The sequence below is a fragment of the Diceros bicornis genome, chromosome 39 (genome assembly GCF_020826845.1).
Source record: "Diceros bicornis minor isolate mBicDic1 chromosome 39, mDicBic1.mat.cur, whole genome shotgun sequence".
NCBI lineage: Eukaryota > Metazoa > Chordata > Mammalia > Perissodactyla > Rhinocerotidae > Diceros > Diceros bicornis.
In genome coordinates this window covers 23284370-24437802 of record NC_080778.1, presented here as the reverse complement: position 1 = coordinate 24437802, position 1153433 = coordinate 23284370, and the positions used below count along the sequence as shown (strand labels likewise).

The window sequence follows — 1153433 nt, the reverse complement described above, 5'->3', positions numbered from 1 at the left end:
AAGAACAGTCTACATAGGACTGGGAGTAAGGTTCAGGGAAATCTTATCACCGTCATTTCTGCCTCTGGCGTGAACTTTATCCTTTTTCAATTTTATGTTTAACTTGAGTCTCATTTAATACTCATAGTCACCAATACAATAGCCTCACCTTAGGATAAAAAAACTGTCTGGTAATTAATTATGCGATGTAACCAGAAGCCAAAGCAGGCAGGCAGACATGGAGTTTGGTTCAGAAAAGACTTGTCGCCAGAACATAGGACGTAGAACTGCCAAAGAGCCACTGTACGTGTGTCCAGCCACTGAATCCAATTGCACTTCTGACAGAGGGACATGATGAGTGAACTTGACTGATTATACATGCAAATTCAAATCCAGCGTCTTCGTAGGTGGTACTTCGGCGTAAGCCCATTTTTCTAACGTCGTCAGCAGCTTTTCTATTCACAGCAGCAGCAATCCAATTAAAATGGCCCTCAGAGCAGAGCTGAACCGCATTAAATTGTTCCCATTAATGTCACATTTAATTTAGGAGTACAGCGTTGAAGGTGGTCATTACTATCCTCTCCAAATCTTCATTCAGCGTGTAGACATCTAGTTTTATAAATTATATTTACATCTTTTAGCAAAGATAAAGATCAATCGGCTTGTATTCCAAAACAACTCTGCTGGGTTTCTTACGTCTCTTTAAACCTGCGATAATCAAGTCACCACGTTTACACCAGTTCTCTGTAGTAATCTTCCAAGAAGATGCTAGGAGGAGGGACATATACTTTAAAACAAAATCCCAAAGCAAATTGCAAATTACTAGGAGTCTTATTTAAACATGTCTTCCAGGAGGCAAAAGATAGAATGAGAACTGAATTATTCTACTGGATTTTCAGGACTGACAATGTTGTTGAGCCTACTTTACCACACAGAATCAGGGAATAGGAAGCTTTCATGATAATTAAAAAAAAAAAAAATCTACTGAGGAGTGCTACTATTGAAATGAACTGCAGAGCAGCCATGGCAATACTTCAGGCTTCCTCCAAGCGCATTTCAGCACATGGCTAATGAATGAAGAGATTTAATTGATATTTTCAGCCTCCACACTTTTATTCTGACTCTCAAGGTAAAAATTTTTAGACGACTATGCATACACATTTCAAAAAACATTTTACATATAAAATCAAGATTTCTATATAAAGAACTATCCATCAATAAGAAAAATACAAAAATAAAAATATTAAAAATGAGCAAAAGATATGAACATACAATCAGTGGGAAAAGAAACTCGAGTGTCTACAAACACATAAAAATGTTTTCAAACATCAGGGTAATCAGAGAAGGGCACTCAAAATAACAAAATACCATTTCATAATTATCAGAGTGGCAAACGTTTAAGTGTAATAGTACCAGGTTTGGGGAAAGTTATAGAAGTTTGTGAACTCTCTCCACTGCTGGAAATGTAAAGTGATGCAACAACTCTGGAGAGTAATTTCACATTAAAATAAAAAATCCACATATTCGTTGAATAAAAGTCTTGATGCTAGGTTTATGCAATAGAAAAAAACCCAACATGTATGTGGGTATAAAATAGATTTAACTCTCTACAATGAAATGTTATTTTCCTTTCAATTTTATATTTTGACATAAGCTCAAAATTACAGAGAAGGTTCAAGAATAATACAAAGAATTCACCCAGATATTCCAACACCCATTTGCCTGTGTTTTCACTCTCTTTATCTATACTAAATTATTTTTCTGAACCATTTGAGAAAAAGTTGCAAACAGGATGTTCCATCACCCTTTAGATATGCCAGTGTATGTTTCCTAAAAATAAAAACATTCTCTCACTTAACCAGATATTATTTTCAAAATCAGGAAGTTAATATTGATTCCATGTTATTATATCATCTAAGATCTATTCTAATTTAATCAATCGTCCCAATCATTTTTTATAGTATAAGAAAATACCAGAAGGGCCGGCCTGGTGGCGTAGTGGTTAAGTTCGCACACTCCGCTTCAGTGGCCCAGGGTTCACTGGTTCAGATTCCGGACTCAGACCTACTTACTTCTTATCAAGCCATGCTGTGGCAGATGTCGCATAAATAAAGTAGAGGAAGATGGGCATGAATGTTAGCCCAGGGCCAATCTTCCTCAGCAAAAAGAGGAGGATTGGCAGCAGATGTTAGCTCAGGGCTAACCTTCCTTACCCCCGCCCCCCCGGCCAAAAAAAAGTAAAAGAAAAAACCAGACGTGCATTGTTTTCGAATGTCGTATCTCTTTAGTTTCCTTTAATCTGGAGAATTTCCTCAGTCTTTTTCTGCCTTTCATGACATTTGACACTTTTAAAGGGAAATGGGCCAGTTATTTTGTGGAAATCTCCTCAATTTGGATTTATTCAATTTACTCATGATTAGATTCAGCTTATGGGTTGTTGGCAGAAATATCACAGATGTGATGCTCTGCATTCAGTGCATCTGTCAGGAGGCACATGATGTCAGTTCGTTCCATTATGTTGTCATTTATTTTGATCACTTGGACAAGAAGGTATTTGCCAGTTTTCTCCACTTACAGGTTCCCATCTTTCTCTTTGTAATTAAGAAGTAATTTGGAGGGAGATACATTGAGACTATGTTAATATCCTATTATTCCCTAAACTTTCTCCCACTAGTTTTAGTATCTAGTGATTCTTGCCTAAATCTATTCTTTTTCTGATGACTGTCAAATGGTGTTTTTCTAATTATGTCGTTCTTTCTACATGTATTAGTTGGCCTTCTAATCTAGGAAAAGTTCCCCCTTCTCTCTCTTTCATTTATTCATTTTATTCATTTATTTATATTAGCACTGACTCACTAATTCTTATTTTTTTCAATGGCATAACCTTTAGTATCATTATTTTATTTGATGCTCAAATTTTCTGAGATTTGACCACTGAAAGCCAGCTCCTGTGTCCTTTTGACTTGTCCCCACCATTCTTTAAGCACTGACCTACTTTCTGGCACAAAAAGATGCTAAGTGGTTTATTGACAGACTTTAGGCATTATAAAGCAATGCTGATCAGCAAAGTACTTGAGAGGCAATAAAGTTTATTAGTGGTGACTACAGCCCATGAAATAAAAAAACTTGCGTTTAAATTTACCTTAATGCTCTCTAATTGTATAATGTCAGTCCAGTTATTAAACTTCTTTAATCTTCATGTTGGCTCTCAGTTTTGGAGGTAGAATTTAATACGACCATGCATGTAAAAGCCTTAACATTGTGCCTGACACATAGTAGACCCAAAAGTCAAATACATTCTGGGAATCATAGAAAGAGCGACTGGAAATCAAATAAAAATTACTATTCCTCCTTAAAACGGTTCATTCATATACAAGGAATGCTCTTTGCCATTCTAGTCACCAGACCTTAAAAGAGACATCAAAGATCTTGATAAACTTAGGTCAAGTTCAATAGAAAAGATCAGGAAAATAAGGTACTGTTTATAAGATATATATAAAGATAGGTACAAGTATGTTCCATAAATGATAGATGTTTTCATTTTCCCATTAATTTATTACCTAAATTTTTTTTGTCATATGGAACTTAGGTGTTTTATTTTTCCCCTACCAATTCTCGTAGACTTGACTGCAAAGAAGACAAATGGAACAATGATAATAGATACATCTTTGTTCTATTAAGTTGCTGATACATTGTTACAATATTGTATTAAGTACTATATTAAGTGCTGTATTAAATTGTTAAACCCTTTAGGAAAGTAAAAAGTACTCTTTTATTAGAGACTTCTTAATTTAACAGTTTTTCTTTCTGTAGAAAGACTCTTTTGTAAAGAATCTTCCTCATTTCCATCTCAGACTACTTTCAAAGCCCCCTCAACGCAGATGGCAAGCCACAATCACTAATCCTTCTGGCCACAGGCAAATAGACAATTTGACCAAGTTGAACTCATCTGACTGCTTCCTAGGAATTGTGTATTGAGATTCAAAGAATGTAGAAAGTTAGCTACAGGTGAGAACATTTAAGGTCGACACTGGCCAGTCACAATACACCTTGTATATTAAGGGACAAGCAGAGAAATCTGGTCCCAGGGGGAAAAAAGATGATATGCAAATGCAGCAAATATGAACAAAAACAAAACAGTAATAGAGTGAAAACCAGAGGGTAAGAGAAAAAGAAGAAGAAGAAGAAGAAGAGAATAAGACCATACAAAAGAGAGAGAGAAGAAAAAAGAGTAACAGGGATAAAAAAAACATGGGAAGAGAATGAATCCTTTTATTTGAGAAAAGTAGTGGTCCTGCTGGACTCTATTGGGAGGGTTTGAAAGCAGAACCACTGCCTAAGGTTTGGAAAGTTTATGCCACAAAGGACAGTTTATATAATTTGTAACAAGGTGTGATAGTTAATTTTATTCGTCAACTTGGCTGGGCCACAGTGTCCAGATGTTTGGTCAAATATTATTCTGGATGTTTCTGTGACGATGTTTTTGGATGAGATTAACATGTAAATTGGTGGACTTTAAGTAAAGCAGATTGCCCTCCATTATGCACTAGGCCTCATCCAATCAGTTGAATGCCTTAATAGAACAAAGACTGACTTCCTCTAAGCAAGAAGGAATTCTGCCAGCAGGCTGCCTTTGGACTAAGACTGCAAGTCTTCCCTGAGTCTCCAGTCTGCTGGCCTACCCTACATATTTTGGATTTACCAAGTCTCCACATAGTATGGACCAATTCCTTAAAATAAATATCTTTCTGTTTCTCTGGAGAACTCTGACTAATATACAAGGAAAGGAAACAAAAGCATTAAACATTTTTTAATTCTTTATACTTCGTTCTGACATGAGAATATTTGCATGCTTGGTATTTTCTAATATTTTCCATAAGTTCTTCTCTTGATATCCAATTGATTAAGAAAAATTGTCAAATGGATGTCATCAATGACAGTAATGTCGGTAATAGACTCCCATGGGAGGATGGTCCTGATTGTGACCACAAATATCGAGGGTGGAGGAATCAATCTTAGCATATTCTCCAAAAATGGAGCATAGGAGACCTTAATTGCTTATCAAGGAAGAAAACTTCACAGAATAAGGTTGAGAAATTACTTATTCATTCACCAAATATTTCTGGAACACCAATTATGTGCCCAGTACTGTTGTAGGCACTTAGAATATGATAGTAAATAAAACAAACACAGATTCTCTCCACCCCCAGCTCACCCCATGGAGCCTACGTTAAAGAGGGGGCAGAGAGAGAGTGAAAATAATAAACATGTAAAGCATATGTGTGTTCAAAGGTGATAAATGCTTTGGAAAAAAATCAAAGGAAGGAGAAGGGTTGGTTTTGCATTTTGAAACATAGATATCAAGGTAGACTTAACCGAGAAAGTGGTATTTTGCAAGGAATTAAAAGAGAGAAGGGAATTCGCCAGGGTTGTATATGGGGAAAGGCAGCAACAGGCCGATGGAACAACCATTACAGAGATATAACAGTAGGCACATGCCTAGCACCTTCAAGAAACAGCCAGGCCTGCCTGTAGTGGAGTGAGGGAGGGAGAGACCAACAAGGAATGAGGTCAAGAAAGATAATGAAGGGGCCAGTTCTTATTGAGGCTTATGGAGCTTTACAGGCTATTATAAGGACGCGGCTGTTACTCTAGGTGAGATGGGAGCCTTTGGAGGGTTTGAACAGAGAAGAGACATAATCTAACAACTTTTAAAAAACTTTTTATTATGGAAAGTTTTAAACACACAAGTAAAGAGAACAGTACAAAACCCCAAACACTCACCACTAAGCTTCAATAACCACTAATGTTCGGCCATCTTTGTTTCAGGCATCTCCCTCAAATATTTTAACCTAATTGTGAAATGCACAGATCTCAAAAACACCGTTCAACGAGGTGGGAAAAACATATACACCTGTGTAGCCAACACCCAAATCAAGATATAGAGCATTTCTATTAGCCCTGAAAATTCCCTTGTGCTCCTTTCCAGGCAAATCCCATCAACCAGAAAGGAAATGACTATTTGAGTGCCTATCATCATAGATAGGTCTCTCCTGCTCCTCTGCCTGCTTTACCCAGTCTATGCATCTGTTTCCAGAAACGAAAGTTTTGTGCCTCTCAATTCACCTATGATGACTTCATGTCTCTCTGGAATTTATTTTGAATCCACATTTTCTTCAAAGCTTTATTAAAAAAATCCTGTAATTTTGTTTTATCTTTGTTTTCCCCTTGCTGGACCACAGGAGCAAAAGTCCTTCTCTTACCCTTCTACATTCCAACCAGATGTGGAACTCCTCGACTGGATGAGACCCCAGATAGCGGGAGTAGACAGAGAAGAGACGAGGACCGAGCACTAAGCCATGGGGTGCTCTCTTCTGGTGCCTGACAAAAACAGGATAAAAGAGCTTATGTGATTGTCCTGAAAGGCAGACAGATAGTGAGTGTTAGGAGATGAGGAGGGTGGTAGCTGCAGCTCCCTTTGCTCGTTGTTGATGGAGGCAAGGTAGTGGAGAGAAACGCGGCTTTAGACCCCGTGTATGGGCCACTCGCTTGACCCCTGTTGAGAAAGTCTGGGGAAGCTTGATGCTATTCCTATCCTATGAAACTCTCTTGTCCCTAATGAATGGGATGTAGAAAGTTTTGAGAGAGAGAGTCTTTGTCTAGCATGTAGGTGTTCTCTTGAGAATACTACTTGTTATGTAACATAATCCTGAGAAGATAAGAAAGTAATCCTTGTTGAAACACTTCTGGGACAACTGTCTATTTTTTACAGCTCTAAATCGCTAACTCTCCACTTCATAGAAGGAAACAGTTACTTCTTGCAGTCTAGCTCAAAAAGGGATATCTTTGCTCAGATTTGGCCGAGAATTCCCCTAAAACAAGTAGGTGTCTGAGGACCTTCTATATCTAGTCCTCCATGTGGTTCAAGGACACTGCCTCCTCGTGGAGGCATTTCAATAGTCTAAGAAAGTTTCCTTTTTTTTTTCCCAAACTTAGGTTACTTTAGTTAGGTTTCTGTTACTGGCACTCAAAGGATCCCAACTAAGAAAAGAAAAAAAGTCACTGATTATTTGCTTTAAGATTGCCTGTACGATATCTGGCTCATACTTCCAGATTCTAATTTCCATCATTCTAACTATCCCTAAACTTAACTACTTGAAGTGACACCATCCTACATGAAACAGACATTACACATCCGGATACAGCCTTTTAATTTCCTCTGCGTTCAGGACAAATATTTAGTTCAGACAAGTGGCTATATTTAAGATTTTAGTGTTCTAAACTCAGTTATTAAATGTGGAAGACTTTTTAAAAACACCAAACTTTCTGATATTTTTCTTTTTATATAAACCCAATTTCAACAGGGCCATAGTCACAGAGGAATATCTAGTAAAGTCTCTATTACATGATTGAAATTCTCAGTTTCAAAGGTTTTAGAACTATTTAAAATCATTGGTAAGTTTCCTACATATAAAAAAACTTCAATAATTCAGGTTACTTAGAACATCCTTTTGTGTTATACAAAAGACTGTTAGTTTTAAATACAGTTTTTGTTACAAAAGAGCACAGACTAAAATCAATAGTGTTCAAGAAGCATTAGTGGGAACTGTTTTAATGAATTCATTTATTTGTTTAACATAGCTTTTGGCGGCCACTATGTGCAAAACGCTGACACTGGTGTTTTGACTGTATTAAGATAATTACAATTACCTTGGAATTTACACTGTTTAGTAATTGAATATAGTTTTCTATAAATTATACCTTTGCCTTAAATCTTGTTTATGTTTTCAAGATTATGTTGTTGAATGTAGGACTAAAGTAATCTTAGGCCACTTTGTTTATTAATTTAGTAACCAATAAAATACTAGAAATTGGAAAGCATTAGAGATCTGAGTGAAGTCTCCCTGGGGTATAGTTCTGTTTACAAGAGTCTGAACTTCACTGAATTTTAAATTCTTGATCTCAAGCTAAAAGGAGACTGGGAGGAGAATATGAATAAATACTGAGTGAGAAAAATTGATAGATAAGAAATACTGTACGATATGGAACAATAGAAAGTAGAAAAAAGAAGTAAACAGATTCATATATAGCAAGCGATGCGTTATTACATAAATGACAATTTTAAAAGAGTGTAAAATGGGAACATTCAAACTATTCACTGTCCTAAATATTATGAAGATTTATAAGATTGGGGGTTTGGGTACAGAAACTACATCACTTTCGTATTTTTAATTATGCCCAATTCTTGTGTGAAAAACAGTTTTGAAATATGAAAACACTGCCTCCAATGTCTCATAAATAAAGCGCATTCCTCCGTGAGGTTGGTGGTATTTGCAATGTAACATAAAAACAAAATCAATCCCACCCAGATGTGGTAATTTTGTTTGAATGTTTGTATGAAACAAAAACTCAGTAAACAGCCTGAGTTTAATATGTAATCACCAGAATATTCTAAAGCTTTGCTCATTTACAAACGAGCTTTATTTTTAAGGCAGGTCTAATTACAAGATCCCAAACCAAATATATGGTTTGAGTTTACTCATTCAAAAAACTTGAATAGACAGGAAGCTATTCAAAGGCAAGGGTCTCTCCTATTCTTATTAACTCCCCAAAAAAAGTGATATTATTTGTTCTTGAAGTCACACACTAACTCATAGTTATCTCTATATTATTTTCTAAGTGGATACGAGTGATTTTTAATCCATTGTGAAATTCTTTAAGAATAAACTTTTGCCATTTTCTAGGATTCTAAACCCATTTTTTACTTCATTGAAAAACACTTACTCATAAGATACCATTTATATTTTCCTTTATATTTAAAAGATTATTGATAGTGGTTCAGTATTCCTGTCTGTGTATTCTTAATTCCTCCAGATATGATTTATGTTTCCATGGAGACCTATTTGTTCCCTTATCTCTTCAACTTTTTCTTTAAGAAGTATATTCTAAACTTTCTGTATGGACTGAATGTTTGTGTCCCCCCAGAATTCAGATGTTGAAATCCTAACCCCCAATGTGATGGTATTAGAAGGTCTGGCCTTTGGGAAGTGATTACATCATGAGGGTGGAGCCTCGTGAATGGGATTAGTGCCCTTATAAAAGGGAACCCAGAGAGCTCTCTCACTTTTTTGGATACGACAAGAACTGCCTGTTTGGCCTCTGTTAATTATGGTGAACGCTATGATGCACCACCAAGAGCGCCCCCTTCAGGACTGAAAGACTTGTTCTCCAGGGGCTGGGAGTGCTGTCAGCTGACAACACTCCCCAGGGATTGCTGTCTCCTGAAGAGCCACTTCCCCCAAGTCTCCAGCTCCCCTGAGGTAGCCTGCAGCCAATGCCAGGGTGTACGAGAGGGTATGAAGCCCAGCCTCCTCCTCCCAACTGACAACAACTCTGTGAAGTCAGCTTATCCCTTTCTTGACACAGAATCCTAAACCAAATTTTCCCTCTGCCCAATCCTGCTTATTTCAATTCTCCAACAGGTGTTGATGCCAAGATTACTTGCGAATACACTAACTTCCGTCTCAGACACTGCTTTTCCAGGAATCCAGCCTACAACCGCGATCTTTCGAAAGCAGAGTACATCTCTTTCTTGGAATGTCCTTAACACAGATTTCAAGTGCCCTTGGTGTTAGCATTTCCATTTTTGTAAGCCACACTTAACCAAAAGAAGAAAATTCAGGATTTGTAGCTTTCCCTCATGAACTTGATAGTTTCCCTCATGAATTATTGACTACCTAATGTCTCATGACAGATACACAGGAAAATAACCACAAAACTTTCCTTTTTCCAGACTAGATACTGAAAGGAGGAAGAGAATAGGCAAGGACAGGCGCACAGAGAGGACCAATACCACGGCTATTGTGAACACCAACCTCAGTCCCTGTCAGCACTCCAGGATCAGCACAAATACGATGCTTGACACAGGAAGTTCTTGAGACAGAAAGAACTACGTAAGCTATTCTAGAATATAGAAAAATATGGAAATATTTCTGTGCTTATAAATATACCTTATAAAAATATATTTTCAAAAAAATCTAAATAAAATATTAATAAATAAAATCTAGTACACCAAAAGAAAAATACACTATGTCCTAAGACTTCTCCCAAGAATACACAAGATGCTTCAACATTAAGAATCTATCAACATTATTTATTAGATTAATATGTTAAAGGAGAAAAAAAGATATGCAGATGATGTCAATAGCAGCTGGAAGGCATTTCCAGAAATTCATCATTCCTGGTAGAAATTTTACGGCTAGAAATATGCTACTTAAATATGATAAAGATCACCAAAAACTAATAGTGGATAACATAATAATGCCTAAAACACTGAAAGCTTTTATTTTAAAATCAGGAACAAATCAGGGATGCCTCTTATAAGCATTATTTTAACAATGATTTTCATTAACACAAGAAAAATTTTAAAATCTATATAAAAGCAGGGAAAAGGGACCAAATTATCTTCAACTGCAAATGAGAGTCTTCTATACCTAGATCATTGAGCTACTAAAATCAAGAATTTGGTCAATATTCAGTTATAAATGGAAATTGAAAAATATCACATTTACAATTGTGACAAAGACTATAAAATATTTTAAAATAAATTTAACAAGAACTGCATCAGTTCTATACAAAGAAAACTATAAAACTTTATCGAAATAAATGAATTCTGCCCCCAAAACAAAAATTATTTCCAAATAAAAATCTTAATATCTTAAAAATGCAAATTCGTCCCAAATTAATACATGTATTTACTAAAATTTCAATATTAAGTAATTTTAAAGTTCATATTAAGAAATAAATGCTTGAAAATAGTCAAGAGAATTATGCAAATTAAAAAACGTGACTGGATATTTGCATTACATGATATTAAAACCTACTAGAAATCAAATCAGTAAACATACTAATATTTATTATTATTTTTATTGAAGCAGGAATAGGCAAATCGATGTAAGACATGAGCAAGACCAGAAATCAATATGAATACTTGAGGCTAATAAATTACAAGGTTGTATTTTGTTTCAATGGAAAATGTTGAAAATATTGGTGCTAGAATAATATATCATCCTTCTGGTAGAAAATAAATTTCATAGTTTGTCCAAGAAGATACTCCTAGAGACTTTAAATGCAAAAAATTAAATAATAAATACATATATATACATATTTAATAGAATATTTTTATAACCTTCGAGTTAGGAGAAACTCCAGAAGTCATCAAGAAAAGAGATATTTTTGACTAAATGAAACTTAAAACGTTGTGTTTTATTTTATTTAATGATAGACTGGAGTAAATATTCATAAGACACATGAAAGAGAAGGGCTTTGTGAGCCTAACTTACAAAGAGCACCTACAAATTTATCAGAAAATTAATTCCAATAGGAAAATGAGTCAAGTACATGAATAGGTAATTCACCAAAGAAGTCCAAATGGCCAGTAAATATGGGGAAATATGCTCAATCACTCTAGAGGTCAGGGAAACGAAAACCAAAGCATCAACGTGCTTCCATTCCCATCTATTGTATTTGCAAAAATTTAGAAGAGTGACGCCATGCAGCTGGTGAGGATGCAGAGAAGCAGGCGTTCCCACTCACGACTGCTGGGTTCTAACCATTGGACTCCACCCATGGTGACTTGCTCTAACCACCTGGAAAAGAAACCTGGCACTATCTGTGAAAGTTATAAAGGCACGTACATACCTTTGACTTAGCAATCCCAATTTTGAAATGGCAGCCTATGGAAATAAGGGTTTTTTTAATGCCTCAATTCCCTGTGGTGGCAAGAACAACAAAATTGAATGGTCATTAGTTGGGGAATGGTTAGATTAATCATAGTGCATCCAAATTATGGAATATTATGCAGCTATTAAAACAATGAATTAGTGCTATATCTATTGAACTGGACAAACGTATCTGTTCATGACGAATTAGCAAGTAAGTAAAGCAGGTTGAGGAATAGTGAATAATATATTTCACATCTTAATAACAAAAGCACAAGTGTGTGTGTATATATATAGACTCAAATATTTTAAAAAAGTATATATATATGCACACGTATATATGGAAGTATATGCAAATATATGTGTGCATATATACACATATATATATTTACATATTTGTATGCACATGGAGAAAGGTGTGGAAGGATAGATCCCAGGTATAGCAGGCAATGTCTGTTCCCCACCTAGATGCCCTGGATCATTTTGTCCGCTCTGTGCACCCATCCCAGCATGCTTTGCTGCTAAGACTCACCTGTGACATTGAGAAGATTGCTTTGGGCACTGGAGCTAACTCATGTTTAAGAGATCTGGAAATACTTGGGAGTTATATATCCCCCCATGCGCCTTTGTACTGGGCTGAGTATAAAGCCTTTGCATCCAGGCAGACAAACTCCCAAGGCATAATTACACTCCAGCACTTTCTCAGAGAGCAGGTGGGGTCTGGAACTTCCCCTGAAATTACTCCCTTGCCGGGCTCATTCCTCATTTCTATCCTATTTGCATCTCCTTACTGGTTTCTTCTGGGAGTAAATCCTTAATAAATCACTTCCACCTGAATTGTTGTCTCAGGCTTTGTTTCTGGGAGAATTTGACCTAAGACACCAGTCTAACAACTTTGGTTACCTCAGGGGGATAAAGAACGTATCAATTACTATTTATACATTTTTGCATTGTTGCACTAATTGCAATAAATATGTTTTACTTTTTGATGTAAAAACAATAAAACATTTTAAAAGAAAAAACAAATAGCTTTCGGTATCATTCACTTTATACACTTTATTCAGGATAGCAAAGAGAGAATTTCTCAGTTGTACCTTCTTATTCATCACCTACAGAGGTAAAAATGCATCCAGCCCTATTTCTGAAGCAGCACCTGATTTTATATTGCTGTATTTTTGCTTATGGTTTTGTTCCAGAACACATCAGAGTAAAGCAAGACACTGCACCTGGCTTCATTTGTTCCTGCTTTTAACCACACAGAAGAGTCAGGATGAATTTCCAAGGTTCACTTCAACTTCCTTTATCACTTTTAAGACAGCAATTCAGAAACACTTGTATTTTATCATTCTACCCATTCTTCAACCTCCAATTCCACTTTCCCTATTATCATCAACAAATGACTTAGAGAAGTATTTTGTGAGAATGTCTAGAGACAGCTTTGTTTTTAACAAAAATGGTAAAGCTCTCATACGTGTGCATCCATTTCCCAATGGTTTTCCTCTGAAAGGAGTTCTAAGATATTCTTCCTTGCTAAAAAAAACTAGTCCTCTTGGCAGACAGTATCTAAATTCAAGCTCTAGTCAAATATTCAAGCTAAGAAAAGAAAAAAGTAGCCTTTTAGGTGAATTGATGTCTTGAAAAAGTAACCTCTTAAATTGGATCAAAGAAAATCTCATAAGAAAATTGCATTTTTTGGAGTTTCCATCCTCCCTTAGGTTCAAACATGAGCAATTCTTAATCCAAAATATATAAGCACTGGGGCAGGCACAAAGGAAGAGACATCATTGATTTATTTTGTTAACTAGCCATTGTAATGTATAACTGCTACTTAACTGTGTCCTGTATCATCACACTATATTTTATATATTCTAAAACAATTTTAAGGAAAAAAAAGTGGTGGACTATTTTGCAGGAAAAGGAGTTTCTTTTTGACCAAATATCTACTTGGTATTTTTATCCGACTTGATAAAAATGTTCTCATCCAGGAGAAAATATTTTATAAGTGAAGAAAACAAACAGATATAGATAAAATCTCTCCAGGTGGGATGAAAACTAAGTAGAGCAATTTGCTAGCACATTTATAAACTATTTTGCAAATAAAGGAAAATGTTCTTTAATATTTTTTGCATCCAAATACATGCACTCTATCATGATGTATACTTTTGAACTGATGGGTGTTATTTATTTGGGCACAATTCCAATGAATATGATTCAGTGGAACATAAAGTATTGAGGAAAGTCTAATGAATGTAGATATTTGTAGATGGATTCAGTTTTTACAAAAGAATTTCTCTTTAAATAATGGGTTTGGTATCTCTCAATTTTTTTATTGAGATGTAATTTACATACAGTAAAATGAACATGATCTTTTTTGTGTGTGTGTGTGAGGAAGATCAGCCCTGAGCTAACATCCATGCTAATCCTCCTCTTTTTGCTGAGGAAGACTGGCTCTGAGCTAACATCTATTGTGAATCCTCCTCCTTTTTTTTCCCCAAAGCCCCAGTAGATAGTTGTATGTCATAGTTGCACATCCTTCTAGTTGCTATATGTGGGACACGGCCTCAGCATGGCCAGAGAAGTGGTGGGTCGGTGCGCGCCCGAGATCCAAACCTGGGCCGCCAGTAGCGGAGTGCACGCACTTAACCGCTAAGCCACAGGGCTGGCCCTGAACATAATCTTAAGAGGTCAGTTCAATGAATTTTGGAAATTGTATGTACCTGCATAATTAGCAAAACAAAATACAGAACATTGCAATCACCCCAGGAATTTACTTCATTCCATTTTTTAGTCAATTCCACCTCAACAATTGCTCTTTCTGACTTCCATCTCCACAGATAAATTATTCTTTTTCTTAGACATTACATAAATGTGTAAGTATGTCTTCTTTTGTGTCTACGTTTTTTGTTCAAAACAGTGTTTTTGAAAATCATCCATGCTGCTATTATTAGTTCATTCTTTTTCATTGTTGAGTAGTGTTGTGTTACATAATGAAACACTTTGCTTATCTCATCTCCTTTTGATGGACATTTAGATTGTTTTGGCTATTGTCAATTAAGCTGCTATGAACATTCATGTACAAGTCTTTACGTGGACATATGTTTTGTTTTGAGTAAGCATCTGGGAATCATGGGGTAGATGTATGTGTAAATTTTTAAGAACTGTCAAACAGTTCTCCAAATAAGTTGCATTATTTTACATTGCTACCAGTAATGTGTGAGAATCTCAGTTGTTCCATATCCTTGTCAACATTTGGTGTTGTGAATCTATTTTCGTTCTTGTAGTGGATTATTTCTTGGTAGATTTCATGAGGTTTTCTAATTTATAATCATAAGACCTCTAGTTTATGTTGAGAAGAAGTGGGGACTGTAGACTTCTTTGCCTTGTTTCCAGTCTCAGGGAAAAACGTTCAATGTTTCACCAGCAAGTATGATGTTAGCTGTAGTTTTTTGATAGATGCCTTTTATCAGATTGGGGAACTCCCTTAACTTGCAAGTAATCTGAGAGTTTTTAACATGCAATGGGTACTGAAATGGATGTTGGCTTTTGTCCAAAGAATTTTTGCATCTATGATGATGTGTTTTTCTCCTTTACTCTGATAAAGATTGATTGCTTTTCAAATTTGAAACCTTGCAATCTCAGCATAAATTCCATTTAGACATAGTGTACTACTGTACGTAAATATTGTTGTATTTGATTAGCTAATATTTGTTAAGTCTATGATATGAAGGATTTTCTTATTATCTCTTAGTCAGGTTTTGGTATCACAGTCTTGGTATACTGGCCTCATAACTTAAGTTGGGAAATGTTGTCCTCTTGTCCTCCTCCTGTGAAAGAGATTGTGTAGTACTGGTGTTATTCCTTCCTTAAATGTTTGATAGAATTCAAAGTAATTTGTGCCTATTTTGATTTTCTATTTCTTACTGTATTTGTGTTGATAATTTGTTTTTCGGAGAATTTCAAGGAACTTGTCTATTTCATCTAATTTGTGGAATTTTTCTTAAAGTTTGTATACTCTTATTATCCTTTTTTTTTTTGGGGGGCGGGGGGAGGAAGATCAGCCCGGAGCTAACATCCGTGCTAATCCTCCTCTTTTTGCTGAGGAAGACCGGCTCTGAGCTAACATCTATTGCCAATCCTCCTCCTTTTTTTGCCCCAAAGCCCCAGTAGATAGTTGTATGTCATAGTTGCACATCCTTCTAGTTGCTGTATGTGGGACACAGCCTCAGCATGGCCAGAGAAGGGGTCCGTTGGTGTGCGCCCAGGATCTGAACCCGGGCCGCCAGTAGCAGAGCGCGAGCACTTAACCGCTAAGCCACAGGGCTGGCCCCTCTTGTTATCCTTTTAATACCCATCAGATATACAGTGATGTCCCTCTTATATTTTTTTTCTCTCTTTTTTAAATGGTTTTGATAGGTGTTTTCAATTTTATTGTTTCAAAGAACCAACATCTAACTTTGTTGATGTTTTGTATCTTGTCTGTTTTCTACTTCATTGATTTATGCTTTTATTTATTTCTATTTTCTTCTTCTTGATTCCTAATTCAACATTGTGGTGAGAGAACATATTCTGTATGATTTTAGTCTTTTTATATTTTTTAGAACTTTTTTTTGATGGTTCATCATATGGTCTACCTTGATGAACATTTCATGTGCCCTTGAAAAGAATATTCTGCAACTATTAGGTGTAGTAGAAATCAGGTTATGTTGGTTGATTGCATTGTTCAGATCTTCTATAACTTCCTTGACTCTTTTTATCAATTAATTACTGAGCCAAGGACTTTAATTTTAAAATAGCAAATAAGAACCTCAACATACTACAAATATGCTAAATAATGTCCAGAAAGAGATGGTCAAAATGGATGAAAATATGGAAGATGTCAACAAAGAACTGTAATCTATTAAAAAGAATCAAAGACATTCTAGAATGGAAAAAAATAGTGTCTGAAACAAGTTTATGGGATAGGTTTAAGAGCAGACTGATCACAGCAGAAGCCACTGTTAGTGAATTCAAATGCATGTTATTCAGTAATATCCAAATTGAATGCTTTTTTTTTTTTTTTTTTTTTGCCTGTTAAAGCAAATCTTTAATAAATTAGGAACCCGCTCGCAGCCAGGTTCAGATTCAGAGGGGTATGGTATATATACATATTGCTGCAGCAGAAGTGGGTGAAGGTTCTAGAAGGCACCCGCTGCAGTCCACCAGGACAGACAGCACCATGAGGCTCACAGAGGCCACTGGAGGTGGGACAGGCGGCTGCACTGGGAGAGGGGGTTGGAGGTGCCCCCGACACCAGAGGTCTTTGAAGTTCTCGAGGACTTCTTGCGTTTCCTCATCCATTTTTAGAAGAACTTCGCTTTATACTCATCCAACAACACATGGCTGTCGTCTGAAGGATCCGCGGCGCGGAAGTGCATCTCCTTCTCCACGGCCTCCCGGCAGAGCTGCGATCCCTCCCCTGCACGCAGCATCTCCTGGGCCCTGACCCTGCGGTCCGCATTCACAGCCGCCTTGAGGATGACCACCAGCTTCTCGCTGTCCTCCGTGGCCCCGAGCGCACGTCCAATCCATCCACGGCCCTCCCCGGGAAGACCTCCTCCTGCAGCCCTTGTTGAGGGGCCCGTCCACCTCCAGCTTCACCTGTGCAGGTGGCCCGGGGGGGACCCCGTTCTCCGCCCTGTTGGCCGCTGTCTCCCCGGCGGACGCCTCCACCAGAGGGCCGCCGGCGCCCACAGCCGGAGGCAGCGCGGGGCCAGGCCACAGGGGGAAGCCAGCCTGGACGCCACCGCCTCCCGGGTCCGGACAGCAGACCCGCCGGCAAGGTGGGGGCCCCTGGCAGTCCCCTCCTCTCGCCCAGGCCCCGGGAGCGGAGGAGCCGAGGGGGCCCGCAGAGCCTCCATCAGTCTGGACCCGGGCCACCGCCGCCTTTCTTCCCGGAGGAGGCCAGCCAGGGGCGAGGGGCGGGGCCCCCGGGGGCGGCCTCACTGGGGAGGAGGCACCGCAATCTACCCTCCCAGCGGACGCGATGACCCGCATGCGTTTTTCAAACAGTCAACAATCTGGAGAAATATGTTTGCCACGCTTATGACACCAGCGTTATTCGGATGTAAAGCACTCACACAAGACTAAGAAAAATACTAGGATCTCAGTGTGCCATTGCTAATGGGCAAAAGATATAAGCAATAATTCATAAAGGATGAAATACAAATTTCTTAAAAGCATATGACAATTTCATCTAACCGGTAATCAAAGAAATAGGAAATTAAAACCATTTATTTCATTATTCATTAATCTCTTTTGCATAATTTAGAAAACAATATTCAGTGTTGTCTGAGTAGAATGAAATAGGTACTCTCGTCTAGTAAAAAATTGTAAATAAGTATCAGGAACCTTAAGAATATGTATATCCTCTGTTTCACACATTTAAGACTTTTATAAGGAAATAATCAGAAAGACATCCAAAGATGTACACCTAAATGTTAATTTTAAAAAAATGCTGTATAATTTAAATCTAGAAATATCCTGAATACTCAACTTTAGGGAAACTAATTTGACATGGTCATATAATGGAATATTATGCTGCCATTAAGTTTATATTTACAAAAATGTTTATAATATGAGAAAATGCCTATAAGTAAAAAATAATGCAATATTTTAATCAATGATGTAATCTCAGCTATTTAAAAAATTTAAGTAGTGGAAAATATATGCCAAATAACTGCATTTTTTTTCTGGTTAATAGCCTCATGGATAATGTTTTTGTTCCTTTATAATATTTTTTGTGCTTTCCACATTGTCTTTTATAATCACAAAAAAGAAATTATGTATATAGTAGATATATTTAAAAATCTGAATGATGAGAAAGGCCCAAATTTGAACTTTACCCTGTTGATTTTGCTTTAGTAAAAATATTCAATACTGAGCTAGAAAGTTGATAATAAAACAAGATATAAGTAAAAAGCCTAAAATTCTACACACAAAAATTTGAAGATAAAAAAGTTAAAAAGTCAAAGTCAAAATTAAAATATCTCATAGAATAAGAGAAAAAATTTCAATAAATTTACTGAGAACAGAAGAGCACTAAGTCAATATACTCAACAAACAGAAGCCAGTCGTCTTGGAATGCTCAGAATACAGCTCAATTTGAGATTTTTGATAAACATTATGAATTTTTTATCATTATGCCTCTGAAAATAGAATTTTTCAAGAAGGAAAATATGCTAAATTTAAAACGCCAAAGGAAGAGTATTCTTATTGTTGTAATTAAATGTAATCAAAATGTTGGAAATTATGCACACAGAGGTTAAGGGCTGATTTAATACTCATGAAACAAAGCTCAGACTGTGATTTATGAATTAAATAATTTTCTCTACTGATTCTAGTTTCTAAAAAATCAGAACAATGAGAGAACTTCAGTGTATGGGAAAAAGAATTTTAAAGGGAAATATAGATAGGGCTGATCAGTTTTCTTCCCCAACCAGCGCTGTGACTGATGCCACCTGTCTCAGTCCCAGTCGCACTATGTATGAGTCTTCACTCAGCCACTCAGCAGCTGATTGCCTTGGACCAGCTTCTAAGCATTTCTGGACTTGAGTTTTCTCTTAAAATGTGTGTCATAAATGCTGCCACTCTTTTTCCAGTTCCTTATTCACTTTTAATTTACTTTTCAACAATGTACTGCAATTCAATCTTAATAGTTTTGAAAACATGGTAGGATTGTACTTCCTTGCCTCCTTGTCTCTGAGTGGGGCCATGTGACAAGTCTTGGCCAGTCACTTGTGAGGAGTAGAACATCCGTTCCCATGCAGCATCCTATAGAGCTCTCTTACTGCAGAAAACTCATGGTGGCTCTTGTATCAGCCTGGGTCCTGGAGTGCAGTCATCGTGAAGCAGAGCCCCTGGCTAACCCACAATGGGCATGTATCACCACAAGAAGTAAACTTTGCTGTTTAAAGCTACTGCAACTCAGGAGTCTTTTGTTACCACAGCATAACTCAGCCAATCTTAACTGATATCCAACCAAGATATTAAACAGTAGAGAATTGGTTACATGATTAATGATATAACATAACTTGGAACACTGTGTAGTCATTAAGAATACATTTTGATTTGAAGAAATGGTTACAATATATTTCTGAAAAAATGGTCTTATTTTGAAATATTTAATGTAAATTTACTTGCACGTATTTGCACAAAGATTAGAACGTTTTATACTAAAATAATATACAGTAAAATATTACACCTCAAAATATTAGCCAAGATAACAGGATAGTGTGTCCATAGGTGATATTTTGGTTTTGCTTATTTCTATTGTTTTCTACAATGAATGTATAAAATACTAATGAAGTAGTTTTTAATAAGAGAAAAGAAAAATATTGGGAGTGGGCTGCAGTGTGGCAAATACTTTCTATGTAAGTATACTAAAATATTAATTTCCCCAAGCCCCAGTGTCCTATCAAACTGTGTAATAAATATACTTGATATAAATTGGAAAACACTTACTCTAGGGTAAAAACTCTGTTCCATTGACTGTTATAATCATCATAGCCCAAAATATCTTGTCTTCAGTTGAAAGAAAAGAGTTTCAATCATGGAGGAAAATTCTAAAAATGTGACTTCTTCCTGTGGTGACAATAAGACTTGGCAAGTAGTGTTTGCCGTCTTTTCTGATCTTATTTTTGTCTTTAGAAATGGCTCCAAAGGGCTCTTTTGAGGAGCCCCTACAGCGGACATCTGACCTGTGTTTGCTCTGAATCTCCAACTAACAAAGCTCTGGAACTTAAAAGAAAACTGCCTCAATGTGTTCATATTGGTCACATTTTAAGGCAGCTTTCATTAAGTAATATTTGGAATCTTCTAGCAACACTGGGAGAGATTAGTCCAACTTTCTGGTTTGTTCCAATGCTGAAAATCTCTTGAGTCAGTGTTATCCTTCGGTATCCTAGGCACAAATGCCTCCATGGGAATATTGACAGGGCTGGATTTTGGGGATGTTTCCCTCAGACAGGCCTAAGGGCATGAACTTGATGAAGTTCAATATAACCATTTAATCTGTTAAGGGCATCTGTGAAGGAGAATAGCTTAAAGGCTTTCCTTTGACAGAGTTTTTTTTTAATTGATAAAATGATATAAATGCACTTTCTCCTCTTTTGCAAATGTCCAAAGCCTTTCCAACAGAGCCAAAAAAGCAATATCTGAAAACTCTATAGATGAAGCAGCTCCCAACTTTCGAAAGCTTAATGTAACACTGTTTTTTAGAATATTGGTCTATAAATGTACAAACAGAACCCCCCTTTCTCTGCCTAGGTAAATGAGAGTTATATGACTTCACATAATACTCACCAAGTTTGCTTGGGGGCAAGGTGTTCCACTCGGTTAATAGAGTTGTTCTGTTGTTTATCGAAAAATCCACACTTAGAAATGTCGAGATTGTCTTGCTGTAGCCATAGAACCAGACACTAGCGGTTCTCAAACAAGTCTGGTAGACCTGGAGACGCCTTAGGTGCTGTTCCCACAGAGTACAGTGGAGGAAAAGACCCTGCTTCCATTATTCTGATCTCTCACTGAAGCATCACTAAAAGTCACTGCCTTACCTCAGCTGTGCAGTTAGGAACCAAGAAAGGCCTGGCCCACATGTAGGGGTGAAGCAGATTGGTGGAGAGTAGTGTCTGCTGTCCTGTGGCAATCACTGTCTAAGGCCAGCTGTGTCCAGCAGAGCAGTGATCTCGCCAGGATCATCAATGGTGGTGCCAGTGAAGTGATGACAAGATTCAGGTGGGAATGGAAAAGACAGCAAAAACATGATATTTTAGATTTACACTCTACAGCAACGGCTACCTAACAGTTTAATGAAGAAGTCAAATCTGATTCCCGTTTCTTTAGTACAGATGATTAAGACAAAACTATAAACTGAGGTAATAGACTAGAAGTTTTTGTTTGAGGGGAAAATGAATTCTCTATGAGAAAGTTAAATTTCAGGTCCCTTCAAGGACTTCCAGGCTGAGAATGGAAAGAAGTAGTTTCCATCCCATAGTGTTATGGAGGCAACAATTAAATGGATGTGAGGAGCTTTTAGAAGGAGAAATTAAAGATGACATTGAGATTTGGGTCAGGCAGGTGGTACTATGGACAGCAGTAATGTAGCGATGAGAAAATAAGGAGAGAGTGAAGAAGAAAATATTGAAGACACAAAAGAGAGCAGCTACTTCAGGGAGTAAGACCCTAGAGGAGGGGAGAGGGAGAAATCAAGTGTAAGGGATGATGGTGGGGACATAAGGATTGGAAAGGAAGTTGAATTTCAAGAACTTGTTATGCCGGGATCATTTTGCTCATCCCTTTATTGTGTGCATGTGTGTAGGAATGTAAAAATGTAAGGCACCTTTGCTCACCCAGTAGGGGAGTTTGATCTATACTCAATATATATCAGACTGAGCAGGGGGTCTTACATTCTGATGCCAGGAGCTGATGGCAGGCACAGAAGCGCAATGGGTCTAGCCTTTGATCACCAAGAAAGGGCAAAGAGAAAACCAAGCGTACCATCCAGGGGCAGAGCAGGAGTAAGGAATGACAGGAGCAATCCAAAAGATTCATCCAATTCAAGGGGACAGGCAGAAGGCAAAAACTGGGTTTCAATGGTCTGTCGTAGGCTCAGAAGATAGAGTGAACACATTCTGGAATGGATATAGGGCACCAAGCCTGGAGCAAGACCCCTGAGGAGTTTATATGTCGAGTCAGGCCCCTTCTACAGGGCATGGGCAGACATGGCCATGGTCATGCCAACAACTGAGATGGAAGTACTGAGGTTGATCCTTAAGGGTTTGAGACATACAAATGCATAACAAATACGTTTGCTTTCAAGAGTGTCCAACGGACAATGTGGTTGAATTTTCAAGGCAAGGCAGTGTGTTTATCTTTAGTTAAGTGGAAAATGATAATTAGGATCCATTTATTTGCCTTTTTATTTAGTACAAGCATACATAGCAAATGCAGAGTGGTTTATAATTCCTTTAAAATTTATTTTCTAAGTCAAACGTTTAATTTCATAAGGCAGCCGACTCTGTGTTTCATTGAGATAGAGTACCTCTCTTTGAATTCCCAAATACAGATTTACTTTTGACCTGCTGAAGTTTGATTTTTATGGCTCTGATTAACAAATAGGCCACTTATTTAGAAGTGTGAAACTAATTTAAGAGATGAAACCAATGCTTATTCATTGCATATCCTAAGAAGTAATTGATCTTTTGGTGAAAGATTTGATGGACAAATTGCTTTCTTTAGAAAGACAGTCTTAGGAAGGCTGATTTAACATAAATAGTTCAAGCAGTTTCCAGCTTGATTTCTTTCCACATAAGCCATCTTTGCAGAGTAAGGAAGCCTGGATATTAGACTCTACCTTTTTATGTGTTTCTTTATTAGCTTCCTATTTTGTCAATGTATATAAACTCCATTCTACATATAATTATGTGTATAGGTTAAATTAAGCTCTTTGCCATGTAATATTGCCCCATATACAAATTTTGTAGGTATCAAAATACTCGCCATTTTAAATGTCCTTTTAGTGTGTCAAAACTAGAGTTTTTGCCTTTTGTTTTTGTTTTACTTTGGTTTTAGTGATTGCCTTAATGTTGGTCATCTGGGGTCTTGTCAATTTTGCATCCCGGGAAATGGCACTTTCTAGGCAGATATGTTGGCTTGATCACTTCTGCATTCTGGGAGTGGGGGATCTCAGCTGCCGGGACTGCTGCAGGGAGCAAAGGGCAACAGAAGCCTGTGGGCGCGCCTCGGGGGTCTTGGAAGGCAGAGGAACATGCAAACGCCCAGTGTGAGGACATAGAGAGAGGAAGAATGGAACCTACGTGAGGGATCTGCTACAGGGAAGAGGCGACACTGGAAGCAGGCTGGGTGGTCTGGATAAAGATTGAGATCAGGTGCTAATGGCTGCATTGACCTGTACTGCTTCCCAGGCTCCGTATGCTCTTCTACTGGGGGATAGGTTCTGGCTCTGAGCTCGAAGGAGAAAAAGAATTAAGGGGTCATTATACAAAGTAATAATGAGGTCCTTGATAGCAGACTTACGTAAAACGCACAGGTCTTACACATGTAAGCATTTTAAACTAATGGTTCTTTATGAAAATGGAGGGCACGGTGTTAAATATTTTCATATGTCATTTCATTTATTAGTTCTTAATAGAAATGCAGACATAATATTAAAGTTATGTGAAGGGCTTTCTACCAGACAGTAACGTTACATAGTTCAAGTGTGTAGTTTTCTGGTGATCTAAATGAATATAGAAAGAGAGCTCAGAATAAATTCTGGATTTCCTCCCTATCACTGTACCTAAACTGCTCTTGCTGAGATTACCACGACTTGCACATTGCTCATTTCTTTGGAAATCTTTATACCTAATCTGATCTCACCTTTTGGCAACACTTAATACTTCCTCCTGCTTAAAATACTTTTTTTTTTTTTTTTTTGGAGAGGAAGATCAGACCTGAGTTAACACCTGTTGCCAATCTTTCTCTTTTTGCTTGAGAAAGATTAGCCCTGAGCTAACATCTGTGCCCACATTCCTCTATTTTGTATGTGGGATGCCGCCACACCATGGCTTGATGAGTGGTGTAGGTCTGTGCCTGGGATCTGAACCTGTGAACCTGGGCCGCCAGAGTGGACCGCACCAAACTTAACCACTACACTACTTGGCTAGCCCCTTAAAATACTTTCTTAATATTAGTAGCTAACATTTAACATGCATGATGCTAAGAACTTAACCTGTATTTAACATCCCATCCATATTATCAACTTCATTTACAAATGAGAAAACTGAGGCTCAGAAAGATTAAGTAGCTGGACGAATGTATCAAAAGTGGCAGAGCTCAAACCCTGAGTGTCTGATTCCAGAGCTGGTGCTCTTAACCAGCATGCCATCCTGCCCACCACCTTCCGGTTTCTATACATCCTTCTTTCCTCCTCTCCTTTCTTCCAGTGCATCTTATTTGGTGCAACAGTAAAGGTTAGACTCAGCAGTAGTCCTTACCCCTGACTGCATACTAGTGTCACCTGGGAATTTTTTGTTAAATGCAGATGCCTGGGCCTCGCCTTGGATCAATGAACCAGAACACTATGGCGACGGACCTGGGCATCTGTAGACTTAAGAAGTTCCCCAGGTGATTCTAATGGCAGAAAGGATTGAGACAACAGAGAATCTAGAATAGTAGTTCCCAAACAGGGTTTATTATTAGAATTAACTGAAAATTTTAAAATCCTATCTGGGGTGGCCAGGGAATTCGTGGTTTTTCAAGAACTCGCAGGTGATTCTGATTATCAATTAGATTTGGAAACAACTTCAAGTTTCCCTCCCAATTATCCACTACATAAGCAAACTTTATATGAGAGCTTTCTGGAGCAAATATTCTGTGTTGTTTTAAATACCAGACCACTACAAATAGCAAAATGAAATTTTGAAACAAAAATAGAGAAAGTTGTTTTCACCCTCCTTCCTACCACTGCCAAGGGTCCTAGCGGCTGACACCCACTCGATTCTGCTTCATGGCTAACTACTCCAGCTCGGATGCTGCTTCCTGCCTTCATCCCTTATGCTCTTTCCTTCACCAGGAATTCCCATCCTTTACTTCCAGGGCTAACTCCTACTTGTCCTTGGAACCACTCAGACCGCTCCATATCCAAGAAGCCTCCACCAGTGGGGTTGGGGTTAGGCAGCATAGCCAGGTGAATCCTAGCACGCTGCACATTTCTCTGTCACTGCATTTATCACATAATAGTGAACTGCTCTGCCCGTGTGTCTGCTCTCCAACCAGCCTGTTAGTTCTGTGAGCACAGAGCCCATATGTTATCCACCTTTGTATTCTCAGGCTCTAGCAAAGTTCCTAGCAACTAATGTTGTTTTGTAAATGTTTGCTAATTGAATGTTAAAAAGAACTAATTGAGCCAGCCCTGATGGCCTAGTGGTTAAAGTTTTGTGTGCTCTGCTTCGGCGGCCAGGGTTCGGCTCCTGGGCGCGGAACCACACCGCTCGTCTGTCAGTAGCCATGCTGTGGCAGAGGCTCACATAGAAGAACTAGAAGGACTTACAACTAGAATATACAACTATGTACTGGGGCTTTGGGGAGGAAAATAAAAAGAAAGGGGAAGATTGGCAACAGATGTTAGCTCAGGGTGAATCTTTCCCAGCAAAGAAACAAACAAAAGAACTAATTTAAGCTGCATGTACTCCTTCCTCAATGAAAGGAGTAACTTTGGGACAAAATTGAAATGTATCTGATGATTAATTTTAAAAAACACTTTTTATATGATTATAAAAGTAAAATGTTTATAGAAGAAAACAGCAAAAAGATATAAAATCATAGCTAGAAAAATAAAATCCTCCATAGTCCCAGGGATAACCACTTTTTAGGGCTGGTATATTTCTTTCCTTTTATGAAGACTCAATACATAGTTGAGGTTATTATCTCTGCCATTATATATGCGTATGTTTCCTGGTTTCCTGGACTATGGGTCTGAAGTTTTGAGAGAAGTCCTAGCCCTGCCCAAGTTCCTGCCCCTGCCCATCCCTGGATGAGTACCATTTCCCTACCACCCGTTTTAGCCTTGTCACCCTCTCTACCAGGCCGAGGCCTCATCATTTTCATATTCAACTCAATTCCAAAGAAATTGGAAGCAGTCACTATATTAAGCGTATGGAGGATATAAAAATGGGAAAGACTCAGATTCTGTCTTCAAGAATCTATTAGTAGGGAGAGCACAAAAGACATTAAAGAAAAGACAAAAGATGCTAAACACAGGGGTCTTGTGTAAAGGAAGTTTACTTAGTCAGAGAGGTAGTCAAAGAGTTGATGCAAAGTCTGAGCCGAGCCTTAAGAGTCTGAAGTGGGCAGGGCACACCTGGGCTGGCAACAGCAGGACCAAAATCAGCATGAGGAGTAATAAGACCTTCTCCCGGCCCACCTCGATTGCTTAGTAAAAAGGCAGAGTCCTATACCTACCAAACTGAGGAACGGTGGCAGCAGCAGCAGGAATCTGCCATTTTAACAAGCTCTCCAGTTGTTCTCAGGCGGCTGATTTACAGACTGGCATTTGAAAAGATTAGAGTACGTTCAGTTTGTAGCGTTGGGTTTATGTCACTAGAGTATGGGATATGAGACAGGGAAATAAAGATTTTTAGAGGATATTGTGGAAGGCAAATGACAACCTAAGTAGTTAGTACCTACTTCCTGAGGCAATAGGGAGGCATTGAATGTTTTTGAGCAGGGAAATGATATCATCAGAGGTGTGATTTACAAAGAAGGAAACTTAGGGCTTCTTTCCTAATCTTTGGTACCTATCAGAATGTAAATTGAGCTTTTAAAATATAGAGACCTGGGGCTTCCCTCTGAAATATAGAATCAGTTTGTCCGGGTAGACTCAAGGCTCTGCATTTTCAAGTTCTATGAGCAGTCCGTGTGCAGACTGAAAGTCCAGAGGCACTGTGCTAATGGCAGAGATGTTTTCGCAGGGGTTGATCTAAGAATTCTGTGAGATCTTGCCCGCCAATTGTGGTTTCTATTTCTCGGAAGGAAACAGAAACTATCTTTCAGTTTCAACCCTGTGGGAGACTTACAGGGTCCTCTTGTCTCTGGAAGAGCTCCCCTAACTAAATCCCTTGGGTTTTGGAAAACAAACTGAGAAACTAGGCTGCTGGTACAGCTGAACCCTCTTAAAACCATTACCTGCCATGTGTGCTTAATGCTTACATGACCTCATACAGAAAGGTGTTGAATCAAGCAAAATAGGCATCTTAGCACAACTGAAAAATTAGAGGCCACATTAATCATAATGCTTATTTAAGAAATGGAGACAATAGAGAAAAAAGAAAGTTGCTTAATGTCAAATGGTAATCAGAGATAATCGTGAGCAAACCTTTACAAATCACTGTCCTAGAATATTGGTTCAGCCTTCCATTCACATTCACAAAAGGGTATTTCAGACTTTCTAGCATTTCTGCAAAGCAGTATTTATGTAAAAATATAACTTTACATGAATCCCTTTCAGAAATAGACGAGCATAGTATCATTTTATGTTTAAATTATGGAAGCTAATTTCTCAGACCCGGTGTTAATAGAAAGGCTATTATCTGGTAAACAATGAACATTCTTCACTCAGATGTAATACCTCCTACAATTATACAAATTCTACAAACTTGGAGGTTAGTACGATTAACCAATTAACTCTTTTTTTTTTTTTGCAGATATAAAACTGAGGCTCAGCTGGGTAAGTTGTGTAGACAACACTTAATCCCCTGTCTCTCTGAATCCATGAAGTGCTGCTGTCAGGAGACCTTGGTTAGAATCCTAGCTTTGACATCCACTGGCTGTGGAAGATTTTATAGATGCTTCTCTCAACCTTAATTTTCCTTATCTGTAAAACAGTGTTAGATTTGTTTTTTAAAATCCTCGTGCAGCGCTAAGATTCTGCAACCTTGATTTCACTATTTGTCTACTTTCCAAAATAAATTATAAATGTAACTAAATACTTTGATGCTCCAGATTTCCTAAGCTGCATGGATCACTGTTTAATCATTTGTTATAATATTTAAGATCATAATGCAACTTATATTTTTCATAGTACAAGGAAGAAATTCTGATATTCTTATTTACCTGAAGTAATTTGCCATTTCATTCAAAATTAAAAGATAAGCCCATTCAATTCTAAGTATTTCCCTTGTGGTTTTAATTTGCAGATATATGGGGATTTTATTTTGTTTCATTTTTGACTTCTAATTTAATTACATTGTAGACAGTGAATACTTTATAAGAAATTTCTTTGGTATTATTGGGATCTGTTTAGTAGAATTAGTAAAACTTTCATTTGTTCCATTTTCCCTCTGGAAGACAGTATCAATTGGATGCTGACCTATATATCTACATTACATCAGGCTTCTTAATGGTATTGTCCAAATCATTTGTATCTTTACTAACTTTACCTATTAGTAGTAGGGGATTGTGCTGAAATCTTCCACTCTGTTGGTGAATTTGTCCAAATATCTCTTTATATATCATCAGGATAATTCATTTGTGTACAAGTTTAGAACAATTATATTTTGATAAGTTGAATCTTTTATTTTTATTCAGTGATTCTTTCCATCCTTAACGGCATCCTAATGATATTTTTTGCCTTAACGTTTATTTTGTCTGCTACTCATCCCTCTTTGGTTAGTATTTGCCTATATACCAATATATATATTTCTTTGTATTCTTAGGTATGTTTCTTATAAAAGGCATGTACCACCTGGTACATTACGATTATTGTTTTTCATATATCCTACCAGAACTATTTTAGGTAAAGTTTTAGATATAGGTTGTTAGGGTTTTTTTCTATTTTTTTACACAGAAGGCTTCAAACCACACACAAAGTTCTGGTCTTGCTTTTTTCATTTAACACTTCACCTTGGAGAGCTTTCTCTAGCAGTACACAGAGCATCTCCTCATTGTTATTCACTATCTGTGTCATATCCCTATTGAACCAGTGTCCTACTGATGTGCATTTGGGTTATTACCAATATTTTTCTTACTAACCTTGGATATCATTTTGCACATGTGAAAATATATCTATAGGATAGATTTCCAGAAGTGCAATTCCTAGCTCAAAGTGTCTATGTATTTGTAATTGTGAAACATATTGCCAAATTGCCCTCTAAAATGTTGGACAAATTTAAATTCCCAAGAGCAATGTATGAGAATGTTCATAGATTCAAAGAAAGAGCATTATCACACTTTTAGATATTTATCAACCTGATTGCTGAAAATGTAGTTTTAAATCACATTTCTCTTATTATGAATAATAGTAGGAATATTTTAATGAGCTTTCGGGGCATTTGTAGTTCCTTTTCTATTAACTATCTGTTCATATCTTTTGCCTATTTTTTTTATTGTAATGTTGGTCTTTTTCTTACTCATTACAAGCACTTGATGTGTTAGGTCAACACTTGGTCTATGAATTGCAAACAGTTTTTCTCAGTTTGTCATTTATTTTCTGGTTTTTTCTTTACTATGGAGAAATTTTGATTTTATGTGATCAAGTATATCAAACTTTTCTTTTATAAATTATGGATTTTGAATCCTAACCATCCTTTATAAAGGAATTCTCTCTTCTATACTTTTATGACTTTACTTTTTTATATATAAATCTTTGATCTATTTGAATTTTTTTTCTGATGAGTAGTATGAGATGTGGGTCCAACTTCATTATATTATTTTTTAGAAGGCTATAAATTGGTTTTATTTATTCATTTATTAACTTGGTCCATAATTTCCTTACAATTTTTAAATGCCACCTTTATTTGATATTAAATTCCCATATGTATTTAGATCTATTTCTGGATTTTATGTTCTATACCATGGATCTATCTCTGTTTCATGCAGCAAGACCACACAATATAATATATATTAATATGTGGTATTTCCAGTTGTTCTCTTCAATGATTTTAGAGTTTTTCTGGCTCTGTGTGTGTGGATTTTTTTCCCCATATAATGTTAGGGTCTACTTATGTATTCCTGAAGGCCATCTCTCACCATTTATTTGTATATTGGAAGATTATATTACCTTCAAAATTTAGGGGGAATTAACATATTGATGACGCTGAATTTTGCTATCTGAGAACATGGTGTTTCCTTCTGTTCAAGATATCATTGATGCCTCTCAGAAATGTTGCTAAGTTTTACTCACATGGGAATTGCATACTTCTTGTAAAGTTTATTCCTAGGAATTTTCTGTTATTGTAAATGAGATCTTTTTCCCATTGTTTTTTCAAATTGCTTTTGTTTGGAGTATGAAAACGTTTTATTTTTACATATTATTTTGTGCCATGAGATCTCACTGAATTTTCTTATCATTTGCAAGAGTTTTCCTACTTGATTTTCTTGGGTATTTCAGTTAAGATAATGTCATCTTCATGTGATAAAATAATTTTTACCTCCTCCTTTCCAATTTTCATATATTTAATTTCTCTGTCTGATTGCATTAGTATGACCAATAGAAGGCTAAATAACAGTAATAGAAATAGGCAGGCTTATTTTGTTTCTGACTTGAGTGGGTCTTGTATTCCAAATTAAGCATTATAATGATTTGGAGGGTCAGATAGATATATTTTATTATGTGGGGAGAAATGTCCATCTATTCTTTAATTGAATATCTTTATCAAGAATTAAAGAAACTTGTCAAACAACATTTCAGTATCTATGGAAATAATCATAAAATTCTTTTAGATCCATTAATATGGTAAATTTATATAATAGATTTACTGAAATTGAACCATCCTTGCCTAAAATAAACCCAATGTGTATAGTCTCTTAATATCCTGTTAGATGTTTGCTAATATTTTATTTAGAAATTTTAGGGCTAGCCTGGTGGCATGAGCAGTTAAGTGCACGTGCTCCACTGCAGCGGCCTGGGGTTCTCCGGTTCGGATCCTGGGTGCGGACGGATGCACCGTTTGGCAAGCCATGCTGTGGTGGCGTCCCATATAAAGTGGAGGAAGATGGGCATGGATGTTAGCCCAGGGCCAGTCTTCCTCAGCAAAAAAGGAGGATTGGCATCAGATGTTAGCTCAGGGCTGGTCTTCCTCACAAAAAAAAAAAAAAGAAATTTTATATTGATGAACTTTTTAATTGAAAACTTTTTGGGTTTTGAATTCAATATTATAATCACATTATTGAAAGCAATTGAAATTTTTCTCCTCTAGTATATGTTTAGAAAGAATATAAAAGCATTGCAAATGTCATCTCTCTATATATTTGTTAGAATTCTTCTGTAAAATTATTTGGGCTAGGTTCTTTTTTTGGTAACTGTTGTTTTATCAGTTTTGCTAATTTTTATTTTTTTGAGTGTTCCATGGTCACTTAAAGAGAAAATTTATATATTCTCAATTTTCCGAGTTTAGAATTCAGCATTTATCAATCAGATATGACTTACTAAATACATTATTAACCCTTTTATGCTTATTATTTTTCAACTTGATTAATCACAGACCAAGAGAAACAAATTAAAGTTTGCTGCAATTAGTCTGTTTCTAGTAATTCTTCCTTATATTTCCTGACATTTTACTCATGAATCTTGCTCCTATGTTACTTGGTGCATAGATATTCAAAAGTATTAGGTCTTCATTTTGAAATAAAATGATAATATCATTATGTGTCCTTTTTTGTGTAATTTAATGCTTTTTGGTTTAATTCCATCTTTTATGCTATTAAGATTCTTTAACATTCTTTTATGTTTTCATTTGCTATTCTTTTGAATCTCTTTATCTTATGCATGTCTCATAAACCGCATAGAGTTGAGTTTTCTTTTTGATACAATCTTAAAATTCTCTTTTTAAAAATAGGTGATTGTTTTAATCATGGTTTGAACAGAAAATGTAAAAACAATGTTAGGCATTTCAATTAGAGAGTGAGAGTTAGAAGTTTACACAACCACTGGAAACACTGGGAAGGAAAGTCTCAGGAGGCTCCTCAGGAGGAAATCTGGAGGTACAGGTATCCCAAGGAAGCCCAATCAGTGATTCCAGCTGCCTATAGCACCAAAGTGGGTGATTCCCAGGAGATATCCCAAAAAGAAATCACCACCAATTTTCTGACATACCTACATACAGAACGTACAATCTCAGCTGACTCTCCACAGCAAATGCTTCCCAGGAAGACCCAGAAAATAGCCCTGATCTGATTTGTGTGCCCAAAGCTGCTACATACGTCTTCCTAGGACATCTAGTAAGGTTTAGTCAGCATGATGTCATCAATGAATTGAACCAGCAAACTGCTCTGTGGGACAGCAGTGATCAAAGAAAATAAAAGCGTGGTTCCATTGTCTTCCAGCTCTCTGCATTCCTGTCAAGAAGTCTGTTGTCATAGCCTTTGTGGATTATTTCAGTTTTCACTTTGACTGCCTTTTAAGTTCTTCTCTTAATCTTTAGTGTTCTACAGTTTTAGTATAATGTTTCTTGCAACAGATTTTTTTGGTTCATCCTGCTTAGTATACACTGGAGTTTCTGAACCACAGTGATGCTATGAACATTTGACTCAGAACAATTCAGTCTTTCCAACTACTTTTGTGTTAGCTCTCTCAAGCTCTAGATTCAGCTCGCTTGTTTTTTCCCTGCCAGGGAGAGAGAGGAAATCTTCAAAAATTTCTCTTTATTTCTCGAGAATCCAAAATACAATAAAAAGTTTATTATATTGACTATCTAGTTATATTTTAGTGGGAGAGGACTTCAGAGCACTTCCAATTGGGACTATTCAGCCTGGATTATCTACCATAAATTCCATGTCTGAAATAACTATACTTGTTAAAATAATGGGATGGTATAAAATGATTTTAAAAATTATCAAAACACTTGGCATTTTATTTTATTTATTTATTTATTTATTTTGTGAGGAAGATCGGCCCTGAGCTAACATCTGCCAATCCTCCTCTTTTTGCTGAGGAAGACTGGCCCTGGGCTAACATCCATGCCCATCTTCCTCCACTTTACATGGGATGCCGCCACAGCATGGCTTGACAAGTGGTGCGTAGGTGCGCACCCGGGATCCGAACCGGCGAAGCCCGGGCCACAGCAGTGGAGCGTGCCCACTTAATGCTTGTGGCACCTGGCCGGCCCCTGGTATTTTAGAAATAGAAATTCTGTAGCTACATTAAAAACAAATTTAGAGTTTATAGATATTAAAGTGTTTTCTTCCTTTAATCTCTATGCTGGAGTCTGATTCTGAGTCTTCCTGCTTTGAGCCTCAATGATGGAAACATTGTGAAGGATTTACTTTTGTTTAATATTTATATATTCGAGATTTCATGCTCTTTTCCTGAAGGCAATATATATATTCATAGTGAATTATTTAGTATCAATCATGTGTAACCTTGATGCTGCTTCTTTTAATCTTTTGGACCAAGAATTGATGTTCCCATAGGTAGGCAGTGAAATATAATTTTGAGAGCCTTAAAAAAAAGTATATTAACAGCTTGTGAAAATCTAAGTGAAATGGTTTGTTTCCCACCATTAACATTAATGTAATGAGATCTTTATTTCTGAACTGGCCAATAGTCACAGTAATAAAAATTTTAGAGAAGACTCACTCTTTAATTCTCCTTGCCAATTTTCACAAACATTATCAAAAAGATAGTGTATTATGGTTTTCTTTTTGAGATTAATAGAGACAACAATCTTTCTTGCATCCAAAAAAAAAATGGGGGAGTTCATCCTCTGTAAAATCAATCATGTATTATTAATAAATGATGAAACCTAGAAGTCCTACCACACTTTTTATTTCAAAAGATAAATGCTTAATATATCACCTCTACCTACACATCCTTCTCTTGGAGAAAGCAGATGGAGATATTATTAATTTCCATTTTCCACATGGTAAACATGAAGCACAGAATGATCAGTTGTCCTGTTCAAGGGAGTTAGTTGTGAAGCCAGAGTAAGAACCTAAGACCTTCCTTATTTTCACCCAAGAGTCTGTTTTCTAAAGCCCTTTAAAATAAAACCCAACCTGAGAAGCCAAAGTAATCTAAAGGCTATGCTATATTTCCCGCCTCCAAGAAATTAAGGGTCCACATCACAATCCACGTTTTATAAACTTATTGTGATAATTTTAGCCTGCAATTTTTTTAGATGTTTTTTGGGGATTTTTGCCAGTTTCATACCAAAGGTATGGACCAGCGAAAATAAAAATATACTCAATTTCTTCTTTACCACCAGGATCTAGGAATGACTGCAAGCTCATTGAGTGAGCCATCATTCAACAAGGTCTTTTTGTATGCTTTCATTCTTGTCTCCATTCTCCACTGAGCGAGGTCCTGCTACTACTTGGGCTTCATATCAGAGGCCACACTGGACTGCTTCCCTTCAGCTGCCCCTTGGCCCTGCCTCTGACCCACCTCTCTGGACGGCAGACTGCTGCTTCACTGCAGTCTGTGCTCTGTCCACACGTTCGCGTTCCTTCTCTGCTTCAGATTCTACTCCAGGAGTTTTAGTGGTATCTTGTATCCTAACAAAATTTCATATGGCACACATTATTATCATTATTTCCATTTTATAGTTGAGGAAACTGAAGCTTAGGGAGATGAAGTCACTTGGCCAAAGCTGCTCAACTTGTAAGGAAAAAGAGCCGGAATTCGAACCAGGTATATTTGATTTCAAAGGCTCCTTTCTTAACCAGTAGGCCACACATGTAAATGTTGAGGATCTTCACCTGACCTTGATGCATGGCTTTGGAACACTATTCTGAGAAGCATCACCAAAAGTCCCACCTGTAGTTCTTCTCTGCAAAGCTCTGCTTGTCCTGAGGCAGGGCTGCCTTTCCTCTGACTCTGTTGAGCTATTACTCCTTCTAGGGTGTCTTCCCCGAGAGTGCCAGTGTTTTCTCTTCCCAAGGATGTTTAGACCCTGGTGAACACACATGTGTGTGGGGTGCAGTTGTGTATGTATCTCCCTGACTGTTGTTTTGCTCCTTTTTTATAGGAGGAAACTAGGCCAAGTCTTTTTCACAAAACTTTCTCTGAAAGACTTAGAAAGTCTTATGCAGAAGGTGCATCCACAAAAGGCACTTAAAAGACTCTATCTAGGACTTTCAAGGACTCAGTAAATAAAACAACAAAAGTGCCCCTGGCTTTCACACGATACGTTACTCGTAGACTGGAAGCTTCTTTAGGGCAGGATGCATGTCTAAATGTTGAATATTCTTCATATATTCTATGCACCGTAAAATGCTCTTCTCTTCCATTGCATGCAATGTAGATGTGTCATCCATTTATTTACTGTTTCCAGTTTGGCCTTTAACCCCCATTATGTCCCTTCCTTTCTCCATTCCAGGAAGTTTCAGAGCACCAAATTGAGGCCCAGGGATAGAATTGGTCTGAGAAGTCTATACATCGTATTTGTTTTTTCTTTGAATAAATGGTCAACAAATAATACTAGGAGATTTCACATAAAGATTCAGATTTCAAACACTTCTTACGTGTCAGGAGACCTGCCAGCACTGGGCTGGAGTGAGAAGGAGATGTCCCTGAGGGAAGGCATGAACTTCCTCTGTCCTTGCCTCTCCCTGTGAAATTCCAGTCACTGAGGCCGAGAGGCATTGCCCACATCTGTCCCATGCTGCTATTTTTCTTATAGCAGAGCTAAAAGGCAAGTAAAACGATTTATACAGTCTTCTCTATCCAAAGTGGGAAAGAAAATAAAAGAGTGTGTGTTTCAAGAAAAATTGGTGTGAACATATTTTGTTGCTAAAGTGAAGACTAGTCCTGTGAATTTTATATAAAGAATATTTGTGATGAAAGAAAAAACCTGAGACACCATGAAAAATAATCTATGGGAAAAATTACAAAAATATATGGGAAAGATGCCTGATTAAAAAAATGGAAAAAAAAGCAATATTTAAAATATTTTGCTTTTGAAGTGATGCTACTGTGAAATGCAACTATAATTGAAGACGTCTAGTTTGTTTTCCAGTTTGAGACTCCCAGTCCAGAAGGTTGGATTTTGTTAGCCTGCTTGGGAAATTTATTGCTAATTATTTAACTTTATTACAATAATAATGTCTGTCATATGAAAGAAACTCTTTTAGGAGCTACAGTTTGTGATACAGAGATGTATGGGTTACAGCCATTGCCCTCAAGGAAGTATCTCAATGGCATCATTCATTATTTCAACAGATATTGAGTTCTCCTGAGGGTCAAGTACTGTGCTGGACGCCAAGATGAATAATATTCTCATCCCATAATAAGATTATAGTCAAATTGGAGAGGCACATAACTAAGCAAGCAGATACAGTGCAGAGTGATCAGTGGGTGAGAAGGTGGGCTTAGGGCACAGAGGGAGCGTAAGATGGCAGACCGTGAGGATGGGGCGAAGGATATGAGGAAGGTAGTGAGAAACAGAGCCAGGTGAGCTGTTGGCAGATGATTCTCCATGGAGTCTCATGTACTTCTTGCAAGTAGAGGCACTGAGTATCTTTTACTCTAGACTGTCTTTTCAAGGATGTCTATATAGCAAATAACCCTGGAAGACAGATCTCTCCTTCCAGAGTAAAGAACAGGAATGCTTCTTGTCCAGTGTAATAAAGCCAAGGTCTCCCTCTGAAGACTCCCATTATAAAAGATTTGGGTTCCTTAAGCTCAGGGTTCTTGTCCTTTAATGCAACCCACTGAGTATGCAGGTGTCATCTGGGCCCATCCACATTGCCCCCAGGGGAATTGAGGGCAAGGGGAACTGATGCAAATATGCTGATCCTCTTGCTGCTTGCTGTGCCGTGAGCAATAAAGTCCTTTGTCTCTGACCCAGGAATCTCATGCTTTTGCCAGCATCCGGGGTCTAGCATGAGTGCAAACTAACTTGTGAGTTTGTAAGTAGAATAAAATCTCAGACTCCTCACAGTTCTTGGTATAGCCTGCTGGCAGAATTTTGTTCTCTACCCTGTTCACCGAAATCTCATATTTTGGTGGCATCTAGGTTGGAAGAGGATTGTGTTTGGTAACTGGAGCTAAAAAAAAAAATGGAACGGAGAGGTGCTTTGAGAAAATAGAGTTAAAGATTCTCCTTAACACTGCTCACATTGGTGTGTAGGTGAAATGAAGGAAAAGCAGTCATCAAAAACAATCTGGAAGGCAATAGAAGCTGGGGGAGGGTGATTTCATAAAACAGCAGCATGTGGCCTAAGATAGGTGTGGAGCGTTGGAGACATGATTATTGCTTCTCACCATCTAGGGCCTGGGTCGTTAAATATGGACTTCAAATTTCTAACTGTCTATCTATCCACCCTTCTATGTATGTATGTATGTATGTACGTATGTATGTATGTATCTATCTATCTATCTATCTATCATCTATCATCTATCTGTCTATATCTATCAATCTATCATCTATATATATCTGTCTATCTATCTCTATATCTATCTATCTATCTGTCTATCTATCTATCTATCTATCTATCTAGCTAGCTATCTAACTATCCAACTATCTATCTGCCTGTCTATCTATCTATCTATCTATCTATCTATCTATCTATCTATCTATCTATCTATCTATCCATCCAGCTATCTATCTGCTTGCCTGTCTATCTATCTGTCTATCTATCTGTCTATCTATCTATCTATCTATCTATCTATCTATCTATCTATCTATCCAGCTATCTATCTGCTTGCCTGTCTATCTATCTATCTCTCTATCTATCTCTCTATCTATCTATCTATCTATCTATCTATCTACCTTCCTACCTACCTATCTACCTGTCATCTATCTATCTATTTGTACCAGTTAGTGGAGGTATATTAGCTGTCTGGTTCCCACAATCTTTTCGCACCCCCTTCACATCTACATCTGTCTTCCAACCAGACTGACCACCAGCTCCTGATCTGTCGTACCCTCTAAATGGTACTGTACAGGTCACCTATCTACCACGTGTACTCCTGGGTTTGGGTGAGCTCTTTCCCCACATTATGTGGTCATGTCCAGAGGTTTCTCAATCTGTTAGCCTCTTTATGGCAAGACATATTAACATCCTTAAAAATGTTAAAGAACCAAAAATAGCCACACCTCTTGAGAAATTACATTTTGAAGCTGCTTTAGGTTAAAACCTAAATGTAACTCTGCTCTCTCCTCTTTAAAGCCCTAAGCCCTCAAATGTGTCTATTTCTATCTCAAACTTTTCTTATTCCTAAAAATGTGGTTATTTTGATTGGATTTGCATTTGTTCTTTCTGTCCCACGGAGGCACATCAACATTTCTGAGGTGTGATGCTGGATTCACCGTCAGATGAGCACATGCTTCTCCTTCTCTCTAGCATTTCACTCTGTAAGTAAATGACCAGCCACTAGGATATGAGCGTAGTTAGGATAGCCATACACATCACAGAAATGTTTTAAAATAGGCTAATTAAAATAAGTCAGGAGAAGTTCATTGATAAAATGGTAAAGTTAATTGGGAAAATATCCCTTCCTGCAGAATAAGGCAGAATGTAAAAGTCCCATCCTGGGCTTGGCATGGATGAGAACCCTGTTTCTGCTCGGATATGCATGGCTCAGTTAACAGGTTTTGTTTTTTCCATAAAACAGGTTTCATTTTTTCTGTTTGTGCTTTTTTGAATGAGTGTGTTGGGGGAGTGGAGGTGGGGGAGTGGATTTAACAAGGAAAGGAGACCAGAGGGGTGAGAAGGTGGAATTTACTGAGAATGGTAAAAGCCAACAAAACCCACAGTGAAGAGCTTGTGTTTAACTGAAATGCACAGGAGAAGAGGGAGGGCAACAGACACCTCAGAAAGCCGAGTCTAAGCAGGGTGACAGCAGATGTCAGCCCTTCCACGAGAGCGCCTTTTAAATCTCTTTTTCTCTGTATTTCTGCAGGACCAGGTGTTGGTCTACTCTGACAAGGCTTTAAACTCCACTCCACTACAGATCCTTTTCGATTTTTTCTTCTCTCTGGTTGCTAAATTAACACCAAGCTCACAGGCTCGGATTATCTTTGCCTGAAGGAAGGTGGCACTTGTGTGCTCCACAAGATGACAGCTTATCAGCCCAGTTGAAATGCAGTCTTTGAGGATTTGTGCTGTTTCTCTCAAACTCTGTGCTAATCCTCCTGTTATCATCTCTGTCAGATTCGTTGACTACAATCAGTGTGTCGCGCAAGGTAGGCGCATCTTAAGACACGTAGCTAAGCCTCCATCTCACAATGAGTTCTTTTGTTTGCAAAGAGCTAAACCTAACAAAGTTTTAAACTGTGAGTCACCTTTTATTAAATAAAGACAAAAGCCATCTGTCACCTTCCATCTATATATTTGCCAATTCATAGGCGTGAACAATTGGTATACTCCATTATCTTCATAAAACAAGCAAATGCAAGTCAGGGAGTCCTGGTGATTCGTTTACTGGCCAGCAATGCAGGCAGGATTAGACTCAAGTACTCAGTGAAATGTCTACAGGGGAAGAGGCAAGTGGTTAGAAACATCTTTCCCTCCAAGTTCACCCACAGGCATATGTCTGCACACACTTTGACTCCACTAATCTTGAATTTGTGACAGAAGTAAACTGGATGAAGAAGACTTTAGGCAGTAATATAACAAGCTAGGGAAAGTTATATTCAATTCCTTCCAGGGAGAGCTATTTTGGAAGAAACACTTTGATAGATAAATAAAGGTAAAGAATGGGATGTTGAAGTCTGCTCAGCCTTTAGATGATGACTTCTAAGTGCTGTGCATTAGACAAAGAGAAGACTTTGTGTTGCTTGGAAAGGAGAAAGAGAGAAATTGGGGGAAAAGAGAGAAATTTTAGCCAGTGACTTGGTAGATGGTGATAAATAAATGACAAGCAACAGGATATATTGGAGTACATGAAGAAGCTGTTTGGTTTAAAATTAATTCAACCTGACCTTGTTTTTCCAAAACGGTCTGACGTGGCCTGTTGAGTAAGCATTGTACATCTGCTTTAAACATTTACAATGTCCCAAAGACAAGAATGATGCCTTTAAAGATAGGGATGTAACTTCCCCCCATATTGGCATTTTCTTTAGGATAAACATCTCTCCCTAAACTAAGGATTAATTACTGACCTGCTTGTGACCTTGTGACCACTCACCTTTGACCACCAACCTGCTGTGTTCACCGATCTGCTGTGCCAGCAAAGAAATCTTGTGACTATTGTAAAATGGACATTCCTATCACATGTGATGTATGCTCTTTGTTCCAAGACGGTGTATAACCACTCTGTACACCCTACTTCTTTGGTGCCTTTCCTTCCTTGGGGAAGAAAGGCCCTGGGCTAGTCCTCAGATCTGGCTCATAATAAACTCAGCCTCACTTTGGTTTATAGATTGATTATGGATTATTTGTGTCAACAATGGCTATGGTTTGGAGGAAGAGACTCTTCCCTGTGACTCTTAACTGTTTGGTAATTTTAGCCAAACTCGAAATACTTTGTGTGGATAGAATTTTGTTGAAACCAGTGAGATGTTTAATTTTTTTGTCCAGGCTGATCTACAGTGAAGCTTGCTGCTCTCATCAAGCTTATATTCAAGAGGGGATAAAGACAAATAAATTAACAAATATGTAAACAATATAATTTAGTAGAGTGGTAAGTGTTATAAAGAAAATGAACCAGCGTATTGAAAATTATTGACTAGGGTTGGGCTGGCTACAGACGGTAAGGAAATGGGTCATAAATGAAGTGACATTTATGCTGACAGTGCAAAGGCAAGAAGACGTCCTTCTTTCTTCTGAAATAATTCACATTCAAATGTTTTGCTAGTTGATTGTAGGGAGTACAAAGATGAAAATGACAGTTATGATCTGCAAAGAGCTTAAGATGTAAGAGGAGGAACAGGGTACAACAAAAGTGTATAAAGCATTTAGTAAAGTTCTGTACACTCATTCAGAAATATCTCTTTGACATATATCCAGCTGGAATTAATCTCTAAGAAAACCAAGAGAATGACTGGTTAGCTCCACATTAAGGAAGACTTCCTGGACAAGGGAGACTATACCAGTCAAGTCTCTTGGTCACAAACTTCAGAATCTAACTCAGGCTGCCTTAATCAAAAGGGGGAATGATTGAGTGAGAATAGCGGGGCTCTCAGAAGTGGTGGGAAAATGGAAGAAGTATCTTGGAAAACAGGCAGGAAACAAATGGTGCCTAAGATTATGCAGCAGCAAAAATCTAGCCAAAATGCCATCATATCACCATTTCTCTAATGCCACAATTGGTGCTGGGGACATTGCTTCCATGACTCAACCCAAACCTGGCAGAGCCACTCAGAGACCACACCACATCAAATAAATTCTGACTGTCCTTGCTTTTGAATCACTCCCACAAGGTTCAAAGTCCAGGGCAAATGCATTCAATCTGCTGAACCAACATACCATTCCCTTTCCAGGCTCAGGGGGCAGCAAAAGAGCAGATCTGGCTGGTTCCCTTTGATTTCCATAGTGAAGGATAAAACTCTGCATTTTACTAAGCCTCAAACAATAGGGATTTCCCTGAAATAGGAAAGAGGATTGGATTCTCAGCAGGAAAAATGACAAATATCCAATATACTTCACCATTTTTGCATGCCCAACATCCACGTACACATTTATCCTCATACTAATAGTCCAAAATAAAGAGTTGTTGCCTAATGTAACTAATATTTGTATTGTCAAAAATTGCACTCACCCTGCTCCAAGACCAGAATCCCTTCCATCTCTTCCATTTCTATCAAATTCTTCCATCTCCAGATTTGTCACAATCCTACTTCAATAGTGTCTAATGTATAGCCTATACCACTATTCTCCCTGGACCAACAGCATTACCATTACCTGGGAACTTGAGGGAAATGCAAATTCTTGGGTCACAACCCACACCTGTTGAATTAGAACCTTTGAGCACAGTGTCCAGCAATCTAAATTTTAACAAGCCCTCCAGGTGATTCTAAGAGCCATTGGCTTATAGAACCTTCTGTGATGATAGAAATATTCTATATCCGCACGATCCAATATGGTAGCCACTAGTTATATGTGGCTATTGAGCAAATGCTAGTATGGCTGAGGAACTGAATTTTTAATTTTATTTAATTTGATAAATTTTAATAACCACACATGGCTAAGGGTTATCATATTGGACAGTGCAGGGCTATAATATTAACCACTGCTGACACACAATCGTGGGAAAAAAGGAGAGAAAACATACAAGGTGTTAAAATATATAAATTATACATGACATGACAAGGAAGAAAATAGAGATAGGAGCTTTAGTCCTGTTTAAGAGGAGCTTTAACCTTGTAACTAACCTGTTTAGATTGGTCACAAGAAGGAGGATCAGTTACAAGAGTGTAGCTTGTATTGATAACTTACACATTTTATATTGCCTTTGTTTTCAGTCAGCACCGCTACTGCTCAGAGAGCTTTAAGTGGTTTGATGATCCAAAGATTTATTCTGGAGGGATCTTGATCCTTGTTGGTCCTGCTAGTTTTGTGTAACTAGCAGTCTTCCATTAGCTTTTACCATTAGACATAGTGGTATGAGAAAGTGCCTCAAGGGCTTCCTCTGTCCCATAAACCCTCCCTCCTTCCTCCTTGGTGAAATAACAATTTTTGGCCTCCTTAATAGGGTTGATTCTTATCCTGTCCAAAACTATAACTTTATCTTTCACTATTTTCCCAGTAGCCTGAGCTACTGGGAAGCAGATCGTCTGTGCTTGGCTCCTTGATGCACCTCCCTGAAGCCTCATCTCCCCTTCTGGATTGAAGGACCTAATATTCCAACTGCTAAGAGGGCTGCTAGCAGACAGCCCTCAGCAGTCATCCCTCTTTGGGGATTGCTCAGCTGAAGAGAATCATCTCACTAAAGTTCACACCCTCTTTTAGGGTGGCCCACATCCAATGACTGATTGACTCAGGGGTGTAAAGGCCTGGCCCTCTTACCCAACTTAGGACAGTTCTAAAGGGTCAAGCCATCTTAGCTACCCATAGGGTCAGCCGAAGTTTCTTGAGACCACAATGCAGCTTGACTTTGTCCTCTGCCAAGTCCTGCTTCCATCTCTTCCAGTCCACAGGTGTAGATCTCGAGAGCACTCTCTGATATATCTGCACGCTAATCTCCATCTCAGAGTCTGCTTCCTGAGGAAATCCACCTGCAAAACTGTCTCATTTCAAATCTGAGGGATAATTGTTGTATCCACTGTGAGAAGCAATCCTTCCTTGGGCATTAAAAGCCCAACAGCCCAGAAATCCAGAATTGCAGGAATAAGGAAGCAAACATTTTGTGAGTAGATCTTTTTTTCTGAATGTATGTATTCTGATATGAAAAGAACCACCCCATATATTGTTTGCTGGTTCAGAGCATCTATCACATCAACAGTCCTGCACTGCAGTCTCTCAGGGCGTTGTCTCCAAGCTGGCACCATAATTAAGTTGTCAATCATCCTTTCTCTATTTTCCTAAGGCCAGCTGCTTCTGAATACCTGATGAAACCATTGACTGTCTTTGGGATCATAATGGGGGAAGCAAGACTTTACTTCCCACCAAGATTCATATCGAAAGAGATTTCCTTCAAATAAGAAGGTGGTTTAAGTACACACAACTAAAATGTTGACATATTGCTATGGATACTTTAAGCTGGATGGCAAGGAATTGTGTATGATGGAGTAAATAAACTCTAAGTGGGAAGATCAAGAGAAACATGCATGTAGCTGGATAAGCACTAGACAGGTTCATGAAATGGAAAGCAGTCTGGTTTGTCACAAAGTTAAGGGCAAATATTTATACTTAAAAATTAAAAAAAAACTATTATAAATAATAAAGCAACAGAGTAAAGTTGCAGGGTACAAAATCAACATACAATAATCAATTGCTTTTTTTTTTTTTTTTTTGCTGAGGAAGATTAGCCCTGAGCCAACATCTGTGCCAATCTTCCTCTATTTTGCATGTGGAACACTGCCACAGCATGGCTTGACAAGTGGTGTATAGGTCCACGCCCAGGATCCGAACCCGTGAACCCTAGACTGCCGAAGCAGAGCACGCGAACTTAACCATTACATCACTGGGCTGGCCCCAAAAATCAGTTGCATTTTTATACACTAACAACAAAATAGCAGAAAGAGAATTCAAGAATACAACTCCATTTACAAGCACAATAAAAAGAATAAAATACCTAGGAATAAATTTAACCAAGGACGTGAAAGACCTATATGATGAAAACTATAAAACATTGTTGAAAGAAATTGAGGAAGACACAAAGAAATGGAAAGATATGCTGTACTCATGGACTGGACGAATTAACATAGTTAGAACGTCCATACTTCCTAAAGCAATCTACGGATTCAACACAATCTCTATCAAGGTCCCAATGACATTTTTTTCACAGAAATAGAACAAAGAATCCTAAAATTTATATGGAACAACAAAAGACCCCAAATAGCCAAAGCAATCCTGAGAGAAAAGAACAAAGCTGGAGATATGACACTCCTTGATTTCAAAATATGCTGGAAAGCTATAGTAATCAAAACAGCATGGTACCAGCACAAAAACAGACACACAGATCAATGGAACAGAATAAAGGGGCCAGAAATAAAGCCACACATCTATGGACAGCTAATCTTCAACAAAGGAACCAAAAACATACAATGGAGAAAGGAAGGTCTCTTCAATAAATGGTCTTGGGAAAACTGGACAGCCACATGCAAAAGAATGAAAGTAGACCATTATCTTATACCATACACAAAAATTAACTCAAAATGGATTAAAGACTTGAATGTAAGACCTGAAACCATAAAACTCCAAGAAGAAAACATAGGCAGTATGGTTTTTGACATCGGTCCTAGCAGTATCTTTTTGAATACCATGTCTCCTCAGTCAAAGAAAACAAAAGAAAAAAGAAACAAATGGGACTACATCAAACTAAAAAGCTTCTGCACAGCAAAGGAAACCATCAATGAAGTGAAAAGACAACCCACCAATTGGGAGAAGATATTTGCAAATCATGTATCTGATAAGTGGGTAATATCCAAAATATATAAAGAACTCATAAAACTCAACAACAAAAAAACAAACAACCCAATTAAAAAATGGGCAAAGTGTCTGAACAGACACTTCTCCAAAGAAGATATACGTATGGCCAACAGACACATGAAAAGATGTTCAACATCACTAATTATTAGGGAAATGTAAATCAAAATTACAATGAGATATCACCTCACGCCCATCAGAAGGTCTGTTATTAAAAAGGCAAGAAATAATAAATGTTGGAGAGGATATGGAGAAAAGGGAACCCTCATATCCTGCTAGTGGGAATGTGAACTATTGCAGCCACTATGGAAAACAGTATGGAGATTCCTCAAAAAATTAAAAATAGAACTACCATATGATCCAGCTATTTCATTTCAGGACATTTATCTAAAGAATATGAAAAGGCTAATTCAAAAAGATACGCTCCTATGTTCATTGCAGCATTATTCACAATAACGAAGACTTGGAAACAAACTAAGTGCCCATCAGTGGATGAATGGATAAAGAAGACGTGGTCTATATATACAATAGAATACTACTCAAGCATAAAAAAGATGAAATCTTGCCACTTTCAACAACATGAACGGACCTTGAGAGTATTATGCTAAGTGAAATAAGTCAGATGGAGAAAGCCAAATACCATGATTTCACTCATATGTGGAAGATAAAACAACAACAATAACAACAAACAAATACATAAACCCAGAGAATAGATTGGTGGTTACCAGAGGGGAAGAGGGCAAAGGGGAGGGCAAAAGCGGTAAAAGGACACGTGTACTGTGATGGATATCAATCAGACTTTGGGTGGTGAACACGATGTAGTCTATACAGAAGTTAAAATATAATTATGTACACCTGAAATTTATATAATGTTATAAACCAATGTTACTTCAATAAAAAATTGATTAAATAAATAAATGAAAAAACCTTTATAAATACAGTCAATAATTCAGACATTTCCATTAATATACAAATAGTAACATACAAATATTAATATACGAATAAAGACTTGATACCCCAGTTAATTATTCTCACATATTTTTCAATGGGTTCTTGGGCATTAAATCTCTAGTGAGCATAATTAAAATTAATTTACATGCCCTAAGGTAAAATCATTCCATTTGAAATATTAGAAAAGTCTGACTTTCATAGTTGAGATGAATCTTCTCACTGTTTAGTCTGATATGTGAATTTTCTGTACATGTTACATTCTATGGGATATGAGTGGCCATCTGGACCATGTCCAATATAGGATGATCAGGGTCATTCAAAATTACTCTATCAACTGAATTTTTAAAATGTTCATGGGAATGTAAATGTCAAATTATGTCTGGCAGCTTAATAGAATAATCTATTCTATTTGAATAGTTGTGAAAACTTCATTTTGAAAATTAGCAGCAGTTGGGTATAACAATCTTCTATATAGACAATTGAATTTGTTTTGCTTGTTGACTTGGCTTAAATATGAACTAAATATATCTTTAAAGTTTTTTTCAGATATATATGAATTTATATACTCATACATATACATACATACAATCATAAAAGTAAGATCAAGGAAGTCTTCCCAGAGTCTGTGATTGTTAAGCTTTGTTATAAAGGTAAGTTTTATCCACATGGAGAACAGCATATTAATCAGTGGAAACACTGTATTAATCACTAATGTATGGAGGTAAGAGAAAGCATAATGTATTATAAAACTATAAGAAATTTAATGTGGATGGAAAATGGTATATATATATATATGAGAATGACAAAAAATAGGGTTAGAAATGAATGAGGATCAGCTCACACAGGGCATTGTACGTCATGCTAACGAGTTTAGATTGTATTCTGCACTTCAGCACCACAACCTCACAGACATTATCTCCAAGCTGGCACCATAACTAAACCTTCAATCATCCTTCCTCTCATTCTACTAGGGCCAACTGCTTCTGGGTACAGGGTAAAAATCTTTTAATACCTAGATTTTGCTAAAATAAGTAGGCATTTCACAGAATTTAAGTAATAAGAAAGATTTAAAAATGAATTTTGTATTGAATTATAACATTCATACAAAAAGGCACACAATTCATAAATTACACATTACAGGTTGTGAAATAATAGAAAATGTATGTATTGGTCTCTGTCCCTGGTTCCTGGCACAGAGCTCCTGAAACTCATGGAATTTCCTAAGTGACAAGTGCACTAGGAGCATCTTTTGTTCTAATATTTGGTCTTTGACTCTGATTCCTGACACAAGAACTCAGAAATCCCTTGGAATTTCCTGGGTGGTAGGAGCGTCTTTTGTTCTATTGAGGCAGCTCTTGGTGGGCTCCTGGATGGGGGCTGGTCACCAGAAAAACTATGCATGATTAGGAGCTTGGAACTTTCAGCCCTACCCCCATCCTCTAGGAAGGGACGAGGGACTGGAGATTGAGTCAATCAGGCCTGTGTGATGAAGCTTCCATAAGAATCTCCAAAATATGAGGTTTGGAGAGCTTTGGGGTTGGTGAACAAGTCTTCATGTCAGGAGGGTGGTCCACTCCAATTCCACAAGGACAGAAACTTCTGCACTCAGGATCCTTCCAGACCTCACCCTATGTATCTCTTCATCTGACTCCTCATCTGTATCTTTTACCAGATCCTTTATTATATAATAAACCAGTAAATATGTTTCCTCAGTTCTGTGAACTGTTCTAACAAATGATTGAATCTAAGTAGGGAGTTATGGGAGTCTCTGATTTGTAGTCAAGTCGGACAGAAGTTGTGGGTAACTTTGGAACCCATAACTTGTGTGTGGTGTCTGAAGAGGGGGACACTCTTGTGGGACTGAGCCCCTAACCTATGAGATCCTTGCTAACTCCAGAGTTAGTGTCAGAATTGCTTGGTGTGGAAAATCCAATATCTGGTGTCAGAAGTGTTATGAGTCTGGTAGAGTGTGAGAGTAAAGGAAAACAGTGCATTTTTCCTGTTGACAGGTTGCTGAACTATCACAAGCAGAGCACACCCATGTAACCATCACCCAGATCAAGAAATAGAACAACAGAACTTTAAAGCATCTCAGAAGTCCTTCTTATGCCTCTCCAAAGGTAACCATCCACCCAACTGATTTCTCACGGCACAAGTGTAGCCTTGTTGCTCTAGTCATTATGATTTGGTCATTGCCGATGCCCGGGTTCATTTCCCAGTTAGGGAACAACGCCCCCCGGCTGTTGGTTGTCCTATTGTGGTGGCTGTGTGTTGCTGTGATGCTGAAAGCTACACCACTGGTACTTCAAATACCAGTAGGGTCACCCACGGTGGACAGGTTTCAGTAGAGCTTCCAGACTAAGATAGACTAGAAGGAAGGACCTGGCCACCCACTTCTGAAAAAACTAGACATGAAAACTCTGTGAATAGCAATGGAGCATTTTCTGATAGAGGGCCAGAAGGTGAGAAGATGGCACAGAAAGACCAGGCACGATTCTGCTCTGCTGTCCACAGGGTCTCTAGGAGTCAGAATCCACTGGACGGCACTAACAACAACAAGATCTAGTTGACCTGGCAGCTGGGTTTTCTTTTTGTCATGCAAGTGCCTGGCTTATGCTTTGATTGCGGAGGCGTCCACTTCAATGAAGGCTATCTTGAATAAATACATCGCTAGCCACACGACTAGATAAAGAGCCAGGGCATGCGCTCCCATTCTCTACCACGAGGCGCCTTTGTTTTACAAATCCTGGTTGATTTAGATAACTGGCCATTTGCGCTTCTTATTATTTTATTTTTTTCCTTTTCCCTCATCCTGTGCTTTAAAGTCCTGCTCTGTGTTTTAAATTCACCAATAAAGAGTGAGCCCATGAAACCCTAGAGCCCCACCCTCAACCCCAATGAAAGCAGAACCCCAGGCCTGTGCTCTTTCTGTTCCCCTCCCCCAACCTCTCCGTGTGGCCCCAGGGGTGCCTTGTACACTCCAGGGCCTGCATGTAATAAACTCTTTTTTTTTCAAAGTTTCCTGATGATTATTGCTGAAGGGCATCTTGCAATCATAATGAGAACCAAAAGGGCAGGTCCAGTCATAACATTGTTTGGGAAAGGGGTTATATCTCTGCTGCTTATCCAGAAGGTCTGAAATTCTACCTATATTAATGCTTTCCTTTATGGAAAACGTTTTCTGCCCACGGTTAGCAGAGGCTGCAAATATGACTGGGAGATTAACTGCCTTCTCCTATAACAAAAGGGATCGGGACAGCGTGTTTGTGCTTAAGGCAAGGAGGAATAAAGAGAGATATGTTCTTAAGGGAGGGGAAAATATCATGGAAAGGAAACATTTGGGAGATGCCTGAGAAAAGGTTAATCTCCTTCACAATGTTGCTCATGGCATCACATGATTATCCCATCAGTGTAGATCCTTTGCTGATGAAAAATGAAAAGAGAAAGAGGAGAAAAGGGCAAAGTGCATCCAATCTACCCAAGGCAGGTGGATTCTCACGGCATTAAATGTTTTTTTTAGCACTTGGGGCTCATGGGCCGGTGGTTATCTTCATGACTGCTATATTTCAACAATTATATTCTTCCTTCCTGGATTTTGCCTTGCTTTTCAAATAATCTCAGGAATCTGAAATACATACTAAAATATACTAGGGTAACATGATTATTACATCTGTTACTATAATTTGATTACTCTAATTCCTCTCACAGAGAACAGAATATTCTTAACAACAATCAAAATAATAGAAAAGGGAAATAATAAAAATCACTATTTATAGGGGCTGGCCTGGTGGTGCAGCAGTTAAGTGCACGCCCTCCAGCCGCCTGGGGTCCGCAGGTTCGGATCCCGGGCGCACATCGATGCACCCCTTGTCAAACCATGTGGAGGAGTCCCATGTAAAGTAGAGGAAGATGGGCATGGATGTTAGCCCAAGGCCAATCTTCCTCAGGAAAAAGAGGGGGATTGGCATCAGATGTTAGCTCAAGACTAGTCTTCCTCACAAAAAAAATCTCTATCTATAAATATAGGGTATTCCCAAGAATGCAACTCAAGTGGGTGTGAATATACAGCTACTCACCTTCCAAGATTGTTCCATAACATGTGTCGTGTGGTGCAAATTAAGAAAATGACATCTCTAATGAGATAAACTCTTGTGAAAATATTCCCTGACCTTAGAGTTTTCATTGGGAAGGTTTTGTTAGTAAAATTTTCATTGATGGGGCTTATATGACTTAACCAGGTCAAATTTGATGATATTCATATCCTTAAAAGTTTAGAGTGATTGCTCTGTCATTGGGCCTAGAGTTATTATTAGGCAATGATAGAAAATGTGGAGAAGACTTGATATAATCATAAATTTTCAGTATCTCTCTGCTGTCTGTTGGGGTATAGAACTGAAAACCACTTTCCTTGCATAATTTAATTAACCTGTCACTTTATTTTGGAGGCTTGCTAATTCATGATCCAAAAGGACTGATTTACGAAGCATTACGAGGACAAAAGCTAGATGCTGGGAAGAATTAAGCAACATAAGCATAATGTAAGAGTAGAATTATTTTCGAATTAACATCAATTATAAAATGAGTTCAGAAGATTATTTATGGCTTAAGCTGGAAAGTCTGTGGTTTATTGACCTGATTTTTTTTTATCTGACTCGAGTTTCCTGTTATTTCTTACTGAAGAGTTAAAACAATATTGAAGAATAGTAATAGTAATACTTTACTAGCACCAGTTATTTAACAGATACTATGCTGGTTTCTATTTACATAAAAGCTTTTCTATTCTCACAAAAAGTTGCAAAGTAAAAATTATTATTAACGATTATCAAACCATGCTCAAGGAATGCTATTATTCCAGCTTAATTTACAAAACTTATTATGGTGCCAGAAAAAAACTAATGGGTATATGAAAAATGAGAAAATGGACACATTTGAATTTGGGAGACTCAATTCTAAAAAAAAAAATTTTAAGGGTTGTAATTAGTATTTGGGTGGTGAACATGATGTAATCTATGCAGAAATAGAAGTATAATGACGTACACCTGAAATTTATACGTTATAAACCAATGTTACTGCAATAAACAAAAAATTTTAAAAAAATAAAAATAAAATAAATAAAAAATTAAAAAAAGTAAAAAAAAAAAAAAGAACCAATTGAAAAAGGTCTCCTGAACATCAGTTTCTTGAACAATATTTAAGAGATACTCTCTTTTAGAACACCAGGAAATTATCCTGGAAAATAAAGAACATACATCTTTTAGCAGCTGGGAGCATTTATAAATAAGAGGTGAAGGCTGAGTGATATAGGAGAAGAAATATTAGCTCTGAAGGAAACAAAGTTATAACTCTTGGTGTTTAAACCTTAGTCCTTTCCTTGTGGGGTATTGGGGCTGGGTTGTGTGGCACAGAAGCACAGCACTTGCACAGTAGGTAAGAGAGGGTCTTAACTGAAGGGTGTGAGCTGGGTGGGGTCCTTTGGCATACTCCAGAAAGTTCCCATTACTCTTCCATATTCTTGCAGAAAGTCTTTATGGAAGGAGCCAGGGAGTGAGCTGCAAGTAGGTGGTCCCCATAGTGTGTGAGGGGAATTATTGGATGGTTAGCCTCTATTTACATGCAACAGTCACTACCCTTAGATCTGGGTAACAGGGACCCCACCCTTGCCTCCACCCCGCCCCAACATTATAGAAGGCCCCTCTTAGCTCTCTTCTGGCTGTGCCTCACCCCACAGAGTAGAAGTTCATGGCAGCAACAGGACACGGACACCTAGACACCAAGCCCCTCTCCTTCTAGATCATGCTTGGGTACCTGGCATCTCAGAATTCCATGCCCAATGGCCCAGAGCTTACTTCCAGGGCCTTGTGAGACTCTGATTCTCCTAAGGATGGACCACACCACCATGTGATCATCTTTATGCCTAAGAGATAGTCAAAGGGAGGCTGTGTGAAAGCATGTGGACAGAGTGTGGAGATGCATGCATGTGAGGTACCTCTTAGTGTGGGATGAAGCCAAAGATGTGGGGAGAGGTAACTCAGCTGGGGGCTAGGCACTAGGACATGCTTTTTCCTCACCTCTATGTTCCAGCACAGGGTATCAAGGAGTCGGAGAATTCTAATGGAGATGCTATTCTTCCAGGGCATTAAGAAAGTATATTCTTCAAAGTAGAAGAATAGAACATATTTTATTTAACAGATTGTGAGCTTGACTTATAATATTTAAATATTCAGACAACAGCAGGTGGATTTCCATTTGTACTCCTGGCCCAGGCCCTGCTGTTGTTAGGAGTGGGCATATCAAATATTCTAGATGAAATTATTTAAGTTTATATTCCCTAAGAACATAAACTCTTTCATCCTTAGCACCTAGGACAATGCATAATGTGTAGTACTCAATAAATATTTGCAGAACAAAGGATTAAATTTGACTTGTTCTTGTAAGCTAAGTAGTGAAAAAATCACATCTCTGCAGCAGAAGCTTCTAGAGTGGGAGGCAAGAGCCAGTATTTTCTAAAACAACAGAGAGTAGACTACGTGTGTAAGTCACATAGCAATATTTCTGTCACTTAGTAAATCCATAGTAAATCTTACCTATCACTACATTATTTTAGAGTGTTCTCTTTCTACTTATAAAAAAAGTTTGTTGTAAAATAGTATACTGTGTTATGCCAGCAGCAGCCTCGTACATCTCTAGTTGACTGCATCTCTTGACTGTGTTATTTTCCCTTGTGCTTGATTTTGTCTTGTGTTGTTTTGTTCATCATGGCCCAGAAGTGCACAGAACTCACTGCTAATGTTGCCACACGTCAAGTGATTGACCTGGAAACAAAATTAAAAGTGATTGAAGACTATGAAGGTGGAAAATCAATGATGGTTACTGCTTGCCAGACAGGCATTTCCCATTCCACCAAAGCTACAATCTTGAAGAACAAGAATAAAATGACAGAAGCTGTTATAAAGGCAATGAGACTAACAAAAATTCAAGAAGAAACCTTTAATGACCTGTATTGAAGACTGTATCACTCTTCTGAGGGACAGAAGTGTATCCCTCTCAGCACCATGATGATCACGGCCAAAGCAAAAAGATTGTTTGCTATGTTGAAAGAAAAGGCCAGACCTGACTACGATGTTGAATTTACTGCTACTCTGGGTAGTTTAAATGATTCAAGAATCATTATTCATTACATAATGTGAAAGCGAGTGGTGAGTCTGTGAGTGCTGATGTGAAGGCAGCTGAAGAATTTTTGGAAACTCTAGATAAGCTGTTTGTGAAGGAAAATTACTTCCCAGAGCAAATATTCAATATGGATAAAAGCTTCCTATTCTAGAAACGAACGCCTGAAAGGACTTTCATCATAAGGAGGCCAAGTCAATGTCAGGTTTCAAGGCTTAAGGACAGGATAATAGTCTTGTTTGGGGGCAATGTTGCAGGCTACAAATTGAAACCCTTTGTGATCTGGCACAGAGAGAACCCCAGGGTCTTCAAGCATATCAATAAACATGCACTGCCAGTGTTCAGTTCTTATTGCCAGTGGAACACTAAGAAGTCATGGATGACCAAGCTTCTCTTCCAAGATGCCCTCCTAAGTTGCTATGCCAGTAAAATGGAGAAGTAGTCTTTGGGGAATAAAATACCATTCAAAATTTTGCTTATTGTTGATAATGCTCCCAGACATCCTCCTTTTATTGGTGATCTTCATTCCAATATCAAAGTGGTCTTTCTCCAAACACCACCTCTTTTATCCAACCAATAGATCAAGGAGTTATAGCAGCTTTTAAGGCCTACTACCTGAAGAGGACTTTAGCCCAGGCTATTGCTGCAACTGAGGAAGACACTGATGCAATCCTGGAAGGATTACAACATCTATGACTGCATCAAGAGCCTTGCTTGGGCTTGGGGTGATGTCACCAAGAGTGTATGAATGGCATCTGGAAGAAGACACCCAAGAGGTTCATCTACGACTGCAAAGGATTTGCCAAAGATGAGGAGGTTGCAAAAATCAGCAAGGTTGTGGTTGAGATGGCAAACAACTTTAACTTGGGTGTGGATGAGGATGATGTCGAGGAGCTCCTAGAGGTGGTTCCTGAGGAATTGACTAGTGAGGAGTTGTTGGAACTGGAACAGCAATACAAGTTGAAGAAGAGGCAAGAGAAAAGGAAACTGCAGGAGAAGAAAAAGAACTCCCAAGAAAATTCATAGTAAAAGGTTTAGCAAAAGCTTTTGCAGACCTCGACAAGCTCCTTAAAATGTTTGAAAACATGGACTCCAACAGCAAAATGTTTTTGTTAATAGAGAGGAAAGTTTATGGTGCATTATCTGCTGACAAGCAAATCTATGATAAAAAAAAGAAAAAAGAACCAAGCAAACCACCATGGACATATTTCTGAAAAGAATGACAGCTCCTTAGGAAGAGCCTCGGGCAGGTCCTTCAGGAGGTCTTCCAGAAGAAAGCACTGTTATCAGAGGAGATGACAGCTCCATGCATGTTATCGCCTCTGAAGACCTTCCGGTGGGACAAGATGTGGAGGAGGAAGGTGGTGATATTGGTGATCCTGACCCTGTGTAGGCCTAGGCTAATGTGTCTGTTTGTGTCTTAGTTTTTCACCAAAGAGTTTAAAAAGTAAAAAAAAAAAAAAAAAGTTAAATATTTTAAAAGTGGATAAAAGCTCACAGATTGGGGACAGAAAAAAAGAAAGTATTTTTATCCAGCTAAACAATATATTTGTGTTTTAAGCTAAGTGTTATCACAAAAGAGCCAAAAAGGCAAAAAAATTAAAAAGCGTACAAAGTAAAAAAGTTTCAGTAAGCTAAGGTTGATTTATTCTTGAAGAAAGAAAAATATTTTTTTATAAGTTTAGTGTAGCCTAAGTGGCCAGTGTTTATAAAGGCTGCAGTAGTGCACAGTCATGTCCTAGGCCTCCACACTCACTCACCACTCACTCCCTGACTCACACAGAGCTACTTCCATCCTGCAAGTCCGTTCATGGTAAGTGCCCTACACAGTGTACCACTTTTTATCTTTTATACTGTATTTTTACTGTACCTTTTCTATGTTTAGATATGTTTAGATACACAAATACTGTTGTGTTACAATTGCCTATAATATTCAGTACAGTGGAACAAGAGGCTATACCACATAGCCTAGGTGTGTAGTAGGCTATGCCATCTAGGTTTGTGTAAGCACACTCTACAATGTTCATACAATGACAAAATCACCTAACAACACGTTTCTCAGAATGCATCCCTGTCATTAAGTGGTGCATGACTATGTTAATTATACAGTCCATGGATTATGAATTCCAGACATTTCATCAGTTGAGACAGTAAATGTAGTTTGTGTAGAGGCTTGAAAATATGTGATCAATTTCTTAACGTCATAAATGTTCCCATGAAAACATTTCCTGCCACCTGAACAATTTCGCATGCATCCTAATTGGTGGGTTCCAAAACTTGTCAAACTATTTACTTGATTAACTCCACAGCTATGACATCCTCAGAGTGGACATAAATTTTATTTTAAACTATCTTTTAAGTGGGATAATTTTATTGCCCTCAAATTCTAATCTGCCTGTTAGACTTTTTTTTTTTCATATTTGATGTTTTTGGCAGGATTCATCGCCCATATTCAGCTTTTGATTCGAAAAACTTCCTTGTAGCGTTCTTAAACATACTGCATGCTTCAGCCAGCAAAGGGTTTGATTAAGTTACAAGAGGAAATACTATATATATTTGATAAATGAATGAGGGAATGAATCTCATTTCTTAGGAGAATCTGTCCAGAGGATGCAGCATCTATCCATCAGATTGTCCAAGTTTATCCCTGTATGTAGTTTGCCTAAGGTTATTCCTAAGAAGTAGCTGAATCATAATTATTTCAGGCCTCTGCAAAAAACAAACAAAAATACCTTGACTGGGTTAGACTCATACACACTCTTTGCCTTTTAAAAAGTTCAATACTACATTTGCCTGTTTGAACAATGTTTCTGTAATAAAACAAGGATTACAATGGCCCTCCTAAATTTAATTTTGGAGAAACCTTTGCTTTTCCAGAAAAATATTTATGGCAGTGGTGAGAAAGAGTAGTTTATTGGAGTATTTTACTATGTAACATGAAGTGAATCTCTTTCTTTAGTAGCTGACATAATTCAAGCCAATCTACGTCCAAAGAATAGCAATCAGCTCATTGAAGGGGACAGGAAAAATCTATTCACGTGTTTTTCTTATACAGGGCTGTTTTTCATTTTAAGTTTTAATTCTTTCTCTCATTTTTTAGACTTTAGCTTTAATTATATGTACTACTCAAAATCCTTTTGAGAATAGGCAGTATATAAATACTATATGCTGTAGAGTAGAAACTCAATGAGAGCAGGGCTACTGTGCATCTCCAGTACCTGCCTCAATGGCTGCATCCGGTATGCTCGTAACATATGTATAGTCAACGAATGAATGAAAAGTGGGCAGAACATTTGAATATTTCAGAGAGATCCAAAATTTCAATAACAAGTTGCAAAAATCACAGGAAGCTATAATTTTACAGAGACAAATGATATCTTGGGCAACAGAAAACAAATTTCAGTTTCCTAAGACTGCGCCATCTAATAGCATTACTGACTGAATCAATCCAATTTACTTTACTGGCAGTGCCTGTTTCCTGGGCACAGGGGATAACAATGAGGTGGACAATTTTCTGGAAAATAATTTGTTCTGTACCCTCTCTGCCACTCTCTTTCACCAAAGAGATATTTAAATATTTAAGAGAATTTAGTTTGGTTTATCACAATAAAAATTTAAGCTCAGTGGGAAAAGCACATTTGTATTCATTTTTCCAGATGTTGTTCCCTAACATTCCTAGGAAAACATCCATTTTCTCCATATGTACTTTCCCGTCATTCACACTGAGGAATTGCATTCCTGCTGCTCCGTTGAGTAGCGTTGCCTCACTGAATATCAATTTGGCATCAATAGACTGGTAGAGCTGATCACATGCAACTGTACCACAATTGACAAGGACAATAAGCCAGTCTGTTGTCTACTAGTCACTGTAGCCCCGTGGGACTATGTTGATAAACCAATGGTCCTTCTAGAATTATAAATGTTTGTGGGTAGAATAATGATGGGAATTGTAGCAGTATTGCTGTGAATATGTGTTGGTATAATACTGTATTTATAATTTTCACATTATCTCATTTGATCCTCGCAATTTCTGTGGTTAGAGAAAATAATTATTAGCACACTCATTTCAGCCTTGAGAAAATTGATGCTCAGAAAGATTGAGAAACTAGTTCAAGCTCACATTGCTTACATTGTCACTGAGACAGAAATGTGGCTCTGGGACATGCTGTCTCTCTGGCTCTGTCCTACAGGACACAATTAAAATGAAAATTAGCCATAAGGGAGGAAGGAGAGAGTGGAGTTTAGTTTGCTAAAAAGGGATGTTTTCCTGAAGATTCTGTGAGGATGAAAATGGAGAGCCAATTTAACTAAAGTCCTCAGGAAAATAGTATAAATAGCATCCAAGGCTTTCCACAATTGCAATAGTGTTGGAATTTGAAAACTTACTTCCAAATGGATTCAGTACACGTACCATATTGAGCCAGCACTGCCATAGATTAGATGAATATTTTCATCTTCAAAAGTGACTCCATTTCAACTTATGCCAGGAACAAAAGTAAAATAATTTGTTCTTTCCCTCCAAAAACGTGACATTCTCATTTCAGTAATAAATAGTGAAGCTAAGTATATTTACTACATGCCAGGTACCTCTAAGAAACTTTATATATTTTAACTCACTGAATCTTCACCGTAGTCCTAGGAATCTAGTCTAATAATTATGCCCATTTTACAGATGGAGAAGTTGAGGCACAAATTGGCTAATAAATTGCCTGCAATCACACAGCTGGTAACCAGCAGATGCAGAGTTTGAACTTGTCTCACAATCTTTACTTTAAACACTAGGTTCTAATGTCTCAAATAAACAGCAGACCTACATTTCTCTGATAGAAACATTTTAATTGACAACATTTTTTAGTGAAGAGCTTCCTCTCACAAAAATTACTGCCAAATATAATACACAACATTTTATTTTGCATGCTTCCTACTCCACAATAACAAATATGATAGTGTGTTCATTGTAATTTCAGGATCAAATGAAATAGAGCAACATCAAATGGTCTATTTTCACTTAAATTCCTGGGCACTCTGGATGCTATCGCCTATTGTTCTCTCATACTTTTTTTTTTGTGAGGAAGATCGGCCCTGAGCTAACATCTGCCAATCCTCCTCCTTTTGCTGAGGAAGACTGGCTCTGGGCTAACATCCATGCCCATCTTCCTCCACTTTATATAGGACGCCGCCACAGCATGGTCTGACAAGCGATGTGTCGGTCCATGCCCAGGATCCGAATCAGTGAACCCCGGCCGCCGCAGAGGAGCGCGCGCACTTAACCGCTTGCGCCACTGGGCCGGCCCCCTCTCTCATATATTTTTTTGATAGGACTCTCTAGGAGGAGATAAAACAATGATGAGGCCATAGTGACCACCTGTGGATCAGGTGGAGTATGCCACATGTTGCTAAGCATCTTGAAAATAGAGATTAAATTACATACATAGGAAATCATCACTTTCGTCCTGAGACTGCCCCTCAGAATTGTTCCTTGGAAACATACACACAGAAGCAGTATGATCTTAACTGTAGAAATAAAAGGCCTAAAAATAAATATACCAACATAAAGTAGTAGTTACCTTTAAATGGTAGCATAATAATGGATATTTTTATATTTATATTGTTTAAAAATTTTCTAGAGTGTGTATTGCTTTTAAAATTATTTGGAAAGTAATATGTATTGCTTTAAAAATAATAGAAAATACACAGGAAAATTAATTACTAAGAGAGTAGATCTTAAAAATTCTCACCATAGAAAGAAATGGTAATTATGTGACGTAATGCAGTGTTAGCTAAAGCTACGGCAGTAATCATTTTGCAATACAAAAATGTATCAAATCAACATGTTGTACACTTTAAACTTACACAGCATTATATGTCAATTATATCTCAATGAAGCTGGAAAAAAATAAGTAAAATTAATAAAATTTATTATTGATGAAGTAAATAATATTCTGAAACTTGCCACAAAGCAGACAGTCTTAAAACATGTTTTCCTTAAAGTACAATATTATGACTTGAGTTGATTACTAATCAAGGACTTATATGTAGAGAATTGACTATTATAAACTTCTATAACAGGGGTTGGCAAACTTTTGCCGTAAAGGGTCAGATAATAAATATTTTAAGCTTTCTAGCCCAAAAGATCTCCATCACATCTATTCAACTCAGCCATTGTAGCATGAAAGTAGCCAAAGACAATATGGAAACTAGTGAGCATAGTTGTGTTCCAATAAAACTTATTTACAAATATAGGAAGCAGGCTGGATTTGGCCTGCAGGGTATGGTTTGTTGACCCCTGTATAAAACATTATGTTCCAAGTTACAGAGTTAAAGAATATTAAAGCTAAAGAAAAGTAAAAGATTGTCTAAGCCAAACTCCCTCAATTTGTAGATGTCCCCTGAAGAGACAGAAGCAATATTACAGAGTGGTAAAAAATAAGAACTTGAGTTTCCAATATACCTTGGTTTGAGTTCCAAATTACTGAACCTCTCTAAGCTTTAATTTCCTCATCTGTAAAATGGAGATTGTAATAATACTTCATAGAGTTATTGTACACTTAGGTAACAATTTAAGTTATCAGCTTACCTCAAAATCTGGCATATAGAAGTACTCATTAAATGTTAGCTAGTATTGATACCTGTGGTCACATGTTAACTGGTAGCAATGTCAACTATCTACTTCAATGTTGCCAGAGCCTCCTCAACGGTAATTGTGACTATCAAATTCAGGACTGGGAAAACTGGTGAGAAAAACAGAAGAGATTCCCGTTCTCATGGCTCTTACCTCATAGCAAGCAGGAGGGAGACAGAAAATAAATACGTAATTAAATGAATAAATAAGATAATTTCACATAGTAAAGAGTGCTATGAATAAAATGAAATGAGGCAATGAGATATATAGTTACTGGGTGGGGTACGGATGGGAGTGAGGTTTGCTCTGGATTTGTGCTGACCAATATGGTAGCCACTTGCCATAGGTAGCTATTTGAATTTAAAGTTATTAAATTTTAAAAAGTTCAGTTCCTTGGTGTACCACATATTTCAAGTGCTGTAGCCGCATCTGGCTAGTACTATCATATTGGTTAACACAGAAGAAAATTTCCATTATTACAGGAAGTTCTATTGGATAGCATAGCTCTAGATAGAGAAATGATTAACAGATAAAAAGATTGCTAGGAAGGAAGGAAGGGAGGAAAGAAGGAAGGGAAGAAAGAAAAAAGGAAAGAAAAGAGGAAGAGAGGGAGGGAGGGAGGAAGGAAAGAGAGAGAGGAAGAAAGAAAGAAGGAAGGAAGGAAAAAAAGAAAGAAGGAAAGAAAGGAAGAGGAAGAAGGAAAGAAAGAAAATAGGGAGATGGAAATGATAGAGATAGAGAGAAAGATAGAGATAGAAACAGATATAGATAAAGATATAGACATAGATATACAGAGTGATGGCCTCTCAGAGGAGGGGATACGTATTTGATCTGAATAATGAGAAGACACTAACAGGAAAAATCTCAAGGCAGAGCGCTCCAGGGAGAGGGACAAACAGTGCTGAAGCTGAGACAGGAACAAGCTTAGTCTGCTGGAAGGACAGGCACAGTGAGGAAGAGGAGGAGTTGGGAGATAGTCAAGGAGCAGGTCATGTAAGCTCTTATAAGGAATTTGAATTTCTAGCTAATGGCGAAGGAAGTCATTGGGGACAATTTAAGTAAGGGAGATATTGATCTGATTACATTTTCTAGAGATCAGTCTGGGACCTATGTGGAGAGCAGACTGTTAGATGGCAAAATGGAAGTACGGAGATCTTGTAGGAGACTATCATAGGTGAGAGATACTGGTGGCTTGGAATGGAGGTGGACAAGACGAGAAAGATTTAGATTATATTTTGAAGGTGAAGCCGACTGGATATGCTGTTGAATTGAATGAGCTGAGGGAGAAAAAAAGAAATATTAAGAATCATTTCTAGTTTATTTTTTAAAAATGGAAATGGTAATTGTGAAGAGACGTTAGAGCAGAGCTAGGGGTGCGAATCAGGAGTTCTATTTTAGATCAATATATTAAGTCGCCTGTTAGACACATGCATTAATTTCCCACAGCTGCAGTACCAAATTACCACAAATGTGGTTCCTTAAAACAACAGAAATTTACTTTCTCATGGTTCTGGAGCCCAGAAGTCCAAAATCAGGTTCACCGGGCTGAGTTTCAGGTGACATCAGGCCCACATGCCCTTTGGAGGCTTGAAGCAGAATCCATTCCTTGCCAATTCCAACTTCTAATGGCTTCTGGCATGACTTGGCTCCATGGTCATACTGCCTTCTCCTCTTCTGTGTGTCTTCTCTTCTATGTGTAATTTTTTTCTGTCTCTCTCTTATAAGGACACTTATTATTACATTTAGGGTCCACTCAGATAATCCAGGATAATTTCCCCATCTCAAAATCCTTAACTTAGTCACATCTGCAAAGGATCTTTTTCTAAATAAGGTCTCATTCACAGGTTCCAGGGACTAGGACGTGGATATCTCTGGGGGAGGGAGGGCATTTTTTCAGCCTTCCACAACATCTGAGGGGAGATATTGAGCTGAATATGAAAAGGTATCAGGAACTAAGGATATGAATTCAGGAGTAGTCAGTGTATGATGGCATGTGAAGCCATGGGGCAGGTGCGAACCCTTAGGATGGAGAGGAGGGCTAAGGACCAGCCCCTGGGACATTTCCAATGTTGGAAGTCTGACAGAAAAGGAAGGTCCTACCAAAAACACAGAAGAGGGATATTTACTGGTATAAGGAGAAAAACAGGAAGATGTAGTGCCTCAGAATCCAAACTAGAAAAATATTTTAGGGAGTAAGATACCAAACGCATCAAACGCAGATGAGAGGTCAATTAAGATGAGATAGAGAATTAACTGTCACTTTTGGTAAAGAGGAGTTTGTGAGTGGAGGCATAAAATCCTAAGTAAAATTGGTGGAGAGAAAATGTTGAGTTCTATTTCTGGGAGTATAGCATTGTTGATAATCTGACAACCTCACAGTTTAAAAAAAGAACTTGAAATGTTTGATAAAATATAGCAAACATCCTCTCAACTATATGGCAGAACTCACAAAAAATAATAGAAATGCTCAGAGCTTCCAAAACGGAGGAAGCTGAAAACAGGGGGTAAATCTACAGAAGCTCTGCTGGTCTGGAAGCATTTGTCCACCTGACATGCAGTTTTTAACGGCATTGAGACACACGCCTAAACCTGCCTTAAAGTGTGGTTTATGAAAATATTTGCCTTCCAGAAAAAAATTTGACAATAATAGTTGTCAAATTTGACCTGGGATTTATATTTAAAAAAAAAAAAATCTCCTGGACATTTTAACCACAGTCTTGTTTACAAGAGTTGGGATTTGAATTTACGCTCTCTGCACAGGGCAGTAAATGCCAAGCAAAGAAATTAATAAAAGTGATCTTGGTTCACCAGAACCCAGAATGTTGGAAACAGGGCAAAGAAAATCTCCTCTGGACAATACTGACATGCCCTCAACCCAGGCAGCATAGAATTTCTAACCAAATAAAACCCTAAAATACAAGATTACACACTAAAGAGGAAACAAGACACCACAGCTGAGCTACAGAAGGAAAAATCAAAGAACAGAGTTGGACTCCCAGGACTTTCAGATAATGAAAGCTGACTTCATGTTTTATTTTCTTTGATGTTTTAACTTTAAAGAGATAATATTAAAAGGTTTAAAGAAGTAAAAGGCTGAATCAAATGCATGAGAAAGCCAATGCTAACCAAAAAAAAAAAAAAAAAAAACCAGACAGATTTTAACAAAGCACCAAATAGAAATTTAGAAATTAAGTATACATGAATGGAAATTAAACTCTGTGGACGAGTTAAAAAGCCTGTTAAACCCAGCAGAAGAAAAAATACAAGTGAATTAGAAAATAGAGCTAAAGAAATCACTCCTGAAGAAGCAGAGATATAATAGGATGGAAACTACGAAAGAGAGATTAGGAGACATAGAAAATTGAGTGGTGGATCAGTTATGTATTGTTTTCTGCTTCTGTTCCACCTGGACTCATGCTCACGTACCTGCATTTAACTCAAGTGTCGGTTAGCTTTACTGGGACAGCTGGGATAGCTGGACCTCTCTCCATGAGATCTTCACCGTCAAAGAGGCTAGATCAGCTTCCTCACATGGGTGATGCAGTGTTTCAAGAGAGCAAGCTCTAACGTGCAAGTGTGTTACCAAGCCTTCTTGTGCCACATTAGCTAATATCTCATTAGGCAAAGGAAGTCCAGAGCCAATGTGGGAGGGAAAAGTCCTGGGATACCAACACGTATTAGAGTAACACCTATTACAAATGGTAAAGCCTAACATATGTCTAATTGGAGCTCCCGAAAGAAAGGAAAGGATTAATAATTAAGAGAAATGGGAAAAGGCAATATTCTAAGAGTTAGTGGTTGAGACTTTTCCAGAATTGATGTATATATGTATATGTGTGTGTGTGTGTGTGTGTGTGTGTGTATCTCCAGACTTGGAATATTCAACTAATCCAAAGTAAGCTCCATCTTAACCCATAGTATAAAATATTGGAGAACCAAAATGAATATCTTAAAAGCAGCCAGAGAAAAAAGACAGATTATCCACAAAGGAATGACAATTAGATGAATAGCTAACTTCTCAAGTCTAATGATGATTTCAGCAAGTAAGAGAGTATTTTCAAAAGCTGAGCAAAAATAATTGTCAACGTAGAATTCTATATACTCAGTAAACCATCTTTCATAATAAAACTAAAATAGAGACTTTCACAAAATCGAAAACTGAAGGAGTTTGCCAATAAGTGACTATCACTAAAGGAAAATATACAGAATGTATTTCAGGAAAAAGAACTCTAGAAGGAACGCTGAGATGCAAAAATCAATGACAAGAAAAGAAACTGAGAAACACAGGTGCATCTAAACCAACATTTGATGCATGAAACAATAATAATAATGTCTAATCTGGAAGGTATAAATAGTGATTCTAAAGTACTGGGAAATATATCAATAAGTTGAGGCGTGGGATATTAAAGAATATGGATGTTCTTATACTGATCAGAAGGAAAACAAAAATGTTGATAGCTTCAAGGATTTGTTAGGTATGAGTATTAATAGTTTAGGAATAACCCTAGGAAAATAGAAATAGAATCTAAACAATTATAGATAATGTTTCAGATTAAAAAGGAAAAGATCAATTCAAAGAAAGCGGGATAGGAAAAAATCATAGAAGAGGCAAGGTAAATATAAAGCACAAAATGTGTGTATATCGGTAATTTAAAGAAATATAAATGGAGTAAACTCCCATTTAAGTGCAGAGATAAAGGTAGAAGAAGGAGGGAAGGAAGGAAGACAGGGAGGGTGAGAGGGAAGAAAGAAAGAAGGCAGACAGGCACGCTCTACTTACATGTTATTTAGCATAGGCAATTCTAAAAAATAAGGATGCATAAAGATTAAAAATAAAGGTTTAAAACTATAAGCCAGAAAAATATTAACAAAAATAAACATGATATAGCAACATTCATATCAGATTGAATAGGCTTGCTGTTAAGGGCTTTTATCCTTGGAGATAGGGTAGAAAATTTCATAATGATAAGTGACACAATTCACAAAGAAAATATCTGGGAACTTCCAGGTTGGTGGACGTGTTGAGGTACTGGGAGAGTAGTGGGCACAGAGAGGGCATAGAAGCTTCCAGGTCCTTCTCACAAACCTTGCCCTATGTATTTCTTCATCAGGCTGTTCATTCACTCCACTTTAAACCTTTGCAGCACTAATAGGAAAAAAAAATTTGAAGGTCCATAGTACCATATACAAGGAATTCTCTTCATAAACTCCCCAGCCTTTCAGATTTTATTTTGGGTGAACATTACATCCAGAAGGGGAAAAGAGTATACCACCTCACAACATGCCGCTGTGGCATATTGACTATTTTGAATTAAAGTTACCTGCGAAACAGCTGGTAAAGAAAGACACTGACCCTCCTTTGTTCCCCTGAAAGCAGAAGATAAATCTCCCGTGTGAAAGGTACCCTCCCTGTACCAGGAGGGTAGGAAAGCATCACTTTTAACCAATCTCCTGCCATCTGGAAATTCCCATTGTGATACAAATCATTGTAAAGGTTAAACGACTTCCTCATTTTCACTTTAGAAGCCGTCCTGTAACTTCATGCCTCTGAGCTTCATGCCAGTTTCAAGTATCCTTGTTTGAGAACAGTTTACAGTATTTCTTGCTCAATAAAATATTCATATCAAGTAAAGCTCTCTGAATTTTCTTTTGAAAGTAGTGTACAAAATTTTTTATAAGCGAGAAGTAAAGAACAGCAAGGAGAATAAATTTGATAGTCAACAGACTATGTTTTAAAAATTTGAAAGTTTGTAGGAGAGGAAATACTAGAAAAAAGGAGCTAGAAGAATAAGAGATGGAAGTTAGAAATCAGACGCCTAAAATCGAGTTCAGAAATGCAAGATTTAGGGCTGTCACAAAATCTGTAGTGGATCCATGGAGTGGATGGTTGTGACATGGAGAAAAAGATCGTTGCTGCTGAGGAGGTCACAGAACTACAGGGTCACCGGGTTACATACATCCTCTCCCTGGAATTTGAAATTGACCAGAATGGTAACAGAAATAGCAATGGAGAAGAAGACACTGGTTCAGTTTAACGTATTTGTGGGTGTAGTATGTAAGTCTGTGCAGACAGCAATAAGGAGGGTCAATATGGCAGAGTCCGATTTTCAAAAGACTTGTGTTTCTGGTTTAATTGTTTTTGTTTTGTTTTGTTTTAATAAACAAGGAAGAGAAAAGATTTTGAAAAATAAATGAAGAGCAAGGAGGGCGTAAACACCCACTTGTCCTGGCACATGAGGTGGGGGGGGGGGGGCATTACTGATAGTACTCCCAGGGAGGCAATGTCCTCAGGGGGCAGCTAAATTTAGTTATAACTAAATGGTGAAGACAATGTACTAAAGAGAGACTGAGGCTCGTTAGAGGCAGTTGCTGTTGATTTACTGTGTTCTACAGAACCCAAGAGAGTAGGAAGTTGAGGTGAGTGGAAATCAGGTCAAGTTAGGTAATATACTCAGCAGTATATGTACTGGGATGACGGCGAATGATCTAGAAAACTTGGGCTTTTAACAATTACCGTGAGGCGTGATGGAAATAGCCCTGGCAGTGTCTATCGAAAGGGAGACTGCCACTGTGGAAAACAGTATGGAGATTTCTCAAAAAATTAAAAATAGAGATACCATATGATCCAGCTATTCCACTTCTGGGGATTTATCCAAAGTACACGAAAACACTAATTTGAAAAGATGTATGCACCCCTATGTTCACTGCAGCAGTATTGACAATAGCCAAGACTGGGAAGCAACCTAAGTACCCATCAATGGATGAATGGATAAAGAAGATGTGGCGTATATATATATACAACGGAATACTACTCAGCCATACAAAAGACAAAATCATGCCATTTGAAACAACATGGATGGATCTTGAGGGTATTATGCTAAGTGAAATAAGTCAGATAGAGAAAGACAATTACTGTACGACTTCATTCATAGGTGGAAGATAAACAAACACATAGATATGGAGAAAAGATTGGTGGTTACCAGAGGGGCAGGAGGTGGGAGGAAGGCAAAAGGGGTAAAGGGGCACGTGTACATGGTGACAGATGGAAACTAGACTTTTAGTGGTAAACATGATGCAGTCTATACAGAAGTCAAAATACAATGATGTACACCTGAAATTTACATAATGTTATAAACTAATGTGACCACAATAAAATAAATTTAAAAAAAAGAAAGGGAGACAATTGATTTAAATTAAACACCAGGGTTTTTAGAGGCAGAAGATAAGCTTTGTCAGCTCAGGGTTCAAATTTCTCTATCTCCCCCATCATTCCTCAGCTCACACCTCCATGCACACCAATGCACTCTCCTCTTTTGTACTCTGATTCGACTATTGCGTGGCATCCCTTTAGTTTCCACACAAAATCATGATGGTCTTTCAGAGCTTGGTCTTTCTTCTGAATCTCTGACAGCACCTGGCAAACTGCTGGATGCACGGTGGATAGTCAATAAATATTTGATTGATTGATCTATAAATTTCATCTGTCTCGGTTATAACCAGCACTCAGACACTTGAGATATGGCTATAAATTGAAAGCAAAGGATCTGAGCTTTTATTAGAAACCTTTTCATGTTTAAAAGAAAATCTTGGCTTGTACAGATTTTGTCATTACTCTTGCTTTTTTCCTACCTCAACACAATCTAAGATTTATAAAAACAGAAGTTGCAATGGAGACAATTGCAGGGCACCAGAGGAGCCATTTGGAGATAAAAGAAGGAACTGCTATAATATTCAATGACAAGATTTTGCATTAATCTTTTTGCTTTCCATAATAAAACTGAAAATAAAATACCGAAAAAAAATATTGGATACTGTGAACTCACTCTTTTCGTTACAGAGCTGATAATCGTCTGGTATATACCAGGAGATGCTACACATTGCTAAGATACTGAAATAATTCCACATTGGTTGGAAAATAACCATTGTCCTTTAGAACGCCCTGGATACCACCATATGGCCCCAGCTCCCTAGTCTCTGTCTCAATATCCTTCACAACTCCTCAAAATCCGGCAACTGCAGATTGACACTGGTCAAGCAGGAGCTCAGAACGGTGGCTGTAGTTGGCATACCAGCTATTAAACATGGCGACTCTACTAGCTGTTAAATATAGTCAACATCATTTCTGACTATATGTATCAGAAGTTACAAACTAGTGTCCTATAGACCTAGGGTCCTCCTGGGGCTTTACATTCTTCCAAAATTATCAAGTAGCATTTAAAACTTCAGTGACTTCACATAATCATCTAAATTTCTAGCTCGTCTTGAAAAACTGGAGATCCAGGCAACGTTGGCCTTTCATTCCAAAAAAATGAACAGAGCAGAGCAGCAATTGCCCCTTTAAATGCTGCATAGGCTCTGTATTCACCAGGTTCCACCATTTCTCATTGTTCACTCAATAGACTGCACCATTTTATGTTACTAGTTACCCCGGTGGATGTTTACGTTTCTGTGTCCTGTTCTACAGGAACCCTGAGTCAAATTCCGGAGAGCTGGGTTCGGTTCTAGACTGAGGGGTCATTTGGTGTGACACCAGCTTAGTGTGGGTCCACGACTGCTTGGCCCCCTTCCTCTTCCAGCAACTCAGCTCCCTTCACTTCTAATTCAAGATGGCATGTCCAGACTTTGCAGATAAGAAAACCTTGTCTATGGTGCCTATATTCCCGAATTTTCACAGAAAAGGACCTAGAATTGGGGAGAATCATGCACGCTGTTTATCTTGCTATTTACCACCAATAAAAAATAGGAATGAAATTTTGTGACCTCGGCTATATATATATTTGCTCAGCAAGTGAAAAATTACATCTTCTACGGGAAAACTGCCGATGGCAATTATGCTGCTATTTCTGGGGAGGAAGTGCTCCAGCAGAGACAGGCCCGGGTTTCTACCTGCTCACCTGCTATTTCCTCCCTCAACTGTAACGGCCACCTGACAGTTTGTGAATTCACAGCTATACCTAGCGAGAAACAAGAGGGAATGTTCTAACACCACATTTAATCAGAATCCTTGTCTCAGTTTTCTATTGCTGCATTACATACCACCCAAAACTTCGTTGTTTAAAATAGGCCAATGATTTGCTCACATTTCTGTGGTTCAGCAATGTGGGCTGGTCAGACCAGGGTCATTCGTGCGATTGGAGTCACCTAGAAGTTGAACTAGGGTCTAAGACAGCCCCTTGCACATCTCTGGCAATTTGTGGGGGCAGCTGGGTTCTCTTCCACTTGGCTGGGCCAGGCTTCTTGAGCCAGCCCACATACTGAGCCAGCCCAGCATTCCAAAAGGGTAAGAACAGAAGCTTCAGAATTCTCACAGCATCATTTCTGCCACATTCCATTGGCCAAAAGCAAGTCAGAAGGCCATCCTAGACTCCAAGAGTGGGGAAATAGACTCCAACTCTTGATGGGAAGAGATGCAAGGTCACAGGGTGTGCATTCAGTGATGAGGGGAGGTTTTACCACCCTCTGTGCAAATAATCTATCACATTCCTGAAGCTAGACAGAGGGACAGGCTCCAACCATAACAGAAGAGAGGAATTACAGCAGAAAACTCTTTAAAATATATTAGAATCCAGTAACATACATTAGAAAGTCTCTAGTGAGATGGAGAATATAAAGATAAGGAAGACTGGGGAGGAGTTCTGCTTTGGAATTCATCAAGAAACCTGTGACAGTGGAAGGGAAGAAAGAAAGGAGAAAGGGGTCTGGAGGGAAGATTGGAGGAGGGATCATGGGAGCAGAAGGGTCTGGGAGGGGAAAGTCTGGTGGAGGACCTGCTTCCTGAAATAGTCATCGACCAGCTGCCACAGCATAGCCCAACCTCATTCCCCGTCATTCAGCCCTCGAGCCCGGGCTGTGTCTTCTGATCCATCCTTTCCACTCTTACTCCCAAGGGTGCGATCTCCTCATCTCAGACCTGATTACTATGTTGTCCAAACAACTCCTCCAGATTTTCCTCTTCTGGAACATCCTGCACATCACACGTACTTGATTCAATTGTTTTTAAAAAATAGTTTTATTTCTCTCTGAATAAATAAAATATGCTCATGTTACAAAATTCAAAAAGTACAAAAGTTACACAAACAGACAACAGAGACTTAGAGAGTTTCAATACTGTGCCTCCTAAGAAGTGGCTGAGCCTGGATTTGTACACAGGCTGGTTGTGGAGCCCACGCTCTGGGCCACGGCACTGTTGGCCTCTAAAATCAGGCTCCTCGTCTGCCCTGCCCACAGAAAAGTTAGAAATTACGTTTCCCCCCAACTGTCAAAACCAATAAATCGACTCCGATAGCAAGGGAGAAGTGTCAACCTGTACACTTCTTGGCTGAAAGAATAAAGAAGTAGGACAGCCTTACAAGCAGTCAGCATTGTCACTGTCACAGAAACAAGAAGTTATGGGAAACACACACCAAGCACTACTTGTTCTAAGACAGAGAGTCATGATGTATTAATTTTGGCAACGCTTGTACACCATGTCATGCCAATAAAGTCACTGAAATTGAAAGTAGAAATTGAAAACTGGATGTGACCTGCATCGATCAGCATCCCAGGAGTCAGTCTGGAAGATGGAAGAGGAGAGGGGGCCTTTGGGAGGGGGGTGATTAGCACCCGAGGAGGAAGGAAAGTCCTCCGGCTTCCCTCTGCATGCCTAGCCTCCTTACTTGAAAAGTCGCCTTGGAGGAGAGACCTCTTCCATTTGTTCTCCGTCATCTCAATTGAGAAAAGGGCCATAGGAGGAAGTGTGCTCATTTAGTTTCTAAAACTCAAACCTACAGTCTTTGGGTGATGCATCTCTATATACTTGTGCTAGATATGGTACGTGGGGTGCATACATTTGTGTACGATCAGGCAGCTTTTGTAGGAGTGTGCACACTGGCCATAAAACATTTACCAACAGCACCTTCCACGCTGTTCACCAGCAAAGGCCCATTGGGTTTTGTTATAGCAATATGAAAAGGAGGAAAGTCATCCTGCCCACGGGACTGTGCATAGGTCCATCCCATAGCCAGGAAGACTCACCTGAAGCGGACTTTCCAGTCATTCTTTACTCTGCTAAACCTCCGTTAACTCTTTTCCATTTTATCACACAACGATATCTTACCTAAAAGGCTGTTTGCATATTTCTGGCCATTCAGATCTATTCTGTAGTAAGCGATATTTGTACCCAAAAGGTTAGATTTGACCCATTCTTGGAAAAGTCATTTGGGGCAATTTCTGACCCTGGTTTTTAATCAGCCACCTAAGTCACCCAGACTAGGGAGAGGGAGATGGATCTTCCTGCTGCTTGATGAAGAGAATTTTCCTCTAGCCATTAGGCCCATGCAGGCCTGGACCTGAGCATTTTTAAACAAAAATATTTTCCCAGTATAACATTAATTCTCAAAGCTGAAGTTTGGGTCCATTGCCTCTTGTCAGAAGAAAAATTCTCTTTTATTTTCTCCCTTCCCTTGAATTTATAAATAGACTGCTCTGAAAGTAAGTCCCCCAGGGGCACTTAGAGGAGGTTAATAGGTCAGGATAAGAAAAGTGGGGATGCTTTTTCTATATGTTACACAGAATTCTTATGATCCAACCGCAAAATTACTTACCTGAACACCCTGAGTTCTTCCCCACTGAGATGGGTAAAGGAAAGAACATAAAGTTCACCGAGATAGCTTCTGACGTGTAAAACGCTGCCTGGCTTCTCAAAAATACCAGACCGTGCATCTTCATCAATCATGATTTCATTTCATATGATCTAATTTTCCAGAAAAGACGTATGCACAATATTTGTAAAATATAATTTGAATTATAGGCATAAAATGTTATACAAATTAATTATAAAGTAAAAATTATATCTGTTGTCCTATATATTATGCTTGAAAAGTAAAATTTTACACTGCCTTCCTCACTGTGCGTGTGTGTGTGAGAGAGAGAGAGAAAGAGAGAGGGAAAGTGCAAGAGAAAGAAGAATAAGGGTGAAGGGCTAAGTTTCCTGTTTGTATTCTGGAGATAGAAATACACCTTCTGTGTCTTTTGCAATTACAGTCTGACCAAGGAATGCAAGACCATGACTCCCATGACCCTCGCTTCAGTGATAGGACCACTAGGTCCTAGAGCCACATTCTTCATGATCATGGACTCAAATCAAACCCCTTATGATGGAACATAAATTACAACTGTCTTTATTCTATGCTGCAACGTGACAGTGGCCTTTGCATGATGACACACTTTTAGTTTACAGTGACTCAAGTGTAAGCAAGTTTCTCAAACAAAATATCACTTGATTGAGAGACGAGAAAGCCGCCCCATCTCTGATGCTCAGGGTCCTCATTCACAAGCCTGTATCCATCCATCGGAAGCAGGTGATGGAAATGAGTCATTCTCAGCTTGCAACAGCACAGCGAGTAGACCCATTTAGAACTAAATTACCTAAGCCACTGGGGATCAGGTGCAGCATCTTATAGACTGGAAAGACAGTGATGGTGAGACAGCAGTAATAACCCCTGCTCTGTTCATTCCTTCTCTGTGATTGCTTTAAAGAAAGTCTTGGGGTCTAACAGGGAGGAAACAGGAATACCTACAAGGGGACTGTTCTGAACAGGTCATTATTCAGTAGCAATACCTGCCACTCAAATCCACCAGATCATTCCAACCTCATTTGCCAAAATATATATATTATCTTCTCTGACATCTTCAACTTGTGTATCAGGCCTGAAAACACTGAAGTCTTCAGACAAGCAGAAAAATGCAGCACTGCTGAAACTCTGGAAGAAAAAGCATCCTTGTTTGTCCCTATTACTTCAGGGTACAAAATTGCCTCTCACCAATCACCTAGTCACCTTTCTTTTCTGGAACTGTACCCTGGAATCATTGTCAAAAGTCAATCCCCACTTGACATGAGGGATGTTGTTTAAAGATTTGTTTTGGGAATCAAAATTCCAAGTACACATTTAGAACAAGGCTTGCTGTTTACAGAGCACATACTTCTGTTTTTTTACAGAAATGCCAAACTGAATACATGCCCAGGTCACTTCTGTGACTGGTTTATTATGGGGAAAGTTGGTGACTTGATTAACCTAGTCTAGAATGCTATGATATCAGTCAAGAGACATTTACAGATTATCTACTATATGTAAGGTAATGGAAAGGCTGAATTCGTATCCAAGCTTCACTTCGACTTTGAGTAAAACAGGATTTGAAAATGGAATTGTCTTGAAAAATCTGGGTGCTGTGATCTTTGCATATCCACACTACATGCCAGAAAATGCTAATAAAACCTGTTGTCCTAAGTAAAGGAGTGAAGAAAACAAATTAGTGCAAAATGTATGCAAAATCACTGTCATTCAAATAAAGATTTGCTTTAAAAAGTAAATGATACGAAGTAAGTACTACACTTTAGTCTAGCGCTGGATACTACCCCCTAAATTGGCCATCAGGACACTGGATGACTTGGGTAAATTCCTCTACATATCTGAGTTTTAGTTCCCTCATCTGCAAAGCCAGGCAGCTGGAACAGGATGATCTATTACATGTATTCCAGTATTGAAATTCTATGATTTTGTGATTCTATCTGAGTCACTCTTCCATTAACACTGAATTTCTTTTAATAGAAAACAGATAGTAAACATCAAAATAGCAAAACACACACGTTGCCTTTCATCATTAATATACATCTCCAAACACTCAAATCTGCAGTACAGCAAATTATATTACATAATTACCATGCCACATCTACTGGTATTATCTACAAATGCTGTATTTTGTCGAGAGTCAGTATCTAAGAGTAATTAAAAATTCTGAATATTGAATTATTTACAAACCACACTCATCATTCACTAATGATTATTCATTTTTGTTTTCCTGTGATTAACTTACCTCTTATCTTATTATCATAAATAGTTCTAATTCCCTCGTTCTTCCCTAGCTGAATAATCTTCAGTGAACATTTGGGACAGCATTAAAGGAAGTGGTATTCTTATAATATAAGAAGAAACTGAGGTACAATTAATAATTGCTTTCTGGAATATGAAGCAACAGATGGTGATCAGGTATTTTTCATTTCCACAAAGGACACGGGAAGACTAACGCAGGAACAAGAAAGTTTGGGATCACCAAAAGAAGAAGCCCTGATCATTGTTACTTTCTGGAATTTCATATCAAGAAAAATGAGAAACCTGTTGTTCTGGAGATATTTGAGAATATGGCAGATATATTTGGGGTGGTTGAGCTGAAGGGCCTCTTGAAAATGAGACAGAAAATTAAGTGTCTTGCTAGTCCTATTTGAGAAATAGTAGGGAAAACACCACTACCTCACCTGTGCTGTTTTAAGTCTTCCAGTATCATTACTTCCTAATCCAAAAGACTTTGGTACATGTAACAGACAACCAAGAATGCCTTTCCATCTACCTCTACAAAGGTTGAGACTCTATTCCTGAGCTTGTGTTTTAAATGTGTGTTAGGGCTGGCCCCATGGCTTAGCGGTTAAGTGCGCGCGCTCCGCTGCTGGCGGCCCAGGTTCGGATCCCGGGCGCGCACCGACGCACCGCTTCTCCGGCCATGCTGAGGCTGCGTCCCACATACAGCAACTAGAAGGATGTTCAACTATGACATACAACTATCTACTGGGGCTTTGGGGGGAAAATAAATAACTAAAATCTTAAATGTGTGTTAACATAGTTTCTATTAAGCTATATCTAACCTCAACCATGTGAATCAGGTAAATATGCCCCAAGGAAATCTGCAACAGACCCACCTCTGCTTCAGCATTTTCATGGAAAAGGTTTCTGAAGCGTTTTGGCTGCTCCTTTGGGGTTTCATAAGCACAAGATGAATGATAGTATTATTATTCAGGATCAGAGGTCATTGCAGGGGAGAGAGTGGAAGGATGGGCTAAAACAAGACTTGACAAGAATTAAACAATAAATTAATATTAATGACTGCTATATGTTACCAAATTTTACGTATTCTCTTATATAATGCCCACAACAATCCTTATACGGTATTTTCAGAAACGCTCACTTGCCTAGGTTTGCACAACTAGTAAATGGATGAGTAAGAATTTGAACCTGGATAATTTTTTTTATTTCTAAAAGTGTTAAGAAGAGGAATAATCGTGGGCAATACTTTCAAATAGATGATTTCTGGTTTGGGAGTCTTTACCTGTATGTTTCAACCCGTTCATTTACCTGAGCTCATTAACCTGGGACCAATAATTGTTAGAATTTCAAGGTAGTGAGGAAAATATGGATTCATTAACAAATGATATTGGATAGCCATCTAGAAAAAAAGGTAAGTTGGATCCTTACCAGTTGGATTCAAATTGTTCAAAGATTTTACTATAAACCAAAAATGAAACCATAAAAGTGCTTGAAGAAACATGGGGGGAAACTTAAGAATCTCAGAATAGGGAAGGCTTTCTAAGAATATCACAAAACTCAGAAGACATAATAGAAAAGTATGATAAATTAGATTATGCTAAAATAAATTCACCATGGCAAAACCACCACGAGCAATGTCAAAAGAATGCCACCACCTGGAAAAAAGATTTGTAAGTTGTATCATAATCAAAATTTTTCTAAAATGTAAAAAATGTCTACAAATTAATGTCTACAAATTTCTAACAAATGTCTACAAATTAATATAAAAACATTCCATGATAGGATGTTGATAATGGGGGAGGCTATGTATATGTGAGAGTAGAAAGTATATGGAAATCTCTGTACCTTCTGCTCAATTTTTCTGTGAACCTAAAACTGCTCTAAAAAAATGAAGTCTATTAAAAAAAAATCCACGACCGTCCAATAGAAAAATGGACATACGCTATGAAGAGACAGTTCACGTGAAAAAAATTAAAATAGCTCTTCAATGTAAGAAAAGATATTTAATCTTATTCATAATAAGAGAGAATAAACTACAGCATTGCAAAGATACCACATTTTGTGTAATAGAATGGCAAAAATTAAACGGTCTTATTAACACATCATGTTGAAAAAGGTGTGGAGAAATAGGTCCTTTCACACATTTCTGAGGGGGTTGGTATAACCTTCGTATAGGACAATTTGACAATAGCTTACCAAATTTTAAATGCATATACTCTTTCACCCAGCAAATTTCACCTCCAGGAATTCATCATAATGATATAATCCCACATGTGTGAAATTTGATATGTACAATGTTATTCATTTTCGAATATTCATATTCATTATATTTTTTGGAATAGCAAAAGATGGAAAATTCATATTCATCATATTTTCTAATAGCAAAAGATTTGGAAACATCAATAAGAGACTAATTAACTGAATTATGGTTCAATCATAATGTTGAGGTTATGGGGAAATGTTACTGCCATACTCTTTTGGTTTCCAACAGAAAGGGTTTTTCCTACTAAACATCCTTAATTTTTTTCCCACTGTTTACTTGTGAGTTGCCCAATCAGTGAGTCTGAGTGAGATGCTGGGCCAGTGTAGCTGAGTCCCTCATCCATCTTTCCTTTTGGGATCTGCCGGCTCCGTATTCGCATCTGTTCCATCAGGTCATGAGCCTTTCAGGGAAGCCATCGGTGCAGGGAGAACCTTGGCTCTCTGAGCTGCCCGCGACTGAGTTGGTAAGTCTATCTAATTTAGGGATTCAGGATTAGGAAATTGTTGTGCATCTGAGTGCATTCTCCAGTATCAGCTTTACCAGAAATATATTTTGATCTTCATCTGCTTTGTACTTTGTGTTCTCTCTCAGTGAATTCAAACCCAAGTGGCAAAAGCACAGATGTCATTTACTGTGCCTGTCTATACAACATACACATGCGTATTTTATCCAGCCACAAAAATGAGAAATCTTTCCTGGTACAGAGAGGAGATCATCTCCAAGTTAAATCAATAGGAGAAAAGAGCAAAGTGCAGAACAGCCTGTGTAGAACGCTACCATTTGGGTAAAAAGAGGTGGAGGAGAGAACATATGTTTATCTGTATCTGCATAACGTATCTCTCAAGAGATACACTAGAAACTGATAATCCTGGTTGCCTCCACAAAGAGGAAGACGGGGGCTTCCTGTGGCTTCCTGTGTCTGGGGACAGAGATGGGAGACCTTTCAGAGTGTTCACTTCTGTACCTTTTGGATTTTGAATACGTACACGAGGATGTATGAGCACGTGAGTTCATTTCTTCTGCAGTACGTGTTTCTAAAATTATCTCTTCCTTTTCCCTTTATTTCTTGCTCCCCAACAAAATTCTATTCCATTAGTGCGGGTGTTAATAAAACAATATAATTGTGTAACATGAGACGGGGCAGGAATTCATATATGACTCTTCTTGGGCTTTCCTCTCCCCTGACGACTAAGAAGGCCCTTCTGCTCAGTCTCTCCTCGGCCCTCCTCTTCCATGCTAGTCTCTTTCCACGGGGTGATTGGGGCTTTGATGATGCAGAATCAGGAGACTGGGAGGGGGACCAGAACACGTTCAACAGAAAGAGATTGGTGCACTATTAACTGGGAGGTATGAAGAAAGCAGGTTATGTATGAGAGAAGTAAAGACTTTTAGGAAGTATTTCTGAGAACTTGTATAAATTTCATGGTTCTTGGTCTCTGAGATGGGTCACAGCTTCAATGGACTTACAAATATTATGACTTGCAGCTGAAAACAGTCATGCTTTTGCCTTGCTGCTTTGGATGGCCCCTGACATCACCATTCAACAGACACATAAAATAGCTAATGAGGATTAAAACCCTCCCGTGGATAGACATCTACCGATTCATCTGTTATAGAGAAGCATAGCCTATTATTCAAGCCACTAATGACTCATCAAACCGGATACCTGTTCTCTGTTCTTACTAAAAAATATAAAATGGATACTGATAGCCTGAGTGTCCTGGGAGCTCCCAATGGACGGTTTTGGTCACTACCAGACATCAGGTATAAGCATTGGGCAGTCACTCTGGACCCAGAGCTAGCTTAACCAGCACTACATGCCATAAGGTTCTGCTGGACGAGACTGTGGACCAACGGCAGATTTCCTGTGGCAGTGAGGAGAGCTCACCCCAGACCCTTTCCCCCAAATCTGCTGACCTTACAATCCACATCTCTCCCACCCCCGACTACTTTTCTTTGCTCCTGTTTATCTCCAAAATGCTTGGTTTAGCTATTCATATAAGACATATTTTCATTGAAAGGACTGGCTTACCATTTACATATAAAATATAATGTTACACAATTCTTATGCCAATCATTAAAGATGTATCAAATTGTCTTTGCTACAAATTTTCTTTTGTCCCAACAGGAAATCCTGTTCACATATTTTCAGTTTTCAGTTTGTGGCTTACATAGCTCATAACTTGGAAATATACACACACAGGGAAACTTGGGCTTAAGTAAGATTTAGCAACATGGCCCTTCTCCGTTGGGATCTGTTGGGGAGTTTGTTAGCCCTTGAGTTTCTGGCATTATCATTTGTTTCCATGACGATGGTAGTCATGGGAAATAATCACTAGCAAGGACTCTTATCCTCTAGTCAGGGAAGTTTTGGGTATGAGGATAGAGCTTAGAAATTTGATTTAAAACTCCAGGACAAAAATTTTTCAACAATAAAAGTTGACTGTCATTCAGATACCTAAGCAGAAGCAGAATTCCCCACAGAATAGAAACTTCTCTGAAATATATAATAATAGGAATTGCTTTCTTAGACGTTTTATTATTATCTACGAGAGCAGGATGAACAAAGACAGCTAAAAAATGATATGCTCTGGATGGCTTTCAATGCTCTGATTTTATTTTGAGCTGTATCCCCCGCTCATGGAAGTCAAATAATCCTAGCCAGATACTGTTTTTACTTGAGAATGCTACTTACAAGAGGGAGGTAACACCAAATTTATATTATATATGTATTTTCAAAACCTTAATGTAGTTTTCTTTCATTTCTAAATCCACAAATATTTCTTGCTCAGTGGAATCACTGATTTGTTGAACCACTGATGGATGAACGAATTTAAGTCTATCCATCTGCTTACGTGGAATGGTGCCCCATTTGATAAAACATCACCAGTGAACTATCTCGTTTTCCCTAAAATTGGGTGAATTAGGGCAAATGGACGCCTCTCCCTTTTTGTTCAAGGCAAGTCCCCAACACCAGGCCACATATCAGAGGATGCACATCAGTGGCACCTCCTCTGACGCAAAGGGGAATAGGGGACCCTTACCTGGAGACAGCCCTGAAACCTAGAAAAGCTCGGAGTCACTGGCAACACAGGAACTGCCAAATAACACAGAACAACAGGAAGAAAGTTCCAGACTTGTGGCCAGAAAGGTAACTCCGGGCGAGGAATTCTGCAGCTTTGAGCTATTGCCATCAAGTACTCTTTTGCCCAAATTCTGCCTAAAGCCTCTCGTGTCTCTTGGTCTTTCTCCCTTGGGACGATGGCTGCCTTTCCACTGAGCTTTTAAAGTACTTTGAGCAGTATCGTTGCAGCCATCACATTTCAGATCATGACTTCGACTTGAAACCCTGCTAAGCCCAACATGTGTAGGGCTAGGCAACATGTAGTTTGATTGCAAGAGTAACACGGAAAAGCAGAAGGAGCGTGCTAGTGGTAAATACTATAAAGAGATGACAGTCCTAATCTTGCTTTATTCTACTTTCTCTTGTAATGAGAGAGTACATCAACTAAAATCGTGACTAATCGTATCAGTTTATCCATCTGCTTACAGAATGTTCAGTGGTTCTCTCACATTCCATCATTATGGATTTTGTTTCCCTTTTTGGAATTTGAGCATCACATTGGGTGAAAAAAACAGGCCACAGGCACCTTCTCTTGCCACTCACATGGTTAAGAGTTTGATGATGCTTAAGTGCTATTTTGTTGCTATAAAATTGCATGCATGAATAATAAGGCAATAACGCCCTAAACTTAAAGGATAAACAACCTGCTACATCTTGGTTGGAAGACTGTGGCCATAATCAGTCTCTGTTTAATTTGGCTGCAAATGACAAATGATTAGAGCAAGGTTATATTACTCCTAGTGCAAGTCGCTTCTTAAAGCTGTGGCCTTGAGTAATAGAAAACCACCTCGCCACACAGTACTATAAAGAACAAGATTGCAGTCCTACTAATTAAGATGATGGTAGAAATTCTCTGTGATTTGGAAATTCAGCTCAAAAGCAAAAGGAGGAGCTGTGAGTGGATCCACAGAGCGTCTTGAGCTGGTCTGTATCTACGCCAGTCAGCACACCAGGGCAGCATTCAGGTGCCACCTGAGCATCCGGGAATAAATTTGCCTCTGATGGTTTGATGAATAAAATCCACATATGGTGTTGATTAACTGTGGGAGTAAATTCTAAGAGATTACCAATAAGTGACTGCAAAACCTCAATGCATGTGATCAGGTAGTAATTTCAGAACTATTAATCAGACTCTTTCAAGATGGCAAGAAGCAAAGACCTACTCAGGTTACCTCAAACAAAGGATGATTATTGTAAAGAATAGCAGGGAAGGAAAGGAGATAGGAAACTCTCTCAGGAGCCTCATGACCCCAGGGACTGTAGACCCTGAAAGGCTGCTCAGGAGTCAACAGGAGCCAACAGAATCCTCTCATCAGAACTGGGCATCCATTGCTCCATTTCCAAGCTTTGCCATTGCGATGAATCTACAGTTCCACGTTTCTGCTTCTTCTGCTCCTACCACTACTGACTAAGTTGATTCTCCTCTTTGCCTGGTGGCTTCTTCTTATTTAAGGCTTTGCTGCCTCATGGCTTTCTGCCTCTCACGATTCCTTCTGCTGCCTTCCTTTAAAGTATTTTCTGCTTCTACTGACCCAACTGCCAGACCCCTTCTCTGTGTGTCTCTTTTGAGAGTGCCATGGGGAGAAGATCTAAATAGGTTGGCCAAGTCGCTGGTGCATAGTATCCTCCTGGACAGGAGTGTCATATCAAGCAGCCTTGCAGGCCTCTGGCCACACAGAAATCTCTGCCTTTGGGTCACAAGTTCATTTAGCCTTGTCCTAATCAGCTGTAGCCAAGGGACCAGGAATATGTGGTACAAAAATGACCCACTACATGTAAGGAATGCCCCAGAAGAGTGTGGCAGGCACTCTGCGGATAACTAAAGGACCCCCTTCCACAGCTGACCCAGTACATCAGGAAAGCAGGGCAGGATTGTAACTTAGGAAGTGGAAGCCTAGTCCACTGTAAGGTGCTGTGTGAATAGAGGCATTCCTAGAGGATGGAAAATGGAATTCCAGATAGCAGTGGTAATTCAATCCCCACTCAGCAGAGAGCATCTGCAGACAGGCAAGCTCAGGGGTCAGGCCACCTGCAAATTGCATTTAATGTAGAGATGCACTATTTCCATCAAAGCCATTTATTAACCCTCCTTGTTCTGAGCCCATGCATGCCAAACAGCCTTTCGATAAACCCAATTTTATGTAGTCAGTCTACAGGGCAATTATATATGGCTCTATCAGCATGAGTGTGCTGGTCTAGCCCATAGTCAGTAATATTTCTCATTATAACTAAGGATTCTAGTGTGCGTGTGTATTTATCTATATCTCTCTACCTATGTGTATATGATAGAAATATATATTATATATGTTTCTAGATAATATAGATAGATTTATGTAACATATATAATAATATATAGTATCCTAGATAATACAGATAGATTTATATAATATATTTCTATAATGTATATCACATATATTCTATCATATATCATTATATATATTCTATTTATGTATATATATATTTCTATAATATTTGGTAATGTAAATCTATCCCCGAGAGATAAAAGAACTCACAAAAATTAAGATTCTGGGCCTGCACAGTTGAGGACCTGCCCCTAAAATATGCCAGATGCCTGCAAGCTAAATATCATTTTATGGGGTTCTAGATCAGGTTCAGCAAACCTTTTCCATACTCTATGCCTTTGCCCCACCAGGAACAATAAGCATTCTACTTAAAACTTCAATACAAATTATTTTCATTCTCAAGAGAATCTGTTAGTATTCACTGAATAATTAATAAGCATCATTTTAATTTAACCAGACTGTTGGCCATTACACTGTACACTGGGTTCAGAGAATAAGATTTTGCAAACTGAGTCATAGAATGTAGTTAAAATGAAGAAAAAAAGTCTCAAAGATATTCTTAAGAATAACCTAAAATTGAGAAATAGATTATTATTTGAGGATTATAGGCTCAAACTTGGCTACTCAACATCATCAGTTCTCAACCTGTATTTCTGCATCCCTCCTGTTCATGAGCACAGTACACTTCCATCACTGACAACTCTCAGGCACAGACGGAGTTTCAACAAGGTGGCACGTACATCGTTGAAGACCATTCTTCCACTATTCTATCTTACTGGGAATTTCAGCAGCACTGGTCCCATTGCAGTCTAGGTGAATTGCATCTGGAGTTGCTCTGTGTATAGCCTGCATGACTGCATGCATGGGTGCCACACTTGCATGTGGTAACATTAGCTCTTAAATATATAAACTTGTCGTAGTGGGTGGAGAGTAAAGATCAAGAGAACGATGGACGTAATTTGAGAAGCAATAGCCACCTTTGATACGTGAAAATACTTTTCTGAAATATGACCATTACAAACAGCTGTTAATTAAATTATTAAGATAATTTATACTTATTTTACATTCCTGTGTCATATGTTGTTGAGAAAAGAATCTTTAACGTTAGGGGTAACATAAGCTTTATTGAAGAGAACAAATTGAGTACTGAGTCAGATGACAGGAAATTTTATGTTTTGGGAACTCTACCATTAAGTTGTTTGGAAGTAAAAGATAAACCTAGGTGGTGGGGGATGCGATGGTATATATATATTATTACAATAATTGTGTGTATATTTTTCTTTCAAACAGGAAAGAAGGGGTGATATCCATGCATTCAGACCTAAGTGGATTGAATATTTAAGTATTTTAGCAGTTTATAAATCACTGAGCCAGCTCTTTCCTTCCTTTTTCTTCCTCCACTCACCTCTTGAAGCTGCTATAAGTAACCCAAAGCCTCCATACACCTGTTTATAAGATGCTTTGCCATTTCATTGTCTGTCCTCATATTTGATTTATATATAGTCTAGATTTAAACCACTGCTGTCTCTTCATGTTGTCTTTGGAGTTTTTAGAAAGTGTGAAAGAACTATAATCACAGACAATTAGGGAACAAAAGACTCCAATGTACACATGTTTACTAAAAGCAATCAGTGATGAAATGTTTAATGTTCAGGCTCAGTAAAAACCACAGTGCAGGGGAAGTTGTTTATACCATTCCTCAAGGTTCTAAAAGAAGTAAACTGCATAAGGAGGAAATATTGCTTTGTGTCTAGGGCCAAGGCTTGAGAGATGTACATTAAATACAAGAAATTGCTTGGGGTGGGTTTAACTGTGGGAGAGAATTCTAGAAAGCACATTATATCTTCATTCTCTGGAAATTGTCTACTGTGAGTTTCACCGTGTGTGTGTGTGCGTGTGTGTGGTGTGTGTGTGAGTGTGTGGGTGTGTGTGAGATAGAAATAGAGAGAGACAGAGAGACGGGGCTAGTTATATGCAAGAATGTCTCACTTCCTTCAATCAGAAAAAATCATTTCGAATAGATATTGTTTGATTGTGGAGGTGGTTATGCGATCCTTTCAGCTTCAAAGTAGCAATTCTCCAGCCCATTAATTCCTTATTCAAATTTCTTCCTTGTTTAAACACCGCTGTTTGTCTCCTGCTCAGAGTTGCTGATTTGTAAAGAATCCTGCCACATTCATAAACCACTGAAACGTCCTGGGCTCTGGTTGCGTTATCCTATTAAATGAGTGGTTGCTTTTATGATGCGTTCTAAAAAGGCGCAAGATCTACTTTCTGCCGTGAAATAACCACAGTGATTTAAACACCAGTCCAGCAAGATGACCTCAAAATTTGCTTTTGCCAAATTGACAATGACTGCGAAAACTTGTAAGATTTCTGCAAAATGACTTTAAGATGAAACCCTACTAATAACTATTATTGCTAGGTACGAACAGCATTAAAATAACCAGTATGACAAGAAGAATCTGGCAAGGCAGAAAGGTCTGTATCATATGCTAAAAATGCCTTGAAGCATTTAAGGTGAGTGTGAATTAGAGAACTAGGAACATAATGGGAACAAATTGAGCATGTCTCACTTGCTTGATCTGCCCCTGTTCCTCTAACGTCTCCCCTCCAGTACAGTCTCCACAGGGCCACCGAAATGTTCTTTCTTGCATTTTAGTTAATTAAAATTCCTAGGTGTTCCCCTTCTATTTACAGGTGAAGTCCAAGCTTTTTAGCAATCACATGCAGTGCCTCTGTGTTCTGATTTCTCTCTGTGTCTCCAGATGATGACCCTCTACTGCTCCACGAGTCACCCAACCCCTGCAAGTCCTCTCTTTTTCCTGTGTTTTATGCTGAAGCACAGGTGGTCTTCCTACCTGTTCTGCACTTCCTTCTTGCTCCTTCAAAATCTTGTTAAGACATAATCTCCTCTGAGATCCCTGCTCAGACTCCTTTCCCTCCTGTAAATGTGTCGTTGTCCCTATCATCCTGTGATAGGAGGGCATTTGGGAAGGTGATCTGCTGGAAGTGGGTATCTGGGACTGGGGTCATTGCCTTTAAGTTGTAGTTACTTAGCAAACTCACTGACTTACTTAGATTGGATGACTTAGGGATGCTGATGGAGATTATGTGATAGAGGGGCTGATGCCCTCTAAGGCAGTCTTGGCACACCACAATTTACTCAGCTTTTGTTTACATCTTCCATCCATGCCTGCATTTGAGCCCCTTCCGGGCAGAGGCTTTTTCATTTCTGCACCCCATTGGCTAGCAGGATCATACACTCTGAAACACTCAGGAAATTCTTGCTGAACTGAATATTTTAGTCAATCAGAATAAGCATATTCTGGATATTTAAGTCTTAATGAGCAAAGACACAACTTTCCTGATAAATAGTAATCATCACTAGTAAGTGAACCAGTCTTTAGGATTCATAAGGAACTTGACACATATTTCATTTAATCCTCACAAATAACTGTGAACGCAAACCATGGCGTAATAGAAGCCACCATCAGACCCACGTAAGAGATCATTAGCTTTTGCCTTGCCTCTTCTCCCTAAGTCTAGCTTCATCCTTTATCTCTCTCATGCTATTTTGCCACCAGGCAAATGTGTCATAACCAAGACAGGCTATATAGCTGGCAGCTGAGAAATCTCACACAGTGACTTTTACTACCATAAATTTGCCATGGTTAAAGGCTTAGCCCTTAGTCCTGAAGGTTCAGAAATTCAGTTACAAAGACTTTGTGAGGATCTTAATATCTCCTCTCAAGGAAGGTTCTCCTGAATTCACAAACATGGATTAGGTATTCTTTCTAAACGGGCCCACAGGATTCTTCATTTACCTCTGTCCAAGCTCTTAACTCTCTATATTGTTAATATCCATGTCTGTCTTCCTTATCAGATTATTGACTCCTTGAAGGCAAGTTTGGTCCTGTCTATTATCTATATCTCCCATATAAGTAGGATATCAATACATGTTTGATAAATAATGAATGAATGCATGTATTCAGTTTGGAGATGCTTAACCTTTTTAACAAACGTCACAAGATTCTGGAATCTAAAACTATATTGTCACTGTAATAGTTTTGCACTTAAAAATATAGCTGTCAAGCTATAGCACCTTTATTTCTTCGGTCACAAGGTATGCGGCATCTGATCTGCCCATCTCCAAGATAACTCTTTGTCATGGCCACATTTAGTCCTGTGAATATCTTTAGTTCTGTATTTTCATAGCAGACCAAACTTCTGTTCTCCTGAGCACATTCTTTTCTAGATACATATATACCTTCAATCATATTTCTGTTGACTCTTGACATCTCAGGAGTCATCCTAGCTCTTCAAGATGGCCTTGCATATTTCTTCCTGGTCCGTTACATGTTGATCTATAATGTAACTTGCAAGAGAGAACTCTCAAGCAGAAAACTGGCTTTAATTACTCATTGTCACCACATATAGTAAATACTATTTCTTCTATTTTACAGATAAATGAAAAAAGACCTAGACCATTTAAATTAATTGAACAAGATCATACAACTTGTAAGGGGCAACATTTGGACTAAAACTGATGACTTTTGCTTCCTAGGCTCTGCTGCTTCTCTCATTTTAAAAATACAATTTGTTGAGGTATAATGCATATAGAGAAAACTGGACATCTCAATGAATTTCTGTAAATTGAACAAAACCATGTAACAACCAACCAGACCAAGCATCATCATATTCCCAATAGCCTAGAAGCCCCACTCGTGCTTCCTTCCAGTCACTATACCACCCCACCCGAGGGGCATCCACTAACTTGAATTCTAAGAGCATAGATTGGTTTCCTCTAATTTTACACTTTACAAAAATGGGATTATGTAGCATGCATACTTTTGCATCTGTCTTCTTTTACTCAACATTGTGCTTATGACATTTATCCATATAGTGGCGTATAGTTGTAGTTGTTCATTCTCATGGCTGTATAGTATTCCATTTTATGAAAAGATTACTATTTATTTATCCACCTGCTCTTGATGAGTATTTGAATTGTTTCTAGTTTAAGACTATTATGAATAGGGCTTCTGGGTGTTCCTTTCCCTCCAAATTCTGACCATACGTATCAAATAATTTTAGAGATTAAAATACAAATTCATAGCAGAATGAATCAATTTTTTATGTTTAAAATGTTGGTTTTAATCTAAAATGTCAAGGGAGGCATAATACTAAAAATTGATTAATATAATTGATAACATTGAGAGATTAAAGGAGAAAAAAACACATGATCATCTAAAGAGATACTAAATTTTTTTTCAATAAAATTCACCACTGAGTCCCAGTAAAAACTCAGCAAACTAAGAACAAAAGAAAATTTTCTTAACATGTTAAAGGGCTAGAAAAATCTTACAGCAAACATTATACATTTTGAAATGTGGGAAAGTGTTCTCTTTAAGATCTGAAACAAGACAAGGGTATTGTCTCTCACTACTATTCATTATGTTGAAGGTACAAGTAAGCACAGTTAAGATGTGAAAAGCAAAAGTTGTATGGATAATGAAGGAAAAACAGAAGCTTCATTATTCACAGATGATGTATAAGAACATGGAAAATCAAAAACTACACACATAAAATGTTAGAAATCATAAGAATTTAGCAAGTTTCCTTGGTGTAAAATAAATTTTAAAAAGATCATTACATTTCAATATATGAGCAAAAATAAGTAAAATATATAATTTAATTAAAAATATAGAATTTAAATGAAACAAAAATTAAATTATCTAAAAATAAATTTAAGAGAAAAACTCATACAAATCAATAAGAAAGTGACATGAAAATACTGATAAAAGACTTGAAGAGACATTTCATTGAGAAAGTCTTTGTAGTATAGAAAGAAACACATCAAAAGATGCTCAATCTTATTAGTAAGCAGGGAAATGAATGGAAATTAACCCCAATCCATTTTCTTCCTACCAGATTTGCAAAAATTAAGTATTGTCAAGGATGTGGAGTAACCAGTACACTTATACACTGCTGGTAGTCTATAATCACTTCAGAAAAGAATTTAGCATTATCTGATAAAGTTGATTTTGTACAGCGAATACAACTCAACTATTCCACTCCTGGGTATATACCCTAGAGAAACATTTTGACATATACAAATATCTAACTACAGTAGAATGGGAAAAAATATGGAATAATCATATGATAGATTACTATATATCAGGGGAAATGAATGCATTTCAGCTGCATGTGAAAACTTAGATAAATATCAAGAACACAACGTTGAACAAAAAAGCAAAGTTGAAGATGAATATATACAGTATGATTCCATTTACATAAAGTCTAAAAACAGGAACAACTAAACACTACATTATTTAGATGTAGATGCATATTTGGTAAGTCTATAAAGCAAGGAATATATATATATAAAGTATATAAGTATATAAAGCAAGGAAGTGGCACACACAAAATCAAAGTATAATCATTACCAATTAGGGAGGAAAAAATAGGACATGACTTGAGAAGAGTACACAGATAACCTGAAAGGCAACAGCAGTGGTCTTTACTTCTTTCCTCTGCATGGGGTGTACCTTGGCAGGGCTGATGTTCAGCTGGTGCAGACTGGCCGAGCTGGACTAATACATCCTTACTGTCGTAAGAGCTACTTTCCAGAGACCTCTGAGTGTCCCTGCTCCAAACACTTGCATTGCCCCAAGCTTAGGGTATTAATTCCTTTACATGTAATTTAATAACTGATATTTTGGGTTTAAACCAACTATATTAATATTGGTTTTTAATTTGTCTCACCTGTTCTTATGTTTTTTTGTTCCTCTTTTCCTGCCTTCTTTGGGTATTTTTATTATTCCATTTTATATTTTCTGTTATCCTTTAGGTGTGTATTCTTGTATATTTCTTTTTTTTTTAAACATTGACTCTCAGCACTTATAATTTTATTTATTTATTTTTTTCCCCCAAAGCCCCAGTAGATAGTTGTATGTCATAGCTGCACGTCCTTCTAGTTGCTGTATGTGGGACGCGGCCTCAGCACGGCCAGAGAAGCTGTGCGTCAGTGCGCGCCCGGGGTTCCAAATCCGGGTTGCCAGCAGCGGAGCGCGCACACATAACCGCTAAGCCATGGGGCCGGCCCCTTGTATATTTCTATTAGTGGTTACCCTAGAGATCAAAACATGCATCCTTAACGCACCACAATCTTCCTTACATTACCTCACCTTCCCTGAAACAATGCTGAGAGCCTTACAACAGTTCAACTCCATTTACAAACCACTCCCATGTTTGTACTATTGCTGTTGTATGTTCTGCCTCTACATAGATTATAAACTCTACAAGACATTGTTGTCATGTTGTTTTAAAGTTAGCATTTTTTAACTACCTACATTTTTACCCATTCTGCTGCTTGTCATTCCTTCTATGGTCTTCTGTGTCCATCTAGGATCTCTTTTCCTTCAGCCTGAAAAAATTCCTTTATTATTTCTTGTACTGAAGGTCTTCTGGCAATGAGTTATCTCAGCTTTTGTCTGTTGAAAAATATTTCTTTTACCTTCATTTTTAAAGATTTTTTACTTGTTATAGAATTTTAGGTTAGAAGTATTTTCCTTCTGCATTTAAAAATATCATTCCATTTTCTACTGGTTTCCATAATATCTGCTCAAAAGTCAGTTATAAGACATGATTGGTCCTTTGAACTTAATGTGTCCTGTTTTAAGTTGCTTTTAATATTTTATCAGTTATATTTTTCAGTTATATAATTTGATTATTTTTTTGTAGACTTCAACTCTCTGGCGAAACTCTCCCAACTTCAATAATTTTTTTCTCTCAACTGCATCATTTTCTTCAACATATTTCTTGCAGCTTATGTGCTGTAATATTCTCTGTTTAACTAAAATATTTCAGTGTGTGGTTTCTGAGAAACTAGCAATTTTATAAAATATGGAGGTAAAATTTCTCATGGCTTTTTTCCCGCTTACTCTAAATCTAACTTATGCTTCTTTTTCCTTAAACATTTTTTAAGTTTTGAATTATTGTGGAGGGGGGATTCCTCAGATAAAGAGAATCAAAGCTATCCTTTAATTACTTAGACTGGTGTTATTATATCAATATCATATGTACCTGGCAGACACAAACTTCTTCACTTCCCTGTCCCTCTCCATTCCTGACTTCTTTAACTTCAAACTTATCTTCCTAGCTTGCTGCTAAGATTATAATTGGATGGCAAACTACAGTGTTAAACACATTATGATTGAATAAAAACACAGCAAAGGCAACCTGATATTTTGTAAAAGTCGTGTTCCCTAGTTAAACGTGTTTCAAATGGGCAGGTGACATTGGTCTGGCGAGCTGGATTCCTTGAGAGTAAGGACAGTGCCTTAAATTCTCTTCAACTCTCTGACTTTGCCTAATACAGTTCTTAGTATGTATGATAGGTGTTCAATTCATATCTCTTGTAAGTAACTACCCAAAATTTGATGCAATAAGAAGAAGAAATTTCTACGTCTCTTCAGAGCTTAAGATCAATAAGTAAATCTAATGATTCATGTATTAAATCAATAATAAAATCCCAGGAATGAGATGGCACCACATGTACTTTTAAGGAAGAGATATTTCCAGTGGCATCAGGTAAAGCTGTTGAAAGTGAGTAAGCAGCCCCTTACTATGTAGCACTGGTCCCAGCGCCCTTCCAAAGAAAACTCGAAGAAAATGTAGTTTAGTCAAACCACTTCCTGAACATAGTTTTAAGGTCAGTTAACACAAAAGAGTTCAGGTTTTCAAAAAACATTATATTGTGGTACTTAGTGGGGGAAGGAGCACATTTAAAGTAACTAAAACAAGCTGATGTAATAGGCAAAGTCTGAAATTGCAGAGGTTTAGTACAAGAAGAATTTTTTCTAAATCAATCAAAACTTGATGCAGGCCTGGTGGTCCACTCAGTCACGAGGCTACGCCATCCAGAACCCATGACCTCAAGGTTACCAGAGCACAGAAGACAGGGCTGGAGGAACCAAGAAATATTTTTAAGCACTGGAATCATATTATTCCTTTTCCATTGGCCGGAACCCAGTCACGAAACCCAAGCAACCATGAGGGAGGCCCAGAAATGTACAGGGGCAAATGGGTATTTGGTCACTATTCAGTCTCTGCTGCAGGGACGATAGGAGAGGATAGCAATATGACATCAAGCTGAGTATTTGGCCTGGATTTTTAAGTCTTCTGTTATTAGATGTGTATAGAAACAGAGAAATCTGACAGGGGTTGATAACAGGGGTTATTGGATTTTTATAAAGCAAATATCTTCCTTCATTCATTTAATAAGCATTTATTACTGAACATATAAGCATACAACCCTGTGTAATAAGGTTGTGACATAGAAATTAAGAAAAATCAGTCAAAACATGTTTCCAAGAAGCGTGGAGTCTAAGAGTGAAGATCAAGACATGTCATGGAATGTTTAGTCAACTGTCATTTCTTTTATCTGTCAGCAAAAAACTGGTGTTTTTTGCATTTGTTAACAAAAGTAATCAAAAATTCCACTTCTGGGTATATACTCAAAGGAAACAAAAACAAGATATCGAAGACATATCTGCAGTACCATATTTATTGCAGCATTATTCACAATAGCCAAGATATGGAAACTACCTAAGTGTCCATCAATGGCTGAATGGATAACTATACGGTGGAATATTATTCAGACATGAGAAAGAAGGACATCCTGCCATTTGCAAAAACATGAATGGATCTTGAGCACATTATGCTAAGTGATATAAATCAGACAGAGAAAGACAAATACTGTATAATCTCGCTTATATGTAAAATCTAAGAAAGCCAAACTCATAAAAACAGAGAGTAAAATGGTGCTTACCAGAAGCTGGTGTGTAGGACAGATGTTGTTTAAGGGTACAAACTTGCAACAAGCAGTAAATAAGTCCCACAGATCTAATGCACAGTATATTGAAATAGACACAATATTGCATTATAATCATCAAACTTGCTAAGAGACTAGATCTTAATTATTCCAACAACTAAAAAGAAATAATTATGTGACATGATAGAGGTGTTAATTATTGCTACAATGGCAATCATATTACAATGTGTTAATGTATCAAATCAACATGTGCACTTTAAATTTACACAATGTTATATGTCAAATATATTTCAACTAAAAAACCACTTAAACACTATTTCAAGTGCTTCATTTTCTATTTAAAGTAATAATTATATTCTTATCAGCTCCTGAAGGCTAAATGGTCAGCTGTCAAATTAGTTTAAAAAACATAAATAGAGAAAGCTGTAACGTTTTTGGTTTAATGTGGTGGGAAGAATATTCTGCCAGAAGTTGAGGAATCAGGGCCCTCATTTTCGTCCCGCCATTGACTAGCCCTGTGACCTTCAGGAAGCCAGTTCAACCCTAGGTCCCTTGGTTTCTTCCCATCCAGAGATGTTCTCCACGGTCTCTTGCCAATGTAGATTCCATGTTTTGCATTTCTTTTCCGATTTGCCTTCATTGTTTCTCCCACTCCTCTTCCCTCCATGTTAAAGTACCTTCCTCTACTTCTACCTGGGGACCCCGTCTTGGTGCCCCAGATGAGTTTGACATCTCTAAACAAAGGTCTAGCCTCTGATATTTGGACCTTCCTGAAGTTCTGGCTCTGCTTTAATGTGGTCCTGTCCTGTGGCCCACTCTCTTCAAACCCTATGTTCTACTTCTAAGGACTTAGCTACTCAGTTAGATACACTAAGATGTACCTTTGTGTTCATGAACCTGATGCTTCATTCCTAGCTCAAGTAGCACAAATGCAGGACAGGTATTGTTTCTGGAGGAAATTTCTTCCCACAAAGAGCACTATTATGAGAGCAAACATGAGGTTCCTTGGCTCGTGGGAGGACAAGAGGAGGCCTATCTCTCTTGGGCAATCAATTGTCTGTTCCCATGACAAAGAATGGATATGTCACTAAATGATTTTGCTATAGATAATTTCATCAGAGAATACTTCCTACAATATCTCCTCTCTTCAATAGCGCCTCTCTGTTTAGCCAACTTTAATATCCTCCTAACTGAGATGACATTGATTATATAACAGTGCTTAATGAAAGGGTGTTGAAATTTTATCAAATACTTTTTCACATGTAATGAGCTGATCATATGGTGCCCTCCTCTATTTCATAACTGTGGTGAATTATGTCAACGGATTTTTGCATGTTAAGCCAAACTTGCATTCTGGGAATAAACCCAACTTTTTATGATATGTTACTGTTTTTACATATTCCTAAATTTGACTTGCTAATATTTAGTTTAGGACTTTGGCATTTATAATTTTCCTTTCTTGCAATGTGTCTGTTAAGTTTTGGTATCACGATTATGCTCTACTCACAAATAGAGTTGGGAAATACGTCTTCCTTTTTTATTTTCTAGAAGAGTTCGCATATATTTAGTGTTATTCCTTACTGAAAAGTTTGTAGAGTTCATTGCTAAAGCCATCTGAGCCTGGAGTTTTAATTTATTTGGTGGTTTTTAATTACATATTTATTTTTATTATATATCTGACAATTAAAATTTTATATTTTTGTATCAGTGTTAATAAACGGTATTTTTCCAAGAAATTTTTCCATTTCATTTAAATTCAAGTTGATTAGCATAAAGTTGGTTATAATATATTTTTATTACTCTTTTAATGGATAAAATACCTATAATGTTTCCTTTATCATCCCTGGTGTTTGTAATTCACACTATCTTTCTTTTTCTCTGGATCAGTCTTCTCAGGAGTTTTTTATTTTTATTAAACTTTCCAAAGAAGTGATTTTTGGCTATGTTGATTTTCTCTATTATAGATTTTTTCAATTATTATTATCATGAGTTTAATTTGCTGTTATTTTTCTGATTTACTTATATGGATACTTAGCTTGTTGATTTTCAACCTTTCTTGTTTTCTAACATATGCATATATAGAGAGAAATTTTTCCCTAGGCATGGTTTTAGTGGCATTGCAGTTGTGGATATGTCATATTTTCATTATCATTTAGTTAAATATATGTTCTAATTCTCATTGTCAGTTCTCCCTTGATCCGTGGTGTGCAGAAAAGAGTTACCACACCAAGCCTGACTACTACCCTTGAAAGGCCTGCCTACCAGATTGGCCCTTGGCTCGCATCTGGGAAATGGGATTTGAGGAGAGTTTCCAGCATTGCCCGAATTGATAAGAGTGGCTCACTATGACTAAACTATACAAAAAACATGGTTTATGCTGAACCCCTTCTTTCCTTCTGGAGTCTGGAATTTTGGTCCATACCAGGCAGAGGCTGCCTACATGACCAGCCCCCAGGAAAAACCCTGGGCACTGAGTCTCTGTATGATTCCCTGGATGACAGCAATTAACACATGTTATCGTAACTTGTTGCCGGGGAAATTAAGTGCGTGCTGTCTGACTCCAGTGGGAGAGGATTCTGGAAGCTTGCACCTGGTTTCCCCCAGATTTTGCTCCATGTTCCTTTCCCTTTGCCGATTTTGCTCTGTATCCTTTCATTGTAATAAATCACAGCTTTGAGTATGACTACATGCTGAGTCTCATGAGTCTTCATAGCCAAGCGTTAAACCTGAAAGTGGCCCTGGGGATCTACGATATGTACGGGCTCAAGCATTTGGGGATTTCTTCCCTTTTTGTGCCCATGTTTCATTTAATTGCACTGTTGTCAGAGAACACACACTGAATGATTCCAGTGCTTTGAAGTTTGTTCAACTGGCTGTATGAAAAGTCAATTTTGGTAAATTTTCCGTATGTAGTTGTAAAGAATACGTGTCTTGAAGTTATTGTGCGCAGAGTTTATATATATCCATTAGGTCAAGCTTGTTAATTGTATTTTTCAAATATTTTAAATATTTACTGATTTTGTGTTTGTTCAATAAGTTACTGAGAAAAATGCGGTAAAATTACCTACTGCTTTTATTATCTTTTTTCACTTGGTTTTTAGTCATTTGTTATCATCTTCTAGTCTGCCTAGTAGACCAATAATTGTGTATGAAAAGTTGTAGAGATAATTTGAGGCTCTAGATACTGCTATTTTTTTCCAGATAGAATTACCTTTTCCAGATAGAATTGGCCGGATAGAATGTCCACTTTCATGCAGACATTCAGAATAGGGCAGGTTATCTTAATTCAGACTGGGATACAGCTAGTTTGAAGACAAGTTTTGATATTTTCTGTACACTGGTTGATTTTTCTTTCATTTTAATCCTAGAGGACAGAGTTTCTGGAGACCCAAATGAAGTCCAGAGGCCCCTTCCCATTACAGACTTTGATTCCGAGTTCAGTGTCCCCACCTTTGTTGGAAACTCAGCTCAGTTTCCCAACCTCTTAGTCAAACCTTTTGCTTCTGCACTATTTATGAACCAGTAAATACCTCAACGGGAAAAACAGTGCTGACTGTTGGGTTCATTCAATGTGTTTTTCCTTTTTCCATCTTCATTTCTTAAGTTTTGACTGCTGTAGTAGCCCCGCTTTAGAGTCTTATGTGGGACTGTTGAAAGCTTAGCCCAGAATTCCAGCCCTTACCTTCCACAGATGTTCAGCTTCTTAGACTTTTGCTAAAACACCTCAAGGGGAAAATTTCCACAGACCTCCAGGCCTATATCAATTCATTTCTCTTGTTTCTGGGGTCCTGGTATGCAAATCATGGCTACCTAAGGAGTCCTCCAATGCTTTCAAACAGAAGTGTGTGTATGCTGTAGTCTGTTTGTTAATTAATTGTTTTTTTTTTTTTTGAGAAGGTTAGTCTGTAACAAGCCACACCACCCCAAAGAGGCAACCCAATATATTCATTTATAAATCTGAGATTTTCGGTGTGACCACTTTAAACTACAATATGAGCTTCATTTCCAATGATTGGAATTCTATCTTTCTATTAATAAAACCTAAATTTATATTAGTTTGAAAGACTTGTCACTCCGCCTTCTTACATTGACTTTATAATCATATAAAACTCCTTGATATTTTTCATATGAGCAGATTAAGTAGCACTTTTACTAGTACAGTAGATTTATTTAAGTTAAATGCAGGATTTTACATTGAAATTTTATCTTCTTAATTTAAATCATTCTTCTTTATAGTAAAAAAGTGAACCAAAATAAGAATTGAAAAGTTACCAATTCTCACCGTTTTATATTTACATTAAATGACCTGATAAAACCATAAGCTCTTCTATCTTTGATTTTTTTTATGGCTCTTCTAAGAGGTTTAAAAGTACATTTTAATTCCTTTAGCAACTGATTGGAAATTCATTGAGGACTAAGAGAATGACTAACTCAGTCTTAAATCCCCTTGTACCTAGTCCAAGTCCTTTTATGTAATAGATCTACTGAATTTTGGGAAGGTTCTGTTGATTCTGGGTGTTTAGCTTTTACTAATACCATTTGTATAGCTCCATGACACTCTTACATAATTATTGCTGGTTACAGGACTTTTTTCCATTATTATACGTGTCCCTTAAAAGTGCAAAATTTTTTTGGAATCACTATAAACTTTTGATATCTGTTTTCTTCCTCTTTGGATCATTTGTGACTTGGTTCCAAAATTGCCTTTTTGAAAGCTTTTCAACAGTCTTGGGCTCCTTGCTTTCTCCAAATTCGTCACTACATTATTTTTTCCTGAACTTATAGAAATTTGCCTTTCCAAGCTTTAGTTTACATATCTGTCTAGGCTCAACATTCTCTCCTTAGGATATTAAAACTCTAAGATTGCAAGAGTACTTTCTTTCGAGTCTTGCCTCACCTTGAGAGCACCAAACAGACATCCTTGTTAATTAGAATTAAGTACAAAATAGTAGCTCTGGTTGCTTCCTCTTTCTTAAGAGAGAGAAAACTGTCAATAAAGTAAGTCAAGAATTTATCACACGTGCTGCTTTTAGCAGAAAGAGATTTTCAGCAGATGTACAGCTTGAATTACACACAGTCCTCACTAAATCTTGCCTCTATGATAGTTTCGTGATTTGTATTAGATCACAAAATCTCAGCCCGTGAAACAAACATAAGGAGAAAATGCCAAAAGAGGAAATCAGATCAGGAGAAAAAATGAAAAACAATTTTACATACAAATGAGTAAATGGAGGAAAAACAGAAACATATGTGAGTTCTAATGAGTTGTTGATTTCTTGCTAAATTGCAAATCTACGACCACTTATCTATGTAGAAAACTGAAAATACTTAATATAAAACATAGTGGAAGAATACAGAATGGGATTTCAAGTAGAAGTTGACTCCAAGTTCTGCACAAAGGCGGTCAAATCTGGAGGGAAAGAAGGAGGAAGGCCTGTAAACTCAGCCAGCTGATTTATCCCAAAAGGTGTACCAGATGCTCGTGCATAACTGCTCCCTCCAGACCAGTGATGGCTGTGCCTGCAGCAGCCAACTCCAAGGGACAAAGGGATCAAACTGTGGTGAAGCTCCTGCATCAGGAGTCGGCCAATGACCTTCAAGACACATTCAGATGGAGCTGGGAAGTTAATGGTGTTGGCGGTTACTGCAGAATTTTCGAATGGATATTTCCATTTTAGCTTGATCTCCAGAGGCCAGATCTCCTTTTAGAGTGGCTGCAAGCTGTGCTGCCTTCCATTTGCCTCAGGAAACAGTTGAACAAGCTACCCTGAAGTTAGCCAGATCCTCCTCTCTGACTCCCTACAGACTGACTCTCATTTTTTTTTTTTTCCAAGCAGGCCAGGAACTGGGCTGAAATTCAATAACAGGCAAGGATGGTTGAGTTCTGATTTAATCAACATTTTTTGCATAACATCCTGTGTGGCAATGATAGCCAGCTGTTCCCTCAAATATTAGTGCTCCCCTTCCACAATACAGTTGAAGCTGGGAACATGCTGCCCCAGCAGTGACTCCATTTTCCAGCACTTTCTCTTGCTTCTAAGTGGAGCTGTGGGACTAGTTCTCAGCAACAGAAGATAAGCAGAATGGTGACTGTCACTTCTAACCCGAGGTGGCTATGAAGTAGATGAGCATATTCTACCCTCTCTCTTGTCCCATCTGCTGGCTGAATTTTGCTGCCCTGGGAGATTTCAGAAGCCACTTCTTGAAAATAATAGAATCTCCTCAGGCTGGGTTTCTAAATAGGTACAAAAAAGGAATATGTTCTCTCCCTATCAAGCAGGAGTATACACACTAGATATTATAGAGCAAGAAAAAGATATCTATTATGTTAAATTGCTGAGAGTTTTGTTTTAATGATCTGTGAGTTCCAGTTGCTAGCATTATCCTAACCAATAGTGCCTTTATGTCAGTCATATCTGTGTAAACACACACACACAAACATACACAGAAAGATAAGCACTCTTCAGAAATTTACTTCCAAAGTCTCATAGACCAGCTATACCAATCAGGGCTCAATTGGAGATGCACAACCACATATACATATAGTATCTTGTGTGTGTGAGTGTGTGTGTGTGTGTGTGTAAAGTATTTGTTACAGGGATTTGACCTTACACATTAAGGCTATTGTCTTTTGCATCTGATCCTAGAGGTTGAAGTCCACAGGGCAAGCTGTCTGAAGGCAAGATGACTGGAGAGGGAGGAAAAGCAGGGACAAGCTGGAACCCACGAGGACAGACTGGAACCAGGGTCAGTTCTCAATGCTTCCAAGCTTGAAGATGAGAGTCTTCGAGAGAACACACCAGCATCCTTCATCACGGAGCTAAACAAACATGTGACATACAAGTTGGAGAAACTCAAGGAAGATGTGGGGGCAGGTGAAGCAACTTCAGGCCTGGCTGCTATCCCATGCCAAGGAGCTCAGCTGGAAGATAAGCAACAATGTTTATGAGTTACAAAAACATCTGGTGACCTTGCTTCAACCATTGAGCATTAAAAAACAAGATGGTCGCTGCTTCTCTTCTGCCCTCTCAAGCTTATGCAAAATATGTCTCATGGATCATCTTCAAAGACAAATTTCAGAAAAAGGAAAACTTGTAAACATAGTTCAGCCTAGCCAAGTTGACACATTAGAAAGCCCCCACACCGGTCCACAGATTTAGTTACTAGCCAATTGGTGTTCTTTAAAACATTATAGCTCACTTATTCAACAAATGTGCATTGAGCACCACCTATTTTCCAGTATTTTGGAACAACTACTGGCGATAAAAATTTGAGTAAGATATACTCCCAAACTTCAAGAATTCTCAGTCTAGTAGAAGTAGCAAATCTATAAACAGAATTATAATATAATGTCATTGCAATGGTATTGCTATCATAGGGTATTGTATGAACACAGAGGGGGAGCAGTGTAGGGTACTGTTGTTAATAATTACACTAGACCACCTTGCCCATAACTACACATACAAATGAGAAACATCACACTGCCCCAATACTAGCAACTTCCAATCTGCTTTTTGCAGTCAGCAACATCCCCTACTGTGGTCCAAAGGTGTTAAATTGACAGTCAAAGTGCAGAAAGAAACAGGGAACTTCATCTTAACTTCAGAAACCGGAGTTGAGGCTATGTCAACTGCCTTATTTTAAACTGAACACAGTAGATAGGAGCGGCTAACAAAGAGTGGACAAAGATTTATAGACATTGTGTAAAGTCATTTTTCGTATACTATTCACTTCACTAGTCGTATGACTTAGTAATATAACAAGCATGCAACTGACAAGAAATGGGAATTAATTTTTCCTTCCAACACTGAGCGGTAAATTCTGTATAGGTCCATCATTCAGGCATGGAACATACAAAGTATTTTTTAGATTATTTAAGGCATTTCACCAGCATTCCCTGATTAATCAACAAAATTAAAAACCAATTATTATAGCCTTCACTCCTCCAGTGGGAAAACTGAGGGCAAAAACAGGTTTAATCAAGGTCAGGAAGGATTTATGACAAAGTGAGGAACAAAGGCCCTATCTGTTACTCTTTTACTTTTATTTTCTTTTTTGTTTTTCGCTGAGGAAGATTTGCCCGGAGCTAACGTCTGTTGCCAATCTTCCTTTATTTTGAATATGAACCACCACCACAGCGTGGCCACTGAGTGGTGTGGGTCCATGCCCGAGAACCGACCCCAGGCCGCCAAAGCAGAGGGTGCTAAACTTAACCACTAGGCCACAGGGGCTGGCCATCTGACTCTTTTTCAGTGTCCACACTGCTGACTTTGACCCGCTGGCAATAACCAAAATGAACTGTAGAATTCAGAATACTCCTCCCGCTGCACTTGAATTTACTTGGTATTCTCCTCCCTCTTCCTCTCTCCTCAACCCCTGGGGGTATGACTAGCTGTATTTATTCCAACTGGTTTAAACAAGTTGAAAGATTATTTCCTAAAGAGAGTGACCCAGGTAAGAGAAATGTAAATTTGTGGGTCCTAGAGTTAATTAAGCCTAAAGTGACCCAGACTCCTGGAATCGTGAGCCTTTAATATGCTGCAATGTTGTAGGGATTTTGACTGTGACACTAGAAATCATTTTTTAAAAAAATAAAAAAATACTGATCACGAGTGGTGAAATTTTATTCTTTTGGTAAGTGCTTAATACTGTAGATATAGGCAGAGGGATCTTAATTCATCATCCAAACCAGGATATTTTGAAAGTGAAATGTATTGGTTATCATGTCCAGAAAGTCAGTGGAAACAGAGACTGCCTGGACAAACTGAGACAACCCTGATCAACCTACATTGCAACATTCCCTTTTGTTAATGGATGTGTAGAAACATTTGCTCCCTTGGTGAACATCCATATCATGCATTGTTAGTTTATCTTGGTATGCTTGCTAGCTCATTGCCCCTCACTCCAGAGATCAAAATTTAGACAGCATATTAGATTCCTAGGGCTGCTGTAACAAAATACCACCAATAGGGTGGCTGTAAACGACAGAAATTGATTCCCTCACAGTCCTGGAGGCAAGAAGTCTCAAATCAAGGCATCGGCAGGGCCCTTCTCTCTCTGAAGGTTCTATGGGAGACTGTTCCACGCTTTTCTCTTAGCTTCTGCTGTTGCTGGCAATTTTTGGCATTCCTTGGTTGTGGAGCATCATTCCAATCTCTGCCTCTATTGTCCCATCAGGTTCTCCCTGTGTGTCTGGGTCTGGGTCTCTTCTTCTCTTCTTGGAAAAACATCAGTCATATTGGATTGGGGCCCACACTAATGACCTAATCTTAATTTGACTACATCTGCAAAGGCTATCTCCAACTAAGGTCACATTAACAGACATCTAGGGTTAGGACTTCAACATATCTTTTGTGGGGACACAATTTAACCCCAAACAGATAGAAATGGTATCCAAGAGCATATATTTAGAATGAAAAAGTAGTGATGGCCAGGTTGCCTCTGAAGCATCCTTTTCAGTCCTTATTTTATTGTTGTTTCTTGAACAAATGGACCTATAGAGAGACCAGAAACAGTTACTGAAAAAGCACCCTGAAGAACCACAGAGCACCAAGAAAGATATTTCACAACAAGGTTCAAATCCATCATGGAGCAAATAGTCTTTAGGAATACAATATGCCTTCTTTATGGCATATCCTTTTATTGAAGAGTTTTTCCCCCTTAAATAAATTCTCTGTGGATTCAGGCAACACAACCTTTTAAATGTTTCTTGGTCATTGTATAAGAAAACAATTGCCACGTCTTTTTTAAAACAGCTCTTGGAAAGGCTAGTGATCCAATGATGCCAGGGGAACACTTGTCACCTTCATAGCACACAGCTAAATATATTCACGGATGTATTTGATAAATTATTCATGTTATTTCTTACTAAAGCAACACTGCCATTTAATGCTTATCAGCTCCACTTCCTCCTTACTATATTCTTATTTTTTCTTCGGACAAACACCTGGGAGAAATCATTATCATGTCTTCCTGAGAAGACATTGTTAGCAGCTCCACGATGTCATTTCACAGGTTACATTACCCAGAAACAAGTTAATTATTAGCTGGAGTGATATAAAATCAGAGATGAATTGTCATCTAGAAAAGCAAAAATAAAAGAGGGAGAAAATATTCTTGCCTTCAGGCATTGTGTCTATGTTTATAGAATATTTCACATTTTATTGCTCAACCTTATTCCACTAAAGACGCTTTGGGTTTTTGTTCCTATAATTCATGGAGTAATGCATTTTGAGACCATTTGTTTAGTCACTAACAGCAACGTAGAGACTTCTTTCTCTCGAATGCCAGAATCAAAATACTAGGGTATGAAACCATTGTAGACTCATTATACTTTATTAGGAGAAGCCAGTTATTATTATAAGCTTATAATATGGTATAGTATATCACTATTATTCCATAGTCTTTTCAAACCTCATTAAAATGGAATCCTCTTTCTCTTGACCAGAAGACTCACACTGCATTTCTCAAGGATTCATTTATTTAATGCAAATATATACTGAATACTGTACAGTAATGTTTGAATTATGCATGCCTTCAAAATTAGTGGTCATTTTGTGTTCTATGCATTGGGGAGATTATATTTTATCTTGCATTTTCATGTGTCTCTGTGCAGACACCCAAGCGATGGATTAATAATGCTTTGAATTAAGGAGTAGGGGGCAGGTTTTAATCATTTGAGGTTTGAGAAAGGGGGATTGAGGAGAATCTAATCAATAATAGACACAGTGATGTGGTTTCTCGTACTGCCATGACAGGTAAAGATGACAGCATTGACCTTATACTAGAACGGAATGCCTAAAAACTGCAACAGCATCAATCTTTAAACACCATCAAATGTCACATACTGTACCTAACTCGTATTACAACTCCTTTACTCCTAAATATCTTGGCAATTGTGGCAAAATGTATACTTTATATTGTAGCCATTTTGACTCACGTTCCTCTCACAACCTTTTTGTTTTATTATAGGCTACTGTATGAAGGACTGGTTAATTGGTCAGAATGTCTAGTTAGTATATCAGTAGTATTAGTGCTTTTCCTTTATATTGATTTATAGTCATGTGTGTATTCTCCCCAAAGCCTCTTTAACTCTTAAAAAATTTTATGCCAAATAAAATCACCTTGAGAGTATTCTTCTAGAACACCTGTGTTGTTCACTTGCTAGTGTAGCAGGTCAAAAATGACCTCAGAAATTGTTCCAAATGGAGTCACTGAAAAGCAAGTTTTTGCACATTCTGCTAATTCTCTTTAACTAATACTTTATTATGCCTTCTATTGAGGGCTCAATTCCTTGAGCTATTATTGCACTGAGATCTGCTGATAGAGAGGATGAGGGAAGGAATATGAGGTCCGTATCAGGTTACAAAGTCACGGGCTTGGTAAGGTGGTCTTATGGACTGAATGATTGTGACCCCTCAAATTCATTTGTTGAAACCCTATCCCCCAATGTGATGGTATTAGGAGGTGGGGCCTTTGGAATGTAATTAAAATTAGATGAGGTCATGAGGGTGGAGACTTCATAAACAGGATTAGTGCCCTTATAACAGTCATGAGAGCGTTTGCTTCCTCTCTCTCTGTTCTCTGGCACGTGAGGATACAATGAGAAGTCAGCCATCAGCAACCAGAAGAGGGTCCTCTCAAAACCTGACCATGCTGGTACCTTGATCTCAGACTTCAAGTCTCCAGAACTGTAAGAAATAAATTTCTGTTGTTTATAAGCCACTCAGTCTATGGTGTTTTGTTATAGCAGCCTGAGCTAAGTTAGGTGGTTCTCACCAGGCTTGTATTTATCCACCCTCTGTAACTTTATGGAAGAGAGTTCATTTGCACTTGCTTCATGATACTATGCAGATAACTTTAAGCTTTGTCATCCCTTTCTTTTGGTTAAAGCTCTCCTTGCCTGAACCAGAGGATGATTGCTCCATAAGCTAGTGACCCAAAAGAAACCAGATCTCAGTGGAACCTGACCAGGATACCTATCATGAGTTCAGGGGGTTGCATATGAGTAATAATAACAATAAAATATTAATGACCAATATATATTTTGCCAGGCCCTATCTTAAGTATATTACATATATTTTCTCACCTGATCCTTATAACTCCCTGAGATAGGTATTACAATTTCTCCTATTTTAAAGATGAGAAAAATGAGCCATAAGAGGTTAAAACCTAATAAGTAGCAAAACCATAATTCAAGCCCAGGCAATCTGATTCTAGAACATAACATCTTAAAGCTATTCTGAACTGGGATAAGATTAACAGAGAAGCAAAGAGGAGAGAGGCAGTGAATACAGAGGTACTAGTGCGTTCAGTGGTGAGGGCCTCAGAGTGTGACGGCTGAACTACTAGCACCAAGGAACAGTCCTTAAAGTTGATGTCTGTACCTGACCCATTTGTCGGACCTATTTCCAACCACCACATATGTCACAAGCCTTTATCCACAGTCATTATTATGCCTACCCTGCTTTAACCCAAAGGTACACAAAGCAAGAACAGTTGCCAAGGATAGGGAATTTGGAGAACTGTAAAACTAAAGATAAGAAACTAGGAGAGGCGATAAAAGGAATTAACGTTGGTCCCATCCCAAATTTAAGCTAGAAAATGCTTGTACAGTATAAGAAATATTTGGATTTTCTTTAGTAGAAAGCCCACAGAGCTGTGATTCCATCTGAGGTAGAGTTAACATCTCCCAAGGCAGGCAGAGTATGTTCCTTAATCTCAAAGGCTTCACATGAATGTCCTCTGGGACCTTAAAGAATACCTTGCCAATTGTGCGGAAACCCAAGCTATTCCCAAGAAATGTAATTTGGTCCAACATAGTCACTGAATTAATCCTTGGCAGTGATGTCATCATTTCAAAGTAAGTCACTGAGAATCAGCCAAGCCCAAACCCCTCGCCCTACCCCATGAGCTGCTCCCACCACACAACTCCCCATCAGTCAAAGCCAGGAGCACAAGAGACGATGTTGGGAATAACACAGATGCTACTTTTGCAAAGAAAGAAGAACCAAACCCAGTAAGGGTGAAAACATGAAATACATTTAAGAGAAAAATGATTCTTCTCTTGAACATTGCTAGGGTGAAAGAAAGGAGAGATGATGATGAGCGTGATGTTGATGCTCCTTACCATTTGTTGACTATTTAGTGTGCTAAGTACTACAATAGACAGTGAAACCACACAGTTGGGGATTATTATCCCCATTGTTTAGATAAGAAAACTGAAGCTTAGAGAAGCAGAGCAACTTCCCTAAAGTCCCACAGCCATTCTCTCAAGGGCAGGCTTCAAATCCAGTTTTCAGTTACTCCAAAATTTGTACTCTTCACTGGGAAGCTACACTACTTTGAATAGATAATGAGGATGTAATTCCATGTTTCAGATGATTGCAGGCAGCATTCCTCCACAATGCTCCATTTCCTGCTTGACTAGGATGATTTATAACACACTAAGGAGCTATCACGGAGAACCACAGGGGCAACGGTCCTGTGTAGACTGTCCCAGGTCCAGTGGTCTCCCATCCCCCACCATGAGGCTCCATAGATGTCTGGTTACGCTGTATATTTACGTCCACCCCAGCCAAATGGATTCAGAAAACATTGACCCAAACCTACTGAAACTCGTTTTTAGTTCATCTTTCTTCAGGAATTCAGCTCCTGCTCAGCTTATAGTAAAGAATAGAGACCAACACCACACATCTGAGAAATTTAAACGTTTATTAGGACTGGGACAATCATTTTAAGTAAGTTAGGTTTGAATTTTAGTTACTTTGGAAAACAAGCAGCGAATCAATGATTAGTTTCTCTTCTAAAATTTCTTGCAGGCTATTGAAACTAGTCCTTTTATAAATTATGAAGTGGTACCTTGAGTGATTTTGGAAAGTGTATTTCCAGGAGCTCTGTGCACAAATGCTGTTGTTTGCTGACAGGCTGTTAGGTATCTTTAGGTACAGCTTCCGACAGAGGCCTGAGGACTGATATACATTAAAAATTGCTCCTTTCCCACTTTATTTTTACTTCTTTTCTCTCTCCTTATTTGTGATAATAAAACCCAGACTTTAGCCCAGGAATCGAATAACCTGAAATTATGCGCATCTTCAGGCTTCCACATGCTTTGCTTGTCCACATATTTGTTTATAAGGAGTCTGAGAGCATATCATTTCTTTTTTTTCTTTATGTGGTAACATTGGTTTACAACATTGTATAAATTTCAGGTGTACATCATTATATTTCTATTTCTGCATAGATCACATCATGTTCAGCACCCAAACACTAATTATAATCCATCACCACACACATGTGTCTAATCCCTGTTGGCTTCCTCTTTCCCGCCTTCCCCTGGTAATCACCACTCCAGTCTCTTTCTCTATGCGATTGTTTGTTGTTGTTTTTATCTTCTGCTTATGAGCGAGATCATACAGTATTTGACCTTCTCTCTCTGACTTATTTTGCTTAGCATAATACCCTCAATGTCCATCCATGTTGTCGCAAATGGCTGGATTTCCCCATTTCTTATGGCTGAGTAGTATTCCATTGTGTATATATACCACATCTTCTTCATCCATTCGTCCCTTGATGGGCACTTAGGTTGCTTCCAAGCCTTGGCTATTGTGAATAACGCTGCAATGAACACAGAGGTGCATGTATTTTTACGCATTGGTGTTTTCAAGTTCTTTGGATAAATACCCAGCAGTGGAATAGCTGGATCATATGGTAGTTCTATCCTTGATTTCTTGAGGAATCTCCACACTGTTTTCCATAGTGGCTGCACCAGTTTGCACTCCCACCAACAGTGTATGAGAGTTCCCTTCTCTCCACATCCTCTCCAACACTTGTTGTTTCCTGTGAAAGCATATTATTTCTAAACATAGGCAATGGGAGGAATAACCACCTCCCTTGGCTAGGGACACATCAGATCTATGCACTTTTCTCCTGCAACCAGAGTGATTGAAAAACTGCGGTTGGCACAAGAGGCGTGAACTTGCCACAGAGCCCAGGAGTGTGGTCAGTAAACAGCCGCCAGCTGTCAGCTTCTTCACAGTCACTTCCAACTGTAGAGAGCCACCTCACCCAGGGCCACAGGCATCCCTGAGGCAGCCCGTATCTAGTGATTGACAGGCGAGGGTCACAGAAAACCAGTCTGTTAGGCCAACATTCTCTTGACAGCTCATCAAGGAGAGCATCTCAGTAGAACTTCTTCCTCTGCCAAAACCTTTCCCTGTCTCCTCTCATAGGTGTTAAACTGCAATCAATAAAGTTGAACCAAATTCCATCTTAGCATATGAGGGAAACTCTTAACATTTTTGAGCACTTATGTGCCGGGAAATCCCCTAAGATTAGATCTTATTTCCTTCTACCAACAGTCTTACAAATTTGGTGTGTTATTACCCCATTTTGCAGGTAAAGAAACAAACTTGGAAGGTGCAGATTTAGAATTTAGGCCCAGGCTGCCCAACTCCAAAGCCTGAGTATTTAGCCACTTATTTTAACACCTATATTTGAGGCATATTTGGTGTTTTCTGGTAACTTGGTATACAGGGCATAGCTAGAGGACTGAGAATATGAAAGAAATTGATGAAAAAAAGATTTGAAACTCAAGAAAAAATTAATCTAGGGGGATAAAGATTAAATTAGCAAAAGGATTAGTATGAAGAAGGTGATCTATTGGAGATTTGTAAGGAGAGGGCAGAGTTGTGGGGATTTCTGGGTGTAGAAAGTCAGAGGATAAAGCCACCAGCTCTGAGTCTCAAGAGACTGCTTGAGAAAGGAGTTTAAGTAGAAACCGTTGGGAACCAAAGGAGAATCTGGCTGACTTGGAGGTGAAATTGGATGGAACTAAGAAAAGAAAGCTTGCTGAAGATGGAACTCTGCATTTATCCTACACAGGGTCAATAATTGCCTCCCTATATTCTGTTTGTAAGTCCCAAGATATCCCTACACTTTTTGGCCATCAGCGGGCTGAGTTGGAATTCTACTGAGAATCAGAGAAAGGAACTCAGCTCTTGCCACTGAAATGCTAGAGCAGGTTAATTAAAATCCACCGTTTAGGGTCAAGGAAACCAATCCCGAACTCAGAGAGCAGTCATAAACTAAGCCATGCTACCATCTGGGAACTGAAGGACACAGATCCTTGGAGTGAAACCTGCAAACTGAAATTGAAGTCAGAAATAGAATCAGATGAACCAAGCCCAAGTCAGAGCACAGAAGATAGAGTTAGACCACAGAGTCTATCAACCAGAGCAAGTGGTTCCATAACTCTTCAAACCCAAAAGAGTTAAGTTAGAATGCACCTTAGAATCTCCTGGGGAGCTTTGAAGTAAAACCATGGATGCCTGGGTCCCACCTCCAATCAAGATGGGACAGGGCATAGGTATTTTTCAGGTGATCCTGATGCATAATGAGGGTTATGATCTAAAGAGCTGGAGTCATGACATGTCAAGAAATAACCATAATTCATATTTAGGCTAAAAGAGAATTGCCAAGAGAGGCAAATCCCAAGTTGTGCTTAATCAAGTTGGAGTCTTAGCCTAACCTTAATTCTGAAAATCAACCCGTCGGCCTGCTTCACACCACAGAGCATGAAGAAGTAGAAAATGGAGCATGCAAGCATTCTCTTCATCATGGCCCCAAGGCAGCTTAGAGAGCAGAATGTCACCACCTCTGGATTCTTTTGTTGGTAATGAGGCAAGTGGCCATCCTTGAACACAGGATACAAGAATTTTATCATAATCACCACACTCACATATTTCAAAAACGATTTATGGTAGATTATATAAGTTCATATAAGACGACTAATATTTAATAGAAAAATCAGAGAGACATAGGAAAGCAAAATTAATTCAGAATAAAGTTATCACATAAAGAAATATAAAATAAGTTCCTGTACAATAATTAGAAGCAATTTTGGCCCCAACTACTGTCCTTTGCCCATCCAATAACTTGTATCTTCCCCAACACCAAAGTTTGGGTTTGGTAGCAGACGGAGTTCTTTGATCTCTGGAAAGTTAGGTCCTCCTCCAACCTTCCTTAGAAGATGAGTAAGAGGAAGTAAGCTGAGCTGACTGAAAAATTTTTTCTTTCTAGCTTAAAAGACAGAGCCTGGTGAAGAGAGAGACTTTTCCCTTGTTTCTCGCTCTGGTCTTGAGTGGCAGGCACCAGAGCAGTGGGTCTCCAGTTTGGTCAACATTAGAATCACCTAGGGAACTTGGTGACCATATATAAGGCCTGGGCTCTATTCTTTAAGGAGCTTGGGCCTCTGTCTGCTTTATCAGCTCTCCGGGTGATTCCAATACAATCCATGCAAAGTTTGAGAACTACAGCTAGAGTTGCAGCAGCCACCCTGCGTCTGAAGGAAATTCAGAGACCCTGGTCCCCAGATGAGATGCTGATCCAATCCCAGCTTGCTTATCTTCAGGCTTCTTGCTATGTAAGAAGAAAAAGAAAAAGTTCCTTAAGATATTGTAAGTAATTGTGGCTAAAAGCATTGTCAGTTGATACGCAGCCAAAGCAAAAAAGGAATCACAACCAATTATAATATCCCCAATGCCCATAGAATCAAAATGTTCCAGTTGCTCAGAAGAAATTCAACTTCGGCCCTGAGGCCAAAGAAAAATTACTCCCCTAGGCCTGCATAAAGGAGACACTGCTTGCTGTGGTGAGTAATATCTTCAACAATGTTCCTACAAGAGATAAAAAGAGAACATTTCGTACCATCTCTCCATGGTGTCTCAATGCAAAATACCAAATCATAGCCCAGTAAAAGTGATTCTGGGGAATAAGATGTAGGTTGCAGGGGATCTGAATCAATCCAAGAATAAAATTTAAACTATCTGGATGATTAGTTGTTGCATAATGTGGAAAGGTAAAAATCAAAAAGTAAATATAAGGATTGGTTGATTTATTAGCATGGGCTTCTCATAATTTGATTTGACAATCTTTTCCGACTTCTGATCCAAACATGAACTCCTTATTTATTCATAATTAACCAGGTTTATCAAATAGTACATAAGAGCTCTGCCTTCCTCAACTTTTTCATTGAAGTATAAATTAATTTCAAACTCAGCTTGTTCCAATTCTATTTGATTTTTGCTTCGCATCTCCAGTTATATTCTCAGGATGTATCCTCACCCACTCTGACAGCCTCCAAAGTGTTCAAACATTGCTCCTTTTAAGAAGAGAAAGAGTTGCCTTGGAAGACAGTGGTCAGAACTGCTCATGGGACATCAATGGAGATCAGCCACGAATGGAGAAACGTTGGGCCCTGCTATGCAGGTGCAGGGAAGGGAAGATAGTCCTGGTGCAGGCCCAGCAATTCTTCCAAGGCTCAGATCTTGACCTGGTCATTAGGTCTCATTGAGTAGTAAAATTCTTGCCTTATGTAGTAATAGAAATTACTGTTTGATGCTGACTTGGCTTAATTATAATGCACAACAAGATCACAGTTCTATGAGCCAATATCTCCTTCTGCCTAGGCTGAAGACGACCAGACACTGTGCATTTCCATGAGATTCATGGAAACAGCCACTTTTATTATCTTCCCCTTTGCCTCGGATTTTCTCTGGGTTGGTACCCATACATTCCCCTTTTGTCCTGTCTCAGAGGAAGAATTACTTTGTCTTTTGTAAAATAATTATTCCACTTGTTTTCTTGATGCCTTTCATCCTTCTGTCCTCTGGCACATGGATCCATCAATCAGCCCTGTTCCTTCATCTTCAATCCTTCACTTTCCTCTTGTTTCTTCCCTTCTGATTACAAACATGCTTCTGTATTCTGTATCCTAAAACAAATCCCTCCCTTGATCCTGCCTCTACATTAAGCTACTGTCTAATCTCTTCCCTTTAATAGTAAATTTCTAAAAATAATAGCCTATGCTCAAAGACTTCACTTATAACACCCTCCACCCTCCACTTCGGTTTACTTTCCAGTGCTTTGAAAAGAGGATCTTTACCTAACACTCTACTATGTCTTATTTTTTCAGAATGACTTCAATAAACTAAATATCCCAATCAATTGCTTTTTTACACTCTGATCTTCCTCTCTACACAATCTGACATTGGCGATCACTCTCTGCTTTTGAAATTTTCTTCACCTCGGTGTCAATGACAACACTCTACTTTTCTGGTTCTTACTGTAATGTGTACTTTCCTGAGAAATTTTAACAGTTTTCTTCCAAGGGAAATTTATTGCTCCCCTACCTTCTCATACACACACAGAGGACACGCAAACACTCGTTCATAACACGTGCACACAAAAGCTGTCCATGGAGGAATGATGCCATACCTACTCTCTCTCTCAACTGGAAATGACCAGAGTCAGCAGTGGCAGGCTAGGTTAGGGGAGCAAGGGGCGGGAGCAAGACAGGGAAACTTAGTTCCCCTTAGAACACGGACAACCTCAATACCTCAGTTCTGTTCCTGGGCCCTTTCTCATCTCACCGTGACAATTATGTTAACCATAATTTCTACCTAAATAACATCCACATTTATTCACACTCAGCCCCAATTTTCCTATTCAGATTCAGACCAGAATATATAATTGCCTGTTTTGTATGACTGTCCTGACAACCTCCCAAATGCTTCAGTCCGAAGCTAAGCCTATCATCTTCACTCACAACACCTAGCACCTACACGATGCCTTGCCAAATAGCAAACAAACGTCTGTTTAATTTTTTATATGTGTTTTAGAAGGTTTAAACAATTATATACTATTTTAATAAAATTCATTTTCTTAAAGCATATTTGTGCATGAAAGATATGACCAGTGACCTGTGCGATTTTTAAAGCCATGTGGAGGTTTTACCACTGAGGGACAAGGGCCTAAGGCATTTCTGGTTCTTTCCATTATTTCTCAGATACAGAATTTTCAGATCCCTTGGTTGTCCTTCTCTGGTCGAAGTCTGTCTTATTAATATTTTTTTTAGAAATATGACTCCTGGAATTGTCAAAATGATTTCAGGACTATCATGTATCTATGTAAGTTTTGTAGACACGGCTAAACCTAATGAGCACTTCAACCTGATCCGGGGCTACCTGCTTCAATTTCAACTAATAACTAGAGCAACGTGGACCTTCGTGTGTGTGTGTGTGTGTGTGTGTGTGTGTGTGTGTGTATATGGATGAAAGAGAAAGTGATGGTGAACAAGGGATGGAATTTGCTTCTTGTATGTAACTTGTCCCACAGCACCCTTCCATCAGCAAACACATTTGAAAATGGAGCCACTGTCTTGTGAAAACAGATTTGGGAGTAGAAATAGTTCTTTCTTTTAGCTGCATGGATGCTCTGCTACGATCCAATGATTAGACAACAGATGGACAAACACACAAACACTAAATAAGAAATATGTGCTAAATTCATGACCCAGGATTTATTCATGAGCCTATGAAAACTTGAAGACTTATGTGCACTATGCATATTTATGAAGCTGAAAACAATTGTATATTATTATTTCCTAACCTACAGGCCTCTTGATTTTATGCATGCATAAAATGACTTTAATTTTGAGATGTAGCATTTTTCATCTGCATCTGTCTCCTTATATGATGGGTGAAAGAGAAGGGCCCCAATGTCACAGAGATTTATCTAGAGTCATAAAGTTAAAATTGAATTCAAGACTTAGTCTGACTATTGGATATTGCTTGATTCTTTGCTAATTACTTTATTAAAGAGTTTAATGACTTTGAGTGGTCTGCTAAGTTCCCACTAGAGGCAACCAAAGCCATTATTAGCCACATAAAGAACTGAGTCCAAGTTTATGTAGCAAAAATCAGGTTTTATATTACTCCACAGTTACTCAGTGGAATGAGATAAAAGTGGAACTGATTTCTTATGCTGATCATCCAAAAGAAAAAAAGCAAAAGCAATTAACATTTTTGAGGGTTCCTGTGTGCCAGGCACGTTAGAGGCAATTTGCAAGTGTACTAATCCATTTTAATCTCAAAATAACCCATCAAAATGGGGGATACTATTATTCCCCCTATACAGATAAAGAAACGTGAGCAAACAGCAATCCCATTGCTCATAAATGGTGGAGCGAGATTTCAAATTTAGGCAAGAAATTTCCAGAGTCAACATTTAACCTTTTTTTAATGTTAATTATTTCTCAAATACATCCAAGGAGCATTTAATTTAGTGGCAATGACATACATATTTAATTCTCCCATTAATTCACTCAATTATCTTCATAACTCTGTTTAAAACTTCAGCAACTTAGCATTCACTACCTGAAAAGTTGTAAGTACAAGATGCTGATATTTTGAGTTTACCCCAGGCTCCCCCACCCCACAAAACTTTTCAAGGAAAATATCTCAAAATTTTTGGGGAACCACCCCAACCACCACAATCTGTAGATCTAAAAATGGGACAGTAATCTGGTAGCATGACTCAGTTTATTCCTGGGATAGGTGCATGACTTAAATTGAGCCAAATGATCCCTACCTTGGGAATTTGGGGATTATGACTTTTCCTGGGTGCCTCAGTTATGATGTATAAAACGTGGACACTTTTTGAAAGTTGCACTGCACTATGTGGACTTGGGAGATGCACAAGGTAAGAAAAAAGTACATTCACGGGAAAAAGCCAAGACAAAAGACACAGAAGGAAGGTTTCCCAAGTTTTCACAAGAGCTCCAGTCCTGTGGTCCATTTGTGAGGCCCAGCGGACTTCATGCCTTCTGGTTTCATTACACACTTCGGTTTCCATATACACTTTGGGGTATCTTTCTGGTATCCTTTCTCTTTTTGCTTCAGCTGGTTCCACTTATGTTTTTGTTATGTGCGACCTAAAGAATTCTAACTAGTTTACAGAAAGACATCATCACGTTTAGAAAAGGTACGTATATTTTCTATCTTCATTGTGTTTAATTAAATATAATTGGGAAGCACTTTGTTTTTCGAAGTGTTTATTTTTGCTGAAACATTTGTCAAACATTTTTACCAGCTATACCAATCTCTGAAGGTTAACTCTTTGAAAGGAGAGATGAGAGAGAAGAGTTGAATTTTACTGGGTGAGACTTATCAATAAAACTGAGTCATGAACAGCTCTACTTCCCCGAGGGTATATAGTTTTTTCATGTTGATTATCTAAGGTCATGTAATAAAGCTTCCAGCGTGTCAAAAGAATGCTTAATGTACCATGGTTCTTTTGACCTCTTTATTTCCAGCTCCTGAGTCAAAATGTTACCTGACTTGGGCACTTTTGCAGCCAGGATGTGGATCTCTTCAGCCAGAGGCTCTGGGACATTGGATGTGAACCAAGTCTACCTGTGGCTTGGAACTTGCCAGAGTCATGGAACTTGAAGACAAATAAAACGCCCTGCCCTGCTCCAAATATTTCCCTCAGATGCCTTTCCTAGTGAGACTGCTTTGGTGGGGAAACGGAAAAAAAAATAAAACTGAAAAACCATCCTGCCACTGGCCAACTATTTTGGTCAAATGCCAAGTCAGGAGTAGAGACAGTCATAGATTGAAAATGCCATCACTCAAATGAGCAGTGACTAATATGGCACATCGACTGGGTAGTAAAAAATTAAATCAGAGCCAACGCTGTGATGATAGTACAGCCTGCATTTTATTTAACTGGACTATTCTCAAGTTAGGTGGTACTTTATCGTCAGGAGTCAGGCTGACTGGGATATAATACTGGTGTTTCATTTAGTGAGAGTATTTACTCTGTAACAGCTAATGAGTGCTTGGTATTTGAGAGAAAAAATAGGAAAAATTATCATGAGTAATCTAAGTTAATGTTCAAAAGAAATAGTTGCAGTATAATTTGGCGGAACACTAAATGGTTCTCTCCAACATTTGAAAAAAATCATTTGCTACTTAATGTAATAGGTCCTTCCTGTTTTGCTCAGAGTTCCTTGTAGTCACTTCCACACCTGGTTGGAGATGCAGATTCAGCATATATTTCTTGAGAACTGACTTTGCATTTACACAATAAGTACAATGGAAAGCTCTTTGGAATCAGACGAGCTTTGCTGAAAATCCCAGCCCAGCCCCTTACTTGCTTGGGCCATGAGCAGATAATTTAAGATTAATTTTCTCACTACTGTGCTAACATTGACTTCATTTCTTCATTCCTAATAGCTTTGATCGTGGAGTCAGAGAGCGCTCCTGTATTGAGAAGACCTGCAATTCCAGCATGCTGGGGCAAGGGATTCTGGAGGGTTCCCATGGACCACAGAATGAGAAAGGCTTTCTGATGTTGGAGGAGTGCCATATTGGTCCATTCAAAGTGATTGCACAAGGGGCAGAGGAATAAAAGCAGCCAGAATCCAGAAGTGAAGGCCGGATTCCTGGAGCTGAGAAGAAGTTCTAAGTGTGTGCCAGAATACAGATGCATTCACCTAGGTCAGGAGAGCTGCAGGGAAGAGGGCCCTGCAGGGAGCTCTAGGAGCCCAAGAAAGTGCCCCCAAGAGAATCAGCTGTCCACTGGCCCCAAGAGCCCCAGGCCTGTTTATAACAAGTTCAAGCAAGACCTTTCCTGCAAATTTACCATACCTCCGTCTTCAATGCCGACTCTGGAAACATCAAAACTGGGTGACAGGCCAGGAGAAGGAGGGCAAGAAAAAGTAGAAAAATAGAAAAGGTACTATTATCACAATGACATTTCCCATCGAAGGCTTCCAGTCTAAAGCAGGGGCTGGGAGAAGTTGACATTACGTCAAGTTAGGAATTGTGATGATGGTCTGGGACTAGCAACCTAATTCCTGAATGAAAATATATTTGCAACTTACAGTGACCTAGGGCTCAGGTACCTGAAAATGAACAGAGAAGCCATGGGGACTGTGAGAAGTTTCAGCTAGAGCCTTGTGATGAATACGTTTTACAAAGTGGCAATGGGAGACAAAAAAAAATAATTAATTATATCCTGAGTTTTTCTTATTCATTAAATTGGTAGAATAACTGAGCAATTACTATTTGCCAGGCTCTGTGCTAAGTGCTTTTCATGTATCATCTCATTTTATCTTAATTCTCACACTAAATATACAAATTAAATATAATTGTGTCTGGTATGAGAAAAATGAAGCTTAGAGAAGTTTCAGGATTCTGCCCAAGGTCATGTATCTAGTAAGTGGAAGAGCTGGAATAATAAATTACCAGGTCTGCCTGATTCATAGGTCCACGTTCTTAACTACTCTGCTTTTTAACCTCTACCACGCACTGTTGGCAAAAAGAAACGATTCAAAGTCCAGTAAAAAGCTTTGAGATAAAGACTTTTTATGAAATACTATGTACAACATCCCAGTTTTATAAGTTAAAAAAAATATATTTCTAAATGTATTTATATAAATGTGTGTATGACTATGTGAGAAATACTTTTAAGTCTGGATAAATATGATTTTTCTTGGTTGGGGGAGTGTTCCTTCTCTTTTCTTATCTTTGTTTCTAATTTTTCTAGTACTATTGCTTTCGTAAAAGGACAAATAATCACTTGTTTTTTATTAATTAAAAAATTATATCTCTTCTCTGTCTTGTGTTTTGTTTCCTTGGATTTAATTATGTGACTGGGGTTTTTTAAAATTGATTTCAGTGTCTCTATCACTACATTTGGTTTAAATCAGTAAATTCTGCCCTCCCGAGCAGTTTCAGCTTCTCCTGGTCCCCGTGTTGATGGACAGTGCCAGCAGCTCTCTCACCTTGAGAATAGTCCCCCACGGTGAGGGAGGACGGCTAGGTTCTTCTTTAAGACGATACTTGATCATTTCAGAGCTTATTGCACATTGACACGTTAATTATTTTCCATCAAAACATAACGATACAAAATACACTGAAATTGCTTGACTTCATTTATGTGACATTCAGAAAAGGAACAATGAGAGGAATATAAAGCAGATCAGGGCAAAAGGGATGATGAGGCACGTGTGTGTGGTGATGGGTTGTCATTAGTATTTGCGCGGTGAACATGACGTAGTCAATGCAGAGACAGAAGTACAATGACGTACACCTGACATTTATACAATGTTATAAACCAATGTTCCTGCAATAAAAAAATAAATTAATTTAAAACAAACAAACAAACAAACAACAACAACAAAAGAAGAAAGCAGATCCGTGGTCGCCAGGGTCTGTGGGTGGAGGGAGAAGTTGACTACACACAAGCAAGGGGTAATTTAGGGGGTAATGAAATTGTTCCATAAGGTGGTTACACTGCTATACATGTTTGTCAAAGCTTGCACAACTGGACACCAAAAACGGTGAATTTTACAGTATGTATATTATACTTGAATAAAAAAGTAGGAAGAAATACAATGTAAGTCTTGATGTTCCATTGTCAATTTTGAATTTTAGTCATATGAGAAAAATAATATTCAATACAAGATGTTATTGCTTGAACCCTCTTCTTATCAACACCACAACACTTAATTTTTCTTCTCCTTTGGGTCCCCTTCCTCTTCTCATGGTTAACAAGTTCACTAAAGGATACCATTATGACCACATACTAATAAAGGCATTGTCTCAATTCCTCATGTAACCTGGATCAAAGACTAATTTCATTTTAATTCTATGTCTTAAGTAATTAACTTAATCTTTAAATTCCATTATAAGGAAAAAAATCTTTTTCTTAAAAGATGTTTAATATCATTATTTTATTCATTCTGGAAAACGTCTGGAGCAGTGGTTTTCAACCATGGCTGTACAATGGAATTACCTGGGGAGTTTTATAAAAAATCACTGGATCTGGGGTTCTACCTCCAGGGATTCAAACATATTTTTGGGGTGCAGACTGGGCACAACGATTTTAAAAGTTTCCCAGATTGTTCTAGCATGCAGTCAAAGTTAAGAGTCACAATCTAATGTTTTCAGAATAGACTTTATGTTTCCAACAGAAACTTCTTCTTTCATAGCTATTCTTAATGAAGGAAATGCTTATTTTTAGTAAATAAAGTGTGTGTGTATACAGAAAGCCACCACTGTGGTTTCCTCACCCTGATGACCTGATTTGAGATTGTGTTAATGGCTAACGATGATTCATTACATTTCCTTTCCAGGTGACAGTCACCGCACAAAGGTCTCAGCAGCTCCTCACCTTGGCAGCCAAGCTGGGCAGTGGGGGCATGGGGGGGGTGGCAGAAGGAAAATAGGATCATCTAGTTTTCAGATTGTACTGGGTTGGCAGCTACCTATTTCATCTGGGTGTAAAACATAACATTATGCCACACGAAGACAATTACAAAATCTATCATAAAAGGGAAAACAGAATCAACACACAGGTGGGAATAAAAATGAAATGTGAACAGCCAGGATGGCTCAGATTCACAAGATAGGGGAAAAGATACCTGATTGAATTTTATTTAGAAAAATATATTTTATTGGTGGTGTCCAGTCCAGAATCATGGCTGGCCTTCCCTGACCAAAATCCCTGAGGGTACACTAGGCACCCAAGCAAAATAGACAAAGATCCTTCTGGAGAAGTGAAGCTGGTGGGAATGTGCTGCACACTTTCAATATTTATTGACTGTAGGTTCCTATTAGAAATGGTAAAATTCTAGGCTGGATATCAAAAGGCCCATCTAATGTTCCCACTCAAGCTTCCTGGGTGAATTCAATGATTAAACTATTCTTAACCTCAGTTTTCACATCTATTAAATGACTGTAAATAGTACAACCCACATAGTTGAAAGTCCTCTTTAGATAATAGAGTATTATATCAAGTCAAGGCATTATCACCTAAATAATAATCTCTTAATTCACAGAGTGTCTAATAAAGCCTAGGGTCTCTGACATGGCTGTATGACCTGCCTATCTTCTCATTCAGAAGCCCCCATTCCTATCACTGGGACCACTTAGCTTGGACCAGCTAATTCTTATCAGACAAGGCTTAAGGAGCCTGGACCAGTGATTCAGTATAAAATTTGACTTGGGAATTCTGCTATGTCCTTGAACTTCAGCTGTCTAACTGAACTCTGGCCTTTTCTCCTCGTTCCTTTGTCCTTGTTCTCATATTTTGAACTCTAACCCAATTCCTTTCAAATATCTGTACTACCTTGCTCTCTCCAGTTCTCCTGGGTTCTAGTCTTGGCCTTGAAAATGTGTGACCCAATTGCCTTGATTTCTATTTGTCCTATAACTGGAGCCTCCCAGGCTTTCCAGCTAAGCCTTTCTTGACTCCAGGCTGACTGACCAAGACTTCCCCTGTTCCTTCCTAGACACTAAGAACAGCTACAGCTCATTGAGATTTTCTGTGGGCCAAGACTTGTGCTAAGCACTTTGGAAGGGAGATATTGTCATCGTTATATTATACCTGAGGAAACTGAGGCTTGAAGACCAAAGTTTGCATAAGACAATGGCTTGTTGGATGAATATAACTCGGAGTCCCAGAGTTTTATGATATTTCTAACTCAATCCAGCACAATGCAAGATAAATCATTAAATATGAAATCCAGAATTTAGGTCCCTCTATCAAAGTGAAATCAATCTTTCTATTAGTCACACAAAATTATTAGTTAGAATTAAAGGAACTTTTGGGTTATCAGAGAATAGTCATCCAATCTCAATGGCGTAGAATTATTACTAAAGAAGAAATAGTCAAACAAAGTTCAAAAACTCCTAGTACTAACTCAATAATCTTAAATAAGTCTTTATGGAGACCTCTAAAGGTATTTAATTATTTTCTATTTAAAATAGTCTTTCATTTTGACTGAGTTGCAATCATATTTAAGACCAGTGAATTAGCCTTAGTCACTTCTGTGTTCTCATAGTGTATTCAATTATTCATTCATTTAGTATATATTTATGGAGTGCCTGCAACATGGCATGAAATGTTGAGGGCTATCCAGTGAGGAAAACAGACATGATTATAACCCTCTTGGCACTTGAATCTAGTAGAGGAGGGAGACAATACATAAAATAATTTTAGATAATAAAAAATGATTATTAAAAAATAAACAAGGTGTTTTATCAGAGATAATGGGCTGGAAGTATTGCTACATTAGCTATGATTATCAAGAGAGGCATCGCCAAGGATGAGGCATTTCAACTGAGACTGGAAAAATGGGAAATATCCAGTCATGCTATGAGAAATACGGGGGTGACTGGTGAAAGAATGATCTCAGTCTTGGGAAATCAGCAAGTATAAAAATAATAAAACAGCAAAGAGATTGGTGTGTCTCAGCAACTGTCAGATGTCACTGTGATTAGAATAGAACAAACAAGTGGGAATTTGGCCTGAGATGAGACGGAGAGAGTGGAAAGGGCCAAGATCTGTGGGACCTTGTAGGCCATGAAGAGGAGTTTGGATTTTATTTTAAGCATTTTGGGAATCTGAGAATGCATTTGTGATAGCTAATTTTACACGTCAACTTGACAGGTACATGGAGTGCCCAGATATTTGGTCAAACGTTATACTGAGTGTTTCTGTGAGGGTGTTTTTACATGAGATTAACATTTAAATCAGTGAACTGAGTAAGACAGATTGCTGTCCCTAATGTGAATGGGCCTCTTCCAATCAGTTGAAGGCCTGAATAGAACAAAATGGATGACCCTCCCCAAAGTAAGAGAGGATTATTCCTGTCTGACTGCCTTTAAGCTGAGACATTGGACTTTTTTCCTGCCTTCAGACTTGAGCTGAAACATCAGCTCTTCCAGAGTCTCAAGCCTGCTGTCTTTTGGATGGGAATCTCACCATAAGCTTTCCTGGGTCTCCAACATACTGACTCACCCTGAAGATCTTGGGACATGCCAGCCTTTATAATCGTGTGAGCCAATTCCTTATAATAAATCTCTTTGACACACACACACGTACACACACAGCCTATTGGTTCTGTTTCCTTGGAGAACCTTGACTAGTAGAGTACTGAAGAGTTTTTTAAGCAGAGGATTGATATAATCCAATTTTATTTTAAGAATATCTCTGATTACAGTGTGGAGAGTGGTGGATTGGAATGAAGAGAGTGGTGGTAAGTATATAATTGTTCCTAAATATTCTTTGGCCCTCCTCGTGAAAGGATACACCTTCTGTACCATTGCAATCAGGCTCAGCCCTGTTACTTGCTTTGGCTAATAAAGTATGAGCAGAGTAACTTATTCCACATCAGAGCAGAAGTTCTAAGAGTCACTGTCCAGTTTTGCCATCATTCTTTTCTCTCGGCCACAAGAGCAGCATGCCCTAGAGAGGGGCTTCTCCTTCAGCCTGGATCCTTGAGTAAAGAAGACACATAGAGCAGAGCCACAGCTGATACGTAACGTGAGCCAAAAACAAACACTTACCAATGTAAGCCACTGAGACTTGGGGATTGCTCGTTATCATAGCATAGGCTGGAGTAAGCTGACTGATACAGAGAAGTTATAAGAATGTTGCATTTGTCCATGTGATGGAAGTTGGTGCCTTTAATCAGAATAGTAGCAGTAAATATAAAGAGGAGTGGAGACACGAGATAATTAGCATAATGTGATGGTTAATTTTATGTGTCACCTTGGCTAGGCTACGATGCCTGTTGTTTGGTCCAATACTTGTCTAGATATTGTTGTGAAGGTATTTGTGGATGTGATTAATATCTCTAATCACTCGACTGTAAGTAAAGCGGATTAACCTCCAAAATGTGGGTGAGCCTCCTGCAGCTGAAGGTCTTAAGAACAAATATCTGAGATTTCCCAGAGAAGAAATTCTGCCTTGAGACTGTAACATAGAAATTCTGCTTGAGTTGGCAGCCTGCTGATCTACCCTATGGATTTCGAACTTGCCAGCCTGCAAAATCGCATGAGCCAATTCCTTAAAATAAATCTCAATCTCTCTCTGTCTCTCCATATATATATATATATGTGGAGAACCCATACCACATCTATAACTGATACAGATACAGAGCAGACAGAACTGCCTGTGGGTTGGATATGGGGAACTATGTGTCTTAGTTTCCTGCCCTGTGCACCTTGGTGGATGGGTACCTACCACACAGTGTACATCTGTGAATGGTGGTTTCATGGGTAGAAAAAATGGAATCTCTAATTCAAGAAAAATCTCAAACATTTTTGTTGCTTAAACTCTTAAACAACGGATAAGAAAAGTTCTGATGACCATGGGAATTTCATTGATAAAAATAAAAAAGGTAACAAAGTATTATTGGTTTTTCTGGGCTTCATGAAAAATAAGAAATCTGTACTGGGAAGGGTGAGCAGCCATCAAAAAAGCCCTGGGAAATAAAACACTCCCCAATACTGATTTTGCACATTATTTAGTAAAGCATATTGAGAGCATCCTAGTCACTTTAAAATGCTACTTTGAAAATGGTGTGGGTGAAAGAAAGCTCCCAAGACGTGCTGAGTTTCAGAAGTTGCATTCAAAGCACTTACCCTCTCCCTTCCTGCGCACCCTCTCCCTTCCTACCATCAGCCCAGTGGACCACAGACAAGAAAAACCAAGACCTGCAAGGATGATTTATAGTCCATGATGGCTGTGGGAATAAAACATTAATAATTCCTCCCAGCTCACCCATTGGGGTGATCCTTCATTACAGACACAAGTGGTATAAACCAGCAGCACCCGTACAACCAGGGTACAAAACACCACAGGTCTGCCCACGCCTGCAGGTCCCCAACAGCAAATCATGGGGTTCAAGAATTCTGTCCACCCACGCACTTCTAGCTGGGAATCTCAATTTCTGCTACACTGAGGACACGTCTACACACACTGTCAAGTTGAGTAGTTCATTACAGGCCAATGATCACAGACAAAGGGACCAACACAAATTTTTTCTTGAAAAGTCTACCTGTGTTTACAATTGGAAATATGTATGACAATGATAATTAGAGACACTCCAGACCTTGGAAGATCTCCGTTAATTTCTCCTTCATGTTTGTTGCCTTAAATCTTTTTTAAAAATAAGGTCCCTGTAAGCATCCACCTGAGCTTTTCTTTTTGAACTGAGCCTCAGTTACGTATTCTTGTTTTAACCATTCAGCAGCTTCCAGAAACTTTCCCAGTAGAAGAGTATTAGGATCTTTTTCTTAGAAGCGTACTGCTTTCTAATGGTGAAAAAGGTTATTTATGATTTTAATGAGCAGAGATTTTCATTCTTGACTATTTTTTTTTAACGTAATGTCCAAGGATACTACACTTATTGAAAAAAAAAAGGTAATTTTGAAAGTGGGGACTAGATGTAGGTTACCATGGTCCCTGCTTGATCCTCAACTTTCCTTTTTTTTCCCGCATTCCAATTTTGCATGCACTGTTTTTCTTCCATTTAGACCTTCACGTTTATCCCTTAGGCCTGGAGCAGCACTACCGACCGATCTCAGAATACTGAAGCATGAATAGAACAGCGATGGCAAGGACAAAACAAAACAGCATCCAATTTGTCTTTTCCTCCCCCACAGCTTCAAGATTCAGTGGAGAACACATAGGTAAACTAGCATTTAAACTCCACCCCCCCCCACCATTACAGCTGAAAACAACTCCAGAAGTTCAAAACTAGAAGCCAAGAATCATGAAGGAAGGACCCTATCTGACATTGTATGTTGTAAGGATGCCACTTCCCTCACCTCTGCTGGATCCAGATCCTTCCAGCAATGTCTCTTGATTCTTAGGAGATCTGACTCAGGCAAAACCTCCGTCAAAGGGACACATTTATGCAATACTAATGCTACTCCACAAAATCTTCCCTTATCTTCAGTAGCCTGAAAGAAGTAGAATCTTCAAAACTTCAAAACTCTCTTCTCCCCAGTGCTTCACTCCCTCCCACATTCCACACCCTCCAGATGCCCCACACTTACTGAGCTAAGGAGCCCCACTCCTTTCAGGTACAGCATCCCCACTTGCCACCATTGAGAAGCAAGAGGGTGCACATGTGGGAAGAGAACTCAACTCCTTTATTCTTCTGCTCAACTGCTGTCTTCACCTCCTCTTACCACACTGAAGAGTGGTCTTATGTTTTTCCTGATGGTTCACCCACTGAGGGGATAGCATATTGGAGGGAATTGTTTTTAAACAGTTCCTGTGCCTCACATCATAGGATCGAAACCCAGCGCAGTAGCTTGGGCTGGGCCACTTTATCTTCCCATCGTGTTCCAATCGTCCATCTATATTCTACACAGAGAAGGCGCTAGCAGGAACAGGGCCTTTCTCTGTCTTGCCTCTTTGTCTTGAGGTAGGCATGCATTTGAGAATAAATTTGAAGCTGGCAGCTCAGCCATCATGAACTTAGAGGTTTTAATCCATTTCCTCTGTTCTAGCGGAAATATTAAATTGATATGTAAAATATACCAATGTGACCAGAGCAAGCAGGAATATAAAGAGAGGATGGGAAGAGAATTATTGAGCATCGATTTCCTTTCAATTTTGCCATTAGCCTTCAAATATACTATCTCATTAATCTAAAAACCATCCTGTAAATCAGGTATTAATATTCCCATTTTCATATTTGAGTAAAATTAGGCTGAATGGCTAAGTAACTTTCCAAAATTTAACTCAAAATCATGTGAATATATTATTGGATTTACTCACAAATGTACATTATTTCTCACCAAATGCACTATCTTTCAAAAACAAGATAAAGCAAAGAAGAATGAGAAGTATATAAAAGAAGGGGAAATTAACAGAGTTATTTTATTAGTAATGTAGGCAACTCGGCAAGTGATTTCATTGGCTCCGGCAACACCCAGTGACATCCACTGACAAAATCCCTCTGTTTTGATATAATCTGCTTTAGCTTAAAAATGATTCCTGTTAAAGAAATAACACAGAAAAGAGTACATTTTACCAATTCTTTATCATTTATACTTTTAGTGAAGAAGGCTTCAATCCTTTTGGAAGGAGAACTACTTTTAATTTCCCCCAAAGCATTGAAAACCTGGAACATTTGGAACTCCTCTGCCGGAATTGTATTCAGGGCCAATTTATCAACCACATAAGGATATCTGTTTCACTGAATATTCACATATTTTTTTAACCCAGCTTGTTTATCTAGTTTTTTTATTGGGCTCTAAATAACTTTTAGTTATCTCCATAAATGAAATTCAGTATTAAAGGATAAAGATTGGCTACTGCAGAAGATAGTCCAAAAATGTATGTTAGATTCTGAAGACAATTCCAAAAACATTTTGAGCAAAGGCAGAAAAACTAGGGACAAGCCTATGACTTCCAGGGAGTTTATTTTTGAAGGGGCTCAAACTCCTCTGAATACAAAAGTTAGCGTACGTTTATTATCATTTTCATTACCTTCAGAGTAGCATTTCCTACTTATGGCATAAAAAATAAATAAATAAAATTTTAAAACTCTCTTCTTTCTTAGATTTAGGAATCCATGCAGAGCACTGGACATGAGCCTGTGTAATTCACAGAGGTACTTGGAGCATAACGTTCCTGCAGTACGATCTTTCGTCAGTGTGAAACTGATATACGATAAAGGAATATATACTCAGAGGGATCTTGAAAGAATAAGGGAGAACACTGCATATTGTGTAAAAAAATCCAAACATAAATCAATCAGATGCTGTTAGAATCCCCACCTCCTGAGATCTTCTCAAAAACCAGGCAACTTGTCTCATCAGTTGCAACAGATGTTGGCAACAAATAAAAACGGGAGCTGGAATGTTCAGCCAAGTAGCATTGGGCTAAGAAAGGAGAGATAGAAAGAAAGAAAAGATAGATTGTCCAAATGTGGGCACATGTTTGAACAACTGTTCGGGGTAGTTAAGGACAAAACACAGGAGCAAAAGATGGATGCCTCTGTACCAAGACTGATTTAAAAAAGAAGAAGAAGAAGGAATGAAAAATAGAGTTTACTGTCTGACAAGAGAACTTTGTGGAAACCGATAAGCAAACTAAGTATCCCTTGGGCTATTAATAATATGAACATTAGTAGCATCTGTGCTCAGAACTATAGAAGCAAGTCTGTATTGGGAGACAATTCTCAATAGGTCTCTTATGTTTCCGCTGAAAGGCACTGACAGCCTTTTCTTCTGGACTATTTCTTCAAGGATGTTTGTAAAGCAAACAACTTGGGAAGATAGAGTGTCCCCCTCTGGAGCAGAGGGCAGGTTTTTTTTTGCTATCCAGGATAATAAAGGTAATTTCTCTCTCTGGGGCAAAGGTTGAGCATTGTTTGCTGACAGCCCCTTTAAAAGAATGTGTTTCTTCAGCTCAGGTTCATCACCTGGGATACAGAAGCACTGTGTCTGCAGCATCCACCTGGGCTGCTCTGTATTGCCCCTCATGGGACCAGCAGGCAAGGGGAATCAATGTGAACATGAAGCCTATAAGGGCTGTTATGCCACGAGTAATCAAGTCCCCTGTCTCTGATGCAAGAATCTCGTGTCTTCTGCTAGCATCCATGGAACTGTGGCAAGCTACCTTTTCGGTTGCAGGTAAGGGTAAAATTTCAGACCTTTCACAGTTCTTGACAGTCTGCAACTTCCAAAGAGAGAATCACATTGGATCTTTTTATCATCTCTCTCAAAACAACAACATTTTATCTCCTAGGAGACAATTAAAGCAGACGCATATGTCAATGAGAAAAAGACAGGTACAAGCGGGAGAAAAAAACCTGTCGAGCACAGAACCAAACTATATTTTGAATGGCTTATAAATGAAATTGATAGATAGATAGGTAGATAGATGATAGGTAGATAGAGAGAGAGAGAGAGAGAAAGATAGATAGATAGATAGATAGATAGATAGATGATAGATAGATAGATAGATAGATAGATAGATAGATAGATAGATAGATGACAGAGAGAGACAGACAAAGACAGAGACACAGAGAAAGAATAGAGTGCATATTTGGGGGTATGCGCGTATATGTGTATGTGTGTGTTTTCAGGTGTGTGTGTGGATACTAAGCTCTGCGTTAATCAACAAGAATATATGCACACAAGAATAAAGTTTGTGTTTTAGATTTTGTAGTTCAGAATTTGTATTTTAAAAAGAGTGTTCCTCAGGCAGGATATTGAGTCTTTCCCCAAGGAGACGAGTTGAGGATGAAGTAAGCTGTTTTTCTCTTTATTTTTCTCTCCAATTTCTATCTTTGGTGAACCTTCAGGAGAAATGATGCTGTATGAAAATTAGGTCTAAAATTGGCTCATTCATTTCAATTTTATTGCTTGTTCCCTAAAAGAAAAATGGAAGAACCATAAATGATCTCTCGCCTCAGCATTATCAATTTGTATTCACCGTGCTTTATATCTCCCGTTCAGACATGGCTGTGTCCTGACCTTCCTTTTAATTCAGTTCCAATATATTTTTAGCATTTTATCTCATGGTCGGTCTCAAAAACTTCTGGAGCATTTCACAGCTTGCTGAGGTTACACTCCATGAAGATCTCGACCGCTTAGCTTATTTTTTACACACAGCACCTAAACTCAGTGAAAGCTTTTGTTTTAGAGACCTAAATATGCTTTAGCATATTTTCTTTGGACTTTGTTTTTTCAGAAAATTTGGTATATCAGCACTAATCTGGGTAAGAAAAATAAATCAAGGCAAAATGTAGGTTTTATCTAATTCCTGGAAGCCATCTTACCAGGATACACTAAGTAAGAAAATCCTTAATATCCCCTAAACCATTGACTGCATGAAAGACACTTCATTTCATTGGAGGGGTACTGCGTGAGGTCAGAGCCTCAGAGGAGAGCTTCCCAAAATATAGGCCCCCAAAACCTCCGAAATCTTATATCATGCTTGCTTGGGTTTCTGACACAACTCCGTCCACTCGCCTTTATTCATTTTTTCCTATTAACATTAAGTCTAGCAACTAGTAAGGGGTCTGGGAATCTGTTTATCCTTAAGGTAGTCAGGACTCATCAGGAGTGGAGGCCTGATGGCTCCCATCACTTTCTGTTTTACTCTTCATACTAGGAACATCCAACTATCTACATTTGTTGTTAATCCCCCCTTCCTCACTATAATACACCTGCATAGTATACCTTTAATTTCTAAATTAATATTTTTTTACCTTGCTTCCATTTCAAACAGATAATTCATTTCATTTCTAACAAGAGATCTCTTCAAAAAAGATTTCTCTCATAAGCTTTTGACCCCATTACTTTTCAATGTAACTTTGGGTCTAAGTCCATTTTCCAGAAGAATACATATTTCTATAAAAGTGACTGAAAGAACTGTTTTGCTGACTTGCTGAATAAGAAACAAAGTTAAAATAAAAATTGTGCACAACCAAGGTCCTCAGGTGGAAGGATTGCCCTGCTGGTGCTGACTCTCTCCCAAGAGTCTATTATTTCTGATCCTCATGGTTGTTGGCTTTGGAGGCAAAACAAAGCCAGAGAGTGTCTTTTCCAGACTTCATTCAGGTCTAGGCAAGTGTCACCAATATCATATCTCCACTCAGGAAGTTTCCAGTCCTTTCCACTCTTTCTTTTTTTTTTAACCTTGTCTTTTACTACTTCCAAATCTCTGCTTCTTTTCCCAAGTCCTCTGGGTTCAAATCTGTTCTCAGTCCATTTGTGAAGCAGTTACACCTAAGGGTCCTAGATTTTCCCAAATGATAAAACCTTTCCTTGATCTGGTTGCCAGCTATGTCACCTTCTTGAGCTTCTCTTTGATGACATATCCCCAAGGTATGTGAACTTCTCAGGCTCTGGCATTGCAATTTTCTGCAGCAGAACTATTTTAAACATACATGAAGGGCATGATTTGATTCCTTCCAACTCTTCACCACCAAAATGTTTTTTTTAGTCATTTCAACAAATATATCAAGTATCTACTCTGTGTTAGATAAGTTGCTAGGCACCAGGAACATGGAGCTTCATTAGACACGGTTCCTGCTTTCTTTGAGTTACAACCTCTCAGAAATATTAACAGGTGTTTTCTTTCATTGCACATAATCGATTACTAATACTCAAGCTCTGAAATGTCAAATGCATTTATCTATTTGAATCCCTTCTCAACTCTATGTTGTATCTTTCACTGGTTAATTTGCATAAATAAAATATAAAACTCTCCATGGCTAAAACATAAAAAATAAAAAGCCTAGATAGAAAGATACAGCCTTTTAACATAGATTTTTATACTATAAGCTATTTGAGGAAGAATTATCTCAAAGTGGAAATGAAAGAGCTCTGAACCAACGTTAAGAATATCTGGGATTTGCAAGAAAAAAGCTACGTGGCTTCAGAAAAGCCACTTAACCTTTTGAATTTCAGTGCCTTCATCTGTTAAATGATGGGTGGGAGTAAATGTTCTCTTCACTCTCAGATCTAAAATTCAATGATTCTAAGTGTAAAAGTATTTCAGGTATGAAATACTGTTCTGAACACACTTCTCATGGAAATTCAGTAAAATGTAAAAATTCAGCCAGCAGACACAGGAGAATTCACTGGATAGAGTGGCCAGAAGTTGTACTGAAATTCCCCTCTACCAGCAGCCTAAGAGGATGGCCAGGGCTGTCCGCAGGTATGGGAAATATTCAGCTCTCAATCTGCTCCATGTTTCAACCTCTTCTTTCGGCAAAGTCAGGCTCAGTGCCATCAAAACATAGTGGGTCTGCTATGGCTTTTCTTCTGTACCTGGTGATGATCTTTCCAAATTTATAAGCAAAGTTAGGTTGAAAAAAACTATTTGTTATTGGATATGCATGATTATCAAGTCTGGTAATCATATCAAGACAGTGAGGAATCTGTGTAATAATTACGTACATGTGATGAAAATGGACCTTGCCTGTACATTGGAAAGTACATTGTACTTGCCCGTATGTTTCCCATACATTGGGGACATTGGGAGTGGGATCTGCCATTCCCAATGCGGTGGTCTGCAGAGAACCAGAAAATTAAATGTGGATTATAAAATCATGATCCTAGTTGCAATGTTGATGACTATAGTATTGACTTTCTCAAGGACAACAAAATAAGGAAAACAGCAGACATTTTCTTCATGCAATTTTAAATATTTATGGACTTAAAGAAAAAATGGTAGTATGTCCAATTTCTTTTCATGCAAAGTAGTCCTGGAGATGAATTTCCACTACTCACTTAAAGATTAATTGAAACACATTTTATATATTGGTTCTGAGAAAAAAAATGTGATTATTTTTCCCTTTAAATAATCATTTTTATTTCTACTATGGTTTTTGTTAGACATATATTTTTAAGGCAAGCTCTTTTTAGTCTTTGGTACTGTGTTTGCATACCATGAAGCTGGTATTTGGCTTATTCCCTACTTTATAATGGTAATTTCATAACCTTCATATGAGTCCTAGTCTCTACTGACTTAAGGGACATAAAGTCAACAACAGATCTCCAGTTTTCTGTTTTCATTGACAACACGAGGCTTTCTAAATCAGTGTTTACCTTCATTAGATCTCTGGCAAATGTGAAATTACACAGAAAATTATCCACAGACATAAAAATATTATTATAAAACAATGCCACAGAGTAAGGATTACACTCATTTTCTATATTTTCCATGTTTTATTTGGAAACATACACTAGTCATCATTAGATAAACATGATTAACTCACAGTATCCCAAAACCGGTGCTACCAGAAGGAGATTTCTAATGGCTTTACTATAACCATGTATATAAGTACTACTTATATTTAATATATGTATTATCATACTTTGTTATTATTTCAGCCACTCAAGGGAAGCTCATAATACTTTAACATGACTAAAGATGGACAGACTGTATACATGTAGAACAAGAACAGTAATTTTCCTTGATGCCATGCAAACCGAGTCAAAGAGTATATTGGATAAAAACAAATCATTTTATTTTCTTTCTGGTGTTCTAATTAAAAAGGTAGTATCAGGCCATGTTATTAGGTGTCTAGAAATTTAGTGTGCCATAGCAAAGTGATCTAAAAAGGTGATAAACATTTACCAGTGTGTGGGTTAAATGGACATGTTTCCAAATTTTATGTTATGCAAAATAACTCAAATATTACTTTAGAGTCACTAAAAGTTATCTTAAAATTTGGTTATCTGTGATTTCTTTTTCTTTTTTCAAAGCTATCTTTTCCAACTCCAAATCTCACCTTCTCATAAATGTCCTACTGGAAATTGTTGTGTGCTCACATAACTCGTCTTGTGGACTGAAGCCATGAGTATTAACAAATTAGCTGCAACAGAATTTGGCATCTTGAAATTGTCTCTCTCCTCTTCAGAGCTTGCTGAGTCAGAGCCTATCAAGTGATAAAGGTGAGTTCAGGAGATATGAACTAAATTATCATTTTCAGATTAAGGGAGAAATATTTATGAATTTGAAATGTATGCTTGAAGCCAGTGGATTCTGAGACATACACTTTTTCACTCCCACCCATCTATTCCATCAAAAATGGGGGTATCATAACTGGCATGTAGCCCTCTTTTATAAGTCAACCAAACTGGGAACTCACTGGAAACTTTCTGGTTGATTTTCTGAGAGTGTTGACAGTGTATCAAAGCAGAAAGCATATCTTCTTTCTTGAATAACTTTCAGGTACGTTACTGAATTATCCTGAAGCACAGTGGTCAGCGTCTACCTGGAGGAAGAGTCCAGATTTTTCCATCAGAAAAGAAGACCACTGGAGTATCTTATGAGGGAGCGGTTTGGGCAAGAATTGACAAGAGGGTCCTGTTTGAAGACATCCTCTCACTAATCTTTATCCTCCTATGACCTCAAAAAAGCACTGTACTTTTTCCCCTCACAGCAAGTTTGATTAATTTAAGACTTTTTTTTTGGTTATATGTGCCAAGCAAAACAATCAATTCATTAGAAAACAAGCTACCAAATAAGATGTCAGTCTAAATTTACTAAATCATTTGATTGAAAAAAAACCTTTATTTAAATGAAGAATCCAGGGGCCGGCCCCGTGGCTTAGCGATTAAGTGCGCACGCTCCGCTGCTAGCGGCCCGGGTTCGGATCCCGGGCGCGCACTGACGCACCGCTTCTCCGGCCATGCTGAGGCCACGTCCCACATACAGCAACTAGAAGGATGCGCAACTATGACATACAACTATCTACTGAGGTTTTGGGGAAAAATAAATAAATAAATAAAAAATTTATAAATGAAGAATCCAGGATAGCTGTGTTGACATAAGTTATGGATGAATTGCATAAAGTCTCCAGATGGAGAAAATTAAAGAAATGACAGGAGGATTATTATTAAACTTAGAAAATGGAATTATACAGAATTAAAGCACTAGATAAAGAGAAACCACAAATGGCACTTTGCATATATAAAGCAAAAGTGGACATATAAGAATTATGATAATCCATATTCCTCAATATTTTTAACCAAAGTTTCTTTAGGGGGGATCAGGCTAAATTTTGCACTATAAAATATTTTAGTAACATTACATAAATTAATTCTTATAATTTGATGTTTTCACTATCCATAATATCTTAGTGAGTTTTTCCTGAGTATCCAACTTCAAATAATTTGATCTATGTCAGTAATGTACCTAAATTAAACTTCCCACTGAAAAGTAATCATACCCATTACAGAAGTTCTCTGGGGACTTCTATATATAGAGCATATAAAAATGTGAACAATATAAATTTAAGCATAATGCTGAAATGATATGTTTTTAAACAATTTCAATCATTTTTATCCATTCTTCTTTGTGCTTAAAACTTTGACATATCAGGCATTACATTTGTGTTCGTATTTCTCAGGAACTATGCTTGATGTGTATACTTTCCAGTAGTGATTTCTTCATAAACATAGCTGTGTTTAGGTTATTCTTCATTAAAGTAATGAACATCAAGGGAAAAAGAAAGTCAAGTGGGAATGAACTTCAGCCTCACTCTCAAAGGAGATGTCTACATATAAAGATATATAATTTTATCCTTCACTGAAGCAAAGCATGATTCAGATTTATCCTTGGAATTAACATTCGTTCTGATTATAAGGATATGAGTGGCAGCGAATTCTTAGTTCTGGAAAAATTGTGAACTTATTACACCTTTGTTTTCTTAATTAAGACTTGGATTTGTTGTTTTTGAATTTATAGAATGTCCATCCTTCCAAAGAAATAAAAGACTTCAACCACATCCAACTTGGGCAGATTAAACTAGGAATTCTGAACTTATATAATCAATAGAGCAGAATACATTTTTCAAATGAAGCCTTGTACTTAGGGCATGTTCAACCCAATTGTAGTTGGTGCCTACAGACATGTCTTTTAGGTTCTCTTTTAAATGAGAATAAGTGCAAAACTATGAAAAGCAGAAGTTTCAAGTAAGTGGGTTCCAAGGCAGGGGAGGAATTTCTCTGACTGGGAGAGATATTGAGGTGTTGAGAACCAAAGGAAAGAGTTGAAAAGCACTACAAACAAGGAACTCCTTGGGGTTTAATTCAAACATCCAACAGATCTGTTCAGTTGGGTGCACAGACAGTCCTTCTTCCCTGGGGTTGATCAGCATCTTAAGCCCTTAATGGTTGAACTTTTCATTTCACTCTAACAGAGTGGATCCCCCCATGGGCGCCTCTCCAACTGGACAATGAAAGTCAGTGGAAAATAGAATTCTCTTTTTAAAGATCACTTCTTGTGTCTTGTGTTGCAATTCAAGTGGTATGGAAATTCACGCCTGTGTCAAGGGTTTTCATCAGGCTTGGGCTGATACAGGCCAGAGTGTCTTCCCACAGCACTGCTTTCTTGGAAGCTGGAGCATTAAGATAAACATGGAATGTTGTAGTGGATTTGTTGTATTTACACGTGATCTGTAGAACCACACTTGGGCTATGGAGCTGAAAGCTGGCAGGCCTTAGACCTGTGTGATTAGAACAGAATAAAAGATATGTGGGAACTTGACTCTTGTCTGTGGCAGCTGCATATGCCCTGAGTGGGGGAGGGGCAGAGGGGCTGTGTACTTGAGTAGCTGCTGGTCCCCGTGAGATGATGCTGTCCTTGCTGAAGAACTTGCTCTGTATCCTTCTGTAAAGCTAAGGAAACACAGCCTTAAAGCTTATTTGTGCCTTGTGTGTCTAATTGCCAATTTGGACCTCTACCTGTGACTACGTTCGTCGCTTCTTCCACTCTTCTCCCCAATCCTGCAACTGCAAGAAATACAAACACATAACACAGAATGGAATGTGACTCAAGGCTTATTTATTGAATGCCTGCTATTTGGGAGGAGGAATGGAATTTTCAGCAAAATCTCTGGAGAAAGCTATTTCTCTTCATAAAAAAAGTGCTCACACAGCTGCATTCTCGCAGACATACACACAGCCTGCGTGTCATCTCTCTGCACTCAGGCATAGTAACATATGGGAGAAGAAGTCGTCTATTACTAAAGGCTGTGACAATCACTGAGAAAATTCACCACCGCAAATTAGCCAACAGTATTTCAGCAGGAGGCCCAGAAATTATCGGTCAAAGATTCAGAGACTTGAGGCAACATTTCATCTCATTTATTCAAATGCTCAGGGCGAATAAAATTATGGTAGGGAACCTAGCAACCTGTGTCCTGAGCATTTTGACAACCTTACTGCTAATTGATTGTTTGGATCCTGCTCACACTCCAAGAGAAATAGATTACTATTAATTTTAATTGACATTTCACGTAGGAACATATATTTTATCATTATGAAACTGAAATCTGATTCTGTAACTCCTCAGAAGGAAATGGAGGTGTCATGATTTGGCTCCATCCTGTGGTCTTTAAAAATAAGGGACAAAGCAGCCATCTAATTAACAACACTGAATTAACAATTGGTTAAGCATTTGTAAAACACGGATGTTAATACGACACCTCTTAACGAAGCCAATCAAACTTGGCATGAGGAGGATGTTACACAAATAAGAACACAAATAAATTCCCAAATGTGTTCTTCAAGCTTAGTCACTTTCAGTTAACACCCCCTTTCCCCTCCCCATCAGCCTCGTAACTCTTCTTGGTCCTAGTGGAACTTGAATACATTTAGGAGATGAGACAGCCACATTAGTAAAAGATTTGCAAAAGCTCCCTACTTGGGATCTGCTTTTAATGCACTGATAAAATATAATCTGGACAACAGGAGTACATCAACATAAGTGATCAACCAACTGCTGAGTTCACCAAATATTTATTGAAGGGTCGTTGTTATCCCCTTCGCTAGGCCACATGCAACCAACTCTAAGAAACAGACTCATCCTCAAGGAGTTCAAGCCTACTGAAGGAAAACAGATGGCTTAAGAGCTAACATCAATGAAATGTGGTGAGGCCAACAATAAAAATGTGCTTAGGCTCTTTGGGTGTTCCTAAAAGATATGCTAAGCCAGCCTGGTCAGACCAGGCTTCCTAAATGAGGCGACTGAACAATAGTATCACTGAACAGCAGAGAATCAGAGCAGAAAGTGAATTGGGAGGACTTCTAGTTCTAGTCCCATGAACCTCAATGGCACACTAGGAGGGAGTAAGAACGCTGTGAGGAGGCATGTGTTCTTTAGAAAGTGTATAATGGGCTTTCTTGAGCTCGAGATCAGGGGTGGAGTTGCACTAGAACTAGGAAAGCAAAAGCATTTAACCAGAAGGCACGCTGTCCGTGAAGCCAAGGACAAGCAGCTGAGAAACGCTGATCTAATCGGTTGGTTCTATGGATAACGTTGGAGCCAAAGGAGAATGAATGTCTTGTCAGAGGGCATTTTCAGTGAAAACGTATTGGGATCCTCCTACATACAATGTGGTGTTTTAAGACTGGAATTAAAATATGTGGTAAAATCTATTCTGTCCAAGGACACGGAGAGGAAAACATTGCCTTCCTTTTCCAAGGAAGTTAGTGTGGATGAGAATATGGGAAAATAAACAAAGGAAAAGGAAATTAGGGCACAAAGCATTGATCAGGTCAATATGTGCAAAAGAAGAAGTCAAAGAGGAGGGAATATGAAATGGTGTCCAAACTGCGCCATAGGGAATTTGCACTCCAGCCATGTACGGTTGTGCAAGGCGGGCCTGGTGACAGTCACTGCAAAACTCGACACACGTAAACACATGAGACCCACGGGAGAGAGGAGTCCACATTCTCTACCCAGTCAAGGCCTATGGCCCACCAATTGATTTTTTGAGTCATCACCATTACCTCTGCATATTTAAGCTCACTCTTTCATTGAAGAGTTTCCATCCCATTTAGCATTTATTCGAATATGAAATTTTTACTTAGCTTCTCGAAAAAAGGCAAACACTGTAACATCATGAAACACATCATATTTTCCTTGTAAATGTTTTGTAATAAATGAGAAACTGTACAGCAGTTAGTTCAATATTACCCATGCAGGATGAATCCTCTGAGCAATTACCTTGTTTCCACGGCAACGGCATATCTGCCCATCCTTCAGTGTGATCCTGGGAAGCCACCAAATCGGGTCTGCTCAGTAAAGCTGAGGAAAACTTAGTAAATGAGGGGAGTGGGGGAGGGGAGATGTAAATTTCATACTAACTGGGTTAACCAGAAAACAAACTATTTACATTATTTATTAGGTGGTTCATTTAAGCAGCTCAAAACAACTCGCAAGGGAAAAATTGCAATGTTGGAAAACAGAAACAAAAAAGCAAAATTCGTAAGAAAAAAAAAGGAGGAGGAAAATGACAATTGGATTTTCCAGCATCCTTGCCTGCACTTAATCCCTTAGGAGGAGGCCTCTGAAGAATTCCAGGATCTTGAGTGCAGAAGGAAAGCAAATTTCCAGTAGATGTCCGCCTGGACCTCACCCTCCACCCAGAGTCTGCCTGGGCAGGAGCCTAACCTTTTGTTTTTTAAGCAAATTCTGGAAAAAGCGGCAGCAAGTGTGCCTTTGACATCCATGAAAAACCATACTGTTATATCGGCTATTACACTCTAAGGAATTGCAAGAAAAAATAAATCAGAAACATTAACTAGTGGACCCTGAGCTATAATGCAAATACAAAAGCACAGGAAGCTCCTTCAGAGCAAGACAGTCAGGTTAACGGCAGCTACCTTTTTTGAGGGAATTTTAAACAGCGATTTAAAGTCAGAAATTAAAAATATGTTCCACAGGGGGAAACGGACATTGTAGCAATGTTGTGCCCCTGTTATCACACTTGATTACAGGTTGTCACAGGAGCTGGTTCCCAGACAGTTTTAGACGCAGGATGTAATTTAGAGACATTTTCTTGGTGGGGATCATAAGGGAGGCTCTAAAATCGGAGGTAGGGGGAGAACCTTTTGGTACAGGGAAGACAGTTGCAGAATTGTGACCTGATATGCCACCGTTTGATTAATATGACATGTAATTACATCTAATTATAGGCATCTCTTGGAACCTGGACCATGGGATTGAAGCTAAATTTAAATACCTTGGAGAAATACCCTGGCTAATATAATAAAGGACCTTCTTCTATTTAGACAGGTAAATCTATTAACGCAGAATCTCTAAATCAAATGATTATACATCTGAGAAATTTGCTTATTGAAAGGAAAAAAGAAACATTAATCTGAGAGACTAAGGAAATATAGAAACCCAAAAGTGGAATATAAAAGTATTCAAGGGATTATTCCATATCATAAATTACTCTGCTTTTAAAGTGCTTACTTTTAAAAAAGGTTGACAGAAAAATTAAACATGAAGATAGAAAAAATCTATTTGGAAAGTGAAAAGATAGGCATGCTTTAAAAATTATCTTAAAAATAGGATTTTGAAATCACAATATAATATGATCCATATTGTAAAACTGTTGATCTCTTTTCTACATAGGGACTTGGGAACCCATTATTTGTCTTTCATAGATTATATATTTGCATTGCCCTAGCAAAATTCCTCAGGACTCTCAGAAGAAGTATCTATGAATGTAATGTTCAAAGAAAATGTTTTGAAAATACCACTTTTCTTCTATTTATAAAAACACATATACTGTCATATTTTGAAATCAAAAATCTTATTGCTTAATTTAATGTATAGTCCAAGAAACAAATATATTAGACAACCTGTGCTAATTAAATATTTAACATGTTAATAGTTAGTATAGAAAAATACAATGTAAGAGACCTATGCCTCAGCTCACTATGTTAACATCACCCACAGATATAGCTGCACCAAACAACATAACCATATTCAGTCTGTCCAAAATTCATGTACTCATTCCAGATATTTTAACATCTAGCCTAAGATACAACATCATCAATAATAAACGTTAAATAAATGTTTGTTGAATTAATTAGTTAATGGGGAGTCCAAATAATCAGTTTGATTTAGTTCACCACAGAGTTCACCACATAGCTTGGAAGTATAGGCATAACCATATAGGTATCTCTCAATTATCCGTCATTACATAAAGGATCCTTTCTGCCTGCTATAACGGCATTTTCTCCTCTTCATCCCAAGTTCTCTCTGGGGTCTGCTTAACTTCCCTGCAGTCATGGAATCCATTTTCATTTTCATTTTTGTTACCTGTAACCTCCTTGGCTTTGCCAGTCAAGACTTCCTTTGCATCACTAGTATGCACTTACTTATCACTAAGTATGCAAACACAACAGACTTCCTGCACATCACCTCTGTGCCCAAGGCTACTCATCGCTATGAGGTTTGAGTATGGTCTCTACCCTAAACTATAGAGAGAAGTAAGACATATACACGTAAAGAATGAACCTACGGTGAATTATTAGATTAGGATATATAGGAGATACAGAACCAAAATCTTTTGGTGGCTTAAAAAGGGCAATGGAAGGAATGGATAGAAACTCTATGGGTGAAGAGATACAGGGAAACTAACTTTTCTTGAGCAGCTGTTTTCTATCAGGCCCCATGTGAGGGTATTTCACATATATTTCTCTCTCGCATCGAAATGTTGAGATATGCCTTTTCATAACTTTACAAGATATAAGGCCCAGCAGGGTTTCAAAACTTGCCCAGGATTATATTTCTTGTAGGTCTCTGAGAAGAAATTCTAATTCAAGTTGATATTTTTTCCATTCTAGGCAGAAGGAACACGAGTGTGCACTCAGGCACCAAAGTAACATTATGCACAGGTGTGTTGGACAGATAATGATGGCGGCAATCTTCTACAGCACAGCATGTAGAGGGGAAGGCGCAAGCTTGGAAATAGCAGGCCTGGAGACACTCAAACTCTTATCTCTAGCATTTCTTTTTGGTTCTTTCTTAGGATTTCTATCTCTCTGCTTTCATTGCCTATCTGTTCTTGCATGCTGTCTACTTTCTCCATTAGAACCCTTAGCATATTAATCATAGTCATTTTAAATTCCTAGTCTGATAATTCCAACATCCCTGCTGTATCTGGTTCTATGCTTGCTCTGTATGTTTAAATTGTGTTTGTTGCCTTTTGGTACATCTTGCAATTTTTTCTTGATAGCTGGACATGATGTATTGGGTTAAATGAACCGCTATAAACAGGCCTTTTGTAATGTGGTGGGCTGTGGAGGGTAAGGAAACATTCTATAGTCCTATGATTAGGTCTCAGTCTTTCAGTGAGCCTGTGCTTCTGGACCATGACCTTCACAAGTATTTCTCAGCATTTTTCTCTCTCCATAGAAGAGACAAGATGGCTAGAGCTGGCTGGAGTTGGGTATTTCCCTTCTCCAGGTCAGTCAGGCTCTGATAATACACCAGTAGGTTAGGCTCTGGCTACACTCAGACTCTTTCACATAGCCTCCAATGTCCTGTGTGATCAGGCCTGGCCTGTCTAGCCTCATCTGGCCCTCTGACTCCTTTCTTCACCTCCACACTCCAGCCACACTGGTCTTCTTCCAATCCGCCCAGGAAGCTAGCTCTTTCTAGCCACCAGGCCAGAGGCTCTTCTCCCAACTTGCTGCCTGACTGGCCCTTATATTCCATTAGATCTCAACGGAAATATTGCCTCCTCAGAGAGGTCTTCTCTAACTATTGGAACGTGGTGCCCTCACCCTATTCTTTCCAACTCTATTATTCTGTTTGAGCAATGTATGTTCTTTCTTTCAATGCACTTATCATAATCCTAAGTTTTATATTTATTTGATTGTCTCCTCATTTACTATCAGTTTCCTGGCTATGTTGGAGCACCTTGAAGGCAGTAACAATGTCAGCTTTGTTCATCACAGTGTAACCACAATCCCAGGACTATGCCTGGCACATACAAGTCAGGCAATAGATAACTATTGAATTCATTGAAGAATTAGTGAATGAATAACTCCTTTTTTTTTTTCAGTTTTAGTCTTAGCACGACTCAATAAACTGAAATAATGTCCACTGCTATTGCTTAATATCTGTTGCTAAATAAATGGTGAATTTGTGACAAGTCTGTTTAAGAATAACAGGTCTTCACTCCCAGAGGGCAAACAACATATGGCTGTTGATAAAACAGTAACTGTGACACACTGAGAAATTATAATATAAGGAAACAAAGTATTTTGAAATTTAGATGTCGCTGAAATCCTTGTTAGCTGAGCCAGTAGTTAAGTTACCATTGTTATTTATAGACATTACCAACTGTAAGTCTTAGAGTTTTGAAAGAAAGAATCAAAATGCTTGCTTCTGCATCCCTTGCAGGATCTGACACTCATAGAGGGTCTCACTTTTGTCTTCATTTCAGGCTCTTGTTCAGCTCCAGACTCAAGTTAAACCTGTGTCCTTTCCTCACAGATCTTTTCAATCTGCACTCTCTCACTGCCTTTGATCCTTGTATTAGGTAGCAGATTTAACATCAGGGGCACCGCCATCAGTAACAACAACCCCCAACAATGTGTGCATGAAAAAGGGGCTCTCAGGAGAATAATACCTACATCAACAGTGGTTGGAATTGGATGGGGGGAGCTACAAGCAATTCTTAGATGTTTCTTCCATGTCATTTTCCAATTGGGATAATAAAATAAAATAGCTCTGTAATTAAAAAAGAGTAATAAAGCCAGCATGATCCTTGAACTCACTTATAGAGAAAATGAGCTACCTTAAGGCCAATTTCCTCACTGTTAAAGCTAATAATAGCAGTGAGTGAAAAGAACAGACTTCACATATTGCTCTCCTGGTGATGCTAACCAACAGTACAGTATTACTAGAAGTAATAGAGCTGATTGTCACTATTATATTGTAATAGTCAGTAAGCAATGACTAGGTCAGGCACTAGGCCAAGTGCTTTATACAACATTATCTCATTTAATCCTCCCCAAAATCACGTTAGGAGATTACTATCATTATTCTCATTTTATAATAAGGAGATTAACTAAGAGAAGGGAAAAGATTACACTGGCGCAGTGTTCAGTTCAACTTTGAGATATTCATTCCATGATTTTAATCTAAACCCTTCCCTCATACATTTATTCAGCAACGTTATTACTCATATACTATGCGCCAAGCCCTGTCCTAGTCAGTAGATATACATTGGTGTGTAAAGAAGTTTCTGTCCTCAAGTACTCAAATCTAGTGGGAGAGACAGTTGTGTAAATAGACAAGCTTAATAAAGGTGCTAAGATAATAAGAGGCAAGTCCAGGATTCTAGAGGAACACAAGAGTGGAGCCCCTAAGTTAGACGTGGGTTGAGAGGATATATCAGAGAAAGTGGCTTGGAGATGGTGACATCTGATCTAAATCTTAAAAAATAAAGCACTTGACTTTTACTGGGTGGGTCACTAATCGGGAAATGATGAATGAGAAAGCATTTAATCCAGGAGAGTCTGAACAACGGCCCGGGACAAGAAACATCATGACATATAAGAAGAACGGTGTTGTGAGGAAAGGAGTAATAAGACAAGAGATGGAGAGATGGTGCAGACTAAAAGTGAATGAAGTGCCCTGTTTACATTATAGAAATATGACTTTAGCATATACTAAATAATTTGAGAAAGACAAGACTGGAGAGGCTAGAAGGCTTGTTGGAAGGCTGCTGAAACTTGACAGGCAAGAGAGAAAAAGGGCCTTTCCTGGGGTGGTGGTGGCAGAGATGCAGTGAAAGGAGAAGATGTGTGAAATACTGAGGAAATAAAACACACAAGATTGCCTTGCAATGAAGATGAGGTACAGAAAGAAGTTAAAAATAATTTTCAGAATGTTAACTTAAAATATTGGGGAATGAATCTTAGTGTCCCCTGTCCCCTGTGGAGATAGAAAAAGCAAGAAGAGAAGGAGACCTGGGAAGAGATGGACTCAGACCAAATGAGAGTGATTATGGGACACTGGGGTGTGACACTCGATGTATTTATATCCTTCAAATTCTGGAGTTTGTACAGAGATTGGAGCTGGACAAAGCTTTGAGGGTCTTTAGCATATTAGGAGTAGATGAAACCTCGAAGTTTGGTGAGATATCTCAAGGCGAGTGAGAAAGAGAAAACCTTGCACGTAAAATACAGGATTGGAATTTTGAAGGGGAGAAGGAGGAGAAGGATTACGTGGGCAGTGGGCAATGACAGAGCCTGGGGGATGGGACACCTTGGGGTTGGGCCAAGGAAGAGAAACACACAAAACCCATACAGGTAAAGATCAACATTGGAAGTGCACTGAGAACCAAAAGAGGTAGTCCTATGGAAGGTCAGAAGAAAGAGATATTTTAAGAATTAGGGAGGGATTGACAGCAACAGAGGCAGATGAGTGGCCTAATTAAATAAAATTGGAATAATACTCCATTTCATTTGGAAGTTGCATCATCATTGGTACTTGGTGAAATCAGTAGATTGGTGGGGACAGAAGTCAGGTTGTAACTGTTGGCTGAGTGAATGGAAGGGAAAGAGGAGAAAATGTCAGACGGAGGAATTTTCTAAAATTTTGATAAGTGGTAGAGTAGCAAGACTGGCGAATTGCCAGATGGGATTCAACATCGAGAGTTTTGGCAAGAGACTTGTGTTTTTTTGGTAGGGGAGATAGGAGATTACCTAGATCTGAGCAGGTTTACATTTTAAAGTATAGAAACCAGTAGAAAGGAAATGAGGAGGAATAACTGAAGGAGGAAGTGTCAGGAGTTTGATGTGGTTGGAGCTAAAGGCACAGAGTAATGGATGGACCTTGAGTGCCTCATCCACTAAGACTGTTGGAAATAAGAGAAGAATGAAAGGGTGTAGATAAATTTGTTAATAGACACTAAGTTGAATAATAAACATTATGCCCAATGACTTCCATTTTCTCAGGAAGGTAGAAAGAAATCACCAGAATTCCTCTTAGTGGAAGCACTACATTGTTTGAAAGAAATACTTGGATGTGCCATTTTGTGTGGAGGGTGTGATCAGAGAATTCACAAAATATGTTCACCAAAAGGAGATATATATATATAAGAGAGGAATTTATTTTATTCTTGAGAAGTAAGCAGGGAAAAGAGTTTAGTGAAGAGAGAGTGATAGAACAGGAGGGGGAGTTATAAAGAGGAAGGAAGAGTGACTTTTCTCATGACCATCGCATCTTTGATGAGTTCAGCCAAATTCAAGAAACATTGTTGTGGAATTGCTTGAGAGAGGAAGTGAAGGGTGCTATTGCCTGTACTGAGGGGATGGGGATAAAAGTAAAGAGTGGAAACAAAACATCACACCAAGGTACAGGAGGCAGAGAGTGAGACCAAGGAGAGTGTAGGATTCCCCCAACTTCCTGATATCATGAGAATTTAGGGAGAGGGATAGGCTGTGGGCTTTTGTAGACCACAGAACTGAGGACTCAAGCTAAGTCTGACCAGCTGACCTGTGGCAACCCTACCACTCCACCCCAGGTCCCACAGCTCACATTTGTGATGCACAAATATTAACCAAGGACAGTATAGGCAAAATATTTAAGTGGAGCTGTTTGACAGATAAGCCTCAAGACGATAGCGGTTGTAACATTGTTGAATCTGGGAACATAATGGGAAGAAATATTAACTAGAACAGTTTTGACTCCAAACATCTGACGATTAAGCAGAGTCCAAAGTAGATTCCAATGTGAACAGATTGCTGCTAGAAAAAGAAACATGAATGGCTCATAAACATATGAAAAGGTGGTCAACCTGACTCACAATCAGAGAAATGCAAATTAAAACTCCAGTGAGATGCCATTTTCACTTAGTGGAGAAACAGTTACCCTTGTACGTAATTGCTGGCAGAAGTGTAAATTGGTACAAACTTTGTGGAGGGTAATTTGGTAATATTTATCTAAACTTAAGATGTTTTTCAAAATTTAAATTGTTTGTGCACTTTAAATCAGCCATTCCACTTCTAGGAATATCCTATGGCTATTACAACTAGTACTTATGAGAAATGACACATACAGAAAGGTTCTACGGAAGAATTATATGTGATAGCAAGTGGTTAAAAACAACTTAAATGTCCATCAGCTTGAAAGTAATCAAATAAAAGATGATGCAGGCATATGAAGGAATATTATGCAGCCAATGAAAATAGTGAGACAGATCCATAGGCACTGATGTGGAAGACTCTCCAAATTATAGTATGAAGAGAAAAGTAAGATGCAAAGCAGTGTCTATAATGTTCTAGCAAATGTGTGTATACACAAACGCACACACTCACATGTTTATAAGTTGTGTTTATAGGCCCACACACAAATTTTTTACTTGTGTTTTATAGCATTTCTCTAGACAGATATAGAAGAAATTGAAAACAATGATTGTCTTCTGAAAGGAGAACTGGGTATTGAAGGGGCAGGTCCATAGAAGACTTATTTTTTTACTATATACCCTTTCCTACCATTTGCATTTTGATGTTTTACATGTATTGACTACTTGAAAATAATTAACTTTTTTTAGAAATAACTGTGTAAAGCAGAATAGTCTTCCTGTTTTAATTGAAGACCATCGTTGGCAGTTTGAAATGGCAGTTGAGGAGAAGAAAACAAAAGAAAGCAGAAATAAAATAGGAAAAATAAAAAATCAATGGGGAGGTTTAATGATCCACTCAAGTTGGGGGCTCACAAATTTGAAGAGGTATCACTTGGCATGGTTAGATGTGCTTTTATGTTTTCCAGCATCACTGAGGAATGCTACCATTAAGAATGAAGAGGGTGGATTTTTAGCATTTAACATAGGATTGGAATTTTGAAGGATACAAGCAGCAAAAGGATTAAGTGGCAACAAATTGGGAATGGAAGTATGAGAAGAACTTAGATGATCAAGTTTGGGTCTGGCCTGAACAAATCAGAAATACATTCCAGAGGAAGAGATGGAATGAGAGAAAATGGTGGCATCAATGGCCTGGAAGTCGGTAAGATACTAAAGACAGCTCCAGTGTAGATGAGGCTGGAAAGATGGTATATTGGATAGTAAAAACATCTAATGGGGCAGTTTCCTAGTGATGATATGGTCCAGGTTGAGAGTGGCTGATTGGAGAAGAGGTAAAGGTCACCTAAGGCAAAGGAACCAGTTGTGTTGCTTCATCATTGGATGCTTTGTCTACATGGGTGTTGAAAACATCTAGAACTAATGTTCAAATGGTAGGAAAGAGAGGCATTCTAGGAACTGAGACCCAAAGTTTTCTTTGATGGAGAGGAAGAGACCGATGCTGAGGGTAGCCAGTGATAGGGTGAGGAGGGGGAGAGAGTCATATGGTCAAACAGCATGAACCCCACATCTTCTAGGAGCTCCAGCTCCAGTCACCTCTGACCTCACTCCTACCACTCCCTCCTGGGGTCACACTGTTCCAGCCCCACAGGTCTTTGCTGGTCCTTACACTCTCCAGGCAAGCTTTACCTCATAGTCTTGGCACTGCCTAGAAAGCTCTTCCCCAGGGTTCTACAAGTTTCCCTCAGGTCTGTGCTCAAATGTCACCCTCTCAATGATGTCTACCTGGACCAGTCATATATGAAATAGCAACCTTTCATCTTTCTTTCCTGCTTTCTTTATACCCAGAACACTTAGCACCTTCTTAATCTTGGTTATTAATTGCTTCCATCCACTAAAACAGAAGCTCCTTGAGGGCAGGAAATTCACCTGTTTTTAATCCCCAGTGTCCAGAACAGTGACTGGCAATAGTAGATACTCAATACATATTTGAGTTTTTACATAGGATAAATGAGAAGTAGTTTCAAATCAGATTATTTTCCTGGATGTGTGCGTTTAAACATAAAGTTCTTTGAATGCCTCTCGGATAAGTTTCTTCTGTTTCACCAAATGTTTGATGAGCACTTTCCAGATGCTAATTGCTGAGCTGGCACAGCAGATTTCAGAAAGATGATTACACAAGGTTCCTGCTCTCAAGGATTTCATCCTCTGGAGGGGGATAGGAAGACAGCAAAACCCCTCATTACAACTCAAGGCACGACAAAGTAAGGACAACCAAAGGGTTGCAGGGATCCAGAAAAATGATAGGTTCACCTTGTTGGTTTCCAAAGTGGTAGGTGAAGAGTTTCATCCTGGATGAGTGTGATCCTGATAGGCTCTGAGCAAGGATCATGAGCAACGCTGTGAAAGATGACAATGGGGACAAACATGCTCTGTTCTGAGCACATTACTCAGAGACGTGATGCAGCTTACTCAGGGTCACCAAGTTCACAGCAGAGCTGGTCTTGGAACCCAAGCAGTGAGCCTCCAAAGCTCCTGCTCTTCACATCTGCCCTTGCCTGTCGTCTTGTCTTTAATCTGAAGAGGGACCGCAAGTAGCTGGGGAGAGAAAAGGTGAAGGATGAGTCTGGAAAGAGATGTTGGAGCACAGCTGTAGGGGGCCCTGAACTCTTTGCTATGGGGTTAGGACTTCACTCTGTGTGGTGGGGAGCTATTGTAGGGTTTCAGGAAATTACATAATCTGTTTTGTGTTTCAAAATGATAGCTAACAGCAGTGTGAAGGACAAGAAGGAGGGGGATGATGAGCATATAAATTTGGCCAAAGGAAATGGAAAAGAGGAGCAGCGTTGGGAGATATTTCAAAGGCATAACTGTCTAGATGATGCGCTGGGAGCTTGAGACCTGAGGGGTCTATTAACTGAGTTATAGCATGCAGGAGATAAACACAGAGGATTATTAGAACTACTTAAGCTTTTATATTCACTAGTGTCAAATAATCCATATTATTCAGCCGTAAGTTTAAATAGTTTCCTGAGCTGATATGGAAATTAAATATTCCTTCTTCCAACCTCATTTTACCACCTACTGGTGAACTCAATTTATCAAGTCAATTAAAATATCTGTAGTAAAAGCTGTAGAGACATTTCCCTGAAGCTGCTTTAATGGGGTTTGGAGTTTTTATGGGACCCTTTACCTGAGTCTAGGATTATAATTAAATTTTCTATCAAATTTTCCTCCTACACTTGTCCCCTAGAAAGAAAAAACTACCTTCCAAATTATTTTTAATTTTGATTTATATTAAAATATTAAGTATTCTGGATATGCCTCACTTTTCCTTGGGCTCTTCAATTCTCAACTTTAGTAACTGAGAACAAGCCTCTATACTTATTAGTAAACGTCAGCGGAGTTCTGACAGAGGTAGTGGGGTGAACACCACACTGGAAGGCAAGAGACAGGTTCTCATCTTCTTTTGTAGCAAGAAGATCTTGAAGACATCACCACACTGCCCAGAGCCTGCTTCCTCTATACCCTCTAACATTCCTTCACTTTCTCACTCTATCATGCATATATTCAACAAAAATACATTGAGTGTCCGCCATATGCAATTCTTGGAGGGATATAGAACTGAATTGGCCAATTCCAGTTCTCAAGGAGATTTCAGTTTAAGTATTGCAAGCTAAACAATTGTGATTGTAAAAATTAATATAATATTAAAAAAACACAATGATATCTCAAGGAAATGATCTGTATTTTGAAGCCAAAGGAACCAATCCACTTAAACATACTCGGAACTTTTTATATTTGTTCCTTGGATAATTTTACTTTTTAGGCTTTGTAGAAATGGATAGACTCAGGAAACTAAGAAAGAAAAAAAGCAGATTGGATCAAGAGCCCCTTTTTGTCTTCAGGATCATGGTACCATATTTGTATAAAGAGGTCTGACTCCAGGAAAGCAATGGAGAGCTACCAGGAGACCCCTAGTTCTCCTTCAGCCCTGGCTTTTACATTTAAAAAATGGATTATTTGTCATCGAGTATAGTATGGGGCAGCCTCTATAACTTGAGAAATATTTGTGCTTCTAACCCCGCTGCCCTGTGTTACCCATTGCCTGTAGACACAAGAGGAAGGGCAGGCCTCCTGCGGGGCATACAGAATGTTTTCTATGAAGCAATGCAGAAGGGCTGCAGTGGGGCACGTGTTGACAGCCTACTTCACATGCATTTATCTTCACTGGCAAGGCACCAATTCCAGAAGTGGTGTCTGGGGTCTTGCTGCCAATCACAGGGGCGACCCTGGGAGGCCTGGTTGCTTGTAACGGGAAAGTGCTCACTGTCCCTGCTGGGCCCGCAGGACCACAGCTGTCAGCATAGTTCAGACAGCAGTGCCTCCCACTCTGAGCACCAGGGATCTGTGCAGAGCATCATTCCCACAGATAACACAACACATCGGCTCTGTTTTGCTTACCCAGAAAGAACCAATATTTTCTCCAAGCCGTCTTCTGAATGTAAATGACAGCAGAGACACCAAGAGTTCTGGGCTCCTGATTCATCGGAAGCTGAGACCTATCTCTTACCAGCAACTAGCCCATGGCCTGGATAATGACAGATGCTCAGTAGATATTTGTTGAATTAATTAAGCAGTGATTTAATCGGCTAATTGATTTATGGACCTATGCCTAGCATGATGTCTGGCACATGTCAAGTGTCAATAAATATTCGATGAGTGAATGAACCAGTGGCAAAGTCTGCAATGCAGTTAAATTCAGGCTCCACAACCAGATCTGAGGCAACACCGTGAAGCAGATGAAGTTATTCCAGCCTCTCCCGTCCTTACCTTCACCTCCTGTGTATTCTTACCAGGGCCTCCGTGGCTCACTGCCTGGATGCTTTTTCCTTAGAGCAGTGATTCTCAAAGTGTGGTCCCCAGACCAGAAGCGTCAGCATCACTTGAGAACATGCTAGAATTGCAAATTCCCATACCCCACCCCAGATCTACTGAATCAGAAACTCTAAGGGTGGAGACTAGAAATCTGTGTCATAGCAAGCCTTTCGGGTAATTCTGACATACAGTCAAGTTTGAGAACCAATGCTTAAGTTTTGGTTGTTTGTTTATTTCTAAAAAACTACCTACGGAGAATCATCCAGGAATGCTCGCTGAACAGGCAGTTTGGCTTCTTCCCTAGATCCTAAGAATTCAGATCTCTAGAGCTGCAGCCAGGGGATCTGCATCTTGAACAAGCGATGTTTTATGCAGTAAAACCACTTCCCCGAAGCTTTGCTTTCTTTCTGTCCTCTATTAGTTTTTAGTTAATCAGTTTCAGCAGAAGTTTCTAGTGTATTAGATTTATTTTATTACTCAATAAGGTGATAACCAGAGATATTTTAATGTTCAACAGGGATCTAAAGGTCCCTCTGTCCTAAAAGAACATGTGCCACTAATAATGGAAATTCACATCCTGCTATCCGGTAACGAATGCTCTAGGCTGGGGTGGGGGGTTCCCCCTCAAATTAAAAGGCATCAGAGGGAGGCATTTGGGGAAGGAGGGAGGATCCTCTAAGGACCAGGAGAAGGGAACTACAGCACCAGCATCTCGGTCTGTCCAGTTGTCTCTAAATCACTTACATCAACAATGATGCCGTCACTGTTATCTGACCCTTGTTGTGTTTGTTCATGTAGAGTTTTGTAACCATTAGAGTTTTTTTTTTTTAAAGATTTTATTTATTTATTTTTCCCCCAAAGCCCCAGTAGATAGTTGTATGTCGTAGTTGCACATCCTTCTAGTTGCTGTATGTGGGACGCGGCCCCAGCATGGCCGGAGAAGCGGCGCGTCAGTGCCCGCCCGGGATCCGAACCTGGGCCGCCAACAGCGGAGCGCGCGCACCCAACCGCTAAGCCACGGGGCCGGCCCCAACCATTAGAGTTTTAACGTGTTCTTGTCTCCTCAGCCAGGTCTGGAGGATTTACTAGCTTTCTATTCCATGGAGGGTCCTTGACACTGACTTTCTTTCTAGAATTCTGTTTAGCATTTTAATGCATTTCATCAAGTTGCAATATTTTTTTCCAAAAATTAAATAAGTATCCTATTAGAAATATTTTTCATGTTTTAAGATTGAATCACAATGTTCACTTCATCTGGTATTCATTTGATTATGAGAGTGGCCATTTTTAACCAAGCATATAACCAGACGAAACAAATTATAGCTGGTCCACTTAATAGCATTTCCCCACATACCTATCAAAAATATTATACTGCTTACACTATTATTGTACTATGCATAATGCATTAATAACTAACCTCATAAATTTATGTTATCTGTTCTCACTACAAATAATTTCCCCCACCAAATATTTCTGGAAGTCCCTAAGCACATGAATTAAACACGTAAATGTGCATCTGTCATTTTCCCCTCTTTTCTTGCTCTAGTACCTATTTATCGCTTTATGTTTATTTCATTAGAAACCTGGGAGTGAGGGGATTTGAATTTATGAGCTCTAATAGCCAAGCTGAAGTAGAGGTTAAGGAATAAGTCTTGCTCATGATGGAGTAGGTAGGTTGAAAGATATCATATTCCTTTGCTGTTGCTTTTATTTCTGTGCTAAGGTGGCCGTTGTTTCCCCAATGTTCCTCCAAGGGGTCTCCTTTTGCTAAAACAGAAGTATGTTGTAGGGGGCCGGCCCCGTGGCTTGGCAGTTAAGTGCGTGCGCTCTGCTACTGGCGGCCCAGGTTCGGATCCCGGGCGCACCCGGATGCACCGTTGTCCAGCCATGCTGAGGTGGCGTCCCATATACAGCAACTAGAGTGCAACTACGACATACAACTATCCACTGGGGCTTTGGGGAGAAAAGCGGGAAAAAAAAAATGGAGGAGGATTGGCAATAGATGTTAGCTCAGGGCTGGTCTTCCTCAGCAAAAAGAGGAGGATTGGCATGGATGTTAGCTCAGGGCTGATCTTCCTCACAAAAAAAATAAATAAATAAATAAAATAGAAATATGTTGTAGAGCGATGTGGATGAAACCGTCTACACCCGTGCAGCTCACTGTCCACTTTTCACACGACCTAACTATTCCACTGTCTTCATCAATCGGACTTTACTATTCCAGGAAACTCTTGCCCGTAAAGATAAAAGTTGCAGATAACTTCATTGTCCATTGTCATCTGTTTTTTAGTGGTATTTTAAGATGGCCAGCATTCAACACTCTAAAAGACCAGACTCATCAGCCACTTAGTTGGTATTTTTACCAACAAGCTATTTTCCAAGCTCACCCTTCACAAAAATCTCTTACTCTGTTTCCATTTATTTGGTTCTGCCCTGCTGATTCAGGAAATTGTTTAGTGTTGGATTACAACTCTGAACTTCCTGTGCCTGGTCAGCTCCTGGTCGATGATTACTCTCATTTCCATGTTAGACAGCATTTTTATGTTCCTCAGCTTTTAACCTCTGCTAGAGGAAGAATTAGCTTAGTCACAGAGTCAACCTGATTGTGGCCTCATCACACAAATACTTTAGCCATACATTGCTCACTGTTTTTATTTCCAAGATATAATTGCAGCTACAAAGGAACACTCATCCGCGGGCCCTTGACAGAATCCAACATTGTGGTGCACTGGGCCAGCTTCGTAGGTACACCCCCAAAGCCATTTATCTTCAAAGGGAGAAATCCTTCTATTTTTATGCAAACTTTAAATGCTTTAAATATATTTAAAATCATAACTCGTTAATTCAACATATTTTTTGAGCAAGTACAGTATATACATATGAGGGAGGTCTTGTGTTCAGCCCTGGGTGTGCAGTGGGGAACAGGACCAATGGAGCATCTCCATCCCGGAACTTAGTCTAATGATGAGCAGCCTTGAAACAAATATTTGCAAAATAATTGCCTACATTGCAATTGTACAAAGTTCTATGAAGGGAAAATCAAGTGCTACAAAAGTACATCAACAGGGGAAGCTAGCTAAACCTAGGAACTTGTGGAAGCTTGTTCTAAGAAAATGATTTTTAAACTGAGACTTTAAACTATTTAGTTCTATCTGGTGTCACTAGGAGATCTTTAATATTCTGGCATTAACTGAAAGAATGAGAGCCAGCCCTAATGGCCTAGTGGTTAAAGTTCTGCACCCTCCACTTCAGCAGCCTGGGGTCAGTTTCCGCTTGTGGAACCACACCACTCATCTGTCAGTAGCCATGCTGTGGTGGCGGCTCACATAGAAGAACTGGAAGGAGTTACAACTATTCACAACTATGCACTGGGGCTTTGAGGGGGGGAAAGAAGGAAAAAAAAGGAGGAAGATTGGCAACAGATGTTAGCTTAGGGCAAATCTTCCCCTGCCAGAAAAAAAAAAAAAATGAAACCTTAAAAATATAAATGTTATCTCTTTTTCTTTTTTGCTGAGATATGTGATATGGTAAAAAAAAATTTATAGGATATCTAAGAAAAAAGAGACAGATCTGGCATCTTGCATATTCACAGGTGAGGGTCTTCTACAGGTTTCTCTAGTTGAATGTGCCCAGTTATTCCAGATGAGTGTCTTTTGGTTTTCGTTTGCTTGCTTGTCAATATAGATTTTCATTTGCATATAAGAGACATTGTGATAATCCTCAAATTTCAGGCCAAAGTTTTCTGTTCCATCTGCTGACATATTATTAAATTAAATTTAGAAACTAGAGCATCACCTAGTCATTCCTTCTAATTTTCATTTATCTGAAAAATATTCAATTCAATTTTATTTGTAATATTTTTACCTTTCATATACTATTTTTCTCCTACTTCCATTAAGCAGAAAGTGTCACAAAATGACAGGACTCTGGCATGTCCTGGAGAGGCTAGACAGACTGTATTCTATCTGTTTGGAAAGCACAAATGAGAACTTCATGAATATAAATTAGTGTCTTATTTTTCCTAGTGTCACATATGATAAATCAGTTCCCTGGCAAGTGACAGTGATATGAACAGTAAAGCATCTCCTCATCTCTATGCAAAATAAAGGACGTAATAAGATAAATAAAAGGAGAAGTTAAGAATGAAAAGAAAAGCAGTCTTGTCTTGGAGAGAGGAAATGGAAGAATGGATAATAGAGGGGGAGGAAGGTTTCATCACCAGGTGACTCCCACCTCACCGTGGAAATCAGGCAACACTCTATGGTCTGGTTTGGAAAATGAAGATTCCACAAATATTTTGAAGCCAAAGTATTAAAATATTATATTTTCTCAGTCAATCCTCTTATAATTTCCACCCACATCCAGAAACCAATATGACAAGAAGGCAGGAGGAAAGGAGGAAAGGAAGGAAGGAAGAAAGGAAGGAAGGAAGGAAGGAAGGAAGGAAGGAAGGAAGGAAGGAAGGAAGGAAGGAAGGAAGGAAGGAGGGAGGGAAGGAAGGAAGGAGGGAAGGAGGGAGGGAGGAGTTGGGGGAAGAGGGAAGGGGAGGAGAGAAAGGAAGAGAGAGGCCTTGTGTCCTTTGCTACGTAGACACACAGACTCAGTATTTTGTTTTAATAAAGCAAATTGCCTAAAATATACATTTCAGAGAAGCTGATTCCAATCTAATGAAAGTGAGGATTTTATCTACAAGCACATCTAAAGAAATTGTTTGGGGGAATAACTGGAAAGCCACGATGCAAACATATGGACATTCAAAATCATTCAAGCTAGAGATTACTAGATCCTTGAGGGAGAATTCAGAAAGCAAGAACACTGAAGGTTTTGTGCCTGTATAAGTTTATTTTCAATTGCATTTAGGTATTAGAATTCTTTATGTTATTAAATTTTTTTCCACTCATTTATTTCCTTTTTCCTGTCTACTGTGTACATGTACATCTTCTCTAGAGTCATCTCATGAGATAGGAAGGGAAGTTATACTAATTCTAGTTTCAGCTACATTTAATTAAACTTCTCTGTGCAAGGATTTCTTGATGACCACAAAAACATATGGAACTCAGAAGCCCTAACGTCTCAAAGCTGAATCAAACTGATTAAAGTTCTCCATAAAGTTGCTCATCTTTGTGTGACATAAGAAAATATTTTCCCCCAGGCCTTATGATGGAAGCACTCTCAGGAGTCAATAATACGTCTTTCTGCTTAACTGCTCTCTTTCTTTGCTCATCCAGTTCAGAAGCAAGATAATCTCCCAATCAGATACATTACCTCAACTTCGATGTCTTCTGTTTTTAAAGTCTGAATACCGTTTTGCTCGTGAATGCCAATGAAGCCATTTATCGGAAGAAAACTCTGAATTGGACTCAGAGAAATTAAAAGAGACAATTTCAAAATGCCATGATAATTCCCTAATCTATTCCTACTGCTGTAATAGCTTAAAATGGAAGCCAAGCAATTTTATCAAGTGGCTGAGGTACTCATCAGGAAAGGCTGGGTCCTCAGCTTCTCCAGGATCTCACCTGGCTTCTGGAAAACTTGGCTGAATATGCTTCAAACATTTTCACCTTTGTCATATTTTCCATAGCTCTTGAAGTATGTTTGGAGCTAGAAAGATGGCGATGTCAGTCTCCAACAGAACATAAATGATGATGGACCTCGTTCATATAGCTGTGGAGCTATTTGGTTAGACTCTCATGTGCAAGTTGGTCACCTTTATTTTTCTTTTCCCCTTAAGATCCTAGAAAGTTCTTATCATACAAATTAATTAAATTCTATCATTTGTTCCTGAAGGTTTAACTGTCATTATGCCCCATACTTCTTTATATTAAAGGAATAGAGTAAATCTGTGCTGTCCAATAGAGTAGCCACTAGCCACATGCTGCTGTTTAAATTTAAATACAATTTAATTAAAATTAAATTGAATTAGAATTTCAGTTTTTCAGCCACACTAGCTACATTTCAAGTACTCAATAGTCATATGTGGCTAGAGGATGTTGAATCGGCCAGTACAGAATGAAACATTTCCATCTTCACAGAAAGTTATATTGGACATGCTGGACTAAATGATTAAGGAAATTAATTAGTTCCTTAATTCAATTGGGCTAAAAATTTTTTCAGTATGTTTTTTAACTGCTCAACTCCTTTAGAATATAGGCATGCCTCTCACAAGCATAGAGCTAGGCTAGTGTCCAACTTGAGAGGTTAATTCATTAGCCATAGAAGAATTTATGAGGCTGCACGAGCAGACGTAGAAAGAGGTTGCCATGCCAAAAAGCACCATTTGAATTGCCTGTCTGGAAGATGCAGGACATCAGGCGGTCAATGAAGTTCTCTTTCATGAAGCTGAAATCATGGAACAGGTCAGAGGACCGAACATTAGAGCCCCACGCAGATCAGGAGGAAAGTTAGAGTCAAAAGGCACCTGCTGGCAAAGGAGCACAGAAGGGCAAGGGATTCACAAGTGGGAGCCAGAGCTCAATGGCAGAGGGAGGTGGGTACTGTATAAACAGAGAGGCAGGCTGTGTTATCCAGACTGTAACAGAGTACTCATCTCCCTTTGAAATAGCCACTAGGATTTCCAGGTGTGCCATGTCTTGGTTCAAAGGTCACGCTCGCGGAATCCTGAGAATAGCCTGGACTAAGTACATTAAAAAAAATAAAATAAAAAAAAAATTAAAAAACCACGATCCATGAAGAGAAGGCTCTCTCATTTTCTCTCTCCTCTAGTTTGGTCCCACTTTCTCCTCACAGACTCTGCTTCTAATCACTAGTTGAGATGCTCAATATTCCAATTTGTACCTGGGGGGAGAAAAGGCTGTGTGTGTGTGTGTGTGTGTGTGTGTGTGTGTGTAGACTGAAAGACCCAAGTAACCAAGAGTGAGCCTGAACCCAGGCCACTGACGAGTGAAGTACTCCACATAGAGGGAAAAGAAACCAAATTACCCAGTGCTGGAAGAGTTAAGACTTTTGAAGATGTTGGGATGGGATGAATGTATTTTGCTTGCAGGAAGGACATGAATTTTGAGGGGCCAGAGGTTGGAATGTTATGAGTTGAATTGTGTCTCCCAAAAAGATATGTTGAGGTCCTAATCCCTGATGCCTATAAATGTGATCTTATTTGGAAATAGGGACTTTGCAGATGTAGTCAAGCTAAGGTGAATTCATACTGGATTAGTTTGGGCCCTAATCCAAAGACCAACGTTCCTATGAGATAAGGGAAATTTGAACACAGACACACACACAAAGGGGAAGACTATGTGATGACGGAGGCAGAGATTGAGTGATGCATCTACAAGCCTAGTAGTGCCAAGTATTGTCAGCAATACCAGAAGCTAGGAAGAGGCAAAGATGATCCTCCCCCAGAGGCTTCAGAGAGCACAGCCCTGCTGATACCTTGACTTCAGATTTCTGGTCTCCAGAACTGTGAGACAGCAAATTTCTGTTATTCTAAGATACCTGGTTTGTGGTTATTTGTTACAGCAGCCCTAGGAAACTAATACACCCAAGTATATGTTATACCTCATTCCTACTGTTGAAAGTACCTCAGCAGAGAATACACCTCAAAAGAGACCAGGGATTGCACTATTTTACTGGGTTACCAGGTCATTGTTGAGGCACCTGCTCTGTTCGAGGCAGATTACCCTTCAGCAGACAAGGTAGATGTTAGGATGGCAGGACAAGTTGAGTTTTAGTGATCCTGTATAGCAGAAATATAGTAAAAAACAGTACAGTAACCAGGCCTGACTCCTGGACTAACTTGGACTAAAAAAGCATCTGTGAGGTTGTTGCAGTTACCATCAGAGAGAGATCCCAGACAGAGAAGAAAGGTAGAATAGGGGCTCTGCATCATCTAGATTGAATAAGAAAAAAAATATGATCTTAATTGGTACCCCAGTCTGATAAAACAGGATGTAGTGGTTGCAATAATGAATTCTTTCCTACCTGACGTGCTGCACACCTGGGTCTAAAGTAATCAACCCAAGGATGGCGGGGAGAGAATGTATTCTTTACTTTTCTTTAGGATCAAAAAGAGTAAGGATAAAAAAGCCCATATAAAGATGACATTATAACCTAAGCTAACTCTCCTATTTTACTTTTTTCAACATTTAATTTTTGTGGAGCTGTATATAATTTAATTTGCAATGTAGTCAAATCCTTCCATAAGCTGTATCAAAACTGTAGTTCTCTTGTAGCTACAACCTGGACCTAGATGCTTGTACTAATATCTGCCAGTGCAGGCCCTGGGTATATTAGGAAGCCCTCTAAATGAGCAACATGGGTCTGGAAATACTCCTGGGGATTCATAAAGGAATTTTACCCAATGGGCATCAGGTTAGACCTCCCCATCTACCCAACTTCCTGTACAGAACCAGTCTCAGTGGTCCTTCTACTAAGACCCTTGGTTTTCTGTGACTATCTAATTCTCTGCAGGATTAGAGACCAGCCCTGAGGGTTCAGCTAGCTGGCTTGGCGAGCTGAGGCCTTTAGGTCTGTCTTCTTCTTGCCTATCTCTACCAGAACTCTCATCACAGTTCTCGGTATCAGCTTGCACCATCCTTTCCTATTAAGAATTAGGCAAGCTCCATCTGACCCTGAGAAGAACTCTTCCCAAAAAGATTGGGGGCTGTGCAAGACCTGTCTCCTAGGGTTGTGACTCTTGGGCAGAGATTCCAGGTTGCCACGCTCTCATTGACCTGGGATCCTGGTCCCTTCCCAAGAGGGATAAAGGAAGCAAGCAGCCTTGCTGTCTTAGTCAGGTTTCCCCCATCCTGCCCCAACCCACAATCTGGTCCCATCTTGCGCATTTCTCCCCTAGAGACTAGCCCATAATGCAGCACAGCCAGGGCCCACCATTAGTATAAATAGCAGGGATCTATTTTATATATGGCAATTACTGTTTAAATTAAGCTCTGTATTTTAAAGCTATTTTATTATGCTGATATTTGTTTATTGTTTTAGGAATTGAAGTGGGAAAAGTACGCGTGATTAAGCATGTTAATCCACCAATGGAATAATGTACCACTAAATAATTAATAGTTTCTTCTATTTAATGTGCTGGAATCTTAAAAAATAATAGACCCGCAAAATTTTTGGCCAGTGAATGGGTCATTCAAACTACAAGGATGACAAGAAAGGATGTTTTGCCCTGTCTCACTGGCAGCAGCAAATTATTGGGACATGCTTGAGTAGTTGTTGGTTTTATATGCATCTTTCCTTTTGTGATGTTACATCAACTTTCTCCACACAAGTCTCCCAATTCCAGGGAGTACTAATGTAAAACTATATGCAAATTATTTGAGATATTTAAAATCACCGAAAAAGATCTCTAGGTATGTACCAGAAGAAAATTTCTACAAAAATTTAGTTTTATGCTTAAATTTTGATGGACAATATATTATGCTTTACTGTTGTTCTAACCTACTGGCTATTTTACTTATTTCTTACCTTCTTTTTCCTAGCTTTCAATACCTCAGTACTAATTTAGTTATAAAATATTTTTGTTGTTAATGTACTTAAACAAGCTAAATTTTACTCTAAAAAATATGCCTGGCCACCATCATGTTGGAGCATATCAAAAGTGAACTTTCTTATTGTACAGAGATAGAACATTTTTGACAAAGTCATACCAGAAATTTTGGTTAAACAAATCCCTGTTTTCTGCACAACAGAATCAGAAGTGACATTTCTGAATCCCTGTCAATGGTTCTTCCATTTAGACTGACAGCAACAATTAACTTGACCAAAAGCTTTTGTCAAAATATTTCTTGGAAGCAATGGCCAGAGCGCAGGGAACCACCAATTTTATGTAAGGGCCACCCTCGGAATCAAGGAAGAGAGTTAAAAAGTTATGCTGAAACCGAACCCAATAAAAAACAAGATAAAAGAGATGCTGGTCTCCCGTGGAATTCTTTCTAGAAAGGATCTTATTCTAATAGATATTTTATTAAAAGTATTACTGAGGAGAACAGAGTATCCTCTAAAATCTATATGTGAAGACTTCCACCTAGAACGCAGTGAATACAAAGAAAGCTAAACTCGACTATTTGAAACTTGACTGTCATTAGGTAACATTAGATTAGTAAAGCCTTTTGCTAGAATGATGAAAAAAGGGGATTGGCTTTAAAAAATACCTAGTAAGTATTTACTTAGCATCACTCAAGAAAAATTCTGAATCATTCAAGTACGAGCATCCCGGTCACCAGTACATAAGGCCAAATATGTTTTGCTTTCTTTACTGGTCACATAAGAATTTCTCTTAGGGAGGAAATGATCCGCAAAAAACTACCTTATGTTCCCTTAAGATGAGAACTTAGCAGAGGGCATGAACATCAGCAAAGGACATTATAATTGATGTGGAGAGAGTGTGAGAAAAGAGTAATTTGTGGGGTTTGTACCCAAAACGAAATGAGAAAGACAAATAAAGAGGAATGAGAAAGGAGGAGAAAGAGAGGAGTAAGAAAATCTCCAGGATGGGATAAGCATCCATTTCACTTATTCTCCCCAATGCTGTTATGTGAACCTCTCCTCTCACTCATTTACAAAATCACTAGTAAAATCTACCAGAGTCACGATCACTTTGTTTGACAGCATGTGTTTGTGTGGGTAGGTGTGTGTTAAATTCGAAGAAGAAACTGAATTTCATGTCTCAGCCATCGTGTTACCTAACAGATGTTGCCAATGCAAAAGAAAAAATAAAATAGAAGGAAAAGAAGGAAGGAAGGGAGGAAGAAAGGAAGGGAAAAAGTATCCCCTTTAGAGTAGAGAAAGGAATTCAGGGAAATCTTGGCACGTGACTTCCATAAGCTGAGAAATTGGGGGTGGGGGGGTGGCCAATGCTATTTAGATCTCAACACACAGGTGGCCCCAGCTGATACCTTACTGGCACTAGGAAGAGATGCTCTTTGTGAGGTCAGGCTACTTTTCAAAAGTCCCCTAGAGCCTCATTACTATCCAATGTCCTTTGCTCTGACACTCATAGAACCTGCCTTGCCTCCCTGACTTGATCATTCACAGTTGCCCAAAGTTAGTCATACCCATATCAGGAAGGATAACAACCTTGTTTCCATCACATCGCAGGGATTGGAATCGAATGTTAGAGCTTGGATCAGATGCACCAGGGATATGATTCCCTAATAAGGGATGGCTCAGGGCACAGAATTCTGTCTGAAATTGCCCTGGCTACCCTGCTCCATGTTGCCACTCTTCTTCCATCACTGGGGCCAGACCGTGAAACCAATGCTATTTGATCAGAGACCTGATTTAATGTCTTGACAATTCTGTACCTCGGGGTGAAGGATACTGCATTCTAGGGTTTTCTACAATGGAGAATCCTTCTGATACTGCTAGGGTCCGACCACCAGATTGAGACTCCTGGTGATGCCCCTAACCTAACCCACACCTGGAGAGCTACTTCTCTCGGGACACTGTGTATTGGATCACACAGTTGTGATTGCTGGGACCAGTCTTAGCAGCCTGTGATGTTTCTCCCAACCAGTGCCCCTTGCCCTTGGGCTGAGTATTCCAGAGTCAAATTAACCTTCTGACATAGAATCATCTCCATTTCTCAGAGGAAGCTGCAACTCTGCTGTTAGGAAGTTGCTCAAGGTCATCTAGCTAAACTAGATTCTCAGAAACCATTTTGTCTAAGTCTAGACCATATGTTCTCTCCACGTTGCCACCCAGCCTCCCATTATTTATATTCTGAATCATTCCAAAAAGGATTTGAGGCTTTAAAATTAATAACCGAATTCTGGTTTATCAATCAGCCTCCTGTACATTTGGGTAGCAGGAATAAATTCCACTGAAATTTATCCTAATGATAAACTGGTCCTCAGTGTTATAGATCCAGAAACTGAACCAATGGCGAATTCACCAAAATGTTAACACCCCATAAGACCACCTGAAACAATCCTCTGATCTTTCACAAGTATGGGGACTACAAAGGGGATAGTTTGACCTCCACGAGTATCCGTGTAACCACAGACACTGTGGATAACACCACTTACAAGACTATTTAACATTGAGACTTGAGATGCAGTTGCAATTATCCTCAGCTCTCAACAAGTTGCCTTAACAGCAAATTGAGTTCAACGATTAAACCTTATCTCTAAGCTCAGAATAGCTGCACCGGGGAGGGTATGAGTCAGTCCTTCCAGAATATTCTCACCTTATCTTGCCACATTGCAGTACCACCCAGCTGCTGGCAAAAATCTCTCCATAATTCTCTTCAGCTCTTTCAGCTGGATCTTGATTTTGGGAGCTCAATGGGTATTTGATGTGCTTCCCCGATACATTTGGCCCCACTTCCTATTTTCAAAGTGATTCTCTCTGGATCCCCTTTAAATAGAACTTTGAAGTTTTCTTCCTTCCTTAGTGGGCCCGGTTTATTGGCTCTCCACCTAAAGAGTTCTCTCTAGCAGTCTGACTTATATCAAGAATTCTCTAAGCATTATGTTAGTGCATTTACTATCCAGGTCTCAAAAGCCAATATTGCAGCTTCACTAAAAAGGAATAAAGTTTCTCTCAAAATGGCAGAACATTTCTTTACTTGGCCTGTTATTGGCACCACAGTGGTTAGGCACAAAATCTCTGGATTTACAGCTGAGTACAAACACCAGCACTTACCAGCTGTGCAGTCTTGGGCACCTGCCCTGATCTGTCTGAACCCCAGTTTCCATTTCTATCAAATAAGACCAACTATCTACCTTTATATACATTGAGAAAGTGTATATGAAGCGCGTAGAGTAGGCTCTAGTACATAAGTAAGTGCTCAGAAAATATTAGCTATTATTATTCCTTCAAATTATTGTCATAAATTAAAAATAAATGAATAGCCCTAAAAAATGAAAAAATGTATATTATTGCTTGGGAGGTGGGATAGGGGAAAGCATTTGTATATCCAAAGTATTCATATGTGTCCATAGATTAGGGTTCCGTTTAGTTTTAACAGGTCTCCTTTCAACTGTTCCTCTATAGGATTAATATATTTTGCAGAAGACTGACAGAGTAATCTCGCTAAAACCTGGCACTAATCTGGTTACATTCTGTTCAAAAGATTTCAATAGTCCTCATGCCAAGTAATTCAAACACACACCCTTTGTCTGAAATGAAACGTTAAGAGGAAAGAATCTAGCAGAGGGCTTGGGACATAATGGACACACGTTAAGTCTGGCTTTGCTTTCCTTTCCTTGAATATTATTGCCCCACTCAGCTACAACTCCCTCTACGCTTCTATGGGTAGGGACATCTCAGTGTCTCCTGATTGTATCCAATATTCCCATCTGCCTCTACTCATTCTGTCAACTCCACTTTTCCTTCAACCCCAGCTCAAATGTTAGCTCATCCATAACTCTTTGCCTAGTATTCCACTTGAGCGAGCATTGTGGTTTTTCTAAACAACTTTATCCTCTTGTGTATTTTATTACACTCTCCTGGAACACTCCGAAAGCTTCATACCACTTTGGAAATGCTAGGAAATTCCAATTCTGCCAGAGGCAGTGGTGCCTGGGAAATGACATGTTAGGAACCCAACACCCCTCCAAGCTTAGGAGCTGACTGAGGCTTAAACATGGGAGAGAAAGAGTTTGAGCTTTGAAGTTCAGCAGACCCGGGTTTGAATCTCATCTCTGGCATTTAATGATTATTTGGCCACGGACAATTACTTAACCTCTAAGAGAATTAGTTTCCTCTAATAAAACAATTAATGCCCACTTTTGAGGTTTTGTTCTCCAGATTTGAGATAATATTTGAAAATTCCATTGCCTAGCAAAAAAGTATATGCTAAGTAAATGGCAAATATAATTATTATTTAGTCAACTGACAAAACTATTGTCTCTAGTGGGTCAGTTATTCAAGCCTGGTCTATACTTAAGCCTCATAAGAGCTCGCGGAGCTCTTCTAGGAGTGAGGTGTGATGTGTCAGTCAAGCAGCTCGGTTCAGTCATGGCTGAGTGCAAACCCACGTGATACTTTGCTTTCAGAGGCTCAGTCAGATTCTTCCTGAAGAATATGGATCATTTTCATAAATATAGTAAACCACAATGGATGTTATTTTGAGTCAGTGTCATATCCATATTTCCCTTTGAAAAAACAGACTCACTGGAAAATGAACTAATCCTACATCTTTTAATTTAGGAATAAGATGTATTATAGCCTCATGTGTAACTAAGAAATGTGAGGCCCAGGCATGCATGCATGTCTTTCCAACATCTCAAACCTGTTAATGACAGAACTAGGTCTTGAAATCAGGGTTTCTGACTCCTAAATTAGCATTTACTCTATGAGATATATGGAAGGACCTAGCATATCACTAGGATACTCAATAAGTATTAATTTTATTTCCCTTTGTTTTCTTTTCATCTATGCCAAGTTAAATATCTATTATTTATAACTGCTCCAAACTTGCTTCAGTTAAGAAGTGGTTTTTGAACAGGAGGAGAAGGGTCTAAGATGATGACAGTAAAATCCTTTCCCCCGTGGTGAAGTTGTGTTGTTCATGCAATAGAATCAATTTGGCTAAAGAATTCAAACTTTAAAGGAAAATCTCTTCACAGTGCGTAAGAAACAGGCATTCCCTCTCCTAGTGTAGAGAAAATTGAAGTGCAGATAGATGAAAGCTATGTCTAAAACATATCAAAACCTTTTTCATTTTGCATCTGGATGTTTTCGACATTATGTAGAGTCAAAGGAAATTTCTGCAAGTCTTAGAAAATCAGAGTAGAGGAATAAAGAACAAAATTCAGATTTTCTAGCCCTCTCTTTTATCTTCATTTTATTCACTTGGCAGCAATTCTTCTGTAATTCCTCTTTGTTTCTAAATGTATCTATATTTCTTCTCAAAAATCACAGTTGCTTTTGAAAATGATTATCATCCTTAAAGTAAATGAATTACTTTACAATCCATTGACTGACAATTTAATTCTCTTTTGAGACAAAGGAAGCAATCACGTTAGATTAAAATTCCTCATTGATGAACATTCTAGGATGCCATTTACCAAGTACCCATACGCTTGTTAAAAAAAAGTGATGTTAGATAATTGGTGTTTGTGCAGTTTTTTGATGAATTAGCATTTTGAGTAGGCACGATTCAGACATATATTTAAAAGCCTTAGGTAGGGGTAAGCTAATCCACGTGTGTCTTGGCAAAAAGAAAACCCTTTTCTTTAATGTTTTATAGGTCAAGATTAGAAGAATCTGAAGGAATACAATCTTTGCACTAGATGCAGAGAGACCTCAGCCATTCCCTACCTCAGGAAACCATTCTTTCACTTTTTCTTCAAAATTTACACCAAAGAAAAGCAGAGGTTACTATACAAATGGTTGAATTATTCTCTAGGTCTATAAATATCCAAAACCTAATTAGGTTAAAATTTTGTATAGAGATATAATGTCTTCAGTATGAGACAGGCAATCAACAAAGGCCCTCCATAGACCGCAGAGAAGAGAGGCTCTAGCAGACACTTTGCCGCCTATTAAAATACCCATTTCCCTTTATTCCTCACCATCAGAATCCCAATTGTTGCTGTGATATCAGTGTTTCCTGATTTAAAAAAAAAAGGAGGGGGCTGCGCCTGTGGCATAGTGGTTAAGCTTGTGTGCTCTGCTTTGGCAGCCCGGGGTTTGCAGGTTCAGATCCCGGGCGCAGATCTACATGCTGCTCATCAAGCCATGCTGTGGTGGCGTCCCACATACAAAATAGAGGAAGGTTGGCACAGGTGTTAGCTCAAGGCTAATCTTTCTCACCAGAAAAAAAAAGGAATTCCTTGCATCCCTTGCAGGCAGGCGTGGTCAGTGACATTCTTCTGGCTAATGAAATGTAAGCAGAAGTGATTAGTGTGACTTCTCAGAAAGCTATTTAAAAGCAGGTTGACAAACACCTTGGGCTCTTTGCACTTTCCATTTTTCCTGCATGGAACACTGCTGTGATGCTGGAGGTGGAGCAGCCATTTTTCAACCCCGAGGAGACATGCATGAGGAATCTGACATAGGCTGAGTGGAAAGATAGAAAAAGCCAGGGTCGCTAGTGGCATCAGGGATCCACTTTGCCAGTCTCAGGCTTCCCACTTTATGCACTCCTTATTCTACAAGACAAACAAAAACAAAAACAACTTAAAGAGTTCTAATTGAATAATTCACAATAAATTTAGTTTTTTGTTATGTGCATCCAACTTATTTCTTTGTTTCCTGAATGGCAGGCTTATTTATCCTTTGAAGAGGACAACTGAAAATTAAGTTTGCTTCTTCCTTGTGGAGTCATTCTGCAGTAGGATAGACATTTTAATTTATCAGCAACATAAAGATTCCTGTATTGATCATGCTCACCCTGGAAATGTCCACAACCCAAATTATAACAATATTTCACTGATGTCAGATCCTGTGATAGAACTGATTAAATCATCAATGCAGACAGAAGGACATACTTTTCTTTCTTTCTTTCTTTTTTTTTTTTTGAGGAAGATATGAATGACTAAAGCAGTTGTTTTCCAACTTAACATCTTTATTTATTTATTTATTTGTTTGTTTATTTATTTATTTATTTATTTTTTGTGAGGAAGATCAGCCCTGAGCTAACATCTGTTGCCAATCCTCCTCTTTTTGCTGGAGGAAGATTGGCCCCGGGCTAACACCTGTGCCCATCTTCCTCCACTTTATATGGGATGCCTCCACAGCATAGCTTGACAAGCGGTACATCGGTCTGTGCCCGGGATCCAAACCTGTGAACCCTGGGCCGCTACAGTGGAGCACGTGCACTTAACCACTACGCCACCAGGCTGGCCCCCCAACTTAATATCTTAGTAATTATAAAACTTTTTTAAGAAGCCACTTTTAAAATAAGTTGTAAATTATATGTAATAAAATGCACAAGTCTCAGATTTTCATTTCGATGACTTTTGTCAATTTCATTCGCCCATTTATTGTTCTTTTCAATCTTAGCAATCTTAATCTAAAGTTAAAAAGGACAATCGTTTTAATTTTAGCAATACTAGTGCTATCTCATTATGATTTGAAATTGCCTAATAACTAAGGATGTTGAAAATCTTTTCATTTGTATATCTTTGGTGAAGCACTAGTTCAAATCTTTCAAGCCTTATGTTTTACTGGATTATTTTTCTTCTTACTGAGTAGTAAGAATTCTTTATATATTATAAATATAAGGCTTTTATGGGATGTATGTTTTACAGATACTTTCTCCTAGTTTCCGGTTTGTCTTTTCATTGTAACATTGTCTTTTGAAGAGTCATTAATTTTGATGAAGTCTAGTTTATTAAATTTTTCTTTATGCTTTTTTTTGGTTCTATTAAAAAATAATCTTTGCCCTACCCAAGGTCACAGAGATTTTTTTCCTATGTTTTCTTCCAGATGTTTTATAGGTTTAGCTCCTGTTTAAGTCAATGATCAATTTTGTATTAATTTTTGTAGATGGTATGAAGTAAGAGCCAAGGGCAAGGTTCAATTTATTTCTCTCAGTTTTATTTTTTATATATAGCTGTCTGATTGTTTCCACATCATTTGTTGAAAAGATCTTTTTCCTCTTTGAATGACCTTGGCACCTTTGTCGAAAATCAGTTGACACTTTTGTGGGAAATCAGTCAGATCTATACAGACACCCCATCCCGTTCCACTGATGTATCTGTCTGTTTTTATCCAAATACCATACTGTATTGATTATTATAGCTTTAGGGTGAAGTGTTGAAACCAGGTGGTGTAAGTCCTCCGATTTTGTGGTTTTAAAAATTGTTTGGACTATTTGCAGTTGCTTGCATTTCCATGTAAAGTTTCCAAGGAAGTATGATGTTAGCTTTATGTTTTATGTAGGTGCCATTTGTCAGGTTGAAGAATCTTCATTCTTTTGCTAGATTTGCTGAAAGTCTTTTCTCTAAATGGGTGTTGAATTTTGTCAGATTATTTTTCTGCATCGATCCAGATGCTCATATGGTTTCTATTTTTTGGTCTGTTAACATGGTGATTTACAATGATTTCTTTTCTTTTCTTTTTTTCTTCTGGTTAGAGCATATATCAGATATTAACCTGATAAGAACGGATACTACACTTGGTCTTAAGCAAAAGGCTGAGAAGCAATATACAATGATTGATTTTCGAATATTAAACCAATTTTGTGTTATTGAACTAAATCGCCTTGGTTTATGATTTATCCTCCTTTTTATAAATTGCTGAATTCAATTTGCTAAACTTTTGTAAAGAATTTTTTTTGCATCTACATTTATGAGAAATATTGATAAGTAGTTTCCTTTTAATTGTATCATTTTTGTCTTTGGTATCAGGGTAATGCTGGCCCCCTAGAGTGATTCAGGATGTATCTTCTGTTTTCAGGAATCAGATTTTAAATTTTACGTGGGAGTACAAACAACTGTGAATAGACACAAACATAATTTTTAAAAAGAAACACAAAGTTGGAGGGCATACGCTACCTGATTTCAAGACCTAATCCTAAAAATCATGTGGAATTGTTATTATTTTTCCTTTCAATGTTTGTTAGAACCACAAGTAACTTTTGTAATTTGTACCTTACAAGAAACTTGTCTATTTTATATAAATTAGAAATTTATGGCCATCAGTTTGTTCATTTATTCCCTTATTAATTTTGTAATGTTTGCATGATTTGTAGTGATGTCTTTTCCCTCAGTCCTCTTATTGGTAACTTATGTCTTCTCTTTCGTCCTTATCAGTCTGACTACAGCTTTTTCAATTTTTTTGATCTTTCAAATAACCAGTTTTTTGCTTTATTGATATTCTATATTGTTTTTATATTTTCTATTTCATTGAATACTCTTCACATTTATTATTTCCTTCTTTTCGCTTACTTTAGGATTAATATTCTCTTCTTTTTATAGTTTCTTAAGGTAGAAATTTATATCACTGAATGAGGTCTTACAAATATAAGCATTTATTGCTATGAACTTTCCTCTAAACATTGCTTTGGCTGCATCTCACAAATTTCATTGTGTGGTGGTTTCATTTTTATTTAGTTCAAAATATTTTCTGTTTCCCCGTGTTAACCTTTTTTTGAATTATGCTTTATTTAGAAATGTGTTATTTAATTCACAAATGTTTGGGGATTTTCCAGATATGTTTCTGATGTTGATTTTTTTTCATTTAATTCTATTACGGTCAGAGAACATACTTTTTAAAATTTCAATTTTTTAAAATTTCTTGAGACTGGTTTTATGTCCCAGAATGTGGTCTATCTTTGTAAATGTTCCATGTGCACTTGAAAAGAAGGTGCATTCTGCTGTTTCGGGTAAAATGTTCTTTAAATATCAATTAGATTAAATAGGTTGACAGTGTTGTTCAAGACTAGTGTGTTCTTTATTGATTTTTTGTCTTCCTTTCTATCAACTATTGAGAAAAGCATGTTAATGTATCCAAATATTATTGTGGATTTCTCTTTCTTTTTTGTTCTATCGGTTTTTGCTTTATGTACTTTGAAGCTCATTATTAAGTGTATATGCAATTAAGGTTATCATAACCCAGTAATTTGACATGTTTATCAGTATGAAAGGCCTTCTTCATCCTTGGAAATATTCCTTGTTTCAAAATCTACTTTGTTTGAGATTAGTATAACCTAGCTTTCTTTTGATTGGTATTTTATGATATCTAATTTTCCATCCTTTTACATTAAACTATCTGTGCCATTATTTTTTTAACAGTTTTATTTATTTATTTATTTATTTATTTATTTATTTGTGAGGAAGATCAGCTCTGAGCTAACATTCATGCTAATCCTCCTCTTTTTGCTGAGGAAGACCGGCTCTGAGCTAACATCTATTGCCAATCCTCCTCCTTTTTTTTGTTTCCCCAAATCCCCAGTAGATCGTTGTATGCCATAGTTTCACATCCTTCTAGTTGCTGCATGTGGGACGCAGCCTCAGCATGGCCGGAGAAGCGGTGCGTTGGTGCGTGCCTGGGATCTGAACCTGGGCCGCCAGTAGCGGAGCACATGCACTTAACCGCTAAGCCACGGGGCCGGCCCTGTGCCGTTATTTTTAAACTGGATTTTTCTTGATAGCATCTAATTGGATCTTGCTATTCTTGCTTTTCTATCAATCTGACAGCCTCTGCCTTTTAATTATACTGTTAACTTTTAATGCAATTATTGCTAGAGTAGGGCTTCACTTTACCCTCTGGCTGTTTGTTTTCTATTTATCTTTCCTAATTTTTGTTTCTTTTTTCCTCTTGTGCCATTTTGGTATTAATTGAGTATTTTTGATTATTTCACTTTGTCTCCATTGTTGCTTATTAGCTAAACATCTTTTTGGGTTTTTTAATGGTAGCTTTAAAGTTTGCAATACACATCTTTAACTTCTACATTCAAGTACTATTATATAAGTTCATGTACAGTATAAGAACTTATAACAGTGTATTTCCATCTCCCTGTTTCGAGCCTTTGTGTTATTGTGCCATGATTTTACTTTTGCATATGTTATAGATCCCAAAATACACTGTTCTTTTTGCTTTTATAAATCTATTCTCTTTTAAATTTCTTTAAAATATTTTTAAATTTTTCCACATATTTTCAATTTTCAATGCTCTTCATTCCTTTGTGTCAATCCAAACTTCTGGTCATATTTTTCTTCTGAAAGATTTACTTTAACATTTTTTATAGTGAAAGTCTGATGGTAACAAATTTTTTTAGCCTTTTTAGATTTGAAAAAGTCTTTATATCTTTTTTATCTTTAAAATATATGTTGGCTGGACATAGAATCCTAGGTTGACTTTTCTCTTTTCTTTCAGTTCTTTAAAGATGTTCCACCATTTTCTTCTGGCTTGAGTGATTTCTGATGACAAGTTGACTGTCACTCTTCTATACTTAACATGTCTTTGTTTTCCCTAGCTGATTTTAACATTTTCTCTTTATCACTGATTTCAGCAATGTTATGATGATGTGCCTAGTGGTGGTTTGTTCATGTTTCTTCTGCTTGGGGTAATTTGGGGCTAATTTGTCCCACTACTGAGACAGCTACTTCCTAACAACTCTACCCAATGCCCTGTGTATGAAGATAGGTTTCCACTCTGGCTGTTGGAAACGGCAACTGTGCCTCACCCTATGTGAGCTCTGGGCATTGCTCTGCCTGCTCCTTTCTGTGATTCTTTCCCCTGATTCAGGTAGTTTCCTTACATGCAAACCTAGGTCATTATTCCAATAAAGATTTGAGAAGAAGATCCTTTTGCAGACCTCTAGAGAGATATACAGTCATGTACCACATAATGATGTTTTGGTCAACGATGGAGCACATATACAACGGTGGTCCTGTACGAGTAGTACCTTATATAGCCTAGGTGTGTAGTAGGCTATACCATCTAGGTTTGTGTAAGTATGCTCTAAGTTGTTCGCACAATGATGAAATCACCCAACAATGCATTTCTTAGAATGTGTCCCCATTGTTAAGCGATGCATGATTGTATATTTTATGTATATAAAATGAACAAATATCTAGATAGATATTCTTTCTCTCTGGGCCCCTGCCGCACAAGTCTAGCTTCCCTGGATTTCCAAACTCTAGGCTATTTCCTCTTCTTTTAGGAAGACCAGTGGGCTCTTGGTACCTTTTTAAAAATAGGTTAAGTTTACCTTTGCCACTTTCCTAATTCATTTTCTCATCTCTCTTACATTTCTAGTCCCTTCTTTCAGGCCTCTGGGCCAGCAAAGCTCCAGTACCCTTTTCTTATGTCTTCAGTGCAGTGTATGAATTTTTTTTCAATGCAGCTAGAATCACAGTATGATGGAATCTAGTGGAGTCCCAACCTAAACCTGCCAGGAATCGAGGGTTCTACATTCCAAAATTACCTATCCCTCCTTCCTCCAATCAAAATTCCCCTTCCTTCTGAGGGGGATTGGAAAAAACTAATCTGGAGCAAGTCTTGGATGGCAATGAAGAGTGAGGGTTAAAAGGGTAGGCTCTGGAGTCAGACTCCCTGTATCCATATCCTGACTCTGCTACTCACTAGATGCGTGACCAGGGTAAGTCACTTAATCTCTCTGAGCTTCAGTCTCTATTTATAAAGTGGGAATAATTACAGGTGCTGTTATAAGGCAACGTAAAGATTGAGTAACATAATCCATGTAAAGAACTTAGGACCGTGCCTAGGATAACTGTTACAAGGGTATTGGGTGTTACTGTTATTGCTCATGTAGTATGTAACTGATGAACCACTTGGTACTTTTAGAAGACACCTTTACAGTTTTAAAGGATGTTTATTAATCCAGATAAACCTCAATTTGGTCAAATGTATGCCTCTATTTCCTTTGTATTATTCCACTTTTAAGCAGCATAAATAGAGAACATTACATGGCAGGTCAATCTTTCCTGGACATCTATTCCTGAGTGTCACTGTGTTGAGGGTGTTCAAGATGAACCTCAGATTTGATGATTGTTTGGAGGACTAGCAGGACTCAGCATATAGTCCTGTGATTTATTGTAGTGAAAGGATACAAAGAAAAATCAACAAAGGGAAGAGGGGGATGGGCAGAGTCCAGATGAAATCAGGCTCAAGCTTCCATGACTGGAGTCACACAGGACACAGTTCCCCCTGCTTTGAATTGTGACACCATGTTGTCAACCAGGGAAGCTCATTAAAGACTCAGTGCCCAAGGTTTTTATTGGAATCTGGTAACATAGATACCTTCTGCCTACCATGGACCAAAATTCCAAATTCCCATAAGGAAAGCAAGAGTTCAGCATAAATTATATTGTGTGTACAAATAGTTTAAGCAGAGTCAGCTACTCTTTCCATTTAGTGAAAGTTTTATAACAGTATTGAGAACTATTTACCTGCCAAGTTGCCAAACACCAGTCAAGGCTCAACTTTGCAAGCAGGCCTTTCTAAGAATAGCAATAGCAGACCTACTATGTTAATTCTTTTCTGCATAGTCACCTTCTCCAAGCCCTTAAGTCAGCTTTTCAAGGCTCCCTGCCTTGCTCAAAAAATTCTCCAAAACAGATTTCTCAAAAAGTTGAAAATAGAAATACCATATGATCCAGCTATCCCACAACCGGGTATTTATCTAAAGAACGTGAAATCAACAATTCAAAGAGATTTATGCAGCCCCATGCTCATCGCAGCGTTATTCACAATAGCCATGACATGGAAGCAACCCAAGTGCCCATCAATGGATGAATGGATAAAGAAGATGTGGTGTATACACAATGGAATACTACTCAGCCATAAAAAAGACAAAATCGTGCCATTTGTGACAGCATGGATGGACCGTGAGGATACTGTATTAAGCAAAATAAGCCAGACAGGGAAAGACAAACACCATATTATCTCACTCATATGTGGAAGATAAACAAGCACATGGATAAGGAGAACAGATTGGTGGTTACCAGAGGAGAAGGGGTCAGGGGAAGGGCAAAAGGGGTAAAGGGGCATATATGTATGACAATGGATAAAAACTAGACAATTGGTGGTGAACACGATGTGGTCTATAATGAAACTGAAATATAATAATGTACACCTGAAATTTATACAGTGTTATAAGCCAACGTGAACTCAAAAAAAAAAAAAAAATCCTCCAAAACTCTCAACACCTGCAGTGCCAGCAAGATTCCTAACAGCAGAGAGTGAAAAGGGAGGGGGAGGTGTGAAGTGTCCAGGATTATTTGTTTTTCTTTATAATTCCAGCCTCACACAACACGTTCATGAACCATAAACTGCTGCAGATATTTTTTGTCATGTGTCACTGTGTTAGGGGCAAGATTTTAAGAAAGATAAGACCTACTGCAATGGCATGACACTGGGTATTCAAGAATACTTTGGGTTGGGCAGTGTCTTTCTATCTCAATTGTATTCATTATCAGAACTTGTTTGTTTTTATAATTGCTGTTAGAAATAAAAATGGTATTGTGCTGATCACCTCAGGTTGAAGATTTATGCAAAAATAACACTTACATTTATTGATTTGTGAATATCGGCTACCTTGGAAATAAGTTTTTCCCTTCTATACTGAAGAAGGATACTTACGTGATATGTACATATAGGATTGGATCTTGGTGCATCACCCGGAGAGTGATACATTCTCTCTCTGATCACGAGGTGGGAAAACTATGAGGCGTCATCGCGAATATCACGGCGAGATCTATGGCCTCACAATGTGCTCATTTGTCTGGTAACTGATCTTGTGAAAATGCATCTCAAAAAAGATATATATGTTCTTAGATGGAGCTGGAATCCCGTCAGGGTGGATTACAGTGGTGTACCAATCTTGATCTGGGTTTAGAAATCAACAGCAACAACCACAAACCTTATTTTTTAAACTTCGTATGCCTGGAAATTTAAAACCTCCTTCTTTGAACAATTCATAGGATCAACTCAAAGATCAAATAATTAAAAACTCACATGTTTAAATAACTCATAAGTCAAAAATATGTGCACACATGTGGATGTGTGTCTTTTTTAATTACTGAAAACATTGTAAATTGATACAATAATCTTATTCTTGTTCTGCTGTGTTTGGATTCGACTTTCAGTAGCTTATATTTTAATTATTTCTTTCCTTCCACTTTAATTTTCAACCTTTCTGATTTTTAATGCATATTTTAAGCCTCTAATTTTTTCTCTCAATGCCATTCTAGCTATTCCCCATTAGTTCCAATGTGTAGCATTTTCATTAGAGTTCAGTTTTGTTATTCTTTATTTTTCTTATGATTTCTTCCTTAACTTATGAATTATTTAAAGAACTAGATTTTACATTTCCAGACATATGCATTTGTAACATAAGTTACTGATTTCTAATTGAATTCATTGTGATCAAAGTGCTTTGGACAAATTAGACTAATTCTTTGAAATGTACTGACACTTCCTTTGCTTCAAAATATGTGGTCAAGGCTGGCACAGGGGCACAGTGGTTAACTCCATGGGCTCTGCTTCAGGGGCCCAGGGTTCACAGGTTTGGATCCCAGGCGCAGACCTGGGATGCTTATCAAGCACTGCTTATCAAGCCACGTTGTGGGGGCGTCCCATATAAAGTAGAGGAAGACGGTCACAGATGTTAGCCCAGGGCCAATCTTTCTCAGCAAAAAGAGGAGGATTGACAATGGATGCTAGCTCAAAGCTAATCTTCCTCACACACACACACACAAAAAAACGTGGTCAATTTTATCCCCAAATTTTACCTTTCAAAAATACTGAACTGTTTGTTATCCTCTCAAAGTGCCAAATTCTCCCACCTAGAATTCTTGTTCCTTTGATTGGAATTTTAAATCTCTTCCTGGATTCATTCTTCTCTTGCTTCACTCTTAATTAGCCTCCCTGAATCCTTCTAATTGAGTTAAACACTGCTTGTATGTGTTCCTCTATTTTTTGTACTTACTTTTTTTTATCATATCCATCCCCATATCAAGTTTTCTTCTAATGTACCTACCCTTGTATCAGAACCACCTGAAGTGCTTTTGAGACATACAGGTTTATGATTTTACCACAGATCTATTGAATTAGAACCTCTGGGAGTGGGGCCCAGGGCTCTTCAATGTTATCAAGAATCCAGGTGATTTTTTATGGACATTAAAGTTGACGAATCACTGAGGTATATTGTAATCGTTTGTTTATTTGTCTATCTTCCCTAATGTTGTTTGCTTATCTGTTTATGACAGCGTCCCCCACACCTGACACAAACTCATTATGTTGATAAATAAAAGAAACAGTAAATGTGGCATAAATTTTAAATAATAAACCAGGCAATTGTCCACGTGGTATGTATGACTTAAGAAAAGGCTTGAATACTTGCTCAGTCTAATGCTGACATCTGGGCCATTCTACCAGCTTTGAGGGCCCCAAATAAAATACTTACACTTCTATTGGATGTAACTGGTCACATGGATTTAAATTAATCTGTGCATGACTTCATCGAGTCTTAGAACTGTAAGAGACCATTTAATATAAATAAGTCAATCCATCTGAGAATGTTGCTTGTCTGAGAAGTTTAGCAGGAAAATGACAAAATTAGGACCAGCTTTTTCACTATTTATTCATGAACAAAGGAGAGGAATGATGAAAAATGCTTAGTAAGAAAGGGAATCTAGTGTAAGAAAACACCAAGATAAAATTTACCTGATTTTGATTTGTTGGGATGTTAAATAGACCAACCTGCAAAACTCAGATGAGAGTTAATTAAAAAAAAAAAGCCAAAATGAAGCTAATCCACTAAGGAATACAAACATACAAACATTAATACATAGAATCAAAAATTAAGAAAATCTAAGCTAGAAACTTCTTGGTTTAGGTTATCCTGACTTTTCTACCTCCATATCTAAGCAACCAAATTTGAATTATAATCATAAGTATTGCCCCATATGTTGGGACAATAAAATAATAACTAGGAGAAGAGAATATGGTTGAATGCCACTTTTTTCTTTGGTTCAGATTAATTTAAGTTTCATGTGGGCCTGGAATAATTGTATACGGCTCCAGTTAAATGAGTGTACAGATTCAGTGAGGAGATTTTACCTCGTTAACTAATCTAGTTGCTATTTTCTCTTTCCCCTAAAGTGCTCCACCAGATGGCAGTAAATGCACCACCTATTCTTCTAAAAACGGAAACAACCTGCTGAATTAAACCAAATTTATCTCTAATTATTTTGCAGAGTTTTCTCTGCAAATTTTCACTGACAGGAGGAAAAATCTGCAGAAAAGAAGTAGGCTGATTTTTGTATGCTAAATTAAAGATATAGGCACAAGGCCAATGACAGAGAGAAAATTAAAAAGAAGAACCAAAATAGAAAATACAAAACACTGACCTTTGTGAAAAATCTATAAATTGAGCCAATAAAAGTGAAAAGGACAAATCAGCCACATGTTGAATACAATTCAGTCAAGTTTTCCCTTTTTGTACTTGGTATATTATGGCGTCTTTAAATTAATTTCACAGATTTCACTTGTGAATATTTTTGTTTCTCCATAGTCCAACCACAATACTTCAAATAGATAACAGAAATCACTGAGTCCTTCAAAAATCACTGTAATTAACATATATCTTCATTCTCTCTAAATTGACTGAAACCAGTCAACAGAATTAAACTTCATTTCTATCTAGTATTATAAGCAGCACATAGAAGAGCTTTCTTTGACAAAGCTTAATCTGGGTCAACAGATTCCAAGACTGTCAAAATGGACCAGTACAATCACAGATTGCGTTAACAGGAGAATATCATTCAGTACAAAGGAGGGGATAGGCTCTGAGGCTTTAGGATTTGGGCCTGTGATTTTAAGGCAAATTGAAAAATTAAGGAACATGTACCACAATCTGTGTACACTGAGTAATTGTGAATGTTAAATCTAAGGCAAGAAAATAAAATACCATAACTATCTGCGAATATATAAAGGACCGTCACATGGAAAAGGAATAAGACCTTCTGGGTGACATCGGAAGACAGCAGAAAGACCAACATGTGGAAATTGTAGCGAGAAATCTTACAAGAGAGGAAAGTCTCTGTGGGCCAGCAATGAAGAAGAGAACGCAAGCTCAGATGGGATTAGGATGGGATGAGGAAGAGGACCATTAGACCCAGAAATTGGTCCTAACGGCCAATGGCTCTCACGCTGAGACAGTGATGGAATTTAAGATCTTGGGTTCCAGGGAGACAGGGAGTTGGAACAGCCACATAAAGCAAAAACCTGAAAGTGTGTACCTTAAATGAAAAGGTGGCTACAGAAAACTGCCCAACAATTCAGAGAGAAGTTTATCTCTGCTCTGGCAGAAGAAAACTCCTCCAGTCCCCAGGCTGCACAGGCTTCCTGCTGTAGGAGAGACTTTTCTCCCAGCTGATGTTTCCCAGAAATGGGATTTACTGCCTCCGGAGCTGGTGAGCTCCTAGTCATTTGTACCGTGGAAATAATCAAGCGAACACTGACTTGGGCCGAGTCCTAGAACTCGAGTCAGCATCTGGCAAAGGGGATCTTTAGGTGGGATCCTCGAAACACTTTATAAATACAATTTTTAGCTTTTGTTAAATGACACATCACATAACATATAGAAGTTTTTCAAATTGTATTGAACCTCTGCCATTGTCAGAGTCAAAGCCTGACTTCTTAAGGAAAGGTACCAAAGCCTTTAGCCAACTGTCTGGAACATCAGACTGTTTCCTATTTGTCGCCCTTTGTAAAAGGAGGGAGGCGATACCTGACTTAAAGGAGACCCACCTGCTTTTAACTAAAAATACTTTGAAGTTATGTTAAACAATTTATCCTCTCCATCTCTATTTAATTCATTTTAACATACTCATGAAAATAATAATAACAATAGCATCCAGGTATTGTGTCAGAGATTAGTATGTGCCATGAAACAAGCTAGATAATTTACATATTTTTTTTCATGTTATCCTTAGAAAAACACCATGAGGAAGGTTTTATGAGGTAGATGTCATAAGGAGTCAAGGTTTAGGAAGGTTAGAAAGTTTATCTAAGGGGATGGCCCCGTGGCATAGCAGTTAAGTGCACACGCTCCACTGCTGGCAGTCTGGGTTCAGATCCCGGGCGTGCACAGACCCACCGCTTGTCAGGCCATGCTGTGGCGGTGTCCCACACAAAGTGGAGGAAGATAGGCATGGATGTTAGCCCAGGGCCAGTCTTCCTCAGCAAAAAGAGGAGGATTGGCACGGATGTTAGCTCAGCACTGATCTTCCTCACCAAAAAAAAAAAAAAAGAAAGAAAGTTTATCCAAGGCCACCGAGCAGGTAACTGGCAACGTGGGACTTAGGTATGCTGTGAAGTCCCAGCTCCTCACCCTGTCCATTGCTCACTGTGTACTTAGAGATAGATCAGCAACCTATTAGGGGTCTTGCAGACTCGATGTCAGTAAGAGAATGGCTGAACGGAAGATATCTGGAAACTTGTTAAATATGTAGACTCCATGTCTCCATACTGGAGATTCTGATTCTGAGACAGAGCCCAGACTCCTTATTTTATTGACTTTCTCCCTTGGTGATTCTGATGTGCAGCTAGTTTTGGTAACGGCTTTTGTAGGCACTACGAATTCATATTTCCCCTAACGAGTTAGTAAAGAATAAGTCTGTCTCCTTTCAACCCGAGATTATTTTTTAATTATTTGAGAAGTTATTTAAGAACTCTTAAGCCCAGAGAAGCTGGCCATCCTAAATGAGGATGAGCCAATAGACCCAAGCTGCTTGCAAAAAAAAAGGATTTCAGGTTTAATGATATTTTGAAACACTGCATTTTGTACCCCCCATTGGAGAGTGACAATCTACTGCAGTGTATTAAAGACTGGCAAGTCCTGCAATAAAGAAACCTGCTTAATTTTATTTAATCAAGGATTTCCCCAACATAGTTTACCACTGACTTCTTTTCTCTTGCAGCACCTATCAATTCCACAGCAGTCTTTATTCCAGGTTCAAGCACGAACGTCCAGGGAGTTGTATGTAGGAGCAGCTATCTTCATGATGTTCTGGCTCTCTGCTGTGCAAATCCTCTGCCTCCCAGACCCTCTCTTCTACTAGGCTTGTACCTTTCTGCCCTTGCTCAGCCACCTGATTTCACAACGACCAACCAGTTGTGCCACACACGCCACACTCTTGCCTTCCGCTTTGCCCTTAACTCGTTGTAAACTGCATGGGAAACCTCTAAGATGTTTAGACTTTCTCAGCCAGCTCTTCTGAATAGCTGGTCCAAATATTGGAAAAGTCTAAATGGGGACAATAAGAGGCCAGAAGCTTGATTGTATTGTCTTCAAATATTTAAGAAGCAGTCCTGAGAAAAAGGAAGATGTGTCCTCTGTTTTCGCAGAGGCCATAACTAACACTTTTGTGAACATTGGAATTCCAACAGTGGAATGGAATACCCCATAAACTAGTAGTGAGTCACCCACTCCTTGACATACTTAAGTGGTACCTGGGTGAGGAGCTGTTCAAGTTATCCTAAAAAGGATTCTTGTAGAAGGTAGGCCTAGAAAATCTAATTCTAGAAATTTAGTCTTTTTAAAGAGATCGAACATTCTTTATAGAACATTTGCTAAGGGTGAACTGATTAAACTATGTCTCCAGTGGCTTTAATGTAATTAGTGTGGCCTAGCAAATAATTGAAGCAGTGGCATAACCAATATGGCTATTTCAAAATTCAAAGCCAGAGTCAGTGAAGACCCCCAAGGATGGAGGGAATTATGCGCTCCACTTAAACATATGCCCCATACTCAAATAAGTTTGCAAATCTCAATAGTTTAGCCATTTGAAAACTTATTGAAAAAGCATTACAGGAGAATTACATGCACGAGCTTGTACATGGAAAAATGTAAAATATTTAAATTGTCTATGTTACAAACAAGTAAAGTAACATGCTTGTTAATAGATTATAGATAGTGTGGTAGGCGGTGACATTGTTATATTTTCTTTCCTTCTGGGAGCCTATTACTGTGTATGACAATGGGAATATGTGATTTGCTACAGGAAATATATTCCATTACATAAAAATCAGAGGTATCCCCTGATGTAAAAATGAGAATATCAGATGCGGAGATTTTTCTGCACATGATTTGCTAATGTATTACTGATTGATTAGATTTTTGCAAAGTGGAGTTTTTGTAGCAGGCAGTTTGAAGGAAGATAAAAGTCATCCTCCTATAATAAACCTAGTTGTGCTACTTTGTTCAAAAGCTGAACATTTTACGCCTAAGCTTAGTTTTGGCAAATCATCAAACAGCTCTCAGCAGACTTATTAATAGAATTTTGCAGTGGAAGAAATTGATGAGGTTATACAAAGAATTAATAGCAGAATGAGGAAAAAAATTGAGGACTCCAGAGCCTTATTTCTGGAGAAAAACTGCTTATCATATCCTTGGAAAGTGGTGTCTCATCTTTGTTAAAAAAAAAAAAAAAAAAATCTGGTTAATTCAGTAGTTAATTTTCAGTCCAGTAAAAAGAAAGAAGGCACCAAAATGTCACAGTGAGAGTCAAGGGTCATAGTGATGAAGACAAAAGAAAATCAAGGGTTATAGCTTGAATCTGTGATCATCTGGGACCCTCTGACTGTGCTAAGTGTCCCCGGTATTACCTGGACAAAGACAGATGATAAACATAAATGAGCTCCTTGAGGACAGAGGTAGGTCCCACAAGTTTATATCTTCATGACCTGGGAAATGGCAAGCACTAGATAATGCTTGTTGAATAAATAGACGGATGATTCATCATGCTTTAAAAATTAAAGTTTAAATATCAAAATAAAATTTTGGACAAGATGATTAGCCAACAGAATAATTCAAGGGTTTATTAATAGAGCAGAAACTGAAGGGAAATAGTTTAAAACCTGAATGGGCTTTTTCAGCATCATGCGCTCCTGGAAGAACGAAGGAGGATCCGTGGTACGGGAGGAGAGAGAAGACAGACATCAATTTCCTTATTTTTTCACACTATTTAAAAAACTAGTTCAAAGTTATCACTCCCTTCTCTCTCCTCTCAAATTAGGATAATCCTAAAAGAGCTCAGTCATCTTTCCAGTGCTACTCGTCTATAACTCTTATTGCATAAAAATTTGCTTAATTAAAATACGTTTCCATTTCCAAATTATTTTCAGAAAACTGTGAATTCAGATTATTTAATAAAGAACTCTGATTCTTTTGTTTTATTTTAAAATAATGATGGCTACCAATTTAAAATGAGTCAGATAAAACAGATGTGAATAAAACAATAAAATTAGAAAAGGCAGTTTATTAAAATTTGACAGATAATGAAAATTGGTATCATCTCTAGCTTGTTTTTTCCTAAATGTCTATTTGTATGATCAGTTATGTTTATATTTAGCACTATAACTTATCTATAGGCCATACAGCTAAACTAATAAGGGAAACTGAGTCTTTTTATAGACTTTATATGCTTTTTCTTTTTGCCGTTGTCTAATGCCAATGCCATACAGAGCCAGACCATTCCAGAAATCAGTTAGAGATCATTCAGAAATGAGGACCTTAGCTACTGCAGGGACCGGGGTTAGACGTATTTGGAATCAGGCAGTGTTACCTGAATTTAAATATCAGTTCAAGAAGTACTCAAACTAATCTAATTGAAAATTTAATGAATCAAAAACATTTTTAATAGTCACCCATAAAGCATGATCTAAACAGGTAGCTTCCTTCCTATTTGAATAGCTCAGATGTCTCAAGCTAACACCCTGTAGAGTCAGAGACAGACCAGTGAGTTGACCTGGAGCCTGGCTCACTCTCTGTTGCCTGTGATCACAGTACTACTTAACATAGCACAAACTCACGCCTGCCCCCACTCAATATAATCTGCAAATATCACCCCTCTATTTTTATTACAAAATAATATTTTTTCTTTCTTCAAATTCTGTTTGTTTTGAAAACAAAAATTATTAGTTTTTCTTTTGCAGAACTTGCTATATGCCAGGTACTGGGCTAAGTACATTAAATTCATTACTTCATTGAATCTTTCCTTCAGCACTGTTAATAGGTTATTATCCCTGTTTTACAGAGGAAATTGAGGCCTGGTAAGATTGTTATTTGGTCAAGTTATTTGCTAACAGCTGTTTTCCCCCTAAAATAAGTTTTTGGGATTGGTTTGGGTCTTGGGAAAGGTTCTGCAACTTTAAAAGAGAATTGATTTGGTTACAACAGGACGGACTCCATTCTTACTACTCAATATGTCAACTGTTTGACTTCAGTCTGGAAGTTTATCCGGCCCTCACTATACTGACTGTCCACCCTAGCTTATCAAATCCAGTGGGGGTCTATTATAAGAACCAGGGTTCAAGATCTTTAGAATCAATATCAGAAATCTGCTTCTGGATGTCACAGGATATTTCCAACTGGATGGAAAAAAAGAGATTTCACTCTTCCCTGCCATCTCACAGAATCATGAACGTATCCAAGACGACCCCAGGAAGACAGAGGCAGAGGTTGGAGTTTGGAGAAACAATTTGAGCTAAACCAGCCCCCCTTGTTGAGGGGGAGGTAGGAGTAGAAGGAAATGATGGACACCTTACAGTTCTATTGTATTATCTTGTTCATGTGGCAAATATACCTTGAGCTCTAGGTTTTCTCTCTCTCCTAATCGGTAACATTTCATATTTGCCCAACGTGCTTGCATGAAGAGTTTAAGAAGACGATGTTACAATGGCAGTGTGCAGGACAGGGGGGTGACTGAGGGGTCAGGCCAGGAGACTTGGAGCTAGGCCCAGGTCGGTGACTAATTATCTGGCAGGACCTTGAGGAGGTCCCATAATATCTATGGACTTTACTTTCCCGTAAATCAATACACGGCATCATTTTTAGGCTCCTTTACAGCTTTAGGATTCTAGAACGCTATAGGCGTTTTTTAATTTAGGTTTGTTTTTCTTGGTCATTAGTTCATCCACTCCATGCTCCCATGGTAGATATTAAGTTTCTATCTGTACCTGTCACACTGCTAGTATTAGAAAGGGTCACATATACAGCATTTACAGACCCTAGTCACATACCAATATAAAATACCAAATTCTGCCACCTACATCTGTGACAAAATTTGACCACATGGATGGAAAAATTGGTAGTAGGCTAACGATCATTAACTTTGGAATATTTGTTGGTTTATAAACCACATCTGATCACTTCCATAATCCTGTGGAGTACATATCATCCCATTACCCAAACGAAGAAACTGAGGCTTGGAGAGACTAAATAAACATGCCAAGATTACTCAATCAATGAATGACTGTTCCATTAGTTGACCCATACTCTTCTAACTTAACAAATTAATTTCCTTTCACCATATCATGTTTTCGTGGCACAAACATAATTGCATTTGTGCAGTTTGGATTTAAGATTGCAAGATAGAAGAGTTATGGAGGTTGTACTAACAGGTTATAAGAAGGCAAAAATTTTGTCTGCAGTCAGTAGTCAGTGAACGAAGCCATGGTTCATCAATCATCAAAGGGGTTTCCAAAAACTGTGTTTGAAATAACATACAACACTACTGGGGACACTGGGCTTATTTCCAGCAGAGGAGAAATGATAGACATTTCTGCTTTTTCCTGCTAAGATCCCTAAGCAGTTAGTGAAAACTAGAAGACCTAAAGCATATGATGTTGACGACACATTTATTATGACCTCTTGGACTTCGTCACTGCAAAATGAGGAGGAAATGAGGCAAGATGTGGAGGAAACAGACGCTCAATGAAGAGTCAACCAGATGAGGGAGATGCTGACTGCTCAACAATAGAAAAACAACGGGGGCGCAGGGAACAGCGCATGCTGGGAGGTAAGAAATTCTAATTGCTGCACCAACCATCCTCCCTCCCATTAGAGACACAAACCAGCTCAGCAGACTTAACCCATTTAATAGGTTGCATTTTCTTTCTTCTAACGGCTATAAAGAAAAGTGCATTGCCAATCTTTCTTTAGAACGTTCTTTAAGAGCTGCAAAACCTGTGAAACCTCTTCTTGATTGTGGAGGGTGGTTTGAGGTTGTCCTGGAAAGCCTTGTAAAATAATCCCCAAAAAGGGACGTCACAGTGAAGGTACCCTGGCTGTAGCCGACTTATCTGTTGGCGTCAGCTCAGCACGGCCACACTCTTCTTTCTCACTGTTTCAGATAGAATTTTGGCCAGAATTTATTTTCCCCAAGAAGAGGCAGAAAGACAAGAAACCAAGTTAAGATAATGCAAGAAAAGCCCATAAAGAGCTTCTTTTATACTAAAATGGTAATGAGGAAGAAAATGTTGCTTTAAAAGCCTTGCATAGAGCTTCTTACCCCCTGGCAATCTCACGGATAAAGATAATCACCTCCAGCTGACCCATAATTACCTAGTTTGGACGGAATCCACTCCGATTATGTTCCAGCAAATGGATTTAACTGAAATTCAGATTTTCTAAAAATAAAACAAGCTAACGACCAAGAGCAAGTAACAGTCTCTAGATGATTCATCATAAAGACTAAACTTAGCTGGATTACCATGTCTGCTTGCCAGAGCAGTTGCTGTCTTGTTTTTGTGGATATGAAATTTCATCTTCCTCTAAAATGCTTGAAAATCAGCAATTCTGTTGAAAGCTACACGTATCCAGGAGACTGAAAGATGGTTTTCTGAACAAAAATTGGTCCTCTAGCCAGAGGCTAATGCCATGCTTACAGCAAGCAGTTCAGATAGCAGATGCGATGGTTCAGCCACACTACACTGAGCAGGAAAAGCACCATTGCACTAATGCACAACATTCTATTACCCATAAGACATATGACAGCATCTACTGACTTACCACTGTGTGCAAAGACTCAAATACGCCGGGAGGGGAGGTCACACTATTGAAGACACAGCCCTTGCCCTGAAGGACCTCCTTTGGTACTTAAAGACACACAAGAGAGTGGGGGAAAGTGTGGCTATGAAAAAGAGAACTACATGGAAACTCTACTCTACTAGTTACCTGCCGGTGAATTAGGACAATCAGAAAAAAGGGAATAATATTAGAATAATAATATTATTCTTAAAGGAGACACTCTTTTGTAAGCAGAAAAGTGCTATACAAATGTTAGTTAACACCTATCGGAAAAGATGACAGAAATGTTTACTGAGGGCTTGAAGTCTCATGTGTTTGAATTCCTCTCTATCTCCTTCTTCCTGCTCAGTTCCCTTTGCTGGCTCTTCCTCAGCCCACACAGGGTAGAAGCATCTATCCAGGGTGCTTGGCAGAGCGTAGTGACTAAAATAATGTTCAGTCTAGAGCGAGGTGATAGAAACCTTAAGACAAGCAACATTTTAAAAGCACTGTCACTAACAGGAGTGTTCTTCAAAAACATATACTGTCATTCTTTCATTACTGGTCCCTGGTATTAACTTCCAAAAGGAAGGGGAAATGAACAGATTTGATGAACAGGTGCTTGCATTGGAAAGGAGAGGAGAAAGATCTCAGTTTGGTCCGCTGCCATTCCATTAATTGAACACAGCACACCCTACTTGCACTCATTGACCCAGATCCCTCTTTCCAAGGATAGCCATCCTCCATGAAAAAATTCTGCTTTGCTGTTGAACCAAGTTTGTGATTAGCCAGCCACTTGTCTAACTGTCGCAACTAATGAGCTGATATCTACAAAGCTGGGAGAGTGGGGGCAAATCTCTCTAAGATTTATGAGATAAAGCCCTAGCATAACGGAAAGAACAAAGAAAATGTTTTCTGAATTTGTTTGTAAATAAACCAGGAATATTTGTGTATTATCATTTCATTGTGAACTTTCATATATGAAAAGTGATAGACATCATTTCAAAAATTTATTGGCATGGGTTTCCAAAGGAAGGGGCCACCTCCTACTTGGCTTAGGTTATCAATCTCTAAGAAGATAAATTCTGAAGCAAGCACCGTTCTCTTCCATTTTAGACGTTTTTGCGTTTGAGATCCTATACAATCAGGTCTTTACAAATTAACATTTTGAATCTGGTTATTTAAAAGGCAGTGGAAGCCTAACTTAGTGGGAAAACATAGAGCCAGAAAATCAAATTGCATTTCAGCTCACTAATTACTCTCAGACTTACAAATATTTATTGAGCCATTCAGTAAATCCTGAATGACCTTGGGCAAGACACCTAATCTTTCTGAGCCTCAGTTGCCATGTCTGTATGAAGGGGACAGTAATATTTGCTCCATTATTTTACCTCTCAGGGCTATTGTGACAAATAGGAGGATATTTGAGAACACAGTGCCCTTCAGAGTAAATGTTTTAACTAAGTTTTTCAATATTTTTAGTATTGAAAAATTTGCTGCCTGTCACAGGTAAAGGAGGCACTGTAGTCCATCCTAGCCTGAATTATCCAATCTGACATCCTTCTAATGCAGTGGGGGGAAATGCTGTTAAAAAATACTAAACCCTTCTTGGAGAGCTCTAAATAATAAACCAGAGGCTATATGACCTTTCAGCCCTTATAACAGCATGAGGAAAGCCCATTTTATAAGGCAGAGGAAACACGGTGTCATGAGTATATGAGTAATGACAGAATCCAAGGACATTTTATTTTCAATGGCACTGTGTGCTCTCTCTGCTTTAGCAAAGGCCTACCACTTATCACTCTAATAGAGTAAGTGAATTATTCCCCAAAATGGAACTTCCCAGTGACACTTCCAGGAGGCAACAAAATACACAAGACAGAAACAAGTAAGAAAGGTCCTACTGTCTGAGATGCAATGTCAACATAATTTACTGTAGGACTTACTCTCTCCCCATCACCTTGACAGTAACCAGGATACAGAGCTATGTGTCAACGCTCAGCAGCTAACATGTTCCCTGTTCCATTTGAAAACACCCAGCCCAGTGCTGGGACACAGAAGGTGTTCATTTAAAATTCATTGATATTGAATCTAATGTCTTACATCTTCCTCATTAGCACTGCTCTTGTGTTGAATGTCCATTCTGAACAATCAAATTTCATTGCTCATTCAAAGGACTTTTCACACACTGGAAATCTGAGAATTTAACATGCACAAAGGGCATGAAATTGATAGACATGAACATAGACATTATCTGTGTTATAGAAAGGAGAGCAGCAAACTGGATCACTTAATCACACCTGTGCTTCAACCTCACATGGAAGAACTCCTCCCACGGATCTGAAAGAAGGAGCAGGAAACAGTGCAGCTGCCGTCTCTTCTCAGAGCCCAGGGGTCAAGTCCCTGACATCCAGTGCTCAGTGATAACTGAGGACCTGGTGTGACGGCAGCCCCAAAATAGAGGAGCAAGTGCCTCTGGGCTGGATGTAAAGATTCTATTTCTCACTTAACTGTCCTCTTCCCAACAGATGCCCAGGCCTTTCATTTAGTTTAAAACACTGAGTTTTTTATAATATATACCTTGATTTTATTTTGAGTTTTTGTTGTTTTGTTTAGTCGTATTTTAATTGGGTGTCTTCTCTTATATTGATGATTTATGAAATGTCCATCCCTGTTTATACTATTGACTTTTTTATTAGCATATACAGATTTTATCATTTCAAGTTTTGAGACACTAATAAACATCAAAAGTAAACGTTCATAAAAAAATTTCGTGATAACGTCAAGTTCTTGATCTTGATGTAAACAGAGGAGAGTGACTCCCCCAAATCCATCAAGACACGATGGATTTTGTAGAGTGAAGTACGTGAGAACTACTCAAAACTTATGATAAATAAAGCACCAAAATGCCACTGCACTGCGATCAGGACTCATTTGCAATGCACCGTGGGCTGAGCTGACATTAGATGACCTTTCTGAACCGGCCCTCTACAACCCACGAGCATTTCCCAAGATGTCAAATGCAGATTAAGAAAAATCCCGGAGAAAACAAGAAACAAAACTCACTACCACTTCTCAGTGCTTGCTAACCTAAATAAGATGACACAGTGGACAATTTTGGTGGTTGCTTCATGCAGATCAGCGTGAGCAGAGGCACTGAACTTGTTGTCACGAATCCAGAGGTTGAGACCAGAATATTCGAACAAACCACCATCAGTTGTTGACAGGGTGGGGAAGTGAGGTTTGGCTTACAAACTCATTTAAAAAGAAGCCTTACCCCCAGTGTACTAACACTAGGTACTTTTCTCCTGTGTTTGCTATTTAGACTTTGACGGACTTTAGAAAAAGACAGCAGAAGAGCATTTCCCCAAGAGACATGAGAAGGGGAGCAGTGGCTCCAGGATACTTCACAGTTTTAACCTGGAGGTCCTGATCAGTTTCTGCGCTTCACCTATCCTTTTTCATTCTTTCCAATTTTCCTCCTTTCTTTTTCCTGCTTATCTTCCCCACCCACTTCTTTAATATCCAGGACTCAGTCCCCTGGATTCTGCTCCTCGCTCTGCCCTCATTCTGCACATAGTATTTCCTCAGTCCTTCTAGTCTAACTCCTAACCACTGCCCTTCACTTTTCTCTTCGGAGAAGGCAGACAATTATTTTTAATCTGATGAGTCCTCGAGTTTTCAAACCAGTTGTCGAAAGCCCTGTGAAAAGAACAAGACTTGGTGTTGGTCCAGCCTTCCACAGATGATCATGAAACCAGACCTCAAAAGGACTCAAAGAAAATCACACCATTCCTTAAAGGACGGCTGCCTAATTTTCCTCTGGCCTGTCTGATCTTTTTCAGGTTTATGGGTGTGGGGATTGGACCCTGATTCCTAACTCACTGCATTCTGCTACCTTCCCTGGCCCCATTATTAAGAACTAAAATATGCTTTACTAAAGCAGAGCTGGCATATAACAGGCCGGGAAAAGAGAGGGTGAGAGAGAGAAAAAGAGAGAGAGAAGGAAGGAAGGAAGGAAGGAAGGAAGGAAGGAAGGAAGGAAGGAAGGACGGACGGCAGGCTACCTTCCCTATAGAAAGAATAGAATGTCTTCATTCATATATCATGCAAGTTTGTTATTAACCAACCAGTGTACCATCATTAAAAGAACTTTCTAGAAGAAAGCAAGGGGGAATAAAAGAAAGACTATGAATTCTTTGCCTCCAAATTAATGAAACAAATAAACAAATATAAATAATAAAGTAGAATAAGATCAAGGTACCATTCCAGAGGAAAGAGAGGGGAAATAAATCCATCTCTTTGAATCAAACCGTGTAGGAAAACAATCCCGTTGGAAACAAACAAGCTTAGAACAGAAAGTGATCACTTGGGAAACAGGACCAGAGAAAAGAGCAGAAACCAGCGAAGCTTACAGAGTAATGAAACTGAGGTGTAGGGTTCACATTCCCCTAATCAATACTTAACACCTCAGATTAATGAGGCCCTGGCAAAGGAGTCCGACTTTTCCATATCACCAACCCCCAATTAGGAAGGATGTGAATATCAATCAAAACAAGATAACAATGTAAAGGAATCAAGTTTCACCTGCTTCTCTGGATCAAATGAAGGTAGTTTGTGGCAGGAGCTGAGGCCTGCACACCCTTTTCCTCAGTAAGAAAACAAAAAAGGCACGAATAAGAGTTCATGTGTGAAAAGTTCCTGTCCACAATCACAAACCACTAGAAATAAGACTTTCTACCAGAACAGGCATCTAGAGGTAGCATAAAAACAAACAAGTATGAGAAAACCTTATCTCCAATTCAATCTGCAACTAAATAAACGATATAAATAGAGTGCTTTTAACAGCAGATTGCAAACTTTCCCCCCTAATGCATAGCGTTTAAGGAATCATTGCTTTTCTGGCAACCATTCTAATCTGATTAGATATCTTTTACCTTACTTGTATCTGGACTTATCCTAATTACAGGTATAAACAAATACAAATCAATCCACTTTACAGCCATAAATAAACCATGTAAGACTTATTCTGAATTTTTAATAATTTTGGTTCTGGAATATACATCTGGTTGATAGAATTTGCAGCAAATTATATGTAGAGAGGAGGAAAGTACTTTATCTCCATCAAATAATAGAAGCACATCCATTTGTTATTTTTTAAATGGTGACAGCAAAATCAATTCTAAGGGGCAAAGGAAAATGAGATTCTGAATTTCTCACCATAGCTTCTAGTTCCCCTTGACACACTAATTAGTCTCCCACCCTCTTTTCTTATGCCTTACAGGATGTTTGTCTGGGGGAAAAATGAAACTGGCAAAACACAAGAGTAGCAGTGACTAATGAAAAAGACAAGAGAGAAGTGACAATTCTTTTGAATGGAGCCATTAGCTACATGCTGTTTTCAGGGCCCCAGGTCTCAATATTCTAGCATTTTCAATTGTTTACAGAAATTTCTATTTCTACAGGAACTATAGACTCTACATACCTCCATCCTTGATGGTTTGGTATTTGTACAATTAAGGATGTATTGCCTCTCAAGACTATTATTGCTCTTCTCTGCCACTCAAGAGAAGAGACATAAGGGATACTGCCTTCTTACCACCATCGTCTTGTGGCGTTTGGAAGAAAATCTTTTAAAAATTTGAATATCAATATAAATGACTGCAAAATTCCCTGATAGCTTTAAAAAACAGTTGTCTGCACAGTTTGTGGTCAAAATTTGATACTTTAAAAATAACATAAGGTATGATTTTAAAATAAGGGAGACTATTGGAACACTTATCTGTTTAGTGAATCCTTGACACGGCACAGAATTATAATGGGATTTTGCTAGAAATTATCCAACCCAGGAAAGCATGTAACTGAATCCAATGTCGTCGAGAACTGGTAAAGAACTAAACGTAAGAAATGTCTCCATTATCATACTGTTTCAGGCACATTTCTACCCGACCGTAATTCTTTATTCAAATGCTCTGTTATATTCCTGAGGAAAAATAAAGCAGACTTGAAAGGAAAACAAAGAAACAAACAAGGAAATGTCTTTCAGCAATTTATGTTTATCTTTAGCTACATCTTCCAAAATTGACTAAAGAATTAATCTTTTTATTTTTCACTACCATGAGGTCTGGAGTTATTTATGCCTGTTAGAATTCTGAAAAGTTATAAGTGGAATCAGCATTAGCTAAGATATGATTTCAAAATTTAGGGGGAAAGCATCAAATTGACATTTAGGGCCTAAGGTCAAGGGGAAAAAATCCTGTTTCCTGTGGAAACAAGTGTGGATGTGGCCTCCATACACTTTAAACTTCTTTGTATCCAAGGGTTAATTCTGACTTGAGGTTAATTTTCTACACACAGACACACACACACACACTCACACACAACCATTGAACTTCAAACATAAAGCACCAAACTTTACTAAGTGAAAGTAACTTCCTGGCAGCAGTCCCTTACTCATTGTTAAATTCAAGGATGGTTCCTACTCATGGACAAGGTGAGATGAACTTTAGAATCCAATTCATTTCCTCAGGGGACACCTGCCTAGGGATAGTTCTGTCCACTTCATGGGCTTCTCCTGGGCCCTCCCCTCCATGGCTTGTCCCCTTCTAACATCTGGGTAATTCAGTGATTCTAGGGCAGGCAGAGGAAACACCATGCATAGACCTGAATTTCTACAAAAACCTCAAGAGCTGAGTAGCTCATTATGCAGCTCGCCTTGGCAGCTTCTGATATTAACAGCCACTTCATCTCTCTCTTCACCTCTGTTTTCTGTCTATAATTTGAGAAGCATTCTTTCCCTACTAGGTTTACTATGAGAAACGATAAATACTTATAAAATAAAATTCTGTCATATCTTAAAAATTGGTAATTAAAATTAACACCAGTAATAGATATCCTTTCAGCAGTGTAGCAAAGGCAGCTAAGCATCAGAGCCCTTCATTGTCCAGAGAAAAGGCCTGTAAAAATGTCCTTCCAGTGCCCACATGGACTAATTACTACGAATGCATGGATTTTATCCTGATAAGCAGAGTAGAACAGCTATTTGTAGTAATCAGGGGCTTTGGTGCTTAGTTTACATTGCTTCCCAAGAACAAAGAAATTTGGGATTCTTCTCACCAACAAAATCAATCCACAAGTGCTACCTTTTTGGTTTCTGTAACACCCAGGTTTTTAAAAATGGCAGCAGTAGAAAATCCAGTACCAAAATATTTTGATCTAGTTTTATTCTCTTTTATGCAGTCCTTTCCTCTTTTGAGCCTTGATTAGCTTTTAACTCCTGGTTTGTCTTTCTTTATCAGGAAAAGAGATGAACAAACTAGAACAAAAATTGCTACTAAACAATATATTGAATTGAACAACTAGGACAGGTTTCAAAGGCAACTGTATTTTAAATATCCAATTTGCACTTATTAATATTAGTTCAGAATATTTCAGGTCAAAGCCACAGAATTCATCCAAAGTGCTTCAAGAAAGAGAAAAAAGGAAGATTGTTCCCAAGCCAGGTTGTCCAGAAGTTCATCATGTTATCACGCACTTCTGCATTATTTTTCTCCAATTTTCTCTTTGGTTCCCTGCAGATGGCACCTCTGGCTATAGCAGTTGTTGAAGAAAAAATTATTCTGACACTTGTCAAAAGAGTAAGGCAGACTCTATTTAGGGCTATTGTGATAGGCGTAGGGACTACTCCAATGGGGTTTTGCAGTAGGGGAGACAGATTGGGCTCAATTCTGAATACAACAAGGAAAAGTGGAGATTTATAGCCAAGGAACGGGAGAGGGAGGGTCAGTGGATGAAAAATTTTTTATATGGTGAAACATATGGTGTGAATAAGAGTACAAAAACTTAAATGCATAGTTTAAAGAATAGTAATAAAATGAAGGCACGTGAACTCAGCACTAAGATTAATAGAATATGATCAATAACTTTGAAGCTTCTGTATGGTGATCCTCACCTTAACCCTCCCCCTTAGGTGATCACTCTTAAATATTATTTATCAGTCATTATTTTTCTTCATGATTCTACCATCCCAAACAATGTATTGCTTAATTTATTTCTATATTTGAACTCTATATAAATGAAATTACATTGTATGTGGTCCTTTCTGACCAGTCTCATTTGCTCCAACTATGTTTTTGAGATTCATCCACATTGATATGCATAGTTTTAATTAATTTATTTTTACTGCTATACAACATTGTACTGTATGGAGGGAAAAACCAACACTATTTAACCATTATCCAGTGAATATAGGTTTGAATTGTTTCCAGGTTTTTGCTATTACACACAATGCTGCTGTAAAGATTTCATACATAGCTCCATATGCTCAAGAATTTCTCTAAGGTATGTATCTAGGAGTAGAGTGATTAGATCCTGGGATTTGTACATATTCACATTTATTAGGTAATGCCTCACTGGTTTCCTAAATTTATACCACCTGCAGTGGGTGAGAATTCTAACTGCTCTGTGCCCTCTCCATAAATGTGGAATTATCTAATTTTTATTTTTGCCTAGTCTGACGGTAGTGAAATTTTGTCCCATTATGGTTTTATTTCAATTTCTCCTATTAATGAGGTTGAATATCATTTTGTATGTTTATGGGCTGTTGGTGTTTCCTCTTAAGTGAAATACTTGTTTGTTTTAGTTTCTTACTGTTGCTGTAAAAAATTACCACAAATGTAACACCTTAAAACAACACAAATTTATCTTAGAATTTTTCGAGGTCAGAAGTTTGAATGAGACTTATGGGACTGAAATCAAGGTGTCAGTAGGGTCTGTGTTCCTTTTGAAGGCTCCAGGGAAGTATCTATTTCTTTGCATTTTTCAGCTTCTGGATTAGACATATAAAATATGGAATTCTTACATCTTATCATAAAAATTTTATTTTTATGTACTGTACTGAACTTTTCATTTTTTGTATTACTATCTCTAATAATATGTTTGCTTTGAAGATTAATATAGTTCTACCACATTACTATGGTTAGTATTTGCTTACTACCTCTTTTTTAAACTTATACTGTCAAACTTTCTGGGTTCTAATGTTTTAGATAAATATATTTTAAATACATGCTGTTGGGTATTTTTTATAGCCACTTGACATTCTTTGTCATTTTAACCGAGAATTTAGGCCATTTATATTTATTGTAATTACTATAGGTTTGTTTGGATGTGCTGTGCTGTGTGTTATTATTTTAGTAGTTATCCTAGCTATTTTTTAAAATAAAGTTTCTATTTTGGAATAATTTTAGATTTACAAAGAAATTGCAGAAATAATAAAGTTCCCATATGGCCCTCACTCAATTTCTCCTATTGCTAGCATTTTACATTAACCACAGTATTTTTATCAAAACTAAGAAACCAACTTTGGTGCGTTACTATTACATAAACTCCAGATTTTATTTAGATTTTACTAATACCATTTTTTGTTATTGTTCCAATATCCGATTCAGGTTACCACACTGCATTTAGACTCCAGCTCTTTTATCAAGCATGCTTAACAAAGTTTAAATTTATCAATATGCGTATCCACCTCTCAAATTATCCAAACAAATTTGAATATTTTAACTGTCATCACCCTTATTTCAACTTATATGTTATCACAGTCCGGTATTTTAGTTCTGGCCTTCATTATGCCCCAAAATTAAACATTATTATTATCATTACTATTATATACATTTTATGTTGGTTTAGACTGACTTACATATTTGCCAATATATTTATTTACCTTTCATACATTCATGCTAAACACTCTACCTAGAAAATTTTCCTTCTTCCTGAAGGCATCCTTTAGAATTTCCTCCAGTGGGGGTCTTTTGGTGATAAATTCGTCAGTCTTTGTTTGGCTCTAAAATGTCTTTACTTCATCCTCATTAATAAAAGATAGCTTTCCTGGGAATAAACAACAAAATGGCAGTGATTTTTTTCTTAGCATGTTGAAGATATCATTCTGCTGTCTTCTGGCTTTCATTGCTGATTCTGGGAAGTTAGAAATAGAGAAATTTCTGTTCCTCTGTAGGAAGTCTCTTGTTTTCTCTGTCTTCCTTAAAAATATCTTTTTCTTTCATATTCAGCTATTTCATGATGATGTGTCTATGTGTAGATTTTTTTACCTATTTGTAATTCATTTTGTTCCCTACATCTGTGGATTGGTTCCTTTCAACAATGCAACAATTCTGATACATTCTCATTCACTATCTCTTAGATGTCGCCTGTTCCATTTCATTTCTATTACTTACCTCTAGAATTATATATAAGATATATAAGATACATATGTCTTATCACTCTTATCTTCCACAAGCATAGGAGTTAATCTGCCTTTCGTGATTTTCTTCACCTTGTCTTTTTGGACCTGTATCCTAGATTTCTTCGAGTCTATCTTTCAGTACACTAAGTTTCTCTTCAGCTATGTCTAATCTGCTTAATCCATCCATAGGATTTTAAGTTTATTTTGCACATTTTTAATTTCTAGAAGTTTTATTTTATTTTTTCTCCAATTTGTTGTTATTTTTTAAATCTTGTCTGCTCCAATTTTCAAGCTTATTTTGAATTTATTTAGACATAGTAGTCCACAGTTATTTTACCTTCAATTTATGATAATACCAGAAGTCCTTGTAGGTCTGTTCTAGTGTCTCTTATCTCATCTATTCTCATGGGATCTTGTGTGCTTTGTGACTTTTGACTGTAGACTGCTAACTTTCCTTAGAATTGTTTCTGTGAGACTACTTTGAGGCCTGGGTTAAAGTTTTCCAGAGGTATATTTATATTTGCATTTGTCACTAGCTTGGGGTCACTTCCAAACATAGACCACTTTAGATCTGCTGCTTGTGGTTTTTCAGACCACACAGATAGAATAAATCAAGACCACACATCTTCATGGGGCTGAATTGAGTTACACATTCTCAGATGAGATTATTTTTCCTCCACCACATGTCAAAGTAAAGATAGTTAAATTTCTTTATTTTCCCCTTCTTCCCAATGATGTTTCTTTCTTACTCATCCTTATACTAACCATGTAAAGAATGTAATTCTCTGGAGTTTCAGCTTTACTTGTAAGTCTCCTGTTAGGTTCTCCACTTTGTGTGGTTTTGAAGCCTTATATCCATCCCCTTTGCTTATTCAACCTTCAGAAGGAAAGCTCAAGGCCTGAGTGCAGATAATTCCAGAGTGAAAGCCAGTATCTACACTGCTTGCCTTCCAGCATTCCAGTTTAACTTTTGTTTTGCTTCTGCATATTCCTTCCTTTTTATCAGTGTGTTTAAAAAGATTTTCAAAATGTGCTCACTTCAGCAGCAACATATACTTAAAAATTGGAATGACACAGAGAAGATTAGCATGGCCCCTATACAAGAATGACATGCAAATTCGTGAAGCATTCAATATTTTTTTTAAAAAGATTTTCAAAATATATTTTATCCAGAATTTTACTTGTTTCAATCAGAAGAGTCATTCAAGTTATCTTATTTACCATATTGACGGAAACAAAAATCCCTGGGAATAAAAAGGCTTTAGATTTATTTTTAGATTCTGTTTTTGCTTCATAGGAAAGTTCCACAAGCTGTGTTATGCAATTTGGAATAATATAATTCATGAATACCCTACTCTGTTCTTTGTGTGTATTGGATAATGTGTATAAACTGATGCTTGATAAACAATAGCACACAAACAAAGCAAAATACAGTCAACTTATCTATAACTTATCTAGAAGTCCACTGTCTGGCTTAGACAATTGGGGGAAACTGTGTCTCTGTTTCTTCATCAATCATAGTGTAAGACCAGGACTAAAATTGACTCTACACGTATCTTTGGTTTATCAACCACAAATCATGTACAAATTGCTACAGCACTGACTGGCACAGAATGATCTGGAATGGAACAATGGACAGAAATAGAAAGTCAGGTAATGTTGAGTGGAAAGCTACCTATCAATAGTGTGCCTATTTACTTTGGTTTGCATTATGTCCTTATACCTTTGGGCATTTATTTTTGATCATTTTTTGTGAAATCATACAAATAAGCAATCTTTTAAGTTTTACACGTTTTCTGAATCAATGGTCAGTTTGAACCACAAACTTTTTACTCTAAAATTTTCTAACTCTATTTCTAAATGTCACTGGTTAAGAAGTTTGCTGTTTCCTGTCAGAACTATACTTTTTTTTTTTTCATTCTTTAAAGCTAACCTCACTTTGCTCAATTGCTAACAATTGTTAAAAGCTTTCTTTCAAATGAAAGATGATAAACTAAAACCAAGAAAGCTGCTGCTCTTTTAACATGACACAAAATTAACACTCTCTTGATAGCCTACTTGTAAATAAATCCACTCATAATATTTGGATGCACCAATAACTCTAGAACCATGTGAACTATCTAGAATAGTCATGAAAGTAAAACTCTGATCTTATGGACCACAGATTTTATCATCTACACAAACCACTAACAGCATTCCAATATCTGCTCTCAACAAGCTTTATTTTGCCTTAAAAATCAGTTACCAAACGACATTGGACATCTGGATTTCTTTTAGAAATTAAGCAATAGCTTATGTGAATTAACCACAGGCTTCCCACACTGAACTTCCAAACATGAAACAGTTTGAAAAACAAAATAAGTCTATTTATTGGGTGTTACAGGCAAAAAAGAAAAACATGGACACGACATCAATTACCAAATCTCTATTCACGTACTCTTAGTGCAAGACATTTCGCTCTTGTGGTGTTCTTCTACAAACTGGATGTAACTGTTAACAGATGTGATGCGGGTGACTCCTGCTGAACCATGATTTAGTAACTGCTGGACCCTTTTTATCATGGATGTTTGGTCTTAAAGCAAACAAGATATGGCACACAGTTGTCCCATCCCTGAAGTAATGTTCATCAGAAGCAGACATGGTCATGAATTGTCCATCTTACCCAGGCTGTCACAAAAAGAGTTACTTCTCACTGATTTATTTTTTTCTAAGACCTGTTCAGAGAATTTGGGGTCTATTAATTATTGGTTCAATTGATTCATCATATTTAAGAAAAATCAAAATATTCCCCCAGTTGGAAATTACTGACCAGTAAATACTCTAGTTGATGTATTGTAGTTTTAAACCAATATAGACTAAATATCTAATCCTAAACCAGTCTGAATTTTATGACATTTTTTCTGTACTCTTAACAATATTCTGTGGAATTCTCCCCTACTGGGTGAGAAAATCACATTCAGAATTTTAAGAAATCTATTCAGAGGTTAGAGAGGCAAGCAAAAAATCAAGAATGACTTGGAGATTTGGGGCTCAAACGACAAGATCGTGGGGACCTACTGAGAGAAACAAAGAAGTCAAGAGAGGAAAGTGTGCCTAGAGAGAAGGGAAAGAGGAGAAATTAATTTTTTGATATATTAATTTTGAATTAAAAATGCAGAAATGAAATGAATCAGGGATTTAAATGTAAAAACGAAATGAGTACTGGTAAATAACACAGATAATTCAAAACCCAGGAGCAACTTAGAATATTAATAAATCTGATAATATAAACCATGAAAACTTTGAATGACAAGAAACGCCATAAGCAAAGTCTAAAGACAAATGGCAAATTTGATATAACATTTTGGCAACTTATAATTACAAAGGTCAACATCCTTAATACTTGAAGGCCTTCTAAAAATTGAGAATTAAAAAAAAATAACAGTGGGCCCGGCCTGGTGGCATAGCCGGTAAGTTTGCACGCTCCGCTTTGGCGGCCCAGGGTTCGCAGGTTCGGATCCCGGGTGTGGACCGACATACCACTTGTCAAGCCATGCTGTGGCGGCATCCTATATAAAGCAGAGGAAGATGGGCATTGACGTTAGGCCAGAGCCAATCTTCATCAGCAAAAGAGGAGGATTGGCAACAGATGTTAGCTCAGGGCTAATCTTACTCACAAAAAAAAAAAAAAAAAAGCAACACAAGAAAAATAAGCAAAAAATATGAATGAGCAGTTCATAAAAAATTAATTCAACTTTAAACACAAGAAACAATGATTAGCTTCACTCAGAATAAGAGAGATACAAATTGTAACTCACTAAGAAACCACTTCCCACCTATCAGATTGGCAAAATCCATAGTCTCTTTTGGTAAGACTGTGGGAAAACAAGTACTGTAATGCATTGTTGATGGGCATGCAAAGTTATATAACCCACATGGAGGAAAATTTGACAAAATGTAATCAAATGACATGCATATCCATTTTTTACTGACCTAGCAATCCCACTTTTAGGAATTTATCTCAAACATATAGTGGGAAAAAATGGTATGATATAGATATATCATATATGGCAATATTGTGTACAAATATTTCTACATTAATATATAAAATATTAATTAATATAAAATATTAATTACAAACAATGCTGCTAAAGAATTGCTTTAGCTTTTTATAGCTTTGCTTACAAAGAGACTCGAATGTCCAGCAATAGATGTCTAGTTGAATAAGCTATATTTATTCATATCCACTTGAGAGAATCTTATGCAACTATAAAAAGGGATGAGGAAGAGTTCTACATACTGGTAATCTCCAAGATATATTGTTAAATGAAAAATGCAAGTGCAGAACAATATTAATAGTTTGCTAACTTTTGTATAAGAAAAGGGAGAATACAAATTTATATGCATAGCTGCTTCATATTTTCACAATAAGTCAACGGAAGAATAAACCAAAAACTAATAGAAAGGCTAACCAATGAAGGGTGGATAAGAAAGGAATGAAAGCAAATTTTTCTGAATTTATATTGTTATAAAATTTTGGCTTTGGAACCATATAAAAATTTTAACATAATTAAAAGTTAATTAAAATTAATTACATTAATTAATGAGAAAACATTCTCTAAAACACAAAACCAGAACAAAGCAAATGAACTTACTGTATATCAGTTTAGCAACATAATCAAAAACAGGGAAATACGTTACTTTATGAGCATTTAAAACATATGCTTTAACTGCAAATCCCTAGTGGGATGTATTCCAAGAACCAAAATAAGTGCAACAAAATTTGAAACAATTTTGTAGACTTGTTAAAAAAAATTGGAATTGTTGTTTTCAAAACATTATAGGTGTTTATATGATGAAACAAATAAGTCATCAAGTTAATGTCATTAGGAATCAAGATTTTTTAACATAAGAGAAATGAGATATTAGTATAAAATCAAAGAATTTGGCTAAAAATCATGTAATCTTATATTTAAATTGGAAATATTAATATGACTCATTATTATCTTGTCTTGAAAAGAAAAGGGTGGAAAGTATTTCCTAGCTCTTTGCATTGAAAAGGCCTAGCAGAGATGACCCAGTGGGAAGGGATACTCCTAGAGCCCATGTTACGGTCTCTAATTATGGTCTCTAAATACCACCTCTCTCTAAAGAAACCAGAGCTCCTTGGTAAAGTACTGCTTCTGGGCCTGGAGCAGGAATGTGCAGGATACACTTGGGATTTCCTATCATATGAGAGAGCAAGGAAGTTAGTGAAAACAAATGGGCAATGGGACACAGAAGCCCATTTCAGGGGGGCTCCCACAGCCTAATCTGCAACAGATTAGGATCTGTTGCAAAAAAGATCATAATATGAGCAGCAAAAAAGATAATGACTGCAACAAGATGAAACCCATCAGATATTAAAAAAACAAAACTCCATGAGGTCATACTGAAATGGACTCCTTCAGAAAACACAATAAAAAAACTCACTCATCACCATTGAAGGGTACTAAGGTATCAACTAATTACTCTGAAAGTCATAAATATATAAAAATATGAAAAAATACAGATGGCCAACAGGCACATGAAAAGATATTCAACATCATTAACTACCAGGGAAATGCAAATCAAAACCACAATGAAATATCACCTCACTCCCATCAGAATGGCTATAATTAACAAAACAGAAAACAACAAGTGTTGGAGAGGATGTGGAGAGAAGGGAACTCTCATACACTGCTGGTGGGAGTGCAAACTGGTGCAGCCACTATGGAAAACAGTATGGAGATTCCTCAAAAAATTAAGAATATAACTACCATATGATCCAGGTATTCCACTGCTGGATAGTTATCCAAAGAACATGAAAACACAAATGTGTAAAGATATATGCACCCCTGTGTTCATTGCAGCGTTATTCACAGTAGCCAAGACTTGGAAGCAACCTAGGTGCCCATCAAGGGATGAATGGATGAAGAAGCTGTGGTATATATACACAATGGAATACTACTCAGCCATAAGAAATGATGAAATCCAGCCATTTGTGACAACACGGATGGACCTTGAGGGTATTATGCTAAGTGAAACAAGTCAGCGGGAGAAAGTCAAATATCATATGATCTCACTTATAAGTAGAAGATAAAAACAAGAAACAATCACATAGAGACAGAGGTTGGATTGGTGGTTACCAGAGGAGAAGGGGGGAGGGAGGAGGGTGAAAGGGGTGATTAGGCACATGTGTGTGTGATGGATTGTAATTAGTCTTTGGGTGGTGAACATGATGTAACCTATGCAGAAGTCGAAATATAATGATGTACACCTGAAATTTGTATAATGTTATAAACCAATGTTACTGCAATTAAAAATAATAATAATAATGGGAACAAATAAAATGTGCATACTGTCTTTCTTGTATGAATTATATTTCAGGGTAACTAAATCATTGGTGAAGGAAAATTCTTTTTTTTTTTTTGTGAGGGAGATCAACCCTGAGCTAACATCCATGCTAATCCTCCTCTTTTTGCTGAGGAAGACTGGCTCTGAGCTAACATGTATTGCCAATCCTCTTCCATTTTTTTTTCCCCCAAAGCCCCAGTAGATAGTTGTATGTCATAGTTGCACATCCTTCTAGTTGCTGTATGTGGGACGCGGCCTCAGCATGACCAGAGAAGCGGTGCATCAGTGCGCGCCTGGGATCCGAACCCGGGCCGCCAGCAGCGGAGCACGCACACTTAACCGCTAAGCCACCGGGCCGGCCCGGAAAATTCTTACAAAGAATTCCAAGTAACTGAAGAGAAAATGATGTAATTAGAAAAATCATCATTTTTTAACCCCTCATGAAATAGTGGATCTAGACAATGATTACCAAACAGTGCTAAAATCATTAGGTTGATGGGGAACTTTATAATGAACAGACCAGACTGACATACACAAAACCCAACAAACACTATTAGCATTAATAACATAAGACAAGGTCTTATGTGCCTAATTAAATGATCACTAGAAAATACACAGCACTACCTGTGTATGACATATTCTTTCCTAAACAATTGAACTGAATCTAATCAAGCCTCTAGATCTATTAATTTACAGGACTTATTGGGTGTATATGAAACAAGATTGGCAAAATATTGATCTCTTTTAAGCTAGGTGATGGCAACATGGGAATTCACTGCATTGTTCTCTCTACTTTGTGTATATGTGAAATTTTCCATCAAAACAGTTTTTTTTTAAAAAAAAAAGAGACATAGAGGAATATATTGAACGAAAACTTAAGGCTGGAAATTAATATGGAAGCCAATTATACAGAAGTGAGGTAGAGAGATAAAGTAAACAAGTTTAGAGGGCAAGAAAAAAAAAGAGAAGAGAGTCAAGGAAAAAACGACAAGAAATATGATATTAATAAATTTGAGGGAAAAAAGGGCCAAGGAAGGGAGCAGAGAGATATTGGCAAGAGAGAGAGACCCAGCCAGGAGGAAGCTACGGCATGGACTCCTGTGTCAGCTCACAGGGCCGGTAGTGAGCCCGTGAAAGGCAAGACTTGAGAGGGGAGAAAAGAAAGAACGATTGTGGATATAAAAACTGGGTATTTAACGTGGATATCAAGGGAAATGAAGGAACTGAAGTTAGAGCGACTCAGACTTCCCGTCAGTAGGAATCTGCAGCATCTCCTGAGATGGGCGGTCCCTAGAAAGAATTTTTCTAGTTCATCAAAAAAAATTTCATCTTTCCTCTATCTGGAACCAAGAAACAGGCAGCTTCACACACTCTGGTGCCTGGGTTTAAATACTGAGAAGATGTAACTAGTTGCCATAAAACCGTTACAGAAATCCCCTTAATGGAGTTTTTATCTCTGACAAGCAGATCCAGAAACGACAAAATCTGCCAGAAGAGGAAAAATTGATGGTTTAAAAATATCTTGATGAGATTATAATATCCTGCACTGAGAAAATACCATTTCACATTATTCTCTACTATGAGGTCTACAATTAATACCCACTATGCTCCCTCATTCTGAGTGTTATCACATATTGAATTTAGGGTTTTTCTTCCAATTCTTGGAGGATTTGGCTTTGGGTAACCCCTGGGTCTGGGTGCTAGAGATATGGGATTGTGGTAGGAATTTAAAAAATATTTTCCCCTCCTCGCCTTGTCTAGTTTGTTTCAGAGGCAGGCATCATTTTCTCCAACACATTACAGGTATGCAACGTCCTTCCCTCAACCTCCCAGGAATAAAATCCAGTCTTCTTATTGCTAAAACCTACAAGAAAAATTAATTCCCAACATATTGTCATGTACAGCACATCTGGGAAAGCAAGTTACTCATGGTCTCAATGAAACTTGGCAGGAGTTTTATTACTACATCATTAGTGCCTGCAAATGGGGAAAGCATATGTATTAATAATTAGAGAAATCTCATATGAGATGACATCATCTACATATGAGCTGAAGTGTATACCCCTGTAAAATAAAACCAAATTTTTTTCTGGCAGCAATCGAACTCACTAGAATCCTAAGTCATGTTGCCTGAAAATATGAAAAAAAAAATTCCTAAAAGTTGGCATACAGGTCAGCTTCGTTAGTTCCCAGCTTTGCTCACATCTCTGTGACACTGTACAGCATGGTGATGTTTTCACATCTATGAGGGAGCCTGAGTGTCCCAAGGATGTGATTTTTCTATATTTTGGGGTATGTTTGGTAGACTAAGTTTGAGGAGTTCTGTCAAACAATAAAGGTGGAGAAAAATCCTATCATTCATTTATTTAAAAAAATAATTTTTAAAAGCACCTTTGTGATGGTTTCCTCGACTCTATTTGGGACTTAATTAGATCTGTACAGGGGTTAAGCCCAAGCAATGGAAACTAATGGCAGGAATTTAATAGGCTAACGAGTGTATGATTTGAGAACGTATGGGCTTTTCTGGTGACTATAATATAATTTTACCCAAAAGTTATAGCTGAAAATGCCTCTGAGTATGAAAGGCATGGATGCCCAGCTAGCATCTCAAAAGAAAATTCTCCACAAGGAAGCACTCTTTAGCACTGTCCAATAGAACATTCTGTGATGCTGGAAGTTCCATAACTGTGCTATCCAATGCTATAGCCACTGGCCACATCATGACTATCGAGCATGAATATGTGGCTAGTGTAACTGAGGAGCTGACTTTTTTATTGAATTTTAATTAATTTTAATTTAAATATCCACATGTGGCTAGTGGCTACCATATTGGACAACATGGTTCCATATACTTTCTTAAAACCAGAACACACTCCACCTTCATTAGTCATCGTCTTCTGTCCCCTGTATTTATTCAGTCAACAAGTCCTACTGATTTTTTTTCTGACCTATATCTGGTAGTCATTTTTTTTTTTTTTTTTTTGGTGACGAAGATTTGCTCTGAGCTGACATCTGCTGCCAATCTTCCTCTATTTTGTATGTGGGATGCCGCCACAACGTGACTCCACAGATGGTGTAGGTCCACGCCTGCGATCTGAACCCACGAACCCAGGAAGTGGAGCGTGCTGGACTCAACCACTATGCCACGGTGCCAGCCCCCATTTTTTTTTTTTTAATGGCAGAAAAAGTTTCAGTTTCTGCTCATGAAATCGCTTTAAGTTCTGATTTACATGAATTTAAATCTCTCTCTCTCTCTCTCTCTCTCTCTCGCTCGCTCACCTTCTCTCTCTCTCTCCCTCCCTCGCCCCCTTTTAACTACTAGCTTTGTTTATTTGAACCACACAGCTCTGGTGTATGTGGCAGTTTCCAGCTTGCCTTCCATTTTCAAAATGCTCCCCATCAGGCAGAGTTATGAAGGTATGAAGGTATGCCGTGATACCTTCTCTGACAGACTCTTAGACCAGCCCCTCTAACTGCTGCTAGTGGAGATTTGACTCGTAACCATTTTATTCTTACTTCTGTGTAGGCTACATGCACTGTTGAATTGGTTTTAAATTTTAAAATTGTAAGTTTAATTTTTTTTCAGAGCTAGGAAGAGTTAATTCACTTCCACGCCATTAGTTATACACCATGTATCTTAATTCAGTGCAGGAAATGTTACACCGACGAGTGTTAGCCAATTTCTTCCACAGAGATCCTCAATGTTATTTTCATATGATCCTGCAATCCTTTATCTTTTGCATGGATTATTTGAAAATAGTATTGCACTATTCATTCTTGATAGCAATCTCTACATCTTTCTTCTTTCATTTATAAAGTCTTTTAGTACTAGCCAAAGAAAATGAAGGAGGTAGGGGTTCATGACAATATTGAAACATCTATTATTCTAATTTCACTCTGAGAGAGATCTCCAGAGATCAAGCTGTTATCTTCTACTAGACGAGATTGCATATAAATCATCCTGGAGAGATGAGTGTGCAATTGATTAATGGAGAAATTTCCACAAACTCCGTCAGTCATTTGGTTCATCTCCAACTTTCAGAAAGTCATTATTTGGGTCTAACCTATAATTTCTGTTTTCATATGCCATGGAAGGATGAATGTTGCCTGAACTATTTTTTGGATTTGAACATCCATTAAAAACAGATCATTAACAACAATCCATATTTCCTGTCTGTGTGCATCCTCTAATGTATTTGAAATAAGTTTTGAAACTGTTATTTTTTTTAATGAAATGTCTACATTTTTTTGAGTTAAAAAAGAATCTGGAAAAAGCTGGGGCCGACCCCATGTGGTTAAGTTCAGCATGCTCCGCTTCGGTGGCCCAAGGTTTGGTACCCCGGCATGGACCTACACCATTTGTTGGCAGCCGTGTTGTGGTGGTGACCCACATACAAAATAGAGGAAGATTGGCAACAGATGTTAGCTCAGAGTGAATTTTCCTCACCAAAAAAAAAAAAAAAGAATCTGGCAAAAACAATAACAACAACAACAGTACTAGATGAATTGAAAAGGAAGGAAGCATAGCTAGCTTTATTTTTCTATTTCCACTTACCAGCTTGTCTTAGGTTCTCCTCAATCTATGCCACAGAAACCCAACAGCCTCCAAAGAAGCTCCTTGCTTATAGACTCCCCCTCTCCAATTTAACTACCAGAGCATCTTTATAAATAACCAAATTCATTACTGCTTAAAATCCTCCTTTGCCAATAGGATGAAAATCCATGTGCTTAGCTTGGCCTTCAAGACTGCAATATGATCCAACCTTAAGGTCTCACTACATCTTGGCTTAAGACTTCACTTCCAGGTAGGTGAATCTTATTAATCTCCTAGGAAGACGCCGTGTTTAGTATCCTCTTATTGCCTGTTCATTCTGTTCCTGTACAATCCTCCATCTGTCCTTCCACCTATTCACCTATTATTGTATTCCACAGTCCTCTATGATAGTGGCTTTTAAACTCTTGTTTTTACTATAACCTACCAAAAGAAATTATTTAACTTGATTCTATAGGATACACACTGATAGTGTCTTTTTGATTATACTTTATTCTATTCTATTCCTTTTTTAATGCTGATCTTAGATCACTAAATTGATTTTATGATGATGTCTGTTATGGGCTGAATTGTGTCCCCCTAAAATTTATATGTTGAAGTCTTAACCCCTAGTACCTCAGAATGTGAATGTATTTGTGAAAACCCACATTAGAGTTTTTAGTAAGGTAATTAAGGTATAATGAGGTCCTATGGGTGGGCTCTAAGCCAATATGATGGGTGTCCTTATAAAAAGAGGAGATTAGCACACAGACACACATAAAGGGAAGATTACGTCAAGACATCCAAGGGAGACGGCCACCTGTAAGCTAAGGAGAGAGGCCTCAGAAGAACCCAACCCTGCCGACACCTTGATCTTAGACTTCTAGCCTCCAGAACTATGAGAAAAGAAATGTTTGTTGTTTAAGCCACTCACTCTGTAGTACTTTGTTATGGCAGCCCTAGCAAACTAACACAATGCCTTAATGGCTTGAGGTTCACAGTTCAAAAAATACTGCTCCATAAGCCTTTCCTCAACTCCTGCAGCACATTTTAATAAGCCTATTTTATAGCATTTACACTCTCTACCAGTCATTTAGGCATGAAATTGCATACTACTATCTGATTTTGTATATATGCCTTGCCTCCATATCTTTATTATAAGTTTCTTGTTAGTACAATATCATCTACCTTTTAGTTTCCTACAGTACCTGGGACATTCCTGAACACAGTTATTCAATATATTTTTGTTCAATGCATGAGAGTCTCTGTTTTTTTTCAGGCAACTGAGCAAAATCTAACCCCAAAATATTGTCGTCATTCTTTAGAATCATTTTTTATTTACTCATTTTCCAACATCTCACTCTAAGTCAAGGATAGGGATGTGCTGCCAAACACAGACTCATAGTCCTTCTTGACACTGCTCCAAGCAGCCACCGCCAGTCTATCTATGCTGCCATCTTTTATCCAAGCCAAGGCACCAATATCATAGCCAGAATTAATGGAGTAGAGATGCAAGTACACTATACATTCTTTCTTCTCTAAAACTAATTTTATTTAAATTATTATTTTATTTAAAACAAAACCACCTTGCACCATCACCATCCTGCCCCCTTCAGTTTCAGCCCCTCCACAGCCAAACCTCCTGAAGAATTCTATGTACACCCTGTCTCCACTTTCTCATTTCCCATTCTCTCATCAACCCACACCAATAGGGCTTCGTTCCCACTATCCACTCAAAGGACTCTTGCCAAGATCACCAGTAATCTCCAAATCACCAAACCAAATCCAATAGATGGAGTTCTGCCTTCATTTCTCTTACCCACCAGTGTTACTCGACACAGTTGCCCATTCCCTAAAACTTGAAACATTCTCTCTTGAATTCTGGGACCACTCTATTTCCAGTTTTCCTTATACCAACACCAGCTACTCCATCTCAGTATTATTTCCCAAGACCTCTAAGTGTTGTTTCACTCAGGCCTTAGTTCTGGGCCCTCTTCTCTCTTCTTCTTCATTCTCTCCTTAATGACGTGCTGTACATCATGTTGTACATTACATCCCTAGTACTTATTTACCTTATAACTGAAAGTTTGTGCCTTTTACCGCCTTCCTCCAATTCCCCCTTCCCCAATCTTCCACCTCTGGTAAACACACAATGATCTCTTTTTCTATGAGTTTGGTGTTTTGTTTTTTTTTACATTTCACATATAAATGAAATCATACGGTATTTGTCTTAATCCTTAACTTTTAACAAATAAAACATTCCTTAAAATTTGGCTAAATAGAATGTATTTGTTTAATATTTTAATTGAATATAATCAAGAAGAATATACTTATTAACATATTCATAAGAAGAATATATTTCCTCCCATTATATACACTTAAGACAAATTTTTTGTTTTAAAAGAGTTTATATAAACCTTTTACTTTGTATATTTGTGTATTCAAAGAATTGTCATTCTACAAACTGATCCTTCAGCAAATTGGTTTTCAGAGAATTCTGTTAAAGAATTGATTGGCTTTTGGTTGAAATTTGACTGATTTTTTTTTTTTAAGATTTTATTTATTTATTTTTCCCCCAAAGTCCCAGTAGATAGTTGTCTGTCATAGCTGCACATCCTTCTAGTTGCCGTATGTGGGACACGGCCTCAGCATGGCCGGAGGAGCGGTGTGTCGGTGCGCACCCAGGATCCGAACCCGGGCCGCTGACAGCGGAACGCGTGCACTTAACCGCTAAGCCACGGGGCCGGCCCAAGACTGATTTTTAAAGCTGTTGAAATAACTTTCCAGGCAAAGGTGAAGCCATTCCTTCCCAGGGTGCCACATCAGCAAACGGAAACTCAGATAACGTTTGTGTCCCTGCAGATGCTGTCCTTGACTAGAGACACAGTATATGCATTCAGCCAGTCCCCATATGTCAAGCCAACTCTGGCTCTATACTTATTTCCTGGTCCTTATGCATTTTCTATTTTTCTCTTCCTCATTTCTTATTCATTTTCTGTTTTTCTCTGTCTTGTTCCTTATTAATTTTCTAATTTCTTTTTCTTGTTCCTTATCAATGTTCTATGTTCTCTCCCTGTTCCTTATCCTTTATCCTATAAGCATTTTCTGCCTTCCACCCCGTTTTGCAGTTCTCTGGACCCTTGGGCATGGAGACTGCCCACTTCATATGGCATTAAAGAAAGTTTGTCTGTATCACCTAAATTGTCTTCTTTAATCATTTTTAACAAATCCAGAAACTGCTGGAATTGAGCAAAAATTAAAAGTCAAATTAGATTAAGTTAAGCAGCAACAGGTAACAGCAAAACTAGTGGGCAGCCTCGAAGGAACTGAACAGTTTTGGAGGAAGAGAGGCTGCAGAGAAAGACAAAAGTAAGAAATAAAAATGAACTACGGTGAATTTTTTTCTTTTCTTTTGGAGGCAGGGGTGGAGGGGACCAGCAGGAGATTCACACAGAAGAGGGACCTGGACCTAGTAGCAGCCTTGCAGAACTAAGACCAAGCTCTGAGACTGTTAATGTAAGTCTCTCCCCTCCTCCAGTGTGATAGGGCTTCAGCTTCTAGCAAATACCTTTGTCAGCAGGGAACTCCCACTGCAGCCTGGCACCTACCTGCTCCTACTGTTGCAGGCCTGGGATTGGGTCTGTGCTCTTCCCCTCAGAGAGGTGTAAAGAGCCAACACTTTCTGAGACTGGAGTCCTCTCTCTGTTTCCCTCCCAGCATGTCCCCTGCTCAACGTCCACTTGTTTGGGCAGTCCCTTGACATATATTGTAGTTCCAGGTTTCGTCCGGAATTTGCGTTGCTGCTTGATGTTTTCCGCATGATTTCCAAGAAAGAAGGGGGAAAGGACACCTTTCACAATCATTTTTGTGTGTGTGTGAGGAAGATTGGCCCTGAGCTAACACCTGTTGCCAATCTTCCTCTTTTTGCTTCAGGAAGATTCGCTCTGAGCTAACATCTGTGCCCATCTTCCTCTAGTTTGTATGTGGGATGCCACCACAGCATGGCTTGATGAGTGGTGTAGGTCCGCACCCAGGATCCAAACCCATGAACCACGGGCTGGCAAAATGGAGCACACAAACTTAACCACTATGCCATGGGGACAGCCCCTCACAATCATTTTTAAACCAGACATAGCCAACTATCAGGTGAATTGTAATGACAGCGTAAAGATCCAGGGAATTGTTTTTATCTAAAATACTTCTTCATTACAATATAATGGACTTCTTGAAGCAAAAGCATCTCATTTTAAAGTAGTCAAAGAAACAAACAAAAAACCTTTTAAATAGTGGAGAAGAGCTACAGAAGATGAATCTCTGAATGGGAGGCAAGGTCCCTACCAAACTCCTTAGGAGTCTGTCACTGATATTTCCCCTTCCACCCTAAATCAGGGCCCAGGAGAGCATACTACCCCCCTTAAAATTCTGCTTCTTACTCTCCTTCCCCCTTTTCAAATTGGAAGATTGAAAAGGTATAAAAGAGGCCCAGGGGAAGAAAGGGTGTCTCATCAGCTGAGCCTGATGATTCCTGAAGGATAAAACCCTGAGTGTTATCCTAAGAAAGGGCCCTGGAAGTGAGAATGGGAGGAAAGAGGAGGCCTCAGAACATGGACTTTCTGTGCTGCACCAATGATTCAATGCAACGTAACTAGACTCATTCAGCCAGTTGTCAGGACAAATAGACTAGAGGAGAGTTGGTTGATGGGTTCAAGCATTCTGGAGATGTGCAGTGATCCATGACCCTTGAAGTTTTTCAAAGACCTTCTATGGATTCAGACCAGGAGTAGATGGATGAAATAGACATATCATCCCTATAAGGGGACTGGCCTGTGTTTTCAGGCAAGATGGGGGATCAGAGGCTGGCCAAGCTGGCATGAAATCTCCCTCTAGGAGGATATATGGTCCTCTGCAACCTCATGCTCCAGTAGCTCAACAGTGATTTATTTTTTATCTTTAACCAGACTTTGCTGTGTTGTTTTTTAAAGTCGTCGGGCCCAGCAACTTATCAAATGGTCAATCAATGAATAACACTGGTGTGAAAATTAACAAATCAAAATTCTTGTTGTTCCCCTTAGCATAATTGAGACAAGAATTTTTCCCATAGGAATTTTATTTTAAAAATTAAAGGACCCCTAAATAAATTAAATGGACACAGAAGGACAAAAAACATAAAACATCATGCTTTTCAGAGTGTAAATTTATAGTCCTGCAGTAGTCAATGTCTGTTAAAAATGATTAAAGAAGGCGGTTTAGGTGAGACAAACAAATTTGATTTAACAATTCACGAAGCGGGCAGTGTCCATTCCCAAGAGTCTAGAAAACTGCAAAATAAGGTGGAAAGCAGGAAGCTTTCATAGGATAGAGAATGAGAAACAAGGAAGAGAAAAATAGACAATGAATAAACAAGGAAGTAAGTATAGAGCCAGAGTTGGCTTGGCCTTTGGGGATTGACCGACTAGATGCACCGCGTTTCTAGTTAAGTGGAGCACTTACAGGGACACAAAAGTTATCTAAGTTTCAGTTTGCTGACATAGCACCACGGGCAGGAGTGGCTCCATCTTGGGCCTCGCCATTTCTTTCAACAGGAGGCAAGGCTGAAATGAGGTTCCAAGGCAGACAAACAGGAGAAGGGATTTCCAGAAAGAGGAAACAGCATGTGCAAAGGACAAAAGTGCGAAAGAGTGTGACATGGCTTGGGAAATTTATAAGATTTTTTTTTTCTTCCCCCTTTGCTGAGCTTAAAGTCCAAGATTGGGAAAAGAGGTAGCAGGTAGGTAAAGGCAAAGGCATGAGAAGATGGGTCAGACATTAAGAGGTGAGTTAGAAAACGGATCTAACAGAAGCTGCAGGGGGAGAGTTGGATTGACTGTGTCAAATTCTCCTTGGGGGTCAAATGAGATGATGACGAAAGTAAGTCCAGTGGATTTAGCAGTTTGGAAGTTGTTGACATCCTTAGCAAGGGAAATGAGGATGGGTTAGTGGAGTGTAGGTGCCTGACATTAAGCTTTTGATTGGCAAGCCTTCCATCTCAAAGACCTCCATCTTGAATAAACACATTGCCAGCTACACAGCTAGATAGAGCCAGGCTGCCCCACCCATGAAGTTCTCCCTTTAGAAAGCCCTGGGTGACCTAGATAACTGACCATTTTCCCTGTCCATGCTTTAATTCCTGCTCTGGTGTTTTAAATTCACCAATAAAGAATGAACCCATGAAGCCCTAGGTATCACACCCCGGACCCCAATAAAGGCAGAACCCCAAGCCTGCATGCATGCACGCTCTCTCTGTCTCCCTTTCTCTACCTGCGACCTCACTGTGTGGTCCTGGGTGTGCCATGTACCCTCCAGGACCTGTAAGTAATAAACCTCGTTTTTTTAAAAGTTCCCTGATGGTCGTTGCTGAGGTGCATCTTGCAATCATAATAAGAACCATAAGGGCCATTCCAGCTACAACACTGTCTCCAAAAGGGAAAATGTCTGTGGGGGTCCCTACAAGTAGTACGGGCCCAGATGAGTGCCGCTAGGCATTCCTAGCTGATAGCATCACTATTGTTAGGCTGAGACTGACACACACAAAACAGTTAACTTCATTGCAGAAGTAGTCTAAAACCAGACTGCAATGGGTTGAAGCATGGGTGGGAGGAGAGGATATAGCGATATACAATATAGTTCCTTTTACTTGGCTATAAAGGAAGGGGAGTAGCTCTTAAAGACATTGCTAAGAATACAAATGCAAGAATAATTTAAATATCGTAAATTACATAAATTCACATTCTACCCTGGAATCTCAAGACTTAGTATTGAGTGGAAATTGAAGTAGGCCTGTTTTGCACCCCTGACATATCAAAAGTAGCTTGCTCGAGATGTCTTGTGTATAAGGCAGGCTCCCTGAACAAGCCCAGATCACTCACTCTCTTATGCATCCCACACACACTGGTGAACAAGGAGTCACTCTTCATTCACTGAACATTATGCAAGTATATATTGAAGATCCACTACGGGCCAGACCCATGGCTAGTGCTGAGAATACAATGGTGAGCAAAACAGAACCAATCCACACCCTCCTATTACTCACATAGAGTCACAAAAATAGAATTCCAAGGGCTGTGAGGAAAAGGTGCAAGGTGCTACGAGGATCATTTAACAGAGGGATGTGAATTAGTCTGAGGGATGGGGGTGGGGTAGGAAAGACATTCCCGAGGAAGTAGAGTTTGAGGTGAAATCAGAAGGATGAATAGGAGTTAGTTAGACTAAAGGGGATGTGAATGTGTTGGGGGAGGGGAAGCTTTTTAGGCCCAGGTCAGAGAAGGAGGTGAATGAAAGATGAACCGTGGTGGGATCCCCAAGGGGGAGGAGGTGAGCAGTGAAATAGGAGCCTCAAGTGTCAGGCAGGAGCGAGAATATAAATGGTCTCGGTCTCGTGGCACATGTCCATGGCTTTGGAAATCCATGGGGGCTTGCCCAGTGGCATAGTGGATAAGTTCGTGGGCTCCACTTCGGTGGCCCGGGGTTCGCAGGTTCGGATCCTGAGCACGGACATACGCACTGCTCGTCAAGCCATGCTGTGACGACGTCCCATATACAAAATAGAGGAAGATGTGCACAGATGTTAGCTCAGGGCCAATCTTCCTCACAAAAAAAAAAGAAAGAAAGAAAGAAAGAAAACCCTGGAAAAGTCTTAAGCAAAAGAATAACATAAACAGATTTTAATTTTAAAGCATTCTAGCTCAAAGAAGAAGAAGGAATTGAAGGGATGTGGTGGCAATGGTGGAGGTAGAAAAAAGTAGACAAATTAAAATAAATTTTTAGTGAAATCAACAGGGCTTGTTAGATTAGTGGAAAAGAAAGTGTTCAAGCTTGTGGTCTATAGTGAGCACAGAAGTCAAAAGTATTAGGAATGCTGATTCTATTGGTCCCTTGAAATTCTGAAGAATAAGAAACAGCAAAATGAGTCACCAAAGACGTATTTACTACATTTGCAGAATTCTATTTCTATCCATTCATCTGTCATAAGATGATGACATCAACCCTAGTGCAGTGGCTTGATTGAGTATCAGGCTGGAAGGCAATCCCACAAAGATTCATCTGCAGGATCTTGGCTGGGCTTGATTAGAAATCCTGAAGAAAATCAGGTCATCCTTTGAAAACCATGCTCTAGGTGGTTCGTCCTCAGTAGAACTGCCAGCTGGAATCAGCAGGGAACCGTCTCGTGCTATTTGTAAAACTGAGCTGGGTATTGCTTGCAGCTGGATTAGAGTAATATATCTATTTTGTCCAAGAATATCAGAGCAGACTGTTTTTCTCCCCCTCCCTGACTGTGCCTACTTATTCTTTAAGACAGTGTGTGTGGGTCGAGTTGTGAGCTTGTCTCCTTTACTGTTTAGGTACATATTCCAAACAAAAGGTCTGCTTTCACTTGGCTTAATTAGAGACTGTAGAGAAATCCATTCATGTGTTGGCAAGATGTGTTAATTCTTTCAGGCTGGTGTAGCACTAATTACCACTTGGGAGTGGTTATTTGGTCAATTCAGTTCCATTCAATCAACATTTATGGAACAGCAGGCACTAATGTACCAGGCTCTGAGCTGTGCACTAGGGACATAAGGATCCATAAGAAATAGGTATGGTCTTTGAGGAATTTACAGTGTAGTGAGGAAAGAAACATAGATAATTAATTTAGTTCAAGTCACCTCTACAGAGGACCTACTATGAGCCTACTGCTCCCATTACCCTATTGGTACCCATAAACAACTGACTTATGAGCTTAAGCACATGAGGATGTACATCTTCCTGTAGGGTGCTTGGAAAAGGTACAAATTAGAGAATTGAGTTGATGTCATGTCATTTTCTAATCAGCCCTATGATGACAAAAGTTCCAAATAGTGTTATTTTGGCTCACACCTAAAACTTAGCCTTTGATTTCTTGCCTGCCCTCCATCTTTGCTACCCATCTTTTATGTGAAAAGTTTTCTCTACCCTATTTAAGACTGACAACAGCAAAAATACCTACCACCTCATTCTTTGACTCACAAGATGGAAAAGAAATGACTGGACTTACAGGGTAAAGTCATAAACAAGGGCACATGGTAGAGAAACCACTCCATTTCCACCTTCCCAGATACACATGAAGGATGGGTCTTGCTTATGTACATTGGTATTTATATGTGTTGGTGCCCATGAACCCAATACATCATTGGGGATTGAGGCCAGGCCAGGGTGGATATGACACAGCCTAACTCTCTGAATCTGTCTGATACTTGCTGCTGCTTCCATGCTCAAACACTCACTCTGCTAGATTATTCAGTCACTTTCAGATAGACTCACAAATTTGTGTGAGCTGAGAGGTATCACAACGTAGCGACTCTCCATTAACGTGGGATGTCTTTCTAAAAAGCCACAGCTGATCGTGTATCTTTCGTGCTTATAAACTTCTGCTGGTTCTATGATGATACATTCCAAAATCATTTAGCCTCTGATTATCTGGCTCTTGTTAACCTCACTGACATAATTTCCTACCATTTCCCCACAGACACTCCGGGGTCCTCAAAGTTTCTGAACTTTGAATCTCTGAATATGTCGGGCCAGGTCACAGCTCATGCCCTTACACAGATCTCTTTTGTCTGCCAACAATGCCTTTCTCCCAGTCATTAATCTAGGCTCACTTCAAATATCCCTTCCTTTGGAAGCCTATTATCCTGTTCACCAATATTTCTGATTCTTTTCCTTTTCCAGACACATACAAGACTGCACTTCTGTACCCCCTTAAACTTGAGTGGCCAAGTGACTTGCTTTGGCCATGCAGTGGGAGAAGTTCATTCGTCACTTCGTGGAAACATTTGAGAGCCTATGCACAACCCTATATTCTCTCTTCCCCTGATGTACTAACTGAGGAAGCCAAGTGTTCAAGATTATGGAGCTACAGGATGGCAAATCTTCCTTGCAGCTCTGGGCCACTGTGTCACCACATGGAGAGCAGCTGCCCAGGGGAGTGACTGGACCACAGCAGAATCTTTATATGTGAGAAATAAATCCCTGTTGGGTTAAGGCCTTAAGAGGTTGGAGTTGTTTGTTCCCATACTACAGGCTACCCGTCTTCACCAATGACACCCAGCCAGCTCTTTCAGGAAGATTTACCTGCTAACTCTTCTGTATTCCCACAGTATTTTGTTAACATCTGTTTTAGTGAATACTACATTGTATTATAACTAATTTTTTATACATCCATTTCTCTCAGTAGCCTGAGACTTTCTTAAGGATGAGGGCCATGTCTTATTAATCTCTATATCCCCCAAACTGAGCACAGTTTCTGGAATATAGAAGTTCAATAAATATTTATTGAGACCTAGGTTCTATCCCTGGCTCTATTGAGCAATTCATTTAATAACTATGCGCTTTTAGCTACTTCTTGTGAAAATATAGATGAGAATGGCCTGTCTGCCCCCTTAAGGTCAAATGAGTTAATAAGAGTGAGAACACTGAAAACTAAAAGGATAGAAAACAATAAATTATAATTGTTATGAAGTAGGGCCAGCACTACTTGGGAAAACAGCAGAACTGGAAGTTGTCTGCAGAAAATATGGGGAGAATGTTTTTACATTCCTCTTATTTACATGCAATTCTCAAAGATTTTTCTTTCTTTTTGGAAAAAAAAACTTTTAAAAATCACTACGGAAGACAGAGGATCAGAGGAGGAGCAATTTCTCAGCCCCTAGAATCCTTGGACCAAATTCTCATCCTTCATTTCCTGTACCGTTCAGTTGGTGCCCTTCTGAAAATGATTCTCCTTACACAGAAGTTGGATCTAGTGCATTGTAGCAGATGCTACTGATGCCTTGTTCATCTCCCCCAGTGCTCACCACCCCTGAGCGCATGCAAAGCTTCTTACTGCCAACTTCTAACTATCTGCTCAAGGGCTTTCTCTGGCTATGGAAGTGCATTCAGTCTGCACAAAACTCAGGCCCAAAGTTGCTTGGTGACAATGCCCCTGGCAGCAGCCCTCAACCAGTGATGGAATAGATGTTGGCAGATAAATACCCCAGCTCCCTCACCTTTCTGGTGGGAGAGCTCTGAGCCATGTTTTACAAGGTGACTTAGAGGCCTCCTGAAGGACTGAGCCCTAGATGCCAATAGCAGCCCCTGCTCATTACACACCTCTACGGCTTCCTTCCCTCCCAGTTTTCTTTCCCACTCCTTTGTCAGTGCTTCCCAGGATTCCCCTGCAAATAAACAATTTGCACCAAACCCTTGTCTCTGGCTCAGCCTCTGGAGAACCCAGTGAAAAATATCTCACCCTCTCCAAAATATTTTTAATATAAAATATATTAATAAATATATAATTATTAAATAATAACGAGGAATAAAATAAATAAATAAACATATAAATAAAAACATATAAAACAAAATAATATGAAATTAAAAGTTACTACTGACTCCTGCACAAATAGACATTCTTCGGATTCATGGAGATTCTTTAGTGCAATGTCGTGTTATCAAAGAACCAATGTGCAAAACATTCTACTCCAGGTACTGTCCATCATAGGAAATTATTTCAAGAGCATCCTTCTTCTGACTCTAGGGGGGCGGATGGGCATTTAGGCAATCTACTGCTCCTTGGGAGGGTGTGGGATAATGGGAACCCAGGCTCAGATCTTCAAGAGGATTCCAGTCCTTCAGACTTAAGCATGAGATTTATCGCAAATGACACAAGTACCATCCCCCACAGCGTTGGAGCCTCGGTCTGTCTCGTTCTTGAAGTCTCTTTCCAGTCACTGGGGAAGCAAAGTACAGGACTGCTCTCCTGTCTTTTTCCTTCTCCCAACTTTGAAATGGCTGATTAAAATGAAGAGAGACTGTCTTTTATCAACATTCTGACAGCCATGGCAGAATTGTTCCTCAAACCTTATTACCTTTTGATTTCTAGCTTCTTCCCCAATATTGTTTTCTACATCTCAGAGAATAAATTAGATACCATTTTCACTGTGGCTTGAATACACACTGTGGATGTGAGAGCTGAAGCTTGCCTCCTGACCAGTAAAGCAGGTCCCGGAGAAAGAAAAGATAACCACAGAAACCATTTAGCCCCGGATCCGTGGCAAGGAGAGAAAAAATGCCACTGAGAGTATATTAGAAATTCAAAAATTCATGTTCATTTTAGCAAATGGAATTAATTCTTTTATTCACATGAAATCTCTCAGGTTATAATGAAGGCTAATTATTAACAACAAAGAAGATTTGAGAGGCAGGTTGAGAGAGAAAATATATACCAACTCGGGCTGGACATATATGTGTGTCCTGGTCATTTCAGCCACTTTCCCAATCAGCACTGATGGCAGAGAGTCATCCACATTGATTGCTAAAGAGTTGAAGTGATTGTGTCACCTGCTGTGTCACAGTTCAGGCATTTGGGGTGAGAGTGCTTTGCTCTGTAAAATGACCATTGGAAGCCTTTCAGAATTCCTAGCTAAATTTGAAAAGGGGGTTTGGGAACAATATAAATTTTTGCCAAACCAATTCAATAATTGACCCTAGGTGAAGAAACTAGAAGGGAGCCTGTTTTGGAAATAGAACATTTTCAAGCCAGAAGGTTGACATTCTCATATCATCCTCATTCTGGTATTCTTTTCTGTTTATGAATTGCTTTTTTACTGTATGTTTATGCACAATTAGTATAGTCCTAATAAATTGTTCACCAGGCATTTCACATTTCATGTATTCATTCATTCTATAAATATTTATTGAGAACTTACTATGCTTAAGACACTATCCAAAACTTACCTAAATAGAGAATAAAATTACTGATAAGCAGTGGGCTAAGTGAAGTGAAGATACTGACAGGATCTGGGGAACTGGGCATATACCACAAATGTTTGTGTGTGTATTTCTCTCTCTCTCACACAGACACACTTTCAGAATCCTGAGCATTCAAGCTCAACATGTAAGCAGGAAAATACCTCCATGATTTCTGGGGGTTAGGAGACCTGGAGAACTAAGCCTGATTCTGCCAGTGACTTTCAATTTGACCTTCAGCAAATGAATTCACCTCTCTCCACCTCAATTTCCTACGAAGGTGGAAGCTTTCTCTGTTAGTTTTACTGGTCTATCCTCAGCTCCCAGAATAGTTCCTAGCACTGGTAGAGCTCAATAAACATCTCTCGAATGGATGAATAAAATGGTCTGGTTTCAAATGGCTTGGGTCTAGTCTAGACACAGACAAATTGGAAAGGCTTAGCAACTGTTTCTGGCCTACGGCTTCACTAAAAACAAGCTTAGTGACCTCCTTGGCTCTTCACTTTAGGCCCAAAAGCTAATCAGAGGATTAGATATCCAATCACCCTGATGGTGAGGACTGGTGAGCACAAGGAAAAGAAAGGGCAGGGGGAGAAATTTACCCCAACGCCTGGCACAGAACTGGTACAGGTGTTGAGTGTAGGGAGGGTGGAGTGGGATGGGTGTGGGGAGATGGTTTTGGTGGTGGTAGAACAAAAATCAGTTCAGATCAGTCTAAGCTATTTATTAGGACGTCATAGAAAAAAAGGACTGAGTCAAAAAATCCAGTGACATCTTTGCTTATTACTTTGGGCAAATTTGCATGAATTTCTCTGTGATTCCGTTGCTTTTTGTATGTACATCTTTTATTGCCAACGTTGTAGTTCATTGTCAATATTTGTTTGCATATTTCTCACAAGGTTATGTGTTCACAGGGACTAAAACGCTTAGCACACAGCAAATGCTTAATAAATGTTTGTCGGAAGAATACACTATCTTTCCCGACATGAACATTCACAGATGTCATGTTACTGCCTTCCTGTGTGAACATTCAAAAAATTTAGTTTTATATTTGATATAACATTTCTTGCTTGTCAGGAAACAAAGATTTTAGTGCAATGTACTTTACCAAGTGAGAGAGGGAAGATACTTCCTCACGGCCCTCATCTGAGACATTTCTGAATTTCACTCCTTCTTCCGCTGAAATGATGAATCACTTCTCTACTTTCCAACAATTGGTACTTTAGGTCACCTACAAAACACACATCACGACCTTTAGAAAACCTATATAGACTTACCACAAAGGTAAATTGGGTAGTATTCTTTTTCTGTTGTGACAATATTGCATTTGCAATAAATAAAATCAGGAGAAGGACAGAAAACATTGTCTTCATTACAAAGAATGATTCCCACATAGGAAGTGGTTATTAAATTGGTTCATCAGGAATTGTCATTGAGCAAAATTTATTTTAGGCAAGGAAACAGATCTGTAAAGTATTGTTACAACTGGCCCTCTGCCAGTTAGCACAGAAATAGCCTCTTTGTATAGTACTTAAATTCATTCTAAAACAAATTTGACTTAAATATATTTTAATATGTTACAGGATGTTATAAGTCCGGGAGCCACCCCCCAAGAACAACCTGTTTGATAATTTATCTCACATTACACACTGTTGTCACTTAATAATTGGCTCCAATCTTATAAAACTTGAAGCATTAGGTCAAAATTTGATTTCCTAGACAGGGATTCTACTTGTTGAGAAACATGGACCTGGGTAAGAGGGCAGAAGCTCTCTTTCCTTGTGAAGGGTATAGGTCTCTGCCTGGTTTACTTCAGGCCACTAGTTGACTTTATAACTAAGTTCTCTTGACTAGTTCAGTTGGAAACTGCTGATTTGCCCATCTTCCCTCCGTGGCATCAGGGAGAGTAGCTCAACGGAAATGTTCTCTCCACCGGCAGTGACCTCTGTAGAAGGAGTACAGGCACTCTTTGGCCCTAGGGCTTTGAATTTGACTTAAACAACAATATATGAGTTTTCTTTCAGGCTGACCATTGTCAAATGACCAATCCTTTACTTCGTTGAGCAGAGCATTTTATGCCTAGAATGAATGCCTTGTTTCACCTTTTTATACGAGTGGGATTCATCAGTTTAATTTAAACAGCTAAGCATTCCAACTCTTAGATTTTCAAAAATCTGATAAGAAGCAGAAATGATTTTATTTATTGTAAAATTAAACCCTATTTATTGTAAAACTTTTCCTAGTAAAATTGGTAAAGAACTACTATTTGAAACATTGGCAAACCATTCTATTCATTCAACAAATTTGTATTGAAAGCCAGTTATGAAGTAGACTGTGCGCTGAGTTCTTTGAATGCAAAGACTCTGCCCTAGAAGAAGTCACAATCTATTGGAGGATGTACAAGCCAAAAATATATATTACAGAGTAATAACGACTATAGTAGAGTAAGGTTGTAGTATTGAGAAGCAATTTTAATTCAATTTCACTTGAGTTTCTATCTTGTATTATGCTTTCCTGGGTATTTTACATACATTTTCTCAATGCTGAAAGACCCTAATATAATCAAGGAATCATTGAGGATAATAATAGCTATTTTCAAAGCAGTTAAGGCCTTAAGAAAGACATTTTTGTGCACTTATATGGAATCTGTATAAGTAATTTAGTAAGGGTTGACCCATGTAAGAATATACACTTGTTTTTTGTCCAAATGGAGAAGGTGGGTAGAGGGATACAGAGAGCTGGAGACAAAGAATTTGGGAAAGGGTTTGCTGAGAACTCTGGGTAATGCAATAGCCAGAGGATTTTCATTTATTCCTTTGTTTACTGACCAAGGCTGTGTGCTTCCTTATACAACAGCATTCATTTAAAAAGAGAGACCAGGCCAGGAAGAGACTGGTTAGAAAGAATAAACTAGCTGAATTTGTCTGGGAAACAATCTGTTTCCACTTGCACTCCTACAATCTACCATTTATTGGGTGCCAACTCTGTGGGAGGCACTAAAGCTAGATGCTTTGAGAACATCAACTCAATTCCACCACTGTCATGCCAACCAGGCACTGTTAACCGCTCTTACAGATGAGGATGCTGGGCCTCTGGGCATTAAACAACTCATCTAGACTGACTCTTCATGGCAGAGCTGGACTAGGAACCCAGCTCTGTCTCATTCCACTACCTATATTGTCTCCCCTAATTTAGCAGTAGTAGTGGGTGCAAAAGAATTTTCTAAAGCCAGGATTATATAGGGGAAATGCTTAGAGATGCCCTGAGAAAAAAATCAGAACAGAAACATATTCACCTGCATCAGAAAGGAGATAGACAACAAATCAGAAATTGCTCATCTCTGCTGGCTTGCTTTTGCCTGCTCATTTCTGGGTATGTATTGGGTATTACAAAAATTGTTGATGCTATAACATAAAATTAATGAGATTGAAATGACAAAGGCCATAAACAATTAAAGAGACCAATTTCATTTAACACCAGCACGAGAAAATGTACAAAAAAGAAAATAAAGTGGCAGGTTTTTTCAAAACTGAGCTTCTGCAATACGTAAAAGAAAAAAATAGATTTCGTGTTCTACTGATAGTAGAAAATATATGCTTTATAAGTAATCATGGAAATTTACAAAGTCATCTCATTTTTCCCTTCCTTTCCCTATCTTATAGTCTCTTACATTGACTTTATAATATCTTTCTAATTGCTAATTTTTTTAAATTGGCTAGTGAAATAATTAGTAAACTCAGGCATACAGTAAAATTCTTTAAAAGGAAGAATACTTTTCCTTTGGCAAAGATACTACGTCAATTCAGACTTCTGAACTCTTCAGAATTGTTGGCACAGTAATAACGTTTGCTTTGTAATCTCTGTCAATAGAGAGTTCTTAACTTTTAATTTTAAAAAAACCTTTAACGTCTTTCAAAGCATCTCTATAGACCATTATTCACTCTGTGGGTTAGTTCTAAGATCCTTGTGTGGTATACAATTTTTGCTTCCTCTTTCATATTTTCTCATTTTTCCATTTGAAATGTAATCTCCTTCCAGACAACCAAAAGTCTTGATCTTCAATATTTTCATAACTTGAAAATATAGTTTCACTAACTGTGATGATGCAGTATCTAAAGAGAGAAAAAAAAAAAAACAGGAATAGAAACCTGGCTTTCTATTTCCCAGACCAAGAATTTCCATACCTCAAGGAAACTTTTTACTTGTTTGCTGGAATGGATGACCATACCTATTTTTTCAAATATCCGTGCCTTCAGATAGTATGGATTACCAGAAATACTTCTGGAACAGGGCCTTGCAGCCTAAATCAATTCTTTCTATCCTCTGTTGGCTGGATTAATTTCAAGAAGTCTCCCCTCCCCAGTGTTCACTCTTCAGAATACTGAGTCCCGGGTTTGCTAGGTGTGTATCCTTAAGAGATTGTTTAGCGTTTGGCTTCAACTGGGATGGTCTTTACACTATTACTGCTCTCTAAAAGTCTTAGGTTATAATATCAATGGCCTTTTAGTGCCTGATATTGGGAGGCTGGGGGACAGGCAAGACCTCACATCAATTTCCGAACAATGAGGGTGGAGCTCTATAGGAATGGAACATCCAACTTCACTCCTCTTGGGAGGAAAAGACACTAGCTCTGAGGCTGCAGTTAGATACAGTGAATGGTTGAACTCACCCATACCCTGGAAGAGTATCACAGCTCCAAAGGTGGTGTGATGTGATGTGGGCGAAGAATTGGCACTGGTAAACTTCAGGGTGCACAGAAGTCATTGGATAGTGACTATTTGGGCTGTCTTTCTGATGTGAGCCTTTCTTGAGTCAGCATCTTATTGCAAGGGCATCAGATGCCACTTTTGTGTTCAGGAGCCACTCTTTTGTCTTTGTCTCCAAGAAGAGCTCAGTGAGGATGGCTGCAGAGGACTGAACAGAGTGATCAACTCCCAGTGACTCTAGTGGAGGCCATCGTGGTGGCCAGCTCCACACCCGTGAGGGCGACACCTGGGATGAATAGATTTTTCATTCAGAAATGGAAAGAGGATTCACCAAGGACTTTGCAATTGCTGTGGAAATTCAGGGCCTTTATACGTATCAGGAATTAACAGGGACAGAGATTCATTCTTGAGATACTGGGATCTTTTGAAAAATTTTTCACCACATGCTTTTATAATATAACGAACACACAATATTACAAAGAAGGGTGAAAGATACTTAATCAAAGAACCTAGTCCAAGGTCAGGATCAAGGAAAGTGGTTGTTGAAAATAGAGGCAACACTTAGCTCCAATTCTCCTGGGAATTAGGAGAAAAAAGATAGGTAGCGGATGTCATGATCTTTATGTTAGCCACAAAGTCAGGACAATAACAAAAGAAGCATAACTTTATTCTACTTGCATGTTTTTCTAACACTTAATTTCAAGTGTACTTTAATGCATGACAACTTACATAAAGAGCTTTGGTTTTCATGAAGAGTCTTCTAAGATATGACAGAAACAAGTAATTTTAGAGAAACTCCAGTTGGTGGGAACAGAAGGATTAAGAGTCATCTTGTTGAGAATTGGGGGACGGACTATATGTCCATTGTCTAATTTCAGCCCCTTAACGTTGAGATTCTGACAACCAAACACAATCAATATATGCTTAATGGCAGAACAATAAAATGAAGTTTTTCTGATTAATCAACTAGTATGTCATTTAGAGACCTTAGTTTTAACAATTCAGAGCTCGTGATTTCTCTATGAGTATTTGTCAATCAATCATAGAGAATGTCACTAACCCAAACTTTATTTTACATATTTTGATGCTGGGTGTGTGTGTGTATGTTTATTTATATTGGTATGAATCTGGAAAGATGGATAAATGAATTTTTCAAAAGGCATGTAGGAATAGATGGAAAAAAAAGAAGCGATTGAAGGAAATAACACTGCACGACAGCCTACTTTAACTTTTGATGCTGGTAAATAAAATATATTTGAAATATCTAGGAAACCTGCCAGATGAAAAATATTGAATCTATTTTCAACTTTTTTTTTTCTTTTTTCAAAGGTTAGGTTGAGGCTTATAACAAAACATCCTGATAGAATGGGAGAAATCAATCAGTCATATGGATGTTGTGTCTCCGGGATGCAAAGCATCCAGCCATGACTGAAGAACCAATTTTCCCATCTCCTCCCTCCCCCCAACATTTTACTCAGTATTTGGAATCACGCAAATAGAGCTGAAATGATAAATTCCATAGGAGTGAAACATAATCAAGTGAAAGAAGAGATAATGTCTGTGAAAACATTTTGTAAATTGCAAACAACTGCATAGATATAAGGTATTGTTTTTAATTAATGATCTCCTTAACAGCATTAACTATAAGCAGTAATAGAAGATAGATGGCAGTTGTATTGGGGGCTATCTAATAGACGCTATTCCTTGGTTCTGTCTTGATCTGCTTGCCCCGTGAAAATAGAGAGGAGGAAGGATCTTGAAGACAAGATTGTGAGGCTATTCCTGCATTAGAGGACCCCCAAATTTCTTTACCAGCAACTTTGAGAACATGTTTTCTTCATGCAACATTTATTGAACAATTTTTGAGCATAGTGGTTCAAAGCCTGAGATTCGGAATCAAGCAGAACAGAATTTGTCTCTTAATCAGACGTGAGACCCGGGACAAGCTCTTTAAGCTCTACAAGCTTTATCTCCTCACCTGTAAAATGTGGGAGTTCAGTCATTATTTATTCTCTGCAGGATGCTGTATTAGAGCTTTCTTCCACTCATGCTTACTCTTCAGTATTTAAGTGGCTTTTCTACAAAGGCCTTAGCACCTGGGCAACACACAGAGTCCCTTTATCCACACCATAATGATTGTATTGTTTTTAAAAATAGAAGCAATAACTCTATTCAATACATTGGCCGTTCCTTAAAATATAGTAAATCAAGCAATATATAACCAATTTTATATTCAAGGAAGGAAAATACTGTTGTTCTGCTTTTAGGTGCATCTCTCCAACCTGTTAGAGCAAATCCCAGCAGAGAAAACGGGTATGAAATAAAGTGAGCAAATTCTCAAGTCTGCTCCTTGAAATCTCCCCCTACAAGACTGCAAGACCTCAGTGTTCTGAAATTCCCTCAGTCTGCCGTTGTGGCCATGCATCCCCTCTGCCGGCCGTCTTTCCCATTCCCCAGTGCTCAGGCTCTTGACCTCTCATATTGTCATCATTCAGCCTGTGTTCTCACCTCACACAGGTTAACGACAGCTTAAAAACCACACCCCCCACAACTACTTACGCTCAGGGTACCCTTGATGCACGCTCTTGGTCCCTGCCTCACTCCTGAAGGCTCCTAGTACAAGGGAAGGGCCACCTCTTTCTCCACTCTGTCCTCCATGGTCCCCCTCCTCTCTCTGGAGGACTTTATGTGACATAAGAAATCCTTAATGATAGAGTCTGAGGCATTTGCATTTGAATTACTTCACCCATATCCCAGCTTCCCCAACACTATTAAGTGACCATTTCTTCCAGAGTTATATGACTACAGATGATTCTGGGCACCTTCTAAAGAAAGAAGGCATGCTCCCAGATAACCCGCAGTCTTGAAGGTGCAGCTAAGCTTTGCCATCAATTTTAATGCAAATATTTCAGGAAAAATGATAGGTAGATAGCTAGGCAGACAGAGAGAATAGCTACAGACCTAGATCTAGAGCAGTACAGATGTGGAAATATGGCTATAGATCCTAAATATACTTATGGCTAAAGAAAGATCATATGAAGGTACACGGTGAGGAAGCCAACAAAAGAATACTCACCAGGAAAATATTTGCACCAAGCCAACACAGCCCGTTGTAATTTACCTTTGTACTCTAAGGATATTTAGATCTCAAGGACATCTTGGCTCAGCATGGAATAACTCTGATGGGTCATTTGAGCTCCAGGATATCCAGTGTGGTCAGCATTGCAGCCCGACATTTTCCTCTACTCCATCTGGCTCTTATGTAAACTAGAGCTAGCCCCTATATATTCCATTTGATTTTCATATACACCCATCTTTGTTGCTCTATTCAACACTTATCCATTCTTTTTCCCTTTTCTCTAACGTTTTGTTCACTTTGAAGACTGTCTCTATTAAAACAAGAAACATCCAAATTCATCACTTAAAAATGTGGATCTTTCCACAAGTTTCATCATGGAGTTTTGGAATCAAATCTCATTGCACTATTTGTCCAGATTAGTGGAACTATTTTCATTTTATAGTCTTGGACATAGAGTCTATTGAACTTGTATGCAATCTGACCAAAAACATCGTGTATTTTTCATTTTCATTAGGAAACGAGAGCACGTTGAAGATTGGCCCACAGCGATTGCTGTACGTAAAGAAGAAAATAACCCAAACGTCCATGGAACAGAGAGATTCTGAAAACAAAAGGAAGTTAAGATATTTAGCCAAAGTCAGGAAGCACATTTGCTGTAGAGCTGAGACTAGAATGCCACCTAACTCCTTGCCAGAGTCTTATACAATAGATCCCTCTGCTCAATACTTCTTATCTTGCCATGAAGGGCAGTAGACAAACCTCTTTAATATAACAAATGCAAGTCCTGGTGCCTTGGCTTAAATCTCTCTTTCGATCGGTCCTTGGGACCACTTCTGTCTTAAGGTTTTTGCTACTTTAAAAAAAATTGTATAAATTTGTGGAGTTTAAGGAAACGACAGATAGACCTCATCTCACAAATTACATGTATGAAATTCCATGCAATTTCTGTTATACCTCCCAGACAGTTCAAATACTGAAAAATTCTTGTTATTCTTTCTCCAAAATACCCAAATTAATTATTGTGTCTTCCATAATCCCATAATTACTACCATATTTATTTTAATTATCTGTGTATTTATCTGGTTTCTTTGAATGCAGGTGATTTTCTTATTCATACTTAAATCCCTAGTCCTGAGTAGTTTCCTGGCATAAGTATGCATTTAATAAATGCCAAGCAAAAAAATGTTTATATATACTTTTCATGATATTTTTGTTCTAGTTTCCATTATGTTTCCAAGAAGTATCATAGCAGAAAGAAATGGAAACCCAATGATGCAACCCACAATAAATATCGCACTTAGGGTTTTTCCAGTGTTCACTTTGCATGGCATTTGCTCTTGTAACTGTGCAGCAGGGAAGGAAAAATCCCTTGACTTTGCCAGTGGTATGGTGGGAGGAGGTGGGGAGGGGCACAGTAGAGGAAAGGAGAAACCTTTATGCCTTCATTATTTCTTTATAAGAGCAGGGGTAGAATCATTTATTCGTTTGCTACTCATTGTTTTTCCTGGGAATGCAAAAAAATATTGTAGGGTTCAGAGGAAAAGGTGAAAATGGAGGGAGTGGGAAGGTCTTCGGCTGGTTACTAAAATTTCAGGATTGAGACGCACCAGTAGAGGCAGAACGTGTTTAATTTATTTCCAAGATTTGCAGGGCAAGTCCAGAGTCTTATGGACCCCGCTGGCTGACTCCTGGTGCTTCTGCAGACTAAGAGGGCCGTTGCGCAGAGATAGAGTGTGACACATGTCTGATGAGGGAGCTGGCATAGGTAGTCAATGTCTAGCAGCAGATCTGAGAGGTGAATGCAGAGCTGAAGCAGGAGACAAATCACGAGGTCAAAAGCAGACTGCCAGCCTGGGTTACGTAGAAGAGTATAATTTGGAACAAAGGAACATGAAAGTGTACAAAGTTGGATGCATAGTTTATCGAAAATGTATGTTGGTCTGTGTATCTGTGTGTGGGGGGTGCAGTTCAGCAGGCTTAACATATATATGAGTATATATGTATGTGTGAGTGTGTATGTACATTGTGTATAATGTATAAAGTTCTAATATGTTAGAGCTTCTAAAAATTATTAAAGAGAAAATTTAGGTGATACAAATGAATTTTATTTAACACTTCATGAAGCAGGCAGTCTTTATTCCCAGGAGTCCAGAGAACTGCAAAATGAGGCAGGAGGCAGAAGGCAGAAAACGTTTATAGAATAAAGAATAAGGAACAAGGAAGTAAGTATAGAGCCAGAGTTGGCTTGACGTTTGGGGATTGGCTGACAGGATATAGTGCATTTCTGGTCAAGCAGAGCATCTACAGGGACATGAAAGTTACCTAAGTTTCGGTTTGGCTGTTGTGTCACTGTGGGCAGGAATGGCTCCATCTTGGACCTAGAACGTTTCTTTAGCACTCGTTAATGAAGCCTTTCCTGACTCCGCAGGCATTTCTTTTCTCCTTCAGCGGGGCTCCACTGTACTTTGTCTATACCCCATAATATTGTTTGTTTGTCTCTCTCTTCCTCTGTGAGCTGCTTGAGGAAAAACCTGTGCTTTCCATCTTTGTATCCACGGTCCTAGCATAATTCCTAGTATGTGGTAAAAGCAGGAACAATGCTTCATAAATATCAACTGTCAACAGAGATTAACAGTTTGGGGTTACAGCTGGAAGGTCTATTTTTTCCTGTATTCAAAATTGTGATTCCCATAGTTGGGGCTTTTGGAAGATCGTAGCAGATTAGAAAATGGTTGCCCCTAAAACTGAGGCTGCGGAGAGGAACGAGTCGTCCCAGCTGCCATGAGTGCATATCTGTGACCCCAGAGCCACGTCCCCATGTTCTTTGTACTTTATAAGGAATTGAGAATTATAGATTCTAATGCCGGCTCTGCCCCTAGCTGATTTGTAGCATTTGACCCGTCATGAAACCTTAATGTCTAAGATTTTCCTCTTCTTCTAAGTTATTTGCTGAGGCAACTTGTGCTTCTGCTGTGAAAGAATATCTAATTCAGACCAGCTTTCACACTGAGAAGAGCTATAAAAACTGAGTAAAACATTTAAGAAATAGTTGTTTGAAAAAAATGGGGAGGGCAACAAAGGCAGCCAGGACATGAGGGTTAAAGATCCCGGAAAGAAGGAAAGCAATTGAGTTGCCTGCTATTCTCCATTTTCCCTTCCAGGTGTTTGCTGCTCCGGAAGGAATGCAACACTCAGGCTGCGCAGAAACTGGTGGTTTAAGCTTTCGGCAGCCAGAGGTTCAGAGGTAAAAAAGCATTCAGGACGTGAGAGGTCAAGATCCTCAAGAAAAGATAACCTCACGGAAGTCAGCTCGACATGTGGCACCACATTTTTCCTTATTTGCTTATTTTTGAGCTGCAGGGGGCAAGAGTGACTATTAGACAATGTTTTAACTGAATAATAATGAAAAATATGACACAACAAAGTTCATACAATGCAGCTAAAGATGTACTTAGAGGAAAATTTGTATCCTTGAATGCATATATTAGAAAAGAAGAAAATCTGAAAATTACATACATATCCGTCTCAAGCAGTTAGGAAGAGAATGGCAAATTAAGTCTGAAGAAAGTAGAAGAAAATAATAAAGATAAGAATACAATTAACTGAAATAGAAACAACTGTATAATAGAAAAAAATTGACCAATCTAGAATTGGTCCTTGAAAAGAATAATAAAATGAGTAGACGCTAGTAAGACAGGTTAAGGAAAAAATAAGAGAGTAGAAACAAATCATAAAAAATAGTAATAAAAGTAGTAGATAATTGCAAATCTCATGTACATTAAAAATATGAGATTGTCCTATTAGTATTATGGCAATGCATTTGGAAATTTAGATAAAATTTCTTGAAAAACATAAAAATCAAAACTGAGACAAGAAATATATATATATATAATATATATATCACATACACATAAAGTCCTTAATTTAAAACCTTCCAGCAAAAAAAATTCCAGGCTCAGATGGCATCAGTAATAAATAATTTATTACAAAGACAAATTAACCAACTTAGAACACAGAGCCATATGTAGTTATTTATTTATGACAAAGTTGACAGTGCAGTGCAGTGGGGACAGAATGGTCTTTTTGATAAAGAGTACAGGGTCGATTGCGTATTCATATTGTAAAATTGGAATCTTGACCTCTATCTCATATTATACAAAAATATCATTTCCAGGTGGCTTGAAGAATGCAATGTGAAAGGTAAAGCAATAAAATTTCTAGAAAATAGATCTAGAAGAATATCTTACTTATTTTTAGGTTAAGCAAAGTTTTCTTAGAGCACATACAGCGCTAACTATAAAGAAAAAGATTGATAAACTGAATATTAATGAAATCAAGGTCTTCTATTCACCAAAAGATACGATTGAGAGGGTGAAATTGCAAGTCATAGAATGAGAGAAGGTATTTGTAAAACGTACGCTCTAAGAAGGCTTTGTGCCTAAAATACGTAAGAACTCCTACAGGCCAACGAGAAGAAATAGACAACCCAATTACAAAAGGGCTAGAACTAGGACTCTCATACAGCTGACGGGGATGTAAACTGGTGTAATTACTTTGGAAAACTGGCAGTGTCTATTAAAGCTGAATTTATATATATAAAACCTATAACTCAGCAATTCCACTTTGTACTATATGCTCCAAAATACCAAAGACACATGAATGAGCAGGTTCATAGCAGAATTAGTTAGTTGAATCAGCCATCATCTAGAAACAACTTCATTTCCATCAACAGCAGAGTAGATAAATAAAATGTAGGAAATGTTCATATAATGGAATATTCTATGGCAATGATAATTAATAACTTACTGCCATACTAACAATATCTGAATCTCACCAACATAACATCAAGCAAAAGAAGTCAGACACTAAAAAATACACGCTGTACAATTCTAGTTATATAACATCAAAAACAGACAAAACTAACCTATGAAATAAAAAGCAGAAGAGTGGTTTTCTTTGGTGGGGAGGAGAGTGGGAGGGATGATGAGGGAGGTTGCTGGGTGTCTGTGATGCTTTATGTATTGATCTGAGTAGTGCTTATGTGGGTGTATGTACTTACTAGAAATTCACTGAGGTAGTACAACTTATGGTTTGTGCATTTTTTTCTAAGCAAATGTTAAATTTAAATTTTAAAAAGTATATTTAAAATGATCTGGTACTGTTTTACCATACTGTAGTACACACAACTAAACGCAGAAGTTCGAGACAGAAGGACGAGGGGAGCAGACTGGCATTCAGCTTCTGAAAGCACCAGAAGTCTCTGGGCCTGATTACCCGGCAGTCCAGTCTTTGCACAGTTTATGTCAATGTGTATTTGAGCAAGTAGAGAAAGAGCAGGCCAGCAGGCCAGCCAGAGCAGTCTCCAGTGTAGACAGAGTATGAGGCGATATTTTGAGGTCATTAAGATGTCACTAAAATCCCCCACCCACTCCAGTAAAGCATATTTCCCAATAACCAATAACTTTAGGACACAGTCCCTAAAGTTCATATGAGCAGGTCAAGACAGCAGTTATCAAGTGTGGGTTTGAGGGAGAATTTTCTAATTTTATTTGTTCTTTTATTTGCACTGAAAATCTTTGAACACTTTGTCATTATAAAGACTAAGTTTCTCTTTTACAGCAATAATCCACTGTTGAAAAATACTTCTAGAGACTTAATAATTTCTTCAGCTGGTGTTTGTCATCTCTTAAGGTTAGGCTACATATTCTCCAACGTCCAGAAATTTTTTTTACCTATAAAAGGACTGTCTCCAGAATACTGCAGCTAACATAAAATTAAGCTACCCATGAAGGCTAATTCCTTAACGACTACTACTACCACTATTGTCAAGTTAGCCTAGATGACAGGTCAGCAAACTATTGTCCAGGGACCAAATCCTGGCCAATGTCTGTTTTTGTAAATAAAGTTTTATTGAAAAACAACCATGCCCATTCGTTTACATATCATGTGTGGTACTTTCAAGCTACAGTGGCAGAGTTGAGTAGTTGAACAGAGACCACTTTAAGCCCACAAAGCCTAAAATATTTACTATCTGGTCCTACACAAAACAGATTTGCCAACCACTAGCCTAAATTTATGTGTTCTCCTCCTTACCTCAGGAGAAAGAATGATCCTATGAAAATAAAACTCAAAATACGTACTTTTCAAAAAATGCCACAATCAATTAAGTTGAGACAGAGAGCTATCAGAAAGGTCTAGAACAAGCAAAGAGCACAGCCCGGAGCACTGCTCATGTGGAGAGCAAGCAAACCCAGCAATCTTCTTGATTTGGAAGGATGGTGGTTCCTTTGTAGACATAGAAGTTCTATTAGATAGAAGCGTTTCCAAAGGGTATGGGTTTTTCCTAATGCCTTAAATGGTATATTGAACATAATAACTAAGTGCAATGCATGATTATCAATTGGATCTTGGATTTAAAAAAAAAAAAGGTCAAGGATGTTATTGAAATTAACATGGAAATTGTTAATGTGGTCTATAAATTACATAATGTAAAATCAATGTTAAATTTACCAAGTTGATAATTGTAGTATAGTTTTGTAGGAGCAAGTCCTTTTTCTTAGAGGATACTTGTTGAAATATAGTGTACTGAAAGTTCATGATTATCTGCAACTGACATTAAAATGGATCATCAAATAACCAAAGAGAGAGAGAGAAAGCAAATGTGACAAAATGTTAACAATTGGTGAATCTAAGTAAATGACATATGGGTGTTGATTGTACTATTCTTGTAAATTTTCAGTAGGTTTGACATTTTTCAAAGTAGATTGTCAGAGGAAAATCTTTTAAAAATAGATATTGAAAGATTTTTTTTCTCTAATACTTGGGGAAAGGATGGAAGAGAGAAGACAAAGAAAATCCGTTTTTTGTTTTTTTTTTACTGAAAAGCTGAGTTTTTCATTAGCAAATTTATTTAGATGTTCACACACAATTATATTTCCCTCTCTTTTTATCAAGTTTTATCTCAAGCCTCACTGCATCCCCAAACTCTTCATTTGATTTACCGCACACAAGAAAAAATCTTGTTAAACATTTTCTCCAGGAAAACATGCATATTACACATGAGTATACCTAAAACACACATTATAACCATAGTCCTCAAATAAATATTTCCTCTAGTTAAACAAACCTCTGTTCTAAAATCTTTTGAGGAACGTGTCACATTATATGACACAAAATAGTAGATAAACAAACCAGATCCAAAGGGATCTCCAACACATGTCCCTCCTTGCTTCTCAGAAATATAGCGCCATGTAACCTTGCAAGGCTGAGACATTCACAGATGACAGTGAACTACAGCTACAGCTGGCATCATAATATATGTTGTTGCCAACTGCTGACAGATATTCCACATGGGGTTTAGATTGTGGCTTTGTATGAATTTTGAAGTGTATTTGAGAGCCAATAGCTCTGAGGAAAAGAAGAGTAGTTTTCCCAATGTCCTTCAAAGCCATCCCAAAATGTTAGTGCGTCCGCCTGCAAAAGAGAAATATATTCAGCAGACTCTTGGATGCCAATCATCCTGTTAGAGGAGGGCGCCACTGCCCAGGTGGCTCAGACCTCACCCACTGTTAAAGGTGAAACAGTACGTGTTTGTGGTTCCCAAACCTGCATTTGATGTAAAAAAGCAAGACACCTCTGTCTAGGTTCTTAATTTGAATTCAGTTCTCCTGTGCGGAAGACATTTTACTTGACTGACTTGGAGAACAGATCTTTTCATACTCTAGTTCTTACTTTCACTTTTTGTTTAAATTCCAGGGCTTTTCAGTGGACACCACTTTTCCTTACAGTTAACAGCTGGAGCAGGGCTACACAACAGCATTAATGTAGGAGGTCAAGACAAATTGTTATTGGGAGAAGGAAAAGAACAATGGCAGAAGGAGTTCTAAGAGGAACTGAGTGTGTAATAAAAGCTCCCTGCGTCTCTAACAAGGCGAAAATCGATAGGTCGCTTAAACATGTCAAGTGAGCCAATACATCAGAAAGACAAATTCTGCCCCATTGTGTGGCGTGACTGCAACATGGGCAAATGGGGCCACAGAGTCATAACATTGGACTATCACAACGGTAAATAATGTCAAGGATGTTGTGTTACTTCACAGTTCCTGTTCATGTTCCAAATGTGAAATGAGCAATAATCCTAATGATAAACACCGTTTTCATGAAGCGGTCAGCAACGTGTATCCTTTCTGGGTTACACTAATGAGAAAATTTCAAGGCAATTTACTTCTTTTTTAAGGTAAAAGAAATAATCCTTTATCTTAAGTAGGAAGTTTGTGGATTTTTTTATTTTTTACCTCCTGAAATTATCTAGGTAAGACCTAAGTGCTTCTTGTACGGATCTAGGTAGATGGTCAGATAATGGCAAAAGATGCCATCTCAACTCCTACTCATTTGCCAGTTACTCTGTGGGAAGAATAAAACACAATGCTGTTTTAGGGGCTCAGAGCTAATTCAAATAAGTCAAAAAAATTATATGGCTTCTTCCAAATCAACAAAGAGATCAAGTAGTAGAATACTTCTCTTTTAAAGTAAAAGAGAAGATGACTCAATAAGTCAGGTCGTGGACACTAATTAGGAGAGAACCATAAAATGTCATCATTTCCCTACTTCATCAGCCATAATATCTAAGATCAAAACAATCCCTATCTTCCCCACTCCCTTTCTTTTTTTAAAGAACTTCCAAGTAATAGATACTGTTTTTGACTTATAAAGACAAGCGATGAGATTAGGAAATTAGTCTGAGAGCCTTGGGAAAGCAAAGGAGGCAAGATGTAAGCTAAGTCATTATTTGTTCTTCTAAAATGAATCCTCGGGAACAATTATCACCTCGTTCAAAGAAATAAATATGAAATTGTAAAACCTGCATCAGAAGCTGTCTACACCTGAATGCCAGGCTTTGTCAGCAGCCAATGAAAAAATACACAGACCAAAGTCTATTTAGAATTGCTTCCAGTGGATAAATCTCTCCCCCAAGCTAATCGTTCTCATAATTGGAGAGAACATGAGAACTACTACAAAAAGGAGACTGCAAAAAAGAGAAGGCAAGACTCCAGGGGTCATCTCACTGGCTGGCTGACTTAACAAAATAGTCTGTATTTGAAGCTCATTGCAAAGGTTCGATTTTGATGATTTACCATATCAATAGCATTGACCACAGAATTTACCCCACCCACAATATTCACACCCCATTCCCAAGACCTTGTTCTATCTAGCCTGGAGCCTTGTACAGAGTAAACACTCCTGAAATGTTTAGTGAATTAAGGAAGGTGAGAGGAAGGAAGTGAATGTATGAGTGTATAAAGAAATACATGGGGAACTGATATGAAATTGATGGCTCTAGAAAAATTGTTCACATTAACAAATACCAGAGCTTCAATTATGGGAATCTGTGGAGTCTTCAGCCATTTGTAACAGGGAGAGTAATTGCGTGTGGTATATAAAAAATACATATATTCTGTCTAGAATTTAGAAAAACAAGGCTTAGAAAGCTGTGTCTATCATTGCTGTCAGTTCAGAAAGTGCCTCAAGCAAAATTGGATGAGAATTTTCACAAACTCTCATTATGAAAAATTTGGTTTGCATGACTAACTTGTCTCACCAGGTCACATCATCGCCCTTGACTTCTGAAGGAGTTGCCATGGGCACTAAGCTCTGTATGGGGGGGCGGGGGGCGGAGGCAGTACCCAGATCAGAGGATGACCAGCCACTCTTCCCATATATTCCCATTTTTTGTTTTTGTTTTGTTTTGGGGTGGTGTTTGTTTGTTTGTCTGTTTGTGTTATAGAGTCGTTTGCTCTTTGGGTAGCTTGCCTTCTCATCAGATATGGTGCTGATGTTTTTGTCCAAAATATTGTATAATAGTTTCCCATGATAATTCTGGGCAGCAATTTGCATTTTTTAGCCTGAAAATTGCCTGATTTATTTTTCTGTGCTTGGTGTTTTGGGTTTCTTTTGTTTTATTTGTTAAAGAAAGTGTCTGCAGGTCCAGCCCAGTGGCATAGCAGTTAAGTGCACACTCTGCTTCAGCGGCCCGGGGTTCGCAGGTTTGGATCCTGGGCACATACTGACACACTGCTCATCAAGCCATGTTGTGGCGGCATCGCACATAAAGTAGAGGAAGACGGGCATGGATGTTAGCCCAGGGCCAATCTTCCTCAGCAAAAAGAGGGGGACTGGCAAGAGATGTTAGCTCATGGCCAATCTTCCTCACAAAAAAAAAAAAAAAGAAAGAAATTGTCTGCAAAATCTGGTAAGCCTCTTACGAAAAGCCACGGAAGCATCAGCATTCTACTTTAGAGAACATATAGGTGATCCAATATGGTTTTCTGTATAACAAGGAGCAACACTGAGAAGATTGAGGAATCCACACCTGAAGCTGCCACCTAATAGCTTTTTGGCCTTGATTGATGATTTAAGCTCTCTGAATCTCCTTTTCCTTCACTCTAAATGGTTGGGAAAGGAGAGGGCAAGGAGGAAGGTGAAGAATGGGTGGCAGCTAGTTTCCTACCTTACTCAATTTCAGGGACTACTGTGGGGATCAAATTAACTGTGAATGGACCTTGAAAGCAAAAAGGGCCTTACTAATCTCAGTGGGGTTGCTTTACATTTTCAGACCTTACTCTTTTCCTGCCGTGTTGTCATCAATGCTGGTGCCTAGGGCTGCCCACCCTTTTGATTCTTGGCCTATACGAGCAGCTGAAATTCCTCCCAATTTCACAGAGTGCCAGGCAGAAGGTCTATAGCTTCTGAACTGGTCTATATCCTTATTTGGGGGGATGGATGGGGCTGGGGAGAGTGGTGTCCTGTCTTGGGGCACAGCAGGTAGCCCTTGACTGAGGTTGGCGAGCAGAAACTGGCCTAGATGTTTATGCCCTGCCCTTGTGGGCACAGAAGTACTCTCCTTCAAGGATTCTCTTGACCCAGGCAGGACCAAGAAACTTCTCTCCTCTCCAGGTCCAAGTGGTTAAGAATCTTAGCTCATAAATGCCCACAGCCTTGTCCTCATTGCATGGAGAAATCATTCTGAGAGAAAGAAGCTGACCACAAAGAGAAAGAGATGAGAGAAACTGGGAAAAACAGTGTCTGGAGACCAGCGTCACTCCTGCTCTTTTCTGTGCAGTTTCATGATTTTTTTTTTTTTAACTTAAGCTAGTTTGAATTGGGTTTCCGTCACTTGCAACCAAGAAGCCTGGCTAGTGGGACAAGCTTCAAGTTTGCCACACTTCAGAAAGGGAGAGAATGACCCCTTTCTTTCTCTCACAGATCCAGATGCAATCCATCAGTGACTTCCGGTGGCTCTTTCTTGAGTGTATATACAGGATCCCACCATTTCTCCCTACTTCAAGAACTACCACCTTATTTCAATCCCTATCATCTTTCCCCTGGACTTTTGCCTCTTACCAAGTCTCCCTGTTTCCACTCCTGCCCTGCTATATTCTTCTCACAACAGCCAGTTCAATCCTTTTCAAATAGTCACTTCTCCAATCAAAATACCCCAATGACTTTTCATCTCACTCAGAATAAAATCCAAAATCTCTATCTAAGGCCCTCCTTGATTTAGCCTCTTCTGATCCCTCTGATCTCGTCTCCATTACTCTGTTCCATGCCCACTGCACTTTATCCATACTGGCCTTTTTGATATTTCTGGAACGCATCAAACACCCTCCCACCTTAGGGCCTGAGCCACCCCTGCCAGGAAGGCTCTTCTCCCAGGTATGTGCACGCCTCTCCTTTACTTCTTCACTCAGATCTCTGCTCAAACATCACCTTATCAGACAGGACTTCACTGCTCCCTCCACTAAAATAGCATCTCCAACAGCCCCCACCCCCACTGCAATCTCTATCCTCCTTGTCCTGCCTCATTTTTATAACACTCACCACTTTCTATCATATTAAACATGTACTTGTTGGTTTGTCTTTCTCCCACTGAAAGACTCCTGAGGGCAGGAACCTCAGCCATCTTGCTCACTGCCTTATCATCAGCACCTAGAACAGCTCCTGGCATCTGGGAGGACTCTACGAGTCTGAGTTGCATAATGCACGTGTGCGTGGGTGAGCAAATCCACATCCTCACTCAGAGAGAAATCAAACTAAAGATAACTGGCCAATGAAGGCAAGCAGGTTCAATCAGACATTCATCAGTGACTGCACATCAGTCCCCAGGAGGCACCCTGGGCAGCCCAGCCACTTTGGACAGCATGAGTGACACTGATCTCAGGACACATGCTTTCTCAGTCTCTCCCATGAGGACAGTGGGCAGTAGTCAGTCAGTCTACCCGAGTGACAGTAATACGGTCATAACAACAATCCTAATAGTCAATATCACTGATGGAGCACTTACTTTATGCCAGACACTGTTTTAAGTTCTTTGCTCTTGTTAACTTATTTTAATGACCACAACAATCCTGTGCAAACGGCCTTATTACACCTATTTAAGATTAGGACATTAAGTCACAAGTGGGGGCTAAATAACTTGCCTGAATTCATGAAACTACTTAGTTGCGTAGCTCGGGTTTGAACCATTACATGCTGACTCACAAATCCAGATTACTAACCACTCTACCATAGGACCACAAATGTTTTTTACCACAACCTCCAGTTTGAAATATAGTTTTCATTGCCACTTAGTACACACACAGACACACCACGTATAACTGAAGTAAAAGCTTCACTAAACAATATTTGCCTGCTAATGGACTATGACCAGCAATACAGAAAATACTGCAACCAGCCCTGTTTGAGGTTCATTCCCCTTCTCACCCACCTCCACCCCCAATCCTGCTTTTAAACAGGTGCCAGGGGTAAATTACACTTAAATCCCATTGACTCAGCGTGAAGGACCTTATTAGACAGCCCACTCTATAAAAGAAAAGGACGTCTGGGAGGATCCACCTAGACAGAGGAGAGGGAAATATGAAAAGATGGAGATATTAACGTCACCTGCTACATAGTTTTGCCTGAGGCTAGCCCCACCCTGCCAGTTGGAGAATTTCTGCCACTCTGCGGAACCAGAGGTGCGTCACTGTTGGAAATAGAAAAGTTGCTTCTATTGTGGCTTATTAACATTCTGCCAGGTCTAATTCCGCCCAGCTCCCTTTCTGCCATTTACAGGCCAATGTCATTATAAACTGAGGTATCCTGCTGGGAGAGAAAGTTCCAGTTATTTTTATAACTTCACTTATCTAATTGTGGTTTTATCCTGCTGTTCTTAGCATGACTACTAGATCTTTTAAATATCCTAACTAATTTTTTTATCTCTCATAGTTGTGCCTTAAAACAATTTATAGATGAACACTTTTAAAATTGCTAAATAAATGATGAACTGCTGAATAGAATAACTGTCTATTTTTATTAAATGACCTCTGATTTTCACCTATATGGTCACAGTGTTCTCCAAGGTAGTTTAAAAGTTCTTTTCTAGCTGTTCTAGAAAAACAGGGATTATTCTAGGATGTTTCAAGAATAACACACCACACTTTATTTGAATGGTGGCTGTAAATGAAAATATTGGAATACACTAGTAAGCTTTTTAACTTACCATCCTAAAGCCTAACCCCAAAAATCAAATATGGTTGAATCTACTTGGAAAGGTTTTATCTAGTTGTATTTATGGCTTCTGATCCATTTTCAGCTGATTTCCTAAAAGTGGCTCAGGGCTTCCAGAGCCCCCAAATCCTGATTCTAGGTACTCTACAGAAGTGTCTTTTGTGTTGTCTATGCTCTTTTTTTTTTTCCTTAACACCTCACCACTCACTTTTAAATTACTAGGAGACCTTCTTAGAAAACCAGTCCAGGCTGACCCCCAACTCAGGGCTTGTCTCTGAGTCACAACCCCCAGTGACAAGCACCCTGGGGACCCAGCCTAAATTGAATTTGTAATTTCCTCTGTGAATATGCAAAGTCCCTTGGCAAGTTTCTTTGGAAGCTCTAGAATTAGCTCTTAAATTGCTCCTCCTTCCAAAATAGATCTTAGAGTGCACAGTGAGAACTTGAAACATCTTAGTAGCACTGAACTGAGTCAAAGTGTGCGGTCTTGGAAGGAACAAAGCAGCAACATCAGAAGACCAGATTTCACACCCCAGATCTACTATTTAGGAGCCACGTGAGCTCTGGCGAGTTCACTGGTCATGGTCAGCCTCTCATTTCTCATCTAGAAAATGGAAGGTTATCATACCTACTTCACCGCTGTGGCAGGTAGTAGCAATATTGCATGGAAGGCACCTGGGACGTGGTACTCAATTAGATGATAGGGTGCAATGTAGACTGGTGGCTAAGAGGACGGTTCTGGAGCAAGTCCAAGTTTGAACGCTCCCTCTACGCTTAACGGTGGTGGAGACTTGAGTAAGTTATTTAACTTCTTTGTGTCTCCATTTCTTCATCTGTAAAATGGGGATAGTAACAACAAAGACATCTAGATCACACGAGGATTCAAAACAGTTTTAAACATTTAAAACAAATCTGGTCTCGTAGGAAACATTAAATGAATGTAAGCTATTAGATCCTAATAATTAATAATACGCATCCCTTGAGGTGCTCCAGGGAGAACTTGGGGAATTTGAATATTTTCTTAAAAATATAGAAATTGTCTTTCTTTTTCTCCCCAAATAGGCATTAAAAAGAAAAACACTGAAGGAAAATTTCCTCTGCATCTTGTTTATGTGTTTATTTCCTGAACATAAGGCCATTAAAATCATTTAAGTTTTTAGAACGTTAAAACATATATGAGGCCAAGGGAAATGCTGATGCTGAAAACATTTGCTTCCATTATGTTGCTAGTTAAATAAAAGGAGCGTTTCTCTTGGCCAGTGAAATACTGCCTCCTCGGAGAGCTTGGGGAAGATTTATTACCCAGATACCCACAAATGTTGCCTCTGCATAAATCCAATCTATCCAAGAGGCATAACTGACAGCAGGAAAAAAAAAACATCTTAGCAAAAGCTGAGCTTAATGTGTACTCTACCTGATGATGAATAATTTAACTAGTTTCCCAGTTTTTGACAAACATGAGAGGAAAAGTTTTATTGTGGGTGTGACAAGGTGTCGTTAAGCATGAGGGAAAGCCAAAAATATTTTCCCCTTTTGGCAACGATGGAAATGCCCTAAGTTAGCTCATTTCAAACAACTAGGGGAAAGTTTTTGTTTTTGCGTACTAGTTCAGCTTCACTTCCATCGTTACAGTATACATTCGGGACTTTAAAAAAATGTTGTCCACTTGTAGGTTTTTGAGTAGCAATAAACATTAGAGGGCTCACATCAAGCTGAGAAGAAAAACTAATCTCACTAAAAGTGTAATTTAAACTGTTATCTTATGTGTTTTCAAATTACATGCTTAATGCTATCAAAGCATTATTACCATCAGTTGAAAATACTAGAAACAATGTCATTGGCCAATAGGTTGCTTCAACCCCTGTGTGTGTTTGGTATTGCATTTGCTCCCATCCTATCTGGAGCCTGTGGAATGGACTACATGATTTTAGAAGGTCTTCACCTGCCCTAATCAACCATTGCTCTTTTTATAAAGAACCAAGGTTAGAATGTGAAGAAGAATCTCTACATAGATGGCAGTCACCAGATGATGGAGTCTCAACTGTATGGTCAGCCCTTCCCTACCATTAAAGAGCTCTCATTAATTCCCACTGCTGCCTCTACACTGGTCTCAGAGAACACTGCCACTCCTTCAAATACCTGGCAGAAGCATAGTTTCAGACCTGACCTATGCACCTAATGGTGTAGCTGATGCAAGGCTGAAACCTATGGATAAGACTTTCTCAAAGTCTCAGCCACAACAAAAAGAAAAATATAAATTCCTTGAGTAACATGACTATAGATTCTTCCACTTAACAGATATCACTTGCTTTCTGGGCTCACAGCAGCTAACTTATTCTCTTTCTTGGTCCATCTTGACACAGTGGATACTATCGTATCCTCCAAGTCTCCCAGGAACATAAAGCTAGACACTTATACTCTTCTGTTTAGAAGAAAGAGAACAAGACTCAGAGACAAAGATAGTGTTCTCTCTCCTCTATCTAAGACCTACCTTCATGGTCTTCGTTTCTTATCTGAGAATCTCCTTTTGCCCTTGTCACTGACATCAGGAACAACCACTCCCTTAAGAGAGGCCATAAATGCTCTACAAAGGGAATAGCCTTACCCCTATGGACCTCAACTGAACAACCATTATCTCAATACACTCTAACTCCCACATAAGAGCAAGTATACATATTTTATTTCATCCTTAAGCCACCTCTTTTATTTCAATAATTGGCCTCTTATAATAGCAGATTTTACCTTCTAGATGTTGAAGGCTTGATCACTTTGGAAGAACTGAAAAAGTTCCATGATATCAGCCTGGGAAATGAATTTCAAAAGCAACTTGCTATCAAGTAAAACTTTGCACATGATTACATCTTGTTTGGTGTGAAGTCATAGCACTATGCATAGAACATTTAGTGTAAACTAAAAAAATCAATAGAAAAAGTAAACTTATTTTTCCCAGGTACACGATACTGCTGTATGCTGTTAGGAACTTGGTGTTTGGGTGGGAGATATCAAAATTCTGTTTTGCCTGGCTCTTCAATGACTCTAAGTAAGCCATATAAGGCAATATTGAAATATTGAAAGATTGAAAGCCTCACTATCTACAGTCTGGTTCCTATAATATTCAGATCTTAAGGACAAATTGAAATGATGTATATGGAAATAAGGTATTTATAACTTACAAATTATGACATGAATATAGGAATATTATTCTAATTTTTGGCATTTTCTGAATTCTCCCTCCTAGATTTCACTGTATGTTACACATCACTAAAATATTTGGGGGTTAAGCCCTCGTAGTTAAAGAAACATGACCCAGAGAGATACAGTTAAGATTAGCTTATGAAACTTTGCACTTTTTTTTTTAGATAGGGAAGTTTTCACTCCAGGTCTTGGCTGTGATAAAATGAAATTACACTGAAAATACCATTATATGATTATTTACACCACAGGAGAAACCTGGAAAAAATTCATAAAAAAGAAAGAGAGAGAGAGGGAAAAAAAAGAAATGAATTTATAAACTTTCAAGATGTACTTCATAATTGAGGCATATTATTAACTAAATTATAGTTTGCCATTGTTCCTTGTTAACGGTTTCTGATTCATTTACCTCTGGTTCATTTGCTTGTCATAAACTCAAGAGCCCCAGTGGTACTGCAAATGCACTGCTGAATTGCTTTTTTGCCACAGTAACCTTTTATCTCACTGCTTAAAGCATATATTTTCATGACGCTGGTTTATTTAGGATGACACCAACTAATTCAGACATAATGCAGGCTCAATGGCAGCCAACGAACTTGGTAGAATTCAGACAACTTCCTACTGCTATTAGCCCCACTGTCTCCCTAAATCTACCATGTGCTCATTTTCTTTCCTGTCCTCACTCACCTTCCTTTATCACAACACTTACTCCCTGATGCCCAAACTCTTTGGAGACATTGAAACTTGACTTAAAATGTTCAACCAGAGAAAGAGTCCTCCCTTCTCTCCTTTTTCTCTTCCTTCCTTCTTTCCATCTATCCTTCCTTCTTCTTCACGCAATAAACATGGAGAATCAACCATGTGACTGTGCTGTGTCTAATGGATACAGATATAACTGTGACAGTCTCCACCATAAAATATTTTACCGTCTGGTGGAGAAGACTGACCTTGCGACGTATTATTACGTAGAAGTGGGAAGATATGTGAACCTATTGCTGTGGGAGCACAGACACAGGCCACATAACTCTGCTTGGAGACGGGGGGACTGCTCCCTAGAGTGTGAGACATTCGAACCAGTAGAAGAGATGGAACGGAAAAGGTAGACAGGCGCAGGACCATGGGAGGTAAACAGTAGGAAGGAAAGTAAACTTTATCCTGTGGACTAGAGGCGGGAAAACATGGCCCCTGGGCCAAATCTCCATCCTGCCACCTGTTTTTTACACAGTTTTGTTGGCTCGCAGCCATATCCACTTGTTCAGTGTTGTCTATGGCTGCTTTCACTCTACACTGGCAAACTTTAGTTGAGACAGAAACCATATGGCCCCCAAAGCCTAATTATTTGCTACCTGGCCTTTTATAGAAAAAGTTTGCTGACCCTGCAATAGAGCAATGCTTTCCAACCTTTATCCCCTCATCTCATGGTGTACAAGGAAAATGATAACATTTGAACAGCAAGTTGGATTAAAAAGAGATACTGCTCCTTGCCCAAGGCAACCAGGCTGGGGCCTTGAGCTACTCAAAGCCCTACATGAATGGTCTTGGGCCAGAATGAGGGTCAGTATTTCAGCATGCCAGGCCATATTCTTAACACACGAGTTGGGAAAAACTACCCTTTGGAATGAGAAGTCACTAGAGAATATTTTAAGCAAGAATTTACATATGTAATGTTTAACCAGAAAAAAAAAAAAAGACATTGGAAAATTCAAAAGCAACTTCCTAAGGGAAACTCAAGGTTCAAGGATTTATAGTTCTTACCGGCAAGTTGAAATCAATCAAGCAAAAAAAAAAAAAGTGTTGATGTAACAACTTTTATCTGCCAAATATTCTGCTAGGCTCTGATGAGAAGCAAAGACAGAGACCTAACATCACAGAGCTTGAGTTAACTTGGTAGGAGAGATCACTCTGGAGAAGAAAGGAGACACAGGGTGATATTTGCAAAGGGCCGAAAGACTGCTGGACCATCGCAGCCCCTGCTTCCCCTCTGAGGAATGGAAAGAGGGGCACCCCCGTCTGCAGGTGTATTCAGGAGCAGAGGAAAGATGGGCGCCAACTCAAACCACCTTCTGTCACTTGATGCTCCTGATTGAGACAGAACCCAGAACTCTGAGAAATGGCGGGAGTTGCCTTCTGCTTACAAACAATCAGATTAAGGCACGACTTCATCACTGCTAGGCAAGGCTAGCCACTCACATCTGTGGCCCCTGCCTACCTCATGGCCAGAAATTCTGTCATTAGAGATGCACACTTTAAGAATGTCTTATTAAATTGTAAGCACTCCCAACCCTAGAAATGGCGGAGCCACTGTCATCTAGCATCTTACTGAAGCATCATTCACTCATGAAAGGTTTATTGAGCACTTTCTCTGTTCCAGGTGCTATGCTTAGTCCAGGACACAGAGTGAAATCCAAGCTTAGTTGAGAAATAGCTAAATTGGGCTCTGTAGAGATAAGATGCAGGATAGCTGCAGGTGTGTGTGTGTTGGGGGAAGTTTGGAGGAAACGCAAGGACTTCAGACGAGGGAGGGGCAGAAGCAGGTGCACAAAGCAAGCGTTCTGGTGACAACGTTCAGGCACATCACACTTTCTCCTCAGGCTGTCCCTGTAAGATGATTTCTTTTTATAACATGTCACAAGAAGCAGCACCACCCATGCCTCTCACACCTTGCATATTTCCTTTAATTGTGTCCTCCAATGCTCAATTACTAAATTTCCATTTAAAAGACCTGCCCGTTCTGACAGCAAACTAGGAAAGCAACAGAAACAAGAGAAACGTTCTTATCAGAACCAACCAACACACGAAGCCAAACTGGCATTTTGATGGATAGCTACTGAGCTCCTTGGTGATACAAGGGCCTTGGAGGTGAATGCCCATGACCTTCATCTTTCCTTACTGCCTTGATAGCTGCCCTGCTCCTGGTTTTAGGCTGATGAAAATGAACTGGACCAAAACTGGTTTCTCAAAGGGTGACATTTCAGTAGCTTTTCAATGACCATTTCAGTGACTTCAAAAATAACGTGTTATATGAGCCGAGGTGCACTTTACTTACAGGTCTTTGCAACTTTATCTATTTGTGTTCTGTCTTCACTGTCCTGAGACACGTAAGATGCATTCTGAGTCCCAGTCCCTTTCTTTGTTGGGAGTAAATCCGGTGTCACATTTTTTGCAGGTGCAAACCGTTAAAACTAGATTGTTCTCAAGATTATTTACCTGATAAATGACTTCCATCATAGCCCAGCAATATAACCAATCCTTTATATAATTGCGTGGTTACAAAGGGAGCAATTTACAATCTTTGCCAGCATAGGCGATCATTCAGTTCAACAACTAAATTTGTTCTATTAATAAGGCAGAAAGTGAAGTTTGGAAATATCATCTGGTCTTAAACCTTAGGAGATATGATCATGTTTGATTAATCTGATGTGGTGCTTTGTCCTGTACTCAAAAGATGATAGAAAATTGTGGTAGTTTTTACCTTTTTTTTGAAAATTGTTCCTGAGCTATTACTGCTCCCCAGGGCCACCTCACTAAATGCATGTTTCTCAGAACTTGCTTTTATAATATTCAAGTCAATTCCAGCCAATATTCTTGGGGAATCTACTTCAGCATGTGCCAGGGATTGGGCTGGGCATTAGGAACCCAGCAATGTACAAAACACTCCTATTTCCTACCCTCAGGAAGCCTGGCAGGAAAGAACGGGAAGTCTGATGGAATTTTTATGTACCTGGGATGCCAAAGATTCTGTTTGTGTCCCCCACTCAGATCTTCTCTCCACCTTTCTCAACCCTCTGTATCCCAAAGGCTGACATTTGTGGATACTGTGATGGTGAATTTTACGTATCAACTTGACTTGTCCCGTTGTTTGTTCAAATGCTGTTTGATGTTGCTGTGAAGGTTTTCTTAGATGTGATTAACATTTAAACTAGTAGACTTTGAGTAAAGCAGATTACCCTCCATGGTGAGCCTCGTGCAATCAGTTGAAGGCCTAAGAGCAAAGACTTGGGTCCCCTGAGAAGGAAGGAACTCTATCTTCAGACTGCCCTCAGACTCGAGATGGCAATGTCAGCTCTTCCCTGGTCTCCAGCCTGCTGGGCTGCTACGTAGATTTCAGCCTTGCCAGCCTCTACAATTATGTGAACCAGTTCCTTAAAGTCAATCTCTCTCCCTCTCTCAGTTCTGATTCTCTGGAGAACCCTGACGAGTACATCCATAGGCTCCCTATTCTCTGGCTTTGGATTTGATTTGGTCAATAGGAGGCATAGACAGGAGATCAGAGGGAAGAAGAAGAGTAGGGTTTTCCCTGGCTCCCTTCCTGTAGGGCCGTGGGTTACCGAGGACTGTCTCTCTCCTACTTAAGGATGCGGCACCTGACCAATGGCCCTTCCCTATCCTAGTGTTCTAGGTCTCTCTCTCTGGGTTCAGACAACCACTCTGTCCTCTTACCCCTTCAGGCCCAGGGGAAGTGATAGTTCCTGCTGTTGTTTATTTGGGGTATTCATCATACCTTGTTATTTCACCTAAATTCTCTTAAATGTGCCCATTTGAGTGTGCCAGCTATTTTCCATTGAGACTGTGACTGATTCATAAACATTCAATAAAACATCCTCTCTTCTCCTACTTAAAAAAAAATAGTTTTGGAATACATCATATAGTGGGATTCAATGAGCAGATCATTATTTGCTGTCATCTATGAATTGTTTAGGGGTAAATTCTCTTCTGTGTGAATCTGCTACCAACAAAGAATTTTTTTCAAAAAGTTTGAGAATTGGAAGGAAATTGATTAATCATCCAGTCCAACCCTGATCCAACCCAATTTTCACATCAGGGAAATTAAATGTAGAGAGGTGAAAAATACTGCACAAAATTCCAGTTAGTGTTAGAACTGATTCTGAAACGCAGATTAAACTTAAAATTGTCAAGGTAGGTTTTATGTCTTAAAATCCATGATTTCAAAAATATCTTAGATGAGGAGACTTGTTCTGAAGTCTTATTTAAAGGCATTCTGCAGATAAAAGGAGATCTTAATGAAGAGCTCTTGCTCATTGGATGAGCCAATACTGTATTTTATTCTATTATCTGTAGTTACAAGTATGTAATCCCCAAAGTATTAGCAGCATACCCCCTTAGCAGAAGAGTATATTTATCTGCACAAAGAACTGTGATTCTGCCCGAACGCAGAGGTCTCCACCTACTGTGAACAGTACAAGCAACAGATAATGACACCCAGGACTTGGGTGGCAGTCAAGTCTTGATGAATTAGTAAGACTGCACAACCGTTTCCATCTGAGCAAAGGTCTGTGCCTTTGCTTGTTTTTAATGCTATTTATCAGTATCAGAGGCCATCCTAATGTTTATAATGGCCCTGCTTCTGACAAATTGAATTAACCTATCTGTTATGGACTGAATGTTTGTGCCCCTCCAAAATTCACGTGTTGAAATCCTAACCCCTCATGAGATGGTCTAAGAAGTGGTGCCTTTGGAACGTACTTAGGTCATGAGAGTAGAGGCCTCAGGAATGGCATTAGTGGCCTTATAAGAGACCACAGTTCTTCTCTCCACCATGTGAGGATACAGCAGCCAACCAGGAAGAGAGCTCTCACCAGACACCAAATCTGCCAGCGCCTTGATCTTGGACTTCCCCGCCTCCCAAACTGTGAAAAATAAACGTTTGTTATTTAAGCCACCAAGTCTCTGGTATTTTCCTCACAGCAGCTTGAGCAGACTAAGTTCCTATCTAACCTACAAATTGTTTCTGAATGTGGATCTTCCTAGAGCTGTAATAGTTTACATTTGGGCAATTCTCCCTTGTCAATATTTTCAGGAATTTGGAGTAAAAACACGTGAATGTATAGCATAGTCAAGAACCAAAGGGAGGCTTTTTTGGAAGCCTATAAAAAATTGGTCCGAAAGAACATGGCAGCTACCTACACTCGATTCTCGTACGACACCGAACTGGACACTGACAGTCCCTAAACTATGGCTAATGTCTTGCCCAGATCCAAACCACTGAAGCTGAACCTGCTCTACTATACTTGCTAATCCCCTGATCCACGCTGCCCTCCTGTCCTGTAGAAGAGAGGTCTTTTTCTGGCTTTCCGCAGGCTCCAGGGGAAAGAGTTCATTTAGAGTTAGATGAGGCTGAGAACCCACATGAGCACCAACGCCACAGGAGGCTCTGCCAGGCGAGGGCTCAGGAGCCTGCATTTCAGCGCCCCTCAGAAAAGTGGCCTTCCCTCCCTCTTCCAGGGCCCCACCATTCCTGCCGCACACTTGTTCAATCGAGATTAAAAACTTGTAATTCTATTTTTAGTTAAACCACATTGTGTCAGCTCCAATGTGTTTCCTCCCAGACACCAGTGTTGAGGTGAGCTAGTGATTTATCATCAGAGTCACAGGACAGCAGGAAAAAGAGTTTCTGAAGCAGACCCTCTTCAGCACGGGGCTTTACTGTGTTTTCTGGCAGGAAATGCATGATCATTCAACACAGAGGAAATGGCCATTAGCCTTTGCTTCTTTCTCCCCAGGCTGCACTGGAAATTTATCACTACAGGAACTTGATGCCCACATTGTGTGAAGCCCAGCACATGTTCCAAGAGGGCAAGAACCACACCTGTGTAGTTTCAAATGCTCTGATCAGCTAGGAAGAGAGGAAGGAAGGAAGGGAGAGAGGGAGGAAGGAAGGAAGAAAAGAAAGAAGGGAGGAAGAAAGGAGGGAAGGATGGACAGAGGAAGGGAGGAAGGAAGAAAAGAGGGAAAGAAGGAGTTCACATTTCCAAACAATTCATATATCTGACCTTTATAAAAATAACTGACCACTGTGATAGGACCAGCCAATGTGATGGTACCACTCCATCCTATTGAGGGGGAAGGGAGCTAAGATGCTCTGAGTGCTTGCTCTGTGCAGGCTGCCTCACTTATTCTCTAATAAAAATCTTAGCTTACATTCATTAAGCTCTTACATCAGGCATTATGGGAAGCATTTTACGTGTAGTCTCTCATTTAAATGCTGACAACCATCCAGGTACTATTTTTATCCCCATTTTTTTTTTGTTTTGTTTTGGTTTTTTTTGTGAGGAAGATCGGCCCTGAGCTAACATCTGCCAATCCTCCTCTTTTTGCTGAGGAAGACTGGCCCTGGGCTAACATCCGTGCCCATCTTCCTCCACTTTATATGGGACGCCACCACAGCATGGCTTGACAAGCGGTGCATCGGTGCGCGCCCGGGGTTCCAAGAACCGGCGAATCCCTGGCCGCAGCAGAGCGCGCGGACTTAACCGCTTGCATCACCGGGCCGGCCCCTTTAGCCCCATTTAAAGAGAGGAAAACTAAGGCTGTCCTAGGACTTCATTAAGTGCCTGAACTGAAATTTGAATGTGGAGCACTGCAAAATCAATCACCTTTAATTTTTAAATCTCCTTCTTGCCTTAAGAATATTTGGTCCTGTTTTAAAACAGAACTAAACAAGATAACTGAGATTGGTTGTAATAATACAATTCGTCCAAAATCAGGCTTCCATTGAGCGGTGGGAAGAGGATGTGAACCCAGTTCTCTATGACGCTCAAAGTCCCAGCTCCATCTGCTACACCATCTTACCTCTTGAATTTGGACTGAAATCTACATGTTTATAGTCATCCAAACAGTGCTGGGTGGATGGATCCTTGGCATCGCAGTCTCCTCTGGCTACCCCTGCTCCCGCCCCACCAACTCCTGTCCTTATCCATACACAACAGTCTTGCAAGGAGTTGAACTGTACCCTCACCTACACAGCCCCCTACCCTCACCTACACAGCCCCCTTGTTGCCACCGCTCACCCTGCCCGTGTTCTGGCTATCAGCCTCAAGAGCATGGTGTCCAGGATCCAAGGAAGGAAGGTTCCCGCAGTTGGGCGACATTTTCTCCCTACGATAGAAATCCAGACATGTAGCTATCCTGGCATTTCTCATGCATTCATTCCACAAACATTTATTGATATCCCAACATGAACTGTATGAGGTTTTAAGGCTACAGAAATATGTGTAGTGTAGTGAGAGTTCTTGCCCACAAAAAACTGAATGTCCAGTGTGGAAATACATAAGTCAACCAAACATTTATGAAGAAATGCCTTAGGGACTTTAAGGGAAGCCTAGACGTAACAAGGTAGACCTAGACGGAAGTAGCAGAAAACGAAGCATCTGAGTTTTCTTAGGGGAGTCCCAGAGGAGTTAGCAACTGACCTGAGTCTTGAAGGAAAAACAAGAGTTCGCCAGGCCTAAATGCAGATGTATCAGGCAGAGGCCCAACATGTGCACAGGCAAAGAGCACAGCAGATTCCAGAAACTACCATAGTTCCTTGATGGGGGTGGGGTGCAGGGAAACTGGAAGGACCTTGTTCTATAAAAACTTTTTGAATGTATTTAATAGGCCACAGAGCCTTCACATAATCTAAACTCCTGGTTGTACTTCCAGTGGACTGAGTCCTTTGCTAACCCTGCTTGAGCGTGTGGGGGATCAGAATTTGCCACCTCAAAGTGTGTCCCTTTGGCTTGATTATTAAGAACAAAAGACTCAGACAGAAACTTTGATATTCCCCACTAACTGCCTAAAAGACTTTAAGATAGAAGGCCTGTCCCAAGAAGGAGCTATCACCATAGATAACTCTAGGCGTAGTAGACAGTAAGGCACCTAGCAAGGCCCATTTTTTTAATCAAAGTTCTCTCCTGGATCACATTGTCTATAGAGGGCCCAGCAAACATTTTTTTGCCAAAAATTTGCTTTTCCATCTCCATGTAAATTGCTTTCCTCCCCTTTGAAGTCCCAAACCACTATCCCGAACATCCTCCTTTGTCTTTAGCTGAAGATGGTATTGAAGGTGGTGGCTTCAGCCATTTTGGCGAGTTACTCAGTTTTCCCGGGGTTTATTCCATGTATACATGTTATTAAATTTGTTTGATCTTCTCCTGTTATTCTGTCTCATGTTAAGTTAATTCTTGGACCAGATAGAAGGACTTAGAGGGTAGAGGAATGGTTCTTCCTCCTCTACAGAGCCTGATGTGGGCTTTAGGAGACTCAGTGCTCTGCTGCCACATCTGCTTCATCTCCTTCAGCTCTAAGCTGGATGGAAAGGGATCAGATTTTCCATGGCCTCTCATCCTTCCAGTATGCCAGATGTCTCCAGCCAAAGTGCTTGCTGGCCAACACAGCTTCCCTACTTGGCTCTCCTTTTTCTCTCTTCCTGCCAGAAGTGCTGTGAATCTAAAACAAAACCACCTCTGCCCATAGTGAATAATTATGATAAGAATGGTATTTCTAAGAGCTTTTTGTCTCTCTCGCCCCTTCTGTTCTGTAGAGGCCCTAGGGGGTTGATAAACTCAGCAAATTTTATATGATGTGAAAACCAAATTGTAGAACCCAAAACCTCCTAATGAGCTTCCTTTGGAAAGGAACACCACCAAAAACAGAAGTCAAAATGCCAAAAGAGGCAGACAAAAGGAAGTTTCAATGGTTGCATTCCTGACACCCAAAGGCAAAGGAAATCCGGAAGGATGCGGGATACTTCATGTTATCAAAAATCATAACAGTTATTTAAGGCAGATCATCCCACAGGTAAGAATATGAATAAGAATAACCCCTTACATTTGCAGAGCTGCACAGCGCAGAACTTTTTCCAAAATGTTTTCACAGATATCATCTCAGTTGAGACTCACAAGTATCTTGAAGGGGATGTATGCCCAGAGAAACTAGGGGTCAGATGATTGAATAATTGCCCAAGGTCGTGTGACCCATAAGTGGTAAAGCCTGGATTGACACAGCCCCTCTGCGTCATGGTCAGCATTAAATGATGAGCTTAATTTTACTTTTTTCCCCTGGAAGACGCTTATATGATTTCATGAACACATGTTAGTGCTGATTATGTGCCAGTCAATATTCTAAGTGTTTAGAGATGCTGACTCCTTCCACCCTGATAATAGCCCTGGAGGCACAGAAAAACCCAGTAACTTACACAAGCTGCCATAGCCAATATAACAAAGCCACAATTTGAACTCCTGCAGCCTGATTCCAGAGGCAGAGCTCTTAGCCACTACATTATGCTGCTTCTCTGAGTGCCTTGATACACCCTGTTCTTATCCGTAATTCTTAAACAAAGAAAAATGGTTCATCTCAAATCTATTATCTACTAACTTTCTAAAGGCAAATCGACTTTTTAGAGATTCAGTCTTTAAAGTTCTTCAAAGTCAGTACATTTTAATGTCTTAGATCAGAGGTCCTCAAAGCCTTTTCTGGGAAAGGGATCTATGAGGTTGAAACTATTTTTATAATAATACCAAAACTTTATTTGCCTTTTTCACTCTCACTCTGTAGAGAAGTGTACGGTGGAATTTTCCAGAGACTATCTAATGTGTGACATTGCAATAACTGGATGAAGAGGCAGATGTGATAACATACCTCTCATCCATTAAGCCAGACATGAAAGTAATTTGCAAAAATGTGAAACAATGCCACTCTTCTCATTAAATTGTTTTATTTAGGAAAACAATGATTTTTCATAAGAAATATAACAGGTAATGACTTTATTGTTATTTTCAAATAAGTTCATTTTAAATTTTTTTACTTTAATTTCTAATAAGGTAAATATCAAAAGATATGACTCACATGAAAAAAAAGCTAGATGGGGTCCTCAATGATTTAAAAAAATATAAAGGGCTCCTGAGAACTCCTGTCCTAGGCCCTTTTAAATCTATCATCATAGAACCTAGTAATGATGAGCGTTAGGGTAGAGTTCAATAAATGCTAAATATTGTAACATTTTGGAAGTGACATCTTCAATGTCACATCCACCCCTACTCACTTCTTTATTAAGTAAGGAAACTGAGGCGCGAATTGGTTAAAAGCTTGTACGTTTAGTACAAAACTGGTACTAGAACACGTGTTTTCATCATGAAATAAACTGAATTCTTTTTAAACTCTTTTGAATAATAAGCTTGAAGGCAGAATGGGAAATTAGAAAACAATAATAGGTAAAACAAAGCATATGGAGAGTACTTTAGAGTTTTCAAATTGCTTTCATGCTCATACACTTGGATTCACAACGTGATTCCTATGCAGGGTGGATACCTCCATTTTTTGGTTGATTTTTAATTTAATTTTTCTTTTTTTATCAAACAAGTATGTGTATTCAGCTTTAAAACTGAAATAGCGCTATAAGACTTAACAACTAAGGACAGTGGTCTTACCTGGCCCTGCCCTGCACATCTTACTTTCTGGAAGCAACTACTTTTGTCTCTTTGGGTTGTTTCTTCTTAAGTTTACAATCACATTTCTAAACTAGATGCTTATACCTCTATTTCTTGGCTTAGTTTACTTTATACTCTGTTCTTTGACTTCCAACTATGAAAAACAAGGATTTAGCACTTATTTGGCTCAACTATTTCTTTATGAAAATCTAGCCCAAGACATAAAATCTTAAAACAACCATCAGTTATAATCACCTCTCACAGTTCTGTGGTTCCACTAGGCTCAGGCATGCTCATTCAACTGTCTCGGGGTCCTTTATGCGGCTGTGGTCAGATGGCAGCTGAGGCTGGAATCATCTTGAAGGAGTCGTCTGCTGCACTCACTTATCTAGTTTTTGCTGCAATGGCTCACATGGCTAAAGGCTGCACCAGCTGAGGCTGAGGCCTCTACATAGTTTCTGTCTTTCTACGTGGTCTGTCCAGCAGTGCAGTCTCAGGGTGAGCAGAATTCTTACTCAGCAGATGAAGGCTCTGAGAGCAGGAGCTGCAAGGGAACCAGATATAAGTTGCGTGGCCTTTTCTGACCTAGTTCCAGAAGTCACTCAGCATCACTTCCACTACATTCTATTGGTAACACCTGGGTCATAAGGCCAGAGGGGAATTAGACTCCATCGCTGGATGGGAGATTGGAAAGATCACACAGCAGCAGAGCATACAGACGGGAAGCATTGATAGGGCTATCTTTGGAAAACACAATCTACACATCCATACTTCCCTCCTCTATCTTCTCACTATTCACTGTTTACATTGTCACATGTTGTTACCATGTAAGTATTTTCCACGGCTGAGCCATGTAGTATGCAATGATTATGTCACTTTTCTCTTACATAATTTTATTTTTCTGGAAGTTAATGATTGTACTTCAATCTCTTTTTTTTTTTTTTTGCATAATTTCTGTGTTGCCATCACTAATTCTTTCCCAAATCTTTAACAGAACTGTGAAAATCACCAGTCAGTGCAGTCATTCACGTCAGGGAATCTAACATACCCAATTTTCCTTCTAGAGAGTCTTCCTAGAGCTTTGGTCTTTGTGATACATGTGCCATCAGAGCCACTAGGTTTCTCTCTCCACAACAATCAGTTGTCTACAGAGGGACTTCCTTTAATCATTAGCCCTTTCCTTTCTCCTGTGTTGAACACTCTGATTTATGGATAATGTCTCCCTCTTTGTTGATCTACTGAGTAATTATTCCATTAACTCGACAAGAAAGGCTGTGTGAGAGGTAAAATTTTTTGAGATATTGCCTATATGAAAATGAGATTATTCTACACTTGTGCTCATTCATCTGGATATAAATTCTAGGTTGGAAAGAATTTTCCCTTTGTGTTTTTAGTGTCATTGTTCCATTATCTTCTAGCTTCCAATATATTGTTGAAAAGTCCAGTGTCAATCAGAGACACAATCCTTTGTGGAAAAAGATTTAAGTTATGCCAGTTTTAAGTTATGCCAGTTCAATGCACAGCAGTCCTGTCTGTAGAGACAAGAATATGATTGAATGGACAAAGCCACTGATCTCCCACCTGAGTGATGCTCTCATTGAGCCTTGATGATAGCTAGTCGAACTAATGAGAAACTCTTCTCTTTTGGAAAATGGTACCTGTTGTTTTTGATTATGATAAATGCCACTCAAGAGGAGGTGAATGATATAATATGAAAGGCTTTTGATGACACTAGTTTTAAGGGCTGGGGAATATAATGGTTACAAGAGATTTTCCCAACAAAGACCAGCAAAATTCCAGCAGCTGAGCTGTGGTGAGAGAGCCAATTGGCCTTTGGCTGTATTGAATAATGTCTGATAATATAGTTTTTCCTTCACTAAACTGAAGTTGATGATCTGGTTGAGAAGAAGGGGGGAAAAAGGAAGATGCAAGTAAGTATTATTTTCTCCTCTGAATATTGACTTTATTATGTTTTGAAAAATTGTCTTATTGAAGTATAACATACAACAAAGCACACTGATCGTAAATATACAGCTCAATGAACTTTTCATGTGTGAATACCTCTGCAACCACCATCTTGTCAAGATAGTGAACGTTCCCACAACCCCAGAAATTTGCCATGTGCCCCTTCCCAGTCAGTATTTCACTCAGAGCTAGTCACTATTCTGACTTCTAAATCTATGGCTTAGCTTTGCCTGTTCTTGAACTTCATAAAAATATAATCATGCAGTCTGTACTCTCTCTTGCTTCTGGCTTCTTTCACTCTTACATTATATCTGTGAAATTTATCTATGTTATTATGTGTATCTGGGGTTTCTTCATCTTGCTTTTTTCCTCCCTATTTAGCGTTCTATTATATGAATACTCCAAAATTCATTTATCCATTCCTATTGATGGAGATTTTGGTTGTTGTTCCCATTTGGGCAATTATGAATAAAGATGCTATGAACATTGTTGCACACGTATTTTTGTGGGTGCATGCATTCGTTCTCTTGGGCATTTATCTAGGAATAGAATTAATGGGTCGTAGGTTAGGCATCTATTTAATTTTAGCAGATAGGGCATCTATTTAATTTTAGTAGCTATTACCAAATCATTTTCCAAATGTGATCGCTGTGTTCTCCACTCTCACCAGCAATGTAAGAGTTTCATTTATTCCACTTCTTCTCCAATATCTTTTAAAAATAACTATTCACATGTTCCAAAATTGTTCCATCAATTGATTTTCTCCATCAAATTTAAATTAAGACCAATCGACTAAAATGTCCTTATTTTAATGATTATTATAGGACAACTTTGCCATAAAGGTACCCTCAGCTCTCTGATAGCTAAATTTACCTTTAACGCTTCTTACATGACTTTTTGTGCTTTATTGAGGTCTGGCACTTTCTACTCCCCCTAAATGCGTTTTTAATTTTACTGTTAATTCCTTGAAGTATTCTGGAACACTTACACTTTACACTTTTCATAAAAGAAACCTTGGAACTGAATCACAATCATGAAATCTAAGTCACTATTTTTCTTTTTTTTTTTTTGTGAGGAAGACCGGCCCTGAGCTAACGTCTGTTGCCAATCCTCCTCCTTTTTTCCCCCCAAAGCCCCAGTAGGTAGTTGTATGTCATAGTTGCACATCCCTCTAGTTGCTGTATGTGGGACGCGGCCTCAGCATGGCCGGAGAAGCGGTGCGTCAGTGCGTGCCCAGGATCCGAATGCGGGCCGCCAGTAGCGGAGCGTGCGCTCTTAACCGCTAAGCCACAGGGCCAGCCTTAAGTCACTATTTTTCAATCAGCAGCTTCTTATTTACTTGGTCACCAAGTCAATTTTTTATGTTGGTTCAATTACTTGAAAGAATATGGAATGAATTGTGATATGCTGACCAAATGAGAGACTGTAGCTCAGGTACAAAGGGGCCTATAACACTCACCAAGATTTTTTAAACGTTAAAGGGGAATCATTCCTATAAAAAGAATTCTGCAGAATGAAGAGTTGTCCTATTATCTGAGAGAAATTATCTATTCCATGTCCAAATAGACTTCTTATTTCCATTGTTCCTCTTCCCCACTTTACATGTAAAGCTGTAAACTTGAATTGAACTCCAGTAAGAGTCTGATTCTTTCACTTTTCGTTTAGGTTGGATGGGCTCATGGGGCAGCTACTTGGATCAAATTGAAACCTCACAGCATTATGTAGATAAATTTCTGTTAAAGGCGAACTGCTCTATCTTTGTAAAAAGTATATCTTATTGAGCCAGGCTTGATGGCATACTGGTTAAAGTTTGGTGTTTTCACTGCTTTGGCAGGCTGGGTTCACTTCCCCGGTCACGGAACCACACCACCTATCTGTCAGTTGCCATGCTGTGGCTGAGGCTCACATAGAAGAACTAGAAGGACTTACAACTAGAATATACAACCATGCACTGGGGCTTTGGGGAGGGAAAAAAAGAGGGAGATTAGCAATTGATGTTAGCTCAGGGTGAATCTTTCCCTGCAAAAAACAAGTATATCTTATTAATATATGCAACATGTCCATAAAGGGTCACACAAGTAATTCTTCTTGAACCTGTATAAATAACTGTAAATATTGAAAGGAAAATCTCATGGCAACATCAAAGTGTCATCAACGAATGGCCTTGGTTGTGTCTTTACAAGAGGTCGACTAACTCCAAATATATATAACAAGACTCAGTTTGTGATCCTAGTTTTTAACATCAGCAACTTGATTTTGTCAGCACACAGAAAGTAAATCCATCTCTTAAGAATAATTCCTAATAAAGCAAGTCCAGAATTATAATTTATGAATTAAAAATGAGAAGCAAAACTGTTTCAACACCTAGCACACATCAGCATTTCCAGTGCATTTTCTCCCGGTAGACGCAAATGATAATCATGAACCTGTCTCATGAGCAAGGGAGTTAGTTAAATGTTTCAATGACTCAGGTTCTGGTAATTCAATGCATACATTTCCACAGGGAGAAGAGTGAAGGATACTTTGTGCAGGGCATCCCTTCCTGTGGTTGCAAATAAAAGAATCTATTCTAGTTAGCTTAGGCAGAAAGAGTATTTATTAAAGGGCGTTAGTTAGTTTATGGAAACTTCAAAGGCCCAGAGCTTAAAGGCTACGCGCCAGGGGCAACACCAATCACACCACAGGGGAGCTCTGATGATGTCCTTGCTCCTGTCCCCGCTGGGGACCGATACTGCTGGTCACACTATTGATGCTGGGCACGAGAACCTCACCTGCTGATTCCTGAGAAAACAAGACAAATCCACGGCCTCCTGCATCAGAAAAGGTGGGATCTGCTCGGCACCTGCTTCCTCCTATTACATTCTTCTGATGTAAGATTTCACACGGATGCATTTGATTGGTGAAGCTGAGGTCACATGACTGCACTCTAGCTGCAAGGAAGGCTGGGAAAGTGAATTCTTGGCTTTTACCTGGAAGATGGGAGACATACTATGAGAAGTTTCCCAAACATTTGAAGGACATTCAATAGAAGTTGAGTAGCCATAAAACATGACAAGGACCCCATAGAGGGCATTGCCAATGTTCGGTTAATTCTCCAACTCTTTGTTTCCGTAATGTATATTTTCATTTCCTTTTGCTAAGAATTATTTTTAACTCATAATTTTTATTTAAAAATTAACTAATGCTTATTGCATAAAATTTGAAAAACATACATATTTGGCACATTGAGCAACAGGAATCCAAAAAGTGTGGTGTGAAGATAACAGTATTCTTCCCCCTACTGCCTTTTAAAGTTAATCTCTGTGGCTGCCTTCTCCTCACACATCTGGTGAAATCTAAGACAGGTTCTGTGAAATTTACTATAATTCTTAAATAATAAAAAAGGTCCCCAGTCACTTTTAGTCACAATAATCCCCTCATTGGAGCAATGTAAATGCATAGGTCTGTGTAATAATCAAAATCCTAAGCTTTTTTAATATCCAAATCTCCCGCCCCCGGCCTGCAGTTGGAAACCTATAGTGGGTGATGGGAGGGGGTGGTTGACTTCTCTCTTTTGCTTGCAGCCCCTCACATCCCCTCCCTTCACTCTCTGGTGCCTCTAAGATCTGAGAGGTAAAAGTAGAAGGAACAGTCAGCAAAGACCTGACCAGAGTGATCCCAATACAATTGGTGATGGTTTCCTCCAGGCCTGGTGGGTGATGAAAGCTAACCCTTTTTCTCAGGGGCACTCTTTACAGGTTCTTTGGAGGCCCCACTAGAATCATTAGACTGTGCTTTTTATAATACAGGCAGTCATGTTTTCCTTGAACTGGCCACTAACTCTTCCTCCCCTAGCCCTGAGAATCCAGCAGTCTCCTCCTCCAGCCAGGTCCTCCAGACAGTCTTCTAGGGGAGGATGTAAATGGCCTCAGGCCACCACCAATCTCCCCAGGGTAACTCCCTAAGCAAAACGCATAAGCATCCTTGCCTCACCATTGGTAGACATGAACCCCAACTCTCAGTGCAACTTTGTCCCCATCCCACTCTTACTCTGCCATCTTGGGCCACAGCTTCTCACCTTTAGATTCCTGCAGCTTGTGTCAGACGTTGGATGGCTTTGACACATATGAAGCTTTTCAAATGTTCTTTATAAATCCTCTCTCATGAAGCTTGAGGTTTGGAGAAAATCACTCTTCAACCTGCTGTAGGAGAAGATACCTCTCCCCCTATACATTCTCTTGCTTATTCCAACCTTCCAAGGCACTTCACCTTCAATCCCTTTATAGCCAAAATTTGAAGAGGGTATCTACAGCCTGAATCCACCTGTAATCAGACCTGGGTCCCTTTACCAAAACTGAAATAGAAAGTCCCATTTTAATATCCTTCCTTGCACAATCCTGTCTCTAGTCCTACCATCTGAATAAACCACAGCCAATTCTTTCTTGCATTTCTTTTTTCTGTACAGGTGAATCTTTTTTTTTTTTAGGAAGATCAGCCCTGAGCTAACATCTGATTCCAATCCTCCTCTTTTTTCTGAGGAAGCTTGGCCCTGAGCTAACATCGTGCCCATCCTCCTCCACTTTATATGGGATGCCGCCACAGCATGGCTCGACAAGCGGTGTGTCAGTTGCGCGCCCAGGATCCGAACCGGCAAACCCCGGGCCACAGCAGCGGAGTGCGCGCACTTAACTGCTTGAGCCACCGGGCCAGCCGCCCCAGGTGATCTTTTTTTAATTGATAACAAACTTCATCAGACTTGTTTCCAGGTTTTTAAAATTAGTACTTTATGTTTAACATTCTTTATGTCATTACTATTCAAAAATGTGATTTTTAAAAAAAGATGAAACATCAGTCACAATAACTCCAAACTGGAAACGACTCAAAAATCCATCAACAGGATTAATAAATTTTTATATATTCATGAAATGAAACACTATGCATCAGTGAAAATGAATGAACTGTAATAACACTCAGCATCCTAGAGGGCAGACACAAACGCGTGTGTACTTTGCAATTCCATTTACATAAGTTAAAGAACAGGCAAATTCTAATCAATGGTGATAAAAATCAAAATAGCAGCTACCTTTGGGGAGTGATATTGAGTAGGAGGACACATGAGGAGTCCTCTGATGTACCAGAAATGTTCTCTCTCACTCAGGGTGGTGGTTATGGATGTGGCTGTATAAATATATAAAATTTATAGAATTTTGGATTTAAGATTGGTGCACTTTATATATGTATGTTATAGCTCAATTAAAAATTATAAATGATGAGCAGGAAAAAATATGCTTTCATTTTTAAGGGCTGGATGTTATTTCATCATGACCCTTTATTCATTTATTCCTTGTTAAGTGTCTAATGTTTTCCCATATTTTTTAAACTTTCCCATATTTTTCTAGTTTACTATGAGGAAAATAAGCCTTTGTACATCTTTGGGTACATATCTTATTCCATAAGAGACATTATTAGAAGTTAAATTACTGGGTGAGACATGACGAATATTTTTAAAGATCTTAACACATCTTGCTGAATTTCTCACCTAAAAAGTTGCACCATTATGCCCGCCGCCCACCAGTACACAGCTGTGCTTTTTTCACTGCCCCGCCACCAGCTTTACAAGTTTCCATCTATCATATCTTTATAAAATTGATTGACTGAGAAAAGTTCTCTCTTTGTTTTAATCTGCACTTGTTTGATAAGCAGTGCTATAAACACCTTTGAATGAATATGAAATGTGATTATGTATGTGAAAGTTCTTTCTTCACTGTGACCATATGTCACTCCGAGAGCAGAGTGCAGCCAGGCTTAGGCCGTGCATTCTATTCTCATGAGATGGCTTATATCCATCTTAATAAGAGAAAGAGAAGGATAGTGTAGTCTGCTCTTCAGGCTTAATCTTGTCATAAAAAATTTTTGAGTCTGTGCAGCTTCATACATCTGTTGGAGGACTAAGGAAACCTACCACCAGTGCCTCAAAAGAGAAAGGAAAGTTGTACTTGATGACACCACTAAATGTTTTTTTGGCCCTTAAAGAGGGAGGCAGGTCCCTCTGGAGGGGAGGCTGTGACCCCATTCCCACATGAGATCGAGGAATAAACCCCCAGTTTCTCCAGGACCTTATGAGTTCCTGAAAAAAGTTACCATCAACAGAGGGCTGAGAAATCAATTCAGGTGGTGTTTTATTTTACCTTAATACTATATTAGGGAGAAAATCAAATAACTTTGTTGAAAAACCCTTCAAACTGATGTCTATCTCATAGTTCTGAGACTTTTACTTACTGTACTATAAAAAGACTTTATTAATTAATTTGGGGCCTGGCAAGGAGAAGAGACACTCTTTGATATTTAGACAAAAATAACAAATCCTAAAACAGCTATTCTCACCTATAAATTTTTCCTAAAAACTTTAGCATCATTTGCCAAGTCCCAAAAAAAACCATTTGAATTTAAATTGTTAGTAGTGTTATAACATTAATTCAAGAAGACTTTGTACCTTTAAAATAGTGAGTCCTTCCCTCTAGCTAAAAGGTACTCCAATGTTCTTTTATAACTTTCTTAAGCTTTTGTAATTTTCTTCATGTAGGTCCTACACATTTCTTTTTATATTGGTTCATAATTAGTTATGGTTTGGGGTACTATTGGAAATGGAAGTTTTTCCATTATGCTTGCTTACCAGTTGTTGCTGATATAGAGAAGTATGGATTTTTGTGCATTTCTCTTGATTCAGGTGCTTTTTTTTTGAACTCTCGTTAATTTAAAATCCTTCAGTTCATTCACTTGGATTTTCCAAGACAATTTTAGATGTATCGACACTGAAGGCAGGTCGTTCTACTGTTACAAGATGGCTTTGCCTCCATCTGTATTGAGCTACTTCATGCTCATTTTCACAACAGTCTTATTTCAAAGTTGGTTGTCTCCCCATGCCCACCCCCATATTGAATATGCAAGTGCATGTACCCACACACAATGGTGTGGAAACAATACCTAAGAGATTTATGATATGACAGCATCAGGAATATTCTTCATCCCCATAGGGGCCAGCTTTAGGTAAAGCTTGATCCAGTAGCCCTGACACTGTCACCAAGGGCCTGGTTTCTCCATGTCTCTACTCTACCATAGTGTCCATTTTACCCCAGCCCACCCCTGACCCACCCTGTGACACCCACTCCATCCTCCAAGAGCTCCAAGTTTTCCTCCTGTGGAAGCCAAAGCCAAAAGCATATCAAAACAAAATAAAAACTGAAAACAAACAAATCACAACAATAAAAGACACAATATCAGTTCTGGACCTTACTTCCTTACAGCGTCCAAAGAAGAGGGAAAGAGAAGTTTCTTTCTTGTAGAAACTTCTGCTTAGTGGCCCCAGCAAACATCTTCTTATATTGAATTCTGTCCACTGATGTGATGTGAAAGTCGCAGATCTAGTCACTCAAATGAGGGAAAGACACACACTGATAGATTCAAGATAGTCAAGCCCCATCCCTGGAGACAGCAGTGGGGTCAACACCACACCCCCAGTGAGTGAGATTGGGGGGTGGTGGCCAAAGGAAATTTGGGAGGGGGGATGGATGCTAGGCAACCAACAACAGATATTCACCGTAGAGGGTAGGTACTAGCTACAGTTTTGTTGAGTTCCTGTGCCCTACAAATCTATACTTACCCAGCCCACGCTGTCTTAAGGCAGAGACCCTTGAGAGGATTAAAGATCCAAATTAGCGCTCAACCAGCATTAATCATAGTTACCGTGAGTTCTCACCGAAGATAACCACAGTATTATGATGTGTTTATGACTTTCCAATGCCTGTCTCCTCTCTTCCGAGGAACTGAATAACCACAGGGCCCTTGAACTTGCTCTACACTAAAGCCCCAAATTGAAGCACTCTCCCTAGGATGCTACAGTTCTCAAAGAGCCATCTCAACGCAAAGTCATCACCTACTACTGAAAACCCAACTTGCAAACATAAATAACCACCCTCTCCCCTGCTCCTCGTGGGAACATCTTTCGTTGTCAAGAATGAATTTGCTTTTAAATAAGAGTGCTGGCTTGCTCACACTTACACTCAATATCTACCTCTACCCCGGAAGACGCCCCCAATTCCTTCCAGAGGCAGCTACAACACAGGACCCCACTTCTCTGGACTCCTGCACCTCGCTTTTAGATCTGATCATTCCCCACCAGGTCCCGTAGCTGATTCTGGACGGGCCTTATCTCAGGATCCTGGCCTGATCTGTTTACGTCTTCCCCACAATACTTTTGACAATGCTATAAACATTCTATGCGCTCAATAAATATTTTTAAGGACTTGAGAATTTTATTCCCTTGGCAGAATTATATACCCCTTGAAGTGGAACAAAGCAAGCTGAGACTACATACATTTCCACAGACTGTATCCCATATTATTTGTTTCTCAGTAAACTTCCTCTTAGATTTTAATGTGCAAACTTTATAAAACACGTGTATCTTTAAACACGATATTTTCTTGTCAATAACGGTAAAGGAAAAAAATTTATATTTATGTCACCAGAACTCAGTGCAACATTATTAACAACATGACGTGCAGATAAAAGTCTTAAGTTACATTCAAAACACGGCATCACAGTGTAGGGGCTGGCCCCATGGCGTAGCAGTTAAGTTTGCGCACTCTGCTTTGGTGGCCCGGGGATCGCGAGTTCAGATCCCAGGCACGGACCTACACACTGCTCATCAAGCTGTGCTGTGGCAGCGTCTATATACAAAATAGAGGAAGATGGGCACAGGTGTTAGCCTAGGGCCAATCTTCCTCAGCAAAAAAAAAAAAAAAAAACCACAGCATCACAGCATAAAAGGCGTGGGAGTGTCCCTGCACCGCTAAGAGAGGAGATCCTAAGAGAGGGTCACAGCACAAGGGGTCATGCAGATGCAATGACAAACAATATGCTGGAACCTATCGGGGAGATGACAAGAATCCTGCTTAAAAACTTTTTTCTTTTCAATAAGCAAAGTTGGCTGCTTTTAGTGTTTTTGCATCCTAAAGCCTCAACCAGCTCCTGGAAGATGGATCACAGTCTCCTGTTCAGGAGCCTTTAGAGCAGCCTCAGAAATGTGGCACCTCCACCAGTTCCTCTGAGTCAGACAGTTCCCCTGAAATTGTCCTTTTGTGACCCAGTCACGCCAACTCCTCACACCACCTCCTTTTATAACCCTTGACAAGCGATGGTTCAAGCCTTCTCCCCTAATCCACTCTTTTTTTTTTGGTGGGGAAAGTTAGCCCTGAGCTAACATCTGTTGCCAATCCTCCTCTTTTTTTGTTGTTGTCGAGGAAGATTGGCCCAGGGTTAACATTCTTGCCCATCTTCCTCCACTTTATACGTGGGATGCCCGCAGCAGCATGGCTTGATAAGCGGTGGGTGGGTCCAAACCTGGGATCCGAGCCTGAGAACCCAGGGCCGCTGAAGTGGAGTACGTGAACTTAACCGCTACGCCACCCGACTCGCCCCCATTCTCAACTTTTTTCAAGCTACAAATGACAGAAAATTCATTACAAAAAAATGAACTTTTAAAAACATTTTTTCAAAATTTTTTACCTTATTTTTTTAATTGAGGTCACATTGGTTTATAAAGTTATGTAAATTTAAGGTGTACATCATTATATTTCAACATCTGTATAGACTGCATCATATCCACCACCAAAAGTCTAGTTTCCATTCATCATCGTACATATGTGCCCCTTTAACCCTTTTGCCCTCCCCCCACTTCGCTACCCCTCTGGTAACCACTAACCTGTTCTCTGTATCCATCGGTGTGTTTGTTTATCTTCCACCTATGAGTGAAATTTTACAGTAATTGTCTTTCCCTGTCTGACTCATTTTGCTTAGCATAATACTCTCAAGGTCCATTCATGAAATCAAAAAAAATCAAAAAAAAGATTTCATCTTTTTTATGGCTAACTAGTATTCCATTGTATATATATACCACATCTTCTTTATCCATTCATCTGTTGATGGGCAGTTAAGTTGCTTCCAAGTCTTGGCTGTTGTGAATAATGCTGCAATGAACATAAGGGTGCCTATATCTTTCCAAATTAGTGTTTTTGTGTTCTTTGAATAAATATTCAGAAGTGGAATAACTGGATCATATGATATTTCTCTTTTTAATTTTTTGAGGAATCTCCACACTGTTTTCCATAGTGGCTGCACCAATTTACATTCCCACCAGCAGTGTACAAGTGTTTCCTTTTCTCCACATCCTCTCTAACACTTGTTATTTCTTGCCTTTATAATTACAGCCATTCTGTTGGGGTGTGAGGTGATATCTCATTGTGGTTTTGATTTGCCTTTCCCTAATAATTAGTGATGTTGAACATCTTTTCATGTGCCTGTTGGCCATCTATATAATGTCTTTGGAAAAATGTCTGTTCAGATCCTTTGCCCATTTTTTAATCAAGTTGTTTGTTTCTGTGTTGTTGACTTGTATGAGAGTGTTGGGAAAACTGGACAGCCACATGCAAAAGAATGAAAGTGGGAGGCCGGCCCGGTTGCATAGCAGTTAAGTGCGCGCGCTCTGCTTTGGCAGCCCAAGGTTCTCAGGTTCGCATCCTGGGCACGGACCAACGCACTGCTTGTCAAGCCATGCTGTGGCGGCATCCCATATAAAGTAGAGGAAGATGGGCATGGATGTTAGCCCACGGCCAATCTTCCTCAGCAAAAAGAGGAGGATTGGCACTGGATGTTAGCTCAAGGCTGATCTTCCTCACAAAAAAACAAAACAAAAAAAAAAAAGAATGAAAGTAGACCACTATCTTACACCATACAGAAAAACTAACTCAAAATGGATTAAAGATTTGAATGTAAGACTCGAAACCATAAAACTCTGAGAAGTAAACATAGGCAGCATGCTCTTTGACATGGGTCTTAGCAGTATCTTTTTGAATATCATGTCTCCTCAGGCAAGGGAAACAAAAGAAAAACTAAACAAATGAGTCTACATTAAACTAAAAATCTTCTGCATGGCAAAGGAAACCATCAACAAAATGAAAAGGCAACCTACTAATGGGAAGAAGATATTTGCAAATCATATATCTGACAAATGGGTTAATATCCAAAACATATAAAGAAATGAACTTTTTATTATAAATTTTTATTTCTTTTTTTCCCTAACAACTATATTTATTGCTGTGTGTCCTTCTCTATGCCCTACCATAAACATAATATTTATGACATGGAGTAAAAACTGTACATGTTACTGCATACAAAGTATTATTATTAGCCTTACTGTTTGGTGATCAGGAAGAAATGGTTAAGTTTTTTACTTCCTAACACGGTAGTTACTTCTATCTAGACATTTTACTGGGTTTTAGTTACATTTTAGGAAGTTGGTTGGTTGTTTTGTGTTGACATGTAATGGATTGTAATTTTTCTTCTTTTAAAATAATGGGCACCACCAAAATACTAATTACAACCCATTACCACACACATGTACCGAATTATCCCTTTAACCCTCTTGCCTCCCCCCTTTCCCTCTGGTAACCACCAATCCAATCTCTGTCTCTATGAGTTTGTTTATTGTTGTTATTATCTACTACTTAATGAAGGAAATCATACGGTATTTGACCTTCTCCTTCTGACTTATTTCATTCATGATGTAATCTATGCAGAAATAGAAGTATAATGATGTACACCTGAAATTTATACAATGTTATAAACCAATGTTACTGCAATAAACAAAAAATTAAAAAAAAATAAAATAAAATAATGGGCAGTAGGATTTGGTTAGCCCTTTCAGGCGAAATGCCTGATTGTCAAGAACAGATTCTTGTAACTATCATTTCACGATATTAGACTGGGCAAAATAATTTTTCAGCATCTTTGAAGTTCCTACTGTATTCAATGCACTGGGCTTGGTGAGGTAGAGAAGTCAGGATAATCGTGATGTGATTCCCCCACCTTCAAACAGCCTTAGAATAGGAGGGGAATAAACATCTATTCATCAAACCACCATGCAGGTCTAATTGTGGCCAGCAATAAAACCGAGGCAGAAGCAAAGCTCTGTGTGAGCAGATAGATGCAATAATTCCGATTAGAACAAAGGATAGGGATTTGACAAGGAAGCCTAAAACTACCAAATTAGAAAAGAAAGTTTACAAGCATTAACAAATGTGTCTATGTATATTAATCACAGCATTAGAGCTCTAAAGAGAACAGCAAATATGTCAAATTCTCACTTATCCCAGTTGTAGTAGGGAAGATGTGCAATTTTGCACTGTTGGTGAAAAAGGAAGTCTATTAAGAAAACAAACAGGATAAGCATCTACTTCCCAAGCAAATAAAGTGCTTGGATTATTTTAAAATTTTACATTAACCATATGACCTTGAGCAAGAACTTAACTTCTGTTGGCTTCATTTTCCTCATCTGTAAAACTAAGACTTGAATTAAATGATTTCTCAATGTCTCATAAGGTCGAAAATGCCATAATTACATCATTTGCATATAATTCAGCAGATTTTTATTGAGTGCCTGCCATGTATACAATGCCATGTGCACTGGAAAATAAAAAATAAGCATAATGCACAGCCTCTGACCTCAAGAAACTTATAATCTTTTTGGAGCGGTCCATCAGTATCAGGCTGTATGTGCCCAAGTGCCAAAAGGCAGGGTCTGAATAATAAGCAGGTTGGGAATTGAGAGAACAGAGGGTCTAGAGCCAAAGAAAGTGTCCTGGAAATGGAAGGTCTTAAAATATGCCTCAAAGGAAGTTCGGATTTGAGTAAGAAATACGAGGGAGAAGGCACCCAACCCCCCTCCCCACCTCCCACCCCAGAACAAAGGCAGCCCCAAAGGGAGTGTACAGGAATCATGAGTGCCCCAGACCACTGTTTGGAAAATACTACCTTATCGTTTCTCCAGTTACCCACTAAATGTAAACATCTAGGCTGTGCATTAGAGCAGTTAGTAAGGGCTGGTTTTCAACGCTTCTGGAATACATTAACTTACACTTTGTTATTTCTGTGGGTGCTGTTCTTAGCTTTATGTGGTCGTCAGTTCAAACTTTGAAAATAAATCTGCAGTCTGAGCAACAGCAGTAATGACAAAAACCTTATTATCTTATTCCCAGTGTTTATTATTAATGATGATAGTGTCTATTCGATGATTCACATACCTCCCTCCCTGAGTGCTCATGACTGCTATTAGCTCATTGTCACGGGTATTGTCACTGGGCATAGTATTCCATGAAATGTAATGGTTTTCTGATTATCGTATTGTGGCATATGAATAATATCCTCCATCATTTCAACGACTATCCTTTGTGAGAATATGTTACTATTACTTTAAGATTTCTTAGGAAACAAGAATGAAATTTTAATATCCGAAACACTTTCAGTTAAACCCAGTGACATTTACAACACAGTAACCATACATAGTCATCGTACATAGCAAGTTGGGAAAATTAGAAAAGAAAAGTAAAATTACTTGAGTTATTTTTTGTTTAATAGTGCATTTTAAAATATTGTCTCCAAAAGGAAACCAAATTATGCAAAGGTTCTGTAGGCTTTATACATATTTACAAAAATAGTTTATTTTATAACATACACACTCAAAGCTGTATTTTTTTTACTCACTACCTGCACGGCTAGACCCTTTATCAATCTTCATCATGTACTCTGGACTTCTGATTAAGTACTTTCTGTTAGTCTGTTTTTTCTCCTAACACCAATTCCAAATACTCTCACTCTGGGCCGGCCCCGTGGCTTAGCGGTTAAATGTGTGCGCTCCACTACTGGTGGCCCGCGTTTGGATCCCGGGCGCGCACTGATGCACCGCTTCTCTGGCCATGCTGAGGCCGCGTCCCACAGACAGCAACTAGAAGGACGTGTAACTATGACATACAACTACCTACTGGGGCTTTGGGGGAAAGAAAAAAAGGAGGAGGATTGGCAATGGATGTTAGCTCAGATCTGGTCTTCCTCAGCAAAAAGAGGAGGATTGGCATGGATGTTAGCTCAGGGCTGATCTTCCTCACAAAAAAAAAAAATAAAACAAAGACAAATACTCTCACTCTGCTCTGGTTGAGGACGCTTATGAAGGAATCAGCGGAAGGGCAACTCAAACCTCCTTTGGAGACTAGTGTGTATTCATCCAAAGAAGATGGGCAAGGAGGTAGCTCTTTGTTCCATGGGCATCTGGAGGGCACTGGCCAACTCCAAGAAGTGTGCCAACCTGTTTTCATGTACTCAGCCCAGGGGTTTACATAGATGCCCCAGACTCTTCACCATCCCCTGCACAGAGGATCCCTAGGAACCATCCTCCAAATCTCAAAAGCCCTCAAGCACGTGCATACATTTCAGTCTATTTGGTGGTGTTTAAGCAGATCTTAAAACAATCACGTCCTAAGATGTTTTAGAATAAATTCACACATGGTAGGAGTTTGAACCAGATAACTTCTTTTTTTGAATAACTATCCTATAACTGTTTTGGGTAAATTCAGGGACCTCTTCAGGAGCTCTCTCCATTTCATGTAGGCACAAAGAAGGAGCAGTGGGAGGAGGAAGAAAACACAGCACATACCACGTCCAAGTACTTTATTTAGCCTTAAAAATCCCAGAGTTCCAAAGCCTATAAAAATTAGGTTGCTTCCCTTCTCCAGGCAAGATGGTACTTTGACTCTCACTTATTGCATTGAGCTGGGAAACCCAGAGCACCGAGAGACAGCCAGAGGGTTTCACTATCAAATGTAGAACCAATTAATATCCAGAAATAACTTTCACTGCTTTCCTCTGCCTGAAGAATGGATTCTCTAATTGTCCAAACCATCTTGAACCTACATAGGAGATTTTCCATGAACTTCTTGATACCAGCAGCCTCTTTCCAGAAATCTTTCCTAAATCCGGCACATCCTCTCTGAACTGCCTTTGGTGGCTTGGAGGGGACAGTAGTGGTTCTTTTTGTGAGGAAGATTAGCCCTGAGCTAACATCTGTTGCTAATCCTCCTCTTTTTGCTGAGGAAGATTGGCCCTGGGCTAATATCCGTGCTCATCTTCCTCTACTTTATACGGGATGCCGCCACAGCTTGGCTTGATAAGCGATGGGTAGGTCCATGCCCAGGATCCGAACCTGCAAACCCCAAGCCTCTGAAGCAGACCACGTGAACTTAACAACTATGCCACTGGGCCAGCCCCCATGATTCACTTTTTTTTTTTTAAATGCCTCATCTGCGTTCTGATAGGCTTCCCCAAAATAGGAAATGATAAGGCCTGGAATTTTCTTCACCATTGAACCCCCACCCCATACATTTGAAAACTAGTGCTTCCTACGGTAAAGGGCATTGGTACCCAGCTTCTTGTGTGTCACTATTGTCTAACGTTCACTCTTACATCAATGAATTAAACACAGGTTTTCACACTAACGTCTCCATGCAGTTTTCCCATACTGCTTCCCTTTAGGGTCATGATTCTTAACCTTGTTTTGAATTTGATAAAATGATCGATCTCTATCTAGAAAACAACTGAACAGATGCACAAATACCCAATATTTCAGAGGGTTTCTGGGCCCCCTGAAGCCCAGGCACTGATTCCCGAGGGGCCCGTGGACATTCAGTTACTAATTCCTATGCAACCGCATTGCTTCTGGAAATACTTATACCATTAAGTATTCTGCAGTCGAGTCCTGAAAAATTTGCAGCTCTGACTTATTTAAAAAGCCTCAGGCATTTATGTTGGTACGAATATGTCTTTGAGATGAGGAGATGACATTCTTCTAGAGAATAGAAGGAAATTGCCCTAAATGCCAGTAACCAGACTTTAAGCATTACATCAAGTATCACAAGAAATTGAGTGATAGGACGGCCAAAGGATGCACGTCACAGATACTTGAGAATACATTTAGATAAAGTCGATTGCCAAGTTATGGGCAGAGAGTTTCCATATACTTGACATCACGGGAAATCTCAAGAACTACAAATATTTGTCATATCTTATACACTGAAAATCTGCATTACTGTACAGCCAATGTGGATAAAGTCTTAATAGAATTTTTTTACTTCAGCACTAACTCTCACTTTGTGATAAAAACAGCCTGCTCAACCCCACTGTCAGGGTTTTAACTATAATTTTATATTATATTGACGCTAAGCAATGAAGTCAACAGCATACTATCTTAAGACACTGAAGAGCTAGAGCGCACAGAATCAATAGGAAAGAAAAGAACAGACAGTGAGCCCAGAAAGAGAAAAATATCAGAGACAGAGAATATGGAACTCTGACCCTTTGGATCCTAGAAAAGTACAAAGAGTAAGACATGAAGGAGGATTTAATATATAGATTTACACAAATTAAAAGATGGAAACATTTTAAAAAGAGAGAGCATGGAGTTATTACAAAGTTAGGAAGGTATGATATATACATATATTAGGACGGCATCAGTTTAATCCTGCAAAACAAACTCAAGATCATCCTAAAGCACTTAGAAGAATTTTCTAGGAGACTTGATTTAACTTGTAATTTAAGGTGTTTAGAATTGAAGAAAAGCTGACAACCAAAATTCTCTCTGCCTGTTGGTATCAGATTTCATATCTTTCTAATGAGGAAGACCATCTGGCCTTCTTTACTTATGTATGCAATCTTTTCAGATGTAGCAACATTTACTTCTGCTGAATTTTGTAATATTCTCTTTCCTCGCTTTACAGCTTTCTTTTTAAGTATGCCTTAGAGAACAATATTCTCTAGAATATTGCTGAACTGCATGACTTCTGAGATTCTTGGGGAGACATTTTATTGTTCTTGCATGAGGAAATCTTTGAGGACAGTTATTAGTATAGTGTATTAAAAACAATAAATATTTATTGACCCAAGTGAGTAGGACGCTGGACTAGATTTTTCCTAATGTTTTATACAAGAATCTATGGCTCTAATATGTGTAAGTTAGAGGAGAGTGTTCCTGTCCTCAGGGGGGTTGCAATCCAGCTGTCAGACAGAACAAAATAGGAAATTTTGTGCAGTAGATGATCAGTGTCAAGTAAATGGTACATACAAGCGTGCAGAGGAAGCAGAGAATTATGAGGGATTGGGGTGATCATGAAAAGTTTCAAGGACCGTGTAGGAATTGGCTGCTCCATTGATATGGGTACCTGAACAAGAGCGAGCTGGATGAAATATACCGACTACGATGACAGAGATCTTGACTTCATTTCTTGGTTATTTCCCTATGCAAACCAGCTTGTTCTCTTGGTGGCAAGTTCTAGGTATCCACCTAGAGAAAAACTTTTAATCAAATTTTAGGAATTGAGAAATCAAATTTAGATTGAAATCAACCTTACACTTGCTCACACGCTCGGTATAATGAATACGAAATGAAAGGGGAAAAAAAGACAGTAGGATAAATGTAAGGTCCTTAATGGTGTATATTTAATTGTATTCCATCAGCCATTTTTCTCTTCTCAGGTGACACTAAGTGGCTCTGGGAATAAAAGATTATAGTGACTTAGGTTTTTTAAAAAAATTTAATAAATTCGGTGATTCATTAACGTGTTATCTTACTATTAGAGAACGAGTACTTTGGGACTCGATGAAAATATAATGATTTCACCACTTATTTTATAATAATAGATGCCAGCATTTTAATGCCAACCTTTCTTACATAATGGTAGATCATCTAATAAATGAGTAATAACTAGAAATGGCTCTGCATAAAGGAATTTAAGAAAACCTCAAAACAGTCATGAAGACTTAAAGAAGATAGGAGAAGAAACAGATGCATCTTCTGCGCCCTGCTACTCCCTTTTGGAATTTAAGTTCGGTTTGGTGATTTTTGTTTTTGACTCAGATTGAATGTAGCTAGTCTAATGAGTAGAAGAAAATGGATTCAGACAACTCAGTAAGTCAGGAAGATATTTGTGGACTCCTTGTGCTAGGTGTATATTCTAGTAATTTCTAATAGGAAAGTATTTAGAAAAAACAAATTTGGTTAAAAGACTATGTAATTAAAATATTTGTTCCAGAAAGTTCTTTTACCATCAGCATCAAGTAAAAATTACTGTGTTTCAAGGGGATGCATGGATAAACTAGGAGCAAGAGTGTAAGTTTCTTATTCACATCTCTTACCCCACATCTCTCCTCCTTTCTCATCTTCTACCTCCTGGCCCTCAGGGACTAAGCAGCAATGTGTGAACCTCAGCTGACACCATAAACTACAAACTACCTGCCACTGAAGCAATGAGGCTCCAATTTCCTGGAATCCACAGACACTGACCTCATAATCTCTATTTCTAAGATCTGAGGCAAATAGTACTTCTTCTCAGAAAGATACATCAGTCTGGGAAAAGAAAACCAAACCACCTTAGCGGCTCACATTCAAAGTCAATGGGGTTCATAGGATCCTCTTTTCAGTAGGTTAGGGTTTAGGGCATCCCTCGGAGTGGGGATGGGGTGGTGTGCATTTCTAACAAGTTCCCAGGTAATGCTGCTGCTGCTGCCCTGGCGACTTCACTTGGAAAACCACTGGTCTCTCAATCAACTACGGTCTTATCATCACTACCCACATGGCCGTTTCCAAGCATGCTGAAATCAGACAGAATGCCATTGCTCCCTCTCTGCAGGAATAGACTCTTGCATGGTGGCACAACATCTAAAATAACTTCCCATATTAATTTTGATATGGTACAATCTCATTCCTCAAATCTCACCAATATTTTTTTCTATGAAGAATAATTTTTGAAATTAGAAGTGACCAACTCATCAGAATTCTAATCATAAATTTACTCTTATTAAATGACGTTAGTATAATTTCGCTCTTGCTTGCTCTCTGCCTCTCACTCCCAATCCCGCCTCTTGTGTCTCAGTAGGAAGAACAAAGGAGCTTTTCCATTCTCATGGACTTCTCCTTGCTCCAAAGACATTTGAATGAAAGAAAAACAATGTGAATGATAATTCTGTCCTAGTTCTATTTCACTTGTGAGGCCAAGCATTCATACACCACAGTATTGGAGTATTCTCTGTGGGGCGTTGTTTGACTAATACAGATTTCCATTCTGTGCATTTAAAACATTAGCTCAGCTTCCTAATTTTCATATTAATTCAAAAACATATGTAAAAACAGTTTTGAAAGCTAACGATACTATATAGCTGTTCTAGTCAAGACTCTCAGTTGCCAAGAGAGTAACCACTCAAGCTAACTCAGAGCAGTTGGTATACATCTGGAGTTCCAGGAGAAGTAGGTCTCCAATTCAGGGAACGTCAAGGAAGTGGAATTGGGCCTTAATTAACTACAGCTGAGAAATGCAAAGTAGGCAAGCCAGGGACTCTCTCCAACTCTCTTCCTCACTTTCTCTCTCATGACTTCTTCTCATAAATTATGCATTTTTTCCTCTATGTCTCTGTCTCTATCTCCGTTAACTTTACCCCCCACTCCAACCAAACACACGGTCTACACAACCTTTCTTCTTGGTTCCCTACAGCTTAACTGTCCCAGTTTCTCACGGTCCAAACTTGAACTTTACAGGGGGAAAAAATGGCCTCAGTAGTTTCAGCTTTCTCCCCTAGTCTGCATTTTCTCTCCTCGGCAGTAGGGGCTGGTCACCCACAGCAAACGTTAACCTAGGTCCAGTCTTCACGGGAAGAGTGGGAGCAACACCAATGGAGGAGGAGAAAGGAAGCAGGATTGTGCAGAAAGAGAAGTGGAACCCAATGCAAGGCTACCAACAGCCTCAGATCACTCATGGCAACCGTCCAGAGTTGACCCAAGTCGTGGCAAGGTCCAGGGCCATGATGTTCCCTCATTGGCAGTCATTGGATACGGGCTGCCCCTGGAAAGAGGCATGCCCTTGGATGAGTCCAGTTTTCTTCAGCAGAAGGAACTCTCAAAGAGGGCTGACAGCTGAGGACCATCTTCTGGCCGCTCCCCCTGCAGCTGGAGACTATGTCTTTCATTCCTGAAAGGCATCTGGGCAGCACATCACGCCACCCACCACAGCCTACCCTTGTACCACATGAATCCACTCCTTCCTATAGGTTCTAGGGGCAGCTCCTCCAAGATTCCAGTGGGCCTCTTTTCCTGGGGGAAGCTTGGAAGCGGAAGGCTAGTGAGAAGAACCAGAGCCTCTTCTGCTGGAGTTGGTCTCAGTGCCACAACAGACACTCATTGTCTTCCTCCTCTACTTCCCAGTCTAGATTCCTCTCACCCTCAGCTAGCACTTCCACTGGTCTCCGTAATTTACCCAATGGTGTGACTGAGACCCCAATCTCTGGAATCTGATCACCACGCCCCTCTCTGACTGGGGTTGCTGTACTTGTCTATTTACAGTCAATGTAGGGCAAAGGAGAACCAAGAAATACCCAAGTGACTCACTCAGGTGCAAGATGTATTCCTCCACGTTCCCACATGTAATAGCAGCCCTACCTCCTCCTCCTCATCAGGATCAATTATCTCTGCCAAAATGGAAATTCATCTTCTTGCCTGCTGTTCTTTGGCCTGAGGAGCCCAATGTGCCAAGGAGCTATAAACCATAAACTAAAGGAGCAGCTTTAGTTTATGATTCAGTGGCAGTTTTGCTGTGTCCCCTGATGGAAATGCTTTCCCCTTGAGAACAAGGACCTCTAAACTCACAGAGATGGGAAGCACAAATTTCCCAAGTGGGCAAATGGGAGTGGTGGATAGTGGGGTACCTCCTGCCTCCTCCACAGTTGGTTCCTGAACTATGTATTCCACCTATTGAACATAGCACCATTCAAAGGTCTCTGATTTAAAGTATTTTGCATCCTAGGGGATGAAGCCCTATCCTGGTTAAGTATTGCTTTTGAATGCTGGGCCTTCAACAGGCTGCTCCTCTATTCTATCAGGCTGGCAACAGCTGGGTGATGCAGTAAGCATTATGAACAGTGAATTCAATGGTCACAGGCCCCGACCTGTACCTCCTTTGCTGTAAAGTGTATCTGTTGGTCTGATGCAGAGGGATCCTTGCTTGGGGATCAGACATTCTGCAAGACCCCTGAGACCGGTGCTGGCCGAAGCCCTCCAGGCAGGAAAGGCAAACCACCCATACCAGGAATATGTGTCCATTCCTGTAAAAGTGAATCACTGTTCCTTCCAGAACAGAAAGGTTCAAATGTAGTCAACGTGCCATGGGAGTAGATATCGGTCTTCCCCAGGGATAGTGCTGTACTGGTGGCTCAGTTTTGGTCTCTGCTACTAGCAGTTGTCAGCTCACTCAGCCTTCTTAAGTTATGTTGGGCCCATGCAGAACTTCCATCCCTGCAATCATGGCTACTTATTACATTCATCTATGTGATAACATTGGACTAAATAACATTTATCCAGTAACATGGGATAAAAGAGGATAGAAGCTGGCTGGTTTCAACAATCTGTTTTGTTGTTCAGTGCCTCTTCCATGGTGGATACTCTCTGGTGGGAATTGATATGCAATACAAAGATCTTCACACTTTGTGTTCATACCATATGTCCATCTACATGTCTTCACCCCCAATCTCCTTGTCCCTAGTGGTCTAATCTTTCTCCTTCCAGGGCCCAGACAAGCCAACCAAGCCATTCACCACTGCTTATGTGTATGTGTATGTGTATGTTTCACCCCTGAGCCACAAAACAGAAGACCAGATGCACTGCATGAAGCTCTACCCATTGGCAGGATTTTATCACCACTCTCATTCAAGAACATGTCTGAATGGTACTGTAGTGGAACCACTACCCATTTTCAGCTGATCCTCCTATGAACTGTGCTTGGGATTTTTCCTCCTCTGTTAGCTGGTATAAAGGATAACACATGGTACCGTAGATGCAGGCTGAAAGAGAGCCGCTGGGACAATAGTGGTAGAGAAAGTGGGTGTTTGGCCTAAATGCTCATTCAGATTGCTTGAGTCCCCGGTGCTACTTATGACTGATCACAGATGAACATCTTCCATTATATGAGCAGTTAGTTGCTGGATGTGCTCTACCTTATAGCACAGTGGGTCTGACGAAATCCAACTCACAATGGACAGTTCTGTCCAAATGAGCACTGAGTGCCCCAAGATCAGGTGTTCTGTTTCTACTAGGGCCTAGTAATATGCCAAGAGCTGTTTTTCAAAAGATGTGTAATTTTCTCCTTCAAGTGGCATATCCTTGCTCTAAAGTCCTGCAGACCTGTGTGGTGGGTTCGCCCGGTAGGGAATGGCCACAAACTCCACGTGGTATGGTTTCCCACCACTGATATCTCTGATACCATGGCACCTGCCAGGTCATATAGCTCAAGTGGCAGGGCACTCGCACTGCAGCCTGGACTTCCTGCAGGACTCTTTCTGGCCCTGGGCCTAACTCAAAGCTGGTAGCCTTTTGTGTCACCCAATATATGAGTCAAAGCAGTATTCCCAGGTGTGACTGCATCTAGATGCTGCATCTAGAACTCAAAAAGGCCTGCCAAGCGTTGGATTTTCTTCTTTATGGCAGAAGTTGCAAAATGAATAATTTGTCCTTTACCTTGGAGGAGATGTACTGATATGGAGGATGCGAAGAGGCCCTGAATGTTTGTTGCTTTTATTATTTCAGAGTACACAAGTCCTTACCAAGTTCTCCAACATGCTAGCCATTTCTTGCTTATTCATCCTGTTTAGCATGATATTATCAACATAGTGGACCAGTGTAGTGTTCTATAGGATGTTCATGTCATCTATATTATGACAGCTGAAGGGAGAGTTGACATAACACTGGAACAAAATGGTAAATACTACTCTAGTGTCCAGTCAAAGGTGGACATAAACTCTTTCTGTTCCTCTTTTTGGATAGAGATGGAAAATGATGCATATGCCTGATCAACGGTCAGATACTATGTACTTAAAGCTAGATTAATCTGTTCTGGCAAAGATGCCACTTTAAGCACAGTGGCTGCAACTGATGTATTACTTGGTTGAGTTTGCAATAATCCATTGTCATCCTTTAGGACTCATTTGGTATTTGCAAGGTCCAGAATGGTAAATGAAGTGGAGACACAGTGGGATCAACACCACTTAATTCTTTAAGCCTTTAAGAATGGCACAATTTCTGCCATCTACCCCAAGATATGATTTTTTTGTCATATTTATTATTGTAAAGGAAGATAGGAGGGAGTTGTAGGGGCTTTCACCCGGTTGTGCTTACTACAATAATTTTTACCTCATAGGCTAATAACCCAATGTGGTCCTTGGGTTGGGTAGAGGGCTGTGCCAATTACCAATGCGTCTATTCCAATAGTATATTTGGGCACCAGGAAAATGAACAACAGGTTGTTCCAAGGACCCACGGGATCCAGTATAAGCTGGACCAAATCTCCATAATGCTCCCACTCTAACAAGAAAGGAGGTATGTTTATGTGTCGGGTGTCTGGGAATTAAGTCAGATCTTTGTCCAACAGGCCTCAAAATGTTTATGCATTCCCCTTTCCTCAGTACACAGTTACTCTCACAGATGGCATTAAATACCTTTGGGGAAGTACTGGGGAAATTATTACTAGGTATATTTGGCCATTGTGGTGTGGTCTGTCCTCCTGGGGACCCAGCCTTTCTTTCAGTCAGTGAGTTCTGGATCTGAAAACTGTCTCAGGTCCAGAAACCAGGTAAGAGGTTGTGACATTTTATTAAATCAGCTGCTCACAGTCACTTGATCATCCAAATTGATTTCCATTGACTGTACAAATTCAAGTACACTCTGGCTGCCCATCTATTTTGCCTCTAGGTGTGCTACGTTCTCTTAACCATCTTGATAACTCTCTGCGAGCCAGGCTCCATTGATGGTCACTCCAATCTTGCCACTAATTCTGACGATTAGGTCCAACTGGCTTGTGATGGTTACGTGCTGCTGTCTGGTTTCAATGCTTTTTCAGGATCCTATGATTCCCATCGACATTATAGAGCCCAGATCTACCCACTGTCAGCCTTGGCCTTCTCAGTGATGCTGCCTCCATTCTCACTGGTGCATTCTTTATTGCTATGGCAAATGGAATGTCCTTCAGGCCCTCCCAAAGAATATAGTCATCTAGCAGAGTTTCCAGAATTACATATTATAGCATCTCCAACAAGCCCACTTTTCTGAACTTTAAATTCCTCCCTTGGCTGTCTGCTTTAGCAATTCTGGCATTTCTACCTCACTTGGTGTGAGCCGTTGCTTTTTCCATGCTTCTAGGAGCCAACTTAGCAGAACATTCATAGCATGTCCCAGGTCCTTGCAGGGTGATAAACTATATATCCTGAGAGAGTGCTCTCATTAATGATAAGTTCTCTTTTATCCAAATTTCTATTCTGCCACCTGTTGGTCTATCACCCTTAGAATGCAGTCCCACATGGAATCTTCCAGCTTTTGCCAGTCCATATTGTCTAGGTCCTTTAGCTCCTTCAGGCCATATAGTCCCTTTCCACCCCTAGAAGGTCTTGTACATCCCAGCCTTCTCTCGTTATTGGCTTAGTGGCTGGGAGGTGCAGATCCTAAGCGGGCACACATGGTCTCACAAGAGTGAAGGCTCTGGATGCTCTTCAAACAAGGGAGGAATGCTAGCTTTTCACTTCTGTAGGCTCAGAGTAACCTGGAGATGCAAGGTTTACAGGCGCACTCAGATGTTTCCATTCCATATTCAACGTCTCATTTTTTTCCAACCAGGGCTCTTACCTTGGCATGGCAGATCAGCCTTCATTTGGAGTTAAACCTTCTCTGAAACTCAATCCCTTTATGATTAAATCCTGAATCCAGCCTTCTGCCTTCTCTGCCCTTCCACTGAATGAAAGGAGAGCCTCTTTATATGTTACTAAGGAAGTCCTCTGACTTTCACTCTTGGCTTTTATTGCCAATTAATCACTCTCAGCTTTCCATTATCTTTTTTCAGAGTGCAATCTTATTAATGGCTGCCCTTACCGTATCCATACTGTCCTTACCGTTACTATTTCCCAAAAGCCTGATACATGGTTCCAACTCATGGTGCAATTCCCTTTCGTAGGTACACCATCCTAGTTCACCACTAGTGGACATTTAAATAGTTGTACTGTTAGTGCCAAGGTCTATATATATTCCACGTAGCAACAGTAACACATTCGAACTGGGTGGTAGGTGATCCAGCTCCAAAATCCCATCTCAGCATCTGCTTTCTTAGACCTGGCATCCAATTTTGCACTTTCAGTCCTCTGGAAAGTAGATTTTTGATATGAAGATTTGTGTTCAGGCTGCTTATTAAGGAAGGGTCTTGGGACCAACACCTATGCAAAGAAACAGAAGGAAACAGAATTGGCCCAAGGAGAGGTTGAGCCATGATGCAATCCCAATGGAGGTCCATTATCCGACCTCCACAGGAGCTCTACAGTTTGGATGGCCCTTTAGAGTTGTCCCAAGTTGAGGCAAGGGGGTCAATCATTTATACCACTGTGTTAATTAGTCATTGGATGTGGGCTGTCCCTGAAAAGAGATATGACCTTGAGTGAGGTATGATCTCAACTGAGACAATTCCCAAGGAAATCTGACCACTGAAGGTCATCTTCTGTCAGCCCTTCTAGCAGCTGGGAATAAGTGCCCTAGTCCTGCAGAAGGATTCTGGGCAGGACCACGAAACACAGGCACTACACAAAAATTAAGTATTCTAATTATTATTATTAAAACTATTTAAAATATATTTTTAATACTTAATATGTTATAGTTAAGTATCATTATTGTAATTACCTATTCTGTTTATTATTATTAAAACTATTTTTAATAAAATAACATGACTAGGGGACACTTTATTATTCATGAATCATTTTTGAAAAGCTCCATTTTCCTCACAACTGCTCTGTGAGGTTGTCAAGTTGGGTATTATTATCTTTAATTTACAGATTTAAAAAACCCTGAGGGGATTTAAACTAATTCCTTATATTAGCAAAACTATCACTCACTTGATGTTCGATGTTTTCACAAATATCGAACATGTGATATTAGTATAATTATCAAATGATGAAAAACCCACACAATCTGACTTCAAGTCAAGAATGCTTTACACTCTCTCACCGAGAATTTTTTTGCGATAAATAACATGAGAAGTTCAATAATAAGAGTGTCACATCAAGCTTCTCCTCTAGAGTATGTGAGTGAATTTTATTAAAATTTCCCTTTCGGCTCTGATCTTTTACACCAAGGAGTAATTATAAGAATTGACACTCAAGAAACAGGTCAATCAGTGAATAAGAAAAGGGATTATTTTTAAAGTAAGAGTTCTTGACAGTTCTTGTGGGCTGGAGGGAGGCATCTCTTTAAAGTCTGAAATAAAATAATATCTTCTCTGAAAGTTAAAAAATCAATGCTTAAAGGATTAGAAAAGAATTAAGCAAATTCATCTCAGAAAGAAAGACTTGTACCTAGGCCCACAAATTTTAACGGTAATCAGAGTGAGAATACAGTTATATCTAAAGAAAAATAGTGTGCCATATCAAAAGGGCTTAGTTAACTATGGGAGGAGAGAACATGTAGCTTCAGTAGCAGTAATGGTATTATGAAGCCAACCTTGTCCCTACTAGGGTGTGTCCAGCTCATGAACTAACTGCCCAGGTGTAGCGTGAGGCATATTCAAAAGATGAAGATGGGTGCATTAGGACATCATCACCTGAAATCATCAAACATCTTTACAAAAATAAACCCTATGCTGATGATGGTGTTAAAACTCTACCACTAGTAAAATTCTACTACTAAAATTATACTGCCAGAGGTCCTTGTGCCCCTCCCCCCAAAATAAAAAAAATAGATGATCAGGCCATCGTGCCTTTTTCGCATGGCAGCCAAAGCATTTGGTGGATAACTCCCCAGCCATTGAAATTTTCAGACTCCCAATTTTTACACTCAGTTTATTCTTGGCACCTAGAGAGGAAGAGCAATAACTATCATGAGGCCCATATGGCAGGAGAAGGCCGTTGGCTTTGCACGGACTGATGGATGGGCTTATTCCAGAAAGCTTCAATTTCCAGGAGGAATGACAAGCCAAAATCTGTATCGTTCTCTTCTGAGGCAGCCAGGATTTCTTCAGCAATACCCAACCATCACAAAAACCCTATTGTAGGAAGACCACGTGCTCACCACTGGACTGGACCAAAGAAGAGCAAGACTACAGAACAGTCTCTCCCTCAGAAGATTCTCATTTCATGGCAGCCCTGTCAATGATTCTCCTAAGTGGAATCATCACTGTACAATATCCTAACTGTACAATTTCCTAAGCTCCTCATCTAGCTCAGCCTCCAGTCACAGATCACGCTCTATTACCAGCCAGGTCCCGGCAAACAGCACACTCTACAAGCTATTTTAGCATCATGTGGCCATAGACATCTTGGCGGCTGGAGTGTCCTTTATGCTTTGCAGATGTAGGCTAAGCGGTATCGGGGTCTGTAGTCTGGAGGTAGCAGCTCTGTCTAATGATGATCGGATGCCATCCACAGTCCTTGGCTTCCTCAGCTACAACTTAACATAAGTCTCCTGAGGAATTCAGCAGAATCCTCAGGCTACTCCAACATTCTTCACCAAAAGTGAAGAAAAGTGATACAATAAAATAAGCCAATCAAAAGAAACAAAAGGAAATATTTGTTACTCCCTTTTCTTCCTTTTCACTGCCTCCTCTGTGCCTTTCAGTATAAAATTCTATTGCTTTGCTTATATTAGTGTAGGATAATTATATGTTTAATGCTGTCTCTCCCCACTAGCCTGTGAGATCCTTGAGGAGCTATGGAAATAAGCAAAGACCACCCAAATGAGAACAAGCAAAGGTCATTTATTTCAAGCTTGCTATAGCAAAGGAGTCATCCACCATCGCTTGTATTTGGTAGAAACTCAGATGCAAGCAAGGGAAGAGGGAAAGCTTTATAATGCCGAAAGTGGAAAGCTTCAGGTGTGCTGTGATTGGAGGTTGTTAGCATGAGGAAGCACGAGGAGGGCTAAATAGAAGCGGTGCATCTTATGTGATTGGTTTGGGGAGAATATTTGGCTTTCTGGTTGGTCTTGAGTTGGAAGCAGAGGCAATAAACTAGGGAAGCTGGTAGTCATTTACCATGTTCTAGCCATTCTGGGCCAATTGCTGCAGAAATCGTGGGTCAGAATTCTATTGTCATATGTAGTCTGATCATTGTCCGTTTGTATATCAGTCTCTCAGTCTCCCCATTTTATCATTATCTCTCTTGCACAGAGTAAACCAATTCAGGAAAGGGTAGATATCAAGATCTTCACTGCCTAGGGATTGTTCAACTGTCTCCATAGTCAACAAAATCACAAAATCTTCTTGACCTTTTTGTTGTTATATCATCATGACAATCATCTGAGTAGGCTGCGAAGAAGCATTTAAGGCTTTGGATAAAATACAACAAACTAGCATCATGACACTACGACAAAAACAAGAATAAGGAATAGTCTCTGAAAGATGGTTCAGAACCAGGAACTCCAGTTGTCTCATCCAGGTCAAGAATACAAATCCTATATGCCATGAAGATCAGCCTTAAAGGGCCAAGTAGATTTTTCCTTAAGCTTTTCCCTTAAGTCTGTTCTACCTTCCCCATACCCATTTCATTGATCCAAGTACAGCAAGAAGGATTAGTAGTGTCACAGATGCCACCAGCACTAGCCAGCAAGAAACAGCAATACAAATATGCATCACTACTCATGCCAACAAGTTGAAATTGATCTGTTTTCCATCTAAGGCAGAGATGATATTGTTAATAACTTCTGACAAAATGAGTTTCTTAACAGTCTTTTCTGTTTGTCTGGTTCCCACCGTGGCGAATACTGCTCTGTTTGCATAAACAGTGAGCCAGCAATCCTCCCGGGCAGAGCGTTTGAATAATTATGGGTGCCCTCATTTAGCAACTCACATCTGATTTATGGAATTAGAAATAATATAGAATTTCATTGTTTATAGAATTGTAATGATAAAATATCTTCTCTCCAGCCTTGGTGATTTATGGAATTCAGTTCTCTGTATACAGAGAGTTCTCAGAATACTATTCCTAAGGTATATGAGATGTTAGTGTGATGCAAACAGGACCGGTGTCCTGGCCACAAGGAAGCAGTATCTTCCTTGTGGAGGAATACATGGAGGTCCAGGGAAAAAGGAGTCATTTATGACACAAAGTTGAAACCAAGGCATTACAATAGCTGGGTTACATATTTGGATCTCTATTAATCTTTTCCAGATGACAAGTATTTGGCCCTTTGCCCTTCAAGGGTTGTTGAATTAAAATTTAGAATTACCTAGAATCTGATCAAGAGATTATAATAATTGGTTTTATTTCTGAAAGAGGACACTAGCAAAGTAGCAGGTTGATTTTTTTTAAGGTCATCTGTTCATGTAGGTGCAAGTAAAAATATCACCAGCTGTAATTCCCTACGGTCTCATTTGATGAGACCGGAATTGCCCAGAGGTTTTGATCACAGGGGTCTGGTGATAGATGATATATCTAGTAGTCAGTAAGATTGAAGGGAGCGGATAGCATTTGGGATAATCTAAGAATAGCAATAGAGTATGCTCTAACAACTATTATTAGGAAGGAAGAAAAAGAAAAAGGGCTGCAGGTAGTCAAAAAGCAGTAATCTTTAGAAAATGAGAAAAAGAATGAATAAACACAAGCACGTCAAAAACAAAGCAAGAATATGTGTATAAATATGGAATCATTATGATGTACACCTGAAACTAATAGGATATTGTATGTCAATTATACTTGAATTTAAAAAAAAGGGAAGAATTACATAGGCTTTTTGGTCCAATGCCCTGGGCAGAATCTGTCCACTATCGGAGGTTATCTGCCTGTTCCAAAGTACTTGGGACAAGAACTAGACACTACTAAGTGTCTATTTCTGCAGAGAAGTTGTTCCAGAAGATTTCTAAGAATCCTAACTTTGAGGTCCTTTATTTGAGTAGCCTTCCAATTGTGTGGAATTCTAAATTGCCTCTTCAGTTGTGAAATGTGAACGCAAAGATTAGCTCCCTGGAGTTTCACTGCTGTATTTGTTCTTAACATCATCTGATAAGATCACTTCCAGGGAAGATCAAGAACAGTTTTTCTTTGATGTCTCTTCCCATAGATGAAGCCTCCTGGTTGAGTATCATGAAGAGGCTGCTTGGGAAGATGTTGTAGGAAGATGGCTTTAACCTGTTGGTCATTGGAATGGGTACAGTACATGAGTCCCTTGTAACATTTTGTCACGTCTGCATGTAGCAGGGAAGAGGTTAATATCTAAAATAAAATCACTAAATACATGAGCCTTCCAGTTACCAATGTGTACCTGAGGGAATGGACCAAATAACCATAAGAACCAGAGAGAGTACCTTGGCCAGGGGAACTCAAGGGTTTCTGAAGGTTCTTCTGATTTTAATGTAAGGAAGCCTTTGGATCTTTCAAGCTTTCCAAAATATTGTAGGTGGTAAGGACAGTATAGCTTTTAAGTAAGGGGTAACAGTTTACAGAGTTCTTTAGTATTGTTTCCCATAGAGTGTGTGCCTTCGTCACGACATGAAAGTTGATATGCCACAGGTTGGAAACACAAAATCAAGCAACATTTTAGCAACTGCAGGACTGTCATTTTTCAGCAAAGAAATGCCTCAACCCATCCTGAAAATAGACATGCAATAATTAAAACATATTCAAAACCCACAAAGGTGGAAGCTGGATTAAATGCATTTGAGGGCGTTCAAAAGATCCTTGAGGCTTTGGTCCCTGGCCATGTCCTACCTTCATGACTTTTCCAGGATTATGTTATTGACAGGTGACACACGACCCCAAAAGTAACCTCAGCTGTCTTTTTAAAATTTCCCCACCAACATGATTTAAGATAGTAACCAATTTGTTGGTACCATGTTTCAGGTCATCTTTGGGAGCACCACAGATTATCTGAGTGAAGAATGCAACCATATTTTTCCCATTCTCTCCTTACAAATCAGGGGCTAAATGTTGGTATTTTATAGTGGCCTTTGTGAATCTCTCCAGAGATTTATCTATTCAGAGATTAGATAGGATCATAACCTTGGTTAAGGCTGCTTGTTTGGCATAATGATCTGCTAGAGCATTTCATTTAGCTTCCTTATTATGTCTTTTTGCATAAGCCTTAACCTTTGTAAAAGCCAGCTCTCCAAGAAGTAGGGGTGCATCTAAAAGTTCCTTAACTTTTGTTCCAAAGCATCCCAAAGCCATGAACTCCTCCCAGAGCATATCTGCTGTCTGTACATGTGTTTACTCTCTTGTCCTTGGTTAGTTGACAAGGTCTAATAAGTGCAGTAAATTCTGCCATGTAGGCTGATTGTGTTTGTGGTAGAGGACTATATCTACCTATAGTAAAGGACTATATTGTAAATGAGAGCTTACATTAGTGATAGCATACTTTGTTTGACAATCTTCAGTTTTAGTTTTGGGGTATGATCCATCAATAAATAAATAGGTCAGAGTTCTCAATGGAAGTTTCTGATAAATCTGAGCAGGGTACAGAGAGTTCTTTAACTGAGGTAAGATAACCATGACACTCTCCTTCTTCTGTAGGAATAGGAAAGAGCTGGGATTCAGGATGTTGCAATGAAGTATAGTAAGGTGAGAGGGAGAGAGTAAAAGAATTTCCTAAAAGGTTGATTGGCTGGCTGAAAAGGGTTGTGTGTTCTCAGCCAACAGTAAGTCTGTACTGCGTGAGGGACCATGAGGTCAAGCAGGGAGCCCAGATCTAGTTCAGCAGAAGCACTGACAAGTTTTGCAGCAGCAGCTACCATGTCAAGAGTGAGGTTATAGTAAGCAATGGGTTTTCAGTGGTTCCCATGATGTTGAGTTACAACTCAAAAACTTGTCGAGATTGCTCAGGCATAGACAAAAGAGCTTTTTGTAGTTAGTGACAGCTACGGGAGGCTGTTGAAGAGCCCTCTTCAGGTGACAGAAGACCTGATAATGTTTGGGTTCCCTGAAGAGAGGGTCTCTTACGGGGAACCAAGTCATTTCCTAAAGAGGTGTTGCGATTTCAGCAAAATTTGGCACCCATTGTCTACAATATCCAGATAAACCTTGAAATTCTCTTAATGGTTATTTTTGGAGGATTAGGATGAGTTTAGATGTCTTTAGTCTCTCAGAAGAGAGTGTTTTTTCCTCCTGATATAGATCATATCCTAAATAATGAACTGTATTTTACCAAAATTGTAACGTATTTTGAAACTTTATGTCCTTTTTCTGCTGAGACTGAGAGAAAGTAAATTGAATACTTTGTGTGGGCTTCCTTGTTCTCTGAACTAAGTAGGAGATCATCCACATATTTTATCAGAACTGAATCACAAGGGAAATTTGGTCTTTAAGTATTGATTTGGGGGAAACTCTGGGGTATAACTCTCCAGGTGTATTGTTGCTTTCCTCGGGTAAAGGTGAAAAGGTATTGACTATTTTGGTCTAAAGGCACACTGAAAGAGGTGAAGCAAAGATCCACTACAGTAAAGCAAGTGGCTCCAGGTAGAATTGATGATCAGATGGAATTTGTATTAGGTACTACAGGAATAAAGGATAACAATTTTGTTGGTGGCCCTGAGGTCTGAACAAACTGATATCCTTGAAGGGGAGGAAGACTATCCTCTACCCACTCTGGGTCTTTTCTGGCTGGGCAACAAATTATATTGACATGAGACCGAATAGCAGGAGAAAATCAAACAAAGCTTTATATCATGTATACATGGGAGAGACCCAGGGAAACTGAGTATCTCCACAAAATGGCGGAGGTTCTCCTCTTAAATAGAAAGACAAAGGATGTTGTTGGGGGTGGGGGGTGTCAGCTATGGAAGATTACCAGAAAAGCATAGTAAACAAGAGTAAGGCTATTATGCAGATTTAAGTCCGGGCCTTCCACACTGATGAGAGTTTCTAGAGATGAGGTCATCATCCCTCCTCCTTCCTGGTACAGAGAGCGAGATATCTTTACAAATGGAGATTTCCCTTACAAATGTAAATGTCTCTTACAAAGGATAATTTCTACTTTTACTTGGAATGAGCTTAGCAAGAACCATCCCAGTCTATCCATACCCAGAATTAAATTCTTTTAGGCAGCTAGTTGCGGGGGGCGGGGGGGGGGGGGCAGGTCGCAGTTTTTTTCAGAGAAAATAATCAAGGTGAAGAAATATATTTTGAGGGGGCCAATTCTGATCCCCCACATCCTCATCTGTTTGGTTTCTTTACGGGCAGGACAGGAGTGGGACAAAGGCTAGTGCAAGTATGAGAAGACCTTTGGATATAAGGCTTTCAGCTGTAGGTCCCTTCCTTTGCTTCTGGCTACAAGGGATGTTGGGGGAAGTTTGGATAATATTTTGGTTGAATGTACATGAAGTTTAATAGGTTCCACTCCAATTATTTTTCCTATGTCAGTTGAAATTTTAGCTCATAGTGTCAGGTCTGATGTAAAGGTCTTTATCTGGACTACATATCAAATATAATGGAGAAGACAAAGGAATATCCAGAGAAGACACAACTTGATTATGAACAGAGGCATCCTCTGAAACCTCAAGGAACAGTCCCTCTGATATGCATTTAATATTACAATCTTATTTGCAAAGTAAATCTCTTCCTATTAAGTTTGCAGAGGTGGTATCACAGAACAGGAAGGTATATTTTCAGTTAAGGGCCCAAGGGTTACAGTTAAGGGCTGGAAGATAGGGAACATCTGTGGTTATTTGAAATACCTACCATCTGAGTGGTATGTTTACTTTCAGGAAGAGGTTGAACAAACACGACAGAGTTTAATGTACAAAGAGGAGTGTCTATATCTACCAGTAATTGATGAGATTGACCATCTATATTTATATTTAATTCACCTTGAGTGTTTAAGGATAAGGCAGAATATTGGATTCTTTTTCCTTCCTTGAAGCATCCCTCATTCATCTGAGTTAAAGGATGTTTCTTTGCTTTGGTTTTCTTTGTAGGATGGGACTGTCTTTTTTCCCGTGTCATTTCTGTTTGCAACCATCTACAAGCTTCCTTGTTGATAGGTGGTTAGTTGGGAAGTGGGTCACATAACTATTCGATCTGTAGGGCCTTAAGGTTATTTTGTTCCATCTCGTTTTCGTTCTAAAGCCGTTTCAAACTGTTCTGTCAGGTGTAATTCAGATAAAGGGACAATTTACCATGCCAATCTCTGTTTTTGAATTAGATCTCCAATTTCATGTTTAACTCCATTGTCAAAATGAGATGAAAAGACTGCCCCTTCTTGAACTCCCAAATATTTTTGGAAAGTATTTTCTAATCTTTCCAAAAATCTTCTCTCTCTTTTCTGTTTACATCATTAAACTATGGTTTGATCAAATTTTTAAATTAAAAAAAATTTTTTTTTGTCTGAGGAAGATTCGCCCTGAGCTAACATCTGTTGCCAATCTTCCTCTATTTTGCACATGAGCCGCAGTCACAGCATGGCCACTGATAGACAAGTGGTGTAGGTCCGCGCCTGGGAACCAAACCTGGGCCACCAAAATGGAATGTGCCGAGCTAAACCACTAGGCCACCAGGGCTGGCCCTAAGAAACGTTTTTAATTTTAAATTGTGGTAAAAAACACATAACAAAACTTAACCATCTTAGCCATTTTTAAATATATAGCTCAGTAGTGTTAACTACATTCACATTGTTGTGCAACAGATCTTCAATCAATTTTTATTGGAAATATTTCTGGTATGGCTTTTAGGAGACTTTGCCCTATGGGGAGGGGGGCGTTTTTTTGCCTCTCAAGTCTATTGTGGAAAGAAGGATCCCGTAGTTCCCTTTCTAAGTCAATCCAATCACCGTTTGCCATCCAGACTTTAGATCTGAGGTTACAACCAACATGCATACAACTTAATACAGATAGGTAACCCTGTGTCTTAGGCACCCAAAAGAATTTTAAATTCTTCTGTGAATATTAGCTGGTCTTGTCTGGGTTTAGGGAAATCCTCAGTTATAGTTCTTAATCTAGTGTGGGAGATCAAAATTTGGCCACTTCGAAGTACATCTTTTTACCTTGGTTATTTTATCGATAGACTGGGAGGGTCCTTGCTAAGACCAAACATTTACATTTATAAGGGAAATCTCCATTTGTAGAGGTATTTCCTTCTCTGTACCAGGAAGAAGGGGGGATGACTTTGTCTCTAGAAACTCTTGTCAGTGCAGAAGGCAAGGACTTAAATCTGCATACTCTTGTTTCTGATAATCTCCCGTAGCTTGTTTTGGTAATCTCCCCCTCCACCACCAACATCCTCCTTTGTCTACCTGAATATGCTATTTAAGGTGAAAGCCTCTGCCATTAGTTGAGAAACTCGGTTTCCCTGGTTTCTCCCATGTATACATGTTATAAAGCTTTGTTTGATTTTCTCCTGCTACTCGGTCTCATGTCAATTTAATTTAGCCCAGCCAGAAAGGACCCAGAGTGGGTAGAGGATAGTCTTCCTCCCCTTCACTAGTTTGGTTCCAAGGTTTAAATTCTACAGTTACTTACATACTTGACTCATGGGAGGGATGGCTCTTCAGAGGAAACTGGCATTTGGATTCTTAAAAGAATCGTTGAGATGGGGTAGGTGATCTGGACAAGAGGTAGAGAAGGAAAGAGTCAACAGAGGTGCAGAAGGAGAGACCAGAAAGGTAAAGGAGAGGAGGAAGAGGTGGATATAGGGAGGCAACTGGAGGACAAGGATGGGGAGGATTTACCTGGGAAATGAGTCTAATCTTTTGTTGCATGAGTTTGTCAAATTGTTCATTAGCTTTGGCCAAAGACTCTTTTAGTGAAGTAATTTTGCTGAGAATTTTGTTTGGAGGCCTCTGCTTCCAATCAAAAATGCTGCCCGTTGGGCCTGAGCAATGTTATCCCGTCTCTTTCCAAGGCATCTCTCAAATGAACAATCGTGTTCAAGTCAATTCTTCCCAGAGCAGACATTGAAGGCCAAATGACCCTCAGTGACATTACATCATTAAAGAGATAGGTGCAAGAATTAAGAGAATGCATGTAAGAAGCAGAAATTTTTCCAAGAAAAAGAGAGGATTTAGGCTCAGACAACCCCATGAGAGCTGCAATGGTCACTCAAAAGTGATAACTGTATGTTTCATGCCTCGGGGCCCCAACTCATGTTTGGCTGTCTCCAAACAGAGACCTGATAGTCTGCAACCCCCAGCAGGTAGAAAACTTCCAAAACTCCCAAAGCCAAGCCCTCAGATCAAAAGTTAAAGATGGAAGGAGAACCTTATCTGACTTTATTGTTAACACACAACAACATTTTTCCAAATAGATGCAGGCATGGTGAGAAACCATAAACTCACCGGTCAGTGAAGCTGGCTTTTGAACAACAGGCTTATAAGGTCTATACCTACGTTCTACTCAATGATTCTCTTGATCACAAACAATACTTTTAGACACATAACACAAAATGAAAGCATAAAAAAGAGAAAAAGAGGATGAAAAGGAATGGCCTGATTCCACCAAGGATGCCAAGCAAATGGGAACCAATAACAAAACCCAAGAGAGAATAAATATGAGAATAAATAGCCACAGAACCCAATGTAAGAAGAGCAAAGTTCAGACCCGGTGCTAATTTACCACGGCGTCATGGATTCAACAAGCCTCAAACAGCAACGCATGGACCTCTGTGAGTATCACACCTGGTCCACACGGGGGTCCACAATGATGGGCAGTGCAGAGTGGATCTCAGGGGATCCTCCAGGAAAACCGTGGAAATAGATAAAGACCATCCAAATGTAAACAAACGGGCTACTTATTCCGAGCTCAGGATGGCAAAATTCAGTCACCATCACTTGCACTTGGCAGAGACTCAAAGGCAGGCAAGAGAGTGCAAACCTTGATAGTGCAAAAAGGGAAGGCTCCAAGTATGCTCTGATTGGAGGTTTATTGACAGGGGGAAGCAGGATGTGGGCTCACTAGAAGCGAGGCGTCTTATGTGATTGGTTTGGGGAACGTATTTGGCTTTCTTTTGTTGACCATGAGTTGGAGGCAGAAACAAAAAATAAGGATGCAAGTCCTGACCATTCTTGGCTGATTGCTGCAGAGGCGGTGGTTTGACTTTCCAGGGTGGTTGCTGCAGAGGTTGTGGGTCAGGGTGCTATTGTCCTGTACGGTCTATCTAATGCCTGTTTGTATATTTAGTCTCTCAGGGAAAATCCTAGGTTTTGCTTTAATTTTTCTCACCGGGCTCTAGCCCCAGTCCTGGTAAAGAATGGAAGCTCAATAAATATTTCAGAAGAAGACAGGGAGGGAAATAAAAGACCCAAACAGCAGTGAACCCTGATTGGGTGTGGTAAGCTAAGGGAAGTGTCCGTGTAACAAGAAATGTGAAGAAGCCCTTCCATAAGGCCATCGGAAGCATGCCTTCAGGTGGCGTTGCTTAGCTGTGGCTCACACGGAAGCAACAGCGAGAACTTACCGACATGGCGTGCAGCTGTCCAAAAAGATGCTGCTTAATCAGAGCAAGGCCACCGGGCTCCCCATGAAAATGAAAAGAGTCACAATGACTGGCAAAAAATATTATCCTTCCAGGCAAAAGTGATGGTCTTTGAGGTAGTGTCCCGAGGGACCACCTGCTCGAGTGTCTTTTCAACCACTTACCCATGGAGTGTGAGCACTGTCAGAAACTTCTGAAATTCAGTGACAAATAGAGAGAAGTGACTGTTTATTTTTGATGAAACTTTATATTGCTCTCATAGGTTCCTAAGGTAGACAGGATGCTACAGGACATCAATTCAATTCTTTTGCTTTGCACATACACCTGCACACATGTATACCACACACACACACACACACACATATGAACACACAAGAGATAGAAAGCATTTAATTAGGTTTCAACATTACCTGAAGAAAAATAGTTATGGGCTCTTTAAAAAGGAAGTAACTCAGGGCCGGCCCGTGGCTTAGCGGTTAAGTGAGCGGCTCAGCTACTGGCGGCCCAGGTTCCGATCCGGGCGCGCATCGACGCGACGCACACCACTTCTCTGGCCATGCTGAGGCCACGTCCCACATACAGCAACTAGAAGGATGTACAACTATGACATACAACTGTCTACTGGGGCTTTGGGGAGAAAAAGGAGGAGGATTGGAAAGAGATGTTAGCTCAGAGCCAGTCTTCCTCAGCAAAAAGAGAAGGATTAGCATGGATGTTAGCTCAGGGCTGATCTTCCTCACAAAAAAAATAAAAATAAAAAGGAAGTAACTCAGATGGGGCCAGCCCAGTGGAGTAGTGGTTAAGTTCACGCACTCCGCTTCAGCGGCCCGGGGTTTGCAGGTTCGGATCCTGGGCGTGGACCTACACACCACTCGTCAAGCCATGCTGTTGTAGTGTCCCATATAAAATAGAGGAAGATTGGCACAGATGTTACCTCAGGGCTCATCTTCCTCAGCAAAAAGAGGAAGATTGGCAATGGATGTGAGTTCAGGGCCGATCTTCCTCACAAATAAAAAAGGAAGTCGTTGCCTAAGGTATTTGTGAGAGGCCAAGTGAAGAAGTTGGAAGTAAGCCCAGGGAGGTTAGCAAAGAAATAAATTGTATGTTAATTTCAAATTAGCATTTACACCAGTTCCAGGCTTCAAAGGGCAAGGATCTGAGGAAGGGGAAGTAGTCAGAGGAGGAAAATTTTTCATCCTAATTGAAGAAGAACAGTCTTGAGGGCTTCACACTAGGGAGGCAGGCTCTTGGGATTGTTGTAATCTGTCCCCTGGTTTTAGCCAAGCTGTGTGGAGCAAAAAGGCATTTCCGCTAGGCAAAAAACTGAGAAGCTGGGCAGCACTTCAAAACAAGCGATGGTCAAGGGCATCAAGAGATTTTAGGTTTTAACTCAGAGGCAAAAGAAAACCTAGGAAGTTTTAATACCTGGCACAGCCAAGAGCTATCTCAAGATGTTAGAGCTATAAAGAGCACTACAAAAGTCTAAAAACATATTGGAAGTAAGAGAGAAAAAATAATTTTCCCGCTACTCTTCTGAGTTCGTGGCTGGCACTCCTGTAATAAAAGATATTAACAAGATAAAAACAAACAGAAATTTTTTAACATGTATACTTCACGTATACACGGGAGATACGTGGGGAAAACTGAATAACTCAAAGTGATGGCTTAAAACTCTGGCTTACATAGTATCTTCAACAAAGAACAATAAATTTGTGGAGAAATGACAGAACCAAGGAAAGTAGTTTTCGGCTTCCAAGGGCAGCAAACTGTGGGAAGGTAACTCCGTGGGAGATGAAGGCTGGTTAGTGCAGTTAAAGTTAGTAAAGGCTAGTTATGTAGATTACTCTGGTGCTGTCTCCAAGCTGATAGGATCTCAAGCTGTTTCTGGTGATTAACTTGTGTCTTTCCTGGTAGAGAGGAGAAGAAGAACACATTTATGTCCTGCAAAATTTATTTAGGCAAATAAGGGGAGGGCAGGGAGCTTTCCTTGTGTCTGCTTCTTCTCAGTTGCCTTCAGCTCAAAACAATTCTTATGTCAAAATGGCAATTTTGGGGTGGGGTATTCTGCTACTCTTCAGGAGCAAAGGATTCTTTATGCCTTATACTGGGTTAAATAGTGACCTCCAAAATTCATGTCTACCCAGAAGCTTGGAACGTGACCTTATTTGGAAATAGGTTCTTTGTAAATATAATCAAGTTAAGATGAGGTCATACTGGGTAAGGATGGGCCCTAATCCAGTGACTGGTAGCCTATTAAGAAGAGGGAATTTGACACAGACATAGGGGAGAAGGCCATGTGAAGACAGAGGCAGAGGTTGTAGTGATGCAAGCCAAGGAAAAACAAGGATTGACAGCAAGGCACAGAAGCTAAGAAGATAAAAGGAAGGATTCTCCTCTGGTGACCTCTGAGAGAGTATGACCATGCCAACACCTTGACTTCTGACTTTGAGCCTCCAGAGCTAAGAGAAAATAAATTTCTGTTGTTTTAAGCCACCCAGTTTCTGGTAATATGTTACAGCAGCCCTAGGAAACTAATACAGGCCTGAGGAGAAAATCAGATGAAAATTTCAAAAACAGATGCCAAGTAAACTTAATAGTTATTTATTTTGCACTTACTATGCCCCAAATTGGGCTGCAGAGAATAGAAAGATGCTTATGACCAGATCCTGCCTTTGAGGAGCTGAAGTAGTGAGTAAGTTTGTAAAACAGGTTAAAAATAAAATCATTCTATGATAATGAAATAGCCATTTATTCACCATCAGATTGGTGAAAATTGTCAATATTGATAATATACAGTGTGGATGAGTTTATGTGGGAATGGGCATGATTGGTGGGAACGTAAATTGGTACAGCTGATTTTGAGAACTTAGCAATAGCTTGTAGAATTCTTAATCTACCTCTAGAAATTTATACTACTAAAAATACTCATATGAGTGGACAAGGATATTTTCCTTCACCGGCCATGTGCCTCTCATGTGCTAGCAGCTGGGATGACTATATTAAAAAAGATAAATACATGGGCCGGCCCTGTATCATAGTGGTTAAGTTCACGTGCACCGCTTCGGCTGCCCGAGCTTCATGGGTTTGGATCCCGGGTGCGGACCTACACACTGCTCATCAAGCCATGCTGGGATGGCATCCCACATACAAAATAGAGGAAGATGGGCGTGGATATTAGCTCAGGGCCCATCTTCCTCACAAAAATAAATAAATAAATACAGTAACATCTGGGGCACTTATATTCTAATAGGGGAGATGAGCAAACAACAAATGAACAGATAAATATTTAAATAAACGAAGGGCTGAAAGATAAAATTAAAGCATTATTTGTACTATTGAAGAACTAGAGACAACCTGAATAGTACTAGAAGAATAATTGTACAAATCATGTAGATCCATATATAAAACATTATGCAAGTCTTGAAAAAGAACAAAGTACACTTCCTGTTGTGGGTTGAATTGCATCCCCTCAAAAGATTTGTTGAAGTCCTAACCTCTAGCATTTGTGAACATGCCCTTATTTGGAAATAGAGCCTTTGCAGATGTAATTAAGATATAAGTTAAGACAAGGTGACATTGGAGTAGGGTAGGCTCTTAATCCAGTATGACTAATGTCTTTATAAGAATGGGAGAAGAGATTCAGAGACAGACACATACAGAGAGGAGAACACTGTGTGAAGATGCGGACACACAGCGGGCACACTGCCAGGTGACCAAGTGATGATGGAAGCTGACCTTGGAGCCATGCAGCTGTAAGCCAAGGAAGGTCAAAGATGCTGGCCACCTCCAGAAGCTGGGAGAGAGAGCATGGTCCTACCAACACCTTGATTTTGGACTTGTAGTCTCCAGAACTGTGAGAGAACAAGAATACAATAGGAAAACAATTGTGGGGCCGGCCCGTGGCTTAGCGGTTAAGTACACGAGCTCCGCTACTGGCGGCCTGGGTTCAGGTCCCGGACGCACACCCACGCATCGCTTCTCCGGTCATGCTGGGACCGCGTCCCACACACAGCAACTAGAAGGATGTGCAGCTATGACATACAACTATCTACTGGGGCTTTGGGGAAGAAAAAGGAGGAGGATTGGCAATAGATGTTAGCTCAGAGCCGGTCTTCCTCAGCAAAAAGAAGAGGATTAGCACGGATATTATCTCAGGGCTGATCTTCCTCACAAAAAAAAAAGAAAACGACTGCCTTGTTTTAAGCCATCCAGTTTGTGGTACTTTGTTATGGCAGCCCTAGCAAACTAATACATGATGTAACTGCTGCAGGATCTGGCCATCCTCATGCATAGATAGGCACAGAACCAACACCAGAATTCCACTCAAACTACATTTTTAAGACATTTTTTTCCACACTGGCATTAATAATTAGCATTTCCATTAATAATGTGTTTTAGTAAGTATCAAGGCTTTCATATAGAAAACAAGTGACTGGATTTTGTTCTATAATAAAAAACTCAGATTCAGCCCCCAACGTGAAGGGGAGATGGGGGCCAAGAAAGGAGTGTATTGTTCAGACCTCAGAACTGGAGCCCAGGCTCTCCTGTTCATCTGAGGTCAGTTTCGTCAAATGCAGGCACAGTGCTGCCCACTGCAAAAACCAGCCCCACCAAGAGTCTGGCTAATGCCATCTAAACATTTCAGTTTTTCATGCATCTAGCTGATTCACCTCCACTTGCCAGTTTCCAGACTTTGGCCTGACTTACAAGTTGGGAGCTTTTTTTCATTTGTTTATTGAGGTCGCATTGACTTATAATATTGTGTAAATTTCAAGTGTACGTCATTATATTTCCATTTCTGTATAGACTGCATCGTGTTCACCAATAGTCCAGTTTTAATCCGTCACCATACATATGTGCCACTTTACCCCTTACTCCCTCCTCCCACCCCCTTCCCCTCTGGTAACCACTAATCTGTTCTCCTTATCCATGTGTTCGTTTATCTTCCACATGAGTGAAATCATACACTATTTGTCTTTCTCTGTCTGACTTATTTCACTTAGCATAATACCCTCGAGGTCTCCGCATCCTCTCCAACACTTGTTATTTCTTGTCTTATTAATTACAGCCATTCTAATTGGTGTAAGGTGTCTCCTTGTAGTCTTGATTTGCATTTCCCTAATAATTAGTGACGTTGAACATCTTTTCATGTGCCTGTTGGCCATCTGTATATCTTCTTTGGCAAAATGTCTGTTCATATTCTCTGCCCATTTTTTGATTGGGATGTTTGTTTTTTTGTTGTTGAGTTGTATGAGTTCTTTATATATTTTGGAAATTAACCCCTTGTCAGATATACGATTTGCAAATATTTTCTCTCAGTTCTTAGGTTGTCTTTTCATTCTGTTAATGGTTTCCTTTCCCTTGCAGAATGTTTTTAGTCTGATATAGTCCCATTTGTTTGTTTTTTCGTTGTTTCCCTTGCCAGAGTAGACATGATATTCAAAGCGTTTTTGAAGGAGTCTTCTTCCAGATCTTTCTTATCCAGTATCACTAGAAAAATGGCCCTGTAAGCGTTGCAGAGAGACCCAAGTCAGAGGCAGTGACTGCACAATGAGCACCACGAAGCCCCTGCATTCGTGAGCATGCTCAACCGAGCTGACCACCACGTGCTCAAAATGTCCTCATGTCTGCACATCTCGCACTGACTTTGACCAAAAAAAGATTTTCTATTCCTCTCAATGACCCTGTCTGGTTAGCAGCATAGATCACAGAATAATACAAGAGGATCCAAGTTGTGAATACTCAGCAGGTGACCCATATTGTGAAATGACTTGTAAACTTTGCAGAAAAAAATAACTCAGGACAAAAAGGCACAATGCAAATCAATGGGTTTCCTGAGCAGCTCTGTAGAGAAAAGTAAACTTCTGAACTACTTTTTCTCCCTTTCCCTCAGGATTCCTTTCTCCTCCGTAATTAAGAAGCCCATGTGAAGCAGCAAGAAGGAAAGGGTTGGTGAGGAAGTCATTACTAATGGCATCATCAGTGCTGATACTTGCTGGAATAAAACCTCCCGCATTTTCACCTATAACAAACCTGTCATCAGTGAAGGCACTTAAGGAAGCTTCCTTGCTAGTCTTCTGAACACTAGAAAAATAATTATGGTAATGTAAAGCCTTTAACAAACACTTTGTGCAAGAAACAGGAATGACTCTTCTGTCACCCAATACTTTCCCAAATTAGTGGTTTATCCCCTGGGGATGGAAATTGACTTCTCTTCTCTCCAAAATAATCAAATTAGAACAATTCCATCTGGTTTTCATTCCTGAAATAAAAATAAATAATTTATAAAGTCTGGAGCTAACTGTTCCTGCGGTTAATTCCTCGTGTGGCCTTCCACATCCTCCTGTGTGGGCCTCTTTCCAACATGATGTGGGTTTGGGATATGCCAAAGAAAAATTGCACTGGACGGAGTTACATAGGCAAGGGAGACTTTACTCAAGACTACCGCAATAGGGGTCAAGACTATTGCAATGAGGGCGAGAGATGGACCACAACTCCGAATACAACCAGGGTAGCTGGGGATTTATAGCCAGTGGGCAGGATGAGGGAGTGGATGCAAAGTTATTAAGAGGAACTTGGTTTAGTATCAAGGGGGGAAGGAATCTTGCTCAACTGGCTGGGCAGGATTCTTGCTGAACTAGGCTGGCAGGCCAGGATGAAGCCTAGTCGAGAAGAAGGCTCAGAGGAGCCTGACTAAAGTTTGGTCAAGGAGCGAGAGCCCTCGTCAGATGACACACCCACGTAGACTTCACCTTAACAGAGGTGTGTCAGCCTGAGATCTGAGAAATGAACTAAATCTACTAACATGTTTTCTTGTGTTTGTTTTATTTTCTTTTGGTTTATTTGCCAACTGTTCAAAAGGTCATAATTCAGAAATCACCCAAGTAATTTATACTAATTGTTATTTGTGAATGTATAGAGAGGGCTACACTTCAAATATCTGATATGTTTCTATCAATAAAAACAAAACCATCAAAAATAGTTTCGTGGTGAGGTTGCTTTGTTTCTTGTTGTTCGATGGTGGTGACACATAAAGGAGAAAAGGAAGGCAAAGAGCAGAGATGAATCAGAAACAGGCTCTCACCAGGTGCATACACAGCGCCTGGTAAGCACCACCTCCTGGAGGCCTGCCAACTCCCTTCATTAGGAGAGCCTCAGACCCAACGTCTAATTTGCTCAAGGTCAAGTGTGGAAGCCAGGCTTTGAAGCCAGCTCCGTCTGACTCTCAAGATAAGATTCTTTCCATTGCACCAGCTCTTCCCAAACACCAGACCTTGGACGTAGGCCAGCTCAAAATTAAGTTATGAGCTGTCAGAGGCAAAATGAAAAATATAAGGACAATGTTGCGCATTTTTTATCAAGTAAAATGAATTCAATTTAAGGCACCGTTCTTTTTTCTGAGATTATGGCCCACCTCTGGTGTTAAAAAGGTTCTTTCTATTATGAAGTGATAGTGGTGATGGTGGTAATTGTTTGTTTTTGTGTTTTTAGTGTCCTTGGTGGACAAAATTTAACACTCAGCCAAGTTTTGGTCGCTCATGAAAATCCAGAGTCTGAGAACCAGGACTACAGAAATGTAAGTTCCCAAGAAACATAGAGGAAAAAGGCAGCTTTGTGTGCTCATTCAGCTGTTCCCCCACCTCCATCTTCACTTCAGCCTCTGAAATGTAGAGAGAAGTCACTCCCATTTAAAGAAAAGTTAACATCTCTAGTTGTGATCAAGCCACAAGGGAAGCAAAGACAGACACAAGGCACAGCTGGAGGGAGTGAGAATCAAGATGATTCTAAAGGGCATAAGAGAGTCTAATGACAGGACGAGAAGCCAAAGGACATTGCTCAGATTGAGAAGAAATATGTGCACTATCGCTCCTGCAGAAAGGTCGAGCAGAGTCCTTGTCCTCTGTGGGGTCCATCTTGGTTTTGACCTGTCCAGGGTTTTACCTGCTGGAGGAATGCTTCACCAATGAGGGTTCACCTTCCTCAGCAAACAGGCATCGGCAGAATTGCAGCCAGCCTAGCATTCCTTTGTGTGCAGAAAGGCCTTACTTCTCAGGTTTCCCATGGGCCATTTTTAAAGGTGACCAGACTTCTCTGTCATAACAGGAAGTGTTCTATTTTTCACTTTTGCTCACTTGCTTACTTAAAGTAATGGGAAAAAAAAAAAGAGGAAAAAGATCTTGTTTCCTACCTAACCAAAAGGAGGCAGTATAATGTCATGTTTAAGAATCAAGAAAATTGGGCGTGGGATGGCCCACACCCAGGTGTGTAACCCAGGGCAGCTCTCTAAACCCTTGATGCCTCTGTTTCCTTACCTGTAAAATGTGAATAATAACATTTCTGACTTAATCGTGTTGCTGTGAGAATTGAGAAATGGATGTGCGTGGACCTCTAAGTATCCTAGACAAATGTTAGCTATTATTATGTGGATTATATTTATTACAAGTAGGATAGTTGCACATGTCCCAATTCAGGATAATAAGCATATACTTCCAAAGAGAGCCTGTTGACTAAACTTGAAGTAAAAAATAAAAATGTTGGTCTTCACTTGTATCAGCAACATACTGAGGGCAGAACCAGCACATCTAGCTGTAGCTCTCCCTGATTGGCAGCTGCAGAGGACTAGGAATGACACCCCGCTCCACCCCCATTCCTCCTCACTAAAGAGACTCAACCTCTAACTGTCCCCCGGGGTCTCCACATTGGAGTTGGGGGGTAGTATGCAGTGTTGGCTGTCTGCCACATAAACTCTAAGATTGTTGATCCGCTTAGGGGGTGAAACACATTGTCCAAAGTCAATAACACTGTCGTTAGATTGGCTCAGACTCTGAGCGAGGAAATACTAGGAGAAGATGAGGACTAGGGCATAGGTATTGTTCCTGAGCCTGGTCAGCAACTTCAGACCCTGTCCCAGGTTTAGGTTGGACCTATTTGAGGGAATCCATTTTCCAAAGCCCTTTCAATTTCTGGATAGCTCTTCCAAGTCTATTTCCAAGCATCAATGTCCTTTCTTGTTGCTTCTAGATTATCTTACACACAACATTTATTTCTTTTTAAGACATCATTAGAGTCCCTTGTAAGCCGAGTTTCATTTCTCTTGTTAGATTTTTTCTTTCATTGTAAAGTTGATAATCCTATTAGTTCTAACAGATTTCTGAAACAAAGTTGGATTACTACTGGAGGTCATGTGAAGCCAGATTCCCAAAGTCAGGGGTCAGCAAACTCTGGCCGGCTGGGCAAATGGGCCTATGGCCTGTTTTTGTAAATATACTTCTATCAAAACACAGTATTCATCCATTTACATATTCTCCATAGCCTACCTCTCCACCACAGCACTTAACTCCTTGTGACAGAGATTGTACGGCCTACAAAGCTGAAAATATTTACTCTCTGGCTCTTTACAGAAAATTTTGCTATTTCTCTGCTTCGTGGAGTCAGACCACTATGAGAAAAGATGGTCTTCTCTGAGAAAAGTTAGTTGGCTACCACCATGACTATTAAGTAACCAGTTTTGTCCAAAATTTTCCACCAGCATAGCAACATGTCATAATGAAATCTGATACTTAAAAACATTTTCTATTTTGATGGTTCAAAATGGGACCAAAATTACTATCTTCCAAAGGAAGTCATCCAAGTTCTTCTATTTTAACATCCTCTCCCAGAAACTACCTCCAGTGAATTAGAGTTGAACAGCTAAAGAGCCACGTTGGGGGTAATTTCGGTGGGAAAATTAAAAGGATGTGACACTCATAAGTCTAGATTAAGTTTAATAACTAGGACAAGATTCCAACTTCTAAAGTCTTTGGAAGTAAATGTAAAGAACAGCCTGATTAAAAATAAGGTAATAAAGTTCCCGTTCCTTTTCTCCTCACCAGAAACCAACTGTTCATCGCAGTGGAGTCAACAGCAATATTTCTGAGCCAAATCTGAAACCAAGCACTTGGTATTAATTTGCATTCATAAAAGAAACATATTTTTAATGGTTTGTTCCATTGGGCGAATGAGAGGCAAAGTTTGGGAAAATGAGAACAAGAGAGAAGGCCAGAGAAGCTGCTTCTGGCTCTTCATGCAAAGATAGTTTTTAAAACTTCAAAATAAGTAAGATTTACTTCATTTAAACAATCAGAGAGAATCATGTTCTGTTAAAAACAAAACTTTCTAATACTGTTTTTTATTTGTTCCACACTCTCTGGCCACTTGTTTCACACATTTTCCCTTCTGTCTGTGGGTTGTGTACAGCTGGGTCACATACATTCTGAATGTCGTGTAGGTTTCACCGACTTTCCTTAATTCAGTCACTGATAAAATTTGCCACCCAGTTAAAATTGCCACGTCCCTTGTGGAAAGCAATTTGGAAAAACATTTTAAGAGACACAGACTGTTCACGGCTTCTGATCTAGTTATCCCACTGCTGGGAATTTACCTTAAGGAAATAATTCAGAAGAAGGAAAAAAACTCTTATTAACTAAAGAATTATTTATAATAGCAAAAAAAACTTTTACATCCAAAAATAAAAGAATTAAATGAATTATGATATATTGACTAGAAGAACACTCATACAGCTATTAAAATAATTACGGAAACTATGTGACAACACAGAAAGTATTTATGGTATAATGAATGTTAAAGGAGAAAAGTAGAATGTAACATTATATCTACATTATGATTACACTATGAAAAATGATGCCTGCATATGAACTAAGACTGGAAGAAACACAAAAATGATTTGTTTGATGAGTTGAAATATAGGATTACTTGGGGTGGTGAGCTGGAGGCTGTATTTCTTTCTTTAATAAATGTTTATTTTATGGTGTTGTTTATAAGCTTAAAAATGGAGGAGAACATCTCTTTTTTTCCCCCTTCTCTTTGCTATTTAAAATAATTTAGGAACTGTATGAGTCATGGTCCAGTTACAAAGAAGAGAAACCATTCCAACTAGAATAAGCAGAATGGTGTTTATTATAGGATCAAGGCGATGGTTGAAGAAACAGACTCCAGGCTGAGTTTCCAGGGATAATTCTCAAGGCTACGCCATAGAACTGGGCCCCCAAAACAGCCATTTCTCCTGCCATGACCTAGAAGCAGCTTGCAAAGCTGGAAAGCTCTGCTTACATCTGTTTGCTTCAGAAGAACCCTGCCTCTGTATGATCCCTACCAGGGAGGAGGAGCTTCATGCCTTCTCTCTCTTACTGTGTAAACCAGTTCTGAATTTAAGTCCTGGACAAGTGCGTTAGATCCACAGTGCCTAAATCCCATGCAAAATGCTTAACAGTTTCCCTGCCATAGTGAGGCAGTAAAAGGAGATGGAACTAGATAGTGAACAAGCCAGTCTCTCGTACCTGCCACATGTGATTGCCAGATAAGATACAAGACACCCGTTTAAATTAGAATTTCAGATAAACGACGGACAATTCTTAGTAAAAGTATTTCCCAAATATTGCAAGGGACATACCAATACTAAAAAATTATTCATTGCTTACCTGAATTTCAGATTTCACTGGGCATCCTGTATTTTTATTTGCTAAATGCGGCAACCCTACTGCCATGGAAACCAGTAGAAATTGAAGTTATTCCCGATTCATACAAAGCTGTAGTGATATTTATTCCCAGAGAGGGATTTCTGCAATAGAGTGGCACCATATTGGAAGCATTTTCTTTTTTGAAGCCAATAAATATTCTTTAGGTTCTTTACAATTTTTCCAAAAAAGGGAAGCAAACAGGTGTACGTTGGTTAGACTCTTGTAACCAATCAGGAGGTATCGGTGCCAGGTGGGACCCTAGAGAAAATGTATTCTTTAGAGACAACTTTTTTCTACCCCTTTCATTTAACAGATAAGAAGTCGGGTTAGAATAGAGCCAGAGTTAGAACCTAGGGCTCTCAGACTTAACTCTTTCTGGTTAGGTATCTCCAAAAGATTAAACTTCCTTTTCCAACTGTGATTTAAAGTCAAACTTAAGCTACTATCACAAAAATGTGGAGTCCCTAGCCTCTGGCGAGTTCTGAGTGCCAGAGACAGGGAAGGTGGCCACGCAAGAACTGCGGTAGAGAAATCTCTCACCAGGAATGGCCTGGATTTGAACCCAAGCTGTGTCATTACTCCACTCAGTAAGCTTGGGCATATGATAATTCTTCTGAGTCACGGTTCGCCTCATCCCTAAAATGAGGTCATTAATACTTTTCCTCTTTCTTTTCCAACTTTGCCATAAGGATCAAATAAGTTCACATCCGAAAATTTTTCTGAAATGTAAAATGTGCCATAAAGGCATTTTGCACAATCTCATAATTGAAAATATCTAAAGTTTAAAATATTCAATATTCCAACCATTGTCCATCTCTGTGGGGTTGTTATATGCAATAATTTCAATTCTTGCTCAATTTATTCTTGAGCAGAGTAGGTTTAAGTAATGCCAGAAACCCCAAAGTAGAAGTAGTTTAAAGAAGATAAACGTTTATTTCTTGCTCAAGTAAATAAACTCTGGAGGTAAGTGGTCCATGGGTCTCAATGATCCTTAGGAACTCTAGCTTCTTCTATTTTGTGCCTCTGTCATTCTCATCTCATAGATTCCACCTCATTGCCCAAGATGGCTGGTCAACCTCCAGCCATCACATCTGCATTCCAGCCATCAGAAGGGGAAAAGTTTTGAAGAGGGCATACACCTTCTTTTTGAGTTGAACGTGCTTCCTGGAATGTAAACACCATTTTCACTTACACCCTGTTGCCAAAACCTGATCAAGTGGCCACATCTAATTATAGAAAGTAGAGAAACAAAGTTGTAATTTCAGACAGCCATGTGCTCATCTATTGTTAAGTCAGTCAACAGTGTCTGCCATAGTAGGTAAAAAAAACAAATATCTTCCCACAGGAATTAGAGGGAGTCTTACTTCGGGTTGCTATAACAAGGTACCATAGACTGGGTGGCTTATAAACAATAGAAATTTATTGCTCACAGTTCTGGAGGCCAGAAGTCCAAGATCAGGGTACCAACATGGTTGGGTTCTGATAAGAATCCCCTTCCCGGTTGCAGATTGCCTTCTTCTTGCCGTATTCTCCCATGGTGGCAAGAGATGGAGAGAGCACTGTGGGATCCCTTTTATTAAGAACACTAATCCCATCCATGAGGGCTCCCTCACGACCTAGTTACTGCCCAAAGGTCCCACCTCCAAATAGCATTGCATTGGGGGTTAGGATTTGAATATATGAATTTAGGGGGGACACAGACATTTAGTCCATTGCAGAAGGTAGTTCAATTAAAAAGAATCTTTTGAAAAATGCAGACACAAACCGGAAAAGCCAAATTACAGTCACTTTAATCACATAATTCATCATTGTCTAGCTGGATTATAAACTCCATGTAACAATAGCATAGTGTCTGCTACATAGCTGATCATTTATAAATATTTGAAGAATGAATGGAATAAACAGCTGTTAGAGGGTAGGAGGGAGGAATCACAAATTTTGTCTCTGCAGAATTGAAGCTGCCAACAATGAAATTATTTCGGTATTAAGACCTGAAACAGAAAAAATAGCTTGTAAAAGTGCCCTCTGGCACAAAACAGGTGAACTATACCAAACCACAGCATGCAAGCAAATTACCTAATCTCCAATTTCCCACCTCATTCAGACCCGTATCTTCCAAGATAAAACCACAGATGAAGTGATCTAACTTTGCCTGGATTCATTAAGACCTCTGACTGTTTGAAAAACTCCCTAAGTTTACAAATTCCAACCAGTTCCTGAGAAGCCCAGTTGGTGATCAACTGCAAGTATCTTTGCCTAACTCCCTTTTTTTTTTTTGAAGCATCCTACGGTTACCTTGCTTTGTGTTAATAACAACACTAATGATTTTAACGTTCTTTGATAACAGGTATATGTCTAGTGTTCACTAGTCAGTAGCAATAGACCGTGTTTTATTAAATGTCATGCTTATTGTTAATGTCTGTTTTCACCGATTTTTTTTGGGTGGTAGACATGTCTTCATGTTACATGCTGGACAACTCAAATCCTTTCTGGAACAACATAGTGTGTAAATATGGATAGACAACCGGTATGAGAACTAGAGAAGGTTTTTTCCAACACAAATTATGTTATGTGTTATCTAAATTCTCTCTGGCAAAGTAGAGAAGAAATGAGCTGGGCACAGTATCAGTTCAAATAGACAAGGTCGTGAGAGAGAGCAGGGACAAGGAAGAAATATTTCAGAATCACCAAACCAGTCAACAAATATCAGTACTGAAAAACACAAGTCAGATCAATTTTATCTTATTGACAAGTATTGCATGCCAATGTATTTGGTCTTTTCTACAAGCCTTAAAGTCTTATAAGTGGGCAGCAATTGATACCAGGTTTGGATTCAGAATATATTAGTATACAATTTAAATTTGTTTCTTCTAATATATGACTTGGGGCATATATTATCTGAGTTTTAATTATCTCATTTGTAAAGTGGAGATATTATATTACATTTAACTTTGGATATTCCACCATATGGCTCTCTTTTACATAATTAAAAACACTGTAAAATTATATTTTATGTCTGTGCACTGTATTATATATAATCATACTGCATAGATTGTCTACTGGTGATATTCTTATTACTATGTATGATTGTGTACACAAAATCATGTTTATTATACTTTATGGGCAACACAAACAATTTTTCTCGTATAGTTTTGACAACATACAGTGGTTGCCTGATGTGCTGATTCTAGAAATGAATCATCAAGTAATTTTTTATTCCACTGCAATACCTACAACACAGATGGGTGGTTATGAGCATTAAAAGAAAAAAATGGTAAAACTCTCGGCACACAGTCAGTTCTCCATTGTGTTGACCAAACCTGAATTTTTATTCCTTAAAACTAAGACAATCATATTTTAATGATATAAACAGTAATAGAGTAATCTGTATAGCAAAGAAAATGACTGTACTAATGATAGTCACCTAACTACACTGAAGGCCGCCAGAAGATGGCAGTCTCATTTCTTTAAGGAATAGGATGACGCTGAGACAAATGTTGGGGATAGAAGTTGACAGATAGCGTGGAAGATGAAATTGTTCAGGTCACTGCCGGCCACTGCCTGTCGGCGTAATTCTTTCCCAGGTAAAGCCAATGAACTCTCTTTGCAGAAAGCGCCAGAAACTAAAGAGCCTGACTTTCAATGCTATGGATTTCGCCATGAAAGATTATATAAGAGTAAGAAATAGTTCACAATTCATCTGAAACTTTTTCACCACTGGCTTTTTCTCACCTTTCCTGGCATGTTTCTCTTTCATGCTGCGGCAGCATACATGAAGGCTAAGGTAAATCCTAGGGCTGGTTTTTTCTAGACTCATTGATTTAAAGAGAAAACAGATTCGCTATGGTCAAGAGGTAACACTGAGGCCAATTATCTGGTCATATCTGTGTCCTTTAAAGAAGGTATCCCAACCTGAAATGTATCTCAATCCAAGAAATATATATTGATTAACCTTCCCAGCCCCGAGGAGTCAGGCATTAAGGCAGCAGATTGGACCTTCATGCTGTGTGTCTACTAAAACCCTCTCCTATTGATTATTGTAACTTTCAGATGCACCACCATGAGCAAAAGGCTCAGCACAAAGAATTCAAAAATTCTAAATTGAAGTTCTGTAATAGTGACCCTGCTCTTTTATTTCTTGTCTTTTTGATAAGCTGCTTCTCTCCAACCTCTGCATACAGAACAGAAACAATTTGGTTTGCCCTTGAAGAATCTCTCCCCCACCAAAAAAGAACACTGGCATTATTCACATTTTCCTAATGCGGATTCATATAATACCATTTTTTCAGTTCCGTTTTGAAAGCTTGGTGAGTGGCGAAAGCTCACATTCATAAGCATAACCATTTAATTTCCAGAATTAGTGAGTGGAGCTCAACATATTGCATGCATTGTATCAGAATATCTGATTCCTTCGGAATGGCTCTGAAAGTCAGAGAGGGTGTGATGACCAAATGGTGCTAAACTAATGATATTTTCATATTAGGATATGGAAAGAGAGAAACAAATATTCTAGCATGCGTAGACAATATTGTTTCAATTTGTTGATGACAAAACACATTTCATCTCAATTAGCAAGTAGACTGTTAGGAAGTTCTAGCCAGATTGCTAATAATTAAAAACTTAATGTGTCTTCAGTCATTACAAGAGGACAGTGATGAGAGGTTGTGAAAAGCATTTGAATTCTGTTTGCTATATTTATTTAGGGAAAGGGAAAAATCCCTATCTTCATAACAATGAATTAAAAAATAGTGCATGTGATTATTCTGGGTCTTCTGGAAAAGTTAAGATATCATTTCTCAGCATTTGCCAATGAGGAAACCCCAATTCAGAAATGGTCCCCAGGGGAGTCTCAGGCTAGTTCAGATACCCTGCCCCAATCAAGTAACTCCCTAGCATTAGTTCTAAGTTCCTATCTCCCTAATGTCTTTATAATAGACTCATTTTTTTAAATTAGTAATTAAGAGTTCCTAATATACATAATGCTCTCCCCTACCTGTTATAATCCAGGGTGCCTGGCCTAAATATTCATTCTTAGTATTTGTTTGTTTGTTTGTTTTGATGTGGGCAATCTAATTGCTTTGTCATCTTGTGTTGAGGCTACTTCAGTCACCCATTTCCTCCTTCTTTTCCACGTGGGCATGATTTCACACACCCAAATTATCACCGGCATCAATTTTTTAAACCCAAATCAGTTTGAGTCTAAAGATGTCCGTTTCCAATATATTTTATGCTAAAGCCAATTGCTAATGGTCCTTGATATTTATTGAGGAGCTTCTCTACCCTAAGATTTTTCAGTGATGAGCCTCTGCCCTGCAGCAATATTCGCCATTTCGAAGTCCAGGTTGTGGTGTGGCTGCTTTGTATCTTTCGAATGGGCTTTTACGCATCACCATCACGGCAACAGAGAAAACAGATCCCACCCACACATGTTGCCCACCACCTCAGATGCAGTGCACAATAAGTTCAAAGATGGGCTCTTTGGCCCCCCAGGACTTTTCTTTTGAGATTAATTAAATCTCAAGTAGGATTACAATATGATCATTCCTGGCTGAAAAATGCAGACTGAATTTTCTGGCACAGATATGCTTTAAATTTACTTTGTTTTGTGTTGATCCAGAGCTCATCCTCTTACCAAAAAAATGAAGAGATTAGCAAACGTGAAAGATATTTTTTATCAGTGTTAGACAGACATTGTATTTAATTTTCTTTTACATTCTACGCTCTGCGTTATCCATTTAATCCCAAACATGCAGAAGATTTGCCGATGAGTGATTCTAGTTGACAAGTATGGCAAGACTGGGATTACTCTTCTTATCCTGGTATTTAATACAACTGGGTAAAGAACTAATTCAGATCATAAAATTTAAAACCATAGTAATCATCACAGTTTAGTTCATATAGAGTTTCCTTTAAAGGGTCAGAATTATTTTCCTAGGTTCTAGTTTACTTATTTTCTCCAATCTCAAAGGATGTAGAAAGGAAAATGTAATTGATTTTGATTGCATTTTTCTGACTGGCTTTGCCTGATGCAACTAGTTGAGTTGACTTGCAATGGTCATTCATTCACAACATGTTACTCAATCATTATTTGTGGAGCATTTACTTCATGTCAGGGACTGTGCTACATGCTGGACACAGAACCCCAAACAAAACAGACACAGTCCCTACTCATGAGGAGCTTCCAGATACTTTCATAGCCAACTGGAAATAAACTCTAGAGATTCAATTCCTTAATTTCCTGATCATTTCTTTATCCAGTAAGATGTGATTACCTAATGGATTTAATTATTGAATTAAATTTAACTATCATATATTTCCTCAACTCTCAGTAGGGTGTTGTAGCAGAAATTTTTCAGATATCGTTAATTCAGTGGCAAAAATGCTATGAACTGTGATCACGTTGTGAAAGTACAGTTCTTAATCTTAGTTTCAGTGTTTTGTTATTTTTTTACGGGATCTTAACTGAATAAATAAAAATGAGAAATTTTTCATTTTAATTTTCTTATGGGAAAATTAGGAAAATATCCGTGGCTCAAAACTTTTGCTCTATTTTTTTTTTGAACGTGCATGTGTCCTTTAAGAAATATCTTGTGAGCCAGCCCTGATGGCCTAGTGGTTAAAGTTGGGAGCTCTTACCACTTTGGCAGCCCGGGTTCAGTTCCCGGTCACAGAACCGTACCACTCACCTGTTGGTAGCCATGCTGTGGCAATGGCTCACATAGAAGAACTAGAAGGACCTACAACTAGAATATACAGCTATGTACTGGGGCTTTGGGGAGGGAAAAAAAAAAAAGAGCGAGATTGGCAACAATTGTTAGCTCAGGTTGATTCTTCCCCAGCCAAAAAAAAAAACAGAAAGAAATATCTTGCGCATGGTAGCCATTTAGTGAATGACTTTTTGAATGAATGGAAGATCCTTGACAACAGAGACTTCACCACCTTCGTTCACTTCTTTATTTCTGACACATAGAACAGTGCCTGCAACATAATAGGCACTCAATAAATATTTGTTTAATGAATGAATATGGTCTCATTGATAGCAAAGGACCAGCTCTTACTATTTAACTGGAAAAGAAAAAAATCACATGAAATTCCTCAGTGAAGAAAATTTTTGTGATCATCTTAGCCTACTAATTGTAAATATTGACTTATTTGGATTTATTTCTACCAATTTATTTGAGCTCTCTATTCTGTTTTTATGTTCCAAGCATTTTTCCCTACTTTCTCTTATTGTTATTTAGAAATCTGTTGTCAACCTAAAAGTGGCTTCATTGTAGATAATCTGTCCTTTCTTTCTGGCTGCTTTTAAGGTCTTTGACATTCTGCAGTTTCATTACAATGCATTTATGTGCGGATTTCTTAAAAAGAAACATGTCCTGCTTAGGACTACATTTGTTCTGCAGATTTATGTCTTTCTTCAATTCTGGAAAATTCTCACTCATTATCTCTTTAAATATTGCCTCTCATTTTCTCTATTTTCCCTTTCTGGATGTGAGTTAAATGTATGTGAGAGCTTCTCATTCTGTTCTCCATCTTCTAATTTCCCTATCATGTTTTATCTCTTTTTTTGCTGTATGGTGATGAATTTCATTACATCTAGCTTTTAGTTCATGAATTCTTTCTTTACTGTGTCTAATCTGCTCTTTAACCTACCTATTAAGTGTTTCATTACAACAATTATTTTCATTTTCAGAAGTTGTATTCTAATTCTTTTCCAAATCTGCCTTCTTTGCTCTACTTTATTAATTTATCATATTTTTATTTCATCTTTTCTTTTTGTAACTATTTGTATTACATCTTTAAAGAAAATAATATGAATCTCAATTTTCTATTATTTGAAGTTCTTAGGGGACCTAAATTTGCTTTTTGTTACTTCCAATGACACTTGCTCATGGCCTGGGTAGAGAATATGGCCCTACCAAAAGGATTTACGTTTGCTTCTACTTAGCGCCCCTGAGGGCTATGCTAACATGCATTATTATCTCAAGTGTTCTCAACAGGTAAACATCACCTTTTCAAAACATTGAACAAAATGAGGCCAGGCCTAGGGTTACAAATTCTCAAGGGTGACTTTTTTTCCTTCCATCTACCAGACTTTTCTCATAGTCTACCTTTGCTAGTAAGTATATATTTTTTTAGCCCATCCTTTCATTATGTGTTAGGATCTTGGTTTTAATTGATTTCCCAACTTATGGAGCCCCAGTGTTTGTCTCCCACCCCAAGGGCCAATTGAAACCTGGTCACTAAATCCAACAAATGCTCCTAAGACAGTTTGGCTCTCTGATATTCAGCTTCCTCCTACGGGGATTTTCCCTTTCTATCTTTCAAATTCGGCCATGCAATCAAAGTGTCTTTTTAAATTTTGCCTAGCAACATTTTTGCAGGGAGGTAGTGGGATACCTAGTAGATAATATTGCTAAAAATAAAAGTCTTACAAGCTATTTTTAACTCCTCCCTTGTTACTGCCCAAAGTGGAAGGGGGGGTCATCTGCCCACCACAAGACACGCCAATAGTCAAGAAGCAAGGTGGTAAGAGAGAAAAGACTATTAGAGCTTGCTAGCAAGAGGGAAGATGGCTGACTAATGTCTGAAAGAACCATCTTACAGAAAAGAGACTATAGGCCAGTTATATAGGGAGCTGGTCTCTGGGTCAAGGAGGCATCTGATCTCAGGGTGGAGGCATCCATCTGATCTCTGGGTGGAGGCAGACATCTAGTCTCAGGGCTCAGGGCGGAAGCATCCATCTGATCTCCAGGTGGAGGCAGATGTCTAGTCTCAGGGTGGGGGCATCCATCCGATCTCCATGTGGAGACAGATATCTAGGCTCAGGGCGGAGGCAGACATCTAGTCTTAGGGTGGAGGCATCCATCTGATCTCCAGGTGGAGGCAGACATCTAGGCTCAGAGTGGGAGCATCCATCTGTTCTTAGTTCCTGATAGTCTTTGGTTTTATTGGATATGCCCCAGAGACCAGAGCAATGCCCTATACCCTGGTCTTTTAGTTGTCACTGATGATGGCTATCAGCATAGACTTTCTGCCCAGGGGGTCATCACATTCCTAAAGAACTCAAAAAAACAAACTTATCGACTTATTGCAACTGGGAGGAGCCATAAAATCCACAGGGCATGTCTAGGCTAGTTAATCAGAGGTCATTCAAAGTTACAGTAAGGTTTCTTTTCTACAATATGGCTTCCCTCATGTCAACCTTGTGTTGAGCTGGTATCACTTTGTTGTTTTGCTTTTAGTCCTGGCACACATTAAGTGAAATTTGCCATTTTCATCTGAGTTGAAGATCCATAAATGATGATAGGTACACTTTTCTCTTCCTCAGTGTCAGGACATCTGTACTCCTGCCAGGAAAGACTTCAACCTCCAGAGACTCTCCTCCTGATGGTACTGCTGCCTGTGTTGCAGGGTATGACCTAAAGGAAGTCTCTGCCCAACTGTAGATTGACACTGCTGATCAGTCTATGCGAATGTTACTGAATCTTTATTTCTTCTCTTTTTACATTTCTGTCTGTGTTTCTGGTGTCCCCTTGACTGGCTTTCCTCTTTGAGTCAAGGCTTTTTCCTTGACAAAAAAGATCATATCTCATTCAATGTGAGTAGCATAGAAACACTCGTTACAGGACCAAACCCACAGATGAGGAGGACAGACTCCCAAGTCTTTCAAAGAGAGACAATACATTTCTATTTTCAAGTACCTATTTTCTCCCAACCAATTTCTAGTTAAAGAGCATGTTTGTGTTGTTATAATGGAAGCTATGTGCTTTAAAGATAGGAATAGAAGTGAAAATCAGAAAAAAACAGTCCTTAGAAACATCTTCCTGAATGGAAGTGTCCCCTGGCATCCGGAAGTCTTCCAGTGATCCTGACAAGTTAAATCAGTGACCTAATTATTTTTGCAGAGGAAAGAGAAAAGGTGACTTAGAAACAACTATGAAGGATGGTTAGAGAACTCTGCGTATTTATCTTATTCTTAAGCTTATTCTTTTCAACTCCTACTCTCATCAAATTTATGGACAAAGGAAAGGGTGGAAAGAGAATTTAAAAACCCACATGATGTGTGCAAGCTGATTAAAAGTGAAAGCCAGATCTGCTGACAATTGACTCAAGATCAGGTAGTCATTTGTTTAATTGGACTCTGAGTGACAGGAAGGCGAGATGATTATCAGAGAGATGAGCCCTTTGTTCCAAACTCTCTGTTTAAGTCATTTCAAATAGAAAGGGAACTTTTTCAATTTCTCTAAGACACCAGCCTGAAGAGGTTCTTCAATATTAATCCGGGTAATCACGATCAAGAATGCTATTTGCCTCCTTCACAGAAAGAAAAGATTCTGGGCCCCAGAATTGGAAGGACTGGGAATGCTGAGGGTATGAACTCAGCTGCTTGTCAATGAGATACAAAAAGTGAATAATCTGTCTATGCATCTTGGCTCCTCCAGTTCTTTTCAGTGGCATAAAAATATGATTCAAAGAGAAACCCCCAACTTTCTCCCTATTGTCAGTGTAGCCTACAGAAGGATTTAATTTATACTTTACAACTGCTAGAATTTCGACCCAGGAGCATTCGGATTCCAGTACAAAAAAACTTGATACTGGAAGCAAGGATATATTTTTATTTTCTTTGCATTAAATTTATGAAAGAGAAAAGAAATAAAATGTTCTGAGAATCTAATATGTGCCAAGCAATGTGCAAAGCACATCACATATTGTATTATGTTCTCACAATAACCCTATTGTAAGAAGAAAATATCCCAACTCTCCATAGGGCTAAAACACTTTGAAGACACTAGTATTCATGTCTCCAATACTTTTGTGTTCTATTTAAAGATAAAGAAATAAAACATCAACTCGAAGTCAGAATGTGCAATCGTCTCTGTTTAAAACTCAAGTATTGGCTACTCTGAGCAAAAATGGCTGCCCTCAAGAGGAGGTTAAATGTCTCCAAGGCAGACTGCATCACTAGCAATTCATTGCAGCTAAGGACACCTTCAGGAAAGGAGGAAGCAGCAATCCATACTGTAACCCTCTGGTGACAGGTGGTACTTCTCACCATGCTAGATAAATTTATTTCCACAGCATAGGGTTGGAATACATCTGGATAGGCTAGAATCAGAATGAAAGCAAATAAAGGTTTGGAAGATGGTTGCTCTTGTCAAATTAAATTTTAGTTAGAAATAATACATGAATATGGGTCACTCTGGAAATGTGGGTGAGGATACCATTATCAGGCCTTGAGAGATGAAAGTGGCATTGCACAGGCTGAATGGAAGTGGCTGGTGCCTGGAAGGCTCCCTTCCATTCATCATCTCCCCTGTTCTGGATAAGCATAGCTCTGGGACGATGTGGGCCCCACAGGTTACCCCAGGAGACCTATGTCACCAGGAGAGGGGGGAATTACCAGATGGTGGCCACATTGAGGCAAAGGCATGGAGAAGCCTCCTTCCTTCTTCTTTACAAGTCCACGTATTGATCCATATACAGAAGGGGAGGGCCCGATGGACCCTCATCAGAGGTCTGTATCTCTGTCACTGCAGAGTGTCTTATGTTTAGACTTGGAAAGTGAGAACACCCACTGGTCAAGGACATGGACTCTGAGCATGAATTATCCAGATGATGAGAGAACGTCATCGCTTGATCTTAAAAATATTTCTTGCTACGCAACATTTTGATGCAGGGGTAAGACCAGCAAGCTACTTTTAAGAAAAAAATAGCAAGTGTGGTGTAAAGGTTGTCCAGGAGATGAACGTCTCAACAGGATGAACCTTGAAGAACCCAGGCAACAGCCTTAGGGGCATGGTGCAGGCAACAGCTCAAGAAAGAGCAGGGCGGGAAGTTGATTGATCATTTCCCTATTCTTTCCCAGGGTGCAGGCATTTTTTCTGTGACTAGGAAGTAGCTTTACATAAAAGTCTACTGGTCCCAAAAGGCTGGAGGCACAATACATCAGTTCATGTCCCACTGCTTTCCTAAACCCATCTTTGAATGAGACCCAGCCATGCTAATACTTGCTAACTGCCAAACTAGATTGCAAAGTTCTGTGACCTGTCACTTAATAGGTCTTACCTGCTAACAGAGTAAGCAAGCATTTCCCAAACTATACCCCATGGACATAGATAGATAGATAGATAGATAGATAGATAGATAGATAGATAGATAGATAGATAAGACAGACAGATAGATAGGTAGATAGATACATAGATACATAGATACATAGATAAGACAGACAGATAGATAGGTAGATAGATACATAGATATATAGATACATAGACACATAGATAGATGTATATATATGCATATGTATGTATATGTATATATATTTATCAAGAAATCTAGTAATAAGGGAGTCAGATTAAGTTTATTTAAGTCATTGCCAAATTTATCCAACTGGATCCTTTAAAAAACAACTAATAAAATCTCTTGGAACTTCACTGATCATAATTTAATGAACAATGGTCAAGTGAGTATGAATATCGTTTATATTCTCTAGGACAACCAGAAATTTAACCTTGTCTCACTGTCTTATGAGTTTTGCTCATCCATTCATTCATCAAATATTTATTCAGAGCAAACTATATGTCCACATAATAATAGTTGCTGAATAAGACATAGGTAAATAAAATAGGTATGGGTCCTGTCATTTGGGAATAAAAGACAGGCAATAAAAATATCAAGTGATTACTAATAGTATCAAGTGCTATGATGAAAATATGCAAGATACAGTAAAGAAATATGGTCAGAGAAGGGCTTGAATGGGGTCTATCCTTGAATAATGATATGAAGCCACCATGAGAAAGCTAAGAGCAAAGGCTTATAGCAAAACAACTAAAGTCAGATGGCTTGAGTGGAATACTATTTTTATTTTCCATATTGAAATAATAAAATGATATTTCTGTTATGAAGGACTTCCATCAATGAAAGAAAACTCTTCCAAATGGAAGAAATTGTCTTCTTGTTACTCCACAATTCTAAAAGTAAAATTGGGATATTACCTTTAATATAAGTTCCTTATATTATCCGGTGTTTCTTTTCATACTAGTCATCAAATGTATTTCTTGTTCCATATCCAGCTACCTTGATAGATTCTATGTTAAAAGAGGGTAAAGATTATGTGTGTCTTATTCACTGTCCTGCTATATAATAGATGCTCAAAATTATCCGTTAGATAATTTATTTTTATAAATAACTGTCTTGGTCCTCAAGAGGGAACCTGGGCAATACACTACAGCATTTACTACAAGTATCTTCCTATTGGTTGATTTAATTTTTATATCCAGAGTATTTGTTTTACTTTGTTTATAACTTTGAAACTTTTATGTGTCATTGATTTGTTTAAACAAATACAATTTTTAAATTATTCAATATCTAACAACATTCTGAAAATTGTGGTGATAAATTCCTTTCTTTAATTAGAAAAATAGTTAAGATGATTAGTGTACCTCGACACTCTTTAGCATACGATTATAGCTGCATTTATGTTATGAGCTGGGTTCTCGTACATAAGACAATAGAATTTTTCAAAGGACCAATGTTTGTATAAAAGTCACTTACATTATGGAGTGAAAGAATAGATGAGTATAAAAATAATATAACTCTGGCTAGTTTAAAAATTACTATTTCAAGGGGAACTAAGACAAAGACAAAGAAGAACAATAGAGGAGGAAGTTTAATAATGATACCAGATAACTTTAAGCTAAGGAAACTCCAAATGCACCACTGGGCTCTTTTGTTCCATGATTCCCTGATAGAATAAGTGCTTCTGAGCCATGGTCAGACTTTGCCGCACCACTGTAGACAAGACATTTTTTAGACTCATTTGCTTGACCCGCACTTCATAGAGAGCAGCCCTCTCAGATCCTCTGCATTAAAGAAACCTGAGAAAGTCTTTCTGACTCCTTTGAACAGATTGCCATCTCCCTAGAATGTTGTAACACAACTGTCGCCTCCAAGTCTTCAACAACCTCCTGGATGAGAAGGCTATGGGAAAATGAGACAGAGAAGCAATGCATTTAAAGATGGCGCCAGCTGGGCTCTGAACCGGAGGGGTTGGAGAGGTTTGGTGTGTTTGGTGCTTTGTCATTGTTGCTTTCTTTTCGAGGTTTCCACAAAATTCATTGTAACTCACAGGGTAGGAAAGCACATAGGGAGTTGGGGCCATGAGTAAAGTATATGCACACTGCTACACCTAAGCATGAGCAGATGGCAGATGAGGCACAGACCCGGACAAGGCGAGGGAAACATTGACAGTATTCATGTTGCCTTAAAAACCAAGCTGAGAAATCCACAGCCAATTGTTGTGATATTTCTCCTCAGCCAAGAAAAGAGAACGTAAAAACGCTTAAAGGAAAAGATGTCTAATAATTAACAAGCCACTCTGCATATTAGAATTAAACTATGCCAATTGCTTTAAAATGCTGCCATTTTGTAAAATCAAACAAAAGTAAAGCAAACATATTGGGGATTTCAAAATTGCCATAAGATAAACAGAAATAATTCTGACAAACATCCTAGGTATGGAGCTTATATTTTTTTATTTTTTTTAAGGCAACTTTATATTAAGCGGTATTTTGAGTTCCTCAAAATTTTTTTGATGAATACTGTATTTTGTTTTTTTGAGGATGACTGGCCCTGAGCTAACATCTGTTGCCAATCTTCTGCCTTTTTTCCTCCCCAAAGCCCCAGTAGATAGTTGTATGTCATAGTTGTACATCCCTCCAGTTGCTCTATGTGGGACCCCACCTCAGCATGGCTTAATGAGCAGTGCATAGGTCTGCACCCGGGATTCGCACCTGGGAACCCCGGGGCGCTGAAGCAGAGCACGTGAACCTAACCACTATGCCACCAGGCCAGCTCCTGGAGCTTACTTTTTTTAACGATGTGTGTGTGTCCCTGCATATGAATCTATGATTGCATTTATGCATAAATTATCTGTGTGTGTGTGCACATGGATTTTTTTTTTTTTAATGATCCCTCAGGCTATTCCTTGTGGCTGGACAAACATGTGGTCTGTATACACTTTTTTCACTACTTGATCTCTTAATCTCATGAGATGAATGGTGTTAGTTAGAACTCAGATGTGGAATTTCAAATGTGTTCCTGTCCTGAGAACCTAGAAATGCCTGTTTGCTTAACAATCCTCTGTCCTCCCCACACACCTCTTTAGCGGGGTACATGCAGGAAAGTGAATCTGACTCAGAGTATGACTCATCCCTTCCAGCAACTGAGTGAATAACTCCCAGTGGTTGAATAACACCCACCGCAGCCACGCTGCCTGTTTAAAACCTGTGTTGAGCACAAAGCTCGGACCGTGGGGACCACTTGTGGTCTTCTATTACCTGCCTCCAAATCTGACTCAGAGCTACCACGTTTATTCATTTCTGCAAAGAAAGAGAGAATAGCTGGCCTGCCCAACCCTGAGCCATCCCTGACTAGTCCTCCGACCTCTTAAAGAGAGGAGGCAGGAGGTGCAGGCCCTGGAGAGAACTAGAAAACTTGCGTGTATTTTGTAATACGTAACAACTCTGATCGTCAGATAAAAGGTGGCTTGGAATGCTCGCTTTTGGCATAGCTAACACTTCTCTCTGCTAGGAAAGCTGTTAAATATACTTGCTTACACAGAAAAAGGGCAGGAAAGATTTACAAATAAAATATTAAAGTGGCTCTCTTTTGGTGGTGAGATTATATTTACATTTTATATTTTTTGTGTTCTTTTCCATTTTTCCCAGTGGACCTATGTCATTTCTATAATCAGGAAAAAAACACCTAAAAAAATTGTGCTTTTTCATATTGGCTTTGACTTTTAATTTATGGTCATGTTAAAATGATAGTCTATGAACCTCAAGAAAGACATTATAGCTTTTTAGTTGGAGTTTTTACTTTTAATTAGGCAGGGAAACAAAGATTGATGAACCCTTTAGTTCAATATTGTTAAGATAAATCTTGCATAGGTACCGGAGTTCTGATTTTTCAGGCTTATCAGAAGTCTCTGGTTATGTTAATCAAAAATGTCTATTTTTAAAAACTATTTTCCTGGAAAGAAGGGAAAGAATTCAAAATTCATTCTCTCATTTATTCCATCATTGAATTCACTTATTGACTGCTACACACTAGGTTTACAGAAATGAGCAAAATATTGGTTGACAAGTCCCCCACCTCAAAGAATTTACAACCTAGCGGGATAGACTAAGTTGACAATCACAAACAATTATATACATATATATAATACACCTATATACGTATATATGTATATGTGCATGTGAGTCTGTATCTGTGTGTACATGCACACACACCATATGTAATGTTAAGAATCAACTCAAAAGAATTCTATCCAGAGCACATGGTGTTTAAGCTGAATCTTGAAGAATGAGAAAGAGTTAACTCAGCATTCTAGAAGAGAGTAGAGGGAAAGATCTGTCCAGCAGAAATGACAGTATTTGCAAAGTGATCAAGCTGTGAGACACTTTGGGGCATTCAAGAAATTTCTGCTAATTCTGAATGGTTGGAATATGGAGTCTATGTGAGTATGACAGAAGATAAGATTGTGAGTAGGTTCCAAAGGTTTTATAAGTTCATTTTGAAGAGATTTGATTTAACTCTTTGAGCAATGGGAAGCCACTGAACACTTTTAAAGTTAGAAATCTCAGTCACCTTAAACTCAATACATCCAAACTCAACACATCTAGTTTCCCTCCAAAACCAGCTCTCATTTGATGTTTGATATTCATCATCTGTGCTGTTCCATAAGCCAGAAATAAATGCAGCATTCTTGATATTAAATCTTCATCCCCATTTTCATCCTGTCACCAACGCACTACTAAAATGTCTCTCCAATCCATCAATTTATCTCCTCTTCCACTGTCACCACCCTAATCCAAGTTGCCGTTATTTCTCATCTGGACTATGGTGGTAAGGAACAATCCCATCCCCCCAAATGCACTGATTTTCCTCCACTCTAATATTCACATCAAAACCAGATCTGTTCGAAATGCAAATCTAATCTCGTCTTTACCATGTTTAAAACCTATTACTTTGCTATGTTCTTAAGATGAAAACCGGATACCTTAAAAAGGACCCATAAGTCTGTTTAAATTCACCTGCCTTTCCTCCCCCTACCTCTTACCCGTCTCCTCCTTTGCCACACTAACCTTTCCTGACTTCCCTATGTAGGTCAGGTTCTTTTCTATACATTCATATGTTCTTGAGTGTTGTTACTTGATTGTATGACTCTTTTTAGTCGCTATTATATTTCTGGTATCTAATAAAGTGTCTGAGAAATAGTTGGTGCTCAACCAACCTTTTTGAATAAATAAATAGTAACGTTGTGTTTTGAAAGTTTATTCTGATAGTGATATGAAAAAACAAATTTGCATGAACCAGATTAAAGGTAAGAAGAGGGTTAAGAGACTAAGTCTCTTAATCAGGCTAGAGATGATGGTTGTTTGAGCCACACATGGCAGTGAGAATGGAGAGAAGAGGGCAGATCTGAGCCTGATCAAGAAGTTAGAATCATCTTATGTGGCTAAGATTGTATTTTGAAAACAGAAATAACCTATAGGCTTATAGGAATGCTAGATGACTGGCACAGAAATATTTAGATGCTTCTAGGTCTTTGGATCAGGAACTTTTCCTCCAAGTAGAAAGTTTGATTCATTATTAATGTATAAGCTCTTTTTAACAATTACAAGGAAGTATCCTAAAGTAAATTTAAGTTGGTTCTGTTTTGAGAAGGGTGAAGTGGGGAACAGAGGGAAATCCCAGAGCATGTGTATTTCAAACGGTTTCTTATGTGATATTGGTATAACCCCTATTCCTACCTCCACCCTCCTTACTGGCCCCTGATCAAGATGCAATTTGGCTTGACTCCACTGGGGATGAGAGATGACTATATCTAGGATGCTACCTACAGCTTCAAGAGTGTGTCAACTCTGAGGGATTAAAGTTTCTTGTGTTGTGAATATCTTATCCTAGATGAATCGAATAATATCATGTCTCATTAACGTGCCAGATGCCTTAGAAAAGACTTAGCCACCATAGTGTAATCTTAAGCCACAATGAATTCCTGAGAGAACATGGCAGTGTAGTAGTTTGTTTCGAAGGACTTGGAACATAAAAGTCATCTTGGTAATTTTCAAGAGAGAATTTGAAGGCTTAATTATGACAACTCCATGTTCTCACCCTCAACCATCCATGTGCATTGATTCTGCTCTTACATATACATCTCTAGGAATTTTCAGTGCTCTTTGTAAGCCATGAATATGCCTATTATGAACCATTTGCAGAAATTTCTCTTTCAGCTACTGTGCTTTTCTGTGAATAGGCTCATCTTCTTAAATGTAGAAAAACATTAGGGACATTCTAAGCGCTCTGCAAGATGTCTATTAGGGATGCAAATGTGGGGGATATGGACAAAACCAGCAGGTCCTCTTATGAAATATTTGAGTTAAGGGAATTAACTTAGAGAAAAAACGCCGTGACTTTCCACTTGAGAAGAGGTTTTTAATTTTTCATGTCTGCATATTCTCTGACTCCACTTCCTCTCTTATCCCCAGATGTGGTTATACATGTGGTCCTTGGCATTCTAACCTTCTCGTTCTACACTGTGGACCTCAGAGCTCTCATTCACTTTCTTAGCTTCACTACCAACTCTTTCCTAGCCACTTCCAATTTACATCTGCTTCTCTGAGATTCAGTCCAACATCTCCAACTGCATGCTGGATATTTTCAACTCAAACTTAAGATGTCACATATCAAGATCATCATCTCCCCACCCCTTCCCCGCCAAGCCACAGAAACATTTTCTATCAGTGGCAATCAACATGGCGTCAGCCTTCACTTAACACTTTCTAGGTCACCTCATTCAGACTGTGATCAATTGCTATTGACTCTCCCCCTCACACCCTATGACTTCTCAAACCTTCTCTTACCCACCAGCATCCCCTTAGTCTTGCCCTCCGATCACTTTCTCTGAGGACACCCTGGTTCATGGATTTCTTGTTTTCTAACTTCAATCAGTATCTCACAACTGCTCATCAATACCCCGACTCCCTCCCTTTTAGCAGATGAGACCCAGGCTAGCATAAGCTCCTTAAGCTTCCCTACTCTCCGTGTCCAACTCCATCTGTTACTCTGTATCTGTTACTGTCTATTTCAAAATATGTATTTTACATTTTCCCCAGTATGTCTATTCCCCTGTGTCCTGAACCCTGTTTTTGCTCACTTTTCCCAGCATTTCATTCCATCATTTATCCTCTGTGGTTCATTCATGCAATATCCATTGGCATTTTTTCCTCCATCTACACATATGCTTAGATTTTACATGTCCTAGAAAACAAACAAACAAACAAACAACACCTTCCTTACCCCTTCTAGCTACTGTACTAACTCTGTCTTTCATTTCTGAGGAAATTTCTATAATCAAATCTCTGTATACTTTTAACTTTTATTTTTTCTTCATCTACTTAACCATCTGGCAGTGGGTGATCAGCCATCGCACTACTAATGAACCACACTTTCGAGATCATCAATAACCCCCTAATCACCAAACTCAATAACGTTTCTTAGACTACCTTTTCCCTGACTACATTGTACTACTTAACATTTAACTATTTTTTTCCTTCATCTCTTTTACCTGGTTTCTATGACATTGCCCTCAATACTAAGCAGATCCTTTCCCCAACTTTACGACTAATCTTTCTAATCTTTTATTGGTTGCCTAAAAGTCTGTCTCTATAGCTCCTCAAGTTTTTCTCCATGACCTTTCATTGTCCTTCATCTTCTACACATTCTCCCTTGTCAATTTTTTCTATTCCTACTGCTTCCACTTCAGGTCTCATTTCTATGGTAACAGATCTCAAGTTTTGTGTTCCCAGTCCCAACCCTCTGTCCACACTTCAGCCAATGACTCATTACCACCATATTTTGCGAAATTCTACATGTCTAAAATCAAACTTATTATCTTCACCCAAATGCGTCCACCTCCTGCCTTCCTTTGTTTGTAGTGGCCTCAGAATTTTTCCAGTTCCTCATTTCCTAGTGTATTCATTCAACAACCATTTATTAAGCTCAAACTGTGTCAGTTTAAGGATCCAAGCAGAAAACCAGAAACCACTCAAAATGCTTTAAACAGAGGGAACTATTACAGGAAAATTGTTACATAGGTAATGGAAGAGCTGAGAAGCTGAACAGGGTTGATGAGGCAACACATAGATTAGCAATAGCTAATCTTGGCTAGAAGAATGGGGAGAGGAGATTTTGACATAAGCTCAAGATTTAAGGTCACCAGAAGAAGCTGTAACCATGGAAGAAGACACAGCAACAGAGAAAGAGCAGCTGCTGCCAGAGATGCTGCTCAAGGCAGGAAGAGGGAATGAGAAACGCCCTAGATTCTCACTTCTTCTTGTCTTCCAGTCTCCTCTAGTGCCTCCTACTGGTCAAACCAATCCAGAGGCCAGTAGTCATTACCACCTGGAAAATGCAATCCAGAGAAATCACCTCTCCCCCACAACCCCAAGGGAGAGTGCACAGAGCAGAGCCAGAGAAGAGTGAAGAACGGATCTGAGAGCAAAATAGGCCAAGACAGATCACTCTGCGACCATTCTTACCCTTCTACCGTATTTTACTCTCATGCAATACCATCAAGCTTCCACCCAATATGGTGCAACCACTCTTTGTAGAAAGTTCTCATATTCTCAAAAAAAGGAGACGCAAAGTCTCGTCAGTCATTATTTTTGTCTCAGGAACTCAGGAACTCCAGATGACGTGCAGTCATCCACATCTATTTCACACTCAGCTTTTCATTGGTCTAGTGACTTGTGAACTAAACTGTGAAGTTAAGCACCGCCGACTTCCCTTTACAAAAAAGCAGAGAAAGAAAAAGGGAAGGGGAGATAATGTCCATAGCTCCTGCAGTCCCCGTTTCTGTAACTGGTCCCAAGACCATAGCTGATTTTTTTTTTTAAATAGCAGCTTTATTGAGATATACTTCACATGTTATGCAACTTGCCCATTGGAATTGTATAATTCAATGGTTTTTAGTATATTCACAGAGATGTGCGACTGTCAGCACAATCAAATTTAGAACATTTTCATCACCCTAAAAGAAACTCTGTATTCATTAACAGTCACTCCCCATTTCCTCCCACACCTTCTTGAAGATCCCCCATTTCTTTGAAGATCAATTCAAGACCCAGTCATCCCAGCTTTCAGGCACTCCCAATTCTGAAATTGGAAACATTTACTGTCTGACTACTTCATTGGATTCCTCTCAGTGGTATTCATCCTTTTATGTAAAAGCTCTGTCTCTCCAATTAGATTATAAGTCTCTTAAGAATAAGACCCTCGTCTTGATTGAAGAGATGGAAAACATATTTAGAAATGTAGCTGCCTCATTGAATCTAATCCTCTTTTATTTGTATTTTCATTAACTCATATTACTGAGAACTTTTCCCCTAACAGAGATTTTTTTCCTTAATCATTTCCCCCAAGAAAATAATTCAAAACTGATGGAATAGATTTAACCAGCAAATTTAAGGAGTTCGTTAAAATATGAAAATGGAAGAGAGAAGAAAAAACACATCAGAAATGATTTGTTACTCTCATTTATTGCCAATATGCATTTAAGATGTGCTGGAAATGCTAGTGTTTCTTTTATTGCAGCATTACAACAGTGTCCCTTCGCTGTGGTATATAACAAAGGGTGACACTAAACAATAGAGAGAATAAAACATATTCATTTCCTCTAATACATTTAAATTTACAAGTCAAACATGGTGTGAGATCTAGTGCACTTGTTAACCAATTCTTTCAAATGTATGAATATTTATATGTGGTTTCAAATAGACGTAAAGATACCTTAAGTCTGTTTCAAGGAATGGAACACTGGAGTAATTAACACTTTCTAATAATTTCCTTATTTTTTTATAAATATCAGAACTTTTGGTAAGAAAAGTTTCCTGCCTTACCTGTCTACCCTTTTCTAACCTTCCCCTTCCTTCATTTTTCCTCATTCTTTCCTCTTCCTTCTTCTGTTCTTCTTCCTTCTTACTTCTCTTTCCCTTAAGAAGACATTGGTAAAACTTCTTATATTCATTAGGAACAATCTTGAAAACCAAGAAAATTAAATGTGGAAGAGGAAGTAAGTCCATATAAAATTAATACCATGTTCTCCTTATTTGTGCATCTTATTGTCACCACTAAAATAGTAACAGGTCATATATCCTGTTTTATATTACTCTCTGAGATTCTTAGATTGACTAGTACTTTGAAATACGAAAACTTTCAAATTAGACCTCAGGTAACATTTCCACATTACTTAGTTTGTGTCTAGAATTGTGTAATTGTTGGGGATGTTTCATAATCTAGCAGAGAGAGATACATAAATGAAATAATTACAAAGCAGTGAGAAAAAGTATAAAGTCGCATGGGAGCATGGAACATGGTCATCCATTTCACATATATTTCTGAACGCCATGTTTGTGCAAGGCACTATTCCAGGCGCTGGGGATACAAAGTATTTTCCCTCAAGCATTTCATGGTTAACACAACTCTACACTATGATAATGTAAAATTAAAGGTTGACACTGAGTGTTATTGAAACCAGAGGATGGAACTAGGACAGAGAGGGAGATTTCGGGAGGGTCAGGAAAACTATTGAAGAGGTTTACTCCAGAGTTGAATCTTAAATGGTGAGTAGGAGCAGAATATGCTCTACCTTACAAGACAAAAGTTGTGCGGAGACGGGAAAGATAAGAGAGCGTGCCGTGTAGAAGAGATGGCACATGATGGTTATGACGAAGTAAACAGCGTGGTGCCTTAAAGGACCAAAAATTGGCATCTCTGAATTTCAAGGTGCTCTTGAGAAATTTGCAGGAGATAAGACTCTAAGCAAGACTGAGACGCAAGCAAGAAGCAGGTCGTGGAAACCTCTTGTGCCATGCTAAGGACCTCAGATTTTATCCTGAAGTCAATAGTGAGCCATTGAAGAATTAAAAGAGGAGTAACATGATCAGCTTTGTGTTTTTGAAGAATCAGTCTACCACGGCAGTGACAGGATATATTAGTGGGTTGCGGGTTGGGGAAAAGGTAAGGGGATAGAGGGAAACCCATGAAGAGTCTTTCTTGCAGCTCTCCAGCGAGAAATGATGAGTGCCTGGATTAAAGCAGTGGCGTTAGGGATGGAGAAAAGAGTAAGAAGCCAAGAGAGAGTTTATAAACAATAGTGCTTGGTTCTAATTATGTAAAGAGTGTATAGAAAAGGGGAGACATAAGGATAATTCTCACATATCTGACTTTTGCAAATTACAAGGAACTGGGCAGAGGAATATTTGCAGGGGGGAGAAATGAGTTAAATTTTGAACATACTATGCTTAATATACTAAAAGAACATTCAGAAAGAGGTCAGTGCTGGATGTGTGTGTCTGTGTGTGACAGACAGACAGAAAGAGAGTTGATGATGAGATATGGATGAGACCACCAGAGAGAATATACAGAGTAAGAGAAGAGACTTGGACCAAAACAAGACACCAAGGAATACCAATATTTCAACATCCTGCAGAGGAAGAGAGAACTGATAAAGGACAGATGAGCAGTTAGAAGGAAAACTAAAGAGAGTGCTGGAACCACAGGAGTGGTTTTGAGAAGGAACAGGTGATCATGGCAAATGCCATAAGGAGACATGTAAATTTGTTCCTTTATACTTTTCTGTTTTCTACAATTTTTCTACTCCTAGACTTTATTTTAATAAATAAAAACTTTTGTACATAACCATCATCACTCCATCTTTATTGTATCTTGAAAATTATTTTATTAGAAGAAAATTCTTTTTTTTTGTTTTTTTGTGAGGAAGATTAGCCCTCAGCTAACATCTGTTGCCAATCCTCCTCTTTTTGCTGAGGAAGATTGGCCTTGGGCTAACTTCCATGCCCATCTTCCTCTCCTTTATATGTGGGACACCTGCCACAGCATGGCTTGATAAGCGGTGCGTAGGTCTGCGCGCAGGATCCAAACCCACGAACCCCGGGCTGCTGAAGCGGAGCATGCGAACTTAACCACTACTCCACCAGGCCAGCCCCCCCCCAAAAATTCTATTTTTAAAGCCATATGGGATGACAAAATTTGTGCTTTAGAAGATCATTCTAACTGAGAGCAGTTTGGAGGCTCTAATAATAGTCCCAGAGATGATAGAGAGAAGGGAATGGAGTTAGTAAACATGTTGCTTATTGAACTGATAGAATTTTATATTCACATTAGAGGCAAAGAGTGAAGGAGATGAAAGAGTCACAGATATTTAGAGATACCAGGCTTGAATATCTGGAAAAGTGAGATTTGGAGAACAATGTAGGCCTTGGGTGGGAGGATGGAAATGTAGAAGTCAAAGGAAGGCAATACAGTGCATTCTCCTAGGGTATTCTCTTTGCTTTCCATTCTAGACATCTCTGGTAGTGATTAGTGCTACTCATCAAATATTTCTGGCTCTCTACTTCCCCGGTCTATGGTGAAATTGCACTTCTTGCCTACACTTGTGGATGAGTGCACCTTGTGGTAAGTTTTACTCCATAAATTGTGAACAAAAGGAACTTGGATCACTTACAAACCAGAGCACTTTCTTGCTCATGTGAGACCCTACAGGGGCCTTTTCCCTCTGACACCGTAACTGTCTGCGTTTGAGTTGGCAGTTTTTCAGGCAGCCCGAGTTCTTGACTGATAACAATGAGCAGAATTCCTCTGCAGACCCGCAATAGACACACATCATGAAAGAGCTAAACTTTTGTTGCTTAAATCCATTAAGTCTTGGGGATGTTACCTCCGCATAACCTAGTCTATCCAGATGGATATATACTCCACGGGTGGTTTCATAAACTCCCATATATTCAGCTGTCACGTGGGTGCTGGTGGAGCCAGGTCCACAACTCCAGCTCTCACCCCTGAAATCCAGATCCTTATTTCTAGCTGCCTTTGGAATGTCACAAGCATTTCAAATTGATCAGTCTGAACTCATTAGTGGTGACTACATTTTTTTTCAAGCACTTACTCTGTCTCAAGTGCTTGTCATACATTTTACATAAATTTTGTCATTTCATTCACACAATAATCCCAAGGGCAATATACTATTTGCATCCCTATTTTAGACTGTAAATGCCAAGGGGAACAGGAGGTGGTAAGGGCAATGGAGAAGGTGCAGTTGGAGAGGTTGAAGGAGAACCAAGAGAGTCAAGGAAAAAAGAGTGATAACTGATATTGAACACTACAGAGAAGGCAAAAGAAGAGGAATAAAATGATCCCGATGTTTCACAACTAGGAAGTTACTGGTGACTTTTGGAGGAACATTCATACCACAATGAGGCAAGAAGTAAAGGAAATATGAGGAGGTGGAGAGAGTCAATATGGAAAACTCAAGAACTTTGATGATAATCAATGGAAGGAAAGATATAAATTATTAGCTGGAAGAGGGCTCAAGTCTGAAAGTTTGAACTTGGGGATTGTTTTTAAAAAGACATGAGCATGTTTATAGACTAAGATGAGAATTTAAACATTCAAGAGAGAATGAGAGAATAGTTGATGGTGCAAACTCTGGGAAGAATTAGATAGAAATGGCACCATGAGCACAGATAAAGGATTTACAGTTAGGCAGGAAGAGAAATTTCTATTCTTCTGAAGTTAGATAAGAAAGGGTAGTGGTACAGACAGGTTTGGAAGGGGAGTTGGGATTTAAAACAATTTGTGTTGACGGTCTCCAGAAACCTTGTTAATACGGCAAGGCCATCTGCTCAGAGTTCAAGGAGGAAGGAGCAGAGGGTACAGTTAAAATATTTATTTGAACTTAGAAAAATAAAGAGGTTAAAAATAAAATAGAGATGCAAATTGGAAAACATGTTTTCAGAAAATAGTAAATCCTATAATGAGTAAAGAGTGAGTACTGATTCTGCCATAACCACCTTCTATTTAATCATCCATGAAGCTATGTATAATGAGATGATTGGAGCTTACAAGTTATCTTGAACTTCATTGTTGTCAATAGTTTTAATTTCCTATAGAAATAAGCCTTTTATTAAAGCTACTGATTTATCCCTGATGTCTGATTTAAGTGGTTTCTCAAAACTGGGAGAAGGTCAGTCAGGTAGAAGGATCACTGAACAGGGAATTAGCAGATCTCACCCTAAACCTAGTTCTGCCACCAGCTAGGCATCATCACCCAAAAACTACCTCAATTCTCCATCTACGTAATTATTCGTAAGTCCATCCCAGTTCTAACTACTTCTCTATTCTACCACTCACCTACCCATCCCCACATATAGCAAAAGAGATCCTGACCTTTTAAAAGAGATAAGACTCAAGAGATCAAAGCATTTTGGGTAAATGCCAAACTGCAACATCAGTCTTTGCTAATCAAGAACTTGTTGTCCTAATATGAGGGTAAATATGCCCTCAAAGGTCCAAAGAGGTCATGGATCCAAGGACCTACTTGCGCATGTGCCGGCACAGCGTAGAAGTCATAGAGGCTCCACTGGAGTGTAAGAAAGTGTGTGTGATTTGTGTGTGTGTGTGTGGCTGTGAGTAGAATGTGGTGTGTATGTGTGGTATACATCAGTCTAATACAAAATGCTATAATAAATAAATCCTCTAACGTAGTGGGTTAACATAAAAGTCGTTTTTCTCTCATATAACAACTCAATGCAGGTGTTCCTGTTTGGTGAACATTTTTCCCTAAGGCAGTAGTTCAGGGACCCTCACTCCTTCCATCTTGTGGCTCAGCCATTCTCTAAGATCTCAGAGTTCACTGCATCCAGGCAGAAGGAGAAACAGAGGGTAGAGAAGGCATGCCCACTTCTTAAACCAGAAATAATACACATCACTTCCTTCTACATTTTCTTGGTGGGTACTGATCATATAACCTCACCTTGAAGCAAGTGAGGCTGATAATGGTGGCCCTTGGGAAGGTGCCATTTCCCAGCAACAATATGGAAGATGAAGCATAAATATGTGTGGACAGTAGGCCATCTCTGCACAGCCTGCCCCTCTGGTACACCCTTTTCCTACACATGAAACACTCACTGCCTCCCCAAGGAAGTCATCCCAAAGTTTCATCCTCACTGTGTCTGGGACCAAGTCCAGGATCCCTTGGTGGTGTATGGTGTTCCTCATCAGAGCCAGTGACTCGTAGTATAATTAAAATTTCCTGTGTATAAAAGGAAGAATGGAAGATACTTAGCAGCCATGGTCCACAGCAGTAAGGACTCCTTCCAAGTAGAAATAATAAAGACCCTCTGTCTTAGCAATGGAAGAAGTTCTGTGCTTTGACCCTTGCTTTTGCTTTTTCTGAGGAACTCCCTTGTTCGTAGCTCTCCGTAGCCTCTAGTTCTGTTTCCTGGGAGTTTCTTTTTGTCTGTTATCCTCCATGCTCACCTTTGAACTGGGCACTGGGAAGTGTCCCCTCCTTGGGGACTACACAGCTTCTTCAGCCCGTGTCCTGCTGGTGCAATTTTGAAGACTTCAGGATGATTTATAATCACAGGCTTTTTCAGTCCTGGCTTGTGACAACTTTCACAATACAATTCCCTCAAACAGGCTTCCAATCCAACTGTTTCTATTTCACTCCACGTCCCAGGAGCCTGTTACATATTATTCAACGCTCCTTAATTCCATGGCTTTCTTACCCCTGGGTCTCTCTTTCATCTTAGGGGTGGTTTCTTTGAGGCATCTAAAAAATAGATTTGGATGAGAAGGAGACGTCCTTAATAAGTTCTTTGTTGCAAGAGGAAGGTTTCTGTTTTACCTGAAAAATGAGTCTCGGTTCAAATTTCTTTTCATTCTCATTATTTAGTGTTTCGAGTTCAAATGCATTAGATTTTTCAATTCTGCAATTCCCCAGATTTCAAGAATCTTCTCTATTATTTCTGCATGAAGACTTTTACCTACACTCATCTTCCAGCTTCTGGTGGCTGTGGCATTCCTTGGCTTGTGTTGACATCACTCCAGTCTCTGTCTCTGCAGTTACATCACCTTCTCCTCTTTGTGTGTGTGTGTGTGCGTGTGTGTGTGTGTTTCTAAGATTCCTTGGAGCCTCCTCTCAGCATTTCTTTCACTTCCATCCTAACTAATATTTGACCACAAAACCCTCCCCAGTTCAGACTTGGTCACAAGCAAAACTCACAACTTAATAAAAGGAGGTGCATCCTCAGAGCTTTGAGGTAAGAGTCCCAGTCCCTTCATCCTTCTTAGCTAAACACAGTTTCCTATTTTCTTCTGCTGCAGAAGGGGTCTTTCTGCCCCTCCATGCCTCAACGCCTCCTTGAGGGCTTTGGGGAATTTATCAGATAAAACTGCTCACTCTGGCCTCCCACTAAGAACTCAGAGTAAGAAGAGTTTTAGGGGCAGAACTCTGAGCTGTGTCCTTGAGTGAAACAGAGAACATCATCCCAACCCCGTGGTTGCCTTATTCAGCAGGGAAACAAAGTGAAGGAGTGGGTTGGGGCTCTGAGAGGAGAGGGAAGGCGGAGAACACCTGCTTCTTACTCTGATGTCTCTACTTTGCTAAAGCAAACAAAAGCCCAAGCTTTTCATATACATGAGGTTGTCTTTGTTGTAATATCTTAAATAAATTGAGTCTTTAATGTGCAGTATGTTTCTTGCCCCCTCCCATACTTTCTCGATCAAGAAGACGCGGTGTCAAAGGGCTGCACACACTCAATTTCACGAACCAATAAACACAGCCTTTGCATTAATTACCATTTTCAGCTGCTGGGAAAAGAGCGATAAGAGTTATCAGAAAGATGTTCATTATTGCCAGGCTTTATCTGATGGAAAGGGAAGTCTTGCCAGTCACGAACTGAAGATTCCCGAATGAGAACCAGTTATCAATTGAGGGAACAGGGCTGGCTGCTCCCAGATAGTTCCTCACACATTTTATTAGTGAGAATAGGCTACAGGTAAAATTTCTCCTTTAGGCAGCTTTCTCTCCATTGGCCGCCTGGCTCAACAGGAGGCCAGCGTTTCTGGTTCTGACCCTGACACACAGTCCAGGTATCTTAGGTCATGACCATACTATGTCACACTGTGCCCTGGGCCATCACTGGAGGATCCAGGCAAGGGATCAATCTTGCCCAAGCTGGATTCGTCAGAGGTTGTCTCCTACCCCTAATGGTGAGGCCGGAGGACTGACAGTCATTGGAGCTGAGTTGAAGATAGAAATGACATTAGTTTCTGCTTCTGAGACTCTAGAGTTGCACGAGGACCTTCCCTTCCAAACTCTAAGCTGTTCAACTCTTCCTCTAATTTCATGAGTTTCCCTAAAATCTTCCAATGAATTCCTTTTTTTTTTTTTTTTTAAGCTGGAAAGGCTTTGTTTCTGTTTCTTGCAACCTAAAGAAATCAAATTAATATTTCCTTTGGGAGGTAGTTTAGAAACCACCAAGCTAATTATGTTTTCAGCATATTGCTGAAAATGAGCGCTATATCCTCCTGCAGAAGGGCCTCAACATTTTCAGTATATATATTACCTTCCTCACTCTCTCCTCACTTCCCCCAGATTCTAAAAAAAAAATTTCAAGAGATTGAGAATTTATCACACTCTACGCAGAGACTTGACCCGCTTCATCCCAGAGCGCAGCTGGAGTCGGGGATAATGGCAGAAGATAGGATGTTAACTAGAGAACAGGATTAGAGAGAATCCTGTGTTTAAGCATCCAGAAACCTCCCCTGACTGCTCCCCCATCGACCCACCCAAGGCAGCTTCACAGAAAGTTTCCATGGCACCTCAGACAGTGGATTTCCAGCAAGGTCTACAAGCATGACACCACCATGACTTCTATACCTTCCAGTGAGCCATACTGTGCCCTCTCTAAGGAGGTCTGGATCTCAGTCCTGGAGAAGTGTTTTCCCTGGGAACCCTGTCTCAGCCCAAGGGGTATTGATTGCTCCTTACCTCTACTATCTCTGTACTCTGGAACTTTCTTCTTTTCTATTAGCCAATTCCTCATTATATCAATCCTCTCTTATAGTTTGCAATTTTTTATACTAAACTTCGCTTTTAATAATTCCTGGGTAGTTTCTGTCTCCTTCATGGATCCTGACTTGCTGATAGAGTTAATATCATATGTTAACATGATGGTTAATAATATGTGTCAACTTGAAGGAGCCATGGGATGCCGAGATACCTGGTTAAACAGTATTTCTGGATGTGTCTGTGAGGGTGTTTCCAGAAGAGATTAGCATTTAAATTGGTGAACTGAGTAAAGCAGATTGCCCTCCCCAATGTGGGTGCACATCATTCAATCTGTTAAGGGCCTGAATAGAACAAAAAGGCACAGGAAGGTTGAATTCGCTCTCTACCTATTTAAGCTGGGACATCAATCTTCTGCTCTTGGAGCTCCTGGTTCTCAGACCTTCAGGCTGAGACTGGAATCTATACCGTCAGCTCTCTGGATCTCAGCCCTTTGAACTACACCACGGGCTTTCCTGGGACTCCAGCTTGCAGATGGCAGATTGTGGGACTTCTCAGCCTCCATAGTCGTGTGAGCCAATTCCTTAAAATAAATCTGGTGCTCTCTCTCTATATATATAAATAAATATCCTATTGCTTCTGTTTTTCTGGAGAAAACTGTGACTAATTCACCCCATTTTAGTGGTAAGGAAACTGAGGTTCAAATAAGGTAAATAAGACACTTATGTTCACACAGCTACCAAGTGGATGAGACAGAATTAGATAACAATTCTCTCTGACTACAAGGCTGTTCTCCATGACCTGGAGACTCCCGCAGCCCACATAATTCCTGGAGACATTCAGCAATTTAATAGGGCAATTGCAGATTTAGGCTTTAGGCTTAATGTCTGCTAAACTAGCTCCTCAGTGGTCTGTGGACCTATGTCAGTTTGCAAACTGTTTGTTACTGGTGTGCAATGAGATAAGGACAAAAACTGGGACTAAGCACGTAGAAAATTTCACAGTTACAACATCCAAGTCCATTTTAATTGTATTTTACAACTGACAATTTAAAAAATAATTCCTTTCCCATAGATAGTTTTCTAAACCTTAGGCTCAAGATCAAGAATAAATGTACCTATGCAGTTGTTGCTACCTATGCAATATGTTGAAAACCTATTATCAGGATGGGGATAAAAAGAGATTATAGTTGGTGTAATTGTTACAGATATAGACGTGCAATATATGAGATTAATCGTTTGCATAGTGTTTACAAGTATACAGTTCTATAGAAAACTTACAGAACCTGTTTTGGACCTCACAATGTTTACCCACATTAGTATAAGCACCAACGTATTCCCTGCTATCTGTACCATTAATCATTGAGGGAAATTTTAAGTAAGTAGTCTAGATAAAAAAGTAAATAGATACTTCTAGCCATATTAAATTATTTTTAATTCAAGGTATGGTATAAATATATTCAAAACATAATAATGTGAATATTATATATGTCCTTAGCTCTCAATATGTTTCTTCTTAAACTTAGATTTTAACACATTAACTGGTCATCATACATTGACTGAGTGACAGCTATGTGCACAGACTGAGTTGGTCTTTGTGGGTGACACAGAAGTGACATGAGATGGCCTTGTATGGTTTCTAATCTGACCCAGTCTCAGTGCTATGGAGAGCAGAATGGAAAAGCAGCAATGGAAGGCAATGGTTAACAGAAGATTAAAATCTATAGCATAAACGACAAATATTCCAAGTCAGAAAACACAGAGATCAGTAAGTGCTGGAATGATCAGGCCGTGGAGAGTGAAGCTTTGAGTTGGCCCCTGACTGCATGGCTAGGACAACCTGATTTGAGAAATACCAAAAGTAGCACAAAGCTACCCAGATGCAGAAATACTGTAAACCAGGAGAACGTCTCAGAAAATACCTTGAAGCAGCTCATGCATAGTGCCGCTTAGAAAATGAATACTAGAATCCACTTCACCACCACTCACAGCACATAAATCCCACCTGTCCTGTAGATTCTGAAGGATGTCACCATGGAAAGGAAAAGGAGTGTTCTAGATTATTCTTCTTCAGAAAATGTAAAATATGCCTACAGCTTCAGTCAGGAGATTCTTCTTGAGTACTAAGGAGAGGCATGATTATAGAGGGGGCAGGAGAAGATTTTTTTGGAGAGGGCTGGGATAAACTCATTTATAATCCTGCCTCTCTTATGAACATGTTGCATTTAAAAGAATTCCCTGGCATAAGAAATGAACTACCCATATAATGACAGTTTCCCTTTAAATTTCTTTTTAAAAATATTTAAAAGAGAAAAAAACATTTAAACATATGATATATATATCCCTGTCTTCTTTATTAAAATGTACTAAATGTAATGTTTCTTTCGTGGGAGGAGAGAATCAAGGAACGTAATTTGTGCACTTATACTCAGTGGAACGGAATAGACTTTTTTTTATTTAAAAAAATGTTTTTAATGTTTGTAGACTGTTTTACCACTTTTCTTGCTGTCAGGCTTTATGTTTTCCTGAAACAATAATTGATGCCTCTGCTTTTCCACCTGTAAATTCTTTACCCTCTGTTATCTACTCCTTTTCCACAAATAAAAGCTAATAAAACTAATAACCAGATGCATTAGAGTTGTGTCTAGAACAAGGGCAAATAGGTTATGAGTGAAAATGTGAATTACTCTTCATGAACTTCAAGTCTTTGACATATATTACTTAACGTGACTATGATTTGAAAAAGTATACTAAAACTCCTTTTCAGAGATTATAAAAATAATTCATTTTCACCATAGGAAAATGAAAAAAATTAAATAATCATAACGCCATTTCCTAGAGATCATTTGATTTCTACATCCCAAAGAAGCTGAGGTCATCAGATTGGTGACTTCAGTAGTGTCATCATCCCGAGTCTGTCTGTTACTGTCTGTTACTCTCACTTGAGACGGGCCTGAAGGAGAAGACTCTCTGTTCCTCAGGAAATGTGACTTTTCATTCCTGCAGTCTGCAATTTGATGTCTTAAAAAAATTCTACCCCCTCATCAGTCAGCCTCTCCCAGCCCCAGAGAATCCAAGTTTATAAGGATAATCATAAGGGAGAGAGGTACACCCTTTTGATTTGCTGCTTCCACTCTAATTTGCTGCCCTTCAAATTCTGGCCCTTTCCGAAAGCACAAAGTCACCTTCATTTTAGAGAAATGTATTATACTGTATGTAAAGAAATGTTGTTACTATCAGTCTTAAGACATCAATTACGTTACAGCTACTTCTTGATCAGTGGTTCCTGTGGAAATAAAACTATGAAGAAAAAAAATTGTTCATCCTTGGTTAAAATTAAGAGAAAATATAGCACCCAATGGTATCTAATAAGCCTTGAGAGGAAGCATCCTGCTGACAAAAGTCTATTACAGCTGTGTGCTGGAAAGATAAAGGATAAAAGGTGAGAAAATAGTAGCGTTCCTTGAAAACAGGATTACAGGGAACAAAGGACACTGATAAAAGATGATCCTGGAGAATAAAAGTTCTCTCAATTTATACGTCTACAGGTCCTGTCTGGTTGTCTCTACTGAGAGTGAGCAGTGTGCTTCCCGAGATGTTTAACTGAGAACTATGAAGTTTCTGTTTAAACTCTCAGGAATATAGCCTTCAATCACAAAGCATATAAAGATCACAAAGTCATAAAAATTTTGACTCATGAAATAAAATTGATTCCCATAATTTATAAAAGAGCACTCCAAGCCTTATCCTCGATGACACTTTTTATCTGGACATCATTCACCGCCTTCTGTTAATCAGATAACTTTATACCTTTGCGTCTACTTTTCTCCTTGAGGATGCGTGAAGTAAGTAAAAGGTGATTGCAGATTTTAATCTGAAGGCACAACCAGAAGCCCGTATTCTTTCACATTCCTGAATACTGGTCTGCAAACAAAGTTTCATTGGTCTGCAGAAGCCTGAGGAAAACAAGAAACTGTTACATTCATTCAACACATAATTAATGAGCACCTATTATGGGCCATGTAAACATAGCTCTTTCTTCAACATTAAATTTATTTTATAGACTCATTTATTCTGATATTATGTTCTTCCTACTGTTTGGGGGTTAAAATATGGTGATACAGAATGAAATGGCTCTTTTTAACTTCCTTACTTGGCAAAATAAAATGTTGGCAACCCAGTGGCAGTCTTCAAATTTATCTTTGCAATTTTATTACTCCATGAAATCCCAAATGGCTACAACCACTCACCTTGCTGCTTCCCCCATGCTCCCAGACTATTTCTACTCGTCACTCTATCTCTAGCGTCTAAACCTGTGACTCACAATTTATGTTTACTGAATAACTGATTACTGGATGGATGGATGGATGGATGGACGGATGGATGGACGGATGGACAGATAGATGAATGAATGTGTCCATCTCTCTCAGCCAGATAATATACTGATTAGAAAGACCCCAAGTTGGACTAAACCAGGGAACCAAGATGTGCCTAAATGGACAACCATCCTTTAACAATATTATTATTATTACTAATTGCCTAGCATATACTATCATTGTTCTAAATACTTTGTGTATGTTAACTCATTGAGACCTCAAAACGAATCTCCAAAGAAAATAGTTTTATAACCCTATTTTACAGAGAGGAAACTGAGTCACGAAGAAGATAAGAAACATGCTTAAATGGAGAAGTCCCAGATTCTTCTCTTATTGACTGCATTATGCTGCCCCCTTCTACAAGGGGAACAATGAGAAAATAAAGCAGACAGGAGTATAGAAAATTCACCAGTGACTTCCAATCCTCACACACCAACCCCACTCTCATGCAGCATGTGCTGCAAATCCTAACTCATAGCAATGCTACTCCATATTAATCATAACATCAAGAAAAGTCTAAATTTATTTCCAAAGTTATGATGTTAATCATAACATCAAGCAATGTTTATTTTATTTCCAATTTTTCTGCTGCATTTTTTTTTTTTGAGGAAGACTGGCCCTGTGCTAACATCTGTTACCAATCGTCCTCTTTTTTTTTTCTTTTTTCTCCCCAAAGCCCCAGTACATAGTTGTGTATCATAGTTGTAGCTCTTCTATGTGGGACGCCGCCTCAGCATGGCTTGATGAGCGGTGAGTGGGTCCACGCCCGGGAGCCAAACTGGCAAACCGTCGGGCCACTGAGGCAGAACGTGAGAACTGAACTGCTACGTCACTGGGCTGGCCCCTCTGCTGCATGTTTTTTAGACATATGCCTCAGAATCCATTCTGGCCTCTGCAGGGCCTAGCATTGTCATGCTCATGGTAGGCACTCAAAAATCTTTTTTTGGATTCAATTAAATTATTTTGGAGTTGCTAAGATTTAAATCTCACAGGTACATTCTGCAAACCCACACAACTGAAAGAATTGAGCATAAGGTTAAAGTACAAAAAAGTAGAGGGACAATTCCTGACGTAATGAAACATCTTAAGGGATTAAAATAAACATGTGTAGACATCACTTGAGGCTCTGAAAACTCAATCAATTATGTCAGGAAAACCAGGGAAATACACCAACTCTGACAAAGCACTGAGCAAAATCCTCATTATGCAGTACTTTCTTGGTGCATTGAAAGCACACCATTAAAAGTACTTAACAATTGGCTGTTCAAAGTTATATAAATTATTGCCATGACAACTATTTCTTCAGCAATAAAATTACAAAAACCACAATTTCCCTGACAGATAGAAGAGCCTTATTATTTGCTATTCAGAATGAGTTTAATGTTTACCTTTCTGCAGTCATCACAGACAAGCATCTGTGTAGCGATGCAGGCACACCCCAACTTAGAAATGGGGTGCTCCAGAAGAACACAGGAAACGGGCTGTTTGAATTTCAGGAGATTTTGTCCCCTGGAGACAGACAAATAAATTATGATTGGAGTTCCACACATGTCCATAGATGCCTAAAGTACCCATAATTTGGCTAAAATGCACAACATTTAGGGGAAAGAAGGAAGAAAGTTTTGTGTCTATGTCAATAATTAAACAGCAGAAAAAGCAATAAAACTGAGGAAAGAAACTCAATCTGAAAAAGAACCTCTGGACGGTGTCATGGGCTTCAAGGCTGACCACACTGCTTTGCTACTTTATTCTGTTAACAAACTTCATCTCCACCCACTCTCTCTCCAGCCCTCTCTGCCCCTGTCTCACAGAATTTTTCTCTCGTCCTCAATCTTTGCAGGCTCCTCTGAGTTCAGGATCTGTGAACACGCTGCTGCTTCTGTCTTTACAGCTCCTTTCCTCTAGCCAGCTTCCCCACACCACTAGGCGACTCCTTACTCATCTTCAAATGTCAGACTAGAGGGCCAGCCAGGTGAGATGGGGCCCTCCTTAGAAAGACGCAGAGCATCCTGGGCTGGGCATTCACGCGTTTATCTCAATCATAATTATTAGGAATTAATATAGCTACTTGTTCGGAGTTTTTCTTTAATCCTATCTCCCCAATTAGACGACAAGCTTCATGATGTCGGGGACACTGTGCGTCCTGGTCACCTCTCTGTCCACATTACGTAGCACAGCCTATGCTCCATCTATTCCTTGTATTCATGTATTTTTTTTTTAATTTTTTGTTTATTGCAGTAACATTGGTTTATGACATTGTAAAAATTTCAGGTGTACATCATTGTACTTCTATTTCTGCATAGATTACATCATGTTCACCACCAAAATACTAATTACAATCCATCCCCACACACATGTGCTGAATTATCCCTTTCACCCTCCTCCCTCCCCCCTTCCCCTCTGGTAACCACCAATCCAATCTCTGTCCCTATGTGTTTGTTTATTGTTGTTATTATCTACTACTTATTTTTAAAGCAACCTTCCCTTTTCTTGATAAAAATGTAATATCCACCTGATTCTTACACCATGTAGTGGTTTAAGGAGATTGTCTCAGAAATGCAACAAAGGAAGAGAAGAAGGATCTTCCTTAGATGCCTGCAAAGAAGGGAGGTTAGATTTTCCACAGTGGCACAAGCACTGGAAAAAATAGTCAAAAGGAATGGGCAAATACACCCTCTGCACTCCCTCATTTCAAAGGGGAGAAGCAATCGGTAGAGAAGAAACCATATCATCATAGAATTTCTAGAACTTTCCAGAAGGAAGTGTCATGTGGATAGCCTAGGCTATCCCAGTCAGAGATAGGGATCTCAGGGTAGAATGAAGGTGGCGAGACTATCTGGCCATTCATTTGTTTAGTACAAACACAAACTAGGGCTTTGTAGCTCAGGGACATATTCTTTTGACTTGATAAACATAGTTCAGTTTAGTTTAGCTTACTTTTTTCTTTTCTTCATTGATTTAATCTTCTTTTTTGAGCACCTGCTATGTTACCAAGTCCTGAGCCAGGTTTCAAAGACACAAGATTAACAAGATAAATGCTGTGGGGAAACTCATAATGAGCCAATGGACAAACAATTATGCTACGATGTCAAAGTCCTGTCCTAAAATGGATCCAAATAAATAAATCATTGCATGGGCTTGTCAGAGGGAAAGAGAAAATGCGAATGGGGTCAATAGAGCTGCCACTGAGCAGACCTGGCTTTTAAGCTGACACATAGTGGAAGAAATTCATCTCTCCAACAAGGAAGGAAGGGGGCCCCTGGATGAGGGAGGGAAGAGCGTGTAGGAGGCATGGAGGTCGCGAGCACTGGGCACATTTGAGAAAAGAGGAGCAGTTCTCTGTGGCTGGAACAGAGAATGTGTACTGTGGACTCGCAGGCAATGTGCTTGGAAAAGACGATGGGCTAGATCTTGAGGAGCCTTGCAAGCCATGAGTTTAACATTCCCTCAAGACTAATGACATTCAAAATCCTTCTAAACACATTCTTTCAGAAAATCTTATACCAACATCCGGCATATAAAGTAGACAATGACATAGCTGTTCTGGGCTGCTGAGAGCCCACCTGACCCCTCATCTCCAACCTCGACACATAGCCTAAGGTCCATCTTTAAAGCCCCAAGACCTTTGAAAACCCCACCTGTGGACAGTGCAGAATTATTCAGGCACTGCAGGTGCCCAATAAATAAATCAATGAAAGTCACGTGATCAAGTGAGGCGTTCATTTGTTGTTTTCATTTTTGCTTTTGAGATTACTCTGACTGCAGTGGGGAATGAACAGGAGATGGGGAGCTGGCACAGCAAGGGGCAGCCACGCTGATTAGCAATCCAAATTTGACAGGATGATAGATAGAGGTATAATTTTGTTTTGGTCTCACAATATTTTCCCTCTCTCCCTGACATCCCCCAACTCTGTTGGGCTGCAAGGCTGCCTGGGGAGATATATGTGATTGTTCCTAAGACAGAAATCGCCTTCTGACCTTGTAAACCACGACTGGTTTCAGGCAAGAAGAGAGAAGTCCAAAGAGGGAGAAAGATGAGACTTTCCCAAACTGGAATGAAGCCTAAGATGAAGGAAACCAACCAAGAGAGTCATGGGTCTGAAGCTTAGGCAATTTGAGAGGTCTTCTTTAAAAAAATGAAAAATTATGAACATGAAATTAGGTAAGAAAATAAGTTTAGAAGGAGAAAAGAAATCACAACAAATTACAAATTTTACAGGCATTTTAAAAGAGAAAACATCACAATTCCATAAATATAATATGTTTAGTTGTAAACTGCTCTACACACCTACATAATATTGCTTTTGCTTACATTTTCAGCTGTATGCTCTTCACTGATTTCTTCATATGACAATAGAAAAGGTAGATAATTCAGTATTTCTTCTAGCGTGGTTGATTGAATTTTGGTATATTATTATCTTTGTTATTTATTTAAAGTTTAGAAAAGTTTCTTTCAGCTTTACAACTCCTTTTGGTAATATCATGTAAATTTTTAGAATTGTTGGTAAATTCAGGAAACCTCTATCAAGCCTCTTTTATATATGAGCTGGAAGATTACAGGTCATTTCAAGTTTTCTTTACTGTAATCAATCTTAAATACTCTTTCAATTGATGACACTCATTGACTAATTTGTCATATCTATGTCTTCATTGAAGTGTTGCATTATGCATTTATAATATGATCATTGAAGTCACTATTTTATGTCAATAAGGCAAGAAATTTAAATTGTTTTCCAATGAGTTCGTATGAGTCACTCCTCTTCATTAACTGGATTATTAAGCAATCCAAGGGCATATTCACTATCTCTGTTTATCACATCTTTTCACACAGAGAGAATTTTTGGCTGACAAAAGAATTAAAATTCATTCGTGGAGTTTCAGTGAGAACAACAACATACAATAATGGCCAACTAATTGCATTTGGTGTAGACTTAATGATAAAGTGGCAATATTTGGTATCTGGTTTACTTATTTAACACTTCATTTTTACAATTTTTCCATTATTTAGTTCTGATAAATGATTTGGGATAATTAAGTCACTGTCACTTTTTCATTTTGACATTTTTCAATGTGCTCATTCAAAAGTGAATCAAATATAGTGATTTGTTCAATCATTCCCAAGATTTCAGTAATTATCATTATTTAAAGAACACCACTTTTCACCTCTGAAAGGCAAATTTTGTTCCCTTAAAAATTTAATAGGCATAACTACTCTTTCAAGTGCGTAAAAATAGTACTACTCATTAACAATAAAACTGACTGTTCTCTGAACTCTAGTTTTCAAGGTATTTATACAGTGCATTTGTATTTGATTGATGTGTAATGCAAGTTCCTGCTTGTCTGTGGAGTCCCCCTGACCTTCGGGAGGCTGTCTGCCTTATTAAAACACTTTATAGATTATATAATATATACAACGTCTTATCTTAGACTCACTAGCTGGCTGGGATGTCATAACAGTTTGAACACCGTTCTTTTTGTTGTTGTTTCTAATAGCTACTAGAAAAATATTTCTACTGTCTGTTGTATGTTCTGTTTAATTCTCTGTAAATATTACTGGCATCACGATTTTGGGAAAGAACCAACTTTCTTTTATTAAGTAGCGCTAACGTAAATCTATCAGGACAAGCATGACAACTTATCAAAGTCAATGAATTTTCCCAATAAAGCTGTTGTGGAAATCCTTGGGTGCTCTAGCGACCATACAAATTTTTAGTTTGGGTTGCAATAAGAGAGTTTTTGATGTGCCAGATTTTGTTTCTTGTGCCAAACTGTCTTTTGCCAATATTGTCTCTTGTCTCTGTTACATTTTTGGCTTCCACTAGAATACTCTCTTCTCATAGTATCTGAATTTGTATATAATTAATAATTCTGGATAAGAATGTACAGAATTAATCTGAAATTAAGGCATATAAAAAAACAACTCAAATTTATTTTTAGTCTGTTGCCACGTTGTGGCTAGCTACATAACTGTGTAATAATATTCTCAAATATTAAAACATTAACGTATCAATGAATATGTGTAGGACTTCTATCAGAGGGGCACTTGTTTCTTCAGGATGTTTTGCTGTATTGGTGGCAATTTTGCATGCCATTTCATCTGGAACCCCCAGACACTTCAGAACAATATGCCTCAGATACACTAAGATGTGACCTAATAAGTTGGGGTGCATAAAATATGATTTCATCTGCAGAAGTATTTAATATTGAAAGTACTGCTATAGATTTATGCTCTACAAACACAGACATTCTCATAATATTTTTTCATGATTTTCATATAAAAAAGAAAAATGTATGTTACATTTATAATTGTATATAACGCATCAACAACCATATTCTGTGTAGAGAATGTCTTGACTAGGCATCAGTAAAAATTGCTTCCACACTAAACAACTGGTGACTGAAAGAATTTCTCACAGACTAGCTTCTGGTTCCAAACTTTGCAAACCTTCTTTCTCCTCCACTACCCACATGTTTCCGGTGCCTTAGGTTGTGTTTGTATCACAACCAACCTCTGGTCCTGCAGAGTCGTTTTACAATGCTGAGTGAGTCGTGGGAGGATTCCTGGAACCCATTCCTACACTACACTCATATGTAGTGATAACATAATTGTACACAGAAGGCACTGAACATGATGTAAGCAAACATTCCCTCAACTCAACTTCCATTGAGTGACTTCCAAAATACCAGCAAACACCAAATCCCCCTAACACAGGAAGAAATCAGAGTGGAGATAGTGGTCTTCACTGATCATGGTTAAAATATTTTACCTTTGAAAATTTTACAAAATATATGACTGTGTGAACACATTGCCATGATGTGTTCCTTGGCAAAGATCCATGATGACCTCGGAAGGGTCCCTTGAAAGTGAGGGGTCTTGAAGCTGGTTTTAATTAGCTTCATAGTTAACCCACCTCCTGTCAGAGGAATGCAAAATCAGCAAGGTCAGAAAGCAGACGGGGCGTGTCCTGCCCAGTGGGCACCTCAGAGGAGAAGGACTAATAGGTGAGCCTGACGAGGCTGAATTCTTGGCATCACAACATTCCCTTGCCCAGTATTATGCTAAGCAAAATAAGCCAGACGGAGAAAGACGAACACGGTATGATTGTACTCATATGTGGAAGATAAACAAACACGTGGACAAAGAGAACAGATTAGTGGTTACCAGAGGGGAAGGGGGCAAGAGGAGGGTGAAAGGGGTAAAGGGGCACCTATATATGGTGATGGATAAAAACTAGACTATTGGTGGTGAGCACGATGCAGTCTATACGGAAACTGATATATAATAATGTACACTTGAAATTACACAATGTTATAAGCCAATATGACCTCAATAAAATAATTTAAAAAAAAAAAAAGAATTCCCTTGCCAAAATGAGGCATGGAAGCCACATAAACACTGCTTTTTAAGGGCCTCAAAGCTTGGACAGTTGCATTCTTACAGAAAACTAAGGGGCTACCTTGAAGGTAGTTTTTTGTTGTTGTTGTTATTCTCGTTTCTGTTACCATTGTTGTTTTCTAATAAACTGGAAACTTCCTAGTCCCTACTAACGACCAACTTCGCACCAGCCTGACAAGATAGGGACTCAGCATAGACTTTATTTGACTATAAAGAAATGTGGCACATCTTGTATGCCCAGGCTGAGACTGTGGTTGCAAATCGATTTTCTTAATGTTAATTATCTTAACGTTCCATGTATGATACTTGTTACTTCTATACACCAGCACAGTACAGTCGTGTGTCACATAACAACGTTTCGGCGGTCAACGGTGGACAGAATATACCATGGTGGTCCCATAAGATTAGTACCATACAGCCTAGTTGTGTAGTAGGCTATACCATCTAGGTTTGTGTAAGTACACTCCATGATGTTCACACATTGCCTAATGACACATTTCTTATAACACATCCCCGTCATTGAACGACACATGGCTGTAATCAGAGAGGTTAATAACAAGCATATATCTTTACAGCAAAGGTATGACACTAATTAAGGAAAGTGTTAAGGGCATTGTTTTCATTGACAATAATTTCAAAGTACTGTCCATAACATCCCTAAAGATTTTTATTCATATTCTCTTCTTAAAAAACACTGTAAGAAACAACTGACTTTGGGCCAGCCCAGTGGTGCAGTGGTTAAATTCACACGCTCCACTTCGGCAGCTCGGGGTTCGCAGGTTCAGCTCCCAGGCATGGACCTATACCACTCATCAAGCCATGCTGTGGTGGTGTCCCACATACAAAATGGAGGAAGATTGGCATGGATGTTAGCCCAGGGTCACTCTTCCTCAAGCAAAAAGAGGAAAATTGGCAACAAGTATTAGCTCAGGACCAATCTTCCTCGCCAAAAAAAAAAGCAACTGGCTTTCAATTCAGTAACTATTTTTTATTTTCTTCATTGTTTAGCCAAAAATAAGAGTGGAAGCATTTCATTGAAAAAGAACAGTATTCTGTCCTGGACTTGAGTTTTTCCAAGGTCCCCTGCTGCACAGTAATCAGATACCCTAGCTGGTCTTGTACCTCCACGAAAATTTCTGGATAGCATCACCATGTTTATAAAACTCCCCTGGTTTTTGACCAGCACTCAGAGACCAGTGAGCACTGCATTCAGGGCTTCTGAGACGAAGACTGTGAACTACTGTTACAGAGTCTGATGGCTGACAAATCATCAGTTCCCTGGAAATGATCTCACTGAATTGAGTTCCTAGCACTGAATAAAACAGAGATTACATGTTTGCGGGCCAATCTGAAACATGAAATATGTTGAGTTATTCCAGCACATGTAAAATCATTTCCATCTGTGAGTAGGATGATGCTGTGAATAAGTGTAACATTGGGTGAGAACTCAGGGAAGGGAAAAAGGGGATAATATGTACACTGCCCGCCAATGTCCTGGAGGAAAAACAAATTGTAAGTGTCCAAATCGAAATAAACTGTGCAGAGAACAGGATGTCAGAGATGTTTATCTTGAAATATTAGTCCCAGTTCTATTCTGCCACAGGGTAAAATTGTGTTGATTTGTCATTCAGATTAAAAGGAAAACTGAGCGCTTCGTTATAACTTAAAGGGTGATGACGTTGCAAGCTTTTCGTTTCCCAGGGAGCTGAACTGCTAACACCTCTAAGAAGTCTGTGTCCTTGCAAATGTTTTGGTCACTATGAGCCTATAATATTGTGCAGCATAAACTGGCGTCTGGTATTAACTGCAGATCTTCAACAACTGTGGTAATAAATGGTTGATCACTCCATTCTCACTCTCACCTGGTATCCCAGATGCCTCAGGCTGGTTCCTGAAAGGCTACAGCTCAGCTAGAACTATTTTTCTCAAAAAATAGCATCACTCACTTCTGTTTTGGGCTCACTGATTTGAGGTCAAGCCCCTCCACCAAGAAAGTGGGAGTGTCCACAGTTGGACCTGTTTCATATGGGAGCTATGATGCTTTTCCACTGCTCCAAGCATAGTATTTCTCAACAACGAGGCGTAATGGTTAAGAATGGCTTAATCTGAGATCCAACCTGATCTCTGTCACTTTAGTGACTTTGTGCAAACGACTTGTCCTTCTGAGTCTCAACATCTTCCTTGTGTTATAGAGAGAACGCTAGTGCTTTTCTCTTATATCAGACAAGATAATATATGTAAAGTGCCTGGCTCATAAACTCTCAAAAAATGGAGCTAATATTATATTCCAACTTCAGATAGAAGTTGAGATGGTTTTCAGCTTTGAGTCATCCATGCAGCCATTCTAAATAATTGGTACAGCTTGGTCATCAAATATGCATTGAGCACCGACTCTGTGCCGTGTGCTATACTGGCTCAGGGAACACAGCAATGGGCCAAACACAGTCCCCGCTCACTGTCCTGCCACAAAAGGCCAGCTCAAGACACATCTGAGCAGGACAAGCTCCTGACATGGTGTGTGGTCCTCTGCTAGTCAGAGACGTCCCCACGGAGACCTAAAAGCCCATCACCAGGAACAAAGCGTCCACTTGAAATTATTTAGAACCAAATAGTGCAAACAGCTTTATAGATTTTTTTAACACTAAAGACTGTAATTCAAATAACTATATAAACTCACCTTCTGAAGCCTGGCATTTCTCGGGGAGTTGGCATTATAGGTAAGGACCCTGCCTGCATGCGCTGTCCTCACTCAGGATTCCGAAGCCCTGCTAACACGCGCCACACTACCAAGCCATTGAACGCCCAATTCATCAAAATCACTCTGGATCCTGAGTCCAGGCTCCTCAACTGTCATTCACTTTCCCATGACACTTTTAATCACAGGTGAAGAATTCACTCCTTATGCAGACCTGAAGGCTGCAGAGTGATCAAATTAGATTTCTCATCACAAATTAATGTTACCATTTTGTTTCTTAAATGTGGACATCAGTCCCTCATTCAACAAATTTTATTGAGTTCCTACAACGTCTCAGGTGATATTCTAGATGTTGGAGATCTATGTATGAATAAAACAGATAAATTTTAAGTCTTCTAGGAACTTACATTCTGATCATCAGAAATAGTAGCTTTTCCATTCTTCAAGGCCCCTTGATTATTTTGCTAAGATCAAGAAAGCCCTAGTACACTAACAATGACAATAAGCAATAATAAAAATGGGTAAACTTTAAATTTCAGTGACTCAAGATAATAAAAGCTTATTTTTCTCTCAGTCCAAAACTGGGGTTCCATTTTGGATAGCTCTCCTCCAAGCACTAATTGAGGGACAATGAAAGTCCTCCAGTCCAGGACTCTCTGTGCTTCCCTGTGGGTCTTTTCCATTCTGGCCAGGCAGCAGGGAAAGAGTATGGAAGATCACGTGTGTGAGATTTCTAGGGGCCAGCCCAGGAAGTGGCCCACATCACATCTGTCAGCATTCCATTGGCTAGAACCCAGTCACAGGGAATTGCCTACCAGCAAAGGAGCTGGGAAATAAGGCTTAGCTACAGGTATAGGAGGAAGAGGATATGAGTTTGTGGACCAGCAGCTGGTCTCCTCCTCATGCAGTTAGGATGATTCTCCGTGCTTCCTCTGTCTGACATTTTCAAGAGCGTGAAGGGGTTGGTGACGTGTTTGCTGGCATCACCTCAGCACTCTCTCCCTCTTTGTGAGGAGTGAGGACCTTTACAGCAATATAGTGACAGGGCTATTTTCAGCATTAGGGATCACCCTCGCCAGGTTAGCTTATCAACTCAGAAAAGGTCATGTTTGTTTCCCCCCAAACTTCACCTATTTAAACCTTCAAGTCAATCATTCAACCAATGACTAGTAATTGATTATCTAGTAAGAGCCCAGTTTATCCTAGATTCTTTCAAAGATACTGAAGAGGTGAAGAACCAATCATCTATGTCCAGGAGCTGAGAATTTAGCCACAGTTTAAAAACGGACCCACGTGAGACAACCAGAGAATAATTCATTAAACTGTGCAGTGTTGCCTTTAAGTAAAAATGGTGTTTAAAGAAGGGCATAATTAGTGTAAGATGAAAGAATTTGTTGTCCTTCCTTAATTTCAAGCATGAGAAGGCTTGAGGTCGTCTTCTAAGCAGTTGGCTGGAAATCAACTTTCTCTCTCTTCTTTGCTCTCTCCCTTTTCCTCTTTCTCTTCCTTCCTTAGCACATCTAAGCATGTGAGTTTCAAGATCTAGATCCAGAGTAGGAAACAGAATTCCCCACTCCGGCCTAGTGCTAATCCATTATTATCAGAGCTCTGCATTGTAACATCGTGTGCTTTCCCAAATTGATAAGGCTGTACTTTATTTTTTACTTACTGTGTTTTGAACCTAAACTTAATAGACCAGAATCTTACATAGAATCTTAGATAGCACCCCCAAACCCCTCAATATACTGACAGAAATCTTCTTTCAAAAGATCTGATTTGAGATTGGACTTTAAGAATGTGAACAGTGAGAATGGCACAGAGAAGATATTCCAGAAGGTGGGTAGAACATGCAGAAAAGTTAGGAAGCAGGTGTAAGTGTGGTGAACATGGGATGTAGTGGAGAGGCCCACCAGAGAGAAACAAAGGTGCTCTGCCCCTCACTGGACTGGCTGGGCCCTCGATAGAAAGTGCAGCAACAGCACTCTAGAGCAAGAGTCAGGCTCAGCCCAGGGAAGTCTACAAATCTTGATCTTGCTAACCCCAGAGCAGAAGTATGAAAAAATAGAAAACTCATCTAATACGTTACACTTGCTTAGTATATTGAGTTTTTCAGAGCCCTTTCATATTTGCACTCTCGTTTAGTCCTCAAAATAACTTTCTGGGGTGGGTATTTTTAGGCAAATGAGGGATGGAGACACAAAAGGATTAGTTATTTGTCTGATTCTACGTGGCTTATAAGTAGGGTGACCATATCATTTATCTTCTAAACCAGGACACTTCTGAGAATGAAAAGGGATCCTCTTAACAACTACACTGGAGAGCAGGTGTAAATTAGGACAATCCTGGGCAAACTGTATTTTCCCTGTACGTACGGCGGGAGAGTATGGAGCCCAGTCTGACGTTCTTTCCTCTACACTGTATCTGGCTTTTCAGTCTAGCTGAAACTAAGAAATTCTTGTGGAAAGCAGTATTTAGTCCATCCTTGAGTACTATGCTTAAATTAAGCCTTTAATGACTGCAAATAATATGTTTTCAAAATTTAAACCAATCCCAAAAGATGTTCAGTAAAAATCACAGGTGTTTAATCCAAACAAATGAAACAAACTGGGCTTTAATTGCAGGTAATTTGGTTTTATAGTGAAAACCAAAGGGAATATAGATTTAATGGATTCTGTTTTACACATGATGGAAGAAATTCGACACAGGATTCCATGCTGTGGCCAGTGATTCGTGTGAACAGAGAGGATATGCCCCCAAGTGTATGTGTGTGGTAGAGTGCTTTCCCCTGGAACCTGTATAATTTATCATCCAAATCATCAGGGAGGGTGAAAGGTGTAAAGGGGTACTTATGTATGGTGATAGATGGAAACTAGACTTTCGGTGGTGAACGCAATGCAGTCTCTACAGAAGCTGAAATATAATACGTACACCTGAAATTTATGTAATGTTATAAACCAATGTGATCTCAATAAAAGAATCAGAATACTTTTGAGTGAAAAGGGATTTCTAATAATAATTATGTCAGGGGAGCAGACTGACTAGGGCAAACAGGGATTTAGGGTCATCCCTTATAAGGGGAGGAGGTTTTCTCCTGTCAGAGATTTTTTCCCTCACCCAGTCTGGATGGGATCTAAACAGAGGGAAAACCAAGATTCATGCCTACGTCGTGGTCCACCTTTCTTTGTAGAATTGCAGTTAATGAGGATTTTCTCCAAAAAATGCAATATTTCCTGTTCCTTAGTTAACAGACTGCCCAGAAACCTCTCAGATTTCTGTAATTGTAGGAAGAACTCTAGGTGGTAAAGCCATCATAATTCCCAGAAATATTTTTGATTTGCAGATGAGCAAATGTTTAATTAATATATTGTTTTATGTTAGTTTACTTGTATTATTAATAATATGTCTGCACTAGACTGTAATAATGTTACATGAAAACAACTATTTCATCCAATAATACTGCTGAGTGATTCTTAGGAAATAAACTACCAAACATTGAGGGAAACGACCCATTGTTGGATTGAACAGGTAGGCCTATTTAACCCAAAGATTAATCCGATGTGCACAATGTGCATATAACAATGCCCAAATCAGTATCTACTTTCTTTGTCTTTCGGGTCTGGAAAAGTGAAATTTCACCCAGAAGCCACTCAGTAAAATATCAACAGGAAACTGTACGTAAAAAAGACAATTTTAGCATTGATACAATTGCAGGAACTGGGCATCCTTTGGACGTTTTTTTCAATATGTGGCTCACTTTGGTTAAATCATCTTGGAAGTCTAGAAATAGAAGCCCTCTACGCCAAGAACAATTTTCAATCACAGCTCACCTGGGTCTGATGATCCCAGGAACCAGAGCAAGGGTCTGTTGGGTCTTACCAATCACATTCCTAGTGGCCTCTGGGGAGAAACCAGAGACATGAGCCATCTGACTCCATATTGGATTCAGGCCAGAGTACCATCATCATCTCTGTGTTCTGTTTTTTTGTGTTTTTTTTTATTTTTTGTTTATTGCAGTAACATTGGTTTATAACATTGTATAAATTTCAGGTGTACATCATTATACTTCTATTTCTGCATAGATTACATCATGTTCACCACCCAAATACTAATTACAACCCTCACCACACACATGTGCCGAATTATCTCTTTCACCCTCCTCCCTCCCCCCTTCCCCTCTGGTAACCACCAATCCAATCTCTGTCTCTATGTGGTTGTTTATTGTTGTTATTATCTACTACATAATGAAGGAAATCATACAGTATTTGACCTTCTCCCTCTGACTTATTTCACTTAGCATAATACCCTCAATGTCCATCCATGTTGTCACAAATGGCTGGATTTCATCGTTTCTTATGGCTGAGTAGTATTCCATTGTGTATATATACCACAGCTTCTTTATCCATTCATCCCTTGATGGGCACTTAGGTTGCTTCCAAGTCTTGGCTATTGTGAATAACGCTGCAATGAACACAGTGGTGCATGTATCTGTACGCATTGGTGTTTTCAAGTTCTTTGGATAAATACCCAGCAGTGGAATAGCTGGATTATATGGTAGTTCTATCCTTGATTTTTTGAGGAATCTCCATACTGTTTTCCATAGTGGCTGCAGTTTGCACTCCCACCAGCAGTGTAGGAGAGTTCCCTTCTCCCCACATCCTCTCCACCACATGTTGTTTCCTGTCTTGTTAATTATAGCCGTTCTGATGGGCATGAGGTGATATCTCATTGTAGTTTTAATTTGCATTTCCCCGATAGTTAATGATTTTGAACATCTTTTCATGTGTCTGTTGGCCATCTGTATATCTTCTTTGGAGAAATGTCTGTTCAGGTCTTTTGCCCATTTTTTAATTGTGTTGTTAGTTTTTTTGTTGTTGAGATGCATGAGTTCTTTATATATTTTGGAGATTAACCCCTTATCAGATGTATGGTTTGCAAATATCTTCTCCCAATTGTTAGGTTGTCTTTTCATTTTGTTGATGGTTTCCTTTGCTGTGCAGGAGCTTTTTAGTTTGATGTAGTCCCATTTGTTTATTTTTTCTATTGTTTCTCTTTCCGAGTCAGACTTGGTGCTTGAAAATATGTTGCTAAGACCGATGTCGAAGAGCGTACTTCTTATGTTTTCTTCTAGAAGTTTCATAGTTTCAGGTCTTACATTCAAGTCTTTAATCCATTGGGAGTTAATTTTTGTGTATGGTGTAAGGTAAGGGTCTACTTTCATTATTTGCATGTGGCTATCCAGTTTTCCCAACACCATTTGTTGAAGAGACTTTCTCTTCTCCATTGTATGTTCTTGGCTCCTTTGTCAAAGATTAGCTGTCCATAGATGTGTGGGTTTATTTCTGGGCTTTCAATTCTATTCCATTGATCAGTGTGTCTGTTTTTGTGCCAGTACCATGCTGTTTTGGTTACTATAGCTTTGTAGTATATTTTGAAATCAGGGAGTGTGATACCTCCAGCTTTGTTCTTTTTTCTCAGGATTCCTTTAGCTATTCGGGGTCTTTTGTTGTTCCATATAAATTTTAGGATTCTTTGTTCTAATTCTGTGAAAAATGTGGTTGGAACTTTGATAGGGATTGCATTGAATCTATAGATTGCTTTAGGAAGTATGGACATCTTAACTATATTAATTCTTCCAATCCAAGAGCACGGAATATCTTTCCATTTCTTTGTGTCTTCTTCAATTTCTTTTAGCAATGTTTTATAGTTTTCAGTATACAGATCTTTCACCTCTTTGGTTAAGTTTATTCCTAGGTATTTTATTCTTTTTGTTGCAATTGTAAATGGGATGGTATTCTTAATTTCTCTTTCTGCTACTTCATTGTTAGTGTATAGAAATGCAACTGATTTTTGTACGTTGATTTTGTATCCTGCAACTTTACCGTATTCATTTATTACTGCTAAAAGCTCTCTGGTGGATTCTTTAGGGTTTTCTATATATAAAATCATGTCATCTGCAAATAGTGACAGTTACACTTCTTCCTTTCCAATTTGGATCCCTTTTATTTCTTTCTCTTGCCTGATTGCTCTGGCTAGGACTTCCAGTACTATATTAAATAGGAGTGGTGACAGTGGGCATCCTTTTCTGGTTCCTGTTCTTAGAGGGATAGCTTTCAGTTTTTCACCATTGAGGATGATATTAGCTGTGGGTTTCTCATATATGGTCTTTATTATGTTGAGGTACTTTCCTTCTATCCCCATTTTATTCAGAGTTTTTATCATAAGTGGATGCTGTATCTTGTCAAATGCTTTCTCTCCATCTATTGAGATGATCATGTGATTTTTATTCTTCATTTTATTGACGTGGTGTATTACGTTGATTGATTTGCAAATGTTAAACCATCCCTGCATCCCTGGAATAAATCCCACTTGATCATGGTGTATAATCTTTTTAACGTATTGTTGTATGCGATTTGCTAGTATTTTGTTGAGGATTTTTGCATCGATGTTCATCTGTGATATTGGCCTGTAATTTTCCTTTTTTGTGTTGTCCTTGTCTGGTTTTGGTATCAGGGTAATGTCAGCTTCGTAGAATGAGTTAGGGAGCTTCCCCCCCTCCTCAATTTTTTGGAAGAGTTTGAGAAGGATAGGTATTAAGTCTTCTTTGAATGTTTGGTAGAATTCACCAGGGAAGCCGTCTGGTCCTGGACTTTTGTTTGGGGTGAGGTTTTTGATTACTGTTTCGATCTCCTTACTGGTGATTGGTCTATTCAAATTCTCTACTTCTTCTTGATCCAGTTTTGGAAGGTTGTATGATTCTAAGAATTTATCCATTTCTTCCAGATTTTTGAATTTGTTGGTATATAGCTTTTCATAGTATTCTCTTATAATCTTTTGTATTTCTGGTGTCTGTTGTAATTTCTCCTCTTTCATTTCTGATTTTACTTATTTGTGCCTTCCCTCTTTTTTCTTGGTGAGTGTAGCTAAAGGTTTGTCAATTTTGTTTATCTTTTCAAAGAACCAGCTCTTGGGTTTATTAATTTTTTCTATTTTTTTTTTTTTTAGTCTCTATTTCATTTATTTCTGCTCTGATTTTTATTATTTCCTTTCTTCTACTGATTTTGGGCTTTGTTTGTTCTTCTTTTTCCAGTTCCTTCAGGTGCATTGTTAGATTGTTTATTTGAGATTTTTCTTGTTTGTTGAGATAGGCCTGTATTGCTATAAACTTCCCTCTTAGAACCGCTTTTGCTGTATCCCATAAATTCTGGCATGTCGTATTTTCATTTTCATTTGTCTCCAGGTATTTTTTGATTTCTTCTTTTATTTCTTCATTGACTCAGTCATTGTTCAATAGCATTTTGTTTAATCTCCATGTATTTGTGGCTTTTCTGATTTTCTTCCTATAGTTGATTTCCAGTTTCATACCGTTGTGGTCAGAAAAGATTGGTATTATTTCAATCTTCTTAAATTTATGGAGACTTGTTTTGTGGCCTAATATGTGATCAATCCTGGAGAATGTTCCATGTGAATTTGGAAAGAATGTGTATTCTTCAGTTTTTGGATGGAATGCTCTGTATATATCTACTAGGTCCACCTGTTCTAGTGTGTCATTTAAGGCCAATGTTTCCTTATTGATCTTCTGTTTGGATGATCTATCCGTTGGTGTAAGTGGAATGTTAAAGTCCCCTACTATTATTGTGTTACTGTTTATTTCTCTTTTTATGTCTGTTAATAATTGCTTTATATATTTAGGTACACCTACATTGGGTGTGTAGATTTTTACAAGTGTTATATCCTTTTGTTGGATTGTTCCCTTGATCATTATGTAATGCCCTTCTTTGTCTCTTTTTACAGTTTTTGTTTTAAAGTCCATTTTGTCTGATATAAGTATTGCTACCCCAGCTTTCTTTTCATTGCCATTTGCGTGAAGTATCTTTTTCCATCCCTTCACTTTCAGTTTGTGAGTGTCTTTAGGTCTGAAGTGTGTCTCTTGTATGCAGCGTATATATGGGTCTTGTTTTTTTATCCAATCAGCCACCCTATGCCTTTTAATTGGAGCATTTAGTCCATTGACGTTTAAAGTAGATATTGATAAGTACGTACTTACTGTCATTTTTTAACTTTTTATTTTCTCAGTGTTTTAGTAGTCCTTCTCTGTTCCTTTCTCCTTCTATACAGAATTGATGGTCTCTTTCGTTTGACCTCTGTCTGAAAGGTCTACTCTTTAACTCCCCTCCTCCCTCCTTTTATGTTTTTGATATCATATCTAACCTCTTTTTTGTGCATTTGTATCCATTACCCTCTTATCACGGAAATAGATAATTTTTCTTATTTGTGGTCTACTCTTTTCCCCTTAAATCAGCCACTTTAACGTTTCTTGTAGCACTGGTTTCTTGGTGACAAACTCCTTTCATTTTTGCTTGTCTGGGAAATTTTTGATCTCTCCTTCCATTTTGAATGATAACCTTTCTGGGTAGAGTATTCTTGGCTGTAAGTTTTTTCCTTTTAGCACTTTAAATATATTGTGCCACTCTCTTCTAGCCTGTAAGGTTTCTGCTAAGAAGTCAGCTGATAGCCTTATGGGGTTTCCTTTGTATGTAACTTGTCTTTCTCTTGCGGCTTTTAGGATTCTCTCTTTATCTTTAATTCTGGACATTTTAATTATGATGTGTCTTGGTGTGGGCCTCTTTGGGTTTATCTTGTTTGGGGCTCTCTGTGCTTCCTGTACCTGGATGTCTGTTTCCTTCTTTAGATTAGGGAAGTTTTCATCTATGATTTCTTGAAATAGATTCTCTGCCCCTTTGTCTCGCTCTTCTCCTTCTGAGACACCTATAACATGGATGTTAGTGCGCTTGATGTTGTCCCAGAGGTCCCTTAAACTGTCCTCACTCTTTTTAATTCTTTTCTCTTTTACCTGTTCACCTTGGGTAACTTCTTCTAGTCTTTCGTCCAGCTGACAGATCCATTCTTCTGTATCCTCTACTCTGCTTTTGAGTCCCTCTAGTGAATTTTTCATTTCCAGTATTGTATTCTTCATTTCTGATTGGTTCTTTTTTATATCTTCCATTTCTTTGTTGACATTCTCACTGAGTTCATCTATTCTTCTCCCCAGATCAGTGAGCATCCTTAACACTCTTAGTTTGAACTCGCTGTCGGGTAGGTTGCTCATTTCTGTTTCACTTAGTTCCTTTCCTGGGGTTTTGTCCTGTTCCCTTACTTGGAATGTATTCCTTTGCCTCCTCATTTTGCCTCTTTCCCTGTGCTTGTGTCTACGTATTAGGTAGGTCAGCTACGTCTCCTGCTCTTGGATAGGTGACCATATGTAAGTGATGCCTTAGGAGGCTTCCAGTGTGCTTCCCTCAGTTCTCAATGTTCCAGGGGTGACCCCTATGTGGGCTACGTGTGTCCTTCTCTTGTGGCCTGTTTGCTCTCCCTGTATGCGCCAGGGAGGCCGAGTTATGTTCCTGGCCAGCTGTTGTAATGCTCAGCTGTTTGCAGTTGTTGTGGGCCCTTCAGTCTCTTTATCAGGTGTGGGGAGCCCCAGCACAGTTGGCTGCAAGTTCTAATACCACATTTGTGTTGCAGTATTTCTTTTAAGTGAGTAGGCCCCCAGCGTGGCAGGTTGTTAGGCTCAGGGGCTTACAATTGCTATAAGCCTCCAGCCTTTAGGTCTCTTGTCAGCTCTCTGAGGATTGCAGCTGGGTGGGGCTGGTCTCAGGCAGGGGAGCACTCAATTGTTTCAGGCTTTGGAAGGTGGGGCAAATCCCCATGTGGGTCTTTGAGAAGCACAAGTCTTCTGCAGCTGACAAGCCCTGCTGCCCACAGGTCCACACACACAGTCAACACAATCCTGCCTCGTGTGTGTGCCCTGACCTCCTGAAGTGGACCCAGTCTCTCCACAGCGGGAGCCCCACACTCTCCACCACTGCCTCACACTCTCCACCCACTCCTTGTGCACGCCCTACCCCACTGAATTCGGCTCAGTTGCCAAGCTGCAGAGAATCCAGTCACCAATCTATGCAGGCCCACAAGTTGCCTGAGGGCTTGTTGTTGGGTGGGGCCAGTCTCTAGGGTGGGCTGCCTGCCCTGGCTGAGCTGGATTAAATCGGTGCTTTAGTGGGTGGGGCAGACCTGGGCTAGCAGGCCCCAGGGAGAACTCCAATGGCATCTGTGTCAGCACACCCACAGCAGGCCACCACAATGGCCACCGCCAATGTCCCAGTCCCTGGAGAGGTCTCACCTCTCACCAAGATGCACTCAGCGCCTATCAGGTGAGTCTCTTTTCACCAAAGCACTGTACACCTTTCTTTCTGGTGATTTTAGGTTGCCTTCTCAAACGGGTGAGTTTGCACATGGGCCCTTTAAGAGCCGGTTTTAATTTCTTTGTGAACCGGATTTTCTGGGGGTACTCCCCAATGTTTTAGTAGCAGGCAAAGTCAGATATTATGCCACTCGTCTCGATTGTACTGGGTCCACAAAAATGCCCACAGCGGGGGCGCTCCTGGCTCAGGGCCCCCCCGCCTCCAGGGAGGCTGCGTACCTGTGGGCTGCTCCCCGGCGGCCTGAAGCTGAAGGCTTGTGAAGGCGGCGTTTTTCCTCTCCAGAAGGGAGTTTCTGCCTCTTCCACCTCAATTAGGATTGTCCGTTGTTGCAGGAGTTCCTCTTATCCAGTTTTCAGTTCTGTCTCAGGGGTAATTTTTCCCCCAGTAGTTGTAAATTGGCTGTGTCCGCTGGAGGAGGTGAGTTCAGAGTCTGCTTACACTGCCATCTTGACTTCTCTCTCTCTGTTCTGTTGCCACTGAGCACACACAGATGCTGCTCTGAACTGTTGCTACCAGGATGCACCCAAAACACTCAAAGACTCAAGTGCAAGTAGAATAAGATATAGAAATAGCTTCAAATCAGCACTGCAGTGAAAATAGATGTCTAATATCATTGTTATAGTGATTAAAATAATAATAGGGACTGCCCCTATTCCATTTGTTCTGATGTTTCTTCCATCAATTTTAACTTGAAATGTTGGCCACTGACAGTTTCTTAGAAGGTGATGATGATGGGGACTCTCACTCATAAAGCCTCCACTTCTCCAGGAGCCCAGAACCCAGGCAGCTCTTCCCTCTGAATGTGCACAGCAATGATGTGATAGTGATTTTTGCACATGCCAGAGGCACTCTAATGTTTATGTTTGTGGAGATGCTTCTTTGGTATGTGTTCCAGTTATCTTTGCAGGGAAACAAACCATCGTTAATTTAGTGATATAAACAATGACAATTCTATTATGCTCACAGATTCTGTAGGTCAAGAATTAGGGTAGGGCACAGTTGGGACACTTTTTCTTTGCCCAACAACATCCTGGACTCAGTCCAAAAGACTTGCATGGCTGAAACGAGGCATTCCTGGGGCGAGCAGAGCCACTTCAAAGATGGATTCTTCACTCATGTGTCTGGTGCCTGGGCTGAGATGATTTAAAGACTGGCTCAACTAGGACCATAGGACAGAGCACCTACAAGTCCTTCTCCATATGGCTTGAGCTTCTCATAGTGGGGAGACTAGGTTCTGAGTGGGATTTCCTAGAGACAGAGTGTTCCAAGAAGACCATCTGGAAGCTGTGCCGTCTTTTCTGCCCTGGCCTCAGAGATCACCACCTGGCCTATAACTGTAGTTACAAATCCAACCAAACTCACGTGGAAAGGACATAGATCCCACCTTGGAATTTTGAGGCCATGTTTTAAATCTGCCATATATGGCATTAGCAAGCGCATCCCTTTTTCCTTCATCCTCATCATCCAACTTGCATTTGGGGCTAGGAATTAAAGCCATCACAGTAACAACTAGAATAAGCTTTATTTTTAAATATCAAATAAGCTAAGAAGATGACATGTAATAGAAAGAATATTGTTGCTGGTAGTTGTTCCACCTTGAAGGGGGTAAGTGCGGCTGAGAGTACAAGGAGTTGAGAAAATACTGAATCCATATCACCAGCTCAGGACAACAGTGGGGCTGACCCATGCAGGACCCGCCATGGGCCATTGTTCAACAGATGGTTTCCCATTTTCTCCTTTCTACTCCCACTAATAGTGGAGCTTCGGACAGTTGCAGCCTGGCCAGCTGAGACATTACTCTGTGTTTGGGGATGGAGACCACCACCACTTCTCAATTAACTCCTATCCTCAGTCTGACAGCCAGTGTCATTTGCCTCTGTTCCTCTCAGGCTCGTTTTTGGGTAAAAATAATGTCCTATGAAGACAAACAGTTAAGTGGTAACAGGAGCTTAAATTGAGGGAACTGTTATTACAGTCGTCATTCTTGGTGTCTGGGACCCTAGAATTTTATAATCCTTCAACTATTCATAGTACTTTGTTATTATGGTGGTGGTGGTGGTGGTGATGGTGGTATTTGACCCAGGGTTATAACGGTGGTAGAAATCGTTGGGTTGGTCCTCTCTTTCCTTCTGGTCATGCATAAGTATTCCACAGGTCTGAGAACAACTCTCTTTCCTTCCCATCCCTTGTTTTTCTATCCCATCTAACCAGTAAAACCCAACCCTGTTCTTCTTGGTCCCAGTATATGGGCAGCTGATGGAGAAAATCATACAACTCTGTACGTTCATGATTCAGAGGTTTGTGGCCTCTATGAATTTCAGCTCTGCCCTTTTCTATCTGTCTTACTTTGTGCAACTATCTCAACCAGTTTCCATATCTGAAAAGTGGTGAGAAAAATAATGTCCATTTTATATGGTCATGGTGAAGTTAAGTGAAATTATGCATGTAAAATGCTTAGCATATTATAAATATGCAGTAAATCAGTAAATGTTAACTGTTGCTAGCTGTTATGAGTCTAGTCCCAGTTGGAGTTGATGATTTTAAACTTTTCCCTCTCCCGTTCTGCATAATCACGATTCTGAAACCTCATTTCTCTCCTAAAGCTGTACCATTTCCATTGTTACTCTCGGCTGATTGCTTCCGAATTTACAGAGAAAAATCTTCCTCTTAGGAGCACCCAGACATTCCGAAAACTCCAGAATTGCCTTAGGGTTTAAGAGCCCAGGGTGGCAGGATGCAACTTCCCAACATCTTGCTTTTTCTCTGCCCCACATTCCCCCTCACACATGTACACTACATGGAGTGTGGCAAACAGACACAGAAGACGGCCTGGCCCTCATCAAGAGCTGCCACTCCGCTGCCAAGATTCCCCTTGAAAAGCGCCAACCTATGCTAAAGATGCTTTCTCCGTGATTCATATAGCCAGGAATCGGGGAACCAGACCAGAACTTACTCTGCTGATAGAGTCTCCTATGCAAACCATGACACATGAGTCCACACTTGCGGGGGACAGTAGAGAAGATCCATTCTAGCTCTAATTTCCCATCATTATTTTTAATACTTCTGAGCTTTGACCAGTGGTGTTCTTGAGCCCACTTGTGCTGGCTTACCAGAGCCGATTAATAACTTTTCAGGAATTTTGTGAGCCGGTTTTTAAACAAAGCCATTATTAAAAATTACATTATGCAAACATATATTAAAAATGAAGATAACAAATACCCAAAACTCATCACATCCTAATTATTGTACTACATTTTTCTATTATCTATGTCTTTGAGGTCATTTATGCCTATTCTATCTGTATGGTTGAAAGAATGTATGATGATATGCTCCTGTGCATCTCTTCCCAACTCTGCAATCAGTCATGTTATGCTGGTAGCTTTAAATTGATCATGGTGGCTACCAATCAGAGCTTGATTTATTCCTTTGTTGATTGTCTAGACATGGAAAGTAATGAAGAACATGTTAACAATGCAGATTAAACTTGTAAGTGTCTGTAGCCATTACAGTGTGAGTAGCACAGAAAATTGAGGACTATTCTCCCAGTATTTGAAGCAAAGAACTTGCTCACATCATTGACACACTAATGAAGTTCTAACATACATCTTCATCGTTTCACTTTCATTTTCATCTTACTTATTAATGTAAATAAAAATATCAACCAACATTCATATCAGAACGACACTCATTCATCAGTTGCAACCATGGGTTGGCTACGTACAAATGAAAGAATTCAGCAAAAATCAACTACGGTATTCTGTGAGAATCAATTGGCTACATAGAATTTACAATAAAGAGTACTGTATTTTATTATTATTTGTCAATTATGTGCTACATATCTTTTACATCAGTAAAATTTATAATACATTTATGTACGTATATACGTGCATGCATTTTTTTCAGAGATCCTGTTGTTAAACATTTACTAGCACACCACTGGTGCTGTGACTTTCTATTAGTTCCTTATAGAGGAGTCAGACAGAGCTCAGAAAATGCAGATCTACTTTCAAATGCCACATGTAAGAGGTTCCAGAATTCTCAAGGTATTGATCTTTACTTCCTCAAACACTTGTGATGGCATCTGTACCTTATTCACAGAATGACTATGGTATATTGAAGCTGATCTGATAACAAACAGGCTAGAGCCCTTGATTAACCTAAGGAAGAAGCCCTGGATTTAGGATACAACTAAAGCTTCAGGAAGCACCAGCTCCTCAGCGTCTACTTTTCTGCTTGGTTGTTGGTAAAGCATTGAGACAAGGCAAGAGAGGTTCCCTGCAGGATGCCAGGGGGACAGAGGCTTTGGATTTGCTCCTTCTCTGGCCTGTTCTCCCACTGCCTTCATTAGGCCAGACCCAGTGAAACAAGTGGCTCTTCCTGCCCCTGCCCCACTATGAGGAGGCATAGAGCCTAGTGGACTCCATCTAATCCGAGATGGTGTCTGATTTAAGCCCTAGGTATAAAAGGAGACATGCGCTGGGACTGATGGCACAAAGGACCTCACGTGCACCTCAGCTCCCCAACAACTTGGTCAACATGTATAATAACCACCCGCTGGAGATGCAAAGGAGGACAACCCAGAATGATTCAGCAGTTAGATGGGAGACATATGACGAGCCAAGGAAAGGTAAATTTATATAGGAGATAAGAAGAGACTCAGAGGGACGTTGTTATAGCCTACAAATTTTTTCAAGGTAACGATAAAAATACAAGAATAAAATTGTCAGTAGCATGAGTTAATGTGAGGAAATGGAGATAGTATGATGCAAAGGAAGAAAAGCTTTGCCTTGGTTACAGAAAATATTTGGAAGAAAAGCAATTCTATAATTTGTACTCTAAGGTGAATAATTTAAGATTCTCTTTTTAATAGGTATAAATAATGGATTAAATGGTTACATAAACTAGGAAAATTATAATGAGGAACTTTCAAAAGGAATGATTTTTTTTACATGAGTATGGTTATTATGATTTTATGCCAGTAGATTATATAAATATGTAGGCTAATATTGAAACTATAACTTTATTTCACAGATTCATTGAATCCGTGGTTATATTTTTCCTAAGGACATTGCTTGCACAACAATAACAAAAACTTGCATTTTTCTGCCTTGTATTTCTCATGATAACAAGCTCATCATGTATGATTTCATGGAGTCATTTAACTGGGAGTACAGATTAGATTTCATTACGATTGTTTGAGTTACCGGGTGTTAGATTTTTACCCACTAACCACACAATTTAATAGGAATACGTTATTTAATGACATGTGCATTTACAATTCCTAAAAGGCTAGACTCCAGGAGAGTTTCTGACAGGGTATGCCTATTTCTAAGACTTTTGCAAATAGGCCCCCTGTTCCCAAATGGAAATGAGTAAAATATTGTATGATTTTTAAATAGTTGGTTATAAATAAGCCTCTTGATTTTAATTTTGAATGTCAAAGTTATCATGAAATTCTTTAGGGAAAGCAGTTCAGTTTGAAAACATGGAAACCCAGGTTCTAGTTTAAATTAAAGTGAAAAATTTGTTTGATGCTCCCGAAACCCATAAGTGGAAGACAATGATACAGGAGGCCAGCCCTTTGCAGACCTTGCCACACCCCAAACTGAAATGTTTGGTGAAATATGGGGATACGGGGAGTGTAGTTAAGGGTGTTGGATGGACTTCCAGAGCCCAGTTATTTGCCTTCAGTGGTGTATATCCCAACATCAGGATCAGGGTGCTGCCTTTGCTATATTACTGGTCCAGGACACTCCACACTCTTTCTTAGCAATCCTCATGTAAATTTTTTCTTATTTTCTCTAATCTGAATCTTGCATGCTGTGTTTTATACTTAATTCTCTGGTTTTACTCATATGGGATATAAAAAGAAAGAAGACACTAATCACCCTTCACTTACACATTTCTTCCTGTATTGGAGATCACCAACCTCTTTTGGAGAGGAAGATCCTCTAATTCTTGGCAATACAACATTCTCAGTAAGTGCACTTGGCAACATTTCCATTGGTTTCACAGAAGCCCTAAGGTTTCATTGCTTGGGGCTTAATGTATTGCATGCAAGTCTAGTATACATGATGTCACTATAATTGAGGGCTTTAGACCAACTCAGAACCAGTCACCAAACAGTGAATACCAAAACCATTTTATAATTGTAACAAATAGAATATCCATCTTCAAGAAATTAGTCAACTCACCACAGTAAAATTTTCTCTAAGCCCATGTATTATCTACAATTGGGCACGTGGGCAGGCCAAAGTTAAGCTAGATTAAGAGATCACTACACAGGAGCTAAAGCAACACTTGCAATAAATAGTTCTCCTGCATTTCTATTCAAAGGAAAGTAATGAACTTCTTCATAATTCCCAACAATGGGAAGTGTTATTACGTGAAGTAAGATTCTAGCAAGGACCAAGGCTGTGAGCCATTATCTGAATTACTCCAAGCTACGTCTCCAGTCTCAGAGAGCATTTTTATTTGAAGCATTGCCTAACCAAAAGGAGCTCATGGGCATCTTCAGCAAATGCTAGAAAAGCTTGTAGTGGGTATTCAAATCTTCGTTATTTAAATCAGCAACAATCCCTTCTCACCCAAGTCATTCAGAATCCCTTTATTTATTTAAGGTTAATATGCTGAAGGAGTCTGGCCAAGTGGGCTTCTCAACAGAAGTGAAATAAATTGATGCAAAGTTTTTGCCAAAAATTTATTGATGTAACGTATAACTGATTCATTGAATAAGTTGGGCACAGTTGAGTATGAAGAGAACAAAAAAGAAATCTTTATTCTTTTTCATGTACGTCTTTTCTTCTTTCTCTCTGGGCAATTTCTTAGATCTTATAGCCTCTCTGGTGCCTTTCAGGTAGTAATAAACAATATCATCTTTAGGTGTAAAAGAGCCTTGTCCTATCTAATACCAAGTTCCAATCTCTCAACTGATTGAATGTTTTTCTGGCCCCTCTGTACTGAATCTAACTCAGGCTCAAAAACCCACAAGAAGGCAGGGGAGGCTCTGCCTGGTCGCTGTTTCTTCACCTCCTTCATTCACTCCTCCTGCCTCTCACTGTGCTGCCCTTGGTGTCAGGGGAGGACTGGTGGCAGAAGGACAGAGAGTAAGGTGTAAAAAGGCTCCTTTGACTGTTAAGTGGTCATCTGCCACCAGATTAAGTCAAATGTTGGTTCCTTCTTTCATGGGGCACTTCTGAAGACCCTTGGTCCCTACCCCACAGAAACCACTCCCATAATTAGTCCCTTGTCTGGCCTATGTAATCTCTGGCTGGACACTTAAGAGAACCCCTCAGTCCTGCTCCCGGTGTTGCTCTCTCTGCTGGGTCCTTCTTCGTAGCAGGCAGCCCTTTGGAGTTGGGTCCTTTTCAAGATGATTGTTCCGGCTGTCAGCAAAATACTCAGCACTTTTTCCCTGCTAAATCTGGAAGTGTAGGTGGTCCTCTCTCTCTCCGTGTTGCCGTCAGAGGCAATGTCAGCCAGCTTCTCATCTTCAGGCTTCAGTCTCTGAAGACACAACCTCTGAAACTCCAAAGTCGGGGAGGCACAGGTCAAGTTCTCCAAGAATGTTCTCTCCATGCTTTGCTCCATCCTGGGATCGTCCCTCACTGACACAGGACTGCAAGTTTCTGCATTATAATGTACATGGCACGAAATGACAATTGAAATGGCAGTCTCCCTCCCGGCAGATGTCCCTACCAGCTCCAAGAGGGTCTCCTGAGGTCCTCAGCCTCCCTCTTGTGTCCTGGGAAGCAATCCTATCCTCTCCCCAGGGGGAAGAGAAGGGAATTGCACAGCTGTCCATTCACTCACATCTTCTGGGTGTGATCGAGCACCCTTTTCAGAATTTGGGGTACTTGCCACCTATTGTTCTTAGCTCTGAGGCCTCAGCTATAAGTAAAACAGCAAGAAGAATCTCACTTAACATCCTGTTACAAATGTGTGCTTTGTTCAGGCCCCATTCTATGGGGGGCCCTCCAGGCCCCAGGTGTTAGTGGGCTCGTTGCCTTCCCTTGTCCATCCCATCCAGGTATCTACTCAGAGTCTGCATTTCTGCCGTGTGGCACACCTTCATCTACAACCACCTGGGCTTGAAAATAATGCCTTTGAATGCCAGTCATATTCTTTCATGGCTACTGGAAAGACCACAGGTCACACCCAGCCTGTGGGTCATCCACAAGCCGGAAAAAAGGAGACCATTACTCTTAGCTTGAAAATCCAACTTCTTAGCTAGAAAATCTGGAAGTATGCCCCAGGGATGCTTAGGCCATTGCCAGAAGTGAGAAGACCAATTCCTAACACATAAAATGATTGTTAAAACAAATGTAGTAAGCATTAACCAAGGGAAATTCCACTTTCTGCAGGTGTGTATTAAATATAGGAGAGAGACAGAGAGAGAGCGAGGGTGCAAAATATGATGGGGAGGGGGAGATTGTACTAAGGTGAGATGAGATTTTTGGAGTGAGACAAAGTGAGGCAGAGGTTTTTTGGAACCTGTCAGTCTTTAGCGTGGCCGGAAAAGCTGAGCCAGGAAGAAGAGGGCGTGCGCGCCTCCTTAGGCAAGGCAATGCTTAGAAAATGATGAGCCGGAATTTTTTTTCTGCCGGAATTGGAATTCCTCAAAAATAAAAGGAAAAAATATTTTTTTCAGCTCCTTCCATTTTGGTAACCACATTAACTTGCACATAATTTGACTTTTAAAAAAATTATCTCAATGGCAGAGCAGAATTGGTTGGTGAGGAATTGACCTGGCATGAATATTATTGGCAAGGGTCCAACTTCTAGATGATTTTACTCAAATATTTTCAATAAAATCTTACATAGAATTCTAGCAGAGACTGTCTTGAGTTCCTACTACGTGCAAGACACAGTATTGGCAGAGGAGATAATTAAGTAGAATATGAATGCTATGAACGTTAATTCTGGGAAATCTGCAAAGTTATTATGTAAAGAATATTTAACCTTTGCCTTATTGTCTTCAGAAATTTCCACTTTGCCATTTTAAGAAACAAAACTTTACCTCTTGATCACTCTAAATCAAGAGATTTTGAACATATTTAACGCTGTTTTTAAAAAAGAAAGATAGCTGGAAAGGAAATGAAGAAAAAGTAGAAAATGAGATCAACAAATAGATTCAATAATTTACCATTAGAAGTTTCCTCAGAGTTGCCAGTAAATCTCTTGCAAAGCACACAATTAATATTTATGAGTGAGACACTGTAGGGCCTCCATCTGCCTCTGCTTGGTAATTCAGTTAATTCTCTAAGGTTCCATTTTCTTAGCACTGTGGTAGAATCAATTGACCCCACTCCCTTGGGCAAGGGAACTGGGTTTAGTGTGGAAGAAGAAAGGAATTGAAATTAAAAACATTTATCAGAGGTGGGTCATCCTTCTTGGATGGCACAAAGAAACAGGTTTGCACATCGCAGAGGTTTTGGTAACCTGATCCAAGCCCAGGAAAAAGTCAAAGACCCTCACAGTAATGCCAGAGTTTATTGTTCTCAAGGTCGGGTGACTATTCTTTCTGCATACGAGATTTGGCTGTATTATCACAGAGAAAGTAATTGTGGCTATGACAATGTGCGCTAGCATCCCAGGTAAACTTGTGAGGAAATTTACGTGGCCTCTCTCTGGCGGGGAGACTAAACTGGATTTCAAGTTCCTACGTCCATCATTACTTGCAAGATTATGGCCTGTATTCTCCCCTCTGAATAATTAATGAATGAGCAGATAAGAACCTCTTGAATTAACAATTGGGGTAAAGTTTAGGACGGTAGAAAAGGTAGTAGAAGCATCTCCACATGGAGAGTAACGGAGACTCTCAAGGAAAGGTGTGGGGGACTGGAGGAAAGGTATTGAAGGAAGAGGCAACATAGAAAGGAGGGGGACAAATATGAAAGAGATCAGGACAGAGAGAGCTTTTCATGGTTCACCCTCCTTTTGAAGCCAGATCCTTAGATAGAGATACAATCTCCTCTGAAGTCTGACCCCTGGGAAAAATTCTTCTTCAACCTCCATCATAGTTGGGCGTTTGGCAGGTTTGAGAAGACTGGCTGGATGATGACAAGAAAGAGAGTGACCCCAGGGGAAAAATGACCACCTGCCCCCATCATTTGCAGAGGCTTGATCACAGATGGAACTGAAGGGGAACTCCTGCATCTCGGCCTCTACTCTACCCCAATCCTGCGGTTTCTAGGCAGGGCCACCAGTGACCCACAGAGTGCAGAGTCCCACGGAAATGCAACAGCAGAGAAGACCCCACTGGCCCACATGGCTGTCTGCCATAGTTTAATAAGGAGCAGCCTTCAAGAACAGAATATAAATCTTCAAGGGTACACTGTGAGTATCAAATGAGAACATTTAAATGAAAATACTTTTCACTCTACAAAGTGCTACCCAAAGATATTTTTTTAAGTATGTACTATTAACTCAATTATATACATCTTGATACAAAGTTTTTTGTCTGGCCTTCTGTCTCTAATATCAAAGTAATTTTTTTAAATGTCTACCTATTACCATTCTTAGTTGAAAGTCACCTTGGATTGCGTATGTATTCTTTATCAACCAATTGGCTTGTTCCCAAAGTAGGCCAGAACAGAGTGTGAATAGACATCTGAAGCCCAAAGTATAAATAAGAAGGCATTATGTTCATTTACTGAACTGTTTTGGAGCATCTACTTTGTCCGAGACAGTATGGAAAGTACCAGAGACAAAAAAATAAAAGAACAATTTGTGCTTTGGGGAGATATCAGTCTAGAGGAGGAGACAGACGAGGAGACAGAGGACAATTCAGTTGAGTTTGGAACAGGATGTGCTATGGGAAAGGACCACTCTTCTTAAGAATAGGTCAAAGGAAACATTGTATTCCAAGGAGTTGGCCTGCTTATGTGGACAGCAGGGCCAAGATTACACCTCTGACTAGATGCCTGTGAAAGGGAGTTAAAATGGATTGCCTACTGATCGAGACTGGCAGGTCTGTTGTGCCAATAATTAGATCAGCCAGGAATTCTGGGTTGCAAAGAACACAAACTCATTCTAGAATATGGTGCTTGGGGGTGAGCTGTAAAATAATAATAAACATGGGGATACAGAAAACAAACCTCAACCACGCAGAGGTGGTCTTGGGTGGTCGATTAGAGTTTGGCTCTACATCACACAACCGACATTGGGATTCCCGGTTCTATTCCCTATTCACTGTGACCATGGGCAGGTTATTTAACCTTTCTTGCCTCCGTTTTCTTATTTTTAAAATAGGGTTAGTGAAAGTACCTACTTCAAAGAATTGTTTTGAGGGTTAAAGAGAAAATCCTTGAAAAACTCTTAAAACAGTTCTGGCCAAAAGTGAAGGCTCAATAAATGTTATCGATGATCGCTGCTGTGTTTCTCTGCTCCAGCAAAAGATAAATGGTAAGAATTCTTGGGAAAAATAATCAATTTCAGTTGGGCAGGCCTCATGAAGAATAGAGTATCATGAACTAGTAAGTCATTGAGAATCTGAGTAGTGCTAATGACCAGGTTATTTTGTTTCCACCCTTCACTCCCCACCCAACCCGCCTCACCTACAGATCTGTTTGTTTTTGCCCAATCTTCACCATTAAAATGTCTCAGATTTTCTCCCTGATTCTGTGTTTATGGCTATTGCCTTGACTTCGTTGCTTCTGCCTTTCCAGCTTCTGCTTACTCGTGATGTCCTCATGCTTTCTCCCTGTGTGGCACTTAGCTTCTGCCCCCAATACCTATCCCAAGTTCCTTCTCTATTTTGCATTCATATTTCCTAAGAGAGAATATAATTAGTCACTAATATCCCTATCAGACAAAACAATCCAATCAGCCATTTAATAGGTGTTTGACAAGCCAAACGGGCTCCCCTGAGTTGGGAGCATCTGCTCCTGGTGCATTCAGTAGTGGTCAGGATGATGGCATCTGGTGGAACAGAGTATGGTCACCTAGGTAAGAATAAGGACCAACTTAGGTCTACTTCCCATTGAAAGGCTTAGGCCAGAAACTTCTAGAAAGCGGCAGTGGCTACCTGAAGGAGTCTGTCTTGAACTCTAGTTCACCGTTACACTTCCAACCACCACCTGTCAGGAAAAGTTAACCAAATACTTTTTTAAGTGTACAAACATAAAATAGAATACCAGTATCTTCTGAGAAATTTCAAACACAATAATTAACATAGTTGAGGCCATTCTTAAACATCGTATCTCCTGAATTACAGTACCTGTGTCCTCTTTCATCAAAGAATCTATAAAGTTGTAAATTCTTGTCAACCCCTAAAGGATCTAATTTTCTTTCTCTGTAAAATGAGATGACTGCCCTATATTGATCTTGACAACCACGAGCTCTGACGTTCTGTAATCTGTGACTCTCTGTAACGTGTCCTGTGCTGCAGCCTGCATCTAACATTTGTGAGGTTCAGAGCAAGAGTACAAATGGAATTCCATGTCATGTAACACAGCCTAATATAGCAGAAAAGTTATACAAACACCCAAGGAAACAAGAAGCTAAATGAAATAGATTTGGTAACAGACTTTTAAAAGACCTGGGAGGCTAGATTTGAACTTAGAATTCTTGGACTCTTTGGAGTTCCAGAATACGGCAGCACTGGAAGATCCAGCCTGTCCCTGCCCAAGCCCGCTAGCTTAAGCCTATTTCCTCCCTACTTCTCATCCCAGGCTCTATCTTGCATGATGAGGGGCCTGGTGCACACACGTGGAGACACCCCAAACCACGCATGCAGCTCTATTCACATCCCCAATCCTATCCCTCCACTCCCAAAACCATTGCTCCTTGGCCATGCCTGGGGCCTAGGGCTATGCACACTGTCGGTGGTCTGCTTAGGCAGGACAGACTTGGGCACTTGGCTCAAGGTCATTTGAGCAGGGAATTTGGGGGTCCCAGGTACTTCATGTGTAGTCTAGAAAGGGGGGTAGGGGCTCTCAGCAGACACGTTCTCTTGGCCTTCTAAACTCCTCATTTGATGGGGAAGGGCTTGGTCAGAGGACGGCTAGAGCAGGACTCTCTACAGCACAGCTCTCTAAGCAAGGGCCCCTCTTACCCACATCTAAGGGAGGGACTGCGCTGCCCATGACCCCCTACTCTACAACTATCAAATTAAGGCAAATAATTTACAAATAACTGTTCTGTCCCTAATTCATTTTTCTGGCTTTGAAATTCTGCACATCTAACCTAATAGAAGAATAAATATAAACATTTTAGGGAACAATATGTTTATTCGGTAAACTTTTGTTGGCATTCCACTGTATTGAAATCTGCCAGAAAGAAACTTCTTTTGTCTCTACAGTGACAAGGATTCTTTGGGTTCCTAGTTCAATTCCTCTAAAGTCTGACTTTCTGGATCTCATGAGGAAGGGGAAAAGGGAGGCTGAAACTCATGAGATTTGACTTTTACTTACATAGGCCCTTCTCTAGGTGAGTGTACTTTTAAGGTCATGGATTGTTTGTGTGTTATTGTATTTTTTTTTTTTTTTTTTTTTTTTGTGAGGAGATCAGCCCTGAGCTAACATCCGCCAATCCTCCTCTTTTTTTGCTGAGGAAGACGGCCCTGGGCTAACATCTGTGCCTATCTTCCTCCACTTTATATGGGACGCCGCCACAGCATGGCTTACCAAGCAGTGTGTCGGTGGGCGCCCGGGATCCGAACCAGCGAACCCCGGGCCACCGCAGCGGAGTGCGCGCACTTAACCGCTTGCGCCACTGGGCTGGCCCCGTGTGTTATTGTATTTTTAAAGAAATCTTCCTACCAGTGTGAAAACTTAGGGAAACATGGAGGAAACAAACACAAAAGTCAACCCCTGAGTTAACGACATTAACGATAGTCAACATTTATCACACATTTACTGTGTGTCAAGCATTGGTCAAAATATTTTAATTGCGTTATTTCATCCAACCTTACAAGAATTAGATGAAGTAAATGTTATTATCCTCATTTTATAGATTTCTGAACTATAGATTTCTGAATTACATAAAGAAGCTATATGGTTTGACCACAGTAGTTTAGACGTGGTCTCATGAGATTCAAACCAACTCTGACCAACTCCAAAGTTAAGATCCGTAACTATTCTCAATTCTCATGAGATGAAATATGTTCCAACCATTCTTGGTCACATTTCAGCTTATTGGCAAAAGTCAAGTCTTCTGAAAATAGTTCAATTTTGCTTATTTGTTTAAAGTGATATAGTTTATACGTGGAAGATAGACAAACACGTGGATAAAGAGAATAGATTAGTGGTTACCAGAGGGGAAGGGGATAGGGAGGAGGATGAAAGGGGTAAAGGGGCACATATGTATGGTGACAGATAAAAACTAGACTATTGGTGGTGAGCACCATGCAGTCTATGCAGAAACTGATATATAATAATGTACACCTGAAATTACACAATGTTGTAAACCAATATGACATCAATAAAATAATTTAAAAAAATAAAAGTAATATATTTCATGCACAATTGAATTCCTGTGTTATGCATAAATGCAGAATGAAAGTGAGTACGTCTTTAAATTCAAATCAATGGAGATTGCCCCAGGACAGCAAATCCATTTATTATGGAGTGAAATGTAAATTAGGAGAGCCAAGAGGGCAAATAAAGCCTGTTCTTTTCCTGTTAATGTATTTCAGTACAACCTTAAAATTCAACTCAGTCCAGCTATAAATACACACTCATAAACAGACAGATTACTCATCTCCCTCACTGTGTAGGCTATTACTGAATTTCTATTCTCTGAATGAAATAATGGAAGTTCTACTTCCTAAAAAAAAATACAGAAAAAGAAGGAACTGTCCATTAAAAGAGAAAATTTTAGGAAGTAACGTCAGCATTATGATGGAATGAGTTGTTCCTTTTGTCTCTCCCCTTTAAGTTACAACTAAACAGGACAACCATTGACCAACAGAAGATTCTCTACACAACACAACATGACACCTAAGAGATCCAGGCATCTATACATCTGAAGGTGGGGGGACTGGACCCCTGGGAGGCAGTGGAACTAGGGAAGCAGCCTCCTTTCCCTTCCTGGTGGCAGCAATCCAGCACAAAAATCCTCACACAGCGGCTCATGCAACTAAGAGTGGAGGTGGTGGGCACCCTAGCCCACATGACTGCTGGCAGAGTGGAGACAGTCATGGGCACCCTGGCCCACACGACTGCAAGCAGATGTACCGGGAGCAGAAAAAACAACCCCTGCCTTCCCCCAATGGTGGCAGGTGGAACCTGCAACCAGAGGCATCAGGAACCACAGCAGAACCAGGGACCCAGCCCTCAGTGACAGCACCCCCAATACCAGCTCCAGCAGCATACAAGACCCCAGGTCCCTGAGCCCCAGCAGCAACAGTGACACCCATGAACCCAGAACCCCTAGCAGCAATGAAATCAGCACCCCTAGACAACCCAGGAGCAGCAGTGCATGTGCTGGGAGAACCTGCCAAGAGCTGATGGAGAAACGTGAGACCCAGGAGGCCTCTGAAGCAGCAGAAGTGATCGAAGCCTGGTAACCCCGGTGGCAACACCTGAGACTGCAGTGGCATCATAAGAAGCAAGGCATCAGCAAACTCAGAGACACAAGCAGCACAAGGAGGTTGCTGATGATGCCTCTGGCAGAGGCAGTGGAGTGTGGAAAGTGCCAGCTCTCAAATACAACCAGAAGCATCTCAGAACCAAAGTAACCAAAGCCCTACTCAAACAAGAAAGGTGGTTACTACCACAAATGAGCTGGTAGAGGATCAGTTCATCAAACACCATGAAGAACTACAGTTACACAGCAGAACAGACGGAGAATGACAACTCTCTAGAAACCAAACTTAAAGTCACAGAAGATTACAATCTGACAGAGAATTAAAAAATAGATGTCATAAAGAAACTCAACAAATTACAAGAAAACTCAGAAACAGTTCAATGAGCTCAGGAATAAAATTAATAAAAAGAAGGAGTACTTCACCGAAGAAATTGAAACTATAAAAAAAAATACCAAACAGGAATTCTGCAGATGATGAACACAATGAGATGAAAAATAATATAGAAAGCATTAAAAATAGAGCAGACTATATAGAGGAGAGAATTAGTGAACTTGAAGATAGAAATCTAGAAATGAGTCAGGTGGAGAAGAGAGAAGTAAGATTTTTTAAAAAATGAAGAAATTCTTTGAGAAATCTCTAACTCAATTAGGAAAAGTAACATAAGGATTATAGGTACCCAGATGGAGAAGAGAGAGAGAAAGGAGCAGAGAGCTTATTCAAAGAAATAATAGCTGATAATTTCCCAAATCTGGGGAAGAAACTAGACATGCAAGAACATGAAGCTGATAGAACTCCTAATTACATCGATGCAAAAAGACCTTCTCTAAAGGCATATAATAGTAAAACCGTCAAAAGTCAATGAGAAAGAAAAAATATTATGGGCAGCAAGAGAAAAGAAAATAACCTACAAAGGAACCTCATCAGGCTTTCAGTGGATTTCTCAGCAGAAACCCTACAGGCCAGGAGAGAGTGAAAAGACATATTTAAAATACTGAAACATAAAATCTTTCAGCCAAGAATGCTCCATCCAGTGAAATTATCCTTCAGATGAGGTAGAGAAATAAAAGCTTTCCCAGACAAACAAAAGCTGAGGGAGTTCATCACCACTAGACCTGCCTTACAATAAATGTTGAAAGGAGCCCTCCTACCTGAACAAAAAAGAAAATTTTACATCCACTAATGTCACCCTGGATAAGGGAAAACAAACTTTTTTTCTAACTGCCAGAATTGACTGTAATTTTGAAATCCCAGAGACATTCTGCAAATGGCAAGTTCGCTTTGCTTCCTGGATGTGGTTACAGGTGAGCCTTGTACTCACCTGGCCCTGAGCCCACTCACCACAGCAAGCCTGCAGTTCCCCTTGCTCACTGGCCTGCGCTCTCCTTTAACAGTCAGTAATTTAAACCCTTAGTATTTGGATTATTGAGAGAAATTTGTTAAAATGTATTTGATAAATATTTATTGCATGCCTACCTTGCAGTAAGTACTATTCCGGCTCTGAGCATAAAGCAGTGAACAAGACAGACAAAAATCTTACCCTCACGGAGCTTACATTCCAGTGATGGGACACAGAGAATAATAAACTAAATAATATATATGTGTGGTAGGTGGTGAGAAGTGTTATGAAGAGAATAAAGCAAGGAAGAGAATAAAGCAAGAAAGTGTTGCAAGGGGGAGGTTTCACTTCTACATAAGGTGCCAGGGAAGACCTCACTGAGAAGATAACATTTGTGATAAAGAACTACCTGAAGTTAGTAAGAAAATGAGACCTGTGTGTATTTGCTGAAAGAGTATTCTGGGCAGAGAGAAGAAGTGCAAATGACCTGGGGTGACTGTGTATATTAGTTTGCCAGGGGTACATATCAAAATACCACAGACTGGGTGGCTTAAACAACAGAAACTTATTTTCTCACAGTTCTGGAAGCTAAAAGTCCAAGAACAAGGTGTCTGCAGGGTTGGTTTCTTCTGAGGCCTCTCTCCTTGGCTTGCACATGGCCACCTCATTGCTGCTTCCTCCCCTGGTCGTCCCTCTGTGCACACATTCCACACGCCCCTGGTGTCTCTCTGTGTCTTAATTTCCTCTTATGAAGATACCAGTCAGATTGAATTGGGCCCAACCTAATGGCCTCATTTTAACTTAATCAACTCTTTAATGACTAGCTCCTAACACGGTTACATTCTGAGGTACTGGGGGTAGAACTTCAACATATGAATTTGGGGTGGGCGGCGGGTAGGACACAATTCAGTCCATAACACTGTGTTAATTGGTGTTCTCAAAGAACAGGAGAGGCCAGTATGACTGGAATGAAGTCAGCTAGGGGCCAAGTAACAGATCAGATCAGAAAGCTAGATGGGAGGGAAGCCAGACTGTGTAGGGCCCTGAAGGTCATTGTAAAGGAATTTCCTTTTACTCTGAAAGATATAGGAAGTCATTGAAGTATTTTGAGCAGAGGAGGAAAATGATCTTACATTTGAATGTTCTGTTATAAGAGATGGGCAGGTCTCTTGAGAGAAGTAGAAAGCTCATACAAATGAGGATGCCCAGCGGTCCCAAAGAAAATCTGAGGCAAAATCTGTCTAGTTTTGTACCTGATCTACTTTTGCTGAAAAACCCGAAAATTTTGTCTTCACTAGGTAAACTCCTTCTCAGAGCCCCACTGGTGGATTCCTCTCTTTCTTGTTGCCACTTTGTGAAGTTTTGCTCTATTTATCTTGAGGCTGTGTTATTGGGTGAATACAAGTTTAGAATTGTTATGACCTGGAGTGAATTGAATTATTTTATCATTGTGAAGAGACTGTCTTTAGCTCTAGTAATGCTTTTGTCTCAAAGTCTATTTTATTTGACGCTAATATGGCTACAGCAGCCTTCTTTGGATATTATTTGGCTAAGGTGGTAGTCATTTCTCCTGTTTGCCAAATGCTTCTGTTCTCCTCCCTCCTGGGCACAGATTAGGATTGCACCCTTTCGACCCCTTGTGGTTTGACAGGGTTAAGGGACAAGTCCCAACAAATGATCTGTAGGTGGAAATGAAGTGCTTCACTCTCAAGAAGGAGCATGTGGTTACCGGCTTGATACCCTTCTGCTACCACAACGACTGGCCGTGTTCAAGGGGATGGCTGCTCTGTCATCCGGGCTTTGAAGGAAGGAGACATGAAGCAGAGCCCTACGTGACCCGTGATGGCCGTGGGTGAGAGAGACGTGCTTTTGTTTTAAGCCACTGGGATTCTGGGGTTGTTTGATAGCACAACAAACCAATCATGACTGATATATATCTGGGACATCTCTTTTAATTCTTCTAGTTTTCATCTTTCTCTATCCCAGAGTTTCTCAACCTCCACACTCTTGACATTTTGGGCTTTGTTGTGGGGACTTGTCCTATAGTATCACAGTCTCTTCCCATCTTCTACCCACTAGATACCAACAGCAATCCCCATTCCCCAGGCATGACAATCAAAAATGTCTCCAAACATTGTGAAAATCACCTCTGCTTAAAAACCATTGCTCTATCCCTATGATTTAGTGATTTCTCTTATAAATGGTCTATAGCTACTTTTGCCTTTTCATCCAGTACAATAATTTTTGTTTTTTAACTGGAGAGTCTGGTCCATTTAAGTTTTGCATGATCAATGATATATTTAGATGTATTTATCTTGGCTTATTTTGTACTTTCTACTTGTCTCTTTCTGTTTCTCTTTCTCTTTTTTCTTCTTCTCTTCTTTCAAATCAATTATTGTTTTCATTTTTCTCACACCTTTTTGTCATCCCTACTAGTTTGCAAATTATACACTCTATACCCTAGGTATTTTAATATGCATTCTCATTAAACTTAAGGTCAAGCTTTTCCCATTCCCTGAAGAATACAAAGTTCTTTGAACACTTTAACCATCACCTCCCAATTTACATTTTGGTTTTGTCCAATATTTTAGTTTCATCTTGTTTTATAAACCCACAAATTAGAGGTTATTATTATTGCTTTATGAAGTTAGAGTTTGTTAGATTCACCCCATATTTACCACTGTTTTTCCTTGCCATTCATGTATAGATCTCAGACCTTCCATCTGGGATTACTTTCTTTCTACCTAAAGTACATCCTTTAGAATTTCCTTTAGTAAGCATCTCGTGTGGTAAACTCTTTTGATGTTTAACTTGACTTAAAATATATTGCTCCCTTATTATTTAAAGGCAGTTTCCTTGAGTGTAGAATTCTAATTTTAAATTCAGGAGGGTTTTTTTTTCAGCATATAGAAGATAATATTCTACTTGTTTTTCACTTTTTTGTTGCTGTTGAGACATTAACCCTCTGTCTAATTGCTTTTCCTTTGAGGTGATCAATCTTTTCTCTCCACTTCTATATAAGATCTGCAGTTCATCACTGATGTTCTCCACTATGATGTGTCTTTTTATCTGCCGTGATGGTAATTATGGATTTGAGGTTTGATGTCTTTTAACAATTCTTAAAATTCTCAGCTATCATCTCTTCAAATATTTCCTTTTTCCCATTTCTCTATACTGTCTCCTTCCGGGATTAGATATATATTAGAAGTTGTCACTCTACGCTCCAAATTTATTAACTGCTTTCTTTTTCTCTCTGGGTTGAATTATAGAAAATTTCTTCAAAATCACATTTTATTTTCTTGATTTTTTTCTTTAGCTACTTCTAAACTTCTGTTTCACCCATCAACTCTTTAATTTTAATTGTAGTGTTTTTCATTTCTAGAAATTCCCAGTTGTTTCTTTGACAAATCTTCTTAGTCATTTTTATACTCTCTTGATCTTTGCTCCTATTTTGAAGAGCATCTTTTAAATCTTAAATCATACTAAATATACTTATTTTATATTTACAGTCTAATGATTCCAATACCTGAAGTTTGGCAGGTCTGATTCTACCGACTGTTGGTGGTCCTTGTGGTCACTTCACGCCTTACTTCCTTTGTATGTTTTGTAATTTTTGCGGGGTGTGGGGTTGGGGGTCAAATCTGAGACTACTTCAAATAAAATTTTTAATTGGAGTTTTTCAAACTCACCTGTGGGCCAGATTGTGATTATGAATTCTCAGGAGAGGATTATATTTTTCTTCACTCCAAATCAACATCTAGACAGGCATTTTCCCTTGTTGTTCTACTCCCAAATATGCTCCAAATATAATTATTTTTATGTGATATGTGATGAGTATAATAGGAAGATCATAAAATTTGGAGAAAGAGAGACCTGGTCTGAATTCCCTACTATTACTTGTGGTGTGGTAAGCAACCTACCATCTGTGAAATGTAGGTAATAACATTTACCTCACAAGTCTACTGCAAAGATTGAATGAAGCATGTGTGTGTCATATCAGGCATTTAGTAGGCCCACAAAGTTAGCTTCCTGACTTACAGAATGTTCATGTTTTGCATATGTTATCATTTTTGCATATGTCACCTGCAAACAAATCTTCCTTTGCCAGTTAGGAAATAAGGAAAACTATTTCAGTCTCCTTTCTCTTTTTCCATTTTTATGCATCCAACTTGCCTTCTGCTTGCAATGCCCTAGTTCCTGGCTACAAGAGAACGGTTTTATCTTTCTACAATTCCTACATCAGAGAGGCAGTCAATAAAAGTAAAGTATTAATAAAATAAAAGTGATTCCTCTATAGGGAGTTGTTTGAGATGAGAGAATTACACACACACACACACACACACAAATCTATTTACAACTTACCTCTCAAACTCTGTAAAAATTCTTGATTCCTAAACATCAAAAAATCAGGTGAATTTGGTTTAGGTATTTTCTCCTAAGCATAAACCAAATAAATCTCGTCTCTGTGGAATGCCGTAAGAGACATAGTTAAAGACGTAGTAATTATTACAACTCTTAAATTTATAACAAATATTCCAAAAAATGGAACTCCTCAAATTTGATGACTTAGTTGGAATTTTCGTGACATTTAATTTTAGAGGGAAGAAATGAGCTAAGAGAAAATAAACTTATATTAGTAATTAAAGAGCCAAGAAGTGAAATTTTCAGATTATGTCCGTGGGTCTGTAAACATTTGTTCCAATCTTTCACAGTTTCTGTATTTGCAATTATGATTCTAGAAAATAAAAACTAATATTCATAGAACAGAGGCATGGGAAAATCCCTAATGTTGAAGGAAAAATGAACTATCTTTATAGTATTGAAATTACAGAATAAGGAGAATGTACTTGTTCGTATTAGAAAGACCTCTACCTAATGTTTATACATTAATAAACACTTTATAATATTTTATATATTTATAAGCATATAAAAATATCATAATCTGTATCATGTCTCTTCATTTAAATTCAAGTCAAAAGAGCTTATCAGAAATATTGTCGCGATCCTGGATTCTAAGATGGTAAGAGGGTTCTCTCCTTTTTCACAAACAGGAGCCTTGAATCTCTGAGCAGTGGAATGATGGAACATCTCTGAGCCTTTCTCCTTGAGGAGTTGGAGCAGTTCTGTCTTTATTTAATTTAGGAACAGACGCCCTTCTATTGAGAACACTAAAGGGCTTAGCAACCATAGCACTAGGTGTGAACCTAAATGAATTAGCCTTTCCACAAGCATCCTTCAGCTATCAGGAGTCGTAGGCCCGAACCTACTTTGATAAAATGGTATCTTTTGGACATCTGCCTTTCACGCTAAGTTGTGGATATAGAACAGCCCTGCTTTGGGAATATTCTGATGTTCTGTCCTTTGTAGTGTAGCTGAGAAATGTACCAGGCCACATCCAAGATCATTCAGAGGAAGAAAAGTGAATTCATAAAGAAGTCTGCCAACTGTAAGGCTCTGATGGATGAGGCAAGAGGGAAACATCTTTCAATTTGCTCTGAAATGGCGACTGGTTTACTCTCTGAAGCATGAGGACTGAATTCTCCTTGCAATTTCATTTCTGCTAGAGTTCTGCTGTTGCCTTTTTACATTAGAAAAGTAAGTTTCCTTTGTTAAGCTTAAAATATTTGCCTTAAAAGAATCTTCCAGCAATGCACTTTCTTTATACAACAATCCCAGCATGAGATAAAATGAACTAGGGTCATGGTTACAAATCATTCAATCTTCAGAAAGTGTTTCTTGCCCACCTACTTTGAGCCAGATCCTGTGTAAGGAACTGAAGCTAGAGCAGTGTTTGAGGCAGAAACAGCCCCTAAGCTCGTGGGGTCTGAAGTCTAACAAAGAAGGAGATAACTGAATAATTACAACTATGCTAGTGGTTATGAACATGCACAAGGTACAATGATAACAAAATCTCAGACACTCTACCTTTGGAGACGTCAGGCAAGAACTTTCCTTTCAAAGAGACTTTTAACCTGAGACCTGAAGAAGGAGTGAAAATTGGTTGTATGAGTATGGAGGAGGAGTCTGCCAGGGAAAATCCTCCAGAAAGAGAGATGTGCAGCTTGTACAATTCAAGGACCATTGAGAAGGTCATTGTGCTTGGAGCACTGTGAGCAACATGTGGTGGCAGAAAACACCTGGTGGGCATGAGTCAGACTCTTTATGACTTTGGAGGCTCTTTAAACATGTTGAACAGCACTTTAAGAGCATTGGGAAACTTTGAAGTTTCTAAGTAGGAGAGTTAAATGACCAGATTTTAATATGTTAAACGATTGCTCTGTGCTCAGTCTGAACTTTGTCCTCAATGCTTAGAGAGAACAAACAATTCTTCTATCTGGGAATCAAATGCAGGCTAAATGCCAACCTACAAGGATTGATTGGGCAAATTTGGGTGCTTATCACAGGGCATTCCCTCCTCACTGTAAAAAATAAAAACCAACTTCTAAACATATGCTCCTCTGACCACACACGGAGTCACAGCCTGGCACAGCTCAGCTTATCACAAGAACAGAAATCTTACTTGCCCTTCATTGACATTGACCAGCACCGTGGATGTAATAAAGTCCTCCCTGGAGGTTTTAATGGTCTGTTCTGTAACGCAGGTCATAACCCATCTTTCAAATAACTTTCTGTCAAAAATCAGGCACCAATAAATCATCAAAGAGACTATATTCCTCTGCTTTAATATGTGTGCCAAGAAAGGCAACTTATCTTTGGTTTATATCCCAGTCTGGGAGCGCTAATTTCTTCCAACCTCAGATGCTGGTGTTTGGTTCTAGCATTAATTAGGAAGTGTGTTTGGGAAGATCATGTTGAGCCCTTTAAAATACTGTCTGAGGAAAGAAGTGATATTCTTTTCCTTTCATTGGCCCTCAGCATCCTCTCTCATCTGTACTTCTGGATTCAGTAGGATACCAAAAGGTCTCGGGCCATTCTAGGTTTCATAACTCTCCCCAGGCTCAGTCAACAGTCTCAAATGTGTGGTTTTGCATCTACATTGCCCAGATTTGAGTCTACTGGATTCCATCTAGAACTAACCAGCACACCTTTCAGAACACCTGAGAACAAAGGCCTGCCCCATGTCTTCAGAAGCATAAATGTCCTAAGAGAGTGGTTCACCAAGCATGAGTTCCACATGTTCTCTTGGATCCCAAGATCAGGAAGATGAGGCAGAGGGTGGCTGAGCCTTGAGTTCAAGGAGCTTGCCTCTGAATTATCAAGGCCTGTAGCCCAGAGGTAGACCAAGTCTAAAGTCTTTTCTGCCTCCAGGATTCAGCCAGCCTCCCACCTTAGACATTTTTATGTTATCAGATAAAAGAGAAGAACTTTGCAGGGATACTTTTTAAGACATCAGAGTTTCCAAACCGATCTTCTTCGGGGTCCACTATTCCAGATAAATGAGAAATCAGCTCTGGAACAGCTTTCTCCCCAGCAGGTCAAGAGCCAGGGCCATTTAATGAAAGAAGACTGGAAATGACACACTGCAGTCATTCCATCCCACTCTTTCCCCCACCTTCTCTACCAATGACCTTACCTTAGAAGAACACACCTTTATGGAAGACGTGTATCTAGGTTTTTTTTTTAAAAAATAGATTTTATTTTTACATCAATTTTAGGCTTACAGAAAAATTGAGCAAAATGTACAGAGAGTTCCCGTAGATCCCCTGTTCCCCCACCCACGTTTCCCCTATTATTAACATCTTGCATTAGTGTGGTATATTTATAACTATTGAGGAACCGATATTGATACACTACTTTTAAGTAGCGTCCACAAATCACATTAAGGTCCACTCCTTGTTTTGTAAAGTTCTACAAGTTTTGGCAAATGCATAATGTCATGTATCCACCAGTGCAGTAAGATATGGAATAGTTTTAGTGCTGTGAAAATCCCCCATGCTTCACCTATTCATCTCTCTCTCTCTCTCCCCCTGAACTCTGGCACCTACTGATCTTTTTACCGTCCATAGTTTTGTCTTTTCCGGAATGTCATATAGATGGAATCATACAGTATGTAGCCTTTTCAGGCTGGCTTCTTTCACTTAACAATATGCATCTACATTTCCTCCACGTCTTTTCATGGCTTGATGGCTCATTTCTTTTTATTGCTGAATCATATTCCATTGTATGAATGTAGCAAAATTTGTTTTTCCATTCACCTATTGAAGAACATCTTGGTTGCTCCAAGTTTGGCAATTATGAATAAAGCTGCTATAAATATTCATGTGCAGATTTGTGTGGATGTAAGTGTTCAACTCATTTGGGTAAACATTTAGGAACACAAATGCAGGATCATATGGTAACACTATGTTTAGGTTCATAAGAAACTCCCAAACTGTCTCCCAAAGTGGCTGTACCATTTTGCATTCCCATCAGCAGTGAATGAGAGTTCCCGTTGCTCCACATTCTTGTCAGAAGTTGATGTTGTCAGTGTTTTGGATTTTAGCCACTGTAGTAGGTGTGTGGTAGATCTTATTTTTATTTTAATTTGCAATTTTCTAATGACATATAATGTTGAGCATCTTTTCATATGCTAACTTTCTATCTGCATCTCTTCTTTGGTGAGGTGTCTGTTCATATCTTTTGCCTATTTTTTAGTGGGGGTGTTTGTTTTCTTATTGTTGAGTTTTAAGTGTTATGTGTATATTTTGAGTAACATTCCTTTATCAGATTTGTGTTTTGCAAATATTTTCTCTTAGTTTGTCACTTGTTTTTTCAATCTCTTAACAGTGTCTTTCAAAGAGCAATCATAGAAGAATACACAACCTTCATGAAAGACCTTTATCTAATTTAATCCACTTCACTAGCAGTTCAAGGTAAGTCCAGTCAAGATGCTCAAGACACTTGACATCCAAAGTTGCCTTTTATTTTTTTTAACTGAATAAGTGTATATGAGCACTTTTGGTATGCCAATCCTTGGTCCCCTATCAACAAGTAGGATTACAGTACAATAATTTTTCCAGGGCTCTGTAGCTTCAAGGATTTCATTCTTGTACAAGCATTGGAAAGGAGAACACCAGTGGGTACATACAAACAATGATAAATTTTTCCTAAGGCCATATAGATAAGGAAGATAATTGTATCTTAAGAATAAGAACAGTATGAACAAAGCATTCATTAATCCAACAAGCACTTACTAGGCACCAAATAATATTATAAGCTTTGGTGATATTGTAAAAAATCCTTGCCTTCATGGAACTTAGATTCTAGTAGGCAAGACAGATCTGAAGGAAATGAGTGAGCTAGCCATGAGGCTCCCAAGGAGAGAGCACTGCAGACAGGGGTAGCAGCTAGTGCAAAGACCTGACGTGCTTGAACAACAGTGAGAGGAGGCTCACTGTGGCTGAGGAGGAGCAACATGGAAGAGAGTAGTAGGATTTGAAGAGAAATCTAGTGAGAAGCTAGATGATCCAGACCCTTGAAGGCCATTGTAAAGACTATGGTTCTTACTGGGAATGCAAAAAGGTGTCATTGCAGGCTCTTGAGCAAAGGAGTGATGTGTCAAGATTATGTTAAAATATACCACTTATGGAGAATAGACTGAGAGGGGGCAAAGGGAAGACATAAGAACCAATTAGAGACAACTGAAATAATCCTGGTGAGAGTGGATGGCGACTTGGACCAGAGTGATGGTTATGAAGGTAATGAGAAATGGCTAAATATTTTTTAGTCATTTCATGTTTGTGAATCCAGTATAGATATTACTTCATGTTAGTAAATAATAAAATAAAATTAAAAAATAAAATAAAACAAAAAAGTTTGCTGATGATGTACAAATTCTAGATAACATAGTCACAGGCCCACTCAGGGGATGACTAAGGATTCCATACTCAATAGCATGATCACCTGACACGTCCTTTGACTCCCTCAATTGGGGAGGTAAGAGTTTTGGGAGTTTGAGTTGGCCACAAAGGGCAACAGAGAAAGAGAGAGACAGACGGACAGGCAGGCAGACAGAGACATGCAAAGACTATGGAAGTTGTGAGACTTCAGTGCAAGTGTCTATATGGCCATTTGCTTCCCACAATTTGATTGTCCTTTTGGGTCACCAGGCATTCTCTTGGTCCATGGTAATGTTATTGCTCTACGTGTAAGTAAGAGACAGGGCAAAAGATAGAGGCACAATGCAGTTTCTGTTAATTTGTGCCTAGAGATCCTCTACATGGGGCCTGGAAATGTGGAAGAAAATACAGGATTTGGAAAACATAGCATCTTATTGCATTCCCTAGAAAAGTGTATTCTCTGGCTCTCTGGGCGAGTCAGGCATATTGTTTTTGATTTCTTTCTCTTTAATATGACAAAGGCCTTTGCTCTCTGTGGAGTCAATTTCCTTTATGTCTCGTTCTCCTAGAAAACACACTGCTTCAGTCATTCCCACTTTTAAAAATCTCTTCTAAAAGTCAAAAGGGTGTTTTTTCAGCTAGCTCAGACATAGAGTTTATGCTCACTGCAGCTCTGACGAGATGGGAGGACTTTCTTTCATGTGCTGGGTCACCGAACACTCTCCCTGATGGACTTAATCTAATCCAGTCCACCGAGGCCCCTAAACTAACCAGTCGGTTGTCATCACTAATTAAAGAGAACATTTTAAAGTCATTTCATGAATGATTCACAGACATATCTCAGTGTCCTTTGTATTTGCAATGGCATTGGACCACAGAAGTGAATGTACTTGAAATATGTCCCACGGCTCACCAGTAACTACTTCAATCAATATTTCCTTTTTTTGCTTGTCCTTGGCCCTATCAGGTCACCCTATCCTCGAATTCTGGAAGATTTTTTTTCCCATTTCACACAACTTACTGCTAAGTAAATCATCCCTTCACCATTTTTTTTCCTAAATCCCCTGATTTCTGCTTTATATTTCTGTGTTCCTGAATGCTATGGCGCATCATTCCAAATCATTTACCTAAGATTATCACGTCATAATTGGCCATCATTAAAGCCTTTTACAAAACAATCTCCAGAAATATTTCATCACCCCCATCACCAACTCTAAGGTCAATGAACTAAGCCCAGGAGGAGTTATTAGGCAGCTGAAGAGACACTCCTGAAAATCATCACCAACTGAGGTCCCACAAATTCTTCATAGCCATAATCCAGAAGGCAAAAGAACCATTTGGTATCCATGTTGACAGTTTTATTACTGCACTTTCTCCCAGGGATTATCTCAAGATTCCAGCTTGCTTATTTTGAATGCTGGAAGATAGTAGCAGTTAGACAGAATCTTCCTTTGGTTGCTTACGATTCCATGCCTCCCAACAGGTGACTCTACAATGTAAGGAAGAGTGCCATCAGCTCTCGTGCTTCCTCTTGAGTCACCCCTGCCTGGGCTGACAGAGGGACCAGTGTCCTGGTTTCCCACTTAACCTGGTTTCCCTGCTGCTAAGAAGAAATAGCACAAGGCTTTGGTATAACCCAACTGTACCTCAAATAAAGGGAAAGATTTGCTCCAAGAGTTGAGTCTTTCTGGTTTGCCCCTAGATGTTTGGGTAGATGCCAGGGCAAGGTGCAGAACAGACCATGCAAGGGAAGTTCAGAAGCTTTACTAAGCAGCCCTCCCTCAGCAGCATTATTTGTGCTGCAGTTATAGAAGGTGTGTTTCGACAGTTTTCAATGGCATGGTGAGTCAAGCCAGAAAGGAATGAGCAAACAGAAGAAACTCTACCTTCAGAAGGGTATTTTATTAATATGTGTTGAAGACATAAACTATCCTGAATTGTCAATACTTAAACAGAGGGTCTGACATCCCCTCTTCAGGTTATACTCATGTCAGATCTGCAAAGTCAGTAAGATAGAACAAAATAATAACAAATGGCTTTTCCCTGCATCAGCCATGGATTTTCTGTCCTAGAATCAGATCTCTAGAATTCTGGAGCTTTGGGCTGTGGCTTTATCAACCAGACCAAAGAGCTTCCCAGGTTCTAAAGAAGGAGCAGGTAGAAAATAAGCCTGCATGACAGGCTAATAATTTGTGAAAAATAAGCACTGTATAAAAGGCCTGGTTACAGGAGGACAGCCACCAGAGAGAGAGGCAACAGAGGCAAACAGGTGGAGATGTGAAGAATTTACTCAAAGAGGGCAATTTCTTCTACCATCACTGAGCCAAGAAGACACTTCAAGCTTATAACAACAAATCGATGGCCCCTTATCCACAAGTTACACATCTTTTGGGTTTCAGCTGACCTTTCATTAAGGCCTTGCTTGCCATTCTGCCCAATCCCCCTCTCCTGCACTCGAACCACTTCATGCAGAACTGCAGTCTGGAAACTATTGCTTTATGCTGTGGCACTGTTGGTCTATGGATTACTGTGCACATGTGTCCAGTTAAAGAACAAATCTTTAGGGTCAGAGTCAATCATGTCTTTTTCCACTCCCTCCTACTGCTGAGAAACCAGGACTTAAGGGGGTTTAGTAATTGGTTCAAGATCACACAGCTGCTAGGCAGCAGGGTGAGATTTAAGACCAGCTCTAGGTGATTGCAAGTCTCAAATGTAGCGCCATGTCCTATGTAAAGGGTAGTCAGCCAATATCTTTTGATGGATTGGGTGATAAGAGTGTAAATAAAGTAAAAAAAAAAAAATCTAAAACACTAGCAATTTGAGAAGAATATTTCCATAACACCCAATTTCATTTTCTAGTTTCCTTGGAAAGGACGTGGGGAGGGGTCCAGGACTGGCTATAAGAGGAGCAAGCATTACTTTCTAATTCACCAAAAACTTCAAAATCTCCTTTGGCAAGTCACTGAACCTCACATGCTTTTGTTTCTCTGAAAAATATGAAAATGCAACACTGAACATTAGGTTATGTTTCCCAACTAGTTTAAAACCTTAGATGACCTGGACTGTGCCAAGCATTAGAATGTTGACTGGAATTGTAGAGCATGTATTACAAAATTCTTGAATATTAATTTAAAAAATAGATAAATAGGAAAAACAATAATGCGGTATGACCTCTCCCACTTGGACTGACTGCCTCAGTGCTCACTGAAGGGCCTCAGCATGGAGATCCAGAGAAAGGTCTAGAGCCCACCTGCAGCCCGCCTGCAAGAGATGAAGTTAGGGCTTGAGTGTGGGCTGTCAGTCCTGACCCCCCACAGAACCTGAAAGAGTAAGCTGCTGTGAAGAAGAAGAAGCGTGCTCTCTAGGCACAGAGCAACTTATTATTATTAATTCCATTATACTGAAGAACCGTTGATTGAGCGCTTACTACGCACCAGGCACTGTGCTCCATGTTGTGTATACAATAAGGCATAAGACGAAGTTCTGCTCTCAAGAACCTTCCAGAAAACCCAACTGAATCCCCAGTTGGCACAATGGTGTCTTTACAGAACAGAGTGAGGGCAGAAATAAGGGAGGAAACAGTTCTCCTAGAGAAGAAAAAGTGCTGAGATTTGAAAGGTGAGTAGTGAGTAGGGAAAAGGTCTAGAAGCGGTGGGGCTAGCATTCAGAAAGGGACAGAAGCATGAAACACGTAGTAGAATTGAATAAGAACAAATAGTTCGGTGAAGATAAAATAAGCTGAGTAGCACTGGGAAGCTAAGGAGCAAGGATTGTGTTCAGGGAAGTAGAGAACAGAGAAGTGTCTGGGAGGGAGGCAGAGACTACGTTCAGTCTGGCAGAGTCATAGAAACAAAGAGAGTGTAGCAACAGTCCATGAGACTTTTGGGGGCCTGGACTGAGACTTTAATAGAAGAGGTTCAAGAGTATAGGCTAGCTATCAAGGTGGCAAAATCTACATGATCTGAAAATCAATTTAATATGTGCAGATAGAAGAGAAGTAAATTAAATAGGTAAGAATTCAACTCAGGTGTCTGGTTTGGATAGCAAAATGATAGGTGATGCTATTCACCAAGATAGGCAAGACGTGTGCTGGAATGAGGTCATAGATGAGTGTTAGACACACTGAGTTTGTGGTGCTTGGGGAATGGAAATCCAAGCAAAGAAGTCCAAGGTCTTGAATACACAGACAGGGATCTGGCCCAAGAACCCAAGTCACCATGGGTCCACCATTAAAACTTTGAGATCAGATGTCATCATTTAGGGAGAAAATATAGAGTAAAAGAACCAAAATATCAGGACAGAATTTCTCTTAGAAATAGAGAAGGGACGGACAGAGGGAATGAAGCCTCAAGGAGGAAGGAAGATAAACAGGGGAGACTGGTGTCCTAGGAGTCGACAGAGCAGAAGGTCTGTAGGAGGAAGGGGTCATCAACAGTATCAAATCTCACAGGGCTGATGAGAAAATAGCATTTTATTTGTCAAATGTAAGGTGTAAACATCTATTTCTAGGAGCAGAGTGAATGGGCTCTGAAAAAGGAGGATAGAAAATAGAGACTACTTTTTCAATATGCTTGGTTGTAAAGGGGTGCCCTGATGTAGGGCTTTAAGCTAAGGAATACAGGGGCTGACAGAAGAGTTAATTTTAAAGTGAGAACAGCTTTAGCATGTTCACAGGGTGTTAGGAAGCCAGTGAAGTGGATAAGTTTAAAAATACAGAAGAGGGGTAAATATAGAAGAAATGGGAGAAGATGAATGAGCTCAAGATCAGCTCTAAATAGAAGCTTCTTTCCCTGAGGCTACAAGGGAAGAGTGAAGACGTGAGTGAGCATGAAGTTTATCTCACTTCAACTTCAATTATCTTTGTGATGCGAACAGCAGCTTCACCAGCTCAAAGAGGAAACGGCAGGTGTGGAATAAGGAGCTTGAACAGAGTAGTTAAAATCTGTGAGAACCATGGAGCGAATGGGAAAGGAAACTGACCAGAGGCAGACAAAAGTCTTGATGAGTAGTGTAAATGGTCCATCTGAGGCTGGAGACCATCAAGCAATTCTGGTACCAAGAACTCTAGTGTATGATTTTCTCTAAAGGCTAGACTAATTGCAAAATTTGTGTGATATAAAAACAGAGGCAATCGTTAAACACAAAGGGAAGAATTTGATTGAAGGAACAAATTGCGAGGTCTGCTCTGAACAGATTAGAATATCACAAGAAGAATGAAAAGGGATAAAAAAATGAAAGTGTTGAGAGACTAGAAATCTCAACGATGGTGAAAAACAAGCAAGTGTTCATGTAGGAAGGATGTAATACACAAGAAGGATGGAATGTATTCATAGGAACGTTACCTTTGGCTCCTGCTCACCCTTTGAACCTGTTGGGTAGGGGCAGGGGTAGAAAACCTTTGCTCCTGGATGAGCAGGCTGTCACCTCTTCCAGCCTCTGTCAGGTAGTGAAAAGTTCTACAGATCTTTAATTCACAAATAATCCAGTGATCAAAAATGTCCAGTTCAATATAAAGCCACAATTCAATCCTCATTGAAAGATGGGGTTTATCCCCCTCCTCACCTTGACTTAGGGCTAGTTATAGGGGGGCTGCCCACCACTTTGGAAGGGATGTGATTGGCTTCTTCTCTCTCCCCACTAACTCACTGCTACTTCAACCCTTGCCAGAATGGAGGCAGAGCCAGGTGGAAGGAGAGGTAAGGGAGATTGGAAAGTTCTTATCTGGCCATTCCTGTTTAGACTTGTCTTCATGTTCTCCGAATCTGGCAAGTATTTAAAGCTTATTCTCTTCCAAAAAGCACTTTGATGCCTTCTTCACAGATTTCCCTTTTGGGACCCTCCGACTGCAATTATCATCATGCACAGAGTCCTCTCCTCCATCTAATTACTCCTGATTCCTGCTGAGTTTCTGTCTTGGCTTTTCACTGCTTGGCCCCTCACTGGCAGGCCAGCATCTTCATAGAAGAGGGGGAGAAAAAATGATGGATGAATGGATGGATAGATAGATAGATAGATAGATAGATAGATAGATAGATAGACAGATAGACAGATGATAGATAGATAGACAGATAATAGATAGATGATAGACGGATAGATGATAGATAGATAGGTAGATAGATAGATAGATAGATAGATAGATAGATAGATAGATAGATAGACAGATAAGCAGATATAAATACACACACACACACAGTCTTACATATACTCACATAATTATTTCATTTCTTTCTCTAAATTCAAGTCACTATCTGATGACATTCCTTTCAGCCTGAAGGAGTTCCTTTAGTATTTCTAGTAGGACAGGTCTGCCAGCAAAATATTCCCTCAGTTTTTGTTTATCTGGGCATATCTTTATTTCATCTTCACTTTTGAAAGAGCTTCACTAGATATAAGATTCTTGGTGGACAGTTATTGTTTTCTTTCACCATTTTGAGAATATCATCCCACCACCTCCTGGACGCCATTGTTTTGGATGAGAAGTCCACCATTCCTTGTAACGACATTCCCCTATATGTAACGAGTCACTTTTTTCTTGCTGCTTTTGGTATTTTCTCCCTGGTTTTGGCTTTCATCAGTTTTACTATGACAGTCTAGAAGTGGGTCTTTTGTGTTTATCTTGCTTGGTGTCTATTGAGCTTCTTGGATTAGCAAACTAATATTTTCATCAAATTTGGGAAGTTTTCATCCATTATTTCTTCAAACATTTTTTCTGCTCTTTTTCCTCTTTCCTCTTTTTCTGGGAGGCCCATTACGCGTATATTGATGCACTGACTTTATCCTACAGGACACTGAGGCTTTGTTCATTTTTCTTTCGTCTTTCTTTTCTCTGTTCTTAAGATTTCTCCAACTTCAAGTTCACCAATTATTTGTTTTGGCAATTCAAATCTGCTCTTGAGCCTATCTGGTGCATTTCTCACTTCAGTTTTTGCAATTTTCAATTCTTAAGTTTTATTTGATTCTTTTTTGGTGTCTCTATTCTCTCTTAAGTTTCCCTGTTTGTTGAATCATTGTCATAATATTTTCTTTAATTCCTTGAGCATATTTATAATAGCTGCTTTGAAGTCTTTGTCTACTAAAGCCTACGCTTGGGCCTACTCAGGGCCAATTTACATTAATTGTTTTTTTCCTTGAGTATAGGTCATACTTTCCTATTTTTTGCATATGTCATAATTTTTTGGTAGAAAATCGGACATTTTAGATAACCTATTATAGCAACTATGATTTCTGTTTTATTTTTCTGAGAGTTGCTTTCATTTGCCTGGACATAAACTACAACACTTGTCTCCCCACAATGTGCACCTACTGATGCTCTGTTCAGTTTTCTTATTGTTTTGTTTTTTTTTTTGAGGAAGATTGACCCTGAGCTAACATCTGTTGCCAATCTTCCTCCTTTTTCCCTTTTTTCTCCCCAAAGCCCCAGTAGGTAGTTGTATGTCATAGTTGTACATCCTTCTAGTTGTTCTATGTGGGACACTACCTCAGCATGGCTTGGTGAGCTGTAAGTAGGTCTGCACCCAGGATCTGAACCTGCGAACCCTGGGCTGCTGAAGCAGAGCGTGCAAACTTAACCGCTACACCACCAGGCCAGCCCCAGTTTTCTTATTCTTATTATTATGTCTTAGCTTGGCTTCTTGGGGGTCAGCCTTATAGCTGCATAGCTGGTGATCAGCCAATAACTTGGGTTGAGGCCTTCTGCCTATTTATCTGTATGTGAACTGGGAGGTGCATTGCAAGTTGCAGCAAGTTCTCAAGTCTCCCTTGCCTTATACTTTATGTTGTAATAAAGCTGGGATAAATGTAGTTTTCCGGTAGCCAAGGATGTATGGAGAGCTTATCTCAGCCCTTCTGTAGCTCTCTCTTTTCCAGGATCTCCTCATTAATTTCTCGCTAGCCCACTGCTCACCCTAACCAGGACCACAAACTTGGGCAAGCAAAGCTACAAGTTTTTCCTATTTATTTCCTACCAAATTCTTCACTTTTAGCTGACACACCTATAGATTTTTGCCTCTCTCTCCAAATTGATTTTGCCCCCTCTGGCAATAAAGCTGCCAGGGTTTGTGGCCAGCTCCAAGCTGGTAACACTGCACATCTTGCACAACTCACTTGAGAAGGAGGCATCTGTTGTCTTTGTCTTCAATTGAAATTGAGATAGGAAGAGTCCCATTTTAACTTCCTGTTACAAGAGTAATCTGATGAAAGACTTGCAAATTCACATGTGAGGTTAGATGGCAACAAAAACACTGTAACGTGGGGGCTTGTATATTGAGGGCTTACTTAACCCAAAAAGAAAGTGATTCTTCTTCTAAAAATTTAGGCACCTTCAATTTAGTCCATTCTTAGAAATGAACCGACATTCGTCCTTCCTTGTGGAAGGAGGCAACTATCTTCACATGCTGCTCACGCAGATAGCTAATTAAATGAAACAAAAGTGACCACAAACACGGAAAGCTTCATTAAGAGGCCCCTGTGGATGCTTCAAGTAATTATGCCTGTCAAAGGAAGATATTATAGGAAGAACGTTATGTTCAGAGCGCGCACAGCGTTGTTAGTGTTATATTTGGCTGCCTCAGATGTAATAGCATCCCTTAACGTATCACTGCCTTTAAGAAGATCAAAAGAGAAGAAACGTCTGTGCCTGCCTTTTTCAGAAGTTAAAAGAGATTTAAGAATGGAAGAGCTTGGCTGTAATGCAGTAAGTAAACAATGGATTGCAAGAATCTAATAATTCCTGTCTTTACTTTTATTTTATTTGTTTAGTAATTAATTAATTAGGCAAAGACAGGAGTCATATCTCTCAGAAGGCAGTCCTTCAATACTGCCAATGTTGGTCAAGAGAGATTTGTCGAAGGAATGGCATCTCCAGCTTCCGGAGGGACATTTTCTATCAGAAAAGACTTCAAATGAACAATCATCTATGTGTGTTTGGGGGTGGTGAGGATGCTGGGGAGATGACACACACATTCATAACAAGCACATTTATTTTACACGTATAGGAATGCAGCTGTCTGCTTGGGTAGTTTTGGCACCCACTGAAAACATTAAACACAGTGTTAGATAAATTAATTTTCAGGGGCTCAGTTTCTCCACCTGTGTAATGAGAGGATTTAACTAAATTGCAGATGAAAAATGAAATTTTCCCACCAAAACTGAATGGTAGTGGCTACATGAATACCATAAAGAAAAGGCTATCAAGGGCTTAGTGGAAAAGTGTACTCTGATGGATAAGAAATGTTTTCCACGCTCAAAGGGGAGGATAGTGGTGATTTAGGTTGCAATTTTGCCATCCTTGGAAGTATATCTAAGGATTCTTTTACTTTAACATCCTATGATCCTATAACTCTATGTTATAGGCTGTATTATATCTTCTAGAACAAAGCAGTCTAGTTTGTAAACAGAGACAGATTCACTCTGTAGAAAACTGAGTATGAAACTGGCTTCATTTGTAGGTAGCTCAGTCAGTCATTTATATGAAGAGATTTGGGGATGGAGAGTGGACAGAAGTTTTCTTGCATCATTAATTCTAGACATGTTTTTCATGGATCAAGTATTTTTTTCTATAGTTTATATGCAATCACCCCTAGGAAATTAACTCACCACACAAAATGTAATTGAATAATACTAGTGAACCCATACATTTTTATGAAATTTTCACTTTATAAAATGCTTTCACATTCATTATTCTCTGCATTGTTATTATTTCACAGTAACTCTGTCAGGCAAATATCCTTATTCTTATTTCAAGGGAGGAGCTTGATGCTTAGTGAGGTTGAGTGAATTGGTTGCCCAAGACTCACTAGCTAGAGATGGTAGGTGGTAGAGATGGCACCTGAATGCAGCATACTTAACACCAAGTCCAGAGATTTTTATACCACACCACAGCTAATCCTTTTCAGAAAATAGTTTTCAGTAGGAAGACAAGATATGGCATAAGAGCAGTAGGTATTGGAGAAGGCAGGAAAGGAGGCTAGTGGTGATGGTAGAGTCAGATATTTAGGGAAGAAAAGGGAAATTAAAGTTTCTGAGCCACATATTACTGACTCACACATTTGCATCTCAACATCCTTTACCTCAGTTCTAAGACATATAACCAACCGTGACCTCCACATCTCCATAGGAGAACCCTTGATTGTCAGCCCACCCTTCCCAACATTCAAAATCATTTGCATCCCAGGGTCTTGGTGTTCTCTCTTCTTCCTGCCTGGAATGCTCTTTTCCAGAACTGCCTGTGGCTCACCCTTCAAGTCAGTCAGGACTCTACCCAGGTGCCATCAACTAGGGAGGCCTTCTCCCACAACACTAACTGAAATAGCCCCAGCCCTCAAATGATCTCAACCACACAGCTCACTGTCTGCAGCAATAGGACTGCACTGTCCTAGGAAACTCTTGCCCGGGAAAATTAATTTGCAGATAATACTATTGCGTATTTCAGGAACTTCTTAATATCTATTTATCCAAACAACACTAGACTTCGTTCAAGTAAATTCTTTCTTTTCAGAACAATAAATTGTTCAGCTGGGCTCATCAAACAATTTCCTCTTCAAAATTCTTCTCCAGGGGCCAGCCCGCCGGTGTGGTGGTTAAGTTTGGCATTCTCAGCTTCAGCAGCACGAGGTTCACGGGTTTGTATCCTGGGTGTGGACCTACACCGCTCATCAAGCCATGCTGTGGCGGCAACCCACGTACAAACTGGAGGAAGATGGGCACAGATGTTAGCTCAGGGCCACTCTTCCTCACCAAAAAATAAAAAATAAAACTCAAGCCTCTCTGTGTCCAACAATCCCATTCAGGCCTGACAATGAAAATTTGCCTTCAACTAGGCCCCCCAAAACTCATCAGTAGCCCACCTTTTCCCTCGCCATTCAATGCACTTCTGAGACTGTCAAGGTAGTGCTCTCTGTTTCAGCACTGAAATCAGAGTAGTAACGAACCCAGCTTTGTTTTATCAGCAGGTTATTTTGATGATTTGGGAAGGAGTTGGCACTTGACTCTGCCCGCTTTCTTTCTTCTTACCCTGCTTAATTTTTATTTGTGTCATGTATTACTAACAGGTACATATATAATCATTTATTTGTTGCTCGTTTATTATCTTCCTCCTTGAGTAGAATATAAGATTCATAACGGCAGGGATCTTTTCTTATTCTCAGCAAAATTCCTAGCAACTAGAACAACGCGCATAGTAGGTTCTCATTAAAATTGTTAATAAATGAGTGAGCTCTGTAGATTTGCTGAGCCAGGATCAAGGAGACAAGGCACATACAGAAGCCAATCCAAATTCAATGAGATGAACTGCATTTCTGGGTCCCTGGAAGGATCACAGAGGCTACAGAATCTCCCTTTGAATCCTACACAGCCCTGAACCAGCAGGGACAGATGCCATGGGTGCCACAAGGCTGGTATCCTGGGGATTCTGTCCCTTCTGATACCCCTCCCCCACCTGAGCAAACGTAACCCTCACCAGGGTGTGCTCTGCTCTCCTCTCTTTTATTTCTAATTCTTTCCTTCCACCCAAAGAAAGAGGGACAGAGTAGACAAAGTAGGATATCTAGAAACATTTCTGGTTCTGTCTGCCCTTCCTCCTGAAGTTTGTGCCCTATATAAAACCTGGCCAGAGTGGGGCTGTGTAAGAGAAATATTCACATATTAGGAGGAGCATGTATACTAGGACTGCCAGAGAAACACAGGGTGCCAACTTGATTTTGAATTCAAGGTAAACAATGAATCATTTTTAGCATAATAGGACAAATATTGCATGGGATACATTTAGGTGAAAAATTAATTTGTTGTTTATCTGAAATTCAAATTTAACTGAGTGTCTTATACTTTTGTTTGCTAACTCTGGCAACCCTATGCTATACACTTATAAACAGGCATATGTGATAAGTATAAGCAGACAGTTGAATGCATGTCCCCACATATTAAGGGGCTTTTGTCAATTTTTTAAAAAACATAGATCTCTATGAAACAGTAGTTTCCCATTGAGATACCATGAAAGTACAGTGCTGGGAATATCGTGCCAAACCAAATAAGGGCATGGTCATCGCTAACCCCCTGGCCTTTCCTGTGACTCATACAGGCATAAATAAAGACACACTAAATCAATGCCATGTAGAAATAAAGAAACACCCCCAAATGATAACAAGCAAAGGCTCTTTATTCAGAGTTCTTATCGCACAGGAATCAGCCACCAGCACTTGCATTTTGGCAGAGACTCAAAGTCAGGGAGACTAGTGGGGAAGCTTCATGAAAGAAAAAGGGAAGACTTCAGGTGTGCCTTGATGGAGGCTTTAGCGTGGGGAGGCTATAGGCAGGCTAACTAGAAGTGGGGAATTCTATGTGATTGGCTAGGAGTGTGTGTTTGGCTTTCTCTGGTTAGCTCTAAGTTTTACAGATACAAAAATTAATGAAGCTGACAGTTATTAATCGGGTCCTGGCCATTTGAGGCCAAATGTTACAGGGTTGATTGTTTGGTTTCCTGGTTCTTGCTAGACATAGTGGTTTGGCTTCCTACAAGTCTGACATGTAGTGGGCGGGCCTCCTGGGCTGGTTATTGCAGATAAGCGCGTTGGTTTCCCGGGAAGCTTGCTGCAGGTTGTGAGTAAGAGCTCTGTTTTTATTTGTGGTTTGGCCATTGTCTCTTTGTATATTCAGTCCCTCAGTATGAGGCTGCACTATCCAATATGGTGGCCACTAGCCACCCGTGGCTATTTAAAACTCAACAAAATTTAAAATTCAGATGCTTAGGCACGTTAGCTACATTCTAAGCATCCAACAGCCGCATGTGGCTAATGGACTACGGATTGGATAGTGCAGATGTTACCAAGCAAAGGCTTGCCACCCCATGTGCACAAAAGCCAACACCATGGCACACCAGCTTTTGAGAAAAGAAAGGTTTTATTGCGAGGTAGACCACCTAAGACACAGGAGGCCAGGCTCTCGGATCTGTCTTGCCCATCCAAGGTTTGGGGTAAAGTTTAAGGGATTAGGGAGGGTCAGCTGGTATTCAGAAGCACTGGCAGGATGAGTTTTGACTGACAGGTCAAAATTTTCTCTTCTGCGCATGCTCCTGGCTGGCTCACTGCCCCTGAAAAACAGCTTTAATGTTCTGTCGTCAAGATGGGGTCAGTTATGGGAGGTTACTGGGAAAGGCACAGTAAACAAGGGTAAAATTGTTATGCAGATTTAAGTCATTGCCTTCTCCATTGATAAGAGTTTCTAAAGATTTAGAGTCATCCTCCTCTTCCTGGCAGAGAGGGAGGCACCCTTACAAATGGAGATTTCTCTTATAAATATAAATTTCTCTTACAAAAGGGTAACTTCTACTAGGTTTTCAGAGCTTTCCCTTTGTCTGCTGTTTCTTAATAATCATCAGCTCAAAAGAATCCTTATGCCAAAGAGGCATATTTTGGGGGGATAAATTCTGTCCCTGGTGCTGTGGTTACACAGACATAGAACAACCTTCCATCACTGCAGAAAGTTCTATTGAACAGTATGTGAGAGATGACAAAACACTTTCAAAACTTCCTTCATTAGACTTCCAAACACCTCGAGGAAAATGCAAGCACCATTATCACCCTACTGGAGAATTTCCACCTTCTCCATTCTTCCTCTGAGTCTCATTTAGTCTGTTCTGCCACAACTTTACATTCTCCATTCTCTTCCTTAATTACCGGACTGTGCCTTTGTCCTCTTTTATGCTCTCCCAGTTTACTGGGTTGATGCTCTCCTTTTTTCACAAATTGTTTTGCAAAGTTACTCTAGTGGGCACTTATTGAATTATCTTACTAGCTCTACTTTTCTAGAAATTACCTCCTTCCCTGCCATCCACAAGGTTATCTCAGAGGCAGACACATTCCTACGGTGTGTCGCCTCCCCCACCACTTCCTCTGGTCTCATTGATTGGGTACCTGACACCACTGAGCAATCAGTTTCTTCCCTGGGAATTGGGAAAGCAGTTCCTCAGCCTGAGCAAGCAAGAGATCTGTTTTCTATTGGGTCATTACAATAAGCAACTGTTACTTGGGAGCAGGAGGTTCCAGCCATTTTCTACCAGGCCATGCAGCTAATAAGAAAGGAGCGAGAGAGAGTAACGAAACAGATGTACAGAGAGAGAGAGGCAGAAACGTGAGGTGGAGAGATTGCAGTCCTGCAGCATTGCAATCTTTAGTTTTGTTCCCAAGGTTCAGCTGCTTCGTTGCCCTCCAATTCAATGACATCGTCCATTATCCTTCCAATAAATTTTCTTTTTTGCTTTGAGTAGTTTAAATTGATTTTCTGTTATTTGCAAGCAAAAGAATCTTAATCAATACAAACTATAATCAAAGCAATTTAGAACTTTCGTATTTAGACCCTTTCTCTTTTTCAAAGCATCACATATGATCACCATCCCTACTTTACTGCTAGCTGGTACAAGATGTGTGATGGCTAAGGGCTAATCTCTTGAAAAGAAATGAAGGAACACAGGGCATAATGTGCAAAGTGAGATAGACTTATTTTTAGCATAAAGGAGCTCAATTAACAATGCTTATTGAAAAAAATGGGAAAAGGAAGGGAGGTGGGCATTTTCTGTAATATTATTTAAATCATTAGAGTTCCGTAGTTGTTTTTCGAAAATAGAAAAAATATTAAATTCTTACCTTTTTATTCACTTATTACTTATTTATTCCATAGATATTTATTGAACGTCTTTTATGTGCTGGGTACTATAAAAGACACTGGAATTTCTAAAGTATAATTTTCAAAAAGCTAAAATTCTGACTTTTCTATAATTACAAAACGAATACATGTCGAAGATTTGATTCAACTCATTCATGAGGGAACTGTTGGAAGGCAGTCCTTCCTATATTACTTCCATATTCCTACACAGTGTGTGCCTCCTGAGCATTGTAACTGACAGGCTAGAATGATAGGGAATGCCTCCTTTTTTCCCCAGAAGCATTTGCTCTTCACATTTTATGGGTACGCCTCATGGAATTGCCTGGCTCCTTTATGGTAGAGCATCTGCTCCCATCCAAAGATTAATAATGTCATTCTTATCTCTTCCAGAGCCAAATGTGTGCTTTCCAGGGTAGAGAACTTCCCTCCTTCAAGAGTGGATTTGTTTACACTCTGAATAAAAAATAATCTCTCTCTGTTTGTCTAGAGGGGAGGATGGGTGGATGTTCTAGCTCCTATATAAGCTCCAAGATTCATAATTTTCAAGTTTCTCTCCTCTGGTACAACCTTCTGCATGCACAGGTGTAACCATCTGGCTCTCATGTCTCCCAGTAAGGTGTTGGGCATGAGTAACCAGTGCTACACTGTTATTGCTGTGAATAACAAAGGTGTGACATCCTACTCAAAGACTAGTGTTTCTGCAAGTAAGGGAACATCTCAGATCCTTCACAGTTCCTGACTTAATAGAAACTAGTAAAATGTTAAAAAATGGTTCAAAGAAGAATTTGAAAAATGAACATATGTGTATAATCAAGAGTGATGAAATCCATTGAGGAATAGATGCAAAACTGGTTAATATCCTACTTGGCAATAAAATGTAATGTTTGGGATGTTATCTTTTCAACAGGCATAAACTACCAGACAAATTATTTGCATTCCTATAGATAAGATTCACTTGCATAGCTATCAGATTTCTGTAACTTAACTTCTATGTATGCAGAGATCTAAAACAACTTAGTCGATAGAAAGATAATCAAAGACGCAGACCCTTAGAAAGTCAGATAATCTTTGAAGGGTCTACCAGACAATGAAGGAACATCCAGGAACCTCTTCGCCCATGTTCAAGTCTTAGACAATTTTTCCTGAAAGGATAAAAAGAGCAAAAATAGACATGGTTTGACTTTCTAAAGCTTATAGTTTTGTGAAAGAGACTGATATTAATCAACTAATCACAAAACAGTTGAATAATTGAAAATTGATGAATAAATTAAAGATATGCTATACAATAAGACGAGAACATATCCTGGGGAACCTGATAACGGTTGAGGGTCAGAAAGCAGCCCTTAGTAAAAAGTATTTTCATAGACCAAGTTTTTATATGAAATAACTACTTTGTGTGTGTGTGTGTGTGTGTGTGTGTGTGTGTGTGTGTGTGTGTGGAAGATTAGCCCTGAGCTAACATCCATTGCCAATCCTCCTCTTTTTGCTGAGGAAGATTGGCTCTGAGCTAACATCTGTGCCCATCTTCCTCTATTTTGTATATGGGATGCTGGCACACCATGGCTTGATGAGCGGTGTGTAGGTCTGCGCCCGGAATCCAAACCTGCGAACCCCAGGCTGCTGCAGTGGAGCCTGTGAACTTAACTACTACACCACCAGGCCGGCCCCCAAAATAATTACTTTTTAATTGTGATTAAATGCAGGTGGTACAAAATTCCAAATGTACCAAGTGATATAAATTGAAAATTAATTCTCCCTCCCATTCCTAATGCCCAGTCACCCTGGATTTCACTCCTGGAAGGAACTAGTGTCAAACGTTTCTGATGCATTCTTCATTATACTCTAGGCATATGCATACACATAAATGTGCTCAAGTATACATACATACATTTTAGACAAATAAGAGCACACTAAAAACTATATGCAAGACACTGTTCTGTCTTGCTTTTTTTTTCATTTAACAATGAATTATTTTATATTAGTACATAAAAAGTGCCTTACTCTTTTTAACACTGCAAAACTGTCCATTGAAAGGGTGTACCATAATTTATTTAACCAACAGGACAAATTTTTAGTTGAAGAAAAATATTTAGAGTATGATAACAATTAGGATGCATGCAGTGTTACTCATTTCATATAGTAAGATTCATTTTTGCTCAGGTGATAATTACCTATCATGTTTGTGAAAAGATCACCGGGCTCCTTTGAAAAGGTATCAGCCCGGTCTTGGCTCTGTTACTTGCTAGGTGCAAGATCTTGGGCGAACTGCTTAAATTCAGTTACCCAAAATATTTGAATTAAAATGCCTGCCCGACCTGGTTTGAAGGGTTGAGGAATAACACATCAGCGGTTCTGAAGTTTGATCCACGCAGCCCTAAAAGGCAGAAACCTTAAGACTCTGCGTCACACCTTCCCCCTGCACCCTCTACCACACACACGTATTAACTAGAGCATCTCAGCCCTTTAATCTGATTAAATTTCTTAATTTGACAACTGTGGGAGATCAAAATTGGCCACCCTGAAATATATCTCTTTACCTTGATTGTTTTCTCCCACGGACATTTGACCTCCCCCACTAACTGCCTAAAGAATTTAACATAGAAGACCTGTTCCAGGCAGGAGTTACTATCTGATGGCTGTAATACAATGTAAAATAGGTGTTACAATAGGAAAGGCACCAACGAGCTCCTCTTATCAAAAATTCTCTCTCTTCCTGGCCACATTCTCTAGGTGGCCCTGCAAGCTGTTGCCAGACAAACATTTACATTTATAAGGGAAATCTCCATTTGTAGAGGTATCTCCCTCTCTGGGGGGAAGGGAGGATGGCCTCTCTAGAAACTTATCAGTGTGGAGGATAAGGCCTTAAATCTACATACCCTTGATTACCGTGATTTCTGTCTCCCTCCGCACCCCCAACATCCTCCTTTGTCTTTAGCTGAAGATAGTATTTAAGACGAGAATCTCTTCTATTGTGTTGAGAAACCTCAGTTTCCCTGCTTTCTCCCATCTATACATGTTATTAAACTTGGTATTATTTTATCCTGCTAACCTGTCTTTTAGTTATTTGGCCAGCCATAAGAACCTTAAGGGAAAGGGCAAAGGGGGATTCTCCCTCTTCCCCAACATGACAAAAGGGAAAAGATTTTTTTTTATTAAAAAAAAACCTGGAAAATTACAGACTGTAAAAAATGCGTAAATAAAAGGTATTATTATTTTTATCAGGACAGAAAAGGAATCATAAAGAAAAAAGGCAATGCAATTTGGATACCAGCAAAGCCACAAGCGCTGCAGGAACAGGGCAAGTAATGCAGCGAAACCAGCTCCCTGGGGGTGTCCCTAGCTGACGTGGAGTCAGCTTGTAAGAGGCAATCTTCTATAGAAGCAACTGCAAGAGATCACTTAAGGAAGAAAGAGGAGTAGGAAATGCAATTTTCTCTGATTACTTCAGAGAAAAGCCTGAGAGGAGAAGGCTCCAAATGAATGAATAAGTATGCAATTCACAAAGTGTGAAGGGCCTACACAGAATCCTTGAATAAGTGTATTTTCAGTAGCCTGTGGGCCTGATGTTATTTTGAAGTACCACCCTATTCCACCTTTTCCTGGGAAAAGTGCATTTCATCAGAAACACAAACGCAGTGTCCTTGGCTTAAAGCTACTGCAGAGTAGTCTCTTTTGAGGGATATAAATTATTTTTAAGACACAACATCGTTATGTGATATAATATCAACCCTCCACATGTGTACAGAATCACACAAAACACTTTCAATCTATTAGGTAACCGAGTACATAAAAAAACAAGTAAAAATACGTACACAAAAAACTTTTCTTCCAAATACCAGCCTTTCAACAAAGAAAGATGTCCTGTGCCCTCTCCTACATGCCAAATAGTGTGTTAGGCACTAAAGATCTGGAGGTGGATGAGACACAGGGAGACCTTCAAGGAGCTCAGTGTTTGGGGGAATAACCAAGAAGATGACTAGGAAGGGCCTTCCAATCTGAAGGATCTGGTGGTGAGAATTATTAGAATTAACACATCTACACTGCTTCAAAAGCAGGCTCTAGAACACAGACCAGTGGTAGAATGAGTCATTGAAGACATTACAGTTTGACTCAGCTCTCTTATGGATCCACTTTTCCCCTACGGTGAAGTTCATCTCGTTGAACCCTCAGCCTAGCCATACTTTTGACCAGCTCTTGAAAAGGACTTACATAGTTTTTATAGTTTTAAAACTGGTGCTACTTTTTCTACTATATTTTTTCATTTGTTGTTGATGGTATAATAAAACATTATTGAATTTCGTATATTGTTGAGCTCTCTTTGAGAGAGTTTGCCCACTTATTCTCTTAATTTGTTTCTTAAGAGATGCTAATATTTTCAAGCAATGATAGTTTCAGTGTACCTTGTGCTTTCTGAGCTTCACAACATTCATTTCTTTTCTTTTTCTTATTAGAAGGAACGGGACCTACACTTTGATGGTAAACAATAGTAGGAATGTCGGGTGTCATGTCTTATTCCTAATTTAATGGGAATACATTCTAATAGTTGACCATTAAACATCATGTTTACTTTTGGTATTTTATATCTTTTACTGAGTTAAGGAAATTGCATTCTACTCTTGGTTTGCTAAATGTTTTTATTGCTATCAGATTTACCATTAGTTGATGTTGAATTTTATCAAATACCTTTGCTCTGCATGTGATTCTTCCTTATTAATCTCCAGGAATGTGGAGCATTATATTGACAGATATTCTAATGTTGAACTATTATTTCATTCTGCAATAGGCCAACTTGGTTATGATGATTATTTGTATTACACTGTTAGAGTCAATTTCCTTGCCTACAATTTTATGTTCTTTTTAGTGTGTGTGAGGAAGATTAACCCTGAGCTAACATCCGTTGCTAATCCTCCTCTCTTTTTGCTGAGGAAGATTGGCCCTGGGCTAACATCTGTGCCCATCTTCCTCTACTTTGTGGGACGCCACCACAGCATCGTTTGACAAGCAACGCATCAGTCCGCACCCAGGATCCGAACCTGCAAACGCCAGGCCACCGAAGTGAAGCACATGAAATTAACCACTATGCCACTGGGCCAGCCCCTACAATTTTATGTTCTTATACTATCTTTTCCCAGTTTTTATATCAAGGTAATAAAAACGAGTCAGATAACTTTAGCTCTTTTTATATTTTTGGGTACATTTTTGATAAAATATGGTTTAACTACTTCGAAAATTTGCAAAAATTTGCCTATAAATTTGGCCTGGTGTATTTTTTGGGTTGGTGAATAGGGGAAGAATCTTGATTAGAATTTGATTTCTCTAATGGTTATTAGTCTACGCAGGTTTTCTGTTTGTTTCTTCCAAGTCAATTATGCTGATTTATCATTTTCTTTTGAAAATGTTCTTTTTGTCTAAGTTTTCTACTTTTTTCATAAACATTCTTTCTCCTGATTTTAATAAATCTGATCCTTGTCTTAATGTTTTGCTCTCAAGCTCTTAGCAGATATTAAATTCTGACAATTAACCTGTTCACTTCTGTCCTATCTAGGCCCAATACTAACCAGCTTGTGTTTTCTGCCCCCCAACAGGTGGTATGACACACTGGCTCCTTCCAAGTCTATGAGGGAATGTTGTAGAACATTGTTCTACAACACAACTGTTGTCCTGTGATTTGTAACTAACACAGGCAGCCTCTTTAAGGAGATTTTTAGTGTCCAACTACTAAAAGAAGCAATGTGGCTTCAGCCCAGAGAGAAAATTATTTCTCCCCACTTCTACGTTTTGCATTTGCAGTGGCCTATTGATTCTTCTGAGGCAGATCAAAGGCAAAATCACACATTTTACCAATAATATGCAGATGTGCAGCTAAACTATGCTTTGCATGCTCTATTTTGAATTTTTTTTTTCATTATTTTACTGAGGTCACATCTGTTTATAACAATGTGTAAATTTCAGGTCTACATTACTGTATTTCAACTTCTGTACAGACTGCATCGTGTTTACCACCAAAAGTCTAGGCTTTTTGTTTGAATTTTTTGAAGAACAAGAAGCTCTTAGCTACTTTTCAGGAGCTCTTTGGGAGCTCAGGAAGAGCACTTCTTTGTACAACACAGTTAAAAAGAATTATGACCCTAATGGAAATGTAATCAATGAGAAGACAGTGTCAAAGTTCTAAACTGGACCTAGAGAGATGCATTTCATTTAGAATATTTAGTGCATGGAAGCATTCAACCAAGAACAAACAATAAATATGTGCCTAGATGTTGTCAGGTGAGAGTTTCTTTTCTCTTCTTGGAAACAAAGAAAGCAAAAAAATTCCCCTGCTCCTTTGCACTGCATGTTAGCCTACTTCAAAACCCCTGATCACTCCTGTTGGCTTCAAATATGGTCCTTCATCAGAACCCCTTGCTCACTGATGACTTTGGCGACTGTGTGGCTGCTTAACTCTCCACCACCCGCCTGGCATAATGTATTGTGATTTCAACATCCACTTTTGACACCTCTCAGGTTCTTGATGTTTTTAGCTCCAATTATTATTCTCTCAACCCCATCTCAGCCATGCAACTCATGGCGATATCATGTCAACATGCAAGACTGCACTGTTTCTAAACTATCACGTTTTAATTTCCCTCTTTCTGACTCTCAACTTCCGTATTCCAGCATACTGGAGTAATTCCACTCCAAAAATGTTCTGACCTCACTGAGACCCTGATAATGCTATGGTCTCCCTAAATAATATGACGTCAATGGCCTCACTTCTCCCTGTGGCTATTTGGGATTCAACGTAGAGCAAACACCGTCGAAGATTCTCTCCCAACCAAACTTCAGGCTCCTCTAACCCCTTTTTCAACAGGGACTCATCCTTGGGCCTTGTCCTTAGGCCTGCATAGCCCAGTTTTAGCAAGAATCAGTCTGTTTAGTGAGAATCTCTCATCCTTGATATCTGATCTCTCTCAATATCTGACCAAATTCCTCATTTTCCGTCATCCTCCGGCGACAGATGATCACACTAGTGTGCCTCCAGCAAGAATCCTGCTAGGCCAACTTAGCAAGAACTCTCTCTACCCTTGATGTCTTCTCTTAGTAATTTTCAATCCACTGACTCCCATTCCCACCCTAAACCCACTCCTTGGCTGTAAACCCCACTTACTCTTGTTTTTGGAATTGAGCCCAGTTCTATACAGAGGTCTCTTTTCTCCTATTGTAATAGGTCCTGCTTAAAATCTGTTTTTACCAGTGGGTAGCTCTGGTTTTCTTTAACACCTCTCAAAATTTAACATCTCATCCTCATGTTCTCCATGCTTTCAGCTGATGACAGCCCTGGTTCATATTTAGCAGAAAAATACTTACATTCAGTGTAAAACAGAGGTCTGCAAATTGTAGCCTGCAGGTGAAATCTGGTCCCTAGCTTCCTTTCTGTACAGCCTATGAACTGAAAGGGGGTTTGACATTTTGTAATGATTGGGAAAAAAGCAAAGGAAAAATTATCTCATGACACGTGAAAATTCAAATTTCAACTTCCATAAAGTAGTTTTATGGGAACACAGCCACACTCATTTGTTTATGTATCGTCTATGATTGCTTTCATGATGCAAGTTGAGTAGTTGCAAGAGGCGGCATGGCCATTTACTATCTAGCCCTTTGCAAAAAAGTCCTGGCCTAGAGCAGTTCCATTCTCCCATAAACTTCCCTGTGCTTGATTCGTTCTCTGATCACTTTATTCTTACAATTATTACCCATCCTTCTAGCTAATGCTATCCTCCGATTATTGCGCCCAGTCTCCTCTCTCAAGGATGTTGCTTGTATGTTTTTCCTTTATTATTAATACATTCTTTATTATTATTATTATTTATATCCTTTATTATTAATACATTCTACTGGGTTATTCCAATTGACAAATAAACACACTTTAATATTACCCAATTAAAAAACTGAAAACCTCCATGACCTCACGTCTCCCTCCAGCCACTGCTTAACTCTCTGCTTCTCTTCACGGCAAAATTTCGTAGAATGGTTTCTGACGTCACTGTTTCCCACTCCTCCCATCCTTCTCTCTCTTCCATCCACTCCAGTAAAGACTTATCTTTGGGGCCCGCCCCGTGGCCTAGCGGTTAAATGCGCACCCTTCGCTACTGGCGGCCCGGTTCGGATCCCAGGCGCACAGCGACGCACTGCTTCTCCGGCCATGCTGAGGCCACATCCCACATACAGCAACTAGAAGGATGTGCAACTATGACATACAACTATCTACTGGGGCTTTGGGGAGAAAAAGGAGGAAGATTAGCAATAGATGTTAGCTCAGAGCTGGTCTTCCTCAGCAAAAAGAGGAGGATTAGCATGGATGTTAGCTCAGGGCTGATCTTCCTCACAAAAAAAAAAAAAAAAAGACTTATCTTTGCCACTTTGCTAGAGAAGCCCTTCTTAGAGTCAGCAGTGACCTACAGCTTGCCAAAGCTAAGGCAATGTCTGCACTTTGTTCCCACTGAAGTGTCATGTCAATCCATCGAAGCACAAGTTTTTTTTTTTGCATTTTATTCTGTTCTGTGGCCAGTTGTGGGCTTGCCATAGCAACAATGCTTCATCCATATTTATATTTGAATCTTGAAATATAAATTAGGGAATGTATTTAATGTCCTTTATTAATGATTGCATATGGATTATTATAAAATTTCTTGAGTGTGATAATAGTTTTGTAGTTATGTCAGGGAATGTTCTTTTTCTAAGGAGATAAACGTTAAAGTACTTAGAAATTACTTGGAAATAGTTCACTAAAGTATACTGTGTGTTTTCAGGGAAAGAAAGAAATCTTTTTCCTCTACACATCTTGGGTTCTCTGGTTAGGGCCCTGTAAATTAGACCAACAAAAGACAAATTAACAAAAGAAAACAAAATAGAAGTTTATCAACACATGCATTGTATATACGCAGGGGAGCACTCAGTAATGGGTAACTCAAAGAGGTGGTTAGGACTTGGGCTTATATAGCATCTTAACAAAAGAACAACAAATTTTTAAAGGAGTGGTAAGACAGAGAAAAAGGACTTTGAGCTTTTGCAGGGAAAATAGTGGGAAGGCAAATCTACAGGGAAACTAATAGATAAGGGCTAGTTTTAGCAAGGACTATGTAGATTCCTCTGGTGTCTGGGCCGATAAGAATCTAGAGTTGTATCCAGTGATTAATTTCTGTCCTTCCTGATAGAGAGGGGAGAGGAGACACCTTTACAAATTTATGTCTTGCTTTTAGGCAAATTCAAGGGAGGAACAGAGAGCTTTTCTTGTATCTGCTTATTCTCAATCACCTTTAGCTCAAAATAATCCTTATGCCAAAGTAGCATATTTTGAGATGACATATTCTGCTATCTGTCATTGCTATGTGTGTAGGTGTGCAAAGAGAAATAGACAGACAGACATATCAATTATGGCAAAAAATTAACAAATATGGGTAAAAGATACATGATTGCTCACTGACGTATTCCTTTTTACTTTTTTATAGGTTTAAATTTTTTCAAAATAAAACGTTGGAGGGAAAACTATATCACAATCGCTTGGATTCATCCCAGAAATAAAAATGTACTTCAATGTTACAAAAACTATCAATGTGATTCTTAAAATCCAGAGATTAATGGAGAAAAAATGATTTTAACACATGCAGCAAAAGCAAGTAATAAATTCAAACCCATTTATGATTTAAAAAACAAACTCAAGAAGTTGGGATTAGAAGAGAACTCTCTTCACTTGATTAAATAAATCTGCCAAAAATCTATAGCCATAATCATTCTGAATGGTGAAATTACTGTTAAGTTTAAGACTGAAAGTCCTGGAAAATTAAACCAAGAGAAGAAAAACACATATTTTTGAAAGGAAGAAATAAAATTGTCATCTGACACAGAAAATATGATTACTTACATAGAAAACCCAATGGACACATCAGTTTCTGGCAACGCAGTGTGCTACCACTAACTGGAAATACTCTCTTCTTTAAAATACACTAGAAATTCTGGAAAATGTAATAACTATCTCTCAAGAACTATAAATTTCCAAGGGCCAAAAAAAGAGGAGACTTACAAAGAAGTAGAAAGCAGAAGTTGATGCTGTGGCTGGATGGAGTGGAGGTACATTTCCCAGTTATCAAGAAGTTTGGGTTCTAACAGTCACACGGTGAAAGGACTTGAGGTCATGAGCTCAAGTAAAGCAAGGGGCTAGAACTAAGGACCTTCTCATGAAGTCAGGACTCTTGATGGGCTACACCTTCTGTAAAAGGGTAGATTAGAAAGACATCATCCATCAACCCAGGGAGATGACAAGGTCTTTGTCCGCCTAGGGCTAGCCTCTAGGTAAAAAAAATAATTCTTCCCAGAGAGCTCAGGCCTGTGTTCACACAAATTTCAAATTTAAATTTACAATATCTGTGTCGTCTGAGAACACCTAGAATGAGAAATCAACATGAAGATTGTCCCAAGATGGTGATAGTTCCTACATAGGGAAATGTACATGTTCTCTGGAAGAAACTACCTTCTTCAAAATACACAGAGTCCCACAAATCATGCCCCACCAAACATGAGGTCACACACAAGGAAGGAATTCTTTACAAGCGGAAGCCAGCAGGCACAATCAAAAACTTAATGCCCTAAGAACTCAAGATAATAGAATTTTCAAATATAGTTTCAGAAATTAAAATTTATTAAGTTTTAATTTTTAAATTAAATTTTAAATACTTATAGGAGGAATTTAAATTAACTCATAAAACTAAAATCAAAGTTGACTAGCTAAACAGTAATTAGGCACCACTAAAGAGATCATGAATAAAATGGGAGCTCAAGCTCAAGAAATTAACCCAAATTCATCAAAGAAATTGATTAGTTAGAAAATATGAAAGAGAAATATTGAGAGAGAAAAGATAGAATGAGAAGATGCAACATACATCTCTTTCATTTAAACATTGTTTCAGAAGGGGAGATTAGAGAGACTGGGAAGAGCTGAGAATTTTCCAGAATTGATAAAAGATATGAATCACCAGAATAAGGAAGCTTTGGATTTGTTAATCCAAGGCAAGATAAATAAAAAGAAATCCTCGACTAGCAAAATGAATATGTGGAATACCAAAAACCTTAAAAAGAAAAGACTGTTTGGGGGCTGGCCCCATGGCGTAGCAGTTAAGTGCACATGCTCCACTGCTGGCGGCCTGGGTTCAGATTCCTGGTGCGCACTGATGCACCACTTGTCAGGCCATGCTGAGGCAGCATCCCACATAAAGTGGAGGAAGATCAGCTCAAGATGTTAGCTCAGGGCCAATCTTCCTCAGCAAAAAACATAAATAAATAAAAGAGGAGGATTGGCATGGATGTTAGCTCAGGGCTGATCTTCCTCACAAAAATAAAAAAAGGCTGTTTGTTAATGTAGAATGAATTAGACTAACTATAAACATATCAATGTCAACAATTGAAAGCAGAAAAGGATTGAATAATATCTTCAGATCAAAGAGAAAAAATAACTTTGTATTTAAGATCGTATACAGACCAGCAAAGAATGAAGGTGAACAAACAAGCATTCAGATAGACATAATCTAAGTGAATTTACTTTAACAGTCCAGGAAAAATAAAGAAAGCAAACCTAGGAGCAAGTCTTGAGATACATAAAGGAATTATGAGCAAAATTTCAGGCAAATGTGTATAAATCTACATAAGGATTAACTGCATAAACTAATATTAATAATATTGATAATAATTGATAAATAAACAAGCAATAGGATATTGGAGTATATGAGGAAGCCATTTTGTGTAAAACAAACGTGGCCTAAACTTTTTTCCAAGAGGGTCTGATGTGGCCATTGAGCATGCATTGTATATCTGCTTTAAGTATTTACTATGTCCAAAAGAAAAAAACAATGCCCCTAAGTATGTAACTTCCTCCACATCGCCACTTCCTTAAGGATAAGCATCTCTCCCCAGGCTAGGAATTGATTGCTGGCCTGCTGCACTCACCTTGTGACTGCCCAGCTCAAGACCACAGACCAGCTACCTGCTGTGTTCATCAATTGCTGTGTGAAATGGTGGGCTGGCAAAGCAATCTCATGACTATTGTAAAAGAGACATTCCAATCACACGGGATTCATGTTCTTTGATGGTATATAACCACTCTGTACATCCTCACTTCTTTGGAGTGCTCCCTTCCTTTGTGAAAGGACTCTCCCGGGCTATATGGTCCTTATATCTGGCTCATAATAAACTCACCCCAAAGTTGATTAATAATTATTATAATAATTATATATCTATATAATAATCTATATCTATATAATAATATAGAATATAAAATATAGAATAATATAGAATATAGAATATAGATATAAAAATATCTATATAATAATAATTATATAGATATATAATATATAATTAATTATAGAATAACCCCTCTTTAAGGGTGATGGGATATAAGATCAAATACAAAAATCAACTTTCTTCCAATATAACTACAAAAATGTTAGAAAATATAATTTTTAAAAGAAGAAATCATTTATATGCAACAAAGTATTAAGTACCCAGAAACAAATTTAATAAACTACAACTACAAATTAAACAAGTTTAATAAAACTTCATGGGTGGACAGTCTCAATCATAAAGATATCAAGTATCCCCAAATTAATCTATAAATTCAATGGAATTCAAATCAAAATTTTTACCTTTTTTCCACAGAAATTGGCACACTGATTCTAAAATTTATATAGAAAAGGAAAGTTTCAAAAATAGCTGAGTTAATTTGCACGTAAACAATGATGGAGGACTCTTCCTACCAGATACCAAACTTATAACGCTATAGCAATTAAGACAGTGGTATTGACACGAGGATAAGCAAAAGGAACAGAAGAGCAAGCCCCTCCCAAAATCCATGTACATATGGAAACAATATATGATAGTTATTGCATTACATATTTTTGAAGAAAGATAAACTATTGGTAATCCATATAGAAGAAATAAAATAAAATGGGCCAGCCCCGTGGCTTAGCGGTTGAGTGCGCGTGCTCCGCTGCTGGCAGCCCAGGTTCGGATCCCGGGTGCGCACCAACGCACCACATGTCCGGCCATCCTGAGGCCGTGTCCCACATACAGCAACTAGAAGGCTGTGCAGCTGTGACATACAACTATCTACTGGGGGTCTTTGGGGAAAAAATAAATAAAAAAAAAAGAAAAAGAAATGAAATAAAATTGTATCTCTCCTCACACCAGTTACAGAATAAATCTCAAGTTTCTCAAAATCCTAAATTGGAAACGTATTTTTAAAACTGTTACAGGTAAAATATAGAAGAATCTTTGCCCTATCAGAGTGAGTGTCTTCGTTAATTGGGGCAGCTATAACAGAATATTATAGACTGTGTGGTTTAAACAACAAACTTTTACTTCTCACCTTTCTGGAGGCTGAAAGTCCTAGATCAGGGTGCCAGTGTGGTCTTGTTCTTGGTGAGAGCCTCTTCCTTGTTTATAGATGTCATCTTCTCATTTTATCCTCACATGGGGAGAGAGAGAAGGCTAGCTCTCTTCTTCATAAGGACACGAGGGGGCTCCATCCTCTAGACTAATTATCTCCCCAAAGCTCCTCCTCCACATACCATCACATCAGGGCTTCAACAAGTGAATTTGAGGGGGGGGGGCACAAACATTCAGTCCATAACAGTGGAGCATAATTTTTTTAACAATACATACACAGACATCTACATAGGCACACACACACACAAAGCACTTCAGAAAAGATAAATTAAACCACATAAATATTTTTAAATTTTGAACATAAAAATAAACCATAAAACTTTGACATACAGGTGATAAAATATTATAAATATTGCACATACCAAAAAGGATTAGCATTTAGAATATATGGGGCCGGCCCCATGGCTTAGCGGTTAAGTGCGCGCGCTCCACTACTGGCGACCCAGGGTTCGGATCCCAGGCGCGCACCAACACACTGCTTGTCCAGCCATGCTAAGGTGGCGTCCCACATACAGCAACTAGAAGGATGTGCAACTATGACTTACATCTACTGGGGCTTTGGGGAAAAAAAGGAGGAGGATTGGCAATAGATGTTAGCTCAGAGTTGGTCTTCCCCAGCAAAAAGAGGAGGATTGGCATGGATGTTAGCTCAGGGCTGATCTTCCTCACAAAAAAGAAAAAAGAATATATGATACCATAGACAAACACAATAAAGTGCAAAGGAGTAAAACGACTCAAAACTGTGCAAATCTTTCAGGGAGAAAGCATAACACAATATTAAAGGCACAAAAGAAAAAGATCAAATTACAGCTAGGATGGGGCATGCTCACCAAGGTAGTATACAAATTTGATGCAACTCCAATGACAATTTCAACAGGATATTTTGAGAATTTGAAAAACTAATTTATCATGCATTTGGAAGAGGAAAAGAACTCAAATAACAGTGACAGTTTTGTAAATGAATGAGAGAGATAAGAAGATATCTTATAAAGCTACAGAAATCAAAACATTTTGATGAAACTTAATAGCGTTTCACTAAATAAACATCAGAGGTGGCATCACAAATCAATGGGTAAAGAATGAACTCTTAAAAAGTGGTTTTGGAACTACTGGCCCTTATACAGAAAAAAGTAGATCTCTACCTCACATCTTATTAAAAAATACCACATGTAATCTATTTTTAAGACATACATTTTCCCTCACAATTTTAATTAATTAATTAATTTATTTATTTATTTATTTAGTGTGTGTGTGTGTGTGTGTGTGTGTGTGTGTGTGTGTGTGAGGAAGATTAGCCCTGAGCTAACAGCCATGCCAATCCTCCTCTTTTTGCTGAGGAAGACTGGCCCTGAGCTAACATCCGTGCCCATCTTCCTCCACTTTATATGGGACGCTGCCACAGCACGGCCTGACAATCGGTGCATCAGTGCCCCCCGGGGTCTGAACCCAGGCCACCAGCAGCAGAGCATGCTCACCTAACCGCTACGCCATGGGTCCAGCCCCTCCCTCACAATTTAACACTCTGAAATCATGATATCTCTTATAATAGATAGACTATCTTAGTTTTATCAGCAACATATTTTCTTTCTTAGTGAAACATAAGTAATGATGTATCTTAAATCAATGTCATATTAGATCTGGTGAAATACAGTATATTAAAAATAGGCTGAAGATTAAAAACTAAAAACAAAATCTAGAACTATTAGAAGAAAATGTAGGTTATCTTCATGAACTCAAGGTAAAGATAATTTTCTTAAAATACAGAAAATACAATGGAAGAAAACGTTAATAAAGTAAACATATCAAAATTATAAACTTTTATACAGCAAAAATGTAGAAAGAGGGAAAGAAAGAGAGAGAGGGGAAGGAAGGGAGGGAGAGAGGGAGGATGGGAGGGAGGGAGGGAGAGAGGGAGGATAGGAGGGAGGGAGGGAGAGAGGAAAGAAAGAAAGAAAGAGAGAGAGAGGGAGGGAGGGAGGGAGGAAGGATGGAAGGAAGGAAGGAAGGAAGGAAATGATAAATGGGTGAAACTTCTTCAAACATATATGTCAATTAATATTCAAACTATATAAAGAAATTCTGCACATTGTTAAAATAAGGCTAACAAGCTAATGGAAAAATGGGCAATAATTGTGATCAAGAAAATCACAATAGAGGGAATCCAAATAGACCGTAAACAAGAGAAACGATGCTGAATTGCATTAGCAATTAAAGGAATATAGATAAAAACGACATGATTGTATTTCAAAGTCACCAGAGTGCAAAATTTCAGTAGTCTGGCATTTTCAAAGGTGGGTAAAGATGTGGAGATGTGGGAAATATTTGGAAAGCAATTTACTAGTATTTAATAAAATAGAAAATGAACACAGCCTGTGACCAGCAATCCTACTTGTGATATATAATCTGGAGGAACTCTTACAAATGTGCACAGGGCAGGCTCTAAGGGGTATAGTGTAGAATGGCTTGTCCTAGCCAAAATTTGAAAATAACCTAAATGAACACCAATATGAGAATGGGTAAATAAATGGCATTGGAACTCCATACAATGGAATACTATAGAGTTGTTCAATAGAATGAAATGGATTTATAACATATCTACATGAACAAATCTCAGAAACACCTTGTTGAGTAAAAAAATCAGAATATGAGTCAATACATACCATATGACGTCATTTATCCAAATTAAAACAAATCTGCACAAATATATATTGTATTGGGACATATATAATAGCAGCTGTTGGTTCTGTGGGACGTGAGGGAAGGGGGGACAAGGGAGCAGAGACCATTGAGAAAGACCTTAACTATATCTGCAATGCTCTTTTGCATTTTTTAGAGGAAACAAATATAATCAAATGCCAACCATTGTTAATCCAGCACAGCAACAGATATGGGTATTTGTTGTATTCTTTTGTTTTTTTTAATTTCTCAAGAAAAAAAAATATATATATATATAAAAACAACAATGGAGAATCCTCAATAAACTCTCTTGAGAATCTCCCCCAGTGAAGCTGATAATATATCTTTGTGAAAATTTTAGGAAATGAAATATTTTGTACTTTCATTTACTTAAATATACATTACAAATGTCTGCTCTTTGTCACTCATGCTGCCAGGGCCTACATGAGAGGCAAGGTAACCAATGTCACAGCCTTGCCTCAAGGAGCTTTAAGATGGTGGGGAGAAGAAAGGAACATAGAGATAACCCTCATTTTATATTGTATTTTTAAATGCCAGATGATGGCAAAATTAGATAAACAAAAGAAATGGCAAGGAACCATTATTACTTGTGTTTTCCTCGTCCATCTTTATATTATTGTTAGAAGTATTAATGTCTATAATTTTAAAATTTGGTTCTTTGCTTCAGGCCAAAATACAACTTGCTAGTCCCAGAGAATCACTGATAAGTTATGAAAATGAAGCAATCTTGCCGTTCAGATACTGCTAGAAATAATTCAGTGTGCCTCTTTCACAGGAAGGAAAATAGTATCTCTTGGCTTTCAGGCATATTTGTCAGATAACTAGAGATGAACCATTGACAAAAGCCAGGAGCAAATATTACTGTCAGTTGGCAAAATAGGAAGAAAAATGCATCTTTTGAATAGGGGCTCCAAATCTCACACCGAAAGTGATTTGCAGACAGATCCAATTTTTTTGTGTACCTGGAAAGCTTTCTTTCAATCCCAGACTATTGAAAATGTTTTCAAACTATACCTCACTATTCTCACATCATATTTCAAGTTAGAGGCAAAGAGAAATAACAGGGTTCTATTAGCCCTTAGAACAGCTACACAGAGGTAGGTTTATAGAGCGGTTTATTTAATTTTTATATCAACAAAAGACACTTGTTTTGAATGTTAAATATAATTTTAGTGAGTGTGATTGTCGACTCACTTTAAAATTTGAATGCAGCCATGTGAGTAATATATACACTATCCATGCTGAAGCTGGAACCTCTAGTGTTTTACTAGGATGAACCTCTGTGTTGTTCCTGTAAGACATATCGTCATTGCTGGAGAGAGAGAACACGAGAATGGAGGCCTTAGAGGAGTATTTGGGATCTGAACAGGATGAAGCCTCAGAAGGCATAGAGGAAACTGTGCTAAGACTTGGTGTGAGAATCTCTGCGTGTGAGAATCCTATCATAGCCTTTAGCAATAGAATCAAGTAGTACTATCTGTCCAGTGGGGATCTGTTGCTGAGAGAGGAGTGATAGTCACTCCTCCACGGAGTGCAAAATAGGAGATAAACAAGAGCCCACGGTTTTGCTGTTTTTTTGTAGAAGTTGATAATTGTATTCTAAAATTTTTATAGAAATGCAAAAGGATTAGAATAAACAAAATGATACTAAAAGAGAACAAAGTTGTAGGATTTACCCTACTTGGTTTTTAAGATATTACAATATGGAAGTCAGAAATACATATTGATGTAAGGATAGAAATATAAACCAAATAACAGAATAGAGTCCAGAAATAGGTACACACATGTATGGTCAATTGATTTCTGAAAAAATGCCAATTGGGAAAGGAAAGCCTTTTTCACAAATGGTGCTTGCTCTAGTGGATACCCTTTTTAAAAAAAAAAGAACTTCACCCCTTTCCTCATATGACATGCAAAATTGACTTGAAGTGTTAACCTAAGCATAAAAGCTAAATTACAATACTGCTAAAAGAAAGACTAAAACTTTTAGGAAAAAATGCAGGAAACTTGGGTTCTCAAACTTGAATTAGGCAAAAAAATTTCTTAGAACATAAAAAGCACAAAGCATAAAAGAAAAATAGATAAATTGGACTTCATCAAAATTGAAAACTCCTGCTGTCTGAAAGGTAACATTAAGAAAAAGAAAAGACAAGCTACATTCTGGTAGAAAAGATTTACAATATATATATCTGACAAAAGACCTATACCCAGAATTTATAAAGAAGTTTCACAGTGCAATTAGAAGACAACCTAATAAACATGGGCAAAATATTTTAACAAGCTAATTATAGTAATAAGCACATGACTAATAAGCACATAAATGACTAATAACATGAAAATGTGCTCAAATTACTTAAAATAACTAATAAGCATGTGAAAAGATGCTCAACATCATCAGTCATCAAAAAAATCAAAACTAAGACTAAAGATACCACTACAAATCCACAAAGGTTGAAATTAAAAACACTGACAATACCAAGTGTTGGTGAGGTTGTGGAACATCTGGCATTCTCATAGGTTGCTGATGGGAATGTAACATCACTCCACCACTTTGGAAAACAGTTTGCAGTTTCTTATAAAGTTAACTTACTCTTATCACATAACCCAGGAATCCCACTCCTAAGTATTAACCCAAGAAAAAAGAAAACAAAGATTTGTATGTAGCATCTTTATTTAAAATTGCTCCAAATTGGAAACAATTCAAATGTTTATCAGCATGTGAATGGGTAAAAAAAAAAGTGGTGGTAATATACATCCATACAGTGCAATATTGCTCCATAATGAAAAGAAATAAACTTTTGTCACACATAACATGGATGAATCACAAAAAAGTTATGCTGAATAGAAGATCTCAGACACAAGAGTGCACACTGTTTGATTCCATTTATGTGAAGTTCTAAAACAGGCAAAACTATAATTTACAGGAAGCAGATTAGTTCTTGCGTGAGACAGGTGGTGTGTGTGGGGATTAATTGCAAAGGACAAGAAGAAATTTGGGGGATGATGGAAAGACTCTCTAACTGGATTTTGGTGAAGGTTACACAGGTCTACACATTTGTTGAAACTTAGTAAACTTTTCCTTTAAAATTGTGTACTTTATCTTATGTAAATTATGCCTCCTAAAATTGTTTTTAAAAATGAGAAAAGCAGTAGGGCATACATATTTAATGCCATTTATGTAGTTAGGGCTCCCAAGAATGAGTGAGTCCCTAACAAAACCGTACGGGGAGAATTTTTTTTTTCCATGCTGTCTTTGCCATTTCAGGGAACCCAGTGCACATTTCTTCCTGGCAGACAAACAGGAGCAAGAAAGAGGGAGGCTTTCCTTGTCATAAAGCCTTACATCACCTGATTCCCAACTATCTCATCCACTAGGAGGAACTTTCCAGAAATCCCCAAGAGCAGAGATCAAAGTCAGACCCAAGAAAAAGTTCTAATTCATCACGAAAGAAAACCTCAGAAAATCTATTTTGGCTGTGAACAAGAAAGAGTGCACAGGGCCCTAAATCACTCTTTTCCTAATCAGACATGCTCAGAGTATATTTTTTGAACATTAAAAATACAGTCGTCCCTCGGTACCCGCGGGAGACCAGTTCCAGAACGCCCGCGGATACCAAAATCCGAGGATGCTCAAGTCCCTCATTCGGCCCTCCATATCCGCGGGTCCCACATCCGCGGTTGGTTGAATCCTTGGATGTGGAATCCGCGGATATGGAGGGCCGACGGTAAAAGATGATGGTTGTCGCACTTCAGGAAGAAAATCTCGGAGTCACCTGTGGAAATAAGAGACGCTGACCACAACAGACCTTCACCTTCACCTAGCCTCGGAAACCTCAATGGCTGAGCCCCAAGGAGCTTAGAGCCCCACTGGGAAAATAGAATCACAACTATATGAGGATGAAAATAGAATTCCTCCCCTACGCTGCTTCTTAAAGGAGGCGAGGAATTTTTGTCACCGGAAAACGAAGAAATTATTCTATCTCCAGTTGACAAATTGGTTTATTTGATAGACATAGGGCTGCTGAAGCTACTTATTTAGAATATATGGAGTTTTATTTTGTTTTATGTTTTTATTGAGGTGACATTGGCTCATAACATTACATAAATTTCAGGTGTACATCATTATATTTCAATTTCCATGTAGACTACATCATGTTCACCACCCAAAGACTAATTACCATCCATCACCACACACATGTGCCCAGTCATCCCTTTGACCCTCCTCCTCCCCTCGTCCCCTCTGGTAACCACCAATCTAATCCCTGTATCTATGTGTTTTTTTGTTGTTGTTATCTTCTATTCGTAAGTGAGATCATACTGTATTTGAATTTCTCTGTCTGACTTATTTCACTTAGCGTAATACCCTCAATGTCCATCCATGTTGTCGCAAATGGCAAGATTTCATCTTTTTTTTTTTATAGCTGAGTAGTATTCCATTATGTATATATACCACATCTTCTTTATCTGTTCATCCCTTAATGGGCACTTAGGCTGCTTCCTAGAATGTATGTTTTAAAGATCTGTTGAAAGCCTTGAGGATTCTAAGCAGAGGTATTATTTGTTCTAATTGATTCCAGTCCTTGACTGGGGCCTCCTTGGGGGAAAGAAAGTAGGACTGGGCTTGAGTCCGAGGTCAGAATCATGGCTCTGTCATGTGCTGGACCTTGGGGAAGTCACTTGATCTCTTTTGTTTCATTTTTCTCATCTACAAAGCAACTTTTTCTGGACCGGGCTCAGTAGAGAAGGAACCGGAAGCTGCAGGCCCCAGGAGGCAGAAGATATAGGAGAGCTAGGTGTGTGGAACCTGAGGTCGTGGGTGAAGGAGGCTGCAGAATGAGAGATATAGCTCGGAAACGAGATCAGTTGCCAGGAAATTTCCATACAGAACCCTGTGGGTGATCTGCAGATGGGTTGGACTGGCTTAAAGGATCTGACCAGGTAGTCAACCAATACTACCTTTCCAGATCATGACGGGAATTTAACAAGAGCATAGGGCGCAGGGCACAGTTGTGGTGGCTGGCACAAAGGAATATTCAAGAAAAAACCTCAGGTGTTTGTTATGGGCTGAATTGTGTCCCCCTGCCCCCCCCATTCATATGTTGAAGCCCTAACTCCTAGTACCTCAGAATATGACTGTTTTTGGATATTGGGCCTTTAAAGAGGTAATTAAGTTAAAATGAGGCCACTAGGGTGGGCCCTCATCCAATCTGACTGATGTCCTTGTAAGAAGAGGAAACTTGGACACAGAAAGACACCAAGGATTTGCATGCACAAAGGAAAGTCCACGTGGGGACACAAGGAGAAGGCCACCCAAGGAGACAGGCCTCAGAAGAACCAAACCTGCCAGCATCTTTATCTTGGACTTCCAGCCTCCAGACAATGAGAAATAAATTTCTGTTGTTTAAGCCACCCAGTCTGTGGTATCTTGTTACAACAGCCGTAGCAAACGAATGCAGTATTCGATCTGAGTTGATGAAAAAAGATGAGCGACGTGTTCAAGCAATGGGGAGTATGCATTTGTAAGACATGTGATGCACCAGAAGACCCAACACAACAAATGCCTTGTTTTTATTTAGCCAAAGAAATAAAGGGGATTTGGGAATTCAAAAGCGGGTAAATTTCACGTTGATCCCTTGCCACATCCTAGAACAGAATTATTTCTGCTTTGAGTGCCAGGCTTTTAAAAGAGAACGGGAAGAGTAAATGAGACAATTAGGCAGAGAAAGATCCCGCTGAGAAAAATGAAGATAACAGGCTGGCAGCCTTCTTGCTCCAAGGTTGCAGCTCTGTCAGGTTCTCTCGTGGGCGGTTGGGGAGTGGAAAGGACGTCACAGATTGTCCCAGGGAGATGGCAGTCCTGGGCGGCTTGAGACAGCCCCCTCGGGGGAGAAACGTCTGCTTCCTGTGCTCCTGCTCTGAGTGAGCCTCTAGTTCTCTAATCATGCGCATGAAGGCAGGGCGGAACAGTGAAGGCATCTGGCATTTTCCAAACCGAGCAGGGCCAGTGAAAAAGCCACCTATCCATCATCTGTCCAGCCTGCGGGATAACTAATTTCTGTGAACCTGAGGGATGTTCCTTCGGAGTAATGCAGGTGACAGGAGAATACAAATGACCTGTTTACAGATGTCAGTGCCGAGCAGAGCAGCCAGCTAGGTGGACAGCATGAACACGTTGACGGATTTTAATATCTTGCTATCTAGCCATGGGAATGTGTAGGTACACAGACTCACAGACTCGCCCACGACCTTGGAGGGGCGTCTGGTTTCTTCGTCAGGCTTCAAACAAAATAAACTTGAGTCTAGCTATGTAGCGCAGCATTTATCTATTGTTTATTTTTTTCATTCTTCCTTCAACAAATGTTTGTGGGGAGGCAACTGTGTGCCAAGCACTAGGCTAGCTGCAAAAGATTCAAGCATGGATCATTCCAGCTACTCTGCCTGAAATGCCTAAGAAACAGCCAGTGTACCTGATGACCAGAGTGTCTTAGGGACAAAGTAGGGGCATCTTCCCTTGTCCAGGAGGAGAGCGGAGCAGGTTTAATGGATCTGAGACATCCAATTTTAAAACTTCCAGAAAGGGAGAAATCTTATCTTCAAGAATACTGCAAGAGCCAGGTCATCTGGGAGGAATAACCCATTACCTGTTATTCTCTCTGCAGCAGGGCAATCCTCAGATGAAAAAATATCCAGTCACTTGTTGTACCTTGTACCAGGCTTTCTATTTCCCTTACTGGTGAGCCAGTTCATTTCTCTTCTCCCCCTCATCCACCAGAACCGCCGGGGTCAGGGGTGGGGGCTGCTATGGGAGAGGCTCATCACTTCCAGCCCTGCAGGACAGCACAGAGACAGTGGCGGAACAGACCCAATGTCCCTGCTCCAGGTTGCGGCCAAGAGAGCAGAAGGTGGTATGGATGAGCTGAGGAGGATGATGAGAGTGGCGGCTTTTGCAGTGGTTCACATTTGGATTCTGGAACAGATCATCTTGAGTCTGCCCTCTCTTCATGCACAGGCAGTAGAAATTCTTTTTTTTTCCCCCAGCTTTATTGAGGTATAACCGACAAATAAAATTGTATATACTTATAGTGTACAGTGTGCTGATTTGATGTATGTATACTTTGTGAAATGATTACCACAATCAGATTAATTAACACATCCATCACACCACATAGTTACCTTTGGGGGAGAGGGGGCGAGAACATTTAAGATCTACTTTCATAGATATTTGGAGTACATAATGCTGTATTATTAACTCTACCATTCTGTAATCAGATGCCCAGAACTTATTCGTCTTGCTGCCTTCAAGGGGCCTGGGAAAGCAGCTCAATTGGGCATCAATGGGCCTGGCGTAAACCTGTCTCAGTAGGAGCTGAGGAGCCAACAGAGACTACGACAGGAACTCAGAGAAGCCTATCACCCCAGCAGGAGCTGAGGGAGACCAATTAAATTAAGGGTCCTAAACAAGCCAAGGAAGCCCTAGGCAAGCCAAGGAAGATGTAACCATGAATTATATAAGCCTCCGACTTCAACTACCAATGGTAGCAGAGACTGGGGGCAAAAACAGTGCCGTGGAGACCACGGGAGCCAGATCTGAAGACCCTCTCGCTCTGCTGGCAGGAAGTCACGGGAAGCCTCTGTACACACCCAGAGGCCAAGAGAAGGGAGGGGAGGAGTCTGAAAGACCAAGCACGCAGCACAGAGGGGCTGCTGAAAGTATTGAACCAACAAAAGGATGGTTGCCAACATGTGCAGGGTTGGCAGAATCTCAAGTGATTTTTAGTCTTCTTTGCTTTCATGTATTGTTTGGGTTTTCTACAAGGAGAAATCAGAAATCTAGCTAATCAGAAAAATATGCTATGTTTATCATACTGAGATGACTGGATCGGACTAACCAATTCTTCCCCCTCACACATACTTACATCCTATCTCTTCTGCTATCTAGTGGGTGGGGGCTTGAGAAATGATAAGTAATACAAAGAGAATAAAAGTTACATTTTCCCTGAAGTCTCAACGTAGGGTGAATAAATTTGCAGCTGCCTTCTGCCTCCCAAGGCCTGGAACTCCAGATCCTGTGCTGTTTCTTTGTTGACTCGCCATACCATTTGTCCCTCAGAGACAACTATCCTGTGATTCTTAATGTCCCCTACGCCTGACATGCTCTTATATCTGGTCCTCATTTATCTTTCCCACACTTTAAAGCTTCTCCTTCTTGAGAGAAAGATCCACAGTGTTTTTTTTTTTTTGTAATCCGTTCGTGAATTCAGTCAAAGACACAGTTCCTACTCGACATGCCTAGTAACCTTTAACTAAATTGCCCGAGACGTTCAACAAGCAAAAGGCAGGACTCCAAAGAAAGAGGTGAGGCAGATTAAACAAAGAGGGTCCAGTTGAAGTCTCTGCATAGACTCAGTAAGTCAGCCCCTTAAGGTGAGCAAAACGATCTGGGGAAAGGAAGAAAGTTTAAGTAGATCAAAGTGAGTGCTCAAAGTACAAATTATAAGCAGAAGAGTTGGGAGAAAAAGAAGGACTGTCCCTCTGGGGCGGTGGGGTGGGATGGAAGATTCCAGAAAGTCACAGCAGGAGGGCCTTGAGTTCCCTGGGCTGAACTTCACAATCCATCCATCCGTATCAGACGATCGCAGCCACCTCCTCTCCAGGCACCCTTCCTCACAGCTCCTCGGTGATCCCTTAACCACATCCCTTGGTTTTCTAGGGCTGGGGTGGCAGGGGCCTGCGCAGCCCCAGCTCATGACCGTGTGCAGCCAGTTTGGACCCAAGGAGAACGCTGTTCTTCCAGAGTTTCATTCGAAATTACTTCTTCCACACCCCAAGTCACAACTTACCTCTTTGCCATGTTATGCTGTGAAGTCTTTTCTCCCCTGATGTTCAAATGCACTTAGCTGCGCTCTCTGCCCAGCCTGTTTTTCTCATTCTGTGGGAGTGCACTTGGGTTTTCCTAGATGCCCTATCTTCTACTGGACCTGACTGAGCTCTGTGCTTCTGGTCATTCCCTCTAAGTCCTCAAGATCCATTCTGGTCCTGTTTTCCACAGTGCTGGCACCACCAGCCCCATTGCCTTCCTGAAAGTCTCCCCAAGCTGAGCACTCGACTCCATCACACAGCCTTGAAAGATTCTCAATTGGGGATGGTTTTACCACCCAGGAGACATTCGGCTATGTCTAGAGACATTTTTGGTTGTCACAATTCAGGGAAGGGGGTTGCTTTTAGCATCCACTGGGTAGAGACCAAAGGTGCAACTAAACAGTCTACAACACTCAAGACAGCCCCACAACAAAGAATTATCCAGCCCAAAATGTCAAGAGTGCCAAGGTTGAGGGAGATTTTGAACCTGGGTACCTGAGGGTTATCGTAAATATTTAATAAGATTACCTTTCAACCTTGTCACAAAAAGAAGTTAATCTTGTCAATTTGCTGTTTTCCTCTTTAACCTGAAGGGTAACTCAAGGGTCGCAAGAACATGTGAGCTTGTTTTACAGAAGAAAAAGAATTCCTTCAAGGAAGTTATGATCACCAGATAACCAGCCCCCAGCTGCCGTTGACACCCAGGAGTCAGATTGCCCAGGGGCTTATCAGGAGTGAAAGAAGCACAGATCACCCTTTTGTTTCTCAGAAACTCCTCCTGCCACCCCCCTCAGCTCTATAAAATCCCCTCCTTTCTTCTCTTCTTAAGGCACATTTGAGAGAACCCACGCTCCTGCCTTCTTGTCTTGGCCAATTCGAGTATAACTTTCTCCTTCTCCAAGCACCGGTGTCTCGGTGTTTGGCTCACTGCACATTGGACACACGAAGTCGAGAGTAAGAGGTTCAGTATCACTTGCTCCAGAGGAAGATTCAGGCTTCAGAGGCCTTCTAGAGGGCAAGGTCTTTCCAGAGGAGGCATTCTAGAACCCATCTCTCCAGCCCATCAGCCAGACATCTTCCTCCATTTTAAAAAATAAAATTATCGAATTGAAGAATGCAATTGTTGAAATGGCTTCATTTTACAGATGAGGAAGTCGAGGGCTCAAGGGAAAATGCAGCTCTCCAAGGTCAGACAGTGAGGCTGGGCTGGCGGGAATCTAATGTTCTGTTACAGCAGAACTTGCCATTAATCTATCTGGCAGGCATTTTACTCTGAAAAGGAAACTGGGTTAACCAGCACCCACTCTGGACGTTTCTGCCCTGTGTTCTTCTATTGTCTTCAAAAGACAATACAGCTTCATTCTTCAGGCAGATTTCTGAATTATTTTTAAATTGTTGGATGTCTCTGTCTTCCTACATTGTCATTCCCTGTATATCCAGATTGTACTTCATTTAATTGCTTATTACCTTCCAAGGCAACGTTTCCACTGGACTGGTTCTTGCACACTAAGACATTAGTGAGTGTCAGTGACTAAGTGACATTCGTGAGTCACTAGAGACATTAGTGACCAAGTGAGGTGGTGGAGCACCACGGCTTAAAGCTTCAGCTCTGGAGTGACACAAATGTGGATCCAGCATTTTGCGAGTCAATCTTCTTTTCCATTGTGGTGACAGAAACTCACACTATCTTAAGCCTAAAAAAGGAACTGTGTGGCTCATTTTTGGGGGAAGTCCAAGATTACTGCTGACTTCAGGAATGGCTGGACCTGGGGATTTAAACGATGTCATCAGAGTTTATTTTTCCTTTCCCTGTGGACTTTATTTAAACCAGGGCTCTCTCCACAGGTAGCAAAGCTGACCCTCCAGACCACAGCAGCTCCAGGCACTTATGGTCTCTATCTGGGGCCTCTTTGCTCCAGCATCTGAATCACTCTCTAGGAAGGTCTCTATTTAGGAAGGTCTATTCAGGAAGGTCTCCTCCTGGCAGAGGAGTTGGGCACTTCCTTGATCATCAGGATTATTGGAATCACATGGAGTGGGGAAAGGGGCACTTAACCGAAGGAAGCATTCAGAGGCAAAGCAAATATTAACAACAATCCACACAATTTGATAAGTTTGACACATATATATGCTGTGAAACCATCACTACAATCAAGATAATGAACATATTCTTTGGCTTCAGAAAAATTTCCTTGTGTCTCTTTGTAACCCACTGTCCCACCCCCTTCCCACTCCACCCCATCCCTCTCCCCAGACAATAAATAATCAGCTTTCTCTCACTATCGATTAGTTTCCAATTTCTAAGTTTTAAATTTATTGAGTCATACATTATGTCTTCTCTTCTGTCTGGCTTCTTTCACTCAGCATAATAATTTTGAAATTCGGATCTCGAGTCAAGATGGCGGCGTAAGCAGACTCGGAACTCACCTCCTCCCGTGGACACAGCCAATTTACAACTACTCGTGGAAAAATTACCCCTGAGACAGAACTGAAAACTGGATAAGAGGAACTCCTGCAACAACGGACAACCCTAACTGAGGTGGAAGAGGCAGAGACCCCCTTCCGGAGAGGAAAAACGCCGCCTTCACAAGCCGCCAGCTTCACGGCCTCCGGGAGCAGCTCACAGGTACGCAGCCTCCCTGGAGGCGCGGGGTCCTGAGCCGGGGGGCGCCCCCGCTGTGGGCATTTTGTGGACCCAGCACAGTCGAGACCAGCGGCATAATATCTGGCTTTGCCTGCTACTAAAACACTGGGGAGCACCCCAGAAAACCCGGTTCACAAAGAAACTAAAACCGGCTCTTAAAGGGCCCACGCACAAACTCACCGGTTTCAGAAAGCATCCTAAAATCACCAGAAAGAAAGGTGCACAGTGCTGGAGTGAAAAGAGACTCACCTAATAGGCCTTGAGTGCATCTTGAGACCTCTGCAGGGACTGGGACATTGGCGGCAGCCATTGTTGTGGCCTGGTGTGGGCGTGCTGACACAGACGCCATTGGAGTTCTCCCTGGGACATGCTATCCCAGGGTCTGCCCCACCGGCTAGAGCACCGATTTAATCCAGCTCAGCCAGGGCAGGCAGCCCACCCTAGAGACTGGCCCCACCCAACAACAAGCCCTCAGGCAACTTGTGGGCCTGCATAGGTTGGTGACTGGATTCTCTGCAGCCTGGCAACTGAGCCGACTTGGGCGGGGCAGGGTGTGCACGGAGGGTGGGTGGAGAGTGAGGGGCAGTGGCAGAGTGTGTGGGGCTCCCACTGTGGAGAAACTGGGTCCCCTTGGGGAGGTCGGGGCGCTCACCACGGGGCAGGACTGTGTTGACTGTGTGTGTGGACCTGTGGGCAGCAGGGCTTGTCAGCTGCAGAAGACTTGTGCTTCTCAAAGACCCACATGGGGATTTGCCCCACCTTCCAAAGCCTGAAACAACTGGGTGCTCCTGTGCCTGAGGCCAGCCCCACACAGCTGCAATCCTCAGAGAGCTGACAAGGGACCTAATAGGCTAGAGGCTTACAGCAATGGTAAGGCCCTGAGCCTAACAACCTGCCATGCTGGGGGTCTACTCACTTAAAAGAAATACTGCAACACAAATGTGGTATTAGAACTTGCAACCAACTGTGCTGGGGCTCCCCACACCTGATAAAGAGACTGAAGGGCCCACAACAACTACAAGCAGCTGAGCATTACAACAGCAGGCCAGCCAGGAGCATAACTCAGCCTCCCTGGGTGCCTACAGGGAGAGCAAACAGGCCACAACAGAAGGACACACATAGACCACATAGGGGTCACCCCTGGAACATTGAGAACTGAGGGAAGCACACTGGAAGCCTCCTAAGGCATCACTTACATAAGGTCACCTATCCAAGAGCAGGAGACGTAGCTGACCTACCTAATATGTAGACACAAGCACAGGGAAAGAGGCAAAATGAGGAGGCAAAAGAATACATTCCAAGTAAGGCAACAGGACAAAACCCCAGGAAAGGAACTAAGTGAAACAGAAATGAGCAACCTACCTGACAGAGAGTTCAAACTAAGAGTGTTAAGGATGCTCACTGATCTGGGGAGAAGAATAGATGAACTCAGTGAGAATGTCAACAAAGAAATGGAAGATATAAAAAAGAACCAATCAGAAATGAAGAATACAATACTGGAAATGAAAAATTCATTAGAGGGACTCAAAAGCAGAGTAGAGGATACAGAAGAACGGATCTGTGAGCTGGACGAAAGACTAGAAGAAATTACCCAAGCTGAACAAGTAAAAGAGAAAAGAATTAAAAAGAGTGAGGACAGTCTAAGGGACCTCTGGGACAACATCAAGTGCACTAACATCCATGTTATAGGTGTCCGGGAAGGAGAAGAGCGAGACAAGGGGGCAGAGAATCTTTTTCAAGAAATAATAGATGAAAACTTCCCTAACCTAAGGAAGGAAACAGACATGCAGGTACAGGAAGCACAGAGAGCCCCAAACAAGATAAACCCAAAGAGGCCCACACCAAGACACATCATAATCAAAATGTCCAGAATTAAAGATAAAGAGAGAATCCTAAAAGCCGCAAGAGAATGTCAAGTTACATACAAAGGAAACCCCATAAGGCTATCAGCTGACTTCTCAGCAGAAACCTTACAGGCTAGAAGAGAATGGCACAATATATTTAAAGTGCTAAAAGGAAAAAACTTACAGCCAAGAATACTCTACCCAGCAAGGTTATCATTCAAAATGGAAGGAGAGATCAAAATTTTCCCAGCAAAATTAAAGCACAAGCAAAAATTAAAGGAGTTTGTCACCAAGAAACCAGTGCTACAAGAAATGTTAAAGGGACTGATTTAAGGGGAAAAGAGAAGACCACAAATAGGAAAAATTATCTATTTCCATGATAAGATGGTAATGGATACAAATGCACAAAAAAGAGGTTAAATATGATATCAAAAACATAAAAGGAGGGAGGAGGGGAGGTAAAGAGTACAGCTTTCAGACAGAGGTCAAACTAAAGTGACCATCAATTCTGTATAGAAGAAGAAAGGAACAGAAAAGGACTACTAAAACACTGAGAAAAAAAAAAAAGTTAAAAAATGGCAGTAAGTACCTACTTATCAATAGCTACTTTAAACGTCAATGGACTAAATGCTCAAATTAAAAGGCATAGGGTGGCTGACTGGATAAAAAAACAAGACCCATATATATGCTGCATACAAGAGACACACTTCAGACCTAAAGACACTCACAAACTGAAAGTGAAGGGATGGAAAAAGATACTCCATGCAAATGGCAATGAAAAGAAAGCTGAGGTAGCAGTACTCATATCAGAATAAATAGACTTTAAAACAAAAACCGTAAAAAGAGACAAAGAAGGGCATTACATAATGATCAAGGGAACAATCCAACAAGAGGATATAACACTTGTAAATATCTACGCACCCAATGTAGTTGCACCTAAATATATAAAGCAATTATTAACAGACACAAAAACAGAAATAAACAGTAACACAATAATAGTAGGGGACTTTAACACTTCACTTACACCAACGGATAGATCATCTAAACAGAAGATCAATAAGGAAACATTGGCCTTAAATGACACACTAGAACAGATGGACCTAGTAGATATATACAGAGCATTCCATCCAAAAACCGAAGAATACACGTTCTTTTCAAATGCACATGGAACATTCTCCAGGATTGATCACATATTAGGCCACAAAACAAGTCTCCATAAATTTAAGAAGATTGAAATAATACCAAGCATCTTTTCTGACCACAACATTATGAAACTAGAAATCACCTATAGGAGAAAATCAGAAAAGCCACAAACACGTGGAGATTAAACAAAATGCTACTGAACAACGACTGGGTTAATGAAGAAATCAAAGAAGAATTCAAAAAATACCTGGAGACAAATGAAAATGAAAATACGACATGCCAGAATTTATGGGATACAGCAAAAGCGGTTCTGAGAGGGAAGTTTATAGCGATACAGGCCTATCTCAACAAACAAGAAAAATCTCAAATAAACAATCTAACAATGCACCTAAAGGAACTGGAAAAAGAAGAACAAACAAAGCCCAAAATCAGTAGAAGAAGGGAAATATTAAAAATCGGAGCAGAAATAAATGAAATAGAGACCAAAAAAACAATAGAAAAAATTAATAAAACCAAGAGCTGGTTCTTTGAAAAGATCAACAAAATTGACAAACCTTTAGCTTGACTCACCAAGAATAAAAGAGAGAAGGTACAAATAAGTAAAATCAGAAATGAAAGAGGAGAAATTACAACAGACACCTCAGAAATACAAAAGATTATAAGAGAATACTATGAAAAGCTATATGCCAACCAATTCGACAATCTGGAAGAGATGGATAAATTCTTAGAATCATACAACCTTCCAAAAGTGGATCAAGAAGAAGTAGAGAATTTGAATAGACCAATCACCAGTAAGGAGATCGAAACAGTAATCAAAAACCTCCCCAAAAATAAAAGTCCAGGACCAGACGGCTTCCCTGGTGAATTCTACCAAACATCAAAGAAGACTTAATACCTATCCTTCTCAAACTCTTCCAAAAAAATGAGGAGGGGGGAAAGCTCCCTAACTCATTCTACAAAGCTGACATTACCCTGATACCAAAACCAGACAAGGACAACACAAAAATCAAAAATTACAGGCCAATATCACTGATGAACATCGATGCAAAAATCCTCAACAAAATACTAGCAAATCGCATACAACAATACGTTAAAAAGATTATACACCATGATCAAGTGGGATTTATTCCAGGGATGCAGGGATGTTTTAACATTCGCAAATCAATCAACGTAATACACCACATTAATAAAATGAAGAATAAAAATCACATGATCATCTCAATAGATGGAGAGAAAGCATTTGACAAGATACAGCATCCATTTATGATAAAAACTCTGAATAAAATGGGGATAGAAGGAAAGTACTTCAACATAATAAAGACCATATATGGGAAACCCACAGCTAATATCATCCTCAATGGTGAAAAACTGAAAGCTATCCCTCTAAGAGCAGGAACCAGACAAGGATGCCCACTGTCACCACTCCTATTTAACATAGTACTGGAAGTCCTAGCCAGAGCAATCAGGCAAGAGAAAGAAATAAAAGGGATCTAAATTGGAAAGGAAGAAGTGTAACTGTCACTATTTGCAGATGACATGATTTTATATATAGAAAACCTTAAAGAATCCACCAGAAAACTTTTAGAAGTAATAAATGAATATGGCAAAGTTGCAGGATACAAAATCAACATACAAAAATCAGTTGCATTTCTATACACTAACAACGAAGTAGGAGAAAGAGAAATTAAGAATATCATCCCATTTACAATTGCAACAAAAAGAATAAAATACCTAGGAATAAACTTAACCAAAGAGGTGAAAGATCTGTACACCGAAAACTATAAAACATTGCCGAAAGAAATTGAAGAAGACACAAAGAAATGGAAAGATATTCCGTGCTCTTGGATTGGAAGAATTAACATAGTTAAGATGTCCATACTTCCTAAAGCAATCTATAGATTCAATGCAATCTCTATCAAAGTTCCAACAACAATTTTCACAGAAATGGAACAAAGAATCCTAAAATGTATATGGAACAACAAAAGACCCCAAATAGCTAAAGGAATCCTGAGAAAAAAGAACAAAGCTGGAGGTATCACACTCCCTGATTTCAAAATATACTACAAAGCTATAGTAACCAAAACAGCATGGTACTGGCACAGAAACAGACACACAGATCAATGGAATAGAATCGAAAGCCCAGAAATAAACCCACACATCTATGGACAGCTAATCTTAACAAAGGAGCCAAGAACATACAATGGGGAAAAGAAAGTCTCTTCAACAAATGGTGTTGGGAAAACTGGATAGCCACATGCAAAAAAATGAAAGTAGACCCTTACCTTACACCCTACACAAAAATTAACTCACAATGGATTAAAGACTTGAATGTAAGACCTGAAACTATGAAACTTCTAGAAGAAAACATAGGCAGTATGCTCTTCGACATTGGTCTTAGCAACATCTTTTCAAACACCACGTCTGACCGGGCAAGAGAAACAATAGAAACAATACACAAATGGGACTACATCAAACTAAAAAGCTTCTGCACAGCAAAGGAAACCATCAACAAAACGAAAAGACAACCTAACAATTGGGAGAAGATATTTGCAAACCATACTTCTGATGAGGGCTTAATCTCCAAAATATATAAAGAATTCATGCATCTCAACAACAAAAAAACTACCAACCCAATTAAAAAACGGGCAAAAGACCTGAACAGACATTTCTCCAAAGAAGATATACAGATGGGCAACAGACACATGAAGAGATGTTCAAAATCACTAACTATCAGGGAAATGCAAATCAAAACTACAATGAGATATCACCTCATGCCCGTGAGAATGGCTATAATTAATAAGACAGGAAACAACATGTGTTGGAGAGGATGTGGAGAGAAGGGAACTCTCATACACTGCTGGTGGGAGTGCAAACTGGTGCAGCCACTATGGAAAACAGTATGGAGATTCCTCAAAAAATCAAGGATAGAACTACCATATGATCCAGCTATTCCACTGCTGGGTATTTATCCAAAGAACTTGAAAACACCAATGCATAAAGATACATGCACCCCTGTGTTCATTGCAGCGTTATTCACAATAGCCGAGACTTGGAAGCAACCTAAGTGCCCATCAAGGGACGAATGGATAAAGAAAATGTGGTATATATACACAATGGAATACTACTCAGCCACAAGAAACGATGAAATCCAGCCATTTGTGACAACATGGATGGACATTGAGGGTATAATGCAAAGTGAAATAAGTCAGAGGGAGAAGGTCAAATACCGTATGATTTCCTTCACTAAGTAGTAGATAGTAACAACAATAAACAAACACATAGGGACAGAGATTGGATTGGTGGTTACCAGAGGGGAGGGGGGGAGGGAGGAGGGTGAAAGGGATAATTCGGTACATGTGTGTGGTGATGGGTTGTTTGGTGGTGAACATGTTGTAATCTATGCAGAAGTGGAAGTATGATGATGTACACCTGAAATTTTTACAATGTTATAAACCAACCTTACTGCAATAAAAATTTAAAAAAATAATAATAATAATAATTTTGAAATTCATCCAGATTATGGTGTGTATCAATAGTTCATTCCTTTTCATTGTTAAGTGGTGTTCCATTGTAAGGATGTCCTATACTTTCCATCATTCCCTATGGATGGAAATTTGGGTTGTTCCTAGTTTAGGGCTGCAATGTATTAAATTGTGTCCCCCAAAAAATATGCCCAGGTCCTAACCCCCAGTACATGTGAATGTGACCTTATTTGGAAATAGAGTCTTTGCAGATGTAATTAAGCTAAGGATTCCAGGATGAAATCATCCTGGATTTAGAGTGGATCCTAAATCCATGATTGGTGTCTTTATAAAAGAAAAGAGGTTTGAGACATGCAAAATACAAGTAAGAAGGTCATATGAAGATAAAAAGAAAGAATGGAGTGATGCAGCCACATGCCAAGGAATGCCAGGAGCCACCAGAAGCTGGAATAGACAAGAAGCAATTCTCCCCTAAGGCCCTTAGAAGGAGTGTGGTCCTGCTGATACCTTGATTTCAGACTTCTGGCCTTCAGAACAGGGAGAGAATATATTTCTATTGTTTTAAGCCACCAAGTTTGTCATCATTTGTTGTAGCTGTCCTAGGAAACCAATATGGGGGCTATTACAACAAAGTGGCTAAAATTCTTGTACAGTTTTTTGTGTGGTTATGTATGCTTTCATTTCTCTTGTATAAATACTAGAAGTAGAATGGCTGGGTGATATCGAAATTATATGTTTAAAATTCTAAGAAACTGCCAAACTGTTTTCCAAACTGGTTATATCATTTTACACTCCCCTCCAACAGTGTATAAGAGTTTCGGTTCCTCCATATCCCTAGGAACACTTGGCATGGTCAGTCTTTTTAATTTTAGTCATTTGAATAGGTTTGTAATGGCATCTCATTGTGGTTTCAGTTTTCATTACCCTCATGATTAATGATGTTGAGCATCTTCTCATGGACTTGCTTTCTATCCATATACCTTTTTTTGGTGAAATGTTGTGCAAATCATTTGCCCATTTTCATTAAATTTTGTTTTTTTTGTTTTTTTCTTATTACTGTCTTCTCAGGGTTCTTTATATATTCCAGATACAAGTCCTTTATCAAATATGTGATTTGCAAATATTTTGTTCCATTCTGTAGCTAGTCTTTTTATCCTCTTAACAGTGTGTTTATAAGAACAGAAGGTTCTAATTTTGATAAAGTTTAAATTATCAATACTTTCTTTTATGGATTCTGTTAGTAGTATTATGTCTAAAAAATCATTGTCTAACTCCATGTTACAAATATTTCTTGCATGCTTTCTTCTACAAGTTTTCTAGTTTACATTTTACATTCAGAACTATAATTTATTATGTGCTAATTTTCGGTATAGTTCAAGGTTCACTTTTTTCATATGTATATCCAGTTGTTCCAGGACCACTTGTTGAAAGGCCTATCCTTTCTCCACTGAATTCTCAATTGAGCACATTCGTATGACTCTATTTCTGGATTCTATCCAGTTCCATCAATCTGTTGGTCTATCACTATCCAATACCACACTGTCTGGTTTATTATACATTTGTAACAAGATTTGGAGTCAGGAAGAAATCCTCTAACTTTGTTTTGCTTTTCAAAGTTATTTTAATTGTTCTAGATACCTCAAATTACATTTCCACATTAATTTTAGAATCAGCTTATCAATTTCTATGGAAAAACCGTGCTGATATTTTGGTTGAGATTGCATTAAATCTGCAGATTAATTTAGGGAGAAGGGACATCTGAAAAGAACCCTACATCTTCTGATTCATGAACATGGTATATCTCTCATTCTGTTTAGATCTTCTTTAATTTCTCTCAGTGATGTCTTCTAGTTTTTCTTGGACAGATCTTGTACAACCTTTGTCAAGTTGACCCCTAAGCATTTTACATTTGTTATGCAATGTTGAATGGTACTGTTTTTAAAGTTCAATTTGCAATTATTTGCTATTTGTTTATAGAAATATAGTTGATATTTGTAAATTGATCTTATATCCTACAACCTTGCTAAACTCACTTTTTATTTCTAATAGCTTTTTTGTAGCTTTCATATTTTCCTTATAGAGGATCAGGCCATCTGTGAATAAAGACAGTTCTCATCTGGTGGTTCAACCGTGGAAGAATTCTCTCCCAAGCACACTCAGGTTGTTGGAAGAATTCATTTAGAGGTCATCTTCAGCTGCAAGAGGTCCTCTCTAATTCCTTGCTAATGGACTTCCTCAACATGGTTGCTTACATCATCAAGACCATAAGGAGGATCTCTAGAGAGGGTCTTCTTGCAAAACAGAGGCTTATGTAATGTAACATAACCATGAGAGTGATGTCCTGCAACCTGTGTCATAGTCAAGTCGTTAGAAACAAGTCACAGTTCCTGCCACCCTCAACAGGAGGGGATTACACAAAGATGTGAATACTAGAAGGTAGGGATCGTTGGGGATCAATTAAGGTTTGTCTACCAGAGATGGTGACATGGGGTAGTAAGTATCCTGGCTTCCAAGTGTTTTGTGTTTAGGTGTAGGAGTAAAGGTGTGAGAGGCGGGGTTTTTTGTTTGTTTCTTAAGTAGAGGGAGAATGGTCAGCCCCTTCTGGGTTGTAGCCATTTCTGTTTACAATTTTCATCTGCCTGCTTCGTCAGTAATCATATGGGATGGTTAGTTTTATGGGTCAACTTGGCTAGGCTATATCATCTAGTTATTTATTGAAACACTAATCTCAGTGATGCTGAGAAGACGTTAACCACATCTACAATCAGTTGACTTTATTTATTCTTTATTTTTACTATTATTTATTTATTTTTTTTGTGAGGAAGATCAGCCCTGAGCTAACATCAGATGCCGATCTTCCTCTTTTTGCTGAGGAAGACTGGCCCTGAGCTAACATCTGTGCCCATCTTCCTCTACTTTATATGGGACACCGCCACAGCATGGCATGACAAGTGGTGTGCAGTGGTGTGTGCCCAGGATCCAAACCCGCGAACCTTGGGCCACCAAAGTGGAGTACGCACTTAACCGCTTGCGCCACCGTGCTGGCCCCAGTTGACTTTAAATAAATGAGCTTACCATTCATAATGTGAGTGGACTTCATCTAACCAGTTGAAGGCCTCAAGAGCAAAAACTTTCCAAATCTGTAGGGTCTTCCCTACAGATTTCAACCTCGCCAGACCCCACAATAACATGAGCCAATTCCTTAACATAAATCTCTTAATATGTATATATATATTGGTTTGGTTTCTCTAGAGAACCCTGACTAATATATCATACATTTGCCGAAATTTTTCATCTACTGTTAGCTTCCTTTCCATTCTTTTCTCTTTTGTGGGTTTATAACTCTTTAATATCTCCTTACTATTATTTTAATGGAGTCTTTCAAGGGAAACAGTGTACGACTCTGTTTTCAATTTTAAAGTGTATGTCAAGATAATGATTATTTGGTTAGGTAAGATTGAACCCCTAATTGCAAATGTCTTACTCTCATGTTTCTTAAATATTTCATAAGTCTCTTTAGAATTTTCTTAAAATAGTACTATATGGGAAATGTGAAAGAAAAAGACAAAGAAAAAAATTCATGAACAGAAACAGCATTCCAATTTCCAGATAAATTTCTTTAGTATTTATATAGGAAAAGCAAGATAGAGAGGAACACGGGTAGTTCATAGGTACCATAATTTATTTAGAGTGGCCAGCTATAAGCCGGGAGAAGCAGATGGTAGCTTTGGTCTGTTTGGATATGATGCCCTGAGGCAATCTCATTTTCTTTTTTTTTTTAATACAAAAATCCAAGAATTCTGTACCAGTTTTTCTACAGATATAATGCATTCCTAAATGAGCATGAAAGTGTTAAAAAGTAAAGCATTAACTAGACTAGTTAACCCAGCCACTGGAGCTAGGGAGCAAGCAGGGACAGGAAAACATTTGATGGTCAGCATAGAAAAGTGAACATTACTGAGTAATGGCAAGATGACTTTAATATTTCAATCAGGAGTGGTTTTTATCTACCTGCTGCAAAATTGAAATTAATCTATATAAGCTCTTTCACTGCATTAACACAGAAAAAAAGAAAGCTTTTTATTAATCAAGACTTCCCTGGGCATCCACAAGAGCTGTAACAGGCGTGTTTGCTGGCATAGAAGAAAGTCACACATCTGCCTGTTCCAGTATTACATGGATGGTTGCAGTAGCCAATAGGAAAAGCAATAGCTACCTAAGCATATGGGTATATATTCGTAAAAATATAAAGTCTGAAAATCTAGCAATTTCTGAGATACTAACAATTTTGTGCAGTATTGATAATACCAACATTTATTAAGTTCTTCGTATATAGAAGGCACAGTTCTAAGTGATTTTCATGTATTATCATGGTGTCTTTTTATCTCTAATCTCTTTTGCTTCAGACTTTCCCTAGCAAACAAGGTCTCAATAGAGTATGCATATCAGACCCTACCGGGCCCCACTTTATTGATCCTGGTTCATTTCTGCTTCAGTTCCAGAGACATCGTGATGTGACTGCCATCGTCCCATTGTGCTTTCCTTTCTCTTGAACTCCCATTAACAATATCTACTTGAGTTCACACACGTAGACACACACCTTTAACTCTCTTTTGCCCACTCAGCATCAGTCTTTTCCAGTCTTCATTGCAATCCTTTGCACACTGATCTCTTAACATCAACTTAAGCCTTAGCTTTTTGCTACAACAATCACTCTTAATAATTACGATTGAACTGATTATTGCAGCAGTCGTCCTTATAATTTGAATTATAGTGGTTCACGCCTATTCTTTTGTTGGTGAATTGCACAAAGATGCCTTGATTGCCTGTTACCTGCCCAGAATCTTGCTCTTATACTGTATCCGTGCATAAGGCCTGTCTCTGTTGATAAGCCAGCCAGGAGAGAAGAGACATCAAACAATCAGAGACAGTCATAAAACAATAAAATGTGTGGAGTTTAATATAATTTTCCCCTTTGAAAAATTCCCACTGCCACCTCCACTCACACCTGCTCCTGAATTCCCACAGACTATTTTTCTCCCTTTGTTCCGTTCTCATATGTGCAGATTTCTCTGCTGGCACTTCCTTCATCTTGTATTTATTCTGTCCAGTTCGGCAAGATATGAGACCTTGTCAAAGCGGATACTGCGGTAGCTCAGCACAGTAACAAACCCTCGGTAAATATCTTGGGAATGACCAGGTGTATAAATAATGATGGAGTTATGTCCTTAGTTCCTGTTTGTTCTTTGGATGTTTCTAGAAGGCAGAGAGAGAGAAGCTGCCACTCTAGACAGAGTATAAGCCCACCTGGGTGGTGGCCAAGTATTTTAGAGAAACAATATGTAGATTAGGATTTTAAAAATTTTTGCATCATTATTCCCTTCTTCTGTACTCTGTGATGGCATTTGAAAGAACAGCACTTGGATAACAGTAAAAATAAGTGGCTTGAGGGCTCAGTTAATATCCTTAAGTACCCCCATATAGTTTAGTGTTGCAGAACCTGAAACTCTAATTAAAGTCTAACAAGTAAAATATAGACATAAATAATTATAGTCCCTGCCCTTTCCTGTCTCTACCTTCTTACACGCTGAAGGGAATATGCCATGTTACTTAAAAAGGTAATGACGTTAGCCTTTTATTTAGTTTTCATTTGAAGCACAACATCCTTTTCTTTTTTGGTGTTACCACATTTAAGAAAATTTAAATACAGACTTGCTCTTGGACTAGATAAGAGGGAGATATGATGATTACACTGAATATGCCAATATTTCTGCTCTGCCCCCAGATTCCTGCTCATGGGACCAGAGATAGACCCCTGGGGTAAAGGCAACCTAGTCGTGGGCTAGGCACGCCCAGGACAACGGTCCAGAGCAAAAGGTGCTGTCAGGCAGACCACGCAGACTGTCTCTGTATGGAATTTACGTAGGGAAATAAGATAGACTAGCCAGTGTGTGGTAGGGAAAAGAATAAAAATGAAATATACAAAGACAAGCAGAGACCACAAAAGCAGCATGGTCACAGGGGTGAAATAAGCTAGGTTAGCTGGATCATGGAGCAGCCGTGAATCTTCAAGCACAGCTGTTCAGTGTTCCTCGGATAGTCCAATCTTCATGCCATGGATCTCATGTAACCACATTATTGGAGGTGGCTGTAAGCTCTTGACCACCAAAGGGACTAAACCAATGCACCCTTTCCTGTTATCATTCATTCTTGTGCTTGGCTCTCAGATCTGATACTAGCTTAGGAGTAGAGGGCATTGCAGTGATACTGTTAGTCACTGCTTGACACCTATTCCCCCCTGCCGCCTTCTCTATTTACAGAAAGCTGAGGGATGGAGAGGAATCCTCCGGGAGGCTCCTGAGAAGTGTTCTTGTTCCTAAGAAAAAGCTACAGACAGGCACACTCTCCTTTTCTTCTGGTTGCTGGCATGTCTGAGAATGGAGTTGACACTGAGGAAAGCAAAGAGAAAGGGAGGATGGAGCAGGTCCTTGGAGACACACCTGAGCCATTAAATCAACCTGCAACCAATGGTGTTCCTGGACCTGCCGTTATTCAAGATAAAAAAGTCTTTTATGTTTAAACCCATTTGAGTTCCTGTTCCTATTACCATGTAGAACTTGTAGTTGAGTTTGGCATTTCCCTTTCTTCTCAGTTAAAGATTTCTTATAATGAAGATGATGGGGGATTTGAGGGACCACTAGAGTTTTTCTACGATAGAGGAAGATTTCCAACAGGGACCCTGGCATCCTACATCCAGAACTGATACTTTATCCCCAAGGCGCCAGAAAACAAAAGTCAGTTTCCTGATCCGTATCTGGACCTTTGACCTGAGGCTCCAGGGCCAGCACCAGATGTGCAGGGACCACTGGGATGTCCACCCGCAACCCTCCTGGTGCCTGGCCATCCACTTAGATCTTCCATCCTAGAACTCACGGTAGGATCGTGTTAAATTCAAGTGACACAGCCCAGAGAAAGGGGACATTTCAAGGTCTCTTTGTCCTTTACATTTCAGTGTAAGTGAATTTGAGATGTTTTCTTTAAATTGAGTTTTCACATGGGAAAGAGAAAACCAGAAGGGAGAGGGGAAGGAAACAAAGGTCCTGATAAAGGGAATGTTGGCTGGGGCTGCTGTACAAAGTACTACAGCCTGGGTGGCTTAAACATCAGAAATGTGTTTTCTCACAGTTCTGGAGGCTAGACACCTGAGATCAAGGCGTCAACAGTCTTGGCTCCGTCTGAGGCCTCTCTCCTTGGCTTGCAGACAGCCGCATTCTCCCTCTGTTCTCACATGGTCTTTCCGCTGTGCGCATAGCCCTGGTGTCTCTTTCTATGTCCCAATTACCTGTTCCTACAACGACACCAATCAGATTGGACTAGGGCCCACCCTAACAGCCTCATTTTAATTTACTCCTTTTTCTTTAAAGGCCCAGTCTCCAAATACAGTTACATTCTGAGGTCCTGGGGGTTACAGCTTCAACGTATGAATTTTGGGGGGAACACAATTCAGCCCAAAACAGGGAAGGGAGGGATTTGTGGCACCAGTGAAAAATATCCTTCCTGGGCACAGGCAGACAACGGGGGCCCTGCAACATTTAGGAAAACCGTGCGCATTTGGTGGGTGAGAGCCTGGGAGAGCCAGCCTGAGGCCCCCCTGCGGTGGCCCTGCTCAGGCAGAGCTCAAAGGACTCTGCTTTTCCCATGATCTGCTCTGTTCCCTACCTGCTTGGCCTCCCTGATCCTTCTGAAGTGGAGTCAGCCCCTGGGCTCAGAATCACAGGGGTTATTTTAAACCCATGATTTTTAACAATAGCCACCGACAGGCCCGCTGGATTTCCACGCATGTTTAAAAGCTGTGAGTTTATTCTCTGACTGGCCAGGATGCCGAAAATGTCAGACACTGAGGACTCCCAGGGTCAGAGTCAAGCAGGTGTCATCTCCACAGGCTGGGCGATGCTGTTTCCCTGAGTATTTACCAAAGCAGAAAAGAAGCCATGTGTCTCCTCGTCTGAAAATCTCTGTCTTTCCTGTCAGCTAGCAAGCAGGGATTTCTAGTAAGATTTCCTCTGAGCACACGACAGGCTGACCTTGAACTCCACGCGTCTTGGAAAGCAGTGGGGTGTTTCTTTCTGGCCAACCAGAGTCCACATTTCCAAAAACTGTCACCGTCTACCCTGGCACTGTCTCATGTCATCTGTAGCTGGGGAGACTGGTGATCAGTCACGCATGAAAACAGTGAAGGAGGCGAGCTGTGTTTCTCTCGATTATTTACCAGTTTCTGAACACGTAATGTTGTTTCAACCACATTATATTTGCTATGCTGTATTTTTCCTCTTGTGTTTCCAATCAAGCGTCCACTTCCCCGCGTGGCTGGGCTTTGACACATCCAGGAAATCTCTGTTGCTACCAGCCTCAGGAGGCAGAGAGTGGAGCCACGTTCAACAGCAGCAGCGAGCAGGGCCGGGGACAGGTAGGCCGTTCATGGGCTGCCGCCCACCTGTCTTCCTCTCCTCTGGATTCTGCCTCACCAGATCCTTTCGTGGGTCCCTCTGACGTTGCCCCTGTGAGCCACACACAGCCCCCAGTCACACCCCTCTCTCTCTTTTTTACCATCATGAGATATTTGAGAGCCTAGTGATAAATTACCATGCAACTGGGCTTCAAAATAACTCACAACTTCATTAGAAAGGAACCAGTTTTCAGAATGTTTCTTTCTGGCTAGCTGCACGTTAAAGCCTCTAGAGGTTTCTACATATATTCCCAGTGCACGTGCCGTCAGGAAAGATAAAGACTGAATGAATCGATTCGCCTCCCGGGAAGCATTCTGTCTCCCCCAGCCCCTCCATCTTTCCCTGAGTGGACACTGGGATAAGGATGTTCCCTGCGATGCCCCTAGAGGGGGAGAAAGAACACTCTTCTCTCCATAATGTAAATTCTAATTTCCGATTAAGAAAATTTAGTAAAGAGTGGAGATGAGAATGTAGCAAAACGGAAAGACTCCCTAGGTACCTCTTGTCTGCTGAAACTGAATCATAACACTTCTATGGCCATGAACCTGAATTGCTTGGTATCCATTTCTGTCACAAGGAGCCTTGGGTTTCTGCCTCCAAGGGAATGTGTTCATTACAGTTAAGAGAAACGTGAAACAGGGGAGGGGAAGTGACATTCTTATTCAACACCGAGTCTTGCTCCATCAATTTTCACTCTTTTTTTCACATCTATCTTTTTTTGGAAAATTCATAGGGGCTGTAATTACTGTTAGAAAGAAATAGGTCAGAACCACACTTGTGCTTGCAGAGAGGGACTTAGAAGCGAAAAAGAAGCACCTAAACAGAGACACTGCATGCCACTCTGCCCTCCTGTTGTGGATTGAGAGCCAGTCAGCACCATCCACCAAGAGAAGGCACAGAAAATGAAATCTGTCCCTTACCTGTCAAGAATCAGACAGATGGATTCTACCCTTGGTAGCTCCCAGCAGAACTGCCAGTTTTCCACCCTCTCTCTCCTTTCTAATTCTATTTTTCCAAAGTTTAAAATGATGCAACCATTTAAAATGTATGCCATGTTACACAGAAGAAGCTGAGCTCAAGCCTCAGAAAATTGCTACTAGCAAAGAAATGAAAGGAGGCTAGAAACATCGGGAAAGCGATGCACCGTCTCAGACCTGTGGCCAGTTGGCTCCCCATGTGTCTGAAAATGTTGCATGATTCTGCGCTCACCATAGCCATGGGGCAGATTGAAGGATTCATTCACTCGGCACCTGGGAGCCAGTTGGAGCCTCAAGAGTGTATTTGACCTGCCAACTGATGGTGACTCCCGCCAGCTTTATAGCCTCTTTCTGCCTCTCAGGCTTCCTGCACAACCACTCTCCATAACTCTGTGACTCTCTTACTTTCTCTTTCTGCAGCCTTATATGGTTCTTGTTCCTCATTTTGCCTCTTCCTGGGAAAGCCAGCCTACTGGAAGCATGAAGTCGAGGATGAGGAAAGGGTTAGGTCGCAGTGGAGATATTTTGGTAGATACACTCCTCCAAACTTCATTCAGATGTTTAAAAAATTGGGGGCAACTTGGCTTTCTCCTTCTATTCATGTGTTTGGAACATCTGCCAGGGTCTTTGTAGATCAATTTGACTCAAATATTCAATTTTAAGGCCCGTAAGAACCCAGAGCCCTCACATTCTTTCTCCTGATTCTTAATGGTTAGCTTGCTCAGGGTTCCTTCCGTCTCCACCTGGTGTCCAAATGAGTGCCTCAGCCACTGCCAAGGCACAAGACTTACCTGTCACCTAAGTCTATAGTAGAAGCAGTCACACCATGCACAGCTATATTAACTTTACTAGAGATAGGAGGAACCTTAGGGAAAGTTTCTATCACACAACACACAGCCTGCAGCGAGTCCTCTCCCGCATTGACCCCAGTGGCATTCTTCTTCTCCTGTCTCCTCCGTCCCCACCTCTTTTCCCAGCGGCATTCTTCTTCTCTTGTCTCCTCCGTCCCCACCTCTTTTCTGGAATAATAGACACATTTCTCCCTCTATCTTCTGTAGAACAGCTGTATTCCTTCCAGGAGACCATGAGATGTTGCTGGCTATCCCCAGGCTCTGGCAGGTTATTTTCCAAACACGAATATAGTTCTTCTTAAAGGGAATTCTAGTGACAGACGTTTATCTAATAACAAGACTACTTTTTATCAATTATCTTGGCCATGCCAGAAGTGACATTTCTGTCCATGAATGCTAAAGGGGGGATTGAACAATGGAGCATTAAAAGAGGAAAAAAGAAGTTAGTTAACTTACTACCTGCTGCAGAGCCAGACTTTTCTCAGTTCTTATGTTTTGCTCTTGTAGGTGTTAGAAAGCAGCAAATGGATTGTCCAGAACTTGGGGTTATTCTGTTGGGACACATCCTAGGAGGAACAACTGTGGAGTCACCAGGTCTTATGAGTGATCCTCCCTAATGGATGCTTTACCAGCCCGCTGTCACCTGGAGCAGTCTGGCAGCCCTGATTTTGTGACTCCCTTCCAAAAGTGCTATCTAGCACATATTAAGTTAAATAAAATGCAAATTAACTTCATATTGAGACAATGTTATCATTCCAGGGTTTCAGAAACCTTCCAGGGTTAGGAATCATAACTTGAAATTTGCTTGCTTTGCATTCAAATCATACACGGCCGAGGATTACCTGTGTATTGTAGTCTTCTTGGGCTACCATAACAGACTGGGTGGCTTAAACAACAGAAATTTATTTTGTCACAGTTCTGGAGGCCAGAAGTCCAAGATCAAGGTGCTGTCAGAGTTGGTTTCAGATGAGAGCTCTTTTCCTGGCTTGTAGACAGCCGCCCTCTCACTCTGTCCTCACATGGCCTCTTCTCTGTGCATGTAAGGGGAGAGAGAGAGAGATCTCTGGTGTCTCTTCCTCTTCTTATAAGGAGACCAGTCCTATTGGATTAAGGCCCCACCCTTATGACCTCATTTAACCTTAATTATCTCCCTAACGGCCCTATCTCCAACCACAGTCACATTGGGAGCTAGGGCTCAATGTATGAATTTGGGGAGAACACAATTCAGCCTATAACAACTGGAAATCAGATTTCTCCTACATGGGGCAACTTCAAAAAGTCGCCTTATCAAAACAGCAGCCACTTTTCGTAGCACAGATGATTTCTGAGATAAAACCATATACGTGTGTTTTATGGCTTTAAATGCTTTATAGCTTCAAATGTTTTACAGCTTAAAAATGTCTTTAGAATCCTTACCGTATTTGGTTCTCACAACCCTGAGAAAGAGGAAAGGCAGGCAGCCTGTTCCTCACTTCGAGATGAAGGAACAGGCTCGCAGAGGATACTTTGGAAATGCCTTTGGCTGGAGAGGGGCAGAGCTGGGACTGGAGTCTGCATTCTTGGCCCCTAGGATGTTTCAAATGCAGGGTTAACATCTCATGGTGAGGCCTCCAGATCCACTCATGTGCACAGAAACCACAGTAAGGGTTTTCAAGAACATAAAAATCAGTTACCATCAGAGACATTAAAATGTTTGCCTCGTGGGAGGGGGAATTGAAAGGAGAGTGAGTAATGGTGATAAAAGGAAATAATCAGATAGATAGAAGCAGGAGAGGGATCTGGCACCAAGTGGGGCAACAGTGTGACATGAACCAGAGGCTATGATTAGCTCAGCCCTCTGCACCTGTCGAACAAAGGAAAGAAGTGGCTCAATGCCCAGAATGTATCTGAAGTGAGGGAGCTGGGGACAGCACTACAAACACCCAACCTGCCTTCTCTAAGCCACCATCTTGTAATAAATATGAAGGAAAACTTGGAGCTCTACTAAAAACGGTTGTCATTCCCAAACCTTTCTTCATCATGTCCTTGCCTCACTGGAGTTTTAACATAATTGATGTTGGATTATCTTGCTCTTTGGGGAGGCTGTGTTTTGAGGTAAGAACACAACTTTGGAGTGAGGCATATCTGGGGTCAAAGCCAAGGCCTCCCTGTTCTCTGCTGAGCAATGCATGTGACGAGTCCAGCTCAAGTGTCTAACAACAGAGAAAGTGTTCAATAAAGGCAGGATTTATATTTTCATTTCCAGTGAGGTGCCAGGGAAGAATGGATTGAGGAGCTTGGAGGTGATTGAATGCACCTGCCTAATGCTAAGAGCAGTTAACATGTGAGCAGATTTAGGGACAGGTTTTCCATTGGGGAAGTCATATATGAAAGCAAGAAGGTGTGCAGTTTTGTGGTTATTAAATATCAGCCATAATTAAACATAGTTGCAAGAGTTCAATAGTAACAGTACATGTTCTTTCTTAACTTTTTCAGAAATCATGTTGTCAAAGGAATTATCCCATAATTTCCTGAAGAAAACACATAATTCTTGGAATCACAGAGAAAATGGTGACCTCAGACCAAGAAATGGTCAACAGCGGAAGTCCTTACTACTCAATGGTGACTTACTAACTTTTAAAAATTGGCTAAATATGAAAGTTTCGTGTGCAAAGGATCACAGAGTGTTCCTTGTTGGAAATAGAAAAATTCCTTCCTATTTTTAAAACATGATTACTTTTTCAGCGTTGAAAACCATCATCTTTTTCTCCTATTTTCCATGAGGCTTAATAGTAAATGGGGGCCAATTTGGGACAATTGCCGACAAATGAGCATTGCAACTTCTATGTGGAGGCTCTTTGTCAATTAGAGAACTAGATCCAACTCCCCTTTGCCATTGAGTTTTGAGTGTGTTTGTGTGTTTGTGTGTGTGTGTGTATGTATGTGAGAGAGAGAAAGAAAGAGAGACAGAGACAGATGGATAGTACCAGTATCTATTACTGGTAGAGTGGATATAGGTCAACACTCTATTAGAGAGAAGATCTGGGTCCCCCAAGTGAAGTTTCAGCAATGCTTCTCACTTTGTTAACTGCAAAGTAAGCAGATACAGAACTTTCTCAAATTCCGTGCTCTTCATGGGTATCATGCAGATTGATTGAAAGAGAATACTAAGATTCCAGATGCTGTCTCTCTCTGAGTTTAGCTTTTTCTCCCTTGTCTTGGTACTTTGCGTTTGCAGACCAGAACGCTCTGAAACGGACACTCCATCTTAAACGGAAGTTATGCATCTCCACTGCTATTCTACGGTTCATGTTACATTTCTCTTTCCCTTTTACAGCTGTATTTCTTAAACGAGTTAATACAGATCATGTCTCACGACTCCCGTATTCAGTTAGTCCCCTGTGATCTGCATATACTCTCTACTAAAAATGTACTGGGAGTTTCCAATGATCTCCTAATCAATTTTCATGTCTTTTCTTGATCTATAAGTTCCTTGAATGCATTGGATATCTACTCTTTCCTGTCTATACTTTCTCCTTCAAAAAAGTTCATGTACCAACATATTTCTCAATTGCAAATCCCTAGTCTTAACATTGTTGCTTTTGCTTCAGTCTGAAATATTCAACTGCGTGGTTTTAACATCTTCGGTTCTCTCTTTGATTTAATGAGTTATATAACAGTTTTGAAATGTGTTCATTTTATATTTGTCGAGTTATGAGTCACAATTTTAGCTTTTTAAAAAAATTATAACAATTGTTATATATATATATATATATAACAATTGTTTTTTAACTCTATGGACCCTCAGAGATCTCTAAAAATATTTGTAAACTATAATTTGTTAATATAATAGAAAATCTCCCATCCTTAGTTGACTTTCTGATTGGTTTCTTCAGTTCCTGTCTTCTTTGGAGCCCAAAACATTCAGAAGAAATGTGGTGACCTGAGTTTCAGTGCGACTTGATTCTGCCCTACAGTAGGGGCTCCTAAACTTGAGCCTGTATCAGAATCATCTCTAGGGCTTGTTAAAGCAAGATTGCTGAACCCAACCCAGAGTTTTGAGTTCAGAGTAGGTCTGAAATGGGACACAAGAACTTATAGTTCTAATAAGTTCCCTGGTGATGCTGATGCTGATGGTCCAGGGACAAGACTTTGAGAACCACTATCTGAAAGTAAGCCTAAATTTATTGACTGTTTTGCTTAGAAGGATCATCTGACGACACCACTTTATCAATAATAGCTCTTTTCTCCCCATAAATTTGACAACCATTTTCTCATTTGATTAAAGTTTACTGGGATTTCTCCTAAATATATTAGACCATTGCTCCCACCTCCTTCACCAAAATTCTTTATATCCAAAAGTAAGTCAAACAATTTTATGCATTATGTTTTTAGTTTGAGTTGGTAAAATGACAACCCTCCTCACCCCCAGCCCCACCCCTCACCCATCAAAATAAATTATCTATTCTGTTTGTTAACCCTTGACGTGAGGCTTTCTTGGACTCAAAATATAAAAATCTCGGTGTAGTTTTCAATAAACATTTTTATGATGTGGAAGATAAAGGTAGATTGAAGATGTGTTATTTAAACCCTATTAATTACTTGCTCACTGGTTGATTTTAATATTGATATTGCTAAGTTTGCAGTCCACTTTTGTCAATAATAAGACAATTGCATAGGCAGTCAACTTAGGGTATTCACATTTTGCTTTAACTGAGAAGAAATATAAAAATATACATCCAAAATCTATGCATGCACAGCTGTTTATGTTAATGTGATTTTAATATTAGGCTGTCTTTGCTAACATAACTTGAGCATTCTACTGTCTTCGTCAATGCAATTTTACTGTCCCAAGAATCTCTTGCCCAGGAAGATAAAAGTTGCAATAACTCCATTGCTTATTCCAGGAACTTCCAAAAACGCCATTTAAATGACATCAAACTGTTCAACTCTTCAATAGATAGCATCAAACATCTGTTTACTCCTTACATCTCTTTAAAACCCTTGCCTCAAAATCTTTGTCTTGCTGTGTCCACAAATCCTAAGCTATTATATCATGATACTTATCCAGTCATAATCAAACACATGCATTGAAATATCTACCTTAAACCAGACTCCAAAAGCTCATACATATCATCTAAGACTCCGTCAAGCAGTGGTGTCTCTGACTATGGTAAGAATAAATTCAGCTTTGTCTTATCAATAGGTTATTTTACTGGTTTTTTTCAGGGATCCAGCATTTGATAATCTGGGTGTTCCCACCAAGATCCAATCTAGACCTCCTCACTGTAGCAACTCAAGACCCTTGACTAGGACATAGGTCCCCTTGACCTGCAGCTAGGGGAACTTGCTAGAAATGCAAATTCTTAACCCTGCCCCACCTCCAAACATGCTCATCAAAAACTCATGGTGAGCTCCCAAACTGATGATCTTAACTTCTAGGAAGAAGGAACCCATTTCAGGAATCCTTTATTATCTGCTCATATTTGGAAAAAACAAATTATTCTTGGTGCAAACCACCTTAGTATCACTACTTGTTTTTCTCTGTCCTTGTCATTTGGTTGTACAGTTATAAGAGGAAAGTTCATAGAAAAGAGGACAAGCAGAGGTCCCAATAACTCCCTTCATCAAATTGGTCCTGGGAACTGAGAAGTTCAGAAGGTTTCTTATCAGACCCTGTCCTTTGAAAAAACTATCCTGGTCACATCCCAAGCTTAGAACTTTCCTCAGTCTTGGTTTGTTTTGTCCATGGGATTTCAGTTCCAGAAAGATCTCTACAAGCTTTTCCATTTCCTGTGATTAATCAGAGATGGCCTGGCCAGTAGGCTGGGGGCTTGAGCCATGAGGCGCACAAACCACCCCTCTGACTGTTTCCAAACTCCTCTGGTTTTGTCTCCATCCACATATATGTCTGCATCACCTCTGGGCTGGATGTCTGGTTCTGACATTTTTTATACTACAACTCCAAATTTTGAGCTTAGCTTTCTAAATGACATAAGTCACCAGGGATCATGTGGAATTACAGTAGTCACTTTGGGGGAACTTTTGATGTGATCAAAATTGTTCATCTGAGAGGTACCTTAGAACCAAAAAGGGAACAAAATTTCAAACATCCAATTGTCTGCAAATTTTGGTTGGTGTAAGAAAGCATCTAAAAGAAATTTAGATCCAAAATTGTTTCCTTAAGAAAATTCTCGGCAAAGGCAAAAGAAAATGTGAAAAATGTAAAACTATCTTTCTTTTTGATTCCCTCAAGTCACAAGATGAACCTAATAGCCTTTATCCTATTATTCCTTTTCCATCCTACCATACACATTCATTTCCCTCTACTCTCTCTCTCTCTGTCTCTGGCACTCTCCCTTTCCCGCCTGGCTGGCCAGAAACTCCCAAAGCTCAATTAACTCCTAAAATTAAACTGCCTTCAGAACAGGGAAAACTTCTTATGGTTGGTTTTAAGCCCAGGTCTCACTCTGAATTGAGAGCCATTGTCAAATAGTTTCCAAACCCTATATAAGACAGACAGAAATTTGCAGAGGAGTGTAGCATAGTTTTAGAAACCAATAATCCGGGGCTTCCAGATTTATACCAATTAATACATTAGTGAAAAATTAGATGCAGAAAATCAGGAGAATAAGGCAGAATGGGGAGATCTCAAGGGTAACTGAAAAGAGCCCTAATTACACAGCTCTAGAGAGGTTTAGAAAAGCTGGGAATGTTGAGCATGGTCTTTTGATGGCTACGCCCAAAGACTAGTTTCCTATGAAAACAGATTGGGCCATGACAAGGTCTTGTAGGCAAAGCAAGGATGAGTTTGATTGATACTTCAAGGGCAGGCTCTTTTACTACCTTTAGGCAGAATTTAGGATTAGATCCTGAGACAAAGGGGACCCCAGTTTTCTTCTCACTTATTGCCAATAGTCTTAAGCTAGAAAGAGGGGGTATAATATGAAATTGAAAACTAGAATGGGAAATAGCCCCATTACCAGGCCTCCAATACCTTGGTGAACATTTTGAAAAAGGCTTAGAACAAAACCAGAATAAGACTCAGGATAAGTTTATGGCTTTCCAGAAAACAAAAACAACAACAAAAAAAACCAAAAAACTGCTAGATGTTTCCACCCCAGTCATTCCATATGGAAAAAGGCAGTCTTTTGATGAAGACATGAGTAGTTACTGTAAACAAAAGTGCATTGGAAAAAGAATTGTCTTGTGTTAGCCAAGAAACTATAGGAACAAAATGAAGTGAATAATCAGTAAAGCTTATTCGAGGGGGAACAGAGCACCCAATTTCCTGTTTTAGCCTTAAATTCACAAGGAGAAATTTCTCTAAATATTAAAGAGAAAACTTGCAAACTTTTTATTGATACAGGTGCTGCAGTATTCACCTGAAATTCTGCCACTGTTATACAGCCTTGCGTTTAGAGTGAACTATTAGAATATATTAAAGCAGAACACAGAACCATTAGACTACTCAGGTGGTGGGCGTCTGTAATAATCCTCAGACACTCCCTGTGTCCCAGTTCTTAACTGTCACCCTGGGATCTTTAACCAAGGAACATGTTTTCCTCCTTAATGAACACACACACCTGCTAACTTCATGGGGAGTGGTTTATTGTGCAAATTGAATTGCCAGACTAAATATGCTAATAGGTCCTTTCTGGAAATCCCCGAGGGCCCCCTATTCATCATAATGGCATAGCTAATTTGGACGTTGATTTACCAATGTCTGTATATCTAAATAAAGCCCACATTGCAGATTTCAAGGAGGCACCAGACTTCTTGTGGGCAAAATATTCTGCTGATATAGGAAGAATTGCTGGGGCTGCACCCATCAAGGTTAAGATCGCCGCATCTAATATCAACTCAAACTTGCACAAAACCCTCTTAACTAGAGTTAAAGATGAACTACAACCAATAGCCAAAAGTCTGATACAGAAAGGCCTCACCATACCTTGCAGCCTTCCTTATAACATGCTTATCATCCCTGTTAAAAACCCAGGGGATGGGGTATAGATTTGTCTAGGACATGAGGATAGTTATTCCCTGCTTCCTTGTACTACCAAACCCAAATACTATTTCCTTTTTGGTGACTCCTGCGTCTACAATTTTACAGTAGTAAATCTATGTTCTACTTGTTTTAGTGTTCCCTTAGGTCAAAATAATCCATATTTGTTTGCCTTTTCCTGGAAAAAACCAGCAATACCTGGACTGTTATGGCCAAAAGTATTATTGAAGCACCTCCTACTTCTCACAAGTCTTCAACTACAACCTCAAGGACCTAAATTTCCTTGTGATTCTATTTTTATCCAATATGTAGATGACCTTTTGCTGTGTTCTTAAGACGGGGCGAGCTCTAAGATTGATTCCATCTGTCTGCTTACCGTTTTAACTCAGAAAGGGCGTAAGGTTTCCAAAGAAAAGTTACAGTATTGTCAAAGTAGAGTTCATACCTAGAACATGACCTATCCCAGGGAGGGACATCCCTCCATTTCTTTTAACGGATTGGCCTTTCAAAACTTTCCCAGCCCGGTAACTGAGAGACAATTAAGAAGATTCCTGGATCTCACTGGCTACTGCAGTTCCTAGCTTTTCTGAATTTCCACATCACTGTATGACTCAACCAAATCCTTGGTGACCAAACTCTTCTCCAAGAATCTAAGCACAGACAATTTTCGTGAGTTAAAATCAACTCTTCAAAAACCTTCCACTCTGGGCTTATCTAGTCTTCATAAGCTTGTCTAATTATATACAATGTGAGAGATTCGAACAAGCCCTGGGGGTTCTGACTCAACTTCTTGTGACTCCTCAGACACCAATAACTTACTACAGTTTTTCTCTTGACCCATCGGCAAAAGTCTACTCACCTCGTTAAGGGCACTAACCATTGCAGCTAAACTAGTGGAGGCTCTCTTGACTTGGTTTTTAGGGTCTTCTTTAAACTTGATGATTCCTCCTGTTGCATATTCTTGGTTGCTTTCTGCAAGTAGGCTTACCTCCTAGGAAATCCTATTCTTTTACTGTCGCATGTTTCTATGCATTGAATCCTGCTGCTCTTCTTCCAGTATCTTCAAGAAGGGGGCACTTATGACTGTTTAACCTCTGTTTGCAAACCCTCTAGGCCCTTGAATAGATGTGCTAGCGACTACTTTAGAAAATCAAGACAATTTTGTTTGTTAATGGGACATATTTTAAGACTTACAGGAAAATACCAGGTGGTTCAGAATAGAGCTGTTTTAAAATATGGACCTCTCACACAGAAGAGATACTATTTTAGGGGAAGAATGTTGTGATTTCATCCCTCCAGACCTCTCTGGTAGCCAAAATATTGCTAATAGATCCAGGATGCAAATAAAGAAATGGTGAATTTAAATTGTCCTCCCTTACCTCTTTTACAAATATACTCATCTTTCTTATCAACACGTGATTTTGGTGTTTCTGGAACCAGTAAGCATATTTAACAGAGATTCTGGAACATGACCTGTAGAGTTTCATATTCAGTAGGTCTATGAATAGCCTAATCAGACTCCAGATGCTTCTGAAAAATGTGACAAAAGGACCACAATTTACTTCTATAACATCTAGCTGTGTTTAACCTTACAAAAACCAGTTACAATTAAATTAATTAACTAACGAATTAGTCTTTGAGGCTAGGCCAATTGCAATGGCATATACTCTGGTCCCCATTGTTCATGGGTTTTGTCCTAATTCTGATTCGGGCAGTCCACTTAAACAATTTATCTGTGGGAGTCGAAAACCAAGAGCATTGATACTTGATAACTAATCTCAAGAGGATCCATTCACATTCACAGTGCACATTTCCAATAATTGCTATCTAGGACTCTGCTTTTTGTTATCAATAAAATATGAGAAATAAATTTAATAATCAGTACACGTTTGCTCAATACACTAAAGGAATAGATTTATAAAATAATTCAAACAGGTTGCGACAATCTTGAGCATTGTTTTGCTGTATAAAAAATATCTTAAGAATAGATCTGAGGGGAAATATGACAGAGTTTTTAACTTGCACGCAAAAAAGCCAGACCTGGGGCCGGCCCAGTGGCATAGCGGTTAAGTTCCTGCACTCCGCTTTGGTGGTCCTGGGTTGGCAGGTTTGGATTCTGGGCGCAGACCGACGCACTGCTTATCAAGCCATGCTGTGGCAGGCATCCCACATATAAAGTAGAGGAAGGTGGGCACGGATGGTAGCCCAGGGCCAATCTTCCTCAGCAAAAAGAGGAGGATTGGCAACAGATGTTAGCTCAGGGCTAATCTTCCTCACCAAAAAAATAATAATAATAATAATAGTAATAATAAAAAAGAGCCAGACCTCAAAAGAAAGGGCCTTCTGGAGGAGAGAAAATAGATGGTATTTATAGCTCCATTTATTACACAGCAACCATATTGTGATTGGATAATATTTTGGTTGGTTTTAGCAGAAACCAGGTATTCCCGTTATTAGCTAAGTAAAGAAATAAACAAAAAATGGGATCCCAGGAAACAACTTTTGGATACCCCAGCCACTCATAGATCCTGCTGTTTTTGTCATTCATGTCTGGTTTAGCAGTACCTGCCACGCATGGCTCATCTAGAAAGACATGGATTTTAGAAATAGAAATTATTTTCTTCTAGAAATATAAGTGTTTTCTGAACCGAGGAGAGAGTTAAGCTGAGGGCAAACTGTCTTGAACCTGACCCATGTTTTTAACATATCTCTTTAATAATAGGAATATATTGGTTGTCACACAAGGTTGCTTTCCATGTTAAAATCCTGAATTAATACTGATAATTGTTTGCCTATTCACGTGTCATTTTTCTAGCCTCCATGGGATCACCGCCTGTATATATTTACAAGATTAAAACCTATGACATTAATTCAGCAACCAAAGTGAACACTGCAGGATGTTAATAGGTAAGAGGCAAAGCGTTGTCTGATTAAATGCTTTAGAAATGCAGAGTGAGACACAGTTATGCAGGTTTCCTTACTTCAGGATTTCTCAAAGCTTTTAATATATTCATGTGCATTGGGAATCTCCAAGGGCATAGAGGATGCAGTGTGCCTCAAAATTATTTAACCAGGGAATCCTTTTATGGGGAACTACTGCTCCGTTCACTGCATTTTTAATGATCACTGTGATGTCTTCTTAGGACCCTAACATGTAACTATGTCTAACATCTAATATCACCAATAAGCATATTGAAATTTAACCATTACGGTATTGGGATATGGTCCTGTAAGTAACGGTTAATTCCTTACATTTTTTCCTTGAGCTGTATTCCTATATTTGGATACACATCCTGTGGGGATCTAGAGTGTGCTATGTGTTCTTATAGGGACCTATTGATCCTCCTTCCAGCTCCCATTAAGATTATTGTAACCACTTGTTTATCATTGGGCTTATCCGTTAGATTAGGAACTCCCCAAGGCAAGGATTTGTTCCCTTACTGTTTTTGGCAACCTGAACGGTGCCTCGCACATCCCAGGCACTTAAATACTTTGTTCTCAATGAATAGCCACTAGATTTCAAGTCAAGGTAGAATTTTGATCCATGGTTAACATCCTCCAATTAATTGTATGCTCCCTCTTCACCTTTGCACTTGTTCATCATTGACATTTTGGGGATATGGTGCCCAGCATGCATTGTGTATTGCGCTAAAGAGCACCTTATATTAGACATCATTGACGATATGAACCCACCTGGTGGGGCTGGAAGTGGGGAGAGAAGAACAGGATACAGGAGGATCGTGTCGGTCAGGGATGAGCTTTTGAAACTATACTCGGAAGACTTCCTGAGCAGCGTGTGTATTGCCCTCAGTTTCCCACAGACTAAACACTGCTCATGAGATTCACAGAGCACTCTAAAGAAGGAGACTGTTCTAGATATTGATAGGCTTGCTCGGGTCAGATTTACCCTAGAATGACTCAATTCTTTCCCACAGTTGTATCATGTCATTTTATTTTATTTTGTCTGAATAAAAAGAAAAAATAATTGATTCCAAGCAAAAATTTAAAAATCAATGTTTTAATACTTCTGAAAACTGGTCTAAAAAAAGTACACTCAGGAACTAATTGTAATTACATCCCATAGCAGCCTGGGCGTTCTTCTCATTTAATTACAAATTCAACATTTGCGCTTTCTGGACTGAGGACAGGGCTAGGCTGAGGGTAAATTGTCAATTAATTTTTCCTAATTACTAGATACAAAATTGAAAACAGTACCCCCAAATAAGCTATCTATAAAAGAATAGCTGAACCCAAGCATACACTGCAAATATTCTAAAATACGAAAACTATGTCACCAATTGGAATGCCTTCAAAATGAGAGATTAGTGCCAAGTTAAGTTTATACAAAGTGCAAATAAATTGCATGTTTCTAAACAAATGCTTGGCAGGGGCACAGTATCACATATGTCTACTCAATTTGGTCAAAGTGAAGAACCTCCTATGCATTGTGTGTCCTTCCAGCTAAAAATTAACAATACATTTTGAACGAAACTTCTTCTGAGCAGTTTATAATAATATCCCCTTGATTCCATTTATCGTCTGGGTTTTTCCTTTCTTTCTTCTTTGTTTAAATTTTTTTTTTCCTAATTTTACTATCATTCCTGAAGTCTTCTCCTTCTCATAGGATTTTGGGCAGAGATATGCTAAGTTTTCCTACTTGTGTTTCTTTCTGAAATCGGATTGTTAGCCTGGGCTGGAGGGGCTGATCTTCTCGACCTTGGGTGTCAAAGAAGGCATTGTAAAAGGGCTACTTCCTTCCCATTCCATTGAGGCAGTGGACATGATGCCCAGGCAATGGAACGTTAGTATTCTAGCCTAAAAGTCCTCTGCTTTGCCCACCTCAAAGTTTATACGGTGAAACCTCATGGCCCCAGCTCATCACCCTCTCTGAGCTATCCCTTTGGTCTCATGACTCTCCCAGTTTCTCTCACTAAAGAGGTGGAGTCTGTTCCCCGTACCTAGCCTTGTAATTCGCTTTGACCAACAGAATTCAGCAGAAGTTGCAGTGTGCCAGTTCTCAGCAAAGCCCTCCATTTGCACGCCCACACTTCTGCCACTGCACGAGAACATACCCAGTTAGCTTGCGGTGGATGAAAGAACCCAGCTGAGTTGCCACAGGCATCCCAATCTAGCCATCCCACATCCCTCAGCAGCCAGACAACCCCAGACATGTGAACCAATTCAGCTGAGATCAGGAGTCCTGTCCGGATCAGCTGACCCTCACACCCCGTGAGCTAAATAAACGCTTATTATTGAGGTTTTATGGCTGCCATGCTGCGTCATTGTGGCAACAGATAACAAATATCACAGGCAGTGGCTATAACATGATTGTGATCGGCTCCTAGTCTCCAGAGTAGGCTCACTCTGGTCACTTAACTAACCTCACAAAAACACAAGCCGATATTGCACATCAACGAAGGTTTTGGATCCCACTTATGGTGTCAGGTGGTGTGGTGTTACTGGTGTTTTACTGTATTTTCATTAAATTCTTAACTCATGAATTAAAAATGGGTCTCTGAAAAAGCTGATCTGCTGAACAGTGGGTGTGTGTGAGAGAGGGAAATAGCCAAGAGCAAACTACATTCTTTAAAATTCATATACATATATGTAATCTCTACAATAGAGGGAAGTAACAAGCTGAAGGCTTAGTGCAAAAACAAAACATTTTTTCCATGCATGAAAATGTTTATTAACAATAGCTTACTGTATGTCTATATCAACATTAAAAAGTAGAATTAGTAGAAAATAATTTAATAACCATTAAAGGTTCTTCATATGTATTGCCAAATTGTTCTTTTAAAATTTTGTATTATATTTTATGTCCACCTACAGTATGATGTTAAATTTACCAAAACTTTGCTAACATTTATGCTTATATTAAGTATATATGCTTAATTAATATAAGAATATATGCTTATATTTATGGTTATATTAATTAAGTTTATAACTTTCAATTGTGAAAGGCAAGGTAGTGGTCCTTTACTCATTAAAGTTTTGTCTAATACCTTTATATTTTCTGTTAGGTTTTTTTATGATATTTAATACAAAATATTTAGTTAACTTGATATAAATAATGAACTTGAACATTTATGTCATTAAATGTGGTTTTCTAGTTTTTGCAACTGATAAAATCATGTAAATTAATTTTTTTATTGCAGTAACATTGGTTTACAACATTGCGTAAATTTCAGGTGTAAATGATTATACTTCTATTTCTGCATACATTACCTCATGTTCACCACCCAAAGACTAATTATAATCCATCACCACACACATGTGCCTAATCACCCCTTTTGCCCTCCTCCCTCCCAAAACAAAATTTTTTCATTTCAACTATCTACTCCACAGGTTGCTGGAAACCAACAACTGTTTCCTTAGAAGTGCTTAATGTGAATGTTACTTTGGAGTGGGACAGGGTGTTTAAAATGTATGTTTGTTAGAATGTATCAGCTTTATTTATTTTACCAAATTACATGTATTGGCATTTTCTATTTCACAGATAGCTTTTAATCTTAGAGTCAAGTAACATGATTCTCAACACTGTTTCCCACCTTCTGGGACGGCTTCAGAAATGGATTAAACCTACTACTGGAGCAGTTAAAATCCAGGGTGCAAATAAAAAGCACATTATTTAAGAGCATGAGGCTACAAGTGGATTTGAAAGGGTAATCAACTCAATACTAATAGCACCTAAGTTATTAAAACAAAAGCTCAATGGACCCCATGTACGTGTTTTCAACATCCAACATTATTTTTTCCTATCAATAAGCCTTCTATCTGTAAGGGAAATTGAGAAATATATATATAAGAGAGAAGAGAGGATCAGAGAGAGAGAGAGAGAGAGAGAGATAATGACAGCAAGAGAGAGAATGTCTTAGTATATATGAGAGAAATTGCAGGAAAATATGTGGACTTATCAGAATACAAACTCTCTTTACATTTTATTTTCATAAATGTACATTCAAAGCTCAGATTCCATCCGTGAACACAGGAAGAATATCCAAGACATCTTGTGTTAAAATTACTTTTATTCAGGATGAAAAATACAACATGTAACCAGATTAGATGATAGTTTATGATTAATTCTTTACCACATATTTCAAAAGAACTACATACTTATTTCCCCTTGTTGTTACTGCAATATATTTCTTTTTATTTATTATTACTTAGAAGGTTACAATGTAGTGTTTCACATAGCTTTTCCTTAGTAGCAGATAGAGGACATGTTGTACACAATTACAGGCAGAAAAAAGTTAACACAACTTTTCAAAGGAAGACACCAAATCTACAACTTGTAGTTCAGAGTTCAGGGAATTTTTTTTTCTTTAAATAGATGCTTTTCTGGGGTATGATGTGGCCTGATAAAAGCTCTCAATTTTGCAGACTGCAGCAGCATAAAGCTATTTCCAAAACAATGGATGAAGATGGATCTGAGGTAGAAAGGTGGTCATGGCTTTCCTCTTATATAAAACAATTTTCTTCTCAAAATATCTATGCTGCAAATAAACACCCCTGTCCCCCAACCCACCCAACCTATTCGAAAGGAATAGCAATTTCTAACTTTAAGCCTCCTTCTGGCCAAATCCCAGTTCAAGGGAACCCAAAGTTAAAATATCCTGATGTTTTAAATGCACGTATGCTTGAATCAAAACACATTATTTTCCTTTTTTTCTTTTTTTTTTGGTTTCTCTACATTTGGTAATTACATAACATGTTTAAACTGAATCAATTAAATGTTAAATCAGAAGCTGAACCAAACACCTAATTGAATGCACTCAAAGATACAGGCAGGGGCACCACCATGTAAGCATCAATTTCATTCTTCTATAGAAGCAGTGATGTAACCTTTTGATAAATATTCTTCCCAAAGGTACTGATCCAATGCAGGGTAATAAAACATGTATTCATTCACTCAAAAGATAAAATGAGACATGCATTCAATTTGTGCCTGCTGTCAGAAAGAAAATAACCTGGAATTTCAAGAATTATAAATGGCTTGAATATACAACAACAACAATAAAATTCTCTGCGAAGAAAATTAAAGACAAAGATGTGTACTGGCAGCACAATTAGGGAAAGGCCTGTTGTGTATTTAATGATGAAAATCAAGACCTGGGAACTAGGAAAAGTTATACCAAGTTCTGTTTCTGCGTCAAAATGAAAATATGCTTAAATGGGCAACCTTTGGTAAAATGATCTTTGAGATTCTCATAATCCTGCTCCTTAAGTCCCTCTATCATACACACTGGGACATGAAATAAATAAAGAAATCAAGACCTACTTATGAAGAGCAGGGAAATAAAAGGCAGGACAAAAAATCCCAATAGGAACGCCAGCTGGGCCCACAGGACTTTTATTGTGGTTATCCAAGTGGTTGCTAAAGAAACAAATGTATGGTGTCAAATAAAGTTACACAGTATACACAGAGCTGTAGCCTAATCCATATACATACAGTGTTTGATTGAAATATATGAACTTATTAATTTGGCCAAATCGTGGGAACAGATACAGGAAATCTATTTGGTCATGTGGCTGGTGAATTATAAACAACCAAAACATAATGGCATGAGTGTCGAAGAAATAAATGAAGTTATTGTACAAGGTTAAGATGAAAGAAGGTAAAATTGTCTTCTAATTCTTATGCAATTTTTGTCACGGTTATTAAAAAGAAGGTATCGTATTAGAAAGCCCCCACCCACTTTCCCAATACTGTATACAGTATACAAATCAGAGACAAATGTATTTCCGTTTCCAAATACCACTCTGTTCATTAATTTACAGTTGCATAGAAAGGGAAGAAGAAAACAATAATATATGATTATTATAAAAACAAAATATCCTTTTCTCTTTGGATAGTCAGTGTTTTACTCCTTCAGTAGAACACACAGTCCGCATTCAACAGCATGTTTCCAGGAGCCACGGAGCTTCTGATTAAACGGAGTTTGGAATTGGCATTTGCTGAAAAGGGCAATACTGTACGTCAGGAAATGCTGGTTGGTTAGATGAATACTTCACATTGCCTGTGGGAAGGGAAAACAGTACTGTCAGAACAACATTTACAGAAAACATTACAGGTAGTAGAGACCTGTCAACTCTTCCAGGAAATACAAGGGCTTCTTTCAGAACTAGTCAAACCCTATTTGCTATGCTCCTTTACTCCCATGCGACTTTCGCTCCCTGGGATGAGAGCCTTGTCTCTCACTCTGAAGTCACCTAGTCTGTTTTTTATCACTGCAGCCAATATAGAGGAAGTCTGGAAGACTTTTCTCTTGCCTAGGCTGGAAACCAAGCTAAAATTCAGAGGACTTGGCTTTTTCTTGTTGGAGGTACTAATGGTGAGTGAATTAGGCTAGTGCAAGCAACTCATCTCTCCTTGGGGGACTGTGGGAGGTCTCCTGCAGAGAGGGTACCCTTGACAATTTCAACTGGTTTCAGTCACAAGCTGGGGTCCAGACAAGAGGAACACAAGACAGGACTCACAATCCAAAGGTGGGCAGTGGTGCTAGTTAAAGGCTCAGAGCCAGTGGACATAGGCAAGAGAGGATATAAATCAGGCCACACTCAGGGGAGTGGCATCAACTTTCAAACGGATGGTCAAACAGTTGGGTCCACCGTCATTAAAACCCAAGTCCTCAAACTCTTCTCTGAATGCATCCTTCGCTTGCTTGCTCTAACCAGTATCTAGATCATCCCTGAAGACACAGCTTCCTCTATAACCCTCTCACATATGACTCTTTTTTTTTCTTCCACACTCCTCACATCTTGGAGAAGTCCTTCCTAGCTCCTCACTGTTTTTCAGGGTCTTTTCTCTCTCTTCTCCCTAAAAACACCCAGCTTTGACTCTCACGCCATCAGCCTGTACCATCCATTATGCAGTCATCTTCTGACCCCTTGGGTCACGTTCCCTTACTTCTTGATAAAGAAACGGCTCACTGTCACCCACTTTAAAGCGATTTTTAATTCTTAGTGATTTCAATACCCACATAGATGATTCTTCCAAAACTCTGCCCTCTCAGTTCCTTGAGCTCCTCTCCTCCAATGAACCTGTCCTCCACCCTTTTAGCCACTCACTCAAAGTTCCAAACATGGACCATTACCAATACCTGCAACTCCTCCAACATTTCAATTTCAATCATCCACCTTCCGACAACCATCTCTACCTCTCCGGCTTACTTCCACTAGAACCCCGACTTCATCCATCGTTGGTAAAATAATCCATTGATCTTCCCATTTATTTTTTGTCTCCTATACCTAAGGCATCCTCACTTCTTTCTCTACCAAGCATAGGTGCTTTGTTCAATCATTATCCTCACTCCTTTGCCTCCTCCCTCGAATCGCTGTACTCTCTTAGCCAAACCACAACTTCAACTCTGGCTAAATGCAATACTCAGCCTACTCTGGTACCTGTGCTCATGAACTTGAATGTGGCCAGAGGGTAACAGAGAGGCCTGCAGACTGGCCTCACGTTAAATTCATGAGCGGGAACTGTAAGTGGTGCCCTTTAATGCTGCCTGGTAGCTACGCTCTATTGCCCTGTCCATTTGCTCTCCTGATCTCCAAGCAGTTATGGCACATCCCTCAGTCTCTCCTCATACTTCTGACACCTCCTCCCATCCTCACTCTCTGCTGAAGCCCTGGCTTCTGATTTGCTGAGACAACAGATGCAATCAGAAGGCTTCTGGTCCCTGGGATGAGGTCCTTCTGCCTCATGAGCTCTCACATCATGTCCACTAACCTACTTCATATTCCCTTGTCTTCCCTCTGGTTACTAAAGACAAACTATCTATGCTTCTTGTTAAGATCCTAGCCTTTCTTGCCATTAAGACAATAACACAATCAGAAGGTTCACTGTTCAAAAAGATTAACAAGCAAGTTCATGAAAGAAAAGATTACTGTGAATCCAAAGATTTACTGTTGTCTTGTGGTACATTATTACTAAGAGTACCTGATAAGGAAAATACTGAAAGGCATAAGGCCAGAGCTACCAACAGTTCTCAGCAAATTTTTAAATGAAAAATCAAAACATTTTCTCCTTCAGAGTAACAAAACCACTTTGTGAGACATCTGGGAGAATGCTGGTTAGCCATTTGGCTACCTAGGGTAACTTTACATAGTACATATGAGACATTAAAAAACTATCTGAGGGGGTTGGCCCATTGGCACAGTGGTTAAGCTCAGTGCACTCTGCTTTGGCAGCCCAGGGTTCACAGATTCGGATCCCGGGCGTGGACCTACACCACTCATCAAGCCATGCGACCCATATACAAAATAGAGGAAGATGGGCACAGATGTTAGGTCAGGGCCACTCTTCCTCAAACAGGAAGATTGGCAGCAGGTGGTAGCTCAGGGTCAATCTTCCTTACAGAAAAAAAAAAAAAAAAGCTATTTGAGGGGCCTGCCCTGTGGCCGAGCGGTTCAAGTTCTGCTTTGGCGGCCCAGGTTCTTGGGTTTGGATCCCAGGCACAGACCTACACCACTTGTCGGCCATGCTGTGGCAGTGACCCACATACAAAGTGGAGGAAGACTGGCACAGAAGTTAGCTCAGGGCTAATCTTCCTCAAGCAAAAAGAAAAAAAAAAAAAAGAGCTATTTGAACACAAAAGATGGAACACTTGGTATTTTGGGCATCTGGAAGAACTGGCTTGGGAGAGGTTCCCCCTCCCTAAACTGACAAACTATTAGTATTGAATCAACTAACATTTAAATGTCAAGCAAGTTTACTTTACTTATTTACTTGGAGAATAAAGTAGCACGAAAATCAACGTAGCTAATCTGCTTTACTCCAGGTTGTAATCACCACACCCGAGCCAACCAAACCATTAACTCTTACCTGGGGCCTGCTGGGGAGATTAGCTGAAAGAGAAAACAAAAGAAATCAACTGAAGGCAGTACAATTGCTTTGCTGTCCCCATGCCCAGGCACGAAAAAGTGTGGAATGTACCACTCCCAGCTGTTAAATGGGTGCTAATAAGAAAATAAGAAATAGGTGTTTGATTGTTTTTTTTTTTTTTTTGCTTGATGCTTTAACAAAGGTTAGTTTCCCTAGTTTGTTTCTCATATTCTGTGTGCTTTAAGATACAAAAATTCCACCAAAATATGCAAAACATAGGCTGGCTCTCTCAAATAAGTATACACTAAAGCATTCAGTGAATACTTAGTTTTGCAAAACATCTCAAAAGTTCCTATTGAAATCATGCCATGTATTTGGTTTATGTATATGAACAGAGCAAATTCTGTATATTTTGCTGAATAGAATAAATTCTGACCAAGAGGTCATTAGGGAAATGAAGGGGCGTGAGTCTTCAGTTTCTGCCACCCTTGGCTCATCCTCGCTCCAGAGGCTAGGAAGATGGTGGTGAGGTGCTTGCATCAAAGAAAGGGTTGGCCTAATCCTTGGCAGTCTTCTAGGCACTTGGGCTAATAATTGTGCCTTCGAGAGGCCCAGTTAAGAGCACTGGAGAAGTTAGAATATGGTGTCTAATTCGCCTTTGCATCTGAGCAGCTCCATTCCTTCCTGGTTCAGAGGGCACAGACAGTGTAGCTGATCTAAGGGGCGCTGGGAGGGCAGCCACTAGCAAATCTCTTCTCTGAGGCCTCTGCTTTTTCATCTCTGCCTTTTGCTGCAAAATCTCACAATTACCATCTCGTACTCAAGCCGGGGGGGAGGGAGATAGCTCTGCCCTCCAATGATGGTAACATCTGTTCCGAGTCAAATACGAATTGTCCCTAATCATCTAGCATGCTGTACTCCTTCCAGCTCTCATTTTTCTGTGCTGAGGGAAAAAAGAAGACATTGGTGATGACACAGTGGGTGCCAATAACTGTGTGAGAAAAAAGGGCAAACGAGAAAGATGACTTTCTTATGATGCCTGAAGGGAAAGTAGAGCCCCAGTAGTATGGGGGGGAAGAATCAGGTGAAAACCAGTCTAGTCCCACCAGATATGTCAGTTACATCAGGAAAAAAAAGGAGTGGACCTCCTCACATATGTGAGCTATGCCCAAGGGAGAGGAGCTTGGTTGCCAAAAGTATTAAGCATACCATGGGCAGAATTATGCTTCTCTTCTAAGTAACAAACAGCCAAACTCAAACAAAAATCGAATGCATTTTGCTTCAAATCAACATTTTTTTGTGTGTGCGTGTGAGGAAGACTAGCCCTGAGCTAGCTTCGGTTGCCAATCCTCCTCTTGTGCTGAGGAAGAGTGGCCCTGGGCTAACATCTGTGCCCATCTTCCTCTACTTTATATGGGACACTGCCACAGCATGGCTTGACAAGCGGTGCGCCGGTCTGCACCTGGGATCCAAACTTGTGAACCCCAGGCTGCCAAAGTGGACCATGCGAACTTAACCGCTATGCCACTGGGCCAGCCCCCAAATTTACATTTTTAACCCTATAGTTTTTTATCAAATAAAATGCTATAGGTACTCCTCTGAACAAATGACACAAAGATATTTTAAAAAGAAATCAGGGTTTTGAGTTTTTGATGAAGGTCACTCATGCTTAATAAACACAGGAAATTCACAGTGAAAATACACTTGTAGGTAAAAAATAATTTTAAAAGCATTTATTAGTCTATCAGCAAAAAAGACTCCACTTATTACTAGTATCCTGTATATTTGGATGACAAATGAAAAAAACTGACAAAAGATTTTACACTAAAAAAAATAGTTATAGCAGTCAGTGGAAATTTTAGTGAGTACGTTGGTTAATAGGCAACACAATTAAATTCCCTTCATTAATGCCTTGCCAGGAAGGGATGGAAATGCCTGTCTCTCTGCTCTGAAACTCGATGTAAATAATTAAAAGAAGACTTTAAAAGGCCATAATTCAAGGATGCTATCAGGACCAATTGGGATATTAATTCAAGGCAGAGGAATTCTAAAGTGTTATGCACAACAATATATAGACACAGTAAAAAAAAAAAAAGCATGTTTAAGTAGGCAATTCATGCAATTAGGATTTATGAATACAGTTTCATTTTAATTCTAAGATTGCCAGAAGTGGAAATTCACTTGTGACCACGCTAATTTTTAATCCACAAAAGATCAAAAGTCAAGATTAACATGCAGATCAATTCATTGTATGCTGGTGACAAGCAATTTTAACGTTCTCATTAGTTACAGGGGCTCAAGGGATTGGTGTGGCGTTGGGAGGGTGCCAATCCAGTTTGCTTAGAAAAATTCTCCAAAAGCAGTCGGTAAGCTTTGGGAAAGTAAAGGCTTATTAAAATTTTTGCTAGCTGAGCAACTTAAAAGGGGCAACAAAGCAACTGAAGTCTAGAGAACTTTCTGAGTACTATTTGGGGAAATTTCACCAACTAAACCTTCCCAGTAAGAAAAGGTAATCATTCATTCATTCACTCAATTCAGAAGCATGTCTTGGGCACCAAGTACACGTCAGGTGCTCATTTCTATCCTGTATTAACTTTTAAAAGGTTTAATAACTTTAGGCAGAATTAAAATAAATACGTAGGGGCCAGCCCCATTAAAAAAAATACGTAGGGGCCGGCCCCATGGCATAGTGGTTGAGTTCGGCATGCTCTGCTTCGGCAGCCTGAGTTCGTGGGTTCGGATCCCAGGCACCAACCTACACCGCTCGTCAGCCATGCTGTGGTGGCGACCCGCATACAAAATAGAGGAAGACTGGCACAAATGTTAGCTCAGGGTGAATCTTCCTCAAGCAAAAAGAGGAAGATCGGCAACAGATGTTAGCTCAGGGTGAATCTTCCTCAACAACAACAAAATGTATCAATTTTACAAATAAGTCAATTAAGCCTTTATTTTTACGGAAAGCTGTCCCTATCTTGGAGATTTTTATATTTTCAAAGCAAAATATAGAATATAAATACCAAGAAGAGCAAACTAAACCCAAACTAATAGCAGAACTTCAGAAACCAAAAATAATAAGACCTAAATTTCAAAGGATTCTAAAACACATTATGCATCATTTCTTATAAGGGATGTACTTGAGCTCTTCAAAATAACACATGACTGGTAATGCTCATCCACAGAAAACTATAAAGATGATAAATATCTGTGAATGTACAGACTTAAGGCTATGACAACATGGGGCCAGTGTCCCATCAAGGAATCTTGGGGCTCTGTAAGTCACCTCACAACACAGAATGACACAGGTGGAGAGGGCACCAATGCAAAGCAGGAGTTTAACCTGTCATGTAGGTCTCCTTGAAGATATATACTCTTCTCAGGAATCAATAATACCTATTAATAGCTAATAAGATTCCAACCAATGGGAATTTTATACTTGCCTTTAAGGGGGACCATAAAATGAGATGAATATATTCACTTCTTAAGATGCATTTTTGCCCTATAATTATGATTATAAATTATTTTTATTTATATTCTCTTCTAAAATATGATATAGATCAATGTTCTACAATATCTAGATACAAGAATATACTGTGAAAAAGATTTAAGAATAATTGCTTTAGAAAATTAAACTTTTAAAAAGACACATCATGAATTTTTAGTATAAAAATTTTAATATGGAAATTATACATTTTATAGTCATGATAAAGCATATATTTAAACGTATCTCCCATGCGAGCTCTCACTGCCAGCTGACTTTTCAAATGAACATGTATATCAAGAAATTTAAATAAAAACTTCTAAACAGGCTTTGATTTACAGAATTTGTTCTTAACTAATTATGAATGTATTTGGATTTAAGCTAAACTAAAAAATAATTTCACTTAGAAATTTGATTATGAAATTCTGGCTTGCAAAGACTATGATGAGGTTTTATCTAGCTGTTAAAGAACATACAACTCAGAACTAAAATCTCTGAAAAAATTCAACCTTGAATTATAACTAATATAAAAGATTGAATCTGCTCATCTCTTATGGGCTGTTATAGAGCCTAGAAAATAAGAAACAATATGATAGCGTATGGGCTTCAACTGACCGTCCTAAGCTTTCCCAAGACTCTAGAGGGCCAAAAAGTGTGTGTGTGCGCCGAGCGTGTCTGCATGCATGCATGTGCATACATATATGTGTGCACATGCTTTTCTCGGGGTGAGTGTGGGGACTGACATACAGTAAATATGATTCAGCAAACTTTGAGAAGTAGAATTATAAACAATAACCCGGAAAATGCCACATTCCCAAATACAATGTGCTTGTGGAAACTGTAATATGTCCTTTAGGCAAATGCTTCTGAAAAATCAGAGAAAACTATATTTCAAATAGCTGTTTCCACTTCCTGCTAATGATGGCATTTTGTAAACTGTAGACGAGTACACTTTGAATATTTTTTTAATGAAGTCAATGTATCTTATTTATCTACACTCCTGATAATGTCTTCTTCCTTATTTGGGATGGTATTTTCTGAGAAGAGGATAGAAAAGCTTGAGACGAGAGGATGTTTTATATATACACTACATATATCTGATATATGACAGTATATACACATACTAAAATCTTAATTTAGTGGCTGCCTAGATGTAAAAATAAATTTGAGAGGAAATCACTCTAAAAATGATCATATATATTGGGGCCGGCCCGGTGGCGCAAGCGGTTAAGTGCGCGCGCTCCGCTGCGGCGGCCCGGGGTTCGCTGGTTCGGATCCCGGGCGCGCACCGACGCACTGCTTGGTAAGCCATGCTGTGGCGGCGTCCCATATAAAGTGGAGGAAGATAGGCACAGATGTTAGCCCAGGGCCGTCTTCCTCAGCAAAAAAAGAGGAGGATTGGCGGATGTTAGCTCAGGGCTGATCTCCTCACAAAAAAAAAAAAAAAAAAAAAAAAAAAAAATTAAAAAAAAAAAAAAAAAAAAAAATGATCATATATTCATATTTCTTTAGAAGATTATTTAAAATATAATTGTGGCATTAAGTAGTAGGTCTGTGTATACAAGTAAACAGTTTCTGTTTAACAGCAGAATTGCTTTTGTTGAGAGCTCACAGAACCGCAAGGTGGCAAGATACTGAAGACAAGACATTTGGAAAAAAATCAATAAATAAGAATCATTATATAATTTCCTTTGGGATTTGGGCTGTTTTTATTTGGTTATTTTCTGGCTCTTGGTTATTCATATGGAAAATTCACAGGGTCATAATCTGTGATGCCTTAAATTGTTTTGCCTTTATACAGCGACTATTATATTCTGTGAGAAAAGAAAGCAGAAGAAAAAAGAAGAAAATCTGAAAATAATCCCTTTCTGTCCCTGAATCTGATGACATCAGAGAACAATGTCTGAAGAAAAGGGAGGGAATTACATTAGAAAAGGCTATTTTCGTGCCTTGTCTGGCATGCCGCTAAAAGCTCTTTTTTGAAGTAACGCACCTTTCTTACTACAGCTTGGATTAAAGAGGATAATTTCTGCCTAAAAACAGACTGTTCCATTTGCCTTCATGTTATCACTCACAAGGCATAGCGAAAAATCTCCAACAGCAGAATTTTACTGTCAGGTACCCCAGTGATGTGAGAATGTTGAGAATCAAACAGAATGTTTGATTTATTTTCAAATAATATTCAATCTTGTTTCTCATATCAGTTTTTGTCATCTTACCAAAGAAAACAAAGAGCCCCACGCAGGAAAAAAGAAACGGGAGGAAAAAGCGTAGTGATGGGGTTATGATCGTCCATACTCACGGCAGCAAGATGGAAATGTACTGTTGATCTGCTCCATAACCTCTGTGAGGTCCGTGTTGGTGTCATGAGGTGGAGCCAGCAGGTCCTCTGCCACTGTGACAGCAGATAAAAAGAACAGATGTCCTGAAATTAATGTCCAGCCTTCCACCAAAACCCAGCTTCGGGAGAAAACACTAGTCCTGGTCTCTCAATATCAGTGTGAAAATAGATCTCCTTGAAAAGAACAATTTTAGGGGAAAATACCAAAACTATTTTTGTATTAATTTATTGGTAATATAATTTTACATAAATAAAATGTACTAGATGTTTCTGTAGACAGAATCCCGGCGCCAAGGGAAAATTCATGATTAAAAATAAAGAATGCAGTCATATCATTTCAATTTATTAGTTGGAATTACATTTTTTGCATTTTAAGTATTTCTTCATACGAGAAAAACATTCTGCCAATTTCTTTTTCTCTCCTTCTTTCTTTTTGGAGACATCAGCATAGGCTAGCTTACGAAAACTAGAGGTTTTCACTGCTACAAAACTAGAGGTATTTTATAAGATACTTTTTACTTCGATGTTTTTTATTTTATAATCAATAGCAAAATAATTCTCTTACTAAAAAAATAAAATAATATTAATAGTTTAGGTTTTCTTCTGATTAAAGTAGCAAAAGACAGCCCATAAACAAATTAATGTGGTTAAAATATGTGGTCCTCAGTAGAATTTTAGAACTTAAATTTCACCAATAACAAAATGTCATTCCTGAGTGCCCAGTGGACAGAGTCTTTTCTAGTAGCAGTGACAGGTACCCTTGGTGACCAATCACAGGCTGGGTGGCACCTCGGCCTCAGATAAGGGCGGGAGGGGTGGCAATGTCTGCAGGGTCTGGGATGGAGACAGCTAATACTATTAATACTAATACTATTCTTCAGTATTATATTCTGAATATGCACAAATATGATATTTTAGAGATATAAAATTTACTAAAATGAATAAAAACATCATCCCGAAAAGGAAAGAAAAAATTAAATTGTTGCTCATCCCAAAAGGAAAGAGCACTTACTTTTTTTCATCCTTCACCAAAATTCAATCCACTACTACACATGATAAAAGCAAGTGTATGATAGCTTATTATCCTAAAATGTTGGCTTTCTTGGTGCTGTTAAAATGGCTTTGTACTCAGCTGAGCCCAAAGAGACGACAAAATTCCTTTATGCCCTAAGGCACTCGTGTGTAAGAACGCTATTTAAAATGAAAAACAAATGGCTAAGTCCAGAGCAGAGCAGGGGAGCAGGTGACTTGGTGACACCAACCTGCTTGGTGGAACTGTGGGCCGGGGTCCGGATCCAGCGAGTAGCTCAGCGCAGACTGCTGAGGGGAAGCCCAGGGGGAAACGCCATTGATTCGGGCATCAGATTCAGGCTGGAATCACATCCAAAGGTTAGAGCAGAGGAAGGATGCAAGTAACTATTGGGGAAAACGTTTCTGTTTCTAACTTCCCCTCCCCGCCATGGATAATTAAATCACGTGGAATTCTTTGGCCTCAGACACTTTCAAATTCATGTCACCATCAGATGGGTGGGTTCACTGGTACTTCACCCGAGTACCAAGTGGTCCTTCCCTTTCAATCTGGGATCCTTGAAGAACTCAGTAGTTATATGCAAGATTCCCCTATCCATATCCGTCTCATCCCTCGATTTTTCTCTCTCTTATTTTTATGTTGACCAAGTGAATTTAGAAACATGTTTCATTCATCTTTAAAAAATTAGCACTGCTTCTCATTCAGTAAGTTTATCCAGTTTCAAACTCAGCTCATTTTTAAATTTAAATTTACATTTAAAGACAATACTGGAGAGTGGTTAAGAACACGATTTTGTATTCAGATGCTTGGATTCAAATACTGCCACTCAGCAGCTGTGTAAATAAATCTGGGCAAATTTTGTAACCTTCTGTGCCTCGGATTCTTCATTTATAAACTGGGGGTGGTAACCAGAGTGCCCGTGTCAGAAGGTTTTGTGAGGGGGTGATCAATTAGTACTTCTAAAGCGATTAGAACAGAATCCGACACCTAGTAAACACTTGGTAAATGCACTCATGCACAAAGCTTTGAAACGGTGATGGATCCACCGACAAGTATATGGGCAAATTAGAAAGCGTGATCCATTGTAGACAGACTGCGGAAGTCACAGTGTTTTTCCATTAAATCTATAGTAGTTGAAGTCTGGTAGTTCTGCCAGTTTTTACTATCAGAGTTGAATTTTCCATCTACTTCTGGCATGCATGCTAAATCATTAAGAAGAGATAAGACCTCTGCAGTCTGGGATATACAGAGCCATTTAGATATCAGCTCTGCCTAACAGCATTACTGTGCAATTCAGAAGGCACATGAGCCATTAGGCAGCTCTGTCTAATGGGATGGAGGGGGGTGGGTAACGGTGAGCAGGAGAGCCTTTAGCTCGAAGAGCATCCACAGGTTGTGGCAAATAAAGCTTTCCATCCCAGCTTCCTTCTGCAATGATTCTATCCACGCGCTAGGTTGTTAACACAAATGCTTTATATTTGAAATAAGAGATTTCAAGAGAAAATTTACCCCTTACACACGCACCATTCGGAAACCTCAAGTTCACAATACTAACAACGTAGCTTTTCCAATGCATGTGACTGGCACGGAGATAAGAATCAAACATTCCGGAGGACTTAGAGAAAGCCAAGCCTCCGGTCACTCTTGGGGAACTACTATTTTCTAATGATGCACAATTGATGAGGCTCCGAAGTAAGCCTTCCCCAAAACTCTCACACAAATTCTGAACCAGTGACAGACATACAGAAAAGTATATGGTCAAAATATAACAGGTATTTGGGGCCCGCTGTGTAGCTAATGCAGAAATTACTTCGTTCTGAATGATTCTGAGAAGTTAAAAGATACTGAGAGCAAGGGTGAAAAGATGGTTTTCTAAAATTTGAGACAATAACCAGAAAGTTGTTTCTGCCTTTGATCCCATAAATCATTTCTGGGGAAAGGCATTCCTCTTCACTGCCTAGGGGTCCCACACTGCACAGGCCAGAGAAAAAGGCAAAGATGACATGAATGTTGATGCCAGGGATTCTTCAAGACAGAGAGATTCCAGGCCCATTTTCTGGGACTCTGCACCTGCTGCAATGGCGTCTTCATTACTAGTTCTGTGACATGACTCTTCCTCTTTATCTGCTAGATGTAATCAAGTGCTTAATTCTCTACAGTGTATTATGTCTTTCTACATGATGCTGTCTTGTTATACATCACACCATCTTGCTATGGTGCCTAACAAGCCTGCAGGCACCAAAAAGGCAGAAACTGTGTCTGATGCTTTTTTTTATATCCCAAAGAATAGTGTTTTTCAAAATTGCAGGCTATTACCTGTTGATGAGTTATAAAATTGATTTGGTAGGTCCTGACCAGCACTAAGAAAGAGAGAGAGAAGGAAAATGGAAGGGAAGGAAGGAGGAAGAGAGAAACAGAGGAAGGGAGAAAAGAAGGAAGGAAGGAAGGAAGGAAGGAAGGAAGGAGGAAGAAAGGAAGAGAGGAAGGAAGGGAAGAAGGCAGGGAGGGAGAGAAGGAGGAAAGAAAAAGTAGAAGACAAGAGAGCATTTCTCTATAACGGCAATTATTATTTTGTATCCATCATACACGTATGCATCATCATAATGTAAATTGTATTTCTCACTGTCAAGAAAGTCTGCAAATAACTACCATGAAACACGGCCTGGTGTTAGGAAATAATAGTAGCAAATTAATAAACACCTGTTACTTAATTCTTTGAAAAGAGCTCATTGGAAGAAAGGCTTTAGCATGAAGAGCCCAGGTCCCTTGCTGTCCCTTACTCTCCACAGATGTTTCCCACATGTAATTTACGCTGACGCATGTTATAGCATCTTTTCCCTTCAACTATGCAGAGCCGAGCTAGATTTCAGTGCTAAAGAAGAATGGGAAACGCCATCGTACGCTGGGCAATCACTTCTGTGCCAGTGAGGATTGATGCCTACATTTGAAGAGGGATTTCTAAGCCAGTCTGAATTAACCATGGAGGTGAGAAATTGCAAGTGAACCTCTTTATGGGACCCAGCACCCGGGAGATGGGACCGGGATGGGAGGCACGGGGAGGGGTGACACTGAGTCCTTCACGCTCTACCTGCTCCAACAGCTGTCGGAGGCGGTGGAGTTGAGATTCTAGCTGCTTGTTGTGCTCTTCTAAGATCTGCATCCTGGCCTCCAGCCGACCTTTGTGCTGCCTGAGGAGTTTCGCTTCCGCTATCAGTTCTGAATCCTCAGCTGTGTGATGAGGAGACACAATCGCGTCCGGAGGTGAGCCGACAGGGAGCCCCCGTCTCAGGTGCTGCTGCTTCAGCTGCTCGTATTCCACCTGCAGATTTCTAATGCAGAACAGGAAAAACTGGAGTTACTAGTGTGTCCATCGTCTGCTCTCCAAAATTGTCTGTGAGCTCCAAATGTAGCTCATGCTACTTATCTCCTCTTCGGTGAAAACATTTATTAACAATGAGATGAGCAAGCATGAATAAACCGTAGCTTTAAGCAAAGGTTCTCATAGACAGTATCTCTGAAGCCCCACATGCAGCTCTAATCTACAGCCAGGAGCCCAGCTGGTTAATGTCCCCCTGAAACTTTGACTCCACAGTATTCTTAGACAACGGTTCTTAAAAGAGAATGAGTAGAGGCCATACTGAAGTTATTATGAAAGAATTTCCATTAGAAGTTTTCCCAGGGTGACATATCTTCTCCTCCCAGCTCGAGCACACCTTTGCTCTTCTTCCAAGTCGGCAATGATCCGCTCCAGTTCCCCACGTTCTTCCCTTTCGACGGACTTCAAGATCTGAGCTGGACTCTGGGGCTGGCTCACCGGGGACTCTCCTCCGAGCGTCTGGCAGTACTGCTGGATGAGGGCGTGCTCGTCCTCCCTAGGGAGATAAAGGAAACACACACAGAAGCTCACATCTGGATGTCAATGTCTCTGCACATAAAGGAAGTAGAAACAATGATCTGGATGGCTGCAGGGCCAAGACTGCCTTAAAGCTCAATGTCCCTATGACCTCCCTTTAAAACTCCAGGGAGCTATTTATCTAATAGTGTATGTATACTACACATACCAACATTCCACGCTCTGCCTTAGTCTGATGTGTATCCCACAAACCTCAGAAGAGAGATTTTACTCAGCAGAGGATATAAAATCAAGTACAACACTTACACAGTTAACATAAAAGATACTATAGGCAAAATCAATAATTGACTGTCAAAAGACTAGATTGAAAGACTGTTAATTAAAAATAAACAGCTGTAGACTGAACGTTTGTACTCCCCCAAATTCATATGTTGAAACTTAATCCCCAATGTGATGGTATTAGGAGGTGGGGCCTTTGGGAGGAGGAGCCCTCGGGAGTGGGATTAGTGCCCTTATAAAAGAGACCCCAGAGAGCTCCCTTCCCTTGTCTACCATGTGAGGACACAGCCAGAAGACAGCTGTCTATGACCACCAGAAAGGGGATCCTCCTCAGACCCCAAATCTGCCGGCTCCTTGATCTTGGACTTCGCAGCATCTGGGACTATGAAAAATAAACGTTTGTTGTTTATAAGCTACCTAGTTTATGGCATTTTGTTAGAGCAGCCCCAAGGGACTAAGACATAGTGGATTTCACTGTCTTCAGCACGTGGTTGAAAGAAATTTTGTAATGCTTTGTAACCCACAGGATGGGAAAATATGATCCTTGGGGAAAGAAATATATTCTTTCACGTAAATAATTTAACACAAATTATAATTGCAGATATTTATCAAATATCTACAGATATTTTACTTGATGTTATTGGTATGTCATTTCTAGGATCAATCATTCTGCATTAAAACAAGAAATTACATTAATTCACTTGGGAGCTCCCACACTTCTAACTACTAGTCTAATGAACTAGACATATCAATAACGTGGTCGAATCTATTGACTGACAGAAGCCGAAGAGTAGCAAAGTAGACAAGGTTGATACACTTATGGGAAGGAAATGCTTACCAGCAGGCCTGGGATCCCTTCCCTTCCTTTACAGGGAGATTCAGTCAGATCTCCCTGTAAACGTGCAAATGACAGACCTCCTGGCTAAGGCTAGCAGGAGAGTCTTGCTCTAGAATACCTTTAGCAGATTGTATCTGGTCTGTTTTCATGGCTTTGGGTGAACAAATCTTGGAATCTATGGCTTTATAGAATAGGGCTTCAGAAAAACATCATGTAAGTCGTGTAGCTACCAGAGTATAAAATGGAGCTATCCCTTGACTGAACCAGCTCCCTTCTGTGTAAGTGATGTGACTGCAAATATCCCTTAGAGACCTCTTCTGTTACACGGGGGTCGGAGCACATCCCAGTGCAGCCAGAAAGAACCTGGGGAGCTGAGCTGGCAGTGCCCTGGAGCTGATGAATAATGCTTGATTCTGGGTGACATCTCTGATCCTTGAGAGCCTGACTTGAAAATCCAACCCTGTGTTGTTGTAGTTTACTCTGATAAAGAGAGGAGTTGATATTTTATCTGAGAGTTATTGAATTCTTAGAAAAGGTGTGTCCTGAGTGTTGAGATCAGAGTAATATGATGAAGCAAATGAGAAAAATGAGCGTTACGCCTGCAAAACAGCCAAAGCAAATATTCAAATGAGCCACTTACTAATTTCTTTGGCTTCCTTTATCAGTAAACCCTCTCTTCCTCTTTCTTTCTCTCTCTCTAGATATGTATAGATAAAGATACGTACATGTATATATGTGTGTATGTGTGCATACGTATATATACATACATTTTTAAAAAACAAAGGTCATATACTTCCGTTATGTTCACAACATAAACATCGATACCTAACCTCAGCTTCCTCCTACCATCAAATGAACAAAAACGGGGAGAAGTGGGACCCTCACAAAACAGCTAGAAACTGGAAATAAGGCACACAGATGGGATAAAGATTGAAATCAGCTACGGCACCATCGTTCCATTACCTTCCCTGAGAAAACGCAGTATCACTGGGAAATAAATGAAGGAGTCTCTAGAAGAATCTCATCCTTGTTCCTAAATTTAGAAGGATGTGGATAAGAGCAGAGAATAGAAACTGCACTACTGCAGAGCAGCAGCGTTTGAAGGCAGAACCAAAAGCTTACAGGTTGCCCATGTAGCTAATTCAAACAGAAATCTGGCAAGGGTGTGCAGGGGGCGGGGAGGTATTTTCCTGGGAGGAGGTAAAGGGCCAATACCCTGAACCTAACTGTATTATGAAGAAGAAGCAGGCTCGGAGGCTAAGGCATCAGTACCGCTGGAACATCAATTAGCTGCTAAGGATGACAAGACTGCAAGTCAGCGTCCTCACCACTGTCAGTGTTAGGAGGCACCTTATTCAGTTCATGTGGAGAGAGGCCATAATAAGAGACAATAAAAAGTACAAATCTCATATATGGACAGGTCAAATGGACAAAGCATAAAGATATACTGGGTATAAAATAAAGTCATAGCAAAGCAAGAGTGCAGCAGAACATTTTGTAACTATTTCACAGGCTGGAAAACGATGAGTATAGAAACTAAAGAGACTGAGTATCCAAAAAGAATAATAATAAAAGAGAAACATTCACACGATCCCAGTGAAATTTCTATATTTTAAGAGTAAAGCATCACAAATAACCAGCTAGAAATCAAAACAAAACAACAAATCATTTGCAGAGGAAGAGAAAGGTCTAGCTTTCTACTCTCCATAATATTTGGTGTCCAAAGGCAAAGGAGTAATGTTAAGAGGCCTAACCCAGTCATTCAGATGACCAGCCAGGTCACCCAAATGTCCAGCAAAGCAGTCTGTCCACAGAGCAGAAGAAAGAAAGAACGAGCAAGGATAATGCAAAACAGAGAGAACAAAAATAGACGGCAATATCAGGTATTTCAATACATAAGAAGTAAACTGATTCTCACATTGGTGAAAAAACCAATTAATTATAGGATTTCCTATGAATAATTCACCTAAAAAGAAATTAAAGACCAAACGTAAAAGTTAAAAAAAAAAAAAAGAAATATTATAAGGACAAGAAGAGTTAAAAGAAAATTTGAGTCCTATAAGCTACCTGCTGGATCTATGACATGATGGAGCCTAGCATGGAGCTCCTCTCACATCACAGGGCACCATTAGACCGTTTATGCCCTTAGAACATTCATGCAGCAAGCATCTGACCTCAGGGATTATACTTACAGCTCATTCTTAACAAACACCAACTAAATTTTTGTTTTAAAGATTTAGGGACCATCCACAGTGAAACAAATATACACACAAACTAGTTAAAATTAGACTTGAGATGTATTTTGTTGTTAACATTTACATAGATTCATTTCTTCTGGGAAGCTGATGGGGTTTAACATCTTATTATAATCATATATTATAATCATCACCACCATCATTATATTCTTTCATTAAGGTATCTGAAAGAGAATTAAGGCAATTTCTACAAAACAAATCATTTATATATAACATATAATTTTAGTCTTAACTGTTTTTCACAGATTATTAGGCCTAAAAGTAAAATATAAAAATAGATACATTCAAGTTCTTAATTACATACCGTGAAAACCAAGAGCACACTCTTTAAATGCAGATAGTACATGAGGTACCAGATTAGGGTCATTAAACATCAATAGAGTGCCTGGTGCTAAAGTAGAAAATGTCGCAAAAACATAGGTCTGCACCAATGAAATACTATCAGATGGAATATAATTATACTATATTTAAGTCACACATAGTAAATACGATCTAGATTACAAAATTAGTACATATCAGATGACAAAAGAACTGTGATTCATCCAATGACCTTTTGAAAGTAGGCAAGACAGAAATAAAAATAACCATAATTTCCTTTCTTTAAAGGATTAGTCTGTTCCAGGCTTCAGAGTTGCAAACAGCAATGCCAATGCAAACCACGCCAGCCTCCCAATTTGATCCTTCCACATAGAGCAAGGTCACTCAAGGGCAGAGGGCAGATGGGGTGAGACATTCCGATGGCAATGACCCAAGGAACTGTTCCTAAGTTCCTGCTACTGAGATTCCCTAGGACTATCTTGGGTCCTGTCTCTTTCTGAGACATAGTTGCTTAACTCCTCCTTCAAAGAAAATTAGTATCCTTAAAATCAATGCCCTTTTCAATTGTCCAGAGTCAGACTTCCAGGGGAAATGGAAGTATTGGGAATTGGGTCTGTATGGGGAAAGAGCTGTGAGATTGAGTCATGTCTAGGCTGGGGAGGGAGCAGCCCATGATGCACGGAGGCGCACCAACTGACAACCAGCTTCACAGAAGATGAACGCTGTGGGAAGCCAAGGAATTGGCTCCACAGACCAATTTGAGGGACAGAGAGGCTCAAACTACAGGGTAGGATGGCTGCTTCTGAAGACACAAATGACTAAAAGGGCCTTGGATGACGTAGAGAGAATGACAAGTTCAATTCTCAAAGTTCATACCTTAAAGCATAGGGCTCTCTTTCACTGCTTATGGCTGAGATCAACCAAAACCAAATTTAGGAGATTAGTCTGGCAGATGTTGAATTACAAACTCTTGGTTCAGTCTGGATGGTGAAGCTAGGGCGTGGATGGACAACAGGGAGGTTTGAGACAAGGACAGTGATGACCTCCAGGAGGACTGGATGGATCTGCAGATGCTCTGACCCTCCACCCCAACCCCACACCCCAGTGCAGTGTTCCCATCTGGGAATCCCTCCCTTCCCGCAGCAGCTGAGACAGTGGGGTGGTCAGGGGTGGTCGTGCCTGGAGCCAGGCTGCCTGGGTCTGAATACCAGCTCTACCATTTACTGACCGTGAGACCCTGGACAAACTCCTTAACCTCCCTCAATTTACTTACCTTTAAAAAGAACAAGATGTGGTAACAACCACTGGGGTATCATCTCAAAGGGTTCTGTGAGGATTAAATAAGTGAGGATGGGCAAAGTGCTCAGAACAGAGCCTGGCTCTTAGTACACTCTCTATCAAGGAGGAGATGGTGGTTGTTTCTGCCTCATCACCATTATTATTCAAGAGAAACCCAATGATATTTTTATGACCCAGCTCAGAATAACAAAAACCTCAACTCAAGAGAGGAAAGATGGAGAATTCAAGGAAGAGAAAAATTCCAAAAAGTATTGTAGAAATTTGCTAACTTATACTACTTTTTGTTTAAGGCATTTTGAGTTAGTTTTTCATCTTTCCCAATAACAACAACAAAGTTGCTAACACTTTGGATGTTGGTTGCCTCCAGACAGACCTGAGAGTGAAGAAGAAGAGCCAAGATTGCCTTCAGATGCCACCCACCCCTCGTTCGGAAGCTGGCGATAGATACCGTAGGTGGTACTGAAAACTGTCATCCATTGTCCCTTGGGATTGTATCATGACCCTACCAATGCTGGAGCTTTAGGACATTTCCAGGGGAAGGCCAGGATGATAGAGTATGTTGCACACTTTCTGCTATTACAATAGGTCCTGTAAGACACAGACAAGCTTTGATCCAAGCTGAAAGCAAAGAACAAACAGCATAGCATCTTGTTAAGAGCAGCAAACATTTCTTCCTATATATCACGATCCAAGATGCTAAATTATTAGACAGGAAAACAACAGAAGAGCCAGAGAAATAGTGGGGTTTAGTTTCTAACTCTTCCCTCACACAACCTGAGGAGGACCATCAGCCAAAAAGAGGTAATAATCATCCCCCTTGTAAGGCTCTTATCCATTAGGAGAAAAGGTACTTATGTAGTAATATTTATTCATCTTATCAATTCAGTAGTACTGATTAAAATAGAAATATTTAATTAATTAAACATTATGCATTTAAGGGAGAAAAGGTGACCATTCCACGTCAAACCACTGGAGTTTAGGTCCAGAGCAGGGCTTCACGGACTCAGATCCTCGTTAGCATTCTCACCTGAATAGCGGAATCCCTGCGTGTTCCCAGAAAAAGAACCCCAGTGTACTCAGTAATGCAAACTGTGAAAGAGCGAAGAACTTCCAGAATTGGCTTTGTCAAAATAGGATTTATTAACATACTCATTAAGAAAATGTTAATGCACCAGTAACTGGAAAACAATTTCTCTTTAGTGGTTTATACCTTCTTACACTATTCATTTTACTTAATCTTACAAATCAGGGAGAATTTGCTTCCTTGCCCATTACAGCGCCTAGAGGCCACCTGCATTCCTCCATTTGCAAAGCCAGCAGTGTGACATCTGCAGAGCTCTCTGTATCTGACCTCTGTTTCCACGGTTACATCTCCTTCTCTAACTTGGACTCTCCCTCCTATAAGGACCCTTCTGATTACATTGGGTCCACCTAGATAATACAGGATAATCTCCCTGTGGCAAGATCCTTAACTTAATCACACATGCCAAGTCCCTTTTGCTATACAAATGACATATTCATAGATTTCAGGGATTAGGATGCGGACTTCTTTTGGTGGTCATTATTCTGTCTACCGCAAATGCCCTCACCGTGTTCTTTCTCTGTAGGAACACTTATCTATCTCCTCTCTAGCTGGGAAGATTCCTGAAGACACCACCTATATCTGTAGACTTTACAGTATTGGATACGTGGCAGTGCTGTGCTGGTAAATGTTTAACAGCAGGTTCTCTAAAAGACAAATAAATAAAAAGGCCCTGATTCGTAGCATTTTCAATTTTTATGGTTTAAATACTTTCACCATGGCCAATTTAAGCTAATGGTTTCACTGAATGTGAAGTTGGGAAAAGATGCACAGTTACACACCATCTGAAAAATACAATAAATTACCCCAAGAACATAGATAACAGTAAAATGAAGTAAAATAATTAGGGCGTGATGAGTTTTGAAAATTACTTCTGTTTTTATTTTAATCTAACCTATTTAACTGTAAGTGTATACAAACTAATTTTTAATAATGACTCTGCTTAACAAACAAGCTTACAAACTTCTTGAAAATTTAACAGCTGGCTCTCACACCACTGCATGGTGGGTAGATAATAAATATTTGTTGGATGGATGAATGAGTTAATATATCTATTGATAGTCTATTAAAATGTATTCAACTGTTGGTCATCTGATTATTTTTTCTTTTCTCAGACGTTAGCGCTAAATTTAAAAATAAATAGTGTTTATTCTAATTTGAAGATAGGATATACCAAATTTGAGCATTACCGTTACTGTGCTCACAAGGTGTGACAAACACATTTTAAAGAATTTAAATTTGGTTTTAATTATTATTTTTTTTATTTCATGTAGTTCTTTAGCTATTGTCAACCTCGGTGGAAATTATCTTGATTTAGGAGATATTCAACATATTTAACCACTTTATATGAAACACACACTAGTAGGTCAAATACGGAACAAGCATTATGACTACGTTATTATCTTGGTTTGGGAATTGTTCCATGCTTACAGTACATGAAAGATAATATACAAATCACTACTGTATTATTGTAAAGTATTAACATGCTAGTCTTTGAAATTTAAAATTGAAAAATCTCCTGAGAACTTTTACGTATAATCTTAACGATAGTTAAACAAATTTAAAAACTATTGACAGGGAGACATTCTACATTAGAGTCTTAACAGAGTTCAACTGGGCTCTGTCCATGGTCCTTTTCAGTTTAAAACCCCTAAACACTATGTTCTACAACTTTTTTGGCTTCCTGACAGCTTCCCACCAGATCCAAACCACAACGAACCTGCGTAAGTCAAGGAACCTTGACACTATCTTTTAGACATCATTCACAATTAAAAAGGTTAATTCCAAAGTAGAGGAGAGAAAAAGTTCCAAAAGCAAGATGAGACACAACAGTGAGATAATCAGAGACAAAATACCTGCCTAGAAGGGATGGTTCAACATTCACAAATCAATCAACGTGATGCACCGCATTAATAAAATGAAGAATAAAAATCACATGATCATCTCAATAGATGTGAGAAAGCATTTGACAAGATACAGCATCCATTTATGATAAAAACTCTGAATAAAATGGGGATAGAAGGAAAGTACCTCAACATAATAAAGACCATATATGAGAAACTCACAGCTAATATCACCCTCAATGGTGAAAAACCGAAAGCTATCCCTCTAAGAACAGGAACCAGACAAGGATGCCCACTGTCACCACTCCTATTTAACATAGTACTGGAACTCCTAGCCAGAGCAATCAGGCAAGAGAAAGAAATAAAAGGGATCCAAATTGGAAAGGAAGAAGTGAAACTGTCACTATTTGCAGATGACATGATTTTATATATAGAAAACCTTAAAGAATCCACCAGAAAACTTTTAGAAGTAATAAACGAATATGGTAAAGTTGCAGGATACAAAATCAACATACAAAAATCAGTTGCATTTCTGTACACTAACAACGAAGTAGCAGAAAGAGAAATTAAGAATACAATCCCATTTACAATTGCAACAAAAAGAATAAAATGTCTAGGAATAAACTTAACCAAAGAAGTGAAAGATCTGTACACCGAAAACTATAAAACATTGCTGAAAGAAATTGAAGAAGATACAAAGAAATGGAAAAATATTCCGGGCTCTTGGATTGAAAGAATTAACATAGTTAAGATGTCCATACTTCCTAAAGCAATCTATAGATTCAATGCAATCCCTATCAAAGTTCCAACAACGCTTTTCACAGAAATAGAACAAAGAATCCTAAAATTTATATGGAACAACAAAAGACCCCGAATAGCTAAAGGAATCCTGAGAAAAAAGAACAAAGCTGGAGGTATCACACTCCCTGATTTCAAAATATACTTCAAAGCTATAGTAATCAAAACACCATGGTACTGGCACAAAAACAGACAGACAGATCAATGGAATAGAATCAAAAGCCCAATAATAAACCCACACATCTATGGACAGCTAATCTTTGACAAAGGAGCCAAGAACATACAATGGGGAAAAGAAAGTCTCTTCAACAAATGGTGTTGGGAAAACTGGATAGCCACATGCAAAAAAATGAAAGTAGACCCTTACCTTACACCATACACAAAAATGAACTCCAAATGGATTAAAGACTTGAATGTAAGACCTGAAACTATGAAACTTCTAGAAGAAAACATAGGCAGTACGCTCTTTGACATCGGTCTTAGCAACATATTTTCAAGCACCATGTCTGACCGGGATAGAGAAACAATAGAAAAAATACACAAATGGGACTACATCAAACTAAAAAGCTTCTGCACAGCAAAGGAAACCATCAACAAAACGAAAAGACAACCTAACAATTGGGAGAAGATATTTGCAAACCATACATCTGATACGGGGTTAATCTCCAAAATATATAAAGAACACATGCATCTCAACAACAAAAAAACTAACAACCCAATTAAAAAATGGGCAAAAGACCTGAACAGATCTTTCTCCAAAGAAGATATACAGATGGGCAACAGACACATGAAAAGATGTTCAAAATCATTAACTATCAGGGAAATGCAAATCAAAACTACAATGAGATATCACCTCACGCCCGTCAGAATGGCTATAATTAACAAGACAGGAAACAACATGTGTTGGAGAGGATGTGGAGAGAAGGGAACGCTCATACACTGCTGGTGGGAGTGCAAACTGGTACAGCCACTATGGAAAACAGTATGGAGATTCCTCAAAAAATCAAGGATAGAACTACCATATGATCCAGCTATTCCACTGCTGGGTATTTATCCAAAGAACTTGAAAACACCAATGCGTAAAGATACATGCACCCCTGTGTTCATTGCAGTGTTATTCACAATAGCCAAGACTTGGAAGCAACCTAAGTGCCCATCAAGGGATGAATGGATAAAGAAAATGTGGTATATATACACAATGGAATACTACTCAGCCCTAAGAAACGATGAAATCCAGCCATTTGTGACAACATGGAAGGACATTGTGGGTATTATGCCACGTGAAATAAGTCAGAGGGAAAAGGTCAAATACCGTATGACTTCCTTCATTAAGTAGTAGATAACAACAACAATAAACAAACACATAGAGACAGAGATTGGATTGGTGGTTACCAGAGGGGAAGGGGGGGAAGGGCGAAAGGTATAATTCGGCACATATGTGTGGTGATGGGTTGTAATTAGTATTTGGGTAGTGAACATGATGTAATCTATGCAGAAATAGAAGTATAATGATGTACACCTGAAATTTATACAATGTTATAAACCAATGTTACTTCAATAAACAAAAAAACAAACAAACAAAAAAAGAAGCAAGAGGTTTACACTTGAAGAAAAAAAAAAGAGAGATAAAATACCTGCCTAGAAAGGTTCTTAAAAAGTATCCTAAAATCAACAAGGCTTTTCCTAGTTGCTAAGAAAATAAAATATTGGCAGAGAAGTTAACACTTTTCAATGGCGGGGGGGTGGGGGGTTAACATGTCCCAGATTGTATGGATCATAGTTGTCAAATGGCAGAGATTATGGAGAAAAAGGGGGCACATAGAAAGCAGAGGATTTTACAGAAAGGCATGTGTTCTGTGGAATTACATTTGTGAAATTAACAAGAAATATCAGACAAATGGAATGAATATCTATACTTGTATTTATAAATACAACAATCTGATTTTCCTGAGGCAGATTAGTTGCCAAACGCAGAATTTTTTCATTAACTTATATGAAACTAAATAAATAAACATGTCCAATTTATACTATCATAGCTTGAAAGCATAACCTCTAGGTAGACATTTTTGTAACCACACATCAATTTTGATTGGGATCAAAATTCAGAGCCACAATCAATGAAGATTATTTCCGACAGCCATAACATGAGATCAAGCCTTCCCAGGCAGCACTAATTTCATGATTTACTTACACACTTCCAGTGGTAGAGCTGCTGTCAGTGAGGAAAGATCCATTAGTCCTTTCCATCTGGGCCAGTCTGAAAAATGGAAATAGGGAGGTTAGATAATGTGGCCACAGAGGGCACAGTAAACTGGAGGTATATCCTCAGTCATTCTTACACTGACATAATTCTGACAAAATACAGAAAGGTCCAAATCCCCTAACAAGACTGAGAAGTTAAAGCAACACATAATGTTGCGTTACATTTCTGTCATCACTGCCTTAAGGCCTGTAGGCCTTTGTCTTATACCATGTGTAGTCTTCTAGTTGACCTAGTCTCCTAATCGACCTTTCAGATCCTCAAGTTGGTCTTCATTCTCACACAAATCTGATTATGCTCCTCTCACATTTAAAGACTCTCCATGACTCCGCTTTACCTAAGAACAAAATCCAACATTAGCAAGCGGGCCCTTCATTACTGAACTTCAGTTTCTGTCTTCACTCCTCATCCTTTACCCCTTCCCTCCCTGCAATCCTTTCAACAAGCCATATTCTTTCCCCACTCAATGCTTTTGAGTATGTTTTTCCATTACTCTAAGAAATGGAAATTCTTTTTGGCTAAGTCCCAGTTGAAATGTTACTATTTTTATGATGCTTGAACTCACCTTTTTAGGCACAGCTTCTTACTAGCACCGCAGACACCTAGTATATACTCCTTTTCTGAAAGTTTGTGCACACCATCAAGGCTAGCCTATATTTTCTTTTATAATGTTTGGGGTCTCTAAAATAACCCCCTATAACAAAGTATTAGCATACATTTAATTATATGTTGGAATTCATGTGGGCACCATCTCCTGAGAACACTTCCCATCCCTACTTTCATTCACTGAAACTGGGTTACATTATCTAAATCCTGCTTGTACAAGGACTCTTACGAGCTCAATAATCACATCCTATGGAGATTGACTCTTCATAGAATGTACAGTGGGTGTTTGGTAAAGTACAAATTACAGCCTGGAAAGATGAGAGCCCAGGTTGCAAATATAATGGAATCATGACTCCTGCAAGACTACCTCCTTAAACTAAGGCATGTTAATGGTACAGGATTAACACCGAAATAGATGCATTCTGGATAGCAGTGCAGCGGAGGGTCCTATCGTAGTTTCTTACCGTGTGGCATACTGTTCTATTCTCGAATGGGTATCATCATGAAACAGCTGAGGAGACTGTGAGGGGCTATAAAGGAAAGAGCAAAGAAAGAGTTTTATGCCCAAATATTGATAGATGTTCCTATGAGGAATGTTAGCTTAGTTAAATAATGAATTTGCCATGCAAACAAACCACTAGGATTGTTACCCAGGAGGCAGAACTATTATTTGAGAACAAGAGTTTAGTAATCACCCCATGCGAATAAAACCCATCAGAACATCCGTCTCCTGCATATGGAGCTGTGAATACTCACTCGTAGTGCTCTGGCCACATACTGATGAGTGTGATAGGACTGCAAAGAGGGGAGAGGGAAATAAAAATCACAGAACAACAAACACTTTAGAGCAATTTAACACAAAAGCGATGGGGGGCTGGGGGCGAGGCGACATTCTCAATTGTCTTCCACTCACACGTCTTGTTACCCTGAGGTCCATCATGGGAAAATCAAAAAGTAACAGAAGTCACTGTTTATTCTAGAGAAGATGCTGTGTATTCAAGCGCCTGCAGGGGCCTTTTCACAGATATGACAGGAGATTTGTGACAACATAGCAAACATATCTTTAAATAGTCTTATTGAAAAAAGAAACAGAATGCTCTCAAATAGCTCAAAATTATGGAAGAACTTTAAAGATAATGTTCCATAATACACTGAGAAGAGATGCAATCACATTTTTGCTCTTCCTGGAGAAGAAACTTGGTCAGGAAGGTAAAATTAAATACCAAAGACTGCATTATATATGGACGGCAGAGTTGAAATAAAACGAGATTCTTCTGATTCTTTGTCCAACGTTAAACGTAAAAATTCAAATCCAGGTGCATACAAAGCACGTCAAACTCACAGATACGTTGAAAAAAGATACAAAGCAGATATCCACCCCGAAACCTGGCCAAAAATTTCACGTTACCAATACAACTGAAAGCAACTTTTCTAGATCATGATACACTTGCTTCAAAATTTTATCCATAAGTTCAGTCTATGAAACTGATAAAGGACACTTGTTCTGCTTGAGTCAGGGCTTGAGTCTGGAGCTTGATCATTCAGTATCACTCCTAACCCTGGGGGAACCCTCCAACCTCACAGCACCGCCTAGAAATCCCCAAGTCTCCACGAAATACCATTCAAAAACATTGATCTTAATTAAAAGCTAGTTCTAACCCTAACCTTTTATTTTTTGGAGGTGGGGAGAAGGTACTGATGAATGTGGAAATTTAAAAGTCTAAAGAAAATTAGTTCTCTAAATAAATAAAATCTCCTGCAAAAGCTATTCCTGATTGAAACAAAGAAGAAGGAAAGTGTGAAGTATTCTAGAGCTACTGGATTCTTCTATTTCTCTTATACATACATACTTAAGAAAAAGTTAATGATCTCATTATCTCCTACTGGGAAGCACAAGTTGATGTCTGAAGAGCAAAGACTAAGAAAAGGTGGAAGGTCATTTGAGTGGAATAAAAAACGAAGACGCTTTGGATCTACTTTCAAAAACAGGCATTTATCTAGTCTGTGTTTGTCAGAATATCTATACTGTAAATAGACTTAATTATCCACGTATAAAATAGATACAACCATGAAATGACACAGTATTATCTAATAGTCTTTTTACAACACTACTTTCATTAACTCTGACATATGGATGTTAAGTGTCAGGGGAATGATTTGCTATACACTTTCCAAAGAATAGTAACTGCTCCAGAGATCACTTCTAAAATTCAAGTGTACCATACCATTTGCTGTGAGCTTTTTTTTTTTTTTTGTAAACGACGAGAGAGTCCTTTATTTTTTTTGTGAGGAACATCAGCCCTGAGCTAACAGCCATGCTAATCCTCCTCTTTTTGCTGAGGAAAACTGGCTCTGAGCTAACATCTATTGCCAATCCTCCTCCTTTTTTTTTTCCCCTAAAGCCCCAGTAGATAGTTGTGTGTCATAGTTGCACATCCTTCTAGTTGCTGTATGTGGACGTGGCCTCAGCATGGCCGGAGAAGCGGTGCGTCGGTGAGCGCCCGGGATCTGAACCCGGGCCACCAGTAGAGGAGCGCGCGCACTTAACCGCTAAGCCTCGGAGCCGGCCCATGCCGTGAGCTTAAACACAAGAAACATATGTGTTTTTGATCTTAATTGAACTTGGAAAAGCTGTGCAAAACTGCTTGACTGGTTCTTGTGAAGTTAATTCAGTTAGCACAAAAGTGATTCGTTGAACTAAGATAAGAGTGGCCGAGGCAGAAAGCTGAAATACAGTTTCTGAAAAGAATGTCTTTTATTTATTGAGAAATTTTCTATGAAAGAAATAAAGATAAAAAAATTCAAACTTCAGGCTTCATTGACTTCAAAGTATTCTGACTTGTAGGGAAAAAAAAGTTAAGTGATAAGCTTTCTCATTTAATTCTTTTTTTTTTTTAATATTTTATTTATTTGTTTTTTCCCCCCAAAGCCCCAGTAGATAGTTGTATGTCATAGTTGCACATCCTTCCAGCTGCTGTACGTGGGACGCGGCCCCAGCATGGCCGGAGAAGCGGCGCGTCGGTGCGCGCCCGGGATCCGAACCCGGGCCGCCAGCAGAAGAGCACGCGCACTTAACCGCTAAGCCACGGGGCCGGCCCCTCATTTAATTCTGATAGGAAAAAACCAGGCAGTGTCCCCACTACAGTTAGAACCTGTGATTAAAGGGAGTTAAAAGTAAGACCAATCTGTGTGTTAGCCCAGACTTGAAAATGCAGCCTACCCCTGCTTTCCAGAGTGGTAGTCGAACAGGGTGTTTTGGTTAATCGCACACTAATATGTAATGAATCAGACTCTACCAAATAGAATTACTATTATCTGAAATGTAACCAAAGCAGAATAAGTGGGGTCCCAGCACACTCTAACATTAACCTCCAATGGCTTCCCACTGCTCTCAGGATAAACTCCAAACACCACTGGCATGGCTTCAAAGGCCCTTCATCCTCTGGCTCCGGATTCTCTCTCCACTCTCATTTCTTGCCACTATTCCTAGCTTCCCATCCTGGTTTCCAGAAAGATATTGTCTCCAAGCTTTTGAAAATGCTTCCCTTGCCCAGAAACTCTCCCTCTCCTCCTCCCACACCAAACACTGAACATTGGCCCTACAATCTTTCAGGTTTCAGCTTAGCTGTCACTTCCTCCCAGTCCAGAGCTCCCACAACCATAATTACACTTACTTTGAGCTGGTTCTTGTTACAGCAAGAACTTAAAAAACCATGAAACTCATCTATTCCACCTTAACCAATACCAGGGAGATGTGTCTATTTCACCTCTTTAAACTTAGGGACCCACCTACCTTTCCAGCCAATAATAATCTCTCACAATCCTCAATTTACTTTCGCCACTATTTTAGCTTGTTTCTCAGGTTAATTTCCAATGGTGACTGATTAATCAAGCTCTGCTCATTTATTTTGATTTATTTTTTGAAAAATCTTGCATAAATAGTTATAAAATTAATTGAAGAAACCTAAGCATGGGTTTGCTTACCTCCTTTTAGTAATAACTCATTTTCCCCATATATCTCCCCCACGCATGCATGTATAATTACTGGACAGGGGAGAAGATATTACATTTTGCAGGGATGAAAGAGAAAGAAGCGAAAGAAAATTCTAATCAGCTTCGTAAATAACTTCAACACATTTACCACTTGACTGGTTTTTCCCCCATGTTCTCCTCCCACAAACAGGAGAATAAACGAAATCAAACTTTTTTACCACCCACTCACATAAATTGTTACGCCAGAAGATTAAGTGGCACTGTACTAGAAAGGACTCAGCAGAAAAATGAACTCGACCAAGTCCAAGAACACGTTTTAGGATCAAAAAAAGGAGAAAACCTGCTCGCTGTATCCAGTAGCTCATAAATCTTTTTCAAAAAGGATCTTGTGACATCTGATTTAATCTTATACTCCTTCCTGTCTTTCTCTGTTTTTCCTCTCACTGAAAAAGCTGGTAAATTCGTGTTAGATGGAATGAAGCATTTTCTGAGTTACAGCCAAAAATCACAGCACAAAATTATTTGGCATCCTTTTCTGTTCTTTTTTACTTTAACTGAGTGACTCAGAATAGAACGATTGATGTCAATGGTTATTTTGACATTGAAAGGCAAATTATCAGAAATGCTTAAAAGGAATATAAAAGATCTATCTATCAGCATGATTCATGCCAAGGATGTAGATATTTGGAACACAAAATGCCAATGGTTTATCAAAAGAATTAAAGGCACGTCACTAATTCAAACCTATCAAATTATCCCCTAAATAAAAGCACCGTGTGATAATTCTATGCTTCAGGTAGCTACTCCAAAGGTTAATTAGATCTGATCCCAAGAGAAATAAAATTTTGTCTTTATCAAGAAGTGTTCAGCACAGTTAAACAATATATGACATACTAAAACAAATAAGAATGTATTATCATACAACCTTTTGAAGAGAAGGACAAAAACATACCCGCAGAACAAAGACAGAACCAAAAATCTACCTTTTCTTATAGATTTTAAGTATTTAAATAGCTCTCTTTAAACTGAAATTGCTTCAATAAAATTTTTTCTAAAGTATACTGTGGAAAAAATGACTGAGAGGCACACATTTTAATTGTACACAGTTTGATAACAAGTGAAGTTATCAAAAAATTTTTTGTATGCTTTAAATGTACATGTGGTATGTTGGACTTATTTATATAAATAGCTGCATTATATTTCTTTCTGCATGCATACCCATGACATTACCTATAGAGGGATAAAGATATCCACTATGTTTCAGTTGTGGTCTTTCTTCTACTTAGCAGTTTCACAAATAAAAAAAAAAATACATTTGTACATAAATGTAGCAAAGCCTCTAGTCTGTACTGCTTTATATGGAAAGAAATTCAGACCAAATAGTCTAGCCCTCTACTTTGACATATTTGAGACATGGACTGTCAGAATACACTGACCTATTACTGTTCTCTGATTATCTCTCATATACACAATAAAATGAACTATGAGTTTTGAAGGTTAAAGAAAGTTTGACTTCACAAAAATTGTACTCAACACATTTTTTATACTTCTTACTACAATTTTCTTTATTGTATAACGTAGACAACTCCACACTTCACACTTCTGAGCTTCTCTTCTATAGTCATTTGAGAGGGCATCTGTCTGAAACTAGAACTTCACCATTTTTTATGACGAGGCACTCTGGTGATGATTAGCAATAAAAGTTAATTTTCCCCAAGATTCAAGCTCAAGAAAATTACTTTGGTAGGCATATTTATGCTGATATTTAAAAAAGTGATTCAAAGATTTAAAATCATATCTATTTTGATTTTGATATATAACTGTTTAGTAATTTAACATTACCTCTTGCATTTCTTCTGGCTCATTTTAAAAATTTTTTTTCTTTTCATTTCAGGCTATAAATTGTTATTTTTCTTTGCTTTATAAAGTATTTTTGCTATCTTGAAACTTTGTTTCATTTATGCTTGTCAACACAAATTATATATCTTTAAAAATTTTGTCTGTTTCACATACTATGTAAAGCTATTTCATTTGGCTGTCTTCACGTTCAAGAAAAAAGTCATTAGAAATGTAATGAGATTTTAGCATAGACATATATCTGAAGCAAGAGATTAAGTATTATTAATAAATTTATATTTAAAATACGTAAAATAAGTGTGAAACATACTATAAGAAATAGTAAAACATCCCCCAAAGGAGGAAAAATGGAAAATAAATAAAGTAATGAAAGAGCATATAATATTGCAATTTGCTTTAAGTATTTTTAAGAGGAAAAGGGAAGACCAATGCAAAGGTTGACATATTAATACATATACTTAAAGTTTAGGAACACGTGCAAAATTAAACCTGGAATTTTAGCTGTGACATTGTCAAAAGCAAATACCTATAGTAAAATTTCATGTTGTAAAGATTGATTCCAAGTTTAATTTACCTCTTTCAAAATGAAACATTTTACCAAAACACGAATTCTTTTTGGTATCAGACAATTTCTCTTGTGTTACTGATATAATAAAAGACAAAGCAGCTATATGAGTACATAGAAGTTTTAATACTAAAATTAAACTTACGCCTCTAAGTTGTCACCTTCAAGAACCGTCTGGACGGGCAGGTAACCAAGCCGAGGATGTTTGGCGAAGTATTTCTTTGATCTGAACTTATTCTTCAGTACCTTTGTGAAGTCTCGCACATCTTCTCCAGACGTTGTCTAGGAGGTTGAAAAAATTACACTTCGCTCATTAAAATGAAAGGAGATACCTATCTACAACAAAATTAGAGCCAATGTAGACTGATGCAATGAAATGACAACAGTTGTAGCAGCTTTACGTATTTTTGGAATAACACACAATGTCCTAAAAATACACAGCAATCAGGACTCATCATTAAATATGTCCAGTAATTAGCTTATAATTTTTCATTTTCTGTTGAAAATAACCCATAACTAGCTCATTTCTCTATATTTTAAACATTGGGCCACAAAGTAAAATTAGTTTTGGCAATGTTATTGGTTGATTCCTAGCACTAAAAAAGTTGCAATTTGCTATTAAACATTTAGTGATGACGAAGTATTCTGGATGGTTTTAACTAAGGTGCATAAATGAGAGTGAGCTATATAGCCTATATTGACTTCACACAAGCCAGCTTATACTGCAGTCTGGAAAAAGACAAAGCCATAAATAAGAGAAAAAGAGCAGAGCCACACTGTACTCTATATTGTAAGGAATACTGCCAGTTTCTTTGTCCCCTACCAACCACAAAAACATATAATTATGCAGCATGTGCTAAATTTTTAACGGCGATATACAATGTTACTGTTTCCTTAAGCATTTCAAGATGATTAGTTAATAATCATTCCCAGTGAGGTGGGCTGAAATCTACCCCAACCCCCAACTCCCAATCCCATCCCATGAATTGCTCTCTAAGCCCCAGTTTTCTATTTTCTATCACCAATTCTAGTTTTTATTTGTAACATGTTATATGGACATCAACTTTAGTCTGTCCAAAGATGCCTTTAAAATATTTACATTATGGGCACAGAACTGAATTAAAACCTTGGTCATCTGACTCCTAGCTGGTTGTCCAATCTACAACTAGATAGACCTCATTCCAATCTCCTTACAGAACAAAACCCGACAACTTTTCTATAAGCACAAACTGAGTGCCGAATACCTTGGTTTACCTGCTTGCCCCTCCCTCCTTGCACCCTCCCCCCTGCATCTTTTCTTTCATACAAACTTGTTTTGCCAACAGAAGCTTAAAAAAAGTTATTTTTTAAAACAACTAAATTCTGAGTCAAACCTTATGCAGTTTTGTTACTTTCTATAGGCTCCCATTCCACCTAAATATAAACAATTAAGGAAACTTAATTCTCTAGGCTTGCAGAGCAGAGAGAAAACATGAACAAGCCCAAGCTATTTATAAACTAAAGTTCATCAATTTTCACTTTATTAAAAAAAATATATATATATAGCTAGGACAGCCCATGTTATCACTAAGCCTTGCCCTCAGACTCACAATGTCAAATCCTTTCCTGAATAACACAGAATAAACTATATAATGCCTGCATTTACATAGACACAGACCTCCCAAATGTAGAGAAGAAGTCTAGAAAAGAAGCTATTAATGAAAAGAAAAAGAATCCAAGGCACTCCATGAGGGAAAAAGGGTTGCTCCGAGCGATGATGGTTTGGGGTACTAAGATCTAACCAGGCAGAACAGGAGAAATGCACAGAACATAGTTGGGAGTGAAGATGGGAATTTTCAGAGAAGGAATGCCTGGGACTGAGAATAAACCCCAACAGATATATCACCTACTGTAAAGGACATCTGAACCTTTAGCGATGGGTGTCACAACTGCAGATCATTAAGTTTATAGATATGTTTACCCTGAATGTTTTGGTCAAGAGAAAAAAGGGAAGAAACTTTCCATGATAGGATAAGCATTTATGACCCAGTTTTCTACGTTTGCTCTTAACACATTGTTAACATACAGGGAGATAAGGAAGTAATGGCCTCCAGCTTTTACTTGATCTATCCCCATCTGGTAATGAAAAGATTTTCATCTCTTAGGCCAGTGGTTTCCAAGCCATAGCCAGGTCTTCAACTCAGGCAGCCCCCGGTGCGGTGGGCGGGAGAAAAGGCCGGGTGGGCAACGCATCAGGCCACTTACCCAGTCTGCCTCAGCCAGGGCGTGTACAATAAAGTGCTTTCTAGTATATTCACAGAGTTGTGCAACCATCACCTCAAAAGAAACCCTGTACCCATCAGCAATCATTCCCACCCCCACGCCCACCCCCCCTCCCGCCTCCTCCCCTCAGCCCCTGGCAACCACTAATCTACTGACTGTTTCTATGGATTTGCCTATTCTGGACATTTCTTATAAATGGAATCGCACAGCATGTGGTCTTTTGTGACTGTCTTCTTTCACTTAGCATAATGTTCTTCTAGCTTACCTGTATTTGGGTTTCAACATGAATGCTCGTTTGGGAAAAAAACGACACACTGTTCAAAAGCAGAAGTCCAGTTTCACATCATACATTCTTTAGGTAAATACATTCGAGACACGGAAGAACAAAGCAAAACCAACCAACCAACAAAAACCCCCTCTTTCTCCCAAAAACCAATCTCCAAACACCTACCTGCCTCCCAAAAAGTTATAGCAGGGGTTGAAATTAGATTTGAGTTTCTGATAATGCCCAAATTTAATATTTGAAAAAAAAATGAGTGCACTCTCATACAGAAATAACACATTTTTATTTCCTCATCAACTTTCATATTGAGAAAAAAAACTGATACCAACAGTTGTAATCTAAAGGCAGTAAATTCACTAATGCCATAAACTTTATGCAATATTAAAAGAAAACGTGAAAAGGAATTCATCCCACAGGAACTAGGTATTATACTCAAGTTAGCAGGATATAATTCTTTTTTTTGTGTGTGTGTGTGGAAGATCAGCCCTGAGCTAACATCCATTGCCAATCCTCCTCTTTTTTCCTGAGGAAGACTGGCCCTGGGCTCACATCCGTGCCCATCTTCCTCCACTATATATGGGGTGTCGCCACAGCATGGCTTGACAAGCGGTGTATCGGTGCACGCCCGGGATCCGAACCTGTGAACCCCGGGCCGCCAAAGCAGAGCGCGTGCACCTAACCACTGTGCCACTGGGCCAGCCTCCAGGATGTAATTCTTTAGTTGGGATAGAGCCAAGAAAATGAATTATGCCCATTTTCTCACCAAAAAAAAAGTTAAAAGATATTTATCCATATTTGTCTAATTTGCTGTCCAATGATACTACCTCATATTTCTCTATTTTAAAGTGCTAGAACAATAGTTTGATAAAAAGTGAAACAGAGGACCACCACCTAGCATAACGAATATAATCAAACCCAATCTATCATCACACGAAGTATAATACTTTGTTCTTTTCTTTTTCAAGCAAATAACTATTGATATTATGATATAAAGATGAAAGGGAAAGGATCCCTCATTACTACACAAATTATACGATATTTCAAGTCATCCACGCATTTCTTGAAAGACTAGATTTTCATTTATTGCTGTAAGAAAAGAAAGTACAGTAGGATTTTGTAGATCTCATTAGCTGAAATGAGAGTAACATATGGGCATAGAACCTGCACCTTATAAATAGCTTTCCTTCAGTCTCTTTTTACCATCAAGGGCTGTGAGATTAATATCACTTTTTTGACCCGTAAGGAAACTGACATTAAGCCTTCCAGGGACTCAGACCTACAAGGTCAGTGAGGAGAAAGCTGTTCTTACAAACCCGGGTCTGTTCACCATATCAGCACTGCATCACTTCTCCTAGAAAAAGGGAGCAGTTCTAAGCTTTGTGAGAGAAAGAACCCCCAACCAGTGACTAAAATACCTATTATTACATTCTGAATTTTCCCTTCATTTTAAATAAAGTACTGCTAAAACACCTGTGGCTGATTTTTACAAAATTTATATTGAATGTCATTTTATAACTTTTAGATTGCATCTATAAGACATGTTTAGTGTAAGTACACTTAGAAAAACGACACATGAAAGAGAAAAATTAAAATTGCGTGCTCTTCAACCACCCAGATAACCACACTTAGAATGTCTGTGACTTGACTGATTTATTTTTTAATCCATTTTATTGTAAAATAAAACATAGATACATAAAACTATATATACAACAAACGCATGGATTAATGAATTATTATAAGGCAAAAACCATTCAGTCAGGAAATTGAACTTCGCCAGACATTCCAGAAGCCCCTTCCACATGCTTTGTTCCAGTCATAACCCCTCCCCGCTCCGTAGTAACCATTATTCTCAGTTTATAAGTACAGTAGCGCCCCCTTAACCACGGGATATATTCCAAGACTCCCAATAGATGTCTGAAATCGTGAATAGTACCAAATCCTATATATATACTGTTTTTTCCTATACATACATAACTATAATAAAGTTTAATTTATAAATCAGTCACAGTAAGAGATTAATTGTGCTTTGAGGCCATTACTAAGTAAAATAAGGGTTCCTTGAACACAAGTACTGCCATACCACAACAGTTGATCTGGTAACAGAGACGGCTACTAAGTGACTAACAGGCAGGTAGTGGATATGCTGGACGAAGAGATGAGTCACATCCCAGGCAGGACAAAATGGGATGGCATGAGATTTCCTGACGCTACTCAGAATGGTGTGCAATTTAAAACTTATGAGTTGTTTATTTCTGGAATTTTCCATTTAATATTTTCAGACCACGGGTAACTGAAACCGTGGAAAGGGAAACTGAGGATAAAGTGGGACTACTGTAGTAATAACTTTCTTGTGTTTTATTTATTTATTTATTTTTTGTGAGGAGATCAGCCCTGTGCTAACATTTGCCAATCCTCCTCTTTTTTTTGCTGAGGAAGACTGGCCCTGGGCTAACATCCATGCCCATCTTTCTCTATTTTATATGGGACGCCACCACAGCATGGCTTGCCAAGCAGTGAGTCGGTGCGCGCCCAGGATCCGAACAGATGAACCCCGGGCCACCGCAGTGGAGTGCACACACTTAACCACTTGCGCCACTGGGCCGGCCTCTTTCTTGTGTTTTAGAAATAGTTTTATCACACCAATGTCTATCCCTAGGTACTATAGTCTTGCTCATTTTAGAAAACCTAATATATTTGAAGTCACTTCTTTTTCTCCTCCATACTTGCCATTTCCTTACAATTCGTCTGTTGGAAAACGCAAGCAATTTGACCTGTAGAGTTTTCTAGAGTCTGGATTTTGCTGATTGCATATTGTTGGTGCAGTTCAGCATGTTCCTCAATCCGTTGGATATCCTGCAAATTGGCAGCTGGATCCAGAGACTGCATCCGACTCAGGTTTGATGTCTTGGCAAGACTATCAGTGGTGTCTGGTGGATTATTGGAGGTACGTCATGTCTGGTCATCTCTCTTACGTGATCCTGGCAGCTTGCAGGCTAAATGCCTGTATCCATCCAATGAGGGCTTCACAATGGTGATATTCTAATCCTATCATTCATTTTCATATATTAGTTGAAATAATTTTATAAAGACATGTTCTCTCATCTACTAATTAGTCACTCAGTAGTACAGTTCATTCAGGACAGGGAGGATCACATGTTTGATTTTTCCGTTATCAATCAATTTTCCCAGTAATGAATTGGTTTCCTATCATGTTCCAAAGATGGCCACTTTTTTATTTTAAAATAATTATGAATTCATAGATGTTTAACATATTTGATGGGTTTTGATCCATTGCAATTATTATCATCATTGAAGCTAAATTGTCCCATCTTTGGCCAGTAGGAGCCTCTCCCAGTTAGCCCCATTTAGTTTAAGGTCTACAGGGAACAATACATTTAATGCTCTCCACCAGTCCTTAGGATGCTGTTTCTCTAGTTATTTTGGTTGCCTGAAGGCTGGTCTCTAATAAATTCCTCAAGAAGTGCTCATTGGACCAATATCTCCTGAGTTCTTGCCTGTTGATAACAGTTTTCCTGTGTTCTTCACTAGACACTAGAAGGTTGGTTTTTCTGGATATAAAATCCTGACTCATACATTTTTTTTTCCTTAAGTTTCTTAAATATCTTTCTTCATTTTATTTTGGTATACAGCATTGCTGTTGAAAAGTCTGATGATTATTTAATTTTCTTTTCAAGTTATTTTTTCCTTTTGTTTAAATGACCAAAGGACTTTTTTTTTTTAAGTCCAATAATTTTACCAGAATATGTCATAATGTTGGTCATTCTGAGTCAATGTTCTCAGGCTTGTGATATACTCTTTCAGCATAAAGTTTCACTTTTTCTTTTCTTTTTTGGAGGGAGAATTTTGAATTTTCATTTTTAGTGTTAGTTCCATCTTACTTTGGGTTTCTTCTTCAGTCCCTAAAGAAGATTATGCATACTTTCAATCTTTTTTTTTTTGGCCTATCTTCAACATTTGTCATTTTCTCTTGAATCCTTTATATTGCTTTCTTCATTTCTTTTTGAGTTTTCAAGTTTGTCTCTTATTCACCTTCTATTTCTTTTAAGGTATTTATCTGTTCTGTTCATTAAGACTAAAATTAATTAGTCTTAATATCTGAAATGATTTTTTTCTTTTATTTCTAACTCTTTCCTGAGCTCTGTCACCTCGTTTCTGAGCTTTGCCAATTCTGATTTATGTTTTTCTTTCAAGTCTTGTATCATTTTCTTAAGAGTTTATAGCTTATTTTGAAACAGTAGGCTACAGTGTTGACATTCAATGGCACATTATTTCTGGTCTGCTGTATTTGTAGTGATATTATTTTGTTCTTATATCTTTTTCTTATAATTGCTTTGTAAGATTTGATCTTGATACTTTTTGTTGCTCAATTTAGTGTTGTTGCTGTGAAATTAATTTTCCTAAACTTTTATAAAGAAGTGGGGTTCAGGAAAGCTTTTCTAACTTCAGAGCTTCCCCTTCTTTTGGTTTTGTGGGGTATTCAAAAATAGGGCGCTTTGAGTTTTGGGATCTCCTGGCCCTGTTCCCCTCTCCTTACCTTAGACTAGACCATTTCTTTCTTTCATCTCCATAGCTCTGACCTGCTCAGAGTTGGTTCCATTCCTAGCAGTTTACCCAGCGTGAGGCTGTCTCCCAGAGGAAGCCCTGGTGGGCAGGTCTGAGAGTTCCAGAGGCCAGAACACTCAAACACCTTCAGACCTTCTCAACCTGGCTCCTCCCAGGCTCACAGCTCTGCTCCACAACCAGCCCTTTGAGCTTTTCATTGAATACCTATTGCCTATTCCGGGTTTTCCAGTTCTTAGGTACCTTTCCTTCCTTTTCTTTCCTCTTACAGATAATGATATGTTTTTTTTTGTTTTTTTTGGTTTTTTTTGTGAGGAAGATCAGCCCCAAGCTAACATCCTCGCTAATCCTCCTCATTTTTCTGAGGAAGACCAGCTCTGAGCTGAGCTAACATCTATTGCCAATCCTCCTCCTATTTTTTTTCCCCAAAGCCCCAGTAGATAGTTGTATGTCATACTTGCACATCCTTCTAGTTGCTGTATGTGGGACGCGGCCTCAGTGTGGCCGGAGAAGCAGTGCATTGGTGCGCGCCCGGGATCCGAACCCGGGTCGCCAGTAGCAGAGCGTGCGCACTTAACCGCTAAGCCACGGGGCGGGCCCAAATAATGATATCTTGCAGGTTTTGTAGTTGGTGGTGGGTCGTCCCCATACAGCTTTATTTCAGGGATCTCTCATTACCTAGTTTTGTTGCAAACATTGTCCAGGGGATGGGTCCTACTGTCTAGTTGCTCTGTCTCTTTTTATGTAATGACTTTACAAATGGGAAGAAAATGGCAAAGGCAAAAGAGATTGAAAAACCTTGAAGCCACTGCTACCGCCATCTTCCCCAAATCCTTCTGGACTGATTTTCAACAAGCACGTAAGAACTCACATATCCAAACAAGGACTGTCCTTCAAGTTGTCATTTTTAGAAAGTTAATGAAGGTGAGGCACTGTGAAAAATGTTTTAGAACTAAATCTGCACAGACAAGTGGGCATGTGAATACTCAAAATTGTACTTCCCTCTGCTATGCTACTACTAAGCATCAGCGAGATAATAATGAAAACTTATTTGCATAATAAGAAGTAATTAGTTCTCGACTTGCTCCCCATCAACTAATACAAATGAGTGAATAAAATATTAAAAAGTATCGCTGAACTATAAAATCTACCCTGGGGTAAGTCTATCCACGTAACTATCAAAACCCTAAGAATTCTTGGCAAGCTGGCATCAGATGATTTTTCACTCTTGAGTTCTATCTGCCAACCAAAGTTGGAGTATTTAAATTTGCCTCTATTTTACTCCTTGATTGAGAACAAATATAGACACCACATAGAGCAAAATTTAGAGTTAATCTACCTTTTACTTGTGCTTGTATACATACATACAAATGCATGTGTATTATTCTACATATCCGTGTTCATGTTTCAAACTGAATATTCTTTTTTTTTTTTTAAAGATTTATCTATTTATTTTTCCCCCAAAGCCCCAGTAGACAGTTGTATGTCATAGCTGCACATCCTTCTAGTTACTGTATGTGGGACGCGGCCTCAGCATGGCCGGAGAAGTGGTGCGGCGGTGCGCGCCCGGGATCCGAACCCGGGCCGCCAGCATCAGAGTGCGCGCACTTAACCGCTAAGCCACGGGGCCGGCCCTCAAACTGAATATTCTTATTGTAGATGCTGACACATATGCACTATGGAACTTCAAAAACATCGCTATATGACAGAAAGTCTTTTCCTTCTCATTAATGTGAATCACAAGCAGCAATAAGTCTAAGGTGCAAAAGAACCTATGATTCAGAAATGCGAACCCTCACAGTATTACACTAAGGTAGGTCCTTGATTACTTCTTCAGCTCAAAAAACTCCTACTAGTAACAGCAAAGATCCACAAAGCAAAACATAATAAGGGGCTATTAACAATGAAGTCAAATAACCTAAAGGCCAAAACACCCAACTTCTAACTACTTAGCAATTTTAGCAAAACACCAAAAAGAACAGCAAATAAAGAAACAAAATGATATTCATTTAAAATCTCACTCAATTTCTGGTAATTCATAACTTGGGATGGCAGTATCCTCTAATTCCTTAACAAATACTCCTAACATTAGATTTTTAACTGTTAACCTAGAAATGTGAATAAGTTATAGACAGAGGAAAACAAGGAAGTATAAAGAGGAAAATCAAGGTTATACAAGAAACAACCCAGTCCTTTGGCACATGAGCAGGATAATTAAACATTATCATTCAAATCATGCATAAGTGCTAAAATCATTGTTGAACAGCACCCTCATTGGCAAGATTTACTTCCTAAATACAGAAGTTAATAGTCCCAAATGGTATATGCATACTTCTAAGGAATACATTTCGTTATCATAGGACGTATCTTAAAGATATTCCAATAGTTTTTTAAAAATTGTAAAACAATATCTCAGTTTTGATTTAAGTTTCATTGATTTCAAAAAGTTGAAATTCAGACACATTGAATTCCATGGATAGGGTGAAATCAGTAAGACAAGCTTGGAGCCTTTCAAGTTCTAATGGAAAAATATGAAACCAAAAAAATTAGCATTAACAGAATCACCAAAGGTTCAAGAATAAGCAGGGTAATAAGTCACTCAAAGTAAAATGGATTTTGTCCAAGCCTCACTTGAAAAGCTAATGACACACTCTAAATGCACTCAACTTACTGGGAAAACAATGTAAGGTAGGCGAGAACCTCAGGATGCCGAGGTCAGAGAAACAGTAATGATGCTGCGTTTTTAGCATATTGGCAAACATCCCAAGTCTCATCCGAAGAAGCAAGACTGCGAAAATAAAACTACAATAACTCAACGTAGAGCTTTCCAAAGAATGAATCAGCATTTTCTTATATTTGATTTTTATAGTCTTAGGAGTACATTGATGTGGGCAGGGGTGGAGCGGAGCAGACAACAACTGTTTCTAGTTTTTTTCTTTGTTCTTTTTGTTTTGCTTTGTTTCTTGCCAATAACACACAGTTTGTAAAGAAAAGATGTGCTTTCACTTTTAACTTTAAAAAGAAAACCTTTTCTATTTTTTCAGTAGAAAACTGATTTTTCTAAATCAGTTTTATAAAATGTATAAATCACAGTTTTATAATGTTTTATAAAAAACACTGAAAATAGGAAATTTTTGTTTATTTCCCTATAAATTAATCAATATTGACAAGAATATGCTTGAACCTGCTGCTTTAAAAGCAACATGCACTTGTTTAAAAACTGCAATACAAATCTGTTTTAAGTGTTATTAACTTAACAAGCTGTTTCCCATTAAGGTATTTTTTTCCTGTCCTCCCTTCTTCTCACGAAAATCTCAACAAAACAAGCAGTACAAAACTATCAGTACAAACTGTCCCAACCCAGGACATAAGCAGAGAATTTTGCAACGATTCCACCCCAACAACTTGAATGCTGGGAGTAGCTGATGTTGCTGATCTTTCTAGCAATAAAATTGTGCAAATATCCCATCGTTTCTCCCTGAGCTAACACCTCTCTATCCCGGCTAACACTTCAGTTTCTGAGATCTACACCCTCCAACGGCTAGGTGCTTTCTCTATGGCCTTTCCCCATTTCTCCTTTGCCCTGGGGACTGGGCCACTGTCCCTCACCAGAGGCACAAGGTCTGTCTGTTTACCTTTCTTTCCCATTTATCGTGGACTCTGCTGTTTTACTCATGAACATATTCCATACATCTGTTCATAAGTGTGATTTCAACCTTCCTCCTTCAATGAATCCTGATGGTCCTGTGATGACACCATCTCCCCTACAATCCTCTCCATTATGGGTGGTATAATCTCTCCCTCCCAAAGGGCAAGAACGAATGAGGTGTACACCATTTCCCCTTAGCCTGATACCTACTAAAACCCACGTGCCCATCCACTCCCCTTTGACAGTGCTTCGCCAGACACAGCTATCATCTGTCACTTCTAGAGACATACTGATGACCTTGTAAAAGCCATCTCATCTCTACAACCTTTCATGTCCCACTTCAGTCACACACTGGGCTATAGCCACCCGCCAGGCCTCATCGTAACTCAACACATCTTTCAGTCCCAAATCTCCAACTTGGAAAAATTCTTTTGCCGACTTTTGAACCTTCTGACCTTTGCTTCTACTTCTTAATAAGAATAACCCATTCTTTCCCCATCGTCTTGATCGCTAGCCCCTCAACCCCCTTTGGGATTTTTTTCAGCATAGGGTAGCCCAAATCCATCCCAGTATTAACACCTCTGAGTCATTCATTCCCTTGGCCTTCAACTATACCTACCATCTTTTAATTCTAAAGCAGCTGAGCAGTGACAGAGTCGGACAGCAAATTCTTGCCAATTAACCTCAGCTGCACTCTTGTGGCAACGTAGCAATCAATTTATTCATCTCTTGGTGACTCATGCTTGCACCCAGTAGCAATTCCAAACATTTTCCATTTTCCTTCGTATTTAACCGTATCCAGCTCTCTCTCACCATCAGCAACTGCACAAACTCTTATAAATCATATCTGAAATTCATCATCCTCTCTCTCTAATTTAAAGGACTATCTATCATAGGTCCTAACATACAAAAATATTTCTAATTTGAATTAAATTTTGGTGATTTGCAACAGAGAATAAAGACGATTTTGTGTATGTGTGTGAGGAAGATTAGCCCTGAGCTAACATCCGTGCCAATCCTCCTTTTGTTGAGAAAGATTGGACCTGGGCTAACATCCATGTCCATCTTCCTTTACTTTATATGTGGGAGGCCCACCACAGCATGGCTTGATAAACGGTGCGTAGCTCCATGCCTGGGATCTGAACCCACAAACCCTGGGCCGCTGAGGTAGAGCACACAAGCTTAACCACTGCACCACTGAGCTGGCCCCTAAAGATGATTTTTTTAAAAGATTCATTTAGGGTAATTTTCACTTTGAAATTAAATGATCATATACTCTTATTTCAATAAAAAAGAAATTTAAAATTGTAACATTTTTAATATAAAATATAACTATTTTAAAAATAAATTATAATCCTCAAATTCAAATATGTAGTGCACAGGTAACAAGAAAAAACGTTGACTATTATCTTGATCCATAATCTTAGTCATTCTAAAACAACATACAGTCTTGAATTTCTCCATAGAGATCTTTTCTCTCCTTCATTATATTTTCACTATATTGTCAGCAAAATGCCTGGTATGTAACAGGGTACCCAACAAATATAATATTCCAGCAAGCATACAGAAAACACTGTTTACTAATGTTCCAAATGTGAATATATTTCCCCAATGAAGTTAAATCACTAAATCCATGCCACTAACTTTGAACAAATCACTTATCTTCTCTAAGACTTAGTTTTTCTTTAAAACAAGGATGAGTTACATGATCTCTTACATCCTTTCCACCTTTAAATTCTATAATTAGTATTTATAATGTCTAACATATAATTTAGCTTTTATGAGCCAGATTTAACTCAGCATAGTAAGAAAAGTATCAGCTTCATCCCTATCCTCAAGGACTTAAAAAGATAGTTGAGGAGGTGAAAACAATACAAAAGAACATAGAATCAAATACTAAGTGGCGAAGTAGAGACTACTGGTAGACCACAGAGTGACGTGTTTTGGTGAAGGGAAGCCAGAGGAGTTTGGGAAGATTTCATACACAAAGTAAGAGTTAAGTTGTTTTTGCGAAAAGGTAGAATTTGGGTGAATGGAGAGAGAATGGTGACAGGCATTAAATGTAATCTATACCATGTTGTCTGTTTTACATGGACTCTTACTGAGCCTAATGAAAGAATTCTTAAATGTACAAATTTGGATTATAGAATGGTGGGGGAAAATAAGAGTAAAAAAAATCATTTTCTAGAGAAAGAAAAATTCCACTTCATTTCTGTAGATAAATGTTTTATTGTCAATTTCATAAACTACCTTCATAAATTATGATAGCTACTGCATACACCATTAGCCTTCCTACATCTAAAGACAAACTGTCATAGATAGTACGCTGATATGTTTGAAGAAATATTTCTGGAGCTTTGAGGGTTTAACACAAGGCTTCAGAAAACTTTTAACAATAGAAACATTCAGATTCAGCTGAAAAAGGAAGTTGAAGGGGAAAGAAATCAAGTCAGTAATGTAACTAGAACATTTTTCTAACCATGAATAGAGATGTGCTATGAGAAACGCAAACATCTGTATGTAAAGGTTTCATCCATTTACACTCAAGCAGTGCTTATTACTATTGTATTGAAAAATTCACGTTTGAGTTCATTTTCTAAGGCAGACATTGAATGGGTTTAGGAAGCACTGGGTAAAAGACAGATGAACCATAGTAAAGCCTACTTAAAAGAGGAGAGCAAAAATTCAAAGAATGTGGATGGAAAGAAAGAAAATTTGGAAAGCAGTTAAATTAAGTAATTCATTACTATTAAATTCAAGAGTATGCCTTTCAAAGACTCAACTTACATATATTTCTAGTCATTTTATCAAAAGTTGTGGGGTTGAATGCAGAAAGTAACCTGTCACAAGAGATGATTTATGGGTAGGTTGCTGATTAAGATCACTAAGCAAACTTCAGAAAGGGGCAAAGGGATTCCAAAAGCATGCCTGCAAAAAGGAAGCCCTCCCCTACAACGCAGGGTAAGCTGTCATATTAGACATGATAACAGTGACTTTCCAAAGACCATGTCACAAGAACAGTTTTAGGTAATTTACAGATTTTATTTAAAAATGGTACTTGGAGAGTGAAATTCATCATCGATTCTCAAGCATGCTTCTACTGGCCAATGATTGACATTGAAGACACGTAGATTTCAAACTGTGTGGGTATTTTGCAAAATCATTAGGAATTATTCCACTTAAGACCAAGAAAAATAGTAATTTTATACATCTTTACTTATTTTATACATCTTTAAATATGTAGTAATTTTTATACATCTTTACTGTACATGTACTCTATGATTTTTTCCATTTTGACTTTAGCTCTTTATAATCAGTTTCCTAAATTTCTAGCGCTAATCATGCAAATATTAATACTATATTTCTCCCCAATTCAAATTCCTTTCAATGACCAGCAGGGTTCTGCACAATCCGATACCTGCCTTTCTCTTTAATCCCGTCTCCCACCATTCTCCCATTCGTGAACGTTAGAAATTCACTCTTTGTGAAAATCACTCCAGTTTCTTTCCATTTTCTGGTCATTTCCATCTCTTTCCCACTCCCAGGTTTGGCTTCATGGATGTGTGACCTGTACAGCTGCAGAGCATCCTAGGTTCAGAGGTGCTCTGAACTTGGCTTAATGCTCCTCTGCTGTTGCCATCTTGAAAGTTGTAATAATTTGTAAACAAGGAGCCCCACATTTTCATTTTGCTCTGGGCACTTCAAATTATATAGCCAGTGCCACCTACCACACTCCCAGTGTGGAATATGCTCCACTTTCTTCTGTGCCCCAATCATGCCAACCTCTTTCCCACCTCTACGCCACTGTGTGTGCTGTTTCTTTTTCTGAAATACACTTTCCACTAGTTCTTGAAACAGCTGATTCTTTCTTATCCTTCAATCTCAACTCAAATGTTAACTTCTCAGAAAGACCTTCCCTCATTTCTTTATCTAAAGTGCTTCCTCTAATCTTCTATCTCATTACCCATTTATTTCTTTAAAGACGCTTACTACAATCTGTAATGATCTCATTTATTTGTTTCCTCCTTCATTGTCACACATCCCTTCCATCTAGATGGAAAGTAGCAGAGGAGTCAGTAATCTTGTCTATTTTGCTAGTATGCTGATTAATCATCACAGCTGAGGATAGTGTCTGACACATGGTACATCCTCAACATTTATTTGTGGAGTGAATGAATATGTTAATTATAGTAATAAATGGTGCTTCACAAATTTTCTTAGGGAAATCTTTTTTTCCTAGTTGAAGTTACTATTCACTATGGGTATTTCATCTATTATAATTCAACAACACGTTCTAGAGATTTCCTCTCCGCATATGGGGTACCTATTTATTTGAGATAAGATATCTAAGGATGTGAGTGAGATTTATATGTGTATATTTTATAAGTATTGCTGCCTTTCTGTCAATTTATGATCCAAAAAGTAACTCGATTCTCTAAACCAAAGAAAATGTACAGCTCTATGAATAAATTTTAGTTCACTATTTGGAATGAAGCTAAAAAATAGCTGTTGACAAAAAATGAAGATAAACTTTAGAAAAAAACAGCTTTAGATCAGAGGAGCAACAAGAATCAGTATCCAACGCTAGTGAGATTGCAGTAAAATCAGGACATTAAGAAATTGTGATAATAATGTAAAGTGGTTTCAATCTCTTTTGGACAATAAGTTGCCGTAAAGTATGTTGGCCATAAAAATACTCATATTCATTGACCAACATCATCTACTTCTAGCACTTTAGTCTATGAAAATGTAATTTATGTAACATATGGAAACAGCTGTCTTCACAAAGATAATTTTAAAAGTGTTGTTTATAATATCAGAAAATTGAAAATAAGCTAAATGTCCAAATTTAAGGGTATGGTTAGATAAATTATAGTAATTCACTCAATTAAATATTCTGGGACTAGAAAAAATTATACTGTGTGACACCATGGGGGAACACTTAGTATACAATGTTCAGTGAAAAAAGCAGGATCAAAATTACATAAATATATTGGGCCAGCCCGGTGGCGCAAGCGGTTAAGTGCACACACTCCACTTCGGCAGCCCAGGGTTCACAGGTTTGGATCGCAGGCGCGGACCTAGGCACCGCTCATCCAGCCATGCTGTGGCGGGTCCCACATAAAGTAGAGGAAGATGGACACGGCTGTTGGCCCAGGGCCAATCTTCCTCAGCAAAAAGAGGAGGATTGGCAACAGATGTTAGCTCAGGGCTGATCTTCCTCACAAAATAAAAAAAAAAATACATTAAATATAAAAATAAATAAAATCGGGCCAGCCCTGTGGCTTAGCGGTTAAGTGCGCACGCTCCACTACTGGTGGCCCAGGTTTGGATCCTGGGCACGCACCAATGCACCGCTTCTCTGGTGCTGAGGCCACGTCCCACATACAGCAACTAGAAGGATGTGCAACTATGACATACAGCTATCTACTGGGGCTTTGGGGAAATAAAAAAAGGAGGTGGATTGGCAATAGATGTTAGCTCAGAGCCGGTCTTCCTCAGCAAAAAGAGGAGGATTAGCATGGATGTTAGCTCAGGGCTGATCTTCCTCACAAAAAATAAATAAATAAAATTGTTTTTTCAAAAATAAATAAATAAATCTTAAAATCAGAGACAGGGAAAAATATTGGAAGGTTGTTTATTCAGGAGCTAGATTTCTGAATTTTTTTTACTTTCCCCATTTTCTACATTTTTGCTAATGTAAATATAATATTTAACTATGAAAACATATCCTAAATATGTCTAAAGGAAACATGATATCTCATTACATAGTATCCTTTTCAATGTAGGTCAGTGTGAGCCCTTAAAAGAGTTTGCTACCAAGAAAGCTAGGTTTAAAATCAAAACACAGATGTAAATAAAATTTAATAAACCAATTTTTCTGAAAAATGTATAATTATTCTATGTTAATAAATTCAACATAGATATATTTAATTAAAAGAAAATAAAAAATATACGGTTACACAACCTTGCAAGTGACTTTTTTCCAGAAAAAGTTGTCTAAATAAACTGAATAATTTGAAACACTAGTTAATTCAAAAGCAATATGTTAAAACCAAAACAAACAAACAAACAAAAAATCAGTGGCTCAGTACTTACAGGTATACAATATTCCACCATGGGATAATGCAATTTGTGACCTTTTGCTGTTCGACCCGAAAAAAAGCAACTCTGGCAGACATCATAGTTAAAATGCTTTAAGCTTCTATACCTAGAAAGAAGAAAAGAAAATTCATTGGCTTGTAAGCTTATTGTTTAGTCCAAATCAATCTTTTGTGGTAAGGAATTTCATTCATCCAAATCACCACGGAAATAAAAGGTATATTGGCCATAAATGTGGAATTTGCTTAGTATCCTAGCTCCCAATTAGGACAAAGAGAATCTTGAATTTCACAAGGGAATTAATGAAAACAACTCCCAAGTTAAAAAAAAAAAGCAAATTTTTGGAGTTCAGGTCTCTAAAACAGGTTTCCATCTGTTCACAACATGATGATAAGACAAATATCCATGTCAGAAAATTTTCTGTAATGTTTGAATGTGAATGCAAAATGGCAGAGAAGAAAAGAGAAGTCTTTTATTAGCTTGACACACCAATTTTTGAAATATCAATCATACCATCAATAAGAAATGAATCTCAAAATTCCCTCACAAAGGCATTATTTTTTACAAGGACATTTTTCATATTGGTTTAAACTAGTCATTAGGAAAAAAAATTAAAGAGCAAACTAAATAAAACCTTAATCACAATGCATTCTTGAATGGAAACAGTGTTTTTAAATCTTTCATTTAAGAATGACACTGTAGGGGCCGGCCCCGTGGCTTAGCGGTTAAGTGCGCGCGCTCCGCTGCTGGCGGCCGGGGTTCGGATCCCATGCGCGCACCGACGCACCGCTTCTCCGGCCATGCTGAGGCCGCGTCCCACATACAGCAACTAGAAGGACGTGCAGCTATGACATACAACTATCTACTGGGGCTTTCGGAGAAAAATAAACAAACAAACAAAAAAAAGAATGACACTGTACATTGACTTTCATTTGCGGAATCTTATTTCAAAGAGCGAAACTCTAGATTTTAAGTTTTTTTTGGGTCGGAGTGGAAAACATCTCCCAGATCCTCCATCTGCCAGATTGAAGGGTAATAATAAGAACGTAAATATATCCATATCTACAGAAAAAAAAAAATTAAGTAACAGGACTAAGAGAATGAAAATGGAAACAAAATATAAAGGTTATGTGAGGTTAATAATGTGCTATTAAGTGCTGAGCAGCTTCTAAAATGACCTACAAAATCACTTGCAAATTGATTTCAAGAAAATCAATGCACGTATACTACATATCCAGCTTATTTTGGCAGAGAAGCTACCTGTTTGAAACAATCACCTTCACTAACAATCTTTCTTGACCTATCCGCATGGCTTGACAAATATGACTGACATCTTCTCTTGTTTTGTGTATTGCTGAACACTCCCACGGCAGATAGCCATTCTCTCTTTCTTCGTTGGTACCAGACCCTTGTACTGTTAGTGGGCAGTGTGCCCTGGCAAAAATACTGCTTCTCAGTCTCTCTTGTTGACGGTGGTGACCAGTGCAATGCAAGTCGAAGTCACGGGGTAGAGTTTCTAGTTGGGATTTCAAGGGACTGACTCAGTTGGGAAGAAGCATGCTCCCTCTTCTTCCTTCTGGAAAATAGACCTGATATCTAGAAGAGCCACTCTGTTAGCACAAGGTGACCTTGAAGATGGAAGCCACATGTTAGGGATGATAGAGCATAAAGACAGAACTACGAAAGAGGAGGTGTTCGTTGAAGAGTACAAACTTCCAGTTATGAGATGAATAAGTTTCAGGGATCTACACTACGGCGTAGTTTTTATAGTTAATAATACTGCACTGTATACCCGAAAGTTGCTAAGGGAGTAGATTTTAAATGTTCTCATCACAAAAAGGAAATGCTAATTATATGACATGATGCAGCTATTAGCTAACACCATGGAGGTTATCATTTTGCACTATAAGTATACCGAATCAACATGTTGTACATCTTAAATTTACACAATGTTATATGTCAATTATACCTCAATAAAGCTGGGGAAAAAAGACAGAACTGTGGACCCAGATGACTGTGGTGCCACCCTTCAGTCTTGGATTGCCTACTTCAGGACATTTTTTATATGAAAGGAGAGTAAACCACTAATTTATTTATGCTACTATTAAGCAGCTGTATGTGATCTGAACTGAAATAATTCCCAGCTTGCAAAACATTCTGCAAATCTAAGATTTCATTAAAATTTAATTTGGAAGTAATTAGAGAAAAACTCTAGCAGTGTTTATAAAAATTCAGAGAAAAAAATATATATCTAAAATGGCAGCTTGATACAGAGTCAGCCTGGATGAAGTTAAGGTTATTCTATAACGCACATACTCCTCCAGCTTTATTTCTGGAGTTGGGTTTTCATTCTTCCTTATAGCTCAGAGACAGATATCCCTTTACCTAAAAGCTAACCAGAGCAATTCCATCGTGGCCCTGTTTTACTACGGGAATTGTTCTTACATTCACTCCCTCCATGCATAATCTTTGTGTAATCATTAAGTCACCATTACTTTGAAGAAATCTTTGTTTGGTCTTGTCCCTAAACCAGGCATCAACTCCTGACATATTTCTCTTCCATTCAGAAATTAAAATTTTAAAATTTACTATATTCTCAACATAGAAAACTAGGAAAACTACATATGCAAGTAAAAGCAAGATAACATATCACCGACCATCTTACCATTTTCAATATACTGACATACTCTCTTCACGTGATAGCTAGATCCCTTGAATGAGTTGTTGGCACATATTAACCTACTTATTTTCCTGAGCCTGAGATCTGCCTTCCATCCTTATCATGACATGGAAGTTCTCTCTCTTTTTTTGAGAGAGAACTCAAAAAAATGAGTTCTCTCTACGATCACCAATGCCTCCTCCTGATTCAAATGTTCTCAGATATGAACTTCAGAATCTCTCTGCTGCACTACCACCTCTGCCATCTTCCTCAAGTCCTCTCTTGGATTTCCACGACACTATGCTTCTTTACTTCTCTCAAGAACCCTGATCATCTTTCTCTCTCTTTTATACCTGTTTTCAATCCTGCGTGCCACTGAGCTACATCATTGTTCAGCCTTTTCTGGTATTTCCATTTAATGGAACAGTTCAATGACAATTCAATAAACAGTTCAATAACGCTCATGGACTTAGCTACTATCCCACCAATGACTGTTATTTATTGGTAATAATAAAAACAGCTAACATTTATTGAAGGCCCGCTCTTTGTGTGATAGGTAGTGTCCTAGTCACTTTTTATGTATTAACTATTCCTATGAGAAAACACTCATAGGATTTGAGGTTGAAAAAACTCAGATTCAGGAAGGCCAAGTAACTTATCCAAAGTCACACAATCAAACAGTATATCCAGGATTTATATCTAAGAAGCCTGACTCCAGATTTAGCTCTTAATACACTGCCTCCTGCATATCCTGCTGTAACCTTGATCTCTGACATCCTGGTCCACTTCACATCTGTATATTGGAGACACTTAACTATGAATTTTACATTTATACTAGAAGCTTAAACACCTGAAATTCAACACTTAACAGTGTTCACCCTTTATAACTGCTCTTCAAACGTAGTTCTCTTATGAAATATCTCAAGTTTATTCAAAAGCAGAGAGAAAAATAAACAAACATCAATGTACCTACATCTCAGCTTTGTGAAATCTTAATATTATGATACTGTTGCTTCAGGTCATTTTCTGATTAAGAAATAAAGCTTTTAAAGGTGCAATCAAATGCTAATGTTTTTTAGAGTCTTTTGTCCTTCCTTCACTCTCCAAGTCCACATGTCTGAGAAATCTGGTCCCTCATCACATCTCTGGGCTATACCAATGGCACATACGGCAGGTTTTATATAAGCCAGTCTCTTCCCAAGTCAGTGAATCTGGATGTTTCTTAAGTTTCACATTACTTTTTATATCCAGTATATTATTTTTTGTCTAACAATCAATGTCCTAAATCAATTGTTCTGTTCAGCATCATCTAATTGCTTCTCCACGTCAAATCCTCCTAAAAATCTAATCTGCTTTTTTTTTTATACCATATTGACTAAGAGCATGAAGCCTGGAGTCAAAAGGATCTCGATTTGAATTCCAACTTTGTCTCTACTCTTCGGATGGCTGGCCTTGGCTGGCCTCATGTCTGAGTCTTAGTTCTTTCATGTATAAAGTAGAGATATTACTGCCAATCTTACAGGGTTTTTATGACGAGTAAATGAAATAACAAATAAAACACACTTTAGCACAATGCCTGGTCTACAACAGGCACTGGATAAAGAGCAGCAATTATTAGCTTAATGGTTATATCTCTCACTTGGATTATCTTCCCACTGATATCCTGAGCTCGCCACATTCCAGCTATTTCCTCTCCTCTCCGTCCATCTATGTCCACCGGGAACTTCAAACTTAGCCATTCCAAGACACCTGGCGCCTTTAAACTGTACCTTCTCCATCTTCCTCTTCCCAACGTGTGCCCTTGACTTCCACTGGGGCATCCATTATCTCAGCTGTCAGGCCTCTGCTGATCCTGCTTCACACTGACTACCCGCCTTTACAGCTTCTTAGAACACACAGCCCCACTGGCACCCAGGCCTTCTGAACTTACAACACGTTAGATTGCCTCCCTAACTACACCACAATTTATGAAGAACAGGAAATTTGAGCTCTATATCTTATGTTAGCCATCCACAGAGAACGCAATGATACTCTTCATGCAAACTATGCTGATAAAGTCAGTCAAACACAAGCAATTTTGTTTAATTCAAGACACTGATGCTATATACAACAAAACCAGTCCCAGCCATGCTGACTGACTCTCCATCAGCAAATCACCGTCTTGGCTAATTCCTCTTCAGGTATGAATGAAAGGTACATAGGAAACCTTGAGTTCCACTGCTGAGTAGGCTTTGTTGATTCATAATAGATTTCCAAATTAAACTGGCGCTACTTTCCAGATTCCCCCCAGAAGAGAAATATAGTATATTCTAAGAGGTCTAATGCACACCTACATTAAGAGAAAAAGATGAGAGGGCCATGACAGCCACAGTGCTTCATCTGGAGACAAACCATAGATCCTGCACAGTCCGCTTTGGGGCCACAAACTGATGACTTTAAAGTGTGGCATTTATCAGCACTCCTCATGTGAATGTGAACAGTAGGGTTAATCTATTTCATGCCAAACTCGGCAGAAGTAACAAAGTAATTTGATTACCTCTCAGTCAGTATTTAAATGTTGCTTCCCGCTTACTAAGTTTGACCCCCAAGGCCTCAGAACATCACCAAATTCCATCAGATCCAAATATGTATAATCAGTCAAGTAATTATCATGCAAGAACATTTGTGTGACCTGTGTAAGTAGAAACCCAGAAAAATCTCTGGTTATGGAGCAAAAGAGTATAAATAACAATGATAATAATAAAATAAGCTTCATGTAGTGGCTATAATAAGGAATGCCATTTTCAGATAGATGGAATATGCTGGTATCTCATTTATTTAGGAGGCAATCCCCCAAATGGGAATAAAAGGCATGATGGACATACACTGAGTTGCGCAAACAGGACAGAAAGCAGTCTACTGCCACCGCTGGTCATAGGCGATCTTACCTGAATCCAACAATTGGACATTCTTTACAGATGTTGCATTTGGCCTGATGTTTTGCAGTCTCAGCCGCTGCCACTCGATGTAAAACCGGCAGCCACACCATGGACTGTGGTTCCAGACGCATCCAATCTATAAACTCTTTCACACTGATCTCTGGCTTGTTGTTATTCTGGTGAAGAAACATATATTAAAAGTAAAGAAAATGTCTTCATTTGAATTGCAGCAAGTGTTGTGGCTTCATAATCTTCAGAAAATCTGTGCAGAAGTAAAAGGAAAGTTACATAGCTCTTTCCAGGTCAGTTAAGTCACAAAATATTTAAGGTTCTTCAAGGAAAGAAAACTCTAAAATTTAAAAGTAGAAAGAGCAGAAATTGTCATATAGGAAGCAGAAAAAAATCCCAATACCTTAATCTACTCAGATTAAATAAAACAAAAACAAAACCCACACAATTCTAGGCACTCTTTTCACATAAATACTTTAATCCTATAGAACTCATTCAACTAACATAATAAAAATGTGTGAAACTCACTGATAACTTCCCAAACTTGAAGGCCATTCTGAATGCTAAATAAAAACTGTTATTTCTGTGGCCTGCTTTAGTCCTGTTACAACATCACACTGGGAGCGGAGCCTGTTACAACAAATGTACTTTGCAGGATTTCCAAATTTCTCATGATAAATTGTAGGAATGTCTTGGTCTCTCTTTAAATCCTAATACTAAGTAATTTTCATATGTGCAAAGTTAAATTTGTACCAATATCCTTCTCCTGCTGTTGTCAAGAAACTAGCACATGTGAGAATCATATATAGAATTTTCATTTGGTTTTTTTATATCTCTAAAACGAGAAAAAGGGCCACTATAAAATGTAATAACCAAAGCCAGCCCTGACAGCCTAGCAGTTAAAGGTCTGCGTGCTCCGCTTCAGCAGCCCGGGGTTCGGTTCCTGGGCACGGAACCACACCACTCGCCTGTCAGTAGCCATGCTGTGGCAGCTCACACAGAAGAATCAGAAAAAGTCACAACTATATAAAATTATGTGCTGGGGCTTTGGGGGGATAAAAGGAAGACAAAAGGAGGAAGATTGGCAACAGATGTTAGCTCAGGGCAAATCTTGCCCTTCCAAAATAAAAATAATAAAATGTAATAACCCATAACATCAATTCTCTTTAAAGAGATCGTGCTTGCATTTTTTTTCTCAGCAATAAATCACTGGCTATGCTTCGGCAAAATATGTGCAGCTTTGTACACTATGCATATGTGTACCATCAGTAGTAACGTTTTAAAAATGGTTTTATGTACGGTAAGTATTAAAAAGAAACTAAAGTGCTTTTCCAGTTTAACATTGGTGACTTAGTATAAAAATTTATACTCCTTTTGTATGTATGTTCTCAAAGACTGTTATTTTAACAACATCTTTAATTTATATTTTTAACAAGTCTTGCCTACAAGGATCTCAGGGCATTTTTATTCATTATTTAGCAAATGTTTATTAAGTAGCTATGATGTTCAAGGCACTCTACACAGAATATAACAGTAAAAAGATAGAAATTGTCCTCGTTCATGGAGCTTAGGTTTATATAGAAGAAAAAAACACTACACAGCTGATTATACAGCTCAGTATGTAATTATAATTGTAATGAGCATCATAAGAAGGAAGGAGATTCAGGTGAATATAGCAGGGACATGTACCCTCATCTGGAGGGGGCAGAGAAGGATTTTCAGAGGATGTGATATTTAAGCGAAGATCTGAAGAATGAATATGGATTAGCGATGAGAAGCGAGTTCACAGGTAGAGGGTGAGGAAAATCATTCTAAACAGAGGGAGCATGTCCAAAGGCACTAAGGCAGAAATGAAGGAACTAAAACAGTATGGCTGGGAAGCAGAGAGCAAGGGGACCAGTGGCAAAGGATGAGACTGGGGCAAGGCAAGGCCAAATCTTAGCAATCTAATGGCACATGTTAAAGATTTGGGGTTTTGAGGCTGGTCCAGTGGCATAGTGGTTAAGTTCGCACGCTCTGCTTTGGCAGCGTAGGGTTCACGGGTTCAGATTCCGGGCACAGACCTACACACTGCCCATCAAGCCATGCCATGGCTGTGTCCCACATACAAACCAAGGAAGATTGGCACAGATGTTAGCTCAGGGCCAATATTCCTCAACAAAACAAAACAAAAAAAGATTTGGGGTTTTATCCATTGAGAAACAATAAGCCTCCTTGAGGCAGTTGCCGTTCTTTGCATCAAATGTGCCTTAAGAAATAAAATACAGGGGCGGGCCCAGTGGCGCAAGCGGTTAAGTGTGCGCGCTCCACTGCGGCAGCCCGGGTTTCGCCGGTTCAGATCCCAGGTGCGCACTGACGCACTGCTTGGCAAGCCATGCTGTGGCGGTGTCCCATATAAAGCGGAGGAAGGTGGGCACGGATGTTAGCCCAGGGCCAGTCTTCCTCAGCAAAAAAAAGAGGAGGATTGGCATGATGTTAGCACAGGGCTGATCTCCTCAAAAAAAAAAAAAAAAAAGAAATAAAATACAAAATTCCTGGGATGGTACCCAACGTCCTCCAACATTTGGCTCTAGCCCAAGTCCATGTTCCATTTCTCCAAACATTCCCAAGTCATTCCCGACACAGCCTATAAGACCAGTGATCCTTTGTGTTTACCTGTTGGAAGCAGCTGCGAACACTGGGTTCAATATTACTGCCTCCAAACGCTGCCACTTCCCCCAGCTGCCGAGGAATCTGGATGGCATCATGAAGTAACAAGCCGAGCTGCCTCTGGTCACACATTTCTGTCGGCCCTGCCACTTCCTTAAAGAGATCTACAAGGAGGAGAGGCAAGAGGTTAACTTCCATCTGCCTTTACTGGTCTTTGATGTAAAATAATCCTTGGTTTTAGGGACTGAACAATGTAAACTAAAAAGAATTCACGGAGACATGAATCAGATTAGTTGTCTCCTGAATTCCAACAACCTTGATATTCTGCATATCTGTAATCAGGGACTGGTGAACCACATGCTTCTTAAAACAACCTACTGCTGTATGTCAATACATGTAAATAGACCGATAAATACAAGTTTCCTTTTTAAATGGTACAACAAATGCATGTGGGTTCGTTTAATGGTCTCAGTAAGGGTTTTCCTTCTTATGGAAAAAGACACTGAGCAAAAACAAAGCTTCCTTCGTGATTTGTCAAAGGAATAAATGTACTTTAAGTAGCAAATCTTCAAATTTTAACAGATTTGTTTACCAACTTTTTGTGTTCACTCCTAAATTCAATATTCTATTATACATATATGTGTGTGTGTGTGTATATATATATATATTTACTTCTTTTAAAGACTTCTATACTCAAATCTATTTTATATAAGAAACATTAAAAAGTACAAGGAGGTATCTTTTATTTTTAGGGTTTTTGGTTTTTTTTTTTGGTGAGGAAGACTGGCCCTGAGCTAACATCTGTTGCCAATCTTCCTCTTTTTGCTTGAGGAAGATTGTCCCTGAGCTAACATCTGTGCCCATCTTCCTCTATTTTTTGTATATGGGGCGCCACCACAGCATGCCTTGATGAGCAGTGTGTAGGTCCGTGCCCGGGATCCGAACCTGTGAACCCCGAGCCACCGAAGTGGCATGCACGAACTTAACCACTTTGCCACTGGGCCGGCCCCTTTATTTTTTAGTGCCCAATCAGTCTCTCAGTCCTTATTAGCTATACAAATTATCTTTGTTTTACTTCATTTCATATAACAACATACATTATTCGGATTTTAAGGATTTATTAACAAAAACTCACACACTTTCACATAGTTCTTAGGCTTTCCTATTCATTAAAAAAACAAATCTGTTTTATAATTTTCTTGATTCAAGAAAATTAAAACTCTTTTCTTCTTTCTAGTATTGGTTTATCTTTTATACATGACTTGTGATATTTTGAAGATTAAAATTATTACCATATTTCCAGCAACAAAGTTAACATACTTAAATACGTTACTTTTGGAATGGGGAGAAATTTTACGTAAAAACAACCCACGTCATTATAGAAACTAATACTTTTTGGAAAGAAATTTCCAACTTCTGAAAATTCAAAATCACACAAATTCTAAATGCTTTTCATGTGAAGTTTTCCAAAAACAGAAGAAAGAGGAGTAAATATTTATTGGGGCCTAAAAATCATTTTCAAACATACCTTATAAATGAATATCAGATCAAGATATATCATTCTCCTTTGTTTTAAAGAGGAATAATGTTAGATCTAACACTGTCAACAGCGAATTTTCAAACAACTGAACCAAATTCAGTGATATTGACACAGTAATTATAATGAAATATGATTTGAATTATAAGCATACATAGGGAAAGCAAATTCAGTTACAATAAATTTAATTTTTATTATCATTTTTTTCGCTTAGATTTGGTTAGAGTTCTACGTGTTTCTTTTCATTTGTTAAAACTAAGACTATCGTAGCCAGAAAATATTTATCCAGGATTCTTATTATGGTGCTCATTTTAACCCTGTTCCTGCGAAGAGGCCTCTTAGGTAAAGTTGATGCATCTATACAACAACCTGCACAGAGAAATGCCCAATTCCAGCGAGATCAACCATGCCCAACTTTCCTCTTTTGAGGCAAATAGCTATACTACTATGCCACTATTAAGGTAAAACTACACACAAAACCTAAGAGAAAAGACTAGCATTAACACTCAAAATTTTGACATATTTCTAAATTTTTATAGAAGCCCCCAGTTTGGTGTGATACTTAAGTATAAAAAGCAGTGTCAGAATGTGGGGATGGGTCAGAGGAAAGTCAGAATCTAAAACCCAAGTTTCAACAAATCCGTACAGAAGAGATGCCAAAGGCCATTCAAGAGGACCTTTGTGAATATGTTCTTGATGAGGCAAAGAAGCCACCCAGCTATAAGCAGGAAGGCCAGAGTGTTCACTTGTTAGAACCTAATCAAGGGTTATTCTCAGGAAGGCGTGAAGAGAAAGGGAGGTGTCACCAGGGTGAAGACACTGACTTTAGCCATTGCAAAATCAACGTTCAGACGGCTACCAATTGACCCAGAACGGCACCCTTGCCATTGAGTCGGGAGAGCAAACTGTCTTGAATATTAATTCTAACAAAGGAAATAATAACGAGGAAGCATTCTGATGTCACTGGGGACATCAAGCCTGGAATCAGACTTGCTAAGGACCTCGAAGTGAAAAACAAAACAAAACACCACAGCATTTCCAGAGTCTCAATGCTCACAAGAAAGATTTAAAGAGTTCAACCCAAGAGATTTCTTATATAATTAAGCCCTAAAACTGCATACTTCATGGATTAAATTAAATATCAGAAATGGTCATTGCACGGCTTCTGCTTCCTCTGCCATAATCTGAAAGTTTAATGCTGAATTATACAGAGTATTAAGTTTCCCAGCATTTGTAGAAAGCATGTCCACTGCAGTAGGAGTCTATGAGTCCATGTATGCTGAAATACCCTCCTCACTGGAAAGATCATACATTTCAGAAACACGTTTGAAGGACGCGTAAAGATAAAAGACATCTTTTATATATTATATTGTGTAGAGTTTGGCTTTTGCTCTATAACTACAGCCACCGTGTTATAACTCTTTCTAGTGGTCTCAAGTTTCGACCTGATGATCAGCTTGAAACAGAAAGAGAGAGGGAATCACTGATGTAGGACAAGAGATCACGCTTACATTTTAAGATTCACGATAAACTTGAAAGTTGAATTTGCATTTGTTTCCCAGTAAGTTGGGCACTACGACGTAACTGGTACTTTCAGAAAACTCTACATTCTTTCGGGGGCACATGAAAACCCCAAATCACAGATGATAAAAAAAATCCTTTTCTAAATTTGGTACACTGATGCTTTCATAAACATTCTTCTCCCCCACTTATTATAGAAATAAATTTTTAGCTTTGAAAATGATATCTTTTGACCATTGTGATGCCGAAGACAGTTTAAATTCGGGATACATCAAGTGCCGCCACACAAAAGGCTTATGTAAAGCTTTTTCTGCAGTGTTTGCTGCATGGCCTTGACTCCATCAAGGCTCCTCATCTCCTGATCCTACAATCAGCTTTTCGTTTCATACAAATCCATATCTCTTTTCACTGACATTCTTGTCAAACTGTCTAAGAAAAAGAAGCCATCACATTCTAGACCTGAGATTCAAAATCAAATCACCTCACAGTCATCCCAGAAAATAAAAGGTTTTTTTAAACGTATGTATGTTCACATAAGATGCAAAACTCAATGAAGTTTATAGGACCTGTGATCAAATACCCTCTTGTTTTGGTATCTCTCCATCGTGAAATACTCTTATCCCTCTTCCCCAAATGTAGGGATATATCTGTAAAGAATCATCTGGGAATATGTATGTCAGGATCAAGTAACTCACATTTTACGGACAAAATTCAATCAAAAGATATTTTACAGTAGTTAAGAGTTTGGAGACATAGCAGCAACGGCTGCCATTTATTCAACAGCAGCCATTTGTAGGGACTTTTCACATATTATCTCTAATTGCTTTCAAAGCAAGAATTATTTGCTTACTCTTCAGTTGAAGAAAATTCACAAAATTTCAGCTTCCTGAAACGTGAAATGGAAGTAATAGTACCTCTTAGCTGGCAGTATTCAACAGGCTCGTGTAACCTGCCGAAGGACACTCAGCCACTAAGTGGCAGAGCTGGGATTTGAATGGAGGTCTCCCTAGCTTCCAAGCTTGTCCCTGTCTAAATGTCAAGATGTCCTTCATTAACTGACAGCTAAAGGGTCACCATTGATTTATTTGGTGAATAAAAACAAACAAAAAATATTTTATCACTTTTTATTTTCTCACACTATAAAATATGATTATTTGTCTGTGTCTATAACAGTTGTAGTCTATCAACTATTTTTAGCATTGGAAGGATACAAGGTTCTGGAATAAAATACAGTATAAAGGTTCTGGTCCATTTAAATTTTTTTTTAGCATGGGAGTTACACAGAAATAGACAAAGCTTAGGCTTTAGAGTCAGAAAAATCTATGATCTAATTCTAGCCCCATGATTTATTGTGTCTGCCGCCTTGGACTAGATTTTTAACCTATCTCAGCATTAATTTTTCCAGCTGGAAAATGGAAATCACAATGCCTATATTATGGGGTGATTATTCTAAGAATTAAATGAGATATAATTTGTAGTTGGTTCCCACTCCATCAAGGCACCTCACTTCTTGATCCTAGAATCAGCTTTCCTCTTCACACAAATCACAACTCTTTGCACTCTGCCACCCTTTGTCTAACCTAGTACGTGTATAGTAAGGGTTAGAAAATATAGGAACTATTATTACTAGCATATCATATAAAGTAAGTCTCCAACGAATTGTTATCATTATTATTACTAAGAACACTATTGGTATAGGAAAGGTCTTACATACATCGGTATTTTTCCTCTAAGAGACCTTTGGACAGAGACATCAACGCAATCTTCAGACTCTGCACTCTTATCTTTCCAGTTCGACCTCTGAAATTATAAGAATCTCAATGTTAGATGCCTTTAAAACTGTATACAGTATGCTAATTATTTCTGAATATTTTTTGAGGGTAAACCATTAAAAAGTAATTGCATCTTAAAGAAACAACTTTTCTATTTACTTTTAACAACTAATGTTAAACCCGTACCATAATTTCATGACGTGTTTTAATAATACATTTGACCTAGTTGGAAGAATACACAGCCTGAAGTCACTTTACACATAACATATAAGTTAGGAAGAACAAACGAAGGTAAAATGAAAATGATAATTATAAACCTGAAAAGATTCCGTTTTTATAAATACTTTGAGTTAAAATCTGTCAATAATTATAAATGCAAGATTCAAAATAAATAGCTCAAGCTATACATAATAGACATGTGACAATACAGCAAGAAAGGTAAAATGATATATCTGAAAACAAATGTGAGAAAATTGACTGGAAAATTAACTATAAACTGAGGGCTTATAAATTTTTAAATACTTAAAAATTTATTGTCTTCATTGATTTTGGTCTTTGTCAATGCAGTTTTTATAAATTACCATTGCAATTATAATGGTCAATGATCTTAAACAGAGAGGTGTGCAATCTCTATTTGGGGAAGTATCACATTATAGTTAAATATAAATGTATTAATTAACTAACACTAGGAAATAGCTTCATCTATGCCAATGAGAAACCATTTCAATTTCGCTTATAAGTTGATTAGAAGAAAAATTTTATTTCATCTTTAAAAGCATAGAGTTGTCTCTACACTGTTATTTATCAAAGAATTACTGCATTGTCTACCAAATGTGACACTGTACTAGATCCCGGCGATGGGGAAAGGAAAAATGCAAAAACTACAAAAATTAGTAACATATGATCCTTGCTATGCAGTAACACACAGCTCAGAAAAAAGTCTTTATTGCTATCTTTATTATTTCATATAAACAGGATCCATTTTCAGTTTAGGTTTTTCTTGTGAATTTTCTTATGATCTGTTTTCAATACACAAGTACAGTGCACTCAAAACCTATAACTAAATGTTTACATAATTATATGAATACATAAAATTTAGTACTTCATGCTATTTAAAAAATGGATAAGTATCTGTATCACTTCACTTTAATTTTAGGTAGTCTGTCAACCTATATTTAAATCTCGATGATATTGATATTTTTACTATTAATACTAGTTGATATCTTCCATTCTCAAATTATAAATACTTAAGTAAGTTTCTGTATACACACCATGACATATAAAGTAAAAAATAAACAAAGAAGGAAAACACGCTTAGGGATTGGTAAACTGTATTTTCAAAATCGTCCCTCAATAGCCTAGAGTTTATAATCTATATTAAATCATATCCAACAAACTTATTGAACCCTTACTGTTATGTGTACAATATTCAGAATTGGCCTATGAAATAGCTGATGGTTAAATTTTAAAATGAATATAGCCATTGTAAGCAGATCCAAGTTAATGTACTCATCTCAGTTTCTCACAATTATAGAAATACTAGTTTCAAATTAACCTTACACTGAGCCAAGCTACGAATTGTAGCTACTTCATGTTTTTTAGGCGTTTCCTAATTATCACAGGAAAATAAATTATATCTGTTTTCTTCCCTCAAAAATGAGGAAATTCTATTCTCTGGACACAATCAGACAACAGACCTGCAGAAGATAACAAAAGGCTGTGTGAATGGACTAGTACATGAATGTGGCTAAGGACAAAGCAATCCCTGAAGGGAAAAAAGAGAAAACTGCTATGTATTGGAGGATGACCTCCAGTCTATAGTGACAACACAAGAAAGAAACATCATCCAGAAGACTACTGAAAATGTCAATCATCCATTCATAGCACCACCAACAGTTATGAAGGCTTACTGTGATCCCAGCATCGTTCTATGTACTATAGGGATCAACAGAAAAGTACAAGACATGATTATCACCCATGATAAGCTCACACACTAGCTGGAGAGATGAGACAAGAAAACAACTAGAGAATCAGAAGAAACTAGGAGACCAACTTTTATGCACGGAAATAATCTAGTAAAAGATGATTGTGGCTGACTAGTCATTGACTAATGATTAGTCTGAGTAGTCATTGGTCTCACAACACTTGATAGAGAAGATAAGTCTAAAATCAGGCATGACACGGCTGGACTGTCCCAACTAGGAGAAAGTAGACAGGGCCAGACAATACAGGGATTTGATGTTAAATAAGATATCTAGATTTGAGAGAGAGTAGGGAGGCAATGAAATTTATTAATGAATGACATAACCCAAGATTTAAGTATGTGGTTCCTTGGTAGTTTTCATAAGTAACTCCTGAAATTACTTTAACTGGAAAGACATGTACCTCATAAACTTATATCCATCTCGGAATAGCGGAAAAAATGACTTAAGACTGCAGCAAATGAGGTTAATATTTTCTGTAGGGACAAAAATATTTAAACCAAGTGTTTTAGACTACTACTTTAAATCACTACTTTTGATTTCCATTAAATTTAGAGGGAAGATTGCGAAATTAAGACTTTTTAACCTGGGAAGATGAAGACTGAGCGAGGCTGTGAACTCACAAATGAAATCAATTTTATCCTTATAGTTTATAAAGTCTTTTCTACATATATTAGCTCATTTGCCCTTTTATAATCACCTTATATATGGTAAGGAGAGCAGATATTTTTATCTCAATTTTTCAGATGAGAAATTGAGATGCCAAAAGTTAAGTGCCAAGTTACAAAGCAATCAGAACCAAAAATCGGGATTCTTGTCATCCACAACAGAAGAAAATAGATTTTTTTCACAAAATTCAGAATATTAGGAGTTGAGTATATTTTAAAACTTGAAAGAAACAGTAAACTTAATATAATTTATAAAGCACTATTTTTCTTAGATATGGCAATATGATAGGAATAATCAAGTGATTATCAAAAAATCTGAAAATTAGTTCCAGATCTACCACTAATATGTAATAGGTGGTTATGGATAAATCATCAGTGGGTCAGTTTCTCAACCAGTAAAATGAAGAAGGCAGAAAGGAAGATCCTCCAAGTTCTTCTACTTTCAGAATTCTACGATCTCCTGTGTGTGCATCACTCATTATTTCAAGAGCTGGTTGAACATACTTCAAAAGCTGAAAATACCAGTTCTGGCTGCATAATACTATACAAAGTTAGGCAGTAAAAAATATATGGTGAATGAATGAATGTCAGAATAGCTGAATGCATGGAAGTGTTAGATCGTGGTACCATTTCCAAGGTTCAGAGACTTCTTAGGGGTCCATAATGTCCTGGTGCATTGGATGGAGTAGATCATAGTTCCATCAGATTCTCAAAGGGAACTAGTGACTTGAAAAGAATAAATAACTCTTGTATATATAAACATATATATATATATATGTTTATATAAACATATATATATATATATGTTTATATAAACATATATATATATATATATATAAATATATATATAAATAAGTCATAGTTGTTAGAGAAATTTGGGCAATCAACTCCAGCCATCTGAGATGACAATCATAAGAGTTACTGCGTTTGTTCCTTAGGTTAATTCATGATATTCCCCTCCAAGATAGAAAATTAGACTGAATGGACACCGTTCTGACCCAGCATGGTCTTTGCTATATTTCTTTGACATGGAAGGGCGATAAATCCTAAAAGCTTTTTTTCCTTTAAAATGGAAAATTTCAAGATACTGTCTTTCTAAATAAGAAAACAATACCTTAGCGTAGCATTTCCCATGTGTTCACATTTGATGGTGGAAAGTGGAAATATGTCAACATTTAACTCCCTAGAATATGAATCACAACATTTCACACATTGCTTCCTTCCCAACTAAGTGGCATTATTCCCTTTGGGCTGTCCAGTGAAAACAGCATATGTACGTGTTATGGGCTGAGTAAAATCCTCCTAAAATTCATATGTTTAAGTCCTAACTCTCAGAACCTCAGAATGTGACTATATATGGAGAAAGTGTCTTTAAAAAGGTAATCAAGTTAAAATGAGGTCATTAGGGTGGGCCCTAATCCAATATCACTGGTGTTCTTATAAGAACAGGAGATTAGGATACAGACACACACGGAAGAAAGACCATGTGAAGACAGGCATCTAGAAGGCAAGGAGAGAAGCCTCCACAGAAAACCACCCTGCTGACATCTTGATCTTGGACTCCTAGTCTCCAGAACTGTGAGAAAATTAATTCCTGTTGTCTAAGCCACCTAGTCTGTGGTACTTTGTTATGGCGGCCCTAGCAAACTAATGTAGTGTGTTAGAGCCACACATAATGCCAAAGAAGAGTGATTTAACATCTCCTCCATTCTTCTTTAAAATATGGCTCAAAATGTGCACCTCTACATACTCCACAGGCCTTAATAAAGTCTTTAACTAAGGATCTTATGAATTGCATTTTATTATTTTAGCATTTTAGCATCTTTCCTGGAATGTAAAATTAAGTTATAGGCTTTGTAGTTAAAACACCTAACTGGCCAGCTATTTTGGTGAATTTACTACAGAAAATGTCTTTTTGGAGATTTTAAAAATCGAAGATTAACTTAATAAAAATTAATGCTAACAGTCATATTTTACCCCAGGAGGATAAAAATTTGCATTAAAATGAAATGTATTAAAAGATATCAGACAGGGGTATAGCGAATCCCACATTCATTACGGTAACTGAGATTCATGCTATCTGTTCTTCAGTGAGTTTCTTAAGATCCCTCAAGCACACAATGGCTATTTGATTATTAAAAAAAGGACCTTGTTATGATATTTGTGACTATTGAAGATAGAAGGCTTTTTCTAATCAAAAGAATAAACAAAATTTTAATTAAATCATCTCTAAAGCTATTGTCATCATTTACTTCTTATACAGAATCATTCAGAAGCTAAATGTGCCATTTATGAACTGTCATCTATCTTCTTTCTCTCTAAATCAAATAAAAGGCAGATAAACACAAATTTTCACACAGCTAATTAATGGAAAATAACTTTTAGGGTCTGAGAGAAAAACAACAGTTCTAATTTTCTTATTTCATCTTTGCATACTTTAACCCCCTGCCAGAAGGATGAATAATTCCTAAGATTTCAGAAATGTCAGCCCACAGCAGGTCTTTCTAGAACTGATTATTTCTCAAATGCATTGTCACATTCAAAAAAGCCAAATTAATGGCAAATGAGTTATGCTGGAAGTTGAGAGTGTTCTTTATGTAACAGTAAGCATCTAATTAAATTACAGATATTAGAGTATCCTATAGGATAAATTATTTAAAATACCATATATACACAGACCACCATTGCAATAAATAAAGCTGATACCAAAAGACAAATTAAATCTCTTTAATTACCATTCAAATTGCTCTTAAGTTGTCATACAAAAATTGCAGAGTGGATTATTATGAGCCAGTAAATTATTTTAATGCCTAACAATAAATACAAAATTTTGTCTTTCGAAAAAAGAAATACTATAAGCCATTCCAGAAGGCGAAGGAAATTGGACTCACTTATACTAGTTTTCCCCTGATGTGGTGACAAAAAAAACACTACAAATTTGACAGCCTTTATAAATTGAAGCAAAATCTTAAAATAATGGATGGACATTCTTTTTTGGTCTATTGTTGGTTAAGAGCTCAATTTTTGGAAAATCATTCCCTTTTAATGATTAACATAAATATTTCCACTTGAAAAAGTACTTTGAAAGTACTTTTTAAATATTCACTTAAAAAATCTAGACATTTTGGGGCCAGCCCAGTGGCATAGCAGTTGAGTTCGGCGCACTCAACTTCGGTGGCCCAGTTTTGCAGGTTCGGATCCCGGGTGTTGACCTACACCACTCAACAAGCCATGCTGTGGTGCTGACCCACATAAAAAATAGAGGAAAGATTGGCACATATGTTAGCTCAGGGCCAATCTTCATCACCAAAAAAAAAAAAATAGACATTTTGCATTATCAACATATTTCCTTCAATGATTGTACTTTAATGGGAAAAAAATGCAAACTTACGTGTCATACACATTGAGCAACCAGTTGAGACACATATCCACACAGAGCGGAACGTTGACCAGATCCTTATGCATCTGTTCAAGGCCATCATAGGTTGTTGTCAGACAGTTGATGACATCTGGGACACTAAGGAGCTGATCATTTTGGTTCAGCTTGTGCTGTTTGAAAACTTCATTTGTTGTATTCAACTCTAAGAGATCCACTAATCAGGTGAGAAAAAGGAATATGTACAGTTATTGCATTGCATAACAAAATTGGAACAAAAATACTTCTAGTCTAAGTATTTAGCTTGATTCTTCAATTGAAGAATCTATCCTTTTTAGCTAATTTCAATTTTTAAAGAAACAAATAGCATTTCTATTCTTACTTTTCTTTTTCTTTTTTTTTTGGCAGATCAGAGGAAGACTCACCATGAGCTAACATCTGTTGCCAAACCTCCTCTTTTTGCTTGAGAAAGATTTGCCCTGAGCTAACATCTGTGCCAATCTTCCTCTATTTTGTATGTGGGTCACTGCCACAGCAGGGCTGCCGAGGAGTGGTGTAGGTCCGCACCCAGGATCCGAACCTGGGCCGCTGCAGAGGAGTGTGCCAAACTTAACTACTAGGCCACTGGGCTGGCCCTTCCATTCTTACATTTTTAAACTCTTTTTTTTACCCACATCTTTTATTTTCACGCTTTTGAACTGAAATTCTGTCACTTTTCAATCTGATGCCATTTTTCACTCTTTGGAATATTGATTTTTCCTACTTTCCTTTTCTGGCTTTCCTCTCTTCGGGCTCTTTCTACTTTTAAATATAGGAAGGCACGCATTTCTAAATCTATTCCAAATGGTAGAACATCTAAAATATTACAGTGCTTTTCTCCTAACTCCTTAGAACAGCCTGCTCACCATCCTCCCGTTCATCCTTTATATCACTGCCAAACTAATCATTCTTAAACAGTTTCTCAGCATGCACATCGTGAGATACAAAGTTCACTGAAGATGTTTGTTGAAAACACGGGTTCTGTAGAAAAATAATTGTTCTCCACTGCCGACTGAATTAAGCCTGATCTATAAGGTCCTCACAATCTGACCTAACCTGGTTTGCTTCCCGTGATGCTTCGGCATATAGACAACTTGTACCTCAGTAGTTCTATAGAGGTTCACAGTACAGGCCCCACATCTGTGGGTCTTCATATATTTGCTCCCATGTGTAGAACATCAACAGTGGGCATGGCCAGTGCTAAAGAGCATGCAGGATGGGCACAGAAGGGTAAGGCAGAGCCCTGCCTTCAAAGCAGGAAGGAGGATAAGCACACTGATAACTTACCACAAGAGAAGAATACACGAATTTCTATGTGAGCTCTTACTGCTAGAGGAGTGGAAGGACAAGGGAAAAGCCTCCCTGGGAAGGTGGGATGTGAAATGGGCCTTAAAGAATAGATAAGAGACAAGAGATCCATGTAAAACAAGGAAAGAATTCCAGGGGGATAGAACTGCTTGAGAAAAGACAAGAATTCAAAGTCCAGGGACTCTAAGGAATGACAGACAGTGGTGTGGACGATGTGTGGCTTATACATGGGTGCTGTGTGGGCATGGTCAGGGAGACGTGCGGCGTTGAAGGGAGAGGAACACGTTGTCCCAGAGGAGGCACTCAAAGGCCGGGAGGAAGAGTTTAGACGCAAAAGAAGAAATTCTACGTAATCTTTCTTTTTAATCAACTTTGAGGCATTCAGTAGCTAACTGAAGACAGGGAAACATAGATTATCAAGCTACCATGTATCTATATATTTACTGAGGGTGGAGATGACTCTTCTAAATCTAAACATATGGGTTTGGAAAATTACAGACCCCACATGAATTTAAGGTCTGCTTATGGAAATCACTACTTTTTAAAATTCTCTCCCTATCTCTGTATTTAATTTTTTAACGTTAAAAACAATAAGTTCAGGGGAACTTTTAAAAAAATATATAACCAACTACTTCTTCTTTGCCTGATACAAAATGTTCCCTCAAAAAATATAATGACATATTTTGACAGTTAAATAAAATGAACAAATAGTTTCCCTTGTATTTATCTATTTTTAACCACTGAATAACCACTAATTTTGAATTTTTAAAGACATTTATGAAATGTGTACACTCTAGCTTCTTAAACATCATACAATGATTTATTTTTTTCAAGTTATCTACAGTGGAAAAGAACGGCTTTAAAATTATACAGATTAAAATTATTTCTAAAACAACTCAACAGGGAAGACATTTTTTTAAAAAGAGAGAAAGAGACAAATATAAAACATACAAGTCTGGCTAACAGGTCAATCTATTTCCTTCAGATGTCAAATATATCATTGGTAACGTTTCAGTTAATTATAAAAATAACATGTGTAAGCCTCACATGAGTTATAGATAGTGTCAGAAAAAAATTAAGAACCATCTGAAATTTTCATTGCCATTTTTACCCCACTTCTTGGCACTGTACACTCTTTTCAATTATAAACTTCCAGAGGGCAGGAGTAAAATTCAAATTCATTCTTCACAGTGGCTGATGAAGAGAAGTGCTTAATAAACGACAGTAGCTCAAGAACTATAATTCCACACAGATATAAAGAAACAGATTCAAATACTGCCAAAATGTTCTAAGTTTTCTGAATTCCAACATTAATTATGCCAGAAACACAGCACTGCTATTGTATCCCCACCTGGCATAAAGTGACAATAGACCAAGTTCCAAAAGACCATTTCCTGGATCAGACTGTCCTTGCATTTCTGCTAGAAAAGCCTCTTTTGTGATACACTTTTGTAGCTGTGACAGTAATTTGCCACCTCCCACAGACTACCCTGTCTTCAATTTTCAGTGATTTACTCTGACACTTTGCCTTAGCGCCTAAGCCAGGCATACATCTTCCTGAAGTGTGTCACATTTAGGTACCTTTAAAGAACTGACTGCATTTAAATCACAGAAAATGACGATTTTCTCTTTTCGAAGGGAGACAAATAGTTCAGTCATGTGGCAAATGAAACAAACAGCAGAATCATTGTCTAACCAACTCTCAGACTTTTTCTTTAACCCCACATAGGAGGCACAGTAGATCGAATGGAAATGGATCATGCTTCTCCTGTTCTGCAAAACACACACTGTTTAGGACCAGACCTTGGGCGTCTCTGATTCTTCTGTTCTCCGACTGTTTGACCTTTCTTTCTTAGCCCCAGAGATCTCAGAAATTCAGGTGGCACTCGAGGTCTCATATCTGCCCTCTTACTCTATAAGCCTGATGCCCTCACTCACTTGCATTACTTTGATTATTACTTCTCTCTGGATGACTACAGATTCTGTTTTCTCATCCTGATCTCCTGTCTGGATACCTGATCCACATTCTTGCTGCTCTGTTCCCAACTAGAGCTCTCTTTCAGAAGCCTCCACCCTAATATGTTCCAAATAAAGGCCCTGCCTTCTTATTACGTTGAAGTCCAGGAATAACGTTACTACCTTCTATAGACCATCAGTCTGCAAATCCTGAGATACTCTGACACCCTTCTTCTCTCATTCTCTGCACTTTATCAACTACCAAATCGTCCCAGTCTTCAGTTATCCCCACTCCTTACAAATCCATCCCCTCATCTCCCTTCTATGACCATCAGCCAGCTCAGCCTCCATCATCTTTCATCTGAACTATTTACTTGTCTTCTGTTCCCTTGGTCCTTCGATCTGTCGTGACTATTGTCTAAATCATACATCCACCATTGGCCCTATCTCCTAACTTCCACAAGACAGAAAATGGTTCTATAGCACCCATTCTGTAAAGAAGATATCCAAACATGAAATACAACATTATGAGAACTTGAGGAACGAAAAACTAAAGGAATCAGAAAAGGTTCCATGAAAAAAATAATCTTCTCACTGGACCTAAATTGATTTTAAGGACATTTCTAAATACTGACAAATAGCTCATAAGCTACTCCATTTAGTCTCCATTATTAGCTGATGGTCCTTGAACTCCACCCAGGGCTTTGATTCTCATGCAGGTAACTCCCTTCCTTCTTACCTCTAGTTAGGAGCTGCATGCCTAAATTCTGTGTGGCTTTAAGGTCTGGCTAATACGCATTCTACTCGAAGAAGCTTGCTTTGTTCTTCACAACGAGGGTCTCTCTCCCTCCGCTGACATCACTTCCCCCTGGCTTCTCTGTTACTGCCTATCACATAAAGTTTTTAAATCAAAATACAAAAGAATACGTATAATACACATGTGTGGTCTAGAGAAAAATAAAGAACAAGTACCTATTAATCCGTCACACAGCTAAAGAAATAGACTGTTACTGATATCCTGGAAGCTCCTTGGAAAAACTCCGTAATTACATCCCCTCACAATCACAGGGAGAACCACTAACCTATCTTTCACTTTCAGTTTTTAAAAGTACAGTCATGCACTGCATAGCGACATTTTAGTCAACAATGGACCACATATACGATGATGATCCCATAGATTAGTACCATACAGCCTAGGAGTGTAGTAAACTATACCATCTAGGTTTGCGTAAGCACTGTAGGGGAAGAAGAAATTCTACTCTACCCTCCCAGGTTCTTTTGGCTGGTCTAAGAATTAAATTGACATGAGACAGATTAACAGGAGAATATCAAACAAAAGTTTAACAACATCTATACATGGGAGAAACCCAGGAAAACTGAGTAACTCACCAAAATGGCTGAAGCCCTCACTTTAAATATCATCCTCAGCTCAAGACAAAAAAAAAGATGTTGGGGATGAGGAAAGTCAGGGAATTCAAAGGGAAGGAAGGGAAGGAAGGCAATTCACAGGTAGGTGAAAAGAAGCAAACATTTGGAAAACAAGTGTTTGGCCACACAGAAACAGAAGAACACAGAGGGGAGCCCAACCAACAGGCTTTTCTCGGTCCCTCCCTGTCAACCACCTAGTTCATGTTCTGCTAAGGTGATAGCTCGCTTCCCAAGATAGGTTTTTTTATCTGAATTCTTCTAGACAGTTAAAGGAGAGGTAACAAGAAAAACTTTCTGAGTTTTTTGTTTCTTAAAAATAATCAGCCTAAAATAATCTTCATGTTAAAGAGACACATTTTGAGATGGTAAATTCTGTTGTCCTTCAGTACTCTCTATGATGTTTGTGCAAGACGAAATTGCCTAACGACGCATTTCTCAGAACATATCCCTGTCAATGAGCAACACATGACTGCATATATGTGTCCCTAAATAATGTAGCATTTAGTTCTGCATGGTTTTGAACCATATCTAAATAAATGGAATCAAACTGTGCGAATTTCTTCTGCCCCTTGATTTTTTTCATTCAACCTTATAGTTCTAAGATTCAACCACGTTGATGCTGATTACTAGTTCATTTATTGTTGCTGCAGTATCATACCACACTTAGGAATAAGTCAAAATTAAATACATTTTACTATTAAAAAATGCTGCTATAAATCTTCTCATACCTACTTTCTGGTGTACTCCTATACCTTTCAAACTCGAATCATTCACTCAATACGTCCTAGGAGACTGCTCTGCGCCAGAAGTTGTATGAGATCCGAAGAGGAGGAGAAAACAGACTCGTCCCTCACACGAAAGCCTGGCTCATTTGGGGAGACAGACAGTAAGTAAGTAAATAAACAGAACATCAAACATTACGACAAGTGCCACACAAGGAAAGAATTAAATCTATGAGAGAGAATTATCAGGAGTGACCTACTTTAGAAGAGAGTAGCCAAGAAAGCATCATTAAAGACAGGTGACAGTTAAACTAGGACCCAGAGGAAGAGAAGGGACCAGCCTTGGGGAGAGGACAAGCACAAGGAGCTGAGACAAGAGCTCTTCAGGCAGGAGGAACAGAATACAAAGCTTGTCATTTCTATTGTCCACCAGAACCGACGCGAACCCACTGGGGAGCACAGTGAACGACGGAGATGGAGAGATGGGCCAAGGCGGAGGCCATTCCATTCTGAGGGCAACAGGAATCTGTTGTAAGCAGAGGAGTTGTGTCTGCATGTCATGCGCTCTCTCGGAACTCAAATTCCTTGAGTGTGGGAACCAAGTCTCCATATCGTTTTATCTCCTGTGCAATCTTGGAGCCCAATAAATGAATGAGCAATGACAGAGCAATGACAGTGGGCCCTCTCCATTAGGACATTACGCTGGGTGGAAATTTACACAAAATGAGAGCCAGCCCTTGACCTGAAGCAGTTCTCAACACAGACTGGGGCAACCCTCCTAACATGATCTATCACACAAAGGCACGCATATGGTGCTTATGTGAGAAACTGTCGTTACGGGCAATCATAAAGTTTGGGAAAAATTGGAGGCAGGTGGGATTAGCTTGTAAACGTTTCCAAAAGAAGTAAATTTTTAACAGTATTTGGGAGGAATAAAGGGTTGCAGACCATTGCAGACGAAGGGTCAGGGCATTTCAAGTAAACAGAAAGGATGGGAGAGGAAGGAGCAGATTAATCATAAACAGATGAGCTCGAGAAGTGGTGCAAAGGGCCCAGGCTGGAGAGCAGTGGGGACAGAGGTGGTGGGAAAAGGAGAGGCCAGGTGGCTTAAGGACATCACCTTGGATATTTACAATCCAACACACCCAGCACTCTTCTAAGTGTGCGTTACTAAATGCCATTTGGTTTAGAAGTGGGAGTATCTCTCTTCAGCTCCTTAGGTTTGAAGGAAGCGGCTGAAGGAGGGTGCTTTTTTCTTTAGGACTCAGAAGATCCAACAGAAGAAAACACCAAATGTGTTAATATGCTGATCCACCCAGAAGTATTACTGAAAACTGGGACCATGCTCATGATGAGACAGAGGAGTCTTCCGTCAACGAGATTTTGTGGCTGAGTCGTTTGTCCTCATTTTGTAGCTCATCAGGCCTGAAAAGACCTTCTAGATCTGTCAGCTGGACACTGGACATGCAGCTGAGCCTCTTTCAAAACTGCTGTCCCCATGGATGCACTGGGCTCGCGAAACCTCTCTTTTGTGTGTTCCTAATTCACTTTCTGCTCCCTTCCGGCTCAACATGCAGAGCACTAGCCAGAGCGTGCTGGCTGCATGTTTTTGTCCTGGTGGTTCTGCAACACTTTCTGTAACAACTGCAACCTGCCAGTTACCTCTGGGGCTCTACTATGCACCAAGGTCATCTCATTCTTTCTTCCATCGTCTAACTTAGAGGCACTTTTCAGCCCTGCAGACTTCTGTTCCACACATAGGTTAAGTTTTTCTTATTTTAGACATTTGCATTGCTGTATTTCCTCTGAATGATTCTACATTTCTCTGTCCTCAACTCTCCTCATGTAACCAGCTTAAAACCTATTGCTGGGGCCAGCCTGGTGGCGTAGTGGTTAAGTTTGTGCTCTCCACTTTGGCGGCCTGGGGTTTGCAGGTTCGGATCCCGGGCGCAGAGCTATGCACTGCTTGTCAAGCCATGCTGTGGCAGGCACCCTACATATAAAGTTGAGGAAGATGGGCATGGATGTTAGCCCAGGGCCGGTCTTTCTCAGCAAAAGGAGGAGGATTGGCAGTGGATGATGGCTCAGGGCTAATCTTGCTCACACACACACACACACACACACACAAACCTATTGCTAATTTTGACTCACTTCTCAAGAGCAGATTTTTAACCTTAATGTATCATTTTCCTAAGGGTAATTTTCAAAGCTTCACTGAACTGCCTAGACACATAACAACTGTTAACAAAAGGTTACAAACAAGAATACCCAGAATTATTCAAATTACCTAGTCTTAAAAGTATAGGCAAATGTCACTTTCCATATTAACTATCTGACGAGGCCTAAAGAGTAGACTCGGGCATTAAAACTACAACCACAAATAAAATCCAGACAGCTTAAATCTATACTTTATTACGAGCATTCAAATTTCACTTAAATTTAGGTTATTTGGGGGGGCAGGATAACCCCTTAGTAAAATGACTATCACAGAATATCGCTCTGAACACACTCTCTATGGGAAAATTTCATATTGATAGTATTATATGTCTTAAGACATGCTGAAATGAACACAGAGCCTTTTATCTAATTTTCTAAGGGGGCAGTTCAAATTTGGATTAGGAATGTGATTTCTTTAGTGTTTCTTTATTATATGAGTGAATTGAATCAAACTGTTTGAAACTTGACACTTCCAAATGGATACAAAGTACTAAAAAGGCAATAATCTACTACTTTGATTCCCTGATTTAATCCTTTTAAATTGGGTAGCAGCATACTTTTTGAAAAAGCTTTTTATATTACTCCTGTATTTTGGTTAATTTTGTTCTCCAACTGAGAATGGCATATGTTCATTTGTTTTATGACTGTGAATGCTGATGGGGCCAACGACAGAGCATTTAGAGAAACGCAGCCAACTCCTGAGTGAGGTACACGGAAAATCAGATTAACTCTGCCACACATCACCCTCTTCATTTATCTTTGTCTCAAGAAAACAAAAAAGGCAATCCAGAGAACAGAGTGACTAACTGGTAGAATAACTCACAACATAGTGCTTTTTGTAGTCTTCGGATTTTGATGGCTGTACGGTAGGCAGAGAAACGTACGTTATTCAGGTCAGCTGAAATGGAAAAGAGAAGACATTCAAAAGCATGCTTATTATTTAACTTATATTGAAGGGCAAGAATGCATTTGTTTACTTCAGATGATGGAAGAGTACGATGTCTGTTTGCATTAAAAAGTCTCCTAACATCCAGATCATTTATTTAAGAAAATAATTAAATGTTCATTAGCACCATGGGGAGATACATTCCAATGCAGCGCCACACGGAAGATTTTAAGAAAGCATTTTCAAAGAGAAAAAGGAGGGAAATGAGGGAAAGGAAACACAGCCTTTTAATTCTCGATGGCTTAATAAAAATACAGCACACAGTAGGCTGAGGGTCCTTCCTTCTCCATTGCTAAGAGGAATTCTCCTCTAGGGGCATTTTTTCCCCAAGGACAATCAGTTTTCTGTCAACTAGGCTGTCTATCTCCCTACTCATATAGTAGTCTTACTTCTATGTTCCTTCTGTCCTGATCTATTTGCTTCTTTCACTCTTTTATAGATCTCTTTAAAATTATCCTCTAATCAATATTCGAATCTTCAGAAATAATAGATTAACTATAGTTAATAATATAACTATGTTTGAAAGTTTCTAAAAGAATAGATCTTAATAGTTCTCATCACAAGAAAAAAATTTTGTGACTATGTGTAATGATGGATGTTAGACTTATAACGGTGAACACTTCACAATACATACAAATATTGAATCATTATGTTGTACACCTGAAACTAATATAAGGCTATATGTCAATTACATCTCAATTTAAAGAAATCCCAAAGATTTGGCATTAACTAAAAAAAAAGAGACATTGCAATTCTTTCTCTGTCTTCTAAAGACAGAGAATCAATATTAGAGACTAGTAGAGTTAGAAGAAAACTCAGAAATCATCAAAGTTTGTTCTCTCATTTTACAAACTAAATAAACCAATGGCTTTTCTCTTGCTGATTCAACCTCTGAAGCCGCCCTCACCCTCCCGAATGAAAGCTCACACAGATGCCTGTTATTTAAAGAGATAAAAAGGGTTGCCCACCAAGGACCAGCCCCATGGCGTAGTGGTTAAGTTTGGAGCGCTCCACTTCGGTGGCCCAGGTTCGCAGGTTCGGATCCTGGGTGTGGACCAAACCACTCATCAACCATACTGTGGTGGTGTCCCACATACAAAATAGAGGAAGATTGGCACAGATGTTAGCTCAGGGCAAATCACTCTCACCAAAAAAAAAAGGGGGGGTGCCCCTCACTTGCTGAAATGGGAGTGGGTGCCGGAGCCTTAGGGGGCTGCTCTCCCTCCCCAGCAGCACAGTAGCCCCCCAAAGAGAAAACCCTTTCAAAACCACTGGACTAATCTAAAGGAAGCAGCTAACTAATCAGTTCAAAGTCATATTCTATTAGAAATCTACAAGATCACAATTCTCATCTCATGTGTTTTCTTGCATTTTTATGTTGAAATAATTTTAGCGTTTAATGACTACTCAGGCAAAATGAAATTAGGCAGCTAATTTAGTAAGATTTACTAAATAAAAAATGAGCTAAAAGCAAATTTAAGCAGTGGATTATAGGTTGCAGTACTCTAATTGTTTTTGTTTTGTTTTCACACAAAGGTGACGCTTAATACGATTCAATACGAGAGAGGTCAAACCTCTAACTACATTCCTCCTTTTAAAATCAAACTTCTGTGGCCCATGCTATTTCAAACCTTGCATTCTTTTAAGAAGAAAGGTAAAAAACCTGTTTACTGCATTGCCCTTAGAAATCCAACTGCTTTTATACGTCAATAACATGATCCTTTAAACATAACATGCTGTGCAAGAAAAGCTGGTGATTAGTTTCCATTTAAGACTATACATATCTTCGTTGGTTAGGTTAATTCATTACTATTAAATAAAACAACGCTCACCAAGGGATTGAAAAAGTTCGGTCATTTTAGGATGATCCCAACAGGTTGTCTGTGTTTGATGGCTGGGAAAAAAAAAAAAAGGTAATATATTTAAATAAAAGAACATAGGTCACACAGAAAATATGCAAATAGAATATTTATTCAAATTTTTAAAAATACATGCAAAATTACCCCCACGATGGCTCACTCAGAAACCTGATGTCCAATTATTACTTAATATTTGAAACAACAATAATATATTTTTATTTGGGCAATTACATTGCGAAAATACAAATGAAAATTTTTGCTTTATCTTTTTCAAAGAGAATTACAAGTAAAAATGAAAACCTAGATGTAAAGTGTGACCGCCGTGGATCCCGGGGCCTCAGGCTGGATGTAGCCAGATCAGTGTAGGCCCCATAATAGTTCTACTTGTGTTAGACAGATGGAGATGCTCATTCAGAATAAATCCTCTGAGAGCAGAACTTCTGGGAAGAGTCGCTAACCATTAGAAGTCCTAATCACATTTCCAATGAACAGAGAAATGCAGAGTTTAACTCTGAATAACATCTCCACCTCACGTCTCCTGAGCCTCCCTCTTCTTCAGTCCTGAGTCTCTCCCTCCTCGGTGTAAATTTGTCCTTTTCCCCTGTGGGGACCCACTGAGAATCCAGAATTGGGATAGAGATTATTTTAAGCTGAAGACATCTAGATTCAAAAGATGCAGAAAGAAACCTTCTCAGAGCTTCCTTTATCTGACTAAAAGCAGCAACTTCTGGGAAATGAGACTACCATAAGTGCCCTCTCCAAGGGAGTTTCATGGCCACGAAGAAGAGAGAAAAACCACTGGCACCTGCATAAACAAACATTTATCTCAAACTTTCTTATCTCATGTTTGTTCTCCTAAAAAAATCATTTATCTTTCCCAAAGAAACCTATCAGTTCTTCCCATAGGAGCCCTGTCTCCCTGATTCCTTTCCTCTACTAAGTTAAGCCCCAAATTTTAACCACCCCTTTGAGTGACTCATCACTGTGTGCTCATTGCACGCATATATAAAGTCTTTTTCTCTTGCTAATCTGACTTATTAGTTTAATTCACGGAAAAAGAACCTAAGGGGTTAGAGGAAAAGTTGTTTTTCCTCCCTAACACCCCCTTCATGTATATCTGGATTCCCCACTCCCTTTAGGTATGTGTTTCTCTCTTGCCATTCTGACTCCATGTACCTCTCTCAGCTTCCTTCAGTTAACTGGTAGCTTTTTTAATAGGTATTGAACAGTTTTTCTCATCCTTATCCTTCACTTTAAAAGCAAAGTTTATATTTTCTCTTTTTCTGTAAATTCCAAAACTAATTCACAGAATTAGAAGTATTTTGAGAATAAGATGAGGGTAAAACAGATCAATGTAGTGGTTAAATTAGGTTCCTTCTTTTTGGATGTGTGTGAGGTGAACAGCTCTTCACTTCAATGGGTCAGTGGCTTTATATTTAAAAATAGTTTACTGTCCCTTATCTAGGACAGAATAGAGTAATAACATTCAATAGTACTCAAAAGACTACTTGGATTACAGTTCTTATAAAACTGTTTAATAAGCTAAGTGAAATGGCACAGTACACAAGAGAATGATATTAAAATATTCATATAATCAAATTTAAGAGAAATTATTTTTTTAAACTTATATAATATATCAAGAAGTGGGGCACTGGGAAAATGACATAAACACTGTTATATATACACAGGTAACAGAACCCCCAAATAACTCATAATTTGCTTTGAAAAATATTTCAAGTTTATATTTGAAATTGGGTATGTAAAATGTCCTGGAAATTCCAAAATCTCAAACAAAATAACATACGTATGATGTGAAGGTCTGTCTCAGGAAGAGTTGGAAAGTTGTCGGGCTTCCCTAACTGGTTCTTGACACCAATGCAGAGGTAAATATTTCTACTTTGTATTCTGCTACTGAACATCAACCAAACTATTCTACCCTTCTACTACCTCAATTGCTCCCAAGACCATGGAGAAAAGTTCTGACGTTGACTGCCCTGAAATTCTTACTATTCATAGTGTGTCCAACAGCCTCAGAGAAACGCAGAGCCTCAGACCCCTACTCCTTCTACGGAATCAGAATCTTCATCTTAACAAAATCCCAGGTGATTCATATACACATTCAAGCTTGAAAAGTACTGACCTAAAAGGCTCCTAATAAACGCAGGAAAGTAAAAAAGAAAAAGAAAAAAGACACCTCCAAATTTTGCTAATAAAACAACTTCGTCCCTACTATCAATAAGAATTCAAGAAGGATTTGCTGGAAATATAGTGTAATTCAAATAAATTCATCATGGGTTCCCAGTCTCAGACGGCTTACCAATATTCACTTGATCTCTTGTCTCCTCTTTTGCGTAATTTCAATCCCCATGGCAACAGTACCGTCCAGAGACAGACATCGCATCGTGAAGGACCAAACCAGGGCTCAAGAACCAAATGAAAGCTCTGAGCGATGCAGAGCCAAACTTTATACTTAAACAACAGATATAAGTACACTTTCTCTAGAATCACAAGTGTGGTGCTTTGGCAAACAACCCCTCTGGAACCAGGAGGAGAAAACACCCCTATGCAGTCAGGCAGAGGACTGAGATTTCAATGAGAACACTCTGCTTGCTAATGGCTCTTTTCAATGAAACCACTACTAGGAGCTGAGGGAACAACACATTTGGCAAACAGATGGAGGGAGGGAAACAGCATCTCCCTCTGTGAATTCAATACCAGTTGACTCATTAGGCAGAACCGCCAATGCTGAAAATAAACACAGCCTCTGGATACAAAAGTATAACTGCAGCTTACCAAACAACAGTAAAAAAAACACAAAGTAGTAGATGCAGTTGGCTGTTGGATTTTCTTTCATTTTTTTTTTTAAGTGGGGGGAGGGTTTTAAAGCAAAATCCACAATCAACCCAAAGGCTCAAAGTATTTGGACAGCTGCGGATTGCTCAGCTCACCCAGCCAAAATGCTTCCAGTCCTCCCGGAGTCGGCAAACAAAACAGAATAAAAGTAGCATTTTTCCACCCCAAATGACAACAGTTTAGGTCCTGGCCAATCTCAAACATGAAAGAGGAGTGGGACTTAACATTGTACAGCTTGCTACACTATAAAATAAAATTGTAATTTTCTTACTAAAAATCCTTTTTTAAGAGGAAACAGCATGGGAATCTGCCCCAGAATAGAACGAAACATTAAAAATCTAACAAAGCAGCAATTAACAGCTAAGTCCGAAATCATACAAAGCAAACAATAGTGAGAATATGTGACATGGGTGCCCAGCCACGCCAGGCTTGCTTGTGTAGGCAAAAACTGTGAAGGCTTTTGACGTGGCAAAAAATTAGTGGATGTCTTTTGAAGCTTAAATTGTCTTTGAGCTATTTTAAAGTCTGCAAACTGGAGAAAAATGATAGTAATGCCAATGACTTTTAGTCCACAGAAATGCAAATTGTGCCCACTGGAATGCAATTGATTATCGTCCTGTGGATATTAACCAGTTTGTCAGCTTTGCATCTATCGTAAACTCGTTTTAGCATCCTTTATTTGACTATAAAGACGCAATACTTAGTACCCTCCTTGCAACTTGTTATAACTTCTTACCTGTTCCCTTATTAAACAGTGAGTTAAATGAAAATCTTTGACACATTCCCTTTCGCTATTTGTATGAAGGTCAAGATTTTACCTATTTAATTTAATTTATTAAAAAAAATTTTAATTTTAATTTTCTAATTGAGATATAGTTGACATATAACATCACGTAAGTTTAAGGTGTACAACATGCTGGTTTGGTACATTCATATATTGTAATATGATTACCACCATAGCGCTAGCTAACATATCTATCACATCATGTAATTATCATTTCTTTTTTGTGGTGAGAACATTTAAGATCTAGTCTCTTAGCAACTTTGAAGTTTATAATACAGTATTGTTGTCTATAATCACTATGCTGTGCGTTAGCTCTTCTTTACCTATTTTTTTAAATTAGTCTTCAGTACCCGGGGCATCTGTCCCATATAATTATCAAAAGTGCCCCTTTATTCAAGTGTCCCAGTTGGGATAACAATTGGTCCTTATATTTTATATATTTTCAAGTCACAAAAAGTAAAACACAAATAAGATTGTACACCAATGAATAGAACACAAAAACAATGTGTTACAAAACTACCCAATATATGAGACGATGAACCAACAGCAAAGTACACGTAATGTTGATAGATTGATAAGATACTGATTTCTAGGCAGACTGTTCTGGGAAAGACACTTTTTAAACCCATTTGTCTTCATTAGATCGGTCTTGTTTTTTCCATGAAACCTTAAAAGATGATGAAAAGGCATCCTGCTTGCCCAAAAATCAACACTTAGCCAAAAACACTTTCTTGTTACTTATCTATCCAATTTTATGCTTGAAACTGGATTTTGTGAGTTTTCCCACGTAGCCTACCATTCCAATTGCAATTATAAAGGCATATAAGAGAAAAAAATTAAAGGTGAATGAGTTAATGAAAAATACAAACGTGGGAAAAAGAACTATGTATGTTGCTCTGAGATAAGACAATCGCGGAAGGAGAAATATTTCTTCTTTGCTGTGCATAGTGAGAGATGACACATTTAACACACTAGGTCAAGACGTATAATATTAATTATAGTAATAGCCTGTTATTCGAGTGCTCAATCTGTACCAGATACTCTTCTAAACTCCTTCAATGTGTAAACTTAATCCACACAACAATTCTATGAGTAGTGCCAATATTATCCCCATTTTACAGATGAAGTTAACTAGGGCAGAGGGCGCTTAGATAATCTTATCAAGGTCACACAGTAAGTAGTAGAAATGGGACTTGAACCCAGATGGTCTGATTGTAAGCCTGAGTTCCTAATATGGAAGGATACTTGCATGATTGAGGTTTTAAAATATTTTTGATGAATCTGTCTAAATCCAAGTCCACGGTCCATCATTATAATCATTACAAACAACCTCATCTCCCTTGCTTCTCTCTCACTCCTGGCAAAACCCAAGCACGGATCAGCTCAATTACTTGCCTTCTCTGGACCTGAGCAGCTGTGTATGAATACAGCTGGAGAAAATCACTCAACAGACAGACTGATTTTACTTTAAACACTTGACTGCAAACCTCATATGTCCAACTGCTGGCAACTGCACTACATTCCCTAATAAACTTGCTCCTCAGACCCCAAGACAACAATTTACTACCACTTTCTCTTTCCCCAAACCTAAGCAAGTTTCCCTCCCTGCCTTACTATCATTTAACTTGATCTCATACTTCATTGAGAAACTAAAAACCACCAGATTATAATTCCTTCATCTTCCCACCACCAAACCAATAAACCTCTCTCCATCTGCCAGACTGTCTTCTCTCCTCCTTTCACTGAGGAATTGCTCCCCCTTCCTCTCAAAGGCCAGTTCTTCCCAAACATTTCTAAAAAACTCTTGTGCTGCATTATCATCCCCTCTCTCAATTAAGACTGATCTCAGAATATAAAGGTTAAAGGATCTGCCATCTTTAAATACACAACACACACTCACTACTCAAACCTACTTCTATTTGATTTCCAACTTCACTTCCCCACCCAAACGTGCCCTATGATAATATCAATGAATTCCCTGCTGCCAAATGGAATGGCTGCTTTGCCGTCTTCGTCTCACTCGCCCTCTCCTCAGGGAGGGCAGAAATAGAGAAGAGATGATAAACTTCATAAGTAAGTGATATAGTGTAATAGAGGCTGAGAGGTGCTATGTAAAAATAGAAGTCTTCAGAAAATGAAGTTGACACAGGCAAACGGTAGGCCCTGCTAACACCTTCTTTACGTATGCTTATAAAAGTTATATATCGGAGTCAAGCTGGGGCTCCCAAGTAGTCAAATTTGCATTCAGGTGACTTAAGCATAAAGAGTGAAAACACATTTTGGCAATCTGAGTTGATGTCCTTTATCTGAGCAACATCGTCTTAAAGATCTAAGAGGTGACATTTTGGAATTTATAATCTCCTCAATCTTTGTTTCACCATGCACAAATATATGAAGAATATGGAGGACTGCCATCAGTAATGTTGATTCTTACTCTATGCATGTGTGTGTGTGTGTGTGTGTGTGTGTGTGTGTGTGTGTGTGTGTGTGTTTAGGGGCCCTGTGGAGGGGACAGGGGCAGTAGTGAGGAAGCTGTGTGAGGATTAAACTTATATGTTCCTCAGGTTACATGTAACTTCTTGACCCCTCATAAACACTTTCTACCATCTTTAGACTTTAAAAGGCAGGAAATCCAAGTTTATACTTTTGGAAACATACGGATAAATCTAAAGAAAAACTTAAAGATTGAATGTCAACGCTTCAAGAAAAAAAACCTTTTTGTTCAAAATCCAAATAAGATATATGATCCTACTTGTTAACAGACATTGTAAAAGCATAGAGTCTTCCTTAAAAAAAATGCCATTAGCTTGTCATGAAAATGAAGACACAAGGCAGGAAGGCTAAATTGTAAACAACGGATAACTCCAAATCTGTTGGATTCGACTATAAATGCACCTAAAATAATTCCACACTCAGGAGTAGGTTCAGACACAGCATGGAAAGGGCTATACAGAAACAGGGGCTACGGCACACCCCCAAATACAAATGTCAATATTCCAGGCATGGTTGATAGAACCTTTGTTATACAACAATAAGACAAGGTTTGTTCGTGTTTGTTTTTAAGTAAAGTGGTAGAATTCATGACCAAATGGACGTGGCTGGGTGTGAGGGCAGGTTCAGGGGATACTTGCTTTGAGGGCTCTGGAAAATTGTCCGGAAGAATAAACATATACACATTCAATAAACCCAGGGGAGCCTCTACTCTGGTAATATCTCTACTTGAGACCAGAACTCAGAGAAAGCCCCATCCCCACCCAACTCTACCCGTGTCTCTCTAGGCCTTCAATCTAGAGAGAATCAGACCATCAATCAATATTCCTGCAGGTCATCTGCTGATGCCTTGGCCTGGGGAGCCCTGTATGCCCCGCCTGGGGTGTGTTAACCCCAGGATTATGTTCCCACCAGACTTCAATTTATCATTGTATCCTTTTAGTTTATTTTTTTAAAGCTGAATTTATATCATTTAGTTTCTTAAAAAAATTTACTACTTTATCTCCTTCATATATATTTTTTCAAGGAGAAATGAATTCTAATTTTTTCTCTATGGTTGTATTGAATCTTTTACTGTATCATTTCACTTTATAATCAGTAAAGAAAAACAAATTCTATTTATTTCACAATATATTTGATCATTATTACTTCTGTACTTTTGCTAATTTTAATGACTATTTTAAAAATTTAATCTTTACCAATTAAAGTACAGATATCTTTTTTCCTCCCTTAATGGCCCCACAGTGATCTGGCCTGTACCGTCTGCAGATCTTTATTAATTGCATCCCTGACCCTAAAAACCACACTGTACAGAAAGGCTGATGGTACTATTATAATGCAAGGGAGCTGAGTAATCTAGAAAATTCCAAGCCAAAATTCCACTTCATGGTAATCATAACTCTGGCCCCAGGAACGTATAGGTGAATGGCAGGAAAGGTGATACCTTCTTAAGGCCTGAACTAGTAAATGTCTTTCTAAGACAATGTCGACTCCACCTAAATTATCTCAATAAACCAGGACACTGGTCGATACACCAGAAGTTGCCCAGTTATGGTTTGCAGATTTGGGGCCATGGCAGGGCAGGCTGTCTGTTTGCTGCTCAGTTTTCTAGTTAGCCAAGGTTTGCTCATTTGTCTGAAGCTGCCTCCAAACCCGGGAGTTTTAATGATCCCAAGGTGCCTAACACCCTTTCATAAAGCAATTTCACTCTTACCCCCTCATCAGTAGAGTTGGCCCAGTGAGTTTTAAATATTTATTTTCAATAAACATAAAGTCACAGACATTTCTTGGGGGAAAAAAACTCTCCAGTACATTCTCTTATGCTTCTATTTCATTTACGTCTCTATCATTAAAACCAAACACACAAGCTCCACTTCTGGAAAGGGACTCAAAGTGTGTCCCAAGACTTCTCCACTTAAAAATCTGGAACCAAAGGATGCCATCTCTCATCTTGATAAAGGAGGAAGGGAGACACAAAGACTGCTGTAGGAAGACTTTCCGAGAGAACCATATTTATCTTTCACTGTTATATCTTTGCTACAGATTCATTTGGTTTTGGGATGAGTTTCCTGTAACCTTTAAAGATAAAATGCTTTACGTTAATTTTCGTTGCCGTTGTTACGCATACACCTTTGTCAGCTTTGAGTTTCCTATCAGCCTGGATATTTGGCTAGCCCATTGCTGCCATTTAGGAAAGAAATATTTCACTAACACCATTTAAGTGGGTGATCATCGTCCACAATCCCTCTCAAGAAATAAGAATTCATTCTCCCCTTCAGACTGTACATATATACTAACAAGACAAGTATATACAGGTTATGCAAATAAATTGCATGACTGCTATAAAGAACTACTTGCTCTCCAAGATTTCATCTACAACTATAAACTTCATTTTTTTTCCCCAGCAATTGATGGATTAGAGCAGGAGAGGGTGCCTGTGGGAGGGGAGAAAGGGGTCTAAAAGAGTACTGTAGGATTATCCATGACATAAGAATAAAAAAGGAAAATATAAAGGAGATGTAAGAAATTGAGGAAAATCTCAATTTAGCCCTATTCATAACAGGAAGTTCGAATGAGGGAGAGAATGCATGGTAGTGGTATTTGTAGAAACAGACTAGCTCGTTCTGGTTAATATATTGCAATCTTGAGGAAGGCCAGTTTTAGAGAATGTGATATGTATTATCCATTTAATCAGAGATGACTAAAACGTTCATGTTGAAGCCCTGTGTGTGTGGTTGCACTTAGGATTCTGTAAAGAATTAAAGTTTTCACTACAGATTCCAGTGGGAAAAACAGAGCGATGGACCCGCTAAGATGTGAGCACGCAGCACAGTCACAAGAGCGGACTAACCATTTGTACCAAGACTAAAGCTTACTGAAAAGTCACACACTCTGGATTTAGAGAAGACATTGCAGAGGGAGAAAGGAAAACCATATCTCCCAACTATACCTTACTAAATTCTATGAAACAGTATGGCTTACTAACAGGGTAGACATGTAGAGAAATAGCTAGGCTAAAAGCCCCATGGGACCTACGAGCCAGCTTTGTTGGGCGTCCTACTCACAGATGGAAATCACCCAATGACAGAAATCTCCTGACCATGTGAATGAGGAAAGGTGGTGGAGGACCATACAGTTTGTCCCCAACCTCAGGACCCCTGAGAAGATCTGACTGGCAGGACTGTGGAGAATGACATTTTCCTATTTACAGAAAATCACCTATGTCTATTACCAGACCATAGTGTGCAATTTCCTTAAACATATAAAACATATATTAACCTACAGAAATTAGTCTATAGGAAAACCTACAGGAAAGGCAGCCTGAGTACTGGAGAAAGGGTGGAACCGGTCCTTGGAAAGCTCTGTGCTCAATTGCTGGTACATAGTAGGTGCATAATGAATGGTAACCAGTCTATAGTATGAAAGAAAGGATGTTTGCTCATATTTTCTCTACCTGACTGCTCCTTCCTAAATATAATCCTTCATCCTACCCAAATTTTCCATGTGATTAAAAATTGCTGTTCTCTACCTCAACTAATACAGAGAACAGGAGGCAACTGTGCATAGTGGTCATGAGTTTAGGAGCTGGAGTCAGTCCCTGGGTTTGAACGCTAGCTTGTCCATTTACCGCTGTGTGATCTAAAGGAAGCTATGTGTGTACTTATTATCTAAGCCTTGCCTGGAAATTGAGGGTAATGATAGTACCTACATTTCACCTGGCTACCGTGAGAATTAAAACACATAACCCATGCAAAGGATTAACGCAGTGGCTGGCAAATGAATATTCAAAAAATATAATTTATTACAATGATCAGTATAATCACCCACTATGACTATTTACTACTATTATTATTTCTGGATCAAAAGGAATTGCTTCTTGGCCTCTTGGCTAAGATCAAGGTGGACCAAAAGGAGAAGCAACGAGTTTTACATGATTAATGGGACGTATTAGGAAAGTTCAAGCCAAAGATTTTGTTCATTGTTCCCATTATACCTCAAACTCCCTGGATAGTAACTTTCAGCTGAGGAAATGAACAGCTTGTGCAAAACACAAACACATGACTGAAAATTCACAGAGAAAGGGATCTGGCTTTTCTGGTAGATTGTTCTATATTGTGATGGTGGCAAGAGCCATTTCAAATTTTTTTAAACTGACAGAACAAGGAGCTGTCATTGGACTAGACTAGAAAAGAAAAATAACTAGATCAATTTTGGAAAGTCTACCTCGGAAGCTAATACAATTTAAAGATATGAGTTTGAACTTAAGCTATTGACATAGACTCAACATAGACAGTACATAGACTCTTACAGTTCAGATCTATATTCTATCATTTTCTAAAAACAAATGAGTCATAGAACCACTGCAGTACTCTTAAAATATCAATAAAGAATTATCTAGAAAGAAATGCATTGGGAGCCATCAAAGTATGTTTTACCAATCTATAATATTAAAATATGAAATAAAAATAATTTGTCCTGCCCATTCTCCTTCCAACTTTCTTGCTATATTCTGGCATTAGAGTATACTTAAATATTAAAAACATATAACATTCCTACCTGAATATTATTTTCTTGTTGACCAAACTAATATATTCAAAGAAGATTTAATACCCATCCTTCTCAAACTATTCCAAAAAATAGAGGAAGATGGAACACTTCCTAAATCATTCTATGAGGCCGACATCACCCTGATACCAAAGCCAGACAGAGACAATACAAAGAAAGAAAATTATAGGCCAATATCGCTGATGAACATAGATGCAAAAATCCTCAACAAAATATTGGCAAACCGAATACAGCAATACATTAAAAAGATCATACACCATGATCAAGTGGGATTTATACCAGGGACGCAGGGATGGTTCAACATCCACAAATCAATCAATGTGATACATCACAACAACAAAACAAAGAATAAAAACCACATGGTCATCTCAATAGATGCAGAGAAGGCATTTGACAAGATACAACATCCATTTATGATAAAAACTCTCAACAAAATGGGAATAGAAGGAAAGTACCTCAACATAATAAAGGCCATATATGACAAACCCACAGCCAACATCATACTCAACGGGGAAAGACTGAAAGCCATTCCTCTGAGAACAGGAACGAGGCAGGCTGCCCACTCTCACCACTCTTGTTCAACATAGTACTGGAGGTTTTGGCCAGAGCAATTAGGCAAGAAAAAGGAATAAAAGGAATCCAAATAGGTAACGAAGAAGTGAAACTCTCACTATTTGCAGATGACATGATTTTATATATAGAAAAACCTAAAGAATCCGTTGGAAAACTATTAGAAATAATCAACAACTACAGCAAAGTTGCAGGGTACAAAATCAATCTACAAAAATCAGTTGCATTTCTGTATGCTAATAATGAATTAACAGAAAGAGCTCAAAAAGATAATACCATTTACAATTGCATCAAAAAGAATAAAATACCTAGGAATAAATCTTACCAAGGAGGTGAATGATCTACACAATGAGAACTACAAGACATTATTGAAAGAAATCGATGATGACATAAAGAAATGGAAAGATATCCCATACACGTGGATTGGAAGAATAAACATAGTTAAAATGTCTATATTACCTAAAACAATCTACAGATTCAATGCAATCCCAATCAGAATCCCAATGACATTCTTCACGGAAATAGAAAAAAGAATACTAAAATTCATATGGGGCAACAAAAGACTCCGAATAGCTAAAGCAATCCTAAGAAAAAAGAACAAAGCAGGAGGCATCACAATCCCTGACTTCAAAATATACTACAAAGCAACAGTAATCAAAACAGCATGGTACTGGTACAAAAACAGACACACAGATCAACGGAACAGAAGTGAAAGCCCAGAAATAAAACCACACATATACGGACAGCTAATTTTCAACAAAGGAGCTAAGAACATACAATGGAGAAAGGAAAGTCTCTGCAATAAATGGTATTGGGAGAACTGGACAGCCACATGCAAAAGAATGAAAGTGGACCATGTGCTATCACCATTCACAAAAATTAACTCAAAATGGATCAAAGACCTGAAGGTGAGACCTGAAACTATAAAACTCATAGAAGGAAATATAGGCAACACAGTATTTGACATTGGTCATAAAGGAATCTTTTTGGATGACATGCCTACCCAGACTAGGGAAACTAAAGAAAAAATAAACAACTGGGACTTTATCAGATTAAAGAGCTTCTACAAGACAAACGAAATCAGAATCAAGATGAACAGACAATCCACCAGCTGGGAGAGAATATTTGCAAAACATACATCTGACAAGGGGTTGATCTCCATAATATATAAAGAACTCACACAACCGAACAACAAAAAAACAAACAACCCGATCAAAAAATGGGCAGAGGAAATGAACAGACACTTCTCCAAAGAAGATATACAGATGGCCAATAGGCACATGAAAAGATGTTCAACATCATTAATCATCAGGGAAATGCAAATCAAAACAACACTAAGATATCAGCTCATGCCCGTTAGAATGGCTATAATCACCAAGACAAAAAACAGCAAATGTTGGAGAGGATGTGGAGAAACAGGAACCCTCATACACAGCTGGTGGGAATGCAAACTGGTGCAGCCTCTATGGAAAACAGTATGAAGAGTCCTCAAAAGATTAAAAATAGAAATACCCTATGATCCAGCTACCCCACTACTGGGAATCTATACAACGAACCTGAAATCAACAATCCAAAGAGGCTTATGCACCCCTATGTTCACTGCAGCATTATTCACCATAGCCAAGAAGTGGAAGCAACCTAAGTGTCCCTGGACTGACGATTGGATCAAGAAAATGTGGTATATATATACAATGGAATACTATTCAACCATAAAAAAAGACAAAATCGTCCCATTTGCAACAACATGGATGGACCTGGAGGGTATTATGTTAAGTGAAGTAAGCCAGAATGAGAAAGACCAACACTGTATGATCTCACTCATATGTGGAATATAAACCAACATATGGACAGAGAAAAGTGTAATGTGGTTACCAGGGGCAATGGAGGTGGGGGATGGGCACAAGGGGTGAAGGGAGACATATATATGGTGATGGACAAACAAAAATGTACAACCCAAAATTTCACAATGTTAAAAACTATTAAAACATCAATAAAAAAAATAAAAAATAAAAATATCTAACATTCCTACTTGAATATTATTTTCTTGTTGACCAAACTAATACATTCTAACATGCATATGCTCCAGGAAACTCTAGTTGCACGACAATCATGCTAAATTTGTTTTTAACATTTTTCTCCTGCTCGTGCAGCCATGCAAAGGGAAGTGTATATTACAGGCTTTTCATTCATCATTTACTTGCTTACTAATTTTATTTGGGAATTAAAGTTTGTTTTCATAATAAGTCTTCATCTGGAAATACTGGCTCATATAGCCCTACTTCTAGAGAATGATGTTCTTTCTTTTATAAGGAAATAAACTGTTAAGTTACAAAACAGAGCAAGTAATGAAAGAATCTGGTTAAACGAGTTTTCTAAAAATAAGAGAATTTTCTAAAAATGAGAGAATTCATTCTATACACATGGGCCAACTGCTAATTATTTGACAGTCCTAAAAGACATTTAACACTAATACTATATATATTTAAGAAAATCCAAACTTTCACCAATGACATTAAAGATATTTTAGGATGCTACAGTCCTACAGGTCACATTAAAAATATTGGCCATCAATGTATTAAATATATTTTGAAGTGCTGCTTATAGTGTTCTAGCCAATGAGATGCCAGATAAACTAGTTTTTCCTCAACCAGTCTGCCCTGTAAGAACTTGTAGACTGAGCAAGGATATAATCCTGCCGAATCCTACCAAAATTATAAAAATTTTGAATTAGTGAAATTCTGACACACAATATAATTCTCAGTCATATGTAACTGACCTAGACCTACAGAAATTCCTCTTAATAGTAGTGCTAAAATTAATAAGGGATTTTTAAAGTGTCAGATCAAATAGATAATCATTGTATAAACATAATCAAGCAAGAGATTTAATATTTTCTTTCTCTAGTAAAAACAAAAATCTGTCATACTGGATCCAATTTACATTTTCAGAAAATCAGGTGATATAGGATTCTAGGTCAATTCAGTAAATTAATTTCAATTAATTTGCACGGACTTCTAGATTTTATATAGTACATGTATTAGTTTCCTATCATTGCTGTAACAAATTACCCCAAAATAAATGTCTCCCTGGGCTAAACCAGAGGTTGGCAGGGCTGCGTTCCTTTCTGGAGGTTCTAAGAGAGAATCCCATTTCCTTGTCTTTCCCAGCTTCTAGAGGCTGCCTGCATTTCTTGGGTCCTGCCTCCTCCTCCATCTTCATGTGACCTAACATATTCACATCCGAGGGTCAGGATGTGAGCATCTTTGCGTGGTCATTATTCTGCCTACTGCAGTACATCAGATTTATTACTAAACCTGTAATATTCTATTCAATATTCACCCAGCAAATGAAAATTCTCTAATACTATAACCATTGTTATTATTATTATTGTGTGGAATAAAAATACAAAGTGTTTTAGGTGCTGGCCCAGTGGTGTAGTGGTTAAGTTCGCACGCTCCACTTCGGCGGCCCCAGGGTTCACAGGTTTGAATCCTGGGTGCGGAACTACACACCACTTGCAGAGCCATGCTGTGGCAGCGTCCCACACACAAAATAGAGGAAGACTGGCACAGATGTTAGCTCAGGGCCCATCTTCCTCATCAAAAAAAAAAAAAAGTTTTAAACTTGGATCAGATGATCACATCTTTTCTCAATAAAGACATATCAATTTGCCAGCCTCTGACTTTTTTACATTCATGCATGCACCAATTTGACACCAATCAGCTGCTTTGCTACTTATTTTTAAGTTTATCACAACTCAGTACATGGTAGATTACACACTGATAAAAGTATTAAGTTCCCTGAGGACAACGTAACGTATATTGCTTATTATCTTTGTTATGTATTCTGGCAAAATTATTTATTTCTTTTACCCTGAGGATACATCTCAGACCACAAGAAAACCTTCATAAGGAAATCCTATTTCACAAATTGACTTTGCACACAAAGTTTTCAGGAAGAGGGACACTGGAAGAGTAGATTGTTAGTGTTGGCATGGATTTTGGAGATACCACATGCTGTTTTAAGAAGGATATAAAGAAAATCTGGCCCAGAGATCTTCACCCGCCCTGCCTGAGGTCACATGGCTAATCTGAGACAGAGCTGAATTCTGATAATCGTGGGCATTTTTCTCACAATTATGACACTGTTCACCTCATACATAAAAGAGTCAACTACGACTCTCATCACTTTGTCACGTTGTAAATCAACAGTTTTGCTCACTTACACCTCAAGGGATTGTAAAAGTTGAATTTCATCATTCTGTCCTATGACAATGCGTAGACTAAGCCGAGGATCAAATCCTACGCAGACCTTGCGTAAATTATACAAAATTTATAAAATGTTAACATAGTAAGGAGAAACCTAGTATGTAAAAAAGGAGAAACTGCCAAGTTGACAGCAAAAACAAAAGATGGTAAGCCTAAACTAATATTGCAGATAATTTCTATAAGTCAAAGAAAAACTTGAAAATACTGAACTTTTTCATGACAGAACCATTTCTTTTTGGTGGATTAAAATGAAAAGAACTTTTTAAATGGATTTCCTGGGAGAAATAAAAATGGCTTAGAATCGGTACAGCTCTAGAAACATCATTATGCCAAGAGTACTTAGAAATTTTGCCATTTTCCCCAAATATTTTAAAACCTGCTTTAAAAAAAATCTGCTAAACACACCTGTAGCCCTAACCCAATAAACTACAAATATCACTCTGATTTTTAAACTAATTTCTTTCAAATATTAAATATATATATTCTTATATATATAAATATATAGATATATAATTTCCTATTATCTAATAGGACTGAATTCCATTTTTAAAAGTTACAGGGGAAAAAGCCTCTGAAATTATCAACCTAACTTTTTTTTCTCGGTATCATAAAGGAAAATTAAAATCAACTTACTTGATGTAATAGGGCACTTTATTATGTGAAATGGATCTTTGCCACGGCAGCTGGACTGAAGCTGAGTAAACAAAGAGGAGTTATTGGAAACACCGCTAACCCAAAAGCCGTATGCCTTAATGCAAAACAACTGACACATTTTACAGCAAATTCAATGAGAACCACTCTGGTTTTCGAGCTGAATTCCTATAATTATGAAATCTGCCAGGACAAACAAAGAGTGGCTTTAAAGATTCATCTGAAGCCAGGAAAGAAACAACATAGGTTAAATTGCCAATGCCAACTTTAACTAATTGAACCTGTTGATAACAATATTTTTAAAAAATCAAGTTGTATTGTTTATAACCACCACAATTTAAGACTTGGTGCTATCTGGAAACTGGACTCTGTATATATTCTTTGATTTAGCTAAAACCAAAATTAATTTTGCCTGGTATATCCAGATTATAAACTAGATTTCTCAAGACTGAATTTTGCATATCACTAATAATATTCTTTATTTTGCTTCATATGCACAGGAATAACTATTTAGAGCAGATGGCATTTAAACAAACTCAATTACCTGTGTTTAAAAAAGGGAAAATTAAAATAAACATAAGCAAAGGGTGGTAAGGAACCAAGGCAATTATCTGGATAGAAGACTCCCAAATACTTATTTTCATCTGAAATGAACAGAAAATAGTTTCCTACTTTTACACTAGATATCACTATGATTGAGATTTTATGTTTTGTTTTATTGAGGTACTTATTTTTTACAATTCCAGTTACTCCATATTTATAAAGAATATATTACTCCTACATTAAACCAATTATTTTAGGACTTATTTAAGAAGAATTACACATGTGAATCTAGAGCTATTCAAGAATTTTACTAAAGGAACTAATAAACAAGCAAATTCAAATGAAACTTGGCAACTATCAGTAGACTCCCATGTAACCAGTTGCCACCAATGATTTTTTTCTGATTTTCACATCATAATCATATCTTACAAACATACAGCATTCTAAACTCTGCAAAGCATTTTTGAATATATCTATTGATAAGGAAGCCAACAAGATACACATTAAAACTCCATTTGATAAATGAGGAATCAAACACTCAGACGTGAAACGACTTGCCCAATAAAAAAATGGCTGTGCTCAGACGTGATCTCAGGATTTCTGACCACTAATTCAGCACTTTTCCCATTCTCATTTCTTCCTCTCTTTATAAAATGTGAGCATTCCCTCCTCCAACTATGTCCATGAAAGTGTAAAAAGGGGATGAAAATGTGGAACTAGGTATATTAAATTTCTCATTAGAGCCAACCTCATTTCAATGTTGGCACCAGGCTAATAGGTCAGTTTTTATTTTGTGCCTAACTAAACAGGCTCCTTTTATAACCATGGCTAAAGTCCAAGAAATATAATAAAGCCAAAGATTCCAAGCAGCAAGGGATAACAATTATTAAATTTATTAATTGGGATGTTGTTTACACTTCTCCATTCATTTTAATAATTGTTTTGATTTGAATAACTTCGACCTCCTTGGACTGTTCACGCCAGACAATGAAAGGCAATGTGCTTGAGTTTCACAAAGTGTATGTGAATTTTACAGTGTTTCATTTCCTAAAGAACATGAGTTTGATTTTTATTATGAAAGAATGGTTGCTAAGTGAAAGTGTAGGGTTTCATCAATACTAATAGAGAACTAATCCTTACAACAGAACTGTGGCTAAATTATTGGTTGAATGCCTCTTTAATTTGGTCTTAGCACACAGCTTTACATTCTATAAATTCATACCTAATGAGTATACTGCAAACCTATTTACTTCATCAACATTGATAGTATCCAAAATTTAGAAGTGCATCCTGGCACCCAGGTAGACAGTATATTCCAGAAAGGACTATACATTACTCAAAGACAGGCTATCTAAGGGCTCAGGTTTGTGAACCAGAAAACATGGGAATCAGGGGAGAGAGGGAGAGAGAGAGAGAGAGAATGAATAATAGAGAGGTGCAGAGCAGAAAGGGCAGAAAATGACCGATTAGGATTCTTGAAACTGTGCAAGAAAAGTCAGGCCTTAAATTGAGATAAAGCAGATTATCAACCATGACAAAAGATTAAGAGAAAAATCTAAATATAATCAATTTAGTTGGAAGACACAGTAATACTTCAGTTTTCTGTATCTATGGCGATAGATACAAAGAAGTTATCATATTTGGGAAACAGCCTTTGCCTTAAGTTTTAAACTTGATTTAAATTGAATTAAATAAACAAACTGCTTTCTTACATATGTTTGCTGGTGAAAATAAAAGGATAGGAATTAATGTTTAGTGAAAGCATGTGTGGCAAGAACTGTGTTAGGTGCTTTGTGTAACTCGATATATTTCCTCATTTAATTTTCAAGGCAATCATAGGAAATGAGTATTATTATAGTAATTTTAAAATAAAGAAATTAACTTTCAGGAATTGAGGTCTGGTAAAAGGCAGAATTAATATTTTAATCTCAACCTGGGTGACTCTGAATCCTACATTTTGAGTTTCCTCAGCAGGCAATGACAAAGTAGGAGCTCGAATTACTATTCAAGATCTCGTGAACAGTCCATAAAATTAAAAAATTCAGTTAGAGAATATTACATAAAAATCTACATATGTGGTTTGGCGAAATCTACAATACTTGGCCAGGAGAAAAAGTAAATATGAGTGTAGTGAGCTTACCAAAATCTTCTCATTTAAAGATTTGTGGGCAGTGATGTTTTACTTTTAAAGCTGCAGGTGCGTTTTAAACTAATAAGCACTTTTTAAGGAGAAAAATTAATTTAAAAATCTTAAAATATAAAAATGATTTCTTTATTGTGAAAAAGTTCATAACATTTGGATACGACATAGCAATGACGGTATATCTTAGCTATATTATAGTTATATATTAGATATAATCATAAAAGACAGTTCAATAAAAAAAACCATAGCTAAAGGCAAATTATTTTTGCTGTGCTTCAAAGACTTATCAGTTGTGACTAGATCATTACAAATAATAACCAATAAATAATAATGTCATCAATTTTAGTACCTCCTTTTATACATTTACTAATATAAGTAAATATATTTATAGAAAAGAATATGGTTTCTTGAGTGAAAGAATATGCTGATTCATTCAGTTAATGAGATCAGTCAGGTTTATTAGTACTTACTAGAGAGAAAATGCTGAGAGGATGGTCCAAAATCTCTATGGGCTTCCTGAAGCTGTTTAAGGCGATCGTCCACAGAAACCTGCACATACACAGGCAAGAAATAATTCGATTTCAAAACGACTTTAATGATATCCTTGATTTAAGTATTATAATAAATGATGCTACTGCCCAAGATATGATTGCTTGTACAGACTCCTTCTCTATCTCTGGAATCAAAATACTGGTATGAAAATAGATTCCTTCTGGCAGCAAATAACAGCAAATAGTGCCAGGTACTCTTCTATGCAATTTACACGAATTAATCCTTTAATCCTCACAATAACCATATTGGGTTATTATCACCATTTTACAGATGAAGACATTGACACACAAAGAGGTGTCCAAGGATATAAAGTTAGGATGTGGCAGTGCTAATAATCATGCTCATCCGGTACCAGAATCTATACCTTTACTGTTACTCTACATTACCTCAAAAGTAGTAAACCTCTGAAGCTTCTAAAGTCAAGATGTGGCCATGGGGTCAGTGGCTACTCATCTCTCTTTCGTAAGGAAGGTGGCAAAAAGTGCTACAGGGAGCAAAGGAGAAAGAAGTCTAAAATATTCCAAGGGAAAAAATAGACAGATGAATAGATAGATGATGATAGGGAGACAGAGAGATAGAATTAGATTATAGATGATCAATCAATAGATAGATAGACAGGTAGATAGATGGAGAATGAAAAGACATATGAGTATGGAATGTCTTCTTATTTTCCTCCAAGTTTGTGTCTGATCATCTCAACTTGGGGATATTCAAGTGTGTACCAGCAGATTAGTACACTCTGTATATTGGTTTAGACACATTGTGTAGTTAGCTCTCTACATTATGAAAATGCAAAGAGTTGGTGCACTGAGAAACGAATTGCAAATCAATAACCATCACACACAGCCTACTGATATTTCCATTCCCTTTTTCCTGGTCTTTGTGCAGTGCTAGTTAGCTGTTCTGATTAGATTCCTGATCTTACGTTCAGCTGCCTTTAAATGAAATGTGTCTATCTCTGGCTCACTGGGCAGCACTCGTGTCTCTTGGTTAGCTATTTAAGTTGCATTAGCAAGTACTTTGTTCAGGCCAAAAAACATTCAAATGCCACACTTCACATTCAGGAGGAGAAAAGAAGATGCTACTCCTGAAATTTCACAATGCTGTCTGCCAGCATAGATTTTTCCCCTGTTAATCAACCAGCAACTAATGTCTGAGCTCTAGGGGTTACCAGGCTCCGAGATAAGGGTGACAGAATACATATCCTCTTTCGAGTATAATGTATTCCCTGACTTCTAATCTTTGGAGGCGGCGATAACAGAAGCAGAATGGGAAGGAAATCAAGATGGATCATAGGAATACCCTCATGAACATAATGAATTAGAGAAATGGAGCAGAAGGAAAAAAGAGTAAAGGCCAAAACGTCTGTGTTCCACTCACTAGAAAAGCACATATAAGTTCAACAGATCCTGCCTTCCTGATCTCAGATTATTAACACTCTTTTCAAAGACAGAAAAGACCGTCTAATACTATACACTCATATCTTACCTCTTCAATTTCCTGAAGAACATATGAACCAATGAGTGTTTCAATGGTTGAATTAATTCAGGAAACCTACATACTATAAAATATTATACCCTTAAAATAAAACGCTTTTGTGTGCCCCCTTGAAATCGCATATTTATCTCATTAAATATCACCTTTTAGGCCCGAAATATAGAGAGAAATTAGTAAGAATTATGTTTTTAATCTCCACTTAAGTTATTCTGACAGTTTTCAGGGGAAAAAATGATGATGACTCCTAGGAACTGCCCACTAAATGTAACAAAGCTCCACAAAGATTGAGCCAAAAACTACTGATTGGCGTGTGTAGTGACTTGCAAATACTGACACCTAGTAATACTCGAGGGGGTTCTTCTGGGTTTGGCTCTATTAAATCTGGGATGAGCAAGTAATATCTAGAGTCATTAAAACAACTGTATTAGATCAACTAAGATCTCAGAGCCAAAGGTAAACACCACAAGAGTATAAATGCGCCAGCTGGAAAAAATGAGCAAGATACCAAAACAGCAAGCAATGGAAGAAGAACGATGGAGACTTTCTTAACTTTTCAAAAGGGGAAAAAAAAAAAATACATGATTAAAGTAAGAAAAATGATTGCTTTATGAGCCATTATGGTAAAAAATGTTTCTGTGACCTACTATAGGTTTCAATTACTGTGATTTATTTGACCTTTTGCAATTTTCTACAAATATCATATGGACAGTACATCATAAAATTGCATTAAAATCTATATTCATAAATAAATGAGGCCTCTGGGTTCAAGATACTAAAAGACTAATACTTGACGACATCATATGCTATAAATCCATGATCAAATACAGCCAATAAAGAGAGAGAAAGTGATGGTGGGTGGCAGAATAGTGAGGTAGGGTTTAAAGACCAACCAGGTGTAAACCTGGATTATGAAGAGGGATAAGCTGATACCTGCAAAAGTTTCCACCGCATATTAAGGTCATCTAGCTGGCGAGACATCTTTAAAGACGGATGCAGGTCAAGTGGAGACAGCTGACTGGATAAATCATTCACTGTTTTAACTTTTAAGTTGATTGGTGCAATTTCTTCTCTAAATGCCTGGAAGAAAAGGGCAAAAATGATGTCACTGGTAAAGAATCTAATAAAAGGTGATATTTTGAACTTTCAGAGAAAACGGCAAGACCAGCTGAGAGGCCAACTACAGCTGCTCACGCTACAAGAGCCGACTCAATTCAGGCCACGCGCAGCAAACCACCAGCCAGTCATCCTCTGCAACGCAGAGAATCTAAATCAGCACGTGAAGAGAAAAATTACAATGCAAACTCATTCAAACGAGTATGTACTTCCTCCAGATTTTTGATTATATGCAATTTAGTAAGGAAAATATTTGCCATTATTAAACTGATAAGAACAGATACTACACTTGATCTTAGGCATAAGGATGAGAAGCGATTTGCCATTACTATCCACCTTGCTAATCTCTACTCTTGATTCTGTCTTTAATTTTCGTTCATATCTTCCTTCTTTTTTCTTTCTTAATATGGCAACCTTAATATTTTTTTCACCTGATGCAACAACTTGATTTGAACGTGTTTCCATTTAAAATTAAGTTAGAAAGTGGCCAGAAAAAACAACTTCCCTAACCATCAGACCTATGCCTATTACATACTTGAGAGGTAAGGTTTGTCCCTTTCAGAATCATTTATGATCACAGTTTGTGGTTAGAGGTGAGGTAGGGAGAACAGGGTCTATAAGGAAAGAGCTTAGAACTGACAAATGCCAACTGTGGGCACGGTACAGAGAGCTGTGTATGTAAAGAGGGGAAGAAAAAAACAAACAAAAAATATTTGTGGCAATGATAGTAATATGTCTTGTGAGAGCAAACAGAATAATGAAAACACTAAGTTTTCTCCATTCTCCACATAGTTCCACCTGCCTCTATGTTCATGTTCCCTTTTTCCAACAGTCTTTGCCTAGATCCCACTGATCCTTTAAAAGATGACGCAGGCACCCCAACCATCCATCCCATTTCAGAGAAGACTTCTCTGAGGACCCTCCCTCACCAGACTAGGCTGGAGGCCTCTCCCCTGTGCTTCTTAGCATTCCCTCTGCCTTCTCGACCCCAGTCAGGACCTTCAGCCAGCACACATCTGGACACACAAATCAGGTTTTATAGTGGGGCCATTCTGATTGTCTGGTGCCATACAAACCAGTTGCCATATATTTTAAACATCATTCCTCATTAGTGTGCTTAGTACTTGGCATTATAAGCATCCATATTCTTGATGTCCCTCAAGTAGAATGGAAGCTTCTTGAGAACAGACACTCTGCAGTATTCAGCACAAAGTTTGCAATACAAGAGGGGCAGAATTCATTTCTACCGACAAAAAGGATATTGGAGGCAAGCTTAAGCCAATATACAATTGGGAGCAGAATTGAGATGCTAAAAGAGAACAGTATATTCTTAATTCTTTGGTATGGCACAAAATTAGAGTGAATCATGTACCAATCTGAATTTATAGGTATTAGGTGAGCATACAGATAGCATCAGCCCTCAGGTTTTGTCATTTCTACAATCCCTACTCCTTAAGAGACTAGGCACACGTCTATGAGTCCCCTTTCGTCTCCTCTTTCCCCACACCAAACTCAGTTAACGTAATGATATATATCAAAGTGCTTTGAAGTCCATGAAGTTTTATTAGAACACTGCAGTAATAATTTGGCTTCCTCCTTATGCTTATAAGAAGAAAGTCTCCTTAACAACTTCCCTCCTTCCTTCTCAGTTCCAAATCTAGTTACCCTATATAACTCCCCCTTATATAACATGTATAGGCTAAAAATAATCATTACGGTTGATAAAAATCAAAACAATATGAAAAACATAACTTTATTTTTATAAAGGAAATTCATTTTAGGTAAATTAGAGAATATACTTTAGTGTTTCAAAATTCTTGAACAGGCTCAAAAGCCACAGAAGGAAGCTGGAGCTGGAGAGTCAGAAGAACAGATCTGGAGCCCAGAGTCGGAAAGAAAGATACGGACATTGGAGGCAGCAGCGTATAAAGAAATGACATCTGCAACAGTGAACATGGAAGTCAATGTGCGTAAAGTAAGAAACATCGCCAGAATCCTGGAGATATCAACATGTCAAAATCAAGTAGAAGAAGAGAAGCTCACAAAGACACATGAACTGCTACAAATTGGAAAGAAGAGGAATTGAGAGTTGTGATTGTTTTTCTCCACAGCTACAGATGTTGGTCTTTCAAGGATGACAGAACATGTGTGCACAGAGAGACACACAAGTACAGTTCAATAGAAAAGCAGTTATATGATAACAGAGGTATTATAGGTCTAAAGTGTTAATAATTAACAAAGAAGCTTGGGGCTGAGAGGAGTGGGAGTTAGGGTGGGGAAAGAGAATTTTTCGGTGTGGACTTTGAAGAGGCCTGGGTTCCTTCAGATTCAGTTTAAGAATAATTACACAACTCAAATCCTTCAAGGCTTCTTCAGCTGTGATTTTAACACTATATATTAACATTCTCTCTCTGAGTACTTTGGAGGACTTGAGAATTTTAATCAGCTTTTTAATCAACGTCTTTGTATTTTGTAGGTACTAAAGATTAAAAATGAAATGCTGGAAAATGTTCTCAGATTTATATAATCTTAAATACTAACCAGTTTTATTTCAAAACATGGGAAAAGTTTTAAAAATTAGATTATAATGCAAGGCAGACTTTTAAAAATCTTATAGAACATAAAGGAGCTTTCATTTTTTTCTCTATAAAAATAATGTTTTTCTCTTACAAGCTGCAGGTGAAAACATTAAAAGACGTTTGACAAACAAGGTCTTTGGATTTTGTTTTTGTTTGTGTGGTCAAGTGTTTTATGGCAGCAAGGAATCATTCTATTAAGAAAGTTTATCTTTTGTTTTTTAAGAGCTTCTGAACGAAGAGGCTGGCTATAAAGCAAGTTTTAAAATGGTTTCAGATCTGCTGTGCGTTCTAGTATAAAGAACCAATTTATCATGTCTTGGCTGCACTTTCCTATAGGAGAATAAAAGTCTATGCCGTCTTTCTGGCTATAAAAGCAGACACATCTGCTAGTATGAAGGGTGCTGACTGGCAGCCTATTGGGAGATGTGAATCTCAAACTCTTCTTCTGTCAGAAGACGCATATTCTGCAAATAAGAATGATGAACGATAATTTTAGGAAGTTAAAATTATTTGGTTACCCTCAAAGATTTTGTTTTCCAGTTACTTTGGCATATTTAATAATATTTAGCAATAATCGGTACTTATTTTCATCTGCCTATTGCTTCAATCGGATTTAGGGTACACTTCAGAGCTCATGTAAAACATCCCAGACTTTGAATTCATTTTATTTGGTTTAGTGAGACTTGAGTTTTCATTTTTTTCCCTAATAAGATGTGAAAATATTTTAATCTACAGTTTATTTCTTTCTCTTAAATATTAATGGTATTTTTCCTAGCTTTCTACTTAAGCAGAGATTTCAAGAAAAGGGCTTGGATGCAGAGGTGGGTAATTTCTTTAATCAAATGAGATTAATAACTCCCAAACTTTTAGGGCTCTAAAAACCCCGATACAACATTTCATTTTTCCCCCAACACTAATCATCCTGTATTAACAATAATACTTTCAAATTCAGATGGGTAAATTCTTGCTCCAACCAAGCGGCATCTTTGCACTACAATAGAACATACTTTTTGTAACCCTTTGACTTAAAGATTTTCAGTGTTTAAAAATCATCTTTTAAATACAAGAAGTGTGCAACTTCCAATAAAGTTGTACTAAAACACTTTATTTTCAGTTGGTTATTTTAAACTCAGATCCACTCATGGAAATGGGTTTTAGCATACTAGAGTTGTAGGAAGTAGCCTATTTAATTCAGTGGGTTGCTGGAAACTTAAAAAAATATTTACAATGAAATTTATTGCTCTTTTAGTAATAAAACTTTTTTGTTTAAAACTTAATGTTTAACTTTTAAAGCTTTGAATTCAAATAGTTAATCAAAGCTGTGTTTAATTACATTAGTATGAATGAGGTCTCTGCAGTGAAAGAGAAGAGCAAGAAAGAAATCAAGGAAACTAACACTTACTAGCTGTGTGGGCTTGAGAAATATCTTCATTTTCATCATTTGTAAAACAGGCATAATAATAATACCTATCTTGTTGGGTTGGTGTGAGGGTTAAAAGAGATATCCATCCAGATGTCCATGTAAACTGGTTAAGAACAGTTCTTGGCACATAGTAAGCCTCAATAAATGCTAGTTATTATTATGATTCATGTGTCTACACAAACATGTAATTACTCATGTAATTTGCCTAAGTATTCAGTTAATTTCCTAAACCTTTCTTCTCTTCCTATTCAGCCATATGCATACAAAAGGAGAGTGTTATCCAATGTCTGTGCACAAAAGATGCGTGTCTTTTCAATAAAATTCTATTCATGTACACCTGAGACTAATATAATGTTGTATGTCAGTTATATCTTAATAAAAAAAATTCCACTCATTCATGATAGGCATTGTCAGTCTAACACCTTCTGATTTTTCATTGGTTTATTCTTTGATTTGATTCATGACTACTTACTATTTGGTTTAATATGCTACTACAACCCCTACTACACTCTAAATCTATTATTTGTGTCTCTTATTGCCTAAATTTCATTAACTTTTTTCTGGATATGTTCTAGAATATGGGAGCCACATGGTGTCTAGACCATAGGTCTAACATCCTTAACTTTGGGCAATCCTTGACTACAAACAGAATTTATAGCTAAACTAATCCTTCATTAATATACTCAGACAATAAGATAAAATGTGTAGATAAGAATTCCCAATAAACAGTACACTTTGATTAAACCCCTAAATCCAACTACCAATTTACAGGAAATACAGGATAGAGAAGAACCTGTCAGACTACACCAAGTGGATGCCATTCTGCAAAATCCAGGCTGTGAGAAACACTATAAAACAAACAGTTCAGTTTCTTCAACCAATACATCGCAAAGAAAACAAAAAAAAGGATAGAGGGGAAATCTGGAGATTAAAAGGGACTTTAAAATATTTTTTAAAAAACAGGTAAAACTAATCTATATTGTTTAGGGATGCACGGTTGGGCAAAAAAAAGTATAAAGAAAAATAAAAGTAAATTTTTGTAAAAGTCACATTAGTTGTTATTTGGGGGGAGGGGGTTTGGATGGCAAGGGGCATACGGGAAACATTTGCTGTGACTGGAAAAGTTCTATGTCCTGGTTTTGGTAGGAGTTGTAATGGTGCTGGCTTTATAACAATTTATATCTGTGGCTTTCTGTATTTAACAATAAAACACTTTTTAAAATCCTTTATCTGAGGCAGTGATGCTGACCATGGTTTTTTCAATGTGATCCTGCAGCGAGTCGATGAGCAAGTCTCCCACGGGCTTCCAGCCATTCCGCACGGCCTCCGCCTCCTTCATGTCAGCATCCAGGTCATCCATAGCTCCCTGCAGGTCTCTGAGTTTCTCCAACGCCCTGTCCACTTGTTTTTGCCAATTGTTAGTAACAGCATTTAGACTTTCCCACTTCTCTTTGACTTCAGAAGACTGTTTGCGCATGGCTTTGGCAATCTTTTGGGCTCTCTCCTCAGGAGTCAATTCTGTGATTTAAAAAAAAAAAGAACATTTGGAATCCTGATCAACTCTACATTCTTTATAGTCAAGCAGGAATACCACCTTTCAAAGGGTTGCCACCAGGGTACACGGAGACAGAGTTTTACACCAGCCAGAAGAAGAAAAACTTTCTCCATACTTCCTCAATTTCCTGCTACTTCTTGAAAGAAGAAAACAGTTACTCAGAGTAATAAACAGCCTAGTGGTTTCAGTGACTTTGAATTTTAATATATTTGCAAACCTTGAAATGTAACAAGATAACTCAAGAAATAAAACAATTTTTCTTTAACATAAACTTAGTCATGTAAAATCCAAAGACAGTTTTTCATTTCATTCTCCTCAAGAGAAATGGGAAGTATAATTACGAGAGAAATAGCTTTAACTTAGGAGGAAAAACTCTGAGAAAATAAGATTAATGTATCGTGTTCCTAAAAAATAACTTCATCATCGTTGAATCTGTTTGGCAGTTCATCCTTAATACAGGGCATTTTCTGTAGCCAAGACATGTAGCATGGCACAAACATTTCAACAGGAAGATGGCAAGGTTTCAAGGACCATCCTAAATATTTAATAGAGCAAGAGGGCTTCTAGAATGTCTGAAATAAAGTTAGACTTTCAGACAGGCAAGGGCAGGCATAAAGCACGGCCCTGCCGCAGGACAGGGGCAGGAAGAGAGAGTAAGAGTCTCAAAGACAAGCAAAGGATACAGACAGATATGAAAGTCAAGTTCAAGACCAAGGGTCATAAACATAGAGATGGGAAGCTGACAAGACAAGGGCAGAGGACTTTGACGGACAGAGAGCAGACACTCTCAAAGCAAGTTAGATAGATCTCCAGCTAAACACTCCTGGGCCTCAGCACTCTCACACTTGAGAATGCCTCCTTTCCTATCTAGCTGGTTTGACGGCTGTCCTGCTCATCCTCTGGAAACAGAGAGGCAGGTCAGAAACATACAATCAAGGAAAATTGGAGATAAATTTAAGATAGAAATACAAATTCTTCTCTGTGATAACAGCTCATCTTTTAGAATCAATCACATTAGCAATATCCACGTCACCTCAAAATATTCCAAATCATTCTTACAGTGAACCGAAGTTCATTGAACTTCCTGGTAAGATGAACTTCACAGTAAGCTGAACTAAAGTGAGCTCTCCTTAAACTATAACTTTCACACTCAGCATAAATCCGTCTGTCTATCTGTCTTTATTTAAATATTATTTAAAAGTCAAGTCAAGGGGGACAGAACACATATTTTTATCTATCTAGATTTCCAGAGAGTTCTAGACATCCATGTTTAGACTTAAAAGCAGTTGTGATAAATCTCTGGGAACCAAACGGACTATGCAGAGTTTAGCAACCACAGAACTCCGAGATGCACTGCTGAAGCGCTATGAAGCTATAGATTCTTGAATAATCCCTTGGCAACTGAATTGATTCCAAGAAGAGAAAGTGTTCTGGTAGGTAGATAGACTGAATACATCAGTAAAAGATAATTAAGGAAAACAGGGAATTAGAGACCCAGCTTCAAGGAAGACTTAAGCTGCTATATTGCAGCTGTGTGTATAAAATGCTGTGTGAAGAACAAAATTCATTCTTAACAGCCTGATAAGAAAGATAGCTGACAATTTTTTTTGTTTTGTTTTTTGTGAGGAAGATGGGCACTGAGCTAATATCTGTTCCCAATCCTCCTCTTTTTGCTGAGGAAGATTGGCCCTGGGCTAACATCTGTGCCCATCTTCCTCTACTTCATATGTGGGACGCTGGCACAGCATGGCTTGGTAAGCGGTGCATATGTCCACACTGGGATCTGAACCCATGAACCCTGGGCCACCGAAGCAAAGCGCTCGAACTCAACCACTATGCCACGGGGCCAGTCCCGAGAGTTGATAATTTTTATGATGGCAATATCTGTGTCTGTTAATAAGTCACTTGAGGTTTTTCAAAGATATATTTTAAGCACTCATGTTTTACCGACTTTTGTAAAAAAAAAAAATACAGTACCAATTTCAAAACAGACAACTTAATTATGATGATTTTTCCCTCAGATAAAGTAAAACTGTTTCTGAGTTAATCATTGAATAACCTGGCAGGGAGACACATGGCTTCTTTGTCCTGTGACAAAACACACAACACTGGCTGTGATTTTTTTGTCTTCAGTTAACGTAAAATCTTTTGATTGAGCAGTCTTTTTGTAGTATTTATTATACAATCCCCACTCAAGTAGCTACTCAGGAGAAAAGTTCTATGTTCAATTCACCATCTGTTAGCCAGAAAGGAAACATATTAACTAATCACAGAGTCAGAATAAAAGTGCCTCCTACAGCAGCAACGTCTCAGTTTAATACATACTTTAAACCAAGAACAGAGGGAAGCACAAAATCAAACAAAAACTTTGCAGAACGTTTGTGAAACAGGTAATAGGGAGCAACACGTGAAATATCAAGTTATGACAATTTGGGGTAAGAAAATAGAAAAATTAAAACAGCAGAAAAGATGAAAATCATAAAGGGAAATAATTACATTTAAGAAAATCTTCTCATTATTTGAAACTCAGAGGACAAAGTTCACTTAAAATTTTCTGAATTGATATTTTGCAGTAAATTTTAAGACCCTCATGCAGGAGTAGAGAATCTTCTGGACCAGTGGTTCTGAATTCTGGTGACATATTCGAAACCACTCTGAGAGTTTGTCTGCTTGTTCGTTTGTTTTTCAATGCTGATCCCCAGGGGCCCTACCCCCAAATAGGAAAAGATTCTCATTTAGTTGGTGAAGGGTGAAGGGCAGCACGGATATGTTTTAACAGCTCCCCAGGTGACTGGCATGCTCTGCCAGGACAGGACACCGCCAGCCTATCGGCTTAAAAATGGATCTCTCTGCTCCCTGCTGCTGATGCTCCAGAGTATTTCCACTCCAGTGAGCTGCTGCGTCCTTCCCACACAGAGCAGGGCCACTAAATACCCAAGGCCAGGGAGCAAACGAAGCTCCGTGATAAGAGGGTAATCCAATTTGCATTTGAAAAGGCAGTAATAGAGGCCAATCTTCGAGACAGAGGAAAGAGCAGGATAAAAGCAAATAAATTTACTGACAATTCTCAGACCAGCCAGAAGCACTTTTCCTGTTACCTTCCCACTCCTTATAGTGCGTGTGTGTGTGTGTGTGTGTGTGTGTGTGTGTGCGTGTGTGTCTGTGTGTGGATTTTTTTGGAGGGAGTATCTTCATCTTCCATTCTCCCATTCCCCCCCCTTCAGGCCTTCCCCATTTAACTGGCCAGACTTTGAGGGTGGAATTACATTTAATTTCTCTATTTGTATATTTATATTCTATATTTATATATTTCTATTATATATAATCTATTTTATGGCAAATATTATTATATTTATTTTATATTTATATAATTTTAAATAGCAATTTCTTTATTGTGTTACAAAGATATTGAAGGAAGAACAGACAACTCTCTCTTAGAAAGAAGAAAAAAGAGAGGAGAAAGGAATGACCAATCTTGAAATGTTCTCTCTTGTCCAATTATGTTTATTCTTCAAATATGCAAATTAATTGGACAGCATTTATACCACACTCTCCTTTATCCATGGGGAGAAAGACCATAACGTGGTTCACTGGAACACAGGTGGAAAACAAATGTGGACCAGGAGCAGACGCTAGGATTTGTAATCAGCCCTGCTCCCATCCTGCTCTTTGCTCCCAGGAGAGCTACATGGCCTGCTCTTCCCAGGTTTATCAAACAGGAACCCTATTTTCTTATGCTGGGAAAACATTTTACACCAAGGCCCTCTGTTACCTCTAAAATTCAATTATATAAGAAAGGCAAAGCCACCATACATCTCAAAGAATCTTAACAGTAGAGGAAAAAGAAATCTCAATTTGTGTGCTTATGCAAAAAAATTCTTAAATTTTAACAAATGAAAGTATATGTTTCTCCCCATCATTCTCCTATCATGAAATGATAGAAATCTATTAGAATCAGCCCAGTGTTGTTTTTAAGAAAAATTTCCCATATTTATTATATTTTCTTTCTCAGTTATGGTACTGACATTTATAATCTCCATTGAAACTTTTCATTCTTAGATTCTAAAGCCTTCTGTCAGGCATGTTCTATTTCTTTCCATCTTGGTTTTGCAGTACCCAGTCTACAGATTGGTATGTCCTCAATAGACAATTACTCAATTGCGTTGCACTGAATGGAATTTTTAGTTTTACTCTTTACTGAAAATATTTAACTTCATAATTTTAAGTGGAAATCTTTCTACTTCTTTTTTTCTTTTCTTTTTTTTTTTTGGTGAGGAAGATTAGCCCTGAGCTAACGTCTGTTGCCAATCCTCCTCATTTTGCTGAGGAAGATTGGCCCTGGGCTAACATCCATGCCCATCTTCCTCTACTTTATATGTGGGACACCTGCCACAGCATGGCTTGATAAGCGGTGCATAGGTCCGCGCCCAGGATCCGAACCAGCGAATCCCAGGCCACCGAAGTGGAGCGCATGAACTCAGCCACTATGCCACCAGGCCAGCCCACTCTACTTATTTTTTCTTACTCCTCCCCAAACCCACGTAAAGCATTTATAAAAGTGGCTTTACTGTGAAAGAGAAGGATAAACCTTACAAAGTCATTTCACGTATGGTTATTCCAAATATCTTATTTGTACTTTTACTTTTTTGCATGTATCTATAATCTTATTGCTGTATTTCACCAAGAGATGCAAAGGAAATATTAAGACAAACAAATACAGGAAAAAAATTCTCCAGAGTAGCATTTTCATTCTTGGACAATTTGGAACAAGCAAAGAGTAGATCGTCTGCCAGTTCCAATACTAATGAGTTATGTAATCATGGATGTATTGCTTATCTCTTTGAACCTCAGTTAGCATCTACAAAGCACTGGTACACAGAAGGGCCTCAACAAAGGCTAATTTTTATCATTTTATTACTAAGTCTGGGAGGTTCAGACATGTCTAGATGTTTCGCAAAAGCAAACCAAGTTGATTAGCCAACAAGAATTCAAGGGAAAAAAACAATGCATTCCCGTATCTCTAGAAATGTCTTAACTTGCTCTCTCGTAATGTCTCTCTTCATCCCCCCCTCCATTTCTCTCTCTCTCTTTCTCTCTTTCTTTATCCTTCACGACCAAAAGATGCTTCTGATTAAAATAATGGAAAATAAATTCTTCCCCAATTTTCTGATTACATGATTAAGATCACCTTAATCTCTCCGAAATGATCAGTGTTTAAGAGGACCCTGCCTATTGCCTATTCTGCATGATCACTGATGACAACAATTCATTGTGAACCAGATTACAAGGACATCATCCAGTGCCACTGGCTGATTACTGTAATGTTTCTAATTATGTTCACCTAATATATTATAAGGATGACAACAGTAAGAGGCTGCCCAGAGGAGATTAACCTGCTCATGTGTAGCCTAAATCTTTCAGTAGGAATATGATAAAGATGATATGGATCCATCCATGCCGCCAAGGGACTTCTCAAATCCTTAACAACAACAAAAAAGACACTGAACAGATACATTTAAGGGAAAGTAAGAACTCCAAAGTAAAGAGATTTAGAGAATATCTTCCACAAATACCAAAATGCAAAGAATTAAGAGAGGGGGGAAAATGGAAAGGAAATAGGCATACAGACCACACTGTGGAGAGAGATAAATGGCACTTCTGCCTAGAAGTTAATGGAGGTAGAACTAGAATCTGAATACTTTTAGATTTTATTCTTCCCGTAAAGTGGGCCAAAGTAAATAAATCCAGCATTGAGCTGAGGAAGAAGCAGGATCAGACCATTAAGAAGACTGACCTCCAAGGACAAAAGCAGGAACAGCAGAGAGACCCTGGAACAGACCTAGCTAAGCAATCTGAGATCTAGCTTCCAGTTTTCTGTAACTGACTATAACCTGAATTTCCTCACACTAATGGCATTTTTGCAATTTTTTTAAGTCAGTTCTTTGTGCTGGACAGTAGCAGACAGGTCACTGGGGGCAGGAGGGTGGTACTGAGATGGGAGAAGAGAGGCTTGGGATGTAAGATCCAAGAGGGCAAGGATATATTTTGTTCACTGCTGGATCTTCAGTATCTAGAGGCACCTGTAGTATGTCTCTACTACCTGACACATGGTAGGCATTCAATAAGTATTTGTTAAATGAATAATAGATCTTCATACAGTATCTTTGACTTGAAAAAAATTCTCCCCTTTGTCCTTCAAGAATCAAAGGACAGGAATCTTAGATTAAAAGTTTCCCATTTCTGGGGCCGGCCCAGTGGCATAGCGGTTAAGTTCGCGCACTCTCCTTCCATGGCCCAGGGTTCTTGGGTTCGGATCCCGGGCGTGGACCTACACACCTCTTATCAAGCCATGCTGTGGTGGCATCCCATATAAAGTAGAGGAAGATGGGCACAGATGTTAGCCCAGGGCCAGTCTTCCTCAGCAAAAAAAAGAGGACGATTGGCAACAGATGTTAGCTCAGGGCTCATCTTCCTCAAAAAAAAAAAAAAAATTTCCACTTCTTCCCACACTACTGCCCATCTCTTCCCAGGCTGCTTCCCTGCAGACACAGCAGCTAATGCTTGATCGAGCTACAAAGAAGTCGTGAGCTTTCTACCCTAGCTGGGCCATTCTTCTAGAGGTTAGGTATGTGTTTGTCTTATGTTTATATATTGCCAACATAAGTGAGGAGTTTAATTGAAGACGGGAATTTATGCCTTTGCTAGGATTATACTTTTTAAAAAATGGCAAACCCTCTAAGTCACTTTTGAAGATTCCAGCTTTCAAGAGGAACAACAAAAACGACAACAAAATAAGTACACCACCACATTAAAAGAGTTCAGTATCCTCCTATTCTTTATGTTTAAATCAGAAAGGAACATCCCAGATGTTGATTACAATGAAATACATACATGTAAATTACTGCCATCTTTTTTATGAGGCAAATGTGATTTATGGATGGTTGTAACAGTGATTAGAGAACATAACAGATGGTGAACAATTAATTCAAAATGTTGTGTCCATCAAACTAACCTTTGTTATCATATAATTCTTCACCAAGACTATTGATTTGTTTATTTAAATTGGATTTCATTACTATGATATTCATTAGCCTGCAAAAATGTTTTTGAAAGTTTTACCCAATCAATGGGCTTACTCAGCCAGCTCATTATATTTTAGGAAAGTTGAAGACTAGACTCATTACATCTATACATACATTATAGGGCTTTAAATTGCGAAGGATCACATTGCTGCTCTGTGGTTAAGAACACTGGAAAAGAAAGTAACATGATATTTTTCTGTGCTTTTTCAGGCATTACAACGTCACTAATCTAATTTGGACTTGAGAAGCTAATTAAATTATTGTTTTAGTCTAAAGGCCTGAAAGCAATTATTTATCCTTCAAGTTTTTGTATGAAAATTAAAAAGACAAAGTCTAATATGGCCTAAACTCCTCCTCCCTCAGTGTTAGGAAATTCGTGGACTGGTACGTCATTCTGTCAAGCGACCCGATATTTCAGTAAAGAAAGCAACAGTAAAAGGAAAAGCAAAGAGTTATAAACATATTTAATTACTGTATGAAATTCTTGTAAGTAGAAGAATATAGGAAATTATTTCTACTGAATATCTAGAAGTACTTATGATTATGGGAGTACTTACGATATTATACTATGGTGATTGAGAGCATCAAGTTTAGTGACAAGCCTGGATTGGTGTTCCGGCTATGTCACATGGGTGACAGCATGCTTCTAAATCTCTCAAAGTCTCAGTTTTCTCATCTGTCAAATGGGTGGTGACAGGACTCACACTTCAAAGAGCTGTTATGAGAATTTAAGGAAACAAGGCATGTGAGGTGCTTGGGACAGTACCTGTGACACGGTGAGCATCTGACGAATGCTGGCTTACGAAATCTATGTTTGCTACCATTTCTCTCTCCTCCCTTCCTTTCTGGGAGTTGATTCTTCATACATCCAGCACTATGTTTACAAAGGGGGTCTGCCAATCTCAGCAGACTCTGAGCTTCACGCTACTCAAGCTGAGTCAATGAGAGCCCTCTCCTGGAAGGTGCTGGATCTAACCCTTAAAGAAGGGTTATCCCTCCCTGGTATGAGGTTGTGAGGTATAAAGTGACAGGAAAGCTAAGAAAATGAAAACTTATGGAGAGAGGCAGAAAGGAAGACATGGAGAAAAGACTTCTGGGTGGCATGCCCATCCCTGTGGCCAGCTACGATCTTGCCCTCACTATAATGTGGTTGTGGGGCTAATACATTCCCCCTTGTACCCAGGCTTATGGAAGTTGGGTGTCTGTCATTTACAACAAATGGGGTTCTAATGAATGAAGCTATTATTAGGAAAACAAGCCTTAGGAAAAAACACCTGCTAATTTTACTAGCCTAATTAGTTATGTCAAGTTGTGGGCAATTTGGTCTCATTTTATGAGATGCAAGGAAATAATTATTGCCATCTTTTTTATGTAACCTGAAGTTATACTGAGAATCAGTACAAAAGTAACTTCTACTGAACTATGTGATAATTTCACGTTTTCACTCATTTAATGATCATGAAATTTTATTTGCACAAGTTTGCAAATACTGATATAAAACGGACTGACATAGTGGACTGAAAAATGTCATGTATTAATTCCTTGTTATATCATAAAATATATGAGATTTTATATAGGAGAAAAATACTCTTAATAATTGGCTTCCTAAAATATTATGAAACATTTAGTAATTAAAATAAAACAGTATACCTGAGTCAAAATATTAACTACTACTAAATATACACAGCCAGCTGTCAAAGACTGAAGAGGGAAAACAGTTATCCATCCATACATACATTTTTATCTGAAAAGATGATTATTATTAACCATTAACTGCAGGTATAATCATATACAACTATACAAAGTTGTGTGTGAACAAACACATATACACAACTATATGCACTACTTACAGCTATAAACGCATGACCAGACTAAAATAATAGCTTGGGTTTTTTTTGCTATGACTATCATTTAAATGAAACAGAACCAAATAATCAACTATACCAGGCTGAAAAAGAAATAATGTTCAGAGAGCCTAGAATAAAATAATAGTTATAGTAATAGTAATGCCTTGACTGGAATACTTTTTTTTTTTTGATGAGGAAGATTGTTGCTGAGCTAACATCTGTGCCCATCTTCCTCTATTTTGTATGTGGGATGCTGCCACAGCATGGCTTGATGAGTGGTGTATAGGTGCACGCCCAGGATCTAAAACAGTGAACCCCGGGCTGCCAAAGTGGAACATGCGAACTTAACCTTTATGCCACTGGGCCGGCCCCTGAAATAATTTTTAAAGAAGATTCATAGGGAAATTTATGAGCAAAATAATGCAATCTTTTTTAGTGTAGAAGTCAAAAGCTGAGCAGAGGAAAAGAGCTTTTCTATACCCACATACACAATGAATTGCACAACTTTCTAAACACTTTCAGAGGTAAAATATCCTACAAAAATGTTAGCAGTTTTACTTAGTAATTGATACCATAACTTCAAATCATAAAATACGAGTGTGTGTGCGCACACAGGCACTCTCCTGCATTTGTATGTGCACCTGCCTGCATCTGTATGTGGTATGAAAACAGGGATGCAGACAGATGTAAGGCTCAACTCTCCGGTGCAAACTTGACTTTTAACCTGAACCGTAGGTGACAAACAGGCGAGAAGGCACGTGTATCCCCTGATTATCTCCAGAGATTTAGGGGCCAGGAGTGGGCTTGGGCCGACTGCAGCTGAGTCCCACCGCCGTCCTGCACAACCACCTTCACTATGCAGCTGTGTAGTTTTCAAAGGAACTCAAATCTGGGACTCAGACAGCAAGGGGAGGTTGGGAGAAGAAGGAAGAAGCCAGGAAACGTCTGTGTAGGGTGAGGAGGCTCTAGACACTGCAAGTCAAGAAGGAGCTAGGAGGTCAGTGGCCAGTGAGCAGAGAGAGAGGAGATACAAATGAAGGAGTTAAAAGCCAGCCAAACAACCGGGGGTTAAGGAAGGTCACCCACATAGAAGCCTAGTGCTCTGTTCCTGGATGGACCCTCCATTAGCTGATGCTCTTAGTCAGCATCACAATACTGTCTCAGCCTTTGTGTTTTGTTTTTTTTTTTAAGTCATACTGTATGATCTGCCCAACTCGCTGGGATAGTTAGGAGCATAAGAAAGTGGTTTGAGAAGTACAAATAACAATACGAATGATGATGAAAGATTTATTGTTCTATTATTTTACTTTTTTTTTTTTTCTTTTGAGGAATATTAGCCCTGAGCTAACATCTGTTGCCAATCCTCCTCTTTTCTGCTGAGGAAGATTGGCGCTGGGCTAACATCCGTGCCCATCCTCCTCCACTTTATATGGGACACTGCCACAGCATGGCCTGACAAGCGGTGCGTAGGTCTGCGCCCGGAACCCAAACCTGTGAAACTGGGGCCACTGAAGCAGAGTGCGCGCACTTAATCGCTACCTCACCGGGCCGGCCTCTATTATTTTACTTTTTAACAGATATACTCCAGGTGACTAAAATCAAATGAAAAACAATTTAACTGTATTAAAAGGAAAAATTATATATTCACATGATATAGAGTAAATCAAATTAAATAGTTCCATATTGCTCAAACAAGATAAGGGGACTACTGACAAAGTTGTGAGCTTTGTAAAATTTCTACAATTATTCAGCTAATTTGAGTTCAATTAAAAATTATATTTACTTAATAACCTTTTACAAGCAGAATGTGTTATTCTGGGCAGCCGAGGGTGCTAGACAGCTAGATTTCACCCATTTAGACTTAATTTTTTAGGACTGCCATTTTGGAAAGAAATTTATTAAAATATAGTATAAATTCCTACGCCTCTCTTAACTGATTTATATTCTGTCTTCAAAAATAAACAAACCATAATTCATAGCTTAAGCTTCTTTTTATTGTAAAAAGCCCCCAAAACTACTCTCTTTTGTTTTATTTTAGAATTCTCATATATCCTTTTTATAATTTTCTTTCTCCTCCTTACTGTCAGAATGCCAGAAGTCATTTCTCATCGTCACCCTTTTTCTCCGTTCTGTCACTTTCATTTTGCTACAGACCCATAACTCACTGGCAAACAATTTAAACTATTTACAACAGTGTCTCAAGTAACAGTTAATACCTCTGAGAAAGTAGCTTTTCCACGAGCTAATAGAATCTTCACTGTGTTTTGTATATAATATCTGTCCTAGCTGCTCAGATAATTTTTCACACGATTCTCAATAAACGAGAAAGGTCCCTAGGAAGGGCTGAGCTTCGGACACAGATATCGGCAACACAGTCAGAGAGATGACAGGGTACCAGGGAAGCACGGAGGAGAGGTGGGAGTGGAAAGGGTCCTGGAAGATGCAACACCTGTGCTGAGTAGGACAGGATGAGTAGGGGCTGGGCAGGCAAAAGAGGAAGGAGTTAGAAATCAGGTAAGAGAAAAAACCCAGATGGGCAACAGGATAAAGACAAGAAAGACCACTACCTGCAGAACATCTGAGAAGTTTGGTGTCACACGGACATTAGTTTGGAGCAGAGAGAGGCGTGAGATGCTGCCACACAGGAAACTGAGGTCAAATCCCCACGTAGCCTTGTACTCCAGGTGAAGGAGCTCAGATTCCATTCCAGGGGCTACTGATGGTTTTTAAACCAGGGGAGCAAATGCCAGTTCTGAGTTTTAGATATATCATTGTAGTGTCTATGTTGATACAGAGATACCGATTAAGAAAGTACTGCAATAGTCCTAGCAAAAGATGGTAAGGGGCCTAAAGTAGGGCAGTAATATTAGCAGTGACTTTTAAATATTTAAAATACACATACTTGAAAGTTGCTAAGAGAGTTGATCTTAAAAGTCCTCACCACAAGAAAAAATATTTGTAACTATGTGAGGTGACGGATGTTAATTAAACCTATTGTAATCATTTCACAATAAATACATATATCAAATCATGATGTTGTCCACTTTAAACTTAGACAATGTTATATGTCAATTATATCTCAATAAAACTAGAAAAAAAAAAGAAAATATCTAGCAGAGCATACCTGATGAGATTCTTTGTCAGCAACTGATCATTGGTTAAAACAATTAGTTTGCTTGTTTTTAATAGCATCTATCAATTAAAAGATGCCTAAGAGCGACTCATATCTATGGTACTCACTCAGTAATAAAATAAAACTCCATAGGCTACCATAATACATATACATATATATGACATTATAAGATAATTGATAATAGAAAAAACTTAAAGAGGAGCTGGGAGAAAAAACGTCATTGGGAGGGAAAAATCATAGAGATAAGAATTTTCTGAAACAGCTAATTAACAGTCAAGAGATGAGATGGATTCCTCTCGGTGTGTCCTATGGCAAGGTACACATAGCGTACTCAATAAATGCTTACTAAATAGAACCAGAGGGGCCGGCCCCGTGGCTTAGTGGTTGGGTGCCTGCACTCCGCTGCCGGCGGCCCGGGTTCGGATCCTGGGCGCGCACCGACGCACCGCTTGTCTGGCCATGCTGAGGGTCCGTCCCACATACAGCAACTAGCAGGATGTGCAACTATGACATACAACTATCTACTGGGGCTTTGGGGAGAAAAAGGGGGGAAAAAAAAGGAGGAGGATTGGCATGGATGTTAGCTCAGGGCTAATCTTTCTCACACAAAAAAAAAATAGAACCAGAAAAATCATTATATGATTTCTCTTGCTCTATCCGCTCCAACATTGACTACTTTAAGTATGTCACACAAGATAACTGATGTTCAGTGCTCTCTCTTTCTGATAACAGCTGTACGTAAGTCATCGTTAACAACAAAGGTATAAAAGCTATTATGGATAATTTTCTTTCATTTACTTTTAACAGCAGGTAAAATCAGCCAGCATTACAGAAAATAGTATCAGGAAAGAAGAAAGTATGAAAATTGGCTAATCGCAAAAAAAAAAAAAAAAAAAAACACATAAAGTTAAACATGACTTTTTTTTCTTGCCCCTCGAATAGAGTATTTGAAAATAGGGCTTAGAAATGTCCTGAATGTAACAGCAAAATAGGAACTCGAAAGCAATATTATTTTTCAGGGGCTGGCCTGGTGGCGTAGTGGTTAAGTTCACGTGCTCCGCTTCGGCGGCCTGGGGTTTGCAGGTTCAGATCCTGGTCGCGGACCTACGCACCGCTCATCAAGCCATCCTGTGGTGGCGTCCCACATATAAAGCGGAGGAAGATGGGCACAGATGTTAGCCCAGGGCCAATCTTCCTCAGCAAAAAGAGAAAGATTGGCAACAGATGTTAGCTCAGGGCTACTCTTCCTCACCAAAAAAAGGAAAAAAAAAGAACAATAATTTTTTACCCCTTCAAATGACTGACCACTGAGTAGGAGAATTTACAGCAAAGTGAAGCTTTAGTGATATAATAACACTTTTTTTTTTCCACTAGGAAGTAGCTTATTCTAAAAATGTTTCCTCTGTTCTCTGGAAAGCACTGGAGAAGCAAGGAGGTGAGACAAGCAGATTTAAGGTAGATTTTAAATTGGATAAGGTGAGACAAGTGAACTTATTTGTCTTTCAAGCTTAGAAAAAGCAACTATAGGGGGCTGGTCCAGTTGCGTAATGGTTAAGTTTGCACACTCTACTTCAGGGACCTGGGGTTTGCGGGTTCGAATCCCAGGTGTGGACACACATACCGCTCATCAAGCCACACTGTGGTGGGGCCCACGTATAAAATAGAGGAAGATGGGCACAGATGTTAGCTCAGAGCTAATCTTCCTCAGCAAAAAGAGGATTGGCAACAGATGTTAGCTCAGAGCTAATCTTCCTCAGCAAAAAGAGGATTGGCAACAGATGTTAGCTCAGAACTAATCTTCCTCAAAAAAAAAACAAAAAGAGGCAACTATAATGGTGCCTTCTTTTCTTGCTGTATTAACTCAGAATGATTCGGTCCTCTGCAATCTGAACCAGACGGCACATACAAGCTCCTCACTCCCACCTCCTGTCCAGGCACAAGCCCTTGACCCTCAAGGCAGGCTACTCTGCCAACTTCCCCGACACACAGCCACTCTGCCCCTCACTGCTGTGCCGCTGCTGCTGCTGGTCCTGCCCCAGCTCGGTCACCCCTCTTCCCTGAATCTAATCACTTCCCACCCAAACACAGCACTGCTCAGCTCGTGATTCATCCATTCAAGAACGATGTGTGTATGTTGTGTGCATGTGTGTGTTTATATTATATATATAACAGAGTACTCAGAAGGAATAATTCTTCAAAGATAGAAATAACAATTGTGAGTGACTTGCAGACTGCGCGGTTTGCTGAAAGGTGGAGACTCAACAGTGACTTAGGTCCCCAGTAGGCTGACTGGAAAGACAGTGATACCACCAGCAGAAAATAAAAACTAACACGAGAAAAGATGAAACTAGTTTAAAGGTTCAAGAAAATCATGACCTTGAAGGGAAACGTCTTCAGATTGCAGTAGAGCTTCCCTGAGAAAGGCTGAGGAGGAAAATGGGTACCTGTCCAAATGTTGGATCCAGTTCCGGCTACAGTCAAAGCATTTTCCAACCCTACTTCCCTTACAAGTGATAAACGCTCGTGGATTACCCTGCTGGATACAGCACGAGGCAGTCTTACAGGTCTGCTTTTACTATGCGAAGTGAATGATGGACAAATATTTTGAATGCCATGTTTACTTTTAAAAATGCATCAGAATTCTTTTATTGCCAACAATGAACAATCATAATAAAGATGTATGTTGGTCCCAAAATTCATCTCTTAAATTTACTACGTGGTATATTGCTATTTGCTAGTAAGGTAGTTACCATTTCGATTTTAAGCCAAAGTACACAAATAGTTCAGGTTGTTATTTTTAAATTAAATAAATTCCATTGTCTGCTTGTAAAAGAAAGGCACTTTAGTGCCTTACCTGAAAAACTAACCTTGAAAAACAGAAGTTTAAAACAATCTTACTTTACAGATATTTAAATGTTTCATATATGTACTATTGTATTTTAAATACCATTCTTCTACTCGCAACTATTTACTACATAATTTAAATATAAGAAACGTCCATTTTTATTTCTTAAAGAAATTACTTTTAGTTTCAGTGTGTTTTTTAACAAATCAATTTTTCTGCAGTTAATGTCCTATTGAAATAATGACATTGAAGTATACAGCCATTTCATTTTCAAATTTAAGAATCTAGATATTTGTTAAATAATGACATATTTGATTCAAGTAATACTTAGAAGAAAAATTTTTAATATCAGATCCTGAAATGCTCCAAGGAAATTTCCTGCTTGATTTCAGGTTTTTGTTCTCCTCACATGTGTTCTTATGATATACTAAAGAAACCAATCTCACCTGTTTTTGATTGTAGGTTTCTTCTTGGTTCTTCAGGGGCCTCAATTGGCTGATCAGCCAGGAAAAGTCGAGCTTGGTCTATAGCATTCAGGACAGAATACTCTTTCTCCTTTAATTCACGTCTCAGGGCCTTTGCAAAGAGAAGCAAAAGTTGAATTTGTAACCTAGTGTGTTCACCAAGTCACAAAACATCTTCAGTTAGACCCCTTCTGACCACACTTGTCAAGGGAATGACTAATAACCAGTATTTAATCGAGATTGGAAGTAAAAATATAAATTTTACACATATGAATGATGAAACACATGTATAAAAGCAAGGAGATGATTCCTGTAGAACTTAAACATGCAAAAAAAAAATCTTTACAATATTCACCTAAGGGAAATTGTTACAGTGTATTTGAACTTCCACAGAATGTACAGTTATCACTGCCGTCAGATTGCTAAAATAGAACAGCCTGTTCAAAGATACTTTTTTCATATAAGACTGACTGCCAAAAAAAATTGCATCCAATGGTCCAGAAGAAGGCAATTTCACAAGTGGTAATGAGATCCTCAGAAGTGTTTTACATTCTTTAGAAATATTACAAAAAAAAATTAAGAGATAGAAACAAATTGAAGGACATGAAATCAAAACTAAATCAAAGAAAACACATAAAAGACAGGCTCCAATTATCTTAAAATATGTTCCATCTCTCATGCTGAGGCAATTACAATTCTTCCCTTGTGAGGTTTTTCATGCAAATCTATGATTCTCAGAACAGTTTGTCTTTAGCACTTTTCTTCTTTCAAGTAGGGTTAAACTTTCACCCCTGCTCCTATAAAATGCTTTGTGAGTAAGACTCTAATTGACTGGGGTTTAAAAACAACAAAACTCATTCAGTGACTAGTGCAGACAAGAATACACGAAGATTTTCTTAGGTGCTATTTTAATGCTATCGCTAAATCAAAATTGTTGTTAATATTGTTATCCTCTTAAAATTATACACACAAACACCTCCTGGCTCTAATATTCTGCTTTTAATGCAGTTCCCTGGCAATGCATTATGAAAACTCAGTTTTTTATTTTCTAAAATATTGCATCCATAGTATTTTTGAATCAAGAAAGTCTTTCCTTCAGAACATAACTATTCTTGTTAATAGCATTTGATATAACCATGTTGGAGTCACAGGATATGTGTGGGCTAAATCCTCAATTTCCACAGTAAATATAAAGTAAAAATTTAAAAAATCTAGAAATACCAGAATAATCATCTGATGTGAAAAACCAGAGTGAAACACCAGAAGAACACTGGTAATAAATTTGAAAGAGACCATCAGAGGTGGGGAGGGATGGGGAGGGAGAGATGGAGTGACAGAACGCTGTTTTTTGCAATAAGCATTGTAAATATTTGACTTTTAAACTATGTAAAATGATTACTTTGATTAAAAATTTAAATGAAAAGAATAAAAGTGAACAGCAACAACAAAAAACCACCAAGCCACAATTTAGCCCCAGTAATAAAGTACAGAATAGGGAGTAAAATACAACTTTCTCTAAAATCGACAGCTCCATTTATGTGTTCTTCTTAGCATCTATATAACCAAAGACAGACTGTGAAGCAAGCACAAGTCAGTAAACTCCCAGATGAATTATCGCCTACAAACATGAAATGATTATGTCAGGGGTAAATGTGACAAACCCTCTACCATCTCTATCTAAGAAACACAGCTTGTGAAGAAGTCCCAAGATGCAACATTGCAGGAAAACAAGATGACCTTCTGACATTTTAAGTTTCTGATATGTGGAAATAAAGTTTCTGATGACAGATCTTGAACCAATTCTTTTTTTTTTTGGTAAGCAAGAGTCACCCAGAGCTAATATCTGTTGCCAATCTTCCTCTATTTTGTATGTGGGTCAATGCCTCAGCATGGCTGATGAGTGGTGTGTAGGTCCATGCCCAGGATCTAGAACCCGTGAACCCGGACCACCAAAGCGGAGCTCGCCGAACCAAACCACTATGCCGTGGGGCTGGCCCCCAATTCTCTTAATTTAGATTATTGTGTTGTTAGAGCAAGAAGCTCCAGATGAATAAAAATACTCCTAGGATTTACTTCCAAAGCCACATGGAAATATAAAATAATGATATGAAAAAACACATTGCTTAAAAGACAGCAGTGAAAAACAAAGGGTAACATAGCAGAATTATTTCTAAAAAATTTAGTGGTCCAGAGGATTTATCCCCAAAGCCCAAATCTCACCAGTGAATGTGGGAATGATAAAGGTTCTTAAAATGATGTGCAAGGGCTGTGCTAGGTTTCTTTTTTTTGAAAGGGAAGTACCAGGAATGTGCCTATTTAATGCAGGCTGCCAAAAAGAAGATGAAGGAGCTAGAAGGATGTCTCCTCGCTCTGGGTTATCACATAGGATGAAGAATTCATAGACAGTAGTTAGAGACTTAGCACCAAAGACGAAGTAGGACACACCAACAGGCAATGATGTGGGAAGAAATTAAAACCTGAGAAAACACAGAACACAAGGGAATGTGACTCAGAGAAGGAAGAAAAGAAATAGTACTGGACCTCTGGAGACACAAAATGATTACGGGGCATATATTTCATAGAAGGTGAATCCACATCTTACGGTGGAGAAAGAAGGTAACATGAGCCTTATGATTTAGGTGTCCGGTCATTCCTGATTGGGAGTTCTGGATTATTATTAGTCCACAAAACATGAGTTGAGTAGGGGTGTGGGGAAGGGAGATGGCAAAGGAGAGATTTGTCTTGAAACTATTTCTAGAATTTCAAAAATCCAAATGTTTCTTTCTCTCCTATTTCCATTTCCATCAAAACAATTTATAAGAAAAAAAAAGAAAGAAAGAAAGAAAAGGAAAGTTTAACTTATGTAGGGAGAATTCGTATAGGACATATGGGTATCAATAGCTAGACAGATTCTAAAATAATCTGTAAACCAGATAGCGTGTGGTTCATGTTGAAAAACAAAACAAAACAAAACAAAAATCCAAATGGAAATATACATTTGTCTACAGAAAGGATACTTGGGAAAACTAACCTGTCAACTTCCTCGATGGGTGGAATTTTATCAACTGAACACAGATGCTCTCACAAGGGGTAACTTCACTGGCTGGCAGTTGGCTCTGCCTGGAAAGCTCCTTCCTCAGGTACCCACATGGCAGACTCCCTCATCCCATGAAGTCTTCTCAGTGGGGCCCACCAACTCACCTTTCCCATCCTTCACAATTACTCTGCCAGCCCTGGTGGTCTAGTGGTTAAGATTCAGTGCTCTCACCACAGTGGCCCGGGTTCGTGTCCCAGTCAAGGAACCATACCACCCATCTGTCGGTTGTCATACTGTGGTGGCTGCATGTTACTGTGATGCTGAAAGCTGTGTCACTGGTATTTCAAATACCAGCAAGGTCACCCATGGTGCACAGGTTTTAGCAAAGCTTCCAGATGAGACAGACTAGAAAGAAGGAACTAGCCACCCACTTCTGAAAAAACTGGCCATGAAAATCCTATGAATAGCAGCAGAGCATTGTCTGTTAGAGCACCGGAAGGTGAGAGGACGGCGCAGAAAGACCAGGCAGGGTTCCTTTCTGCTGTCCACAGGGTCGCTAGGAGTCAGAATCAAGTCAGAATCGACTCAACAGCACTAACAACAAACAATTACTCTGTTTAACTATTTGTGTATTTCCCATGCCTATCATCTTCTACTAGGCAAGGCAGGTATTTAGTTATGTTTATTGTTTACTGTCGGTCTCTCTCAGATAAAATGTAAGCTCCACAAAGACAAGGACCGTTTCCGGTTTTTTCACAGTAGTAAACAAGGCACCCACATCAGTGCTGTGCCCGGGACCTAGTAGAGCTGAGGGGGCCCTGAAATGCTTCCTGGCGGAGCAGGTGTCTAAATTGAGTCTTGCAGAGAGAGAAGGGTACTCCCAGCAGAGGAAACAACACTGGCAGGAGAATAAGAGCGTGTGAGAGTGTGTGCGCTCAGGGGATTACAAACATTTAGTGTAGATCACGTGGCAGCAGCCGAAGCTGAAGAGACAGGCAGACATCTCACAGTCACAAAGACCACTGTGTGGTGTTCTAAGCATCTGAGACTTAAGCAATAATGGGCACTGGGAAGCCACTGGTGAGCTGGACGAGGTTAGTGGAAGTGACTGTCAGACTTATATTTTTGTTTCTTACAATCAAGTCTCCTACTCCTAGATTTATAAAAAACAAGTCTGAGTCTGAGAAAGGCCCACAGGACTGGAGAATCTATTTTCCCTCCTGACCACATTAAACTCCAGAGCATCATAAAACAATCCTCTTTGCACAGGCTGTTGGCGAGGAATGTCTCAAGAACGCCTTTGATATGCTAAGGTAGGGAAGTAGAGAAGGCAAGCGTGGGCAGGGGGGAACCACGCCAAGTAAGTAAAAATATGGGCTCGAGCCCTAATGCCAGCTCACCACTCAAATATCCTAGAGAACAGCGTGCATTTAATAGTATCTGTTCATATTCTATTTTGCAAATTTAATTTTGTTATTCAATTTGTCCGATTTCAATTATACTTAATTTCATGTCAGAAATGGGTTTAACTTTCAACAGCATTACACATATAATCATCTCACCACCCTTTACCTCTCAATTAGACACAAAAGAAAACCAGCATTTCCTAACCACCTGGTGAACATTAATGATAAGATAATTAGCCTCCAACAGAGTTGTTTTGTATACAGAGCTACAAAGTGGCAGTCAACTTTAGGTTCTAACATCACATGACTTATATATGGGCCGCCTTAAATAAGCATAACATAATCTAATTGGAATTTTTTCTATTTTAATGACTTTATATTTTCACTCAAAACAATTCTCTTCTTAGGCAGTAACAAATATTGCCAAGGATGTGAAGAAGTTGGAACCCTCATTCACTGCTGGTGAAATAATAAAACGGTGCAGCCACTTTGAAAAACAATTTGGCAGTTCCTTAAAATGTGAAAAATAAAGTTAAAATATGACCCAGCAATTCTACTCCTAGGTATATACCCAAGAGATCTGAAAGTGTATGTCTACATAAAAACTTGTACATGAATGTTTATAGCAGCATTATTCATAACAGCCAAAATGTGGATACCACCCAAATGTCCATTAACTGGTGAAGGGATAAAAAAAGTGTTGTCTATCCATGCAGTGGAATCTTATTCAGCAATAAAATGAATGAAATACTGATACATGCTACAATATGGATGAATCTTGAAAACATTATGCTAAGTGAAAGAAGCTAGACAAAAAAGCCCACATATTGCATGACTCTATTACTATGAAATATGTAAGTCTCTAGACAGAAAGTTTAGAGGTTGCTTAGGTCTGGGGAGACTGGGGGAAGAATAGGGCAGTGACTTCTCATGGGTATGGGGTTTCTTGTTGGGGTAATGAAGATATTCTAAAACTAGATAGTGCCAATGGTTGTACAACTCTGTGCATATACTAAAAGCCACTGGACTGTACACGTTAACGGAGTACATTTTATGTTATGGGAATAATATCTCAATAAAGTTGTTATTAAAATAAAACAGTAATTCTGTTCTTTATCCCAAAAAAATCCTTTAGGTAATGTTTATTTTCTAACCTTTACCCCCACAAAGCTGGGGGGGGGGCGCAAAATAACAGCTCATCCTGCAATATTGTGACCACGCATCTGTCTCCTCCATTAAATTGTCAGTTCTTCCAGAGGAAGGCTCATATCTTAATCATTTACAATTCTCCTCCATATCTGCCTAGATGTATACAGAAAGCACTAAATAAATGCTTGGGGAATAATGAACAAAGAAAGGAATGCTTTCAGAATTAAATACTATATAAGGTTCCAAAATATGGCAGAGCAAAATATATAACAAAGTCCCCCAAATCTGATTATTCTAAATTAGAATAATAGATTCCAGTTAGTTCTCGATTATTTGAACTATCTACTTTGTAAATTATTGGTAAATAATTCTTTGACGCAAAGTTAGTTTTCTCCTATCATCTATCGGCTAGTAAATACTAAGTATTATACTTTGCTGTTGATCATTATTTAATTAATAGCAAATGACTTTTCCTCTCTCTAGATAAACAAGGAACGGAACTCAATGAAAGGGGTGGTATGGGCTCACCCCATCTTCCCCTTTTTTTCCACATCCTAATTCATGAGGCAACTGTATAGGGCATAGTTCCAAAACTACTGCAGCCATCAGTTTGAAGGTTATATCTGTTATTACTCTTGTATATCAAATCCATCTAAGACATACTGGCTTAAAACAACAATTTATTTTTCATGATTCTGTGGATTGGCAATTTGACCAACTTTTCTGCTGGTGCCACCAGGGATTCCTCCTGAGGCTGTAGTCATCTGTGGCTTGAATGTGGATGGAAGTCCAAGATGGGTTCACTCAGGTGTCTGGAAATTATTGCTGGTTACTGGCTGGAGCATCTCAGTTTCCCTCTATGTGGTCTCTAATTGCCCCATAGGCTGGACCGTGCTTCTTCAAAGTATGGCAATTAGTGTTCCCAAAGGGCAGAGTGGAAGTTACAAAATCTCTTAAGGTATAGGCTCAAGAACAGCCCTGTCCAACAGAACTTTCTGCAATGACAGAAATGTTCTAAAACTATGCTGTCTGATATGGTAACCACTAGTTGCTTATGGCTACTTGGTACTTGAAATATGGCAAATGCAGTTGAATTTTAAATTTTATCTAACTGTAATTGATTTAATTTAAATATAAATGGTCACCTATAGCTAAGGGTTACCATAGTAGACAGTGCAGCTCTAGAATTTGCACATCACTTCTGCCACATTCTATTGTCTGAAGTAAGTCATAAGGCCAGCACAGATTTAAGAGAATGGAGAAACAGAATGCATCTCTTGATAAGAGGGAATAGCAATGATCCTCTGCAGAGGGGGCTGGATACAGAGACGCATGATACATTATTATAACAATTGACCATACAGAATAAAGGGGAAAGGGAGAGTTGGGGTGGGCGTGGGGGGTGGTAATATTTGACGTAATTGGTCATGGAAGGCATCTCAAAGACAATGATATTTGATAAAAGAGCTGAAGGAAGTGAGGGAGCCAGCCATAAGAATATTTGGCCTAACAGCAATCCAGGGAGAATGCAGGTGCAAAGGCCCTGAGGGCAGTGCTTGCCCGGCACAGCAGGTGGCACTGTCAGAGCTGAGTGAACAAAGGATGAGGGTAACCACTTCTGTAAATATATTTTATATTATAAAAATTAGAGGGCAATAAGTCTTTGTGGTTGATAGGAGAGGCACCTAGTAACCACATGTTCATACAGTAGACATCTGGCTTGCTGACTCAATGGCCATTGACCTAAAAGTGCTCTGAGTAGCAACCTATCACAAAGCTGACGCATCTTCCATTCCAGTAGACAGCTGGAAAGACTTCAATCCCCAGACAAGTGCATATCAAATGAAGCCTTAGCCTACAAGCAGCCGACCACGGTCAGCTGTAACGAGGAGGAAGAGACAAAATAACTTCAAATACTAAATTTGAAATTGCATCTTAAAAGTGCCTGCTCTGAAGTGTTTAATATAAGAGAATATAGTCCCAGATGCCTCAAGAGTCAAGAAAAACAAACGGGGAGCACAATGATTGTCCTGTGGCCATCGGAAAACGTCCAACTTCTCTCCCATCCTCAGGTGGCATGACAGTGTACAATGGAATTTTCCAACAAAGATTTCCACCAAAATAAAAATTTTAAAATGCATATTAAATTTATACAATCTATAAGGAAATATGTCAGGCACAAGAGGAGACAGCAATTAATAAGCCATGGTCCCAATCCTTAAGGAACTTATAGTCTAAGGAGGAGGACAGAAGAATGTTAGAATGGGGTACATCCCACAAATCTTTGAGAGAGGTACAAACAGGACACTGAGGAAATATACAGAGGAGGGAGAGATGGAGGGGGTCACAAACAACCTTCTAAAAAACATGTGAACTATATGTTGAAAAAGAACTTGGAATTATGTTAAAGATGATTAAGGGAAAAGCCATTCAAGAAAACAGAATAAACAGGTAAGGTAACCTAGGCTCTCACTGTTTTCCCTGTGAAGTACCCTCTGCATGCTCATTTAAACCAAATGAAACCCCGGGATGTCAGATTCATGAAGACCTGATTTGAATATCAGAATTTAACTACTAAAATCACGGTATCTTCATTCTTAACAGAATTTCTATGAGTCCAACACCCCCCTTAGCAGAGCCCTCCTTTCCTCTCACTTTTCTGCCCCTTTCAAACTCAGGGTGCTCTTCGGTGGCTATGGGTGTTCCTACGAGTGCCAGGTAGCAGAGTAAACCACTCCTTGTTCAACTTTAAACGCCTAGAGAGATTCTCAATGATCCTCTTGTAATGGTCTGGGAACATTTCTCCCCACCTGCTATAATTTAGTGGGAAGGGCAGGGGATTAAGGGATAAGCGGGTATAAAGAACTGATTGGCATTGCTTAAGTCAGAAAGTCTCACAAGTCGATCAGCTGGTCTTCATTTTCATCATGAACATGGCATCGGCTCACTGTCACGGCTGAGTTTCTGCCAGGCCGACAGCAGTAATATGAGATGTTCCTGGCAGCACTAATGCAGACAGGATCCTGCAAGTCTCCTGACATGAAAACAGGGTCTGAGAGAACCTGGAGGCACGAGGGGAACCCCTGCCATCCCCTTCTGCCCTAAACTGGCAAGTGTCATACTGGACCAAGAAAAGGGGAGAAGAAATGCAAACAAGGGGGTGTGTACCAAATCCTGGTGTCACCCCGTCTTCTTCAGTAACAACTGTCTCCTCTCTTGTCTTTAATCTAATGCCATCATCCAAACTGTCTATCAAGTCCCAAAGTTCACTGGGATGCACTTTTCTCAAAATTTTCTAGATCATAATACTAAAATTATAAATAAAGCAGAGCCTGTTGCTCTCCTGTTTAAAACCTTCCAATGGCTTCCTGGCGCACTTAGAACAAATTCTAAACTTCCTATCAAGATCTGGACCTTCCCTGCTTTCCAACCTCCACTATGAACACACCCTAATTTCTAGCTTCAAGATCTTTACTTCTGTTCTTGGAATATGCCGAGCTTTTCCCTCCTCATGGCCTTTTTAATCCAGAAAACTTTTGATTCAAATCTTCAATGACTGGCTCCTTCTCATTCTTTAGATTTGAGCAATCAGTATATCTCTTGGGTGAATGAATGAAGAAATGAGTAAACTGACTTGAAAGAAAACGTGAGAATCAAGGAAGGAAAACTGGGAAATGGGAGAAGCTCGTATGAAGCTGGTGTGTAGAAGAAAGTAGCATGGAATAACTGAGCAGCAGAGGAGGAAGGAGCCTCTCCTTATAGCCGTTCATAGAAAAAGTTATTCCTCAGGACACAACATCTGTGCGCACTCTTAGCAATCTCAATGACACTCACTGGCCAAAGTCAGAGATTCACGAGGGTCATCCTTCCTGACTCTTTAGGGACCCAGCTCCAATACACCCCCACCATCAGTGAAAATATCACCTGGCTCCCCGGCAAAGCCAACCCTCCCTCCTCCGTGCCTCTCGGCTCTTGGCATATGCTTTGCTGGAGCACTAAATACATGTGTCTGTCCTGGCCACTTTGCAAACCTGACTCCTACACCAGACTGAGCCTTCTCTGAAAGCTCACATCTATGCCCCAGAGGGTAGAGCGGAAACTCAATGAATCTGTATATGAAAGAATAAGGAGACGTTTAAAAAACTGTTTTGTGGTGTAGTAAAACCAGATAGAGATTTGCAGCCAAAAGTCTTGTGTTTCAATCCACTACACACCATGTAGGCACACCCTCACCCACCACGAACCCTTGGGTTAGTCTCGTAACTTCTCTGCACGTTAACAACAAAATCTCTCCTTCTACTAACTTCACAGGGGAGACTGAATGTGAACATATTTTGAAACTATTTAGTGCTATAGAATAACTAGTTACTACTAAAATGACGCTAATTTAAATTCTTACCACCATTCTCAGCTCTTCTCCAAGACCAAATTTCTTTCCTCAGCCTCTATTCACTGTTACTCGTGGAGGAAAGTTCTAGCTGTTTCATCTACAGCTTTGGATGACCAATACCAGTATCCAACCCTCTGTTAGTAGGGACAACTGAATTTAACTCTTTAGGGATAAATCTTTAATTATGAAAAAAATGGAATTATGTGATCCTACAAGATTAAGCCAAAAGTTTGGTAAGCATAAAATTATGTTGCAAGCCTCTTAACGTCACTTTAGAGTTTTAGAAAGCAAACAAATAAAAGTAGTGTCTTTTTGTGAGTCAATTTGTTCCAGAATACAACAGCAAAGAAAGCTCTGCGGTGGTAAAAATGGTTAGCCAGTCTATATCACATATGCTAATTTGAGATAAACACCAAATTTCTTCAAATGACCAGTCCAACAAACAATGAACATCTTTTCCCCTATCCTTCTAGGCAAAACTAAATCAAACACATCCAACCAGCTCTCTTCCTTCTCTGGGAGACAAACTTGAGTCAGACATCTGACATCCTAAAACTGCCTTCCAAACTCCCATACTGCCATGGAAAACCAGCAATTTTAATGCCAACAATACAAGGTTCACAGGAAAGAGGGACAAGGATGAGAAATCACAGGCAAGGGTGCAGGGAAACTTCGCTTTCATATGTTGCTGGAGGAGGAAAATTGGTTCAATCATTTGGGAAAGTGGGTTGGCAATTGATCAAGAGTCATTACTACGTTCATATTGTGTGAAATGAGAATCTCGTCTTTGGAATATATCCTAAAAAAAATGATCCAGAAAAAGCTACAAACAAAAGTTTTCATTATAACATTATTTATGATTTAAAAAAATGAAAGCAACTTAAATATTTAACACCTGGAAAATATTTAGGTTCCTTACAGTATGGCCACACTAGGGACCATTATGTAAGCTTGAAAAATTATTGTGATAATGACTACATGCAACATGAAGAAATAGGCATGACATAGATCTAAGTGAAAAAGACAGGAAAAAAACCATGTGCCCTATTAAACCTGAATAAAAGGTGAATATGCAAAAGGAAATAATGCAAAATGAAATGGTTGTGTTACAGTGATAAAAGGATGGCTGTTTTTTTGCTCTTTATTTTAAAAAATCTATAATATGATTTTTTTTCATAATTAAAAATTATACTTTTAAGAAAGGAATGCTGAATGGAATCCAGTTCATTTATCATTGAACAAATTACTACTTTTAAAGAACAGCGTTATTAAGAATTGCAAATGTGTTTTAGAAGCAGAATTTTTATATTTCTAGCAGTTATTAAGCATTCCCATTATATTTTACTTCAATGACCTCTCTAAAGCTAGATTTATTTATGAAATGTAAAACATAACAATCTTACTGAATGACAGACTCCATATGGTTAAGTTACTCCCTCTCTTTGTTAGGAATCTTAACTCATTTAGCTTTCAAGGTGTCAAATTTCTACACAAGAGAGAAGCATAAACACTGGGAGAATCTGGCAGTATTCAGCACACAAGGGTAAAACAATAAGTTATATTTTAAAAGCTATCTCAACAATCAAAGATATGCCAATTCTCCTCCCCCCCCCCTACAGAATCTTTCCAACTCTCTACTTGAATAATTTCAGGCAGTATTAAGACGGGAAAAGGATAACTTCTTAACTGACTACAATATTAAGGCATAATACATATTAGCATTGATTAATTTTCTTACAATTTTAAGTATGTCATGTAATGGAAATTATTCTAGCTCTTGAGAAAAGATTGTTGCTTACATTTCTAAGTCAGCCATTATCTTTATTAAAGATTCAGCAATTTAAAGTAGAAATATTTTTTAAATGTAATATCCTTTCGAACATGAACAAGTAAAAAAAGGATTATAGAGAGATAAAGAGAAAAAAAGAACATTCATATCAAAGGATTGTTCCCTTTGGGTGTATTCCATTCATTCAACATTCAACAAACATTTATTGAGCATCTAGAGTGCCATGCGTAGCCAAAGAGATAATAGAAAATAAATAAGTAATTATGTTAGAAGATGATAAATGCTATGGACAAAGAAAAAAGTAGTACAGGTAAGAGAGATTAGGAATGCTGGGAAGGGGGTTGCAATTCAAGTAAACAAATCTGAGTAGGCTTCATTGGGAAGACGCCATAGAGCAAACATTTGAAATCAGTGGAGTTGAGAAAAGATTGTGCTTACATTTTTAAGCCAGCTACTATCTTTCTTAAAGATGTAAAAATTCAACTCAACGGAGATGACCACGTGGATACCAGGGAAAGAGCATACTAGGCATAGAAGACAGCACGGTGCTGTGATTGAAGGCACAGCCAGGAACCAGCGTGGCTGAAACCAGTATGTAAGAGAGAAAATAGTAAAAATAAGGTGAGCAAGGTCTGAGTGAGAGGTAGGTCAGATCATGTAGGGTCTTACAGACCATTCTGAGGACTGTGGCTTTTATTCTGAATTAGATAGAAAGTCACTAGAGAGTTCTGATTTACTGGAATAGGAAAACTCTGGCTGCTGTGCTGAGAATAACAGAGACTGATAATTGTGGCTCCCAACAGCTGGTGAGAGGTAATCAGATCCAGATTCTATACTCTGAACATAGAACCAACAAGATTTCCTAACAGACTGAATATGAGAGGAAGACAAGATTGAAGGTGATTATTATTTTTTACCTAAACAATCAGAATAAGGTTCTATCAACTGAAATGGGGAAGATTGAGCAGAACAAGTTTGAGGGGCAAGTTCAGGAATTCAGTTTGGACATATTAAGCTTGAGATGTCTACTAGATTCTCAAGTAGAGATGACAAGTAAACAGACAGAAATTGGGGAGTGGTTGGCATATAAATGGCATGTAAAACCAAGAGACCAGATCAGTCCAGGAGGGAATGGGTATAAAGATGTTGGCACAGCCCGACCCCTGGTACATCCTAATTTTAGGAGGCTGAGGAAAGATGGAGGAACCAGCAAAGAAGTCTGAGAAGGAGCTCCTAGTGAGGTGGGAAGAAAATCAGGACAGAGTGGTATTCTAGAAGTTAAGTAAAGAGACAGAGCAGAGGAAGTTGGTGAGTTGACAGGAAAGGGAGAACCAAAAATGGACTACTGGTCACAACCCAGCCAACACTAACTAACAGAGATATGACAAGTTACAACGAGGGGCATGTAGCGAGAGCGGGGGCTCAGGATGGCTTACTCACTTCAAGAGAAAGAGGATGCTTGAAGGAAGTTTTAAGAAGCTTTCATTATTGTAAAAGTGTTGTTTTATGTATGTCAAAACCTATAGGGCCGGCCCAGTGGCGTAGCGGTTAAGTGCGCGCGCTCTGCTGCTGGCCGCACGGGTTCGGATCCCGGGCGCGCACCGACGCACCACTTGTCAAGCCATGCTGTGGGGGCGTCCCATATAAGGTGGAGGAAGATGGGCATGGACGTTAGCTCAGGGCCAGTCCTCCTCAACAAAAAGAGGAGGATTAGCACGGATGTTAGCTCAGGGCTGATCTTCCTCACACACACACACAAAAAACCTATATATTAATGGTTTTCTTCTTGATGCAAGCAGATCTGGCTACATAATTTGCAGAACCCTGTGAAAAGTGAAATTGCAGGGTCCTTCGTCCAAACTGTACTAAGAACTTCAAGATGGCGGCAGCAGAGCATTAAACCAAGGGCAGGGCCCTTCTAAGAGCGGACCCCGTGTGACGCTGATCGCATGAGAGCACACCCATGAAACTGGCCCTAGATGCAAGGCATCTGACCTATAACAAATAGAAGTACTGCTGGTACAGCAGGCTTCCTTAGCTTTTGGTTTCAAAATAGCACTTAACTGTTTATTGGAGAATACAAGCAGCAAAAATAAATGATACAAACATAAGGAGAATCTGTTAGAATGTAATTTACTTTTTTTCCCAACTTCCTTTCAAAGCTAAATCAGCATATATGGATCTGAAGTCATTATAGTATGACAGCAAAAAAGGGCAGAAGAGTCATTAAATTTGATAACACTAATAAAACTACATGAAAAAAAGGGAAAGAAAACAGGCTTACTTTTCATTGGTATGGAGATGAAATAAAAAGAAAAAAATCTCCTTCTTAGTGCTTTAAAAGTTTTGGTTAATGTCCCTAAATGAACATTTAATATATAAATTCATTTTGGTTCCACCCCATTGACAAAAAAAATGATGCCGGAATCAGAATACTAAGTACGAATGCTAAAACTACGATAGGAATCCTCCAGCTTCTCACAGTAACAAAACGGTCTTCTTCCCTACACTTTAAAATACATGCACACAGAAACGTATCCCTTCATTCAGCAAATATAGCCAGTATCTACTATTGTCAGGTACTGTGCTAGGTGCTGATCTTGTCTTTCCTCTCTCTTTCAGCCTTATTCTAAGTATAATCAGAAAAGGAAGTAAGCAACACCTATTGTTCTATTGCATACTCCAAGTCATGCCATGGCTAATTCGGAAGATTTTCCTTCCAGGAGTTTTGATAACATTCTTTAGTGAATTCTTATTCCAAGGTCTCTTTCTAGCTCAAAGGCTACTTGCTCTGCGGAGCCTGACCCAGTCTTCCCAAGGACAGATAATCAGGATTCATCGGTGCCTCCCTGGCTGTGTGTTCATGCTCACATTACAGTGCTTTGATATCTACTGTAATTACTTGTTTTGCAGCCTGTGTCTGCTGCTAGATGGTGAAAGCTGGGAGAGCAAAAACATCTTATGAACTGATACACGCCCAGGACCTAGCAAAGGATGTGGCAAACATCAGGTGCAACGTAGAAGTTTCCTGATTAATAAATGAACTGTTACATAAATGAAATTGTCTCTGGGCTAAATACGTCCAGAGGCAGCTCATTAGGAATGGGCTGAAGAAAGGGCTGGACTGTAATCGCTTAGTTTTACAGACCTCTATTTCTTGCCTACATCTGTTGTCCACTCTTTTTTTTTTTAATAACTTTTATTCATTTATTTATTTATTTTTGTGAGGAAGATTAGCCCCAAGCTAACATCTGTTGCCAATCCTCCTCTTTTTGCTGAGGAAGATTGGCCCTGGGCTAACATCCGTGCCCATCTTTCTCTACTTTGTATGTGAGACGCCTGCCACAGCACAGCTTGATAAGGAGTGTGTAGGTCCATGCCCGGGATCCGAACCTGCAAACCCCAGGCCGCCAAAGTGGAGCACACGAACTTAACCACTATGCCACTGGCCAGCCCCTGTTGTCCACCCTTAATTTCACCACCAGAGAGTGACAGCTATTAGGCTGCCTTGCCTCTCCCTCTAAACTTGGATATCCTATGGTCTTTTGGGATGAGCTTCTAGTTAGACCTATCAGGTGTAGGAGACAAGTTCAACTGCAGACTACTAAATGGAGTGTGGCAGGTAGGCGTGGGCTCATGTAGAGAACTGCTCCTTCACGTCTGCACAGGTTAACAGCTTTACTAACAGACCTTAGAGGGCTATGCATTTGATAAGAAGGAAGTCAACACAGGTGGCCAACACTGGAGGGGAATTTGGAAATTAATTTAATCAATTTTTAGAAAAAGGCCAATTTCCCACATTAGGTAACTTCATAACACAGCAAGACCTTGAAATTACAGGTTTGCAAGCAGAGTCTCAGATTACTTGAGTAGGGAGAATATCACACACACACACAGCCTAAATTTAATGGTAGGGTGTTGCTGTTTTAAAGAAAATGTTCAAATTTGTTATTTTAATGGTAAGTTTGCAGGCTTATCTTGGCAATTCAGTTTGAGTCAAACGTCCCAAATCTTATACAATGAGATTTGAATATAGGAATTAAACTGAGTTAAGCAAAGGGCCGAGTAACCCTGAGGGAATGGACAAACCTACAAGGAATCATAACGAAATCAGACACTTTCTTTTTTTCTTTTTGTGAGGAAGATCGGCCCTGAGCTAACATCTGCCAATCCTCCTCTTTTTGCTAAGGAAGACTGGCCCTGGGCTAACATCCATGCCCATCTTCCTCCACTTAATATGGGACGCTACCACAGCACGGCTGGCCAAGCGGCGCGTCAGTGCGCACCTGGGATCCGAACCGGCGAACCCCAGGCCGCTGCAGCAGAGCATGCGCACTTAACCGCTTGCGCCATCAGGCTGGCCCCCAAACACTTTCAATTATTCTTGGTGATTTCCTTTTCTAAAATCAAACATGCATTTTACTGGAGAAAGTGTGTTACAGCTCTGATAACTGCCCGACAGAGACATAACTTAATATTTACACTGTTATGAAAATGAAGTGCAAATTGAACAGCAAAAACTGCATCTGCAGTTTTATCCAATCTTCAAGTGTTTGAAGTAAATTCAGAACCTTACAAACACTACATACATTGTAAGTGCTTTCTAAGTAATTGTTGATTGAATGATAATCTCACACTTGAAAATGAAGCTGCATATAAGTGACCTCATTTTCTATAAAACTTTAAAAATGATACCAAAATTTTAAGTCATTAGATGGGAAAACTTAACTTTATCCATTTATTCTAAAACACTCATTAGAAACACTATATATTTTAAAGCAGTAATTTATTTTGACATTTGAAGGAATTAAATGTACCTAGAGGAGAAAAAAAATAATATGACTGTGTTGTTTACAAACTGATACCTGTAAGTGACCTCTGTCTAATTTAACAGGTTAACCCTAGATAGCAAGGGGAGCTAGTTCTGCTGGGCTGTATTAGATGGTAAATAACGAGTATTAATATGCTTTTATTTCATTAAAGCAACTCATAGAGCCTAGACAGTTTTAAACGAAATGAAAATGATCAAAACTATCAAGACAGATTCTCAGTAATTACAGGAGGAGATATCAGCCACGGTTTACAGAGTCTTTACTATATTCCAGGCTCCACGCCAAATACTTTACCATCAAGGCCCTTTAACTTATTATTATTATTATTTAATGAGTCTGCCTATGTGTATGCGTTGTTAAAGCACTGAGCAAAGTATTTATTACTGTTGTTGCTGAAAACCTATAAAGTTCTGAGTCACTTGTTAAAACATCTAAGAAAGTTAAGGCATTTAAGGCATTTAACTAAGGGTCTAAAATACATTGACGTTTTTTCATGTCAGTTCCTGAGACACTTACATTACAGAAGGAAATGATGCCAATCCGTGAGTCACTCATTTCCATCTGTAAGATTTTGAGCAGAGACTTTGCTGTGGGGCTTTCTTCTTCCTCATCACCCAGGACTGTGACATTTTTTCAGCAGCATCAACCATACTAACTAGTTTGCTTTTCTGCTTTGTTTCTGGTCTGTAGAATGTTTGTTGTATTTTGGAGCCCAACTTTGCCATATTTGGTTTTCTGTTTTTTTTACGTTTTATCAATAATTGCTAGATGTGTGAGCAGACGAAACTCTTTGAGGCATGACCTGCAGTATCATTCTAACTGGAAGTCTCAGAGCCTAAACGTTGAAATGTATAATATTCCTTCTGGATACAGCCACAAACACAGAGCATTTAGGTATAGGAATTATTAAAATATGTAATTAAAGAGCAGAGGCTGTGCTTTATTGCCCTTTGTATATTCTGCATCAATTTCAACACATAAGGCATTCAGTGAACAGTGTCAGTGGGTGGGTGGATGGATGGATGGGTGGATGATGAAGTGACTGGCACTCCCATTATCAAAGAATGGTTATAAAAAAGTGTCATCAAATCACTGATGCACATATAAAAGACCAGACTATGGAAATATACATGGGGATGAGAAGACTGAGAATAAACCAACCCCTATGTATCTGAGGTGACGGCACACATTACTCTGAGACACCAGAGTCTCTTACCATAGTTATCTGTGACAGTGAAAGCGGACCGAACTCGGGATAAAGTCACACAAATACAAACGTAAGATAATGTATATTAATTGTGTTCTTTTACTCATAAATTATGGTAACCTTCAAATATTGCTTTTAAAGGTAATTAGATTCATCGTTAAATGTTTATAATTTGCCTATTAACCTTTGATAAGTTAACTAAAGGTAGTGAACGCAGAAAGCCTTGGCCTTTCCATGATAAGCTGTTTTTCTTCTGTTCAGAACAAGAAATAAATCATCTTCCAGTTTCTAGACTCATATCTTATCCTACATAAATTCCCAAAAATATTGTTTCAATTACTTCAGCCCATTTCCTGAGCAGTCTAAGTAATCTTTTAAGCCACCAATAGGCTAAAACAATAAATGTAAGTTATGATATCAAAACTTAGAGTGCCCAAACATAATGAATCTAAGGAAAAAGACAAATACGGACATGGAGCAACTAAAATTAAAAATATACTGGAAAATATAAGTCCTGGTTTAAAGAATAACTCCAGGGGCTGGCCCAGCGGTGTTAGTAGTTAGGTTCGCACACTCCACTTCGGCAGCTCGGGGTTCACAGGTTTGGATCCCGGGTGTGGATTTACTCACTGCTCATCAAGCCATGCTGTGGCAGATGTCCCACATAAAGTAGAGGAAGATGGCCAAAGATGTTAGCCCAGGGCCAATCTTCCTCAGCAAAAAGAGGAGGATTGGCAGCAGATGTTAGCTCAGGGCTAATCTTCCTCACCAAAAAGAAAAAACAATAACTCCAACGGCTATTGCCTGTTGAGCACTTACTATATGTGCTATGCTAAGTGGTTTATACACACTGATGGTCAGAAACAGAACTGAAGAGATTGGAAGATACATCCCAGAGCCTAGATCATAGAACCAGTGAGCGGAGGAGGTGGGAATTGAAACTGGGTCATTGTGAGCCCATGTGCTAGGTTCAATGACTCTGTATAGACAGGCTGAACATAAGGGGCGTCAGAGAGAGGATAAGACACCACTATCTAAATGAGAAGAGCCAAAAAAAAAGTTTTCAGTCAACTTGAATATATAAACTGCCGAGGATATAGTTAGTCAGAGGTCTACTTATAATTATTTCATTCAAATTCTTCACATAACTCTTTGACATCAGAGTTTACAGCCCTGGAAGCAACTTTTCAGTCACTTAATGGTTTTCTAGCATGCAGTAAATAACCCACATCCACCGAAGGTATTGAGACATAACTTTGCTTTGTACTTCGCATATAACGATGTCACTGGAAATTTGAATGTAAAACTTAAGTGCTTCTTCGTATAACATCAGCACAGGTGGTTTTTAGATGCATCTTGTGGATGTGTATCTGTCTTGTCCACAACAGAAGGGCATATGGTATCGTTTTTTAAACTGATCTTTAAAAGACTTGTGTACAATGACATTCAAAGGCTTGCGCTTATGAGATCATATCTCCTGGAATAATTAACAAATCGGTGTTAACTGTCTTTGTCTCCTTAAAAAAAAAAAACCAGAACAGTTCCATCTGGTAATCTCTGGATGTTCTAATTTAGCATTGAGAGATTATGTCAAATTAATTAGACTTCTCGAAATAGTACTGTTGCTCAAGATAAAGTAATTCAGACAGCTACCTATAAGGTAAGAGAATGAGTTAGAAATCAAATACAAGGTCCCCCTCTTTCTACGGGGAAATTTTAGAAAATAAAATATCTTGCCTAATATTAGTATCAAGCCATTTAAGGGTTGATTTTGATTGATCCTGTGTGCTTTTAAGCTGTAAGGCAATTTGAAGCTGGAAAGATTTTTTTAAACTTTATTATGACAATTAACGGCCTAAAATAGCAAGAAGTCAGAAAAAAAATTACAGAGTTTATAATAATAGATAAAACTAAAAGAAAAGGCATCTAAATTTAATGCTGAACTTACCTGTGAAAAATTAGTTTAAAAATTATTTTATGTTCTGTTTAAAGCTACATCAAGTTACAATGGAAAAGAGTTCTATAATCGGTTAAAGAAAAAAGATGGGAAATAAACGTGCACCTACACTCTGCTCATCAAGCCATGCTGAGGTGGCATCCCACATAGAGCAACTAGACGGATGTACAACTATGACATGCAACTATCCACTGGGACTTTGGGGAGAAAAAAAGGAATAAAGGAGGAAGATTGGCAACAGATGTTAGCTCAGGGCCAATCTTCCTAAAAAAAAAAAAGTCTGTAGTTTTGGGTCATTGATAAAATTGGAAGGTAGACTATGACAGACCACAATAAAGTAGGATATTCTAGAATCTAGAATCAACATGAACCTCTACAAAGGATTATTTCCAGTAAGGATATAACAACGAGATGAGAAACAACCCAGCCTCATACTAAGAAACTCAATCAGTGCTATTCATATAAACCATCTAGTATATAACTCACAAAGTTAAGGAGTACAGACTGTTAAATGGAAACTCCTGACTTACTGATAAGGAACATCTCTCCACAGTACATGCACAACATGCTAAGTGGTGGCAATTGTGATAAAGAAGTGACAGTAACCTGAGAAAAGTCTAGAACCAGGCACAAGAAATTTAGAAAGCAGGGCTAAACTACAACCAACCTTCACTATTCCACTCCCCCATTCCCAACCAAGGGTATTTTGAGCAGTTTTAAGACTCAAAGAATAAAAGGAACGTGAAAACATCATTTTTATGTTAGAATCCCAACCTACACCACCATGACCCTTCCTTTTTATAATCGTCATTTTGACATCAGGCTCTGTCTCCTGGTCATGGGGATTTTATTATCCACGTAGATGATTATTCCACTACCTCAGCCTCTCAGCTCCTTGACCTGCTCTCTTCTAAGGACCTTGTTCTCCACCCTATCTGTGCAGCTCACTTTCACAAAAAGACACCAGATATTGTTATTAACAATGAATGCACCCCTCCATAAACTTGATTTCTAGCATCCCTTCTCTGACCACAACCTGCTTTCTTTACAGAACGTGCCCCCCACATTCCTCAATTCGAACAATTCCTCAGCCCAATGAAGTGTCCAATTCATTGATTTCAAACACCCTTCTACTGTCCCTCATCTCTCTCTTATCCTCACGCCTCCCCTTACGCAGCTGTAATTCCATGTGCAATCATTACTTTAACTCCCTTGTATTTCTATAATTCCCTTGCGCCCCTCTTCCTTCACCACGTTCAACTCTACAATTAATCCTCACCTTCACTAAAGCAACTAAACATGGAGGAAGAAAAGCATTCACATTGGTTGTTCTCACTTTAAATTCATGAGTGCTGACCTCAAACAGGCCCTATACACTGCCCTGTGATCTTGTCAGACATTCCTAGTTTATCAACTCACCCACTTCTAGACTATATTTTCTATTTTCTCTCTCCTCAAACTTCCACCTCTTCTCCCCTTTTCTCATATTCAGTGATAACCTTGCTTCTTATTCATTCAGAAAATAGAGGCAACCAAAAGAGAACATCTATATGTTCCCACACCCAAATCTACCAACCTTCCTTCATCGACACCCATACATTCCACTTCCTTTCTGTTAAAACAGATGAACTCTCTGCCCTCCTACCTAAGACCAACTGCTCCACTCCACCATACACTGGATCCCACCCTGTCACTGTTCCTACATGGTACCCTCTCTCCTGGATCATTGACTTTGCCCACTTTGGTCATTCCCATCAGCATAGAAACACGTTGAATTAGTCTCCATCTTTACAAAACCATTACACGACTCCACAATCTCCCTCCAGCTACTGTCTCACTTCTGTTTCCTTTGTTGTAAAAAATCCTTGAAAGAGTTCTCTATACTTCTTCTGCTCATATTCTTTCTTGAGTCTACTCCAATTAGGTTTCCAACTTTACCACGCCACTGAAATGACTCTTGTCAAGGTCAACGAGACTGTCTTAGATGGTCAATTTTCTGACCTCACCTTCTTCAACCTCTCAGCAGTATTTGATCTGTGATTACACCCTCCTTCCAGAAACACTTTCTTCCTTTGGTATCCTAGACTGTTCTCTCTTAGCTATTCTACCATTTTGGCTCTCCCTTCTCCGTCTTATCTTCCCAACCTCTAAAACTAGGGAACCTCATGGCTCATGTCTTGGAATTCTTGACTCCCTAAGCGATCTCATCCAATTCCACAGCTAATATATATGCTGATAACGTTGATCTAGTCCTGACCTTTCCCCCAATTTCAGACTTGTATATTCAACTGCCTATTAAACATCTTAAGCTTTAAATGTCAAAAAACAAAATTTCCTCTGCAGACTGCTCATCCAGCACTTTTCCCCATCTCTCTGAATGGTACTTCCATTCTTCCATTTGCTTTGTCCAAAAACCTTTGACTCTTGACATCACGACTCTCCTCTTTCTCTCATAACCCACATATCCAATCCTCCAGCAAATCCTGTTGGTTCTTTCCAAATATATTGAGAAACCAACCACTTCTCACTCTCTCCATTCTTATGCCCTTATCCAAGTCACCACCATCCCCCACTTGGATTACTAAAATACATTTCTGAACTCCTCTATAGTCTATCTATTCTTCATAATTTAACAAGTAATTATTATATACTGTAAGTAGATCACAGCACTATAATTATTAAAAGTTTCCATGGCTTCCCACCTCACTCAGAGTAAAAGCCAAAGCCCTTAGAAAGGACTTCCAAGGATCTGTGTGATCTGAACACGCTTCCCCTCCCCACCGCCCCCACCCCGGCCTCATCTCCTACCTCTCTCTCTATTTGGCTAAACTGCTTCACCCACACTGGTTTCCACGGTATTCCTCAAATATGCCCAGAACATTGCAGCCTCTGTGGCCTGTGTCTTTCTGTCCTCTTTTCTCTAAGATTCCTTCCCCCAGAGCGCAGTATTACTTACCGCGTCATTTACTTCAGGTCTCTATTCAAAAATCACCCCATTTACGGCACTTTCCTGACCTTCTCCACTTAAAATGGCACCTCTGCTTCCTCTGCTCTCCCATCCTTCTCTTCTCATTGACCTTGTTTTGTTTTTTTAATGGCACTTATTACCATGGGACATATTTTCTATTTATTGCTTGTCTAGTGCTGTCTCTTACGACTCAGAATCAGGCAAGACCTTTGTTTCATTCATTGTTGATTCACGTGCCTAGAATAGTGCCTGGAGCATATTAGGCACTCAATACATACTTGTTGAATGAATGAACCAATATCATCACCAGCATCATTATCAGTATTAGCTTTATTATCTAAATGACTGGGTCTAAAGGGTTGAAGCAAAGCAACCCCATACCCTGCTCTAAGATACAGTGACGCACAACCTCAAACAGAGTGACCTCGCTGCGGGGAGCGTAGAAAATAGCCAGGAGTTACTGGAAATGCTGATATGCGCTTTACTTGCTAAGGCCAGAATAGGACAATCATCTCATACCTCAAGGTTTCAGTTTTAACCAAAACTAGTAGCACCTGGTCACAAGCAGATTTTATTCCTTCCAGAGCACTTCTATTAGAAAGCTTTGTATTATTCTATTTCATCACTAATATCTAAATGCACAAAATGAGTAGATGAAAAATTTTTTAATAAGAGAAAGTTGAAAAAAGCAAGAAGAAATGTGATTTTCTTAAATCAGTCATTTTAAATCTTGTATTATTGTTATTAATTAGTTTGTATAGCATATACCCATAGTGTCTTCCTTTTCCTTATCTTAGAGCTATTTCTCTATGATATTCTCTTTTCAAGTAGAAAGAGAAAATTTACTCAAATGGTAATTTGAACAACCTAATCACAAGGGTTCAAAATAAAATAAATTTCAAGGTCTTGTCATTTTGCACTGAAGCAACTTATTATATAGATGATATTTTCCTTTAGAAGACACATGTGTTAGTGTTTGTCATTTTTTAAATGGAAACAGACTTCTAACGTCACATTAAAATGTACAGATTCAGAATGAGAATCTGCATTGTATGTGAAGAGTAAAAGAAATATAATAAAACAGGCTGATATGTAATATATGAAAAAATGGGTATGAAGGAATAGTAAATAAACAAATGGAAAGTTAACAAGGCAAAGAATTTAAATAACACAGGGATCTCAGAATTAACGTGTCAGTTGATAACATTTCAGCATATCCGATTATTAAAGCACAAATTTGCATAGAGACAGAAATTTGAGCAGAGTAAAAATATACCTCAAAAAAAGGTCTAAGTCCAGAAAAAGAAAACATATAAAATGATCTTAAACACTATGGTCTTCATGTGCTTTAAGACTGTTCTATTTTCTTACTACAAGTCCCTACTTTTTTCACTTTCATGTATTATAAACAAGATAGTTTTGATCCTTTATGACTCTATGACTTCTGAATGTAAGATTAACTTGTAGTAAAAAAATCTCCCCAATATAATATATTAATATTTTAAAACCTATTGGAAAGTTAGATAAATTTCATGACAAGCTAAAAGCAATATTATGCTTTAGATACCTGTAATGTTTGAAAAAACCTTAGTTAAATGTGTAAAGACAAATTAATTTGAAACAAATGGAAGCAATGCATGGAATTTAAATTAAGTGCCTAAATATTGACAATTAGAAGGGGAGGGGAAAAAACCTGTGATAATTGGTTCAACTCACGTATTTATCTAGAATTTTATTTCAAGCACTTACTGCACCAAAATCAAAATGAACAAAAAAAGGTACCCACCATATGTGGTCAACTTACTTTACAATGATCATATTGGAGCTGCAAGGCTGGAACATCCCCTCCAATCGGCATTTGTTTTTTAAGCTCTTCATCCTTCATATTCAGCCATTTGATCAGTTCTTCTAAGGACGTTAGCAACCTGTTCCACTTCTCAGCACTGGCCTCCAAATTGGCCCTGTTGAGAGATAATGCTGACCACATTCAGAAGTTTGAATTGCATCCAAAAAATTATACACCTTCCTTTAGCCTAAAAATCCTGTATGACCAACTAATGCTCACATCCAAGAAAGAGGCTGACTCTTTGTCAAAAAAAAAAAAAAAAAAAAAAATATATATATATATATATATATATATTCTGTAAGAAACATTTATTTTGAATAAGCTAGAATGTTCAGAGGATATGTTGGTAACATCCAGGAAAATTTAAAACATACACCTCCACACCACAAAGGCATAAATATGAGGCTTTTAAGAAGCATGTCCACGATATAAGGTAAAATTATAAAAACAAGTTTCAGTAGTTTACATATAGTATACACGTACATCCAAATAAAATTTTTTTCTCATTTCATCTATATACATGAAGAGAGGTCTAGAGAGAAGAAAGAAATTATATGCATATAAATTGTTTAGAAAGATATATACCAGATGTGGTTACTACTGAGAACACAGTCATTTTTATATAGTTTTATACTAATTGAGTATTTACAACAGGCCCATATTATTTTTCTTTCCAAAAAAAGCTAATTGATTTTTTAGGAAAGGAAATTACTAATCTTGATTTCTCTTGTAGCCAAAGAAATTACTGAAAGCAGAACATCACCAACATTTACCTTAAAAAGTTTGAAAACAATAAGGCATCTCTCGGACAGAACACTATGGGCTTAAGGCTGAGGTCCAGTGACAAATGCCCACTGTGGATAGGAAACAACTGAGTAGAAATCATGGATTTTGGTACTTAATACTCTGATTTACAGGTGAGGTCTTTGTTTCAATAATAATTTCTGTTTTTAGCACAGAAAGTACCTTCAGCTTCTTAAATGATGAACATCATCAGGGAGCCATGTTTAGGAAATATATTTTTATGTGATGAAGACGCCAATAAGAGCAACAGCTTTTGAGAATAGAAATGCAAATAAAAGCACAAATTTACTAGTTGCTCTTGTTAGGGCCTTGGGGAAAGCCCACTTATCCAGTCTCAAGCCCACACCACGTGGGCTAGATTTGAAAAGCTAGCTCAATCAGAAACAACTCCAGAGACCCAAGGAATTAGCATTCACTCAATCTCGCATCACCCCAGTGGACAGACTGAATGTGGATTTAAGCGCTTAACTGTGTGAAATGGAATTACCTTGACCTTTCAGATTGAGAGGAGTAAAGCTGATAGCGACAGACACAAGCCTTGTTACACACAGTTTCCAAAGAGTAAAGACTTACGATGGCAAAAGATGACTCATTTGGGGCAATCCCAGATACAAGAAATCTCTGTCCACCACGTTTCACATCCTCTCATACAACGACCCTCACCTTGACATCGGCATTACCATCTCCACTTGCACAAATCTGCTCTTTTCCTCAGTGATACCAGACTCAGCTCACTACTGTCCCTCAGACCCATTGGTAATTTCCTTTTCGGACATCTAACCTACTTAACCCTCTGTCTCAAAGCCGATAGTTAATTCAAACAAATATTTCCCCACTGATCACGTTAGGTGGTTCTCTCAACAATATCATGAAGTCTTTGTTTAAAAGTTCATGTTTTCAGAAGAACAACTATAAATCATTGATCTCTAGTTCATCTAGCTCACCTCTAATTCATAAAATAATGACCACCGTCTATCAGCCAATATTCTTGGCTAAAAGAAAAAAAAATTAGAGTTCTGCTTATCTCTAAAACACCACGAACCAGCATTCAGTCACATATTACAATTGTCTTGTAATCTGTTTATAGTTCTATTTTCAGCCAGCTAATATAAAACAAACTACTCAAACTCTAAAATTCTATGTCTTATTCAAAAAATCTAGGTATAAAGTAATAATAATTTGTAAATACAGAAAGAAGTTCGAGGTATTTTATAATTCTTTGAGAATTGTATGATTAAAAAAATTTATTTTATTCCCTTTATTTCCAATCTATTTATTTCCAATCTTTTCTATTCATTCTACAGGTGCTATGATTGACCTCACTTTACAAAATTATGCTTTAATGAGATCCTGATTCTGCATGAGCACCAGCCTTTCTGTGTTCATATTGATTAATTTTAGGCCAAATATGTAATTACCTATCCCTGATAAACAATAATTTTACTTGTCACAGAGCAGAACTAAATAATTTCATTTATATTAACTGGAAACTCCCTGCCAGTGACAAACCATTTTGCCACAAGTATATTTGAGCTGTTGCAATTTCTTTCCAGTATATTAAAACGCAAAAAAAAAAAGGCAGCTAGAAATCAGAGGTTCTTAGTCAATCAAGTAGTGCTTGAGTGTCTCCGTGTGCCAAACACTTAACGCACATACCCTGACCTCTTATTTTAAGTTATCTGATACTGCATCTTCACTGTCTATAGTTTAACCCTTTAATCAATAACTAAACCAGACATTACATTCCTTTGAAATCCAGTAACACACACTCATTGTATTGAAGAGCATGCAAATGTCTTTTCCAATGCAATTAACTCTTTGCGCAGAAGTAATGAAATCGATCATTGAAATTTATAGCATTCAGCACCTGAAGGACTATTCGTGAAGATGAAGGCAATACTTGTTTAAGAGAGACACTAAAGTGACTTTGAAATAAAAAAGATAATGTTGGTATATATGCTTCTCTGCATCTTTCTTTTTCCATAGTAAAAGGCAAGTCAATCTGGCAGAATCTTTGTCTGGAAAATCTGCTCTGGTTATTCTCCAACAGATTATAGTTATGTGTTTAGTGGATTACTACCATATGCCCAAGTAAATGCATGCTTCCGTAGTAGGCTTCAGTGTTCTAGTTTCAATTCAATTCTTTCATCTTTCAAGATGAAAGCCTTTTCTTGGGCAATGGGTTGAATGCTTTGCAAGAAGAAATCTTAAAATTGGTGTTTGGTGTAGTTGTACTTTCTCAATTTTACTCTAAACATATTAAAGCTTACATTTCCCCATGACTATACCTAACCAGTCATCAATCATGTTTTCAGAATCTTCACTTAAAATGTTTCTTCATCTGACATATATCCACAAGCACTCACATTTTGGATAATTGATTTATTATCCTAACTCTCACCTACTTGAGTTCATTCTTTGGGTATTTGACATGTGCAAAGCAATAGACACTTTAATTAAATGTATTATCAACTCAGGATAATGTCTACTACAGAATATGCTTCACACAAGTTACCTCTTTCTAGATTGAATCATTTATTTTACAACCCTTTAAACATTTTTAAGGGCCCAGTTATTTTTAAAAATATAATACAAAAACTTGTTGGAAGGTAAAGACCCATAAAAATGGTACTTCATCATTTACATATACAGTCATGTGTTGCTTAACAATGGGGATACATTCTGAGAAATACGTCATTGGGCAACTTCGTCATTGTGCGAACATCACAGAGTATACCTACACAAACCTACGTGGTATAGCCTACTACACACCTAGGCCATATGGTACTAATCTATGGGACCACCATTGTATATGGGATCCATCGTTGGCTGAAACATTGTTATGTGGTGCATGGCTGTAGTTGAAAAGGAACTACGGAGGAAAGTAGGTATTAATATCTATTTTAAATCACCTAAAGCCTCTACCTTTCAAGGTTTCTTCAAATAAGTTTGTACTCCTTCTCCCAATATATAGATAGGAGAAAGCGAGGAAACTGTGTGAGTAAAGAGGGGCATATGTTAAAGTAAAATACTATAGTTTTTCATTTATTCAATAAAAACAAACATTTATGGAGCATCTGCTCTGACGTCAGGCACTACACTTTTCAGAAACGGAAAGTTCTAGGGACAAGTTAGGAGAAAGACAAGTAAACATGAGACAGAACACTAACCTGAGTTCGCATACTCTTGAGACAGGAAACCTAACAACTCTAGGAGGGAACTACGGCTAACAGAAGGAAGCCATGGCAAGAATTTGGAACCCAAACTAAAGTCCATGCTCTTTCCACTCCCTTGCTTTCATCACAGGCAGCATTAAGGGGGCAGATAGGAACTGCCCAGATATATTTGCAGACAGGTAAAGACACATTTGTAGACAGGCAAAGAAAGAATATAACGACTCAAATTAAGAGAAGCAAAGACATACTATCCCCTATTGTGTAAAGACTGCACAGAATTCAATTCCAATTTGGCATTCTTACTACACACAAAATTTCTTTTCACTTTATGGTAAAACCTATAGGTTATAAATTGAGTTATGATGAAGAAAATATCTTTATTACTGCAAGAATAACCAGTAAGGTTAAAGGGGATTAGCCCTGCTCCCAGAAAGGGAATTGAGACCCACTAGGAGAAAGAAGTCAAGTCCTCTGAATTCAGTCTGCGCTTCCAATATGGTAGCCACCAGCGACATGTGGCTATTTCAATTTCAATTTAAGTTAATCAAAACAAATAAAACTTGAAATTCAATTCAGCAGTTGCACTGGCCAAATTTCGAGTGCTCAACAGGCCACATACGGTGAGTGACTACTGTACTGAACAGTACAGATACAGAACATTTCCATCATTGCAGAAAGTTCTATCGGAAAGTGCTGAACCACAGGAAAAAAAGAAAGAAGACAGCAGCGGAATCTTCCTCTATTAGATTCGGGAAAAGGAAATTTTAGTAGTTTTACAATACAGTTAGCAAAATCAACAACCTAAGGTTAAAAGTGGTGTCAATGACATTGTAAAATGTGATAACATTAGATGTAATGATGATGTGAAAGGTTAATCTTCTCTAAGGGCTTTTTAAAAGGTGCTCTGAATTTTTAAGAGCCTCATAAAAAAAGGGAAGATAGAATTTTATCTTTGAACTCTCTTTTCATTAGGTTTAACAATTTCACCGGCCTTTGAAATCATAAGTTAATAAGGATCTAGATTAAACATCGTTAAGCTGATAAGTGGATCTTTAATTAACATAATCCTAAATTGAATGAATTTAACATAAAAATTTAGGCCATGTCATTCACATTACTGAATTTATCAGTATATTTCCAATTCGTATTTTTCCAGGGACTAAAAAATACTGTCAAAGTTCCTAAGAGTCTATCTTTTAGCTGAATTTTCAACTCATTAGCTATCTTCTCTTATACTGTTCTAAGTAAAACACAGAATTGTATGTACTGCTTTTTGATCACAAAAGAATATCTGGCACCTTGGATTTCAGTATTTAAAAAGTTTAATCAGGGGCCGGCCCCGTGGCTCAGTGGTTAAGTGCGAGCGCTCCGCTGCGGTGGCCCGGGGTTCCCCGGTTCGGATCCCCGGAGCGCACCAACACACCACTTGTCAGGCCATGCTGTGGCGGCGCCCCATATAAAGTGGAGGAAGATGGGCACGGATGTTAGCTCAGGGCCAGTCTTCTTCAGCAAAAAAAAGAGGAGGATTGGCAGATGTTAGCACAGGGCTGATCTTCCTCACACAAAAAAAATTTAATCAGGAGGCGGGCCTAGTGGCATAGCGGTTTAAGTTCGAAAGCTCCATTTTGGCTGCCCGGGGTTCGCAGGTTCGGATCCTGAGCGCACAACGATGCACCATTTGTCAAGCCATGCTGTGGCGGCGTCCCATATAGAAAGTAGAGGAAGATGGGCACGGATGTTAGCCCAGGGCCAATCTTCCTCAGCGAAAAAAGGAGGATTGGGATCGGATGTTAGCTCAGGGCTAATCTTCCTCAAAAAAAAACAGTTTAATGGTAGTCATCCAAAAGACTACAAAATAATATTTAAGATATTAACCCAAAGTATTGAGCCACATATTATTACATAGTTCCAGTGACCACACCATGGTCAAAGGAGATAATGCCTGTAAAGTACTTAGTGTAGGTCTGGCACATGAATGTTCAATATCTTTAGCAGTATTCTCTCTTCTAAAAATGATGATAAATTAGAGCCGATGCTCCCCACCATGACAACACTGACTTCATTAAAGCACAATTTGAAATACAGAACTCACAGAAAGGGCATTTACCAGATGGCCTCCTTCTCAGAAAGGTGAAGCAAGGCCACTCGCAGAGAGGGAGTTTTGGGAGACGTTTGGGAGCTGAAGAGGCATCAAAATCCTCGAAAAAAAAATAGGCATGGTGGTGAATACGACAGAAAATCGTTCAGAATCGCAATACCAATTCTAAGTACAAAGCATCAAATTATAGTAGAAGAAATGTTAGAATTTTTCACTTTCCCGTGCAAAATTAGGAAGCCCAGAATTAAGAGCAGGGGATAGAGAAGATGCGGTCCTCAGAGTGTCAGAGATTGGAAAAGTAGACAGGAAATTCAAGGGGGAAAGGAAATTCAAGGTCCTGCCATCACTGAAATGGCTTACGATGGAATCCAAGCTGGGTAGAAGGGGTTGATGGAGTCTGAAAAGAGGAAGCGTTTAAGCAACTAAAGATTAGGAGAAAGACAGGCGGGTTCAGGAAGAAGGAGGAAAAATAAAAAGAAGGCTAAGAACGCCACAGTTGGACATATTAGAGGACGTGCATTTTTTAACAATCTAGTAGGAATAGTATAGATGAATTACATATAAGGATAAAAGTACAAGGTTAAATAACAGTATACAGATGGTCTTGGTATATAATAAGCTAACGAAGGAAGGTGCCCCCTTCATAAGGTCCATAACTTTCAAGTGAAGGAAAGTCGATTTATTGATGATGTTTTAAACAATTCTAATTCAATACAACAGAGGGCTCTTCTCTAACTAACATGGCAACACCAATGGCATTCAGATGCACACAGCCAGGTGGAATGTAGCAAAATAAAATGTGTTCTGGACAATCATCTGCCCTGGGTCTCCCGGAGACTGATCATCTCAGGGATGCCAAGATGACAGAGGACTTTAACTCAGTCCCAGGTATGGCCAAGTCTATTTGACTTAGAAACAGAATAGGGATAAAGGCTTTTACAGATAAAAACAAATTTGTAAGTCAAAATATAAAATGTTATCACTACAGATATCGTTACCAAGGATGACAGCTGAGGAAGAGATGGAGAATAAAAAGAAAGTCAGATGCTCAAATCAATGAGTAAAGTAGAAGAGTGTCTTACAGATCAGGAGGAAGCAGGAATAAGAAGGTGAGAGGTAGAATAATGGACGTATTCACTCCTAAAGAGAAGTTGTTGAGAGAGGGAGAAGCAGTGCTTAAGAAATAGCCTCATATCCCTCATATCCCCGCGTGGCAGGGCTCCTGTTCAGCCAGGGCGTCCTCGGGTGCCATCCTGGAAGTTTATGGCTGGCATTCTGATTGTCTGGTGTCCACAGCAGTTGTTAAATACTCAGAATATTCCCATTGGCTGCCAGGTGAGGAAAATGTGGAAATTAAACTCTCTTAATGAGTGTTTTAAGTAAAGCAGGCAATTAAGGGAAAAGCCAACTATCAATTATAAATAAATGTCGTGGAAGAGTGTAGAGAAATATTAAAGACACAGGAGAATTTGTTCACAATAGAAGCCAGTGTAAGAGAAGACTGTGCCTTAACAGCATGAGAGGAAAGAGGAGAGGAGCAGAAACTCACGGTGTGCTTCACAGGCGTCATTTTCGGTTAGGACTGAAGGAAGGAGGCGGGTGACCAGGAGGTAATCTGCCTCTATATACTTGTTAATGAGAATGCTTCCCCACCCTGACCCCTTGGGGAGGGCTGTTCTCACTAAGCACACTCCTGGTCTCTTCTCCATCCCTTCACTCACTCAGCCCCTGTAGAGAGAGACTGATGAATCTGATTTGGAGATCTGGGGAATAACTAGATGTGCGCAGCTCAGCTCACCCCTGCCTCTTGAGAACGGGCCTGTAGAGACGGGGTTCTTTCTGTTCTTCATGCAGGGTTTCCCACTCGGAGGCCACCCTGACCAGGGACCGCTGGTAATTCTGCCTCACTCTGGGGTTCCGTTAACAGTCCCATTAAGCTCTCACTCTAAGCTACCTCCTCCATCCCGGCCCCTGTCAGTAATTGATGCGGCACTGTTGTTTTCTCTCGACCATACTTTCGTTTCATATGTGTTCAGAATCTAGCCAGGAAAGGGAGGACCTTCTCAGAAATTCCCAATATTAGTGACTAAGATAGAAAAAGATGGAGTAGGGAGGGGCCAGCCTGGTGGCGTAGTGGTCAGTTTGTGCACTCTGCTTTCATGGCCCGGGGTTTGCGGGTTCAGGTCCCAGGGCACGGACCTATGCACTGCTCATCAAGCCATGCTGTGGTGGCATTCCATATATTAAAAAAATAGACGAAGATGGGCACAGATGTTAGCTCAGGTCCAATCTTCCTCAGCAAAAAGAGGAAGATTGGCAACAGATGTTAGCTCATGGCCAATCTCCTTCACCAAAAGAAAAAAAAAAAAAGATGGCGTAGGGAGAATTTCTATGTCTTTTGAACTAACTAGTAGCGAACAGAATGGTAATCAATGAGAATGATAATAATAGTTAATAATTATTGAGTGCTTACTCAATAATAAAGTACCACTCTTTTAGGCACTTTATATAGGCTAATTAAATGAAATACTCATGACAACTCTAGAAGGAAGTTACTCTTATCATCTCCATATACATATGAGGAGACACATATCGGCTAAGTAACCTGCCCATGGTGGCACAGCAGCTAAGTGACAAAGCCAGAGTTTGAACCTCAGCAGTCTAACTCCAGAGCATAACTCCATTACGTGCTATCTGTACTGCTTCTCTCTGAGGCACGCTTCCTAGATGAGGGCCCATTATTGAAAATAATAAACCATTTTACCTTTTTTTAATTGAGATATAATGACATCACATTATATTAGTTTCAAGTGTACAACATAATGATTCAATATATGCATATATTGTGAAATGATCACCACAATAAGTCTAGTTAACATCCATCACCACAAAATTTATATATATAATATATATATTTAGGTACAAAATTTATATATATATATCTTTTGTAAACATCCAAGTAATAATGAATATCTTAATATAACTTACTTTGTCCATTTTTGAAGTTAAAAATGAAGACTGTATCATTCACTCCTTTAGTTAGACATATGCAATCTATATGAAAGCCTAGACAAGTCAGTATAGATACAGACAGAGCCCTCCAGCTGTTATAAACTTACAGTACTGGCCTGTGTAATAATATAGTTATAGCAGTGTGTTCTCTCTCTCCACGGCCCTTCACAGCAGACTCACTTGAGAAAACAAGACTGTGGAGACTCATTTCTATTTCTGCTGCCTCACTTCCCAATTGGACTCTTGAGTCCTCTGCAATCAGACTTGTGCCTCAACCAAAAAGTGACCCTGGCAAAAAGTTACCAAACCCCTTCTTCTTTTTTATTTTTTGTGAGGAAGATCAGCCCTGAGCCAACATCTATTGCCAATCTTCCTCCTTTTTTTCTTCCCCAAAGCCCCAGTAGATAGTTGTATGTCATAGTTGCACGTCCTTCTAGTTGCTGTATGTGGGATGCGGCCTCAGCGTGGCCGGAGAAGCGGTGCATTGGTGCACGCCCAGGATCCGAACCCAGGCCGCCAGTAGCGGAGTGCGTGCACTTAACCACTAAGCCACGGGGCCGGCCCAAGCACCAAACCCCTTCTAACTGTTCCTGGACTCTGCAGCCCTGTCTGACTCCACATCTTCAAGCAGCCAACACTGTTGACTACGTCCTTTCTGAACCTCCCTGCTCCCTTGGCTTTTGACAACACTCTCTCCCGGTTGTCCTCCCTCCTCAGGGACAGTCACTTCTCAGGTTTCTTTGCTGCCTGCCCTTTCCTTCACCTACTCCTTACGCATCAGGGTTTCCTGGGATTCTTTGCTGTGCCCTCTTCTAATTTTTCACCCTCCTGCCTACTCTCCATGCTTACCCGCCACTTCTATCTGGACACTTCCCATTCCACCATCTGTCTATTTGGTCTACAGCTCTTTTGAAGAGTAGATATCCATCCAATGGCTACTGGTTATTTGTTTCTGGATGTCTCCCCAGTGCCTCAACAACATGAACTAAGTATCTATTCAGTCTCTCTTCCCTTTCCTAGATACTGAAAAGGCCTTAACAGGTCTCCATGTCTTCAGAATTGCGCTCATCTAATGCATCCTCTGCAGCTGGGTGGGAGGGGGTCTTTCCAAAGCTCAAATCTAATCACGCTGCCTGAAAGTTTTCAAATTTCATTACCAGGAGAATGGAGCATGGTGCACACAGGTGCTCCATGATTTGTGTCTTACCTCTCTCTCCACATTTTTTCTAGCCATTATCATTCCCCTTTACACCAACAGCAAATTCTCTTCTCAGCCAGACTGAACTTCTCAACTATTCTGTGAAAACACAGTGTTATTTCAAGCCTCCTGCTTAGGTGCCCTTCTCCAGTCCTCACCCAGCCCATCTGGGGAAGAACTACGTCTTACAAGCCTCAGCTTAGGAAATGCCTCTTTTATGAAGCCTTTGATGACCATCTGAAGTGAAAGTGACCACTCTCTCCTCTGGGCCCACCTTAACCTGGACAGAACTGGGAACCCCCTAGGGGCAGGGGCCATATCTTATTTATGATTCGCAATGCCTTACACATAGAAGTAAGTTCTTATTAAATGCTTGAATAAATGTCTGAATCTCCAGAAGTGGGTAATGAGGCTAAAAATTATTTTAATTCATTATCACATTAATAACACATTTTACTGGAACGTATGATCTATCTTCATGCAGAAGTCCACTGGCAAAAGCTTATTCACCCAGTTTCTAAAAATAACATTAATTTATTTATTAGATAATATTCCAACTGTAGTTTATAAGTTCTCTCTTTCCAGGTTAGGAAAAAAATAACTTGACAGGCTAGGCTATAACATCCATGAAAGGCAGAAGATATTTTTGTCTGTAGCTTTCCATTTGAAATGATCTGTTTGTGATGTAGGCCTTCATTAAGTCTCCTACCTGAGGAACTCATCCTCTAAACTCTCAAAATTCCAGCACCACATGCACAATCTTCACCAGGGCCAGCCCTGTGGCTGTTAGCTTATTAGCCTAGATGCTGGTTTTGCTAGAACCTCAGTGAATGTTTTTCACTGTGTTAACATTTTAAATCTTTTTATTTATTTATGTTTACAGGGCACAGAAAGCTGCAACCCAATGAGGTCTGGCCAATTGAAAATTCAATCGTAAACAAGTATAAGTATATTCTCTCACTGTACAATATTTGTTAATTTTCCTCTATTATTAAAAAAGGAAGAGTTGGCTAATGTTGACATAATTTACAACAGTATCTTTACATGCTGTATCACCCCCTTCTTCAAGTGTAAAAAGAAGTACAAATCTCCCTCTATGCGCCTCAGAAGAATAAAAACTTTCAGGACTTCTCTTCCAAAAGAAACATTTAAAAAAATTCATTCATAATAAATAATCATTGAAGATTTCCACTCTCTACGAAGTAGTTCTATAAAATCCAGAGACCAGCTGAAGCAGATCCACTGAGCCCCTTTATGTATGAAAAAATAAACTAGATGCTACATTGGACAGGCGTAGATTAAGGAGCTATTAGATTATCCCATTCAATCTTCACAACAATCATGTGCGCTAAATATTTATACTTTGATTTTGTAAATGAAAAAACTAAGGCTCAGAGACACTAACTTGCCCAAGATCAGAAAGTAAATAGTAAAGGCAAAGAGTCAAATTCAAGACTATATGGTTTAAGATTGTACATTTTTCAATACATCATACAGTTTCTGAGCTTTAAAAGAAACTGACCCAGGTACAAGTTCTAGGTCTCTTTCTACCAACATTCCTCTTTTGGATCTTTGCTCAATAACACGTTTTCAGTGGGTTCCCTCTAAAATCATATCCAATTAGGTGCTGTCCACCAGCTCTTAAAGATAATTCTAAAATATTCTTGACTCCCAATAACACTAATAATTGTCACAATAAGTATTTTTTCAAGGTCCTTCCTAGTCAGCATCGTGGTCCTCATATTCATCCTTATTTAATGTTACTCTCTCCAAATGCAGTCACGAATCATCAGTTTTCCATTTTCCATTCCAGTGTCCATAAGAGATATTTAATTTCTATAAACACATCATCAAATTGGACAAACAAACAGCATGATGAAGCAAAACATGTTCACTGTGGATCAAAAAAATCCAGATTCAAATCCTGTTCAGCACTTGTTAGCTCAGAAACTTGGCAAGTTCCTTATATTTATTAAGCCTCTGTTTCCTCATGTAAGAAAGGGTTTTACCATTCACCTTACTAAGATTTTTGAGTACTAAATAAAGAAACATTTGTAAGGATCCTAAAGCAGTATCTGGTCAAGGTAAATACTCAGTAATTAGCAGGTGTTGGTAAGCTTCTTCTTAATAGTATTATCAGGTTTAAAATAGGATATGCAAATTTGTGAACAGTCAGGAACAGTTGGCAGAGGGCACTGGACATAAATGGAGCTAAAACTATAACTTTAAAAAGAATAGTCTTTGCATTTAAATCTTAAACTATTTCTGAGAAAGTAGCATAGTGGTAAGGCTTCCTGTTCTTTTTCTGATATACAAAAAGCACAAAAGTCCCCCTCTCCCATTATTTTTATTTTGACATTGACTATTCTGACCTGATGCTAGCAGACTTTGCTTTTAAGTCATTCCATCTTTGGTTCATATCATCCAGTCGATGCTGAAGCATAGTAGCCTCTTCAGAATTTCCCAAAGCTTTTACCATTTTCTGCCGGTTTCCATCAATGCTTTTAAATATGTCATTGTGGGCATCAATTTCTGCCTGGATGTCCTAAAGAGAAAAAAGCAAAGAGATAATGCAAATGTTAGGTATTAGTGTCAACATTACTTGGGATTTCTATAAGAGCTTTATTTTTTTATATTCCACAGAAAGAGTTTCTATTTTTTTTGTGCCCTGAGGAAGATTCGCCCTGAGCTAACATCCATTGCTAATCTTCCACTTTTTTTGCGTGAAGATTAGCCCTGAGCTAATATCTGTGCCAATCTTCCTCTACTTTATATGTAGGTCGTCGCTGCCACAGCGTGGCTGATGAGTGGTGTAGGTCCATGCCCAGGATCCGAACCTGCAAACCCAGGCTGCCGAGGCAGAGCATGCCGAACTTAACCACTAGGCCATGGGGCCAGCCCCCCGATGAGTTTCTTTTAAACAAATAGTTAATTTCACTTTAAATGATAACAAGTTCAAGTATTTCCAGTTCAAGTATTTCCACAATTCTTACATTGAAAATAACAGTCTTTAGGGGCCGGCCCCGTGGCAAAGCGGTTAAGTGCATGTGCTCCACTGCTGGCGGCCCAGGTTCGGATCCCGGGCGCGCACCAACACACCGCTTGTCAGGCCATGCTGTGGTGGTGTCTCATATAAAGTGGATGAAGATGGGCACAGATGTTAGCCCAGGGCCAGTCTTCCTCAGCAAAAAGAGGAGGATTGGCATGGATGTTAGCTCAGGGCTGATCTTCCTCACCAAAAAAAAAAAAAAAAAGAAAGAAAGAAATGATAGTCTTTAAATCTTCTATACATTGGTTCCCTAGTTCTTAAACATAGAATATTATAATCTAAATTTCATGTATCAGCTAGATATTAGTATTTCAGCCTCAATGAGCAATTTTTGAAATATTATACAACTGTTTCCAAATCATTGAACTTTTGCTTAATACTCAGATTCCTTCTCCCCTTTACACGTGGGCAAAACTTTCCTCAAAAGATGAAGTTTTACAGAGGTCACTAAGATAGTACATAATTTTAATTATCTTTTTACATTTAGACAAAAGTACTAATAGTTCATCCTTTCAATCTAATAAAATTTATTTCTAAAATTTTAAAACAACATTTTCATAAAAATTTTTCTCCTCATTAAGAAATAAAAACTAATGACAAAATATTTTCTCCTGTTAAACAGGAAAATATTTTATTTTTATAAAGTAAATTCGAGTGTAGTTTAAGTAAAATAAGAATTATTATAAATTAATAATAAAAATTGGTTCAGACTTTAAGGAAGCATTTTAGTAATCTGTATCAAAAGCCTTAAAGCTGTTTAAATTTTCTATCCTAGAAGACTGATGTATAAACACATTCATCATACTGGTTTTAAAGTAAAAAAGTGGAAGCTATCATAATATATTAATGGTTATATAATATAAAGTTTAAAAATGGAGAATATAAAACTATATATTATGATGATAATTTTAAAGTAGGTATTTAAATTAGCATACGTATTGGCATATCATTGCACACACATACACATTAAAAACCGGAAGGAATAAATCAAAATAGTGACAAGTCTTATATAAGAGGATTAAAGGTGATTTCTTCTTTATACTTCTCTGAGTTTCCAAGTTTCTACAAAAAACAGGGTTTAGATACATATAGCATATTTTAAATACAGAGTCTTATCAATTTTTTTAAAACTCTCCTATTATAAGATTGTCAACCCAATTATCTATATTAATTTAGCAATCATCTTTTCCTCCTGAATAAAACAGAAGCAATCTAGTTGTAGCTAACTCTAGTGTGACAGCCACTGCCATCCAACAATGGGTGAATTGACAAACAGGATAACAGACACCAGAGGGGGCCATGAAGGCGTGGAGTGAGTCTCCACGGCATTAATTGGTAATGAATATTAAGACAACTTATCACTGAAATTAAACATTTATACTTCAGGTAATGAATCTGAATTAGTAAAAGGAGAGTAAACTCTTCAACACCATAATTTTATTACCCTTCTCATCTTAAGTTTTCCTTTAGAAGGCTTCCTTAAGAAGCCTCACTCTTCTTAAGTTTATCCAATTCTAAATGAGCAAGATAAAAATTTAAATAGAAAGTCTTTAAATATGCAGAATGCTTTCATTCATTTAGAACTCACTCCAGGTAAGCAATGCATGAATTCCATCAAGACCAAGGCTTAGGGGCCAGCATCTAAGGGACTGTTCTTCAAGCATCACAGACCTACACTAACCAGAAGGATCCATGGAAGTGCCTTTTGCACCTCACTACTCCAATCAGCAGGGTAGGAAAGTTAAGGGGCAGAAGTGCTGTATTATAATTTCTGGGATTTGTCATGTCTAACGTGACACTAACAGAGTCAGATTTGAGAAGTGGGAGAGATGGACACAAAGTCTGACGGAGAGCTTCTGCAAGATTCATGCTTCAAATTTGCAAACCCATGGTCTCTGAGGTTATCTGACCCTAATGACAGAGCCAAATCAGGTCCACCTGCAAAGTGCGACCTGGGTACACACAGAATTAGCGTTAAACACTGAACAAAAACTCCAAGATTGTTGACTCTTCTGTATTTCACTAGCATCCCCATCCCAGAGCAGCGCAGAGGGGACACTGCCAGGGGAGCAGGGAACAGAGCCAGATACTGACTCGAGGTTCTCAGATTGGGCAACACTACGCATGGAAGATGGCAATCTCATTATAATCGTGGTTCGGGATACTTCAAGCAGAAATTCTCATTGAAAAAGAAAGAGGAAAGAAAAGTTCTGCTGAAACGTTCTTTGGTGTTATCCCTTGAACTTTATAGTCCTATACTTAAGGATGGAATTGTTCTATTGTTGTGTTCCGAAATGCATTTTAAGACATCTAAAGAGATATATTAAAAGGTCAATGGTTTTTAGCTTATGCTGCATATATGTATGAGAGTTGTCTTTGTCCAGAAGCTCAACAACACGGTGAGCAAGGCATCTCTTCGCTCTCTATTGCCAAGGAGAATCTCGCCACAAATTTCCTGTATAGGTCCCTAAACGTTATTATCAGTGGACCACACCTAAAATCACAAGGCGACTTCAAACCACAACTTCCTGAAGTAGCCCAATCTGTTTGCTTCCTTTCATACTCAAGAAAAGTAGAAAAGTAGAAAGACAAAAGTGCATTAAGATGCATAAATAGTTTTCTAAGTTTCACAAGATCATTCTAGAACATCAGGAAATTTGGATACCAAGAGCATGAAGCAAATTTGGCTCCTCACATCAGATCAGGTGGTACCTTTTCCAACCCAGCCACGATAACGAATGGAATAAAACAGAACTGCATCACTGGCCCCATCAATGATTACAAGTATTTCTCTAAAGTTTTGGTTACGAGTGCTACCAGTGATCATAAATTCATGTTGAAATGTAACTTTCAATATGTGGAAAACCCTCCCGCACATGAGCCTCATCAAAAATGAGAAAGAAATCATCCAGGAAATGATCAAAGAAAAGGAAATCAGCATACATTATCTTGTTTTATTTCGCATTTGGTGGCATATTTATTTGGGCAAATATATCAAGAGCTCCTAACGACAGAAAATCATCTTAATATTTCTTCTGTCTCCTTCACAGTCTCTATTAGACAGAATGAGCTTAAAGTAAAATAGATCCAAACAGACAATAGACAGATAGATAGATAGACAGACAGATAGATGATAGATAGAGAGACAGATGGATAAATTCATGAATAAAAGTATAAATAAGTTTATCTTGATTGACTGGCATATTAGCCACTATAGTGTCAGGGAAAATCAGACAATTAAATAATTGGAAGGGAGTGTAGTAATCATTTTGTTTAATCTGTTCATTTAAAAAATTTAACATCGGGGGGCCGGCCTCGTGGCATAGCAGCTAAGTGTGCGTGCTCCTCGGCTGGCGGCACAGGTTTGGATCCCAGGCGACCACCAACACACCACCTGTCAGGCCATTCTGTGGCGGCATCCCATATAAAGTGGAGGAAGATCGGCACAGATGTTAGCTCAGGGTCAGTCTTCCTCAGCAAAAAGAAGAGGATTAGCATGGATGTTAGCTCAGGGCTGATCTTCCTCAGGAAAAAAAAAAAAATTTAACCTGAAATTTTTAGAAGCTTGCACTGCAAAGCCCTGCCTAACCCTGCATTGGAAATTTAGAATTTCGCGCAGTTAATGAATCGTGCTCCTTTGTAGATCACTGTGCAATGATGCACTAATTTTAAAATCAAGATGCCAGCATGGGAGGCTGTCACACCATGACCTTGATGTAGCATCAAATGCTAAGATAAATTAAAGTTCCATGAAAGAGGGTTTACCCTGACTGCACAGCTGGAAGACTTGCCCCACTAATGCTTACCTCTGTCACCTGAAAGCCTTTCTGAACATTAAACAGCACAAAATAGTTATTGATAATTAGTTATGGGAATGTAATCCATCTAGAAGCACAAAGCAATGCTGTTCCAAGCATTTAACATAAGCCGGTCATGTGCACAGGGGGCCACAGCAAGATATTCAAGCAGCTGAACTAACATTTAAAAACAGAACAGAAGACTGGGGCTGGTCCGGTGGCATAGCGGTTAAGAGCACGCGCTCCACTTTCCCGGGCACAGACCCACGCACCGCTTGTCAAGTCATGCTGCGGCGGCGGCCCGCATAAAGTAGGGGAACGTGGGCATGGATGCTAGCCCAGGGCCAATCTTCCTCAGCAAAAAAGAGGAGGATTGGCAACAGATGTTAGCTCAGGGGTAATCTTCCTCAAAAACAAAAACAAAAACAAAAAAAAACAGAAGAAATATTTTAAGGATTCACTTGAAATGCTTGAAATGTACCTGAAAACAATGGAAGCATAATGTAGAAGGTTAAAAAAAAGCCAAGGGTTAGAATAAAAGGACTACATGGTTTTCTCTAAGGAAAACACCATCCAAAGTGTAAGACGCACTCTTTCATAAGAGCCTTCCAGAAGATTGCTACAAAAGCTCACAGAGGTTCCCTGACCAAGAGTTGGTCTCTTTGCACATAACACCCACTACCCAGGGCAAAATTAACTTCACAAATAAAGGAAAACACTTATTATTTACTAAGATTTAATAATTGATATTTTCATGTTAATTTTGCCCTTAACTGGACATTTATTTAATGATATAACCCAGAGAAATACTACATGCAAATACTTTATAATGTATATCACATACATTTATTTCTTTATCATGCTCTATAATCAAGTAGTGACTATAACTACATAAGCAAAAATGTTTCTTTAGATTATATTGACCAGAACTGTTTGAATCCTCTGATAGGACACAGAGATTTATTTTATTTTTTATTTTTTTTATTATTATTATTATTTGTGTGTGTGTGTGTGTGTGTGAGAGAGAGGAAGATCAGCCCTGAGCTAACATCCATGCTAATCCTCCTCTTTTTGCTAAGGAAGACTGGCTTGGGCTAACATCTATTGCCAATCCTCCTCCTATTTTTCCCCAAAGCCCCAGTAGATAGTTGTATGTCATAGTTGCACATCCTTCTAGTTGCTGTATGTGGGACGTGGCCTCAGCATGGCCGGACAAGTGGTGCGTCAGTGCGCGCCCGGGATCCGAACCCGGGGCCCCCAGTAGCGGAGCACGCGCATTTAACCGCTAAGCCACGGGGCCGGCCCAGGACACAGAGATTTAGACTAGGACCCCGAAGAAGTCTCCAGCAACTGAATTGGTGCTGGAATAGACTCATCCTCTGGGGGCCTTGTTGAGAGAATTTTTGTTTAGTTTTGCCTGGCATATTTACCTAACCCCACATGGCCACAGCAGTGTTTTCACTGAAGGAGGCCTGACCCCTTTCCTGAAGGCGAAGGAATGAGGTTAGCGACAGCTTCCCAACCATGTCCCAGGGCTCAGGCTAAGTCAATAAAGTTAACCATCAGGGGAAAAGAAACCCACCGTTCCTTTCAAAAGTCAAACTGAATTCTGAGACAATTCAGGAGTGATTATCAGGAGCTCAGTAGGATCACTACCAGAGCTTTAGGTTTTGAAAATGAGGAATCATAACTTAAAAAAAAAATAGATGTCACCTAAAAAATAATACAACCACTAAGTAACATCATCAAAGGTCGTTATGTGATATGTAAATATGCTTTGAGACAGTTTGTGAGCTTCTGGGATAGTAATTGCAATTAATTATTCAATTAATTATTCTACTTAACTCTTTGATTTAGTAAGTTATTCAATTAATTATATATAAACTACATCTTCTGTCAACAACTAATTTCACAGATTTTAATCACTGTTTTAATAATTATGGAATCACATTTTGACAGACAATAGAAAGTGGTATTGCCTGGTCTACAGCAGCATTTATAAAGAAAGAAATCAATGCCAATAATGTTCTTTTCCCATTATCTGTGATTGTAAACATGTGTTAGACAAAGTGTAGAAGAAAAGTTAAATTACTAAGTGGAACAAGTTCACAATTACCTGCATTTGCAAGATAATTTGAACAAGCCAACTTGCAATGATAAAGAATCAATAAACAAACTACATTTTATTTTATTTATTTATTTATTTTTATTTATTTTTTCCCTCCAAAGCCCCAGTAGATAAATGTATGTCATAGCTGCACATCCTTCTAGTTGCCGTACGTGGGACGCGGCCTCAGCATGGCCGGAGAAGCAGTGCGTCGGTGCGTGCCCGGGATCCGAACCCGGGCCGCCAGCAGCGGAGCGCGCGCACTTAACCGCTAAGCCACTGGGCTGGCCCCACAAACTACATTTTAAATTCCAACATAGCAAACACTGCTATTAATAAAAATTCCTTTCACAACAAAATAAGTTCCAAATCCTTGACTCTATACCAATTGTTACTAAAACAACAAAATCCTGGTGAATTAAAATATGATGGCTTGCCTTCTGAGGAGCACTTTATAGAAGGAGGTTTGATCTGCATATGAACAAAAGTTTCTTCAGAGCAGTTATTAAATGTTTCATGTTGCCAAACTATTGCCCCACCTTAATTTCCCAAATCAGATGGTACAATTGAAATTGAACAGGTTTGAAAACCCAGTCAAGGATTATTGTATTTTAAATGTTTAAAACTAGAATCCTGGGGCACCCAATTCCTGAACTCCTGACCTGTGTAAAAGCTGTTTCTATTGCCCAGAAAAACTCTCAATTTCTTCCCCCAACATACACCCACCTACACACCTACACACATGCACACACACAAGTACACAATCTCAGGTCTTTCCTTCATCTGAAACTCATCTTCTAAGTCCCAGCTTAAATGTAATTTCTCCAGGAAAGACTTCCCTGCACCCAGACTGGGTTAGGGCTGCCTGTTACCTTACAGCTCCCTCTACTTTTACTAAATCACAAACTTGTAATGAAAAATTTCCTTGTGTAAGGTCTGGATCCTCCCGCTGGGCTATAAATTCAAAGATGAGAGGTCTACGCTGTTCTCCACTCCATCCCTGAACTCAGCCCAATGCCTGGTACATACTATGCACTTCATAAATATTTATCAAATATTGAATAAATGAGTAGACCTTGAAATTGGAAGTTTACTGTGTCTTCCAGGACACATGTGTTTTAAAATTAGGTACTGCAAATTGAGCAGTAAAATATAGCTTCAAATTATAATTTTAAAAATTAGTCATCCTAAAAGAGGTAAACACCACAAAGAAAATCGAGCATTGAGCGGTTTCTCTCTGTATTGTCAACTATGGGAAGCATCTTTCCCAAAGGATTCACCAAGAGAATGGTACTCCTCAGACACACATACACATAATATCCACACACACACCCTTAGAGAACTACCATTATCATGAATCATCTAGAAACAGAACTACATAAATTAATAAAAGGCAACCGTCACTCAAAATGTCACTGAGCTATAACTGTCCATTACTCTATCCTCTGTGACTACTAAATAAATGAAACAGTACACAATGCAAATGGCTCAAGTATGACAGTATCTTAACAGCCACTCTGAAGCCATCAGATAATTCCTTTACGAAGTACTTTCAAGGAGAAAATTAATTCATTACAGTCAGGGTGGCAATAAAACCAACTCATAGGCTGGATTTCAGAGAGGTGTCTCGGTGGACCAGCTTTCTGTGTCAGGTCAACTGGGAGTTTGAACTCTCGGGATAGTCACCCTGGGCACACCGTCACAAGCTCACCCCTCATCACCCTGGTTAGATGATTAGGACCTGCTTACTGGCAGGCACATCTTGCCACGAGGTCATCCTCCCCCGACGAGAAGTCCCAGTCTCAACTTCCTCTTTGGGACCACTCTGGGGGACACATGGTTCCCGCCAATTGGGGTTTCCTGATCCTTGGTGAGCTGTCACCTTGAGGGAACAGTAGACAGTGCTTCCTGCCTCCTGGATCCCCAGGGACTCCCAACATTGCCTTTTCTGGCTCGAGGAGATTAGGAATGAGTACCAAGAGCAACTGCCATCCTGCCTATGCTGGAAAAGCCCAATCCTGGCATCACACATTTTGGGACTAGACAACCAAATTACAGATCTCAATCATGGCCATTCATATACAAACAGATACCCAATATAAATCACAAAAGCACTGGATTTCTCTAACATTCAAAAATATCAACCAGAGGGGCCAGCCCGGTGGCGCAAGCGGTTAGGTGCGCACGTTCCGCTGCGGCGGCCCGGGGTTCGCCGGTTCGGATCCCGGGTGCGCATCGACGCACTGCTTCTTAAGCCATGCTGTGGCGGCGTCCCATATAAAGTAGAGGAAGATGGGCATGGATGTTAGCCCAGGGCCAGTCTTCCTCAGCAAAAAGAGGAGGATTGGCATTGGATGTTAGCTCAGGGCTGGTCCTCCTCACAAAAAAAAAAAAATCAACCAGAAGACCCCGTTCCAATTGACCTCAGGAACAAACTGCTGTCTTGAAGTTGGCTGAAGGTCTGCAGCCATCTGGGCATTTCAGTTACCTGACCAGTCTACAGTTTTCCAGATTAACCATCAGTGGAAGACCCACCACTCTCCCAACTTTAGACCTTAGTTTTCTTAAAGCCTGAAATGGCTTCAGGAACACAGCAAAATTGCCTTTTGGCTGTGATAACCTAAACATCAGACTGAACAATTACAACTACTGATGTGAAGAGAAAAGCGTCACATCACTAGGGTTAGTATTCTCTCTAGAAGCAGCTCACTGATACTGAGGAAGAGACAGGACGAAGGGAACTGAGAGTAAAGGGACTATGGAAAGACTGTGAGGTAGCTTCTGAAGGCATCACGTGGCTTCTGCATCACAGGAGCAGGCCTGGGTCTAAAAGTGGTATTATCACTTTCAGAGTGGGGGAAGGTAGGGAGTTGTATTCAAGAGGTGTGAGGTGGTGGTCTCTTTCCATAATACCAGTTTTCCTGGCAATGAGTCAACGGCTAAATATATGAGACAGCTTGTGTGAACATACACAAAGGATTTTTTTTAATACTTGAGTTGGAGAAAAATACATTTGTGTATGACAACTTCCTATGAATGAAATATGGCAAAGAGTAACTTTCATGTAGATTTTTATAAAGGCGTCTAACACAAAAATAAATATATATGGAGAACTTCAGGCTATGAACTGCTGCAGGATAGTTTCTTTGAATTTGCCCTCCGTCTCAAAAAATAAAAAAAAAATTCCAAATCAAGCCTTTGACAGGAATAAGCCAGTAGACTTTTTTGACTGTCAATTCAACTACTAAAATAAGAAATATGCAGATACTAAGGTTTGGGAGTTTACAGAGGAAACGTACGAATATGATCAGAACTTGTAACTTGGTCAATAAAACGGCCAGAAAGCTGAGGCAGGTTACTAACCTCTGGGATCTGACTAGGCTTTTAAGATTAATAGCAGCAATTACAATACAAAAGTCCAGCTATTGCCCACAATTACCGCCCCTCAGAGGATCTAAGGAATGAATTATTCATGTAACATATGCCCTATACCTTTTGAGGAAGAAACAGACAAATCTATACAAACCAAGCTAACAGACCTCTTTATGGTTCTAAAGTTTGTCACCTGCTGTTACCAGCTGCCATAAAGAAGATATGCTCTCCCTCCTCCGCCCCTTTTAAATGGTGAGCAAGTTGATTGAGAAGCATCCGTTACTCTCAGGAATTTAGATGCTTAACAACATATTAAAGCGAGAGGTCAAAGTGCGCCCTGAGTTACAATCCTTACTACTGCACGTGGGGTGCGGGAGAGATGAAGGAGGGGGGCGCATACAACAAGAAGCTAAGTTCTTTCTCCAGACTCTTCTCACTACACTGTTTCTATCATTAGGAGGCAAGCAATGCCTGCGATTGTTTTGGAAAAGCTTTTAAACTTGCAATGACATGGTTTTACGCCTTTTTCCTCTGGCAATAGTAGTTTTGTAAGAAACAGTCCATTATTCCTTTAATGACTCAATACAGTCTTGGCTTATATCCGTACTTGTAATGAATCATAGGGTGTTCATGGTGAAAGCCATCGGGCACATCTTTAATAACTGATAAGTAACTGATTTATGCACATAGTGAGAGTCCTTCACCTCTTTCTTTTTCTCTAAAGAGTGGAAGTTGAAAGAAGATAGATGTTTGGCACCCAAAGGCTAAGGAAGGCAGGAGCCCGTGAGCGGCACATCGAGGTTTTCTGTTTTGTTTAACTATAAATGTAAGGTAGCATTTGGCAGGCTAGAGACTCAGTTCTACAGTGTGCCAAGAACTTTCCTATGGAAAAAAGAACTAAATGCAAAATTAACGATCCCAGCATTAAAGCTCTACAGACCATGCAAGCACTCCACATTTAAATCAGACACACTCAGAAATAAAAAGGAAAGGTTTAAGATCAGAGGTGCTATCGCCACTGTGAGGCATCTTCTGCCGCCTCTCAGAACTGAGTCTTCAGAAAGGAGGGTGGAAAAGGCAGCACTTGGCCACTGCAGGGAGATAAACCTGAGGGGTATGGAAAACAGAACTCGTGCCTGATGAAGTCAGACTTTGGCAGGAAAACCCGGTCTTGTTGGTGTTTTGTTTTGTTTTGTTTTTTTCCAAAATAACTCTCAGTTAAATTACCAGCCAACTTGAGTACAAAGGAGCTCTTCTGATGTGGAATTCTAAAACTGACAGGCATCATGAGAAGCCCTCCTGGCCAAAGGAAAGAATTGCCAATTTGCTCTTTAGTTGAAAAAAAAAAAAATTTTTTTTTAAAGGATATCAAATCAAATACGCCTTAGAAATTATACTAAATAGTCAAAGAGTCAATAGAATATCTGTCATCTAAATGCATAGTTGAAAAACAGACAAGAAAAGGAAGAAGGCAAAAAAGAACATTCGTGAAGTCCACTTTCTGCATACCTTTTCAAATTTTGTCAGCAATTCCCGTAAGCTGAAGTTCAGACCAATCATCGTCCAGTAGCCCTTGAAGCCTACATCTTTCCGGCAAACTTCCTTCAGACAGCAGCGTTTAACTTCTAGAAACCGTGTCTTTTCTGGCTATACTTTAAAATCCTTTGTAAAATCCTTTACAAGCCTTGCCCTTGAGCTATGGTCCATGATCAACAGCAGCAGCTTGCGCTGGGACATTTTAGCCACCCCACCGTGGGTCCGGTTTTTCACGGACTTCGGAGTTCGCGCGGAAAAGACCTGCTTCTATAATTTCTGGAAGCTGCGATCCACGAGGCTGGCATGGTCTCCTTTTTCGCTGGGAAGCACGGGATCCCCTTCTGCTCACCTCACTAATGACCTGCAGCCCACAACTGTTCTCTCCTGGGCCCCAAACTTAGAGTTTGGTCTCAATTACACACAGCCAAAAGAAGCTATATCCTGGAAACTTGCGTGAGAGAAGGCAAAAAAAAAAAAGAAAGAAAGAAAGAAAGAGCCAAGTATTACCAACTTCCTCCATTCAGGGTGGTTTCAGAAAGAAAAAGGAAAAAAATCCTGAGTAAAGAGCCAGTATTCAAAGAGCATGACTTATGCAGAGTGGGAACAGCAAGGAGTGCACTCTTCTCTGAAGAAACACCCAAATGGGGCATGAGGCCACCAGTTTGCACTCTCCCAGACACCGGCAGCCTGCATTGCTATGGTAACCACCAAACTAGTTTCAGTCCATTTCCCTGGGTCAGGCTACGCCTTAGGGATGCTGTCAGTGCCACAGAACTAAGTTATTTAAAAAGTTGTTCTATCTGTCCAGAGAAAAGTGAGAGCAGCAGATCTCACGCCCCCCCCGACCATTTGCAGAGTCAGCTTCGGCAGCTCCTCTCGCTGATCTGACAGTTGTGTGGTAATCCACTTTTCTTTCCAGCCGTTGTCTATTATTTTAATCAGCATCCTCCCTTCCACCACGCCTCACACAGTTTGAAGTGCAGTTCTCTCCCACTTCCTGGAGGCCTCCCCGCCCCACACGGCAGCACAGAATCTCTCCAATTGTCTGGATCCTCAAGGGATCACAGAATCCATACTCCAATTCGGAGCTCCCCCATGAGAATAAAAAGGGCAAGTGTACAAGACAATACAAATCCCCAAACAAAATATGTGTGATCAATTGCATTATTTCTAAAAAGGGTTCGACAGTAAAATGATGGGAAAATACTTTTAAAGGAAAGTTCTTTGATCTCACCGATGCCTCTAAAAGTCACTCAGTAAATTTGGGGGAATTTAATTGTTTCTGAAATAAAACTTAATAAGTGAAACTACTCAAAATGTGAGTAAAGACCAGTCACTTTTAAATGCGTCTTCAGTTTTGATGTTAAATTATTACTGGCACTCAGAGAAACATTATCTTCTACAAAGTTTTAGGTGTAATTGCTTTAAAAGAAAAAGTTCAATCTAAATGATATATTCTCTGCACTGCTGTTATGGACATCGTTCCAAGGCTAAAATGTGATTTTGCTTTTGCATTACATAGCTATTTAGTAAACCAACGAAAGTATTACAGATATGTCCATGTGAAACATATTTCTCTAGTTGTGTGCAGAATTTCATCTTAAATATATAATGTTCTTAAAGGTGACACTATCTCACATGGGATGACGTTAATCCTAATATAACTAAGTTTGCTTTTTGCATCAGGGCATAGAGCAAAGGGGGAAAAACCCTGAAATTAGAATATGTACCTCCCAAAAGGCTATTTGAATTACTTAAATATCAAAATTGCTAGCACTCATTTAATCATATGGAGAAAGAGATTCCATTAACAACAGAAAAAACCAAAATCCTATCAGGAAAGAGTATACAATGTGGTTATTTTTTTGGCATGGGGAAGGGATTTGCAAACCATTTTTTTCCCATTCCATTCCCAACTTATTTTCATATCAGTATTTAAATAGCATGTGTTTTACATATGTGGGTCTATACAAAATTTAACAAGCTTTTAAAATATTTTCATCGTTTATTCATAAAAAACCAACATGTCCCCGGGGGCAAAGTGGCTTTATGAGATTTCTAGCAGAATGGGTTTCACCTCAAAGTGCCCAATTCAGATTTATACAGACACTATTAATTTCAAAAACTAATGATTATCCAGAAATTTGTAAGTAAAAGTAATCAGTGCAGTTTGGATCAAAAAAAAAGCATTGGCATCAGCATGAAGACCAAACATCAGAAATGGAGCAAAGAAACATACAGAAACTGACCATGCTGATCCTGTTCTGTAAGGGCTCTGGGGCCACATGCTGAGATCTTTCAGCAGCAACAAATAAACTTTTAACATAAATACAAGACAAAAGGAACCACCAGCACCACCACCACCACCAGCACCACCACCACCAAAAATAAATAAATAAATAAAGGAGAGAGAGAAAAAGAACACTCTTTTCTCAGCTGGGCAAACTTCCAAGTACCACCCAGGGCGCTGGATGACTGTGATCAGAGACATGTGCAGACACGCAAATCCCCCATGCACATATCAGAAGAACGAATTAAATAAAAACTCTGTGGAACAACAGAGAATACCGTGGTCTTTTTCTAAAGTAGAGTCTTATGTTTAAACGGTTCTTATATCAAGACAAGAACAGTATGTTACTATTAGAGCTCCAAATATCTTGTATCCTTAGACAAGGCTAATCGTTATGAGGGAAAAGCAGCAGCATCCTCATATTCGTGAAGCTTTCCCAAAGCAAGGGAAGCTTGATCAGCACGTTAGGTCCCTGTGCCCTAGAAGTGACAAAGACTGGATAAGGAAAGAGAGGAAGAGTATGTTCCTACACGGAATTCTAGAATGGAGTGACCAGAAGTCAGAGCCTCTGTACCCTGCCATTCCTGAAAATTCCTGATACCCATTCTCAGAAGTGACATCCTCGGCTTGGGCAGAAAAAAGAATGCTTAAATAAAGCTCCCTTACTTACAGTTATACAATATTAAAAACTAAGATATTGATGAATCTAGCTATGATGACACTCTCATTAGGAGAAAAAGGGAAATAATGGATCCATATGGACTCACTCACAAAATTTTTTTATCTATCACCTAATTTTAATAACAGGGTAACTGTACTCTCACTAAAATACTGGAAAGCAACCAAAAATATCATTTTTAAAGGATCAAAGACAAATAAATTATTTATACAAAATTCCAAAGATATCCTATAAAATTCAAATAGCTAAATATTTAATATACTATTCAAAAGTGCTGTGCTCCTTGATGACTAAGCGACACATGAGAAGTGAGACTTGTGAGATGTAAATGTGAATTTCTTTTGTAACAGTGAGCACATTTACTTTGCATTTGTTTGATAGCTATAAATAAGAATACTTTCTCAGTTTAAACTCTGTATACAAAATACCATCTTGGTAATATACATTACATCTCCATAGCCATTTCTTTTTTTACCAAGCACATCTTTGATACATTATCTCCTCTAATCCTGTAATCATTAAAACAAAAAATAGAGGCCTCCAGTGAAAGCAATACACCGCCAGAGAGACTTAATAAATTGGATGATGAAATCTGAAGTAGTTGACATTTGCCAGTCTAAACTAGCATGCAAATAAACTGTGCACTAATCCTCAAGAGGTGGAATAAACATAATACCACCAATCCCTGCAACAGATCAACACTGAATATCCTACAATTCTCTAGCGAAATGATCCATGTCTCACACATACACACACAGTTCCACGAGAAAGTGAAGGTGAACAGAACCACAGAGCAGCACAAGAAAACTCAACAACGGAATCAATAAAATCTAAATCTAAATCTTCATAAAAAACACATTCCATTGCCAAAATGAAGGGAGCTAAATGTATATATGGTTTTGGCAAAAAACTTTCAGAGGTTAGGCTAATTAAAAAATTTTCTATGCTTAAAAACTATATTTCATTTAATTTGTTAAAAGATGACTTATTTAGCAATTTCATCAAGGCCATAAGACATTCCTTAGGGTTCAGTCAAATATAAAATGAAAGGAGCAGTCTAAATGCTTTCCTTGAAAACAATTTATATCTTACCCATAGAGTGGGTCTTAAAGTACCCCTACCTTCCCACTAAACACAAAGTTAAAATTTTTAAAAACTATAAAGATAAAGGATGTTTCCTATGCAAAACCTAACAGGTTTCTCTTTATGTTGGTCAATATAAAGAACAAAAAGAAAAGGAAAAAAAGAGTTTCTTGGGAGGCTCTAAAGTGAAGCATATGGAGGTCAATAGGTGATCACAAATCGGTACATCATGCCTTTATTCAAAACGAAGAGCTTCAGGCATGGGTAGAAAAAAATGTACTTGTGAGAAACTCATTCGGACTTAAGGAAAGATCTAGATTATAATGCCCTTGAAAGGTATATATACAATTCTCCTTTTCATAACCCTTCTAACTCAGGGTTTACAATTCGAAAATAAAATAGCTTCAAGACCCTAAATCATGATCTGAGATTTCAATTCATTGTCTACTGCCTCTGTAGTTCTACTGGGGGAGACTACTCAGTACGTTACAGCCTTCTAGTTAACATCAGCCAGCAACCAAGTCTGTCAGCTGGTAGCTATTTAAAGTAATATACAGCCCTAAAGGGCAGAGGTTCAATCTAAAATGGAAGCCTGAGCCCCCTGATGAAAGCAAGGCGGAACTCTCCTTTTATCCCAGGAAGTTCAGGCAATATGCCTTATACACCAAAAAATTATTTTTAATGTTCATCTCTTCAATAATGTCATCTATTTTGATCATTACACAGGTGGCAGTTGGGAAATAAAAATTATAATTCATAAGAAAAAGATTCAATACTTTATATACTTCCAAAACCTACAGTCAGAAGATTCTACTAGACATTTTAAAAGGCACAAAGAGGTTTTTCTTCTTAAGGGGAGTGGGTGGATGGGGTAGGGGTTGAGGAAGAGAAATGCCAGCTGATCTGCCTCTGAATTAGCCATCCAGGTGCAGAGGTCAGCCTTCAGCAACCTTCTAAATATTTAATGATTCAGAAAGCACTTTATTAGGTGACTAGAAATAATGCCAAGACAAGTTAATGTTTCAAAACCATATCCTTCCTAAAAAATATGCAGCATCAGTCAAGAGAGAAACCATCTCGGGCGGCCAAGCCTCACAATTCCAGATGTCTACTGACAGCCACAAGCCTGTGGGGTATGCAACCAAACTACACAGGCATTCGAGAAGTTTCTTAAAGATTGCTAAAAGTTTTGTAAAGGCTTTTCCAACTTTCCTCAGCTATCCAGATACAGAAAATTAAAGCCAAAATTAAAATACAAATCTTAATAATAATAACGAACATGTCAAAATAAATCAAAATTGAAGTTTCTGTTTTCACTCACAAGTAAAAAATTGGTACTCTTCCCAGGAGGGCATTGTTCCTATAATCTGGATACGTATTTAAGGAACTGGGTATTGGGGGGAACCCAGAGAAAGTTCAGACTAACCCAGTGAGATCAGCTATGCTTCTGTGTTTAGTACTAAAGACGACGGGCATTTCTGATGATTGCAGGCCAATTCACTCAGAGCTGAGTTATTGCTTCATCTCTGATCCACACTCCTGCCATCTGTCTGCTTAGCATCCCAGTTGAAATTCTCTGCAAAATCACACTCCAAACCTTCTTTAACACCTTAATCATGATTCGCCTCCTCTAATCTCACCAAGGACCAGTTAATACATTTGTCACATGAACCACTTATACTTGCAAATATGGATCCCCCCAAAGTCATAGACCATTATCACCCTTTTTTTCCCTGAGTATCTTTAGTTATATTCACTTTCTGTACCTTTCTCTCACTTCCCTCATATGTTGGTTCTGGGCAATGAGTTCTGTGTTATGACTTTGTTTCTTCCCCAAAAGTTTCCAATAAAGTACTCTACAGACAGTGAACCCAGACAATGTATTATGCAGCTCATAATAAAATCAGTAGGCTGATTACAGGATGAAGAACTCCTATGTTTGGAAGAATTAAGAATTCTAAGAATTAAGAATAAGAATTACGTAATTATAAACCATTACATTTCCTGGAGATTATTAGAAGCAGCAGAGTTGACTTTTAAAAATCTTCCAAATTGGGGGGTGGGGGATAATTTAGCAATATGCATCAAACATTAAAGTGCATATAACCTTTGAATAAGAAATTCTATTTCTAGGAATTTAATTTGCAAATATATCTATAGACATATGTACAAGGATGCTCAGTAAGTCCTGTTTGACATAGCAAAAACAATCTAACTGTCCATCAATAGCTAACTGTGTAAATAAATTGTGGCAGATTCCCACAATGGAATGTTGTGCAGCTAAGAAAAACAGATGGTTTCTATGTGCTAATAAGAAATAATCTATAATATATGTGCATGTATATAGAAAATGTATGTACATGCAAAAAAAGGGGAGATTGAAATAGTTACATATAGATACAATATATGGACTACAGATAATATTTCTGGAAAGATATATAAGAAGATAGCAATGATGGTTACCTCCGAGGGAGACTGGAGATCTGAGTGTTTAGGATGGGACACTTTAAGTATTTTATACTGTGTGAAAATTTTACCACAAGCACATGGTACTTTATCCACATTAAATTAAATGAATAAAAGATGGAAAATTCCCAAGTAAAATACATTTATCTTTCTAGGTAGATATCTATTCAAAAAAATAGTGGCATCATTAGATTTGAAGGTAAATTCCACCAGAGACAATCATTTTTGTCTCTGAAAGTTTCAGAAGTTTTGAGGTGCCAGATGGTCTGACATTCTAGCAAATCAGCCCTCAATAGAAACAAGGCTTCAGCAGCAGTGGGCCGGTCAATGGTAAACTTTTCTAAAAGAAAGGGAGACAAAGCCTTTTTGTTCTCATAAGTTACTGTATAACTAGTAACACCAGCTTTCTTAAATAATAACATTGTGTCTAAATAGGCGTTATATAATCTAAGCTATTCTCTTTCCAAGGAAACCAGTACTCCTATTGTCATCTCATAGCGTGATATTCTGTGGTATAACATTTTTTGGAATGTTTATAAAATCAGTTGATATATACTCAAAAAAGAATATGTATCCTGATTTGTTTAAGGCAATTGAAGCATTGCTTCATCTTTCAAGTTGGGCTAAGTGATCCAACCTAGGATGCTGGCAGAGTGAGAGTGCCAGGGTTTACCAATGGCTAAAGAGATGCTATAAGACAAATGGCAATTCTGTTCATGGATCTAAACCATAGTAGTGAGAAAGAAAATACCATGGATACTGCCCTGCTTGTCATGCCTGCAGAAGGGATGCTCTTTGTGCTACGAAGGTTACTCTAACAAAATACTGAAGGACGTGTACCACACTATAGATTCAACCATCGGCCACGAAGATCAGACACGTTCTTCTTGAGGGCTATCTCAAATGGGAGCAGGAGGTTTAGAATCTCTAGCTCCACATTAAATATTGTCAAACCAAGGAATTTAAAGCACAATTTAAATCTAGAATTTCATCTGGCACGTGTTCTAACTTTAAAATAAAAATATGGGATGATTGTAGTGATAGAGCCTTTAAAAGCACAACACTGAATCTAGTATTTGCATATAAATCTATATATGCAGTGAATCTATATATGCATATGAAATGAGTACTGGCATCAAAACCATAACCTTGGGAGGCTAAATAAATACCCAAGTGATGCAGAAAACCTTTTTGGAACATCACTTCAGAGATGCGTTTATAATTAATGAGAGATCCATAAAATAAAATTGATCTCATTTTTTCAATTATACTGCCACCTTTACCAAAGTTATAACTGCGATCTTGATCACAAAACTTAACTGAATGACTGTGGGTAATGTGCACACTCATATACTCATAAGTCTAAGATCTATCATTAATTAGTAGATTCAAAGCACAATGCACATTATTAAGGATGTTACAAAGACTACATAATATTGAAAAATATGCAACTAATTTAGAAAACTTAAATGCAATCTAAACGTTCCTACAAAATACTTTCAGAAATAATGATATTCTTTGACCCATCCCACCCCATCTTTAGTCCCACTCTCAGAGCCACTGGCTGTTCCTTTTTAGCTGTGGCATATTTTTTCTTAATGCCTCAATTATCTTACAGCCAACACTACACACTCTTACAGAAAAGATTATAGCTCAGAATGACAAGAACTTAAATCATTAGACTATAACTTTCTCATTACAAATTATAAATCAGACCATACTACTACTATGACAATCTGAAAAACAATAGAGAACCTTTTCAATAATATGATAAAGTAATAATTGGTGTTATATATGAATGGGATTACTTATTTGTATTATAACATCCCAGCGCTATTAATCTCTATCTTTCATGGGATAAACAAGAAAGAACAATGTTCTTAGAGTCAACAGACCTAGGTTGTGATTGCATCTGTAACACTTATCTAGCCGCTTGACCCAGAAAAAGATACTTGAACCCTTGTCTGGACTTTGATTTTTCTTTGTAAAATGATCCTCTGACAATTCAGCAAACACTCAAGCACTCATTAAAGGAGACATTCACTAGTACTGTATTATTGATCAGTCATTAGCTTCAACAAAAATCCCCTGATAGGTGGATAATTTTAGTCGTAGCACAATTAAGACTTTCATACAACTCTATGCAATACCAGGAGTGCCTGCATTGGGTTTTCTAGGAGTGACAGTGAGGGTTCCACTAAGTTTTCATACATTTTCAAAAAATTAATAAAGACTCTGAAAAGTATATTATTACAATAGATTATTTCGAGAAGGCTGTGTATGTTTTTTCTTAATATTTCTGTATATTTTCATTCAAAATGTTCATTTAAGTGTTAACATTGACTAGTATTAGCAACAAAGTTTTAAAAACAAATATAAATAAAAGTTCATCACTGATCACTAATTATTAAAAAGCAATATTAGGGGCCGGCACAGTGGCATAGTCGTTAAGTTTGCACACTCTGCTTCGGCGGCCTGGGGTTTGTGGGTTCGGATCCCGGGCGCAGACCTATGCATTGCTTATCAAGCCATGCTGTGGCAGGAGTCCCATGTATAAAATAGAGGAAGATGGGCACAGATGCTAGCTCAGGGCCAGTCTTCCTCAGCAAACAGAGGAGGATTGGCAACAGATGTTAGTTCAGGGCTAATCTTCCTCACCAAAAAAAAAAAAAAAGCAATATTAAATAATAAAATATTCATCATATTAGTGAAGCAGTTCCTGAAATACCCAAACTCTTTCTATTGTTCACTGATGTATCCTCAGAGAGTACAACAGTCCCTGACACATAGTAGACAACTAAAAGATAGTTACCGAATTCCTGAATCAACGTTGTACACACTATCTCTACGTATACGAGCTCATAAAACGTTGAAACTTCACACAACTTGGAATCACCAATGAATACATCTAAATTACCAACTCTTTAAATATCAAAATCTCCTAATATTTGTTGATACTCTCTAGTTTCAATTCTCTTACTCACATCCTAGCAGGATTATTTCAAGCCATCTTCTTGATTTCTACCTCTCTCTACCCTCAAATTGTCTCCTAAATCCTATTAACATGACACACCAAACTGAATTCTCTTTTATAACTACTTTATTCATAAAGTTCCTTATTTTATCTCATTCTCTATTTCCTCATCTTTAAAACTAGTATAATAATAGAAAATTTCAAATGTAAATGAACCATGACTTTTTTAGAACACTTATACAATAACATATCTGGCCAGCTGGTTTGGTCCATACAAAGCACTTAATAATAATAAACAAGTTCATTCCCTGCTTACAGCTTTAAAATTCAAAAGTTCTCAATACTATCATATCAGCTCCTCTATTTTTCTTTAATCATTCTCCACATCCACTCCAAAGATATCTAAACTATAATGTAGCCCTGTCCAATAGACTTTTTGTGATGATGGAGATGTTCTCTATCTTTGATGTCCAAAAAGTAGCAGGGCTATTGAATACTTGAAATGTGGCTATTGTGACTAAGGAACTCAATTTTGACCTTGTTTAATTTTAATTAATTTAAATTTAAATCTAGATAGTCACATGAGGCTAGTGGCCTTGCTATACATTCCAGGCATGATTTCCTCAATATTCTGAAGGATATGATTTTCTAACTTTCTCCAATACACACTCTACTTTTTCTCCATTGATAGGATTCTTTTAATAATAGCCTCCCTTTTTTCTATCCATTCAAATTTTATCCAGCGATCAACGTGCAATTCAATTTCTAGCCTCTACTCAAAGTCCTGTACCACAGCCTTAATTCAACAATTTCCTATCCACATCCATTATCTCCATTTTGCTGCACTATTATCCTGTATTTTACTTACATATTACCTTGTTTTGTTTACAGGTTGTTTTGTCAATTTGTTTTGCCTTCCCTCTAACCCCAATAGGAAGTAAACTCTTCGAGAGAAGGAGAAAAATGTTAAATTGATTTGTCCCTTAAATTACCTGTAGAATGCTAAACATATAGCCATACATACATATGCACAGGCATATACTGTACAATAAATAGTTTTTAATTGACAAGAGCAAAACAATTAAAATTTATTAAAATGATACACCCTTACTGTGATTTTATAATTGAAGAGAAAGCCACGATCTTGGCAGACACTTATACATTTACAAAGTTACCAAGATAGTTCAACTAATTCAACCTTCAAGTTAAAACTTCTAGGGGTTGTTTTAATCTATCCTAAAAAATTCTAAGGGTTGTTGTAATCCATCTTTCCATTTTTTGAAAGGATCCCAAGTGACTCTAGAGATCTGCACTTATCTTACTCAATTTCTCCAAAGAAAGAGGTTCCAGTTCTTCTGCTGTAAACCACTCAAGTTTAACTTCAAGACAGAAAAAGTTAATTTGACTGTATTTTTTGAGTCATACTTTAAATTTTAAAAGAAAGTGCTGCCCTCTTGTGAAATGAGGTAGAAGATTTATCATTTCACTGACATTTGAGTAAATATTGCGAAGGGATTAAAAGTTAAATTTTAACATGAAAACAAAACAGAGTTTATCTCAGAGTTGTATGTGCTTCCCCTGAGGTCTCTGCCTCCTGTTCTTGGTTAATTTTCCAACCAAATAAGGAATGGATTATCATGGCAAACTGCATACACTTGTACTATAACTGAAAAATAATGGATGACTGGTATATTTTCACAATAACAGATACAAAATATAGTTGTTGTTTAATGTTGTATTACTGAGGGGAGAACGGGAGTAAGAGCCAGCCAAGAAACAGACGAGTCAATGACAACATGGCAAATCTGAAGTCAACTCACTGTATGACACTGGGCAAGAGCTGAACCCATCTTCAGCCCAGTTTTTACATATCAAGTGAGTATTTTAATAATGCCCCAAACTGCATAGATTTGTGTTGAGATTAAGGGAAATAGCAGAGGTAAAATAATTAGCATAGTCCTTTTCACATAGTAAGTGCTTATTAAACATTGCTGAACCAATAGTAATAATATTACCATACATAAGATTACATTCATAACAAGCATTTAAACCATACAGTCCCTCTGAAAGTCTAACAACTGCAATATATGTCATCTTTTATTCAGGCACCTATAATGTGGCACAGGTGCTAGGTACCATGAAAAAATGATATAAAAGCATTACTTTGAAGGAGCTTACATTCTGAGCTATCCATGAAAATACATGGAAAACCATTTCATGATTTCATGAAGAACAAATGTGAGCAGATTTACAATTCACAGAAAAGATTGCTATAAATCCTATGGGCTTTAAGGATCCAATTAAACTTATCAGCTTACTAATACCTTACTTGAGTGACATGTAATAGATTATATCAAGTCTAAGGGTACTAAGAACTAGAGTAGGAGAGAAAAAACCCAAACTTAATGTTATTCAATAGCATTTCCCATTTCTTCTTTCCACAGAGTGTGCTTCTTAGTATGAGATTTTGCTTTCCCTCCCATCCTCTCCTCTGGGACTAGGATGGAAGGAGGATGAGAAGTTGGCTGGATGTAATAGTATAGTAAGAGTAAACTAAACCATCTTGACTATTTCTCCAACGTTAGCAAACATGAGTAATTCACAAGCCAGTTTTCATTTACCCACCATATTGGGACACACATGTAAATAGCTACCATTTACATATGAATAGTAGGAACAGGTGTGCCCACAAAAGAAAATGTTTAAAATTTGGAACATTCTTTGATTTGATTCCCAGCACACTAAGGGAGTTGTCTGTTTAAAGCAATATTCAGGAAATTCTTTTGTAATGTACAAGATCTTTTGTCAAATTAAAAGCCACCCCCTGACGTATTTGTTTTAGCAGTTTGAATCTTTATGCATGAGAAGCTTTCTTAACTTGGGAAAACATCCCATTTCTTGATTGGTATTATGATAGAGAATAAAGAAGTGTCTGAATAGCAAGGTAAAAAAGTGCCTTGAGGAAGAGTACGGATCTTATATTTAGTAATATGATACATTTTGGTACAGCTTCCTTAAAAAATTCCTTTTTAAAAAAAACCTATAAAAATGCAGGAATGACTAATCATACTGTTCTATTATTCTAATTAGTTGCCTCTCTGTTCAAATAGCAAACAGCCACAGAGGAACCTAGTAACATTTTGGTGAGCTAATTGAGAAAAAAATCTCCAATTAAATGTTAAGGAAAGAAAATTAACACGCACATGATTTATAACATTTTAAATTAAATAATGCTTTGATTTTACTGAACTTCGGCAAAAGAAATGTTGACTCATCACACACATAAGGGAATGCTTCTAACAAATAAATGAAGGATAAAAGGTGGGAAAATAGATGCTTCAATAATTTTCCAAGCTGAATAGAATTACATTACATTGTAACCACTAATTTTCTTAATCTTGTAGAGGCGGTGGAAATTTGACAAAGTAGACTGTTAAGCAAGTACAGTAAAATAGAAGAAGTCGACCTAAGTCTTGCTACCATTTATTTAATCAGGTAAAACAGATCTGTTCAGTGACCTGTATTAAAGATCAACAAGAAAGGGTTTTCAAGTTCAGAGGATAAGAGAAATGCACCCCCAGAGCGCGTGCTAAATAATCAGTGTTCAATAAAGGTGTGCTGATTCAATGTGATAGACCACTGAACACCACCTTGACATAAATTTTTTTAAAGAGGAGCTTTCTCCCTCCTCCCCTCACTCGCAGTCAAAGCCACTCTGGCATCTCCCATCTTCTGGCTCATTTTATTTTACTTTTTTCAGACTCATGTATTTCCTCTAACCCTTAAGATTCTGTCTTCTGTTATTAATCAAAGAGCTAAGGTCAAACTACCTTGTAGACTTGTATCAACTACCTTGTTAATATCGCAAAGCTCCATTTGACCACCTGGATCAGGTTTCCATCATTTACCTAAATTCTTATCTTTTCTCCACTCTTTTCAAATTGAACCAGAAGCAAGGCCCAAGGAGGAACACAAAAACTGTCTCTGGAGCCATTAAATTTAAACATATCTTCAAAACAAAATACTTTATAACTAAACAGTATATAAGTCCTACGACTACTTTTTATAATTTTTTTTTTATTTATTTTTTTCCCCCAAAGCCCCAGTAGATAGTTGTATGTCATAGTTGCACATTCTTCTAGTTGCTGTATGTGGGACGCGGCCTCAGCATGGCCAGAGAAGCGGTGCGTCGGTGCGCGCCCGGGATCCGAACCCGGGCTGCCAGCATCGGAGCACACACACTTAACCGCTAAGCCATGGGGCCGGCCCTACGACTACTTTTTTAAAAAGGTAAACTACAATTCTATTGCACTAAATAAACAAAATTATGCATAGTAATAAGGACAGACAAAAATAATTCTTTAAGCTATAGTATCTTCAAGAAAAAAAATACATGAGAATAAGAATTCGATTTAATCATTGGTATGGATATATTTCTAGGACTTTAGAGGAATTTATGCCAATTGGATTTGAATTCATTATCACTATTTATTGAAAATGAGATAAAATTGGTTTCTCCGATAAACTAAGAATTATGAAATGATAGTTATTTTTTAAAAACAAAACACTATGGAAAAATATAAAAACTGTTAGGGAAAAATACAAATTAGGCCTTTAAAAATAAATGACTAACATATAACCAATACATAATTAAACATATGACTAGCTATAATTTTTCTACTCATTTTTAAAGCTTTTTAGATTATTATTAGGATATTAACAGTTTGTAAAACTAAATAATACCACGTGTTATAAAATAGTTTTTTTTAATTTTTAATCACTCAGAGGAGAGATAATTAATTTTGAATACGCTAGTATTTTATACCAAAAGCCTAATTCAGTTTAGAAAATTATTGTACCTATGTACGAAACTCTGTATTTTGGATCTCTGGATCTAAAATGACATATAAACATCAGTCATTTGAACTAGTCAGATAGACTTTTTCAATACTAATTTTGGAGTTCATTTAAAATAGTATAAGAGGACGAAGATGAGGAATTTTTACTACACTCATGTGCCACATAATAACATTTCAGTCAATGACAGACCACACATATGACCATAAGATTGGTACCATAGAGCCTAGGCATGTAGTAGGCTGTACCACCTAGGTTTAAGTACACTCTATGATGTTCACACGACAAAACTGCCTAACGACGCTTTTCTCAGAACGTAAGCCTGTCGTTAAGCGATGCATGACTGTAAATAAGTACTGAGTTTTGTATATGGTCCCATAGGGTTTTGCTTTTCCTAGACATGTACTGATTTGCTTTAGCAATTGTGGAGACATGCTTTACTTCACATATATCCCTCCTTTGCAAATATAAATTAGAGTCATATGTGACACAATATTAAGGAGAAAAATTCCCCACTGATTTTGCGCTTTTCAGGAAGATGATGAAAGTAATTAACTAAACCACAAATATGGCAAGACATAGATACCACAGACTCAACTGTACATGTAAAACATAATTTTAAACAGTTTGCGTGCAGGTGTGTAGAAGCATACAGTAGTATAATTTTTGATCCAGCCTCAGGACCACTTCAGCAAAATTAACACAAATTTTTAACAAAACCAAACTACTTACAAAAATAAACAGAAACTTGCATATTTCCATCAGTACTATCCAATCCAACCTACTCTCTCATGAGACAAAGTTAAACGCTAAACTCGTTTCCTTCCTGTTTTTCCCACACGCAACAATTTGGACCTTAACCTAGACCTGGGGTACTTGTAGATCCCTTAAAATACATTATTTTCCAGTCCTTTTTGATAAATCAAAATTTAAACTTCCACCTTTAAAGCCCCTTCTCCACTTCCTCTATGAAATTTGCTCTAGATCTAAAATGGCAATTTTCATAGATTTCACTTTCCAGACCCCATCATTCCCTGAGAGACCAGAGCCCCCTTGATGACACACAGTCCCTCTAACTTCTGCCTTGTACCTATGATGTAACCTATGATATCATGAGGAGGTGAACTCCATGAAGCAACAAATTTTCCAGAACAACCAACCATTATTTTCCCTAAAGCTATATGATTTATGTTGGATGGAATGGGATTGAAACAGAGTGCTCTGAGTTCTGATAGACTCCATGGGAAAATTAACAGTTTGTCTGTGTCAACCCAGAAGGAGCAAAAAAGTATTAAATTAGGCTCAGGGTTAAAATTTTCCTGATTATATAACTTCTATTTAAGAAGCACATACCATAATACATTATTGCACAGTCCTAAATATAATCTATGCAGGGAAATCAATATAATAAAATCATACCAATATTTATTCCCCTAATTCTAGGTGTGACTACACTTTATATTCAGAATAAAACAATTGCCCTATTTGAAAAAATTCTCCTTCTTCATGGGCTGGGGATATTGTATCAGTGTTTTTTTTAATTTTCCCAAAACAAAGAAAGCATTTCCAGTTAAAAAGATAAAAAAATGGGAAGTTATAGGGTTCCGTGAGAGGGTGGTGGAGGTGGGTAGATTTGTGACATTTTTTTCTCTAAAATGACCTTCTGCAACAGTGCATAAAACAGTTGGAATTGGGCCGTCAGCCCTGCAACTTGTCTGAGAGGGAGGGAAGCAAACACATAACTCAGAAATTCAGAAACATCCTCCCAAATCCCTCAAAATATATCAATTTTGCCTCTTGGGATTCAAGTTAGAACAACGAAAGGTCACGTAAAAAAAAGAAATTGATTATGGTGCAAATGATGTCAGATTGGCAGGAAGTTAAAGGGAAATGACTGGAAAGAAGACCTAAAGATGACTAGGACAACTACAAAACAAAAAAAACAAGCTTTAGACCATATCTACAACCTCTATGGACTCACGCTACAAATTAAATCCACACCTGTAAAATTTCCTGGCTCCTAATACAGGGTATTTGTGTAAGTAGTATACATTCAAAGGAAAATTAGCCAGAATAAAAAAAAAAAAGTTCAGACCATGCTTTTTCAGCTTTAACTGAGTCAAAATCGGCTAACCCACACACAGACGGTAATTAAGAAAATATCATCATCTTTTCAAAAAGGGACATACACTCTCTGCCTTGTTTGAGATCTCATTAACTTGGAATAAGTTCTAGTCAAACACAAACAGGCTTTACATACCGTACTAGATGTTAATTAAGCTAAATATAGTTGCTAATTTTATATTCATGTAAACACCTGCATTGCCTGTGTCACGACTCCTGAGCAATAGGATTTCTGTGAACCTAAAAGCACAAAATCAACCACTCACATATTAATTACCTTATTCACGGAAACATTATTCAGGTCTTGAGTATTTTTTCCTAAAGAACTGAGTTCTGCTCAATTGAATTTACTGAAAGCATAGGACAAACTCAAACTCTAAAATTTGCATTTTGTTGTATCGCTTAATATAAGTATGGTATCCAGAATCTATCATTATCTTAGGGCCAACGAATAATTTCAATTATTAGCCTTGGTGAGAATGTGTTAGGATCACCAGGATGCTAACATTTAAGGGCATAATCTTTATTCACGCACCTTCCTCAGTTCCAGAAAAAAAAAATTCTCTTATTTCATTTTATTTACTTATTAGTCTGAAATAGATATTCTTTGTCCAAGAACTTCTGTTCTTTAAATAAAAGAGGAAAAAAAGACTGGCAAAAGAAACTATTTCAACTACATTAAATGAAAATAACTCTAGTACATTTTGGGTTTCAAAAACAACAAAGATCACAGCTGAGAAGCAGCTCTTTTCAAAACATTGTGATCTATAATATAAATATTGGGACCATGTTGGCAGACTTTCATACAAACCCCTAATAACAACAGTTGTTAAAACAAGTATTTATATGGCAATTTTCATGAGACCAGAGCTTTGAGCAAATAAATATAAACTGTACTCATGATTATATACCTCCCTGCCTCAAATCTGTATGTTGCAAGATCCTCTTTAAGGGACGTACAAGCTAAATAAGACATTTTTTCCGGCAATTTCTCAAGAAATTGTAAGCTAATAATCTTAGTAAAGAATAAATACATAAATTTTATTTATACCTGTTGAGAAAATAGATGTAAAAGAGAGTTTAGACTTTGTCTATCAAGCAGTATATTCTTGCAAATATTTTCAAGCTCAACAGTAAACTATAAATTTTCTGAGGTTCTTTAGTATTATACTAAAGGGTTCTCTCAATGTATTGTGTTTGGGGTGGACTTTAGAGGTCTTCTAGTGTACTTTTTTTGTTGTTTTTTTTTGGTGAGAGAGATTGGCCATGAGCTAACATCCGTTGCCAATCTTCCTCTTTTTGCTGAGGAAGATTGGCCTTGAGCTAACATCTGGGCCCATCTTCCTCTATTTTAAATATGGGACACTGCCACAGCATGGCTTGATGAGTGGTGGTGCGTAGGTCTGCACCCAGGATCTGAACCCGTGAACCCCGGGCTGCTGAAGCGGAGCGTGCAAACTCAACCACTACGCCACTGGGCCAGCCCCCTAGTATACTTTTATGTAATGATTGAATTAATATAATGATTTCATATCCTTATAATATTAGTAGTATGATCATTATAATAATCAATATAATGATTCCATCTATAATATACTTGATAAGCATTTTCCAATTTCTATATGAAAATTTGACACAATGGAGAACCACCTCTCAATGCATTAGATTCCAAAATTTCTTCTTTATATTAAAGCAGAAAAGAGGTGCCTCCGTGGTACGTCTTACCTTCCCCTTCTGCTGATACCACAGAACAAACTCACATTTTCAAAAGATGATCCTTCCTCTGTTTGAACATAGTTATCACAACTCCCTTAGTTTTCACTTCTTTTTTTTAGACTAGAATACTTTCCTTTGCTAAGCAATTTTTCCCATGCTCCTTCTTAGCCCTAGATTTTAGGGCTCTATCTTAATGTTGCTTGCATAGTCTCTGGCGCATGCTGGAGCCTTTCCTGGGAACAGCCCCTCTCTCTCCTTCTGCTGATAACACCTCATGTCCCTTTGGCCGGGATAATGCCAACACATTCTTCAGAACTGTCTGCAGGAGATCACTTCTGGAAAGTCTGCTTTGATATCTTAAAGCTTAGTTAGGTGTCCCTCCCCCCATTTCACACAGAAACTCTCACAGCAGCATTCTGCAGACAGCCCTAATACAACATCTGCCACCTTGTCTGTTTACAGGGCTTCATGATTCAAGAAATATTGATCATAAAAGCAATGAGACAAGAACATAAAAGTAAGAAGCAACAGGAGTTCATTCGATGTGGGGAGTGATGGAAAGAAAGTATTCAGGAATGATACCTAAATTTCTGGCTTGGGTAACTGGGCAAGATTAACCAAATAAGGGAATACAGTAAGAGAAACGGATTCGAGTTTTAAATGGTCTGTGAAATCACCAATTCAAACATCCAGTAAGCAGTCAGACATAAGAATTTAGAGCTCAAGAAAGATAAGGGCTGGAGATAAAGATTTGGGAGTCTTCAGCAAATACACAGTTACAGAGGCTAGGGCAGAGTGTACCAAGAGAAAACAAAAGAAGTTTGAAGACTGGAATCTGGAAAATTGGTTAAATACTGAACGAAGGAAAGAAAGCCAAAGAAGAATAAAGGAAGAAATAGCCAATTGCAGCAATAAAATTAGAAATATGTGACATGCCAAGAGATGAGAACACTTGTAGGAAAGTACTGTCAGTGTAAAATGGTACAGAAAGATAAAATGAGGTAAGATCTGGGAAGAGGTAAGCAGTAAAGTCATGGATGATCCTGGCAATGGCAAAGTTGTTGTGGTTGAAGCAAAAGCTAGATCACGTTATATTGAGGGCAAATGGGAAGTGGCTCATGTTAAGACAATGTGAGCAGAAACTGTTTCAAGAAGTTTGACTGTGAAAGAAATGGGAAGTGAATGAGTGTTACAGAACAGCTCATCCTGACTGATCAATAAAATTCCAAAAAATAAAGTTGGCTGAGTTACCCACTAATAAATGCAAGAATGCAAGACAGTAATTCTAGTTCTAGCTCTTTTAGTTAAATAACTGGAACCCTAGCACTAAAGTTCCTTGTTAATGATAGATGGGCCAGTTCACCTCATTGTTCTAAAAGGATCACAATCAAGAGCCACAATTTAATACACGAGTATTCCATATTACAAGAAAAAGAAGACAAACAAAACATACATAACTTCCAAAAATAATTTTTAAGTACCACTGGTAATCCAGAGCACTATTAACTCTGCTTAATTGAAAATAAATTCTAACCTAATTTTCCAAACAGATATATCCTAGACCCAATCTCCTTGCGAAGAAAATGGATTCTGTGCTACTAAGAAATTCTACCTACAATGGCAAACTAGCAAAGACCTTTGTTAAGTGACTGCTTTCATTGTTGAACAAAAATTCTAGTGATTTACCATCTGTGAATCCATGTTTAAGAGAAGCACTGAGGTTCTAGAGATAAGCAGTCCCAAGGGTAATAAAACCAATATTTACACATTCAAAATAAAACACTGCAGACTGAGAGAACAACAGAAAACCATGAAATATATTTTCTATTTAAATACAGTGACAAAGAATAAAAACAGTGTAATTACATCAATAAGGATGATGACAGACGCACAAGAGCTTATCTTAAGGATGAAATGGTCACTGCCTTTAAAAAAAATTACCCGGGTCTTCCAAATTGTTTCAACTAGAAAATTCTTAGTGTTTTTTTTTTCAATAGTGCTTTCATTAGATAAAAAGCTTTCCTGAGTTTTTGTGAACTACAATAACCCTTTGGAATACTTCAGTACCAACCACTGTGTTGAAAAAGCAATTTCCTAAATACTATCTTGATATGTAGAGCTTCCAAAGTACCAAAATTATACAAACACAGAGCACCATCTGACAATATCTGGTGCATAAGGTCAAATATCTCTCTCTTATTAATCATAATCATTAAATTCTCCTATTCACCAAAATTGTTTAAATGACTCACGTAAAGAAGGCATAATAAAACCAAAAAAAGAAAATTTTTAAAAGAGAGAAGACAAATTAAACCAGAAAACTGGGGTTATAGTAGGCAACCATAATTGAGCACAGGGCTCCTGGCAATTGTAAATGAATGCAGAGCTTCCTGGCTGCCAAAGCAAACAGAAAAGCAGAAATTACTTACATCACTGTCCAATGGCAATTATAGCTGGGGAAAAAAGGCAAGATGTTGAAGCACATGTAATGTATAGAATAACACCATCTGTTTTTTTTAAAAAAGCATGTATGTGAATATAAGTGCTCGTATATATATTAAAATTTTCCCCAAGGCCGTATAGGAAATTGGTTGTTCTGGGTTGTGGTACTCGGGAGGTAGAGAAGCACAATGCGGGAGATATCTCACTTTATAGTATTTATATACTACTATATTAATGTTTTTCTTACAAGGAATATGCATCATTTTATCATTTAAAAATTTAATATAAATAAATGCAAAACAATAAAGAAGATAGTGGATGGCACTATAACCTAAGGGCCAAATTACTGCTTTAGATTCTGAACTTGATAATATGATACAAATAGACAAGCATGATTTCAACCACACCATTACAAAACAGTGACCATCAAAAAACTCAGCGTTCCTCTGTTACAGTTTGGAATCAAATATAAAGATAACTCAAAGCAGAAATCCAATCACGTTCTTCTACAAGACCTGTGAGAGAGAGAATGAAAGGCAGTTTGAGAGAGAAAGTCAGAGAGAGAATGAATAAGGAGAAAGGAACAAGGCAGAGTTATTTTCAGAATGACTCACAAGAAGCAAATAAAAATCCAAATATATAAAATTCTATACTGCAAACGACTATAATCCCAAGTTATGGCACTGGAGTAAACTATAAAGATGACTACGAAAATGTCTGGAAATATGGCGAAAAGAATACTGCTGCTGAAGTCTATCTTCTTTGTTATCTTCATCATTAAAGGAAAACTTTCTTGGAGAATCCAGTTAAAAATGATTAATCTCGGAGAGTGACGTCAGCATCATGGCGGAGTGAGCTTTCCCGTGAATTCTTCCCCCACAAAATACAACAAAAGTAACAGCCACAGACCAACAACGGAATCCCAGACAGTGAAAAGCTGGAGCGGAGGGATCCACACTGCCGCACGTCTGAGAGCGGAACGTGCTGGGCCCCCGGAGGAAGTGGGGAGAGGTAAGCAGAACTCCGCTCCCTCCCCATCAGATCAGCGATCCGGTCCGCGCGGCTCCCAGAGAGGGGGGAGGGGCGGCCCTCGGCGGGAAACTGTAGCTCTTCGGGCTCTCTCAGCCAGTGGGAAACTCCCGCACAGAGGGCTCAGAGGAGCCACAGGGCTACCATCAACATCTGAGCAACCCAGAGAGCGGATAAAGAGGGGCAAACGAGAAGCCTCCCACGTCAGGGACCCAGAGGGCAAAAGAGAGAGCTCCCCCTCCCCGCAACCCGGAGTCTGCAGCTCGACCAGATCTAGCGGTCCGAGGCAGACCTGAATAAACTGGACTGGACCCCTGGATCGCAGTGGGGAAAAGAAACAAAACAAAACAAAACAAAACTGCGGATCGCAGCAGAAAAACTGGGGCAGAGCGCAGGGGGCTTAGACTACACAGCCCTTTACCACCAGACAGTGGCGGCAGGTGGAAATTGCAACCAGAGACTTCCAGGATGAGGAAAATCAAAACCAACACAGGAACCACAATGCAAAAATATATGAAATCACCAGACCAGAAACAAAATGACAAGCACCCAGAAATCAACCCCGAAGACACAGAAATCCATAAACTAAATGACAGAGATTTCAAAATAGCTATCATAAAAACACTCAACGAAATACGAGACAACACAGACAAACAATTAAATGAGATTAGGAGTTTCTTCACAAAAGAGATTGAAATCATAAAGAAAAACCTATCAGGGCTGATGGAGATGAAGAACACAATGGAGGAGATAAAGGAGAATCTGGAATCTTTAAAGAACAGAGCTGACAATATGGAGGAAAGAATTAGTACTTTAGAGGATAGGAATACAGATATACTCCAGATGGAAGAAGAGAGAGAACTAAGACTAAAAAGAAATGAAGAAAGACTCCGAGAAATATCGGACTCTATCAGAAAATGTAACATAAGAATTATAGGTATTCCTGAGGGAGAGGAGAGGGAAAGAGGAACAGAGAGCCTATTCAAGGAAATAATAGCTGAAAATTTCCCAAATCTGGGGAAGGAGCAGGAAATACCAGTAAGCGAAGCCAACAGGACTCCTATATATATTAACAGACAAAGGCCTTCACCAAGACACCTAGTGGTAAGACTAGCCAGGGTCAACGACAAAGAAACAATATTAAGGGCAGCTAGACAAAAACAAAAAATAACGTACAAAGGAACTCCCATCAGGCTCTCAGCGGATTTCTCAACAGAAACTTTTCAGGCTAGAAGAGACTGGAATGATATATTCAAAATACTAAAAGACAAAAACTTTCAGCCAAGAATACTCTATCCAGCAAAAATATCCTTCAAATATGATGGAGAAATAGTAACTCTCCCAGATAAACAAAAGCTAAGGGAGTTCATGGCCACGAGACCCCCACTACAAGAAATACTCAAGAAGGCCCTCAGGCCTGAAAACAAGAAGAGAAAGGGAACACAAAGCTTGGAGTAAGGAGAAAAGTAGGTAGACAAAATCAGAGAAATAGTAGATCTTTACCGGAATAGGTTAGCAACCACTTAAATACTAAACTCAAAGATCAAAGGAAGAAATTCACCAAAAATAAATTTAACCTCATCACTGTAAACACACAGCCACAACACAAGATAGAATAAGGTATAACAAGAGCAACTTAGAAGGGGAAGAGGAAAGTGACTGAATTGACTTAGTATAAGGAAATAGGAGGCTATCAGATAATGGACTATCTCATACAGAAGATTTTTCGCCCAAACCTCAAGGTAACCACTAAACAAATAATCAAATTAAAACCACATATGATAAACAAAGAGAAAACTAGGAGAATCATAAGACAGAACAACCAAACTGAATTGGCAGTCCAAAACAAATGGGACAAGAAACAAAGGAAATGCAAAAGAACCAGAAAATAAGTGACAAAACAGCAACATTCAACCCTCATATTTCAATAATTACCCTAAATGTAAATGGATTGAACTCTCCAATCAAAAGATACAGAGTGGCAGGATGGATTAAAAAGCAAGACCCAACAATATGCTGCCTTCAGGAAACACATCTTAGCACTAAAGACAAGCACAGGCTCAGAGTGAAAGGATGGAAGACAATACTCCAAGCTAATGGCAAACAAAAGAAAGCAGGTGTTGCCATACTCATATCAGACAAAGTAGACTTCAAGATAAAACAGGTTAAGAAAGACAAAGAAGGGAAATATATAATGATAAAAGGGACACTCCATCAGGAAGACATATCACTTATAAATATATATGCACCCAACATAGGAGCACCAATGTACATAAAACAACTATTAACAAACCTAAAAGGAGAAATCAACAACAACACAATAATAGTAGGGGATCTTAACACCCCACTTACAGCAATGGATAGATCATCCAGACAAAAAGTTAATAAAGAAATATTAGACTTAAATGAAAAACTGGGTGAGATGGACCTAGTAGACATATACAGAGCACTCCACCCAAAAACAGCTGACTACACATTCTTCTCAAGCGCGCATGGAACATTCTCTAGGATAGACCATATGTTGGGAAACAAAGCAAGCCTCAATAAATTTAAGAAGATTGAAATCATAACAAGCATCTTTTCAGACCATAAGGCTATGAAACTGGAAATGAACCAGGAAAAAAAAACTGGGAAAATGACAAAAATGTGGAGATTAAACAACATGCTACTGAACAACCAATGGATCATTGATGAAATTAAAGGAGAAATCAAAAACTATCTGGAAACAAACGAAAATGATAACATGCCATATCAAACCATATGGAACGCAGCAAAAGCGGTCCTGAGAGGGAAACTCATAGCGATACAAGCCCACCTTAACAAACAAGAAAAAGCCCTAATAGGCAACCTTAAATTACACCTAACAGAACTAGAAAAAGAAGAACAAACAAAGCCCAAAGCCAGCAGAAGGAGAGAAATAATAAAAATCAGAGCAGAAATAAATGATATTGAGACCAAAAAAACAGTAGAAAGGATTAATGAAACAAAGAGTTGGTTCTTCGAGAAGATAAACAAAATAGACAAACCCTTAGCCAGGCTAACTAAGAAAAAAAGAGAAAAGGTTCAAGTAAATAAAATTAGAAATGAAAGAGGAGAAATTACAACAGATACCATGGAAATACAGAGGATTATAAGAGAATACTATGAGAAATTATATGCCAACAAATTGGACAATCTAGAAGAAATGGATAAATTCTTAGACTTATACAACCTCCCAAAATTGAACCAAGAAGAAATGGAGAATCTGAATAGACAAATCACAAGTAAAGAGATTGAAATAGTAATCAAAAACCTCCCAAAAAATAAAAGTCCAGGACCAGATGGCTTCTCCAGTGAATTTTACCAAACATTCAAAGAAGATTTAATACCCATCCTCCTCAAACTATTCCAAAAAATAGAGGAAGATGGAACACTTCCTGAATCATTCTATGAGGCCAACATCACCCTGATACCGAAACCAGACAAAGACAATACAAAGAAAGAAAATTACAGGCCAATATCGCTGATGAACATTGATGCAAAAATCCTCAACAAAATATTGGCAAACCGAATACAACAATATATTAAAAAGATCATACACCATGATCAAGTGGGATTTATACCAGAGACGCAGGGATGGTTCAACATCCACAAATCAATCAACGTGATACATCACATCAACAAAACAAAGAATAAAAACCACATGATCATCTCAATAGACACAGAGAAGGCATTTGACAAGATACAACATCCATTTATGATAAAAACTCTCAATAAAATGGGAATAGAAGGAAAGTACCTCAACATAATAAAGGCCATATATGACAAACCCACAGCTAACATCATACTCAACGGGGAAAGACTGAAAGCCATTCCTCTGAGAACAGGAACGAGGCAGGGCTGCCCACTCTCACCACTCCTGTTCAACATACTACTGGAGGTTTTGGCCAGAGCAATTAGGCAAGAAAAAGGAATAAAAGGAATCCAAATAGGTAACGAAGAAGTGAAACTCTCACTATTTGCAGATGACATGATTGTATATATAGAAAACCCTAAAGAATCTGTTGGAAAACTGTTAGAAACAATCAACAACTACAGCAAAGTTGCAGGGTACAAAATCAATCTACAAAAATCAGTTGCATTTCTATATGCTAATAATGAACTAACAGAAAGAGAGCTCAAAAAGATAATACCATTTACAATTGCATCAAAAAGAATAAAATACCTAGGAATAAATCTTACCAAGGAGGTGAAGGACCTATACAATGAGAACTACAAGACATTATTGAGGGAAATCTACGATGACATAAAGAAATGGAAAGATATCCCATGCACGTGGATTGGAAGAATAAACATAGTTAAAATGTCTATATTACCTAAAGCAATCTACAGATTCAATGCAATCCCAATCAGAATCCCAATGACATTCTTCACAGAAATAGAAAAAAGAATACTAAAATTTATATGGGGCAACAAAAGACCCTGAATAGCTAAAGAAATCCTAAAGAAAAAGAACAAAGCAGGAGGCATCACAATTCCTGACTTCAAAACATACTACAAAGCAATAGTAATCAAAACAGCATGGTACTGGTACAAAAACAGACACACAGATCAATGGAACAGAATTGAAAGCCCAGAAATAAAACCACACATATATGGACAGCTAATTTTTGACAAAGGTGCTAAGGACATGCAATGGAGAAAGGAAAGTCTCTTCAATAAATGGTGTTGGGAAAACTGGACATCCACATGCAAAAGAATGAAAGTGGACCATGTGCTATCGCCATTCACAAAAATTAACTCAAAATGGATCAAAGACCTGAAGGTGAGACCTGAAACTATAAAACTCATAGAAGAAAATATAGGCAACACACTATTTGACATTGGGTTTAAAGGAATCTTTTCGGATGACATGCCTACCCAGACTAGGGAAACTAAAGAAAAAATAAACAAGTGGGACTTTATCAGACTAAAGAGCTTTTATAAGACAAATGAAATCAGAATCAAGATGAACAAACAACCAACCAGCTGGGAGAGAATATTTGCAAAACATACATCTGACAAGGGGTTGATCTCCATAATATATAAAGAACTCACACAATTGAACAACAAAAAAACAAACAACCCGATCAAAAAATGGGCAGAGGAAATGAACAGACACTTCTCCAAGGAAGATATACAGATGGCCAATAGGCACATGAAAAGATGCTCAACATCACTAATCATCAGGGAAATGCAAATCAAAACAACACTAAGATACCACCTCACGCCCGTTAGAATGGCTATAATCACCAAGACAAAAAACAACAAATGTTGGAGAGGATGTGGAGAAACAGGAACCCTCATACACAGCTGGTGGGAATGCAAATTGGTGCAGCCTCTATGGAAAACGGTATGGAGATTCCTCAAGGAATTAAAAATAGAGATGCCCTATGATCCAGCCATCCCACTACTGGGAATCTATCCAACGCACCTGAAATCAACAATCCAAAGAGGCTTATGCACCCCTATGTTCATTGCAGCATTATTCACCATAGCCAAGAAGTGGAAGCAACCTAAGTGTCCCTCGACTGACGATTGGATTAAGAAAATGTGGTATATATATACAATGGAATACTACTCAGCCATAAAAAAAGACAAAATCGTCCCATTTGCAACAACATGGATGGGCCTGGAGCGCATTATGTTAAGTGAAATAAGCCAGAAAGAGAAAGACAAACACTGTATGATCTCACTCATATGTGGAATATAAACCAACACATGGACAGAGAAAACTGGACTGTGGTTACCCGGGAAGTGGGGGTGGGGGGTGGGCACAAGGGGTGAAGGGAGTCATATATGGGGTGATGGACAAACAAAAATGTACAACCCAAAATTTCACAATGTTAGAAACCATTAAAATATCAATAAAAATCAAAAAAAAGAAAAAAATGATTAATCTCATCACAAGCATAATAAAGTCGAAAATCAAATCATCAGAGTTTGCATTTCAATGGAAGAGAAATATTTATTAACAACTTGCAACATATATGTTAGAACTTTCTGTTAAAAGTACTATCATAGGGCCGGTCCCGTGGCTTAGCGGTTAAGTGCGCGCACTCCGCTACTGGCGGCCCGGGTTCGGATCCCGGGCATGCACCGACACACCGCTTCTCCGGCCATGCTGAGGCCAGGTCCCACGTACACCAGCTGGAAGGATGTGCAGCTATAACATACAACTATCTACTGGGGCTTTGGGGGGAAAAAAAAATAAATAAAATTATTAAAAAAAAAAAAGTACTATCATATATATCCTACAATTTTTAAAATACTTAAAACTAATACATATAAATTATAAGCAAGCATGCACATATAGTGCCAAAAGTCATCACATTCTTATAAAAATGTAACAAAATAATTGTTTAAGAGGTCACAAGCCAAAGAAATTGAGAACTTGGCTTAAATATTTTAATAATTTGGATGGAAAAGAAAGACTGGCTAATAATCATAGAGAGAGGTCTGTCAATTCAGAAAATGTTATTGTATCAGAAGGAAAATGTAAAAAGCTTTTTAATGGCAACCACAAATAACTACAGGTTTTATGTTGTTGATTGTATTTAAAAACTGTTTCACATTAACTGACAATGTTCCCAAATATATACAAAAAATTAAAAATATATTAACCAGTCTAGCAATTCTACTCCTAAGTGGAATACCCAAGAGAAATGAAAACATATGTCCACACAAAATCTTCTGTGCGAATGTTCATAGCAGCATTGTTCACAATAGCCAAAAAGAGGAAACAATGCAAATATCCATCAACTGATGAATGGATAAACAAAATGTGGTATATCCATACAATGGAATATTATTCTGCAATAAAAAGAAAAGAAATACTGATACAAGCTACAACATGGACAAATCTTGAAAACATGATGCTAAGTGAAAAAAGCCAGTCAGCAAGGACTGCAAATTATATGATTCCATTTATATGAAATATGCAGAATGGCAAATCTATAGAAACAGAAATTAAGGGGGCCCAGCCCGGTGGCATAGTGGTTAACTTCACACACTCCACTTCGGTGGCCCGGGGTTCACAGGTTCAAATCCCAAGCGCAGACCGATGCACCACTCATCAAGCTATGCTGTTGTGGCGTCCCACACACAAAATAGAAGAAGATGGGCACAGATGTTAGCTCAGGGCCAATCTTCCTCAACACAAAGAGGAAGATCGGCGACAGGTGTTAGCTCAGGGCCCATCTTCCTCACCATAAATAAATAAATACATACATACATAAATAAATAAGAAAGAAAGAAAGTAGACTTGAGGTTGCCAGGGCTGGTGGAATGTGGGGATTAGGAAATGGTGGCAAGCGGGTATGGGATTTCTTTTGGGGTGGTAAAAATTTCTAAAATAGACTGTAGTGATGGTTGTGCAACTAAACACCACTGAACTGCACAATTCAAAGGGATAGGTTACACGCTACATGAATTATATCTTAACAAACCTGCTAAAAAACAAAAACCATATTACCGAGTCAAGACCCTTCTCCATTGTCTTCGCTGACCTCAACCTCATCATCCCCACTCCGGAGCCAACACTGTCGGAAGCAGAAAGAATCTAAACCATCCCAGCCATGAATCTGTGGGGAATCAGTGTAAAGTCTTCTAGTTGTCACCCCATGGCAACTCTAACCAGGGATGACCAACAGACTCCCCCAGTGGACAGTCTCAGAGTGACAGGCACCAGACGTGGTCCCAACTCATCAGGGCTTCTACACCACAATTCCTCAATCTAAAATACTTCTTGGTGCCCCAGCTGTCAGGATTCCTCTAAACTCCAGTCCTCAGGACTATTTACCGTATTAATGGGCTCTAAATTCCTGAGTTCCTGACCACCGGGAAGACTGCAGATCCACAAACCCCATGGCTGGATTTGTCTTCCTTGTGCTCTACCCACTGGCTTGGACCCTGTGCTACATGTCCCATAGGACATGATCCTATAGTTTGCCTGAAAGTGGATGGACAGTGGGAATCCCCCTGGACCACCTGATCTGACTGCCAGGTTGAGCCTCTATGCTCAGCTGTGCGGCTAGATATCTATGGGCAGACAGAATGCCTATCACTGCCCATCTAACCCCAGAACCTTCCACCGTGTAAGTAGACACTATCCTGACAACGCTTGAGATTACAAGACAGTCAAGTGTTGATGAAATATTTTCTGACAAACTGCAAAATCAGATATTTCCATTCATTTTCAGTTTCCTGAGGTTGAATACAATCATTTTGAAAGAATTTATCACACTGAAGGGAAGAAAATGAATGAAAATTATCCTAACAGATCACTGAAAATATCCAGTCAATTCCTCAAATGGAACTCATAAGAATATTCGTGTGGTATAGCACATTCAATGGTGCTGCTCTTCCTTTTGATGATGACTCTGGTTACTATCTAAAAGAAACTATGTGTTCACTGAGATAATGTCCTCACTACAAAACAATGGATAATTCAACATCACACTTCTGAGGAAAAAAATACTTTTGTGACCAACACGGAGAAGCAACAGGTTATATTTCAAGTTTCTTTGCTCCTTAAGAAATACATTATCTGACTGAATAGGTAAAAGAATCATAAATATACACTTACAATTTATTTTGTTAAATGCGTCATTGTAAATATGCAATGAAGTATTGGCAAAGTACTAAATTACGCCATCTATTAATGGCTTAAAAACATATTTTTTAACAACGTAAAAATTTACTATATAAAATGATGTATATTCTTACACAGCATCTCAAACATTTGTGAAAACTAATCATTGACATGTTCTCATTATTATCATAGGGTGAAAATAAATATATAAGACTACATAGCAGCAGCCATCAGAGAAGTGAGTTTCCATGGTTCAATACTGAAAACAATATTTTAGAAAATTTCATGTCTCTGCTGTGAAGAAAGCCCATTTAAAGGTCTGAGGACACGGAAGCCACGTTTGCTGTGACTTTCCTCTTCCTATTTCTGGAATTTGCCAGGGAAAAAGTAATTAAGGTAAAAATCAGGGCCGGCCCCGTGGCTTAGCGGTTAAGTGTGCGCGCTCCGCTGCTGGAGGCCCGGGTTTGGATCCCGGGCGCGCACCAACGCACCGCTTCTCCGGCCATGCTGAGGCCGCGTCCCACATACAGCAACTAGAAGGCTGTGCAACTATGACATACAACTATCTACTGGGGCTTTGGGGGAATAAAAAAAGATGCATTAAAAAAAAGATAAAAATCATACCTCAACTGCAAGTTTCTGTTACTTCCTAGAGCTCATATTTGGGGAGATGTCTGTCTCTTATTGAGACTCTATAACTAACTATATCTACAAATATTTCTTAACTCTCGATTCCCTTTTCAGTTTCAGTGTATTTAGAAAAGATTTGTTTCACTCTTGGACACAGCTGTCATACAGAACACAAACAATATGAATAACCAAAAAGCCAAATGGAAAAAAAAAATGTTGATTCATTTTCATACCCTTTAGAGCAGCTGAGAGTACTAAGTTTTTTCAAATAGCACTGAGTTAAGAGGAAACTGAGTTTCATCACTTCAACTTTGTCTCTCAAGCCACACTCAAGGCTGGATGATCCCCAGGGAACTCAGAAAGCTTATGGAGATGCGGGTTCCAATAAATTTCTTTACATTTTGATGTACCCTGGGGCCTCCTCAGCTCCCTCAGAAGCCAAGGAGTCTGAAAGACTTTTTCCTTCACATCTGACTGTCAGTCCTCTGAGATTATTCAGGAAAGTTCAGGATTACTTCACCATGGAAAATTTAGCTTCTATTCCTTCTAAATTCTTTTTCTTCCCTTTTCTTTCTTTTCAGAGCTTTAGTATGCTACAGGGAAATACATGACATTATTGTCTTTCCAATACCACCTGGAATATCATTTAAAACAAAACAAAAAGACTTTCTTTTTTTAGAAAAGGAAAAAGATTAAGAGCCCAAAGCCCTCACAAACAAGAAATGAAAGAAAAGGCAAACTAGAGGAGAACTGATCCACAGCAGACAAAACAAAAGAAAATATTCCACACTCCCTTGAAACCATGACAAGCACCACATTCACATCTTTGATTATCTGCTAAATTACTATGATTTTCCAATACATATGCCAAGGTTTCTGTTCTGCCTGCTTCTACTTTCCATCACAAAACCTTTTCTTCCTTAATTATTTGTTCCCACGTTTTACTCAGTCATTTTTGCAATTTAAGGGGGACGAACCATGAATATTTTACAAGTTCTGTAAAATGAAATTTCTTTACAAGCTTCCTCCTCCCTGTGTTCCAACATTTGGAATACAAGCCCGTGGTAAGAGATCTAAGCTGGGGTTTGCCAGGTGAAATGAGTGAATTCCAGACAGGATGTTACTCGGGGATGGTCCCAAGACATCTTAAAGAGAATAGTCATAAACTCACACACAGTTTCGTCTTTGCCTCTACTGTAGCAGTCTCATCCTCATCCTAGGAGGAAGCGTTAGTTATCAGGTTCAGAACAGACAAGGACTACGAAGGGTCTTTCCACTGCAGCTGACCTGCCAGCCGCTGCTTCGTCTCAACCAGCGTCGGGGGACATACCTCTAGTGAAACGACACACGTGAAGGGAAGAGAGGAGAAGCAAAATTGAAACACAGTATCTTCCTTTTTTTTTTCTTTTCTCACACAGATCAGAAGAAACCTGTCAAGGGGCCAGCCCGGTGGCGCAAGCAGTTAAGTGTGCGCTCTCCGCTGCGGCAGGCTGGGGTTCACCGGTTCGGATCCCGGGCGCACACAGACACACTGCTTGGCAAGCCATGCTGTGGCAGCGTCCCATATAAAGTGGAGGAAGATGGGCATGGATGTTAGCCCACAGCCAGTCTTCCTCAGCAAAAAGAGGAGGATTGGCAGATGTTAGCTCAGGGCTGATCTTCCTCACAAAAAAAGAAAAGAAACCCGTCAAGTCTTCTTAGGATGTTCATTGTGAAAGATAAGGAGCTGAGTGAGGGACCCAGAAGGGGACATTTGGAGCACAGGACACAGTCAGGTAGACAAATTCTGAACTCAAGCCATATCTTCAAGCCACCGAACAGAGGAAAAAGTATTAGTGGTGTGCAGAAAAGCTTAAGTCTGTATATGACAAATAGACAGTTCAGTTCAGTACCATTCAATTAACATTTATTAATAACCTGTTATATATCAAGCATCCTGAAAATCATGAAAATTAACAAGACTAAGCTTGGCTTTTTAATGTTAATCTTTCCCATAATACACAAATTCAGCAATTCCCAATCAGAATGCCATCTCTGAATGCTCTAAAATTTTAAAAATTGTCTTCCATTTTCCAAATCTCCATTCTACATTAGTGGGGGAGCAATAAGCCTAAGATAACATGAATGTGTTAAAAGTGTTCTGATAGGCAGAATGACTTTTCAAACATCTAAATCATGCCAAGGCCAAAGAAGCAGGAAAGTCTTAGTTCAGATAAGAAGCACTGTGATGACCTGGAAGCATCTGCAACGTAGTTAAAAAATATGATGGACAGGGGCCAGCCTGGCGGCGTAGTGGTTAAGTTCACATGCTCAGCTTCAGCAGCCCGGGCTTTGCAGGTTCGGATCCTGGGCATGGACCTATGCACCGCTTATCAAGCCATGCTGTGGCAGGCGTCCCATATACAAAATAGAGGAAGATGGGCACGGAGGTTAGCCCAGGGCCAATGTTCCTCAGCAAAAAGAGGAGGATTGGCAACAGATGTTAGCTCAGGGCTGATCTTCCTCACACACACAAAAAATATGATGGACAATTCATCAGCACTTCAAAGATGAACTACTTAAATAATGTATGTAGCCAAGGAAGTTATGATTCAGTGTCCCTGTTTCCTTGCTGGACACAGAGAATGCTACAACATGGATGAAACTTGAAAGCTTTATGCTATAAGTGAAATAAGCCAGACAAGAAAGGACAGACATTGTATAATTCCACTTATATGAGGTGCCCAGAGTAGTCAAATTCACAGAGACAAAAGCAGAATGGTGATTGCCAGGGGCTGGGGGAAGGCGGAATGGGACGTTATTGATTAATAGGGACAGAGTTTCAGTTTGAGATGATGCAAATTTCTGGAGATGGATAGTGGTGATGGTTGCACAACGTTGCAAGTGTACTTAATGCCACTGAACTGTATACTCAAAAATGGACAAAATGGTATATTTTATATTATGTGTATTTTACCACAATTTAAAAAAAGGTCATGTTTATAGTCAGAGTAGCCAAATAGAACTGTGAATTCAAAAACGAAAAGATAAAGATTACCAATAGTGTTCAAAATATGGATTTTATGTGAAACCATGTGAAGAAAAAGAGGGGAAACTGATAAATGACTGTACCAGCTATTAGTCTTGGATAAATCTTTGGTGTCTACAATGGGAGTGACACCACTTAGACGCGATGCCCTTGTGCAAAACACAACTGTACCCAGAGCCTTTCACCTGGAGACAACCCCAGCACCAACCCCAGCTCTATTCACCCTCCCACTGTGCCTGCACGCGCACACAGGTCGGGCAAAAGATCGCCATCTAAAAGGAGCCTGGAACTGGCTCAGGGTTTCATTGTGTAGATCAAATCTCATTCCTCAACAACGTATTCAGACATAAACTATACACCAGAGGCTGCAAATCGAAATGCAGGTGCCATAAATGCCCAAAGTGATCTGTGTGTAAGAAAAACAACCACACAAACTGATGTTACACAGGCGACAGCCTCCATGTTGGGGAAAACACAGCGGCTGGTAGGGATCTTGGGGAGCGGCAGAGCACGGGAACAATCTGCTCACTTCCAGGCAGGGGCTGCCACGTACAAGTCCACTGTTACCAAAACTACCAATTTTCCAAGAGAAATTATTTTGAACCAATGGAAACGAAGCCTCTCATACAATACAACCCTTGGGTTGTGTCTTGAGGTAGAGTCGAATTGCAGAAAGTGAGGAAAGAGGACATGTTTGAGGTGGGACACCATTTGGGGTACTCAGACAAAACCTGGTCCTTAATCTAGCAGGAGATCTAGAGTTAGACGAGGTTGGAGAGGAACCTTGTGGTTGATTCAGAGAAAGGAAAAAGGATCATAGTTGAGTTGTGCATTTAGATGTTGCACCACGCTACAGAAGGCTGATTCTAATAAGTGATAGAACTAAAGGATACTAGGGAAAATATTTAGACCAAATCAACTCATAAACATCTTTATTACTACATTTCCTTATAAATTTTGCAGCTTTTCACTGAACGAAAGCATACCAGTTTCTTTACCTGAATCCTCAAGTTTTTCAACCACTTTCTGTGAAAAATCTAAGTGAATTCTAATAGTAGTGATTTTACATCAGGTATTACTTACAAACCAAAAATAAATAAAATGCTCTCTTAGCAAGTTCAAATTTCTAATTCTGCAAACTAACAAAGTCGATAGGTCAACAGGTAAACTGAGGACTCAAATATACAAAGAAACACCTCACCAACAAATTACCCTATCAAATTTCTCCATGGAAAGTATAAACCATAAAAATACAACTCAGAATTGTATAATTGGGTAAGTTTTCATAGGCCAGGTAGCCTGTATGGGTATCTGAAATATTCGATGAACAAGGAAGAGAAATTTTTATAAGAAATCTACCCAGTTGTTCACTGTTGACCTAGCATTATGGAAGTTCGCTGTGCCTGCTCTGTATTTGAAACTCAGTTTGCTTACGTGCTCAAGTTCAATTATATCCATTGCTTTCTTCTGGTAGTATCTCACCAGTTCTTTCCTGTAGATAGTCTAATTGGGTACAAACCCTAATACTTTCACTAGGCTTTTATTACCAATCCAGTAATTCAGTCTTGGTAGCCATTTGAGTACCTTAATTTCAATTTTAACCAATGCTATGGTAACTGAAATGGAATTTCAGTATTATTTTCCTTTCTTTTATCTTTCATCATGTCCTCTCTACTGGCTCTATTCCCTCAGAGTGGAAATACATCCAGCTATCTTACTTTCCTAAAAAGAAATCTCTCAGCCCCATTACTCCCCCTCCCTATTCACGGCACTTGGTTTAGTTTCACTGCCAAAAAATATCTGCCTCATCAAACTCTGACTTTTAATCTAAGTTCCTAGGGCTATTTACTCAAACGCTCTCCTAAAGGTCTGACTTTCTATCCTAGCTTAGTAGTGCCTGCTGGACAGCCCTAGCTGGACAGCTGACGTCTATGTCTCTACGTCAAAATCTCAGAAGGGAACTCCTCATCTCTGCCCATTGCTCCCTCTATCCAGCCCAAATCCACCCTAGCCTCACTTCAGTCTTTATGGCAGTGGTCTTCCCAACCACCCCTTCTGGTCCTCTAAGGTGAAATCTTAGAAGCATCTCCAACTCTTCCCTCTCCCTCTCTCATATACCCCTGATAACCAGATATCAGTGACTATTTTCTACTAATTCTAACCTCCCAAATCGACTCTGGTTTGTTGATTTTCATCAGCATTTCCATTCTTCAGCCTAAACTACCAATAATGTCATCATATCTGGTTCTCCTCTTTCTTCAACCTATGCCCTCTGGCTATGTTACACACTGTGGCCAGATTTCTCTTTCTAAACACAGTGATGCACTCTCTTGCTCAAAACTCTTTAATAAGGTCCTCAAATTTAGGAAACATCAAGTTCAAAGTCTTTGACAAGAGATCCAAATTCTCCACAGTCTGACCTAATTCTATCTCTCTATTCTTATTTTCCCACTACGCTCCTTTCAATAGGTGCTACTTGACAACATTAGCTTCATCCCATTTCTAAGCCACTACTCAAACTGTCCCCTCTGCCCCCAATGCCCTTTCCCCTTTCCCACCATTCTCATCCTGAGAAACATTCACTAGTTTGCCAATTTTCCAAACTAGAAGTAATGTCTCCCAGATCTGAATTACTGTAAGACTTTGTGCCTCTCTTTCAACAATAACTGCATTCTACTTGTTTTTTTATTGCTGCAGCGATATAGTTTTATCTGCCCTCCAAAATTCCGAAGTTTTTTTAAAGGCATCATATACCTTTCATCTTTGTATCTTTCTTTCTCCTACCAGTGCAGGATAATTTCCCCAAGATCCGTGCTATAACCTGCTGTTGAATGAAGAGCGCAAACTCAATGTATTCATTAACATCAACAAAAAAAGACTCGAAATCTGTAAAACACTGACAAAGCAAAGAATGAAGTGGGAATACCGAAAGCAAATATATTTCCTATTTCTATAGCTTGCAGTGCCCTAACACCTTTTACACCAAGAATTTCAAATATCTGACTGAGTCATCTACCTCAAAGGGGGCTATTCTTTTTTCCACTAAATTCTGTGTGCCATAATGAAATTAAAAGAAACCTTCCCCAAGGTTCTAAAGGAGATCCATCTCCTTCTATGAATGAAATAGAATAAGAGGTAATTAGAAACATTTAATGTCATTTGCGAAATAGGCTTAAACACTAAATCTTGCTATTACTGTCATTTACAAATAAAACACTTTGTAAAGAATTTCAGCGGTGCATTTTATATCTAAGTTCCTTAAATTACTGAAATATTGAATTTATAAGCTCAAACTTTACTTATGTCACTAACGTTTCTATTAAGATTAATAAAAAGTAGTGCCAAATCCATTACTTTGACCTTTCTCGTCTTATACAAGAAGAAACTGAGGCTCAAACAACTTAAATGACTTGACCTAATTCATGCAGCCAGTAAGGCTGCAAAATCAGGACCCACACCAGGTGTTCAGTTCTCTGTTCAACAGAACCACTGCTTTGTGTGATAAAATACAAGTGGCAAGAAAATAAATTTATATGGGAGATTCCTTTATAATTTTCTGGAAGTAATCTGGTTGACTGGGAGCATTGCCACGGTATTTCTTTATAATGCCCCTCATACTTGGTGCTCCCAACATACATTACCAGAACTGTCTTTATAGTACTTACGGAGTTGCTAATAAGGTCATTCTTAATTAGTTTTCTTTCATTTTTAAATAGATTTGATTCAGAATGAAACACATATTATCTGCCACAATCATTGCCCCAATATGAGTGCAAAAGTCACTTTCCAAAGCACATGGGAGTTCCTACAGTCCTTTCCTGTTTTCTAGAGCTAAATTTCCTCTTTGCGAGGGAAACATATCTAAAAGATCTATTTATAAATAAAAGCCTATAAATGTTCACACTGTATTTCCCATTGGATTAGATGATTACAATTCAGATGATTTCTAATATACCTGTAAAAATATCAGAACAAAAAAAATATTACTAATCCATTTAAGAATAATAAACCAGTGTATATTTCTTATCAGCTAATCCCACAAATTTGTATATGGCTATTCTTAAATTTGATGTCATAATAAATTTGATGTACTATTTTTTTCTTAATTATAGGACACCATCTGTTGTAAGATAAAACACTGATTCAATAATAGATTTGGAGGCGTAATATTACAAGTATGTGCAAGTAGCTTATAAACAGAAAACATTCAAGTGGTTAATAATTAAAATTTTGTGAAAATGTGATAAAATACTTCATGAATACAATAAAAATCTATTTACGCTAAGATTAAGTACATCTCTAAACGGATGAGCAAAAATAAACAGGAGCTTTAAATAAACTAACTATACCCCAAAAAAAGAAGAGGGGGAGAGAAGGAAGAGATGGAAAAGGAGAAACAGAGAAAGGAGAGAAAGAGGAGAAGGAGGAGGAAAAAAAATAAACATTTCTCTTCCATAACCATCCAGAGAAGCTTACCAGTTCCCCGGAGCATTTTCTAGGAGATGAAGCATATATTTCATCACATTTTCTAAATGTGCTCTCATACGCAAGGTAAAAAGCATGGCGGTGACTCAGGTATGACGAGAACATTACCTGTGAACACCAGGAGAATCCTGTACCTTTCCTAATCAAGTATCAGTGACACCCACCTGTGACACATACACAGATTACACAAGTTGATTATTAAAACTGTCAGACTCTGCGTTGTCAGCAAGGAGGGAATACACAGATGTGAGAAGATAACCTCATTATAATGAGATAAGTCCATATTAGAGACACTAACTTTATACAGGTGTAGGGAGTAAATGAATTCTGCCTGGAGGGATTCAGAAAGAATTCACTGAGAAGACGGCATTTGAGATGACCCCTGAAGGATCAGTAAAAGTTTCTAGGGAAGACATTCTGGGCAAAAGAAGAGGCACAAAGTCAAAAAGTGCACGGTTTCTTTGGAAACCCCTGAAAAGTTTGATGTACAGTAGGGTCTGCTCAGATTAGCGAAAAAATAACTACCTCTCTCTACAATGGTTCCTAATTCATGTTTGTAACTCACCCAAATTGTTATTCCCACTCCTAATAATAATTATCAATAAATATGAATATTCCAATTAAATAAGCATTTTCTAAGCACTTTTAATCCTCACAACAACCCTGAGAGGTAAGCACTACTATCACTATCCTCATTTTACAGATGAAGACACTGAGGCCCAGAGAGGTTAACTAATGTGCCCAAGGTCACACAGTATGACTTCAAGATGCCCTTAGAGCCAGGCACTAACCCAGGTACTGAAACACCAACCCTAATTATACTCCATCAGGCTGTGTCTCCTCACATCTGCCCAACCTAAGGATACTCTGGACAAAGAGAAGGGGGAAGCCCACACAGAAAATACCTCCTGCCTCCAGTTAGCACCCTTTTCCACTCCTCTCCTCTTCTGCCTTTCCTCTCATTGTTTCAGCCCTCAAAGCTGCCATTTCACTCTCTGCTAATCCCTTATTCCCTCCTCATTCCCATGGTGATGTCGCCAACAGGGCAGCAGGATGAAAAGAAAAGAGTCTCCCTGAGACAGACAGGTAAATCTCCAGAGCTGTCTGGTCCCCAGCTCACCAGGCCTCTATCAGAAAAGGCAGATCTTCATGAAATACAGAAACGGAGATGCACAAGAGACGGGAAAAAGTAGTCAACAACAACAACAACAAAAAGCATTGTTTTGGATGGTCTTTCTCTTTCACTACCATTCAGCACATTGATAGGAGAAACTGAACATCTCCCAAATAATACGTTTTAAAGTGTCATGGCTCTTGCCCTTTAGAAACCACGCTTTTTTAAATTTATTTTTAAAATAAGAAAGGCCTATATGTCTACCAATTAAGCAGATGGTGCCCTTATTAGAACAGGAACAGAAGCTAAAAGGGCAACAGCACACACACCCAGATTAATTTTCCTACGGATAAGAGTTAAAGGAATCAAAATTGGAGCAAAAACATATTAGCCAATAAAATTCACATGGAGAGTTTAGCAGCACAGGTGGGTACTTAGAAATGATTTAAATGAACTGGCACATAGTAGTGACATTTTCCATTCTGCAATCACAGCCACCACAATGTGTTATGATCTCATTAAATTCACAAGCTAACCCAAAATAAGCCAGGCTCCATAAAAGCAGAAGGTGACTAAAGTAAACCACTGATACAGAGGAATCCAATATACTACACTCCTTAGCAAAAAAGAGAAAGAGAGACAGACAGACAGACAGATGTATTCATATAGGCAAGCAGGACATCTGGCATAGAGCTCTCGCTCGAGGGAAGTCCACACTTAATACACATGATAAGCTACTACACATGGTAAGCTACTCCAAGGTTTAAAGACCTTTTTTTTAGACACCAAAAGCCCTTGCTGGGTGGTCTCGGGTTTAATCACCCATATGGTTTTAAAATGCTTCCTTATTTCTAACTCAATTGTAAGATAAATATTAATTCACAGAATCATACTCTCAGAATTGGGAGAGATCTTAAGAGGTCATTTAAATTCTCTTATTTCCTGTGGAGTGTGTCTAACTTTGTCTTCTCCAGATTACGTGCTATAAATTGTAGAGGTGGGATACCTTACATTTTTGGTACATTTTGGCAAACTCAACCAAATTCCAGGGCATCTTCATATGTCATAGATTAAAGGAACTCTCCAGAAATGAATCATGTAGAGTGAGAAATGTGTTCAGCATTGTGTACTTCTTGAGAAATTTCACAAGGCACATGAACACTTTTTTCCACTTAGACACCCAACAGTTTTAAGGGTAAACTGGAATTTTCCCATATTCTGGTTTAAGAGGTTTTAAAGTTGTATTCTGCCTCATTAAATTGCTATTCTACTTCATCCTATAATGGGTGGCATTTCTAGACTGACCAAACTGATAGGTAGAGTTCTCAAATGATAATGGCATCATTTAAACTAGAAAGCACTGCTTAAATGCCAAATAATCCTAATGGTTTCAAAAGTAGTTGTACCTTACAAATGAATATGAAATGGTGGCCATACCTCTATTTATTGATTTAAAAATTAATAACAATAACCTAAAAGCTGACCAGTCTATTGGCACAATAATAAAACATGTATATTGACCAATTTGATATGAATTTGCTGTGCTCATTTAATCACATAGATAGCAAATTTGTAATGTGCTACTAAGACCTTGAGACCTTGAGGGAGTCATTTATGATTTTAACCTTACTATGATCACAAAGCAATTATATCTAATATAATGGGCTATTCACTAAGTGTCAAAATCAAATGGTTCAATTTTAAAAGACTAAAGAGTTTAATTTCATCAAGAACTGTGCATGGTCAATTTAATTCTCATCTCAAAAACGGTTCTTCTTGAAAAAATGGAACGTGAAACACTAAATTTTATATCTAAATATATCACATCAAATCTTTCAGTATAAATAAAACGTATTTGGTGCATCCTGACTTTTTTTGGTTGTTATTACTGTTGTATTTGGTGACATAGCGTCATGGATAGCTCTAATAAATCATGTAAGCATAAAGTATTTTAATCTCCAAACATGAAATAATTATGACAGAGAGAAAGAACTGAGCAAAAGTTTTCATGGTGCCAGGTACATAGGAGGCACAAAAATAAATATTTGTCAACAAATGAATAGCTGGACAGATAAATAAAATTCAAATGGGGTTCCTTTTTTAAGATTTCATGATTAACTATTGAGCACTAAAATTATTTGAAGCCAATGGATTTTGAAAATCAACTCTAAAGTTTTTTAGTCAGTAACTAAAATGCCATTATTAATTTCCTGTGTTTTGTATTTACCTAATTAATACACAGAAGTATAAATTTAAATTTCAAATTGAAGACTGGCTGTGGCAGAGTATTCATATAAATTGAAGAAATATTTATTTAAGAATATCACATGTAAGAAGACACTGTGTTCAGCACTACCAACAATTAAAAAATGAATATAATTTAAAAATTGAAAGAAAAATATGCAGTCAAATAGATATCCAAATTTTGAAGTCATGTGGCATTACAGAGAAGGGGGAGAATTGATGTCTCAAAGCTTTTCTTTTCCAACGTATGACAATGATATTAAAAATTATGATCCTAATTATAACCTTCAAATAGTGACAGATGGCTTCTCTGAGTGGTCGCTATACTTTTCCAATTAGTTTGCAAAAAAGATCCATCTTCTGAATTACAGTGTAAGTACATCAACACTCAGATGTATTCTCTTTTTAAGACACCAAGGCGGAATTTAATCAGAGCAAGCTTTTAGAGAACCAACACGATACAGTCAAAGTAAGGGACTTCCCAATGGTCTTCGAAATCGGGGGAAGACTTTGATTATCTGGAGGAATGGCTGGACTCCATATTTCAGACAATCCTCCCTAAATTCTAGGCAAGCTCTGAATGGTACTGAGTGGGTGGCAGTAAATTTGAGGATATGTTCCCCTGCAAGGATACTCCCTAGTAGAATAGTAACTCTAGGCAGCTTATTAAAAGCAAAGTGACCACGCTTCAACAACTTGGCCATGTAGTGCAGGGCTGATGGACATTTATAAGGAGCTGAATCAAAAGGACACATTCCTAAAGAGAAGGGCAACTCAACTCTCCTGAGATGACCTGAAGAAGTAGAGGGGCTAAGGTCCCTCCAATGCAAACCCAAGGGCGAGCAAATTCCTACAGTTCATCCACACATCATGGCCACAATGATTATAGACTGGAAGACATTCAAAGCACATATAACCCAACACACAGGCCTTGGACTTCATAAACATAACCTCAGCAGATCAGCTTTAAGAAACGTATCTTCCTAATGCTAAGAGCAATTAGCTGCCAAATGCAAACCTGGGTACCAAATTGAGGCATCGATCTGCTTTTTCTGACTTTCAATTATACTAGTTTAAATACAGGGGATACCGAGCAAAATCACAATGATGGTTGTAGAATAATTAACTGATCGCAGGGATTAGATAGCTGGGTCAGTGGGTGATAAAAAATACTCCTGGTTTCTGTTACTAAATGTGTCATCTGCATACTGGAGAACACTCCTCTTTCTATTCACTAGAGTAGAAACGTAGTGGATCAACGCATCCAAAAGTGGTATTAAATCGTTAAGAACTTACAGCATGTGGAAAGATGGAAGACAGAACACATTCCCGTCTAAGCCCATTGAAAATTGCCCTCTGATTTCTCAAGTGATCATTCATTCCTACTGACCCCGAATGTAACCAATAGTACAACAGTATCACAGCACTAGTTCTGCTTGAAAATCAATAATGCAGGGTCTGAACTGAATTCATGATGCTTTATTCAATAGCGGATTTCTGTTCACAGGTTCAAAGGCAAAGGAATAGTTGGTAAAAGCCACAAACAGTCTTCCATTCCTGACAGATTTCGTCACCGGGTGGTGGAGCGCCATGGCGGGGTGGCTGTGCCGAAACACACCTGCGCCTGGGGTAGAACCTGGCACAAGAAATGCTCACAGTTTACAAGAGCAGAACTGGCGTAGATTTGAGAGAGACTGGCCAATGAGCCAGTGGGCATAGGATCTGGAGAGACGAAAGAATTCTCTTCAAACACTGGAAAGACATTCTGGGTCTTTTTAGCGGATATTAAATAACTGTAGTAATAGAGATGAAGATCAAAGTTTGAAGTCTACCAAAGATGTTCACTTTGGTTAATTTTATGTTAAGTGAATTTCACCTCAATTTTTAAAATCTAAAATAACAAAAAGGCTATCAAAGGAAAATCTATCAGAGAAAATGCAAATATCCAAAGCAACCACTGATCCATGACTAAATAAGAAACAAATATAACAGATTCACAATTGTGATCCACATTACAATGCTTGCTGCTGCAAATTATTGCGGCTTTGTGGCTTTTTATCCAAAAAGACTTGCTAACAGTTATTTCTCTCATCTGTGTGACTCATTTTTATAATCTGAAGATATCCAATAAATTGTCTTCAAATTATAGCCCCAAATCCCACTTTATTAAGTAGTTCTTAAGTAACAACGCTAATTATAGTTAACTGTGATAATTAAGTGATAGTTCAGAGGCGATAATTTCTTAAATGGTTCAAGATTGTGCTGTATGGGCCACTGCTTATCTAGTTCAGAGTAACTGAATTAAACACAGGATAAAATGGTATGCATCTTTAGGAGCCCATGCTGCTGCTACTAATGAGGAATTACCACATGAAGATGGGTGAAAACTATTTCAGCGTAAGGGGACGGTGGTGCCAAGGTCTGGAGGTGGGAATGAGTTTGGTGTGTGCAAGAAAGAGCAAAGGGGTCGATGTGGCTCCAACGTAGTGGGCCAGGGAGACAGGAGTGATTTTTAAAAAATAATACAGTTGGTATTATGCTAAGTGAAGTAAGTCAGATGGAGAAAGACAAATACCATATTATTTCACTCCTATGTGGAAGATCAACAAACACATAGACAAAGAGAATAGATTGGTGGGGAAAGGGGGGAGTGAGGGTGAAATGGGTAAAAGGGCACATATGTACGGCGATGGATAAAAATTAGACTACTGGTGGTGAACATGATGCAGTCTATAAAGAAAGTGAAATATAATAATGTACATCTGAAATTTACACAATGTGATAAGCCAATATGACCTCAATAAAACAATTTTTTTTAAAAAAGTAATGGCTTAAACCGAAATGTATAATTTAAAAATAAAACAAATTCTCAGATGTTTGGTTTTACTCCAAAATAATAACAACAACAATAATAATCATAAGGTTGGAAAGACAAATGGAAGCCTGATCACGTAGGACCTAGCAGGGCAGGTTAAGGGGGTTGGATTTTATTCTAAGCGCAATGGGTAGCCTTTGTAGTGTTTTAAGCAGAGAGCTGACATGACTCGATTTGTTTCTAAAAGATCGTTGGGGCTGCTGATGAGACAGAAGGAAAAAGAACACTGAGATGGCTACTACATTTGTCCAGTTAAAATGGCGTGGCTTTGATTGATTGACAACAAAGATGGAGAGAAACGGTCTGAATAGAACATACTCGGGAAGTAGACCAATGTGTTTGCTGATGGTGAGGGAGCGAACGGGGATGGGGCATAATAAGACAGGTGAAAAAATGAGCAATCAAGCATTACTCATAGGGTTTTGTTTTGAGCTAAAAAAGTCAAAAACCAACCAGGATGAAGAAGACAGGGTAGGAAAGGGTACCACATGAGCACCAAGACACTCCTAGGTCTAAAGGGGGAAGCAATCGAGGAGGGCTTCCCAGAACTAATATCTGAGTTGGCACCTGAAGGAATTAGACAAGCGACTCCTAAGAACATTCTACATAGTCAGAGGCAATAATACTTACTACGGCTCAGAATTAAAAGATCAGATCCATATATCTGAGAAACCAAATTAATACATCATCATGGCTGAATAGTAAAAGAAATGACTTCTTGAAGTGCCCCATGAGAAATGTGCCATTTTATATAATATCGAGACTGACTCCTCACTGAACTACACACCTACTAGTTTGGGACATTCCTTCAATAGAAGTATTTCTGAACAGTTATAAGTTTTTCATAAACTAAAACATTTATGAATGATTTATAACAATATTTTATAACAATTTAGTATTATTCTTTCTGTATCTTCTCTATCAGATATTTTACACCCTATAAACAAACACCAGGAAAGAGGGGCCTCTTATTTATACTAACCAAGATGACACCTTCGATAAAAGAGAACAAAGTGCTCTAATTTAGAATGTCTTTGAGGGCCGGCCCCGTGGCTTAGCGGTTAAGCACGCGCGCTCCGCTACTGGCGGCCCGGGTTCGGATCCCGGGCGCGCACCGAGGCACCACTTCTCCAGCCACGCTGAGGCCGCGTCCCACATACAGCAACTAGAAGGACGTGCAACTATGACATACAACTATCCACTGGGGCTTTGGGGGGCGGGGGCTTTGGGGGGCGGGGGGGAAGGAGGAGGATTGGCAATAGATGTTAGCTCAGAGCCGGTCTTCCTCAGCAAAAAAAGAGGAGGATTAGCATGGATGTTAGCTCAGGGCTGATCTTCCTCACAAGAAAAAAAAAAAACAAAAAAACACTAGAATGTCTTTGAAATGTTCGGGGTTTCTTAAGATTCATATATTGAAAGATAGACGTGGTTTTTGTTTAATATCAGAATTGTTTCTAAACTCTTGTTAAGTATCATGTAACTAACGTCCCCAGGAGGGGAATAACTTAGGAAAACGTTGTATTTCTAACCTTATACAGACTCCACAGCTGGAAGCGCTGAAAGGAATTGACCCTTCCTCACTTTTCACACGGCTGCACAGAGGCACACTCAGCTACTTCATTTACGAGTTAATTGATGGATTCACCCTGACCAACCTGCTCTGGTAACGGAAGCACCATAGGCCGAAGGAAGCTGACAACCAGGCTCCTTTTATTCACTCATTCCTTTGTTCCTTCATTCATTTATTTTGCTGGAGGAATATGCAACTGACACTTAATCCATATTATATAGCTGAGAAAATAATATAATTATTTTAGAACCTCTACTTAGACAGACAAGGTGACATAAAATGACATAGTTAACTTAACAGTTAGGTTCAAAACTCATTGGAAACCCTCCCAGGAATCTGTCCTTGGGGGCGGGTCCTGAGGACTTTTTCTATCTTTTCATTCTCCTCCTTCATTTAATCTTTCCAGAATCTGCTGGATCTTGTCTCCATGCTTTACTGTTTCTGTTTCAAGATAACATTCCAATTTATGTTCTTGTTTACCACCAAGAATCTCATTCAACACGTTGGAAAACAACACATGATGGAAGCAGACAGAAAGCACTAAATATCAGCATTATACTACATAATATATTATATATAATATATTCCACTAAAAAATTAATGATGGGCAAGCCAGGCTGCTGAGAGCACTTCTAGTGCTAAGACATTATTGAAAATTCAGAAAAAAAGAAAAAGGCTCTGGTCCCTAACAAGAGAAGCCAAGCCTTCCTACAGTAACCATGTCGGGGGGAGGGAAGGAGAAATTAGTGACAATCTGACAGCCACTTTTAGCAGCAATGGTCAGAATAAGGAAAACAGTGTTTTTCAAATATGCATGTATGCATACATGTACAGTCGTCTCTCCATATCCGCGGGTCTCACATTGGTGGGTTGAATCTGCAGACGACAAACTCACGGATATGGAGGGACGCCTGTGTTCATCGCACTACACCATTTTATATAAGGGACTTGAGCATTCGGGGATTTCGGTATTCGCAGGGTTTCCTGGAAGCAATCTCCTGCAGATACCAAGCGACGACTGTATATGTAAGTATGTTAATGTATATGTGCGTATATATATATTTTTTATTTTACAAAATATGATTGCCTTACCACAATGTTTTTAAGTTCCTCTCTCAGTTTTCTGCCTCTTCCATTATATCTAGAACCCCGAAGCTTGTAAGTAATCCACAGGCTCAAATTCACCATTACATCACGAGTATGTGTCATTTTATGACATTTAGGTGAAAACACAAAGATTGTGGACTTAACTGTGGAAAATATATGTTATCCTCATTTGTTCATTAAATCTCTTAAAAATGTCATTAACAGTGGTGTTACTCTGTTATTATTTTAACCTAAATTTAGTGCTTTCCAGAGAACTTTCAATCCTTTTACTGGCCACCAGGGAAAAGGATAGTATATAAAGCAGAGGGAATCCTGTTGGTACTATTTTGTCTATTAAAATTCCATTTTTGGACAATTATTTTAAGCCTGCGCTTACGGCTTTTAAGGAGCTCTCATTTTATGAATTTTGTGTAAAGTTCCAATGATACTTTGGTGAAAATTCTCTGCGAACCTACATCCTTTATTAAAAAGTTGGCCAATATCAATACTCTAAGTAAAGGGGAACCTGATGTGGCGCTAGCTCATATGCAGGGCAAAGAGATTCCCAGAGCAGCTTTGTTTATTTTTCCAAACACAGGCGAGGGTAACCAGAACTGACTGACGGTGCACTAGCAAAGTGTGAATGATGCGTCCTCCCAGGACACACAAAACGGAGCTCTCTCCCCATCCCAGCCCTGCCCCAACCCCCCCACTAGAACGTGAGCACCAGGAGGACAGGGCCTCTTCAGTGAATTTGTCCACTGCTGTGTCCACAGTCCAAGAGAAGTGCCTGCCCCACCGCAGGTCCTCTGAGGATGCTCCGCGAATAGATCTGTGAATGAATGAATGAAGAAATGTATCTGCCACCCTGGGGAAGATCAGAGCAGAGACACCTTAACAGATCAGGGCTGTTTACTAATATTAACTTTTCAAAACCATTTTCATCTCATTTCCCTGCAAATAATCCAGCCTAATTGCCCTGCTGTGTTGTTATGAAACACAAAGTCCTCCCGAGAGTCATCTCGAGGGCCACTCTGGTGACAAAATCATTCTCAAATTCTTCTGTCTCCCTCAAAAATATTTGTGTCTGTGTGTGTGTCTGTCTATCTCCTTCTCTCTCTCTCTTTCTCTCTCTCTCTCTCTCTCTCTCTCTCTCTCTCTCTCGCTCTCTCAGTATTCCCTGGGGAAGGAGGAAATCCGAAATTGGACCTTTAGAAACACAACAATGTTCCCTTCCTTGGATGGGGCGAGGGAAGAGATAAGGATGAGGTTCTACTTCAAAAGCAGTATTAGCTTCATTTTCCCTCAATAGGGCCAAAACAGAGAAAGTTAAATATCTTCTCAGAACTTCTCTATTACATTATGTTCTATGGACTCTCTTCAATTGAAATGAGCAAAAATTCATGAGTTTCCTCTATCCTAAAATTCTGCACTTTGTTTTCTTAAAAGAGTGCAGAAATTTACTTAAATCTTTGCTCAATTCAATCTCATTGGGATTGAAGAAGGTTTAGAATTCTCCAGACCATAGCTATCTGTCTGAGCGCTGGTTTTGGCATGCAATGCAATCGCCCTTTTCAGCTTCACGTCCTTCAGAACTGTACTATCTTGGATATTTGGGCTTCTTACTTACAAAAGAAAAAGGGACCTTTAAATATAAAATAAAAATGAGTTTAATAACAAGATTACTTGGATTCTGACAAAGAAAAAATATTTGAGAATAAAAATGATTAAACACCAGAAGAGGCTACCAAACAGGGTGGCAGAATCATTCTCCCTGAACACTGTTTAAGAAAACAGAACAGGCTGGCCCGGTGGCACAAGCGGTTAAGTGTGCGTGCTCCGCTGCGGCGGCCTGGGGTTTGCCGGTTCGGATCCCGGGTGTACACCGATGAACCGCTGGTCGACCCATACTGTGGCGGCGTCCCATATAAAGTGGAGGAAGATGGGCACAGATCTTAGCCTAGGGCCAACCTTCCTCAGCAAAAAGAGGGGGATTGGCAGATGTTAGCTCAGGGCTGGTCTTCCCCACAAAAAAAAAAAAAAAAGAAAACAGAACAAAATTTAAAAACTTACTGTCTTCTTTCTCTGTAAGATTATGACCCTGTGAGGCATCTCCTAGAGCTGGAGTCTATAACAACGTTATTGAGTAGCATGGCTGATAACAATTAAACATCACAAATCCTTCTCCGTAGGCAAAATTTGCTTACTTCCACTGTTGTGGACTTTCAGTATTACAAAACTGGTACAGTGGTAGTGACGAAAGAGACACCTCCTGGGAAAATTGCCCTCAAAAGTAAAATTAATTAAATTTGTCCCATGAGAAGAAGAAAGTGAATTTCTGTCCTTTGGGTCTGGTGAAAGTGAGAGTAGTTTAATCAAGGTTACCAATGTGTCTAAGAAAGCAAATGTCTCAGAAAAAAATGGTAGCCAACATAGAAAAACACAGAGCAGAAGAACAAAATCTGGTAACAAGCCCTTGACATTTGCATTAGTCAGAATTCTCCAAGAAAACAGAACCAACAAGATATATATACATATATATACAGAGAGAGAGAGAGATTTAAGTAACTAGCTCACATGATTACAGAGGTTTGGCAAGTCCAAAATCTGCAGGATAGGCTGTCAAGCTAGAGACCCAGGGAAGAGTTGCAGTTCAAGCCTGAAAATCATTTGCTGGCAAAATTCCCTCTACTTCTCGGAAGGAAGGTCAGTCTTTTTCTATTAAGACCTTCAACTGATTGGATGAGGCCCACCCACATTATGGAGGATAATCTGCTTCCTTAAAAGTCTACTGATTTAAATGTTAATCTCACCTAAAAAAATGCCTTCACAGAAACATCTAGAATAATTTTTGACCAAATCTCTGGGTACTATGGCCTAGCCAAGTTGACATCTAAAATTAACCATCACAACTTGCGAGGGGAGAGAAAAACGAAATGTAGGGAAGACAGGAAGCCACGGCAGATGTGTTTTGTGCTACATGACAGTGGAGTGACCAACAATCCTGGTTTGTCTGGGACTGAGGGGGTATCTCGGGAGGAGGGGATGTCAATGCTAAAACTGGGAAAGTCTCAAGCAAAACCAGACAAGTTCACCCTAAAGGGAAGGATATTTTATTAGTCCTTATTCTCATCTAAATCTCACCAATAACTCTTTCAGTTTATCTCCAACCTTCTAAATTACATTTATATAGGTTTATGGGCACACCAGTCTTTGGAAAAGACATCCTCCAATATAAGTGAATAAATTCATAGTGGTTTATACAACAGTGTCTTGTGAATTTTGATATCATGAGTGTCCATCTTTTAGTCTAGGAGACAATCCTGCCATGAAAATGCCCTCAGAATCACAAAGAGCCAAAACACTTGTTACAAGTCAGACAACTAGCCTTCACCTAGAGGTCCTTTCTGCAACCTTCAACAAACATGAATGGCAGGTAAACTTTGGGATGAATGGGACAGCATTTCTTAAACTGGTCTCCATAACAAAAACTGGCTCTGGAAAAAGAAAACATTTAGGGGCCAGCCTGAGGCATAGTGGTTAAAAGCAGCACGCTCTGCTTCGGTGGCCTGGGTTCATGGGTTCAGATCCCATGCATGGACCTATACCACTCATCAGCAATGCTGTGGCAGCAACCCACATATAAAATAGAGGAAGACTGGCACAGAGGTTAGCTCAGGGCTAATCTTCCTCAACCAAAAAAAAAAGAGGAAGATTGGCAACAGATGTTAGCTCAGGATGAATCTTCCTCAGCAAAAAAAAAAAAAAAAATGTTTAGAAAGCACTGAGTTAAACAAAGTTAAATGTTTCTTTACTGCAGGACTTCTCAGAGCCTTGAATATATATTGTACATCATGTGGCACCAAAGAAAGACATAATTTGCAGAATTTTCCAAATGAATTGGACCCCAGAAATCACCTTCATTGTACCCATTTTTATATATCCCAGAACAGGGTTCAACAGATGGCCAGTTTGTTAAATAAAGGACTAATAAGATATAAGTGGGAAACATTTCAGCTCATCAAAAAATTTCCAGAAACACAATTTCTGGCTCTGCATTTATTCTCATAAGCAATTACGCAGACTCCAAATTTGTTTTCTATCTAAGAGGATGATTCAAATGTTGATTCACTGATGAGGTTCGCCTTTAAAGAGAATATAGATTACTCATCTTTTTTCACTTTGACATACTCCCCAACAGCAAACAAGTGTACATCAAAGGCTCTACGAGAAGATCAAGCACACCACGTGGTGGAGCAGAAGCCGCTCCTTTCCTCCTCCTTCGTGGGGCTCACCTGAGGCTTGGTGGGCAGCACACTCCTCCACAAGTGAGGAAGCACAGGTCAGGAGTCAATGGATTACCACCAAATTAATCTAACCGACTTATGCCCCACTAAATTTATTTATTTATTTATTTATTTTTTGGTGAGGAAAATTAGCCCTGAGCTAACATCTGTTGCTAATCCTCCTCTTTTTGCTGAGGAAGATTGGCCCTGGGCTAACATCCATGCCCATCTCCTCTACTTTATATGGGATGCCGCCACAGCATGGCTTGATAAGCAGTGCATAGGTCCGCACCTGGGATCCAAACCCAAGAACCCTGGGCCGCCAGAGCAGAGCACACCAACTTTACCACTACGCCACCAGGCTGGCCTCTCCACTAAATTTTTTAAGTTGATACTGACACTTAAACTTCACATAGGAATTCCAAGATGAAAAATCAAGAATGGTAAGAGAGTACGTTTTAAGGAAAATGTGTGTTGCAGGTTGGGGGGAATTTCTAACTCAGAGGGAATCTAAATCAAGTAGGATCAAATAGGATCCAACTCAGAGAGATCCATTCAAGGGTGTTGGATAGTACATGTCTATGACAACTTGGATCAATGCCACTTGGACCTACGGATATATAAGCTGTAGCACCAGTTCAATGTGGAGAGAAGGTCTGGAGAAGATTTCTAATATAATACAAGGGGTTCACACAAACTCAAGAACATATATTTATTGAAATGAGAAAATACAAAACTAGTAAAAATATTGAAAATGTCAGTATATTGCATGGCACTCAAACTGAGCATTAGCTAATTTTAATAATTGCTTTTCCCTACAATACTGCCAATATTGCCAGCAACAGATGTTGTTACTGAAAATGCTAATTATTATATGCCCTTGACACCATGCAGCTCTCTCTCCCTGTCTCGCTCTCGTGTTTGGTTTGTATTAGCAATTACATCTGTGCATGTATAAACTGCATATGATTTGAAGTGGTATTTTGTGTAGGATGATGTCACCACACCAAAATAACAAGGAGATCAGTTATTTTATTTCCCAATGTTAAACACTGATTTATAAATAGTACTGAATAAAACTAAGATCACCTATGATCTCTGATCATTGTCGCATTTCAGGTTGATGGGGTACAATCAGAATTTATTTCCGTTAGGTTCTAAAAAGCAAACACTCTCAAATTAAAATGTTAAGACATGAAAAAAAAAAATCACAAAATATATTCCATGTTAACTTTCCAAGAAAGAGTCATTGCAGTGTGAACTTAAATACCACTAAAACAGGTATCTGACTTGAAAATTACTCTTTTTAGCAACTCACTAAGGCAAACATTTACAAAGAAAGAATAGGGAGATCCAAAATGAGAACAACATGTCTGAATTCCTCAAAATAATTTCTTCTACTTAATTTCTAAATATCCTAAATATCAGGAAACTTAACTTTCATTTATACTAATGAAATCTGAAAATGAAGATTTCTTACTTTACACTTAGTATTCAGTTTAGTTGTTAGATGTAAAAGATGGAAGGCAAAAAATGCTGCACACACTAAAGTTAAAGAATTCTGAGATTAGTTGCAAGAAACATAGGACTGTAGTCTTTTAAAGTAGAGGTGACACAATAAATAGAATATTGATTCATTTCTAAGTAATTTTCTACAGGTAATTGACAGGTAATCTCTTGCCAAACTGATGATAAGGGAAAAGTTATTCAATCATAATGAAAGAAGTGTGGGAACAGGTCTGGAATTGGAGTCTAATAATAAAACTGCCAGGGAAATTCTATTATCAATGCCCTGCCTAGCAAACTGATAGTCTATCCTAATTCATTTCAGCAAATATTTTTGAATATCTATTACGTGCCAATGGTGGATATCAAGGCTGTGATTTTCAGTGTACAGCAAACTTTTGACAGATGTTCTATAGAATTCTGATGCATGGAAAATCTACTTTTGTTACAAATTTTGTACCTTGCTGTTATGAATATAGCTGTCAGAAATAAACAATGAATTGAGTAGGTCCTATGAGTTGGTACAAAGGCAATACAAGCAGGGCTAAGAACCAAGAGGCGATATCATACCAGGTTCAAAGAGAGATCTTGTGTTCACTGGGAACTAGGAAGAACTTTTTCAGGGCTGTGGAATTTACTCAATAGCAACAGAGCCGTAGGGGAGCCAAGAATAGACTGCGACAAGTGGATCCTTCCATAAATACTACAAGAGACTAGGCTCAGATAAAATATTTGCAGACTTTAGTGATTTTATTTTTTGTCTTCTAAAACCTTCAAACATGCTACCAAATTGTAATATTTAAAATTGAGCAACAATTACAAAACGTCCCACCCATTATACTAGGGAGACACATGATGGAAAAAGACAAGTTCTCACAACATAAAGAACTCATCTTGAGTGGAATAATAATAAGTCACTTGTAATACTGTATGACCTCATTTATATGTGGAATGTAAAAACACTGAACTCATAGAAACAGAGAGTAGAATGGTGGCTGCCAGCTGAGGAGTGGGGGAAATGGGGAAATAGCCAAAGAGTACAAGCTTTCAGTTATAAGATGAGTAAGTTCCAGAGATTTAAGGTACAGCCTGGTGACTATCGTTAACAATACTGTGTTGTACACTTGCAAGTTGATAAACTTACACAGTTGTATGTCAATTATATCTGAAGACCAGCCTATATTTTATGAAGTGTTAAAATAATATCCAATTTTTAATTATTTAAACTCTTAAAGCAAGTCATTGAGTTCTTAAGACAAGATCATTCATAATTGAGTAGAAGTTACTCCCACATCCCACTCTTCTTTTTCTCTCATAATCCTGTTTGGTCTTTCTGAAGACCATTAGGGGAGGTATAACCACAACATTTGTGGAATACCTCCTGCATTTGTGGGCAGTGTGGGACGTAGGTCCTTGCCATGCACAGTCTTATGGACAACCCTCAGAGACATAGTTACTCTTTCTGCCACATAGACATGGAAAATAGGGTTCCTACAGCTTGAAAGTGGCAAAATAGAGTATGAAACAGTGTCCAACTTCAAAGATCAAAGGCTCTGGAATTATATGGAAACAGAGAAGTAGAAATAAAGATGCAGAGGCAGACAAAAGTCATGTTCTGGAAAGTCGTGTATCTCAACTACACCCCTACTCATTTAATTTAAACATATTTTATTTATTTAAATCTTATGAGCATATGAATATTGATATACTACTGCTGTGTCAAGAGTGGATTAGACCCTTTCAGAATTAATTACAAACACAAAAGTGAATTCCCTAGAAAATATCAATTATTTAAGTAACGCTGGGACTATCCTTGTAACTTTTGCTTTCATTTTGAGAACTAATAAGTATATGGCGACTTGACTTTTTTTCATAAATCAGTGGAATGTCTGATTTTTTTCAGAAGATGTCAAAATTTTTTACTGTGAGGACTGAGACTTTCTAATTTGCTCTCAAATACTTAGGAAACGATTTACTTCATAATTTCAATGATAGAACCACTTCCTAAGTAACTTGAATTCCTAACATCAAAGAGATGTTGACCAGGTGTTGAAACATCAAAGAGATCTAGACCAGCTCAAAGGAAATTAAAATTTTGTCGTAGACAAAGGGCCAATAAAAAGTTTTTAAATTTTTACCAGTAATCGGTGATTGCAATGTAAAACTATCGAATTAGCCAAGATTTTAAAACTATAAAATTTAAGGCTAACAAGAGTATGGTGAGACCAATATTCTCATACACTACAAGAGTATACTTGGGACAGCCTTTCTGGAAAGACACCTGGCAGTGTATAACCTTTGATGCAGCAGAGCCACTTATAAGAAGTCATCCTAACCAAAAATAACAATCAGTTACAGTCAAAGATTTATCACAAAGAATCCATTGCTGTCTTATAAGGTCAAAATTGGAAAACAGTTATTTGTCCAGTTTACAAAATACAATGGAATACCTAACACTGCCATAAAAAACCCTGATTTTTAAAATAAACATAAAAATACTCATGAAAGACTGTTATGAGGAGAAAAACATCAATATTCAAAAGGGCAAAAAGCATTATATAAAATATGACTCCAATTTATATAAATGCTTTATACAAATACATATACACAAAGAAAAGGAGAGAAATGAAACAGAGAAAGACATTAATAACATTCCCTTCTGAGTAGCAGAATTAACTGGTGAGTTTTAGTTTCTCCTTCAGTTCTTTCTGCATTTCACAAAAGGAGCATTTTCTTTTTAATATATCTAGAAATAAAAACATAAATGCTATTTTTAAAACTAATGAAATCTGTTTTAACTCGCCCAACAAAATCACAGGTGATTTTGAATATATGCATGTGAAAAAACTGTCATTACACTTCTTTCACAGTACAATTCACAGATTTTTCTAAAAAACAATTTTCTATACCAACTTTGTGATGAAAAACCAAGTCTCAGCAAAGGTAAGTGACATACCTATTTCACCTTAAAGGTATATCCAGAAAGATAATCTCCTCAGTCCCACTACCTGGCTGCTTCACAAATATCTGACTCCTATATTTAACCTCCTGAAAGACTTTTTTCAATGTAAAATGATATCACAGAGAACTATTTAAGTGAGTACCTGTCTTCCCTTTCTTCCAGCCTAATCAACCACCCCATTTCTGATACACACCTGTCCTGAACACGGATACATCAGGAAACGGGGTGGTGGACTCCTAGTCTTCAATTTCTGGCTTTTATTAAAGAAACCATTCTACTGCTCTACACAGTGCTTTGAGCCTTAAAGGAGGTTTCTCCCAGACTGCAATAAATATTTGTTAATTTTGATTTAATTTAAAGAGCAGGGACGTTAGTCAAGAGGAATTAATCAAGAGCACACACTACATATTATAAATAAATAAATACGTTTTGAAATCCCCCAACAATTTTTTCAGTTATTTACAGTCTCAGTAAGATGACATTCCAATTCACTCTGGAAAACAGGACAAAATGTGTTCCACAGAATTTTCAGTCAATAAGAAACAACTCTATGTTTCAAATATTACAATTCCTATCATCCCTTCACTAGATGAGAAATTTCAGTTTATCTGGTAACGTGAAAAGGGTTATATACATTGCGGTATAAAAGACAGAAAAGCTTAAAGATAATGTGTTCTGAAAGAACCACACCATATGTGATTAAGTCAAATTATAAACCAGCAGCTTTAAGTAGCAACTCAGAAGAAATGGGAAAAGTAAAACAAAAAGATACGAATACAAATGGCTTTCGTAGTGACCTACTAGGAGTAAACCGTTCCTTTGACAAAACTTATGTGTCTGTCCTAAATAAAGTGAAGGATAGTCCCCGACTCTAAGAATTGCATCTTGATCAATTGCCTCTAATCTCAACAAATGTGAAAGACAAAGCCATTATGTCAACACCTAAAATGGAAGGGCCTCTCAGCCTGCCTCTACAAAAGTTATCAGTTCCAAACAAGATTTGGAAAATCTTGTTAAATAGAGGTGTGAACCAAACTTTCCTATTAGATTGAATTCTAAAGAATGATGCTTTCCTAACAAACAATTCTCTTTCTAATCTCTACAAGAATTATAATAAATGAGGATATCAACATGACACACGTCATGCTTTGGGGAAGTCACAAACTTTTGTAGCAGGCACGTGTTGCTTTTGTAAGAGGAAAAATGAGAGTTTTAAAATGCCTTTCGTTCAAATTTAAATGAGCTTAAAGAATGAAAAGCTACAGACAGTAAATATTTATCATCAGGTAAGTCAAGACATTTTTAAACTATTTTGCATTTGTCACACTCAAGTTAATAAAATGTGAAGAATATACAAAGAGGGCAATTGAAATTTTTTTAAGATTTTCAACAGTTAAGTTTGTAGAGCTTTAAGTAATCTCTCCAACCTTTATCACAGTAGAGTTGCTGCTACTTTTGAAACATTTTATCATGAAAATATTCAAGCATACCTAATCGTTGAAAGAACTGTAAAATAAACATCAATAAACTGATAATCAGATTTAACAACTGTTAAGATGTTACCATATGTGTTTTATCCAAACAGATGTATTTTATTTATTTATTTTGGGGAACTATCTCCAAGTAAATCATTCACACTGACTACTTGATTCAGTTGGCGTCAACAGTCCATCTCAGAAACCCATAAAATACACTTCTATAATATAGTCCTATAAATCCAAAAATAGAATATATCCTTATCAAAGCAGTTCAGCCATTACCACTATTAATAGGTCCTGGGACAAATCACTTAACCCCTTTAAGCCTCTATCGTCTCATCTTTAAAAAATGAGGGAAGATTTCATCATTTTTATGGCTGAGTAGTATTCCATCGTGTATATATACCTCATCTTCTTTATCCATTCACCCCTTATGGGCACTTAGGTTGTTTCCAAGTTTTGGCTACTGTGAATAACGCTGCAATGAACACAACATGGATGGACCTTGAGGGCATTATGCTAAGTGAAATAAGTCAGACAGAGAAAGACAAATACCATATGATTTCAATAATATGTGGAAAGTAAACAAACAAACAAACATAGATACAGAGAACAGACTGATGGTTACCAGGGGGCAGGTGGGGAGGGGGAAAGGGGTAAAGGGGCACAGATGTATGGTGATGGATGGCAACTAGACTTTTGGTGGTGAACACAATGTAGTCTACACAGAAGGTGGAATATAATGATGTACACCTGCAATATACACAATGTTATAAGTCAGTGTTACCTCAATTTAAAAAAAATGAGGGAGCGAAACTTGAAAATATCCCAAGTCACCACTGTTTATAAGGTTTTATCATTTCAGCACCCACAAGAAAACTCTGCTCCCACTGCCGTGTTCAATCTGCATATGAAATTCAGAGAAACCCTAAAACACCTGACAGGCACAAGACGCCTGGTCAGAAGCAGCTCCCCCAACCCTCAGTGCTGTGGATGCATTTCTAGAAATCGCTCCAGCTTTTAAAGTCAGGATGACATTTGGCACAAGTAATTTATTGAATTACTTAATTGTCATCAAGTATTGATTCTCAACCACATGGGATGTCCTGACATTTTGGTTTACATTATAATTTCTCAATCTTTCACTAGCAAGATGCGCTGCTCAGCTTTTAGAAATAAACATAATAGGTCATTAGGCTTCCATTAGAAGCAACTACTTCTAAAAGAGCAAATGTTTCCTTTTCTTTACCACCGAACCACATAAGGATCTTTCAAAGCAACAGGCTACATAATGAAGCGATCTAGGATTTGCTTCAAGAATTAATGCAAAACAGCACGCAGTCATTATGGTCATTAATTCAGGTTATTCAGTACCTACCAAAACCTCACTCTCAAAATAGAGATCATGCAAAAATCATCTGAGAATTATGAGAATGCTTAATTATTGAAACTTAAGAAAGATCTTCCTCAAGCCTTTCCAAATCTTACATGTGCCCACCAGCATCTGAGATAAATAATGTATAGATTATAAAAATTACAGCTGCCCTAATTTTGGATTGAATAAAAATTTCAGAATATTTCTTTTGACTAGATACTGCTGCCTCGGGGGCCATTAGTCCTGCTCTGAAGACACGGTCCCTTTCATGTAGCCCCGACGTGAATCTAAGTTGTTTGGAAATAATATGATTTTACTAGCCGAGAATGTACTTTAATATGGCAGCTGGCTTTGTGCCCTAGGAAAGAAGAAAAATGCAATGACCCTGCATTGCAGAGAGATATGAGGTGATTGGTGTTCAACATTCTGCCGCCTGAGTTGAGACAAACAGAAGCTTTTATAGTTAGAATGTTTATTTCACTATTTCAAAAATTATTCCAGCAGTGAACCATGCATGGTAAAGCATATGTGGATAAATATTGTCATTGTTTCTGTGTGTTTGTTTACAGAACAAGAAATTACAGAAAATTTAATATTTCAATTTTAGTAATATTCTAGCCCTGTAGAGAAAATTCATAAACATTAACTTATGGGTCATATATTATCTTTTTAAAATAAACGGAATGCATATTATTCCCACTCTCTAGATGAAGAAACAGGATTGATACATCACTTGAGCATTACAAAAGATCAAATAGCAAGTAAGGTAATCAAATCTAGTTCTTCTGATTCCAAATTCAGCATGTTTCCCACTATACTTTTACGGTACTCTAAATAATTAATATGAAAAATAAATGACATATTTTATAGTGCTATAAGGTTTACAAATTATTTAACAAAAGCTTTCTTAATTGCTATTAACAAAACTCAAAAAATGATCAAATTCTATAAAGTAGTAAATTTATCACAGAATTATTTTTCCGTCCCTTTATCTAACACTTTTGGTTTCAAGTTCTTACTCCCAATCTCCTGTTAAAAAAAAGAAAAGACAGAAAACAGATCAGTGGTTGCCTAGGGCTGGGAGAGTGGAGGGGGAGGAAACAAGGAGTGACTGCTCATGGGTAAGGAGTTTCTTTTGGGGGGAAGAGGGGACAAAATGTTCTAAATTTAATTATGGTAATGGTTGCACAACCATGTGAATATGCTAAAAAACACTGAATGGCACACCTCAAAAGAGTGAATTGTATTGTATGTGAATTATATCTCAATAAGGCTATTAGAAAAAGAAAAACATCAAATTGAAGTATAGCATTTCTACCATATTATAACAATGTGGTAAATCTAAGGAAAAATTGAAATTTGCATTATTTCTTCAACATTTACAAATACTTGCTCTGTTCAAAAGACTCTTCTAAAATAAGATATGGTCCCAAATTCAAGAAACTGACAATTCAGAAAGTGAAACAGAGTTACAGCGAATTATAATACTAGGCAAAGTTAAATATAAATTCTATAAAAATAAGCACATATAAAATATAATGGAACATGCTAGAGTAATCTGGAAACTTAAATATGTAGCCAAATATCACTTGGCTGTGTGACCTTGGGCAGCATAAAATAATCTATTAAAGTATATTAAGAGCAAAGCTCCACATAAATGTTAAGGCATAAAATGAGGAAATTGGTCAAATACTGTCGACAATTTCTATAAACTCTAAAGTTCTACAAATCTATAATTTAATTTAATACTAGATAGACTGAATTCTGTGAATTACTTTCCTTTTTGCTTGAAATATTGTGTCATTCCCTCATCAATTGTCACAACATAAAATTACAACATTTTTTGTCACCCTCATACCAAAAGGACTTACATCCAAAGGAAAGTTGTTCTGTTTAAAGGGGACATTCAAAAGAACTATGTTCTTCTTTCAAAGCTCTGAATATTATGCAATTTTTCATTCTAGAATTCCATTTTGGAAATGCTCTCCATATTTGAATATCTCCAATTTTTCCCAAAGATTTTTCCTTTAAAAATGGACTAAATCTTGGCAACAGTCAAAAGTCAATGATCTGGCATACACAGCTGGCAATCAAAAGAGTAATTTTTTCATTAAGATGAAAATGTTAATGAGTGAATTTCATAGCCACGTCTGATGAACAAGTACCCAATGTTCTCTGAACACAATGAGCACACTTCTGTGTTCTATGTCTTTGCTCATTCAGTTGTTTATTCCCAGAGCACTCTACCTCCACTAAACTCTACCCACTCCTCAAGATCCATAATTGGTAAAACCTTTTCTCTAAACACTTCCCTGACATTCTGAGAGTCAGAATTAATTCTCCTTTCTTCTGTGTTCAAACAACTTCTGGTTTTATTACATGGCATTTGTCACATCCCATTTTAGACATTACAGTGTTTGGGTTCCCAGCTCAGCATCTGAAATTTAGACAGTTCTGGAACAGACTACTTGGTCCCACCCTTAGGCAAACCATTTAATATTAATAGGTTTCAGTTTACATTCTACAACGTGGTTGTATTTTTCATATACAATTTCATAAAATATTTTTTAATTGATACCTATTTTCTGGGAGGGTACAGAAAATTAGGCAATCAAGCTGCTGGTGGGCATGTAAACAAGTACTACCTCGCAAGAGGAAAATTTGTAATATATATCAAATGCCTTTAAATGTTCATGTGGTCCAGTTATTCTATTCTAAAAACATATCCTGGAAATAATCAGGATGCACTCAATGATTATGATGATTTTCATCACAGAATTATTTATCATGGGAACATTGGTAACAACCTAGTTATCTAACCATAGTGAATCATGTAAATAAATTATCTCACAGCCATTCAAGAGAATTTTATTTACACTCTTAAAAAATCACAATATAAGAAATGTTTAATGACATAGAAAAACTTTCATGATGTGTTAAGTTTAAAAGGAAGGATATAAAACCCCAGAAGAAAAGTAAATTGCAAACAACACAACCCTTGCTTCCATATATATTACAACCACCCTGGCCTGAGGGATGCCAGTCCCGAGAGCTCACACTGGGTAGATATACACACACATATGCGTCTTTTAAAATTCTGAGCCCAGAGTAAATATGGTCTCAAATAATGTTTTCAAGCAAAATAAAGTTCCCTTTTCCTCTATATCTTTAAACACTTCCAAAATGTACCCTGAAAAAAGTAAAACAACTCATTCTATATCATTTTGAGCCAAATTTTAAAAGCTTTCCAAAAAAGGCTGTAATTAATAGTATGCCTATACCAAGAACAGTCAATTCAGATGTTTTGGGGGTAAACTTGGACTCAAAACTGATGGCATCAAAAAACATAATTCTTAAAAGTGTTGAGAAATATATTTAAGAGTCTGTATTTCATTCTGTTCTCTTTTAAGCAAACATGTTTGGTTTTCCTCCCGTGGCGGCCACGAGAACGATAACTTCTATCCTTTGCTTTGTTCAGTTTCTGGTAATGGAACAGGACTTCTTCTTAATAGGATGTTTTATGTAAATCATGATTATATCTGTTTCACTGTGGGTAAACTAGATTTTTAGATGCTATCTAGAAGCCTAATCAATGGAAGAGCCCTCAGAAACTGGGGAATACTCATCCTACAAGGGTTTCTGTCACAAGCTCAATGGTCAAGGGAAGTATTTTCTTGCACTTCTTCAAGCTGAGTCTCCAACAGAGAAATGACAACATGGGAAAAAGCTGCAAAGATTTTTTTTTTCACTTCATTGTTAAAAGCAGAGATGGCCCAAGTTGCCTCTCAGACCCAGAGAGTCAATTTCTGGGGTCATGAATCTTTCAGAAAAGTCCCCTGGCGACTGCGATATGAAGCCTTAAGATCTAAGAGTTACTTCAGGGATAAAGGTAATGAGGATGATGATGACACCCCAACACCCAAGAGACATTAGGGAGTCTCAATGTTCACGGCACTGTGCTGGGCACATCAACAGGGATCATCCTGTTTGATCCACACACACCCATGTGTGAGAATAATCATGATAATTGTGATAATAACCAACTCTGAACAAGAGTAACCAATACACACGGCATTTCCTATGTGTTGGGCTCTGTTTTATCATTTTATAAATATTCACTTTTTAAATTCTCACAGCAACCCTTCGAGAGAGAGAGAGAGAGAGAGAGAGAGACTAATTCCAACTCCATATTCTGGAAAGGAAACTGAGACAAGAGACGTTAAATGACTTGCCAATGTCACGTCCCTGATCAGTGGCAAAGCTAGGATTATTGGAATTCACACAGTCTAACTCTAGACTAGTGTGAACTCTCTTAACCATTAAAATTCTTCAGCACAGGGGCCGGCCCAGTGGCGCAAGCGGTTGGGGGCGCGTGCTCCACTGCGCCGGCCCAGGGTTCGCCGGTTGGGATCCCAGGTGCGCGCGCACCAACACACTGCCTTTTAAGCTATGCTGTGGCGGCATCCCATATAAAGTAGAGGAAGATGGGCACGGATGTTAGCCCAGGGCCAGTCTTCCTCAGCAAAAAAGAGGAGGATTGGCATTGGATGTTAGCTCAGGGCTGGTCCTCCTCACCAAAAAAAAAAAAATTCTTCAGCACAAGTTATTTGAACTTCCTTGTTTTACATGGAAAATGCAACATTGCATTTTACGTTTACGCTGCTTAACACATATCTCTGGCACATGACAGCCATTCAATACGTGTTCTTTGAGTTGAATGGTTAAAAGAAAGAAAAGACAAATCTCTTATTAGAAAAGACTCAGTCTAGAAAATCAGTTGACTCTTTTCCATTTATGTTTTTAAGGAGCTATTATGGCTTTTAATGATAAAAAACTACATTTGAGTATAGAGAATTAGGTTCAGTGAATACATAACTCAATACTTGTGGTATTGAGACTCAAACCAAACTAAATTATGAATCAAAAATCAGAACCAACTATATTAATTTGCATTAAAATGAACCAATCCATCTTTTTTATAAAACTGCAAAATGAGCCCATTAAAAAAGCATCCAATATACCAGTTTAAACTAGAACAAAATCTTTGTTCTCTTAAAATTATATAGCCCGAACTCAAATATCAAAGTAGTTTTGAAAAGAACATATTTCATTATGTGTAAACTTCTTGGAGAAAACAAGTAGATCCCAAGCCCACAGAACTAGCAGCAATAAAATATCCATCATAGATGATCTGTTTCCTCATCTGTAAAATGAAATGTTTGAATCAGATGATTTCCAACATCTCCTCATGTGCCAGGATTCTAAAGCTCAGGTCTTAATGGAGAGAATAGGGTAAATTTCTTTAGAAAATGAAAGGCACATGGAGATAATTTAGAATGAAATAGTATCTACTACTTAGTTAATGTGATGTCTCTTTCTATACTTTCTACACGCATGGCTCATTTTAGCCCAGTATAATTCTTAAAACATCTGAAATTAAGTGTTGAGAGACACTGGATCCAGAATCAGAAAATCTATGTTTAGTTCAAGCTGTGCCACATCCTAGCTGAGCAATTATTGAGCACTACTATGAGCAAATATTATGTTCCTTAACCTGCAAATTTACAAAACCTGTTTATCCATTTGTTAAACAGGAAGAATGACTTTCTCTCCTACCCATCTCTTAAGGATCAATAACAATATAATTATATTAGTTAACAGTATATGTCTTAATCATGAAATATATGAGAAAACACACTGCAAACTCTAAAACACTCTAAAAATGAAGGGAAATTGTATCAGCGGCAACGAGATTTTTTTCAGTCATGAAAGCTTCCTGTTATTTTATTTCTGTATTTGACAATTTTTCTTTCAATTTTCTTAGAGCAAAACAGTCTATTGTGAAAACAGGGCAACTCCTTCTTCCATTTGATGTTTTTCCAAAATTCTTCTTAAGCTTTATCAAGCTACACTTTCATATCAGCCTATTATTTATTAAGCATTAAAAGGCTCTGTCTGCTTTTATAAGTGAGCTTTGTTATAAATTAATCTTCCAGAATTCCACAGAACTGAATAAACTAGAAGAAGAAAAATGAAAAGAAACCCTCTGATGCACTTCATATCCTTTCCAATTTCAAATATTTGGACTTGTTTACCTTGCCCAGAAATGAGTAAACTTTGTAAACTAAGAAAGCTACCACAGCATGAAATTTTCTATATTCTTCTATCTCTATGGTAGGAGATCTACTAATTGCTTATTTTAGAGAGCTAAAAATAAAGTACCAAGTCTACGAAGAGAAGCTGGCAGTGCTCACAGTCACTAGCAAGAGGGAATGCGTAACGTCTGTACATTTAAAATCCAGCGCCACATTCAGCTTAGAAATTTCCCTTTGAAATTTAATAAACTTTACCTCTAGGTAAACCAAATCATCAACATTTTAGTCACAATTATCAAATGATACTCTAAAAATAAAGGAAACCTTTTATCCGTCTCCATAATGCTATTCCAACTCTCCGTTTGTCTCTGATTCGTAGATCACTGATCTAGACTTAACGCAAATGATGGTATCGTGGCTGTTAAAGAATTATTTAAAATGCAATCGAATAGAATGGTTTTAATTATTTTTTGATTCATTGACAAAGGATTACATCATATCTCATTATACTGCTTTTAGCTAAAAGTTATTGATAGCACAAGTTTTCTGATTAACAAAGTGTTAATTAGATAACTGTTTTTAAAAATAATTTTGATATACACATCGACTTGGAGAGGTGTGGCAAGACAGAGACCAGGGAGTCATCTAAAATGGTGCTCCTGCTTTTGGAAGCCACAAGAAAGTATCTGATGACAAGTAGGGATGCAGGTTTTGTCTCTAATGACCCATCTCACTTTTATCTGTAACCTCAACCCGCTGAGGGCGTGAGGCAATAGAGGGAGAGTAAGGGAAATAGTCTTCCCAGGTGTCACACAGCTCAGACACAACATGTCTAAGGCATCAATGGAGATGGGTTAGGTGTAGGCAAATTTGGCACGTTTGGCATTTTTCTCCATTAAATACCTCAGCCTTCAGAAATTTTCTGAAGTAACCAAACCAAGAGTTTCTCATAAATCCAAGAAGAGGCAATCCTCACTCATATGATCAACTGGAGTTCTACCTCCAGCCTAGAGACCGTGATTCTGACCTTTCCTGTGGTTCAAACAATATGTGTGTGATTTGATTGTGGAGAGAAACCGAGGGAATCTGACGGTTGGCCTTAAAATATATACACCTCAACACTCAGATCATGACAAAGTAAAGCCCCATTGCCTTAGAACACTTGAGGATTTAATTATTCAAGGATAGCAGAGTTTTCCATCTGAGAAAAAGGTGGAGGAATTTTGGAGAATAAAAAATATAAAATTTATATGGGGTGTAAATCATTTGAAAATACACCATTCCATTACGTGTCTTCTTGAAAAACACACACTGAACCTAAACTACCTCTAAATAGAGGGTGAAAAATGGTGTGTGAACTTACTTCATCAGCGAATCTGTTCAGAGACTATGTGCCTTGTGGTCATACACCCTTACCCCTTGGCACTATTAAGCCTCCACATAGCTCTCTATTGTTTACATGGGAACACACACACACACACACACACACACACACACACACACACAGAGCAAGCCTTTTGTAGACATCACTGGTCAATCCAGACTTGCTGGCTGGAGTATTCTGGTCTCTTTCCATTTTTCACAGAGTACTCAGAGGCAGCTGCTCCGATACCACAGAAGACATGGTTTTTCAGGGATGACTTTAAGATCAGTACCATTCTAAAAGCCCGAGTGCTCCAGGAGGCTAGGCTAGGAATAGCCAGTTTCACTGTATATGTGCCTCAGTGGTCACCAAAACAGTGTGTGTATACCAGACAGAGAGAAAAAGACAAGCAATTGGGGTGCAAGAAGAAAACAGTAGAAAGTAAGAACAAAATTATGCTCTATAAATATTTAATAAGTGATTTCACCATAGTATATGTGTATAATTTTTAAGTAAATATGTGTGTGCACATGTGTGTACACACACACACACACACACACATATATATACGTTTAAAATATTTTTACTGATAGAACTACATGATCAAAAAAGTTTGGAAATGATTAAAACCATGTAAGCTAAAGTGATTTACATATATATATATGCAGGCAAATAGAAGTTATATTACTTAAATTAAAATTTTTTTAATGCTTAAATCATGAGGAATTCAATTTATAACACTAATTTTATATTTTTATCATTTTTCTATAATGCTTCGTATCTCCATCTACTTTACAAAAAGCTGCTTTGACCATGTCCTCAATTAATAAATATTTTATTAAGAAAGAAAATAGGACTCATTAAATTCCTTTCTGACTCAACATAAACTCGATCGGCTTTTAATGCAAAGATGTAATGATAAAATATCCCCAAATAATCAGATAACAGTGAAGACAAATGAAAGTCAATTTTATTTTTTTAATCATTTACATTCAGCTTTGCTTTTACCATGCTCTATTAGAAGAAAAATTATTTTTTATAGTCATTAATAGTTTAAAGGAACTAAGCAATCAAAACCAGATCTGGAAAAATTAGCATCCAGCATGAGGTGATTTTAGGTCATCAGGGCCATTTCAACGCTGATAATTATACCTCTAAGTAAGCAGCACCTCTGTTTCAGTTTCCTGCCCAAATTTTACGGAATGTATAACCAGCAAGAAATATTTTTAAAGACAAAAATATATGAGTGAATGTGTAAATAGGTTGAGGGGGGGAGCATATTTTAACTCTGGGAACTATGAATTCCAAGTGCTTCTTTTCATTCCTCCCCCTTCTTCAAACACACAGGAAAAATCACAAAATGAGAATATTCAGCACAAATTTCCAATTGTGTGACACATAAGCTATTTTCTGACAGACAAGAAAAGTATGAACAGAAGCAAAGAAAGACGAGGGACCACAGAGAAAAAAGTCTGATGAAAGACTGAATTTCCATATAATATGTAAAAATAGACATCCTAAAGAGGAATGAAAAAGGGAGATAAAATATTAACAGACAATGGATTTCAAAATGCCAATAAGAATTTAAAATAGTCACATCTTCCTTAGTTGATGCAACATTTTTTCTCACTCATTACAGTCTGTAAATGTATTTACAATAGACTGCCTCTATATTTTTATGAAGAGACGCTGAAACTTACAGCGTTTCCTTTCTAAGAAACTAAATTTAGAGAAGGTAGGAGGTAAAGGGAGAGAGAAAGTCGTGCTAGCGTTTAAAATTTAAGGGGAACAGAATTCATAGCGTCTCAAAGCAAATAAACACCAAACATATTTAAACTTTTAAGTACTAGACACAGACTATTGACAATTAAATACAATTAACTATTTTCAGTTGGTGTAGGTACCTATGTCAGTATTTGAGATGGCACCTGTTAATTAATATTTAATTCTGCAACTAAAACTTTTATTTATATCATATGAAGTAATCTAGTTCAATAATTAGGATCAGTTTTCAAACTATAACCAAGCAAATAAAATATATCTGTTACTAGGTGATTTATTTCATAGTAATTTTGCCAATCCCTATTCTGGATTTCCAGTTCTTTTGCCAAAATCTCATATATCACTGCCTTACATTGACACCTGCTGGAAAGTACCGGAATTGTACTTTTCTCATTTCATTATCTGGGCAGTCAATTTTGCATCTGAGAAAAGAAATGTGGAAGATAACATTTGAACTGCAAATGATACAAATTTTAATTTCCTAAAAGAAAAAAGTAACATGTATTCTAAACATTTAAATTTATTGGTTTCTTTAGGAAATTATAAATCTCAAGAAGTTTGCCCAAAGAATACTTCTGATGGGAATTAACTTACCCAAAGACTTCAGTAACTTAATCTGTGCTTATTTGGGGTATAATTATGAAACTAATTAAGCAACTTTTTCCAGAATTTGAACTTCTACTGCTTCATAACTCAGACTAACTTAATACCTTGGTCACATGACTTGAGAAAAATACCTGATTTTGTGAAAGTCTGCATACCAATGGATCAGAAAAAGGACGCAGCTAATAAAAAAAGGATGCTTTATATATTCATACTCGTAGTTAAAAATATAAAATAATCTGCATTAGTGAATGAGCTTTTCTTCTCTATTATCAAAATTGTTCATTCATGAAGTACATAAATATTTTACCAGAATAAATTTATTGTTTGAGTGGACCAAAACACAACACATTGAAATAATTAATTTACAAATTTTTATGAATGAATTAACTATTAAGTTGCATTAAGTTTTAATTAACTTCTTACGCAAATGAAACACCTCTAAGTATTTCTGCAAAGAACGCCCACTACCATAACCTGTCTCCTAGAACTTTCCAAGACAAGAAAGTTTCCAAACAGAAATACATTTAATTGACCAAACTGTAATAAATAAAAAGATGATAAAGTTAACAGAATACTGCTTTTTCACCCTAATCCACTGCCATATAATATGCACAGTTTACACGCTTGGCCATGTCATATTATATGTCATCAGAAAAATAATACTGTTCTAGAGACAGTTGTTTTGGTTACAAATGAGTTTGGGCAGCTAACAGTACAACAAGATACAGTCTTGGGAATGGTACTAAGAATATGATATAAAGTAAGAATGTGGTACTGCAGAGCTGTATAAATTGCTTTAACATTCCTGATACAATTCCTTCCTTCCTTTTTCATTAAATCGCTCCAATTTTTCACAAAAGTAATGAGATAGCATGAAGATAGTATAAATAAAACAAAACTATGATCAAAAATATAATAGCTAACTTTAAAAAAAAATACAGGAGCTCATTCAATGGTTTATGTGTAGGATGACGTAGTATTTGAAATTTGCAACTGTCAAACAAGTTGCCTCCTGAAAGTGTACTTAATCCACCTGTCCAAATAAAATTAAGCTCTTCGAGTTTAACCATAAAATATGAAGATTCAAGAATATAAGGGATATTTTATGATGAGGTTAAGTCTAGTAGTTTCCAAAATATGCTTTATTCTTTTAATTGAAAATAAATTAGCTAGAAAGAGATGGACTATTTTTGAGCAATCTACTGAAAGATTATTTTAACTCTTTTCAATTTACTGAAATTTACATAAGATTAATGTGCCATTCAATATTAAGACACCACTAAGTATCACAGAGTTAACAGGTCTTAATGAAGGTAGTTTTGCCATATTTTCTCCAAACAGTTCCCCAGCCCTTCTCAGAAGGCAAGATTTTGTCAACTGCAAAATGAAATATGCAAAATTTAAACAAAAATTTAATTAAGCAAAACACTTGAGCAGTTTTTACAGTCAGTCACTAAGGAAAGGAATCTTTCCTCGATAAGAACCCTGGCATGGATTAGTTTTTAAAACCTGAGAAACAGCATTGTCAGACACCCAAGATCCTCATTTTCAATCACTCAGTTACCTTACAGAGCTTCTGATACCGAGGAGAAGAAACAGCCATCCTTTGCAAACGATGCAACAAAACCACAACTTTCTGCAGAGATGTTCTCACCACAGCCATCATTTTAAGTTTACCACACTTCTGGAGACACCTCAGAATTTGCATTATAAATTAAGAGCAATGATCATTTCCTCCCGGTCACTGGACAATGATTTGCCAGTTCTCTGAGCATGCTCGTTTCCAGGAATGCATTTGAAAGAGACGGGGGCTGACGTTCTAGGCAAAAAGAGGCTGAGATTCTTTCAACTTCTTCTCAATTTAAAAAACATACAGATGCCACACAGAAAGCCCCCAGCAGATGCTCACAGACAGTACTTGCTCAGCCCGGCATGGACAGAAAATAAAGCAACTTGAGCAGCCGAACGCTGCCTGCTGCCGGAGAGGAGCGCGCTCAGTAGCCAAAAAGGATATTAAGTGAAACATTAAAGCTGCAGATACAAAGCAGGCATCCCCTGGGATCAGAGATTCTACACAGCACCACGGTGCATGCCTTGTAGCCAGTTTATATGAAGAGATCGAGAGGCATTCACTGCCTCACTCTAAAGAAGGATGCTTTCACTACCCGGCTAAATGCAGCTCTGACTGGGCTCTGTGGGATGAGTGAATAGACCCTGTTATAAATCTTGAGAAGAGCAGAAGGGTACTTGCCTCTACTGATATCAGCCCATACATTAAGTATTAATAAATCACCTCCAGACAGGACTCAGAACAAGATCATCTAAAACAAAACAAAACAAAAAATATCTGCAGGGGATATTTGTTACCTAAGATACCCTAAAAGCAGAGCCGTCCGTGGGCTCACAGATGCCTGCCTAGGATGAAAGCCATTAGAAATCGAATTTCTAATGTTAGGTTAGGACTCCTCTAATTAAACAGCAAAGTGAATAAAAAACAAACCAAAAAAAAGTCTGCAATTGACTACCAACATTCCAAATGACCACATTTTCCCTTAGACAGTATCTTCGTGGTCTCATTTTATTTGCCGTAAAGCTGTTTTAATCTTATGAGTCAGAAATAAATGACATGACTATATGAAATAAAAACTCAGTACAGAATTTTTGGCTTTTAGATGTACGTGTACATGTTTGAGATGCATTGTCTAGTGCAGCCTGAATACCATGATAAAGATCAATGTGGGTAAAGAATTACTAGGAAATAAACAGAACAACCCAGAATGATTAAATGACAGGGTCAAAGAGCACAGCCAGAAATAGAAACCAGACATTTCTCATTATCAGTGTCCTGCTCAAACTAATAATCTGGATAATGCTGCACTTTCACCTTTCTCTCCTATTGTCATGATTCTTTAAAAGAAAGGCAGTCTTTTAAAGTATCTGTTTCTCTTTTTTTACTTCCTCTGCCTTCTCAGTCCTTCAGTTTAGCAGGATTTAAAGTCCTACATTGGGTCTTAGAGGGTTATGTTTATCAAGCAGTGTTTTTGTGGGCTTCTGCTTGTCTATTTTTTCCCTTTGGGTCTGTTCTGAGAACCTATACTGCCTCCTTCTGGACAGGCTAACAATGTCAAAATATCTATATAAAGCCAAAATCAGAAGAGGTAGTTAATTAGTGATGTAATTTAAAAATATTAAGTTATTAGGCAAATATATAGAAACAGAAAATAAATTAGTGATAGTTTAGGGGTGGCAGGCTGAGGAGTCAGCAATGGGGGATTGACAGCTAAGGGGTACAGGTTTCTTTCTGAGGTGATGAAAATGTCCTAATTGGAGTATGGTAATGGACGCACAACTCTGTGAATATACTACAAACAATGGAATTGTACACTTTAAATGGATGAATTGTATGGTATGTGAATTATATATCAATAAACCTGTCGCCAAAAAAAAAAAAAAAATGAAGTTTTAATTCCTGTCCCTGAACCAGTAGGTGAAGTTTCCACAATGTAGGTATTTACCCCCAAACAACCTTGCTGGGCATGGAGCTGGGTACCGGGGATGATCTGAAAGAATCTAAACTATCAAAGTCTGCACCTGAGGGACAAGAGGATGAAAATTAGGCTGAAAGAAATCACAGGAGATGAAAACATAATAATCCCCAAACACATACTGTTAGCAAAAACAGCCACCTATCATAATACCACCTCAGAAAGGCAGCAGGATTTTATGCAAGAAAGAATCAGAGCATCTCAATTAACTGATACTGCTAAAATGTAAAGCTTATATCTTAAAATATAATTAAAATGATAGTAATATCCCAGAATGTGGGCATGAAAATTCAGAATAAATGCATTTGAATTAAGAGAGAAACTGATTGGAAAGTCAATAATAGATTTTCATTCAAAATAAAAAAAAACAAAGTTCCTGCATCTTTGGCTAAATTTTCTCAACTGAATACAAATTCATAGTGACCAACTGCATACCAGGCAACTTCTTCTGGATGTTACTCAAATGCCTCTTTCCAACAGTCAAATGGATTTACCATCTCATCACACTCCCCACTCACTTGCACTGCTGCCCTGACATCTTCTTTTCCTATATTCCCAATCTCAGGCTCTAATACCACCTTGCAAGCTTCTTTGTCTCTACTCCTTCCCCCTTCCTTAGTCCACCCATACTATCAAGTCTACTCCCCCTGCCGTGGCCTCATTTCTGGTCGTTATCACCTCCAACCAGATGGCTACAAGAGTTACCTAACAGACTGCTCTGCTGTCAGTCTTGTCCAGTTCAAATCCATTCTTCATAATTCCAACAGCTAGATTCTTAAAAAATACAAATCCCACTGCATCACTCTCTTGCTTAATATCCTTTACTGACTTCCCATTGCCACCAGGTTAAAACATAAAATACTTAGCGAGTCATACAAGACCCTCCACGATCTGGAGCACTCAGCAATCCAGAAGCTTCTCCCTCCTGTAAGTCTTCTAAGGATTGGGTTTTCTCTTGCTAATAGTCCTCTGCTGAGGAGTAAAACTTCACTACCTTGCAGCAGGGCAATGCAACATAAATACATATATCCAAGTGATCATCCATCCTTAACAGAAATGGCATATATCATAGCAGACTCTCAGAAATTAATCTTCATCTTCCATTGTGCTTCCAAACTACCCTTTATCAAAATTTACCCAAAATTCACCTTAAACTGAATATGAAATAAAATTCTTCTTCTTCATAAACCATAACTCTGCATCCAATTGTCATAACACATAAAGTACAACCAGTGAGTATGTTGTGCAAGCAATTCTACATACACCCCATGTGCACAGAGCACACATATGCCAAGGTCTTTATTCCATCTTTCATGGTGCACTCATAAACTGCCCACCACCGTCTCCAAACAGGCCCCCAGAAAATCTATTTTATGATTTCAGTTGCTTTTGTATATTCATTTTCCTCAACATCTTTCCATTTCCAAACAAGTTTTCATTTTAACTATCTGTTCACTCACACAAAAGGAGAGTCATTAATACAAAAGCCCATAGGAAAATTAAAATTCTCTTGCCTCAGAAATAACTCAGCAAAACGCACTAGGTCTCTTACAATCATCAATCTATAAGGTACCAAAAATAAAGCCATGGAATTGTTTTTTAATAAAATGGAGAGAATGTTTTAAAATTAACAACATTTAATAAAGGAGAAAAGGAATGAAAAATGATGCAAATTACCACAATGTGAAACATCCTAAACATAAGCAAATAAACACAGAGATTTTAATAAGTTCTTAATAAATGCCCTCTTTAATACTTTCTATAAGCCAAAACAGACTATTTTAGTATTACTAAATTATTTTTGAGAAGCATTTGCTATACATGTTATAATGCATTTTAGTATTTTTAGTCAGCCACCTTTCTTTCTTAATGCTGGTTGCCATAAGACAAGTAATCTTGTGCTCAGCTATTTTTATTTAGAAAGATTTTAAACATCTCTATTTACATTTATTTCCACAGTCTGAATATTCATTAAATATTGAGATGAGTTTGGCTATGGTAAGAATACATCCCGAGATGAAATGCATCAGAAGACATTACTAAACTCTAAAAAAGGTCTGTGTTTTCCTGGCGCTCATCATCAAGGTTCATTTCAAGCCTCCTCTGCTCATTGTCTATAAGCCGTTACCTACTCAACAGCATAGCCTATGTATCTTTTGAGTTTAACAACATCATATAAATTAAGTATCTGTGAGCATTTATAGGTCAGGCTTATAGTTGTTTAGGTCACAAAAAATAATATATTCTAGCATCCATCCACATTTAGAGCCCTCTATAACTCCCTAAAAATGAGATGATAGATAAATATTTTATCAGTTAGCATTTATGATGACCTGATGGGATTCTAGAGGGTGAGATCAAAAAACATATTTAACTTCAATACTTGCCTGGTCACTCTCATTACCAAATCACAAGTGTATTATGCAATGAATAAGAAATAAGAGGTAATATAAGTAAACACAGATTTTTGTTAAATTAATCTTGAGAATTCAACCGTAACACATCCTACTAGTTTTTATGCAAGGGAACAAGTTATAAATACATCTTTTCCAAAAAGGTCCTTTTAAAAAAAAATTTATAACTTTTTAACGAAAACCATTTCAAACAAAGAAAATTTGTAGGAATAAGAATAGTTCCAAAAAAGCTTCTGTACCCTTTATCCAGATCCAGATATTTGCGTAAATATTTGCGTAAATATCGGATATTTGTTAACATTTTGAAGTTTCAAGGGAAAAAGCATTCCTAAGAAAGGATTCAAAAAAGGTCATCATACTGAATTTCACAATGGCGAAGTTAGACTCCAAGGGTCCCGAGGTTGGTATTTACTTAGAATCAGCACACAGAGCATTGCGTAGACAACAATACGGAAGAATGTAATCTCTGCCTTTGAAGGACCATGTGATTAACTGGGAGAGGAGGAGACACCCATCAGGTGTCACTGGATCATGAGTTCACAAGCACATCAGAAATAAGAACTGTCAAATCATGCGAGAGTGACATGGTATAAAGAAGTGAGCAGATGTAAAACCGTAGTAGACTAGGAGACTTCTCCACTGAAATAAGTTTTAGACCAAGATCTAAGTGAGGAGGCCTGTGATTGGCCAGAGAAGGCCATTCTACACAAAGAAGATGGGAAATCCAAAGACATTGAGGCAGAAACTTAGGGGCAGAAAAAGGACTCAGACATGCTTCATAAGATCCTTCACTAACTTTTTTAAAGGAAAGATGCTGTATTCTCGCATTTTGTGTAGAAGAAAAACTTGAGTCTCAGACTTTATGAGCAATCATAGCTATCAAGATAAAGACATAAAAGTATACCTTCAAGCCTAATGTTCCTAGTTGTAAACTAAGCCACAGAGCTTTGCAGCTTTTATATTAAATATTTATAATAAATAGAGGAAGAAATAACTTCATATTAAGAGGAAATGTTCTTATAATTTAGGATTCAATAAGGCTAACTGTAATAGGGCTTAAAATGACAGAAAACAGAAGAGCTATGAGCCTATAAGTCTAAGTAAACAATTATTACTTCCATAAAACAAGGTGTGTTTCCTCTATTAAGTAAAAGTATTTTACAGATCTTATTTGCAGAAACCACTTATTCACAGGGGTGCAAGGACTTCATAACACAATAAGGTGACAATCTCCCTGTGTAACGGTAATAAATTTACATGCAGATGGATCTAAAGCCAAAATAAAACACTGGTTGCAGTTTCCCGTGCACTTGCCTGCATCTGCTGTGTGAGTTCCCTGGCCAAGACGGTGTCCTGAAGAGCATCCTCCCGCTGCGAGGCGTCCGCCAGCACGTTGACTGTGGTTTCTGCTTCTTGTATCCACTTGAGGAAGTTCTCCAGATCCCGGCGAGAGGCCTGCACTGTCCTCAGCTCAGCCTCCAAGGCACTCTGTCTGTCAGTAATGCTGCGAGTGACAATAGGACAGGGATATCCCCATTACTTAGATTGTGACAGTGCACGTCATGCCCACCCTACAGAAGAAACGAACACACAGCCTCAAAGGAACCGTTATTTATTTAAGTACCTAACTTAACTGGGAGATTTATCTGTATGTGTGTCTTGAATAATCCTCCATGGGAGGACGAATGTGAATTGTGAGAAGACAGGGAGAGAGACATAAATATTAACAAAATGCCATCCATATCATAAAATAATTATGACTACATTTTACAACTCATAATTATATATTGTTATTCCCCATACGTTTGTGTGTGTGTGTGTGTGAGGAAGACTAGCCTTGAGCTAACATCTGTTGTCAATCCTCCTCTTTTTGCTAAGGAAGATTAGCCCTGGGCTAACATCTGTGCCCATCTGCCTCCACTTTATATGGGAGGCTGCCACAGCATGGCTTGATAAGCGGTGCATAGGTCCGCGCCCAGGATCCAAACCTGTGAACCCACCAAAGCAAAGCGCGTGAACTTACCCAGTACACTACCAGATCGGCCCCTCCCCACACATTTTATTTCAATACTTTAGTCTAATGCCTGACACTCAAACAGCAATATCAATAAATATTCATACGAGTGACTAAATGAATTCTAGGAAGAAGTCAAATATAAAGAAATATTTAAGATAAAATAAAAATAATTTAAATGGCTTACTTTATATAGTTTTAAACAATTCAGATCAATACAAGTTCGTTCTTTAAGCTGATTTAATATTTTATTTGGAAGACATTGGAAAATCAAGCTTTTATAAACTCTCCATTAATCTACATCAAAATTAAATCGCAGAACTATCCTGGAGTTGCATGATTTAAGAGATATACACTTGTAAATTCAACCTTTAAAACTTTAAAACTATAAAACCTCAACATCCATAATAAGAAAACAATTTAATTTTAAAAATGGGTACTAAAATTTTCATTTCTAAGTATTTAAACCCAAAAGAACTGAAAATATATGTCCACACAAAACCTTGTACACAGATGTTTATAGCATCATTATTTATAATAATCAAATAGTAGAATCAACCCAAATGTCCATCAGTTGAGAGAAGAATTGATAAACAAAATGTAGTATACCCATACATGAAATATTATTCGACCCTAAAAAGGAATGAAGTACTGATACATGCTACAACATGGAGGAACCTTGAAAATATTACGCCAAGTGAAAGAAGCCAGACACAAAAGGCCACATGTTGATTCCATTTATATAAAATATTCAAAAGAGGTAAATCCATAGAAAGAAAGTAGATTAGTTGTTGCCTAGGATTGGAGTAGAAGGCAATGTGAACTGACTGCTAATGGGTATTGGGCTTCTTTTGGGGTGATAACATGTTCTAAAATTAAGAGTATGGCTGGTTGCACAACATGGTGAATATATTAAAAACCACTGAGTTGTACACTTTAAAAGGGTGAATTTCATGATATATGGACTATATCACAATTAAAAAAATTAGCCCATGTAATACAATCTCATATATATATTTTCTATCTGTCCATCCACTCATCCATCCATTCATCATCCATCCATCCATCTGACCTTCTATCTGTATATACAGAAAAAGGTAGAAATTTCTGGAATGTTAATTTAATATTAAAAGTTATTTCTGGGTGCTGGGTAAGGTAATTTATTTTTCTATTTGTACTTTTCTGCATTCTTGGAATTTATAATGAACAAGTATCTTTTTTACACATCAATAAACGGATTCTTTAAACAAATGGCCAGAAGATTTAAACAGATACATCATCATAGAAGATATATGGATGGCAAATAGGCACATGAAAAGATGCTCAGCATCATTAATCACCAGAGAAACATAATTCAAATCACAAGGAGATATCACTACATAATAGAATGGCTGTAAGAAAATGACTATGCCAAGTGCAGTGATAATGTAGGGTAACCTCATTCACACATTCCAAGTAGGAGTGTAAAATGGCACAGCCATTTGAAAAACCGTTTGGCAGTTTTTTATAAAGTTAACCATGCACTTAAGATATAATCCAGCAATCCTACTCCTAAGTATTTACCCAAGAGAAATGAAAACCCATGCCCACACAAAACCCATATGCAAATGTTAACAGCAGCTTTATTCATAATAGAAAAAAACTGTTAATAACCCAAATGTCATCATTTGGTAAACAGATAAACTGTGGTACAGGCATACAATGGAATACTACTCGGCAATAAAAATAAACAAACTGATAGATGCAACAACATGGATGGAATCTCAAACACATTCTGCTAAGTGAAAGAAGCCAGACACAATAGCTATGTGCTATGATTCCATTTACATGACCCTCTGAAATGTCATTAACCTCCTCTTACTAAAAAACCTCTAATAGCGTTGCGCTGCCTACAGAACAAATCCAAATTGCTTCACCTGGAACTCAACGTCCTCCATAACCTATCACTAATCTATTTTTCCAGCCTGACCCCCTAGTTCTCTCCAATACTCTGTTCAGGTGAAAGCGGTATGCACCTTTTTCTCTAGAATATTCTTAATACTGCGTCCACACAAAAAGTTTATATCCACATATAAATGACCGTCGGACCATCTCCACTTATCAAAATCCTACCAATCCTTTGAGGGTTAGGGACTATATCCTTCAGAACATCCCAACCCAGTTAGGTTTCTTTGCTCTGAGTTCATAAAAGGTCAGAGCTCCTCGTTATACAGAAATTAATCACACGTATCCTGGAAAAGCCCTTCGATTATGATCTTATTGCACTCTTAAATTTTACTTTAACTGTATCACAGAGATTTCTTGTCTGTCCATCTATTCTGTGAATTCGCTGCGGCCAGAAGCAGTCTTTTATAGCTCCCTATTTCTCAGAGTCCTTATGACAGTATTATAATAAGTATTTATAGAATAATGACAACCTATTTATAATATGCTTTTTTTTTCTTTTTTTTTGTTTGGTGAGGAAGATCAGCCCTGAGCTAACATCCATGCCAATCCTCCTCTTTTTGCTGAGGAAGACCGGCCCTGTGCTAACATCTATTGCCAATCCTCCTCCTTTACTTCCCCTTTTCCCCCCAAAGCCCCAGTAGATAGTTGTATGTCATAGCTGCACATCCCTCTAGTTGCTGTATGTGGGACGTGGCCTCAGCATGGCCAGAGAAGCGGTGCGTCAGTAGGTGCACGCCCGGGATCCGAACCTGGGCCGCCAGCATCGGAGCGCGTGCACTTAACCGCTAAGCCACAGGGCCGGCCTCTACAATATGCCTTTAAAAGTACCTCCCAAACACCATTTTTCAAGGATATACAGAGAGATGTCCTTCACAAAAGTCAGTTTGTAAATCAAGAAAGAAGATATGAGAGGCATAAAAACAAGAGATCCAACACAGGGGGAAGCAAGCAGGCTCTCATGCTAATGGTGAAAGGAGATCTCAGAAAAGAGGGGGATGAATCCAAACTGCATCAGATGAGGGCTGTCATCACCATTTCAATTGCTGTGTTTCTTGTTTTAACTTGACAAAAGTAACCAAAGATACGCTGTGACAAAACAAGGAAATAACCCAAAAGAAGACACAAAAAAACCTGTGAGATCTAGGAAATAGGGATGCTAAACTAGGAGGAAAGCACAGAAAATCCCCATGATTATTGCTGTGCAGTAGGCCTAGAAAGCATGTCTCCAGAAGAGATGTCTCCAAGAAAAAATATGAGAAGTGACAGACTGCTTAATGTGATTGATTTTGTGGGAAATTATACTGTCAGGCCATTGGAAAATGTGGGAAGAATTAGTAATAGGTGCAAAGAAACCCAAGCAAATAAAAGCAAGGCAATTATTAATTTCAGGTAAAACAAACAGAGAGGAAGCAAAATTGTAGTAAACTTCAGTGCTTGGCTGTTAATGATGTTTAGACAGGCATAATAATGTCAACACTGAATGTCTGCTTATCTAAAAATCCATTGATGCGATGGTACAGCCACTGTGGAAAACAGTACGGCAATTTCAAAAATTACAAATAGAATTAACATACCGTGCAGCAATTCCACTTCTGGGTATATAACCAAAAGAATTGAAAGCAAGGTCTTGAAGAGATATTTGTGCACCCATATTCATAGCAGCATCATTCACAACAGCTAAAACGTGGAAGCAACCCAAATGCCCATCAACGGATGAATGGATGAACACAATGTCTATGTATATACATACAATAGAATATTATTCAGCCTTAAAAAGGAAGGAAATTCTGCACTATGCTACAACATGGATGAACCTTGAGCACATTATGCGAAGTGAAATAAGCCAGTCATAAAAACACAAATACTGTATGATTTCACTTATGTGAAGTACTTAGAGTAGTGAAATTCATAAACACAGAAAGGAGAATGGTCGTTTCCAGGGGCTGGGGTGAGGGGAGAGTGGGGAGTTAGTGCTAATGGGTATAGAGTTTTCGTTCTACAAGACGAAAAGACTTATGGGGATGGATGGTGGTGATGGTTGCACAATATGAATATATTTAATATCACCGAACTGTATACTTAAAAATGGTTCAGATGGTAGATTTTATGTTATGTGTATTTTACCACGATTAAAAAAAGTGGAAAAAAAATTCAGTGATGAAGAAGGGAAGAGAATGGTGGCATAAGAAAGCCATATCCTATATATTTACCAGAAGAGGATGTCAATAGACAATGTCTAATATTGATAAATTGGAAGATAATGATATACTCATTCTATTTAGAATATGGAAATGTATAAACGACATAGGAGAAGCTAAAAAAAGAGAAAGGAGTTGCCCTTAGACAGAGAGATTGTGATGAACAGTAAGAGAACCACTATATTTTGTTATAAATCTTTTAGCACATTTAAATTTTTTTGTAATCATTTGCATATATTTCTTTAATTTTTAAAATTTAGAAGTTACTCATCAGAATTTGGGTGGTTGTTGGCAGTGGTGTTTAATCGTCCACCTAACCTTGCCCATATTTTCAATTTTTAAAACATCAACAGAAAAAGTATTAAGAATAACCAAATAAAGACTGTGCCCAAAGGATACTAAAAAGCAGAAACTTAGAATACACACATGCAATTAATCGACCATGAATAGGCAATTCCTATTTTAAGAACACAGACAAAATTAGTAACTATAGAATTTGGTAAAGTCAAATACTTTCATTTTACATGACTAGTATCCTTTATTTTTAAGAATATTCATATGTATATAATAAGTTATGCGGCAAACAGCTAATGTCAAAACAGGTTATTATGGATTAGCTGTATTGAAGCCAAAAAATGCCCAGACTAGGGAAAAGGATGCAAATATCTGAGAAGCCTACGAGTGAACTCAGGGAATTCTCTATACACGAGAGACATTTACATACCCAACAAGCATAAAGGACCAGGCGAGCAGGGGAGGTGGAAACCCTAAAGTGATGCTTCAAAGCAAAAATGAGCTAAGAGGATCATGAGAACTTGGCCTTAGACAGTATTGGGTCCACCGAGCTGGGTAATTACCAGCAGCACACTTTGGTGACCAGTGGAACATTCTGAATCCAGAAACTAGGGCATTTACTGTAAAACTGTCAAATTATCTAGTGGTCATCAGTGGGAAAAGAGATTCTGCTTAAAAATATTCCCTTTGTAGGAAACTGCTGAAAAACAACTTTCGGATGATGTAAGAGATGGTTACTTTGTTGGTTATGAAAGCCAAAGAATACAGGTTTTGGATCAAGGCAGACGAGGTTCTACCACTACTAGCTGTGAAAGCTCGGGCAGCTGCCTATCTCCTCAAGCATCATTTTCATCATCCCTAAACTCCGATTGGCACACAAGGTTCTCCATGGTCTGAGTCTTGCTTACCTTCCAAGAATCAACTCATCACTCCAAGCCTTATGATTTACCTACAAAAATGAACCAATTACTAATCCTCAAAGTGGTCACTGTTTCTGTCACATCCAGAGCTTTACTTAAATATCCTTTCTCTCTCCCTACCCTCACTAATCTTCCCCTTCCCACCTAGTTTATTTCTACTTACCCTCTAGAACTTGGTGCAGACACCTTCCAAACCTATGGTACCTCATCCCAGAGCATCCCATGATTTCCCTTACTGTGGCTATTCCCGTGCCATCACTGCTGAAACAAATCATCACAAACTTAGTGGCTTAAAGCAACATAAGTTTGTTATCTCACAGTTTTGTAGGTTAGTTTCTGACACAGGGCTTACTGGACTAAAATCAAGTTGTCAGCAGGGGTGCATTCCTTTGTGGAAGCTCTAGGGGCGAATCATATCCTTGCCTTTTCCAGCTTCTAGAGGCCGCCCACATTCCTTGGCTTGTGGTCCCTTCATCCATCTTCAAAGCCAGAAGTAGTGGGTTGAATCCCCACATCACATTTCTCTGACCCACTCTTCTGCCTCCCCCCTCCATTTTTAAGGTCACCTATGATAGAATCAGGCCCACTCAGATGATTCAAGACTGTCTCCCCATCTTTGGGGACCATTACTCTGCCCACCTCATTGTATTTCCAATCATGACCAAAAGTGACTGTTTTCTTGTCTGTTTAAAGCTTCTGAATCATCAGTGAGCCTGGCAGCCCCAGGGCCTACACAAAGCAGCAACTCAACAAGTATCTATTAAATAAACTAATACAAAAATAGGAATAACATCTCCCTTCCTGCAATATTTTAAGGAGAAAATGAGATATACACACATAATTGTATCAAGACATAGTAAATACTCAATAAATAATATTTTCCCTAACCTTGTCTGTGAATTCAGTAAAATACTAGGAAATTAATGTTGCTTATAGCATGCCAATGTGCAATTTACTAATAAATGTCCTGGGGAATTTTTTAAATTCACATATATCTGGTGTCAGATTTTTTACCATAAATATAATCAACTACTAAAAATAATGAACACACTGAAAACTAAACTCTATTTATAGCAGTCCAAATTGTCTTCATATTATAACAAATACACATTTTAAAATTTTATAATCATAGTGTATATATATTAATGTGTAGTCTGATTTTCGAAATTAATATAATTTCGCATGAAATTTTGAATAGAATATAGCTCAAAGGTATCAGTTCTCCACACCACCCATTTTAGTCTTTTTTAAGTTAGATTCAGTGCTAGAGTATGGTATAGTGGATACTACAAGAATCTTCCATCCATTTTCAAAGAATTTCACATGATTTATCACACTACTATAAGGCGACAAATAATTGCTAAAATGAAAAGGCTCAGGAATGTGTATTCACACTTATTACACAGGCTAATAAATTACCTTTAATGCCATGCGTGCACTGCTCTCAGAAGAAAACAACCTAATTCTACCACCTCTGCCATTGACTAGTTATATGGCTTGATGTAAATCATTTAGAATCTCCAATTTTTTTTCCATCCTTAAAAGGAGTTGCTTGGACTAGGTCAGTAGAGAACCCATTTCAGAATCTCCAGAGGTCCTTTTAAAACTTCGTAATTCATCAACAGAGATGATAAAACCTGCTAGAAGAGTTCCTCCATTCTCGCCCCCATCCCTAGCTTCAGATTTGGCTTCATTAAGAACCACTGCATGTAAATGAAATGTTACTGATGGGAATAGATGAGCGGTGGGCAGATCGCACAAGAGTTGGGAAGCATTAATGTGGAAGACTCCTTAGATCACATGTAGTACTGAACTTACATTAGTCACGATTCTCAATGCAGAGTTTATATCGGGTAGTCCTGATTGCTCATTTCAAGAAAGATCAGAACAGAGCTAGAGGAAGTTCTGAGAAATGTAACAAGAGAATATAGACGAAAAAATTATAGAAAAAAATGATTTCAGTTTTAGGAAATTGTGGCTACTAGACAAAGGCAGAGAAGATTTTTTAAAAATCGTTTTAAACCCATAAATCATAAAGAATAAGGATAGGCTTAAAATCTAAAAGGTACATCTGAAGTTTAGAAGGGTAACTGCAGCAGAAATAGACATAAAAATTCTTACTTAAAACAGAAGTAGCAGACTACAGAATTCTTTAGTGCAAGAAACGGTGCAGACTGAAAATATAAATAGCTTCTCATAAAAGATTTAAGGAACATGGGTGACAGATTTATAATAGTTTATATTAAAGGGAACTGGGATTTTTAAAATGTAAACTCAGCTTTTAAAGAGATTTCTGGTATAAAAGCAACTGTGACATGCTACAAATAGCTTATAGTTATTTTACAGCATAACAAAACATGGCCACCCACATAACTGATTTTTTAAAATGTTATTTTAAAGATGTTAAATAATACTTGCTTTTTAAGCTATAAGATATATTGTTCAATAAAATGCACATGTGCTTATAATTGGTCAAAAGAGTGTTTGAACACAAATAGATATACATGTCTTTTTTTTTTTAATTCACCGGAAAAGAGCATCTTAAGAAACTCACAGAAACATGTTGCTAAATTTCAGTAGACTTAAAAGGTGACCTTTACAGTTACATGAAATTTAAATATATTTATCTCTTCTACAGTGGAAAATAGTAGCATTAGTAGTTTGAGGGGCATGTAGAAAATTTAAAATGAAACAATTCTTCAAGCTTTTTTAATGGGTATCTTCACAAGGTAATTGTGTTCTTTGGTAAATAAATAACATTTAGCTGGAAAATATATTAAAGCACGCTTTGAAGAAATGTAGTCGATCTAATAAAGAATTGGTCACTGCAGATATCCCTAATGATCTACGGTCTTTCACTCCATGGGACTTCAGGAGACTGTTCTGAGCTGCTAATGCCATGCCACTTGGGAAGCTCAAGAGAGGAACCCCCACCCCCACGTCCACCCCATTATTATTCAAGACCACAGAGCTATTTCCGTTAGAGGATTTATCTCACCACATCCTATTTCCCTTTTAGCTAAGTCACTACCTGACATTCAGTCTTCATTGGCCAACCAATATTGGACCAGAACTCTAATACTACTCTGCACCTTCCCCAATCTGCCCCAGTCCACCTTCAAAATTCTTCTTCCATTAAGCCCAGAAACCTATTCTATAGTTGGCAGACTCCTCAGATCAATCCCTTCACCTTGTCTTAAGTGAAACTGGTTTCCCTGGGGCCATCAATTCATCTGCGAACTTTTAATGAAGTTTTTCTCTTTTTTCTCTCAGACCCTATATGCCTCAGGATGAGGAGTTGGGGTAAGGGTCTTCCTCCTTGCTTCCCATGACTACTTCCAGGCCACTGTTCCATCTTCCAGGCAAAAGCCTACTCCTTGAAAGCACAAGACATGTATCCATTCTGTTCATATACTGACCTCCAGGTCCACGGTCTCTGCCTATAGTTATAAAGGTTTCTCACTCCCTCGACAAGTAAGTGGAGTCTGAAATCCAATTCAAGATCTGCTCGCCAAGCCATAGACTCCAGTGAGGGACTGCACCACCCAGGGAGAGGGTCACGTTAGACACCATTATGAACGAGAGACAATCCTGCTCTCCACTACCTTACGAATTCTTTCCTGTGCCCTGCTCCCTCTCTCTTTCCTCTGCACTCTTTCTGCTTGCTTCTGGGTGGAGCCACGTTGCTAAAGAACACTACCACAGGGCTATCTTCCCTTTCCATTTCCTATTATAAACCACAAACAGGCTCCCATCACCGCCCAGCAATACTATCAACATCTCCTAGGAAGCTCTCTGTCCCACCCACCAAGACTCAGATTTTACATCTGATCCTCTTCCTTCAAATCTCTCTCAGTCCCACCTCCAACCTCACTGACAGCATGCCCCATGGATCATAGAGAAAGCAGAAGTCACCGCACAGAGAATTGTTCATCTTCCCACCACTAAGGCACCAATCCATGTGCATCTGTACTCATCTTCTCATTTTCCTTCCTGCCATAGTGGAAAATGCATTCCAGCTCTTACCAACCTCAATTCTCCAGATCTCACCTTCTTGTCTACTCAAGGACTTCCTTTCCTCTTTCCTCTTTCTTTTTGTCCTCTATCTTGAATCAGTCTCTCCTCTATTGGGTCATCCCATGAGCATACACACATGCTTTCCCATGTCCTATTTTAAAGACAATCATTCACCTCTCTTTACTCTCCAACCCCTCCAGGTACTACCCAATCTCTCTGTCCCTCTTCACGACAAACTTCTCTAATGTTCTTTCCACAAATTGTTTCTACTTCTTCACCTTCATCTCCTTTTCTAGCTTCTAGCCCTATCACTCCCTTGAAACTGCTCTTTTCAAAATCACCAGAAATCTTCAAGCTGTGGAATCCCATGAATGGTGTTCCACGTCACCTCTTCTGATTTCTCAGCCTAATTCAACAGAGTGGATCATTCCCTCTTAGAAATATTCTCCTCTCTCCATTCTCTCTTAGAAATACTCTCTTCCCTCCACTTCTGAAGACCACAAATCCTAGATTGCCTTTCTACTTCACAGGAAGTTTTCTCTCATTCCCTTTTGTTGTCTTCTCTTTTTCCTCCATCAGCAAACTCTAGGCTCCATGGATTCAGTCAAGCACTCTCTTCTTTTCTCCATCTTTACTCTTTTCCAATCCCACAGATTTAACCCCCAATGTGAATACTGAGAAATCCTGAATTCATATCTGAGGCCCAGAATATTTGAGTTCCAGGTTCATACATCCTATTGCCTATGTGACCTATACACTTAGATAGCTAATAAGCATCTCAAACGAGCATCTCAAAATCCAATTCTTAGTTTTTCTCTCCCAAAATCCCCATAGCCTTTCCCAGTGAATGGTACAACCACCCATCCTTTTACAACATGCCATCTTTGATTGTTTTGGCTCCCTCAAACCACAGATCTAATCCATCAAAACATCTTTTCTACTTCCAAAGTACATCTCAAAGCCATCATCTTCTTTCTGCCATTGGTGGCACATAGTAGCCCAGGTACCACATTTCTAACCTGGACCACAACAATCACTTCCTTACTGGTCTTCCCAATTCTTCTCTTACACCCCTACAATTGATTCTCCACATAAGATCCAGACAGATTAAATTTAATATGTATAAATTAGACAGTGTCATTCTCTTGCTTAATAATTCCAATAGCTTTCCACTGTACTTATAATATCCAAACTCCTTCCCAGGTCTTACAAAGTTCAGCATGATCTGGCCTCTGCCTCTCTCTTCCCCCACATCTCTAGCCCATGCCCCTTATACTTCAACCTCTTTCCTGCCTCATGACTTTTACATTTGCTGTTCACTCTGGCATTTTTTTCAGATGGTTCCTTTTAACCTGTATCAGCACAGATACCACCTTCTAAGTTATGTTTTCCAAATTTACCCAAGCTAACTAAGTCCCTCTCTCATAGGACACCTCCTTAATTTCCTTTTCCACCAAAATAATCACCTATATGTGTTACTTTCTTATTTTACTACCTGGCTCTCTCTATGAAAGATAAGCACGCTGGGGGTAGGCACAGGGCATTGTTTATGGTTGAATCTTCAAGGCTGATCACAGAGCTTCACAAATAGGAGGCTAAATAAATGCACATTTAATTCATTAATTAGGAAAAAGGAACAAATGGAAGCAAAAACAAAGACTACGGGCACTGGTCCTTTCATTTGTTCGATATGGAGTTAAATGTACTGAGAAATACCTGCATACTTGAGCTGATACTTACAAAACGAAAATACTAACATTCTTACGCATGTTCCATGAAGACATTGTTGGTAAAAATTTTTTCAACAAGGCAATAAAGTAGTACCAGAAATATTAAAATAACATAGCAGAAGAGAAAAATACAGAAGAGTATACTTTTTACACTTTTCTTCTTGGCCAGTTTCCTTCCCAGCTCAGAAGGGAAAACTAAAAATGAAATGCTAGCAACGAAAATGAACGAAACAGGTTGAAAAAATCAAGGTGACTTTCAGGGAAAGAAATAGGCTTCTAAGAGGATAAATTGAAGTTGACTGACCCAAATCTCTGAAACTCATACTGGTGTCCAGGCTAGAAGAATAGGCTACCTATATTTTTCACCTAAGCCCATTGATTTGGAAGTGACAGCTGCTACAGCATTCATTCTAAGGGCACAAAAGTTGAGCTTGGTTGATTTCAGGCCATATGACACAATCCCAATACAAGTATCTCCTATCGATCACTGTTAAAAGGAATTGACCAAATCGAACAAGGGATAAATGCTAAAGAAGAATGCTTCATTTTTATTCATCTGTAGGGACCATAAACAATCACTAGTGAAAAAGTCATAACAGAATGAATGGAAGTTTCAAAGTATACAAAAAAAATTAGTGGGAAAGCAATCAAAGGTGAATTCAAATTTCTGGAACTTAATCTGTTTTCAAAATAGTAAAGGGCTCCACAAACTCAATCTTTAGTATACACAATATTTACATAACCCCTTGTACACAGTGTATATTCCACACGTCCAGCTGGCCATTACTAATAAGTTAATGAACATTAATTAGAAAGACAGTGTCATTTCAAAAGAAGAAAGTAGAGTTCCCCTTCACCAGATAAATCTGTATTCGTGGCTCTGATGTGAAATAATTATGTCTTTTTAAATACCACATCCTTTCTTTCCAGGATGGTTAGACGTCTGCTTAGGCAGAAAATGCTTAAAAGCAATGTAAATTCAGCAACTGTGGTATTTTACTAACTGCTGTGATCTGAACGTGTCTGTCCCCCCCAACGTCATGTTTAAGTCTTAATGCCCAATGTAATGCTATCAGGTGGTGGCTTTTAAATGATTAGGTCAAGAGGGCAGAGCCCTCATGAGTGAGATTAATGCCCTTATAAAAGAGGCCCCAGAGCACTCCCTCACCCCTTCCACCGTGTGAGGATACAATGACAGGCCAGAGACTTGGAAAAGGGTCCTCACCCAACCCTGCAGGCACCCTGATCTCAGACTTCCAGCCTCCAGAAGTGTAAGAAGTCAATTTCTATTGTTTATGAGCCACCCAGTCTGTGGTATTTTATTATAGCAGCCTGAAAGGATTAAGACACAAACCAAGAAAACTGCATCTCCTGAGAAGTTTCATCTAGTACTAAACATTTAGAATATCTATACTGTATTCAGTAAAACAGATAATCAACTATTTTATCATTTATATAAGTAGAGACTGTTCAGAATGACTATAAACAACAATTGAAAATGACTCAACTTTCTGCTAATTTAACCATAGACAATACTGTAAAACAGACTGAAGGGCAGTGGATTTACAAAAAAGACATAATATGCCAGAGCAGATGATGATAATTTGGGTAACCTTTTGTTGAGCACATACCATGTACGAAGAACTTTGAGACAGAATTTTTGATCCTCACAATAATCCTGCACGTTAGATACGTTCTCCACTTTAAAACCAAGGAAATGGAGACTCAGTGAGTTGAAATGACTTGCTCAAGGTTCACACAGATGGTAAGTGCATAAGTTTGTAATTTAATCAAGGATTAAAGATAACACAGCCAGCGTGCTTTCTGTTCTGCCTGTACAAACCAAGAAACGCCTTAAAATAGACAAGGCAAAATATGACTTCTGGGGGATAAGGGCAAAGAGATGACTGTATAGTAATTAATCATCTATAAGATATTCTTTATAGCATAAAGTTATATCGTCTCATTTCCTTTACAACATTTCAGCATAGATAACTGTATGTGTGTGCATATGTATGTATGCAAGTATGTGTGTGTTTATATACATATACACATCAGCACTCCAGGACTAAAACGTCATTTCAGGCATCCACGCTAAAAGTTACTATAAGCACATTTCAACTATCCCTATCTCAATTTGCACTAAAAAATTTGTGAAATGGCATTAAGAGACATAGGGAGGGGCCGGCCCCGTGGCTTAGCAGTTAAGTGTGCACGCTGCACTACTGGCGGCCCGGGTTCGGATCCCGGGCGCGCACTGACGCACCGCTTCTCTGGCCATGCTGGGGCCACGTCCCACATACAGCAACTAGAAGGATGTGCAGCTATGACATACAACTATCTACCGGGGCTTTGGGGAGAAACAGGAGGAGGATTGGCAATAGATGTGAGCTCAGGGCCGGTCTTCCTCAGCAAAAAAAAAAAAACAGAGAGACATAGGCAAAAAATTTTCACAGGTGAAAAGAGTAGTGGTCAAGATACATCAATGAGTTAAAAACGCTAGCGACAGTTCTGTTTACAGAATCCAAATTATCATGAGCCAGCGTGTTTCAGAGTTAAGAGTTTATTTATTTATTTTTGGTGAGGAAGATTGGACCTGAGCTGACATCCATGCCACTCCTCCTCTATGTTTTGTATGTGAGACGCTGCCACAGCATGGCTCGATGAGTAGTGGGTAGGTCCACGCCCGGGATCCGAACCCGTGAACCCCAGGCCGCCAAAGCGGAGCACGTGAACTTAACCACTGTGCCACAGGGCCAGCCCCCAGAATTAAGAATTTTTTGTATGTTAGAAAGCTATTATTATGAATGTATCTCTATAACATATTACCCCCAAGTAGGGTCTGAGGCAGCAAACACATTAATATTTCTGCAGCTAGGAACGAGGCTATGCACACTAAGCATGAGAAATAAGGGCCATAATAAATAGCCTCGTGTGAATTCAAAGCTTTCTGATATCAGAGCATATTGGATTTGGGCATTATAGATAAGGAATGGTGGACCTATAACTGTGAATGGCCAAATTACTTAGGCCAATTGCAATTCATACAAAACAGTTCCTTTGAAAGCCGACATGAAACTTCACACATTATGCCACAATAACAGTGTTCCCCGTGCAAGGATAATAACCCTTCACCCCTCCAGAATCTGGCTGACAATGATGTATATCAGAATACGGCTGGGAGATAAGAGAATAGCCCTGGGGTAAGGTCTCTCGGTGGCATTACAGCAGACAGAATGGCCACATCCCAAAGAGTGTTACATTTTTCATAGCAGAGGCCCCCATATCTTTAATCAGATCTGGTTTCTAAACTCAACACAGATAAGAAATCACAGATGAAATCACAGACAGATCCAAGAGGCAGGTACACAGAGTAGTCACCAGCAACAGCCGATGTTCTGATAGCAAAGGAGAAAAACAAAACCACTGTTAAGGAAGGTAAGAGCCGGAATGCACAGTTAAAAAGGCTTGGATTCCAATCCCAGCTCTGCCAGTATGAGCTGTGTGATCCTGGGCATCCCTTCACGTCTCTGCACTTCAGTTTATTCATCGACACAGCATGGATGAAGACACTGCCCGGTCTCCTCTGGTTGTTGTGCAGATTAAAGGAAATAATGCATGTGAAGAGCTTAGCACAGCGCCTGACAATGAGATGACACTCAATAAAATTTATACACTAAAAATAAAGCGCAAAATTCCACGGAGCATAACAGCCTGAATAAATTTACTACCAATTCTTCAGAACTCAGAGCATGGAGAGCATTATCATAGTTTAGCATAGGAAAATATCATCTTGAATATGGTATGTGACTTTGAACCTGTCACTGAACTTCTCTGAGCCTGAGAGCATTCAATTCGACTCTGCACTCCCCACAGAGAATTTGGTGCTTTGGAGGTGGGAGAGTTTGGGGAAAAAATTTACTCTTTTTATGTATAAAGTACAGAAAGAAATACACAGTATACCCATGATGTTAAAATGTCATGGGGGCAAGATCTAAACAAGCTCTTAAGAGGACTGATAATGAAAAAAACGTTGAGAAGCCCTGTTTTAGATGAACTATAAGGTCATGTCCAGCTCTTAAAGTTCCTTAATTCTATCTTCACAATGATAATGCCAAGAATTCAAAAAACATTTAATATAGGCTCATATACTTTGTTTAAGAAGGTAAGGAAAGATTTGTATGTTCTAGAAAGATCTCCAATTAGAATAATTAAAAATTTTAAATATCATTGTGTTTAAAAAAGATAATCTTCGCAGTATGTAGAAATCCTAGCTGTCACTCATGAAGGGATCTTGTGAGCCAGTTTTGTCGTATTTTTCCCTGCTTTACAGATAATAATATGCCTAAATCATGTCTAAATATTAATATGTTTATTTCCCCAAAAATGTAGAAAGAAAATAAAATAAGAACAACAACTTGTACCTATCATAAAATTGGGACACTGTGGTTGTCTTAGCTATGATAAATGACAGATCATCTTAGAATATAATTCATTTTTAATTGCCTCTTCCATCTAACCAAACTACTTCTGTAGGCTGTCTTAAAATATTTACAAAGTAAAAGCAAAAAAAAAAGAATTAGAGGTGCTAAATAAAGCAGGCCACACATTCCTAAGTGATCAATTTTTCTGGTATTGTTTACAACAAAAACAAAGACATAATTCTTATATATGGAATTTTTGGAAACACACCGATAAAGCATGTTTAGGGACTATCTCTCTTAGTATTAAAGCTAGGTTTTTTAACTGAGATATAACTGACATATAACATTGTATTAGTTTTAGGTGTACAACACAACGATTTCTCATTTGCATATATTGCGAAATGAATAGCACAATAAGTTTAGTTAACATCCATCACCACACATGGTTACAAATTTTTTTCTTGTGATGAGAAATTTTAGCAACTTTCAAATACACAATACAGTATTGTTAACTATAGTCACCATGCTGTACATTACATCCCCAGAATTTATTTATCTTCTAATTGGAAGTCGTACTTTAAAGTTGTCTTAAATTCACCCATCTTTCCTGCCTTAGTTTTGGGATCTTTACTATATCCAAATAACCTGTTATAAAAAAAAATGCTCGAAGGATCAGTATTATAGCTATATTCTGCTTTAACCACTTTGAAGTTTTGTATTTGCTACCCCAGTCTTATTTCCTCCAGAATCCTAAGTATATACAACAATACATTCATGGTCATAAACTGCCTCATAAATTTTTCCTTTGAGTTTTCTAAAAATCAACTTTACAGAGTCTAACTAAAAATGACATTCTAAAAACGTATAAAACACCTCCATGTCAAACTGTTATAAATGGTTGGCCATACTTTATTACCAGTAATATATATCATAAAGTGTTCTAATATTACTCATTTTATTCACTGCAAAATAAATGTGTTTTCATATCAAATTAGCTTTCAGGCAGTTGCATTTGAATATATAAAGATGTGTGTGAAACCATAATTTCATTTAGACACAGGCATTCCTAGTACTATGCAGAAGTAAACACTTTCTTACTGATGATGAATATAAATATGCAATCTTAAAGAGATGCTAACCACTGTTTATAGTTCCTCAAATCCTAGGTGTTCAAGTGACAGAAAAATCTCTCTTATAAACACATGTGCTATTTTAGACTGCTCTGAAGGTACTGATTAGACAGAGTAATGGAAAGAAAAGATAATAAATTAGTTGAAGCCCTAAATACACATGGTACATTTCAGAAGTCTAGAGTTGTACCATGTGTTCTCAGCCTCAATTGAGGACGACCTGGCCCAACGGCACACTATTTTAATTACCATTAGGGATCATATTACCCCAATGTATCTGTAAATACCTTAAGGGTTCCTTTCCATCAGAGCACCACAAGCCGTCCTCTGGGAAATGTCAAAAAGCATAAGAAAATCAGAACACAGAAAATAATCACTGGCATGGTTTAGACTTACTCAAGGAAAAACTCCATTGTAGAAATTCAAGTGGATAATGTATAAGTATACATTCTGTGTGATAATACTAACTCAGCCCAGTAAAAAAATAGAAAAAAAGAATAATACAATGTACTTCTAGTAGTCACAAGTTTGGTATGTTTCCATGACAAAGCCAAAGCAATCAAATTCTCAACTTGACAACATGCATTTACCAGCCAGGACTTAGCATTACCTCTGTTTTAGATTGATCCACGATGTTTTTAAGTACTCAGTGGTTTCTTTTACATTCCTCGTGTCATCACTACCATATTCCCCCAGCAGTTTCTGCAGGACATTATCGAATGCCATTACGACACCATCACCAGGACCCAGTTCTTGAAGCAATACCTAAGGTATAATTTCAAGTGTAATCGTTAGACTTCATCACTCAGTAACTAGTATTACCAAAACACTGGTCCTCCCAGCAGGTTTTAACATGTTTTAGATATAGATATCAAAAGAAGAAAACAAATTATGGGACAAACTCTTGTATGTAAGCTTAAACAAAAACAATTCTGGAAGTGAAAAGAATGTCTAAGAAAGTGATCAGGTACATGGCAGATGATATTAAAAGATTACTATCTGTTCCTCTTGGAGATATTTTACTTCCTCAAGCCATTTGTCTTTTTCATACTTTCTGCTATATGTCTGGTCCTTACAGGAACATGTATCGTATAGAGATGAACTTAAGAGTTCCTCTCTACATGCCTGGAGAAAGGGAGAGGGCTAACAATATGGAAGTCTTCTGTCCGCTGCCCCTGCATTAATTACCATATACGTTTACAAAGTCAGCTGTGTGGGTGCACAAACCAAGCAAGGTTTACTGAGAGTTGCTTGAACAGCTAAGCTGATGCTGAGTGTGTCCATAAGCATTGGTTCCTTGATACACTTCTCCCATCTCTGAGAGCCCCTGGATCAAGATACTCCCCATGAAATCTAAATGACAAACGAACGTTCCTACTCTTTTTGTAGCAACTGGCAGAAAAATCCACCCTAAAAGTTCAGAAGATAAGAACTATACTGTTGCAGAATTTTACTTTATTTATTTATTTTTTTAATACATATGTATGTTTATTTATTTATTTTTGTGAAGAAGATCAGCCCTGAGCTAACATCCAATGCCAATCTTCCTCTTTGTTTTTTTTTTGTTTTTTGTTTTTTTTTTTGCTGAGGAAGGTTGGCCCTGAGCTAACATCCATGCCCATCTTCCTCCACTTTATATGGGACGCTGCCACAGTATGGCTTTGACGAGCGATGCGTCAGTGCGCACCTGGGGTCCAAACCTGCGACCCTTGGGCCACTGAAGTGGAGCGCTCACACTTAACCGCTTGCACCACCGGGCCAGCGCCCATACTGTTGTTTAGAAAAGAATATTCTGAATATGATAATTGAAGCATGGATATCACTTTTTTTTTTCGAGGAAGATTGGCCCTGAGCTAACATCTGTTGCCAATCTTCCCCTTTTTTCCCTTTTTTCTCCCCAAAGCCCCAGTAGATAGTTGTATGTCATAGTTGTACATCCTTCTAGTTGTTCTATGTGGGATGCCGCCACAGCATGGCTTGATAAGCAGTGCGTGTCTGTGCCCAGGATCTGAATTGGCAAACCCCAGGCCGCTGAAGCAGAGCCCGTGAATTTATCCACTACGCCACCGGGCCGGCCCCTGGATATCACTTTTAATTGTATTCCTTTAGTTAAGTGTCCAGGGGCTTTGCTGATTATTACGTTTGGGTCATTTAGTAAAAACAATCAGCAGATATCATAAACAGAGAGCATGATTCAGGAAATCAGGACAGCTGGCCACTCGCTTTTTACATTGTAACCATGGAAAGTCCACATGTGTGAAGAATAAAAACATGCTCCCATGTTTTAGATTTTGTTTCCCATATATTCTTTACTATATTCTCCACAAATGTACACTTTCATCTTAAGCTATCTGAAGGGCAAGTAAATTTATGCCAAAATATAATAAGCATAACCCCCGATTCACGAATATTTTCTGATTGTAGAGAGAATTTAAAATAGCACTTTAAAAATACCATCAATGTTCAATATTATCAACTCTATAATCAAACTGATCATTAAAAAGGTACCTGCTCTGATGACACTGATACAACAGTTTGGCTATAAAGGTATTAAAAGAAACTAAACTTACTATTACCTGATTTGTTCACTATGGTAGCCCTCAAATGAAAGTCTCAGGAAATTTCATAAATAAAAATAACCTTCAGGGTAGACATGGAAGGGAACAAGAGGAGGGTTCCTGGGATCCTGAAAATGTTCTCTTTCTAGATGCTGGTTCACAGGTGTTCCATTTGCAAAGAGTCAGTGAGCTGTAACTCTAGGATACACGTACATTTCTATTTGTCATGCCTCCAGAAAGTTTTCAAAACCCTTCCTGGTCAAATTCCTTACATAAATTTCAACGTGTATCCATAGAACTTGGGAAAATATCATGACAAGGGTCCTAAAAATTACAGTTAACAATAGAACAAAAAGCACATCCAACAAATTGATAACACCAAAAAAAATCTAACGACTCTTACTTGATTATCAGAAATTTGTTTGATAAGTGGATCCCTTCGGGCTTGCTGAAGAATATAGAGTCGAGCCTCGTATTTCCTCATAAGTTCTTCGGTCTCCTCCCTGTGGTCATCCCACTGAAGACTGTCGATAATCATGTCCTCCAGCTGCTGCTGTCTCAACTCAACACCATGCTGAGTGCCGTCCCACTGGTTCTTGACCTTTTCCACTGGAGGAGGCATCATAAAAAAACAACCCCAGAAAGTAACTATCAGGAAAGGGAAAAAATGCCTGATACACAATTTTTCATAAATAACGTTATAAACAGAAAAGAGAAAGGAGGTAAGTTGGTACATTCATTCTAAAGAAATTTTAATACGTCTGCCTCATTGTACAGCTGATATATTTCTGAAACCATTCTTGAAGAAGGAATCTTGGATTAAACTCTATTTTAAATGCTCCTCCTCTCATTTTTAACATGGAGTTAAGAAAAGAGAGATGTAAGGACACAAACTTTTTTTTTTTTGATGAGTAAGATTAGCCCTGAGCTAACATCTATTGCCAATCCTCCTCTTTTTGCTGAGGAAGACTGGCCCTGGGCTAACAGCTAACATCCGTGCCCATCCTCCTCTACTTTATATGGGACACCGCCACAGCATGGCTTGACAAGCGGTGCGTCGGTCCGCGCCCAGGATCCCAACCTGCGAACCCCGGGCCGCCGCAGCAGAGTGCAGGAACTTAACCGCTACGCCACCGGGCCGGCCCAGAAACTTAAACTTTTGATTAATGACTTCAGAGGCCATTCACGATCTTGAACTGAAACACCACTAAGCAAGAGCTTTGAATATCCTCAATGACCCACTGATAATAAGTAGGCTGAAAGTTAAAAACAAACTTCTAGAAGATGCTTTGGAGGCCAGACAGATTGAAGGGCTGTAGTTGAGTACCAGGCCAAGAACTGAACTACAAGATAGCATTGCAGCTAAGTCATAATGGGACCTTTTGGTAAAATTCTTGGGATAATACAGGGTTACAGAAAACCATAAGAGCTATCAATTTAAGATTGTTCATAAAACTTTAAATTACACTTACATATAATAATTCAAAAAAATTGAAAAATGAGATTATCAGTTTTATGCTATCTTATTGAATATTTTCAATAAATTGCATAAGTTTTTAACTTAAGGAGAGGACAAATTTTTCATAATGTTCTACTTGTCAGTTAAAAAGTGACATAAAGTAGGGGCCAGCCCATTGTGTAGTGGTTAAGTTTGGTGCGTTCTGCTGTGGCAGCCCAGGTTCAGGGGTTCAGATCCTGGGCACAGACCTACATCATTCGTCACCTGACCCATATATAAAGTAGAGGAAGGTTGGCACAGATGTTAGCTCAGGGCTAATCTTCCTCAAGAAAAAAAATTAAAAAATGAGGAAGACTGGCAACAGATGTTAGCTCAGGGCTAATCTTCCTCAAGAAAAAAATTAAAAAGTTACATAAAGTACTTATGACCAATTCTGTTACTAACAGAATCCTTAATATTGAATGAATAAAACCAAAGACATCAAGTGACAGCAAATATCATAGGTTTATCACAAAAATAAGCAAATTATCCTATTCATTGTGAATAAGTGCTAAAAGCACGTTACTATTGGTAGCACATGCCAGCCGAGAATAGTTTTTCATATAATGAATAGTGACGAAGACCACGCAGCCTCTACACACACACACACACACACACAAAATGGAAAGAAAACAAAGAGAGGGAGTTGAATTGGAAAGGGAAGATATTCAGGAGAAGGAAAGTCATGTAAAAACCTTACAAAAAACTTTGGACACACAGAGAAGTGGCAGAAAAATACATAAGACAGTAGAAAAAGGAAAATGGAGACAGCTTTGTAAATAGTTTGGTGTCGTGAAAGCAGGCAGCTCCCCGGCCACGTGGTGGGAAGCAGAACCAATGCTGAGTCCCATAATGGGCACAAGCAATCCATCAATTAACAAAAAGAGAGAGAAAGAAGGAAAATGGCTAATTTAGTAAAAATAAATGGATATCATGAGACACTAAAAGTTCTCTGCTAACTCATCTCTTATAATAACCTTGCTGCTGCCAAATTTATTTTGAAATCGAAACACACTTTTTATAGGAGGAATAGTTGACTTTCTTCCCTTTGGAAATATTAGGCAAGGTAATAAAATACCCTCCAGTTTACATTCCGCCACAAATATTTATTAAGCACGTAATTTGTATTGGGCACTGTGGGAGCCCCAGGGCCAGAAAGGCGAATAGTCACAATCTACGGAGGGGAGAGAGAATTACAGGAACTGTGAGCTCTACAGTGAAATTATGGGGGAAAAGGCCACAGCAGGAACTAAACATGGAAAATACAGTTCACCAGGGACTAGAAGAGGGTGAGAAAGATTTCACAAAGGGGTGACATTTTAGCTGCTGAGTCGAATTTCACCTGGGGAGAAAAGGTTGAGAGGAAAAAGATAATGTGAATAAAGGTAGGGAGACTAAGAAATGTCAGGCTGTTTGAAAGAATATCTATAGTCCAGAATAGCTACAGACAGGGCTGCAGGGGTGATGAAAGCAGACTACTGAGACTGGTCCTCGATGACATTCTAGAGAACTGAGACTTGGTTTTGTATGTCGTACAGATTTAACAGATGCTTTTAAGCCAGAAAGCAAACCCGAAACAGGGATCTTGACAGTGGTTGTTTTATATGCTTATTTTTTGTTTCATTTTGTTTTTAACTAAAGTATTCCCAATTGGTGCCAGGCACATAGGTACATAGTAGTTGCTCAATAAATATATTTGGAATGCCTTTTAGGAAGACGAGTTAGGGCCAGCCCCAATGGCCTAGTGGCATGCTCCACTTCAGCGGCCCAGGTTCGGTTCCCCGGCGTGGAACCACTGTCGTCTGTCATTGGCCATGCTGTGGTGGCAGCTCACATAAAAAAACAGGAAGATTGGCAATGGATGTTAGCTCAGGGCGAATCTTCCTCAACAACAACAACAAATAAAAAGACGAGTTAAGAGACATAGTAAGATCTGGTTTTAGCGAATAAATTATAATGGAAGGATGCATTTGCATTCCTATAGGTATCTGTAACTCTTGTTTTTTTCGTTCCTTTAAAAGAAAAAGTCCAATGTATCAGTAATTACTTAAAAGTAATGATGTTAATACTTTAAGGAATTCATAAGAGCATTGTAACAATGTTCACAAAAAATAAAAAACAAGGGAAAGCTATACTTATTAACAGATAAAGAGTATCCAATATCTAATGATATTAATTTCTGGTTGAATCTTTGAAAACATGTGCATGTGTGTGTTACCATTTTCAGGGAAAGTGGATCATGACATATTTTTCAAAAAAACTTACGTTTTTCTGTGATCGCTGTTCTCACATCTGAACTGGAAGCTTTATTTTTCAAATTTTGCGCCAACGTAAAAACATAATCCAGCTGAGGGTGGCGCTGGTCTAGGTCAGCCTTTGTGATCTGTCCAGAAGAAAGGATGATGAAGATAAGTTGATAAGCCACACGATAAGAATACTAATGAGGCCAAACTGACGTGCTGACATTGAAGTGGTGGTTGTTTTCCTCCCATAAGGAACCGTGAGGCATCACGATGCAGCAGAGAAAGTGCAGGATTTGGAGTCAGAGGTGCTGGGTTCAAATCTCAGCTCTCCCACTTTACTGCCTGGGTCACTAAGCAAGGCCCTTTACCTCTCTGTGTTTCTGTGTTCACAAAAAGAAATCATAAAATACAGCTCAGCTGTATCAAGTCTGAGGCCATTAAATGAAGCAAATCCATCCGAAAACTAAAAAATGATCCAAAAACATTAGCAGTGATTCCTGCTGCTGATGCCTGGCATATCTATCCTACATCAGATATGAACACAAATTAACACCACCTCCAGGGATGGGGTGAGGTATTAGAAAAAACGCTAATGGGAGTACAGTGGGCCCTCCGTATCCCCAGGTTCCACAGCCTCAGATTCAACCAATGACAGATGGAAAGACCTACAATGGTTGTCTCTGTACTGAACATGAACAGACTTTTTTTTCTTGTCATTCCCTAAACAATACAGTACAGCAACTACTTACACAGCATCTACACTGTGTTAGGTATTATAAGTAATCGAGAGGTGATTTAAAGTATACGGGAAGATATGCATAGGTTATATGCAAATACTATGTCATTTTATATAAGGGACTTGAGCATCCGTGAATTTTGGCATCCGCAGAGGGTCCTGGAACCAATTCCCCCTGCAGATACTGAAGGGCGACTGTAATTGCAAATTAAATCATCTTGGACATGAAAAGCGGCTGCTCTAGAAACGTTGTCTCTTAGCACTGATATATATGGGAGAAAAGTTAACAATATCAGGCAAATGGTGTGTTTTAAGTACAGAACTAATCAATAGCCATAAAGATTAGAAAACACAATTTCCAACAAGTACAAATGGCGTGGCAAAGATTCCCAGCTCTTCTCCCTTATGAATTCACTAATTTTGCAGACTTCAATTCCTCCTACAGTGTCAAATATTATTTCTAAATGGATTATTTACAACTTCTGAATCCCAGAGACATTTCAATGAATGCTGATCGTTTCCTTCTACATGGCGTAAGAACCTCGCAACACAACGCATCTGAAATGAAATCAACCAAACCCTCATCCTCATTCCATTTCTTCTGCCCTTCATTTCCACTGATTGCAACAGAATCACCTTAGCCGCTCAGAAAGGGCTCTTTTCCTTGTTTTAAGCATCTCCTGTGTGACCCCCAGTCTTCTTACAAAAGCAGAGCGTTGTTATCATCAGCCTCCAGCCACAATTTAAAAAAGAAAAAGAAAAGGGGAAAAAAGATGCTTGCCAAGTGCGTACAGACTAAAAGTCCAACAGGTCTCGCGTGGCCCACGTGCTCCTTCACAAGGTGACGTGGAGCTGCCTTTGCTATCTTCCTTCCACTACACTTCTTTACTGCCCAAATGTTGACCCAACACCACTCACGCTCCCCACCTCCTGTCTGCATTCACTCTCTTCCCTATACCAAGAATGTCATTTACTTTGTGTCCAGATGACAAAAGCCTACACAGTCTGCCTTCCATCATTGCAGAAGTAATCCCTCCCTCATCCCGGCTCCCCAAACGGTCCACCTGTATTGCCCTGTGGCTTTTATTAGATTCTGCCTTGTCGCCACGACTCGTCTGCTTACGTGCATTCAGTGGCTCTGCTCAGTTTGAGTATATGTGTAATCTGGGGATAAAATTGCTACCTACCTCACAAGATCGTTAAAGAAGTGAATGAGATAGTACACAAAAAATACTTAGAAAAATATCCAGCACATGTTAAGCACTTAATAAATGTTAGCAATAGCTGCTATTATTATTTTATGGTACACTCCCAATTTCTATCTGGTATATTCTTTTCAGTATCCCTATACCACACACAGCCCAGAACCTAGCACACACTGAATATGGAAAAAGAACTTTACAAATTGATATTAGACAGTATATGTATAGTATTAAAATTATAGTCAGGAGATTCTCACTTCTAAAGCAGCAATTAAACAAATAAGCTCATTATGAAATATAAGTGGAAAACGCGCTTCAGGAAATTATCCCATGTGATATGAGGCATTAAATGTAACACTAGTTTACATTAATACTGATGTGGCTGGATTTATGATATCTGTTTTAGGTCTTAAAACTACACTGAGAATACAGCTCAAGTTGGTAAACCTGATCTTACCACAACAGTACAAATGCAAGAAAGCTTTACTTTTTAGAGCTAGCCCAGGATGGCTGTTTGACACATCAAGAATTTTTTAAGGCTCATTCTCCCAGAGTTTGGGATCAACAAAGGGGATCCAAACAGATCTTGTCTACCTCTGTGTTGGGGTATATCTCCATAACGAGCCTTTACACCATGCACGTACTTTCATTCGAGAAACTGTCTTATTGATCTCCTCTACATCCCCGACAGTGACAATGTTGGACTTCAGCATCTGGTCGATCAATACCAGCCAGTCGGCTAGTTCTGTTATCGTTTTATCCAGATCAGCAGGAATTGAAATTTCTGAAGTACGAGGAGACTGAGCAGGAATATCAGATGCAGATGACGCTAGCACCACCTTTTGGACAGTAGGATGAGCTGAAATAAAAAACGTAGCAAAGTATTAGTAAATCAACAGGGTATTCTGACTGTGGTGGTTAATGGTGACGTGTGTATGTGTATTTACGTAAACTTTAAGTAAAAATATTGTAAGAGGTGTTTATTTTTTCATACTGAAATGGCAGTGGTATTTCCTGTAGTATCTATATGTCTTTGAGAGCCATAAAGCTGATTAAACACACAGTCTCACAATATTCTAGGGCAGCAATAACTCAGAAGTAACTAACACTGATACCAAAGAAAATAAAATAAAAAATAAACCAACTGTGGGAAAATAAGGAGTGTTATTTTATTTTGTCAAGATGTTTGCCTTAATTATAAAGTCAATTTATTCCTAATTTTCTTTTCTTTTTTACTTAACTTTATAACATGAGTATTAGTCATTCTTAATAAGATCATTGTGAATACCTATGCAATAATCTACGTATATATTCACTAACTTCCGGTTAACCCTTTTCCTACAGCTGGATACTTAGATTGCTCCTAAAATTTTACTTTAAAAAGAACTTGCAAGGGGCTGACCCCGTGGCGTAGCAGTTAAGTTCGGCACGCTCCGCCTTGGCAGCCTGGGTGCGCGGGTTCAGATCCCTGGCGTGGACCTATATCACTCATCAAGCCATGCTGTGGCAGCAACCCACATACAAAATAGAGGAAGATGGGCACAGATGTTAGCTCAGGAACAATCTTTCTCAAGCAAAAAAAGAGGAAAAAGAACTTGCAAGGAATATCTTTTTCTGATGAGTATTTTGCACATTTCTGATTACCACCTTAATATAAATTTCCCAAAGTAGAATTACTGGGTCATGAAATATGAAAAAATATGAAAAACTTATTGCCAAACTGTTTTCCTTAAAAGTTGGAAACTTAGACTTCCAGCAGCAGCGTGTAGAGCTAATGAACATCTTGCATCCACACCAACAATATTCTCTCCCAATGGATAAACACGTACCTTTCACCATTGTCTTCATTTAATGTTTTTCTGGTTGCCAATGAAAGTAGTATTTTTCACGTTTGTTAACCAAATATGGTATAATTTATAACTGTGTCCTTTATCTGCTTCCTTATCAACTTGGATTAATTCTTTATAGAGGAAAGATGAACCCTTGTCATATTGCTGAAAACAATGTTTCTATTTTAAGATTTTTTAATGTGCTTTTTTTTTTCTTTTTAACATATAAATGTTAACAAATTTGGGTTGATCAATCCATAAATCCATCTTGGGGGATTGTTTTCCCCAAACTTTTAAAGTTAGAAACTCTTGTCTTATCCAAAGAGTTGATAAATATTTTCTCTGCTTTTTGTTTTTGTATGCTTTTGTCTTGTTTTGTTTTTAATGATGGGAGGTTGGTTACTGTTTTTCTTTAGTTTTGATACAAGAGGTAGGTGAATTAATTATTAGATCCATCTAGAACCCATATTAACATACAGTATATTAGCTGAGGCTTAAATAATTTTCTAAAAAATAAGAGTCCATCTGTAAATTCAGCACCAACAACTCTAATACAAATCCCAATAGGTTTGCATGTAACTTGACGAAATCATATACCCAAACTTCTGATTTCAAAATTAATATAGAAAAGAAAAGGGCCGGCCCCGTGGCTTAGCGGTTAAAATGCACACACTCCACTACTGGCGGCCCGGATTCGGATCCCAGGAGCGCACCGACTCACCGCTTCTCCAGCCATGCTGAGGCCGCGTCCCACATACAGCAACTAGAAGGATGTGCAACTGTGACATACAACTATCTACTGGGGCTTTGGGGAAAAAAAAAGGAGGAGGATTGGCAATAGATGTTAGCTCAGAGCCGGTCTTCCTCAGCAAAAAGAGGAGGATTAGCATGGATGTTAGCTCAGGGCTGATCTTCCTCACAAAAAAACAAAAAAAAAAAAATGAAAAGAAAAGAAAAGAGCCAAGAACAGACAAAAATTTTTATTTTTGATAGAGGGTTATGCCCTACCAGATATTTAGCTGTATTACTTAGCTAATAATGAATGATTAACTCAATGTATTATGGATCCAGACACTCAAACAGATCACTGGAAGGGGAGAGCCACACGGCAGAGGTGGCAGAGAAACCTGACCTTGGCAGAGCCTGCATTAATCAATAAGGACGAATTTACTGGACAATGAATGATGCTGAGGGAAGTGGTGACCCATGGCTGGAGCAGGAAGATGACAGAACAGATTTTGACCTCCTATGCAGTTTAGGAAAATTAATTCTTAGTGAGTTAAGGACTTGAATATGAAAACCAAAATTGTGAAACTGTTAGTTGAAAACACAGAAGAATATGTTTATGACTTCTGAGTACTAAAGAAGCTCCAAAACAAATCACAAAAAAGGGAAGCTGTTAACAGATTATTAATGTTTAAGGATTCTGAAAACAGCACCATAAAGAAAGATTTAAGGCTACAGATTAAGGGAGAAAGTATTTGCAACACACATTCCAGACAAGGAATTAGTAACCAAAATAATTTTTTTTAACTCCAAAAACATCAACAGACAATTCACAGAAGAGGAAACAAGAAAGACAATAAACACATGAAAGAAAGGCTCAACCACACAGGTAATCGAGGAAATGCAAATTAAAATGAAACACCCTATCTCCACAGGTCACAGGTTTGTAAAGTGATGTCTGGGGAGCTCTGGGTCCCGATGGACCCTTCCAAGGGGTGTGGATGCCTGAACTATGATCATCATCATCATAAGTTATTTGCCTTTTCATGCTCATCCAATATAGAGTGGTGTTTCACCTAAGGCTACATGACATGTGACATGACAAGGGAACAAATGCAGAAGCAGATATGAGAATCCAGGTGTCTTCTAATAAGCCATAAATTAAAATATTTTCAAAAATGTAAAGCAGTGCCACCTTTCTAAATTTTTTTTTGTTTTGGAAAATCTAGTTTCTTACAATAATATCTTATAAAAATATATTATTTTTATTAATATATAATGAATGGATTTATTGCTGTTATTTTAAACAAATAATTTTCAAAATTTCTCAGTATTACTTTCTAATTAGGTAAATATTAATAAACATCACTCACATAATGAAAGCTCTTTGGGGGTCCTCAGTAATTATTAAAAGTGTAAAGGGGTCCTGAGACTAGACTGCCATAGCGCTGGTAACACTGCAGAACCATGAGAACCTCACGCACAGCTGGTGGAGGTGTGGACGAGAACAAGTAGTCTAGACAGGAGCTAGAGAAATAGAAGCTACCCACATTCTACGATCTGGCATTTCCACCACTATATACCCTAGAGAATACCTCCTACATCATTCTGCCTAATCCTCACTATTGCTTTCTTTGTGGTTTTAAAAAACTGAAAACAATCTAAATATTCATTCATTATTTCAATTCATCAAATACCTATGAAGAATCTACTATGTGCAAGGCACTGTTCTAGATGCTCTAGACAGGAGTGTGCAAGACCAAGGCCCTGCCCTCATGAAGCTTGCACCCTGGTGGAGTAGATGGGTACATATCACAAAGCAAAACCAAAGCAAGAACCCAGAGAGACACAGGATGCATTTGGGATATGGTGGTTGGGTCAAGGAAGGCCTATCCAAGAAGGGGACACTTGAGGAGGAAGTGAGTGTGTGAAACATGCAAATAACTGAGGGAAGGACATTTGGGGAAGAATAGAAAAAGAAATAGCAAGCACAAAGGCCATAAATGGAAGTGTTCTTGGCATGTTAGAAACAGCAAGAAGATGAGTGTGCTTGACGTGCATGAACAAAGCAAAAGTAATAGGAAATGAGATGAGAGAGACAGGCAGCATCAGATCATGCACGGGCTGCTGGACCATGGTAAGACTTTGGAACTCACTTATATATGATAGAAGTGATTAAAAGATTGTGAACAAAGGAGTGAGACAATCAAACTTATGTTTCTAAAGCATGACTTAGCTGCTACCAGAAGAACAGACTATGGAGGAGTGGAAAGGCAAAAATAAAATCAGGATGATGAGTTAGGAGAAGATTCCAACAATCTAGATAAAAGATGAGGGTGTTCAAGACCAGGGACATGGTTGAGACAGGCATGGAACTGACACAACTTGCTGATGGATTGGATCTGAAATCCAGAGAAGAGTCAAGGATGACTCCAAGTATATCTGACTAAGAACTGACTGAATCATCTAAAGTTAAAAAGTGTCTATAATTATGGGACTGGTAAGCATAGGTAGAGAAGACAGTTCTGAGGATTGAAAAATAGTTATGCAATGGAATACTATACCTTACTTTAGATGAATATACTAGAGCTACATGCATCAAAATGTATGCCAACGAGAATGGTCCAGTAGAGAGGAGAGAAAGAGGATAAGCAAAATGCTAAGAGAAGATGTGACCCAAAGCACAAGGGGAGGAGATGGTCTCAGGAAGGAAGAGAGATAACTCTTCCACTGAATAGGAAGGATGCCTGTAGAGTTTGTGGGTACAGATGTAAGTAGTTTGATGGACTCTGTGATGGGAAAAAGAAGACGATCTTGTCAGACAAAAAGTATTTTATCTTTTAAAAATGAGATGAGGTCATTAGGCGAGAGATAGGTAGCAAGCAGTACTCAAGAGCGAAGTGCAGTAGGACTGTCTGTCAGTGCTGAGAGCCCTTTTGAGTTTAGCCAGCAGGAAGTTGCCATGGATAAACCCCGAAAACAATATGCTAAGTGAAAGGAGCATCACATGATTCCATTTATAGGAAGAATCCAGAGTAGATAAATCTATAGAGACAGAACGTAGATTGGTGGTTGCCAGGGGCTGGGGGTAGAAGGGAATGGGGGGAAACTGCTGAACGAGCACGAGGTTTTACTCTGGAGTGATGGAAACATTCTGGAAGTAGACAGAGGTGGTGGTTGCACAATATGGCAAATGTCCTAAATGCCAGTGAATTGTTCACTTTAAAATGGTTAATTTTATTTTATTTTATTATTTTTTTTTTTTGCAGGGAAGGATTTGCCCTGAGCTGAAATCTGTTGCCAATCTTTCCTTTTTTTTTTTCTTCTCCCCAAAGCCCCAAGCATGGTTGTATATCCTAGTTGTAAGTCCTTCTAATTCTTCTATGTGAGCCACCATCACAGCATGGCAACTGACAGACGGGTGGTATGATTCCACAACCGGGAAGCAAACCTGGGCCACCGAAGCAGTGAGAGCGCAGAACTTTAACCACTAGGCCACCAAGGTTGGCTCAATTTTATTTATTTATTTATTTATGCTGGGAAAGATTTGCCCTGAGCTAACATCCGTTGCCAATCTTCCTCTCTTTTTTTTCCCCTCCCGTCCTTCTAGTTCTTCTACATGAACCACCACCACAGCATGGCTAACAGACGAGTGGTGTGGTTCTACACCCAGGAACCAAACCCAGGCCACTGAAGTAGAGCACGCCAAACTTTAACCACGGGGCCATCAGGGCTGGCTCAATTTTATTTTTTAATATAGTAAAAAAAGAAGAAACTGAATTAAAACATTGTGCAGGAGGAGAAGGACACATTGAAATGAGCTTCAGTCTCATACCTGTCCCAGGAATGAACATCTTGTTAAGAATGAACCGCCCGCCTACTGGAAGGTGTAGTTTTGCTGTCAGCTTTTTATACTCTACATGTGTATTCAAAATTTCCCTGCTCCTCCGCCATCACGATGTTGAAAAAAGGCAAGATAACCTATTGCTCTTTTGTAAAATGCGTCAAGTCTTTTCCCTACGGTTACAGAGTTGAGCTTGGAGTTGCAAAGTATCAGTACCCAAATGTTAATGCAAGTGTCTTGGATATTAATCAACAAAACCAATCAGGCCCCAGGCACTGCTTGTGCAAGGAACTCGGAAATACAAGTAAAACAGGACATGGCCCTCAACAAGCTTGCAATCTCAAAAAAAGAAATAAATGTCTAGTCACTCATCACTTTTTCTGACTCCTGAAGATGAACAGGAGGATGCAGAGGAGGGGGAGGTGGGGGGGGGTGGCAAGGGAGGGGGAGTGGGGAGAATCAGCAGCAGCAGCAGCAGCTGGCAGAGAGGAAGTGGATAGCTGGTTAATCAGATTTGGGGTTTCGCCAGGTGACTCAAAGGGAGAGCAAGGCCAGGTGGCTCAGAGAGCTTGCAGGACAGTGGCTACACGGCTATGGGGCGGTAGCCTGAGCTCTAATCTCAGCAAGGAGAGAAGGAAATAAACAGTGAGAAAACACCCTTCTTTCTCCACCTCTAAGGGATCAGCATCTGTCGATAAATAGCTACCCAGGGATGCTTCTAAATCCCCGTCTCCCACCTGGTTCCAAGGATAACTAAACCTTTTGTTTTCAGTCATGACCAGCATCCAATTAGGCATCCCCAGAACATGTTAACATAGTGGGTTATAGCAGATTTTCTGAAAAGCTTCATGTCCCCAGAAAACTACCCCGCAATGTCCCCCCCAGCCTCTCCCCCTCCCTTCAGCAGGATCTGTTGAGGCCTAGGTCCCACCCTAACCCTAGGAAAGACAAAAAGTCTTTTCTACCATGAGATGCAATGCCATGCACACACAGGGCAGTCAAATGTCTTGGGTTCAAAGAAGACATTCTTTTCAAATAATTCGAAGCAGAGCAATAAATCACAATTGTACCGTGTTTTTAAATAAGTTCTTCTAATTCATACATGATGCTCATAACCATAAAATGTTGCTATGTTTATAAAAAAAAAATGTTTGTTGAGGAATGTACTGTATCTTACCAGCAATTCTTGTCTGAGAAACAGAACAGGGTTCCTGGATGCGTTCCTTCAGTGTGCTAGGCACTTCTCTGCATAGCTACAGCATCAGGCCAAACAGAAAGAGAAGAACAGAATATAAATACAGATGATTCTATTTTCGAAAGAGGAAATGTTATTCTAAACGATAGCTCTGTTGCTTCTCCTCCCCCTCAATGCCTAAGCTTCTGTCTCCACCTTTACTGTCCAGTGCAGTCTTGCTCAAGCCCCCACTCCCTGACATTACTATCAAGAATGCTGTCCAGCCCTCAGCTGCCCTGGCTCTTTGCAACAATTATCACTGTCACTCCCCGCCCTTGAATTCTGTTAATATTCTGCCATCCTGACTTTACTCCTGCCTCTCTGACTGAGGTTCTAAGTGTCCTTCACCAGCTCATGTTCCTCAGCCCATCCATCAAATACCAACACTCTACGTGGTGAGTTTTTTGATCTTCTTACCCTTGACCCTCATCTCTCTCTGTGGGTCCTGGTTTCTAATGGTTTCATTTATCACATGCAGTTTTAAGAGGTAGAAGACTCCCAAAAACACATTTTTAGTTCAGCTCTGTCTGTCAACTGGGTATTCAGAAATGTCCAAATCTAAATTCATCATCTGTCTCCCCTTCACAAAGCAGTCTACAATTTTCACGGATCTTTCCAGATCAGTTATCCTTATCTGGAGAGTGAGCTTTGCTCAGAAGAGTGACTGGATATCCTGATATTCTAAGGATATCCATCCTTAGGATCACTCCATCCATCTCCATGGTACAGCTATAGTGATCTTTCAAAAGGTAACTTTCTCCTGCTTACAATCCATCAATAGCTTCCCACTGTCCTCAAGCTGGTGAGTTGTTCTCAAGATGGAGCTCAAATTCCTAGTGATGCATGGTGAGGCCTCTAGGATCTGGTCTCTGCAAGCATCTCTCATCCTTCCACTTCATATTGAGCTCCTTCCAGGACCCAAAGTCACTGTGCTCATTCTCTTCTCCTCCAGACCCTTTCACTTGCTGCTGCTTCTCCATGCAATGCCCCATCCCCCATTCTTCATCTGACCAATATTTATCCATCCTTTATAAATTAACTTGGATATGATCTCCTCCACAAAATCTTCCATGGTTAGCCCCCAAAGCCAGGTAGTTGCCCTACCTTTATGTCCCCACAGATACCCCTATGTTATAATTGCCTGTGTACTTGTCTCACCCACAATCAGCTCTTTGAGTTAGAGGTAGTGTCATAATCTTGGCTGTATGCCTAGTTTTTAAAATGGTGCCTGGCATAAAGCGAGGGTTCAGTAAAAACCGATTGTGTGAACGAATGCATGAGTGAATGAAATATCCCAGATTAGTATTTCCCAAAGTATGTCAGTTGAAATTCTCTGCACAATAAGCATTGCTTGGTCCTAGACATTCATAATTCACCTAAGTAGAGTAGAATCCCTGTGAAGTCCTGTGATAAAAAGAAGCATTGGCTTTGTCTAACAGAGTGCTCTCAATGTGACCAGGATGACCTGTTTGACACAATACCCCCTGACATCCTTTGTGTTAATATGTGTGCTCTGATTGAATATGCACAAGCTGAGTCTGGCATGTTTGACATGCGGCCAACATGTCTGGAAAGCAGTGTAAGGGAGAGAGAAGGGCAGATAAGTCAGAGAGAAAACATGAAGCCAGAAAACGAGGAGCCCAATAAGTCTCAGATAGGACATGAGCCTTTCCTCTGAGTGAGATGGAAAGCCATGAGTGGACTTTGCTCAGAGTTACTTGATCTGAATTATGCCTTAACAAATACTTTGGCTGCTTTGTTGAGAAGAGATTGATACAGGGCAAAGGAGGAAGCAGGGAGATCAGCAAGGGGGCCTTTGCAGTGATCAAGGCAAGAGATGATGGTGGCTTGACACAAGTTAGTGGCAATGGGGGTAGTGAGAAGCAGACAAATTTATGAAATTTCAAACCTAAGAAAAGCTGAAAGAATTGTACAGGGAACACCCATGTGCCATCCAACATCTACAATTCTTAAAATTTTGCTATATTTGCTTTATCACGTATCTAGCCATCTAGCCATCCATCAAACCATCCATCAGATAGATACATATGTTGACGGAGAAGCTGACGATGGTGACTCCAAGGTCTGTTGTTGTTGTTTTTTTAACTGAGATATAATTCACATACCATAAGACTGGCTCCAAGGTTTTCGGTCTAAACAATAATAAGAATGTAATGATCAGTAACTGAGGTGGGAGAAGTACAGTAAGGCCCAAGGGGGAGGTGGATACTAGGAGCTTGATTTTGTCTGTTAGTTTGAGATGCCTATTAGACATCCAAGGAGAGATGCTGAGCACACAGCTGTATATGCAAGTCTAGAGTACGGAGAGAGGTCCAGGCCACAGATAGAGATGTGTGAGTCATCAGCAACAGTGACTCATCAAGGCAGTGATTCTCAATCATAGAGTAGAAAATGACTGCTATAGGTTCCATCCAAATCAGGGACAGAGACATATCCATTCAATGTCCCAGACAGAGCTCACACTCTGCTATGGTATGTACCAGGCCAAAATACATAGAAATCTATGACTTTATTTGCCTTTAACTCTTTCAACTGCAAAAAAAGTAATGGCATGAGGCAAAGGACCTTATCTTAGTCATATTTGTAGCCACACGCCATGACACCCCACCTGGAACCTAGTAAATACATGCTTAATGAATAAAATCACTAAAAATAAATCTACGTATATGAAAAGTCATGTGCCACATCAGAAGTTATTTTAATGTCTTCATTTTCAGAGTATAATTATTGGCATTTTATTGCCTAAGTCTAATATATACTCATTCTTTAATGTAGTATATAATGTATAACTCCCCTAGGCCAAAACACTCCGTGTAAAATAAAAAGCATTCTTTGAAAACATATGCTTCTCTCTATGACAGGGGAAAAAAATAATAATTATAAACATTAGTAAGCATTAATAAAATGTGCCCATATTGGGTATACTTAAAAGACAAACAGTTACATGATCCTACTTCTTGGACAACAAAATCAATGAACATGAGAAAGGTGCCCCATAATTCTTAATGCACACCTTATTCCATGTTGAATTTACAGTTCTTAAGCTTTCTGAAATTTTTTCTCTTTCGTGTAAACTCAGACTTTTATCTGAAAGCATTTCCAATTCAGTTCTATTCAGCCATTTGAGTTTTTCAGCTTGTAAGTCCATCTCCCGGGTTAAGTCCTAAAGGAGTTAGAAGAGAGGCGTGGTTAGAAGATTGTCATACTGGGGAAAGTTGGAGAACTCTATCAGAAATCTCTTTGAAATATTCTTACAAACGTGAACTTTTAATTTCTTAAATGGAAAATAAACTTATAAGAAGCCTAAATTTATGTCAACAAACTGTAACTGATATGGGAATGGATACCGACCTTCAGTGTGCATTTATGCACACGTGTGTAAATGCTCCCACATGCTTCTCCTTCCCCCCAATCTCTTAACATGATCATATTGTATCATATCTCTATTGATAACTTAACATTCTGTTCTTAGATAATGAAAAGGATATCTGTTCTAAGGAAAGGCAGAAAAAGAAACAACACGAGCATTTTATGCATCTCTCTCTCCCTTATCTCTATCTACCCTAAAATACTGTCCCACCCTTTGTGACTGCCACCAAGTTGTTTACAAAAGGGATGTTCCAAGGAAATTACTGAAATTTTTAGATAAAACAAGAACAAGTTTGTTAGATATTTGTCACATTTTGGAAAGAAAACTTAATAATTGTTTGCCACATATTTTTCATCATTAAAGAAGTTTCTTTCCCAAAAGGCCTCAATCTTACTCCTTTAGACAAAATCTCTGATCAAATTAGTAGGTATCCTTTTAGGCATACTTTGATGCAGACATGTATGTGTATCCACACTCACATACAGGTTCTCTTTTTTTAATAAAAATGTGAGAACAGGCCGGCCCCGTGGCTTGGTGGTTAAGTGCGCGCGCTCCGATGCTGGTGGCCCGGGTTCGGATCCCGGGCACGCACCCAGGCACCACTTCTCCGTCCATCCTGGGGCCGAGTCCCGCATACAGCAACTAGAGGGATGTGCAGCTATGACATACAACTATCTACTGGGGCTTTGGGGGGGAAAAATAAATAAATAAAATCTTTAAAAAAAAAAAAATGTGAGAACATTATTGTTCTGCAGGAAGTATTTTAATTCTCAACACAAAAAAATATAAAATTTATGGATATAAAAATGCACGGATATTTGGGTATATTTACATGTCTATATATCACTATGTATTTTTATATATGTAAACATATGCAACTATAAATAATTCTTGTTGGTTGCACATCAACAAAGAAAATTCGATTGATACAATCATGTTGCTAAGCCTAGAGTAAGTTGCAGTGAGTTACTCTCAAGTCATTTAGGGTTTTCTTGTAAAACTCAATTTTATATAGTAATCAGTGATTATCTTCTAAATCTAAAGGCAAAAAACTATACTTCACAGCAGTATTATATTCTAAAATGATGAAGTCTGTTTAAAATATCCTAAAAACCTTCAGTCTAATATTGAGACTACATGATTTATCACTTTTGTGTGAGTGAAGCTTTACCTCTGCAAGAACAAAATTATAGCTATTCTTTAAAAAAAAAAAAAAAAAGATATTCCTCTTTAAAGTTTACCACATTTACCACAAAGTACAAAGTTTCTTCCCTTTTCTTCTTCAGTCATGCAATATCTTATTTTTCACGTAAATGTTCATGCACCAAAAAGCACTGGCAAATATAGAGACAAATAAGCCACTTACTGTTAATTCTTGCAGATTTTCTTCCAGCTCAGTGGTTGATCTCTTTTGCACAGCATCCTCGGCCTTTGTTAACCAACAGATAATCTCATCCAGTCTTTTTCTATACTCCATCATCTGCCTACTTTCTCCTTTTAGTCTAAAAGAGTAGATTATTGAAAAATATTGAAAAAAATTATCCAATTAAGCAGAACATTATATATTTGCTTTGAATATCCTGACTAAATACTCTACACAAAAAAAATCCTAATAATTATTTTAATATGTATTTTCAAATGAATGTTAATAGTAATGTATATATTCTGCCATACCAGAGATTATCTGATAAAATAAGAATAAGAATTCTTCCTTCTTTTAAATTCAGATTAAATTCAAAAGCATTGAAACTAAAGAATGTTATCTTCCCTCATCATAAAAAATTACATAGAAATCTAATACAAAGGACTTTTTTTTAAAGCTAGATACCACTGTACAACATAATGGAAGTTAAAAAAAAACATGAAAAATGTCTTTATCTAAAATAATAAGGAAAAACACATAATTCTCTTTGAGTACTCCATGGAAATAGAAAGGCATCATTATGTGACATTCACATTAGGTGGCAACTATTACTCTACTTTATTCATAGGAAAGAAAAAATAAGAACAAGGCAAGAGACAGACAATGGGAAATTTTTACAAGTATTAGGAAAGTCAAGAAAAAATGAAAATTTGGTGAGTTCATTAAAATAAGTATTATGTTTGAATAGAGCACCAAGTTATAAAAAGAGATCTAGAAAAATCAAAGCAAAAATTTTCAAGGATATCAGGAAACAAAGAGTCATATGAATATAAAAAAGGAACTGCCTTAATTAGATCTTTTAAATGTTATAAGAATAACATTTATAAATATATAAACCATCTGTCAGAAGATGAGAATATGATTAGAACTCATATGACAAACAAGATTATGTATTTTTAAGAAAGGGTTTGAAAGCTATTTACAGCTTGGTGGTGGTATCATTATTTTTATAGCTGCTGCTATTAGCTGCTGGTTTTAAAATAGAATGCAATTTTTTAATGAATTATATTGTGTCATCCTTACTAAGAATTTACATTTTTTATGGCTGTGACTTTTTCTTTTTAATCACAAAAAGACCTAACATAATGATTCAATATATATATACACATAAATGCTCAATAAATACTTATATATTTAATAGTCAAAAATATTTGAGGGAGAGTATTTAATGTTTAAGAAACTAATGAAAATCACTCCAAAATCACAAGTTTTTATTTTTATGTATCCATCAGGATAGAACTCTGCTTCAAGATTAAAAAAAATAAATCAAGCAACAGTACTACTTGTTAAGATGACCAACACCAAAACAGGTAATTTACCCTTTGTATCAAAGAGAATTTAACTTAAATAACAATTCTGGAAACACCTAAAATACTATTATAGACCTTGTGTTTCAAAAAAAAAAACAATTGGAATGTAAATTACCAGTGTTTCATAATCATGACTAATTTAGTATTTAGAAAATAGATCTATGAGGGAAACTAACATTATCAAGTAATTTCAATAAGACATGTGAGTGACACAAAATTTTCATCTGCAAACTAAATATAATCTACATTTTAAATGTTATCCCTAGGCGTAAAAACAAGTTATAAATTCATGTTCAAACAGTTGATAACAACTGCTCATTAAGGAATAACACCATAAGTTACTGAATTGTGCAAATATTTAACTACAGGTGCTCAATCCAGAAACAAATTGAACTGTGGGCTATTTCTCAATGACTCTAATAACAGTACACACATAAGGTCTTAAGGTTGCAAGGTGGCCCCAATTTAAGATAAGTTACAACCTGAAGTGAAGTTAAAAAAAAACAGGAATTTATGAAAATAAGTATTGCTTTAGTTAAAATACAAGATGTTGGAGAAGAAATTCATATTCTTTTCTCTTCCGAAAAATGAGTACAGTATGTATTGGCTTCACCTTGTTAGGTCTTGGAGCAATAATTACCATACTCCACAGAGATCCATCTGACAATCTTTAGGGGACTCCCTGCATTTATTGCTAACACCATGCCAGCAGGTACATCTTTTTCCTTAAGAAGACCTGGGAGATAGATCATTTTCAAGCTAGAAGGACTCTCCTTGCAAACTCATTAGCATGCATGTAAGATCCTATGGGACACAGCTTCCAGCCCTGCCCTGGACCCTTGAACCTTCATCTCCATCTAACCTTTGTAGATCTCTCGCCTCCCACACTATTTCATGCCTCCCACCTTTGTCTGTTCTACTTCTTTTCCCCAGAAGACCCTCCCTAGAAAGAATTTATGGGAAATTGCTATAAATGCTTCAAAACTCAGCTTCAGGATCCCCCCCACTGGTATGCCTAAATACCATGACCCATCACCCCACCTCGGTGTCTTCTTAACAATGTGTTCTTTAATCATGCCATATCATTTTTTCCTTTAAATATTTTCTTCTTAGTCTCTGAGTTCCTTAGTCATATTTGTATCCCCAGGGATAAACACAAGCCTCAATAAATAGTGGTCAAATCAATCAACCAATCATTGGAAAAATTCAACAATAACATGCTTGGAGAATAAGTTCCAGGTCAACCTACTATTATGAAGAAATAGATATTTTGAGTGTTTACTACAAATAGGGCATATGCTTTTACAAACGTTGTCTCATTTAATCCTCATCACAACTCCTCTGAAAAGATGTCACAGTTCTTATTTGCAGAGAAGAAAACTTGGCCAGAGCAAGTTTGACACCACAGGATTGGAGGGCATAAGATAGACCATCGCTAAGTTTCTATGAGACCCTGGACAAGTTACTGAACCCCTTCTCTCTGAGCCTCAGTTTCCAAAGATGTACAATGGGCCCCTCAGAGGGTATGGCTGTGAGGATTAAATGAGCCAAAGTGTGCCAGGTGCCAAACCCTGTCTCTGCCATTTGGCAATCTCTCAACCAAAACACACAAACGATTACTTGCCTCTTACCAAAACACACGAAATAAGAGATGATGTTATTTTACAAAAAGCAGCCATAGGCCAATTATTCACACTTCAATATTTTATGTTATACTATAATATGAGACTTGAAAAAGTATTAGATTGGCCTTTAACAAAACAACAGCTTATCTCTAAAGCAATACATCAACTACGGAGTTAAAATTAGCAGAAAAAAAAATATCTAGGACTTTTTAATCCCAAACTATCATTATGCAAAAAAAAGGTTATTAACGAGATGGAATGTATTAAGCAAAGCAGAAATCATCCATTAAGTATTGATCATCTCAAAAAAATAACTTCAAATAGTTTTAAAGTGATATGTAAAATAATATGTATAATGTTGAGTATTATGTTTGCAACCAGAAGACACCCTAATAAAATCTGGGGCACTGTACCATAATTTGACACAAAAACCAACCATAATACATTATATTTACTGTATTACATAGAAGAAGAAAGTACTGACATATATGGGTATAGCACACCCTTTGACACTAAAAACCACCAAGTGAGAGGGATTACCAATGAAGACCCCCGAGGCCCAGTCAGGAAATGAGCCAGAGGCCTGACCCTGAACCAGATCTTCACATCGGAAGTCCAGAGTGTTCTTTCAACTACCTCAAGTTCAGGCCACAGTCACCACATCATAATAAACAGTCAGAAATAAGAGAAATAAAGGCATTTTTTCACATATATGATATCTGAGTAGAAAAGTGAGACTTTATGGACAGCCTAAAAATATAGTAAGAGACAGTGTTCTAAAAATACAGGACATGGACGGTGGAGGTCTTAAATGTCAGTAAAACTCCTATTGTGACAGCAGACAATAAAAGAACTTGGAACTCATCTGATCATATCTTAAAAGGCTCTGCCCCAACTATCTTCAGGCCTGTGCACTCAAGTTGTCGTGGCTAGATCACCTTGGCCGCCGATCCTTCACTTCTGCAATGATCTCACTCCAGCGCTGGTTTAAATCCGCCAGCCTGTCTTTCAAGAAGCTTCCATCCGTGGGGGAGAGTTTCTGTACAAACCCATCCCCAGTTCTGTTTAGTGCTACAAATCTGGGCTGGTGGCTACTGATCCCCTCTTCTAGTTCCTGTCACAGAGAAGAACCCAAGATTAATTCTACCACCAAGTGAAACTGTTCTGATGCAACGAACCCACCCGGGCTCTGCGGAGTCAATTTAAGTGTCAGAGAAACCAAGTCCTGGAAGAATATTTTATACTCATGAAAAAGGCATTTTTAAACACTTTCATTACATTTCACTGAATACACTAAACGAAAACTCTTTTGAAATCTAACCCACTCTCATGAATGTCATCAAGCAAAATACAGTGAAACAGGACAGCCGAGTAACAAAATAAATAACAGTTGTTTATATTGAAGCATAAGTATCAATCATGTTTGATTAAAGAGGATTGCTTATCTTCCAAACACGTGCCTGAAAGAATCTCTTAAAAAAAAAAACCCATATACCCCCATATACCCTTACATCCTACCATATATAAGTAAACCTCAACGTGCATTTTATTGAGACATTGCTTCACTGGTCTGCAAGTTTTTAAGCAATGGGTTAAAAGGATATTTTAAAGTCAAACTTAAGCACTTATCTATAACTCCAAAAATAAGAAAAATGCATTAACACGTTTATGAGAAAAATAAAAGCATTCTCTAACTCCTCATGAACCCTCTCTATAAAACATATTTTAAAAACTTAATGGAAGAGGAAATATATTTGACAATGGTAAGTTGAAATTTTGTTTGCTTTCAACCATTAATTTTAAAGACCTACTGTTATCAACAGAACTGATTTAGCTATTGTGTTATATTTTCCCAAGACTGAGTTAGACTTACACAAGCAGCTGCCCTGATATAGCTCAAGAATAATTTACTTTTACGATAATTATCAATGATACAAAAAGAAATAAGACCCCTAAGTGTGTAAGTACAGAAAACAGAGGAAAGGTACACATATACCTTTCTGTCCTTGATATAGTCTTGGGTACAAAACTTTACAAATGTTATTCTGAATATAAAATTTTAGAAAATAAAATTGATTTTCACATTAACCATTAAAGAGTATTTTTTATTTAAATTTCTTTAAAATCCTGATTAAAAATTGTAAATAACCAGTTTTTCTCAAATCTTTGAAACTGGAAACTAGAACAGAAACAAAAATTACAAATTGTCTATTATATGCCTGAAAAATTAATATAGTTAGCCCTTACTTCCAAAATCTGTCTTAAATGCCACAAACTAAATAAATATGCCACCTTTTTAGCAGATTCCCCATCCTCTGACAGAAGGCACTCACCTGCTGATGGATCCTGGCTTTCTCTAAGTCCAGGCCACCATCTGGAGCAAAGGTATCAGCCAGTAATTCCTTAGCTTCCCTTATCCACTGTGTGAAGTCATTAAGGTCACAATGGAACTGTCTCCATTCTTCCACAGATCTATCAAAATAACTAGAGGACAACAAACAAAATAAAACAGGTTTTCCAAACTTTCTAGGACTATCTAGAAACAATTTCTCTAAAAAAAAAAATCCAAATCTCATTTAAACTGCAAGTCCCAAAAAAGAGTGAATTTATAGATCACTGCTCTACAAGACCAGCTTTTGTAGTGGATTACAGTTAATAATTCCTCTTAGAGAAACATGCATCATTCCAAGAGCAAAGCAATCTGCACACAGCACCATCCCTGCCCCCTCTCACTCATACACACGTGCACACACACACACACACACACGCACGCACACTAGGCAGCTTTTTAACTGAAAAGGCAGTCTTCTCTGGCTTGGAAAATCAAGATGGATTAGCTGCAGGCATGTTCGCCCACCCAAATTGAAACACTTGACATTTCAAATACCATGAAATGTAAAATATGATTAATTACTCTATTCTCTTAGGGAAAAAATATGGTGTTTTACTTCTAGGGAACTTAGTTCTCAGCTAGAACAAAACCCAAAGCGTCAAGACACTTCGAAATTTCCTTGCACTCTATTATCTCTGTGTTATGGACTGAACTCTGTCTCCCCAAAATTCATAGGTTGAAGCTCTAACCCCCAATGTGATGGTATTTGGAGACAGGCCCTTTAGGGAGAGAATTAAGGTTAAATGAGGCCATATGGGTGGGGGCCTGACAGGACTGGTGACCTAATAAGAAAAGGAAGAGACACCAGAGATCTCGCTCGCTCTCAGCCTGAGTGAGCACAGAGGAAAGGCCATGTAAGGACACAGTGAGAAGGTGGCTGTCTGCAAGCTAGTAAGAGAGGCCTCACCAGACACTAATCCTGCTGGCACCTTGATCTTGGACTGCCAGCCTCCAGGACAGAGAGAAAATAAATACGTTGTTTACGCTACTCTGTCTGCAGTCTTCTGTCACGGCAGCCCTAGCAGTCTAACACACTCTGTATGATGACTGATCCTAAGTGTCCCTTTGACCTGAACACGGCACAGCATGGAAGTACCTGCAAACCCAGGTTAGGTGAAGAGACAGAGGACTATGGAGATTTCTCTTTAAACCTAACTCCTTTAGAAATGAGATGAAGTAAAACTCCAGTGCTTGTCACATTCAAAACACATAAAATAAGTATAAAAAGGAAAAGCTTTGTTGGATTAGGATCCTAAAGAATTTTCTTCTGCCTTTTTGCTTAGAATGGTGGCACTAGGAGATATTTAGAAGAGATCTCTGAGATTTTAATAATATTAATAAAACTTTATACCATAAATATAAACATTCTTTTGTGTGTGTGTGAGGAAGATCAGCTCTGTGCTAACATCTGCCAATCTTCCTCTTTCTTTGCTGAGAAAGACTGGCCCTGGGCTAACATCCGTGCCCATGTTCCTCTACTTTATATGGGACACCACCACAGCATGGCTTGACAAGCGTGCATCAGTGCATGCCCGGGATCCGAACCGATGAACCCCGGGCCACCGCAGCGGAGCGCGTGCATGTAACCGCTTGTGCCACCGGGCTGGCCCCAATGTTATTTATTTTAAAATAATAAAATGGTCCCTGACATCATTAACCCCTAAATATGTTTATATTTGTTTCTTCCATGAAAATTATTTTGCAAATTCAGTTAATACTGCTGACTGCCCACAGGAAAGCAACATTCTATTGAGAGCGACAAAAATAAGAGCAATTCAAACAAAACACCATGAGAAGATACTAAGACAATCTTCACTATCGTTTGTAAAAATGTGCAATAACTAAATAACAAACACAAATTCCACCTTCTGGACGCTGCAATAATGGATGGAAAAGCTGCTCCAAAAATCTTAAGACTTTGAGAATATAAATATAAAATTTAGTAAAGATCATTATCATAACAGAACATAAATTTCAAATTAATCTAAGCAGCATAGCTATGGATTAAATAGGAAAGATCTGTGAAAAAAAAGGAGATCACACTCAGGTAGGATTCGCGAAGCCACCACCTGCTCTCTGACGCAGCCAGCTCATGGCGGGCAGCGTGGAATCGTGAAGGGCTATGGACTTCAGAGAGAAAGAGACTCAAAGTCCAAGGCTCACCTCATCCTTGGTTTGGATTTGAACTAGAAACATATCAGTTTGCTATCTCTAATATTCCACCTGGCCTTGCTATCTTCCCCCACAAACTCATCTCACCACCTACGTTCTCTGTCCCTGGCAATGGTACCATCGCCTACCTACGTCCCCAAGCCAAAGACTTGGGGGTTGGTTTTTTCTCCTCCTTCTTCCTTACTCCAATATCTCATCAATCACCACATTTTACTGATTCAGCCACTTAATTCTCAAATTTTCCCCTTAGTCTCCACTTCCCTACACAAGTTATCATCATGTGACAGGCACAGACTGGTCTCCTCGCTCTCAGTCCTGTCCTCTACAATTCATTCTACAATCAGCAAACTGTCTTTCCTTGTCAAAATACTGCAATGGCTCCTTATTGCTCTCAGAGTAAAATACAAACTGCTTAACATCATACACAAGGTCTTTCTGACATGGTACTTTTAGACCTTTCTAGTTTCATCTCTCTGCTATGAGTTCAAGTTCTACTGGGATATTTTCATTTCTTCAGAAGCATTGCACTCTCTCTTATCTATGACCTTATGCTATGTTGTGTTCTCTCTATTTCTTCACCTGGCTAATTTCACAATCTCCAAGAAGCCTTCCCAGATCCTTCAGGGTCCCTAACATAGCCTCCTGCACTGTCCCCATCACAGCACTGTTTAATAATTGCCTGTCTACTTTTTTCTACTATATACGTTTGGACCCTGAGACAGAAACTGTATCTATTGAGTGTATCTGTCTTATAATCCTTCACAACTACTCACATGTGGCTGCATGTGCTTTGCATTAGTGGGCACTCAGTAGACAGTCATCAAACGGGTGGTGCATGCATAGAGGGATAGATAGGTGGGTGGATGGGTGAAGTCTTTCTACGATGAAATGGAATTTTTTAAACTTTTAAATGATGGAAAAAGAATGCCTCGATGATGGGAAAAAAAGATGGAAAAAGAAAGCAAAACTACTTCCAGTAGAAGATAGAATTCTGAGTAAGAATCAGAAACTGGGACGGTAAAGAAAGCAAAGAAAATTGTAATCAACTTTGTATGAAATGAGTGAAGAAAACTTTTTTTGAGCAATATGTACGAGGGATGAGAAAGGCAGCCATCTGGAGAACACTGTCAAAAAGCTTCTAAGTTCAAGATGAGAAGTCTGCACTTTCTCCACACAGCAGCGAGAGCCACTAAAGCACATACAGAGGATAAATATCCGAGAAGACAGTCTTAAGAGAAAAGATACACAAGGATCCAAGGATCCAAGATAAGAAGGATGAAATACCTGGCCTAAAGAATGGAATGACGGTGCTGGCCCGGTTGTGCAGCAGTTAAGTGGGTGCACTCCGCTGAGGCCGCCTGAGGTTCACAGGTTCGGATCCCAGGCGTGCACAGATGCACTGCTCGTCAAGCCATGCTGCGGCAGTGTCCCATATAAAGTAGAGAAAGATGGGCATGGATGTTAGCCCAGGGTCAATCTTCCTCAGCGAAAAAGAGGAGGATTGGCATCGGATGTTAGTTCAGGGCTGATCTTCCTCACCAAAAAAAAAAAGGAATGAAATCTATCAGGTAAAAGGGAGCTCCATTATTTCTCTAAGATGATTCTAAAATTACTTTTTTGGGAAAATATGAAAGCTAATGCCAGGAACCACTGTAAAGTAGGCACAAGGGAGTTCTCAAAGAAAGATGATCTGTTTTATTTTCACAGTATTTATCTTACTTTTACTATCTTGAAAAGTTTTATAGGCAAAACAGCACAGAGAACAGGTGTAGACAAGTGAACTGGGCGATCCCCCTGGTGGGATTCTGACTGATAACCAAAGCCATGAAAGCATAAGACATTGGCCATTGCCTTGGTGTTTTGTGAAAAGAACAGAATAGAAAGGAGTTCTCACTTATTGCTTGTGAGAGGTGGATAAATAGGGAGGGGGAAAATCAACATGGATGGACCTTGAGGGTATAGTGCTAAGTGAAATAAGCCAGACAGAGAAAGACAAGCACCACATGATTCCACTCATACGTGGAAGATAAACAAACACATAGATAAGGAGAACAGAGTGGTTACCGGAGGGGAAGGAGGTGGGAAGGATGTATGGTGATGGATAAAAAGTAGATTATTGGTGGTGAGCCTGACACCGTCTATACAGAAACTGAAATATAATAATGTACATCTGAAATTTATGCAATGTTAGAAACCAATATGATCTCAATAAAATAATTTTTTTCAAAATAATAAAAAAATAAACATTTTAGGATAGGTTACCAAAGTTGGGAGAGAAAAAGAAGCAAAAATTAGGAATAAGGGTAAGAACATAATTAATGCATCCAAGCGCTGAGACACATAAAATAAGAGCGATAACACTTTAGAAAATGTAATCAAGTAAACAAAGTATACAGAATAATATAATAAGAGATATGATAGAGGAGAATTTCTAATACAAGAGAATACAGTGCTGTGCTTAAAATTTTGAAAACTCCCATGGAAAAACTATTTTCAAAAGGTAACATTTTTATGATCAAGAAAAAGGCACGAATGTCTGTAATCAACATTACTAATCAACAAGGCTCTTGAAGTTCTACCACATGAGCCAGATGTTTATATGCAAATAGGATACTTGAAAAAGTTATCATTATATACAAATGATGAGTCAGTATACAGAAAAAGGCCAAGAAAATCAATTTTATACACACACACACAGGGTGCAGAAAGCTACCATACACCAATTCTACAATAACAAACATCAAGAAAAGCACAAAACTACCGAATAATAGTCCTGGGGACAAAGTTGTAGACAAACCTTCAAAACTTTACGGAGGACACAGAAAGAACCCAAATAACGAGTGGAAGGCCAGATTTCAAATAGATTATGTTTTCACAAATTGATTCAAATGACTGTAAAGGTTTACTGGGATAAAAAATAACAAAGAAGAATATGAATTTTCAATAAGAATAATTAGGGAAAATTTACTGTTAATTAGGGAAAATTTACTGTACTGGATGAAAAAAATGTGAAATGCTTTAAAATGAAAATGTTATGGTATTAGACTATAACTGATGGCACAATGAGGCAGAATTTGCAAAATTAAATAAATATGAGCTAGGAATGCATTTAAAATTATGATAAAGTAAATATCACCAACATTAGAGAAGAGCCGAATTATTCAACAAAAATTATTGAGAAAATTGGTTGTTCATTTAAGAAAAATAAAGCAAAATAGAATAGATTAGTGTTTCTTAACTCATGCTGCACAAAAAAATGAGCTGAAGAGCGTTTAAAAGAGTAGAGATCTATGGACCGTACTCTTGTTACTGAAGAGTCAGCGTATAGAACCACGGACCTGGACCCTTAACACAAAATACATATCAAAATAAAATTCAGATGGTTTAGTTATTGAATGCAAATTTTAAATCAAGTAAAATTGTTTTTAAAAATACATAAATATTTAACTAATCTCAGAATGAAAAGGTAATTTATATAAACAAAACGAATCACAAAGGAAAAGACTATAATTATATAAAATTAAAACTTGTATATGTCAAAAAAATTAACAAAATTAAAGGGTACATGAAAAGCTGTGAATAATTAAGCAATAAACAGAAAATATGAATGGTTAAAATCCTTAATATAGAAAAAAGCTTTCGCAAATTAATAAGTAAATAGTAATACCGAGATAGAAAATGAGCAAAGAACACGGTGTATCAATTGACAGAAGAAATATACCAAGGTGAAAAAACATATGTAAACTTATTCAGATCTCCCTGATAATCAAAGAAATGAAAATAAAATTAAGATGCAACCCATCACTATAAAATTAGCAAAGATCTAAAAAAAAAAATGTTAACAAGGGTTTAGTAAGGACACTTGAACATCTACTGTTGGCAGGGGTATAATAACCAATTTCATGATGTAACCCAGAGTCTTAAGATGTTATTATTTTTTAACAAATTAGTCTTCATCTAATAATCAAGTTTGATTAAAGACTCAGAAATATGCATAAAGACGTATGTAAAAGGATATTCTCTAAATGTACAGAGAGATGATCTTAAAAATCTATGCAAAGGAATATATGAAAAGGCCATTAAAAGACACCTTTTCAAGGATTGTTGATCACATGAAATAGGTAGGCTAAAAAAAAAACAAAAAAAGGATGAAGAACTTGATGTCTACTTTTTGTGTGTATGCCCCTAAAGTTTTCCAATGTGTTTTGCTGAGTTAACTCTTCTCTTATATGGTAATTGATATTGGGCTATTTCACATCCTATTTGTCTTTACACTACATACACAGCTATTGGAAAAATCTTATCAGTTTTTATTTCTATCCATAAATAGGCCTGGTCAAAATCTAGATAGAAGAAGGCTCAAAATCTTTCTATTAAACAGAAGTTTATTAAAAAAAAAAAAAAGAGTTTGTGGTTATATATGGATTCCAACTATCTGTAGCTGTCTCTGATCTTCACTCACATTAATCATCAAGTGTGTAGAGAAAGGGAGCATTAATGAAAATCCTTTTTAAGTTTTTTAAAGAAAATGGACACTATTTAGATATTAAAAATTAAAGATGCTTCCTTTAATTATTAAGAATTATGTCGCAAATGGTCATCTATACGAGATCTGATTCCTCTTTCTTTAAGGAACTACACTCATCACAATTTATTAAACCGAGCCTATTACAAAGACAAGAAACATATTCTCATTAATCCTAATGTACATATGACCTTCCTCATGGCCCATGAACTTACAGGCCTTTTTATAAAAAAAATTAAATATTAATTTAATTTATACATACCCTTTACGATCATTGTACATTCTATTAATTCTGTCCCATTTTGCATTCAATTGAGTAAGTGTATCCCGGATCTGAATGGCTTCAGGTCCAGAAGCTTCAAGAATAACATCTGGCTGTTTTTCATGAATGATTGCAATCTGCTCTCCAAGCTTGTCCAGTTGATCTTTGATATTCTACAAATATATTGTCATACATAAACAAAATTCAGCAAGGAGATAAAAAGAATGGAATCACAGAAGACCAAAAATTTATATTGTACAACACATTTAAAATATAATGAGACATAACAACCGTTGCTCAACAACACTGGAAACTTTTTAGAAAAATAATACCCTGTATCGGCCAAGGCGTGAGAAACACTATATAATATCCTAACGGCAGAAAAGTAAATCCTCACAGATGTTCAAAGTGGCATTTGTACAGGACATATAAAAAGTTTCAATAACATTCTGGAAAGGCAATGAAGTGTCTGATGCTGGAATTATTTATATTTTCAAATATCTAATAATGCTAATTTAAATGACAGAAATGAACTATTAAACCTATCAAATCTATCAGCAATTTCATTGTGACTTTATACATAAGTGCAATCAAATTACGTGAAAAAGCTTTCATGGTATTTAATAGTTTTGGGAATTAACTAAAAACTTCCAGATCCCTAATTAACGTACAATCAACATGCTATTATTCCATATCCCAACAACTGGCCAATCTTAAATCTTTATAGATGACAAGATAAATGCCGACATTTGTTTATAAGACATTTGACAATCAAGTTTATAAGAAAAGAACATGGTTCATGCATGTGTTTGATTTTAAGAAGTCTATGATGTTGCAAAGAATTAATAACTGTGCAAACTTAAAAGTCCATACCTACTTTTAAAAAATTAAAGTTTTTGATAATATTTCATTGGTGAATATAGGAAAGGTTTATTATGCATGCACATTATTAATTCCCTGGAACAAATTTAAAAAGTTATAGACCATCTAAGGAGGCACAATGACAAATTCCTTGCTTTATTTCTACATTAACTGCAGCTGTTCAAACGTGTGCCTGGAGACTTACCTTCAGAGAATCTTCCTGAAAAGAGAAGTCTTCATAGACAACAGTGCTCAGCTCTGGAGTATTAAGTGATAACTCAGCATCATCCATGGAAAGCACAACTTTGTTAATTTCAACCAGATAATCTGTGGGGAGAGGTGATGACCAAATTCCAGAAGCAAGTTGACTTGTTTTCCTCTGTTGAACAGGGACTGCCTGTAAAAACATTAATAATAATAACGCACATCTCTTAAAATATCCCCACAACGAATATTAGCAAGTTGAAAAAAAACACAAGATTATTTTGTGAAAGAATTCAATACGATGAGTCAAAATCAAAAAATTAAGCTTTAATTTTTTAAATTTTTGCCCTGCATTGCTATAGAGACGCTTCACAATCTCTATTCTTTCACCTGTAGCCTGTTGTTAAACAGCATAAAGAAGTTAATGCTTACAAGGTTTTTCTTGAAGACCTATGCCACCTAAACTCATTTTGCAAACAAGAAAACATAACAACTCCTGTCCCGAGTTGTTGAGGAAATAAGAATATGCTGTAAATCATAAAGTTCTGTATGAAGTAAAACATTTTAATACCATTATTATTTCACCCATTTTTTAAGTCTCACAATTAGATTAAATACTTCTGGGCCTCACCACTGAAAATATAAATAAGTGAAACAAGTATTTGCAATATAACATAAGAAATTCGCGGGAGATCAGAATTGGCCACCTCAAAATATGTCTCTTTATCTTGATCATTTCCTCTGAAAGAAACTTTGACCCCCCCCCCAACTGCTTAAAAGAATTTAACTGTAGACATGGATAAACTGGGAGGGTCCTTGCTAAGCCCATTCCAAGTACTCTTTTTTGTGCGTGTGTGTGAGGAAGATCAGCCCTGAGCTAACATCCAGGCCAATCCTCCTCTTTTTGCTGACCCTGGACTGGCCCTGGGCTAACATCTTTGCCCATCTTCCTCCACTTTATATGGGAGGTCACCACAGCATGGCCTGACAAGCGGTGCATCGGTGCGCACCCGGGATCCAAACCCAGGCCGCCAGCACCCAGGATCCAAACCCAGGCCGCCAGCAGCAGAGCACGGGCACTTAACTGCTACGCCACAGGGCCGGTCCAGCCCACTCCAAGTAAAAGTAGAAGTTATCCTTTGTAAGAGACATTTACATTTGTAATGGAAATCTCCATTTGTAAAGGTATCTCCCGCCCTGTACTGGGAAGAGGGGGGGATGACCTCATCCCTAGCAAATGATCAATGTGGAAGGCGAGGCTGCATAATAACATTACTGTGCTTTTCTGGTAATCTCCCATAACTGACTCCCCCCACCCCCAACATCCTTCTTTGTCTTTACCTAAATCTATTTAAGAGAAGAATCTCTGCCACTTTGTTGAGAAACTCAGTTTCCCTGCTCTCTCCCATGCATACATGTTATAAAGCTTTGTTTGATTTTCTCCTGCTAGTCGGTCTCATGTCAATTTAATTCGTAGCGCAGCCGGAAAGGACCCAGAGTGGGTAGAGGATAGTGCTCTAGATAAATGCAATAGAGGTTTTGATTAAAATAATATCCAGCTAATTCAGTATATAATCGTCACCTCTGAGAACAATATTATAGAACATGAATATCCTACATAAGACAATAGGTCCTAACATGCTAAATTCAGACAGATTCTAGGCTGAGTGGAAGACTTATTTGCCCTAGCATAGTATTTCCTATACCCTCTAATCAGAGCTTTCTAAACAATAAAGTGCTCTCTGGATGGGCCACTAGTCCTTCAGGAGTTCAAGTCCTTTACTCCTGGCTGGCTACAATTTAACAAATGCTATCCACTACTGACAAATAGCCAAAGAGCACCAATTCATGAATCGAGGTAGTTTCCTTGACGTTTTCACTATACTTCTATATTGAACTTCTGAAAAATAATATTCCTCTCTAAATTCAAAGATGATAGTGAAAATGACCATAAATACATGTTCATTGAGTTAGTGATCCTGAAAATGGTTACAATTCCTAAATGAAACCAAGGCTCAAGACTAAAATCATTGAGTCAATAATATGGTGTCTAATCTGGAGGTCTGCATTTATTTGTCTCCTAGAAGTCGATAAACTACTACTTTCACCAATTGATGGGCAGTCCTGGATAGCCAGGGGAGAAGCAAGCCTAAGGATTTCCTGACTTAATCCACAGGATTATTTATACTTGACACTAATATTATTATTATTTTTTTGTGTGAGGAAGATCAACCCTGAGCTAACATCCATGCTAACCCTCCTCTTTTTGCTGAGAAAGACCGGCTCTGAGCTAACGTCTATTGCCAATCCTCCTCCTTTTTTTTCCCCCCCAAAGCCCCAGTAGATAGTTGTACATCATAGTTGCACATCCTTCTAGTTGCTGTATGTGGGACGTGGCCTCAGCATGGCCAGAGAAGTGGTGTGTCGGTGCGCGCCCGGGGTTCCGAACCCGGGCCGCCAGTAGCAGAGCGTGTGCACTTAACCGCTAAGCCATGGGGCCGGCCCCTAATATTAATTTTATTTTCCTAATGCTACACGTTCAAATTTTAGTCAGAAAGCAGTTCTAGATATTTACCCATATGTCTAAGAAGGAAAATTATATTTTTCAAGCAAATATAAAAGGATGCTGAACTAAATAATGTGTCCACCCAGGAACCAGTTTTGAATAAAAAGATGCTAAAATTTTCTTTTTTGTAAGGAAGATTGGCCCTGAGCTAACATCTGTTGCCAAACTTCCTCTTTTTCTTTTTTCTCCCCAAAGCCCTAGTACATAGTTGTATATCCTAGTTGTAGGTCCTTCTAGTTCTTCTATGTGGGATGCCGCCTCAGCATGGCTTGATGAGCAGTGAGTAGGTCTGCACCTGGGATCCAAACCGGCAAACCCCAGGCAGCCAAAGCGGAACGCGAAAGTTCAACCGCTACGCCACCGGGCTGGCCCTAAATATATTTTTAAATCAAAAAAAAATTCAAAATAATTCTTTTCAGACTTTAATTTTAAATAGGCCAATTTTTTGGAAGATCACAAAAGTAGGCTCAATTGTTCCTCTTCTCAACTTTGAAGAAAAAGACCCAAGGAAAGTATTTACAGGTTGAGTAATGACGTCACAGGAGTAAAACAAGAAGCTAGGACCTGTTCTCCTGCTTGGCTTTCTCATCTATTAATCAAGGTGGTGCCGAAAGAGCCTCCATTTTTCCAAGACCAGAAAGGACTCCAGGTCTCCAGCCATTTGATATGTGGGTGTAGGACATTCAACTTTGTAGTACTTTCCTCATTAGCATCACTAAACATCACATGCCAGATTTTTTTTTTTTAATCTGCTCTGTTAGGAAATCGGTGAGAGCCCCGTTTACACCTTAGCACGTACAGGGCAGGAATCCCGCGCTGCCTCTCCAGTTACACAACAGACTCTCATGCTGTAAGGCCACATGTACTGAGGCTTAGGGTGACCTGGGAAGGTCAGTAAGTATTGTAAATGGAAAGTTCCAAATTAAAAAAAAAAAAAAATCACGTTCATTAAAACTGCCTTTTTCTGTTCAGACTATAAAGATAATCTAGGATTTTCTATGCCTCCATACTCCTGCAGAAGCAGCAAGGCAGTTCAAAATTTAAACATGTGCTCTCTATATTCTCAAAATAGATTTTATCCCAAGAGAGTAATCAATCAAAATGCCCTAGGAGAAAAAAAAATGTCCTCATGATCTGACCCAGACTTTGTTTCTGGATAGTTGTATTTTTAAAGGCCTCTGCTAGGACACAGAAATACAAATATACTACAAGGTGGTACTAAAATCAGACAAGTGTTACACAACGTAGCTCAGGTCATACAAGCTAAATGCCAGACAGATTAAAAGTTTATCTTAAATGAACACCTTATAAAAATTTTCTAACTTTTGTTTTTATCAAACCATAGGAAAAAACTGGAACTAAACAGAATTGCATATTTATCAACTCTCTGAACGATAAGGACTTTTTGGTCCCAATATAGACTGAAAAAAAAAAAACCACAAAGGCAAAACATAGCCATGTGTGGCTTAATAAAAATTTTAATTGGTTGCATGGTAAAGGTAAAATAATTAGAAGATAAAAATCAATAAGATAATATTTTTATAGCAAATGACAAGAAGCTAATAACTGTTATTTTATAAAGAGCTTGCACATATTTAAAAAATAGTAATACCCTAGTAAACAAATGAGAAAAAGTAACTCAACACATATTGCAAATAAGAAAATGAGTCCTGTAAACCAGTAGTTCTCAATCCTGACTGCACTTAGAATCTTCTGGGAAGTTTTTTTTTAAATGCTGCACACCTAGGCCCAACCTGAGAGATTCTGATTTAACTGGTTTGGGGTTAGATTTGGGCACTGATATTTTTTTAAAGCTCCCTAAGTGATTTTAATGTTCACAGTTAAGAAACAGTTTTAAAAACCACAGATTTGGGGCTGGCCTGGGAGCATAGGGGTTAAGTTCGCGAGCTCCGCTTTGGTGGCCCGGAGTTTGCGGGTTCAGATCCTGGGCACGGACTACACACCACTAATCAAGCCACACGATGGCGGTGTCCCACATGCAAAGTGGAGGAAGACTGGCACAGATATTAGCTCAGGGAGAATCTTCCTCAAGCAAAAAGAGGAAGATTGGCAATAGATGTTAGCCCAGGGCCAATCTTCCTCATTGAAGAAAAGAAAAAAAAAAAACCCACAGATTTGAAGTATATAAGTTAATGAAATAAAGACAAACATCTTTTAATTACAATAACTAATGCTAGTGAAATAAAATGAAATGAGCCTATAATAGTATATGTTAGCACTTTTGAAAAAAAAATTTACTTATGTATTAAAAGCCTAAACATTATTTCTATTTTGGACCAGTAATGATTTCTGATTTGGAACCCAAGGATGAATGAGATATGGCCTGAACCCTTGAAAAAGTGCTAAAGGAGAAAGATACTTTTAAAAGTAACAATAATGCAAAGAACTATAACATAATCTGAAAGATGTCAGAGATAAAAATGGAGCCAAATCTTAAAAGATACATTTTTCAAGTAAAAAAGAAGGAAAAACCCACTCCAATGAGTGGGAATAAAATTAGCAAGATCCCAAAAGCGCTAAGGCACCAATAAGTTTGAGAAAATGTAAAGAAAACAAGCACAGTTATACTACATAGTGAGTGACAGTGAATCAAAGAGGGAAATGGAGGTCAGATGGAAGCCTCAGTATAGTATTACAGCGATGAACCTTGCACTTAAAGCTTTTTCTGTATCTTGCAATATTTTCCTGAACAGTTCTTAGATAAAAGAATGACATGATCAGCCATGACTTTGCGGGAAGGGAGGGGTAATAATTCTGAGAAAAATATGGAAAACGGGCTAGAGTTAGAAAAACCAGACATAAGAAAACCAGCTTGGGACATACTGCAGTAACTAATGGGAGAAAATCGTAAGAGCCTGAATTATGGACAGGACAGTGGACTAAGACAACTAAAGTCACTTTCCCAGGGTCATAAAACAAGTCACTGGCAGAACTATATCTAACTTCAGGTTCAGAGCCAATGTTTGTATCTTACTTCATTCAGCTCCAACGGTTTTTGGTTTTTTTTGTTTTTTTGAGGAAGATTGGCCCTGAGTTAACAACTGTTGCCAATCTTCCTCTTTTTTCTTTTTTCCTTTTTTCTCCCCAAAGCCCTGGTAGATAGTTGTATGTCATAGTTGTACATCCTTCTAGTTGCTCTATGTGGGACGCCGCCGCAGCATGACTTGATGAGTGGTACGTAGGTCCACACTCAGGATCTGAACCTGCGAACTCTGGGCCGCCAAAGCGGAGGACGCAAATTTAACTGCTACGCCACCGGGCCAGCCCCCAGACCCAATGGTTTTAATCCCTACTCAATGTGGTGCGAGGAACAAGAAATAGTTGAGAATGATCGTGAGGTTTCCACCTTGAGAATGGGTAGCTTTTAAAGTAATTAACTTAGGGAATAAACTTTGTTTGGAGGGGACAGAGGAGGGAAAGTTCAGCTTGGGACATGTTATAAAGCTGTGGTACATACAGAGAGAGACATCCAATAGGCAGCAAGTTGAGAGGCCGGAATCTTCTACCAGATTCCAACATCATCAACTAAAACCGGTTCTAGAAGGGTTACCTAAGATCAGACCTCTGGGGAACACCAGCACACTTACAATGCAGCGGGGAAGATGGCCACGAAAAGGGAGCTGGTAGTGAATCCTTTTCTAGAATATAAATCATAGTTTATCAATTTCACAAATTTAGTTATTTGTAAACTAGAATTTTTTTTATGTGGCCAAGACCTCCATATACAAAATATAGAACCAAGGGAGGAAGTCACTCCCAAAAAAGATAGATCTCTTTTAGGTTTAATACATTATCAGAAATCCAAAAGAGATGCTCAATAATGAGGTTTCAGGTTTCTATTCTCTTTGAGTTTTGCTCCATCCATGAATATAGACATATCTAATAATACACACTAGAAAGGAGAAAAAGATACTACTCCAACCGGTTGTTTTGAAGTATCCGTGAATGCAACATCAAACTTCTAAACAGCAAGAGCTGAGTAAGTTAGTTATTTAAGTGGAACAAAGACTCTCCCACGACAATACCTTAGTTTTGTTGTATTTTGTGCGCAAAAGCAGTAACTGCAAACGGATCTTTTCTTTTTTATTATCCTCCATGGGTTGATGTAACATTTGTTCTCCTCTTTGTAGAACTTCCTCAATCTGGGCTCTCTCCCCATCCATCTGAATGTTTAAAAGGAAAAAATTTACTCAAAAAAAAACACATGAAGTCAGTTACTATCAGCTCCCTAGTAGGAGAACTAACCAGCAAAGTATAGTATGTCAAGATATGTTCTTTTGAATGATATAGAACAAAAATTCATGTTTTTCTTAAAATATTTCATTTTTGAATTTAAAATATCACATAAAGAACGCTAACTTAGGGGCCAGCCCGTGGCTTAGCGGTTAAATGCGCGCGCTCTGCTACTGGTGGCCCGGGTTCAGATCCCGGGTGCGCACCGATGCACCGCTTGTCCAGCCATGCTGAGGCCGTGTCCCACATACAGCAACTAGAAGGATGTGCAACTATGACATACAACTATCTACTGGGGCTTTGGGGAAAAAAAGGAGAGGATTGGCAATAGATGTTAGTTCAGAGCCGGTCTTCCTCAGCAAAAAGAGGAGGATTGGCATGGATGTTAGCTCAGGGCTGATCTTCCTCACAAAAAGAAACAACACTAACTTAGCAGAAGTTAGATAACACTGAGATAAGTACCTTTAGTAAGAAAAATGTTTTTTTTTTAAGCATTATGTAAATCACTTGGCAAATCTTAGATTGACACTCATCAGAAAAGCACATTTAGATCTGTTCTGTCATGTTTGGCAGATATTTGGGTAAACATCATTAATGTAAAAATATAATTAACAGAGAAGAAAAATGAGAACACCATGACTTTGAAAATCTTCTTGAACCAACCTTTTTATCTTCATCACTGGATTCCAAGTGTTTTTCCACAACTTGTAACATACTTTCTATGTCATTTTCTAATTTTTCCACGTCAGAGAAAGGTTCATCAGCTTCAAACACCTCAGTGGTGACCAGACGTTGGAATGATAATGGTTCCTGGCCAATCAGCAACTGTAGAAGGAAAAGTGTTCTTTGAAACGATATTCTTAACTAGACCTTCCACCATTAATCAGAGGAGTGGAGGTGTCAAGAAAGGAACTAGCATTTATTTGAATTGACTTTAATTTCATTCATTCCTACAGCAATGGTTTTACCAATGTGGGCTTTTCTGAATTACCCCTTTTCTCCAGGCACCAGCCAGACATGTGAAGTAGTGTGCAAATACCTGTGGCTGCCTGGAGTGCTGTGCGGAAGATTCTGAGACCACGTGTGAGCACAGTAGGAAACAGCGCCATGATCCAAAAGCCATCCCTGCCATGGCCACAGAAAGGAAGAAAGGCCACCACCCGGTTCAGGTACATCCCAAAGAATGTCTCCTAGTTAACTTTCCCCAGTAGAATCTCCCTTGGATTTTGATACCCAACCTTGAAAAAAGTACATATTTCTCAATGCAGTATTTTAAGACAATATCTATTAGAAAGACTATATTTATGTGACTAAACTCAGTGTAACAACTTTAATAAAACTAGATGCAGAAAATAACACGCAGTGTTGGCTGAGCATGGGGAAACTAGCAATCCCACACTCTGGTTATGGAAGTATAAATTGGCACGAACTTTCTGTAGGACTCTTTGGAAAATCTATTTAATAGCATTTCCAAGAACTGATCCTAGGGACATATTAAAAGATGAGTAAAAAGGATTTTAACAATACAGTATTTATAAAAACACAATAAAAACGGAAAATTGATTTAGAAAATTATAACAGATCAAATGATAGAATACTCTATAGCTGTTAAAAAACCATGTCAAAGGAGAATATACAAAACAATATAAAAATTTTGATATTTTAATATCATATACATGTGATTAAAAATAGACACGTATGCGAAAATGTTAACACAAGTTATTTTGGGGGACAATGATAATTTTGTTTCTTTGTACATCTCTCACTCCATCCCTATGTCTTGTGCATTACTCTTTCATACCAGGAAAAATCTCCCATAGATCTATCGAAGAGAATAAATGAGCTCAGTTCAGAAGGTGAGGAAGTAAGGTTAAGGAAGACAGACATTAAAGCAAGATTTTGGTTTGTTTTCTTTAAGCTGTGAATAATCTAAGTATATTCATAGGCTATGAAAGATCCTTTGGCCCATTATATCAGATATTTCAAATGAAAGCAGAGTTAAAAAAACATTTACTTCCTGCAAAACAAAGAGGACCCTTCCTCTTAGATAATTTCAATACACTCTCACGAGGTGGAATTAACTGGATACTGAAAAAAATACCGTCCTATGGGCACAGCTGGGATCCTGAAAAATTCAGAATCCTCTGTCAGAATGAACACCCGGTTTGAATGACCCCCAAAGTCAGCTACGCTGTTTTGTTTGTTTTCCCCAGCAAGCCATCAAAATGTTTTCATCTTTTCAATTTAACATTTACTGAGCGCTCACTATGTGACGGGTCTGGAGAACACTACAATAAAACGTTTCATTTCCTCCTCTCAGGAAACAAGAGTAAAAAGAGAAAGATATACACACAGAGAGAAAAATTATAATACGGCACCAGAAATAAACACTTTTTTTTAGGAAAGCTCTTCTTTATTATCCTTTTATTTAAATTTATAAGGCTCTTTTTAAAATTTATAAAATTAGGTCGTGGCTTTCCACGTTAGGTTTATTGCTTGTAACTTTTAGATGTGTCAACACGTAAAACACAAAACACAAGTCCACAAGTGTGTAGTGTGCACAAATTTATAAAGTATGACCATAAAATAATGGGTTTACTATTCATGTCTAGCTTGGAAATTGGTCTTGTTATTTTATAGCGAGTTTTAACTTTTGATTGAGACTGAATCCTTTTCTCGAATGGGTTATTTTCTCTAATACTAGTTTCATTTTTCTCTCCTTCATATGCACAATCACAAATAAATAAAGATAAATGCTCCATTCCGAGAAAAGTGATAAAATCATTTTAATTTAAAATTTTTTGATATATATACCATATTAATCATCTATCACAGATACATTTCTATGAGAAAAACAGTTTTCTATAAAAATATAATTACTCACTATGGCACTTTTGATGTGTTGAGACACCTTTTCAAAGTTTCTGTTCAGTTCAGCTAATTTTGGTTCTACGAGCTCCCTGCTCGAGCCTCCACGTGCATTCATCAAAACAACGGCTTGATCACGGACATTTTCAACTTGGAGGTTGGCATCGTCCAGCTCAGAGAGTAAACGCTAATTATAAGAAAACACAAAATTATCACATGGGAAGAATCAAAACCGAACATGGGTATGATGCTTACTCAGAATTAAAAGGAGTTTAAATAAATGTCTGAGATTCCTAGTAAGAGATTTCAGCACAATTTGGGTGAGAGCTGTTCACATACTGACTCATTCAAGACTTCAGTTTCTCCCACCAAAATAAAACTTAAGGATCTACTGCATGGGAAGAATGTGTGTACAAGTAACTCAGAGCATTCCACAAAAGAAAAGACCACAGCAAAACCGTCTACTCCCAGAAGTGTTAACTGATCCTCTGCATTTGCTACCTTCACAATTTCTTCTCGTTTACTGGCTGGTTTTTTCTCAATCTCATCCAACAGAGCTTCAGCTTGATAAAGCCAGGTACTTATGTGAGCAACATTTCCATCAAATATTTCCAACTGGTTCTGATGGTTCTAGAAAGGAATTAATAAAACATGGATGCAATTGTATGAAATATTTAAGACCACAATCTTAGAAGAGATTTAAAAGACCTTCAAAGAGCTAATTGTATGCTGAATTTCAAGAAGGGTTTCCACCTTCCTGAAAAACTCTTCCCCAGTGAACAAATCTCATTCCTAAAAATGCAAAGCTGTGGTTAAGCACTTTTTAAATTTATTTGATTTAGACCTCAATACAATAAAGTTGAAGAAGAATAAAAGGTGAAAGTTTCTTTTTCAATTTCATTGTGTTTGTCTACTTTATTCCTAATTCTTATATTACCAATAATCTCATTTGTCCCCTTGATCATAATTGTTAACAACTCACTTAAGATAGTAATATATAAAAGAATTATTAAAATATGGATGGGGGGGGCCGGCCCGGTGGCGCAAGCGGTTAAGTGCGCGCGCTCCGCTGCGGCGGCCCGGGGTTCGCTGGTTCGGATCCCGGGCGCGCACCGACGCACTGCTTGTCAAGCCATGCTGTGGCAGCGTCCCATATAAAGTGGAGGAAGATGGGCACAGATGTCAGCCCAGGGCCGTCTTCCTCAGCAAAAAAAGAGGAGGATTGGCAGATATTAGCTCAGGGCTGATCTCCTCACAAAAAAAAAAATATATATATATATATGGATGGAATAAGATTCTGCCTGTTCAATAGGCTATAACTACTTAGAGGGCAGGGCCTGTGCCTTTCTACCTCAGTATCATCAGTATTTAATATTATTACACCTGGCACGGACCTCAGTAACACATCCTGAAACAGGACATAAAATATGATTGAGATAATAAATGTGAAAACAGAAGCAAACAGTTAAGTCGATTAAAACTCGGCAAAACTGCTGAGGCTAAGGCAAGAATTTAGACCGTGATCAAATAGAGTGGGGGGCCTTATGATGACATAAATAACTTTTAGGAACTATATTTTATAGGATAAAGGAAACTAGAAAAAACTTAGAAGAAAAGTGTTTAGAAAACAAGGAAACATTATTAATCCACAATATGGAAAGATAGTTGAAAAAAGAAAATGAAAACTAATAAATGACATGAGAAAAGTTTTCATTTTGTTTTGTTTTTTGGTGAGGAAGACCGGCGCTGAGCTAACACCTGTTGTCAATCTTCCTCTTTTGGCTTGAGGAGGATTGGTCCTGAGCTAATATCTGTGCCAATCCTTCTCTATTTTTGTATGTGGGTGCCACCACAGCATGGCTTGATGAGTGGTGTAGGTCCACACCTGGGATCCAAACCCATGAACCTGCGCCGTCGAAGCAGAGTCCATGAACCCGCGCCGTCGAAGCAGAGTCCATGAACCCAACCACCACGCCAGCAGGCTGGCCCCGTGAGAAAAGTTTTGATGGTGATATGGATTCTAAGTAAGAAGAATTGATGAGCACCAGACTTCTTTACCCCAATAAAGCAGGTAAATCAAATATTCTAATATGGCTAAAAAGATATTATCTGAAAAGAGAATTTGGAAGGTACAGACTGAAGAATACAGAAGTAAGTGCCCTGAGAATGTGGAATAAAGCTAGTAATAACAAAAATGAATATATAAAATATTTAATGAACGTATTCTCTGAGCCAAGAATTTAACACTTATTATTGAACATTTAACAACTCTGTTAGATATGTACTTTTATTCCCATTTTATATATAGGGAAATTGAAGCTTAGTGACATTAAGTAATTTACTCACAGTTATGCAAATAATAAATTGTGGATGGACTCTGGATATGAATCTGACAGATCAAAACGTAAACCCATGAACTTCAATGCCCTGCATATTCTGACTGATATCAGTAAATGCTCAAACACGTCTCTATTCATTACCCAGTAATTCTATGAATTTGATAAAAGTTCTATCTCAGATATGTCCAAACAAACTAGTAATTTACAAAGGACAACTCCCTCTAAGGCAGGGGAAAATGAGGTTGCCATATATTCATTGGTAGTATAAGAAAGACAGAAAACCACTTTGAAAATTAAATTGTCACTATTTCCATGGAATAATTAACAGTGTAGTGATATAATCAAAAAGTAACAACATGTAACATTTAACAATTATCATAATCATTATATAATATCTAAAATTGGTTGTTTTAAGTATAGTTATATAAAAGCACTACATGTTTTATGTCACATAATCATCACAAAATTGCATGAGGTAGAAATTATAATAATGCCCACCTTACATATGAGAAAACTGAGGCTTAGAGAGCATTTAAGTAACTGACCATGTCACCCAGCTAGTAGTCAAAATTTTTACTTAAGCCATCAGCTCTTAGAACTTAGGTGCTCTTAACTAGTACACCATTATTAGAACACTATAAATATTATATATATAAATAGTTTATGATAGTATGATAATTAAGTACAATATTAAATGATTAAAATGAAACAAATAAGGTACATTTACTAAGATATTAAAATACATATATCTATGTATATCACAAATGGTGTTTTACTTATTAGAGACATTTTGAACTCTTTCTAGTTATTATCTTTTCAAGGGAAAAAACAAAATGTAGTCCAAATAAATTAATTGACAAGCAAAATGTTATTGTGACACATAAAAAATAGGATTTGGAATTCTAATCAAAGCTGTATTCGTTTTATTTTTTTTTTTTAAATCAATGATATATTTTATTTAACCCAACGTATCCAAAATGTGATCCTTTCGGCATGTAATCAATACAAAAATTGCTGAGACATTTTACATTCCTTTTTTTGTGCACACTTTTCTTCAAAATATGGTGTAGCTTTTTGTTTTTAATTTTTTGTTTATTGCAGTAACGTTGGTTTATAACATTGTATAAATTTCAGGTGTACATCATTATATCTCTATTTCTGCATAGATTACATCATGTTCACCATGTATTCATTTTAAAATAAAGAAAGGAGAGAAGAAAATTTCATCATTAGATTTTTCCAAAACATACCATTAAGGTATTACACCAATCCTCCGTCCAGGTGCGAACTCGGCTCCACCCAGCATTAAGGACACAGAGCTTCTCTTCTAAAACAGGCTGACTGCCCTCGATCAAGTTCTGGAGGGCAGCACTACTCTCTGTGATGGCATTTAAATCAGCTTTTCTCTTTTCCAGATCCTTCAGAATGTTCTAGAAAATAAAAATACCGAGCCCCACTTCATCTTTCAGAACATTTTAAAAGTTTATATAACCTTAATTTTTAAAAAACTTTCCTTCCACATTTACATAGCAGTCCATGACTCCCTAGATAACTTAAAATGTGCAATTAATTATGCAAATAATTAAATGTAACAAATTCTGATGTAGAAAAGGTAATTTTCATTTATTCTAAGTACAAATTTCACTTATTACACACAAACACCAATTATCTTCATCATAACTCTAGATGTAAAGAATCAATTTCATTTTCAGTAACTACAAACTGGCAAAGCAAAACTACCCCAGAAATCACAATTCTAAACAAATCATAATGATTTATCTCCTTGACTACTACAGGAAACTATTGATGTGTACTATATTTACTTGCAAGGCTTACATCCTGTAACTAGGTGATTTAACACACAATCTGTTATAGAAGCATTACAAAAAATGTCATCTTAAGTAAATCATAGGAGAACTAGCACGTCTAAGCTTTGGTATTACAAATGTCATAACACATAAAGATAAAACTCTGGATGGTATGATGTGACTTGATTCACACATTTCATAAGTCTGACCAGGCAACATGTGTGGTCAGAGAATTATAGAGAGAAGGTTGGGTCCCAAAATTAAAACTACAAAGTTCTTTCCATCAAAAAGTAACAACATGCACATGTCCACCTACCGGTCTTGCACCTGTTAAACCAACATTTGAACAAATCATTTCAAAGAGCTCAAGTTTATATTTAAGCTCAAATCATTACATCACATTTTGGAAGACATGAAAATTGCAAATTCACAAGTGAGTCCAGGTTTAAACACTCACTTGGCCATGTCAATTTCTGGTATATTTATAAAGTCACTAAAATACTTCTCTCAAGCATTCTCCTCCAGCGGGGAGAAAAAAAATAGAATACCCACAGCCAAGCTCTCTGCAGTTAAGATGCTCTGCATTCCTTCAGTGGTTATGTACTGATTGACTAGAATGGTCTTTAAGAACTATAAGAAATAATGAACTACAAGTAATTACATTTAACAGTACACAGAATCTATGCTAACGGATTTTACTGTAAAGAAAATTACTACATGGAAAATAATGCTATTTAAGCTATGGAATAAAAATACTATTTAAGTTCAGAATGAAAATGGTATTTAAATTTTGCATTGAAAAAATTTTACATAATTTTTAAGTGCAAATACATTAAAATGCTGTGAAAGATGCATGTTTCTTAAATCTAAAAACACAACATTGAAAAATGGGTGATTATGTTACATTCATTTCATTTAATCTGGTGAAGAGAACGTGCTGTGAATTCGTGATTTGTATATACCATCTTCAATATTTCAAAGCTGAAATAAAATTAAATGGGAATCTAAGAGTGAATAGTCTAAAAGAGACAGGCTTATCATTATTTACAATCTTCACCTTAAAAAATAATGAGAATCAACTAAAAAACTAACTAAATTTATGCGACTACACAAAGATGGATGATTAAAAATTAAATATAGAGAAATCAGTATCACCTATGTACTGGCTATAAGCAATTAGTAAAAAAAAGAAGCATACTTTTTATATACCAATAAAAATAAAATAAACATGTAGGAATAAACTTCTTTGCACATACACATATAGTTTATGAAGAAAAACACCAAAGCAGGATGTAGGGATGTAAACAAATTAGGGAGAAAAATGAGCCATATCATGTTACAAAAAAGATTTAATATAACAAAAATGTCAGTTCCCCCCAAAACAAATCTATAAATTTAAGGCAATTCAAATAAAAATTTCTAACAGAATTTTTTGAGAATTTGAGAATAATAATTCTAAAGTTCATATGTGTTTATACAAAAATAGAAGCATAAACACAGGGAATCCATTAGCTACATGTTAAAATATATTATAAAGCCACATAGTTAAACTGAAGAACATTTCAGACCATTAAATCAGTGAAGCAGAAAACGAAAAATAAGAAACAGGCAAAAAGAATACAGTCATGGGCCACAGAACAATGTTTTGGTCAACAACAGACCACATATACAATGGTGGTCCCATAAGATTAGTACTATACAGTCTAGGTGTGTAGTAGGCTATACTATGTATGTTTGTGTAACTACACTCTACGATGTTCGCACAACGACATAATCACTAACCACGCATTTCTCAGAATGCATCCCTGTTGTTAAGCGACACATGACTGTACACGAATTTAGCATGCCAAATCAGTGCGGAAAAGATAATTACTCAACAAATGGTGCTGAGATAACTGGTTAACTCTTTGGAAAAAAGGTTAGAGCCTTACCTCGTGATATACACCAAAATAAATTCCAGAAGGATTAAAGTATTAAAATTAAAAAGATAAAACTATAAAAGAGCTAGAAGAAAATATAAGTAAATAACTACATAACCTTAGAGTAGAGTTGGCCTTTCTAAGCACTAAAGGCAGAAATAATGAAGAAAAAGATGGGTTTTATTCTTTAAAAATATATAATAATAGTGTCTTAAAAAAAAAACTATACAGAACAGAAAGGAAACCACAGTGGAAAAAGAAAATTTGCAACGATACACAACACACTAAGCATTAATAATTCTAACAGGTAAAGAGCTCTAATTTAAAAGACCTAACTGATGATAGAAAAATGGTCAGAATTACAAGAAAAGGCAATTTTTTAAAAAGAGCTATAAAAGGCCTATAAACTTATGGAAAATGTCCTAATTAAATAACCAAAATATGGTATTTGCTTACCGTTGTCAAGGATGTGCTTAAAACAAGCAAGTAGGAATACTCACTTGCAGCTGGTGGGTATAAGATTTCTGAAGTACAATTTCATAATATGTGTAAGACTTTAAAATGGATATATCCCTTGATCCAATATTTTTAGGGCTAAGAATTTATCCTCAGGAAATAATTACGAATGTATACTATGATTTAGCTACAAGTATATTCATCATAGCATTTTTTATAATAGTGAAAATTGGTAATAATTTAAATGGACGTGAATGGAGGAATGGGACAATAAAAAATAAAATATGTAATGAAATACTAAGCTTATCTCCAATATGTGATACAAAAACGCTTAAAAGTAAAGGAAGATGTTAAAGATATAAGTTTTTTAAAGAAAGTCCTGAAACACTAGACACAATATAATTCTTTTTAAATATATGCTTGTGCCTGTGTATGTCTGTATGTGCCTATCAAAAACTGAAGTAATAACAGGATATTCTCTGATGACAGATGATTTTTCCCGTCTTTTTTTATTATGTTATGCAAATGTCATTCAATTAGCTTATACAACTTATGTTTGTAATAACAAAATAATGGCTTTCAAAGTGTATTGTAGAGAGAAGATAATATTCTCCTGAAAAACTTCAATCTAACAAAAACAAAGTTCGGTGCCTTTGCTTGGAATTCATCCACAACACACCCATGAATTCCAACATTCTTCATTTTCTTCCTAGATCCCTTTTCACCTCACACAGCCTGTGGTATAATTACACTTTTCATGAGCTGTTTCCTAAACCGAGAATATTCTTTTTAGTCCCTAACATCTTGACTTCCTTTCAACTGTTATCTCCACAGAGCATTCAATTAAGAAGGAGTTGTATCACCCCACGACCTCATAGCACCTCCTCTTCACTTCCCACAAGCGAACACCTATAGGGGACGTCAAAACGGATCCTCGGGGCTTTATATAAATCTCCGTCACGGTCTTGATCACTTATTTTCAGCACTTATCTCTAGTATACATGCTTCTTTCCTCCGAAATAAATTTAGGAGAAGAGAATGCCTTGGTGAAAAAAACTACTTGTGTTCCATTCATTCAATTGTTTGTCCACCTCAAAAGAGAGAACTGGCAAACCAATTCTCTAATCTCTGTGATCTCAGAGTAACTATAGGGCTAAAGAAAACTCTTGGATCTTTTATTGATTTTTCTGAAAATTCTGTTCCTAGGCCGTTTACACCACTTAGTTCGCAATAGAAACATTAGCTACTGGTACAAAAGTTATTACAGAAGAATTACTAAATAAATTCAGCAGAATACTTTGTGAAGAATGAATACTCAAAAAATGATTTTGAAGGTGATAATTATGTTTTCAAGTACCACATAAGCATAATGCCTATAAACACCTTGTTGATGATCCATGAGTTTAATGCTTTTGGAATTGAGATAAAAATATCTTCTTAAAATAGTTGTTTTTAAAATATTCTTATTCTTCTTTCTTAGGACAGAGAAGTGGTAAAAAATAATGAAAAAAAGAAAAGGCTATATTTAATATGAAATGGAGAGAAATGGCATCCACCCAGATTGCCCTGAACAAAATGTCACAAGTTACACTGGCGTAATATTGGTGGTTCACCTGAACTGAAACTTACTTTAGCCCAGGAAATTTCCGTATCCAAGTCACCAAGCAAACTTTCTGAAGTGGATTTCTGCACTAATTCAGTTTCAGTAACAGAAAGCCATTCAGAGAGAGAAGCAGCCTCTTTCTTCACTTTCCGGGCCAAGTGTGATGCTCTTTCCAGATCCTGTTTTCCCTCTGTCACCTAAAAAGGAGAGAGAGACACAGAGGAATGAACATGAATGGGAATAAATCAAAATATTAATAAAGATCCAAACTGATTCTTAGTTAACCCCCAACACATGCGTAACCTTTATCTCTAGCGCCTAGAATCACTCCATCCTTGCATTCCCGCAAGGGGACAATACACTGCAGTGGTTAGATGGCAGGCAACCATGGGTTTTCATCTTAGCTCTGCCACTTACGTCCTAACTGACCTTGGTAGAGGTAGAGCCCTTAAAAGGCTGTTAGGAGTATTAAATGAGAAAAATACATACACAAAGGGCTTGACTCAGTCCTTGCAACAAAGTTAAGGGATCAATAAATAGTGTCTTTTATCATTTTCAACAGACGATGCCCTAGAATCATCTCAATGAAGGACTCTGTTTAAAAAACACACACATATACACTATGTTCTAGCAATTTGAGAGAGAAATAGCATAATGTATACTTTTTATTTTACATATATTTTACAACTAACCACTTAAAGTACAGTAAATGAAAAGGCACATAATTCTTTATTATTATTTAATTCTTATTGTTGTTGACAGAAAGCAAAATGAACTGAACTAACATTTACTAGGCTCTTAATACAGCTCCTGTACTATGTTAAGGAATCTGAGATACCTTATGCAATAAAATCCACACCAGTCTCTATGATAGGCACCATCCTTTCTACTTTATGGATTAGGGCAGAGAAGCTTAAAGAGGTTAAGGCCATGACCAGGGTGGCACACCCATTGGATAGAGCCTGGGCTGACTCTTTATACTCCACGGTGGTACTGCCAAACTAAACAACCATTCACAATCTAAAACTGAGATAACACTTCAAAGGCCATGACAACACAATACAATACATGAATAAAAACATGTTCTTCCTTTTATGTGCACATATGTATAGACAATAACATTACCTAAGTACACAGTGATACGTCATGTATGGGATGAAATTTTCTTAGATGATATAAAATGACATATAGACTAAATTTTCCTAATAAATAATGTAGGATTACATTTCTTTTTTCTGGTCCCCTAGGTTCAATTTTACCGTTTCATACCTCAAGGATTGATGATAATTAAATTCCTTCTTAAAAGTGAAATATGTTTTTATACAGAGTTTAATTAAAATTCATGACTCTAAACTAATAGCACCTCAATACAGACTTTAGGAGACAAATACATGAATTATGTTAAAAAATACTATGAATTCAAATGATACTTATCTGACTTTGACATGCCCGGGCAGCAACACAATCATCATAAAACTTAACGCTACTAAAGATTTGCATATACCAGGAAGAAAATAATTTATAGTTCAACTTATAACAATTTACACTCTTCTCAGTCTAATCAATGCATTTTAAGATGTAGTGCATATTGAATTAGGCAGTATCAAGTTGTAAATCGTTTACCTAACCATTTATCTCTCCTCTCTCCTGGATAGTCTACCATTCCTTCTCAATAGGATCATTCTCAACAGGTATGAAATATACTCAAGTCTCTCTTAAACACACACACAAATCCCTTCTTTGGTCCCACATCCCCTAAAAACCTTCCTCTCTCCTACCTTTCCAATAGAAATCCTCAAAACACACAAAATTTTCTTACCTCTCACATGTACTTCCAGCCATGCCATTCTGGCTTCTATGCCCATCACTCCACAGAAATTATCTTTGCTAAGTTCAATAATGACTCCAATGGCAACAGATCTAACAGACATGTTTAAGTGGACATTATATTTAACTTTCAATAATATTCAAACAGTTGCCTACACTCATTCTCAAAATACCCTCTTCCCCTGGCTTCCTAGACCTAGCACTCTCCTGGTGGACTACCACTTCTTGCTACTTACTGTAGTTTCATTTACATATATTTAGATTGTATGATGTGATTTCTTAATGTGGACAATGTGATAAGTTTATATGCATAAACATTGTGAAATGATTACCACAATCAAGTTAATTAACACATCCATCATCTCACGAAGTTATCTTTTTTGTATATGTGGTGAGAACACTTAAGGTCTACTCAAGTAGCAGATTTCAAGTCTATAGTTACGGAAAACAGTATGGAGGTTCCTTAAAAAATTAAAAACAAACTACCATATGATCCAGCAATCCCACTTCTGAGAATATATTCAAAGCAAATGAAAACAGTGTCTCGAAGAGGTATCTGCACTCCCGTGTTCATTGCAGCATTGTTCACAATAGCCAAGATATGGAAACAACCTAAGTGTCTACTGATGGATGAATGGACAAAGAAAATGTGCGGGGTATGTGTGTATATATACACACACACACACACACACACACACACACAAATATACACTTCAGTTTCTTTTGCAAGCTCATCCTCCTCAAATTTCTTACTGAACGATGTAATTCCTCAAGACTTGGTCCAGGTCCTTTTCTTTTTTCACTACATCCCCTCCCTAGGCAATCTCATCATCACTGAAAACTTTAATCACCACCTCTATGCAGATGACTCATAAAATTCATATCTTCAGCCCAGATAATCTCCAGACTTGAATAACTTTGTGAGTACCTGACATATCCAATTAACTCTTTCAACTTAACTTGAAATGTCAACATGTCCAATACATGCTTATGATTTCTCCATGTTTCTGCCTTTCCTTCCAGTGCTCCATCCCATTGATGGCGCCAGGAGCTTCCACGTAATCAAGCCAGAAACCCAGGAGTCATCCTTCATCCCTCTCTCTCCTGCACCCCCACATCCAATCCATCACCAAATCCTACTCATTTCACTTCCTAAATATGTCTAAATCAACCTGCTCACACCATCTCCATTGCTCCACCCTAGTTCAAGCCACTATCATCTCTCACTAAGAGCATGACAGTGACTTCCTAACTGGTCTCCCCACATCCATTCCTGCCTCTCTCCAATGCATCCTCCAAACTGCAGTGAGTGATCTTTTAAAAAGATCTTAAGACACATTAAAATCTTTACCACAAATTCTAAGACACTGGTAGGGTCTGCTCTCATTCATCTCTCCAACACCATGTTCCCCACACTTGTTATCCCTACTTTAGCCACACAAATGTGCGTGCCTCTGGGCTTTCACACGTGCTCTGCCACCGGCCTCAAAACCTCCTCTACTGGTTTCACCCAGGCTATTCCTACTCATCTTTCAGATCTCAGCTTATGCACCACTTCCCCGAGCAAGCTTTCCTAACCCCAGACTGGGCCAAATCCGCCAATTACATATCCTCTTAAAGCACCACATACATTCCTTCCTAACACTTTATACCGATAATCTGACATTACGCTGTGTGACTACTTGATTAATGTTTTCTTGCTTTCACTACCCTAAGTTGCATTAGGCAAAGAGATAATTTATGTTTTCACTCACCACTGTATCTCTATTGCCTGTATAACTGCTGACACACAGTCAAGTCTCCATCGTGTTCAGTGAGAAATGACTTAACTCTCAAACCACAGGCACAATTAGAGAATTGGTGTAAAAACCAGCAACACCATTCCCATCCATAAAATGCCCAGTCCGTGAATAAATATGATAATATTTCACAAATAACATCAGCTGTATAATACCAAAAAGCTCTAAGATATGTGTTCCAGATGTGAATGTATCAAAATGATACAAAATTCAACAACATAATCTTGCAGAAGTGAGGTCGAAATTGCCCAGGAAATGTATGGACAGTTCATTCTTATTTATTTGAAAGTGAGAACAAAACTTTAGCTGGTCTTCTCTGGGCTTGTGGAGAAACTTAGTTAATATTTAATAACCCAGGAAGGATCTAAAATATTATTGAATGCAGCTTTTCAATATTGACAAGAAGGTTTCACTTCCCCATGTTTTGTTTTGTTTTGTTTTGTTTTTGCTTTCCTGGTTTTAGGGCAGAGATTCTCAATGAGGGAAGACATTAAGCCTATCGGATCCAGTCAGTTACTCACAGTAAATGGCCCAACGACTGCTCTATAGATTCACTAAAATGTCCAAATTATAGATGCTTCTGGAAAGAACTTTAAATCCCACTAGATTAATGTGAACTTCCTGTCACTTATTATTTATTAGAGTCCTGATGTTTTAACATTTCTCAGTAGACTATTCAATTTAGAACTCCAAGGGCCAATAACTTGAGTTTACACAACGACTATTATTTGCAGAGTTTCCTTAGAATAACTTATGAAAGGTCAGTTGTTGTTGTTAGTGCTATGGAATGGATTCCAATTCCTAGCCACCCGGTGTACAGCAGAGCGGAACCCTGCCCAGTCTTTCTGTGCCATCCTCTCATTTTCTGGCACTCTATCAAACAATGCTCTGCTGCTATTCAAACGGTTTTCATGGCCAGTTTTTTCAGAAATGGGTGGCCAGGTCCTTCTTCCTAGTCTGTCTTAGTCTGGAAGCTCCACTGAAACCTGTCCCCCATGGGTAACCCCACTGGTACTCGACATACCAGTGGCACAGCTTTCAGCATCTCAGCCACACGCAGCTGCCATAGTATGACAACTGACAGATGGGTGGTATGGCTCCCTGACTGGGAAACGAACCCAGGCAGTAGCAGTGAGAACGCCAAATCTTAACCACTAGACCACCAAGGCTGGCTTGAAATGTCAGTAGCCATCGAAAATATTAAAATGAATCTGGATTAAATAGTTAATATAAATTTCTATACAAGTAGTAATCTTTGTGATATTAACACATACATTTAAAGAACTATAATGAAAATTCTTGGAATAACTGAAAACATATTAATGCCATAAAATTCAAACATGCATTCTCCCAACAGTGAAATTTTAAAATACACACATAAGAGGGAGAGAGGTGGGCCTGTGGTTGTGCTCCTCACCTGGGCACCCAGGTCATTGTAGAGAATCTTCAGAGAAGTCAGTTGCTCGTCCATCCCCTTGGGGTTGTCCGTTTGCTGCTTCTGGACAATGTGCCTTCCTGTTTTGATTACAGTCTCCACTTCAAGCTTGACCTCACTCAAAGTTTTGTAGAGTTTCTTAAAAATAAAGCAAGACAAATTTTACGCATTGTATTGAAAACTTGCTAACTGGAATCATTTCAGGACACAGCTTACAGAGACTGACACCTAAGAACCATCTATGGAAATCAAAGGGCTTTATCTTTCTCAGACTTGGTTCAAAGGATGAGTAAAATGAAATCAAGGGGGGCCGGCCCAGTGGCGCAGGCGGTTAAGTGCGCGCGCTCCGCTGCGGCGGCCCGGGGTTCGCTGGTTCGGATCCCGGGCGCGCACCGACGCACTGCTTGGCGAGCCATGCTGTGGCGGCGTCCCATATAAAGTGGAGGAAGATGGGCACAGATGTTAGCCCAGGGCCGTCTTCCTCAGCAAAAAAAGAGGAGGATTGGCGGATGTTAGCACAGGGCTGATCTCCTCACAAAAAAAAAAAAAAAAAAAAAATGAAATCAAGGTTGTAGTAATTTTTTACATTAGATAACAAAATACACTTAAAGAGATATGTGTTTAAAAAAAAACTCAGACGTATTTTAAAGGTTCATGAAAGTATCTGATAACATGAACATTTTTCCTACTGGGAAAATATTAGGACTAAACATTGAATGTATATTATCTTTTAAATTACATTTTAAAAAATCCTAAATGCTACAGAAAAAAGCCAACATTGGCTAGTTCCGGCTGTTGGAATTTGGAACTGTCAACATTCATTTTTTCATACAATTCTCTGAAGTACCAAGCCTACCACAATGAGCACATGTACTTATATAATGAAAAGATATATAAAAACTCAATATATCAAGATGTACATGACTATAGGAAGTTGGAGTTATGTAGGTGAAATTCAGAGCTGTCGTCATCCTAGTTACCTTGAAACTATAAAGCTTTATTCTGGGCAGGTTCTTGTTTTCATTCATCATGGTCTTGACCTGAAACATCTCACATGGCACTGTCACATAACAACAGACCACTGGACTAAGTTAGACAAGGTCAAAGACAGTGCTTGCTTTGTTGATCTCTATATCTCACTAAATAAACAAATACACATATACACGCATGCATACACACACACATATAGAAATTTATCCTACACGTGCTGCATAATGACATTTCAGTCAACGACAGACTGCATATAGGATGGTGGTCCCATAAGATTAGTACCATATAGCCTAGGTGTGTAGTAGGCTACATTATCTAGATTTGTATAAGCACACTCTACGATGTTCGCACAAAGATGAAATCGCCTAGCGACGCATTCCTCAGAACATGTCCCCATCGTTAAGCAACGCATGACTGTATTTGTTCGGCCTTCCGCTCATTCCAGCTTTCAAGTGATCAAACATCAGTCAGCATGTAACAGACATGTGCAGATTGCAGTTTTGAAAAGCACAAAGAACTCTCCCAAGCTTTTCTTGCCTTAAGTGTCATCTTCAGTGTCTTCATGATTCTCCTCAAGCAGAACACTAATTCTAAGACTGTGTATGCTTAGCCATATAATTTTTAAATTTCTATGCAATTTAATTTACAGTTCAAGACTAAAATAGTAATAAGGCCTTATAAATAATTTCTTCTTTCACATCTTAAGTTTAAACTTTGATTTAAAATTTTATTTTCCTAGAGAATAATTTTCTTTTACACTACAGTATTTCTGACACCCATTCTAAGTATAATTTCTTCTTTCACATTTTAGGCTTAAACTTTATAAATTAAGATTTAAAATTTTACTTTCCTTGAGAATGACTTTTTTTACACTATAATATTCCTGACATCCATTCTAAGTATGGTTCTTCTAGCTAACTCAAATTTATCCTTTGAAACTTAGCTTATTAGTCACATTCTCCCAAAGCCTTCCCTAACTTCATAGCGTGATTAAGATGTGTTTCCTTTGTTTTTTTAATCATGTTATAAACATGTCTATTCTAGTTTCCTTATCTCATTACACTGTAATTGATTTTACTCTCCTAACTCTCTCTCCTATGTCTTCTAATTTCCTTGAAAGGAAGGACGTCAATTCTCATTTTTAACCTATTTTTCATCATCAATCCCTATTCTTAGCACAGTGCAGACTAATAATCATTGAACAACCCATGTACGTAAACGCTAGATGAAGCCATATTAGCTATCAGAAAACCCACTGGACACAGTAACGACCCAATGGCCTCACCATACACTTGTCCAGGTGGGTCTGTATCACATCAGGATCCACATCCTTCACGTCCAGCACATGAAGTTCTGCTTTCACACCATCCAGCACACGCTTGCAGTCAAGCATGCGCTGCTCAAAGTTAGCAGGCTTTTGGAAAAGCTGGAACTTTGTGGATACCTCTCGAAGTTTCCTCTGTTTGCAGAAATGAAAATAATAAGCAATTCACAGCAGAATGATAATCTCCCTTGCAGATGATATTAAGATAACACATACTGCTAAAAAGCTGTAAAATAAAGCACCAATGAAAACACTCCTTAAAGGAATTCAGTGAGGTTGCCCAATCACCTTCATAAATTACACAACCCAGTATCATGAATTACTTGACACTCAGAGTCTCAGTCTTAGACATAATAAAAGGCTAAGCTGGCCTCCCTGGAATTAAAACTGCATTAATTTTATCATCTGTTTGAAAAAAATAGTCAAGAACATATAGAACTCAAAATGTCCTTCGTCACAAGCTCAGGGTGAAAATCAATCTTGAGTCCACCATTAAGGGACTAAGTAGTGCGGCATCTCGTGCCCTCAGCCTGCCCAGTGTATCAGCCACATCAGTACTGACAGAGGCTCTGCATGAATGGAAAAATCCATAGAAAGCTAACTTCTCGGCGTCTCATGCCCTCAGCCTGCCCAGTGTATCAGCCACATCAGTACTGACAGAGGCTCTGCATGAATGGAAAAATCCATAGAAAGCTAACTTCTAAATCTAGCTCGCTCTCTCTTCTCAACTCAGCTATAAAAATCAGATTCAATATTTTCCATCCATGCAACAATTTGTTTCTGCTCCCGTAGGATGCAATGCGCCTTCAATGCATCACTCCCGAGAAGGCACCCAAGTATTCAGCTCTTTCTCATTTTCTTTTTATGCCCCACACACTGAAAAGCAAAAGGAAGCTGCTCTCCCTCTTCACCTGGAGCACATCCATCTGACTTCCTCCTCTAGGAGTCCTGCCGTCTGGCGAGGTCGGAGGCTGAGAACGGGTATTTCTTCTCAGCTCCTCTAGAGTTAGTTCGTGGGCTGAGATCTCTGCTTGGATTTTCTACAAGGAGATTAGAAAGGGGAGAGAGTATCTTTTTTAAAAGTTCCAAATAGTCATACAATACATAAGAATATGTAGACCCCTATACAATAAGCGGCCAACAAACTTGACCCTTATACAAACTTTAATAAGTTTGCAGTATAATAACAAGATGGTCCATCCATATTTTGGGACTACTGTGTGCTGTGCACAAACTAAGGTCTTTGCATTTGTCATTTCTAATGTTCACCACTTATTTATAAAGAAGGAATTTTCCTAATTTCATAGCTAAGAAAACTGTAATTTAAAAACGGTGGCCATATACCAAGGTCTCAATAGAGACCACGAGAACTACAAAACCCACATGCTGTCCCATAAGTAAGGCCAACCTTTCTCACTGACTCTTGGTTTGGGACGGCAGGAGAGGCTGGTTCTCTTGCAGGCAAGGAGGCAATTACATCCTCATACCCACGGCAGTACCTGAGCTTCCTGCGGAACCTGGAAGGCGTCTATCCTGTCGGTCAAGTACGTTGTCAGCTGCTTGTCCAGCTCCCCGAGGCTCTCCTGCAAGACTTGAAGCATGTGGTCGGTTTCCTGCAGGACCTGGAGTTGCTTTTCCAAAGCAATCTGCTTGCTCTCTGCCTACACAGGGGAAAAACTGAATCATTAGTCACTCGGCACAAACGTAAATAGCTGAATATAGGAAAACCCTTACGTTCTGGCCATCAAGAAGAGAAATAGACTCTAAAGGCACTTAGTTCAAGACGTCGGCCTGCATTATGAATAAATAATAACTATCAATGGTAACAGTGAAAAGACCCTTCTAGTATCTTATGTATCTTGCAGTGAACTACTAATTTTTACTTGGCAATGCAAAAATACAAGGGCAAAACATAAAAATGCCCTTGAGGGCATTAAGCGAAATGCAATAAGTCAGACAGAGAAAGATAAACACCATATGATCTCAGGTATATGTAGAATTAAAAAAAAAAAAAAAACAATAACCGCATAGATACAGAGAACAGACTGGTGGTTGCCAGAGGCAGTGGGTGGAGGTGGACAAAATGAATTAAGGGGGTCAAACGGTATACATGTGTAGCTATAAAATAAATAAGTCCCAGGGATGTAACGTACAGCATGATGGCTATAGTCAACAATACTCATTGCATATTTGAAAGTTGCTAAGAGAGTAGATCTTAAGAGTCCTCATCACAAGAAAAAAAATTTTTGGTAACTATGTGTGGTGACAGATGTTAACAATACATTTGTGGTGATCGTTTTGCAATGTATACAAATATCGAATCATTATCTTGTAACCTGGAACTAATATAATGTTACATGTCAATTATACCTCAATAAAAAAAAGGAAAGATTTCCTACATATTATTGAACAAAAAATAAAAATATATCATTTATTATAAATGTAGGCATTTTGAGGAATCAGCAATAAGCCTATCACTAAGAATATAAAATATAACAAGAATGTCTACCAGTAGAGTGAACGTATCAATCTCTTTTTTCCAAAGTCTAAAACAAGTTCTACACAGGCACGTGTTGAACCACTACTTGTTGCACTTTTGGATAAGCTTGATGCTACTCGTGATCTAAACATCAATAGTTATTACTTAATAGGTGTTTGAAAGCATCTAATATCCACCCAATCCTCCTATAAAAGAACAGTCTCCTTTCTCTACTTACTGATATGAACACGCATATTGTCCTACATTCTGGATAGGTATCTAAGCGACTATGACATTTTATAACAGCAGCTTGTGTCAAATGCTGAAGGCCCTAACATTTACTTGGATAATATGAGTTAGTAGTTGCGGAAATTAACAAAAAAAAAAACTTAACTAAATTGGAGCCAGGAAGGCCTGTAGGGGGAGCTCTCACACCCTATCATACATCGTCAATTACATCAACCAGGAAGAGAGGAAGGCTTGCCTCTCCTACAGAAGTACAACTACTTTATGCTGAAGGATTTCTCTACCTAACTGGCAACAGCCCAGCCAATGAGAAGCCCGTTGCCGCCCTGAACTGTTCCTTTCCCCAAAGGACTTTCTCTTAGAGCAGCCCCTCCCCACTGTCTCTTTTTCTCTATAAAAGCAGTTCCCTTCTTTTGTTTTCTGGATTTGCCTATGGTTCGCCATAGCATGCACATCCCGAATTGCAATTCTTTTGGCTATTCCCCAATAAACTCGTTTTGAGAATAAAATAACAGGCAAATTTACTTTTAAGTTAACATATTCTTATATACAGCTATAATACGATCCTTAAAGGAAATTAAATAGTTTGCAAGTAAAACAATCTCAAAGATAGACTTTCAATCATCAACTTCTTCCCACCTTTTAATTGTTAGGTCTACTCCTCCCCACCTAGAACTTCAAAGCCCTCAACACCCCGATAATGTTGGTTACCAACTTTTCCCCTTGGTACAAGTTCTTGAGGTCAGCTCCATGTCAAAAATCCTCCTCAACACTCGTGCATGTCCAAGTTCTTACCAGGTGACTCAGTTCTACGTATCGACTGTTGAAAGCCTCCAGTTTCTCACTGATTATGTCATCAAGGATGCCTCCATCAATCAGAGTCTGGCCGAGTTCCCGAATCTGGGTGCGATTATCTGCTGGATGCCGCAAAACAGATTCTAGAGACTGGATGGGGACAGGGGGAAAAAATAATGCGTTTACTGAGGCAAAATGTATCAAGGATCCTAAAAATGTCCATTTTTTTTAATAAGCAATTCCATTTTCTAGAAATCTACCTAAAGAACAAGTCCAGAAATTAAGTAAATGACTAAGTCACAAAAATATCTATCATGCTGTTAACAAATACATAAAATTGAGAACTCAGCATGAATGATGATATACGATAATATAATTCCAAAAAAAAATTTCAAAAATTATTAATTACATGGAGAAATGCTCATGACATGATACAAAGTTTAAAAGCAGAAAACAATACTATACAAGAAAAGTTATCTCAAAGTGTTATTGATAATATTACTAAAAAGAGGTACTCATATTTCTACAACATATACGGAATGCTAGGCACAGTTTTATATACACAGTTTATATATACATAAATCTAATTAACCATACAGGCTAAATATTACTCCCATATTACAGACGGGAACATTGAAGCTCAGAGAGGTTAAGTAATTTGCCTGCATACACACAGTCAGTAAGAAAAAGAGCTCAGCTTCCATCTTGGCTCCAAAGTCTTTATGACTCCCAAAACCTTTGATCCAGTTACTATAACGTAACACCTTTCAGTGTGCATATGTAAAAAAAAATAATAAACAGGAATAAAAACACCAAAGTGTTTAAAAGTGTTTATCGTAGAGTTTGCTTTATACTTTGCTCCATTTTTCATAATTCTAGAATGCACGTTTTAGCTCTCATACAAGAAAAATATGTGCTTTTAGAGTAAGTTTTTCATATTTTTTTTTATTCTCTCAATCTCTCACTCTGCTATTTTGTCTGAGAAGTGACATCTTTTCTTCAGCAGAGTATCCAGCTCCTGGAATGTAGGTACCACATTTGACTTATTTCTAACCTTCGATTCAATCATCCACTCGGTCACCACATCGTATCCCTATAGTTTTAAGACTATCTCCTCTTCCTCCTCTCTTTTTTTAAGCAAATCTACTCTCTTCACATTTTAATCCATTTAAAAAACAGCTATTATCATGTGCCTCATGCTGTGCTGGTAACTGGGGAAAAACCAAAAATCAGGAACATTTCTTGGCCTCAAAGAACTCCAGTCCAGGCTTGGAGATAAGCCCCTAGGACAGGACTCCATGCCTCTACTCCTGCCCACTCCATCCTGTCCTCCAACTCTTCACTTCTGAAGACAACACAGTAGGAGCCATCGTAAACACGGTCGTTGCCGTGTCTAATGAGCAAAAATAACTTTATGAAGAAACAAGAGAGCAATTGTCCTTATAACATAAGGCAGAGTTTTATCCAGGGACTGGTAAAAACAAGCTGGAAAACCGTCAGGTCTAAAATGCACTAATTACCGAACAGCTAACCACCTCGTGAGCTGAATTAGTGGGTCCCCAATAACCTAAATATACACGATTGTATAAATACCTCAGGCAATGGAAGAAAACACAAGTTAGGCTGAAAACTACTGAGGAAGCAAATGTGTCTGTGGGCACGAGGCCTTACGTTCCTCATCTTAATACTCATTTGGCCTCACTGCAACCAAAAGCAATACCACTGATAAGGCAGGCCCCCACCTCCAGGGCTTCACTGACAGCATCTGTCCTCTCAGGCAGGGCCTCGGTGCTCTTCATTCGCTCTTCCAGAGTGTTCAGCCAGGTGGTCTCAAGATCCAAAAAGTGAAGCAGCTCAATCCAACAAGACCATACCTCCTACAGGAGGCCAAGAGAGAAGTCAAAGTCAATAAGAAGACATTTAGAGATGCAATGTATTTCTAGTGCTACAGAGCCTCTTAAATGAATAATAATTCATTTAGATATGAGTATCATAGGAATTTAGAAACTGATGAAGTTGGAATTCAAATAAGTGAAATGAAACAAAACTCTTCAATAAATTATATTAGACCAATTGTTGGGGGGGGGCGGCAAAGAGGAATGAGCTGCCCCACTCTTTACACTAAAATCCCAAGAATCTGTTTAAATGTCAAAAATAAAACCATCTAATTAGTAGAAGACACCAGGAGGGAAACATGATTAGTTTGTTTTTTAAATAGAAAGGTAAAAAGTATTCATCATTGCAACACTTTTTCATAAGTATATAGGAAATTGGAATTCCCTGGGGTCTACCCTATTCCACCTCAGAAGTAACTGATGTAACAATTTGCTGCATATTCTCTTTACAACTTTTTTCTAAATTCATACGAATGTGTCTATATATGAAGAGAGCCACATTTCACCCAAAATGAAGTTATGTTATACTTACTGTATTAGTTGCTATCACTTATTTGTCATTCCTATGGGGAGTTTTGCTGGGGGGACATAAATTTATACTCTCCTTCCTTTGAGCAAAATTATGGGAGGAACAGCCCCTTCCCCATCTAGAAGGAGGCTATTTGATTTGATAAATTTAGGAGAAAGAGCTCAGCTTGGAGCCTCCCGGGTTGGTTCTCTTTCAGGTCCGCTGACTGAGAGAAGGCACATTCTAGCCTGCACTCCGTCTAAGGTGTGCTTACCAGATCCGAGGTCAGCAAATTTTTCTATAAAAGGCCAGATAGTAAATATTTTAGGTTTTACAGGCCACATCTGGTCTCTATCACAGATTCTTCTTTATTTTGTGTGTGTGTGCTTTGTTTTGTTTTTTTAACAACGCTTTAAAAATATACAAACCATTTTTAGTTCACAAGACATAGAGAAACAGGCCACAAACCAGATTTGACACTCGGGCTGTAATTTGCCATCCCCTGGCTAAGACTAAGAGGGAAAAGAGGTGTCTGGCCTCCCAAATTTCTGCAGAAAGCAAACTGAGGAATCAACTCAGCTGCATGCAGAGCCCTATTTCTTAGGGGAAAGAAAGGAGGGTCACAGAGAAGCGCTCCAAAGAAGCAGAACTGGTCCCCCCTAATCCAGCTGTCCCTGCCCCTGGAGTAGGGGGCCCTGACTGCATGTGCCTGGCTGGATTTCAGAATTACTGTTATTACATTTCAGAGGCACTCCTACCAGTGACTGCTATTGCCCTCCCACTGCCCCAGCTTTTTTGAATGGGAGCATCCACTTAGGTTTTCCTCTGTGTGTCTCACACTGTACCTTGGATATATGGGTATATCCAAGGAGCACCTGGAGAACTTGCTCCAAGGAGCCACACTTGCATTTGGACCCGATGCAGATCACAAGATGCTGGATTTCAAGCTCGATGCTGTCCTAGTAAGACTCGAGGAGTCTCTGGGAGAGCGTAAGTGCATTTTGCATGTGAGAGGAACGCAACTAATTTAGGACCAGAGAGTGAACTACGGTGGATTAGCGAAGGCCACAAATTTTTTGCTGCTACTCCGATTAAGTGGTGGAATTGTTTTCTCCTCCCTAGAACGTGGGCTGGCCTTGTGACTTGCTTAGACCAAAAAAATGTTACAGAGGTGACGCTGTGCCAAATTGCAGACCTAGCCTGTCAGAGGACTGGCGGCTTCTGCTTTCTCCCTCTTCAAAGCCAGCTGCCGTGCTGTAGAAAAGCTGTAAAACCGAGAGGCCATGTGGAGAGAGACCTGCAGGATGACAGGCCATCGTGAATGTTCCAGCTGAGCTCCTAGTTGAAGGCAGCCACCTGAGTGAGCTCTCCACATACCACATGGAGCAGAGGAGCAACCCAGCTGAGCTAAATCAACCCAAAGAACCATGAGAAATAATAAACGGATGTTTTTGTAAGCCGCTACGTTTTGGCAAGGTTTGTTACATAGCAGTTGATAACTGAAAAATAAGTTTTTATATTAAAAACATAGTTGGGAAGAATATACATCAACTTCTGGATAATAATTACTTCAAGAGAGGGACGGAGGGATGGGATGAGGTGGGGAAGAAGGAAACAGGTTCTGTAATGCTAACTTATTTTATTTTAAAAACAGGATCTGGAAAAATATGGCAAAATGTTAATATCAGTTATATCTGAGGGATGTGTACATAGGTGTTAGTAGTATTATCCGTACTCTGCTATCAGTTTGAAATAGTGCATGATTTAGAACACTTTAAAGGAATCTAGCAATAATCTAAGTAGTAAAATTTGACTTTCTGAAGAAAGGCATTCTTACTCCAATTTAGAAATTTGGGCTATTTCTACCCAAGATCCCTTGGTACTTCCTGACATAATTTTAAGAGTGCTTTCATTTGGAAGCCTCTTTTTTCTTCTTTTCATTTCCTGTTTCAAAGATATCATCTTTGGCTTCATCTTTTCTGTTTTTTTTTTTTTTGGTGAGGAACATCGGCCATGAGATAACATCTGTTGGCAATCTTCCTCTTTTTGCTTGAGGAAGATGGTCCCTGAGCTAACAACCATGCCAATCTTCTTCTACTTTGTATATGGGATGCCGCCACAGCATGGCTTGATGAGTGCTGCATCAGTCCATGCCCGAGATCCAAACCCACCAACCCCAGGCCGCCAAAGCGGAGCACTCGAACTTAACCACTACGCCACCAGGCCAGCCCCTTTTCTCTTTTATCTATATATTTTTTTCTTACATTTTTCCTTTTCTTCTCTCAAACTAAGTCCAAAGTAATTTTCAAAGCAATTCTAAACACTCAAAATATTTATTTCATTCCTCATTCTCAAATTTCCACCTCTGGGTCATAAAGACAGCTTGAAGAAATGACAGAGTACATGGTAGTCTTTTGTTAGCTTGAGACAACTTGGGGACCCCATTCATTATTTTAACATATTATAAGTTGTTATTTTGCCTATAAATAAATAGGAAAATAACAAAGAGCCAAATCTAGGGTGGTTATGACAGAAAAGAAAACATGGAGAAGACTGTGGTAAAATTCAATTCCAAGATCATTCACTAGACTTAAGATTAAGCATCCATAATGTTACATATTAATGTTTACAGAATTTTAAATTCTAAAATGAGCAACCTCAGATGTTTTATGTTAGACAACATGTTAATATTAAAGAATAAGGTTTTGTTTGACTTGTAGCTTTCTCATTAACCAGTCTCAATTATACATATTTATCTTAGCACAAAATAGATTCACAACAAGCAAGTAATGAGTGAATTTAGTTTAAATATTGCAGCCATGATTATCATTTTAGAATTTACAACAACACAATCATTTGTTTCAGGTTGAACTCAATTTAAATTACATTGTTAAAAATGAAAATGCTTCTTAAATCTTTTCAATAAGATCTAACAAAAGTCACACTAATATAAAAACAAACAAGCAAAAACTTAATATTATTTTTAAAAAAACTCATAGAATCATCTACATCTTAAACCAAATGGCCAGGATAGTGGAAATGGTCCAGCAAACTTCCAGCACATTCAAGGTCTTCTCTCCTTCAGGTCACTCTCTAACTTTAGACACCATTCTAAATAAAAAACTTCAGTTCATCTCTGTGTACTAACCAGGCAAAATAAAACAAAAGAGGTGCTCACAGTATATTGTTTTAGAATTTTAGGACTGGATCAGACCCTACAGATCATCTGTAATGTAAGAATCTTGATTCCACATATAAAAAAAGTCGAGTCCGAAGACATGAAATGACTTTTCCAAGAACTTTCCAGTAATTGAAGGCAGATTCTTGGTCTCCTATTTTTTTTTTATCTCTGTTTCATTGTTATCAACCTATTATCCAAGAACTACTTTTCCGTGATGATTCAGTATTTGAAAAGAAAAATGGAGTTTTTTCCAAGATACGGAGATGGTCAGTACATTATGGAGCTTGAGTCTCAGAAATGCATCACTAAAAAAAGAACATACCTCTAGCGTGTGGTACTTTCCTCGAATTCTGTTACAAAGAAGTTGATAATTCTCCAGCACCACATTCAGCTCAGACGTCAACTCTTGGCCACCAGAGGGCACTTTTGCAGCTAATAACTTGATGTTGTCCTTAAGAATCTTCACTCTGACCTCCTTCTGCAACACATCCTCTTTCGCCCTCTGTTCCAAGAGAGAATGAACTTGAAAATCATCTCCCTTTCTCAGGAACCCATCTCCTTCTTTTTGTTTTTTTAAATAACTAAAGCAAAATTAACACATCTAGATGATTCTAACGACCTAATTGGACCGTTATTTAGGTAAATCACTACGGAGAATGAAATTCTTTTGAAATAAGAATACTAACTACAAAATTCCACTCATTATATGTTCCAGTATACACAGTCCCACGCATATATTTTCATTTAATAACAGCAGCGTTAACACCTAAGTTATCCTAAATTATGTTTACTGACAGGAAGTAGTTTCAAATTCTGGTTCCATAATAAGAATCTAAGCAAATTAATTTTAATTGACCACTGGAGATCCGAGCATATTAGACTGAAATAAATTTTCACACAAAAAAAATGGGGCATACCATGGTAAAGGTATCCTTTAAAAATAATATAAACATATTTTTTCTCCTGGAACATAAGTATATCTACCCTTCTAATAATTAACAGTATTTCAAAGATGATGAAGTCATACTGGGAAGATCTGATCTAGAAATAGCTTCTTTCCTGACTCTTCCTCTGGGCTTAAGATGAAGTCCCACATTCAGGAAAATTAACCTAAAATAGCCTTTCACTTTCCCTTTTAGCTTTCTTTACCGCTTAATGGTTTTAAATTTCCCTAGGTTGCGGTAAAATAATTAAGTGTAGTGGTTTTTAAAATCCTAATGGTTGTTTGGCAGAATAAAAATAGAATGTTGCCCAATCAAGGGTTTTAATCTCATTTTTCTAAACTCTCATCTCTAGTGACTTTAAGAAACCACAGAATTACACTGCCAACAGTGAAAAGGAGGAAAATAAATGAAATAAGATGGTTCCTAACATGGTAGGCTACCCTTAAAATGCCTTATATAGAGCATATTATTTAAAGTTTCAAAAAAAACACACTAAAAAAGATGTTTCCGTGAAAATACTACAGATACAATAAAAGTCCCTTGTATTTACTTTGACTCACACAATAATGCATTGATGAAATTAGTTGTTTTTAAAATATCCGCACAGAGATTTTTGCTTTCATTATACTTTTGGGCAAGTTAACTTTGGGATAAAACATTCAATGTGTTGCTAAATCTTATTTTAAAAAGAGCCTTTAAGACACTATCTCCTTTGGCTTGAACACTGAGGGATACTTGAAGCAGTGGTAGAAATTTGGGGATAATACCCAGTTCTTTTATTATATAAAAAAGGAGAGAGTTCAAGACCATTGAGACAGGTATATAAGTTTACAGGAAATATATCCTGTGGCTCCAACTGATATTAAATCCCTTGACGACATTCCCACTGCTATTCTTACCTGCTCTAACAAAATTTTGGTATTTATTTCGTGTTCATGTATTCACTAGAAGAATATACCTGATGAAATAAGGATATACCCCAACTGAATTGGCAAGTCTCTTGTTTCTTACAAAAAATAATTCTTCCTGAAAAATTTTGAAAATAGACAGTGGTGATGGTTGCACAACATTGTAAAATGTAATCAATGCCACTGAATTTTTGAGTCATTCTCAGTGGCTCCCCCAGGCTCTAACCTAAGAGACTGTCTCAGGGGCCCTCATGGACTCTACTCATGGGCCACGCTGAACAAGCAGAGTCTCGGCTTCCTTCCTCTACTAAAATCATAGCAGCTACCCTTCTTTTTGCTTTTTAAATTCGAAATCCTACTACGAAAGATTATATGGTCATATCACGCTTTACAGCTAGACAGATGATTGATTGAGTGATTCATTTTAGAGGGAGGAGGGGAGCTATACGCCTGCTGACACTGACTCTCCCAGCCTCACCTTCATTTCTTCCACAGCGCTCTCAAGTTCTTCCGGTGACTTGTATTCGAAATCCTTCTCCAGGTAGTCTTCTTCGGCTTGGGTCATCCACTCCTGCATCTCTGCCAAGTCTTTCTTCAGATTCACTGCTTTTTCCTGACTTTCAGACAACCTATTTTTTTGAATAGCAATCTAGAAAGGAAAAGCCATTCGCCAAATAAACAAATCTTAACTCATTAAATGTCAAGTCCTAGTTTCTAATGTCTAAAGACACCGTGATAACTTTCCACAAAGAGTCTTAAGTTTTAAAATTAAGTTTTAAAAATCCTTTATACATTTTGTGTTGATGCAGTGGAACATAAGCAATAATAACCACAATAATTATAACTTGGATTTGATATCACATTTTGGATATTAATCTAATCTGGAAATATCTATTAATAATTTGACAACATAACTTTTAGAGTAATACTCTAACTGAAGGATTGTAACATCAACAAAAGCAAAAATTTCAAGGAAATCTACTGTAGCATTGTTTATTATGAAAAAAAAATCTGAAGCAAACAAGATATCCATTTTCTCCTTTTTAACAGGATTCCCCAACAAGATTTCACTTTTAAAAAGCAGATAAAAGGAGGTTGCTATTAAAGATGTTCATAAAACACTGCTCTACAAAATTTTGGGTTTGCTAATGTACAATACTTGTATATTCCACACAGATACAAAAAAATGACATCAGAAAATAGGAATTTGTCTGAATCTGGTTCAATCACTCAGTTAAATATTTCAGAGAAGGCTAAAAAATATTTTCAGAAAGATCCTCCCTCTAACCACAGACTGACTTCCACTGTGGGAGAAGACACCGTCCCACGGAGGCCACCCTGCGCTCTCTTCACCATTCAACCTCCCGCTCAAATTAAACCCCACAGTGTGGTCACCTTGCCAGGGCTTGCCTGGCTGCGAAGCTGATAGTGACAGAAGGCCAGCACAGGGATAGCATGGCACTCACGAGAGTAAGGGGGAATACTCAGTGGCCTTCCTTTTCTGCTCTCCAAACAGAGTCACAGTCATAAAAATAGGCAGGGACGAAATAGAAGCATTGCTTTCACTGCCCCCATGGTAATCCGGGAGCCTGTTGCCACCAGGACACGCAGCCCTGGGCCCCAAGCCTGGAAGATCAGCAGCTTAACCCGGTAAGAAGTTTTTATAAATATATAGATACAGATTCCTCAAGTCCCAATTCCAGAAAATTCTCTTTACTAGTAGTTTCTGGACACTCAACAGTTAGATAATTTTCATGGATCCATAGAGAGATGAGAAAAATAAAGACACTGTAGTGAATTTAAAAAAAAAAGCTCAAAATTATAATTAATTATCCTGAGATTATATACTTTCTATTTTTTGGCATTAAAATGTTCTTCTTGGGGCCGGCCCCGTGGCATAGCGGTTAAGTGTGTGCACTCCGCTGCTGGTGGCCTGGGTTCGGATCCCAGGCGCGCACCGACGCACCGCTTGTCAGGCCATGCTGTGGCGGCATCCCATATAAAGTGGAGGAAGATGGGCACAGATGTTAGCCCAGGGCCAGTCTTCCTCGGCAAAAAGAGGAGGATTGGCAGATGTTAGCTCATGGCTGATAAATAAATAAATAAAATGTAACAAAAAAAAAATGTTCTTTTCATATCATGGATATAATAGACGGGATAGACTGTTTTTGTTTGTTGATTGGTTGTCCAATATTGGTACGTCCAATATTTCTTAGCAAAATAAAAATTTGGCAACATTATGTTTCTCCAAAACTTTAACATTTTTACTATTCAATGAAATACAATAGTCTGGAACTGCTCTAGATAATTTCTCACACAACATATGGTTGCCTCCTTGCCGAAGACACGTAAAAACTTCCCATACATTTATTCCCATACTTTGAATCAATAATAATTCACAATTAATTCTATGATGTCATATGTATATGTATGCATATATGCAGATAGATAGATACATAGGTCTAAATAGCTATGTCTCTGTGAGTATCTATCTGCTGCTTTCTTGCTCCTCATTGCCATTTCCAAACCGTTTTCCCTATTTACTTCCTAAAGAAATCTAGCCCCTTCAAGCACATGCCATCAGATTATAGCACATTTAGAGAAATTTGAATTTGGCTAGAATACTAATGATATTATCAAACTATTCTCTTAAATGTGCTAACGGTATTGTGGTTTTGTAGAAGATTGTCCCTATTCATGGGAGAAGCATGCTGAAGTACTTAGGGCTGAAGTGTCATGATATATTCAACTTCCTGTTGAAAGTACATTTTTAGCAAAAGGGAAAAAAAGTATATGCGTGTGTGTATGTAAAGAGAGTGGGGGAGAGAAAGAGAAAGCAAATGTAGTAAAACAAACAATTGGCTGATTTAGGAATGGATATATGGCTGTTCCCCGTACCATTATTTCAACTTTTCTTTAGGTTTGAACGTGTTCAAAATAAGGAATTCATAGCCAAGACTTGGAAGCAACCTAAGTGCCCATCAAGGGACAAATGGATAAAGAAGCTGTGGTATATATACACAATGGAATACTACTCAGCCATAAGAAACAATGAAATCCAGCCATTTGTGACAACATGGATGGACATTGAGGGTATCATGCAAAGTGAAATAAGTCAGAGGGAGAAGGTCAAATACCGTATGATTTCCTTCATTAAGTAGTAGATAATAACAACAATAAACAAACACATAGAGACAGAGATTGGATTGGTGGTTACCGGAGGGGAAGGGGGGAGGGAGGAGGGCGAAAGGGATAATTCGGCACATGTGTGTGGTGATGGCTTGTAATTAGTATTTGGGTGGTGAACATGATGTAATCTATGCAGAAATAGAAGTATAATGATGTACACCTGAAATTTATACAATGTTATAAACCAATGTTACTGCAATAAACAAAAAATTTAAAAAAAAAATAAGGAATTCAGAGGAAAACAACGAAAACAAAACAAAATACTCGGAGATGCAAATATGAAATTTTTCCTATATAAACATTAAAAAAAATTGTATTAAGAGATATGTATTATCTATGGGACTGTCCAGAGTATTCTTGTATTGTACATTTTCTCCTCTCATTTTTTCCCTCTTTCTCACTCACTTCAGCTGTATACAACCTCACGAGTATTTCACTAACAAAATAGAAGCAATCAGAAGAGAACTACACCCTACCCCGACTGGACCCATTGTTGCCTTCCCTTCTGTTACCATAAGGAACCATCAAACAGCAATTGTTTCACCTAGAGAATGGATCTCATCCCCTGTCACATAATCACAGACTTAGCTTCAGAAATTATCTTCTCTCAATCTCTTCTACATCATTATTTTCTCCTTGTAAGTTAGGGTCTTCTTTTCAGCATGGAAACATCCTGCAATACCTTTATTGTATTTTATTTTTTTTGCTTGAGGAAGATTAGCCCTGAACTAACATCTGTGCCAGTCTTTCTCTATTTTGTATGTGGGTCACTGCCACAGCATGGCTGATGAATGGTGTAGGTCTGCACCCGGGATTTGAACCCACAAACCCAGGGCACCACCGAAATGGTGCGCGTGAACTTACCCACTATGCCACGGGGCCAACCCATCCCTTATTTTTAAATATTACAAAAACACCTCTTTGGATTCCCATGTCCCTTCCAGCACCGACCCCATTTTTCTGCTCCCTTGAATAGAGACACTTCTCAAAGTTGGTTATACTTATGGTCCCAATATCTCACTTCCTATTCTCTCCTTAACATTCTCCAATGAGACCTTCTTCCCTACCACTCTATTGGAACCACTTTCTCGGGGTCATTGAAAGCTTCTATCTTGTCAATCTCAAGCTTGCTTTTCAGTTCTGATTGGCTGCAGCAATCCTCAGCATTGGGCATTGTGAAAGCTTTCTCCACCTTGCCTCTGAGACCTCCCACTCTCCTGGCATTTCTCCTGTGGCTGACCTTTCCTTTTTAGCATCCTTGTCCATCGATACGTGCTAAAGAGTCCTATTTACATATCTAATAATCTCAAACTTAACCCTTGCAGAATGGAAATTATCATCTCACCCGCTCCCACCAAAGTTTCTGCTCCTTGAGTCTTCGCCATTTCAGTAAATAGCACCAAAATTCACACAAAGTGGAAGCTTTGCAACAATCCTGAGCTGTCCTTGACTCCACTTATTCCCATATCACACAACAAATCTATTACTAGACTCCCATCTCTGCTTTCAAAATATAGTCCAAACCTAACATTTCTGGTGACCACCACCACCATCTCCCTAGTCCAAGGGACCATCCTCTCTCTCCAAGAGTGCAATACTTCTTAAGTATTCTCCCTGTTTTCATTCTTGCCTTCCCAGAGCAAATTACAGTCATGCACCACATAACAACGTTTTACTCAACGATGGACCACATACAACGGTGATCCCATAAGATTTTAATGGAGCTTAAAAATTCCTATCACCTAGTGCGTCTGGAAGAAGACACTTAAGAGGTTTGTCCATGACTTCAAAGTATTTGCCAAGGATGAGGAGGTGGCAAAAATCAACAAGGCTGTGGCTGAGACGGCAAACAACTTTAACCTGGGTGTGGATGAGGATGACATTGAGGAGTTCCTAGAGGTGGTTCCTAAGGAATTGACTAATGAGGAGTTGTTGGAGCTAGAACAAGAACATATAGCTGAAGAAGAGGCAAGAGAAAAGGAAACTGCAGGAGAAGAAAAAGAAGAACCCCAAGAAAATTTACAGTGAAGCGTTTAGCAAAAGCTTTTGTAGACCTCAACAAGCTCCTTAAAAACTTTGAAAACATGGACTCCAACAACAAAAGGTTTTCATTAATAGAGACGAATGTTCATGGTACATTATCTGCTTACAAGCAAATCTATGACGGAATATAAAAACCAAGCCAACCACCATGGACATATTTCTGAAAAGAGTGATGCCTCCTCCAGGAGAGCCTCAGGCAGGTCCTTCAGGAGGTCTTCCAGAAGAAGACATTGTTATCACAGGAGATGACAAGTTCATGGGTGTTATTGTCCCTGAAGACCTTCCAGTGGGACAAAGATGTGGAGGAGGAAGACAGTGATACTGATGATCCTGACCCTGTATAGGCCTAGGCTAATGTGTGTGTTTATGTCTGAGTTTTTAACAAAAAAGTTTAAAAAGTAAAAAGATAAAATAAAAATTTTAAAAATTGAAAAACGCTTATAGAGTAAGGATATAAAGAAAGAAACTATTTTTGTACAGCTGTACAATGTTTTCATGTGTTAAGCTAAGTGTTATTACAAGAGTCAAAGAGTCAAAAAAAATTAAAAAGTTTATAAAGTAAAAAAGTTACAATGAGCTACGCTTAATTTATTATTGAAGAAAGAAAGATTTTTTTTATAAATTTCGTAAAGCCTAAGTGTACAATGTTTACAGTCTACAGTAGTGTACAGTCATGTCCTAGGCCTTCACATTCACTCACCACTCACTCACTGACTCACCCAAAGCAACTTCCATCCTGCAAGCTTCATTCATGGTAAGTGCCCTCTACAGTGTACCATTTTTTATCTTTTATACCTTATTTTTACTGTACCTTTTCTATGTTTAGATACACAAATACCATTGTGTTACAACTGCCTACAGTATGCAGCAGAGTAACATGCTGTACAGGTCTGTAGCCTAGGACCAATAGGCTACACCAGGCCTATAGCCTAGGTGTGTAATAGGCTATTCCATCTAGGTTTGTGCAAGTACACTCTATGATGTTCACACAACGACAAAATCGCCTAATGATGCATTTCTCAGAATGCATCCCCGTCATTAAGCAACACGTGACTGTGTCCACATGGAAGCCAGAGTGATCTTAAAAGAGCTATCACATGTCACTCCCCTGCTCAAAGCCCTCTGCTCTCTGTGTGAAATCATACTTGAAATAAAATTCAAAATCTTTGCTTCAAAGCCACATACAACCCCTCCCCACCTACCTTCTAACCTCAAATCTTACCAACTCCTCTCTTCATCCTATTCCACCTACAATGCCTTTCTCGTTCTTTATTGAACATGTCAAGCTCATCCCCACTGAAGAGTCAAACAAATTGGCCATTTGGTTCCCTCCCTTAATGAAAAATGACACATGTCTTGCCCCAACCTGCCACCCATGTTGGTCTAGTGATTCTAGACCACTGTTTTTCAAACAGGATGGGCCATACAACCAACTTAGGCGGTCAAGAGGAGCCACTAGCTACCCCTTGAAAACCACAGACAGTCAAGTGGAAAAACTCACCTCCTTGCTCAATTTCTCCAGCTGTGTTTGGCAGTCAACTAGCTTGGTCTGCACCCAGGTTTTGATTCCGGCAACTGGACAGCTCCGAAGGTTAGCCTCTATTTCTTTCATGTCTTTCAGAGATGATTCAATGGTTTCCATTTCATTAACAAATGCCTGAACACAGAAAATAAGCACTTGTTGAGTTCACTCCTATATAAGTGGATGCCATAATTATAGTTTGTCTGCCTGAATCTCAGCAAATGTTATAATAACAGATTGCTTGGGAGTCAAGAATTTTAACTACTTAAGAAATGTTGTGTGTTAAGAAATTCATTTCACCTGGGTGCTTCATAGAGCCGCCTGCCAAATTAGATTGGAAATACCTGACTCTCCTCAGGGAACAGTACTTTTAATTAATTTAGAGAAGCCTAATGATTTCACCAAATATAAAATGCATGAAGCATTACTGGCAAATTTCATTTGTTAAATGTTTTTCTTAAAGCTTCACCACAGGGCACAGTAAGAACAATATACAATGGGTAATTATGACACTGAGATTGACATTGTAACATAAAATAGCAGCTCCTCATGAACTAAAATTGTTCTTCTATCCAAAATTCTATAACCATGGCCAAAAATAAAAATATGAATAATCAGTCATTCTTTTATTAACTATAAAATCGAAAAAGGTTTATGATGAAAGATATTTTATCTAGGTTTATTGTCACATCATATTCTTACAATTTTAATAATAGCAGCAAATAATAAAGAAGAAGAAAATGTAATTTTTTACAAGAGGTTCCCTAACTCAGCAGAACTCACAGAGCATTGGTCAAGCTGTCTTTGCAGCCCTTCTGTGTCTCCTTGGACAGCCTGCTCTTTCATTAAGAAGTCTTTCACACCATCCATCCACTTCTCAATGACTTTCAAATCAGCCTAAATCGAACACAATAACAAAGAGGGATATTACTCAGTGACATTCAGCCTCCCATATCACAAGATCTATTGCTACTGGAAAAAAGGCAACTTTTCAAAACTCTGATAGCATCGTTTTCATTTATTTTATTTCTTTTTTTAAATCTTCCAACTTTGAAAATGATCATTTTCTTCATTCGTGACTGAAATTCTCATAAGATGACAACTTGATAATCATTCTGAAAACTTCAAAACACTCTCCGGGGAACTAAGCTATTTTGCAATATGTGAGCAATATCTATGATTAAAAATTCAACTTACAGGAAGAAATGCTTTTCTAGGTAGAATCAGCTAAAATATCCTTCGTTCTCAGATAATTTTCAACAAATTTTCCCCTAAAGTTAGCTACTCAAAGCAGGAATAAATAAATAGCTAGTAGAGGGAATATAAGAGATTGTTCTTAGTTCTGCTGTTGACTGCCTTGTTATCTGAGAACCCAGGCCAGTCCACTGCCCCGCTCCATTTTTTCATCCAACATTTACTAAGTACCCACTGTAATCCATTTACTGTGTATGGTACTGGAAGTTCAAACACAAATAAGAAAGAAAATATTTTGCAGAAAGAAAGAGACTGCAGAGAGGCAGTAACATTGGAACTGGGCCTTAAAGAATACAAATAATTAGGTCCAACTTGAGCTCCAATACTAGAGTGAAGTGATGGTCACTTCTTTCCAAGGCCTTTCATTCATCATTGGTCAGTCTGATTTGTTAATTTCCCTTATATTGAGCTGAACTTGTTTCCTTGTACCTCCTGCAATTCTTTGCTTCTTGTTCGCCCCTAGGAATGGAGATAAATTTACTATCCTGTTCAAAAAACAAAGCCCTTCAGATTTGAAGGCAGCCACCATATCTTCCTTTAGTCTTCTACTGGTTAAGCATTCCCAATACCTTCCATAACGTCTCTAGGACATGATATCCCGACATTGCATTCATCACTCTGATCAATATGCTCTGGAAACTGTATCAGTTTTTAATGTCCTTAAAATATGCCCCACAGAACCAATTATTCTCATCCTTATAATGTTGGAATGAATGATAAAGATGAAACCTAACCGGTATTTCACATGTGGATATTACACTCATAAAATGCCATCTAAAATAGCTTACATTTTGTTTTTCTCATTGGAGAATTGTTTTTCGTTTCTTTGTTCTTTGTTTATAGATATATTATTCACAATATTATAGTTAGCCAAAACTCCAATATTCCCATAACTACCTCAAAATTACATTTCCTTTACTCCATATTGCTTAATTGACTTCTGTAATAAATTTAGAACTTGATATTTATAAGTATTAAATTTTGCCTTGTCATGTTCACAATAATAGTTAACAATACAGCAGCAACAAGCCAACAAAATGATTTGAATTTTTAGTCTCTCTACTTTCAGAACAGCTCTTCCTCCCAGCTTTCTCTCATCTGCAAATCTGACAGTGAGGTATCTTTTTTTTATTGGGGTTTTTTTTTGCTGAGTTTTGGGTCTTTTCCAGGTGAAAAATAATGCCAATGACAGTGCCCACCTGAGTATTCCCCCACGAGGACACCATGTCATTCATTAATCAACAAACTTACGGCTTAGTTTTCAAAATATGGGAATCTACAGGATACGAGCCACTTCCTGCTTATAAGGTTATGAGAGAGTTTTTTGAATACTTTACTGAAATCAAGACTTGCCAAAATTGATAGTCTGTGAGGATTATTTGAACCAAATGAGCGTACGTGAAATGTGAGACTATGAATCTGTAAATCTAATAATCTAGTACCTCTCCTCCAAAAAATAAATAAAAGAAAGCAGTATTTAAAGGAAATGAGTGTGGGCAAGGCTTATTAGTGGTATCCATGTTGATTCCCAGTGACCACCACATTCCTTCCTGAGCACATTTAGGATCTCCAGTTGGTCATTTTTCTACAGCCCTGCCAGGAACTGACATCAAGCTTATTCCAGGTCCTGAGCTTCTGAAAAATAACGTTCCCCCTTAATTAGGACATTCATCCATCTCCATTTGTCTGGTAATTTCTCACAGGATGCATCATGTGACCTTGAAATCACGGGTAAAAACCCCACGTTACTTGGGACGTAGGTTTAGACATCTGGCGGATCTGTGTCGTTTTTCCATCTAACTCGTAATCCAGGCTCTAACACAGTCTCAGTAATGATCGTGCTACACTTTCTAATTCGCAGGGCCGTTCTCTGATGAAGATGGGAAATAAAAAGTGCTTATATGGTTAAGGGCTTCCTGTCTCCTCTCTTAATATTATACTGCCCTGTGCAAGCACTTCCTCATCCCCTTTATTCCAAACACAGCTTTGAGAGTCCTTTCAGTCACACTCTGCACTCTCCTCAAGCTTCCTTTCCCTCTGTCCTTTAGCCTGTCTGTCACTATTCTCATAGGCCCGTGCTACTCTCAGGTATTGTCAATGGTGATACGTCTCTTCTGTGTTTGCTCCAACATTCTAAGATCTTACCATAGAAGACTGCTTAGGAAGACATGCTCAGGTGGGGTGCAGAAAGAGAGAAAGTATGAATTCATCCACGGAGTTCATGAAGCACTTTTGTTATCCATCCATTTAACTTGTGGCCACCTCTTGCACTGTTATTCTCCATTCTGACCTTTTTAAGAATTCAAGGCAGCATTACTGCTGTATAACTGGGCAATTCTTGCATCAAGTTTTGGGCAAGAAAACTGATAGTCTCCTGGGCTAAGGATTTTTGAAATTTGTATGGCAGTATTACATTCCAAGGAGGTTTTAATCACAATCAACCTTGACTAAAGCAAGGGGCCTCAATGATCCCAGTCATTGGCATAGGAGAAGAAGGTTTATCATCAACCCCCTTCCTTCCTCCCTCTCTCAGACTCACACAGACCCATGTGAGCACACACAATTCACATGCACCTGTTCTTTCTCTCTCACACACTTTAACATGAGAAAAAAGAAAAAGGAAAGCAACAGACACAGACAAGCTGAGTAGACCAATTGATCATCCCAACAGGAACAAAAGGAACAGATTGGAATCTGAAAAGCTGTTTTCACTACTAAAAATTTTGCACATAATCCTGACCACACTGAGTTCCAAGAGAGGCAGTGTGCCCATGAAAAGAAAGACTAAGGTCAGAACACCAACCTCAGTACCTTATCAGCTATGAGGCCTTGAGAAATGAATTCCTCTTCTTTGAGCCTCAGTACCTCATCTATAAAAATAGGAATAACAACTACTTTGCCTGGTTGTTCTAAAAACAAAGATAATGTGTGGAGAGGGCCTGGTACAGAGCAGGCATGCAATAAATGGTAGCTATTATTACTAAGATCTACAAAATCAAGTGCTTTACTACCAAGATCAACCCCATAAAGAGTTACCACTTCCGAGTTCTGGTGTTTATTCCCATCAGAGACTTCAGAGGAATGAGCAGTCAGGGTGAGTACATGTTTGCATAAGAGTAACTTCAATGTTTTTAACTGCTGCCAACATTAATGCTTGTTCCATCCCACAACTGTTTAAAAGTAACTGTTTGAAAGAGCTACTGCTTGTGATATTTCTGACTAGACTTGGCTGAATCCAGCTCAGCAGAAGGAAGCCAAGTAAATGAGGGAGGGCCCAAACTTTAGAAATGCCTGGGAGCAGCTGATTCACACAGCATCCTCCCTCTGTGGGAAGGGCTATAGGTCACCAAGATCAACACTAGCTACCACTTGTGTGCAGGTAAGTGAGGGAGATGGGGAGCTCTGCTCTGCCGCCCAATATCTCCTCTTTCCTGGAAGGAAAATATTGTCTCAATCCACTTGTAGCAGATGTTTCCTGTGCTTTTTAAAAATATCAAAAGTCTGCTCATAGTTAATCATACAGCAAAGAGATTACAAAGAAAGTGAAAGTGTTTCTCTGTCCATTTAAAAATCATTCTGATAATGCATTTGAGTTTCTAATGTACAGTAATGAGTATTTAATTTTTCTCTACCTCCCTCCATTTGCAGAATGACTATATAAATTCAGACTGGGTAATTTCGAATGTTCTACCTTCTTTGAGGGGACCTCAGTTCTTTTAAAGCAATATAAAAAAATTTAAAAACACCAGTAAATTTCTAAAATAAATGTCTGTCATTATTTCACAGGCAAAAATAAAAAAAATAAACTGAAAGTACTAACCTAGGGCAGCCATTTCCCATTCTTATTTATACTGACAAATTCTCTAACACATATAAAATGACTAATATGGTAGTTTTGAAACCAAAGTATCAAATATTCTAGTTTGGAAGTGCCAAAACTCTGCATTGACCATCACTGCTCAAAAGCACTGATTTGCAAGCATTTTGGATGGGCAACACCTGCTGTTGGGTCAGGAAAAGGAATGCAGTGTCATTAAAACAATTCCTTTAACTCTGTCACACCCCATGTCCCAGCCCAGCGCTTTAGTGAGGGATGCAGGAAATCTGAAGCTTGGTAATGCTTTATTTAAGGCAATAAGATTCCAAGGTACACAACTATCTCCTAAGAGTTTGTTTACAGCTAAATTCTTGACATTTCATTTTGTTCCTCCCTCATCTGTTGGAATATTCACAGCTTTGTAAGGAGCCAATTTCCAACTCAAGACCAGGCAAAAAGAATTGTGAAACCTGAATTAAAACAGTAATTTAAGGTAACAGTGTTTCTATTTTGTTTGGTTTTATACTATTCGTTAACCTCAAAAACATTCTTTAAAAAGTGTTCCCTTAGGGGCCGGCCCGGTGGCGCGAGCGGTTAAGTGCGCGCACTCCGCTGCGGCGGCCCGGGGTTCGCTGGTTCGGATCCCGGGCGCGCACCGACGCACTGCTTGGTAAGCCATGCTGTGGCGGCGTCCCATGTAAAGTGGAGGAAGATAGGCACCGATGTTAGCCCAGGGCCGTCTTCCTCAGCAAAAAAGGAGGAGGATTGGCGGGTGTTAGGTCAGGGCTGATCTCCTCACAAAAAAAAAAAAAAAAAAAAAAAAAAGTGTTCCCTCATTCAGTAGGGACAATCAGCAATGATATATTTATTTATCTGAAACTAATAGAGTTCTTAAATCTTAAGGATTCGAATGCACCAATATTCCCTTTAGCAAAGTAAAATGCATTCAAAATAAGAAAAAAAAGCACTTATGAGATATTTATGTCAATTACACGTTACCTAGAAAGAGTTACATCGGCCATACTGCATATTACTCTTAGAAAGTATTCACCGTTGCGTTTTTACCCTAAAATGCTTTACAAAGTAATTTCAAAACCTGGTACTGCATGTCTCAGTTCTGGGTCAGAGCACATGGATTTAGTGTGTGTCTTTGGCTGTTCAGCAACTGAAAGAAGTGGTGTGACTACACGGGTGTCCTGCCATTTAGGACAACCACGCATTTAGATCTTAGAGATCCAACCTCGCTGGAGAGGTACATGTGGGTAAGAAGTCTGAAGGCATCTACAAAGCCATTACACTCACATCCACTTACCCACTGTCTGCCAGACAAGGTTCCTGTCCTCAAAGAGCTCACACCTAGGAGAGGACAGACAGGCAGTTCGAGCCATAATAAAAACTGGGCTGAGATGGGGTTATCGTGAAGGTGTCAACAATGTGCAGTAGATTTACAGAGGAGGGAATAATGATTTGTGGGTGTGGTGGTGAGCAAGGCTGAAGACTGCATGCAGACGCTTACTGTTTAAGGATGAGCAGAGAAGGGGAGGCTGTGAATTCCCAGCAAGTAAGCGACATTTCCAAAGAAAGGCAATCGTCCAATGTGGTCTTCATGACCTAACATCCCATCTCCTCATCCAACGCAGCTCACAGGGCAGGATATAGGCAGGGCTTTAGGGAAACGAAGGGCAGGAGCTAGGAGATGTTTGTGAAAGCACTTTGTAGGACCATGGCAAAGACAAATAAATCCTTTCCAGAAGTATAACACTGTCATCAGTGTGGAAGATGAATTCAGAGGGAAAGAGATTGGAGGCGGGAGTCAGATTTAACGGGGTAATGGGACTGTCAGGGCAAAAGATGACGTAAGAGTCTGAACACAGCAGGAAGGGGCTGGAAGATGGATCCAAAGAGGCAGCAGCAGTGGTGAACATAAGACAGGGTTTTGTGTAGGCCTTGGGGATGGTTTCATGATTTTGCAGTAATATCACACTGCAGGAGGAGATCCTGAATAGCATAAATGAAACAATACGAAATACCTTGCAGCCCCAGGAATCCAAAGATACTAATGCTGGGGACAAGCAGCCTCTTAGGATTTTGTGATATTCAATCCCCATAAATCATAAGAAAATCATGTCAGTAAAATCAATAATGAAAAAATTACATTTGGTGAGGAAGATTAACCCTGAGCTAACATCTGTCACCACTCCTCCTCTTTTTGCTGAGGAAGATTGGCCCTGGGCTAACATCCGTGCCCATCTTCCTCTACTTTATATGTGGGACGCCTGCCACAGCATGGCTTGATAAGTGGTGCATAGGTCCACGCCCAGGATCTGAACCTGTGAATCCTGGGCCGCCAAAGCGGAGTGCGTGAACTTAACCACTATGCCACTGGGCCGGCCCGTTTTTCATGTAATTTTAAATGTTTTGCTGCCTGGAAGGAGTGGGAAGACTTTCCATGAGGTAGTTTTTAAAAGCACCAATTAACGTTTTAATTCTTAAGTACAGGAATTGAGGTCATTACTTTAGCATAGAATAGATAAAAAAGAAAAAATTAAGAAGGTATTTGAGCACGACACTGCAACTAAGAGTTTGCAGGCCCAACCTCTACCTGTACAAAAGGAACCAGTGTGTAGACAAAGAAAATGTAAGCACACGAGGAAAATACTATTTGCCAGAAAATCAAAATGGATACAGCAACAAATAACTAAATCACCATACAAGAATTGTAGGAAGGCAGGAAAAAAGTAAGCACAAAGCTATGAAAATACTTTAAAAGTTTAAATGTGCTGTGTCGATGAAGGGCATTATTATGATTTTGAGTAATGGGATTCATACTCCAGGCTCATGCATTTACGCACTATCTATTTAAATGTCCCCCATGGAGTTTCAATATCATTTGTTTCTATTAATTGGGAAAAAATGATTAGAATTAGTAATCGTCATGAACTTTTTTTTTTTTTTTGGCTCAGGAAGATTTGCCCTGAGCTAACGTCTGTGCCAATCTTCCTCTATTTTGTATGTGGTCACTGCCACAGCATGGACGACAAGTGGTGTAGGTCCGCGCCTGGGATAGAAACCTGTGAACCCAGGCCACCAAAGTGGAGCGCACCAAACTTAACCACTACGCCATGAGGCTGGCCCCTGACCTTTTCATTTTTACTTTGAATATGTTGATTTCCAGCAAGGCTCATTGTTAATGTCAGCTGCCTCCAGGAAAGGAAATAGTACTGAGGCAGAAAGGGAACTCTAAAAACATTCACTGTAAATAATTCTCTATTACTCAATTTCTTCACAAGGAGCAGTCTTTATGTATTACTTAGATAATTAAAAATGCATTTTTAAAATACCCAAGTCAAGCCAGCCCTGATGGCCTAGTGGTTAAAGTCCCACACACTCCGCTTTGGTTGCCCAGGTTTAGTTCCCGGGCACAGAACCACACCACTCGTCTGTCAGTAGCCATGCTGTGGCGGCGGCTCACATAGAAGAACTTACAACTATACACAACTAGATACTGAGGCTTTGGGGGGGTGGGGGGTGTAGGGGGAAAAAAAAAGGAGGAAGATTGGCGATAGATGTTAGCGTAGGGTGAATCTTCCCCTGAAAAAATAAAAAAGAAAGAACAAAATAGATCTCCAACCTTAAAAAGAATAATAAAAAAAAAACAAAAATAAAAAAATACCCAAGTCAACCACTCTGTTCCTAAGAAACAGCATCATAAATTGGCATTGAATTGAAAATCTACTGTGCCTCATGCCTTAAAGATAAATAGAACTTAAATGCCTAAAAATTATACATCAGGGGCCGGCCCGGTGGCGCAAGCGGTTAAGTGCACGTGCTCTGCTGCGGCGGCCCAGGGTTCGCCGGTTCGGATCCCGAGCATGCACTGACGCACTGCTTGGCAAGCCATGCTGTGGCAGCATCCCATATAAAGTGGAGGAAGATGGGCACGGATGTTAGCCCAGGGCGTCTTCCTCAGCAAAAAAGAGGAGGATTGGCAGATGTTAGCACAGGGCTGGTCTCCTCACAAAAAAATTATACAACAGGTCAGTGAGAAAGGAAAAACAATGCTAACCTGAAAATGAATATTCATTGTAATCTTTTTTGAGGGAAAAATTAAAAGTTTTCCTAAGTGAATTGTAATTAAATAACAATCAGTTCCTTCAAAACAAATAAAAGAGTTAAAGTGTTCTTTAGAATTAAAAAATATATATTTCAATAAAGAAGTTGCACAATTAGGGAACACAGATATTGCCAACAATCTTATAATTAGGATACAAAAAGTAAATAAATAATCATTGGACATTACAAATCTGCCACTGTAATAAAAAAAAATCTAAATATCCAGACGCACATGACTGATGTGGGATATTTGTGTGTGTGTGTGAGGAAGATTAGCCCTGAACTAACACATCGGTTGTCAATCCTCCTCTTTTTGCTGAGAAAGATTGGTCCTGGGCTAACACTGTGCCCATCTTCCTCCATTTGTATGTGGAATGCTGCCACAGCATGGCTTGACAAGTGGTGTGTTGGTCCACATGTGGGATCTGAACCTGTGAACCCCAGGCCACCAACGCGGAGCATGTGAACTTAACCACTATGCCACCGGGCCAGCCCCTGATGTGGGATTTTTTTTTTTTTTCTGGGGGGAGGAAGATCAGCCCTGAGCTAACATCCATGCAATCCTCCTCCTTTTGCTGAGGAAGACTGGTCCTGGGCTAACATCTGTGCTGATCTTCCTCCACTTCATATGTGGGACGTCGCCACAGCATGGCCTGACAAGCGGTGCGTCGGTGTGCGCCCAGACCCAAACCCGGGCCCACAGCAGCGGAGTGCGTGCACTTAACTGCTACACCACAGGGCCTGACCCTGACTTGGGATATTTTTAATGGAAATAAATTTGGCCTGCATTCCAACTGGCCACTTTAGGTGCCTGAATTTGCGACATTAGTAATAACAACCCAAGACAGCCTAAGGCTGGATTACTATAACCACAGGACTCACTTTTGTGTTTTGGAGGAGTATTTATTCTCTTTAAATTCCATACTAAAATACTGGCACATATTTAGCTAACCCTAAAATACACTTTAATGAGTTGAAAGATTAACCTTTGGGTTCATCTTCACCGGTAAATTTTTCCCTAACTATATCTCAGATTTAAATTTGAAAACAAAGCAATGATCTTTTCAAAAGATGGGAAATATTTAATCCAGCACTGCTCATCCTTGACACTATTGACTTCTGGGGCCAGATAAATCTTTTGTGTGGGGGCTGTTCTGCACATTAGCTGTAACTTTGGCCTCCACCCACTAGATACCAATAGCACCGTCCCTTCCCCCATAGTTGTGACAACCAAAAATGTCTCCAAACATTAAGAAGTGTCCTCTGGGGGACAAAATTGCCTGTAGTTGAAAACCAGTGATAATCCAATGCTTGGACCATAACCAAAAATTTTAGAATCATGGATAAGGGTAATTCTGGTTTTTAAAGTTAGAAAGAATTACAAGTGATGACAGACAAAGGGAAGTGGATCCACTCACAAAGTTAAACGAGTCAAAAATACTAAGTTACACATAACACACTCCTCTTCAAAATTAATGGTTTATTCTAATGAGATCTCAGTGTAGAACTGCAGCTTACACTTAAAGAAAACTTCCTCCTTCCACTACAACCCCCCCCCCCACACACACACACAGAACCCCCTCCATCTTAATTCTCCTGCTGGTCATTCATTGGAACTGTCCATTGGTTCCTGGGTCAAGAGCTTCCCTCCACATTCAGGGGTCACCGCTCTTGTCTCATGTTGCTGGAACCCCTCACACTGATCTGTACAGTCTACTACCTTTCTCCTACCACACGTTCTCTGGTTTTGATTTTTTAAACATCATTTTCAAAATTTTGTCTTCATTTTCAATCTTTTCACTTTTTTAGCAACATCCTCTACACAATATTAAGTGCCGGGCACTGTTCTACAAGTACATCTTGGGATACACCAGTGGTGGAAAAAACAAAACAAAACACGGTAGATCATGGTAAGGAGGCCCTGGGAGGATAGGGCAGAGAGTATGATTGGCTCATTCTTCACCCAGACCTTTCCTGTTAGGAAACCAGGTGATCTGGAAACTCTACTTCTCCACCTTCCTCACCAGGAAAACGTTAAAATCCAACTGTCTTACCTTACACTGACTTTTACTGCTTTCTCCTTATATTCTCACACCTATCCTTTCCTCTGGAACTTGATCACTGCTTCCTCTGTCAACATTTTCAGATGTAGCAAAGGATGCTGCTTCTGGATTTTCACCTCCCTCGAATTACCTGCTTTCCCAGTCCAACGCTGTTTGTCCATGGCCTAGTTCAGATTTTCAACTCCAAATATCTAAAATCTGAACATGCCAGCTTAGAGGACTCGGCTCTCTGCTACCACCTGGGCAACGTCTACCACTCCAACCAAGTTAGCACTATAATCTAATCACCAGTCTGTATTTCATGCAGGCTCTTGATCTCTGAAATAGTATTTTGACCATTTTTAAGTAATTTTCCCTTATCTTCAAGGTCCAATTATCTCTGCCAAGAAGGTTTTTGCAAGACAAAAGGAAATCAATGTGTTCTCTAGCACACTGAAAGTAGGTCTTTGGTAAGCAAGTTATGAATCCCAACTTAAGTACATAATAACTGTGGGACTAAAAAGAATGCAAAATGCCCAAATAATAGATATTTGAGTCCTACATGATAATTACTATTTTACCCTACAATAAACTTAAACTCCTGATGGCCTCTAGATTTACCTCAAAAGTTCTGAGTTTGGGGGTAATTTCTTCAAGCAAATGCAGATCTTTGGAAACCTTGACTTTTAGTTTGTTCCATTTTCCTTGAACATCATCAAATTCTTGCTTATACATTTTTTCGACATCTGGAGAAACATTTTTCTCCAAAGCCTTTGTTTCTTCTGCAAGTTTATATAATGTAGGTTTTTGATTCTCCAGGATATCTTCAAGAGCCTGGAAAAAATTTTAAAAGATTAAAAATGTGCACAATAATTTGTCCATATAGATGGAATAATATGGGCTATAAACAGTCCAAGTCACTTTTTAAAAAGCATTTGATAAAAAAAGAATTGTGGGGGCTGGTCCAGTGGCATAGTGGTTAAGTTCACGCTCTCTGCTTCAGCAGCCCGGGGTTCACGGGTTCAGATCCTGGGTGCAGACCTATGCACCACTTAGCCATGCTGTGGCGGCATCCCACACACAAAGCAGAGGAAGATGGGCACAGACATTAGCTCAGGGCCAATCTTCCTCAGCAAAAAGAGGAGGATTGGCAATGGATGTTAGCTCAGAGCCAATCTTCCTCACCATTAACAAAAAAAAGAATTGTGAAAAAAAGCATAAAAAAATAAGCAGAATCAAAAAAGTTAAAGCTTTCCCTTCATAAGTTGTATGTGGGCCAGACACAATATATTCTCTACGCTAAAAACCACTGGAACAACACACCCAATGAGGGCCAAGCATGGAGTGCTCAAGGGATGATCTGTTTTATCCAATGAACTAGTGTGGAGCCATGTATCCTAAATGACCAAGGAAGCATTTTTATTCAACATAGAAAAAGAACAACACATCAATTCAATCCATATTCTTCATTTTAATAAAGGTATTTTAGCAGACTACAAACAGGTTGAGAATTGTAAGCTAATCACAAGAGAAGGGAAAATATGCTTTTAGTCTATTAAAAATATTTAATAACTATTTTTTCTTTTAGCTGAGGTGCTACATTATAGTAACTAACCTTCAAATTATAAAAAATTTTGAGCAAAAATGGCTTTTTTTTAAATAGCTGAAAAAATATTTCAAAATATGTGATATGAGATATTATAAACGACCTTAGAGACTTCTAAGTCCTAAAATATATATTACCTTTTTCTCTTCCAGGGCCTTCTCCACCTTGGCAAGATCATTCAAAGCATTCAAAGACATCTGGGCCTTATTCTCTGAATCATGTAGCGTATCTTTCAGTGTTTTCAATGTTTCCAAATATTCATGTCCAGGTTGGCTCTTTAGTTCTGTTTATTTAAAAACACTTACTTTGAGAAAATAATGTTAGGAACCTAATATTATTATATATACCATTAATCTTCTGCATAAGTGACTTCTAATACATGAGATGTTAAACTCCATAATTAAAACTAAAAGGGGTCTCTGTTAGTTACTAAAATAAATCATTCCATCAGCATTTTTGAGAGTCAGACAGTGACTTCATCCCAGCGGATGTTGGTGTTTGAAATATTAACTAACTCACTGTCATTTTTCTTCGTTTCATCATGATGAAATGTCCCTCTGAAGATCGTACTACAATGTGTCTTTTGTCTGATACAATCTCCTCTTCTGCACTAGCTACACAAAGAATAAAAGAAAACCAAGATCCCCCAACCAGTCTTCCTCTAAGCCGAAGCTTGTAGAACTGCCATCTACAGGGTGGTGGACGTTATACAGAACACTGCAACCAGGCTGCCACAGGTACTCTGAGAAATAAGGAAGGCAAAAGCCAACTGGAAAGATGTCTGCTTCAGCCACTAATGTAGAAACCACAGGCAAGCAACAGTGTGTGGAAAGGAAGCAAGCTCGTTTGAAGCACAAAGAGGTGAAACCAACTAGCAGAAAAGATAAGAAACTAGCAGCATTAGTCACAACAGCCAAAGTGTGGAAACAACCCAAATGCCCATCGACAAATGAATGGATAAACAAAATGTTGTATATACATAGAATGGAATATTATTCAGCCTTGAAAGGAAGGAAATTCTGACACATGCTACAACATGGATGAACTTTGAGGATGTTTTACTAAGTGAAATAAGCCAGACACAAAAAACCAAATACGGTATCAGTCTACTTATATGAGGTATTTAGAATAATCAAACTCATAGAAACAGAAAGTAGAATGGTGGTTGCCAGGGGCTGGAGGGAGGAGGAAATGGAGAGCTGTTTACTGGGTACAGAGTTTCAGTTTTACAAGATGAAAAAGTTCTAGAGATTGGTTGCACAACAATGTGAATATATTGAACACCACTGAACTCTACACTTAAAATGGTTAAAATGGTAAAATTTCATATTATGTGTATTTTACCACAATTAGAAACAAAAAAATACATTTAAAAAATGTTTTAACGTTAGGAAACTAAACATATAATTGCCTACTGATCTTTGTCAAAAATAAAAGCATATTCCGTAACAGTAAATTGAAAAAGAGGAACTCTCAAATATGTCACATTCTAGGTTAACTGAATTCAGGGGACAAAGAGTATGGGGTCCAAATGCCTTTCTAGAAGAAAGAAACATGACCCATTTGCTTACCACGCACACAGACAGATTCTTACAAGTCATTACACCATCTACAACTGCTGCAAGTAAGGGTGTGGTTAAACATACAGCTTTTTATCATGCACTACCCATAACATTACCCAATACAACACAATTCCTGACTTAAACAGCAGGGAGAAAAAATATAACATATGAGGGGGGAGGTCTCAAAGCTTTAACAGATAACTTTCCAAAACCAGGTTGATGCCAAAAGTAAAAAGTCTTTAAAATTTTTCAGACTTTGAAAGAGGAACACGATTTCTTTTAAAAGAGGAGATGATATTTATTGCTAAAACTTGAACCATTATGAACAAACAGAAGTAAGCGATCATTCTTTCTAGCTCTACTGGTAATGATACTAGCTGGCTTCCTTCAATGAAAAGGAGAAACAGTGCCCTAAAAAAACTCTTTAAAAATAATCATGTCCTATTAACATGGTTTTAGAGTGTGCAAAAGCTGTTTGCATTTTTATAAACAAGTGTGAATCCAGGAAACAGTCCGAATACACTTTAAGACCTGGAGGAGTAGCTGGTACAGAGGAAAACAGAGTGAGGCTGGTACAAAACAAGTGAGTGTGCGAAAGGTCTAAATATTGGGAGTAACTTTTAAATTAAGGCAAGCTGAGAGAGGAGACTGTAAAATCATCTAGTAAGGAAACCAAGAGAATGGGTTTACCGTCCTCTAGCTGTTGCCGACGATCCTCTAAATCCTGTTGCACAGCCTGGTAGCGGTCCAGAAAGCTATCGAAGCCCTGCTGGACAAAATCCGGGGCAGAAGGCCGAGACTTCAGGGCCGAGCACCTTGCATGCACCATCTCAATTTTGGGGTGGAGGCTCAGGAGATTTGTTAATTCCCGCTGCGGAAGAGAAAATAGGATCACATAACTCACCGAAGATGAACATCCTCACAGAGAGTTACTCAGAGCAGAATTAACCTAAAGATCATGACACAAGTAGCATCTTTTTCACTACAGAACTGGGCACAGCATTCTTTCAAGTCCTAGATGGTTGTCTCTTTACCTGACAGGAGTCCTTCAGACTGGGCAGGGACTGCTGGTGACACTCTGAAAAGGAACTGCGTTTCACCCACTCCTCTTTTGTCTTTACGTTCTTTTCCAGCTCATCAAGCTGCTTAAAGTAAGCGTTTATATCTTCCTGGAGCTGAATCTTTCTTGCCAGATCTTCCAAATGCTGCAATACATTCTTCCATTCTGATAATATCTTCTCCAAAACATTTTTTATTTCTTCAGTAGGAAGACCTTCTATGCAGGCATGAAAAATAAGCAGACATTTCATATATTCTTACAACATCTGTTTTGGGTTTGTAATAAACATTCTAACCTATTCAAAATAATGAGGCAATGTCATATATAATGATCACTCCCTCAAGTCTCTTTGTGTGTGTGTGTGTGTGTGTGTGTGTGTGTGTGTGTGTGTGTGTGTGAGGAAGATCAGCCCTGAGCTAACATCCGTTGCCAATCCTCCTCTTTTTGCTGAGGAAGATTGGCCCTGGGCTAACATCCATACCCATCTTCCTCTACTTTGTATGGGACGCCACCACAGCATGGCTTGACAAGAGGTGCGTCAGTCCGCGCCCGGAATCCGAACCTGCGAACCCCGGGCCGCCAAAGCGGAGCACATGCACTTTAACTGCTGCGCCACCAGGCTGGCCCCTTAAGTCTCTTTTAACACCACAACAAAAATTAGAATGATGGACTTAAAAATAACTATGTTTAATTCCTTGACCAAGGTGGGAGAGAGGGAGCTTGAAATAGTGCTCCAGGGGTAGTGTAGCTATCACAAAATGCATATCAGTGGAGCGGCAGCCACTGCCTTTTCTATAGAACGCGTGATTCCCATCTGTGGCATCCTACCACTCTGCTAGCTTCTAGTCTGAACCAGGGAAATAAAATTAACTGTCTGGACTTATTTGGGGCTCTGACATGAGAAGGCAGACCCTCTGTCATCAGAACAAGACAGTTGGCTAGAAAAACTGGGAGGCAGCTCGAGTTTTTGGTGACCAAACCACAGCATCATAGGAATTGGGAAATGAATGACAAGAATTCCTAGGGCTGGGAGAAACCTGGCGAGCGCAGGAAGACTAAGCCAGCAGCCAGACCCAAGAAGAGTCAGCTAGCCTACTGGGCATGCTGCACACAGACCAGCAAATACCCAAATATCAATGCAGTGGTAAGATTACCCACTTTAGAAACACATCAGAAAAAAAAATGCCATTCTGTTTATTATTGAAATCTTATAATTTTGTTTGTCTCGTATTTTTGAGAGGTAGAGAATGTTCATGGAAATAAAATAATAGATTGTACGCTAGTCCTTCCCTTAATATAAAATACCCTCAAATCATTGAAAACTATAAGAAAAAGTACGGGAAAGCTGCAAAGGAATCTTTATCTCCCAAGGAGAGCATGATGTTGAAAAGATGGGCTTAATATTTTTATTATTTGAGCACGAGGGCAGTAAAACTATTGTGCTTTTGTAAACATATGCAATCAAAATCCAGAGTAATGAGAGCTGTGAGAAAAAAATGGCATGTAAAACAAAGGTCACTTCTGATCCACATACAATTTTTAAAATTTCTATAACACACTGCATCCACTAAAAATTAGAAACGCAAATGTGACATGACATAATTTGAATATATCCCCAATGTCAGCTGCTGAAGTTCGCTGTCCACCATCAGGCAGGCAAAAGAATATGAGACCTAGGCAAACTATTCTCACCACAGTCCAATGATCCCTGTTAATGGGAGTCATAAACAACACACAACACCATTTTCCTGACAAACTATCTGAGCCATGGAGAAACTAGGCTGTGTTTCTGCAGGGCCATTTCTATTCTAAGCAGCCAAAGGAATAACCTCAGCCCCTTCATGTTCATCTCAGGGCAATTTATGCTAAACAAGAAAGAAAATTAAGCTGATAAAATTTTTGAGATGGAAAATGACCACCACTCATCTAGAAAACAGATGAGACTTACACACTTTAGGTACTAGAGACGCCAAAGAAACTTCTTCAATTATTTTTTTATTCACTGACAATGTATCACGAGACATTCATTTGACCCCTTCAAAACAACTCTCAAAATTTACATCTCCCCTCCTCTAAGCTTGAGATACTCTAGGTTGAGCCCATGTCAAGTAACAATTAAAGCACAGTTTGCATCTTAAAAAACAAAAACTATATATTGTCTTTTAAAATAATTGTTTTGCTCCCAGAGATCCAGAGTTACAAATTTTCGATCTCTATGGAACACTCAACTCTTAGATGACTAAGCAAAAGGCAAAATCAATTGCCTGTCATTTTATTAATTATCCAAAAGAGATAAAATAGTTATAACATATTCCTGCCACTTTCGCTCACTCGACTTTACATTTTTCAATCTATCACCATTGGAATCAAGGGAAATGTTTATAAAACATAGGACTGTCATCAAATTCCATAGGCTTATACACATTGCCAGTCATGGCGGGCATCAATTGGTAAAACTACATCATTGTAAAACCACATCATTAAAGCGCCCAACTACTCCATTAGTTGATATCTAGGAGCAATATAAGATTAACCAAGAAAACTAGGTGTGGTATAACCACGATGAAAGTCAAGTGGAATCAATTATTTCATTTTTTAAAACATTTTTGTGCTATAGGAGATATCACAAAACGTAATTCAAATACATGCGGCAGAAAAGTCATCAGCCTTCACCTTCACTGGTGGGATTTTGATGGAACTAGTTTGAGGAAACCAGCAACATGATTGTTTGAACATTTGTTTTACTGAAGAATTTGATGTGCTTTTCTAACTGAAAATCTTTTGCCATCCTTCTCCAAAAAAATTCCCAAAATATAACCCCAAAGGATGAGATTTTTAAATCTTTTACAGCAAGGGGTTTTTACTGTTCTGCTAAAGTATCAGAGTTTTAGGTTCCCTGACCCTATATAAAGGCAGGACAACTTGGCCATTACCTGTTTTATATAATCAGCTTCAGCATAAGATTTCATTTAAAAAAAGATTCTACTTCCCCCACAAAAAAATTTGAAAACCACTTTTCTAGCAAAAAGTTTAGAGTATTAAAATAAATATTTGATTTGTCAAACTGTAAATATTATTCAATGTCAACATCTACAAAAACATTTAAAAAAATCAAAGGTCTCACCTTTTCCCATTTGCTGCAAAAGGATTTGTCCGATTTGGTTTAACTCATCCATTCTAGGGCTTCTTTCTGCCCGTTCTTTTTCTAATCCCTGGAAATAAAGTCCCAACATAAGAATACTGCAAACTTTCTTCTCAATATAACGTTGATGCTATTTTAAGTTTTCATGTTTAATGTCTTTAGAAGTTAAAGTCAAAGTTTACCTAAGAGAAAACTACAAGACAAAACTATGCAATTCCAGGCTACCCTCCAGAGATGCTTAAATTGTAAAAGGTAAATTCAAACAAACAATATAAAATTTTGGTTTTATAAGAAAAAAAATTGCACCTTATAATTATGAGTTCCTATAAGAGGAAATAGTTGAAAATTATCACCTCAGTATAAGCTACACCATTAAAATAATGGTTTGAGTCAAATGAACCTAATGTGCTACAACAGAGATCACTGAACAAAAATTAATTAACAAGAAAAAGAGATGGAAATATTTCAAGCCTCAGCATTATTGGTTGGTGTTACATTAGGTTTCGGGTCATGCAAACTTCAACCGCAGCATAATTCATGCATAATTTTAAAATAATGACAATATGCTTTAGTTCCCAAACTAAAGCATTTTGTTCCTTATGTTTAAGGAGTGGCTCTTAATTCAATATTTATGTCTCTATGGTTTGATATTCTCAATGTCCCTATATCTCAGGGACAGGGGAAGACAAGTATTTGCAGAACTAGCAAGAAAGGGTCAGCATAATCCTGGACACACACACACACTCACACACACATGTACACAAATTTCAGTATTTGAAATTTCTCCTACTCCTCAATCCCCAATTGATAATTATCTATTAATTAACTACTCAAATAGTGTCCATAATAGCATAACCAAAACTTCTAGGCAACCCATATTATTTCAACCAGACAATCCCGAGAAGACTCCCACTCTAACTTCTATACACGTAAGCATTAACAAATAAATTTAGGTATCCTATTTTGATCCACACAAACTTTTCTGTGGCTAGGTAAAACAACTATTTTTATAGTCCAAGGTCAAGGAATAAGAAGAGATTCTAAGAAACACCATTTATTTTTGTTAAACTAAGTACCACTGCAAAAAGTCACCATCAAACTGGAGAAAAATTACCTGCTTTATACAAACTGATTTTTGCTGCTTTTTATGGTGGTAGACTGGACTAGGGATTCTCCACTTGAGTATTGTGTCAGCTGGAACAAGGTTTTCCTTCACTAAAACAAAATTAAGCTGATCTTTCCCCAATTTGCAAGAAAATTTAGAGATGAAAGCAGTGGTTAAATTTTCTTTATTTTACATTTTTTCCAACCTTTTAGCATCTATTACTACTTGTTTAAAACAACAAAATAAATGAACTTACAAATATTAAAGAAAAACATAGGAACTGCCAATCATGCCTTACGTAAACATACACAATTGTTGTTTTTATCCCCTCAAATATTATAGTAACAATTTCTGGACGTAAAACTGTTCCTAGATCATAGGATGGAATTTAACTTATCAACATTTTGTGGGACTTGTTCCATAAAGATCACTGTACCTGCCAAATTCTCTGCCACTTTAATGCATTTGGGAATCAAGTTGTTCAATGATCATTAATACCATCTACGGTCTTTCAGAACTATAAGAAGTATATGAAATGATGGAACACAGCCCTCATTTCTGGCTCTCCCAACTTCCTGTGCAGAGGGCTCTGATAATGGTGCTTCTAGGTCAAAACCTTCCGCATTCCCTTGACCCACAGTCATCATTCCTTCCTTCCATAAGCAAAGAACTTTACTGAGTGCTGAAAATATGGGGTTCAATGGAAAATCATCCTCACTTTCTAAGCACTCACAGGCAGGAATATAAACAAATAATGACATAAATGCAATAAGGGCTTTCACAGAGGTATGGTCAGAGCAATATGGAAGTCAAAGAGGAACCACCTAACTCTTCCTACTGAGGCTAAAGGACACATACTGGAGTAGAGGGCATTTCAGCCCATGGCACAAGGCTTAGTAAAGGGTCGTCCTGAGCACGGAAAACAGCACGTGGTAGAGAGAGGGCGGGTAGTGAGAAAAGAGCAGGACTCAGAAGGGCTGGAGCTTACGGCACATGTCGGGGAAGGAGAGGCAATGAGGCTGTGCTCTAAGGTGGGGAAGAGTGGTGTCTGGCAGGCCCTTGTATGCCGGGGGACTACGGCTTTTACATTTTATCCCCATAGCAATGGGAAGCCATTAGTTCATTGCAGCCATAGGAGCTGCTTGATCAGATTTATATTTTAGAATGATCACTGGTCACAGAAGCCAAGGGCTGTGCGAATTTAGGAAGAAGGGAAGGCTAAACAGTGGCAACTGCTACAGAGAAAGCAGATCTGATGAGAACGGACAGGCATCCTTTGGATTTGGAAGCCAACAATCAATGGTGACCCCTAACTAAGAGCAGTTACAATGGAATGATAAGGCAGAGACCAGTCTGAACTCTTCATTCGAACATTCAGAGTCAGCCAGGGTCTGACTCCAACCACCTCTCCAACCTTAATTCTCTACTACTTTTACACCCACACCTAGCACTAAACAAAACAAAACACTTGCTCCAACCTTCACAACACACTTGCCTACCTCCGTGGGCACCCTCTGCTCAGGGGCACCCCCTTCCTGGTGTCCCCTTTCCACCCAGCTCCAAGCACCCTCCTTCAAGTTCCAGCTCAGTGCCACTTCTTCCTCTGGACCTCATCAATGTATACAGACAACAGCAGTCCTGGCCTCCTCTCCATTCCCATGGTACCCACCACTTCCTAACTTACATCATCAATATTTACACACATCTTGTCTCTTAAATGTTCTCCAAAGGCTTTACAGACAAACTCCATTGCTGATGTAGATGCAATACAGACTCACTCTAGGTACCCAAACAGTTCACGAAAGGATGTACAGAGACTTAACAAACACCAACAACATAAATCACACAATCTCCTGTCACAATTTTCAGTAACACACACACGGGTACAAAGCAGCAGAGCTAATAAGCTCCCATACATTTTAATAGTATTTATTTTTAAAAACTGTGTCTCTTCTTTAAAGAGAATATATTGAAGAAATTTTGAGATTTGCAATAGTCTGTTGTATTTGGAAAGCAAAATATCCGTGCCATAAACAAATTCATAAATTTTTAGGTACCAGATTAATATCTAATAAAACTAAAAAACAGTAATAATAACTGGATCACCTTAGCAAGTGTCCCTTCCTGCACATCTCAACGGTTAAGGAAGGAGGGGAAAAAAACCCTCCTCCACACAGGGATCTGATGCCAGCGAGCTTGAATCAATTCAAAATTTACTACAATGTTCTAAAAGCAACCTTATGGCTACATTTATTTTACAGGAAGCTGTTGGATCCCATCACATCTTTATGCCAACAGCAAATCTATCCTGGTGAAATATTTTATTCACTAGGGTATTTTTGTTTTATGTTTTACCTTAAACTTCTTTTTCATTTCTGAAGTCTCTTGCATCTTCTTATACTCCTTTATCTCTGTGGCCTGAATCGCAGTTTTTGATTTCAAAATCCAGTTCAACAGCTCTGCACTCACAGCGTCAAACCTGATTTAAGAATCAGATGTTACCATTTGTCATTCGTTTTCTTCTATTGTGTCACTTGGCTCAAGAAAGAGAGAAGCCAAAACACCCACCAGGCACGTGTTTTTAAACACGCCTCAAAAAAAAGGCAACCCGGAAATACAGTAACCACACAAAATAAGATTACACATTTACAATTAAAAGTATGAAAAGAGGAATAATATTATAAAGTTATTAAATAATTTTTTAATAATTTAAGAAATTTTTAAACTTTATAAGAAATCACTTGTATTTTTATAAACTCTTGTAGACAAAGAAAAATAGATTTGGTTAGATAATAACAGAAAGATCAAGCACAGACGTTCCTAATTTTAATGCATTCTTTAATTCAATATTTAATTATTGAGCCTACTATATGCCAGGCACTGGTCTGGGCTCTTGATATGAAGGTAACCAGACATAACCCCAGCCCTCATGGAGCTTTCAGTCTAGTAAGGGCAATGGAAAGTAACAGGCAATCACCAAAGAATGTGCTAGGTGCTGATTCCAGGAATTCATGGGAATGGTTCCTAATCCAATCAGATGGGGATGGCTTCCTGGAGTGGAACAACAGCATTATGCCCAGGAGTTTTCTTTGCAAAGAGAGAACCAAGGGTGGACCACATTTTGCACACTACAAGTGTTAGGTGTGGCTGGAAGAGTGAGTACCAGGCTGGGAGGGACAACTAACAACACGGCAGGGAGCCACATAGAGCAGTTCCAGGAAGGAGTCTGAGTTTAGCCAAAGGGCGACTGAGAGCCAACGACATGATTGTACTTATTCTTCTGTGTTCACTTCGGAAAAAGAATAAAGAGAGGAAAGACCAGAGAACAGGCGGTGGGAGTAAAGGGAGCCAGAACTAAGACAGTGAGAGTGGGCAGGACAAAAAGTGGACAGACTCGAGAGATGTAGAGAAGGTCAGTCAAAACCACAGTGAGGAGGAAAAGAGGAGAAACATTCATTGATGACTGGCCATACACCAGCTCTTTTCTTAGTGTTCTGTGTGTCTTCTTCACTCCAGGAGCCCTCACAACAACCCTGTGAAGCATATCCTATTATTACCCCTTCCAATGATGACAGAATTAAGCTCCTGGAGGTTTTAAATAACCGCCCCGGGCCGCAAAGCTACTAAATGGTAGAGCTGGGATTCAACGAGCCTGGCTGTCCCCTCAACCAGCTCTCTACCCACAGGGCTTCTCAAAACAACTTCTGGGTATTTTTAGGTACTTTAAGGTAAGCACAGGTTGTCTTTGCTGATTCTTTGGGGGCAACTTTGCTTAAGGTGTCTGCAGTGAATTATGAATATTTGTTTTTTCATCAAGGTAAAGTGTCCTTGAAACTTGGAAGGGATTTTGAGACACATGAGGTAAATAACCAAGGGTCCAGGTGCTGCTCCAACAGTGGTATACCCTTCTGCTGACATCTTAACAGCAGATTTCTATGTAATCTTTCAGAGCAGAGGAGTACCATGCAAAGTTCACGCACGGAAAATGACCTTGGAGACTTAGTCCATTTCTGCCCTCAATGTGAGCAAGAGTGATGTGAACGGTACAGAGCAGCCCTGATCTCATTTCATGTTAACAGATATCTTGATTGCAGGAAATGGCTGTCCCTCTAGACCTTGAGCTGGTAAAAACAGCCACCAGCAGCAGCAAGAGAAGAGAAGGAGAAATGAGCCGCCATTTCTGAATCATATGTTATAAACCGTGCTCAGCAGTTATTCAAGGTTCCCATCTGCCAGAACAGCCCATTTTCAGACAAGCTCATAGTGGTTTCTACAGCAGCCTGAAGATATTAAAGAGTCTGGAAACCACGTCCCAGTAGGAATGGTTAAGGATGCTCTGGACTTTCGGACAGTGGAAATGGGAATATAAAACCTATCCTCAAATACAGAAGATGTTCCATATTGAAGAGGGGTGATGTAACTCTACATCACCCCAGAAAGCAGAACCAGCACACCAGGGTAGACTTACAGGGGGCAGATTTTGGCTGGGCATAAAACTAACTTTTCTAATGATGAGATTTCACTGCCTTCTATTATAATGAATTGGATGCACTCATGCCTCTATATGTCCAGGAATTAACTGAAGGAATTTCTGCCTCAATCAAACCATGGACTAGAAGATTATGGTACTCACAGCTGCTTGCCCACCCAACAGACACCCTCCACCCCACACTTCTTTCTCCCTGTCCGACTCCCCCAGAGACCAACAAGGCCGGACAGTTTCAACCTCCCACGCACTCAGGGCATGGACAAGTGACTGAACCTTGGCCCGTGAGACCACCTCAGTTAGCTGACATCTTCCAGGAAAGATTTTTCTCCCAGTTAAAAAAAAAAAAAGACAAATAAGGAAAAACTGCCCTTCCTGCCTCTAAAGCAGGTTATACAAGGATGCTACACCCAGTGCTACAGTGGCATCTTGGGACCAGGAGAAGACAAGCCTGAGAGTAAAAGCCAACATGCTAAGGAAGGCCGAGATGAGGTGGCAGAATGCTGAACCTCTCCATCCCATCAAAACCGCCCTACCTCCGGACTTCTTGTAATGTGAGATAACTGATGACCTCATTATTTAAGTCACTTGGGGTACGGTATCCTGTTTCTTGTAGCAGAATGCACTCTATACAACAGGATCATGTTTAAGATTTTATGGTTATACACCCTAGTCTTTTACAACCTTCCCTGCTTCCAAATGCACAAAGTCAGCACTGGAGAGACACGTGCCAGAACATCTGGCAGAAAATGAACACTCGGGAAATGAACAATCTTTGGCAATATTAACATCAGAAGCATCTTCCTCCTGTGCTGCCTTGGCTCCAAAGCAAGTGTTCCACAGCTACTGCTCGCACCTTGGAGGTACAGTGGTCCTGCAAGGAGATACTCTTAGGAGGTAGAAACACAGCCTTATTATCAAAATGAAAATCATCTGGTAAAATCGGAATCTGGGGGCCAGCCCGGTGGCATGGTGGTTGAGTTCGCAGGCTCCGCTTCGGCCGCCCGGGGTTCGCAGGTTTGGATCCCAGGCGCAGACCTATGCACTGCTTATCAAGCCATGCTGTGGCAGGCGTCCCACGTATAAAGTAGAGGAAGACGGACACAGATGTCAGCTCAGGGCCAATCTTGCTCAGTAAAAAAGAGGACTGGCAACAGATGTTAGCTCAGGGCTAGTCTTCCTCAAAAAAAAAAAAAATTGGAATCTGGCTTTGTCTAATGAAAGCTCAATTGGGGAAATCATTTCATTTTTATTCAGGCAAAAATAATTGCCCATCTATCCGAGCACTGGGATTCTACTGTAAAAGAGAGAGAATACTAGACTATTCAAAGTCTATTTTGAGGATTAACTGCTGTAGTGACTGTGAGGCACAGTACCTGGGACACAGCATAGCTTAACAGAGCATCCGACATTAGTAAAAGCTCAATATATATCAGCTGTGATTATTTCTCCTCTAAAGATCCCAAGTTTCTTATGAATCAATAAGATGAAAAGACATTTTATGCCAAAGATGGATCTTTAAGCCAAACACAAAGACTCTGTTAATGAATCTGACAAAGGAACTAACAACGGAAGAAAGAAAACATGAAAAAAGAATGCAGAGAAAAAGGAAGAGAAAAGGAGAGGAAAAAGGAATTACTTCCCTGAATTAAGTATTTTGGAATGGCGAGAAGGGGAAGGAGAGTCACAAAGAATAAGGAGATCTATTCACAGCAAAATGGTCTGAGTTGTGACTGTAAAGGAAAGAATAAATGAGGGATCATAGACAATCACATCCTCCAGAAGTAAATTATGGCAATGAAGAAAGAAGGATTCCGTCACAAGGTTCTCCAAATTGAACACAGGATAAATAAAATCATCCAAGACAATTTAGATGCTTAGCCAAGGTGAAGTAAAATATTCAGAAGACTCAGGGGCAGCGAGTGGTTCAGGAATTGAATTTCCATAACAATCATTATGTCCACATTTGCATATGATTAGTGATTAGCGCAAAATAAGTTATCGAGTACAAAATACATTCTGTGCGATCTGTTCTCACTTTTTCTTCACTTCAACATCCACAGGGATCTGTCTTTTCTTCGGGGGGGGAGGAGGAGGCAGTTCTTGCTTAGATCTTTTTGTAGTTACTTGTTCTTTTACTCGAACAGTCTCCAAAAGATCCTTCTGAGGAATCTGGGACATCCCCAACTTTGCTACAGCCTGAGTCACCTGAAATAAAAATCAACCACAGTTTTAATGTTTTATAACAGGTTTATTAAGATATAATTCACATGCCATGAAATTCTCCCTTTGAAAATGTACAGTTCGATGGTTATCAGTATTTTCAGAGTTGTGCAACCATCCCCACTTTCTAATTCCAGAATAGTTTCATCATCCCAAAAAGAAACCCTGTATCCATTAACAGTCACTCCTCATCCTCCCCGCCGCAGCCCCTGGCGAACACTAATCTACTTACTGTCTCTATAGATTTGCCTATTTTGGATATTTCATATGGCCAGAATCATAATGCATATAATCTTGTGACTAGCTTCCTTTACTTTGCATAATGTTTTCAAGGCTCATCCATGTTGTAGCATGTAGTGCTGTGTGTTTTTAATTGCCAAATAATATTCCATTCTATGGATATACCACATTTTGTTTCTCCATCTATCTATTGATGGGAAATTTGGGTTGTTTCACTTTGGGGCTATTATGAATAATACTGCTACAAACATTCATGTACAAACCAAAGTTCTATTTTTTATCAATTCACTAAATTTTTTTTCTTTTGGTGAGGAAGATTAGCTCTGAGCTAATATCTGTTGCCAATCCTGCTCTTTTTGCTGAGGAAGATTGGCCCTGGGCTAACATCTGTGCCCATCTTCCTCTACTTTATAGGTAGGACACCCACCACAGCACGGCTTGATAGGCAGTGCATAGGTCTGCGCCCAGGATGCAAACCTGCGTGCAAACCCCGGGCCACCAAAGCAGAGCATGCAAACTTAACCCCTCTGCCACCGGGCTGGCCCCTAAAATACTTTTTAAATTAATAAGATTATTTAAGATTTAAAGATCATTCAATGGATTCATGCCTTAAGTGTTATCAGTTAGTAAGGGTTAAATTACTGGATACTAATAAGTTTTTTGAAGATGTATTAAAATTTACTTTAGAAAGCTAAAGATTTTCACATGTGAATTTTTCAGTTTTATAGTAAACCAGGTTTAAGGAACCAATATTTTAGTTTAAACCTACCTAAAACTAACCTGAACACTTAACTTCTACTTAATGGCGCCACATATTACCCAGAGCAAAAGGTACCTGGTTGGAGGAATCTTCTAGTCTCTGAACCAAAGAATCCCATCTCTGAGTCAGCTCCTCTGAGTCACTGTTGATTTTCTTAGATGCCTTGGGATTATCAAGTAATTGACTCACATCTTGGCCAATCTCACTCAGCTGATCCAATGCTTGACGCTTCATTTCCATGTCTTCCTTCAAAATCTAGAATTTCAGATATTTATTAGATGACTCCCTCCTAACAGGACTTTATATTCCTGTTCCCAGTCATGAAATGTGAATACGTATATTTTATAGTAAAATTTACCTGCCATGCAGTTCACTAATGCTAAAACACAACACGCCTGATTCTAGATCATTACAGGGCAGCATTCTAGCGTTGGGTAGTGAGTCACAATCTGTATTCATTAAATCACATTAACCATTGATACAAAACACTAAAATATCATAGGCTATAGATAGATGCTGAGAATGACATCACTTACAGCCAGTCGTCGAATACTGACACTTAGTTCCTTTTGGTCTTTGAAGTTGCTCGTCTGGACTTGATTTAAAGCCTCTTCTTTCTCGGTTAGCCAAGCTTTCAACAAGCACTACAAAGAGTAACGAAAAGTTAGAAATATATTTAGGGAATCATTTGGTAATTCAGTTCAATCAAGTTCCCAAATCACTAACTACTATACTATTAGAGGATTCACTCTTCCTTAGGGCAAGAAGGACTTCAAACATGAGGCATGAATGATCCAGAAAGACATCTTTCTTTAAGATATCATCCTTCTCAGATTTGCAACAGATCAACCTGACATTAGCCCCACATCTGGGTAACCAAACCTAATCCTCAGGGAGGTGGATGGATCTAAAAGGCTAAACCCAACTATCCAAGTCTCTAAAAGAACCACATTATAACTCTCTAGAGGCAGAAGGAAGCTCAGAAACTGTCTTGTCCCAGCCCATCATTTTAGGGAGGAAGGAGCGAGAAGCCAAGTGATAGGTCCAAGATCACTGGGCTAGTTAACAGCAGAGCCAGATCAAAGACCTACACCCTAAAGCCAATGGTTTTTCCAAGGCATCATGCAGGAAAACCACACTAATGCTCCAGGTTCAACAGCAGTTGTGATTAGAGGAGGAAGTTTGAGGATACTCATTAAAGAATACTACTTTTTAAGCAGAAGATATTTAGTAATGTAGAGAGAGAAACTTGAAGGAGGGATGGAAAACAGTATGGCTGCATTGGGATAATTCTTCCCAAAATGTAGTATCTACTCTAGAAACCCTTTTCTATAGAGTTGGGAGTTGGGGGAGTCTTGTTTCTGTGTTTGCAATGGAATCAATTCTTTCTCTAATTGTTTTATTTCTCAGTTTATTTGACAACTATTCTTTGCCTCTATATTCCACCAAAAAAAAAATGATGATTGGGGCCGGCCCGGTGGCGCAAGCAGTTAAGTGCGCGCGCTCCGCTGCGGCGGCCCGGGGTTCGCTGGTTCGGATCCCGGGCGCGCACCGAAGTACTGCTTGGTAAGCCATGCTGTGGCGGCGTCCCATATAAAGTGGAGGAAGATGGGCACCGATGTTAGCCCAGGGCCGTCTTCCTCAGCAAAAAAAGAGGAGGATTGGCGGATGTTAGCTCAGGGCTGACCTCCTCACAAAAAAAAAAAAAAAAAAAAAAAAAAAAAAAAATGATGATTAAGAAAGTAAAAGACAAATATAGATCTCTCCCCAGTGAAGTAAAAGTGATAAGATATGCACATAAATAACTATGACACAAGAAAGAAAGTGCAGACACCACAAAAAAATTATGTAATAGCTATTTCATATTTATAATATATATAAATATATATTTATTTAATATAAAATATTATATATATATATTTATGTAATATAAAATATTATATATATATATAATGGTGTCTGCACTTTCTTTCTTGCACCATAGTTATTGTGTATGTACGTATTTTAAATGTCAGGGCAGTTCTAAAGAAGAAGAGATTACTTCCAGTTTCAAGATAGTGGGGGAGAGGGAGGGAGTTTATAAACGACTTTGTGGTTCCTGATGGATGCGAAGAACCTAAAAATGAAGAGATGGGGCCAGCCTGGTGGTGTAGTGGTTAAGTTCACGCACTCAGCTTCAGCAGCCCAGGGCTCGCAGGTTCAGATCTTGGTCATGGACCTACACAGTTCATCAAGCCAAGCTGTGGCAGGCATCTCACATACAAAATAGAGGAAGATGGGCACAGATGTTAGCTCAGGGCCAATCTTTCTCAGCAAAAAAAAAAAAAAAGGAAGAGATGGGTGAAAAGACATTCCACAGCAGGTGCCACACCTTAAGCAAAACACAGAGGCTAGAAAACACATGAAATACATTCACTCTTTCAAAAACATCATGAAAACAAAACAAAACAACAACAAAAAATATGAAGAATCTACAACACGCCATGCACTAGGAACAGAGCAGAGGGAAAAAAACCAGCACTCTTCTCATGGCATTGACAGTCTAGGAATGCACTACAAACTGGGATTTCAGGTTTGAGCACTGCGCACGTGGAAGGACAGAGGGAAAATTACGGTCGGAAAGGTAGGTTGGAATCCTTTATGGAATACCCTTCATGTCACACCTAAAACTGACATGTGCTGCAGAAGTTTGGAACTAACTCTCAAAGCCCATTTCTAACGATCTTAAAACCTGTGCAACTGAGTGAACAATAGTCCCTTCAAAGATTTTTTAATTCAGATCCAGTTTATTTGGTCTCATTCCACACAAAGCAAATTATCTATATACTAAGTACCAATGGGGGTTCCAATTCTCCATTTCAACAAGAGTCCCCCTTCCTTGCATATCGGTAGCAGAAAGCCATTGAAAGGTCAGTTTTAAACCTAAAGTAATACAGATGGCCAAAATACTAGTCACTCCCTATTTTTAAAATATTTTTTAATTGTCAAATTAAAATTATTTCCGAATTTTATATTATTTTACTTAGTAAAAGAGTAACTCAATGGTTTTCTTTATCAATGTCTTCTACTGTCATTATTGAAGCAAAATCTTAACTATTCTATGTGACCCTTGGGCCTGGATACAAGGGTCCAAGTAAACGCAAATATTTGTAAAGTGAAATGTAAATATTTCAGAAATCAGAACCCAGTCTATTATGTGATTCTTTACAAGGGAATTCTGACCAAAGATGGGAGGCGGGAGGGAGTGGTTAACAATTAATATGGGACAAATTTTGCAACCTACTTTTTAAGATGTTCTCTCTGCCACCATATTTAGTAAACCACACAATATCATATACTTGGTTTTTATGCCCTGAAAAGAATACAGTTGCTTTTTGTGGATAGAAATGAAACGCATTTAAAAGAATCAAAATGGACACTGAGATGTGGGAACAGAGTATCTGCTTATTTTCTAAACCACAAGCGTTTGGCATTTGGGGAGAAAAGTTTTGCTTATTTGTATTCTCTTTTGATGGTTACTTTTCTGGAAGGATGGAAGGTGGGCAAAGGGCCACCACTCTGACTGAAAACCTAAGGTGACAGCTTTGCGCCAAAGGTTCATTTGCTGTGGTAATCTTTAGTGGAAAAATTACAGCATTAACCAAGTATTAAGTCAGTGGTGTTGCTAAATAATATTTTATCATTAATTTCAGTAGTTATTCTGGTTAAAAATCAAGAATAATTCTTCTGATTTAAAGTTCACAAAGTATTGAGTGGATTTATTCATTATTTACTGAGCACAAACCATATGCTAGGCACTGTGTTGATATAAGTGTAAACACATTACCCAACACAAATGCAATAAAAATTATAATGTCAAAGAAATCGTGAAAGTAGCATTATCTAAATACTAACATTCTAAATAATGAACACAGATCAAATTGTTTTTACAATAAAGTCGTATAATATGATCTCTATGAATAAACTGCATGATCAGTTATAAATGGATAGCAATCTGATTTTAAAAATAATAAAAATTATTTGTATATTTTCCTTTCAAAGAAAAGTGAACAAGACAACTCTATTGCTACGGCATAACTAAAGATGGGTTACTTCGCACCACCTATTTTACTCATTATGGATAACGGTTTCTTACCTGTTCTTCCAATAATTCCTGCCACAATATATTGATTTCTTGTAACCTACTCCAGCGTTCTTCAGTCCACCGGCACACTGCTGTCCACCGTTCACCGAGTTTCTAGTAAAGGAAGAAACCAGCCTTTGTCAACAAAGCCTTATGAGAGTGTTATCACGATCCTTAAAGAAATCCAGGACATCCATTGTTCTTTATTACAGCGTAGCAATTTATGAAAAATATTCTTATAAAAGTTGCTTGAAAATAATACAGATGAATCCTATAAATTTATAGATGAGAAAAATTAATTTCCATAGAATATAACTATTAATTATTTCACATTACATAGTTAGAAAATAGCACAAGTAGAACTCTATCCTGAAACTTTTGACTCCAAATTCCTGCTCTTTCCATTTCACTGTGGTTTTTATACAAGAATTTGACATTTTAACATATATCTTCAAAACAGAGCAAACATATCTAATTTTTGTGCTTCAAATTTTTCAGACTATAATTATCTAAAAAATTCAGTGCATCAATTATTTCTTAACCATCCTTTATATGCCAAGAAAATTTCCATCTGTAGTACCCAACTTATGAAAAAACTTCAACTTTACAAAAACTATGCTTTGAACGAGAGAATTTCTATAAAATAAAAAAAGTGCTTCATTGATTTGTTCTGTTTACACTGCATGATCTAGGGACAAGTCCACAAAAATTAGCAATAGAATCTTACAAATATTAGCAACACTAAAAAAATAAATTTCATTAATTTTTTAAAAGTCATTCTTGATGCTAACTTTCCCAACAAATTATTTTATTACCATTTTATAAATAATGATTAACAAATGTTCAATTGTATTTCTACATTACTTACATGTGAACAACAATTATTTAATTCATATTATCCTATTTTGACATGGAACACCAGAGGAAGCTTTGTATAGTGCAAAGCATACAGAACTCAGAGCCAGAAGACAGGTCTCCAGTCTCAGCCTGAAATCTCACCATCTATTTAAATCTCAAGGGCATCTCTTAAGTTTTCTGAATTTCAGTTTCCTTGCTGTGAAATAGGCAAGACATGAACACCTACCTCTCAGCTTACTGTAATAATTTAAGTACTATAGCACCAAAGTCTCAGGACCACGAGACGACTTTAAATGTGACAAAATAAAAAGGATTTCACATGATGAAATTATGGTCTGAAAGTTACTGGCAATCATAAACTGGCAACATCATGTCAGGTAATGCAAATACTGGTCAAATAAAATACCAATAAATTTCTTTATAAAGACCTGTAAAGATACACTATAGCCTTTGTGCAGAAAGAAGCAATTTGCTGGGGTTCCCAAAACCGTTATCGATATTCACACATTGATCTGCCAAAGAAACAGGGATATTAAACCCTATACAGCTGAAATTCTCAAACTTGAATATGCACATACTTTTTTTTTTTTAATGCAGATCCACTGGGCCTCAGGGTTTCAGGTCTGCATGGAGCCCAGGAAATTAAAAACAAATTCCTCAAGTGATTCTGAGCAAGAAGTCTGCAGACCACCATAGCACACTTCCTTGCTTCCCAATCTTGTTAATATTATGCCTGAGGGAGCTGGGGCCTGCAAGCAGCCCCTCCTATTCACCCCAAGGGCTGAAGTCAAGGAATGACAGACACCTAGGTACTCCTGTAAACCCATATGCTGTGGAACCCCAACTGGAAAGTCCAACCTAAAGTAGGTTATTCTACTCTCCTGAGTAAACAGTGAGACCAGACACGAAGAATAGGATCAACCCATAATTGGGTCTCAGACCACAGGTCCCTTGGGATTATCCCCCTTTTCAGGGTCCTTACCTGTAACTGATCTTCTAGAAGAGCAGTAGCACTCTCCCCACTGTTTTCATCAACAATGACCACCATGTGAGTGAGTGAATTTACCTTCACCTGTTCAGCCTCAAGATCATTTTGCAAACTCTAGAGAAAAAATTAAGATAAACCATTATTCCTACTCTTTCACATCTATCTATTTAAAGTCCACTCAGTTGTCAATGGTAATTAAGGACACTTAATGAGGCATCATGTTTAAATTTCCAATCATTACTGTAAGTGTTTTACTAATGAAACAAGCCCGTTATAGATCTTTACACTTCCTCATGAACCAAAGCAGTTTGAAAACGCAATGTCACAACAGACTGCAAATGGGATGTCATCGCTTTGATTCAAAGTTCTGGCAAAAAAAAAATGTAGCATCAACGAGTTGAGTGTCTACACTAGGAGTTAAGATAAGAACGCAGAACTAACCGGTAAGTCAAAAAAAGTCCCGAAATTAAATATACAGAGTCAGAGATCATTTTGTCTAGTGCAGCATGTTATAAAGTAAGAAGTAAGTAGAATGCTGTTTGATAGTCTGAAGCTATTCTGATTAACTACTCAGGAAAGTAATTAAAGCTACACGGACGGGGCCATCCCGGTGGTGTAGTGGTTAAGTTCTCGAGCTCCGCTTCGGCAGCCCGGGGTTCACGGTTCAGATCCTGGGCTCGGACCTACATACCACTTATCAAGCCATGCTGTGGCAGTGTCCCATATAAAGTAGAGGAAGATGGGCATGGATGTTAGCTCAGGGCCAATCTTCCTCAGCAAAAAGAGAAGGATTGGCAACAGATGTTAGCTCAGGGCTAATCTTCCTCACAAAAAGATAAATAAATAAAATTAAAATAAAAAATAAAAAGATATACAGACGCCTTCCATGGGAAGAGCATGGCAGGTCATAAGACATATATATACAGGTAATTTATTTAAATGGTACAAACAGCATTGTCAAGTGCCTCTTGAGTTCTGTTTAATGTATCCTAAAGCTTTATTTATCAGTTATCTGGATATTTCACTGAAAAGTAAAATTCATCAAACGATTTACAGAGAGGTTATTTTACTCTACCTTTCCTTAACTATGAAAAGTTAGCTCCTAAATTTGTGACCAAATTAAATTGTCCACCAAATTTTGATCCCTCACCTAGTGCCTGATGCTTTCCTAGATCACAGAAGAAGCAACAGCTTCCTTAAAAGATTAGGCACAGATCAATCTGAGGATTTGCTTCTTTACCCACACACTACATTAATGCCAACACACAAGGGTTCTTAACCTTTTATGGGTCCAAAAAAAAACCCTTGAGAATCTCATGAATGCTACGTACTTTCATAAGAAAACTATACTTGCCCACAGAAAATTTTACCTGCACTTTCATCCCTGGCTCAGAAAAGTCACATCCCCATGAACTCTACCCCACAAGCCGCTGAATAAAAGAGAGCATCGAGGAGGGGTCCCACCTCTGCGCTAATGACAGAAGCCATTAGCCCCTGAGAATGCTAAGTGCTGCTCTTTCATACTTGATAAGGTATAAAAGAAATGTGAGTCAGATTTACTTTATGATCTTCCAGCAGCTTTTGCAGGGATTGTAAATCATCATCCAGGGGACAGGCTTCCATCTTGCGAATACGTTCTTCCGTGAGTGTTAGCCAGGTGGAGAGCTGCTGCAACTGCTGCTTCTGTAGCTCCGTCAGCACATCGTGCAGCCTGGTCGTGGAGAATACAGCATTACTCCCACTCCTTCACCCCTTGGCAAAGGCACACACACGCTCCAGGCACCAAAGAAATGGGGCAAGGGAACACATCCTTGTCTAACCATTTAAAGTGGCGTTTAGTCTTTAATTATAGAAACCAACAAAAAAATTTTTATTTTCTTCCTAAACGGAGTCCATGACATGCACTCAAAGAATGCAAATAACAGCACCCTCTGTTCGTATCAGAATCATTGTTTCTTCAATCAGGAATTCCTGCTTATTAAATAGGTGGAAATTGCAATGGAATGCAGTTCGCTCTTTCATACACAATACATGAAATAAAATGAGCCGTGGGAAAAAAACTGCTTTAAAAAATGTTACAGAATAGAATTGAAGATAAATGCTACGTAGTCCTGTCTTCATATCGAGTTAATGGTTAGCCGATTTTAATAACGAAAATAGATAACTGTCCATACGAAGTGTTTTTTCCCTTTTTGCTAATTTCTCTATTCCAACGTTCACCTTTTCATTTGGTTAACATATCAGAGGGGAAACGAAGGTCATACAAAATTCCAGCAACGTTACAAAAAGAAAAGAGTCAAAATTTTACAAGCCAAGTTCTGTAATTATCTTGTTTTCACAGACATGCAGACTTTTACTGGAGCTAAACAGGGCAATGCAGTCTACGCAATAAAGTGTCAATTTCTTTGCTTCCACTCACCGAGACTGTCTGTCCATACTCTCCACTCTAAGGGCCTCCCATCGGGCATTCAGCAGGGTCATTTGCTCCTGAATCTCAAACTCCTCTTCGTCGGACAGAGTTCCTTGTGTTATCAGCTGATTCCCTGCCTGCAAGACACTCCCCACACTGCTCTGGTGGGCTGTCAGCTCCATCATAAAAGCCTAGAAAGGGACATCATTATGATTTGTGATCTGCTCATTGAAAAAAAAAAACTTAATAAATTGTTAATGCCTAAATATCAATGCTGCAGAAAAAGGTAGCCAGGTAGAGTGCAAATAGAGTCGATTTCCATCCAATTTTTGAAGCTTCAAATATAGGAAATAAGCAGCTAGCTTCAGTAAAAAAGGGAATCGATCAAAGAGGATAATGTTACCTCTGATAATACCAGCTATTTTTAAGTAAATGCTGATTATGATACTGATAGATCATGAACATGGAATTATGAAAAAATATAATAAATAAAACACCATGCTCATCCAAGCAGAATTGCTTAAGGAATGGGACCAGTTCTATTATTTTCAAGCCAAAAGAGCAAATAAGTATGTCAGTTAACATACCAACATAAAAAACCTACTTAATCAAAAAGAAATCTCCATATAATCAAATTACTATGCTGCAATATAATATATCCTCTAAACAGTTGGAAATTTTCACTATATAAAATTATACAGGAACACTGGATATGACATTTGCTTAATCATACAATAAATAAAAATGTTCACTTCCTGGGGAACACTCAAAACCTAAAGATTTGGTGTATCCATTAGCCATCTTGTGTTTTAACTATAACAATACACGAAACGAGCAGTCCCGTGCATTGATTTTTGTCAGTGGCTCCACAGAATATATAATCTGAAATCTAATTCCAATGTACAGCTCATCACCCACACCAATTTTATAACAAAGCCCCATTTAAATATCCCAAGTCCTAAAATATGCCATGACCTTTCTGTGGAGCAGAATTCAGTTAACAACAGCCATCAGGGCAGAACCCCTGATAAAGGCACAGGCACCATGGCGAATATATTCTGCTCATCAGCTACAGATTATTTACTTCGTGGGTGGCAAACTGGTCTTTGACTTCTTCAACGTCATCAGAAATGTCATCCTGCTCCTGGAAAGTGTCCTCAGCTGAAAGCAACCAGGTGAGCACTTCCTCCAGGGCTATCTGGTAGCTGTCCAGATCCATGTCGACCTCGGTGACAGTGCTGGGGGTGTCGGCACGGGGACCCTCCTGCTCCTCCTCTGGCGCTGACCTCTATGAAAACAAAGCCGAGAGAAACCCACAAGCGTCGTGAAGACGAGAAGGTGTTCAACAAAGACATACTGTATAGAGAACTCTAAAGTAGGCACCGCCGTGTCTCAGGCATTCAGCCAATTCTCGGGAGCTGGGTGAGCAATGCCGCAAACTAGTCAGAAAGCATTTATTAAGTGTGCGAGGATGGCAAAGAGTACAAAAGTGGTATGCACTCATGGAGATTCCAATAGAGCTGGAGAGAGAGAAATAACCCACATGAATCAGCTCTGAACGAAAATAAAATGGCTATTAGCAAAGTTATAAATTCCATGTTTCCAACAAGAGATGCTATTTGAGTTCACCAAGGGCTAAAATAGGAAAGTTTCACAGAAGATCTGGAACATGTTGGGCCTTGAAGGATGGATATAATTAAAAGAAAAAGAGATAGAGATTAGAACTCTGCTTTGATCCCTAGTCAAACTGCTTTTACCGAGTTGCATTTAGCAATGGATTTTAGACACTGAAAGACAGCCACACATACAGGCTGTTGTACTGATGGTATTTTTTTGAGGCAGTTTCCCTCTAGTTTACTTGCTGGTGTTTTTTTAGAAGAGTCCGTGGAGTAAATTTATCTCAAGCTCCTTCTAAGCAATGGAGTATTTTTTTAATATACTTGATAATCTTATAACCAAATGAACCATCTCTCTCATTCATTTGTTCCCTTTCAGAGGAAAACTTCCTTAAAATTTGCCTGCAGCCTGTCTCCACTTTATCACCTCTCATCCACAATTTTTATGTATTTCAAACATGCAAAAGCGCATAAAGAACAAAATAAGAAATGCTCATGTATTTAACAGCTACAGTTCCTTAACATTCCCTTTCACTCTGATTGGTATTGGTCCAGACTACTCAACTGAAAAGGCTTTTGCAAATGTCACCAATAACCTTCGCTCTCCTATCCCCGCCTCAGTTACACCACGTTGGTTTTCCTCCTGGTTCAACACCATTTGCCAACCTGTAAAGTAATGAATCTCATCAAAATTAAGTCCTGGGCCCTTTCTTCTTCTCTTGTATACTTTGCCTGAGTGGTCTCGTCCATTCCCATTGGATTTAAAGAACCGTCTATATCCCGCAGGCATTTACTTTGATATTTCTGTCCCAAACTCCAAACTTCTATGTCCATCTACCTTCCCATCTCCACTTCAACATCTCTCAGGCATATCAAACCACGTTGATATTTAAACTCTTCATTGTTTCCCCAAACCTGTTCTTCCTCAGGCTTCCCTTCCCATCTCAGCAAACGGCTCCTCCGTGCACTTAGTTCCACCAGCGGAAAACCAGGGAGCCAGCTGTGGTTTCTTTTTTTCATCTCTCACATTTAATATCTAAGCAATTCCTACCTTCAAAATTTATCTCAAATCCATCCAGAACTTTCCATCCCCACAACCACCAACATCCGTCCTCAGGACAATAGCCTGCTAATGGGTGTCTTTACTTCCCTGTTACCACTCACTCCCACCTCCACAATCCACTTCTCCCACAGCAGCGATCTTTGGAAAATGTAATCACATCATAAGACTTGCCCGCTTAAAATCTTTCACTGCTCTCTCAATGCTCTTATGATACAATTTAAAATTCTTAACATAGTTGACAAAAATACTGTGACAGAAAGAAACAGAGTGTGTGTGTGCGTGTGTGTGTCTGTAGGGTTGGATTTCGATAGGTTTATCAGGAAAGACCTCTCTGAAAAAGTTCCATTGAAACTGAGGAAAGATGGGAAACTTGCCATGCAAAGAGTGGGCGAAGGAGCATTTCATAGGGAGGAACCCACATGTACAAGAATCTTGGGGAAGGAGAAGAAAAAGCCTACCACGACTGCAGTGCAGTGGCCTGGGATGAATTGTGGAGGTAGGATGGGTCTTGTAAACTACAAGAGAAGATGATTAATGTTAATTAGCACGAAGGCTAGAACAGAAAGAAAACACACACCGAAAACATTTTGGGGAAGAATCAGACCCTGTAGACTGTATGCAGGAGTTTAAAAAATGAATCAGTAAGCACACAGATGAAACACTGGCTAATTAAGAGACGGGTGGTGCCAAAGACAAGAGAAGAGAAAATGAGTTGAGTTCTGAACCTAAAATCCTGAAACCGTAGAGCCGAAATAACCCTGGAGATCACTTAATACCAACCTCTATACTCTAATGAGGATCTCTAACTAGGAAAGTTAGTGACCAGCCAGGGATCACTTAGGCACTAGAATCTATAAAGCGGGAAATGGAAGGCATTATCTAAATGCAAATGTTCAGAAGGTATTATTTAAAACACAAGAGGAGACTTGCAACTGAGAGCTTAATCTAAAGAGAAACGCAGGAATTGTCTGCTGACCACCTAATGTTCTATAGGACATGTTTGTAAAGAGACCGAGCAAGAGAGGAATGCTGGTCGTTAGGGTTCATTGGGAAGCAGTGGTTGGCAAGCTCTGTCAAAGAGTAGATGATTAAAACTTACTACATTGTATGTCTTCAATTAACTTAATTCAACCTCTAAGGCAATAATGAAAGTATGCAAATGAAGAGGTTCATGTTAATACACTTGCTTGTAATCAAACAGCAAAGGGGCTCTGCAATTCTTATCATGCCATCCTGAGCCCTAAACAGAAGTGATTTTATTTTATCTACATTTAATCATGAAAGGCAAATGAAATCTCCTCTTTCTTAAGAGAGAATGGCCTTAACTATAGAAAGTAAAATATCTCATCTTTCTAACAAAAGGAATGCAATGCAATAAAGAAATGATTATAAAAGCAAAAGGCAAACTCAGTAAATTATCTGAGCCACTTAAAAGGGTGCATCATTAATGCAGGATAATAACTATATTACTGGAGACAAATGCTTCTCAGCATTTTTTCAGTCAATTATAACAAAATTCTTCCTCAGTATCGCTAGATATTCAAAACTACTAAAAAGAGCCCGAGGTTCACAATCTGGCCCCATCCCTCGCCCTCTTTTCCTCAGTAAGTTAGCTTTTTTCTTTTTCTGTAAATCATGCTATTTTTTTGAAATGAAGAAAATAAAAGGATTAGTACCTACTACTCAAAGAAAATCTGAAATAATAAAGTTCTCTGAAAGAAAAGAAGTTGCTATGCCAATTAAAGACCATTATCATTATACGAGAACGAATTCACTTTTTTTTTTTTCCTGAGGAAGATTAGCCCTGAGCTAACATCTGTGCCCATCTTCCTCTATTTCGTATGTGGGACGCCACCACAGCATGGCTTGATAAGCAGTGAGTAGGTCCATGCCTGGGATCCAAACCTGCGAACCGTGGGCTGCCAAAGCGGAGCACACAAACTTAACTACTACACCACCGGGCCGGCCCTGAACTCACAGTTTTAAAAAGGAACTTGTTGAATGATAATGCAAAAACAAACTGAGAAGAAAAAATTATAATGATAGACTGTGCTCATTGAATGATTATTAATGTCATTTTAGGCACTTTGGATTCCTTATCTTTATGACATGGGTGGTTTTATCCAGATTTTGCAGATAAAACTGTCGTTGCAAGAATAAGTAAGCAACCAAAAACAAGTTGTAACAAGCATGAAATTTAAACTTCAAAGCCAAAGTTTTCTGCCTCTCTAAAACGTATTTCTTATCATTTTGAATTCCATCTGTATCTCTTGGTTACTCAGCTGCTAAAATGTTGGACCAAATGACTTGTTAAGGTCTCATCCAACTGTTAAGATTCTCTCATTTTATGAATAAGAGAACTGGTTAGACTAAAACAGAATAAGATAAACTATGATTGATTCAAGGCAGGATAATTCAGGAAGAAAAATTCATGACTTTATATCTCCTGGAAAAACTCATTTATATCCTGATGAATAAAACCATTGTAAGCCCTTAAATGAAAAACTCACGAAGTAGCATATGTCAATTACTCCTCCTAAATGAAAGGGAAAATAAAGCTTATATTTTGATAGCCCTTGTTAGAATATAATGGTAGGGCCGGCGACATGGCTTAGCGGTTAAGTGCCTGTGCTCCACTGCTGGCGGCCCGGGTTCGGATCCCGGCGCGCACCGACGCACCGCTTCTCCGGCCATGCTGAGGCCGCGTCCCACGTACAGCAACTAGAAGGATGTGCATCTATGACATACAACTCTCTACTGGGGCTTTGGGGAAAATAAATAAATAAATAAATAAAATTATAGAATACCATGGTAAAAATCCTTTTTTTAGTGGCAAAAAGAAAAAGAAAGAGGGCCGGCCCCGTGGCTTAGTGGTTAAGCGCGCGCGCTCTGCTGCTAGCGGCCCGGGTTCGGATCCCGACCGTGCACCAATACACCGTGTCTCCGGCCATGCTGAGGCCGCGTCCCCTGTACAGCAACTAGAAGGATGTGCATCTATGACATACAACTATCTACTGGGGCTTTTGGGGAAAAAATAAATAGATAAAATTAAAAAAAAAAGAAAAAGAAAGAAAATTCGTACTTAGAAGAAAACTTGGCTGACATGAAAAAACCATCTTCAGCACATGACAACAGTAAAAAAAGATGGTGACCAGATGAAGGAAAAATGTAAGTTCTTAAGCATGTCATGCAGCAGGATGATCACAGCCCTAGACCCTAACTCCTGTCTTATTGTGTGAAAAAGTATATTTTCTTTCCCAATAAAATCAGTTGTGTTATGGTTTCCACTACACGCACTTCATGTGTGACAGCATGCTAACTGATAAACTGAACTTCTTATGCCCATACAAGCTGAGAAACCAAGATGTTCTCAGTCAAGAAAAAAAAATCCTCTACCTGTGTTTTTATCTAATACCTAAGAGAAAACAAATATGGCAAGTCAAACATTTTAATAAAAATTTACCTGTACCTGTATACTAATTTCTCCTTCTTCACATTCTTTCTTATATTTCCTTGGGAGTGTCTCCACCTCACGGATGGCATCTATAGTGACTTGCTGGGGTAGCACTTCAAACAAAGATGTTAAATACATAATTATGGATTTCTTGTCAGGGAGCTGAACAGCAACATCTAAAAGTGGAAGAAAATAAGAATGAGTTTAGATTAGATGTGCAAAATACATGAATTGCTCAATATTAGATATAAAATAACTACCTTAGTACCCATAAACAATACTAGCATATAATCTTTGCAACACCATAGCTCAGTCAATTTCTGTTTCATAAAATAATGTATGAGACAAAGGCAAAGACAATTACTTATTTTTGTTCAGTATCCCACTTCTTAAAAATCTTCCCTAAAACCTTCCCCAAAATGCTCAAAGACAAGCTACCATTTAAAATAATGATACAGGCCGGCCCCGTGGCTTAGCGGTTAAGTGCGCACACTCCGCTACTGGCGGCCCGGGTTCGGATCCCAGGCGCACACCGACGCACCACTTCTCCAGCCATGCTGAGGCCGCGTCCCACATACAGCAACTAGAAAGATGTGCAACTATGACATACAACTATCTACTGGGTCTTTGGGGGGTAAAAAAAAAAAAAAAAAGGAGGAGGATTGGCAATAGATGTTAGCTCAGAGCCGGTCTTCCTCAGCAAAAAGAGGAGGATTAGCATGGATGTCAGCTCAGGGCTGATCTTCCTCACAAAAAAAGTAATAAATAAATAAAATAAAATAATGATACAGACTTTATTCATATTATGAAAATAAGTCTAGAATTCAACCTTGCAATATTTGTAACTAAAGTTTTTACATCATATGCTAGAAGCTCGAATAAAAATACATTTTAATGAACTACACCAAATACTAAATTGTTTAATAATTATATTTTCCTAAAACTTTAAATCTTACTCTGGTATTGATTAACTAGTCTCCAATGGTGTAATTAAATGTCTATCAAAAAAATCACACAAATTGTTAAGTACAAAAGTATTAATAACTTGTCTGAAATAAAATGGCTTGCATCTATACCTCAAAAGGAAAAACGTTCCTCAATTCTCATGACTTTCTATAAAGAAAGAAAAAACACTGCTTTTCAAGTGTTCAAAATTGTGAAGCAAAATCAAGGTTGAAATCAAATACTGAACAATACCTTCAGGATCTAACAGCTTTTCAATTCCCAAATAAGTTTGAGCCTTGATGAAGGCATGTTCAAGTCTCTCAATTGGGGACATTTTGACAACTCTATCCCAGCTGAAGAGATCAGGTCTGAAATCATCATGCAAATAAAATGCAAAGAAGATGAAATACACAGAAACAAAGCAGTCATTGTTATAATCTAATACATTTGAGTTTTATATTTTTTTATTTGTGAGTTTAAATTAAAAAGTTCATCTTTTATATCCCCAAGTCTTGTCAAATATATAATATTTTAAAGTAATTTTCAAACATGAAAACAACAGGTAAAACATTCTAAGGTTCTTGTATTGGTTGAATATGTCTGTTAAAATTTCTGGAGTAACCACTAAAAGACTAGAAACGGTATATAATATTTCCCAAATAGTAAAAGAAAAAAAAAGGGAAGGAGAAACTTATTAACACAAGACAAGAAAGAAAAAGACATAGAAAAGGTAAAAGAAATGAAAAGCTCAAAATAAGTGGCAAAAATGAAAAATGAACCTAAATATATCAAACATTACAACAAATGTTAATGGACTAAATTCTACAATTAAAACACCAGGATTGGCAGAACAGAAAATCCAGCTCTAATGTGTTCACAGGATGCTCCTAAAACAAAGAGAGAACTTAAGAGAATTTCCCACCCATCACCCCCCTCCACACGACTCGCCTAGTATTTCATTTCTGTCTTGACTTTCTTTTAATCTCACAAATTGGACAATAAGTTGCTTTGATTTACCCAAAAGTTATCATTTTCTTTGGCTCTATCTGTTCTTGCATCTTAGACCCACCTACCTACTGGGATTTTGCTTCCCCACCTCTCTCCCCCTCAGTTTCCTCTCTGACTTCATCTCCTATTACTCCCCATTCTCACACCACTGCAGGCACTGGCTTGCCACATGCCAGACACCTCCTACCCTCTTGCCTGATGTATTTTTCTTCAGCATATTTACCATTTCCATAAGCTATACAAGTCACATTTTAATTTTTTTTTATTGTCTGCCTCCCTCTATTTGAACTTAAACTCCAAGAGGACTGGGATTTTGCCTGTTTTGTTCTTGGCTGTATACCCTGTGCCTAGCACACAGAAGGTGCTCCACATATACTTGTTGAATCACTTTCAACAAGTGATTGTTGAAAGTTTCACTCAACAAGTGAAAAGTATTGGCTAAAATCAAGTTTTCTGATAAAATCTCTTAACCAACTAGGAACAGAGGGCAACTTCCTTAAACTGATAAAGGAGAAGTGGAAGAAGGTTGGATGTGCAGGTTCTTTAACCAGATAAAAATTGTATCAAAAAAGTTCCAGTGGGGCCAGCCCGGTGGCATAGTGGTTAAGTTAGCACAGCCTGCTTCAGCAGCCTAGGGTTCGCAGATTTGGATCCCAGGCGTGGACCTACGCACTACTTATCAAGCTATGCTGTGGCAGGCGTCCCACATATAAAGTAGAGGAAGATAGGCATGGATGTTAGTCCAGAGCCAATCTTCCTCAGCAAAAAAAGAGGAGGACAGGCAACAGATGTTAGCTCAGGGCTAATCTTCCTCACCAAAAAAAAAAGAAAAATAACAAAAGCTCCAGCAAACATCACTCTTATGAAAAAACATTAAAACCACTCCCTACATTATCAAGAGAAAACATTCTGCTCATTATCACCAATTCCAATCAATACTTGAATCAATCATTGAAGGACAATGCACAAATGAAAGCAAAAGAGAAGAGAAGATTATAACTTATGGACATCCTACCAAAACAAATCTAAAGAAACAATTTAAAATTTGTAAAAATTTAACAAGTTTCCAGATATAAGATGTAGAAAAGTCAACTGCATTTTTATATACAGCACACCCTCCCCATCCCCAGGTTGTACATACCCAGATTCAACCAATCATGGGTCGAAAAACCTACAATGGTTGCGTCTGTACTGAACATGCACAGACTTTTTTTCTCGTCATTATTCCCTAAACAACACAGTACAACAACTATTTACATAGCATTTACGTTGTATTAGGTATTATAAGTAATCTAGAGATGATTTCAAGTCTACAGGAGGATGTGCGTAGGTTATACGCAAATACTACACCAGTTTACACAGTATAAGGGATTTGAGCATCCACGGATTTTGGTATCCACAGAGGTTCCTGAAACCAATCCCCTGTGGATACCAAGGGATGACTGTATCAGCAAAGCACACAGAGGAAACAAAACTTGAGACAAGAAATAATTTACAACAGCAATAAAACATATAACAAATTTTGCCTTTCACATTTAAATCCTTGATGCATCTGAAATTTATTTTTGGGTATGGTGAAGAAAGGATCCAATTCGCTTATTTACATATGGGTAATCAGTTGTCCCATACTGTCTATTAATCTTGGCTCAGTTGTAGATCAGGTTTTCCTGTACCATAGAGCTTTTTCTGAGCTCTTTATTCTGTTAGATTGAAGTATATGAAATTGTCATTCTTATATGCCAAAAACACTCCAATATTGTTGATGTTGTACGGTTCAGTCTATTGCTACCATATTAGTGTATTTACTTATACTACTACATACTCTTAATTATTACAGCTTCATAATTAGTCTTGGTTTCTGTTTGGGAAGTATTTCAGCTGAGTCCTTTTCCTTCAGGACTGTACTGGCTCTTTTTAGGCCGTCGTTGTTTTATATAATTAGAATCTGTTTACAAGTTTCATGGAAAAAAATGATTTCTGTATTTCTAATTGGGATTGCATTGAATTTACCAAGTTTTCCTTTTGGTATGAGAATGAAAACTAACACAATTCTTTGTATATATTATTGGTTAGTGCCGAATGAGTGGGATTGAACTATGTGAATTATTTCACATTTTTTAACTTACATATATGTAGAAGAAACCCTGGACACTGCACTGTGACATTTAAGTCCTATGGAAAAGAAGACTTGATGGGCAGTTTTCTTCCATGATATTTCTTTTCTTAATGCTTTGGTAGAGCATGTGCATAGAGGAGAGTGGTGGTATTGGGGAAGGGACTTATGGGAGGAGTAGCAAGAAAAAGACAGAGAGGAGATACAAATTTGGAAAGCCCACAGCTTAGAGTCACGTCTCACTTATGTCGGTGGAGCACGGCATTAAAGGCGAGCCCATCTGTCCAGCTGGTGGTGAAGTTGAGGACATTGACCTGGCTGTAGGGCCTGGTGGACTGGCGTACCCAGCTCAGGAGGATCTTCTCGCTGTTTGTCTGCTGCAGGTCTGACATAATATCCTTCATCACATCTTTCACCTGTTTAAGAGAAACCACGCCTGTCTATAACTTAAAACAGTTCCTAGAATCAAGTCCTTGAACTAGAAATATATATTAATTAACCATTATGGATCAGGGAATTGGTATTCATTTTATTTCAAAATTTTCCTTTAAACACTGGAAAGAAATGCATTTTTAACAGTGATTATTTTGGGGTACTAGGATTTAGAGGTGATTTTTTTTACCTCACCCTTATACTTTACGGTATTTTCTATATCTTAAGCAATACTTACATTAGGTTTGGTTATAACGAACATTACTTTCATAGTCACAAAAAATTAATACTTTAATACATTTACAGAGATCTTTTAATAGGAAGAAAAGTCAATTTTTATTTTCTACAAAAATAAGAAAGAAAGGAAGAACTTTTGACTGATGATAAAAATCAAAGAATGGATAATAACAACAATAAACAAACACATAGAGACAGAGATTGGATTGGTGGTTACCAGAGGGGAAGGGGGGAGGGAGAAGGGCAAAAGGGATAATTCGGCACATGTGTGTGGTGATGGGTTGTAATTAGTATTTGGGTGGTGAACATGATGTAATCTATGCAGAAATAGAAGTATAATGATGTACACCTGAAATTTATACAATGTTATAAACCAATGTTACTGCAATAAACAAAAAAAAAAAAATCAAAGAATGAAGTACCTTTCCTGATGGCAATAACAATTATAATCTAGAACTAACATCTTACATTATTATTCTAAAGTAGTACACACGTTTTAAGGAAGTGCTCAAAGAATGATGCCGATATATCTAAATGACACAAGAGCCAACTTAAGGGGGATCGCATGGGCCACATCTAGGACACTGCGAGCAACAAAATAAATAATGATAGTAAAAGATTATAACCTATTAAATAAGTAAAAATCCATGAGTGTACACCGATATATAAATGAATGAACAAATAGATAAAGATAGATAAACAAGAGACCAGGGAAAGCTCTTCCTTACAAGTAGAAAGCCAATTAATAAAATGTAGAAGAAACAATGAAATTAGAAAATCACTATTTTCTAAGAATCATAATAATAATTGATCAGGTAAGAATTATAAATGGATCTTAAAACTAACGGACAAAGATTTGATAAGTAGCTGAATATTTACACAGTCTCAAAGTATATCCTACAAGGTACCTTTTAATAACAAAGGGCAGTCACATTACCCTGGAGACACCTGCAGATACCGCATTACCCAAACGATGACAGCGAGCACTGGCAGAAGCAACCTAATGGATGGCACATGCTTCTTGATGGTGTGCACTAAAAGGAACTCAACATTGCTTTTGTGGCATTCCTGCCAAAAATGAACAACCTGAATCTAATCATGAGGAAATATCAGCCAAACCCACATGGAAGGAAATGTTACAAAATAATTGTCCAGTACTCTTCAAAAATGTCAATATCTTAACAGGTAAAGAAAGACTCAAACTACTCCAAATTAAAGACTGAAGATACATGATAAATTAATTATAAATATTACTATTACATTATACATTTTATATAATGATATCAATATTATATTGTAGTTATGTAAGAGAATTCCTTGGTTTTAGGAGAACGATTTAGTTTTTAGAAAATACACACTGAAGTATTTAGGCAAAGACAAATAGAGAGAACACAGAGATATAGACAACTGTTAACATTTGGGGAATCTGAGTCAAAGGTATCTGGGAATTCTTTGAGCTATTTCTGTAACGTTTTTATAAGTCTGAAATTATGTCAATTTTTAAAATTTAACATTAAAAAAAGATACGTTTTTTTCCTATGCCAGGAAAATATAGCAGTTTGTCAGTCTATTCCATTCCAAACTGTTATGAGTTGTATTGTGTCTTCCTCAAAATTCAAATGTTGAAGTCCTAACCCCCAACCTCGTAATGTGAATGCATTTGGAGATAGGGTCTTTAAAGAGGTAATTAAGGTAAAACGAGATCTTATGGGTGGACTCTAATCCAATATGACTGGTATCTTGGTATAAGAAGAGGAGAGGGGGCCAGCCAGTGATGTAGCGGTTAAGTTCACACACACTGCTTCGGCAGCCCGAGGTTCGCAGGTTCAGATCCCCGGCGCGGACCGACACACCGCTTGTCAAGCCATGCTGTGGCGGCGTCCCATATAAAGCAGAGGAAGATGGGCACAGATGTTAGCCCAGGGCCAGTCTTCCTGAGCAAAAAGAGGAGGATTGGCATCGGATGTTAGCTCAGGGCTAATCTTCCTCACCAAAAAAAAAAAAAGAAGAAGAAGAAGAAGAGGAGAGTAGGACATGGACACACACAGAGGGAAGACCACGTGAGGACACAGGGAGAAGACAGCCTTCTGCAAGCCAACGAGAGAGGCCTCAGAAGAAACCAACCTTGCTGACACCTTGATCTCAGATTTCTAGCATCCAGAATTGTCAGAAAATAGATTTTTGTTGTTGAAGCCACCCAGTTTGCGGTACTTGGTGACGGCAACTCTAAGAAACTAATACACAAATGATACATTTGCCATTTCTATTAAGAAGTGATTGGAAATGTCCCACCTGCCAATGCAAAATGATGCTCCAAAGCAATCCCAGAGTCAGTTTGTGATTTCCATCTACAATGTCAGTTCCTCCTATATTCACCAATTCTACCTATTAAAATGAAAAAATAACTTTTAAGACAACTTCTTCACAGAAGCCCAGGCTTTCATTTTAGCCCATTTGGACAGCAAAATAAGTGAATGATAAGAAAAGTTTCATCTTAGAGAATCGGGTAAACCTAAATCTCAAAAATGTGTTATTTATACGCTAGATTAATAAAGGAATCAGAAAAAGTACAACCATTCCTTCGCTCATAGAAAAGGTTCAATACGTCTCATAAGAGAAATGTTTCCAAAAATCAGTTGATGCCAACGCACAGAGCAGGCAGCTGGTTTCACAGTATAAATAATCCTGATGGCACCAAAGAACCCCAAAAGTCACGGTACAAACTTACACTGTTCTGATGTAAAACCTGCAGCACTCTGTTGACATTATTTAAAGCATGTACCCTTGTGGAACCACGTTCCTTTGGCTGGAAAACAAAACACAAAAAAAATGAGACAGACAGTCGCTCCACGTTCCTGACAAACACTGTCATTGAGATGTGCATAGAACAGCAGCTCAGCACGCACAGGCCCCCGGCCAGGAGCTCTGGCTGGCTTCTCAGGCCACCATGGAGGCTAGTGTTGATAGACTCCAAATCCCCCCACGAACAGCATCTTAAGATGTTCCCTAGCTTGTCTGCACATTGGAATCCCCTAGGGAGCTTCAAAAAAATACCAATGCCTCTGTCTGACCCCACCCCCAAAGATGGTGACTTAGTGAGACTGGAGTGTCGTCCAGGTTTGGAGTTTTTAAAAGATTTCCCTCGTGATTTTACCGTGCAAACAAGTTTGGGGGACAAAGTTTCTTTCATCTAAATTGGTCTGCACGCAGAAAGATTTGGAAGTCATGTCACCTCCATACTGCAGGAGTGTGGACACGACAGGGAGGACTCAGAGGCACCATCCCAGGTTCTAGTTAGCATTACAAGGGCCCACTGGGAAGGCAGGAATTGCCACCTGGGGAAAGGTGATCTGGGGGCTTCTTTCTGCCTCACTGGCTAGGGAATCTTATCTGAGAGAGGGATCAGCCTCTCCAACAGGGCCTACCCACCACCTGGAAGGCAACAGAGTATATAACACACGACACTTTGGCAAGAAAGGAATTCATCTCCAGGAGTGCATCTCTCTATACCTTTTAGAGTAATTCTACCTCTAGTGTAAAAGTTTGTACCCATAAAATGCATCCTCTTCATTAGCAGAGTTATTTCTGTGCGAGCATAGGGTGCCTTACATGTAAAGTAATCAAGTGGGATTTGATGAAGAAACAAACACAAATATGACACTAAAAATCTGAATAAAAATAAATGCCACAGTTTTTAACAACTTTCTTAAAATATTTGTTAAATAACATTTAAATGTGTTTGTTTCTATAGTCTCTACTATTCAAAACATTATGCCTTCTTTACATATCCATTCTTCTTTGTAATTCTTGACTGGGCTGTCTGAGAGCAATAAACATTTAAGGTAATTTTATCTTTGATAAAAACAAAGCCCTCATTTTTAGCCTAAATATTGCTCTATCAAAGAATTCATTAAAACACTTTTTTTTTTTTTAAAGTCCCTATTTCAGCCTTTATAGTGTAAGTACCCCCAGCAGGTCTTCAAGTATCAGTAATGACCAGAGACAATCCATTAGCCTGGTTCTCAAAGATGACTCCTCTCACCAGTGATGTTCCTGTGAGGCCTTCTAGAAGATCCAATAGCTTCCTTCCATCTTTGAGGTCTGTGAACATATCACTGATGGGGGGTTTCCCACTCTATAAAACAGAAACAGTAAAATACCAGTTAATTCAGTAGCAGAAATTCCATACATGCCTGGCAAATAAATAAATGGTTTCATTTTTTCCAATTAAAAGTTCTAGAGGATCAGCAGACTCTTCAAGTTTGCCTTGCATGAAAAGAACAAGTACAAATACAGAGAACTTTGAAATCGCATAACAATTGTTTTAAGTTCCAAGATTTAAATTGCATCATTTCTTAGAAAAGGAGCGAATAAAGGGGTGGCTAATGTCAATACGCTTTTAGTATGGTATATATATTTCTGAAAATGAATGATAAAGAGATGCATTAAAAATATAAATGAGTATACAACACCTGGAGGCAGAGGTCAACGAAAAGTGTGCAGATTCTCATTCCATCTCTGCATTTCACATTCATGGTACGATCATGTTTTTCTGCATTTCCATTATGGGAGCAGGTCATTTCGTCACCAACTTCAGCTCTCGGGTGCTAGGTCTCTATTTCTAGCTATTAGTTTCTGAATGATTAAGACCCTTTTGGCTCTGTATCTAAGTCCAGTACGAGCCTAGTGTTTTGAATGACAAAGCATATAGAATTCCTAAACCCTCATCCCTGACTGATAAATAGCAACAGCTTCCACTGATAAACATCCTCTAGTGTCTGATGCTAGAAAACCCCACCCCACTCACAGGCAGATCCTTTCCTGTCTGTGTGTGATATGACAGGTTCTGTGCAACAAGACAATTACCAGAAAGAAAATCAGGAAGCCTCAGTGTGAATCTCATTTTGACTGCTGACGAACTGGTGAACCTAAATCAGCTACTTAACCTCTTTCTATATCACAAGTTACAGTAAAGATCATATAATTAACACTACGTGCAAATGTCCAGAAAATTCTAAAGCACAATGTAATAAATGTTGTTGTATAATTACGTTGTATCAAATTATTCCTTGCCAATAGGAAATTTCCACAGAGATTCCACAGAGGTAGTTCTAGTTTCTATCAGATATTTTATAACCAATGATTATTTTATCTTCATTTTTCACTTTAAAAAAACATACATAAAGTCATATGAAGCAAAATTTTACTCTGAGCTCGAAATGGAAGAGGAGGAAGGGAGCCATTCTGAAGTTTCCTAAAACACTGCATTATCCCTTTCTTCCTCTTGTCCTGATTTCTTACATTTTTAATTAAATATAAGGTAAAGTCAACTAAAGACTTCTACCATGTGGCTTTTCCATAGTCCATATACTCGAAATGCGGGCAATATGAAAGTCTTCACCATAGAATCAGTAAAGAATAAACCAGGACTTATTTGTATCTGAAACAAAGCTGCTTTTCTCTTCTTAGCTGTAATTTTCAGGAGCAGCAGTGGTGTCAGGGACACATAGATTAATTCCATCAATCACAGTAACAAACATAGTTGCATAACATAGGAGACACGTTCCAGAGGCAGTACCTCAGGAGGCAGAGCGAGGGCAAGTTTCTTGCACATTGCAGACCTCCGACCTGCTCTCACTAAAAGCAAAGAGCAGAAGAGATCCTTGTCATTTGCTACCTCTTACCTTCCTCGTCTCTAAACCAACCAAAGTACACTTCAGCAAAATAACCATCAAATAACCAGATTCCCTTTCAGGGAGAGTTGAACAACCCTGGTCTTACAGTGAAGGGACAAGGATATGGGCGAAGTTCATGGAGAAACAAAGAGGGGTATCTAGGCACAGAAAGGATCTTAAGATTTACTGCTGACAAGGCAGCTAAATAACGTCTGGAGAGCATTTAACTCTTCTCAAATCCACTATCCATTCTCCAAAAATAAATAAAATAACAAAAAACAGTAGAATATAAAATAAAGTAAACGTAAATATTAGTCCATATTACAAATATTTATGAATGTCCATCGATGACCTCACTGTAGACAAGAAGCCTCTAACCAGTCATTTAACTTCAGGCGAGTTAGTTGGCCTTTCTGCATCTACCTGCTCATCTAAGTAAGTAGATGACAGATGTGACTGTCATAAATAACTAAGATGACAGATGTTCAATAAAGAGTTGATACTATCATTCATATCACAAGCATAACTTTAGCGATTTCTACTGTCATAAAAGTGCCATAAAATTTCAACAGTATCTGAAAGGAGGGATAAAACAAACAAGCACTTCTTCATCCCAGGCAGGAATGTGAAAGCAGGCTCTGAAACTGAGTACATGTTACTGTCAATGCACAGAGAAAGATCTTCCAAGTCTCAGATTCACTAATATGATGACCTATAGCGGTACATCCCATTCAAAAACAATGAACATGATAATACAAGAGCACGCCAGTGCACCAGGAGACAAGGCATAATTCAGCAGCAAACTCACTGGATTCTTCCCTAAGCTCACTGGTGCTCAATGGCAAAGTACGAGGCATTGAGAGTTAGCATGAATTTTTCTAGATGAGACACTCTTCCTTTCATTCTTATCCAGTTCATTCATTTCTTTACTGAGCACCAAATTTTGAGAAAGCCTCCTCAAGGAGCATTCTGCTGAAACAAAGATGACTGAGACACAGTCCTGTCTTTCTAGAAGTCAGTCACTTATATAAAGATAACCAATGCCCTTATTTTCTTTAAAACCAAAAACAAAACCAAAAAAACCCTACAGTAACAACATTAACAGCTCAATTTCTTTATTGTTTCCAAATTTCAGATAAATATTGATGGCAATCAGTAGGAAATACGTTTGTGCTGTGTCCCCTTCTCCCAACACTCTCCCACCCACCCCTAGTGACGGCATCATCGGTTTATACTCCCATCTGGTACCTTCAGAAGGACTATGTACACCTGCAGGATGGCAGAAGAGGGGAAAATACAGCCTGGGAATCTCCTCACTGACAGAGCAAAGGAAGGTACCTGGGGTCATTCACATCCAAAACTGTGGTTCAAAACTTACACATAAAACACACCCACACTCACCACATACCTGGCCAATCACTACAAAATACTACAGATTCCTGACAAATACAACTTGGGAATGTTCTAGATATGGATGGAAAGAACCAGCCTATACCAAAGAGCAAGTTCTACCTATAACCCGAGAAAGTAACACCTATAGGTATGGTGTTTCAATGCTTTGTGTTCCACAACAGAGGTCAGAAAATGTCTTTTGTAAAGGTCCAGAGAGTACCTAATTTAGGTGTTGCTGGCCAGATGGTCTCCATCAAAACTACTCCACCCTGTTGTAATGTGAAAGCAGCCACAGGAAATACATAAACAAATGAGCCAACTGGAACGATGACTGTGTTCCAATAAAACTTTATTTGTGGACTCTGAAATTTGAATTTCATATAATGTCCACATGTCACGAAATATTCTTCTTCTTTTGACTCTTTGCAACCACCTAAAAATGTAAAAACCATTCTTAGCTTGTGGGCCATACAAAAGCAGACAGCGGAAGCATGACATGTTCTTAGATCTAATAATCGCAATCAGTTAGATATGGTCCAAGAGATGTATAGAGATTTAGATGTATTATTTACATGTATTATTTGTTTCTTTATAATAGTATTTTAAGGTAAGGAAGCTGAGACACAGAAGTGACATGACAAGTGAGAGGCAGAACCAGGATGTGATACCACAAAACCTGGCTCAAATCTATGTCCTCAAAGTTTGTGCTTAACTGCTACTAAAATTATGAGGGCACAGGATTGCCATATAGGGAAGAAAATATTTAATCAGTGTGTGTTGGTGGGGGGGAGAAAAGGGGGAGTTGTATTTAATGACTTCCCAAAGACAGCACCAAAATATATATGACATTTAAAATAATGAACTCAAATGAAGACTATTTTTTCCAAGCCCACGGCTTTAAGGCGTATCTGGTACTTTTGTACCACAGGATCTAAACATGGGATCCACCCTGGGAAACAGTTTGGAAATGTCAGAAGTCATCGTTTAATAAAAATAAAAACTGATTCATCCTGACAGTTAACCTCTTATTTATATTTTTAATTCTTTGCAAAGACTTATTTGCAGAGATTTCTCGGACAGAGAGAATACAGTTTAATAATTCAATTGGGCAAATATTTGGTGAATACCTCCTTTGTGCTTGGCCTTGAAGAAATGCCAAGTTCAGGCCACCCTCCCCATTCACAAAGAGAGGGTTTCCATAGTTTTCCAATAAACACTAAAGAGGGTAAATGAACAATCTTGAATTTGGAGGGCTGATAAGCTGTGGGTCACATTTAACCTTAAAAAAACTGAAAAGACAACATGATATGAATCCAGATGACAGATGCTACAGCTAACCAGCTTCGGATGCCCCCTCCTCTCATCCCTTTGCCCCTGTACTTCTTTGCACTCTCTTAACACCAGTTCTAACACCACCATTTTGACGAGAGGGACCAGCATGAGTACCTGCAGCTGGGACACTGAAGCTCCCGGATTTAAAAGTGTCAGAGGACAGAAGCAAATCGTCACCACAATGCATGAGGAAAAGCCGGGGTTTGTGGGAGGGCAGGGGCTGCACATACCGACACGTACATGTGATGGTGCAACTGAGTAAGTAAATCTGATGGACCCCATCTCACCTGGAGAAATCAGCCAGCTCTAAAGGCTAAAAGGAAAGGATAGTGCTCAGTTCCAGCCAAGAGTGGCTATGTGGGAATTCCTACCCATTGTTGGTAGGACTTCGGTTTTGCAAAAGAAGCTGGAAATCTGAATTTATATGTGTAATCTCCTGATATTTGCAATTTCCTAAAACATTGGGCCAGATAAGGAAATCTGGTCTACAGGCATACCAGATGCTAGGGTGACTGATTAGCACTCTTTGCCTAGGGCATAACCACACACAGGTAAAATATAAGATTAGTCAACAGTGAGTCCTCCAAGGAATTGATAAACTCTGTGGAAAGGACACACACACACACGTAGACACACACACACACACACAAAACACCATCCATAGACCAGGGAAATGATTGAATGCAAAATACCAGCAGAATCATTATACTCCCTCGGACCAAAAAACAAAGCAGTCATACCAAATTCTTTCCCTTTCACTCACACCCCACCTCTCATTTCGACCTCCAAAAACACACTCCCAAGGTCACCACCTCTCCCCATCAACACTCCTGCTCTAGTCCACGCCTCCAGTACTAGGCTAACTGATCCCTGAGCTTCTGCATAGGAGCCAGAATGACCCAAATTTTAAGGTGCAGATCACACCACGTCATGTCCCTGCTTTCACCTAATGGACTCCCACTACAGCAAAGACAGTCCAAACTCCAAATAAAAGATGGACGTGATCTCGTCCCCACTCTCTCTCTAATCTAATACTATATTATTCTCCCCCATGTTCAATACTCCCCAATCACAATGATTTCCATCACAGGGCAAGTTTTTCAGCAGCAGTAGTAGTAAAAATAGAAGAAAAAAAATCTGTAAAAGATTGAATAAGAAAGTAAAATTTAGGAAGTGCAGTTTGGAGTTCTTACAAGGACGAAGCGCTAATTCTTTGTACCAACAACAAAGAGACCAGAGGTAGAAGTGGGACCTCAGTTTTCCACTTGGAAGATTGATCAGAGCCCCTCTCCATGGTGGGCTACGCTGACACTGGCCAGTCCAGGCTGACAAATGCCATCCTTGCCTTCAAGGCATTCAGAGTCTAAACAGATGTCAACAAAACCAGCAGCCACACAGCACAGTGAGCACAGTAGAGGGACTTAGCAACTAGCTTGGTTCTGCCAAGTTTGTACCAAGTCACAGAGGTAGTACAGAGACAGAATCTGCCCTATGATTTACCTAATCCCGTTATAAATATCCAAGTTATAACTGTATATAACAAGGAGAAGAGTTGATAAGTTTTTAAATGCTTTCACAACTAACATGTTTACAGTGTGCGTGTGTGTATCATATATATGGAGATATATGGCATATATGTATAAACATATGTACACACATAGACGGTATATATATCATAATGTACTTGCATTCTTCTCAAATTAATCTGAGATGAATCTGACACCCCTGACCTGTTAAAAAATGATGCCCCAGCATCTGATAATATGTTGTAAGTTTTACAGTCTCTCTTTTTTTTGAATGATTGTCTTTTTCAAGCAGTTGGTTATTTTAAAAATGCAAAAAGAAATAAGTAATTTAATTTAATATTTCTTTCAATATTTTTATTTATTTAGTTATTTATTTTATTTATTTTTGTGTGTGTGTGAGAAAGATCAGCCCTGAGCTAACATCCATGCTAATCCTCCTCTTTTTGCTGAGGAAGACTGGCTCTGAGCTAACATCTATTGCTAATCCTCCTCCTTTTTTTTTTCCCCAAAGCCCCAGTAGACAGTTGTATGTCATAGCTGCACATCCTTCTAGTTGCTGTATGTGGGACGCGGCCTCAGCATGGCCGGAGAAGCTGTGCGACGGTGCGCGCCAGGATCCGAACCCGGGCCGCCAGTAGCGGAGCTCATGCACTTAACCACTAAGCCACGGGGCCGGCCCTCTTTCAATATTTTTAAAGCCAGAATTTTTAATTTATGAATCCCAAATCTCAGCACTGCTACAAATGTAGCACTCTTTTTGGCTCTTGTAAGTCTTCATTTTCTTAAAAATCAATAATGCATCAGTGAGCACTATGTACAAGGTCCTTTTGGTTAATTATAATACGTTTATGTGTACATATATTTTTTTAAGTATTTTACAACAAAAATGTTATATTTTTTCTCTTGGTGGTGGAATTAAAAGTGGTTGAAAACATTATCTTTGGATTTCTTCTATTACCTAATGTTTTGTAATGTGTATTATTATTAAAATAAACAATAGATTTTTTTTTAAAGAAGAGTCTCTCTAGTCAAGATTAAGCAGACTGATAAAATTAGAGTCATCACAATTATAAAGTATGTAGCTTAACCAATGAAATAAAGACTGTATGAGCTTTAATATTGACTTTTATGATTCAACCCCATGGGAAAGAATGAAAGTAGCATTGCAAAAGGCTGAGAAGACAGAAAGCAAAATGAGTGTAATGAAGTGAATGAAGAGGTCTATAAACTCCTTGACAAAGGACGACCAGCAAGATGTGCTACAGTCACTTAAAGAATTAGTGAGTGCATGGCACTCAGTCATCCTCTTCAAAGAATTCATGCGGTCAGCACAGGTTCTTAAGAACTGAAAAAGAGTCCATTGAGAAGCTTGCTTGGAAAGAAGGAAGGAGAGACACAAGAGAAACAGATCGTTCAGGTCACCATACCAGTGCCACATGAACCACAGCGCGATGATTTACGGAGTGTTCACATTGGAATCGAATCAATAAACGTGCATTGACCTTAAAGTTTACAAAATAATATAAAACACCAGCTAAATCAAATAATATCTTTCAGAGAATCAAAAGTCACACATCATGTAACAGAATGTTTACCTTGATTTTGGTATGCAAAGTAACTGAGATAAAACTGTGCTGATTAAACTGGGATGGCAAGGAACAACATATGGAGCTCACACACCCGGCAGCCAGAGGCAGGGCCACCTGTACACTCCAGGGACAGATAAGCAGGCGAGGTCTGCAGGCTGAATAAACCGCGACTCCACACGCACACCAGGCAAGGTCTATAGGCTGACTCGATACACAACACAGCTCACACAACACAGCTCATTCCATGTATACACGATGGGGAAAACAGTAGAAATGTTCGAAAAATGCATTTCCTCAAAAGATAGGCTTCCATGGGACCAGGGCGAGGCATTACTTATGGCATTGATAATGATAATGTAAAGGTAAATAACATGACATTTTCTTTGTTTAGTAAAGGAGAGGCAGCTGCCCTGCCCCTTCCTTCCCCTTAGGGTGTCTCCTTAAAAACATAATAGGCCCAACTTTTTGGTCAGGAATTAGATAAGCCGGTCTCCAATATTCCAATGCAAGATAACAAAGACCAAAAAATTAACTCAGGGGGACCTCAGGAGGTTGACAGGAGACAGCACAAGGAGCATGCATTTGTCTCTCCAGGAGATAAGTGCTCATTGTTCTTTCCTTCCCTTTACTGCGTATTTGTGTGAAATTCTGTCCAGGCTAGTCCTTTAGCAACTGCCTGCATGCACCTAATCTGATCTGCACACTCAGTAATCAATTGTGTTTTCTCTGTATTCTATATTGAATAGAGGTCTTTTTGTTGGCAGAATTTTTTATTTCCCCAACAGGGAATACAAGGAAAACAACAATGTCAATCCTCACGCCCCAGTCTGGCTCCCTTCATGGCTGGTGGATGGTTACCTGTGGCAACGGAAGCTAAAGGCTTCATAGGTGCAGCTGAAAATGGGTCCAGTGTCTCCCAGCTCTGTTTAGCAGAAAGAGCTTCTTTCTCCCAAAACCACCACCTCTTCAACAATCCTCTCTTTATAGCTCACTGGCCCCTACTGGCTTAGGCCCACCCATCCCTGCACCAAGCAGAGCCCACCTCTGAAGGTGGAGATCATAGGGTACAGGAGCTGAATGGAAAAGCACAAGGTAGGTGGCTCTGCTCACCCCCTTCTAGGTAAAGGGTGAAAAGTCATTTCCTTTCAGCAGATCAATCTCGAAATTGATCACCAATTACAAGGACTTAGCATATACTACCAAATTTGTTTAACAATTACAAATATTAATAGACTCAATTGATATGTACAAAACACAGCATGTTAAATAATATTTAATTTTTTTAAGTAAAAAAGTACTCAATAGGTACGAAACAAAGCATTTAAGTACTCAATATGTATGAACCATAGCATGTTAAATAATATTTAAATTTTTTTTTCACTTTTAACCACAGTAACCAGGTGAAAGTCATTTTGCAATTCTAATGTTTGGAACCAAAACAAACAAACAAAATCAAATTGAATGAAAACAAACAAACAACAACAAAAAACAAAAAAAAACTTACATAATATAGCTAAAACATATCTGAGCTGTTTAGGGAATATGGAATGCATTTTATTGTCTGCTTTTTAGAAGTATTGGTGAATAGACATTAATTGAAACTTCTTAAGGAACCACTTGAATGGTTATGGCCCCTAAAACAATTGGTTGAGTTGCCATACTCATATTCATGAACATAAACCAATGGTATACCCAAGGCGTAACTAGCAAGCTCAAATCTCTACTATAGATGCTAATTATGGTCACACAAGGAAGCCTGAATAGTCTCCTTCACAATACTAAAAAGACGACTGAACATCTACAGGCTGCTTTTGTTGCACACTCCTCTGCAAATCTCCCTACACTGTTTTCCCACTTCTATTTTTGGGACCATCAGTTTCCAACAAGAAAAAAGGAGAAAACCATAGGGCACTAAAAGCAATGTCCCACTGTCTCCAAAAGGAATACATCTGAATAGCTCTTCACATGAAATCTATAAAAAATACTTCACAGATTCTCTCTTTTATGTTCTATCAATTTAAATTTCAAGTTTGGAAGAGTAACTACATGAGCACTTGGCTCATCTTTGTCTTCAAAATGGGAAAAGCAGAAATCTGCCCAAACTAAGGTTCAGCATTCTTAAGTTTGCATATTGTCTACCTAACCTTTATTTGTTAAACCTCTTTTGAGAATCGCCTCACCAAACTGATATAAGAGCTTCTGCAATTTGTACATCTCAGCTCCGCCAGATGAGCAGCTCTGAAAGTCAGCCAAAGAAAATGCAGGCTCAAAGTCAGAACAGATTTCCCAACAGCGAAGCAATGAGGCCTTCGCTGCCTCCCTCAGGAGACCAGCCCACTAACAAACCGGAGACTCTTAAAATTAGAGGAAACAAAACACTCAGGCTTTACGCACCAGACAAGGGAATCAAGTGGGCTTACTGAGCCAACGCTTTTTTCCATTTCTGTTTTAAAATATTTCCATATCTGTTTTAAAATACATAAAATACATAGACATATGTATTTTAGTCTAGATAGACAGTAATTAGTTTAGATAGTTTAGTTTAGATAGACAGTAATTAGTCTTTGGGTGGTGAACATGATGTAATCTACACAGAAATTGAAATATAATGATGTACACATGAAAACCTAAAATTCATATAATGTTATAAATCAATGTTACCTCAAAGTAAAAAAAAAAAAAGGTGGGGCTGGCCCGGTGGTGTACCGGTTAAGTTCACGTGCTCCGCTTCAGTGGCCCGGGGTTCGCAGGTTCGGATCCTGGGTGCAGACCTACGCACCACTTATCAAGCCATGCTGTGGCAGGTGTCCCATATATAAAGTAGAGGAAGACGGGCATGGATGTTAGCCCAGGGCCAGTCTTCCTCAGCAAAAAGAGGAGGATTGGCATCGGATGTTAGCTCAGGGCTCATCTTCCTCACAAAAAAAAGAAAAAAAAGAAAGGAGTTGAGTGAGAGAGAGGAAACCTACAGACTAAAAAGAGACTTAGAAACCAATCACGATGTGTAGACTATTTAGATTTCTGGTCCAGATTTTTAAAAAATCATGACATTTGTGACGTTATTGGTAATTTGAATACCGACTGGATGTTTGATTATATAAAGGAACGAATAATTTTAGCTATCTAGTGGTATTATGGGGTTTTGTTAAGAAGTCCTTATCGCTTATAGCTACACATTGAAATGTTTATGGATGAAATTATACGATGTCCCAGAGGTGCTTCACGATAATCTGAAAGGGAGGAAAGTGGAAGGAGTATAGAGGTGACAAGACTGGCTTTGGATTGATGCGCTGCTGAAGCTTCCTAAAAAGTACATGTGATTTCATTATACTTTCTATTTCCGTAGATGTTTGAAATTCCCCATAACAAAAAAAAACTTTTTAAAGAAAAAAACAAAAATAAAAAATAGAATAAAATATATGGATAGCACAGAATATGGATACCACAAGTTGGGGGTACCTGATAGGGTTTTAATTGAGCATTCCTAAGTAATTATAATCTCCTATAACGTTTCACAATAATGCCTCAATATTTCTTAGCCATATGAGGCAAGTAATTATGATCAAGTATGTTTTATAGCTAAAGGAATAAAAACCAAGTGACCTGAAAAACTTGGCTAATAATTTGCCCGAGGTTATAAATAAATGAGCAGCATATTCACGAATAAGTGTTTAATTTCCTAACTCTTAGCTCCTTTAGATAATCATTTTCTTCGGGGCTCTTCACAACTTCTCAAAATCCAACAATCACAAGTTTTTCTACATTGTGTTGACTTCCCAGGACACCCAAACTCCAAAGAGTGTGTGCTCTGTAACATATTAACAGGGACCTGCAGCAAAAAGAATATATATTCATAGTGAATGCTGTCTTAGCTATCGTATTTCCATATATAGCTAAAAATCAAAAGATGGTTTTAGATCCATATTGTTCAATATTCTCAAGCTCTTTACCAAATCCCTTATCAAGGAATGAATTGAGCTAATTTTAAGTTTCAAATCTCATTTTTCTTCACTGTGAATTTAGTAGGTGGGTCCTATTTCAGGAATCCTATCCAGTAAACAAAAGAGAATCATATGCATTAAATCCAAATGGTGATTTAACCATCTTTCCAGCACAACTTCAAGAAACTAGGTAAATATGGTAACTTTGCATAACTGGATTGGTTTGTTTATTTACGTGAACAAAAGCAGCAAAAGCCCTGATGTAGTTATATCCATGAAATAACACAATTTATGCCATTTTGCACTCAATTCCACACTCCTATCTCTTTCCAATACAACCACCTCTAAGTGGTTTATGGATAGATTCTTAGGCATTGAAACGTATGTTTCTGTCTTTGTCATTTATTTATTTATTAAGCTATAAATACTCGCTGGGTGCTTACTAAATGCCAGAAGTTGTGCCAGTGAACAAAATGGACAATCCCTGCACCCACGGAACATACCACTGTCTGGGAGAGAAGAGATAAATATTTCTAGATGCAATTATTTAAATCACAATTATAAGTGGTGCAAAGAATAACACTTTCAGAGTACAGAGCATATCTACCCTAGTCTGGGAGCTCAGAAAAGGTATCCTTGGGGAAGTGATGTTTAAGCTCAGGCAAGAAAGAGGAGAAGGAGTTGGCCAGAAAAATATGGAGGAAGGAACATGTGTAAAAGCCATGGGAAGACCCATCAGGGTAGGAGGCACAGACAATGTGGCTAGAGCATAAAGAGGGGGTGAGAGCAAAGTAAAGTAAATTAGGAGTAGATTGAGGGGCAACTACTTAGGGCCTTAAAAGCCAAGTAAGAACCATGGGCAGCCATTGAAAGATTTTAGTGAAGATAAAGAGGTATTGAGGCTTACACTTGAAGATTACTCCAGCTACTTTGTAGAAAGTAGAAGAAAGGGGGTGGATAAGGTGAAGCATAGAAAGGAAGAACCAGTTGGCAGATTATTACAGTGGTCCATGTGTTCAGGGATAATTTTCAAAAGAAGGCAAAGTCATGAATCTTATACGAATGTAATGTTAACGTGTGTCAAAGACTTTAACTCATTAATTAAGGAAGGAACCAGTAAAGTGTTACAACTAGTTCAAAGGAGAATTCAAAAACCACCCGTATATGCAATAAAAGAAAGCTGAAATAAATTTAGAATAGATGCAAAACAAGTCCATCCAAGGGGTGATAATCAATTGCATTCCAACTATTTTGCATTTTTATGGATAAGAATCACTTGCATTATCATCTGTTTTCTACAACTCACCAGTTGTACAGTAGCTCGAAGATAATGGAAAGCAGATAACCCAGGTGGCTGAGCTGAAGGGACTCCCACTAATCTTTTTGCCCACCTTAAAGTCTTTTACAATTTTTCCTAACTCAGACAATAATAACCTGGGAAAAAGAGGTGTCAGTCAAGATGGAGAGAAATGGACAAGGTTGAATATGTGTGGCACTGGAATCAACAAGACTTGGTGTTTGAGACTTTGGCTGGGGAGTGGGCCACGAAGGAAATGTCCAGGGAGAGAATAGAAAACAAATTCCTAAATGGCAGAAGATGCCATCAGGGTCTGTTTGAATTTTTCAGCACAGAGGCCCTACTGCTCTGTAGAGGGACCCACACTACAGGGAAGAAGCAGACTCAATCAATAATTATATTTTAACGTCCATCATAATATACCATAGGACACAGATAAAAAAAGAAATGAAATAAAATTCATTCCCTGCAAAAAGGGAACGTGCTACCCTCTGGATCACCTAGTGACACCACACTCAAATACAACCTCACCCCTGCTCAGCGAGAGTGAAGTTGTGTGGGGAATTTATGGAGATCTCCCAGTCTAGAACTGTTATTCTCTTTCCCGATCACCAGTGTGGAAGCAGTCTGACTTAAGACAGAGAAAAGAAAAAAATTGTGGATGAAGTTTAGTGTCACTGCCCTGAGCCCTCCATCTCTTTATATCCAAATAGTCATCGTTTCTTTGATAAATTTGTTCTAGACCCATCCAAATTTCCTTCTAGACTTTGAATTCTTACTAGAACTAATCTGAAAGGAAATGTTTCCAGGGTCGGCTCTACTTTTGATATTTTACTCCAAACAAAACAAGCTTTTAGCTTCTGTGTCAGTTTACATAACCGGAACTGTTACTAAAAATGATAACATTATCTGGTCTTTTCACTGGTTGGCAATAATTACAAGCTTCCTGGCGCAAATAATTTGGGACTTAAAGCTCTCATTTAGTATTACAAAATAATATACACATTATAAGTGTACAAATTTAAATATCAAGTTCATTGTTATTTGAGGTCTTTTTAAAGACATTGATGACCCATGATAAATACTGAGATATTTCTTGAGAGAATTCAGGGGCCAGCCTGGTGGCACAGTGGTTAGGTCTGCGTGTTCTGCTTCAGCAGCCCCGGGTTTGCCGGTCCGGATCCTGGGCTCGAACCTACTCACCACTCATCAAGCCATGCTGAGACGGCGTCCCACATAGAAGAACTACACGGACCTACAACTAGGATATACAACTATGTACTGGGACTTTGGGGGAGAAAGAGAGGAAGATTGGCAACAGGTGTTAGCTCAGGGCCAGTCTTCCACCCCCACACACACACACAAAAAAAAAGAATTCAGATATATGACCCAAATGATCAACAGACACTGAGAACTGTCCAAAGCAAAGAAAGTCAAGGGACTGCAATTATAATGAGGATATTTTTAAAGCTTAAAGTGAAGAGGGCTTTAGCAGCACTGAGTTCAAGGTTCAGCTTTGCTACTAACCTTGCACGCATCACTAACGGCTCTAGACCTGGAAATGAGGCAGATCCACTGGGTGATGCTCCATTTCCACAGTCTATCGTGCACTGTCAAGGGAATGTGTTGCCTGAGCCAAATTCGTGGCAATACTGATTAAGTGAAATATTTTCGATTATTATTTCTCAATTGTCTCTATTCTACTCTCCCTCCTTCCCTGTACTATCGTGCTGTCTACTTCTCTCTATTCTCCTCAACAGGGACAAAAGTAGTTCACTCCATTTCAAATTTTCCCTAAACCTATGTCTACCAAGACTACGAAGCTTTCATATCGATCTTCAAAATCAGTTCTAAGGTAATTCTTCCCCTATGACTAAATTAAGCTGCTAAAAACTAGGTCTGTTTAACTTGCTCTAGAAAATGATCATATTATTTATCCTCAGTAATAATCAGGATGGATAATCTTACACATCTGAGCATTCACGAGACCACCGGGACAAAACATCTCATATTCGGACTCTCTCAGTGGCTAAAACTATAGTGCCCAGAATATGGTCACACTCAGACGGATACCTCACAAGTTTTTTTTTTTTTTTTTTTTAAAGATTTTTTTTTTTTTTTTTTTTTATTTATTTTCCCCCCCAAAGCCCCAGTAGATAGTTGTGTGTCATAGCTGCACATCCTTCTAGTTGCTGTATGTGGGACGTGGCCTCAGCATGGCCGGAGAAGCAGCGCGTAGGCGCGAGCCCGGGATCCGAACCCGGGTCGCCAGCAGCGGAGCGCGCTCACTTAACCACTAAGCCATGGGGCCGGCCCCTCACAAGTTTTGAATAATGTCAAATCCAAAGCACCCAGATGTTACCTGTCCTAGAACAAAAAAAAAAAAAAATTAAAATTTACCAAAAAACACTCACGTTTGCTTTGGAATAATCTTACAAATAAAACCACCAATTAGGCAAGCACTTCTATATCGCTGACCCTTCTGTCACAGTCAGATAGTTTTCACATTCCTTACATTCTCTGAGGCAAGACAAAATATCCCTCAACACAAAGCTTGCAAAACCTAAAAATACACTGCAATCAAATAATCAACTGTAAATATTGGGATGTAGAACAATCTTTAAACTGCATGGCTACTCAAAGTAATCCTAAAACATTCTCATTTTGCCTCAAAGAAATACCAACGTTATTTTCCTGACCTTTGCAACCTTCTCAAACAGAAAATTTTGAAAAATAACAATCAAAATAGCTTTTCTATTATTTAAAATACCATAATGGTGTTTCTCTGAGAAACTTTTATTTTTCATCTGGCTATAGTGATGTTCTGTAATCCATTACCCTGAAAATTCGCCTCCCATCTCAGACTTAGAGGACAAAATTCCAACTTCAATAACCAATGGATAATTATATTAGAACACTGCCAATTCTCTTCAGGCATGCTCTGCCCCTTAAAAACATACCGATCACAACATTGATTAGGTTCCAAGTGGTTAGAAATGCTGAGAAAGAACAGATCTTCGAGAAAAGAAGTGAGGAAGTTCACAAGAAAAGAACCACAGGGCAGACAAATATTATTAGCCATATCACAAGCATGAAAATCCCAAAACAGTTCTGCACGGGGGAGAAAGGCTGCCTGAATGATAACAATTTGATTTTAACCAGACAAAATGAAATCATCATCTTTTTAGCTAAATGAGCACAAACTTTTCCCAATGATAGAATTCATTTCCTAAATGTACCCAGCAGTCAACAGCAGCAAACTGTCGGCTTGATATTCAGAGAGCGCCAGGTAAGAATAAAGAGCTGTTTACACCATGAATGTGTTCACACCATGAACGGCTGACACCAGAATTTCCACTTAAACAAATTAAGGGAGAGAATAAAGGAAAAATAAATGTATCTGCACACTCAGAAGATTTCTGTTAGGTCACATTTCATGAGAAAAATTCAGTGCATCTCCAACCAAACTCCACCAATCGGAACAAGGCATTTGAATCATCATGAAGTTTTCAGAAGTTTCCATTACCTTTGAAAAGCGAGCATTTATCCATTTGGTAAAAGTCTTCTTCTGCACGTCATTGTGTTCATCTGTGGGAGGGAAAAGGAGAGAGAAAGGAAAACGATGAGAGTTTGTACCGTTAGTAAGGGTGCTAGATAAGACCATCTCCATCCTGGAGAGTTTAAAATAGTCCTATTAGTAGAGTTCGTGAGGCACAACGATCCACAGCTAATGAAGGATGTGATGTCTGACAAGGTAAGCATTTAAGCAGCCTGCTAAGGCCTGCAGCAGAAGGAAGCTCACGCACCTTTCTCAAGGGAGCTGGCTCCCTCCGCTCGGCATATTGCCACCAGCCGCTGAATCCCTGTTTGCGGGAAGGAATCAGGATCTTACTTTCAGAGCATTATATGCAATACTTTCTCTTGCATTTTGTTTAAGTAAAATTTCAGCATGAAAGAAATGTTAGCATGTTCAAAACAAAAATCAAAGTTATCCAGTCAAAACTGAGAAACTCATGATTTCCCTCCTTGTCATACAAAAGTCCTCCACCCTCCAGAACAAAAACTGGTATAAGGTTTATAGTCAATTCCATAACCCATTTTCCTGTAGTAGGACTGACAGAACAACGTTTTAATGATCTATAAAAACAATCTATGTATTTTACAAGCAGAGAAATCAGAGTGGGTTTTTGAAAAAATGACCAACTTTGGTTTGGATTACAAATTCATTTTCCAAGCCACAAGAAATGAAAATTGACCTTAAAAAACTTTTAAAGCATCCTGAACTTCTTGAAGATGGGCAGAGTGACTTAGTCAGATATAAGGAAGCCATGTGATATAACAAAAAGATCAAAAGGCTTTAGAACCAAATAGGCCACATTCCAACCCACTTATTGTGTGACCTTATTATAGTGCCTCCCCACCTCAGAGTCCTCATCTGTAAAATGGGGATAACACCCAGCTTGCAAGGGCACTGTGAAGATAGTGAATATAAGAGGAAAACACTTGGCAAAGAGCTGGCATTGAGCTCTTTGTTGTGGTTTTTGTTATCATTATTATTATAGTATACGTGTGAACAAGGCAGATAAAGATCCATTTTACCCTGTCTGTTACTTCCAATCATATCCTCTTCAACTGCTCCCCGATTCTCTATTACCATCAGCCTAGATGTAGGCTCTCTATTACCAAAAGCCTAGAAAACAGCATGGTAACAATCTCTAAGCAGTTCTGACAGCTGCCTAAGGAATATTTGGAACAGGACAGAAAGCTGTGGTTCTATCTGTAAATAAATATACACTGGCTGTCCCACTACCGTCCATACTGCCCGGCTACTCCTCACGTCATAACAGCAACATAATAACAGAGGAGGTGCAAGTGTGCTCTGCCCTGCCCGCACTAATTTCAAACGGCTGCCTTCAAGACTGCCTCACTCAGCTCTAATAGCATAATTAGAAGCTCATCCACTACTTTACCAAGTTTGTGGTATCTTTGGCCCTTATTGCCTTCTGGAATGAGAGTTTGTAATTAAAAGGTCATTTCTGGAATAAATATAGCAGCTTCAAAAAACATTGCACTTTTACAGATCCATTTAGGTAGTTGGAAACTGACTCCGAGACACCAAGGGGAAAACTGGATGAAAAACAAAACAGCTCTCGAAGAAACTTCGTGATGTGAATTGTGCTGAGAGGTGGCCTTCCTTCCAGAAAGGACGATGCAGTCAGCATCAGCCTCGATTTCAGGCTTTCTACGACCTGATCAATGCCACATATAGGTCATTTATTAACCAAGAAGACTTGCTTACACACTCTGAATGTCCCTGCCTTGATTATCACACACAAGGGGGACAGAGATGAGATTAAGCAGAATATAAGGCAGCCACACATGTCAACTTGCAGAGAGCACTATACCAGCCCCCACCAGTATGAATTTAATTTTAAATATCAGTGTTCAGAGCACTTGGAAAATCCAATTATTTGTCCCACTACCTTAAAAAGGATTTGTTTTTGTAAATTTTGCCATATCTATTATTATTTACTGCTATGAAGAAAAATATAGATAAAGATCATAAATATTAAATTCTCTTAATTTCATAACATACAACTTAAGAATTTTTTACCATAAAAATGGGGAAAATTCTCAGGGATAAATGTTAATACATTTTATTTTTTCTTAACCTCTTTTCTGAGCATTTAACCTCCTTATTCTCAAAAACATATTAAAATTCTAATCTATATAAGTTTTTCAGACACTGAGTGGACAAAGAAATGAGTGCCTGTCACCTTATCAAATGATAAATAAGCTCTTTCAATTTTATCACACATTGAATGAAATTAAATTTTAAAAATAGATTCCCACCACACAGAAATGTTTATAAAAATCAGTAAGGTAATGTTTCTATACTAGTCTTTGATCTTTGGGTCAAATCAAAGCCTGAATATGAGTCTAAGTAACCGATGTGAAATAAAGTCTGGGCTTGTAAAAGATAAAATTGTCTAACACTCTTCTGTACTCGTTTTCCTGATATGGTTAAAGAGGGAAAAAAAGAGTTCATATTTCAAAAAGCCTTTAGGTTACATTTCCCGTTTTTCAGACACACACCCCCCCCTTATTTTCTACCAGACAGGAATTCAGTAAAAGAACAGGAATTAGCCTGTGGCTTTTCAATTATGGGATTAAAAATGTAACAAATTTGCAACACTAACTAATACAGAACTGCCCTCCATATCACAACAATAAGGCAACAGCCTTGGCCCAGGTCTCTGTTTCAGGAGGTGAAAATACGCTCACAGGACAACTAAAAGTCTAAGTCATGCTATTCTGATCAATCGTTGTGCCTTCCTAGAAATTAATACAGAATTTCAAACATCTCAAATCCATTCAACTCTCCATTATCAAGCCAATTAGTTATTTTCATTTCTCCAAAATAAAAATGTATAAGCAGACAACACAAACTTACATATAACTAGATTATTTAAATATGTATTTATATATGTGAGTATAATTTACACTCTAAATATATTCTTTCAGGTTTCCAAACAAGTGTTTTCTTTAGATTTGGATTTTAGAAAAAATATTTAGTTTCTGAAAGCCTTTCCTGGCTTAGTAAATCTTAACCATTAATGACCTTTCTCCATTAGGGTACAAACACGAGACTGAATTAGGAGAAGAAAAATGTGTTAAACCCCTTAAGGCTGATTTTCCAAATTCTTCCTCTAAATATTTTGCTCTTCTTAAAATGCTTTTGACATGCTCACACAGATCCAAGGGCCTTCACTTGCTGCCTAGCCTGGAATTTCATTTCTGTGACGGGTAAGAGAAATGAAGCAAGACATCCACAAAACCGTCTGATAAATCTTCAAGGAAACTAGTTTGAAATTTTTTTCCCTTCACCAGCTCAAATGCATAACAAAAATTCTTTTAGCAGAATTTAGCAACAAATCTCAATTTAAATCCTAAACCAGAAATGTGGTGGAGACATTAGGAGTTGTTTCCCCTATGGAAACACACAAGTCTTAGGAACATGTATACCACCATTAAAACTCTACTACTATTAGAGAGAGAGCATTATCCTCTAGCACATCTTTCGAAGCTACTGAAGCGTGTCCAATTGGCTAGCAATAACCTGAGTTCCGTAAGATGCAGCTATTCAGAAAAGACGTCGCTAGACTTTAAGCCAAAACAGAAACGTCTTGTTGGATGATTTAAAACTTGGATTGACTTTATTAAAGCCTCTCTTTCACGAAATTTAACACACCCTAGAAAGCCAGTTTCTCACCAGCAAAAGAGAGTATTTCAGAACATACTCTCACTTTTTTTCTGGGTACTGGATGTGACTCAAGCTCAAAATATGTCTACAACTAAGGCTCAGTCATCTCCTTCTCCTGTTGTTTTCTCATACCTAACTTGTTGGTCTCTGAACAACACCAATTCATTTGTTCAAACAATATATATTAAAATGTCATATGGAAATATAGAAATATTATGTAATCTGTAAAACACTATAAATATGTAGACAAAGAAACACAGACAAGAGGAAACAGACAGCTCTCAAGCAGTAGTTCAACTCCCTGAGTTTGTTTCAAATCTGACATCCTCAGAGGACCTGAAAAACCTTAAAATTAAGAAAGTGCTTTTCAAATTGTCAAAACTATCTAAGCATACAAGAATTTTAGATAATTAACATTCCAAATGATATTTGTAAGTTTACTGCATTTATACTTTGAAGTTATTAAAGGTAAAAACCGTATTGAAAACAGACTTTTGCTTCCCTCTGTACAAAGCGAAAAACAAGGTGATGGTCTCTTTGGGAGACGTGGAGATGGATGAAGTGAGAAGGAAGAGGAAAACAACTCCATTTTTCAAATAAGAAGGCTGAGATCCAGGGACAAAAGTTAAATGAATTGCCCAGTGTCACCCACCACACAAGTGGCAGAGTCACAAACAGAACCAGGTCTACCGACTCCGGAGCCTGCGTTCAATGCACGTCCAAGCAGGACGTCAGAGAGAGATTCATGGGGAAGAGGGGGCATTTAAAATATATCTTGAAGGATAGATGAAGTCTGGTTCACGCAAAAATGAGAAGAAGGGCATTCTAGACAGAATAGGCAGAATAACACCCTCTTCATTTCAAGCTCAGACTCAATATCTGACAAAAAAAAAAAGAGCATACTTAATAAAAACATAATTGTGTATCTCTGAGAAAACACAGAGGACTGTAACACAGAATGAGAGCAAAACAAGAAATCTAAAATAATCCAAACTTTGGAAAGTTTTCAATCTTGAAAACTGTTTACACCCATAAAAAGGATGAAGAGTACAGAGTTAGCAATGCATGCTCAAAAAATGTTCTTGTGAGAAAATATAGATTCTTTGAAAATTAACCTCTTTAAGCAAACACGTGCTCTGGCAAATTGACCCATCCACTGTTACCAAACTCATCACAATTCTGGAGCCCTTGGGCTCCAGAAAGTCCATAGACCCACTTGGAAACATACAGAATTTCCATCATTTTCAGCATTGGGGGAAAATGTTTGTTCCCACTGAGAACCAACCTAACTCACCAAAACTAGCCACCTTACTATCACAGAATCACAGCGTATAAGACCAGGAAGTAGAGAAAAGGGCATCTGATAGAACCCCGCCCTGAGACCAGAAATGTCAAAAGCTTATCCCACGTCATGCAGTTAGTTGGTACTATAAATCAAGTCAGGATCCGTGTCCCCTTATCTAATACTCCTCCTGCTCTCAAAAGTGCCTTTTTTGACATCTTTATTCAGATATAATTCAAATACAATTTACCCATTTAAAGTTTGCAATTCAATGGTTTTTGGTATATTACATTATTAATTCTTTAAAATGGTGGTAAAATATGTAAAACATAAAATATATTTTGACCATATTCAAGTGTGCAAGCCAGAGGCATCACTTACATTTACAATGCTGCGCAACAATCACCACTATCTATTTCCAACGCTTTTCATCCCCCAAAGAGAAACTCTGACCGTTAAGCAGTAACTCTCTCATTCCCCCTCCACTATGCCTTGGTAACTTCTAATCTACTTTCTATTTCTGTATCTATTTACCTCTTCTAGATATTTCATATAAGTGGAGTCATACAATATCTGTTTTTTTGTGTCTGGCTTATTTCACTTAGCATAATGTTTTCAAGGTTCATCATGTGGCAGCATGTGTCAGAATTTCATTCCTTATTATGACTAAATAATAGTCCATCATATGTATATGCCACACTTTATTTATCCATTCATCTGTTGATGGACACTTGGGTTGTTTCTACCTTTTGGCTATTGTGAGTAATGCTACAATGAAAACTGGTGTACTAGTTCTGTTTGAGTCCCTGCTTTGAATTCCTTTGGGTATATACCTAGATGTGGAAGGTCTACAGTAATTGCTAGATCTACAGTAATTCTATGTTTAGATTTTTGAGGAACTGACAAACTGTTTTCCACAGCGGCTGCACCATTTTACATTCCCACCAGCAAGGTACAAAGGTTTCAATTTCTCCACATCCTCATTAACACTTATTTTTCTTCTTTTATTATTATTATAGCCATCCTAGTAGATGTGAAGCGGTTTGGATTTGCATTTCTCTGATGACTAACGATGCTGACCATAAACTGGAATATGAAAATGCAAAAACCACCAAGCAAAAATCCCCAAATTGGGGATATCCTGAAGACTTTCTGAAGTAGCCCAAGTTCAAAAGCATGTTACCCGAAGTCGCTGGGCTTCAGAGAGAGCGCTTTCGCATTGAATCCACGAAATATTGCAAAATGATTAATTTATTCCCCAAAGAGTTATTTTCGGAATCAGATATAACCATTAATTCCCGACCATCTTCGAATTTTAGAGTTTATTTCCCTCTTACCTATTTTCTCCTTGATGAGCTCCTCAAGTTTTTTAAACTAATGTGTTGAAATACAGGAATGCAGGTAATGTCTTTCTACTTCCACTTTCCAGAGCTGCTAAACTTGAGCTGAAGAACGCCTGTAAGATTTATAGGCATCCAGCATTGCTTGAAACCTTCTCTCTGAAACTATCTTTCAGAAAACCTCTTACTATCCTAGATATCAACATATTATACGTGTTGCAAAACCAAAAGAACACGGACTCAATTTATGGGGGTAGAAATTGTAAACTTTACATACAAACACTTCACTTCGCACATTTGTCCTGGGAGCGAAAAAGTTTTATTAAAATCACTTGAAATGTCATAGAACAAGGAGAGATTATCTGAGAAGAGCCAAATGAGTCATAAAGAAGATGAGTCACTGTCATGAAACACCAATAGAAAACTACTTTTTTTAGAGACTGACAAAAGTTAGACTTATAAAAGAAAATTTCTGTGAAATTTGATTTCTCACTTTATTCCTGTTAAATAAAGATCTATTATATTCTACAAACTGTCTACAGAAATCTCAAGAAAGAGTGACTGTTTCATAAACATATATCTCTAGATATATGAAAATTCATGCAAATGAGTTTTTATGAGAATGGGGAAAAAATTTTCTTGAATGTAAAAAACATTCCAGGGATCTGACTTCAGACTTTGTCATGACAAGCTCTACTTTCCAAAATAGGAGCAAAAACATGTCCTTTCAAGACTGCTAAATATTCAGACAGTATTTTTCTGATTTTAATTATTTTATTATTTTCCCCATATTATGAGGAATCTATGAGATTCTTTTAGATTCCTCATAAATCTATATGATAAAACAATAAAAATATCTAAAAAGTAGTAATTCTCAAACAAAAAATCTTGGAGAGAAATATCCACAGAAAAAGAAAACAATACTTTCAGAACCCAAATACCTCCCTGCAACCCTGTGTAGGAATGCTATTATTTTCTATAGGGTTGACCAAGAAGACCTTTAACTGTATATACCATGTGTCTTCTATAATCACAACTCTGGGTCATTGCACTCGGATAAAAATATATATATATACTGAAAAGTAGAGAGCAATGAATAATCAGTAAATGAGCATTATAGACACCAATGATAACATCTCAAAGCCACCAACTCCAATGAATTAAAGGTGGGACAACACATTTTGGCTTCCCTCCTTGGAACTACTTTTGTTTAGTTCTCTGTGTGTCAGGACCCATAGAAACACCTTGAGACAGACGAAGACCCAGACAACAACAATCCATGCAAGCTTGGGTGCGGCCTTTCAACTCAGCCAAGCAGGAGAGTCCCAGGTAGCCCCAGAGAGCAATGAGACTTCAAGGAACTCAAGGATCAAAGAAAAAGTATCTCCTGCTCATCAAGGTTAGACACTTGCTGTTCAACATCACTAATCATCAGGGAAATGCAACTCAAAACTCTAATGAGATATCACCTTACACCTGTCAGAATGGCTACAATCGCCAAGACAAAAAATAACAAATGTTGGAGAGGATGTGGAGAAAAGGGAACCCTCATACACAGCTGGTGGGAATGCAAATTGGTGCAGCCACTATGGAAAACAGTAGGGAGATTTCTCAAAAAATTAAAAATAGAAATAGCATACGACCCAGCTATCCCACTACTGGGTATTTAGCCAAAGAACATGAAATCAACAATTCAAAGAGATTTACGCACCCCTATGTTTTCATTGCAGCATTATTCACAATAGCCAAGAAATGGAAGCAACTCAAGTGTCCATCAACCGATGAATGGATCAAGAAGACGCGGTACATATACAGTGGAATACTACTCAGCCATAAAAAAGACAAAATCATCCCATTTGCAACAACGTGGATGGACCTTGATGGTATTATGTTAAGCAAAATAAGCCAGACAGAGAAGGACAAACACTGTATGATTTCCCTCATATGTGGAAGATAAACAAACTCACGGATAAAGAGAACAGATTAGTGGTTACCAGAGGGGAAGGGGGTGTGGGAGTGGGCAAAAGGGGTAAAGGGGCACATATGTATGGTGACAGATAAAAATTAGACTACTGGTGGTGAGCACAATGCAGTCTATATAGAAATTGATATATAATAATGTACACCTGAAATTACACAATGTTATAAGCCAATATGACCTCAGTAAAATGATTGGAAAAAAAAAAATACTAGACACTTGCAAAAGGCCAGACAACCTTAGAGGCCAGAATGAACATTCCCGCAAACAGAGCCACCAGCAGTCTTGACTACACCCCATCATTTGGAGAATCACTGGAGCTGGGACTCTTCCTCTCCTCTCTCCTCTTCATGTTCGATACCCACCTCCTTCTTCGGCCTGTCTCACTTTTTTGAACATCCAAACATCCCTCCATCCTGCCTCCCTGAATATTATTTTTCAACACCCCTCCCTGGACCTGTCTTGACATCAGTCACCATTTTGGAATTCTCAGCCATAAAGCTTGCCTGGCTGCACCAGTCCTGGCCACCACACAACAATCCAAACACCATTTGATTCTGTCTCTTTCTACCATTTCTCTTCTGGAGTATCTTTTTTGCATCTTTTCTTTCCCTTCTTAAAACCTCCTATATGGTGTCTATAACATACTTTAAGAGATGTCAACACAGAATGGGTGATGTTATGTTTGCACTAGTTTAAGTCAGAGGCTTCAAACATTTTGTGTTTTTGAACCTCTAAAACAATTCCCATGTGCATTTTGAAGCTGACAAATAATATGTATGACAAATTTCAATTGCTAAAAAAAAATGTAATTTCCAGTATAATGTTAAGGAGCTGCAAATTTAGCTCATTCAATTAATAGAAAATGTCTCCTCTATTACCTAATTGGCAAAACTAGTCCTCACTGTCAAACTAATGAGCCAAATCAGACTTGCTTTCTGACAAGGGAAGTCCGACTTTAGTTTTCTATTTAAAAACCATGTTCATATGTCTCTCCAGGGCAACAGCTCACTTACGAACTCTCATTCTAAGATGGATGGATGGATGGATGGATGGATGGCACAAAGCTTGCCCCTGGATGCAATAAGGCACTGACCATTTTAATAATTCTTAAGGGAATGTTCTTTGCTTTGTAGCCTTAAATTGCCCTGTTGTTTGGTGCCTCACAGTAATGCAGCAGAGGAGGGTATGCGGAGGGTGAGATGCGAGTCTTCATTTTGTAAAGTGGAGGAGAGGAATCCTGAAAGGAAAGACGGAAAAGAAGGCAGGTCTAAGACGCCTCTCGGGTTCCTTAACCACTGAAAAAGCTGGCCACAGGGGGACACACATGTTTCAGCATAGAAACCACCATAGGGGCTCTCGTGGTCCCAACCCAGGGTAACACTCCAGAGGAGGTCAGCTGTAATTTAATTAGAAAGGCTAAACCCCAGAGGTGGCCACTACAAAGGTATCCGTTATCTTTGTCACTATTAATACCAGAGACTTTGCTGATTAAGTTAACGAACGTGAGAAATATGCTTTTACTGTAGCTTGATAATTGGCATAATGAGAAGGTTAGAAATATTCTCCCATTGGTGAATTTAGTGCTATTCAATGAACGTGGATTGGCCAAAATATTGTATAGACACGTCTCACAATTGATTAAATTGTGAATAAAAATCTAGCGAGGCTAGGAGACTGACCCCCTATGGCCCTGTGTTCAGCCATTGGCCGGGGGAGATTCTAGGTACCTGATGTTGACTATAAAACTAACTAAATCCTCTCTATAAAACAGCATTGTCCAATAGAAATATAATGTGGGCCACATACATAATTTTTAAATTTCTAGTAGCCCCATTAAAAAAAGAAATAATATTAATTTTACTAATATGTTATTCAAGCAATATATCCAAAATATTATCATTTCAACATATATGCAATATTTTTAAAACTATTGATATTTTACATCCTCTTTTTCTTACTAAGTCTTTGAAATCTGTTGTACGTTTCACATTTACAGCACATCTCAACTCGGACTAGTCACAATTCAGGTCCTCAGCAGCCACTGCGATGGTTCCAGAATATCATTGCATTTACTTCAACTAAAACCTTCATGTCCTTCAAAAGGACAGAGAGCTGTAGCTTACCAACTTATGAAACAGGCTGTATGAACTGTTTTTGAGCCTGCTTGCTAATAATGATTGTTCAGTGAACGCCAACGTGCATGGCAGTTTGGCCTGAAGCTTGCCTCCATTATAACCCTCATTGTAGGACAACAGATGGCCCTTACATCCTACTTTTAAGCATCAGGAACTAACATCTCTGAGCAAAAATTAACAGTCGTGCATGACCAAATTGGCTTGATGCATTTTGTAAGATTTTTGGTCTGATAAATAGACATAATAATAAGAATTGGAAATATTTCTAACTGTTTGTTATAGTCATCAAAGTTTTATATTTCTTATTCTTTTAATGAAAATTAGTTGTTCACCTATTTTGTGGAAAACTGTACAAAGAAACAGATAGTAACATTACTGAGCACCAGACAGTATTTTACTGAGGACCTACTATGTCGGTTACAAAAGAGACCCAGGGGCTGGTTTCAAGAAGCTATCATGCGGTGGGGGGTGGAAGGGAATAAGACAAGTACATCAATAACAAATGGACAATTATAACCAATATATTAGATACAGACACATTCACAAATTCAGAGGAAAAGTATTTCTTGATGGGGGTGAGGAGGGAATCAGAGAAGGATTCTAGGAAAATGTTACATTTGAATTAGGCCTTGAATTGATATGCTTGAGGCAGGTAAAAATGCTCAGAAAGGGCATTTGTGAAAGAGACAATGGCTGAAGCAAAGTCCTAAAGGCATGAAAGAACAAGACGTACAGACAAACCTGTCAGCATTCCTCTGGCTGGACAATTTCTGATCAGAGCTGCAAAGACCCAATTTTGGAAATAGGCTACAGCTAGATGACAGAGGAATTTGATCATCAGGCTTTAAGGGTTTAAATGAGCAAGCAGTGTGGGACATTGGCTTTTTCTGAGCAAAGAAGTGACATGATCAGAAGTGTGTTGTAGCAAGTTTAATATGAAAAATGAATTAGTAGGGAGGAAGGCTGGAGAGAAGAAAGTCGGTTTCGAGCCAATGCTGGATATCTGAAAGCCAGAAGCAGTGGAGTAGCAATGAGATTAGAAAGGAAGAGATGGATGCAAAAGGTATTGAATTGTGGAGGTAAGCTTGCCAGACTTGCCTACTAAATTACTTTAAGCGTAACGAAGGAGAAAAGAAGTCAAAAATATCCCCAGGCTTCAGGCTTTGGGGCAACCTGAAGGATGGTAGTGTCTCTTCATTAAAAAAAAATTTTAAGATGCACAGAAAGAGAAATCGATTAGGAAAGGAAGGAAGATCTTTGTACCTAATGAGACAGAGGTCAGCAACTTATCAGGTGAAGATATCACAAGCCCACGAAATTGCAAGGCTAGAGCAGACAGGAGAATCTATCAGACAGAGCAGACAGAGAGGTGACTATCTCGGAAGCTCAAGTTTTCAGAAGAAAGACGTATCCCACAGTATTAAAGCAAGCTACCAAAGGAGCAGGGGAAAAGGAGGCCTGAAAAAACACAAGGGAATTTGACCACCAAGACTCAGCTGGCATACAATACTGTGAGGGAACAGGGAAGCCGGCTTTGGGCTGGCAGATGTGCAAATCATTACAAGTTTCTTGGAGCAACACGACAATACCCGTACTGGAATATTTAAAATTATATAACCACTGACCCCGAAATTCTGGAAATTTATCTTAAGGAAATAATTAAACACACAAATATTTAGATATGTTTAAAAGGATGTTCTTCAAAGCACTCTTCATGATTGCAAAAAACTGTAAACAATCTAAAAGTCCATCCACGGGGATGGTTTAAAAGTATATTTTCATGCAGAAATGCAACCATTAAAATGATATTAAGGAAGAACATGTAAAGACATGGAAGGATGTTCGCAATACATTAAGGAATAAAAAAGAACATCATTAAAGAGTATACACAGTGTTTCATTTAGACATTGTGTGCATATATGACCAGAAAGACAAGAGCCAAAATATTAGCACTATTTATTTCTAAGAAGATCCCGAGAGAATCTTATATTCTATTTTTATGCGCTATATTTTCTAACTTTTATAATAAATATATAATACTCCTGTACCATTTTTTTCTTTAAATCAGCCATTCTGCAAAAGATGTGTTTTTCTCCACTTTAATGTGGGCAAGTAAGAAAAGAAGAAAACTGTGCTGAGAGAAAGTCTATCTGTCTGTCTGTCCGCTTTGGAGCGGGATGGTGAGAACAAGGGAGACTTCTGAGTATCTGCAATTATACGTTCACGGGAAGGACCTAGGAGGCAGGGAGAGACTTCAGATGCCAACACGCAACATGCAAGAGCTCCCTTATGGAGCCAAACCCCAGAGGGTGGATGAGAGAAATGTACCAGGAGCCAAGCTCCTACACTAGATGAAGTTAAGGTCACACATTTCTAAAAATGAAACTCTCAGGGTTAAATTGCTTTTACTTCTGTCTTTCCACGGAGTTTTCCACTTCAGTCTGAAGAGATAATTTTGTTGTCAGTGTCATCGAATTGATTCTAACTCCTAGCGCCCTGTGGACAGCAGAGTGGAACCCTGCCCAGTCTTTTTGCGCCACTCTCTCACCTTCCTGTGCGGTATCAGACAATGCTCCGCTGCTGCTCATAGGGTTTTCGAGGGAAGAGATCATTAGCCAGATGTAAAGTAACTGTGCCTATGGAGGTCCACCTCCTCCCATCTTCTAGTCTATTCAGAATACTATGAAAATATTGTTGAAGGGAGAGTTGCATCATTTACAATATGCTTTTTGCAATAAATTCAAGTCTTTCAAGGTAAAATGATCAGATAGTGATCAGTTATTAAGAAGGGAAGACAAAAAGAGAAGATTAATGCAAACCCAAATGTTATTGGCAGATCACACCAAGCTACCTAAACTTTCTCAAGGACCTAATATTCTACTCACTTCCAGAAAAAGAACATAAACCTGGGGGGAAAATGAGGAGTATCTGTCCTTTGTTCAAATACTTTAATGAAATACCACCCACTATAAATACAATTTTTCAAATAAGAAAAATAGAGTACTTCAGAAGTAGTTTTTTTTTTTATTTTTTCCCTCTATTTTAGAGTATTTTAAGGTTGAGCCATGACAAGTTAAAACCAAGATGTAAGATTTTAAAAACAAGGAAGAGTCATTTTAATAAATAAATTTTCAAAATTGCAAGTCCATTAAAGTACAATCCTTTGTCCAAGATAAATATTTATAATAAGCAGGAAGAACATGCCAGAAAGGAACACTGTGTTTCTCCTTAAAAACTCAGGGGTAAAGATTTCTTCCCATGGACCTTGCAGTTAAGAAATCAGCCCATGAAGCACAGCACTCTTTGCTTAAAAGGGTATAAATTTAAAGTTAATGAGTAAAATCATTGAAATACTTAGTCATATTGAAAAATGCATACTCCCTCATTTTCAATTTACATAACTATGTAAAAAGTTTACCTGAGCTATTAACACTTTTTTATTGAAAAGCTTATTTGGGTAGGGTTGGATAAGGGAGATAAAAGATAAAATTCATAGTATGAACAAAAATGCAAGAAATTCATATTCAAGGCACCTCTCCAACATACTGATATTATCAGCCTCTATGATCATTTACCCCCTAAGTTGCTGTTGAAAATTAGACTCCTGCCTCAAATCAGCACCTTCTTTATTTAATCGTCTACTGTGAGTCTGTCCTTTACTTGCCTTTTTTTGAAAAATGTGTCATTTCAGTCTGTACCGTCTCTGGATATAGCAAACTTGGTAATTATCTTCTGTGCAAAACAGCTCTTTTTCTTTGTCTAAAATATACCTCTTTTAAGCATCAAAAAGTCTAGATTTATTTGACTTAGTTGAAGATTAATTAAATTAATTTAGTTGAAGATTAGAAGAACAAGGTCATGTTTGCTCTTTTGAAATAAATGATTTTATAGCCAGTAATTATATCTTTTCTCCACTTTCATTATTTTTGCCTGAAGAGTCCTAATCATTTGAGTCAGTTTTATTAAAACACCAAATGCATACGCTCTAGAATTTGGGTCTCCTCCAACAGACTACTGTCACTGTTAAATTATTTCTTAAGTAGGAGACCAGAATCTCAAAGAGTAATCCGCATGCACAGTCAACATCACTTTGCAAAGGAAGGATAATGTTCTCTGTTTTCTTCCCTGTTTCCTTCCTAATAACACCCTAAAAACTAGGTTCCTTTTACATTGCAGCAACCCAATCACCAGTGTCTTCTGAGAACACTGCAATTACTCTCTCCCTCCCATGATCCTAAACTATATAAAATGTAATTCATGGTGACAAATTTTTCTGGAAGTTAGCAAGAGAGAGAAATAAACAAAAAGATTTGGACAGATAACCTTTCTTCAAAGCTTATACAGCACTTCCCTAAGGACAAGGTAAGCTAGCAAACCTGATTGAGTCTGAGTTCAAAGCACATGTAATAATATACCCAAAACAGTTAAAAGCAGGATCTCCAAGAAACATCTGCACACCCACAATCATAGCAGCATTATTCACAATAGCTAAAAGGTGGAAACAACCCAAGTGTCCATCAACAGACGAATGGATAAACAAAAGGTGGTATGTTCATGCAATGGAGTATTATTCAACCTTTAAAAAGGAAGAAAATTCTGACACATGCTACAACATGAACAAACTGTAGCGTAATGTAAAATGTATCTCTCTGGTAACATTGTCTATAGAGGGCCCAATAAACACTTGTTTAACAAACATAAACATTTCCATCTCCATGTAAATTGCCTTCTTCCCCTTTGAAGCCCCAAACCACTACCCCCAATATCTCCCTTCGTCTTTAGCTGAAAATGGTATTAAAGGTGGCAGCTTTGGTCATTCTAGTGAGTTACTCCGTTTTCCTGGGCTTCTCCCACGTATACATGTTGTTAAACTTTGTTTGATTTTCACCTGTTATTCTGTCTCACGTCAATTTAATTCTTAGACCAGCCAGAAGGACATAGAGGGTACAAGAATTGTCTTCCTCCCCGACAATCCTAAGCAGGTTATTGAGTCGGGGGGGTGCCCAGTCATGTAGGGATGTGGGGGAAACTCTGGTCTAAGGGAATGTTATACCAGATACTACAATCTTCACCACTTTGTTATATAGAGCATCAGAAAGCTTATATTACCTAAGCCACATATAGGAATCTGACCTCTGCTTGCACAACTGCTCTCACAGAACCTACATTTAAAAGTATGCTCTCTGCTTTCACTAAGATTTAAGAACATCTCTGTAGTTTATGTGAAATTGCCTTAGAAGGCAATGTGCATCACATCCTGTCACTCTGGGGACCAGGAATAAGGAAGGCTGTCCTAATAAATCAGAGTTCTTCTTTGTCCCAGACAGTGGTGCTATTTCATCCACTCATTGTACCCCTTTGTCTTGGTGGCCAGGAAGTTCAGAGCAAAGTTTAGTACTACAATTTTCCTCAATCAAGTTTCAAGTATCATTATAAGTATGATCTGAATTATTTTGCTTGCTTTGGGAGGATTTTTGAAAACATTTTATTACAAAATCAATCCACATTTATTACGGAAGATTTAGACAAGCAAAAGAAAAAAATTTAAATCATCCATTTTCCCTCTACCCAGAAATAACCACTATTCACATGTTTGTGCCCATCCTCCTAGACATTTTTGTCCATTTCTCTTTTACAAAAATGGAATGAAAAGAAAATACACAGTATTTTATAGCCTATACTTAAAATATGTCATGAGCATCTTTCCATTGAAGTACATACTCTAATGTCATTTTAAAGCTCACATAGGTATTTTTTTCACCAGACGTTCCATAATTTATCACTACCACCCCATTATTATACATTCTAAATGCTATTCTTGCTTTTAATTTTATAAGCATTTCTGTAATAAACGTATGTAGAGTTAAAATTTTGTAAACATACATGACTCATTTATTTACGCATTTATTCATTCATTTAAAGAATAAATTCTTAAAAGGGAAAGTCAAATAGACATCTCAGTAGCTTTCCCCACAGTAGACCACTCCGTGCCCCTCAAAACACTCTTTCTTCCTCTTCCCAGATTCAATTTCCTCCTTCTCCTCTACTCCTCCACAGCTGGTCCTTTAAATGTCAGATTTCCTAAGAGATCAGCCTTAAGCCTCGTCTCAATTTATTCACTCTTACCGAGTAGCCTCTAATCCACTCTCAGAGTTTCAAATACCATCTATGTGCAAAAGTCCCAATGTTGTTATTTCCAACCCAAACCTCTCTACTAAATTACAAAATTATGTGTAATGGTTTTAAAATACATTCACAAATTACTTGGTAGTCCTCCATTCAAGAGGTAAAGCTTAATTCTCCTCCTCTTTAATGTGGGCTGGATTTGGTGACTCACTTCTAACAAACAGACTATGGCAGAAGTGATGATGGGGGACTCTGTGATTATGTTAAAGGCATTACGGCTTCCTCCTTGCACTCTCTCCCATCACTCATTCTAGGAGAAGCCAGCTGCCATGTCAAGAAGAAACTCAAGCAGCCCTATGGAGAGGTCCATGCAGTGAGGAACTATAGCCTCCCACCAACAGCCAGCAAGGAACTGAGGCCTTCTGCCAAAAGCGATGTGCATACGCCATCTTGGAATCAGATCCTCCAGCCTCACTCAAGCCTTCAGATGACTGCAGCCCTGGCCAGACCTTGACGGCAACCTCATGAGAGACCCTGGGCCAGAATCACATAGGAAAGCCACTCTCAAATTCCTGACCCAGGAAACTGCATGAGATAATAAATATTTGTGATTTAAGCTTTTAAATGTGGGGGTCCTTTGTTATACACCAATAGATTACTAACATATATTCGCTGCTAAGTTGCACAGTACTTTGTTACACAGCAAGAGAGAAATAACAGATCATGTATCCAACCACCAACCCGACATCTCCACTGAGATCTCTCACAGACTCATTTTAAGCTTAACACATCTAACATTGAACTGTTGGTCTTCTCTCAAATCAATTCTGTCTCCAGTCTTTCATAACTCAGTACACAGTACCTTTATCCACTCACTTGTTCAGGCCAGGACCCTGAAACCAAACCTTGGCATTTCACAATCTATCTAATAACACAATCTATCACCAACTTTTGTTGGTTCCAATTCCTAAATATACCTTGAATCAGTTCACAGCTCTTCATCTCCCAGCCATCCCCCGGTCTGAGCTACTGTCATCTCTTGCTTGGAATCCGTTAAGCTAATGCCAATAACCTGACATTGTCTCCTAAATTCTGCTCTTGTTCCTTTCTAATCCATTTCTTAAATGGGAGACAGCTGGACAATGAACTTTGGAACAATTAATTTAACATGGTTTACAAAGCTCTGAATCATCTGACTCCTACATATGCCAGGTCTTATCTTGCAATCCTCTCCCCTCCTCTCAATAGCTCCAGCCACACTGGCCTTTGTGTTAGTCAGATGCACCCAGCCCTTTCCTGCCCCAGGATATTTGCTCATGTTGCTATGTCTGCCTATAGAACTCTTCACCCCATTCTCAACCTGCTTAATTCCTATGGCTATTTCAAATCTAATTTTAAACATCATTTCTTCAGAGCAGACTTCTAGACTTCCCCAATCTCTCAAAGCATCCTATTTTCTTTTCTCTTGCCCCCTAGTACTTACCTCAATTTGATTACATAATGATTTGTATAAGTCCAGGAGGGCAATAAATGTCTACTTTACTCACCATAGTATATGCAACTCCCAACACAGGTTGTTAATAAAGAAATTTATTGAATGAGTGTATTTAATGTGTTCGTTAAGTCTAAACTATGTATTGACCTTAATTCAATCTAGCCTTCTAACTAGTCCACTTCTATTAAAAAAAAATGATTCTGTTAAATCTATGGCCCTTTCACCTTTCTGCAAAATTTTAAAACCATGATCATCAAGATGACCCACTGATTTTCTTTCTCATTTCTTCTTTTTCACATGTTTAAAGATCCTTTTATTATTGACAAAGAATGAAAATTTGACTTCTAGAAACATTAAAAAGAAGAAAAGCTGGAAAAAAATAGTCCCTAAAGGCAGAAAAGAAAAGCAGTTCTACAGCTCATTAGAAGACTAAATTGACCCCTGATTCATCTAAACAGGAACATTTTCTCCTGGTATGTAGAGTTTTGGTGAATAATCATTTCCCTTTCCAAAGCTCAGTTGATTTGTAAAGGCAGGAGGATCATGACTCTGTACAAGATTATTTTTTGACGAAGAAATCAGAGACCCACCGATGGGGGAACCAAGAAATACTAGTCAAGTCAGGCTGAAGCAAAGTGAAGCACAATTCCCAGTTACTCACTTCCAGGGAACACTACGCTGACTTGCAACCAGAGACAGAGTGGGTCTGGGAGCAGACAGTGTGGGTTATAAGGCAAAGCCACACACAGGGAGCAGCCCTGCAGTAGTATCAGCAGCAACTAACCAGAAAAGAAACTCTGCATGGCACTCACAGTGGAAAGAAATATAAACCATGCATCAGTCTTTCCACCCACATTCATATACTCGGACCATCAGCCCAGCACCAAGACTAAATTCCAAGATCATATGATCATAATTGTGCCAAACTTTGATAAGGGGCACACATTTTTAACAATAGATTTATGTGAACATACAGTGATCGAACATGAGTAACTGAATTATACATATAAACACACGTATAATATAGTATATGCTTGCACACAGAGAAATAAATGTTACCTGGTAGAGAAAAAGATACGACAGTCATTGAATTTGAAAAACTATAACCTTGGTCATTCCACTCACTGTGACAAATTAGGTACACATATTTTTCTTATCTGTAGCTCAGAGTACAATATCATTAATATTAACTATGACAAACTCATTTTCTAAATCAAATAATAAAACTAAGGCCATTTTTACTGTGGTAATTTTTTCACTTCACTAAAAGTGAAATTTTAATAAAAATTGAATTCAATCACAGACACCTATAACAGTTGTATACATAATTATTTAATGTATAAATTACCAGAACTCTGATTCAACTATTTTTTCTGAACAATAAGAAGTAAAGAAAATAAATAATATAAATGTTTAGGATATACAATCATTCTAGAAAAATTCATATCAGAATGACAGTGGGTATCAAAACAATAACCCTATAAAATTTATTTATATGTAAATAGGTAAGATTTTAGTATTACTACTCATGCTAAACATACAATTTATAAAAAGGTTGCTACCCTTTGTGGAAAACAAAAAAACCCATGCCATAAAACTGCCACGCAGAAGGTGGCAAATGTCCAAGACCAGCCTATGCACTAGGACAGAAGAGAGGTGTCCCCAGGCAGTCCCCAGACGAGAACTAGGAAACAAGAATACCAATATTTAGGGCCATCAAGGGACACACTCCTAACAGCAAACAAGATCATAGCATCCAACTGGCAAGGTAACCAGGTGGGTCCCCCACCAGAAAAAAGTCAGTGTAACAGCTGAATCAAAGGTCAAAGTTCAGTAGCAAACCAGTAGCCAGGCAAAGGGGGGCGGGGGGTGAGATACATAATAATCAAAGACAAGTGGAACAAGGTCACATATCCAAACAATAGCCTGAAAAAAAGTCACCATGACACCCAGCTACAAGGAAACAAATGATCTTGTCTTGATATAGATAATACTGAAATTAGAACACCCTTTAAGCTTGAGGAAGTAAATCCAGAAATGAAAGTTACAGCTCAGGTCAATTTCAGATCCTACGATAGGCAGAAAATGTACATTTCCCTAACCACAAGCAACTATTCTAACATGTTGTAAACTATAATTTATTAAAGTTTATACACTCGCATAAATACCATTTAACCCTTAAAACCATGAAATGCCCCCAAGTCTCATCTATTAACAGTTCTAAAAGGATCACAGTGTTTAGGACATGGTGCACATATGTAGCAAACACAGTCCAAATATTTTTCCAGATAATTGACTAAAGAATCGATTTTTATATGTATTTTACATAAATGTTTCCAAAAAACATCCAAGTGTGGTTATGTTACCATATTGTACTATTTGAAGTCTCATACTATGTAACTACTGCCCAGAAGAAGAAAAAACTCCTTGTTTAACTGTGGGGGAAAACACTGAAAGGAAATGTCATCAAGATTGGGGAATGCCTCTAGATCATCCTGTTCTTGGTTTCTTTGCTTTCTCTCCATCACAGGAGTTGAGTGTGTTCAATCAGATAAATCAAATGAAAGATAGTAAAAAGAAAAAAATCTATAAATGCCATATAACCTGCCAAGAAGTACTTAATTTTATACTAAGAAGATGCAGTGCAAGCAAATGGGAAAAATACGTACACTCACACGAATTCAAAGGCTTTCCATCACAGAACCTGTCCACAAATGTAAATATTTAATTGCATTAACATTTTGCAAGAACTAAATTGATAGTATTTGTGTAATCTGAAGAAAGGAACTAGAAATAATATAACCACATTACAAGCAATTATCTTTTTATAATATTAATGATGATGATAGCAGCAGCAGAAGTAGCTCACTGTGCACAATTCTTATCATGTGAAGGCATGGTACCACTTTCTATGCATTATCTTATTTTTTGTCAATTGAGATATAATTCACATGCCTTTATAAAATCCAAAATGTGTACAATTCAGTGGTTTTTAGTATACTCTCAAAGCTGTGCAACGATCATCACTGTCTCATTGCAGAACATTTTCATTACCCCCAAAACCCTGTACCATTAGCAGTCATTCCCCATTCCCTCCCCTCCCCTCAGCCCTAGGCAATTACTAACCTATTTTCTATGGATTTTCCCATTCTAGACATTCCACATAAACAGAATCATACGATATATGACCTTTTGTGCCAGGCTTCTTTCACTTAGCATTATGTTTCCAAGGTTCGTGTATGTTGTAACTTCTATCAATACTGCATTACTTTTTCTGGCTGAATAACGTTCCACTGTATGAAGAAATCACATTTTGTTGATCCATTCATCAGTTGATGGGCATTTGGGTTGCTTCCACTTTTTGCCTATTATGAATAATGCTTCTATGAACATCCATGTACAAGTTTTTGCGTGGAAATATGTGTTCAGTTCTCTCGATGATATAACTTAAAAGGGAATTGCTGGGTTAGATGATAACTCAACACTTAAAATTTTTTGAGCAACTGCCAAGCTTTCAAAACCACTATAGCCATTTTACATTTACACCAGCAATGTTTGAGGGTTCTAATCTCTCCACATCCTCGTCAACACTTGTTCTTTTCCATATTTTTATTACACCCATCCTAGTGGGTGTGAAGTGGAATCTCACTGTGGTTTTGACTTGCATTTCCCTAAAGACTAATGAGGTTGAACATCTTTCCAAGGGCTTACTGGCCATTTGCATATCTTAGAGAAATGCCTCTTCAAATCTTTGCCCATTTTTCAATTGGGCTACTTGTCTTTGTATTGCTGAGTTGTAAGAATTCTTTATGTATTCTGGATACTAGATCCTTACCAGATACATGATTTGCAAATATTTTCTCCTACTCTCTGGGTAGTCTTTTCACTTGCATTGTCTTATTTTAATCGTCACAACAACCATGAAATAGTACTATGAGTATCCCACATTTTATAGATGAGGAAACAGAGTTCATCAACTTGTCTGAGGTTTCACAGTAATAAGAGTTGAAGGAGAGATTCCAACCCAGGCAAGCTGCCTCCGCTCATCAGTCGGATGTGCTGTCAGAAACGCTGAGCTCATTAGGTGCTATAGCAATAGACAGTAAATAAATAAGCAGGATTAAAAATAATTAACTTAAAAAGAAACAGTATTACTGATGCTTTGCACAGAAATACCAGAGGGCCCTCCTCTTGTTTATACCAGTCTTCTTGAGAAGAAAGAGGAGGTTAAAATAAAGCACATTCAGCCTTAAAAGGCAAAACTTGGCCTCTAAACAGTGTCTATTTTCAATGGTAGGAAACTTTCTTTCTTATTGAGTTATGTAGTTGAAACAAAGGAATTCAGAATACAAGTGGTATTTTTGCTGAGGCTCAAACATTGTAACTCCTCACAGTGGGTGTTCTGTTAGGTGGAAGCCTATTTCTTGGCCAACAGCCCCCTCTGTTCAAAACGTCTGCCTCCCCCAGCCCCATACAACCACTCTCTGAGAACACGAACAAAGCAGAGTTTTAGCAACTAAGATGTCGTTCCGACTAGTCGTTCCTTATTCTCCTCTTATTTCTGCCACCAACCATGTTAAATATAAAAGTCAATCTACAAATAATTTTAGTATGTCTGTAGAATTATGTTCATGCTAAATAAAGGGTGAAATAGTGGTTTAAAAGAATATACCGGATCTACCAATACTGGCATGAAAAGGGATTCAACAGATATAGCTAGGCCAAAAAAAACTGCAAAACAGTATAAATAATATGATCTTGTATTTATTAAAAATAGGTAGTATGAATACATATTATAATACATATGCTAGCATATGCACATAAACCAAAATAAAATCATCTAATGATAGTGATTTATCTCCCCTTGGAGTAGCGCGCAATTTTTATGTGATGAAATGTTTGACTTTTTAAACATACATACACAATATTTTGTTTTAAAAAAAAAACCAAGGGTAGCATTCTCTCAGATAATCCTACAAACCTTAAAAGCCACGGAAATGAAGGAACAAATAAGAATAAAATGAACACATGAACAAAAGTTCATATTTTGCTCCATATTTGGATAACTTTCAGAGACTTTACAAACTTCAAGTTGTGAGAAAAATTATGTACTTACACACGTGATTTTGAGTGGGGACAGAAATTCCATAGTTTCTATCAATTTTTTAAATGGCTCTCTGACCTCAAAAAAGTTTAAGAACATTATCTTAAAAGAATATTATAAGGTCTCATCTTATAAAAGGTCAAGACAGAAATTAAAGGATCAAATAGCAAAGCAAAATCCCTTAAGCCAAACACAGTAAAGAGACACCTTCTAAACACGAAAGAATAGTCATTAGATCTCTCTTAGGTCCTCCGCTGTAATTCTTAGGATGACACTAAACTAATCTTATTTTTAAGCTTATGATTTGTAGCTGTAAATGTTAAAGATATGTTTCTCTTTCCTGCAGATACAACACAAACATCTTTCCTAAAACAAAAAGAGAGAGGAGAGTCTATCCAATAAAAACTAACTTTAACCACATATACGCACAAGTTATTTGGTTCATTCCATTAAAAATTTGTTATATCCCAGGGTTTTCCTTCTTTCTTCTACATGCTGCAGAATAAAGAAACTGAAGGAATGAACGTCCAGCATCAGGCCATCTTAAATGTCCATGTGACAATTCCCAACTGCCTGTACGATGGCTCTTTATGGGAAATGAAGAGGAAAAGATGCACCAAACTTATAGGATCAATCCTTGGATCACTAAGGATTATGAGCAATAAAAGAAATACAAACTTCCCCTTAGATAGGGGCTTAACATGTCTAGACTTTTTTTGTTGGCCCTCATCCAACAAATAACTGTCTTCTTGAAGATAAGTTTCTCCTTGAAAATAAAAGCTAATTAAATATATCATAGGACAACACAAGATTTAGGCAGTGTCTAAGCCAAGAGGTTATAAGCTGACATCTATGTGTCTGTGACAAAGCCCTTCTTTAAGTCTAACAGTAACCTGAGTATTTCAGAAACGTACATTTTCTAAAAATTATTCTAAATACTATTATTCTAAAAATTCTAAACATCATGCAATAACAATTGCATTGTCCATATAAGGATGACTGGGGAGGAGGTCAGAAAAATAATGTCTATAAAATTAAAATTATACCTATAAAATTAACAAGGAAGAAGTGGTAGGTCTAAGCGATTTAGCTATTATTGTCTTGGAAGTATTTTCTTAATAAATCCCTGACTCATATACCACCCCTTCTTAAAAATGTAGGTAGAGATTTCTGGGCAGTGACAACTCCCACAGGTACACTCCCTAGTTCCAAGTACATAAACATGAATTGTGCTATTATAACACATCAACTTTACATTCGTGTGATAATTATGCTATCCAGATTCTCATGTCAGCAGTAGAACGCAGTGAACATAAAATCTCTAGCATCTGCCCTACTAATAAATATTTGGTTTACCTAAAATAAATTCCTTCCAAAGGCCAAACCATCACTGAATCCACAGATGAACACAGAAACACCTTGTTAACTAACCTCTGACCACCTTCTCTTTTCACAAAATGAGTCATTTAAATTCCATTTTTAGTTCGGCTACTCACTTATTTCATTCCCAAATACACTTCAACCTCGTGTTGGATGTTTCTCCTTAATAACATCCTGCCAAATGACACTGAGAAAAAACCATTAAATCACGTTAGCTCAAGTATATGGCTTCAGAATAAAGGATGGAGAACCATGAGGGGTTTATATGTGTTTGTCACAGCAAAGTTAAGTCTATTCTTCATGATCCATTCCAGAATTTCAATCCTCTGCTGTCCCTGCAGTTGAAAGTACCTGGGTCATTCCTTCCCTCTCCCCATCATCAGACAAACATACACATCACAATACACATACACATATGAAGAAGAAAAGCTTCTTCCAACATTATTTTTAAAAACTAGGGGATGGCCCCATGGCACAATGGTTAAGTTCAGTGCTCTCTGCTTCAGCAGCCCAGGTTCATCAGTTCAGATCCCGGGTGCGGACCTACACCACTCATCAGCCATGCTGAGGCGGCGTCCCACACATAAAGTGGAGGAAGATTGGCACTGATGTTAGCTCAGGGCTAATCTTCCTCAAGGAAAAAAAAAGAGGAAGATTGGCAGTGGATGTTCGGTCAGGGCTAATCTTCCTCAGCAAAAAAAAAAAAAAAAATTATTAATTATGTCAGCTGCCAAAAGAAAGTGATGAAATTTATTTCAGACAAGCAAGAATGATTGGGAGGCTGGCCCAGTGGCGTAGCAGTTGGGTTCGTACTCAGAAGTAGAAACACTTTCCTCCAAAGCAGGAGAGCACAGCTGTCTGTAGCTATCCAAGCCTCAAACCCTAATTGGGCAAAATACGCACATCAGCAGCTGAAAAGAAAACCTACACAAGGGGCAATCCCACACTGACCCAAAGGCATGAAATGTGGCCTCAGCACCTCCTTTTAACCTTTGAAGGGAAATAACTAGGAAAAGCACGAAAGAGACAGCGGAGAGAGAGAAGCAGGTCCCCCCCAGAAGCCATTTCTGCAGGCACCAGCTGAGATCCTAAATCAGAATCTGGTGTTGTAAACGCAACAAGGGGGAAGAATCGTTCACACGCACGTTCTCACAGTCCCAGTTACAGCCAAGAGAAGAATGAGCTCAGCTTTTGGCAGCAGAATCTTAAATATTAAAAACCATGAAGTGAACTTTGCCATAACTCAACTTAATTCTTCAACAGAGCCGCGATATCCCCAAGCTACCAACCTCAGTGTCCGGGTCCCCAACATCCTCCCCTTAATGTACTACAGTAACCTCCTATAATACCCACCCTCCTCTTTGCATGCTAACTGAAAGATTAACTTTTTATGATCATGAAATTATGCACACACAAAACCTCCCAAACATCACCTACTGTCTTCAAAATCAGATACATCTATGTGTTACAGGGTTAAGAAATCTACTTAGCAGGGGTCAGCCCAGTGGCATAGTGATTAAGTTTGTGCAACCCACTTTGGTGGTCCAGGGTTTGTGGGTTCAGATCCCAGGCGCAGACCACGCTGCTCATTAAGCCATGCTGTGGCAGTGTCCCAAGTATAAAATAGAGGAAGATTGGCACAAATGTTAGTTCAGGGCCAATCTTCCTCACCAAAAGAAAAAAAAAAAAGGAAACCTACTTAGCATGGCATTCAGCATGCTTTCCTATAACCATCCCCTACAGTCCATGCCCTCTACCTGGAACATTTTTCTCCAGCCTCAGCCTCCCATCAGTTTCCATACCAAATGGTACCCTCTTTCATGAAGCCTTGAGAAAGAGCTTCCTCCCTCAGCCTTATACCCACCTCACCCCCACCTTCTGAATTCACATATTTTGTTTCTTACTTATAACAAAATATTTGGGGAATTAATAATATTATATATAAATATTATATATATATATGCATGCCCAAGTTGATCTCCCTTCCTAATAAGATTCTTAATTCTCTGAAGAAAGAAATTGTCTTATTCTGGCCTCTCTCATGTAGTTCCTTATACACCATAAATAGTCTTATTCTGGCCTCTCTCATGTAGTTCCTTATACACCATAAATATACAATAAATATTTACTGAATTACCAAAGAAATAACCTGATGTATCCTTGGAAAAAAGAGAAAAATCCTGATCATTCAGAAAAAATTAAGAGTTCGCCATGTAAGAAAATTTCTTCTTTAACAGGGATAATTCAACTCCAATAAAATTATAATGTTTTAAGGGTTTTTTTAATTTTGTTTTGTTTGCTTTAAGCAGGGAAAAATCCTAATGGAACTGTTAAGTGAGTACCTTGTATCTCTGCCCATCTGTAGTTACTCCTACCACATAATCAAATTCCTACCAGCTGACTTAGGGCCTAACAGCTGTCCTGGGAGAGGAGATTTAAGACCTGGCTGGAATGTAAGCAGGTACAGTAATAACATGGGAACGAACAAGACCCAACCAGGCAGGCCAGTCATCTCTCAACCATTTTAGATTTCACCAGTCCTGGGAAAACCAGGCTCTCAGTGTGTCGCTTTCAAAATGAATCTATCCTTATGATTTCAAAGTTATAGCTGCTAGACTTGGTGGCAATTCATCATACAAATGGACATGTGTATGTAAATATATAATCAAGAGCTGGGGCAGTTCCTTCTCCAAGTGGGAAAAGTAAAGACGGACAGACGAGAAGACAAGCTTCTCCTAACTTCTAACTCTAAAGCCTAGAAAATACATAGAAAAGAAGATAAGTACAAAATACAGTCTGTAAGATATTGTGTTTCATGTGCCTTGGTCTCAGCATTGTTAATTTAAGTACTACTGTATTTTCATCAATGATTATATGTGACTATTAAATTCTTTTGAAAACAATAAAAGTCAAAGTGCTAAGTACCAAGAAACTTGACTCAAAATCATATTTCAAATAGCAAACCAATATGAGACAAAATTTAAAAATCAAGCTATTAACACAGTAGGCAAACCTAGAACTAATTTACCACATTTCTTGGCACAACAAACTCATTCTAAACAACCTGGCACACAGTAGGTCCTCAATAGACACCTAATGTTACTCATAGTACAAACTCAGCCTCATAGGTCATCTATCATGAGGATCCAATATATCATTTGATCTAGTTGAAATCAATTTTCACATCATATAAAGAACGATATTTTTCTGTTTTTTCTCTGCCTTGTTTCAAAAACTATCCAGGTGTTAATGCAGACCTTTTAACCACATCTTGGCAAAGTTTAATGTGAATAGGCAGTTTCTCATGACCTTCAAGTCTGTGTTCAACAATGAAATCATCTGGCTTTGCATCCTATTCAGTTATTAATGACAAACAACAAAGGAAGAACTTTCACATGGAAACTGTGAAACCTATGCTGGCCAACATTCACTCTGGGTCATGCTGGGTCGCATTCGCTCACAGCTAAGGTCACTGAAGACCGTGTAATGACCTCAGCTTTTTAGAAACGACATTCAACATTTTGCTGGCAGGGAAACCAAACAGCTATGTGACTTTAAGACAGAGGCTCCTGGAGGTTTGCAGTCTGGAGAGGGGCACCGACAGAAAACAGCTGGGTGATGGGCAGATGGGAGGGTGCAAGTCGGGTCAGGGAGACAGGTGCCCATGTGTATGCTGATCACCTACCCTCCCTGGGAGGGTTCTTTTAGTAAGAGCCTTTAGCAGAAATTTTTACCCTGGGACATCTACATCAGGACTTCAGCATTTCAACCCCACCCATATAAAGAAATTTAGCTATTATACACCAGCCAAATTTGACTTTTTAGAAATCATCTCCAATGAGTTGATTATTTTATTTTATTTTTTTATTTATTTTTATTTTTTTTTTATTTTTTTTATTTTTTTCCCCCAAAGCCCCAGTAGATAGTTGTATGTCATAGCTGCACATCCTTCTAGTTGCTGTATGTGGGATCCGGCCTCAGCATGGCCGGAGAAGCGGTGCGTCGGTGCGCACCCGGGATCCGAACCCGGGCCGCCAGCAGCAGAGCGCACACACTTAACCGCTAAGCCATGGGGCCAGCCCTGATTTTTTTTTAATTAACAAATATTTACAACTCTGTTTATTTTACTCATTGTCTTTTCTTTTTTTCCATTTCTGTTATTATTACTATTGTTAATTTGGCCTTTGTTTTTATTCTTTAAATTTGAGTAAGGAAATGGCAGCATAATGAAAAACATCCCTGGAATCAACCCGTGCCTCTAATTTAAAAGGCATTTCTTTTCTTATCAGCCATGCAAAGCCCCATTTAATATCTAGAAGAAGACAAATGTGGTCTTCCCTCTACTCCTGGATGGTTTTAATCCAAATACAGCCCTCCAGACTAAGCCTGAAACTGAAACTAATATTGCCCTGTCTGCCAAGCTAGCAGAACTTCAAGCTAAAACTTTTTCCCCAGGCATTAATAATTAGCTCAGGGGCTGGCCATGTGGCATAGTGGTTAAGTTTGGCGTACTCCACTTCAGCGGCCTGGGTTCACAGGTTCAGATCCCGGGTGTGGACCTACACCACTCACCAAGCCATGCTGTGGGGGTGTCCCACACACAAAATAGAGGCAGACTGGCATAGTTGTTAGCTCAGGGTGAATCTTCCTCAAGCAAAAAGAGGAGAATTGGCAACAGATGTTAGCTCAGGGCCAATCTTCCTCACCAAAACAATTAAAAAATAAAAAAATAATCAGCTCAAACACAAGGACAAAATTAGCAGAGCTATAGATGAGGATTTTTCTTTTTCTTCCTAACATTAGCCAGTCTCTATGTGGAAAAAGCCAGAAACTAAAAGCCAGTCTTTCTGAAATCCAGCAAGCCCCTGAGTCACTCTATGGTGTGAGGCAAGTGGGTGGAAAGTCACATTAGGTGAGGACACTAAAGCCATCCTGTGTGGCTTTAATCCCATCATACAGTCCAGAGACTCTTCCTTGGGACACCCTGGGCTGCAGCAACTAGAATATGCATTTGTCCAAGTTGTCTCTTGAATCAATGAAACTAAACTCATCTCCTTCCTATACACACAGCTCTTCAAAAGATTTCTATACCCCTGGCCTGATTTCTCCTCTTCTTTCATCAAAGTCAAATGAAAAGGTCACAGTCAAAGGAAAAGTTGGCTAACATCTTAGTTTAGTTCCCCCCAGAAGCAAATACTGAGACAAGGATTCAAGTATAAGTAGTTTATTTTGGAGGCGACCCCACGAAACATTGCTGGGGAATGAAGAAGTGAGACAGGACAGGAAAGGTAGCCAATAAAAGGGTCATTCTCAAGGAAGTTACCACTGAATCGTAATTCAACTGGGAGGACCAGCGTAAAATGCTCATCTCCAAGGTAGCTCATCTGAGATGCAAGAGAGCTGGTATAGACTTATACTATGTATATAGTATAGATTTAGAAATCTATACAGCTGTCCCTGGCTGTAGGCTGCTGGGGGCTGGCACTTCCTGCCAACCCTGGGGGTGAGCTTTTCCACCCAGAGAACACCCTCAGGCTGAGGAATACAGGTGCCTGGAGTTGGAAGCCCCCCGTGCACTTAAGTGCTGAAAGCAGAGGATACGAGTGGGGCACCATCAGCCTCTGCTACAGCTGGGACTGGGATTACTTCCAAAAGGCAAACCAGAGGCAAGTACGTTTGTTAGATGACACATCTCACTGAATACAAAGTTGGGTGCTTTTCCACAAAAGTATCCTTCCAAAAAAGAGGATGTCCCCTTATATTTAAATCCTGAAAGGTCTCCTATTATGGGACACTGTCAATTACTGTGTCTTAATCTGAAACAGCCAAGGACTGTTTGGGAAAAACTCAATAATCTGAAAGGGCCTCAACAATGCTCAACTTTTATGCTATTAAATGTCAAGCAAAGAAATTTAACACAGACTTGGTTATGGAGGGTATGACTTTTCAACTTCGAGTGGTGATGGCAAAGCAGCTCAAAATAAAAAAAAAAAAAAAAATGGGGGAGGCCAACGAAGGCCATTGCCAGAATCTTCAGATGTGGCAATACAAATAAAGAAACATGGAACATGCCTGTCAGGAGTTGTAATTACAGAAATTGAAAATAAAACAATTTGTGGTACTCACAACTGGATACTGGCTGGATCTCAGAGATAGTGACATATTTATATACAACTGACAGCATTAAATTTAACCCAGTCCTTCTAGAAAGCATTTAGTAATACATGTCAGAAACCCTAAAATTAAACCTCTCGTCCCAGAAATTCTATTTCTAGGAACTTATCAGAAATAAATAATTGAAGTGAAGAATGACCCCAACAACAGTAATAGTAACAGCAAATATTTATATGGCACTGACCAGAGCAGTGCCAGGAGGTTCTAAATGTTTTATATCAGGGTTCTCAACTGGGAGCGATTCTGCCCTCTAGGACACACCTGGCAATGTCTGGGGATATTTTGGTTTGTCAAAACACGTGGGTAGAGGCCAGGATGCTGTTAAACATCTACAATGCACATGATGGCTCCCACAGCAAGGATTTATCTGGCCCAACGTGGCAATAGTGCCATGGTTGAAAAACCCTGCTTTATATCTATTCACTTAAATAATCCTCACAACAACCCTATAGCAATTATTTTTATTATCTCCATTTTACAGATCAATGAAGATAATTTTTCACTGCACTATTATCCATAATGGTGAACGACCTGGAATAAACTAAATATCAAAAAAAACAGGGAAAGAGTTAAATAAATTATAACTACCTAAGAGAAACATGAAAAATACTTATGAAACAATATAAAACTAAAATACCAGAACAAAAAAATTAGGAGTATTATAGAATTACAATTATTTTAAAATATGAACATAGGGACTAACTGGAAAATAAGACATGAAAGTTACTACTGTATTAAGATGGCAGAAATAGGAATGGATTTTCCTCTTTTCTAGCATTATTTGATATTACTGTGATTTTTAAAAGAAAAAAACACTCAAGAATGGAGTAAGAAATTTGGAATTTTCTTTAAAGAATGAAATATTTTATGAAATAAGGAATATCTTATTCTAACAACACAAAAGTTAACAGACTAAGAAGATAGTTAATATCAAGAAATTAGGAATAAGGATTTCCATGAGACAGCAACAAATGTTATGCTTTAAGTTCTGAAGTCATAATACTTCTGTTCAGTCTAAGAATGAATCACCTAGATTTTATATCTACTCTCTATGTTTTATTTATTTCATAGCTCCCTAACACCTAAAGAGAATGGGCAAAAAGAACCAAATTTCAATTCAGTTAAGTCTAATTCATTTTAGCAGCTCTATTATATAAAGTAGTTTAAACTATTATTTTAAATGTATTAATAATGGTAGTCATCATAATATTATTATTGTTGCTATTATGAGCAACATGTATTGAATGCTTCCTATGGGGATTACTATGTAATCTAATCCCCACAACAGCCATAAGAGGTAAATGCTTTTATGGTCCCCTTTCAGAAGAGGTCATAAGTCACTTAAAATTAAGCAACTTGCCTAGGTTGCACACAGCTAGTACACAGAAGTACCTGAAGTGAAATTCAGACAGTCCGACTCCAAAGCCCAAGTACTCAAGTCAAAACATAAATGTGCTTAGGAACAAGAGGAGGGAAGGGAAAGACAGGCCCTACCCTTCCTCCTCTCCCTACAGCAATGGACTGATCATATCTGCTGCATGGGATAGAAAACCTGCCTTCTGAAGTACGTTTTCTAATTTGTCTGAGTAGACATAACAATGAATTAACTAACAAGGATCTCATATTTTAAATAAACTAGTAAATTTAATTTTTATCATCTCATAAAATGTTTTAAATAATTATTTTTATCATCAATCAACATTGACAAATAAATGTTTGCCAAAAACAGCTGAGTGGATTCAAAGGAGAAAAAAATAAGGCTGTCAGAATTTCTGCAGGAAGTCCTGTGATCAATGATTCTAACATGGGGGGATTTCATCTGATCCTCATATCCCTTTGGCTCTTCTGTTCTCTTGGATTTGGGGATTAAAAAAATAAGTCTAGGGGTTCGCTCAGTGGCATAGTGGTTAAGTTGCACAGTCCACTTAGGAGGCCCAGGGTTCAAGGGCCCAGATCCCAGGCGCAGACCTACACACCACTCATCAAGCCATGCTGTGGCAGCGTCCCATATACAAAATAGAGGAAATTTGGCACAGATGTTAGCTCAGGGCCAAGCTTCCTCACCAAAAAATAATAATAATAATAATAATAATGAGTCCATATCCTGTTCATAGGAAAATAGATACCTTAGAATAAAAAACAGGGGACTATCGGGGCAGACCCGTGGCATAGTGGTTAAGTTCATGCTCTCTGCTTTAGTGGCCGGGGATATGCAGGTTTGGATCCCAGGCGTGGACCTACACACCGCTCATCAAGCCATGCTGTGGCCGAGTCCCATATACAAAGTGGAGGACGACTGGCACAGATATTAGCTCAGGGTCAATCTTCCTCACCAAAAAAAAAAAAAAACCAGGAGACTGTCTGTTTAAACAATTTAAGCATCCGTTTTTAGGATGCTGAAGAGGAATGGATAGGAAGGTTAAAGATAAAACACTATTTGTAGACATTAAATGGTTGGGCTTAACTGTCTCTAGTCTCATCTCATCTATCCAGAGCATATATTAGGAAATGAGGTCCCTGAAAACAAAATGCTGTGATCTTCGGAGATCCCCGAGGCTCAGATTAACTTAACAAATAACAGGGATCAGGCTACTAATAACATATCATCATGGGAAAATGAGGGGAATTTGGCATGAGGGCAGGCTCCTACGCTGGCTGAGCCGTTATCAACTCAGAGCAGCTACAGGTTGGCATGGAGAAGCCTGGAGGAACAACTGGTCTCCGCCTTCCACACCCACGGGCTGTCTCGACATCTCCCGTTCCACAGGGCTGCAAGGTCAGACAGGAAGAAGGCAGGCAAGGGAAAGTGAGAAAGAGGATGAGCCTCCTTCGTGGACAGAGCTTACATTTCTTCCTCCCGTATGCACGTGTGCACGTGTCTCTGACAAATTGTAGGTAATGTAAATATCACCTTATTTTTAATATATGTGGTGATTTCACTTTATAAAGACATCCTGATATGTCTTTCTCAGCTGTTTTTTAACTTAGCAGTAACTGAAATGAGGATACCAACAAGAATAATAATGGCAAATATTTATATAGCACTTGGGAGAGCAGTAACAGGCTGTTCTAAGTGCTTTCTATCAGGGGAGGTCGGAAAAGAATTCCTGGAAAAGGTGTACTCGGCCCAGCGTTGGAGTGAATTGTTGATGATCTAATAGCAGAATAAACTAAAAGGATACACCCTGCTCACAGTGGGGCAGGCTCAGGACCAAGAACATTCGCAGTGCTTCTAGAAGCCACTGCATGCATACACAGGACCTACCCCAGCAGCTGGAAGCCAGCCGTGCACATGAGCCTAACTCAGGCCACTCTAGGGCCGGAGAAAGGGACTTTGTTTTAATTCAGTTGGGTCCAACAAAATATGCAAACAGGATTCCAGAATCTGATTGGGTGCTGCAGCCCAGAAAACCACACTGCCTTCCCTCACTGGCGGAGTCATTTCACTGGAAGAGCTTCTTCACCTGCTAATGGTTTTTTCCATTTTTGCCTACTTGAGTTGTAAAATATAATCCCGTATGGACCCAGGTTTTTGGCTTTGAGCCTTTTTTGCAATGCTCGTTATTTTTTCATCTCCTCTACAATCAGCATATCTCACTATTGTTAGCATGTCAACTTTTAGCAGCACTCAAGCCCTCTACTCTTCTAATTTACTGTCCTAGATCTAGAAACTGAATACCTAAGTGTGAATTAAGAAAACTGTCCCTAAATGAGGATCTGAGGTAGCTTCACTGATGTCCCTGCGCTGCACACTCCAAGGGACAGATGTCCATCGTAATGTCTGTGAGTCTGCAGGGCATATGAAGCCATCCTGGGCTGCTGGTGAGTGGAATCATTAAGTTTAAGACCGGATTTAAAACACCCCAGCAGCTATAACAGGACCCAGAAAAACAGCAGGTCTCAATAAATCTTGTCTAAATCATTTACTTTGGGTTACTTTTTTATTTCTTACATCTAATTCTTAGCCATGTGTGGCACAGTTGAAATTGACAGAACCGAGCACTACTCTACTTAAGAAACATAAATAGAGGAGAAATTTTAAAAAGTACAGGGAAATCAATGCTTACTTTCCTCCTGATGCAAACCCAATATGATAAGAATTGCTCATCATAAAACACCAGGCAGATATTACCCAATGAATGACTTCCAAATTATGGGAAATAAATGTTAACTCTTTATTAGAGTAATCAAGAGGTAACACCAGTCATTTTTATTTATATTTTATTACTCAGAGAAATTTGCAGCCTAAGGCCTAGCAACAAATTCAGCAAATACACAGAATGCAATCTCAAGGACTTTTTAAAAATAGTGCACAGTTCATTTAGCCACAAAATAAATTCTCATCATAAAACATAAGATTCTCCTTGTAAAAGCAGAAGAAATGGGTAGGAAGGAGGTGGACACATAAGAAGGGTCCGGTGGGACATGGAAGGGGGGACGAGAACCGATTCCTCAGCCACTTGCAAAATCTCCATAACCTCCCAGCTTAAAATCCATCACTACGAAATGCCCCACGATTTTTAAACAAATATGAGTAAAGATAGAACGTGATAATTATTTTAAAGAATTTGCACGGGCAGAGATAGAATATAAGTATTTTCATTTTATGATGTTTTTTCTCCTCTATTCCCAAATGCCCCAAAAATCACTGCCATACACACACACACACACACACACAAACTCTAATTTTCCTTTTCCTTTTTAGTTATACAGAGTTAGACAATAAATATTTATTAACAATTAACTAAACAGTTCTCAGAGTACAGTCTGCGTGGGTGGGTTGGGGTTATCTAGACAGAAGGTGAATCTGCTGGGGAAATAAATTTATTCTGTCAAACACAATCCAGGAACTACTAACACCAGAAAGGGAGTTACTTACTGGCTGGGAATGGACACAGAAGCAAAGTCATAGAATCCAGAAGTTGAACAAGAAAACAGGCCAGGTCAGAGACTCACTCTGCAGCAGGTTCCTAGCTGAGGGCCGGCTGGGCCAGGAAAAGGGGTCAGCGTCTGTGTGAGCTGTTTCTCAGAGGGCCAAGAGGATGGCTATCTGATGAGGCATTTCCACTGACGCTACACAAGTGACCGGGAAGAATGTGTGCGAGATGCCTGTCCTACAACCACTGTGTAGCCCAGCCTCTCACGGTATCTGCATCAGTGGCATTAAACTGAAATCTGTCATGTTTCCATTATGACAGTTCTCCTCTATTTGGAGAAACAGTCCTCTCTGCAGACTAAATAAAGCTTTTTACATAAGGCACCAAAAGGCAAACAGGTCAAACAGCACAGAATCATATGGGAGGCTGCGTGCCCTTTCTCTCTGCTTGTCTTGCTTGCTTGCAAACAATAAGAACCTTTCTGAACAAATGAAAGTGAACTTTGAAACCAGCAAAACATTTCGGGCACCCTGCCACACAGATATCCTCCAAGCAACTGCAGGCCATTTGCCATCCCATATAGCTCGATGTTGCCTGCCATGTACTGGATCTGTGGTTAAATGAGCCCAGCATAGAATTACAGCCTCGATGCTTTGACGTGAAAAATCACTGACGGATCTAGATGGAAAGATGAGGACAAACTGGTAAATCTTCAGTGTGATGGTGCATATGGGGCCTCCTTCAAACTAATGTCTGATCTTCACTAAACATCTAAGCTGTATTCTTTTTCCTATATTAACTTGAAAGGTTCTATGAACAAAAACAGTCACCATTTATTATAATCCTTCCTGCAATTTTCCAAGTAACGTGCAAGGGATTTTACGTGCATACACATTTAAAGACATATCAGCCCCATTATCTCCATTTTGCAAGGGAGGAAACTGAGGCCCAGGATGCAGCGTAGCTGGAATTCAGCTGTCAGTCTAACACGGAGCATCTTCCTGTTCACTCTAGCATGTTCCATAAGTTACATGCAAAATGGGTTGTTCCAGAAATAGCTCTAGGATTTACCATCCCTATGAAAATAATTCACCAGTACATGAAAATTTAATAAATAGTGAGGGTCCCTAAATAATTAGCAGTCTCAGCCCAGTTTGGAAGGGTGACAGCTGCTACACTCACCAAGAGAGTAAGAGAAAATATAGAACCTAAACCCAAAGACTCAAACCTCTGTCCCAGAGATCCAGAAATCATGTCTGTCTTTTCGGTTGGAAATTAACCATCTTAAAAGAAATTAAAATAAGTCATTCCAAATCTGCCATGTGGTAGGAATTTCCTTCAGAATCAGTGAGAGTTTAAAAGTCTGAGATCCAAACAACGGAAGAATATGGGCAATGCAGAAAAAGGCAATTCGTTAAAGAATTTGTCCTGAGAGCCAATAAACATATGCAGGGAAGTTCAACTTCACAAAAAAAGAAATACAAGTTCAGACAATTCTATACTACTTTTCATCTCTCTACTCTTTGTGGATAGCAATTTAACAGTAAAAGTATGTTTGCTCCAGCAACTACCCAAATGAACTAAGATATGTGTACACAGGTCATTATTTTTAATAATTTTTTAAAATGAGATGCCACTCCCACAGCATGGTTTCAACTGTGGTTTGAAAAGAAAAACTGTGCTTATGGAAACTTGGATATAAAGCTGTATGTCTGTATAACTCATACAAAAAAGGGTGGCAGGATAAACAAAACTATTAACAGTTATGGAGGAGAAGGAATGACAATTTCCACTTTGTGTAATTTTTATTCTGCATTGAATTTTTTTAAAAAGGAGCCTGATTATGCAACGTACTCTTTTAAAGACATTTTAAATGTATTATTAAAAATTAGATTTGGGGGCTCAGCCTGGTGGCATAGTGGTTAAGTTCACACCCTCTGCTTTGGCAGCCCAGGGTTCGCAGGTTCGGATCCGGGGCACAGACCTACACACCGCTCATCAAGCCATGCTGTGGCGGCATCCCATATACAAAGTAGAGGAAGAATGGCACAGATGTTAGCTCAGGGTCAATCTTCCTCGCCAAAAAGAAAAAAAAAATTAGATTTGAGATCAAAAATTTATCGCAACGAAATACTTAAGAGCAACCCCAGAGAGGGGGCCACACTAATTCCTACGCAGCTCACAATCCAAATTTCAGTACTCTGTGGGTTAGACAGAAAGTCTGACCTGTGTTCCTTTAGTCCTGGACTAAAATTTCACTTCAGCACAATGGTAATACTGGGCTATGACTCATCTTCCTCTGCAAAACAATGAAAATTCTAGTTCAATGGGAAAAAACCACTTGAGTTGCCAGTTCATTGAACTATTCAAACCAAGGTCAAAATATTGGGGCAGGGGAAAGGGAGTCGCTGCACCCAGATCCTATCTAATTTTCACACCAGTCCTTTCAATGGCCCTCCAACCAAATCCTGAATTTGCAAATGGTTAGAATAGGAAGTACCTGGTGACCTCTACGTAGGGGTCAAAGAACCCAAGTGAAACACGAAACAGATCCAGGATCCATGTCACGGGCATACCTTTCAAGCCATGCCAAGGAAAAATGAAGCTTCAGCTTAAACATTTTAAGTATCATGATAAACACAATATTTGATTTCCTATTCCTAGACTCTAGGTAGCAGGTAGAGCTCATTATCAACTGAGTATATTTTTATAATTTTTACAGAACTTATTATTCCTTTTATTTACCTGGAACTGTTATTACCGCTTGCAAGGTGCTTTAAAATGTGTGACATCATTAACACAACCCCGAGGGGGATACTCCTGGTTGGGAGACCAGTCTCAGAGGTTCTGTGCCTTTCACAGTTGATGGCAGGGGCACTGAGACCCAGGTCCCATCCCTTGAACAACTGGTCTGTACCTTGTTAATCAGACTTCTCCTTTTCCCCCAAATTCTTCTGTTTCAACCAAGTCACTGTGTCCATCCATCTCCCAACTTACCAATTTTCTCTCTCAAGCCCCTGCAAATTATATTCCACCTGGTCTTCCTAACACCAACCCATTTTCTTTAAAAACACTAAGATCAGCTAAAAACTCACAAGCCCTGAGAAATTTTCCCAGATAAACCTCACTGCAGTGTGATCACTCTATGCTGTGTTCCTCAAGTCTGATGCAGTCAACTGGCAAGTCAGGCAGATCCTAATATCTGGCAAAGATAATCACACTCCTTCCTTTCAAACTAACCCTTGCCCAGAGAACCTTCGGGAGAATCTCCTGTAGTGTCCCCACCCGGCCCCGCCTCCACATTCACACACACAGACACCTCAGCCTCTGAGGAAATTCTTATTTGAAAGTTCTCAACCTGACTTGCTTCATGAAGATACCAACAACCTGGAGCCTTGTCTCTTCTGAAAGGTCTGCTCAGTGTGCCCCGAGATAAGCCTGTTCCCCTGTGATCTCTTCCAGAAGCTTCTTCCCAGATGACAGGTGATCTGTAGATGGGCCACAGTCTAATATAACATACTCTCCTCCTACCTCAGCCCAAACCAGAAACTAGGAGATCCAACCCTCTTCCAGCGCTCCTGTTGCCCAGAGGAATTTACTCATCCATTCCACAAGCAGACGCTGCGTTTCCAAGATGGCAGGCAGTTGGGTGCTGGGGTCCAGCGGTGACTAAGCTTCCTTTCTGCTCCTCCCTTCATGGAGCTTTCAGTCTAGTAGAGAATGAATAACATTGCCCCCCTGTGCTCCCTTCACCTTGAATCCACACTGGAATCACTTGGAGAGTTTGTTTTTTGTTTTTTTTTTCCCAGGGAAAGATTCGCCCTGAGCTAACATCTGTTGCCAGTCTTCCTCTTTTTTTCCCCCCTCCCCAAAGACGCAGTGCATGGTTGTATATTCTAGTTGTAAGTCCTTCTAGTTCTTCTATGTGAGCCTCAGCCACAGCATGGCAACTGACAGACAGGTGGTATGGTTCTGCGACTGGGAAATGAACCTGGGCCACCAAAGCGGTGAGAGCACCGAACTTCAACCACTACGCCATCAGGGCTGGCTCAGAGACTTTCTGAAAAGCTACAAAGTCAAGGCTTCAGTCTAACTAAATCATGATTTCTGGGTGTGGGGCTCCAGCACTGCGGTGATTCTAACGAGGAGCCAAGGTTGGGAATATTTTAACCAGTCCATCTAAAAAAGAAACAGCTGACACAAAGTCCTGTCTGCTGACAAGAAAGTAGAAAGGATAGCAGGAAAGCAAGCTCCCAGAAGTGGTTTCCTGAGGAAGACCATTTAAAGACATAAGTCATCTGTACATCAGTGCATGCCTACAAGTCGTATAAGGCCTCCGAATAATTTTTTATTTCACATTCTTAAGGTTTTTTTTTTTAATTTTGGTCTCCTTCAATTAGATTATTTTTAATATTTGGTCATTTGGACCCAGTCATCAAGATTAAGAAAAAGAAAGGAAATATTTAACATAAGTTTCAGGGAAATATTTTGAATTAAAAAGTTTCTATATCAAAGATAGATAGATAGACAGACAGACAGACAGACATAGAGACTCAGATTTCAACTTACTCAGTTTTTCCCTGTTCTATCTCAGTGGGTAGTTGAGAGGCAAATACAATAAATTATAGTTCCACATTCTAGATGACAACAGAAAGCAAAGAATTGGCAATGTCAAAAATAACACTGAAAGGCTAATTTTGAGCAAATATGTTGATTAAACCTATTCCATTTTATTATTTGTTTCGTTATTCCATTTATGTTCTGCAATAGTCACTTGAAATATCAACCACTGCACTGCTGGAAGTTTAATGCAAAATACTTACGGTTTCATTCTCATACTTACAGTTTCAGTCTCAATATAGACTTAGAGTCTGTAAGTAAAGGATTCATCCCAAGGTTTAATCTATTATGGAGACTGCTTTGAAGACCCAAAAGGCCAGGTGTTGCAATGGAATATGCCATCCATAAAAATGTATTTTTTTATATCATTATTTCTAACAAGATCACTAAAGAGATCTATCCTGCAGGTATAAGAAAAAACTCAGTTCAATAACAACTGATGAGAAGAATGCCTAGGCTCTTATGGAATCTGAAATTATGTATACACTGGTTTTCTATTTTTATTAAAATAACATGCCCTGAAGTATTTCTTTTTTAAAAATGCATTCTATTTTACTAAAGCCTTTGGGCTGGTCAGAGGGCAGGAAAGAATGCTATCTAAACAGACCAGAACGCATGTCTAAAGCTGCATCTACTCATTTAAAAGTTTGCTTACTATTTAAAGATGTGTTTGTATTTTCCTTCTAATTGTCTTCAGATTTCAACCACCATAGATACCTGAGACCCAAGCAAGACAGTGAGACGTAGGCTAGCAGGCTATGGAGACTACTAACGTCAGGGAAAGAAAGAGGATGCAGGGAGAGTCTTTGAAAGGCCACAGCGCTGTAATTGCTGCTCCTATGCATGGGGTTTTAATTCAGGTCCCTAAAAGGTATTTTAGTTTTCTGTTGAGACCACATGGTTCTTTAAATATGAGAGAAAAGTAGTAAGAGCCCAAGAAGAGAATTATCCCACACAGATCTCCTATTGCACTTGGCCAAGAAACCAAATTTACGAAGAAAATATGGGCTGCTCCAATCATTTTAGTTTAAATTTGCTCCCTAGAGACGATGCCTAAAAGCACTTACCACCTCATTCATATAGAGTTAGGAAGGAAAACAGTAATTCCAAAGGAAAGAAATACATCTTTAAAAAATTTAACCAGCCTAAAAGTTTTCCTGTAGTGACAACATTCATGCATGATATGTAAGATCAAACAGAACACATCACTTAGGGTTTTTTTCTCAGAAAGCCTATAGAACCAGTACACGAATATATATATTAAACAAGACTTGGATGTCTGAACTGATCAGAAAAACTAGGTCACCGTGGAAGTAAATTCCAGTGGGAAAAAATGCATGCCCACATCCTAGATGAAGTTCTGCATCAACATTTCTCCTGGACAAGGCTGCATTCAAACAGAAACCTCTTCATTTACAGTCCCCCCAAAAGTACAACTGTCTGTTTCTCCCTTTTATCAGCTCTGAACTCTATATTTTAAAAAGTAAGATATCCTTTTAGCCAACCCAGTACATTGAATACAATAGGGGATGACATTCGACATCACAGAGGAAACTTTCTCTTTACGACAGTCAACAGTCGGCACATAAGCTACTTTGAAAACACAGGGAGGTAAAGTGGAGCACATTTGTTACAACGAATTTACAATTCCTTGAGTGCTTTTTCCCAAGAAGCCAATAACCGGCAGATGATCGCATTCTGAAGAGAAGGATAAGCCAGACAGCGTTGGCCTCCACTACTCAGAGTCTACAAGAGATGTGGCATCAGGAGGAAGACCCGGGCTGTTCCTGTCACCAGCAGGGCCCTGCCTTCAGAGCTCTGCTAACAAATCAGGCTCTGTAAGTGACTTGAAAGAGATCTGACATTCTCTTTTCAAAACCTCACCGGCTGGGAGTCATGCAAATTCACAAACTTACCTGGCGAGTGCTTGCAAGCCTGGCCGGCTACTTGCCCTAGCAAATCCACTGTGCACTTTTTCCAACGAAACGTGGTGGCTGGCCGGCCGCTCATCACCTACATCTGCTTCGGGATGAGGAAAAAGATGCAGAGGAAACGGACAACAAAAGCAGCCTGCGAACTGCACACTGGGATGTCCTGTTATGGGGCGGCTTTTATTTTTCCCATGAGAGGATCTGACTAAACCTAACCCAGTCTCCTCTGCATACCAGACAGGAAGTGACACTTAGCAGTTCGAGAAAACTCCTTAGGTCGTTTTTTTGTTGTTGTTGTGTTTTTTTTTTAATTGTCACAACTAAGGGCCTTTGAATATTTCTGATCCTCTACAAAGAGATGATAACTTTGCTTCCTGTTTTGACAGCGTGAGCTAGTAAGAGACACCTCCACCCACCTCCCTACCCACTACGTATATAAATAGAGGCGTTTGCCCTGGGTATACGACTGGGCTGCAGAGTTCAGTTACATATTAACTATACTTCAAAGAATAAACTGGACTTGTTACTTCACTTTAATATGCATAGATACCTTAGGGAAATGAAACTCAAAGGATTTCTTCTTAATTCCTTAGAAATTGGTATTATGGAGAAAATAAACTTAACCACACAGAATTATAAAATAAGAGGTAACAATCTGGACTCTTTTCCAGCCTATTCCATTTTGTGGAGTATTTGCTCTCTCCCTGTCACTTATACACGTTATCCACACACATACGACAAGCAAGGAAAATCATTACCCACTTTACGTCACCTGCCTTCTTATTCCTACTGTAACTCTGTTTCTCTCCTGCTTTGAAATAGAAACCACTCACAAGCAAAGATTTTCACAGAATATTGTACCCTTGTCAGGATACACATGGATTTAAATTAAAAGCCATCTCTCTCCCTGCTACTGGCTGAGGTACAGAAGAGAAAATCAGTCAGTACACGCCCCACCCTCCTCCTCATCTCTGTATTTATCCTAGACTAGAAGCCGTATGACTCTCGCAAAACACTCTCTTGAAGCCTCAATCTCCAAATCTGGGAAACGGGAGCAGTGACCTCACCTGTCTTCAGTATTGTTGTGAGGAAAGGGACCATGAAAACCGCAGTGATACAGATTATGTCACATGGTCAAAGCCCAATTCTTTTTTTTTGTAACAGCTCTATTGAGATATAATTCACAGAATATGCAATTAATCCATTTAAAGTGTATAATTCAATGATTATTAGTATATTCACAGAGTTGCACATCCATCACCACAATCAACTTTAGAACATTTTCATCACCCCAAAAAGCAGTCACTCTCCGTTCTGTTCCCCCACCCTCCAGCCCCAGGCAACCACAAAAATCTACTTTCAGTCTCCATAGATTTGCCTCTTCTGGGCATTTCATATAAATGAAATCACACAGTATCTGTTCTTTTGTGACTGGCTTCTTTCACTTAGCATAATGTTCTCAAAGTTCATCCACATTGTAGCATGCATCAGTACTTCCTTTCTTTTTATGGCTGAATAATATTCCAATGCATGCATACCCCATATTTTATTTATTCATTCATCAGTTGATGGACATTTGGGTTGTTTCTACCTTTCCGCTAATATGAATAATGCTATTATGAGCATTCGTGTACAAGATTTGTGTGTGTGTGTGTGTGTGTGTGTGTGAGGAAGATTGGCCCTGAGCTAAAATCTGCTGCCAATCTTCTTTTTGCTTGAAGAAGACTGTCCCTGAGCTAACATCTCCGCCAGTCTTCCTCTATTTTATACTTGGGATGCTGCCACAGCATGGCTTGATGAGTGGTGTATAGGTCTGCACCCGCGATCCAAACCTGCAAACCCCGAGCCACGGAAGCAGAGCACGAGAACTTAACCACTACACCATAGGGCTGGCCGCTGTGTACCAGTTTTTATGTTGACATATGTTTTCATTTCTCTTGAGTATATATACCCAGGAATAGAATGGCTAGGTCATATAGCAACTCTACGACTAACCTTTGGAAGAACTGCCAGTTTTCCAAAGTGGCTGCACCATCTTACCCTCCCACTAGCAGTGTATGAGGGTTCCAATTTCTCCGCATCCTCACCAACACTTACTATTAGCTGTCTTTTGGATTATAGCCATTCTAGGGAAGATGAAGTGACATCTCATTGTGGTTTGATTTGCATTTCCCTGATGGGTACCAAAACCCAACTTTTATCAATAGCCCGAAAATGTCTCCATTTTTATAGGCGGGCTAAATATCCAAAATACACAGCAACCAGTGAGGTATGGGAACCACTCCACCAGAATGAATACTGGCTACAGTGCTGAGGCAAGATCTTGAAGGTGTCTGGCTATTTTCCAACAAGTGTGAAAGAATTTCAACATTATTAACTGGTATAGCAATACGAGTTCATACCAGCTAAATATTGTTGGCCTGCAGATTTAAATCCTTCAGATTCATATCTCTCCAGAGGCTACTGCAGCAGCTGGTCTTTCTTGCTCTACCAAAAGGCTGCTTAAGGAAACTTATAAGATGAAATTTTCAATGTAAATATGACATTTCAATCATTTACAAATCCATTCTTTCCACCTGTCCTCCTACTAAATAGAAACAGACTCAATGAAAGCAGCCTTTTGTAAGTGAATAGCCATAATCATTTATAGGAAGAAATTTTAGACCAGATGTGATTTACAGTTGAGAATCCCACAAATGTGGAAGGTAGCCAAGGGGTACAACAAGTCAGGATCTAGACACTAGCAATAACTTCCCCTCCTCTCTTAAAATGTGATATTGGCAGAAGAATAGAAATTATTCTAATTCAAAGGGATTATCTAATCTAATTCAAAGAGATTATCCAATCTAAAGGGATTATCTACTTCAAAATTCAAAAAATCTAACCTAATCTAATTCAAAAGGATTATCATTTTTTCTAATCAAAGGGATTATCTAATCTAATTTAATTTAATTCAGGGGGATTATCATTTTTTTCCAACCTTACACTGTTTGAACATAATTCATGCACAATGATATTAATTATCTCTTTCCTAAAACATCCTATTTTAGGATTTTACTTTTTTAATCCCTAAAGAAAAACTAAACAGAATAAAATGAACATAAAGCATAACAAAGAAAATACAAAAAGGCTATAAACTTTAAAAAATAACAACTTTTTTCTCTATTTTCCAATATAAGGCCTCAGGCCTTGCAACATGTATTAATAATATGATTCATCCATCTTCTAAGAAATTTTCCACGTCCCAAGGCTGCGCTATGTAATCCATTGTTTTCGTTACTTCTTGGCATACAGCTCAGTAGGAAACTGACCGCTGAACTTTCCTATGTCAAATAGAACTTTCCATTGTGGGAAATTTCTAAAACATTCATATTGAGCTAACTGGAAATGTCATCATAGCTCAGGAGCAAATACGGTCTGTATCAACCAGCACAACTTCTAAACCATGCAGGAAAAGCAAAGCATTGAGCAAAGCCTTCCTCGGAGTTTCTGTAAATACTTGACAGTGAAGAAAATCAGAAGCAACAATCCGTTTAGCAAAAGTTACCTGAAGGTTCTTCTGAAAACATCTAAAAGGGGGGTACTTGCTACAACTGTTCTGTAGTGTCAGACTCTACTCTCTATCCACAGACCCTTCTGCTAGATTACCCCTCATTTCTAGCTCTTGTGAAATCAACAGACCATTTCTGTTGCAAGGATCTGTCTAGAGTACGGGTTTTCTTATTCAATCTGGTGTTGACGGCAGTAATCAAATTTTGTACATACCACCAGCTCCATTATTGCTCAACAGCCTCTGGCTGCCAGCCTGGGTCTACTCACATCAAAATGGAAAGACAGGATTGAACTGGAGAGGGAACTACAGAAGAAAACAGCTGGAACTGCAGGAGGTGGTGTAGAAGCGACAGAGTGCAGCAAAGGCACTCGAGAACAATCTCCCCACCGGGGAGACACACGCCCAGCAGCATGCGCACAGCCAAGCCCAGGTGAGCCGATCTTGGCGACTAAAGGCACACATTTTCTTCATTCTTTCTGGCACCTGCAAACCCTCTTGGCTCTGAACATCTTATTATAACCATCAGTCCTAATTAATGAACCTACACCTAACCCTGCAGAACAGCAGACCAAAGCTAGAGACAATCCACACCGTCTAACACCAGGGATACCAAGGGGGAGGGGAGCCTGGACTTACAGCACTTTCTGAGAACTCTCTAGACACTCTGGGCTACCTTTTCTAACTCTTCTGTATGCACTTAAGCTAGAATCAAACATTTTTCTCAGATTGAAAAATGTTAAATTAGTCTTATTATAATAAAAACAAAGTCAGCTTTAAAAAATTGGGGAAGAACAAGGGCCAGCCCAGTGGCATAGTGGTTAACTTCCTGCGCTCTGCTTCGGCGGCCCAGGGTTCACAGGTTCGGATCCTGGACACGGACATACACACCACTTATTAAGCCATGCTGTGGCGGCGTCCCACATATAAAGTAGAGGAAGATGGGCATGGAGGTTAGCTCAGGGCCAATCTTCCTCACCAAAAAAAAATTGGGGAGGGGATGGAGACCTGACTCTGAAATTTTACTTGACTTGCACTTTTAGACTTCAAATTCTCCAAGAAAACCATATTTGTGCTAACAGAGATTCTCTACTTAAAAACAGCATGGATGATGCCATTTCCTGGTATAACAAGCAACTTTTTTCTCATTTTTTAAAACTTGAAATAATTTTAGATTTACCAAAAAAACTAGTAAAAATAATACACAGAGTTCTCATATTTCCTTTACCCAGCTTCTCCAAATATTACCATCTTACATAACCAGAGTACAATTATCGAAAGCAGAGAATTAACACTGATGCAACAGTATGAACTACTCTATAGATCTTATTCAAATTTCCCCAGTTGGCTCATTTTTCTGGTTCATGATTCAATACAAGATCCTGCATACAAGCAACACTTCCAAAATCCAAGATGCATCCTTCCCAATAAATCATGCACTATCTACTGAAAGTTTCTGATCCCCCCTAAAAGTTCTGTTTCCTTTCATGCTAATGAGGTAGTGTCATCATTAACCACTGAGTCTTCCAGGCTAGACATGTTCTTTTCCTCTACAATTCTCTCCATATCTACTCTTGTCAGTATTATCAACCTTATCTTGCAAACACAGGTCAAATAGTTTCACAATCCCTTGTCCAAAACGCTTGGTCCAGATGTTCTGCCAAATCAGAATTTTTCCCATTTGAGAAAAGTTACACAGCACACAGGCCATATATTACATGAAAACAAAAAACAGTGAGATCCAGGGCAATTTTGCTAATCAAACATATTTAATCCTTCTGCAGCAAATATGTGTATTTTACGAACAGCAAGTGGGGTAAGTAAAGATTTTAAAAGCATCCCAGCAGTTGAAGTCAGATGTTGTCACCAAATGAGTTCAGGTCAAGTTCAGGTTTTACAGTCAAATGAATTACAAAGAAAATATCTCTTGGTTTGCAGAACTCTCTTTTGCTACTGTAACTGCAGATGAGGGACCTACGAAATTCACGGCCTCATCCATCTCCCGCCCACCTTCACCACATCCTCTTTCCCTCCATCTCCTGGAAAAGTCACCTGCAATGTTCCCTCAGCCTCCAGGCTTTCTTCACTCCGATTCACTCTCCCCCAGAGCGCTAGGAGCGATCTTTCTAAAACACTTGCAACTCTCTAGCTTCAAAATCCTTAAAGATTTCCCATGCAAAGAAGGAGGTTGGAGCCCAAGCTTCATGAGGTTTCCACGACTCTCCACCATTGGAGCCAACTCTCCTGACTGTAGAGACCATCTACACAGCATTACACCCAAGAAGAATACAAAAATGAAACAGGCATAGTCTCTATTATCAAGATTCTCGCAATCTAAATCAATCCCTTTAATATTTTCATCAAAGTAATCACTGTTTAGAATACAACTTCTCCAATAATCAAAGAATGTGCTGGGATCTTTTTAACTCATTTCTTTCTAGCTAGGAAATTCAACCTCAGCTCTTGATCACATTAAAGATTACTAACAAAATCCCACATGTTGACATGAAAGGGATTTTTCATGTGATTTTAACAACACATGTCTGAAAATACTCACTGTGCTACTGTTGATACAATTTTAAAAATTACAAAAAGCCGGGAAAAGTTTTCTAAAAACAAGCAAACCCAAAAAAGTAACGTCCAGGATGGCATTTAATGGGCTGAGTGATTTCTCATGAGACTATTTTTCCAAAGAAAAAAGATATAAATAAAATCTGAAATCATGCCTTTGTTTCCATATTAGTACCTTAATGGAACCGAATGACATTATAATCAACAAAACCATGTTAGAGAGAGTTAAGCCAAAATCCCCACCATCAAATTGCTTAGAATTTACCCCTCGCCACACAGAGGCTGACCTCAGATGCAGGCTTTAAGGGACACACCAACGAAAGAGGAAAGAAATCATATTTTAAGTATTATTAGTTTTATGTTCTAACGTGCAAACAGTCAAAGGTACCTACTTGGAATGATGAATTAAAAGAAAAATTCCTAAAAATTGTATTTCAGGATTAAATTATAACCTTTCTTATTGAAGGAAAAACACACAAAAGTAGTGAGACGGAGAGGTAAGGAAAAATACCGCTAAATCTCTTAATGGGGTGGGGGGAGAGGTTGGAGGCACACATCCCCTCCCTACACCAAGAGACATGAGGAGGGCTCTGAGCAGGAAACCTGAGGTTCCCTCCCAGGGTGGCCCTCCTCTCACAACAGAGTATGTATCTGTGTGTGTGTCTGTGTATGTCTACATGCCTGTGTGTGTGTGTGTCTGTGTGTATGTGGCATGGTTTCCCACAGGCAGTGTTGCTTCTAAACAGAAGTGGCAACAAGGCCGGCCCCGTGGCTTAGCAGTTAGGTGCGCGCGCTCCGCTGCTGGCGGCCCGGGGTTCGGATCCCGGGCGCGCACCGACGCACCGCTTCTCCGGCCATGCTGAGGCCATGTCCCACATACAGCAACTAGAAGGATGTGCAACTATGACATACAACTATCTACTGGGGCTTTGGAGGGAATAAATAAATAAATAAAATCTTTAAAAAAAAAAAAAGAAGCGGCAACAGCCTGGAACGGACTGAGGTGAGGCATCTGGTGGCTGCCAGCAGTCTGTGTTAGAACAGGCCAACACTACACGGCTGCAGAGTGCCGCCACCACTCTGGAGATGCCAGGATGTAATCTGCCAGGGCCGTGGAGGAAGCTGCGGTGCCGGCTGCTTGAGGCAGAGAGCCCTGGGATGGCCACTCCAGCTCAGACAGAAGGAAGAAGGTCATTGCCAGGGGTCTTCAGGGAGCAGGAAAAGCTATTTAATGAGACATTGAAAGAGATGAATAAAACAACACAAATGCTTAAAAACGCAAGAGGAATCTGAAAACGTTATTTAAAAAGCAAGAAAAAGGGGGTGCCTTTTCTGAATTTTCTACATGTTGTTTTGATAAATCAGGTGAAAAATAAACATTGTCTTTTTTCATGTACCTTTGTATTGCTATCCCTTAGCACAGCGCCTGGGACGTTGTAAGGACTTAATAAATGGCCATTTACTGAAAGAAGAGAGAGGAGATGATGTGGAAGACATCAGAGCAGAAGTAACCAGGCCAGGACAGCGAGAGGAACCCCAGCAGGCTCTCACCCCCAAAGAGCACAGCGCACAGGGCAGACTCAGCAGCCCGGTGCTGCAGAAAGGGACTCCGAGGCTGACTAGAGAGCCGTGGCCAGGGAGAAGGGCATTTTCAGGAATAGAAAAGATGGACTACTTTTAAAAAGTCGAGGCAATAGCATTGTCCACCTGCTGAGCCATAAGCAGAGGTCAGCAAGTGAGTTTTCTTGAAGTGCATCTGCTGGTATTATGAGGAAAACTTCTCTAGTTTCTAAAGGATTCTAGAACCCTCAAGCTTCATGGGAAGGTGTGAAGAAGAGAAGCCTGGAGACTATTCTTTGCTGTTGGCAGTAAAAACATGTAGTGGGAGAAGTGACCTAAGTGTCCCCTAGGGCACACCAGCCTACGGATCCAGACGTGTCACTCACAACACTTGGTCCCTTGGTCCCCTGCAGTGACACTCTCACTTCAGTGTCTTTCCTATAGAGCTCTCATGCCCTTATGAAATCTGAGGATGTGGGCCGCTCAGGAGATATGGGTATTAACACGTGTGAGTCATCCGTATATTCAGCCTGCAGCTGAGAGCACACACAGATAGTCCTGTCTAATCCCGGGCACGCCCACCAGACTCCCAGGTGTCATTTCTCTTAACTCAGGAATGAGGCATAATCATCCACTTGTGACAACTGAGGGCTGAGAGTTGGCAGACAACAAAGGAATCCAGTTAATAACCGGGGAGAACCGATGCCGGGGAACTGACCGGAAGTATTTGAAATTATTTCCCGGATTTCTAAGATGATAAAGTTTCCAAGAGGTAAGTGAGGAATGGAGAATGCAAGTAATGGTTATCACTAAGAATTTATGCACCATGGGGCTAGCACGGAGGCCCCAGTGCCCCAGGCCCAGGGAGGAGCGCTTGTGCGAGCCAGTCAGCCAGCTGATTTGTTTACTGAGCACCTACTCTGCTCCATGCAGAGCAGTGAGGGAACCAGTTCCCAGCAACAGTGATGTAACACCAAGGGCTACAGAAGGGAGTGTTGTGGCCTTGCTGTCACTGCCGCAGGGGTCAGGCTGAAGCACTGAGACAGGCCGGAGCCTGGGAACAGGGGAGAGGAGAGGGCAGAGGCTGAATAAACAAGATGACCACGACACACGGAGAGAAACACACCAACAGCCTATTATTAAAGTATTCTTAGGAAGTCACAAAGAACAGGGAGGAAGGTGCGGGGGTGGAACTAGGAAACAACACCAGAAGGCACAAAAGAGTAAACGGTGATCTAGAAATCAGGAGAAAACAAAGCAGGCTCTCTTATTCCCTGATGGTGAACAAGCCATCTCAGAGTTTGCGGCTTGGGACCATTTATGTGCTGTTTCACGCAAAGCTCCACTTTCTATAAGATTTTTCTCCTCCGGAGAATGTCCAGGAGTAAACCTATATATAAAAGTAAAAATAAAGCAATGTTTTACATTGGGAATGTTGGACTGAAATAACTTTCCGGAGGCTGCCAATTCAGTAGAGCGCTGGAACTACCAATGTTCTATCGGAATATCAGTGTGTAATTTGGTAAGTAAAAACTGGTCAACTCTAGAAACCTCTGAACTTCAAAGGGCTTTCACAGTTATTTTCATTGACGCCTGGAAAATTCTTACAAGTCAAGCTGTGTCAATATCTCAACTCTCGTTGGAAAAATGAGGTAGCTAAGGTTTCATGCCACCAAGTGAAACACCAAATTCATGCCATGGGTGTTCTTAACCTCAGTACAGGTCCCAGCCCCAGAGCCTCTCCTTCCACCCTGTCGAGGGCCTCGCTGGTTTTCAACAGCATTGCCTGAACACGTGAAGCCCAGGGATTTCAAAGTTATTTTTCAGAAAGTAAATGATACTACACACTACTTCCTCTCTTCCCCAAAGTCATAACCAAAACTCATATGAAACCAAGAGGAAATGCACGTTCCTCAATCGCAACACGGTTCCCGGTATCCGGTAGCAGCAGCAGCTGCTGAACGCCGGTGCCAGCCCCACCGCTCTCCCCAACTCTGGCACAAACACAAGGCTCAGAATCTTGAGGTCCCTCCGATGCGAGTCTTTCAGCAACAAGACGACAAAAGGATGCAACGCTTCCGCTCCCCAGGGCGTTAAAATCATAGCCCTAAAGAAACAAGGTGGTTTCTCTTCACATGAGTTACTACCCTGACCCCCTCACTCCGGAAAGAAGGGGCAGGAAAAGGAAACGAAAGCAAGTGACTCGAGGTTCTGGATCTCATGTGCAAGAAGAGCCAGCAACAGGTGCAGCGTTCCGGCGAAATTAAGACTCTCAAGAGGCCTCTCGCCTACGCACACACAGAGTCCCAGCCCAGAAGCCCAACATTAGCAATGATGTCAGAAGCGCAAATCATCACCACTTTCTAGCCAGTAGCAATTCTGTAAGAAAAAAAAAAAAAAACCAAAGACCACAAACTATTTCTCTGCCAACACATGACCTCTTTCACATAGTCCTCTCCTAAAACAGTTTAAAATAATTTCAATGTTGGTCATAATAAAACTTTTGTGTGTGTGTGAGGAAGATTAGCCCTGAGCTAACATCCAATGCCAATCCTCCTCTTTTCGCGGCCGAAGATTGGCCCTGGGATAATATCCATGCCCATCTTCCTCTACTTTATATATGGGACACTGCCAAAGCATGGCTTGACAAGCAACACGTCGGTCCATGCCTGGGATCCAAACCTGTGAACCCCAGGCCGCCAAAGCGGAGCGCACGAACTTAACCGCTATGCCACCAGACTGGCCCCTAAAATATTTTCTAATGCCTAGTGACTAGCATCGTGCCTGGTATATAGTGTATGGGCAATAAATAGTTACCGAATGAATGAATGAAACAAGCAGGTAAACAAAAAGTTGTCATCCCAAATAAAGATAACCAAAATCTTACCTTCAGAGTAGTACATAGTGTATTTTTTCCCATTTCTCCAGGTAGAGAACAAAAGGTTGGAATCAGAAGCCAGGAGCGAGAGATATCGTGAATGAACGTACCAGGAGATGCAAGCCATCCACCCCCTGGCTGACGCCGAGAAGCCCTGTCTGCCACCCCTGGTGATTAACAGATCTATGCAGGGAATTCTCATTTGGAGAAGACCAAATGGGAAAGACAATCATAATCATTTGAGCAACCCACCTTTGGATTTTCCTATCTTTCAATACTCCATTTCACATAACATTTTTCACCTGCCATTACTATAGAATTTACAAAATAAATTTGGCTGTGTAATCTTTTCAACAGGATAAAAATAATCCACTGACAGGCTGGCCCCGTGGCTTAGCGGTTAAGTGCGTGCGCTCCGATGCTGGCAGCCCGGGTTCGGATCCTGGGCGTGCACCGACACACCACTTCTCCAGCCATGCTGAGGCCACGTCCCACGTACAGCAACTAGAACGATGTGCAACTATGACATGCAACTATCTACTGGGGCTTTGGGGGAAAAATAAATAAATAAAAATTAAAAAAAAAAATAATAATCCACTGACAATATGTTATGGAAGATATCTTATGCTACCTGTGACGTGTATAAGAAACATATGATTGTGGATAAGATGGAGTAGAAATGAAGCTGTTTTATGATCTGTAAAAACTGACAGAAGCAGTGGAGGAAAATGGCAACGAACTTGAGCCCATAGATGGAACATGTCTGCTATACGAATATTGTATTAAATAAAGAGAACAATATCGTGTGAGAACATCACTGATTGATATAAGATAAAGGGCTCAAATAATGATACTAATTATAAAAATAAGGTTTCAGAGCACAGATAAGAATGAATCATCAAAATTATCAGGAGGTGTCAGAGAACGAAGCAGTGCAAATAAAATTTTAGTGTGATAAATAATTTTATAAAGCTACTATAAAAATGACCCAATTTAATGACATTCTTCTTCTTCAATTTTTCTTTAAATTCATGAATTTCTCTTTTATTTATAACTTAAGTATTCTGAGTAGAATTTCTCTCATCACTATATACTCAATTTAAAAAATCCTTAGGAGGCCGGCCCAGTGGCTGTTAAGTGTGCGCACTCTGCTACGGCGGCCCAGGGTTCGCAGGTTTGGATCCCGGGCGCAGACCGACACACCGCTTGTCAGGCCATGCTGTGGCAGCGTCCCATATAAAGTAGAGGAAGATGGGCATGGATGTTAGCCCAGGGCCAGTCTTCCTCAGCAAAAAAAAAAGAATCCTTAGATTTTTCAAGTCATTCCTTCCAAGATCCAAAATAACTCCCACTTTCTTTTACTTCAAGGTAACACCCAAAGGTCTTGAATAAAATTTCTAACTTTTATCCTAACTGCCTAGTTAAGAATTACCTCAAACTTTAAGGAATAAACTGAATAGCAAGTCCATTAAGAACGTTTTTGGGGCCGGCCCCATGGCCTAGTGGTTAAGTTTGGCATGCTTTGCTTCGGTGGCCTGGGTTTGGTTCCCGGGTGTGGACCCACACCACTTGTTGTCGGTCATGCTGTGCCGGCGACCCACATACAAAATAGAGGAAGTTGACACAGCTGTTAGCTCAGGGTGAATCTTCCTCAGCAAAAAAAAAAAAAAAAAAAGAATGTTTTTGTTTTTTAACTGACATCTTTTCATTCATTCATTCATTGGCAAGGATCTACCACCCCCACAGGCCAGGCATGGTGCCAGGCACTACAGACACAGTGGTGAGCGAGAAAATCTTGGTCGTTACCCTCACAGAGATCACAGTCTGGGGACCTACCAACAACACTGTGATTGTGACAGTGTGCTGAAGCAACAGCCTGAGTGGCGGGAGACAAGAGGACCACATCTACTTCCTTGGGTAGTCAAGCAGGCCTCTCAGAAGAGGTCCAATTTAATCCCATGACTGACCTCAGAAAGAGTAGAGCGGCTAGCCAAGAGCTTGGGGCAGACATTCCAGGCAGAAGAAAGAGCCTGTGAAGAAGCTGTTCCCTGAGCCAGAAGCCAGCCACAGGTGGGTGGATGGGCAATGACAGAAGAGGCGCGTTCTAAATATGGAAACAGCATCTCCCCTGTGATTTGCCCAACAGGCCTTTGCCTTTCCACACACTTTCCCCTGGGCCTGGAATCCCTCCCTTCCATGCTCTCCTCTGCCACCTCGAAAGGCCCTCCTCTCGATCCTCCAAGGAAGAGCAAAACTCCAGGAGTGAATCCCGCCTAACCTGTGGTCCCACAGCACCCGCTATGTGCCGCTATAAATTACCTCTCCCACCACACAACACTGAATCGCTGTGTTCACATCCTGTAAGCAGACATCTCCCCTTATTTGTCTGTTTCCCAACAGTCTATCGTGGAACTTGACACCAGCAGACACGAAAATGACAAGTGAGGGAGTAAACAAACCAAGAGAGGAATGGACAAATTAAACGAACACAGGAGTGCCACCAACGCTAAATCATTACTCAGTATTGGTTATAGCTCATTAACCCATTCATAGTTGTAGCAGCAGGATGATTTCTATCCCCATATGATTTTCATACAACCAACACTTTTGGGCAAATTTTGCATCACAGAGAAGTGACAGAATAACTTTCCCAGAGTACCACTAGACGTCGGCTCTGATCCATCCCCATTGGACAAGCATGCCTTAAGTGCCAGCCCTGTGCTAGGCTCTAAGGCTGACAGTGGCCCTGTCCCAGAAGATTGACAACGCTAGGAGGCCAAGCAAATCATATTCCCAAAATGTTGTTAATGACTGACATTGTAAGATTCTTTACATGTAATTAACTTCTGTCATAATATTTTTAAGAGAAAATATTTTTTTTAAGATTCCAAGGTCACCCAGAGGACAAAATAACTTAGAATCTGTTGCTCGGTAATTTTCACACTAATTCTTGGCTCACTGAGCCATGCTTGGGTTTCCTTTCTACAACCGACAGACAAAGGTTTAAGTAACCACAACCTTCTACGCGAGTCTTCTTTACCTGCCTGGGCGTCTTTGTCGTCTCCAGGTGTGGAATGGGATGTCACTTCCATTTCTCCTTGGCTCAGCATGTCCTCCAAAGGGAGCTAAGATTCACAAACCAGCCGTGCATGTTTTCTGAAGTCACAAAGATATGTGTGTACCCCTCAGCTGGAGAGTGTGCTTTGATGAAGGCAAGGTGAAAAACAGGGCCCAACAGTATGGGAACCGTGGAGAGAGAGTTGCTCCCCAACTGGCCGGACCAGAATGGCTACATTCCTGCCTCTGTGCACAGCCTAATCCTGGTCTACCCCCTCTGAGCCTCCGCCAGGCCACTGAGCCTGTCGCCTTCAAAGCCAGACGTGTGACAGCACTTATCTGCCTAGGAACAGCAAGGTGAGGTATGCATTTCTACAAACACCCCGGTTCAAATTGCTTAGAATACAAGGGAACCAAATAAATGGAACTGAATTCCTCAATTCTCCTTAGGTTTTTCTTTAAATTTGTGCCAAATGAAAATGTGAGTGAGGACAAATGTTTAGGAATTAACAGAAAAATGTTCTCGCAAGAGAGCTTGTTCTCATAAATTTTACAATCAATTTTTCAACCTATATACTCCAAACTAATCTCTAAAGCTTTGAGGGGTATATCCATTAATATGCTAAATAACGCATGCCATCAAGCTGAAAGGTTAACTATACCTCTTTGACCAAGATTAAAAATTCTACTGAGTGAAATGCAAATTGCATCTTTCTGCCAATCTCAACGCCCAGCCCTCTGCTCACTTCCCTCCCAATCACTGTCCTCATTCTGTCGGCCAAGCTTTGCCTTACTTAAGGCCTGCACACAGGTTCTGCCCTCAGTGAACATCAGAGGGTTGCAAATAATGGCTTCCTTGAGGAGGCCTTCCCTCACCATCAGGACCCATCCCAGATCACGTAAAGCATCCCCTTGATACACTATCACAGCACTGCAGGACATTTATCTCCTAGGTAATTAAACAGCTATCAGTATATTCTGCAGTTGGCTATTTCTTTTACTAGTTTACACATTCCAAAGACCAGACATCATAACTGTTGTGTTCATCAATTTTGTTGCCCATGCCCAGTACAGTGCCTGGCATATGGAACGCTCAACAAAGAGTTAATTCCATTTCAAATCGTTATCTCTGTAAAAATAATTCTTCGTGGCACACTGCTGTCACTGCCAAAGCTCAGAGGAAATAAATTTTCATCTTAAACCATTATCTTCATCAGGGGTTATCAGAATGCAAGGGGTCCATGAACTTGGACAGGAAAAAAATTAGATATTTTCACTAACCTCCAACAGAAATTTGCATCTCCTTCTATTACGAAGGGAGATCACAAAACACACTATTATTGGTAGTACCTTTGGTTGTATCACCAACAAAGACCACAGCCATTTTCATGTCATATTGCAGCTGAGAAATCATCTGGCTCATCATCGCCTCAGAACAGTAGAGCAGTTGCTGGACCCATTGTTGGAGCTTGTCATTGAATGCATTAATAAAAAATAAATATTACTCTATCACAGGCTTTTTAAGTACTTGGTAACTGAATTTCAAGGTAATTCGTTTTCCTTTGTAATGCCATGTATTTTATTTTATGCATTTAAAAACCTTTGTCTGAATTCACCAAACTGCCAAAGGGGTTCATGGGCTTAAAAAAAGGAGAGAGTGATGACGATAAAGAATAAAAACCCTAATCCACCCCATTATCATGAGATATAAACATCTGATGCGCCAAGAAACACTTACATTCTGTTTTCAATGGACTGAACATATTCATACTCACTGGGAAAAGGAATAAAACATTTCTAAAAGGAAGACAACTCAAAATAGACAGAATTATTAAATTAAGAAGTTACTTTTTATAATAAAACCATTTCATTAGTTTTAGTACAAAACAACTATAAGAGAAAAAATTCTCAAGGGACATTTACAAGATTAATAGTTACTATACAGTTCGCCTATTAGATAGCCTTGACATATTCTTTTTTTTTGAGATATAATTGACATATAACATTGCATTAGTTTTAGATGTACAACATAATGATTGTGAAATGACTACCACAATAAGTAGTTTAGTTAACATCCATTAGTACACATAGTTACAATTTTGTTTTCTTATGATGAGAACTTTTAAGATCTATTCTCTTAGCAACTTTAAAATATACAATACAGTATTATCAACTATAGTCACCATGCTGTACATGACATCCCCAGGACTGACTTACCTTATAATTGGAAATTTGTGCCCTTTTTTTTTTTTTTTGAGCAAGATTAGCCCTGAGCTAACATCTGATGCCAATCCTCCTCTTTTTGCTGAGGAAGATTGGCCCTGGGCTAACATCTGTGCCCATCTTCCTCTACTTTATATGGGACGTCATCACAGCATGGCTTGATAAGCAGTGTGTAGGGCCACGCCCGGGATCCAAACCTGCGAACCTCGGGCCACTGAAGTGGAGCGTGCACACTTAACCTGATGTGCACACCACCAGGCTGGTCTCATGGAATTTTGTACCTTCTGACCACCTTTACCCATTTCGCCCACCCCCCACCCCCGGCCCCTGGCAATCACCAATCTATTATTTGTATCTATGAGTTCGAGGGGTTTGTTTTTTTTTAGATTCCACATCTAAGTGAGGTCATACAGTATTTATATTTCTCTATCTGACTTATTTCACTTAGCATAATACCCTCAAGATTCATCCACATTGTCGCAAGTGGCAGGATTTCCTTCTTTTTTATGGTTGAATAATATTCCATTCTGTGTGTGTGTGTGTGTGTGTATACACATATACACACATATATGTATATATATACACACTATATATTCTTTATTTATTCATCTGTTGATGGACACTTAGGTTGTTTCCATGTATTGGTCCGCCTGTTCTAATCCACAGGTACATGTCACGTCACTTAAACCCCCTAAACTTCACACAGTAAATATAAAACTGGAATCCTTCAGGAAGTTCACACACCCCACCACTCTCACCAGAATATTTCCTGGAACTCCTTGAAAACATCTCTTTTCAGGCACAAATCCACCAGACTATCATCAGCAACCAAACAGATTTGAAGGAAACTGAGCAAGAAGTCCCCTTGAGGTCCAGGTAGCCCAGGGCAGCAGAAAGAATACTGAGTGTGGGGCCACTGTTTAATCTTGGGCAAGTCATTTCCTCCCTCCCGAACTGAGTTTCCTCCATTGTCAGACAAAGGAAGTAGACTAGCTGGTCCCTCAAAGCATCTTCCAGCTCTAAGATTCTGTGAAGGTCCACGTCACCACCACAGCCATTCGAGGTTATAACAGACAGGAAAGAGCAGACGGAGGCCCCTTACCTCTAAAAATGGTTCCTAAGTCAGGAAATGCTGGAAAGAGACCATTTCGACATGAAAATCTGCTTTTAGTGTTCACTCAGAATTCTCAGTTCCTTAACTTGTATTTCATTACCAGTGAACTCAACACACCACGACGTGTGAAATAGCCAAGAGAAAATATTCCTATAATTACCAGCAATATGGAAAGTATGTGGCTGTAATGTGAGGAGAAACATCTCAAAATAATTCAGATATTTACAATTCACGTGCACGATAAATGATTTCTAAAGCCGTGAAGCTTGCCAGGCCTGGCAGAAGGTAGAGAAAATGTTGGGATAACCGAGCCTAACTGCATCAAGAAATCCGCGCTGAGAAAAGACAGCCGCTAGAAAGTTTAGGGGACCATATTATTCACAGAGGTTTATATGACTGCCAAAAAAATAATATTGTGCAGCATTTTCTATACTATCAATAAAATTTTTCAACGAAATGATTTCCAACGTAAATCTCCCATTACCTATTTCTCAATTTTTATCAAAGTAACAAATGCACACAGTTTTGTTTTGTTTTTTGTTTTTCCTTTTTTTTTGGTGAGGAAGATTCGCCCTGAGCTAACATCTGTTGCCAATTTTCCTCTTTTTTTGCTTGAGGAAGATTAGCCCTGAGCTAACATCTGTGCCAATCTGCCTCTATTTTGTATGTGGGATGCCTCCACAGCATGGCTGATGAGTGGAGTAGGTCCGCGCCCGGGATCTGAACCCACGAACCTGGGCAGCCGAAGCGAAGCACGTGGAACTTTTAACCACTTGGCCATGGGGCCGGCCCCGGCACACAGTTTTTTTAATCAAATAGGAATACAACAAAAGGCGGCAGTCCTGCCTCAGTCCTGCTTACAAGGGGCTACCCGCTAGCATCTGTTATCTCTTTGTTCTCACATTCATTTATGCATTTCTAAATACTACACTTATACTGCTATCTCCTGATTGTAAGTCAAACAATATTTACAGAATTTTGTTACAGTAATTAAGGATTTGCCTCTCTTACATCCACTCTTCCAGTGTCTATCCCATTTTTTGTTTCAGATATCGTACTTTTAATTTCCAAGATCTCTTTCTTATTCTCTGAATCTGATTTTTTTATGGTATTATGTCCTCATTTCAAAGCTGCAATTATTTTCCCACTTCTCTGAGGATAGTTATTATGTTAGATACCATTTTTCTCTGTTTCCCCGAAGTCCATTTTTTCCTGCTGTTTGTTTGGGTACAGCATCAATGACGGAGGCTTTCCTCAAAACATCTACTCCTGGCAGCCCTTCCGTTTCAAAATGAGGCAAACAGTCAAGTTTTATGAGCTTGGGTGTCAACAGCCAACTGGTGGGCCCAAAGTAGGTTATTTAAATTCCATGCTGGAACTATACTCTACTCCCAATAAAAGCATCCTCTGTTTTGGGGCTGGTACAGCTTCAGGAATTCTGAGGTTTCACCATCCTGGTGTCCCTTAATCTTCCTGACGTCAAACCAGAGCCCCACTACCCTCACCAGGCCAGGGATCCCAAGGCAAAGTTCAGTTTCTCCAGAGAATGTATAAATCTCCATTCTCCTGTGCAGATGGGGAAGAAAGCAGAAGAGCTGGGAGTCGAAGTATGCTGTTTACAGATCTCAACCAAACTCCTAGCTTTTAGCCCAAGACTTTTCCCACCTTCCCCTGACCCAACCTCAGACAGTACTGAGGACTCTAAGGCAGGGGGCTTGCAAAATCTGGGAGATGCATCAGGCAGCCTCTGGCTACCAGCCTCACCCGGTCCCCTCAGTAGTTACCACTCCGCCATCATCTTCCAACACGCGACGCCTTACCCATCCACAGCTACCTTGTCTCCACTTCCCTTTGGCCCTGTAAGTTGATTCCATTTTTGTTCTTTTGCTGTAATTACAGTGTCATTATGGCAGCAAGCAGTGATAAACACATATCCGGTCTTCTGTTTTTAACTACAAGTTCTGCTCTCTTAAATTTACCCTTAGGAAGACTCCTAAAATGGTCTCATTACCATGAGTCAGGCACTGGTTTGCATGGTGGCAGTGTGCAGACAAGACTTGCTTCTCATAGTCTCAAATTCCAAAAGACAACCTTGCTGAATATTTTATGGTCAAAACCAGACTTTGCACAGTAACATTTATAACATCAGATGAAACTATCAATTAATTGTTCTCTTCATAATTAGGTCCAATTTGGAATTTAAATTTAATATTTACAATACGATACACAGTGATTCCATATGTAGCGAAATTTTATAGTTATAGCATAAAATTACATTTCTTTCCTTTATCTTCAACTGTGAAATTTTACTTTACATTCAGTAATTCAGTCCAGTCAAATTACGGCTGCTATTTGGGGATCTCAATACAGATTAACTTTATGTACTTTAAATTGCATTAAAACTTTATTAAAAATTAAAATAAATTTTACCTCTGAAAATGTATGCTCAAATAAACACAGAAACCCAAAGTTCATCTATATTTACTAAAGAAAAAATCTATAACTGTATCAAGTATAAACTAATAATGAAAGAAAAAACATCCAACACTGACGTTACTAAAACCCAAATGTTCAGTGCCTCATGACCAATGGAGAGGACTCAATGCCTAAAGTTTTTTTTGTTTGTTTGTTTTGTTTTTTTTGTGAGGAAGATCAGCCATGAGCTAACATCCATGCTAATCCTTCCCTTTTTGCTGAGGAAGACCGGCTCTGAGCTAACATCTATTGCCAATCCTCCTCCTTTTTCTCCCCAAAGCCCCAGTAGATAGTTGTATGTCATAGCTGCACATCCTTCTAGTTGCTGTATGTGGGACGCGGCCTCAGCATGGCTGGAGAAGCGGTGCGTCGGTGCGCGCCCGGGATCCAAACCCAGGCCGCCAGCAGCGGAGCACACGCACCTAACCGCTAAGCCACGGGGCCGGCCCTGAGTGCCTAAAGTTTTAAAAACTCAGAAAGCAATTCCCATCTTGGCTGAAAGGGAACATGTATGTTTTTAACAGTAACATGCCAAAATACAGAACAATTTCTCAAGACCTTCTCTTGGACCAGAAAGAACTTCACAGCTAAATGCCAATATTCCCCCACAAAACCCAGTGAAATTGACCGTGGCTACCTTAGGAGCGTGGAAACTTCTCAAGCTAAGAGAAGTAAGGTTCTCCATCATATTCATAAAATTGCAAACTTTTGCCCAAATTACTTCGTTTAGAAGCTTACATACAGCCAGTGTGATTAAGCCACTGGAAGTCACCGACGCTCATAAAGAATATTTTGCCCACGTTGGGATGTATCTTGAATGTATCACAAAAAGATACTAAGTGATGGAGAGAAAGAAAGCAAGAAACGTAACAACATGTTCTTCCCTTTATTTTCTTTACACCTTTTATGTTTCTGAGATAGCTGAAGTAAAAAATAAAGGTAATTACTATTAAATGACTTCAAACTTTAAAGCAAAATAGATATTAATGTTGTAGATTAATGGATTCTGATCCAGGAATATTTAATACCACTTATGATTCAAAACAGAGTATCTCAAAAATTTATTTCTTAGCTCTTTTCTGTCACATCCTTAATTTGAGTGGGAGGATTGTTCTGATCTCATTCAAATGATAGTAATTCTGTCAATTATAATAATCAATTAGTCTTCATAAGAGGAATGGAGATGAATGATGTTAAAATACTTACAAATAATATTTATAGTATTCATGACCAAGTGGTCATGACAATTTAATAGCCTACTGAAGGAAGTATTATGGATCCAACCACCCAATTTAAGAATTACCAGGGTTCCTTCATAATTACAAATGTCTTTGTTACCTAAATATGAATTAGACTTTGAATTCCTAAGCAAGCCAAAATAGTGCCACTCTCTACATTTAAACAGAATTTACCTTCTAAAAAGATCAAAATCGAATAGTCAGGGCTGGCCTGGTGGCGTAACGGTTAAGTTTGCATGCTCAGCTTTGGCGGCCCAGGGTTCGCAGGTTCAGATCCTGGGCGTGGACGTACACACCGCTAATCAAGCCATGCTGTGGCAGCGTCCCACATAAAGTAGAGGAAGATGGGCATGGATGTTCGACCAAGGCCAATCTTCCTCAGCAAAAAGAGGAGGATCAGCATCGGATGTTAGCTCAGGGCTGATCTTCTCCCCGCTCCCCCCAAAAAATCGAATACTCTCTACACATTTTCCTATGCCCTAAGCCTAAGGTATTCTATTCGCTAATCCTTTATACCCATATCCAGTCCGTACGGGTCAAGCATTGTTCAAGGCAGTGACGTAAAATGGTCCATGAGATCCTTTCACTTTTTCTCCAACACTCTGCCCACCAAGACTATCAGTCTCATTTAATGGCCTCTGCACGGAAAACATTTCTGAGTCAGTTTCTTTAATGTCCAATTCCTACCAAGGAAAGACAGAAGTCCCAGGTGACAAATCACAACAGTGAGTTTAGCGGTTGACATAAATTCTTGGCCCACAAAGTCACCCGCAGGGCCGCCATGGAAGGCCACTCGCAGGCATGTTGGGATTAGCTGATACAGGCTCCCAAATGAGAGATGGGAAGTCCATGAGACACACTCAATGTGAGCTCACTACCGCAGGACACACCGCAGGTAGTCACAAGATCGTGTGTCACCAAGCATTCAGACACCTCAAGTTTTAACAAACAGAAACAGCCAAATCCCAAACAAAGCCTCATTCACGTTAAGTAACAGAAAACACGTTCCATTTCTAAAACTATATAGTTTCTCAAATTTTCTTGTAATAAGATAACTCTGGACTTATTTACTATAATTATTACTTGCTTGGAGTTAAAGAGTAAGTACTGAGAGGTGTACAGGGTAGCGATTAAGAGTGCGGCACAGCTACTGTGCTATGTTGAGTAAGTTACTCACCCACTCTGCGTCTTGGTTTCCTGACTAAAACAGGGATGATAACAGAGTGCCACTTTCCTAGGGTTGTTGTGAGAATTAAATTAATTTGTGTGTGTGTATGCATGTACGCATATGTGTGTGTGTGTAAATAAATCATATCGAAACAGTTACATAGTAGCTGGCATAGGAAGAAGGCACAAACCATTAAGCTGCTCTCCTTGTTACTGCACTGCTTCTTCTACACCAGATCATTTCACGTGGTGTTTCAAGTTCAAGTTAAGCACACACTCAACCTGTGCAAATGCACTTAATATAATGAGACAGAGATGATTTAAAACTATCAGCTGATTCCAAACATCTGTGCCTGTGCGGCTGTTGGTGCAGAGTAAGCTTCTAGTGCTTTCAGCCAGCACCCTCCCCCACCCCGTCCCCATCAGCAGGAAAAGGCAGTCAGAGAATCTGGTGCATAAAGCATAAGTAGACTCTCAGGCGATGGCAAGGTACTTAACAGATTTTAAAAACTCACCCAGGGAATGTTCCCAATATGAAAAGAGGCTGATGCGAGTCCATCATCGACCTGGATTCTAATGTTTCACACCATGAGGGAGAGGAAGGGGTGGAAAATAAAGTGGCACTAATTTGCATTGATTAATGTTTTCACCTCTGTAATCTTACCCATGAGAAACTATGGTTTGCTCTAGAACGCCCCTCTCGCCTTAGTCTAGACACTTCCTCACTCTCCTGCTGCTTCCTTACTCCCTGTGCTGTGAAATCCAGCCAGAATGTCGAACTGTGCACATCTCAGCAGATGCCAACCAATTTAGCGGGAACACAAGTCCGAGTCCACTCAGCTGGACCTCGTAACCCGGGCCCAGAGATGCACCTGCCGTCTCCCTCAAGAGCCTGCAGGAAGTGAAGAGCGAATGATGCCAACAGAGGAAGGGAGAGCAGAAATGATGGCAGGAAGTGACAATAATAATAGTGACACCAATAGAAGCAAGAGCCTCTGACAATATTAGCCACTCAACTCATTTAATCTTCACAGCAACTCTACAGATCCAGTCAAGCGTCGTAGAATCATTATTTTTCTTCTACTTAGTCCCCAGAATTTACATTTTTTAAAATTTATCTTGAGTAACCTAGGACCAAAAATTGAAGATAGATACACACAATGTCTCAAATAACTTTTATGGTATATAAAATTCTACAGGAAAAACTATTAGGCTCCTTTAGTTATAGAAATGATGAGATGACAGGAAGGATGTTAGTGAACCAAGTTACTCTCGAGAAACAATAAGCTAAATCCCCAGTACCAAGTAAATGTCTCGTAAAACAAATAATTCAAATCACTGTATCAGCAAATCCTGCACCAAGGTCTCTGGCCAAAGGTAACATGCAAGTACAGACACTCTGGCATACCCAAAACCAGCACTCCCAAGGAAAGTGCCAGACTCACAACTTAATAGCCTGATTGACAGACACATTACCCTGGGCCATGACATGAAAAAGGTAAAATGCATGTGGCTTAATTCAGAAAAACACAAAAGAGTAATGAGAAAAAAGCCTAATTAAATATTTTGATTACTTTAAGTCAAAAATTTTTAAACACGTTTGTCTTTCTTGTATTTTTTCAATAGACAAAGGAACTAAACTAAGCAATACCTTATTTCTTGCTATCTTCCAAATAAACCTAAAGGAGGAAGAAAGAAGGAATATACTGAAGGAAGATTTTCTTCTTAAAAGACTGGGAGTGATGGAGAAGTTCAGAGTACCGCATCATTTCCAGAATTATTGTGCAGCCTCGTAACAGCTGCCAAGGGTTTTCGGTATCTATTACACAGTATTAAAAAATCCTAAAAGCAGAGGACCTAAGCCAAAAATGAAACTCAGAAAAGAGATAATAGGTCAAAAAATAGTAAAATATAAGCACTTGAAGTTTGTCAAAAAAAGTAACCCCATCTGGAAGCTATTTCCAGGAAGAAAAGGAGGAAAGAATGGAACCCAGAAAGAAAGCTTGTGTTAAGAATTACTGACTATGAGAGTGGACATATATACACAACTAGGGGCACAGTACCATGACATACGATCAAATATCAAAGGGTTTCTTGCAGGAAAGTCTGAGGACCACTTTTTTAAAAATTAATTAATGAAAAGAAAGGTAAGAGTAGGTCTTCTCCTCATATTATAACAATTGGATAACTTATCGAGATATCAGGATCACTTAAATTTGTTGCTGATTTAAAGCAAATCACTAGAGAATTTCTTTCCATCTCTCTCTCTCCTTTTTTTTTTTTTTTTTTTGGTGAGGAAGATGGGCCCTTAGCTAATATCTGTTGCCAATCTTCCTCTTTTTGTTGAGGAAGATTGGCTCTGAGCTAACATCTGTGCCCATCTTCCTCTACTTTGTATGTGGGACGCTGCCACAGAATGGCTTGATGAGCGGTGTGTAGGTCCAAGACCGGGATTCAAACCTGCAAACCCCAGGCCACCAAAGTGGGGCTCACAAACTTAACCACTACACCACTGGGCCAGCCCCCACCTCTGCATTTTTGTTGATTTTTTTCAAATTCTACTTCTTATGTGACTTTCTGTAAGAATCTGGAACAAGATGGGATGTAAGTCTTTTAAATATTACAAAAAACTCACTGTAAGATCTGACTAATAACTCAGATGTATCCTCCTCTACAAAACAGAAACAACTATATCTTCCCCATAGAATTATTGTAGAGAATAAATGAAATAATGTATTTGAAAAGTCCCAGCACATAAACTTAGCTCTCTGCCTCCTTCTACTCTTTCCGGAAATACTTTCTCAATCTAAAATTAATTTTCCTCATGTGCTCTGGATTTAGCAAGCAATCAATTAGTTCACACATTGCTAACTTTTATGGCATAACTAACTGGTTACAATTTTATAAGGTTAATGTATATCCAGACACTTCCCATAAAAATCACTGACTTTACTGACTTTACCTAAGACTCCTGGACCCATATATCACATGAAGTAAAAGTTTAACAAATTATGTTGAATTTTAAATAAGGGTCATGTAAATGAAGACACTGGTAACAAAGGGATTGCTATACTAATATATTTACCCAGACTTTCTAATTTCCGACGTTTTAACAGAACTGCACTTCCCAACTCTAATGGCACCCCAATGAGCCCACTGTGACCCAAACTAGATGAAGCAGAGCTAGGAGCTCTGGAGCCAACAATCGCCACTCGTGTCCAAATGAGAATCAATATCAGTCTACCCGGTTTTTAATACAGTAATGAAAGAAGAGGAGCAGTGACATAGATCCTGAAATCCTTCAGCTGTCCCTTCCATTTCGGAGGAGGGCATCTGCCAGGAACAATTCAGACCAGGAGAGGAAGGGAGTCACGAGTCACTAACTCTTGAGATGAGCTTCAGCAGCCACAGCACTCTCGTCCGTCAAACGGTAGTCACAACTGTTCCACCAGATCATCATGAAAAGATTCCAGGGACTCTAACATGGCTAAAGCGCTTTTCAGGCAAATCCCTACTCATGTCAAGCTGCCACACTTGGGTATGGAGTCTGTATGCGTGGCACGGACATGGGTGGCCAGGGAGGCTGAAATCCAGCCAGCACAGTGACTCCAAGGAAAAAGAACACCTTTTTCTTTGCACAAAGGTACAGCCCACTAAGTAAGTGTGCCCATCAGATTGTGTCTCTCCAGAGGGGATGCCTTTGTCTGACTGTCCACCTGGAGGGGGCTGCTTTGGCCTAATATTCATAAAGACAAAGTTTCTCCAAGCAGCAGCCCTAATTAGGAGATGCACTAAACTCACCACCTCTCCAAGAGCTCCTTCTTCTGGAGCCCCCATGATGACTGTTACGAGAAGAGGAACAAGAGTCTGGAGTCGGGCCCTGACCGAGTAGGGTCGGAACCTCAGCCAACTTCCCCATCCACGACCTCTTCCATCACACCAAACAGCCAAACCTTCCCCTCTCTGCCCTACAATCCACCCACACCCTGCCCGCACTCCCACAGGTCCTGGAACAGCGCCCTGACCCCGCGCCCCTGCCAGGCCTGGAGGAAAAGCCATCAAGCTGCAGGAAGGAGGATAATCCACAGACAAAGCCAAGACCCCGACCCCGCCTCCTGACCCTCCTGGGTGAAGGGAAGAGGCATTTTCTCAAGAAACAAGAAACAATGTTACAAGCGGTGGTTATCTCCAGCGGCACTTTTAGCGCTGTATTGTCTTTCAGCTACTATTAAATGTGAAACAGGATTCTGTAAGCCAATTTATATTCCAAAGTTTCAAACCAGCAATTTAGAAACTTTCCATAGCACAGTAAGTGCCCGGGCCTGGGGTCCTGGACTCCTCTTCTTGATCTCAAGCAAGTCACTCGACCTCACTAAACATCTGTTTCCTTATCTGTGAAAAAGGAAGGAAGGGAGGAAGGAAAGAAAGAAGGAAGGAAGGAAGTGGGGAAGGAAGAGAGGAAGGAAAGAAGGAGGAAGGAAGGAGAGATGGAAGGAAGGAAGGAGGGAAGGAAGGAAGAAAGGAAGGAAGAAAGGAAGGAAGGAAAATAAAATATCTTCCTCCTAGGTCTGTTGTGAGCACCACAAAATGCGCTACATGACAGAGTCCAGCACAGAGTAAACACGGAGAAAAGCATCACCATTACTGGTGCACAATCCCTTATCCCCGATGCCAGCATCTGCAAAGCTCTAAAACCAGAGGTTTTTTCATAACTGCTTTGGCAGCAAAACATGACCTGAACAGACCTGAGGCTATTTATAACCTTGTTTGTGTCCCATTTAGTGTGAAAAGTCACACATTTGGGCTGCAGAAATGTTAATATATTTAGTTACAGGGTGCCATCCCAAATATATGGTATATGTACCATAAGCTCTCTGAAACCAAAAAAAATCATTAATTCTGAGACACATCTGGTTCCAGGGGTTTTGGATAAGGGATGGGGAGTGTATCCTAACTCATCCCTAAATTGAAGGAGGTGGAGGTTTGAGTCAACCCAAGAGCAGTCTTATATGCCGGATTTCAACTACATTTCCCACGGGCAAGCTGTCAGGATGAGTGCAGCAGTGGCCCAGCCTTGGGACAGTTAGAATCAGTGTCCTGGGTCTAACCTGGCCAGGCACAGGAGTTGGGATGGAAAGAGCTGGAAGGCTGAGCAGAGAGGGAATGTGGAACCAAGCCGGCCACAGGACTTCACTTGCTCTCAGAGGACCCACGCCATCAAGCACATACTTATAACTTGTTTAGTCACTTTTTTCCTAGATTTTCAAAGTGAATCTAGTTTGCATTCCCATCACCGGCTCCCTTGAGTCTGGGCACACGGCCATGGAATCACAAGGGCCACTCAAAGGTTTTTTTAAGCTGTTGAAAACATGAAGCTAAGGAAGCGAATCTCCTCCAGCCTCCCTCACTGCACCTTTCCCCACCTGACTAGCCATTACGACGACACTCCATTTCATTCCAAAGATATTCCACGCTTGGTGGATTAAATATATAATATGTATGCTATAAATGATAAATATGAGTATTAATGAAGCAGCAGCATGGGGAAAGTGGAAAATTTTAAGAATGGAACCAATTTAATGTTTCTCTTTATAGAACCACCCTTAGACCTAGACAAGAGAGGACCCCGCCTTTTCAAGGGCCCTACCCTGGCCCTCTTCCAGCCCCACCCCTCCCTTGGGATAGAGAGCTCACGGGGCCAAGGGGACATGTGCAACCAGAGCCCATGCAACTTCTTCTAAAGCATACTCTAGGGACCCAGGATCCCAGGAATCTGGCCCAAATGTGCCCTGAACTCACTTCCCAAGGGTGGACCACAGCACTGTTTGCAAGTGGGACAGAGACCACGGATATTTGGCCAAGGCGTGGCCCCAAACTTGTTTTGCAAAGCCCTTCTCAGTGCAGAACGGAGCCAATACGGGACAAAAAGGTCCATGCCAGCTCTCCCCTGCCACCACGTTCTGGCACAGAACTCTGAGGAGCTGGAGCATTCTAAATTCAAACCTGGCCCACCAAGGTGTTATAAAAGTATATTTGTCATGAGCCATTCTCTCCTTGTTCTCTTTGGTATCAGAAATCCCAACCTCCCCACATCCCTCAGTTTTAGCTCAGCACAGGGCCGCCTCCCCACAAACCACATTTCCCAACCTCCCTTGCAGCTCAATGAGGCACGTGGCTAAGCTACAGCCAATGAGATGGAAAAACGAATCACGAATGCAATCTCTGGGTCACATCCTTTAAAAACGAAATTGCTTATTTTTTACTTCCTTTCTTTCCCCTTTCCTTGGACTGGAACTTGGACATAGTGTTGAGGGGCCAGTTTCAACCAAAAAGATGAGACAATAGTGCAGAATGGCAGAACAAGAAAGAAGGAACCAGGATCCCTGAGAGACCACAGGGAGCAAAGCCAACTGTCCACTGATGCCACCCACAAACTCTGAGCTGGAAAGTGAGAGAAAAATAAACTTTCATCTTATTTGAGCCACTGAATTTTGAAGTTCCTTTGGCACACCAGTTTAGCCTGTCTCTAATACATTTGCAAACAATCTAAGTAAACCAGTGGTAAATTAGATTGTTGGAGGGTATGCCTAAGGCTTATGCTATGAGTCAACAATGGGGATCCCAGAAAAAGAACCATTGTACCAAGCCTTAGCAAGGAAAAAATAATGAGGAAAAGGAGGAGGGATTCTGTACGGATGCAGAGTTATTATTTCAAAAATCCTACCAGAAAAATGTTTCAAATCTATAGTTAAACACACGAGAAAAAATAAATAAAAGAGTTCCATATGAGAATTAATCACAGCATCTAGAGGTCTATAAAATGACTCTAAAATGCTCAGTCTCCTAGATTGTCTTCTTATTAAATATAAAAAAGCAAACAATCAAAAGTCTGGATATACTTAAGAAATAAAAACCCAAATTCTGCTTGTATAATACGATTAAAACTATTTTTTACATGCTGATTTTATAAGACTGGAAAGAATACACCCACATTTAGTAAGTATTTGCATGGCAGTAATAGCTAACAGCTATTGAGTGCTTCTATGTACCAAAGTGCTTTGCATATATTAATTCATTTAATTTTCACAATACAAGGAAATAGGTGATATTACTATCCCCACTTTATTGATAAGGAAACCACAGCACAGAGCAGCTCAGCAATTTGCCTAAGTTTACACAGCCAAGAGGCAGCCACGCTTACACTCAAAGCCACATCATCCGATACGGCTCTGAACCACTCCCCACAGTATGGCTACAAGAGAGTTTTAATAAAATTTTTAAATCCTGTAGGATTTTCTTATTCTGCTTTTCAAATATTGAGTAAAATAACATCATGCTATACTTTATACCTAACTCAATCCAGAGATAAAATGCTTATCCCAAATGCCATCATATAATCCTTTCTATAATCCCAACAACAGTATTGCTTGTAAGAATCCAAGTGTAAAGAATATTTGGGGGGCCGGCCCGGTGGCATAGTGGTTAAGTTCGCGTGCTCCAATTCGGCGGCCCAGGGTTCGCAGGTTTGGATCCCAGGCACGGACCTACACACCACTCATCAAGCAGTGCTGTGGAGCCATCCCATATAGAAAGTAGAGGAAGATGGGCACAGATGTTAGCTCAGGGCCAGTCTTCCTCAGCAAAAAAAAAAAAAAAAAAAAAAGAATATTTGGGAAGGTCACAAGGTCAGTGCAGGCAAAACTGAAATGAGAGCAAGGAGGAAGAAGGTACTAGAACACAACCCTTCACTAGCACAGTTCTGACAACTAAGCATAAACAGTTTGATTCTCTGGAGCTTACAGAGCCATCAGTGTGAGGTTGGCTAGTCCACACTCCTTACCTTACAAACAAATCAATTAATTGTGCACAGAGACTGAGTGATGTATTCAAGGTCACAAAGCTGGTTATTTGCAGACCCAAAACTAGACCCTAACTGCTCTTGAGAATAAGGTAAGTTCTTTCTTTGTAATAGGGCACTCAAGTGTTCTAGAATTTATCAACTATAGCAATAATTTTAAATTATGTTCTAAATACCATGAAGGTATTTCTATAAAACCCTGTTTTATAGAAATCTGTGCTCTGTAAGCCTTGTGCTAAAGAGAACGGCAATGCATAGTCACTTTCCTAAAATGGGCCTCCATCTAAGACTTGTTTTCAGAAAGACTTTGATGGCAAAAGGAAGGAAGAGAGGGAGGGAGAAAGGGAGGGGGGAAGGAGGAAGGGATCCAAATCACATAACAAAGCAAAGTATTAGCATCCTCACTTTCCAGAACCCTATACCTGGACCTTTTTGGAGTGCTTAATCTGAAGAAAGCTTCCTACTGCCGGAATTCATCTCATAGAAAAACCATCATCATCATTTCATTAAATGAGCATTTCATGCCAAATAAAGAATTAACATATTCTCCAAATAAAGGACAATCTCGGAAAAGAAAAGGCAGTTGACAATCTTACACTGATATATATCCACATTACATTGGCCTTAGTCTTCTCATTTCACATCTGACTGTTGAAAGCATCATCAAGTGGTCTGCCAACCAGCATTCGGGAAACACAGTCAAAGGCTAACATGGAGCTAATCCATCATTACAATAAAGATACAATAAAGATCCAACGGATATTTGTCTCAGGGTTTACACACTGGTTGAAAACCACAAAAAACAGAATTTCTTTATTCACTCAGTATATACTTAATTGAACACATACTATGTGTCGGGTATGTATTGTTCTAGATACTAGCAATTCAACTTGGGTATGTATTGTTCTAGATACTAGCAATTCAACTTAGACAAAAGACCTGCCCTCATGGAGTTTACTTTCTAGCAGGAAGACACAGACCTCAGCATACTCAAAAAGTAAATTGTAGAGTTTGCTAGCACGTGGTAAAGTGCTATATAAAAAACAAAGCCGGGGGCGCCAGCCCCGTAGCCTAGTGGTTAAGTTCGGTGTGCTCCGCTTTGGCGGCCTGGGTTCAGTTCCCGGGTGTGGACATACACCACTCATCAGCAGCCATGCTGTGGTGGCAACCCACATATAAAATAGAGGAATATTGGCAAGATGTTAGCTCAGGGCGAATCCTCCTCAAGCGAAAAATAATAATAATAAATAAATAAAAAATAAAGCCAGGTAAAGTGAGTGGAGAGTGCTGAGGAAGGGAGGGTTTGCAGTGAACCAAGTGGTCAAGTAAGTCACCCATACGGTTACCTGAGGGAAGAGGACTCCAGGCGGGGGCTGCCAGGGCAAAGGTTCTGAACTGGGAGGGCACCTGTATACAGTGAGCCAAGGGTAAGGGGAGATGAGGCCAGGCAGCGTCACTCGGGGGCCCTGTATGTCAATGTAAGGTCTTGAGCTAATAAAAGCTTTTACACGTAATACAACAAGTAAAATGGGAAGTCACTGCAGAATTGTGAACTTAAGAGTGACACGATCTACTTCTGTTTTAAAAAGGCTCGCTCTGCTGCTGGTTGAGACCAGCCTCAGTGGGAAAAGAGGGGCAGCAGGGAGACCAGTAGGGGGCGATGCAGAAATTCAGGCAAGAGTGATGGTGGCCTAGACCAGGGCAGTGGCAGTGGAGATGGTAAAATATGACCGGATTCTGTATAAACGATATTTGGAAAATAGAGCCAACAGGATTTTCTGATGGATTGGATGTGGTTATAAGAGAAGGAAAGGACGACAAGACTAACGCCAAAATTTTCAGCCTGAGCAACTGGAAGAATCCAATTGCCTTTAAGAAAGATGGGCAAGACCACGGAGCCAACTCTGACTTGGGGGGTGATCAGGAGTTCCAATTTGAACACGCAAGTGGAGATGTCAAGTGCGCAGTTGGAAACACAAGTATGCAGGTCAAGGGGAGAGGTCAGTGCCAGACACAGAAATTTGAGTCCAGTGTTCAGACGGTATTTAAACCAGGAGACTGGGAGGATGACAAAGGGAGTGAGTGGTGATGAAGAGAAGGTCCCAAGACCGTGGCCTGGGCCCTCCAACATGAGGAAGAAGAATCCGCAAAGGAGAGTGAGAGGGAAACCAGGAGAGTGTGGTGTCTCCTAGAAGCCAGGTGAAGAAAGTGTTCCATGGAGGAGGGAAGGATCGACTGTGTTGACGCTCCTGAGAGATCAAGTAAAATGAGGACTGAGAACTGACCACTGGGCTTAGCAACAGAGAAGTCTCTAGTAACTTTGCCAAGAGCAGTTTTAGTTGAATGGTAGGGGCTATGCCTGTTTAAAGTGGTTTTAAGAGAGAATGAAAGGAGAATTGCAACCATGGGTGTATAAAACTCTTTTGAGGAACTCTTTCATAAAGGGGAACAGAGAAATGGGGTGATAGCTGGAGAGAGAGGTGGGATCAAGAGTGAAATTTTTTTAGAAGAAAAATAGTAAAAGAGGGAAAATAGTAATAGTAAAAGAGGGAAATAGTAGGGATGGGGAAGAGAGAGGGGAGATGTCCTTGAGTAAGCGAGAGATGGGAGGAAGACCATTACACGGTTGGGGTGGCCTTGGGCAGGGGCTGGTTGGAGGTAGATGTGATGCTGGACCTTGTGGATTCCTCTTCAGTTTACTTCAATTGTCTCAGGACAAGAGTAGGCCAAGTCATCAGCTAACAGTCAGGATGAGGAGGAAGGGGTGAATGTTTCAGGAGAGAGGAGCTGGCATGAAATAATCATGTAGAACAGTGGGAGAGTGATGGCTAAGCAGCACGAAGGTCTCCCGTGTGATCATGAATTACACTGAGGCAAGGAATTAGGGCTGGCTTTTTCTCCAGCCATGTTCCTTTGCACAGGGGCTGGCACAGAGCAGGTGGAGAGTTCGATTTAACCAAGGGTGGAGTTTGACACAGCTGTGATAAAGCAAGAAAGGCAAGGGAACTGAAGCCACGAGCAAAAGAGTGATTGTGATTGACCACGGAATCTCAGCAAAAAGCAAAGAGATGGGCGAGAGCATCATGGTGGTAGGATCGATGGATTATAGACCCTGCGAGAGTCAGAGATTGCTGGAGTTACGAGATAAGAGGGAGTGAGCTGGAAGTGTAAGACAGGGTGGGTAGAAAGTGTGACACTTAAAATTCAGATTATGGAGGGGCTATGGTCATAAACGAAGATATCGTTTGGCCAGGATATAACCACTGGAGCAGAAGATGAGATAGCTAGAAAGAGAAGTTCAAGAAACCGCAAAGGTAGAGTATTGGAAGGATCATATATGCTTACACCAAAATCACTAAAACAAGAGTAACTTTTAGAGAGAGTGACAGGGAACCAGGAGCTAACATCACTGAGGAAGGAGAGGGAGTGATGGGGCAACAGAGCGGCATCTCAACAACGTGGTGACATTGGTGATGCAATTCGATGACATGAGATTTAAGCTGGGGGGTCCAGTCAGGATGTGAAATGAGGAGCTAGGGGAACACTACTTGCCCTCTCCTGGAGCAAGAGATGATGGGAGAAGAGAGGTACACGAAAGGCCATCAGGGAGCAGGGGCCTCCGGTGAGAACCACTACTCCTCCTCCATGAGTGTGGGAGAGACTGGCTGGCCTGTTTTCAAGTGAAAAATATATCGTCATTTTGAAAAAGAAATGACCTTTGATGTTAGAAAAAATAAAGCGTTGTGATACCCACTCCACCTGAGCTTGATGAAGCACAAGTTCCATTAATTAAAAAAAAAAAAAATCTGAACCAGACTGTTAATTAGTAATTTATGTCTGATTATTTGCCACTTTTAGCAACAAAAGGGAAAGATTCATCAACAAATAAAAATTCATTATATGCAAGACTGGCTCAAACATTATCAGAAATTTTGCCCTTCAAACTTGGTGTCTACTCACCCTAATTCTAGCAATCAGGTCTTTTGTCTGAACGGCTCTGAGACAAAAGAGGCAACATAAGGCTCAGAATTTGAGCTGCGACAAGAGTGTGGGACCCTAAACTCTTGCCAGAGATTCCGACTGCCAATTTGATTTCCATCAGAAAAGACAGAAACACCACAAGAGACACAACCCTAATAAGACTCAACTTTACGGTGGATCAGAGGCCTCCTTTGAGAATATAATGTAAACTGTGGACACTTTTTCCCAGAAAATATGCAGCGGCAAATGTGTAAAAAAATTTGTACATACTGCAAGTGTTTCCTGACAACTCCATCCCCTCCCTCACCAAGCCAACCAGGTTAGCTAAAATAATGTCTGCAAGTTGGCTTCCGATGACCCTGGGAGAGAAATATAGTCAGCTCCCAAGGCGTCAAGTACCAATATCTGCTAAAAATATTAAAAATGAAATACCACTGCTTACTTCCTCATCTTCCACCGCTATAATCTAACATCTCTTAAATTCCCCTTTCTCCAGATGTTCATTCTAGGGTCAGTAAAAAATCTCAGAAAATATAAAGAGAAATAAAACCATTCTGATGAAATTTTGAAAACTTTTAAGAATATTTTTCAAAGAGCTCCATGAATTACTGAGGAAAACAGTCAGCTGCCAATTTTCAAGGACATGATCCCAGCTCAGGCCACTCTCTGGGACATATATATATAATATATACCCACTTATCCGCCTCACTCCCCCCGAAACTTTAACAGAAAGGCTTCACCTGCCGGGTGTCAAAGCCAGAAAGCAGACCTCTCTTCTACCACTGTGTCCCATTGAGTCTATGTCCTACCTAAAGCTTTCCAACTCTCCCCTCTCCTCCACCCAAAACGCCCCTTCTTAGTTCAGGCCGACAATATCGCTTACCCTTGGCCTGTGACAGTCACACAGTGGTCCTCCAGGCCCCATCCACTGCCCAACCCACCCCATCCATTCTCCGGAAGAGCAAATCCGATCAGATCAGCCCTCCGCTTAAAACCTCTCTAGGCAGTGGGGCCTTCCAAAACCAGGAGTGGGAGAGAGGAGGGCATCTCCAGTTGCCAGAGAAAAACAAACAGTAAGTATGTGACCTGATATTAGAATTGAGGTTTACATTGTGGAGGAGGGGGGAGGTTGTGTGTGTTGGAGGAGTAGTTTGGGAAGTACCCAGATATTGGAAGGTTTTTTCTGTTTTAATGCTGCGACTTGAAAAAATATGAAATATTTCAAGCAAGCAAAGAGACAACAGTAAAACGATGCAGTGTACATCACTGGAGGGGATGCTGTGGCCCTCTACACGGATTGGCAACGCACATGTTCATTCCCCCAGCAGATGAAGTGTTGGCAGCTGAGGCTCGTGGCTGCACATCACTCCAGGAATGGCCGTTGGCTGAAGGTAGTTGGCTTGCCTAAACTTGCACCTCACTTCCTTCCCAGGGTCAGCCTAAGGCCAGGATACGGGTCAAGACATGGGTCCCAAGACTCACCACCACTGTCTCACTTTGGGAAATCTCTGAAGGGCCATCCCAGCTCCAGCCCTCTCTATGGGATCAGATGGTGCCCCTCTTATAGCTGAATTACAGCCCAGCTTTGCCTCTGCCCAGTCCTTCTTCCCTCATGTCTTTTAGGAATTGTTCTGAAGTGCACACAAATCTCTGTCTCAAATTCTGTCTCCAGGGAACTGGAACTAAGGTAATCATCACCCAGCTTTACAAATTAGCATTACTGCATATTTTTTTCAGATATCATTTTTATTTTCATTGAGGAATTATAGAAACAATTGAAGACCCCCCTCTCCCATTATCTCCAGAGAAATCCACAATCTTTAGTGTTTATAATTTCCATGAACATTTCCATATTTTAGTACGTATTCACGAATACATAAACAATACATAGTAATTTTTGCAAGTATGTGGACTTTATACATGGTACCATTCAATACATTTTGCAGCTGGATTTTTGTTTATACTCAAAATTAAGATTTATCTATGCTGATATAATTAGCTCTTTAAAATATGATGTAAAGCAACTATGCCAAAATATTAATAGCTGATACTTTCAAATGAGGGCACACCCCTCTGGTTATCATTTCCTGTATATTTATTTATAGTGACTACTTCATTATTTTTAAAATAACATTAAATTTAGGGGCCATCCCGGTGGCAGAGCGGTTAAGTGCGCGTGCTCTGCTGTGGCGGTCCAGGGTTCAGATCCCAGGCGCGCACCAACACACCACTTATCAAGCCATGCTGCGGCAGCATCCCAGGTAAAGTAGAGGAAGATGGGCACAGATGTTAGCCCAGGGCCAATCTTCCTCAGCAAAAAGAGGAGGATTGGTGACAGATGTTAGCTCAGGGCTGAACTTCCTCATAAAAAAATAAAATAAAAATAAATAAATAAATAATATTAAATTTAAATTTTTAAATTTAAAAGAAAAAACAAAATACCCTTTCAGAGTTACCCTTAGGATACGATCCAAACTCCTCACTGTGGCTTAGAAAACTCTTAATGAACTGGTCTCAGTTGAACTTTCTTTCCATCCAGTCATTGTTTTTACTTGTCACATCTCACTGAATGATTCGCAGTTCTCACGTCCAAACCTCTGATATGCCATTGATTCCCTCAATCTTAACAGCCCTTCCCACCTCCCATCCTTTCTCTAACTTGTATTCATTCTTCAGATCTCAGCTTAGAGAGCCATTCCTCCAAGACGCCTTTCCTGAGGCCTCTAGACATCAGCTACCCTTCCCATGAGCTCACACAGTATCCTGTGCTGTTTTACTTTCAAAGCTGTGTAACTGCCTGTTTAATCTGTTTACTTAAAAACCTGTACAACTGCCCTCTCTAGGTGAAAGCCAATCGACAATCGGAACCCTGTCTTACTCACCCATGCCCATCCCGGTGCCTCACACATAGCAGGAGCAAGGTAACAAAATGCTATTCAAAGTGCCTGTTACAGATAGATAGATACATGGAGGGATGGATAGATAGATACGTGGATGGATAGATAGATAGATACATGGAGGGATGGATAGATAGATACGTGGATGGATGGATAGATAGATACGTGGATGGATGGATAGATAGATACGTGGATGGATGGATAGATAGATACGTGGATGGATGGATAGATAGATACGTGGATGGATAGATAGATAGATACGTGGAGGGATGGATAGATAGATACGTGGATGGATGGATAGATAGATACGTGGATGGATGGATAGATAGATACATGGATGGATGGATAGATAGATACATGGATGGATAGATAGATAGATACGTGGATGGATAGATAGATAGATACGTGGATGGATAGATAGATAGATACATGGATGGATAGATAGATAGATACGTGGATGGATAGATAGATAGATACGTGGATGGATAGATAGATAGATACATGGAGGAATGGATAGATAGATACGTGGATGGATAGATAGATAGATACATGGAGGGATGGATAGATAGATACGTGGATGGATGGATAGATAGATACATGGAGGGATGGATGGATAGATACATGGAGGGATGGATAGATAGATACATGGAGGGATGGATAGATGGATAGATAGATAGATACGTGGAAGGATGGATAGCTGGATGGATGAATGGGTAGGTGGGTGGGTAAGCAGGTAGATAGATGGATGGATAGATAGATAGATAGATAGATAGATAGATAGATAGATAGATAGATAGATAGATAGACAGACAGACAGACAGACAGGCAGATAGATATAGACAGAGACAGACAAATAAGTCCTTCCCTAATGATCTCCACAACATAAAATAGAGCTGAATCTTACAGAAAGCTAGATTCACGGCCAAGAGAGCCAATTAAAATGGCCAGATCAAAAACTTAGGGACCACCAATGCACAACCCAACAACACAGTTTTCAAATAAGACCTTTTGTTTTTTCCTAAAGGTCAAGGGAAACACCATTCTGAAATACCAGCTTACATTCTAGAATTTAAAGTTAGCCTACTGAATATAAGGATTTAAAGGATGGAACTTAAAAGAAAAACAATATGACAATAACAGCCTCTTCTTTCTCCTACTCCCCAAACCTCCACAGCAGAGCATCGCATTAAGAAAAGCATCTGTTACCTGAATAATTGTGACTTCTGAGCATCCCAGCTTTATTGAGTGAACTCCAAGACCTATCCACCACTTAATGATGCCCTAAATGAAAGGTATTTCTCAACATCTGCTCTTAATTTATTTTTAATTTGCATTTTCTCCATCCTACCTGTGGAAGCTGAAATTAGTAATATAAGATGACATTATCTTCACAGTGTCACATGAAACATCTATTCTTCAAGTTCCCCTGAAATCGTTTCCCAGGCTCTTTTCACATACGGATTTTCTTTTAGCTGTCCAAGACTATTATCTTCACTTTAGGATGAGATTAATGTTACCTTTCTTTGCTAGCTTTCCAAAGAACTTTTATATTGTACTGAATAAACATGAATAAACTTCTCCTTTTTTCTCATTTTAATTAATCTACTTTTTGCTGAAGTATGACCTTTCCTTCAGAATATATGTATAGAAAAAAATACAAATGCTATTGAAACTTAATTCAATTAAAAGTCACCTAAAGAAACTGACCAAAAGGCAATGTGAGAAAACAGCAGGAGCCAACTTAACTAAGGAGTAAAACTATCTTTAAAATGTTAAGAAATTAATCAAGTTAAGAAAATTAATTCTGGAGGAAGAGCTAATAACTGAAAGTACTGAGAACTTGAGTTACAACGTGATTTGAAAAAATACACATCTGATTGAAAAATATAAAACAAACCCCATAGGGATGAAGTTTACATTATGGCTTTGTATATATTGTGACTAACTGCTAACCAGCTCTCAAATCCCTTCCTCTGTTCCATCTCCCCCTACACCACTCTGGCCCAAAACCCCAGGATCTCTAACTTCAATTATTTTCACAACTCTTACCTGCTCCTGCCTCCCTCCAGCTCTGCTGCCTTCTAAATTTATCTTTCATACCGCCAACCAAGCTATCTTTCTGAAAAACAGTGCTGAGCCAGTCATTAACCCACTTAATATCCTGTAGTGGCTCCCTACAGGGGAAAGATCAAACCCCTTAACCTGGTTCAAAAGAGCTTTCAAAATCTGGCCTCCACCTTTCCCATCATCAGCAACATGCCAGCCACACTCAACTGCCACTACAGTCTCACAATGCACTATTCTTTTCCATCAACCTGGAACACCCTTCCCTCATTGTCCACGTGGCTACCTCCTCTGCATCCTTCAAGGCACCTCAAATTTCCTCCTCTTAGGGCCCTCTCTCACCAGCCCTACCCTCATTCCCACCAAAGCAAGAGCTTGGCCCTCCTCCTTCCATGTTCCCATGGCCTTGTGTACACTGCACCGGTTTTGCAGAGACGTCTATATATACCTCTCTTCCCAACCAGCCTGAGAGCACCTTAAGAACAGACGTATGTCTTGCTCATCTCTGAGCCAATTATCTAGCAACAATGACTGAACGACAACCATTTGCAGAGTGAATAAGGTATGTACCTAAGCAAGTTTGAATTTTTAAACCATGAAAGTGCATTACTTTATTGAGCGCTTACTGTGTGACTAAGCTACAGGCTGGCATCAGAAAGTCAAATTAGGAAAGCATGTGCCCATAAGCAAGCAAGAAGAGCCAAAAACAGAAATAAAGAGTGAACAAGAGGGAGAGATGGATTCTGGTCAGTGATGGGAGAATTGAATGCTTTGTGGCATTTTTGCTCATCTTTGAAGGATGGAGGTGTCAAAACTGGAACGTCGGAAGGGGAGAACAACCCAGCACAGAAAACAAAGCAAGCCACGTCACAAAGGCAAGAAAAGGACCATGGGCAGTCCTCACCTGGCACCATTTGCCTCCTTCACAGGGTATTAGGGGAAGGGGGGAGGGGCAGTGCTGCTAGAAAGATAAGATGGCCTCAGACTTCCCTAAATGTTTCATTTAAACATACATGCAGGGCCGGCCCCGGGGCTTAGCGGTTGAGTGCGTGCTCCACTACTGGCGGCCCGGGTTCGGATCCGGGCCCGCACCGACGCACCGCTTCTCCGGCCATGCTGAGGCCGCGTCCCACATACAGCAACTAGAAGGATGTGCAACTATGACATACAACTATCTACTGGGACTTTGGGGGGAAAAAAAAAGGAGGAGGATTGGCAATAGATGTTAGCGCAGAGCCGGTCTTCCTCAGCAAAAAGAGGAGGATTAGCACAGATGTTAGCTCAGGGCTGATCTTCCTCACAAAAAAAATAAATAAACAAACATACATGCAAATGGGCTCCCCTCCCTGAGCAATCTGCCTGGATGCCAGGTCCCCAGAATCAGATCTGTCCAACACCAAACGCTCCACAAGACCAGCCTGAGAGAGAGAGCAAGCAGACGTGTGCATTCCCCAAATACCGACACTCTTCCAGCTCACCACAGGTTACATCTCCTGAAAAAGCACGTCGGTTAAAATCATTCAAGTTTCTCTGATTTTTTTCTATACGCACAGTATTAAAATGGAATTTAATATATGATTAAGGGTCTGATCCACGTTATAGAAGTGGCCACTGATACCACACATAAAAGCACAAAAATAAATATTTTTGCACTCTGCAGTATGACATTTTCTAAACACCTATGAAGGAACCACAGAGGGTAACAGTAAACTAGAGCACACACGGAGTTTTATTTAAGAGCCCCCCAGATGGTGGTTTTTGGATAAGGCTAGGAACCTTCAACACCAAAAAGACTCAGATTCGTTCTCCCAGCTCCGAGGCATACTTGCATTTTAAATTCTAAAAGACAATATATTACAAATCATATACCTGATGAGGTAGACATCTGATAAGGTTCTCAACCTCGGGAGTTCCCCGGGTGAAATTCTAAACTGCCTCTCATACACGGAGGGCAAGGTGAGACCGAAGAAACAGGCAGACACTCTAGATTGGTAGGAGGCAGGTTTAATAAGCAAGGGAACTTACATAATGAGGCTTGTCTTGGGTGCCCGAAAGACGAGTAGATCTCTGCCTGACAGCATCTTAAGATTCTATATAGACACCTTAATGGGGTTGAGTCACATATACAGTCCAGATGGTCTCAACAACACATTACTCTCTCAAGGTTGCATCCTTGAGGTGGCTTCTAGTTTGGGAACAGTAGGTGGAATGTACATTCCAAGGACAGGGGAGGGGTGAGGAGCCTCTGACTCCCATGACCAGTTTTCAGGTGAACCTGCGGTCATGTCCTCTCAGTGACCTCCTCCAATAGGGTCTGACCCTATATATATATATATTGGATATATATATATATATATCCAAAATATAAAAAGGACTAATACAACTCAATAGCAAAATAAAAACAAATCTGATTAAAAAATGGGCATAGGATCCGAAGACACGTTTTTCCAAAGACGATGAAACAGGTGGCCAGATAGCCATTAATGATTATTCTTAAAAGTCATGTAGATAAGCAATATATTATCAGACTCCCACTAGGTTCCTTATAGATAACATCTCTGATGCTTGGGTCACCATGGTAACGGGGCTTAAATTGTTTTTCAGGAACTGAGAGTTGACTCCTTGTCCAGTTCAGGCCAGTTGAGACCACTGACCCATCAACCGGGCCTGCATGAATGTCCAATAGGTGACCCTTTGACGAGAGGGGGGCTGAAAACTCCACCCTCAGATCATACTAACACATGTGAACGTGTGTCATATGAAGATCCGTGAAGCTTGACTACTGTTGCACAGATCCTCAATTACCTCACTTTTCCTCACCTCCAATTATCAATTCCCACACTTCAGACCACCCTGTGCCCCTTTATCCCATAAATATCCCTAATCCCCATTTTCGGGAAGGCAGATTTGACACTTGTTCTCCCATCTCCTCACTTGGCTGACTTGTGAATAAACCCTTTCTCTGCTGCAAGACTCATCATCTCGGTGACTGGCATACGTGCAGCAGGGAACACAAGCCTAGTTCAGTAACAAAGACGTACAGGTGGCCAACACGTACATGAAAAGCTGCACAACATCACTAATCATCAAAGAAATGCAAATCAAAACCACGGTGAGATATCACCTCACACCTGTTAGAATGGCTATCATTAAAAAGACAAGAGATAGCAAGTATTGATGAGGATATGGAGAAAAGGGAACCCTTGCGCACTGTTAGTGAGAATGTAAATTGCTGCAGCCACTATGGAAAACAGCACGGAGGTTCTTCGACAAGTCAAAAATAGAACTGCCATATGATCCAGCAATTCCACTTCTGGATATTTATCTGAAGAAAATGAAAACAGTAACTCAAAAGATACATGCACCTCAATGTTCACTGCAGCATTATTTACAATAGCCAAAATTTGGAAGCAACCTAAGTATCCATCGATGGATGAATGGATAAAGAAAATGTGGTATATATATACAATGGAACATTATTCAGCCACAAGAAAAGAAGGAAGTCTTGCCATTTGCGACAACATGGATGGACCTTGAGGGCATTATGCTAAATAAAATAAGTCAGACAGAGAAAGACAAAGACCGTTTGATCTCACTTATATGTGGAATCTAAAAAAACTGAACTCAACAGATACAGAGAATAGATTGATGGTTACCAGAGGCCGGCTGCTGGTGGAGGGGGTGCGGGGGGGGGGGGGGGTGCGAAATGGGTACAGGTGGTCAAAAGGTACAAACTTCCAGTTATAAAACAAACAAGTCATGGGAATGTAATGCACAGCATGATGACTGTAGTTAATAATATTTGAAAGTTGCTAAGAGAGTAGTAGATCTTAAAAGTTCTCATCACAAGAAAAAAACCTTTGTAACTATGATGACAGATGGTAGCTAGATTTATTGTGGTGATTATTTTGCAATATACACAAATATAGGATCATTACATTGTACACCTGAAACTAATAAAATGTTATATGTCGATTATATCTCAACTTTAAAAAGACAATATGATTTTAAAACTGGCAATATAACAATTAACTTTGAAGAACAGATCGTTTACAACTTAGAACCAAATTTTGTTTTTAAGTCTATTTCTTTGGGGGTAAATTTTACTGGTCTTATTTTGTGGTCTGTTTCAATTAAAGCTGAAAAGGCTCCCTTCTAAGTAGTTCAGTGAAACTTACCCACACTTCCACATGGCCAACCTCCACACAAAAGCCTCTGTTCAAATAGAAATTAACCCACTCAGGCCTTACCAGATGCTCCTTTTTAAGGCTCCATCTTAAAACTGTAGCAGGAACAGGTCCCATTAAGTTCTGAGATGTGATCTCAAATTCCATACAATAACATACAAAGAAGTGATTCCACATCTCAACCCACACTGAAGGTTATTTAATCAATGAATAAATGAAGATCCCTTCCTGTATCTTCAAAGAGGTAAAAACATTGGAGCTCAAAGACATTACTGAAAATAAGTGAAGGACTATGAGACTGGGAGTTTAGTGTTTGGTTTGATTTGGTTAAATGAATATATGGACATCCCAAGACCTCTGGGGTGTATTTATAGATCCTTCCGGAACTTGCTATGGTGGTCCATAAGTCACTTAAATCCTAATTCATCTGTGACATAAAAATCACTATTCATCTTTTAAAATTCACCCATTTTCAAAGAATGCTAGGCAAATATTTTATATCAAGAGGAAATGTAGTTACATTAAATATAAGTACTAGATATCACCTATTTAAAATTACAAAAACAGGGAGGCAAATATATATGTAATAATTTTCTCTATCCTTAAAGAAGATAAGAAAACTAACATAATGCTATGTTAATGATGTTATGTTTATGTTTTACACTATATCATATCTTAGAAATCATCCCATAAAAATACAGAAAGAACTAGTGGTTTTTAATTACAAATTATTCCACTGTATGAATACATTATAACAACTAAAAAGAAAAACAAATGAAAACTAGCATAGAGGATGAATGTAAGGGTTTCTCCACCATGAGTCAAAAACAAATCTGTCTTGGAAATAATTTCTTAGAAAATATACACAATAATTTTTTATGATGAATTAATCAGAGTGCTCCATGAAAGAACTCAAGATCTGACTTTAGGCTCACAGCAGGAAAATGTGAAATACACTGAGGAGAAGACCAAGGCGCTCCAGGAAGAAATATTTCAGTGCTGAATATTCTGGTATGATCTTCTGGTTTAATGGGTCACAACAAGAAATACACCTACAAGTTTCATCCCTCTTGTCACCCACTTTCCATGGTTTTACCTTCAACAACCCAAACTCTCTTCAAAGAACAAAGCAAAAGAAAAAACGTCCAACACTAAGAAATCCGTTACCTTTTAAAATTGTTTAAAGGAAAGTGTTTGTAAGTGGAAACAACCTTCCACATTTGATTACAGCCCTCCTTGCTCCTTTGAAAGGCACAGACTACTTTCACTTTAGTTCCCAATGTCTTAAACCCGCCTCTTTTGTCCATAAATCAATGGCACTCAACAGAATAACCCGAGGAGCTTCTTGAAACTCCAGACACAGGGGCTGCCCCCACGTGACTCAATGGGAATCCCAAAGGGTGGTTCTGAGAGGCAGCCTGAGTTAGGAACTTCATACCAGATGAGCCCAAAATCCGACTTGCAAAATAAAAGTATATGTATACATCCATGTGATTACTGAATTAACGTCAAGTGACGTGATATATACATAGCCTATGAGGAGCAAGAGACATAATCAATTTGTATCAGCCTCAAAATGCTATCCCCACCTCCCCCAGTCTTCTTCACATAAATACCATCTACCAACATCTTAACTAGAAAATGGAATGGAAGAAATTTGCAAATATTAAAACTATGGAATTAGAAAAGACAGTATAAATAGATACTTTTTCAAGTACAGTAGATATATTGATTTCAAAACTGTACCGCTTTAGAGACACAAAGTCACACTTTTTATTGAGTTTCTCTGCTCCACGTCATGTGCTTTTTTCCACTCCTTGAAAACAAGTTTGGTACATAATCAAGCAGTAAAATTATTGAACTGGACAGACAGCATAATAACTAGCCGGCCACCTACTCACCAAAAAAAGTTCATTTGAAAATGTTCACCTATGAAATGTTATTCTCGTGCTTTATATTTTGAGCTCAACGGCCATGATAGACGGAACTGTGTTGTTTTTTTTTTTAAGAAATTGAGTTCTCGAAACCAATGTGAGGTTGTACCACCTCAAACCTTAATCTTAGCTGCCAAATGAGCACATACAAACAATTCCCCTTATTAACCAGGCCAGGAGGACAAGCTTCTGATGGAGAAGACCCACAGGATATAAATGAGCCTCAGGTATTTGGTTGTTCAAAGGCACCAGTGCAAAGGCTACAAGGAAGGTGGAAACTACATGCCTCCTGCAATTGACATGCGTAAATCCAGGGGGAGAAGAAGCCAAAGAGAAAGAGCTGGATAACCTTCGACTTGTCAGTCCACAGCCATCCTTCTGAGAGTCAATATATATTAAAAACTCACACTGACTCACATTTCAAATAGTGAAGTGAGTGTATTTATTATTGAACAGTTAAAGCATACAAAAAAATAAAAATAATGATAAGGTAATTACCTCTGCCTCCACACACAGCTTAAGGAGAAAAGAAAATCTAGCCAATATATATGAAACCACCTGAGTATCCTTTCACAATTAAATTTTAACTAATATTCACAACTGTTTCAATGATCTTGCACGTTCCCTGATCCCCAGAAAATCCTCATATTTGCGTCTAGTTCAAATAACGTTCAGTGAAATTGAGTTTTCCATTCTGTCTATATTATTAATAGACATTATTAATAGACATATATTATTAATGTACGCCCATTGCTTAGAACATTCTTGGCAATTCACGTTTTCTGATGGTGAATGGACCACATACAAAGCTTTCACAAGCATGGGTACGGGTCATGAGAATCACGTTACTACAGAAAACTTTCCTGTGATTGCATTACTTCAGCATAATGAGGTAAGAACAAGGAGAATATTTTTATACGAATTACAAGAATAGCTGCTCTCCTCGGTCAGAATTGAATTTCCATCAGGGTTACTGTCCCTCACAACGAATCCCCGGGGCTCATGGGAAAAACCAAACCTGCTCAAAGACCTCCCTTCAAAACACAGGTATTCCAGCCAAGTCAAGTTTCAGGGGAAGAAAAAAAGAAAGAGGAACTATTTTTTACAGCCCCTTAAGCGCTTCAGAAAAATCCCCTCACAGTTATTTCTTTAACTGAAAGAGAACGAAGTCCACAACTTAACTACTGTCCTTCCTAAAGAAAGGCCTCTGACAGATAAACAAATAAGGCAACTTTCCTCATCATTTTCATAAACTGAATCTTGTTAAGCAAGTGTACTTGACTGCAAACATAGCATCTTTTCAGGCTTGCTATAAATGTAACCAGGTAGGGCCGGCTCCGTGGCTTAGCGGTTAAGTGCGTGCGCTCTGATGCTGGCGGCCCGGGTTCGGATCCCGGGCGCGCCCCAAGGCACCACTTCTCCGACCGACCCGAGGCCAAGTCCCATGGGGTACAGCAACTAGAAGGATGTGAACCTATGACATACAACTATCTACTGGGGCTTTGGGAGGAAAAAGATGAATAAATAACATCTAAAAAATAAATAAATAAATGTAACCAGGTATAATATTCCATATTAAATCATTCATTTTACTTTTATTTCAATGGCCTCTCTTTTGTTCCCTCCCCCTCCCCCAACCTCTACCAAACCTTTCAATCCCACAGATACCCATCTGGGCATCAGACCAGGCCTTCAACCGCTCCGAATCGCAGTGCATCTGAAACCCACTACCTTTTGTCACCAGCCAGTGAAAAGCCTTGAGCAGCAGTCCGAGGAAAAGAGAAAAGGGAATTCACGTCAGAAGCAGATTATCAATTTCACTACCTTCCACCTGGAGGACTGCCCGTCCTCTGGTATTTTCTTTCCTCTTTGCTAACTCTTAAGAGAGAATGACAGAGACCAGAGCCAGGGAGGCCAGGACAGGCCTGGGAGCAGCAGGCTGTGTCTCCTACAATTGACCCTCCCTGGGTAGGACTATGATGCCAACGAGGGGCCTAGAGAGGCTCTACCTCACAGCCCAGGGTCCCAGCTCTGGTAACTATGAAGGAAGAGGCAGAGGGATGTATAAATCCTATTAATACTGCACAAAACTTATCAGCAATAGATTTAGGTGCAAAATGAAGAAAACTCATCCAGCAGCCGTGGAACAAACTACCATAAAAATTAAAGGCTCCGCACTACGTAGAGGTCAAATGTAGGGTTTCTGGAGTCAGATCACCTGAGTTCTAATCCCAGCTCTGGCATTTTCTAGCTCTGGAGCCCTTTTCATTGAATAAACATCCAATGCTCACCTACTATGAGCTAGGCACTGGGCTTGGTACTGGGGATGTACTGGTCCCTGCTCTTGTGGAATTAAATTCTAGTGATAAGGACATTAACAAACACAAGAAAAGTGCCAGATCACAATAAGAACATATGGGGAACTTTTAAGTACCATGATGTGCCACATAACGGTGATTCGGTCAACGCCAGACCACATATAGGACAGTGGTCCCATAAGATTAGTACCACATAGCCTAAGTGTGTAGTGGGCTATACCATCTAGATTTGTGTAAGTACACTCTATGATGTTCGAACAATGACAAAATCGCCTAACACGCATTGTATCCCCACTGTTAAGCGACACATGACTGTACAGTGATACAGTTGAGTGACGACTGGGAGAGCTACTTCCTAAAGTCAGCAGGGAAGACCTCTCAGAGATGACATTTAAGCCTAGATCTAAATGACAAGAAGGAGCCTGTCAAGCAAAGGCAGAGGGAAGAGGGACGTGCAAAGGCCCTGAGGTAGGCACAACTGGGCCTTTAGAGAAATAGAAAGCAGGCCAATGTGGCAAATTACCGCTGTGTGGCTCACGTTTGTCATTTGTAAACTAGTGGTGAGGATTAAATGCTTGCACCCTATCTGCACACCGTCTGCATTCAATAAATGTAAATTGCTAGAATTCTCATCATTGTCATCACCAGTGAGATCCCATCATTGGAGGTGTGCAAGCAGAGGCTGGGTAACCACCTCATAGGCACGGCCAGGTTATACGGCCTCTAAGTTTCCTTCAAAACAATTAGATCCTAAGATTAGACAAGAAGAGAAAAAGTGAAGGAAGAAATGATAAAATTGTACTCTCAGGCTTCCTGCCCAAGGTCGTCTAAAGAATGTACTGAATCGTACAACAATGTGGAGCCTACCTAATTCATTCAACAAATGGCCCTTTCCCGCCTAAGAGTCTATGAGTCGAATCTCCCGACCGTCCCCACCACACCTTCTTCAGCCCCAAGATCTGCCCTCTGTAGGGGGCTCTGGGCTAACACTTACCACAACAGGGCTGAGAAGTACAGAAAAGGATGACTTACTCTACGTTACTAGTTTTAAAGGGTGTTAGCTATCGACAGAATGCAATAGCAGAGACGATATTCTTTGATTTTATATGCATCTCCAACCATTTTATGACATCATGTTTAAAATGTTCCAAGTAGAAGTTTTCACATCACAGACTCCATGGGCAATACATTCACATTTTTAAAAAACTCTTATTCTTGGCCTACTCTCTCAAAATATTTACTCACTTGTTCAGCTTTCTGAAGCCCACTAATTGATGCTGTCAAAGATGCAGTCACTGATGAAGAACTTATGCATCTTTAAGTTAGGGAAAGAAAGGTCTACTTCTACCCAACCCCAAGCCCTTAATCATTAAAGGTCATATTCTTTCAAGTTCTTTTCTAAAATTCATTCAAATCCAAGGCAAATGTACTACCACTGTAAAGAAATGTTTGGCTTTTATATTTATGAAACTATTATTTCATCGCCTACCCTGATAATGTCATATATCTGCGTAGATGGTGGAAATGATTTAAAAAATTTTTTTAAACCTCACACACAGCATAAAGCAAATTAATATTGAACGAGGGCAATATAAGCAATCCCAATAACCTAACATAAAATGCACAAATATTTTTATTATGCTAGACTTTTAGACTATCCAAACTCAAGGATTTGGGGAAGACGAAGAAGAGAAGAATCTTCATAAACCAAGAGATTAAATTTATCAATATACTCTCAACATTAGTTTTTTCCCACCTCCATCTCTGCCCCCTTCCCTATACCCAATCCCCAAAAGGAAGAAACCTAGAGGAGCAGATTAGCATGAAAATTCTCCTATAGGAAAACATTCCTTTAAAATAACGAAAAAGTAACAACTTCAGCATAGAACATGTCCAAGGAGGATCTTTAAAAATATGCATCATATGTAGGTGAGTCCTTTGACTTAAGCTGAACTAAAAATCCTACTTCAATACATAAATTTTGGCACATCATGAGACATTACCACTGTATACTAATATTTCCCTTAAAAGAATCAGAAATGTACCTTCCAGAAAGCAAGACTGGGACTAACAGGCCCATTCAAATCCAAATTTATCTACTGGCTTTTGCAACATAATCCAGCGAAAAGAATGTGATTCCTTTCTCAGCTATGCAAGAGCTAACTTTTCAATGTGTTTTAAAGGAGGTGCCACCAAAAAAAAAAAAGAAAAATGTAATCATCACAGCCTCGGCATTAAAATACTCTAAGTAACTGAAGAGTCTTTAAAAATATAAGAACTAAGCAACACAGGCTCATCGAAGAACTTTAGAAAATACATACGAGCAAAAGAGTGCCACCCTGTGAAATGGTTTTGAAAAAATACTTTTCACGTAAATGGCTTCATCTTGCACATATTTTTTTACCTAACAATATATCCAGAACATATTTCTATGCTCAAATATACATCCATAACATTTTTATGAATGCATAATCTACTTTACAGATATACTCTAATTTAATTAACCCCACCGAGATTCCATATGATCTGTTCAGATGCCCTACAGTAAAGGAACAGAGGAGGTTTAAACCACTATTTCCGAAAGTTATTTGCTCATGACATCCGTTTTCGAATTACACATTAGAACTTGCGCTCCTTTCAAAATACTTTGGGGAAAATGATGACTTAACCAATCCTCCATATCGGATTTTTATGGTGTTTCCAATTTCCTTCTATTAGAAAAATGCTATGATCAACTTCTTGCTTGTACATTTCTGTGTGTTCCCTAGGAAAAAAACTCTAAAAATAGAGTTATGGGGCCAATTGGCATGCATGTTAAAAACATGATATAAAAACATATAAATAAATAAATACGTGCTAATTTCTGCCCAGCTGTCCCCCAATAGTGTATGAGAACTGTCAGTCTTTTTAAATGATCATTTTTAATTTAAAAAACAGTTTGGAAGATGTGTGCACTCATCATATATACCCAGTATTTTTAAACATACAATTACTTCTTTATGGACATGGCTAAAGTACATAGTTATAAATATCAAAGGTCTTACTGTAATGGAGGTTGACTCAGAAGACTATTTAAGAATACACCTCCTCACAATTTATAGCATATGACAAGCATGGATATGTTAAATTCTCTCACTTTCATTTTCCTCTTTGTTACATTTACATATTTCTGGATATACATTTTGTACTCTTAAGAAGATATTAATAATCCTTTATATCTACATAGCACTTTATACTACTAAAACATTTAAAGCAGAAAGAATTTTAGAAGAATAAAATATCCTCAGAGCACACTTTAAAACAGGATATTAAGCTGTACTTCTAAAAGATCCTTCGAGCTACACAATACAGTTGGTCCACCATATCCACAAGTTCTGCATTCGCGGATTCAACCAACCACGGATGGAAAGGTCTACCACAGCTGTCTGTACTGAATACGTACAGATTTTTTGTTTCTTATCATTATTCCCTAAACAGTACATTATAACAACTATTTGCACAGCTTTCACATTGTATTAGGTATTATAAGTAATCGAGAGATGATTTAAAGTATGTGGGAGGGTGTGCATAGGTTATATGCAAATACTATGTCATTTTATATAAGGGACTTGAGCATCTGCAGACTTTGGTATCAGAGGGCGTCCAGAACCAATCCCCGGGGATACCGAGGGATGATTGTAGTAGCTACATATTTACAGCCAAGACTATATTAATCAAAATCTTTACCAATCAACCAACATCTGTATCACAGAGGGAAGCGTGTATCTTAAATGTATATCTCTATTAATTTAGAGCTTATTTGCAGTGCATATTTTTGCAATTTCAAATTTCAAATAATAAGAAATAGGCTCCTAACATAATATAAAGATGGTTCACTCAGCAAACACAGCTTTTAGGTTCCTTTTTTGTTTTTAAAGTGACACTGGATGTAATTTTATACCTCAAAGTAACTCTCCAAGTTACTTAAGTATAGTGCTCACACTCAGGGTGGAGTTCCGTGTAATTTTCAAAGCTCAGAAAGGCCCTGTCTGCTCAAAAATATCTCCCCTTAGCGCCTGTCTCAGAACCATATTTAAAGCTTTTTAAAAATACAGACATTTTTATTCAATAGGTCTGGAGAAGAGCCAGTGCATCTGCATTTTTTAAAAACTCCCCAGTTGATTCATTTCTACAGCCAGAGTCAAAAGCACTTAGTTATATAAAAAGATTAGGGGAGGGAATGGTGTCCTTAGGTCCCCAATTTAAATGTTCACATGAAAACCATGAATCTGTCTTAGTCTAGTTTATTAGATTACCCAGGTGCAAACTGTACCCTGAGATGGTTCATAAGAAGTTTCAAGAAGGTAAGCAAAGACAGGACACATGTTGGCCTAGCACTGGCCACCAAAAGGGATGGGGTGAAGATATATGGTGATGGAAGCAAAACTGGAGAAGACCCATCCTTCCAGAAACCATGGTACTTCCTATTTTATGCATATAATCCCTTCAACTTCATGAAATAGGCCAAAAAGAAGACAATGCTAGGCTGTGATTTTGTGTATACAGGTGTAGTCTTATAAATGCACAGCATTCAACTACAGGTAGCAATTTCACAATTGCCAGTCAACAAACGATGAGACCAAATCAGGTTGAGAAATTAAGACAGGACACTCAGAGGCATTACATTACCTTTTACAATATAACAGTCATTTATAGAAGTATGTTTCTCAAAAGAAAGTTGTCTCACAAGAACAGTGCAAAACGAGCCAAAAAACCTATGTCTTCCAAGTAGTTTATGCATAAAAATCTGTCATTTTCTTAAGCTTCCATTACCTACCAGATCGGGACTTAATGATATCACTGAACTCGTTCTGCCCGTCGTCAGGCCTGGCCTCCTGCTCTCCATACTTGGCCATCTTTGCTGAGTTTCAATATAATCCAAAGACTTTACTGAATCCTCTTTTTTGAGACTTTCAGTTTTCTATAATGGTCCAGCTTGACATCAATACCTAAAAAGAAAAGGGAAAGCATTAACTTGAAAATATATATGTATTATTTAATATATATAGTCATATGCAGTTATATATAGTAACCACTCAGCAAATATTTATTCAGTGCCTACTGCATGTAAGGCACTGCTCTGGACAATGGGGTTATGACTATCAAAAAGAGACACAGCCTCTGCCCTTATAAAGTTTATAGACACTAAGCAGTTAATTATATCATGAATTATTTCATTATAATACTGATAAGTGACAAACATACAAAGAGGAAGCATAGAGTAATGCTGTCATACAGCAGAGGAATCTGACCTACCCCGGGCAGTTAGAGAAGGCTTTCTTGAAGAAGTGACAGTTGAGCCAAGCCTTCAAGGATGAAAAGGATTTCATTACCCAAAAAGAAAGGTAGGAAGAGAAAAAGGTAAGAGCCTCCCATGTGAAGCGGCAGGCAGAGTCATGGAGCGTTCAAGAAGCTGAGGCAAGGCCAGTGTTTTTGGAGAGAAGACAGCCAAGAGAAGAGAGATGTTGAACTAGGTAAGGTAGGTAGACAGGACCAGGGACAGGGCCTTGGAGACCACGTCAAGGCTTTTGATCTTTCTATGAAGAACAGTGCGGAACCAGGAGATGGTTTTAAACCAGGAAGTAACATGATCCGATTTGCCTTCTTAAAAGATCATTCCTGCTTGTAGGTGGACCAGAGTGATGTGTGGGGAGCCATGAAGAATATGGCAGACCAGAACAAATGTTCATTGAAGAACCTAGGCCATGGGTACATGGGTGTTGAATGAAAATTTCTTTCAACTCCTCCATATGTTTGAAAACTTTTCATAATAAAATGTTGGGGAAAAAATTCCTAACCTTAACCAAGTGATCAAACTTCACATGACCAAGAATGGGGCATCGTGTGACGCAATGGAAAATACACTACATCATCCATATAGTGTCCTTGCTTAAACGTTTAACGTGAAGCTTATCAGGAGCAGACAAATCTAGACTGTGGATAGTCTTCAAAACAAATTGCCTACTCTTCAAAATTGTCAGTGTCATGAATAACACCACCACCTGAGAGAGGGGCGAGCTTTGTGGATTAAAGGAAACTAGACGTGACAACCAAGTGTAACCCTTGATTGAATTCAGAATTTTTAAAAATAAACATTTTGGAGATAATTTGAAAAATCTGAATTTAGGCTGTATATTATACAATATTATTGTATTGATATTAAAGTTCTCTAATATTGGTTAATGGTTTTGTCATTATGCATGGGAATGTCTTTGATTGTAAGACACATGATGAAATATTTAGCAATGAAGTGTGATATCTCCAACTTAAGTTCAAACAGGGCAGCATATATCTATCTGTATACACATACATACACCCACACACAGAGAGAGAGAGAGATAAAGCAAACATCGGAAAATGATAACTGGAGAATCTAGTTAAAGAGCATATGTAATAAGTGTAATATTACAAGAAGGAAATGATTGTGGCCTAAACAAGCGTAGACGGAAAAAAGTGGGTGGATATGGGGGGTATCTAGATATTAAATACAGAAAGTCAATGGGACTTGGGAACTGATTGGCTATGAGAGGTTCAGGATACTAAGGTGTAAAATGACTGCCCAGTTTGGCTCGGGCAGTCAAGTAGGGCGAGTCTTCACAGAGCTGGGGAACACTGCAGGGTAAGTCAGTGGCGGAAGGAATAATGAATGTCATTTGGACTTGCTGAGTTTGAGGTGCCTCTGAGATACATAACCAGAGATAACCAAAAGGTCTGATCTCAGGAATGGTCTGGATTAGATATAATATATAATAATATATATAATATATAGTGGTTCTATCCACTGACACAGATTTCATTCTGGAAGGTACATCATACAAATCCTGCTGAGTATAGATATCACTCAAATAAAATATAAATTTTTTTTTGTGAGGAAGATTAGCCCTGAACTAACATCTACTGCCAATCCTCCTCTTTTTGCTGAGGAAGACTGGCCCTGGGCTAACATCTGTGCCCATCTTCCTCTACTTTATATGAGACGCTACCACAGCATGGCTTGACAAGAGGTGCACAGGTCCACGCCAGGGATCCGAACCCACGAACCCGGGCTGCCGAAGTGGAGCGCACGCACTTCACCGCTGAGCCACCAGGCCGGCCCCTCAAATAAAGTAATTTTAATCTTTAGTAATTAATTACTCAGAAGCATCTACAAGATTTAAAGAATTGAGGATTCTATCCTGCAGTACCACTTTTTTTAAGAATGTCAATAGAGTACTGCATTGCTTCCCAGTAATTCCTGAAACATGCTGTCCCCCCAACCCAGACAGAATCAGAATTCAAGTTTAAGTTTGGCAACTTGACTCTAACCCAGCAGCCCCTTAAGAGCACCCCAAATGCCAATTAAATAAATTTATCATTTAATTGGGAGTATAACAGCCAATACATCCAAATATTAATCTGCAAATAATGGACATTAATTCACATATAACAAAAGATGTCAGAACCAGAGTTTACTGCCAGCTAGGATTGAACAACTCAATTCTTTGATTCAAGGACAACCCATACAGTATTATTATTTTATATTTCATTTTACATATTTGTGTAATATTTAGTATTTTATATATTATAATGTTTTATGATATATAACATCAAGGAAATACCATATAATATTAATTTATTATAATATAAATATAGGCTATACATAATAATTTTTTTTTCCTTGGAAAAACTTACCTTGGAAAAAAGTTTGAAGTGTTAAAGAGTTTGAGGCAGATGAAAACTATGATAGATTGCTAAAGCTTTATAACAATTTCCTCTCCAGTAGGAAGGAATATGTGGATTGGATCATGAGTCTGGTGGATTTTATGAGCATGTAAAAAACTTTTTTCATTTTTTACATTGGTCTACTACTGTTAATACTTTATGGATTAATACTCTATGGATTATTATGTGATTAAGTTCCTTTTTAGGGGTACGTGACTGTAAAGGATTTGCTGAATTCTTAAATTATTTTATTATATTCAAGAACCAAAAACTTTGTTCAGAAGAATGCATATAAAATTTTATTATGGAAAATCAGGTTTGCTCAACAAAAATTCTCTTTCCTGGAAAGCAACTAACTATTCCCTTTGAGAGAGATTTCTAATGCTCTCCTTCAGAATTGGTTTTAGCCAAGGGTCTTCATCTCAATACTTCCCATAGACCTTTCCCACTGCATAAAAGAGAAAAGCAAACCATTTACACAGGATCTTATTCCATTTGTGCATTAATATTTCTTCATTATGTTATTTTGCCACTCTCTTTAACATAATTTCTCAAATTTTCTCATCTTTTTTTTTTCTTTTGGTGAGGAAAATCAGCCCTCAGCTAACATCCATTGCCAATCTTCCTCTTTTTGCTGAGGAAGATTAGCCCTGAGCTAACATCCATGCCCATCTTCCTCTACTTTATATGTGGGACACCTGCCACAGCATGGCTTGATGAGCAGCACATAGGTCTGCACCCGGGATACGAACCTGCGACCCCGGGGGCACCAAAGCGGAGTGGGCAAACTTAACCACTACGCCACTGGGCCAGCCCCTACAAATCTTCTCTTCTTGATAATCAAAATCCCTTATATGCTACAAAGCTACAGCATAAAGGAGGATCAGAGGACAAGGAAAGAATAGGAAGGAGGGAGAATCACAGAAGATCCCTTAAACAGTGAGGGCCACTATGTTGCCGCAAATGGCCAGGGGGTTCCAGGCTGAGTAACCTATGGCAAAAGATGCCTTCTTCTAAATCGCTAAATGCTGTAGAGATCTATAATTGGTCCTCAGAAAACAGAATCAAAGTTTGATCACCAACACTGTGTGACCCTCCACTTCCACATCTATGAGATGGAGGGAAGGTCATCTTCCACACAAAGCCAGGGGAGAAACTGAGAACAAATCACAGGGATATTGCTTCACGAGCTTTAAGCCCTATGCAACTGTAATTTATTGTTCCCACTGCTCTAGCTTTCTGTTTCACCATAATGATGTTCTGCAAAGTTTAGCCAGCTCTTTCTCACCAAAACCAATACACTCAACTTTCTATTCACTAACTCCTTCTTTAGAACATTTCTGGCTGTCACACGGACCAGAAACCATGCGTGTGCAGCAATAAACCTGGCGTGAAAGGATGGGAGAAGGCCTTAAAGGCAAAACTGTTTTAATTTTAAAACCATTTGGAATTACACAACGCAAGAATACAAGTCTGCTCAATAATGTGCAGTTATGATGGAAATGCGGTGTCGGTCCTCGGGCAAAAACTATTCATTCATTTACACTTGGAAGCAAAACCTCGGAATGCTAGACATAGTGGAAAAGAAGTCCAAGCGGGCGACTTGGCCGCTCTGCTTGAGACATAGTAAAAGAAACCGCCCCTTGCCAAGAACTGCCATTCACTCGAGGAAGCGCTCCAAGGGAAGGTTAATAGTACAGTGATTAATACTGTTTACAGGGGCAATAAATTGTCAGTAAACACCCAAAGGAGAGTTAAAGAGCTGTCTCATCGGTCCCATAAACGCGGGTAAAGGGGGCGGGGACTGACTCCGCGTAAACCTTGGCCCTCGCCGCCTGGTACTCTGGAAGCTGAGACAGCCGCGAGCTTCGCATTCCTCCAGCTCTCGCCAGCCCCGCAGCGCTATCGGCAGGCTGCGTCCCCCGCGCCCACCGGCCCCCAGCCGGGAGGGGCCCACCCGACTCCCCGAGGCCCGTGCGAGTGACAAAGGGATGGATGCGGCCGCGAGCTCCGGCCCCGACCCGGGGAATCGGGGCTCCCCCGAACTCGGTGCGCTCCGGCCACGGCCACTGGTGCACTGACCCTCTCATACGCCGTATGGGGAACTGACCCGGGAGACCTTGGTGACCCAGGTGACCTGGAGGCTGGGAAAGAGGAGGCTCTCCCGGGACATCACAGAGATCAGGGCCGTTAGACCCAGGGTAGACCTGGGGCTCTCCAGTGCAGTGTAAAACAAAGTGCGGCACCCCCCCCCCCCTTAGCTCTTGGAGGTCGGGTACGTTTTCTCCTCTTGGAACAAGCCTGGAACGAGTCCCTTTCGTAATCTGGGGCTTGGGAAAAAAATTCTCTTTGAACAGCGTGCCTTCGAAAAGTTGCACAGCCTAAAATGAGTGCTGTGTTGGTTTTTTAAGTGGCCTTGGGCAACCAGAGCTTCCGACCCGGGGCCAAACTGGGGCATAAATTACCTTATCAGTTGCAGCAAGAGATGCCAAGAGTTCGGAAAACCAGAAGAGGCGACTGCGCGAAAGAACGCACGGATTGGGCAGCCCTCGTCCCCTCTCCGGAGCCCCACCTTCGGGAGCAGCAACGGCCTGAAGGTCAGGCACATTTCCTGCCAGGCGGACGGCTGGGAATCGCTCCCTGCCCGCCGCCCACACTGCCAGCCTCTCCCCACCCTCTCCGCGCGGACACCTCCGGGCCCCGCCTTCCCCGGGCTGGGGTGTGTGTGACAGGCACTGCTAGGAGGCCACGTCCCCTCTCGAGATCACTGGCCCAGCGCTTCTCACCGCGCGAGGCACGGAAGCGCGACCCCCTCACCCGGGAGGGGAAGAGGATTGGGGGAGCCAGGCAGCAGCACAGAAGCAGCTGGACGAGTTTGAGTCGTTTGCTACTATATGGATTCCGAGGATCTCCACGCGCGAGCTTTCTCCACGTTTCTAGCATTCTCTCTCCCGCCGAGGGGAGCTGAACTGAGGTTCCGAGGAAAGTGCACGCAAAAGTTGGTTACATCTTAGCCTCAGCCCTGAGAAGGAGCTCGGCATGCGGATCCTGGGCGCAGAAGCCGCAGAAAAGTCCATTCTCCCCGCAGCCCACACCCCGTTTCCTCGGGGCCGCGGTCACAGTCCCCAGCCCGAGGCTTCAATAATGCACGGGCTTACCTGCTCGCCTGACCAGCGGCCGCCCCCGCGTCCCGAGCGGGCCGGGGGCTCCTCTGCTGAGTTGGGTCGTAGTAATCGCGGAGAGTGTGCGCGCGTGGGTGATACGATGCACCGTTTTTCAAAAATGATATGTGGAGAACCAGACGAGGTCCGAAAGAAAAAAAAAAATTTGACACCCGATCGAAAACGCCCCTGACTTGTGCAATCTTCCTGCCTGGTAGTTCCGCCAAAAACAAAACAGTCCAAGTGCAAACCTGGAACCGGCGCGTAGGCACCAAGTTTGCCAAACACGAGAGTTTTCCGTCCGCAGAAATGACCCAAAAGAAGGGGGGCGCCGCTCCCCGTGATTCCCCAATCGGCTTCGGGAGCCGGAGGCTCCTCCTCGCCCCTCGGCGGGAGAAAGCCCGCGGCAGGCGGCGGCTGCCCGCTCCCCTCCTCCGAGGAAAGGCGACTCCACAACTTTGTGCGCGAGCGGCTCGCGCCTCCGGCTCCTCCTCCTCCTCCTCCCTCTCCTCCTCCTCCTCCTTCTCCCCGCCGCCGGCCTGCCCCTTTGTTGGAGCGCAGCGCAGGAGGCCGAGCAGGGAGGGTGGGGCGCAGGACCGATCGGTCGCGCGCTGCCGCCCCCTTGGCACCGGGCGCGCGTCCCCGCACCCCGGGGTCCCCTCCCCGAGGAGGAGGAGGCCGAGCCGGGCCGGGCTCCAGCGCTCCCGCTCCCTCGCGGCTCTCCCGCCCCGCCGCCGCCGGCCCAGCAACTTTGTCCTGCACGATCAGCCTCTCCCGGCTCCCGGTTCGGCCCCGGCCCGGCCCAGGCGGCCACCGCCGGCTGGGCTCCGAGAACGTGGCGCCCCGGGTCACCTGACCGCGCGCCCCGTCAATCAGCGCCCGCCCTGCGCGCCCTCCCCGCCCGCAGCAGCGGGCCTGGCGCTCGGTGGCCTGGGGCTGCGCGCCCGCCGGCTGCCGGAGCGAACTGTGCGTGCCGGGAGCCGGGAGCGAGAATGGATGCCGGCGCAGACACAGTCCCCTTTATTCAGATTATCCCAAAATGTGAGTCACGCCCCCACTCCAGGCAAACCGGGTAGTTCGAGGGATTGTTTTGTCCTTTAGATGTAAATCTCCATTAGCCCCTCCACTCACTCCATCTCAGTTTACTGACTTTTTGGTCCTAGTTCCAGGGGTGTATTTATTTTATATAGTTTTCTTAGTGTCGTTTTTTTTTTTTTTTTTTTTTTTTTTTTTTTTTTTTTTTGTGAGGAGATCAGCCCTGAGCTAACATCCGCCAATCCTCCTCCTTTTTTGCTGAGGAAGACGGCCCTGGGCTAACATCTGTGCCCATCCTCCTCCACTTTATATGGGACGCCGCCACAGCATGGCTTACCAAGCAGTGCGTCGGTGCGCGCCCGGGATCCGAACCAGCGAACCCCGGGCCGCCGCAGCGGAGCGCGCGCACTTAACCGCTTGCGCCACCGGGCCGGCCCCTTAGTGTCGTTTTTAATATTCAAAAAATCTTGAAATTTCGTTTCATATTCGTTCATACCTACAAATAGTGTTTACACAGACCTTTTTTTTTCTGTTTTTCCAATACACACACACACACGCACATACATCTATTCTAGAGCCTGTCTCAAGGCTGAGGCGGTGATCAAAAATATTTGGGAAGAGAAGAGTTTGTGCTGTGTATTTTTCTTATGTACATATTTCACTCCCCATGTGTTCCTGTGATTCTTTTCTATGATCATCACGCTTGGGAGGAGGAAGAAAAAACAGCAACCTAAGTTCCTAGTTCACATAAACAAAGAGGAAAGGGTGATTGATAAGCTAGCTTTGGCATGTTGCTGGTTTAATATTTGAAAGTTAACAGTTTACGAGTTAGTAAAGATAAGCCGCTAGGGGACTTAAACGAATTTTTCAGAAAGAATTTACTAGCCTTTTATGAGTTATAAAGTGGAAGGTTCCCCAGTCCCTAAATGCTGTGAGGGGTAGGAGGTCCTGAAAGATAGTGTTCCTTATAAAGTCGCTAGCTTAGCTTCCTTCCTTGGGGGGATTTTCTTCATAAAACCCAAATAAAATCCAGAGGATTAACTTGAAATGGATATAATTCATTCATTCACTTTTATTCGTTCATTCATCTAACAAATGCCAGTTTGGGGCCTTGAGGCCCCCTGAATACTGTGAATAATGCAAAGATAAATTCGATAGAGATCTTGCCTTGAACTTCAAATCTGGTAAGTGAGATATAGCACGTAAACAAGTAGGGATATATGCAAGATAAGTGCCCAAGAAAAAGACAGATCAAGTGCTACCTGAGTCTGGCTGTATCCAGGGAGACTGAGGTTTCTTTTAACTGATAATCCTACAGACCCTTAAACCTGCCCATCATGCACTGTCTCCCGGTTGAGTTGCTGGAAACTCAGATTTCCTCCTTTAAAATAAAACCATATTGGAGTGTTTGAGGATTTCCTTACTTAAAATTATGTAAATGAAAAAGCACTTTGTAAATTGCAAGGTACTATACAAATATTAATTTATTTAATTCAAATTTTTTGAAAAACACAGATATTTGGGGACCTGAGATTGCTGCATTTTTAAGCTCTGAGGGGAAGTTTAGTTAAGCTTCCCCGAAGGCCATAAGGAAAGGGGCATAAGTGATGACAGCCACCATCTGTGCGGGAGTGACTCCACCCACATCCCAGCTCAAGTGGCTTATGGTGCGTTCCCTGTGACCTGTGAAAGAGGCCAGAGAACTTCGTGTTGGTGGGATGACCAAGACATCCCAAGCTGGTCCTTTGTAAGTGGGGGAACCGCTTCAAGTGGGAAATTTTGACCACAGAGAGCTACGTTTCCATAGAACAGATAGTGGGGTCTTCCTTGACAGCCTGAGGACTGAGTTGGGGGGAAAGTGAACAGGTCACTAGGAGGTGGTAGCTGTTAGTACACCTGCCACCAACATGCCACCTGCAGCCCACATAGCAGGGACATGGGCCTATAACAACAGTGCTCCGTGGGGTTTTGTCTGCCCACGCCAAAGATGGATGTAGAACATTTGGAGAAAATGATAAGAATGTGGCCCTGGGTCTACCATCAACCCAAAGTTTGAATTGCCCAACAGTCACCACAGAACAGTGAAAATTTAAGAAAACTGAACTGCTCTCATGGGGATAAAGCACTTGACATTGGAGAAAATATTATGATCTGAGTAGTGTATGTAAAAAGTTAAAGACATGTGTGTATATATAATATAGACAGACATGATTCTACGTAGATATTGTTCATATACAGGGAACTGCGTCCTAATAAAAAAGCAAACTTTCTCTACTAAACTTTGTGTAAGAGTATATAAATGCATTTTCTCTTTGAACAATAGAAACGTGAGGAAATAATGTAACAAAAGCAAGACACTCCTTCCATTTTACCCTTGGTGTTGACGGTGAATGAAGCCCCACATGGAAGCATTTAGGAGAGGGACAAAGGTGAGAGGAACAAAGCATTAGGACAAATATTCACCTTTCCTTAACTTTTTCAAGCCAAGAAAGTAAAGATCTGTGCCTTCTATATACTAGAATATTTGCTGAATATTGTTGCTGAATTCTTCAGTCAAACATCTAATAGTTACTGTGCAAGTTGAAGATAGATATAAATAAAACTCTTTGTGATACAATTAAGGAAACAATAATAATAATAATACATGAAACTTTTAGAGAATACTTAGCACAAAGGCAGAGTTTCTCACAATTTAGGGAGCTCCAGAATCACCAGGGAGCATATTTTAAATTCAGATCGCCTGCCAGCTCCCAGAAATTCTGATTTACTAGGACCAGGGGGGCCCAGGAAGCTGCAGTTTTAACAAGCAGTCGGTGTTGTTAAATCAGGATGGTTGGGGAATTGCACTTTGAGCCAGTTCCCTGGGGGCTGACCTCAAATAGGCCACCTGGGATGACTGGAGAGGGGTCTGGAAATTGCCCTTTGTATGGAAAAAGAAATCCATACTGGATCGATCATAATTTCGGGAAATACCCATGATTAGCCTTATCTCTTTGAATTCAAGTGTTTCATTCAGTTTCAGATCACCATTAAGGTTACCAAGGGTCATTAACCCCTCAGGAGCATTCCCCCACAATTCAGCCTGCACTGGGGACACACAGCCTGGCCCGGTCCTGACCAGATGCTCTGAAGGGAAAGTCTGATGGCAGGAGGGCAGGGAGGAGAGGACCATTGAGGGTACAGGGCTGAAATGCAGGGTCCAGAGAAACTAAATAAAGGGACTAAGCTCTTGGGGAGAAAAGAGGAACTGAGGGAACAAATGGAGAAAATAAAGGAGGCTTCGAAAGAGAAGGAAGAGAGGAGGAGAGACGGGAGGTGCCTGCCCACCGAGAACTAGAAAAGCATCTTGATAACACACATGCCCTGTGTTGGGGTTATCATACTTGCTACTTTTACTTGGTTTCATTTACTTTGTATACTTTTATAATGTTGGTACTGGAAGGGATTTTACAGAGTCTCAATCAACCCTCCAGTTTTGTGGATAAAGAAACAAATGTAAGATGCAACACAGGCTAGGGAGTGCATTTAGGTAAAATAAAACAATCTACTGGGGGAAGATGTCCAAATTACTAAGAAGTGAAAAGAGAGCATCTCTATGTTATAGAAGTTCATTGTTAACCTGGAGGAGGAGGAGGACAGAAGATGCTGTAGCTGAGAGAGAACAAGGCTGGATTTAAGTTGCCTGACTGCTAGTGATTACATTGACAGTTGTTAGCTGTATGAGCTTGTGGAACTTAACCTTTAGCCTCCTGTCTGTAAAATAGAAAGAATACCTCCTTCAAGTCTTGTTGTGAGAATCAAATGAGTTACTTAATAGAAAGCATTTCTCACAGTGTCTGGTACATTTTTACTTTTGTTATGTTACTTTTCCTTTCTCTTAACTCGAGGATTTGCTGCCATTTTGTGATCATCTTCATTTATTATTTGATTGAAAATATTCCTGGAACTCCCATTATCTGCTGAGGGGCTGGGTGTGCAAATGGGAATAAGCCACAGTGGCTGTCTTCAAAAGCTCACTGTCAATGGAGAGAGACCAACACAGAAACAGACAATCGTACATGAATATGGGTACACCAGTACACCAAGATGTAACATGAGCCAGGAGAGGGACACATATCCCAGTAAGAGGAGGACAGGGATGGGGGGTATCGAGAAGTGACACCTGAGTTGAGCCTTAACAGATGAATGGGAATCATACAGGACATCTGTTGTCTTGCTCTGCCCAGCATCTTTTCCCTTCCTTTGGAAGGAACGTTAGCCCTTCCTCTGAGTAATTGCTCCTCTCTTGCTGCAATCACGTTTTGTGAGGCTGTCAATCACTTCCACCCCTAGCCTAGGGGTGGGCTCATGACTCGGGAACAGCCAATCATAGAGCCTCAGCCCCGCTCCTAGTAATTAATCCAAGAGGCACCATGGGAGGCCCGTCCTAGTCCTTCCCATGGAGTTTTCATGGTAACCCTGGAAGGGAAAATTCTTTTTTTTCCCTGCGGAATTAGTAAACTAGAGTAACATAAAATCAAGACTTTTCCACAATGCCTCCATGCACAGAAGGAGAAAATGAAACCATCAAGCAAGGAGCTGAAAAAATATGGAGACAGAGACTTGAGGATGCGAGAGTCCCTGGTTTCCATGCTGCCCTTTTTATAACTGCCTTTCTTCTGAATGTTAACTTGTGTTGAATCTATCGCTTGCAACTGAACAAGCCAGTCTAATATAAAAATTAACGAATAGGGGCCAGCCTGGTGGCATAGTGCTTCAGTGCCCAGGCTCTGTGTCAGCGGCCGGGTCTTCACAGGTTCGGATCCCATGCACGGACCTATGCACCACTTATCAAGCCATGCTGTGGCAGGCGTCCCACATATAAAGTTGAGGAAAATGAGCACGGATGTTAGCCCAGGGCCAATATTCTTCAGCAGAAAGAGGATTGGCAACAGATGTTAGCTCAGGGCCAATCTTCCTCACGAAAAAAAAAAAATTAACCAGGTAAAGAGGAGGTCTAAGTGAAGTCTTGAGGGTGAGAAAGCACATAGGCTGTGTACACATGGTACTGCATGGCAGGAGGAACATTTTCTTTTGTTGAAGTCCTGCTCCATGCCTCCAATTCCCTATGGACAATACTAGGCATGCTAACCCAAATACGCCCGCAGCCTTAGCCTGGTAAGGGTGGGGACCACCATCTAGACTTCCAGGCTGTGGTCATACATTTTCATATGCCTGCATTGTGCATTAGTTCCACTGCCCCAAACTCCAGTTGGATACTGGAACTGGAACGTGACCTAAATCACAGCTTGTTTGGCAAGAGCCCTAACCCCCAGCCTCGCTCTGCCTGCTTCCTTGCCCAGGGCCAGGGTCCAGGTTCCTGGAGGCACCCTTGGGTCCATGTACAAGGAGATACACCCCTCTAGCATTGAGAATCCGGCCTGGACTAGGCTCCTTCTGCTCCAGTACAACTCCTTCGACGAGAAGGCCAGAGTAGGTCAGGTCAACGTTCCTGACTCCTCTCTGGAGGGCAAACACTAAACAGTCTGGCTGACTGATTCAAAAGGGACCTGCTTTTGATAGTCCAGACTGTCTCCATGGCCCCCTTTCCAAGACTACCCCTCTGGGCCCTGGCCTCTCTGTATGGCGGAGAGACGGCCAGTGTAACTTCAACCTGAGTCTGACCCAGTTATGTTATTAACCAACTGGCCCTCCTTTATCAACCATTTTTTGCATCTAGAAAATTCCCTTAGAGTCTTCCACTGGATGCCAGATTCTTCTGTGTTGTTACCCTGCTTTTAAAAGACGCGTGGTCGCATCAGTTTCCCCATCCTGTGTTATGTGTGCCTGGAAGGCAGAGGACTTCTTCCCCTGGAGAACTAGCAGGGGCTGAAGATGCACTGGCTGGTGCCTCCTTGGTGGTTATCGGGCATTTCCCACCACAGGGACCTGAGAAAGAGCCCAAGGGTTCAATCACAGTAAAAGGGTAAAATATTTGGGCAGTTCATTCATATTAAGCAGACAATGTTAAGTACTGATTATTTAAATAAATTCAACTGTTTTGTTTTACAAAATTAGGACAAACTGCTCTTTGGTGTAGTGACAATCACCGTAGATCTCAAACTAGGTGCTGTCTGCAGTAGAATGAAATCGTGTCACCACGTCAAATGTAACCCCTTCCTCCAATAAGCATCTTTATTCAGGTATCTGCTCTTTGCAAAGAAAAGCGAGGCAGAGGTGTTTTTCATTTCTGTAATTCTACACAGGTGCACACGGAGGTGTCCCTGCTTTGACTCAGCAGTCACCTCCACCAAGGAGGCGTCCCAGAGATCTAAGGACCTAAGAGAGTCAGCGGTCAACTCACGTGTGGCACCAAAGCTTTCCTCAGAAAATCCATCTAAATTAAAAGGGCCAAACTCTTGTTTGCCTTTATGACCCCCTTGGATCATGAAGTGCTATTTTATTTCTTAGAGACTGATACAAAAAGAACAGATGTGGGGCCAGCCCGTTGGCATAGCGGTTGAATTTACACGCTCTGCTTCGTGGCCCAGGGTTTACAGTTTCGCATCCTGGGCGCGGACCTATGCACCACTCATCAAGCCGTGCTGTGGTGGCATCCCACATATAAAGTAGATGAAGATGGTCACAGATGTTAGCCCAGTGACAATCTTCCTCAGCAAAATGAGGAGGATTGGCAACAGATGTTAGCTCAGGGCTAATTTTCCTCACCAAAAAAAAAAAAGAACAGATGCGGGCTCTGTAGGTTAAGGATGCATTCTTGCTAAATGATGCCCATATGATAATAAATTTTGCTATCTGAAAAAAGGTTTCCCTGTATTTCAAATTCAGAGAGATGGGTAAATTTGTTCCTCATACAACACAGAGTACCATATAGTTGGTGAACTTAAAAGAACCCATGACACAGCAATAAGCACCATACTTATATTTAGAGTAGCAATGTAGTTCCATTAAAATAACATCTGTCACATTAAATTTATGTTGTTAATTTGAATTAAATATGTGATTTTGGTGTATTGTTAGGGTTTTTTATTTTGCTTTGCTTATAAAAATGCCCAAGAGCTCTAGGCATAAATAGTCTATACTTATGTTTGTACATATTTAAGTAATATTATAATTAAAATAATGTAACTCAGTGCCAGAAGTCTATAGATTTTGTTTTTCCTCAAACAGGGTTAGAACATTACTCAACTTTACAAAATATTGGGTTAACACAATTGCCATGTTAAGACTGGTCAGTATGATCTTAGATTTTTGTAAAATATTATCAGAAATGTCAAAAGCCCCATGAGTCACCGTATTTGTATAAAAAACTATATACTTCAAACTGTATATAGTCAAAAACTCAATTGCAGTGACTTCCAGGTAAAGATGGAGATTGAAAACACCCCTTGCCTCTCCCCAAACCCCACTGAAACTACACTAAAGAAATGTATTTTAAGGCTTAAGATCCCAAGGAGAGGATGATGACAATACTTGTGGTCCAGTGGAAATTGACTTTGCAGGCCTGAAAAAGCCTAACTCTGTGGGGGCAGCTGAGAATAAATCTAATTTCCACTGAAGTGTCAGCCCAAAGCCCAGGAATTGAAGGCACCAGATACCCTGGAAGAGGAGGGAGATAGGTGATAAAACGGGTTGGTTGGAAGAAGCAGTTAGATCCCTCAATGCCTTGTCCCTCCCTAGGCAGCTGGGCAACTGTTTCTCCCTCACCCCAGCAGAAGATCAGACATGTATTCTCTGGATCAGGGAAACCAGAGGATCTCTGGACCAAGGAATCAAGTCAAAGGTAGGGGAAATATACCCCAAACAAGAGGATTGAGTATGCGACCTCAAAGCTGACATTCCCAGCCTCCTCTCCAGTATGACTCCCAGAATGCAAGCAGCCACGTCTTTATCCTCCACACAGGAGACTGGAAGTGCATTCTAGGGGGGATCTGAACAGCCCAAGAAGAAATAATTAAACATGGATAATAGAGGCTCCAAGACAAACAGCTGACCTGCATCACAGAACAAATGAAAGTCACCCATGCACCAAGAGCTTCCATTCAGCTTTCTAACGCCCTTGATCATAAACAGATAATGAAGAATTATCAGACACCTGAGGATAACCCCTCACATAAAGGTTGGAATAAAATATATGAACAGAAAATCGCAACTCGAAGGAAACAATGACTAGACTGGCAGCGAGAAATAAACTTGTTTAACTAGTATTAATATCTATGGAAGATAATAGAAGGTTTTGAATTAATGAAACGAGAACAGGAAACTCCAAAAAATAAAGTTGCAGAGAAGAAAATGCAAACATGGTTGTAGAAATGAAAATTAAATAGATGAATTGGAAGATAAAGTGGAAGAAATCTCACAGAAAGAAAACAAAAAGAAAAACACATGAAAAATAATAGGGAAAGCAGAAGCAAATTAAAACACCAGTCCAAGATAAATTCCTCAAAGACAGACTAGAGAAAACAGTTATTTCATCAGTGAAATAATTTAAGATTTCTGAAAATTGCAAGATATATGTTTCCAGTGTGAAAGGGCTCACTGAGCATCCAGCAATGAAAATAGTCCCACACCGAGACACATCATAGAGGTATTTCAGAACATAGGGGGCAGCAAAAAGATTTTATAAGTTTCCAGAGAGGTGGGGGGAAAAAAAGGTCACATATAAAGTATCAGAAATCAAAATGGCACTGAATTTCTCAACAGCAACACAGGATGTTAGAAGAAAATGGAGCAATGCCTTCAAAATTCTGAAGGGAAATGATTTCTAACTCGTATTAAATATCTAGCCAACTTTTCAACTAAGTGTGAGGGTAAAGATCTTTCAGTGAAAAACTTTACCCCGCCTCAACACACACACATGCACATGTTTTCTCAGAGAGTTACTGAAGGATATGTACAACCAAAACAATGAAGTAAGTCAAGAAAAAGGAAGACATGATTTACAGGATAAAAAAGGTCCAACACAGGGGAAATGCAAAAAGAATTCTCACACCAGGACGATGTAGCCAACATGGCAGCAACACATCTGGACTCATGCAGGCCCGAATGCTCCAGAAAAGACTTGGGAAGATAAAATTAATATGATACCCAACACAAATGTATGGAGAAGATATTTATATATCTGATGGACATGTGTACATAGAAATGATAAGTGTATACACAGAATACTAGGCAAATGAGAAAACAAGATAATTCTTAATTGAGGGAAAACTACACATCATGCAGTAAAGGAAACACAATGGTAGTTTACTTCATGACTCAACGCTGAATAGCCTGCAGTCATAATCATGTCAATTCTGAACATTGAGTCCATCAGAATTATAATAAATCTTGGTTAGGAAGATGATCAGCTGAGAATTGTTTGTTACTGGGTTTGATAAGAGTGGAGGAGATGAGATACCTAAATCCTCATCTCCGTGAGAGGAAGTCAACAGATAATAATATCTAAACCTAAAAAAAACAAGATGGAACATTACAAGCTTGTTACTTGGAGATATGGAAGTCATCACAGAAGCAGCAGTTTTAACAGTTCAGAGTAGATGCCCCTGGGGAAGGGGATATGGAGAAAGGGGGTTGGAGGCTGATATTTATCTTTGCAAACTTTGCAGAATTAGCTGGTTCTTAAAATTATGTGCACATTTAAATTTAATAAAAATAACAAAATTCATAAGTTCGTGCAGAATAGTGCAAAAAGGCTCACAGAATTCATAAGTTCATGCAGAATACTGCGAAATCAATGGCTTATGGTTAGACCCAGAGCCCCATTTCTAAGTACAGGATGCAGACCACATTATGACTTTTGGGAACCCTAGGCACTTTTGACTTTGTGGGTCCCTCTCACCATAATATCAATATTTACAATTATTTTTGTTATGATTTTAAATACTTCAACTTGTTTTTCTTCTTAGGAAAAATTTAACAGAATTTCACGAGCTCTTTAAAAATATCATGGGCCCTAAGCACTGTGGGTCCTGGATAAATTCGCCCCACAGGAGAAAGAAAGGAGGAAAATACAGATTCCTGTTTACTCCATAGTAAACAAAGTGCTCTTTGCTGGGGATCAAAATTTCTAGGTCAGAATGATGGCAAATTAAATGACTTTATAAACAATAATGCTTTATGTGCTCTGATCCCAACACTGTTATTATAAAACCGTTTTACACAATATTTTCTCTTGATTTTTCTGAATATTTTTCATAGCAACAACATCTTGTTGAAATGCTTGAACCCAGGAGCTTAACATAAACCAATATTAAAGTTTTGGGATGTATTTTCAATTTTCCATAGAATTATTCTCAACTGAATACATATTAAAGGCTTTTATGTCTCCAATTCTTTCTCCACTATTATAAAGTGAATCTGACATTTGCCTTGAGTTACAATCTTCATACTTCTGTATGAAGAGTATGTCCTACATTATGATCACCTTAATCATTCCCATTTCAGATGGTTAAATTGAGGAGATCAATACTTTTTTCCCAAAGATGCAAGTGAAAACTAAAAAAATTCTTAAAAATTTTTTTGAATAATAATTCCTTGCAGTTGTGCAGCTCTATACATTTCTCTAAGTACTTTCTCTTTTCTACTTAGATGTCTTTCCCTCATTTCCATTTCAGCATATCTAAAACTGAACTTCCCTTTAACATTATCTCCCTCTCTTGAGCTACCCAATCCATTGAATTGGTACCACAATTCTGATCAATCCAGCTTGAACCTAGGATTCTTGCCTCTCTTTCTCTCCACTCTCAATATCTAATTGGTTAATGAGCTCTATCGATTCTTCCTTTGCAATATTTCCCATACCTGTGTACCCATTCCCAACCCTACTACCCCTTCTCTTCTCTGTACTTGAACTTTTAAAATGGCCTCCTAATCGGCCTCACTCATCCAACTCTTCTTCCTTCAATCCATCCTACACTTTGCCATCTCATTAACTTGTTAACATGGTAATCATCTTCAAGAGTTTTCAATGGCTCCCAATTGCCTACAAGATAAAATCGGCCATTTGAGTCTAGTGGCAAACTATACTTTTTCAACTCTCAGACTTTTCTACCCACTTTTTGTTAAAAAGTCTTTTACAACCCACTGCCATGCCTTTGGTCAGTCTGTTCTTTCTTCCTGATGTCCTCTCATGACTTCTCTTCTTCTTCTATTAATGTGGCTCAAGTCCACCTTCTCTTTGAAGCTTTTCCCAAGTATCCATCCCTTAATGATTGTGTCCCTTGGATCCTTAGCATTTGTTGTCAATATTGTTCACTTAAAGTGTATTATATGCTGCCGTTTATAGTTGGTTATAGCCTCCTATTTATGTATCTTGTCACCTGAATGAATTATAAGCTCCTTGGGACCCATAGGCTGTCTGATCCTAACATGATGTTGGTCTCATAGTGTGTGTCCATTCAATAATTGGCAAAGGGAAAATATTTGTGGCTGATCTTTTCCATGTCTATGTAGATACAGAGCATTATTTAAAAAATATAATACTGTGAGTATACTTAATACTATTGAACAGTACACTTAAAATGGTTAAGATGTAAATTTTGTTATATATATTTTAATACAATTAAAATTATATATATCTCAAAGTCCATATTTTATATATCTTCAAATTATATCTGAAGATTTCAATGTACTCTCTACTTGGTTTATTAAATATGAATGAGTTGTAAGAAAACACTGGATTTGAGACCTGCTATGTGATGACCTTGGGCAAGTTGCTTAACTTTTTGAGCCTCCATTGCCTGGTCTGTAAAATGAGTGGTTGGATTCACTAGATAATCTCCAAAGGCCCAGTTCTGTGAGTCTGTAACTTGACGCCTCTCTGGAGAGCACACAGCACCTCCAGAATTATGGGAGAAAACTCTCTATCTGGCTCCCTTCCCAGATTCACAAACCAAACCATACTAAAGTGAGCGTAACCTGTTCCACTCCTAGCCCTGCAAATTCTAAAAACAGTTTGGGAAGCTGTAGCAGCTGTGAATTTGGAGCACTGTGCTTCTGCCCCATCCTGGCTGTGCCTCGTTTTTGGGAATTCCAGCCAGACTTGTACTCAACCAGCACCCTGTCCTAGTGGGACTCGCTGTCCCCAGGCGCACTGGGAAGGGATAAGCTCCTCCTTTTGGTGGCTGCTCACCAGGCCTCCAGCTCTAGCTCTTCATGCAGGGAGGGGGAGGGGCGGGAAAAGGAGCCTTTTCTTCCCTCAATCAGGACACATCAGGCAGAGCTGGGGGAAACAGGTGTCATTCATTAGCTTAGCAAGATTTTTGAGCAGATTACTAACTTCACATTTTAAGTGGTGGGACTTTTGTTTGTTTTGCAGTTGCAAAATTCTTTAAAAATATGTATGTTTTTAATTTTCCCACTTTGGGGGAAAGAATACTGTTCTGATGAATGTCCTTTGATAATAATTATGGAAGCTGAATCATTTGGTTTGTTTTTCCTTGGTTTTTTTTCAGAGTAATAGTGGGGTTTGTTTGAATTTGCAAAAATCTCTAGTTCATCTTTTGGCTCAAGTTGGTTACAACAACTACAAATCTAGTGAACCAAAAAGGCAATAATATTAATAGTATTAGCAATAATATTAATAGAGTGTTAGTGTGTTGTAAAACCCCAAAGGCTCAATTTACACATGCAAAGCTTGGGGCAGAAGAGGAGGAGGGGTAATGTCATCTAAATCGTAGATCTCTCTCCCACCCGCTTTACCAGGAGCTCTAAACAAAGGATAAAGCCAAATACTTTAGGCCTAAGATCACCGGGCTGTCAACTGATCTTTGTTTAAGAGAGAGAGAGAGAATTTCTTGCTGTCATCGTCTTAATAAGTATTTAATTATTTAGTGACCTGCCCATTTCTCTATGGGATTTAAGGTTATTTATATAACGATTAAATAAAATTGAAACTAAGTGGATGAGGAACCCTGGACCAAATTAAAATTATAGGTTAGGAAGATAAGATGAGGTCAGGAACAAGGTTAAGGCCAAAACTATGTGAGTACATTTTTGCGTGTTTCTTGGTGTTGTGCTGCAATTATTGTGACTAACAATGCTTATTAAATTATCACAAAATGTTATTCGTTATTAGGTCATTTCTAGTAGTAAAACCTTCTCCAAGAGCTATTCCATTAAGTGGCTCCATCTAGCTGCACCAAAGCCCTCCATATTTGGCTTATCTTCCTTGGGCTAATGGCATGGTTTGTCCAATATTAACTTGAGGGGGTTGCTGCATCAACAGAGCCAACATTCCCGGAGTTGACTTCTTTAAGATCTAGAAGTCTCATTGTTCATTTTTCTGTCTTTGTGATTGATTAACTGTTTCGAGCGGTCTGGATGAATAGTGTGGTTTCTCTGTGGCACCTCCCTGGACCTGACCTCTAGCCTCTCCAGCGGTTATCTTGAGTAGCCAAGTGTTCGGATCCTGCCCAAGAGATTCAGTGGTTATATTCATTTTTCCAGTTATGTTGTAAAAGAGGCTTTTCTGTTAGTGCTTTTGTTTCTAACACCCATTATGTGGTTTTGTGATTACACTGCAGTTTCTTCAGAAAATTTCAATACTACTTTATATTTTCTCCAAGAATTTCATAACTAACACTTTTTTTTTTTTTTTTTTTGGTGAGGACGATTGTCTCTGAGCTAACATCCGTTGCCAATCTTCCTCTTTTTGCTTGGGGAAGATTGTCCCTGAGATAACATCTGTGCCATTCTTCCTCCTTTTTATAAGTAGGATGCCGCCACAGCATGGCTTGATGAGTGGTGTGTAGGTCTGTGCCCTGGATCTGAACCCAAAAACCCTGGACTGGTGAAGCAGAGTGCGCGAACCCAACCACTATGCCACGGATCCAGCCCCATGACACATTTTTTAAATATTAAAAGTAATACTGATTTTTTTTAATTTAGAAATTTTTCCTGAAAATGAAACTCAATCCCAGTTTGTTTATCAGTTTCCCTAAAAACTAAGCTTTTCTCTCTTTAACAGAGATACCCAGCCTAGGCTGGGCTGGAGGTGGAAAAAGGTCACAGAAGAATTCTTCCAGAGGAGAAAGTAGAAATGTTTCCACACCCCTTTGATGAATCACAGACAGAAAACTAGAGGCTGGGTGACAGCTCATACATTAAAGAATTCTAGAGCCTGAAAAGAATATTCCCCTCAGGCTGATGATTTCAGAGCTGTATTTCTCCCCTCCCAGTTGGCCGTGGGTAACAGATATCATAAGTGGAGGGTAGGAGGAGGAGAGGGGTGAAAAAGAGACTATGGCTCCCAGATTCCTTTTTGGCCATTTCGTCCCACTGTAAGATCATGTATCGTAAGGTTTTTTTTGAAGTATGATTGACATACAAAAAAGCTGTACAAATTTGATGTATGTATCTTGGTGAGTTTGAACATAATTATACACCCATGAGACCATCACCATAAACAATGCCATAACCGTAACCATCACCTCTGAAATTGCCTCTCCCTATTTTTTTTATAACAACATTTAACATAACATCTACCCTCTTAACAAATTTTTAAGTATACAATACGGTGTTGTTAACTATATGCATTGTGCTGTGCGGTAAATCTTGAGAACTTATTCATTTTGAGTAACTGAAATTATGCACCCTTTGACCTATAGTTCCCTGATTCCCCCTCCCCATGTATCCTGATTTTTAGTCAGCAAGTAAGGTCATCATAAAGATGAAAGAATTGAATTCTCTCCTTCTGAGGCTCCTAGTAAACATTTCTTGTAACCTCAGAACTCTTACGCAAAAATATTCACTCAGATTTATTTTGTGAAAATTTTAAACAATGAATATCACGTATTCCTGTCTAAATGGAAGAGGCATCATATCCTGGCACTCGGGGCATGTGCTGGGCTTCCATCCTCAGCTCTGCCTCTCACCAGTTGTGACTTTAGGCCAAGATTTAGCCTCTCAGTTTCCTCTTCTATCAAATAGTGATAATAGTACCAATTCCATAAGAGTGTTATGAAGGAGTCCATGCATACAACGCATAAACGCATTTAGCATAGTTCTGAAACCATGGTATTCAATAAATGGCAATTATTCTTTCAATTTTATGCAACTGTGCCTGACACATAGTCAATAAATTTTTTGAATGCTTTACGTTGGTTTTATTATAAGACAGAGCTAAAGCCTTATAAAAATCTTATTTCATTACCAAATCTTACAAATAGATGTAATCTATATTTTGCAGATAAAGAAATTGAAGCTTAGTGCTATGGATTAAGTGTTTGTGTCCCCCCTCCTCCCCCCAATTCATATGTTGAAGCCCTAACCCCTAACTTGATGGTATTTGAAGGTGGGACTTTGGGGAGGTAATTAGGTTTGGAAGAATTCAGAAGGGTGGAGCCACCATGATGAGATTAGTGCCCTCATAAGATGATGGAGAGACCAGAGCAGTGAGTGTGTGTGTGTGTTTGTGTGTGTGTGTGTGTGTGCAGGCGCACAAACCAGGAAGAAGCCTCTCACCAGGAACCAAATTGGTAAGCACCATGATCTTGGATTTCCTAGTTTCCAGATCTGTGAGAAATAACTGTCTGTTGTTTAAGCCCCCCAGTCTCTGGCATTTTGTTATAGCAGCCCGAGCTGACTAAGACCTTTAGCAAGGCTAAGGTCACCCAAGATCACACAGCTAGTGTGTAGTTGTGCCAGCACTTGAATAAGTGTTTGACACCAAAGCCTGGGCTTTTTCAGTAAAACCCTGCTGCCTCCCAATGTAAGAGAGGAGCTACTGGAGTTTCTCCAGACAGAAAGTTCCCCTGAGCCAGCCTGAATCCAGCTGGTACACTTTGCTATCTGTGTTACCATATGTAAGTTACTTGACTTCTCTGTGCTTTGGCTTCTTCATCTGTAAAATGGGGGAAAATTGTAATACTCTATCTCACGGGGTTGTTGAGAGAATTATATGAAGACATATGAAGTGTTTAGGACAGTGCCTGGCACACAGTAAATTTTAGTATTGTTATTATTATTGTTATTATTATTATTATTACTATTTATAACCCTAGGGTCAACCCAGATTAGTCTTTGTGAGATGGGAGGAAAGAGACACAAATATTGTCTTTTCAGCTCAGACTGTGAGACTTTATATAGTAGTACAATACTAGTGTATTACTTGTGGAATATTAACTTTGTGGTTTCTTGAAATCATCCCTGAGAATTTTAGTGCAGAACTTGAGGTCACCCAGCAGAATCACCAGCAGAGCTTTGAGAAAACAGATCTCAACCCACACTCCCATCCCTAGCCCAACTCCCACCTCCCTACATCCCAGCCTCACGCCAGACCACTAATCAGAAGCTGCAGGGGTGGGCCAGAAATATCTACTTTTAACAAATATTCCAGTGATTCAGATGTGCAGCCTTCTATGTAACCCGTTTTAAAAGAAGAAAAAATGAGACTCAAGAGGTTACGTGATTTTCCCAAGGTTTAGGGCTTTTTCTACCATTAAGTGCTAACATTCATGCAGAGGCACTGCCTGATTATTCCAGGTCTACTGCCAGGACGATTTTTTTGTCCCTATCGACCAAAAGAATTATCGACTCAATAGAAATACTAAATTAGTCTCACAGATCCACCCCTGCACACCAGGAATATTAGGAAGCTGAGGGTTGAGGGAAGAGTTGAGCGGCAGGTAGGAAAGTTCCTGTCCTGTCTTCTGTGAGCCAGGAAGAAATATGGAGAGAAAGCAACTCACTTAATCAGGGTTGGATTCTGAGCCTTGCAGAGATGCTACAGGGTTCTGCAGGTAAACATGTAACTTATCTTCTATTTGGCTTAGCCCTGGTTGAAAGATAATCCTAGGTTAGCCTTTTGAAAAGCATCTTATCTCTCTTTTGTGTTCTTAACCAGATGTGACCCTCTTTTTCTGTTGTTTCAGCTGCTGTGGACACTGGGGTTGAGGGTCCTTCAGAGACGCCTCGGTTGTTCATTGACTTTCTCAACGACGAGCTTAACTGCACTTGTAGATCCACCACATGGTTTTCATAGCAAAAATGTTTCTGTCCTGTTGACTTGTACACATAGCCCTAAAGTCAACAGTCTTTTCTCTGAGAGCTCCCAGGTATTTCGAGAAATCTAAGACCAAAAAAAAGAAAAAAGAAAAATATCTTCAAGGCTCTCATGAAACCAATTGGTAACATGGTCTAACAACTGGCTTAACTATTGTTTAAAAGCGTAGGAATGCAATCTCTTTTTGGGGGTAGTTTCTAAGTATCTCCCAGGCAGGGATACTTATAAAATGTGGTGAAGAGCTGTAGTCACCAAAAGAAAACTAAGAGAATTGTTATAAATACCTAGCCTTCCCAGTCAGCAGCTAAGCTGGCAGTATGCCCAGTGCCAAGAAGGATGCTTCTACTTTCCTAAAAAGGAAGAAAAAAATTGGTCATACAGACTTGTTTCTACTTCTTGATACAGATATTCCGTATGTGGAATCTTTCCTTTGGGTTGCCAGGAGCAGAGTTGGAGGGAAAACACAGTTTTTTTTTTTTTTTTTTTTTTTGGTGAGGGAGATTGGCCAGGAGCTAACATCCGTTGCCAATCTTCCTCTTTTTGCTGAGGAAAATTGGCCCTGAGCTAACATCTGTGCCCATCTTGCTCTATTTTGTATATGGGATGTTACCATAGCATGGCTTGATGAGTGGTGTGTAAGTCCACGCCCAGGATGCAAACCTGTGCACCCTGGGCTGCTGAAGAGGAGCTCGTGAACTGAACCACCACGCCACCAGACCAGCCCCCACAGTCATTTTTTAACCTGGTGGTTTTTCCTCCCGGAAAAAGAAATGTTCCCATAGCAAACATCCTGTACTTTCTTTGTTGTAACGCTCATCAATCTTATAATTGCTTGTTCAATATCTGTCTTCCAATTAGACTATAAATTCCACGAGAGTGACTATGTTTTTCTTATTCGCTACTGCATCTCTGGTACAGAGCCCTGGCACATAGTTTGACATTCAATAAATATCTTTTGAATAAAATGCTGAATAAATTATGTTGAAGCCATAGCCTTCAACAGGGATAATTGGAGCCAGTAAGATTTAAATGCAGATGCAGCCAATACGTAGAGATGGAGTTGCCATATGTGGACAAGGTGGTGGATTATCTCACGGAATTAACTAGATGAAAATGGGAGAATTTCTAGTTTTGAGTGCAAAAAACAGGGAAGAATCTTGTGATTACATTGAACCTGGTGTGATGACATTGGTAATCATTAAGGATCAAAAAGAAAAATGCCAAATTGCACCTAGGTCTGGCTATCTCAAAACATCTTTCATCTATTATACAGCACTTAGGAGTGTTTTAGGTTCAGTTTGCTTTAACAAAGAGGGGTTTTAGATTTTTTAAAAGTACTAACGTAAAAGTAGTCACATCTGTGGTTTAAACTGTATAATTTCAACAATACAATTAGCATCTCAAAGCCATCTGGGGTAGTGTAACATCGTTGCTGGTTTTATTGTTGATAAATAAAGCTGTTGAAAAATCAACCTCCAAAGTTAAACGTATGAGGTGTCTGCAATAATGTCATAAATGCTATCAACTTTAAAAAGTGAGAGACAGTATCATTTCATAGAGACAACCTGTTTTGATGTGATGAATATCAATATGAAAACACGAGGATGAGAGAGTCTAATTGAAAATGGTTGAGGGCCGGCCCCGTGGCTTAGTGGTTAAGTGCGCGCTCCACTGCTGGCGGCCCAGGTTCGGATCCCGGGCGCGCACAAATGCACCGCTTCTCCAGCCTCAGCGAGGCCGCATCCCACACACAGCAACTAGAAGGATGTGCAGCTATGACATACAACTATCTACTGGGGCTTTGGGGGGAAAATAAATACATAAATAAAATTATGAAAATGGTTGAGAGCATCTCTGTTGAACTTCAGTCTCTTGATAGTCCTGCCTCTTCTGAAGAAAACTGAGATTAATGGACTCAGAGTTGTAACAGCAAGTCGGGATCAAATTAGAGAGCTATGGGGGCTGGCCCAGTGGCGTAGCAGTTAAGTTCACGTGCTCCGCTTTGACGGCTTGGGGTTCGCAGGTTCTGATCCTGGGCGCGGACCTACTCACCGCTCATCAAGCCACGCTGAGGCAGCGTCCCACATAGAAGAACTAGAAGGACCTACGACTAGAATATACAACTATGCACTGGGGCTTTGGGGAGAAAGAAAGAAAAAGAAGAAGATGGGCAACAGATGTTAGCTCAGGGCCAATCTTCCTCAGAAAAAAAAATTGGACAGCTATGAACATGAAAAGTAAAGGAGACAAATATACTCATTTTGACTTTTTAGTTCAGGAATTTTGAATAGACCAGGCTTAGAAAAAGATCCCTTGGCTTAATGTATGTCTACAAATTTAAATATTCGCCTTGTTTTCAGAAAATCTGCAATTTGGCATCTTTATTGAGCTATAATGACATGCAATAAACTGCACATATGTAAAGTGTACCATTTGATCAGTGTTGACACATGTTTATATCTGTGAAACCGTCACCACAATCAAGAAAATCCATCAGCCTCAAAAGTTTTCTCATGACCCTTTGCAATCCCTCACTCCTGTTCTTTCCCCCTGCAAATCGATGTGCTTTCTTTTCTTTTTCAATTTTTAAAAATTGTGGTAAAATATACATGACATAAAATATACTATCTTAAGGCTAGGACAATGATTGGAGCAGAGATTCATGAAATTTAGAATAGAAAAACAATAGAAAAAATAAACAAAGCTGAGTTGGTTTTTTGAAAAGATCAACAAAATTGGAAAACCCTTAGTAAGATTAACTAAGGAAAAAAAGAGAGAAAACTCAAATAACTAAAATCAGAAATGAAAGAGGAGGCATTTCAACCAATGCCACAGAAATAAAAAGGATTATAACAGAATACTATGAACAATTGTATGCCAACAAATCGGATAACATAGAAGAAATGGGAAAATTCCCAGAAACATACAACCTTCAAAGACTGAATCATGAAGAAAAAGAAAATCTGAAGAGACCACTAACTTTACTAACTAGTAAGGAGATCGAATCAGTAAACAAAACCTCCCAACAGATCCCCTGGCTCACAGATGTCTGGGCTAGAGCCGCAGGAATAGACTAAAGGTCAGATTGTAAGACAAAATAGAAGTCAGGGATGACAGGTATTTCACGAGTTTGTGAGACATGTGTCTCAAATAGCTAGCAATTCGGTTCTCAAAAGGTCTCTGAATTGTGTATAGTTACTTAGGCAAGTGGGTTAGTACTCTGTCATGAGACAGGTGGAAAAAAAAATCCAGCAACAATGTTTTCTCTCACAACAGATGAGATGTGGTGATCAGGGGAAAGTGAGGTATACCAAAGGGGCAGTGTCAGTCAAAAGACAATATAGCACAGAATATCAGTATTCTGGCCAGGACTCAGAGATTTGGTATATCAGTATGTGAAAAAGTGGTCTTGAATTTACGTGGAAGGAAAAATAGGCTCGGGTGAATGCCCAGATAAAAATAATTTGAAGTGACAAGCAACAACCACCATAGTTGACAACATTATATTTCTGAGTGACCAGACAAAAGAGATGGCATAGAATGGATAATTCTTTGGCCATAGTTTGGTATAGTCTTATTTTCAAATCACGTATAGTCCTTATAGTTTCTAAGGGCAAGGATTAAAATATTAAAGAACAAGGAATAGAAGATATAGAATATAGTTTCTAAGGACAAGGATTAAAATATAAAAGGAGCATCACAAGCCTCAAGTGATGCTCTTGAGTGACGCCCAAGACTAGATGGCATTACTCAAGAATGCTACCCAACGTTTAAGAAGAATTAATTTCGATCCTCCTCAAACTCTTCCAAAAAATTGAAGAGGAGGGAACACATTCATATTCATTCTATTGAGACAGTGTATTACCATGATACCAACGCCAGATAAAGACACTATAAGAAAACTACAAACCAATATCCTTGATGAGTACTGATGCAGAAATCCTCAATAAAATACTAGCAAACTGAATTCAACAGCACATTAAAAGGATTATACACCATGACCAAGTAGGATTTATTCCTGGTATGCAAGGATGTTTCAACATATGAAAAATCAAGCAAAATAATATACCACGTTAACAGAATGAAGGACTAAAAATACATGATCATTTCAATTGATACAGAAAAAGCATTTGACAAGATCCAACACCCTTCCGTGATAAAAACACTCAATGAAGTAGGAATAGAAGGAACCTACCTTCATAATAAACTACCACCATAATAAAGGCCATAAAGCTCACAGCTAATATCATACTCAGTGATGAAAGACTGAAAACTTTTTCTCTAAGATCAGAAACAAGACAAGGATGCCCACTTTCAACTCTTCAACATATTATTGGAAGTCCTAGCCAGTGAAATTAGGCACAAAAAAGAAGAAATAAATGGTATCCAAATTGGAAAGAAAGAAATAAAATTATCTCTGTTTGTAGATGACATGATCTTATACATAGAAAACTCTAAAGATTTCACAAAAAAACTTAGAAGTAATAAACAAATTCTGCAAAGTTGCAGGATACAAAGTGAATTGACCAAAATCAGTTGCATTTTTATACACCAACAATTATCAACTGGAAAAGGAAATTAAGAAAACAATCCCATTTACAATAGCATCAAAAGGAATGAAATACTTAGGAGTAAACTTAATTAAGGAGGTGAAAGACAAGTACACTGAAAACTAAAAACATTGCTGAAAGAAATTAAAGAAGACAAAAATAAATGGAAAGACATTCCATGTTCATGGATTGGAGACTTAATATTGTTAAAATGTCCGTACTACCCAAAGTGATCTACAGATTCAACACAATCCCTATCAAATTCTCAATGGAAGTTTTTGCAGACATAGAAAAAAATCATCCTGAAATTCATAAGGAATTTAAAGGACCCTGATAGTCAAAACAATTTTGAAAAAAAAGAACAAATTTGGAGGACTCACACTTACTGACTCAAAAACATATCACAAAACTGTAGTAATCAAAACAGTGTATATAAACCAATGAGATAGACTAGACAGTCCAGAAATAAACCCTTGAATATTTGCTCAAATGAACTTTGGCAAGTGTGGCAAGACCCCTCAGTGGGGAAAGGACTATTTCTTCAATAAATGGTATTGGGAAAACTGGATATTCACATGCAAAAGATGAAGTTGGACCATTCACATGCAAAAGATGAAGTTGGACCCTTATTTTACACCATATACAAAAATTGACTCAAAATGAATTAAAGACCCAAACATAAGACCTAAATCTATAAAACTCCTAGGAGAAGACTAAGAAGAAAAGCTTCACGAATTGAATTTAACAATGATTTCTTGTATATGACACCAAAAGCAGAGGCAACAAAAGCAAAAATAGGCAAGTGGAACTACATTGAACTTAAAGACTTTTGTTCATCAAAAGACGTAATCAACAGAGTGAAAAGGCAACCTATCTAATGCAAGAAGATATTTGCAAATCTTTTATCTGATAAAGGATTAATATCCAGAATATATAAAGAACTCCTACAATTCAACAACAAAAAAATCAATTAACCCAATTAAAAAATGGACAAAGGACTTGAATAGATATTTCTCCAAAGATGATACGCAAATGACCAACAAGCATATAAAAAAATGCACAACATCACTAATCATCAGAGAAATACAAATCAAAACCACAATGAGATATCATGTCATACTCATTAGGATGGCTACTATCAAAAAAAAAAAAGAAAGAAAGAAAAGAACAGATATTGACAGGGATGTGGGGAAGTTGGAACTCTTATGCCCTGTCGGTGGGATTTTTAAATGTGCAACCATCTTGGAAAATAGTATGGCAATTCCTCAGACTATTTTTAATTAATATTTTAATTACTCATTTAATGAATTCCTTTAAATTAATTACTAATTTAATTACTCATACTATTTCAATTTAAATAGAACACCATATGATCTAGCAATCCTACTTCTGGATATATATCCGAAAGAATTGAAAGCATGGTCTAGAAGAGATGTTTACACATCCATGTTCATAGCAGCGCTATTCACAATAGCCAAAAGGTGGAAACAACACAAATGTCCATTGACGGATGAATGGATAAATAAAATGTAGTATATACATACAGTGGAACACTATGCCACCTTGAAAAGGAAGGAAATCTTGTCACATGCTACAACATGGATGAATCTTGAGGATATTATGCTAAGTGAAATTATCCAGTCCTAAAAGGACAAATATTGTATGTTTCCACTTATATGAGGTATCTAAAGTAGTCAATTTCATAGAGACAGAAAGTAGAGTGGTGGTTGCTAGGGGCTGGGGGGAGGGGGAAAAGGGGAGTTGTTTAGTGGGTATAGAGTTTCAGTTCTGGAAGATGAAAAGTTTCTGAAGGTTCTGAAGATTCTCAACAATGTAAATATACTTAAAACTACTTAACCGTACACTTAAAAATAGTTAAGACGGGGACCCGCCCCATGGTGTAGTGATTAAGTTCCTGCACTCTGTTTCAGTGGCCCAGGGTTCACGGGTGCAGATCCCAGGCTGGGACCTACACACTGCTTATCAAGCTATGCTGTGGCGGTGTCCCATATAAACTAGAGGAAGATGGGCACAGACGTTAGATGTTAGCCCAGGGCCAATCTTCCTCAGCAAAAAGAGGAGGATTGGCAACAGATGTTAGCACGGGGCTAATCTTCCTCACACACACAGAAAAATAGTTAAGGTGGTAAATTTTATGATTTTTTTTTTACCACGATAAAAAAAAGTCTGTAAATAAAACTGACTATACCAAGTGTTAACAAGCACGTGGAGGAACTAGAACTCTCATACTGCTCGTGGGAATATCAAATGGTGCAACCACTTCGAAAACACTTTGGCAGTGTCTTAAAAACTAAACATGTCTCCTATTCCACCTAGGAATTTACCCAAGAGAAAGTAAAGCATAGGTCTATACAAAGACTTGTATAAGAAGGTTCACAGTTGCTTTAACTAGTCAAAAGCTAGTAACAACCCGAGTGTATATCAACAGTGAATAAACAAATTGTGTATATACATACAATGAAATATGACTTACCAAATAAGTATACTATTTAGATATCATTTATTGAATTTTTGTTATGTAGCAAGCACTGTGCCTAATGCTTTAAACATGTTATCACAACTCTATGAGGTAGGGATAATTAGACTTATTTTACAGATGATGAAATGGTGTCGTGGAAAAGTTGAGTAACACCACTTTACACAGCCAAGCTATGCCAAAGCCAAGGTTTGAACTTAGGTCTAGAGTAATGCCAAAGATAGGACGCTTAATCACGACACTGTATTTCTGGAATTCAAAGGGAGCAATACACTGATGAGCTGATAGTAAACATCTCAGTTGAAGAATTCCTTAGAAAAGGGGAGCTCTGGTTGTTCACCGGTGGTGTTAACTGACATATAGCACAGTGGTTGAGAATGTGGACTGTAAAAATAAACAGCCTAGGTGTGAATTGCCACGGCTACCATTTCCTAGTTGTGTGAGCTATTTAATCTGTGTTTTTTTATCTTTAAGATAGAAATAGTAGAATCTACCTCATGCCCCGATTGTACTTAGAGCAGTTCCTAGCATATAGTAAAACACTACCCATCTTTATTTAACTTCTTAAATTGAACTTTGAATGCTTCCTGTCTCTGTTAAGAGAGAGAAGCCACTTAAAAAAAAAACTTCATTCAATTTGATGTGTTAAAACCTGTTCTGTTCATTGCCACAGGCTAGGCATTGTCATGGATCAAAGCTGAGTCAGATGAAAGAATCTTTCTCCTCAGGAATTCTGCAATCCATTGAGCAAAAGCCATTCTTGGCCTATTCAATATTCTTAATATTTACATGCCCTGTGCTTTGGGGTTAGTTGGACTCTACATTTAAAAATTGGACTTCACAACACTCTAACCTATTTTGCAATATGACATACTGTGTACAGGCCATTTCTCATTTAGGGCTTCCTATATTACCAGGCCAACTTCTTTCTTGAAAGCAATATTTCTTGATATTAATATTTCATGTCCTTTCACTGCTGAAACAGTGAAATTTACTAAGCTAAACCCATTTTAAAATAAAGTTTAAGCATTTTAAGCATCATCAAACATAACTTCTAGGCATTGTAATGTTATACACAGTAATTAACAGGTTATGGCGGCTTAAAACAGACTAAGTTTTTGATGATTGTAGGTGACCTCTTTTGCTTACAAGAAAAGCTGATGTTAATCGTGTTGACCAATGTTAATTGGTGCCAATTGACTGAATCTATTGAAGATGGAAGCTAAAACCAGGTTCAAGTTTGGCACAATAAAAGTTGTGTAAATTGATCAGTTGACTCCTCTGCAGTGTTGGTTTTAGGAAAGTGAATAGGAAAAACACATCAGGTCCCTGGTTTAGGGATCAGCATCGTGATAGAAGCTGTGTAGTAGAAATGTGTTATGAGTTGAATTGTGTCCCCTACAAGTTCCTATGCTGAAATCTTAACCCCCAGGTCCTCAGAATGTGACCTCATTTGGAAATGGAATTGTTGTGCATGTAATTAGTTAAGGTGAGTCAGCAGGATCTGCCCCCTGCCTGGGGACAACGCCATGTGGAGACTGGAGTTATGCAGCCATAAGCCAACAGAAGCTAGGAGAGAGACCCAGAACAAATACTTGCCTGGTCCCTTCAGGGGGAGTATGGTCCTGCTGACACCTCGATCTCAGACTTCCAGCCTCCAGAACTGTGAGACAACAAATTTCTGTTCAAGCCACTCAGTTTGCGGTGTTACAGCACCTCAGCAACTAAAATAGGATGGGAGGGGATTCTCTTTTCTTCCTTTTTTTTTTTTTCCTCCTTAGTGTTACACAAATGCTAGGGATCTTCTGCAACTTGATATACATATATTTTTTAAGGATACAAAAATAGTCACTTCCCTCATGTTGCTTAAGATGTGCTGTGGGAGATAAAACAGGTCAACTGGGAGGGCGTAGTTTGAATCTCAGCTCTGTCGCTTGTTTGTTGTGTGACTTTGGGCAAGTTACTTAGCTTCCCCAAGCTTCATTTCTTTATCTATGATCTGCAGATAATAAGATCACCTGCCAGTGTTGTTGAATAATTTGAGATAATGTATATAAACCAGTAGTGTGCCCTCACGAAATGCAGCCATTACTATAGCAAAACAGCTACAATTTAAGGCAGAATGATGAAGACAAGATCAGAGGTATAGCAAGGGCTTCGGGGGCTGGAAACTCCAAGATCAGGGTGCCAGCAGATTCAATGTCTGTTGAGAGCAAGCTTCCTGCTTCATAGACAGCTGTCTATGAGGAAGTGAAGAAGGAGCTCTGTGGGGTCTCTTTTATGAGGGCACTAATCCCACTTATGAAGGCTCTACCCTCATGACCTAATCACCTCCCAAAGCCCCACTTCCAAATATCATCACATTGGGGATTAGCGGTTCCACATATGAATTTTGGAGGACACAAACGTTCAGTCCATAGTACATGCTTAGATGTCAACCCACTGCTCTCCTTCTTCCAGGCTTAAGTGTTGGGAGAATTTAAGTTTGGGAGAATTGGGCTAAATGTACTTTGAAGTAATGGGAGTCCTTGATCAGAAATCAGAGATATAAATATTCCCACTCTATTTGGTGCCTATAGATAGACCTCAGCCTCAACCATGAGAGTTCTCTAAAATTGCAACACACAAGTAGCCTTTTAAACAACAGTTATTCTGGGACATTCCAGTCTGATGCCAAAAATGATCTCCCACTCAAGAAAGGAACTCAAAAGACCAACATCAGTGACAGTAAATCACCATAATTAGAAAAAAAAGACCATGCAGAAAAAACACACACAAATAAACTCAGAGAAATAATCTGCCTGTTTAGGAAAATACTGAAGTCTGTTTGTGGGTAAATCTTTAGGATAAAGGCAGGGGACTAAATGAGTAGAAACAGACCAAAATCCTTTAATGAATCATGGAATCTGTAAACTGGCATCAGATTTTCCCCAGGAATAGAGCCATGGAGAGCCCTGGCAACTTTCAAATTCTTCCAGATAAGGTAGCCCCAGCCAAAAGTGACTGCTCTTAAAGACAATTTCTTCTTGCCTGGTTGTCTGTTTGGTTTAGAATGAAACGATGTTTTCAGAACTAAAGTGCATCTACGCATGGAAGATTAGAAGGATTATGCAGGTTTCTTTAAACACACACACACACACACACACACACACACACAACACATTTTTACCCAGTCAGACTTTCCAATGTATCCGTTGGAGAACAGGGTAGCGTAAATCCAAGAAGAGAAGCCGTCTGTGGTTTCATCTGGCGGTCAGGGAGTAAGGGGGATTTGTTTTCCTCCTGTAACATAGCAACTTGATTTCAGGGCTGCTCTTCTGTCATATGCATGAAGGGAGATGCCAAATATCCCCCAAGAGAATTCTCTAGAAGGTGCAGAGATGGTCCTTAGCCAGGCTATGAGTTCTCAGACATACATACAAAAAGTAACTACTTCAAGCCGAGTGTTTGGATTTCAGAAACTTAGAGAGTAAATAGTATCAAATTATAGACTTCTAGAAAGAACTCAACAGAATGCTAACTGGAAGGGTTACCTGTGTGTCGATATATCCACCTCTTCTACTGCAGGTGCGGGTGGGAGTGGGGTACTGCCTGGGCTGGAGACTGCCCCCCCGGGCCAGTGGCCTGAGGTGGTGAGCAGCTGCCTTAGTTTACCCCAGTGTGCCACACAATATTGTTGTCCGTGTGTGACCAGTTGTGGAAAGATTGGGAAGCACTGGTGTGAATTACATCCGTACTGTAGGCTTTCCAAATGTGTGAATAGATTGATGACTTTAGGTGGCACATAGGCGTGACATTAAAAACATTGAATTGTTTAGTGAAAAAATAATTTCCCTTTCAATTCTCTTTCAATCCTTCTGACTGGAGAAAGAGAAGTGATCAGTTTGGTGCTACTATATCTTCAGCTATTAATCTTCCTTTTAACAAAATGAAACCAGATCCAGGCAGAGAGCGTTTGTCATGCAACGTCTAGCTAGAATCTGATAATGTTGTTTTGTTTTACTATATTTATTTTTGGCCACTGGTTCTTATTTTCCATTTATAGTAGTGATTTTATTTTTTTATTAATTTTTTTTTTTTTTGTGAGGAAGACTGGCCCTGAGCTAACACCTGTGCCCATCTTCCTCTACTTTATATGGGACGCCACCTCAGCATGGCTTGACAAGTGGTGTGTCGGTCCGCGCCCGGGATCCGAACCGGAGAACTCTGGGCCACCACAGCCAAGCAGGTGAACTTAACCACTATGCCACTGGGCCGCCCTCCTATAGTAGTGATTTAAAGTTTCATTTTAAAATAGACTTATTTGGACACAAAAAGGAAATTGCTGCAGAGAAAATATTGAGCAAAAAATGGTACGAATTGCCCCTTTCCCATATGGCAAAAATTGTGACGGTGATATTGAATGACTGAAGTCCAGAAGACACCACCCACTGGGTTGCTTCAATTCACTCTATGACAGCTCCTGTAAGTCATTTAAAACCCTTCTAGACATAGCAAACATATTATCTGTGCAATTCATCCCATTTTCAGACACGTTAAATTGTTACAATTTTAACACTTCGAGTTGAAATTTGTTTCCCAGGATCTTTCTATCATGAATTTTAATGAAATATTTGAAGGTATTTCTCTTTCTTTAGTATCCTCCTCCATAATTTTAACATCCTTCTTCTCCTGGGACACATACACACCAGACCTTTCTTCAAGACAAACTTTCTCCAATTTCTTCTCCTTTGACACAGTTCTGGTCACACTCACCTCCATGGCAATTCTTCTCTGGGCTTATTCTAATTTATCAGTGTCTCTCTTCAACTGAATCAGTAAGAACTATTTTGGTTGCATGTGGCAGAAAACCTACTTTAAGCTAGCTTGGACAAAAAGGAGACTTTATTGGCTCATATAGTTAAAAACTCCAGAATAAGTTTCATTAAAGGCATGATTTGAAATAGGGGCTCATAGAACATCCCCAGAATCAGAATTCACTCTCTCGCATCTCCCAGCTCCATTTCTTTAAGAAAGAAATTCAGGCAGGCTTTTTCCTCAGGATAGCAAGATGGTTAAAGAATCCAGCCTTATCTTCTTACAATCTCAAGTCTAGTAGAGAAGAGTGGGAATCTTTCAGAAATCTCAGAAAAGTCTCATTGCTTATTAGCAGCTCTGAATGTGTCACATGCTATCCCACGAGTCAACCACTGTCACCAAAAAAGTACAACGTGCTGATTCGTCAGGAATAAAGACAACTTTACTGGAAGAGCAAGGCCGTAGGTGGGGAAAGAGTTGGCGTCCCAGAGGGAAAGCAAGTTGTGTTTGTTAGAAAGACTCATATTGTCCAGATGAACTCAGTACCCTGGGTGAGGTAGGACCAGGGAGTACAGCAGGCCAATCACCTCCATTATTATGAACTTTATGTCAACATAGGAGTGAGGGAGAGAGTGTTTGCCATTGTGAAACTATACCAGGGGCTGTTACTTCCCAGTCCTCTCTCTGTGTTGGTAACCCAGGCGTGATGGGAGAAATAGAAAGCATTACATCCACATAAGGCATGATGGGAGAAATAGAAAGCATTACATCCATATAAGGCATGATGGGAGAAATAGAAAGCATTACATCAACATAAGGCAGTATTCTTTGGTTTTCAGACCAAAGGATGTGATTAAGATGAGCTGGTGAAAAGAAGAAGAAGAAGAATGAGGGGGAAGAGGAGGAGGAGGAGAAGAAGAGGGTGGCAGTATTGGATACCCTGATAGCAACGAGATCTGGGAACTGACAGCAAGAGAGGAGATAGAAAAACCATACCAAGTGGTGACTATAACTCAAAAAGCAGAGTAGAATTGCCGAAAAGAAGAACAAAGTTCCCAATTTCAAAACTCAGTGTAGAACTACAGTAATCAAGACAGTGTAATATTGATATAAAAAAAGACATATATCAATGGAACAGAATTTAGAGCCCAGAAACATTTACGGTCAATTGATTTTTGAAAAAGGGACCAAGGCAATTCAATGGGAGTTGTTTTTTCAACAAATGGTGCTGGAATAATTGGATATCCACAGGCAAAAAGATGAATTTAGATCCTTACCTCACCACGTACACAAAAAAACCTCAAAATAGATCGTAAAGCAAGATGTAAAAGCATACCAAATTAGACTTCATCAAAATTAAAACCTTTTGTGCTGCAAAAGACACCATTTAGAAAAGGAAAAGATAAGTTGCAGAAAGGGAAAATAGATTTGCAAATCTTATATATGATAAAGGACTGGTATCTAGAATATATAAAGAACTCTTTCAAATCAATAATAGGAAGACAAACAACTGGATTTAAAAAATGGACAAAAGACTTGATGAACATTTCACCAAAGAAAATACACAAGTGGCTAATAAGCACATTAAAAGATAGCCCACGTCATGGGTTATTAGGAAAATGCAAATTAGAACCACACTGCTTCACATACACTAGAATGGCTATAATCAAACAGTTAAATAATACTAAGTGTTGGCAATGATGTGACTAAACTGGAAATCTCATACATTGCTGGTAGGAATTTACAATGGTTGCAGCCACTTTGGAAAAAAGTTTGACAGTTTCTTAAAATGTTAAACACAAATTTACCATATAGTGCAGTAATTTCACTTCTAGGTATCTACCTAAGGGAAATGAAAACATATGTCCACGCAAATACTTACACATAAATGTGCACAGCATCATTATTCATAATAGCCAAAAAGTGGAAACCATTCAAACTTCCATCAGTCAGTGAATGGATAAACAAAATGTGGTATATCCATTTAATGGAAGACTATTCTGCAATAAAAAAGAACAAATTACTAATACCTGCTCCAACATGGATGAGCTTCAAAAACATTATGCTAAGTGAAAGAAGCCAGTAACGAAAGATCAAGTATTTTGTGATTCCATTTCTATGAAATGTCTAGATAGGCAAATCTACGGAGACAGAAAGTAGGTTAGTGGTTGCTGGAGGTGGAGGTAAGAATAGGGATCGACTACAAATGGCCATGAGGGATCGATTTGAACTGATGGAAATGTTCTAAAATTGGATTGTGATGATGGTTGCACAACTCCATACATTTACTAACAATCATTGAATTGTATACTTAAAATGGGTGAATTTTATATTTAAATTTTATCTCACTAGAGCTGTTTTTTAAAAAAAAACAGAATGCTCACCAGCAACCTAGAAACAAACTTTGTAAAGAAGATATAATTATGTTCCAATGAGGTGGTGAAATTATAAATGATTTTTTATATTTTTCTGTATTTTCCAATTAAAAATGTACTTTTAAATCAGAAGAAAAGAATAACTTTTAAAATTATCCTCTGAGAGTCAAATAGAAAATTACTACATGACAGATCAGAGGAGAGCTGTGTAAAGTCACCTTGATAAAGAGAAAGAATAGCTCTCAGGCCCACAAGACTTGGCAGGAACCTGATTAAAGTTAATACATCCAAGGAAAGCAGAATCAATCAGCAGAGAACATTGATCAATAAAGAAAGCAAAGAAAAGGGATAATTGGAGAGGCAAGCATTGTAGGGCGTAACCAATGCCATGCAGTGAGGCTGAAGGCTGGTCACAGAGGGGATACGCACAGCCTGATGGTGGAGATGGACACCGTATGTCTCAGAGAGCTTCAGGCCACTGGGCATCCTAAGTGTGGTGTAACAGATTTGACTTGCTTTCACTGCATGCTCACCAAATAATATTTGTATAAAATTTTTTCCCAAGTAGTTTTGTGTATAAAGTCCAGTCATATCAATACATTATGAATTAACACAAACCCTGGTTTTTATATTTCAGACTCCTGACGTTTACTCCGTGTGAGTCAGCTTGTCCAAGTCGAATCAACTCTAGAGTGGTGGCAAGAGGGAGGCTTACACCTAGAAAGCTGAGAGAGACTGTGGACTGTGGCGCGTTCACTAGGATAAACACCACCTTGTGAGACCTCTTGGAAGCCAGCTATTCAGCTCACTTTTCTCAGTGACGACCCAACCTAGACAAGAACTTCTCATTCAGACTTCAATATCAAGAAATCCAAGATGCCAAGACATATTGAAATTATTGTATATTCAGCACATTTTTTTAAAGAAGCCACTTATGTGAAGAATTTAAATTATTTAAATCTTGTGCTTACTGACTCCAGATCCATCCAGCCATAGCAATAATAATTCTGGTACCAGCTGGTTCAATTCCACCCTAGTCGTAAAACCAGTCCTGGTTAAATAGGAAGCTTCTCTCCGATGACTTTTCATGGTGGTGATGCTGGAAAGAGTCGGTGGCTCTGTCAGAGTCCTCTGCTTCTGGGGACAGTGGACCCTATTTGTTAGAGCACTAAGATATAGTGATCCACAATATATAGACACTTTGCTGGCTGACCTTCTGTCTTGGTTCATGATTTCTACTCTCCTTCCCATATGGGACTTTGAGGCCAAGCCCCATGCCTCATTCCTGTCTGCCCTCTACTTCCTTCCATAACCCCCCCATCATAGTTGGACCCTGATAGTACTCCTGCCCTGACCTAGATGGGTGATTTGATTCTGGCACTCATTTACTGCTTTGAACCACCTTTTCCTAGAATAGTGGTTCTCAACTTGGTTGCTGCAATGCTACAATTCAATTCTGATGCTAACCACTCACAGTTGGCTTCAGACTCCAGAGTTTAAGGGAAATCCCCAACAAGACTGCCTCATTTCAGGCACCAGCTGCAAGTTCGGGGATCCCTAGGCCACCTGCACTTCTGATCAACTGGCTACAAATTCAGGAGTTCCTACTACCCCTTCAGGTTTGGTAATTTGCTAGAATGACTTACAGAACTCAGGAAAGCACATACTTGTGATTATAATTTTGTTGTAAAAGATACAAATCAGGACCAGCCAAATGAAGAGACACATAGGGTGAGGTCTGGGAGGGTCCCAAATGCAGATCTTCCATGCTATCTTCTCATGGAATCAGGATATGTCACCCTCCCAACACATCCACGTGTCCACCAACTAGGAAGCTCCCCCAAGCCTCGGTGTCCAGAGTCTTTATTGGGGTTTCGTTAGGTAGGCATGATTCCCTGAATCGTTGGCCATGGGATTGGACTCAATCTCCAGCCCTCCTCCTCCCCCTGGAGGTTGAGATGTTGGCTAACATCACTGTGGTTCCCAGACTCAACTCTGATCACATGGTCAGTGTTGTGGTCATGACCAGCCCCCATTTTGAGTCATCTCCTTAGCATAAACTCAGGTGTGGCCCAAGGGCCCACTACGAATAACAAAGACACTCCTATCACTGGGAGAATTCTAGGAATTTAGAGTCTCCCTTGAGGAACCAGGGACAAATGCCAAATTCTTTATTATACAACAGTTGCATATTGCAATCACCTAGGAAGCTTAAAAAAAATGTCCACACCTGGATCCCACCAAGAAACTCTCATTTAATTGGTCTGGGGTGCAACCTGGATATAAGGTTGTTTAAATTTTCCTCTAGGTGGTTCTTTTTTTTTCTAAATATTGGAAAATGATTTTTTTAACTACATAATTTTATTTTTTTATTTATTTTTTATTATATAAATTTTGGGCATACATCATTATATTTCTATTTCTGTGTAGATTACATCATGTTCACCACTCAAAGACTAATTACAATCCACCATCACACACATATGTCTAATCACCCCTTTCACCATCCTCCCCCACTTCCTTTCTGGTAACCACCAGTCCAATCTCTGTCTCTATGTGTTTGTTTGGTGTTGTTTTTATCTTCTATTTATGAGTGAGATCATAGGGCATTTGACTTTCTCCCTCTTACTTATTTCGCTTAGCGTGATACCCTCAAGGTCCATCCATGTTGTCACAAATGGCCAGATTTCATACTTTTTTATGGCTGAGTAGTATTTCATAGTGTATATGTACCACATCTTCTTTATCCATTCGTCCATTGATGGGCACCTAGGTTGCTTCCAAGGCTTAGCTATTGTGAATAATGCTGCAATGAACACAAGGGTGTGTGTATCTTTATGCATTCATGTTTTCATGTTCTTTAACATAATCTACAAGCTGTGCTGCTGGTCCACCTTTATTCCCTTAGTCTGAACTTCTAGGATATGTGTGTTCCTCCAAATTAGAATGAAATTAGTGGTCTGGTTAATGGAGTTCCCAACATGCTACTTGGCTGGAGCCAGGGGTCTTAACAATCTAGGTCAAGTCTAGGGTCTCTATGTTGCGCAACTCCAAGTGGCCCCATTCATGTCATAGTCTATGTGAATGACGCCCTGGCTTTATGCAGGGTACACACTACACTACTGGGTGGCCAGGTCTTAATCTAGTAACTATGTGTCAAGTTTGCCAAATGACCAACTGAGCAGATTTATCCTTTTTACTAACATATTTATTAGCTTTAATAAGAATATTTTCACATCTCTATCAGCTTTAATTTTCATTTTCAAATTTAAAACCATCTAAAATAAATCAGAATTTAGCTAAAATAATCCTGTATATTAAGAAAAAATAAGACCTGAAAGATTCCCATATGAAATACTGAAATTTTGAGAAATTGGACATTTTGTGAAAGCAAATAGTGAATTTTATAAATTCATATAAATTTGATATATCAGATCTGCTATAAATTAGCTTTTGGAAAACTGGCCTTCAATGAAGTGGAATTCTACAAATTATTTTCTTGGCTTCTGCTTGTGATTAGCTTCCATCGTCTAAAAAATTTGCTTATGTGAGAAATTTTAAACCCTAGTATTTTCCACCAGATTTCCATGTGTAGCATGCAATTAGGAGATTGCATTTTGAAAATGTTTAAAATAAAAAAAGGCAGAAGTAGGGAGGAAGAAAATATGTACTACTTCTGACCAGCCAAGCTTTCTCCCAAGGGCCTGGGTGGTGCTCTCCAACAATGAACTAAAATATTTTCGCAGCAGAAAAATAACTTTTTGTAGCAGAACTTGACAAAATATGTTGAAGTAAGAGGTTGTGTTTGACATTAAGTCTCTGATGCTGATATTTCTCCTCAATGAAAACAGGGATTGCCTTTATGCATATTATCCTTCCAAAATCAGTTCAAGGTACTTATGTGGGCCATTTTTTTGTCCAACCACTGGAGGAAAAAAATTTTTCAGGAAATTTCTCTTTCTACCTCAGACTGAAATAGGAAATAATTTTTAGGAAACTTCTTTTGCTGCCAGCGTGAAGGGATGGGGATTGTGGGGGATCAGATTTGGCCACCTCAAAATATGTCTCTTTGCCTTGATTATTTTCAAGAACAAAAGATTCTGCAAGAAACTTTGAGCTCCCCCTCACTAACTACCTAAAAGAAATTTTTGATAGAAGGCCTGTTTCCAGGACAGGCCACCACCATAGATAACTCTGAGTATCGATAGACTGGGAGGGTCCTTGCTAAGCCTATTTTTATTGAAGCCCTGAAAACCAAGTAAAAGTAGAAGTTATCCTTTGTAAGAGACATTTACATTTATAAGGGAAATCTCCATTTGTAAAGGTGTCTCCCTCTCTGCACCAGGAAGAAGAGGGGATGACCTTATCTCTAGAAATTCTTATCAATGTGGAAGGTGAGGACTTAAATCTGCATAATAACCTTACTCTTGCTCACTGTGCTTTTCTGGTAATCTTCCATAACTGACTCCCCCCACCCCCAACATCCATCCTCATTTGTCTTTAGCTGGAGATGGTATTTAAGATGAGAGCCTCCGCCATTTTGGCAAGTTACCCAGTTTTTCCTGGGTCTCTCCCATGTACACATGTTATAAAGCTTTGTTTGATTTTCTTCCATTATTCTGTCTCATGTCATTTTAATTCATAACCCAGCCAGAAGGACCCAGAGAGGATAGAGGATATGTCTTCCTCCCCTACACGGTTCAAATTTGTGATTATGATAGCATTTTAAGTCACCTAAGAATATTGCTAGTGAGAAAAAATGGCCTTCTAAAAATAAACAAAATCAACCTAAAAAAAATTCTCTAGCCTTAGCTTTGAAAGTTCACTCTGAATTCCAAACCTCTAGTTTTCAGTTTACTTCTGAGTTTGTTGATGAACTAACCAACTCTAAGGGCTGAGACTGTAGGACTTGATAAAAATTCTTATAAATATGTATTTATGGTTGGTAGTCTTTGAAAAATAAGTAAAATTTCCCAACTTGTTACTAAGCAAGGGCTTGCCACCTGATATGCACAGAAGCTGATACCGTGGCACACTGGTCTTTGAGAGATGAAGCAGTTTATTACACAATCAATTGGTAAGGAGACAGAAGGACAGGCTCTCAACTCTGTCTCCCCCATCCAAGGTATGGGGTAAGGTTTAAGGGATCAGGGAGGGCAGCCTGGTATGTGGAAGCGCTGACAAGATGAGTTTTGATTGGCAAATCAAAATTTTCTCTTCTGTGCATGCTCTTTGCTGGCTCACAGCCCCTGAAAAATAGCTTTAACATTCTGTTGTTAAGAGGAGGTCGGCACAGTAAACAAGGCTAAAGTTGTGATGTAGATTGAAGTCATTGCCTTCTCTATTGATGAGACTTTCTAGAGATTTAGAGTCATCCTCCCCTTCCTGGCACAGAGAGGGAGGCACCCTTACTAATGGAGATTTCTCTTACAAACGTAAATTTCCATTACAAATGGGTAACTTCTGGGTTTTCAGAGCTTTTCCTATGTCTGCTGGGGTTTCTTTTTTTGTTGTTTTTAATCATCATCAGCTCAAAATAGCCCTTACACCAAAGAGGCATATTTTGGGGTGGCAAATTCTGCTTCTGTGGTTACAAACTTGTTCCACGATCCTCAATTATCTCGCACTATTAGAGAATCTGGAAATACGCAGCCAAAGTTAAGGGTTCTGAGGAATCAGTTTCCAAAGTGTCATCCGGGTGGGCTAAATGTGCAATTAGTCTGGCTTTTACACCTCCCGCTCCTTTTCAAGAGAATAAATAATTACAGTGATTTATCTTTGAAATGTGCAACTTGGCGTTGGATGTGAAGAAGTCACACAATGGTGTCAGCGCTTCAGACCAAAGTAAATAAAATGGTGAAATATATTTAGCAAGTGATAACGCAAGGCACTGAGAAAAAGAGATAGAAAGAAGAGATCATCTTTACATGATTGGAGAACTAATACCAGGAACTAATACAAAATACCAAGCTTTTGCAAAAAGGAAATAATTATAGAACATGCAAATTGTGGGAAAAAACAAAAAGTCTTCCAAGTTCCAAATTTCCATCCTAATTCTAGCCCCCAAAAGGCAGGTCAATTTCTCAGGCACTTTGCCTGGGTTTCTTCCCTCCCAGCTTTCGGCCTTCCTCCACGTGGTAAGTGCTCAATTTTGGATGCAGTAGAACAGTTACTTAGATCTCTAATGCCTTTCAAGGCTAATGTGAATATCTAAGCTAGTGGTGGCCATTAGTGCTTCCCTGTCACTTCCAGATACCCTAAAAGGGACTTTGGCAGAACTGTGTTGTCTGCCGTAAAGGAGACTTTACCCTCCAAGAAAGGCTGCTTTCCAGTTTTCTCTTTCCTCTAACATAGATTGGGTTTGGACATAAATATTAATTTGCTTCAAAGGACTTGAAAAGTTCAATCAATCAAACAATTGACTTTTTAACTGGCTTTTCCATTGAACGCAAGCAAAAAGCAGTCCCACAGTGTGTGTGCTGGATATAGCCCGGGATAACTCTATGCAGAGAATCTCAGCCCTTCCTCTTGCCTGAATCTCTCCCTGAAACCAGGGGCCAACTGGCTTTAACTACCCTCAGTTAGTTGTCTGTTTGTAGTTTAACTTTAGAATTTGCAAGACTAGTTGGATAACGCATTAATAATGCCCACTCTATAGATAACATCTCTGACATCTGGGTCACCAAGGTAACAGGTGCTTAAGCTGTTTTTCAGGAACTGAGAGTTGACCCCTTGTCCAGTTCAGGCCAGTTGAATCCACCGACTCATCAACTGGGCTTGTGTGAATGTCCAATAGGTGACTCTTTGACATCAGGGCGGCCAAAAACTCCACCCTCAGATCATGATAATGCCACCATTTTGTGAACATGCATCCTATGAAGAGCCATGAAGCTTGACTACGCTTGCGCAGATCATTGATCACCTCACTCTTTCTATCTCCAACCATCTACTCCCACACTTCAGACCACCCTACCTGCTTTATCCCATAAATATCCCTAATCCGCATTTTCAGAGAGGTGGATTTGAGACTTGTTCTCCCATGTCCTATCTTGGCTGCCTTGTGAATAAACCCTTTCTCTGCTGCAAAACTCATCATCTTGGTGATTGGCATACTGTGCAACAGGCAAAATGAACCTGGTTTGGTAACATCCCCACTCCCCATTCCTGCCACCTGAAACTGCTCTTGCGTTGGCCATCAGTTGCTAGATCCAATTAACCATCCATCAATTCATCTCCTATTTCCCAGATCACAAGAAGTTGATACTGTTTACCAGTTGATCAACAAAAGACATTGATAATGTTTTTTTTTCTTCAGCACCTCTGACCTCCCCTTCACAGCCTTCATTTTGGGGTTCCCTGTCTTTACTTGTTACTTAAATGTTAACTTTCTACAGTATTCCATCAGAGACCCTTTTCTCACTCATCTCCTTCCTCTTTCATGATTGTATTCAATCCTTTACTTTCATTGTCGCCTATAGGTTGACGACTACCATCTTATATCTCTAGTCTGACTCTCTTCTGAGTTTTAGTCTCATACATCTGAGGGTCCTTGGGGAAGCAGAGAATGGGGGATCCAAAGAGGAGAGACACGTTAATGGCACCAGAGCCTTCAGTTTCAGAAACTCTTTTGCTCCCTTAGTGTTCTAAAGAAACTTTAAAAAATATGTAGATGCTGCTGTCTGCTTTGCCTGGCACCTTAATGTTACTATTATCAGCTGTAATTTCACTTAGAAGCAAAAAAAATTAAGCATGTGAGCATTTTTTTCTAGGTTGATATTCAGGCAGACATGTCAAAAATTTGACAATCCCCTTAAACTGTATGTCAGTATTTCAGAGCAGGATTGAGGGGACATGTGATAAAAAGAAAAAGCTAAAGTCAATATGAGGCACTGGTAAGTGACTTCTTTCTTGTATTTCTTATACCAACATTAATATTTGTACCAATTTGTACTACTATCAAGTACACTAGCATTGTCTGCAGATGAAAGAAACATTCCCCAAATAACAGTTTATTTCAGTCTTCATGGAAGTCTGAGGTTGGTAGTATAGAGTTGGGATGGTGGCTTTGCTTTACTAAGGCTTCAGGAAGAGGCTCTTTCTACCTCACGTCTCTTCCAATCCTAGGCTATGACCTCCATCCTTGTGGTCCAATATGATCGTTGAAGTTCCAGCCGTCATATCCATGTTTCCAGGAGCAGGCAAAAGGGCACACTCACACAGTCTTTTAAGGATGTTTTCCTGGAAGTTTTCCAGTAACACTTCTACTTATAAGCTACTGGCCTGATCCTATTCACATTGCTGCTTGTAGCTAAGAGAAAAGCTGGAGGATGTGGTCTTTACTCCACGCAGCTCTGTGTCCTATGAAACACTGTGCTTCAATTACCATGGATGAGGTGGAGAATAGACAGGGGAGGGGGCAACCAGAAGTCAGCAATATTGTTTTCTGAACAATGACTAAAACCAGGAGAAAATATCTAGATTAATTTCATGATGACGGGAGATGGAAATGCTACTTTTGCATGAAGATTCTGTGGAGAAAAAAGATAATTGTATGGATTCAATCAATGAACTTGAAGAGTTCTTTTCAAGGGCCCTTGTGTTTGCTCAGCTTCAGGAGCAACACACCATGGGTGGCGTAGGGGATCAGAATTGGCCACCCCAAAATGTATCTCTTTGGCTTGATTATTATTAAGAACAAAAGACTCTGAAAGAAACTGACCTTCCCCTTAACTGCATAAAAGAATTTAAGATAGACGGCCTGTTCCAGGAAGGGGCTATCACCATAGATAACTATAGTATAATATGAACTAGGTATGATAAACAGGGAGGAACCTAACAAGGGCTTTTTACTCAAAGTCCTCTCCATCTCTCACTGTCTTTGCAAGACATGGTCAACACTTGTTTATCAAACATTTGCTTTTCCATCTCCGTGTAAATTGCCTTCCTCCTCTTTGAAATCCAAAACCACTACCCCCAACAGCCTCCTTTGTCTTTAGCTGATGATGGTACTTTTTTTTTTTTTTTGAGGAAGATTGGCCCCACGTTAACATCTGTTGCCAATCTTCCTCTATTTTTTTCTCCCTGAAGCCCCAGTACATAGTTGTGTATCATAGTTATAGAGTTGTAGCTCTTCTATATGGGACGCCACCTCAGCATGGCTTGATGAGTGGAGAGTAGGTCTGTGCCCAGGATCCGAACTGGTGAACCCTGGGCCGCTGAAGCAGAAAGCGTGAGCTTAACTGCTGCACTACTGGGCCGGCCCATGAAGATGGTATTTAAGATGGTGACTTCAGCCATTTTGGTGAGTTCCTCAGTTTTCCTGGCTTTCTCCCATATATACATGTTATTAAACTTGTTTGATTTTCTCCTGTTACTCTGTCTCATGTCAATTTAATTCTTAGACCAGCCAGAAGGACCTAAGGGGTAGAGGAATCATTCTTCTTCCCCTACAGTGGGCGTCCCATGACCACGAGGACTTAGGGGCCCATGGGCCATTTTCCTGAGAGGCAGTAGGCAAGAAGCCCTTACCCAGAAGCTCAGAGAGCCACAGAGCCATAAGTGGCTGCCTCCTGGTGGGCGGATGTGTCTGAGTGACTGCCAGCTTGGGATTGTTCCCCACAGAAGTGCCTCTGTTATTTTGTGCAGTTCATCTCTAAGTATTCCAGTGAGGACTCCCACCACTTCTCTTGAATTTACAGACTCCTCTGCAGGGACTTTTCTCACTGCTAGTCAACTTAAATCTTCCTTTGTTCAGAATCTTTCCTCTTCCTCTGTTTTTACCCCTTCAACACAACCACAACCTCAAGAATGCAATCTTTGCACATAACATTATACCAAATCCAGCAAAACAGCCTCAGTAGACCACTCTTAGTACTTACGGAGATTTCTGTTTGTTTCTTCTTCTCTTTTTTTGTCTAGTAGAGCTGCCTTCATCAAATACAAGGGTATACCTTTCGTGGCTTTTGTGACATTTCTCAGCTGTAGTGAGTCTTAGATTAAAGGTATTAAGAAAGAAGAAAACAACAACAAAAACATTCTTAGCTTTGCTTGAACTAAAAACCTGCATGGAAATCCATAATATTTGAAATATTTATATTTTGAGAGATAAAACAATGTTGGGTAAATATCTCACATGTACAAATAATTTAATTTCATAATTGTATTTTAGAAATGCTTTGCTCTTAATCAAAGAGACTTGCACCTTCTTTTCTAAGTCAGGTTTCAATCTCTACAACATCTAATGGGCAATTCAGTAGGACATCGTGGGAAGGGGTTCAAGAAACTGTGAAGAATGGCTGCCTGTATACTCCCAGGGACCCGAGGCAGTGGTAACTCCTGGACCCTACTAGGTTATCCCTTCTTTTGCCCCGGAGCATGTCCATGGGCCAAGACATGCACTCCGACAATATCTCATTAAAGTAACATCATGTTACTTATGTTAGCAGAAAGAGGAAGTCCTTTCCCCATCTCTTTGTAAACTGATGGAGGTATAGTGAAAAGAACAAGGCTTTAGAGATAAAATTGTCTGGGTTCCAATTCCATGTCTTCACCTAGTAGCTATACTTTGAACAAGTTACTTAACCCCTCTGATAAGAAAGCAATGAGCAGTAGAAGCCAGCATGGGTTCATTAATAACATCTTAGGTCAAACTAACGTAATTTTATTTTTTATAAATTCACTACACTATGCATAGACAGAATGCATTTTAATTTTGACACACTATTAGAAAACAAGATATCTGTGGACACCCTAAACAAACTCTTTTAGACATGAGTGGTTATTTAGTAGAAGTAGTAATAATACTATTTGTTTCTGGTTATAAGTTTTCATTTTCTTAAATTTTTTTTTACTTAGATTCTAAAATTTCTTTAATGAGCACATTAATTTTTTTATACTCAGAAAAAAATGAACATAAAAACAAAGACTAAGGAAACATGTTCTAATGGTAATGGTGGTTGGAGTTCTGAGTATACACAGGTGATTTCCTTCCTTTTGACATATCGTGATATTTGACCATATTGCTTTTATAATGGAAAACAAAACTTAAAAACTCAAAATGTTGAATAAACATCATTGAAGAGTAGCTTTTGTTTTCAAGATTTAGCAGTTAATGCTTTTAAGAACACAAAATAATAATAGAGATTATGAATTACATATATTTTCCTTTGAAGAGTTTGCAAACCCAAGAGACTTTATAATTTTACTAATTTTTATTTGTGAGGTTAAAATATGTTCTCAAGCTTTTCGACCAGATAGTCTCATGGGTAAGCCCCATAATAAATTGACTTTTCAGCACATATCAGAATTAAAGAAGCTCTGGGTACTCCAGTTCTTCTATTATTATTCCCTTCTGTACTATGAGAATGTGTTATTTTCAGAATAAATAAAAAATAAGTCTATAATATATCAAATTAAAAAAAAGATATCTGTGGTCACAACGAATAAATGCAAACTAGATAGTTATTAAAAGCAAGTGTGGAGCTGGTTGAACAAGGACATACAAAGAGTGTGTGTGTTAACGTATCAATTCCACCTTGAAAGAATATCTTTAATAGCAGGAAAGTCTTGCTCCTGTTGGGTTCAAGATTTTATCAACAGCTTAAATAAAAATGTATTAAATGTGTGAGTGGCTCAAAGTAGGAAGAAGAGTGAGGGCACTGAGTGACAGAATCAAAATTCAAAATGATCTCAATAACCTAAAAGACTAGCTGAAATAAAGGCTATTAAAAGAGCTGTGTCAAGTTCAGCATTTATATTCATAGGTACTTGGGATATTGGTATAGCCCAAGGTTGGGGATGGTGTCAGATCAGCATGACCACAGCAAGTAGACTGGACTCACTTGGCTGGCATGAATGGAGAGAGTCAGGGAAAAGAGACGACCAGCTTGAAGGGAGGGTCCCATTGGCCAAATCTGGGAAAATTTGAACAGCCAAACTTTACTTAGTGATTGTATGGCTAATAACCAATTGAATAAAATAGGAATCCATGAGCCTATATTGATATAAATAAGTAAATAAATTAATGTGTGAAGGTGAAGAGAAAAGCCTATCTTATAGTAGAACACCAACTAAGAAATGTAGAAGGAATGATGGACACAGGAAAAAATCACCATTTGGCAAAAGTCAAAGTAATAATTGTTTCTGAGAAAAACACCAATAGAGGCTAATACTAGTGAGTGGAAGTGCAAAATACTTAATAATTAACTTTACAGTGGAGAAACCTGTCCAATATCATCTTATCTAAGTTGTAAAAGTCAATAGCACCAGATATGGGACAAATTGACATCATGTGCCTCCTGATATGATGTACTAAGAAGAACATGGCATCATATTTGTGGTATTGCTGTAAAAAATTAATAGCTTGGATCTACTCATGAGGAAATATAAGACAAAAGTGAATTGAGGAACATTCTATCAAAATAACTGATCTGTAACCTTCAAAAGGGTCAAAGTCACAAAGGTGAAGACAAGACTGAGGAACTATTCCAGATTGAAGAGCCTAGAATAGAGACGTGGACTGAAAAGGAAAGGGTGTTTACAAGGACGTTATTGAGAAAATCAACAAAATTTGAATGGGATTTGTGGATTGGATGGTAATATTATGTTAATATCAATGTCCTAATTTTGATGATTATACCGTAGTAATGGAGGAGAGTATCCTTGTGTTTTGGGAAACATGTAGGAGTAATGGGGCATCATATCTATAACTTGTTCTTAAACGATTTAGAAAATTAGGCAAAGTGAGAATGCAAAACAAGAGAAATGAAACAAATGTGGTAAAATGTTAACAATTGGGAAATCTGAGTAAAGGATGTACTATTTCTGCAGCTTTTCAGAAAGTTGTAACTTATCTCAAATAAAAGTTAAAAAAAATCCATTACATAAGTTCAGATGAGACACATGAATTAGTAAAGTGTTAGAGGAGAAATTTAAACCTTAGGGTAGCTCAAGACTTCCTCTACTTGGCTCTCAGTTCTTGAGGAGTTGGTGTACTGATGTGGCCAGGTCAAAGGCAACATTCTGTGTCAGGGATCATTCGAGTACACGGACAAGCAGCAGAGTCCTCAGCCAGGCTTCCTGACGTCTGGAACCTGGATTAGGAAATCCACTGGGGACCAAAGCAGCTGTTCATTTGTGTTTTGTTCTCTCTTTGGCCACGTGGTCACATTCATCTCTGCTTTTCTCCGTGTATTCATTCTTTTTTCTCTCTGCACATCAGATTGTCTTTCTTCTCTGTGCACATAGCAGAAAATGACCTTGGGTATCCTTGCAGTAGATTTAGAATCCAAATTGTTGAGAGAGAATGTAATTGGCCCTGTTGATTCAGGTGCCCATCCCTGGCTTGGTCAACTGTGGCAAGGTGGCTGGGGTGATGTGGTCCCCGCCCACTTGGCCTCAGAAGGGTTTGAGAAGCAGATGTTCCAAGAAGGGGCCTGAGCAGGTAAGCTGTGCCTGTCTTAGCAAAGGAACAAATGAGCCAGTGTAGGGATGAAAGGCCCAGCTTAACGAGGGAGGAGGTCGGAGACATCTTATTCTACACGATATCTCAATATGTGCGTGCTGGAGCACGGTTACAGAAGACAGAGCCCATTGAATCATCAAGAATGCAACAGCTGCAAGTGCATGCTGAGGCAGGGGTGTTGAACCAGTGACCCAAATACCACTAGTGCTGTTTCTGTGAGCCATGTGAGTTTTCCAACACGGAAACTAACTCAACGAAATTCTGAATAAAACAAAGTACTACTTTCCCTTGATTTATATGATAGCTGTATACTTGTAAATTCACTGTGTATTGAAAGCTTGCAAAAATATTTTATGTTTAATATGAAAAATGGAGTTAGGTTGTGGGTTCAGATAAACAGGCTTTTAACCTACAGGAAGATCCTGCTGGACGTTCCAAAATCTTGCAGGATGAAGGATAATTCTCTATTGCACGGGACTCCCATACATTGCAGCATGTCCAGCATCCCCGGGCCCTCCCTAAAGGCAGTGGCTCCCCTACCAATTATTAAGACAAGCCAAAATACCCAAGATTCTTCCAGAATGTCTCCCAGGGCTGGTGCCATCCCTATTAAAAACCACTGATTGAGAGACTAGTTTATCTCTGCCAGGAGTGGTAAGTGTGTTGTTTCTGTCTTATTGGAAGCTTTGTCTAAGTAAATCCTTTCCAACACTAACATTCAACAAACCCATGACTAAATCTCACGAGGCCTGTACTTGTTTCCCTTCTGAAATATTGCAATTTTTTTAATCCTTTGATATTCAAGAAGATACTCAAGTTTATACCAATACTTAAAAGCTATGTTAGCCAGGATTCTGTTAGCTTCAAACAACAAGAAGCCAACACAACTAGAGTCCTTTCACATACAAAAGAATTTATTATCTTAACTTATTCTCTTAACAAGGGTGGAGCTGAGTGCAAAACAACATGATCCAGGAATTCAAGTGAATTCCTTCCCTCCTTCCCTCCCTCCTTCCCTCCCTCCCTCCCTTCTTCCCTCCCTCCTTCCCTGCCTCCTTCCTCCCTCCTTCTCTCCCTCCCTCCCTCCTTCCCTCCTTCCTTCCTCCCTTCCTTCCTCCCTTCTTTCCTTCCATCCTTCCTTCCTTCCTTCCTTCCTTCCTCCCTCCTTCCCTCCTTCCTTCCTCCCTTCCTTCCTCCCTCCTTCCCTCCTTCCTTCCTTCCCTTCTTCCTCCCCCCTCCTTCCTTCTCTCTCTCTCTTTTCCTCTTTCTCTCTCTCACCTCTCTTCTTTTCCTTCCCTTTCTCCTTTCCTCCCTTTCTCTCCCTCTCTCTTTCTCTGTGAGCTGGATTCAGGCTCTCTCCTGGTGATGGGCAGATGGTGACTAGCCGTCCCCCATTCACATTCTACCCACTCTGTGAAAGGCCTCTGCTTTTCCTCTCCTGCTCTGAACTGTGCCTCGAAGTTCCAGGAGAAAACCACGACTATGAGAGAATTAATGGTATGATTAGGGAATACCTGTATGCCCCCAAAAAACGGCAGGTCTGTGAGGATGGAATCTTGTCTTTCTTATTCATTGCTGTGTCCCAGCAACCGGCATAGCACTGCCCATTCTCATCACTTAAAAAATTCTTACAGAATGAATGAATTGCTCAGTTGGAACTGGAGGTTGCCCAGCTTTCAGAGCTGGTATTTCTTTATAAGACCTTCCTAGACATTTTTAAAATGTGGGCAAGAGGCTGCAGTAGCTGTGTGTTCCATAAGCAGGCATTCGGCAGGCTTATGGTACTGAGCTGTAGAAGCAGAACAGAGAAATCCAGTGGGAGGGTCCTCTTCACTCCAGATCCATCTGGGGGGCTTCTCCACCCAGAATTATCCAAGTTCATCCCCATCTTACTTCGGTCTGAGAACTAGTCATAGGAGACTAAAATCAGCATTAAAGAAATTGACTAATTCATTCAATTAGTACATTATTGAGATCATTTCAATTCATTAGGCCACTTTTAAAATGTCATTTTGGTTCCATGTACACTTTTACATGCCTAGGAGAATTAGGCATTACATCAAATCTCAGTAAAAGAGCTCTCCTGCATAATAATAGACTTCAATGCCAGTCTGTACTGTACGAAGCGCTTTGCCACACTTAAAAGCATGACATTATATATTATCTTGCATATCTTCCAAGTGATAGAGGTTTTTTATTTTTCTTATGTGGAATAAAAAAAAGTTGGCAGATTGCATTTAAAATTGAACTGGGTGGGTCAGAATTGCTAGTGTTTAAAAAATGTGCACAACATCCTTAATATAGCTATTTGTGACTAATCCAGTGGGTGTCACACCCAGGGGAGAAAACAATAAGTTCACTTATCAAGAATTTGAAAAGTTAGAGTTTAGAACTCTATGCTTTTTTTTTTAACTTAAAATTATTCAAGGAATTACCCGAGTTTGGTTTAAGAAGAGATTGTTGATGATGGAAAATTAGGCATTTAAAGACTTTTAAATGGAAAAAAAAAGTTTCATGAACAAATCAGAAGAATGCAATCTATGCGCCTCTCCCAAATTTCATGTCTTTTAAAAATGGTATCTTTTTAATTTTGTGTGTGTGTGTGTGTGTGTGTGTGTGAGGAGGATCAGCCCTGAGCTAACATCCATGCCAATCCTCCTCTTTTTGCTTGAGGAAGACCGGCCCTGAGCTAACATCTATTGCCCATCCTCCTCCTTTTTCTCCCCAAAGCCCCAGTAGATAGTTGTATGTCATAGTTGCACATCCTTCTAGTTGCTGTATGTGGGACGCCGCCTCAGCACGGCTGGACAAGTGGTGCCTCGGTGCACGCCCGGGATCCGAACCTGGGCTGCCAGCAGCGGAGCGTGCGCACTTAACCGCTAAGCCGCAGGGCCGACCCTAAAAATGGTATCTTTTGCTAATGATCTCACGCTACTGCCATTGCTATGGCAAATACAGTGTATATCCAACAGCAGAATCAACTCCATGAACATCTTTTACCCTTGTAGCAAAATTGGTCTCATAGTCGATCCATATGTAACTTTATAAGAATCACTAAAGTGTAACAATAGATTAATCTATTGATGATTCTATGTGCCAAGTACTTTCTATGCACTTTATCAACATCACACTTAATTCTCACAACAAATTGTTCAATAGATGCTTTTATTATCGCCCCCATTTTACAGGCGAGGAAACAAAGACTTAGAGAAACTACACAACCAGTCCAAAGTCACATAGCTAATAAGCAGTAGAGCTGGAATTAAGACTTGGGCTGGCTGACTCCTAACCACAGTGCTGTGGGGCCACTTAGGACCGACGCTGTGCATTTCACAAATACACATACTCCCATGTTTATATATGAAGGATATTGCGAAATTGAGACAAATATTCAACACTCCTTTTAATAATCCATCTTTTCAATGCAATTTTAAGTTACCTTATTCAGTTAACGGCTAGCCTCACTACACTACAGCAATAAATAAAATGGCTGAATATACAACCGAAACCCAAAGATAAATTTGAGCCTTGAATAGCACAGGTATCTTGTATAGCTGATCCAGATAGAAATGACTCAAAAACAAACTTAAGTATTGCCTCTTTGGGCTTCTGAATTTTGATTCTCCTAATTGGATAAGGTCCACCCTCAACGAAGAAGGAGGAGAAGGAGGAAGAGAAGAAAAATAAGTGTGAGAATGCCTGAACCCACACTATATTAATTACATTTTCTTATTTTCTGTATTCTTGATGCTCTGATATCTAGGGCCTTGCCGATCAGGGATGGACTGCCCCTCCCAGGGTTAGCTAATTCCTAGAGATATGAGACAACTCAGGACAGTCTCTACACCCCAGAACCCACTGAAATTACTCAAAATAGCCAATCCTAAGCCACTTACCGCGTCTCGCCGTTCCTTCCTGTGAAAACCGTGATAAAGGTTCTTGCCCATGCTTTTCCCTCACTCCCTCTGCCTCCTGGCCGACACTGGCTCTTCCCCATGTGGCCACACACCACAGGCCTTGACTCTCGTTTCTAGGGGCCTGTGAATATAAAAAATCCTTCCTTCATGACAGTCATTTCTGTGTCTGCGTGTCTTATCACACCTGATTAAAACAAATCCTGGGTACATTTTAAAACACATATCCTAAATGAGGATTCATACGCGTTCAATAAATAGAATGAACTGTGAAATACATTCAGTGGGTTTCAAGGTTTATTTATTCAACAGGCATTTATACACTGCATATAAGGTGACAGAGACACTCTGCTAGGCACAGTTTCTGTTTCATTTCAGTAAGGACCCAGTGCAATCGTTGCTTCTCCGCCAGGCACTCTGGTAAGTGGTTCAGAGACATCAAAATCTATTTAGATGAAAATGAAACCAGGGGGTTCACAAATTAGCCAGTTGGTTCACAATCGCCCTCTATCCAGCAGTAGGGTAGATGCAAAGAACCTGGAATTATGTTCCCTCATACATGGCATCTTGTAACTGAACAGACTCATTAAAACTTGAGGCATTATCATTTATCTCATTTGAACAATTAGCAAATGTGTGATGTGCATTCAAATTGTTCATTAATCAGTTGCAATTGTATCTAAAAGCAAAACGTGAAACAAAGGGAATAATTAAGATCTCCCAATTCCGACTTGCTACTAAGGACAAAGACAGCTTCTTGTTCAGGATTTCTCAAATTGGACACGACTTCTGTGTTTTAAAGCTTATGGCTAATCCAAATCTCTATTCTTCTTCAACGTCATAGTCAGTTTCAAGAGTTTGAAAAAAATATATTATATTGAAACAAAGATAATGGATATGATGGGATAAAGGCCCTATTCATACAATTAAAATAATAGCTCATGCAAGCTGTGTTAGGGATTTGGGATTCTTTTCAATGGCAGATTTATCATTAATAATTGAAAGAGAGAAAAGAAAGTCAATTTACTGGCTGGCTTAGACATAGCTTTCATGTGCTGCTAAACACAGTGGAAGGAGCCTAAACTCCTAACTGTGCTCCTAAACCGTGGAACAACAATTTATCAGGATTTTAATAGTCAGAATAAGACAGAGAACTTAACAAATAAGTTTGCTTCAAATTAACCAGTAGGTGTCACTGTTTAAATGTATTGGCAACATTTATCCTACAGAGCTCTATGTAAAGAAGTCCAATAGAAAATAAACAATGTTGAATAACTTACAACTAATTCAAATCCATAGAGACTGCTTATAAATCCACACTCTTAATTTATAATTCAAAGTATTGACTTAATTTCTTATTGTTAAAGAAATCATTGGAAAACCTTTCTAAGCTTAAGGGTGGTATACGCACAAATGATTCAAATTTAAATTCAAAATATTTTAAGAATTTTAAAAAATAAAGAGTCTATGGGGCCAGCCCCTTGGCGTAGTGGTTAAGTCCAGCTCACTCTGCTTTGGCAGCCTAGGTTTGCAGGTTTGAATCCTGGGCGCGGACCTACACCACTCATCAGCCATGCTGAGGCAGTGACCCGCATACAAAATAGAGGAAGATTGGCATGGATGTTAGCTCAGGGCCAATCTTCCTCAAGCAAAAAAAGAGGAAGATTGGCAACAGATGTTAGCTCAGGGCAAATCTTCCTCACCAAAAAAAGAAAAAAAGAGTCTAATATAACAGGTCTACTTTTCAAGGAAAAGTAAAGATTCTGCTACATTTTAGGACGGGATTTCAATTTTTAAGAACTACTGATATTCTCTAGCTCTAAATATGCAAGTTTGAGTGAAAGAAAATATTACTTTAAAAAAAATTATTTTATCGAGGTCACATTGGTTTATAACATTGTGTAAATTTCAAGCGTACATCATTATACTTCAGCTTCTGTAGACTGCATCATGTTCACCACCAAAAGTTTAGTTTCCATCCACCACCACAGAAACGTCATGCCCTTTTCCCCCTTCCCCCTCCCTTCATCCTCTTCCCCTCTGGTAACCACCAATCTGTTCTCCTTATCTATGTGTTTGTTTGTTTATCTTCCACATACGAGTGAAATTATATGGTATTTGTCTTTCTATATCTGATTTATTTTGCTTACCATAATACCCTCAAGGTCCATCCACATTGTCGCAAATGGCACGATTTCATCTTTTTTTATGGCTGAGTAGTATTCCATTGTATATATACACCACATCTTCTTTATCCATTCATCCATTGATGGGCATTTGGGTTGCTTCCCAGTCTTGGCTATTGTGAATAATGCTGCAATGAACATACGGGTGCAAATATCTCTTTGAATTAGTAATTTCATGTTCTTTGGATAAATACCAGAAGAGGAACAGTTATATCATATGGTATTTCTATTTTTAATTTTTTGAGAAATCTCCATACTGTTTTCCTTAGTGGCTCCACTAATTTGCATTCCCACCACCAGTGTATGAGAGTTCCCTTTTCTCCACATCTTCTCCAAAAAAATAAAATAAAATAAATCAGATTACTTTTTAAAGCAATCTTTTTTTGAGGAAGATTGGCCCTGAGCTAACATCTGTTACCAATCTTCCTCCTTTTTTCCTTTTTCTCCCCAAAGCCCCAGGAGATAGCTGTATGTCATAGTTGTACCTCCTTCTAGTTGCTCTATGTGGGACACAGCCTCAGCATGGCTTGATGAGCAGTGCATAGGTCCGTGCCCAGGATCCGAACAGGCAAACCCAGGGTGGTTGAAGTAGAGTGCATAAACTTAACTGCTACGCCACCAGGCTGGCTCCACAGGTGGCATTACTTTTTAAATTTATTAAGGAAAATTGTGTCTAATTGTACCTACCACCCAGGTACAATGGGTCTGGGTGTATGATCTTGTCTGTCAAAGGAGATTGTGAATGTAAAAGTGCTTTGAAAACTGTAAATCGGTCTACGCGTGCAAGGTAAGACTTCTTCCTAATTGCACAGTGTAGTTCTACTGTCTTTCCCACAAAGGATGGCTCCAGAAAAGGGATGAGAACTCAGAGTTATGAAACACCTACTTTTGTGAGAAGAATGTCACAGCCTCACAACTACTCTGTGGAGGTAAATATTATTTCCCCATTTGCAAATGAGGAAAGGGAGATTGGTAACCTGGGAAAGTTGGCAACTCTACCTGACCCCAAAGCCTGGGTTCTTTCTACTGAATCACCTTGTGATTTGAACTTTTACAAATTGCATTATATTCTTAAAGTTTGCTGCATTAAATTAAAGTTCACTTAGAGAATCCTGCTAACCAGAGGCAATCCATGATAAAACATTTTGCAGACGAGGATATAGTAAAGCCAAAGTTTCCATCTAAATTGGCAGGTGAAGACGGCTGTTTGGTAGCCCCTATATATTGATCAGCTGACAACTCGTGGGTCAGTGCCCCCAGATCTATCTGATAGATTCTCTTGCTTCTAGACCAGCAGGTTTCAGATGTCATTTCATCCCTCTTTGTGGCATCTCAGCGATCCGTTTGTCAGAATTTCAGCAAGCTCAAGGAGAACACTAGTTGGTTTTTTACCATCTTCTCCAAAGCACAGCAGCTAGTTACTACTGACTAGAAGCTTGATGGAGAATGTTTTTTGTTGTTGGTTTTTTTTTTTTTTTTTTGCTGAGGAAGATTCACCCTAAACTAACATCTGTGCCAATTTCCTCTACTTTGTATGTGGGTCACTGACACAGCATGGCTGATGAGTGGTATAAGTCTGTGCCCAGGATCCAAACCCGCGAACCTGGGCCACTGAAGTGTAGCATGTTGAACTTGACCACTACGCCACGGGGCCAGCTCCGAAAATGTAGTTTTAAAGGAACAAAGTAAAAATCCACACTGCGCTTTGCCTGTTCTTGGTAGTATTGGTCCATATTTGCACCTGAACATATTAATACAAACAAATTAGCATGAGCCCCTGAGTCTAGGCTGGAAAGGTTTCAAATCAATATTGTTCCTTGGCTTTTAAGGAGGAAGAGACATAGACTGAGTTCAGTCTAATTGGCTATTGACTGAATTAAACAATCTTCTCCTAAAAAATATTTTCTGCTAATTCAACATGCCCTCTGTCCTGAGCATATATAAATGGACCAAGAGTTTCTACATCAACAGACGTAGATACTTCCAAATGCAGCACTAGTCACATTGCTTCTTGTTTCCAATCCATCAGTGGACTCCGGGCGCCATGCTTAGCACGGTTTCAAGATGGCTTCCCCGACCTGTGTCTCTCTCCTTCCCTTCCCTTCCCCTCCTGGAATCCTACTCCTCTTCCTTCAGTTCTCAAGTAAAGCTGACTCTCTGAGGAAGAGTTGGCTTCCCAGATTGCCCTTTTAGCACCTTGGGCATAATTCATATTTTCTCATTATAAATGTCGTTCATTAACATCTCTGTCTCTCACTATCTAAGCTCCTTGAGGCAGAGGCTGGATTATTTGTCTGCACATCCCAAGTACCTAACAGTGACTGGCTCATAGCAAGTTCTAGGTGCTAGCAGGAAGCTTTTTTCCAAACACTTGAGACACTCTTTCTTTCCCTCTTTCCTTCCTTTCCCTTCTTGAACAATTCAATTCTAAATTCCTTAGACAGGCCTGAGCAAGGTAGATGTTACACTGGGGTGGGGGGAGTTTAGGGAATTACAAATATGGACAGAAAAACTAGAACAAAGTCTGTAGTGTTAGATTGGAATTGGAAGCATGGGTAAGAACTCCTGAATATACATATAAATAAATAGATAAATATAGATGTGTATACATGTACACACACACATTCCTTAATTCTGTCCACTGAGAGGGCCTGGGAACAGTAACACACCAAAAGCAGTGAGCACACCTAGACTGAGATCTTGGTTCCTAACTACCCCTCGCCACTAAAGGGAACCAGGGATCTTTTCACAATGGCTGGGTCAGGGAAAATACATGGTCTAGAAAGTAGGGAAGTGCTAAAGAGTGACGGGGACAAGTCAGAAGTCAGGTTGAAGGGACTTCCACTGGCCAAATCTGGGACACTTTGAGCATCAATACAAATAATTATAGAATAGATTGTAACTGTTAATCAAAATAGGACCCCATGAGTGCATACTTACATAACTTATGATTCCATAAATAAGTGAATAAAATGGAAAGTTTGATGAGTAATGAGATATTTACATAGCCTCAGAGCATTCCCCTCAAAATATGCATTAATCGCAAAGGGAAAAAGAGTAACGTTACAGTGGAGAAGCCTGGCAGAAAAGCTTAATCAAGCGAATTAAGATCAGTAACAGGCCACGTCACAATCGTGCCATCTGAGAGAAGGCAGTGCGAACACAGCATCGCTTCTGCCGCAGTCCTGCTCAAGAAGGACGGCCATAAGACGCTGGAGAAGCATCACTTCCCCCAAGAGGAAACATCAGACAAACCCAAGCTGACAAAGGGATGTTCTACGAAATGTTTGGTCCGTCATCTCCAGAAGCGTCGAGATCATAAAGGCTGGAGAGCCTGAGGAATCGTTTCAGATTGAAGAAGCCTAGGGAGATGTGACAAGTAAACGCAATGCATTATTCTGAACAGGAGCCTTTTACTTTAAAAGACGACTGGTGATTCAGTGGGGTCTGGAGATTGGGTGGTGGTCAATTATCAATGTTAATTTCCCCGTTTTAGTGGTTGTACTGGAGCAGTTAGTCTACCTTACTCTCAAATGATTGGATTAAAAATAGCGTCTTTGCGCTATACTTGCAACTTTTTTCCTCTGGGTTTTAGATTACTTTCATTTTTAAAAAGTATTAAAGAAAAAAAAAATAGACCATGCCCTTAGTATTTTAAAATTCTAAGCCGAATGCACATTCAGAGTCCATTTTAGAGCTGTGACGCATCCTGCCTCCGCTTTCAAGGAGTTAATGGAAGACCTGTGTGCACACAATGAATTTGGGCGGAAAAAAAAAGAAAAAGCAAAGAAAGTATCTTGGACTTTTCTGCATCGGCTGTTTGCGAGCTACGCTGCCACATCTCAAGCGCCCGCCCCGCCCGGCCGGCTCCGGCTCTGCAGCGGGGAGACCGAGTCCCGGGCCCACCCCCCGGCGCCGGGCCCGCCGCCTGCGTTCTCTGCGGCCGCGGGATGCGGAGCCGCGCGTCGCGGGGGCTGCGCCTCTCCCGGCCAGAAGACGGAACTCCCGAGTCCAAGGCGTGCTGAGCTCGGTGAGATTGACATCTAAGAAGCAAACAAAAATTTTAAGGAAGAAAAGGAGGCAACTACCAGGAGTGGGGTTCGAACCCACGCGGACATATGTCCATTGGATCTTAAGTCCAACGCCTTAACCACTCGGCCATCCTGGTGCAGGCGCACGGTGTGCCTTTCGCTCTTCCTACAAGCTGAACTCCCCCGTCCCCCTCGCAGCCTCCTGCAGGGGGGCAGGGGGGCCTCCGCCGCCGCTCCCCCGGGTCTCCCAGCCCGCGCAGGGCGGCCTCCCCGCCGGAGCCTCCGCCCCCCGCCGCCGGAGCCCCGCGTTCCCGGGCCCCCCACGGCAGCGAGGGCAACTGCAGCCGCGCTCGCGGCCCTGCCAGTTCTGCTTTCGGTTTCGAGGCGCGCGGGCGCGGGAAACAAACACCCGCGTCAACCTCTGGATTCCTGGGAGCACGTTTCGGAGGCGCCCGGAACTGGTGGTGCCGGGACCGAGCCGCGAGGGCGGCGTTTGCTTGGTTTCATTCTACACAGAATAAACTTCAAGGAACGAGTTGCACGGGCAGCAGCAGAGTTCTAGGACCCCTGTATCTAGGGGCCGCTTTTCTTCTTAACGAGGCGCACCGGAAGGAAGCTTTGTAGAAATGTGTCTATATTGCGCCAGGCCACGTGCAAGGAGTGGGGCGCAATTCGCCCTGCCTGCTGGCTGCAGGCGCCACCCCGCTGCACCCCCTCTGATGCACCCCTCAAAATATCCTTTTTGTTCCCACGACCCACTGGTGCACTTACATGTTTCTGCCCTCTTGATTGTTCTGCAATGCTCTTCTGGCTTTCTGTGCATAGGAGATTCAGTGGGTTCTGTCAACTGCTGTCCCAGGACTTCCCCTCCACTGCCCACCACCCAGGACCACAGAGGCGAGGCTTCTGTGTTCTGGAGCATCGTGGAGCCCGGGGACTGAGCCACGATCCGGCAGCCACGCCCTTGTTCACACCGTGCAGGCGCTGTCTTCGACCCAGACCTTCTATCATCCCGGAGACTGCACGCGTTCAACTCACTGTGCGGGACCTCGCCAAGTGGCTCCTCACCCCGTGGGTCGCAGTGTAAGAAAGCCATTGCCCTGCCACCTCCTGGAACTCCGGTGATCCCTGGGGACATTGCCGTGACCTGTGGAGGCTGCTCCCCAGCCTGCTGTCCTGGTTCTCAGCGTTGCAGCCGAGAACATTACTGCCCCTGAGAGAGCTGCTCAGGATGATAGCCGGTGGAATTGCCCACTACCCACTTCGCCATTAACACTGTGAGGTGTCTGTGTCCCAGCCTCAGCGGTGTCCTTCCTACTGAGTGTGAGGCCTGCTTCTCCGGAGACAAGATCACAGAGCAGGTTCCTTAGGCCTCTCCCTGCCCTGCTAAGAGAAGATGGGGAGCTTGGTTAGACTCTGCCAGGGTCTAGAGACATCCACGTGGTGATGACACAGGATCGCCACCCACCACTCACCGTCTCCGCCTCATTGCACCAAATTGTCAGAGGCCTCAGATTTCATAAAACTGGGCTTTCAAGGTACATTAAATGGTAGTAATAAAAGAACGCTTTTCTTTTCTTTTTATTTTATTTCTTTTATTATTAAAGTAATAAAAGAGTGCTTGCTGTGTGGCAATCATTGCTTTAAGGTCTTTATAGGCATGTTATCTAATTTAATTTTCTCCACAACCCTGTAAAGCAAGCATTCATATCTCCATTTTGAAGTTTAGAAGCCCAGTTACAAACTCACTCAAATACAAGAAGAGGCCTCCTAGATGTGCTGCCCCCACCTCGAGGGCACTGCAGAACTTTACCACCAATCCAGCTGTGGAATCTTCCATGATCTCCTGGAAATGGCAATATACTATTTGAATGATATTTTTATGGAACCACAGACTTAGCCTCCAACGAGCCCCTAGTACAAGACTGTTCTGAACAACACAGCCACATCATAGGGCACCCCTTAGTAGTGCCTCTTCTGAAGCCCCAAGATTGTATTAAATTTCTCTGGCCATTGCTTAAGGATGGGCCTGGAACACAAGTTAGTCTAATCAGAGTTACAGGTAACTCGGAGCTATTGGAGAAGAGAAGACGGCAATCTGCTGTGTGGCAGATTGTATTTTTCCAAAGAGGACCACAATATTATCTCTCATCCCACATGTGACTTTGTCATTCTCCACTGTAACTTTGACACCCGTACCATCAATAGGTGGTGGTGGGGGGGTCTATGTTCTCCCTCATTGAATCTGGGAAGGCTCGTGTCTCTGGCAGAGTGATGCTATGTGACTTCTGAGGCTAGGTCATACAAGGTGCTATACTTCACCTTGTTCTCTTGGGATGCTTGCTCTGGGATCCAGCCACCATGCTGTGAGGAAGCCCAAGTAGCCATGTAGTTGTTCCAGCTGACAGCCCCAACCAACAGTCAGTATTAGCTGCTACAAAGGTAAGTGAATGAGCCTTCAGTTGATTCCAGCCTCTAGCCATCAGGTGACCCCCAGCCATTGAATCTTTCTAGCTAGGTACCCAGATATCATGGAGCAGGGACAAGCTGTCCCCACTGGATCCTTTTCCAATTCCTGGCTCACAGAATCTATGGGCAGAATACAAATGTTATTGTTTTGTGCTACTAAGTTTTTTTGGGTTTTTTTGTTTTTGGTTTTTTCCTTGAGGAAGATTGGCCCTGAGCTAACATCTGTGCCCATCTTCCTCTATGTTGTTTGTGGGACACCGCCACAGCATGGCTTGATGAGCGGTGTAGGTCCGCACCCAGGAACCGAACCTGGGCTGCTGAAGCAGCGCGCGCTGAACTTGACCACTAGGCCACAGGGCCAGCCCCAAGCTTTTTTTTTTTTTTAAAGAAGCAATAGATAATGAAAATTCTGAGACTGATAAACTGAGATAATCTCCTGGGGCACTGAGAGCACTATAGAGAGACAGGCTATCTGAGAATAGAGCCAACACAGGGGAAAGCAGAGTCCCGAGATGAAGAGTCTGAGGTCTGATTCCATCACCAGAGTCCGTTCCTCCTTCCACATTGGAAACTGGATTCTGGGCCATGCTGCTTTTTTCCAGATCAACATCTTCCATGGGACTGTCTGGGTGGAAGAACACAAGTTCCATCCCTATGTCCTAGCTGCAAGGGAGGCTAGGAAGCCAAGTTCTGGCTTCCACCTCAGGAAGCAGGCTTCAAAATGGAGGAAATTCTTCAAACATAAGAAGGGTGTTCAAAAGATGCTGACAACTGCAAGCCATGACAGATACCCACTTGAGTGTTGGAACAAGACGTGAAAAGCACTGTGCAACGACATTTGTTATAACTGACAATATTAGAGAGCAAATGACAATATTAAGACAGATTTTGTAGCACTGAAATGGCTTCGTGTTCAGGAAATTGCAGTTGACATACTTCTTATGGGGAAATGTTTCACTCTATTTAAACTAGTTTTCCACTGTGTGTGTGTTTATTTAAGCCATGTTATTCTTTATGCATTCTGTCATGGTTTAAAAAATATGTCCATAAATGCTTTGATACACCTCTCTTCAAGAGATGGAGCCTAATTCCCTTCCCTTTCAGTGTGGGCTGGATCTAGTGACTCCTTTCTTTCTTTCTTTCTTCTTTTTGCTGAGGAAGATTAACCCTGTGCTAACATCTATTGCCAATCTTCCTCTTTTTGCTTGAGGAAGATTCGCCCTGAGCTAACATATGTGCCCATCTTCCTCTACTTTATATGTGGGGGGCCGCCACAGCATGGCTTGATGAGCAATGCATAGGGGAACCAAACCTGTGAACCTGGGCCACCAAAGTGCAGCACATGAACTTAACCACTATGCCCCCGCTGGCCTCAAGTAACTCATTTCTTCCCCCCCCCCCAAAGCCCCAGTAGATAGTTGTATGCCATAGCTGCACATCCTTCCAGTCGCTGTACGTGGGATGAGGCCTCAGCATGGCCGTAGAAGCGGCAGGTCGGTGCGCGCCCGGGATCCGAACCCAAGCCGCCAGCAGCAGAGCGTGCGCACTCAACCACTAAGCCACAGGGCCGGCCCAGTAACTCATTTCTAATGAATAGAATAAAACAGAAGAGACGGTATGCAACCTGAGAGACTAGGTCATCAAAAGGCACGGCTGCCATCATCTTGGTTTCTCTCTTGGGTCATTCCCTCTAGAGGAAACCAGCTGTCAGGTCATGAGCACCCTTTCATAGTCCAATGGAGTGAAGAGTGGCCAGCAAGGAATTGAGGTCCCATTTGATTGGCCTTGGAAACAGATCCTCCAGCCCAGTCAAGCCTTCGGATGACTATTGCCCTGGCCAACGTCTTGACTACAACCTCATGAGAGACCCTGAACCAGAACCACTCAGCCAAGCCCTGACTTCTTGACCCTCAGAAACTATGTAAGATAATACATATTTCTTGTTTTAAGCTGCTAAGTTTTGTGTTATTTTTATGCAGCTATAGTTAACTAATATGTATACTAGCCAAAGTCAGTTTCTCTAGCTTTGACATCTCACAGGCATATATTTTGTTTCCACACTTATATTGTAAAAGAATAATCTTGCTGACGTCTTTGCTAACATCCAACTTTCCTTCTTCCATTTGTTTTCAAACTCTTGAATGGATTTCCCATTCTTTCCAAGTCCGCTCATTTACTTTGTTTTTCCCAGAATCCTCTGATGTGTGGTTTCTACCCTTTCTTTTCTCTCTCTTTATCTTTTCAGAATGAAGATATCTTTACCAAAAGAGATACAAGTTGTAAAAGTTATATAAGTTCAAATACTATAGACGTGAATAAAGTAGAATATGTAGCCCCTTTCCACCACCCCTGTAATCCCAGTCATACTAAATCGGGACCCTTTGTTGCTTGAAGATGCTGAGCCATTTCCTGGCTCTCGTTTGCCTTTTCCCATGGTGCTTTTCTCTGTCCAACTCTCCTCTAAGGCCCAGCATAAACCCTACCTTCCCACTACGCATATAATTGTCAACTGAAATGAGTAAGGATAAGTTACACTTACCTGCAAATATGAGTGTACAAGACAAGGGAAGTTCCATATGAGACTATACAAGCATCCTTCTCACTCTGCTTTATCTTTATTACAATAAAAATTAAAGTATGTGATATCATTAGGAATATGTTATTCTTAGTGACAGAATTTTCTGTGTAAGTACATATAGAATTTAAATTTTTGTCTCAAATCTCATGAAAGATGGTACATACATATCCTATACAGTAAGCAGAATATAAATTAGCCTTTTGTTCGTAATTAAGAATTGTCATTATGATAGCAATGATTTTTCTGAACGCTAGAGAAAACAAGACACAGCAGGACATCATAACGTAAAGGTATTGTTTAGACTGTGGAGTCAATAGACCTAGTTTGAATTCTAATTTTTTCATAGCTCAGTTTCCTCCTCTGTAAAGTGGGGATAATAATATCTATCTCAGAGAAATCTTGTGAGAGCTAAGTGAAATAATGTATGTAAATTATCTAGCAGGGTGCTTGGCTGGAGGTGGGCTCCTGTGGTAGCCAATATTTCTTGCTTTTCCAACAGCCATTCCCAATTTGATTTCAGGGAAAGTAGACTCCTCCCACTGTCCCAAGGGATGAATCATGATTGGTCTAAACCAGTAATTGTCATGTCATCCCTTTTGTCAATAATTGGCATGTGATCCAGTTCTGGCCAATGTCAGAGAAGGGAAAGTTGACAGGGTGTTCTGGGAAAGATTTTTTTTCTTTTTTTTGTGAGGAAGATTAGCTCTGAGCTAACATCTGTTGCCAGTCCTCCTCTTCCTCTACTTTATATGTGGGATGCCTGCCACAGCATGGCTTGATGAGTGGTGTGTAGGTCCGCACCCAGGATCCGAACCTGTGAACCCTGGGCCACTGAAGCGGGGTGCGCAAACTTAACACTACACCACTGGGCTGGCCCCAAAAGATTTTCTTCCTGAATTAAAAATCAGAGCCTCAGGAAGTGGAAGCCTGTGCTGTTCCTTCGCTTTTTCTTCCTGCCTCCAGTGAGATGGTGTGAAGGTGCAATTCTTGGAGCTGTGTTAGCCAACCTGTGACATGAGGGCACAAGCCTGTGATAAGGCGCTAACACTCAAAGATGTCCGAAGGGTAAGTTAGAAAGAGACTTTGCCCTTCAAGACCTTAGTGAGCCACAGCCAACCAGAGACCACCTACCTCCAATCTGCTTGTTATACAAGGGGGTTAACACATCTTCAAATATAAGCCAGTGGTTCTCAAAGCATCAAGATCACCTGGGAACTTGTTAGAAATGCAGATTCTCCAGCTGCAACCCAACTTCTTGAATCCCCATCTTAGAGTTGGGTGATTCTGAAGCTTGCTCAAGTTTTAGTGTCCCTGTTGTCACAGTAGGGTTTCTGTCAAAGCATTCCTGAGTGCTCATACAGTATGTGTAGAATGGACAAAAGGTTCTACAGTATTCCCTGGACGTTTCTTCCTTGATTGATTCCCTATTATTGGCTTGCTTTCTTATCATTCACCTCTCTCTCCTAAGTAAGCCTATCTCCTAAGGGTGACTTCTGTCTTTCTGTGTATAAATAGATGTGTAAATTACCGTGTGGAACCCTGAAGCTGCCTTCTCCTAAGGGATATCTTGGGCGATAGAATCTTCACTGTCAACTTTACCAGAAATCTCTCATTCCTAGCATCATTCTAACACCCTTTTATTTCAACATCAGTTAAATGCCTCTGGATTACTTTTTTTTTTTTTTGGCAAAAAATTTGCCCTGAGCTAACATCTGTTGCCAATCTTCCTCTTTTTTTTCCTGTCCCCAAAGCCCCAGTGTATAGTTGTATATTCTAGTTGTAAGTCGTCCTAGTTCTTCTATGTGAGCCACTGCCACAGCATGGCAACTGACAGGTGGTTTGGTTCCACGACTGGGAACCAGTCCTGGGCTGCCAAAGCAGAAAGCACCAAACTTTAACCACTAGGCTATCAGGGCTGACTCTGGATTACTGTCAAACCCATTCTTTGTCTCAATTATCTTATGAAGAAATATGGCCACATCATAGATTTTGAGAATATTATCACTCAACACCATCAACATGAGAACATTTTTTTTTTTTAAACATCCATGCCAATTCTCCTCTTTTTGCTGAGGAAGACCAGCTCTGAGCTAACATCTTTTGCAAATTCTCCTCCTTTTTTCCCCTTTTTCTCCCCAAAGCCCCACTAGATAGTTGTATGTCATAGTTGCACATCCTTCTAGTTGCTGTATGTGGGACGCTGCCTCAGCATGGCCGGACAAGTGGTGCGTCGGTGCGCACCCGGGATCCGAACCTGGGCCGCCAGTAGTGGAGCGCGCCTGCTTAACCGCTGAGCCACGGGGCCAACCCCCATATTTTCTCATCTGAAGGTGAGAATGGGAACTCTACTGTTTGCTGACATTGAGGATTACCAAATACCAAATTCTAGGCACTTTCGGATACCTGAGTGTGCTATTCTGGATTCCAAAGAACAGAGTTGGTGGCTGAGCATGTGTGAGGTCAACCAACCCTGACTCTCTGCCGAAACTGTTTGTGGTGAGTCGCTTTCAGACAGCTCTGGGTCATGGACACCGTAAAGAGATGCAAGGTTGCTGGAAACACGGGACAAGGGGCAGGGGCAGGGAGGTTTGTATTGCCCTGTGCCTCCTATCTCCCAGCAAGGCAGGACTCAACTCCAGAGAAGTCTAAGTGAGGATTTTGCCAAGGACTCTTAGCTTGCTTTCAGCAGGATTGTGTACTCCCTCTTCTCCTCTTTTCCACCTCATCTTCTGTTTTCCAACTTTATTAAAGACAAATTTTGTTTTATGGAGCAGTGTCTCAGCATCACTTTATTGTGAGAAGCACTTTACATGTATTATCTCATTTAATGCCTTTTTTCTACTTTTCCCCATTTCTATTTTAGTTCTTTATTCTTTAAGTCTTCTGCCTCCATCTTGTTTTTCTTATTTTTGTCTTTTTTTGTATTTTCGTTGAATATGTGATTACTTTTGCATCTTCTTGAAGTTACAGTTATTTCTAGTTTAGAATTTTTTTAATCTATGTTCATGTTTTTATTTTATTTTACATATTCTAACTTTTTCTTTTATAATTAAATCTAATAGTGATAGTTCACTCTTCGTTACATTCCTGTTCTAACCCCTATATTTTAATTTCAACATTTTAGTTCTTCTTCATTTTCTCTCTTCCTTGTGTTACTTTACTTTAAATTTTTCTTTCTTCCTTAGGAATATTTATTTTACTTTGTGTTTTTGGCAGGTAAGAAATATGGCCTTGATAAGTGGCAGTGAAGAAAAAGCCCACATCCTCTGTCCCCACGGGCTTTACACCAAAGAGAGGGACAATCTAACAAAAGGCAGGATCTTCCTGCAGCCCCTCAGGATGGGGGCTCAGACTAAATTGGTTAAATATTAAAGGGCAGGGTGAACTTAGAAAATGTCAAACAAAGGAAGACCCAGATTATATATCATATATATGTTGGTGACCCTATAATTTACCATCCAACTCCAGACACTTGTAAGAGTGAAAGAAAAATTATTTAAAAAACTATTAAAAATTATGCTGGGACAACAGGCCTGCAAGAAGCTGGTCCCAGGCAATTTAGATATGTAAAAGAAATATGTATGCAAATTTGTACTAAAATTAATTAATATCGGCTCTGCACTTAATAGACATTTATTGAATGAACAATCACATTAAGGATTATATAAATTTAAATGTAAATCAAAACCCAATTCTTGATACGTGAAATACTTTCTTGTTGGGTCAATTAGGAACCAGACAGGAAATTGTAGCGGCCTTCACAGCTCAAGTGTCTGCTGTGCATTTTGGATTGCATTAACCACACAATACCCCACAAATAGTCATCTTTCTTTTTTTTTAAGTATCAGCAGGAATTCTTTAATTTCATTTGGTTGTGGACAGAGAGGAGAGAACTGAATGATGGTGGTTCTGATGTTTCACCCCTCGATAACTGGGAGGATGACGACTCCATTAACTGAAGGAGGTCCATAGGAAGAACAGAATGCTGAGTTGGAGGAACCTGTGGGACATTCCAGAAGAGAGGTCAAGTAGACGGTAAGATATGAAAATCCGGATCTCAGGTGTCAAATCTAGGCTAAAGATATAGATAATTGAGTCAATGTCTCAGGCAAATGCCGTGGGTGTCACACAGTGCAGGCCAGAACCACGGGCAGAGGGGTAGTCCCAGGATGATGCCCGTGTGATCTCTAATGATCCCACAGTATGCTTGGGCAGGGCCCCGTTTGGTATATTATGAGCTGATCCCTACTACTCAAAAACAATAATTTTCAAAGGGGAGAATAAGAGCAGTCTTGCAAGCAGAAGGCAGAGTCTAGCTTGGGTGCCAGCTGCTCGGAGAGGTTGTCCACTTACACTGACAGCACCCAGTACCTTGGGTGAAGTTGAGTTTGGGTGCTTGCTTCTTGTCAGACAAACCAAAGAGAGCTGCTGGGGTCGTCACTGGTCAATCTTCTCTCCATCGAAGTTTGGAAATTATCACCATAGGTAGCGAAGCCATGGGCTGGATGAGATCACCTACAAAGAATGAACAGAGAGGAAAGAGTCAAGGCAGAATCCTTGGCCATTACACATGTCAGTGTGTGAGCTCACTCACTGACCCACCCTGAGAAATATACGAAGTAACTCTGTGTTTTTATGCCACCAAGCGCTGGGGAGCAGTAAATCCCTCCCTCTTTTTCTTAGTTGCCTTAACCACATCTAATGATTTGTGATAGCTGTGTCGTGTCCAGGTGCAGCTATAGAGAAGGAAAATACTGTCACTCAAGCTCACGCAGGGCACATGGTCTTTGGCAAATTACAGCCTCTTTTTCCTGTCAAATAAATCAGAGGACTTGGTACTACAAATCTGAGTGCATGAATGTTTCCTTTTGTTTTGTTTTTGCGATATACTTTAAGGAGGTAATTCAATTGTTTAGTTGCTCCGTGGTGTACCTGTAATTCCAGAAGTTTTCATTTGAGGTGTAAACTGTAGTATCTACTTTGTTTTTAAGACTTGGTGAAAACTTTGAAAATGGAAACAAAATATATATATATATTTTTAAATTTTCTTCTGAATAGAAAAGCAGACCAAACAAAGAAACAATAGACTAAATGGAGTTAATAGCATCATTCTCTCCCAGTTTTACTTATTGTTAAAAAATAACGCAGCAGTAGGATAAAGAGAGGAGAGGCAATTGTATTTTACCGCACTGTGAGAATGGAAAGATTTTTTTCTTTTTTTTTTTTTTGCAAAATGTAGAAGGAAAATAAATTAACATGCAAGTGAATATAAAGGCTTTGAGTGATCAGAAATCTATTAAAAGCCTTTAGGTGTTAGGAGAAATTTCCAAAATTTTCATCTTATTTATCACATTGAATTTTAGCCCCAACAAAATTATACCATAGAATACCATCCTACACAGTTTTACCAAATTACACTCACAGGGCATACACAGTGGAAAAAAAGAAAACCTACCAACTTCTAGTTGTAACCATTGACCCTGTTGATGTGTCAGCCAGCCAAGGAAGTCATTTGCTAACAATTTCTATTTCTTAGTGCATAGATGAAAATTAAGTGAGTTAGTTCACTGGAAAATCTACTTTTAGTATTTCCAGCTTCCCCCTTCTAATTTTTGGTCCACTTCAGTTGTGTCCCCCAATCCTACTCAGCCCTTCTGAGTCTCCAGGGTTCTCTTGCCTTCTGACATTCCTTCTATCTAGAAACAGGTCTTCTTTCTTCCTTTCTTTTTATTTTATTTTTCAAGTTCATTCACACCACTGGATTATTTCTTCCAAAAACATTTTTTTAAGCCTCTCATCTCTTATCAAGAAAGAAAGGATTTCTTGTCACCATTTTCATGTCCCCCAGTATTTTCTGCCAGTCCATTTTGAATGTAGCACTGAAATTCTTATCAGGGAGAAACAATACAACTTTTCCTAATAAAGCTGTGGTTTCCTCTTGGAAATGAGAACTTGTTGCTCAGTTACTTGGGATGTTGATAAGGGCGAAAGCAGGTTGCCAAACACAAGAAGCCACCCTGCTGACGAGCTGCAGAGTTCAAAGAACAGGCACTTGCATTTCCCAGACAGTTTGACTTTCTCCTGGGTAAGAGCATGTTTTAACATCTTGCCACTTAGTAACATTTCTTGTTAAACAGGTTTCTTCCATGAACCAGATTCCACAGTGAAGGTGATGAAGAGAAACTGTGTTACCTCATCCATGCCCTTTTAAGGGTGCATTAGACCAGGGTAAACGAGAGGGCAGGACAGAAGAATGAACTAGTTCAACACTCCTCGCCACAAGAGAAATTCCTGTCTTTGTCACGTGGAGGCTAAATAACTTCTTTTTATCGGGAGGTGACATTCCTGGTATATCCTCTCTACCCCCTGGAGACTCTCTTGCTGATTTGGTCCCAAACTGAGGTTTGAAAAAGTTGGAGCCCCAGCTTCTGGCAGCTGGGAAGCACACAATAGTAGGTCTGCCTGGTCGGCTTCAGCAGGAGATTGCTGGGGCTTTGCAACCCAGTCGGGCTCCCAGCACAAAGGAAGGGCAGTGTGGAGTCCTCCAGTCTCTCCTTGGTCTTCAGCTCCTGCAGGAGAAGAAACGGCCTTGCAATTATTTCTCTGCACACTACACAGGCAGTTGAACATTTTTGTATTGAATAAGCATTAGGGGTCCCTAAGGAGTCTGTGTGTGTGTGTTTTGGGGGGGTACCCTGACATACTTAGGAGAATGGACTGAGGCATCTCGGACATCCTCAGATAGAGCAACCTCAGTGACTGAGGACAGTTTAGGACTGACGCCCAAAGCTACCACCCTGAAACACAGCCTTTTATGACGACGAAAGGGAACTAAATATTTTGCATACATTACCCCACTAGATGCCGTGTTAGAGAGGAAAATGCACAGCTGAAACCCAAGCCAACACATTTTGTCCAAAAATTTTAAAACTAATCTTTGTTTTATATGGCTGGAAGCGTAAAAAGAAAACAAAATCCCTTTCAGGTAAAACTTAGTTTTACAACTTTCTTTGCATCCCACCTGAGTCTGTATCTTTAATAAGGTATAGTCTTCCAGGCTCTGCCTCACAGCATCCAGTCCCGGCCTCGGTTTGCCCCAAGTCATCCCGGCTTTGGTCGCGGTGATTCAGACCTTCATTCTCTCTCTGCACAGCCCTTTCAGATTGACTGTTCTCTTGGATGATCTGCTTCTTCCCAAGTCGCTTTTTCTCCAGTCCCATCTCCTCCCCTCACCAAGTCCCCCCCTGGGTAGTGCTCCCAGGACATACCCTCCCACTCTGGGCCTAGTACCCAGCACAGACCCTCCACTGGGAAGAAAGACTAGACTCTGGGCTTCATGCTGTAAAATAAACACATTTAGAAAAGTATACAAAAGTCACTCCTAACAGAAAAATTCTGAATATCTCTATTTCTGCATTTAGACCACAAACATTTGAATACTTATGAAATAAAAGATACTATGCAAAATGCTAAGATCAGGAAACAAAGAAGATGCTATTGATTGCCTTTAAAAGTCAAAAAGCAGTCTAGCAGAGGAAGCACAGGTTGCTTGGTGAAGAGAAGGGCGGTGCTGGTCAGAAGAATGCACCTCACCCGCTGCACCAGCATAACTGAGGGATGGAGGGGTAGATGCTGAAAGCCATAAATTTCCACTGAGGCCACACCTCCCACGAGCTTTCCTTGCCAGTGACTGAGCAGAGACACTAAGGCAGGCCTGTCCCTGGAAGATGCTGATGCCTCTGACGGCCAGTTGGATCAAGGACTTCCCAATGGCCTTGTGAAATCCTTTTAGACTGCACAGCAGTCTAGGATGCTTCCATCCAACCATCCTCCTCTGTCGCCTTCCCTTGGGTCAGCCTTGCACACAGTCCCACCGCTCTCAGCCTAACCCGGCTCCCTCTCCATTTTCTCTCACAGGCATTTCCCCTAATAAAATCTTTGCACTGTTCAACCTCTTCCTGGAGTCGGCTTCTCAGGGTACCTGGACTAACACAGGGGACAAGTCAGGGGAAGTGGTCCAGGCAGAGAAACAGCCGCAGGGATGGCCAGAGCTGAAGGAGAAGAGAGTGTGCCGTGAAGAGTGGGAGGGATGAGCGTGAAGAAGCAGGCAGGGTCCGGATCCTGCGGGATTTTATCCCAACAGCAGTGGGCAACCATCAGAGTTTTGAGCACATTAATGACATGAGCAGATGAATGGATAAACAAAATGTAGTATCTACATACAACGAAATATTATTTAGTCTCAACAAAAGAAGGAAATCTTGTCACACGCTACAACATGGATGAGCCTTGAGCACATTATGCTAAGTGAAATTATCCAGTCACAAAAAGACAAACACTGCATGATTCCACGTAGCCGAGGTACGCAGGGTAGTCAAACTCATAGAGACGGAAAGTAGATTGGTGGTTGCCAGGGGCTGGGGGGAGTGGGGAATGGGAAGATCTTGTTTAATGGGGACAGAGTTTCAGTTGTGCAAGATGATAAGCGTTCTGGAGATGGGTTGCACAGCCATTGAATAAAGTTCAATTGAACTATATACTTGAAAATGGTGAAGATAGTAAATTTTATGTTATGTACATTTTACCACAATTAAAACAACAGCAACAACATAGTACCAACAAAGAAAAAAAAGAAAAAGCACTATGATTGCAGTATAGAGAATGGATTAGAGGGGGCAAGACTAGAGGCCAGAGATCAGTTAGAAACCTCTAAAGTAGTGGAGACAAGAGAAGTGATTGTCTGAGCTGGGGGAGGGACAGTGGGTGTGAGAGAAGTACACGAATTCTAAGAGGTGAGGAGGAGAGAGACAGGAGGTGCAGCAAGGGTGCTGGTGTGGCCAGTGGGGTTGAAAGTGACTGACAATGCCATTTGCAAGAGAGAGTGAACAGGAGTTGCTGGGTGGGGAAGATGGTGGATTCTACAGCATCAGAACCGCTGATGGGATATCTAAGTAGATGTTTGATGGGCAGTTGGATGTACAGACCCAAGTCTCAGCTGAGAAGTCAGGGCTGGAGATTCAGATCTGGAAACCATTAGCCTTCAGAACGCTGGCATTTGAAACCTGGGAGTGAAAGAAATAGCTCAGGGAGATTGGGTAGACTGACAAGAAGAAAGGCCTTGGATGCAGACTCAGCAATGAGGATGGAAGAGGGAGAGAAAAAACCTGCAAAGGAAACTGAGAAGGAGGAGCCAGAGGTAGGAAAAAAAATGTAGAGCCAGAAGGCCAAGGGAAGAGATGCTTTTGAAGATTAGAGAGATTAGTCAAAGAAAATACACATTCTCTCTCTTTGTGCAATTTATGCTTCTAGATTGAGGTTGATGTGAACATTCATAGAGAAACTTAGTAATATGAGAGTAAGAAATAGACACACAGTAGTATATAACTTTTGTCAAATGTTAGAGGACTGCATTCTTAGTTTCCACTTTTCAGAAGAAATGAGATAGTAACACTACTTCACAAGATTATCAAAAATCCAAGAGACCAAAGCACCCTGTCAACTGGAAAGTGTTACACCAATGGGTATTATTATCTTGGTTGAACATGTCTATCCGTTGTCGGATGGGACAACTTTTGAGCAACGTGTGGTCAGATCCAGATTAGGGCCCAGAAGTGTACATAAGTTGAAGGTCAGGGTGAAAAAGCCAGGAAAACTTGCAGAGGACCAACAGTCAGGTTGTAGGGTCAGAGCAAGCAGTTCAACAGAAACTAGACCATCATGAATAGAGAAGAGTTAGGTACGGCAAGGTGTAAAAGTCCACACACACAGTAAACAAAACAAGGAAACTGAGGGGGAACGAGTGTAGAACAGACATGAGGTACCCTCTGCCTCCAAGAAGACTAAGAAAACAGGCACTGCTCATCCTCAGCCAGTGAGCTTTGGTATGTGTGGGTATTGATTCATTCCTTCTTTCCTTTTTGTCTTACCTTGTTCCATAATAGATTTATGGTGGCTTAGAACACATCCCCAAGTGTGGGTACCCTAGGATCTGCAGGAGGTATCAGTGAAAGGGGTCATAACTAGAGACCACGTCGATGGAGAAGTATAAAGATCCTGGCATAGAAACACATGCATTACATGTGTGTTCCTGTTACATGGCTTTAAGTGCTTTTCTGTTTGGGATAGCTAGACTGAGCACATGCAGTTGGCTGAGCCTACCTGAAAATAGAGACAGAAGGGTGTATATATATATGTATATATATGTATATATATATATACATATATATACATCAGAGTAACAGTTGACTTGCTCTTCTTTTTTTTTTTTTTTGGTGAGGAAGAGTCGCTAACATCTGTTGCCAATCTTTCTCTTTTTGCTTGAGGAAGATTGTCGCTGAACTAACCTCTGTGCCAATCTTCCTCTATTTTGTATGCGGGATGCCGCCACAGCATGTCTTGATGAGCAGTGCATAGGTTGCGCCCAGGATCCAAACTCGCAAACCTTGGGCCATGGAAGCAGAGCGTGGGTACTTAACCACTATACCACCAGCCCAGCCCCTTGACTTGCTTTTGACAGCAGAATTAAAAATCATTGCAATTAATTAAATGGGGCTATTAGAAATGGAAAATCAATAGAATCTAGACTGTAACTTCACCAGCATCTTTATTACCATATACATGTATGTATATACATAAAAGTTGTATATACAAGTTGCACGCTCTGTTACTTGTACCCATTATAGAATATTATGAGGTGCTGGGATACAGAGGGAGGGGTATGTCTATAGTTGGCTACAGGACCACGAAAATTCAGCGATATAGATTAGGAAAAAGGGAAGAGGCCCAAGAAGTGGCTAAGGATGCTTGCAATTAAAATGGGATATAAAAAATACTTTAAAAATAGACATCAAGAATTTAAGAATGACAGTGTTGGGGACTGGTCCCTCCCTCCTCATTTTTCAGGATATCTCTGGTTTTAAAGCATCCTATGTAGTCTCACCCAAATCATCAGTTCAGGTCATCTTTCTTACCGGTAAATAGATAATCTTTACTACAAAAGCTTCCAGCGTAGAAGTACATCGTGTCCATTCTTTATAACACATATTGGTAATGAAGATGTTCAACATTTATATGATGGTGAAGTTACATTCTAGATTCTATTCATTTTCGTTTCTAATAGCCCCATTTAATTAATTGCAGTGATTTTCAATTCTGCTGTCAAGAGCAAGTCAACTGTTACTCTGATTGCAACTGGGTATTTCAAACTATCATCTTGATTACAAATGAGTGAATTTCATGCTGCAGTTGGAGAGACCTTGAATATTTTGAAGAGAGTAGAAATATGTCTGATGGTAGAAAATAGAATGGTAGGATTTATACATAAATCCAAGACAACAGTTACCCTATTTTACTATTTTAAAGCTATACACAATCTTCAGTAGTTTCCTGTCAAGATAGGACCTTTATATTGTAGAGTCTGAAAAAGATCTGCATATGATATTTAACTAGGAAACATTGGAACTGTTTTTAAATAAATATAAAGCATTGGTACAAGAACACTGTTCTCTTTCCAAGTCTTGAAAGACCATAAACTTACTCCCATGCTGTCATAGTTCAAACATTTTTGAATTATTGATGAGCTTTTTAAAAATTCTAACTCATATTATCCTGAATACCGATGCATCCTAGGTGAGAATCTTTCCTATTTCTGATATTTCTGGAGTTGTCACCGCCTATTATCTGTGTCTGTGACTGTAAGGTTTGGCATTTGGCTAGTTAGAAGGAGTCACTGCTGATTTCCACCTTCAGCCACTAAAGGATCTATTGATGCTCGTGATTGGTTCTTCCATTTTGTACATTAAACGACATTAGTGTATGAAATTTGCAGGTTTGCCACAGAGTCTTCTTCTTGCCCAAAGTCAACTTTTGGAGTTGGCCAAGTGAGCAACATGGGATCGGGTAAAGCCAACCCTACAGCATCTGGAGCACCTTTTCCAAAGGAAAAAGCCAGCATTTCACCCACTGCTTGACATGGCAGTCAGAGCCAGGAAAGGCTTCAGGGAAACAGGGCAGGATGTGGGAAAAGCCAACCCACCCCTTCCCTTTTTCTGAACTCCTTCTAGGACTTTCCAACTCATAGCTTGAAAAGAATCAGGGGAAAGCAGTTGCCAAATTGAGCAGAACAGCTGCTTCCTGCTTTACTGTTTTTTGAGTGGAACATCTAATTTCTTTTTCAGAATATGCTTGAATATAAATAATAGACATGTCATTGTGAAAATACCTTTTCCATTGTAGGGGGGAAAAAGCCTTAATATTCAAAAAAGATAGGGTCTTGGTTTCTTTATCCCATTTTACTAAAGACTATTAACAGAATAAGCATTTATTTTTTTCCTCAGAAATTAATAACTATTATTTATGTAAGTCAATAACAGCTTTCTCTGTCTACGAGAAAGTTTCATAAGAACAACAAGAATGAACACAGCACTCAGCATGTGCCAGACACTGTTCAAAGTGCTGGTACATGTTTAGTCCTCTACTTCTTATGGCAACTCTGAGGTAGGTCCTATTATATGCATTTTACAGATGAGGAAACCGAAGGACAGAGAGGTTAAGTAACGTGCCCAAGTCATACAGCTAGGATGTAGCCGAGTCAGGATTTAAACCAAGAGAGTGGGGTCCTCAATCTGTGCTCCTAACCACTATAGGAGCACAGATGGTTACTTGAAGCAGGAAGAAAAGTTCTTGCCTTTTCATAGGCAATAGTTCACTAATCTCTAAATATATTAAAGTGCAATTTTTACCCAATTCTCCAATGTGAAACATGGAGAATTAAAAAAAAAATACACAGAGCCTGCAAACTTGCTTACTTTGATGAATGATTCTAAGCAAAGAAAATGCTTTATGGGTTCAAACAAGTCAAATTCACGAACTATTCTCCATGGTGGAAACTAGCTGTTGGTCTGTATTTACAATACCTCTTCTCTACTGTTGTCGCAAATAATCAATAATTAATCTATAGGTAAGAAAGACAAGGTGATATTTATTGAGCCAAGTTGAGGACTAGCCCGGAAGCGCAGTCTTCACCAGGGAAGAAAGCACTCTGGGGAAGCGTGGTTTACAGCATGGTTATACACCGTTTCAGAACAAAGAACATACCTCAAGCATGACAGGAATACAATTTTTGCTCTCAAAGTCACAAGGAGATGTTTTGCTACAGTTTAGCACACACACAGCAGGTCAACTTGACCTTGGTTTTCTGGGAAGAAGAGCTTCTTCAAAGAAGTACTGGTATTGGCATCAGAGGAAGGGAGACATTCATCCCTATCTTTAAGAAGTGCACTCTTTGCTTTGGGAAAATGTTTGAGGCGGATGGACAATGCATGTTTGGTGGGCCACAAGGCAGGCTGCTCTGGCAAAAACAAGTTTTGGGCCAAATCAGATTTAAATCAGAATGGCTTCCCCATATACCTCAATATGTGAAAACTTATTATTCTCATTATTTTCATCACTTACCAGGAAAGACATAGCAATGGAACTGTGTGAGACATTTTTTTTAGGGAAAGGGAATTAGGTCAAAGGTGAAAGGTATCCCTGGGTATCTCCCAAGAGAGAAATCGGGAGAAATCTGAGAAGAGCCCAGTGGGACTTGGTTTCCACCAGTCTCGTATTTAAAACCATGAAATGAAAATTAGGTGCAGGGCTAGATTTTTATGGTCATAAGCAGGTTAGTCAGTGAGTTCCAAAGAGTTCACATACTCTCCTTTCTACTCCTTTTAAAATTTCACTGTCCGAAGGACTTGAGAATTATTACTGCTGAATAAACTCATTCATTTATTAAATAATGAGTAGAAACAGTTAAGAGTTGACTCCAAAAAAAGACAGGAAACATGATAAACGTGGGAAAGGGCATTACAAAGTTTGCAAAGGAAATCAAATCTCCAAAACACAATGATTTTGCCAAACTATTGTAAGTAACTCAGGAGAGAAAGCAAGACACTCCCATGTAAATTCTCTTTTATTTTTTCCCCTCTATTCAGAGTTCCATCCACATGTTACAGCCTCAAGCAGCCAGTAGAATTTTTTAAATCAATAATTGAAAAAGTAAACTAAGATTTAAATGATCAAGATACAAATACATAAAAGGGATATTTATAGTGTAATGTTTATCAAACTAACTTGAAAAACAGGATTATTTTACTTTAAATTACTCCATTTCAATGCATGAAAGGAATGGTCCACAGTACAACAAAAGTAATATTTCTAAAAGCGTTATTTTATTATCTCTCGTTCTGTATGCATTTTCAGCCTTTGACATCTGTCTTTACCACCATAACCAATACAGAGTTGTTCAAAATAAAGTTTTGACCCAAACTGGACTATGGGGATGCAGACAGGAGTGAGATAAACTCAAAACAAGCCAATCAACACCAAAAACCAGCAAAAGTGTTTTTCTTGATATTTATGTACCATATTTACAAAAGTACAGTTAAATCAGTCATTATGTACATGCGTTAGTGAATATTAGTACTTTACATTTACATATATATGTGCATTCGTAATAATCAAGTAGAAAGATAAGTTTTAAATAATTTTTACTTATGAAAAATATATAAAATGTCACTGATACCTCCCTCAATTTGAGTGCTTGTTCAATACTCAGTGCTTAAAAACATTTGGGAAAAAAATCCCTCAGGGTCAGCCCAGTGGTGTAGCAGTTAGTTTGCCAGCTCCACTTCGGTGGCCCAGGGTTTGCCGCTTCAAATCCTGGGCGTGGAACTACACCCTGCTCACCAAGCCATGCTGAGGTGGCATCACACATAGAATAACGAGAAGGATATCACATACAACTATCTACTGGGGCTTTGGGGAGGAAAAAGGGAAAAAGGAGGAAGATTGGCAACAGATGTTAGCTCAGGGCCAATCTTCCTCAAAAAACAAACAAACAAAAATCCCAAAATACATTCCAATGGAAGATATTAAAAGTGAAAGAGGGGCCCGCCCGGTGGCAGCGTAGTGGTTAAGTTCTGCACCCTCCACCTTGGGGGTTCCCAGGTTCGGATCCCGGGCACAGACTTACACCACTCATCAAGCCATGCTGTGGCAGTGGCCCACATACAAAATAGAGGAAGATTGGCACAGATGTTAGCTCAGGGCGAATCTTCCTCAGGAAAAAAAAAAAAAGTGAAAGATGTAAGGAAATAGTGAGTGTTAAATGTGATTTTAATAAGTTGGGGAGGTGAGCAGAAAGAAGATATACATGTAGTCAGGAATCACATACCATATGCCAGATGAAGAATCACAAATGAAAGACCTACAGTTTCCCCTACAGTCAATTTCACATGAAATTGAACAGAACCAAGGTACTTTCAGGATAGAGTAAACGAATTTAAGTTTTGGTAATGAGTTCATGCTGTTAGCCGAGGCAGAACTGACTTCCTCCTAGAGTTTCATTACAAAACGTGCCTGGGACACTGACCCTACAGTACGCTACAATGTCAGTTCCTCATTTGGCTTCCGTTCAGAGGGCAAGGGTGCAAAGGGCACCCTAATGACCACACAGCTCCAGCAGGTATCTGCCTTCACTGAAGAAACACCGACGGCATCAACCATCCTCCCAAGCACAGCTGAGCTGGAATTCTTGGACCTTGAGTTTCTTCTTTCTCTAAAGACTGAGGCCCACGGGGACTGGGACAGCTCACCCCAGCGCAGAGGGCCCCAATCTTTCCCAGGGTGCTTCCTGGCCCATTCCTGTGGGGGGCGGGGCGCGGTGGCCCCCGGTCCGGCCTGCTATTTGAGGCAGGGGCAGCAGAAGCAGCAGAGGGTCCGGCAGGGGTTCTTCTTCTTGTACTCCACCGCCTTGCCCACCTGCATCTTGGCCTGGCCGGTGTAGTCGAGGGTCTTCTCCACGTTGCGCTCGATGGTGTCCACGGTGTCGCCTTGCTCCTCCACCAGCAGGGCCATCTGCTTGAAGAGGTCGTGCAAGTCGCGGATGCGGATCTCCAGCTGCAGCAGCTCGCGGTGGCGGCTCTCGATCTCGTTGAGGGCCGCGCGCGCGCCCTTCACGTCGGCCAGCAGGTTCTCGGAGAAGACGTCCCACTTGCCCTGCTCGAACATGTCCTCGATCTGGTCGCCCGAGACGTCCTTGCCCATGATATCCAGCTGGCGCTGGATGCGGATCTTGCAGTAGTCGCGCTGCTTCATCTCGGCCTCGCTGTACTCGTGCATGGCGCTCTGGAAGGCGCGGGAGAGCGCGCTCCAGTGCGCGCGCGAGATGCGCGCCACGGCCGAGTGCGCGCCGTGCTGGGCCTCGGCCGCCTCGCTCAGCGCCTTCATGGCGCACAGCTTGCGGTAGATGCCCTCGCCCCGCGCCTTGATGTCCCTGCCAATCGAGTTGGTGTCCCGCTTGATGCTGCTGAGGCGCCGCATGGACGTGAGGAAGCGAGCGTTCTGCTTGCCCAGCCGCTTCACGTCGCCCATCAGCTGCTGGTTTTCATGCTGAAGGTCCTTGACGTCCCGATACAAGGACTCCAGGAGGTAATCCGTCTCGAACACGATGTCCTCGTGGGGCGCGTCCAAGTCATCGACCTCGCCTGGGGACTGCTGGTCACACTGCCTGGTTAACGCCAGAAGGTCTGGGAGCCGGTCCTTCATTTTGCCTGCAAAGTAGAGATACTGAGGTTAAATTCCTCTAGCGAGAGTCGAGTCTTTGCACTGGGGCGATTGAAGCTGAAAATAAAGAAATGTTGGGCTCAGCACTCCTAATTCTTTATTCCTGCGTGTAAGGCATAAATGCACTAAAGGAGCTAAATGTTCTATGACATTTTGCTTACAAGTCAAAAGCTAATGTGACAGAGTCAGGAACACACTTGTATGTTACAGTCTGCAGGCAGGCAGGCAGGCATCGGTGTTACAGGCGCCCGGAACTCAATCTGCAATTTAAAATTTTAGATTGCACTGGGAGCCAATCTCTTTTACTTGCTTTACATTTTCCAATAATCGCAAATCAAAACAGACACAGAAGAAGGAAGAATAAGAAAAAAAAAGGCTTCCGAAGGTAAAGATTTTTAAACAAGTACAGTCAATTTACAAGGCTTTGGGGCCAACTCTAAGCGTTGTCTGTTTTGTGTCTATTTCAGCACTGGTGGGCATTCTCAGTGCTGTACACCATAACAATTCTTAAAACAGTTACCATATAAATCATGGTTTAAATTGTTCTCTCTTAAAAATGTTATAAAAGTAAAACATGTTCGAAGTAAAACAACAAAATAAAGACAAAAATCTAATAAGGAAGTATAGTATTTGGAAGTTGAAATTTCCTTGCACCCTGCCCAATACAACTCATCAATTTGAGTACTTGTTCAGTACTTAGTGCTTAAAAATATTTGGGGGGCCGGCTGGGTGGTGTAGTGGTTAAGTTCTCGCACTCTGCTTCGGAGGCCCAGAGGGCTCGCAGGTTTGGATCCCTGGTATGGACTGACACACCATCATCAAGCCATGCTGTGGTGGCGTCCCACATATAAAGTAGAGGAAGATGGGCACAGAGGTTAGCCCAGGGCCAATCTTCCTCAGCAAAAAGAGGAGGATCGGCAACAGATGTTCGCTCAGGGCTAATCTTCCTCACACACACAAAAATATATTTGGGGAAAAAATTCCCAAAGATAAGGAAATAGTTAAGTGTTTAATGTGATTTTAATAAGTGACAGAGGAGAGCAGAAAGAAAACATGCATCCAGGTGGCAATCACATAGCATACGCCAGATGCACAATCAGAAATGAAAGACGTTCAGTTTTTCCCAAGGTCCCTAGTGGTAAGCATGATTAATAAGACAGCTTTATAAAAATGTTTATCTGGAAAAGTTCAATCATACACAGGCCTAGTAGCAATAATATAACACATTCCATTTATCCATCACACAGCAGCAATATGTGCCCACCTTTATGGCTTTTTGAAACAAGTTGGCCCCTCAAGCAGAATTTCCATGTTTTTGTAAGGGAAACATGGATCATTTCCCTGCTTAGCAAGGAAAAATAATGTTCTTTATGTCCATATTTTTCCCAATGACGTGAAAAACTTTCATTTTTAGTAGCATGTAGATATGCCAAAATAATGAACATTTTGCCCTCATACACAAGATTTTGTGGCTAGATTCTCTTTCTACTATATAATTTGAAGAAAAGAAGGGAAAAGTAGTAGCACTTAATGGCTACTCAATCTATCAGAGATCTTGATCTCAAATTAAAAGCTTCTCTCAAGCTGAAGTAATTAATTTTATAGCACCACTAACGGGATGCTGACAAGTTGGATCGTTAGCGATAAATGGAAAATGGTGAAATATTAACCACGGCCTCTCATCTATCTGCCATGATCATTATTTACCTAAATTAAGCAAAGTTTTATTCCACGGTGGTGGTTTTTAATATAATAAGTTATCCTGCTTAAAATGCTATTTCTGCTATCTGATGACAAAAATCAATACCAGACCTTCTCAGTGATGGGGAAGGTGACTCTCCTAGAAGAATGATTGAGAGGCAGAAAAAAGTCCCAGGCTGGACCAAAACTATGCCTTCCCTGGCCTGAATTTCCTGACAGCCAAATATTTCCTCACTTTGAACAAAATTTAAAGATAAACCACAAGTTGCGGGAAATTGCAATATATGGCAGATAACGGGTTAACATACTTAATATACTAAAAACTCCCGCCAAAACACGAAACAAAAAAAAACACTTGCCCAAAGTAAATGAAAAGACAATTGATATAAGAAGAAATATACATCCTAAAGAACATAAGGGTAGCTAACATGTACCAGGTGCTTACTGCAATGCCAGGTCTTCCTAGGCTCTTTTCATGTGATACCCACGTTCATCTTTATATGGACTTCTGGAAGTAGGTATTGTCATTACCAGAGTGGGTAAGTGAGCATAGGACATAAAGGAACTGACCCAAGGTCTCCAGGCAGCTCCCCTTAACCACAACACTGAACTTCTTCAGCCAATGTATAAAAGTGAATCATGAAGGACTTCACCGTTAAGCCACTAAGATTTTTTCTGCCCACCAAGTTGGCAGGAATTTTTTTTTAATAATAATTTTTAAAAATTGGTGAGGATTCTGGGAACTCTAAAAAAATGCTGGCAGGAGGGCAAAGTGATAGAACATTTCTGGAAGGCAGTTTACCAATATGTATCAACAGCTTTTAAAATGTGTTTCTGTTTTGCCCTACTGACATATATTCTAAGGATATACGGGGTGTGTGAAGCTCATTGCCATAAATATTTTCTAACACCACATTGTTTTTACAGGAATTCAGAAATAAGGGAAATGCACAATAATGAGGTAGAGGCTGCCACAGGATCACGGAGTTTGGAGGCTGTCTAATGGTATGAAAAGCATAATACCATCTCGGGTAGAAAATGTAGGTGAAGAGAAGAGACTGTGCAACACTACCACACATATATCCTGAAACAAAGACTTGAGTAATACACATCAAATGTTAACACTAGTTTTCTTCAAATGGTAGAGTTATAAATGGTTTTTAATTACTTCCTTGTGCTTTTCTGTATTTTCCAAAATTTTTACCATGTCCCTGTAGATTTTACAATTAAATAAAACCCCACAAAGCTATGAATATTATTTGTTTAAAGGACTAACTCCTTAAGGTCCTTGTTTAAGACATATGCATTACAATCAGGTTAACACCTTATGTGAGCTGGGGAAAGTACGTTAGCTAGCTAGTATGGAGTTGAGCTGTATCTAGCTGCCTAAGCTAGTAGCCAGTATATTCTACCACACAACAGGTGGATGGGACAGAGAATGGCACATGTTGATGAAGAAAGCAAGAGTAGGCGATAGATGCCTTCCTCGCATCGTGGCCAAGACTTCGGAGGCCCTACACTGGAAGGTAATGGGTGGTTGAGTGACAGCGCCGTGCAACAGAAATTAGGGATCTGCTTGTTGGTCTCCCACTAGTCCTAGACAGGTCTCATGCTCTGTATTGCTCTCCTAAAGCCATGAAAAAGCTATTTGGGGGATCATCTTTTTTATAATATGAAGAGCAAAGCACACTTCAGTCATACAGAAACTGGCCTTTGAAGAAGATGTTCAGAGACAGTCATTCCTTCTCAAGACCTAAAAACCATAAAGGCCTGTGTCCTAAATCAGGGGAAGGCTTACACTCTTTGAAGGCTCAAGGCCATGAGCGGGTAAGGAGAGAGAAAGGAAGAGTGTGGGGAATTGAAGATTCTCTGTGGAGGTGGAGACAAGAAAGTGGTCTTCACCTTGCCTTCCTGCTCACCTTTCCTGACCCAGCCCAGCCCCAGAGGAGTTGGTCCTCCTGACCTAGAAGGTCTCCTGGTTCCCAGGGAGCAAGCAAGAGGAAAGTCAAGCAAGAGGCTTCCTTTTCTAAGAATGTCCCCCACAAGGTTAAACTGTGCTCCTTATACCAAAAGACAGAAGGAGGCAGAGGAAGACTATCAAAATAACCTACACATCCAGTAGCTTGATTGTCTACTGTGAGACCCTAAAAAGGGAAGTTCGGTAAATGAGAAAGAAAAATCAAATAATTCTATTAATCTTTCTGTCTCATTGTGCTAAAGAACAATGTAATCAAGTTTAGTATATTCCATTCATAAAGTTGTTGGAAGAAATCCTGCTTAGATTCACACAGAGATGAAGAACTCAAAAGAAAATTTACAACCAACTACCAGAAATCTGCTTCTGCTTTCTAATTTTCTTTTCAGGTATGCTTATCATCTGCCCTGAGAAGTAAATCCCACAGGGAAGGGGAAATTGTGTAAAGTTTCTTCCATTGGGCAATAAGATTTTATGTAAGAGAAAATAAAGGAACAGAGAGATGATGGTAGTTCAGTGGCTCTCAGACTTTAGGAGGCAATAGAATCTTCCGGAGAGCTGCAAACATGCAGATGCCTGGGCCCCTCGAGTTTCTGATTCAGTAGGTCTAGGATGATCTCCAGGTGATTCTTTTTTTTTTTTTCTTGTGAGGAAGATCAGCCCTGAGCTAACATCCATGCTAATCCTCCTCTTTTTGCTGACGAAGATCGGCCCTGAGCTAACATCTATTGCCCATCCTCCTCCTTTTTTTTCCCCCCAAAGCCCCAGTAGATAGTTGTATGTCATAGTTGCACATCCTTCTAGTTGCTGTATGTGGGACACGGCCTCAGCATGGCCGGAGAAGCGGTGAGTCGGTGCACGCCCGGGATCCGAACCCGGGCCACCAGTAGCGGAGCGCGCGCACCTAACCGGTAAGCCACGGGGCCGGCCCTCCAGGTGATTCTAATGCACACTCAAACTTGTGACCTATTCTGTAGATACTTATCATGGCATCTTTTTATTCATAACCATCATGCTGTTCCAGACAACTTATAACACTCCTCAGGTTGGGGCCAGTCTTGATGAGCAAACAACTGATAGGGAAGGAAAGTGGTAGCTACCAGCCTCTCTCCCCACTGCAGAGCTGTTTGCTTCCAAAAACACCACCTTTTGACTGCTTGGCATGGAAGCTAGATAAGAAATCAAGAGAACTCACTTGCAGCCTAGCAAGGCATAAAAACAATGTACAAAGTCCAAAACGCAGAGTAACCAAGAATGTTAGAGAGGATTTATTCCAACTCCTTTATTTTAGGATGGACAAATATAATAGTTGCAGGCACTGACCAAAGGGGAGTATGAGCAACACTGACTGAGCATTATTATTATGAGACACCCCCAGATACAGAGAGAATAAATTCCCTAACAGCAGTCACAGTGAAAAATGAAGAAAGGAAATACTCTATTAGCTAAATATGCTGGTCACTGGAACCTGGATCCTGCTGCCAAGAACCTAATGTATTTGGCACATAAAATCTTGACATTTTCTGTCATATCAGAAAAGAAAGATTCAGAAAGGAGGTCTGTACCTACCTCAGAAGATCAATGAGTAGGTCGTAGCTACATACATAACCCATGCGCTGGGTGCTACGACAACCAACCATGACAGTCATTGTTCCCTTCCTGTTTCCAGGGGAACTAGTGATCAACACAATGCATAGTCATATTTCTGATCATAAAAGACCGGCTTTGTGCCTACTTACTCTAAGGGGAACAAGAAAAAAATTGTTCATACATAGTTATTAGCTGAATTGTACCATCACCCCCCAATTCATATATTGAAGCCCTGACCCCAGTACCTCAGAATGTAATCATTCGGAGATAAGGTCCTTTTTAAAGAGGTAATTAAGCTAAAAGGAGGTCTTTATATAATATATACATTATTACATATTAAGCAATACATTAAGCAATATGTATATACAGTAAGCAAATTTTGCTTACTACTAGGAAACAAGACCTTTCCCTGTTTCACAGCCATACGTGAAAGTATTTTTACAAGTAGCGAGAAACTTTAGACACGGGGATGCACAATGCAGTGCAGGGCAACGTACATATCACGTGAGGTTTATTATGGAGATCAACTTGTAGATTACAGGAGGGGAATAAATCCGAAAACATGGCAGGGCCTTCCTTTCTGTACTTATGACAAAGAAATAAGTACAGAAGTCTAGAGACTGTTCCTCTGTAATGTGAGTTTAGAAAGCTTAGGACTCTTGTTTCAATAGGAACTAAAGTACACATTTAGACACACACACACACGGGCTTTGCAAATGGTATTCAGCTATTAGTGAAACTAAAAGGATCTTGCCCCAAATATATGCTCCAAATGAAGACTTTTGAGCAATGGGTCCCTGACTTCAATAACGAAGTATCCATGTTCTGATTTTCAGATTTTATAATCTCAATCTCCTATGTCCTCCTTTGATAACAATTTTTACATTATTGCTAAAAGAACATGGTAATTACAAATCACAGCGTGTCTTTATGCCTAGGTCCACCATTGGTCCATATGGGGCCTCAATGAGCCTGTGTGTCAGGACCACATGATGTCTTTGTGACAATTAGAAGAGGGCCCCTTTCTCTGGATAGGTGTAGCCCTTCTCCAGGGCACAGAGCCTGTAAACTGGGCATGGGATGGATTTCCTGCCCCTCTCATCCTTGTGGTCAAGTACCCTTATGCTGAGCACAACCAGCACAGCTCCATGTGGTCACCCTGAATTCGCCTTTCTCGACCACCTCGTCTAGTCCCTCCTGCCCAACCATCGCCACGGATATCGGGTAGGAGTCAGAAATTCCCATAGGTACCGTGTCACAGTAACTTAGCAGTTACTTTCTAGGACACACTGTAGTAATGCAACCCTTCAGGGCAATGAGTGTACTTTCTCAAACCGGTTGATTCAGATACATAAATAATAATTTCACTGAACTGAGTAAAACCTGGTATTCTGCTCCATTTCTTGATTTAAAAAATAACACATCTAAGAGGGAAAAATCATTCTTTGAACTTCTCAAAATTATAGGCTAAAATAAAAAGAGTTCTTGAAAGGTCTTACCTTCTCCCTGCTCTAAAGTTAATTAAAAAACAAACCAAAAAACTTGGGTGGATTTTAAAGTGCACTGGGCAAACATTTTTTTTATTGAGATATAATTGATATATAAGGTTATATTAGTTTCAGGTGTACAACATAATGATTCAATATTTGTAAATATTGCAAAATAATCACCACAATAAGTCTAGTTAACATCTGTCACCATACAGAGTTACAAAAAGTATTTTCTTCTGATGAGAACTTTTAAGTTCTACTCTTTTAGCAACTTTCAAATATGTAGCACCCTATTATTAAATATAGTCAAAAACACATTTAGTTGTTTAATTTCTTGGGGTTCACTCAAAGCACAATTTGAGAGTTTGAAGAGTGTTAATTGAGATGGATTATAATGATAAAAGTCTGAGGCTAGAAAAAATAACAGTAAAGGACTGCTGTTTCCTCCCCTCTAAAGCAAAAAGCGGGAAGGAGTTTTGCCAATGCATATTGGGAGAGTCTGACCTAAAAGAGTAGTTTCCACTTTTCAGTCTTTCTGCTCATTTGAAACTCCCTGACAGTTTCAATTTTCAGTTCCCTCCATCAGAATTTCCTGCCAATGTCTGAAGAGAAGAAGGCAGTCCAATGTGCATAATCAATAAATGGCCAGTGGGCAGTCAGGATTTTACTGATCGCGATATGCTTTTGGATGCATTCTGTAGAAATGCACTGTAAATCAAAGCAGCTACTCCTGGATTCGATTCCACACATTCTCCTCTACAGCTAACATTTGTGAGACATTCACAAAGTGCTTTGCATTAAGCCCCCTTGAGGTATTAGCGTCGTCCCCATTTTACAGGTGAGGACACTTGAGGCCTAACAAGCTTAAGCCACTTGCCTCAAGTCACACAGTTAATAAACGTGGAGCTGAGAATCCACTAGACTTGAGAGCCCATCTGTAAACCACAAAGGTACACTAGCTTCTTTTTCCTGAGCCTCCCCAAAAAAGGCTTCTGAAATCTTCAATCTTATAGGGAATCTATTCTTCGTCTCTTATAACAACATACCACAGACTGGGTAGCTTATAAACAATAGAAATTTATTTTTCACGTTCTGGAGGCTGGAAGTCTGAGGTCAGGATGCCAGCATGGTTGGGTTCTGGGTCTGATGAGGACCCACTTCCTGGTTCAAAATGGCCTTCTTGCTGTATCCTCACATGGCAGAAGGAACAAGCAAGCTCTCTGGGGCCTCTTTTATAAGGGCACTAATCCCATTCACAAGGGGTCCCTTGTGAATCCCTCATCACCTCCCAAAGACCCCACTTCCCAACACCATCACCTTGGGGGTTAGGATTTCAACATATGAATTTTGGGGGACACAAACGTTCAGTCCATAGCATTCCCTAATCAAGCTTTTATACTTGGAACAATTATTAGCATCTAATAACCTAAATCTGGATGAACACATGAAAATATTTTCACCACTCGAACTACCTTCTTTCCTACAATAATGTCTTCGTATCAGGGTTTCCCCAACACGGCAGTGTTTCAGCTCTTACAGCACTCAATCAGGCAGCAACTCATCACAACTTTCCAAAGGTCCACAGAAGTACTAATGCTCAGAGATAATTCCCTTATAACAAAGATTCACTGTGGTTATGACTGAGCCAAGACTGTTGAAGTAACAAAGCAATGATACTTGGAGATAGAAGTTTTACGGTCAGGGGCACAGAAGTGATAACTGAGGACATGTTAGACGATGAGCTTGCTAAGGGAGGAAGTAAAGAAAAGAGCACTGAGGGTCAAGGCCCAAATCATCTATGCAAGTTTTTCCGCTCTTATCTGTATTAGCATTTAAAAATGAAAACAGTTGTTGCTGTATCTTACATCTGATTTGGCTGCCCTCGAATGTGAAGCAAACTTCTGGCTGGAAAATGTAGATGAAATCTATAAGAAGAAATCCCCAAATCAAAAATGATGGGGAATAAATTTTGAGCCCAGTTTGAAAAGGTATACGCCTTTCATTAAACTTTATATTTCATCACTATTCCATGGAGGTTTTTTTGTTGTTGTTGTTGTTGAGGAAGATTCATCCTGAGCTAACATCTGTGCCAGTCTTCCTGTATTTTGGATGTGGGTCGCTGCCACAGCATGGCTGACAACAAGTGGTGAAGGTCTGCGCCCAGGAACTGAACCTAGGCCGCCAAAGTGGAGAGCGCCAAACTTAACCACTAGGCCACAGGGCTGGCCACTATGTTGAAATCAATAGAGTTTCCAGAATCATTAATGACCTTTTCTTTTACAACTCATAATATCAATTAAGGACAATCCCATAGAATTTTTTTTTTTTTTTTTTTTTGGTGAGGAAGACTAGCCCTGAGCTAACATCTGTTGCCAATTCTTCTCTTTTTGCTGAGGAAGACTGGCCCTGGGCTAACATCCGTGCCCATCTTCCTCTACTTTATATGGGATGCCGCCACAGTGTGGCTTGATAAGCAAACCTGTGAACCCTGGGCTGCCGAAGCAGAGCACGCAAACTTAACCGCTATGCTACCGGGCAGGCCCCTAATTCCGTAGAATTTTTACATTCCTTTTTCTGCTCCTCTTTCTCTCAAAGTCCCTTGAGCCACTGATTCTAATCCTGTTGGCTATTACTCCTCTTCAGTTCTCCACAGAAACAAATCATTATTGTTGGCTGACATTTTTTACATGAGTACAGGAAAATCTGTTATCCAACATCACCAATGCATGAGGTTTTTCCACATCAGTGACTTTTACCTAACTGAAGTTTCTCTCTTCAAATACGAAAGGCATTCACTCATTTTTGTTGGAAATCCTCTTCTAAAATGCTTTGATGTACTCCGCTGCTTCCTTAGAAAGAGGACATTGGACACAATTTATTGATGACTCAGATTGTCATTATGAACATCTTTGAACTGTGTAGTGAAGTAGTTTCGTTTGCTTTAAAATGTTTCTCTTCCCTCAGGGTTACAATGTCAAACCCTACCTCAGTTATATTGCTACCGCCATTCCTCTCATTCCACTTACAGGTTGCAGCAGACTAAGAGACTCGAGAAAAACCCAGCATTGAATAATGGTAAGCTATATGTGGGTCAGCGACCCTCTAGGATCAAACCTAAGTAAAGCAAGGAAGGAAACATAAATGCCAATAACAAATTGAGTGTCCAATATGGGCCAGTCTTTGTGCCGGACAACTGATACATAATCCATCAAGGATCTTCATGGGGAGGGTAACATAATTTTCAATTGATTAATAACTGGATCCCAGAAAAGTTAAGTTCCTTCTCCAATCCATCCCATTAGGAAGCGAGAAGGCTGGGATTTAAGCCCACATCTGTCCAGATCCTAAATTCATGTTCTGTCCACTCAATCCTGCACTGAAGCTGTGTGAGGAGTTGAGGGCGTGTAGTGTTAGCGTTGATAAGAACATTCTTTCCCACTCGGCGTCTTCTTCCCTGTAGGTTCCTCTCTCCACCTCCTCCTGCCAAGGGGAATGGAGCTGCTTATCCGATTGGTGAATCTGGAAGGAGAAACTGTCCACGGTAGCCTTGCCTCTTCTTCCCCCTTTCCCTCGGAAGTGGGCTTACCACAGAAAACTGTGTTCTCCTCTGCTCCGCTCCCGGGTGGGAGGGGGAGAGTGCAGCTACCGGTGGGTAAGTCCATCTAAATTTGGGTCAGGAGCTTAAAGCACAGGTCTCCACCAACTAATTATTGGTAACAAATGTAACACTTTGGCCTGTGACTGCTTTTTCCCTCTTATATCTCAATTGGTATGGAAATCAGGTGGGTAAAGGGAAGCTACTTACTGTGTTCCCTCAATCAACCTAATAACTATGTGAAGTAAAATCAGAGGGGTGAGAGGAGAAAAAGACTTTAATGATCATCCTGCACAGTGCCTTAATTTTAAAGATAAGGAAAAGGTAGCTCATTGTTTGTAGGTAATCTACAAATAATGATGGAAAGAGGGTTATCAGTAAGGGGGAAAACTCTTACAGACTAGACACTTCCATTTATAGCAATAACATTCTAATATATGTAAGGCATTTTCATTAGCCTGGCATATATTGGAACCTTGATAAATCATTGCTACTCATATTACTATTTTAGTACCAGATATTATCTGAACTATGGAAGCATCAAATTGGTAGATTATTTCCATGATGTGATGACCATCAATTCACATCTTACTTTCTTGATCTGATCTCCTAAGTGGCCCAATCTTTCCCCCCAAATTTGTACATACTTTGTGAAAGGTTGAAAAAAAATTTACGACACAATCTTTGCAGCTTGTCCCATCAAGAGGTATAGACTATTTCTCAGCTCCTTGAATTTGAATGTGGCGTGAGACTGTGACTTGCTTTGGCCAATGGGATATTAGCAAATATGATGTAAGCAGAGGCTTCGAAAGCACTTGTGCAAAAGGGCTTGCTACTGGGAATCCCGATACAACTACACGCAGAAGCCTGGGCTAGCCTGCAGGACATGGCCCAGCCCGCTCAGTAATCGCAGCTAAACCAGCCCCCAGCTGAGCCACCAACTGTCTGTGGCTACAGACACATGAATGAGCCCAGGAGACACCAACAGAAGACTGCTCAGCCAATCGACAGAATTGTGAGAAATAATAATACACTGTCATTTAAGCCACTAAGATTTGTAGCAATTTTTTACACAGCAAAAACTAACCAATACAGAAAGTGGTACCTAGAAGCAGCACGCTGCCATAACAAAAACCTAAAACATTCAGCATTGGCTTTGGAACCAGACAGCAGGTGAAAAGCAATGAGGGAACTATTAGCAAAAACTGGGCAAATGAGATGCAAACAGAGTGGAGGTTGGAGAAGTGATGAGGAAAACGTACAGCCATCAAGGAAAAAGGCAATCCATATTACGTAGCAGCAAAACTGTTGCCTATGGCAGCATGAAAGACCAAAAATGCACACGATGAATTTGGGATCTAGCTGCAAAGATCTCCAGACAGAATGTTGAAAGCACTCAGTGTTCACACTGAGTGCTTCTAGCTGCATAGAAGGTTCTGCAAGAGACAGATGAGTTAAAAAATGAATTATCTAGTTAATAAGCATTATTTAGAGAAAATAGAGAAGAACCAGAACTCACAAGATTGGAAAATAAAACCTTTTTACCTCTCTAGTCTCTTCAACTGGAAGAAAAGATTCTCAAAGTAAGAAATGACCCCAGAGTAAAGACCTTTGTGAAATTTAATGTGGTCCCTAGCAGACCTTCTCAGCTGGATGAAAGGGACTCACACAGTCCTAAAGGTGTTATCTTGCAGCAGCCTGACTCTCAGCCCAAAGTAGAGAGAGATTGGTCTGACTTGAAAAAAATTGCGGATGTGAGTTTTAGGGGCATGGATCCTACAGGATCCTTAGGAAATCCACAAAGTTTTTAAGAGAGTTTTACTGACAAGTACAAGGCATGACCTAAAAGAGACAGAGACCATTCAAAGGAAAAGAGGCCTCTGCGTGCACAACTTTCTATAGCAGAACTAGGCCAAGGAAGCTATTTAAGAAGCACAAACATGGGGGCCGGCCCGGTGGCGCAAGCGGTTAGGTGCACGTGCTCTGCTGCGGTGGCCTGGGGTTTGCCGGTTTGGATCCCGGGCGCGCACCGACGCACCACTTGTTAAGCCATGCTGCGGCAGCGTCCCAAGTAGAGTGGAGGAAGATGGGCCCGGATGTTAGCCCAGGGCCAATCTCCCTCAGCAAAAAGAGGAGGATTGGCAGATGTCAGCTCAGGGCTGATCTTCCTCACACATACAAAAAAAGAAGCAAAAACAAGCCATTTCTTATGGGAAAGGAAGAATGTTTCAGAGGGTGGAGCAAACAGCAGTGGAAAACTACAAACCAGTGAACCACTCCTGAGGAGCAGAATCAGGTCCTTATCAAGGAACATTCCAGGGCTCAGGAGTGTGGGAACCCAGCAACATGGACCTGGATAGAACTGCTGAGGATCGGTGACTGTTATTTGTATCCTGTTCATGTGTTTTGTTTTTGTTTTTGTTTTAATGGATTATATATTTTGCTGACTCTTTCCCTATTTCACCATCATATGTTGGGTGTGTATGGGGAAGTAATTTGTCTTTTTAGTTCATTGTCTCAGGATCAAGAGATCAGATCCACATCTGTAGACAGGAGTCTCATCTGTATCCAGAAGCGATGCAGATCATGGATAAGCCTCTGGACTTAGAGGCTGATGCCATAATGGGATGAGACTTCTGGGAATCCTAGGATGAGGGTGAGCATGTTTTTCTTGGAGGAGAAAAGTGAATAAATTTTGCCAGAGGCAGACTATACTTGATTGCCAAAAACTGGCCACAAATTCTTTTTTTTTTTCCTTTGTGAGGAAGATCGGCCCTGAGCTAACACCCATGCCAATCCTCCTCTTTTTTTGCTGAGGAAGACTGGCCCTGGGCTAACATCCATGCCCATCTTCCTCCACTTTATATGGGACGCCGCCACAGCATGGCCTGACAAGCGGTGTGTCGGTGCACTCCCGGGATCCAAACCCCGGCCGCCAGCAGCAGAGTGCGAGCACTTTTAACCGCTACGCCACGGGACCGGCCCCCACAAATTCTCAGCAGTACCTTCTATCAAGAAGTATTAATTTCTCTACCCTTTGAGTTTGAGCATGGCCATGAGACTTGACCTAGAGAATAGAAAACATGACGCAAGCAGAGGCTTGACCAGCACGAGCACATTGGGGCTTGCTGTCTCTTACTACTGGGAACCACCACCGAAACCACTATGTGAGGAAGCTCGGGCTAGCCTCCTGGAGGACGAGGACCACATGGAGAAGGGCCCAGCCCCCAGGTGACCCACCACTGCAGAGGTATGACTGAGCCCTGGTGAGTTGGTGGAACAAGCACCCAGTAATTACTCTCTGCCAGGTACTGTTGTAGAAGCTTTACACAGATTATCTCATTTCATCCTCACAACTACGAGAACTAACAAATTATGGGGGTGGTTCGTTATACTAACAAAACTAACTGATACACACCCCTTTAGATTTCTCTATACTCCATAATGTGCATTCTTCTTTAAAGAGGCCCTAGGAGAATGACATGAATCACAAATAAATTGTAATTTTTGGAAAGTAAATGCTCATGCATTTAAAACAAAAGTTTAGTGCTATGATTTGAAAACACAAACATAAGCAGCATGTACCAAATAATTGTCCTGAAGATGGATGTCCCCTACTTGATGATCATGGCCTAATTGCATAACTTGATTTTATGCGCAGTATAGATTTACAATAGTCTATTCACACTGCATACAAACGTTAACATAAAGCATACACATAAAAGGAGCATGTGTTTCTTAACACGTCCGAGGACAGCCTTCCTTTCCTTTTGAGGATTGTGGTCATCATCATGGTGAGGAGAAAAAAAAAAATGATGCTAAAAAAAGATTATCTCACAGACAAGCAGCCTCCACAAGAAAGGCTCTGCAGAGCTGTTTGATAATGCACTATGCTAAACAGGAGTTCTTGACAGTGGGGGCAGGACGGCCCAAAGACACAGGCAGTTTTAACCTTGGCTGAGTTTCAGTCTGATAAGAGGGGTGGAGAACTTGAAGAGCCAGTTCTGAGATGGAGGTAGATAGTTTTAAGTGTATCACAAGTCTATTGTTCAGATCACTGCCAAACTAAAGAACACGGGGGCAGGCCAAACACCAGCTTTCCCTGGTAAACCACCAGAGTTTTCTGGGGTTTCTTCCTGCCAGGGGCATCCCTCAGAGGTGCAGGGGCTATAGGGCAGGTCCGAGTGTACTTTTCACCACCACCATTTTTGTGTAGGTGAAATCAGGAACGCCAAAGGCAATGTGAGAAGGGAATTCTAAAAAGGAAGAGAATCCTCATGTTCTGCTTTCATGTTTAAGAATCTCAAGGTGGCTACCCCAATTCCACACACCCCAGGAAGCGGGAAAGAGTTCTGAAATGCCTAAGCCAGTCTGAGGACTGCTATCTTCAAGACTTGGTGTGTTTTTTTTGTTTTTATTTATTTATTAATTATTTTTGTGTGTGCGTGAGGAAGACTGGCTCTGAGCTAACATCCATTGCTAATCCTCCTCTTTTTGCTGAGGAAGATCGGCCCTGGGCTAACATCTGTACCCATCTTCCTCTATTTTGTATGTGGGACGCCACCACAGCATGGCTTGATGAGTGGTGCATAGGTCTGAACCTGAGATCTGAACCTGTGAACCCCAGGGCGCCAAAGTGGAGCACGCGAACTTAACCACTACGCCACTGGGCTGGCCCAAGACTTAGTGTTTATAAAGTCAGGGCTACGTTTTCTTTGGGGAGCAGATTAACAATGATAATTCCATAAACATCCATTGAGTATCTCCCTCATAAATGTCTCACAAAGGTAAGCCCCACTCCCCACTTCACCCCATTAAGTAAGGTTTTGTTGTTAGTGGTGGTGGGGTTGGTTTTGTTTTCCCGTCGGATACAGGAACATAGAGAGAAGAAGTCTTGCTCCTCAGCTAATTGACATCATTCCTGAAAGCGAATGTGATGTAGGAGAAGATGCTCAGCTGAACATCAGAGGACTCACCCTACTTCCATCTCACGCCGTATCAAGTTGAGCAAGACCCTTCACATCTTTGAGGGTCAGTGGTCTCATCTGTAAAATGGTAAGGATACTACCTATTTCACAAGCATTTTTTCATCATTAAGTGACATAATGTACATAAAAGCACTCTAAATTTTAAAGTATTTTACAAACTTGATATTAGGAATTATTATTCTGCACTATCGCCATCCATAATCAGTTTATTTCACCAGGGAGTTTATTCAAAATACTACAAGCACTACCCCTTAAGAAACGTGTGCAGAGGGCCGGCCCCGTGGCTTAGCAGTTAAGTGTGCGCGCTCCACTACTGGCGGCCCAGGGTTCGGATCCTGGGCGCGCATCGACGCACTGCTTCTCCGGCCATGCTGGGGTTGCGTCCCACATACAGCAACTAGAAGGCTGTGCAACTATGACATACAACTATCTACTAGGGCTTTGGGGAAAAAAAGGAGGAGGACTGGCAATAGACGTTAGCTCAGAGCCAGTCTTCCTCAGCAAAAAAGAGGAGGATTGGCATGGATGTTGGCTCAGGGCTGATCTTCCTCACAAAAAAAAAAGAAAAGAAAAGAAAAGAAACGTGCGCAGATTATGTGACCTAAAATCATCCTATAAAGCCAAATGACTATTCTATTATCAGTTTCTATATTATTCCTATAACACAAGGGACAGAATATTAATGTCTTATATTCACTTAGAACCTCAGGAAAGTATGAGATAGATGCCTTGCATTTACTGTATAAAAGAAGGCCAAGGAAATAAACTCACTTATAATGATAATTTTCATTTCGAAATGAATATCTCACATTATACCTATTTAAGAACACAAATAAGCAACTCCTTGCAAAATAAAACTTGTTGTTCGTGCCATCAAGTGGATTCTGACTCCTAGCGCCCCAGTGGACAACAGAGCAGAACCCTGCCGGGTCTTTTTGCTCCATTCTCTCACTTTCCCATGCCACATCAGACAATGCTCTGCTGCTATTCACAGGGTTTTCACGACCAATTTGTTCAGAAGTGGGTGGCCAGGTCCTTCTTCCTAGTCTATGTTAGTCTGGAAGCTCCACTGAAACCCGTCTACCATGCGTGACCCTGCTGGTATTTGAAATCCTGGTGGCACAGCTTTCAGCATCACGGCAACAAGCAGCTGTCACAGTATGACAAACAACAGATGGGTGATGTGGTCCCCTGACCGGGAAAGGAACCCAGGCTGTGGGGGTGAAGGCACCGAATCTTAACCACTAGACCACCAGCTGCCAAAACAAAGAAAACAAAACTAACAAACTAAAAAGCAGGAGCTGACCAAATTTCTTTCTTTTTCTCATAGTGGGGAAGATTTAGCCTTGAGCTAACGTCCATTGCCAATCTTCCTCGTTTTGCTGAGGAAGATTAGCCCTGAGCTAACATCTGTGCCCATCTTCCTCCATTTTGTATGTGGGACGCCACCATAGCATGGCCTGATGAGTGGCGCGTAGGACTCCGAACCTGTGAGACCCGGGCCGCCAAAGCGGAGTACACAAACTTAATGGCTATGCCACCGGGCCAGCCCCTGACCAAATGTCTTATACATTTATGCCAATATAAACTGTTCCACGCAGCAGCTGTGCTGTTGAGTGCTATATAGAATCAACACGTTTAGGTGTTGAAAAAATAATCCTACGACTTTTCAATATTATCAGATTTCAAAATTTCCCTTGTATGTGAGCTTCTATTTTGGATAAAACGGATGTTGCATCTTTGCAGCAGTATTGGTAATGTTCATAATTGGAATCAGTGGATAAATTCCTATCCGTCCAAAATTGCAGAAAATTCTATAGCTCAAGAATAACTTTATTTGTTCTCTCACGCACAGGCTATCAAGATCCATGTAGAATAATTCCCAGCAAGCATGAAAGGCATACAATTTCGAATACCATACTTTCATTTTTACTTTCTGTTGAGGATTCCACATAATTAGATTTTAAAATTATAGTCATGAGCAGCATAACGACGTGCCGGTCAACAAGGGACCGCAAATTCTACAGTGGTCCCATAAGATTAATATAGTAGGCTATACCATCTAAGTTTGTGTAAGTGCACTCTATGATGTTGACACAATGACAAAATCACCTAAAGACGCAGTTCTCAAAACATATCCCTGTGTTAGCCAGCCCTGGTGGTCTAGTGGTTAAGATTTGGTGCTCTCACCACCACGGCCCGGGTTCATGTCCCAGTCAGTGAACCACACGACCCATCTGTCGGCTATCATACAGTGGCAGCTGCCTGTGGATGTGATGCTGAAAGCTATGCCACCCATATTTAAAATACCAGCAGGGTCACCCATGGTGGACAGGTTTCAGCAGAGCTTCTAGACCAAGACAGACTAGGAAAAAGGACTTGGCTACTCACTTTCAAAAAAATTGGCCATGAAGACACTACGGATAGCAGCAGAGCATGTCTGACAGAGCGCCAGAAGGTCTGTTGTCCTAGGGTCACTTGGAGTCAGCATCGATGGCACTAACAGTGAATCCCCATCGTTAAATGACACACAACTGTATGTTAAAATACCTCACTTTCACTGGCTAAAATATACACAGCAGCATAGAAATAATGGCATTTCTTATGTTTATGTTATTTTTGTAAACCAAGTTGGGCATCCTGCTAACTAGTTTTTAAGTAATATTCATAAAATAGACTGGGATTAATATTCTTGTCTTTCAGGACACATATGTTTGTACTAGCTACTATGACAGAGACGTTCACGTGTTTATTCCACAAGTATTTAGTGAGTCTCCAGTATGTGCCAGGCAATATGAGAGGATGAGGTTAGCTCAGTGAGCAAAAGAGACATAGTCTCAGCGCCCTAAAAATGTATTTTTTAGATAAGCAAAAAAAAGAAAAAAAAACTTATATAAAGTATTTCTAAATAAATGAAAATTACAAAAATGTGACCTAGACTTATGAAAGATTTAAAACACAGACATAGCTGAAACCAGAACTGACTTATGCAACTTCCTGATTCTCAGCCCATTTAAAGACAGAACTGTGAAGATGATGTGCGAAATACATCTTCAGTTTTCTGTGTAATTACAAAAATTTTCTTAATTTCAATAACTGGTGTCAAATATGACACAAAGGTATGATAGCTTAGTGTTTAACAGGGGCTGCAAAGTCCAAGAAACCTGCATTGGACACCCAGCTCTGAGCAAATCGGAATCCCACGATCAACCTCAATGGGTGCTCAGTAAGGTTCCTGACACACAGTGAACTCTCGACAAATGCAATGCTTACGGTCTGCCTCACATTAGCAAACATACCCACGCTCCATGAACATCAACTGGAAAATTTGGAGATGAGAGTTGAGTTATTTACTTTTTACTTATTGCCCTCAACCTGTCCTGAACTAAAGAAACCCCACTATGCCCATCTTATCCTGCCTCCCTTCTAGACATGGCCTCCAACCAGAGATGTCCCTTGCCCCTCCCCATCCCCTATCCAAATTCAAACTTGCCCACTTAAACATCCTGGTCCTATACTCCATCCTTTACTTTTTAAGACAGTAAAAAGCTATTTTGATGAATATACCTGCTCTTAAGTGCTAGTAGCTTAATATACCACTCAATCCAGAAAACACACTTGTATTTTTAAAGATGACTTCTATATTCTGGGTAAAATGGCAAACTGGACATTACCTTTGCTGCCTTCCAAAATCCCACTAAAGGAACTTTTGAAAAGGCATACACCAACTAGGATAAAGATCAGAGAGAAAAGAGCAGCAACAAAATTCTGGAAGTTGTAAAGCAAATGGACAAGTGATAATTAGCCTAGAAGACATAAGAAAGCTGAATCCTAAGTTAACAGCAGAGAAGGCCAAGAAACGACCTAAATTACACCATAAAATAAATAACCAAAGACTCAGGAATCAGAATTAAAGGCTGGGGACCTACGGAAAAGGAGGTGATGGTAGGGTAACAACAAACAGAGTTTGGTTAGAAGCCTTTTTAAGAAGTGAGAGAATCCGCCATCCCCTGTCCCACCCTGGCAGGAGAGTAGACAGGCTAGACTCTGAATCTAGACTGGGTTAGAGATCCCCAACTGAAGAGAGGAAGATTTTACAGGGAACGTTGGACCTCCAAGCCCTCTTCCTTCACCTACCATCCAGCACACTGACCTACATTCTACTGGTAGGAGAATGGAAGATCCTTCTCCATAAAGTAGAAAGAGAAAAAAAGAGGAGAAAAGTAACAAAGAAAAGATGAGGAATTTAGAGGTCCAGTCCTTAAGTTCGAATTCCAAATAAAAGGAATTCCAGAGAGAGGACATCATATAAGCTTTGAGAGAGACAGAGACAACGATAGAGAGAGACAGACAGGAGGAAAGAGAGAGAGAGAAAGAAATCACCTACAAAGCACTAGGAGGCAAAATGTTTTGGACTTCTAAATAATAACCCGGGAAACAAAAAAATAGTGGAACGATGTCTTTAAACTTTCGACGAAAATGTATTTTCAACTCAGAATTCTATACTCATCCAAACCATCAATCAAACACAAAGGTATGGAGATTCCTCAAAAAATTAAAGAGAGAACTACCATATGATCCAGCTATTCCACTGCTGGATATTTATCCAAAGAACATGAAAACACCAATGCATAAAGATACATGCACCCCTGTGTTCATTGCAGCGTTATTCACAATAGCCAACACTTGGAAGCAACCTAAGCGCCCATCAAGGGACGAATGGATAAAGAAGATGTGGTATATATCCACAACGGAATACTACTCAGCCATAAGAAACGATGAAATCCAGCCATTTGTGACAACATGAATGGACACTGAGGGTATTATGCTAAACAAAAGAAGTCAGAGGGAGAAGGTCAAATACCGTATGATCTCACTCATTAAGTAGAAGACAAAAACAACAAGAAACAAACACACAGAGACAGAGATTGGATTGGTGGTTACCAGAGGGGAAGGGGGGCAGTGGGCGAAAGGGATAATTCGGCACATGTGTGTGGTGATGGATTGTAACTAGTCTTTGGGTGGTGAACATGATATAATCTATGCAGAAATAGAAGTATAATGATGTACACCTGAAATTTATACAATGTTATAAACCAATGTTACTGCAATAAAAAAATTAAAAAATAAACACAAAGGTAGAATAAAGATGTTTTCAGATACACAAAGTCTCAAAAATTTTTATTTCCTGTGTTCTCTTTCTCAGGAAGAGAGTGGGGAATGCATTCCAACAAAACAGGAAGTGAAGCAAAAAAGATACAGAATATGGACTCCTAACATGGGATCCACAGAAGAGGGAGGAAGAGGGCATCCCAGGATAACGGCAAAGGGAAATTCTGAGATGACAGCTGTGAACTTGACTGAAAAGACCGTCAGTCTAGACTAGGAAAGTAAACTACAAGACATTTCTTCAGAAAGGTGAAACTGATCAAATTCCTGATGGGTCAAAATTTCTTGAGAGGAGATTAGACCATTTGGGGTTGAATAGGTTGTAAGTACAAATAAAACTAAGCTAAGAAAAAAACAGACAACTTCCAGGAAAGCAAAAAAATATTATGGGAAAGTTATGGGAAAGTAATCATGATATAAAACATGGCTTTGCTATAATTAGCATTTTCATAACCATAAAAATATAATCACTGGATATTGATCTAACCCAAATTATGATAAAGTATCATATTGGGAGGATGTATTGGGAGGATGGTGGGGTGGACAGGAAGGGTGGATATCTGTGGGAGAGAGGGGGGAAATGAGCTAAATCATTATCTTCCATACAGAGAAGTCGGCAGATAACGCCTAAGATGGAAAAATCAAGAAATGGTATTAGAAGTATGTTATTTAGAGATATGAATATAAATACCAAAAGAATCAGCAAAAATAGTTGAAAGTCATTGCTGTTGGGGAGAGGGAAATGGAATAGAAAAAGAATAACTTTTTTTTATTAGACTTTCATTTTTCATTAGTTTTATAGAACTAGTTGACTCTGTAATTATGTATGTATAAATTTGATAAAATTAAAAACTGGAGAAAGGAAGGAAGGAAGGTAGGCAGGAAGGAGGGAAGGAGGGAAGGGAGAAAGAAAAGGGAGAGAGAGTGAGAGAGGGAGGGAGGAGGAAAAAAGAACAAAAAAGGCTCTCTGGAAATCCAAAACATTAACCAAGAGGAAAACGCTGTGAATTTTGGCTTGGGGTAACCAGGAACTCTTTAGGAACCCTCTGCCTCACCTGCTCATTTCTTTCTCTCTTTCTCACATAAACACCCCTTATAGATTCCACACTAGAATTAACACTTATACACATTTATAAGTGGAATCTGAAATTCTCCCTGAAAAATCTGAAATTTTTTGACTGAACTAAATCCAAAATTCCCACTAGGGTTAAAAAAAACTCTAAAAAAGAAAATGATTCTAAAATAAAGCTCAAATAATAAATGATTAAATGTGTTTAAAAATGAAAAGAATACAGCACTGGTGAAGTGGGGGAAGCCCGAGCAGATATTACCAAGAATTAAAAGCATGATAATTTTGCAAACATAAAAATTAGATAAATGGACATGAGCAAAACATTGAGAAAATGATTATATATAAAATGTTAGTATATGAAGAAGCAGCCATCAAAAAATAATAGCAGAGGAAAAAATTTAAGCAACTAGGCTGGTACGACTGACTAGCAAGAATTTATTTCTCTCTAATCCTTACTGTAGACCCCATAATATGCTTCAGGAATATCAAAGAATTAAAAATGTAAAATCAATAACAGAAATACTAATAGAAAGTAAAGTTGAATATTATCAGTACTCTGGGATAAATGATAATTTCCTCTGAGATTTGAGACTGTGGAAGAAACCTCAAAGAAAAAGATAAGCAAATTTGGCTATATAAAATTTGAAATCTCTGTGCAACAACAACAAAAGAAAGATTAAGAATTGAAATAAGAGACTGGAAGAAAGTATTTGCACAAAAAATAATAGACATTATCCAGGTACACAATATTATTTGAACAGACAACCACAAGTGATAAGAAAATAACATGACGATAAAATATTGAGCAAAATATATAGAAAGACCACTCACAGGAGAAAACATTCTCCATAAAAATATGAAATGCTATTCATTATCTGCTCTTTAGCAAATAAATACAAATTAAAAATAAGATATTAATTTAGACTTATTAACACAGCTAGAAAGGAGGGGGAAAATCGGAATACAAGATTTACCTATGCTTTCGTTACAAGGACTAGATGGAAAGAATAACCATGAAAACACTTATTGTGTGTTTATGCTGCTGTCAGTGGCAGATGGAGGTATTTAGATGTCAACAAAAAGGAGAAAATGTCCATAGTGCTCTAAGTTTCAGCAAAAGACAATTAATAACTTGAGAAATTTCCCAATTAAACAACAAAAATATGCTGAATAAACAGAATTTTCCTCCACCAACTGTTAATCTTTTCAGAGGAGTTGATACTACTAAAATTTTGATTCTTTAAGGAGTAAGTTTCATCCTCCAAAAAGTTCTACATTTCCACAAGGAGAAAACATTTCATTTCACCACCATAGCCTTTTAGTAAAAAATTCTGATTCTTAATGAAAATATAAAAGTGGAACTAGTTTACAAGTAACCAAGTATTCAACTGGATTCACAATGGCTACACTGATTACCTACACTCCAGCAATAAACCAAGTTCAAACCATGCAACATAGAAAGTGTAAGAACAAATGTCCAGAAGTATTTTCTCACCATTCATATACTCCTTATAGATAATATTTACGGTAAAAGACAAAAAATTCAAACATAAACTAAGTTATACTTGAAATAAACAAAGGAATATGCCAATATATGGGAGGAAAGATGTGAGAACACATGGCAAATGGTCATCAGATGTCTGTTCACTTCAAGTCACACTGCAAGCCCGAGTTATATTTTCACTTGCACTAGAGTTCTTAATTCCATTGTGCGTGTGTGTGTGTTTGTGTGTGTGAGGAAGATTAGCCCTGAGCTAACATCTGTTGCCAAACCTCAGCTTTTTGCTGAGGAAGATTGGCCCTGGGCTAACATCCGTGCCCATCTTCCTCTACTTTATATGGGACGCCACCACAGCATGGCTTGATGAGTGGCACGTACGTCTGTGCCGGGGGGCCGAACCTGAGAACCCTGGGCCGCCGAAGCGAAGCACATGAACTGAACCACTACGCCACCAGGCTGGCCCCTTTAATTCCATTTTTTAATATCAACATTGTTTTAAGATGCTGGATGGTGTGGACGTGTTTAAGTTGACTTAAACGAGACACAGCAGAGCATTCTATACCTCCCATCTACATCTAATAAATGCTGCTCCATGAGGACTTAATCCTCCCTTTGCTGCAATCAGCCACATGGGTGGTATTCTTTGTTAATTAAAGTCGACATCCTAGGTTACATATGCACATGTTAGCACTTGGCGTATTGGCTTTGTGACATCAGGTTAAACAAGAAATAGGTTCTCAGTAGAGAACCAATCTGGTTACTTTCTCAACCCAAGGATCACCTTTTATTCAGATACTCTATTTAAGGTTACTTATTTATTTAATGTAACAAATGTAAATAAATTGCAGTAGACGAGCTGCAGGAGATTCAAGAATTAAAAAAAGATGGGCCTGCCTGGCGGCACAGCGGTTAAGTTTTACACGTTCCACTTCAGCAGCCTGAGGTTCACTGGTTCGGACGCTGGGCGCAGAGCTACTCACTGCTCATCAAGCCATGCCGAGGCGGTGTCCCACATAAAAGAACTAGACGGACCTACAACTGGGATATACAACTATGTTCTGGGGCTTTGGGGAGAAAAAAGAACAAGAGGATGATTGGCAACAGACGTTAGCTCAGGGCCAATCTTCCTCAGGAAAAAAAAAAAAAGTCCCTCCAACCTTCTGGACTAATTTCTCTTTAAAAAAAAAAAGAAAAATCATAAACTCTGATTTAAAAAAAAAAATTAAAAAACCAAGAAGTCACAATCCCTGCCCTCAACTTAAGCTTACAATTTATGGGAAGCAAAAAGAAGGTGCAGAAATAATAAAAGAGCGAGAACTGGTGAGAAAAAGGAAAAGGATGCAACATGAGCTGCTAAGTCAGGTGGAGGCTACAAATTCCCAGACGAGTGCTGCAGCCTCTCGCCAGGGCCCAGAAAGTTAGGTGGAAAGATGAGCAGGAAGAGACGACACTGCCCTCTGAGCAAACGTGCTTTGACCTTGTTTTCTAAAACGGCCCAAAGGCAACTCTGTCCAGCATCCTCCTAGGCCACAGTCATCAGATTCTTCAAATTAACTTTTAAAAAGCCGGGATTTAAGGGGCCGGCCCGGTGGCGCAAGTGGTTGGGTGCGCGCGCTCCGCTGCGGCGGCCCGGGGTTCGCTGGTTCGACGCACTGCTTGGTAAGCCATGCTGTGGCGGCGTCCCATATAAAGTGGAGGAAGATAGGCACAGACGTTAGCCCAGGGCCGTCTTCCTCAGCAAAAAAAAAAGAGGAGGATTGGCTGATGTTAGCTCAGGGCTGATCTCCTCACAAAAAAAAAAAAAAAAAAAAGCCGGGATTTAAGCTCACGATTTTCAGAGCTTTAAGTTTATTTTCTTTTACTGTATGTTACATATTAAAATATTACCAAATTAGTTTCTAGTGACGGCATATTGAATGAGATGCACAGAAACTTCCTTCTCTGTTCCCTGCTATTATACTCATTAAATGAAGGAGTCATTTTTCTGTTCTCTCTTTGCCAATGCGTGTGCACACACACTGGACACACACACCCACACACACGCATGTGACAGATCGGTCAGTTTCGAACTAGATAGATGAAAAGAGCTTCCTTTGTCAAAAAGAGGTCCCCTGTCTGGTAACCAAAGCCGGTCTCACAGCTTCTATTTTTACATAAATTATGTTTCATGAGAATGGGAGACTTTCTCTGACCTTGGATTAAGTGGGCTACTGGCTCTGTGATCTCACACATTCTGTACTTCCTTTTTCCTAATACTCACCATATTCTGTTGTTAACTGTTTTATTGCCTATCTTCTCTGCACGCTCATAAGCTCCAGGGGGTCCGGGCTGTACTTGTGTTTGCCATGAACACCAGGATGTCCAGCATACAGGAGAGCCTCAACAAATATTTGCTGCATAACTAAGCTTGCCAGAATGATTCTTTCTTTCAATTTTTTCTGATGAGGCTAGGTCTCCTGTACACAAAGATGAAGAAGATGGTCCTGGGCCTCAAGGTGTTCACAGGCTAGTAGGCGGGACAACGATAATAAATGCAATAACAGAGGGATATATGGGAGTACTTTCTGGGCTCAACGGAGGATGGTGAACTCAATGGAGGATGGTGAACTCAATCTGGGTGAGGGGAAGCAAAGGCTTCCTAGAGAAGATGGTTTCTCAGCTGATTCTAAATGGTTTACCAGGAGTTAACTGGGCAGGGAGAGGGGAACTCAGGAAGAGACAGCCTGAGCAAAAGCACAAAGCATTCCAAGTATAGGAACTAGAGTGATTTGGTGTTCTAAAAGTGAACAAAACATACCAGAATGTCCTGGATTATTCTTTAGGTGACTAGTATTTTCTGCAATGACCTGACTCAAAACGGTAGGTTTAAAAGTGCTTTTCCCTTTGAGGAAAAATAATTATTCCCTATCTCAATGAATTAGATAATACATTTTCCTGTCATAATTATCTCTCTCATCCTATTGGATGGTTATTTAAAGTTTTAAGACAGCACCTCAAAGCTTCATCTGGCATAAGATTTCCTGGAACCTTCTTATTCTAGAAAGTTTACTGATTTTTATAAATTCACTGATTTTCCCCCGCCATCTACGACTGTTCATGGAATTTGGCATCTCTCACCCAGCTATCTAAGAGAGTGAAAGGCCAAGCCAGAGACATCTCTCTCTCTCTCTCCAGCAATCTTGGTCAGAAGCCAGCCAAGGAATGTGGGCCAGGCTCTCTGCTGGCCACACCAAGAATGTGCTATAAAAGACAAGAGATGAATGTCACCATGTCAAGCCTGCTGGGACTAAGGCTCAGGTGTTCCTCTGCTGTCCCATGATTCCCACGGCTTCCTGCTAATTTGAAAAATCCCAACAGGCATGGTCACCACCAAGCGCATAATGGTTTAGGGCACTGGTTCTTAAGCTACAGCATGTATCAAAGTCTTCTGGGGAAAATGTGTTGAAAATGTCAATTCATGGGCTCCACTCGTAAAGATTCTGTTCCAGTAGATCTTGAATGTGGGCCTGAACCTTCCTGTTTTCTCTTTTGCTCTTGTTGTTGTTGTTTGTTTGTTTGTTTTGGGGGGGTTATTTTTAAATATCCTAGGTAATTCTATGCTTATAATCTACAGGCTACACATTGAGATCCTCTGGACTGGTCTGGGACCTTTCAAAGGCTTAGAAAGAAGAGAGAGGAGAGGAGGGGGAGGAGAGAGAGAAAACACAGCCTGGTATCACAAAATTGTTTACCATTTACAATGTTAAAGCCTAGAACTAGAGCAAAGACCAGTACGTGTTACCCTTTTGTTCTGGGTCTGGAGAGCCACGGGTTTTTGTTAGCCTTCTCCACTAGGCACCTCTACTCCACTTGTCCTGGCCTACCCTCACCTGGCTCTTCTTGTGCTCCTCATCTTCCTAGGACTAAGGCCCCTGTCTTCTTGCTGTCTGGTCAGCTATTCTAAATCTTTAACGCCTTGGACCAAACGCCCACTTTCTGGGCTCCACTCAGCAGGGCAATGCTATAGGTCAGAAAGACATAAGTAAGACCACTGCAGAGGAGAGTAGCCTCATCCATACAAATGCAGTGGGGGTGTGATAACGAGACCCCCTTCAGGACAGGGCGCTCATTCCCCCAGCCACCGGGAATGCTGGCTGCCGAGGGTTCACAGCCGCAGGAACCGCCCTTGACTGAAGGCAGCTTCTCAGCCCAAGGTTACACCTCCCGCCTGGGTGCAGCCCACACCCAGTGAGGAGTTGACACAGGGGACAGGATGACCAGCTCTCTTGCTTCGAGGTGGCAGAACAACTCTGAAGGGCCATCCCAGCTCCCAAGCTCCCTGCGGTTGAGGCCACTGTTGTCCACGCACCGCAGTTCAACTCCTCCCTCTGCATCACGCTGCTGCCCTCTCTCCCTGCCGAGTATGGTTCCCAGAGCACACCCCCCACCCCCATAACCCTCCTGTATGCACATCTGCGAGTCCATTTCCAGGGAACTTGACCTAAGGCACTGAACTTGCCTCTTTCTGTCAAGTCCTGACAGCACAGTGCAGTGGGCCTCTGCACCTTACTTCTTGGATAATCTTGGGTGGTCACCTTATCTCCCCAAGTGTCTCCTTCCTCATCTACAGAATCCGAATACAGAGAACAACAAGAATAATAATACTTATTATTTCTGTTTTGCTAGGCTTTTATGAGAATTAAAAGAGAAAATATATATGAAAGTACTTGGCGAATAATGAAGAGCTATATAATACTGCCAGCTAACATCACTACCTGGTGGTTTACCATGCAGTGATAAGAGAGAGGGAGGAGGAAGTGGGGTATCTACTCATCTTATATAATTCGGCTGCATACTGTGTCCCACTTTATCTCCAATCAACAGATTTGTGTCACTAATCAACACACCCAGGCACACAATCGTAAATGAGGAAACCAGGAGGGGAGACGTGCATTGCTGTAATCCTGAAACTGAAACAGAAGACAGAACCACACTTGTTCACTCTGTTTCCATAGGAAGATTGCAACAGAGCAATTTCCACTAGTCTGTAAAGTCGGAATTCACGTTATTAGCCAGTGAGTTATGCAATGAGTAATGGAACATCGTTTTACATCTTTGAACAGAAAAACAAGTAAAATAGTTGGCTATACAAAATGGGGAATACTTTTCTAGGCAACTTAGTATTTTCTGGATTACCTCCATACGGTATCCACTGAAAAGAAAAAAACAGTACAAAAATTAAGTTGAAAACATTTAATTAGCTCAAGAAGGATAACTGGGAATTATCAATTCTAAAACTCTGCTTCCTATTAAAAATTACCAAATTATTGAGCCTTAAGAAGAACTTGAAAGAGATAAACAATATTTGATATCCACAGACTCACAAGGAGTGGTCAACAATGACTTACTTTGACAGATGGTTTCATTATCAGCAAAAGTCACAGAATGGTCAGAACTGGGAGGAGGTTTGGAGACCCACTAGAGCCCCCAACCCTCACAATTCTCTGTTCTCAGGAAAACCGCAGTCTGGAGGAGGCAAGACAAACCCACATGAAATATTAACCAAAACCCTGCCCTTTCTTGTTATCTGAGCACTGAATGAATTACAGACAGCGATACAGGAATTCAGACCAAGGGGTAAACACGTGGGCCGGACCATCCGGGAAGGCTTCATGTCAGTCTCATATAATGGGAAGCTATAAATATCTCGATTTCCTCTTAAATTCGAAGACGTGCTGGATGACACATTGTCTTCACGCGTGGAGAAAACATTTTAAATCTTCAAGTTTTAGACACCTGAACATTTTAAAACTTCACACTTAAGATGAGTTTGCTGATTCAGTTTAGGTACAACATGAATTCAGTGTTTATAATCCTTAAATGGTTCAAAGTAGAGGCCTCCGAGGAAAAGATAATTAGACCCTGCTTGCTGAACAAAAATCAGAGTATTAATCCAAATCGGGGTAGGTTGAATCACGAAACAATGAGAATAGTGAAGAGTTGGGGCCAGATTTTTGGAGGGAAGAGAGGGCAAGGCTGTTAGTCAAAAATACCTCTAACAGGACCAAAGGAATCTACACGGATGCCGCAAATAGAAAGCAGGGCTTGAACTCAGGAAACTCAAGTCCTTCTGCCCCTGTCAAGAGGACAGGGGACACAGCGGGCCAGCTTCACTTAAGAAGATTCTGGAAGTGAGAGGCAGGTAAACACCTGCTTCAGAGTAAAACCAGAACAAAACAGACCCCAGAAGGCAGATCACAAACCAGCAGTGCATGATCTGGAGTTATGTACCTGCCTGCATTTGTGAGTAATTTGTCCACCATCGGACCCTGCTCTGCAGATTAAGACCCCCTGGCCAGCTCTTCTGCTTCCCCGCAGAAGGGATGGTACAGATTTTAGCAATAAAACATTGAGTGCATCTAAGAAATACAAAATGCTCAACATTCAGTGCTTGGGAAGGATGGTCACCAAGGCAGTACTGAGGTCACAGTCGTTGAAGCTCTGGAACCTTCAGACACTGAGAGTCTCCATGAAAATGTTTAAAATTCCCAAGACAAATGTTCTGATTATTCCAGGTTTATCCCTAGATCAACCAGGTACATCTTGGGGTCGAGGGAGGGGGAGGGGTGCTATGCAGCACAGCAGGGCCACTGGGGGCCCACTGGGGTCTTATGTCCTGGGCTATTCCTGGACGAGGGACGATTGTTGGGATCAGGGCAGTGACTCCAATCTGAGCTTACCGCAGTGTCCGAGACATCACTCACTCATTCATGGAGAGAGTATGTCATGGCGGTGTGGTTCAGAACGTACGCTCTGGGGCCTCGTGCTCAGGACCCACTCCTGGCTCTGTCAATTATTAACATTACACGTTCTTCGCTTGTCAAAAGCAGTCAATTACAGCATCTATCTCACAGGACTGCAGTGAGGAGTAAGACTGAATTCACACAATGAGCCTAGAACAGTGCGCTAAGACGCACTCAGTAAATTTGAGCTATTATTATTTTTACTCATTCATTCAAAAAATGTTAATGAGCACTGATCCCGTGTCAAGCACTGCCTGAGGTCCTCATCATCCTTTAGCCCGAACCTACTCTTCCACTTATGTTCCCATCCTAGTCATTAACTAGAAATGTGGGAGTCATCCTAACCCCTCCCTCTCCTTCACCGTCCACTCGTAAAGACGTGGCCAGGTTCCTCCTTTAAACGTCTGTCAGCTCCTTCCTCCTTTCTCACTATTACTGCCTGACTTGAGTCTTCTTTAATTTCTCTTTTCAAATATTACAGTCATCTCCTCCGTGTCTCCCTAAGGCGAATGTCACTGTCCTCCGATCTATTCTCCATCTTGATTCTAAATTGACTTTTCAAAACACATATCTGATGATGTATTCACTTGCTTAAAGTCTGCTGTTGGATAAACTCACAGCTCCCACAGGGCACATGGGCCTTTGTGATCTGGCTGTCTGTCTCTCCAGCCCTCACTCTGTGCCCACACTAAACAGGCTGGAGTTCCCTGACCATACACTGCTGCTCCTTCTGTTGGGTCTCCATATCTCCTTGCACCTGACAACTCCTTCTCTTACATTAAGGTTCATTATTTAATCAATAAATACTTCCTAACACTTATCTTGAGTAAAGCCTGTGGCAAGTTCAGGAGTATGACGATGAAGAAGACACTCAATCCTTTCTTTCTCCTAGAAAAAGTAACTTTGAGGCTCTCGAGGGAGAAATAATGTGTGGACACTAAGGTAAAGTTATCTCAAATGGAGCAGTTTCCCTCACTAGTTGGATATCTTATGGAATTGGAGAAATCTGGCCTCAAGTTCAAAAGCACCTCAGCAGATTTCAATCCCAACAGTAAACTGTGACACAGTGGATTTACTCATTTTGAGTCATACAGGTAAAATATGTTAGAAAAGATTGATCCAAACTATAAAAACAACGACCCAAAAATTGCTTCCATATGGAGTTATAAAGTTGTAAGTCATCAATTAGTCACTCTGTTTTTTAAAAGGTAACTAAAAGCGCCTGTGATTGTCCGGAGGTAATAATAGGCTGGATTTATTTTTACATGGTTATTAAATAATATGAACTATAGTTAGACGCTTTAAAAATCATGCCTTTCTAATTAATATATTTTTAAACCACTTATTGAATGAAACGCTTACTGAATTAGCACAATAGGCTGCCTACAAACACAAGTCGATGGCTAAACTCAAAACTTGCCTCGTTCATCCTGCAACGATGACTCAGTTCATTCAAAATCCCCGATCTGCAGAAATGCCAGTCATATTGGGACACAAGCCCTACCCTGGGCATAGATATGTCATACGGCTCAACTCCTTGTATTGCATTTTCCAGTGGATTTGCCGGCCTTCCACGGTGATCCTGGGGGCAGGATTCTGTCTTACTCTGGTTACTGTATAAGCAGAGCTCAGTGAAGAGCCTGACACAGAGAAGGTGCCTCATAACCGTGGGCTGGGCTGAGCTGAGCTCAGGTCCAGTCAAGACGCTGCACCTTCTCGGCTGTCTGTTGAGATGGCTAGGGTCCCTCCCTAAGAGCTGCCATGGGGCCTATCAGCTTAAACATTTTAATTTCTCAGCTCCAACTGGTATCCACCTTCGTCAAAAACTGTCCTGTGGTTTTAGCACTAATTTACTAAAGACAAACCATCGAAATATTTTGATTCAGAGAGTGACATACATTCACTACGCAAAATGACATTTCTACCATATCATACCAGTGAAAGTAATAACAAACCGGTTATTGAGTAATAAAATTAATTTTCTCTTGGGCCTCTGCGGCAAAGCACATGATTTTAATGGTTATCTTCCATCAGCCTAGTGACCCTAGCTGGTGTGTTGTACCATCAGGCGCCTTTAGGAACCTGAAATCTTGAACTGTGACTTCCTATACGACCCGCCCCAGTTGGGCAGTGTATGCATTTCACATCTTCTTCCAAATACAGACAGAGCCAACCTCCCTTTTTAAAAGTTCATTAACGAAGTCTCACAATTAAGAGAGCAGCTGTGTGACTCATTTTTGGATACCCGCGTGGAAATAACAACTCCTCCCTTTGCTGAGAAACGGCTTAAACAAGCGAGTGAGAACCACAGGAAGTCGTACAGATCTGGCTAGGGTCAGCGGAGTCGAGAATTCCCTATCAGGGAGGTGTGGTTCTCGTGAGCGCCGCCACTACCGCTCGTCTCCATTCTTCTTACAAAAAAAAAAAAAAAAAAAAAAGTCTTATGGGGCTTGGAAGGACTTGTTTCAAGGCGGTATCAATTTCTCCGTCTTTCCTGGCTCCCGCGTCATACTGCCAAGTTCAAGTTAAGAAGAAGCACTCATTCTGGGGTTTTTGAGAAAGTGCAACCTAATAGGATGTGAAGATGTGATGACACTGAAGAAATGCCCGCTAATTACAAAAAAGAGTTTTCACTCATATGTGAAAGATACACACACACATAGATACGGTGCACACACTGGTGGTTACCAGAGGGGAAGGGGGTGGGGGGAGAGCGAAAGAGGTCAAGGGGCACATTTGTAGGGTGACGGATGGAAACTAGACTATCAGCGGTGAACACGACGCAGTCTATGCAAAAGCTGAAATAGAACAACGCGCACCTGGAATTTACACGTTACAAACCAATGTGACCTCAATAAAATATTTTTTTGAAAAAGTCTTCAGCCTTTAGACTTAAAAGTAGTCTTAAGCGGACGCTGTATAAGGGAAGCCTATCAACAGGTATCTCTGAAATAATTTCTAGAAGCCCTAAACGCGCGGTCCCCTGCCCACTGCGGGGGAAAAATCACTCCTCTCTAGATGAGAAACCCGAAGCTGCGTTCCCCAAGGCGCGGAGAGCCGGCAGGACCCCCGGGGCCAGACCTGGAATCCCACGGAATGCCTTCTGCCCCCGAGCGCGCGAGCCACCCCGGCGCCGCCCTCCCCGCAGCTCCCCGCGCACAGCCCGGGGCGGTTAAGGAGAGAAAAGCAGACACCCGGAGAGGAAAACGAACCGGGCGCGGCGGCGGGCGCGCGCCGGGAAGCCCCTCTCCCGTCCCGCGCCGGGCGCCGCGATGCGGAAGGAAACCTGTCGCGCGTGTCCCGGCGGCTGCACCCCCCGCGCCTCCGGCGGCTCCCGCGGCCGCGGCTGGGCTGCGGCACGGCCCCCGCGCTCCGCGCCGCCGCGTCCGCGCGCAGCCCGCCCCCCTCCGGCGTCGGAAGCGCCCGCCGCCGGGGACAGGCCCCGCCCCGGGGCGCCAGCGCCCGCCCCCCGCCTCCCCGCGCCGCCTGCGGCCCGCGCGCTCCCCTCTCCCGGCCGCCCGCGGGTGCTCTCCGTGGGGGCGCGGAGCCGCGCCGCCCCCAGCACCCCACCCCGTCCGCAGCCCCCTCCTTCGCTCCCCCGGCCGGCGGGGAGGCGCAGAGGCGCCGGACTTTCCCCCGGAATCCCCGCTGCGCGGGTGGCCTTTGCCAGCCCATGCGTTTCCCGCGGCGCGCGCGCTTGCCGCCGGTCCTGAGAGGGGGTGTGACGGTGGCAGGGCGGCTGCGGGTCGCACGGGGCTGAGGGCCGCCTTCCCAGAACCCATCCGGACTCTCCCCTCCCTGGTGAACCCCAACACAGCAGCGTTCATTCATTCATTCAGCACCGATGGAGCATCCCCTCAAGTGCTGAGGGTACCACCGTGGTCCAAAATCCCGCCGGGATTCTGCCCTCAAGGACTCGGCGCTCCGGTGGCGAAGGATACACAAAGTGTATAGTAGGCGAGGTGGTGCTAAGTATCTTGAAGAATCAGGCCGAGGCTTAAAAGTTAGAAGTGCTCAGAAAAAGAAAAGAAGCCCTTCATGGATGGGGAATGTCAAAGACATGCGGGAGACCACGGAAAGAGCTCCCCATGGCCGAAGCTGGAACAACTTGAGCAACAAGGTGAAACAATGTTAGATTACAACTCAAAGTAAAAAAACTCCATGAGTCCGTAATGATAGAAATAAACGGTCGAATAAATAAATAAATGGTGAAAAGAGATGTTTCCCCCGCAGAAGAATTCCTAATCATTTATGTGGATACTCCCCCCTCAAGGAGGAGAAGTGTAACTTCCCACTCCTTAAGTATGTGCTGCTCACAGTGACTTTCTCCCAAAAACTACAGTATGGAAAGGGGGAAAGAGAGTGGAGACACTCGCTAAACACTAGCTCAGCCAGGCGATCAAGGTCAACAGTAACAGTCATAAAGCGTATTGATAGCACGTAGTCTTGATATGATGTGATGAACATGGCAGGTTGCCTCTGTGGTCTTCCTCCGCCAAACCCATGACCGCGGTCTTATCACGAGAAAACCATGAGACAAATTCCAATAGTGGGACATCCTACAAAAAGCTGTCAGTGTCGTCAAAAACAAGGAATAGAGGAGCCTAAGGTGGCATGACAACTAAATGTAGTGTAGTAGCTTGGATGGGATCCTGGGACAGAAAAACGCCGTTAGGGAAAAACTAAGGACATCTGAATGATGTATGGACTTTCGTTAGTAAGAAAGCATCGAGATTGGTTCATTGGTTGTGATGATGTACCATGCTAATAAAAGATGGTAATAATAGGGGAAAATGAGGATGAGGTCTATGGGAACTCTCTACACTATCTTTGCAATGTTTATGTAAATCTAAAACCATTCTAAATAAAGTTTATATAAAAAATAAAGCAAAGGGCCAACCCGGTAGTGTAGTGGTTAAGTTTGCGTGCTCCACTTCAGTGGCCCGGGGTTTGCAGGTTCAGATCCCAGGTGCAGACCTATGCACTGTTTATCAAGCCGTGCTGTGGCAGGCATCCCACATATAAAGCAGAGGAAGATGGGCACAGATGTTAGCCCAGGGCCAGTCTTCCTCAGCAAAAAAGAGAAGGATTGGCAACAGATGTCAGGGCTAATCTTCCTCACCAAAAAATAAAATAAAATAAAAAAATAAAGCAAAATAAGAAAGATGAGGGGTGCTATAATAAACTAAAAAAAAAAAGAAGTGTATTGCAAAGGCCTCTAAGATAAGAAAACAGTTGACAGAGGAAACAATGTGGATATCCGGGTTAAGACAATTTCCAGCTGAAGGATCTGCAGATGTAAATGCCCTGAGGCAGGAGCATGCTTGGCTTCTTGGAGTCATATCAGCGTGGGTGGGACAGAACGAGTGGGAAGCATGACAGGTGGTGGGGCTAGGGGTGGGGAACGGAGCATGTAAGGCCTTGGTGGTCATGACAGTTTTTAAATTTTACTTTGATTTAGGAGGGACACGGCATTGAAGAATTTTTAGCAGAGGAATGACACGATGTGGCTGTTTTTTTCAGTCCACTGTTGTGTTGAGGCCAGATTACAGGACAAGGATGGGAACAGGCCAACCAGTTAAGGAAGCTGTGATGGGTAATTTTATGTGTCAAGCTAACTGGGCCACGGGGTGCCCAGCTATTTGGGTAAACGTTATGTTGGGTGTGTCTATGAGGGTGTTTCGGGATGAGATTAACATTTGAATCTGTACAATAGGTAAGCAGGTTGCCCTCACCAACGTGGCTGGACCTCATTCAATCTCTTGAAAGCCTGAATAGAACAAAAGGCAGGGTATGGGAGAATTTGTTCTCTTGGGGCCTGACATCTCTTCAAGCTGGGACATCAGTTTTCTCCTGCCTTCAGACTCACCTTCAAACTGGAACTTATACCATTTGCTCTCCTGCTTATGGGGCCTTTGGACTAAGATTGGAATTATATAATGAGCTTTCCTGGGTCTCTAGCTTGCCCACTGCAGATCTTGGAACTTCTCAGCCTCCGTAATCATATAAGCCAATTCCTTATACTAAATCAACCTCCCACTCTTTCTCTGCATCCTATTGGTTCCGTTTCTCTGGTGAACATTGACTGATACAATGCCATTGCAGTGGAGCTGGTGAGAAGGGGGTAGGTTCTGGATACGTTCACAAGGAGGGGCTGACAGGACTGGTTGATTAACTGGACTTAAGTCATGAGAGAGCAAGAAGAGTCAAGGTTTTTACTTGGAGCAGCTGGAAGAAAAGAGGTTCCTTACGCTGAGGTGGAGAAGACTGCCTGAGAAGCAAGTTGTGGGGAGTGAGGGAGAGAAGGGGAGGATTGCTGGGGATTAAGAGTTCCCTTTTAGGGGGCCAGTCCGGTGGTGTAGCGGTTATGTTCGCGTGCTCCGCTTTGGCGGCCTGGGGTTCACGAGTTCAGATCCCGGATGAGAACCTACACACCGCTCATCAAGCCATGCTGTGGCAGCGAACCACATACAAAATAGAGGAAGATGGGCACAGATGTCAGCTCAGGGCCAGTCTTCCTCACCAAAAAAAATAAAATAAAATAAAAAGAAGAAGAAAGAATTGCCTTTCAGACACTTTAGGTTTGGAGTTGTCAGGAAGACAGTTGGACAGATGAATCTGGGATGCTCGTATCAATTTGGAAGCCCTCAGCATAAAGAGGGGTTGCAGATACACATTAGATGTCTGAAGTCTGAGTCCCGGGGCACTCCAAAGTTCAGAGATCAGGAAGATGAAGAATCAAGAAAGGAGAATGAGAAGGAATAATCAGTGAGGTAAGAAGTAAACCAACAAAGAAGTGTTCCAGAAGCCAAATGAAAAGATGTTTCAAGAATGATCAATTGTATCAAATGCTGCTAATGTGGGTAAAATAGGCCTGAAAACAGCAGAGAGCTTGGCCATATGGAGGTCAATGGTGAAGCTGATAAGGAGAGATTTGGTGGTAACCAAAACATGTTTGGAGTGGGCCAAGACAAGAAAAAGAGAGTAAATGGAGACAGAGTGATGAGAAGATATACATATTTGTATGCTCATGGGCATGAGCCAAAAGGGAAGGAAGAAGTGACGGTGCAAGAGAGAAAAGAGATCATTGCTGGAGTGATGTGCCTGGGTAGATCATCGGGAATGGGATCCAATGCACAAGTGGAAAGTTGGGATTAAACAGGAGAAGATGGGCTTCTTCCCTGGTAACAGGAGGGGAGACAGAATGTATGGGCACAGATGCTGGTGAATGTGGAGGCAGGAACATGTTTTAACGATGGAGAAGCAAGGTCATCAGCTGAGAGTGAGGAGTAGAGAGGAAGTTTGAGGAGAGAGGAGAAAGGATGAAGATGTAGCATCTTCATGGAGATGAAGGAGAGAGTAAATGGACTTTGAAATATAGCCAGATTGTTGGGCGGCACAAAGGGTTCATTTGAAGTCAGGGATCGTGAATATCAAAGAAGGCCAATTGGTTAGAGTTGTGTGTTCTTACCAGCCTCACTTGCCTACTTGGGTGCAAATAAAACTAGGCAGAGGTCCAGATAGAACCAGAGTTTGGAGTTGCCAGGTGAACATGACGGAGGAGAGAGGCACAAGAGGGTTGAGGGGCTATGCAAGGGAATGATTATAATGAAGGACCACGGCATCTAAACCGAGTAAGGAGAGCAGAGAGGACATGAGTGATGGTGTTGAGGCAAAGTTGAAGGTGTTAGGTTAATGGATCGGAGGCTCCACGACACCAAGAAATTGCTGCAGTTGTGAGATTAGGGAGATTCAGCTGGGAAAATACAAGTCTGTTATCAGAGAGTGGGATCTTTGAGACTTGGACTCTGAAGGGCTGCAGATATTGATAATGACAAGGTCTAGACCGACCTGAATTCTCTTGATCTGCCCACCCCTGGTGAGGCTACCAGATAGGCCTGCTTTGTTTTATATATTTTTCTGGAGACATTGGCTCTCATCTCCAGTCTGGATGGTTGAGCAATGAGGACTGATAAGGACCTTAGGATAAAGCCCGGATAAAACAGGGGAAGGACTTGGAGAGGGACACGACTGCTGTGTAGACGCTTGTCCCCTGTATGCATCATCTTCTATACTACTGCTATCCCTAATTTGCAGGGCTCATAAACCCATTGAATCCCAGGGTTGGAAGGTCTTCTAGCCCAACCACCCCTCTCAGGTGCAACTTCTTTATAGCCCTCCTCTGAACAGTTATTTTATATCCCCACAACAGGTAGTAATTACCAACCACCATCTCTGTCTTCCATGCTAGTTTGTGAACATCTTGAGGATATGTGTTTAACCTGTCTTTTTTTATTGTGATAAAATATATATGACATAAAATTTGCCATTGTAACCATTTTCAAGTATAAAGTTGAGTGATGTTGAGTACGTTCACATTGTTGTGCAACCATCACCATCCATTTCCGGAACTTTCTCATTTTCCCCAACTGAAAATATACCCATTAAACACTAAATCCCCATTCCTCCTATCCCAAGCCCCTGGCAACCACTATTCTACTTTCTGTCTCTATGAATTTGACTCCTCTAGATACCTCATATAAGTGGAATCATATCACATTTGTCCTTTTGTGACTGGCTTATTTCACTTAGCATAATGGCTTCAAGATTTATCCATGTTGTAGGATGTGTCAGCCTTTCCTTCTTTTTTAAGGCTGAATAATATTCCTCTTTCAGTCCTCTTTCTTTCATTTTTGGGGGGTATACACCCAGGAGTGGAATCACTGGATCATATGGTAATTCTATGTGTGATTTTTTTTGTGATATCATCATATCATTTTCCGCAGTGGCTGCACCCTTTTACATTCATACTAGCAATGCACAACGATTCCAATTTCTCCACCTCCTCACCAACACTTGTTACTTTCATATAACCTATCTTTGATTTCCTCTCTATTGAGGAAAGAGAGGAAATACCAACCCTGCTGGGCCCATGATGTTGTGTGAGTAAATAAATAGCTGTTATGGGAAATGAGGTTAAGTGAATCAAATTGTGCTCAGCAAGCCCCACTTAGCACATCTTGTTCCTAGATCTGCACTGGCCATTACTGTAGCCACATGTGGTTATTTAAATTGAAATTAATTAAAATTGAGCAAAATTTTAATTCAGTTCCTCAGTCTCATGAGTGACATTTCAAGTACGTAATAGGGACCATAACTAGTGGTTATTAGTGTGCAATATATTGGACAGTGCAGAATAGAACATTTCCATCATTGCAGGCAGTTCTTTGGTTACTATACTGGACAGTGCTTTCTACATCCTGGTAGCCACCTCTGCTTTGTCTCACACATCATATTAGGAAATGCTTTTCCAGAACTGGACAGCTTAAAATTTAAGATAAAGATCCTTCTTTCAGGAGGAAGGAACTGTCCTGCCTAAGAGTTCTGTGGCTCTTTGGCACATAAATGGCTGCTCGGCGAGTTCTCGAATTTTTGTGTTTAAATATTATATTTGGACTTTCAGTGCTCATGTGGGTCTGTTGCTCTTGATGATCACCTTTATGAACACAGACTCACTAAACCATTTAAATCTCTCTCTACGTCATTCGAAACACTTATCTACTAAGGCATGAGTTTCAGAACATATTCTCAGATTCACAGTGGAGATTATGTTTATTCCACTTCCTTCTTTTTGCCCAAAGCCAGCACAATACCTAGGACACTGGAGACCCTGAATAAATATTTGTTGAATGATGAGTGAATGAATGACCAAAGTAAGCACTGAGCTGAATTTGGGGGAGCTCAGGTCACTGAGATAGCATTTTTAGAGGGTGGCACCCAGGCATAATAAGATTTAGGAATACGTATCTAGCATTGATATAGTTTTAAAAGATTTTTCTTTTTTTACAGAACATGAATTTTAAGCTATGCTCTTTTTTCCCATTGTTCAAAAAAGTAGCTTAAAACTTAATTCCTATAAGGATCTTGTCTAGTACATGTTTATAAAGCTTCAACTCTGTTTTATAAATGCTTGCCACCACTGAATATAATAACAAGAAAAAATAAATTCTAGATATTTATACTGTCAGCATGTGTGCAGGTATCTTCTGTTTGCCCCTTCGGATCCACTTTCTATCGCCCTCCATCCTGCTCTCGACCCTGGGATGTTGATCTGAATGGATTATTCTAACAGGTTCCTGTGCTCTTTGGCTTCCCTTGGGCTTGGCCAATTGGGAACTCTAGCCTCTAGCAGGAGAGCAGAGGCAGGGGATGAGGGCGGGGAATTTATTCCAAACAGAAGGGCTGTCCCTGTCCCTCAACAGAAGGTCTCTGTTCCTCTAAGGTGATCTGTTCTACATGATTCCCTCTCCCCGCTGGTTCTGCATACCCGTCCCTACTCATGATTCTCAGGCCTGAGGTATGACAGCCCAGGGTCCCCCCACCTACAGTGGTGGGGTACTTTATATATATAAAGGTACTTTATAATAGTACCCTTATTTATAAACCTTCCTTGAATTATCCTCATTTGAACGTGCCGTCTTGTTTCACATTGGGACTCTAACTGATCAAGCATTCTTAATTAGTAGCTAGAGCACAGCGTCCAAATCCTTGTTCTGAAAATTTTATACCTACAGTCCTTACAAAAATATTCCCTGGGGGTCAGCCCGGTGGCATAGCCGTTAAGTTCGCACGGCCCACTTCAGTAGCCCAGCTTTCGTGGGTTCCGATCCTGGGCACAGACATACTTACCGCTCATCAAGCCGTGCTGAGGAGGCGTCCCACGTAGAAGAGCTACAACTCTACAACTATGACACACAACTACGTACTGGGGCTTTGGAGAGAAAAAAGAAAAAGAGGAAGATTGGCAATAGATGTTAGCACAGGGCCAATCTTCCTAAAAAAAGTTCCCTGATGTTACTGTCATCTCTTTATTTCTTCTTTTTTTTTTTTAAACTTTATTTATTTATTTTTCCCCCTAAAGCCCCAGTAGATAGTTGTATGTCATAGTTGCACATCCTTCTAGTTGCTGTATGTGGGACACGGCCTCAGCATGGCCGCATCGGTGCACGCCCGGGATCTGAACCTGGGCCACCAAGGAGCGGAGCACGTACACTTAACCGCTAAGCCACGGGGCCAGCCCTCATCTCTTTATTTCAATCCACTGGTTACCTTTATGAAGAAACCATGTTGTACATCATATTATATAAATTTTTCTTCAGTACACTTAGACTAGAAAAATATTCTCAAATTCACAGGTAAATCTTTTTGCATATAGCTTCTCTACATAAAATGTAATTTACAGAAATATATAAATAAGACTTTAAAGTAAATAGGTTAATTTTTATGGTTTTAAATATTTCAATAGCTAATAACTTAAAATTACTTCCAGGTGTATGAGGAAATCTGTACTTCAGTACTGCAAACAAGCCATCGTTACTCAACGTACACAGCTTACCAGAGAACACAGTTTCTAACTCGTTCCTGTACACTGAATGTTTGTGTCCCCAAAATTCTTATGTTAAAACCTAATCCCCAGTGTGATGATATTAGAAGGTGGGGACTTGGGAGGTGATTAGGTCATGAGGATGGAGTGCTCATGAGTGGGATTAGTGCCCTTGTAAAAGAGGCCCCAGAGAGCACCCTTGCCCCTTCCTCTGTGTGAGGACACAGCAAGAAGATAGCCATCTATGAACCAGGAAGCGTGCTCTCATCAGACACTGACTCTGTCAGCACCTTGATCTTAGATTTCCCAGCCTCCAGAACTGAGAGAAATAAATTTCTGTTGTTTATAGGCCACACAGTCTAGAGTATTTTTGTTATAACATGTAACCCAGATAAACTAAGCCACCCTTGAAACACAAGATTTAATTGTACAATTATTAGCAAACATAAATCATTAAAAAAGTACAAACTCCATAATGCTAATACCTGTATTAAAGATAACAAATACTTATTGTTCAGTTACAATGTGCCAAGCATGGTGTTAATGTTTTCATATAATTTAATTCTCAACGCAAATTTTTGAAGTGTGCACAACTCAACCCCATTTGGCAGAGGAGGAAATGAGCTGTAAACGTCCAATGTCCCTGCATCAGCAAGCAAAGGACTCTAGGTTCAAATCCCAGCGTCTGACATGGAAGTCTGCACTCTTAGCCATCAATAAAGAATCCGGGAACAACATCGAAGACCACAGAAGAAGCAAAAAATAAGACCTTTCCAAAGCAAATGATTTCTTTTATCCTGTTACCTGCACTCAAAGAGCAATGTCAAAATCTAAGTAAGCCTGGAAAAATTACTAAGAAAAAAAAAGAAAGAAAAGAATGCAATAGATAACTCTCATAGAAAACCAAATTTCTTGTTGTTTAGTAAGCTTACTTTTCTGTGGATGGTACACAAGGAAGGGTAGGAAACAAGTGGTGGAAATTGCACTATTTTGGTGTTAGTTACATTTTATCCCTGCCTGCAATTCCTGAAATGACACTGTTGTATTTTTATTCTAACCCAAATTGCAGTTAAGTGAAAACTTTCCTCTAATATATTGGCATACTTGCTGTAAGAGGCCTGAAGTTGAGCATGTACTAGCTGCTCTAAGCATACAAATTGAACATTCTCCCTGAAAAAGAACAGGCTGAAAAATTGGGTCTAGAGATAGTATAACTGATCCGCTTAACAGTTCCTAATAATTTTTCTGTAGCTGTGATTTTGCATAACAGGTTGCAAAAGTATTTTTAGATGAGACTGTTACTCAACAGTCACTTCTGGTAAACCCCTTTTTACACCATCACGCTGTCCTGCGGAACTGTTAATAGTGAAACAGAAAAGCATAAACAGAATGTAACAAATAAGCAGTGCCTTTTCCAGACAATAGTTTAGTCATAAGCCTTTAATTATTGATTTTGAATTTGAACAACTAAATTAGTTCTCAACAAGTGTAATTTTCACTAGATAGACTAAACTTTTTTACATTAATATTTTGTTCATGTAGATGAATTTGTGCTACCGGTTTATAAACTAGGTATTTCTATACCAAAAAGCCTTACTTTGGGGCTGAGACATGGTTTTCGTCTCTTTTTCCTCCTCTTCATCCATTTTGTCCCCTTGCTGCAGCTGCACGTCTTTACTTGTCTGATTTCCCTTTGGGTCTCTCTTCAGACGGACAGATTCCCTCCTCAAAGATGGCTCATAATTCCTGTGAGTTCATGGACCACAGCCAGCATCCTTCCGTGATCCTAAAGGAAATATAATAGTACAATATTGGCACCACAAAAACCAAACGTGTTTCAAATGATGAATATGTTTTTAAGATGAACTCACTAAAGTGATACAGTGAAAACAGATCGACATCTGAGAAGTGACCTCACGGATTCAACAGACAGTCTTTCCTTGAGCATACCTGCCTTTGGGATGATGATCTTGTTGAGGACACCTTGGAGAAGCTGACAGATGTTCCTGTCAGTCCACAGCTCCTTACCTTACTTCTGTGCCCCGAGTATGAGGAGGAATCTTTCACAGGAGTTGACACGGCGTTGCATCACTGGCTCTGGGTGTTGAAAGCAGGTCACTCCAGCTGATTTCTTTAAAGCCTCTTTTCTACAAGTTGGTGATGGGCAAAGGTGAATTATGAAACAGGAACTTTTGCCACAGCTCTACATCCCCAGTCACAAAGAAACATTTACAAAACAAATGCCCTCATCCAAATCGGAATTCATGATTGATTACAGTGCAAATGTGAGTGAGGGACATAATCTATTCACGCCTTATTTCTTTCATGGTCCTAGTACACCACCTTCCAACTTAAGTAATGAGTGGACCCTTCTTCAAGGAAAAAGAAGATACGGCACCTGGTGTTAACAGGTTATTTCTACTCTGTTAGCTGAATATAATATAAATACAATATTAGTTACATAAACATGGTATAAATTCCTTATGGCTCCAAACCAATCTACACATAAAAACTATAAAATTAATAATATTAAAATAAACAGCATTGATTTAATATCGTTTTGATGAAGTGAAACCAAAATTGTTTGTTCTAAAATTAAAATGTGCATTGGGGTATTTTGTATTTCACTTGTCATCTATACAATTCCCTTTATTTTGAAGACAATAGACACTCATTTGAATGATCTTCATCATCGTTGCTATGATTTTTCCTTTTAAAGTACATGCATCTTGAATCATCAATCCATGAATTTTTTTCAGCTTTATTGAGGTATAATTGACAAATATAATTGTAAGATATTTAAAGTGTGCATTGTGGTGATTTGATATATGTATGCATTGTGAAAAAATTCCCACCATCTAGTTAGTTAACATATCCATCACCTCCCATATTTATCTTTTTTTTTTTGAAGAGAACATTTAAGTTTTACTCTCTTAGCAAATTTCAGTTGTATAATACAGTGTTATCAACCATAGTTACCACGTCTACACTGGATCCTCATCCAATTCATCTTATAGCTGAATGTTAGTACTCTTTTACCTACCTTCCCTATTCCCCCCACCCCCCAGCCCCTGGCAATCCCTTTTCAATTCTCTTTGTATGAGTTTGACTCCTTTTTTTTTTTAGATTCCATATATAAGTGATACCATGCAGTATTTGTCTTTCTCTATCTGGCTTATTTCACTTAACATAATACCCTCAAGTTCTATCCATGTTGCTATAAATGACAGGATTTCCTTCTTTCTCATGGCTGAGTAATATTCCATTGTACATATATATACTATATCTTCTTTATTCATTCATTTGATGATGGACATTTAGGGTGTTTCCATATCTTGGCTATTGTGAATAATGCTGCAATAAACATGAGAGTGTGGATGTCTCTTCGAAGTCCTGTTTTCATTTCCTTTGGATATATACCCAGAAGTGGGATTGCTGGATCATATGGTAGTTCTATTTTTAATTTTTTGAGGAACCTCCATATTGTTTCCCATGGTGGCTGCACCAATTTACAATCCCACCACCGGTGCCCAAGGGTTCTTTTCTCCACATCTATGGCCAAAACTTATTAGCCCTTGTCTTTTTGATGATAGCCATTCTAACAGGTGTGAAGCGATATATCATTATGGTTTTGGCTTGCATTTTCCTAATGATTAGTGATGTTGAGCACAGGTACTTTTCATGTACCTGTTGATCATCTACATGTCTTCTTCTGAGAAATATCTATTCAGTTCCTCTGCCCATTTTTTAATCAGATTGGTTTTTCTGCTATTGAGTTGTATGAGTCCTTTATATATTTTGGATATTAGCCCCTTCTCAGATAAATGATTGGCAAATATTTTTCCCATTCCATAGGTTGCCTTTTCATTTGGTTGATGGTTTCCTTTGCTGTGCAAAAGTTTTTTATTTGGTGTAGTCCCTCTTGTTTATTTTTGCTTTTGTCGACTTTGCTTTTTTTTTTTTTTTTTGCTGAGGAAGATTCGGCCTGAGCTAACATCCACTGCCAATCTTCCTCTTTTTGTATGTGAGCCACTGTCACAGCATGGCCACTACAGAAAAGTGGTGTAGGTCCGCACCCAGGAACCGAACCTGGGCCACTGAAGCAGAGTGAGCTGAACTTAGCCACTAGGCCACTGAGGCTGTTCCTTGTTGACTTTGCTTTTGGTGTCAAATCCAAAAAATCATTGCCAAGACTGATGTCAAGGAGCTTACCCTCTATGTTTTCTTCTAGGAGTTTTCTGGTTTCAGGTCTTACGTTTAAGTCTTTACTCCATTTTGTACTGATTTTTGGGCATGGTGTAAGATAGGGGTCCAATCTCATTCTTTTGCATGTGGCTGTCCAGTTTTCCCAACACCATTTATTGAAGAGACTGTTCTTTCCCCATTGTATAGTCTTAACTCCTTTGTCATAAATTAGTTAATCATATATGTGTGAGTTTATTTCAGGGATCTCTATTCTGTTCCCTTGATCTGTGTGTCTGCTTTTATGCCAATGCCATATGTTTTCATTACTATAATTTTGTAATAGAGTTTAAAATCAGGAAATGTGATGCTTTTACCTTTGTTCTTTCTCAAGATTGCTTCTGCTATTTGGGGTCTTTTGTGGTTCCATACAAATTTTAGAATTATGTGGCCTATTTCTGTGAAAAATGGTGTTGGAATTTTGATAGGGATTGCATTGAATCTGTAGACTGCTTTGTGTAGTATGGACCTTTTCACAATATCAATTCTTTTCAATCTATGAACATGAAATATCTTTCCATTTAGTTGTGTTTTGTTCAATTTCTTTCACCAATGTCTTATAGTTTTTAGTGAACAGATCTTTCACCTCCTTGGCTAAATTTATTCCTAGATATATTTTTTTTGATGCAATTGTAAATGGGGTTGTTGTCTTAATTTCTCTTTCTAATAGTTTGTTATTAGTGTATAGAAATGCAACTGATTTTTGCATGCATATTTTGTATCCTGCAATTTTACTGAATTCACTTATTAGTTTCAACAGTGTTTTAGTGGATTCGTTAGGGTTTTCTACATATAATATCATATCATCTGCAAATAGTGACACTTTTGCTTCTACCTTTTCAATTTGTATGACTTTTATTTATTTTCTTGCCTAATTGCTCTGGCTACGACTTCCAGTACGATGTTGAATAAAAGTGAAGAGAATGGGCATCCTTGCCGTGTTCTTGATCTTAGAGGAAACGCTTTCAGCTTTTCACCATTGAATATGATGTTAACTGTGGGCTTGTCCTATATGGTCTTTATTATATTGAGGTACATTCCCTCTGTACTCACATTGTTGAGAGTTTTTATTATGAATGAATGTTGCATTTTGTCAAATGCTTTTTCTGCATCGAGATGGTCATGATTTTCATCCTTTGTTTTGTTAATGTGGTGTATTACATTGATCGATTTGGGGATGTTGAACCATCCTTGCTTCCCTGGAATAAATCTCACTTGATCATGGTGTGTGATCCTTTTAATGTATTGTTGAATTTGGTTTGCTAATATTTTGTTAAGGATTTTTGCATCTGTGTTCATCAGGGGTATTGGCCTGTAATTTTCTCTTCTTGTAGAGTCTTTGTCTGGTTTTCATATCAGGGTAATGCTGGCCTTGTAAAACAAGTTTGGAAGTGTTCTCTTCTATTTTTTGGAAGAGTTTGGGAAGGATAGGTATTAATTATTCTTTAAATGTTTGGTAATATTCACCAGTGAAGCAACGTGGTCTTGGACTCTTGTCTGCCGGAAGGTTTTTTATTACTGAATCAATCTCCTTAGAAGTAATTGATCTATTCAGATGTTCTATTTCTTCATGATTCAGTCTTGGTAGGTTGTATGTTTCTAGCAATTTATCCATTTCTTCTAGGTTGTCTAATTTGTTGGTATATAATTGTCTCTTATAATCTTTTGTATTTTTGTGGTATCAGTTGTAACATCTCCTTTTTTATTTCTTTTTTTTTTTTTTGCTGAGGCAGATTCACTCTGAGCTAGCATCTGCTGCCAATTTTCCTCTTTTTGTATGTGAGCCACTGCCACAGCATGGCCAATACGGACGAGTGGTGTAGGTCTGCACCCAGGAACCAAACCCGGGCCGTTGAAGCGGAACACACTGAACCTAACCACTAGGCCACTGGGGCTGGCCCTTCTCTTTCATTTATGATTTCATTTATTTGAGTCCTCTCTTTTTCTTGGTGAGTCTAGCTAAAGGGTTGTCCATTTTGTTTATCTCTTTAAAAAACTAGCTCTTAGTTTCATCGATTTTTTTTCTGTACTGTCTTTTTAGTCTCTACTTCATTTATTTCCACTTTGATCTTTGTTATTTCCTTCTTTCTACTAACTTTGGGTAGTTTGTTCTTCATTTTCTAGTTCTATGAGATGTAAAGTTAGGTTGTTTATTTGAACTCTTTCTTTTTCTTAATGTAGGGGTCTATTGCTATGAATTTCCCTCTTAGAACTGCTTTTGCTAATCTCATATGTTTTGGTATGTTGTGCTTCCATTTTCATTTGTTTCAAGATATTTTTTGATTTCTCTTTTGACTTATTTTTGACCCATTAGTTGTTCAGTAGCATGTTGTTAAATCTCCACATATTTGTGAATTTTCCAGTTTTCTTTTTGTGATTGATTTCTAGTTTCATATCATTCTAGTTGGAAAAGATGCTTGATATGATTTCAATCTTCTGAAACTTATTAAGACTTGTTTTGTGTCCTAACATATGATCTATCCTGGAGGATGTTCCATGTGTGCTTGAGAAGAATGTGTATTCTGCTGCTGTTGGATGGAATGTTCTGTAAATGTCTGTTAAATCCATCTGATCTAACGTGTAGTTTAAGTCCAATGTTTCCTCATTGATTTTCCGTCTGGATCATCTATCCATTGTTGAAAGTTGGGGTATTGAAATCCCCTATGGTTATTGTGTTGCTGTCTATTTCTCTCTTCAGGTCAGTTCATGGTTACTTTATATATTGAGGTACTCCTATGTTGGGTGCATATTACATTTGTAATATCTTCTTGTTGGACTGACACTTTTGTCATCATGTAATGACCTTCTTTGTCTCTTATTAAAGTCTTTGGCTTAAAGTCTATGTTATCTGATATAAGTATTGCTCCCCTGCTTTCTTTTGGTTTCTATTTGCATGACATATCTTTTGCCATCCTTTCGCTTTCAGTCTGTGTGTGTCTATAATGTAAGTGCTTGATAATTAGCTTTTTTGGTTATAATGTAGGTACCTGACATTAAGCTTTTGATTACTGAGGCATCCATTTCAAAGACTTCCATCTCAAATAACTGCATTGCCAGCTATACAACTAGATAAAGAGCCAGGCTGTCCCACCCAAAAGTTCCCATTTTAGAAAGCCCTGGGTGTCCTAGACAACTGAAAGTTTGAGTGACCCTGCTTTTCTCTTTCTTCACTTTAATTCCCACTCTTATATTTTAAATTCACCAATAAAGAGTGAACCTGTGAATCCCAGACACTCCACCCTCCACCCCAATAAAGGCAGAACCCCACATCCTCTCTCTCTCTCTCTCTTTCACTCTCTCTACTTGTGACCTCACTGTAAGGCCCCAGACATGCTGTCTATCTTCCAGGACCTATGAGAAATAAAACTTGTTTTTTCAAATGTTCTTGATGATTGTTGCTGAGGTGTATCTGGCAATCATAAGAAGAACCACAAGGACTTGTTCAGTCACAACATTGGCTCCAGTGGGGGAAATGTTTGTGAGGGTTCTCCACAAGTGGTATGGGCCCAAGTGAGTGCCCCCAGACATTCTTAGCTGATAGCATCACTACTGACAGGCTGAGACTGACACAAAACGGTGTCCTTAAAGCTGAAGTGAGTCTCTGAAGTAGGCCACACATATTTGGGTCTTGTTGTTTTTATCTGTTTAGCCACTCTATGTCTTTTGGTCAGAGAATTTAGTCCATTTACATTTAAAGTAATTATGCATAGGTATGGACTTACTATTGCCATTTTGTTAATTGTTTTCTGGCCGTTTTGTAATTCCTTTGTTCCTTTCTTCTTCTCTTTGTCTCCTCCTGTGTGATTTGATGATTTCCTCTGGTGGTATGCTTAGATTCCTTTTTCTTACCTTTTATGTATTTATTATAGGTTTTTGCTTTGTGGTTACCATGAGGTTTATAATATATATATAAATATACATATTTATATATATATTTATGTATTTAATATATATAAAAATATAAAATATATTTATAACAGTCTATTTTAAGCTGATAATGACTTGAGTTCAAATGCATGTTAAAGCTCTATATTTTTACTTGCCCACTCATGCTTCCTGTTTATTTTTTGTCATAATTTACATTTTTTACCTCACGCATCCATTAACAAATCATTGTAGTTATAGTTATTGTTACTACATTTGTCTTTTAATCTTCATACTGGCTTCATAAGTGATTTACCCACCACTGTTACAACATTAGAGTATTCTGAGTTAATCATATTTACCTCACCTTTACCAGTGAAATTTATACTTTCATGTGTTTTCTTATTACTAATTAGCATCCTTTTGTTCCACCTTGAAGAAATCCCTTTAATATTTCTTATAAGGCTATTCTAGTGGTGACAAACTCTTTCAGCTTTTGCTTGTCTGAAAAACTATCTCTCTTTCAATTCTGAAGAAAAGCTTAGCCAGGTAAAGTATTCTTGGTTGGCAAGTTTTTTCTTTCAGTACTTTGCATATATCATGCCACTCCCTTCTGGCCTGCAAAGTTTCTGCTGATACTCGTATGGGGGTTCCTTTGTATGTAACAAGTTTTCTTTCTCTTGCTGCTTTTAAGATTCTCTCCTTGTCTTTAACTTTTGACCATTTAATTATAATGTGTCTCAATGTGGTTCTCTTTGGATTTAGCCCAGTCCTAGCTCTTGGTTGTCTCTCAAACCTTCGTGATGGTCCAAGCTATTGAAGCTGGGTACCTGAGGGTTACTGTAAATGTTCAATAAGAACATGATTACCCTTTGACCTTGTTCCCAACACAGACACAAATGAAAAGAAATTAATCTTGTTAATTTGCTGTTTTCTTGTTTAACCTGAAAGGTGACTCAAGGGTCACAAGGATTTATGGGCTTGTTTTGCAAAAGAAAAAGAATGGCTTTAAGGAAGTTATGACCACCAGACAGCCAGCCTCCAGCTGCTGCTGACACCCAGAAGTCTGGTTGCCCAAGGGCTTTTCTGGAGTGAAAGAAACATGGACTTCCCCTTTGTTTCTCTGAAACTCCATCTGTGAAGCTCCTTAGCTCTATGAAAAAGAAAAACCCTGCTTTCTTCTTTTGTTAAGGTGGATTTGAGAGAACCTATGCTCCTGCCTTCTCATTTGGCCAATTCTAATAAACCTCTCTCCATCTCCAAGCACAGTGTCTCAGTGATTGGCTTATTGCACATCAGGCACACGAATTTGAGATTAAGAGGTTTGGTATCACCACCTTCTTTTTCTTAGTGGCTCCCAGTAGTTGAGGGTGTACTGAGACCTACCAGTGTCCCAAAGGAGAGAATTTCAGTCAGTACCTGGATGCAGCTGATTGTTTCACCAACTAGTGCCCCAAGGAACTCAAGGGTGGGTTTGGAAACATTTAACTGTTTTGCCAAGTTGTTTTTTTATGTTAAAGGAGACACAACCAGCAACCTCCCGGAAGCTAATCAAGCCTCCCTACAAAAGCTAAGCCCATGACCCAACTGAAATAAAAGTTCCTGCTTCCCTTTGTTCAGGGACGCCATGATTTTGGAAATGATTCCTCATGGCCTCTTATTTGCTGCAAATACACTTTACTTTGTGAGACAACTTCCACTAGTGTAGAGTCTTATTTGACTCACCAGGAGGTAAGCCCACGTGGTTAGGTGTCAACTGGAAGCCTGATGCTTAAACAGAAGCTTTTAAGATACTCAAATAGGCCTCTTTCAGGTAAAGACTTGGATATGGGCATTTCTGTCTGCTCAGTCTGTGCTGAGCCCTGGGGGATAGCTGGTTAAGAAGTGTTCCTGTGTTTGCTACAGTCCTGTGAGACCCAGAACTCAAGTTCTTCTGGCCACCAGCACCAAGTGATTGAGAGGTGCATCTCCTGGGCAGCAGCCACAAAAGCCAGGGTGTCAGACACGTGCACAAGCTCTTTCCAGAGAGACACCAGTGACGTGGATGGAGCTGGACAGCGAGAGAATGTCGAGATGGCACCCACAGGCCCTGGTCTCTGGGGCGGATCACAGCCAGCCCCTAGGAGTGTTTTAAATTAGGATCCTTACCCTCAGGCTGCAGCTTTTAGGATATGTAAATAGGCCTCTTTCAGGGAAACCTGGGAGATGAGTGTTTCTGACTGTGGCCTCTGTGCAGAGCCCTCGGGGGTACAGCCCCCAGGCAAGTCTTTCCTAGCCTGTTAAGAACTCTTTGTTTGCTGTAGTCTTGTGGGTCTCTTGGACATCAGCTCCGTTCACTTTCAGAGCTAGGTGTTTTGGGTGCCTGTCCCTCTGGTGGAAGTCTTAAAGATGGGGCACTAGATGTGGGGTCCAAACCATTTGTTCCTCAGGTAGAAACTGGAAGTTGTGAGTTCCTTCCCAATTGTATGTCACTGTGTGGTGGGTAGGGTTTACGGTGAGAGTGTGTCTCAGCTTTTCCTACCTGTGTGGATGTGGATTTTTTTCTTGCTTGTCTGATGTGTAGGAGTCACTCAGCTAATTTCTGGATTTCTTTCAGAGGGAATTGTTCCGTGTATAGCTGTAGATTCGGTGTGTCCATGGGAGGAGGTGCATTCAGGAGCCATCTTGGACCAGAACTCCTATCAATCCATGATTTTAATGTCAATTTAAAACTTTCCCTATAAAAAAATGCCAAAATATAAGCTTAATTTAATGAAAATGTCTTTATTGAATATTTATAATCATATTTAGTGTAACGAATTGAACTATTGTGTGTGATACATCTCCTCTCAAATGCGAATGTGGTAGTAACTACGGAGGCACAGATTCCTTTGGGTTAGATGCGCCTGCATTACTTACAGCTGTTTTATGAGTCAGATCTCCTACCACTTTTCTTTTCTTTTTTTTTAATATTTTAAATTTTATTTATTTATTTTTTCCCCCCAAAGCCCCAGTAGATAGTTGCATGTCATAGTTGCACATCCTACTAGTTGCTGTATGTGGGACGCGGCCTCAGCACGGCCGGAGAAGCGGTGTGTCCGTGCGCGCCTGGGATCCAAACACTGGCCACCAGCAGCGGAGTGCGCGCACTTAACCTCTAAGCCAGGGGGCCGGCCCTCATACCACTTTTCTTTAGAGCTGCAGATCTAAATGACATGACACCATTTGAGATTTACTTGGAGTAAGACTTTGATTTTTTTTTTGTTACACAGTTGTCAACCATATGCAAATGGCGAGACTACATCCTTCTGAAGTTGAGTGTGCAGATAATCCTGAATCATATTTTTTTTAGCTTATCATCAAAGTGAAAATTCAAACAATTTTGTAGAACAGTTAGACAGCTGAGAACATCAATAGTTTGAGAAGCACTGGCCTAGTATACAGTTGTGCTATATAGAAAAGCGTGGTATAGAGGAAAGAAGACTAGACCAGTGGTCTGAGTTCTTAGCCTGGTATTCCAGGCTGATCATAGCCTGATCCCAATTCATCTGCCTCAAAGGCAGGACATCCTAGTGGCCAGGAGTGCTAGCTCTGAAACCAGACTCCCCAAGTTTGTGTCCTGATGATGAGGAGATGCACTGCCAGATCCGCTTCCAGGATGGACCTGCAGCCCAACTGCAGGAAATGTAACCAGAAGGCAGCCTCCAGCTATCAGTGCATTCAGGGTCCACCTCAGGTGCAGAAAGCTGCTTCACCCAAGCTTATGCCTTCCTCAGTCAGCCCGTGTCCTATGTCAGGGCACGAGGCTGGGCCGTTTCGGCTCCGTGCAGGATACTCTGATGAGCAATGTTTGCTCCGTAGCTCCTCACCAGCTTGGTTGAAGTTTTATCAGGCCTGCATTGCAGGTTAACATCTTCATTCTGCCCAATTCTGCTTCCAGTATCTTCCTTTAATGAGTGTTGATCCCTAATAAATATCTTGTACCCCAAACTCTGTCTGAGCAAATGCTTCTGGAGAACCCAGTCTGCAACACCACTCCACAACTTTTTGGTTGTTTGACTTTGACCAAGTTAACTCACATTTCTGTGTCTCAGTTTCCTAATCTGTAAAATGGAAATATTAATATCACATTCCGTTTAATATAAGACATCTTTGATTGTAAGATGCACCTCTATTTCATAAACCATGAAGAAAGAAAAAAACCTACATGAAGGGGGTTCTAACAGAAAACCTCCATTCAAAGCTGAGACAAAGGTAAAGAAGAAATAAATCCACCATACAGAAAAGGCCAGTAAAAGACTTTTGTGTCTCAACCTTTATTTATATGAAAAGGCATTGTATTATTATTATTATTTTACTGTATAACACATTAGTGAATACACCAGATTACATTTTCTCAAATAGCAAATGAGGTGAAGGATAACCTTTATTATTATTATTATTTTGACATTTATTTTTATTTATTATTATTTTACTGTATAATTTAGTAGTGAATACACCAGATTACATTTTCTCAAAAGGCAAATGAGGCAAAGGATAACATTTATTATTATTATTTTAACATTCATCATATTTTATTATACAATATATTAGTGAATACACCAGATTACATTTTCTCAAAAGGCAAATGAGGTGCTGGCCTGGCGGCATAGCGGTTAAGTTTGTGCACTCCGCTTCAGTGGCCCGGCATTGGATCCGGGGTGTGCACCACTTATCAAGCCATGCTGTGGCAGTGTCCCACATATAAAATAGAGGAAGATGGGCACGGATGTTAGCTGAGGGCCAATCTTCCTCAGCAAAAAGAGGAGGATTGGGAATGGATGTTATCTTAGGGCTAATATTCCTCACCAAACAGGAAAAAAAATAAGGCAAAAGAGAACACACTATTATTTTATTATTTATTATTATTTACAGTATGAAATATTAATGAATACACCAGATTACATTTTCTCAAGTGGCAAATCAGGCAAAAGATAATATTTCTCTTTGGTTCCTGAAAACCTCAAAATCTTCTGTCTTTTGGAGGATTTGGTGACACTGTCCAGGATACCAATGTGCTCAGGAGCAAAGAACATTTTGTTAAGTTTTTTATAACAAGTTCTTGTTCAAGGCTGTCACCTCTTCCTTCTGATCTGGATTTCAGCGTGTGGTCACAGGTTTCTTCGTTATTATGCACAGGATCTGGTCGAGGGATAGGTTTTGTGTGCGTATGGAATGTCCACACAACGGTGGTAACTATCATCCTCTTATCAGATGTCAAAGCAATCTCTACTTTGCATCTGTAGTCATCTAGAAGAGAAGCATACATAGATTTATGACAAACACAGTAAAAAGTTCCATTTTGAATTGGAAACAAATGTTTCAAGATAGGTTCTGTTTGATAATGCCTATTTTACTGCTGCTGCTAACATAGTGAATCAAGGTATTGATCAGGTGGAATGAAAAAAGATACGTTGAACTGCTTTTAAAATCTGCTTCTAGGCACATCTATTTTCATCCCTTGACAGCTCCTCATCACGGGCCCACCATCCAGATCTTACCTGTGTTTCAGTTTGACACTAGGTGGAAGGAAGAAAAAGAATTTCCCCTGAGAATTTGCATAAAGTTGGTAGTAATGGAAATTCAAGGTCTGGAGTCGCATTACCTGTGTGGGACAAAAAGCTGCAAGCATATAATTTAATTTATCATGGACTGTGGCTGATTATGCCTCCAGGGGATTGGCTGAAGCAAAGGCACACCCTCACTAAAAATACTAAACTTGTATCCAGACTGACAGCAGCTGTACTCTGTCCACAGTTGAAAGATGCATCCTGATTTCAGAAATGTCAAAACGTGAAAAAATGTGCATTGTAGACTGCCTTATACGTGGAAGATATGAGAATTCAATGAGATGATAATTCATGCAAACTGCTTAGAACAGTGCCTGTAAAGTAGGAAGCCATTATAGTTATCATCACCATCATCATCATCACTTTTCAGCTTTTCTAATTTTTTTTTTTTTGGTGAGGAAGATTGGCCCTGAGCTAACACCTGTTGCCAAGCTTCCTCTTTTTGCTTGAGGAAGATTGTCCCTGAGCTAACATCTGGGCCAATCTTCCTCTATTTTGTATGTGGGATGCCACCACAGCATGGCTTGATGAGCAGCATGTAGGTCCGCGCCTGGGATCCGAACCCGTGAACCCCGGGCTGCTGAAGCAGGGCACATGACTGGGCTGGCCATGCCACTGGGCTGGCCCCCACTTTTCAGCTTTATTTCCAACAACCATAAATTTTCATCACGCATTAATAAGTCAGACCTACTTCACCTTTCTCTAACACTCATTGCTCCTTTCATTTCTTTGTTTTGCGCAAGTTTCATTTCATTGAGAAAGTACTTTGCTGAGTGTAATAATAATGAAAATTATTATTTATAAAAGTTATTATTATCACTATTCTAGCCCTAAGAGTCACACACTCTCTCTTAATAGCATTTCCTATCTGTAAAATCAAATAGTTGGAATGGATAATTTTTTAAACATTTTATTATGATGAATATCAAGCCTATCCAAAAGTCTCTAGAAAAATAGTTATCAACTCATAGTTGAAACATTCCCTCATATGTATCCCTCCCCCTCTGGATTATTCCCAGGCATCATATCATTTTAGGCTAGATAATTTTTGTATACCTCTCTAACTCTAAAAGTTTATCAGAAATCCAGAGATGCAAGGAAGCCCACCTTAAGTCTCGGCTGTTAACAGTCATTTCCCTTCCTCCAGCTCAGCAAATCAGCCTGGTTGCTGCTCTACTGCCTGTACATTGACTTCTGCTTCCAAACATATTGGAGTAACAGGGACCAGATTTACCCTCCCAACTGAATAACAATAACAAAGACAAACTATATGAAACACTAGTTTCCAAGATATTGGACATCAGATCATGAAGGATTATGATTCCTAAGATATGGAAACAAACAGAGTGAGTCCTGCATCCCCAGCTCACTTCTTTGAGAGTTGCCAGCACATGGCACCGTGAAGGAGAAGCCAGGCAGATTCCCTGAGTTGAGGAGACGAAGCTGAATGTCCAGGGAGACCAATGTGACTGAGGTTCATAGGACAGAGTGCTGGAGAGAGAGAGAGATGAGTAGAGAGAGATCCCAGAAGATATGCTCAGAACCCCTCTCAAGTATTCAGAAGGGGATCTATCAGTGCATGCATATGAGAAAACTACCTGGGGCTGGGGGCAATACCACCTAAAAGAATTAGAGAGAACAGTAACGGTTGCTCATACAGGGCCATAAATAGTGCCCATTCCCACTAACTGGACTGGAAAACCTCATGATTCACTGGGCAGAGCGGTCAGAACAGTTTCGCCTCAACAGGATCAAACTGTTTCCAAGCAACTTAACAGAACAAAGATCAAGAAACTTATGGGAATACAAAAATATCTAGCACTCAACAAAGTATAATACACAATCTATGGCATCCACTCAAAAATTACCAGGCATGTTAAAGAGCAGGAAAATTCAATCCATATTGAGAAGAAAATCAATCAGAACTGACAAAAATGTTAGAGTAGCAGACAAGGATATTAAAACAGTTATTATAACTGTATTTCATATGTTCAAAAAGTTGAGACATAAAAAATATTAAAAAGATCCAAATGAACTTCTACAGAGGAAAGACAATATCTGAGATTAAAAATATACTAGGGGAATTAATGGCAGATTAGACATTGCAGAAGGAAAGATTAGTGAATTTGAAGACAGACCAATAAAACTACCCGGAATGAAGCGCAGAGAGAAAAAAATTTAATTAACAATACATCAATGAGACTTCAAATGACTATATATATTTATATATGCCAAGGTAGGATGAAGAATGTATTTTTACTTAACAGTTTAACTTCATTTATAATTTTAAAATACTTAAATATATGGAATGGTGACCTCTATTTGGTCTCTTGTCTTGGGGAAGTCCTATTTGAGGAGAGGGGAACATTGGGGAAGTCCTGTTTGGGAGTCATTGAGAGGCTGTGATTAGTGTCAGTAGAAATGTGCACATACACAAATACAGACAAAATTTTGTGTGCCTTTCAGGGATTCACAGACTCTCTAAAACTCGTGTGTGGGCTCTAGGGATTCATTCGCTGCAGGCCAGAAGCCCCTGCTCTAAATTCCCTACACGTCACTGCCATTTTAGTCTCCCTAAAGCATAGTCCTGAGATTGTCATCCTCTTGCCTCTTCCTTCAAACTCCTCCAGTGGCTTCCAATTCTTTCTGCGGTAATTCCTCCAGCCTACCATTTAAAACGTTCAGCAGACCAGCTTCAACTTACCTGATCAGACTTCTCTCCCTGCACCCCTTCACGGAGCCCAAGACTAAGGCACTCACTGCCAATTTATGCAACTTGCTGTTCTCTGAATGTATTTCTAGGCTTCCCAATTTCCCTGACTTTATTGATATAATTTTTTTCCACCTGAAATTTCCTTTACCTGATCTCTGCTTATTGAAATTCTACTATCGTTCAAGGCTTCTTGATGTAACCTTTTATTCCTACCCCACCTACTCTAAAAGAATCTTCTTCTTCCGACCTCTAAGAACACCTGTTTGCATATTTGTTCTTTCACTCATCCTTCCTTCCTTCATTCATTTGATCTATCATTCAATAAACTTGCTGAGCGTCTACAGCACTGGGCACTCTCCTGCTCTGGAAGAAAGTCACAGATGAATGGGAGTCCGTCTAAGTGGGACCTGATGGAGGCCCCGGCCGGAGGGCTGTAGGATGCAGAGGTTAAGGGTCAGACTGCTGGGCTCAGAGCCTGGCTCTGCCAATGCTGGCTGAGTGACCTGGGCCAAGTGACCTCACTTCATTCTGCCTGCTTCGTGCTCTGTAAGATCGAGATAATAAGGGCACCTACCTCAGAGTCGGTAGGAGGAGTCACTGAGTTTACCATGTAAAGATCTGGGGAGAGTGCCCGGCAAGTAGTAAGAACTCAATAAATATTGTTAATATTATCACTGTGAATGGCGAGAAAGTGGCAAGTGAGCGGAGACTTTCCTGAAACTACGCGTCTGAGAAATCCTTACACTCTCCCCTGCGTTCTTCAATGCTGTCGAGGAAGATTCAATAGACAAACGCAGCCTTTTGGCAGGTCTCGTCTTTCCGGCTGATTTAGAAGCTGGTTATGTATGTTTCAGGTGCATTTGAAGACTTCTGTCCCTGTAGCCAATTTATTATCTCTTGACCTAAAGAGTGGGTTTTAAAAGTCACTACTCCACTTGTGTTTTGTTTTTTGTTTGTTTTGATCACTGTGGAGCTAAGTTTGCAAAGAGGTTTTAAAAATAAAAGATTTTTCTAGGTGCTGGCCGGTGGCGCAGCGGTTAAGTGCGTGCCCTCCGCTGCCGCAGCCCAGGGTTCACCGGCCTGGATCCCTGGCGCGCACCGACGCACTGCTTGGCGAGCCATGCTGTGGAGGGGTCCTGTATAAAATAGAGGAAGATGGGCACGGATGTTAGCCCAGGGCCAGTCTTCCTCAGCAAAAAGAGGAGGATTGGCAGATGTTAGCACAGGACCGATCTTCCTCACACACACAAAAAAACGCTTTTCTATAAGGCTTTATTAACACCCCCCCCCCCACCAAGACAGGGCAATCATAAGAGTGAAGGCAGAAGACTGATTTTTAGGATGACAGGTCACAGAAAGTATGGGTTACAGGGTCAGCAAGCAGGTAAATGGCCTTTTAAAATATTATAAAGTATTTTATTAAAGTAGGGAGTGTTTGAAAGTAGGTTCTATGCTTTCAATTTTGGATCATAGCTTTCCCAGCTCGATAGGGTGGGCAAGTTATTTAAAGTTCCTGGGCCTCAGTTTCACCATCTGCATTATGGGGATAATACCTCTGTTCAGGATTAAATAAGACAGTCTACATGAAAGTGCTTGAAAATAGAGAAGGAAGGAAGGAAAGAAAGAAGCAAGGAAGGAGGAAGGAAGGAGGAATGAAGGAGGAAGGAAGGAGGGAGGGAGGGAGGGAGGGGAGGAAGGAAGGAGGAAGAGTGAGCCCCAATTACAGTCCAAAGAAATAGCCAGAGATTTCCGCTAGACTTTTTGACCTTACACTCAAGGTAAGAGAGCACTTGAGAAGTACTTTGTTATGGCATTGACTTGATGAGTTTAAATCCACCAACTTTTTGAACTAAGTGCGTCGCATGCTTTGACTTTGCTGAGCTGCCCTTTCTTATGTTCTTACTTGAGTGACGTATTAACCCATTATCCACTTTCACCTTTAGAATCGTTGAATCGCATTTCAGTACTTGGCTGTGAGGTACTGTGGCTCAGAACACTCAAGGAAGTTGACTACATGCAGAAAATTTATGAGTAGCAGGCTGAGAACATGGCGGATTTCCATAGATCACTTTTATTGAGAGTTGAGTCACTCTTTGCTATGAAAATAATTTATAGGGCAATGTTCCATTTGAGGAAAAATGAAAATTAATGGCATTTGTCAAGACGATGACGAATATGTTTCAACAGCAGTGGAAAAGAGCAAGTTTCACAGAGAATGTAAACCCTACGCCAGATTATTTATCATCATAACTATTTCGGGCTCTTTGGTAAAAGGCTAGGAAGTCTGGCTGAATTAGATATCGTTTCCTGTGCCAGCTCTTCGTCATGTGTCCTCTCGTACCCATTTTTCACCCATTATCTGCTGCTCTGAACCCCAGGAGGCTTTGGCAGGAGCCCCAAAGGCAGGATGAGGCTGGGTCAGAGTATTTCTTCTCTACTCCTTCCAGGTGACGCCCAGGTGGCGGCAGCAGCTGTGTGCCTGACCAGCGTGGCTTCCGTGAGCTCCAGCCTGCTCAGAGCTCTGGGGAAGGCAAGGCTTCCTGCAGTGCTTGTTCTGGGTGCCTCAGTTCCCCTTCTTGGTTCTCTTCACCCCGCCCTCACCAATGTAGATGTAATAGATTCTCATCAAAATCCCACCTGAAAGGGACTTGTCTTCCGCTGAGGCCTAGCTGGGTATATTCTCCATTCAGCAAAGTTTATGAAACTCTTCTGGGGCGTGGACCCCGCAATAAACTGGATCTCAATCCACCAAGTGTGCGTGCTGCCTTTTCCAGATGCTTTTCAGATATCTTTATCACCATGTCCACTTTATTAAAATTTTGCTGAAATAAACTGAAATGTCACGTGTGGTGGTGAGGCTAAATTACATTCCCCAGAAGTCCCCATCCTGTATGTTTCTGATTAGGGAGGACCACAGGAGGGAGTCTTGGGTGAGATCGGGGGGAAAGTTTTGTGGCTCTTGCACATCGTTGTTTATGTGCTGGATGACCTCGTCAGTGGGAGGCAGCAGCCAGGCGTCCAGCTACTCCACCCGCCCCAGGATTCTCCATCTTTTCCGACTCCTGGGCCAGGTGTGTGTGATTAGCTCCATCACGAGGGGCCTCGGATTCTGCAGGACGCTCATACCATCGAGATCTGAGGCAACGGGAATGGACAGAAGTTTCAGTCTGTCCTTGGGAGTTCCAGCTTGATCTTGCTCTCCCCCACTCTACATCCGTCTTCCTCTCCTGTCTGCCTGTCCTCTGGACGTCAAGCTTCAGCGTCAGCCTTGCAGAGTCTGCTTAACCAGCAATCCAATTGTGTAAGGTCAACTTCTTGTGTGTGTGTGTGTGTGTGTGTGTGTGCGGATAGATGATAGATTGATACATAGATACGTAGATACATGAACTTAAAATATTAATCATCTCTTTTGTACTTTCCCTTTCAGCACTGTAAAATCTGTATTCAATGTACTTTTTTCTTAGCTCCTTTTAAGCGTTTTCTCTGTATCACTAACTTTCAATAGGTTGTTGATGATGTGCCTTCTTTTTTTTGTTTCAGTTTTTTGTGTGTGTGTTCTTTGGGACAGGGCTAGGCAAGGAGTTTTTAGACAAGCCACCAACAGCATGACCTGTAAAAAAAGAAATTAGTAAATTACCAAAATTAAAAACTTTTGTGCCATGAAAAGCCTTGCAAAGAGAATGCAGGATTTGCAAGCCATGGATCTGACAAAGGCCTTATATCTAGAATATGAAAAGAACACTCAAAACTCAATAGTAAACAATCCGGTTATAAAACAGGCAAAAGACATGAACAAATATTCCACCAAAAAAGGAGAATTAGGATTTACCGTATGAACTTGGGGAGAACGCAAACACTCAGTCTATAGCACCATAGTCGAACCCTCAGAAAGGAGAAAAGATGAAGAGCAAACCTCTTCCTTTAATATTATTCCACAGAAGTTTCCACTTATAACTGTTGGCTAGACCTTAGACACATGGCCTCATCTAACTGCAAGAGAGGCAGGGATTCATCTTTATTCAAAGGAAGAAAGGGAAAATGGATATTGGAAGACAACATCTGTCCTTGTCACCGGTGCCTAACATTTCAAGGCTCTCCAAAATTTGACCTCATCTTCCACCTAAATTATTATCATAGCCACCTAATTAGTCTATCTGCCTCCACTTTCAAATTCTCCTAGGCCACTGTCATTAGTTCAAAGCACAGGTTTATAAATTAGTCTCTTGTCCCGTAATCTTCAATGGGCCCCTATTACTTGCAGATTAAGTCCACACCCTTTTACTTAACGTGATGTTAACATCCTCCATAATACCATTTCAACGTAGTCTCTCTCTTCTTTCTACTCATCTTGATCCCTCGCAACTGGCCATTCCCTGAATACACCAGGAGCTTTCAGTTCTCCATGACTTTTCCCATGACAGACCCTCCCCCAGGATGCACTCCTTCAAAGCCCATCACCAACTTTTGAAATGCTGCACAGACTTCCAAGCCGATCTTAAAATGATGTTTCCTTTATAAACTCTTGTTTCATCACTTCCATTAAAAATAACCTACCTGTTTCTAAATAGTCACTGTTTTTATGCTGCCTTCCATTATAATACATTGTAAATTTCCATATTCATAACCATGATTATATTGTAAATTACACAGTATTCACTAGGCATTATACACATTTGTAGTCCTGGGAGCACCTAGTCTCTGAATTTTTACCTAACAGCTGCATAACACATATTTATTCAATGGAATTGGTATGGAAGCACTGAATTTATACAAGGAAAGAGAAAAACCTCAAGTCAGCTCTCTTTGGATAAAACACTCATTTAAACTGGATTAAATGCTTTATCAACAATCCAGTATTATTTATTACATAATTCTCTTTGTCTGTATGTACTCATTTGGAATTGTTTTGAGTGATTTGTGTTCATATACAAAGCTTAATACGGATTTGCATCAGGAAGAACAACTTGTAAGAGCTATTTTCAGCTCTAACAAGGAAGTGACAGTTTTTCAATTCTTACCAGAAGTGTTATAACTTATCTTAGTCAAACACTTGCTAAGTCATTTAGTGTGTCACTTATGTTACTTTACTTTCTATTTTAACTCTCAGGCCTATTCAGAAATAATAATAAAAAATTGTATTTTTGATTGCTGCTAATTTTCTTGTGACAGAAGGTAGAAATGGAAATAGTTTCAATATTGAATTGTCTGCGTGTTAAAATATGACCACAAGACCTATTTCATATTAATCTTTTGTCCATGTTGGCCAATTTCATTAGCTCTCTAGTAGGTTCTATGGCTTCAGAATTTGAAATAAACAATAAACTCTCAATTAAGATCAATAAATTATTTGAAAATCAACCCCACATTGGCCTTATAAGGACACCTCTTCCTGAGAAATGGGATTTCATATTAACCCTTTTGTAATTCTATGTTATTTGTCCCTGTCTGTCTCTCTTCCGTGCCCTCTCTGACATCTTTTGTGCCCATAGTTCTTGTTTCTGATTTCATTAGAACTATTTCATGCATTTTGTATTAACTTTGGTTGTATGGGAAGAAATGGGACACCTGTCAGAGCTCAGGATCACATCACTCCAGCTGAATCGAAGCTAGAAGAAGCCTTAGGGAAGCATATGGTGGAATGAAAATAAACTATAAGGCTAGTATTTTTAGTTCTAACTCCATATCCAATTCTGAGTCATTTTTTAACACAAGGAAAGTCAGTGAACTTTCTAGGGAGGGGGAAAATAAAAGACAAATCAGTCAGACAATGACTCATGGAATCATTCAGGTACAAAACAAGGCAAAACAACAACAAAAACAGTATCTTTTTGCAAAGGTTACTAGATTTTCTGTGTTATTGGTTCCTCATCCACTTTGAATAAAGAGTTGCCATTTTGGAATTTAATAAAAAGTAACAAATTTTCACAGAGACTCTGTTATTAAATGCAAGAATATGGGAGGGTGTGTCTGGCAGCTAGAGTGTTCCTCAAACTGACAGTAATCGGAATGTCTATTTAGGATGGCATCCTGGGTGACAGAAGGGTCAAGAAGACACTGCATTGGGGCGAATTGAGTGGAGTAATGGGTTGAGGATCTGCTAGGTGCTTTGCACCCTGAGGTGTGTTCTAGGCCAATTAGCGCTGTAACCAAGCTTTCCCAGGCTTTATCAGTGTGACACTGAGGAGGGGGTCCAGGAGAATTTCTGAGAGTTTCCAGAGGGTTCACACATATGCTCATGAATGTCTGCGTTGTCCCTTGCTGCCACCGTCTTGCAGATTCACAGTGCCGTCTATGGACAAGTCTGCCCAGCACAGCTGTCTCCCATCACAGCGGAGCACTGAAGCCCTCAAGGGGACAAAGCTGTTGACGTTCTGCTGTGAAGTGGGAGGGAACTGCCCGCTCCCCACTCCCATTCATGTGCAAGACTTTCTTAAACGAGTTCCTACGCTGTGCTTCTCATTTCCAGTACATTAGAGTTTTTAGTAAAATACTCTTTTTGTTTTTCTTTATTGCCCCCTGTCTTCCCAGGTATCAGACTTGGTCAAGCTCCTCATGCCTGATTCCTGTCCCAACACTTCTTAGCTCCAAGATATAGAGGAAAGGACTTTTGATGGGTCATCTCTCCAACTTCCACACTTTTAAACCAGTCAGAACACTCATAGCCCAGCAGAGTGCTGACACACGAATGAAGAGCACTAAATATTTGTGAGTGAATGAATGAATGAATGAATGAATCTTAACAGCAATCAAAGTTTGAATTTTCTCCAGGAAGCTCCTCGATCTACATGCAAACAGGCTACTGGCAGGCTTAGTCAACCCATTTTCCAGAAATCCTGGCTTGTCTGAATAAATTCCACTTAGATTCAAACTGCCTATTCTTGAATTTCATTTTACCTCACTAATAAGTCTGTGAACTAGGTATTGATATCCCTGTTTAGAGATGAAGGAAGCTAATGCTCAGAAGTTTTGGAACTGCCCCAACCAGATCATTTTTATCAGATCTCTGTGTCCATCCTCCAGCTGCTCTAGGCGTTGGCTGCTGTCAACTCTTGGAAAGGTATCTTCTTCTCCAAGGAATTGCCCCTGGTTGAATAGGAGCCATCTCACTCCAGAATTTAAATCCCTCTGGAGCAGATCACAACCAGTGACTAATACTGGAATACTAAATGCTGAGCCCTGGTCTCAAGATGGGACCAACTCTGTGGTACAATTAATGTTCCAGAGTTCCCACAGGATCAGGCTGAAGTGTGTCTCCAGCTGAGACTGCATCCTTCCTTAGCCTTTTCCCCTGCCCATCCTTCCCTCACCCCCTTTTTTCTGAGAGCACTCTTTCAATAAATCACTCGCAGAAGAATCCTGGTCTCAAGCTCTGCTACTAGGAATCGCAACCTAAGACAATCGGCCCTGGAAATAATCCTAAGAAGAAGATTCTAGAGTGAGGTTCTGGCATTGATTCACTCGCTGGTCAGATGGCAATGAGAACCCCACCACCAACAGTAGGTGGAGTACTGGTAGCTCTTGGCATGCTGTAGAGATGGGATTGCTAAAACTTTCACCTGTGGTGAATTTGATGCGCTATGAAAGCAAAGAGAGACACCAGCTAGGGCGCTGTCTCTGCAGTTTGAGAACCATGGAGGAAATAGTAAGTATAAACTATAGAATTGGGAGCCAGTTGCTAAGTGCCATTGGAACACTGAAGAGAGAAAATAAAGGGGTCTAAAATATTCATCAGCAATTTAGAGCAAAGTGTAAGAGTCAGAGGACCTCCTTGGTAGTGTTTAAAGAGATCTTCATCTCCAGTAGCCAGGAGTTAGAGCATAGAATTTAATTGTAAGAGGGCCAAAAGTTGAGAGAATGCTGAATTCACAGCCTAGTGAAGTCTCCTACTCCAGTCTCAGGGCCCTCATGGGAAAGGATAGGACCCTAAGACCCAGGTGGAGATTTCTGTGTGGGCTCACTTGAGTATCTTGAGTCCCCAAACTCTCCTGAACTCTCTGGATCTATAGAAGTGGGCGACTCTTCTTTGTTGGAAGACATAGGTCATCTCTTAAAGACATTACAGATGCATCGAATGAGACAGATACCACACAAGACAATGCTTGTACTCATTAGGACTTGTATCATCTGCCTTCCTGTTCACCAAACTGATAACTAGGGCTAAATTTCAGCATGAGCTCACTGGGAAGGTGCAGGGCCTGCTAAGGTAGGCGAGGGCTTATACGCCAAAGTTACTGCAGAATCTTACTAACATGTACTGGCAGGAGGAGGTGGAATATGTCTGGAAGGGAATCAGAGGGTGCTGGATCAAGGTGGAGGGGCAGAACATAAAGCTCGTTAAGGGAGAGTTTATCAACCTAGAGGCACTCTTTCATGATACAGGATTTAATATCCTTGTATGGGCCCCAAGAGATGGTTCTGATACATAACTGGGATGGACTCTGGAAGATTTGAAAAGCAGTGATCCATATATCTCAAGCAGAGATGCCAGAACTGTCAGACAGACTGTAGAGGAAGGGATTGAAAGGCCAAGAGAAGTGGGCTTGCTAAAGAGGGTGTACCACATGAGGCTGGAAAACCTATCAGCTAACTACGATCATTGAAAGAGCGCGGAGGACTCTATGTATCAAGCAACAAGGAATTTGCCAGTAGGGGGCACCAGCGTCATTGAGAAGCTCAATGGTGGCTCTCCTCTATAGGCTAGAGTTGATGAGAAGATGCTGTTACAGAACTAGGATCCCTAATAGGCATGAGGATGATAGGATCCCAGAATAACAGAAACCATGTGGTAGCACTTTACCACTAAAATCCACGTGGCTATAATTTCCATAATGGGCAGCAAGTTTGGAATGGAGTGGATAGGGAGCTGATCTCTGGGGATCTATGGAGATGCTTAATAGAATAAGGTATTCTTTTTTTTTTTTTTTTGTGAGGAAGATCAGCCCTGAGCTAACATCCATGCTAATCCTCCTCTTTTTGCTAAGAAAGACCGGCTCTGAGCTAACATCTATTGCCAATCCTCCTCCTTTTATTTTTTCCCCAGAGCCCCAGTAGATAGTTGTATGTCATAGTTGCACATCCTTCTAGTTGCTGTATGTGGGATGCCGCCTCAGCATGGCCAGAGAAGCGGTGCGTCAGTGCATGCCCGGGATCCGAACCCGGGCCTCCAGTAGCAGAGCGCGCGCCCTTAACCGCTAAGCCGCAGGGCCGGCCCCTAGAATAAGGTATTCTAAGGAATAAAACAGATGTGCAGCCACTAAGGATATTCCTTAATATATATAATCAAAACAGATCAAGTGTAGATGAGCAGAAGACTGTGGTCAGCCGTCCCAGTGGAAAGTCATGATCTTTTGCCCATTTTTCAAACCTGAGCCAGTTTTCAAATCCAGCACTGAAAGAGAGGCCAGGTCCACATGAGGAAGGACCCTGCAACACCATGGCAAGCACATACAGTAGTGATTCCCCCAGTTCTTCCCCTAAAGGGTCTTATGGCTACTCTAGGGTAGAGTGTAGCCTTGACTTGTAGAGTAAGAGTTATTGTAGCGGGAAAGGCAAGTAGAAGCCCCTCAAACTACACCCTCACCCTTCAGCCAAGACTGTAAATCAAAACCAATGTTGCATCTCAGGAGGGAAATGGCAGAGTTTAGTGTCGCCCTCAATGATTTAAAGGATGTGGGGTTGATGGTTATATTATATTCCCCATTTAATTCATCATTCTCACCTAACAAAACCATGTGGATTGGGGAGCATGACATTGGGCCGCTATAAACTTATCCAAGTAGCAAGCTCACTTGCATTTGCGGTATTAGATGCAGGATATTAACTATAGCAGATTAACAAAGCCTCTGGTGCATGGTTTGCAGCTATATGATCAGCTTTCTTTTCAACATCTGTCAGAAGACAGATCAGAAGTTCGCCATCACACGAGATGGATAATAGTATACATTCACAGTCTTGCCCCAACTCTAGGTTAATTCTCTATTTCTCTGCTTCATAGTCCAAAGAGATCAGAGCCATCTGGACATTCCACAGAACTTCACTTTGGTTCACTAAAAGGATGTCATATTATTTGGCCCTTATGAGCAAAAGTGGCAATTACTCTGGATGTCTTGTTAAGACATGTAATCCAAATGGTGGAAGATAAACTCTACAAGGGTTCAGTGGCCTGACACTTCAATAAAGTTTTTAGGAATCAACACTCTGGAATATGCCAAGACATACCTTGCACAGTAATGGACAAATTATTTCATTTTACATCTTGCTTTATAGGCTACTTTGGGTGTTGGAGGCAGAGTATACTACATTTGGTAATGCTGCTCCAACCTGGTGATCGAATAGCTTGGAAAACTCTAGTTTTGAGTTGGACCTAGAGCCAAAAATGGACTCTGCAGTGGTTCTAACTGTGTCACAAGTAGCCCTGCTCCCTCTCATCAAGGCTGATCTACTGACCGTTGCTGCTGAAAGTCTGACCTTCCAGCAGCAGAGACTATTCCTGGGCTCTTGATATGGTGTCATTCCTTGAGGTGATCAACCAGTCACTAAGTGACATATTGCTTATACCAGTCCCCTTCAACTCTGGAAAAGAAAATATTTTATCTTGCGTGGATTGACTCTTATTCTAGATATAGATTTGCCTTTCCTGCCTATAATGCGTCAGCCCTCACCACTGTGTGAAGGCTCATAACACATACGATATCCTGGCATGGGATCGCACCTAACGTTGTCTTTGGACCAAGCACCTTCTTTGTAGCAAAGGAAGTAGAGCATTGGGTATGCCGTTATGGAGCATGCACCATCCAGAGACTGCCAGCTGGAAAGAGCAGTGCAATAGCCTCTTGAAGGTACAGCTAAGGCACCAGCTTGGAGATAATACCCTGCAAAGGATGGGTCATCATTCTTCAGGCTGCAGACTATACTTTAATCCGTCAGCCACTATGTGGTGCTGTGTCCCCAGTAAGTAGAATACTCCGGTGTGGGAACCAACAGGTCAAAGTCAGAATGGTCCCACCATCACTTCCAGTGACCCATTTGGGGATATGATCCTTCTTATTCTCATGACTTTAGGCTCTGTGGGTCTAAAGGTCCTGGTTCCCACAGGGAAGATGCTTCCACCAAGGAACACAGTAAGAGAACCACTAGACTGAAAGTCATGGCTGCCTTGGTCACTTTAGGCTCCTTGTGCCAGTAGACCAGCCAGCAAAGAAAGGACTCACCATACTAGTAGAGTTAATTGACCCTGATTATCAGAAAGAGCTGTTGTTTTCGGCACTCACGTCACCTCTTAGAGCATTCCTTGGTTTCTCTACACCCAGTTTTAACTGTAAATGGGCCAGTACAGCAACCACAGTCCAATAAGAGTACAGCAAACTATAGATAACCTCTGTGAGATGAGAGTCTGCATCACACTACCAGGCAAGCCACCTAGACCAACATAGGTGCCAGCGTAGGGGAGGGGAATCGAGAACGTGTGGTGGAGGAGGGAGATGATAAATATCGGATCCAGCCTGGAGACCAACTGCAAGAGTGAGAAGCTATATTTTGTTCCACTGACCCTTCTCTTGTTAGTTTTCCCAGAAATCGTGACCAACCAAAAACCTGTGAGAAGGTGAAAGGAAGTGGAATTGAGCACGTGCAAGGAGTGGACTGTAGTGGATGCTGTTTGCTCCCAGATGTGCTTAACAAGGTCAGTGCACTAGTCCCTTGGCTGCTGTGACATTTGACCGCCAAAGGACACAGCTGCTTCCTTTTCTGGAGAATTGACCTTGGCCGAGCAAGAGCCCCCTTGCCTGGGAGGTCATCTTCTCTAGGGAAGACAGCCCATCCCAATAACTGATGGGCACGGGGACACTAAACGTGGACCCCCCTGCCTCCAGGTGAGAAGACTGTGTGCTGCAGTGTCTGCTCCGTCACGCCTGTGGGATGAGCTTATTCCTCCTGCCTTCACCCGCCTCTTCCTCCCCTCTCCTGAGACTACTCCCGCAACAAAGCACTTGCCCAAGGATCCCAGTCTCAGGCTCTGCTTCTAAGGGGACCTGACCTGAGAATTGCACATTTCCCAATATTTTACAGCTATTACTTAAAAAAACAAAGTCTGTCTGATTCCAAAGAGCTTTCTCTTTCACTATATCACACTCGATCCCAGCAAGAACAAATTAATCCCTAAAAGAAGCTCTGCTGTGTTATCAGCTGTCCACCACCCCTTGCTGACCCTCCATTGCTGACTTCATTTTTTTTATTGAGCAGTAGTTATAGAATGTAACACTGTATTAAGAGTGTGTGTGTGTGGCTTGCTTCTTCAACAGAGGCAACTACTTGAAATAACTAGTTTACAAAGATTGGATGGAGAATATGAATAAGTGCCAGAGAGATAACAGAAATAATCCACTCATCAGGCAGTTCTATGCAACTTTATCATTCGTAGGCGCATTGCAGCAGGTTCCAACTGCACAGTTAGAATTGGGCTGCTCAGCATCTTAACCCCAGTCCACTCCTAAGATATTCCAAATCTTCATAACTTTTTCCTCAGGCCACCTACACCAGCCACCCTTTTTCTCTGCCTATGACCCTGGTTCCTAATAATAAAGAAAATAAAGGCTCTCATGTGTGAATCAACTTCTTTATTTCCTCCTATTCTCGCAGCTCAATAAAATGTCTGCGTTCCTTCCCTAGTGTTTTAGACAAATGAGCACCTCTTTCTCTCCTCAAAAAACATCCCCATTTAGATTTTATCTGATCTTTAACTTATTCCACCAAATTCTTCTTCTCTCTTTTAACCTCAGCCTATCCTCTTCCACTTGTTCCCAACACTCAGTCTATAAAGATGCTTCTGTTATCCCCAAGTTAAAAGTGAATTTATCATTCTACTAGCAATGCATATTTATTTTGCTTCCACTTGGGGATCTGTTGCGAATAATGCTGCTAAGAACTTTCTTATTGACGTATTGTTATGTATACATGCACACCATATTCTCTAAGTCAGTGGTTCTCAACTTTAGTTGCTTCGGAAGCATCTAGAGAGCTTGTTAAAACACAGATTTCTGGGCCCCATCCCCAAGTTTCTGATTCAGTAGATCTAATGTAAGGCCTAAGAATTTGCATATCTAAAATGTTGCCGGGCAATACAGATGCTGCTGGTCCAGGAACCCTACTTTGAGAACCGCTTCTCTAAGGGATATATCCAGGAGTGGAACTGCTTGGACATAGGGTATGAGGATCTTCAGTTTAGATAATCCCAGACTATTTTCCAAAGTGGCTGTACAGGGCCGGCCCAGTGGCTTACTGGTTAAGTGTGCACACTCTGCTACTGGCGGCCCAGGTTCGGATCCCGGGCGCGCACCAACACACTGCTTGTCCAGCCATGCTGAGGCCGCGTCCCACATACAGCAACTAGAAGGATGTGCAGCTGTGACATACAGCCATCTACTGGGGCTTTGGGGGAAAAAATAAATAAATAAAATTATTAAAAAAAAAAGTGGCTGTACAATTTATAGTACATTCCCACCCAAAATTAGAACTCCTCACCAATACATGGTGTTATAAAACTTGAAAAAGTTTGCTAATATGGTGGGCACGTAGTGGCGTCTCATTGTTTTAATGAACATTTCTGTTTAGTAATTATGGTAAGAACACTTTTCAACATTTACTAGCCATTTGGATATCCTCTATTGTGAAATGCATAATCAAGTCATCCGTTTTTTCTGTTGGATTTTCTGCCTTTTTTTCTTATCAAATTTAAAGTTTTTATATGTTTGGAAACAATAATAAGTTTTTTTCTTGCTGCTATTGGTTGGTTACATAAGCTGCATATATCTTCTCCCAGTCTATGGCTTGTATTTTTATTCTTTTAACGGTATTTTTTGACGAACAGAGGTGTTTTCTTTGAATGTGATTAAATGTACTAATCTTTACCTCTTTTTTTAGTACATGATTGCTAAGTTTAATTCAGCTGTTATACCCAGCCCTGCCTTGTAAAAAGCAAAATGTAAAAATAACAAAATGTTCCTATCAAAATTACATTGCTGGGGGCCGGCCCGGTGGTGCAAGCAGTTAAGTGCACACGCTCCGCTGGGGCGGCCAGGATTTCGCAGGTTCAGATCCCAGGTGCGCACCAATGCACCGCCTGTCAAGCCATGCTGTGGTGGCGTCCCATATCAGGTGGAGGAAGACGGGTACGGATGTTAGCTCAGGGCCAATCTTCTTCAGCAAAAAAAAAGAGGAGGATTGGCATGGGATGTTAGTCCAGAGCTGATCTTCCTCAAAAAAAAAAATAAAATTACATTGCCATGTGAGTACAGGTTTGTTGTTCTGTTTTTGACACAATTCCAGAAAAAACTTAATGCCAAATGCACTTTTTAAAAGTTTTAAGGCTTAATAAAAATACAAAGTCTAATAATGCCTCAATGCAGCTGAGAGATTGAGAAAAGGATGCTAAGAGTTTTTGAATTTTCCAAATACTGGCAGTCCCCAATGTACAGAACATTTTCCAAATACCAATGGGCACGCCCATTGGGCTCACATGTGCAGAAACTCCTCTTCTGCTTCTCCCAGTGACAAGACTACCCAGGGACTGTAAACCCACTCCTACGGCCTCACGGAGGCAAACAAAGATGGAAGAGACGAGAGACAGCAAGGTGGGGAGTTCTGTCATTGCTGGCCAAGAGCCCCGGTGAACTTTATATATAGTTCATGTTTTCCTCATTCCATAAGGCTTCTATTCCCATCTCTGGTTTCCCCCATCTCCACCCCAGAAATCCCTGCCAGCGGATAGAACCAGAGAGCTTTCCCTCTCATTTGGCTGACAGCAGGAGGTGGAGGGAGGGGGATGGACCACTGGGCCAGCACTACAACATCAGGTTTCTTCTTGGCAGTCCAATTTGGAATTCACAAATTACGATCTTGTATATTAAAAAAAAAAAAGTTATAAATGGTAGTTCATTTCTACCATTAGAACATTTCATTGTAAGTTAAACAAGTTAGCATGTTTGGTCTTAAAAAGCTAACCACCATTTATGACATTTTTTAATGGGGAAAAAATGCTGTGAATTCCAAACAACGTTCTTATAACAACTTTTGAACCACAAATCATTTAAAGGATGGAGGCAGGAAGTACTTGACAGAGTCACGTGGAATGAGTGTTTCTTGGCTCCAAAGTCAGCAGGGCAATTGAAAGGGGAAAACTGTCTGGTTGACAAATCCACATGGAGATCCCCTCAATGTGCCCAGTGAAAGAAGTGGAGAGATTGGCAAAGAGTTCCCGCAGGCACCTAAGCAGATAAGCCAATGGGAGTGTGACTAAACACAGCTGTTTCTTTTCTAAATTTTAACGATGATGAAGATATTTCTAGCCCCTGGCATTAGCTCATACCAGCCGCTCCATCACCCAAACACTCTCCTCTGTTAACAGTTGGTCCAACATGGGTGAAGTATGGAAACTGAGACGTGTAGCCCTTTAGCGGCTGAGTGGGAGAAACTCTTGCCTGACAGATTAAATCAACATGACTCTTGCCAGCCCATCATCTTAATTGGCAAATATCAGGGAATTGGCCTGTTGAGGCTTTGCTGCCAAACTACTTAATCTCCTGGCCTAAGGTCTACAAGTCTCTTCTGGAAATTGTGAATGTGGTCCAGAGTTTCTGCAAAGCTTTATAAAGGTTGGCCTAAGCAACCTTTTCTTCTTCCTCTTTGGTGTACCTGAGCAACTGACTTTTTTCTGGAAAGGTGTCAGAAACAGAATAGAGGCAATAGTCATTTATGTGAGGCTGGTATTTTAAGATAGCTTTTTAGACATTATGAAAGAATTCAAACCTAAGAATCCAAGGTTCTGGAGCATCTCTTCTTCCCACCATTAACAGAAATAAAGTAAGACATATGAAGGGTTTAAATAACCCCACTACCAGGATGTATCTGGATAGATGTTTAAAGTCTTGGTCAGTGGGCTGGTAGATAGGAAGAACTGTAGCTTGTGAAGGGAACTGTCCACATCACTGGTGAAGAGCAAAGGCCAAGACTTAAGGTTGATGAGAGAAAAACGGAAAATTCACAAGCAAAACCAACCTGTAAAGAGACTAAAGCCAGTCCTAGGGCCGGCCCCGTGGCTTAGTGGTTAAGTGCGCATGCTCCGCTACTGGCAGCCTGGGTTCGGATCCCAGGCACACACCAACGCACCACCTGTCCGGCCATGCTGAGGCCGTGTCCCACAAACAGCAACTAGAAGGATGCGCAACTATGACATACAACTATCTACTGGGGCTTTGAGGAGAAAAAGGGAAAACAAAAGGAGGAGGATTAGCAATAGATGTCAGCTCAGGGCCCGTCTTCCTCAGCGAAAAGAGGAGGATTGGCATGGATGTTAGCTCAGGGCTGATCTTCCTCACAAAAAAAAAAAAAAAGAGAGAAAGAGAGAGAGACAAAAGCCAGTCCTTTGTGAATGAAAGGCAGAGATTCCTCCAGAAGATCTAGCCAAGGTTTTAGGTGGTAGAAATGGGGCACCTCAGAGGATCGAGGTACAAAATCTTTCCATAAAGCGTAAGATTGAGAACAACTTTTAGATTTTTGTTGACAGCTGCCAAGGAAAAGCAATCAAGATGTGTCAAGACAAGAATGCAGAGGAATACACTGGGGATAAAATGAAAAGGCGACATGGAATTTAGCAGCGGTAGTCTCAGGAACAGAAGCCATATCCCTGGAGGGTAAGTGGTGTTAGGATCCCAGGGGTGGGGGTTATCAAGAGACTACCCCCTGCCTCTTAGTGTTTCTGTCTATGCCTTCCTCCTCTATCCCACAGCAATGGATGACGGGGTTTGGTTTTCTTTTAATGGCTTTAAACTCTGCTACTATTTTAGTTATTTCTAAATACACAATTAGTCAGCAGATCGCTAACGTAAAAAGGACGTGGAAGATGCCATTTCATCAAGCCTAATTGTGGCCTTCACACCATCTCTCCACCCACTGCCCCTCCTCCGCCCATCTTAGAGTTCCTCTCAATCTAGAATGACAAATGAGCGTGCACCAGGGGAGTCACACTTGGAGAGACAAAGGTGTGTCTCTGGGCAGTCTGGGAGGCGAGGTCCTCTGTGTGGCTCTCAGGATGGCAATGGAGCTTTGATGCAGGCGGCTTCGGATACAAGACAACTCCTCTCCCTACTCCTCTCCTTTGGGCTAAAGGAGCTATCATACTTGATACCCTCTCTCTCGAGTCTCTTGCCTGGCTCCGGGGAAGCAGCAGCTCCTGTTAATAGGAGATGCTGGATTTGCTCCCGGTGGGTTGAGAACTTTGTTGTGAGAGCAGGTTCAAGGCTGTCAGTCTTGGGCATGGTCCCGGGCTCCGTGGTCCGGTCCACCGCCCTCCTCTCTCAGCCGGTTCTTCTCTGGGGGAGGTGCTTCTTGAAGCTTTCAGATCTGATTTTGGGTCTTCTCCTCCACAGAAGAAAACATGATCCTTGGGTTTGTCTGGGTGTGCCAAGGGTGAATTGGCAGTGATTGGGGACCCTAGAACATCACTGGTCTTGTCACCAGGTGGGTGCAGATGCCGTCAACTTGTCAGAGATCCCACTTCTTCTCGCCCTGAGCAGTTTGTCCTGTTACATATGTTCTGAGGTTCTTCAGTTGGTCCAAAAATATTAGATGCCATCCTATTGGGCCTACTTGAAGGGACAGCTTCTTCTGGACTTACAAAAGGATTGCTCAATTCTCCTCCCGAAGGCTTCATGACCCTGGAGCTGGCCGCCCACCCTCTCCTGTCCTTGAAGTGTTGACTGCTGCTCAGAGCCTCCCTCAGCCCTCCTCATCTTTACTTTTATGGTTAGTGCATTTTGTATCTCATTTAAGAAACCCTTCTCTACCCACAAGGTCATGAAGATGTTCTCCTACATTAATCATTGAATAACCTTATAATTTGTCTCATGTTAGATCTCATATACAATTGGAATTGACTATTTAGTATAGTGTGAATTAGGAATCCAATTTCATTTTTTCCACATGGTACACAATTGTCCTAACACCACTTATTGGAAAGATTGTCTTTTCTCCCACATCCCTGCAGTACCCCTCTGTCATATATCAAGGATCTGTTTGGGTGTGGACCATTTTATTTTCTTGTTGCTGAAATATAGAAATACCATTACGTTTTTCTATTGAATTTGTGTCCAGCAACCTCCCATAAATATTTTAAACTGCAGTAATGGGTTTAATATATTCAATTTACTTTTAAGCATTTCAAATGCCTGACTAAGCAAGCACACGCTCCTAGTAAGAAAAACCTTCCAGGGCCGGCCCCGTGGCTTAGCAGTTAAGTGCGCGCGCTCTGCTGCTGGCAGCCCGGGTTTGGATCCCGGGCGCGCACCGACGCACCGCTTCTCCGGCCATGCTGAGGCCGCGTCCCACATACAGCAACTAGAAGGATGTGCAGCTATAACATACAACTATCTACTGGGGCTTTGGGGGAAAAATAAATAAATAAATAAAATTAAAAAAAAAAAAAGAAAAACCTTCCAAAGCATTGCAAAGGCTCTTGTAAATCTCAATCTAACTGATAAATTTGGTAGATCCATTTCTCTTAAATATTAGAACACCACTTACAAACTTCCTCTCATTCTTACTTCTTTTAATTTGAAATTATAAGTCAATTACACATTTTTGTGTGTGTGTGCGTGTGAGGAAGATTAGTCCTGAGCTAACATCCATGCCAATCTTCCTCTATTTTGGATGTGGGCTGCCACCACAGCATGGCCACAGATGAGTGGTGTAGGTCCGTGCCTGAGATCTGAACCTGTGAATCTGGACTGCCGAAGTGGATCACACTGAACCCAACCACTACTCCATGGGCCAGGCCCCTATTACATGTTTTAAATAAATAGAATCACACAACATTAATCTGTCAGATAGTCTCAAACACCAAAGTCTTTTAAATACTACAAACACTTTAAATAACAGACACAGATTATTCCTAACCCTAACATGAAAGTATTAATACTAATGGTATGATTGAATTTATCATCTTCGTATTTAATTTTAAATCTTCCTCTGACTGAAAAGTCACTCATCTTCTAAATGAAGCAGATTTAACATTGCAGGTGGTCAGAAGTTCCATTTCAGGAGAACTGAGGTTACCACCTAGAGCAAGGCATTGTTAATAAGTATAGAATTTATGACCACAAGATTACTTACCAGTGTGGAGTCTGAGACTGGATAGGGCCTGGGAGAAGTTTAAGTACTGGGTAATCTTTTCTGAACCACAGGTGGACACCTGAGTCCTTCTAAAACTCATATGTAAGTTAAGAGTAGCCTCCAAGCCCAACCTCTTCCGATGGAATTTCTCAACCTGCCTCTCTGAGTTCACAGGATAAACACCGCAGCCAATAGCCACTCCTTGGGCACAGTGCAGGCCCAGGGGCGTGCACATCAGCAGCAAGATCAGCCTTTGGGAGGACAGACCTATGGAAGAAGACTGCACAGGCCCTGGAAGTGGGCTTGGGGCCATTTGTACCCGGAATTTGTGTTTCAGAGCTTAGTCTGTGTGTGTTTGAGCCAGAGGTTGGGAGAGTGGGAACATGGATGGGTACGTCCCCTTGACCCATGGACTTTTCAGCTCATGGGAGGGTGCTGCTGGTGGGCAGCTATGGCAGGACCCTCCAAAGTGAGGGGGCCCTGAACGAGGCCTACTCTTGTCTTGGTATAGGGGCAGAACTGCACTTAAACAAACACAGAACTGCAGGTGCCTCTCTGATCTTTTTAAGTCAAGCCGTTAAGCCAAATATAAAGATTATCCTAGCCGATCAAGGGCCACAAAAATAGAGATGAAAGGGTGTGCCAACAGCATTTTGCTATCTTGAGGGCCCCGTCGATGAGAGTTGGACGGGAAATATTTTTATATCTCTATGGAACAAATCAGTTCCTCAAACAACTAAAGCAGTTAACTCCCTGAAACTTATTATTAGGGCGGTCCTCAGCAGCCGTAATGCTAGAATTTCTTTATAAGAGAGACTTGAGGCAGATAGCCAGTGGGGAGTGGGGAGACTTGAAACTGCATTTGCACAGTGGTTTATATAAGCTGAAGAAAACGTGGAAAAGACAAGTGGTGAAACGGCACTGTTGGTACTTTGCCATGGCTGTGTGTGCCGGTCTGTTCTACTCCCAAATTGCTTTTTGTCCTTAAACCACCATAAACAAATGAACAGCATTGAAAATATTAGGCTTGCTGGGGCTGGCCAGGTGGCGTAATGGTTAAGTTCGCACGCTCCACTTCAGCGGCCCGGGGTTTGCAAGTTTGAATCCCGGGCTCGGAGCTACTCACTGCTCGCTCATCAAGCCATGCTGTGGCGGCGTCCCACATATAAAGTAGAGGAAGATGGGCACGAGTGTTAGCCCAGGGCCAATCTTCCTCAGCAAAAAGAGGAGGAGTGGCAACAGATGTTAGCTCAGGGCTAATCTTCCTCACACACACAAAAATATATATATTAGGCTTGCTTCTGTGTCATTTTCTTTTTGGGCCACTGTACATGGCATATCAACACAGATCCTCTGGGGACCTCTAAGTTAGGAGACACTCAGAGGTGACATATGAAGGAGATACAATACAATCGAATAAAATCACAAAAATAAACACAGAATTTGAAACATGGTTCTGTTTTATGAGAGTTAAGTGCAAGTTGGGAAAGTGAAAGAAACCATACTTTGATAAGGATGTCATCACTTTTCTTCTATGCACATACCTGCTCTAAAAAATCAAGATGAAACAGCTTCCCTGTGTTGATTTAAAACTGAGAGGCATTAGACCTTCCCTAGGAACTAGACAAATCTTACACTCGCTCAAATTCACATCAAAGGAAAGCTATGTCAGCGCCTTTCCTCCAGGTTCACATATGACTTTTACTAGAGTCGACTATAACGAATCACATGTTTAATTGGATACCTGGAATGTTGCATAGAAGATCAGGCTCATCCATTTCACTACTTGTGGAGTCCATATTCTAATTTGTGATTACTGATGTTCAAGGGCCTCAGCTGAACTGGCTCAGCTATGAAAAACTGTTCCTTAGGATCCTTTTAGGTAACTCATTGAAGCAACTCTAAAACAATTAAAATTTAGTATATTCACAATTTTATAAAGCCTTGTCATGGATCTTTTTCTCTGACATCAACTCTATAGAAAATACTGCTCCCCCCACATCCACATCTCTTAGGCTTAGGGTAAGAGATGGTTGTGACTTTGAGGTGGCTAGTCCCAACTACTGAGGGATGCTTTGAGATTTTGGGTATCTCTCTGCCTAATCCAGTGTGAGAACAATATCCTAATTCAACAAGTATTTATTGAGTGCTGATGATGGGTAAATCATTATGCTAATACAATGGAGGAAAAAGTTACATACTTCAAAGGAATTTACATTCAAATAAGATATGCCATATGTATCCAGATTACATCATAATTTATGTAATTATTCCTTTGCTGTTGGCACTGAAGTTGTTTCCCATCCTTTACTGTCACTCAAGATGCTGTCATGAACATTCATTCATTCATTTATTCAATAAACATTAATTTAGTACTTGATATGTAAATCACTAATCTTTGTGCTGCAAGATTTCATTACTGCAATGAATGGAACATGTATATAATACTTCAAAGTTCCTTTGTGAAATTTGTCCTGTGAGAAATCTTTGTTCAAAAATTGCAGCTTGTGATTTAATGTTATCACTAAAGAACAGAGAGTGACTAGCCTACTAAATCTCAAACTAGGAGTTATAGAATGCATGCCCATGGCAATCATATCTGCCCCAAGACAGATTATTAAAAAGGTACAGAACACTTTATTCTTTTGAAGCAAATGTCCAATTAGAGGCACAAACCTCCAAAAATTGAGAATTCGAGATCTGCTCAGATACATGAAACCCATCATGGATGGAAAAGAAAAGGTGAGAATGAAGACAATTTTAACCACAGAAAAATAAGATCATGTCTAGCAAGCTTCTTTTTAAAAATTCCCCAAATTCTGTATCACCTAAATTCCACATCACTGCTTAATCCAACTAAATATAAAACCCCAAAGTAAAATCTGTATGATGATAAGGGAAAGATTGCTTGCTTTTCTCCTAAATTATCAAAGTCTTAGTTGCCTTTAGAAATACTTCAGCATGTCAGTCACAGGGCACCTTTTCTGCTTAGGGAGGTTGAGAAACTCACGGTACCCAATTATCAAGTGTTCTCAACCACTGCTCTATTTGTTGGCATTAAATACTGTTTTGGCGACCCCTAGTGTGCACCATGGTACCAACACCTGTACATTTAGAAAATCCTTTTAATATTTTAAAACTTGCTTACAGACAAAAATGGTATCTAAAATAATTTTTCACCAAAGGAATCTGATTTTAGTTCATTCCAATTTAAAGTTCATATTTCTCTGTAATAAAAAAAATTTAAATATAATTTCTGGATACACAAGACATTTGACAATCAGTTAGAGGATGGTTATTTAGAGTATGCTACACCCATACAAGGGAATATTATGCAGCTGCAAAACTGGACAAAAAAAAAAATGAGGAAGCTTTTTATGTACTCATATGGATTGATCTCCATTACATGTCAAAGAAAATTTTAAAAATCAAAGTAGAGATCTATGGTGAGCATTTTGCTACCATCTAAATTTTAAAAGGGGTAAAATATATATATTTGTATTTGCGTATACATCCATTAAAAATATCTCTGGAAGGATACACAAAATAAACAAAGCAATAGCTACTTACTGAGGATGGGGCTGGGAAATGGGCAGATGTTGGAAACTGCATTCCTTTGTATACTTTCTTGTTTTTGAATGATGCCCTGGCTATTCAAAATATTAAATGACTTTAAAAAAATTTGAAGCCAGCAGCACAAGACCAAAAAAGATAAAAAGAGAAAATGTTGCCTTGCATTTTCAGACTTAATAGACTAGACAAAATATAATTTTCTAAAAATATATTTTTTCTTTATACATTTTTAATTCTATATCTTTTTCCAATGGAATCTTTTCTTGCATATTTTCCTTACTCAAACGTCAAATTGTAAGACAGACATGGAAGCAATGTCACAGGCAGGACTGACTTGAGGTAATATTTTAGGGTGTGAAACAGTAATAGCTCTCCCGGCATGTCTTGCCAAAGAGGTCACCGGTTCCAGACCCAAATTCTCTATTGGCAATAAGTGTAAGAAATTGTGATATTTCTCACTAGGTCACAATTTAAGACTCACAAGGAACATCTTTACGTATACACAGCAGAGAACCAGGAATAAATCTAACAGAAGATGTGGAAGACCCATACGGAGAAAATTATATAAGCTTTATTTAAAGTAAAAAAAGTAGACCTAAGTAAATAGAAATATATACTACGTGCATAAATGAGAAAACTCAACATAGTTAAGATGACAATTCTCCCCAAATAAATCTATAAAGTCAATGTAATTACAATTAAAATTGAAGCAGGGTCTTTGTGCTATTTGCAAGCTGACCTTATCAAATGGGAAGTTTTTTTGTTGCCTTTGAGGGTCATTTGGAGGAATGCAGAAAGCACTATTCAGAGATTTACTTAGGTTTTAAAAGTTAACATTTAATTTATTAGTTATAAATTGAAAAGATGCCTTTTTCTTTAAGCTTTTAACTTCAGCTAAAAATCCTAAACTCTAAGTCTAGCAAGTTTTTGTTTGTTTGTTTTTTTTTTTGGTGAGGAAGATCAGCCCTGAGCTAACATCAGTGCTAATCCTCCTCTTTTTTTTTTGCTGAGGAAGACCGGCTCTGAGCTAAAATCTATTGCCAATCCTCCTCCTTTTTTTTCCCCCAAAGCCCCAGTAGATAGTTGTATATCATAGTTGCACATCCTTCTAGTTGCTGTATGTGGGACGCGGCCTCAGCATGGCCGGAGAAGCGGTGCATCAGTGCGAGCCCGGGATCGAACCCGGGCCGCCAGCAGCGGAGCGCGCACACTTAACCGCTACGCCAAGGGGCCGGCCCTAAGTCTAGCAAATTTTCACAATCGCTTTTAAGGGGCCTTTGGATAAAATTTAGTTCAACTCCAAATTTTAACTCTCAAACATTTTAAGCCATACTCATGAATGTAATGTAATACATTTCATTTCCTTGTAAAGACTGTAATTGTCTGATTTAACAAATAAAACCTTTCACGTACTTAAATTATTTTCACAAATCTAATTAATTAAATTTACAAATGTGTAAAATGAAACAAGTTCCCTTATATACTCCACATCACTGTATAAAACGGTTATAGCTGAATTGTGTCCTGTACGCGCCCCCCCCCCCCAAATTCATATGTTCAAGTCCTATGCCCCAGTAGCTCAGAATGCGACTATATTTGGAGATAGGACCTATAAAGAGGTAATTAAGGTAAGATGAGGTCGTATGGGTGGACTCTAATCCAATATGACTGGTGTGTTTATAAGAAGAGGAGATTAGGACACAGACACGCAGAAGGAAAAGCATGTGAAGCCACGGAGAGAAGATGGCCATCAGCAAGCCTCGGAGAGAGGTCTCAGAATGAAACCGACTCTGTCATCACCTTGATCTTGTCCTTCCAGCCTCCAGAACTGTGAGGAAATAAATTTCTATTGTTTAAGCCCCCCAGTCTATAGTACTTTATTTTGGCAGCCCTAGCAAACTAATACACCTTGGCTCTTAATTAATACATGTAAATGTATTTTCCATCTCTAAAGACCTTTGAATTTGAGGAATTCTCTCATATCCTCAGAATCACTCTTAATGATACAGAAACAATATTAATTTTCACGGCTTTGTTTGACTATTCAATCACAATTTCCGTGAGGATTTTAGTGACAATTCTAAATTCATGTGGAAGAGGAAAGGATCAAGTTAAAACATGTATGAAAGAAAAATATTGTATAGGCTTTCACCCTGTTGGGTATCAAGACTTATTACAAAGGTACAGTAATTAAGATCTTGTGTTACTAGTGTAGGTCACAGACTAAGAGGCTAATAGAACAGGATCCCAGAAACAGACCTATGCATATACAACAGAAGCACTAAAGATGAGTAGGGAAAGGATGTACTATTTAACAAACGACTGGTTATCACTAGGAACTAACCAGCCATACAGGAAAGTATCAAAAAACCTGATCCCGAAAGCAAAACAAAACAAAAACTTCCAGGTGGATTAAAGTTCTAAATATGAAAAACCAAAATTCTAAAACTTTCAGAAGAAAATGAAGGAAACTACTTTCTATGGCTGGCCCCAGGGTAGAAAAGAGTTTTGCTTGATTTCATTTTTCAAACCAAATGCAAAAAGCACAAACCATCAAGGAAAGCTGATACATGTGACTGCTTTAAACTTAACTTCTGTACAACAAAAGATAACACAAAGGAAGGTTAAAGATGAGCCACAGAGTGGAAAAAAATATATTCATTGCGTATAACTGGCAAGCCTCGTATCCTGAACATATAAAGATCTAAAAAATTAGTAAGAAAAAGACAAACACCCCAATAAGAAAATAGGCAAAGGATATGAATATGCATTTCACAAAAGCAGAAATTAATAGGCCAATAAACACATAAAAAACATGCCCAGTATCCCTAGTAAGCAGTGATATGCAAATTAAAGGCACAATCAAATTCCATTCCACCCTTCGGATTTGAAAAATGTTTAAATGTCTGAGGTCACCAAGTTTTGGGAAGGATGTCGATCAAAAGGAATTCTTAGTTTGCTGGTGGGACAGCTAATTGGTTATAACCGATGTTGGAGAGCAATTTGGCACTATCTAGCAAAGCTTGAAGACATTCATTCCTATGTCTCAACAACTTTATTCCTATATATATGCGCTAAAGAAACTCCTTCACGTGTGTAAGAACATATGTACAAGAATATTCAATTAAGCATTGCTTCTTATAGCAAAAACGTGAAATTAAATGTCCATTATAGAGAGAATGGAGATGTTATGGTATATTAATTCAGTAGCATCCTGCACAATAGTAAAAGTTAACTAAAGCTACATATATCAACATGGATACTGACTATGATAAAATGCAACTTACATAACATACATACCGGGTATCATTTATATAAAGCTTTAAAATATGCATAACAATAATACTTACTGTTGATGGATACACAAACTTTCAGCATTCAAAAAAAAAAAGAGGCTCAGGAATGATTAACTGTAAATTCAAGATAGTACCCTGAAGTGAACAGATTAGGGAGGGGAACACAGAGAACTTCAAGTTTATTTGTATAGTCTTATTTCTTAAAAAAACACAGCCAAAACAAAAGAACAAAGATGGAAACAAAAGTGGCAAAATGGCAAGGTTTGATATATCTAGATGGTGAGTCCACGAGTATGCCTTATAATAGTCTCTACATTTTAGGAATGACATGTTTGTTATAACAAAGGTTAAACCAAAGAATAAAACGTTTGTTTTTTTTTCATTTTTGGTACAAGCATTTGATCCTATAAGGAACATTTTGTCGTTTTCTTTAATTTCTTTTAAATAAAAATTGCATATATTTAAGGTGTACAACATGATGATTTGATATAGTGAAAGGATTACTACATGGGCCAGCCCCGTGGCTTAGTGGTTAAGTGCGCACGCTCCGCTACTGCTGGCCCAGGTTCAGATCCTGGGCGCGCACCTACGGACGGCTTCTCCGGCCATGCTGAGACCACGTCCCACATACAGCAACTGGAAGGGTGTGCAACTATGACATACAGCTATCTACTGGGGTTTTGGGGAAAAAATAAATAAAATTATTTAAAAAAAAAGGATTACTACAGTCAAGCTAATTAACATATCCATTGCCTCACATAGTTACCTTCTTGTGTGTGTATGTGGTGAGAGCACCTGAAATCTACGTTCTAAAGAAATTTCCAGTATTCAACATAGCATTAACTATAGTCATCGTGCTATTTGGTCTCTAGACTTAGCCATCCTACATAACTGCAACTTTGTACCACAATAAAAAATATTTTAAAGTTGTCTTTCTCCCAATAACGAGTTTCTTCTATTTGGCTCTAATACAGCTGTTTATCCGTTCATCAAACGTTTTTTAAGAACGTAATCTCTGCCAGGCTATGAGGATACCCTAAACAGATACCATCAAAGAAGCATACGAGAAAAGATGCCACCAAAAAAGTCAACTCCTTTCCTCAAGCAGTCTGCGTTCGCGTGAGGAAGTCCTTAAACCAAAAATTAGGATATAAAGCGGTAATAACGAAGCGTCCAAGATGCAAAGAGGAAGGAGAATTTACACGTGTGGAGTGGCCAAAGCCAATTTCAAGGAGATGCTTTCGAGCTGACTTCAAGGGAAGAGTGTTTGCCAAGGGAACAAAGACATTCCAAGCAGAGGGAACAGCTTGTACCAAGAACGGGAGAGGCGAGCAGCACGGAACACGGAGAAGCGCAGGTGGGGGCGTGTAGGGCGAGGTGGGGAGTCAGAGGGAGGGTGTCAAAATAAGGAAGGGGGACCCCGATGTGAGGGCCAGAACGCGTCGTAACGGGTCACCGGGCGGGAAACGGCGGCCCTGCTAGCGCTGAATTGACTTGCACTCCACACAACTTCTAAACAACACAGCTGGGACCAGAACCCGCGTCTCCTGATTTCACCTGGTCGTGAAGGGGCTACCGTGCTGTCACGTTAGCTCCAAAAGCAGAATTACACCAAGACTTCATCTTCCCAGTCGCTTGTAGCCCTGTCCTACTTGAATGTCCTACTTCCTCGCAGCCCCAAACCGCCCAAAGATGCTCCCCGCCACCAAGACACCACCCTCCATCAGACCGCCCACAGCCTCCTAAACCAAGGCGATGGGTCCCAAAAGCCCGCGCGCACGAACCCTGGGAGACTACAAGTCCCAGCATGCAAAGCTCCCGGTTAGGAAAAGCGCCGCTAAATGGACCATCATGCAACGCTCTACGAAGGGGGCGGGCTCTCTGTAGGGGCGGCCCGACTTGTAGCGTCGCCTAGGCAACTCCAATCCGGGACGGAATACGCTTCCGCTTCCGCCTCTGAGCCCTAGGACCGCGAGTCCCCGCGGCTCCGTCGTTGTGACGCCATTCGCCTGCGACGGCGCAGTCCTAGAGGTCCGGTGGGGTGTTCATTTTCCGGCGTGAAACGCTAGAGCAGCCATTGCCCGCCGCGGTTTCTGCCTGGGATCCAGCGGGAAGGCGGCGAGATGACGGACCGCTACACCATCCACAGCCAGCTGGAGCACCTGCAGTCCAAGTACATCGGCACGGGCCACGCCGACACCACCAAGTGGGAGTGGCTGGTGAACCAGCACCGCGACTCCTACTGCTCTTACATGGGCCACTTCGACCTTCTCAACTACTTCGCCATTGCGGAGAACGAGAGCAAAGCGCGAGTCCGCTTCAACCTGATGGAGAAGATGCTGCAGCCCTGCGGGCCGCCGGCCGACAAGCCCGAGGAGAACTGAGACCCCGCCGGGTCCCCGCCGGGCGGAGCGTGGCTCCCCGCGTCCCTCCCGTGTGCCGTGGCTCCCCGCGTTCCCGCCCCGGGGCGACCGGTTCTCCGTGGCTGCTGCTCCCCGTGCTTTCCCGGTGCAGAGGCGCTCACCCGCGGCGTCTCGCCCGACCTGCCTTCCTCTGGACGCCTCGGAACAGGGCGTTGGGCGACCGTCAGGACCCCTGGGGACCGCGACCCTGGAGAGATCCCAACGCCAGCCAGCGTTAAGGGGACACGGCACTGCAGCGAGACGGCGTTCGGAGGCTCGTTTTTGGCCGGTTGATTGTCGTTGTTGCCTTTTCCATAAAGTTTAGAAGTTTTTCGGTCTCTTGGTGTGGACTACTTGTGATCGGGTGGAGGGGTCCAGGGAGGGTTTTGGGGACTGTGGTTTCGTGAGAGGGTGGGGTGGGGGTGGGGGTGGGCGCGGGGCCAGGGTACATTGCCAGGCGCTTAAATCCGCCCTGGACAACTTTTATCATATGCCCCCCACCCGCCGACTTCTCCCAAGAGCCTTTTTCAGTCCGGTAGTGCTTTCAGTATTGAGGTTTGTGATCATTGCATCACACCTTTTTGTTCTCTTGTTCAAAAAATCTTTACGGTCATTGCCCTCTACTCTCTCTGTAAATTGCATCCTCTCTACTCTTGGGACTCTCTGGGCGTGTGTTGAGAAATAACAAGCTGTCAAACGAGTTTTCTCATTCATTCAACATTCAACAAATACTTGTCGAGCTCTATGTGGCAGGCATTTTTCCACACTTTGGGGGTTTACATTATACTGGCGGTGGGGGGAGGGGAGGGGGGGCACACAAACTGTAGATGTAAATAAGCAAATGTTAGAAGGTGCTGTGGAGGATGGGAGTAGCGGCAGAGTTGCAATTTTAGATAAGATGCTCATGTTAGACCGTTGAGATGGTGACATTTGAGCAAAGGCCTTAAGGAAGTGAGGGAAGTAGCCATGCAGAAAAGTGGGGAAATTGCTTTCCAGGCAGAAGGAACTGCCAGGGCGATGGTCCTAAAGCTGGGCTTGTGTCTGGCTTATTGGAGGAACAGCAAAGAGGCAAATATGTGGAGAGGTTGAGCAAGGAGAAGAGCAGAGGGACAGGTGATGGAGGGGGAGTGGATGAGAGTAGAGCCTGGTAGGCCAATGTCAGGACTTGTGGCTCTTACCCTGAGAGAGATGGGGAGCCATTGGAAGATTTTTTTTTGCTGAGGAAGATTCGCCCTGAGCTAACATCTATTACCAATCCTCTGCTTTTTGCTGAGGAAGATTGGCCCTGGGCTAACATCCGTGCCCATCTTCCTCTACTTCATGTGTGGACACCTGCCACAGCATGGCTTGGTAAGTGGTGTGCAGGTCTGCACCCAGGGTCTGAACCCACGAACCCCAGGCTGCTGAAGCAAAGTGCAAGAACTTAACCACTATGCCACCAGGCCGACATTGGAAGATTATTAAGTGACGTGATCTCACATGTTTTAGATCAGTGATTCTGAAACATTTTGGCCTTGGGACGCCATTACATTTTTAAAAATTTTTCAAGACTCCACAGACAGAGGTTTGTTTATGAGGTTAATAGCTGTTGATATTGACTAAATTGGAAATTAAAACTGAGAAAATTTAAAATATTTAGTAATTCATTTAAGAATAATAGAAAAACTGTTACATGTTAGCATAAACATTTTCTATGAAAAATATTTTCCAAAACAATTTAGTGAGAAGAATGGCTTTTTTTTTTTAAAAGACAATTTTGCAGATGTCTTCAATGTCTGGCTTAGTAGTAGACAGCTGGATTTGCATATCTGCTTCTGCATTCAAACTATTGGGCTATGAAGTTCTGGTTGAAATATGAAAAAATCCACTTCGGGGGCCAGCCTCGTGGCCTAGTGATTTAAGTTCCGTGCGCTCTGATTGAGCAGCCCAAGTTCACAGGTTCAGATCCTGGGCGTGGAACTATACCATTCATCAGCCATGCTGTGGCTGCGACCCACATACAAAATAGAGGAAGATTGTCACAAAATAGAGGAAGATTGTCACATATGTTAGACCATTGAGATGGTGACATTTGAGCAAAGACCTTAAGGAAATGAGGGAAATAGCCATGCAGAAAAGTGGGGAAGTTGCTTTCCAGGCGGAGGGAACAGCCAGGGCAATGGTCCTAACAAAGCAAAAAAAGAGGAAGATTGGCAGTAGATCTTAGTTCAAGGCGAATCTTCCTCAGCAAAAAAAAATTCACATAAATATGTCATAAGGGAAGAATATTTTAATAGCCTTTTTCAGGTAGCTGTGGATATTCTTTGATACACAAGCAAAACCCAACAAGTGGTAAATTCTTAAAAGTTAGTTACACCATGGAATCTGATCAATGAACTTTCCATTCTCTATTACATTAAATTCATTCATCCATCTTGAACTTTGAATGGATCATTCATCTGTACATGATTTTGTAACATCATGCATCAGTCGTTTGGAAAATACTGGCTGAGTTATACAGGCCGGCCAAATGTTGACACATTTCGTTATATGTATCAAAAAGTCAGATTTATTAATATCACCACTGATCTCATCAGGAACGTCTTACAGTATTGGGAAGTGATGGTGTAAGTTTTCCACAATTTTAAGTGTTTGCTTGATAGCTTGAATTTGATCACTGGTAGCCATTACTGTGAAGTGACAGGCCCACATGGTCCATTTTCAAGAAAATTTCTGCCAAATACCTGATTCTGAATAACTATAGTTTGTTGTTCTTTCAAGTAAAAATGGTGTTGAGAAAAAAAAAAGCAGCCAGTTAAGTTTGCAATTCAAAAAACAAGTGTTTTTCCTTGAGAAAACCATTGATGGTACTTTGATGGCAGAAAATGCTTACTACCAATTTTGTCACACAAAATGTGTAAAAAGATGTATGTTCAAGGGCTAAGATTTCATAAAATTAGTACTTTTTACTACTTCATCAAAGACATTTTTAAGTAAAACCGAGTTGATTTTTTGGTTTTGTTTGTTCATACTTAGGGTGCATGGCTGTGGAGAATACAATGCCTACTAGTAGTTTGTTGCCACTGGGTTCATTCATGTTAAGTGCTGGTAGTTTTACTCGCTATTGGTTTTGCACCATCTGTACAAATGTTAACACGGTGAAAATGGCAAATAAAATCTTAGTATTATGAAAATAGTGTTGACTTCACAGATTCCCTGAAATTCCTTTCCCACCATTTTTACATGAAAAAAATGGATAGACTGATAGTAAATTAAACTGTGGTTATTTAGACTTGAGTATTTGGCAGATGTTCTCTCAAAAAAATGAATGAAATTGGCCATCACTTCATGGAAAACAACCAAACTGCTGTTTCAGAGAATTCCCCCTGGCTGCTGTGTTGAGTATAGACCGAGGGAATGCAAAAGAATGGGTTGTAATTGTCAGGAATTAAATGAAACTATCAACACTAATGCTTTTTTCCCTCTTACCTTAAAGAGTAGGAGAGAGTCAAGCTGTAAATCCCCATCCTTAGAAAACTTGATAAAAGTGTACAAAGTGGCATGAGAGTGAGGCCCTGTCCCCAGTTGGAGACTGTAGCAATAGACCAAGAGAAATGACAACCTGCATTGGAGATGAAGAGGAAGGGACCGGGTATAGAGTATGGGGCAGCTTATATAAAGAATCAAATGAGTGATGTGGACACTACGAACTGTAAGAATTTAGAAGGAAGTCAGTAACTTAGAGAAAGACCTCCATGAACTGGCTAGATTTATACAGTTAGGTTTCAGAAGGGCAAGGATTTTGGTCTGTTTTATTACCTGCTGTATCTCAAGTGTCTAGAATGGTGCCTGGCACATGGCAAGTGTTCAATAAATATTGAGTGTTGAATATGGAAAGATTGAACTCAATCCAGATCATCTGCTGGGCCCATGCTAACTCATGTTCTTAGACATTAGACACTCTTGCACTTCACCAAAATAGGTAATACCAAAGAAAAGAGATTTGAACACATGCTTCCTAAATAGTAATGACAGCCAACATATTGATAGCTTTGATGGTGTACTGTTTTACATTATGTGATCTTTGGGAGATACCATTCCTTGTTTTGCAGATGAAACAGGTTCAGAAATGTCATTTGCACAAGGTCACACAATCACGACGTGACTAAGCCAGGATTTGAACTAGGTCTTTCTAGTTCCAAAGAACAGTATCTTAAATATACCATTGCCCAAGCAGGTCTAGTATATGAAGGTCATATTAGAATAATTCGAAATCAGTTATTGTCTCAGATAAAAAAATAGAAATAGTAAAAGTTTAGTAGATTATACTGAAGGAATATCAGCCTGATATGAAAGTTATCATCATATAACTAAGTAAAAAATGTAACTTGGGGGGCCGGCCCAGTGGCGCAAGCGGTCAAGTGTGCGCGCTCCACTGCAGCGGCCCGGGGTTCGCTGGTTCGGATCCCAGCGCGCACCAATGCACCGCTTGTCAGGCCATGCTGTGGCAGGTGTCCCATATAAAGTGGAGGAAGATGGGCATGAATGTTAGCCCAGGGCCAGTCTTCTTCAGCAAAAAGAGGAGGATTGGCAGATGTTAGCTCAGGGCCAATCTTCCTCACACACACACACATCAAAAAGAACTGACATAAATTTAAAAAAAAGTAACTTGAAATATAGGGAATAAAGATAATTTTAATGGGAAGAAGAATAATTTGCGTGGAAAAAAATTCCATTCAGGGATCTGAAAGTAAAGAAAATGCAGCCCAAATACATTTAATTGGGTCAGTTATTCTTTTTTGGTTCTGGTATAAAAACAATATTTGTATCAGACACAGGAGGGCAGCAGACGATGCTCTGAGAGAAATTACTTTTGGGAAGAGCTGAAATTGTAGATTCCTGCTAACTTGGGAGAAAATCAACTCTCTATGTTTACTTACAGTGATGTAATTAGAAAGCCACTTTGTGAACTGTAAAGTGATGAACATGTTTTTTCATTTGACAAATATGTAGTGAATACTAAAGATCACTGTATTACCTTTACAAGGATGGGACAAGATGTGGACCCTACTCTTAAAAAACGTTGCTAGTTAGGGAAATAAACACAGCAGCACATAACTCTGATCTGAAGTAACAAGTGGTAAGTGCTAAAGAAAGATATAGAAAAAAGGCTAGAGTTTCCAAGAAGAGATTATTGCAAATTGCCAGTGGGGGAGTGGATGAAGACATTGTTGAGAACAAGGCTCTTGAGCAGAACCTTGAGAAATAAGTAGGATTTATATGTGTTAAGACAAGGGCAAGGCATAATGAGCCTCTGGGGATATGACCAGCCTGTCTAGCGAGGGCAGGAGAATTCAGACCAGTCATTTCTATTTAAAACCTTTCCATTACTTCCTATAACTTCTTATGGTTTATAGGGTCCTCCACTCTGGCTCCTGCTTTCCTCATAAGCCTGGAAAAGCAAGTGAAGGTCTAAATCTTAGGATAACAGTGTTATCTCAATCTTCACAACAACCCTGGGAAAGTTATTATCCCATTCTATCAGTAAGTAAACAGACAGGAAAAATTAAGTTGTTTGCTTAATATCACTCAGCTAGTAAGGGGTAGAGCAGGAACTTACCCTTAAGTCTGAATCTAGCATCCAGGCTTTTCATAGGGTAGGTCAAGATTTCCAAAACTGTTTCACAGAATTCTAAGTCCATGAAAAGTTATAGATAACCCATCAAAGGGGATAAGGGTAAAGGAATATCTTGGTGAAATAAGATTCAGAAATGCCCCACATCTTGGAAATTCATGCTTCAAATTAGTTTTTTAAAGTTCTGCATAAGAAATTTTGCTTAACACGTTTCCTAAACTTATTTGATCTTGGAGTTCCTTTTCTCAAAAAACAGTTACCAAGATAATTTTGAGAAATATTTCTGGGGGATACTGCTTTTGACAACGAAAGAAATTCGAATAGAGAAATGATATATTCAACGCTGGGCTGGAGGAAAATGAATTTGGTGGCAGTGTGTTGGTGGAACCCGTAACCACAGATAACTTTCCTTTCCTCCTTAGACTGTAATTCCCTCAGCTGAAAATTAAGACCTCTATGAGTGGAGAGTCCTTTGTTCTCAGCTCTGATTCTTTTCATCTCTCTGAGACTAGCAACCTAAAGGTATCAGAAAGAAAAGAGACGATTATATTGCGCAAATTAGTTATGAAGCTATCTAAGGTTCATTCCTTTCCAGGGTAAGGACATGAAAAAAAAGCGTGTTTTTGGGGAACGTGGACATTTTTATCCACTAACTGTGTTAGTGTCTGGAAGATGTGTACTGACAAAGCGTCGGGAGTGAGTAATCTGGCAGCCAACAGTTGGTCTACCTCAGAGAGATGACAATTCGTTCTTAATTTAACTGCCTTTTAATCTCACATCCCACATTCCTTCCAGGCTCCTTGTGACCTTCATTTTCCTTACCTGCAGCACACGCATCATACCTGCCTGCCCACTCGGCCACTGAGCACAGAAATTGTGCAAACTGGGAAGGGGCGAGGGGTGCTGGTAGGAGAGCAAGACGTGGAAGAATCCGTCTCTCTCTCTCTCTCTCTCTCTCTCTCTCTCTCTCTCTCTCTCTCTCTCTCGGGCTGCACAAATGGGCGGCCGCAAATGGCCCTTTGAAGCTCCGTCTCTTTGATGTGTGCTCCTTCAGAATCCTCCCTTTTCTCCACTTCCCTCGTTTCCTGTCCACTCTTCCCAGTCGTTATCTTGCCCCCCAGCCTTCCCTCTTATCACTCTGTCCTCCTGCTTTAATGAACCTTAGCCTCGCTTCCTCTGTGACTCCTCACAAAAGCAGTGGCCTTCAAAACGGAAATGTCTTCAGACCATTAAAAATGGGGGAAAATAAAGTAAGCAATTTTAGGAGTTGTGGTACAGCGTCAAAGAGTTCCTCTCCTCACCAAACCCTCCAGCAGCAAACCGGAGCCCGAGTTTCTGGTTCTGGTCCACCCCTGTCTAGTTCAGAATCCTGCCCTTTGCAATGAGGATAACATCACCGTCCTGTCTCGTTTATCCATTTTGATATGAGGATCAAGTGATATGTACTTTTTAGAAAAAGTTATCTTTTTCTAATTAAAGAAATAAAGGTGCAAAGAAAAATATAACATGGATATTCCTTCTGCCTCAAACTAACAACTGTTTATATTTTGTCAAATTTGCTTTCCTCTCCTATTTTTAAAATAATTTTGCAAGGAATATATGTATATATGAACCTTCTAAAAATTGAAAGGAAGCATTACAGATAAATATTTCCTTTGACCATGCCTAGCCTAGTGTTTTCTCTCTCCTTACATCCATCCCAACTCTATCACCAAAGTGATAACTTCTATGAGTGTTCTCCCAGTATACCCATAAGATCACACATTTATCTGTATCCATATATATATATATAGAGAGAGAGAGAGAAGAAGAGTGTTTTGTGTTTTAAAAAATATACAAATGGGGCCGGCCTGGTGGCATAGTGGGTAAGTTTGCACGCTCTGCTTCCTTGGCCCAAGGTTCGCAGGTTCAGATCCCGGGCGGGGACCTATGCACCACTTATTAAGCCACGCTGTGGCAGGTTTCCCACATATAAAGTGGAGGAAGATAGGCATGGATGTTAGCCCAGGGCCAATCTTCTTCAGCAAAAAAGAGGAGGATTGGCAACACATGTTAGCTCAGGGCTAATCTTCCCCACCAAAAGGAAAAAAAAAATCTGTATACAAATTAAACTGGCAGTTCCTCAAAAAGCTAAACATGTAATTACCATATGATCCAGCAATTCATTCCCAGGTAAACATCCAAAAGAAGTGAAAGCAAGGACTCACACAGATGTTTGTACACCAATGCTCAGTGCAGGATTATTAAGAAGAGCCAAAAGGTGGAAACAATCCAAGTGTCCGTCAACAGATGGATGAACAAAATGTAAGTGCTACATACTTACAGTGGAATATCAGTTGACCATAAAATGGGATGAAGTTCTGATACAGGCTACAACGTAGATGTATCTTGAAGACATTATGTTAAAGGAAAAAAGCAAGACACAAAAGGAGAAATATTGTATGATTCCATTTATATGCAGTACCAAGAATAGGTAAATTCATAGAAACTGAAAGTCGATTAGAGATCACTAATTTCTCTCTGGTAGGCATAATGGGGAGTTATTGCTCCATAGTTACAGAATTTTTCTTTAGGGTAACGAAAAAGGTTTGGAAAAGATAGTGGTGATGGCCACACAACATTGCAAATGTAATTAACACCACTGAATTGTACACTTAAAAATTATTAAAGTGACAAATTTTATGTTATATGTATTTTACCACAATTTTTTAAAATTTAATAATGTAATATAGAAAAACCACTGAATTGTACACTTTAAATGAGGGAATTGTATGGTATGTGAATTATATCTTAATAAAGCTGTATATATATGTATATATATTATACATATTGCATATACATATAGTATTATATTGTACATATATGCTTTTTTCTACATGTTATATTTTTGAGATCTATTCTGATTGGGAGATATGTAGTTCATTCATTTTTAATGCTACACCATGGAAACATACCACAGTTTATATATCCGTTCCCCGATTTAAGGCACTTAGATTGTTCCCAGCATGTCACCATTGCAAACAGTGCTGCACTGAACCTGCGCATCCGTGTCTCCTCAGGTGTGGGCAAGGTGTCCTCCTGGGCACAGATGTGTATTAGGCGTTTGGAAAGGTGTAAAGCATTATGTAAATGCAGGGTTCTCATTTTCAGAACCTTTACTCTTAGCCATTCACTTAACGGATATTTATTGAGCCTGCACCAAGGCAAACAGGGTCATGGCCTTTGTGGATCTGACAGTCCGTGGTGTGGCAGACAAGCAATCGATTGATTCGATTGAGGGGTGATGGAGTCTGGAACACTTCAGTCTCTATAAGTCAGCTCCTTCTGCTCTGTAGTTCTCATCTGGACCCATCTCAGCGTCTCACTCTTCCTTCCCTCCACTCGCCCCTTTCCCTCCCACTGTTTCCATTTGTCATCTAAGCCCCCAGCCAGCCTTTTAATCATCCCAGCCCCTCCTTAGAGAGTCCTTTATCCTTACTTCCTTCGTCCCTCCTTGCAAAAAAAAAAATACTTTAGAAAAAACTTTTCTAAAAATGAGTTTAAAAGAAAGAGCAAAATGTATGTTTTCCCGTGAAATTTAGGGCTTGAACATCTCTTATTACTTGTGTCTTCCTGCTAGGTTAAATCGAACTTCAGATGATAAAGTATTATCAAGCAAGATTAGTGATTTTAGCTGAAATTGTCCATCATGTAGCTTAGCATTCAACACACTACAGATGCTTTAAAAATATTTATTGGTCAACAACACTAGTAGAGTCTAAAGAAATACAAAGATGATAAAAACAAGGTGCTGCACTTACAGTTAATACGGAAAACATGGTAGACCAATGGATCTCCAGATTCTAGAACAGTGGGCACTCAATAACTTTATTTGTTGAATGATGAATAAGTGGATGAATGAACAAATAAATGAACAAACAAATACACAAGAAGGAATGGAGATAGGGTAGAGTTGAGATGAGCACAGAAAATGCTGAACGTGTGTTGATTATGGATCTTTCCACCCTTTAGGCTCAAAATAGAACTCTGATGTTTTGTGATGTGTTAAAAACCCCACCTAAGTGATTTAAGTCCTATCAAATATGATGAGCATGATGGGTTTTCTTTTAGCCTCAACATCTTTCAAAGAAATGTACACTTGTGCCTCACTTAGCATATGAATGAGCAATGTGAAGAATATCAAATACCTAAATCACTTGACAATTTCACATAAAACAAAAGCCTCAAGCTAAGTAAATCTCAAAATATATTTTTGATTGAGTAAGCAATTTCATAAGATCCATTTTAATCAGATCAATGGGAATTCTTACTCTTAGTTTCTTGGGGAAAGGACATTTTGCTAAAAACAAAATATCTCCCATATGTAGAAGAAAATAATTATCAATTTATGGAAAATGAAATCTGTGATAAATACATGGCAGTAAGGACCCACTTTGGGGATGATGAATATAATGTGGCAGCACAGGACTAAATATGCACCTTCTTTTCCAGTTAATTTAAATAGAGCTGTAATTGTTAAAAGTATGAATTGTGGAAAGTCAACATATTTACACTCATGAGGTTGTATGCTGATCTGACATTCATTTTTTTCTCTATCTCTTTGATTTTCTCTCTGGCTTTTCCATCTTCCTTCCCATTTATCTCCTCTTGATTCTTGCTGTGCTGTGATAAGAAACTTAACAGGTAATTAGTGTAGTGAAGCCATACATCTTGAACTTTTTCTCTCAGCCCTAAAACCTCTTTAGAATTCACATACTAAGACATATGGGGCCAGCCCGGTGGCGTAGTGGTTAAGGGCTCGCGCTCCGCTGCTGCGGCCTGGGGTTTGGATCCCGGGCTCGCACCGACGCACCCCTTGTCAAGCCATGCTGTGGCGGCGTCCCATATAAAGTGGAGGAAGATGGGCATGGATGTTAGCCCAGGGCCAGTCTTCCTCAGCAAAAAGAGGAGGATTGGCAGATGTTAGCTCAGGGCTGATCTTCCTCACATGCACACACAAAAAAGACATGGAGTGCTGATTAAATTTCACACACTCTGTTTGTGTCATAGAGATACAAATTTTTAAGGTAGTAAATAGGACATATTTGAGTGAAGGATTCCATAGTTTGATAGCACACATTTATTTTTATAACATAAGCATTATTCGTGGAAAATTGAATGCTAAATAATATTGAAATACTTTTATGGGTAGGTATAAGAAGGTTGTAGGGTTATTCATTTGTATTAGGAGCACTTGAGTATGTTTAATGCACTAATTATATTTGAGCTGGTTATTCATGCTTCTGTATCAAATCTCTGAAAAACATTTAAGGGTGATGAATTTACTTAATGAAAGTATTTTTTGAATGTGATCATAGTTGAGGGTTTATTTGCCATTCAAGCCAGTAACTTTGCTCACTACAAATTCTATAATGAGATACAAACTACAGCTCTCCCCAGGCCAGGACTCTTGGAAATGTTTCTGATGGGAAGGCAGATGGAACTGCCTGGAGGGCATCCCATACTGCAGGAGGGCCATCCAAAGAGCATGTCTTTCGGACAGCATCATGTGCACTGTAGAAGCCAGTGTGGCCTCTTAATAGTCACTCTTCAGAGAGTCAAAGTGTAGGGATGGTGGCGGTTGTTTTTGTATTTCTGGAAGGATTATTTTAATTTTTAGAATATATATATACATATATTTCTAAATAGAAATATAGATATAGATATCACCATACAGAAAGTTTCTTTGATTTAGACTTTTTTTTAATTTTTAAAATTTTAAAATTTTTTTCTTTTTTTTTGGTGAGGAAGATTGGCCCTGAGCTAACATCTGTGCCCATCTTCCTCTATTTTATGTGGGACACCTGCCACAGCATGGCTTGATGAGCAGTGCATAGGTCTGGAACCAAACCTGTGAACCCAGGGCCGCCGAAGCAGAGCATGCAAACTTAACCACTATGCCACCAGGCAGGCCCCAGATTTGGACTTTTATTAACCACATATTGTGGTAAACTGTATCCTTTTCAAAACCATAATCTCTCATTACAAAAAATTAAGCCATGACACCAGCCTGAAAATTACCTCCAACTTGTTCTGTGTCTGTTTAGGGCCGCCTCTTCCTTCATCAAAGTTGTATTTGTATGTATTCAATTTACCCTTCCTCTATAAACGAAGAGTTTGCCCTATATTAAGTAATTTTAAAGATCTTTAAGGTCCATTTCCATTCTAACATATCATTTCTAATTTATATACATGCCTACTTTTGCCTCAGACACAAGATCCTAGGCTAGTACCAAGGTAAAAATCGGCTCTCACCATGTTGCATGTCCATTTTTAAGTTTCGAATAACAGTGTAATACATGTAAGATTTCTGCTGAAACTCTGTGTTTCCACTTAGCCTTTTTTTCTTTTTTAAACTTTTTTTGTGTGTGTGAGGAAGATCAGCCCTGAGCTAACATCAGTGCTAATCCTCCTCTTTTTGCTGAGGAAGACCGGCTCTGAGCTAACATCTATTGCCAATCCTCCTCCTTTTTTTCCCCCAAAGCCCCAGTAGATAGTTGTATGTCATAGCTGCACATCCTTCTAGTTGCTGTATATGGGACGCGGCCTCAGCATGGCCGGAGAAGCGGTGCGTCGGTGCGCGCCCGGGGTCCGAACCCGGGCCGCCAGTAGCGGAACGCACGCACTTAACCGCTAAGCCACGGGGCCGGCCCCTCCACTTACCCTTTGATTTTTAAAATTCCAGTTAATATTAATAATAACTAGCTCATTTTTTTCAAGTATGCATGTGATCATACTGATTTTTATGGGTTTTAAGTAGTATAATTTCTTCTGACTAGCTCTAAATTGCTGAAATCTTTCGGTGGGAAGATTTGTGGGAATGCTAAAATGCAATTTTATATGCCCAGCATGTTAACAATCAACATCAGTTGGCTTATCTCTGCCGTGTTAAGCATTAAAGTGAACATCGCATTTATTTGTACACCAAGTGCTATACCCAGAATGGCATGTTTTTTCTTTGTTCATCAGTCTAATCTGCTGAATATTTTCTGTTCCAGATTTCCACCAAGTAACTGAACCTTGAATATCAGTAGTGCACGGCACATAAACCTAAAAAGAATTTAATTCAAACTACCCTCTAATTTCTAGGTGGGTATCTTTAGTAACAGCTTCCTTGAAACAGCACTGCTGGTTTTAAGAGATAATGTTAAATCTATGTTCTAAATTGGTGTCGTGGCTTAATTTTCGTAATGAGAGATTATGATTTTCAAAAGGATAGAGTTTACCACAAATATGTGGTTAATAAAAGTCCAAATTGTATCTGTTACACAGCGTACTCACAGAAATTCCTCCTAACGAAGCCACTTAAGTGAAATTCATGTTTATCCTGTTCAGAGTGTACAACATAGTCCAGGTAGAATGCCCAATGACCTGGGCAAGGCTGATGGAGGGTTTTCCCTGTCTGCCTAAGAGGAGCTTGAATGGAGAGACTATTTTACTCATCTTTAGCAGACTGCTGGTATGTAGTAAGCATACAATAAATATTTGTTGAATGTGTCTTTATGCCTGGGGATTTGTCTTCCTGATTCTAAGTCAGGATTATTTCAGTTGCAAAAGAAGGATACCACACCATCCTGAGATGGTGAGATCCACACCATCTGAAGCAAGAAGGGAATTTAGGGGGTCATGACACCAGTCCAAGTGCTTCTATATTGGAGCTTCCTGATCTAGGACTCAGATATGTGTTTTTCTCTCTCTTAATTTCTTATATCTGATTCTTCAGTGCTACCTCCATTTCCTGAAGGCTGCCAACAGCTCCAGGGGGTATATACGTCCAGGCTCAAATTCCAGACTTTCCCTGAACCGATCATTCTGGCCAGGGGTATTAGTACGCTGACTAATTTAGCCTTGGGCGTGTGTCCTTCTCCGGATTACAAGTGGAGTCGATGCCTCCAGTGGTACCTGACCCCACAGTAGGCAAGGGGTGGACCCATCGAGAGAAATAGGGGGACAATTATCAGGAGAAGACTGAATAGATGCTGGACAAAAACAAACCATAGTTGTCCTCTGTAGATACTTATACTAAGTCTGTTAAACATTCAGTCAGTCAGCTACATGCTACACATTGCATGTCATTTATCTTGAAACAGACATTTTTTCCCACATTTTTATAACTCTGAAATTGGATTGTACCATGGAATCAGGGACCCTGTTCTGAAAGAAGTGGGTCTTGAACTTGGCATTTCAGTAAGAATATGACTCAGGTCAACAAAAAGGAAGAAGAGAGAGGTACCCTAGAAGGAATAGAATAGATGGTAAGATAAAATTGGAAGGAAAAATATGTACCTTTGGAGGAAAGATGCCCCTGGCCAGAATGAGTAGTTCAGGGAAAGTCAAGAGTGGAAGGTTTTTAGGGAAAGCTATCTTTCATTGCAGAGAGAAGGCAGAGCAAATAATCTGGGAAAGAAATAGAAATAGAAATGAAAATAATAGGAGAGCAGGTTCATTTCAAGATGGCGATGTAGGAGAATTCTGAACTTACCTCCTCTCACAGATACACTGAATCTACAGCTACATACGGAACAATTTCCCCTGAAAAAAAAAAACCAAAGCTAGCTGAGCCACTGCTATAGATCGGGCAAACGAGAAAAAACCCACATTGGAGCTGGTAGGAGAGGCTGAGATGCAATCTCATCATAACCTCCCCACCCCATGTGACAACCCACAATCAGGAGGGAACTCACAACCCCGAGCTTCTCCCTGAGGAGTGAAGGGTTTGACCCCACATCTGGCACCCCAACTTGTAAGACCTGCACCTGAGAGATGAGCCCCCAAAACATCTAGCTTTGAAAGCCAATGGCGCTTGTGGCCACGAGATCCAAAAGACTAGGAGAATTGAGAAACAGTTCCTAAAGGGCTTTAACAGGGTTCCCTAGCCCAGGGCCCAGCACAGAGGCAGCTGACCAAAAAGCATCCAGACTTTCTGTAAAACAGGCTTATTTGTTTATCTTAAAGTGTCTATCTGAGGGGAAGAGCAGGCATCTAAGTTAACACACATCTAGGGGTCTACTGAAATACTCTTCAAAGATGGAGGCTGGTGGGCACCATCTTTGCGCTCTCCCTCTGCCTCCCTCCAGTTCACTGGTATCTCCTGGAAAGGAGCTTGTACGCTCGTCTGGTGCCTCAATATTTGTTGCTGCCACCCAGGGGACAGCTCTCGATCTCCAGGCTTTTGTGGTCAACAAGGCTTATGCTCTTGGGTCCCACAGGTCTGTAACAAACTGGGAAAGAGTTCTTAAACAGCTACCACCACTAGGCGACAGCAGAGAAGAAACAGACTGAGGTGCTCAGTCTCTCTGTGGAAGAGGCCTATTGGCTTATCTTCATAGTTGTGGCCTGAAGGGTGGATTTCTGATTAAACACACATCTAAGTGCTGACTGTAATCCTCTGCAGAGACTTCAGAGGGCACTATCTTCATGCTGTCACTCTGCCACACTCCAGAGTGTGGTATCTCCCAGAGCGGAGCTTGTACACGTGTCTAGTGCTGTGGAATTTACATCTGTTGCCTGGTTTTTGTGCCTGCCACCTACAGGATGCCCTTTTATCATCTGACTCTGGTGGCCAGTGAGGTTTGCATTTGTGGGTCCCATGGAACTTTGAAAAACAGAGAGGCAGTTCTTGGCTGGCTACCACCCCCAGGGCAGAGACAGCAGACTGAAACACATCCCCAGTCTTTCTGTGAAAGAGGCCTATTAATAGGCCTCTTCATAGCTGTGGCCTGAGGAGTAGGCTTCTAATTAAATGCATATCTAAGCCCCATGACAATCCAATCCAGACACCAGGGAGGCCAGCAGGTGTCATCATCATGCTATCTCTCTGCTGTGCTCAGGTCATTAGTGTCTCCAAAAAAGGAATTTGTGGACATGTCTGGCACCCTGGGTTTTGTGTTTGCCACCCAAAGGACACATCCTTTGATAGCCTGGCTCTGGTGCAAGTGGGGCTTGTGTTCATGAGTTCAATGGAATGGCAGCAAAGAAAGAAAAAGCTCTTAACTGGCTATCACCCCAGGGCTCAATGCAGACAGAAACACTCATCTCCCAGTCTTCCCCTGAAAGAGGTCTATTTGTATACTTCAAATGCTTCTGGCTGAGAGTCTGGATTCCAATCAGCTTGAATCTAGGTGTTGACTAAGAGCCTCCCCTTTGGGACACTGTCAGGTCTTTGGACACCCCCGACTACTGGGAGTCACTAAAAATAATGTGGGCTGCTTGGACCATCACATAGGTTTGAGAGACAACAAAGAGCTAGGGCAGGGTTGAACAATAAGGTTCATCTCCTACATGAGGCCACTCCTTCAAGACTGGAAGAGGTGGCTGTTTTATCTAATGCAGAAAACTAACAAAGAGAGTGAAGTAAAATGAACAAATTGAGGAATATGTTCCAAATGAAAGAATAAGATAAAACTCCAGAAAAAGACCTTATAAAATGGAGATAAGTGATTTATCCGATAAAGAGTTCAAAATAACAGTCAAAACGATGCTCACTAAGCTAAGGAGAAGAATGGATGAACAAAATGAGAATTTCAACAATGAGATAGCAAATGTAAGAAAGTACCAAATAGAAGTCACAGAGCTGAAGAATACAATAACTGAACCAAAAATTACATTAGAGGGGTTTGACAGCAGAAGAAGCAGAAGAAAGGATTGGTGAACTTGAAGACAAGGCAGTGGAACTCACCCAATCAGAGCAACAAAAAGAAAAAAAAGAATGAAAAGGAGTGAAGATAGCTCATGGGACTGACAGGACAACATCAAGTGGACTAATATGCTCATTATAGGGGTCCCAGAAGGAGAAAAGGGAGAGAAAGGGGCAGAAAACTTATTTGAAGAAATAATGGCTGAAAACTTCTCTAACCTGTGGAAGGAAATAGACATGCAGATCCAGGAAGCCCACAGAGTTCCAAATAAGATGAACACAAAGAGACCCACACCAAGACACACTATAATTAAAGTGTCAAAAGTTAAAGACAAAGAGAGAATATTAGAAGCAGTAAGAGAAAAACAACTTGTTACATGCATGGAAACCCCCATAAGACGGTCAGCAGATTTTTCTGCAGAAACTTTGCAAGCCAGAAGGAGGTGGCATGATGTAATCAAAGTGCTGAAAGAAGAAAACTCCAAACAAAACTACTCTATCTGGCAAAGTTGTCATTCAGAATTGAAGGAGAGAGAAAAGAGTTTTCCAGAAAAGCAAAAGTTAAAGGAGTTCATCACCACTAGACTGGCCATATAAGAAATGTTAAATGGACTTCTTTAAGCTGAGACAAAAGGGCATTAATTAGTAACAGGAAAACATATGAAAGTACAAATTTCACTGGTAAAGATAAATATATAGTAAAATTCTGAATAATCCAATGTTGTAAACATGGTGGGCTAATCACTTATAAAGCTAGTATGAAGGTTAAAAGACAAAAGTAGTAAAAACTTAACTATAATTACAATAATTTGTTAAGGGATACACAAGAGAAAAAGATATAAATTTTGACATCAAAAACATAAAATGTGAAGGGGATAAAAATATAAAGCTTTAGAACGTGTTAAATAACTTAAAATAAACTGTTATAAATATAAGTAGTTTACGTAAGCCTCACGTTAACCACAAAGCAAAAACCTAAAATAGATACACAAAAGGTAAAGAGAAAGGAATCTAAGTATACCACTACAGAAAATCATCAAATCACAAAGGAAGAGAGCAAGAGAAGAAAAAGCAAGAAAAGAATTACAAAACAGCCAGAAAACAATTAACAAATTGGCAATAAGTATATACTTGTCAAAAATTACTTTATGTAAATAGACTGAATTCTCCAATCAAAAGACATAGAGTGGCTGAATGGGTTAAAAAAAACAAGACTCTTCTATATACCACCTACAAGAGACTCACATCAGCTTTAAGGACACACACAGACTGTAAGTGAAGAGATAGAAAAAGATATTCTATGCAAATGGAAACCAAAACAAAGCTAGGGTAGTTATATCAGACAAAAGAGACTTTAAGACAAGGACTGTAATAAGATATAAAGAAAGTCATTATATAATGATAATAGTGTCAATCCAACAACAGGATATAACATTTGTAAATATTTATGCACCCAACATAGGAGCACCAAAATATATAAAGCAAATGTTAACAGACCTAAAGGGAGAAATAGATAGTAATACAATAATGGAGAAATAGATAGCAATATAATCCCACTTTCATCAATGGATAGATGATCTAGACAGAAAATCAATAAGGAAACATTGGCCTTACATGAAACATTAGACCAGATGGACTTAACAGACATATGCAGAACATTCCATCTAAAAGCAACAGAATACACATTATTTTCAAGCACACATGGAACATTCTCCAGGATGGATCACATGTTAGGCCACAAAGCAAGTCTTAATAAATTTAAGAATATTGAAATACCAAGCATCTTTTCCAACCATAATGGCATGGAACTAGAAATCAACTATAAGAAAACTTGAAAATTCACAAATATGTGGAGATTAAACAACATGCTACTGAACAACCAATGGATCAAAGAAGAAATCAAAAGAGAAATCAAAAAATACCTTAAGACAAATGAACTTGGAAATACAACATACCAACACATATGGGACGAAACAAAAGCAGTTCTAAGAGGGAAGTTCATAGCAATAAATGCCTACATCAAGAAACAAGAAAGATCTCGAGTAAACAACCTAACTTTACACCTCAAGGAACTAGAAAAAAGAAGAACAAACGTTCAAAAGAAGCCCAAAGTTAGTAGAAGGAAGGAAATAACAAAGATCAGAGTGGAAATGAATGACATAGAGACTAAAAAGACAATAGAAAAGATCAACAAAACTAACAGCTGTTTTTTTTAAAAGATGAACAAAATTGACAAACCTTTAGCTAGACTTACCAGGAAAAAAGAGAGAACTCAAATAAATAAAATGAGAAATGAAAGCAGAGACTTATAACTGATACCACAGAAATACAAAAGATCATAAGAGATTACTATAAACAATTATATGCCAACAACTGGACAACCTAGAAGAAATGGATAAATTCCTAGAAACATACAACCTACCAAGACTTAATCATAAAGAAACAGAAAATCTGAAGAGATCAATAACTACTAAGGAGATTAAATCAGTAATAAAAAACCTCCCAACAAACAAAAGTCCAGGATCAGATGGCTTCGCTGGTGAATTCTACCAATTTTTCTTTTTTTTTTGTGAGGAAGATCAGCCCTGAGCTAACATCCATGCCAATCCTCCTCTTTTTGCTGAGGAAGACCGGCCCTAAGCTAACATCTCTTGCCAATCCTCCTCCTTTTTCCCCCCTTTTTCTCCCCAAAGCCCCAGTAGAAAGTTGTATGTCATAGTTGCACATCCTTCTAGTTGCTGTATGTGGGACACCGCCTCAGCATGGCTGGACAAGCGGTGCATCAGTGCGTGCCCGGGATCTGAACCCCGGGCCACCAATAGCGGAGCGCACGCACTTAACCGCTAAGCCACAGGGCCGGCCCCACTACCAAACATTTTAAGAATGAATACCAATACTTTTCACACTCTTCCAAAAAACAGAAGAGGAGGGAACACTTCCAAACTCATTTTACAAGGCCAGCATTGCCCTGATACCAAAAGCAGACAAGGACACCACAAGAAAAGAAAATTACAGGCCAATATCCCTCATGAACATAGATGCAAAAATCCTCAACAAAATATTAGCAAACCAAATTCAGTAATATATTAAAAGAATCATACACCATGATCAAGTGGGATCTATTCCAGGGATGCAAGGATCGTTCAACATCCACAAATCAATCAATGTGATATACCACATTAACAAAATGAGGGATAAAAATTATATGATTATCTCCACTATATTTGACATTGCCTCAGGATCTAGTGACAAACACAAATTTTTAAATTACTTTCAGCTTTGCTAAAATGTTCTCTGCTGGACCTCTGTGTGAACTGATTTGTTAAAAACATAAAAAAACAAGGGAAAAAATTATATGATTATCTCAATGGTGCAGAAAAAACGTTTGAGAAAATTGAACATCCGTATATGAAAAAACTCACAACAAAGTGGGCTTAGAGGGAACATACCTCAACATAATAAAGGCCATATATGACAAGCCCACAGCTAACATTGTACTCAACAGGAAAAAGCTGAAAGCTTTTCCTCTAAGATCAGGAACAAGACAAGGATGCCCACTCTTGCCACTTTTATTCAGCATAGTACTGGAAGTCCTCACCAGAACAATTAGGCAAGAAAGAAATAAAGGCATCCAAATCAAAAAGAAAGAAGTAAAACTGTCACTACTTACATATGACATGATATTATACATAGAAAACCCTAAAGACCACCAAGAGACTGTTAAAACTAATAAATTGAGTAAAGTTGCAGGTTACAAAATCAATATACGAGAATCAGTTGCTTTTCCATACACTAATAATGAACTATCAGACGGAGAAGTTAAGAAAACAATCCTATTTACAATTGCATTAAAAAGAACAAAACACCTAGAAATACATTTAACTGAGGAGGTAAAAGATCTGCACACTGAAAACTACAGTACATTAATGAAAGAAATTGAAGAAGGCACAAATAAATGGAAAGATATTCTGTGCTCATGGATTAGAAGAATTAATATTGTTAAATGTCCATACTACCCAAAGTAATCTACAGATTCAATGCAATCACTATCACAACTCCAATGGCATTTTTCACAGAAATAGAACAAACAATCCTAAAATCTTTATGAACCACAATAAACCCCGAACAGCCAAAGCAATCTTGAGAAAGAAGAACAAAGCTGGAGGCATCACACATACTGATTTCAAACTGTACTACAAACCTATAGTAATCAAAACAGTATGATATTGGCATAAAAATAGACACATAGATCAATGGAACGAAAAAGAGAGCCCAGAATTAAACTCACGCATATGTGGTCAATTAATTTACGATAAAGGAGCCAAAAATATACAATGGGGAAAGGATAGTGTCTTTAATAAATGGTGTTGGGAAAACTAGACAGCCACAGGCAAAAGAATAAAACTGGACCACCATCTTTTTTTTGTGTGTGTGAGGAAGATCGGCCCTGAGCTAACATCTGCCAATCCTCCTCTTTTTTTGCTGAGGAAGACTGGCCCTGGGCTAACATCCATGCCCATCTTCCTCCACTTTACATGGGACGCCGCCACAGCATGGCTTGACGAGCGGTGCGTCGGTGCGCGCCCGGGATCCGAACTGGCGAACTCCAGGCCGCCGCATCAGAGCGTGTGCACTTAATCACTTGTGCCACCGGGCCGGCCCCCTGGACCACCATCTTAACACTACACACAAAAAGTAACTCAAAATGGATTAAAGATTTGAACGTTAAGACCTGAAACCATAAACCTCCTAGAAGAAAACATAGAGGGTAAGCTCCTTGACATCAGTCTTGGCAATGATTTTTTGAATTTGACTCCAAAAGCAAAGGCAACAAAAGCAAAAATAGATAAGTGAAACTACATCAAATAAAAAGCTTCTACACAGCAAAGGAAACCATCAACAAAATGAAAAGGCCACTGCAGAATGGCAGAAACTCTTTGTAAATCACATATCTGATAAAGGGTTAACATCCAAAATATATAAGGAACTCATGCAACTCAATAGTGAAAAACAAACAATCCATTTTAAAAAGGAGCAGAGGATCTGAATAGACATGTCTCCAAAGAAGACATACAAATGGTCAACAGGTACATGAAAAGGTGCTCACCGTTACTAATCATCAGGGAAATGCAAGTCAAAACCACAATGAGCTATCACCTCACACCTGTTAGAATGGCTATTCTCAAGAAGACAAGAAATAACAAGTGTTGGTGACTACATCGAGAAAAGGGAACCCTTGTGCACTGTTGGTGGGAATGTAAATTGGTGCAGCCATTATGGAAACAGTATAGAGTTTCCTCAAAAAATTAAGAACAGAATAAGTTTTCGTTGTGTAAGTCACCTAGTTTGTGGTACTTTGTTATAGCAGCCCCGGGATACATATGGTACAAAAAATGTGTATAATACAAATCGTTTTAACAACAATTTTCCAGGTGGTGTACCATAGTTTCAGATACATAGAAGGGTTTTTGTAACAGAACAAAACAGCCCAAC

At 39.2% G+C, this 1153433-nt stretch overlaps 3 protein-coding genes, 3 non-coding genes and 1 pseudogene across 11 annotated transcripts; 2 read left to right on the top strand and 5 right to left on the bottom strand.

Annotated features, from left to right (window-relative positions):
- Positions 1-165911: 165911 nt before the first annotated feature.
- On the bottom strand, positions 165912-166020 carry LOC131399801 (U2 spliceosomal RNA; annotated as a pseudogene).
- Positions 166021-194408: 28388 nt separating this feature from the next.
- LOC131399802 (U6 spliceosomal RNA) lies at positions 194409-194518 on the top strand. Its single transcript, XR_009217229.1, has one exon. It is a non-coding gene; the product is annotated as a U6 spliceosomal RNA (small nuclear RNA).
- Positions 194519-459000: 264482 nt separating this feature from the next.
- Positions 459001-968169, bottom strand: UTRN (utrophin). Of its 5 annotated transcripts, none has more exons than XM_058534222.1 (75): positions 967364-967520; positions 961975-962146; positions 867904-867965; positions 851668-851760; positions 850354-850431; positions 849918-850010; positions 847200-847372; positions 844088-844203; positions 842900-843066; positions 837842-838045; positions 836767-836948; positions 835908-836058; positions 834342-834461; positions 832514-832615; positions 828915-829022; positions 828454-828633; positions 827194-827363; positions 823025-823148; positions 819547-819634; positions 816397-816638; positions 816053-816233; positions 813938-814083; positions 812816-813028; positions 801752-801865; positions 800948-801103; positions 794693-794863; positions 792685-792864; positions 788521-788655; positions 786779-786928; positions 784758-784919; positions 784170-784298; positions 783220-783393; positions 780927-781082; positions 775910-776080; positions 771348-771527; positions 768260-768388; positions 767775-767945; positions 765554-765715; positions 764683-764820; positions 758072-758263; positions 757006-757178; positions 749988-750138; positions 748593-748768; positions 744663-744798; positions 742940-743089; positions 739849-739924; positions 732917-733131; positions 730357-730474; positions 726997-727202; positions 724646-724800; positions 706676-706865; positions 619158-619330; positions 606456-606612; positions 581899-582028; positions 566240-566508; positions 560806-560952; positions 558297-558375; positions 555123-555183; positions 538932-538993; positions 536977-537051; positions 528499-528700; positions 522400-522485; positions 517634-517791; positions 514979-515145; positions 509390-509501; positions 492661-492797; positions 486857-486895; positions 486565-486630; positions 485426-485491; positions 474383-474541; positions 473758-473998; positions 470902-471010; positions 469601-469693; positions 463821-463843; positions 459001-461010 (listed from the first exon to the last, which is right to left on the bottom strand). In XM_058534222.1, the coding sequence occupies exons 2-75, from the start codon at positions 962051-962053 to the stop codon at positions 461002-461004; spliced, it is 10308 nt and encodes a 3435-aa protein (XP_058390205.1). In that variant the 5' UTR covers positions 962054-962146; positions 967364-967520; the 3' UTR covers positions 459001-461001. The 5 variants fall into 5 exon arrangements, with proteins under 5 accessions (XP_058390205.1, XP_058390204.1, XP_058390206.1 ...); XM_058534221.1 differs by lacking the exon at positions 967364-967520 and adding an exon at positions 964181-964293; XM_058534223.1 differs by lacking the exon at positions 967364-967520 and adding an exon at positions 964181-964293 and having other exon boundaries at positions 842906-843066.
- On the bottom strand, positions 561114-561307 carry LOC131399806 (U2 spliceosomal RNA). The gene has a single exon (XR_009217233.1). It is a non-coding gene; the product is annotated as a U2 spliceosomal RNA (small nuclear RNA).
- Positions 968170-1023965: 55796 nt separating the features above from the next.
- Positions 1023966-1024048, bottom strand: TRNAL-UAA (transfer RNA leucine (anticodon UAA)). Its single transcript has one exon. It is a non-coding gene; the product is annotated as a tRNA-Leu (tRNA).
- A 19101-nt stretch (positions 1024049-1043149) lies between these two features.
- On the bottom strand, positions 1043150-1088933 carry STX11 (syntaxin 11). 2 transcript variants are annotated; one of them, XM_058534220.1, is made up of 3 exons: positions 1088841-1088933; positions 1088410-1088598; positions 1043150-1045553 (listed from the first exon to the last, which is right to left on the bottom strand). In XM_058534220.1, the coding sequence occupies exons 2-3, from the start codon at positions 1088456-1088458 to the stop codon at positions 1044685-1044687; spliced, it is 918 nt and encodes a 305-aa protein (XP_058390203.1). In that variant the 5' UTR covers positions 1088459-1088598; positions 1088841-1088933; the 3' UTR covers positions 1043150-1044684. The 2 variants fall into 2 exon arrangements, with proteins under 2 accessions (XP_058390203.1, XP_058390202.1); XM_058534219.1 differs by having other exon boundaries at positions 1088763-1088852.
- A 42361-nt stretch (positions 1088934-1131294) lies between these two features.
- Positions 1131295-1131989, top strand: SF3B5 (splicing factor 3b subunit 5). The gene has a single exon (XM_058534316.1). It carries the CDS (start codon positions 1131373-1131375, stop codon positions 1131631-1131633), a length of 261 nt encoding a protein of 86 aa, XP_058390299.1. The 5' UTR covers positions 1131295-1131372; the 3' UTR covers positions 1131634-1131989.
- The last annotated feature ends 21444 nt before the right edge of the window (positions 1131990-1153433 follow it).

Excerpts from the sequence above, each read along its gene's own strand:
- UTRN (XM_058534222.1), bottom strand. The coding sequence starts at position 962,053 with ATGGCCAAGTATGGAGAGCAGGAGGCCAGGCCTGACGACGGGCAGAAC. Across the intron at positions 538,994-555,122 it reads AAAGTGCCCTATTACATCAA|CCATCAAACACAGACAACCT; the intron begins GTAAGTTGATTT and ends TTTTTTTCCCAG. Across the intron at positions 537,052-538,931 it reads CGAACTTTTTCAATCCCTTG|CTGACCTGAATAACGTACGT; the intron begins GTGAGCGTTGTT and ends TTTCCATTTCAG.
- STX11 (XM_058534220.1), bottom strand. The coding sequence starts at position 1,088,458 with ATGGATGAAGAGGAGGAAAAAGAGACGAAAACCATGTCTCAGCCCCAA. Across the intron at positions 1,045,554-1,088,409 it reads AACCATGTCTCAGCCCCAAA|GCAAAATGAAGGACCGGCTC; the intron begins GTAAGGCTTTTT and ends TCTACTTTGCAG.
- SF3B5 (XM_058534316.1), top strand. The coding sequence starts at position 1,131,373 with ATGACGGACCGCTACACCATCCACAGCCAGCTGGAGCACCTGCAGTCC.